We start from the raw sequence: 1,137,803 nt of genomic DNA on the forward strand, positions 1-1,137,803 counted from the left end.
ACATTGACCAGCAGCAATTGCCTCCACAAAGTACACAGGGAGCTGAGATGGTGGATTCCAGTGGGGACGAATTGATAATCTGTGAGGAGGGGGATGTACACGGTGATATATCGGAGGATGATGATGAGGTGGACATCTTGCCTCTGTAGAGCCAGTTTGTGCAAGGAGAGATTAATTGCTTCTTTTTTGGGGGGGGTCCAAACCAACCCATCATATCAGTCACAGTCGTGTGGCAGACCCTGTCACTGAAATGATGGGTTGGTTAAAGTGTGCATGTCCTGTTTTGTTTATACAACATAAGGGTGGGTGGGAGGGCCCAAGGACAATTCCATCTTGCACCTCTTTTTTCTTTTATTTTTCTTTGCGTCATGTGCTGTTTGGGGAGGGTTTTTTGGAAGGGCCATCCTGCGTGACACTGCAGTGCCACTCCTAGATGGGCCCGGTGTTTGTGTCGGCCACTAGGGTCGCTTATCTTACTCACACAGTCAGCTACCTCATTGCGCCTCTTTTTTTTCTTTGCGTCATGTGCTGTTTGGGGAGGGTTTTTTGGAAGGGACATCCTGCGTGACACTGCAGTGCCACTCCTAGATGGGCCCGGTGTTTGTGTCGGCCACTAGGGTCGCTTATCTTACTCACACAGTCAGCTACCTCATTGCGCCTCTTTTTTTCTTTGCGTCATGTGCTGTTTGGGGAGGGTTTTTTGGAAGGGACATCCTGCGTGACACTGCAGTGCCACTCCTAGATGGGCCCGGTGTTTGTGTCGGCCACTAGGGTCGCTTATCTTACTCACACAGCTACCTCATTGCGCCTCTTTTTTTCTTTGCGTCATGTGCTGTTTGGGGAGGGTTTTTTGGAAGGGACATCCTGCGTGACACTGCAGTGCCACTCCTAGATGGGCCCGGTGTTTGTGTCGGCCACTAGGGTCGCTTATCTTACTCACACAGCGACCTCGGTGCAAATTTTAGGACTAAAAATAATATTGTGAGGTGTGAGGTATTCAGAATAGACTGAAAATGAGTGGAAATTATGGTTTTTGAGGTTAATAATACTTTGGGATCAAAATGACCCCCAAATTCTATGATTTAAGCTGTTTTTTAGGGTTTTTTGAAAAAAACACCCGAATCCAAAACACACCCGAATCCGACAAAAAAAATTCGGTGAGGTTTTGCCAAAACGCGGTCGAACCCAAAACACGGCCGCGGAACCGAACCCAAAACCAAAACACAAAACCCGAAAAATTTCCGGCGCTCATCTCTAGCAGGGAGCGGGTGCAGGGGAAGTGTAGTGTGTGCGGGGAGTGGGTGCAGGGGAAGTGTAGTGTGTGCGGGGAGCGGGTGCAGAGTTAGCGATAGTGTAGTGTGTGTGAGGAATGGGTGCAAGGGAAGTGTAGTGTGTGCAGGGAGCGGGTGCAGGGGAAGTGTAGTGTGTGCGGGGAGTGGGTGCAGGGGAAGTGTAGTGTGTGCGGGGAGCGGGTGCAGAGTTAGCGATAGTGTAGTGTGTGTGAGGAGTGGGTGCAGGGGTAGTGTAGTGTGTGCGGGTGTAGGGCTAGTGGTAGTATATTTTTTACATGGTCGTGGCATGTTAAAAACACCTGAAAATGCATATTAAAAAAATTATAGCAGTAGATGCTCATTGATGAGTTTAGTCATAGGATAGCATTATATAAATGTATATTTTAAATGTTCTGGGAATTTTTTTTCCATGTGGCTTGGACTGCCACTACTAACAGGTCTACAGATGGTACAATGGTTAGCTTTACTGCCTTACAGCACTTAGGTCATGGGTTTGATTCCCACCACGGCCTTAACTGTGTGGAGTTTATATATTCTCCCCATACTTGCATGGGTTTCCTACTGCCACAATCCAAATATATACTGGTAGGTTAATTGGTTCGTAACACAAAAATAAACCATAGTTTGGTAGGTGAATAGCTATGCCCTCCATGGTGCTAGCTAGACCACACTGCACAGACTACACCCCCATATCAGTAGTCACACCCCCACCAAGCTGGTCCCACCCCCTTTAGCGGCGCCCAGTAGGCCCTTCATAAATTACAGCTCCAGGCCCATGAGGACCTTAATCTGGCACTGCCCCTGGCTCATGACTCCTTACAGCACACCCAGGCCAGGGCCACAGCCCGAGTTTAATTCCACACTTACTGCCACTAGACAGCTGGTGGAGCGCACTATTGGGGTCCTGAAGGGATGATTCCGTGTGCTCCACTGCACTGGTGGCGACCTCATGTATTCGCCGGAAATGGTAAGTAAAATTGTGGTCCTGTGTGCCATCCTGCACAATATTGCTGTGAGGAGTCGCCTGGAGCTACCTCGATCCGAGGAATTGGCCAGCGAGGATGAGGAGCCAGGGGTTGGGCGGACATTCCGTGGCGGCACGGAGGCCCAGCGTGGGCATGCTGTAAGGGCAAGAATCGTGCAGCAGTATTTCAGGTATGCTTATGCTATACTACCAGTATAGATAACATTCTGGGAATATTGTGTAAAATGTGGTTACGTGTAGCTTAGAGGTGAGACAATTCCTGATTAAATATGTCAATCATTTGAGTAAGGACAGTGAGACCATTAAAAACAAGGATATATGAGCATTTGAGGAACATAAAAAGAAGATTCGACAATCATAGCATATTGAAACACTACAAAGATAGACACAACTCAGATCCCACAGGTCTATACTTTATAAAAACCCATCAGAAACTGGAGAGGCGGTGACCACAGCATTACACTGGACAAACAAGAGATGAAATGGGTATTCATATTAAAAACAATGACACCCAGGGGGTCTCAACATAGATTTCAACAACATTTTGATAAAATAACACAGTTGACAAACCTGTAAGATCCATACACAAAAGTTTTCCCCATCATGTACTATACTCAGCAATATTAGATCTCAACCCAGTGAGAATCCAGTCATTTTAATGTATGTATATGCATAATTTTGTACAGGTTATGATGTGCACCATACCATATCAAGTAAAATGTTCAGCACACAAATCACCTTACTATGAAATCAGAGGGGGGAAAAAACAAAAAACAAACACCCAACAATAATTTAACCCTGTCAATCACCAATAAAGCCACACCCAATGACATCTCGTTGTTCAACAGGACTGATATAAGCAGCCTAATTGAAGCCACAATCATCCTCGAAAAAGGCCACCGGGCTGAAACGCGTTGGAGGAAGCACACACTTGGCACAAGCACGTTTACCAGTACCCACCACCTGTGGAAGATCTACAGCTTTACCCCCATCAACAAGTCTCCTCGCCAGCTGGTGAGTTTGAGCGGTCGGGCAGCACTGCAGAAGCCAACGGGAACCCGTAATTCTCGCGAGACTTGAGAACCCGGAAGTCACGGCAGCACCCATCGGTCCCACAGGTCCCCACGAGGGACAGACTGTACATAGGCGCAGCAAGAAAACGGATAACACCATTGGCAGGGACCTCAGAGTTAGACGCCAGTGCCGGGTGCGGCACCATCGTATAACGGAGGGTTGAGTACTGTACCTGGAGGGTCGGGACGCCGGCTCTCTAAAACAGAGACCCTTACATCTACTGTATCACAGCACCATTGTGCAACAAAGGAACGCACCACTTTTACTGGAACCAGCATTTGGGACCTATTTGATCGTGACAATTACGTACTAACTTTCAACTACAAATTCCTACTATATTTCACAGTCTGTGTCATCAGCACCAGGAGTTTGATCCTAATTGTGATCCAACACCTGTGTACTAACAATCGCTGTTATTTTATCATTTGCTATTTGAATGCATTATACTCTTTATGCCTGAGCATTGTGTTTCAATAAAAGGCATAGATATACACAACGCTTATCTGTCACATATTTCCTTACTAACACTAGGAGGTGAGCACAGGTACCACTTCCCCAGTAATCACCACTTACCAGATGAGTTTGGACAACTCCTTGGTACCAGCTGCCCCGAAACAGGAGACAGGACACGTTGTTGCACTGATCATCCCACTTTCCAACATTAAGCACAGGTTCAAGTTGAACTCCCATGGACTACTTTTGCACAGACATTATCCAGTATAGCTGAGCGGATAACGCCAGCTCCTATGCCAGGAGTAGGTTACCCTTTTAACCCTTACATGCAACATTCCTCCTGGGGTTTATCACATCCAGTACAGAAATTGGCAGCCTCTCAGAAAAGGCCGGTTGTAAGTAAATCACATTGACATGATACAACATCTTCACAGTCTACACATGTTTCAGATAAGGACTCGTCGGAGTATGAGGACTCATCACACTTCGGGTCTGCATACAGAGATGAGGAGGAAGGCCTCAGCTCAGTGGACATACCTGAGCTAATTAGTGCTATGAAAGCCATTCTAGCCTTAAAAGAGGCAGCAGAGCCTTTGTTGAAAACTAAGGCACCTGTGTTTAAACATCCCAAAACAGTTATGACTGAGTTTCCTGGGTCAGATCAGCTGACGGAAATTATGCAAGAGGCTTGGGTTACGCCCAGTAAGAAGTTAGAATTCCAAGGAAATGGAGTTCCAATTATCCTCTTCCGGCTGGGGACTGTTTAGAAAGGGATGCTATACACAGTTCGGATCTGTTCATCTCCCAAATCCTCAAAAAAAGAACATAACAACAATAACATCCATTAACGAACAGAAGCAGACTCTAAGAAAGTGAAGTTTTCTTCCACATAAAAAGGGTAATGGCAAACCGTTCCAATCCAACAAGTCTGGTAAGACTAAAAAGCATTGGACTACCGGAGGACCGTCTCCAAATCAGAAGATAAGCCATCATCCTGATGGTGCTGGCCTCCATCTGGGGAACCCCCGGGTGGGAGGCCGACTTCTTCAGTTTGTACAGATTTGGTAGCAGTCTACCACAGATGCCTGGGTGCGAGAAGTGGTATTTCACGGTTATGCATTTGCTTTCAAGAAACACCCTCCTCAAAGGTTTTTTATACCAGCCCATCTTCAGTGGAAATGAAGGCCAGGGCTTTGCAGGAGGCAGTTCAGCAGTTGCTTCAGTCAGGAGTGATAATTCCAGTTCTTCCTGCACAACGAGGACAGGGTTTATTACAACCTGGTTCTAGTCCAGAAGTCAAATGGGTCATTCCGGCTCATACTCAATCTTAAAGTGCTGAACTAATACAGTTGGGTGCCTCAGGTTCATATGGAGATTTTATGTTCATTATTTTTGCCATGGAGCTGGAGGTTTTTATGGTATTCCTGGAAATCCAGGAGGCTTACCTACATGTGTTTATAGCACTGTCCTATCAGCGCTATCTTAAGTTGCTATCCTCCAGCAGAATTTTTCAGTTCAGGTTCTTACATTTGAACTGCCCAGGCTCCCAGAGTATTTACCAAAAATATGGTGGTAATGGCATCCATCTCCGTCAGCAGGGGATAAGGAATTCTATACTGCCACGACTTATTAATCCTGGTACAATCTCAGGAATGGCTTCAGTGTCGTCTGCAACAGACAATAGCTTGTTTGCAGTGACACGATTGGCTCATAAATTGGGCGAAGTCGTCTCTGGTTCCGTCACAACGGATGACTCACTTGGGGGTTGTGTTGGAATTGGGTATTCAGAGAGTAATTTTACCTCTGAACAAAGTATCCAAAATTCATTTTAGGATTCAGGAGTTGCTACACAGTCAAACGGTACCATTTACGCAGTAATGCGTGTGATGGGATTGATGGTGCAGACATTCGACATGATGGAATATACTCCGATCCACTCGATACATCTGCAACGTCTGATCTTTTCCAAGTGGAATGGTTTTCATCAGACAATAAAAGCGCAGATTATGGTCTTTCCTCTGGAAGTAAGGTGGTCAATAGCCTGGTGGCTACAGACATACTATTTGGACAATGGGAGACTCTTTTGGATGTCAGATTGGGAAACTCTGACAATGGATGCCAGCCTTCAGGGCTGGGGAGCAGTGTCAGGAAGGAGTTGTTTCCAGGGGCAGTGGACCAAGGAAGAAAGTTGCCTGTGATGGTGTGGGAGCTTCCTTTCTGAATGGCAAATATATATTGATTCAAGCTTTTTCACATTAACTAAGATATTTACTGCTCCTCACTTCTTTAGGTTCGTGTTTCCTTAGAAGCTTCACAGATATGTTATAAGCAACATTGTATTTCAAAGCATGAATTACTCATTGTTATAACGCCAGATGTGTACCAAGGCCAGTCAAGCATATCGCCAAAAGTTCGGAACATTGGGGAGGATTTTGACCTGTCCTGACCTCCAGAAAGGATGTTCCGGGAAAGCTGATAATCGCAAAGCAACAAATATATTTTAATTGCAATTTATAATATATTTTGACAAATGACGTGTTTCAATTTTCAAGACATACATGGTGTATTTTGATTGGCTAAATGTATTGGCACACATGAATCCTTTGTTCTTTTGCTATAAAATAAACCTTATATGGCCCCTAAGACAGATCAACTATGAACTGCTTAGGTTACACAATGATCCTGTGTCATCTATTCATTCACTGATCTCCAACCGGTTGCTAAGGGGAACAGCATTCTGACTGATGACTGAAGAGAGTTCATAATCAGACCTGAATAGGTTAACATTACCCTATCATTTGGGAGCATCGTCCGGGGTATTCCAGCATCTCCTCCACTGGCAATAAATCCTCTGATCTTTCAGGAACCGCTGATAACAAAAAAAAACGGTAAGTGAGATTTATTGTGTAGATTTCTACCTGCTCACTTGAACTCAGCGCTTCCTGTGTAAATCAAGGGGAGAGTCCAGTCGGAAAGGTCAGAGGATATCTTAAAGAGCCCAGCGTCAGTCAGAAGAAATTTTTTTTTAAGGTACCATACATGTATGTTATATTGTTGAATTGTGTTATATTGTTGAATTATGTTATATTGTTGAATTGTGGGTAAATAATTTCAGATAATTTGTCACAAGTGCACAGGGGGAATTAATCAAGTATGCAGAAAACTTTTAAATTGTGCAAGTACTAATGCATGTTTATTAAGAAAATAGAGCCGTTTTATAAAGGTGGCGCATGGCCAAGATATGTTCTAATGCTGATAACCAGTTTGAATTGATAAATAACCAAAGAGGTATATGCAAATCTTGTACCTGTGTTGTTGTGTTAAGAAAATACAAAGGGTCTGTAGCACCAAGATTGCTGGCAATTACAAGCACTGCAGTCTCATTTGGTTATGTGGAAAATGATGATGAATTTTATTGTACAAAAGGGTGTCATTTTAAAAAGAGAATTGTTGGAACATTACATTAAGAATGATTGATTTAACATCATAACCTATTGGCCTAGGAACCACATAATTCCAGGTCTAAGACCCATGTGCCGTGCAGTCTCAAACAGCTGCCGTGCACGCAGATAACAGATATAGGATTTACTGTCATCTTTGTTTTTGTATCCTTGCACTGTTATATGTACTCTGTCAATATGCTTTTGAAAAGGTGGGGGGGAGTCGGGTTGTCTGCTGAATAATGAAACTAGATTCTCCTACACACACTGATAGGTATTTCTCACATCCAAGCATTCCCGGTGTTAGCTGTTACTTTCTGAAGAGAAACAAGCATTAAACTACAACAGGGATACTGATACAAGCAGGAGTCCATATAGGCAGGGGGATAGACCCTTGGAGTAACTTAACAATAATATTAGGGACGCATCTCAGTGATCCAGAAGAAATAATCTATTATGCAGGTCTCACTTGGGGAGCAGTACTAACAAATTCTCCACCAACACAGGGAGGAAGGGGCAACACTACAACCCCAGTCATTTGTCCACAGACGGATTGAAGAAGCTCTTTTAGAGATTCTTTAACAGGAGATTTTAATTCCCTCATAAGGAGTTATTAAAATACCACATCAGGATGGGTTCAAACCCGTGGATATTGTTAATAACAGGGAGGGTAATGAATCTCTGAAAGGAATTTCAAAAGAGCAGGCTTCCCGTCAGAGGGGACACTTGACCTAGATAGAGATTCTTTAAAAGGAGATTTTAAGTCCCTCAAAAGGAGTTATTAAAATACCACATCAGGATGGGTTCAAACCCGTGGATATTGTTAATAACAAGGAGGGAAGAAAAAGCTTTAAAAGGAGATTTTAATTCTCTCATAAGGAGTTACTAAAATACCACATCAGGATGGGTTCAAACCCGTGGATATTGTTAATAACAAGGAGGGAAGAAAAAGCTTTAAAAGGAGATTTTAAGTCCCTCAAAAGGAGTTACTAAAATACCACATCAGGAGGGGTTCCGCGCACGTTCACCCAGGCATGGGAGCGCGGTCTGTAAAGATGTCAGGGCCCGACAAACCCGTGGATATTGTTAGTGACAAGGAGGGCAGAAAATCTCTGAAAGGAATTTCAAAAGAGCAGGCTTCCCGTCAGAAGGGACACTTGACCTAGAGAAATGGGAAAAATTTGCCTCCTGTAACAAAAGTTGGATAATTAAGCATAATAGTAGAGATCAAGCATCCATCTGGATCACTGTAGCAAAAGAATTAGGAGCAGAGAATAGAAGAAGAGATGAGGAAAATGATTTCCCCATTGTACCAGAGTACTCAATAGCACCACAACCAGCGTTAAACTCACTGCCTGTAATTGCAGCAACAGCACCTGCACACTATACCCCACCCCTATACCCAGACATGCACGCACACCAAGGTACCCCTAGTATGAACAGAATGCAATTACCTACAAGCTCACTAACAGTGAAATTAAAAAGATACGAGCAAGGAAAAGAGTGACGAATAATCAGCCCTATCTTAGAAGGATCTGTGGTTGAAAATCCGAATGATTTACCTGAGCTATGTGTACAGAGTATGCCCCAGTGTCCTGATACTTTATCACAAGAAACCCCAACAAGACCAACCAAAGAAACTAGCCACCTAATGCTTCCCTCATGTTTAAACGAGTGGTAGACACCTGCAATCAAGCTGAGTCCAGTAAACAATTGTCCACAATCAGGAACTATAGGCGAAAGGGTGCAAATCAGGTGAAGAGGAGAAGCAAGGGGTCAAGACACAGCCTCTACAGCTTTTCATGCCCAGGTGCATAATGTACAAAATAAACTGACATATTTTCCAGAAAGATTGTGTCCGGTATGTCAGTTTTGCGTTCCAGAAGGATATGAACATTGCCCAAATTGTGGAAACTGGATTTCACACCATGAACCACCATGCCAAGATATCTATGCGACTAGAAATACTGAAAGACGGTCATCATTGCCTGTTTCTCTGTATCCAGCACAAGTACAGGGAATACGCAACCCAGATAATGCAGCCAGGACGAACGAACCATACATCGTACAGAGCCAACACCACAAACCATGGTATGGCAATGACCTCGCAAATATAGTTGCAGAGTCCCCAGATCCTAGAAAAGAAAAAAAAAAAACCCAACAGCAGTTTATGCCTATATGGAAAGAATTCAAACCATATGGACACCGGCATGGGTCGACTACCACCAGTTGTGTGAGGCTATACTAAGACCAGCAACTGCCCAAACAGTAAGCACCATGTTAAAAGCAGATGCAGTAGATGATTGCCCAGCCACAACGGACGTTCCGACAGAGAAAAATAGAACAACGTTTGAAAGTGGAAAGATGTACATGACAAGACTTAAGAGATGGTGTCATGCACAGACACTCAGGGCACCAGCAGCCCCAGACTTGAAACAGGAAAAGACTGAGTCCATCAGAACTTACTATGATAAAGTCACTATACGACACACAAGATGATAGAATATGAAGGTGTGCAACTCCTGTGTCGGCAACAGTGTACTCAGTCACCACTGGCAGTTCGATAAAAGTGACTTTACCCACAGGAGACCCAAGGGTTTCAAGAGCTGTTTTTATGCACAACCAGATTCCTCTACGTTTACTTACAGATCAAGCCATTGCAACGACTGGATTGAGAGGTTAAGCCCTACCCTTGCAAGAAAGCAAAGATGTAACCTGAAATACAAGCTGCTATACAAGACTATCTCTCACAGGAAAAGTAAGACAAAGAGGAACAACAACTCCCAGCATAAATATCATTATGTTAAACACCAGCCTGGGTGGACTTGGACTAAGAAAATTACATGCCAGCAGCAGTGAGAAAGAATATGCAAGTAAAGAAAGGACAAAGTATGAAGAATAATGAATGAATCATAAAGAGAGGTGATTGGAAAAAAGAAAAGTTGAGAAACAATATGAAGGTTGCATGAAAGTTTGGAGACTAAAGGAAGTCTGCTTTAAGAAGGACAAAGAAAGACATCTGACAAGTGGTCAGTACTACCTGGCAAGATTACAGAGATAATGCCATGATTTAAAGCAACAGAAGCTCCGGGGTTTAAAGCAAATAATAAGGAACAAGACAGAAAAAGTTCCAGAAAACAAATGAATGATGCTTCTTCTGCCAATATGAAGTACAAGCTTCTTCAGGTACTCCCCAGTGAACATAATGTCTCCAGAAGAAACAGCAGAAGGTATGATTACAGTCACCTTGCCCACTGGAGAAATACGTCTGTGCCTAATGAATACCGGAGCCAGCACACGCAGAAGACAGCAGAGGGAGATACCACAAGAACTGATGATATCAGAAATTCTTAAAGGGACAGGAGATGAGAGAAATGCAGTCACCAATACCAGCCCAATTCTTGACCTTGGAGTACATGTCCAGTGACTTTGCTGAAGCACAATGTACTAAAGCTTATCCAAGGAGAATACAGTACACATCAGCAGAAGTTTAACTTTCCAGCAACTTATCAAAGGAAAGAACAAAAAGCCATTTAGAAGCAAGTTAAAACAGAAGTTCAGTATTGACTCATTCCAGCAGTACCAGTTGTAGAAGAAAGGAAGCAATACTACTGGACCGGAATAGCCCTGTGGAGGGGCTATATCACCAAGTGATATATCCACAAAACACACAGCTAAATACAGGATGTGAATGAACTGCTGATTGCCACCACTACTAAAAGAAGCACCAAGAAGGGGCAGTGTCCTTAGTGAAGTTTCTGAAAGACCAAGACTGCAGAGCCTCAGAAGGAGAAATTGCAGCTAGTCAAGCAAGAGTTAATCTTCCTAGGACACTCAAGGTACCAGACATCTAACAAAAGTGAAAAGGAAAAGATTCAGACTGCAAGCTAAGATGCCAACTAGTGTCAAGCAAGTCAGATGATCATTCCTGGGCCTAGTAGGACACTACAGAACACGGATACCTCTAGCACCAGTCTACATGCAAGCATTGTATGACAACACTGAAAGGGAGGAGGGTCCGCATCCTACATACAGCAACAGATGAATTAGGCTATTGAACAGTTGGAAACAGCAGTTGCCTCATCTCAAGCCCTAGAACTACCTGACTATTAAAGAAGGAGGCCATACATAGAAGTCCTTATGCAAAATAATGGACTGAGGTGAAGACCAGTGGCCTACAACTTAAGCAAGCTTGACAGCGGTAATCAAAGAGCACCTACCGGCATCAGAGCAGTGATAGCAGCAACAGCCCTAGAAGAGTATAAGAGCACAGACACAGTGATGAATCAGAAGTCCTAGAAGAGGACAAGAGCACAGGCATAGTGCTGAATCATGAACTTATCATCCAGGGTCCACATGCAGGTACAGAGAAGCTTCAACAAGCAAGAACCAAACACCTGTCAGTGGCAAGGCTGACCATGTATGAAGTAGCACTGCCAAAATGTGACAAGTAACCATCAGAAGATGTATTACCCTCAACGCAGCAACCCTTTTCCAACATTAATCAATAAAGGTGTTGAATCTCAAGATTCAAAAGGAGGGAAAATCAGATTATCTACTGATGAATGGGAAAGCCAGAAGTTTCTAATATTCACTCACGAAGGTAAACAATATGGTGGGACACAATTACCCCAAGGGGGAGCCACTAGTCCATCAGATTTCTCAGAGGCAATGGCATTAATCCTGCAGAAATGGAGACCACACTTTACAGACACCCAGTTAGTTCAATATGTCGATGATCTGCTTATTGCTGCACAGACAGAAGAGAAGTGCAAAAAGGAAACAGTATCACTACTCATCTTTTTGGCAGAAGAAGATTGCAGAGTGTCAAAAGACAAGCTTCAGCTAGTACAGAAAAAAGTTGTCTTCTTAGGACACTGCATATCTCAAGGAACAAGGCATCTTACTGATAAAAGAACAAAGGCAATAACTCAAGCAAAAACCCCAAGAACATTAAAAAGGAGGCGTCAGCAGAAAACAGGGACACCATTGAAGAAGCAGTAAGACAACTAAAGCAAACCATAATAACAGCCCCAGCATTGGGATTGCCTGATTACACTGTGTATACAAGTACCTCACGCTGTAACAGAAATATTAAGTCAAGAAAATAGCAAGCATCTTTCTGCAGCCAGACTTACCACATATGAAGTGATTGCCTAGCCTCATGGAATTAGAGACTTTACCTCTCCCTAATGTCCAAGATACACCATTGGACAATCCAGACATGAACCTGTTCGTCGATGGATCAAGATATTATGATAATGGATCCCCAAAGACAGGATATGCAGTAACAACTGAAACTGAAGTCATAGACTCTGGAGCATTGCTACCAAGTATGTCAGCACAAGAAGCAGAACTCATAGCAATGACCAAAGCCTGCATACATGCTGAAAACATGACAGCTAACATCTAGTCCCAAGATTACGCTGTTATATGGAAAAGTAGGGACTTCAAAAGTGCAAACGGAAAACCCATCAAACATGCCAGTTTGATTATGGAACTCTTCAGAGCATTGGAACTACCTAAAAGAATTGGAATAATCAAGGTACAAGCACATACTAAGAGCCAAACCATGGAAGCTAAAGGAAATGCATTTGCAGATGCAGAAGCCAAGAGAATTGCCTTACAATCAAAAGAACTTGAGCAAGTCTTAGTAGCTCAAGACGTGAAGCAAATGCCTAGTGAACAGGAGCTGATCAAAATTCAACAACAAGCATCACAAGGAGAAAAGGAGAAATGGAGACGATTGGGGGCAGAAGAAGATGAACATGGACTTTGGAAGTCAAGAGAATTGAAGTACTGTCTACCAGCAGCTCTATTTCCACCTATGTTACAAGTAGCTCATGGACAAGTGCACCATTCAAAGGAAGCCATGGTGAATAGAGTACAAGAGCATTGGATAGCTCCAGGCTTCAATAAAGCTGCAACAAACTTTGTAGCAGGATGCTGGATCTGTGGAATCAGCAATCCAGGACAACGAACCAAGACACCTCTAGGAACTATACCCAAAGCCTCTTACCCATTTGAAAGACTACAAATTGACTATATACAGTGGCGACGAAGCAGTCCATATGAATATGTACTAGTAGCAACGGACATGTTTAGTCACTGGGCCGAAGCCTGGCCAGTAAGCAAAGCCACAGCAAAAACCACTGCAAAGAAACTGATAGCAGAAGTAGTATGTAGATTTGGGATACCTGAGGTTATAGAATCAGATAGAGGTACACATTTCACGGGAGAGGTCATGCAGCATATAATGAAAGATTTGGGGGTACAGCAGGCCTTCCATGTGCCTTACCAGCCCCAGGCGAGTGGGAGGGGGGACATCTGAACTTTGACCTTAAGCTAAAACTACAGAAAATGACAGAAACCAAAAGAACTTGTCCAGAATGCCTACCTATAGTCTTGTTTAATATTAGGACCACACCCATGAAACCTAGTAAACTGACTCCATATGAAATATTGTTTGGGTCAGCTCTAAGAACAGGTTGTTATTATCCACAACAATTACAACATAATCATGATGATTTTTACAGGTTATGTACAGGAGGTCTGTAAAACATTGACTAACCTCCATTGCCGAGTGTTTTCTTCCATTCCAGACCCAAAAGGATCAGCTACGCATAAGCTAAATCCAGGAGATTGGGTCTATTTAAAGAGACATGTGAGAAAGACCTTTGAACCAAGATATGATGGTCCATATCAAGTGCTGCTAACCATGTCTACCTTAGATTAAGGTGAAAGGTCGTGATACTTGATTACATGCATCCCACTTGAAGAAGTTGACAGTGACTCTCCAGCCAGAAGAATGAAGTTGCTTATCCTTTGATTGTTGTTAGGGGTAATCCCCAAGGTTTGGACTATAAGTCCAGGGGACTGGTTTACTGAAAGAGAATAGTTCAGGCCTAGATAGTGTAGGTAGATATTAGGGAGAAAAAGTGGAATCAAAAAGAGGGGAAATGATGGTGTGGGAGCTTCCTTTCTGAATGGCAAATATATATTGATTCAAGCTTTTTCACATTAACTAAGATATTTACTGCTCCTCACTTCTTTAGGTTCGTGTTTCCTTAGAAGCTTCACAGATATGTTATAAGCAACATTGTATTTCAAAGCATGAATTACTCATTGTTATAACGCCAGATGTGTACCAAGGCCAGTCAAGCATATCGCCAAAAGTTCGGAACATTGGGGAGGATTTTGACCTGTCCTGACCTCCAGAAAGGATGTTCCGGGAAAGCTGATAATCGCAAAGTAACAAATATATTTTAATTGCAATTTATAATATATTTTGACAAATGACGTGTTTCAATTTTCAAGACATACATGGTGTATTTTGATTAGCTAAATGTATTGGCACACATGAATCCTTTGTTCTTTTGCTATAAAATAAACCTTATATGGCCCCTAAGACAGATCAACTATGAACTGCTTAGGTTACACAATGATCCTGTGTCATCTATTCATTCACTGATCTCCAACCGGTTGCTAAGGGGAACAGCATTCTGACTGATGACTGAAGAGAGTTCATAATCAGACCTGAATAGGTTAACATTACCCTATCACCTGCCAATAAATATATTGGAACTTTGGGCCACATATATGGCATTTATTCAGGCAAAGAACATCCTTCAGGGGAAACCAGTTCAAATCCGCTCGGACATTGCAATGGCAGTAGCGTACCTCCAACCATCAGGGAGGAACTCGCAGCCAAAACGCAATGAAGAAGGTAAGTCACACATCAAAGTGGGCAGAACTTCATTATCTAGACTTGTCCGCAGTATTCATTCTGGGAGTCCTAAACTGGGAAGCGGATTTTCTCAGTAGACACGCCACTCACGCACGAATGGGCTTTACACGCCAAGGTCTTTCAAACTCTGGTAGACAATGGGGGTTACCGGTGATAGATCTCATGGAGTCCTGTCAGAACAACAAAGTTTCTGCATGCGTGTCAAGAACAAAGGATCCCAGAGTGACCGTTTTTGATGACCTGTCAGTGAGATGGGACTTTCGTCTGGCTTAGGTGTTTCCACCAATCGCTCTGTGACCCAGGGGGATGCAAAAGGTAAGACAAGGTAAGGGTGCCATGATAGTAATAGCTCCAGCTTGATCCAGAAGGCAGTGTTACACAGATCTGCAGAGGATGTCGATGGATGCTCCATTCCTACTCCCTCAACATCCAGATCTACTGGCTCGGGGTCCTTGCTATTAAAAGCACTTGGATCAACTGTCTTTGACGGAGCGGCTATTGAGACTTCCATCCTGAAAACAAGAGGATCTCACTACAGACAATTAAAAAAAATGCTCAGATTAAGGAAACCTTCCTTAACTCGCATTATTACCGAATATGGCAAGCCTATATTCAATGGTGCAGTCAGTAGCGGCTCTTGCCACGGGCAAGCAGGACTTTTGCCCGGGGTGCCGCTGTCCCAGGGGCACTGCCGCCGCGGCAAGAGCCGCTACTAACTAGGATGGCGGCGGCGGGTTTGAAAAGGTCCTCTCCGCGAAGGGAATTTAGACGCGCAGTGAGGTAGCGTCTAGTTTCCATTCGCAGAGAGGACCTTTCTGTGCAGCGCTATGGGAGAGACGTCATGACGTCTCTCCCATAGATCAGAGGAGCGGCGCCGGCGGCGGAGACAGTGCCGTGGTCGGGAACAGGAACGGGGCTGGTAAGTATTTTTTATACAACTAATGAGGGCACAGCTGCAGGGGGCACAACTAATGGGGGCACAGCTGCAGGTGCACAGCTGCAGGGGGCACAACTAATGGGGGCACAGCTGCAGGGGCACAACTATTGGGGCCACAACTAATGGGGGCACAGCTGCAGGGGGCAGACTACGGGGGGCACAACTACTGGGGGCACAGCTGCAGGGGGCACACTAAGGGGGGCACAACTACTGGGGCCACAACTAATGGGGGCACAGCTGCAGGGGGCACAACTACTGGGGCCACAACTAATGGGGGCATAGCTGCAGGGGGCACACCTATTGGAGCCACAACTTATGGGGGCACAGCTGCAGGGGGCACAGCTGCAGTGGGCACACTAAGGCGGGGCACAGCAGCTACTGGGGGCACAACAGCTACTGGGGGCACAGCTGCAGGGGGCACAACAGCTGCAGGGGGCACAACACAGCGACTATGGGCACAGCTCTACAGGGGGCAAAACTACAGGGAGCAAAACTGACCACGCCCCTTTCCTATGAAGCCACGCCCCAATTTTTGCGCGCACAAACCCTATTTTGCCGTCTCGGGGGGGGGGGGGGGGGGCTCGCTGCCGTTTTTCGCAGCGCAGCGATCAGGTGGAAAAATGGCAACTCTGCGCATGCGCTACGTACTTTCACACAAAACTTTGTCGTTTTACACAAGCTTGAGCGACGCTTTTCAGTCGCTCGAGTGTTCGTTGTTTGACAGGAAGTGGGTGTTTCTGGGCGGCAACTCAGCGTTTTCAGGGAGTGTGCTAAAAAACGCAGGCGTGCCTGGCAAAAATGCAGGAGTGGCTGGCCAAACGCAGGGCGTGTTTATGACGTCAAACTAGGAACTAAACAGACTGCAGTCATCGCAAGCTAGGAGTAAGTCTTGAGCCACTCTGAAACTGCATGACATTTTTTAGTTGCAGAACTGCTAAGCTTTCGATCGCACTTCTGCTAAGCTAAGATACACTCCCTGAGGGCGGCGGCCTAGCGTTTGCATTGCCGCTAAAAGCAGCTAGCGAGCTATCAACTCGAAAAGAGGGCCATAGTGATAGCAAAACGTGTGATACACAAGAATGGAATCCACACAGCTACAGGGACACTCAGTCACAGGTACAATGCAGGAATTATTACATATAAACAATAAAACTGCACTGGACTAGTAAATTACATATAGATATGTATGTACACACAATGCACAGTAAACACTGGATGTATATATCACAGAATACTTGTACTAAATATTCAGATAGCAGTAAACTTGTTCTTAACTAACACTGTCTAAAATTACATGTAGAATACTTAAGTGTCTGTAAATGCACAGCGCTGATGATACAGTCGGATTTACAGAGGAGACAGAGCCCTGCAGTCCCGAAGATCAGCCCAGCTATGTAATGGCGCCAAAATCTGTCAGGGAGAGAGAACTGCAGCTCCAGGACAGGAACACCAGCAGTAGATGGCGCCCGGAGCTGGGGGAGGGGTTACAGGTCAGCGCCTTATCCCCTCTGCTGGACTTCACCATCGGGTACTGTGGAGCCTATTATAAATGGATTTTAGTAAATCCGACCTGTGCTTCTTGCCCTGGTGGACATAGTGGGGTCCCTGTGTGACACAGTGTCCACGCCCGTGGCGCGGTCCGTATCCTGGGGCCGCGACCGGATCACGATTTACCAGCGGGTCCCACCTGGGGGACCCTCTTACCTACTCCTTTTAGTGCAGCCACGCGATCCTAGAGAGCAGCAGCGGTGGTGTGCCTGAAAACTGGTGCGTCTCCGCTGCAAGTACCCGGGAACCCGGCTGCGGGAGTATGCAGCGCCGCTGAGGGAGGTGACGGAGCCGCAGCACAGCATGTCAAAAAGACATAGAAAGTGCTGCGGCTCTTTTCAGGGCTGCCTAGCAGAGCCCCACCTGTTAGTGACCTGCACTGCAGGCACCAACTTACAAACTGAGCTCCAGTGCCTGGATGCGGGGCTATAGAGGAGGCGGTGCAGTGCATCCTGGGAACAGTCAAAGCTTTAGCCTGTTGGTGCCTCGGATCAAGATCCAACTCTACACCCCCAATGTTATTCCCTGTGGAATACCAGTGTACCCCGCTGCAGAAAACTACTGTTGGTGGTCCATCTGATTCAGCACCCCAAATGAGCCAGGGCTAATCCTTATGCAGGACCTTGCACTTACTGTGAAGTGCCCACATGGTACAACTAAAGGAAGTTGTGGTCTAGCAGGTGGCGGATGTTCAGACACAAAAATTAACAGAGATCGGGCAGGTGGGGAGCAAGCTGGACAAGTATAGGTAGATGTTCAGAGATGAAACTGGGTCAGGTGATAGATGCTCAGAGATGAAAACGGTCTGAAACTGAGGATGGTGAAGAACAAGCAGGCTGAGAAACTAGACAAATATCTATTTCTCACAAAATGCACTTCTTGCTCAGTCACAGAAAGGAGAATATACTGTATACTAAAGTGAACTAGAATTACATAAAAAAGGTCACATGCACTGACATAATGGGGGACAATCCGAGTTTATCGCACATAGCAACTTTTAGCTGCTCGTGCGATCAACTAGACGCCGCCTATGGGGGAGTGTATTTTAGCATAGCAGGGCTGCGATCGCTTGTGCAGCCTTGCTATGCTAAAAAAGTTTTGTGTATAACAAGACTAGTCCTGCAGTTACTTAGGTCCCGGAATTGACGTCAGACATCCGCCCTCCAAACGCCTGGACATGCCTGTGTTCGGATCTCCACGCCTGGAAAACGGTGAGTTGACGTCCCGGAACACCCTCCTCCTGTCAATCTTCTTGCGGTCGCCGCTGCGACTGGTTTCTTCATATGCGGCGTTGCTGCCCAGCGACGCCCACCGCTGGGCAACGACACGCCTGCAAAATGTGCCCGTCGTGCATGCACAATTTCCGACCGGTTCGCACCGCTGCGATGAACCGCAGCATGGGAATGAGCCCCAAAATCTCCAGCTAAGTCCATATAAATGTTACATAGAGCAGCAAATTCCATTGTGCTTTACAATTGGAAACTGCGATAAAATACAACAAAACAGTTGGAAACAACAGTGATAAAATAAAACTGGGTAATAACAGACAGTCATAGAGGTAGGTAGGCCCTGCTCGCAAGCTTACAATCTATAGGGAAATAGGTACACAAGGATAGGTGTTATTTATTGCATAATGATCAAGCCAGATGGGCTGTATGATATGGTCACCCAGCAATGTTGGCCTGTATTCAGGAGGATGTGTAAGTGAAGAAAGAGAAAATATGTGATGGTATGTATGGGCTGTAAAGTGTGTATGTAATTATATAGGAAAGTTCATGTAGGTTATATGGTTATTTATTAACCGTTATATATAGCACAGAAAATTCCATTTCGTTTTACATTTGGAAGCAACAGTGATAGAACAACACTGGGTAATAACGGGGGAAGCATTTTCAATACTGCCAGTCGGGAACCCTGACGTCACAATGCTGATGTCGGAATCCCGACTAGCAGTGAAATACCGCTGCGGGAATCCTGGCGCAATACGCTTTTCTCAATCTATGGGCGTCCACGACACCCATAGGGGGAGAATATAACCTGTGGCGAGCTCAGCAAGCCACCATGTCCGCAGCATGGCAAGCGCAGTGAGCCGGCAAGGGGCTTGCTATTGCTCGCCACGCTTCCGGCACACCGGTGGCTGGGATCCTGCTGTCGGCATTTCATACCAATCCCAATAACGGACAGTCATAGAGGTAGGAAGGCCCTGCTCGCAAGCTTACGAGAAATATACTGTCCTGCACAGAAAAGGAATCTGGTAACCCAGATGGGGCAATAGCAGCCCATATGTAACAACACTAAGGGCTAGATTTATCAAGGCTAGGAGAGAGATAAAGTAGAGATAAACGGCCAACAAGTCAGCTCCTGTCATTTTTCAAAAGCAGCCTATAACATGGCAGCTAAAAAGCTAATTGATGGGCACTTTATTTTTCTCCAAGCTTTGATTAATCTGCCCCTAAACAACTAATTGTCTAATATTGTTATTATGATACAGGATTTACAAAGTTAACTTTTGCAGGTAATGGACGTAACTTATTAGTGTGCCTAGGTAATATGCCCAGTGTATACTGAAGTGCATGCCTACATTACTCACCCGTGCGTTGTCTCTGCAAGCTAGAATTGTGCTTAGATTTGTGTGGAGATGAAATCATCTGTAGTGGTCCAATGAGCAAGAGTGTTAAGATCACCTAATAGTCCAATCTCCTAATACACTCCTGTCTATTTTCTATCAAATTGTTCCTTTACCGCAGAGATTTTTAATTAGAGATGAGTGGGTCCGGTTCACGGAGATCCAGACCATTCTCGAACATTGTGATCCAGACCATGATCCGAGTCCGGTTCGGGTTTTCCCGTCTGACTCCAAATCCAAAATGTGGCAAAACGTCATCCTCCCTCTGTCGGATTCTCACGGGTTTTGGATTCTATAAAGGTCCCTGGTGATCATTTTCATTCCGACTGTGGAGCTTGTATGTGTCCATTCATTGCCGTGTTCATCCAGGGGTGGGGCTGCTGTGTATGACAACTTAGGGGATGCTGTGTATGACAAGGGGTGCTCTGTGACAATGGGCTGCTGTGTCCTCCAAGGGTGCTCCATTCATCTAGGGGTGCTCTGCCCATCCATCCAGGGTGTCTGCCCCAGTGTTACAAAAATTGAAAATAATATTAATATAAAATATATATATATACTGTATTTTGTGTTGTACCCCAGTATAATGTACATCCAGGGGCTGCTGCGCCCAGTGACAAGAGGTGCTCTGTCCATCTAGGGGTGCTCTGTCTGTCCATCCAGTGTTAAAAAAACGAGATTTATGGTAAGAACTTACCGTTGTTAAATCTCTTTCTGCGAGGTACACTGGGCTCCACAAGGAATAACATCGGGGTGTAGAGTAGGATCTTGATCCGAGGCACCAACAGGCTCAAAGCTTTGACTGTTCCCAAGATGCACAGCGCCGCCTCCTCTATAACCCTGCCTCCGTGCACAGAGCTCAGTTTCGTTAACCAGCCCAATGCAGTAGCAGGTACCACAGAAGACAATCGCTCGTAGCCAATTACATCACACACTCACCACAGGAGAGGGTGTCAGCGGCTATGCCACACCAACCCAAAGAAGCTAAGTGTGTCAGGGTGGGTGCCTTGTGGAGCCCAGTGTACCTCGCAGAAAGAGATTTAACAATGGTAAGTTCTTACCATAAATCTCGTTTTCTGCTGCAGGGTACACTGGGCTCCACAAGGAATAACATCGGGGATTTCCTAAAGCAGTTCCTTATGGGAGGGGACGCACTGTAGCGGGCACAAGAACCGGCGTCCAAAGGAAGCATCCTGGGAGGCGGAAGTATCAAAGGCATAGTACCTTATAAACGTGTTCCCTGAGGACCATGTAGCCGCCTTGCACAATTGTTCAAGGGTCGCACCACGGTGGGCCGCCCAAGAAGGTCCAACCAACCGAGCAGAATGGGCTTTGATGGTAGCAGGAGCTGGACGACCAGCCTGTACATAAGCATGTGCAATCACCATTCTAATCCATCTGGCCAGAGTCTGCTTAGAAGCAGGCCAGCCATGTTTGTGAAAACCAAACAGTACAAACAGAGAATCAGATTTCCTATGGAGGAAGTTCTCTTCACATAGATACTGAGAGCCCGTACCACATCCAAAGACCGCTCGTGGAAGACAACTCAGGAGAATTAAAGGCCGGAACCACAATCTCCTGGTTAAGGTGGAAGGAAGATACCACCTTGGGTAAATAACCTGGTCACGTTCTAAGAACCACCCAGTCACGATGAAAAATCAAATGGGGAGATTTACAGGATAAGGCACCCAAGTCCGATACCCTTCTAGCTGAAGCAATAGCCAGCAAAAATAGCACCTTAAGGGAAAGCCACTTAAGGTCAGCAGAGGCCTCCAGCACCACCAACAGATCCCAAGGGGCCACATGAGGTACATAAGGAGGCTGAATCCGCAACACACCCTGAGTGAATGTACGTACATCAGGTAGGGCAGCAATCTTTCTCTGAAACCAAACCGACAAGGCAGAAATGTGAACCTTGAGGGAGGCCAGATGAAGGCCTAAGTCCAGGCCCTGTTGTAGGAAGGCCAACAGTTTGGCCGTGTTGAACTTGAAAACGTCATGATTGTGAGACGCACACCAAGTAAAGTAAGCATTCCAGACCCTATGGTAAATCCGAGTAGAAGCCGGCTTTACGGGCCTTCAACATACTTGTTAGGGTCTCCTGCCCTGTGCTGCCACATCGTCATGGCAACCGGGAGACAAGTGCTAGCGGAGTAACCTGAGCGCAGCTGATACTCCGGTTCGGGTCTTTTGCTGTGCAGTGGTTACAGGCTCTGTGCACGGCAGGGGATCCGGTGCTGGTTTTTGTGCTCACAGTCTGTGAGGTCTGAGTGGGGCGTGGACAGCACCTGCTATATAAGGCCTCTTCTCAGGTTAAGCAGATGCTGCTGAATCTTTGTTGGTTAGTTAGTTCCTGAAAGTTAGCCAGTACTGTGTAGCTTTGTATTTGTTGTTGCTTACTGCATATAGGCCTTGGGATTTGGTACTACACTCTGCCAATCCAGACCTAGCAGTAAGACTGGAGTCAGTCGTTTAACTTGCTGGGGTTCTTTTGCTACTCTGTGAACTTAGCAAGTTTGCGGCTGTATTCTCAGACTTGCCTGCCTAAATCCTGTCTCACTGTGCAAGGTGTTCAGGTGTCAGTTTAGTGGCAGTAAGCTGAACCTGTGCACTGCAAGTGAGGATTAGGATTGTGGAGACTCTCCTTGTGTCTATCATTCCATCTCTGACCAAGGAGTTTACTGCCACACCCGTTGGTAACCCTTTAGGGTTTTGCTGTTGCCCTTAGCAACAGCATTTCGGGTTCTCTACGTATTAAAACACAACATCTTGCTTTTTCCATCTGAGCATTCTTAATACTAGGGAGACACCCAGTTTCTTAGCCTCTGGGCTTCTCTGTTCACTTTGTGTTTATTTTGTTACCCTATCACCTTCTGTGTACGTAATGTCATATTCCCCAGTCTGTCTGTGAGTTCATTTGTTTTGCATCCCTATCTGTTCAGACACCAGTACATTCCTGCAGGCACTGGTGTGCATAACAGTTCAGACACCAGTACATTCCTGCAGGCACTGGTGTGCATAACAGTTCAGACACCAGTACATTCCTGCAGGCACTGGTGTGCATAACATATTCAGCAGCCTAATACTCCTGTTGAAATTTTGTGGGAATATGGAGCATACCCCTCAAAATACGTTGCAACAGGTGGTCGATCAGGTGCAGGTTCTGACTCGACAATTTAATGATTTGTCCATTAAAATACACACCTCCCAGGCCGCTGGCGGAGCTCCCGCAGCAGCAGCATCTTCAGGGGTTAAGGAGCCGAAAGTAAATCTCCCGGATCGTTTTTCTGGAGATCGCTCGCAGTTCTTTTGTTTCAAGGAGAGCTGCAAGCTATACTTCCGGCTTAGGCCTCAGTCTTCTGGGTCGGAGATTCAGCGGGTGGGCATAGTGATTTCCTTGCTACAAGGAGACCCACAGGTCTGGGCATATGGGTTGCAGCCTGACTGTCCGTCGCTTAAAAGTGTTGATGCTTTTTTTACGGCACTGGGCATGTTGTATCATGATGACCCTGACAAGACGGCCTCAGCCGAGGCTCAGATTTCGATCCTTAAGCAAGGGCGAAGGCCAGTTGAGGTTTACTGTACGGAGTTTCGGAGGTTGGCCCATGATACCCAGTGGAATGACCCAGCCCTGAGACACCATTACCGAGGAGGTCTTTCTAACCAGATAAAAGACCAACTGGTACAATATCCCTTGCCTGATAGCTTGGATCAGCTCATGCAGTTATCCATCCGGGTGGATAGACGGCTGAGAGAGCGTAGGCTTGAAAGGGAGACCGAGGTTTCCTTCTTTCCCAAGGGAACCTCAGACTCTGAGGAATTTTCCGAGGAGCCTATGCAGATTGGGGCTACCCGCCTCTCCTCGCGTGAGAAGACGCGGAGGAGACAGCAGGGGTTGTGTTTGTACTGTGGGAATAAAGGTCATGTGGTAGTATCATGCCCAGAAAAGCCGGAAAACTTCAGGGCCTGAGGGTGATGGGAAATATCCTGTCAGGCCAGAAGTCAGAATTTCCCAAAAAGACTTTTATCATTCCGGTGACCTTGAAGATCCTCGGTCAAACTGTCAAGACTGAGGCCTTTGTGGACAGTGGGGCCGACGGGGTTTTTATGGACCGCCAATTCGCCCTGAAACACTCTGTTCCCTTAGTACCCTTGGCATCGGAAATTGAGATTTGTGGGTTAAACGGGGAACCATTATCCCAAGGTAAAATTACCTCTTGCACTAGCCAGATTTCTTTGTTTATTGGAGCCACACACTCTGAAAAATTGTCCTTTTATGTGACTGTCTGTACTTTTGCCCCATTGGTGTTGGGGTTACCCTGGTTAAGGGCCCACAATCCTCAATTTGACTGGGTCTCTGGGGAGATTCTTAGTTGGGGTACTGATTGTTTCAGGAGGTGCTTGAGCCTTCCAGTCAGGCTCTCGCAGCTAAGTTTGCCAGGATTGCCAGGGTGTTATGCAGATTTTGCGGACGTGTTCTCCAAAAAAGTTGCAGAGGTACTACCTCCCCATCGCCCCTATGACTGTGCCATTGATTTGTTGCCAAATGCTAAGCTTCCCAAGAGCAGGTTGTACTCCCTGTCACGTCCTGAGACTCAGGCTATGGCAGAGTACATTCAGGAGAACTTGGCTAAGGGATTTATCAGACCTTCACAGTCTCCAGTTGGGTCGGGGTTCTTCTTCGTGGGTAAAAAGGACGGTTCATTGCGACCCTGCATCGACTTCAGGGAATTGAACCGTATCACGATTAAAAACTCATACCCACTGCCTCTCATTTCGGTCTTGTTTGACCAGCTTCGTACTGCCACCATTTTTTCTAAGATTGACCTACGCGGGGCGTACAATCTTATCCGAATAAGAGAGGGGGATGAATGGAATACTGCCTTTAATACCCACTCAGGGCATTATGAATATTTGGTGATGCCTTTTGGGCTCTGTAATGCCCCGGCAGTCTTCCAGGATTTCATGAACAATGTACTCAGGGAATATTTGGATAGATTCTTAGTTGTATACTTAGATGACATCCTAATCTTCTCCCATTCCCTGGAGGAACATCGGAAGCATGTACGCTTAGTCCTCCAGAAACTCAGAGACCACCGGCTTGGGGCGAAGCTGGAGAAGTGCGAATTTGAAGTTCAGCAAATCGCATTTCTAGGATATATTATCTCCCCAGAAGGTTTCCAAATGGAGGGTTCCAAGGTACAGGCAGTCCTGGATTGGGTGCAGCCCACTAGTTTGAAGGCGCTTCAGCGTTTCCTGGGCTTTGCGAATTTTTATTGACGATTTATCGCTGGATTTTCGTCTATAGTGGCGCCCTTGGTGGCACTCACTAAGAAAGGGGCGGATGTTGCTCACTGGTCTTGTGAGGCTAAAGCGGCTTTTGCCCGTCTCAAAAGGGCATTTGTATCGGCCAAGGTGCTGCGACACCCAGATCCAGAGCGTCCTTTTGTGGTGGAGGTAGATGCCTCTGAGATGGGTATTGGGGCAGTGCTCTCTCAGATGGGAGTGTCTGATAATCGCCTTCATCCCTGTGCTTACTTTTCCCGTAAATTTTCGCCTGCCGAGATGAATTATGACGTGGGTAACCGGGAATTGTTGGCTATTAAGGATGCACTCGAGGAGTGGAGACACTGGCTTGAGGGGGCTAAGTTTGTGGTCTCAATTCTCACCGACCATAAGAATCTGGCATATTTAGAGTCAGCGGAGCGTCTCAATGCCAGGCAGGCACGATGGGCTTTGTTTTTTGCTCGCTTTAATTTTTTGATAACATATCGCCCTGGGTCAAAAAACATCAAGGCTGATGCGCTCTCGCGGAGTTTTGCTCCAATCCAGGAGACCACCGAGGAGCCGTTGCCCATTGTGTCCCCATCATGTATTAAAGTGGGCATTACCCAGGACCTCTTATCATTAGTCCTTAGAGCACAGGAGCAGGCTCCTCCAGACCTTCCGGAAGGTCTTTTGTTTGTGCCTCCTAGGTTAAGACAGCGAGTGTTCCTGGAAGTCCATGCCAAGAAGTCGGCAGGTCACCCGGGTATTGCCAGAACTCGGGAGTTGCTATCTAGGGCGGTGTGGTGGCCCTCGGTGGCTAAGGATGTGGATCAGTGGGTTCGGGCATGTGACATCTGTGCCCGAAATAAGACTCCTAGAGGGGTTCCTATTGGACCATTACATCCACTCTCTATCCCATCTAAGCCATGGACCCACATTTCAATGGATTTTGTGGTGGACTTGCCCAAATCCTCGGGGATGACAGCCATCTGGGTTGTCGTTGACAGGTTTTCGAAGATGGCGCACTTCGTTCCACTGGTTGGGCTGCCATCGGCCAGACGCCTGTCTGAATTATTTATGCTGCATGTTGTGCGTCTCCACGGGTTGCCACTTGATGTGGTCTCTGACCGCAGATCCCAGTTTGTGGCCAAATTCTGGAGGGCATTTTGTTCCGATCTCCAGATTTCTGTCAGCTTGTCGTCAGGCTACCATCCGCAGTCTAATGGGCAGACTGAAAGGGTGAACCAGTCCTTGGAGCAGTTCCTCAGGTGTTATGTCTCCAAGTGTCAGACTGACTGGGTTGCTCATCTGTCCATGGCGGAGTTTGCCTATAACAACGCGGCTCACTCTGCTACAGGGATCTCTCCCTTCCTTTGTGTGTATGGGCATCATCCTAAGGCCAATTCTTTTGACCCCCTGGACTCCACGCCTGGTGGTTCCTCTGTGGTTTCGGTCCTTAGAGGTATTTGGAGGAAAGTGAAGAAAGCCCTTGTGTCTGTGTCATTAGTGACCAAAAGGGTTTTTGATAAGCGGAAAAGACCCTGCAGCTTCAAATTAGGAGACTTCGTCTGGTTGTCTACCAAGAATTTGAAGTTGAGACAGCCATCTCATAAGTTAGGCCCCCGGTTCATCGGCCCTTATAAGATCACCAGGGTTATCAATCCGGTGGCATTTCAGTTAGATCTGCCCCGTTCTTTGGGTATCAATAAAACATTTCATTGTTCCCTTTTAAAACGGGCGATTAGTAATCCTTCTTCCAGTGGAAGACCTTCCCCTCTTCTGATACGTGGCCAGAGGGAGTTTGTTGTTGAAAGGATTCTTGACTCCAAGATGGTTCGGGGTCGGCTATCATTTTTGGTGCACTGGAAGGGGTATGGCCCGGAGGAGCGGTCGTGGGTGCGCAGTTGTGATCTTCATGCCCCCAGACTGATACGCTCTTTCTTCTCGCAGTTCCCCGATAAACCCGGTGGTAGGGGTTCTTTGACCCCTCGTCAGAGGGGGGGTACTGTTGGGGTCTCCTGCCCTGTGCTGCCACGTCGTCATGGCAACCGGGAGGCAAGTGCTAGCGGAGTAACCTGAGCGCAGCTGATACTCCGGTTCGGGTCTTTTGCTGTGCAGTGGTTACAGGCTCTGTGCACGGCAGGGGATCCGGTGCTGGTTTTTGTGCTCACAGTCTGTGAGGTCTGAGTGGGGCGTGAACAGCACCTGCTATATAAGGCCTCTTCTCAGGTTAAGCAGATGCTGCTGAATCTTTGTTGGTTAGTTAGTTCCTGAAAGTTAGCCAGTACTGTGTAGCTTTGTATTTGTTGTTGCTTACTGCATATAGGCCTTGGGATTTGGTACTACACTCTGCCAATCCAGACCTAGCAGTAAGACTGGAGTCAGTCGTTTAACTTGCTGGGGTTCTTTTGCTACTCTGTGAACTTAGCAAGTTTGCGGCTGTATTCTCAGACTTGCCTGCCTAAATCCTGTCTCACTGTGCAAGGTGTTCAGGTGTCAGTTTAGTGGCAGTAAGCTGAACCTGTGCACTGCAAGTGAGGATTAGGATTGTGGAGACTCTCCTTGTGTCTATCATTCCATCTCTGACCAAGGAGTTTACTGCCACACCCGTTGGTAACCCTTTAGGGTTTTGCTGTTGCCCTTAGCAACAGCATTTCGGGTTCTCTACGTATTAAAACACAACATCTTGCTTTTTCCATCTGAGCATTCTTAATACTAGGGAGACACCCAGTTTCTTAGCCTCTGGGCTTCTCTGTTCACTTTGTGTTTATTTTGTTACCCTATCACCTTCTGTGTACGTAATGTCATATTCCCCAGTCTGTCTGTGAGTTCATTTGTTTTGCATCCCTATCTGTTCAGACACCAGTACATTCCTGCAGGCACTGGTGTGCATAACAGTTCAGACACCAGTACATTCCTGCAGGCACTGGTGTGCATAACAATACTGTAGTTTGAACGACCACCTCAGAAAAACCCTTGGCCCTCAGGATGGAAGCTTCAAGAGCCATGCCGTCAAAGCCAGATAAGCCAGGTCCTGGTAAACACAATGGCACTGAACGAGGAGGTCTGGTCGTTGTGGAAGTAGAAGGGGATGATCTAGTGAGAGGCCCTGTAGATCGGAGAACCAGTGTCATCTGGGCCATGCTGGTGCGATCAGAAGTAGGTTTCCTCCTTCTTGCTTGAACTTCTGTATTACTCTGGGCAGGAGTGACACCGGAGGGAACACATACGGCAGCCGAAAGTTCCATGGGATTGACAGAGCATCCACGAACGCTGCCTGAGGATCCCTTGTTCTTGCTCCGAAGACTGGAACCTTGTGATTGTGTCGAGACGCCATCAGGTCAACATCTGGAAGGCCCCACTTGTCCACGAGAAGTTGAAACACCTCTGGATGGAGGCTCCATCCTCCGGTGTGTACGTCCTGATGACTGAGAAAGTCCGCTTCCCAGTTTAGGACCCCCGGAATGAACACTGCGGGTATGGCCGGCAGATGGCGTTCTGCCCACTGAAGAATCCTTGATACTTCCCTCATTGCCATGCGGCTTCGAGTGTCGTCTTGATGATTTATGTATGCCACCGTGGTGGTGTTGTCCGATTGTACTTGCACAGGTCTGTTCTGTACTAGATGATGGGCCATTGTCAATGCATTGAACACTGCCCACAGTTCCAGAATATTTATCGGGAGTAGAGATTCCTCCTTGGTCCACCGACCCTGAAGAGAGATTTGTTCCAACACCGCGCCCCAACACCGCGCCCCAACCTCTCAGACTGGCATCCGTCGTCAGCAGGACCCAGTTGGATATCCAGAAGGAACAGCCCCTGCTCAATCGTTGGTCCTGAAGCCACCAGCTCAGTGACAGGCGGACCTCCGGAGACAAGGAGATCATGTGAGATCTGATTCGGTGAGGCAGGTCATGCCACTTGGTCAGAATTAACTTCTGCAGAGGGCGAGAATGGAATTGAGCATACTCCACCATGTCGAAAGCCGACACCATGAGACCTAGCACTTGCATTGCCGAATGTATCAACACTTGCGGATGAGATAGGAAGCATCAAATCCTGTCCTGAAGCTTCAGGACTTTCTCCTGAGACAAGAACAACCGTTGGTTGTGAGTATCCAATAACGCTCCCAGGTGTACCATGGTCCGAGCAGGAACCAGGGATGATTTCTTCCAGTTGATCAGCCACCTGTGGGCTGTCATGAACTGGACCGTCAGATGTAGATGACACAGGAGAAGTTCTGGGGAATTTGCCAGTATCAACAGATCATCCAAGTACGGCAGGATCCTGACCCCTTGACGGCGGAGTGTAGCCGTCATGACCGCCATTACATTGGTGAAAACTCGTGGAGCCGTCGTCAAACCAAAGGGTAACGCCCGAAATTGGTAATGAAGATTGCCCACCGCAAACCTGTGGTACTGCTGATGAGACACTGCAATAGGAATATGCAGGTAGGAACGAATAGGTGCAGTATCAGGTGTGCGCAGTAAAATCAAAGCAAGCTGCCCAGACACCCTGTTCAATGAGGGGAAGAAAACATCAATTCCCAATGATACAAGAGGGTAAAACAAGGCGAGCTGGGTGTCACTGGCGCTTGATCGATAGGATGTGAATACTGTTTCCAACAACCAATTGTCACCACAAAACCCCTTAGATTGTGTTTTATCACTGAATGGCGGGTGTTACCATGTGGTGGAAAGGTATATAAAAAATGGCAATTATATGACAATGTAAACCCAAAGGATTACAAATTTATTCACAAACATAAATAGATAAAAATGGATAAAAATACATGACTGGTAAAAGTGCAACTGAATACTTCCATAAAGTGGCTGGTGCTTAGTATTAACAGGAAAGAAGCTCTCACCCTCTCCCTGTATTGCGGTGGGCTAGCTTAAGAAATAAGCTGGTGTGGTCCTAGGCTGAAATAGCCAAGCACCACCGCAAACAGTTTTTCAGCATCAGATCCCCTTCAGTCCACATGTATCAGTCCTCAGTCCAAGACAACGCGTTTCGGTTCCCAAGAACCTTTCTCAAGAATTGGATGAGGATAACTGTCCTGTGCCTTCTTTTATACCTGGTAAAATTATCAAATCAATTGAATAATTGATCATGACGTCACTTCCGGTTCCCGTCCACGGAAGTGACTTCGATGCGTTCCAAACTCTCTGGTCCTCTGTTCCCTATGTCTTTTCCCTAAAGATCACACATTCCCTTATTCAAATCGCTAGCTCAATTCCTTCTTCTTGTTTTACAGTGTTAATCGTATATATCTCCGTCGGGCTCCGTGATTTCCGCTATTTTTGGACAAAAACCATGAATCATAAAACAATTTTTCCATAATTTCATAAAAATCCATTAAAAAATATATAATATAATATATTGTAAAAATTTCCATGGATATGTGAAATTTCAATCTAAAAACCATTTTAACTCGAAATCAACATTATGCCCCTTTGGTTTGAGAGTGTCCAAATTAAAAATCCACTTCATTTCACATTGTGCGAGTCTTTTCTCCAAATTTTTGTTTTTCCAGTTAGGTTTGACTTGCTGTAGTCCCAGAAATCTTTTTATGTGTCCCTCACATTTATTGTGTTTACTTCTGAAGTGATCTGACAAGGGATGACTCTCTAATCCCTTTCTGATATTATATATATGCTCAGCAGCCCTTGTTTTTAAAGGGCGCGATGTCTTCCCTATATATAGCAGTCCACATTGGCATTCTAACAGATACACAATGTTCCGGGAGTGACAGGTGATAAAGTCGTTAATTTTGTATTTAGAGCCATTCACTTCGAATTCGGTGATTTTGCGTGGTATATCCTTTTTACTTGTGGTGCGACACATGAGGCAAGCCCCGCACCGATGGAATCCCTTATTACAGCTTCTCACTCCCATATTTTCTGTTAGGCTGCTCTGTACCAGTTGGTCCTTGAGTGATTTGGCTTTCTTGTAGATGAATACCGGTTTCTTCGGCAGGTGTTCACCCAGCACCGGGTCATCTTTTAATATACGCCAATTCTCTCTGAAGATATGTTCAATTTTCTTGTGGTACCCACCATATCGGGTAATGAAGGCCCATTGATATGGATTATCCCTCTGTTTCACTTTTTCTTTTTCCACTAGAAGATCTTTTCTGTCAATTTTCTTGACCTTCTCTCTGGCTTTTTCCAGGACTGTTTCCTCATATCCCTTCTCACGGAACCTGCTGGTCATTTCGTTCATCTGTTGTTCTAAGATGTCACTATTCGTGCAGTTTCTTTTTAGTCTTTTGTATTGCCCGACGGGAATGTTCTCTAGCCATCTGAAATGATGTTCACTATTTATATTCAAATAAGCATTTGAATCCGTCGGTTTACGATGGGTTTTGGTACAAATCTGGTTGTTCTCTATGTATATACTGAGATCCAGGAAGGATAGTTCCTCTTTACTCTGAGTATATGTGAGAACAATGTTGAACTGATTCTGATTGAGCATGGTATGAAATTCTTGGAGGGATCCTTCACTTCCCTTCCAGATCGTAAAAATATCATCAATGAACCGCCACCAGCAAACCAGGCCCGCCCCTAGTTCTCTCAGAGGGTCCACTGTGGAGGCTTCCCAGTAGGCCATGTAGAGGTTGGCATAACTAGGGGCGAACCTGGTGCCCATGGCGGTTCCCCTGATCTGTAAATAGTAGGTCCCCTGGAAGTAGAAATAATTATTTCGTAAGATCAGGTCGATCGAGTCCAAAATGAATTCCTTAGTGTTATTCTTGTACGAACTCTTATTAAGGAAAAATTCCACTGCTCGTTTTCCTTTGTCCCAATCGATGATCGTATACAATGAGCTGACGTCTGCACTCATTAGAGTGCAGTCAGAGCCCCAATGGACCTGGTCCAGTTTTCTGAGGACATCTCCTGTGTCTTTGAGAAAAGCCAGAGTATTGGCGACTAGTGGTTGTAGGAAGGAATCCACCACCGCGGACAAATTAGATGTAACACTATTGGTGCCCGTGATAATTGGGCGCCCTGGGGGGTTGGAAGAGTCCTTATGAACTTTAGGCAACACAAAAATGGTTGGCGTGGATGGTTCATCTATGTTAATGAAATTTTTTTCCTCCTCAGTAAGGACTCCATGAACCACGCCTTTTTGTGTTAGATCCTCTACTTTCTTGATGATATTCTGGAGAGGATCGGATTTAAGTTTTTTATATGTGTCTTTATCTCCCAATTGTCTCTCTATCTCTTTAATATAGTTTTCTATGCTCATGATCACTACTCCCCCCCCCCCCTTGTCCGCTGGTTTTACTACAATATCTTTATTTTTTTGTAGATTCTGTACCGCTTGGAATTCTTTTCTGGAAAGATTTTTCAGCTTGGTCCGAGGAATTTTCCTTAGTTCTTTAGAGACTATAGAGTTGAAGCAGTCAATACTGCCTCCCTTAACATGTTTGGGGTAAAAATGTGACTTCTTCCTAAATTTTGATTGTTCAACGGGATTTTCATCTTGAATAGTTTCTTTTCCCATAAAGAATTTTTTTAGGGAAATTTTGCGGATATATTTCTGAAGATCCACAAATAATTCAAACGGGTTCGGATCACTAGACGGTGCAAACTTCAACCCCTTTAAGAGTACACTCTGTTCCTCAGAAGTTAAAACATGAGTGCTTAGGTTGAAGATTTTACTTTGCACATTATCACATCTAGCACTACCATTAACGGCCATATCGTTTAAATGTGGCCCTTCCTTGGAGGTTATGATGGACTTAGGTCTGGGTTTTTTCTTCCACCTCTCTTTCCTCTTTTTGTGCGTGTGTTTTTAGATGTATTTATTCCCTCCTTGGGATCCAGTGTCCTCTCTCTAAAAAAGAACGACTCGATTGTGGGGTGGATACATAACCAGATCTCACATTTCCCACATTTCTATCCCTTTGTGCATATTCCAGATCACTACGTGAACCATCCCATCTCCTTGGATTGGTCCCGAACCTCCTTGTATCAATTCGTTCATTATCTATGAACGAAGATGAGGAGGTCTCTCCATATCTACTCCTTGGGGTCTTCATATATTCTTCTTCCCTGTTTCTGAACGGTCTCTTCATATGATCTCTATTCTGAGATCTAGGTATATTTTTCTGCCCCTTCGGTGGGTTTAGGTTTTCCTCCTGACTGAATCTATCCTTCCCTGTTGGTCCTGTCTGAGATTTCATGAGCTTTTTGCGCCACATAGGAGTGAACATTCCTCCTACCCCCTTCTGGTATCCCCTAGTTTTTCGTATTTTTTGTGTTTTTTGTACTGGGGATTGTGGTGAAGATACTTCTTGAGATTCTTCCGAATCTCGAAGAAGTTTCCTTCTCTTTCTTATCTTTAATTCCCTAGTTTCTTTTTCTAATTTCTCTACAATGGCCTTTTCTTTCTCCTTTACCTCTTTAGTGGCCAAAAATGGATCTACCAGGATCTTTAGAGATTCAATGTCTTTATTCACCTCTATAATGTTATTACTCCTCTCTTTTATAATTAGTTCCATCAAGGAAAAACTACACTGGTTGAGGATTTTTTCCCATTCTATGACAAACCCCTCACTGTCATTAGTGAAAGAGGATTTTTTAATGATTTTTAAACCTTTTGGGATTAGGTGGTGCGCTAGATAATATTCTAGCGTGGTCACTTCCCACCAAATCCTGTTCTCCTTAACCATTAGTTTCTCCAATTTATTCAAAATGGTGGTGATGTCTTCATCCTCCACATTAGAATCCACAATAGGTTCCTCAAAGAATCCTTTGGATAGATTCTTCCTTGTTTCTCTGAAATTAAACATCCCTGCTGCAGACTGATACGTGCAGATGTTTTCAAGAAATTGATACAAACTGGAACGAATAGGTGCAGTATCAGGTGTGCGCAGTAAAATCAAAGCAAGCTGCCCAGACACCCTGTTCAATGAGGGGAAGAAAACATCAATTCCCAATGATACAAGAGGGTAAAACAAGGCGAGCTGGGTGTCACTGGCGCTTGATCGATAGGATGTGAATACTGTTTCCAACAACAAATGTCACCACAAAACCCCTTAGATTGTGTTTTATCACTGAATGGCGGGTGTTACCATGTGGTGGAAAGGTATATAAAAAATGGCAATTATATGACAATGTAAACCCAAAGGATTACAAATTTATTCACAAACATAAATAGATAAAAATGGATAAAAATACATGACTGGTAAAAGTGCAACTGAATACTTCCATAAAGTGGCTGGTGCTTAGTATTAACAGGAAAGAAGCTCTCACCCTCTCCCTGTATTGCGGTGGGCTAGCTTAAGAAATAAGCTGGTGTGGTCCTAGGCTGAAATAGCCAAGCACCACCGCAAACAGTTTTTCAGCATCAGATCCCCTTCAGTCCACATGTATCAGTCCTCAGTCCAAGACAACGCGTTTCGGTTCCCAAGAACCTTTCTCAAGAATTGGATGAGGATAACTGTCCTGTGCCTTCTTTTATACCTGGTAAAATTATCAAATCAATTGAATAATTGATCATGACGTCACTTCCGGTTCCCGTCCACGGAAGTGACTTCGATGCGTTCCAAACTCTCTGGTCCTCTGTTCCCTATGTCTTTTCCCTAAAGATCACACATTCCCTTATTCAAATCGCTAGCTCAATTCCTTCTTCTTGTTTTACAGTGTTAATCGTATATATCTCCGTCGGGCTCCGTGATTTCCGCTATTTCCAGCCGGAAGTCACGTGTGCTGTTACCCCTGACTTCTGGTGATGTGCGTTCCAAAGATCAACCGGAAGTGGCCGGCTTGCGGTGCATACGCTCTGAACGTTCTCACGAGATCTCATATGTTCATTACAGAGCGCTGCTTCTTCTTACGCCATTTTACTCAAGGGATCCAATACTCTCATACATATGGAGCCGCCGGGAACACCCACTCCCCACCTCTCTTCGTGGTACTTCGTATTCCCAGCTAGTCCATCCCTATTACCAGGGTGGGGTCCCTTATTTGCTCCATGTTTAAACATATGCAGAGTTGGTGACATAAAAAAGATGAGATAAAAGAGAGAATAATTAGTAAAGTTAATATAAGGATGTAAAAACCTGATAGTACCCATCCAAAAACCATACACAATATGAGAAAAATTAACATTTACATATTGGAGGCAATATGAAACAAAGAAAGAGCAGACCTCTTTCATTATGGACAAAAACCATGAATCATAAAACAATTTTTCCATAATTTCATAAAAATCCATTAAAAAATATATAATATAATATATTGTAAAAATTTCCATGGATATGTGAAATTTCAATCTAAAAACCATTTTAACTCGAAATCAACATTATGCCTCTTTGGTTTGAGAGTGTCCAAATTAAAAATCCACTTCATTTCACATTGTGCGAGTCTTTTCTCCAAATTTTTGTTTTTCCAGTTAGGTTTGACTTGCTGTAGTCCCAGAAATCTTTTTATGTGTCCCTCACATTTATTGTGTTCACTTCTGAAGTGATCTGACAAGGGATGACTCTCTAATCCCTTTCTGATATTATATATATGCTCAGCAGCCCTTGTTTTTAAAGGGCGCGATGTCTTCCCTATATATAGCAGTCCACATTGGCATTCTAACAGATACACAATGTTCCGGGAGTGACAGGTGATAAAGTCGTTAATTTTGTATTTAGAGCCATTCACTTCGAATTCGGTGATTTTGCGTGGTATATCCTTTTTACTTGTGGTGCGACACATGAGGCAAGCCCCGCACCGATGGAATCCCTTATTACAGCTTCTCACTCCCATATTTTCTGTTTGGCTGCTCTGTACCAGTTGGTCCTTGAGTGATTTGGCTTTCTTGTAGATGAATACCGGTTTCTTCGGCAGGTGTTCACCCAGCACTGGGTCATCTTTTAATATACGCCAATTCTCTCTGAAGATATGTTCAATTTTCTTGCGGTACCCACCATATCGGGTAATGAAGGCCCATTGATATGGATTATCCCTCTGTTTCACTTTTTCTTTTTCCACTAGAAGATCTTTTCTGTCAATTTTCTTGACCTTCTCTCTGGCTTTTTCCAGGACTGTTTCCTCATATCCCTTCTCACGGAACCTGCTGGTCATTTCGTTCATCTGTTGTTCTAAGATGTCACTATTCGTGCAGTTTCTTTTTAGTCTTTTGTATTGCCCGACGGGAATGTTCTCTAGCCATCTGAAATGATGTTCACTATTTATATTCAAATAAGCATTTGAATCCGTCGGTTTACGATGGGTTTTGGTACAAATCTGGTTGTTCTCTATGTATATACTGAGATCCAGGAAGGATAGTTCCTCTTTACTCTGAGTATATGTGAGAACAATGTTGAACTGATTCTGATTGAGCATGGTATGAAATTCTTGGAGGGATCCTTCACTTCCCTTCCAGATCGTAAAAATATCATCAATGAACCGCCACCAGCAAACCAGGCCCGCCCCTAGTTCTCTCAGAGGGTCCACTGTGGAGGCTTCCCAGTAGGCCATGTAGAGGTTGGCATAACTAGGGGCGAACCTGGTGCCCATGGCGGTTCCCCTGATCTGTAAATAGTAGGTCCCCTGGAAGTAGAAATAATTATTTCGTAAGATCAGGTCGATCGAGTCCAAAATGAATTCCTTAGTGTTATTCTTGTACGAACTCTTATTAAGGAAAAATTCCACTGCTCGTTTTCCTTTGTCCCAATCGATGATCGTATACAATGAGCTGACGTCTGCACTCATTAGAGTGCAGTCGGAGCTCCAATGGACCTGGTCCAGTTTTCTGAGGACATCTCCTGTGTCTTTGAGAAAAGCCAGAGTATTGGCGACTAGTGGTTGTAGGAAGGAATCCACCACCGCGGACAAATTAGATGTAACACTATTGGTGCCCGTGATAATTGGGCGCCCTGGGGGGTTGGAAGAGTCCTTATGAACTTTAGGCAACACATAAATGGTTGGCGTGGATGGTTCATCTATGTTAATTAAATTTTTTTCCTCCTCAGTAAGGACTCCATGAACCACGCCTTTTTGTGTTAGATCCTCTACTTTCTTGATGATATTCTGGAGAGGATCGGATTTAAGTTTTTTATATGTGTCTTTATCTCCCAATTGTCTCTCTATCTCTTTAATATAGTTTTCTATGCTCATGATCACTACTCCCCCCCCCCCCCCCTTGTCCGCTGGTTTTACTACAATATCTTTATTTTTTTGTAGATTCTGTACCGCTTGGAATTCTTTTCTGGAAAGATTTTTCTGCTTGGTCCGAGGAATTTTCCTTAGTTCTTTAGAGACTATAGAGTTGAAGCAGTCAATACTGCCTCCCTTAATATGTTTGGGGTAAAAATGTGACTTCTTCCTAAATTTTGATTGTTCAACGGGATTTTCATCTTGAATAGTTTCTTTTCCCATAAAGAATTTTTTTAGGGAAATTTTGCGGATATATTTCTGAAGATCCACAAATAATTCAAACGGGTTCGGATCACTAGACGGTGCAAACTTCAACCCCTTTAAGAGTACACTCTGTTCCTCAGAAGTTAAAACATGAGTGCTTAGGTTGAAGATTTTACTTTGCACATTATCACATCTAGCACTACCATTAACGGCCATATCGTTTAAATGTGGCCCTTCCTTGGAGGTTATGATGGACTTAGGTCTGGGTTTTTTTCTTCCACCTCTCTTTCCTCTTTTTGTGCGTGTGTTTTTAGATGTATTTATTCCCTCCTTGGGATCCAGTGTCCTCTCTCTAAAAAAGAACGACTCGATTGTGGGGTGGATACATAACCAGATCTCACATTTCCCACATTTCTATGCCTTTGTGCATATTCCAGATCACTACGTGAACCATCCCATCTCCTTGGATTGGTCCCGAACCTCCTTGTATCAATTCGTTCATTATCTATGAACGAAGATGAGGAGGTCTCTCCATATCTACTCCTTGGGGTCTTCATATATTCTTCTTCCCTGTTTCTGAACGGTCTCTTCATATGATCTCTATTCTGAGATCTAGGTATATTTTTCTGCCCCCTCGGTGGGTTTAGGTTTTCCTCCTGACTGAATCTATCCTTCCCTGTTGGTCCTGTCTGAGATTTCATGAGCTTTTTGCGCCACATAGGAGTGAACTTTCCTCCTACCCCCTTCTGGTATCCCCTAGTTTTTTGTATTTTTTGTGTTTTTTGTACTGGGGATTGTGGTGAAGATACTTCTTGAGATTCTTCCGAATCTCGAAGAAGTTTCCTTCTCTTTCTTATCTTTAATTCCCTAGTTTCTTTTTCTAATTTCTCTACAATGGCCTTTTCTTTCTCCTTTACCTCTTTAGTGGCCAAAAATGGATCTACCAGGATCTTTAGAGATTCAATGTCTTTATTCACCTCTATAATGTTATTACTCCTCTCTTTTATAATTAGTTCCATCAAGGAAAAACTACACTGGTTGAGGATTTTTTCCCATTCTATGACAAACCCCTCACTGTCATTAGTGAAAGAGGATTTTTTAATGATTTTTAAACCTTTTGGGATTAGGTGGTGCGCTAGATAATATTCTAGCGTGGTCACTTCCCACCAAATCCTGTTCTCCTTAACCATTAGTTTCTCCAATTTATTCAAAATGGTGGTGATGTCTTCATCCTCCACATTAGAATCCACAATAGGTTCCTCAAAGAATCCTTTGGATAGATTCTTCCTTGTTTCTCTGAAATTAAACATCCCTGCTGCAGACTGATACGTGCAGATGTTTTCAAGAAATTGATACAAACTGGAACGAATAGGTGCAGTATCAGGTGTGCGCAGTAAAATCAAAGCAAGCTGCCCAGACACCCTGTTCAATGAGGGGAAGAAAACATCAATTCCCAATGATACAAGAGGGTAAAACAAGGCGAGCTGGGTGTCACTGGCGCTTGATCGATAGGATGTGAATACTGTTTCCAACAACAATTGTCACCACAAAACCCCTTAGATTGTGTTTTATCACTGAATGGCGGGTGTTACCATGTGGTGGAAAGGTATATAAAAAATGGCAATTATATGACAATGTAAACCCAAAGGATTACAAATTTATTCACAAACATAAATAGATAAAAATGGATAAAAATACATGACTGGTAAAAGTGCAACTGAATACTTCCATAAAGTGGCTGGTGCTTAGTATTAACAGGAAAGAAGCTCTCACCCTCTCCCTGTATTGTGGTGGGCTAGCTTAAGAAATAAGCTGGTGTGGTCCTAGGCTGAAATAGCCAAGCACCACCGCAAACAGTTTTTCAGCATCAGATCCCCTTCAGTCCACATGTATCAGTCCTCAGTCCAAGACAACGCGTTTCGGTTCCCAAGAACCTTTCTCAAGAATTGGATGAGGATAATTGTCCTGTGCCTTCTTTTATACCTGGTAAAATGATCAAATCAATTGAATAATTGATCATGACGTCACTTCCGGTTCCCGTCCACGGAAGTGACTTCGATGCGTTCCAAACTCTCTGGTCCTCTGTTCCCTATGTCTTTTCCCTAAAGATCACACATTCCCTTATTCAAATCGCTAGCTCAATTCCTTCTTCTTGTTTTACAGTGTTAATCGTATATATCTCCGTCGGGCTCCGTGATTTCCGCTATTTCCAGCCGGAAGTCACGTGTGCTGTTACCCCTGACTTCCGGTGATGTGCGTTCCAAAGATCAACCGGAAGTGGCCGGCGTGCGGTGCATACGCTCTGAACGTTCTCACGAGATCTCATATGTTCATTACAGAGCGCTGCTTCTTCTTACGCCATTTTACTCAAGGGATCCAATACTCTCATACATATGGAGCCGCCGGGAACACCCACTCCCCACCTCTCTTCGTGGTACTTCGTATTCCCAGCTAGTCCATCCCTATTACCAGGGTGGGGTCCCTTATTTGCTCCATGTTTAAACATATGCAGAGTCGGTGACATAAAAAAGATGAGATAAAAGAGAGAATAATAAGTTGGAAACAGTATTCACATCCTATCGATCAAGCGCCAGTGACACCCAGCTCGCCTTGTTTTACCCTCTTGTAGGAATATGCAGGTAGGCACCCTGTATGTCCAGGGAGACCATATAGTCCCCAGGCTCCAAGGCCAGAACAAAAGACCACAGAGTTTCTATACGAAACTTGGAGACCTGCACATACTTGTTCAAGGACTTCAGATTGAGAATGGGCCTCGAGGACCCGTTCGTTTTCGGGACTAGAAACAGTGGTGAATAGTACCCCTTGCCTCTCTGAGCCAGAGGCACTTGTACTACCACTCCTGTGGTCAGCAGGGAATGTACCACCGAATGCAGAGTGCGTGCCTTTGTCGGGTTCAGAGGAACATCTGTCAGGCAAAATCGATGAGGGGGACGTTTCTTGAAGGGTACGGCGTAACCTCGAGTGACGACTTCCCTTACCCAGGCATCGGAAGTGGTCTTCAACCATTCCTGGGCAAAACTTAGAAGTCAGCCCCCCACCCCGGGATCCCCCAGGCTTGTCAGTTTTGGAAGCAGGCTGACGGGCAGCCCAGGCTCGCTTCGGTCTGGGCTTGGCAGGTCTGGAAGCATGAGCTTGCTTTGGGTACACCTGACCTTTTGCTTTACCTGGAGGACGAAAGGGCCGAGGGAAAGTACTTTTATCCTTTTGCATGGAAGGAGCCGTACTAGGTAGGCAAGCTGTTTTAGCAGTAGCCAGATCAGCCACAATCTTATTGAGGTCTTCTCCAAAGAGAATGTCTCCTTTGAAAGGAAGCACCTCCAGGGTTTTCTTGGAATCCATATCCACCGACCACAATTTCAACCAAAGGATACGTCTGGCCAAGACGGATGTAGTAGCAGCCTTGGCCGCCAGCACCCATGCATTGGAGGCCGCCTCCTTAAGGTATAGAGAAGCCGTGGTAATATATGAGACACATTGTCAAGCATGCTCAGAAGCATTAGAAGGCAGCTCCGCCTCTAGCTCCTGAGCCCACGCCTCAACAGCTTCAGCTGCAATGGTTGGCCTATGCACAGCCCCCGTTAGGGTGTAAATCGCTTTCAAACAACTCTGCACACGTCTATCCGTCTGTTCCTTCAGAGAGGTGACGGTAGTTACTGGCAGAGCAGAGGAAACTACCATGCACACCACATGAGAATCTACAGGCGGAAGAGTTTCCCAATTTTTACATAGCTTGCAGAGAGAGGATAGCGAGCCAACAGCCACTTATTTGGTGTGAATTTTGTCCCCGGATTTTCCCAGGATTCCTGACGTATGTCAGCCAGGTGTTGAGAATGAAGTAAAACTTGTTTAACCACCTTCTTACGTTTCAATCTGTCCGGCTTTTTAGAGACAGCCTCAGGCTCAGGATCATCAGAAACCTGAAGAATGAGCCTAATTGCCTCAATCAAATCAGGGACATCCACCAATGACTTCCCTTCCCCATCAGAAGCATCTGAGTCAGTGTCTGTGGGATCAGTATATGCACCGTCCTCCTCAGAGGACGTGTCTGGGATAGCAGTGGATTGTAAGGAGGTAATGGCCCGTTTAGAAGACGTCTTAGTCTCAGGCGGGCAAGAGTGACACTTAGATTTAGTCAGTGACCGGTCCAATTGCTGTAACTGAGTGGAGATTTGATCTGCCCATGGCGGATTAATAGCAGGGACCATAAACTGCTGCATTGGCACAGGTGGTCCCACAGGAGGTGCCAATTTAGTTACAAGCGTGTTTAACAGCATGGAAAAGGTAGCCCAAGGTGGGTCATTTGTTGCCCCCGGTGCTACAGACCCACTGGGGGGGTAAGGAACCCCCTGAACCTGAACTCTCTGCTGCCAAATTTTCCACCAAAATGTCTGTGGCATCACCACCACGTAATGTGGGAGAAGCCCCAGCTCCATTGCCACGTGTAGCTGACATAACAGTAAGCACAATATTGGGCAACCTGGTACAATTCGTAGCAGCGATATACCTAGCAAGAACTCCCAGTGAAGTGTGACTTCCTGTCAGCACAAACCAGGAATCCAAGAGGTATATGGTGACTATACATCACAAAGAAAAATACACAGCAAGTATATCTTGTGAAAAACGCCTACAGTTGTGCTCATAAGTTTACATACCCTAGCAGAATTTGTGATTTTCTGGCCATTTGTCAGAGAATATGAATGATAACTCACAAACTTTTCTTTCACTCATGGTTAGTGGTTGGGTGAAGCCATTTATTGTCAAACAACTGTGTTTACTCTTTTTAAATCATAATGACAACAGAAACTACCCAAATGACCCTGATCAAAAGTTTACATACCCTGGAGATTTTGGCCTGATAACATGCACATAAGTTGACACAAATGGGTTTGAATGGCTACTAAAGGTAACCATCCTCACCTGTGATCTGTTTGCTTGTAATCAGTGTGTGTGTATAAAAGGTCAGTGAGTTTCTGGACTCCTGAAAGACCCTTGCATCTTTCATCCAGTGCTGCACTGACGTGTCTGGAGTCACGGGGAAAGCAAAAGAATTGTCAAAGGATCTGCGGGAAAAGGTAATTGAACTATATAAAACAGGAAAGGGATATAAAAATATATGCATGCAATTGAGAATGCCAATCAGCAGTGTTCAAACTCTAATTAATAAGTGGGGACTTCCGGTTCCGGCGTTGCATGGAGTGACATGCGGCTCGTGTAGCTCCGGTGCCTGCCGCCACTAACAGCCCCATATCGCCCGTTCTGGGCGTCCACTGAGCAGCCTGCCATACTCGCTCTGCCCCTGCAGCTCCGGCCACCCTGTATGGACCGTTTCCTGGCCCCTGCGATGCAGGGAAAGAACTCCCGCGCCAGGTCCGTGGCCCGCGGCTCAGCTTCTAAAATGGCCGCCGCAGCCTCCCTAGTCGCCGGAGCTCACCCGGCAGCTGCACCCGCTGCTCCTAGGGCCCTTGTCCCCTCCAGCTCTCCTGCCCTGGTGGGCTCCACGGCTGCTGGGACCCCATCGCCCTCAGATACCTGGGCATCCATTATCTTATGCTGACATTGTCAGGGCAGTAAAAGAAACTGTTCAGCCTTTATTCCAGGAACAAGCACAGTTGCATGCTGCTGCACTACAGCAGGCTGCCTTGGATATCAAAAGTCAGTACAAACAGCTGTCTAAACGTGTTTTACAAGTGGGAGGGGAAAATTAGCTAAGCGCTCAGTGAGTGGTGGTGTATAGATGATTATCAGCAGCAGCTTGGGAAGGGAATGCCAATCCCCAAAAGCACACTTAGATAGAAAAAATTACCAAGTTGCGCTAGACAATCAAATAAAAAAGCATTTATTTTAATGCATAAAATGTATTATGATAACAACAATTCTCCCGGGAGTACAATACACACTTTAGAATGACATCTCTATAACTGTAGACCTACTGCTAATTTTATAACAGAAGTACAAATTAGTACTATTCCAGAGCTTATGACCCCAGGGATATCACTTTAAATAGAATATTACCAACAGAAATGAATATTATCTGTTAAAAGAAAAAAGAAAAAGTCTGTGTTGACATACATAAACTCACTTGGTTCACATGAATACCGAACAGTCCTGATCATAGATATAATTGGTAAACCACTGGCCGCTGTGACAAGGGGGAGAGCCCGGAGCAATGTTGCTGCGGTCAGCCGCTGGCTCCTGCACGGGGAGTGGAAAGCCGTACCTGAAGTGACCGCCGGACTGGATGAAATGCGGCTGTGTATAGCTGACACGCGGCTGCAGTATCCGGACGGTTGGCTGTTACCTTGCGTGGTACAATGTATGGGCTCTCAACAGCAGGCGGCTGACCTGTGCTCCCACGGGCAGCTCCGATTGAGCCTCCCTGCAATTGCCAGTGTGTATAGAAGATGGATGAACACTCAGGCGGCGGCTGGTCCACTGATTACGGTCCATCCTTCAGGTACGGATTTCCACTCCCCGTGCAGGAGCCAGCGGCTGACCGCAGCAACATTGCTCCGGGCTCTCCCCCTTGTCACAGCGGCCAGTGGTTTACCAATTATGCATTTGCTCACAGCATCAACTACATAAGTTTCTATTTTATGTTATAAAAGTCCGGTCTACTACAGGATCATTGGATTAAGCTCACAGTTATCTATGATCAGGACTGTTCGGTATTCATGTGGACCAAGTGAGTTTATGTATGTCAACACAGACTTTTTATTTTTTATTTTAACAGATAATATTCATTTCTGTTGATAATATTCTATTTAAAGTGATATCCCTGGGGTCATAAGCTCTGGAATAGTACTAATTTGTACTTCTGTTATAAAATTAGCAGTAGGTCTACAGTTATAGAGATGTCATTCTAAAGTGTGTATTGTACTCCCGGGAGAATTGTTGTTATCATAATACATTTTATGCATTAAAATAAATGCTTTTTTATTTGATTGTCTAGCGCAACTTGGTAATTTTTTCTATCTAAGTGTTTTACAAGTGGAACATACTGCTGGTGAGAATTTACAACAAATTGCCGAACTTTCTGACATCTCTGCTAAACTGCAAATCTGAAAACCTGGTATGGTCAAAGATTGACGACCTGGAAAATAGGTCGCACCCCAATAACCTTCGGCTTATTGGGCTTCCGGAGACGGTTAAGGGACAGGCTCTTTATCATTTCCTCCGACATACTCTTCCTGATCTTCTAGGAATACAAGATGTCTGCTCGGACCTAGTGGTGGAACGTGCACATAGGACGGGCCCCACCCGCCCCTCCTCCACTTCATCACGACCGCGTGCTGTGCTGTTTCGGTGTCTCAACTTTCTCCATAAATAAGCTCTCTGGTCGGCTTCCCGTCGTGTACGGGATCTTTTTTGGGAAGATGCCAAATTGTTACTCTTTCAGGATTTTTCTCCGGAGCTCACCAGACTTCGTAAGGCATTCTCACCTATCTGCTCTAAATTGGTCCAGGAGGGCCGAAAATTTGCACTACTCTACCCTGCGCGCTTGAAGATCTTTGACGGCACTTCCTTTAAAGATTTTCATACCCCGGAGGATGCTGCTGCTTATCTGTCGGAGGCCGCTAACATCTGATCCGTCGCTGAAATAGCCGTGCTCTCCTGAATCTGATCTGGGACTCTCCTCATCCCTTGTTGCTCTGTTGCTGTTTTATATATTACATATTTCTCTCTCCCTAACCTTGTGGACTATGTGATCCTCTGTCGGTCTATTTGGACTTTGTCAGGAATCGGCGGTCAGCTGCGTCTCACCTACCAGCGCGCTGGTGTGCGGGCCTCCGGAGGTCATGGCCCCAGTCGCAGCTGTATGGATGCGCTGACCGCGAGCGTCATCTCCCGTGTCGCTAAGTGCCCCTGAGTCTGGTCCTGCGTTTGTGTTCCGCTGTGTGCCGGCATCCGGTCCGTGTGGATGCTGCTATGATTCCTGCTTCTAATCCAGCCCTGAGTTTCCAGCCAGAACACTGCGACCAATCACTGCAGAGCAAGGGGTATAAGTTCCTGTCCGGGGCTCACTCTCATCGCCTCGGACAATGAGTCACATACCCTGTGTCTAGTTCTCCCAGTTTCTGCATTCCTGTTTCCAGCGATCCCCTGTGGATACCTCATTTGTTCCAGCTTCCATTTCTACAGTTCTCCTGTTACTCCGGACTTCAGCTACATCCAGCTTCAAACCCATCAGCAGTAAGAGACTCTCCTCAGGTGTTCTTTCTCATTACTTACCTGTGCACTAATTGTCAGCATACCATCTGTGCAACTCAGCCGCATAACATCTACTGGCTTAGAGACTGTCTCCTGCTTTAGCCTTAGTGTGGCTATATGGACTTGTGTTTTACAGAGACTGTGACTTATTCATATATTCCGGAGTTCTGCTTTCCTAATCATTATCAGTTTACCCTGTGTTACTCAGAGACTGTGTATTTCCAAATACTACTGGAGTTCTGTTATTTCACCTGCATTCATTATCAAGTTATTTACGTTCTACTGCAAGAGACTTTTATGTTATTTGGATTCAGTTACCTGTCATAGTTTTCTACATTACCGGTTTCCATTGTATTCAGTATTATACCATCTGCTTTGCATTAATAAATATCAGCGCTTATGCGCAGGACTTTTATATTGCCTCCCCGCTTTATACATCGCACCAACACTGACCCACTAGCGCCCCTGCCGGGGACAGATAAAACCAGAGACCTGACAGTTTGTCCGAGGCCCATGGACCCGGACGGTGGTCAGAGTGTGGGGTCAGGGACACTCCAAGGCTTAGTGTCATGACTAGATGGTCAAGAGGCTGCGCAACAGCAGATTATACAATACCTGCAGGAAATGTCTTCTCGTTTAGATACTCTGCAACAGTCATTACCAACTTCAGCTCCTCCAGTGTCCTCATCAGTTTCTGCTCCTGTTCCTAGTTCCATAGTTTCTAGCTCTCCAGTTGCTTCTATTCCAATGTCTCGCATCCATCTTCCTACACCAAGTAAATTTGATGGTAATCCTAAAATGTGTCATGGATTTTGGAATCAATGCGAAGTCCACTTTGAATTGCAACCACAGAACTTTCCAACACCTAGAGCAAAGGTTGCATATATTGTCTCTCTGTTAGCTGGTTCTGCTCTGAATTGGGTCTCTCCGCTGTGGGAGCAACAGGGCCGGCCATAGGCATAGGCAAACTAGGCAATTGCCTAGGGCATTTGATATGCCTAGTGGCATCAGCAGCTTCTGCTGATTAAAATGATATGCAGCATGCCTATATTGTGTAGCATTTCATATGCCGATACAGCCACAGTCTCACACAGTGTATAGGCATGCTGAATATCATTTTAATCGGTAGAAGCGACTTGTAAATTCTAGCCACATAGCAATGCAAATAAGATGCATTTTCATTAAAAAAAAAGGTGCCCGATGTTAGCATTGAGGCAAGATTTATGATGACACATCTGTATCCAAGCAGAGGCAGAGGTCACAGTGTTAGTGGCAGTGTAAGAAGCATTATGTGTGTCATGTAAAAATGCATTAATAATGTGCAACATATGTGTAAGGGGCACTGTGTGTGTCATTATGTGTATAAGGGCATTAGTAATGTGCGGCATATAAGTAACAGGGTACTACTGTATGTCTGTCATTATGTGTATAGGGGCACTAATAACGTGCAGCAAATGTGTAGGGGGCACTATGTATGTCATTATGTGTATAAGGGCATTAATAATTTGCAGCATATGTGTAAGGGACATTATGTGTAAAAGGGCATTAATAAAGGTTGTCATAATGTGTAAGGCGCATTATATTTATAAGGACATTAATGTGTCTCATATGTGTAAGGGGCATTACTGTGTGGAATTGTGTATAAATGCATTACTAATGTGTGGCATTATGTGTATAAGGTACTCTACTATGTGGCATTGCATATAGAAAGGGCACTACTGTGTCGTCTAATGTGAATAAAGAGCAATAGGGTGTGGTGTAATGTGAATACGGAGCAATTCAGTGTGATGTAATGTGAATAAGGGGATCTATGGTGAGGAGTAACGTTTATAAGGTGAAGTGATACTACTGTGGGATGTAATATGAATTATGGACACTATCGCATGATCAAATGTGAATAAAGTTGCAGTATTGTGTGGCGTAATTGGAATTGGGGTTACTATTGTGTGGCCATGCCCCTTGCCAGCACAAACACATCCCTTTTTGGGCTGTGCGCCAAATGTGCGAACTGTTCCTTTTTAAAATATAGGAGGTAGGAACACCAAAGTGAGGGCTTCTATGGGTGAGGGGTGATGGTGCTGGGAAAGAGGTGCAAGGTCAGAGGCGGAACTAGCTGTGGTGCTAGGGGGCACCAGCCAAAATCTTGCCAAGGTCATCATATTGGTTAGGGCCGGCTCTGTGGGAGCGAGCAGATGCACTACTGAATAATTATACAGAGTTTGTTGCCGCATTCCGACGCATCTTTGACGAGCCTGGGCGTACGACTTCTGCTTCCTCAGACCTCCTTCAGATCCGCCAGGGAACACGTACTGTGGGTCAGTACGTCATTCAGTTCCAGACATTGGCATCAGAGGTGAAGTGGAACAACCAGGCATTGGTTGCCGCCTTCTGGCATGGTCTGTCTGACCGCATAAAGGATGAATTGACTACCCGAGATCTACCAGAGCAACTGGAGGCCCTAATCTCTATATGTGTCAAGTTGGATCTACGTTTACGCGAGCGAGCCTGAGAACGCTCTCGAGGTGATCTTCGCAAGCACCGAGTTATGCCTCCTGTACAGTCTCCACCTATTACTGCTGACGAACCTATGCAGGTAAACAAATTTCGTTTAACACCTGAGGAGCGGTCCAGAAGATTAAAGGGAAGACTGTGTCTCTATTGTGCTGCTGATGGTCATTTGATTGGTTCCTGCCCTGCTCGGTCGGGAAACGCCAGGTCCTAACTTGCAAAGGAGGAGTCAAGTTAGAGGCCTTGAATAAAGCTCCTTCATCTCAAGACTTATTATTGCCTGTCACTTTGGAAATGCCAGATGGACTCCAGTCTCTGTCCGCTTTAGTGGATTGTAGTGCTGCTGGGAATTTTATCACACAAGCTGCAGTGGATAGACTTTCTCTCCCAGTGTCAAAGCTGTCTCATCCGGTTTATCTTACTGCCGTAGACGGAAGCCGTATTGCTGAAGGATCAATCACTCAGCAGACCAAGTCGGTAGTTCTGGGAGTGGGCTTCCTGCATTCTGAGCTCATCAAATTCCTGGTCATACCAAAAGCTACCTATGAGATTGTACTGGGTATGCCTTGGCTTCAATTGCACAATCCACAATTTGACTGGTCTACCTTACAGTTGACAGCGTGGAGTCCCTCCTGTCTCCATTCATGCTTAGCTCAAGTGTGTCCAATAAAATCCACAAGTGTAAAACCTCAGTCTGGTCTTCCAGAGACCTATCAGGAATTCACTGACGTCTTCAGTGAGAAAGCTGCTGATGTCTTACCGCCTCATCGAGAATGGGACTGTCCCATTGATTTGGTCCCAGGGAGCAAGCCACCTAGAGGGCGAACATACCCTCTTTCAGTTCCAGAGACTCAAGCAATGAGCGAATATATAAAGGAGGATTTACAAAAAAGGGTTTATCCGTCCATCTTCTTCCCCGGTCGGTGCGGGATTCTTCTTTGTTAAGAAGAAGGATGGAGGTCTACGCCCCTGTATTGATTATCGGGGTTTAAATGACATCACGATTAAAAACAGCTACCCGTTACCTCTCATCACAGAGCTGTTTGACAGAGTCAGAGGTGCTTCCATCTTTACGAAACTGGATCTTCGTGGGGCTTACAATTTAATCAGGATTCGAAGTGGTGATAAGTGGAAAACCGCCTTCAATACTCGTGATGGCCACTACGAATATCTAGTGATGCCCTTCGGCTTGAGTAATGCCCCGGCTGTGTTTCAAAACTTTGTCAACTAAGTATTTAGAGATCTCCTGTATAAGTGTGTGGTAGTTTACCTCGATGACATCCTAATATTTTCCCGTGTTCTAGCTACTCATCGCCAACAGGTAAAAGAGGTTCTTCGACGTCTTTGACAGAATCATCTGTATGGCAAACTATCTAAATGCACGTTTGAAGCTTCTTCAATATCTTTCCTGGGATACATTATTTCCGGAACAGACCTCCAAATGGACCCAGCTAAACTAGAAGCCATAGAGAACTGGTCTCTTCCAACAACACTCAAGTCAGTTCAACGTTTTATTGGCTTCGCTAACTACTGCAGGAAGTTTATTAAGGGCTTTTCCACATTAATGGCCCCTATTACCTGCCTAACCCGAAAAGGGGGAGATCCTTCTCAATGGTCTAATGAAGCGCTGTCTGCTTTTCATAAAATAAAACAAGCTTTTATTTCAGCTCCCGTGTTACAACAGCCAGATGTCAACAAGGCCTTCATCTTGGAAGTAGACGCTTCAACGGTTGGCGTGGGCGCAGTCCTGTCCCAGGTGGGCATTGATGGTAAGACTCACCCTTGCGGGTTTTTCTCTCATAGATTCTTGCCCTCAGAAATTAACTATACCATCGGTGACCAGGAGCTGTTGGCAATCAAATTGGCCCTTGAAGAATGGAGATATCTGCTGGAGGGTGCGAGTTTCCCTATTGCCATCTATACGGATCACAAGAACCTTCTTTATTTGAAGGCAGCGCAGTGTCTAAATCCCCGACAAGCAAGGTGGGCCCTATTCTTTTCTCGTTTTGATTTTAAGTTGATGTTTAGACCTGGCTCACAAAATGTTAAGGCAGATGCATTATCTCGCTCTATGAGATCAACTGAGGAATCATCAGAACAGGCTGCTCAACCCATATTTAATCCTGTGGTGTTCGCAGCTACAGGGGTATCCCAAGTTCCACCTCCAGGCAAGATGTTTGTCTCTCCTGAGCTTCGTCCAAATCTCCTGTCCTGGGCTCATACGTCTAAATTTACTGGTCACCCTGGAGTCCTAAAAACTTTCAAGTTCCTGTCCCAAACATATTGGTGGCCTCATATGAAAGTAGATGTTCAAGAATTCATAGCTTCATGTCCCAAATGTGCTCAGCACAAAGTTCCTCGTCAGGCTCCTGCAGGCCAATTGTTACCAAATTCCATTCCCAAGCGCCCCTGGTCTCATTTATCAATGGACTTTATTTCAGATCTTCCTCCCTCTAATGGATATGATACCATCTGGGTAGTGGTTGATAGGTTTTCAAAAATGGCACATTTCATCCCACTCATGGGATTACCATCTGCTCCAAAGCTGGCACAGTTATTTCTTCATGAAATCTTTAGGTTACATGGACTTCCAACAGAAATAATATCCGACCGTGGTGTACAGTTTGTGGCAAAGTTTTGGAGGGTTCTGTGTTCTGCGCTACAGGTCAAACTTAAGTTCTATACGGCCTATCACCCTCAAACAAATGGGCAGACGGAGAGGGTAAATCAAGAGCTTGAGACCTATCTAAGACTGTATATTTCCTCTTCACAGGATAACTGGGTAGATTTATTGCCTTGGGCGGAATTTGCTCATAATTTCCGTTATCATACTTCTACAGATACAACTCCTTGTTTCGCAGTTTATGGTCAACATCCTAGAGTACCGGATTTCCAAGATTTACCCGTCATAGACGTGCCTGCAGCTGCTTCTGCTCTTCAGCGGTTCTCTCAAATTTGGAAGAAGATTCATCTATCTCTTAAAAAGGTTTCTCAGCGGTATAAAATGTTTGCTGATCGAAAGAGACGAGCAGTTCCAAGTCTAAAGCCAGGCGACAAAGTCTGGTTATCTACTCGGAATCTCCGTCTCAGAGTTCCTTCGATTAAATTTGACCCACGGTTTATTGGACCATTTTCAGTAGAAAGTGTTATTAATCCGGTGGCTTATAAATTAAAACTGCCTTCCTATTTGAAAATTCCCAACTCATTCCATATTTCTCTCCTCAGACCACTAATTCTCAATCGTTTCCAGAGAGCGCTTCCAGTAGGCCCAAAGGTACAAACTCATCGGGGCGTGGAATACGAGGTGGAAAAGATCTTGGACTCTCGTCATCACTACGGTCATTTGCAATACCTAATTGACTGGTCTGGATATGGTCCTGAAGAGGAGTTGGGTCAACGCTACGGATGTGCACGCTCCACGGTTGGTACAAGCCTTCCACAGACTCTTCCCTGCCAAGCCTCGTGGGTGTTCGGAGTCCACCCATAAAGGAGGGGGTACTGTCAGGAATCGGCGGTCAGCTGCGTCTCACCTACCAGCGCGCTGGTGTGCGGGCCTCCGGAGGTCATGGCCCCAGTCGCGGCTGTATGGATGCGCTGACCGCGAGCGTCATCTCCCGTGTCGCTAAGTGCCCCTGAGTCTGGTCCTGCGTTTGTGTTCCGCTGTGTGCCGGCATCCGGTCCGTGTGGATGCTGCTATGATTCCTGCTTCTAATCCAGCCCTGAGTTTCCAGCCAGAACACTGCGACCAATCACTGCAGAGCAAGGGGTATAAGTTCCTGTCCGGGGCTCACTCTCATCGCCTCGGACAACGAGTCACATACCCTGTGTCTAGTTCTCCCAGTTCCTGCATTCCTGTTTCCAGCGATCCCCTGTGGATACCTCATTTGTTCCAGCTTCCATTTCTACAGTTCTCCTGTTACTCCGGACTTCAGCTACATCCAGCTTCAAACCCATCAGCAGTAAGAGACTCTCCTCAGGTGTTCTTTCTCATTACTTACCTGTGCACTAATTGTCAGCATACCATCTGTGCAACTCAGCCACATAACATCTACTGGCTTAGAGACTGTCTCCTGCTTTAGCCTTAGTGTGGCTATATGGACTTGTGTTTTACAGAGACTGTGACTTATTCATATATTCCGGAGTTCTGCTTTCCTAATCATTATCAGTTTACCCTGTGTTACTCAGAGACTGTGTATTTCCAAATACTACTGGAGTTCTGTTATTTCACCTGCATTCATTATCAAGTTATTTACGTTCTGCTGCAAGAGACTTTTATGTTATTTGGATTCAGTTACCTGTCATAGCTTTCTACATTACCGGTTTCCATTGTATTCAGTATTATACCATCTGCTTTGCATTAATAAATATCAGCGCTTATGCGCAGGACTTTTATATTGCCTCCCCGCTTTATACATCGCACCAACACTGACCCACTAGCGCCCCCGCCGGGGACAGACAAAACCAGAGACCTTTGTAATATGATTTGTCAGTTCCGCACTAGCAGTGCACTATAAAGTCGCACTTAAATATAAACAAGTATGAAAATAACCAATATAAATAGTGCTAATAGCCAAATCTTTGAATAGCACTCTACTTATTGGCGGTGCTCCCAAAATACTTTTGTAGATTAACTACACATATAGAGAAAGAAAGGAAAGACAAAAGAAATCCTTTTTGGGAGCACTCTTATTTGTAATTAATAATGATCAATCAGAACAGTATAATATGAGATGATGTGATAATGAATAATCTAAAACTTAACATTTATTCTGTTCCCTTAAAATATCGACCAGTACGGTCCAATGTAATTAGAATCTCTATCTTAATTTCTAAGATAGAGTGTGGATATCACTAAGATGATCACCTATATTTCCATCTGAATAACACTGGTGGAGCAGTTTCATGCTGCTCACTCTCACAATTTTCATACTTCACCCTTCTATTTCTTATTTAGAAATTAAGAAAGAGATTCTAATTACATTGGACCCAGCGCACCCGGAGCGGTAAGCGCGGCAGCCGCAGCGCCGCGAGTGTGACAGCCATACTTTTCACAAAAACCACCGTTTTTACAGATTTGGCAATAAAACAGGCCATCTCCTTTCTAATCTTCTGCGGGGTTCTGTGCCTTCCTCGGTGATCCAGTCGCTTAAACGCGGTGATGGCTCGTTGGCTACTAAGTCTGTAGACATGGCGCAGCTCCTCTCAGAATTTTACACGGATATTTATGCCCATTCCCCTGTTGATGTGCCCACTAAAACTTCTTTCTGGAATTCTGTTTCCCTACCTCAAATCCCGCCTTCGGTTGCAGAGGGCTTCTGCTCCCCGATTACGGCTCGGGAGGTGGAGGCTGCTATCAAACATTTAAAACCCTTAAAAGCCCCTGGACCTGATGGGTTCTCTGGAGAATTCTATAAAATGCTCCAGCCTAAACTGCTGGATATTTTGGTTCTGATGTTCAATGCAATTCTAACCTCTCACTCCCTCCCTTTATACTTTAATGATGCTCTGGTCCGTCTTCTTCCCAAACCCGGGAGGGATCCCCATCTCCCCGGCTCCTACCGCCCCATTTCTCTCCTTAATGTTGACTATAAACTTTTTACAAAAATTATTGCTGACAGATTAAAGGGAGTGCTTCCCTCAATTATTCACCCGGATCAAACCGGTTTCATCTCGGGCAGGCATTCCACTAATAATATCCGTAAAGTTCTTGCAGCGGCTAGCTGGTTGCACTCCAGCGGAGACCCGGACCCCAATACGTCCTTTCATTGGATGCGGAAAAGGCATTTGACCTTGTTACTTGGGACCACCTGCATACTACGCTGGAGAGGTTTGGGTTTCCACTGGACTTGATCAACATGCTCCGAAATTTATATTCCCCCTCCTCTTCCCATATTATGTGCAATGGCTACTTATCTACACCCATTCCCCTTCACAGGAGCACCAGACAGGGCTGCCCCCTCTCCCCACTCTTATTTGCCATCGCCATAGAGCCCTTGGCTATTAAGTTGCGTCACCTTCCCGGATACTCTGGCGTTCTGGTCCGTAACCATGAGCTTCGTGTGAGTTTGTTCGCGGATGATATGCTCCTTTTCATTTCAAATCCTGAGACCTCTATCCCGCCAATTATGCAAGTCATTTCTGAGTTTGGTACCTTTGCCGGGTACCGTGTTAATGCTTCCAAGTCTGAACTCTTCCCACTCACTCCGACTGCTTGTACGTGCACCTCTTCACCTGTCCTTACTCAATTCCAGATGAATACTACGAAACTTAAATATTTGGGTATATATTTTCCAGTGAATATCTCAGATTTATATTCGGCCAACTATACAGCAGTTTTTAATATGGTATCACAGTTGCTGTCCACCTGGTCCTCTCTTCCTGTCTCTCTGTTGAGGAGAGTGGACATCCTGAAGAGTATTGTGTTCCCTAAGATCTCTTATCTCCTCCAGATGGTCCCTATCCAGCCCCCTGGCAAAGATTTATTGTTATATGATAAACTGTTTTCTAAGTTCCTTTGAAACCATAGGAGATCTTGGGTCTCCCTTCCCAAGCTTAAGCTTCCTCGTGTGGGCTGGCTGTCCCTGACCTCTTGGCATTCTTCCGGGCTGTGAATTTTAGGTATATCTCAGATTGGCTATTAGGCACCTCCTCATATGTTAACTATGATGTAGAGCAAGATCTTGTGTATCCCTATGACCTCAGAGCGCTGCTACAGACCCCAAAAACCCTCCTCCCATCTCTGGCGCGTTCTAATATACTTTTTTGGGATGCTTACCGCTCCTGGGGAGCCATAAACAAAGCCCTGCACCGAAACCCAGTATATTCCCCTTTTATTCCTTTTTGCGGGAACCCCTGTTTTACTCCACCTTTTGACAATACCAAATTTCTTGCGTGGAAGTCTAGGGGCATCACCCTTATTCCAGTGACGTGCGGTGAGGTCACTGGTTGGGGAGGCACTGACAGCTAACAAGCCCCCCCCCCAAAAAAAAAAAAAAGTGTGGTCCCCCAACACATCAGGAAAACCAGCACTAGGCAGAACCAGCCAGGGGGAGTAATGCCATAGCAGGGGAGACACTCAGTATGGGGTCCCCCTGCCATAACATTAATCTCCCCCCCTGCCAGTCAGCCCAGGGTTGGAATTCCTCGGAAAGTGGGAACCCCAAAAAATAAAAATGGGGTCCCCCTCCCGAGCAATAACCACCCCTGGTGGCGGTGGGTGCGGGGTTCATTGTGTGTTAATATTGTTCTTTACAGGTGGCCTACAGGTCCCAGCAAGCCTGCCCCAGCATGCTGGCACTTGGAGAACCACAAGTGCCAGCATGCCCGGACATAAAGGGCCTGCTGGCACCTGTAGTCCACCTGCAAAGAATAGTAATATTGTTCTTTACAGGTAGCCTACAGGTCCCAGCAAGCCTGCCCCAGCATGCTGGCACTTGGAGAACCACAAGTGCCAGCATGCCCGGACATAAAGGGCCCGCTGGCACCTGTAGTCCACCTGTAAAGAAAATATTAAAATAAAACTCCACAGTCTTGAAAAGAAGCTTTATTAATCTGGGTCTTCACCTGGGGGCGGCGGCCTTTAAGCTCTTTTGCGTGGCCGCCGCCTTCCCAGGGCTTCCGGCGTCTTCACCTGGGGGGCGCCACCTCCCCAGGGCTTCCAGCGTCTTCACCTGGTGGGCGGCGGCTGCTAAGCTCTTTTGCATAGCCGCCGCCCAGCCAGGACTTCCGGCCGTCTTCTTTCTTCAGGAGCTCTTCACTGCTCCTCCTCCGCCGTCGGACTGACTCTCCTCCGCCTCGCGCTGACTTATATAAGTCAGCCGGGGGGCGGGGCGATGACGCGGCGAGCCGTGATTGGCTCGCGGCGGCCATCTTGAATTTAAAAAATGACGCTGAGGCGACATTTTTGAAACTGGAACCGCTCCGCTGCCAAACTCTGCAGGATCAAGGTAATTTTCCGCCGCCGCAACCCGCCGCCTGCTCCACCGCCGCCCGAACCACCGCCGCATCCCGCCGCCCGCACCATCGCCGCATCCAGCAGCCCGCACCTCCTCCGCCAGCGTCGCCCACACAGTGATTGACAGCGGATCCAGTGACGGATCCACTGGCCAATCACTGTGGCCTCACTGACAGGGACGTGCTTTCATAGGTTGAAAGCACGTCCCTGTATGAAAGCGGCACCACTAATGGTGCCGCTTTCCCATATATTTTCAATGGGCTTTTACAGCCCATGGCTAGTCCCCGCCCGTGCCCGCCCCCCGCTCCCCATACTTTCCCCAGTGACAACGGGAGGCACCATGATCGGTGCCTCCCAAACACATAAAGAGAGGAGCAATGTAAAGAATAATATTAAGAAGATACATATGACACAGAATATGTGTCATATGCATCTTCTTTGTATTATCTTAATCATTAATGACAGGGGAGGCACTGCCTCCCCTGCCTCCCCTGACTGCACGTCCCTGCCTTATTCGTGACGTATTTGACCCGGGTGGACTTGTACTGTCATTTGCGGATTTAGCCGAGAGACATGGCGTGCCCTCATCTGATTTCTTTATGTTTCTCCAAGTTCGTCATTTTGTACAATCTCTCCCCATCCCTCCTATGCACGAGCGGAGGATGGACCATCTGTCCCCCTTATTGGTCACATGACCGACTCTTTCATACAAAGTCAGCTGGTTGTACCAGGATTTGTTACCTAGCAAGCCTGATGTTCTCTGGCCCCCTATGTTATCTAAATGGTCAAGTGAGTGGCCCTGGGATCCGGAGGTGAACAGCTTCCTTTACCCACTCCCCCCTATCCTGAAAGCCCTGCATTCTGCTCAGCTTCAGGAAATCCACTTTAAATTTTTACATCGGGCTTATATTGCCCTGGGACAGCATAAATATACGGTCTCTACAGACTCTGGACACTGTCTTAAGTGTAAAGCACCGAATGCCCTTTTTATGCACAATTTCTGGCACTGTCCAAAGATTAAAAGGTTCTGGAATAAGGTATTGTGGTATGTAAGATCTACTTTACAGATCACGCTCCCTCTGGACCCAGCAGCGCTCCTTGGCCTTAACACTACAGCCTGGTGCTTACCCCACTCTTAAACTCATTATGTTCCGTTTCTGTATGTATTGTTGACTTTGGGAAAGAAATTAATTTTAAATCATTGGATATATCGAACTTCTCCCTCTCTTGCTAACCTCAAGTCCCTCCTTACTACTACGTCATATTCTGAGCGTCAATCTACTCTCCCAGACCTTGACCGTAATTCTCTGCGTTTCTACAAGAAGTGGGGACTGTATATTGACTCTCTGCCATCTCCCCAACAACTCCATATACTGAAAATATTTGACTCCCTTAGTTGGGATTCATATCGCAAACTATGTATTTCTATTGGTGATGATCCCCTTCTGGCCCCTAGGTGACGCTCATTCCCTTCCCATTGGCACGGAACGGGTTGGTCCCTTCGCTATTTATACGTGTGTCGTGTTTCACAGGTTTTGGCATCTGCAACCCCCCCCCTCCTCCCTATTAATTCATATCCATGTCTCTGTTGTTCTGCTCTTTTTCTTTCCCTGTTGCTGTATTATTAATCTCGTTTGTATGTATTAGTGTGCAGATTTTACATTGTATATTGCACTTTGGGTCTGGATTTTTAACAATATGTACTACTGTTGTTGTGAAGCTGCATTGACATGGTTTCCTACGCTGCTTAAATTTACCCACGGCGCCAGTGGTGGTTTTCGATGCTTAGTCTTACCCTCTGTTGCCTACCTGTACCAAGCATATATTTCATCTGCACTTTGTATTGTACTGTATTGTTTTTTCTATGTCTTTTGTGGAAAAAAACCCAATAAATATATTTAAAAAAAAAAAAAAAAAAAGAAGTGGAAAATGAGGGATTCTGTGGAAACCAAATCACGATCAGGTAGACCAACAAAAATTTCAGCCACAACTGCCAGGAAAATTGTTCGGGATGCAAAGAAAAATCCACAAATAACTTCAGCTGAAATACAGGACTCTCTGAAAAAAAGTGGTGTGGTTGTTTCAAGATGCACAATAAGGAGGCATTTGAAGAAAAATGGGCTGCATGATTGAGTCGCCAGAAGAAAGCCATTACTACGCAAATGCCACAAAGCAGCCCACTTACAATACTCCAAACAGCACAGAGACAAGCCTCAAAACTTCTGGAACAAAGTCATTTGGAGTGATGAGGCCAAAATTGAACTTTTTGGCCACAAACATAAACGTTACATTTGAAGAGGAGTCAACAAGGCCTATGATGAAAGGTACACCATTCCTACTGTGAAACATGGAGGTGGATCACTGATGTTTTGGGGATGTGTGAGCTACAAAGGCACTGGAAACTTGGTCAAAATTAATGGCAAGATGAATGCAGCATGTTATCAGAAAATACTGGAGGAAAATTTGCACTCATCAGCCCGGAAGCTGCGCATGGGACGTACTTGGACGTTTCAACATGACAATGATCCAAAACACAAGGCCAAGTCGACCTGTCATTGGTTACAGCAGAATAAAGTGAAGGTTCTGGAGTGGCCATCTCAATCTCCTGACCTCAATATCATTGAGCCACTCTGGGGAGATCTCAAACGTGTAGTTCATGCAAGACAGCCCAAGAATTTACAAGAACTGGAGGCTTGTTGACAAGAAGAATGGGCAGCTTTACCATCTGAGAAAATAAAGAGCCTCATCCACAACTACCATAAAAGACTTCAAGCTGTCATTGATGTTAAAGGGGGCAATACACGGTATTAAGAACTGGGGTATGTAAACTTTTGATCAGGGTCATTTGGGTAGTTTCTGTTGTCATTATGATTTAAAAAGAGTAAACACAGTTGTTTGACAATAAATGGCTTCACCCAACCACTAACCATGAGTGAAAGAAAAGTTTGTGAGTTATCATTCATATTCTCTGACAAATGGCCAGAAAATCACAAATTCTGCTAGGGTATGTAAACTTATGAGCACAACTGTCTATTATACAGAAAACCTGATACACTTAGCCCCCTCAGGTTATGGAATATAGGACTAGTACGCTGAGTGAAATATCCGATATGGCAGCCACGCAGCAGCTACATACTGTATATATATATATATATATATATATATAGTCACAAGCGTACAATGCAGAAATTATGCACCATAAAACTGCACTGGACTAGCAATACAAAGTAATACTCCGTATAGCTATATGTGTTGACAATAGATATAACAAAGCACAGTAGATACTGGATGTATATCACGGGGTGTTTGTACCCACACAGCCCTGAATGTATGCACTCTTTCTTAACAAATACTGTCCCAGTGACAGAATACTTAAGTGGCCTGTAAAATGCACATCGCTGACGATCAGGCGGCTTTACAGAGGAGGATTTGCCCCAGCAGTCCCAGGAACAGCTCAGCTCCGTTGTGATGGCTGTTGACAGGGAGTGAGAGAGAGATATGCAGCTCCAGGGCGGGAACATTCACTGAAATGGTGCCCTGGGGCTGGGGGAGGGGCTACAGGTTATGCCTTCTACCCCTGCTGGCATCCCCACCGGGCGCTGTGAGCTACTAAAAACTGGTTTTTAATAGAGGGGAAAAAAACACCTGTGCCCAGTGTCCTGGCGGCTAGTGGCCTCCCACGGCCGCACCGGATCGCGGTAAACAGCGGCCAAAGAGAACCCTTACCCCCCCCCCCCCCCCATGTACCTGCGGCCACGCGATCCCGGAGGGCAGCGGCGGGTGTGTGTGACTAACCAGAAGAACACCGCTGCAGTTACCCGGCAACCAGGGCGCGGGAGTATACAGCGTGGCTAGGGGTGATGGAGCTGCAGCAAAGTATGTCTAATGACATTAAAAGCTCCAGCCCTTGAAGTCTTTGAAAGTTTTCTTTTCTTCTTTTCTTCAATTTAAGCTAAATATGGGCTGCAAAGGCAGCACCCCTGTTGATTGCCTGCTTACTGCAAGGCACCAACTTACAAACTGAGCTCCTGTGCACAGAGGTGGGGTTATAGAGGAGACAGCGCTGTGCATCTTGGGAATAGTCAAAGCTTTGAGCCTGTTGGTGCCTCGGATCAAGATTCTACTCTACACCCCGATGTTATTCCTTGTGGAGCCCAGTGTACGCTGCAGCAGAAATTTAAATTATTAAAACAAAACACTGTAGTGAAAGTGAACCGCAGTGAATTGTTCATACATGTACTGTGTGACACTGTAGGTGATACATTTTATGTACAAATTGGGGTGTGTGTTGTACTCCACTTCGTGTTTGTTGATAGATATGGAGGACAAACATTTGAGAGGAGAGCAGGACCTCCTATGCCGATCGCTGACAAGGTTCCCAACTGCGCTAAAACTCTTTCTGAGTATACACTTGAGGGTGGGCAAAGCCCATTTGTGCAAGGGCCTCCAAAAAATTTTTTTTTTCCTGTCAGTATTGGAACACACTGTATGACATGCCTATTTGGATGTTATCACTAAAATAATCATCAACCATTTTTTTGAATGGTGACCCTATCATATGCAGTCACAGTAGACATGTCAAAAATTGTAGGTAGTTCCTCCAGACCGGACCAGATTTAAACAGTTTTTGCTGACTGGGTCTCTTAAGAAACTTTAGTTTTTTCCTTGCAGCCGCTGTTACCGGAGAAATTGAAGGCGGAGATGTTGCTGTGTCACGTTCCGCTTGAGCTGACAATTTTCTCACCAACAGCTCTTTTCATCTATGCAAGTTTGTTTTTGTTGGCAAGAGAGACACAATATACAGTATGACTTAAACCTACAATCTGGTATTGGCCACAAAATATAGTGATCTGTTTTCAGGAGATTGAAGACCCTTGGATCCTGGTTAAGCAAATGAAGGGCTTAATCAACCAGTCCACACATACTCAGCGGAATCGCTTTGTTTCAACTACTCCTTCAATTTCTCCAGCTAACTGTTTTTCCAAGAGTCTATTCAGGGGAATTACCTGACTAAAGCTGGCAGTGTCTGACTCTGAACTAACTTTACATGTGGCAACTTCAAAAGTTTTAAGAACCTTGCACAACACGGAAAGTATTCTTAATTAATGAAAACATTCTTGGTTACTTTATGATGTCATACAGATTATTAAACTGCCATCCTGTCTGCCACTGCAGTGTCATTTTATTTCCTAGATGTGCCATGTTTGAAGTTGAACTGCCACATTTGTGCCATCGACTGCTGTCGCTTAGCTTAGTCAGCCAGCTGTAGTAGCTTGGTGCAACCTTTATGCCTAAAGCGGATGAAAACAATATTGTGATGTGTTCAAAATTGACTGGAAATGAGTGAACATTAATGTGATTGAGGTTAATAATACTGTAGGAACAAAAACAGGCCAAAATTCAGTGATTTTAGCTCTTTTTGTGATAAAAACAAACAAACCCAGATCCAAAACCAAAACACGCAAGGGTGGTTTTGGCAACACCAAATACGGATCCAAAACTAGTAATGAGCAGGTTCGGTTTCTCGGAAACCAAACCCCCCCGAACTTCACCCATTTTACACGGGTCCGAGGCAGGTTCGAACCTTCCCGCCTTGCTCGGCTAACCCGAGCGCGCCCGAACGTCATCATCCCGCTGTCGGATTCTCGCGAGATTCGGATTCTATATAAGCAGCCGCGCGTCGCCGCCATTTTCACTCGTGCATTGGAGATGATAGCGAGAGGACGTGGCTGGCGTCCTCTCCATTTATTGTTGAACTTGATTGCTTTATTGCTTAATTGTGGTGAGGACTGGGGAGCAGCTGTTAGGAGGAGTACAGTGCAGAGTTTTGCTGATCAGTGACCACCAGTTTTATCCGTTCTCTGCCTGAAAAATACGCTCCATATCTGTGCTCAGTGTGCTGCATAATATATTTGTGCTCACACTGCTTAATTGTGGGGACTGGGGAGCAGCTGTATTATATAGCAGGAGTACAGTGCAGAGTTTTGCTGACAGTGACCACCAGTATACGCTGTCTGCCTGAAAAACACTCCATATCTGTGCTCAGTGTGCTGCTTTATTGTGGGGACTGGGGACCACCAGTATAATTAATATTATATAGGAGGAGTACAGTGCAGAGTTTTGCTGACACAGTGACCACCAGTATACTATATATAGCAGTACGATACGGAAGGCCACTGCTGTGCCTACCTCTGTGTTGTCATTAAGTATACTATCCATCTACATTCTATACCTGTGGTGCATTTTAGTTTTGCAGTTTGCTGACACAGTGACCACCAGTATACTATATATAGCAGTACGATACGGAAGGCCACTGCTGTGCCTACCTCTGTGTCGTCATTAAGTATACTATCCATCTACATTCTATAACTGTGGTGCATTTTAGTTGTGCGCAGTATATAAAGTAGTAGGCCATTGCTATTGATACTGGCATATAATTCCACACATTAAAAAATGGAGAACAAAAATGTGGAGGGTAAAATAGGGAAAGATCAAGATCCAATTCCACCTCGTGCTGAAGCTGCTGCCACTAGTCATGGCCGAGACGATGAAATGCCATTAACGCCGTCTGCCAAGGCCGATGCCCAATGTCATAGTAGAGAGCATGTAAAATCCAAAAAACAAAAGTTTAGTAAAATGACCCAAAAATCTAAATTGAAAGCGTCTGAGGAGAAGCGTAAACTTGCCAATATGCCATTTACGATACAGAGTGGCAAGGAACGGCTGAGGCCCTGGCCTATGTTCATGGCTAGTGGTTCAGCTTCACATGAGGATGGAAGCACTCATCCTCTCGTTAGAAAAATAAAAAAAACTTAAGCTGGCAAAAGCACAGCAAAGAACTGTGCGTTCTTCTAAATCACAAATCCCCAAGGAGCGTCCAATTGTGTCGGTTGCGATGCCTGACCTTCCCAACACTGGACGGGAAGAGCTTGCGCCTTCCACCATTTGCACGCCCCCTGCAAGTGCTGGAAGGAGCACCCGCAGTCCAGTTCCTGATAGTCAAATTGAAGATGTCAGTGTTGAAGTACACCAGGATGAGGATATGGGTGTTGCTGGCGCTGGGGAGGAAATTGACAAGGAGGATTCTGATGGTGAGGTGGTTTGTTTAAGTCAGGCACCCGGGGAGACACCTGTTGTCCGTGGGACGAATATGGCCATTGACATGCCTGGTCAAAATACAAAAAAAATCACCTCTTCGGTGTGGAATTATTTCAACACAAATGCGGACAACAGGTGTCAAGCCGTGTGTTGCCTTTGTCAAGCTGTAATAAGTAGGGGTAAGGACGTTAACCACCTCGGAACATCCTCTCTTATACGTCACCTGCAGCGCATTCATCATAAGTCAGTGACAAGTTCAAAAACTTTGGATGACAGCGGAAGCAGTCCACTGACCACTAAATCCCTTCCTCTTGTAACCAAGCTACTGCAAACCACACCACCAACTCCCTCAGTGTCAATTTCCTCCTTACCCAGGAAAGCCAATAGTCCTGCAGGCCATGTCACTGTCAAGTCTGACGAGTCCTCTCCTGCCTGAGATTCCTCCGATGCATCCTTGAGTGTAACGCCTACTGCTGCTGGCGCTGCTGTTGTTGCTGCTGGGAGTCGATCGTCATCCCAGAGGGGAAGTCGGAAGACCACTTGTACTACTTCCAGTAAGCAATTGACTGTCCAACAGTCCTTTGCGAGGAAGATGAAATATCACAGCAGTCATCCTGCTGCAAAGCAGATAACTCAGGCCTTGGCAGCCTGGGCGGTGAGAAACGTGGTTCCGGTATCCATCGTTAATTCAGAGGCAACTATAGACTTGATTGAGGTACTGTGTCCCCGGTACCAAATACCATCTAGGTTCCATTTCTCTAGGCAGGCGATACCGAAAATGTACACAGACCTCAGAAAAAGAGTCACCACTGTCCTAAAAAATGCAGTTGTACCCAATGTCCACTTAACCACGGACATGTGGACAAGTGGAGCAGGGCAGACTCAGGACTATATGACTGTGACAGCCCACTGGTTAGATGTATTGCCTCCCGCAGCAAGAACAGCAGCGGCGGCACCAGTAGCAGCATCTCGCAAACGCCAACTCGTTCCTAGGCAGGCTACGCTTTGTATCACCGCTTTCCATAAGAGGCACACAGCTGACAACCTCTTACGGCAACTGAGGAAGATCATCGCAGAATGGCTTACCCCAATTGGACTCTCCTGGGGATTTGTGACATCGGACAACGCCAGCAATATTGTGAGTGCATTACATCTGGGCAAATTCCAGCACGTCCCATGTTTTGCACATACATTGAATTTGGTGGTGCAGAATTATTTAAAAAACGACAGGGGCGTGCAAGAGATGCTGTCGGTGGCCCGAAGAATTGCGGGCCACTTTCGGCATTCAGGCACCGCGTACAGAAGACTGGAGCACCACCAAACATTCCTGAACCTGCCCTGCCATCATCTGAAGCGAGGTGGTAACGAGGTGGAATTCAACCCTCTATATGCTTCAGAGGATGGAGGAGCAGCAAAAGGCCATTCAAGCCTATACATCTGCCCACGATATAGGCAAAGGAGGGGGAATGCACCTGACTCAAGCGCAGTGGAGAATGATTTCAACGTTGTGCAAGGTTCTGCAACCCTTTGAACTTGCCACACGTGAAGTCAGTTCAGACACTGCCAGCCTGTGTCAGGTCATTCCCCTCATCAGGCTTTTGCAGAAGAAGCTGGAGACATTGAAGGAGGAGCTAAAACAGAGCGATTCCGCTAGGCATGTGGGACTTGTGGATGGAGCCCTTAATTCGCTTAACCAGGATTCACGGGTGGTCAATCTGTTGAAATCAGAGCACTACATTTTGGCCACCGTGCTCGATCCTAGATTTAAAACCTACGTTGTATCTCTCTTTCCGGCAGACACAAGTCTGCAGAGGTTCAAAGACCTGCTGGTGAGAAAATTGTCAAGTCAAGCGGAACGTGACCCGTCAACATCTCCTCCTTCACATTCTCCCGCAACTGGGGGTGTGAGGAAAAGGCTCAGAATTCCGAGCCCACCCGCTGGCGGTGATGCAGGGCAGTCTGGAGCGAGTGCTGACATCTGGTCCGGACTGAAGGACCTGCCAACGATTACTGACATGTCGTCTACTGTCACTGCATATGATTCTGTCACCATTGAAAGAATGGTGGAGGATTATATGAGTGACAGCATCCAAGTAGGCACGTCAGACAGTCCGTACGTATACTGGCAGGAAAAAGAGGCGATTTGGAGGCCCTTGCACAAACTGGCTTTATTCTACCTAAGTTGCCCTCCCTCCAGTGTGTACTCCGAAAGAGTGTTTAGTGCAGCCGCTCACCTTGTCAGCAATCGGCGTACGAGGTTACTTCCAGAAAATGTGGAGAAGATGATGTTCATCAAAATGAATTATAATCAATTCCTCCGTAGAGACATTCACCAGCAGCAATTGCCTCCAGAAAGTACACGGGGACCTGAGATGGTGGATTCCAGTGGGGACGAATTAATAATCTGTGAGGAGGGGGATGTACACAGTGAAAGGGGTGAGGAATCGGAGGATGATGATGAGGTGGACATCTTGCCTCTGTAGAGCCAGTTTGTGCAAGGAGAGATTGATTGCTTCTTTTTTGGTGGGGGCCCAAACCAACCAGTCATTTCAGTCACAGTAGTGTGGCAGACCCTGTCACTGAAATGATGGGTTCGTTAAAGTGTGCATGTCCTGTTTATACAACATAAGGGTGGGTGGGAGGGCCCAAGGACAATTCCATCTTGCACCTCTTTTTTCTTTCATTTTTCTTTGCATCATGTGCTGTTTGGGGACAATTTTTTTGAAGTGCCATCCTGCCTGACACTGCAGTGCCACTCCTAGATGGGCCAGGTGTTTGTGTCGGCCACTTGTGTCGCTTAGCTTAGTCACACAGCGACCTTGGTGCGCCTCTTTTTTTCTTTGCATCATGTGCTGTTTGGGGACAATTTTTTTGAAGTGCCATCCTGCCTGACACTGCAGTGCCACTCCTAGATGGGCCAGGTGTTTGTGTCGGCCACTTGTGTCGCTTAGCTTAGTCACACAGCGACCTTGGTGCGCCTCTTTTTTTCTTTGCATCATGTGCTGTTTGGGGACAATTTTTTTGAAGTGCCATCCTGCCTGACACTGCAGTGCCACTCCTAGATGGGCCAGGTGTTTGTGTCGGCCACTTGTGTCGCTTAGCTTAGTCACACAGCGACCTTGGTGCGCCTCTTTTTTTCTTTGCATCATGTGCTGTTTGGGGACAATTTTTTTGAAGTGCCATCCTGCCTGACACTGCAGTGCCACTCCTAGATGGGCCAGGTGTTTGTGTCGGCCACTTGTGTCGCTTAGCTTAGTCACACAGCGACCTTGGTGCGCCTCTTTTTTTCTTTGCATCATGTGCTGTTTGGGGACAATTTTTTTGAAGTGCCATCCTGCCTGACACTGCAGTGCCACTCCTAGATGGGCCAGGTGTTTGTGTCGGCCACTTGTGTCGCTTAGCTTAGCCATCCAGCGACCTCGGTGCAAATTGTAGGGCTAAAAATAATATTGTGAGGTGTTCAGAATAGACTGGAAATGAGTGGAAATTATGGTAATTGAGGTTAATAATACTATGGGATCAAAATGACCCCCAAATTCTATGATTTAAGCTGTTTTTTAGGGTTTTTTGAAAAAAACACCCGAATCCAAAACACACCCGAATCCGCCAAAAAAATTTCGGTGAGGTTTTGCCAAAACGCGTCCGAATCCAAAACACGGCCGCGGAACCGAATCCAAAACCAAAACACAAAACCCGAAAAATGTCCGGTGCACATCACTATCCAAAACCCGAGAAAAGGGCCAACACACATCCCTATTTTTAATTGATAGATAGACCTGATTTATTCTAACACAGTGTCCTTTTACATTACATATGGGCACAAGGAGACAGTGGGACTGTTTAAATGACATGTAATGCTTTCCAGTGTTTCAAGTTGTTGGGGTTTTTTTTGCCATGGATTTAAATATCCTCTGCTCTGCTGAAGTGCAAATGGATTGTACAAAATGAACCCCATTAAGGGGGTCATTCCGAGTTGATCACACGCTGCAACTTTTTGCAGCCCGTGCGTTCAGATAGATGCCGCCTATGGGGGAGGGGTTTTTTTTGCATAGCAAGGGTGCGATTGCTTGTGCAGCTGAGACATGCAAAAACATTTTGTGCAGTTTCTGAGTAGCTTCTGACTTACCCACTGTGATCACTTCAGCCTGTCAGGTCCCGGAACTGACGTCAGACACCCGCCCTGCAAATGCCTCAACACGCCTGCGTTCACCTCACCACCCCCCGAAAACGGTCAGCTGACACCCAGATCCTCCTGTCAATCTTCTAGCGTTCGCCGCTGCGAACACTTCTGTCGTTGCTCTGGTCGCTGCCTGGCGACGGCCGGCAACGACACGCATGCACATTGGGGCCCTCGCGCAGCCGCTGTTCAGACCCGTTCGCACGGCTGCAAAAAAAGCAGCGTGCGAACGGGTCGGAATAACCCCCTAAATGAGTCCCAATCTTTGCTAATTTAACAGCTTCTGCTGCACATTCACTGTTCAATCAGCCGGTATTCAGCCAATAATTGAACAGTGTATTGCCGTGACCGAAACATGATAAAATCACCAAGCATGTCCAATATATCATTAGTTGGCTGTATCTGGCAGTGTATGCGCCTACATTTCGGGAAACGTTTCACCCAACGGGGATGATATCTCGCCAAGTATACTGTAGCCATGATACTTGAGGTGTGCAATAAATTACCGGATGTGCAGTGCTATCTGTTTGTAAATTGTAATCTCCGACTAACGTTTTTGTGAAATGTCAAAGCACAGAACCGTATATACGAGAGCAGCACTACACACTGAAGAAGTCAGCATGTTCACTTCCTTCACAAACTAGTTATAGAGCTCAACAGAGGCCGCTGGAGAGCCATGACCTTCTATGACTACACAAGTGGTCTGCGACAGCAGGATAGTTTTGACCTATTGGGAGGAATCACCGCCCTGAACGACTGTGTTTGAGGGGATTGTAGAATTTTGGCGCAGGTTGCGGTCCCTGGAAGATGAGAAGCGATGCTGATGACCTGGGTCCGCCATCACCTAGGACGACATTGCTGCCATGTGGGCCATAATTGAGGTGGACGACAGGGAGATCATGGCTGTGACGACATGTGATGACACAGCTGGCGCGTCGTGTCGCTCAGTGGTAAAAGACACGTGGTTACTTTCCTAGCCCTGGTCCTACACATGGACTTCACCAATTGCCAATATGTTATTAGTTATATGTTAGGCAATACTGTATTGTATTGTGTGGTTATTATATTGTACAGTTATATTTTATCTGTTATATTTGGTATATGTAGTTTATTTGGTTATTATATATTCAATGGAATTGTTAACTGAATAAGTCTAGGCCAGAGTGTTAGTAACATAGTTAAATCAGTTCATTGTAATGTAAGTCCCCTAGCTGTACACTCAGATGTGATTAGGATGAGTAGGTTATGTAGTAAACAGGTTCTGTATGGAGATGCAGGTAATCTGCTCCTGTGCACTCCATTGTGTACAAGAGTCCTGACTGACCAGCTTGTGTGATGAATAGACAGGGGAGGGATAACAAGAGGAGTGAGCTCTGCTGGGGGAGAGAGATCTGAGACAGAGAGAGAGAGAGGCAGGAGACTGACTAAGAAGTAATGTTCTGTCAGGAGCTCCAGGAGGGAATTGTCGTGTAGAATTGGATCACAGAAGTGTGCTGAACTGTGTTATAACCTATTCTGTTAATAAACCACTGTTGGTTTTTCATCTACCACCGTGACTGAGTGATTTTGAACCCAATATCCTCACATTTGGTGGCAGCAGTGGGATCACTCAAGACACCAGCAGAAAGGTATAAACCACAGCAGGCAATGGATTCCGCCCCGCTATGCTACCGTTACAGCAAGAAGGATCAACTACAGGACCTCTGTCGAGCAAGACGGATTGAGTTTAATACAGTGGATACCAAGGAATCCCTAATTGGGAAACTGGCTCAATGGGACGTTGAGCACCCTTGTGATAAGGAGGAAGAGGAGGATATGGTCGAGGCCTCAGCGGAGGAGACCAGTAATGGAACCAGGGCAGTGGAGCTTGTGGTTGGAAGTTTGTCAGCATATCGGCAGGCTGAGAAGCCGGATCTTTTATTTATAGTTTCCAAAATGCAGTACATTTGGGAGTACTGGAATGAAGCTCAGTGGGAAATCAGCAGGTGGAGAGTATCCAGCATACAGGACAAGTTGTGTCATCTGGGGAATGCGTTCATGCACTGCAGAAGTGAAGCAGCCACATGGAATCTGCTGGGGGAGCCAGAGTTTGAGGAATTCAGGGAGGAAGTGATCGCCACAGTGGCCCAAATGACACAAAGTATACAATATACAGAGACGGAAGAGCAAGTGCAGAGTAAATTGCCTTCCCGGACAGAGCCAGAAGAAGTGGCATTGGATCGGGGGGCCCTGGATACCCCAGCATGGCGAGGCCAGTGTTACAGGGTGGATGTGGAAAGGCACCACCTGCAACAGCTTCTCCCATACCCAAGGGAAGAAGTTGCCCAGTGGTCTATACGGAAGGAAGCACACGAAGTGAAGACAGCAGTGAGCACAATCCAGGCACCCCAGGAGGAACTGCACTACAACTTCCCTTTTGCTGAGATGGAGGATGAGGACTTGGTGAGAGAGTGTCAAGAACTGTCTGCCCAGTATGTTACACTGGAAAAGGATGACCTTGACCAGGTGGATGCAAGGAAGCGCTGTCTGCAACCCGTTCTCTTCTCCCTGGGGGAATGTCACAGTGAAACACTCAGTGACCGGCCTGAGCTGTGTTACAACTGGCCATTTGCAGGCTTGGAGGATATAGAAACCATCCCAGAGTGCCAGCGAGACATTGAGGAAGAAGTTGCCACTATCACCCGACCACCACTTCAGCAACAGAGCCTCCAAGGGAATCCTTCAGGTGAGCACCAACCAGTCCTGACTATTGAGCCATTTACAGTGTTGTGTTTGGGGGAGGCTACTGAAAATGAGAAGGGAGTGGGGTCTGTCATCCAAACACCCCAGGAGAAGATGCACTATGCCTTCCCATTGGCAGAGGTGGAAGAGGAGATCTCTGCGAGGGCAGCAGTAGGTGGTAATGTCCCAACTATAAGCATGGCTAGTGCAGACAGTGTCTCACTTCAGGCTGATCAGCATATTCGGCTGAGGGAGGCCTATTGTGAAGCTATGTTCATGGCTGCCCCAGTTATTTTATCAGAAAAGGATGTTCAGGAAGGGCCCAGTGTATCTCCAGCAATTGTATCTCTCCCAGAAGATTCTGGAGGTCTGTTCTCATTCAGTGAACTTGATGGTAAGGAGCTGCAGTCTGAATGCCAGAATCTTCCCTGTGACTCAGAGAAAATCCAGGGATCAGACCTGGTGAAAATAGCATCAGCTCAGGAACTGGAAGGGAACATGTTGCTCTACTCTAGGGCACCTGAATGTGTTTTGGACTGGCATTGTGTGCAAGGTGAAATGACTGACTCTAACCAGGACAATGGTGGTCAGCCAGTACATGTAGCAGTGAATGGAGAAGGTAATGCCACTGTCCCGGTGAACCTACATCCATGTTCCAGTACAACGATGGTTGAGTTGGTGGATACACACAAGGAAGCTGAGCAGATTGTACTCCAGGCCAAAGCATACAAGACTCAGAGTAGGATCCCACAAGTTACCCAGCTAGCCAGGCTGGAGGAAGCATTTACCCAGGATAGCACAGAAGAAACTTCTGGCATGAAGGAATCCCCATTGTGCCCTGACAATTACCATACCCGTGGTTCATGTTTGGGGGAGGGAAGCCACTGTCCTGATGCACCAGAGGTGATGGAAGTGGGGTTCCCAGGGAATACATGGTTGGGGAGGGAGAGTGAGGGCCCCAGAGATCAGATTTTGTTTATGGAGGAAAATTGTGACTATCTGAAATGTGAGGTTACCCAGTTGGGTGTAGGGGAATTATTAAGTCCCCAGGTGCAGTTATTGGACTTACTGAATTATACTGTTGCACATGCTGTTACCCCAATCCAGCGGCTGTCTACAAAGGGGACTTTGATTAATGTATTTGGATGGGACACCGGGGGGAAATACAAGAACTATGGACTGCTGATCACGTTTCCACCGGACCCTGGTAAGACTGTATTGATTTATGTACTGTGGGCCACGCACCCACCAGACCGGGGAAAGAAATTCCCACACAAGCCTCATGACAATTACCACAGACTTTGGACATGGGACGCTGGTGGGCTCCGTACAAACTGTAAAATGCTATTCACAAAACCACCAGACCCACAAGAGACTCATCATTGTTATGATGGGGCACAGACTGTCTGATATAGAAGAGCATCACTGCGCTCAGCAAGCTTAAGCTACTTAGGACACAGGGCGAGAAAGTAGGGGAAGGTAATGTGACGACATGTGATGACACAGCTGGCGCGTCGTGTCGCTCAGTGGTAAAAGACACGTGGTTACTTTCCTAGCCCTGGTCCTACACATGGACTTCACCAATTGCCAATATGTTATTAGTTATATGTTAGGCAATATTGTATTGTATTGTGTGGTTATTATATTGTACAGTTATATTTTATCTGTTATATTTGGTATATGTAGTTTATTTGGTTATTATATATTCAATGGAATTGTTAACTGAATAAGTCTAGGCCAGAGTGTTAGTAACATAGTTAAATCAGTTCATTGTAATGTAAGTCCCCTAGCTGTACACTCAGATGTGATTAGGATGAGTAGGTTATGTAGTAAACAGGTTCTGTATGGAGATGCAGGTAATCTGCTCCTGTGCACTCCATTGTGTACAAGAGTCCAGACACCTCGTCTCCACTCCTGACTGACCAGCTTGTGTGATGAATAGACAGGGGAGGGATAACAAGAGGAGTGAGCTCTGCTGGGGGAGAGAGATCTGAGACAGAGAGAGAGAGAGGCAGGAGACTGACTAAGAAGTAATGTTCTGTCAGGAGCTCCAGGAGGGAATTGTCGTGTAGAATTGGATCACAGAAGTGTGCTGAACTGTGTTATAACCTATTCTGTTAATAAACCACTGTTGGTTTTTCATCTACCACCGTGACTGAGTGATTTTGAACCCAATATCCTCACAATGGCCTAGTTAGAGAAGGAGATAGGCATCTCATTGGGATCCATCCACTTGATAATCAAAGAAAAGCTTGGCTTGAGCAAGGTTTCGGCACGCTGGGTGCCCCATCAGCTGATTCAAGAATAGAAGGATGCTCAAAGTATTTGGTAGCGCAACATACTGGCCAGGTTTTGATGGCAGTCACTCAAACCCTGTCTGGGAGATCACATCAATTGCCGATGAATCCAGTTTTAACCTTAAGACCAAACAACAGTTTGCCTAGTGGATCCCAGTTGGAGGTGCACCACCACAGAAGTTCCTACGTGAGCACAGCATAGCCAAGTAGATGGTGGCTATTTTTGCGGCCAAGTGTAGCTACTCCACCACTCCCACCATCACTAGGAACTGGTATGCCAACCAATGCCTGCTGCAAGTGCTGGAAGCCATTTCCAGGCGCCATCCAATAATTCACACTCATGGGGGTAAATTTACTAAGATGGGAGTTCTATTTAAGTTGGGATGTTGCCCATAGCAACCAATCAGATTCCAGGTATCATCTTCTAGAAGGTGCTAGATAAATGAGAAGTAGAACCTGATTGGTTGCTATGGGTAACATCCCATCTTAAATAGAACTCCCATCTTAGTAAATTTACCCCATGGTGCCCTTCTCCAACACGACAATCACCTGCCCACAAGTCCAGGAACGTGGTGGATTTTATGGCCCATGAACACATCCAGGAGCTTGGTCATCCGCTGTACTGTCCAGACATGGCCCCCTGCGACTTCTTTGTGTTCCTGCAAATCAAGCACAAGATGTGTGTGTGTGATCCGTTTTAAGTCACTGGAAGCTACAGGAGAGCTTCACCCAGCATGCAGAAATCATGCGTGCTTCGGACAGGTCCAGCTGCTTCACCAAGTTGTTTGAGCGCATCCAACTTTGCATAGACACATTTGAAAAAATGTAATGTTACTTTATTTGTAAATATACTTTTTGTGCATCTGGAAACTTATTGCACACCCCATGTATCTAATAGTTTCAGCATGCCACATAAAATGTCTGTTGGTCTGACAGTTTACATAAAATGTCTGTTGGTCTGACAGTTTATCTCACAGTGGGGCCCATTTATCAATAATCACATTTGCAGTGTGATGAAGGGGCGATATTACAGCACACAATTACATTGCCGTAAGCGATTATACTGGCTGAATGTATTTTTGTTCACACGCAGGGACAGGAGCTCCGAAAGGAGTCTGTTCCTGTTATGGATTATATCCCAAGGAGTGTGAGTAGCCTTTTTTTTTAGAACCTACGTGGATTTTGCTTTTTATGTTTTAAAGTTTTTTTATTTTTGTGGAATAATTTTTATTGGACTCTTTTTCCATTTGTGCTTTTGTACTTTTTGTATACTCCGGTGTGAAGCTCTATGTAGTTCAATAAACCTATGTTTTTATGGAAAAACCGTGATTTGGATTGGAAGTGCCTGATATACCGCATAAAGATACCTTGATAGGAACGGCGCCTCATTTGCATGTGTGAGTCCTGGTACGCAATATATGAAGATTGTTGCACATTATAAAGAAACCGTGATGTGTTTGACACTTGTGGTGTTGCTGTGAGTGTTGGGGTACGCCACTCCATCTGTTTTTCCACTTAACATTTCTTTATTAAGGATCCAATTTATAAGGTCAATACATATCACTCTAACAGCTTAATTAAAATAGTTGTTTTAAAAGTTCCTGCATCATTGAATACATTCTACACATTGGCCTGTCCTTTTTGTTTCTCCTTGTATACATTACATCGAAGATATATGGGATTCTCTTGAGAAAGAAATATTGGTCGAGGAAATCGATTAAAGATACCTTGATAGGAATTTTTCCACATCGTTAAGAGTGAGTTAGGGTACGCTGTGTATGAGAAATCACACACTCTAAAGAAACCTTGATGTACTTCATATCTTCTTGTCTCCTGTGAGTTTCGGGGTACGCACTGTATCAGACGAATCACTCTATATCTATCCCCACTGCGCACTTCAAGGGTGTATGGATACGGCAGTTCACTGCACATAGATACCTTGATATATATATATATATATATCCACCCTTTATTAAATGAGTGGGGTACGCTGGATCTAGACCCTTGCTTTCCCTTTTCTTCAGAGACTTTTTACAGTTTATTATTGTGAATTACTACACATTGGTTGTTGTTTTTTTTTTTTTTATGTTTCATATTTGGAATACTCAAACTGGATATTACCTATTTGGAGGATCCAGCCAGAGACATCTGATCCTGCACATTGAACCAGGAACGTATCCCCCTTTTTTATTTTCCTCTTTTTGCGCTGTATGTACTAGGAAGGTTTACACCTGTTGTATTCGATTATAGTCTTTAAATGTGGTGACATTTATTTTTAAACCTTCAAGTACTCTAGCTGCATTGCGCCATTTGATACACTTTCCTACTTTTCTTTACCATACATTGTTCCTGTGATGTGTTAGGAGTGAAGAGACTGCATCAGCAGTCTCTACACTCCTCCCCATTCCTCGGATTTCTATGCATGCGCACGCATGTGTGACGTCTGTTGCTCGGGAAAGGGTTTCAGAGGAACATTCTCTCGGTAAATGTTGCAAAGTGTAGCCCATAGGCTACAGCAGCACAACACCATTCTCAGATGGCAAATCTGACGGCAACCTAGAGAGGCTGCGACTGCTGTCAGAAATGGAGTGACTGCAGAAGATATTGGCGATACCTGTCGCGGTCCCTCCATAATACATTTGGGTGATACTTAATGTTTGATTCTGTAGATCAAGTATTGCTTATTAATTTTGAAGGGGCAGCAGAACACTTGCTTTATAATAATTACTGTTTGGCTCAGTGGCGGAACTAGCGAGCGGTGGGCCCAGGTGCGGCAAAATGCTTTGGGCCCTTCCCCCCAAGTCCACCCCGTCACCCCTGGAGAGGATCTGGTGAGGGGGACCTGCTCAGGGCCAGAGAAATGGATACCTAGCAACAGTGCCGTAACTAGACATTTTAGCACTGTGTGCAAGAAACGGCATCGGTGCCCCACCCCTGCATGCAAAACAGGGGCAGTGCGCGCAGTAGGTGCGCGCAAAAATACATAGTGGCGTGGCTTCGTGGGGAAGGGGTGTAGCCACAAAATAATACCAATTCATAAAACGGTGCACAGTAGTCTCCATTATTCAAATTACGCCGCACAGTAGCACCACTACACCAGGTAGAGACCCTTTTACACCTTATGGTGGACAGATTCCTCTTTTTACACATTACGGCAGACAGCGTCCACTTTTTACACATTACGGCAGACAGCGTCCCCCTTTTTACACATAACGGCAGACAGCGTGCCCTTTTTACACATAACGGCAGACAGCGTCCCCTTTTTACACAGAACGGCAGACAGCATGCCCTTGTTACACATAGCGGCAGACTGCGTCCCCTTTTTACACATTACGGCAGTCAGATTCCCCCTTTTTACACATTGCAGAAGGCAGATTCCCCCTTTTTACACATTGCGGCAGGCAGATTCCCCCTTTTTACACATTGCGGCAGACAGTCCCCCTTTTTGCACAGAAAGAAAGAAAGAAAGAAAGAAAGAAAGAAAGAAAAAAAGAAAGAAAGAAAGATACTTAACCTCTCCGCTGGCTCAGGCTCCTCGGTGCAGCTTCTGGCAGATCACGATCCCCGGGCAGGAGAGAAGGAGGAGGAGGGAGGAGAGAGCCGCAGCAGCGCTGTGTTATTGGTGGAGGCGCTGCTGCTGCTGTCCCTCTGCTTCACTATAGGCTGTTCTCGGAAGACAGCCTATAGTGAAGCAGAGGGACAGCAGCAGCAGCGCCACAACCAGTAGCAAAGCGCTGCTGCGGCTCCCTCCTCCACCTTCTCCCCCGTACCGCTGCGCTCCTCTCCTCTCTGTCCAGGTGGCTGTGTGCTGCGGGCAGCGGTTGCCCGCAGCACACAGTGGCATGTAATGAGTCAGTTTGACTCATTACATGCTTTGGGCCCCTGGACAGTGGCGGGCCCCAGTGCAATGCACTGGTTGCACTGGCGGTAGTTCCGCCTCTGGTTTGGCTCTGTTAATATTCTGGTGTAGGCGGTGTTGGACACTGGACCAACTAGTTTAGAACAAATGTATTTACAGTGGCTGACTAGGCTTAGCTAGTATGAATGACAGAGACAATGCAGGTTCACATAAAGTATAGTACTTTGCTGTATATGTACACAGGTCAGCACCTCTCCTATGTGGCTGCCGTGTATACAGGTCAGCTCCCCTCATATGTTGGTGCTGTGTACACAGGTCAGCTCCTCTCATATGTGGGTGCCATGTACACAGGTCAACTCCTCTCATATGTGTGTGCCATGTATATGTGGGTGCTGTGTAAACAGGTCGGCTCCCCTCATATGTGTGTGCCATGTACACAGGTTAGCTTCCTCATGTGTGGGTGCCGTGAATACAGGTCAGCTCCTCTTATATGTGTGTGCCGTGTACACAGGTCAGCTCCCTTTATATGTGTGTGCCGTGTACACAGGTCAGCTCCCTTTATATGTGTGTGCCATGTATAATTGGGTTCTGTGTACACAGGTCAGCTTCCCTCATATTTAGGTGCCATGTACACAGGTCAGCTCCCCTCATATGTATGTGCCGTGTACACAGGTCAACTTCCCTTATATATGTCTGCCGTGTATATGTGGGTGCCGTGTACACAGGTCAGTCAGGTCCCCTCATATGTGGGTGCTGTGTATACAGCACAGCTCCCTCATATGTGTATGCCGTGTACACAGGTCAGCTTCCCTCATATGTGTGTGCCGTGTATATGTAGGTTGTGTACACAGGTTAGCTCCCCTCATATGTGGGTGTCATGTACACAGGTCAGCTCCCCTCATATGTATGTGCCGTGTACACAGGTCAGCTTCCCTTGTATGTGTACAGAGAAATAAATAAAAGAGTGCACTATCAAAGGCAGCCTGTATTGGGAAGGTCAATTCCCTGGGTAATTAAAAAAATAGAAAAAGATGTGTATACTGGCGCCGGCTGTAAGTCAAATAATGATGGACATGATACAAATAAGAATAGGTAAAATATGACCACTAATTTATTAAACAATCTTAACAGAAGTAAATTATTAAAATATTATAGCAATTGCTAGGAGTAGTAAAATAAAAGATTGAGATTATAAGGTACCACTGGTTATGTCCTTTAGGTGTAATGTCCCAAATTTCTGACTAGGACTCTATTCCACTTAAGCTCACAAGTTCAGTTGATGACATGTATTGTTACCAGACTTGCTTCCGGAAGAAGAACCCCCTAGGAATCTCATACATGAAGATCCAAATTGGCAAACAGGGATGTATCCGGGTCTGTAAGTGACTTGTGCTGGGATTTTATCCGGTGGATGCAAAAGAGTCCATAGCGTCAGAGTTGTTGTTGGAGAAACACCTTGTGGTCCCTAAAGAGATAGCTCAACGCGTTTCGCTGGTCTTGTAACTGCCAGCTTCCCTGTTTGCCAATTTGGATCTTCATGTATGAGATTCCTAGGGGGTTCTTCTTCCGGAAGCAAGTCTGGTAACAATACATGTCATCAATTGAACTTGTGAGCTTAAGTGGAATAGAGTCCTAGTCAGAAATTTGGGACATTACACCTAAAGGACATAACCAGTGGTACCTTATAATCTCAATCTTTTATTTTACTACTCCTAGCAACTGCTATAATATTTTAATAATTTACATCTGTTAAGATTGTTTAATAAATTAGTGGTCATATTTTACCTATTCTTATTTGTATCATGTCCATCATTATTTGACTTACAGCCGGCGCCAGTATACACATCTTTTTCCCTTGTATGTGTGTGCCATTTACACAGAGAAGAAAAGACGTATAGTCTAAAGGGCTATGCACAGGCTCTATCAGTATTATTAAAAAAAAATTATATTTTAATAAGAACCAGCCTTAGAAACACAATTGAATAAGCAGAATACCCTAAACTGGATTAGATCAGGCTGGAGGTGCACCAGTAAGCATAATACAATATCTAGAAAAAGGGGAAAGAGGAGAGTGACCATAAGGCGGTAGTCCTCCAAAGAAGGCTTACTTTGCGGAGCACTCTTTTTTGTCATTAACACAGGTCAGCTTCCTTTATATGTGTGTGCCGTCTATATGTGGGTGCTGCGTACACGGGTCAATCAGCTCCCCTCATATGTGGGTGCCATGTACAGAGGTCAACTCTGCCTCCCTCATATGTCTGGGCAGTGTATACAGTGTGTCACGATCCGGGTATCTGGACGCCATTTCTTACCTATCAGATGCCTCCTAAGGCTGGCTCAGCGCTCCAGGACCGGATCCCATCTGTTATCCTGATGTGCACATTCCCGCATCCTCTCCTGTCTCTCTGGACGCAGTCACAGTAACGCCTTATACATCTGGCATGGCGTCTCCCGCGGCCTCCGCCGCCGTCCCTGAGCTTCTGCATTCAGAGTGGCGATTACGTCAGCCGCGGCCTCCGCTGTGTCCGCGTGGTCGGATGTGCATCTGTCAGCCTGGCGTCTCCTGTCTCCGGTGGCCGGCGCCGCCATTACTGTTTTCCAGACCACATGGATTACAATCCAAACTTCCCTCCAAGTGTCTGCATGGGCGCAGCTATCTTGGATTCTGTCAGCTGATCATTCCTACCAATCCGTTGTCAGTATTATTAATTTGCATAATTGCCTAGCCAATGCCTTCCTTGCTGCAGGTATAAATAGGTTGTGCCTGAGCAAGGAAGGCGTCAGTGCTTTGGTTGTCAAACCTAGTTCCAGTTTGTCTCTCTTCTGTTAATGTCTTCCAGGTTCCAGCTCCTGTCTCCAGACTTCTGCTATAGAGACCCGCACCAGCATTCCATCTGCGGTGTAGCCTGACTCTCCGATCCATTCTGGACTCACCTGTTTCCAGCTACAACATCACCTGCTTCCAGCTTAGCTTCCAGCAGTGTACAGCTTCTCTTAAAGGGCCGGTGTCCTTTCTGCAGTTTACCATTCTCCACCGGTATTATTATTTCTCCGCTCTCAAATTCTACATTTCATCTACATTGCATCGCTCTCAAGCTTTATTTATTATTTAACTGGTTCCAGCCAGTATCCACTCCGTGCCAACACCTGTCTGGTTCTAACCAGTACCCACAGCAGCATTTTATCTACAGCAGTCCAGCTTTCCCTGGAACACCAGCTGGTACGACCCTGGGCTTTCCTCATTGCTACAGTTGAGCCTATCCACCCTTTATTAAATGAGTGGGGTACGCTGGATCTAGACCCTTGCTTTCCCTTTTCTTCAGAGACTTTTTACAGTTTATTATTGTGAATTACTACACATTGGTTGTTGTTTTTTTTTTTTTTATGTTTCATATTTGGAATACTCAAACTGGATATTACCTATTTGGAGGATCCAGCCAGAGACATCTGATCCTGCACATTGAACCAGGAACGTATCCCCCTTTTTTATTTTCCTCTTTTTGCGCTGTATGTACTAGGAAGGTTTACACCTGTTGTATTCGATTATAGTCTTTAAATGTGGTGACATTTATTTTTAAACCTTCAAGTACTCTAGCTGCATTGCGCCATTTGATACACTTTCCTACTTTTCTTTACCATACATTGTTCCTGTGATGTGTTAGGAGTGAAGAGACTGCATCAGCAGTCTCTACACTCCTCCCCATTCCTCGGATTTCTATGCATGCGCACGCATGTGTGACGTCTGTTGCTCGGGAAAGGGTTTCAGAGGAACATTCTCTCGGTAAATGTTGCAAAGTGTAGCCCATAGGCTACAGCAGCACAACACCATTCTCAGATGGCAAATCTGACGGCAACCTAGAGAGGCTGCGACTGCTGTCAGAAATGGAGTGACTGCAGAAGATATTGGCGATACCTGTCGCGGTCCCTCCATAATACATTTGGGTGATACTTAATGTTTGATTCTGTAGATCAAGTATTGCTTATTAATTTTGAAGGGGCAGCAGAACACTTGCTTTATAATAATTACTGTTTGGCTCAGTGGCGGAACTAGCGAGCGGTGGGCCCAGGTGCGGCAAAATGCTTTGGGCCCTTCCCCCCAAGTCCACCCCGTCACCCCTGGAGAGGATCTGGTGAGGGGGACCTGCTCAGGGCCAGAGAAATGGATACCTAGCAACAGTGCCGTAACTAGACATTTTAGCACTGTGTGCAAGAAACGGCATCGGTGCCCCACCCCTGCATGCAAAACAGGGGCAGTGCGCGCAGTAGGTGCGCGCAAAAATACATAGTGGCGTGGCTTCGTGGGGAAGGGGTGTAGCCACAAAATAATACCAATTCATAAAACGGTGCACAGTAGTCTCCATTATTCAAATTACGCCGCACAGTAGCACCACTACACCAGGTAGAGACCCTTTTACACCTTATGGTGGACAGATTCCTCTTTTTACACATTACGGCAGACAGCGTCCACTTTTTACACATTACGGCAGACAGCGTCCCCCTTTTTACACATAACGGCAGACAGCGTGCCCTTTTTACACATAACGGCAGACAGCGTCCCCTTTTTACACAGAACGGCAGACAGCATGCCCTTGTTACACATAGCGGCAGACTGCGTCCCCTTTTTACACATTACGGCAGTCAGATTCCCCCTTTTTACACATTGCAGAAGGCAGATTCCCCCTTTTTACACATTGCGGCAGGCAGATTCCCCCTTTTTACACATTGCGGCAGACAGTCCCCCTTTTTGCACAGAAAGAAAGAAAGAAAGAAAGAAAGAAAGAAAGAAAGAAAGAAAGAAAAAAAGAAAGAAAGAAAGATACTTAACCTCTCCGCTGGCTCAGGCTCCTCGGTGCAGCTTCTGGCAGATCACGATCCCCGGGCAGGAGAGAAGGAGGAGGAGGGAGGTGGAGGAGAGAGCCGCAGCAGCGCTGTGTTATTGGTGGAGGCGCTGCTGCTGCTGTCCCTCTGCTTCACTATAGGCTGTTCTCGGAAGACAGCCTATAGTGAAGCAGAGGGACAGCAGCAGCAGCGCCACAACCAGTAGCAAAGCGCTGCTGCGGCTCCCTCCTCCACCTTCTCCCCCGTACCGCTGCGCTCCTCTCCTCTCTGTCCAGGTGGCTGTGTGCTGCGGGCAGCGGTTGCCCGCAGCACACAGTGGCATGTAATGAGTCAGTTTGACTCATTACATGCTTTGGGCCCCTGGACAGTGGCGGGCCCCAGTGCAATGCACTGGTTGCACTGGCGGTAGTTCCGCCTCTGGTTTGGCTCTGTTAATATTCTGGTGTAGGCGGTGTTGGACACTGGACCAACTAGTTTAGAACAAATGTATTTACAGTGGCTGACTAGGCTTAGCTAGTATGAATGACAGAGACAATGCAGGTTCACATAAAGTATAGTACTTTGCTGTATATGTACACAGGTCAGCACCTCTCCTATGTGGCTGCCGTGTATACAGGTCAGCTCCCCTCATATGTTGGTGCTGTGTACACAGGTCAGCTCCTCTCATATGTGGGTGCCATGTACACAGGTCAACTCCTCTCATATGTGTGTGCCATGTATATGTGGGTGCTGTGTAAACAGGTCGGCTCCCCTCATATGTGTGTGCCATGTACACAGGTTAGCTTCCTCATGTGTGGGTGCCGTGAATACAGGTCAGCTCCTCTTATATGTGTGTGCCGTGTACACAGGTCAGCTCCCTTTATATGTGTGTGCCGTGTACACAGGTCAGCTCCCTTTATATGTGTGTGCCATGTATAATTGGGTTCTGTGTACACAGGTCAGCTTCCCTCATATTTAGGTGCCATGTACACAGGTCAGCTCCCCTCATATGTATGTGCCGTGTACACAGGTCAACTTCCCTTATATATGTCTGCCGTGTATATGTGGGTGCCGTGTACACAGGTCAGTCAGGTCCCCTCATATGTGGGTGCTGTGTATACAGCACAGCTCCCTCATATGTGTATGCCGTGTACACAGGTCAGCTTCCCTCATATGTGTGTGCCGTGTATATGTAGGTTGTGTACACAGGTTAGCTCCCCTCATATGTGGGTGTCATGTACACAGGTCAGCTCCCCTCATATGTATGTGCCGTGTACACAGGTCAGCTTCCCTTGTATGTGTACAGAGAAATAAATAAAAGAGTGCACTATCAAAGGCAGCCTGTATTGGGAAGGTCAATTCCCTGGGTAATTAAAAAAATAGAAAAAGATGTGTATACTGGCGCCGGCTGTAAGTCAAATAATGATGGACATGATACAAATAAGAATAGGTAAAATATGACCACTAATTTATTAAACAATCTTAACAGAAGTAAATTATTAAAATATTATAGCAATTGCTAGGAGTAGTAAAATAAAAGATTGAGATTATAAGGTACCACTGGTTATGTCCTTTAGGTGTAATGTCCCAAATTTCTGACTAGGACTCTATTCCACTTAAGCTCACAAGTTCAGTTGATGACATGTATTGTTACCAGACTTGCTTCCGGAAGAAGAACCCCCTAGGAATCTCATACATGAAGATCCAAATTGGCAAACAGGGATGTATCCGGGTCTGTAAGTGACTTGTGCTGGGATTTTATCCGGTGGATGCAAAAGAGTCCATAGCGTCAGAGTTGTTGTTGGAGAAACACCTTGTGGTCCCTAAAGAGATAGCTCAACGCGTTTCGCTGGTCTTGTAACTGCCAGCTTCCCTGTTTGCCAATTTGGATCTTCATGTATGAGATTCCTAGGGGGTTCTTCTTCCGGAAGCAAGTCTGGTAACAATACATGTCATCAATTGAACTTATGAGCTTAAGTGGAATAGAGTCCTAGTCAGAAATTTGGGACATTACACCTAAAGGACATAACCAGTGGTACCTTATAATCTCAATCTTTTATTTTACTACTCCTAGCAACTGCTATAATATTTTAATAATTTACATCTGTTAAGATTGTTTAATAAATTAGTGGTCATATTTTACCTATTCTTATTTGTATCATGTCCATCATTATTTGACTTACAGCCGGCGCCAGTATACACATCTTTTTCCCTTGTATGTGTGTGCCATTTACACAGAGAAAAAAAGACGTATAGTCTAAAGGGCTATGCACAGGCTCTATCAGTATTATTAAAAAAAAATTATATTTTAATAAGAACCAGCCTTAGAAACACAATTGAATAAGCGGAATACCCTAAACTGGATTAGATCAGGCTGGAGGTGCACCAGTAAGCATAATACAATATCTAGAAAAAGGGGAAAGAGGAGAGTGACCATAAGGCGGTAGTCCTCCAAAGAAGGCTTACTTTGCGGAGCACTCTTTTTTGTCATTAACACAGGTCAGCTTCCTTTATATGTGTGTGCCGTCTATATGTGGGTGCTGCGTACACGGGTCAATCAGCTCCCCTCATATGTGGGTGCCATGTACAGAGGTCAACTCTGCCTCCCTCATATGTCTGGGCAGTGTATACAGTGTGTCACGATCCGGGTATCTGGACGCCATTTCTTACCTATCAGATGCCTCCTAAGGCTGGCTCAGCGCTCCAGGACCGGATCCCATCTGTTATCCTGATGTGCACATTCCCGCATCCTCTCCTGTCTCTCTGGACGCAGTCACAGTAACGCCTTATACATCTGGCATGGCGTCTCCCGCGGCCTCCGCCGCCGTCCCTGAGCTTCTGCATTCAGAGTGGCGATTACGTCAGCCGCGGCCTCCGCTGTGTCCGCGTGGTCGGATGTGCATCTGTCAGCCTGGCGTCTCCTGTCTCCGGTGGCCGGCGCCGCCATTACTGTTTTCCAGACCACATGGATTACAATCCAAACTTCCCTCCAAGTGTCTGCATGGGCGCAGCTATCTTGGATTCTGTCAGCTGATCATTCCTACCAATCCGTTGTCAGTATTATTAATTTGCATAATTGCCTAGCCAATGCCTTCCTTGCTGCAGGTATAAATAGGTTGTGCCTGAGCAAGGAAGGCGTCAGTGCTTTGGTTGTCAAACCTAGTTCCAGTTTGTCTCTCTTCTGTGAATGTCTTCCAGGTTCCAGCTCCTGTCTCCAGACTTCTGCTATAGAGACCCGCACCAGCATTCCATCTGCGGTGTAGCCTGACTCTCCGATCCATTCTGGACTCACCTGTTTCCAGCTACAACATCACCTGCTTCCAGCTTAGCTTCCAGCAGTGTACAGCTTCTCTTAAAGGGCCGGTGTCCTTTCTGCAGTTTACCACTCTCCACCGGTATTATTATTTCTCCGCTCTCAAATTCTACATTTCATCTACATTGCATCGCTCTCAAGCTTTATTTATTATTTAACTGGTTCCAGCCAGTATCCACTCCGTGCCAACACAGCAGCATTTTATCTACAGCAGTCCAGCTTTCCCTGGAACACCAGCTGGTACGACCCTGGGCTTTCCTCATTGCTACAGTTGAGCCTGGTAAGGACTTTCCAACTTGCAGATAATAAGAACTGTCTCATACCACCAGAGCTCTGTGGCCCCTGCCACCCTGTAGTACCCAGGAACTGTATTATTATTTCTCTGCTGATTTTTATGTTACTTTTTACTGCTACTGTGATGCATGGAGTTTGTCATAAATAAATATCATTGACTTTTACTCAAGTTGTCGTGGTCACGCCTTCGGGCGGTTTCTCTTCATGTTACTTACATGTCCAGGGGTCTGATACAACCTCCCAGGTTCCGGTACATCTCAGCCCCTACAACTGAGGCTGCCTTCCGTCAGCTCAGGCCCTCAGTTGTGACAGTAAGCACTGACCAAATGAATCCAGCCGGAAACCAGGATCAAGCGGCCAGGCCGATGCAAGAACTGGCAGCCCGACTTGAACATCAGGAGGCTGCACAGGGCCACATCATCCGCTGTCTCCAGGATCTCTCTACTCGGCTGGATGGGATTCAGACAACTCTCCGTGGATCAGGCGCATCTGGGGCGTCAACCACAGTGACTCCAACTATAACCCCACCCACCTTACCCGTTTCTGCTCCACGTCTTCATCTTCCAACGCCAGCAAAATTTGACGGATCTCCAAGATTCTGCAGGGGATTTCTCAACCAGTGTGAGATTCAGTTTGAGCTACAACCTGGCAATTTTCCCAGTGACCGTACAAAAATTGCCTACATCATCTCACTTCTCAGTGGCTCAGCCCTTGACTGGGCATCACCGTTATGGGAGAGGTCCGACACCCTGCTATCTTCTTACACTGCATTCGTGTCAACATTCAGGCGCATCTTCGACGAGCCAGGCCGGGTAACTTCAGCTTCGTCTGAGATTCTCCGTTTACGCCAGGGATCACATACTGTAGGACAATATCTTATACAGTTCCAGATCCTGGCATCTGAACTGGCATGGAACGACGAGGCCCTGTATGCTGCATTCTGGCATGGTTTATCCGAGCGTATTAAAGATGAGTTAGCTACCAGAGACTTACCCTCCAAGTTAGATGAGCTAATCTCACTTTGTACAAAAGTTGACTTACGTTTCAGAGAGAGAGCAACTGAGCGTGGAAGATCATCTGCTCCAAAATCTTCTGCTCCTCCTCCTCGCCAACTGTCACCAACTAAAGATGAACCCATGCAAATTGGCCGTTCCCGTTTAACTCCTGCTGAGCGCCAAAGACGTCTCTCCGAGTCTCTCTGTCTTTATTGTGCAGCTCCGTCTCACACCATTAATGCCTGTCCCAAACGTCCGGGACTCCAAGTCCTAGCTCGTCAAGGAGAGGGCCGGCTAGGAGTAATGATCTCCTCTCCATCTCCTCAAGATTGTAATCTCCCAGTCTCGCTTCAAGTTGCTCAACGTTATCAGAACGTCATTGCCCTCCTGGATTCCGGAGCAGCTGGGAACTTTATTACCGAAGCCTATGTTAAACGGTGGTCCCTACCCACCGAGAGACTTCCTTCCTCCTTTTCCTTAACTGCCGTGGATGGCAGTAAAATTTTTGATACAGTTATTGCTCTAAGGACTCTACCAGTTCGTCTGAGAGTGGGAGTTCTTCATTCCGAACTTATTTCACTTTTAGTGATTCCAAGAGCCACACATCCTGTGGTCCTGGGCCTTCCATGGCTCCGTCTTCACAATCCTACAATTGATTGGACGACTACGCAAATCCTGGCATGGGGTCCCTCCTGTGCTGAGACATGTTTGTTTAAAGTGTTGCCTGTCTGTTCTTCCTCCCCCAGGTCGTCTGATGTTCCACCTCCTCCATATCAAGATTTCACGGATGTGTTCAGTAAAGCTTCTGCTGATATCCTTCCTCCTCATAGAGAATGGGACTGCCCGATTGATCTCGTTCCAGGGAAGGTTCCACCTCGAGGCCGAACTTATCCGTTGTCTCTGCCCGAGACGCATTCTATGGAGGAATACATTAAAGAGAACCTAGCAAAGGGGTTCATTCGACCTTCTTCTTCTCCAGCCGGCGCAGGCTTCTTTTTTGTAAAAAAGAAAGATGGTGGTCTGCGGCCGTGCATCGACTACAGAGGTTTGAACGACATTACCATTAAGAACCGCTATCCTTTACCCCCGATTACTGAGCTCTTTGACAGAGTTAGCGGAGCTACCATCTTTACAAAGCTGGACTTGAGAGGTGCATACAATCTCATCCGGATCCGTGAGGGTGACGAGAGGAAGACCGCATTTAACACCCGTGACGGACATTATGAGTACCTCGTCATGCCCTTTGGATTGAGCAATGCTCCAGCTGTCTTCCAGCATTTCGTCAATGAGATCTTCAGAGACATTCTATACCGTCATGTCGTGGTCTATCTAGACGATATCCTCATTTTTGCCAACAATTTAGAGGAACATCGTTTTTGGGTAAAGGAGGTTCTGTCCCGTCTCCATGTCAATCATCTCTATTGCAAATTAGAGAAATGCGTCTTTGAAGTCAAGTCCATTCCGTTTCTAGGGTACATTGTGTCCGGTTCCGGACTAGAGATGGATCCTGAGAAACTACAAGCAATCCAGAATTGGCCGGTACCCTTAACCCTCAAAGGGGTCCAGAGGTTCTTAGGGTTCGCCAATTATTACCGAAAGTTTATACGAGACTTTTCCACCATTGTGGCGCCTATTACTGCTTTCACCAAGAAGGGTGCTAACCCGTCCAAGTGGTCTGAAGAAGCCATGCAAGCTTTTCATCTTTTAAAACAGAGGTTCATCTCTGCACCTGTCCTGAAACAGCCTGACATCGACTCTCCTTTCATCCTAGAGGTGGATGCCTCCTCCGTTGGAGTAGGAGCGGTGTTATCTCAGAGGGCTAAAGATGGCCATTTACATCCTTGCAGTTTCTTCTCACGGAAGTTCTCCCCAGCGGAGCGCAACTATGCCATTGGCGACCAGGAGTTGCTAGCCATCAAGCTCGCTCTAGAGGAGTGGAGATATCTGTTGGAGGGAGCTTCTCATTCAATCACCATCCTTACAGACCACAAGAACCTTCTATATCTGAAAGGCGCACAATGTCTCAACCCTCGTCAGGCCAGATGGGCACTTTTCTTTTCCAGGTTCGACTTTAAACTCCAGTTCTGTCCGGGCTCTCAGAATCGCAAGGCCGATGCCCTTTCCCGCTCATGGGAGCAAGAAAATGAGTCAGAGTCTTCAGACAAGCATCCTATTATAAATCCGTTGGCATTCTCCACGGTAGGGATGGACTCTACGCCCCCATCAGGGAAAAGTTTTGTGAAGCCGACACTAAGGAAGAAGCTCATGCATTGGGCCCATGCTTCCCGCTTTGCCGGACATACAGGTATCCAAAAAACCCTGGAGTTTATCTCTAGGTCTTATTGGTGGCCAACTCTGAAAAAGGACGTTTTGGAGTTTATTGCATCTTGCCCAAAGTGTGCTCAACATAAAGTATCCCGCCAGTCGCCTGCGGGGCAACTGGTTCCACTATCTGTTCCCCGTCGACCATGGACCCATTTGTCGATGGATTTTATTACAGATTTGCCCATGTGCAACAAGTTTAATACCATCTGGGTGGTAGTTGACCGGTTCACCAAGATGGCACACTTCATTCCTCTCACCGGTCTTCCGTCAGCTTCCAAGTTGGCTCAAGTATTCATACAAGAGATCTTTCGACTCCACGGTCTTCCAGAAGAAATTATCTCAGATCGAGGAGTTCAATTCACAGCCAAATTCTGGCGAAGTTTATGTCAAGCCCTCCAAGTCAAGCTAAAGTTTTCCACGGCTTACCATCCTCAGACCAATGGTCAAACTGAGAGGGTGAATCAGGACTTGGAGTCCTTCCTCCGCATCTATGTGTCCTCCTCTCAAGATGACTGGGTTCAATTACTTCCCTGGGCCGAGTTCTGTCATAACAACCAGTATCATTCTTCATCTTCTTCAACACCATTCTTCACCAACTTTGGATTCCACCCTAAAGTCCCTGAGTTCCAACCGCTTCCAGCAACTTCTGTTCCCGCAGTGGATATCACCTTGCATCAGTTTGCCAATATCTGGAAGAGCGTACGATCAGCTCTGCTCAAGGCATCGTTCAGGTACAAGAAGTTTGCGGATAAGAAGCGTCGAGCAGTTCCTGCTCTCAAGGTGGGTGATCGGGTATGGTTATCCACGAAGAATTTGAGGTTAAGAGTTCCCAGTATGAAGTTTGCACCTCGCTACATCGGTCCTTTTAAAATTGATCAAGTCATCAATCCTGTTGCTTACAGACTCCAGTTGCCTCCCTTCTTAAAGATACCCAGGACATTCCATGTTTCCCTGTTGAAACCGCTAATCTTGAATCGGTTTCATTCCTCACTTCCTCCAACTCCGAAAGTCCAAACTCAACGAGGCGTTGAGTATGAAGTAGCCAAGATCCTGGACTCACGTCACCGTTACGGTCAACTTCAGTATCTTATTGACTGGAAGGGTTATGGCCCTGAGGAACGTTCATGGACCAATGCTTCTGATGTCCATGCTCCTGCCTTGGTCCGGAGATTCCATTCCAAGTTTCCTCAAAAGCCAAAGAAGTGTCCTGGGGCCACTCCTAAAGGGGGGGGGGGGTGCTGTCACGATCCGGGTATCTGGACGCCATTTCTTACCTATCAGATGCCTCCTAAGGCTGGCTCAGCGCTCCAGGACCGGATCCCATCTGTTATCCTGATGTGCACATTCCCGCATCCTCTCCTGTCTCTCTGGACGCAGTCACAGTAACGCCTTATACATCTGGCATGGCGTCTCCCGCGGCCTCCGCCGCCGTCCCTGAGCTTCTGCATTCAGAGTGGCGATTACGTCAGCCGCGGCCTCCGCTGTGTCCGCGTGGTCGGATGTGCATCTGTCAGCCTGGCGTCTCCTGTCTCCGGTGGCCGGCGCCGCCATTACTGTTTTCCAGACCACATGGATTACAATCCAAACTTCCCTCCAAGTGTCTGCATGGGCGCAGCTATCTTGGATTCTGTCAGCTGATCATTCCTACCAATCCGTTGTCAGTATTATTAATTTGCATAATTGCCTAGCCAATGCCTTCCTTGCTGCAGGTATAAATAGGTTGTGCCTGAGCAAGGAAGGCGTCAGTGCTTTGGTTGTCAAACCTAGTTCCAGTTTGTCTCTCTTCTGTGAATGTCTTCCAGGTTCCAGCTCCTGTCTCCAGACTTCTGCTATAGAGACCCGCACCAGCATTCCATCTGCGGTGTAGCCTGACTCTCCGATCCATTCTGGACTCACCTGTTTCCAGCTACAACATCACCTGCTTCCAGCTTAGCTTCCAGCAGTGTACAGCTTCTCTTAAAGGGCCGGTGTCCTTTCTGCAGTTTACCACTCTCCACCGGTATTATTATTTCTCCGCTCTCAAATTCTACATTTCATCTACATTGCATCGCTCTCAAGCTTTATTTATTATTTAACTGGTTCCAGCCAGTATCCACTCCGTGCCAACACCTGTCTGGTTCTAACCAGTACCCACAGCAGCATTTTATCTACAGCAGTCCAGCTTTCCCTGGAACACCAGCTGGTACGACCCTGGGCTTTCCTCATTGCTACAGTTGAGCCTGGTAAGGACTTGCCAACTTGCAGATAATAAGAACTGTCTCATACCACCAGAGCTCTGTGGCCCCTGCCACCCTGTAGTACCCAGGAACTGTATTATTATTTCTCTGCTGATTTTTATGTTACTTTTTACTGCTACTGTGATGCATGGAGTTTGTCATAAATAAATATCATTGACTTTTACTCAAGTTGTCGTGGTCACGCCTTCGGGCGGTTTCTCTTCTTGTTACTTACATGTCCAGGGGTCTGATACAACCTCCCAGGTTCCGGTACATCTCAGCCCCTACAACTGAGGCTGCCTTCCGTCAGCTCAGGCCCTCAGTTGTGACACAGTGGTGGCCAAAATTGCGGACACTTTTTGAAATGTGAATGTTTTTCAACTTCGAATGCTTATAAAAACTGTTACACTTCATGCAGTGCAATGATTCATATATCAAGTGAAAGGAATGTTAATACTGAATTCAACACAATAAACAGAGGTCAAATATTTGCATTACAAGGGAAGTTATGCAGTGAAAACAACACCTAAGAGCCCTACACACTGCTATATACCAGTGAAAGATATGAACGATCTAGTTCATTAATGAACGAGATAACGTTCATATCTTTCAGTGTGTAGGCACTAGCGATGAACGATGCACAGCCCCGCACTCGTTCATCGCTGGTGGTGGCTCGTTTAAACATGCAGGCCAATATGGACAATATCATCCATATTCGCATGCATTGCTATGGAGCCGGGTGGCGGGGGAGTGAAGAAACTTCACTCCCCCGTCACCTCCCCCCCACCGCCAGGTCGCCCGTCTGCCGTATTGGCCCTTTAGGGTGAAAATCCCTGTTTACTTATGATGTCACTGTCCTAGCAGTATTTCGTTTGGTATCCTTTATTTTTTAAGACAGCAGCACAGCGACGTGGCATTGAGCCAACTAATGTTTGGAGCTCTTCCTTCTTTATTATGTGGTGCCATGAGACAATCATAGCCTCAATTAATTCTCTTTTATTGGATGGACGCCTCAGATGTACCAGTTTTTTAAACTGAACCACAAATGTTCTATGGGGTTCAGGTCTGGGCTGTTTCCTGGCCATCCCAGCACCTGTATGTCATTCTCCATGAACCACTGTTTGCATATCCGTGCAGTGTGGCAGGGAGTTGAATCCTGCTGGAAAGAAATGGGGCATTATCTGGAAAATGATCCCTGATAGAAGGTAGAAGTTTTCGTTGTAGGATGGTGTCAATGTACTTTCTGCTGTTCAGTGTGTAATCTATGACATGAAGGCAGCTGGGTGGTCTTCTGTATGCCGGCGGTCGGGCTCCCGGCGCTCAGTATACCGGCGCCGGGAGCCCGACAGCCGGCATACCGACACTTATTTTCCCTCGTGGGGGTCCACGACCCCCATAGAGGGAGAATAAAATAGTGTGGCGCGCGTAGCGCGCCACCGTGCCCGTAGCGTGGCGAGCGCAGCGAGCCCGCAAGGGGCTCATTTGCGCTCGCCACGTTGTCGGTAAGCCGGCGGTCGGGCTCCCGGCGCCGGGATGCTGGTCGCCGGGAGCCCGACCGCCGGCCAGCCGTAGTGAACCCAAGGCAGCCTACAGCATCTGCTGTCTTACATGCCCAGATCATAACACTTGTAGGATTCTTTGTTGTCACGTGAATGCAATCTGGATGTACCTCTCCCCCGATGCGACGTCTCACATATTTTCTCCCATCACTACCAAAATCGATGTCTTAGTTTCGTCACTCCATATCACTTGTTTCCACTGACCTTCTGTCCATGCACTGTGTTATTTTGCCCACTGTATTCGTTTCTGCCGCTGCTTTTTATTCAGGAATGGCTTTTCTCTGGGAATCCTACCTTTTAGGCCAACCTCCGTTAGTCATCTCCGTACCGTTCTTGCACTGACAAAAACACCAGTTGCACTCAGTTCACTGCTAATAGCCGCAAATGACATCCATCTGTCCCTGACGCAAATTTGTTTTATTCTCCTATCATCAACAGCTGTTGTGCACTTTTTTCGGCCTTTTTCTTCTTTGTTTTGTATAGATTGTGTTTCCTGATAGTGTTAACAAAACTTTTGTTCTCCTGATGTTGTCACATTCCCACCAACTTCTCTCGCAATTGCTGCATATGAAAGACCATTTTCTCTTCCTGGGTGACCAGTCACCACTTTGCCTGGACGACATTGCTGTATTTATTTTTTACACCGTCAATAGCACTAAACAATACACACAAACACCCAACCGTAATTGCGCTACAGTAACTAACTTTATTCTGAAAAATGAAACCGCCAAACTGACCTTTCCCACCTTTGAACATAACCTTGCACCTGCTCATAAACGACAGCTGATTGGTCTTAAGAATGACGATTCCGATCGGCTGGTAGTAGTTGTTACTACAATCCGCTTCTTGAATCTCACGCATCTGTGCTTCTTTGTCTGACTGTTTATTGTGTTCAATTCAGCATGAAATTTCCTTTCATTTGATATGAAGTGAAACAGTTTTTATAAGCATTCAAAGTTGAAAAACATTAAAATTTCATAAAGTGACCGCAATTTTGGCCACTGCTGTATGTGGGCGCCATGTACACAGGAGGTCAGCTCCCCTCATATGGGTGTGTGGCAGTGACCACATCAGTTGTCCTGTATGGTGAGTCCTCATATTACCTTGCCTGCCAGTGACAGCTGCAGTCAGATGCCTCCCAGGCCCGGATTATTTGGGCAGAGTCTTCGCAGGGCAGGGCGTCACACTGCAGATAGCTCCTACACACCGGGAGCAGATACAAGGATAGGACGCAAAGCGAATAGAGACAGCAGGATTACTGCGAGGTAAGTAGAGCCATGGACAGACAGAAATGTGCGGCATAACTGCAGATAATGGGAATTACTAGTGAGGGGGAACCGGGGAGAAGTTCTGCGGTGACAGAAAAGCACTACATACAGTATACTGCGCCTTCTGCAGAGCACACGGCACAGATAGGAGCTGGGCGGAGGATGAGAACAGATAGAGATAACATAAAGACTGACGACTGACAGCTAGGGGGTGTCTGGACAGACAGTTGCTGGGGAGAGCCGGAGATTGGGAGTGTCTGCTAGAGAGACAGCCCAGGCAGGGAGTGTCTGCGGGACGTCCAGGGCAGGGAGGAGACTGCACGCTGCTGCAGAGAGAGAGCAACAGCCCAAAAACAATTGCCAGGAAGGGTGAGACTGCAAACGCTGCTGCTGCACCCGGAGACCCTCACCCGCCGCCGCTGCCAGGCTCCTCTGCTGCACAGGTGGGTATCAGACCGGGCAGTCTCCCTGCCAGTCCTGGGCGGCCCCTCCCTCCTTTGTCATATACTGTATTTGGAGATGGTCAGGGTCCTGTGAAAGGATAGGATGGGGGCGAGGTATAGGGTGACACGGCGCCCTGGCTGGCACCAGGTATTGTTATTAGTACACTGGCTGGTGCTGGTAGGATTGGGCTACGGCTACAATGTCTCCGAGGCACAAAACAGCTTTTTGGCTGCCTCTCCGTGTTGGCTCACCTCCAACATACTCTGTAAATGACATTTTTTGAAACCAGAAACATATGTATGACTAGAAATGGCAATACGCGTGTATTATAACTTTATAAGCATGTAAACAAGGCCTCTTACTTTATTGGTCTATGTAGTGATGATAATAATAATAATAATAATACAATATATTGCTTTAATACTGTTTGATCCCAGTTGCAAAGCGCTGCTTCTACAGAAATAATTGTACATTAGGCAATTTTCTGTAGTGATGTAAATTGAGTCCTTCACAAGAAGGCAAAATTAGTTACACTAAAGTTTTTATCAATACAAGTGATATTATTTGCTTTGCTTGATGTATTTTGATACTATTCTAAAATTTCCTATTGTTGCATTTACTAATAAAATGTTGCCAGCTAGTGGAGAGAACCCCGCACACAGGTGATACTGTCTGGCGAAGCGCCATTCCTGTATGCATCTGCACATTCGTAGATCACACATGCACAATCATGCAGCCCAGGTTTGGGCTACCAGTCCTCTTTCAGAGAGAAAAAAGTTAAATAAATTTACTTTAGCAGGAAAAATGCTTCATATAAATACTAAAGGTTTTTTATTCTACTTTAGAAGATCCTGTGATGGCATAAGTAATAGGAGGACAGCAATGGTACTTATACCACCAGTGTCCTTATTAAATATGAGAAAAGGTGAAGGCTATCACTAGTAATACCCGGTGATTGTTATCGCCAGTAGGTGTGCATTAAGGTCCGTACACATTAGACGATGTCGCTCTGTGAGCGACATCGTCTAATGTTTCCCCTCCCGAGCCGGCCGGTCGGCGGCCGACTGTACACACAGAGCGATATGACCGCTCATATCGCTCAGGGACGTCACGTCTCCACCAGCCCTGCATGCAGGTCGTGGACTACAGTCCATATCCTGCATGCATGCACTGGCGACAGCAACGATCGTTGCCGACCCGCGGGGCCGCGCATCGGTCGTCGCTGGCGGCATGCACACTTGCCGATAAAATGAGTGACATCGCTCAGGAAGGGGGAAAATGAACGACGTCGCTCATTTTATCGGCAAGTGTGTATGGGCCTTTAGTTAATAGGGAGATACTCTATCTCTGTTAAAAATGAGTTTTCTCCCTATAATAAATAGGCCTGCAATGCATAAAATAAACAAATTCCATTAGATAATGTGGCTGTCAATCCTCTAATGACAGGAAGACATTTTTTTATTAGAAAACTATGTCATCCCACTGGCAACCAGAATAGATGGAGACAGAACAGCAATTTTCTTTGTTGCCATCACCTCACTTTTAACTTGTAAACCTACATTTTTGCTTTAAACCCTTAGCTGGTTATTCTGATCGTCTGTAAATCTTTTACCTAATAATGTGTTGGAAATAAATATTGGTTATTAGTAGGTTTTTATGAAATCAGAAATAATAAAAACAAACAGCAGTTGATGTGTAAAGCTGCATGCATAAAGTTGTAATCTCATAATATCAGGGTAAACCAGACTAACCCACAGTGCCTGAGTACAGTTATTAAAGCTACAAATGCAGCCCATGAGCACAAGGAGTTGATTGTGTTCTTTCTATGGCTGGAATCATGCAAAATAAATGAATCATGTTTGTCGTAGTGCCCAATAAGTGTGGAAGTTATGGATATGCGCCTGTTTAGAGATGGACACAGTGTCACTGTAGCTGCAGTTGAAACCCAAGTGCCCGATGGCGTTTGCAATTGCTTACGGCATCGCTACAACTTGAGAAGAGGTTTGCAATGCAGTTTCCGACTCAGGCCCGTAGTAACACCCCCTTAGGGTGAGCAGTTTCAGAATGGGAGCAAATCCTGGTATCACAATAATGTTCCCACTGCCTCCTGATCAGTCACTTTTTCCCTAATCAGTAATGATGCTGTAGTGTTACTTTCGTAGGGAACACAGCAGGGCCTGATTAAGGGTTCCAGACGCCCTAGGGTAATACAGAAGTGGCAATCCCCCCCCCCCCCACCGAATTTTTTTTGCTTATATGCAGCTAAAAATCTGTAAATATGTGTCAAAAATTACCAAAGATTTAGTTATTGTTTGCTGATACAATACTGGATTTTTTTTTTAATACTATAGAAATATAGACTAATGACATAATACAAAATGTAACATTAAATTTAGTCGTCAAACTCGCCGGCCCCTGGAGCTCCTCTTCTTTGTTCAGTATCTTCTTCAGGTCTTCACAGCAGGCAGCCGGCAGCATAAGCGATGCTGTTAGCTGTAGGTGCAATCTGTGTGCTTAGCCTGATCTCGAGAGATGTGGTAAACTCCTGAGACCAAGCTGAGAGTAAGTACCGCACTAGGGCAGCTAAACAGCATCGGATTTGCTGTTAGTTGCCTGCATATCTTAGCCTGGGTGTTAGTGACAGATGGGACCCGTTAAAACCAGGGGAAGCCCAGATGACCGCTTAGGGCAGATGAGCGCCGCTGGCAGAAATGAGCTGCACCGGCGCCGCTTAGAGGTAAAAAAAGAAAAAAACCTAATTAATCTATTGTGCCGGCGCTGCGCCCCACCCTCCCCAGGACCCAGCGCTACAGGCTGCAGCCTCATTAGCCTATTGGTTGATCAGGCCCTGGAACACGGTCTGTCCATCTTGCTGTGGCGTATTCCATGTAATGTAAATGTTGTATTTTACATGAACCATTGAAAGCGCACGGTAAGGCGTTATGTTTATGGACTCCTGATTACGGCATTCTTTCATCATATGTTTTTGATCCATTCTGTCAATGTCATTTTGTACACCCTTTCATGTTCGTGCTTTCCAGGCGCCACATGCTTAATGAAATAAACACAAACTAACCTAGAAAGTGCAGTAATACACGTTTTTATAAGACGGACCAGAAAAAAACAAAATAAATTGGTGTGTGGGGAAGTATCAAAGATGAATGCATTTAAAATTCAAATGTAAAATTTGATGACTCATGTTTTCCAGAAGTAAACTCAGATCTGTTGGGGAGCCAAGATGAGTGAGGAAGTGATTGTTCCAGTGTACGCTACAGGGATCTCTGCCCAGCTGCAGAAGCAACGAGACCAGGAGCTGGGTATAGGAAAACATGAAAACGCTGTGAAGTTCTTGGGGCAAGATTACGATCGGATTCTGCAGGACTGTTTGCAGAGTAGGACTCTCTTCAAGGATGACACCTTTCCTCCCTCTCCTTACTCATTGGGTTTTAAGGAGCTTGGTCCAAACTCATCTAAGACCTACGGAGTTAAATGGGTCCGACCTTCGGTAAGAGACACTGTACTGTATATTAATGTCACATGGTCACCTATGGGCCTATTTTGCTCACATAGGGTGCAATTTATAAATGTATTAAAGAGCTTTAGATTAGCAGAAGAAATAAGTAATTTCACTGCTGTTTCACAGTACACAGATTTGTAAGTGCAGGCCCCATAGGTAATCATGAAGTCTGGCACTTCTGTAATTTGAAAAAGAAACAAGGGTTTTGCATTGCAACACTACTGTTGAAAACATTGCGCTATCTGTTGATGTTATGTGTACTCACCAATCTTTTTGGAAAGAAGCCGGGAAGAGAATGAACTCTTCCAGATTTCTTCCACAATCCATGAGGTGGGTTGCAGTGTGATATCACGACTGCACAGTAATATTAATGAAGTCTTTCAGAAATGCGAAAGACATCAGTTGTTCATTGTTAAAGAGCTCAGTGGGACCAACGGGTGGTATTCAGTATGCCGACTGTCGGGATCCCGGCGCACAGTATACCGGCGCCGGAATCCCGACAGCCGGCATACCGACACTTTTTCTCCCTCGTGGGGGTCCACGACCCCCCTGGAGGGAGAATAAAATAGCGTAGCGCGGTGAGCCCGCAAGGGGCTCATTTGCGCTCGCCACGCTGTCGGTATGCCGGCGGTCGGGCTCCCGGCGCCGGTATGCTGGTCGCCAGGAGCCCGGCCGCCGGCATACCATACTACACCCGGGACCAACTGTTAGCGCTTGGTCTGTCCCAGCATTATAAAATGGATAACAAGCAGCAAAATTTATATTAAACATATTTAACATTTCTTTATATAGACCTCTCAGTGGACGATTTAATTCCAGGCAATGCACCACCATCTGGCTGCTGATTCATTTGAATTACGGTAGTAAATATTCACTGATTTTCCTGGGCACCTTTGTACAATGCATCAGAAAAGATGCAAAGGCGAGTGTTCTAGTAGTGCCCTCTGTGACTGTTGCAGAGGCACCACTAAGCCATTGCTGTATTTGTATAGAGAGCACTTTGCGTGTATTAAAAGTGTTATGCATATAATTGTATAATGTGACACCAAAAATGCAGGTCAAGTTTGAAATGCAATGTAAAAATGACAAAGGACAACATAGAACATACAAGCAACATGCAATAAGTAAAGGTACATATAGCTCTTTTTTGAAAATGTGCATTGGGAACTAAGCAGTAATACTGATGGAAAACAGAAAGCAAAGGTCTTACTCTAGGCTATCCCCAGTTTCTCCCGTGTCACTAGTTTTCAATGCTCAGTTGCCTATTGTTCTCCATAGGATGCACTGCTTGCGGGCAAGTGCCATTGGGTTTTCGGAGATCACTTACCTTGAGTGGATAAAGAGGCTGTGATGTGCCATTGATGTGGTAGACTCGGCCACCTTTTATTCGCCGTAAAGGCTTCATGCTTTAGTTTGGAACACGGTGTTAGTAGACACCCATAGGGGTGCATCATCTGTATTCAGTAGGTACGGAGGCTGTGCTTTACAAAGTTACATACAACGTGCTTCGTCCTTTTGATCTTTGTCAGGGGATTGAATAAGCCCTCTTGGGGCAAATCGGTTCCGAGCTGTGCATATACCTCAGAATTATGGTAGCCCAATAGCTCAGATTTGTATGCCTCTGTGGGGTGTGAGAAAAATCTTGTTGACAGTCTTGAGTTTCCAACATTCTGACTGTTTTGCCATCAACTCGCGGCCATTGCTTAGAATTGATTTGACCCATTAGATTGAAATATAAATTAAGAGTAAACAAATAATATATGAAAGATGGTGTTTTATACAGTGATGGAAGATGTAGAATGGATTATTTGTCCATTCCTTCGCATTACACAGAACTGTGGGCCTGATTCAGAGTTGTACGGAAACACAACAGTTTATGTACAACTCCAGTAGTGGGAGAACTGTGCATGCGCATGACCCATTCTGCGGGGAGGGGGTGGTGCCGGGCAGCATTACTGAAAGGGCAGAGGCCAGGGTCTCCTTTTTCTGGCGCAGATTTACTGGCCTCTGCTACAGATCTGAGATGGCCACCTGAGGGTTACGCAGATGGGCGATGCTTTCGAAGATGATCCAATGCTGGGTCTTCTGATGCAGCAGCGGATCACACAAGTACTCAGGACGCCTCCATTTACACAAGTCGCCTCCTGCCGCGCATATATATACATACACACACAAGCTGCGTCCAAATGAGTACACTGTGTCCATCTCTGAATCAGGGTCTATGTGTCTGTGAACAGGTAGCAGGAAATCATGCCAAATCTAAACATATTAAATATGTAAAAAACCCTTACCTTTTACTGTAGACTTGGGCAGGGTTCCTGCTTTCCCAGCAGCTGCCTAAACTAGCTCCTAGTCACTGTTGATTACATAACCCCTATCAATGCAAGAAGAGCTTGAGATTTTATATACTGACTACAAAAGTTTCTTTTTGCAGAGTGACATGAAGTGAAGAGTGATATAAAGAGTCACACCCATTGTACTGAGCAGTATAGAGAGACTGCTCCCTCTGCAGAGACTAGGGGGGGTACACAAGTAGTGATGTGTGCATAAATTCTAAGCAGTCTGACTAGATTGCTTATAAATGAAGCACACATCGCTCTGTGTGTATGCCCCATAGCGACAGCCACGCATCGCTATCGCTGACTCTAGATTGTGCCTACATGCAGGCCAATCTAGTTAGATCGCTCACGTCACCACTGGGTGAAGTGAGCGCCCCCCCTTTGCTCAGCACACATCATGTTGTGTGCTGAGCGGGGGAGAGAGATGTGTGCTGAGTTTTCTGTATATAGTGACACGTTAAGAGATGCATGGGAGCTTTGCAGAAAATGTGACTATCAGTCATGTTACACATCAGTTATTGCACAAAAATCTCTTCAAAAGTCTATATGATAGTAACTATACGTATAAATATAGTAGCACATAGTGTGACCCTATCGCTTCAGCAGTGTAAAGATTGGGACTAGACGCTGACCCTACAACAATCTCTCTTTGCTAAATGTGGAGTTGGGCAGGAAGCTATCCCCCTTACAATCATATTTTATTAATTCTCCAGGTTATCCTAATAGAGACTCGCTTACTGTAGCTATTACCTATTTTTTTTTTTCTACTGAGTCATGACACAGACCTGAAAAGACCTGAACCACCAGATTTTATCCTGAGGCCGCCAAAGTGACACGAAGACATCTGCAGCAGTTACCACTAAATGTTTGACAGTAATACAGTAAGCTGGGTGGTGTTTCCAAGCAAGACAGGGCAGGTAGCAGGAGAAAAACAGGATAAGTGACATTCTGCTAGGTAACCCTCCTGCCCCTTGTCTTTACACTTAGAAAAACAAGGCTGGCTGTGTTGCTTCGTCCATTGGCTACACAAGTGATGTGATCAGGCGATAACAGGGCTGCACCAGTCTATAGCAGGCGAGATATAATTGTAGATATGCAGAATTATCTATAGGCGTGGCAGTGAAAATGTGGTTGTTACTGGGCCTGAAGGCTCTGAGCTGTGCAACACTGTTAAATCATCCAGCATAATATTAGTTTGTACTAGTATCATTGCCTTGTGTTACTGCAGAATGCAGCTGTCTGCAGATATATCCTGTAAATGTGTTTGATCATAATTTAACTTTAACTATAGAGCAGACAAAATAAGTTGATTAGAGGGGAATCTGAGCCAGAGCATTTTTAGTAACTTCTTTCCAGTGTTTCTTCGGCATAGGTGATTCCCCGGGCAAGGCAGCCGGGAGAACTTTGGTTATGAACATCTCGGCATGTTATTACCAGAGAGTAGTTGATTGGGTTCTTTCATTCTCTGACAATCATTTGTCAGAAGGGTGGTTATGTCCCACTGGGTCTTGACTATTATTAGTATTATTATTACATTTTATTTATAGGGCGCCACAAGTGTTTCGCAGCGCCGTACAAAGGACAGTACAGGGAGACAAAACTTAGCATAACAGTAACTAAATAACAAAAATGGAGTGCAGGTAACAAAGAGCAACACAATTCTCAAAACATAATACAGCTTAGATGTAAGTAGCGAAGGAGTAATCATTGTACTACTTGGGGCTGGCGGCCATAGATAGAGATGAGCCTTTACCAGCAGGAGAAAAAGCAGGTAAAGATGGTCGCTGAGTGAAATGTGTCAAGAAGAGGGCTAAGACAAGAGGAAAGAGGGCCCTGCTCTGAAGAGCTAACAATCTAGTGGGGAGGGGCAACAGACAGATGACATGAGGTGCAAGCAAGCAGGTAGAAGCCTGATGGTGGTATGCGAGCAAAGCAGAGATGTCCAAGACATGGGGCAGGGGGATGGAGGAGCAGCCTAAGGACTAGGTTATGCATTGGAGGGGTACGCTTTGATAAATAGGTGGGTTTTCAATGCCCGTTTGAAGCTTTGCAAGGTCGGGGAGAGTCTAATGGAGCGGGGGAGCGCATTCCACTGAATGGGTGCAGCACGGGCAAAATCCTGAACTCGTGCATGGGAAGCAGTGACCAAGGCAGAGGAGAGGCGACGGTCATCAGCCGACCGTAGTGGGCGGGAGGGAGTATGAAGGGAGAGGAGGTTGGAGATGTAGGGAGCAGTGGAATTAGAGATGGCTTTGTATGTGAGGGTGAGGAGTTTGAAGAGGATTCTGTAGGGGAATGGGAACCAGTGTAGATTTTGTTGAAGGGGAGTGGCAGAAGTGGAGCGGCGGGAGAGGAAGATGAGCCTAGTTGCAGAGTTGAGGACAGATTGGAGGGGAGCGATGTGGGAGCAAGTGAGGCCAGTGAGGAGCACATTGCAGTAGTCGAGTCGTGAGATGACCAGTGAGTGGATGATAAGTTTAGTTGCACTCTGGGAGAGAAATGGCCTGATGCGAGCAATGTTGCGTAGCTGGAACCGACAAGATTGCGCCAGAGCTTGGATGTAGGGTGCAAAGGAGAGGGAGGAGTCAAGAGTGACGCCCAGGCAGCGGAGTTGGGGAATGGGGGAGATGATAGTGTTGTCAACAGTGATAGAGATATTTGTAGGGGGTGTTGCTCTGGCTGGGGGAAAGATAATAAATTCAGTTTTATCCATGTTGAGCTTCAGAGAGCGCTCAGACATCCAGGAGGAGATGGCAAAGAGGCAGCTGGAGACCTGAGAGAGGACAGAGGGGGACAGATCAGGAGAGGAGAGGTAGAGTTGTGTGTCATCAGCATAGAGGTGGTATTGAAGGCCAAAGGAGTTAATGAGCGCACCCAGGGAAGAGGTGTAGAGGGAGAACAGAAGGGGGCCTAGGACAGAACCCTGAGGGACACCAACAGGAAGGATGGAAGGGTGTGAGATGGTTCCGGAGGCAGACACAGAGAAGGAGCGGTTAGTGAGGTATGAGGTAAACCAGTCAAGGAAGGTGCTAGAGAGGCCAACATTTTGGAGTGTGCGGAGGAGGAGAGGGTGATCCACGGTGTCAAAGGCAGCAGAGAGGTCCAGAAGGATGAGCAAAGAGAAGTGGCCCTTGGATTTGGCCGAAAGCAGGTCACTGGTGACTTTCACCAGGGCAGTCTCGGTGGAGTGGAGTGGGCGAAAGCCAGATTGTAGTGGATCAAGGATGGAGTGGTCAGAGAGGTAGCTTGTGAGACGGCTGTAGACCAGTCATTCAAGTAGTGTGGAGATTGCACTAGTTGGGGGTAGATGACGATAGGAACACAAGTTATATTCTGCTTGGGGTTTAAAATATCCTATTGGCAGAATCTATATATATATATATATATATATATATATATATATATATAATCGTATGTGGGCGGCACCCGGTAAGAAACACTCTCATAAGCGCAGGTAGATATTCAACGTTTCAAAGCTTTTAATACCGCTTCTTCGTCAGGATACAAACTTAGAAATACACAACATACCTTATAAAGACCATCTCACACCCCACATGTGTCAGCCGCGGCGCGCGTCCCCAGCATGAAGACGCCCACTGATGACGCCATCACACGGCGGCCGGCGCCATGGCTACAAGAAAAAATAAACAAAGTGCTGCCGCTGTCAAACCCGGAGTGAACAGGCATAAACAACCATATACTGTACTATCACAGCTGTATAAAAGATAATGCATAAGCACAAACCATTAGCAAACAAAATACCAATGTTATTCAGTCGTTTGCATATGCCACAATGCACAATCGTCATGGCAACCGCAGCAACTGAAAGTATGAAAAAACACAAATGGAATACATAGAATATCCAGTGCTTAAATACAAAGATCATTCAATAGGCCAATTGCACCCAATCACTTAGATCTTTAAACAGATATAGTAACAACATATGGAGCCGACAGATCAACCACCACTAAACGGAAATGGCAATATCATAGGAAACAGTGTAACCCTAAAGTTTCATTAAGGCCCTTTGGAGCCATAGTACCTAATCGGTGTATCAAACTGGTTTCACAACGCAGTAATTTAAGGCCTCTGTTGCCACCCCGCAGACACAGAGGTATATGATCTATTATAATATATCGTAAACAAGCTATACTGTGTCCAGCTTGGGCAAAATGTCTGGCTACAGGTTGCTCACTGTGACCTGATGTAATAGCAGCTTTTATAGAAGATCTGTGTGTAGCTATCCTCTCACGAAGTGTGCGTTCGGTCTTGCCGACATAACACAGCCCACATGGGCAAGTAATCAGATATACAATATATCTTGTGGTGCAAGTAACCCTATGTCGAATATAATATTTCTTCCCATTATGCGGATGACAAAAATGGGAGCTAACTGTTAAAGCCCTACATGTTGTACAATTTAGGCAACGATAACATCCTGCTTTACGTCCAAGGAAAGCTGTCTGCTCACTCTGGGTATGTTGTATTTGGGTAATATCAGTCTTCATAACCCAGTCTTTAATATTCCTCCCCCGTGTGTAGCATGGCATGATTGACGTATTGGTCAAACCAAGATTAGAGTCAGTGGTCTCGACAGGCCACCATTTTTTAGCCACTTTCCGTATCCCATCACTGGCAACATTATAATGGTTAACCCATGGCATCCGTGCAGTATGATCATTATTGACCTTCTTAGACAATAACTGGCTTCTAGGTTGATTGAGGGCCTTTGTCTTAGGGTTACTTGCACCACAAGATATATTGTATATCTGATTACTTGCCCATGTGGGCTGTGTTATGTCGGCAAGACCGAACGCACACTTCGTAAGAGGATAGCTACACACAGATCTTCTATAAAAGCTGCTATTACATCAGGTCACAGTGAGCAACCTGTAGCCAGACATTTTGCCCAAGCTGGACACAGTATAGCTTGTTTACTATATATTATAATAGATCATATACCTCTGTGTCTGCGGGGTGGCAACAGGGGCCTTAAATTACTGCGTTGTGAAACCAGTTGGATACACCGATTAGGTATTATGGCTCCAAAGGGCCTTAATGAAACTTTAGGGTTACACTGTTTCCTATGATATTGCCATTTCCGTTTAGTGGTGGTTGATCTGTCGGCTCCATATGTTGTTACTATATCTGTTTAAAGATCTAAGTGATTGGGTGCAATTGGCCTATTGAATGATCTTTGTATTTAAGCACTGGATATTCTATGTATTCCATTTGTGTTTTTTCATACTTTCAGTTGCTGCGGTTGCCATGACGATTGTGCATTGTGGCATATGCAAACGACTGAATAACATTGGTGTTTTGTTTGCTAATGGTTTGTGCTTATGCATTATCTTTTATACAGCTGTGATAGTACAGTATATGGTTGTTTATGCCTGTTCACTCCGGGTTTGACAGCGGCAGCACTTTGTTTGTTTTTTCTTGTAGCCATGGCGCCGGCCGCCGTGTGATGGCGTCATCAGTGGGTGTCTTCATGCTGGGGACGCGCGCCGCGGCTGACACGCGTGGGGGGTGAGATGGTCTTTATAAGGTACGTTGTGTATTTCTATGTTTGTATCCTGATGAAGAAGCGGTATTAAAAGCTTCGAAACGTTGAAAATCTACCTGCGCTTATGAGAGTGTTTCTTACCGGGTGCCACCCACATACGAGTTATGTGCTTTGGATCCCCGCAGTGGTCTCCTAGGGATTGGCACCGGGACGGGTATTTTAGCAACAGGAGTGCTGCTTCAATTGCACAGTATATGTATGTATGTGTGTATGTATGTATGTATATATATATATATATATATATATATATATATATATATATATATATATATAATATACACTGCTCAAAAAAATAAAGGGAACACTAAAATAACACATCCTAGATATGAATGAATTAAATATTCTTATTAAATACTTTGTTCTTTACATATTTGAATGTGCTGACAACAAAATCACACAAAAATTATCAATGGAAATAAAATGTATTAACCCATGGAGGTCTGGATTTGGAGTCATACTCAAAATTAAAGTGGAAAAACACACTACAGGCTGATCCAACTTTGATGTAATGTCCTTAAAACAAGTTAAAATGAGGCTCAGTAGTGTGTGTGTGGCTTCCACGTGCCTGTATGACCTCCCTACAACGCCTGGGCATGCTCCTAATGAGGTGGCGGATGTTCTCCCAAGGTATCTCCTCCCAGACCTGGACTAAAGCATCCTCCAACTCCTGGACAGTCTGTGGTGCAACGTGGCGTTGGTGGATGGAGCAAGACATGATGTCCCAGATATGCTCAATTGGATTCAGGTCTAGGAAATGGGCGGGCCAGTACATTGCATCAATGCCTTCGTCATGCAGGAACTGCTGACACACTCCAGCCACATGAGGTCTAGCATTGTCTTGCATTAGGAGGAACCCAGGGCCAACCGCACCAGCATATGGTCTCACAAGGGGTCTGAGGATCTCATCTCGGTACCTAATGGCAGTCAGGCTACCTCTGGCGAGCACATGGAGGGCTGTGCGGCCCCCAAAGAAATGCCACCCTACACCATTACTGACCCACTGCCAAACCGGTCATGCTGGAGGATGTTGCAGGCAGCAGAACGTTCTCCTTGGCATCTCCAGACTGTCACGTCTGTCACATGTGCTCAGTGAGAACCTGCTTTCATCTGTGAAGAGCACAGGGTGCCAGTGGCGAATTTGCCAATCTTGGTGTTCTCTGGCAAATGCCAAACATCCTGCACGGTGTTGGGCTGTAAGCACAACCCCCACCTGTGGACGTCAGGCCCTCATACTACCCTCATGGAGTCTGTTTCTGATTATTTGAGTAGACACATGCACATTTGTGGCTTGCTGGAGGTCATTTTGTAGGGCTCTGGGAGCGCTCCTCCTGTTCCTCCTTGCACAAAGGTGGAGGTAGCGGTCCTGCTGCTGGGTTGTTGCCCTCCTACGGCCTCCTCCACATCTCCTGATGTACTGGCCTGTCTCCTGGTAGCGCCTCCATGCTCTGGACACTACGCTGACAGACACAGCAAACCTTCTTGTCACAGCTTGCATTGATGTGCCATCCTGGATGAGCTGCACTACCTGAGCCACTTGTGTGGGTTGTAGACTCCGTCTCATGCTACCACTAGAGTGAAAGTACCGCCATCTTTCAAAAGTGACCAAAACATCACCCAGAAAGCATAAGAGCTGAGAAGTGGTCTGTGGTCACCACCTGCAGAACAACTCCTTTATTGGGGGTGTCTTGCTAATTGCCTATAATTTCCACCTGTTGTCTATTCCATTTGCACAACAGCATGTGAAATTGATTGTCAATCAGTGTTGCTTCCTAAGTGGACAGTTTGATTTCACAGAAGTGTGATTGACTTGGAGTTACATTGTGTTGTTTAAGTGTTCCCTTTATTTGTTTGAGCAGTGTGTATGTGTATATATATATATATATATATATATATATATATATATATATATATATATATATGCAAATGATTAACATATAAAGTAACTTTAGTAATTATAAAATTTCTACATACATGTAGGTTTAGAAAGGCACACTTAGCCGGCTATTCGATGACAGTCACTTAGGTACAGCGTTGCACAATAGTGATGTCTTCAAACGGAGCTCACCGCCAACTCGGATACTCAGCAGTTGACGTCCAGCCGTCTACGTCAGTAAGCCACTCCCAACATGTTTCGTCATTAAAGGACTTCGTCAGGAGGTGTCCTTTAGTGACTGCTATAGAAAAAGTAAAGTTACTTTATATGTTATTCATGAGTGTGCTCTCCTCATTTGCAACTTTTTAGAATCTCTGATCTCCTGACTGGAGTGGATGAGCTTGCACTACATGTCGAAATATAATATCTGGAACTTTTTGGCGTATGCACGGACTTAATTTGCACATCCCATATATCCTGTAAGACAGGTCATGGGTGTTCAACCTGCGACCCTCCAGCTGCTGTGGAACTACACATCCCAGCATACCATGCCTCAGTTTTGCTAAGGCGTGCTGAAACTGAGGAAGGACATGCTGGGATGTGTAGTTCCACAGTAGCTGGAGGGCCACAGGTTGAAGACCCATGCAAGAGGAAACTTGAGAAATAAGATGTAATGGCTGCTGTACTTGTTGACTTTCAGTTTGAAGTAATTTACATGTATTCCCTTTGCAGTGATAAAATCACAGACATGCATGTTACCTCTGTTTCTGTGTGTTAAAGCAATTACTGGATTAAAGGCCTCTAGGGCTTAGAGCTGCAAATTATGATGGGCCTATTATGACTGCTGGGCCAGTTTGCATTAAAGCCATTGCTAGATTATAGGTCTTCCAGGGCCTGGGGAAACTAGGTTATCGCATCAGTTCTCTTGAATGAAGCCCTGCACAATTAAAGTAATACTGGATAATTAGAAATTGTAGTATGGTGAAATTTAAATAAAATACATTTCAATTTAAGTTTACGTTCTTTTCGTTGTCTTTCGTAGAACTTCATGTTTAGATATAATTTATCTCTGTTATTTCAGCTCATAGTTAGGATCTGCTTTTCTCTGTATTCTATGACCATGTTCATGGAGCAAGTGTAGTAGGGTGGATTTGTGCCACCGCTGCGCAGTGCCACGATTTGGGTCATCCCATACCTGAGGGGGTGCTATGATGATTCTTTATGCAGTCAACAAGCCCCCACCCACTGCACCGAGGGATATGCCAGGATCCAGGTGGAAGGGCTACGCTACTGGGAATCTGAAACTAATACCCCTTTTTCTTACGTCCTAGAGGATGCTGGGGTCCACATTAGTACCATGGGGTATAGACGGGTCCACCAGGAGCAATTGACACTTTAAGAGTTTGAGAGTGTGGGCTGGCTCCTCACTTTATGCCCCTCCTACCAGACTCGGTTTAGAAAATGTATCCGGAGGAGCCGGTCACAGCTAGGGGAGTTCTCCTGAGTTTTCCTAGATAAGTTATTTTTTAGAGTTTATTATTTTACAGGGAGACTGCTGGCAACAGGCTCCCTGCAGTGTGGGACTGAGGGGGGGAGCAGTGTCCGCCCTGCGGGGTCTGAGCCACTGTCTCCGCTGACTGGACACTGAGCTCCAGAGGGGTCTGATCGTTCTCCGCCACAGGGGACCGCTCGCCCCTACAGCATGCCGCCACCCCCTTGCGGAGCTGAAGAATCGGTGGCGAGTGAGACACCAAATATCCCCCCCCCCCCCAGCAAGCGGGGGATCGGTGTGAAGATGGCGGCACAGGGTAGGAGCACAGTATTAACAGCACTCCGGGGATGACTCCGCGGTATATGGTGCGGCGCTTTGAGCCAGCGCAGACACCCTACTGGTCCAGAAGCATGTCGGGGTCCCCGGATCTCAGCCAGCACTAATTCCTCAGGCCAGTATAATCCATGAAGAGCGGGAAAACAGCACCATTAATGGGGCGGAGCTCCTCTTCAGAGCGGACCCAGCAGCGTTTCAGCGCCATTTTCCTGCCTGCACAGCGCTGTGACGGAGAAACAGGTCCCTCCACAGCAACTCCAGCTATCTGTAAACGGTACCAGGGGGTTGTAGAAGGGGGATGAGGCTGTAATATGACTGTGTGTCCTATTAAGGTGCACAGTCATCGCTGACAAGGTGTCTCCCTTTGGTAAAAGTGCTGTGTGTGGGTTGGCTCCAATCTCTGTGTCTCTCTTGCCATTCTTGGGGGGGAAACTCTGTCTGCCCCCACGTGTGTGTGTGTGTGTGTGTGTGTGTGTGTGTGGAGTGTTTGGTGGTCTCCTTTAGCTATGTCCAGGGACACTGTGTCATATGCTGCAGAGGATTTGTCCTCCCAGGATGATCCATGTAATCAGGATAGCACTGGTTTAGCACAGATACCAGCAAGGGAGCCTGAGTGGTTTTCCTCTATCAAATCTTGGATTTCTCAGATTTCTGACAGGGTTGCAAGTAATGAATCTGCAACCCAGGTATTACAGAGCTCTATGGCAGTATGGCCGGTTTCTGGTACCTCAGGACGCTTCACTATATACCCCCATAAGTGTGCACTTGTGCATGTCACACAAGACGACACGGATACCGACTCTGACACCACAGACGGTGATGGAGATGTGTTGCAGGGGTCCGCATCTCTTGCAAAGGGGGTGCAATTGTTGATAGAGGCTATCAGGGATGTGTTGAATGGTAATGATACCACACCTGAGCAGGTTGAGGAGGCCTTTTTCACTGAAAATAAAAAAGCCTCGCTAACCTTCCCTGCGTCAAAGGAATTGAATGCTATATTTGAGAAAGCATGGGAAAACCCTGAGAAAAAATCCCAGGTCCCTAAAAGGTTCCAGGTGGCGTTTCCTTTCCCTGAGGAGGATAGGAAAAAATGGGAAAACCCGCTGATTGTTGACACATCTGTGTCCAGACTCTCAAAGAGGGTGGTTTTGCCTGTTCCAGGATCTACCGCCTTAAAGGAGCCGGCTGATAGAAAAATTTATAACACACTTAAATCAATGTACACTGCTTCAGTGGCCATATTACGTCCCACTATTGCTAGTGCATGGATTGCAAAGGCTATAGTAAAGTGGTCGGCTACCTTACTTGAGGATTTGGATGCGATGGATAGAGATGATGTTGCATTATATTTACGCAACATACATGATTCAGCAGGTTTTATGCTAGAATCCATGAAAGACCTGGGTTCCATGGCTGCGGGAATCTCTTCCATGTCTGTTTCAGCTCGTCGGGGACTGTGGCTGCGCCAGTGGTCAGCCGACGTGGAATGCAGAAAGAGTGTGGAGTCCCCACCCTATACAGATCAGGCTCTCTTTGGGGAAGCTCTAGACACGTGGATATCCACTGCTACAGCGGGTAAGTCTCTGTTTCTTCCCTCAGCAGCACCTGCTCCGAAGAAGTTCTTCTCTTCATCTGCAACGCAGTCCTTTCGGCCTAACAAGCCTAGAAAGGCCAGACCGTCCAATACCTTTTTTAGGGGAGGTCGCATTAAGCCCAAGAAACCTGCTGCTGCAGGTTCCCAAGACCAAAAGCCTGCTTCAGGTACGCCAAAGTCCTCCGCATGACGGTGGACCGCGCGGCCTGGAGGTGGAGCCTGTCGGAGCGAGACTCAGACACTTCAGTCACGTCTGGGTATTGCCTGGCCTGGATCCCTGGGTGACAGATATTGTGTTCCAGGGATACAGGCTGGAATGTAAAAATCTCCCTCCTCACCGATTTTTCAAATCAGGCTTGCCAGTTCTACTGGCAGACAGAACTGTACTACAGGAAGCTGTCCGGAAGTTGGTGGAGGCACAGGTCATTGTACCAGTTTCTCCTCATTTACAAACCACAGGTTACTATTCGAACCTTTTCGTAGTATCGAAACCGAATGGTTCGGTCAGGCCCATTCTGAACCCCTTTCTAAAGGAGTTCAAGTTCAAGATGGAGTAGCTCAGGGCGGTGATATCAGGTCTGGAAGAGGGGGGAATTCCTGGTATCCCTGGATATCAAGGATGCGTACCTCCACATTCCGATATGGCTCCTGCATCAGGCTTATCGCCGTTTCGCATTGCTGGACTGTCATTTCCAGTTCCAGGCCCTGCCATTCGGCCTCTCCACAGCACTGAGGGTGTTTACCAAGGTAATGGCAGAAATGATGGTTCTCCTACGCAAACAAGGGGTGAACATCATTCCATATCTGGACGATCTGCTGATAAAGGCATCATCCAAGGAGAAGCTGCTGCAGTGCATTGTTCTCACGACACACCTCCTCAAGAGTCATGGTTGGATTCTGAACCTTCCAAAGTCACATTTGGAACCAACCCAGAGGTTGTCATTTCTGGGAATGATCCTGGACACAGAAGTGTAGAAGGTGTTTCTTCCGCAGGAAAAGGCGCTGGTGATACAAACTATGGTTCGGGATGCCCTGAAGCCAGCCCGGGTGTCGGTTCATCAATACATTCGCCTGTTGGAAAAGATGGTGGCCTCTTACGAGGCTCTCCAGTACGGGAGGTTCCACGCTCGGACCTTCCAACTGGCTCTCCCGGACAAGAGGTCGGGATCTCATCTCCACATGCACCAGAGAATTTGTCTGTCGCCGAGGGCCAGGATTTCGCTAGTCTGGTGGTTGCAATTACCTCACCTTCTTGAGGGCCGCAGGTTCGGGATTCAGGAATGGGTCCTTCTAACCACGGATGCGAGCCTTCGGGACTGGGGAGCAGTCACTCAAGGAGTAACCTGCCAAGGACGGTGGTCAAGCCTGGAATCCGGCCTGCCCATCAACATCCTGGAACTAAGAGCCGTCTACAACTGTCTTCTTCAGGTGGCCCCTCTTCTAAGAAATCGGGCCATTCAAGTGCAGTCGGACAACATAACGACAGTGGTTTGAATAAACCGACAAGGCGGAACGAAGAGCAGAGTGGCAATGTCAGAGGTGACAAGAATTCTCCTCTGGACAGAAAAACACGCGTTGGCGCTGTCAGCCATCTTCATTCCGGGAGTAGACAACTGGGAGGCAGACTTCCTCAGCAGACACGATCTCCACCCAGGGGAGTGGGGTCTCCATCTGGAGGTGTTCAAGGAAATAACAGACCTTTGGGGATTACCCCAAAATAGACATGATGGCCTCTCATCTCAACAAGAAGCTTTGGCATTATTGTTCTAGGTCGAGGGACCCACAGGCAGTGGCAGTGGACGCCCTGGTGTCTCCATGGGTGTTCCAGTCGGTGTACGTGTTACCACCACTCCCACTCATCCCAAGAATCCTAAAGCTCATAAGGAGAACAAGGGTTCAAGCGATCCTCATTGCCCCAGATTGGCCAAGAAGGGCTTGGTACGTGGACCTTCTGAATCTACTGCGAGAAGAACCGAGGCCTCTTCTTCTTCGGGAGGACCTGCTGCAGCAGGGGCCGTTCGCCTATCAAGACTTACCGCGGCTACGTTTGACAGCATGGAAGTTGAGCGCCTGATACTTGCTCGGAAGGGCATTCCGAAGAAGGTCATTCCTACCCTCATCCAGGCTAGGAAAAGGGTAACGTCTAAACATTACCATCGTATTTGGAAGAAATATGTCTCTTGGTGTGAATCCAAGAAGTTTCCTACGGTGGAGTTTCAACTCTGACGTTTTCTCCTTTTCCTGCAAGCAGGTGTGGATATGGGCCTGAGATTAGGATCTGTGAAGGTCCATTTTTCGGCCCTATCCGTTTTCTTTCAGAAACAATTGGCTGCCCTCCCTGAGGTTCAGACCTTTTTGAAAGGAGTTCTGCACATCCAACCTCCCTTTGTACCGCCTACGGCACCTTGGGACCTTAACGTGGTGCTGCAATTCCTCCAGTCGGATTGGTTTGAGCCTCTACAGGATGTTGAGGTCAAATTTCTTACATGGAAGGCGGTCAGGTTGTTGGCCTTAGCTTCTGCTAGACGCGTATCCGAATTGGGGGCTTTATCCTGTAAAAGCCCTTACTTGATCTTCCACAAAGATAGAGCTGAGCTCCTTACACGTCAGCAGTTTCTTCCGAAGGTTGTGTCGGCATTTCATATCAACCAACCTATTGTGGTGCCAGTGGCTACTGACTCCTCAATCACATCAAAGGCCTTGGATGTTGTAAGGGCTCTGAAGATATATGTGAAGAGATCTTCTCGTCACAGAAAGTCGGACTCTCTGTTTGTCCTATATGATCCCAAGAAAATTGGGTGTCCTGCTTCTAAGCAGACTATTTGTCGCTGGATTTGGTTCACAATCCAGCACGCTTATTCTACGGCAGGGCTGCTGTGTCCAAAATCTGTTAAGGCCCACTCTACTTGTAAGGTGGGGTCTTCCTGGGCGGCTGCCTGGGGTGTCTCGGCAGTGCAACTTTGCGGAGCTGCAACTTGGTCTGGGTCTAACACGTTTGCAAAGTTTTACAAGTTCGATAATTTGGCCTCTGATGATCTGAAGTTCAGTCAATCAGTTATGCAGGATCCTCCGTGCTCTCCCTCCCGTACTGGGAGCTTTGGTACATCCCCATGGTACTAATGTGGACCCCAGCATCCTCTAGGACGTAAGAAAAAATAGGATTTTGGTTACCTACCAGTAAATCCTTTTCTCGTAGTCCGTAGAGGATGCTGGGCGCCCGCCCAGCGCTTCGTTTTCCAGCAAATGTTATTTGATTCCGTACAACTTCGTTTTAGTTGAGTACTGCATTGTTACTTGGTAAGTAATGTTTCAGCGGTTGCTGAATGTTCAAGCTAGTTGTCTTGACGTGCCTTGTATGTGTGAGCTGGTGTAAATCTCGCCACTATCTGTGTATAATCCTTCTTCTCTCGAAGATGTCCGTCTCCTCTGGCACAGTTTCCAGACTGAGTCTGGTAGGAGGGGCATAGAGGGAGGAGCCAGACCACACTCTCAAACTCTTAAAGTGCCAATGGCTCCTGGTGGACCCGTCTATACCCCATGGTACTAATGTGGACCCCAGCATCCTCTACGGACTACGAGAAAAGGATTTACCGGTAGGTAACCAAAATCCTATTTTTTATAACGCACAAATAACCCTCTATATTGCCGTGTCAACCGGGGAGGATGGTACGACGTGAAAGGGCCAGGTTAAAATATCCCGGGATGAGCAATCCGGCCTTTCAACACAGTGAAAAAGCAGGGTTTTTTACATGGGTTATTACTGTATCAAGTGCAGTGTGAACAGGTTACCCGGGTCATTGCGATCCAGGACCCATTCATACTATGGAGGAGACTGCGTGGAGATGATCTCCTCTCCAAGCGCCGTCTCCTCACCCATCCCCGATGTAGTCAGCTCTACCCCCGATGGCAACGTAACCTGGCATATTGCCGGGTCAGGCTGCCAATCTGAAAGAGGTCTAATGGCGGGTCGCACCCAGGAAAGACCCGTGTACAATTCCCAGATGCAACCCATCATAGCAATATGAAAGGGGTTTTTAATTGTAGGCAAATATAGCGATACAATAATTGTTCCAATTTTCCAATAATTGAGTGTTTGACCACTTTTTTTTTTATAGTGTGTATGAACCGGAATAATCTTGCATACAAACACATAACCTTGATGGGATGTGTTCCACATACCGGCTTTCGGGATGCTGGCAGTCGGAATTCCGACGCAGGGAGGGGGGGAGATGTCTGGGGGGGGGAATTAGGTTTAGGCACTATACGGGGAGGCTAGGGTTAGGCTGTGCGGTGGGGGGTATGCACTATAAAGGGAGGCTTAGGCACTAACTGGGTACAGAAGGGTTAGGCTGTGGGGGAAGGGTTAGGCTTAGACATGAAGAGGGGGGGGGTGTTAGGGTTAGGCTGCACGTATGGAGGGTTAGGGGGAGAAGGTTATAATACTTACCTAGCAGGTGTCGGGATTCTGCACATTGGGATACTGCTGTCGGTCTTCTGACCACCAGCATCCCAAGCACCGGCATTCCATACCCAACCCCCCTCAATAATCAAATCAGTCTACAAAGACAGAAAATTTTGGCCTCAATCTCCTAATATTGTGCATTCTTGGTAATGTAATCTAACCATATATCCCAATTTTTTTCTGTGGCTACACCACCCTGCTTGTAGGCGGACATATGCAAAATCTTTTTCTATTGATATTTATCTTGTTACCCTCTTTACCCAGCCATTTTTTTCTTTTGTTTCCTACTCCCCTTTTTGCTTTCCTGTTATTGTTGTCTATGAAAAATCGTAATAAAAATGAATGCCATTAAAAAAGAAAACATCTAGTAGTGTTTAGCTCAGATATTGGTTCCTTTGAGTTCCTGAAAAAATTGCCCCGATTGTTGGGATGACCAAAAAAATCGGACAGTGTGTACCTAGCTTTAGCTACGACTCAATTGTAACTTTTTGTGAGACTTATTATCGCTACACGCTTGCAGTAATTGGGCCAATTAGCCAATTACTGCACCGTGTGTACAAACCCAACAGATTGGCTCTCATCATCCGTGGCAAATTTCCCATTAGGCACGTGCCTAAGGGCGGCACTTAGATGCTTGTGTTGGTACATGCAGCCTGAAACGTACCGGTAACTGCAAAATATATCCGCTGTACTGTACCATATACCATCTTGATTGGAATGTAAATGTGTAGGACATGCACACACTGCCTCTGTAAGCTGTGATACGTAGTAAATATGAATATATACAGCAATTAAAAATTAATGTCATTGTGGCTCTTTTATTATTCTATTAAATTGGCTATCGTCAAGTGAGAGCTTTTAACCAATCAATGAAATTATAAAATTGGGCAAGGGGGGTGAGGTGTTACTATGCCTGGGCCGCCTTCACCCCTAAATCCGCTCCTGCCCATCATCAGTAGTGCCACACAACACTTGGTCCTAGTGGGCCGTTACTGTGCAGCAGATGCAGTGTGTACAGAGAGAAACATCAGATAAACTGTGTAAAAACATCACCTCAATTAGGTTTAGGGACATTTTTCATTACTATAGGACGAGTAAGTGTAGTATGTAGTATTGCATGGTCTGGGAATCGTTTCAGCTGTCGGGGGAAAAATATGGCTCATAGTCATACCTCATATCATTCAGGTGTGCTGTGCTCCTAGATTTACTCTGCATGGTAATGAGAGGAACTACAGAAACAAAATCTAATTTTCATGCTGTAAATGGTCTTGATATCGGGATGTAGTCACGTTGCCAGCGGTCCGGACACCGACGCCGGAATCCCGACCACTAGAAATGCCGACAGCAGGAATGCCAAATTACAGGGGCTATTCCCACTCGTGGGTGTCCACAACACCCTTAGAGTGGGAATAGAACCTGTAGCAAGTGCAGCGAGCCACCGAGCCCGCAGCATGGTGAGCGCAGCGAGCCCACAAGGGGCTTTGTTTCGATCGCCATCGCCCCCGCCAGCATTCTGTTGGCCGGGGTCCCGACGTCAGTATACCATACTCAACCCTTCATATCCATATTGCAAACATCTCTGCTCCATATTGAAGTGATACATAGAAGTGATACAAACATGTAATACAGGTTGAGTATCCCTTATCCAAAATGCTTGGGACCAGAGGTATTTTGGATATGGGATTTTTCTGTATTTTGGAATAATTGCATACCATAATGAGATATCATGGTGATGGGACCTAAATCTAAGCACAGAATGCATTTATGTCACATATACACCTTATACACACAGCCTGAGGGTAATTTTAGCCAATATTTTTTATAACTTTGTGCATTAAACAAAGTGTGTCTACATTCACACAATTCATTTATGTTTCTTATACACCTTATACACACAGCCTGAAGGTCATTTAATACAATATTTTTAATAACTTGGTGTATTAAACAAAGTTTGTGTACATTGAGCAATCAGAAAATAAAGGCTTCACTATCTCACTCTCACACAAAAAAGTCCGTATTTCGGAATATTCCGTATTTCGGATATTTGGATATTGGATACTCAACCTGTAATTACATATTAGTATTTTTCTCCCAGCAAGGTAGTAACATAGAAGCTAATTGTCACAGACTTTGTAGTATTTCTCATACCTACTGTTACATAATTAATTAATGGTAAGCATATTATAATTGCCTGCAATAAATCAAGGCGCGTCTGTGGTGCTACCATGCTGATGTTCTTGCTTTTGCAAAATTTGATGCACATGTTTTAATGCCTGGAATTACTAATATAGCAATTTAAAAAAAAAATACAAAATTCTAATCCACAATATAGTTGATAAATCACATTTAAACATTGCAATATATATATATAAATAGGATAGTGTCATTTAGAGCTGCATACAACTGTGTGGTACAAAGCTATTGCAGCAAATTGTTATTGTATATCAGAATAAAACTGCACTCTGCATTTGTACATCAGGCCTAGGAATGCGTCAGGCCTATGCTTATACACCATCTAAAATGTAGTACTACATCCATATACTCACATGCTGTGGGCTGCCCAGCATGTGTTGCACCACCCCAGCATGCTTTCGCAATTTAATTGCAAGCACCTCGAATAGAGGTTGACCACTGCCTGTGCAGCCTGGCTGCGTAGGCAGGGGCACCATCGCCATGTTTCCATACGCAGGAAACGCAGGCTACGTCATAGGCCGGCCCTGAAAACAGTCATAACCCGCCTGCGTTTCCCAATCTACCTTGCCCGCCCCCAACACCACGCCGCTGCCCCTGGATGCCCATCGCTTGTCAATCACCTCCCATGGTGAAGGGTCGCGCACGCGCACTATGGCTGCTGCACGTTCGCAGGACCTACGGATGCGGCCGATGCATGCAAATAAGCAGCTGCGTCCAACTCTGAATAAGGCCCTATATTAATATTGTGTTTGAATAGCATAATGGGAATTTCACATTTATTAATAACTCGGGAATATTAATAATATGGGAGGCTCAAGGTCGCGCTGCACAACCTTCAGAATGACATGAGCTGTTAGCCTGAACCGCATTCACCTCTCTGTAGGACATCCCAAAGAGACCTCATTGTGGCCAGTATGAGCTCCCTGAGCCTGGAACGTCGCTGCTGTTTGTTCTCTTGGTCCAATACAATTGTGTCACATTACTATATGACACACAGGGGTTAATGTAGAGTTGGAAGTAAATTGAGGATCCATTACTCAACCAAAATATAGCCCATACACTGCAACGGGCTAACGCCATCTTCAGATACCATTAGCAGCTGGGACTAAATTCCAGAAAGCTATCTGAGGTGGAAGAACTGCAGCACATATGCAGATATCGTTCCTTACTGGTACATACTTAAGATCCCCTGTACAAGGCTGTTTTCAGAGAATATCCCACAAATACTATTTGATAAATATGCAAGAAACGCCAGCTGTTTGCACTACCAAGTGCCTGTTATACCCAAACTAATGTGTTCAGATGAACATTTGTACGAGTGTTGGGTTTCTGGTATGGCATGATTCCCTGTAAGTTGCCTCCAGCACTGTGAAGTACTATGACTTTGGGCTAGGAAACAGTTTATTTTCATGCTAAACTGTGTCAGAAGTTGTGCGTGAGAACAACCCTGAGAGAACACGTCTTCTGTTGCAGTTAATAGTTATATATCATGAATGGTTAAAGCTGTTTTATTGCCTGAAGAAATGCAAGTATAGAGCCTGTTTGTTTTACCTCTAAAACAGTGTTTTAAAATGGTTTGTTTTATTTTTGTTTTGTTATTTGGTTTAAGTAGATTAGTGTATGTATTTCTGCTAGTTAAAAGACAAACTTGTGTAAGTAAGCCATAGGAGCAGCCCATGCACTGGCCTATCTAGTGGCACAAGGTGAGTATTGTGCATACAGATCTGTGAGCACTTTGTCAATGTATAACCAGATCACATTTTACCCTGTTGGTGCGTTTATTATTATCATTTATTTATTTGTTTAGTGAACGGGACCCGCTTGGCCGGGAGGGGGGTTTTGTGTGCACACGGATCCTGTTCTGCGGGATCCCGCAGAACAGGATCCGGCCAGTGACACGCGGGATTTCAATAGAACACAGTGTGGCACAGCCATTGAAATGTAAGTGTTCACCTTGAAATCCCGTCCTGCCATCCGGCTCAACCGCAACATGCTGCGGTTGGATCCGGCGGCGGCGGGACTGCTGCTTCTGTATGGGCGCCTGCAGTCTCCTTCTGGCCAAGCGGGTCCCGCTTGGCAGCTATGTGTGGCCCTACCCTAACAAAGTAAGAGAAAACAGCGACTTACAGTACAAGACAATATAGGACATGTACATGGTATATAAACATTGATGCATTAGGGGACCTGGACATTGAAATGATCATCAGGTTAGCAGAATCAGAGGGTTAGGTGCTGTTGCAGGGGGTATGGAGTAGAAATATGTAAGAGGGGAAAGCACATGAGGGGAGAGGGCCCTGTTGACTAAGGATCATTACTGGCCAGGCAGTAGTGCTCGCCATACAGTATATATGCCACTTTATAAACATACTGATGATTTATGTGCTGATTATCAATATGTTTTACTCTTTAATGGTGGAGAATATCCTAGAATAAAAAAGTATCAGGATACAATATTATATTGTCACTGATAAAGTAATATTCTACTGTATTTATGGAATCCACATATTTATCATATTCTAATTATGTCTTCCTCATTTTCTCTTTCTCTCCCTCTTTTTTTTGTCTTTACAGCAAATTGTCTCCAATCCCCAATTTATTGTAGATGGCGCCACAAGAACCGACATTTGCCAAGGGGCTCTGGGTAAGTGGGGAAATAATCACAAGTTTGGTTTTGCATGTGGAAAATGACTTAGGTGTTTGTGTGTAATAGGAAAGCATTAATGCACCTTCTGCTGTGTAATATAACATGGTTATAAATGACCTTGGAGTTGTGTGACAATCATATTTCTCATGATATAACATCCATATAGTTGAATATTCTGAAGTGCGTTATTAATTAAATACATTTTGACCTAAAAAAGTAATATTTCAATTGCCACAGTGTTAAATTATATTTTGATATAATTAGTTTTATGTTTCATTTTGTATTGTTGTTTTGAATGAGAAAAATATAAGCTGATGATCTGTCACACAGTGTGTGATAGGTTCTTCTTCCTGTGATAGGCTATTGATTGGGGGAAGGATTATGCATGACAAGTGCAGCGGTTGTGTTTTGTTTATGTGTACACTGTAATTTCTGGGACTCGTACCCCTTTTACACTGCCGCAATATTCCGGGTTGACCCGGGTCACAGCTAAGTGGAAATCGGTCCTCGAAAGTTAACCAGAATCCAACCCAGGAAGGTCCTGGGTGACGGGTTAGTGTAAACTCACAAGCCTATGGAAAGTCGGATCACTGGCATTTGTAGATGATGTCATCTCCAAGCGCCAACAGAGGTGTTTCAAGCTGCTGTGACACTGCTTGAAACCCGTGTTCAGTGACTCAGACTGGACCCTTTTTTTTCTGTATACCAAGACCCGAGAAACGTAGCCTTGCATGCGCTAGCCTGTTACCTTCAGTGTAGCAGCCCTGTTGGATAAGGATTTTGCAATCCCTCTCCATGAATGGGAGGAGATTCCAATGTCTATCTCTTTATTTTCGGAATGGGCATGTGTAGCTGGGCAGCCGCATCTGGCCCAATGGGTCGGCCAGCTCCGAAATCTGTAAGTAACAGTGATCACGTATGCGATTACTTAATTTCTTACTGATAGCTGGAACGGGTTGTTATCAGAGTCTGTGTCCAGGTGACTGAGATTTCTTTTAAATAACCCTTGCCAATACATATTAACTTGTAATGTCCGCAAATATAAATATAGATTTACATCTAACATACAACATTTTTATAGTGCAGGTGTTGGTGATCAGTATTGAAAAAAGGGACAGTTGTAAAGACAACGCTGAAAGCCTGGGATAGTCCCTGGAAATTATATGGGCAATTTTCTACAATGCTTATGTTTGGGTTTATATAATAAGGCAAATGGAAACAAAGTGCCAGTAAAAACCACTACCAACATTGAGACATGCAGAATCATTACAAATAAGTACCACCCGTATTCTGCTCAATACTCGCCCCATACATCCAGATCATCCCCACTTTTGAGTGAAACTCTGCCCATTTACACATACACTCCATCCCACTTGAGGTCCGCGGCTCAGGATGGTTCTGACAAATTCTGGACAGTTGGGAGGAATGTTTGAGTACATTGGGTCTATTTCAGATGTGGACAGAGTAGCTATCGCTCTGTGGGCCGGATTCATACCTGATCGCTGCTGTGTGTTTTCACACAGCGGGCGATCAGGTACTAACTGCGTATGCACTGCAATGCGCACGCACGCCGGTCAACAACAAAGGACATAGTCAGCGTCAGGATGGTGCGAAAAATCCAATCGCACGGGCGTTCGCAAGGTGATTGACAGGAAGAGGCCACTTGTGTGTGTGGTAACTAACCATTTACTGGGAGTGTCCGAAAAACACAGGCATACCCAATCATTTTCAGGGAGGGTGTCTGACGTCCGCTCCGGCCCCGATCAGCCTGATGTGATTGCAGTGTAGGAGGAAGTCCTGGGCTGCGCAGAGACTGCACACAGTGGTTTTTTGCAACTCGGTGTACACATGGGATCACACACTTGCACGGCGAATTTACACTCCCCCTGGGGGCAGCGACTATCTGAACGCAGGACAGCATAATTAGCAGCCCAGCGATCAGGTCTGAATCACCCCCTATATGTTAAAGCAGTAGGAGGCATCTATTACAAGTAGATGCCTCCTGCTGCAGTAGGGATCCGTGTTATTGGATCATTGACTCACCATCGGGCAGCTTGCAGTACCCATGGGAAAAAAACACCCGGCATAGAGGCCAGGAAATCTCCGTCCAACCACGGAGATCCTGGCCTCTTCACTCCCACTAAACGGCGGCGACACGCCGCCATTTTCACAAACAGAGGCTGTCGCTGCTACCTCCCAACACTCAAAATGGCATCAGACTGTCAATCACGAACAGTCTAATGCCGGTGTTTCCTACATCGCAGGACCTGTTTGCGCACCCATGCAGAATGGGTCCTGTACATGCACAAAGTACTGAACATCGGTACTTTGTGCATCAGGAAGCAGATTCAACGGTATGTTAATAACTGCTATTGATTATATATGACAGCAGCAAACAGTGGGGCGACGGGCATAAGTTCATCCTAGTCGCCAGGAGGTAAGTTTGAGTCTTGCCCCCCATACCCTCCCTCAAAAAAAAAAATTGGGGTGAAAAATAATGTGTGTGTGTGTGTGTGTGTGTGTGTGTGTGTGTGTGTGTGTGTGTGTGTGTGTGTGTGTGTGTGTGTGTGTGTGTGATGCTTGTCTGTGTGGTCATTCTCTGAAGAATTCATAGAGTGCCGCTCCTTCCAGAGATGTATCTATTTGAATGAAAGGTCAACGTTGATGGCACCCAGTGAGCTGTTTGCACTTTTGATGAGGAGTGCCGAGTCTCTACTATTGTTTATTTTATATATATATATATATATATATATATATATATATATATATATACACACGACGAAAGTTATAAAAACTGAAACGTTAACTACGGATAAGAGCTTTGTCTCTTCCTTTTTCATTTGCTGTATAAGTCCCGTTTGAGTGCCGCCATGGTATATTTGGATTTTTTATATATATATATATATATATATATATATATATATATATATATATATATATATATATATATATATATATATATACATACAGTGAATTGGCAGGGCTCCAGCTACACTGTGTGGCAACGGCCGATGGGTCACAGTCAGACTCTCTGCAGCATACAGAATCAGCGTTCAATGGCAGGACTCCTCTCACTGTCCAGCAGCAGCGGCGGGGGTACCTTCGCTTGCTGCAGTGCAGGCTGAGCATTACCTGTTGGAAGCCGTACTATCCCCTATTGCAGGTGATAACAGGGCTCCTGGGACAGCCAATTCATTCAGCAGCAGCGGGTGTGCCACAGAGCTCTGTTGGAAGAGCAGCGGTCACACTTGGATCCTGCTATGGACCACCTGCAGGTGCCCCTTTAGGGTAGATGTCTCCATTGCCTCGGGGAGTGCTTTATCTCTTTGCAAGGTTTGATATATCTCCCTGCTTTGTCTGAGTACGAGCATAATTGGTTCCTGGGAACAACTGAGGCAACACTGCACTGTCTGCGCTGCTTCATCTGCAGTTAGTGGGAGCATGCAGCAGAGTAGTGCAGTGGCTGTATTCATTGTGACTGGGGAAAAGGCGATGCAGCTATATCCCCCCTAGGTAGTGGCAGTGTGTGTGGAGGAGACATTAGTCCCGCAGCTGAACAAGGCAAGTGACGTGTTATGTAATCAGTAGCAGAACAAGAATGATGATGTTCTGAGCTCAAAGGGAGATTAACCTGTCTCCATCCAGAATTTGAGAGAGAGAGAAAGAAACTTGATGAGTTTCCCATTTCCTAGATACAGGGAAGATGTATGAAACCTTCTAATGAGGACAAGTGGGGAATTTGTCCTTTGCAAATAATTAGCTTTTAGCTATCTTTTATTTAGTACGTTCTATAACAGGTGTTAAGCAACCCCTTGCAACGCAGCTTCTGTAGAACTACATATCCTAGCAAGCCCTGCCATAGTTTTTCTATTAGGGTATGCTAAGTCTGTGGCGGGGCATGCTGGTATGTGTATTTCTACAGCAGCCGTGGGTGCCCCAGGTTGCCTACCCCATGTTCTATAAAACTATAGCTAGAAGCTGATTTTGGCAACATTTTCACCTCTCCCCTTTAGTAGGATTGATTCATCTCCCCTGTGAGACAAGTTGAAGTTCAAGGCAGAGCATGCATTGGAGAGCGCAGGTGAAGATCGTGTTATCTAGGATATGGCGGCACCTCTGTTTATCTACTTCAGCAGACAGGTGGGGACTACAGCCGGGTGGCTGACTTACAGTAAGCGCAATAACTGGAAGGACACCCTGCAATAACACACCAATGCAAATAAGGGTTACACAGTGATTGGTAAGAAGTACTCGCGGACTCTTTCCATAGGAAGGCTGTCTTGTTACAGGAATATACGCTGTGTAAGTAAAATGTTCTCACATTAAGGAAGCATCAGGTGTATACTACAAAATGTGCCTATGTCTCGGTAGTATCGGTCGCTGTCAGTGTTACAAATACCAGTTTGGGGTACCTCTCACTAATCTATTGTATTGTAGCTATTGTTTGGGCAATAGAGCACAGGGGGCGTTCCAGGGTGTGATGTGTGTGGGTGTTATAGGATGGCAATGCAATGTGTAGTTTTATTTTGGGTGTGTGACACAGGGATTCCCTCAGGCGTCACTCCCTCCTGTCTTGCATTTCTCTTCTCTGAGTCACTGCTCTTTAGCTAAGGCGTGTCTGTGTTCCTGTGTGAGAGTAGTGCTCCCATTATGCAGCATGTTGTGTTACACTTCATTATCTCATGGTACAGAAACATTTATAGCACTGTAATGTACTTCACTCTCTCTGACCTTCGTGCTCTGTATTCTATATAATTTACATCTTCTAATTTACATGTGGGTGTTAGATCATAAATACAAGAGCTGTTTCTAGAGAATGGCTATATAGTTTGTCTTACAGTTGTGCCACTTTTTGCCCTTTGTTTAAACCCCTATTCTTCCTATTTTCACATGTTCCTCATTACTGGATACAATTTTTTTTTATTTTATCTGATTTGAACCCTATCTCTGTTACTACATTTAGAGGGACATTTACTAAGCAGTGATAAGAGCGGAGAAGTGAGCTAGTGGAGAAATTGCCTATGGCAACCAATCAGCAGTGAAGTAACCTCTATAATTTGCATACTATAAAAGTATACAGAGCTGCTGATTGGTTGCCAGGGGCAACTTCTCCACTGGCTCACTTCTCTGCTCTTATCACTGCTTAGTAAATGTTCCCCTTTGTCTACAATTACACTTGTGTTGCACCTTTTTCTCTTCTTACCAAACCTTCTTCTCTGGATCCTCATGAAATTATTTCTTAGTAGGAGATCCAGTTTGTTAAGGCGGTCAATAATGTCTGCAAATATGTGCATGTGATAAAAACTTGCCACTCATGTCCAGGCAAGTTGGTAAATCCAATTGATTAATGACCTCTTACTGAATGCACAACAGGCCCCAATATACTACAACCGCTTGGTTATTTGAGAAAGACTAACCCCTTATTAAAGAAGTAATCACCTTGTTTTATTAATTTTTCCTTTTGAAATTAGGGAAGTCAGGAGAGAGCAGTGAAGTCCCAGATCTCGCTACTGTCTTTTATGAAGTGGACAGATCCTTGATGATGTGTTTCACTGGCTATAAAACACTAATCTTTTACTGAGCCCTGTCCATTCCACCGGAGGGATGTATTGGAGTCCGCGATTGCCGGAGGTGTGTTATGCCGGCTGAACTTGGGCATTTTTTTAAAGGGGCAAACATTTACAAGGCAAAACCATGCCTTGTAAGTGATTGCCCCTTTGAAAAAACAGGTCGTCCATCATCCCGCACCTCTGGCGAGGTCGGACTTTATTACATCCCGCCGCACATATCTGGCATATAGATATTGATAAATTCCACCGTTTTTTATATCTAGAAATTAGGAAGAATGGATAGATTTGCCTCTTATAAACCTATAATTCCAGAATATCTGCAGTATTTCAGCAAAATTCATTCCTATGTTTTCTTAAGGTGGGTACACACTAATAGATATATCTGCAGATCAATTGATCTGCAGATATATCTATGGACGGATCGAGCAGTGTGTTCAGCATACACACTGCCCGATCCGTCGGGGACTGACGTCATGAACTGGGCGGGAGTGTCAATCACCGCCGGCTGCCGCAGTATGTGTACGGGCGGTCGGCCGACCGCCCCGTACACACACAGCGATGTGCCAATATATCGGAAGATATATTGGCCGTCGGCTGTGCTGCTGGGCCGACGCGATACGTCTGTGAACGACGGAGTTCACAGACGTATTGGCCGTACACACTGGCCGACGGTCCCGCGATATATCGGCCGTTCAGGAGAACGGCCGATATATCGACCAGTGTGTACGGGCCTTGAGAGCTCCAGCCAATCAGCTCCTAACGGTTATGTGTTTGAAAAATGACAGTTATGAGCTGATTGGCAGGAGTCCAATTTATCATTCATGGCAAGCAATAAGAATATCACTAACTGTTAAATCTGCCCCTTCCTCATATTTACTGAAGTGTGGGTTTTTAGAATTGGAGATGTTTCCAATAGCAACCAATTAGATTCTAGCTATTTTCTAGAAGATGTAAGATAAATGTTACGTAGAATCTGATTGGTTGCTGTGGGCAACATCTCCACTTCTGAAAACCAGCACTTTAGTAAATATACCCCATTGTGTTATATGTAATAGGATGCAATTTTCATGAAAAGGCGTACTTTCTGCGATAAGTGCTGAGATCACGCCGGGTCACTGGAATGGCACCCTGTTACATATAGCCCTTTGCCTTATGTAGGGTCTATGTAATGGATCTATTTAAAGTACACAAGCTGAAAAGCAATTCCTATTTTGTTTGTACTTATCACAATGCAGCTATGTAGCAATGATTTCCACATTTCTCTGGTTTTCAGTGTCTGACCCCTACATTTCGTAATAGCTCAACCTTACATTCTTATTAGCTTCTTATTTTCTTCAACACAGATCTTATGTTCTCCAATAAAACATTGATGTTCAGTATTATCACATCCTTACTGCTCTGTATCCTATAGAGTCACTCCACTATTGCAGACAAAGGGGTCTATTTACAAAGCCTTGGATTGAGATAAAGTACCAGCCAATCGGCTCCTATCTGTCATTTTTCAAACTCAGCCTGTGGCATGGCAGTTAGGAGCTGATTGGCTGGTGCCAGGCTGGTGACAGGTGCGTACAAAGGGTACCCCAGTACCGGACCCCAAGGCTTTGAGGGGCCCCAAGTTGTGGAGGGCACCAGCAGCAGGAAAATGCTTTTTATTCTGCACACTTGTATTTATTTTATGTAGGATGGCGCCGCGCCGGCCCCATATAGAATAGTCCAGCGGCGTAATGTAATCCCCGGCTTCCAGCAGCCCCACTCTGAGCCTCTGACCTCAACGTCACATGCAGTATGACGTCCGGCGCGTCGCTACATGCCGCCGACATGCCCTTCCCTGGCTACTGCCGCAGTGCTGTGGCGGCTTCCGTCCTTTGAGGAACACAGGCTCTCAGGCGGCAACAGTTGAAACGAAAGAGAGCAACCTGACAGACTGCTGGGGGGGGGGGGGGGGGGGGGGGTGAGCACAAGACAACCAGGATTGATTCGGTGGTGACTCTGGTGAGTCAGAGTCCTTTGGCAGGGCAGTGCCATGTTTTTTTTTTTGTTTTGTTTTTTTATTACACTTGTCTGATTAACCGGTCATTAATATTAATCATCTTGCACTGAATGCTACACCATTTCTGTAAAAAACACTGGGGTGAGAAATAGGGATCATATTTAACAATTGCTGGCTGGATCAAGCTTTCAGGTCATAAGGGGGCGCAGAGATATCAGTGTACAGGGCTCCAGCGACTTTATCTCCATCCAAGGCTTAGTAAATAGACCCATTAGTAGAATGTACAGTTGTGTTGTGTACTTGTGGGCTACCAGCCATATTCTCTCATGTCTTCTCTCTGTCTGTGATTACTGCAATTTACACTGTCTGCGCATTCTTCCTCTTCCTCTTCCTCTTTGGTTTAAATCACATTCACTGCACATTGGGGCTGATTATGAGTCACATGCTGCTACGACTGCTTTAGCTCCTTTTCCCGTATTGGAGTCTGTGACTATATGCTGTTGCTAGTAAAAGTACAATTGTGCGTCAGAATGTGTACGCAGCCACTTCAGCGACACGTCTGCAGCACTTCCATAAGACGAAACATCTCTGTGCGTCTGAATTGTCACATTCCTGTCACCACCCAGAAATGCACAGTACATGTTCAATGCACTTCTAAAAATGCTTCTATGACTGTAAGAGCACAATTGGGACTCATAGACACATGCACAGTAAAGAAAATCGCTTAACAGTGTCCAACATAGCGCGCAACTCACAATCACTTCCACCTTGTCTCTCTCGTTAGACTCAATTTTGAGATTTGAAAGTGTCATTTTCACAATTTTCTCATCCTGGTCAGGTGACTGTTGGCTCCTCGCTGCCATTGCTTCTCTCACGCTAAACGACACTATTCTCCATCGTGTGGTTCCCCATGGCCAGAGCTTCCAGGAGAATTATGCAGGAGTCTTCCATTTCCAGGTAACATGTATTATTACTTCCAGGATTAGGGGTAGATGTATGAAGCAGTGATAAGACTGGAAAAGTGTACCATGGAAACCAATCAGCTGCTACGTTTATTTTTTATAGAATGCACTTAATCAATGTTACTTCAAAGCTGATTGGTTGCCATGGCACACTTTTCCACTCTTATCACTGCTTCATACATCTACACCTAGGGGCACGCACCTGTTCCTGTCATTCACCCAGTAATGGGAATACAGACACTCGCCATATGTTTGAGCCCAGAGTTTTAGAATGTTGTGCAGTATCGCTTAACATAACAGTAAATGTAATATAAAAATAGAATCTTGTTACATAACAGTTCCCTATACACTGATAGAACTTAAGATGTGTTGTATTGTTAACAACTAACAATGGTCAGCCTTGTTTATAATCAGCCATGACGGGACTGGTACGTTTAGGGCATGAAGGCTGAGGTACGTAGATAAAATACTTCTCCCATGACCACATTAATATTGTAAATATCCTACAGCTTTATCATGCTCCTCCCTCCTTAGCAATCATGTGGTCCTGCGTGATTCTGTCTTTGTCAGGGTTATATTTGCTAACCGACATGGGCTGGGTGCGAATATTACTAACTAGCCATCAATATACATCTATCACTTGGTTTCCAACTGAGGTGTTGATGTGTCAAGCAATGAAAACATGTTGAAGTGGACCAGTGGAGAAGTTTCCCATACCAACCAATCTGCTTTGAAGTAGCAATTATCATGTCTATTCTAAAAAAAAAGGTTGAAGATGGTTGCCGTGGGCATCTTTTCCACCAAACCACTTCTCCACTATCTTCACGGCTTCATATATCACCCCTATATCTCCTATTGGGACAGCACAGTGGTTCAGTGGTTAGCTTTAAGCTAAGGTCTTGGTTTGTACATATGTTCTTCCCATGTTTCCGTATTTACCCACGGTACTTCCCCACAAAGTCCAAAACATAGTAGATTAATTTATAGTGAATATTGCGCTCACTTCAGGGCTAAGGGGGTGGATGGTGCTTCTATATCTGGAAGTTGGAACCTAAATTTGTCTTTTTAGGTAGACACAATGCTCCGATTACAGTATGATAAAAAGGTGTAGAATAACTGCCTTGGTACATGTAAGTCCACGGTGTGTCAACTTGTGTCTGTCTAATAGGCAGCTAAGGGCAATGTTCTTATTGATGCCTGTGGAGCGGTATAGAGTGACCACAGAGTGGGGGTCTAGATGACAAGGGTAGGTGTCCTGAGAGGATGGTGTCCGCACTGCCTACTTAACTGTTCCAGTGTCCTGTTAGCTGATGTAAAGTCTTGTCCACTATCCTGTGGATTCTTACTATGTCGGGACACACCGTGGACTTACAGGTACCCAGGCAGTTATTCTACACTTTTTATTTTTTATTTTGGCATATTGTAATCTGAGCATTATGTCTACTTCAATAAAGGCAAATTTAGGTTTACAATTTGTGAGGAGTTTAATTGATAGAACCTATTTTCACTCACAACCTCAACATACACAGGAACAAATGCCCTGTGCTGCACTGTATCACCCCCATTTATTCATACTAATAGGTTAATTGGCTTTTGTAAAAAATGTGTTGTGTGTATATATGTATATGTACCCAAAATAGCTGCCTCACCTTTTACAATAATTCAAAGTGCTTTGAGTCATATTAGGAAAAATGTGTTACAGAAATACACTCACTACTGTTATTATCACAGTTAACTGGTTTGAATAAAGTGGCTGGAAATGTATTTTGTAATATCTTGGGTTATTGGATTTGGAGGATATATGGTGGTAACCTAAACTAAGACACAGTTGTAATACAGAAAGGGAGCATGTGGAAGAAATACGTGTACCGCATGCACCCGTCTGACCAGTGGTGACACAACTGAGTGCATAGATGAATCAGGTTTCTGACAATGACTGGGATTTGCTAGTCTTTCAGCGCAAAAGGGTGAATTAACCTCACTTTGGGGTAGATGTACTAAGCAGTGAAAACAGTGGAGAAGTGAGCCAGTGGAGAAGTTGCCCATGGCAACCAATCAGAATTGACGTAACATTTAGAATTTGCATACTGGGCAATTCCATTTGTGACAGACACGACAAATGATTCACTGCAAGAATAATGATGATTATTTTTTTCATTAATAAATATCATAAGTTCTGCAAACTATGCTAGTTATAAACTATAATCATTCAGTTAACTGTTAAAGTAACAGGGAAGTTTAATTCTGTAATTATCAGAATTATACAGGTACAAATATTATGTGACAGACACGGCACTGAACGGGAGCACAAATTCAGGATGATTATTACTTCCTTCCAAATATTCCAAAATATGAAACCTACAGTTCCATGACTTAACACTGAGAATGATAGAGTTGTTGGCTTGGTTGGGTAAAGAAGATAAGAAATTTCAAGTATTTGTAAATATTTTATTAAACATCATTCCTGTGAACAACACGACATAGGAATTGTGACAGACACGACATGTTCCAAAATACTTGCAAAAACCATTTAAATCTGTCAAACTACATCATTATCAAAGCTAACATCTTGAAAATATACAAAAATATATATATTACCAGCATCTATAAGACTTATTATTAGTTATCTCCAAAATTATGTTTATATAAGGACAATTACATACCTGTAAACAGTTGTCAAATAAGGCACACAGTCACCACAGCTTTCCACAGACTGCCATCTTGAATAAACAATGCTGCTAACTTATGATTTATGAAAAACAGGTGTTTATCATCTTTGGTTTTACAAAATATTAACTTCAGAGAATAGAAATTTTCACTACAAGATTAATTGTGGCCACGTTCAGGAAAAGATGTTCTGGTTGACATAATCATGGAATTACCCTACTATAAAACTATACAGAGCAGCTGATTGGTTGCCATGGGCAACTGCTCCACATGCTCACTTCTCCACTTTTATTACTGCTTAGTACATACCCCTTTACCGGGATCTGCAACGCTCATCTTATATACTCAACCATAGTACAGCACATTTACTGCAATTACACATAGTGTATGTATGTATGTATGTATGTGTATATGTATGTATGCAGTAGCCAGTAGTTTTTGATGTTCAAGATAGTTAAAGTCAAATAAATATGAAAAGTGATTTTATTTATCTTATTACTGAGAGAGCTCTTCATTGATCTGCTTAATATATATTTGAACTCTTTCTCTAAAGTCTGTTTTTTGAAGAACAAAAGGGATTGTACTTTCCTCACCTAGTTTTTGTTGTGCACATTTTAAACTAACCCTAAAATAAACATTTTATGTGCAGAATAATCACCACTAATAGTTTTAGTTTAATCATACTCTTACATACCCACCAGGTTTTAGTTTTTTTTAATCAAATGCCACCCCTGCCCATCAGCTATGCCATCACTTGCACTTCTGGCCACAAGCTTTTCCATGACATTCCCCCCTGCCCGCCAGCTTTTCTCTAGTGTGCCCCACATTACCCATTCTCCTTACATTATGCCGGTGCTTTCAGACACACAGGAACACTTTCCCTAAATCATGTGAGACTGGGAATCGGGGTCAGAGGATTGTGTGTTGGGCTACTAAAATCAGAGGTCGGCACACTCTTCTATGACACCTGCCTTGTTTCACCCCTTGCCTGGCAGGATCTGGCTCCAAGGCCTGCTGGAGTGTCCCTTAGGACTTTATCAAATCAACCAGTGAAAATATCCCATATTGCTTGGGTATTTACTATTCTTAACTATTAAAACTAATGAAATAGTTGTGCTTTGACTGTTAAATTACATTTAAAAAAAAGATAAAGGGGGAAAAAAATCCTCTCACCGATCTCCCCAAAAGTGCAAGGTCATCATCTTTATGCTAAATATATTTACCATCATAATCAGTAGGCCATTATTGTGTATAAACAGCTGATTCATCATATTATATAAAGAATGACCGTCTTCACCTGCGGAAATCTTTGTGTTTACAGCTTTGGCAGTATGGCGAGTGGGTAGATGTCGTTGTGGATGACTTGCTCCCAGTTAAAGATGGGAAACTTGTTTTTGTGCACTCAGCTGCAGGGAATGAATTCTGGAGTGCGCTGCTGGAAAAGGCCTATGCTAAGTATGAGCCCTGCTAATCCAATATACAAACAAATACCCTTATTAATTCTAGATTCCTCCCTGTGCAAACACCTACCAACATGGCCCATCCTCTGTGAAACTTCTGTAATATCATGAAATCCATATCTGTCGTCACATTGAACTTTACTGAGCCAACTTTTCTTGTCTATGTGCAATCTCTGCAGAGCTAATGGGAGTTATGAGGCTCTGTCTGGAGGAAGTACCTCAGAAGGTTTTGAAGACTTTACAGGAGGCGTTACGGAGTGGTACGAGCTGAAGAAACCTCCTGCAGACCTTTATACCATAATTTTAAAGGCTTTGGAGAGGGGTTCCCTTATGGGTTGCTCTATTGATGTGAGTGAGTCCTTGGGATCATCTGTATTCTGTGGCCAGCAAATAATCTCTCCTCTTACTCTTTTCTCTCATTTACATTTTCTATGGAAGTTTTCCGCTGCTCCATTTCTGCTGTCTCTTTGATTTTCTATAGCATGTATGTTATCTGAACAGTGAATAACTGGTGTTATGTCCCAACTCCAGTTACCCAGGCCCTCTAATAGTGCATGTATTCCACATATTCTAGTTGGTGCACAGGTGTATTTATTACTGACCGACACATTTGAAAAGATCCACAGGTGGGGTTGGGATCCCGGTGGCCGGGATCCCAGCCGGCAGCATACCGATGACTGGATCCCGGGCATCAGAATGCCGGTGGGGGAGTGGAACGAAGCCCCTTGTGGTCTCGCTGCGCTCCCCACAGGTTCTATTCCCACTCTATGGGTGTCGTGGACACCCACGAGTGGAAATAGTCCCAGTAAGTCGGCATGCCAACTGTCGGCGTTTCTAGCGGTCAGGATTCCAGCATCAGTATTCTGACCGCCGGGATCCCGACTGCTGGTAACGTGATTACATCCCCACAGGCGGTGCTAATTACTTCACTTGTGGTATTTAGGAGATCTGTAAAACATGCATTGTTACAGGTCCCTGGGGAATGGAGTTGCGAAACTATGATCTTTTCCATATGTGAGCACTGGATGCAACACCCAAAGTACTTGTATGTCTGAGCCCTATGATGGTTCTGTTTGGTTACATATGGTCACCACTAATCACAGCTCAGATAGATAATGCTGAAGTAATTTGCTAAACTATATCCCTGTGTTAATTAAGTTATGATGATTATGATATCACACATACCTACTCTCCTGCAAGTTGCAGGAGACTCCCGAGTTTTTTGGTAGCCCCCTGAACCCCTCTAAAGAGTGGCCGCATCAGCCGCATCCTATCCGCTTCCTAGTGCGGACGGCAAGATGAGGAGATTATGCATGTAATTGATGCGCTGTATGGTGAGGTCAGGACTAAATGACGTGATTTTATGTCATTTAGCTCAGCCCTCTACCCGTAGTCCTGTGAATTGCCTTATTTTAGGGGCAGGGCCTAGTAACAGCCCGGTCCCTCCCCCAAAGTGCAAGCACTGTCTCCTACCTGGGCTTCTCCTGGAAAGGAGACTTCACAAATAGGCAAGTATGATCTATTATTGTGATCTATCTTCCCACTTTCCTGTCAATTGTTCAATTTGTTTTCCTTTATGTAGAAAATAATTTCACTTTAACGCTTGTCTATAGTCCCTGTTTTAAATATCAATGACTAATTCTATATGGGACTGATTATCCTGGATAGCAAACAGCCCTAGCTGTTAGCATGTTTCTCTTTTCTAATCTCCACCATTATAGTTCTTCTTTACCTTACTGTTCATTACCTGTTCTTTCTATGTCTTGTTTTGTTTATAATTCTTTGCCTATGTGTGTTCATTTCATGCTCATTTACTTATCTTGTTCCTCATTTTTTCTTCTTTATTTTAGATCACTAGTGCAACTGACATGGAAGCTGTAACGTTCAAGAAACTGGTCAAAGGCCATGCTTATTCCGTAACTGGCGCCAAAGAGGTAACAATGGAGCTAGTGTGGAGAATAAATATATTTGTGAAAAGTTTGGTAGTATGTTGTAATTTTCATTTATTCCACTTAAAAATTGCATTTAGAGACATCTAGAAAGGGCGCCTATCCTTTAGCGAGGCCGGCTTGCCGCCTATCCTTTAGCGAGGCCGGCTTGCCGCCTATCCTTTAGCGAGGCTGGCTTTCCGCCTGTCACCTGGCGAGGCTGGCTTGCTGCCTGTCCCCTGGCGAGGCCGGCTGGCCGCCTGTCCCCTGGCGAGGCCGGCTGGCCGCCTGTCCCCTGGCGAGGCCGGCTGGCCACCTGTCCCCTGGCGAGGCCGGCTTGCCACCACCTTCCTCCTAGAGATATCTACTTTTCTTCTCAATTCTTTTTGCTTATAGACAGGCTGCCTAATTTAATGATTAGGATGAGACCTGATTTATGGCACTGAATTGGTTACAGGCAAATTAAACTATTTCACAGTGAGAAGACCATGTGAAACCCATACCCCCAACCATGTAGTAAGGAAAACCTTTCTTAATATTCTTTGACCAACCGTTTTTGCCCCCTATCCCCTGGCGAGGCCGGCTTGCCCCCTATCCCCTGGCGAGGCCGGCTTGCCCCCTATCCCCTGACGAGGCCGGCTTGCCCCCAATACCGTAATAACAAGGCCGGCTTGCCACCTATCCCTTAACTAGGCCAGCTTGTCACCACCTTCCTCCTAGAGGTGTCAGCTTTCCTTCTTGGTTGTTTTTGCATGTAGTCAGACTGTCTAATTTAATGATTAGGAAGAGACCTGATTTATGGAACTGAATAGTTTACAAGCAAATTTAACTATTTTACGGAGAGAAGACCATGTGAAACTCATACACCCAACCATTTTGTAGGGAATTCCTTTCTAAATATTCTTTGTCCAACCCTGTTTTCTTTCTTACACTGCAAAACTAATTCTTGTTTTTGTATGGTACAAAAGTTTGCACACTGTATTTCCATTACAACTTGTTTATAGTCTTGTGTTATACTGTAGGTCAACTACAGAGGTCAGAGCACAAAACTAATTAGAATGAGGAACCCTTGGGGCGAGGTAGAATGGACTGGTGCCTGGAGTGATAAGTAAGATGCATCACAAATATATCATGCATTTTATATATAGATACTGACTTTTTCACAGGCTATGGGGGTAATTCAGATCTGATCACAGAAGCAAATTTGTTAGCTAATGGGCAAAACAATGTGCAGTGCAAGGGGGGCAGATGTAACATTTGCAGAGAGAGTTAGGGTGTGTACACACGGTGAGATATTTTCTTTCGATTTTGACTATATAGTCAAAATCGCAAGAAAAGTTAGTGCAGATCGCAAGGTGAAAGTCACCTTGCGATCCCGATTCAATCCCGATGCGCGGGCCCGCCAGGTCGGCATCGCAAGAAAAGATAGACTCTGCAGGCAAGTCAATCCTTGCTAGATCGGTGTACTATCTAGTTCATCTCACATGTCAATGACTTTTACATAAGCCAAAATCTCATATAAGCCAAAATCGTAAGCACACATAGTCCATATCTCAAGAAAAGTTAGTCAAAATCGGTGGTGCTGGGCTCCGGGGAGTTCAAGGGAAATCGCAAGTGAAAATCGGGCATAGCAAGGATCTCACCGTGTGTACACACCCTTAGATTTGGTTGGATTATATTTGTTTCTGTGCAGGGTAAACACTTGCTGCTTTATTTATACACTGCAATTTAAATTTCAGTTTGAACAGACCCCACCCAAATCTAACTCTCAATGCACATGTTATATCTGCCCCCCCTGCAGTGCACATGGTTTTGCCCCTTAGCGAACAAATTTGCTGCTGCGATCATATCTGAAGTAGGCCCTATAACCAAATGGCCTATTCTAAACGCAGTCACATCTCTTTCTAGTTCAAATGAGTGGAATTCTGTGGATCCATCAGAGAGAGATCTGAGACTTAAAATGGAGGATGGTGAATTTTGGTGAGTTAAAAATAGACCAAAGTAATATTGATTCACAATTTATTTATTATTATTTATGAAGTTTTTTTATACAGCAAGCAAATTCCGTTGCACTTTACAAAATGAAACAACAGTAATAAAACAAAACTGGGTAATAACAGTCATAGAGGTTGAATGACCCTGCTCGCATGCTTACAAGCTATAGGCATTGATACACAAGGGTAGGTGTTAGTCATTGCATAATGGTCCACCAGATTGCAGAGGTTCTTGGTGGGCTGTATGATATGGTAACACAGCAGTGTTGGCCTTGGATCAGTAGGATGGGAAATTAAGAAGGCGAAAACATGTGTGTATATGTTTGGACTGTACAATGGGGATGCAGTTGGATAGGAAAGTTTATAAAGTTTATGTGGGTAGTTCCGTAATTTGATAAGCTTGACCGAAGAGGTGAGTTTTCAGATAACGCTTGAAGGTTTAGAAACTAGAGCAGAGTCTTTTGTGCATGAGAGAGCATTCCACAGAGTGGGTGCAGCAGAAGAAAGTCCTGCAATCGTGCTTGGGAATGAGTAATAAGTGTGGATGAAAGACGTAGATCTTGTGAAGAACGAAAAGGTTTGGTTGGGAGATATTTTAAGTGAAGAGATGTACGTTGATGTAGTTTGGTTAATGACTTTGTGTGAGTAAAAGTATTTTATATTGAATACGGTAGAATACAGGTAACCAGTGGAGAGACTGACAAGAGTAGATCCATAGACGATGAAGGTCTTGCGAGGAAGACTGGCCTCGCAGCTGATTTTAGAATGGATTGTAGTGGTGAGTCTCTTTTTGGTAAAACCAGTAAGAAGGCTATTGAAATAATCAGTGCAGGAGATAATGAGAACATGGATTACAGTTTTTGCAGTGTCTTGTGTAAGGTATGGTCATATTTTGGTTATGATTGGTTTGTAACATGATTTTGAGAGAGATGAATGTAGGGAACAAAGGACAGTTCAGAGTCAAGGATGATACCTAGGCAGCGAGTTTGTAGGGTAGGATTGGTTGTCAAGTTCTCAACAGTGATAGAGATATCCGGTTGGTAACTACTATTGGTCGGTGGAAATATAATTATTTCTGTTTTGTAAATATTAAGTTTGAGGAGGGAAGATGACATCCAAGATGAAATGGCAGACAGGCATTAAGTGACTCGGACCAATACAGATGGTGACAAATGTAGGGATGATAGATAGATAGATAAGATAGATAGATAGATAGATAAGATAGATTTGAGTATCATCTGCGTACAGATGATACTGTAATCCGAAAAAGCTGATTCGTTTAAAAAAAAAAAAAGTGGTATAGATTGAGAAAAACTGATAGAGGTAGCGAAGAGGAGGTGGATTCAGAGAAGCGGACACTGAAAGAGTAATTAGATAGGTATGATGAGAACCAAGAAAGGGCTATGTCGTGAAGATTTGGGGATTGTAGTGTTTGTATGAGAAGATTGGTTAACAGTGTCAAAAGCAGCAGGGAGATTAGAAGTAATGGCCCTAAAGGTGTGTACACACGGTGAGATTTTTTCTTCCGATTCTGACTATATAGTCAAAATCGGAAGAAAAGTTAGTGCAGATCGCAAGGTGACAGTCACCTTGCGATCCCGATTCGATGCCGATGCGCGGTCCTGCGCGGTCGGCATCGAAAGAAAAAATAGATTGTGCAGGCAAGTCAATTTTGGCTATCTCTATAGAAGAGATAGCCAAAATCGCACATAGCAAGTATCGCAAGCACACTTATTATGTGCTTGCGATACTGGCTAAGTGCCGACCCGGCCCCTGTCGCATAGTGAGAATCGGGCATAACCCGAATCTCACCGTGTGTACACACTTTTAGACTTAGCAATAACCAGATCATTCACTACTTTAGTCAGTGCCATATCTGCGGAGCGTTGGGAACGAAAGCCTGACTGAGGTGGGTCCCATATAAGTTGTGGATCCATTAAGTGTATGAGGTAAGTTTAGGCAAGTCTCTCAAGTAGCTTGGAGGGGCATGGGAGCTGAGAGATGGGACTGTAGTTTGAGAGAGTTAGGGTCAGAATTAATTTTTTTCAGAATGAGAGTAATCACTGCATGCTTGAACAGTGAAGGAAAGATACCAGTATAGTGAGTGATTACAGATTTTAGTTAAGTTTGGGATGAGCACAGGAGACAGAGCTTTGCTTATTTGTGAGGGTATAGGATCAAGAGGAGAGGTAGTGGAGTAGGAGGATGAGAAGAGCGTTGATACTTCATCTTCAGTTGTGAAAGCAAAGGAAGAGAAAGTGCCAGAGGGTTCTGGTAGGGAACTGAGCAGGCCACTGGCTAAGGAATAGCATACCATTTTATTTCGGATCTTATCAGTCTTGTCCTTGATGTACAATCCTAGAGTATCTCGTTAAATGGTATTATTTCTCCTAGAAACGGTGCAAACTTTTTAGCAGTATCAATTTTGAATGAATACCATTCATTATTTCTACTGCAAATAATAGAGGTGGTTGGTTGGGACCAAGTAGATAAAAAGCAAAACTAGAACTGGTGTAACACTAGGATTTATAAACAGACAGCACAAATAAGCAAAGCGGCTCTCATGGAGTGGCTGGGAGACTCCTAGAATTCTGTGTGTTCGTCCAGACATCTGAGAGAGTATGCAGTTCTCCAGGATGGTGGGAGAAGTGGATGAGGCTCCATTCATTATGCTGCATCGTGCATTAGTAAGCAGGGCATGGTGCATAGATGGGATGTAGTTATGTGACCAGCGATCAGGAGAATTCGCATTACCTCCCCCTACATCCAGCCCCCTTACTATCCCGGCAGTCGGCATGCTGACCAACAGGGGCTATTCCCCCTCAGTGTCCCCGACACCCATAGAGTGGGAATAGAACCAATCGGTCGCCACCGAGCTTGCAAGGGGCTTGTGATGCTCGCCCCCCCCACCGGCATTCCGCTGCCTCCTGACCGCCCACGCAATACACACCCATATAGATGGCTGGGTGGGCTGTAATTGTGATTCCTAAACCAACTCACCTGGACAATGTAGACCTATTTCCTGCATAGCTTGGAGAGGAGGTCTACATAGAGGAAATATCTAAACACATATTTTGCTGTTTGAAGCTTTCACTTACCTGGTTCGACGGTGACTGTCCCCTGCTGACTTCCTCTGTTTTCCACTTGTCCAACACTAAATTCTGTGCCAGCACCATCCTCCTGTCATTACAGGGATGTCCCACTTCTCTCTCTCTCTGAATTTCTAGTGGTCATGTAACCACTGATGTCACCGGAGTGGGCAGTGGCGGACCTACATTTGTGGGGCCCTGAAGCTTAAACTGTTATGCGGGCCCCTTCACAACCAGCAAGAATAGGGCAACATACAACAAGGTGCATAGGGCCTTGCTGCCCTTGCAAGGACAGCACACACCGCTCAGCGCCAGCACAATAACCTTATTATGACGGATCTTTGTTCCAGGCTCCTTCTCACCTCTCATTACTCGCTGGCTTCTTCCTAGATGGGCCCTCTCAGGATCCTCCATTCCCGAGAATGATACAAAGTTCTGCAGGCTGTCAGGAATTGTAGTTTAAAATGGGTACAACTTTCACATTATTTACAGAGAGCAAACTACAGAGCTAGACTACAACTCCCAGCAGCTCCTGCGGTACTAAGCGATGCTCATGCAAGCTGTAATATCAGCTATGCTGTACTAGAAGCCTGGTTGTTATGGTGTTAATGGCGATAAGCTATAACTATATAGTACATAAAAACAAGAGGTGAAAATCTGATTTTTGGTGTTAAAATGCTCAAGCATGACAAGAGTCATGAGTGACGATTCTATCACTAAAATAACCTTATTTTAATAATAGACACTTAAAATCTCCATCGATTTTTGTTGAAAAATTCACTCATTAAAAAAAAGCTTCTTCAGGGGCCCTGAAGCTTAATCTTCATTAGTTCCCCAGTAATTCCCCCTTCTGGGTGAGAGATGCAAGCAGTTTAAACTAGTTAAAGCACCAATCTGGCTGCTACAAGCTTCCTGAATATTAAGCTTCATACACCTAGGGCCGGCTATATTATGCAGTGGCGGAACTACCAGTGGTGCAGCTGGTTCGATGCACAGGGGTCCCTGGTGTCCTAAGGGGCCTGTGGCTGCGATCCATTTCTTGTTCCTCCCAGGAGTGACTACCAACCACCAATTCCTTAGCCAAGCTGCACAGGCATTACTGTATGCTGCAGCCCTGTCCCTCTATCCCCCCTCATTGCTGCAATATTCAGCTTCAGCCACCGCAGCGAGTGCTCTGCAGCTGCATTACATTGCTCCTCCGGACACCGGATTGGGGGGCAGCTCTACAACTAGGTGGGGATTCCCACTGCTTGCTGCTGTCATCGGTGCTGAGGAAGAAACTGCTTCCACTCCAGCTAAGTGCCAGTGCAGGGTGTGGATGTAACCAGGGTGAAGTGCGGTTCTGCGGGGAACTGTTACAAGTGTGCTGGAAAAGTGTGAAGTAGGACTTCAGAGCGCTTTCATGCCACAGGTGGGGGGAGGGGGGTGGGTTGTTTGTGAGCTTCCACTACCTTTCTTTGCCATCCAGTGCTTCTCTTTGTCACCCAATGTCTCCCACTGTTACCCTCTGACCACCCCTGCCTCCCTCTGGCTCCCTGCAATCCCCTGCCGCTTGCTGTCACAAACTGACACCCCCAGACTCCCTGTCATCCACTACTTCCTGCTGTCGCCCTCTACCTCTCCCTGTTACCCACTGCCTTTCCTTGTTACCTTGTCACCCACTGCCTCTATCTATCACCCACTGCTTCTGCCTGACATCTACTCCCTCTCCCAGTCACCCACTGCCTTTCCCTGTGGTGCGGAGGAGAGGGGATCAAGGCATATTTTTGCACCTGGGCCCAGCACTCGCAAGTACCTGCCCTGGTGTTATGCATCACATATTGCACGAGATACATACCGCCACTTATCGCTTAAGTTCTACTTTCAGTAGCTTGATACATATGGGGAATGTGGCAAACCTCCAAGTTTAGTACATCCCGCTCCTAGTCTCTAGCGTTCTTGACATATATTATTGCTCTCTGTATGACCTGACTTGCACATAACACTTTGTTCTCAACCCCTGGCTTAGTACTGTGCTACACATTTTTTACACCCATCTTATGACCTGATCAGACCATTCTACTTTCCTGGCCCTTTTTTGTCTTTGGTGTTACCACTCCATTACGAGACCTGGCTTCCTGACTAATCATTACATCTATCATGCTAGAAATCAGCACAGAAGAGCCACGACATGTGTGCTAAGTGCAGCAAAACCCAAACTGCCTTGTGGGGTTCCCTGGTGAACACAACAAATACGTTGTGTGCTCCTGTTGTTGGTAGTGCCAGTCCACATTTCTGACCAAGAATCGTGACACATGCATCCAGTTTTGACTTGCATGTATTCATAAGCTATCTTTTAGGATGTGTGTCTTTGCGGGATGCGTTCCGGATGCCGGTGGTCATGTGACCGTTACCGCAATCCCTTCATAACTCAGGAGATCGGCCCTGGAACACTAACAGCTGACAATCCGAAAGTAACTATTGGGGATCACTTTAGAGTTATGGCCCGGGGTGGAGGGGTTAGGCCCTAGGGGGGGTTAGGGATAGGCACTTGGGGGGGGGGGGTTAGCCCTAGCCATCACCCATCGAACGTTAGCCCTAACCACCATTCCTCGGGGGTTAGCCCTAGCCACCACCTTCGGGAGTTTAGGGTTAGGGTAGGGGATGGGGGAGGGTAAAAATACTTACCCCCTCAAATGTCGGGATCTTCACTGTCGTGATGCTGCTGTCTGTCATGTGACTGCCAGCATCCCGACCACTAGGATGCCATACTGTGCCCGTCTATGCATGTCCCTATTTCCTGGCGTAATGTTCTTTTATCTTATCGTTGATAATCATGGAAAACATCTTTGCAAAAGTCATCAAGTTGCAGTTAAAGTTGTAGTTAGCTTAAGGTGCAAATAATACTCTTGTGATGGAATAATAGTCACAGATTCATTTTTGAATTACACAGTGTCACATTTTTACTCCGAACATAGCTATTTTGTATGTTACACCCACCTTTCTGATGCTTAATACATAAGGTGTTGCGCAATAATAGTAAACCAGAGCTCAGCAGTGCGTCATGAAAATGGTCACAGTTGACAGAGTATAGTAAGGAATGTGATATATGGCAGCTCCAACTCACAACAGAGATTGTGCTTTATCACTGACTCGTAGGCGCAGGATTTGTGTGGCTATGTATACTAACACACTAGCCACTTGCTCCACCTTTTGTAAAGCTTATTTGTGTTCTTTACCTTGTACAAAGACAGATGGACTGAATGTCTTGTAAACCATTGCGGAGCACTCGTCAAGCATGAAATGAACCACACTGATAAACATTGTAGACAAACTAGTTTGGACTAGAAAATGAGCTGAAAAAATCCACATTACACGCAGCTTCTAGCTATAACCAATGCTCACATTCTTTGTGCTGTCATATAAGGAGGAGGCTGTCACTAGGCTTATATGAAACCATATGATGACATCCTCAACTCACATTTTGGCAAATAAAGTATATTGAATGCAGTATAAAAAATGGGTGTGGTACATTTTGTCGACATTTATCATGCTGACATGGTCATAATGTTGAAATGCAGCATGTCATCATTGACCACATCTGATGAAATGTCAGTATGAGTAGAACGTCGATAAAACGTCACTGGTGGTGATGAGAACTTCTGGAGGTGAGTATCGCTAACCCCTGACCCTCCCTCTAGTGCCTAATACTGAGTGCACACCAGACAGATGTCAGTGGACCCACCATCGCATGGATCAAGTGTCCGATTCAGGTAAGTATACACACTTAACGATCAGCCTCTTGATGTGTCTGTCCTCTCATTTGAATTTGCCCACCCATCTGTGACATCGGCCCCCCGCAGCAAGTGAACTGGCGGACAGCCCGTACACACAGCCAGATGCGCCAATATATCTTTAGATCGGTTATGCTGTACAGCCAATGCCAGGGTCAGATACAGAAGAAAATGACAGAGGGGAGAGGGGGGGGGGGGGGGACTCATCATAGGTGAAAGTGGGAGCTTAGTGTTGGTAGGTTTATTAGCTAAATCACATGAGTTATACAGTCAGTCATTTAAATAAAGTGGAGCACATTTAAAAAGCAGTGTACATCTCACAGCACTCCACCCCTCTTCAATGCCCCCCCCCCCAACCCTTTCATTGTCTGCAGTACAGCACTCTCACCCCCCCACCTTTAATGTCCACAGCACAGCACACACCCCTTTAATGTTCACAGCACAGTCTGAGCCATCTTTAATGTTCACAGCACTTCTCCTTTCAGCCCCTTCATTGTCCACAGCACCTGCAGTCTATTGTCCACAGTAAAGCACGCTCCCTACCCAGTCCATTCAATGTCCACAGCACTCCCCCCACAGTCCCCCCCCCCGCTCCTTCACCATTCGCAGCACAGCACTCCCCCTAAGCCCCTTCATATGCACAGTACTCTGCCTCTTCAATGTCTACAGTACAGCACACCCCAGCCCCTTTAATGTTCACAGCAGAGCACTCCCCAGCCCCTTCCACATCCACAGCACCTCCCCCCCCCCCCCCCACCTCCCACAGCACAGCATTCTGCTTTTTCAATGTCCACAGCACAGCACTCTGCCTATTCAATGACCACAGCACTCTCTTCAGTGTCCACCACAGCACAGCACACCCCCCGCCCCCCCAGTCTCTTCACCGCCCACAACACCCAAGCGAACGTCTGCCTGTAGAGCCGAGGCGGGTCCTAGTGCCCGCCATCCCTTTCAAACTTGACAGTGGAGTATGTCGTCCCTTGATTCCTGGGCTTATTTTCCAATTCCTGAGACTTTGCACTGGAAAAAGCGTGATATACAGTGCAGTACTCCCCTGCTGGAGTTGTAAGACTTGTATGTACACTTGTCCTGTGTTATATACCTGGTTGTAATTTCCTCCCTGATGGGACTGATGCAGTGTAAAGCTATCTTTTTGTTTTCTGGGGGGGTTCTATTTCAACTTATTTTTGTATTTCTTTCTTTTAGGATGTCTTTCCAAGATTTCCTTCGGGAATACACACGCCTCGAGATTTGTAATCTTACCCCTGATTCCCTGAAAGCCCGCAGATATCGCAAGTGGAGCACAACTCTTTACAATGGGACTTGGAGGAAGGGGAGCACGGCCGGTGGTTGCAGAAACTATCCTGGTAAGTACTTATTCTACAATGAAATGATGTTACAATTGCTAATTTTTTATCTTAAAGTATTCTTATACTATACAAAAAAACAAAGAAGGATGTAACTTGCGCCTATGGAGCCGCTTTGTACTAAAACTCTCGGATACACCACATCCAATTTTACATTCACAACTACAAATTCTGAGTAGTCCACAAGCGCTACCAAAAAAAGACTGCGCACAATACAAACAATTTTTTTATATATATGAGAATCTTTTTGAGACTCAGAGTCCTCAAGGTGTTCATTTAACACCTTGAGGACTCTGAGTCTCAAAAAGATTCTCATATATATAAAAAAATTGTTTGTATTGTGCTCAGTCTTTTTTTGGTAGCGCTTGTGGACTACTCAGAATTTGTAGTTGTGAATATTCTTATACTATGTTTACACAGTGAACACATGTCCTGTTAGGGACACACAGATACACTTAGGGGTATATGCAATTGCCGGCGAATCGCAGCAATTTTTCGCCCGTTTTTTAATTTGAGACAATTCGACCGTCGAATTCCGGCAAGTGGGTGCCGAAATTCAACATATTCAATAAAAAACGGATTCGACAGTCCCGCTGTCGAAAAACGGCCGATTTGACGGATTTTGATCCGATTTTTAAAAAACGTGAAAAAACTGTAAAAAACCCGAAAAAAAATTGCGTGGGGTCCCCCCTCCAAAGCATAACCAGCCTCGGGCTCTTCGAGCCGGTCCTGGTTCTAAAAATCCGGGGAAAAAACTGACAGGGGATCCCCCGTATTTTTAAAACCAGCACCGGGCTCTGCGCCTGGTGCTGGTGCAAAAAATACGGGGGACAAAAAGAGTAGGGGTCCCCCGTATTTTTTACACCAGCATCGGGCTCCACTAGCTGGACAGATAATGCCACAGCCGGGGGTCACTTTTATACTGCGGCCGTGGCATTAAATATCCAACTAGTCACCCCTGGCCGGGGTACCCTGGGGGAGTGGGGACCCCTTCAATCACGGGGTCCCCCCCCCCAGCCACCCAAGGGCCAGGGGTGAAGCCCGAGGCTGTCCCCCCCCATCCAAGGGCTGCGGATGGGGGGCTGATAGCCTTGAGAAAATTGAAAGAATATTGTTTTTTCCAGTAGTACTACAAATCCCAGCAAGCCTCCCCCGCAAGCTGGTACTTGGAGAACCACAAGTACCAGCATGCGGGAGAAAAACGGGCCCGCTGGTACCTGTAGTTCTACTGGGGAAAAAATACCCAAATAAAAACAGGAGACACACACCGTGAAAGTGAAACTTTATTTCACACCTGCCGACACACACATACTTACCTATGTTGACCCGCCGACTGCCACGCCCCCCTCGTCACTGAAGAATCCGTGGGTACCTGTGAATAAAATTATACTCACCTGATCCAGTGTCCAGATTATAATCCACGTACTTGGCAAAAAAAAAAACGAACACCCGGACTGAAGGGGGCCCATGTTTACACATGGGACCCCTTTCCTCGAATACAGAGACCCCCCCATGACTCCTGTCACAGAAAGGTCCCTTCAGCCAATCAGGAAGCGCCACTTCGTGGCACTCACCTGATTGGCTCTGTGCGTGAGGTAACCCCACCGCTGACCGCAAAGTTCCCACCATTGAAACTAATGGAGGGAGCTGTGCGATGCGCTGTCTGAGCTCAGACGCGCATACAGCCAATCAGGAGAGTGCCACGAAGTGGCGCTTCCTGATTGGCTGAAGAGACCTTTCTGTGACAGGAGTCACGGGGGGGCCTCTGTATTCGGGGAAAGGGGTCCCATGTGTAAACATGGGACCCCTTTCAGTCCGCCTGGTCCGGGTGTCCGTTTTTTGTGTGTGCCAAGTACGTGGATTATAATCTGGACACTGGATCAGGTGAGTATAATTTTATTCACAGGTACACGTGGATTCTACTTGGACAAGTGGACAGAGGTCGGCGTGTGAACATAGGTAAGTATGTGTGTGTGTCGACATGTGTGAAATAAAGTTTTACTCTCACGGTGTGCGTGTCCTGTTTTTATTTGGGTATTTTTTTTCCAGTAGAACTACAGGTACCAGCGGGCCCGTTTTTCTCCCGCATGCTGGTACTTGTGGTTCTCCAAGTACCAGCTTGCGGGGGAGGCTTGCTGGGACTTGTAGTACTACTGGAAAAAACAATATTCTTTCAATTTTCTCAAGGCTATCAGCCCCCCATCCGCAGCCCTTGGATGGGAGGGACAGCCTCGGGCTTCACCCCTGGCCCTTGGGTGGCTGGGGGGGGGACCCCTTGATTGAAGGGGTCCCCACTCCCCCAGGGTACCCCGGCCAGGGGTGACTAGTTGGATATTTAATGCCACGGCCGCAGGGCGCTGTATAAAAGTGACCCCCGGCTGTGGCATTATCTGTCCAGCTAGTGGAGCCCGATGCTGGTGTAAAAAATACGGGGGACCCCCTACGCTTTTTGTCCCCCGTATTTTTTGCACCAGGCGCAGAGCCCGGTGCTGGTTTTAAAAATACGGGGGATCCCCTGTCAGTTTTTCCCCCGGATTTTTAGAACCAGGACCGGCTCGAAGAGCCCGAGGCTGGTTATGCTTAGGAGGGGGGACCCCACGCAATTTTTTTTTTCTGATTTTTACCATTCCATTTAAAAAAAAATAAAAAAATTATATTTAAAAAAATATATAAATAATACTTGTGCCTCCAAAATAGACAAACCAAGTACCTAATCCCTTCTAATATAAATAGATATGCTATTACCAATAAAAAAAACACCCAAAAAAACATGTTTTTACATTTTTTTATTAGATTCCGCCACCAAAGTGTGGCGGATTGAAAATTACGAATTTACTGTCTAAAAGCACTGTTGTCGAATTTCCAAACTTCAATTGAATATACTTTTGTCGAATTGCTGCATTTGTACCATTGCAGAAATGTCGAATTTGACAAATGTCGAATTTCAAAAAGTCGAATTTGGAAAGTCCGTTTTTTTGACGGAAAGTACAGAATTTTTTTTTTTGGGCGAAAATGTCCCGTTTGTCGACATTTTCGGGAATTCGACCGCAATTGCATATATCCCTTAATATTTACAAAAGAAGAAAAAGGGTTAAGTTATAATAGAAGACATAAATTTTTTTACTTCCCTCTTTGTGGTGAGCTTGTAAAGTGGCTATGGCAGAGGTTCTCAAACGTGGCCCTCAAGGCACACCAGCAGTCCAGCTTTTAAGTTTATCCATGCTGGCCACAGGTGACTTAATTGGCACCTCAGTCAGTTTGATTTAACCATCTGTTCTGTGGCATGGATATGCCTAAAACCTGAACTGTTGGGGTGCCTTGAGGGCCGCGTTTCAGAACCTCTGGGTTATGGAACCTTTTTTATCCATGTTTTATGTGTGCTTTGCAATATCTGCAGTAGTGTTTGTCCAGTGTCCTACTCTTGCTTGGAAGCCATGGAACCAAGTTCACCTCCTTTGGAAAATTCCCCTAGATGGCTGTTGGAGCTTAAATGAGGATCTGATGTTTTCAGCACCATCATAAAGTTGATTTGCATAAATAATGATTTTTAACAAGTGGCATGTCAGTTATTAGTTTTACCAATACCCGAGGAATATTTTCTTTTCTGGTATTTTTTTTATTAATAACAAGTACAGTAGGCAGGGCCGGTGCTAGGGTGTTCGGCACCCCCCTGCAAACTATAAATTTGCTCCCCTCCTATATTTTACAAAGGGACAGCATGCGGCAAAAAGGGATCTGGTTTCACAAGGAAGGGGCATGGCCACACAATGGTACCCCCATTTCAAATTACTCCACATCTTATTCACATTACCCTGCGCATAGTAGTGCTGTTTATACACATAATGTCCCCAGCAGTGGCGCCGGTTATACACATAATACCCTCTGTAGTAGCGCTGCTTATACACCTAATAGCCCCTGTGATAGCACCGGTTACATATAATGCCCCAGTGGTCGAAGTGGAAATTTTGAAGTGGGAGTATGGTAAAGTGAAGGTTGCAATTCTGCACGCTCCGGAAAAGGGGGCGGGACCACTCAAAATTCACATTATAGCACACGGAATGAGCCGAAATTCACATTATAGCACACAGAATAAGGCAAAATTCACATTATCGCACACAGTATAGCATTATAGCACAGGATGGTAGCAGTGGTGCGGAGTAGGGGGGCAGTATGGGAGCAGTGGTGCAGAGCAGGGGGGGCAGTATGGGAGCAGTGGTGCAGAGCAGGGGGGGGCAGTATGGGAGCAGTGGTGCAGAGCAGTGGGGGCAGTATGGGAGCAGTGGTGCGAAGCAGGGTGGGCAGTATGGGAGCAGTGGTGCGAAGCGGGGGGGGGGGCAGTATGGCAACAGTGGTGTGGAGCAGGGAGGGCAGTATGGGAGCAGTGGTGTGGAGTAGGGGGGGCAGTATGGGAAGCAGGGGGGGCAGTATGGGAACAGTGGCGCGGAGCAGGGGGGGGGCAGTATGGAAGCAGTGGCGCGAAGCAGGGGGGCCGTATGGGAGCAGTGGTGCGAAGCAGGGGGGCCGTATGGGAGCAGTGGTGCGGAGCAGGGGGGCAGTATGGGAGCAGTGGTGTGGAGCAGGGGGGCAGTATGGAAGCAGGGGGGGCAGTATGGGGGGGGTCAGTATGTGAGCAGTGGTGTGAAGCAAGGGGTCAGTATGGAAGTAGTGGTGCGGAGCAGGAGGAGCAGTATGGGAGTAGTGGTGCGGAGCAGGGGGGGCAGTATGGGAGCAGTGGTGCGGAGCAGGGGGTCAGTATGGGAGCAGTGGTGTGGAACAGGGGGAGGCAGGATGGGAGAGTGGTGCTGAGCAGAGGGGGCAGTATGGGAGCAGTGGTGCGGAGCAGGGGGGGGCAGTATAGGAGCAGTGGTGTGAAGCAGGGGGGGCAGTATGGGAGCAGTATGGGAGCAGTGCTGCGGAGCAGGGGGGGCAGTATGGGAGCAGTGGTGCGGAGCAGGGGGGGGCAGTATGGGAGCAGTGGTGCAAAGCAGGGAGTGCAGTATGGGAGCAGTGGTGCGGAGCAGGGGGGGCAGTATAGGAGCAGTGGTGCGGAGCAGGGGAGGCAGTATGGGAGCAGTGGTGCGGAGCAGGGGGGTCAGTATGGGAGCAGTAGTGCGGAGCAGGGGGGGCAGTATTGGAGCAGGGGGGGCAGTATGGCAGCAGTGGTGCGGAGCAGGGGGGGCAGTTTGGCAGCAGTGGTGCGGAGCAGGGGGGGCAGTATGGCATTAGTGGTGCGGAGCAGGGGGGGGCAGTATGGTAGTGAAAGGTGCTCGCTAACTTAAACAAGAATGTCACCTGCTCTCCGTAGATCCTGGGTCCTGGCCGCCGTCGTTCCCTCCGTGGACATTGCTCCCCATAGCTCCCATCCACCGTCGTGGACGGTGGCAGCAGCCTCACAACGGAGCCACTGCACCATGTCCCGCTCCTTCGTCTCCTCACTGCACGGCACATGAACAAGACCTGACCGGGCGCTTTGAGGGGGGGACACATTATCGGCAGCAGGGGGTTCACATTAATCTGCGTCAAGCATGCGAGTGGGAGGTGCGCAAGCCTATGGTCTGCACTGCATACTGCTCTTGGTAAAAAAAAAAAAAACTTCCGGGTCAGTGGCGAAGTGCCGGTATACCATACCGTTGCATACCGGCTTATTTCCACCACTGTAATGCCCTCAGAAGTGCCATGTATACAAATTATGCCCCCCGCCCACACACACCGACACATAGACACGTACACACACACACACACACACACACACACACACACACACACACACTTTCCCTCCACATACCATCTCGCTGGCAGCAGTTTCTGTCCTCCTGAGGCTCTGCAGCCTGGTCCTGTGTAACTCCACCCCTTGGCGCCGTGTAGCCCCCCCTTCTTTTCGGCCAGGATACGGAGGACACTGCAGGGGGGTAGGGGGAGGCTTCAAGCTGCCGTCGCCGCTGCCTGTCAAACGGTGTGACAGGCACAGCAGCCGGCAGCAGCAGGGGGCCCAGACGCAGCACAGGGATGCAGAGCAGGGAGAGTGCCTCTCCCAGCCTGGCTCCAACCTGCACTGCATCCCTTTGCTGAGCGGGTAGCACCTGGCCTGACTGGCTCATTATAATGATTAAAAAAATAAAATGCACACATATACATACACACATTTTATATATCTCTCACCAGTATGGCATGCATAGAAAATACATTTTGGGAAAGAAATGTATTTGTCATATAAGCAGATAACTTAACTGTACTTTCTAACACTGTTTGCTGTGCACAGCCACATTCTGGATAAACCCGCAGTTCAAAATTAAGTTGGAAGACGAAGATGAGGATGACGACTATGGCTCAGAGAAGGGCTGCACCTTTCTCCTTGCACTAATGCAGAAAAACCGTCGAAAAGAGAGACGATTTGGGAAGGACATGGAAACCATTGGCTTTGCCGTGTATGAGGTACACTATAGACTCAGCAGTTAGTAGGACTGTAAATGGGATGCAGTGATGGCTAGTTTTAGATAATTGCTATGTTTAACTAATTTAACTAATAGATTAGGAGAATCAATGCTCCTCTGTTGTAAGGAATAGAGATCCTGCCATATTAATGATGCCCAAATAGCCGTGGGACTTATATATGTAGAGGAGGGGCATGATATGCAGGACTAATCAGAAGCTGCAGTCTCCATGATATTACAGAAATGACAGGCCCTTATTAAACCTCCATCTTCTGCAGTGTTACAATCCCAGTCTTTGAATGGGGGCTGTAAGGAGAACCACAGAACACCAAAAAATTTTAATTTCTCTTTCATCCACTAGGGGACACTGGAGTCCTATACAGTAGGGGTGTGAAGCTTGCAACCGGAGGTGTGGCACAATCTAAAATTAGCATTGTGTGCACAGCCGGCTCCTCCCCCTTCACATCCCTCCTCCCTCAGTTTGGAAAATTGTGCCAGGAGGAAGAAGCACAAGATGGGAGCTCCTGCTCCATGAAGACAATTTACTTATTTTATTTATTTCTAATTTTAATTTTTATTGTTTTATACTGGCCCAATCCCTCCTAACTAAAAGGAGGGTGCAGGCTTTTTCCTAAGGAAAGCTGCCCAATCCCACCTAAATAGAAGGAGGGTGCAGGCTTGAGCACAGGAAAAAAGACGTTGCCCAATCCCACCTAAATGGAAGGAGGGTGCAGGCTTAACAAAACGAATAAAGGACTCCGTCCACCTAGTAAAAGGAGGACAAGTGTCTGCAGTGTGGAGAGACAAGGATCCCAGCTAAAGGGATCTAGATCTCTCAACGGGAGGAGGACTCAGAGGTGTCGTGAGTACTGGTAGTAACAGAAGCCCCAGTTTCTTAACCCCACACCACGCTGCTGCCATCTGACTATTTATTACAACAATAGCAGCGTGGCGTCCCCCGCTCTCCCTCCCTCCCTCCACAGCTTTATCCAGTACCTCCAGCCAGCTCTCCCTGCATCCCCTCTTCAGTGAGCGCTGCGTAATTTTTATTTTTTTTACACACTGATCTCCCCTGTTAACAGCGGTGGGGAGATCAGTGTAGCCGCAGCAGGGGTAGCAGAAATTAGCGGACGTAAGAACGAGGCACATGGTATCATCCCCCTCCCGCCGCCTCACGGAGACAGTGTCAGTCTTCCAGCCTCCCGGCCAGCTGCAGCCGTCCCTTCCCGCTTCTAAGCTGCACACGCGGCAAGGTAACTCCGCGGTGCAGCATGTGGAGGAGATCGGGAGAGACTGTGTTGTGTGAGCGGCGGGGTGGAGGGTGACTCATGCAGCAGAGGCGTCTCGCTATGGGACGCGCTGTGAGGACGGCAAAGCCAACTAGCGCTGAGACATTCGGGGCTACGGGGGCCACAGGGTACCTTTTGTAAATGTAATTGAGGTGTCACAAAATGTTCAAATGCGGCCATTTTTCGGGACTAAGAGGCGCCAAACGTCACTGTTAGCAAGAACACGCCCCTCTTCGTGGGGACATGAGGTCTGGCCAGTCAGAATAGGGGGTGGGGTCTTATATTAAAATATGAGTGCTCCCTCTATTTATGAGAAATCTGGCCTGGTAAAAATACAGAGAATTTGGCTCCCTCTTCTGGTGAATAGTGGTCACTGCTGCAAAGGATCCTCCTGTATATATTAATCATAGATCTTTATGCTTTATATTTTCAAGGACTTCTATTTAAAAGATCCCGTGAAAATAAAGGGATGCAACTGAACATCAACCCCGCTCATGAAAGCTGATTCACAGTTGGAGGTGCAAGGGTTGTAAGACGGCTGTTATATGGAAGATAATATTAATAATTTAATTCTGAAGACACAGCCGGCCAGGTAAAGGCTATTGTTTGAATCATCCCTACGGTCTTTCTCTACCTAATTAAAAGGGTGAAAGTACCGCTGAATATTCTATATGTGTGTGTCTGCTGTTTCAGTCAAAAGCACCAGCCAAGCACGCTAAACCAGATTGCGGTTGCAGAAAGCATGAAGGAAGGGAACATGCTCAACTTTGCAAATAGAATAAAACTAAGATTGGTGGAGGAATTTCTCATCAGGTTAACGCCACCCACACATACAGAAACGAATGTGCGCAAGGCAGTTAAGAGACCTCTTCCTATTATACCGGAAGGAGGAAGAGGGTATTCTCATTGATACAGAGGAAGGTGAGTTCATTGAATCTAACCTAAGCGCCGATTTTCCAGAAAAGGACACGGCAATCTCAGGTCTTGAGTCTTTATTTGAAGCGGTAATGGAAGAAAAATTCGAATTGTTCGAATCCCAAAAGCCGCGTTCAGTAGTGTTTGCCATTCCTAAATCCCTCCAATCTCAAATGGAAGAGGCTTGGGAATCCCCTGACAAACATTTTCAATTTCTGGAAAGAAAAAAAAAAAAAAAGGGGTCTCAAGTAACTTATCCCCTGCCTATGGGTATAATGGTTAAGTGGGAGAACCCACCAGTAGTGGATGCTTCCCTAGGAAGGTTGTCGGAAGAAGACAATCTTACCAATACTTAATGTGACGATTTTGCAAGGCAAAGTTTTGGTAGCAGCAGGTGCAACACAGAAACCTGCGATCATCTGAACTTGGGTCTACAGGGCCATGGGAGCATGGTCTGGACGTATTGTACAGGCTATTTAGGAAAAATAGCTTAGGAAAGATTACCCAACGGGCGGAACACAGTCATGAATCTGTTTCATGCTTGTGTCAAGCCTCAAAGGATATTAGAAGGATAGCATCGCGCATCTCCGCATCGGCCATATCGGTTAGACGGATTTTATGGCTCAGAGAATGGCAGGGAGACTGACACCATGAAGGCGGTAGAATACACCCCCTTTGGGGGTGAAATGCCTTTCGGTCTACAGTTGGACAAGTGGATTTTGCAGGCTACTGCAGGGAAATCCACCTTTATGCCTACACCTTATACAGGAACCAAGGTTCGGAGAGGTTATTTGGGACCAGTTTTTCATTTCATTCATTTAGATCACAGTCCTTTTTGAGCCCGGGGAAGAGGTTTCGGTACACAAGTACGTGGGGGCAGAGGAGAGGCCGCTCACAGGCAGCAACCAGAAAGCAGGATAAACCTGCTGACAAAACCGTGGCATGACAGCCTAACAGCTCACCTGGGGTCCCTGTTGGTGGGCTCACGTCTGGAAGGTTTTCGGGACATCTGGGCCACAACCTCACCAGACCTTTACATAAACAACATAATCTCCCAACAAACTGGATTTTTGCAAAGACCTCACAGTCAGTTTGTTTACAACGGGATTGCCCCACTGCCCTCAGAAAGCATACAGGATGCATGTCTGCATATCCAAATAGTAGGGTTCGCACTGGTGATGGATCGCTGCCAATTCTGGGCCAATTCTGGGCCTTGCCATTAGGTCTTTCATCACAAATTTTTACGAAGCCCATGGCAATCATGGTTGCAGGATTGAGTTTGTTGAGTGTCACGATTGTACCGTCTCTAGACGATCTCCGGATCAAGGCATGGGAACAGTTGATCAAGGATGTTCAGACATCTCATCTATTTCTCATACAACATGGGTGGATTGTAAATTTCCAGAAACCCATCCTCATGCCAACTCAACAGACTCAATTCCTCAGTCTCCTCTTGAACACTGTACACTTGGGAGTGTTCCTACCAGAGTGCAAGGTCCCGGTCCTGCAGAGCTTAGTGGCTCAGGAACTGCGGACACACACACGGTTTCGCTACACCTCTGTATGCATCTTCTCGGAACAATGGTGGCATCGTTCGAGGCTCTCCAATACAGCAGACTTCATTTTCAACAATTCCAGATAAACGCATTGCTTAGGGAGCAAGTTCGCGCTGGGTTCTATATCGAAGAATCCGGTTTCCACCGCGCATACGAACCTCCTTAATTTGGTGGTTGTTACATAGGAATCTCGCAGCTGGCAAGAGTTTCGGCATTTGGGATTCGAGGATCCTGACAACAGACGACAGTTTCAGAAGTTTGGGTGTCGTCTTAGAGGAACATCATTTTCAGGGCAGATGGACGTTACTGGAGAGCAGCCTACCCATGTACATTCTCGAACTTAGAGCGGTGTACTTAGCCGAAGACCTAGTCATGGGTCAACACGTCAGGATACGGTCGGACAATGGCATGACGACGGCTTGCTTAAACCGTCAAGGAGGAACAATGAGCAGGAAGGCGCCAAGGGCTGACACAAGGTTCTTGTTGTTGGCAGAAAGGTGACGCATCATCCTCTTGGCAGTGTTCATTCCAGGTGATGAATACTGGGAAAGCAGATTCTCTCATGTCGCCAGGACATACATCCGGGAGAGTGGTGCCTACACGTATGTTCGACATTGTGGTATGAAGATGGGGTCTACGTCAAGTGGACCTAATGACGTCTTGACAAAACCATCAGCTACCCAGATATGTGTCCAGGACAAGGGATCCAGCAGCAGACGGAGTGGACGCATTAACGTGTCCTTGGTGTTGCAGGAGGGTTTACATTTTTCCTCCTTTCCCACTCATACCCAGGTTTCCGAAAGGGTTGAAAAGAGAACGAATGTGGGCGATCCTGATCGCACCAGACTGGTCCCGCAGTTGTACTCAGAACTGCAAGGATTACTGGGGGAAGATCCTTGGCGGTGGCCTCGGAGGGAGGACCTGTTATGTCAGGGACCGTTTCAACACCCAGTCCTGCACAGGTCGAGTTTAACGACGTGGCTCTTGAAACCCGGATCTTAAGAGACAGAGAGATACCAAGAACGGCCATTTCTACGATGTTTATAGCTAGGTAGCTGGTCACAATCATGTACTACTACATAGATTGGAAGAGATATATGGCTTGGTGTCAAGTACGTGGGTGGAATTCGACGAGCTTCCACTTATCCAGACTTCTATTTTCCTTCAGGCCGGTCTAGAGGTAGAACTGATACTGGGCGTTCTGAAGGTTCAACTTTCAGCTCTCTCCATCCTATTTCTACGGCGGTTGGCATCCTTGCCAGAGGTCAAACCTTTTTACTGGGGGTTCTGAGCATACGTTCCCCTTTTCGTCCTCCCACTGAGCCGTGGGACTTCATTTTGGAGTTGGAGTTTCGGAGAACTCCAACTTTTGAGCCGTTTGCAAAAAAGACCTGAAATATCTCTCTTGGGAGATCACATTATTGCTTGCCTTGGTTTCGGCCAGGCGGGTTTATGAGTTGGGAGCCTTATAGGGTAGACGGCCCTTTTTCATCTTTCATGCGGATAGGACGGAATTCCGTACAGGAACAGATTTCCTTCCTAAGTTTGTTTCGGAGGTTCACGTAAACCAGCCATGCATGGTCCCGTCTTCCTAGGGTCTTGCAGATGGGTCTTGCAGATGGGGACGTGTCTTTGCATGTTGTCCGCGTTTTTAGTGGTATACGTGTAGGTTACATCGACTTTTCCGAAGGTCGGACCATTTGTTTTGTTTTTAGATGGGCCACGGAAGTTTTGGCCTGCACCTATGCAGTCTTTGTCTAGACGGATTTGACTTGCCATTCGGCAAGCTTATATTTCCTGTAACACAGTTTTCGGTTCAGGCGGGTGCTCTTACCACCCGATCAGTGGGGGCCTCATGGGCGGATGCCAGAGGTGCTTCCACTATTCAACTTTGCAGAGTGGCAACGTGGTCTTTAGCCCACACGTTCACAAATTATTACAGGTTTGATAACTTTGCGTCCGGAGAAGTTCGTACGTTTAGTTTTGCAGGCCACCGACAGCACTCCCTCCCTTGGGGATAACTTTGGGACGTCCCCTACTGTATAGGACTCCAGTGTCCCCTAGTGGATGAAAGAGAAAAGAGGATTTTGGTACTTACCGATAAATCCATTTCTCTGAATCCTCTAGGGGACACTGGACGCCCGCCTCGGTGCTGTCAGCCTGCTGTGTTCGAAGTTCTTGTTTAAACAGTTCGTACAAACAGCGTTCGTTTTTCGGTTAACCGTTTCTTGGATACTGTTTGACATGTTGTACGGTTCGGTTCCTCGCCAGGTGCTATAGAATCATGTCCTATTCTCTCAGTCAAATTTTCCAAACTGAGGGAGGAGGGATGTGAAGGGGGAGGAGCCGGCTGTGCACACAATGCTAATTTTAGATTGTGCCACACCTCCGGTTGCAAGCTTCACACCCCTACTGTATAGGACTCCAGTGTCCCCTAGAGGATTCAGAGAAATGGATTTATCGGTAAGTACCAAAATCCTCTTAAATGGAACCCATGCGATCGCATGTGCAGGAGAGCTGCACAAACAGAAGTTTGTGCAGTCTCTGCACAGACCAGGACTCACTTTTCCAGTGCGATGATCGGGGCTGGAGCTGACGTCAAAAACCCTCCCTTCAAACGCCTGGCCCCTCCTGCGTTTCCTTGGACTCTCTTTAAAAACGGTCAGTTGCCGCCCACAAGCGGCCTCTTCCTGTCAATCGCCTTGTGATCGCTTTTCTCGCACCATCCCGTCGCTGCGGACCGACACGCATGCGCAATTCAGACCTGATCGCAGGCTGAACAAAAACGCAGCCTAGTGATCAGGTCTGAATTAGGCCCTATGGCCCTAATTCAGACCTGATCGTAGCAGCAATTTTGTTAGCAGATGGGCAAAACTGCAGGGGAGGCAGATATAACATTTGCAGAGAGAGAGTTTGATTTGGGTGGGTTATTTTGTTTCTGTGCAGGGTAAATACTGGCTGCTTTATTTTTACACTGCAATTTAGATTTCAGTTTGAACAGACCACACCCAAATCTGACTCTCTCTACACATGTTACATCTGCCCACCCCTGCACTGCACATGGTTTTGCCCAACTGCTAACAAATTTGCTGCTACGATCTGGTCTGAATTACCCCCTATATACGGTAGAATATGGAATAAAGCTATTATTTCTAGGCTTGCAGAGGGGACACACGTCGTACTATTAAGGTTCATACAGGGGATACAATAATAGGTTCTTGCAAAAAAAAAAAAAAGTCCACCCCCACTTAATACACCATTTAGCTCCTTTATGCCTGTTTTGTAGTTAGGACAATAAGTTTAGTCTGTTGTCTGTTACTGATTTGTATATCTGTGCTCTATTACTGATTTGTATATCTGTGCCTTGTGTTTCTGCAGGTCCCCAGGGAGGTACGTACACTGCGTATATATATCTCTCAGACTGAAGACCATTTGTGTGTTAGCTCACAGCTCAGATGCTAATATTCCACATAAGTAATGTGTTTTCTTATGGTAAACGTCTCTCACACTTCTTCCTTTTTATGCGTGTATGGAAGTGTTGCTATCTCCTGAATCAATAATATGTTTTAAAACACATGATTGTCTCAAAACAACTGTTTTAATTCCTGACATTTTCAGTTTGTCTCCTGTCACTTATTTGCTACCGGCCTCAAACACAGAAAGTTGGGGAAAGAATGCAAATGTAATTTCAAATTGTGTTTTTTGATTTATCAAACAAACAAATCCTTATTCTCTAAGATGGTTTTTGGCTTTTAACATAATAGAAATCCAGAAAGTTCTGCCCAGCACGGAAATGTGAAGATGAAGATTTTCTCCGTTCAGGAGATAGTTCTATAAAGTACTGTAATCCAGGATGGTGTAGGAACCAGTATAACCACTAAAAAAACCAGTAATAAGGATACATTGCCCTTTCAGTCATTGGGGCAGATGTCTTAAGCCTGGAGAAGGGATAAAGAAGGGATAAAGCAGTGATAAGTGGCAGGTGATAACGCGCCAGCCAGTGCGTTATCACCTTGCACTTATCACTTCTTTATCCCTTCTCCAGATTAATACATCTGCCCCATTGTTTATAATACCCCTTTTCCACTAGCTTTTTTAAACACGGGCGCGCATTTACTCATGTTTTTCCCTAGTGGAAACGGGTCCCCCGGCAAATTCCCGGATCAAGTGATCCGGGAATCCTACCCGGGTAGCTAGCCGGGTTGAACACGTGTTCAACCCGGCTAGCTGTCTAGTGTGAACGGGAGCCGTGTCGAGGCGACACGGCTCCCGTTCACAGTGCATAGGGAAGGCGGCGCTGGGAGATCATGTGATCTCCCAGCGCCACCCCTGCCGCGTCACTAGCGCGTCACCAACCCGGCAATTGCCGGGTTGGTGAGCGCTGTCTGCAGGGGGCTGTAGCACGGGTCGCAGCCGTGTCAGGCGACATGGCTGCGACCCGTGCTACACTAGTGGAAAAGGGGTATAAATGAGCATGGAAGCACTGTGATCCATGTAGAAAGATGATGGTTTTATTTTCAGTAGGAAGGTAGAATATTTCCAAGATAAGACTGCAAATATTGTAGATGCTCCGATGTCTACAGGTAAGAAATTAGTCAGGCTGCAGTGTTCCCTGTTGCACGTTTCACAGGGGTTTATTGTCTCCTTCATCAGATACAGGAGCTAGAAGTGTATTGTGGAGCAGGAAAATGATTTCTAGGTCCCTAAATTACAGGACTGTGCAGTAACACAGCATCAATACAAGCTGTGTTACACATGAGATGTTAACTATTATGAACAGGTTAATTAACACAAGGGGAAAATTCCTGCACTAAATATATTAGCGGTATTCCTCTTTCATCTGACTCCGTACAGTATATTCCCCTGACATAACAGTGTTAAACACTAGTGGGGGGCTCCTCAGATTACATACTCACTTGTAACTAGAGCTGTACATGTAGATAGATAATGAGATTAACAGGGGTATCTTGGATAGAACCATAACTAACCAGATCAAGGGGTCTATTTACTAAAGCTGGGCATACACTATACAATTATCTTGCAGATAATCTGTGGTTGGAATGAAAACCTGGTAATGGAGGAGAGCAACTGACAATCGATCGTTTGCTCCTAAACACTGGAAAATGGACAAAACCTGTCTGTAATTTAACCAGTTTGTATAAACAACAGGTTTTGTCCATTTTCTAGTGTTTGGGAGCAGATGATCGATTGTCAGTTGCTCTCATCCATTACCAGGTTTTCATTCCAACCGCAGATTATCTGCCAGATAGTGTATGCTCATTTTACGCCTTGGAGAGATAAATGAACAGCCAATTAGCTCCTAACTGTCATTTTTTCAAACACAACCTATAACAAAGCAGTTAAGAACTGATTGGCTGGTACTTTAGCTCTTTTCAAGGCTTAGTAAATAGACCTCCTAAGGAACCAAAGCCCCGTACACACGATCTAGCGATCTAGCACAGACCGCTCAGCACACATCTCTCCCTCCGCTCAGCACTCAGCGCGATGTGTGCTGAGCGAGGGGGGCCACTAATTTTACCCAGCAGTGAAATGAGTGATCTCCCTAGATTTGGCATGCATGCATGCCAAATCTAGAGCCAGCTATAGCAACGCGTGGGACCACACATCGCTGTCGCCTGCACCCTACACACGGAGAGATCTGTGCTTAATTTGTATGCAATCTAGTCAGATTGCTTAGAATTTAAGCACGGATCTCTCCGTGTGTACCCCCCTTAAGGAATAGGGAAGTTAGCATATAAATGGAAATCTCTTTTATTACACATAAGTGTTACAATGTATTTTGCATGAATCGGACAGGGCCAGTGTGTCTGTCTCTCTTGTTAATTATGTTACCTAAAATATTTCTTTGCATACAGTATTTTCTAATTCCCATTTATAGTTTAATAGCCTTGATTAAGGTATCTTTATCCTGTTTAATATATTTCTCTATTTTATAATTGTTTTTTTTTTTTATAGTAACATATTATTTTCCGTTCACTAGTTTTTGGGTCAATCAGCTGTGCACCTTAAGCGAGACTTCTTCCTATCAAACTCCTCACGTGCGCGTTCCGAGCAGTTCATTAACCTGCGAGAAGTCAGCACCCGACACAAGCTTCCCCCTGGGGAATATATAGTGGTACCGTCCACTTATGAACCCAATGTGGAAGGAGATTTTGTCCTGAGAGTCTTCTCAGAAAATCGTCACGGAACTGTGTAAGTGTCAGTAAGAAAAAGGAGTCTTTCATAGAATAGAAGTGAAAAATCACAAAATACAGGGGGCTAAAAAAAGGCTGAAGAGTGGAGTTGATTACAAGATCATTCTAATTAATTCTGTAGGTTTCAATATATTTTATATTTGCCATATTTTTGTTATCTATTGTGGAAAGATACTCAAGAAATTGGGCGTTCTGTGAATGTATAAATATAGTTGATATACCCTTAACAGTCTATAAGACATATTATTCCATGCAATAAACAAGTGTCACTGTTGCATGGCACGCTGCCCTCTACAAACATGGTGTCATTGGGCGAAACACACTTTGGAGCAATCTGGTTATTTGGAGATGGGGTTAATGGCTAAAATAACCCTTGAATTTTTGCACTTATTTTAACATTAGTTTGCACCTAATTGTATAAGTATGTTATTGTCTAATATGGTTTATTTTTGTTATTATTGTTATTATAGTATCATGTCTTACTGCAGTTCTCTGAATCTATAGGGAACACTGAGAAACTACAAGAGACTGATATAATTCAGGGCTATGTGCCACTGAACATCACCATGATCTTTGGCTGCGCACATATAGAGCCATATATACGGTACCCCAATATCAGTTGTTTTCCTACTAACCTCTGGGATACAAGGAAAAACTAGCGATGTTGCTGGCTGTGTTTAGCCATTACGTATTTAGTTATATAGCCCCTTAAGTGCACTAATAGTAGCAGGAACAGAGATTGTATTACACCTTCTGGGGGAAATTTTTAAATCCTGCGACTTGCAGGCATCGGCGAGATCCCGGCAATTCTGCCAAATGCTTTTAAGTGGCAATTATTTAAAAGGGCAAAACCAGGTTTGCTCTTTAAAACATCGGGCAGACTCGGCAGGATCTCGCCTGATGCCTACAAGTTGCAGGCTATTACATTGCCCTTTCTGTGTCTTTTCCTAAAAATGAATGTAACACTATATATTCACACATTTCTTCTTTTACTTCATTTTAGGGAAATGGATGATCCAATAACTGCCAATCTGCCCACTGAGGTGAGTTCCCAATGCCAGCTCATCATACTTCCCATTATCTGAAAATAAAAAAATAAAACTAAACAAAGCCCACCTATGGCTGCCTAACCACACACTACCATCTGTTCGGTCATCTACACCCTCATTTACCAAAGCTGTGCCCCACCCTGATATCCTACACTCTTTCTGGGGCCTGAAGAATTGAGTCTACCTCCCAGGAACATGACTGTAGTGAGGTCTGGCCCAGTGTTTGACCCATGTATGTACCTATGGCAGTGGTTCCCAAACATTTTGAATAACATCACCCAAGAGTATCAGAATTTTGTTCACGGTACGTCTAGGCCAAAAGTTTGTTATGGAGAAATTCAGAGAAAAATATTAAATAAGCTGTGCTTTATATGCAATCCATAGACACAGGATTCACTTCTGTTTGTCCACATATTTTATGATTTGAAGCCACTACTGGTTTTGCCTATTACATTGACCATAAATAATTTGAATTGGTCCTGGACCACCATCCTAGGTCACCCCTGCAGGTGCCTGACACCCATTTTGGGAACCCCTGACAGATGGCTATTAATACTAATAGTTAATTGAGAAATGAAACATTTTGATGGGATGTTTTATGCATAATTAAGGGAAAATCTACATCTCAGGACGCAGTGCAAGCTGCCATATTAGGCAAAGAGGTGTTTAATATCACATAAAATGACTTGTCCAAAAAAATGTTGGTATTTAATTTTAAAGAGACCCTGGGGTATATTTACTAAGATTTGTGTTTCTGCCGAATTGGTGGGAGCTTGAACTCGAATTTTATCATTCGTATTTTTCTGAAACTTTTTAAAATCAGTTTCGGGAATTTACTAAGCTGCCGAGTTTTGCTTTTTCATATTTTCCGATGTCGATGTTATTCGTATTGTCGGGCAGTGTTTTACGGGAGTGATGAGTAAAACACTGCCGGACATAACACAATGGAGCCCGGCCGGATCAGTGAGATCTGTGCAGGGCTTCATTTTGTACACTATTAAAATAGTTAAAAGTGTTAAAAAAAAAATTACGTGGGGTCCCCCCTCCTAAGCATAACCAGTATTGCGCTCTTTGAGCCGGCCCTGGTTGTTTAAATACCGGGGGGAAATTGACTGGGGTCCCCCGTATTCAGACAACCAGCACCGGGCTCTTGGGCCAGCCCTGGTTCCTAAAATATGGGGGACAAAAGACGTAGGGGTCCCCTGTATTTTTAAAACCAGCACCGGGGTCCACTAGCCGAGAAGATAATGTCACAGCCGGGGGACACTTTTATACTGGTTCCTGCGGCCCTGGCATTACCCCTCCAACTAGTCATCCCTGGCCGGGTTACCCTGGAGGAGTGGGGACCCCTTAAATCAATGCTGGTTATGCTTAGGAGGGGGGGGGGCCCCACACAATTTTTTTTTATTTTATTTTTTAACTATTTCAGACCCCTTTCCACAGATAAGCATGCACGGATCTCACTGATCTGTTCATGACTATCTGAACACGCCAGCAAATAGGAGGTCTATTTGAAAGCTCCTTTGTTTACGAATTCTATGCTTTCCTGGCAGTGTTTGGCTATTGGGGGGGTCATTCTGACCCGATCGCACGCTGCAGTTTATCGCAGCGGCGCGATCAGGTCAGAACTGCGCTACGATCGCCTCTGCCTTATCGACGGCAGAGGCGTTTGATGGGCGGGGGGGCGGAACGGCAGCGTTTGGCCGCCGTTTCGTGGGCGAGGTCCGGCTAAGGCAGGTGTGGCCGGACCGCGCGGGGGGCGGGCCGCATCGGCTGCGTGACGTCACACGCAGACGCTAAAGCTGTGCTGGCTGGGAGCGGCACTGATATGCGGGGCGGGATAGCCCTCTGCTGGGCGTCCCCCCGCATGTCTATGGACATGATCGTAGCCCTGCAAAATTTTGCAGGGCTACAATCAACTCGGAATGCCCCCATTGTCGGCAGTGATTGAGAATACGAATTGTTAGTAAATTACCGAGTTGTATCAAATAACAGCCGTGTTTGACCGATGGTCTATTCACTCGTATTTGTGAACTCTGCCGGGAAAAACAATACGAATAGCCCCAACACTGCAGAGATTTGTGTTTAGTAAATTCCCGTGATCACACTTAGAAGAAAAATACAAACTCTAATTAAATCGGGACCTTAGTAAATATACCCCCCTGTGTATGGGCTCCAATACAGCAAAGCAGCTACCGTGCTATGTAGCCTTGATAACTGAAAGACAGAATTTATGTTAAGTATACAATGCATTTTACAAACACACTATGGGTTCTTTCTAAAGCCCCCCACAAACCTGAAAGACATTGGATCGATGCGCCCAATATCAATATATCGGATTGATATATCGTTAGTGAAAGTGCAAATCATTTGCACTTCACTAACAATGAAGATCTAATGCGCGGTCCCGCAGGTCGTATGCTGGATCATCGTGACCTTACGTGCTGCACATCAGATCAAGCGATCTTGGTAGCGGTGATTCACAGGTCGTACAATAGATCATTAGGTACTTTCCCTGACCTAATGATCTTTCGTACTCTTGGAGCTGCCTGGGAGCTGTCGGAAAGAGTTGTGGGGGTAATCGTAAGGACGCTGGTCGTCCTAATGTATGGCCACATTAAGAGCTCCAAGAGGACAGTTCTTCCTGAAACTGATATTTAAACATATGAATAGCAGAGGGCAAACTTTTCTATACCGTGGATACATGAGACTGATTTTGAAGTGCACAGAAATGATCATCCATGGGGGCAGATGTATTAAGCCTGGAGACAGCATAAGGAAGTGATAAACCAGTGATAAGTACAAGGTGATAAATGCACCAGCCAGTCAACTCCTAACTGTCAATTTGCATATTGGAGCTGATTGGCTGGTGCGTTTATTACCTTGCACTTTTCACTGGTTTATCACTTCCTTATGCCTTCTCCAGGTTAATACATCTGCCCCATGGTTCCTTAACAGATACATCTATTTATTTCTTTTAAAGTGATAGAAGTGGTTAAACACAATGACTTAGCACTAGTTATATGTTCATTGATAAATGTATGGTTTATTAGTTACCAACTGCATTGACTGTACCTGATTGATTAAATATGAAAATGATCTAATTGCGCTCAAAGTCCCTGTTTGCACTGAGCACCATTCATGAGGTTATTAGTGGGGTGGAGCCAGGCTGGCTTCACATTCTCCCATCTCTAAGTACCACTGGTTCTGGGGTGAGCAAAATGACATATTTAGGATATGAAGATAACATTTTTGAGTTGCCTACTGGGCACAGCATACTCAGCATCATACAATCTCACATACATGTATTTTCAGAGAAGGTTATCTTCTCCATGTGCTTGGCCTGATCTCCCTATGAGCTCCACTCAAAGTAGGACAATATCATCTTTTCCCAATATCTAGGGGTTAATGACATTGCAGCATATAGCAAGTAAGGGAGTTGTGCTGTTGCTAGAGTAGCTGATACTGTGCTGTGTATACAATTAATTAGTAACACTTTGCTCGGATTGCCTATATGAATAATGTAGAAGGTAAGCAGTATCTAAACTGTTGTTTGGTGGCCCGAGCAGAGCGCCTTTGGTGGCACCATCAGTACTGTATACCAGTGGCGTGCGGTGAGGTCAGTGGCTGGTGAGGCACTACAGCCATAATGTCCGCCGAATCCTGCCGATGACCCCTACTGCCGCCGAGCCAATGCCCGCTACTGCCTCTGAGCCGATTCCCGCTGCAACCGCAAATGGCTTACTATCTCGCCGATCATCAACTGACCCAGCTTCGGGAGAGGCGAGGAGCTACCGAAAGGGTCCCACACTTGAGGCGCCGGCAAAGACTGCCCTAGCCAATTTGATGCCCTAGGCAAGATTCTGTCTGGTGCCCCCCGCCCCCCCCCCCCCCCCCTCCTCCCAAGGGAGATAGTGGACGACTGGGAGAGGGACCAGGACAGATGGGGCATGAGAGAGGAGTGACAGGAACACAACAGAGGTGACAGGGCAAGGTCAGAGAGGATAGGGACAGGGCAGAGAGGTGATAGAGACAGAGGGACAGGGATATGACAGTGGGGACTGGGACGATACAGTGAGGACAGTACAGAGGTGATTGGACTGAGGGAACAGGACAGGGGTAGGGCAGAGGTCATAGGGACAGGAGAGCGGGGTGACAGGGACAGGACAGAGGGGACAGGACCACGGCAGAGGTGACAGGGCAGGAAAGAGGTGGCATGGACTGGACAGTGATGGCAGAACAAAAGGCAAGGCAGGACAGAGGTGACATGGACAGGGCTAGAACACAGGTGTCAGCACCAGGACAGATGGGGCAGGGACAGGACAGAACAGAAATGACAGGAGAGAGAAGTGACAGGGCAAGGTCAGAGTGGATAGGGACAGGACATAGGGGACAGTAGAGAGGAGTGATAGCGCTGGCCTATTCCCGATGCTCTCCCCCCTCAGGTTACATCTCACCTGGACACGGGGGTGATCTGGACACTGGCTGGATGCTGCTGCAGGCAGTTCCAACTCGGCAGCCTGTGGTCGGGATGGTCTCAGCAGGCAGCTCCGGGATGGCAGGAGGAGGGGGCGGTAGCGAGCAAAGCTGCGGCTAGGGCCGGTGGTCAGGGAGCCCACAACACTACAGTGGTTGACGGCAGGTACCTTCCAGCGGCGGCTACCCGCGGCACACACAATCCGCTCCCTCTCTGGCGCTACAGCAGGCGGCTCTGCTCAGATATGCAAGAGCAGAGCCGCCAGCAGCGCTGAACGTCGGGTGCCCCACAGAGCAGTAGTGGTTGCTGAGCCAGCACCTAGCTGAAGCTAGGGCCGGCTCTGGGCGCCGGTTCTTCTAGCTGCAGATCACGGTACTCAGTGGCGGAAGGGAGAGCTCTGAGTCCCTTCCTTGTCCCACTGTGTGATTGGACCAGCGGATCCAGCACTGGATCCGCTGTCCAATCACATGTGCCTCGCTGGCAGGGGCGTGCTTTCCCTGTCAGCGAGGCACTTGTAGAATGGGCTTTTACAGCCCAGTGTTTGGCCCCGCCCCCCGCTCTGTCCCCGTTCCCACTACCAGCGGGAGGCACTAGTTATCAGTGCCTCCTAAACTAGTTTAATAACCTAAAATGAATAGACTATATAAAGAAGATACATATGACACTGAATATGTGTCATATGTATCTTTTTGTATTATTTTAATCATTGATGACAGGGGAGGCACTGCCTCCCCTGCCTCCCCTGACTGCACGTCCCTGCTGTATACATGGCAGTTGTGTCAGATACACAGAGACGCTCTGGTGTGATACAATCTCGCACTGCTCCCTGTGGTTTGTTTGGTGTTTTGTTTTTGTTTCAGTTAAATGGAAACACACTGTACACTCCCTTTCCTTTATGTGTTTACTAGTGCTTGGAGCTCACGCTAGGTTCCTCCAATGTGTTTACCAACAGTAATATTTCACCCTTTAGGGCAGATGAGTATGGCAGTCCTTTTAGGATGTAGAAACAAATGTGGCCTGGTTAAGGCTGAGTTTATTTTCAGTGGAAAGCAAAATCATGTTTGCATGTGATTGTTACTCCACATACAGAGAGTATCAAGGCATAAGAGTTCTGTGATTTAATATGTGACTATGTACATGTATAGCAGTTTGCATTTTCTATATATGTATATTTTTCTGTGTTTACAGGAAACATTGTCTGAAGGACAAATTGATGAAGCATTTAAGACCCTTTTCAGGCAGCTTGCTGGAGCGGTATGATGATGATAATGAATATGTAACATTTATTGTATGAAGTATATATGTGGACATTGGGGGGAATTCAGTTGCTGTCGAAGGGTTCGAATTGCTGTTGCCACAGCGTTTAAACGCCAGCAACGGCATCCCGTCTCACACCCTTTGCCCACCCCGGCTGATTACCCAATTCACACAATACCCTATAGGGTAGCGAACCCTTTGTGTGAGATCCCACTGCCTTAAAGTGCAGCAGGTGCTTCGCAGATTCAGCCGGGCGAAGGATTGAATTCCTCCAACTGTCTTTTCTGTATCATCACGGAAATGTACACTTATGTCTGATTAAGTAACTAACGTTTATGTGTAAGAAGGTGCTACTGATGTATCTCTCTTTTACGCAGGATATGGAAGTTAGTGTGCAGGAGCTACAGACCATATTAAACAAAATTATATCAAAACGTAAGTATGTATGTGTGTAATAGATTACATGTTGGCCGATTAAAACCATTATATGTCCTGGGCAGTGATTAAACCATGGCACATTTTTTTTTTTTTATTATTTCTGTTTTTAAAGTATTACTTGACCTCACTGAAAGTCCCTAACAGAACACCAAATATAATCTCTCCAAGGTCTGTGGAATATACAGCAAGCTTCACTCCAAACTTACTTATTTTGTCCTGCACATTTTCCCCCTTACAGCCATGGACCAATGGCAGGCTTCCGTCTGTAACACCAATATTCTAGTTTTATTTACCAGGTTAAATGATGTAGTCCTATCCTATAAATAGGAATGGAATGATTTTTAAAATTAAGATGGTCACATGTATACCCAGATGGGGCTTGCCATCAGTGGGGTAAATTTACTAAGATTCGTGTTTTCCCGTTTGAGGTCAAAGTTCAATCACGAATGACATCAAAAGTGTAAATATGCAACTTTTTGAATTGATTACGACTAATTTACTAAGCTGCCGTATTCTGCATTTTCGGGTTTTCCGATGTCGATGTCATTCGTTTTTTTTGGCAGTGTTTTACGTGAGTGACTTGTAAAACACTGCCGACTTTAATACAATGAATCTCGGCCGGATCTGAGAGATCCATGCTGGGCTTCATTGTGCACTTTGTTAAAAAATAAAAATAAAGTTTAAATGTAAAAAAAAAATTGCGTGGGGTCCCCCCTCCTAAGGCAAACCAGCCTCGGGCTCTTTGAGCCGATCCTGGTTGCAGAAATATGGGGAAAAAATGGACAGGGGTTCCCCCATATTTAAGCAACCAGCATCGGGCTCTGCGCCTGGTCCTGGTTCCAAAAATACGGGGGACAAAAAGAGTAGGGGTCCCCCGTATTTTTTAAACCAGCACCGGGCTCCACTAGCTGGACAGATAATGCCACAGCCGGGGGTCACTTTTATACAGTGCCTTGCGGCCGTGGCATCAAATATCCAACTAGTCACCCCTGGCCGGGGTACCCTGGGGGAGTGGGGACCCCTTCAATCAAGGGGTCCCCCCCAGCCACACAAGGGCCAGGGGTGAAGCCCGAGGCTGTCCCCCCCATCCAATGGGCTGCGGATGGGGGGCTGATAGCCTTTGTGATAAGTGTTTGATATTGTTTTTAGTAGCAGTACTACAAGGCCCAGCAAGCCTCCCCCGCAAGCTGGTACTTGGAGAACCACAAGTACCAGCATGCGGCGGAAAAATGGGCCCGCTGGTACCTGTAGTACTACTACTAAAAAAATACCCCAATAAAGACATTACACACACACACCTTGAAAGTATAACTTTAATACATCCATCCACACCTCCATATACACATACTTACCTTATGTTCCCACGCAGGTCGGTCCTCTTCTCCAGTAGAATCCATGGTGTACCTGTAGAAAAAATTATACTCACATAATCCATGGTTGAAGGCTCCTCGGTAAATCCTTTTGTAATCCACGTACTTGAAAAAATAAAAAAACGGATACCCGACCACGAACTGAAAGGGGACCCATGTTTTCACATGGGCCCCCTTTTCCCGAATGCCAGAAACCCACTCTGACTGATGTCTAAGTGGGTTTCTTCAGCCAATCAGGGAGCGCCATGTTGTGGCACCCTCCTGATCGGCTGTGTGCTCCTGTACTGTATGACAGGCGGCACACGGCAGTGTTACAATGTAGCGCCTATGCGGTCCATTGTAACCAATGGTGGGAACTTTCAGGTCAGCGGTGAGGTCACTTTCGGTCAACCGAAATGATGAGTCTTTTTCAAGGCACCTTGAAAAAGACTCATCAGTCGAAACGCGTTGGAGCATGTGAGGATTTGAGGTACCACTCCAATCATCTCTATCAGCAGGAATACGGTGAGACACCCCGGGTTAACATCATTTTTTTCTCACCATTTGACTTTGCTGAAAAAACATCGATGAGATTGTCTGTTGTGGTATACCATCCAGAATTTGTTTTTATCGATCCATGTTGATCTTTTACAATAAATGTATATGAAACCTCATACATCCCTTCGTTTCTGTGCTTTATACCGAGCCTGAATACGAAATAAAGGGGGTGAATGAGGACGACCATCCAGCCTGCTGGGATAAAGATACCTTTATATGAAAGTACGGCGCCTTCTGAAGTAAGCTTGGATGTGAGCATCCTTTCAGAAGTATCTGCATGTGAATGTTTGGAGCACAACCACCCTTAGCACTAAGAATATCCCTAAGTGGCTATAAAGATACCTTTATAGGCCTGTTCCGTATGTATGAAAGTAAGCACACATGTGAGGGGCCACGTTTATCTTGAAGCACCAGGGTGAACCCTTACGGATATCTTCACACTTTCCCGCCACATCATAGTCCAGAGAGTCCGGGGAGAAGTCACCTTCATTTTAAGACCATCTGCATTGGGAGAAATTCCCTTCTGAACCTTTGCATACCATTTGTGTTTTCTCCACATGTAACATCGATTGAGGGAAAAGAACTTTTCGCACGAAGGACTGTTTCTAGGAACAGCTAAGGACTCTCTTACCCTAAACATTGGACATTGACTCCGCTACGCAACACCCCCGCCATCCACATTTTGCGCCCACAACAGGTCCTATCCCATTTCCTCTTGTGTATTACACCATGGATTCTACTGGAGAAGAGGACCGACCTGCGTGGGAACATAAGGTAAGTATGTGTATATGGAGGTGTGGATGGATGTATTAAAGTTATACTTTCAAGGTGTGTGTGTAATGTCTTTATTGGGGTATTTTTTTAGTAGTAGTACTACAGGTACCAGCGGGCCCATTTTTCCGCCGCATGCTGGTACTTGTGGTTCTCCAAGTACCAGCTTGCGGGGGAGGCTTGCTGGGCCTTGTAGTACTGCTACTAAAAACAATATCAAACACTTATCACAAAGGCTATCAGCCCCCCATCCGCAGCCCATTGGATGGGGGGGACAGCCTCGGGCTTCACCCCTGGCCCTTGGGTGGCTGGGGGGGGGGACCACTTGATTGAAGGGGTCCCCACTCCCCCAGGGTACCCCGGCCAGGGGTGACTAGTTGGATATTTGATGCCACGGCCGCAAGGCACTGTATAAAAGTGACCCCCGGCTGTGGCATTATCTGTCCAGCTAGTGGAGCCCGGTGCTGGTTTCAAAAATACGGGGGACCCCTACTCTTTTTGTCCCCCGTATTTTTGGAACCAGGACCAGGCGCAGAGCCCGATGCTGGTTGCTTAAATATGGGGGAACCCCTGTCCATTTTTTCCCCATATTTCTGCAACCAGGATCGGCTCAAAGAGCCCGAGGCTGGTTTGCCTTAGGAGGGGGGACCCCACGCAATTTTTTTTCTGAAAATTTATAACATTTCCCCCCCCCTTCCCACTGAAAAACATGCACGGATCTCATGGATCCGTGCATGCCTATACAAACACGGGATAAAAAAGCAGGTCTGTTTTTTTTTAGCACTTTTTCACGATTTGTATTTTATCACGGCAGTGTTTGGCTATTGTCGGCAGTGTTTGTGTTTTGCACTTTTTAGTAAATTCCCGATTTCTAGCAAATTGCAGGCGTATTTGACCGATAGTGTATTGATTCGTGATTTTTTCCTAGGACTTCCAAAATATTACGAATGCCCTCATCACTGCCGTGATTTTTGCTTAGTAAATTACCGAGATGACACTTTGATGAAAAAACGGCATCTCGGTCAAAATCGGGACCTTAGTAAATATACCCCATTATGTCCATAGAAATAAATGTATGGCCATTTTCCTGCTATATTAGTGCTCAAAAAATTAATAAAAAAGCTTCCATTTCCCATAGAGATATTAATGAACAAACTCCGGACTTGATTAAGATTTGTTCAGGTCCCCCAGCCTAAACATGTTTAACAGAGTAATTAGTTATAATAATTAAAAATCCGTCCCTGAGCATATGGACGAAAGGCTAAGAAACAAACCATAGAAGGTATCATACAAGGTTTCCTATGTGTTTCTTACCTTTACTTTTTTATGATATGCTACCCTAATACAGTGCACAAACTACATTGTATATTAAGGGGGTCATTTAGGATCCGTTATAAAAGATCTACATTTGCATACAAGTAAATAAGCATGAGCACGCTTGCATGTACACATACATATTGTGAGTTACTAACAACATTAAATCTAGTGTACGAGTAAATGCATCTGTCCAACAGTGTGTGGCAATAACACTTATTTAACCGTATTTCAAATCTACATGTAACCTAAATTAAGCAACATCAGAAAGAGGCCTACACGTCCTCACTGTACTCCACATGCATGTCCAATTGCCCAAGGTATCTCTCTAACCTTTCAACGCTTCCCATTAAAAATAGCAGAACAAGTTGTTGGCATTCACAGTGCGTTTCATTTTATGTGGTCCTGAGAGATGGACCTGCATGCAGCACATAGTTACATACCACAAGGTCACTTCTTAAATACACAGTGTGAATGGATGGCTCTGCATTGCCTGCTGGTGGCCATACTTGGTATTACAGGTTATTTCTCGTTTTATATTTTTGTTTCAATATTTCTTCGCTCGATGGCATTCTGTGTACCTGAACCTCCTACCCAAAACCACTACACTCTTCTGCATTCTAAAATGTTGTCTGTGTTACCACTGGGTAGTTGGTAGACCCAAGATTTCTATTCTTCATTGTTACCAGAATGTTAGAATACATCTGGTTTCTAGAACTGTAGAGAATACATTGTTATTATCTCACTGAAATTATAACTAAGCAAGGAACAAGCCCATTACAAAAAGTTCCTTAAACTAGTTTACAGCCAATAAAAATGAAGCTTCCGTCAGACCCAAAGTATATTCAGTAACACCTCTCACTACATGGCCACCTGGCTGACCTGAGTGTAGGTAGCTGCATCATGTCCTGTTGTGGACACTTTTAGTCTCACAAGGGGATTAACCTTAAATACAGACAGTGTATATATTCACCTAGATACATTATTACAGTCACCAGTTGGCATAATTACATAGACAAGAGAAGGGGAGAGGGCCCTGCTCACACAAGCTTACAATCCATAGGGAACATGGGTGGATAAGTGTTGGAGAAGAGGGCAGAGGCTGGAGAGTTAAGGGGGGTACTCACGGAGCGATCGTTGCTTAAAATCTAAGCAATCTGACTAGATTGCTTAGATTTTAAGCACGATTGCTCCGTGTGTAGCCCCCTCAGCGATAGCGATGCGCAGCCCCGCGCATCGCTATCGCTGCTGCTAGATTGGCCTGCATGCAGGCCAATCTAGCGGGTCGCTCACTTCACCCGCTGGGTGAAGTGAGCGGCCCCCCCGTCTCCCCCCGCACGCTCAGCACAGATCGCGCTGTGCTGAGCGCCGGGAGAGATGTGTGCTGAGCGGTTCGCTCAGCACACATCTCTCTGACATCGGCTGGTGAGTACTGGCCTTTAGGAGCAGGTGTGGTCAGTGTTAATGCATGTTGGGAGGCTGTATGAAAGTGTAATGGAGAGGGGGAGGGTATTCCAGAGGTTAGCAGCGCCCTGGAGATATCCTGAATGTGAGAGTGGGAAGTGGTGATCAACAAGAGGCGGTGAGGCTGCAATCATTGGCAGAGCCATCAGAGTTACGGATGTTACTAAATGATATCATCTGATGTTTTGGGTTTAGTGTTTCCTGTCATGTACTAGTTCTTTTTACTATTGTTCTTGTTTCAATGCAGATAAAGACCTTCGCACTAAAGGGTTTAGTTTGGAGTCCTGTCGCAGCATGGTGAACCTCATGGATGTATCCTTTGTTGTACAGCAGTTATTATAGGAAATGTCCATTGCTTGCTAGTACCATTAAACATTTTACTCATCCGTCATTTTGGAACCAAACCCCTTGTCCTTCCTGCTCAAAGTAATACTTGGTAACTAGCGCTCCTTACATTTCAAAAATTTGTTTTCATTTAATGCATAAATAGCAGCAATACCTCTCAGGGGATCCGGACTGAAAGTCGACAGTAACTAGGTCGACAATGCCTAGGTCGACCACTATTGGTCGACAGTGACTAGGTCGACAGGGTGTCTAGGACGACAGGGTCTTTAGGTCGACATGTTCTAGGTCAAAAGGTCGACGTGAGTTTTTCACAATTTTCTCTAACGTCCTAGTGGATGCTGGGGACTCCGTAAGGACCATGGAGAATAGACGGGCTCCGCAGGAGACTGGGCACTCTTAAAGAAAGATTAGGTACTATATCTGGTGTGCACTGGCTCCTCCCTCTATGCCCCTCCTCCAGACCTCAGTTAGAATCTGTGCCCGGCCAGAGCTGGATGCACCCTAGGGGCTCTCCTGAGCCTGCTAGAAAAAGAAAGAATTTGTTAGGTTTTTTATTTTCAGTGAGCTTCTGCTGGCAACAGACTCACTGCTACGAGGGACTGAGGGGAGAGAAGCAAACCTACCTGCTTGCGCTTCTTAGGCTACTGGACACCATTAGCTCCAGAGGGATCGAACACAGGCAGAGGTCCTCGATCGTCCGTTCCCGGAGCCGCGCCGCCGTCCCCCTCGCAGAGCCAGAAGCACTGAAGTCCGGAGAAGACCGAGGGTTATATAGCGCTGTGGTGTGTGCTGGCATATTCCTTCTCTGCCTCCCCAAAAGCCTTGGTGGGGTCCTGTCCTCAGTCAGAGCATTCCCAGTGTGTGTGCGGTGTGTCGGTACGCCAGTGTCGACATGTTTGATGAGGAAGAGTATGTGGAGGCGGAGCAGGTGAATATGAATGTGGTGTCGACGCCGTCGGCCCCGACACCGGATTGGATGGATATGTGGAAGAGGTTAAATGATTTACAAAAAAGAATGGACAAAGCTGAAGCCGTGGGACAGTCAGGGTCTAACCCAGTGCCTGATCCCATAGTACAGAGGCCGTCAGGGTCTCATAAGCGTCCACTATCCCAGTTAGTCGACACAGATGTCGACACGGAGTCTGACTCCAGTGTCGATGACATGATGATGAGGCTAAATTGCAGCCTAAGATGACTAAAGCCATCCGATACATGATTATAGCAATGAAAGATGTATTGCACATTGCTGAGGAAATTCCTGTCCCTGACAAGAGGATTCATATGTTTGGGGAGAAAAAACAAGATGTGACTTTCCCCCCTTCACATGAATTAAATTAATTATGTGAAAAAGCCTGGGAATCCCCTGAAAGGAAGGTAATAATTCCCAAAAGATTACTTATGGTGTATCCTTTCCCGCCAACGGACAGGTTACGCTGGGAATCCTCCCCTAGGGTAGACAAAGCGTTGACACGCTTATCTAAGAAGGTGGCCCTGCCGTCCCAGGATACGGCCGCCCTGAAGGATTCTGCAGATAGAAAGCAGGAAGCTATCCTGAAGTCTGTGTATACACATTCTGGTACTCTCCTGAGGCCTGCCATTGCTTCGGCATGGATGTGCAGCGCAGTAGCAGCATGGACAGATACTCTGTCGGAGGAGTTAGATACCCTGGACAGGGATTCTATCTTGCTGACCCTGGGACATATCAAGGACGCTGTCCTATATATGCGGGATGCCCAGAGGGACATTTGTTCACTGAGTTCTAGGGTAAGCGCAATGTCCATTTCTGCCAGAAGGGTGTTATAGACTCGGCAGTGGACAGGGGATGCTGATTCTAAAAGGCATATGGAGGTTTTACCATATAAGGGTGAGGAATTGTTTGGGGACGGTCTCTCGGACCTGGTTTCCACAGCTACAGATGGGAAGTCAAAATTCTTGCCTTACGTTTCCTCACAACCTAAGAAAACACCGTATTATCAAATACAGTCCTTTCATCCCCAAAAGAGCAAAAAGGCCAGAGGGGCATCTTTCCTTGCCAGAGGTAGGGGGAGAGGGAAAAAGCTGCAGCATATACAGCCAGTTCCCAGGAGCAAAAGTCCTCCCAGGCCTCCTCTAAATCTACCGCATGACGCTGGGGCTCCACAGGCGGAGCTAGGAGCGGTGGGGGCGCCTCTCAAGAATTTCAGCCACCAGTGGGTATGTTCACGGGTGGATCCTTGGGCGATACAAATTGTGTCTCAGGGATACAAGCTGGAATTCGAAGAGACGCCTCCTCAACGTTTTCTGAAATCTGCCTTGCCGGCTTCCCCCATGGAGAGGGAAGTAGTACTGGCGGCAATTCACAAACTATATCTCCAGCAGGTGGTGGTAAAGGTTCCCCTACTTCAGCAGGTAAGGGGTTATTATTCCACTATGTTTGTGGTACCGAAACCGGACGGTTCGGTCAGGCCCATTTTGAATTTAAAGTCCCTGAACATTTACATAAAAAAATTCAAGTTCAAAATGGAATCGCTCAGAGCGGTCATCGCAAGCCTGGAAGAGGGGGATTTCATGGTGTCGCTGGACATCAAGGATGCTTACTTGCATGTCCCCATTTATCCTACTCATCAGGAGTACCTCAGGTTTGTGGTACAGGACTGTCATTACCAATTCCAGACGTTGCCGTTTGGCCTGTCCACGGCACCGAGAATATTTACCAAGGTGATGGTGGAGATGATGGTACTCCTTCGGAAGCAAGGAGTTACAGTTATCCCATACTTGGACGATCTCCTCATAAAGGCGAGGTCCAGGGAACAATTGATGATCAACGTAGCACACTCTCAGGAGGTGTTGCGACAGCACGGCTGGATCCTGAATATTTCAAAGTCGCAGCTGATTACGACGACACGTCTGCCCTTCCTGGGCATGATTCTGGACACAGACCAGAAGAAGGTTTTTCTCCCGGAGGAGAAGGCTCAGGAGCTCGTGACTCTGGTCAGAGGCCTCCTGAAACCGAAACAGGTATCGGTGCATCACTGCACGCGAGTCCTGGGAAAGATGGTGGCATCATACGAGGCCATTCCCTTCGGCAGGTTCCATGCGAGGATCTTTCAGTGGGATCTGCTGGACAAGTGGTCCGGATCGCATCTTCAGATGCATCGGCTGATCACCCTGTCCCCCAGGGCCAGGGTGTCTCTTCTGTGGTGCCTGCAGAGTGCTCATCTACTCGAGGGTCGCAGATTCGGCATACAGGACTGGGTCCTGGTGACCACGGATGCAAGCCTCCGAGGGTGGGGGGCAGTCACTCAGGGAAGAAACTTCCAAGGACTGTGGTCAAGTCAGGAGACTTGTCTGCACATCAATATCCTGGAACTAAGGGCAATATACAACGCCCTGAGTCAAGCGGAGCCTCTGCTCTGAAACCAACCAGTGCTGATCCAGTCAGACAACATCACTGCGGTCGCCCATGTAAACCGCCAGGGCGGCACAAGAAGCAGGGTGGCAATGGCGGAAGCCACCAGGATCCTTCGTTGGGCGGAGAATCACGTATAAGCACTGTCAGCAGTGTTCATTCCGGGAGTGGACAACTGGGAAGCAAACTTCCTCAGCAGACACGATCTACACCCGGGAGAGTGGGGACTTCATCAAGAAGTTTTCTCGCAGATTGTAAATCGATGGGAACTGCCACAGGTGGACATGTTGGCGTCCCGCCTCAACAAAAAGCTAAAAAGATATTGCGCCAGGTCAAGGGACCCTCAGGCAATAGCTGTGGACGCACTAGTGACACCGTGGGTGTTCCAGTCGGTATATGTGTTTCCTCCTCTTCCTCTCATACCCAAGGTACTGAGAATAGTAAGAAAAAGAGGAGTGAGAACTATACTCATCGTTCTGGATTGGCCAAGAAGGACTTGGTACCCAGAACTACAAGAGATGATCACAGAGGACCCATGGCCTCTGCCTCTCAGACAGGACCTGTTGCAACAGGGGCCCTGTCTGTTCCAAGACTTACCGCGGCTGCGTTTGACGGCATGGCAGTTGAACGCCGAATCCTAGCAGAAAAGGGCATTCCGGAGGAAGTTATTCCTACGCTAATAAAGGCTAGGAAGGACGTGACAGCAAAGCATTATCACCGGATATGGCGAAAATATGTTGCTTGGTGTGAGGCCAGGAAGGCCCCTACAGAGGAATTCCAGCTTGGGCGATTCCTACACTTCCTGCAATCAGGTGTGACTATGGGCCTAAAATTAGGGTCCATAAAGGTCCAGATTTCGGCCCTATCCATTTTCTTTCAAAAGGAACTGGCTTCACTGCCTGAGGTTCAGACATTTGTTAAAGGAGTGCTGCATATTTAGCCTCCTTTTGTGCCACCAGTGGCACCTTGGGATCTTAACGTGGTTTTAGATTTCCTGAAATCCCACTGGTTTGAGCCACTTAAGACAGTGGAGCTCAAGTATCTCACTTGGAAAGTGGTTATGTTGTTGGCCTTGGCTTTCGGCTAGGCGTGTGTCAGAATTGGCGGCTTTATCATGTAAAAGCCCCTATCTGATTTTCCATGTAGACAGGGCAGAATTGCGGACCCGTCTGCAATTTCTGCCAAAGGTGGTGTCGTCTTTTCATCCGAACCAACCTATTGTGGTGCCTGCGGCTACTCGTGACTTGGAGGACTCCAAGTTGCTGGACGTAGTCCGGGCTTTGAAGATTTATGTTTCTAGAACGTCTGGAGTCAGAAAGACTGACTCGCTGTTTATACTGTGTGCACCCAACAAGCTGGGTGCACCTGCTTCAAAGCAAACTATTGCTCGCTGGATCTGTAACACGATTCAGCAGGCTCATTCTGCGGCAGGATTGCCGCATCCAAGATCAGTAAAAGCCCATTCCACAAGGAAGGTGGGTTCTTCTTGGGCGGCTGCCCGAGGGGTCTCGGCATTACAACTTTGCCGAGCAGCTACTTGGTCGGGTTCAAACACCTTTGCTAAGTTCTATAAGTTTGATACCCTGGCTAAGGAGGACCTTGAGTTTGCTCATTCGGTGCTGCAGAATCATCCGCACTCTCCCGCCCGTTTGGGAGCTTTGGTATAATCCCCATGGTCCTTACGGAGTCCCCAGCATCCACTAGGACGTTAGAGAAAATAACAATTTACTCACCGGTAATTCTATTTCTCGTAGTCCGTAGTGGATGCTGGGCGCCGTCCCAAGTGCGGACTTTCTGTAATACGTGTATATAGTTATTGCGTAATAAAGGGTTTTTTGGTTATGAGCCACCCGTTGAGTGAGGCTCGGTTTATGTTCATAATGTTAACTGGGTAAGTTTATCACAAGTTGTACGGTGTGATTGGTGTGACTGGTATGAGTCTTACCCTGGGTTCCAAATCCTTTCCTTGTAATGTCAGCTCGTCCGGGCACAGTTTCCTTAACTGAGGTCTGGAGGAGGGGCATAGAGGGAGGAGCCAGTGCACACCAGATATAGTACCTAATCTTTCTTTAAGAGTGCCCAGTCTCCTGCGGAGCCCGTCTATTCCCCATGGTCCTTACGGAGTCCCCAGCATCCACTACGGACTACGAGAAATAGAATTACCGGTGAGTAAATTCTTATTTTTTTCTTTTTTTTAACCTTTTCATACTTAACGATCCACGTGGACTACGATTGGAACGGTAATCTGTGCCGAGCGAAGCGAAGGCACCATGCTCGAAGCATGGCGAGCGAACGCGGTGCAGTAATTGGGGTTCCCGGTCACTCTACGAACAAAACGACACCAAAATAACATTAAAAACTCATGTCGACCTTTTGACCTGTCGACCTAGAACATGTCGACCTAAAGACCCTGTCGCCCTAGACACCCGGTCGACCTAGTTACTGTCGACCAATAGTGGTCGACCTAGACATTGTCGACCTAGTTACTGTCGACTTTCAATACCACACCCACCTCTCAGATGTTGTTATAGTGAATTAGCCTTTCCATTACTGCAGTGTATTTTGGCGAGCATACAAATCCCCAAAACTCATATATTTAAATATAAATGACCTTTAATGGTCTGCAAACGATTTCATACTAACAAAAGCGTAGCATACAGTCAGGTCTCTCTCAGGTTTGGATAAGCCTACAGTATTCCCTGGCCCTTCTCATTAGCTCCCCTCCAAGCTGCTTGCATGCAGGCTCTTCCACATCCCCTCACTGAGCCGTCTTCTAATACCTGGCTCTCGCTCTTCTCAGTCCTCCTGCCAGATATACAGTGGTCTCACTGGACTGTATCATGTGCTGCAGGTGGGTGAGGCAACTGTGTGCTTCATTGCTGTGGTATTTACGGGAGTGGGAAGCTGTTTTGGGGCAGCCTAGCTCAGAAACCCTAGCCAAGGATATATAAAAATAAAGCTCAATACAAATGCTTGGTGATGATTATCGTAGTAAAGAGACAGGGGCATGTATCAGGAGGGGACAAAGGGAATAAATAATGGTTCAGGATACAAACATAGGTAAAATGTATTATATCTCTCCTGGTAAGAATTGGGCAGTCTAGTAATATATAATAGAGAACAATGCTTCCAAACAGTCGATGTCTTTTCCTAGGTACTCTCCGTAGTTGTTCTGTGTAATGATGGTCCTTTGCTGGTAATTCCGATAGTCTTGCTGAATGTCAGCTCATCTGCAAGTCTCTGTACCTGCAGGCACAGTCTGGTGACATGCAGGGGTGGAGCAGGTGCTCTGGTCACCATCAACTGGTAATGTCAGATTTACTTTGGGGGCAGGGGCGACATTGCACAATAATGCTGCGCCCCCTAATGTCACCTCTACTCCCCCTCCTCCCCCTCCTCCCCTCTACTCCTCCTAGAGCAGGGAGGTGCGGTGTGGTAAATAGCTCAGGAGGCACTGGCTAGTACCAGAGACAGATTTACACACAATATATGAGCCCTGCATGTGGGCATTATACACAGGTGCAGCAGTATACACTGCTGGAGATTTGGAGAGTTTTGATCAGAGATGTGTGGAAAAGTGCCTCCCCTGCCATAGACTGCCTCATCTGGCATAGACCATTTACTCCAGAGTTTTGAATATAAAAATGATTAGAATAATACAAATAAGATATTTATAATATATTCTTTGCATTTTTCATATACTTTGTATAGTCAAAACTCTGATTTTTACGTTCGTATGACAGGAAAGTCTCTGCCTCACCTCACCGCACATCAGTGTTCTAGAGTGCACTGCTCTCTTCCTGCGTTTCCTTGGCACCTCTGCAGCTGCTTCTCCCCCTGCTATCATACACTTACTGATCATAGGAGGCTGGCTGCTTCTAACATTGGTAAGTTCATTAACCATTATTTTTTTATGATTTTTATTATTTTTGGGGTTAGTAGTATTAGTAGAAATTTTTAGCACCATCTATGTTTTTCTATATTCAAGGAATGCATGTTTTTCATATTGCTGCAGGAGGAGGATTCCTGGCTTTTTATATCATTACTCAGGCACCCCCTACTCCTCCCTCATTTGTATATGTCTCTATGACCCCCGCCAACTCTTTTTTCCCTTTTTTCTCTTTGTGTGTGTTCAGTCTTTTATCTCTCTATGGGCGATATTCAATTGTTTTGCACCCTCGATCTCCCGTCTAAAGTGACGGGAGATTGCGGGGTGCAATTCAGTTGTTGTTTTTCTGCACTGATCGCGTCCATAATGGTCATATTTAGCTGCTCTACGCAGCTAAACCCGACCTTTATGGACTCGATCAGCGCGTAAAAATAGGATTTCTCTGGCTAGGTCCACAGGATTATCCACAGTATAACATTGGGATATTGTCGAGCGACAGCGAAAATGGCACCAACACGGTCACAAGCTTTCTGGCCTCCCAGGATGCATTGGGGCCTCCACTATATAGTCCCGCCCACTGACTCAGTCAGATCAGTTTTTTGCTTGGTGCGGCAGGAAGCCGCATGGTCACAGGGCTGCTGTGAAAGCAGCCTTAAGTTTTCATTACTTTATTTTTATAGACTTACTATAATGTTTTTGAGAGCGACTTCTCTTAACAGCGTCTTAAACGCATATTAGACAGTCGCTCCAACAACTCCCCACGGGTCGCAACAACGCTTACCTTCGGGTATCAGTGCTGTCTCGACGGGCGTCTGTGTCGGATGTTCTAGCAGGTCCAGCAGACGTAACCAGGCTGTGGCCGGAACATGGGGAGACGGTGAGTCTATGGACTTCCTCTTACTAGAGGGGTCAGGACACAGCTACACTGATTTGGGGGAGACTACAGTGTGTTGATGCGCCGAACATCCCGGTGTGACAGCGCTACGCTCTGGGGATCATAGGCGCCAGGACTAGGTGAGGCCGCGATCCTGGGAGTTTAAGTCAACAGGGGGTTTCAGACGCTCTCCTGGCCGTCCCTCCTCCGAGTTCATGGCCAGTTCCCGCGTGTCTCTCGTTTCATGAACTGAATGACCTCACTTCCGGCTCAGACGCTACCACGAGGGTACTCGGTCGCAGCTTAGACGCTGCGGTTGTGTGCGCTGGATATAAACCCACCCAGACCGAGTCGCAGGCCTTTAGCGCCTGCATACACGTGGAGTCGCTCAGCGTCCGTGTCCGTTGGTGAGCGTCCGTGTCCGTTATCAGTTACCAAGAGCGGCAGTGTACACCAGTAGCGTCTGAATCCACTCAGCGTCTTACGAGCGTATTTGCTTGGATATGGAATTGTGCTGAGTCTCCCTGTATCCCGCTCTCTGGAGGCAGGGTATACAGTACTAAAAATTCCTTCTACTTCTTAGTATGCATTGTTAATTTTTAGTACCTATTGCATATGAGACCTGTATATTACTGTGTTTTCTGCATGTTATGTTGAAATTAGAACCAGTTAAAACAGAAGTACAATTTTCCTACTTATGTACAAGTTATTATGGAGGTTGTATTCTCATATGACAATGTCTAATGCTTTAACATGTGACTGACTGCTAGTATGTGTGCTGACTTTTCTGTGTAATGTCAGTCCTGTTCTGACCCTCAAATCAGGTGCACTGTGGTCAGATTGATCTCACCTCTATATACTGACATATAGGGTGTTTTTCAGTCACAAAGTGTGTAGTCGGTAACAGGTTAAGACCATGTCTATGAGCGGCAAAAGTGATGAGGAGAATTTACCAAGCACTCCTATAACCCTAACATGCTTATCTTGTAAGATTCCTAAGAGATGGGATTCTTATTATCCATTTCCTGCTGTGGATTGTTCGAAGAGAGAAGTTCCTCCAAAAGTAGATGCACATGTTCTGCGACTCGTGCATAAATCTGGATTTTTTGTTAAACCGAGCGCTTGTGTGTATTGCTAACTGGTGTTGTGTGAAGAAAACTTAAATAATGTAATAAGGAAAAATAATGTAAAAATAAAATAAAAATAAAAATTAAAAATAAAAATAAAAAATAAAAATAAAATTAAAAATTAAAACGAGGGAGGGGGAGGGAGGAGGGGTAAAGTGCAATGTTTACAGCTCCTTTCAGAGTGATTGGTTGGGAGCTTGGAGACACTTATCAAAGGGCAAAGTCTTTTAGGGTGTAACTGTCCCTGACTTACCCTAATAGTGCATGTGAGCGTTGCTGGAGGTTCCTGTATGAAGTGGCAGAGATCAGGTTGGTGGGCGGGCTGGCCTCACTCCTGGTGAGAAACCACCCGATTATGTACTTTTTCAGGATCGCAGGATGGTTACTGGAACAGGTGTCTGCCGGCAGACATGTCAGATAGCTCCGCAATCTACTAGTTTCGCCTGACACCGCAGGCTTCCTCAGGATGCATCCTGAGGAAGCCTGCGGTGTCAGGCGAAACTAGTAGATTGCGGAGCTATCTGACATGTCTGCCGGCAGACACCTGTTCCAGTAACCATCCTGCGATCCTGAAAAAGTACATAATCGGGTGGTTTCTCACCAGGAGTGAGGCCAGCCCGCCCACCAACCTGATCTCTGCCACTTCATACAGGAACCTCCAGCAACGCTCACATGCACTATTAGGGTAAGTCAGGGACAGTTACACCCTAAAAGACTTTGCCCTTTGATAAGTGTCTCCAAGCTCCCAACCAATCACTCTGAAAGGAGCTGTAAACATTGCACTTTACCCCTCCTCCCTCCCCCTCCCTCGTTTTAATTTTTAATTTTATTTTATTTTTATTTTTTATTTTTATTTTTATTTTATTTTTACATTATTTTTCCTTATTACATTATTTAAGTTTTCTTCACACAACACCAGTTAGCAATACACACAAGCGCTCGGTTTAACCAAAAATCCAGAAAGCACCAACAAACAACCTGAGCAGCACTTTCATTCACAGCGCAGCAAACTATACCAAGTTTTATTCGTGCATAAATCTGCTTTACCACTGTCATCTACCTCATTGAATGATGTCACAGACAGAAGGGTAGAGAGCCTATTGAAAAATATTTTTTCTCTTGTAGGAGCAGTGGTAAGACCTGCTATGGCTTCGGCCTGGGTAGCAAAGGCAATGGGCGAATGGATAGAGGAACTAGAGAATGACATCCCCTCTCCTACTAGGGAGCAAGAGGATCGTCTTTGCCGTTTAAGACAATCTGCCCAGTATTTAGAAGAAGCAGCAATTGATGTAGGCACTGTTGCTTCTAAAGCTTCAGCCTTGACAGTAGTCGCTCGCAGAGCAGTTTGGCTACGGACCTGGAAGGCGGATGCGGAGTCCAAGAAAGAATTGGAAGCATTGCCTTTCGTGGGTAATATATTATTTGGAAAACCTTTATTGGATATCCTAGAATCAGAGGCTGAATCGAAAAAGGTCAGATTTCCGGCTACCTATAACCCTAAGTCCAAGGGTTTAAAATTTCGCTCATTTCGCTGGCAAAGCAAAGCTAAAGCTAAAGAGGAGCCTAAACAACCCCAGTTTAAATCCAGGGGTAGGAAGCAGTGGGCTAGCAAAAAGCCAGCTTCCAAACCTGAACAGAAACCCTCAGCCTGAAGAGACGGGCCTCCGCCTCGAGGATTCCAGGGTTGGGGGCCGACTCCTGCAATTTGCACACATATGGCAACAGTCAACAGCAGATGCCTGGGTGCAGAAGATAGTATCTCAGGGGTATGGGTTCCCATTCAGGAGGCAGCCTCCTCAAAGATTTTTATGCACCAGCCCGTCTCGTATAGAGTCGAAGGCCAATGCCCTGCAAGAAGCAGTCCAAAAATTACTGCAGTCAGGTGTGATTGTCCCAGTACCTCCATCACAAAAGGGACAGGGGTATTACTCCAATCTATTTCTAATCCAGAAACCAAATGGGTCATATCGACCAATTCTAAATCTGAAGATGTTGAACAACTATATATGGATCTCGAAGTTCCACATGGAGACGTTACGCTCCATAATGTTGGCTATGGAACCGGGAGACTATATGGTATCTCTGGATGTACGGGATGCTTGCCTACATGTGCCTATAGCACTATCACATCAGTGTTACCTCAGGTTTGACATCCTCAAGGAACACTTCCAGTTCCAAGCTCTGCCCTTCGGGCTAGCTACAGCACCCAGGGTGTTTACCAAGATCATGGTGGTTATGGCAGCTTGTCTGCGCAAACAAGGGATAAGGATATTCCCATACCTAGACGACCTATTAATCTTAGCACAGTCGCAAGATTTACTGTTGAGCCATCTCCAACAGACGATAGTTTGTTTACAGAGACACGGGTGGCTCATAAATTGGGAGAAGTCGTCCCTTAATCCGTCACAGCGGATGGTTCATTTGGGAGCCATATTGGATTCAGACCTACAGAGAGTTCTCTTACCAGAGAAAAAAATAGTCAAGGTGCAGGTCATGGCTCAGGAAGCGTTGCAAGCCCAGACAATGTCAGTCCATGCAGCAATGCGACTGTTAGGTCTGATGGTATCAACCTTCGACATGGTGGAATATGCGCAATTCCACTCCAGACCGTTGCAGCATCTCATTTTGACCAAATGGAACGGAAATCATCAAACGATAAAGAAGCAGATGATAAAGATTCCAGTAAATGTAAAAAGGTCTCTAGCATGGTGGCTACAGACAGACCATTTAAACAAGGGGAGACCCTTTTGGATAAAAGAGTGGCAAGTCCTGACAACAGATGCCAGCCTGCAAGGCTGGGGGGCGGTACTCGGAAGCCTATGGTTCCAGGGAAAATGGACCACAAGGGAAAGTCGCCTGCTGATAAATCTGTTAGAAATAAGAGCCATTTACTTGGCTCTGGTTCAGGCAAAGGACAATCTACAAGGAAGACCAGTCCAGATCCGCTCAGACAATGCGACGGCAGTAGCATACCTCAATCATCAAGGAGGAACTCACAGCAAGAGTCTGATGGAGGAAGTAACCCCCATTCTAAAATGGGCAGAACTCCATCTCCCGGCATTGTCAGCAGTATTTGTCCCGGGTGTACTAAATTGGGAAGCGGATTTTCTCAGTCGGCACACCATTCAGGAAACCGAATGAGCACTACACCCAGAAGTGTTTCAGACACTGGTGAACAGATGGGGTCTACCGGAGATAGACCTTATGGCGTCTCGTCTAAACAACAAAGTTCCGAGGTACGAATCAAGATCAAGGGACCCAGGAGCGGCCCAGGTAGACGCACTGTCAGTAGAATGGAGGTTTCAGCTGGCATATCTGTTCCCTCCAATATCTCTGTTACCCAGAGTAGTGAGAAAGATAAAACAGGCAAAAGGAGCAATCATTCTAATAGCTCCAGCTTGGCCAAGAAGGCATTGGTACACAGATCTGTTGAGAATGTCCATGGAAGCACCGATACTGCTCCCTCAACGTCCAGATCTGTTAATGCAGGGTCCTTGTTGTCACAGTCATCTGGATCACCTATCTTTTACGGCGTGGCTGTTGAAACCTCTATCTTAGAGGCTAAAGTATTTTCAAAGCAAGTAATCCAAACCATGCTTAGAGCAAGAAAGCCTTCTTCGGCCCGTGTATATCATAGAATATGGCAAGCCTATATTCATTGGTGTTCTGGAAAAAATTACAATCCGAGATCTTTTAAAGTAGCTAGAATTTTGGATTTCCTGCAGGCAGGATTGGATAAAGGGTTGAAGGTTGCTTCCTTGAGGGTGCAAGTCTCAGTGTTGACTGTATGGTTTCAGCAGAAGATTGCTGACCTACAGGATGTACGTACGTTTTTCCAAGGAGTAGTACATATTCAACCTCCATTTGTTCCTCCTGCAGCTCCCTGGGATTTGAATTTAGTTCTTAAATTTCTCCAGGGTCCTTTGTTTGAACCACTTGAGAGAACAGATCTTAAGTGGTTAACGGTTAAAGTTCTTTTTTTACTGGCAATGGCGTCAGCCAGAAGAGTATCAGATTTAGGAGCATTATCATGTAAGTCTCCTTTCCTAAGTTTTTTTCCGGACAGAGCAGTTCTCAGAACGAGATCTAGTTATCTTCCAAAGGTGGTATCAAAATTTCACCTGAATGAAGAGATTGTAGTCCCAGCTTTTCAGGTATCGGGACTATCTGCGGGAGAAGCGTTGCTGGACGTGGTCCGGGCTTTAAAAATCTACATAGATCGTACTAGTGCCATCAGGAAAACAGATTCCCTCTTCATCCTCTACGGATTCCATAGAAGAGGATGGCCTGCTAGTAAACAGACGCTGGCGAGATGGCTCCGAATGGTAATATCTGAAGCTTAATCTCATGCAGATCTCCCCATTCCGGCTAATGTTTCTGCACACTCTACACGTAAGGTAGGTCCTTCTTGGGCAGCACAACAGGGTGCATCAGCAGAACAGATATGTAGGGCAGCCACATGGTCTTCCATAAACACATTCATCAGACATTATGCCTTGGATACTTTTGCCTCTCATGACGCAGACTTCGGGCGAAAGGTCCTCCTGTGCAATCAGGAGCGTCCCCACCACTAAAATGGCTTTGGGAATCCCAATGTTATCCTGTGGATAATCCTGTGGACCCAGCCAGAGAAATGAACGTTATGGTAAGAACTTACCGTTGATAACGTGATTTCTCTTATGTCCACAGGTATCCACAGGGATCCCACCCTGACGCATCTGATTTGAGGATCTAGACAATCACTAAAATCTCTTCCTTCTTGTATGGAAGGGTGTGCATGTGTGTTCTTATCGCCTGTACAGGTCTCTACCTAATGTTCCTGCCTAAAATCGCTGTGGAAAGAACTGATCTGACTGAGTCAGTGGGCGGGACTACATAGTGGAGGCCCCAATGCATCCTGGGAGGCCAGAAAGCTCGTGACCGTGTTGGTGCCATTTTCGCTGTCGCTCGACAATATCCCAATGTTATCCTGTGGATACCTGTGGACATAAGAGAAATCACGTTATCAACGGTAAGTTCTTACCATAACGTCCATTTTGGTACTTACCAGAAAAATCCTTTTCTTTGAATCCATAGGGGGCACTGGAGTACTCTTGGGATATGGACGGGACGTTAGCTGGGATAGGCACATTTAAATATTTAAATTAGTAACCCACCTCCCCCTCCACACTCCCAAGATGCATCAGTATTTTTTGCTGAGCCGAACGGGAGCGAAAGAGAGGATGAACACTGGAGAATTACATATAACATAACGAAAAACTAGAAAGTTGAAACGACAACAGATAACAATCACTGTAACATTCAAACAAGTAGGTGATAGTGTGTTACCGTAACATATACTAAACTTACCACAAGACGGGTTAAACTGCTCTGGGCGGGCGTCCAGTGCCCCCTATGGATTCAAAGAAAAGGATTTATCTGGTAAGTACCAAAATACTATTTTCTTTTTCATACACTAGGGGTCACTGGAGTACTCTTGGGATGTACCAAAGTTCCCCCTTGGGTGGGGGAGCTGGTTGGCACCTGTAACACTAGATGGCCAAAGCTAGATGCTGATGCTGCAAAAGTATCAAACTTGTAAACACAAACTTGTGCACTGACGACCATGAAGCTGTCGTGGCAGACCCCGAAACTGCTGCCCATGACGTTCCCACAGAACGCGTGAAATGTGGTGAAATAGATGCAGGCGGTTGTAGACTAGCATGAAAGTAAGCTTGACGAATGGTCCGCTTAATCCATCTAGCCAAGGTCTGTTTGGAAGCTGGCCAATCTATCTTGACTGCATCATAGAGAATAAACAATGTATCTGTTTTACGTACTTTGATGTTCGAGCTACATAAATGCGTAGTGCACGAACCACATCCAAAGAAGCTGGAGTTCCCGAACCCTCTGGAAAAACAGGAACTACGATTGATTGATTTATGTGAAAAGAGAATTCTACCTTTGGTAGAAAGGCGGGATTCGTCCAAAGTTCCGCTCTGTCATCATGAAACACCAGATACGGTGCTTTGCATGACAACGCACCTAATTAAGAAACACGCCTTGCCAAAGATAAAGCTAAGATAAAAACTGTTTTCCAAGTTAGAAACTTAACATCCACTTGTTGTAAAGGTTTAAAAATGGACGACTGCAAAAAGTCTAAAACTAGATTCAAGTCCCATGGAGCTGTATGTGGTATAAAACGGAGGTTGAACTCTAAGGACACCTTGCAGGAAAGTTTGCACTGTTGGCAAAAGAGGCAAACGGCGCAGAAAGAAAATTGACAAAGCAGATACCTGCACCTTTAAAGTAGCTAAACGTCGTCCTCCATCTAACCCCGTCTGTAAAAATATCAAAAGTTGAAAGAAGATGTCGGAAACTTCAGAGATTCACTCCAAGCAATATAAGCTTGCCAAATTCTGTGATAATGAGCTGCTGTAACTGGCTTCCTAGCACAGAACATGGTTGGTATAACCGACTCCGGAATGCCCTCTCATCTTAACAGAGCGGTTTCAACAGCCACCCCGTCAAACACAGCTGCGCTAAATCGGGGTAAAGAAACGGACCCTGTTGCAGAAGGTCTGGACATAGTGGAAGTGGCCACAGATCATCTGCAAGTAGACCGCAGAGATCTGAGAACCAAGCTCTCCGGGGCCAATGAGGCGCCACTAGTATGACGGTTGAGGACTCTTGATCTGCTGTAGCAACCGAGGAAGCAGCAGAAATGGTGGAAATAGATACACAAGGCTGTACGACAATGCTATTGTGAGAGCATCCACAGCCACTGCTCTTGGATCCCTTGTTCTTGGCACATACTTGGGTGTCTGATGATTTTGGCGAGATGCCATTAGATCCACCTGTGGATAACCCCACCGCTGGACCAACATCTGGAACACTTCTGGACGTAAAGCCCATTCTCCTGGATGAATATCCTGATGACTGAGATAATCTGCTTCCCAGTTGTCCACTCCTGGAATGAACACTGTTGATAATATCACTTGGTAATGCTCGGCCCAATTCAGGATTCGAGCAACTTCTCGCATGGCCATGCACGAAGCCTTGATGAGTAGATTGTCTAAGTACAGAACTATTATCACTCCCAGGGAACTGAGATGAGCAATCATCACAGACATCACCTTTGTGAATACCCGAGGGGCTGATGAGAGGCCAAACGTGAGTGCCTGAAATGGGTTTGTTGTACTGCAAACCTTAAGTACGCCTGATGTGGCGGCCAAATTGGAATGTGTAAGTATGCATCCTTGAGATTCAGCGAAATCATGAATTCCTGTGGTTCTAAACCTGCAATCACTGACCACAGCGATTCCATCTTGAATCTGTAGTAAGTGACGTACTGATTGAGCCCCTTTAGGTTCAATATCAGTCTGACCAAGCCATCCAGCTTTGGTACTACAAAAAGATTGCAATAATAACCTTGACCATGTTGGTGTACTGGAACCTGAATCCAACTGCTGAATCTACGAGAGACTGAATAGCGGTCTGCAGGACCGCCTTCTCGTCTCCTGACACAGGCAGACCTGTCTTGAAAAACCGCATTGGTCCTAAACAATCGAACTCTATTTTGTAATCCTTGCACGCTAAATTTCGTATCCACCCAACTGTAGATGTCTTAAACCACGCCAAATGAAATGTTTGAAGGCGTGCTCCCGCAACTGAATATCCGAGATGGGCTGGAAGACAGTCATGCCACTGGTTTGTCAGCTGGCTTTGTTTCTTGACAGTGGTTAATGGTTTGTTGAAATCCACGACCTCTGCGATGTCTACTGTGTACGGTTGTTCCTCGAGCACGGCCTCGAAAGGACTGGGTCTAAAAGATTTGAACACTGGTCCAGAGTACTTCCTTTTAGGTATTGGTGTGGGCAATGGTAGAAACACAGATTTTCCTCCAGTAGCCTGAGAAATCCACTTGTCCAATTCAGGACCAAATAACATATCGCCAGTATAAGGCAACGCCTCTATTCCTCGTTTCGACTCCCAAGATCGCAACCAAAGTGCCAGACGGGCCGCAATAATGGAGCCTGAAATCCGAGAACTGACTTGTCCAACATCCATAGATTCCATAGCCAAATACTCAGCCAATTCGCAAATGTGATCGGTAAGAAGTATAAGCTGGTCTGAGGAAAGCCCTTGTTGTAGGCCTAACCTGACCTGTTTTGCCCATGCTACTACAGCCTTGTTAACCCAAACTCCAACTAAAGCAGGTCTAAGCAACACCCCTGCTGCTGTATAAATGGACTTTAGTATGGCCTCTAGCTTACGCTCCGACGGGTCTTTAAGTGTCATTGCATTTGACACTGGAATGGTTAACTTCTTTGAAAGTTTTGAAACTGAAGAACTCACTGGTGGCAAATTTTCCCATTTAGTTGTCATAGACTGTGGGAAAGGGTAGTTAGGCAAAAAGCGCTTTGACGCGGAAAAGCGTTTATCTGGATTTTGCCATGCCTCCATTAATTGCTTATTAAGAGAATCTAAAAACGGAAAACACAGTCACCCTTTGTCTCTTAGCAAATAAAACCTCATCTTTTGACAGAGGCTCCTCTGTCTCCATGAAATCTAGCACCTGGCGTACCGCCCTGATGAGATCATCAATGCCTGGGCTATCAGTGACCTCACTATCTGACTCCTGGCCCAATTCACCTTCCTCCTCTTCTTCTTGAGATACAAGGTCTGGCATTGAATCGTCAGAGTGTAAAATTGAGGAAACAGGTAAATTATGAGACAAATGATGACTACTCCTAGGATTTGAACTATTCATGGACTTTTGTAAACCCTGCAAAGTTCTCGAAATATCCTGAGCCCACTCTGGCTGCTCAGATGGCATTGACCTTGGATCAGACTTAGCCGCCTCATGGTCCTTCCATGCAGCAGACAACTCTGACACCAAGTCAGCCATCACACCTGCCATCATCACCCAAGGAGGATCAGGACAGAGGTCCTTAATTGGACCCGTATTTGCAAGACACACTGTGCAAGTGGAATTTCCATCACGTAACACACTATCACAGTTATCGCAGATAAGCTGCTTCTTTGATTTTGTATTAGCTTTTCCACTGACCATGCACACAGACAGTAATACAGTGAAACAAAAGTCTTCACGACTCAGTAAAAATAACTGAATTGTTGTATAAGTTTAAGTGCACCGCACCCTGATACAACTAAGTTCTGGTAACTTTTGTGCTTCACTGAAAAACACCTACTAACACCCCTGTCCCCTCCAGTGGCCGTGTGTTGTAGGACTGAGACCAAATTCCTCCAGAATTCCTTCACATTTAAAAAAAAAAATGCCTTGCCTTGACTCTCCTCAATAAGATAAGCTCTTCTTACATAATCATTTTTTAAACAAAATTTTTATTTTTTTTATTATTATTTAACATTTTTTGCAGTTTTTAGACAGTTTGTCTCCTCATTGCAATTTATGTATAGAGTTCTTCATTTGGATGCTGAAAAAAATATTTTATAAGAAAGTTATTTTCTAGCTCCCCCTCCCCTATTTTTTTTAATTACGTACAATAGTATATGTGAGGATACGGGGTTCTTCTAATCACTCAGACACAGAGCTGATGAAACCAAAGTGATGGTTTATTTCTCACAGCACACAGTAGTAGATAATTCACAGGAAACAGAAGTAAATATAGCCCAGGAACAGTATACAGGTAGCAGTCCAGATAGTACGTCCCAGTAGAGGATTTAGGTCCACAGCAATTCCACACAGAAGTTCCAGATAAACAGGTCCACACAGCAGAACTATCACTGAGTCCACACAGCAGTGATAGCAGATTAGTCCATGCAGTAGTAAGTACATATAAGTCCACACAGCACTGGTGATGCGTTCCACAAGGTACCCTGGCAGATAATCACCCCTTAGCCAGAGTCCTGCAACTAACATGCGAAGCTGACCTGCGCAACCTCTTTTAAAACCTTCCAAATGCCCATCATGCCACGCTCACCTGGGGAGGAGACGCAGGTTCCTGATTGGTGGGACCCCACCTCAGGTATTTACCTACTCCCTCCCACAGCTGGCCTTCTCCTGCTGACCACATGCTGGGTCAGGCTCCGCGGTGTCTGTGGGAGACCAGGATGGAACAGGGGACAGTAAACAGAAGGAACAATGACAGGGAAATTGGGTTAAGTCCTGATTGTCCCCTGTGGAGGAGAAGCTTCAAAGAGACATTATCTGGTCCTCAAATGTATTTCCTATGTGACCATATAAGGATCACAGAATTATACATGATACTTGTAACCTCATACACAGACTGGCATCCTCCTACAATAACATAACATGACATCACTAGTGCCAGGTCACAGCCCACCTGTATTTACCTGGGTAAGATTATAGTACAGAATATATAGGCTAATGGATGAACACACACATGGGGTAAATTAGACACAAGCCAGAGAGACATGGAAACAGAAAGAATAAAAAGTACATTAAACGCTATAAAGATTGAAACGCCACAAATACAGTATTAGCCCCACCCTATATCCCCACATTCCTTCCTCTACTTTTTGTTCCTCGTTCCGAAGTGTTGAGGAAACATTACCACCCAGGAGCGGTGGGTGCAGGGGAGAGAACATCATGCATGTGTGTACCACCTGAGTCCCACAGGGTGATGTCACACCAGACCCATGTGGTAAGAGGCAGTAGTGTTAAACAACCAGCAAGGACAATATTACAATATGACACATTCATTTTCACCAGCAGGGGATTTAGCAATTCAGATGTTGGGTATCCCCACTCCGCAACATTGCAAACTTTTACACCCGGCCCACCTATTGGGTGTACTAATACCTGTGCCTCTGGCACAACGGGGCAGGGAGTACCTTCCACCTCCCTCCCTTGCACAAGGAACAGCTGCCTAAAGGCAGGCCAATGTGGGGGTTCTGCCCCCAGCACTTCCGCAACTCTGTCCAGTCCTTCCTTCCTCAAACCCCAACTAGGGGGCTGGCAAATTTCCGTACAGCACGTGGTCTCAATACCCAGTGCTGAGGATGGACCCTTCATCAGAAACAATTCAGCTGGTGGCTGCAGGGGAGTCACCAGCACAGGCTGGTCCTGTGCCAGCGCCCCCCCCCCCCCCCCCCCTCAAAAGCCAGTATCTCACCTGCAGCTCCTTCTGCGCCCTCCTCCTCCTGGATAACCTCCTCCCCCACCAGTCCTGTGCGCTTGATAGCTGGTGGGGTACCAGTCAGGATTTTAACAACTGCAGCTTCCACAATTATCTCCACAACTTTCTCTTGCTCTGCAGATGGAAGGGGAGTGGGTGGCACTGTGCCTTCACCTAGGTAAAGGTGACGAGATAGCAAGCAGCATCTCCCAACCTCCACTTGATCTGTAGTTGCTTGGATCTGGCTTATGGCAGGCACATCCCTCGGCACATAGTTATAGTCCACAACACTTTCACAGGTATTACGGAGGTGCAACACATCCTTTTCTGGTTCCTGCTCTGATATTATGTTAACAGTCTCTGCTACCAATGTCACTTTTGAATCACAGGGTACGTACCAGTATTCACATCGCAGCTCCTCATTCTCCAAATTGTTACAATGGAATAATCCTTCATAATCTTCTTGTGGAGTTAGGGTAGCAGGAGATACACAGGGCATTTTCTCATCAGCCTTCCTCAGTGAAATGAATGGGGCTGCCATTGCCAATCCATCGTGATGAGCCTCCCCCAGCTGAATAAGCTGGGCATCCTGGAGCAAGAGGCCATCCGTGACTGGTATGTTTGTAGTCGGGGAGTGGAACAATACTCCCCCATCCATGGTGATCTCTTGGGCACAGTCTTCATTGATTCCCTGGCAGCTGGTTACTAGGTCTACATCTTCCACCTCAGCAAAAGGGAAGGTGTAGCGCAGCTCCTCCTGGGATGTCTGTATTGTGGGCATAGCCTTCTTCACTTCAGCACTAGTCTCTCCCAGCATAGTACACCGGGCAACTGCTTCCCTTGGGTGTGGGAGAAGCTGTTGCAGACGGTGCCTTTCTGCATCCACCCTGCAACACTGGTCTCGCCATGCTGGGGTATCCAGGAGCCCCTGATCCATTGCCTCTTCCTCTGACACAATGAAGCACTCCTCCAGACACTGGTCCTCAAATGTATTTCCTGTGTGACCATATAAGGATCACAGGATTATCCATGATACTTGTAACCTCATACACAGACTGGCATCCTCCTACAATAACATAACATGACATCACTATGTGCCAGGTCACAGCCCACCTGTATTTACCTGGGTAAGATTATAGTACAGAATATATAGGCTAACGGATGAACACACACATGGGGTAATAGAGACACAAGCCAGAGAGACATGGAAACAGAAGGAATAAAAAGTACATTAAACCCTATAAAGATTGAAACGCCACAAATACAGTGTTAGCCCCACCCTATATCCCCACAGTATATAACTCTTTTAGTGTATTATATGGAACAGTGGTGTCCCACCTCTAATACTCCACAATCTACACAGACAATTCCTTTTTTTTTTATATATATATATATATATATATATATTCTGTCAATATTTAATATTTTAAATACTTGCTTTATTGTTATACATATATTTGTTATAAAAATACATTTTTCTCTTAAACCCACATAAAATCTCATATTTTTTACATATACATAGATGTGTACCTATGTTATTAATCTATAGAGTCTTCCCACATAATATAATATATATTATATATAACATATATATTATATATAACATAATATATATATATATATATATATATATATATATATATATATCCTCAGCATAGGACTAATAGCTTGTTTTGCCCACTAGTTATGCAAACAAGTCTAAACATATGTGCATGCTACCTCTCCGTTAAGATGCGGAGAATCGCTGGACTGGGGCTGCCAATATATATTTCCCCCACTGCTATAACTCTCCTGCAGAGAGCAGTGGTGCTGCCCTGCCGAGCGCAGGAAGCCCCGGCTAGCCCTTCTTGATTCCTGACAGAGGCAAATGGAGATGGATGCAGCGCAACCAAGCGGCGACAGCATGAGCTGACCGTCGCTTACACAGTGCAGTGACTGTGACAGCGCAGTTCTGGGGTACGGTGATGGGCGCAGGGCAGCGGCACAGTGGTATCTATCACACACAGGAACCTCCCCCACACCCGGCGCGGCGGAAGCATGAGCTGACCACCGCTACAGACAGCCCAGTAAAACTGACACACGGAGCGGCGGCAGCGTGAGCTGACCACCCGCTCATTACCTTTTGCTGGGGTCTGGAGCTCTTGACGGGGCTTCTCTCCAAGCACCGACCTGCTCCTACAGCCAAGGCTGAAATCCGCTTATGCTGATGTAGGTCTATGGCGGGGCTTCTCTCCAAGTGCAGACAAGCCTTTGCTGCTTGTAGCAGTCGACACAGTCCTGGATCCAAGCTTCTTAGTAAGCTGGGAGGGACTGTAGTTAAAAAATAAAAAGTTGTAAAAATAAAGTCTGGAACAATCCAGAACGTGCCTTCCCTGTGGAGGCACAAAAAACACTGAGGCATCTTGGGCGTATGTAGGGGGAGGAGGGTTACTAAGTTATATATTTAAATGTGCCTATCCCTGCTATCATCCCGTCCATACCTTAAGAGTACTCCAGTGACCCCTAGTGGATGAAAAAGAAAAGTGCTGGGCACAATCGCGAAAAGTGCCATTTGGGCATCCAAACAGGTCACTTTTCAAGCATTTCAGCTCGCCACCCCTGGGAGGGTGCGACCTGAAATGCAAACGCGGGCAGCTATCACGCTCGAACAGAGCTACAATTGAATAGCTCTGTTTGGACGCCATCTAGTGGCTGCCGGCAGACAAACATTTAAATTCCATCCTATATGTCTCTATAATTTTGCATTTTTATATCTATTCATAATGTGTGTTATTTCTCCCCATTTGAAATGTCTGTCTGACTCCTTTTACCTCTCATATCTATCTCTACACCTTTCTTCTTTCCGTTAGCCCCCAACAGTCAGTTCCCCATGCCCCTCACAGCTCACTTTTTCTCTTGCCCTTCTCACAGCATAATCTTCCTACTCTACTTCTGGTGAAGTCAACGTCTTCCAAAAGGCAGCCGATCAGGAATGACATGTACAAAATCTGATTTTAATAATCTCTCCATTGCCACGCTGTGAGTTCCATTTAGTTGTATAGTGTGAGGAGTTCGGACACCGGACCAGGTTGCCATACACACACACACACACACCACTGAGTCTCACTCAGAACTCGCAGTTGCTTGAGTAGCATAATACAGTAGGATTCTTCTGAGTCATTTTGGCCTTTGGAAATGAAAAGCACTGTGATAGTTTTTTGGCTTAGAACTGTGTTCCTATGACCAGTGGATCAGTCTTAGTATAAATAAATAACTTGCATATACGTTTGAGGAATCAAGAGTGTTGTCCTCCTTAATCTTACTACCACAGAAAGATGGGAATGGACAGTTAGGAATGGTGGAGTTCAACATCCTGTGGAATAAAATCAAGAATTACCTGGTAAGATATGAGAGACCAAGAAAGACAAAGGAATCGCCATAGAATGATTGTAACAGTATATTTTCCCAATTGAAAAATGAAATGGAACTTTTTTTTTAATAGACTGTTTTCAGAAAGTTTGACATGGATAAGTCTGGAAGCATGAATGCCTATGAGATGCGCCTAGCTGTGGAGTTTGCAGGTCCATTCCTTTATTATCTTTAAAAAAAAATTATTTCAAATATACCAAATCAAATTATAATCGTTGTCTGATTTTTCTTTTACTTCTTTTACTTGTTGCCTCTAGGTTTCAAATTGAGCAATTCCCTGCACCAGCTCATTATCACAAGATACGCAGAGCCTGATCTAGCAGTGGATTTTGATAGCTTTGTGTGTTGTCTGATTAGACTCGAGACCATGTTCCGTGAGTAACTTTTCTTCTCCAAGGCTGCAGCCTCAGTATATTACATTGTCATGTGCCCTGAGATTCGTACATTTGTTTATGTTGGTCTATCTGTAATAGTTATCCCTTTATGTAATATATAACTTATATACTTTGATGCTATACTGAGTTTCTTTTGAGTCCATAGCCACAGCCAAATTTCTCTAAATAGACCAAATCTGTGTGTACCTAGAAGGCATTTCACAGGTTGAGTCTGTGGTTATTTCCTTCTTCTTTCCCTTCAGTTGTACTTTGCTTTCTCCCCTTCCCACTCCTTCCAAAGCTTGAAATATGAAATGTCCTCAATGTCCTACTGTATCCCAGATTCTGAGAAGTTTTACCCTTAATTTACACATTATAATGTCTCTCTGTACAGGATTTTTCCAGGGAATGGATACAGATAAAGATGGTGTCATCAACTTTAGCCTATTCACAGTAAGTCCATGAAGCGGACATTTCTATAGCTTTAGTATATTCTTTATTGTGTTTGTTACCAGTCCGTTTGTTTGCAGTATTCCCCAACCTCCTGTTTAATTGTCCCATTTCATTTGATGTATTTTCTCTGCCCCTTACCCCCAACCTAGTTACAGTGCTTGTTGTAGGATAGCATTATACGTATGTGCTATGTTCCGCTATAGATGTCATTATAGGATAAGCAAAAGTACTACAATCAGGAGTTTTTCACCAAAATGTGCATTATGTGTATGCTTTAAAATGTCTCAAACACAGAGAGTCATATTTTGTATGTTATTTACTTTTCAGTGGCTCCAAATGACGATGTTTGCATAGTAAATCCCTGACCTGCATGGGCTGGTTCCGTCAACGCTCCTGTAATCAAATGCAAGTGCCTTTTCACTCTCTGCCCCTTTGCCAAAGCAATGCAATGAGGCATGTCTCTCGGTGGTCTCTCTCCTGCGTCTGCTGTTCCGCGGTCCCCCTGTCTCTGTAGGATGCATTCTGTGTTACTCGTCATTATTTTGGTCCCTGATCAGTCCTTTTCTTCCTTCAAATGTGTGAACATCTGGGATAACAAACTAATTCACCTGTCAGAGAGAAATCTGCCAAAATTCTGCTGAACCTCAGGTACTCTAGGAGTAGAGATGTACCTCTTGGGGGGCGTGCCCGTGGGCAGATGTCTTACATGACATTATTTACACTTCCTTGTTTTGTACTGATTTGTAAAAGCAAAAATAAAGATTATCATGCTGTATCCTACTCCGAAGCGAGCAACGCTCCTGAACTGTAAATAGAATCTTACTTTGTATTGCATTGCTTTCAACAACAGACTTTTATATATCTGAGAAAGCCTTTTGTTTTTTTATTACTAAGCTGCAATGCCTCTATAGAGGGAGGTGCACTCCTCTGTCTACTAATGTAACCCTACTGTAGCTTTATGAGTTTGTGCTTACACCAAAATATTGTGAACAGAATGAAATCCATTACAAAGTGTAGGCTACTAACACGTTAGGACATCCCTTTATTCAGTTACATCGTTCTGTCGTTGGGGGTCATTCCGAGATGATCGCTCGCTGACGTTTTTCGCATCGCAGTGATCAGTTAAAAAAACAGCAAATCTGCGCATGCGTATGCACCACATTGCGCACGCATGACGTACGGGTACATCGAGCATCGTGGTTTTGCACAGGTTCTAGCGATGCTTTTAGTCGCACTGGCGGTCGCAAGAAGATTGACAGGAAGAGGGCGTTTCTGGGTGTCAACTGACCGTTTTCTGGGAGTGTTTGGAAAAACGCTGGCGTGGCCGGGCGTTTGCTGGGCGGGTATCTGACGTCATTACCGTGTCACTCATCGCAGCAATCATCGCACAGAATATGTAACTACAGGGCTGGTCTTGTTTTGCACAAAATGTGTTTGCAAGTGCACTGCTGCACAGGCGTTCGCACTCCTGCAAAGTGAAAATACACTCCCCCGTGGGCGGTGACTATGCATTTGCACAGCTGCTAAAAACTGCTAGCGAGCGAACAACTCGGAATGACCCCCTTTATGATGTATTACTTTGCATTTTCACTTGCAGAGAGAAACTTATTTATTATTTATTACGAGTTATTTATATAGCGCACACATATTCTGCAGCGCTTTACAGAGAATATTTGGCCATTCACATCAGTCCCTGCCCCAGTGGAACTTACAGTCTATATTCCCTATCATATGATAGGCTGTGCACCCTACTACAAAGTAGAGAGCACATATTAATGCTCCATTTACACCTCATCTGTAATATATACAGTATAATTTCATCCTGCAAAATCTTGCTACTTTCTATTGCACAATTGCTGTAATTTATACGGAACATTCCAGATTTACAGAGATACTGGCCTGACACTCATTACCTGTTAGCAAGGCACCAGGCCACAAATAAATCAAGTAGCTGGGTGGCACTCACGGCACAGATACACATTCTCAGATTAACAAATGAGTCTGGGAATGTACACTATGGGGTACATTTACTAAAATGGGATTTCTATTTAAGATGGGATGTTGCCCATAGCAAATAATCAGATTGTACTTCTCACTTATCTAGCACCTTCTAGAAGATAATACCTGGAATCTGATTGGTTGCTATGGGCAACATCCATTTTCAATAGAACTCCCATCTTAGTAAATTTACCCTTATGTGCACCCAGCTGCTTGTATGGGTGGTCTTCTGTTTGCCGGCGGTCGGGCTCCCGGCGCTCAGTATACCGGCGCCGGGAGCCCGACAGCCGGCATACCGACAATTATTTTCCCTCGTGGGGGTCCACGACCCCCATAGAGGGAGAATAAAATAGTGTGGCGCGCGTAGCGCGCCACCGTGCCCGTAGCGTGGCGAGCGCAGCGAGCCCGCAAGGGGCTCATTTGCGCTCGCCAAGCTGTCGGTAAGCCGGCGGTCGGGCTCCCGGCGCCGGGATGCTGGTCGCCGGGAGCCCGACCGCCGGCCAGCCGTAGTGAACCCGCTTGTATATGTGTATGTATGTATGTATATATATATATATATATATATATATATATACATACACACACACACACACTTTGTGACCATTTTACTGTTTACACCTGTAATCTTGCTCGCTAATGAAAATTTCTAGTCAGTCAATTGTGTTAGAATCCACATGTTACCACAAACTGGTTCCGTGAACATGAAAATGAGCTGACTGTACACAGTAGTAGTCTCCACATTCACCAGATCTCCATGCAGTAGGGCACATTTGGCATATGGTTGAGTGGCAGACACTTCTGAAGCAACTGCGTGACGTCAACAAATGGGTCTCCTACCCAGTTATTAGAAATGTATATACACACACTATCATTTTCTTGCCACTAAGTACTGTAGCCCTGTACGTTCAGGCAAGTAGGGAGCAGGGTAAAACACTGTAAGGATATGTTAATAAATATATAGATTTTTTTTCTTTTTAGTGGCCCATTGTACAGGTGTCTGCATTCAGAAAGCATACAGTATGCCTTTAGTGGAGTTTAAGACCAATATAGTTGTTATTGATTTGCATTAAAAAAATAGACGGAGAGAATCTGAAGACCTGCTGCCACAATGACGTTGCTCCACCATTCCAACCTACTTCTGAAATCATTACTCATTAAAAAAAAAAAGTAGTATTTAGGGGGAAGGTGTATTTATCAAGCTTGGAGAGAGATAAAATTCTGAGAGATAAACCAAAGTATATGATCTCTGTCAACACCCCACCCCCCAGTCATTTTTACTAGACTATGATAAATGTCCATTTTTTAAACCAAAATAGGGGTTACATTTCTTTCCAGTTTTGCTAATATTTCTAAAAGCATTAATCATAATTCTTATTCCTATTTGTTTATACCTTCACAAATTGATCCAAATAACATACAGTAGTGGTGGGTCTATGGTGCCTCAGACAGGGCAGTGGCTGTAGCATATTATTTTTGTGAGTGGACTTTATTCTCTGACCTGTAGTACTGACTGATTAGGAGTACACGCATTGCTTCGCAACCCACCTATGTACAGCACACGGTCAGAACAATGGCAAGCTGTTTATCATGCTTCTATCACTATCCAGTTCCCACCTGATTTAAAGGAATCTAAAAATAGTGCCAGCTTCTCATGTTATGGATGAATGAGTGTATTACAACGATTCAGACAACAGAGCTCATCTTGAGCAACTGTACAAAAGCAATTTTGTGTGATGAAGTTCATGAATGGCTCTTTACATTGTGTGCCAGATTTCAGATTGAATGAAAAAGGCACAAGTGAATATATCAGTCTGTGAATCCAGTGACGAGTAACAGCACAACCTGTTCCCAGTTTTTTGTTGTTTTTCTTTTTTTAACTTTCCATCATACGAGATGACGTTGTCTGAATCCACAATAATCAAGTAATTTAAACCAGCTTTATCCAGACAGGTCATGATCACCGTGTCCTGAATGGGGGAAAGGCACATGAATGCCGGAAAGAGAACGTGACGATTATGTATAACATTGTATCTATCCAGGATTTCTATGAAATGAAAACCAAATTTAGGATGAGAGAAATGCATTGTATATAAAATATGGTGTGTTGGGCAAGTTTCTTAAAATAGGCTTATATTATGGTCTTCACTATCATTTTACTAGAAGCTAGTGCAATCATTGAGGTATCATGCTGCGTGAATATTGAATCTGTACTATGTGTATGTCAGGGGTCTTATTCAATTACAGCTCCCAACATTACTAGACCTAAAAGATCCCCAGGAACTAATGACCTTACTGAGGCATGAGGCACTGGCTTCTTTCTGCCAATAGTTCTTAGTGCGTTGGTAATCTGAATACAGGATCAGTCCACAAATAGCCATCTCCACTGTGTGGAGGCCATTTTAACTACATCTCCCAACAAAGCAACATACTGTAAGCTACTTTTGCTCACTAGTCCCCAAATTACAGGAGTTCCTCATCATCTGGTCCCAGGTATTGTAAGAGGAAAGTTTCAGAATGTGGACAGTTGGGAAGAGTTGTGAGTAGTTTAGCATCAGTAATTTTATCTGTTAATTTATAGGAAATCATTAGAAGTATAAATAGAGCTGAGCAGCAGATTAGAAATGACAGATGGGCAGCTTTCATCTTTGCTTGTAGAGGTCATGGTCTAGCTAGTAGAACACCAGTAAGGAGGTCATTGTATTCCTGCAGGAAATGAGGCACTTGCTCTGAGCACTGCAGTATCCTGTCTGTGGCAGGACAAGGTACTATGGAACCCGTAGAGATGTTAGAAAAATACTTAATTACAGTAAGCAAACCACATTCACCATGCACACCATTACTAATTACATAAATTACACAAAGTGCTGGCCCAGTGCATTAAACCCACCAGTGACCATATTACATATAATATGACTGTTGAAGGAGGGGAAACCGCAACACATCACACAGAATGGTAATAGTTAATCTCATTACCTTGCCTTTGTGCTTTCACTGTTACCCCAACTCCTTTGGATTCACCCCCTGGCTTATCACTGGATAACTGCTGGTCAGAGGGATATATAATTGCACAGAATGAACATTGATTTTGCAGCTTTGGAATTGTTTAAATGTTGTACACTATATGTACACAAGTGATTGGACACTGACAGCAAATAGATCAATGAAATTGTATTGACATCAGTACTTTGTAGGTCCACCACGTGCAGCGATTACTACAGACACCCTTCTTGTCAAACAGTCCACAAATTCCTGGACAACAGCAGGTGGTATGTTTTGCATTTCAGCCTTAAGTACAGTAACAAACTAACAATGAAGAAGGTTGAGTCGGTCTAGAATGCACCCAACACTGTAATTTATCCCAGAGGTTCGCAGTGGGGTTAAGATCTGGCCAGTCCATCTGGGTTACTGAATGCTCTGTATACAAGTCCAGCATGACCCTAGAAACATGACATCACGCAGCCTACATTGATCCTCTTTTCAAACTCTGTTAGCTCCTTCTGGCAAGCCAGTTCGTCAGTAAATGATCTAATCAGTGCCCATCTAGCCGTTTTAAACCTTCACGAACACGTGTCTGCTACAGAAGCACACCGTTTCACTTGCTCATGGGAGGGGGTGTCTAATCACTTTTGTCTGCATAGTGTACTGTACTGGGGGTGTTTCTTATCAATTTTGCATTACTCAGGAAGTGCAAATCAGAGATATATATAATAAAGTGTTTACGAGGGCTGCTGTGTAGTCTGATTTAATTTTTTTTTAAATGGGGGGGCATACAATATATCTTGAGAAATGAGCTGGATTCTACGAAACATCGCTGCTGAGCCTTCACTTTGTTTAAGGTAAGTTCTCATCAAGTCCCATTTGAGTGCCTGCTTTTCTTTTTAATATATAGATAGGTGTGTGTGTGTGTGTGTGTGTGTGTGTGTGTGTGTGTGTGTGTGTGTGTGTGTGTGTGTGTGTGTGTCTAAACTAGAAATCATGTAAAATGAGAAAAGAAATGGATAAATAGCAATGAAAAACAATCCCACGTTTATAGTGAAAATATATAAATGACTAAAGTGATAAACTGGAGACAATCTGCTTGCTTCTTGCTTTCATCCCTGGTTCTCCCAAAGCTGTAAGATATTTCACAACATATTAGTGAGCATTGATCGGCCAGATAATTGCAGTGTGTATGTGGACAGCAATCCGGTACTATCGATCGGTCGGACATGCCGGATCACCCAGATTATCCGATTAGATATTTTAAAAGTGTCATGTAGGCTGCATCGGGCAGTGTATGCCTTGCCGCAGCTGACCCGATAGACATTCCCCTGTTCCTTTACATTGGAAGAAATGGGAAAATGGCTCCTCCCCAGGGGACACTGGGAGATCTGTAAAAGAGATCACAGTGTATGCCTACAGATGACGTTGCCTACTGGGTCCAAGCTCCAGAAATTACACTTGCTATGACCTGTGAAGTTGGCAGTCCAAAAAGGATAGATTTGTATTGAAAATGTTGATTGAATATCCTTAATTATAAGAGTTTTAGATGTGCTAAGTGAATTGGTACAAAGTGGGAGGCATGTCTCGGATCCAGTGAAGTTCGTAAAATTACTGCTGTATTTCTGTGATATTCAAAATGGTCCTGTCACAATTTGTTTTGTCTGTGAATCCGGATTGGGACTGGACTGGAGTCCGTATGAGATATGTGAAACCTGGAAGGCCTAATGTATGATCTGCGCATGGGCAGGAACAACTGGAAACAGGAACAACAGGGTACGCAGTATAAGTGTAAGGTGCAGACTGGTTGCTGCAAGATAGGAGACACTGGAGATATAACCAGGATACTGACAGGGAGCTTTGGGACTTGACTGTGACCGGGCTTGAACCAGGTTAGTACAGCAGATGGGCAGGAACCATAGAAACTTTTGTAGTTGATGGGAGAACAGCAAAATGGGACTGGTCTTGAAAGGGATTAGCACTGTAGGTCGATAGAATAGCTGACCCGGATTGGAACTGGGAGCTGGATCAGATGGAACCAGTTAACTAGACCGGGCTGACTGTGCAGCCAAAGGGAATGTTTGCACAGGAGTCAGGATCAAGCTGGAATTGTTAGTGCCATTATTGACAAAACTACACCTTGCTGGAAACAAATTGCACTGGCAATTTGACAGTGTCTGTGTTGTGACAGAAAAGAAGATCAGGTACCCAAGGCGCAAACACACTTGTGCAGCCACTTGAGAATGAAAAGGGCCACTTAACCCCTGATAAATACAATGCACAAAAGAAAATACTCAAGCAAAGAGGCGCTCAGTGCAGTTTCATATGAAATGATACTTAATGTCCATAGATGTCAAGAAAAAGTGGTCTTGATTCAATATGTCTCCTCCTGCAGTGATACAGATGAATCTTCCACTCCACCAATTATCTCATGAAGATATGAAATAAAACATAAATAGAACACATCATAGTGTAGTATGTCCCATAAAATTCGTATCAGGCTGAAGCAAATCCACTAAAAGCAGATGGCGTACCCCACTCACAATCAATGTAAACGATCTCCACATATAAAGGTATCTTTATCTGTACACACATGGATATGGATGAATAATGATGCGTACCATACTTACTAATATCTAAGCATGGATCCTCCCATAACGGTTTCTTTAAAAGCTGATGCCAATTTGGTCACCTTTCTTATCCAAATGAGATCCAGAAAAATAAATCTAAAAATGTACTTTTATTAACTAAAAAAAAAAATAATACATGGGCAGTGTGAATGCACAGTTACAAAACTCAAGAGAGGAGTTGAAACACTGGTATGGCCGTCGGCCGAAAACGGCACCGACCAGCAGAATGTAACACACAAATCCACCCTCAAGAGAAATGTCTGACAAAAAACAACTGCCTGCACCCTTCCAACGCGTTTCTCCCTGTTATTAGGGCTTTTTCAAGGAACAAGAGTACTACTGAATACCAAGTATTTAAGTAAAAATACCGGAAATGTATGTAAATTAGCAATTAGATTGAAGCAGACCGGTTGCTATGGCAACACGTTTCCACGTGTGCCCATAATTCCATGCTTTCCAATTGGACTTCCTGCACACTTAATAGGTGCTCGATCTCCCTTCTCGGGAGACACTTCCGCCCTTAGATGACGTATTTCCTGTCCGCGTCACTGTAGTGACGCGGACGGGCCGGATTGGTCTTCAGCCGCGTCTCCATGGGAACCGGGTTGACGTCCCTCCTAGTTATGACGCCGCGTCACCACGGCAACCAAAACAAACCTCCGCACTAAAGTAATACCGGCGGGCTCCATGGAAACAAGCATTGCTGGTTTCCTTCTGGGATCCCCAAACGATGCATATTTCACTATGGGACTTAGATGATACAATCATTTTATGGTAATTCCAATTGGTTAGCATGCAAAAACTATAGCAGACCGTCTTCATAATAAATATATGAACTAACGGAATAAAATTGAAGCTGCAGTTGTGTGAAATCCAGAAATACATACAACATTTATAAAAACCATCTCAATTCAAATTCATGATTCAACCCATTAGGTACCAAAGTATGTAAGTTAAAAATCCACTTAATTTCACTCCTAGCTAATCTATTATCCCTATTATTATTTCGCCATTGGTCCTTGGTCAATTCAATAACCCAAAAAGACACAATATTGTCAGTAGAGCAATTATGAATCTCTTTAAAATGAAGCGAGAAAGGATGGGTAACCAACCCCTTACGTATGTTCCGTATATGCTCCGCCCAGCGGATTTTTAACATTCTGCTGGTCTTGCCTATATATAGTTTTTTGCAGGAACACTGTATACCATACACAGCATATTTGCTATTGCAGGTAATAAATTGTCGGATTTTATGCTCCTTCCCACTCCATTCCAAGGAGTTAAGTTTTCTAGTTTTTGAGGGGCAGCTCTTGCACATACTGCAATCACCGCACCTGTGAAAACCTTGATTCCTCACAACACCTCCTAAGGGTTTGTCAACATATGCACTAGTGGTAAGTTTTTCTTTCAGGTTAGGTGCCCTTTTATATAAAAATATAGGTTTATCAGATAAGATTGGTGCCAAAACGGGATCCCTCTTGAGAAGATGCCAGTTTTTATTAAACACTTTTTCAATTTGTTTATGATAGCCATTGAATTGGGTAATAAAGGCTATATTCTGATGTGACACCACTTGAGATCTCTTTACTTCAGTGCTGAGAAGACTATCTCTATCCACTTCGGCAATTTTCTCCAAAGATTTTTGTAAACAATGGGGTTTATAACCTTTTTGGATAAATTTCTTTTTCAAAACCTGTGCTTCTTTATTATAATTTTCATTATCTGAACAGTTTCATCTAAGACGAGTAAACTGCCCCTCTGGAATATTTTTCAGCCACTGCGGTAAATGATTACTTTGTGTACTGATATATAAGTGTTTGAATCTGTCGGTTTGATATACACCGTAGATTCAATGGTATTCCCCGCAATATATATTTTGAGGTCCAAAAAATTGACTTCAACGTTACTATGGTTAAAAGTCAAATTAATTCCTAGGGTGTTGGTGTTTAAATAAACACAAAAATTCTGCAAAGTACTGAAATCCCCCTTCCAAATAAAAAGGACGTCGTCTATGTACCGCCACCAGGCCACCAGGTTCGACCCCCAGCCATGTCCATCCCAGACAGAAGTGTCTTCCCATCTCGACATGAACAAATTAGCGTAGCTGGGGGCGAACCTGGTCCCCATGGCGGTACCGGCCTCCTGGTTATAATATACCCATCAAAATTGAAATAATTATTCTGTAAAATGAAAGTAATTCCCTTAATAATAAAATGACGGAGATTATTCTGCATATCAACAGTGACTAAAGTCTGTTTTACCGCCTCTAAGCCATCGGTGTGTTTAATAATAGTATAGAGGGATGTGACATCCCCCGTAACCAGCCACATATCACTTTCCCATTCAACCTCTTTTAATTTATTCAAGACATCTCTCGTATCCTTCAGGTACGAGCGCCCCTTCAAAACCGAAGGCTGAAGCTGGGAATCGATGAAATGAGACAAATTAGCCGTGATGGAATTAGTCCCTGCTACTATGGGACGTCCCGGGGGATGATGTTCATCCTTATGTACCTTTGGTAACAGGTACAGCAGTGGGACAGTGTATTCTTCATTAATCAGAAAATCAGATGTGGTCTTCTCCAAAGTGCCATTCTCGGAATATTCTTTGACTAACTCTCTTAATCCATTTAAGATCCTCACAGAAGGATCTGTTCTCAGCCTCCTATAGGTCACACCATCTTTCAGTTGGCGCATTGCTTCTTTCACATAAAAAGTCCTACTCATTACAACAACCCCACCCCCCCTATCGGCGAGCTTAATGATAATCGACTCGTTTTTATTGAGTCTCTCCAAAGCTGCCCGTTCGTTCTTAGTTAAATTATGTCTATGGGCAGGCAAGTTGCCTTGTAAGACATTAATTTCCTCATTCACTATCTTGTGAAATGTATCCACAAAGCAACCTTTTACATGACTGGGGTTAAAAAGTGAAGGTTTCTTAAAAGGAGTTTCACTCACTATCTGAGTTGATTGATTATCCTTGGCTGCAAAGAACTTCTTTAAAGACAATTTGCGCACAAACTTTTGAATATCAATGTAAAGATTAAAAAAAATAATATCATTAGATGGACAGAATTTCAAACCCTTTTGTAATACCGAGGTCTCATCCTCATCTAGAACGTAATCACTCAAATTAAAAATTTTGGTGATTTGAGTGTCCCCTTCATATGTTTGTGAATGGGTATCATTCACCCTCTTATTTTTGGATTTGCGTTCTCTTTTACGTTTTCCCCCTCTATTCCCACGTCTAGTTTTAATGTATAGTTGTTTATGAGACAAAGGACCTTGGTTCACCAACGGTTTCTCCAATTGTCTCGTCTGTTGCCTAAAAAATCTCTTGAATTTGTTTGTTCCGTTAATACATCATACCTATTCTTTGTCCTTAATGGGGTAAAGTGTATCTCATCCTGACGATGTCGTTTAGGATTATCAAACCCTCTTCTCCATTCATTCTCTGATGGTTGGGTGTCATTATATAATTTACCCCTCTTATTAAAACCATCCTGCCTCTGATGTTGGTATGTGGGCCTCGATGGATTATTTACCCCATAATTGGCACGGTAGTCCCTATTTCTCTGATAATCATTCTTTTCATAAGGGATGAAATTGCGCCTATTTGTTTGAGTCACTCTATCCTTCTTTTTCTTCCATTTTTTTATATTTACTGGTGTGACTAATGGCGCTGATGGTCTGGATAAGGATCGAATATGTTCAGAATTCTGTTTATCCCTAATGTCTGTGTTGTGGTTTATACCCTTGGCTGTGCTGGGATTGGTTGCTGGTGTCAGCTGACTAAAGCTGGTCTCTGATTGGCCAATTCTCAGTTAGGTGCTCAAGACTGTCATGGTGGCGCCCAGGACACAGTGCCGCCATGGATTGCAGTCTAGCAATATTAGGGACCCATTGGCATAGACAGAAATGTGACGGGTGCCCGGAGGATGGCACAGACGTCAGATACAATGGGAAGCCTGTTATGGAACAGAAATCTGGAGCAGGATGAGCAGTGAATAACCCAGTGATGGGAGACCAGGCTGTTTTGTGAAACGTCCCTAGTAACTCCTGAACTTTATGGTGTTGATGTGTATGTTGAGCTACCTTAGGTTACTGCAGCGGGGTACACTGGTATTCCACAGGGAATAACATCGGGGTGTAGAGTTGGATCTTGATCCGAGGCACCAACAGGCTAAAGCTTTGACTGTTCCCAGGATGCACTGCACCGCCTCCTCTATAGCCCCGCCTCCAGGCACTGGAGCTCAGTTTGTTAGTTGGTGCAGGCAGCTAACAGGTGGGGCTGCGCTAAGCAGCCCTGAAAAGAGCTTTTTTAAAGAAGAATGAAGACTTCAAGGGCTGCAGCACAGGCATGTCAGCCTGACATGCTGTGCTGTGGCTCCATCACCTCCCTCAGCGGCACAGCATACTCCCGTGTCCTGGTTGCCGGGTACTTTGCTGCGGAGGCTCTCCAGTTCCCTTAAGGCACACATCACCGCTGCTGCTCTCCATGATCGCGTGGCCGCACTTCAGGCAAGAGGTAAGAGGGTCCCCTAGCTGGAACCCGCTGAAATCGCGGTCCCAGGAGATGGACCACGCCGCTGGCGTGGACACTGTGGCTGTGCAGGGACCCCACTATATCCACCAGTGCAGGGAGCACAGGTTGGATTTACTAAAATCCATTTCACATAGACTCCATAGTACCCGGTGGTGAAGTCCATCAGAGGGGATAAGGCGCTGACCTGTAGCCCCTCCCCCAGCTCCAGGCGCCATCTACAACAGGTGTTCCCACCCTGGAGCTGCATCTCTCTCCCTCACTCCATGTCAGCATTTGGGCGCCATTTCACAGAGTTGCGCTAATCCTGGGACTGCTGGGCACTGTCTCTTCTGTAAAGCTGCCTGTCTCATCAGCGCTGTGCATTTACAGGACACATAAGTATTCTACATGTTATTTAGACAGCGTTGGTTAAGAACAAGTACACTCTATATGAATATTTAGTACAAGTATTCTGCGATACATATCCAGTGTTTACTGTGCATTGTTATATCTGTATACATACATAGCTATATGTAGTATTACTAGTCCAGTGCAGTTTTATTGATTATGGGGCCAATTCAGTAAGGATTATAAAAATTACAAATTTGCAAAACTTGCGACCATTCGCAAAATTGCGAAAGCACACCCAAATGGAAAAACTGCAACACTAATTTAATGTTACAAAAACAAGGTGGGCTTGTGAAATGTGCAAATATTGCGAAGACCTTAAAAAATACGCATTATTTGCGTATAAATTTACAATTTTACGCATTTTTTGCTTACATGTTTCTGATGTTGCAATTTTTGCAAACAACTGTGTTTTAACCTCAAATATTGCACTACCTACTTTCCTGGACAAAAAAATAAAATAAAAAATGGTGTTGCTGTTCTTGAACATATGTTTGTGTGTGTAGCAATATATTAAAAAAAAAAAAATGTAACCAACTCTATGTAGGTATGTTTCGTTAACAAAAAACGTGTTGGTTGCTTAAAAAGCATTAAAAAAAACTGTTAGGAAGCTAAAAGACATTAAGCAGATCCTACAAAACAAAATGCTTGGAAATGTTAATTAACGTTTGCTTTTAAAAAATAGTGTGGTTGTCAAACCTCGATTGTTAGTAAGTGTAAAAACAATTAGGTTACTAACATATATTTTATAAAGAAACGTGTTACAGAGTTTAAAGCTCCCTTACATGTTTAGAAGTTTCAATACAGCTGAATGAAGTGATTTGTGGTCTGAGGTGTGAGCTTCTTCAGCTAGGTGTAATGAAGCAATGATTGCAGTATACATCGAACATTCTACAACTGAGGTCAGCTTGTGCAGATTTTAAGGTAGACCTGTAGTCACTCAGAAACTGCACACCATAAACGTGCGATCAGTTGTAAAAATTGTGTATGCACTGCCTATTGAACATCAGCATATGCCCCTGCTCGTAGTTTTTGGGAGTCCAGCCCTTTTAGTACACCCCCTACATGCCTACTTTTCGTAGTGCATATGCAGTTTTTGCTTTATCTCAGAAGTTGCATTTTTGTTCTCAGTTTTTGTAGTATATGGTGCAGATTTTGCAGTTTTCCGCATTTCTTGCAATTTTTGCTGCTTTGCGATCCTTGCTGAATTAGGCCCTAGATGTAATAATTTCTGCATTGTACCTGTGGCTGTGTGTTCCTGTAGCTGCTGTGTGGTTTCTATTCTGTGTATCACACATATTGCTATTTACTATATTCTGTACCCTGGGGATCTAGGTGCGTCAGGGTCTCATATACCATATAGTGTTCCACAGGAGATACTGTTTAGTATTTTTCACTGTGTGTTTTCAGTCACTTGATACCGCTTAAATCCTCTGTTGTGCTGTGAATTTGCAGTCACATAATACAAAGTTTTTTTTGTCAGCTATTGTGTTTGTCTGGCTATATTGTACTGTTGCGTCCTACGGCTACATTCCCAATAATGTCTGCTACACAGGGTGGGAAATCTGCAGACGCTCCTGCATCATGCAGTGTTGACGTCATGGATTTATCTGAGGAAAAGATTTCTGTTGAGGGTTCAGGTAGTGGGTGTTCTGCCCCCCCCCTAGTCAGTCCGCAGCACCTGTGGTACATTAAGACCCACCTTGGGCTGCATTTTCCAATATGCTGACTACGCTTGTAACAAGGCTTACGCCCCTTGTGGAACCTCCTGTGCCATTACAGCCACACATTGTCCCTGTAGTTAACCCACCATGGGCGGATTCTCTGTCAACCCAGTTACAGCAATTAAATCAGTCCTTGGTTAAACAAAAACCTACCTCTCGCCCTACTGGGACCAAAGGGTCATCTAAGCGGGCCATTTCTTCCTCACAATCTACTAATATTTTGGATGATTCCGATTCGAATGGGGAATATACTGATCCATCAGATGCTGATACTGCTGCTTCTGATGATGATTCTACAAAACAGGTTGATGTCCCTGACCTAGTGGAGGCTATCAAGCTGATTCTTCAGATTGATGATGGCGACGTTGACACTCCTGACACGTCTAAGAAACCTGATCAGTTCAAACGTCAGAAGGTTACTAAATTAGTTTTACTACATTCTGACCATTTAATTGACATATGTAAAGACTCCTGGTCTTCTCCAGGAAAGAAATTTTCCCTGTCTAAAAAGATGCTAGCTCGTTATCCTATTTCGGCAGTGTTAAGTAATAATTGGGAAACCCCGCCACCAGTGGACTCACATGTAGCCCGTCTTGTGGTGTCATCTACTCTGCCCGTCACCACCGTCACCTCTTTGAAGGAACCGATGGATAAACGTGTGGAAGTCTGTTTACACCCTTACAGGTGCTGTACATAGACCCACTATGGCCTCTTGGGCTGCAAAAGGCATTGAAGCATGGGTTCAAGCTATTGAGGAAGAGCTACCTCTTAATTTTTCTGACACTGCCAGACAATATCGCTCATATATTACCACAGTCTCCCATTATATTCAGGAGGCGGCCTCTGATGCAGGCGTTATGGCAGCTAAGGCATCTACTACGTCTATCCTAGCTCGTCGAATTCTGTGGTTATGGTCCTGGTTGGTGGACCTGGACTCTAAGAAGACCCTGGAGGTGCTCCCTTTCAAGGGAGATATACTATTTGGGGAGGATCTGAACAAAATTGTGACCGACTTGGCGTCAGCTAAGACTGCTTTTCTCCCAAGTACTAATCCTTCGGCTCCGAAGGCTGAGTACTACTTTTCGTTCCTTTCGCCCTCCAGGTAAAGCAAAGGGTCAGGCGTACCCGAGACAGTCTCGCACTTCCAAATCCTCTAAGTCGAAACCCAAATGTTGTTGTGTCACCCGTCAGCCTGCTTACAAACCACCAGACAAGCCTGCTGCATGACGGGGCGGGCCTCCCCCTGGGGGACCCCAGGGTGGGAGGCCGACTTCTGCAGTTCACCCAGGTATGGTTACAGACCACTTCAGATGCCTGGGTGCAGGAAGTGGTCTCTCACGGGTACACGATCTCCTTCAGGAGACGTCCCCCTCAACGGTTTTGCTCGACGGTTATCCCTTCGGATCCGTTAAAAGCACAAACTCTACATTTGGTTGTACAATCCCTCCTGGATACTGGAGTGATTGTGCCAGTGCCTCTGTCTCAGAGAGGCTGGGGATACTATTCAACGCTGTTTCTGGTTCAGAAGCCTAATGGATCCTCCTGGCCTATACTCAACCTCAAATCTTTGAACAAATTTGCCAGGGTATCCAAATTCCATGTGGAAACCCTGCGTTCTGTTGTACTGGCTTTGGAACCCAAGGATTATATGGTATACCTGGACATACAGGATGCTTACCTACACATACCTATTGCCATGTCGCATTAGCACTAGCTGCGGTTTGCTATTGGCAACCTACATTATCAAGGAGCCGGGTGCATTCTCTGGAGCTCCAGAGTGTTTTCTTCAACAACAACAAAAAGTGTTTGTTATTTTCAGGCAGTACTGGCTGGCACCAGTCTGCCTGAGTCATGGGACTTAGGTGGGGTACCGAAACCAACCTCTTAAAGGGTTAATGGTTTGTGTCCCCGCTGACAGGACAAAAGCTCCTGAGGTGTTGTTTCACATGCCCCCAGGGTGTGTGCACACACCGGCAGCATGCCGCCACCCCTGACAGATGCTGAAGATGCGGTGTGGTGAGTACAGTCACCGGGATCCCAGTAAGCGGGTCCCCGGTGACAGTGGCGGTATAAGGACGTGGCCCGGTGCCCGCTAAGTGCACCCACACTGACGCTGGTGATGAAAGGGGTTTTAACTCCGTTTTACATGTAAAATAGATAAAGCCAGTATAAATTTTTGTAGAGGGACTGCGCGCCATTATGGGGGCGGGGCTTCCCAGAGAGCGGGACCAGCGGCTTAGAGGCGCCATTTCCAGCAGAGGCTGATCTACAGGCTGCATACAACGAGCTGCTCCTCCACAGGTCCTGCTAAATCACCTTTTACTGGTACCAGGGGAATTTATAGAAAGGGTGGAGCATATAGATAACAAAAGCCAGCAGCCTTATCTAAGGCTCTGGTTTATGCCCGGCAGAGCACTGCTTTGACTGGTGGCATTGTGTGCAGGCCTCATGTTATTTTACTGAACTGTGTTATTTCACTAATTGTGTGTGTGTGTGTGTGTGTGTGTGTGTGTGTGTGTGTGTGTGTGTGTGTGTGTGTATATGTGTGTGTCTCTGCTGTATCAGAATGTTTGGCAAAAAGGCTGTTTTCCCCTTCTCCAGGGGGATCTCTCCTATGTAGTCAGTGCTCTCTCCCTTCTCAGGGTAGCAGTATACACGAGTCAGAGTGGTTGGAGTCATTTAAAGGAATGATATCTAATATTAAAACTGAGTTGGCTCCTGCCAGACAGGAAAGGCAGTTCCTAAAGAAATATGTGGATGTTTTTTAGTCAAAGCTGCTGACCACAGACAGGCTACTTAGCACCCCCCCCCCCCTCCCTCGCCGATGGTCTCACATAAACGCACACTACCACGTGTACTCCAATCTGACTCTGAAAATTAAATGCCAGATTGGTATGAAGGTGAAGTGGACATGGAAGGTGACAATTCTCTGTCTCGGGGTGTGGAGGCCCTAATATTTTCTGTTAGGGAAGTTCTCAACTTCCCAGATAGAGACAGAACCTGATGAAGAGATGTTTTTAATATAAAACCAAAATCTACTGCCACCTTTCCTATCTCCACGGAATTAAACTCACTATTTAAAGAGGCATGGGTCAATCCTGACCAAAAATTTCAAACCCCTAAACGGTTACTGAATTCCTTCCCTTTCCCACCTGAGGATAGGAAGGTGTCGAAGTCGAAAATATTATACCCACATGCATCACGTGCAAACACCACACAGAGTGGATTCGTGCGTGTGCTTGTTCTGCCGTGCGTGCGCATACCCGCTTGTTGCGTACATTGGCTCACAAAGCCCTGCGTACTAGCGCGTGGTATGAGTAAATATGGTAGCATACGCATTTGCATGGAATAGCCACAAAGACATATCTGATATTTAATCCACATAGTACATAATTTACACATAGTCTACACGCACCACACCAGCAAGTTACATTCGCTTCAGAGGTATAGCAACAGAGGGATTCAACTTTACAGGATATGAGGGGCAGAATTAGGTTAGGACATGGTGTTTGGTATCCACATGTACAGTATTTCAAGGGCAATATTCCGATTGCAGTTTGCAGAATGTAGCATGCTCCTGCGCATAGATATGTGCTGGAATACAATATAAATATCACACTGTAATTACTGTACTCCTGATATTCTGCGGGAACCCAGTGGAGGACACCTGCAAGTACACCTGGACCAAGCATCGCCCACCTATTCAAACCGACCTATGACCTCTCATGTACTGTAAATGACCAGCCCTCTGACCTATGAAAGAAGAGCTTACAGTTTCCTTTGTACAATGTTTTGGACAAATGTATAAAAGCCAAGTCTCCTGGCCAGACCCAGTCTAATTCTCTGAAGGTCATCTTGCTAGACTGACTGAGGACCGGATCCGGGTGGCGCAGGTGAACAAACGTATGTATCCATTGGTTGTAGCTTTTCTCTTATATTGTATTTCTGTTGTACCCCCTTTTTAGTAAATATTAGTTGCTGCATTGGACCACAACATAACATATACAATTGGTGTTGCATTCCATTCCTGTTAGGGGTTTAAAGTGTATTCACCCACACGTGTAGCTACATTGTGCTCACAGCGTGTCAGCGTGCTTACGCAATGTGTACGCATTCATAGAGGTTTATCGCACACACTTAGCGGTCGCAGCGGCCCGAACACTTGTGTATTAAGGTATTGCTTTTTCCTGAAAGTTAAACGAACTTAACAGTTGGGGGCTCGCCCGGTTTGCCACATACTTATGGACTTGCAGGCCATAACAGATTTTGGTCTATCAACAAATGGTGGAGACGCGTCTTAAGAAATTTTGTATTGTGTTTAAAACCATCTTGTTTTGTTAGACCACGTCTGTTCTGTATAGTCTTAGAGGTGCTGGTGTAACCCGAGGGACAAACAGAAAAAAAGCTGTTTATTATTTGTGTGCGCGAAAGCGTGCACAAAGCGTACCGATACTTTGCATACATTCTCACATATTGTTGCCAACAACAATTGTGTATTGTGTAAGTGAGCAGTAGTATTTTATTGCTCACATTTATCTTGATACTGTGGTATATTGAGTTGCGAACGCAAGGTGTACACGTGGTACGGTACGTGAGGTAAGCATACGGGAACACACATGTGGCGCAGGGATGCGCATGGTCGCGTGTTTACACAAGGTTGCGTGAAGTAGCGAGCCCAAGTGTAACCACAAAATAGAAATAAATTTAAAGGCGGAGTAAAAGATATAGTTATACAATAGCAAGTAACTATCCGATTTTAAAAGCAGATTATTATAATATTTTGTTTAAATTGTACTACCCCTGGGATAGGCTATTAATCAAAGGGAGTGATATTTTTTCTGTACAGAAAAACACTCTGTATTTGTGTGAGTGAAAGTAGGAGTGGACATATTTAATCCCGGATATCGGGAACCCCCTTGGAAGACGCTGAGTTAGCAGAGGCTCACGGCATGGAAGGGTCGCAACCTCACGTATTAATAAGGTTATTGAAGCACATAGTGTGTGATTTAAAACGTGCAAAGGAGCGTGATAGATTGTGAAGTATTGAAGTTTAAGGTTTTTGTGTTAGGCTCCAGCTGAGGAGCGCAGCTTGTGAATTCGACTCCCGTGATCGTAGGGCATATAGATAACAAGTATCTATAGGTAGTGCGATTGGACCACGCGTCCGTGTGTTATACGTGGCGCAATGTGATACTGTTTGCGTTATTTTGTGCAGTTGTGTCATATGTGCTTTGTAGTGCATACGCAGACGTGATTTGTGTAAACAAAGGGGTTTTCGCTGAGCTTCTCAGGAAATCTCCCTGGTGGGCATTCACTCGAGAGGGTGATCGATAAAATTGTTTCTCATCCTACAAAAAACTCCAGTGGAAAGATACCGAAAAGGAATTTTTTGCTGGCTCTCTCAGGAAAATATTCCAACAGAGCCTCCACTGAAAGAAATTACGGTGCTGAAGGGTCTGGTAGGAGCCTAAGTTTGGGTACATCGTGATCCCACTATTGACAGTGGGTCGTAGTACAGGCCAGCGGAGGCGGGAGCGAGTGAAAGCACTCGGTAAGAACTTTCACCGGTTTTCTTTGTGCATTTGGGGATTGTGTATAAAAAGCCCACAATGCTAGCCAAGTGCACAAGCGAGAGACGTTCCGCAGCTAGGGTTCAGGCTGGAGAGGAAGGGCCAGTGGCGTAACTACTGCCCCCGCAGCCCTCGCGGTGGCTTGGAGGCGCAGGGCTGCGGGGGTGCCACCACTGATTTAGCGCAGATTCCGCATGTCAATCTGCTGTCTCCTCTCCCTCCTTCCCTCCGCTGCTGTGATGGAGGGACACGGAGGGCACAGCGCGCGCCTCTCCTGTGTCCCTCCTGCATCTCCGGCGGGTCTATTAAATGAAGTGCCCGTTCGTGAGCTCTGATTGGCTCACGAACCAGCACTTCATTTAACAGACCCGCCGGAGACGCAGGAGGGACACAGGAGAGGCGCGCGCTGTGCCCTCCGTGTCCCTCCATCACAAAACAGCGGTGGGGGGGAGTTTAATTGGCACTGGGGGACCATATTTGGCACAGGGGGAGGGGGAGCATATTTTGCACTTCGGGGGCATATGTGGCACTGAGGGGGCATATGCTGCACTGGGGGGGTATATGTGTACCTGGCACATGGGGTGGCTATATTTGGCATTGGGGGCATGTGAGTACCTGGCACTGTGGGGGAATATCTGGCACTGGGGGCATATGTGGCACTCAGAGCACAGCCCTAGCAACAAGCACTACCCCCTAGCAACGAGCATGACACCCAGTGCATGAAACCCCTGGCAACGAGCATGACACCCAGTGCATGAAACCCCTGGCAACGAGCATGACACCCTGAGCATGAAAACCCCTGGCACCGTGCATGGAACCAAGAGCATGAAACCCCTGGCAACGAGCAGGTAATTTAAAAGTAATTAGAAGCCTTACTGTAGGACTTAATGTGTAATGGGCATTACAGTGTGTGGCATAATGTATCACGGACATTGCGGTGTGTGTCATAATGTGTCAAAGGCATTACGGTGTGGCCTACTATATCACGGGCATTGGCAAAATGACAAATAATGTAAGGGGCAAGAATCAGGATTATTCTTCTTTTCTGTGGTGGCCAACGTCTGGGCGTGCAGGTTGCAAAGCTGGGGTATAAGGTAGTCTTTTCCTGCAATGCCACGCCCCTTTATGTGAAGCCACGCCCATTTCAAGGAAGCCACACCCCTTTTTTGCACCGTGCACCTTTGGCGCACGCATGTTTATCTCTTTACTAGTGCCAATCATGTGTGTGAAGTATGGTCCACACGCTGAGGCTTTTTGTGATGAGTGGGTACGTATGACTGCTGATGATAAGGCATCATTTCCTAGGGTTGGTAGTTTTAAACCAGAGGTACTGCAGAATGTAAGGAATAGAATATGTCTGATCAAATCTAAGAAACAAAGGATCAGACATAACGACTGTTTAAATATATGGCAACAAGAGGGAGATGTGCAAAGGGAGCTAGCTCTCACAGCAAGTTCCAAACCTGACAGGAATGTGATTGCAAGCGCACCACTACCGCCATATGTCGATGGAGAGAAACCAGCTACAACCAATGGTACATCGGTAAATAATAGCACATGCATAATCATTGTATTAACCTTAATCCCTGCAAGTTGTATCCTGTTTTGAATTCTCCCCAAGGTTGTGAGGAAGACGACGAGCCTAGCATGATATCAGCACTCTCCTTAGCAGCTACCATACAGGACACTCAGGTGGGCACGGCCCAACCAATAAGAGCGGTGACGATGCCCCCCAGAGGAGGGGCAAGTGAGGTCGTATCCACCGGTAAGTATGGGACTGTTCATTATGCAGAGGCAATAGCTCCCCATATTATAGAGACAAACAGAAATGAAGTGGTTGAGTTAAACCCAGTCAGGGTGATTGCAGTCCCCAATGGGAAGACTGATAATCAGGGAGTAACCCCCATCAGGAACATTGCAATGCATTGTCCATGGTCCTGAACAGAACTGAGGTCAATTATGTCAGAATTCCCCGATCCAAGAAAGGAACTGGTCAGATGCCAGAAATTTATTAAAGAATTGGGTAATGCCCATGAGCCCACAAACAAAGATTGGCGGATAGTGTTACGAGCGAGTTTACCCTCTAATATTGACATCGCAAAATTCATAACTGACTGCAAACTAGATGTAGAAGTGCCTCTCACTGATGAGTACACCCAGGAGAATGTAAGGCAAATTAATACACAATTAGGATTGTATTTCCCTACTGTTAAGTGGAACAAAATTTTCTCCATAAGACAGAAAGAGAGTGAAACGACATCCAAGTATTTCCATAGAGCTCTACAGGAAATGGCTAGATACACTGGGATAGAGGATATAAAAGAAAATGCCAGCCACAGGGAGGTAGCAGTCTCTGTACTAATGGATGGACTAAAGGAGGCATTGAGGACCAGAGTGCAAACCTCTCTGCCAAATTGGAGAGGTATCACGGTAGCTTCACTGAGAGAGTCTGCAATAGAACACGACCGAAATATCATTAAACACAGGGAGTCGCAAGGGGATAGGTTGATGCTGGTAAGTATACAGGCGCTGGAAGGGATGTCCAACCAACCTAAACCCCAGACCCCTGATGATTGGAAAAGGTCAATATGTTTTATTTGCAGGAAAGAAGGGCACTTGGCCAGGGATTGTAGGAGTAATGGGGCACATACTAAATATAGACCCCCTAGACCTGAATACGAGCCACGATACCAAACACATAGACGGGATCAGAGATCACATGGGAGAGATTATGAGCCACATAGAGGGGAAACAAGGAGGTACCCACCGAGGAGGGACTGGCAGACCCCCGAAAGCCCACAGCTATCCCCCACACATATTGTAGCTGCCAATGCTCTACGGGGGGTCCAAAAACACAATAGAGGTCAGGTCATACCTGTAGTCTGCAGCTGGTGAAATTGATTGCGGGCCTTGGAAGTAAACCTGAGGTCATGGTCACTGTAGCTGGCATACCACAACCTTTTCTTGTAGATACAGGGGTGGCCAGATCAGTGCTAAACTCCACCACAGGTGTAATGACCACGGGTAATTTTGGCAATGGGAGTAACGGGAAAGGTGCAGCAGTACCCTTTGAGCAGACCTGCAGAGATTATGATAGGGCCTTTGCATACCAAACATTCTTTCCTGTTGGCTGCATTGGCTCCAACTAATCTACTCAGCAGAGATTTGTTGTGTAAAATGCGGTGTGTCATATACTGTACCGCTGAGGGTGTGTTCTTAGATATCCCTGAGAACCATGCACAGGAAGTACAAGATATATTAGACACCCCTCAAAGACTAATGTTACACTCCACTGTTATAGACACATGTCCATCGCAGGTAGGGGAAATGATCTCACAAATACTGGGTTTCCTTTGGACCAAAGATTGACAGGACACTGGATTGATGATGAATGTAGCCCCAGTAGTAGTACAATAAAAGGTGGCAGTATAGCTCCAAAAATCCCCCAGTACCCTCTGAAACCAGAGGTGGAATTAGGAGTATACCCTGTCATAGAACGGCTGCTACAGCAGGGCATCCTAGTCAGGACGTCCAGCACAGCAAACAGTCCCATCTTCCCTGTGAAAAAGAGTGGGGGAGGGGTTACAGGCTAGTGCAGGATCTAAGGGGGATAAACAAGATAGTTGAGAGTCAATTCCCCGTAGTGCCCAATCCAGCGGGCATCCTTATGCAGATTCCCTCCATCTCTAAGTTCTTCGCTGTCATTGATCTCTGTTCTTCTGTCTTTTCGGTCCCTCATCACCCTGACAGCCAGTACCTCTTCGCTTTCACCTACAGGGGAGTACAGAACAGCTGGACCTGTCTCCCCCAAGGTTTCATTAACAGCCCATGTATTTTCTCCCAGGCCTTACATGACTGTTTGCAATCCTTTCAACCTGAGAATGGGTTGGTGCTGATACAATATGTTGATGACTTGTGCTCTGACTCATTCGAGTCATCCCTGGCAGACACTAAACAGCTTCTGTTTCATCTCTCCCAGACAGGACACAAGGTTTCAAAGGATAAGTTGCAGTTGTGCTCGACTAAGGTTAAATACTTGGGACACTGCCTGACGCAAGGACTCCTGACCACAGACAGTATACAGGCCATCCGCAACATGAGGCACTCTACTATATATCCCGCACCGGACTGAATAATTTAATTACAGTAATGATGAAATACTAAAAAGAAACCAGCTACTTGTACCTTTCTCTTTAAATTTCAAGATTTTGAGTGCTGGAGGTGCTCCTGCAATCAATATAAACAAAGCATAAAGTAATATGTTTGTTGCAAAGAGGCAACAAAGAGAATGGATTGCTTTTTGGAGCACTCTTTTTTAACAATTTTTAATATGCAAATCAGTGTGATATGATTATAAAAGTTAAAACGTAACCTTTAATCATTACTCCTAAAATATAAAGGGGTATTAGTAAGTAACATATATTACCTATACAGGTATCAATCCATAGGTACATAAATCTACATCCCCTTATAGACAAAGAAATTTTTATTATTATTATAGAAAAATATAAAAAGATAGATATCTTATATTCGATCAATAATTCATCTGTGGTGTAATATTTCTTTTATAAAAAACGCATTAAATTTGTGAATCTCAGTTCATAATTGGATCACAGCCAGAAAAAGAATCTAGTTGAATATAAATTTGATCTAATTAATATCCAAAACCAGCCAGTATGGCTCTATTCAAATCCATGTCTATTTATTACCAATCCAATTTGGCCAGGTTTCCAACCTTCTGTACTTATGACGCTCTCAAAACTGCAATAGCCGTGTGTTATAACTATACAACAAAAGGACAATTAGAAGTGCATTAATCACGTAGATAGTTCAAGGGTCACTAAGAGGTAAAGTGTTTGATACTTCGTATATTACAGACACGAGTTTGTGACATAAATTTCAAACTATAGGCATTGATTAAGCGATACTTATTGAAATTATATCCAATACCCGGTATTATCCATCTATAATTCCTAGCGTTCACCTGTTCCCTGCTGGCGAATCTGGATCCTGCAATGCCAATGGTATCAGGATCCACCTAACACCGGACACAGGGTAGCAAAGTAACGCTGAATCTATTTTTTCTATCAATCTGGCAATAACCCTTACTCTCACTCATTATCCGCTCTATGAAGATAATGGGCAGCAGATGAGGAAGACGGCATCTTGGATTGTACTTTTCTTTGTCTAATAGTGATTACACTCTATTCCTTCATATGGTATATTTGATCATGAATGTCTAGAATTAAAATAACAGTTTGTTACATAAGGGATACATAAAAACCATAACTAATAGTGTTTGTATCCGGGATTGCAATTACACATAGGGAATTTCCAATGTTGATATGAGAAATATAATCCAGGGCCTCTTGAAATGAAACACAGCTATCATAACACACTGGCTCAATAAAAACTGCAGGGAGAACGACATGAGATAAATAAGCAACATAATTGACACTTGTATCTAGGAACCTGGTAGATTAAGATATACACCAGAATTGTATCACACTCTTTTCACATAGGCTCTGAGTCATAAATACAGAAGGTTGGAAACCTGGCCAAATTGGATTGGTAATAAATAGACATGGATTTGAATAGAGCCATACTGGCTGGTTTTGGATATTAATTAGATCAAATTTATATTCAACTAGATTCTTTTTCTTGCTGTGATCCAATTATGAACTGAGATTCACAAATTTAATGCGTTTTTTATAAAAGAAATATTACACCACAGACGAATTATTGATCGAATATAAGATATCTATCTTTTTATATTTTTCTATAATAATAATAAAAATTTCTTTGTCTATAAGGAGATGTAGATTTATGTACCTATGGATTGATACCTGTATAGGTAATATATGTTACTTACTAATACCCCTTTATATTTTAGGAGTAATGATTAAAGGTTACGTTTTAACTCTTATAATCATATCACACTGATTTGCATATTAAAAATTGTTAAAAAAGAGTGCTCCAAAAAGCAATCCATTCTCTTTGTTGCCTCTTTGCAACAAACATATTACCATCCGCAACATGACTCTGCCGCAAACTCAGCAACAAATCCGCACTTTTCTAGGAATGTGTGGATACTGTCGGAATTGGATTCTGGGGTTCTCTATTCTAGCACTACTACTGCAAGAAATGGTCTCTTTGAACAAACCAGAATGGGTCTCTCAAACAGAAGAGTCCGAACTGGTGTTTGAGAGACTAAAAGAGTGTTTGTCACAAGCACCTGCATTGGGGATGCCAGATCACGAGAAACCCTTTGAGTTGTACGGTACCGAACGTGCTGAGTGTGCGGCAGGGGTCTTAACCCAGAAACATGGTGAATCCAGCAGACCGGTAGCCTACTACAGTGCACAGTTGGACACTGTAGCACGGTCTCTCCCCACTTGCCTACTAAGTGTTGCAGCCATAGCTTTGTTGGTAAGTAAAAGCGAAGACATAGTGTTAGTACATGACCTGACCATCCATACACCACATGCAGTATTAGCCTTGCTAAACTCTGCCCAAACCAGACATGTCTCATCCATTCAGTTTACAAAGTGGGAACTGTCACTGATGGCCCCTGTAAACATCACCATAAAGAGGTGCAGCACACTAAATCCTGCAACTTATTTGCCGAGTGTGCCTTGTCATGCACAAAGGGTGGAGGATGAGAATGATGGTGAAGGAGGATTTAGTGCAGACACTGATACGCATGATTGTATGAAATACCTGAACCAGACCTTCATTGCAAGACCTGACATCAGTGATAACCCACTGGAAGGCGTAGACTTTACCTTTTACACTGACGGTAGTTACCACAGACAGACGGACTCGGGAGACCTGTGCACCAGATACGCAGTTGTAGATGACTAAGGTATCATAGAAGCTGAAACTCTTGGTCCACCTCACTCAGCACAAGTCGCTGAACTGGTAGCACTGACCAGAGCATGTGAGTTGGCAAAGGGTAAGTCAGCTAATATATACACGGACTCTAGGTACGCCTTCGGAGTGGTACATGATTTCGGGGGCCCTGTGGTGCCTCAGAAATTTCATGACTGCAGCTGGCACACCTGTAGCGCATGCGTCATACATCAAGAGGCTTCTGACAGCCATACAGGAACCGGACAGAGTGGCTGTTATCAAGTGTAAAGAACACACTTACAACCAAGACCCAATTTCACTTGGTAACAGCCAGGCGGACGAAGCTGCAAAATCAGCAGCAAGCACCATCATACAAACTAACACCACACAACTGATTACATTCAACACGGTAAACATGCAACAATGAATTGAAATGCAAAATTTGTGTTCCCTACAGGAGAAGGCAGTCTGGAAGGCAAAGGGATATGGTCAGAAGTCCTCAGGACTCTGGAGAGATGGACAAGGTAAGCCAGTGGCCCACAGGGCATATCTCCCAATCCTAGCTGAGGCGGCACACAGTCTGACTCATCTTGGCAAGTAAGGTATGTGCAAATTGGTAAAATCTTACTGGAGTGCACCAGGGTTCTCTTTTCAGGTGAGTAAGAAAGCAATGACATGTCTTACTTGCTTGAGGAAGAACATTGGAAAGACAATACCAACGGAGCCATCCCATATCCCTCCTACAGACGGACCTTTCCAGGTAATACAAATCGACTTCATACAGTTACCACCCTGTAGAAATTTAAAGTATGTTTTAGTTTGTACCGATGTCTTTTCAAACTGGGTAGAAGCATTCTCGCTGCCACAAATACTGCCATATTAACAGCAAAGAAAATCGTGCAGGAATTTGTGTGTAGATATGGTATCCCTAGAATGATTGAAAGTGATAGGGGTACCCATTTTACAGGTGAAGTCTTTCAGGTCATGTGCAAACTGATGGGTATTAATAGTAAGCTACATACTCCATACCGGCCACGGGCCAGTGCGAAGGTGGAGAGAATGAATAGCACTATTAAGAACAAGCTGAGCAAAGTGATGGCTGAAACTGGACTGTTGTGGCCAGAAGTGAAACAAAGGAAATAAATATATTACCCACTGGAAATACCACAGCAGCTGGAAGGGGTTTGTCAGACCCTGCTAAAAAATAAACAATATGCAATGGGGTACCAGCGCTAGGAGTTGTATCGCCAATTATTCAATAAATCAATTACCACTGGATCAGTTATAAATTTTAATAAACATAATTATCACATGAATAAAAACGTGAAGATAAAGGTATTTAGGAGTTAACCATACAATTAAAATATAGAATACAATGAGATAAAATCAAAAATAAGAATTGGCTCTGAGGTGATATTGATTCAAATTGCTGGAAAGAACCCAACCATTATTTTAGTGATCTCGGACTTAGTAAAGTGCAGATTTCCTCCTCCTTAGAATTATTTGTGCAGTCAGCTGGTAATACCCTTAATAGTACCTCTCACACAGTTCCATATAAAGATGGTGATGGTGATGATAGCCCATTTATATACCATGAGTTGTTTTTCCAATTTCAATGATCGAAACTCTAGAAGACAGTCCTATGTTACCAATTGGGAATGCTCTAGAACTGATAGACTTGAATCGGACATACCAGACCTAAACAAAGATTTCTATAAATTAGAAGATCTATTGAAAAATTAATCAAAGAATTGGCTGGATAGCACCAACTTGCAGCAATACATTGAAAAACGTATGATACCCAGAGGCCTTAGAATTTTCAAGGCCTCTATTTTCAATGGAAATACAGAATTTCAAAAAGAATGGGACGGATTATTAGATGCATGTTCTCTGTCTCTTATGCAGCTGGTTGTCCGCTTCAGGTCGTATAAAGTTCTATGTATAAAAAAAGAAATAGAAGCTTTGAAAAAAGATATGGATAAATATGCAACTACGAATGAATTTAAGGATAGAGATAAGCTAGTAAACGATAGAGTAATTAAATTTGAAAAGAATTAATTGGAACTGAAACAAAAGAAATTCAAAAGAGATCTTTTTGATTATAAAAATGATCAAGTAAGATCCTTTAGAGATAACTATAGGAAGAGACAAAATATGGAGGGTACTTATATGTCTAGAAGTCAGTCAAGGAAAAGATTTGTACAGGATGAAAATAAAGAGCCCAACTATATACATAAGAATAGATATGAGGTCCTTAGGGAACAGAACACCACACCCCGACGATCACTTAAAATAGACATGGGGGCTAGGAGAAAAACCTATAATAGAGAGACACAGGAAGATCACACTAAAGGAGAACGAGATCATCAACTGGTGAAATCAGACAGGTCTGATTTTTTAGAGGGGCGCCCGCGACAGAACAGTTGGGACCAATCATACAAAAATCAGGAAAACCCCCAAAACCACAACAAAAGGTCAAGAGAGTACAATGGAGAAGAGTTAGAGGATGTAGATCGGGAAGGAAAAAAATCGAAGGAGATACTAGATAAAACCAAAACTGATCCCACTAATATATTTAATCTTTCCTCCAAACAATTGAATAGTGCAGAATTGTCTCTCCTTGCTAAGGGGTTAAAATTCTCCCCCTCATGTACACCTAATATATTCGACCTATATGTCGATCTAAATAGATATGTACGTACAATGTGTAGAAAGCGTTATTTTGCTCATAAAGCTTTACAACAAAATAATGATGTATCCATTCCAATACTATTAGATAGCTCTGATGAATTAGCATTAGCAACACTTGAAGAACTTATGGATGACAATGGGGTAGATCCGGTCAGTCCAAAGAAAATTTATGACATTAAAAATATTGAATTATTCAAGAAAAAGTCTGAATTCTATCCAACTACATCAAAAAGTAATAACATAGAATCTTTTTATAAAATTACCCTTGAGGACTTTAAAGAACTATGTCATACCCAACAGGTCAATCAAAATAGAAGGAAACAATCGAATCTATCTAGAAAAGAAAGACAAGCATTAAGATCACTAACACAAGATACATCATTGGTAATAAAAGAAGCAGACAAGGGGGGGGGAAATAGTAATTCTTAATAAGAAAGACTATATCACAGAGTCATTAAGACAATTGGATGACAAAAAATACTATGATAAGTTGCCTGGAGATCCTACAAAAGCTTTTATCATAGAATTAAAATCTCTGCTTGACAAGGCTCACTTGGCGGGGGTCATATCCAAGGATGTGTATCAATTTCTATTTGTTCCTCACCCCACCACTCCCACGTTTTATTATTTACCCAAAATCCACAAATCCCTCACCACACCTCCCGGTCGCCCCATAATTTCTGGAATCAATTCCCTCACCTCAAATTTATCATTTTATGTCGATTCTTTTTTACAATCTCGGGTGTCCTCACTGAGGTCACATATACGAGACACCACACATTTTCTTACCCAAATTATGAATATCAAATGGAAGGCTTCTTATGCTTTTTTAACACTGGATGTCTCGTCTTTATATACACATATTCCACACAACAAAGGTTGTGAAGTTATTTTGGAAAGATTAATGAAAGATGGAGACCTCAGTGAGGAACAAAATAGGTTTATTTTGGATTCCATTCTATTCATTTTATCACACAATTATTTTCTATTTCTCAACACTTTCTTTTTACAGGTGATGGGAACGGCCATGGGGACCAGATTCGCGCCCAGCTATGCTAACCTGTACATGGGACACTTTGAGGAGTCCCATCTTTGGGGGAGCCCCTGGGCGCGAAATCTGGTCTTCTATGGCCGGTATATTGACGACCTTTTCATTATTTGGGATGGGGACTATATCACTGCCACTTCCTTTATTTCATCTCTTAATCACAACACATATAATTTAACTTTCACTTCACAGTTTCACCCATCTAAGATCACATTCTTGGATGTGGCCCTCGAAATAGATGATAATAATGAGATCATTACCTCTAATCATGTGAAAAAAACTAACACTAATTCATATTTGCATTTTGATAGTTCACATTTTAAGCCATGGAAGCAAAACATACCTAAAAGTCAATTAATGCGAATACGTCGAAACTGTACAAAACTAGATACTTTTGACCATCAGGCAGATATACTCATTGAATCCTTTAGGAAATGTGGATACCCAGAGGACTTATTACAAAATGCATTGAGAGGTCCGTGTTCTAGACAGGAACACTCTCTTGGTGGATAATAAAAATAAGACATATAATGTGGGTGAAAAAATAAAATCAGAGTATAATGGTTTATCATTTATTTGTAAATACAATTCATGTGCAGGAGAAATTAAAAATATTATAAAAAGAAATTATAAAATACTAAGACATGATAATGTATTGGGGTCTATACTTCCACCTACCCCTAGGGTTGTATACAAGAAAAACAAATCCTTGAAATCGATGTTAGCCCCCAGCCATCTGCGAGATATAAAAGAGAAAACAAATGAGACCAAAGGACCAAATTGGCTGACCTCGATAGAAAGGCCACCTGGTTTTTTTCAATGTGGTCACAGTAAATGTACCACATGTAAATTTATTGAAAGAAGAACCACAAAAATAGAGATACCTCATAAAAAAGAGATACATATGATAAAAACTTTTATTAACTGCAACTCAGCATATGTAATTTATTTATTACTATGCAGTTGCAATCTTCCCTATATAGGACGAACGACTCGACCACTTAAAATACGCTTTTTAGAGCATAGAAGAAATATACTTAAGAAATATATGAAACATAGTGTATCACGACATTTTTGTGAAAAACATGGGGGCAATCCTGATACTCTAAGGCTTATAGCCTTAGAATTAGTACAACCTACTATAAGAGGGGGGGACAGGTACATCAATCTCTGTAAAAGAGAAGTTTTTTGGATGTTACAATTTAACTCCTTACACCCGGATGGGTTAAATGAGAACATGGAGATTAACTCCATTATATGAAAACTGTAATCTACCATAAGTACAATTTATGCATATATATGTACATATATTAGTAGTGTGTAAGGTGAAAAAAACTCCCCTCCTTGTACAATCTGTATGTATTAATTCATCTATCCAACTATGGGGTTTCTAATGGATTTATTTAATATATCACTGAACCTATATAATTTTTTTTTTTTTAATTAATTTTTTGCTTAATTTCGTGTTCTCTACCAATCATGTTCAATCAAATAACGAATAATTCACTGTATAGATAATGCTGTTACCCTTTATAACAATAGGTTCTCATAACACGTGAATATTACCCTCTGTATTATTATACTATCATACTATTATATTTTACTTAGCGAATCTACAGAATAAACAATGAAATGATCTCCGATGCAATGCTTATACCAGGATAAATGATTCTCATTCAGAATGTATTCTAGTAACAGACAATCAAAAGAGCCGCTCGATGGGCCCGATCACGTGTCCACTCTGGGACACGTGACGGAGTCCCACAATGCATTGGGTGCGTTCCAACCGTGCGTCCCACGGACGACTTCCGGCAACGGTGTCCGTGGGTTGTGGCAACGCACGGTGGAGCGCAACACAGGTGCACTCACCCTTCACACAGGTGGGTGTCCTAATGCAGAGTGGGAACCATAGGACCTATCAGTGGGCCTAACACACCTGACTCTATAATGAGAAGTACTGGTGAATGTAAGATAAGGTCATATGACCGCTATGTTTATGTCTGTTCAAATGATTATTTTCTTTCATAATCATGTATAATTAAACTTATGATGATGATTTTAGGACTGTCTTCTTAAACATAGATAATGATTTTTATTTTTAACTCTGGATCAGTTAATTAGATTAGAATTAACACAGCTGCAATGTGAAGCACCTATTAGTGAGGTATAAAAATGGCTCAGAATGAATCTGAGGTTTACTTCTGAAGAAGCTGAGCGACCTGGCTCAGGGAAACGCGTTAAGGCACTGCTGTGGAATCCCAACCTTTGTCCAGTTTGATCCAGATAAGGACTCCTTTGCACACTTGGATTTCCAAGGAATTTACCTGCAAACCACTCCTTTTCAGCACAACCAGCAAGATTATGGAAACCCCTTGAATATCTGCACAGACGAGCAATCATCACCATCTTTATATGGAACTGTGTGAGAGGTACTATTAAGGGTATTACCAGCTGACTGCACAAATAATTCTAAGGAGGAGGAAATCTGCACTTTACTAAGTCCGGGATCACTAAAATAATGGTTGGGTTCTTTCCAGCAATTTGAATCAATATCACCTCAGAGCCAATTCTTATTTTTGATTTTATCTCATTGTATTCTATATTTTAATTGTATGGTTAACTCCTAAATACCTTTATCTTCACGTTTTTATTCATGTGATAATTATGTTTATTAAAATTTATAACTGATCCAGTGGTAATTGATTTATTGAATAATTGGCGATACAACTCCTAGCGCTGGTACCCCATTGCATGTTGTGGCCAGAAGCACTGCCACTAGTGTTGTACAGCATCAGAATCAATGATAGACCCCCATGATGATTTGAAGTGCAATAATGAAATGACTGTACAATATTTGGTTAGGATGAGCCAGCAACTGAGAAACCAGCAAAGGAATCTGAAACTGGCGATTCCTGACCTACCAAACAGTAATTGTCATGATATTGAACCTGGGGATTATGTGATGATTCGAAATTTTCTACGCTCAGGTTGCCTCATTGACAGGTGGGAAGGACCGTATCAAGTTTGGTTGACCAGCACGTGTCAGGAATCGGCGGTCTTCTGCGTCTCACTTATCAGCGCGCTGGTGTGCAGGCCTCCGGAGGTCATGGCCCCAGTTGCGGCTGCATGGGTGCAGTGACCGCGAGCGTCATCTTCCGCATTGCTGAGTATCCCTGAGTCTGGTCCTGCGTGGGTTTTGCTGCGTGCCGGTGTCCGGCCTGTGTGGACGTTGCCATGACACCTGCACTCAGCTGATCCTGGTGTTCAATCCAGCGCTGTATCTCCGCCTGCAGCTCTGTGTACAATCACTGCTGAGCAAGGGGTTTAACTTCACTCACATTGCCTCGGACAACGAGTCACATATCGTGTGCTTAAGTTCTCCTGGTTCCTGTGTTCCTGTTTCCAGCGTTCCCCGTGGTTATTTCCATTGTTCCAGTTTTCACCTTCACAGCTCTTCTGTTACTCCGGACTTCAATCACATCCAGCCACAATCCACCAGCAGCAGAGACTCTCCTCAGGTGTTCGTATTACCATCTTACCTGTGCACTTGCTATCAGTATTCCATCTGTGCATTCTAGCAGTATAACAACTAATTGCTTAGAGACTGTCTCCTGCTTGAGCCTAGTAAGGCTACCTGGACATGTGCTTAATAGAGACTGTGTGTTTCTTATGCATATTGGAGTTATGCTTTCCAAGTTACTTTATCTTATGTTAAACCGAGACTGTGTGCTATCAAGTATTACTGGACTTTAGTTAATATCATCTGCCTTCAGTATTTGTTGTTTCATATTTCCTTTGCAAGAGACCTCAGTTATTCAAATTCCGTTATCAATCTTTGTCATTCCATTACCGGTTTTCTGTTCACTCTGTGTTATCCCATCTGCTCAGTTATAATAAAACATCAGCGCCTATGCGCAGGACTTTTATATTGCCTCCACGTTTTATCCATCATACCAACACTGACCCATTAGCGCCCCCGCCGGGGACAGACAATCCTGGAGTCCTGACAGTTTGTCCGAGGCACATGGACCCGGACGCTGGTCAGAGTGTGGGGTCAGGGACACTCCAAGACCTAGTGTCACGACTGGATGGTCAAGAGGCTGCGCAGCAGCAGATTATTCAATTTCTGCAAGGAATGTCTTCACGTTTAGATACTCTGCAACAATCACTTCCAATTTCAGTTTCCCCAGTGTCCTCTTCAGTTCCAGTTCCTGTTCCTAGCTCCTCAGTTTCCAGCTTTCCAGTTGCTTCTTTTTCAATGTCTCACATCCATCTTCCTACACCAAGTAAATTTGATGGTAATGCTAAGATGTGTCGTAGATTTCTAAATCAATGCGAGGTTCAGTTTGAATTGCAGCCACAGAACTTTCCAACACCCAGATCAAAGGTTGCTTATATTGTTTCTCTTCTAGCTGGCTCTGCTCTGAACTGGGTCTCTCCGCTGTGGGAGCGAGCAGATGCATTATTGAACAACTATACTGAATTTGTTGCCGCATTCCGACGCATCTTTGACGAACCTGGGCGTACCACCTCTGCTTCTTCAGACCTCCTTCAGATCCGCCAGGGAACACCTACTGTGGGTAAGTACGTTATCCAGTTCCAGACATTGGCATCAGAGGTGAAGTGGAACAACCAGGCATTGGTTGCCGCCTTCTGGCATGGTCTGTCTGACTGCATAAAGGATGAGTTGGTTACTCGAGATTTACCAGAGCAACTGGAAGCTCTAATTTCCCTATGTGTCAAGTTGGATCTACGTTTACGCGAGCGAGCCTGTGAACGCTCTCGAGGTGATTTTCGCAAGCACCGAGCTATGCCTCCTGTACAGTCTCTACCTATTACTGCTGATGAACCCATGCAGGTAAACAAATTTCGTTTAACACCTGAGGAGCGGTCCAGAAGATTAAAGGAAAGACTGTCTCTATTGTGCTGCTGCTGGTCATCTGATTGGTTCCTGCCCTGCTCGGCCGGGAAACGACAGGTCCTAACTTGTAGAGGAGGAGTCAAGTTAGGGACCTTGAATAAAGCTCCTTCATTGCAAGATCTGATATTACCTGTCACCTTGGAAAGGCCAGAGGGACTCCAGTCTTTGTCTGCCTTAGTGGATTGTGGTGCTGCTGGGAATTTTATCACGCAAGCTGCAGTGGATAGACTTCATCTATCAGTGTCTAAGCTGTGTCGTCCAGTGTATCTCACGGCCATGGACGGAAGCCGTATTCCTGAGGGTTCCATCTCTCAGCAAACCAAGCCGGTAGTTCTGGGAATAGGCTTCCTGCATTCCGAGCTCATTGAGTTCCTGGTTATACCTAAAGCGAGCTATGAGATTGTTCTGGGTATGCCTTGGCTCCAACTGCACAATCCACAATTCGACTGGTCTACATTACAGTTAACATCATGGAGTTCCTCCTGTCATCAGTCTTGTCTTGCTCAAATATTTCCAATAAAGTCTTCAAGTGTAAAGTCCCAGTCCAGACTTCCGGAGGCCTATCAGGAATTCACTGATGTCTTTAGTGAGAAAGCAGCAGATGTCTTGCCTCCCCATCGAGAGTGGTATTGTCCCATCGATCTGGTTCCAGGGAGCAAGCCGCCTAGAGGGCGTACATACCCTCTTTTAGTTCCAGAGACTCAAGCAATGAGTGAATACATACAGGAAAATTTAAAGAAAGAATTCATCCATCCATCTTCTTCCCCAGCTGGTGCTGGATTCTTCTTCGTCAAGAAGAAAGATGGAGGACTTCGCCCCTGTATCAATTTCCGGGGTTTACATGACATCACGATCAAAAATAGCTACCCGTTACCTCTCATCACAGAGTTGTTTGACAGAGTTAGAGGGGCTTCCATCTTCACGAAACTAGATCTTCGCGGGGCTTACAATCTTATTAGGATTCGAAGTGGTGATGAGTGGAAAACCGCCTTCAATACTCGTGACGGTCACTATGAATATCTAGTGATGCCCTTTGGTTTAAGTAATGCCCCGGCCGTGTTTCAAAACTTTGTCAACGAAGTGTTTAGAGATCTCCTGTATAAATGTGTGGTAGTTTACCTCGATGACATCTTGATATTCTCCCATGATTTAGTTTCTCATCGCCAACAGGTGAAGGAGGTTCTTCACCGTCTTCGACAGAATCATCTGTATGGCAAGCTGTCTAAATGCACATTTGAAGCTTCTTCAGTATCTTTCTTAGGATACATCATTTTCGGAACAGACCTTCAAATGGATCCAGCTAAACTGGAAGCTATAGAAAGCTGGGCTCTTCCAACAACACTCAAGTCAGTTCAACGCTTCATTGGCTTCGCTAATTACTACAGAAAGTTTATTAAAGGCTTTTCCACGTTAATAGCTCCAATTACCTGCCTTACCCGGAAAGGGGGAAATCCTTCTCAATGGTCTGACGAAGCACTGTCTGCTTTTCATAAAATAAAACAAGCTTTTATTTCAGCTCCTGTGTTACAACAGCCGGATGTCAGTAAGGCCTTCATCTTGGAAGTTGATGCCTCAACGGTTGGCGTGGGCGCAGTCCTGTCCCAGATTGGCATTGATGGTAAGACTCACCCCTGTGGGGTTTTTTCTCGTAGGTTCTCGCCCACAGAAATGAACTATACCATCGGCGACCAGGAGTTGTTGGCAATTAAATTGCCCCTTGAAGAATGGAGGTATCTGCTGGAAGGTACGAGATTCCCCATTACCATCTACACGGATCACAAGAACCTTCTCTACTTAAAAGCCGCGCAGTGCCTGAATCCTCGGCAAGCAAGGTGGGCCCTATTATTTTCTCGTTTTGATTTTAAGTTAATGTTTAGACCTGGCTCACAAAAGTAAAAGCAGATGCTTTTGTCTCGCTCTATGAGCTCAAACGAGGAATCCTCAGAATAGGCTGCTCGACCAGTATTAAATCCGGTGGTTTTCGCAGCTACAGGGATGTCGCAAGTCCCGTCTCCAGGCAAGATGTTTGTCTCTCCAGAGCTTCGACCAAACCTTCTGTCCTGGGCTCATACGTCCAAATTTACTGGTCACCCTGGAGTTCTAAAGACTTTTAAGTTTCTGTCTCAAACGTATTGGTGGCCTCGTATGAAGGTAGATATTCAAGAATTCATAGCTTCATGTCCCAAATGTGCTCAGCATAAAATTTCTCGCTAGGCTCCCGTAGGCCAATTGATACCCAATTCCATTCCCAGGCGCCCCTGGTGCCATTTGTCGATGGATTTTATTTCTGATCTCCCTCCATCCAAAGGGTATGACACCGTCTGGGTAGTAGTCGATAGGTTTTCAGAAATGGCGCACTTCATTCCACTCATGGGGTTACCATCTGCTCCAAAATTGGCACAGTTGTTTCTTCACGAAATATTCAGATTACATGGACTTCCAACAGAAATCATATCTGTACAATTTGTGGCCAAGTTTTGGAGGGCTCTGTGTTCAGCACTGCAGTTAAAACTGAAATTCTCTACGGCCTATCATCCTCAAACAAATGGGCAGACAGAGAGGGTAAATCAAGAACTTGAGACCTATTTGAGACTGTATATTTCTTCTTCATAGGATGAATGGGTAGATTTATTGCCCTGGGCGGAGTTTGCTCATAATTTCCGTTATCATACTTCTACAGATACAACTCCTTTTTTCTCAGTTTATGGTCAGCATCCTAGAGTACCAGATTTCCAAGAGTTACCTGCCATAGATGTGCCTGGGGCTGAATCTGCTCTTCAGCGGTTCGCTCAAATTTGGAAGAAGATCCATTCATCTCTTAAAAAAGTTTCTCAACGGTATAAAATGTTTGCTGATCGGAAGAGACGAGCAGTTCCTAGTTTGAAACCGGGCGATAAAGTCTGGTTATCTACCCGTCTCAGAGTGCCATCAATGAAGTTTGCTCCACGGTTTATTGGACCATTTCCAGTAAAAAGTATCATTAATCCGGTGGCTTATAAGTTAAAACTGCCTGCTTTTTTGAAAGTACCCAACTCATTTCATATTTCTCTCCTCAGACCACTAATTCTCAATTGTTTCCAGAGAACGCTTCCAGCGGCTCCAAAAGGTACAAACTCATCGGGGCGTGGAATACGAGGTGGAAAAGATCTTAGACTCTCGACATCGTTATGGTCATCTGCAATATCTCATTGACTGGTCTGGATATGGTCCCGAAGAGAGGAGTTGGGTCAACGCCACGGATGTTCATGCTCCACGTTTGATTCAAGCCTTCCACAGACTCTTCCCAAGCCTCGTGGGTGTTCGGTGCCCACCCATAAAGGAGGGGGTAATGTCAGGAATCGGCGCTCTGCTGCGTCTCACTTACCAGCGCGCTGGTGTGCAGGCCTCCGGAGGTCATGGCCCCAGTTGCGGCTGCATGGGTGCAGTGACCGCGAGCGTCATCTTCCGCATTGCTGAGTACCCCTGAGTCTGGTCCTGCGTGGGTTTTGCTGCGTGCCGGTGTCCGGCCTGTGTGGACGTTGCCATGACACCTGCACTCAGCTGATCCTGGTGTTCAATCCAGCGCTGTATCTCCACCTGCAGCTCTGTGTCAAATCACTGCTGAGCAAGGGGTTTAACTTCCAGTCCGTGGCTCACTCAAATTGCCTCGGACAACGAGTCACATACCGTGTGCTAAAGTTCTCCTGGTTCCTGTTTCCAGCGTTCCCCGTGGTTGTTTCCATTGTTCCAGTTTTCACCTTCACAGCCCTTCTGTTACTCCGGACTTCAATTACATCCAGCCACAATCCACCAGCAGCAGAGACTCTCCTCAGGTGTCCGTATCACCATCTTACCTGTGCACTTGCTATCAGTATTCCATCTGTGCGTTCTAGCATTATAACAACTAATTGCTTAGAGCAGGGGTGGGGAACCTTTTTTTTACCGAGGTCCATTTGGATATTTATAAAAATCCTTCGGGGGCCATACAAAAATTATCAACTTAAAAAATTACCCTACCCCCCAGTAGGTCTGCCCCTTAGAGGTACTGCGCCAAAAAAATGGGTGTGGAGAGTTAAAATGGGACGTGATACACATATGCCCCCAATAGTGCAGTGCCAGATCCACAATTGCCCCCACAGTGCCAGGTATACAAATGCCCCCACAGTGCCAGGTATACAAATGCCCCTCACCGTGCCAGGTATACAAATGCCCCCACAGTGCCAGGTATATAGATGCCACCCACAGTGCCAGGTATACAGATGCCCCCACAGTGCCAGGTATACAAATGCCCCCCACAGTGCCAGGTATACAAATGCCCCCCACAGTGCCAGGTATACAAGTCCCCCCACAGTGCCAAGTATACAAATGCCCCCCACAGTGCCAGGTATACAAATGCCTCTCACAGTGCCAGGTATATAAATGCCCCCACAGTGCCAGGTATAGAAATCACCCCACAGTGCCAGGTATACAAATGCCCCACACGGTGCCAGGTATACAAATGCCCCCCCACAGTGCCAGATATACAAATGCCCCTCACAGTGCCAAGTATACAAATGCCCCTCACCGTGCCAGGTATACAAATGCCCCTCACCGTGCCAGGTATACAAATGCCCCCACAGTGCCAGGTATACAAATGCCCCCACAGTGCCAGGTATACAGATGCCCCTCACAGTGCCAGGTATACAAATGCCCCCCACAGTGCCAGGTATACATATCCTCCCACAGTGCCAAGTATACAAATGCCCCCCACAGTCAGGGCCAGATTTAGGGGGAGGCGAAGGGGGCGACCGCCCCCCCTAACACAGTCATAGCCACACCCACTTTTGAGCTGAAGAGAGCTCTCCAGGGAGAGCCTGAGGCAGAACGCTGTCTTGCAGCCTTTACCACAGCAGCACAGAGGAGCCAGGAGAGCAAGGGTTATAGAGCATATGCCCCTCACTTGCAGGTGTGTGGGTACTAGGGCTAATAAATACCATTACCTCACAGCACAGTAACATGTACATAGAACAATCACAAAGCACTATCTCAGTCTCACTCAAAAAGTTCAGTTTTTCAGGAATTGAGAGAGGAGGAGTTAGGATTGCAGATGGGAGGAGTTGGGACGAGAGAGGGGAGGAGTCAAGATTAAACAGTAAACCGCCCACCCTAAAAGAAAAGTCTAGATCCGTCCCTGCCCACAGTGCCAGGTATACAAATGCCCCTCACAGTGCCAGGTATACAAATGTCCCCCACAGTGCCAGGTATACAGATGCCCCCACAGTGCCAGGTATAGAAATCCCCCCACAGTGCCAGGTATAGAAATCTCCCCACAGTGCCAGGTATAGAAATCTCCCCACAGTGCCAGGTATAGAAATCCCCCCACAGTGCCAGGTATAGAAATCCCCCACAGTGCCAGGTATACAAATGCCCCTCACAGTGCCAGGTATACAAATGCCCCCCACAGTGCCAGGTATACAGATACCCCCACAGTGCCAAGTATACAAATGCCCCCACAGTGCCAGATATACAACTGCCCCTCACAGTGCCAGGTATACAAATGCCCCTCACAGTGCCAGGTGTACAAATGCCCCTCACAGTGCCAGGTATACAAATTCCCCCCTCCCCCCGTGCTGCTTACCGCTGCTGCATTCGGCGGCGTTTCTCGTGTGTCAGGACAGAGGAGAGTGCGGCTGTCGGGCGGCGGCATGTAGGACTTCAAACCAGCCGCTGGTTCGAGAGCCAATCAGAGCTTGCGGACCGGCAGCCACGGCTCCTGATTGGCTGCCGGTCCGCGAGCTCTGATTGGCTCACGAACCGGCGGCTCGTTTGAAGTCCTACACGCCGCCGCTGCCACCCGACATAGCCGCGCTCTCCTCCCTGTCCGGAAAGCTGAGACACGCTGCCGCCGGACTGAGCGGCATCGTGTCTCACTGACAGAAGCGGGTGGGCCGGAGCAAACGGCTTCCCCACCCCTGGCTTAGAGACTGTCTCCTGCTTGAGCCTAGTAAGGCTACCTGGACTTGTGCTTAATAGAGACTGTGTGTTTTGTCAAAGTCAGAAAAATATCACGATGCACACTGCCATATTTGCACCTCATACAGGTCCGCGCTGCGCATGCGTGCGCTCTCCCGTGCGTGCGCATACTCGCTGTTGCGGGCACCCGCAGGCGCACGGTATGTGCATTTACGGTAGAGTTTGTGTTCGTAGCGTGCGACTCAATCGTTACATATTTTCACCATATAATGTATTTTGTAGATTATGGTCCCTTTGATAGAATCTAAAAGTTTGGTTAATGTAGCATGTTCGTGGACAGAGAAATCCCTCTTTGTTTGATACGAAGGGTCAGACAGGAGTAATACAGTGGTGTTTAGTATCCATCGGAAGAATATTTAATTAGCAATATTCCGGTGTTGGTTTGAAGCGGATTAATCGCTCGTGCGAATAGTTATGGACATAAGAAGTTTATGTCCATTTACCATTATTTGCACTTACTTATCCATGCGGCGGGAAACCTAGTTTCCCACCCACCTGAGCAGTTGGAAATCGTCACAGCCCACCTGTATGAATCAACCTATGACCTTTTGTTATAATACGAGGAGGAATTCCTGTGTCCAATGAACAATGAGATTGTAGGGACCATTGAATTGTATTGTGTGTGGGGCATAAATAGACAAGCCGATCACATCCAGCTCTCACTCTTCAACGGTTCTCATTGCTGATAATCGGGAGCTGGATGTCCAGAGGCGCATGCGATCGTTCCCCTTTGTGCGTAAGTTTTCTCCGCAATCATATTGTCTCTGTTGTTGTTATGGGCCATATCTCTCTCTCTCTTCTCCTCTTTCTCTCGTATTCTCTTGAACGTAATAGTATTGTATTGTATTTCCTGTGTAGTTACCTGGTTAGTTAGTCTATGTTATATTGTAGTGTATGACTTGTACTGTATTATTCTTTTTGCAAGTATAACATTCATATAAGGCGTTAGACCCTAAGCCCGGTAGTTGTGTATTTATTATAGTGTTAAGTATTCACAGAGCGTCGGTGACGCTCAAACAGCTTTTAAGTTGATAAGGTTACACTGTGTTGCATCTACACCCTATCTCTACACTAAGGTTTTACTGCATATTACATTGTTTATGGTTTAGATATAAAGGTTTAACTTAGTGAGCGTCTGCGCCGCTGGTGATCTCCTCGTGGTCCCGAGCGTCCGCTACGCTATAGCGAACCATTACGTTAGTCAGCAGCCAATAGCGTGCCTGCCTGTGATCTCTTGGCCGTGAGCGAACGTGACGCTTGAGCGTCTCGACCTCGGCTAAGCGATTGTTACGCAACGTGCGTACCCTTACGGTACTCCATACGTCAATAGCGTACAGTGTTCAAAGGCCTCTTAAAGGGTTTTAAATAAGATAAATATTTAGCTTTATCAATTGGCGGCTCGTCCTGTCCTTCACATATCTCTGCTACGTAATTTCAGCAGACATTATCCATCAGCAAAGGGCGGGAGATCATATTCTTCGCAGTGCTGACGGGATAAGCGTCTGCTTCGCTTAGTAAAGGGTGCTGAAGGAATCCGGAACCGGAGGTAACAACAAAACGCTAGTGTCTTTTAAAACTGTTTATTTCTGTCTTGCGTACGCACGCACATATCTGCATTTCTTTTTCATTCGTGTATTTTCATATCACTCTCCTGTTTGCCATTTTATAATTGATAAAACGTGCTAAGAGAGATTTGTCGCTATTTTATAGTTAAAGTGTAAAAGTAATGCATTAAGGGATAAAGTGTAAAGCACACACGCAGCTCTACCTAAAGGTACAAGGAGAGATTGGTGTGGGGTTCAGTAGAGGATCGAGAATCATCTACATTGATAAACGTGTACATTGTGTTACGGTGGACATTGGTTTTGTGTACACGTGTCTCTAACAAAGGGCTGAGACTCGCGTACGCAAAGGCCGACGCACGCAGCGTAAATTACGCAACGGAGCGTCTGGGTACGCCCACGTAACTCAAGTCACACGATAGTGTTGATTTTCAACAGGCGATAAATAGCGCAACAGGCGATAAATAGCGCAACAGGCGATAAATAGCGCAAAACGCGATAAATAGCGCAAATCTATTTTAATATCCGAATTTTAAATTAACAGATCCTTCTCCAAATTTACAACACATCTGGTCTAAAGAAAAAATTTCTGCGCAGAAATAGAAATAGAAACAAAAGTGTACATGTGGTGAGTGAGTGTTTGCAATTATATAAGTTTTACAATTTTGGGGATTGAACCACAGAAATCATCGAGTTCTCGTGAAGTACATACGTGTAAGTGACATACATGGTGGCTAGGGAGGCATCCCTTGTTAAACATATAAAGAGCATTAGAGTGTAGCAGACCAGGAGGTCATACTGTAACAGACCAGGAGGTCAGACCAGGAGGTCGCATAACAGACCAGGAGGTCCAGGTACAGCAGACAAGGAAGTCCGCTATAGAGTCAAGTAGCCCAACACCAAGAAGGGTTGGAGCGGAACCCATATAGGCCATAAAGCTCAGGCTGAAGGAATTCGCAGCTGCTGAATGTCGATTCCACTGGTCGCTCCGTACATAAGATTAGTTGCTTATGTACTGAACGATTGTACCGCACGTAATTGTGTGCATTAGTTAGTCTGACCAGTACCATTTGTGTACGAACCCGGTCATAAACACTATTTGTACATTCTGACGTGATTTGTGTAATTTTTTATTTTTAAAAGGGAAGTTCGCTGGTCACTCAGGAATTATCCAACAACCCCACAGTTACTGGAAAGGGTTAATGCTCTGCGGATCACACCCACATGTTCCAGTAAACAAAGGTTCATAGGGGCCCTGGGTCGAGTACGCCAGCACTATATCAGTGTGTGGGCGTATTGGTCGGCGTGGGCGAGTAAGTGGGGTACTCGGTAAACCACCACCGTCAGCCTATCGTGAACATTTTGGTTTTTTGTAAGGGTTCGCTGAAGACCCTGATATAAAGGTCAGAGGTAGAGCAAGCAACACCTGCAAATTATGGGGGCCAGTTGTTCAGGAAGGGGGCGATCAACCTCGGTTCGGGTTGATTTAGTGAACCGACCAATCGGGTCGGCAAGGTACGTAATGTGTGAAAAATACGGCTCACACACAGAAGTTTTATGTGATGAATGGGAGAGAATGACAATGCATGACGGGGAGAAATTCCCAAGAGTAGGTAGCTTCAGCCCAGAAGTGTTAATGAATTTAAGGAGGAGGATATGTCATTAAATCAACAAGGAGACGAATCCAACATTATGATTATTTGCAGTTATGGCAACAGGAGGGTGAAATACAGAGAGGATTGGCTCAGGCGGCGGGATCTAATCCTATCAGGAAACTGGTAGCCACGGCCCCGCCGCCACCATACATATCAGGAGAGAAATTGGTTGCGGAGAATGACGCATCAGGGGGTAACAAACAGGCACTTAGCAACTGTATAAATGTTAAGGATAATGTTAATAAGTTAACCAATGCAAGTATTAACCCGTGCAAGTTGTACCCTGTTTTGAACTTTCCCCAGGAGTGTGATCAAGAGGACGAATCTGCAACAATATCGGCTCTCTCTCTAGCAGCCACCATATCAGAAACAACAGTAGGCACGGCCCAACCCATAAGATTAGTAACAAAGCCCCCTAGCGGAGGGACAGGTGAGGTCGTATCAACGGGTAAGTACGGCACCATACACTATGCTGAAACCATTTCACCACAGACTGTAGAATCTACATAGAATGATGTTGTTAAACTTGCTCCCGTGAGGGTAATAGCTGTTCCAAATGGGAAAACGGACACTACAGGAGTCACTCCTATCAGGAACATTGCCATGTACAGCCCATTTTCCCGAATGGAATTAAGAACCATAGTGTCTGAATTCCCTGACCCTAGGAAAGACTTAGTTGCCAGCCAGAAATACATCAGAGACCTAGGGAACACTTTAGAGCCCAATAACAAAGACTGGCAGATATTGCTGAGGGCATGTTTACCCTCCAATGTCGACGCAGCTCAATTTTTAGCTGACTGTGGACTGGATCAGGATGTACCTCTTACAGATGTGTACAACAAAGATAATGTAAAAAGGATAAATTTACAGTTAAAGGAGTATTTCCCAGCTGTAGCCAAATGGAATAGAATTTTTTCCACTAAACAAAAAGAGTCAGAAACAGCTGCTGATTATTTTCACCGGGCATTATTAGAAATGGCAAAATACACTGGCATAGAGGACATTAGGACCAATGCAAATCATCAAGAAGTAGCAGTATCTGTGCTAATGGATGGTTTAAAAGAAGCATTAAAGACAAGGGTACAGACCACGCAACCATGTTGGCGAGGTCTGTCAGTGGCTACTTTGAGAGAGGCTGCTATTGATCACGACCGGAATATCACCAGACACAGGGAGTCACAAGGTGATAAGTTAATGGCCGTAAGTATACAGGCCCTGACCACAAAGCAGCCTTTGTATAGATCACCAAACCCTGTGGGTAAGTCAAATGTGGTAACATGTTATTTTTGTCATAAACAGGGACACATAGCACGAGACTGTAGAGCGAAAAATTCACAAAGATCATACCAACCCCCTAGACAACGACATGACACACGAAATTGGGATCAGGGTCCACAGAGACGGAGTTATGAGCCACATACAGGGGAAACAAAAAGATATCCCCCAAAAGGAAACTGGCAAACTCCTGGCAGTTCCCATTTAACCCCTTCACAAGTAGTTGCTGCCAGCGGGATTCAGGGAGGTCACCATACCCAATAGGGGTGTGGCCATACCTGTAATCTGCAGCCAGTAAAATTGATTGCAAATCTTGGAAGTGAACCCGAGATTGCAATAAATGTAGCTGGTAAATCATTAAACTTCTTGTAGATACGGGGGCGGCCAAATCAGTGATAAATTCGACAGTGGGCATGAGAACCACTGGTAAGACAATTCCAGCCATAGGGGTAACGGGAGTAGTCCAGCATTACCCTGTTAGCAAACCAGCCGAGATTACAATAGGGCCTTTACATACCAAGCATTCCTTTTTGCTGGCTGCATCGGCACCGACTAATCTCCTGGGAAGAGATTTATTGTGTAAAATGGGGTGCGTCATTTATTGTACTCCTGAAGGTGTATTCTTGGACATACCTGAGAATCACGCTCAGGAAGTGCGAGACATGTTAGACTCCCCATCAAAATTAATGTCACATACCATTATGACAAATAGGACTCCATCCCAAGTAGAAGAAATGACATCTCAGATACCAGAGTCACTTTGGACTAAAGATGGACAGGACACTGGATTAATGGCAAACGTAGCTCCGGTAGTTGTACAAGTAAAAGATGGTAGGATAGCTCCAAAAATCCCACAGTACCCTCTGAAGCCAGAGGTGGAGTTAGGAGTTTATCCCGTAATAGAGCGCTTGCTACAACAGGGCATTCTGGTAAGAACGTCCAGCACTGCCAATAGTCCCATCTTCCCGGTGAAAAAAAGAGTGGGGGGAGGGGTTACCAGCTAGTGCAGGATCTAAGGGGGATTAACAAAATAGTTGAGAGTCAGTTCCCCGTAGTGCCAAATCCAGCTGTCATCCTTATGCAAATCCCTCCCACTGCGAAATTTTTCACTGTTATTGACCTCTGCTCCGCTTTCTTTTCGGTACCTCTGCACCCTGACAGCCAATATTTGTTTGCATTCACATACAGAGGAGTCCAATACACATGGACTCGATTACCACAAGGTTTCATAGACAGTCCAAGTATATTTTCCCAGGCTTTGCATGATTGTTTACAGTCTTTCCAACCAGAGAGTGGATCAGTATTAATACAGTACGTGGATGATCTACTACTGTGTTCTGATTCAGTGGAAGCATCCCTGAAGGATACGAAACAGCTCCTGTTTCATCTTTCAGACACAGGACACAAGGTTTCCAAAGACAAGTTGCAATTATGCCAAACTAAGGTAAAATATTTGGGACACTGTCTAACACAAGGACTGAGACACCTGACCGCTGATAGAATTCAAGCAATTAGAGACATGACTCTGCCACAAACCCAGCAACAGATCAGAACGTTTTTAGGAATGTGTGGGTATTGCCGTAACTGGATCCCAGGATTTTCCATTCTAGCATTACCTTTGCAGGAGATGGTTTCCTCAAACAAGCCTGATCGGATTTCGCACACAGACGAGTCTGAGATGGCATTTGAGAGACTTAAACAGTGCCTAACGCAGGCACCAGCATTAGGTATGCCAGACTATGGGAAACCCTTTGAGCTGTACGGAACAGAAAGTGCTGGTTGCGCGGCAGGCGTCCTAACCCAGAAGCACGGTGATGCCAGCAGGCCAGTAGCATACTATAGCGCTCAGCTAGACACGGTAGCACGATCCCTCCCCACATGCTTGCGAAGCGTTGCTGTGATAGCATTGCTAGTAACGAAAAGCGAAGATGTAGTGCTAGGTCACAACCTCACAATTCATACACCACATGCAGTGTCAGCCTTGCTAAATTCTGCCCAAACCAGGCACGTCTCATCAGCGCGGTTTACAAGATGGGAATTGGCACTAATGGCCCCCGTAAACATCACCATAAGGAGATGCAGTGCATTAAATCCTGCAACATATCTCCCAGGTGTGCCTGGACAGGCACAAAGGGTGGAGGATGAGAGTGGTGGGGAAGGAGAATTTAATACAAAGGAGGACACACATGATTGTATGGAATATTTGACCCAAAATTTTACCGCAAGGCCTGACATCAGTGACAACCCACTGGAAGATGTAGATCTAACTTTCTACACGGACGGTAGTTGTCACAGACAGTCAGACTCGGGAGACTTGTGTACTGGATATGCAGTCGTAGATGACCAAGGCACCATAGAAGCGGAACCGCTAGGCCCACCTCACTCAGCCCAGGTTGCTGAACTGGTCGCCCTAACCAGAGCATGTGAATTGGCTAAGGGCAAATCAGCCAATATCTACACCGACTCTAGATACGCATTCGGGGTAGTCCATGATTTCGGAGCCCTATGGCGCCTCAGAAATTTCATGACAGCAGCTGGTACACCGGTAGCGCATGCAGCTCACATCAAAAGGCTTCTAACAGCGATACAGGAACCCGACAGAGTGGCTGTTATCAAGTGTAAAGCACACACATATACCCAAGACCCAGTATCACTTGGTAACAGCCGAGCAGACGAAGCAGCTAAGTTAGCAGCTGGTACCCCCAGACAGACAGACACCACACAACTGATGGTATTTAATACCATCAACACACAGAAGTTGTGTGAAATGCAAAATTTGTGTTCCACACAGGAAAAGGCAGTCTGGAAGGCGAAGGGATATGGCCAGGAGTCCTCAGGACTCTGGACGGATGGACAAGGTAAACCGGTGGCCCCCAGAGCATATCTTCCATGTTTAGCTGAGGCAGCTCACGGGCTGACTCATCTGGGCAAGGAAGGAATGTGCAAGTTGGTAAGAGCATATTGGTGCGCCCCAGGATTTTCATCTCATGCAAGTAAGAGAGCAATGTCATGCCTTACATGCTTGAGAAAGAATATCGGAAAGGCAATACCAACAGAACCATCTCATATCCCACCTACAGGCGGTCCTTTTCAGGTAATACAGATTGACTTTATTCAATTACCCCCTTGTCGAAATTTGAAATATGTACTTGTTTGTATAGATGTGTTCTCAAATTGGGTCGAAGCATTTCCTGCGGCCATAAATACCGCTATGTTTACTGCTAAGAAAATTGTGCAGGAATTTGTATGTAGATATGGTATCCCTAGAATAATTGAAAGTGATAGGGGTACCCATTTTACAGGTGATGTCTTTCAAGGAATGTGTAAGTTGATGGGAATTGATAGCAAGCTGCACACTCCATACCGTCCACAGGCGAGTGCGAAGGTGGAAAGAGTGAACAGCACTATTAAAAATAAACTGAGCAAAGTTATGGCAGAGACAGGATTGACATGGCCAGAAGCTTTACCCATTGTACTGTACAGCATCAGAACCACTCCCAGGTCCCCTCTTAATCTGTCTCCCTTTGAAATCTTGTTTGGTCGACAACCGCATGTTATGATTAACCCTCAGGATTGAAGTGTAACAATGAAGTGACTGTAAAGTACTTGATTAACATGAGTAAACAGCTAAGGAATCAAAATGATAATTTGAAGTTGGTGATTCCTGATTTACCAGATAGTAATTGTCATGACATTGAACCTGGGGATTATGTAATGATACGGAATTTTCTACGCTCAGGTTGCCTTATTGACAGATGGGAAGGACCATACCAAGTCTTATTGACTAGCACTACAGCATTGAAAGTTGCCGAGAGAGAGACTTGGGTTCATTCGTCCCATTGTAAGAAGGTTGCTGATCCAGAGAGGTCCCGTGATAAGGAACAGACGGTAGAGGAAGTTGTATCACTGGAGTGTCTGTTCCAGGAGGACTGAGGCGGCACCTGAGCATTGAGAATCACAAGATCAAAAGCAGTTGTCGATTCCCTGTTCCCTTTTATTGTTTTTCTCCACTTCCCATCCCCTCTCCCTCAAATAATTTTTCCCCCTTCTCATTCTTCTTCGTTTCCTCCTAAGATGGACTTGCCTCAAGAGACTGTGATCCGGATTTTCCTGTTGACCATGATGTTGACCAGAGCAGTCTGTTCCGGCGAGAGTACCATGGAGGTCGAGAGAGGTTCTGGAATGGGTTCTGATGACAGAGATGGAGGCGTAGTTTTCCGAGAACAACATAATCAACAAGCAAAGGCGAGTATCAGAAAACGATCCGATAACATAGACCATAGAAGGAATTGTGAAGGATTGTTAGCTGAAGAAAACTGTATCTGTAGGCTCTGTGACAATGTAGTTGAGGATGGGTGCATCAAGAAATGCCAATCCAGTTTTAATATCCACATGGACCGGCATCCCTTGAGTGACTATCACTCCTTAGTGGGTAGTGTGTTAAATCAAACAGATTGTTGGGTATGCTCTCAAGTACCTCAAGGTCATAGCAAATCAGGACTAGTACCATTTCCTTTAACGGTAGGGGAGGTACTTGAGCTAAAGGGTGGGAGACTGGTGGACAGGAGGTTTAATATCTCCAGTCCTCCTAGTTTGAAGCTCCACCAATATCATGTGGATAGATCCCTAATATGTTTTAACATTTCCAATCCCCGAAAGCCGGGAAATTGGGAAGTGTCATGGAGTAACCAAACCATGACCTTTTCATATAGAGCAGATAGAATGCCTACAGATACAGAGCTTATACGCCACATAGCCAGTAGAGGAAAATCTTTCCGATATAGGTATACCCTAGGAAATAGGATTACGAGAGTTGGAGAGGTATCACCAGGATACTGTGCACATATCGTACAAGCTGATACGTGTACTAGACAGATGGGAGAATTAGGGTTAGGAAATTTCACATGGAAGATGTGTAATATGGTTATGTCCTACTCCGTCCCATATGTTCTCCCCGATGATGCATATTTCATATGCGGGAGGAAGGCGTATAAGTGGCTTGCCCCAAACTCTGAAGGATTGTGTTATATTGGAAAAGTACTGCCTGAAGTAATGACTGTATCACATGCCAAAATGAAAGATATACACCGTGTTGCCCAAGCTCCTTATACTCATACTCATTACGAGCACGTAGTTAAACGGCACCTGATAGAAAGAACAGAGCATCCGGCCTCTGACATGATCCATGAATCCACCGGGATTCAGTTTCTAATCGCGTTAGACATCACTCGCACCGCCAGAGGAGTGTTGAATTATAAATACATATCTGCGCTCGCAAATTTGTTAGACAATATCACAGAAATGTATGATGACACTTTTAGGTATACTGGAAGAGAGCTTCAGGCTTATAAAACAGAACTGGTTCAGCATAGAATGGTTCTTAATTATCTCACAGCAGTAACAGGTGGATATTGCGTCACACTGGCAACGCAGTACGGCGTGAAATGCTGCACATATATAACGAATAGTACCGAGGACCCGGTCGAGGTCATAGACCAAAAGATGGACGATATTCTCCAACTGAAGTGGGAATTTCGCAGGAGACACAATCTCACTCTTGCTGCTGTGAGTAATGAGCTGACTAGTTGGGTGTCATGGTTGAACCCGCAAAATTGGTTCTCTGGTTTAGGAGAATGGGCTCAAGGAGTCATAATGGATGTTGGGAAGTTTCTTCTATGTATCTTAGGTGTTGTCATAACGATTGCCTTGATATTTAGATGCGGTCAGGCTTTAATGAAGTGCAAACGTAGTACTAGGTTAATGAGTTTAAGGAGTGAGGAAATTGTAATTCCAATGGATTTGATTTATGACCCAACTGTAGAAACAATGATGTGATGAAAAAGCGATTTCTACGGTCCGTTTCTTTCACCTGTTTTTCCGGTTTTTCCAAGGTAAAAAGACCCACTTTTGACGAGGAATTTGATGATCCTGTATACAGACAACGGATGGATTAAAGAAGAAGTTTTGACAACCTTATACACAGAGATTTGATGAACTATGCCATAGACCCCCAGTTTCCCTAGAAATTTTAAAATTACGCTAGCCCAACACTTTTGTAAGTCTATGGACATTGACAAAGCTTTTTGCCCACACGCCTTTTGGCAAAAGCACAAAGAAGACTGCATTCAACAGACACCGAACAAGACTTCAACCGACAAATGTTCATTAACCTGACATAGAATACCACTGCATTTACCGTAATTATGTCTTTTCTTCATCTCTACAACCTTCAGGTAATTACACACATAGTCGATAGAGAATACCAGCACAGATATCAGCAATCACATATTCCCCCATTCATGTATCCTCAACTAAAATGTGCTCCCAATTTTGTTACAACCACCGCCGAAGAGAGCTCAGTAAAGTTTGACAGCCCATCCACAGACCCGTACCACGGGATAAGAAGGAATTCGAATGTATACTTCGCAATACCTCGAAGCTTGATTTAAAACACGTACGGCACGATGATACATAACCCCCAAACACGGATTCATACACACATGCTTCTGCTATCTCACTAGGTCATACCCTTTTCCTACCTTCTCCTCTCCTCCCCTACCCAACCATGTAAATGTATTAACCCCTGACATATATTTTTCTCGTTTTGAAATGTTTTAGGAAGTGGCAGTTATTGTTGACTGCCAAAGGGTGGACTGTCAAAGCCAGAAAAATATCACGATGCACACTGCCATATTTGCACCTCATACAGATCCGCGCTGCGCATGCGTGCGCTCTCCCGTGCGTGCGCATACTCGCTGTTGCGGGCACCCGCAGGCGCACGGTATGTGCATTTACGGTAGAGTTTATGTGTTCGTAGCGTGCGACTCAATTGTTACATATTTTCACCATGTAATGTATTTTGTAGATTATGGTCCCTTTGATAGAATCTGAAAGTTTGGTTAATGTAGCATGTTCGTGGACAGAGAAATCCCTCTTTGTTTGATACGAAGGGTCAGACAGGAGTAATACAGTGGTGTTTAGTATCCATCGGAAGAATATTTAATTAGCAATATTCCGGTGTTGGTTTGAAGCGGATTAATCGCTCGTGCGAATAGTTATGGACATAAGAAGTTTATGTCCATTTACCATTATTTGCACTTACTTATCCATGCGGCGGGAAACCTAGTTTCCCACCCACCTGAGCAGTTGGAAATCGTCACAGCCCACCTGTATGAATCAACCTATGACCTTTTGTTATAATACGAGGAGGAATTCCTGTGTCCAATGAACAATGAGATTGTAGGGACCATTGAATTGTATTGTGTGTGGGGCATAAATAGACAAGCCGATCACATCCAGCTCTCACTCTTCAACGGTTCTCATTGCTGATAATCGGGAGCTGGATGTCCAGAGGCGCATGCGATCGTTCCCCTTTGTGCGTAAGTTTTCTCCGCAATCATATTGTCTCTGTTGTTGTTATGGGCCATATCTCTCTCTCTCTCTCTTCTCCTCTTTCTCTCGTATTCTCTTAAACGTAATAGTATTGTATTGTATTTCCTGTGTAGTTACCTGGTTAGTTAGTCTATGTTATATTGTAGTGTATGACTTGTACTGTATTATTCTTTTTGCAAGTATAACATTCATATAAGGCGTTAGACCCTAAGCCCGGTAGTTGTGTATTTATTATAGTGTTAAGTATTCACAGAGCGTCGGTGACGCTCAAACAGCTTTTAAGTTGATAAGGTTACACTGTGTTGCATCTACACCCTATCTCTACACTAAGGTTTTACTGCATATTACATTGTTTATGGTTTAGATATAAAGGTTTAACTTAGTGAGCGTCTGCGCCGCTGGTGATCTCCTCGTGGTCCCGAGCGTCCGCTACGCTATAGCGAACCATTACGTTAGTCAGCAGCCAATAGCGTGCCTGCCTGTGATCTCTTGGCCGTGAGCGAACGTGACGCTTGATCGTCTCGACCTCGGCTAAGCGATTGTTACGCAACGTGCGTACCCTTACGGTACTCCATACGTCAATAGCGTACAGTGTTCAAAGGCCTCTTAAAGGGTTTTAAATAAGATAAATATTTAGCTTTATCAGTTTCTTATGCATATCGGAGTTCTGCTTTCCAAGTTACTTTATCTTATGTTATACCGAGACTGTGTGCTATCAAGTACTACTGGACTTTAGTTAATATCATCTGCCTTCAGTATTTGTTGTTTCATATTTCCTTTGCAAGAGACCTCAGTTATTCAAATTCCGTTATCAATCATTGTCATTCCATTACCGGTTTTCTGTTCACTCTGTGTTATCCCATCTGCCCAGTTATAATAAAACATCAGCGCCTATGCGCAGGACTTTTATATTGCCTCCACGTTTTATCCATCATACCAACACTGACCCACTAGCGCCCCCGCCAGGGACAGACAATCCTAGAGTCCTGACAGCACGACAGCACTGAAGGTTGCCGAGAGAGAGACTTGGGTCCACTCGTCCCACTGCAAGAAGGTCGCTGACCCAGAGAAAACTTGTGACAAAGAGAAAGGTGAAGAGAACCTCATATCACTAGAGAATCTGTTCCGGGAAAGCTGAGAGGCAGGACTGTTGGAAGGCACCTGAGCATGGAGAACAGCAAAAATGAAGGACGTTGTCATAAAATTTTTCTTTTTTTTTTTACCCCCCCCTGCATTTTTATTTGTTTCTCCCTTCCTGTTTTCCCTTTACCGAAATGGATCCACACCAAGAGACTATGTTCCGGCTTTTTTTCTGGTGACTCTGTTTTTGATCAGGACAATTTGTTTTTGTGAGGGCCCCGAGACGTCGAGCAAGGATCTGGAATGGGTTCTGATGGAGAGGATGGATTCGTAGGACCCCAGGATCAGCCCATCACTTTGGTCAAAGCTGGTATCAGTAAGAGAGCTGGTAGTCACGGAGCTCGGAGGCAATGTGAAGGGTTATTGTCTGAGGAATACTGCATATGTAGGTACTGCAACAACATAATTGAAGATGGGTGCATACAGAGATGTCAGTCAAACAATAATATCGACATGGGCAGACATCCTTTGAGTGATTACCACTCATTAGTGGGTATGGTCTTAAACCAAACAGAATGCTGGGTGTGCTTGCAAGTACCTCAAGGACAGAGTAAGTCAGGATTTGTGCCATATCCTTTAACAGTAAATGAGGTACTCGAATTACAGGGGGGGAGACTGGTGGACAAGAAATTCAATATATCTAGGCCCCGCCAGTACCACATAGATAGGTCACTGCTGTGTTTTAATGTGTCCAATTTCCGGAAACCAAGAAATTGGGAAGTGACATGGAACAATCAGACAATTACCTTCTCACATAGAGCTGATAAAGTACCCATCAACTCCGAACTTGTACGTAGGATAGCCACAAGTGGGAGTTACTTCCGATACAGGTATACACGTGGGATCAAAACCATGTGGGCTGGAAAAGTGTCACAGGGATATTGTGCCCACATCATCCAGCCAGATACTTGTACTGAACAAATGGGAGAACTGGGGACCAGTTTCTTCATAAGGAAAATTTGTGATATGACCTTGTTACATTTTGTCCCCTATGTTCTTCCAGATGACGCCTATTTCATATGTGTAAGGAAAGCGTACAAGTGGCTTACTCCAAGCTCTGAAGGGTTGTGTTACATTGGCAGAGTACTACCAGAGGTTATGACCATTGCACACGACAAAATGAAAGACATTCACTGCAATGCTCAGACTCCTTATATTCATACACATTATGAACACATTGTCAAGAGACACCTCATAGATAGGACAGAGCCCGCAGCCTCTGATTTGATCCATGAATCCACTGGGATTCAAATTCTTCTTGCATTAGATATCACCCATACTGCCAGAGGAATTATAAATTATAGGTACATCCATGCACTGGCGAACTTGATAAATAATATCACTGAGATGTATGACAACACCTTCAGGTATACGGGTAGGGAGCTACAGGCCTACAAGAAGGAGCTGGTCCAGCATAGAATGGTCTTGAATTACGTCATGGCTGTGACAGGTGGGTACTGTGTTAAGCTGGCAACTCAATATGGTGTGAAGTGCTGTATGTATACTACGAACAGTACCGAAGACCCAACGGAGATTATAAATGAAAAGATGGACGAGATATTGCCGTTGAAGTGGGAGTTCAGAAGGAAGCACAACCTTACCTTAACGGCTGTAGGTAATGAATTGACCGGCTGGGCCTCATGGTTGAACCCACTCAAATGTTTCTCTGGGTTAGCAGAGTGGGCACAAAGTGTAATTGCAAGTGTGGCAAAGTTTCTCCTCTGTATCCTGGGTGTCGTCATAATTATCGGTCTGATATTCAGATGTGTTCGAATTTTGACGCAGCGCAAACATAGGACAAATTTGATGAGTCTAAGGAGCGAGGGCATTGTAACAGCGGCAGATTTGATATATGACCCAACCGTAGAAACAGTGTTGTGATAAGGAATGCAAATTAATTTCATGGCCTATTTCTTTCACCATTTTTCTGTTTTCCCCTCTACCCAGACACTTCCAACTGGAAAAGACTTCAGTGTACCCAGATATATGTGAATGTATTTTTATATGTCTTACCCTCATCTCTGCAATATCCAGTTAATAACACACATAGTCGATAAACGTTATCCACACATAATAGCATACACATACATCTCCCCCACATGTATCATCAGATAAATGTGTTCCCCATTTGTTGTTAGAAGCCGGAAAGGTGAGGGCTAATGGCCTTTGCCTAGAAAGAGCTCGGTAATGTTTGTTTGCCCATGTACAGACCCTTAATACGGGATGAGAAGGATTAAATGTATACTTTGCAGTACCTCAAAGCTTACTTAGAACATATACGGCACAATGATACATGCTCCTCAGACATTTACTCATACATACATGATTTTTCCTATCCCACTAGGCTATGCATTTCCCACCTACTACTCTTCCCCTGTTACCCAAACGTTGTACATATTGTAAATGTAATATTTTCAGTATTATTAGTAATGTGTGGCAGTTATTTGTCTACTGCTAAAGGGTGGACTGTCGAAGTCGAAAATATTATACTCACATGCATCACGTGCAAACACCACACAGAGTGGCCTCCATGCGTGTGCTTGTTCTACCACGCTTGCGCATACCCGCACATTGCGTACATTGGCTCACGAAGCCCTGCATTTTAGCGCGTGGTATGAGTAAATACGGTAGCATACGCATTTGCATGGAAAAGCCACAAAGACATATCTGATATTTAATCCACATAGTGCATAATTTACACATAGTCTACACGCACCACACCAGCAAGTTACATTTACTTCAGAGGTATAGCAACAGAGGGATTCAACTTTACAGGATATGAGGGGACAGAATTAGGTTAGGACATGGTGTTTGGTATCCACATGTACAGTATTTCAAGGGCAATAGTCCGGTCGCAGTTTGCAGAATGTAGCATGCTCCTGCGCATAGATATGCGCAGGAATACAATATAAATATCACACTGTCATTACTGTACTCCTGATATTCGGCGGGAACCCAGTGGAGGACACCTGCAAGTACACCTGAACCAAGCATCGCCCACCTATTCAAATCGACCTATGACCCCTCATGTACTGTAAATGACCAGCCCTCTGACCTATGAAAGAAGAGCTTACAGTTTCCTTTGTACTATGTTTTGGACAAATGTATAAAAGCCAAGTCTCCTGGCCGGACCCAGTTTAATTCTCTGAAGGTCATCTTGCTAGACTGACTGAGGACCGGATCCGGGTGGCGCAGGTGAACAAACGTATGTATCCATTGGTTGTATTTTTTATCTTGTATTGTTGTATTTCTGTTGTACCCCCTTTTAAGTAAATATTTGTTGCTGCATTGGACCACAACATAACATATACAATTGGTTTTGCATTCCATTCCTGTTAGGGGTTTAAAGTGTATTCACCCACACGTGTAGCTACATTGTGCTCACAGCGTGTCGGCGTGCTTACGCAACGTGTACGCATTCATAGAGGTTTATCACACACAGTTAACTTAACGGCCCGAACACTTGTGCATTAAGGTATTGCTTTTTCCTGAAAGTTAAACGAACTTAACAAAGGTATGGTAGAACTGTGGATACCTCAGTGTCCAGGCTGTCACGTAAGATTGTGCTACCTGTTTTTAGTGCTATCTCTCTTAAAGACCCTGCTGACCGTAAAATTGAGACTACACTCAAATCCATTTACATTGCAGTAGGTGTCGCACAAAGGCCCACCAATGCTTGTGGTTGGATCACGAGGGCCATGGTCAAATGGTCTGGTAATGTAATTGAGGGGTTTGACACTCTGCCTCAGGATGAGATCCTGACTCTACTGCAAAATATCCAGGATGCGGCTAATTTCATGAGTGAGGTGATCAAAGAGATAGGCCTCATTAATGCCCGTTCCACCGCTATGGCGGTCTCAGCTCGTAGAGCTCAGTGGCTGTGACAATGGACAGCGGATGCTGATTACAAGAAGGGCGTGGAAAATCTTCTTTTTACAGGGGATGCCTTGTTTGGGGAAGCCTTTAGCTAGATGTCCCTATCCAGGGCCTTCTCTACAGTCCTTTCACGTGGCCAGGTTTAGAGGCAGAGCCAGAGGTGCCTCAAATGCAGCTAGAGGAAATAGAGGTATATCCCGCAGACCAACGGCTGCTGGATCTCTGGACCAGGCCTCCAGATCCTCCTCCACTAACCCCTCCGCGTGACAGTTGGTCCCAGCTGCAGGGGGACTTTCAGGTGGGTTTTTTACTACAATATTTTGCCCAGGTGTGGACGGACTCTTGCCGGGACCCTTGGGTGAGGGACCTCATATCCCAGTGTTACTGGTTGGAATTTCAAGCACTCCCTCCTTACCAGATTCACCTGTAGCAAGAGTTACCTTGCAGGACGCAATTCAAAAACTACTACAAACTAAGGTTATTGTTCCAGTCCCTCCTCTGTTGCAAAACAGGGGATTTAATTCAAGCCTGTTCATGGTACTGATACCGGACGGTTCGGTACGACCGATCTTGAACCTCAAATCTCTGAACCCGTACCTACATGTGTTCAAGTTCAAGATGGATTCTCTAAGAGCAGTGGTCTCTGGTTTGGAGGAAGGGGAATTCCTGGTTTCCCTGGATATCAAGGATGCATATCTACACATCCCGATATGGCCCCCTCATCAGGCTTATCTCAGATTCGCTATACTGGACCACCACCTCCAGTTCCAGGCCTTACCCGTCTCTCCACGGCTTTGAGGGTATTCACAAAAGTCATGGCGGAGATGATGCTGCAACTCCGCTTGATGGGAGTAAACATAGTCCTCTTGTCAGGCATCTGTATTTGCAGTGGCGTAACTAGAAATTTTTCTCCCCCAAGCCAAAAAATTCTTCGGCGCCCCCCCCCCCTTCATGCTCCATAATTGGGAGCAAGAAAGGGATAAATATGCGCGCGCCAAAAAAGGGGTGTGGTTTTGTTGGAGTGGGTGTGGTTTCGCATAAAGGGGCGCGGCATTGCAGGAAAAGACTACCTTATACCCCAGTTTTGCAACCTGCACGCCCATACGTTGGCCACCACAGGAAAGAAAAATAATCCTGATTCATGCCCCTTACATTATTTGTCATTTTTCCTCCTTATAGTAATGCCCAGTATACATTATGCCACATACTGCAATGGCCCTTAGACATTATGCCGCACACAATAATGCACGACACAATATGCACACACTGTAATGCCCCCGACACATTATGCCACACACCGTAATGTCTGTGACACATTATGCCACACACCGTAATGCCTGTGACACATTATGACAGGAATCGCAATGCCCATTATACATTATGCTACACACTGCAATGCCCCTGATACATTATAGCACATACAATGTCTGTGACACATTATGACACACACCGCAATGTCCGTGATACATTATGCCACACACTGCAATGCCCGATACATTATAGCACATACAATGCCTGTGACACATTATGCCACACACTGCAATGACCTTGAGACATTATACCACAATGCCCGTGATATAGTATACCATACACCGTAATGTCTGTGACACATACCGCAATGCCCTGCCCGTTATACCCTATGCCACACATCGCAATGCCCGTTATGTATTATGCCACACTGCAATGACCCTGAGACATTATACCACATACCACAATGCCCGTGATATAGTATACCACACACCGTAAAGCCTGACACATTATGACACACACCGCAATGTCCGTGATACATTATGCCACACACTGCAATGACCCTGAGACATTATACCACATATCACAATGCCCGCGATATAGTATACCATACACCGTAATGCCCGTGACACATTATGACACACACCGCAATGTCCGTGATACATTATGCCACACACCGTAATGCCCATTACACATTAAGTCCTACAGTAAGGCTTCTAATTACTTTTCAATTACCTGCTCGTTGTCAGGGGTTTCATGCACTGGGTGTCATGCTCGTTGCCAGGGGTTTCATGCTCTTGGTTCCATGCACGGTGCCAGGGGTTTTCATGCTCAGGGTGTCATGCTCGTTGCCAGGTGTTTCATGCACTGGGTGTCATGCTCGTTGCCAGGTGTTTCATGCACTGGGTGTCATGCTCGTTGCCAGGTGTTTCATGCACTGGGTGTCATGCTCGTTGCTAGGAGGTAGTCCCTGTTGCTAGGGCTGTGCTCCCAGTGCCACATATGTCCCCAGTGCCAGATATTCCCCCATGGTGCCAGGTACTTACATGCCCCAGTGCCAAATATAGTCATCGTCCCCATGTGCCTGGTACACATATACCCCCCCAGTGCCACATATGCCCCCAGTGCCAGATATTCCCCCCCAGTGCCACATATGCCCCCAGTGCCAGATATGCCTCCAGTGCCATATATTCCCCCCCAGTGCCAAATATGCCCCCAGTGCCATATATGCCCCCAGTGCCAGATATTCCCCCCCAGTGCCAGATATTCCCCCCGTGCCATATATGCCCCCAGTGCCAGATATTCCCCCCCAGTGCCAGATATTCCCCCCGTGCCAGATATCCCCCCCAGTGCCATATATGCCCCCAGTGCCAGATATTCCCCCCCAGTGCCATATATGCCCCCAGTGCCAGATATTCCCCCCCAGTGCCATATATGCCCCCAGTGCCAGATATTCCCCCCCAGTGCCATATATGCCCCAGTGCCAGATATCCCCCCCCAGTGCCATATATGCCCGAGTGCCAGATATCCCCCCCCCAGTGCCATATATGCCCCCAGTGCCAGATATTCCCCCCAGTGCCCCCCAGTGCCATATATGCCCCCAGTGCCAGATATTCCCCCCCAGTGCCATATATGTCCCAGTGCCAGATATCCCCCCCCCCAGTGCCAGATATGCCCCCAGTGCCAGATATTCCCCCCAGTGCCAGAAATGCCCCAGTGCCAGATATTCCTCCGCCCCCCCCCCCGTGCCATATATGCCCCCAGTGCCAGATATTTACCCCCCCCCGCGCCGTCGCTTTTTGGAGGGACACAGAGGGCACAGCTCGTCTCTCCTGTGTCCCTCCTGCTGCATCATCTCCGGCGGCCGCGGGTCTAATAGAGGGAAGTGCCGGTTCGTGAGCCAATTAGAGCTCACGGACGGCACTTCCCCCTATTAGACCCGCGGCCGCCGGAGATGATGCAGCAGGAGGGACACAGGGAGGCGCGCTGTGTGCCCTCCGTGTCCCTCCAACAAGCGGCGGAGGGAAGGAGACTGCAGACTGACATGCGGACGCTCGTCCGCATGTCAGTCTGCTGTAAATCAGTGGCGCCCCCGCAGCCCCTCGCCCCCAAGCCACCACGAGGACTGCGGGGGCAGTAGTTACGCCACTGTGTATTTGCATCACATCACTTACTGGTGCTCTGATGTGCTGGCCTCCGGAGGTCACATCCTCAGCCTGGCAGCATGTTCCATGATTGCCTGCAATGTGCAGAGACTCTCTCCAGTGTGTACCCCACTTGCCATACAGCATGTGCCCCGATGTATTCCCACCATCTCCAGAGTATGGGCGCTGCCATGACACCTGCACTCAGCTGAGTTAGTGCTGTCCACTCCTGTGCACTGGAGCACTCACATGACTTGATTCTCCAATCCCTGCTGACCAGGGGGTATATAGCCAGAGTTCCTGCTCAGTATCATTGCCTTGAACAATGCGTCACATCCTGTGAATAAGTGGCTCCTGACTCCAGTCCCCTGTCTCCAGAGATTTCCCTGTGTCAGTGCTCCGTGGAACTACAGGCACCAGCCATCCAGTTCAGTAGCAGCTCCATCTGCATTCTGCTCCAGCATTCACTAGCAGTCTCCTGAGACCATGCCTCCCAACATGACCCTCTCCAGGAGGGACACAAGTGGATAAGAAAGGTGTTTCAGCACAGGTGCTGGCAATCATAAATTAAGAGGGAAGTCCAGGAGCAGAGCATTCTGTCCCTCCTGGAGAGGGTCATGTTGGGAGGTATGCCTGAGACTCTCCTGTGTCAGTGCTCCGTGGAACTAAAGGCTCCAGCCATCCAGTTCAGTTGCAGCTCCATCTGCATTCTGCTCCAGCATTCAGCAGCAGTCTGCTGTGTCAGTGCTCAGTGGAACTACAGGTACCAGCCTTCCAGTTTGCCTTCAGCTTCAGTTACACTCTGCTCCTACAAATCACTTGCAGTAAGAGACTCTCTCCAGGTGCTGCATATCATTCTCACCTGTTTGTTATTACTCTGCATCAGCACTGTGCTATTCAACCTGCACTAAAGCATCCAGCTTAAAGTTCAGCTGTCTCCTGCAACAACGTAACCTGGTTCTGTTGTTGTATGCAAGCATTGCCTATTGTCTGTATACCTCTGTTTCAACTTCCTATTGGTATCCAGGCCAATCATCTGCATTACCAATTTCCTATACAATTCCTGTTTCAAGTTACTATCGGTTTCCAGGCCGATCATCGATATTGCCAAGTATCTGTGTAAAGCTTCGCTTCGTCATCATCGGCTTCCAGGCCGACCATCGTTTAATCCAAGTTGTTACCATCGGTTCCCAAGCCGATAGTCATCTGTTCCTGTTTATCATCGGTTCCCAGGCCAATCGTCATCTGCTCCAAGTCACTATCGGTTCCCAGACTGAACTATCTCTAAGTGACTGTTTATTTCAGAGACTCTATCAGCTTCCATGCTGAATCATACATTTACATTGCTCCAGTTACTTATATTTCCTGTGTGTACTCAGTAAATACCATTTGCGCACATGCGCAGGAACTTCAGCCTCCTCGTTTCCTCCATCGCACAACCACTGACCCACTAGTGACCCCTCCGGGAACAAACACAAACCCAGACCTGACACCCCTACTTAGACAATTTCTCGGAGAAAAAACTGTTCCTGGGAATGATACTAGACACGATGTCTCAGTAGGTATTCCTCCCCATGGACAAAGACTTGACTATTCAGGCTATGGTGCACTCTGTGCTCAGGCCCCGCAAGATCTCAGTACACCTTTGCATCCACCTACTAGGCAAGATGGTGGCCTCCTGCGAGGCAATCCAGTACGGCAGATTCCATGCCCATCCGTTCCAGCTGGATCTGCTGGACAAGTGGTCAGGGTCTCATCTGCACATGCACCAGAGTATATCTCTGTCGTCGAAAGCAAGGATCTCCCTGTTGTGGTGGCTACAAGTCTCTCACCTTGTGGAAGGTCGGAGTTTCGGAACCCAGTCTTGTACTCTGTTGACAACGGATGCCAGCCTCCGAGGTTGGGGAGCTGTGACCCAAGGGGCTCAGTTCCAAGGAAAGTGGTCGAGTCAGGAGTCTTTGCTTCCAATAAATGTTCTGGAACTCAGGGCAATTTACTATGCTGTTTTGCAGGCCTCCTATCTCCTCCAAAATCAGGCCATACAGGTGCAGTCGGACAATGCCACGGCAGTGGCGTACATAAACTGACAGGGAGGAACAAGAAGCAGGGCCGCAATACGAGAGATGTCAAGAATACTCCTCTGGGTGATACAAAATGCAAGCGCCATATCGGCCATATTCATTCCGGGAGTGGACAACTGGGAAGCGGGCTTCCTCAGCACACACAACCTCCATCTGGGGGAATGGGGCCTTCACCCTCAGGTGTTACAACAGCTGGTTCACCAGTGGGGCTGTCCGCAGATAGACTTGATGGCTTCTCATCTCAACAAGAAGCTGCATCGCTACTGTTCCAGGATGAGGCATCCGCAGGCTGCAGCGGTGGACACTGACGGCGCCGAGGACTTACCAGTTCGATATATATGTTCCTTCCAATTCCTCTCATTCCCAGAGTTCTAAAAGGACTCAAAAGGGAAAATGTTCAAGCAATTCTAATTGCTCCAGTTTGGCCTCGCCGGGCCTGATATGCGGACCTCCTGACTATGTGTCTCGAAGAGCCTTGGCCTCTACCTCTTCTCAAGGATCTTCTTCAGCAAGGGCCATTCATCTATCCAGATTTACTGCAGCTACGTTTGACAGCTTGGAGGTTGAAAGGGAGATTCTAGCCAGAATAGGTCTTCGCTCCAGGGTTATCTCGACTATGGTCCAAGCCCGAAAGGTGGTCACGTCTAAACATTACCACTGTATCTGGAAAATATATGTTTCTTGGTGTGAGGGTAGAAGATATTCTACTGTGGAATTTCAATTTGGCCATTTTCTACTCTTCCTGCAAGCAGGCGTGGATATGGGCCTAAGGTTAGGATCCATTAAAGTTCAGATACCGGCTCTCTCCATATTCTTCCAGAGGCATCTGGCTGTAATTCCGGAGGTACAGACATTCTTGAAGTGTGTCCTTTGCATTCAACCACCCTTTGTCCCTCCCATGGCTTCGTGGGATCTCAATGTGGTACTGACCTTTCTCCAATCAGAATGGTTTGAACCTCTACACAGGGTGGAGTTGAAATTTCTGACTTGGAAGACTGCCATGTTGCTGGCGTTAGCCTCTGTGAGGCATGTGTCGGAATTATGGGCTTTATCTGTAAGAAATTTAACGAGGATAGGGCGGAGCTCAGAACTCGCCCACAGTTTTTGCCGAAAGTGGTTTCAGATTTTCAAATTAATCAACCGATTGTGGTTCCAGTGATGTCTGACGCTTCAGTTGCTCCAAAGTCCTTGGACGTGGTTCGGGCTTTGAAGATTTACATCAAAATGACAGCTCATCACAGGAAGTCTGACTCCCTCTTTGTCCTTTAAGACGTTACCAAGATTGGATGTCCTGCTTCTAAGTGCTCGTTGGCTCAGGCTGACAGGCCTATTCTTCAGCGGCATTGCCGCTGCCGAGTTTTATTCAGGCCCACTCCATTGGGGCCGTGGGCTCTTCCTGGGCGGCTGCCCGGGGCATCTCGGCCTTACAGTAGTGCCGAGCTGCTACTTGGTCTGGTTCGAACACATTTGTAGGTTCTATAAGTTCGATACCTTGGCCGGTGAAGACCTTCAGTTTGGTCAGGCGGTTTTGCAGGGGTCTCAGCACTCTCCCACCCGTTCTGGGAGCTTTGGGACTTCCACACAGTACTAATCCATCCCAGTATCCCCTAGGACGTTACAGAAAATAGGAAATTAATACCTAGTGGTAATTCCTTTTCTCGTAGTCCGTAGGGGATACTGGGCGCCGTCCTCAGTGCTTCGTGTTTCCTGCTTACTTGGTTGTGGGTTCTTGGTTGGGTCTGCTATTGCTGTCCCTGTCCTTGTTTCTGGTTAGCGTTGCTTTCCTTGTTTCTGGTTAGCGTTGCTATCCTTTTGTTCTGGTTAGCATTGCTATCCTTTGCTACTGTTGTGTATTGGTTCATTACCTCACCGATATTGTATGTTTTCCTTCTCTCAAATATGTCCTTCTCCTTGGGTAGAGTTTTCTTAACTGAGTCTGCAGAAGGGGAATAGAGGGGAGGAGCCAGCACACACTGAACATTTCTTAAAGTGCCAGGCTCCAATGGAACCGATCTCTACCCCACAGTACTAACCATCCCAGTATCCCCTACGAACTACGAGAAAAGTAATTACCGGCAGGTATTAAAATCTTATTTTCTTCCTGATACTTGACATTTCTTTGATTATACTTTATTGTTGGTTTTTCTAATAACCTTTCAAACTTGCATATAAGACTTTTTTAGATCTTGATTATTTGGCCCAGTTGGGATTGTGAGTTTGACATGCCTGCTCTAGATTATTACCCTAAGGGCTCTTCATGTCAACGCTGTTGCTACTGCAGGTCACAAAGCTGTCCCACCTAATGAACGTCATTTTCTTACTCCTGCAGCTCTTCTATCTATTGGATCCTTGAAAGAATTTGCATCGGCTAGGCAAATAGTTGTTTTCTTGGTTAGTCTAGCTCAGGGGTTCTCAAACTCGGTCCTCAGGACCCCACACAGTGCATGTTTTGCGGGTAACCCAGTAAGTGCACAGGTGTATTAATTACTCACAGACACATTTTAAAAGGTGGTGGAGCTAATTATTTCACTTGCGATTCTGAGGAGACCTGCAAAGTTCAAAACATACACTGTGTGGGGTCCTGAGGACCGAGTTTGAGAACCTGTGCACTAGTCCACAGGTTCTCAAACTCGCTCCTCAGGACCCCACACGGTGCATGTTTTGCAGGTCTCACAGAATCACAAGTGAAATAATTAGCTCCACCTGTGGACCTTTTAAAATGTGTCTGTGAGTAATTAATACACCTGTGCACCTGCTGGGTTACATGCAAAACATGCACTGTGTGGGGTCCTGAGGACCGAGTTTGAGAACCCCTGGTCTAGCTATTGCTTTTTCCATATTTTGTGGTGTGCCCTAGAAAAGTACTGCATACGAATTGGCCTCTGTTCATGCTGCAGTTGTATATTTCCGGGTGCCTCCACTTTTGCTTGGTGATCCCTTTGATAACTCTGTTATGGAGAAAATACCAGGTTCTTTTCAATTGATTGCAGAAAGTGCTTCCTGTAAGCCTTGTGCATCTCTATATTAAGCAACAGTCGGGGTGATTCAGACCTGATCCCATACTTGCCTACCTTACCCTCTCCATGAGGGAGAAAATGCTCTGTTCCTGGACTTTTCTGGTAATGTATGATTGCCATCACCTGTGGTGAGCTAGTTAATTGATAAGAAAGGTGTTTCACCACAGGTGATGGCAATCATACATTACCAGGAAAGTCCAGGAACAGAGCATTTTCTCCCTCATGGAGAGGGTCAGGTAGGCAAGTATGCCTGATCCCCCTACAGGGGGAGGGGGTAATCCGCTTTGCAGGGGTGCAATCGCTTTTGCAGAGAGCTGCACAAACAATAGTTTGTGCAGTCTCTGCACAGCTCAGGCCTTACTCAGCCTCTGCGATGATCTGGCCAGGAGCTGACATCAGGAACCCTCCCTCCAAACGGCTGGACATGCCTGCGTTTTTCTGGACACTCCCTAGACGGTCAGTTGACACCCACAAACGGCCTCTTCCTGTCAATCTTCTTGCGATCGCCGGTGCAATCACTTTCTTCGTTAAAGCCGTCGCTGTCCGGCGATCCCCATCGCCAGTGGCCGACGCGCCTGTGCATTGCGGAGCATTCGCATGCGCAGTTCAGACCCGATCACAACGCTGCAAAAAAAGCTAGCGTGCGATCGGGTCTGAATGACCCCCATTATCACTTTAGAAATTGCTATTAGCAGATCATCTTTAAATCCACTTTATGATTAGACTCCTCAGAGGCAGAAAATTAACTTGCAGCAGAATCCACATGCTCCAAATCTGATTTACATTCTCATGCTAGGCACTATCAGTTAAAATTGCAGTTGACCAATGATCAGATTTATTGGACATGCTGGATGATTTCATAAAGTACTATGCAAATTGTCTGATCAGGACGATTATTGCATAATGTACGCCTGACATAACTGTGACCCTTTTGATTTCTAATTGATTACAATTTTCAGCAGCAAAAATGTGCTCTTCCTCCATTAAATAAGTTTCACCTGGTGAGACTGTGGCTGTCTGTTCAACAGCACTGCAATCAGAGCCAATCTCCCCTGTGTCAGATCTCAAATGGCCCAATGCAGAGTCTTTAACTTCTCAGCAGATTTCTTAGCTGGTTCAGAAGAGGTGCTTAATAGAAAATGCTAAGGCAGTGGTTCTCAAACTCGGTCCTCAGGACCCCACACAGTGCATGTTTTGCAGGTAACCCAGCAGGTGCACAGGTGTATTAATTACTCACTGACACATTTTAAAAGGTCCACAGGTGGAGCTAATTATGTCACTTGTGATTCTGTGAGGAGACCTGCAAAACATGCACCGTGTGGGGTCCTGAGGACCGAGTTTGAGAACCTGTGTGCTAAGGCAATATAACTGATTAAGCTGAATGTATTCTCTACTAGTCTTTTGTTGGAACAGTTTCTTTGTTTTATCATTTTGACCAGTGTTTCCCAAACACAGTCCTCAAGGCCACCAACAGTCCAGGTTTTAGGGATCTCAATGCATGTCAACAGATGGTATAATCAAACTGACTGAGGTACCAATTAAGTCACCTGTACCTAAGCATGAATAGCCTTAAAACCTGGACTGTTGGGGTGCCTTGAGGGCTGCGTTTGGGAAACACTGCTTTTGACTGAAAAAGGTATCAAGTTACAATATGCTGCATACTGAGTAAATCCGTGTCTGAATGTGGAGCTCCAAGTTTTGGCTCCTGCCTTTCCTCCTCTTATTAGTTTCATATATTGGGGTTTTAAGAAAAGAAAATATCTATTCCCTGGTATCCGACATGAAGACTAATGAGGTTAGAAGTTCATCGTGGATGCCCTCAAGGTTTACAATTGCTGGCACCCTGCAGATCATGGCTTTCCTGGTACGTGCCAAGCCTGACCAGTTAGAATGGCACAAGTCTCCAGTATATAACAATAAACAGAAGTGCAGGTCACAGAGGCAAAGACTAGATACAGGCAGGTAGTCAGGGCAGGCAGCAAACAGAATAGTGAAGGTCATTGGTCAGGGCAGGCAGCAAACAACAATTTCCAGGAAACACGTTAAGATCAGGAAGCTAGAAAGCAAAAAGAATGAATAAACAGGACAGCAACAATTTTCAAGAGAGAGAATAGCAGCAGGTTCAGTTCAGCACAATCCAGGCATACATCCAATATAATCAAAGTTTGTTCACTTCCTGCCTTAAATATCTACAGTCTGCAGGGGATTGCCTGTGACCAGAGAGCAGAGACATTTAGGAGACGCAAGTTTAACAGAACAAACCATAAAATAAACATGAGCTGTTGTAGCTCAAATGGCAATTACTCTGGCAATTACTCTGGGATCAAATTTCGTAGAACACATCAAGCTGCTTATTTTTGTGGGATCATGACATTACGCTTCTAATAATGTCAAAAGGTGAATGGTTGCTATGGGCAACTTCTCCCCTTGTCCACTTCTCTACTCTTTGAAATGTTTGATACGTTTTCCCCACATTGTTTGCAGCCTCTTAAACACAAGAAGGACATAACACAATATTCCAAGGTACATAAAAACATCTTCCATTCTTTTTCTGGACTGACACAATTAATTTATAGGCCTGGGTAAAGTGTAGTCAAGTAAAGATTTTGCCTCTTTATTCGAATACAAATAACTCTGGAAGAGAAACTCGATAGCTCTTCAGAGTATTTTTGTTTTGTTTAACCTATTCATGTCTTTAAAGACCTATATTTGTAATTGTAATAAAAGATGGGGGATCCTGCAGGGGCTGGTGTCCTAACGAACCCCCTAATGCAGATTATCATCCAAGTACCATATATTGGAATATTAATTTCAGTTTCAGATAAAACATAGGGAGTAATTCAGATCTGATCGCTGCTGTGCTTTTTCGCACAGCGGGCGATCAGATACGAACTGCTTATGCACTGCACTGCGTCTGCACGTTGCAGGCTGCAATGGGGATCGCCGGTCAGCGACGGGATTGTGCGAAGGAGCCATTCGCACAAGCATTCGCAAGGAGATTGACAGGAAGAGGCCGTGTGTGGGTGGCAACTAACCGTTTTCAGGGAGTGTCTGGAAAAACGCAGACGGGCTCAAGCGTTTTCATGGAGGGTGCATGACGTCACCTCCGGCCTTGATCAGCATCATTCTATCGCACAGGATAAGTAAGTCCTGGGCTGCGCAGAGACTGCACAAACTGATTTTTGTGCAGCTCTGCAACAGAAGCGATCGCACACTTGCACAGCGATTTTCCCCTCCACCTGTAGGCGGCGACTATCTGATCGCAGGGCAGCAAAAAATGCAGCCCAGCTATCAGATATGAATTAGGCCCATAAATGCAAGCTAAATGAGACCCAGGCAATAGTGCATGCACTTAGGCAATCATATGACCTGCAAGGAGACAAATGCTTGGCCTGACATTTATTGAAGAGCTCTCTGAAGTCATGATAAACTACTGGCAGCAACAGTGACGGATGATCATTCTGTAATGATACATGTCCTCATACAGGGGCTGATTCCGGTCACATGGATCTCTCATAGACAAAAGGGGAGAATCTGCATACAGCGCATGCGCAGATGTGAATTTACACTTATTAGTATGTCTATCCTATTCTGAGTCGGGCACAACTTGGCCAGACTTGTCTTTCTGTGAAATAGGGCATTTCCGCCATTGACAATGCAAAAGCATGGTAATAGATTATTAACCAAAAGGGTTTTAAAAGCCCCTGATTTCTATCTATAACTGTAATAAGTGCTAAATAAGGCTTGCTTAGCATTTGTAACCTTTGCAATTTTGAACCCATTGGTCAAAGCTGCTGATCAGCTTCATCTTTGAAAACCTGACGGTTAATAAATCTACCCCACTATGTTTATCAAGACTGAAGCTGATGCACAGTGCAGCGTAGAGCGTACATCGGTGTGCAGAGTGCCTATTCTCATACTGCACATGTTATAGAACAGAACAGTGTTGAACTGGAGCATGAAGGGCCCACCGGGGGTATGCAGTGGTAGGGGCCCGTGAATAGAGGTGTGGCCAGCTACCAAAGGGGGGTGTGGCCAGCCACCACAGAGGTTTGACTAACCATTATTGAGTACCTGGTCTGGACTCCTTGATAATTAATATAGTAATTAATGCTAGTGCATGCATGATAGTGTGCCAGATTAATGACAGCAATGTACTGTAGAGAATACCTCATAATCCTGTGCAGTATAAGGTAACATATGTATAATACAAGTACACAGTCTAGAACCTGATCCCTAGAGGAGGAGGGGCCCACAGGCAGTGGGCCCTACCGGTGTTTTCCCCTGTACCCCTATGGGCCAGTCCGAGCCTGGAACAGAACATATACAAGTACATCATGGGAACTTAATTTGCCTCTCTACATGTGACTCAAGCGGTGCAACTGATCTGTAATGGGGTGTACTCAAGTAGCTAAACTTCAGAGAAGGCGTGTTGATGGCCACTGTCCTTTAATACATTCCGGCGGAAGAAGATTCCTTATTGCTGCAATTTGCGATAAGGAATCTTAATTTTCGTGGATATTTAATAGCAAATATGCCTGATGTTTGTTTTGAATGCAATAAAAAAAAATTAAGTATCAAAAAAGGTGTAAGTAAGTTAGGGCCTAATTCATTTTGCAAGCAAACAAATATGATGTTTGGGGGACTGCCAGGTGCAAGACCCATTTTGTGCATGTGCGGAATTGGTCTTGCGTTATCTCTCGTAGCCCCCTGTCAACCACAGCATGATTGACATGCTGCAGCATTTGGGGTCGGAGGAGGGGTGGCACACCCGCTTTGTATGTGTTATGGGCCCAGGGTCTGCGTCGTCTGACGTAGACCTCCTGGACTCGGGTGTACGGAACCTACAGCCAGCCTGAGTAAGCTTCAGCAGGCTGGTTGGTGCCTGAAACCATTGCGAATTGTGACCGATAGTTGCAGTGGTAATCCGAGGATACGTCCTCAGATGCCGCACTCGGATCTTGCAAATGCTAAGAGAAGGCGTCTATCTCCTACAGATGCCTCCTGTTACATTAGAATTTTAATGACGCTTCCTTGCAGCTGTCCAATTCCTTCCAAACATGAATTAAGCCATTAGTGGAGAAAGTTGCATAAAAATGGGAAGGGGGAGGGGGGGGGGGATTACATAATTACAAATAACTAACACAAACTGATTCTCTCCTGTTGGAGAAAGGGAAGGATGGTGTTTGCAACAAAAATATCACTCAAGGACACAATAACCCACCCAAATCTAAAGGGCCCTACACATTTAAAGATCCGCCACCGAGCTGCCCGACGGCGGATACGGCCGATGGGCGACCCGGCGGCGGGGGACAGTGACGGGGGGAGTGAAGTTACTTCACTCCCCCCTTCACACGGCTCCATAGAAGTGCAGGCAAATATGGACAAGATCGTCCATATTGGCCTGCATGCACAGCCACGGGGCACCAGCGATGAACGAGCGTGGGGCCATGCTTTGTTCATCGCTGCTGCCTCCACACTCAAAGATATGAATGGTATCTCGTTCATTAATGAACAAGATCGTTCATATCTTTGAGTGATATCGCCCAGTGTGTAGGGCCTATAACTCTCTCTGCAAATGTTATATCTGCCACACCTGCAGTGCACATGGTTTTGCCCAACTGCTAACAAATTTGCTGCTACAATCAGGTCTGAATTACCCCTTTAATTTGGCAAGTCTCAAACAGCTAAATTCTGTGATGTTAAGAAAAGAACCTAAATGCATACTATCCCTGGCCCTTAAGGAGTCACTGGTCAAATCTAACATAGGGCCTAATTCAAATCTGATCGCAGCAGCAAAATATTTCTCTAATGGGAAAAACCATGGGGGTCATTCCGAGTTGATCGTAGCTGTGCTAAATTTAGCACAGCTACGATCAGGAAGACAGACATGCGTGGGTACGCCCAGCACAGGACTAGCCCGCCCTGCATGTCAGTCCCTGCCCTGTCGCTGAAGTATAAAAGCATTGCACAGCAGCGATGCTTTTGTACTTCAGGAGTAGCTCCTGGCCAGCGCAGCTTTTGCACGCCTGCATTGGCCAGACTGCGCCCACAAAACGGCGGCCAAATGCCGCCGTGCCACCCCATCCCACCCTACGACCGCCTCTGCCTGTCAATCAGGCAGAGGCAATCGCTAGGCAACGACCGCTGTCGGCTGCCAGCCATGTGCCAGCGCACTGCGGCGCCAGTGCATACACAGTTCTGACCTGATCGCTGCGATAAACTGCAGTGAGCGATCAGGTCAGAATGACCCCCCATGTGAACTGCAGCTGGGGCAGATATAACGTGCAGAGAGAGTTAGATTTGGGTGGGGTGTGTGAAATCTAAACTGCAGTGTGAAAATAAAGCAGCCAGTATTTACCTTGCACAGAAACAATATAACCCACCCAAATCTAACTCTCTCTGCACATGTTATATCTGCCCCACCTGCAGTGCACATGGTTTTGCCCATTAGAGAAAAATGTTGCTGCTGCGATCAGGTCTGAATTAGGCCCATAGTGTGGCAAGCTGGACATAAAGAGCTGTCTGTGTAGAAGTCATAGGGAGAACATTGGGGGTAATTCCAAGTTGATCGCAGCAGTAAATTTTTTTAGCAGTTGGGCAAAACCATGTGCAGTGCAGGGGGGGGGGGGCAGATATAACATGTGCAGAGAGAGTTAGATTTGGGTGGGTTATTTTGTTTCTGTGCAGGGTAAATACTGGCTGCTTTATTTTTACACTGCAATTTAGATTGCAGATTGAACTCACCACACCCAAATCTATCTCTCTCTGCACATGTTATATCTGCCTCCCCTGCAGCGCACATGGTTTTGCCCAATTGCTATCAAAAATCCTGCTGCGATCAACTTGGAATTACCCCCATTGACTTTGCTGAAGGCGTGAAAAGATGAAAAGAAGGAGGACACCGATACATGCCCCTCATATGCGCTTGTTGAGCATCTTCTGAAAGGAAGGGATGTAATATGCAGTTGGTACGCACTTTGGTGCTGTAGTGGCCTCCACTCTTTTAAGAAGGCTTTCAGGTAACAAGGCTCCTGGGGTTCACATGCATTCAGCCACAAAAGCATTAGGGGCTGATTCTGATTCGGACGCAGTGGATTTCATTCACGGAACCTGTCGTTTTTTCCCCTATTGCGTATACATTTTTGTCCGAAATTTTGCTTTGTGCATTTGACAAATGAATCAGAAGTTGCATGTATCTCTATCTGTGTGCATCTGCGAGCAGTAACCGGTTAGTGTGAAATGGTTGGCAACTGGACAGGGAGTACTGAGTCACACAGTAAAGCTTATTTCCATGGGAATTTCATGGAAGTGTCATAGGCGTCTTCTGGGTGTGTATTAAAATGTTGTTGCGTCTTTGTATCAGTAGCACGGTAATCCAACTCCTTTTCAGGAGGATAATTTACACCAGGCATGGGGCTGAAAGAAACTCTGATACTAATGATAACAGCTCCTTACACAGATGCTCAGTCACACTTCATTCTGGCAAACCTGAGTAATCTGGGTTTCCTGTGCGCTGTTTAGCTTAATTCAAGATAGGTTCACGTCTTGGTTAGATTAGCCGTCACCTGTCAGCCCTGTATCTACTTCGTTTGTATCACATGCTAGTTGCCAGAGAATCAGATCTCAAACCTTGGGTTAGGTGTTTGTCATGGCACTAGGGGTTTGTTGATTTGGGTCTTGAATCCTTGGGCTAGCTGTATGTGCTGGAATACAAGTGAAGCTGGGTAGCCAGATAAAGCTATTCCTCTATTCCTCATACTGGCCACTAGTAGTAGCAGAGCACTGATACTGCAGAGTGAAGAACAGTTTTAGAGAACAGGTGCAGGCTAGCAGGATAGCCCAGGGCTGTAGTGGTAAGTATGATGACTTGAAGTAGACTCCAATTATACTGGAACTGTGTGTTGGGACCACAACTTAATCAGGCTGCAGGAAACACTGGGACTAGGTGCTGGAGCACTTATGGAGCAGGCTGCAGTGATATATGCTGTGAAGCAATACTGAAGCAGGTTGCTGGAAGAAACTGAGGCAGAATGCCGTGAAGCAATACTGGAGCAAGTACTGAACCAGAAGCCAAGGTACTGATCCTCAGATGTTGTACTGGCCATTTACTGCCAGCACTTCATGGTTTAAATAGTGCACCCTAGGTGCCGATAGCCTAGTTTAAGCATGTGGCTGGAGTTACTGGAAGTTGGTTGGCAGAGCGGATCATGTGATTTAATCCAAGATGGCGGCACCCATGATACAGAACAGTAGGAACCACCAGGAGTGGAACACCAGCCACATTTACAGATGCATCTGACTCAGAGTATAGGGTCTATGTACTGCTGGGTCTATTCATGAAGAAGTGAAAAATGTGTAGAAATGGACCAATGGAAAAGTTGCCCATGGCAACCAATCAGCTTTGAAGGAAGCCTTTAGCAAGTACATTCTATAAAATGTAAAGGAGATGCTGATTGGTTGCCATGGGCAACTTCTCCACTGGTCTGTTTTTCCACTCTTTTCACTGCCTCATGAATAGACCCCTATGCCTTTCAGAGAGATAAAGTGGAGATAAAGTAACAGCCAACCAGCTACTAACTGTCAATTTTCTAACAATCTATAGGAACTGATTGGCTGGGTGTCACACTCGCGGCGCTGCGGCTGCCGCGCTTACCACTCCGGGTGCGCTGGGTCTCCCGGCGGTCGTCGCCCCCGGTGGGCTCCGGGTCGTCGCGTCTTGCTGGCGCTGCCTCCGGCGGGTTCCCGGGGTGTGGGCGCCGCCATTGCGCCCGGCATCCACGAGAGTATGGTGAGCGGGTGACGTCATTGTCCCCTTCCGCCAATCGGGAGAAGGCGGGAAGTTCAAAGGCAGACGCCGTACAGAGCCCCGCCGCCTGAGTATAGTCTTTCCAATGATAACCAGTGCTAGCAGCGTTCAGCGTGTTCTCAAGCTGAACGTCTCCTGTGTTCCAGCGTTACAGAGTATCTTTCAGTGGGACATTCCCTGTGCTACCAGCGTTGCAGAGTATCTTTCAGTGGGACATTCCCTGTGCTACCAGCATTACAGAGTATCTTTCAGTGGGACATTCCCTGTGTTACCAGCGTTACAGAGTATCTTTCAGTGGGACATTCCCTGTGCTACCAGCGTTAGTGTATCACTCAGTGGAACCTTCCCTGTGCTACCAGCATTACAGTGTATCACTCAGTGGGACATTCTCTGCGTTACCAGCGTTACAGTGTATCACTCAGTGGGACATTCTCTGCGTTACCAGCGTTACAGTGTATCTTTCAGAGGGACACCTCCTGTGCTTCCAGTATTACAGGGTAACCCTAAGTGGAACGCCTCCCAAACTTCCAGAGTTACACTGAATCTCAAATCCTCATTTATTTCTTCAGCATCGCTCACAAGTTCTTCATTCTTCTGTGTGCTTCAACATCGTACTCAAATCTTCATTCATCTCTTCAGCATCGCTCACAAGTTCTTCATTCTTCTGTGTGCTTCAACATCGTACTCAAATCTTCATTCATCTCTTCAGCATTGCTCACAAGTTCTTCATTCCTCTGTGTGCCCCAACATCGTTCTCAAATCTTCATTAATTTCTTCAACATCGCTCACAAGTTCTTCATTCTTCTGTGTACTTCAGCATCGCCCCAAGCCTTGGCCACAACTAATTCTTTAGCATTACACGTCGATTACAACGGCTAAGTTCTGTATGAGGAAAACCTACATCCGGCCATCCCTGCTCCGGCCCAGCTGTGGTTCCTCTTCCCGATCATCGGAAGAACCCCCAAGTTCTCAACACTCCCAACCCAGGTCAGTGACACTGGGTACTCTATCTCTGTCAAAATGTAACTCAGCTGGAGAGGAGGCTCTTGGGAAATAAAAGTTCTATATTGTTTTGTAGCCAGGGAGACGTACAACTGCATGTACTCCAATTAATCACAAAGGTGTTTGATGGGGTTGAGGTCCAGGCTTTGTGCAGGTCAGTCATATTTTTCAAACCAAACTTGGCAAACCATTTTTTTGATGGATTTCGATTTGTGGGGGATATTGTCATACTGACACAAAATCAATTTACTAGAATGTCATCATTGTATGCTGTAGCGTTAAGATTATCCTCCACTATAACTGAATGGCCCAGGTCAAACCTGGAACCAAGGTGCCCGAGCCCCAGACCATTATCACTCCTCTCTTATCTTTACAGATGGCAGAACGCTTTCTCCTGGCATCCACCAAACCCAGTTTTATGTCATACTGCCAGATAGTGTAGCAAGATTTTTTACTGCAAAGAATTTGTTTCAGCAGCTTCAGACTACAAACGCGGCGTGTTTTACATCACTCCATCCAATGTTTGACATTGCCCATGGTGATCTGAAACTTGTGTGCGGCTGCTTGGTTGTGGAAACGCAATTTATGAATGAAGTCCCGACAAACAGCTCTTGTACTTATGTTGCTTCTACAGGCAGATTGGAACTCGGTAGTGAATGACATGCCTCTTACATGCTATGCACCTAAGCACTCAGCAGCCCCATTCCGTGAGTGTGTGCCCTGCTGATTCTTTCTGAGGTGCTTGTTGCAATTAGATATTTCCAGGTCTCAATAAAATCACTTACGGTTGACCAGGGCAGCTCTAGCAGGGCACAAATGTTACAAACTGGCTTGTAGGAAAGGTGGAATCCTGTGCCTGTCACTGAGATCTTCAGCATGACCCATTCTACTGCTAACGTTTGATTAATGGGATTGCAGGTCTGTATGATTGGTTTTATGCACCTGTTAGCAAAATGTGTGGTAGAAATAGTCAAACACACTAATTAGATGGGCTGTGTTGTATGTATGTATGTGTGTGTGTGTGTGTGTGTGTGTGTGTGTGTGTGTGTGTGTGTGTGTGTGTGTGATTGTGTGTGTGTGTGTGTGTGTGTATATATATATATATATATATATATAAATAAACATTTGTCAATCTTTTTAATAAATGAGATTTAACTGAGTACTATTTATCTTGTATTTGTGCTGTTGGTTCAATCTGGTTTTATAATCACAATTACTAAACATATGCTAAAAACTGATGGATCCACAAGACTCACGAGTTTGGCATGGACAGTTCTATAATGGCATGCACTTGTTTCCTTTTGTACATGGGCCAATGAACATCTGACTTAACTCCTTGTTCATTGGATCCAAGATTTGCTATTTCATCATGCTCTAGGACACTGTGTTATAATTAAAGTGAGAGTCACTTGCCCAGAATGATAACATGAGAAGAACAGAGGCTGTGATTGGAACAAGTGTGAGCTTTCACTAGGCCTGATGATATTTCATAAAATGGAAGAAGGGGGGTTGGATGGAAGAAGGGAGGTTGGGTGGGAGGGAGGGGTTAATAGGCTGGGACAAAGGTATATAGTAAAAGTAAAGTGGATGAAAACATATTTATGCAAGAGCGTAAATCTGTGTTTCATGCAGTTGTACGTCTCCTTGGCTACAAAACAATATAGAGCTCTTTTTTCCAAGAGCCTTCTCTCCAGCGGGGTAACATTTTGACTGAAGAGAAAATCACTATTATAATATAACTGTGAAAGTGCTTTTATGCTCTAGAAAAACATGGCTTTCAGTGATGTTCTCGAATCTCTAGGTGGAGTTGGCTATTTTCAGTTACTACATACTATACTCCTCTTAATACCTGTATCTTTGTTGTCATGCCACAATCTTCTACAGAACTTCACTGGAGCAGAACCTGAACACCACTGCAAGCTACCAGCATCAAGTTCCGTGGACAATCAAGATCAAACACAACTCATTAAGCTTTTCATACCGCTGGACCAGAATCAAAAACCACTGAGGTGTGTCCAGTACCAACAGGTCAAAGAATTTTTGTCTACAACCAAACAACAGGAAAGAATGAATACTGAGTATTGCAAAGGATGGACCTATGATCAAAGTGTCTTCTCCTCAACCATTGTTACAGAGGTAGGAGTCTAATAATATCAGTGATAAAGAAATTCTAATTCAGACATTTTCTACTTAACATAGTGACTTTTCTAAAACAGATTGTTATAAGGTTCCACTTCCTACTAAACTTTACTACTGTTTTGGCTTATCTATGGGAAGGCAATGGGTCAGCTCACTATAGCCCAGTACAGGGGTTCTTAACTTTTACTTTAACTATACCTATATTGTGTTTGCAATTCAGATTTTTTACCTATAACTGTACTTAGCCTATGTTAAAAGGCTCATTCTCCCCCAATGTCCCTGCTCTCCAACTGGAAGGGGGTCATGTTAGAATTTTGCAAACCTCCAGAGTATGTGGCCACTTTTCTGGTCCTGCGCAGAATTGACGTAATAAACCCTACAAAAGCTGGCAGAGATTTCACTCTGTATCGGCCACTATATCCACAAACCATTAAAGATGACAAAATATAATAAATTCAGAGTGGATCAGCAGCTCCTGTGTAACCTATAATGGACATACATCAGAGATACAGGTGAATATGGAACATTTTGACCATACATTAGGTATCCAACAAGATCAACCTTGAAAAGATAAAAACCAGGTTAAAGATATAGAAATTTCAGCAATAAGGTAAAATATTAAGGGTTCTAAAGTTTATTAGCTGGGCAGGGTGCCAAGTTTTATTAGTACAATAGTAAAAAAAAATGTTATATACATATATATTTATATATAGCAATCGATTGCAACAATAAATAATATAAAATTAATAGCATGTGGTCACTTATCATTCTATAAAAATACAGCGACAGTATCAAATGCTACCCAGAAGTCTTCTCTTCCTGATTTATAATTGAAGACGGATAGATGTTTTGCACATAATTCTAAAAAAAAAACATTCATTCTTTGAACTCTCCTTGGAATACTGTGGACAAGTCTCTGAATATAAATATTCCTCTCCAATGATACAGCCATTTGCAGAGGTATGTATATATATATATATATATATATATATATTGATAGATATATATATATATATATATATATATATATCTATCTATCAGTGTTCAACTGTATCTCAGTCAGTATCACGCAATGACCACATTTTTTAAATAGTCCTATACAAATAACTGATGTTTGTGAGAGAGCTTACCGACATGCTGTGCTTACAGCTGTCATCACCGCTCCTGGTTGTTATGTTTTGCTGCAGTGTAGCCACTCACAACCATGCTCGGCGTACTGCTCTCCTACAGGCACAGGCTTCCTCCCGGATGTGTGACTCTAGCTTCAGGCACCTTGTACCAGCAGCCTTGCTGGAAGTGGCTACTTTCCAAACAGAGTTCACCCGCTGGTAGAATGATAGGCACAAAGGTTCTTGGGTCCACAGGTGTGGATTATTAATGCACAGGTGATCTCTAATGCGTTTTGCTCCAACAGGGAGCTTTTTCAAAGCAAAACACGTTAAAGATCACCTGTGCATCAATAATCAAGTTTCAGAGCCGTGGTCTATTGTGAACTTGTATATCGACTTCCTTGCACCAAGACCTTATTCATTCAGGTTGTCATCGCCCCTTAGTATCCTGTATCCAGCACACAGGTGGCATCTATAGCTAAAAAATAAGAAATAGGGTGCGCCCCATAGTGCATGAATCTTTAAAACATTTTTATTCTCACAAATAAAACCAGTTTACAGGTAACCTACCCTTAACGGCGGTAAACTACCGTAAGTTATCCAATGGGCAATACAGCAAGCACTGCATGTAGCCCTCTGAAGAAGTCCAAGTGACGGAATGCATAGGGGCGTGGCCAGATGTGAACAAGATTGTTCTTTGGAGCTCGCTGTACATGCTGTGCTTGCTGTAATGTCTGTTGGATATATCCTTGCTGTTCAAACTTACGGTGGTTTACCGCCGTTAAGGGTACGTTACCTGCAAATCGGTTTTATTTTTGAGAGTAAAAATGGTTTAAAGATTCATGCACTATGGAGCGCACCCTAGTTCTTTATATATATATATATATATATATATATACATACATACATAAAAAAAGGGGGGATGAGGGTTTCAGCGACCAACGGTGTCTAGTAAACTATAATAAATATGAAGAGACTAGCTGGATACTTAAAAAATAGTAGTATATTTATTAATACAAAAAATAAAACCAAGGTATAAAACCAATTATAATAAATGTCGCAGTGGGTTTAAAGGCCGGAGGGTATATGCTAAAAATTAATACCAGCTAAAAGGATAGCTAAAACAATAAGACAAATAATATAAAGGCAATGATGATAAAATATCCAAAAAAAGAGAGAATGCTGCTTATCTTTTTAAGGTGGAGAGTCAATGGAGGTACACCCAACGCGTTTCGTCACTCTGACTTCATCAAGGGGTCTAATACATACATACATATTTACTATTTCTTCTTTTTGAGAGATATAAATATATATATAATATAATATAATATAATATAATAATATAATATGTATATAATATAATATATATAATAATATATATGTGTGTGTGTGTTTACTACTGTAGTACTCTTTTTTTTTTTTTGCTTAATTATACAAAGCTGAGTGTGAATGTTTATTCAGCAATATTTGTATATTAACCTTGTTAAAATAGCGCAGGATTTACAAAAAATTTTAATTTACAAATATTGTAAATTTGCTATTTGTAAACACTAAAGTCATCCCGCAGGGGCTACAGCTGAATGTGCCTGAATATTGTATATTCCACTTTTTCTTGCAGTGGAATCTGGTTTGTCACCAAAGCTCTTGGAAGCAGGTAGCACGTTCCATCTACATGACTGGTGTACTACTGGGGGCACTGGTATTTGGCAGCCTCTCTGACAAGTGAGTACTGCCAGCCTCTAATACTAAATCTATATATGGATATTATATTGTTATATTGTTTGTGTTTTATTTCTTTCACTAAAACTTCCTTAGTCAGGTTCTATAGGTTTCCAAGTTCTATAACCACTTGAATCTGTCTTAAAGAACAAGTAAAAACTTTAGATGATAATACATATCAGTAAATACTTAATGGGTTTTATGAAGTGATAATATTGATAAATGACAATGGGGGTCATTCCGAGTTGTTCGCTCGCAAGCTGCTTTTAGCAGCTTTGCACACGCTAAGCCTCCGCCTACTGGGAGTGAATCTTAGCTTATCAAAATTGCGAACGAAAGATTAGCAGAATTGCGAATAGACACTTCTTAGCAGTTTCTGAGTAGCTCCACACTTACTCGGCATCTGCGATCAGTTCAGTCAGTTTCGTTCCTGGTTTGACGTCACAAACACACCCACCGTTCGCCCAGACAATCCACCGTTTCTCCAGCCACTTCCGCGCTTTTCCCAGAAACGGTAGCGTTTTTTCGCACACACCCATAAAACGGCCTGTTTCCGCCCAGAAACACCCACTTCCTGTCAATCACATTACGATCACCAGAACGAAGAAAAAACCTCGTAATGCCGTGAGTAAAATACCTAACTGCATAGCAAATTTACTTGGTGCAGTCGCACTGCGGACATTGCGCATGCGCATTAGCGACTAATCGCTCCGTTGCGACAAAAAAATAACGAGCGAACAACTCGGAATGACCCCCAATGTCCTGTAGGGGCAGGGCGACATATAGGCCATTAGCATGGGCTCCCAGTACGTATAATGAGGTCACCTTATAGTAGTGGCTGAATGGTATTCACAGAACAAGTCACATGGGAGCAGCATCACATCTTTGTCCAGAATATTCCAGCAATAGTATAGGGTTTATAATGCATTTATTTTGTAATGCTCTTTGTGTCTGCTACTACACATTGATTTGCTGTAAAAATCATAATTGTGGCTATCCTACAAACCCATCATAGGGGGTCATTCCGAGTTGTTCGCTCGGTAAAAATCTTCGCATCGCAGCGATTTTCCGCTTAATGCGCATGCGCAATGTCCGCACTGCGACTGCGCCAAGTAAATTTGCTATGCACTTAGGAATTTTACTCACGGCATTTTCATCGTTCTGGCGATCGTAATGTGATTGACAGGAAATGGGTGTTACTGGGCGGAAACAGGCCGTTTTATGGGCGTGTGGGAAAAAACGCTACCGTTTCCCGAAAAAACGCAGGAGTGGCTGGAGAAACGGGGGAGTGTCTGGGCGAACGCTGGGTGTGTTTGTGACGTCAAACCAGGAACGACAAGCAGTGAAATGATCGCAGATGCCGAGTAAGTCTGAAGCAACTCAGAAACTGCTACGAGGTGTGTAATCGCAATATTGCGAATACATCGTTCGCAATTTTAAGATGCTAAGATTCACTCCCAGTAGGCGGCGGCTTAGCATGAGCAAATCTGCTAAAATTCACTTGCGAGCGAACAACTCGGAATGACCCCCATAGCTCGCTGCCTCAGCATTCCTTCAGATTATAACCTATCATTACTTCTGCTACCCCACCCATGTGTGTAATGATAGGAGTACCTATTTGGAAACATATGCCTAGTAGAATATAAAAAGTAATTACAGACTGAGGGGGAGATGTACGAAGCAGTGATAAAAGTAGAGAAGTGAGCCAGTGGAGAAGTTGCAAATGGCAACCAAACAGCATTGACGTAAGTCACGTAACATTTATAATTTGCATACTATAAAGTATACAGAGCAGCTGATTGGTTGTCATGGGCAACTTCTCCACTGGCTCACTTCTCCACTTTTATCACTGCTTAGTACATCTCCTCCTGAGACTTGGTTGATATTATACATCTACACATTGGTGACAATCTTTCTGTTTCCCAGGTTGGGCCGAATGGAGATCCTCACCTGGTCTTACCTTCAGATGGGAATTGCTGGCAGCTGCGCCGCATTTCTGCCCACATTTGATGCTTATTGTGCTTTCCGCTTCCTCTGTGGTGTGGCATCCTCTGCTATTTCTGTCAACAGCATCTCCCTAAGTGAGTAACTCAAGAGGACAAAGTCAGGGGCTATGATGTACAGTACAATTTCTGTTCCATCTCATTATATATGAATTACTATTACTAAAGTAGGTACACACTATGTAATAATCGGAATAATATGCTGATATTTGTCTGATAATCTCAGGTGGTGTGTGAAGCACCCAGGACTGATTGTTCCAAAAGCAGTTGGGTCGGAAGTAGGGATAAGCGGGCTCGGTTCCCCGAAAACCGAACCCCCCCCCCCCGAACTTCACGTCATGAGTCCGGATCCGAGTCCGGCTCGGGACTTCCCGCCAGACTCGGAAACCAGAATGAGGCAAAACGTCATCATCCCGCTGTCGGATTCTCGCGGGTTTTGGATTCCATATAAGGAGCTGCGCGTCGGCGTCATTTTCACTCCAATCCTGGAGAGTGTAGCGAGAGGACGTGTCTCTCTCCTCAGTGTCTGTCTGTGCGGGAAAGTGGTGTGGCGACCTGCTCTGTCTTATGTGTGCCTTTCCAGTGCTGTGTTGTGCTGCATCAGTCCAGTGGTGGTGTCTTGTGCTGCATCAGTCCAGTCACAGTGGTGAGGTCCTCTGCTGCCATATGTCCAGTGCTGCTGTATAAGTCCAGTCCAGTGGTGCTGTGTTGTGCTACATCAGTCCAGTGGTGGTGTCTTGTGCTGCATCAGTCCAGTCACAGTGGTGGTGTCCTCTGCTGCCATATGTCCAGTGCTGCTGTATAAGTCCAGTCCATTGCAGTGGTGCTGTGTTGTCCTGCATCCGTCCAGTGGTGGTGTCCCTGTGCTGCAGTATAAGTCCAGGGGTACTGCCGTATATGTCCAGTGATACTGCCGTATATGTCCAGTGATACTGCCGTATATGTCCAGTGGTACTGCCGTATATGTCCAGTGGTACTGCCATATATGTCTAGTGGTACTGCCGTATAAATCCAGTGGTACTGCCATATAAATCCAGTCCAGTGATACTGCCATATAAGTCCAGTGGTACTGCCGTATAATTCCAGTGGTGCTGTCCTGTGCTGTATATTATTTACTCCAAATAAAGGGGTTATTAATATTTAATTCAAATCATTTGTACAGGTTTAGCCCTGTGTGGTGTAGAGGTACTCTCTCCTTTGCTGCATTTTGTTATATAACTCCTAAAAAATAATGGAGAACAAAAATTAGTAGGATAAAATAGGGAAAAATCAAGAACCACTTCCTCCTGCTGCTGCTGCTGCTGCTGCTGCTGCTGCCGCTGTTGTTGCTGCTGGGAGTCAATCGTCATCCCAGAGGGGAAGTCGGAAGACCACTTGTACTACTTCAACTAAGCAAATTACTGTTCAACAGTCCTTTGCGAGGAAGATGAAATATCACAGCAGTCATCCTGTTGCAACGCGGATAACTGAGGCCTTGACAGCTGTGTTGGTGTTAGACGTGCGTCCGATATCAGCCATTAGTGCAGTGGGACTGCAGTGCCACTCCTAGATGGACCAGGTGTTTGTGCCACACACTTGTGTCGCTTAGCTTAGTCATACAGCTACCTCATTGCACCTCTTTTACTTCTTTGCATGATGTGCTGTTTGGGGACTAGTTTTTTTTAAGTGTCATCCTGTATGCCACTGCAGTGCCACTCCTAGATGGGCCAGGTGTTTGTGCCGCACACTTGTGTCGCTTAGCTTAGTCATACAGATACCTCATTGCACCTCTTTTACTTCTTTGCATGATGTGCTGTTTGGGGACTAGTTTTTTTTAAGTGTCATCCTGTATGCCACTGCAGTGCCACTCCTAGATGGGCCAGGTGTTTGTGCCGCACACATCCAGCTACCTCGGTGCAACTTTTAGGCCTAAATATAATATTGTGAGGTGTTCAGAATAGACTGGAAATGAGTGAAAATTATTGTTATTGAGGTTAATAATACCGTACAATCAAAATTACCTCCAAATTCTGTGATTTTTAGCTATTTTTATGTTTTTTTCAAAAATCATCCAGATCCAAACCAAAACCTGAAAGGGTGGTTTTGGCAAAACCTATCCAGATCCAAAATACGAGCAGGGATCCAAATCCAAAACCAAAACACGAAAAGTGCCCGCCGCACAACTCTAGTCAGAAGATTGGATCTTTCCTGCTGCATGACATTTCTCCAACACAATAAGCCAATATTGTGCACATTTTGCAGTGTGTACTAATTTTTGATCATCTGTCCATCATTTCTGCCTATAGTTCATAGAAAAAGGTCACTAGAGTTGACAACCTTAGGACAGATAATTAGATTGGAACAATAAATTACTAATGGGTACACTATATATCACATGTTCTCAAGATTGTTTAATCACTCTGGGAAATTGTGAAGTCAGTCAGAACTTGAGGGAAATCATTCAGGTATCTATTGTACCTTGCTTTAGATGTTCTGGTGCTGGACAGCAACTGGGAAACAACTGGTTCACTAAATCACCCATGTACACTAATCATTTATAGAAATATACACCAGTAATGATCTAATGTTGCTGAGTTTAAACTAGAGATGAGCGGGTTCGGTTTCTCTGAAACCGAACCCGCACGAACTTCATGTTTTTTTCACGGGTCCGAGCAGACTCGGATCCTCCCGCCTTGCTCGGTTAACCCGAGCGCGCCCGAACGTCATCATGACGCTGTCGGATTCTCGCGAGACTCGGATTCTATATAAGGAGCCGCGCGTCGCCGCCATTTTCACACGTGCATTGAGATTGATAGGGAGAGGACGTGGCTGGCGTCCTCTCCATTAGAAATTAGATTAGAAGAGAGAGAGAGATTGTGCAGAGTCAGACAGAGTTTACCACAGTGACCAGTGCAGTTGTTGTTAGTTAACTTTTATTTATTTTAATATAATATATCCGTTCTCTGCTATATCCGTTCTCTGCCTGAAAAAAAACGATACACAGCAGCAGCCAGTCACACAGTGTGACTCAGTCTGTGTGCACTCAGCTCAGCCCAGTGTGCTGCACATCAATGTATAAAAGGCAAAGCTTATAATAATTGTGGGGGAGACTGGGGAGCACTGCAGGTTGTTATAGCAGGAGCCCCCAGGAGTACATAATATTATATTAATTTAAAATTAAACAGTGCACACTTTTGCTGCAGGAGTGCCACTGCCAGTGTGACTAGTGGTGACCAGTGCCTGACCACCAGTATAGTAGTATATTGTTGTATGTATTGTATACTATCTCTTTATCAACCAGTCTATATTAGCAGCAGACACAGTACAGTGCGGTAGTTCACGGCTGTGGCTACCTCTGTGTCGGCAGTCGGAACTCGGCAGGCAGTCCGTCCATCCATAATTGTATTACAATATATACCACCTAACCGTGGTATTTTTTTTTCTTTCTTTATACCGTCGTCATAGTGTCATACTAGTTGTTACGAGTATACTACTATCTCTTTATCAACCAGTGTACAGTGCGGTAGTTCACGGCTGTGGCTACCTCTGTGTCGGCAGTCGGCAGGCAGTCCGTCCATCCATAATTGTATTATTATTATAATATATACCACCTAACCGTGGTTTTTTTTTCATTCTTTATACCGTCGTCATAGTGTCATACTAGTTGTTACGAGTATACTACTATCTCTTTATCAACCAGTGTACAGTGCGGTAGTTCACGGCTGTGGCTACCTCTGTGTCGGCAGTCGGCAGGCAGTCCGTCCATCCATAATTGTATTATTATTATAATATATACCACCTAACCGTGGTTTTTTTTTCATTCTTTATACCGTCGTCATAGTGTCATACTAGTTGTTACGAGTATACTACTATCTCTTTATCAACCAGTGTACAGTGCGGTAGTTCACGGCTGTGGCTACCTCTGTGTCGGCAGTCGGCAGGCAGTCCGTCCATCCATAATTGTATTATTATTATAATATATACCACCTAACTGTGGTATTTTTTTTTTCTTTCTTTATACCGTCGTCATAGTGTCATACTAGTTGTTACGAGTATACTACTATCTCTTTATCAACCAGTGTACAGTGCGGTAGTTCACGGCTGTGGCTACCTCTGTGTCGGCAGTCGGCAGGCAGTCCGTCCATCCATAATTGTATTATTATTATAATATATACCACCTAACCGTGGTTTTTTTTTCATTCTTTATACCGTCGTCATAGTGTCATACTAGTTGTTACGAGTATACTACTATCTCTTTATCAACCAGTGTACAGTGCGGTAGTTCACGGCTGTGGCTACCTCTGTGTCGGCAGTCGGCAGGCAGTCCGTCCATCCATAATTGTATTATTATTATAATATATACCACCTAACCGTGGTTTTTTTTTCATTCTTTATACCGTCGTCATAGTGTCATACTAGTTGTTACGAGTATACTACTATCTCTTTATCAACCAGTGTACAGTGCGGTAGTTCACGGCTGTGGCTACCTCTGTGTCGGCAGTCGGCAGGCAGTCCGTCCATCCATAATTGTATTATTATTATAATATATACCACCTAACCGTGGTTTTTTTTTCATTCTTTATACCGTCGTCATAGTGTCATACTAGTTGTTACGAGTATACTACTATCTCTTTATCAACCAGTGTACAGTGCGGTAGTTCACGGCTGTGGCTACCTCTGTGTCGGCAGTCGGCAGGCAGTCCGTCCATCCATAATTGTATTATTATTATAATATATACCACCTAACTGTGGTATTTTTTTTTCTTTCTTTATACCGTCGTCATAGTGTCATACTAGTTGTTACGAGTATACTACTATCTCTTTATCAACCAGTGTACAGTGCGGTAGTTCACGGCTGTGGCTACCTCTGTGTCGGCAGTCGGCAGGCAGTCCGTCCATCCATAATTGTATTATTATTATAATATATACCACCTAACCGTGTTTTTTTTTTCATTCTTTATACCGTCGTCATAGTGTCATACTAGTTGTTACGAGTATACTACTATCTCTTTATCAACCAGTGTACAGTGCGGTAGTTCACGGCTGTGGCTACCTCTGTGTCGGCAGTCGGCAGGCAGTCCGTCCATCCATAATTGTATTATTATTATAATATATACCACCTAACCGTGGTTTTTTTATACCACCTAACCGTGGCAGTCCGTCCATAATTGTATACTAGTATCCAATCCATCCATCTCCATTGTTTACCTGAGGTGCCTTTTAGTTCTGCCTATAAAATATGGAGAACAAAAAAGTTGAGGTTCCAAAATTAGGGAAAGATCAAGATCCACTTCCACCTCGTGCTGAAGCTGCTGCCACTAGTCATGGCCGAGACGATGAAATGCCAGCAACGTCGTCTGCCAAGGCCGATGCCCAATGTCATAGTACAGAGCATGTCAAATCCAAAACACCAAATATCAGAAAAAAAAGGACTCCAAAACCTAAAATAAAATTGTCGGAGGAGAAGCGTAAACTTGCCAATATGCCATTTACCACACGGAGTGGCAAGGAACGGCTGAGGCCCTGGCCTATGTTCATGGCTAGTGGTTCAGCTTCACATGAGGATGGAAGCACTCAGCCTCTCGCTAGAAAACTGAAAAGACTCAAGCTGGCAAAAGCACCGCAAAGAACTGTGCGTTCTTTGAAATCCCAAATCCACAAGGAGAGTCCAATTGTGTCGTTTGCGATGCCTGACCTTCCCAACACTGGACGTGAAGAGCATGCGCCTTCCACTATTTGCATGCCCCCTGCAAGTGCTGGAAGGAGCACCCGCAGTCCAGTTCCTGATAGTCAGATTGAAGATGTCAGTGTTGAAGTACACCAGGATGAGGAGGATATGGGTGTTGCTGGCGCTGGGGAGGAAATTGACCAGGAGGATTCTGATGGTGAGGTGGTTTGTTTAAGTCAGGCACCCGGGGAGACACCTGTTGTCCGTGGGAGGAATATGGCCGTTGACATGCCAGGTGAAAATACCAAAAAAATCAGCTCTTCGGTGTGGAGGTATTTCACCAGAAATGCGGACAACAGGTGTCAAGCCGTGTGTTCCCTTTGTCAAGCTGTAATAAGTAGGGGTAAGGACGTTAACCACCTCGGAACATCCTCCCTTATACGTCACCTGCAGCGCATTCATAATAAGTCAGTGACAAGTTCAAAAACTTTGGGTGACAGCGGAAGCAGTCCACTGACCAGTAAATCCCTTCCTCTTGTAACCAAGCTCACGCAAACCACCCCACCAACTCCCTCAGTGTCAATTTCCTCCTTCCCCAGGAATGCCAATAGTCCTGCAGGCCATGTCACTGGCAAGTCTGACGAGTCCTCTCCTGCCTGGGATTCCTCCGATGCATCCTTGCGTGTAACGCCTACTGCTGCTGGCGCTGCTGTTGTTGCCGCTGGGAGTCGATGGTCATCCCAGAGGGGAAGTCGTAAGCCCACTTGTACTACTTCCAGTAAGCAATTGACTGTTCAACAGTCCTTTGCGAGGAAGATGAAATATCACAGCAGTCATCCTACTGCAAAGCGGATAACTGAGTCCTTGACAACTATGTTGGTGTTAGACGTGCGTCCGGTATCCGCCGTTAGTTCACAGGGAACTAGACAATTTATTGAGGCAGTGTGCCCCCGTTACCAAATACCATCTAGGTTCCACTTCTCTAGGCAGGCGATACCGAGAATGTACACGGACGTCAGAAAAAGACTCACCAGTGTCCTAAAAAATGCAGTTGTACCCAATGTCCACTTAACCACGGACATGTGGACAAGTGGAGCAGGGCAGGGTCAGGACTATATGACTGTGACAGCCCACTGGGTAGATGTATGGACTCCCGCCGCAAGAACAGCAGCGGCGGCACCAGTAGCAGCATCTCGCAAACGCCAACTCTTTCCTAGGCAGGCTACGCTTTGTATCACCGCTTTCCAGAATACGCACACAGCTGAAAACCTCTTACGGCAACTGAGGAAGATCATCGCGGAATGGCTTACCCCAATTGGACTCTCCTGTGGATTTGTGGCATCGGACAACGCCAGCAATATTGTGTGTGCATTAAATATGGGCAAATTCCAGCACGTCCCATGTTTTGCACATACCTTGAATTTGGTGGTGCAGAATTTTTTAAAAAACGACAGGGGCGTGCAAGAGATGCTGTCGGTGGCCAGAAAAATTGCGGGACACTTTCGGCGTACAGGCACCACGTACAGAAGACTGGAGCACCACCAAAAACTACTGAACCTGCCCTGCCATCATCTGAAGCAAGAAGTGGTAACGAGGTGGAATTCAACCCTCTATATGCTTCAGAGGTTGGAGGAGCAGCAAAAGGCCATTCAAGCCTATACAATTGAGCACGATATAGGAGATGGAATGCACCTGTCTCAAGTGCAGTGGAGAATGATTTCAACGTTGTGCAAGGTTCTGATGCCCTTTGAACTTGCCACACGTGAAGTCAGTTCAGACACTGCCAGCCTGAGTCAGGTCATTCCCCTCATCAGGCTTTTGCAGAAGAAGCTGGAGGCATTGAAGAAGGAGCTAACACGGAGCGATTCCGCTAGGCATGTGGGACTTGTGGATGCAGCCCTTAATTCGCTTAACAAGGATTCACGGGTGGTCAATCTGTTGAAATCAGAGCACTACATTTTGGCCACCGTGCTCGATCCTAGATTTAAAGCCTACCTTGGATCTCTCTTTCCGGCAGACACAGGTCTGCTGGGGTTGAAAGACCTGCTGGTGACAAAATTGTCAAGTCAAGCGGAACGCGACCTGTCAACATCTCCTCCTTCACATTCTCCCGCAACTGGGGGTGCGAGGAAAAGGCTCAGAATTCCGAGCCCACCCGCTGGCGGTGATGCAGGGCAGTCTGGAGCGACTGCTGATGCTGACATCTGGTCCGGACTGAAGGACCTGACAACGATTACGGACATGTCGTCTACTGTCACTGCATATGATTCTCTCAACATTGATAGAATGGTGGAGGATTATATGAGTGACCGCATCCAAGTAGGCACGTCACACAGTCCGTACTTATACTGGCAGGAAAAAGAGGCAATTTGGAGGCCCTTGCACAAACTGGCTTTATTCTACCTAAGTTGCCCTCCCACAAGTGTGTACTCCGAAAGAGTGTTTAGTGCCGCCGCTCACCTTGTCAGCAATCGGCGTACGAGGTTACATCCAGAAAATGTGGAGAAGATGATGTTCATTAAAATGAATTATAATCAATTCCTCCGCGGAGACATTGACCAGCAGCAATTGCCTCCACAAAGTACACAGGGAGCTGAGATGGTGGATTCCAGTGGGGACGAATTGATAATCTGTGAGGAGGGGGATGTACACGGTGATATATCGGAGGGTGAAGATGAGGTGGACATCTTGCCTCTGTAGAGCCAGTTTGTGCAAGGAGAGATTAATTGCTTCTTTTTTGGGGGGGGTCCAAACCAACCCGTCATATCAGTCACAGTCGTGTGGCAGACCCTGTCACTGAAATGATGGGTTGGTTAAAGTGTGCATGTCCTGTTTTGTTTATACAACATAAGGGTGGGTGGGAGGGCCCAAGGATAATTCCATCTTGCACCTCTTTTTTCTTTTCTTTTTCTTTGCATCATGTGCTGATTGGGGAGGGTTTTTTGGAAGGGACATCCTGCGTGACACTGCAGTGCCACTCCTAGATGGGCCCGGTGTTTGTGTCGGCCACTAGGGTCGCTAATCTTACTCACACAGCTACCTCATTGCGCCTCTTTTTTTCTTTGCGTCATGTGCTGTTTGGGGAGGGTTTTTTGGAAGGGACATCCTGCGTGACACTGCAGTGCCACTCCTAGATGGGCCCGGTGTTTGTGTCGGCCACTAGGGTCGCTAATCTTACTCACACAGCTACCTCATTGCGCCTCTTTTTTTCTTTGCGTCATGTGCTGTTTGGGGAGGGTTTTTTGGAAGGGACATCCTGCGTGACACTGCAGTGCCACTCCTAGATGGGCCCGGTGTTTGTGTCGGCCACTAGGGTCGCTTATCTTACTCACACAGCGACCTCGGTGCAAATTTTAGGACTAAAAATAATATTGTGAGGTGTGATGTGTTCAGAATAGGCTGAAAATGAGTGTAAATTATGTTTTTTGAGGTTAATAATACTTTGGGATCAAAATTACCCCCAAATTCTATGATTTAAGCTGTTTTTTAGGGTTTTTTGAAAAAAACACCCGAATCCAAAACACACCCGAATCCGACAAAAAAAATTCGGTGAGGTTTTGCCAAAACGCGGTCGAACCCAAAACACGGCCGCGGAACCGAACCCAAAACCAAAACACAAAACCCGAAAAATTTCCGGCGCTCATCTCTAGTTTAAACACGATGTGGTAAAAAATCTTGAGTCAAATCTATGACTAAATATAATTACGGTGTATATAAAGGCTTGTTACACATTGTCTTAAAGTTTGGTTGTGTAGCATGCTGTTGTACTTATCTCCTGTGTTTCTCAGTTTTAGAGTGGATGCCCAAGCGTGGCCGGACACTGGCTGGGAATTTTTTTGGTTTCTCCTACTCATTGGGGCAGATAGTTCTGGCTGCAGTAGCGTACAAGATCAGAGATTGGCGTTGGCTTCAGTTTGCTGTCTCAGCTCCATTCTGCATCTTCTTCATCTACTCTTGGTGAGACCGAACTCTCTCAATAGCCTTTATCAGGGTGGGAAAGTGTCATAACAAGGGGCTGGGGAATCAGAAGTTATGAAACAATGTTTCAAACATTATTCTTTTTCTTGTTACCATTATTAATGAAGGTGGCTACCAGAATCCGCTCGCTGGCTTATTCTTAGGGGAGACCCCCATAAGGCTCTGAAAAACCTGCAGAAAGCTGCCTGTGTCAATGGAAAACGCAAGGAAGGAGAGAAGCTGACTGCACAGGTAATAAATTAATAATAATTCATTAGGGGACGTGGAGCATAAATATAAGATATAATCTGCATCCTGACCAAGAAGACTATTGGAACATTCTGCTGGACTCCTTACTGTATCTAGGGTTTATTCCAATCTCTTTAAGAGAAGGCATGAAAGAAATATGGATCTACAAGGCATAATTGAAAAGCCCAGCAAGGAGTGGTTGCTTTTATCCCTAAGATGAACTCCCACAATTATTGTCTCTAGACAAGGAGTGTAGGCTGGCCAGTGACTTTATCCATAGTATACAATTCATTCAATACAAATTATTTTGTTGATTTATTCCTTTGTTTAATCTTTCATCGTTATTTTATTTTACAACCCATCATGCTCTGCCCACAGGCGCTGTGCCTTGAGATGCAGAAAGACATTCTACTAATCAGATGCTCACACTCATTATTTGACCTTGTTCGCACCCCTGCCATGAGGCGCATGTCCCTATGTCTCATCCTGGTTTGGTAAGTCCTTACTTCACCATTAATGGTGCTTGGGGTGTGGTGAGTACTTAGTAACTGTGTACTCCTCATGCTTACTTTAATGCTTAGTCATGAAGGCATGCTTTTCCTTTTCTACAGTATGTTCATTTGTTGTATACTGTTTCATAAGCATCCTGTTACTGGAGCCATCAAATTAGAACAACTAGAAAGTAAAGATAACAGATTCTGGGAAATAAAATTCTTATTATAAAAAGATGGCAGACCTATTGTTATTTATTTACCTGATTCTGTTTAATAGGTTCTCAAGTAACTTTGCCTACTATGGTGTGAGCATGGATCTTCAGAAGTTCGGGATCAGCATTTTCCTGGCTCAGGCACTGTTTGGAGGGGTAGAAATGATGGCTAAACTGCTAATGATGTCGATAATGACCTTTGTGGGAAGAAGAGTCATTCAGTTTGTGTCTCTGGTCCTGGCTGGGATAATGGTCATTGCTTATGGCTTCACACCTCAAGGTGCGCCACCTAGATCATTTGTTTTCCAAATGGTTTTGTTTCCATAACAATTGATATTATATAGATTTCTCTTACATTGTATAGAAATGATAAACAGAGACACCCATACTGGTGGTAGGGAAACGTGAGCTGATGGGTAAAGGTTGGGTGCATTATGATTTAAAGCTTCATGATTCCACCAATGGTTGTCTCATACAGACTACTGTCATTCAATAGAGCCTGACCACTTTTGCTGCTCCATCATGTAGTACAAACACGAGTCCCGCGGGTATATTCAGTACAGTCATGGTTTGCCAAACATGACCGCTGGGCATGCTGTGGCTTGTAGTCTCCCAATGGTTACAAATCCACAAGTTGCTTATCTCTGTATAAGTGAAACACCTATTTCATCGCAGTGGTGTGTGTGTGTGCACACCTCCAGCTGATGTTCCTTACTGACAATGTTTTGCCCTCTGCATTTCATGCTGAAGTCACCTTTGGCTCTTGTCTGAGAAAGATGAATTTGTTGATTTGTGAGATACGGTAACTTGCCATGATATTCATTTCTATTTCAAAGTCCCTGACATCTTCTACTGAAGTTCTCCTTGTCAATACTGTTGTACCTCTGCCCTGCTGGCTACTGGGACAGACCTTCCTGATCTCCCAGATAAAGCCTCAATAGCATCAGATTGGGTGTAGTATAGAAGATCTACACTGTCTAGAGGTCATAAGGTCGACCCCATACAGTCAACATGAATTAGGTCAACAGGGTTAAAAGACAAACAGTGGGTAAAGTCGACAGGGTCAAAAGGTTGACATGACAATGGTCAACAACAAAAAAAGGTTGACACAAGTTTTTTCTCTCTTTTGTTTTTTTTTTTGGGTGTAATTTTGTATATTTAACCATATCTAAGCACAATTAGTGGAAACGTTTGCCCTCGCGTGATCCCTTTGCTCGCCACACTTCGGACACAGGTTACTGTTCCCAGTCATAGTCCATGTTGATAGTAAAGTAAGCAAAAGTTGGAAAAAAACATGGAGAAAAAAAAACTTGTGTCAACCTTTTGTGTGTCAACCATTGTCATGTCAACCTTTCACCATATTGACCTTTTGTACCTGTCAGCATTAAGCACTGTGTACCTTTTACCTGTCGATCTTTTGACCATGTCGACCTTGTGCACCTGTCAACCTAATGCATGTCAACCCTATGGGATCGACCTATTGACTGTCAACCTAGGCACTGTTGACCTATACATTGGAACCTCCTCATAATAACACTCTCTGTTCTCCTAATAAGATCTTATTTCTAAACTCCACATTTATCTACCCCACCCCCAAAAAGCCCCCACTTTGCAACTAAATGAGTTCACTTAAAAGCTTACAGTATACACTTTCACTTGCAGATATGCAGCTGTTATGTACAGTCTTAGCAGTGACCGGGAAAGCTTTTCTGGCATGTTCTATTACCTGTATGTACCTCTATACTGGAGAGCTGTACCCCACAGAAATAAGGTGAGTTCTTTCTCAGATGTACAGTGAGTTTTATCAGTAACTGGAAATAAATGCAATGGTCACTGTACACATAGTAGTAGTAGTAGAGACAGATGCAGGTGTATGAATGATAGTTATGTGTACAAGAGCATTATAACAATAACGGTCAATGTGTGCAGCGTAAAGGGATGGCTTGTAACTACAATGTTTGCCAGAGACCATCATTATTCACTATACAGTCTGGAGAAGGGACTATTCAAGACCACAGGACTCAGGCTCACTTGGAATTGCTTTATGGGCCTAATTCAGAGTTGATCGCAGCAGCAAAATTTGTTAGCAGTTGGGCAAAGCAAAACCATGTGCACTGCAGGGGGGACAGATATAACATGTGCAGAGAGAGTTAGATTTGGGTGGGGTGTGTTCAAACTGAAATTTAAATTACAGTGTAAAAATAAAGCAGCCAGTATTTACCCTGCACAGAAACAATATAACCCACCCAAATCTAACTCTCTCTGCACGTTATATCTGCCACACCTGCAGTGCACATGGGGGGTAATTCCAAGTTGATCGCAGCAGGATTTTTTTTAGCAGTTGGGCAAAACCATGTGCACTGCAGGGGGGCAGATATAACATGTGCAGAGAGAGTTAGATTTGGGTGGGTTATTTTGTTTCTGTGCAGGGTAAATAATGGCTGCTTTATCTTTACACTGAAAATTAGATTGCAGATTGAACACACCACACCCAAATCTAACTCTCTCTGCACATGTTAAATCTGCCTCCCCTGCAGTGCACATGGGTGGTCATTCCGAGTTGTTCGCTCTGTAATTTTCTTCGCATCGCAGCGATTTTCCGCTAATTGCGCATGCGCAATGTTCGCACTGCGACTGCGCCAAGTAAATTTGCTATGCAGTTAGGAATTTTACTCACGGCATTACGAGTTTTTTTTCTTCGTTCTGGTGATCGTAATGTGATTGACAGGAAGTGGGTGTTTCTGGGCGGAAACTGGCCGTTTTATGGGTGTGTGTGAAAAAACGCTGCCGTTTCTGGGAAAAACGCGGGAGTGTCTGAAGAAACGGGGGAGTGTCTGGGCGAACGCTGGGAGTGTTTGTGACGTCAAACCAGGAACGAAACTGACTGAACTGATCGCAGTTGCAGAGTAAGTGTGGAGCTACTCAGAAACTGCTAAGAAGTGTCTATTCGCAATTCTGCTAATCTTTCGTTCGCAATTTTAATATGCTAAGATACACTCCCAGTAGGCGGCGGCTTAGCGTGTGCAAAGCTGCTAAAAGCAGCTTGCGAGCGAACAACTCGGAATGAGGGCCATGGTTTTGCCCAACTGCTAACAAAAATCCTGCTGCGATCAACTTGGAATTACCCCCATGGTTTTGCCCAACTGCTAAAAAATTTGTTGCTGCGATCAACTCTGAATTACCTCCCATGTCATCTCATATACATGGACAATGCATACAGGTTTACCCAGGAATAGTTTTATTGTTGTAAAACAGACAGCTGTAATTTGTAGATAGCAAAATAAGTGGAACTTAAAATCGTATGACGTGCAAATAGAACATTATAAATTATAATTAAATAAGGACTCTTTGGACATCTGAAACTGTGTTCATATGCGTTCCAGCACAAATTAAGTCCTGGTCACCAATTCTAATTCATAATTATACGCAATATGCAGCAGTTTTTTCCAGTCCCCTATACACTCACACACCTCTGTCTGATTACAGGTGATGTTTAGTTCCACTAATTAAGGTAATGTGAGCTCATATACGCTTCACTGAATAAAAAATTTACTTTTTCCAGCTCTGCCCTATATTTAGATGGTATCCGGTCTCTAGGTCGATCACACTTAGATCGACATGCATCAGGTCGATCACTATTGGTCGACATGCATTAGGTTGACATGGTTTCTAGGTCAACATGGTTGCGAGGTCGACATGAGTTTTTCACAATTTTTTATTTTTTTTTGTAATTTTTTCATACTTTACGATCCATGTTGACTACAACTTGGAACGGTAACCTGTGCCGAGCGCAGCGGTAGCGGAGCGAGGCACCTTGATGGAGCGAGACATGCGAGGGGACAAGGAGCACTAATTGGGGTTCCCGGTCACTCTACAAAGCAAATGACACCAATTTAATTTTTTAAAACTGATGTCGCACCTTTTGTCAAATCGACCTTGTTCATGTCGACCTAATTATTGTGTCGGCCTATTTCAGGTATCGACTTAGTTACTGTCGCCCAACAGTGGTCAACCTAGACACTGTCGACCTAAGTGTGGTCGACCCTATGATCCACACTCCCTTAGATATTTAGGGCCAAATTCAAATGTTAACGCGCCCCCCCCCCCTAACTCCCGTCTAAAGTGACGGGAGATAGAGGGGCAATATTTAAATGTTCTCCCGTTTTCACCCCTATTGCACCCAGTACAGTCGGGTTTAGGTGCACAAAGTACTTAAACTCAACTAAACTAATGGGCACGATTTACACGCATTTCTGCCGCTACCTCCGGGGGTAGAGAGCTGAAATGATCTTGTCGCGCCCGTCAGCAGTAACATTAGAATACCTCTGACGGGAGGAAGGGACAGGCTAACATTTTTATCTGTCCCATAATCCCTTGTCGAGCAATGAGCAATATAGGGACACATAAAGTTACCATCAATTTGTCTAAATCCGGCACATAGGCCCTCATTCCGAGTTGTTCGCTCGCTAGCTACTTGTAGCAGAAATGCAAATGCAAAGCCGCCGCCCTCTGGGAGTGTATCTTAGCATAGCAGAATTGCTAACGAAAGATTAGCAATTCTGCTATTAAGTATTTTCTGCAGTTTCTGAGTAGCTCCAGACCTACTCCTAGATTGCGATCACCTCAGTCCGTTTAGTTCCTGCTTTGACGTCACAAACACGCCCAGCGTCCGGCCAGCCACTCCTCCGTTTCTCCAGCCACTCCTGCGTTTTTACCTGGCACGCCTGCGTTTTTTAGCACACTCCCTGAAAACGTCCAGTTTCCGCCCAGAAACACCCACTTCCTGTCAATCACGCTACGATCAGCAGAGCGATTGAAAAGCTTTGTTCGCCTGTAGGTAAAATTGCATAGTTTTGTGTAAAATTGCTTAGCGCGTGCGCAGAACTGCCTGATTTTAGCCTATTAGCAATTCTGCTAAAAATAGCAGCGAGCGAACAACTCGGAATGACCACCATAGACATTAAAGCGCTCATCTCCAGTTTGGGCCAAATGTAAGAAGGAAAAGAGGCATTTCTTGTACATATGTTCTGTAAGGTGCACCTGACGCATCATACAGCTGTACATTTCCACACTACAGTATGTGCCAGTATTAGGGCAGAAAGGAGCAAGTGTGTATACTTACATTCCCCCAATAACACAGGGAAAGAGTAGGAATGTGGCTTAAAGTTTTAGTAGTAACTGTGATTTTTGCATCACCCTATTTGTACCCAATCTAATAGTGTAATAAATTGTACTATACACAAGAGTATAGTATAGTATGACAATTATTAATAATTTGAAAGTAGAAGTTACTATGTAAAGTTTAATAAAATACTAGAAAGATATAGGATTTGGGTGGACTGCGCACAGAAATGTGCTAACGTTACGGGGAGTGCTGCTGGTGTTTAACAAGTTGGTCCTACTTGTTAGAATATTGGTGCAAAAGTGGAAATTTTTCACACTGCGCTCATCCCCGGTTTTGGATTTGCATGTGTCTATACTAGTGTAATAAATGGTGAAAATGCTTGTTTGAGTTTCAAAGTGATGTTTATTTATAAATAAAAAGCAGAAATGGATAGTCCTGAATTAATTGCACTCTATTTGGCTGTAATTAGCCTTCTTGCTAATTATGCATGAATACGCTTGATTCTAAACGTATTTTGATGAAGTCCAAATGTAGTGAAAAAAATGAATGAAAAAAATGATGAAAAAAGGAAAAAATAAAAAATGAATGAATTATTGAAAAACGAAGAAAAATTGAAAAAGGAGAGAAAATGTCTATTTGATTGAAAATCGGGCCGCGGCGTCCCGCTGGTATTAACTGAGTGCACTTTGTTTAAAAAGTATTCTGCTACTGACAGACAAACAGCAGTGGAGAGTGCGTGAGGAAGAAAGGGACTCCGGACTGGTCTGCCTCCCCCTGCTTCTGCCGCCGTCACTGTGACTGTGTTCTGTCGGAGGCTTGTCAGCCTGGGTTTGGTGCCTGTCTTGGAGGGGGAGATGCACGCACTGCGACCACTCTCAGAGTGGTTCGTTGCCGCACTTCCCCCACCTACAGAGACTCACCTTTGATCTCCTTCTCCTCTGCTGGATGTGTCAGCGGCAAGTTGTTTCCTCGCTGTTCGGCCGTCGTCCGTGATCTGCAGACACTTCCTGGTTTTCAGTCACGTGACCGGGTTCTCTGTCTTGTTCCGCTCCTTCTGCTCGATCGTGCAGCTGTTGTAGATAATGTGGGGAAAATGCTCCAACGCGTTTCGGCCCTTGGGGGCCTTCCTCTGGGAGAAGAAGTGTATATGATTTCTCCTGTGGTGAAGGAATAAATAGGCTGATCTGTGGTTCCTTCGTTCTGATTGGATGTCGTGCTTCATGTTATGAGAGGCAGTTGTTCTTGTCAGTCACATTGTGTAACCAATGAAAGGCATGTGCTCAGTCTTTCATGGTCCTTTTTGATTGGTTTTGCAACTGTCAGTCATGTTCTGTCGTCCAGTGAGTGGGTTTGTGACCTTGAAGCTTTGTTTATGGTTGCTATAGTGATGATTGTAGCCTGGTGGATGAACTGGTTCATTGTGCAGTTCAGAAATCAATGGATGAGAATAATGAAATGAATTGATTACAAATTGTGGAAAAGGTGGAATTGAATCATATTAGGAATAAATGAATGAAATGAAGTAAAAATGAAGTAAAAATAAATAAATGTGAAGATGGTATTAAATGCCATAAGAATAATAAATAATAAAATAATTAAAAAAAAATATAAAAAAAAATAATAAAAAAAAATTAAATAAATAAAAATATATATAAAATATATTTAATAAAATACTAAAAAAAACTTTATTCTATATAAATAAAAACATGTGTTGCTATCCCCTGAAATTAAATGGCAATCTTATTCATTTATCTCTAATGGAAATATCAATTCTGTAAATGCACATTGATGGCCGTGACTGAGTATAATATAGCCGTCACACTAATGACTTAGGCTCTGCCAGCTGGAGAGGTCAATACACAATCAGACAATTATTAGCTGCTCGCAATTGTAACTGATGGTCGTCATCATGAGTATAGCGTATAGGTGCACTAGTCCTCCTGACCTGCAAACCATCTAGTTCCTGAGAGCAGCATATGTGTCTGTGTGGGGGTGGATCATAGGGTCGACAATAACTAGGTCAACAGTCCATTAGGTCGACCACTACTGGTCGACAGTGACTAGGTTGACACCTGAAATAGGGTGACACGGTTATTAGGTCGATATGGAATAGGTCGACATGGAAAAAGGTCAACATGAGTTTTCTTATATTTTTTTGATGTCGTTTCCTTCGTAAAGTGACCGGGAACCCCAATTAGTGGCTCGCTTCGCTCGTCATGCTTCGGAAAAGGTGCCTCGTTTCACTACCGCTGCGCTCGGCACAGGTTACTATTCCCAATCGTAGTTCACGTGGATCGTAATGTATGAAAAAGGTCAACACATAAAAACTTTTTTTTAAAACTCATATTGACTTTTTCATGAGTCAACCTTTACCAAGTCGACCTTATGACCATGTTGACATATTGACCATGCCTACTTAATTCATGTCCACCAATAGTAGTCGATCTAATAAGTGTCGACCGACGTAAGTGCTGTCGACCAAAAGACTGGATCCCGTCTGTGTATAGGCCTGCCTCAGTTACAGGAACACAGACATCTCTATGGGCAGTAGTCAGCCTACGCTCAGCCACCCCTTCCTCCCTGTCCGCTCAGTCAGAGACAGCCTAGGGTGGCTCAGATGTCTGATGGTGCGAGCAATGTGTGCCCGCGTATGTGTGTTAGCAGCGGATATGGAACGACAGCAGCGGGCGTCTCTGTGCACAAGGTGGTGGCTGTGCACCGTAGGCTCCATAATACTGTGAATTGTGTGTGCTGCTCTATTAGCTGATTACTAACTAGCAACATTTAACTTATTTATTGTCTTTCCTCAAGTTGTGAAATACATGTCCAAAAATACTTTACCAAGACTGTTATATACAAAAAATCTTTACAATATAACACAAAAGCTTTATAATATAATCTATGTAGTGTGTGGCCCATACAGTGTAACATTGTAATCTAAGTATTATCTCTCCTTGTCCCCCACAGACAGACTGGACTGGGCTTCAGTGCTACACATGCTCGCCTGGGATCCGCTGTAGCCTCTGTTTTGCATTTAACAGGCGACTTCTCATCTACTTTACTTCCCATGATATTTGGAGTCGCTCCTATTATAGCAGGATTCCTTTCCTGCCTACTGCTGGAAACCAAAGACTCCTCCCTACCTGATACCATCAGTGAAGTGGAAGACAGGTGAGTAATGCATGTTTCTGTACTAATTCCACAATGGACAGAGATCCGTCTGATTTCAGACTTGGATCTTAAAGTGTACCCACTATGCAATTCTGTAGTATGAAGTAAAGTAAAATTGTAATGTAAAGTTATCAAACTTTAAAAAACAAACAGCTATTATACTTCCTTTGGGAGTCGATCACGAGACCGCCTGTGGGGATCCTGGCGGTCATAATGCCGATCCCAAAATCCCGACAGGAGGTGAAATGCCGCCCCCGGAATACCACCACCACAGGCTTTTCTCCCTCTACATGTGTCCACGATAGATGGAGAATATAACCTGTGGCGAGCGCATAACCGTGCCTGCAGCATGGTGAGCGCAGCGAGCCCACAAGGGGCTTTCTAGAGCTCGCCCTGCTGCCGGCATACTGGTGGCAGGGATTCCGATCTCCGAATCATGACAGTCGGGATCCCGGCCATCGGTATTACGTATGTATTGTAGAGATGAGCGGGTTCGGTTTCTCTGAATCCGAACCCGCCAGAACTTCATGTTTTTTTTCACGGGTCCGAGCGACTCGGATCTTCCCGCCTTGCTCGGTTAACCCGAGCGCGCCCGAACGTCATCATGACGCTGTCGGATTCTCGCGAGGCTCGGATTCTATCGCGAGACTCGGATTCTATATAAGGAGCCGCGCGTCGCCGCCATTTTCACACGTGCATTGAGATTGATAGGGAGAGGACGTGGCTGGCGTCCTCTCCGTTTAGAATTAGAATAGATTAGAGAGACACTTGATTTACTAATTTTGGGGAGCATTAGGAGTACTCAGTAGTGTACAGTGCAGAGTTTTGCTGATAGTGACCAGTGACCACCACTTTTATTTATAATCCGTTCTCTGCCTGAAAAAAGCGATACACAGCACACAGTGACTCAGTCACATACCATATCTGTGTGCACTGCTCAGGCTCAGGCCAGTGTGCTGCATCATCTATATATATTATATATCTGTCTGACTGCTCAGCTCACACAGCTTATAATTGTGGGGGAGACTGGGGAGCACTACTGCAGTGCCAGTTATAGGTTATAGCAGGAGCCAGGAGTACATAATATTATATTAAAATTAAACAGTGCACACTTTTGCTGCAGGAGTGCCACTGCCAGTGTGACTAGTGACCAGTGACCTGACCACCAGTATATAATATTAGTAGTATACTATCTCTTTATCAACCAGTCTATATTAGCAGCAGACACAGTACAGTGCGGTAGTTCACGGCTGTGGCTACCTCTGTGTCGGCACTCGGCAGCCCGTCCATAATTGTATATACCAGTGACCTAACCGTGGTTTTTTTTTCTTTCTTTATACATACATACTAGTTACGAGTATACTATCTCTTTATCAACCAGTCTATATATTAGCAGCAGACACAGTACAGTGCGGTAGTTCACGGCTGTGGCTACCTCTGTGTCGGCACTCGGCAGCCCGTCCATAATTGTATATACCACCTAACCGTGGTTTTTTTTTCTTTCTTTATACATACATACTAGTTACGAGTATACTATCTCTTTATCAACCAGTCTATATATTAGCAGCAGACACAGTACAGTGCGGTAGTTCACGGCTGTGGCTACCTCTGTGTCGGCACTCGGCAGCCCGTCCATAATTGTATATACCACCTAACCGTGGTTTTTTTTTCTTTCTTTATACATACATACTAGTTACGAGTATACTATCTCTTTATCAACCAGTCTATATATTAGCAGCAGACACAGTACAGTGCGGTAGTTCACGGCTGTGGCTACCTCTGTGTCGGCACTCGGCAGCCCGTCCATAATTGTATATACCACCTAACCGTGGTTTTTTTTTCTTTCTTTATACATACATACTAGTTACGAGTATACTATCTCTTTATCAACCAGTCTATATATTAGCAGCAGACACAGTACAGTGCGGTAGTTCACGGCTGTGGCTACCTCTGTGTCGGCACTCGGCAGCCCGTCCATAATTGTATATACCACCTAACCGTGGTTTTTTTTTCTTTCTTTATACATACATACTAGTTACGAGTATACTATCTCTTTATCAACCAGTCTATATATTAGCAGCAGACACAGTACAGTGCGGTAGTTCACGGCTGTGGCTACCTCTGTGTCGGCACTCGGCAGCCCGTCCATAATTGTATATACCACCTAACCGTGGTTTTTTTTTCTTTCTTTATACATACATACTAGTTACGAGTATACTATCTCTTTATCAACCAGTCTATATATTAGCAGCAGACACAGTACAGTGCGGTAGTTCACGGCTGTGGCTACCTCTGTGTCGGCACTCGGCAGCCCGTCCATAATTGTATATACCACCTAACCGTGGTTTTTTTTTCTTTCTTTATACATACATACTAGTTACGAGTATACTATCTCTTTATCAACCAGTCTATATATTAGCAGCAGACACAGTACAGTGCGGTAGTTCACGGCTGTGGCTACCTCTGTGTCGGCACTCGGCAGCCCGTCCATAATTGTATACTAGTATCCAATCCATCCATCTCCATTGTTTACCTGAGGTGCCTTTTAGTTGTGCCTATTAAAATATGGAGAACAAAAATGTTGAGGTTCCAAAATTAGGGAAAGATCAAGATCCACTTCCACCTCGTGCTGAAGCTGCTGCCACTAGTCATGGCCGAGACGATGAAATGCCAGCAACGTCGTCTGCCAAGGCCGATGCCCAATGGCATAGTACAGAGCATGTCAAAACCAAAACACCAAATATCAGTAAAAAAATGACTCCAAAACCTAAAATAAAATTGTCGGAGGAGAAGCGTAAACTTGCCAATATGCCATTTACCACACGGAGTGGCAAGGAACGGCTGAGGCCCTGGCCTATGTTCATGGCTAGTGGTTCAGCTTCACATGAGGATGGAAGCACTCAGCCTCTCGCTAGAAAACTGAAAAGACTCAAGCTGGCAAAAGCACCGCAAAGAACTGTGCGTTCTTTGAAATCCCAAATCCACAAGGAGAGTCCAATTGTGTCGGTTGCGATGCCTGACCTTCCCAACACTGGACGTGAAGAGCATGCGCCTTCCACCATTTGCACGCCCCCTGCAAGTGCTGGAAGGAGCACCCGCAGTCCAGTTCCTGATAGTCAGATTGAAGATGTCAGTGTTGAAGTACACCAGGATGAGGAGGATATGGGTGTTGCTGGCGCTGGGGAGGAAATTGACCAGGAGGATTCTGATGGTGAGGTGGTTTGTTTAAGTCAGGCACCCGGGGAGACACCTGTTGTCCGTGGGAGGAATATGGCCGTTGACATGCCAGGTGAAAATACCAAAAAAATCAGCTCTTCGGTGTGGAGGTATTTCACCAGAAATGCGGACAACAGGTGTCAAGCCGTGTGTTCCCTTTGTCAAGCTGTAATAAGTAGGGGTAAGGACGTTAACCACCTCGGAACATCCTCCCTTATACGTCACCTGCAGCGCATTCATAATAAGTCAGTGACAAGTTCAAAAACTTTGGGTGACAGCGGAAGCAGTCCACTGACCAGTAAATCCCTTCCTCTTGTAACCAAGCTCACGCAAACCACCCCACCAACTCCCTCAGTGTCAATTTCCTCCTTCCCCAGGAATGCCAATAGTCCTGCAGGCCATGTCACTGGCAATTCTGACGAGTCCTCTCCTGCCTGGGATTCCTCCGATGCATCCTTGCGTGTAACGCCTACTGCTGCTGGCGCTGCTGTTGTTGCCGCTGGGAGTCGATGGTCATCCCAGAGGGGAAGTCGTAAGCCCACTTGTACTACTTCCAGTAAGCAATTGACTGTTCAACAGTCCTTTGCGAGGAAGATGAAATATCACAGCAGTCATCCTACTGCAAAGCGGATAACTGAGTCCTTGACAACTATGTTGGTGTTAGACGTGCGTCCGGTATCCGCCGTTAGTTCACAGGGAACTAGACAATTTATTGAGGCAGTGTGCCCCCGTTACCAAATACCATCTAGGTTCCACTTCTCTAGGCAGGCGATACCGAGAATGTACACGGACGTCAGAAAAAGACTCACCAGTCTCCTAAAAAATGCAGTTGTACCCAATGTCCACTTAACCACGGACATGTGGACAAGTGGAGCAGGGCAGGGTCAGGACTATATGACTGTGACAGCCCACTGGGTAGATGTATGGACTCCCGCCGCAAGAACAGCAGCGGCGGCACCAGTAGCAGCATCTCGCAAACGCCAACTCTTTCCTAGGCAGGCTACGCTTTGTATCACCGCTTTCCAGAATACGCACACAGCTGAAAACCTCTTACGGCAACTGAGGAAGATCATCGCGGAATGGCTTACCCCAATTGGACTCTCCTGTGGATTTGTGGCATCGGACAACGCCAGCAATATTGTGTGTGCATTAAATATGGGCAAATTCCAGCACGTCCCATGTTTTGCACATACCTTGAATTTGGTGGTGCAGAATTTTTTAAAAAACGACAGGGGCGTGCAAGAGATGCTGTCGGTGGCCAGAAAAATTGCGGGACACTTTCGGCGTACAGGCACCACGTACAGAAGACTGGAGCACCACCAAAAACTACTGAACCTGCCCTGCCATCATCTGAAGCAAGAAGTGGTAACGAGGTGGAATTCAACCCTCTATATGCTTCAGAGGTTGGAGGAGCAGCAAAAGGCCATTCAAGCCTATACAATTGAGCACGATATAGGAGATGGAATGCACCTGTCTCAAGTGCAGTGGAGAATGATTTCAACGTTGTGCAAGGTTCTGATGCCCTTTGAACTTGCCACACGTGAAGTCAGTTCAGACACTGCCAGCCTGAGTCAGGTCATTCCCCTCATCAGGCTTTTGCAGAAGAAGCTGGAGGCATTGAAGAAGGAGCTAAAAGGGAGCGATTCCGCTAGGCATGTGGGACTTGTGGATTCAGCCCTTAATTCGCTTAACAAGGATTCACGGGTGGTCAATCTGTTGAAATCAGAGCACTACATTTTGGCCACCGTGCTCGATCCTAGATTTAAAGCCTACCTTGGATCTCTCTTTCCGGCAGACACAGGTCTGCTGGGGTTGAAAGACCTGCTGGTGACAAAATTGTCAAGTCAAGCGGAACGCGACCTGTCAACATCTCCTCCTTCACATTCTCCCGCAACTGGGGGTGCGAGGAAAAGGCTCAGAATTCCGAGCCCACCCGCTGGCGGTGATGCAGGGCAGTCTGGAGCGACTGCTGATGCTGACATCTGGTCCGGACTGAAGGACCTGACAACGATTACGGACATGTCGTCTACTGTCACTGCATATGATTCTCTCAACATTGATAGAATGGTGGAGGATTATATGAGTGACCGCATCCAAGTAGGCACGTCACACAGTCCGTACTTATACTGGCAGGAAAAAGAGGCAATTTGGAGGCCCTTGCACAAACTGGCTTTATTCTACCTAAGTTGCCCTCCCACAAGTGTGTACTCCGAAAGAGTGTTTAGTGCCGCCGCTCACCTTGTCAGCAATCGGCGTACGAGGTTACATCCAGAAAATGTGGAGAAGATGATGTTCATTAAAATGAATTATAATCAATTCCTCCGCGGAGACATTGACCAGCAGCAATTGCCTCCACAAAGTACACAGGGAGCTGAGATGGTGGATTCCAGTGGGGACGAATTGATAATCTGTGAGGAGGGGGATGTACACGGTGATATATCGGAGGGTGAAGATGAGGTGGACATCTTGCCTCTGTAGAGCCAGTTTGTGCAAGGAGAGATTAATTGCTTCTTTTTTGGGGGGGGTCCAAACCAACCCGTCATATCAGTCACAGTCGTGTGGCAGACCCTGTCACTGAAATGATGGGTTGGTTAAAGTGTGCATGTCCTGTTTTGTTTATACAACATAAGGGTGGGTGGGAGGGCCCAAGGACAATTCCATCTTGCACCTCTTTTTTCTTTTCTTTTTCTTTGCATCATGTGCTGATTGGGGAGGGTTTTTTTGGAAGGGACATCCTGCGTGACACTGCAGTGCCACTCCTAGATGGGCCCGGTGTTTGTGTCGGCCACTAGGGTCGCTAATCTTACTCACACAGTCAGCTACCTCATTGCGCCTCTTTTTTTCTTTGCGTCATGTGCTGTTTGGGGAGGGTTTTTTGGAAGGGACATCCTGCGTGACACTGCAGTGCCACTCCTAGATGGGCCCGGTGTTTGTGTCGGCCACTAGGGTCGCTAATCTTACTCACACAGCTACCTCATTGCGCCTCTTTTTTTCTTTGCGTCATGTGCTGTTTGGGGAGGGTTTTTTGGAAGGGCCATCCTGCGTGACACTGCAGTGCCACTCCTAGATGGGCCCGGTGTTTGTGTCGGCCACTAGGGTCGCTAATCTTACTCACACAGCTACCTCATTGCGCCTCTTTTTTTCTTTGCGTCATGTGCTGTTTGGGGAGGGTTTTTTGGAAGGGACATCCTGCGTGACACTGCAGTGCCACTCCTAGATGGGCCCGGTGTTTGTGTCGGCCACTAGGGTCGCTTATCTTACTCACACAGCGACCTCGGTGCAAATTTTAGGACTAAAAATAATATTGTGAGGTGTGAGGTATTCAGAATAGACTGAAAATGAGTGTAAATTATGGTTTTTGAGGTTAATAATACTTTGGGATCAAAATGACCCCCAAATTCTATGATTTAAGCTGTTTTTTAGTGTTTTTGGAAAAAAACACCCGAATCCAAAACACACCCGAATCCGACAAAAAAAATTCGGTGAGGTTTTGCCAAAACGCGTTCGAACCCAAAACACGGCCGCGGAACCGAACCCAAAACCAAAACACAAAACCCGAAAAATTTCAGGCGCTCATCTCTAATGTATTGTATTGTATTCCCTTCCTTTCTGTGTCATAAATGTCTTTGATTTTATTTAAATTAGGATTTACAGTAGTATGGATTAAAGTTCCTTGAAAGCTCAGGAACACACTGCTAGTACAAGGGCTGTACTTGCTCACATTAATGTGTCACCATGGCCCAGTCGTGATGGGTGGGGCCATGATGATGCAAATGGCATCCTCAAGCTCTCATCCCACCCACTCCCTACAATTCGGCAGTCTCCTTCACATTCCAGAGAGTAGTCAAGCATGCTTTATACAGACTCTGTAGACTAGATGGAGGATAACCACACTTGCTCCTTTATGTTTAAAGGAGACCTTGTACAGTTCAACTCATTGGTCCTCTTGCCACAACCGTATTTAGAGGCTCCTTTCTTGGCCTCACCTAACCAGCTTCCAGGTGACAAACCTATACAATTATTTGTATTGGAACTGTAATGACGCTGGTTGGAGTATTTGCAAATCCAGGATAATGCCATACCATACCCGGCTCATCTTCCTCACCAAACGCACTATGTCCATCTCCCCTCTCCTACAAGCCCTTCACTGGCTTTCCTTCCCTTTCAAGCTTCTCACACTCACTTACAAAACCCTCATCCACTCCCCTCCCATTTACATATCTGACCTTATCTCCATTTACACTCCCACCCCTTCTCTTCTCTCCGCTAATGCATACCACCTCTCCTGCCTACTGATTACTTCATCCCACTCCTACCTCCAAGATTTTTCACGTGCTGCGCCCTCTCTCTGGAATTCTCTGCTACTCACCCTCAGACTCTCCACCTTTCTACAAAACTTCAAACTGGCTCTCAAAACCAACTTCTTCACAAGACCCAGCCAAATCCCATCTTAACCCTATCTACCCCATGTGTCACCCCTGTCTGTCTGCCCCTCCCCTTTACAATGTAAGATCTCATGAACTGGGCACTATTCCCTCATTTGCTTTTCCTTCTCTTACTTAAACCATCTTTGACAGTACTAAATCCCTTGGTTTTCTGCCACCCTGATAATTATATTAGTGTCAACTGCTGATGCAGCTATGTTTATGTATCCTGTACTTGTCCTACAGTATATTGTCTTCAACTGTAAGTCAATGTTCCCTGTTTTGCTTATTTGCCTATTTACTCTGTAATTGGCACTGCTGATCCTTCGTGATGGCACATAAAATAAGATTTTACTTACCGGTAAATCTATTTCTCGTAGTCCGTAGTGGATGCTGGGGACTCCGTAAGGACCATGGGGATAGACGGGCTCCGCAGGAGACATGGGCCCTTTAAGAAAGAATTTAGGTTCTGGTGTGCTCTGGCTCCTCCCTCTATGCCCCTCCTCCAGACCTCAGTTAGAGAAACTGTGCCCAGAAGAGCTGACAGTAAAAGGAAAGGATTTTGGTAATCCAGGGCAAGATTCATACCAGCCACACCAATCACACCGTATAACTTGTGATAAACTTACCCAGTTAACAGTATGAACAACAACAGAGCATCAGGTCAACCCTGATGCAACCATAACATAACCCTTATTGAAGCAATAACTATATACAAGTATTGCAGCAGAATTCCGCACTTGGGACGGGCGCCCAGCATCCACTACGGACTACGAGAAATAGATTTACCGGTAAGTAAAATCTTATTTTCTCTAACGTCCTAGTGGATGCTGGGGACTCCGTAAGGACCATGGGGATTATACCAAAGCTCCCAAACGGGCGGGAGAGTGCGGATGACTCTGCAGCACCGATTGAGCAAACACAAGGTCCTCCTCAGCCAGGGTATCAAACTTGTAGAATTTTGCAAAAGTGTTTGAACCTGACCAAGTAGCTGCTCGGCAAAGCTGTAATGCCGATACCCCTCGGGCAGCCGCCCAAGAAGAGCCCACCTTCCTTGTGGAGTAGGCTTTTACTGATTTTGGAAACGGCAATCCAGCCGCAGAATGAGCCTGCTGAATCAAGTTACAGATCCAGCGAGCAATAGTTTGCTTTGAAGCAGGAGCACCCAGCTTGTTGGATGCATACAGGATAAACAGCAACTCAGTTTTCCTGACTCTAGCCGTTCTGGCTACATAAACCTTCAAAGCCCTGACCACATCTAGTAACTCGGAATCCTCCAAGTCACGAGTAGCCACAGGCACCACAATAGGTTGGTTCATATGAAAAGATGACACCACTTTTGACAGAAATTGTGGACGGGTCCACAATTCTGCCCTGTCCATATGGAAAACCAGATAGGGGCTTTTATGTGACAAAGCCGCTAATTCTGACACACGCCTAGCTGAAGCCAAGGCTAATAGCATGACCACCTTCCACGTGAGAAATTTTAACTCCACGGTTTGAGTGGCTCAAACCAGTGAGACTTCAGGAAACTCAACACCACGTTAAGATCCCAAGGTGCCACTGGAGGCACAAAAGGGGGCTGAATATGCACCACTCCCTTTACAAACGTCTGAACTTCAGGTAGAGAAGCCAGTACTTTTTGAAAGAAAATGGATAGGGACGAAATCTGGACCTTAATGGAACCCAGTTTCAGGCCCAAAGTCACTCCCGACTGTAGGAAGTGAAGGAAACGGCCCAGCTGGAATTCCTCCGTAGGGGCATTCCTGGCCTCACACCAAGCAACATAATTTCGCCATATACGGTGATAATGTTTAGCCGTCACGTCCTTCCTAGCCTTTATCAGCGTAGGAATAACCTCAACCGGAATGCCTTTTTCTGCTAGGATCCGGCGTTCAACCGCCATGCCGTCAAACGCAGCCGTGGTAAGTCTTGGATCAGACAGGGCCCCTGTTGCAACAAGTCCTGTCTTAGAGGCAGAGGCCATGGGTCCTCTGTGAGCATTTCTTGCAGATCTGGATACCAAGTCCTTCTTGGCCAATCCGGAACAATGAGTATTGTTCTCACTCCTCTTTTTCTTATGATTCTCAGCACCTTGGGTATGAGAGGAAGAGGAGGAAATACATAAACCGACTGGAACACCCACGGTGTCACTAGTGCGTCTTCAGCTATCGCCTGAGGGTCTCTTGACCTGGCGCAATACCTCTGTTGCTTTTTGTTGAGGCGGGATTCCATCATGTCCACCTGTGGCAGTTCTCACCGACTTGCAATCTCCGTGAAGACTTCTTGATGAAGTCCCCACTCTCCCGGGTGGAGGTCGTGCCTGCTGAGGAAGTCTGCTTCCCAGTTGTCCACTCCCGGAATGAACACTGCTGACAGTGCTCTTACGTGATTCTCCGCCCAGCGAAGAATTCTGGTGGCTTCCGCCATCGCCACCCTGCTCCTTGTGCCGCCCTGGCGGTTTACATGAGCCACTGTGGTGATGTTGTCTGACTGAATCAGCACCGATTGACTTAGGGTGTTGTATATGGCCCTTAGTTCCAGGATATTGATGTGAAGGCAAGTCTCCTGACTTGACCACAGCCCTTGGAAATTTCTTCCCTGTGTGACTGCCCCCCACCCTCTCGGAGGCTTGCATCCGTGGTCTCCAGGACACAGTCCTGAATGCCGAATCTGCGGCCCTCGAGAAGGTGAGCACTCTGCAGCCACCACAGGAGAGACACCCTGGCCCTGGGGGATAGGGTGATCAGCCGATGCATCTGTAGATGTGATCCGGACCACTTGTCCAACAGATCCCATTGAAAGGTCCTCGCATGGAACCTGCCGAAGGGAATGGCCTCGTATGATGCCACCATCTTTCCCAGGACTTGCGTGCAGTGATGCACCGACACCTGTTTTGGTTTTAAGAGGTCTCTGACCAGTGTCATGAGCTCCTGAGCCTTCTCCATCGGGAGATAAACCCTCTTCTGGTCTGTGTCCAGAATCATGCCCAGGAAGGGCAGACGAGTCGTAGGAATCAACTGCGACTTTGGAATATTTAGAATCCAGCCGTGCTACGCTGATCAGCAACTGCTCTCTGGACCTCGCCTTTATGAGGAGATCGTCCAAGTATGGGATAATTGTGACCCCTTGCTTTCGCAGGAGCACCATCATTTCCGCCATTACCTTGGTAAATATTCTCGGTGCCGTGGAGAGACCAAACGGCAACGTCTGGAATTGGTAATGACAATCCTGTATATTTAGAATCCAGCCGTGCTGTTGTAACACTTCCCGAGAGCGTGCTACGCTGATCAGCAACTGCTCTCTGGACCTCGCCTTTATGAGGAGATCGTCCAAGTATGGGATAATTGTGACCCCTTGCTTTCGCAGGAGCACCATCATTTCCGCCATTACCTTGGTAAATATTCTCGGTGCCGTGGAGAGACCAAACGGCAACGTCTGGAATTGGTAATGACAATCCTGTACCACAAATCTGAGGTACGCCTGATGAGGTGGATAAATGGGGACATGAAGGTATGCAATCCTTTATGTCCAGAGACACCATAAAATCCCCCCCTTCCAGGCTTGCGATGACCGCTCTGAGCGATTCCATCTTGAACTTGAACCTTTTCAGGTATATGTTCAGGGATTTTAAATTCAATATGGGTCTGACCGAACCGTCCGGTTTCGGTACCACAAACATGGTCGAATAATAATAACCCTTTCCCTGTTGAAGGAGGGGAACATTGACCACCACCTGCTGAAGATACAATTTGTGAATTGCAGCTAACACTATTTCCCTCTCTAAGGGGGAAGCTGGCAGGCAGTGGCGTCACAAGGCGGGTGCGGGGGGTGCGGCCCGCACCCGGGTGTGACACCTGGAGGGGGTGACACCAAATGTCAGCTCCTCCGCAGTGACAGGAGCCAGGTGCTGCAGTGTGAAATTCCGCTACAGCACCCGGCTCCTGTCATAGCAGAGGAGCCGACAGCACACAGAGACCGTCTCTGGGGGAAGCCCAGCATCTCCGGAGATGCTGGGCACGCCCCCAGAGTGACGATCCCGGTATCCCCGCAAAGCCACGCCCCCTAGCTGTAAGACCACGCCCCCTTTTTGCCGCGATCGCGGCAGTACATCAGGGGTGCGCACCGGGTGTCACCACACCTGGTGACGCCTCTGCTGGCAGGGCCGATTTGAGGTATCGGTGAGGGGGCATCTCTTCGAATTCCAGCTTGTATCCCTGAGACACAATCTCTAGTGCCCAGGGATCCACCTGGGAGTGAACCCACTTGTGGCTGAAATTTCGGAGACGTGCCCCCACCGGGCCTAGCTCCGCCTGTGGAGCCCCAGCGTCATGCGGTGGATTTAGTGGAAGCCGTGGGAGGACTTCTGTTCCTGGGAACTAGCTGTGTTGTGCAGCTTCTTTCCTCTGCCCCTGCCTCTGGCAAGAAAGGACGCACCTCGGACTTTCTTGCCTTTTTGTGATCGAAAGGACTGCATTTGGTAATACGGTGCTTTCTTAGGTTGTGAGGGAACATATGGCAAAAAATTTGACTTTCCAGCAGTAGCTGTGGAGACCAAGGGGGTCATTCCGAGTTGTTCGCTCGCAAGCTGCTTTTAGCAGCTTTGCACACGCTAAGCTGCCGCCTACTGGGAGTGAATCTTAGCTTATCAAAATTGCGAACGAAAGATTAGCAAAATAGCGAATAGACACTTCTTAGCAGTTTCTGAGTAGCTCCACACTTACTCGGCATCTGCGATCAGTTCAGTGCTTGTCGTTCCTGGTTTGACGTCACAAACACACCCAGCGTTCGGCCAGACACTCCTCCGTTTCTCCAGCCACTCCCGCGTTTTTCCCAGAAATGGTAGCGTTTTTTCGCACACACCCATAAAACGGCCAGTTTCCGCCCAGAAACACCCACTTCCTGTCAATCACATTACGATCACCAGAACGAAGAAAAAACCTTGTAATGCCGTGAGTAAAATACCTAACTGCTTAGCAAATTTACTTGGCGCAGTCGCACTGCGGACATTGCGCATGCGCATTAGCGACTAATCGCTCCGTTGCGGAAAAAAAATAACGAGCGAACAACTCGGAATGACCCCCCAGGTCCGAGAGACCCTCCCCAAACTGCAGACTAATATCTCTTTGAGCATGTCTCATATATAGGACAGCGTCTTTTATATGCCCCAGGGTCATTAATATAGTATCCTTGTCCAAGGTATCAAGTTCCTCAGATAAGGTATCCGTCCATGCTGCTACAGCACTACACACCCAGGCCGACGCAATTGCCGGCCTTAGTAAGGTACCTGAATGTATATAAATGGACTTCAGGGTACCCTCTTGCTTTCTATCCGCAGCATCTTTTAGGGTGGCCGTATCCTGTGACGGCAGGGCTACCCTCTTGGATAAGCGTGTGAGAGCTTTGTCCACCCTAGGGGAGGATTCCCAGCGTAACCTGTCCGTAGGCGGGAAAGGATACGCCATAAGCATCCGTTTGGAAATCTGCAGTTTTTTATCTGGAGAATCCCAAGCCTTTTCACATAACTCATTTAGTTCGTGTGAGGGGGGAAAGGTTACCTCCGGCTTCTTTTTCCCATACATATGTACCCTCTTGTCAGGGATTGGGGTTTCCTCTGTGATGTGCAACACATCCTTTATTGCTATAATCATATAACGGATGGCTTTAGCCAATTTAGGCCGTAACTTTGCATCATCGCCATCGACACTGGAGTCAGAATCCGTGTCGATATCTGTGTCAACAATTTGGGATAGTGGGCGCTTCTGAGACCCTGACGGCCTCTGCGACATAGGATCAGGCATGGGCTGAGACCCCGACTGTCCTAAGGTTTCAGCTTTATCCAACCTTTTATGCAAGGAATTAACATTATCATTTAAAACCTTCCACATATCCGTCCAATCAGGTGTCGGCGCCGTCGACGGTGACCCCACATTCGTTTGCTCCCGCTCTGCTTCCACATAGCCTTCCTCGTCAAACATGTCGACACAAGCGTACCGACACACCACACACACACACACAGGGGATGCTCTTTTTGAAGACAGTTCCCCCACAAGGCCTTTTGGAGAGACAGAGAGAGAGTATGCCAGCACACACCCCAGCGCTATATGTCCCAGGAATCACACAGTAACTTAGTGTTCAGTGGCGGTTCTTGCCACGGGCAAGCGGTACTTTTGCCCGGGGTGCCGCCTTCCGGAGGGCGCCAGCGCCATCCGGAGGGCGCCGCACCAGGGCAAGATCCGCCACTGTGCCCCCCGCAGTGCCCTGCTGTGCCCCCCCGCTTTGAAGGGAACCAGACGCGTAGCGTCTAGTTTCCCTTCATTGAGAGGACCTTAGTTGTGCGGTGCGCGATGACGTCATCGCGCACCGCACAGCAAAGGTCCTCTCCATGAAGGGAAACTAGACGCTACGGTCTAGTTTCCCTTCGTGTAGAGGACCTTTGCTGTGCGATGCGCGATGACGTCATCGCGCACCGCACAGCATAGTGGCACAGACTCTAGGGGTCATAATTGACCTCTAGTGTCTATGCTGTTCTATGGGAGAGACGTAATAACGTCTCTCCCATAGATCGAAGAGAAGAGAGAGGGGAGAAGAGCGGTGCCGCCGGCAGAGGGGGTCTGGATCAGGAACGGGGATGGTAAGTATTCTTTTTATTTATTTATTTATTTATTTATTTTCTTGCAGCGTCGTGACCACGCCCCCATATTTTGCCCGGGGCGCCACAAGTCTTAGAACCGGCCCTGTTAGTGTTAACCCAGTAGCTGCTGTATATAATGTTTTTGCGCCTAATTTATGTGCCCCCCCTCTCTTTTTACCCTCTTCTACCGTGTATCTGCAGGGCAGAGCCTGGGGAGCTTCCTCTCAGCGGAGCTGTGGAGAGAAAATGGCGCTGGTGAGTGCTGGGGAAGAAGCCCCGCCCCCTCAGCGGCGGGCTTCTGTCCCGCGTTTCTGTGTAAAATTATGGTGGGGGCTCATGCATATATACAGTGCCCAACTGTATATATGCCCAACTTTTGCCAAGAGGTCCTAATTGTTGCCCAGGGCGCCCCCCCCCCCCCCTGCGCCCTGCACCCTACAGTGACCGGAGTATGTGTTTTTAATGTGGGAGCAATGGCGCACAGCTGCAGTGCTGTGCGCTACCTCAGTTTGAAGACTGGAGTCTTCTGCCGCCGATTTTGAAGTCTTCTTGTTTCACCCGGCTTCTGTCTTCCGGCTCTGCGAGGGGGACGGCGGCGCGGCTCCGGGATCGGACGTCAAAGGGTGAGATCCTGTGTACGATCCCTCTGGAGCTAATGGTGTCCAGTAGCCTAAGAAGCAGGACCTATCTTCAGTGAGTAGGGCTGCTTCTCTCCCCTCAGTCCCACGCTGCAGAGAGTCTGTTGCCAGCAGATCTCTCTTAAAATAAATAAACCTAACAAAATACTTTCTTATAGCAAGCTCAGGAGAGCTCACTAAGTAGCACCCAGCTCGTCCGGGCATAGATTCAAACTGAGGTCTGGAGGAGGGACATAGAGGGAGGAGCCAGAGCACACCAGTATCCAAATTCTTTCAAAGTGCCCTGTCTCCTGCGGAGCCCGTCTATTCCCCATGGTACTTACGGAGTCCCCAGCATCCACTAGGACGTTAGAGAAATGTGACTTTCCAGCAGTAGCTGTGGAGACCAGGTCCGAGAGACCCTCCCCAAACAATTCCTCACCCTTGTAAGGTTAAACCTCCATATGCCTTTTTGAGTCGGCATCACCTGTCCATTGCCGAGTCCACAGGACCCTTCTGGCTGAAATTGACATAGCATTTATTCTAGAACCCAGCAGACTAATATCTCTTTGAGCATGTCTCATATATAGGACAGCGTCTTTTAATATGCCCCAAGGTCAACAATATAGTATCCTTGTCTAAGGTATCATATTCCTCAGATAAGGTATCCGTCTATGCTGCTACAGCACTACACACCCAGGCCGACGCGATCGCCGGCTTCAGCAAGGTACCCGAATGCGTATAAATGGACTTCAGGGTAACCTCCTGTTTGCGATCCGCAGCATCTTTTAGGGCAGCCGTATCCTGTGACGGCAGGGCTACCTTCTTGGATAAGCGTGTTAAAGCTTTGTCCACCTTAGGGGAGGATTCCCAGCGTAACCTGTCCGTTGGCGGGAAAGGATACGCCATAAGAATCCTTTTGGAAATCTGCAGTTTTTTATCTGGAGAATCCCAAGCCTTTTCACATAACTCATTTAGTTCGTGTGAGGGGGGAAAGGTTACCTCCGGCTTCTTTTTCCCATACATATGTACCCTCTTGTCAGGGACTGGGGATTCCTCTGTGATGTGCAACACATCCTTAATTGCTATAATCATATAACGGATGGATTTAGCCAATTTAGGCTGTAACTTTGCATCCTCGTAATCGACACTGGAGTCAGAATCCATGTTGGTATCTGTGTCAACAATTTGGGATAGTGGGCGCTTCTGAGACCCTGACGGCCTCTGCGACATAGGATCAGGCACGAGTTGAGACCGTGACTGTCCTGAGGCTTCAGCTTTTTCTAACCTTTTATGCAAGCAATTAACATTATCATTTAAAACCTTCCACATATCCATCCAATCAGGTGTCGGCGCCGTCGGTGGAGACGCCACATTCATTTGCTCCCGCTCTGCTTCCACATAGCCTTCCTCGTCAAACATGTCGACACAAGCGTACCGACACACCACACACACAGGGAATGCCCTTTTTGAAGACAGTTCCCCCACAAAGCCCTTTGGAGAGACAGAGAGAGAGTATGCCAGCACACACCCCAGCGTTATAAACCCAGGAATAACACAGTAACTTAATGTTAACCCAGTAGCTGCTGTTTATATTGATATTTGCGCCTAATTAATTATGTGCCCCCCCCCTCTCTTTTTACTCTCTTCTACCGTGTATCTGCAGGGAAGAGCCTGGGGAGCTTCCTCTCAGCGGAGCTGTGGAGAAAAAATGGTGCTGGTGAGTGCTGAGGAAGAAGCCCCGCCCGCTCGACGGCGGGCTTCTGTCCCGCTTAAATATACATTTTCTTTGCGGGGGCTCATACATATATACAGTGCCCAACTGTATATATGTTTACTTTTGCCAAAAAGAGGTCCAAATGCTGCCCAGGGCGCCCCCCCTGCGCCCTGCACCCTTACAGTGACCGGAGTATGTGAGGTGTGTGGGAGCAATGGCGCACAGCTGCAGTGCTGTGCGTTACCTCAGTGAAGAACGGAGTCTTCTGCCGCCGATTTGAAGTCTTCTTGCTTCTCATACTCACCCGGCTTCTGTCTTCCGGCTCTGCGAGGGGGACGGCAGCGCGGCTCTAGGATCGGACGGCGAGGGTGAGATCCTGCGTACGATCCCTCTGGAGCTAATGGTGTCCAGTAGCCTAAGAAGCAGGACCTATCTTCAGAGAGTAGGTCTGCTTCTCTCCCCTCTGTCCCACGATGCAGGGAGTCTGTTGCCAGCAGAGCTCCCTGAAAATAAAAAACCTAACAAAATACTTTCTTACAGCAAACTCAGGAGAGCTCACTGAAAAGCACCCAGCTCGTCTGGGCACCGTATCAAACTGAGGTCTGGAGGAGGGGCATAGAGGGAGGAGCCAGAGCACACCAGAACCTAAATTATTTCTTAAAGTGCCCATGTCTCCTGCGGAGCCCGTCTATCCCCATGGTCCTTACGGAGTCCCCAGCATCCACTAGGACGTTAGAGAAATAAAGGATAATAATAATAATAATACTAATAATACTACTACCATGATCTGGTACTTTGGAAGATCCAAAGGGGGGAGAATAGAATTTTAAATTGAGTTTACTATAGGACATGTCTGTTAATATATGATACAAGTTTAAGGTATCATTCTCTAATGGAGTTTATCCATCCACAGATTTAAAGAAAGTTCCCCTTGTATGTCTGAGGAATCAGAGAATGAAGCCTGGACTCAAAATGGTCATTTAAAAGAAGTCCCCTAATGATAGGGCCATTATGAGCAACAAAGAGCCCAGATGGAACAGAGCCTATGATTTTGTGTACTTCACAGTAATCCTTCATGGGAAAGTTATGACGTTGTCATGAAGATTGTCCAGTCAAGGGAAAGCTGTCTGGCCAAAGGAAGAATGCTCTTAAGTACAGAGCATAAGAAGAGAACCTCCGAGCTGGCACTGAAAAAAGTATGGCTGCTAGTAATGGCTACCTCTATTGAGTCAGTCGGACTGTGGTGTAATCATTAAATGAGTTGTGGATATTTTTAAAGTGAACATTAGCAATTTGTTGGTTAAGTGTTATGATACTTGAACTATTTTTTATGTCATGGTAGTTTGCTCATTGAGCCCTTATTTAGAGTTGGATGTAAGTCCATTTGTAAGACGGAAATATTGGCATTTTCATGCGAATTGTGTACTAAAATGCATCTGTAATTAAGTTTGTATTATAAACTTGTATGCCTGGAGAGGAGGAAAGTGGACAAGCACATGTTTAGTAGACTGAGGGAATGTACACAAAAGTGTAGCACTCCGTCTGGAGATAAGACCTAAAGAGACTTGTACACATCTGCACATCCGCATATACTTCATAGGAGTTGTATCTTTTGCGGGTACTGTCAGCATTGTGTAAAGCTATGTGACGAGAATATATGTTAAACTGCTGCAAGAAAAACAATTCCTATATAATTTATACAATTGTTTGCATTGAATAAAATTTTATATGGAAAATATGACTTTCTTGTTTATTGTAACACTAGCATATTGGACCTGCATATGCTAAATCACCACGGTCTCCCATCACCAGCTTTCTGCTGCTCCTCCCCCCGCAGTTCTGCAGTTGCTCATCCTGTCTCCTCCCTCCGCTTAGAAAAATTGCCTGAGAAAGTGGAGGGGAGTAAGAAACAGAGGAAAGAGAGAATAGGGCAAGAGGGGGAAGAGAACATTGGTAAAGAGAGATAATGTAAGAAGGGAATGGGGAGAGCCAGAGACAAGATAAGACAGGTGGAGAGAGAGATTGGGGGTAGGGATAGTCAACAGTGTACATAAAACGTGTATATACATGGGTGCAAGCCCCCGGGTAGGTGACAGAAACTTAAATAGACGGTCCAGCAAAAGAAGTAGCCATCCAACTTGTTTTGCTTTAGTACACTTAATCAGAGATGTAGTGTTACAGTAAAACATGTTCAGTGGCTATTGATTTTATATATATATATATATATATATATATTGATCTGTTCTCCCAGAATGTCGGGTGGAAACTCTCACAAATTCACCTACTCCAGTTGACCCTCATGCATCCCGCCCACTTCCTAGTGAAATGGAGGGGTATAATGCTACAAATTGTGTGTCCATGGAGATGTGGTGGGATCAATATGATGCGATTCTCTGATAATTGCAGCATTTTGCATTTTGGGAACTTTTGTTCCTCAGATCTGCAATTCACGCATTATACTGTGAGCGGGGCAAGACCTAATGTCAGTAAGTGCTTGCCCTGACACCATTAGCAAACAGCTGCATATCCCCTCCGTGCACTTTCCCAGGGGGAATAATTAAATTATTAATAATAATAATAATAATAGGTTCATAAGAGATTTAATATTGTTCTAGGTTAATACATGTAATAGATATTGCTCTTTATATTCAGACAGCTGTTTCACTATTTTATTACTTACTCATCCCCAGGAAAGAGTTCCAGTCAGGCTATTGTCATTTAGAATATCACCAATCAGATTGTCAACACCATAAGGTCAACATGTTCTGAATGACAACAGTCACAATGCTGATATATGCAATTATGGTTAGGGTCAGGGTTAGTTTAAGACCAAAATAGCAGTGCCAACATTATGTCAGTGTTGACACGGTCGATGTTGACATGTCATCTGTTGACATTCAGAACAAGTTGGCATTTTTAAACATATCAACATTATGGTGTTGACATAACAAATGGCAACATTGTGAATGTGTTAGGGTCTCCTGCTCTGTGCTGCCACGTCGTCATGGCAACCGGGAGACAAGTGCTAGCGGAGTAACCTGAGCGTAGCTGATACTCCGGTTCGGGTCTTTTGCTGTGCAGTGGTTACAGGCTCTGTGCACGGCAGGGGATCCGGTGCTGGTTTTTGTGCTCACAGTCTGTGAGGTCTGAGTGGGGCGTGGACAGCACCTGCTATATAAACCCTCTTCTCAGGTTAGGCAGATGCTGCTGAATCTTTGTTGGTTAGTCAGTTCCTGAAAGCTAGCTAGTACTGTGTAAACTTTGTATTTGTTGCTTACTGCAAATAGGCCTTGGGATTTGGTATTACACTCTGCCAATCCAGACCTAGCAGTAAGACTGGAGTCAGTCGTTTAACCTGCTGGGATTCTTTTGCTACTCTGTGAACCTAGCAAGTTTGCGTCTGTATTCTCAGACTTGCCTGCCAAAATCCTTTCTCACTGTGCAAGGTGTTCAGGTGTTAGTTTAGTGGCAGTAAACTGAACCAGTGCACTGCAAGTGAGGACTAGGATTGTGGAGACTCTCCTTGTGTCTATTATTCCATCTCTGACCAAGGAGTTTACTGCCACACCCGTTGGTAACCCTTTAGGGTTTTGCTGTTGCCCTTAGCAACAGCATTTCGGGTTCTCTACGTATTATATCACTACATCTCGCTTCTTTCCATCTGAGCATTCCTAATACTAGGGAGACACCCAGTTTCTTAGCCTTTGGGCTTCTCTGTTCACTTTGTGTTTATTTTGTTACCCTATCACCTTCTGTGTATGTAATGTCATATTCACCAGTCTGTCTGTGAGTTCATTTGTTTTGCATCCCTCACCGTTCAGACACCAGTACATTCCTGCTGGCACTGGTGTGCATAACATATTCAGCAGCCTAATACTCCTGTTGAAATTTTGTGGGAATATGGAGCATACCCCTCAAAATACTTTGCAACAGGTGGTCGATCAGGTGCAGGTCCTGACTCGACAATTTAATGATTTGTCCATTAAAATGTACACCTCGCAGGCCGCTGGCAGAGCTCCCGCAGCAGCAGTGCCTTCAGGGGTTAAGGAGCCGAAAGTAAATCTCCCGGATCGTTTTTCTGGAGATCGCTCGCAGTTCTTTTGTTTCAAGGAGAGCTGCAAGCTATATTTCCAGCTTAGGCCTCAGTCTTCTGGGTCGGAGATTCAGCGGGTGGGCATAGTGATTTCCTTGCTACAAGGAGACCCACAGGTCTGGGCATATGGGTTGCAGCCTGACTGTCCGTCGCTTAAAAGTGTTGATGCTTTTTTTACGGCACTGGGCATGTTGTATGATGACCCTGACAAGACGGCCTCAGCCGAGGCTCAGATTTCGATCCTTAAGCAAGGGCGAAGGCCAGTTGAGGTTTATTGTACGGAGTTTCGGAGGTTGGCCCATGATACCCAGTGGAATGACCCAGCCCTGAGACACCAGTACCGAAGAGGTCTTTCTAACCAGTTAAAAGACCAACTGGTACAATATCCCTTGCCTGATAGCTTGGATCAGCTCATGCAGTTATCCATTCGGGTGGATAGACGGCTGAGAGAGCGCAGGCTTGAAAGGGAGACCGAGGTTTCCTTCTTTCCCAAGGGAACCTCAGACTCTGAGGAATTTTCCGAGGAGCCTATGCAGATTGGGGCTACCCGCCTCTCCTCGCGTGAGAAGACGTGGAGGAGACAGCAGGGGTTATGTTTGTACTGTGGGAATAAAGGTCATGTGGTAGTATCATGCCTAGAAAAGCCGGAAAACTTCAGGGCCTGAGGGTGATGGGAAATATCCTGTCAGGTCAGAAGTCGGAATTTCCCAAGAAGACTTTTATCATTCCGGTGACCTTGAAGATCCTCGGTCAAACTGTCAAGACTGAGGCCTTTGTGGACAGTGGGGCCGACGGGGTTTTTATGGACCGCCAATTCGCCCTGAAACACTCTGTTCCCTTCGTACCCTTGGCATCGGAAATTGAGATTTGTGGGTTAAACGGGGAACCATTATCCCAGGGTAAAATTACCTCTTGCACTAGCCAGATTTCTTTGTTTATTGGAGCCACACACTCTGAAAATTTTTCCTTTTATGTGACTGTCTGTACTTTTGCCCCATTGGTGTTGGGGTTACCCTGGTTAAGGGCCCACAATCCTCAATTTGACTGGGTCTCTGGGGAGATTCTTAGTTGGGGTACTGATTGTTTCAGGAGTTGCTTGAGCCTTCCAGTCAGGCTTTCGCAGCTAAGTTTGCCAGGATTGCCAGGATGTTATGCAGATTTTGCGGACGTGTTCTCCAAAAGAGTTGCAGAGGTACTACCTCCCCATCGCCCCTATGACTGTGCCATTGATTTGTTGCCGAATGCTAAGCTTCCCAAGAGCAGGTTGTACTCCCTGTCACATCCTGAGACTCAGGCTATGGCAGAGTACATTCAGGAGAACTTGGCTAAGGGATTTATCAGACCTTCACAGTCTCCAGTTGGGTCAGGATTTTTCTTCGTGGGTAAAAAGGACGGTTCGTTGCGACCCTGCATCGACTTCAGGGAATTGAACCGTATCACGATTAAAAACTCATACCCACTGCCTCTCATTTCGGTCTTGTTTGACCAGCTTCGTACTGCCACCATTTTTTCTAAGATTGTACGCACCGCGTAGGTCAATCTAATCCGAATAAGAGAGGGGGATGAATGGAAGACTGCCTTTAATACCCACTCAGGGCATTATGAATATTTGGTGATGCCTTTTGGGCTCTGTAATGCCCCGGCAGTCTTCCAGGACTTCATGAACGATGTGCTCAGGGAATATTTGGATAGATTCTTAGTTGTATACTTAGATGACATCCTAATCTTCTCCCATTCCCTGGAGGAACATCGGAAGCATGTACGCTTAGTCCTCCAGAAACTCAGAGACCACCGGCTTGGGGCGAAGCTGGAGAAGTGCGAATTTGAAGTTCAGCAAATCGCATTTCTAGGATATATTATCTCCCCAGAAGGTTTCCAAATGGAGGGTTCCAAGGTACAGGCAGTCCTGGATTGGGTGCAGCCCACTAGTTTGAAGGCGCTTCAGCGTTTTCTGGGCTTTGCGAATTTTTATAGACGATTTATCGCTGGATTTTTGTGTATAGTGGCGCCCTTGGTGGCACTCACTAAGAAAGGGGCGGATGTTGCTCACTGGTCTTGTGAGGCCAAAGCGGCTTTTGCCCATCTCAAAAGGGCATTTGTCTCGGCCAAGGTTGCTGCGACACCCAGATCCAGAGCGTCCTTTTGTGGTGGAGGTGGATGCCTCTGAGATGGGTATTGGGGCAGTGCTCTCTCAGATGGGGGTGTCTGATAATCGCCTTCATCCCTGTGCTTACTTTTCCCGTAAATTTTCGCCTGCCGAGATGAATTATGACGTGGGTAACCGGGAATTGTTGGCTATTAAGGATGCACTCGAGGAGTGGAGACACTGGCTTGAGGGGGCTAAGTTTGTGGTCTCAATTCTCACCGACCATAAGAATTTGGCATATTTAGAGTCAGCGAAGCGCCTCAATGCCAGGCAGGCACGATGGGCTTTGTTTTTTGCTCGCTTTAATTTTTTGATAACATATCGCCCTGGGTCAAAAAACATCAAGGCTGATGCGCTCTCGCTGAGTTTTGCTCCAATCCAGGAGACCACCCAGGAGCCATTGCCTATTGTGTCCCCATCATGTATTAAAGTGGGCATTACCCAGGACCTCTTGTCATTAGTCCTTAGAGCACAGGAGCAGGCTCCTCCAGACCTTCCGGTAGGTCTTTTGTTTGTGCCTCCTAGGTTAAGACAGCGAGTGTTCCTGGAATTCCATGCCAAGAAGTCGGCAGGTCACCCGGGTATTGCCAGAACTCGGAAGTTGCTATCTAGGGCGGTGTGGTGGCCCTCGGTGGCTAGGGATGTGGATCAGTGGGTTCGGGGATGTGACATCTGTGCCCGAAATAAGACTCCTAGAGGGGTTCCTGTTGGCCCATTACATCCACTCTCTATTCCATCTAAGCCATGGACCCACATTTCAATGGATTTTGTGGTGGACTTGCCCAAATCCTCGGGGATGACAGCCATCTGGGTTGTCGTTGACAGGTTTTCGAAGATGGCGCACTTCGTTCCATTGGTTGGGCTGCCATCAGCCAGACGCCTGTCTGAATTATTTATGCTGCATGTTGTGCGCCTCCACGGGTTGCCACTTGATGTGGTCTCTGACCGCGGATCCCAGTTTGTGGCCAAATTCTGGAGGGCATTTTGTTCCGATCTCCAGATTTCTGTCAGCTTGTCGTCAGGCTACCATCCGCAGTCTAATGGGCAGACTGAAAGGGTGAACCAGTCCTTGGAGCAGTTCCTCAGGTGTTATGTCTCCAAGTGTCAGACTGACTGGGTGGCTCATCTGTCCATGGCGGAGTTTGCCTATAACAACGCGGCTCACTCTGCTACAGGGATCTCTCCCTTCCTTTGTGTGTATGGGCATCATCCTAAGGCCAATTCTTTTGACCCCCTGGACTCCACGCCTGGTGGTTCCTCTGTGGTTTCGGTCCTTAGAGGTATTTGGAGGAAAGTGAAGAAAGCCCCTGTGTCTGTGTCATTAGTGACCAAAAGGGTTTTTGATAAGCGGAAAAGACCCTGCAGCTTCAAATTAGGAGACTTCGTCTGGTTGTCTACCAAGAATTTGAAGTTGAGACAGCCATCTCATAAGTTAGGCCCCCGGTTCATCGGTCCTTATAAGATCACTAGGGTTATCAATCCGTTGGCATTTCAGTTAGATCTACCCCGTTCTTTGGGTATCAATAAAACATTTCATTGTTCCCTTTTAAAACGGGCGATTAGTAATCCTTCTTCCAGTGGAAGACCTTCCCCTCTTCTGATACGTGGCCAGAGGGAGTTTGTTGTTGAAAGGATTCTTGACTCCAAGATGGTTCGGCTGTCATTTTTGGTGCACTGGAAGGGGTATGGCCCGGAGGAGCGGTCGTGGGTGCGCAGTTGTGATCTTCATGCCCCCAGACTGTTACGCTCTTTCTTCTCGCAGTTCCCCGATAAACCCGGTGGTAGGGGTTCTTTGACCCCTCGTCAGAGGGGGGGTACTGTTAGGGTCTCCTGCTCTGTGCTGACACGTCGTCATGGCAACCGGGAGACAAGTGCTAGCGGAGTAACCTGAGCGTAGCTGATACTCCGGTTCAGGTCTTTTGCTGTGCAGTGGTTACAGGCTCTGTGCACGGCAGGGGATCCGGTGCTGGTTTTTGTGCTCACAGTCTGTGAGGTCTGAGTGGGGCGTGGACAGCACCTGCTATATAAACCCTCTTCTCAGGTTAGGCAGATGCTGCTGAATCTTTGTTGGTTAGTCAGTTCCTGAAAGCTAGCTAGTACTGTGTAAACTTTGTATTTGTTTGTTGCTTACTGCAAATAGGCCTTGGGATTTGGTATTACACTCTGCCAATCCAGACCTAGCAGTAAGACTGGAGTCAGTCGTTTAACCTGCTGGGGTTCTTTTGCTACTCTGTGAACCTAGCAAGTTTGCGGCTGTATTCTCAGACTTGCCTGCCAAAATCCTTTCTCACTGTGCAAGGTGTTCAGGTGTCAGTTTAGTGGCAGTAAGCTGAACCAGTGCATTGCAAGTGAGGACTAGGATTGTGGAGACTCTCCTTGTGTCTATTATTCCATCTCTGACCAAGGAGTTTACTGCCACACCCGTTGGTAACCCTTTAGGGTTTTGCTGTTGCCCTTAGCAACAGCATTTCGGGTTCTCTACGTATTAAATCACTACATCTCGCTTCTTTCCATCTGAGCATTCCTAATACTAGGGAGACACCCAGTTTCTTAGCCTTTGGGCTTCTCTGTTCACTTTGTGTTTATTTTGTTACCCTATCACCTTCTGTGTATGTAATGTCATATTCCCCAGTCTGTCTGTGAGTTCATTTGTTTTGCATCCCTCACCGTTCAGACACCAGTACATTCCTGCTGGCACTGGTGTGCATAACAGAATGCTGACATATCATACCACACCCCCTTAGAAAGGTGCTCCTCCATTCATGTAGCCACCCCACATACTTGACAAAACAAAAATACGCTGATACACGTGACAGAACTGCTTCCACTGGAAACCCGCAACTAATAACAGGTCACTATGTGACTCTGCCATAGGAGTGTTCTGATTGGTAAGAGCATGGCAGCTGCCACACACTCACCAATATATATATATATATATATATAACCATGGTATACATTCTTTGGTTAATAATAACCCATGCTACTGGCCTATTGATGTATCTCAGCCTGCGCAATGGGGTAGCAGTAAAAATGAAAAAAGCTTTGACACATCCATTGGGCAGTGGAAATGTAGCCTATCAGGGTTTGCTGTCCCTAGGCACGGGGGTAAAATGCCTAATCAAAGCCTGGCTATTTAGCTATGGGATCCCATTTCATGGCAAGTCAGAATAATCATTTGTCTCAAACAGTATGACACACAGCTTATTATCTCAATTTTAGGTACACCAAAACAATTGCACACTACTAGCATATATTAGTATTAATGGTTACATTTCATAGAACTATGAGAACTTGGTCACAATACACATGAGAACAAACATTTAACAAAGAGATGAATAGAGTTCTGATTACAAAACAAAAATTCCTCCTCACCAGCAATCTGTTTTATCAGATTAAGCACTGACTGCTAGATTGGCAACAAAGTGACTACATACTATGTGCTAATGAAATTGACATCTCTTCATTAATGTTAATGAGTAAGAAAAATTTGTGCTAAAGACCTTGTTCAAATGTGATATGTAAATGAGGTCAGGGCAGCAAATGTCCCCACATCCATGTAGTTTGCTAATGGCCAACTGGAAGTGTGCTATTGATAGAAGATTAAAACACGATTGTGTTTGTAAAAATAGGGGGCATACTGTACTTGGTTGGATGAAGGGATGGTTGGGTACAGCAGTAATGCTGGCCATACATTAGACCAACTTTCCTCCAACCACCCAACTGACCAATCATCCAACTTACCTGTCCAACTAAAACTGTGCCCCACACACCTAACCAACATTTTCATCAGAACACCAACTTCTCTCCAATTTGTGAAGCCACAGAAGTAGGCGGACAGTGTCTGCCCACTTCTGCATGTTTTAAATGAATAAATATCTATGAAAACAACAGCTGTCACTCCTTTCGTAGACCCTGTCCCTATGGGTGTTGTTTAATAACTACTGCTGCTGCTATAATCGCATACTGCAATGCGGTTATGGGAGCTAATATTGCAGCCAGATTGGATTGTAAATGAGATTATTAATAAATGGACCCCATAACATCTAAAACACATACCTGTTTGCAATACAATAACATGTCTTTACATAAGGACATGTATAAAATACTGGAAAATAATACAAATAATTCATGATGTTCAAACTAAAAAAAAATAAAACTTCCAGAAATATAATTATTTTAAACCTGGGCTTGAACCCTGTCATTGTGTTAACTGTGCTCTAACCACTAACCCAGCAAAGGATATGATACTGTAGCTAAAGTTTTCATTAATACAAGATACTATATCAGCAGCATAGGGTCCCTAAGAGATGTATTAGTGGAGGATTTGAGCAGGGGGGCAGTTAACTGTGGGGGTGATTGTTGTTGGCTCCCTGCAAGGTGCTGTAGGATGGAGACTGTGCTACAGACAGGTGGGCGTGCAGCAGGGCTGCTCCAACAGGGTGCCACGATCGCAAGGAGGAGGGCAGTGCCATTAGATTGCCAATCCTCTGAAATATATGAGGTCCCGTTCTTCCTGTGGGAAAGGAGAGGGAAAGGGAGTCTATACCCTGGGCGAAGCCATGGTGAATCCATGGTAATGGGACCCATATGATTGTGGTGGTTGGGAATAAAGAATGGGCACATCTTCTTTAAACTACCATCCTGGACTTTCAAACAATGATTTAAATTAAAAGTGTGCTCCCATATGGATTGCACATCATGGTGATGGCTCCTGTCTTTGGACATAAGCATAACTAATGGGTGTCACGAACCGATCTCTCACCTCTGCGGGTTCTGGGGTTCATCCGTTGCCGGTGCGGTTGCTCGCGGTGCTGTGCGGCCATGTGGGGACGCGGCGTGATCGGTGGCACAGGTCATGCAGGATCTGGGAGCTGGGAGTGAGGGACCAAATGGCCAAAGGCACCGCTGTGTGTCTGCAGTATAGGAGGCGGCCATGTTGGAGACCAAATAAGCAATTCAGAGCACTTGTGAAAACACCTGTGGGTAAGTGTAAGCCAATCCCGTGCTTGTGCTGCCTTTAAGTAGGCTGGGATTATGCTACTCTGGGCCAGTGCTTTGTTGTATCTACGCTATGCCCTAGCTCTGTGCTCTCTCCGTGCATTCCTGTGTGATTCCCGTGGTCCAGATATCGCCTCCGCTCCCAGGGGTCCGTCTGCAGCCTTCACTGCTAAAGATCCTCCAGCTCCCTGCTGTGCTGTCAGTCAATCACTCTCCCAGTGGCAAACAAGTGGATTCCCAGAGTCTTGCAAGAGGTTACCCTGTCTGCCTGCTTCAACCACACAGACTTTGGAGGATTCTACTAACATCAGCTGTTCGTTTGCTCTGCTCTAAACTTAACCCATTCATCACCATTGTCGTCTGCTGCAGTTTCACAGTGATCTTCAGAACTCGCAAGTAACCCATTTCAGTATTATATTTTCTGTGTTGCTACAATCAAGGACAATTCTTCACAGCCTTTCAGTTAAATCTCTAAACTTCATTACAAGTTTCTACAGTTACTTATTTATGTCTGCATTATCCAGTTAACACACTTTACAGTTCAGCATCAAATCTTGTTTCTTTTGGACAATTCATCATTCATTCACAAGCCTGCTTAAAACTCAGTTCTATGAACATTTCCTCAATGTATCTTTAAGATTGATTCTGCTTATCATTTCTACCACTTTATGCAATACGTCAGTTTATGTATGGTGATTTATAATTTGTCATTTAACTCCTTACTGGAATTGTTGCTTACAATAAATATATGAAACTGAACTTTCTTCGTCCTCCCTGCTTTCATCATACCCCAGCACCTACACCTTTGGTTGGTCCAGGGTTAACGGATTCACAAAAACACCCGGCCCTGACAGTAAGCACTGGCCACATGGATCCGTCAGGTGACCAATTCGCAGGAGGCGGTGCTACGACAGACATCCTTTCCCGTCTGGAAAATCAGGAGTCTATACAGACACAAATAGTTCAGTTTATGCAAACTATGGCAGATCGTTTGGAGGTTCTTTATACGGCTATAAAGACGTCTCAAGTTCAAGTCCCAACTCCGGTTGTTTCGGCTACCACAACGGTTTCTCCTGTGACGCTGCCTATGTCCCATTTGCAGTTACCCTCTCTGAGTAAGTTTGACGGGACTCCAAAGCTTTGCAGAGGATTTCTGAACCAATGCGAGATCCAGTTCGAACTGTTGTCTGCTAGTTTCCCATCAGCCCGTTCTAAGGTCGCATATATTATTGCCCTCCTGTCCGGTCAGGCTTTGGAGTGGGCGTCGCCACTATGGGAAAGGGGAGATCCTATTCTCTCTAATTACAAAGAGTTCGTATCATCCTTCCGGAAAATCTTCGATGAACCAGGCAGAACCACCTCAGCATCTTTGGAGATTCTCCGTCTACGTCAAGGTTAGTAGATAAAGACAACCTTTCTGTCAAACTTGACCAGGTGGTAACACCCCTTTCTCCTAGGCTCCACCCCCTTTAATATTAAATGATAGTGTTTTATATCGCTTTAATATAAAATTTTATATAAAATTTTATATAAATTTATAGTGTTCGATATTAAACCGTATTAAAAATTGTCGCGTAACACCAGTCACAGAGTGTCACGCAACACCAGTCGCAGAATGTCACGCAACGCAGCGCGTCAAATCAGGTGGATGAAAGATGCATATTACACAGTGTTAAAACCAGGTAGTTTTAGCGGCATTGATAAATATTATGGGTCGGTTAAAAATAAATTTAAAAGATCCGACGTAAGAAAGTGGTTACAAGAACAAGACGCATACACGCTGCACAAGCCAGCAAGAAAAAACTATAAAAGGAACATGATTTGTGTATCGGGTATAAATCAACAGTGGCAATGCGATTTGGTCTCGCTGATAGATTTGTCAAAATACAACGATGGCGTTAAATACATATTAACAATCATCGATATATTCAGTAAGAGGGTGTGGGGTGAAAGTCTGACCGCTAAGAATGCAGCAACGGTCGCTAATGCTTTTGAAAAAATATTCCAGCGCGGTGATGTGCCGATGAAGCTACAAACCGATAATGGTAAAGAGTTTCTAAACAGAAACCTAAAAAAGGTGTTAGAAAAATACGGTATAAATCATTTCACGACCAATAACGATGTGAAAGCGGCTGTTATAGAGCGCTTCAATAGGACTTTAAAAACACGCATGTGGCGCTATTTCACGGCAAAGAATACCTACAGATATATAGACGTTTTACAAGACTTCATATGCAGCTATAATAACACATACCATAGAACGATTAAGTGCGCTCCAAACGATGTGAATGACTCTAACGCATTGAGTGTCTTCAAAACGACCTACGGTGATTACTTTAGAAGTAAGAAAGCCCCAGTTTGTTTAGGAATCGGTGACCACGTCCGTATTTCTAAATATAAGGACATATTTCAGAAAGGTTACGAACATAGCTTTTCTGAGGAGATTTTTGTTGTACATAGTGTGAACACTAAAGGGATTAAACCGCTTTATAAGTTGGCAGATCTGTATGGTGAAGTTATAACAGGTAGTTTTTACCCCGAAGAGCTTCAAAGCATACCAAAAAACTATAACAGAGTTTACAAAGTGGAAAAGATTTTAAAAAATAAGACGGTCAGAGGCCGTAAATACGCGTTAGTCAAGTGGCGCGGGTACCCCGCAAAATTTAACAGTTGGGTCGCAGCATCGGTGATAAAAGACATATAAAGATCATCAGTATCTAAACAAGACGTGCGATGGATGACAAGTCGTTCTACATAACCTTACCCAGCAACGCATCGGCTGTTACCTTCCCGCAAAATAAGATTTCTAACTATACGACAAAGTTGGCTAAACCGATAGACTTAAATGGCGAATGGGAAGTGGCACTTACTGAGATACAATACCCGCATACGTGGAATACATTGGATTTACAAGATTGTAGACTGCAATTATCATGGGATGGAACGGCGGAACAGCCGGTGGCGAGAGTCGCGAGTTTGTGCATTAAACCCGGTTTTTATGAAACAATCGAGGCGTTACTGAACGTAATCAACGCTGAAATTGTACAACTGAAACTGGACGTTGGATTAAGACTAACGTATGATCCATTTGCACGCGTTGTAACATGTGACAGTAAACTGTTGTATCAAATCCACGCCGGTTCTAAGCTGACATGGATACTGGGTTTACAGCCTAAAACTAATATTTCTAAACCATGCGCCGACATCAAAGGCGGCCAATATACGATGTACGTGTACACAGACATTATCGAACACCAACGGGTCGGGGATAGTTATGTACCGCTACTTCGCACTGTTGAAATGAAGGGTTATAACAATGAGGTTGTCACAATACGATACGAGAAACCCGATTACGTACCATTGTGCAAAACACATTTTGACATGATAGCCATAGAGATAAAGGCCCTCATTCCGAGTTGATCGGTCGCAAGGCGAATTTAGCAGAGTTACACACGCTAAGCCGCCGCCTACTGGGAGTGAATCTTAGCTTCTTAAATTTGCGACCGATGTATTCGCAATATTGCGATTACTAACTACTTAGCAGTTTCAGAGTAGCTCCAGACTTACTCTGCCTGTGCGATCATTTCAGTGCTTGTCGTTCCTGGTTGACGTCACAAACACACCCAGCGTTCGCCCAGGCACTCCCACCGTTTCCCCGGCCACTCCTACGTTTTTTCCGGAAACGGTAGCGTTTTCAGCCACACGCCCCTGAAACGCCGTGTTTCCGCCCAGTAACACCCATTTCCTGTCAATCACATTACGATCGCCGGAGCGAAGAAAAAGCCGTGAGTAAAAATACTTTCTTCATAGTAAAGTTACTTGGCGCAGTCGCAGTGCGAACATTGCGCATGCGTACTAAGCGGATTTTCACTGCGATGCGATGAAAAATACAGAGCGAACAACTCGGAATGAGGGCCAAAGAACGACCAAAACGAGAACATGGCATTTAAGTTTGGGAAAGCGATCGTGAAGCTACACTTCAGACGCCGCAAAACTGAATTTTATTAACTAAGCAGAATGGTCGCTGTTAAAAATTATGGCGATCCGGGCCTCTATGCGCAATATTATAAATCTCAAGCCGGTAATGGATTACCAGGTTTTCACGGCAGCGCATACATGTACGGCTGCGGTTTAGGCGGTATTTTTCGAAGTCTTTTCAGAAAAGCTGTTCCTCTTTTCCGGAGAGGTTTAGAGTTGGCTAAACCGCATATGAAGACAGCGGTTCGTAATATAGCGAAAGATGTTATCGGGCAAGCCACAACGGCCGTTGTGAATAAGATACACGAGGCGAACCAAGCAAAGCAAGACGGTTAAGGACTAATATATACAAGAAAAGGCGTGTCTAAAAGAAAACGGAAGCGTATGATAACGCTTCCGCCTTGGGACATACCCTTTTTAAATAAAAAACAGAGACGACGCAACTCAAAGAAGAAGAGAAAGCCGAAGAGTGCCGTTGGTGATATTTTTTAAACATGTCTTTCATACACCACGAATCCGTTGAATGTGCAAAAACAGAGCTGGATCTTTTTGACGTGCCCCCGACACAAACTAGCATAGAGAAAAGTCTATACGTCGAAGTTCAACTTTTAGCGGCGTTATCCGACACAGCTCCGCTTGAATTTTATATAGCAGCCAGCGGTGAACACTACTACGATCTGAACAACACGCTGTTGTACGTGACATGCAAGATCGTACGAACCGATAACACACCGATACCGCAAGGTGCGCAGGTCGCACTTATTAATTACCCAATAGCGACTTTATTCAACCAAGTGGATGTAACTTTGGGCGACAGGCTCATATCACAATCCAACAATCTTTACGCATACCGCGCGTACATTGAGACTATATTGAATTACAGCTCGGATGCATTGTCAACAAAACACACAACAGGATTATTTTACAAAGATGCGGATGGTGAATTTAACAACACGGCGCTGGACGGGCCGAATACGGGTTTCAAAAAACGAGCAGGCGCAACAGCACAGAGTCGCACTGTTGAACTGCTAGGCCCGCTTCACTGCGACCTTTTCCATCAACATAAACTAATTTTAAACGTTGATCTGAAGATTAAACTAACCAGAAACAAAGACGCATTCTGCTTAATGTCGTCTGAGGCGGATGCCTTTAAAATACAGATCACAGCTGCATCCCTGTTCGTGAAAAGAGTTCAGGTCTCACCGGCCGTGCGGATTGGGCACGCGCAGGCTCTGTTAAACGGTAACGCGAAATACGCGATTGACCGCGTTGGGATGAAAATCTACAGCGTACCAACAGGCAGTAGAGTATTTAATCTAGAAAATTTATTTTTAGGACAAGTGCCGAAAACAGTTATAGCCGGTTTCGTGGATAACGAATCATTTTCAGGAATCCATAATCGGAACCCCCTGTGCTTTGAACATAAAAATGTAAGTTTTGCGTCCCTTTATCTGGATGGAACGCCGCACCCCGCCAAGCCATTTCAACCCGACTTTGAAAGCAGTAATGCTGTAAGAGAGTATATGTCACTCATACAGATCACAAATAAGCAGAAATCTGACAATGGTATACTGATTGACCGCGAAGAGTACCTCAGGGGCTACACGCTATTTGCTTTTGACCTTTCACCAGAACAGGAGTGTGGAGAACACCTTTCCCTGATAAGAACAGGCAATCTACGTGCCGAATTCCGCTTTGCAGAAGCGTTGGACCGGACAGTCAATGTGATAATATACGCTCTATTTGATAACATCATCGAGATTAATCAAAGGCGCGATGTGCTGTACGATTATCTATAAATGAAATAAACTAACACTACGCTGCTGAAAAAATGAACACATTACAGATAAACTGTATTCTGTACGCCGTGCAAAGCACAAGACATATTTTTAAAGGAACGTATCCGTGCGATATGTTACCGGTCAGTAAACTGTCGCAATATCCCTGCGCGTTTGTAATCAATACGCATAGCAGCGGGCAGCCGGGTGAGCACTGGTTGGCCGCTTATTTTAACGAACAGCGTGAATGTTACTTTTTTGATTCTTACGGGTTAGCCCCTGACAGCCCCCTATTCCCAAAAGCAATAATACATTTTTTAAACTTGAATTCAAAAAGTGTTTATCACCAAAATAAGCAGTTGCAAAATTTTAACAGTACCGTTTGCGGTCAATATTGCATATACTTTATATTTTACATGTGTAAAAAATACAAATATGTGGATGTACTGGCCCGTTTTAGTGATGACACAAAACGTAATGATTGTTTTGTTTCAAATTTTGTAAGACGACTCCCAAGAAGCCTTTGTCTGAGTCATTATGCATATAGATATATACAGAATTGTGTAACTTGTAACCAACGCTGTGCGTGAAGCGTTTTATGTACAACGTGTCATAACTATGGCACGTTGTACATAAAACGTTTCACGCACAACGCTGTGTGTGAAGCGTGTTACGCACAACGTTGTATTGTTTGTGTAACTTGTAATCAACATTCTGTTTGATACGTTTTATGTACAACGCATCATATCTATGATGTTTTTCTAATAAACAACGTTGTTTATTAAACTTTATATCGTGTGCTTGAAATTTCTTCCGTTTACAGCAATAGAAACAAAGAACAAAACGTTGTTTTATAAAGCATAAGCATATTTTATTGATATATGTATATATATATATAACACGGTAAAGAAGCATTTAAAACATTACATAAAATATTATTGACATAAGTTAAACATTGTGGCGCAAAATACCAACACAAAATACAGTGTATAAAAATATTATAAATTAGTTATATGTTATAGCTTCAGCCACTGTGAATCCTGAAATAGATTTACGGATCTTTTCCTAGGCAGTAAGTAACCGTGCGGTGTTGTTAAGCCTGGGGGACTTAAAACATTTATTCGACCTTTGTTAAGGGTTTGTAACGACATGGGCGATGTCACAGCGCCATCAGAGTCATCCTGCTTCTCAGCTTTTAATCGTTCTAAACACATTCTGTTTGCCGCATTGGCTATGACGGTTGAGGGAATATTCAACTCAGACATTGCCCGCATAAATTCAGGCCACCCATTCGGTATATTACGGATCGACACACCGTTACTTTGCGTGATGCTTCTTATTAAATCTAACATGTTGGAACCAGGCACAGTGACGCCTTTGTACAGAAACTCCCCTTTACTGTTCCAGTCTGTGATGTGTTTAGAGCGTGTCATTTTACTCAATAGTATTTCACAGTTTTTCTTATACCGGTCATTAACACCGCTCAAAAGCTCATGATAAACAGCATCGGGTGCAATAGGCTGTGTCGTATTATTTGATTCATCGACCGATTTTGCAACGGGTGATAAAAGAGCTAAAGTTGACATTTCACTATCAGCCTGTTTACTCAACACCAGGTATCTCTGCAACAACATTGTATATCGCTTTGCTTTTTCATATTCTGATAAATCATTATTCTGTAGTATTTTCACGATCTCTACATCTAGACCATGCGTTGCTGTTTTACGTATGTCGTCGCTGTTCGGTTTATTATGTAAACGGTCTATCTGATTCTGAGGTACCAGATACATTTTCTCAGCGTACTCCATCAGCGATTAGACAATAGTCCTGTAATTAGTGGTATAGCAAAACCAAGCAGCGAACCGATAAAACCACCCGACTGTTTAACCAACCTCTTCTTTTTTCCAATGGCACATTTCTTATTACAAAGTGATTTTTAAGCGCTCGCTTCTTTTTAAGGTAGTTCAACTGTCGTTGAGACAGCAGTATTTTACCTTTAAGCGTGTTGAGCGCTATCTCACAAATAGCCGTGACTAAATCGTTTGAAGCGTTGGATAAAATAGCATTTCTTTGGAATGGTGTTGCTTTAATTAACGTTTTTAAAAGCACCCAATTACGTCTTATCCGCCCCGACATGTTCACCGTTGTTAGAATGACAACAAATGACTAAAGGTTGTACGGTTATAGCTTTATAGAACCACGCTTCTTAAGGACAAAAGCGACAGGCGTGTCTGGTGGGAATAAGCCGCTTCGTAAACGATAATCGTCAAGAGCATTGTTTCTTAAATCAACCAGTAAATAACCATAAGGGGCAGCCGTCGCGGATTCATAGGCTTCGAGAAAAAAACGATGTTTCGATGGGTACATTTGTCTAGCCAGAATGCCCACCTGCATTTTATCCCTGGGGTTTTTGAACAGGACCATATATTTTGTGTTTAAATGTATAGTTCTGCTCTTTTTACCTTGACAAAATATGTTTTGGACAAGGTACAGGATACTGAGATTACGATGGTGTACATACTTTGTGAAAGCTTTCTCAACCTCAGAATTATTACTTGCCGCGTCCATCAAATCATCAATCACTGTTAAATTAATCTTATCAGGGGGAAAAAGTTGATCATCGCTAAAAGATTCTGGTAAGCCCTCTATAAAACGCGTACCGGGGTAATCACGCAGAAGTTGGTCGTATATAGGCTGCCAACAGGTGTAAAACCAAACAACATTATCAGGTACATGAGTCATATGTGTTGCAGCGTGTTGCAACAGCGTTTTCACAAAATAACTTTTACCCGAATTGGACGGACCCGCTAAAATACATGAGAAAGGGTGCTGAAATCTGGTGTCCATCTTAATAGCCGAACGGCAGTGTTGTGAAGTTGTCCGTAAGAGACCGTTTAGTATAAACACACCTTTGCGTCTTCTGCAAAGTACGCGTCTCTATCTGCCAGCACTTTTTCACACGTACTATACCGGGTTGACGGATCACAACCTTTTTCTGGTCATCGCCTTCGGGATTTAAAGGATAATCTAAGACCAGTTCTTTCAGGCTGTCAAAGTTAACGTGCTGCGCATTATCAACATTGAGCGTTATACCTTTAACTTTTAAACAGGTCTTTCCGTTGTTTAGTCGATAGCCGTATGACTTGGGACCGGCTGAGACAAATTCTGTTATATGGGTGCCTGTGGGTAGTTCGCTGGTCAACTCGCCTAAATAATCACCCAATGGCGGACACCAGTCACCGGGTCTACTGACAAAAATTACAGAATCTGTGTCGTGATAAAGACATCTATCTTGTAATCTATACAGTAGTTTGTACAGTTCAACACGTGCATAAGCCGTTGTAAAGATGGCTATAGTCACATTTGAAATTGCGCCCCTGGTGTAATGATCTTTGGCATACTTCCAATTTACCATAACTGTATCATCGTCAACAAAGTCCAAAGCGGACACGTCATAGTACGGTAAGAACGCGTATTCAAAAAGTTTGTCGGGATCGGTCACTAGACACGTATTGGGCATGTTGCTACGTTGACCAAATTTACCCCATAAGGAATTTAAAAACAATTTTGAAATTTGTCTTTTAGCGGGATTGATTTCTATGTGATCGGGTCGTAAAGACACGCCTTCATTTTTTTGATAGGCGTCTATATACTCTTGGCGTTTCTCGGTGTCTGTACACCATTCGGGATAACCAGAGGCCTCTTGTTTATCCCTGAGGTGCGTTTTAATGTAGCCTGAAAACAATTTGTCAGAGCTCTCATCAAAATGCCACACCTCATAGATTTTACACACCATGTACCCCATTTCTACAGCCAAGTTTAGTTCCACGGTATACCATGTACCGATGAGTGCACGTTTTTCTGAATCATGAACGCACGGCTCAGTCTGTCCAGACTCAGCGCATGTACGACATAATGGAAACATTAACTTGCCACCCATTTTAACCGGCAGAACCGGAAAAAATAGGCCACGAGGCGGGTAAACTTTAACCCTGGCAAAACCAAAATACTTTGTGACATCACCAAAGTCCTTATAAATAATGCGTGGGTGCTGTATAGGATACGTTTTGGTTTTGTTAACATATGGGTACAAACTGGTGAAGTCAAAATAGTGAATTTTTTCATCACAGCCTGTTTTGTGATACAGCTTTATGGCGTTTGTGCGCCCGCCATAAAGAGCATCACGCGGCTCCAAGGGTTCGGGTAATTCTTTGCCCTTCAGAAAAGCCTGTAGATCCGCATCAGAATCTAGCATAGACTTCCATTCACAACCCCAGATTTCACGTATCTGAAATCCACAACGTTTAAGGTAGTGCAACTTTACCTGCGTCTTGTGGTGTAATTGACCGTAGGTCATTTTAGTCAGTTTGTTTTTATCATCGGCGTTGTAACAAGCACCACAGCCGTGGTAAAAACAACCTTGGAATTCAAATGCAGTGGGTGTTCCGTTAATCACGGCGTAACCATCCAGGCTGTATTTACCAACTTTTTTCTCGCCCCCTTGTAAAGCGTGTCTTATACTCACACCTTCTTTCTTTTCTATGTACATTAACCACTGTATGGCTGGCATTGAGTAACGCTTCTGAGTCTTGTGATAGTTATCACCCGGTACAAGGGCCAGTGACTTTTCCTGTAAAAATTTACAACGGTACATGGCCATGCATACGGAAGCCAACGTGACTAATTGAAAAGCTTCGATGTGACGTTTAACCACAACCTTTTTTTTTTCTTTTCTTTTTTTTTTTCTTTGTTATTAGAAATTCCTGTTCTGTCATGGCTATAACAGCCGATCTGAAAGCATCACAAGCTTTTTGTAATATTTTCACATCTTCTTTACAATATCGTACAAGCTCTTTTTGAAAGTTAAACGGTTTGTGTACATGCTGTTTATACCAGGCTGTAAACTCAGATAATTCATCAGGCATCATGTATTGTGGACCAAAATACTCTATTGATGGCATAGCGCCTATGTAATTTTGGTTATCAGCTGTGTTAAAAAAATGTGGGAAATAACCTTTGGTACCGTCAAACCCCATCGCCTTTGGTAACTTGCTAAGCCGCATGGGTAAAAAATTTAAAGAGTCGATAAATCTTATCTTCAAATCTTTTACCGTGATGCACATTATGTTGCCGCCTCTAGATAATAATTCCATCTTTAATTTCTTCTTAATCAGCTGGCGCAGCACAAAATACGCATCATAGCGACCTGCATTATGGGCTATGAATGTGTAATGCTCAAATTTTGGTTCCATGAACGTCTTTACAAAGTCTTTGATACACGCAACACCCTTAAACTCCCAGTCTTTCTCCCCCGTTAATGTTAAAGCGTAACAGTAGTTTGGTATGTGCACACCTGTCTCCTGCATACACTCAAAATCATAAAAGATGTATTTCTTTGTGGGCTCTTCCGGCTTGATGGTTTGTATATAGCACAAATGGTTCGAAAACCCATCAACGAACACCTTACAAATGGGGCACTTTAGGCCTCGGCAGTTATGATCTGTTCGCCTGTAGAGACAACACTTGTCACAATATACATGTTCAAGACAGGATATTTTGTGATCAAGAGCTAAAGCTTTGTGTAGCTCTAAGCACTCGTTTGATCGACAAAATACCCTACACACCGAACACCTTAAAGCCGTCACACCATCGTCAATACAATCCGGCCTGTGACAAGCCTTACAAAAGAAAAGACAATCGTGATTATTTCTATGATGGTAAGCGCTATGACAACGGATGCAATAATATCGGGCTCCAAGAAACGCTTTGATATCGAGTATCCCATAAAAGTGACAATCGTGATATAGCACAAACAGCGTGTCTTTGTAACGACTGTCCGTACTGTAGTATTTCCAATCCCCTTGACTGTAATAGAGGAGGTTGATCGAAACATTTAAATAATTTTCAAAAATTGCAATATCGCTAAAGCTGACCGCTTTATCAAGCGGCAGATTCAAAGCTTTATGTAGTTGGATCGCTCTCTCCTGTATTACATGATCATTGGCATTGTTACCTTTATCCAGAAGTTTACAGACGCTAGCGGCCAAACACAGGTTATTACCTATGCGTCTGAAGTCATAGAGATATCTCTTTCTTTTATTTATTATTAAACTTTGGGGCAGGCGTTGTAAACTCCTCCCAGTCAAACCAGATCCTGATCTGTTTCTAAAAATACTGATCACAAATCTTAAGCCTGTGGATAATAAGAACTCAGCGTTACTTTGAAGCGTGTTTGTAATCTGATTCAAAAAACTGGCAGCGTCTAATGTTTCTTGCGGCTTACGATGCGAATAGATGGCGTTGTGTAACCCACCCCCCTCCAATCTAAGCTGAACGCGGTCGGCAGGATCCACGCCCGCAAGGACACCATCGAGCATGGCCTGTATACCCGTATGAATGGCTCGAACCCCCTCTACAAATTATGTAACCCTGTCCAAATTAACAAACCGATAGTGATTGTGGTACTCAACGGCTCTGAAATACGGTCGTTGTCGTTCATAACAGTTAATCGCCTCCAAGTATACATGTTGCCGACCTTCGTCATTACCGGGTGACTCAACACTGCCTGCATCATCATATATGGGGCTTGCAATGCGCTCAATATTGTCAGCCTGTGATTCGTCATTCGGTAATGCTTGGGGTGGCGATTGATCTAAATCTACATACATCGCACTCTGCTTCCCACCTACCACATGTTCCCTGTGCCGCTTGCGCTTTCTCAATCTGGTTAATGTTGTTACAGCCTGTTTCACCTTTGCACGTCGGAATAACTGTGAGATCTTGTATGTTAAACAAGGTTTAATTCGTGTTTTTTTTTTACAGGCATTTAAATTTAAAACACGTTTCAAACCATTGCCTAGCATGCCTAGTCACGGCTCAGTTTCATTTATTTCTGCAAAATGATGTATGTTGGCTTTAATAAATTCAGTTGTCTTAACCGACCGATCTATGTATTTTGACATGACATTCATATACGTCTCAACAACTTCTTTAACAATGTCTTGTTTACATTTACAACCGTGGCTCACAAATATCAATAATAATAATAAATAATATAATAATAATAATAATAATAAATTTAACAAATATCCGGCTTTTACACCCATGTTCTCAACATCTTCCCGTATCTTACCCAACAACGCGTAAAATTGTATTTCAGCGTCTTGGCCTAATTGTTCTGAATTTTGACATTCATCAACTATGTCGGGCTCTATCCCTCGCGCCGGTGCACAAGCATCAGCCGATGCGTGTACCATGGCTGTCGTTGTAAAAATATTGGGCATTGATGTTACACAATCAACCGTTGTAGTATTACCAGGTATTCCTGCAACGGCTGATAATACTTCATCAGAACTATTCTGCGGTTCTTGTGTCGTTGACTCTACACAGTTTGTAATAAGCTCTTGCCCATTTATGTCATTAATATCTGATATCACAGGATTACCAGCTATGTGTCTTGTTTCAGAGCAATCCTGTGTATCGGGAATAGTGATGACATCGGATTGTGACAACTGCTTAACATTACTTCTTGAGTTAATATTTGATAACAAACCAATGCCTGCTATGTGCCTTGTTTCTGTTTCAGAACAAACCTGTGTATCTGGAATTGTGATTACCGCTGATTGCTGCAATTGCTTAACATTACTTCTTGAGAGACGCGATGCCCTCTTAACCTTTACAGTCTTTGTATTACCAGCGACATCCCGGTCTGCAGTGTTAAACGCTGTGTGTTTTGATGTTACAGCAACATCATTACTTACGCATGATACAGTTTGTAACGCGATCCTTCTCCGTTGCGGCTTTTCATTTTCGGAATATGACAATTTTCTTTTCAGATCTGTAAATGCTGAATTATGACTTCTCTCATTCGTTCTTGGTCGAGCAGGCCTTCGTTTGTTCGGGTTGATACAACCGTTATGCACCACCATAATCGATGACCTAGCAACGTCCTTTAGGCTGTTATGTACAATTGCCGGCGTTACGAATTGATGTTTCTCCGTTTCAGCGATTGCTGTGCGTTTTGATGTTTTCCCGCTTGTACTAGGCCTGTGTATTTGCGCGCCGGTATCACGGCCTGTTGGTATCGTAGGATCATATCGCCTTGCTACAGCATCATCTGTAATACATATATTATAAAATAAATATAAACGTCGATGCGTGTAAATCAGCATTTAAATCACAGCATAACAATATAACATATAACAGTGTTTGATTACACACCTGCTGTTGCGAAATGATGGTTCTCCGTTTCAGCTGCGGCTGTGCGTTTTGATGTTTTCCCGCTTGTACTAGGCCTGTGTATTTGCGCGCCGGTATCACGGCCTATTGGTATCGTAGGATCATATCGCCTTGCTACAGCATCATCTGTAATACATATATTATAAAATAAATATAAACACCGATGCGCGTAAATCAACATTTAAATCACAGCATAACAATATAACATATAACAGTGTTTGATTACACACCTGCTGTTGCGAAATGATGGTTCTCCGTTTCAGCTGCGGCTGTGCGTTTTGATGTTTTCCCGCTTGTACTAGGCCTGTGTATTTGCGCGACGGTATCACGGCCTGCTGGTATCGTAGGATCATATCGCCTTGCTACAGCATCATCTGTAATACATATATTATAAAATAAATATAAACACCGATGCGCGTAAATCAACATTTAAATCACAGCATAACAATATAACATATAACAGTGTTTGATTACACACCTGCTTTATATTCGAATGTTTTAGCCCGACCCCCTGTCGCGTGGGGGGAAAACGGTCGCTCATCAACAACATTGCTGGTCTCTATAGCGGCGTTGTGACAATATTCAGGTTTGTTCAATATGTCCCGTAGAATACCGTCAGCCATCGCATCATCCATTTTTGTGGAATCTTTAGCCGGTGAAAAATGAAAAAATAAATATTACATACGGTATAAAATTAGAATAACATGAAAAAGAGATGCATTATTGAGAATATAAAGTGTGTACAGTTGACAACAAATCAGCACAATTGTACAAGGTTTATTTTTAATTCTTTAGCCGTGGAAAAATAAATAAATAAATAAATAAAACTAATAATAAAAAATAAATAAATAAAAAATAAATAAAAATATCATGTTACTCACAGGCTGGAGCCAATTCCAAAATATTAGTAAAATCGGGTATAATGCTGAAATCTAAACCAAATGGGCTATCTTCAACCGAATCGAAATTCTCTGTATTTGTGATTACTGTCAAATCGGGGGAAATAAAAATGAGAAAATAATAATTATTTAATAATTACTATTTAATAATTACTTATCAATGTATCCAGACTGTTGTACGTTCATACTATTTAAACTTTTAAAAATAAGTAAAAATGAACAAATTGTAGACCTTGACTATAATTTCATACTATTTAAACTTTAAATATAAATAAAAACGTGTCAATGGCATTTATAGACATAGCTTACCATGGGTCGTTTGATAACTTGGCAAATCATCATCGGATTCAGATGTACACATGTTGATGTTCTGCATTGTCTGTCTCTGAACCAATAATGAAAATGAGATACGATTAATATCTCTCAAACGATTTAGATGAAATACTGTGTTGGTGCATTCCCAAAATTAACCACTAGATGGCGCTATTACCACATATTTAAATAACCTTCAGGCAGTCACATTAATTAAAGCCAAAACAAATGCCTGGTGATCGACACATATTTAAACAACATTCAGGCAATCATATTAATTAAAAACCAAAATAAATGACTGTTGTTCGTGTGATCAACTAGCCTGCGCGTTTTATCATACACAATATTAATTAATTTAATCAATACTAAACGGCTCCCAATGGTACTTACTAACAATACTAAGCGGCTCCCAATGGTACTTACTAAATACCAATTGTAGATTAAAGTGCAGAAATGATATTTGAAATGTTAGGAAGCGCTTCCTAACATTTCATATATCATTTCTGCACTTTACACACATTGATTCACAGCTATATTTGTAAAATAAAAAATAAAAAAATCTGGTGCTCGACACATATTTAAACAACATTCAGGCAATCATATTAATTAAAAACCAAAATAAATGACTGTTGTTCGTGTGATCAACTAGACTGCTCGTTTTATCATACACAATATTAATTAATTTAATCAATACTAAACGACTCCCAATGGTACTTACTAACAATACTAAGCGGCTCCCAATTGTACTTACTAAATACCAATTGTAGATTAAAGTTTAGAAATGATATTTGAAATGTTAGGAAGCGCTTCCTAACATTTCATATATCATTTCTGCACTTTACACACATTGATTCACAGCTATATTTGTAAAATAAAAATAAAAAATAAATAAAAAAATGTCGGTGCATTCCTAAAATGAACCACTAGATGGCGCTATTACCACATATTTAAACAACCTTCAGTGGGTGACAATTATACTTATTTCACAGCCATATTTGTAAAATAAAAAAAATAAAAAATAAAATATAACATGCTAGATCCATAATGATAATAATAATAATAAATAATAATAATTATAATAATAATAACACTTACCATAATGTCTTCACGTGTGTATAGCGATGCAAGTTCGTTTGAATTTTCTTCTCAGTGCTCTGTCCCAATTCAGCGCCGCGTCCTATTCTTATAGCCATGGCTGTGAGCCATATGGCCCCCACCAACCTGTGGTATGCCGTCCCACATTTCCAAGATGCTGGGGCGGGGTTTTTAAACATATAATCTTTGGTTTATACATTAGTAAATGTAATCATGCTTTTCAGTTACAATAAAGATATATTCTGTTAGCGGTACCGTACATGCCATACTCAGCTCTTCAAGCACATACCAAATACTTATATATGCATATATATAAGTATTTGGTATGTGTTTGAAGTGCTTGTATAGATTGAATGGCTGTCCTTCCAAATTTAGAATAAAATTATTTAATAACAAAAATAATTCATAAAAAGCATTATACAGAAGTACTTATGAACTAATGTACATGAATACAAATTATTTTATGATTCCATAAATATCCATGTGTGTATAATGTGTACATGTAACATAAATGCATTCTGTGCTTAGATTTAGGTCTCATCACCATATCTCATTATGATATCTAATTAATCCAAAATACGGAAAATGGGTTTTTAAACATATAATCTTTGGTTTATACATTAGTAAATGTAATCATGCTTTTCAGTTACAATAAAGATATAATCTGTTAGCGGTACCGTACATGCCATACTCAGCTTTTCAAGCACATACCAAATACTTATATATGTATATATATAAGTATTTGGTATGTGTTTGAAGTGCTTGTATAGATTGAATGGCTGTCCTTCCAAATTTAGAATAAAATTATTTAATAACAAAAATAATTCATAAAAAGCATTATACAGAAGTACTTATGAACTAATGTACATGAATACAAATTATTTTATGATTCCATAAATATCCATGTGTGTATAATGTGTACATGTACTATAAATGCATTCTGTGCTTAGATTTAGGACACATCACCATGATATCTCATTATGATATCTAATTAATCCAAAATACGGAAAAATTCGATTTGAGTCAACACATAAACCTGTAGGTGGCGCTAATGTTCTTCTACAGAGATAACAAACTGCTTTTTTTTTTTTTTTAAATGTGCTGTCATCATTTATCACTCCTGGCCATTAAAAGCAATATGTTTTTAAATTAGTGCCATGTGTGATGCTTCCGTACATCTAAGAAAATGGCCATGGTCAGATCATCATTCATCACTCATGGCCATTAAAAGATGTCAGATCATCATTCATCACTCATGGCCATTAAAAGCAATATGTTTTTAAATTAGTGCCATGTGTGATGCTTCCGTACATCTAAGAAAATGGGCATGGTCATTAGTCATTATGACTTTTAAAACTACACCATGTGTACCAAGCGTGATGTTTAAATTGTTGGAATGTGTGAACTATAACAAAGTGTACAGACTAGTCAAAATAGTGAATTTTTTCATCACAAACTGGCTTGTGATCTTTATTGAGCATTCTGCGCCTGGTGTTGTGTGACACTCTGCGACTGGTGTTGCGTGACACTCTGTGACTGGTGTTACGCGACAATTTTTAATACGGTTTAATATCGAACACTATAAATTTATATAAAATTTTATATAAAATTTTATATTAAAGCGATATAAAACACTATCATTTAATATTAAAGGGGTGGAGCCTAGGAGAAAGGGGTGTTACCACCTGTCAAGTTTGACAGAAAGGTTGTCTTTATCTACTAAGGTTTACGTCCTGTCAGTCAATATATTATTCAGTTTCGCACGTTGTCTTCAGAGTTAAACTGGAATGAGGAGGCCCTGATCGCTGCGTTTTGGAATGGACTTTCAGAGAAAATCAAGGATGATTTAACCATTCAGGATGTACCAACTAAGCTGGATGAATTGATTTCTATCTGTAATAAACTTGATCTACGCTACAGAGAGCGATGTTTAGAGAAATCCAAGGCAGAGCGATCTAGTCCGCGCTATCATCCTAGACCTCGACAAGATTCTTCATCTCAGTCTCCTGTAACGACAGAAGAACCTATGCAGATCGGGCGCTCTCGCCTCACAGAGGAGGAACGAATTCGTCGTCGACAGGGTAACCTCTGCATGTACTGCGGGTCCACCGAACATTTAGTTAAGTCTTGCAAACTCCGGCCGGGAAACTCTCGCTCCTAGCTTATTCAAGAGAGGTTAAGCTAGGAGTTACTTTGGAATCACGTTCTGGGAAAGAGCCGACTTTGCCTATTCATTTAGAAGTTCCAAGTTCTACAGTTAAAGTTTCAGCTCTCCTAGATTCCGGTGGTGCAGCCGAGAACTTCATCACCTCAGCCTTTGTCATACGATCTAAAGTTCAAACTATGCCTCTGGGAGCGGCAGTTGCTGTTACAGCAGTGGATGGAAGTCGAATTCCAGATGGTATAATTACTCATTGAACCGTATGTCTCAAGATGAAAGTAGGTGTGCTCCATTCCGAATATATTTCCTTCTTCGTGATTCCCAAAGCCTCTCATGATGTGATACTTGGATTACCTTGGCTACAGAAACATAATCCACAATTTAATTGGCAAACCATGGAAGTTCTTTCGTGGGGTAAATCCTGTACCAAGGACTGTTTAGCTTAAATTATTACTCTCCGGTCAGTTAGTCTTCCCGACTTACCCTCAGTCTATCAATGCTTTGTGGATGTTTTCAGTAAACAAGCAGCAGACTCCTTACCCCCTCATCGCGAATGGGACTGCCCAATCGTTTTGGTACTGGGCAAAACACCTCCTAGGGGGCGAATTTATCCGCTATCCATCCCAGAGACTCAAGCTATGTCTGATTATATACAAGAGAATTTAACCAAAGGATTTATCAGACCATCTTCTTCACCTGCAGGAGCCGGATTCTTCTTCGTTAAGAAGAAAGATGGTGGGTTACGACCATGCATAGATTACCGTGGACTTAATGAGATCACTGTGAAAAACAAGTACCCATTACCATTAATTCCAGAATTATTTGACCGGGTAAAGGGAGCTACTGTGTTTACAAAATTAGATCTTCGAGGGGCCTACAATTTAATCCGCATCCGTGCAGGGGACGAATGGAAGACTGCCTTTAATACCCGGGATGGGCATTACGAATACCTTGTAATGCCTTTTGGTCTTTGTAATGCGCCTGCAGTTTTCCAAAGCTATGTGAATGAACTTTTTCGTGATCTTCTCTACAAGTGTCTAGTAGTGTACTTGGATGATATCTTAATATTCTCCAAGGATCTGAAGTCTCACCGTCTGAGGGAAAATCGACTATATTGTAAGTTGGAGAAGTGTACTTTTGAAGTATCCTCCATACCGTTCCTTGGTTACATCATTTCCGGATCAGAGCTATGTATGGATCCTGTAAAGGTACAAGCTATCCGAGACTGGTCCACTCCTACGACTCTCAAGGGGATTCAGCGATTCCTTGGCTTTGCTAATTTCTATAGGAGATTCATTAAGAATTACTCTACGTTGGCTGCTCCCATCACAGCCTTGACTCGCAAGGGAGCAAATCCTATGAACTGGTCTTCTGAAGCAATCAAAGCCTTCTCTGATTTAAAATAAGCCTTTGTGTCAGCCCCCATTCTTCGACAGCCAGATTTGAACTGTCCCTTTCTACTGGAGGTGGACGCATCTACGGTAGTAGTAGGAGCTGTGTTGTCACAAGTCTTTGAAGATAAAAAAGTCCATCCCTGCGGATATTTCTCCTGTAAGTTCCTACCGGCTGAACGTAATTATGCAATTGGGGAGCAGGAATTACTTGCCATCAAGTTGGCATTTGAGGAGTGGAGATACCTTCTAGAGGGAGCACAACATCGCATTACAGTATATACCGATCATAAGAATCTTCTATATCTGCAGTCAGCTCAGTGTTTGAATCCACGACAAGCTCGATGGGCGCTTTTCTTCATACGATTCAATTTCAAGCTCACCTATCGTCCAGGGTCTCAGAACAAAAAGGCAGATGCCCTTTCTCAATCCTTCAATTCTTCTGAATTAAATGATGCTACCACGAAACAAGCCATTGTGAGTCCTACGTCCTTTTTAATGACTCGAACTTCTCCGGTTCCTCCGCCTGGCAAAACCTTTGTCGCCACAAATCTTCGAAAACGACTGCTTACTTGGGCTCACTCTCCATCCTTTATGGGTCATCCTGGGGTTCTAAAGACTCTCAAATTTATTCAACAGTCTTACTGGTGGCCACGTCTTAAAGCCGATGTTCAAGAGTTTATAGCAGCATGTCCTAAATGTGCCCAACATAAGAGTCCAAGGGGTTCTCCGCCAGGTTTGTTACATCCATTATCTATACCCAAACAACCGTGGACTCATATCTCAATGGATTTCGTGACCGATTTACCTCCATCAAAAGGGAGGAATACCATTTGGGTGATAGTGGATCGATTTTCGAAAATGGCGCATTTCATTCCATTAACTGGATTACCATCAGCCCCTTCACTAGCCAGATTGTTCATTTCTGAGATCTTCAAGTTGCATGGCCTTCCTCGAGAGATCATCTTTGATCGGGGAACACAGTTTGTAGCCAAGTTTTGGAGGTCGCTTTGTTCATCTTTAAACATTAAGTTGAATTTTTCTTCGGCATATCATCCTCAGACAGATGGACAAACTGAGAGAGTAAATCAAGATCTTGAAACCTTTCTCCGGCTATACATATCGTCCTCACAGGATGATGGGGTTGACTACCTTCCATTGGCAGAATTCGCTCATAATAATCTCTTTCATTCGTCTTCAGAATCTACGCCATTTTATACTAACTTTGGTTTTCATCCTCGTGTGCCAGAGTTCCATCCGTTGCCAGCCCTAGAGGTTCCAGCAGCAGATCAAGAGCTTCAACGTTTATCTAGAATCTGGAGTTGTGTGCGCAAGTCGTTGGTCAAATCTTCTGCTCGTTATAAATCTTTCGCAGATAGAAAACGTAAGGCTGTACCAAACTACAAGGTAGGAGACCAAGTTTGGATTTCTACTCGCAATCTTAAGTTAAAAGTTCCTTCTAAGAAATTTGCTCCCAAGTTTATTGGCCCATTTCCCATTGTAAAGGTACTCAATCAGGTGTCATACAAAGTCAAGTTGCCACCGTCTTTGAAAATTCCTAACGCCTTTCATACATCGTTATTGAAACCTTTGATTCTCAATAAGTTTCGTACTACCCTGTCCAAACCTCCTAAAGTTCACTCTTTGCAGGATGAGGAATTTGAGGTTAAGGAGATTGTGGACTTACGTCGCCGATATGGACGTCTGCAGTTTTTGGTCGACTGGAAGGGTTATGGTCCAGAGGAGAGGTCCTGGGTCTTTGCCGAAGATGTTCATGCTCCAAGACTGGTACAGAAATGCTATTCCAAGAATCCTGATAAAGTTCAAAGGTGTCCGGAGACCACCCTTAAAGGAGGGTGTACTGTCACGAACCGATCTCTCACCTCTGCGGGTTCTGGGGTTCATCCGTTGCCGGTGCGGTTGCTTGCGGTGCTGTGCGGCCGTGTGGGGACACTGCGTGATCGGTGGCACAGGTCATGCAGGATCTGGGAGCTGGGAGTGCGGGGACCAAATGGCCAAAGGCACCGCTGTGTGTCTGCAGTATAGGAGGCGGCCATGTTGGAGACCAAATAAGCAATTCAGAGCACTTGTGAAACCACCTGTGGGTAAGTGTAAACCAATCCCGTGCTTGTGCTGCCTGTAAGTAGGCTGGGATTATGCTACTCTGGGCCAGTGCTTTGTTGTATCTACGCTATGCCCTAGCTCTGTGCTCTCTCCGTGCATTCCTGTGTGATTCCCGTGGTCCAGATATCGCCTCCGCTCCCAGGGGTCCGTCTGCAGCCTTCACTGCTAAAGATCCTCCAGCTCCCTGCTGTGCTGTCAGTCAATCACTCTCCCAGTGGCAAACAAGTGGATTCCCAGAGTCTTGCAAGAGGTTACCCTGTCTGCCTGCTTTAACCACACAGACTTTGGAGGATTCTACTAACATCAGCTGTTCGTTTGCTCTGCTCTAAACTTAACCCATTCATCACCATTGTCGTCTGCTGCAGTTTCACAGTGATCTTCAGAACTCGCAAGTAACCCATTTCAGTATTATATTTTCTGTGTTGCTACAATCAAGGACAATTCTTCACAGCCTTTCAGTTAAATCTCTAAACTTCATTACAAGTTTCTACAGTTACTTATTTATGTCTGCATTATCCAGTTAACACACTTTACAGTTCAGCATCAAATCTTGTTTCTTTTGGACAATTCATCATTCATTCACAAGCCTGCTTAAAAATTCAGTTCTATGAACATTTCCTCAATGTATCTTTAAGATTGATTCTGCTTATCAATTCTACCACTTTATGCAATACGTCAGTTTATGTATGGTGATTTATAATTTGTCATTTAACTCCTTACTGGAATTGTTGCTTACAATAAATATATGAAACTGAACTTTCTTCGTCCTCCCTGCTTTCATCATACCCCAGCACCTACACCTTTGGTTGGTCCAGGGTTAACGGATTCACAAAAACACCCGGCCCTGACAATGGGCTAGCATTGATAGCTTCTGTTACAGGGTCATTTAACTAATAACCTTGGAGGCCTCTTCAAAATATTGTTAGGGGCCCCACAAATATCTTTTTTTATGCACCTGTCTATGGAAATAATAAGATTTTACTTACCGGTAAATCTATTTTTCGTAGTCCGTAGAGGATGCTGGGACTCTGTAAGGACCATGGGGAATAGATGGGCTCCGCAGGAGATAGGGCACTTTAAGAAAGCTTTGGATTCTGGGTGTGCACTGGCTCCTCCCTCTATGCCCCTCCTCCAGACCTCAGTTAGGGAAACTGTGCCCAGAGAAGATGGACAGTACGAGGAAGGATTTTTGTAAATCTAAGGGCGAGATCCATACCAGCCACACCGTATAACTTGTGATAAACTACCCAGTTAACAGTATGAACAACAACATAGCCTCGGTTCAACCGATAAACTATAACATAACCCTCATGTAAGCAATAACTATATACAAGTCTTGCAGAAGAAGTCCGCACTTGGGACGGGCGCCCAGCATCCTCTACGGACTACGAGAAATAGATTTACCGGTAAGTAAAATCTTATTTTCTCTAACGTCCTTGAGGATGCTGGGACTCCGTAAGGACCATGGGGATTATACCAAAGGTCCCAAACGGGCGGGAGAGTGCGGATGACTCTGCAGCACCGAATTGAGCAAACAGGAGGTCCTCCTCAGCCAGGGTATCAAACTTACAGAACTTTGCAAAGGTATTTGACCCCGACCAAGTAGCAGCTCGGCACAGCTGTAGTGCCGAGACCCCTCAGGCAGCCGCCTAAGAAGAGCCCACCTTCCTAGTGGAATGGGCCTTAACCGATTTAGGTAACGGCAATCCTGCCGTAGAATGCGCCAGCTGAATCGTGTTACAGATCCAGCGAGCAATAGTCTGCTTTGAAGCAGGGCCGCCAACCTTGTTGGCTGTATACAGGACAAACAGTGCTTCTGTTTTGCAGATCCTAGCCGTTCTGGCCACGTAAATTTTCAAAGCCCTGACCACATCAAGGGACTCGGAATCCTCCAAGTCACGCGTAGCCACAGGCACGACAATAGGTTGGTTCATATGAAAGGATGAGACCACCTTTGGCAGGAATTGAGGACGGGTCCGCAATTTCGCTCTATCCATATGGACAATCAGATAGGGCTTTTAGTGATAAAAGCCTCCAATTCCGAAACTCGCCTAGCCGAAGCCAAGGCTAACAACATGACCACCTTCCAGGTGAAATATTTCAACACCACTAACTTAAGTGGTTCAAACCAATGTGACTTAAGGAACCGTAACACCACGTTAAGGTCCCAAGGCGCCACCGGCGGTACAAAAGAAGGCTAAAAATGCAGTACTCCCTACACAAACATTTGTACTTCAGGAAGAGAAGCCAATTCTTTTTGGAAGAAAATGGATAAGGCCGAAATTTGAACCTTTACCGATCCTAATTTCAGGCCCAAGTTCACTCCAGTTTGAAGGAAGTGAAGCAGACGGCCCAAAAGGAATTCCTCCGTAGGAGCATTCCTGACCTCACATCAGGAAACATATTTTCGCCATATTCTGTGATAATGTTTCAATGTCACTTCCTTCCTAGCCTTAATTAGGGTAGGAATGACCTCCTCCGGAATACCCATTACCGCTAGGATCCTGCGTTGAACCGCCATGGCGTCAAACGCAGCCGCGGTAAGTCTTGGAACAGACAGGGCCCCTGCTGCAGCAGGTCTTGTCTTAGAGGAAGAGGCCACGGATTCTCTGTGAGCATTTCCTGCAGATCTCGATACCAGGTCCTCCGTGTCCAATCTGGAACAATGAGAATTGGTCTCACTCCTCTTTTTCTTATTATCCTCAACATCATGGGTATGAGAGGAAGAGGAGTAAACACAGAGACCGACCGGAACACCCATGGTGTCACTAGGGCGTCCACAGCTTAATGCCTGAGGGTCTCCTGACCTGGCGCAATAACTCTGCGGCTTTGTGTTGAGGCAGGACGCCATCATGTCTATCAGTGGCAGTCTCCACCAAATTGCAATCTGTGCTAAGACTTCCTGATGAAGTCCCCACTCTCCAGGACGTAGATCGTGTCCGCTGAGGAAGTCTGCTTCCCAGTCGTCCACTCCCGGAATGAACACTGCTGACAGTGCGCTTACATGATTCTCTGCCCAGCGAAGAATTCTGGTGGCTTCCGCCATCGCCATTCTGCTCCTTGTGCCGCCTTGGCGGTTTACATGAGCTACTGCGGTGACGTTGTCTGACTAGATCAGAACCGGTTGGTCGCGAAGTAGGGTCTCCGTCTGACGGAGGGTGTTGTATATGGCCCTTAGTTCCAAGAAGTGAAGACAAGTCTCATGACTTGACCAAAGACCTTGGACATTTTATTTTTCCCTGTGTGACTGCTCCCCAACCTCGGAGGCTCGCGTCCGTGGTCACCAGGATCCAGTCCTGAATGCCGAACCTGCGGCCCTATAGAAGGTGAGCACCCTGCAGCCACCACAGGAGAGATACCCTGGCCCTGGGGGAGAGGGTGAACAACTGATGAATCTGTAGATGTGACCCAGACCACTTGTCCAGTAGGTCCCATTTGAAAGACCTCGCATGGAACCGGCCGAAGGGAATGATTTTCCCCGGACTCGGGTGCAGTGATGCCGACACCTGTCTTGGTTTCAATAAGTTCCTGGGCCTTCTCTATCTGAAGGTAAACCCCTTTCTGGTCCGTATCCAGAATCATACCCAAGAAGGGCAGACTAGTCATAGGAACCAACTGTGACTTCGGGATATTGAGAAACTAGCCGTGTTGCTGTGACACCTTCAGCGAAAGGGACACGCTGTTCAACAACTGCTCTTTTGATCTCGCCTTATAGGAGATCGTCCAAGCATGGGATAACTGTGACTCCTTGCTTGCATAGGAGCACCATCATTTCCGCCAATTACCCTGAAATTGGTAATGACAATACTGTACCGCAATTCTCAGGTACGCCTGATGGGGTGGATAAATGGGAACATGAAGGTATGTAGCCTTTATGTCTAGATACACCATCAAATCCCCCCTTTCCAGGCTGGCCATGATCGCTCTGAGCGATTCCACTTTAAATTTGAACCTTTTCCAGTATAGGTTCAGAGGTTTTAATTTTAAAAAGGTCTGACCGAACCGTACCTATTCGGGACTACAGCCAAGGTTGAGTAATAGCCCCTTCCTTGTTGCAGGAGGAGAACCTTGAGCACCACCTGTTGGAGATACAATGTGTATGTATTTAATATAACTCCCCTTCTGGGGGAGAAGCCGTTAGGTCCGATAAGGAAAACCGTCGAGGAGGCACCTTTCGAATTCCTTTGTAACCCTGAGAACAATTTTTATTGCCCCGGGATCCACCTGTGAGTGAACTCAGATGTGGCTGAAGAGTCGAAGACGTGCTCCCCCTGGGATGGACTCCCTTAGCGGAGCTCCCGCGTCATGCGGTGGATGTAGTAGAGGCCGGGGAGGACTTCTGTTCCTGGGAACTAGCTGTGCCCCGTGCCCTTACCTCTGGTAAGAAAGGATGCTCCTCATACTTTCTTGTTATTCTGCGACCGAAAGGACTGCATTTGATAATGTCGTGCTTTCTTAGTCTGTGAGGGAATATAAGGCAAAAGATCAGAATTACCAGCTATAGCTGTGGAGACTAGGTCCGAGAGCCCTTCTCCACACAATTCCTCAGCCTTGTGAGGTAAACCCTCCATATGCCTTTTTTAGTCGGCATCACCTGTCCATTGCATGTTCCACAGGACAAGTCTAGCAGAAATCGACATAGCGTTGACTCTAGAACCCAGTAGACTAACGTCTCTTTGGGCATGTCTTTATATATATATATATATATATATATATATATATATATATAAAAGACAACATCTTTTACATATAAATATATACATATATATATATATATATATATATATATATATATATACTAGGGACAATAACATGGCATCCTTATCTAGGGTTTCAACCTCCGCTGATAAGGTATCTGACTACGCTGCTACAGCGCTATAAACCCATGCCAACACAATCGCCGGACTGAGTAGTGTACCAGAATGTGTGTAAATGGACTTCAAAGTACTTTTACTGCATGCTATTTGCAGGATCCCTGAGGATAGCTGTTAAGTCAGCGCTACCTTTTTTGGGTAAACGTGTCAATGCCTTGTACACCCTAGGGGAAGATTCCCATCGTATTCTGGCCCCATCAGGGAAGGGATACTCCCTGAGAATTCTTTTTGGGAAGCTGCAGCTTCTTGTCTGGAGATTCCCGCTCTTTTTCTTCATGAGAGGAGGGAAATTTACCTCAGCTTTCTTCCCCTTAAACATGTGTACCCTCGTGTTAGGGACAGATGAGTCATCAGTGATATGCAAAACATCTTTTATTACAATAATCATATATTGAATACTTTTCTGCCAGTCTTGGCTGTACTTTGCATTATCGTAGTCGACACTGGAGTCAGACTCCGTGTCGATAACAGTGTCTATTATTTTGGATAGTGAGTGTTGTGAGACTCTGAAGGTCTCTGTGACATAGGGGCAGACATGGGTAGATTCCCTGTCTGTTCTCTAATCTTTTGTAATAAGTTCATCTTAGCACTTAATTTCACATATCCAATCAGGTGTCGGCGTTGTCGACACACAGATTTGCTCCATCTCTTCCTTATGAGAGCCTTTTACCGCAGACATGTCGACACACACGTACCGACACACTCCACACACACAGGGAATCTCTTATCTGAAGACAGGTTCCAACCTAGGCCCTTTGGAGAGACAGAGAGAGAGTATGCCAGCACACACCCCAGCGCTATATAACCCAGGAAAAAACACAGAATGTAAACCCAGTACCGCTGCTGTAATGTATAATCGCCAAATATGTGCCCCCCCCCCCCCCCCTCTACTTTAAAACCCTCTTCACCGTGTGTCAAGCAGGGGAGAGTCCGGGGAGCTTCCTCTCAGCGGTGCTGTGGAGAGAAAATGGCGCTGGTGAGTGCTGAGGGAGAAGCCCCGCCCCCTCGGCGGCGGGCTTCTGTCCCGCTCAAACTTACTAAAATATGGCGGGGGCTCTTTTATATACATGTACGGTGCCTACCTGTACATGTATATATACTTTTTGCCATAAGAGAGGTGTTATATTGCTGCCCAGGGCGCTCCCCCTGCGCCCTGCACCCTTACAGTGACTGGAGTATGTGAGGTGTATAGGAGCAATGACGCACAGCTGCGGTGCTGTGCGTTACCTCAGTGAAGCTCTGAAGGCTTCTGCCGCCTGAGACGTCTTCTGACTTTGTTTCTTCTGGCTCTGTGAGGAGAACGGCGGCGCGGCTCTGGGGGAGGACGCCCAGTAAGAACCTGTGTTCACCCCCTCTGGAGCTAATGGTGTCCAGTAGCCGAGGAAGCAGAGCCTATCTTAGACAAGAAGGTCTGTCCCTCTCTCCTCAGTCCCTCGATGTAGGAAGCCTGTTGCCAGCAGTGCTCCCTGTAAAAATGTAGAAAAAATCCAAACAAAAATGCCTTCTAGGCAGAGAACTCAGGGAGCTCCCTGCAGTGCACCCATCTCGCTCTGGGCACAGTGTAAAACTGAGGTCTGGAGGAGGGGCATAGAGGGAGGAGCCAGTGCACACCCAGAATCCAAAGCTTTCTTAAAGTGCCCTATCTCCTGCGGAGCCCATCTATTCCCCATGGTCCTTACGGAGTCCCAGCATCCTCAAGGACGTTAGAGAAATCTATGGTAAGTGAAGGGAATAAGACAGAGGGCATCAGGATGATAGGTCGACAGTTAAAAGGTGGACACCAAATAGTTGACATGCATATGGTCAACACAGCATATGGTCGACATGAGTTTTTTTTGGGGGGGTTCAACTTTTTCATACTTTATCAAACACACGGACTACAATAGGGCATAGTAACCTTGGCCGAAGCATCGCGAGTGAAGTGGTACACTAATTGGTATTACACGTGCTGCAAGGTGAAATTTGACACACAAAAAAACATGAAAACTCATGTCAATCTTATCATGTGACGATGATTCATTGCTGACTTTTTGGCTGTCGACCTATTATACCATAACCAAGACAGAGACTCTATTAAATGGGAGTCACCATTTCAAGAAATATTCAGATAACAGAGTTTACTTAAAACCTCTCCGTTGGGGTGTATTATCCAGGTGTAGCTTCCCACAGAAATGATCCATCAGTGAAACAATCTCTATGTGAATGGCTTCGATCAGGCTGTTGAGTGAAGCTGATCTTGTGGTAGTGAGCATAGACAACAAACAGAAAATAAAAATAATAAAAAACTAACGGAGGCTATATATGTGACCCAAAATAAAATAAATCTGCATACATTACTATGAAAGAAACATCTACAACAGTAAATAATGCATCACACAATTTTAATATTTTGGACTGTCTACCTATTAACAGAAATATTTCAATTACATTATGATGCATAAGCTTTACAAACATTAAACATATTAATGATGAATTACTAGTAGTGCACAAATGTACAAATCCGCATTAATCAGCAATGTATTCTTTCTAGGGCAAGTCAGCTGTAAAAGCAAAAGTGCAAATTAGTACGAGTAAATAATCCTCAGAAATTACAGTATATAGGGTCAGATGTACTGAGCCTCAGGTGGGATTCAATTAGGTGCCGGGAGGATTCACAAGGCGAATCCGCCCGACACTGCCGTACTTTAGGGCGATGGGAATCTTGCTGAAACGTGATTGCTGCCCCATAGGCAGGGAACACTTGTATGCGAATCCAGCATTCGGCCAACCAGGTAAAAGGAGCGGAGCAGGCTGCAGTTGTTCCCTTCGCATCTAATTGAATTCCCCCCTTGGAGAGAGATACAGTGAAGAGAGATAAAGTACCGACTAATTAGCTCCTGTAATTGTTTTTTTTTTTTTTTTTTTTAAACAGCCTGCAACATGACAGTTAGTTAATTATCACTCTCCAAGGTTTAGAACAGTGGTTCACAAACTTGGTCCTCAGGACTCCACACAGTGCATGTTTTGCAGGTAACCCAGCAGGTGCACAGGTGTATCAATTACTCACTGACACATTTTAAAAGGTCCGCAGGTGGAGCTAATTATTTCACTTGCGATTCTGTGAGGAGACCTGCAAAACATGCACTGTGTGGGGTCCTGAGGACCGAGTTTGAGAACCTGTGGTTTAGAACATCTACACTATAGACTTGTGTCTTGTGTTGTCTATGTTCTCTTGGTAATTTATCTCAGAGACTGTATTATTGCTGTTGGATTAGATAAACTTCACATTCTATACAAATATGTTAAGGAGTCATTTAGGCCAAGTGACGCTACAGTGAATAAAATAAATAAATAAAGGACATTTTGCATTCTGGCCCCACAAAAAAAAAATCTGACAATTCTGTACTCAAATGAAGTTATTACTATCGGTAGCAGAAACATCATATTGATCTGAGATCTGTTTTGTTCTGAATGGGCTCATTTTAATCTCTTGGTTCATTTCCCAGAACAGGATTGTTACACAGTATCTACCAACAGTCTTTTTGGTGACTGAGCTTGAGGCTGGTTCTGTGTAAGGGGCACTTCCTCTTTTGGGATAATTCTTTGTACATCTTTACCTTTGGCCCTGAAAATAAGAAAATGATATATCAGGAAGAGAGCTGCTGTACAGAAACATACATCAGGATTGTATATTTCAGGGCAGTAACGGTGACAGGTGCAGTCAATAGCAGGGCACTTCTACGCACTGTGCTGGTCTCAGAACATGTGACATAATGGCATCATAAAGAGTCAGGAGCAGAAAGGTAGCGGGATACCAAGCACGTCCTAAGGATGACCCCCCAAGCACCTCCTTATGCTATAGGGCGTTGTTCCAGGCAGAAGTATAGCATGAAGCTAAGGTGCCCAGAGCTGCCATCTGCTCCTATACTGCATTTAGCGAAAGGGGGCACAGCCAGCATGTTAGGCTATTTTGAATTAATAACCTATTAAAAACATATTAATTTTGATATTATTACTGTGCTTTATTATTTGATATACATAGGTTGAAACACCATGCATACAGAATAACACCATAACTAATATAGCTTTATTATAAAACAGATATTAATTTATGCCACCAGACCCCTCAACGTGTGCTTTTTATGCCAACAGACGTCTCCACATGCCCCTAGTATGACATCATATTTCTTCACATACCCCTTTTATGCCATGAGACACCTCCACATGCCACTTGAATGTCTTCTCCACATACCCCTCTTATGCAATGAGATCCCACCATATACTACTTTTATGCCACAAGACCCCTGGTATGCCCCTAGTATGCTATTACACTTCTCTACACAGATTTTTTTTCTCATTTTTTTCAATGTGTTGTCCTAAACAGGGATTAGATCAATTCAGGCTGTCACATTAATAAAAGTCAATATACAATATTAGTGTTTGAACCACCTCAGCAGAGGCACTTTAACATGGCAGGTGGCTTACCATATATTGCAAATGTGTGTAGCGGAGTCTTCTGCATTTTACTATCATGTGGAGTGCATACTAGTTATGCTGGCTTACTGCAGTGTGCTGGGGTAACTTTTGTGTGTGTTTTTTTATTATTTATATATTAACCCCTCCCTAACACACACATGTGAAAAGCTAAGAAATTGATTGAGCAACTTGCATTTTGTATATCAATGTTCAGTTATATAAATAACTTGTGACCTTCCCATAAACAACTGAATAGCTCTTGGCAGTAACTTTTGTTATATGTGAATGGGATAAAGTCTGCACACCCTAAACTTCTTTTTGATCCCTGGTGACTGCTACTCCTCAGAGAATGAGGCTTCTGTTTTCACACAGAACCTCACTGGAAGAACCTGTTCATTCAGTAAAGAGAAAGCAGTAGGGATAGGCAGCATAAAGTAATAAAATGAAGCCATTAGTTAGTTTCTTGCAGCTATTTCAGGAGCGCATCTTGGAAACACAGAATGCTACTGCTACTGCAGAGCCACCCAGACCGTCCAAGAGATGCTCCGGGCAGGCACCCTGCAACCTATAGAGCTGCCCAGAGCATCCTCACGACGCAACAAACAGAGCTCTACTTCCCAGAGCCGGTGGCCTCGCATAATAGGGATGACATCACGACATCACAGGTTTAGGGGTCAAGGCTGGCACAGGGCACACTGCCTCCCTGTTATGGCGCTGCACTGTTGTTTCAGGTCACAAACATAAGTGGCACAACCTTTGAAACAGTCTGATCAAGTCTAGTGTGTACAGGGGCCGGGCCCCGGTAATGTAACGGTGAAGTGGCCTAAATTGTGAGCGTGTCTACACCCCTGAAAAAAATAATAGGATTTTAATTACCTACCTGTAAACCCTTTTCTCGTAGTCCGTAGAGGATGCTGGGGTCCATATTAGTACCATGGGGTATAGACGGGTCCACCAGGAGCCATTGGCACTTTAAGAGTTTAACAGTGTGGGCTGGTTCCTCCCTCTATGCCCCTCCTACCAGACTCAGTTTAGAAACTGTGCCCGAGGAGACGACATACTTCGAGACAAGGAATTACACAGATAGTGGCAAGATTCACACCAGCTCACACAACAAGGCTAATCCGGCCAACAAGCCGGAAAACTCAGCAACAGCTGAAACAGTACTGAAACAGTAAAGAACGCAGAACTTACCTAGGCACCAGGCAGTACTGAACCAAATAACCACTGCAGGATAAAATAAGAATTTACTTACCGATAATTCTATTTCTCATAGTCCGTAGTGGATGCTGGGAACTCCGAAAGGACCATGGGGAATAGCGGCTCCGCAGGAGACTGGGCACAAAAGTAAAAGCTTTAGGACTAGCTGGTGTGCACTGGCTCCTCCCCCTATGACCCTCCTCCAAGCCTCAGTTAGGATACTGTGCCCGGACGAGCGTACACAATAAGGAAGGATTTTGAATCCCGGGTAAGACTCATACCAGCCACACCAATCACACCGTACAACCTGTGATCTGAACCCAGTTAACAGCATGATAACAGAGGAGCCTCTGAAAAGATGGCTCACAACAATAATAACCCGATTTTTGTAACTATGTACAAGTATTGCAGACAATCCGCACTTGGGATGGGCGCCCAGCATCCACTACGGACTATGAGAAATAGAATTATCGGTAAGTAAATTCTTATTTTCTCTGACGTCCTAGTGGATGCTGGGAACTCCGAAAGGACCATGGGGATTATACCAAAGCTCCCAAACGGGCGGGAGAGTGCGGATGACTCTGCAGCACCAATTGAGAGAACTCCAGGTCCTCCTCAGCCAGGGTATCAGTTTTGTAGAATTTTACAAACGTATTTGCTCCTGACCAAGTAGCTGCTCGGCAAAGTTGTAAAGCCGAGACCCCTCGGGCAGCCGCCCAAGATGAGCCCATCTTCCTTGTGGAGTGGGCATTTACAGATTTTTGGCTGTGGCAGGCCTGCCACAGAATGTGCAAGCTGAATTGTACTACAAATCCAACGAGCAATAGTCTGCTTAGAAGCAGGAGCACCCAGCTTGTTGGGTGCATACAGGATAAACAGCGAGTCAGATTTTCTGACTCCAGCCGTCCTGGAAACATATATTTTCAGGGCCCTGACAACGTCTAGCAACTTGGAGTCCTCCAAGTCCCTAGTAGCCGCAGGCACCACAATAGGTTGGTTCAGGTGAAACGCTGAAACCACCTTAGGGAGAAACTGAGGACGAGTCCTCAATTCCGCCCTGTCCGAATGGAAAATCAGATAAGGGCTTTTACAGGATAAAGCCGCCAATTCTGACACGCGCCTGGCCCAGGCCAGGGCCAACAGCATGACCACTTTCCATGTGAGATATTTTAACTCCACAGATTTAAGTGGTTCAAACCAATGTGACTTTTTGGAACCCAAAAACTACATTGAGATCCCAAGGTGCCACTGGAGGCACAAAAGGAGGCTGTATATGCAGTACCCCTTTTACAACGTCTGAACTTCAGGGACTGAAGCTAGTTCTTTTTGGAAGAAAATTGACAGGGCCGAAATTTGAACCTTAATGGACCCCAATTTTAGGCCCATAGACACTCCTGTTTGCAGGAAATGTAGGAATCGACCCAGTTGAATTTCCTCCGTCGGGCCTTACTGGCCTCGCACCACGCAACATATTTTCGCCAAATGCGGTGATAATGTTTTGCGGTTACATCCTTCCTGGCTTTGATCAGGATAGGGATGACCTCATCCGGAATGCCTTTTTTCCTTCAGGATCCGGCGTTCAACCGCCATGCCGTCAAACGCAGTCGCGGTAAGTCTTGGAACAGACAGGGTCCTTGCTGAAGCAGGTCCCTTCTTAGAGGTAGAGGCCACGGATCCTCCGTGAGCATCTTTTGAAGTTCCGGTTACCAAGTCCTTCTTGGCCAATCCGGAGCCACGAATATAGTGCTTACTCCTCTCCATCTTATCAATCTCAGTACCTTGGGTATGAGAGGCAGATGAGGGAACACATACACTGACTGGTACACCCACGGTGTTACCAGAGCGTCTACAGCTATTGCCTGAGGGTCCCTTGACCTGGCGCAATACCTGTCGAGTTTTTCCCAACGGTTTATAATCATGTGGGAGACTTCTGGGTGAAGTCCCCACTCTCCCGGGTGGAGGTCGTGTCTGCTGAGGAAGTCTGCTTCCCAGTTGTCCACTCCCGGAATTGCTGACAGTGCTATCACATGATTTTCCGCCCAGCGAAGAATCCTTGCAGCTTCTGCCATTGCCCTCCTGCTTCTTGTGCCACCCTGTCTGTTTACGTGGGTGACTGCTGTGATGTTGTCCGACTGGATCAACACCGGCTGACCTTGAAGCAGAGGTCTTGCTAAGCTTAGAGCATTGTAAATGGCCCTTAGCTTCTGGATATTTATGTGAAGTGATGTCTCCAGGCTTGACCATAAGCCCTGGAAATTCCTTGTGACTGCTCCCCAGCCTCGCAGGCTGGCATCCGTGGTCACCAGGACCCAGTCCTGAATGCCGAATCTGCGGCCCTCTAGAAGATGAGCACTCTGCAACCACCACAGGAGGGACACCCTTGTTCTTGGTGACAGGGTTATCCGCTGATGCATCTGAAGATGCGACCCGGACCATTTGTCCAGCAGGTCCCACTGGAAAATTCTTGCGTGGAATCTGCCGAATGGGATTGCTTCGTAGGAAGCCACCATTTTACCCAGAACCCTTGTGCATTGATGCACTGAGACTTGGCCTGGTTTTAGGAGGTTCCTGACTAGCTCGGATAACTCCCTGGCTTTCTCCTCCGGGAGAAACACCTTTTTCTGGACTGTGTCCAGGATCATCCCTAGGAACAGAAGACGAGTCGTCGGAACCAGCTGCGATTTTGGAATATTGAGAATCCAATCGAGCTGCCGCAACACTACCTGAGATAGTGCTACACCGACCTCCAACTGTTCCCTGGATCTTACCCTTATCAGGGAATCGTCCAAGTAAGGGATAACTAAAATTCCCTTCCTTCGAAGGAATATCATCATTTCGGCCATTACCTTGGTAAAGACCCGGGGTGCCGTGGACCATCCATACGGCAGCGTCTGAACTGATAGTGACAGTTCTGTACCATAAACCTGAGGTACCCTTGGTGAGAAGGGTAAATTTGGACATGAAGGTAAGCATCCTTGATGTCCCGAGACATCATGTAGTCCCCTTCTTCCAGGTTCGCAATCACTGCTCTGAGTGACTCAATCTTGAATTTGAACCTCTGTATGTAAGTGTTCAAAGATTTTAGATTTAGAATCGGTCTCACCGAGCCGTCCGGCTTCGGTACCACAACAGTGTGGAATAATACCCCGTTCCCTGTTGCAGGAGGGGTACCTTGATTATCACCTGCTGGGAATACAGCTTGTGAATGGCTTCCAAAACTGTCTCCCTGTCAGAAGGAGACCTCGGTAAAGCCGACTTTAGGGAACGGCGAGGGGGAGACGTCTCGAATTCCAATTTGTACCCCTGAGATATCACCTGAAGGATCCAGGGGTCTACTTGCGAGTGAGCCCACTGCGCGCTGAAATTCATTGAGACGGGCCCCCCACCGTGCCTGATTCTGCTTGTAAAGCCCCAGCGTCATACTGAGGGCTTGGCAGAGGCGGGAGAGGGTTTCTGTTCCTGGGAACTGGCTGATTTCTGCAGCCTTTTTCCTCTCCCTATGTCACGGGGCAGAAATGAGGAACCTTTTGCCCGCTTGTCCATGAAAAGACTGCGCCTGATAATACGGCGTCTTCTCATGTTGAGAGGCGACCTGGGGTACAAACGTGGATTTCCCAGCTGTTGCCGTGGCCACCAGGTCTGAAAAGACCGACCCCAAATAACTCCTCCCCTTAATATGGCAATACTTCCAAATGCCGTTTGAAATCCGCATCACCTGACCACTGTCGTGTCCATAACCCTCTACTGGTAGAAATGGACAACGCACTTAGACTTGATGCCAGTCGGCAAATATTCCGCTGTGCATCACGCATATATAGAAATGCATCTTTTAAATGCTCTATAGGCAAAAATATACTGTCCCTATCTAGGGTATCATATTTTCAGTCAGGGAATCCGACCACGCCAACCCAGCACTGCACATCCAAGCTGAGGCGATTGCTGGTCGCAGTATAACACCAGTATGTGTGTAAATACATTTTAGGATACCCTCCTGCTTTCTATCAGCAGGATCCTTAAGGGCGGCCATCTCAGGAGAGGGTAGAGCCCTTACAAGCGTGTGAGCGCTTTATCCACCCTAGGGGGTGTCAAAGTCAGAAAAATATCACTATGCACACTGCCATATTTGAACCTCATACATGTCCGCGCTGCGCATGCGAGCGCTCTCCCGTGCGTGCGCATACCCGCTGTTACGTGCACCCGCAGGCGCACTGTATGCGCATTTACGGTAGAGTTTCTGTGTGCCCAGCGTGCGACTCAATCGTTACATAATTCAACCATATAATGTATTTTATAAGTTAATATCCCCCTGAGTCCAACAGGTATCAGTGGGTCTCAAATGGCTCTTTGACCTTAGAGATCCCCCCAAACAATAGTTTGCATGTTGTGAGGGCTTCACATGGTGTTATGCATAGGTAAGCACAGGAATAGTAATTGAAGATTAATTGTATTCCAAATCAGTATCTTTCCCGCAGACGGAGTACAATAGCCTTTAATTACACTGAGCTTTGAGACTCAATGAGGAGGGCCAACACCTGTGTTTACCAATGGGTTAGGATTTGTCTCCAGAAGAATGATTGCTGAGATGTCATTGTCTCAACTGAGAGTAGACAGTGAGATAGTATTTGCCAAACAATAGCTTCCCACAAGACAGGAATGTGTTGGTCATCACCCATTGTTTTGCATAACCAAGGCCACTGATGCAGCTGGCTCACATGCTGTGAGGGACACACACACACATCTTGTTGTTGACACACCCCCAGAGCTGGAATGAGGGTATGATATACCCACTGGAGATCACAGGGCTCACTCACTCACTCACTCACTCACACAGCTACCTGGCACTCAGAAGCATGGCTGGATCATCACCAGGCACCAAAGGCTAAGTATTGAATTCACATGGCTAGATAAGGAAATATAGACAGATTGCTTTCTGGTTTAAATAGGATATTGTAACTTGGTTGTGTGATTGTTGGGTGTTTGTGTGATAGATCTGGGAATCTGTGATGGTAGCTGGGACATTAGACAACCTGTAGCATAGCATTTGTGGTATTTGTTTGCCTATGGGGATTTAAAATAGATTGTACTGGTTAGTTATAATATATATCTTGTTAATCATAAATACCACCATGCAGTTGCGTTTGGGCATGTGCTTGTGGCAGTGGCGGGCTGAGATGTGTGGTTACATTGTGATCTGGTCTTGTGATGAATATGCTCTGGTTATTGAGATACTGAAGTTGTTTGGAATGTGAAAGTGAATAAGATGGTTCTAGGAAGTTGGATTGAAATTGTGAAAGGTGATTTAGATGGTTTATAATTGTAAAATCAGAAGGAGGTGTAAATTTCCAATAGCAACACAAGCACCGAGCAAAGGCGAGTACCGGAAACGATCTAACAGCCATGTTATTTGTAAACATTGTTAGCTGAAAAGAAAACTGTATCTGTAGGCTCTGTAACAATGTAATTGAGGATGGGTGCATTAAGAAATGCCAATCCAGTTTTAATATCCATATGGACCGGCATCCATTGAGTGACTATCACTCCTTAGTGGGTAGCGTGTTAAATAAAACAGATTGTTGGGTATGCTCTCAAGTACCTCAAGGTCATAGCAAATCAGGGCTAGTACCATTTCCTTTAACGGTAGGGGAGGTACTTGAGCTAAAGGGTGGGAGACCGGTGGACAGGAGGTTTAATATCTCTAGTCCTCCTAGTTTGAAGCTCCACCAATATCATGTGGATAGACCCCTAGTATGTTTTAACATTACCAATCCCCGAAAGCCGGGAAATTGGGAAGTGTCATGGAGTAACCAAACCATGACCTTTTCATATAGAGCAGATAGAATGCAGACAGATACAGAGCTTGTACGCCACATAGCCAGTAGAGGAAAATCTTTCCGGTATAGGTATACCTTAGGAAATAGGATTACGAGAGTTGGAGAGGTATCACCAGGATACTGTGCACATATCGTACAACCTGATACGTGTACTAAGCAGATGGAAGAATTAGGGTTAGGAGATTTCACATGGAAGGTGTGTAATATGGTTATGTCCTACTCCGTCCCATATGTTCTCCCCGATGATGCATATTTCATATGCGGGAGAAAGGCGTATGAGCGGCTTGCCCCAAACTCTGAAGGATTGTGTTATATTGGAAAAGTACTACCTGAGGTAATGAGTCTAAGGAGTGAGGAAACTGTAATTCCAATGGACTTGATTTATGACCCAACGGTAGAAACAATGATGTGATGAAAATGCGATTTCTACGGTCCGTTTCTTTCACCTGTTTTTCCGGTTTCTCCTAGGTAAAAAGACCCACTTTTGACGAGGAGTTTGATGATCCTGTATACAGACAACGGATGGATTAAAGAAGAAGTTTTGACAACCTTATACCCAGAGATTTGATGAACTTTGCCATAGATCCCCAGTTTCCCTAGAAATTTTAAAATTACGCTAGCCCAACATTTTTGTAAATCTATGGACATTGACAAAGCTTTTTGCTCGCACCTAATGGGCAAAAGCACAAAGAAGACTGCATTCAACAGACACCGAACAAGACCTCAATCGACGAATGTTCATTAACCTGACATAGAATACCACTGCATTTACCGTAATTATGTCTTATCTTCATCTCTACAACCCTCAGGTAATTATACACATAGTCGATAGGGAATACAGGCACAGATATCAGCAATCACATATTCCCCCATTCATGTATCATCAACTAAAATGTGCTCCCCCATTTTGTTACAACCACAGCCGAAAAGAGCTCGGTAAAGTTTGACAGCCCATCCACAGACCCGTACCACGGGATAAGAAGGAATTCAAATGTATACTTCGCAATACCTCGAAGCTTGATTTAAAACACGTACGGCACGATGATACATGACCCCCCAAACATGGATTCATACACACATGCTTTTGCTATCTCACTAGGTCATACCCTTTTCACACCTTCTCTTTCTCCTCCCCAACCCAACCATGGAAATGTATTTACACTTGACATATATTTTTCTCCTTTTGAAATGTTTTAGGAAGTGGCAGTTATTGTTGACTGCCAAAGAGTGGACTGTCAAAGTCAGAAAAATATCACTATGCACACTGCCATATTTGAACCTCATACATGTCCGCGCTGCGCATGCGAGCGCTCTCCCGTGCGTGCGCATACCCGCTGTTACGTGCACCCGCAGGCGCACTGTATGCGCATTTACGGTAGAGTTTCTGTGTGCCCAGCGTGCGACTCAATCGTTACATAATTCAACCATATATTGTATTTTATAAGTTAATATCCCCCTGAGTCCAACAGGTATCAGTGGGTCTCAAATGGCTCTTTGACCTTAGAGATCCCCCCAAACAATAGTTTGCATGTTGTGAGGGCTTCACATGGTGTTATGCATAGGTAAGCACAGGAATAGTAATTGAAGATTAATTGTATTCCAAATCAGTATCTTTCCCGCAGACGGAGTACAATAGCCTTTAATTACACTGAGCTTTGAGACTCAATGAGGAGGGCCAACACCTGTGTTTACCAATGGGTTAGGATTTGTCTCCAGAAGAATGATTGCTGAGATGTCATTGTCTCAACTGAGAGTAGACAGTGAGATAGTATTCGCCAAACAATAGCTTCCCACAAGACAGGAATGTGTTGGTCATCACCCATTGTTTTGCATAACCAAGGCCACTGATGCAGCTGGCTCACATGCTGTGAGGGACACACACACACATCTTGTTGTTGACACACCCCCAGAGCTGGAATGAGGGTATGATATACCCACTGGAGATCACAGGGCTCACTCACTCACTCACTCACTCACACAGCTACCTGGCACTCAGAAGCATGGCTGGATCATCACCAGGCACCAAAGGCTAAGTATTGAATTCACATGGCTAGATAAGGAAATATAGACAGATTGCTTTCTGGTTTAAATAGGATATTGTAACTTGGTTGTGTGATTGTTGGGTGTTTGTGTGATAGATCTGGGAATCTGTGATGGTAGCTGGGACATTAGACAACCTGTAGCATAGCATTTGTGGTATTTGTTTGCCTATGGTGATTTAAAATAGATTGTACTGGTTAGTTATAATATATATCTTGTTAATCATAAATACCACCATGCAGTTGCGTTTGGGCATGTGCTTGTGGCAGTGGCGGGCTGAGATGTGTGGTTACATTGTGATCTGGTCTTGTGATGAATATGCTCTGGTTATTGAGATACTGAAGTTGTTTGGAATGTGAAAGTGAATAAGATGGTTCTAGGAAGTTGGATTGAAATTGTGAAAGGTGATTTAGATGGTTTATAATTGTAAAATCAGAACATATGCATTGTTCTGAGGCTTGGACATTTTGGAATAAAATGGAGTCTTGTGTCTTCTGCTATGTGATTGTGGTGTAGTAGAGAGTGCCATGTGTTTGGACCTGCAAATCTAAAATGGCTGCTGCCGGGTGTTTTCCCCTCCCCCTTTCAACCATGTGTTGCAGTCTTCATGGGAGTTTTCTCAAAATGGAGTCTAGCTTCTGTCCCATGCGGTATTGTAGGGTTGTGTATATAGGGACAGCCAGTATGGGTAAGGTCAAGTATTTTCTCCACAAAGATTCTCAGCATTGAATAACTGCGGAGCGATTGTTCCTCACATGTGTAGTTTTATCTGCAACCATATTGTCTCTTATTTAATGTTATAAGTCATTCTCTCTCTCCTTCCCCTTTTAAAAGTAATTGTGTCTTTATTGTATTTTATGTGTAGTAACTTGGTTAGATATTCTATGTTATTTTGGTAGTGTATAGCTTGTATTGTATTATTCTTTTTGAACGTTCATTCTCTCACTAAAGGCGTTAGAACCTTAGACCGATATTTGATTGGTTATTATAAATGCATAAAGGTTTCTCAGAGCGTCATAGTCGCACATACAGCTTTTAAGCTAACAAGGTTACACTGCATTACATCTACACATTGTCACTGCACAAATGTTTACAGTATAAGTACATTCCTTAAGGTATAGTTAAGGGAGTACCCTTGCGGTACTTTTTGCGCCAATTGCGTACTGTGTTCTTTAACCTTTAACGTGTTTTTAATAGGACAAATATTATAGACATTGTCAGGGGTGTTTCCCAACGCACCCTAACCTCTGTCGGGAAAGGATATAATGCCAATAACGTTTTAGAAATTATCAGTTGTTATCGGGGGAAACCCACGCATCATCACACACCTCATTTAATTTCTCAGATTCAGGAAAACTACAGGTAGTTTTTCCTCACCGAACATAATACCCCTTTTTGGTGGTACTCGTATTATCAGAAATGTGTAAAACATTTTTCATTGCCTCAATCATGTAACGTGTGGCCCTACTGGAAGTCACATTTGTCTCTTCACCGTCGACACTGGAGTCAGTATCCGTGTCGGCGTCTATATCTGCCATCTGAGGTAACGGGCGCTTTAGAGCCCCTGACGGCCTATGAGACGTCTGGACAGGCACAAGCTGAGTAGCCGGCTGTCTCATGTCAACCACTGTCTTTTATACAGAGCTGACACTGTCACGTAATTCCTTCCAACAGTTCATCCACTCAGGTGTCGACCCCCTAGGGGGTGACATCACTATTACAGGCAATCTGCTCCGTCTCCACATCATTTTTCTCCTCATACATGTCGACACAAACGTACCGACATACAGCACACACACAGGGAATGCTCTGATAGAGGACCGGACCCCACTAGCCCTTTGGGGAGACAGAGGGAGAGTTTGCCAGCACACACCAGAGCGCTATATATATACAGGGATAACCTTATATAAGTGTTTTTCCCCTTATAGCTGCTGTATCTTTAATACTGCGCGTAATTAGTGCCCCCCCCCCTCTCTTTTTTAACCCTTTCTGTAGTGTAGTGACTGCAGGGGAGAGCCAGGGAGCTTCCCTCCAACGGAGCTGTGAGGGAAAATGGCGCCAGTGTGCTGAGGAGATAGGCTCCGCCCCCTTATCGGCGGCCTTATCTCCCGTTTTTCTATGTATTCTGGCAGGGGTTAAATGCATCCATATAGCCCTGGAGCTATATGTGATGTATTTTTTGCCATCTAAGGTATTTTTATTGCGTCTCAGGGCGCCCCCCCCCCAGCGCCCTGCACCCTCAGTGACCGGAGTGTGAAGTGTGCTGAGAGCAATGGCGCACAGCTGCGGTGCTGTGCGCTACCTTATTGAAGACAGGACGTCTTCTGCCGCCGATTTTCCGGACCTCTTCTGCTCTTCTGGCTCTGTAAGGGCGGCGGCGGCGCGGCTCTGGGACCCATCCATGGCTGGGCCTGTGATCGTCCCTCTGGAGCTAATGTCCAGTAGCCTAAGAAGCCCAATCCACTCTGCACGCAGGTGAGTTCGCTTCTTCTCCCCTTAGTCCCTCGATGCAGTGAGCCTGTTGCCAGCAGGACTCACTGAAAATAAAAAACCTAATTTAAACTTTTACTCTAAGCAGCTCAGGAGAGCCACCTAGATTGCACCCTTCTCGTTCGGGCACAAAAATCTAACTGAGGCTTGGAGGAGGGTCATAGGGGGAGGAGCCAGTGCACACCAGCTAGTCCTAAAGCTTTTACTTTTGTGCCCAGTCTCCTGCAGAGCCGCTATTCCCCATGGTCCTTTCGGAGTTCCCAGCATCCACTAGGACGTCAGAGAAAGAAGTGTTGGGCGGGCGCCCAGCATCCTCTACAGACTACGAGAAAAGGATTTACCGGTAGGTAATTAAAATCCTATTTTCTGTTATGTCCTAGAGGATGCTGTGGTCCTTATTAGTACCATGGGGATGTACCAAAGCTCCCAGAATGGGGGGGAGAGCACGCAGGCTCCTGCAGAACAGCTTGACCAAACTTGAGGTCGCCTGAGGCCAAAGTATCGAACCTGTAACACTTAGCAAACGTGTTCGATCCAGACCAAGTATCCGCTCGGCAAAGCTGTAAAGCCGAGACACCCCAGGCAGCTGCCCAGGAAGAACCCACCTTACAAGTAGAGTGGGCCTAAACAGATTTTGGACACGGCAATCCTGCCGTAGAATATGCATGCTGGATGGTGAACCTGATCCAGCGAGAAATCGACTGCTTAGAAGCAGGACACCCAATTTTCTTGGGATCATAGAGGACAAACAGAGAGTCTGATTTTCTGTGAGGAGAAGTCCTCCTCACACAAATCTTCAAAGTCCTCACAACATCCAAGGCCTTTGAAGCAATTGAGGAGTCAGTAGCACAATCGGTTGGTTGATATGAAAGGCCGACACAACCTTAGGAAGGAACTGTGGACAAGTCCTAAGTTCCGCCCTATCTTCATGGAAGACCAGATAGGGACTTTTACAGGACAAAGACCCCAATTCCGACACACGTCGAGCAGAAGCCAAGGCCAACAAAGTGACCGCCTTCTACGTGAAAAACTTGATTTCAGCCTCCTGCAGAGGCTCAAACCAATCCGATTGCAGGAACTGCAACACCACATCAAGATCCCATGGGGTCGTTGGTGCCACAAAAGGAGGCTGGATGTGCAGAACGCCTTTCAAAAAGGTCTGAACCTCAGGGAGGACAGTCAATTGTTTTCTGGAAGAAAATGAATAAGGCCGAAATCTGTACTTTGATGGAGCCTAATCTCAGGCCCATATTCACACCTGCTTGCAGGAAAAGGAGAAACCATCCAAGTTGAAACTCCACCGCAGGAAACTTCTTGGATTCACACCAAGACACATACTTATTCCAAATATGATGGTAATGTTTAGACGTTACCCCTTTCCTAGCCTGTATCAGGGTAGGAATAACCTCGTCTGGAATACCCTTCCGAGCTAAGATCTGGCGCTCAACCGCCATGCTGTCAAACGTAGCCGTGGTAAGTCTTGATAAGAGAACGGCCCCTGTAGTAGAAGATCCTCCCGAAGAGGCAGAGGCCTTGGATCTTCCAGCAGTAGATCCAGCATATCCGCGTACCAAGCCCTCCTTGGCCAGTCCAGAGCAATGAGCATTGCCAGAACCTTTGCTCTTCTTACAAGTTGTAGAACTCTTGGGATAAGAGGAAGTGGAGGGAACACATGCACTGACGTGAACACCCACGGTGTTACTAGTGCGTCCACCGCCACTGCCTGTGGGTCTTTCGACCTGGAACAGTACCTCCTCAGCTTCTTATTGAGGCGGGAGGCCATCATGTCTATGTGAGGAACCCCCCCCCAACCGGTTACCTCCTCGAACACCTCCGGGTGGAGGCCCCACTCTCCTGGATGGAGATCATGTCTGCTGAGGAAGTCCGCTTCCCAGTTGTCTACTTCCGGAATGAAGATTGCTGACATCGCTACAGCGTGCCTTTCTGCCCAGAGGAGGATTCTTGTCACCTCTGACATTGCAGTCCTGCTCTTCGTTCCGCCTTGTCAGTTTATGTAGGCCACTGTGGTCACGTTGTCCGACTGCACCTGAACAGCTCGATCCTGTAGAAGGTGTGCTGCTTGAAGAAGGCCGTTGTATACGGCTCTTAGCTCTAGGATGTTTATCGGAAGAAGGGATTCCTGACTTGACCACCTTCCTTGGAAGGTTTCCCCTTGAATGACTGCTCCCCAACCTCTTAGACTTGCATCCGTGGTTAGAAGGATCCAGTCCTGAATTCCGAACCTTCGCCCTCCAGAAGGTGAGGTAGTTGCAGCCACTAGAGGAGCGAAATCCTAGCTTTCGGCGACAGACGTATCCTTTGGTCCATATGTAGGTGAGATCCCATCCACTGGTCCAAGAGATCCAATTGAAAGGGGCGAGCATGAAATCTTCCGTACTGCAGAGCCTCGTAGGAGACAACCATCTTCCCCAGAAGGCGGATGCACTGATGAATCGATACCCGGGCCGGCTTCAAGACATCCCAGACCATTGTTTGAATCACCAAGGCTTTCTCCACCAGTAGAAACACCCTCTGCACCTCCGTGTCGAGGGTCATCCCCAGGAAAGACAGCCTCCTTGTCGGCTCCAGATGAGACTTTGGAAGGTTCAGGATCCAACCGTGATCCCTGAGCAGATGCGTCGTGAGAGCGATGGATCTTAACAACTTCTCCCTGGACGATGCCTTGATCAGCAGGTCGTCCAGATATGGAATTATGTTCACCCCCTGCTTGCGGAGGAGAACCATCATCTCTGCCATCACCTTGGTGAAGATCCTTGGTGCCGTGGAGAGAACGAATGGCAGTGCCTGAAACTGATAGTGATCGTCTAACAGAGCAAACCTGAGATAAGCTTGATGTGGCGACCAAATTGGAATGTGGAGGTACACATTCTTGATGTCCAAGGACACCAGGAACTCCCCCTCCGTCAGTCCTGAGATAACTGCTCTCAGAGACTCCATTTTGAATTTGAAGTCCCTGAGATAAGGGTTCAATGATTTCAAGTTCAGAGTTGCCCTGACCGAACCATCCGGCTTTGGTACCACAAAAAGGTTCGAATAGTTACCTTTGTTCAACTGATGATGGCTTTGTCTTTCTAGGCCTAGTGGGCCGAAAGGACTGTGACATGTTGGGAGTAAAAGGCTTCTTCGGTAGCCGGTGCAACTGAGGGGAGAAAAGGAGACTTACCTGTGGTAGCTGTGGCAATCCACGCATCCAGCGCCTCCCCAAACAGAGCCTGACCTGTATAGTGTAGGCTCTCCACACTTTTCCTGGATTCTGCATCCGCAGACCATTGGCGCAGCCAGAGACCCCTGCGAGCCAAGACGGAGATGGAGGAGATCCCCGCAGCCATGGAACCCAGATCCTTCATGGATTCTACCAGGAACCCTGCAGAATCCTGTATGTTACGTAAAAATAAATCAACGTCACCTTTATCCATCGTAGTCAAGTCCTCCTACAGAGTGATTGACCACTTTGCTATAGCTTTTGAAATCCATGCACAGGCAATAGTAGGCAGCAGTATAGCCCCTGAAGCCGTGTATATGGATTTGAGCGTAGCATCCACTTTGCGATCTGCTGGGTCTTTCAACGCGGTAGATCCCGGGACAGGTAAGACCACCTGTTTTGACAGCCTGGAGACAGAGGCGTCAACTATAGGCGGGGACTCCCATTTCTTTCTATCATAGAAAGGGAAAAGCAACCAGAACCCTTTTAGGGATCTGGAATTTTTTCTCCAGGTTTTCCAATGCTTTTTCAAATATAGCATTTAATTCCTTAGATGACGGGAAGGTGAGAGGAGCTTTCTTACTATCTGTGAAAAAAGCCTCCTTAACCTGCTCAGGAGGTGTGTCAGAAATATGTAACACATCCCGCATGGCCTCAATCATCAATTGCACCCCCTTAGCAAGTGATGCCGTCCCCCATCCCCATCTGCTGTGTCATAATCAGTATCTGTGTCATCCTGCATAATCTGGGCAATAGCACTTTTGTGAGAATATACCGCACGGGGCCCCGGGGGAGCAGTATCGGACCATCTGCCATAGAAGACTGCAATACCTGAGTTGCCTGCTCAGTCCTTGCAACCCTTTCAGAAATCTGAGAAATAGCCCCCCTAAGAGAGGCTAACCACTCCGGTTCTCTAGCTGGGATCTGCGATACAACAGTGCAATCCCGATTGCATGGGATGGGATCTTGCTGAGAAGATAAATCCTCTGCAGCATATGAGACAGAGGGGGTCATTCCGAGTTGATCGCTAGCTGCTGTTGTTCGCATCGCAGCGATCAGGCTAAAAATCGGCACTTCTGCGCATGCGTATGGTGCGCACTGCGCATGCGCAATGTACTTTCACAAAAGCCGATGCAGTTTTACACAAGCTCGAGCGATGCTTTTCAGTCGCACTGCTGATCGTTGAGTGATTGACAGGAAGTGGGTGTTTCTGGGTGGTAACTGACCGTTTTTGGGGAGTGTGCTGAAAAACGCAGGCGTGCCAGATAAAAACGCAGGAGTGGCTGGGGAAACGCAGGGCGTGTTTGTGACGTCAAAACAGGAACTAAATAGTCTGAAGTGATCGCAAGGTAGGAGTAGGTCTGCAGCTACTCTGAAACTGCACAATCTTTTTTTGTAGCAGCACTGCGATCCTTTCGTTCGCACTTCTGCTAAGCTAAGATACACTCCCAGAGGGTGGCGGCTTAGCGTTTGCACTGCTGCTAAAAACAGCTAGCGAGCGAACAACTCAGAATGAGGGCCATAGTCTCTAGACATGTTTGCTTGTACACCCCACATACCCCACATACATACAGGGTAGAGGGCAGACAGAGTTTCCCCACCAAGAATGGCAGAGAGACACAGAGATTGGAGCCAACCCACACACAGCGCTATATAGGTATAGGGACAGGCCCGGATTGGCCATAGCCTCTACCGGGGAGATCCCCGGTGGGCCGAACGGAAAGTAGGGCCCACCTTACACGTAACGCAGTCACTGCATTTTCTATGACAGGCAGCCAAGGCCCACTGTAGGGAAGGGGCCAGCAGCATTACAATGAGTCAGATTGAGTCATTATATGCTGCCGCACGCTGCCAGTCCCCTGAGTGTGCCCTTCTGTCTGTGCCGCTGCCGCTGCACCACAGTCCGATCCTGAGGGGGAGCTGTCCGATCAGAGGGGGAGGAGGGGCCGCCGTCCCCGCTCCCCCCTTAAAGAAATATAATTAATTGCCAGGTCAGGTCTGTGTGGGGCGTGGACTCGGAGGAGAGCAGCCGCAGGGGCTCTGCAGGGGACTGCGTGCGGCGGTAGACAGAAATAGCGGCTGTGTAGGCCAGGATGAAGTGTCAGCGGGCAGGCTCCAAGACACAACCTCCGGAGGAAGAAGCCCATGCAGGACCTGTTTTGCTCCAAAAAGCTGCAAGGCCCTTCAGGGGTATGTGCCTGGTGAGTTCTCTGTTATTGGGGTGGAGGGAGAGCCCCTGGGGTGGGGAGGATGGGCCTTGTATCACCCCTGGATGTGACTATATTATATAAAGTGGTAGTTATGCGGGGTGGTATGCCCTCTATGGCACCCAGTACAGAGGAGCTGTCATATTGTGTTAGCCTTGAAGGGGGGTGTCAGAGAGTGCTGAAAAGGTACTGGGGAGACACACAGGGGGGAGCACTGTGTCCGATGTCACTAAGGGATGGCACCGAGGTATGGCACTAGGGAGATACACAGGGGGATGGGGTTGGGAGACAAACAGGTAAGGCACTGGGTAGACATACAGGAATGGCTCAGGGTAGACACATGGGGATGGCACTGGAAAAACACACAGTGGGATGTCGCTGGAGAGACACACAGGGGGATGGCACTGGGGAGACGCACAGGGGGATGGCACTGGAGAGATGCACAGGGGGATGGCACTGGAGAGATGCACAGGGGGATGGCGCCGGGGAGATGCACAGGGGGGATGGCACTGGGGAGATGCACAGGGGGATGGCACTGGGGAGACGCACAGGGGGATGGTTTTGGGGAGATGCACAGGGGGGGATGGTGCTGGGGAGGCGCACAGGGGGGGATGGTGCTGGGGAGGCGCACAGGGGGATGGTGCTGGGGAGACCCACAGGAAGCTGACACGGGGGAGACAATCAGGGGGATGGCGCTGGAGAGATGCTCGGTATGTGCTGGGGAGATGCATAGGGGAATCGCGCTGGGCAGACACACAGGAGGCTGGCACGGGGGAGACACATGGGGATGGTGCTGGGGAGATGCACAGGGGGATGGTGCTGGGGAGGTGCACAGTAGGATGGCGCTGGCGAGACGCACTGGGATGTGCTGGGGAGACGCACTGTGGGATAGTGCTGGAGAGACACAGGGGGTGGTGCTGGGGAGATGCACAGGGGGATGGTGCTGGGGAGGTGCACAGTAGGATGGCGCTGGCGAGACGCACTGGGATGTGCTGGGGAGACGCACTGTGGGATAGTGCTGGAGAGACACACAGGGGGAGGTGCTGGGGAGATGCACAGGGGGATGGTGCTGGGGAGGTGCACAGTAGGATGGCGCTGGGGAGACGCACTGTGGGATAGTGCTGGAGAGACACAGGGGGATGGTGCTGGGGAGACACACAGGGGGATGGAGCTCAGGAGACGCACAGGAGGATGGCGCTGGGGAGTCGCACTGTAATGTGCTGGGGAGACGCACTGTGGGATAGTGCTGGAGAGACACAGGGGGATGGTGCTGGGGAGACACACAGGGGAATGGAGCTCGGGAGACGCACAGGAGGATGGCGCTGTGGAGTCGCACTGGGATGTGCTGGGGAGACGCACTGTGGGAAAGTGCTGTAGAGACACAGGGGGATGGTGCTGGGGAGACACACAGGGGGATGGAGCTCAGGAGACGCAGAGGAGGATGGCGCTGGGGAGTCGCGCTGTAATGTGCTGGGGAGACGCACTGTGGGATAGTGCTGGAGAGACACAGGGGGTGGTGCTGGGGAGACACACAGGGGAATGGAGCTCGGGAGACGCACAGGAGGATGGCGCTGTGGAGTCGCGCTGGGATGTGCTGGGGAGACGCACTGTGGGATAGTGCTGGAGAGACACAGGGGGGTGGTGCTGGGGAGACACACAGGGGGATAGAGCTCAGGAGACGCACAGGAGGATGGCGCTGTGGAGTCGCGCTGGGATGTGCTGGGGAGACGCACTGTGGGATAGTGCTGGAGAGACACAGGGGGGTGGTGCTGGGGAGACACACAGGGGGATGGAGCTCGGGAGACACACAGGGGGATGGAGCTCGGGAGACGCACAGGAGGATGGCGCTGTGGAGTCGCGCTGGGATGTGCTGGGGAGACGCACTGTGGGAAAGTGCTGGAGAGACACAGGGGGATGGTGCTGGGGAGACACACAGGGGGATAGAGCTCAGGAGACGCACAGGAGGATGGCGCTGTGGAGTCGCGCTGGGATGTGCTGGGGAGACGCACTGTGGGATAGTGCTGGAGAGATACAGGGGGGTGGTGCTGGGGAGACACACAGGGGAATGGAGCTCGGGAGACGCACAGGAGGATGGCGCTGGGGAGTCGCGCTGGGATGTGCTGGGGAGACGCACTGTGGGATAGTGCTGGAGAGACACAGGGGGATGGTGCTGGGGAGACACACAGGGGGATGGAGCTCGGGAGACGAACAGGAGGATGGCGCTGGGGAGTCGCGCTGGGATGTGCTGGGGAGACGCACTGTGGGATAGTGCTGGAGAGACACAGGGGGGTGGTGCTGGGGAGATGCACAGGGGGATGGAGCTCAGGAGACGCAAAGGAGGATGGCGCTGGGGAGTCGTGCTGGGATGTGCTGGGGAGACGCACTGTGGGATAGTGCTGGAGAGACACAGGGGGATGGTGCTGGGGAGACACACAGGGGGATGGAGCTCGGGAGACGAACAGGAGGATGGCGCTGGGGAGTCGCGCTGGGATGTGCTGGGGAGACGCACTGTGGGATAGTGCTGGAGAGACACAGGGGGTGGTGCTGGGGAGATGCACAGGGGGATGCAGCTCGGGAGACGCACAGGAGGATGGCGCTGTGGAGTCGCGCTGGGATGTGCTGGGGAGACGCACTGTGGGATAGTGCTGGAGAGACACAGGGGGATGGTGCTGGGGAGACACAAAGGGGGATGGAGCTCAGGAGACGCAGAGGAGGATGGCGCTGTGGAGTCGCGCTGTAATGTGCTGGGGAGACGCACTGTGGGATAGTGCTGGAGAGACTCAGGGGGATGGTGCTGGGGAGACACACAGGGGGATGGAGCTCGGGAGACGCACAGGAGGATGGCGCTGTGGAGTCGCGCTGGGATGTGCTGGGGAGACGCACTGTGGGATAGTGCTGGAGAGACACGGGGTGGTGCTGGGGAGATGCACAGGGGGATGGAGCTCGGGAGACGCACAGGAGGATGGCGCTGTGGAGTCGCGCTGTAATGTGCTGGGGAGACGCACTGTGGGAAAGCGCTGGAGAGACACTGGGGGGTGGTGCTGGGGAGACACACAGGGGAATGGAGCTCGGGAGACGCACAGGAGGATGGCGCTGTGAAGTCGCGCTGGGATGTGCTGGGGAGACGCACTGTGGGAAAGTGCTGGAGAGACACAGGGGGATGGTGCTGGGGAGACACACAGGGGGATAGAGCTCAGGAGACGCACAGAAGGATGGCGCTGGGGAGTCGCGCTGGGATGTGCTGGGGAGACGCACTGTGGGATAGTGCTAGAGAGACACAGGGGGATGGTGCTGGGGAGACACACAGGGGGATGCAGCTCGGGAGACGCACAGGAGGATGGCACTGTGGAGTCGCGCTGGGATGTGCTGGGGAGACGCACTGTGGGAAAGTGCTGGAGAGACACAGGGGGTGGTGCTGGGGAGATGCACAGGGGGATGCAGCTCGGGAGACGCACAGGAGGATGGCGCTGTGGAGTCGCGCTGTAATGTGCTGGGGAGACGCACTGTGGGATAGTGCTGGAGAGACACAGGGGGTGGTGCTGGGGAGATGCACAGGGGGATGCAGCTCGGGAGACGCACAGGAGGATGGCGCTGTGGAGTCGCGCTGTAATGTGCTGGGGAGACGCACTGTGGGATAGTGCTGGAGAGACACAGGGGGGTGGTGCTGGGGAGACACACAGGGGAATGGAGCTCGGGAGACGCACAGGAGGATGGCGCTGTGGAGTCGCGCTGTAATGTGCTGGGGAGACGCACTGTGGGAAAGTGCTGGAGAGACACTGGGGGGTGGTGCTGGGGAGACACACAGGGGAATGGAGCTCGGGAGACGCACAGGAGGATGGCGCTGTGGAGTCGCGCTGGGATGTGCTGGGGAGACGCACTGTGGGAAAGTGCTGGAGAGACACAGGGGGATGGTGCTGGGGAGACACACAGGGGGATGGAGCTCAGGAGACGCAGAGGAGGATGGCGCTGGGGAGTCGCGCTGTAATGTGCTGGGGAGACGCACTGTGGGATAGTGCTGGAGAGACACAGGGGGTGGTGCTGGGGAGACACACAGGGGAATGGAGCTCGGGAGACGCACAGGAGGATGGCGCTGTGGAGTCGCGCTGGGATGTGCTGGGGAGACGCACTGTGGGATAGTGCTGGAGAGACACGGGGGTGGTGCTGGGGAGACACACAGGGGGATAGAGCTCAGGAGACGCACAGGAGGATGGCGCTGTGGAGTCGCGCTGGGATGTGCTGGGGAGACGCACTGTGGGATAGTGCTGGAGAGACACAGGGGGGTGGTGCTGGGGAGACACACAGGGGGATGGAGCTCGGGAGACGCACAGGAGGATGGCGCTGTGGAGTCGCGCTGGGATGTGCTGGGGAGACGCACTGTGGGATAGTGCTGGAGAGACACAGGGGGATGGTGCTGGGGAGACACAAAGGGGGATGGAGCTCAGGAGACGCAGAGGAGGATGGCGCTGTGGAGTCGCGCTGTAATGTGCTGGGGAGACGCACTGTGGGATAGTGCTGGAGAGACACAGGGGGATAGTGCTGGGGAGACACACAGGGGGATGGAGCTCGGGAGACGCACAGGAGGATGGCGCTGTGGAGTCGCGCTGGGATGTGCTGGGGAGACGCACTGTGGGATAGTGCTGGAGAGACACGGGGTGGTGCTAGGGAGATGCACAGGGGGATGGAGCTCGGGAGACGCACAGGAGGATGGCACTGTGGAGTCGCGCTGTAATGTGCTGGGGAGACGCACTGTGGGAAAGTGCTGGAGAGACACTGGGGGGTGGTGCTGGGGAGACACACAGGGGAATGGAGCTCGGGAGACGCACAGGAGGATGGCGCTGTGGAGTCGCGCTGGGATGTGCTGGGGAGACGCACTGTGGGAAAGTGCTGGAGAGACACAGGGGGATGGTGCTGGGGAGACACACAGGGGGATGCAGCTCGGGAGACGCACAGGAGGATGGCGCTGTGGAGTCGCGCTGGGATGTGCTGGGGAGACGCACTGTGGGAAAGTGCTGGAGAGACACAGGGGGTGGTGCTGGGGAGATGCACAGGAGGATGGCGCTGTGGAGTCGCGCTGTAATGTGCTGGGGAGACGCACTGTGGGATAGTGCTGGAGAGACACAGGGGGTGGTGCTGGGGAGATGCACAGGGGGATGCAGCTCGGGAGACGCACAGGAGGATGGCGCTGTGGAGTCGCGCTGTAATGTGCTGGGGAGACGCACTGTGGGATAGTGCTGGAGAGACACAGGGGGGTGGTGCTGGGGAGACACACAGGGGAATGGAGCTCGGGAGACGCACAGGAGGATGGCGCTGTGGAGTCGCGCTGTAATGTGCTGGGGAGACGCACTGTGGGAAAGTGCTGGAGAGACACTGGGTGGTGGTGCTGGGGAGACACACAGGGGAATGGAGCTCGGGAGACGCACAGGAGGATGGCGCTGTGGAGTCGCGCTGGGATGTGCTGGGGAGACGCACTGTGGGAAAGTGCTGGAGAGACACAGGGGGATGGTGCTGGGGAGACACACAGGGGGATGGAGCTCAGGAGACGCAGAGGAGGATGGCGCTGGGGAGTCGCGCTGTAATGTGCTGGGGAGACGCACTGTGGGATAGTGCTGGAGAGACACAGGGGGTGGTGCTGGGGAGACACACAGGGGAATGGAGCTCGGGAGACGCACAGGAGGATGGCGCTGTGGAGTCGCGCTGGGATGTGCTGGGGAGACGCACTGTGGGATAGTGCTGGAGAGACACAGGGGGGTGGTGCTGGGGAGACACACAGGGGGATGGAGCTCGGGAGACGCACAGGAGGATGGCGCTGTGGAGTCGCGCTGGGATGTGCTGGGGAGACGCACTGTGGGAAAGTGCTGGAGAGACACAGGGGGATGGTGCTGGGGAGACACACAGGGGGATAGAGCTCAGGAGACGCACAGGAGGATGGCGCTGTGGAGTCGCGCTGGGATGTGCTGGGGAGACGCACTATGGGATAGTGCTGGAGAGACACAGGGGAATGGACCTCGGGAGACGCACAGGAGGATGGCGCTGGGGAGTCGAGCTGGGATGTGCTGGGGAGACGCACTGTGGGATAGTGCTGGAGAGACACAGGGGGATGGTGCTGGGGAGACACACAGGGGGATGGAGCTCGGGAGACGAACAGGAGGATGGCGCTGGGGAGTCGCGCTGGGATGTGCTGGGGAGACGCACTGTGGGATAGTGCTGGAGAGACACAGGGGGGTGGTGCTGGGGAGATGCACAGGGGGATGGAGCTCAGGAGACGCAAAGGAGGATGGCGCTGGGGAGTCGCACTGGGATGTGCTGGGGAGACGCACTGTGGGATAGTGCTGGAGAGACACAGGGGGATGGTGCTGGGGAGACACACAGGGGGATGGAGCTCGGGAGACGAACAGGAGGATGGCTCTGGGGAGTCGCGCTGGGATGTGCTGGGGAGACGCACTGTGGGATAGTGCTGGAGAGACACAGGGGGTGGTGCTGGGGAGATGCACAGGGGGATGCAGCTCGGGAGACGCACAGGAGGATGGCGCTGTGGAGTCGCGCTGGGATGTGCTGGGGAGACGCACTGTGGGATAGTGCTGGAGAGACACAGGGGGATGGTGCTGGGGAGACACAAAGGGGGATGGAGCTCAGGAGACGCACAGGAGGATGGCGCTGTGGAGTCGCGCTGTAATGTGCTGGGGAGACGCACTGTGGGATAGTGCTGGAGAGACACAGGGGGATGGTGCTGGGGAGACACACAGGGGGATGGTGCTGGGGAGACACACAGGGGGATTGAGCTCGGGAGACGCACAGGAGGATGGCGCTGTGGAGTCGCGCTGGGATGTGCTGGGGAGACGCACTGTGGGATAGTGCTGGAGAGACACGGGGTGGTGCTGGGGAGATGCACAGGGGGATGGAGCTCGGGAGACGCACAGGAGGATGGCGCTGTGGAGTCGCGCTGTAATGTGCTGGGGAGACGCACTGTGGGAAAGTGCTGGAGAGACACTGGGGGGTGGTGCTGGGGAGACACACAGGGGAATGGAGCTCGGGAGACGCACAGGAGGATGGAGCTGTGGAGTCGCGCTGGGATGTGCTGGGGAGACGCACTGTGGGAAAGTGCTGGAGAGACACAGGGGGATGGTGCTGGGGAGACACACAGGGGGAAAGAGCTCAGGAGACGCACAGGAGGATGGCGCTGGGGAGTCGCGCTGGGATGTGCTGGGGAGACGCACTGTGGGATAGTGCTAGAGAGACACAGGGGGATGGTGCTGGGGAGACACACAGGGGGATGCAGCTCGGGAGACGCACAGGAGGATGGCGCTGTGGAGTCGCGCTGGGATGTGCTGGGGAGACGCACTGTGGGATAGTGCTGGAGAGACACGGGGTGGTGCTGGGGAGATGCACAGGGGGATGGAGCTCGGGAGACGCACAGAAGGATGGCGCTGTGGAGTCGCGCTGTAATGTGCTGGGGAGACGCACTGTGGGAAAGTGCTGGAGAGACACTGGGGGGTGGTGCTGGGGAGACACACAGGGGAATGGAGCTCGGGAGACGCACAGGAGGATGGCGCTGTGAAGTCGCGCTGGGATGTGCTGGGGAGACGCACTGTGGGAAAGTGCTGGAGAGACACAGGGGGATGGTGCTGGGGAGACACACAGGGGGATAGAGCTCAGGAGACGCACAGAAGGATGGCGCTGGGGAGTCGCGCTGGGATGTGCTGGGGAGACGCACTGTGGGATAGTGCTAGAGAAACACAGGGGGATGGTGCTGGGGAGACACACAGGGGGATGCAGCTCGGGAGACGCACAGGAGGATGGCACTGTGGAGTCGCGCTGGGATGTGCTGGGGAGACGCACTGTGGGAAAGTGCTGGAGAGACACAGGGGGTGGTGCTGGGGAGATGCACAGGGGGATGCAGCTCGGGAGACGCACAGGAGGATGGCGCTGTGGAGTCGCGCTGTAATGTGCTGGGGAGACGCACTGTGGGATAGTGCTGGAGAGACACAGGGGGTGGTGCTGGGGAGATGCACAGGGGAATGGAGCTCGGGAGACGCACAGGAGGATGGCGCTGTGGAGTCGCGCTGTAATGTGCTGGGGAGACGCACTGTGGGAAAGTGCTGGAGAGACACTGGGGGGTGGTGCTGGGGAGACACACAGGGGAATGGAGCTCGGGAGACGCACAGGAGGATGGCGCTGTGGAGTCGCGCTGGGATGTGCTGGGGAGACGCACTGTGGGAAAGTGCTGGAGAGACACAGGGGGATGGTGCTGGGGAGACACACAGGGGGATGGAGCTCAGGAGACGCAGAGGAGGATGGCGCTGGGGAGTCGCGCTGTAATGTGCTGGGGAGACGCACTGTGGGATAGTGCTGGAGAGACACAGGGGGTGGTGCTGGGGAGACACACAGGGGAATGGAGCTCGGGAGACGCACAGGAGGATGGCGCTGTGGAGTCGCGCTGGGATGTGCTGGGGAGACGCACTGTGGGATAGTGCTGGAGAGACACGGGGGTGGTGCTGGGGAGACACACAGGGGGATAGAGCTCAGGAGACGCACAGGAGGATGGCGCTGTGGAGTCGCGCTGGGATGTGCTGGGGAGACGCACTGTGGGATAGTGCTGGAGAGACACAGGGGGGTGGTGCTGGGGAGACACACAGGGGGATGGAGCTCGGGAGACGCACAGGAGGATGGCGCTGTGGAGTCGCGCTGGGATGTGCTGGGGAGACGCACTGTGGGATAGTGCTGGAGAGACACAGGGGGATGGTGCTGGGGAGACACAAAGGGGGATGGAGCTCAGGAGACGCAGAGGAGGATGGCGCTGTGGAGTCGCGCTGTAATGTGCTGGGGAGACGCACTGTGGGATAGTGCTGGAGAGACACAGGGGGATGGTGCTGGGGAGACACACAGGGGGATGGAGCTCGGGAGACGCACAGGAGGATGGCACTGTGGAGTCGCGCTGTAATGTGCTGGGGAGACGCACTGTGGGAAAGTGCTGGAGAGACACTGGGGGGTGGTGCTGGGGAGACACACAGGGGAATGGAGCTCGGGAGACGCACAGGAGGATGGCGCTGTGGAGTCGCGCTGGGATGTGCTGGGGAGACGCACTGTGGGAAAGTGCTGGAGAGACACAGGGGGATGGTGCTGGGGAGACACACAGGGGGATAGAGCTCAGGAGACGCATAGGAGGATGGCGCTGGGGAGTCGCGCAGGGATGTGCTGGGGAGACGCACTGTGGGATAGTGCTAGAGAGACACAGGGGGATGGTGCTGGGGAGACACACAGGGGGATGCAGCTCGGGAGACGCACAGGAGGATGGCGCTGTGGAGTCGCGCTGGGATGTGCTGGGGAGACGCACTGTGGGAAAGTGCTGGAGAGACACAGGGGGTGGTGCTGGGGAGATGCACAGGAGGATGGCGCTGTGGAGTCGCGCTGTAATGTGCTGGGGAGACGCACTGTGGGATAGTGCTGGAGAGACACAGGGGGTGGTGCTGGGGAGATGCACAGGGGGATGCAGCTCGGGAGACGCACAGGAGGATGGCGCTGTGGAGTCGCGCTGTAATGTGCTGGGGAGACGCACTGTGGGATAGTGCTGGAGAGACACAGGGGGGTGGTGCTGGGGAGACACACAGGGGAATGGAGCTCGGGAGACGCACAGGAGGATGGCGCTGTGGAGTCGCGCTGTAATGTGCTGGGGAGACGCACTGTGGGAAAGTGCTGGAGAGACACTGGGTGGTGGTGCTGGGGAGACACACAGGGGAATGGAGCTCGGGAGACGCACAGGAGGATGGCGCTGTGGAGTCGCGCTGGGATGTGCTGGGGAGACGCACTGTGGGAAAGTGCTGGAGAGACACAGGGGGATGGTGCTGGGGAGACACACAGGGGGATGGAGCTCAGGAGACGCAGAGGAGGATGGCGCTGGGGAGTCGCGCTGTAATGTGCTGGGGAGACGCACTGTGGGATAGTGCTGGAGAGACACAGGGGGTGGTGCTGGGGAGACACACAGGGGAATGGAGCTCGGGAGACGCACAGGAGGATGGCGCTGTGGAGTCGCGCTGGGATGTGCTGGGGAGACGCACTGTGGGATAGTGCTGGAGAGACACAGGGGGTGGTGCTGGGGAGACACACAGGGGGATGGAGCTCGGGAGACGCACAGGAGGATGGCGCTGTGGAGTCGCGCTGGGATGTGCTGGGGAGACGCACTGTGGGAAAGTGCTGGAGAGACACAGGGGGATGGTGCTGGGGAGACACACAGGGGGATAGAGCTCAGGAGACGCACAGGAGGATGGCGCTGTGGAGTCGCGCTGGGATGTGCTGGGGAGACGCACTATGGGATAGTGCTGGAGAGACACAGGGGAATGGACCTCGGGAGACGCACAGGAGGATGGCGCTGGGGAGTCGAGCTGGGATGTGCTGGGGAGACGCACTGTGGGATAGTGCTGGAGAGACACAGGGGGATGGTGCTGGGGAGACACACAGGGGGATGGAGCTCGGGAGACGAACAGGAGGATGGCGCTGGGGAGTCGCGCTGGGATGTGCTGGGGAGACGCACTGTGGGATAGTGCTGGAGAGACACAGGGGGGTGGTGCTGGGGAGATGCACAGGGGGATGGAGCTCAGGAGACGCAAAGGAGGATGGCGCTGGGGAGTCGCACTGGGATGTGCTGGGGAGACGCACTGTGGGATAGTGCTGGAGAGACACAGGGGGATGGTGCTGGGGAGACACACAGGGGGATGGAGCTCGGGAGACGAACAGGAGGATGGCGCTGGGATGTGCTGGGGAGACGCACTGTGGGATAGTGCTGGAGAGACACAGGGGGTGGTGCTGGGGAGATGCACAGGGGGATGCAGCTCGGGAGACGCACAGGAGGATGGCGCTGTGGAGTCGCGCTGGGATGTGCTGGGGAGACGCACTGTGGGATAGTGCTGGAGAGACACAGGGGGATGGTGCTGGGGAGACACAAAGGGGGATGGAGCTCAGGAGACGCACAGGAGGATGGCGCTGTGGAGTCGCGCTGTAATGTGCTGGGGAGACGCACTGTGGGATAGTGCTGGAGAGACACAGGGGGATGGTGCTGGGGAGACACACAGGGGGATGGTGCTGGGGAGACACACAGGGGGATTGAGCTCGGGAGACGCACAGGAGGATGGCGCTGTGGAGTCGCGCTGGGATGTGCTGGGGAGACGCACTGTGGGATAGTGCTGGAGAGACACGGGGTGGTGCTGGGGAGATGCACAGGGGGATGGAGCTCGGGAGACGCACAGGAGGATGGCGCTGTGGAGTCGCGCTGTAATGTGCTGGGGAGACGCACTGTGGGAAAGTGCTGGAGAGACACTGGGGGGTGGTGCTGGGGAGACACACAGGGGAATGGAGCTCGGGAGACGCACAGGAGGATGGAGCTGTGGAGTCGCGCTGGGATGTGCTGGGGAGACGCACTGTGGGAAAGTGCTGGAGAGACACAGGGGGATGGTGCTGGGGAGACACACAGGGGGAAAGAGCTCAGGAGACGCACAGGAGGATGGCGCTGGGGAGTCGCGCTGGGATGTGCTGGGGAGACGCACTGTGGGATAGTGCTAGAGAGACACAGGGGGATGGTGCTGGGGAGACACACAGGGGGATGCAGCTCGGGAGACGCACAGGAGGATGGCGCTGTGGAGTCGCGCTGGGATGTGCTGGGGAGACGCACTGTGGGAAAGTGCTGGAGAGACACAGGGGGTGGTGCTGGGGAGATGCACAGGGGGATGCAGCTCGGGAGACGCACAGGAGGATGGCGCTGTGGAGTCGCGCTGTAATGTGCTGGGGAGACGCACTGTGGGATAGTGCTGGAGAGACACAGGGGGTGGTGCTGGGGAGATGCACAGGGGGATGCAGCTCGGGAGACGCACAGGAGGATGGCGCTGTGGAGTCGCGCTGTAATGTGCTGGAGAGACGCACTGAGGGATAGTGCTGGAGAGACACAGGGTGGTGGTGCTGGGGAGACACACAGGGGAATGGAGCTCGGGAGACGCACAGGAGGATGGCGCTGTGGAGTCGCGCTGTCATGTGCTGGGGAGACGCACTGTGGGAAAGTGCTGGAGAGACACTGGGGGGTGGTGCTGGGGAGACACACAGGGGAATGGAGCTCGGGAGACGCACAGGAGGATGGCGCTGTGGAGTCGCGCTGGGATGTGCTGGGGAGACGCACTGTGGGAAAGTGCTGGAGAGTCACAGGGGGATGGTTCTGGGGAGACACACAGGGGGATAGAGCTCAGGAGACGCACAGGAGGATGGCGCTGGGGAGTCGCGCTGGGATGTGCTGGGGAGACGCACTGTGGGATAGTGCTAGAGAGACACAGGGGGATGGTGCTGGGGAGACACATAGGGGGATGCAGCTCGGGAGACGCACAGGAGGATGGCGCTGTGGAGTCGCGCTGCGATGTGCTGGGGAGACGCACTGTGGGAAAGTGCTGGAGAGACACTGGGGGGTGGTGCTGGGGAGACACACAGGGGAATGGAGCTCGGGAAACGCACAGGAGGATGGCGCTGTGGAGTCGCGCTGGGATGTGCTGGGGAGACGCACTGTGGGAAAGTGCTAGAGAGACACAGGGGGATGGTGCTGGGGAGACACACAGGGGGATAGAGCTCAGGAGACGCAGAGGAGGATGGCGCTGTGGAGTCGCGCTGGGATGTGCTGGGGAGACGCACTGTGGGATAGTGCTAGAGAGACACAGGGGGATGGTGCTGGGGAGACACACAGGGGGATGCAGCTCGGGAGACGCACAGGAGGATGGCGCTGGGGAGTCGCGCTGGGATGTGCTGGGGAGACGCACTGTGTGATAGTGCTGGAGAGACACAGGGGGATGGTGCTGGGGAGACACACAGGGGAATGGAGCTCGGGAGACGCAGAGGAGGATGGCGCTGTGGAGTCGCGCTGTAATGTGCTGGGGAGACGCACTGTGGGAAAGTGCTGGAGAGACACAGGGGGATGGTGCTGGGGAGACACACAGGGGAATGGAGCTCGGGAGACGCACAGGAGGATGGCGCTGTGGAGTCGCGCTGGGATGTGCTGGGGAGACGCACTGTGGTATAGTGCTGGAGAGACACAGGGGGATGGTGCTGGGGAGACACAAAGGGGGATGGAGCTCAGGAGACGCACAGGAGGATGGCGCTGTGGAGTCGCGCTGTAATGTGCTGGGGAGACGCACTGTGGGATAGTGCTGGAGAGACACAGGGGGATGGTGCTGGGGAGACACACAGGGGGATGGTGCTGGGGAGACACACAGGGGGATGGAGCTCGGGAGACGCACAGGAGGATGGCGCTGTGGAGTCGCGCTGGGATGTGCTGGGGAGACGCACTGTGGGATAGTGCTGGAGAGACACGGGGTGGTGCTGGGGAGATGCACAGGGGGATGGAGCTCGGGAGACGCACAGGAGGATGGCGCTGTGGAGTCGCGCTGTAATGTGCTGGGGAGACGCACTGTGGGAAAGTGCTGGAGAGACACTGGGGGGTGGTGCTGGGGAGACACACAGGGGAATGGAGCTCGGGAGACGCACAGGAGGATGGCGCTGTGGAGTCGCGCTGGGATGTGCTGGGGAGACGCACTGTGGGAAAGTGCTGGAGAGACACAGGGGGATGGTGCTGGGGAGACACACAGGGGGAAAGAGCTCAGGAGACGCACAGGAGGATGGCGCTGGGGAGTCGCGCTGGGATGTGCTGGGGAGACGCACTGTGGGATAGTGCTAGAGAGACACAGGGGGATGGTGCTGGGGAGACACACAGGGGGATGCAGCTCGGGAGACGCACAGGAGGATGGCGCTGTGGAGTCGCGCTGGGATGTGCTGGGGAGACGCACTGTGGGAAAGTGCTGGAGAGACACAGGGGGTGGTGCTGGGGAGATGCACAGGGGGATGCAGCTCGGGAGACGCACAGGAGGATGGCGCTGTGGAGTCGCGCTGTAATGTGCTGGGGAGACGCACTGTGGGATAGTGCTGGAGAGACACAGGGGGTGGTGCTGGGGAGATGCACAGGGGGATGCAGCTCGGGAGACGCACAGGAGGATGGCGCTGTGGAGTCGCGCTGTAATGTGCTGGAGAGACGCACTGAGGGATAGTGCTGGAGAGACACTGGGGGGTGGTGCTGGGGAGACACACAGGGGAATGGAGCTCGGGAGACGCACAGGAGGATGGCGCTGTGGAGTCGCGCTGGGATGTGCTGGAGAGACGCACTGAGGGATAGTGCTGGAGAGACACAGGGGGATGGTTCTGGGGAGACACACAGGGGGATAGAGCTCAGGAGACGCACAGGAGGATGGTGCTGGGGAGTCGCGCTGGGATGTGCTGGGGAGACGCACTGTGGGATAGTGCTAGAGAGACACAGGGGGATGGTGCTGGGGAGACACATAGGGGGATGCAGCTCGGGAGACGCACAGGAGGATGGCGCTGTGGAGTCGCGCTGCGATGTGCTGGGGAGACGCACTGTGGGAAAGTGCTGGAGAGACACTGGGGGGTGGTGCTGGGGAGACACACAGGGGAATGGAGCTCGGGAGACGCACAGGAGGATGGCGCTGTGGAGTCGCGCTGGGATGTGCTGGGGAGACGCACTGTGGGAAAGTGCTAGAGAGACACAGGGGGATGGTGCTGGGGAGACACACAGGGGGATAGAGCTCAGGAGACGCAGAGGAGGATGGCGCTGTGGAGTCGCGCTGGGATGTGCTGGGGAGACGCACTGTGGGATAGTGCTAGAGAGACACAGGGGGATGGTGCTGGGGAGACACACAGGGGGATGCAGCTCGGGAGACGCACAGGAGGATGGCGCTGGGGAGTCGCGCTGGGATGTGCTGGGGAGACGCACTGTGTGATAGTGCTGGAGAGACACAGGGGGATGGTGCTGGGGAGACACACAGGGGAATGGAGCTCGGGAGACGCAGAGGAGGATGGCGCTGTGGAGTCGCGCTGTAATGTGCTTGGGAGACGCACTGTGGGAAAGTGCTGGAGAGACACAGGGGGATGGTGCTGGGGAGACACACAGGGGAATGGAGCTCGGGAGACGCACAGGAGGATGGCGCTGTGGAGTCGCGCTGGGATGTGCTGGGGAGACGCACTGTGGGATAGTGCTGGAGAGACACAGGGGGATGGTGCTGGGGAGACACACAGGGGGATAGAGCTCAGGAGACGCAGAGGAGGATGGCGCTGTGGAGTCGCGCTGGGATGTGCTGGGGAGACGCACTGTGGGATAGTGCTAGAGAGACACAGGGGGATGGTGCTGGGGAGACACACAGGGGGATGCAGCTCGGGAGACGCACAGGAGGATGGCGCTGGGGAGTCGCGCTGGGATGTGCTGGGGAGACGCACTGTGTGATAGTGCTGGAAAGACACAGGGGGTTGGCCCTGGAGAGATACACAGGGAGATGGCGCTGGGGAATCACATATATAGGACCATTAGTAGGTTTAGAAGAAAAGGCTCGTGGACAGTAATATTCAGTAGGACACCAGTTATAAAGAAAACAAATTAATGATACAAATGGTACTAAATGAGCAAATATATTTTATTAATATAAATTGTTTGATCAGGAAAACTAAATTGTGCTCTGTCCCAAAGCTTATGTTGCTATGTTTATCTGGTTGAACCTCTGTTGCATGATTATGACATTCACTTTATTCCTACGCAACCAGATGGCTTCCGGACCATGTGATCTCCTACATGAATAGTGAATACTGACTCGAGACACTGCCTGCCAAGGAAGGATTAATATCTTCAGAAGTTCCCCGTTACAGAGAAATCATATAGGTAAGAAAACGCTCATTCACATGCGTGCTTGCTTAAGATGGCCATAGATTGATTGCCCAATCTGGCTGGTTGGACTGTCCAATCTGGCTGGTAATGTACAGTAGGGATCAACTGACAATTGACCATTTGCTCCCAAACTCTGCAAAGCAGCAAAATGGTCAATCAGACAAACTGGTTAAATCCATTAGATTTATCCAATTTGTCTGAACGGCCGTCAATTGTCATTTGCTCCCATACAGTACCAGGTTTTCATTCCAACCAGCCAGATTAGACAATCAATCTTTAAGTGTATAGCCAGTTATATTCATAGGAGAAAGGTAATGGGGGCATGCCCTGCTGCTCCCCGAGTGCTGGTCATGCCTCCAACGTGACAAAACCTGGGAAAATGGCTAGCAAGCATGGCCACACCAGCGCTTCTGCAGCGAGCTAGCTGACTAAAATAAGCAGCAGAGCAGCGGCACAAACACACAACATACACAAGAGCCTGTTTGCACTGAATGGCAGGTGCTAGCTAGTGTCTGAAAAAAAAAATAAGATTTTAAACCTACCGGTAAATCTATTTCTCCTAGTCCGTAGAGGATGCTGGGGACTCCGTAAGGACCATGGGGTATAGACGGGCTCCGCAGGAGATAGGGCACCTAAAAAGAACTTTGACTATGGGTGTGCACTGGCTCCTCCCTCTATGCCCCTCCTCCAGACCTCAGTTAGAGAACTGTGCCCAGAGGAGATGGACAATACAAGGCAGGATTTAGCAATTTCAAGGGCAAGATTCATACCAGCCCACACCAAACATACCATGTAACCTGGAACATACATAACCAGTTAACAGTATGAACAAACGACAGTAACGGTCCAAGACCGATGTCAACTGTAACATAACCCTTATGTACGCAACAACTATATACAAGTCTTGCAGAGTTTCCGCACTGGGACGGGCGCCCAGCATCCTCTACGGACTAGGAGAAATAGATTTACCGGTAGGTTTAAAATCTTATTTTCTCTTACGTCTTAGAGGATGCTGGGGACTCCGTAAGGACCATGGGGTTTATAGTTATACCAAAGCATCCAATCGGGCGGGAGAGTGCGTATGACTCTGCAGCACCGACTGAGCAAACGCTAGGTCCTCATCAGCCAGGGTATCAAACTTGTAGAATTTAGCAAAAGTGTTTGACCCCGACCAAGTCGCCGCTCGGCAAAGTTGTAAAGCCGAGACGCCTCGGGCAGCCGCCCAAGAAGAGCCCACCTTCCTAGTGGAATGGGCCTTAACCGAATTTGGTACTGGCAATCCAGCCGTAGAGTGAGCCTGCTGATTCGTATTACAGATCCAGCGAGCAATAGTCTGCTTCGAAGCAGGAGCGCCAATGTTATTGGCCCCATACAGGACAAACAGAGCCTCTGTTTTCCTAATTCTAGCCGTCCTGGCTACATACATTTTTAAGGCCCTGACTATGTCCAGGGATCTGGAATCCTCCAGGTCACTTGTAGCCAAAGGCACCACAATAGGTTGATTCATATGGAACGAAGAAACCACTTTAGGCAAAAATTTAGGACGTGTCCTCAATTCAGCTCGATCCACATGAAAAATCAAGTAGGGGCTCTTGTGTGACAAAGCCGCCAATTCTGACACTCGCCTTGCTGATGCTAAGGCCAACAACATGACCACCTCCAGGTAAGAAATTTCAACTCAACCTTGTTAAGCGGTTCAAACCAGTGTGATTTTAGGAACTGCAACACCACGTTCAGGTCCCATGGTGCCACTGGAGGCACAAAAGGGGGCTGGATGTGCAGCACTCCCTTTACAAACGTCAGGACTTCTGGAAGAGAAGCCAATTCCTTCTGAAAGAAAATCGAGAAGGCCGAAATCTGTACCTTAACAGAGCCTAATTTCAGGCCCATATCCACTCCTGTCTGTAGGAAGTGGAGAAGACGACCCAGATGAAAATCTTCCGTAGGTGCATTCTTGGTCTCACACCAAGACACATACTTTCGCCAGATACGGTGATAATGTTTTATCGTCACCTCCTTCCTAGCCTTTATTAACGTAGGGATGACCTCTTCCGGAATCCCCTTTTTCGCTAGGATTCGGCGTTCAACCGCCATGCCGTCAAACGTAACCGCGGTAAGTCTTGAAATACACAGGGCCCCTGTTGCAACAGGTCTTCCCTGAGAGGAAGAGGCCAGGGATCTCCTGTGAGCATCTCTTGTAGATCCGAGTACCAGGCCCTTCGAGGCCAGTCTGGGACAACGAGTATCGTTCTTACTCTTCTTCGTCTTATGATCCTCAATACTTTTGTGATGAGAGGAAGAGGAGGAAACACATAGACCGATTTGAACACCCACGGTGTTACCAGAGCGTCCACTGCTATTGCCTGAGGGTCCCGAGACCTGGCGCAGTACCTCTGAAGTTTTTTGTTGAGGTGTGACGCCATCATGTCTATTTGAGGAGTTCCCCAAAGACGTGTTACGTCTGCAAAGACTTCTTGATGAAGTCCCCACTCTCCTGGATGGAGATCGTGTCTGCTGAGGAAGTCTGCTTCCCAGTTGTCCACTCCCGGAATGAAGACAGCTGACAGAGCGCTTACATGATTTTCCGCCCAGCGAAGGATCCTTGTGGCTTCCGCCATCGCGACTCTGCTTTTTGTCCCGCCTTGGCGGTTCACATGAGCCACTGCTGTGACATTGTCTGATTGAATCAGAACCGGTAGGTTTCGCAGAAAACTCTCCGCTTGTCGAAGGCCGTTGTAAATGGCCCTGAGTTCCAACACATTGATGTGTAGACAGGACTCCTGGTCTGACCAAAGACCCTGAAAATGTTTTCCCTGTGTGACCGCTCCCCATCCTCGGAGGCTCGCGTCCGTGGTAACCAGGATCCAATCCTGAATTCCGAACCTGCGACCCTCCAGGAGGTGAGCACTTTGCAACCACCACAGGAGGGACACTCTGGTCCCTGGGGACAGAGTTATTTTCCGATGTAAGTGCAGATGGGACCCGGACCACTTGTCCAGAAGGTCCCATTGAAAAGCCCTTGCATGGAACCTGCCGAAGGGAATGGCCTCGTAGGCCGCCACCATTTTCCCCAGAACTCGAGTGCATTGGTGAACTGACACCCTTTTCGGTTTTTACAGGTCTCCGACCATGTTCTGGATGTCCTGGGCTTTCTCTATTGGGAGGAAGACCTTAATTTGTTCCGTATCCAGTATCATAGCTAGGAACGGTAGTCGAGTTGTCGGAATCAGCTGTGACTTCGGTAGATTTAGAATCCAACCGTGTTGCTGGAGCACTCTCAACGAGAGCGCCACACTGTTCAGCAATTTCTCCCTTGATCTCGCTTTTATCAGGAGATCGTCCAAGTATGGGATAATTGTGACTCCATGCTTGCGCAGGACCACCATCATTTCCGCCATTATCTTGGTGAAAATCCTCGGGGCCGTGGAGAGTCCAAACGGCAACGTCTGAAATTGGTAATGACAATCCTGTACAGCGAATCTCAGGTATTCCTGATGGGGGACATATATGGGGACATGAAGGTACGCATCCTTTATGTCCAGAGACACCATAAACTCCCCCTCCTCCATGTTGGCTATTATCGCTCTGAGAGATTCCATTTTGAATGTGAATCTTCTTATGTACAGGTTTAGGGATTTCAGATTCAAAATAGGTCTGACCGAACCGTCCGGTTTCGGGACCACAAATAGGGTTGAATAGTAACCTCTTCCCTGCTGGTGCAGGGGAACCTTGATTATCACTTGCTGTATACACAGCGTTTGAATTGCAGCTAACACTACATCCCCTTCCGATGTGGAAGCTGGTAGGGCCGATTTGAAAAATCGGCGCGGGGGCACCTCCTCGAATTCCAATTTGTAACCCTGGGAAACTATTTCCAACACCCAGGGATTCAGGTCCGAACTGACCCAGGCCTGACTGAAAAGTCGAAGACGTGCCCCCACCAGTGCGGACTCCCTCAGGGGAGCCCCAGCGTCATGCTGTGGGTTTTGGAGCAGCCGGGGAGGACTTTGGTTCCTGGGCACCTGCCGAAGCAGGTGCTCTCTTGCCTCTGCACTTACCTCTGGCGAGGAAAGAGGATCCCCGACCTCTTTTGGACTTGTGCGAACGAAAGGACTGCATCTGATAGGGTGTTACTTTCTTTTGCTGTTGGGGAATATATGGTAAAAAATTTGATTTACCTGCTGTGGCTGTGGAAACCAGGTCCGTCAGCCCATCCCCAAACAATACATCACCCTTGTAGGGTAGTACTTCCATATGTTTCTTGGAATCCGCATCACCCGTCCATTGGCGAGTCCATAAGGATCTTCTCGCTGAGACAGACATGGCATTGGCCCTAGAAGCTAGCAATCCAATGTCCCTTTGAGCATCCCTCATAAATAAGACTGCGTCTTTAATATGGGCTAGAGTTAGGAATATAGTATCCTTATCCATATTATCAAATTGATCTGTCAGCTCATGTGTCCAAGCTGCAATTGCGCTACACACCCATGCCGACGCAATTGTCGGTCTTAGCACAGCACCCGTATGAGAATAAATACACTTTAAGGTAGTTTCTTGCCTGCGATCTGCAGGGTCCTTAAGGGCTGCTGTGTCAGGAGCCGTAGCGCCACTTTCTTGGACAAGCGCGTCAGGGCAGTGGGGGGTGATTCCCAAATCTCCCTGTCCTGCTTAGGGAAAGGGTATGCCATATAAATTCTTTTGGGGATCTGCGGTCTCTTATCCGGAGTCTCCCAAGCTTTTCCAAAGAATTCATTTAATTCATGAGATGTGGGAAAGTTAATAATCTGTTTCTTTTCCTTAAACATGTGTACCCTTGTGTCGGGGACCGAGGGTTCATCCTCAATATGCAACACATCCCTTATTGCCACAATCATACACTGAATGGTTTTAGTCACCCTAGGGTGCAATTTTACTTCGCCATAGTCGACACTGGAATCAGAATCCGTGTCGGTAGTAGTGTCTTGTGTTAAGGGACGCTTTTGAGACCCCGACGGGCCCTGTGAGTCGGTCCAATCTGAGGATTGACCCCCTGATGTCCCCCCTAAATCAGCCTTATCAAGCCTTTTATGTAAAGATGCCACACTTGCATTCAACCTATGCCACATGTCCATCCAATCTGGAGTCGGCACAACCGACGGGGACACACCACTCATTTGCTCCACCCCCTCCTTGGAGAAGCCTTCCGCCTCAGACATGTCGACACACAGGTACTGACACCCCACACACACAGGGATTAACCTATAAGGGGACAAAACCCCAACCAGGTCCTAAGGAGAGACAGAGAAAGAGTATGCCAGCACACACCAGCGCTTAAAAACACTGGAAAAAATATGTCCAGATAGCGCTTTTTATATATAATATGCCAATTCCCACTCACTGCGTCGCTAATGTGCCCCCCTCCTCTTTTTTCCCGCCTGTGAGTTCAGCAGGGGAGAGACCAGGGAGCCAGCGTTTTCCTCATGCAGCTTCTGTGGAGAAAATGGCGCTGGTTAGTGCTGAGGATCAAGCCCCGCCCACCCGACTGCGGGCTTCGGTCCCAGTGATTTTTTCATAAAATGGCGGGGGATCATAGATTTACTGCCTCCGCAGTCTAATCCAAGTGTATTTGTGCCAAAATGTGAGGTTTATTGTTGCCCAGGGCGCCCCCCCCCTGCGCCCTGCACCCTTCAGTGCTGCTCTGTGTGTGTGACTGGGAGCAATGGCGCGCAGCTTACCGCTGCGCGCCTTACCTCATGAAGATCTGATGTCTTCTGCCGCCTAAGATGTCTTCTGCCTTCTCTATCCGGCTTCTATCTTCGGCATCTGTGAGGAGGACGGCGGCGCGGCTCCGGGACGAACCCCAGGTGAGACCTGTGTTCCGACTCCCTCTGGAGCTAATGGTGTCCAGTAGCCTTAGAAGCAGTGCCCAACTTGACAAGCCAGCTCTGCTTCTCTCTCCTCTGTCCCACGATGCAGGGAGCCTGTTGCCAACAGGACTCCCTGAAAATAAAAAACCTAACAAAATTCTTTTTCTACAGAAAACTCTGGAGAGCTCTCTGCAGTGCACCCATTCTCCTCTGGGCACAAGATCTAACTGAGGTCTGGAGGAGGGGCATAGAGGGAGGAGCCAGGGCACACCCATAGTCAAAGTTCTTTTTAGGTGCCCTATCTCCTGCGTAGCCCGTCCATACCCCATGGTCCTTACGGAGTTCCCAGCATCCTCTAGGACGTAAGAGAAATATACAGTTACAAAGATGCCTGCAGTCTTTTAAACATTTCCCTCCTATTCTACCTACATCTCTCTCACTGATGTATTGTGATGTAGTGCAGAAATGTAGTGTAGCGTATATGGGGAAATGGTGGTGGAGGCATGTGAAAATATGATGAGGATGTCTTAGTGGCAGGTCTGGGGGGGTGTATACCTCTCAACATGACCCTCTCCAGGAGGGACAAAATGCTCTGCTCCTGGACTTCACGCCTAATTTATGATTACTGGTACCTGTTTTGTACAGGTTAATGGATAAGAAAGGTGTTTCAGCACAGGTGAGGGCAATCATACATTAAGAGGGAATTCCAGGAGCAGAGTATTCTGTCCCTCCTGGAGAGGGTCATGTTGTAAGGTATGGGGGTTGTAGCAGTGCCGGCGGTAGGTCGGGGGTAAGTGTTAGTGGCGATGGTATTCCTTGTTTTTAATAGAGCACAGGTTCTCAAGCACAGTCCCCAAGACTCCAAACGGTGCATGTTTTCCTGATCTTCTCACGGAATCACAAGTGAAATAATTAGCTCCACCTTATGAAATGTGTTAGTGACTAATGAATACACCTGTGCACCTGCTAGGAGACCTGGATAACATGAGCTGTTTGGGGTCCTGAGGACCGAGCTTGAGAACCACTGTAATAAAGTATAGCGTAAATTAGCTATAATTGCTTTAAAAAGTATTTAGTAATTTTGCAGAGGATTACATGTCTCCCCAAGTTTTAACTACTTCTGCTATAACACAATATTTTCTAAACTTTTTAATGTATTAGGTCCAGCTGATATGACATGCTCTGCCATTTGTAGGTGTAACTCCGCCTACATTACATTTTGAAGTAGTAACCCCACCTACTTTGGTATTGGTTCCGCCTACAGTTGATTTGGTGCCGCCCACATGAGGCCACTTCTAGAAATTTTTCCAGGGCCACTTTTATTTCCCAATCCGCCCCTGTATAGGGAGACCCTTAACCCGCGCTGACTGTGTCCCTTAATAGGTGATACAGTCTATACACAGCCTCCCCTCCCTTCTACAACCCCCTGGTACCGTACAGATAGCTGGAGTTGCTCTGGAGGGACTGTTCTTTCACTGGCAGCGTGTCTGCAGACAGAAAAATGTTGCTGAACGCTGCTGAGAAGCTCCACCCCCTTAATGGTGCTGTCTTCCCGCTCTTCCAAGATTATACTGGCCTGAGGATTTGTGCTGGCTGAGATCTGAGGACCCCGACAGGCCTTCTGGTCAGTGTAGGGTCAAGGCGCCGGCTCAGGGCGCCCCTCACAGTGCCGCACCAAGTACCGCTGAGCCTCCGGAGCATAGTTAGTACTGCGCTCCTACACTGTAGACGCCATCTTCACATCGGCTCCCTGCTTGTTAGGGAGCTGATGACTCACTCGCCACACTTCAGCTCTGTAAGGGGGTGGCGGCATGTTGCTGGGGTGAGCGTTCCCCTGCGGCGGGGAGCAATCTATCCCCTCTGGAGCTCAGTGTCCAGTCAGTGGATACAGTAACTCAGACCCCGCAGGGCGGACACTGCTCCCCCCCAAAGTCCCTCGATGCAGGGAGGCTGTTGCCAGCAGCCTCCCTGTAAAATAAACTCTAAAATAAACTTTACTAAAGAAGCTCTGTCGAGCTACCCTAGCTGTGACCGGCTCCTCTGGGCACATTTTCTAAACTGAGTCTGGTAGGAGGGGCATAGAGGGAGGAGCCAGCCCACACTGTTAAACTCTTAAAGTGCCAATGGATCCTGGTGGACCAGTCTATACACCATGGTACTAATATGGACCCCAGTATCCTTTAGGACGTAAGATAAAATTAATTAAAGTATTAATTGATTAATTGCAGGGCCACTTTGCACTCCACAAGGGGGTACCATTTATTAAACGGGGGTCAGGTAGGGCGTGGGGGGGGGGGGGGGGGGGGACCCGCTTCCTACCTTGCTTGATTGGAAGCGAGTCCATCCTCCTTGGCTGGCGGCGCCATCTTCCCAGTGACATCTGGGAAGATGGTGTACGTGCACTAGAGAGCTTAAACTCTGGAACTGTGCCAGAGACTTTGCTTTCAATGTGCAGTGGCCATCTTTCCAAAGTTGTCACTGCCCAACAACGCCAGAAGTAAGTATATTCGGGGAGGGGGGGGGGGGGGGCGGACCCGAATGTCTGGCCCCTCCAGCAGCCCGGGCCCGTGTAATTACTGCACATACAGTACACTCTACATTTATGTATATGTTTGACTTGTGGCCCTCATGCGCCTGGAATGGTCATGTGAAAGCAATTAGTTAAGTATATTAAGGGCATGTTCCTATTTGTGTAGCAACACCAGACATGAATGAAACCTCAGTTGTGTCTGCTAAGAGACATATACCCTGCAGGTACAGGATGGTGGCATCCAGCACTGTCTGGACCAAAGCCAGATTAAGGGGGGGGGGGGGGGGGGGGTGCAGGGCATACTGTACCCCGGGCACCCCTTTGTCAGGGGGCCCCCCTGTCAGAGCACACATCACTAGCTTTCCCTCTTAAGCAGCAGCAGAACCAGCAGCCAGAATGCGAGCAGGACTTTATGCAGTGCAAGCAGAGACACGAACTACCGACAGAGTTTTCTGACAGGAGGAGAGATAGAAGGGTGGAGAGAGCTGTAAGTGACACAGGGATCCCAGCTTCTCCTCCTCCCCGACTGGGTGTCTGAGTCCTGTGTAAACTGTTTTGCAACTAAAGCATTTGGGCCTAGAGATAGAGACACACACAGAGAGTCCTCCTGAGTCCTTTCCCAGTGTGTAAGTAGTACAGAGGCTGCTGCTATTCTTGCATGTGACAAGATATATTATTTTATTTTTCTATGTGTGTTTTAAGGTTAAGTTGTCTTTGTTCAACTACAAGAAAAGTTTATAAAATAGTTGTCTTTCAATTAGGTGGAGATATAAACAGTACTCAGGCATTATTAAACTATTAGTTAAAACTAACATACACCATTGGTTTAAATTTGATATACACAATCTATACCTCCCACCATGACCCATTCCAGGAGGAACAAAATGCTCTCTACCTGGACTTCCTTCTTAATTTATGATTGCAATCACCTGTGTTGAAGTACCTTTCTTATCAATTAAATAGTTCAACACAGGTGACGCCAATCATATATTAAGTGGGAAGTCCAGGCAGAGAGCATTTTGTCCCTCCTGGAATGGGACCTGTTGGGAGGTATGCACAATATAATATACATCCCCCACCTTCCATTGGGGCACCCTGTCTTAAGTGCCCGGGCACCCCTAAGGCTTAATTCAGCCCTGGTCTGGACACTTCTGATTGGTTCTTTGCGTACTGACTCCTCCACAGGTCATACAGCTATATTATTGTATTCTCTCATGTGTATGACAATTATATTATTATATTTGTATTATTATATTTGTGCGCAAACTGCATCATGTGACTCTTCGGGGTATATTTACTAAAGTGCGGGCTTATAGAAGTAGTTCAAGATTCTAGCTATTATCTTCTGGAAGGTGCAAGATATGTGATAAGTTCTGATTAATTTCTATGGGCAACATCTCCACTTCTGTAAATCCGCACTTTAGTAAATATATGCCCTAGATTCACTACTATCAACATCAAACTACATATCTACTGTATGCTATCATTAGGCAGATGTATACACATTTGGTCACCCAGCGCTGAAATACTGCCCTTATGGAGTTGGATGATGCTGGGGATATGTACTACTCAACCTTCACTTTTACTTGACCCAAGTAATATCTATAGACTAGCGCTGCAGAAGTTGTCTGTTACCTGGCTTCCACTTCTTCTATAGTATCTGGCAATTGTTGGTTGCAGGTTTCCCTTAGAAATACTGCTGCTGTCCCAGATATTATTGCTGCCACTCCATATATCGCAGGGGCAAAGACAGGAGATATTTCTGACAACATCAGTACCAATGGAGCAACCATGGAACCCATTCGAGCTTTCATCACAACGAATCCCATTCCACTCTGTCTGTGTGACATAAGGGAGACGTCATTAATGATGCATAAATGGTCTCACAACAGTTACATAGATTTCATTATCAGAGACTGCCAGAGATCTAATATAAAGCCACCTAGCGTGTTGGTTACCAAATTACCTGATAACAGTAGGAAAAAGCTCACTAGAATACAGGTAAGCACAGCAAAAAGATGATGCCAGGCAGCCCTTCCCAAGCACAGCCATCACTATTCGCACCATCTTCAGCTCTGAAAGACAGCAAAGAGGCAGTTCATTTAAGATAATTCAGTTTTTATATAAAAACCTTTAGCAAAGTGAATCTTAGCTTCATTAGAAACACACCAGCCAATCAGTCAGTCAATCAGTCAGTCAGCCATATTCTTTCACTGTGTAACCACACTACATAAAATATGCACAAATAAATGAGAAAACACTCAGGGTCTCTGAAAGTAGGGTATTTTTATCCAACAAGCAGTGCACATAGCATATCGATGTTTCATTGGGACTGTGGGCCTAATTCACCATGGATCGCTAATTAGAGAATTCACAAATCGAGCGATTATCAAATGACTCAGCATGCGTATCGTTCGAAATGCACACGCGTGTGGGGTAATGGCAACAGAAACTACGTACAGATCGTAAACAAACTGTAGCCGCTGTTTGACTGACAGGAAGTTGGCATTTCTGGGTAGAAAACTGATGTTTTCTGAGTGTGTCAGAAAAAAACACAGGCGTGCCCAGGCATTTTTGTGGAGGGTCTCTGACGTCAGCGCAGACCACTTCCAGCCCGTCTCAGTCGCAGATTATTTTCTCAAACCTACTTACTTTCTATCAGGGCGGCGCCTTTCTACTCGCAGACAACGAAAATTTCTCAGATTAACGATCCATGCTGCATTAGGCCCAGTGTCCAATTTCCTTAGATTACAGAACATGGCATATACTATACAATATATACACAAACAGACAACAAATCCCGCACCAGTTAATATATGTCAAGTATCTATAGAATTATTATTGTCCTCTCTCAAATTTGCTCATTATGTGCCAGGGAGTGCCCGACAAAATATATAAGGCTTCTTGTGAGGTGCTACCCACTACTTAATATGAACATCACAATATAACAGGATTACCTGAAAAGCTGTGTTGGATCCCGTTTGAACACCTAGACACTGTACAAATGTACCCCTCTCCCGAGCTAATTTACCCAAATCATCACAAATATATTTTATAGTCTCAATATAACAGAAGAAGATAATAATTAGTGCATACAGTAACATCTGCAGAGTGAGTTAGATTTGGGTGGATTATTTTGTTTCTGTGCAATGTAAATACTTAAATACTTTATTTTTCTCTGCAATTTAGATTTCAGTTTGAAAACACCCCACCCAAATCTAACTCTCTCTGCACATGTTACATCTGCCCCACCTGCACTGCACATGGTTTTTGCCCATTAGAGAAAGATTTTGCTTTTGCGATCCATTCTATATTAGGCCCACAGTCACACACATAGATATCATCAGATGAGCTTTGGTGAACCCACCTTGAGGTATAAAAGCATTACACAGCAATGCCACACCGGCCAGGATCAGAGATGCAGACTGCGTCACTCGGCGCCCAAGATAGCTCATTAGAATGGCACCAGCCAGCTTAGCCGGTATATCTATGGCTCCAAAGACAAACTGCAACAGGAAAATACTGATTCCGAAATTCTGCAGGTCCATACCAAGGCCATAAAATGCAAAACTGGTGGAGAACCTTGAGGAGAAAGAAAACGATTAGAGAATCTTGAGAAGAAAGAAAACAAGTGTATTACAAGATCTCGTAAAATATTACTACATGCCTTCTATGCCTACAAAAGTTACTATTCTGCCTTAGACAGTAGGGAGAACATGCTCTTCCCAACTTAAATTTAAGTCCGAGCAATTTTTCTAGACAGCATACTGGAACTTGTAGGGTGTTCAAGGCAGTGGCGAATTTCCCATTAGGCACGTGCTTTGTGACGGTACTTATATGCTTATGTTGGTACTCTCAGCCCAAAAAAGGAGATTTATGGTAGACTTACCGTGCTTAAATCTCTTTCTGCGAGGTACACTGGGTTCCACAGGGAATACATCGGGGTGTAGAGATGGATCTTGATCCAGAGGCACCAACAGGCTAAAGCTTCAGACTGTACCAGGATGCATTGCGGGGTCTCCTTTATAACCCCGCCTCCAGGCACTGTGAGCTCAGTTTTGTTAACCAGTCCAATGCAGAAGCAGGTAAAAGAGAAGGCAGATTAGTCACATAGAACCACATTCTCACAACAGGAGAAGGGACTGGCGGCTAATGCCATACAAACCAAAAAAAAGCTAAGTGCGTCAGGGTGGGCGCCCTGTGGAACCCAGTGTACCTCGCAGAAAGAGATATAACAATGGTAAATCTACCATAAATCTCCTTTTCTGCAGCTGGGTACACTGTGTTCTACAGGGAATACATCGGGGATGTCCTAAAGCAGTTCCTCAAGGGAGGGGATGCACCTTAGCGGGTATGAGAACCCGGCGTCCAAAGGAAGCATCGTGGGAGACGGAAGTATCAAAGTCATAGAACCTAATGAACGTGTTCACTGAGGACCACGTAACCGCCTTGCACAATTGTTCTGTGGACGCGCCACGGTGGGCTGCCCAAGAAGGTCCAACAGACCGAGTAGAATGGGCCTTAATAGCAGCAGGAGCCGGGAGCCCAGCCTACGCATAAGCTTGTGCAATCACCATTCTAATCCATCTGGCCAAGGTTTGCTTATTCGCAGGCCAGCCGTAAACCACTTAAACCACTTAACTTCTAACCATATCAAGGAAGTAGGTAGCAATACTTACCTACATTATAAAAGCGCTCACTATACTCCATGAAAGACCAATATTCCAAAAGGACAGTTCATGCGCATAAGGAGAAATTGTTCATCAGACCTAGTCTTTCATGAACAATCTCTCGATATGCTGACAGCGTTTGAGAATAGAGGCTACCCAAGAGAACTATTACATAGGGCCCTAGAAGAGGTAAATAAAATGGATAGGAACCTACTTCTTCAAACGAAACCCAAGTCCAAACAAAAATTCCAACAACATGAACTGTCCTTCATTTCTACATTTAATAATTGTTCTAATGAAATCAAACAAATAATTAATAATAATTACAATATTCTTAGATATGATACTATTCTGAAGGATCTTTTACCACCTAAACCACGTTTTATTTAAAAAAAAAAAAATCGATCCTTAGGCTCTTACTTGGCCCCCAGTTGTATAAAGAAATCTCCTTCCGCTATAAAATCAGAGTCTAAAAATAATAGCTCCTGGTTCCCAAAACAAATTGGATTCTATAAATGTGGAAAAAATAAATGCATTACCTGCAAACATGTATTGAATAAAACTACAAAATTGCCCAAAATAATCACTGATAGAGATATCAGCATTACCAGCTTTATCACATGTGATACAAGCTGGGTAGTGTATGTCCTGATTTGCGGGTGTAATTCATTATATATAGGTCGGACTACAAGGTCACTAAAAATTCGTTTCACCGAACATAGGAGAAATATTCTTAATAAACTAACTAATCATAGCATCCCAAGACATTTTACTAAATACCATCAGGGGAACCCGGAAAGCCTGAAAATCATTGGCCTTGAACATATTCCCATTACTAAAAGAGGAGGGGATAGATTTGGAAGACTCTGTAAACAAGAGATATATTGGACCTTTCAATTAAATTCCCTACATCCTGAAGGTCTAAATGAGGCACTAGAACTCAACACAATATTATAAAATACCTTTTGATGATATAACAATGGTATCTTTGGATTGAGATAAAGAACATTTAATATAGGCTATAACCTTATTTATATTATCTTTAATTAACAACTAGGGACCCATTAGATATTTACATTTAGTATCCAACCATATTCAAAATCCAATTATTTAGATATAAATAGAAGTAAAAATATTCTATATCACAATTTTTAACACTACATGATAGACGTTTATGAAGCACATTAAGGATAAAAAGACCAAAAGATTAAGGTCCAAATAATAAATAAATAAATAATAACAACAACTATAATAAGAATACTAATAATAATAAATAATAATATAATAAATATAAAAAATAACAAAAACCATATATAAAAATAAAAGTAATAAATAATATAATAATAAATAAAAAATAATAAAAAATAATAAAAAACAAAAATATAAAATGATAAAAAATTAATAATTCTATAGCACTAATTGAATATTAAATATAGATTTCATATACCTAGTAATATATCACTAATTCAAACTAATAATTATATTAAACACATTTATTGTATTAATGTTTATTCATATTAAGTCAATACTATTAAACTGGATTAATTTGGAAACACTATCCAGCTATACACTTAATTCATTCTCCCTTCATTTTAATCAAGAAATTTCAATATAAGAAAACTGTTGGTTTTTGGTCATCGACCTATAAGACATGCTCTTACATATTCCTTACATTCCTTACTGTCCTTATATTTATTCCATTAAGATGTAGTCCTGATTAAACAGTTAAAACCAGAATTAGCACCATATTACCCAGATAAAGCTAGAGCTCTATAAACAAGTTTACAGGTTACCTAGCAACACATTGAGCTCACTAACTATTATTTGGCCGCCTACGATTGGAACGCAGCAGACACATGATCGGCAATTGTCCGATCATGTGACCCTGACGCATTTACCAACGAAGTGCCTACTAACGCGAGACCCCAGTCACGTGATCGGCAATGTCCGATCACGTGACCGGAACGCAATGCATTCCAGCAAAAGATTTTAACATCACTTCCTTGTCCCGATAATCACGTGATATTCTCACGTGATTGATAGTATCTTCCTTATTGGCTGCTCTTTAGAATGGGAATCACATGATCGGACCTAACACAAATAATAAAACAAAAATATAGAATCTCTCTCGTCTCCAGCTTCGTTTTTATTATCTATTAACCTAGAAAGGCTCCCCAATATAAACAATAAGAGCCAGATCTATTTTAGAATTGTTTTAATGATTTGTTCAGCATAACAATTAAACACCAGCTGTCTCCACTGATAACATCACTTCCCCTATAAAAGGGGCACCAGTCTCAACACCACAATACCTTTGACAAAGCTGCCTGGAGCAGCGAAACGCGTTAGGCTGAGACCTGTGTGGACATTTGCTGACCAGCACCACCATTGCATCACCATCTACAGTCAGGACCCTGCATCCTTTGGTTTCCGTGAACCAGGACTCCATATTGGCTTGCCATTGCCCACTACGCATACAGGAGAATCCACTCATCGGAACACGGAACCTCCAGTGAACTGTGAACCAGGACCCCAAAAAATTGTCATCGTTGCCATACGAACTTGCACCTATGGGAACCTTTCCAAACGGAACACAGACTGGGTAAACTACATCTAATTGGATAAATTATCACACATCTGGTCCGTATATTTGACTGTATTCATGCTGGTTTTAAACGTACCAATTGGTGCTCTGCATATTGGTTGGTGTTAGGACTAATTAGGTCTCAAAGTCCACCTATACTCAAAAAGTGAGACATAGAATACAAGAATATCATTTTAGATTGAATGTTTTTATTTTGTTCAAACTATTTTAACAATATTATTAAAAGTATATTTACATAGATCATACTGTGTCAAAGAGCGCTGTATACGTTTTTTCCTCTCTTGTTCTTTAAAGGGTTTGACTACCCCTTATTATTCAGCTGCTAGGACTAGCCACCCATCACAGCGCCTGCATATATACTTGATATATATATTTCCACTACTACATCTGATAGACCCCACTTGTCCACTAGGAGTTGAAAGACTTCCTGATGAAGACTCCACTCTCCGGCGTGCACGTCCTGATGACTGAGGAAATCCGCTTCCCAGTTGAGGACTCCCGGAATGAACACTGCCAATATTGCTGGCAGATGGCGTTCCACCCAACAAAGGATTTTCGACACTTCCATTATTGCAATGCGGCTTCGAGTGCCGCCTTGATGGTTTATGGATGCCACCGTGGTGGCGTTGTCTGATTGTACTTGAACAGGCCTGTTCTGTATCAGAGGCAGGGCAAGAGTCAAAGTATTGAACACTGCCCGCAATTCCAGAATGTTTATCGGGAGGAGAGATTCCTCCTTGATCCACCGACCCTGGAGAGAGTGTTGCTCTAGCACTGCACCCCAACCCCGCAGACTGGCATCCGTAGTCAGTAGGACCCAGTTGGGGATCCAGAAGGGACGGCCCCTGCTCAACTGTTGGTCCTGTAGCCACCAGCTCAGTGACAGACGAACCTCCGGTGTCAAGGAGATCATTTGATACCTGATCCGATTAGGCAGGCCGTCCCACTTGGAAAGGATTAACCTCTGCAGAGGGCAGGAACGGAATTGAGTGTACTCTACCATGTCGAAAGCCGACACCATGAGGCCTAGTACTTGCATTGCCGAGTGTATCGACACTCATAGGCGAGAGAGGAAGTATCTGATCCTGTCCTGAAGTTTCAGGACTTTCTCTGGAGACAGAAACAGTCTTTGCCTGTGTGGGTCCAGCAGTGCCCCCAGGTGCACCATGCTCCGAGCAGGGACCAGCGAGGACTTCTTCCAGTTGACGAGCCACCCGTGTGCTTGTAGGAAGCGTACCGTCAGTTGCAAATGACTGAGGAGGACATCTTGGGCGTTCGCCAGGATCAGCAAGTCGTCCAGATACTGTTATGATTCCCGTACTCCAGACCAGAGGAGATCGTATGGCTGAGGTCAGAGTACTGGGAAGATATGCTGGTTGTGGGAGCAGGAAAGCCTAGTAACCCCTGGCGCCCTAACTCCGTTGTCTCGCCCGTGTTATCAGAAATCCCCTGCGAGACTATGGTTGCTTGAGCCCATGGCAGCCGCGTTCGAAGGGCGGATTATGTCTGCCCAACCCCGATGCCCCCTCAGGTCTTAATGGGAGACAAAGGGAAATCCGAGACAGGGTGATAACAAGGGGCCCTCTGACTAAGCAACCAGGCCAGGGGTTACAAGCTAACTAACTAAATCAAAAGGTATGTGCGGACTAGCCGCCAGGGAAAAGGACAACCAAAGATCCACTGATCCGTTACTCCTATCCAGCACCGCTGGATACCAGAGTGGATCAGGGAGAGCGGAATCCTCCGCAAAAGCTCCAGGACACAAATATACTAAATAATAAACAGTAAGCGGACAAGCCGCAACACACGGCTGCGCCGTGACTCACGAACACCACAGGATGTTAAAGGTGCTCAGTCAGACTCCAGGAAAAGATGACAAATCTCTGAGTACAGGACCACTGAGGACAGGAACAACCGGCTTGAGCAGGACTGGATACTTTCTGCAACTGACATAGGCAAACAGGAAGCTGCCGACACCGACTTTCAGAACTGGAGGACAGGCAGAATCCACTGGAACTCAGGGTAGGACACGGGATCAGACACCGGGACTGACACAGGAATCAACACAGGGACTGACACAGGAATCCACACAGGGACTGACACAGTAATCCACACAGGGACTGACAGGAACCAGCTCAAACTTAAAGCAGACTGCAAACCAAGGAATATCATCAGCATCTGCTAACTGCAGTGAGCCAGCATATATCAGAGAGGCCTAATTAATTATCTCTCGCAGCTGGCCTGCTGCACGACTAAGCTGACAAGATGCAATCAGCAGCCAGATGAGGCTGAACACATGGGAACAAGCTGCAATTGCACAGACTCACCAGCGGCAGCAGACAAGAGTAATCCAAAACAGAGCAATGGGAAATCCTGGCATGCAAGACAACTAAATAAACATAAAATAGGAATGAACCACTACCTGTGGTTCATAACAGTATCCCCTCCTTAAGGGTGAGCTCCGAGCACCCCATGACACCCACGGGGAACATAAACAGAAGTATAACATGAAATACAGAACAAAACTGCAAAACAGGAATGAGCCACAGCCGTGGCTCATAACAGTACCCCCCCCTTGAGGAGGGGTCAAAAGACCCCAAAATTCAGACTATCCAGAACAAGGGATACAAAAAAAAAACCTGACACATTGGTCTAACAGACACGAAAACAGAAACAAGCTGCAACCACAGCTTGTAACAGTGCCCTCCCCTTGATGGTGGCCACTGGACACAAGACAAGGGAAAAAAAATCTTTTTTTTTTTTTTTTTTATCAAGGCAAGAGTCAAAAAATTATTTCTTTTTCTTCTTCTTCTTCTTTTTACAAAGCTCTTTAGGTCTGACCAAGGTAATTCCCCAAACATTGTCTGAACTGATGGTACCACCCAGCAAGGCTGCGTTCAAATCAGAGACAGGTCTCTTACCCTTGGGAGCTGAACTTTCTGGTAAAGTACTATTATTAGAAGAAGTAGTCAGAAAAGCACATCCTGCAGTCACAACAACGGGCTGAGACTCCTGTGCCGAGTTTACAGTATTTTGTGGACTCTCAGCAGACAAGACGGGTGACTTAGAGGAACCTGAACCAATTTCTTTGGAACCATATCTTTTAATAATTGCATCACTGAATGCTGGGGGATCCTGAAGAATGGGATCTTCAGCTTTCATTAGGCTGGTCGCCCACTCAAAAGGCTCTCCTCTAAAAGAATAAATAAGATAGAGCACAAGGTTCTCTGGAGTGATGCCCAGAAATGGTCTAGACAACATAATAATGTAATAGTGTTTGTAAAGCGCCAGAAATTGGGCTAAGTCCCCATCAAAGATTATGGATGTTGAGATATCAGAGTCAGGATCTGTTTCCTTCTCATCTGACTGACTGGAGTGCTTTGCTAGGACCTGGTCACTATTGACCTTACTCGAGGCTGAGACTCTCTGAACCCCACCCGGGGCTGAGACTCTCTGAACCCCACCCGGGGCTGAGACTTTCTGAACCCCACCCGGGGCAGTGACTTTCTGAACCCCACCCGGGGCAGTGACTTTCAGAACCCCACCCGGGGCAGTGGCCTCCGGGAACCCCGCTGGGGCAGTGGCCTCCGGGAACCCCGCTGGGGCAGTGGCCTCCGGGAACCCCGCTGGGGCAGTGGCCTCCGGGAACCCCGCTGGGGCAGTGGCCTCCGGGAACCCCGCTGGGGCCAGCACCTCGGATTCTTTTACTGGGACCGGGTCGTTGGCCTCCCTGACTGGGATCGGGCCATCGGCCTCCCTCTCTGAGTCGATAATAATCGAAAGTTCTCCCGGGACTATGACTTCCGGGACTTTTGCTGAAGCAATAACGTTCAGATCCTCCACTAATGCTATGCTTCTTAAGTTCTTTCCTGGGGAAGCGACTTCTAGACCCTTCTTTGGGGCTGCGTCTCTCGAGACCCCACTTGGGGATATTACTTCAAAGATCCCTTCTGGGGTTTTGCTTCTCGAGTTCCCTTCGAGAACTATGGTTTTAGATACCCTTTCTGAGGTTGCGCTCCTCAAGTCCCTACCTGGGGTAACAGCTTCTGAGACCCCTTCTGGTATGGAAACCTGAGCTACAATATTTGATGTCCCTCTATAAGCTTGGGCATCGGGTACCGCTCCAGCACTCTGGGCATCGGGTACCGCTCCAGCACTCTGGGCATCGGGTACCGCTCCAGCACTCTGGGCATCGGGTACCGCTCCAGCACTCTGGGCATCGGGTACCGCTCCAGCACTCTGGGCATCGGGCACCACTCCAGGACCCTGGGCTACGGGCACCACTCCAGGACCCTGGGCTACGGGCACCACTCCAGGACCCTGGGCTACGGGCACCACTCCAGGACCCTGGGCTACGGGCACCACTCCAGGACCCTGGGCTACGGGCACCACTCCAGGACCCTGGGCTACGGGCACCACTCCAGGACCCTGGGCTACGGGCACCACTCCAGGAACTTGCAACTCCGCTTCCACAGGAACCTCAAGAGAGGAGAGAAACATTCTCTTTTGATTCCTGAATCTATAATGGGGCTCCCTTGCCCAAGGACCCCAATTATAGGACAGAGAGCTTTTTTGTGTGGGTTGTGTGACAAGTACCTCTGCCACAGTAGAGACAGGAGTAGGTCTTGTATCATGACTCAACTTGGCCAGAGGGCAAGACTCGTCACCACACTTTGGCTTGCGCAACTCACAGGTCTGCAGATAATGGCCTAAACCCCCACAATATAGGCATAAGTTTAAGTTTCTGCGACGCAGACGCTCCTCTTCTGAGAGCCTGGGCCGCAGAAAACTTTTAAACTTTTTCTCTTCAATTAAACCAGAGGATTCTCTTGTCACCATACTGTGAACAAGAGTCTCTTTAGAGATAGATGTACTCTCAACGACTTCTGGCAAAATAAGCAAGATTTTAGTCAGAAGGTTTTGCAGTTGCTTTAGGGATTGCTGCAAAACTTCTAGTCGCTCTGGTCTCAAAGCACTGAATACAGAGCTCAGGGCTGCGAGAGATGCCTGCAGGGCTTGCATAGTAGACATAGGAGGATTTAAAACTAGACAAGACAAGACAAGGCAAGACAAGGCAAGGCAAGGCAAGACAAGGCAAGACAAGGCAAGACAAGGCAAGGCAAGACAAGGCAAGGCAAAACTAAATTTTGCTAAACAAAACAAGACTTTTTTTGTTTTTTAAACACCGGACTGGATTCTAAACACCGGACTGGATTCTAAACACCGGACTGGATTCTAAACACCGGACTGGATTCTAAACACTGGATTGGATTCTAAACACCGGACTGGATTGGATTCTAAACACCGGACTGGATTCTAAACACCGGACTGGATTCTAAACACCAAATTCTAGACAGGACTGGATTCTTGACACCGGATTGGATTCTGCACACTGAATTCTAGACAAGACTGGATTCTAAACACCGGATTGGATTCAGCACACTGAATTCTAGACAGGACTGGATTCTAGACTAGACACTGGACTGGGCCAAAAAAGAAAAAAAAAGTTTTATTTCTTTTTTGTGGTAGGGCTGATGATAATGTTATGATTCCCGTACTCCAGACCAGAGGAGATCGTATGGCTGAGGTCAGAGTACTGGGAAGATATGCTGGTTGTGGGAGCAGGAAAGCCTAGTAACCCCTGGCGCCCTAACTCCGTTGTCTCGCCCGTGTTATCAGAAATCCCCTGCGAGACTATGGTTGCTTGAGCCCATGGCAGCCGCGTTCGAAGGGCGGATTATGTCTGCCCAACCCCGATGCCCCCTCAGGTCTTAATGGGAGACAAAGGGAAATCCGAGACAGGGTGATAACAAGGGGCCCTCTGACTAAGCAACCAGGCCAGGGGTTACAAGCTAACTAACTAAATCAAAAGGTATGTGCGGACTAGCCGCCAGGGAAAAGGACAACCAAAGATCCACTGATCCGTTACTCCTATCCAGCACCGCTGGATACCAGAGTGGATCAGGGAGAGCGGAATGCTCCGCAAAAGCTCCAGGACACAAATATACTAAATAATAAACAGTAAGCGGACAAGCCGCAACACACGGCTGCGCCGTGACTCACGAACACCACAGGATGTTAAAGGTGCTCAGTCAGACTCCAGGAAAAGATGACAAATCTCTGAGTACAGGACCACTGAGGACAGGAACAACCGGCTTGAGCAGGACTGGATACTTTCTGCAACTGACATAGGCAAACAGGAAGCTGCCGACACCGACTTTCAGAACTGGAGGACAGGCAGAATCCACTGGAACTCAGGGTAGGACACGGGATCAGACACCGGGACTGACACAGGAATCAACACAGGGACTGACACAGGAATCCACACAGGGACTGACACAGGAATCCACACAGGGACTGACAGGAACCAGCTCAAACTTAAAGCAGACTGCAAACCAAGGAATATCATCAGCATCTGCTAACTGCAGTGAGCCAGCATATATCAGAGAGGCCTAATTAATTATCTCTCGCAGCTGGCCTGCTGCACGACTAAGCTGACAAGATGCAATCAGCAGCCAGATGAGGCTGAACACATGGGAACAAGCTGCAATTGCACAGACTCACCAGCGGCAGCAGACAAGAGTAATCCAAAACAGAGCAATGGGAAATCCTGGCATGCAAGACAACTAAATAAACATAAAATAGGAATGAACCACTACCTGTGGTTCATAACAGTATCCCCTCCTTAAGGGTGAGCTCCGAGCACCCCATGACACCCACGGGGAACATAAACAGAAGTATAACATGAAATACAGAACAAAACTGCAAAACAGGAATGAGCCACAGCCGTGGCTCATAACAGATACGGCAGGATCCTGATTCCCTGACAACGTAGATGAGCCGTCATCACAGCCATAACCTTGGTGAAGATTCAAGGGGCCGTGGCCAGTCCAAACTGATAGTGAAGGTTGCCAATAGTAAACCGCAGATATTGCTGATGCGATATGGCAATAGGTATATGCAGATAAGCATCCATGGCCAGTACAATTGAGTGCAGCGTTTCCATACGGAACTTGGACACTCTCACAAATTTGTTTAGTGATTTGAGGTTGAGTATAGGCTGGAAAGACCCAATGGGTTTCGGGACTAGAAACAGGATCGAGTAGTATCCTCCACCTCTCTGGGACAGGGGTACCGGCACTACCACTCCTGTATCCAGGAGAGAACGCACAACCAGGTGTAGAGCTTGCGCCTTCAACGGATCTGAAAGAATAACCATTGTGCAGAACTGGCAAGGGGGATGGCTCTTTTTAGACAGGGAGAATTTCTTTCCTGGAGAAGATCAGGGTTCCTGACGTATGTCTACTAAATGGTCACAATGCGGTAAGACTACTTTAGCTACCTTCTGACATTTTAACTTATCAGGTTTCTTAGACGCAGTAGTGGGATCCTCATCATCATCAATTTGTAGAATCAGCTTAATAGCCTCCACTAGGTCAGGGACATCAACCTGAGTTGTAGAGGCCTCGTCAGAAGCAGCTTTATCAGTGTCTGATGGGTCAGTATATTCCCCATCCTCATCAGACGAATCATCTGAGATATTAGTCGATTGTGAGGAGGAAGCGGCCCGCTTAGATGACCCCTTGACACCAGAGTGACGTGGGGCAGGTTTCTGTCTAACCAAAGATTGATTTAATTGCTGTAACTGGGTAGATAAAGCATCCGCCCAAGGCTGATTTACCACAGGGACAATATGTGGCTGCAATGGCACAGGAGGTCCCATAGGGGGCGCAAGGCATGTCACAAGGGTATTGAGCATAGTTGAGAACGCCGCCCAAGGTGGCTCCTGATTGACTGCAGGAGCTGCGGGCTGACAGGGAGATGTATGGTATTACACAGACCATCATGCAAAACTTCCCCCTCAAGCAAATCCTTGGCACATGCGCTGCATGAGGCAGGAGCGTCCGCGGATTTCCCGCCCTTTGTGATAGACATTATGGTGAATGTAATCGTAGAGCGTATGAGTACGATACAGCCAAACAAATACAATACCTGAAAATAAATCCCCTATTCATGTGACAGCATGCACAGTACACAAACAGAGAATAAATGCGGTATGATGTGACTGGGTACACAGTAGAATACACTTAATTGTAAATACTGTGCAGCACTATATATGATACTCTGACACACTGAAATTAAATCCCCACAGCAGATACAGGCACACACAATCACAGCGACAATGCAGATAATTATTTTAGTAAGGCAATAAAACTGCACTGGACTTGTAAATATTATATATATATATATATATATATATATATATATATATATACACACACACACACACACACACACACACACACACACACACACACACACACACACACTCACACACACACACACACACACACACACACACACACACACACACACACACTGCTCAAAAAAATAAAGGGAACACTTAAACAACACAATGTAACTCTGAGTCAATCACACTTCTGTGAAATCAATCTGTCCACGTAGGAAGCAACACTGATTGACAGTCAATTTCACATGCTGTTGTGCAAATGGAATAGACAACAGGTGGAAATTATAGGCAATTAGCAAGACACTCCCAATAATAAGATTTTACTCACCGGTAAATCTATTTCTCGTAGTCCGTAGTGGATGCTGGGACTCCGTAAGGACCATGGGGAATAGCGGCTCCGCAGGAGACTGGGCACAACTAAAGAAAGCTTTAGGACTACCTGGTGTGCACTGGCTCCTCCCTCTATGACCCTCCTCCAGACCTCAGTTAGGATACTGTGCCCGGAAGAGCTGACACTATAAGGAAGGATTTTGAATCACGGGTAAGACTCATACCAGCCACACCAATCACACCGTTTAACTCGTGATACTATACCCAGTTAACAGTATGAACAATAACTGAGCCTCTCAACAGATGGCTCAACAATAACCCTTTAGTTAAACAATAACTATATACAAGTATTGCAGACAATCCGCACTTGGGATGGGCGCCCAGCATCCACTACGGACTACGAGAAATAGATTTACCGGTGAGTAAAATCTTATTTTCTCTGACGTCCTAAGTGGATGCTGGGACTCCGTAAGGACCATGGGGATTATACCAAAGCTCCCAAACGGGCGGGAGAGTGCGGATGACTCTGCAGCACCGAATGGGCAAACTCTAGGTCCTCCTCAGCCAGGGTGTCCAACTTGTAGAATTTAGCAAATGTGTTTGACCCCGACCAAGTAGCTGCTCGGCAAAGTTGTAGAGCCGAGACCCCTCGGGCAGCCGCCCAAGAAGAGCCCACCTTCCTCGTGGAATGAGCTTTCACTGATTTAGGATGCGGCAGTCCAGCCGCCGAATGTGCAAGCTGAACCGTACTACAGATCCAGCGAGCAATAGTCTGCTTTGAAGCAGGAGCACCCAGCTTGTTGGGTGCATACAGGATAAACAACGAGTCAGTTTTCCTGACACACTAGCTGTCCTGGAAACATAAATTTTCAGGGCCCTGACTACGTCCAACAACTTGGAAGCCTCCAAGTCTTTAGTAGCCGCAGGCACCACGATAGGTTGGTTCAAATGAAAGGCTGATACCACCTTAGGGAGAAACTGGGGACGAGTCCTCAATTTTGCCCTATCCATATGGAAAATCAGATAAGGGCTTTTACATGACAGAGCCGCCAATTCTGACACACGCCTGGCCGAAGCCAAGGCCAACAGCATGACCACTTTCCACGTGAGATATTTTAATTCCACGGTTTTAGGTGGCTCAAACCAATGTGACTTTAGGAAATCCAACACCACGTTGGGATCCCAAGGTGCCACTGGAGGCACAAAAGGGGGCTGAATATGCAGCACTCCCTTAACAAAAGTCTGAACTTCAGGTAGTGAAGCCAGTTCTCTCTGGAAGAAAATCGATAGAGCCGAAATCTGGACCTTAATGGAACCCAATTTTAGGCCCATAGTCACCCCTGACTGTAGGAAGTGCAGAAAACGGCCCAGCTGAAATTCCTCCGTTTGTGCCTTCCTGGCCTCACACCACGCAACATATTTTCGCCAAATGCGGTGATAATGGTTTGCGGTCACTTTTTTCCTAGCTTTAATCAGCGTAGGAATGACTTCCTCCGGAATGCCCTTTTCCTTCAGGATCCGGCGTTCAACCGCCATGCCGTCAAACGCAGCTGCGGTAAGTCTTGGAACAGACAGGGCCCCTGCTGCAGCAGGACCTGTCTGAGCGGCAGAGGCCATGGGTCCTCTGAGATCATCTCTTGAAGTTCCGGGTACCAAGCTCTTCTTGGCCAATCCGGAACAATGAGTATAGTTCTTACTCCTCTTCTCCTTATTATCCTCAGTACCTTGGGTATGAGAGGAAGAGGAGGGAACACATAAACCGACCGGTACACCCACGGTGTCACTAGAGCGTCCACAGCTATTGCCTGAGGGTCTCTCGACCTGGCGCAATATCTTTCTAGCTTTTTGTTTAGGCGGGACGCCATCATGTCCACCTGTGGCCTTTCCCAACGGTTTACAATCATTTGGAAGACTTCTGGATGAAGTCCCCACTCTCCCGGGTGGAGGTCGTGCCTGCTGAGGAAGTCTGCTTCCCAGTTGTCCACTCCCGGAATGAACACTGCTGACAGTGCTAACACGTGATTTTCCGCCCATCGGAGAATCCTTGTGGCTTCTGCCATCGCCGTCCTGCTTCTTGTGCCGCCCTGTCGGTTTACATGGGCGACTGCCGTGATGTTGTCTGACTGGATCAGTACCGGCTGGTTTTGAAGCAGGGGTTTTGCCTGACTTAGGGCATTGTAAATGGCCCTCAGTTCCAGAATATTTATGTGTAGGGAAGTCTCCTGACTTGACCATAGTCCTTGGAAGTTTCTTCCCTGTGTGACTGCCCCCCAGCCTCGAAGGCTGGCATCCGTGGTCACCAGGACCCAGTCCTGTATGCCGAATCTGCGGCCCTCTTGAAGATGAGCACTTTGCAGCCACCACAGCAGAGACACCCTGGTCCTTGGAGACAGGGTTATCAGCCGATGCATCTGAAGATGCGATCCGGACCACTTGTCCAACAGGTCCCACTGAAAAGTCCTTGCATGGAACCTGCCGAATGGAATTGCTTCGTAGGAAGCTACCATTTTTCCCAGGACTCGCGTGCAGTGATGCACCAACACCTGTTTTGATTTTAGGAGGCCTCTGACTAGAGATGACAGCTCCTTGGCCTTCTCCTCCGGGAGAAACACTTTTTTCTGTTCTGTGTCCAGAACCATCCCCAGGAATAGTAGACGTGTTGTAGGGACCAGCTGTGACTTTGGAATATTTAGAATCCAACCGTGCTGTTGTAGCACCTCCCGAGATAGTGCTACCCCGACCAACAACTGCTTCCTGGACCTCGCCTTTATCAGGAGATCGTCCAAGTACGGGATAATTAAAACTCCCTTTTTTCGGAGGAGTATCATCATTTCGGCCATTACCTTGGTAAATACCCTCGGTGCCGTGGACAGACCAAACGGCAACGTCTGGAATTGGTAATGACAATCCTGTACCACAAATCTGAGGTACTCCTGGTGAGGATGGTAAATGGGGACATGCAGGTAAGCATCCTTGATGTCCAGTGATACCATGTAATCCCCCTCGTCCAGGCTTGCAATAACCGCCCTGAGCGATTCCATCTTGAACTTGAATTTTTTATATATGTGTTCAAGGATTTCAAATTTAAAATGGGTCTCACCGAACCGTCCGGTTTCGGTACCACAAACATTGTGGAATAGTAACCCCGTCCTTGTTGAAGGAGGGGCACCTTGACTATCACCTGCTGGGAATACAGCTTGTGTATTGCCTCTAACACTGCCTCCCTGCCTGAGGGTGTTGTAGGCAAGGCAGATTTGAGGAAACGGCGGGGGGGGGAGACGTCTCGAATTCCAGCTTGTACCCCTGAGATACTACTTGAAGGATCCAGGGATCCACCCGTGAGCGAGCCCACTGATTGCTGAAGTTTTTGAGACGGGCCCCCACCGTACCTGGCTCCGCCTGTGGAGCCCCAGCGTCATGCGGCGGACTTGGAGGAAGCGGGGGAGGACTTTTGCTCCTGGGAACTGGCTGTATGCTGCAGCTTTTTCCCTCTACCTCTGCCTCTGGGCAGAAAGGACGCGCCTTTAACCCGCTTGCCCTTATGGGGCCGAAAGGACTGTACCTGATAATACGGTGCTTTCTTTGGTTGTGAGGGAACATGGGGTAAAAATGCTGACTTCCCAGCTGTTGCTGTGGAAACGAGGTCCGAGAGACCATCCCCGAACAACTCCTCACCCTTATAAGGCAAAACTTCCATGTGCCTTTTAGAATCTGCATCACCTGTCCACTGCCGAGTCCATAACCCTCTCCTGGCAGAAATGGACATTGCACTTATTTTAGATGCCAGCCGGCAAATATCCCTCTGTGCATCTCTCATGTATAAGACTGCGTCTTTAATATGCTCTACGGTTAGCAATATAGTGTCCCTGTCTAGGGTATCAATATTTTCCGACAGGGAATCTGACCACGCAGCTGCAGCACTGCACATCCATGCTGAAGCAATAGCTGGTCTCAGTATAATACCTGTGTGTGTATATACAGACTTCAGGATAGCCTCCTGCTTCCTATCAGCAGGCTCCTTTAGGGCGGCCGTATCCGGAGACGGTAGTGCCACCTTCTTTGACAAGCGTGTGAGCGCTTTATCCACCCGAGGGGATGTTTCCCAACGTGACCTATCCTCTGGCGGGAAAGGGTACGCCATTAGTAATCTTTTAGAAATTACCAGTTTCTTATCGGGGGAAGCCCACGCTTCTTCACACACTTCATTTAATTCCTCAGATGGGGGAAAAACTACTGGTAGTTTTTTCTCTCCAAACATAATACCCTTTTTTGTGGTTCCTGGGGTAACATCAGAAATGTGCAACACATTTTTCATTGCCTCAATCATGTAACGTGTGGCCCTATTGGAAGTTACATTAGTCTCATCGTCGTCGACACTGGAGATAGTATCCGTGTCGACATCTGTGTCTGCCATCTGAGGTAGCGGGCGTTTTAGAGCCCCTGATGGCTTTTGAGACGCCTGGGCAGGCACAGGCTGAGAAGCCGGCTGTCCCATATTTGGTATGTCGTCAAACCTTTTATGTAAGGAGTTGACACTTTCACGTAATTCCTTCCACAAGTCCATCCACTCAGGTGTCGGCCCCGCAGGGGGTGACATCACATTTATCGGCATCTGCTCCGCCTCCACATAAGCCTCCTCATCAAACATGTCGACACAGCCGTACCGACACACCGCACACACACAGGGAATGCTCTGACAGAGGACAGGACCCCACAAAGCTCTTTGGGGAGACAGAGAGAGAGTATGCCAGCACACACCAGAGCGCTATATAACACAGGGATGAACACTATAACTGAGTGATTTTCCCTTATAGCTGCTTATATATATACTGCTGCGCCTAAATTTAGTGCCCCCCCCCCTCTCTTTTTTACCCTTTGTAGTCTTGAAAACTGCAGGGGAGAGCCTGGGAGCGATCCTTCCAGCGGAGCTGTGAGGGAAAAATGGCGCCAGTGTGCTGAGGGAGATAGCCCCTCCCCTTTTTCGGCGGACTTTCTCCCGCTTTTTTATGGATCTCTGGCAGGGATATTTTTCACATATATAGCCTCTAGGACTATATATTGTGATTTTTTTGCCAGCCAAGGTGTTAATATTGCTGCTCAGGGTGCCCCCCCCAGCGCCCTGCACCCATCAGTGACCGGAGTGTGAGGTGTGCATGAGGAGCAATGGCGCACAGCTGCAGTGCTGTGCGCTACCTTGTTGAAGACCGAAGTCTTCTGCCGCCGATTTTCAGGACCATCTGCTTGCTTCTGGCTCTGTAAGGGGGACGGCGGCGCGGCTCCGGGACCGGACGATCGAGGTCGGGCCCTGTGTTCGATCCCTCTGGAGCTAATGGTGTCCAGTAGCCTAAGAAGCCCAAGCTAGCTGCAAGCAGGTAGGTTCGCTTCTTCTCCCCTTAGTCCCTCGTAGCAGTGAGTCTGTTGCCAGCAGATCTCACTGAAAATAAAAAAACCTAAAATATACTTTCTTTTCTAGGAGCTCAGGAGAGCCCCTAGTGTGCATCCAGCTCAGCCGGGCACAAGATTCTAACTGAGGTCTGGAGGAGGGTCATAGAGGGAGGAGCCAGTGCACACCAGGTCACCAGGTAGTCCTAAAGCTTTCTTTAGTTGTGCCCAGTCTCCTGCGGAGCCGCTATTCCCCATGGTCCTTACGAAGTCCCAGCATCCACTTAGGACGTCAGAGAAAAAGGAGTTGTTCTGCAGGTGGTGACCACAGACCACTTCTCAGCTCCTATGCTTTCTGGCTGATGTTTTGGTCACTTTTGAAAGCTGGCGGTGCTTTCACTCTAGTGGTAGCATGAGACGGAGTCTACAACCCACACAAGTGGCTCAGGTAGTGCAGCTCATCCAGGATGACACATCAATGCGAGCTGTGGTAAGAAGGTTTGCTGTGTCTGTCAGCGTAGTGTCCAGAGCATGGAGGCGCTACCAGGAGACAGGCCAGTACATCAGGAGACGTGGAGCAGGCCGTAGGAGGGCAACAACCCAGCAGCAGGACCGCTACCTCCACCTTTGTGCAAGGAGGAACAGGAGGAGCACTGCCAGAGCCCTGCAAAATGACCTCCAGCAAGCCACAAATGTGCATGTGTCTACTCAAACGATCAGAAACAGACTCCATGAGGGTGGTATGAGGGCCCGACGTCCACAGGTGGGGGTTGTGCTTACAGCCCAACACCGTGCAGGACGTTTGGCATTTGCCAGAGAACACCAAGATTGGCAAATTCGCCACTGGCGCCCTGTGCTCTTCACAGATGAAAGCAGGTTCTCACTGAGCACATGTGACAGACGTGACAGAGTCTGGAGACGCCAAGGAGAACGTTCTGCTGCCTGCAACATCCTCCAGTATGACCAGTTTGGCAGTGGATCAGTAATGGTGTGGGGTGGCATTTCTTTGGGGGGCCGCACAGCCCTCCATGTGCTCGCCAGAGGTACCCTGACTGCGATTAGGTACCGAGATGAGATCCTCAAACCCCTTGTGAGACCATATGCTGGTGCGGTTGGCCCTGGGTTCCTCCTAATGCAAGACAATGCTAGACCTCATGAGACTGGAATGTGTCAGCAGTTCCTGCAAGACGAAGGCATTGATTTTATGGACTGGCCCCTGAATTCAATTGAGCACATCTGGGACATCATGTCTCGCTCCATCCACCAACGCCACGTTGCACCACAGACAAGTCCAGGAGTTGGTGGATGCTTTAGTCCAGGTCTGGGAGGAGATCCCTCAGGAGACCATCCGCCACCTCATCAGGAGCATGCCCAGGCGTTGTAGGGAGGTCATACAGGCACGTGGAGGCCACACACACTACTGAGCCTCATTTTGACTTGTTTTAAGGACATTACATCAAAGTTGGATCAGCCTGTAGTGTGTTTTTCCACTTTGATTTTGAGTGTGACTCCAAATCCAGACCTCCATGGGTTAATACATTTGATTTCCATTGATAATTTTTGTGTGATTTTGTTGTCAGCACATTCAACTATGTAAAGAACAAAGTGTTTAATAAGAATATTTCATTCATTCAGATCTAGGATGTGTTGTTTAAGTGTTCCCTTTATTTTTTTGAGCAGTGTATATATAAAACAATGCGCTGTCCAAGACCGGATGTATATATCAGAATACTTGTACAATATATTCTGGTAGAGGTACACTTGTTCTTAACTAATGCTGTCTTAAAATGACATGTAGAATACTTAAGTGTCTGTAAAATCACAGCGCTGAAGTACAGGCGGATTTACAGAAGGAGACCTTGCCATGCAGTCCCGGAGACCAGTCGCAGCTACTGTGAGAAGATGGCGCCCAGAGTCTCAGTCAGGGAGTGAGGGAGAGTGTGAGGCAGCTCCAGGGCGAGAACACCAGCAGTAGATGGTGCCCGGAGCTGGGGGATGGGCTACAGGTCAAGCGCCTTATCCAGGGCCGGATTAAGGTCTGTGGGGGCCCCTGGGCAACAAATTTGTGGGGCCCCTACACACTGTCCTCACAACTGCAAAAAAAAACATAGGAGTAGGAGTACAGTATTTACCTGCCTCCTCCCCGTCCTCCTCAACAGCTGAGCTGTTCCTTTACTGCTGCGGCCGCCGAGGAGCTTCACTCACAGCAGTGTGAAGTCTCGCAAGATAATGTCAAATCTTGCGAGACTTCACACTGCAGTGAGTGAGGCTCCTCGGCGGCTGCAGCAGTAAAGGAACAGCTCAGCTGCCGAGGAGGACTTAGAGGAGACAGGTAAATGCTGTACTCCTACTCCAATGTTTTTTTGCAGTTGTGAGGACAGTGTGTGGGGGCCCCGACACGACCACCCCTTCCGCCCCGCCGTTAATCCAGCTCTGGCCTTATCTCCTATGCTGGTCCTCACCACCGGGTACTGTGGAGCCATATTAAACAGGATATTTTACTATCCAACCTGTGCTCCCATGCCCTGGTGGATATAGTGGGGTCCCTGCTCTGTCACAGTGTCCACGCCAGCATCGCAGTCCATCTCCTAAGACCGCAACACGATTTAATGGCCGGTCCCACCTGGGGGACCCTCTTACCTCCTTCCTTAGTAGCAGCCACGTGATCGAGAAGAGCGTTTGCGGTAGTGTGCATAGGAACTGGAGCGCCTCCGCCGCAAGTACCCGAGAACAGAGCCAGCGGGAGTATGCGACACCGCTGGGGAGGTGATGGAGCCGCAGCACAGTATGTCACACTGACATATGAAGTGCTGCAGCCCTTGAAGTCTTCTATAAAGCTTTTTCAGGGCTGCCTAGCGCAGCCTCCATGTTAAGTGACCTACTTCATGCAGGCACCAACTCTAAAACTGAGCTCACAGTGCCTGGAGGCAGGGTTATAGAGGAGGCCCCGCAATGCATCCTGGGACAGTCAATAGCTTTAGCCTGTTGGTGCCTCTGGATCAAGATCCATCTCTACACCCCGATGTATTCCCTGTGGAACCCAGTGTACCCCACTGCAGAAAATACCAGTAACTGCAAAATATATCCACTGTACTGTACCATATGCCATCTTCAATGGAGTGCAAACGGTTAGGACATGCACATACTGCCCCTGTAACCTGTTCTACTTAGTAAATATGTATACACTAGGTGATTCATCGCGCCCTACGTGCGCTCTTCACACCGTCGTAAGGGGCTACGCTCCCTTAACCCTTGCACACCCTTGTGGCGTGCAATATTTTTATTATATGGAGTATTACATCCAATCATAATTGTGTGAGTGGTTAAATATTGCACGGACAAAGGGCGTACAATGGTTAAGGGGTGGAAGCCCCTTGCAACGGCGTGAACAGCGCACCCAGGGCCTGGTGAATCACCTAGTAGGTGCTTTGGTTTGGGGAGTAGGGGGTGCGGGGAAGAGGCGGATGGGATCCAGTGGTGCCACGGGAGGGGCGGTTGCGGTGGTGCCGCAGGTGGGAGAGGGGCTGGTGCGGTGGTGCCGCAGGTGGGGGAGGGTGCGTGGGTGCCGTGGATGGTGGTCCGGAGCCACTGCGGGTGGGGGAGGAGCAGTTGCGGGGTTGCCCCGGGTGGGGGAGGGGCGGATGCAGTGGTGCGGCGGGAGGTACGGGTGCGGGGTCGCTGCGGGTGGGGGAGGGGGTCCGGAGCTACCGCGGGTGCCGGAGGGGGTGTGTGGGGGTGCCGCGGATGGGGCCCGGAGGTACTGTGAGTCGGGGAGGGGCAGGTAATGCTTATCCTGCTTCTCCTCCTGTCAGCAGCTAAGCTGCTGTCCTCCCTTTGGCAGTGACTCTCCCAGAGACTCGCACAGCAGCCAGTCACTATTGTTAGCGCCGGTGTCCCAACGCACCGCATTACAGGGAAGAAGATGTACGCAATAAACTACAGCTCCCAGCAGCCCTAAGGGCCGGAATGCTTCGGCGCTAAGGGCTGCTGGGAGCTGTAGTTTATTTAGTGCGTCTACTTCCCTGTAATGCGACGCGTTGGGACACCGGCGCTAACAATAGTGACTGGCTGCCAGAACTGAGTGACTGGCTGAATCAATGTAAAAGGTGAGAGTGCTGTGCAGTGTCAGTGACAGTGCACACAGGCCCAGCGCTAACCGCTCAGCAAAGGGATGCAGTGCAGGGAGGCACCAGGAAGGAGAGGCATTCTCCCTGCTCTGCATCCCTGTGCTGAGCTGCTGCTGCTGCTATCCCTGCTGCTGCTGCCGGCTGCTGTCACACATGCAGGGGCGCCGGCAGCACAAAACCTCCTCTCCCCCTCGGCACCGGCAGCACAAATCCTCTTCCCCCCCTCCGCTCCCGTGTGTGACATTCAGTGGCCGGACGGAAGCCAAAGGGGGCGGAGCTAGACGGGACCATGCTGCAGCAGGAGGATGAGATACTACAGCTTCGGCAAGCCAGACTTCATTAGATAAGTGTCTGGAAAGAGAGTGAATGTGTGTGTGTATATACAGTGTCTGTGTATACTGTATATATGTGTGACTGTGTATGTGTGTAATGTATGTACAGTATGCATGTGTGTGTGTTTGTATATATAGATATATGTCTGTTGTGTGTGTATGTGTGACTGCTGCATAATGTGTGTAAGCGGCACTGGTACAGGGGGCGTTACGTGTGTAAGCGGCACTGGTACAGGGGGCGTTACGTGTGAAAGCGGCACTGGTACAGGGGGCGTTACGTGTGTAAGCGGCACTGGTACAGGGGGCGTTACGTGTGTAAGCGGCACTGGTACAGGGGGCGTTACGTGTGTAAGCGGCACTGGTACAGGGGGCGTTACGTGTGTAAGCGGCACTGGTACAGGGGGCGTTACGTGTGTAAGCGGCACTGGTACAGGGGGCGTTACGTGTGTAAGCGGCACTGGTACAGGGGGTGTTACGTGTCTAAGTATTACTGGTACAGGGGCGTTACGTGTCTAAGCGTCACTGGTACAGGGGGCGTTACGTGTCTAAGCGGCACTGGTACAGGGGGCGTTACGTGTGTAAGCATCACTGGTACAGGGGGCGTTATGTCTCTAAGCGTCACTGGTACAGAGGGCGTTACGTGTGTAAGCATCACTGGTACAGGGGGTGTTACGTGTCTAAGCATCACTGGTACAGGGGGCGTTACGTGTCTAAGCATCACTGGTACAGGGGGTGTTACGTGTCTAAGCATCACTGGTACAGGGGGTGTTACGTATCTAAGCATCACTGGTACAGGGGGCGTTACGTGTCTAGGCGTCACTGCTACAGGGGGCGTTACGTGTGTAAGCGGCACTGGTACAGAGGGCATTACGTGTCTAAGCGTCACTGCTAAAGAGGGCATTACGTGTGTAAGCGTCAGTGGTACAGGGGGACGTTACGTGTGTAAGCGTAACTGCTACAGAGGGCGTTACGTGTGTAAGCGGCACTGGTACAGGGGGTGTTACGTGTATAAGCGGCACTGGTACAGGGGGTGTTACGTGTCTAAGCATCACTGGTACAGGGGGTGTTACGTATCTAAGCATCACTGGTACAGGGGGCGTTACGTGTCTAGGCGTCACTGCTACAGGGGGCGTTACGTGTGTAAGCGGCACTGGTACAGAGGGCATTACGTGTCTAAGCGTCACTGCTAAAGAGGGCATTACGTGTGTAAGCGTCAGTGGTACAGGGGGACGTTACGTGTGTAAGCGTAACTGCTACAGAGGGCGTTACGTGTGTAAGCGGCACTGGTACAGGGGGTGTTACGTGTCTAAGCATCACTGGTACAGGGGGTGTTACGTGTCTAAGCATCACTGGTACAGGGGGTGTTACGTGTCTAAGCATCACTGGTACAGGGGGTGTTACGTGTCTAAGCATCACTGGTACAGGGGGCGTTACGTGTCTAGGCGTCACTGCTACAGGGGGCGTTACGTGTGTAAGCGGCACTGGTACAGGGGGCATTACGTGTGTAAGCGTCACTGGTACAGAGGGCATTACGTGTCTAAGCGTCACTGCTACAGAGGGCATTACGTGTGTAAGCGTCAGTGGTACAGGGGGGCGTTACGTGTGTAAGCGTAACTGCTACAGAGGGCGTTACGTGTGTAAGCGGCACTGGTACAGGGGGCGTTACGTGTGTAAGCATCACTGCTACAGGGGGCGTTACGTGTGTAAGCATCACTGCTACAGGGGGTGTTACGTGTGTAAGCGGCACTGCTACAGGGGGCGTTACGTGTGTAAGCATTACTGCTACAGGGGGCGTTACGTTTATAAGCATCTCTGGTACAGGGGTGCGTTACGTGTGTAAGCATCAATGGTACAGGGGGGCGTGACGCGTCTAAGCGGCACTGCTACAGGGGGTGTTACGTGTGTAAGCGGCACTGGTACAGGGGGCGCTACGTGTGTAAGCATCACTGCTACAGGGGGGCATTACGTGTGTAAGAGTCACTGCTACAGGGGGCATTACGTGTGTAAGCGGCACTGGTACAGGGGGCATTACGTGTGAAAGTGTCACTGGTACAGGGGGCGTTACGTGTCTAAGCGGCACTGGTACAGGGGGGGGGGGAGTTATGCGTGTAAGCGTCACTGGTACGGGGGGACGTTACGTGTGTAAGCGTTACTGGTACAGGGGGCGTTACGTGTCTAAGCGGCACTGGTACAGAGGGCATTACGTGTCTAAGCGTCACTGCTACAGGGGGCATTACGTGTGTAAGCGTCAGTGGTACAGGGGGGCGTTACGTGTGTAAGCGTAACTGCTACAGAGGGCGTTACGTGTGTAAGCGGAACTGGTACAGGGGGCGTTACGTGTGCAAGCATCACTGCTACAGGGGGTGTTACGTGTGTAAGCGGCACTGCTACAGGGGGCGTTACGTGTGTAAGCATTACTGCTACAGGGGTCGTTACGTTTATAAGCATCTCTGGTACAGGGGGGCGTTACGTGTGTAAGCATCAATGGTACAGGGGGGCGTTACTCATCTAAGCGGCACTGGTACAGGGAGCGTTACATGTGTAAGCGTCAACGGTACAGGAGGCGTTACGTGTCTAAGCATCACTGCTACAGGGGGTGTTACTTGTGTAAGCGTCACTGGTACAGGGGGGCATGACATGTGTAAGCGTCACTGGTTCAGGGGGCGTTACATGTGTAAGCGTCTCTGGTACAGGGGGCATTACATGTGTAAGTGTCTCTACTACAGGGGTATTATGTGCGCTGTGCCTTTGTAAAGTTTGCGAGGGTGCAAATTTATAGTTTGTAGGGGGGCGCCGAACACCGTAGCACCGGCCCTGACTGCACACCCACTGCACTGCACAGCACTGTCACCTTTCACATTGATTCAGCGTCCAGACATTACCCTCCGCGATATCACCCACTCTATCTGTTACATTAGCCATCTCTGGGTTTCCAGGCTGGCAGCCCAGGTGCTGTGTAGCGGAGTCAGGGTCTCTGGGGATCTGGGCGCGGCTGTGGCGGGGAGGCACTTCTGTGACCTCACGCACAGAGGAGGCTCCGGGTCTCAGAGAGTATGCGGCGCAGGGATACACATCTATGTCGGTGGCCACAGCAGCATGGATGTACCCGTGGCCACGCCCCATTTTCGAATGTGTATCAGTGTTTATGTGTAAATTGTTGGAGGGTATATTGCTGCAGATGCAGTGGGCCTATTTTGGGGTGTGGGGCTGGAGCTGCAGCTCCATCTGTCTCATTGCTAATCCTGCTTTGTGAAAACACAGCAGGCAAAGGGCAGAGCCTCCCATTGGATGTAAGCTGTGTGGGAGGGCGTTTCTCGTCCAATCAGCTGTGGACTGGGTGTGATAGACCTGCTGCTAACCCAATGAGAGCTCCTAGCCATGCCCAGCGTTAGAGGTCCAGGCACAGAGTCACAGGGCTATTATATAGGAGATAATCAAAAATAAAAAAAAGTCATAGTGCCTTTCTTATTATTCTATTAAATTGGCTATCAAATAAGGGCTTTTAGCCAATAAATAAAAAGAATAAAATTAGGCAGGCAGGGGGTGGCCGTTACCGTTGTGCCTACGGGCGCCCTCACCCCTAAATACGCCCCTTGTTGAAGGGTTAAAGAGTAATAACATTTTAACAAAAGAACATCCAAATTAATGTTTTAAATGTATTTTTATATGGTTTTCTAAAATGTAACAGAGAAAGGTTACAGTCTTTCTGAAATCATGTGGGCATTACCTGCTGCAGATATCTGTGAATGATTATTAGGGACAAACATGGACATTTCCAGGTATTTTTATGTTATATTCACCAGCAATAGTTACCAACACTACGAATGACACTTGTAAAATACATGGAATATCTGCAAACAAGGGAGCAGATGTATTAACCTGGAGAAGGCATAAGGAAGTGATAAACCAGTGATATGTGCAAGGTGATAAAGGCACCAGCCAGTCAACTCCAATATGTAAATTAACAGTTAGGATCTGATTGGCTGGTGCCTTTATCACCTTGCACAGATCACTGGTTTATCACTTCCTTATGCCTTCTCCAGGTTACTACATCTGCCCCAAGGTTACTTACCAGACCACCATAAGACAGACTGTAATCCTGCGCATTTCTGGAGTGCGGAACAGGTCCAATGGGGTATGGGAATGTTTAATACTACTCAACTCTGACTGCATGTGAGAGATGAGCATCTACAAATAGAGAGTATTATCATCAATTAACTATACACTGTCAAACAACATACAATTTGGAGGATTATACAAAGTCCCTTCACATGCAAATGATAGGGGGCACTATATACTTACTATAGAAGGATAAGCAAATAATTTAAGACACAGGGGATTCTATTCAGCAGCAATGTCGATATTGGCCCAAATATTTTGTGCAACATCGATACGATTTTTTCTTTTTCTCTACAGTTTTCCCTGCTAGTCATGAAAAAACTCCTCAGGGACAGCGGTTGCGTCAACATGCGCTCCCTGCACAGTCCCCGCAGGCAGTGTTTTTGGTTGTATGAAAAGACTGTACCGCCCTGCACACGACCCATATAGTGTACAATACACACACATATATACAGGTTGAGTATCCCTTATCCAAAATTCAAAATCCCACATTTTTGGGTCCCCTACTGAGATAATGACATATATATTATATATTATGTGTATATAGATATAATAGATAGATAGATAGATAGATAGATAGATAGATAGATAGATAGATAGATAAATATAATATATATGTGTCATTATCTTAGTAGCGGAACCAAAAATGTGTGATTTTGAATTTTGGATAAGGGAGACCGACAGTCACATGACCTCCTCCACCATCCTGACCCCTCACTATCCCGATGGTCGGCATGCTGACCAACAGGGACTATTTCCACTCGTGGGTGTCCACGACACCCATAGAGTGGGAATAGAAATAGCCACCGAGCCCGCAGCGTGGGCTACACTGACGAAGTCTGATGACGAAACGCGTATGGGCGTGGTCTGACGCAAGGACTCCAAACTGAGAATGCTGATCTTACTGTGGGGTAATTCTCGTGTCTTTTATACAAGCGGTGGTTTAACCGCCTTTTATGGTACGGGCTCTCACTTGCTGTATCGTTGTGGAAGTGTGAATAAAATTGTCAACACTTTTAATGCACTATTGGCGCCCCCTTCATTTCATTTTCTTGACATATATACAGTATATATTGTAACACTGTAAGGGAACAAGGTGCCGTTTCGTGGGGTAAATGGCAGCAAACAGCAGCTTAGGAATCACACAAGTCCAGTGTGTGGTGCAACTGGCCACGACCAGTTTTATTAAGCAGAAAACAAAACAAACATCAAAAGAAAATACCTTGCCTGTCCGGCACTAACTAAACACAAGACGTTCCTAACTGTCTCTAAACAAAAAAAACACAGTTTTCCAGTCAACAATGTATGGCTCACTTGTATAAGGAAGCGTATTTCTCTCACAGAGATCCTGCAGTCTTCCCAGGCAGTCTGCACACACTAATCAGGCTAGCAGCCCTATAACCGACTTACACAGCTGAAACCCTGATTAGCCCTCTGTGAGGCCAAAGACCCGAACTGGGCCCAACGTCTGGAACTTGCCCTATCTTTCTTTCAGGGCCCTTATCCAGATTTTCCAATAAACTGAAAAGGTTCTGACAAAACAAAACATTTTCCTAGAAGTTTTCATTTTTCTAATACAGGTAAGACAAGAACCTGGGACAAACATACCTGCCCTCAAACACTATTCCAGTGTTCTTGTCACAATATATATATATATATATATATATATATATATACATACACACACACACACACACATTATATATATATATATATATATATATATATATATATGTTTGTGTATAATATATATACAGTTGTGCTCATAAGTTTACATACCCTAGCAGAATTTGTGACTTTCTGGCCATTTGTCAGAAAATCTGAATGATAACTCACAAACTTTTCTCTCACTTGTGGTTAGTGGTTGATTGAAGCCATTTATTGTCAAACAACTGTGTTTACTCTTTTTAAATCATAATGACAACAGAAACTACCCAAATGACCCTGATCAAAAGTTTACATACCCTGGAGATTTTGGCCTGATTAACATGCACACAGGTTGACACAAACGGGTTTGAATGGCTACTAAAGGTAACCATCCTCACCTGTGATCTGTTTGCTTGTAATCAGTGTGTGTGTATAAAAGGTCAGTGAGTTTCTGGACTCCTGAAAGACCCTTGCATCTTTCATCCAGTGCTGCACTGACGTGTCTGGATTCTGAGTCATGGGGCATGCAAAAGAATTGTCAAAGGATCTGCGGGAAAAGGTAATTGAACTGTATAAAACAGGAAAGGGATATAAAACGATATTGAAGCAATTGAGAATGCCAATCAGCAGTGTTCAAACTCTAATTAAGAAGTGGAAAATTAGGGATTTTGTGGAAACCAAATCACGGTCAGGTAGACCAACAAAAATTTCAGCCACAACTGCCAGGAAAATTGTTCAGGATGCAAAGAAAAATCCACAAATAACTTCAGCTGAAGTACAGGACTCTCTGAAAAAAAGTGGTGTGGTTGTTTCAAGATGCACAATAAGGAGGCATTTGAAGAAAAATGGGCTGCATGGTTGAGTCGCAGGAAGAAAGCCATTACTACGCAAATGCCACAAAGCATTCTGCTTACAATACTCCAAACAGCACAGAGACATGCCTCAAAACTTCTGGAACAAAGGTGGTCATTCCGAGTTGTTCGCTCGTTGCCGATTTTCGCTATGTTGCGATTTGTTGCAAAATGCGCATGCGCAAGGCACGCAGGGCGCATGCGCTTAGTTAGCTAAAAACTTAGTAGATTTGCTGTTGTTCGTGCAGCGCTTTTCAGTCGCACTACTGATCGGTGAGTGATTGACAGGAAAGGGGCGTTTCTGGGTGGTAAATGAGCATTTTTCGGGAGTGTGCTAAAAAACGCAGGCGTGTCAGAGAAAAACGCGGGAGTGTCTGGAGAAACGGGGGAGTGGCTGGCCGAACGCAGGGCGTGTTTGTGACGTCAAACCAGGAACTAAACGGACCGAGCTGATCGCAATCTAGGAGTAGGGCTGGAGCTACTCAGAAACTGCAAGGAATTATTTATTAGCAATTCTGCTACTCTTTCGTTCGCTATTCTGCTAAGCTAAGATACACTCCCAGAGGGCGGCGGCCTAGCGTGTGCAATGCTGCTAAAAGCAGCTAGCGAGCGAACAATTCGGAATGACCACAAAAGTCATTTGGAGTGATGAGACCAAAATTTAACTTTTTGGCCACAACCATAAACGTTACATTTGGAGAGGAGTCAACAAGTCCTATGATGAAAGATACACCATTCCTACTGTGAAACACAGAGGTGGATCGATGATGTTTTGGGATGTGTGAGCTACAAAGGCACTGGAAACTTGGTCAAAATTGATGGCAAGATGAATGCAGCATATTCTCAGAAAATACTGGAGGAAAATTTGCACTCATCAGCCTGGAAGCTGCGCATGGGACGTACTTGGACGTTCCAACATGACAATGATCCAAAACACAAGGCCAAGTCGACCTGTCATTGGCTATAGCAGAATAAAGTGAATGTTCTGGAGTGGCCATCTTAGTCTCCTGACCTCAATATCATTGAGCCACTCTGGGGAGATCTCAAACGTGCAGTGCCAGATTAAGGTCCACATGGGCCTGGAGCTGACATTTAGCAAGGGCCTATTGTGTACATTGGCAGGAGGTGTGACAAGCGCTGCGGTGGTGTGATTAGTGATGTGGGTGTGTGACCAGTGTGGTGTGGGTGTGGTCTAAATAGGGGGTGTGGCTATCACGATGGAGGTCAAAGCTAGTGCCTACCTTCAACCACTTAATAGTGATGCTATAACAAGAAAACGTTTGTAACCACCATATGATACAGAGAATCAGTGACCACCATATGATACAGAAAGCATCTCAGTGACCACCTTATGATACCGAGAGCATCTAAGTGACCAGCATCTAATACAGAGAGCATCGCAGTGACCACCATATGATACAGAGCGCTGTATCAACATGCAAAGAAGATGGAAAGGGGAGAAACGATGGGGCAAAACAGAGCAAGTGTGGAAAGATTAGAAAAGAGGGGGGCAATACAGAGGAGATAGGGAAAGGGGAGCAGAGACAGGGGCAAAACAGAGCAAACAGGGAATTGAGGGCTCATAGAATACAGTTACTGATACAGATACTTATTGACAAAGACACCACTTAAGGCCCGTACACACTGGTCGATATATCGGCCGTTCTCTTGAACGGCCGATACATCGCGGGACCGTCGGCCAGTGTGTACGGGCGATACGTCTGTGAACTCCGTCGTTCACAGACGTATCGCGTCGGCTGCGCAGCACAGCCGACGGCCAATATATCTAACGATATATTGGCGCGTCGCTGTGTGTGTTCGGGGCGGTCGTCCGACCGCCCGTACACATGCTGCGGCGGCCGGCGTGATTGACAGGTGAACTGGGCGGGCGCCCACCCAGTTCATGACGTCAGTCCCCGACGGATCGGGCAGTGTGTATGCACAGCACACTGCCCGATCCGTACATAGATATATCTGCAGATCAATTGATCTGCAGATATATCTACTAGTGTGAACCCACCTTTACCGACATAGGCATCTCTTACTGAAACAGGCTCACTTGCAGACAGACACCACTTACCAACAGACACCCCTTACTGACACAAATACAGATATAGACTGAAGACCTTACTGACACACAGACCACCTACTGACACAGACTTACTGATACCACTTACTGACACAGACACTGCTTACTGACAGATATCACTTATGGACACAGGCACCCCTTACTGACATATTCCACTTACTGACACACCTTACTAACACAAACATTTATTGACACAGACACCACTTACTGACAGATGGCACTTACGGACACAGACACCACTTATTGGCACATAAATACATAATAACAGACACTCCTTACTGACAAAGATACAACTTATACCCCTTTCACACCAGCCAAAATGGTCTGAAAGAGGTATTAGTGACACAAACACTCTTACTGGCAGGGATAGGGATGACATGAGATATTGTGGGGCCTGGGACAGAATAAATAGGTAACCCCCCCTGAACCACATGGTCTCACACATGCATATGCTGCCCCATAGCCATATTTCCCTCTGTCTCTGTTACACCTCCCACATTACCCTCTGCCTCAGTGACATGGCCACATTGACCTGTCTCTCAGTGTTCCCCCTCACCACATTCCCCTCTCTTAGTGACTGCTCACACATTCCTCCCTGTGTCAGTGACACCCATTTTCCTGTCTCTCAGTGACCCTCCTCCCCACATTCCCCCGTCTCTCAGTGACTGCTCCCACATTCCTCCCTGTGTCCGTGACACCCCATTTTCCTGTATCTCAGCGACCCTCCTCCCCACATTCCCGTCTCTCAGTGACTGCTCACACATTCCTCCCTGTGTCAGTGACACCCCATTTTCCTGTCTCTCAGTGACCCTACTCCCCACATTCCCCTGTCTCTCAGTGACTGCTCCCACATTCCTCCCTGTGTCAGTGACACCCCATTTTCCTGTCTCTCAGCGACCCTCCTCCCCACATTCCCCTGTCTCTCAGTGACTGCTCCCACATTCCTCCCTGTGTCAGTGACACCCCATTTTCCTGTCTCTCAGCGACCCTCCTCCCCACATTCACCTGTCTCTCAGTGACCCCCACAAACATTCCCCTCTGTCTGTCAGTGACCACCACAGACATAGTCACATTCCCCTCTGTTTCTCAGTGACATTCCCCCTCACACACTCACATTCCCCTCTGAGCGGCAACATTAATACAAAGGTCCTCACCAGTGAAAAGATGTTGGCCGCTGTGCACTGTCCTGGCCCAGGGACATCTCAGGCATCCACAGATTACACATGGTACACTGCCAGGCTGTCTGGGAGTACAATAGTGGGTGGTTACTGGGCCACATCTAAGCTGGAAGATAAGCTCTGGCCCGGACGGGCCAGAGCTTAAGTGCAGTATCAACCCTACTATAGGAGCCAGAGGAAGCCCCCCTTTCTACCCAGGCCAGGTACTCCTGTCTGGCAGCCCCCCACCCCTGATGGCGCCCCTGAACATGGATATCCCTTACTGACAGATACCACTTACTGACACAGACAACACTTACCTATACAGACATCTCTAATGGACACAAATAGCCCTTACGGACACAGACACCTCTTACTGACATAGACACCCCTTACTGACAGACACACTTACTGACACAAACACACTGATATACACTTACTGACACACCTTACTGACACACACACTTACATACAGACACTCCTTACTGATACAAACATTTAGTGACAGATACCACTTAATAACACAGAAAACCCTTACTGACACAGACGCCACTTACTGACATAGATGCCACATATTGGAACATACAAAATTACTGACAGGCACGCCTTACTGACACAGATACAACTTACTGACACAGACCACTTACTGAGACACCACATACTGTCACAGACACACTTACTGAGACACCCCTTACTGACACAGACACTACTTACTGACAGATAACACTTACTGGCACATACATACATACTTACTAACACACACCCCTTACTGACACAGGTACAACTTACTGATACAGATACCCCTTACAGACACACATGACACAGATGCCGCTTACTAACACAGATAAACTAACTGCCTCAGACACCACTTACTGACAGACACTACTGACACACACAACACAAACTTACTGACACAGTCACCACTTACTGATAGACATTACTTACTGACATACACGCACAACACAGACACTACTTACTGACACACACAGATACAACACAATACTTACTGACACAGACACCACTTACTGACAGACACTACTTACTAACACACACACAACGCAAAATGTACTGACACAGATACCACTTATTGACAGACACTACTTACTGACACACACAACGAAAAACGTACTGACAGACACTACTTACTAACACACACAAAACTTACTGACACAGACACCAGTAACTGACAGACACCACTTACTGACACACACACACACACACACACAACATAAAACTTACTGACACACACCACTTACTGACAGACACTACTTACTGACACCAGTGACGTAAGTTCATACCAAGTACCCCCACCCCCTCCACAGCATTGGTGACCCCCATATGCTACTGATAGCATCGTCACCTCCATATTGTAACAACAGCATCGGTGACCCACAGATACTACAGGCAGCATTAGTGGTCGCCACATACTATATCCCCCAATCTAATAAAAAAAGTTTGGATTTATCTTGGGAGTATCAAGCCAAGCGAAGTGTGTAGAAGAAAGGGCATGGAAAAATGCAATAAAATGCCAATTTAACCCCTCCCACAGATCAAAAGTATACTCATCCTTTGGGGGAAGGGGGGGGGGGGGGGGTACAGGGTGACACACACACAGAGGTGGAGAGTGTACAGTGTGACATACATGGGGGGACTGGGAGCACAGGGTGTCAAACACACAGGTGTAGGAGGTGTAAACTGTGTCATACACAGGTGGTATGGGGGTACAAAATGTCATACACACAGGGTAGGGGGGTGCAGGGTGACATACACACAAAGGTAGCAGGTACAGGATACAGGGGGTTACACACCAGGGTGAAGGGAGGTACAGGGGGTTACACACACACACAATGGTAGGGGTACAGGGCAGTAACACACAGGAGTGGTGCGGGGGGAGGGTTAGCTGGGTACAGGACTACCTGGTCACTCACTGCACTGTGTCCAATCCCAACCTTGCAAGTGGTGAGCTGCATGGTGTCATTGGGAGGCCAACGGATCCAGGTGCAGGTCGAAGAGGAGGTCAGCGGCAGGAGGATCCACGCTGGACGCGGAGTTCACCAAGCGCCAGCTGCTATGCTGTCCTATGGTGTTGCCCGGCCTGTAGTGCGAGGTTGAGTTTAGGACACTGGAACAGTGTTTGCTATGGAGAGGCGGACCTCTGCTTCACCGCAGCTGCTGGAGGAGGGAGAATGCCGGGACTGCGCGGGAGGAGGGCAGCAGCTTAGTGATCTGTCCTGCCGGTGGCCGCCTGAACGAAGCGGCGTGTATACATTTGCCAGCCAGCCGAGCCTCGCTCGGCACCTGCACTCCCTCCCACTGCAGACTCAGAGCTGTCCTGCCGGCTGCTGCCTGATCTCAGCTGAGACGGGCAGCTAAAATCATAACAGAGCAGTCGGCAGGTGCCCCTACCTACTGAACCACCATCACTCTAAGGGCCGTCTCTGAGACAGCGGTGGCACAATGGCCGTGACGAGATCCCGGAACTGACAGCAGCAGCAACGGCAGGTGTGCTACCACTCAGCGCTCACTGCTGAAATGGTTAGCGGCGCGCCAGTTACACACAGCAGTTATAGATGGACTCATATATGGATTCATGTATAACCTCAGTGTCTGCTCTTCTGTGCCCCTCTGATGGCTAACACCCGGCGGCAAATGCCTTCATTGCCTCTGGGAGTTACGCCACTGACTGACACAGACACACAACACTTACTGACACAGATAGCACATACTGACAGACACTACTTATTGACACAAACTTACTGACACACACCACTTACTGACACAGATACCACATACTGACAGACACTATTTACTGACACACACACACACACACACCATAAAACCTACTGACACACACCACTTACTGACACAGATAGCACATACTGACAGATACTATTTACTGACACACACCACTTACTGACACAGATAGCACATACTGACAGACACTATTTACTGACACACACAACACAAATCTTACTGACACACACCACTTACTGACACAGATACCACATACTGACACATACTATTTACTGACACACAATACAAAACTTACTGACACAGATAGCACATACTGACAGATACTATTTACTGACACACACAACACAAAACTTACTGACACACACCACTTACTGACACAGATAGTAAATAGTCTGTTAGTATGTGCTGACACACACAACACTTACTGACACACACCACTTACTGACAGACACTTCTTACTGACACACACACACACACACACACACACACACACACACACATGCAGCACTTACTGACATAGACACCACTTACAGAGGAGACCTCAGGGCCTGGTGTGAAAGACAGCTATCCTAAAGGCAGCAGCCCCTCCCCCTCTTTCATGAGGCATTTTCCTGTTGGGAAGCTGCAGCGGGGATGATGAGCAAAGCATGTATTTCATATTGGCAGGGGGCGGAGCCTCGGGTGAATGAGGGCGGAGCTTCAGACGGAACGGGGGCGGAGCTTCAGGCGGACCCAGGGGCAGAGCCTAAAATGGGTACAGGAAAGGAAAGCCACTGGCAGCGGTAGGTTTAGTTACGAGAGCCGTGGTGATGAGGGTGAATGGGCAGCCGGAGGTGAGTGCGCTGCTGTGTGTGATCTGTGATGACAGGAAATATATTTTTTCCTGTGATCACTGGCTGCACTGCACTGCAGGGAACTCTGTGGGCCTATTTTCAATGGGAGGCTTGGAGCTGCAGCTCCATCCGCCCCATTGTTAATCCGGCCCTGCAAACGTGCAGTTCATGCAAGACAGCCCAAGAATTTACAGGAACTGGAGGCTTTTTGCCAAGAAGAATGGGCAGCTTTACCATCTGAGAAAATAAAGAGCCCCATCCACAACTACCACAAAAGACTTCAAGCTGTCATTGATGTTAAAGGGGACAATACACGGTACTAAGAACTGGGGTATGTAAACTTTTGATCAGGGTCATTTGGGTAGTTTCTGTTGTCATTATGATTTAAAAAGAGTAAACACAGTTGCATACCTCCCAACTTTCTAAATATTGAAAGAGGGACGCACGCGCAATCGCGAGCCACGCCCCGTTTTGGTCACTGAGGGGGCATGCCCAGCGCTCCGTGAGCTGCTGGTATGCCCCCTCTCCTCCTGTCTCCATTGAATAGAAGCTGTGCGCACGCGCACAGCGTCTATTCACCGCTGCTCTGCTAAGCAGGGCAGCGATGACAGGAGCCTCCCAACTGCAGTTATGTTATACTGCAGCAGCTTTGTGTTATCCTGACGACGGGACCATAATAGGTCCAGAAACCCTCTCCAGAGTCACTTTATTAGTTGTGCTAGTGATTTAATTAATGAAATATATTCAAGGCAGTATATTCCATCTGAGTACAGTGGGAAAACAGAGAGAAAATGGGGCACTGTGGCATTATATGAACTAGGGTTTTTCTGTGGCATAATGTGAATTGGGGTCACTACAGTGCGTTTAACATATTTGTGCTGTTGGGAGTATTTACATACTACGCTTTTAGCAACATAGCATATTACAATGACAATTTAACAGACAACCTACCGCATTAAACAAGGGGACCAGTCACTCCCCCCCAAATATACATCTGCTACCCTATACACAGGTCACAGTAACCACCCGGTGTAGTGTTGTGTAGTTTCAGTGCTCCTTCATATGGATTGATGCCTGTCCTTGTGAAACTCCTGTTCTTGCCCCATTCAGATGCTTAATTGGAATACGTGTGGAAAAGGAGCTAGAGTGCAAATAACTTTGGAGAAGCAAAGTGGTCTCAGCCTTACTTATACCCCTTTCACACCACACAAACAACCCGGTATCACCCCGGCATATTGCCGGGTCGACACGGGTCAGTGTGCGGTGTGAAAGCGCCATGTCGGATTTCCCAGGTCGCCTGACCCGGTAATTCAACCCGGGTTATCAGCAGTGTTATTCCCGGGTTGAATACCGGGTCAGTGTGGCTCTGTAAACGGATTCTCGGGTCGAGCCGATACGGGACCCACGTACAAGATAGGGAGAGGCGGCACTGAGATGAGCTCACCCCCCCCGCTTCCGGCTCCACCCCCCACCGCTTTTGCAGCCGACCCAGCATATTGCCGGGTCTGGAAGCCATCAGAAAGAGGTAGGAGAGTCTCCAGTGCAGGATCGCACCCGGGAATGACCCGTTTCCAATTTACGGGTGGGATCTGGCATTAGAGAAATGAAAGGGGTATTGGGGGGTCATTCAGACCTGATCGCTGCTGTGCGTTTTCGCACAGCAGGCAATCAGATCCAAACTGTGCATGCATATGCACCGCAATGCGCAGGCACGACAGATGGCTGCACAGGGGATCGCCGGTCAGCGACGGGTTTCTGCAAAGGATTCATTCGCACGGGCGTTCGCAAGGAGATTGACAGGAAGAGGGCGTTTGTGGGTGGCAACTGACCGTTTTCAGGGAGTGTTTGGAAAGAACCAGTGTCTTCTTTTCTCTTCCAGCCAGTATCGCCAGGGAATAGAGCATGGGTCAGATGCCACAATGATGTTTGTTTTTAACTGGACCAAAAAATATTTTCTATTACCATGATAAGTGGTGAGCCAATATTGATAAATAGGGCCCTTGATGTCTAAGCAGTTTTTTTCAGTTATTTTCATCAATTCCCCTTCAGAAAATAAGAATGTACTTACCGATAATTCTATTTCTCATAGTCCGTAGTGGATGCTGGGAACTCCGAAAGGACCATGGGGAATAGCGGCTCCGCAGGAGACTGGGCACAAAAGTAAAAGCTTTAAGACTAGCTGGTGTGCACTGGCTCCTCCCCCTATGACCCTCCTCCAAGCCTCAGTTAGGATACTGTGCCCGGACGAGCGTACACAATAAGGAAGGATTTTGAATCCCGGGTAAGACTCATACCAGCCACACCAATCACACCGTACAACCTGTGATCTGAACCCAGTTAACAGCATGATAACAGAGGAGCCTCTGAAAAGATGGCTCACAACAATAATAACCCGATTTTTTAACTATGTACAAGTATTGCAGACAATCCGCACTTGGGATGGGCGCCCAGCATCCACTACGGACTATGAGAAATAGAATTATCGGTAAGTAAATTCTTATTTTCTCTGACGTCCTAGTGGATGCTGGGAACTCCGAAAGGACCATGGGGATTATACCAAAGCTCCCAAACGGGCGGGAGAGTGCGGATGACTCTGCAGCACCAAATGAGAGAACTCCAGGTCCTCCTCAGCCAGGGTATCAATTTTGTAGAATTTTACAAACGTATTTGCTCCTGACCAAGTAGCTGCTCGGCAAAGTTGTAAAGCCGAGACCCCTCGGGCAGCCGCCCAAGATGAGCCCATCTTCCTTGTGGAGTGGGCATTTACATATTTTTGGCTGTGGCAGGCCTGCCACAGAATGTGCAAGCTGAATTGTACTACAATTCCAATGAGCAATAGTCTGCTTAGAAGCAGGAGCACCCAGCTTGTTGGGTGCATACAGGATAAACAGCAAGTCAGATTTTCTGACTCCAGCCGTCCTGGAAACATATATTTTCAGGGCCCTGACAACGTCTAGCAACCTGGAGTCCTCCAAGTCCCTAGTAGCCGCAGGCACCACAATAGGCTGGTTCAGGTGAAACGCTGAAACCACCTTAGGGAGAAACTGAGGACGAGTCCTCAGTTCCGCCCTGTCCGAATAGAAAATCAGATAAGGGCTTTTACAGGATAAAGCCGCCAATTCTGACACGCGCCTGGCCCAGGCCAGGGCCAACAGCATGACCACTTTCTATGTGAGATATTTTAACTCCACAGATTTAAGTGGTTCAAACCAATGTGACTTTTTGGAACCCAAAAACTACATTGAGATCCCAAGGTGCCACTGGAGGCACAAAAGGAGGCTGTATATGCAGTACCCCTTTTACAACGTCTGAACTTCAGGGACTGAAGCTAGTTCTTTTTGGAAGAAAATTGACAGGGCCGAAATTTGAACCTTAATGGACCCCAATTTCAGGCCCATAGACACTCCTGTTTGCAGGAAATGTAGGAATCGACCCAGTTGAATTTCCTCCGTCGGGCCTTACTGGCCTCGCACCATGCAACATATTTTTGCCAAATGCGGTGATAATGTTTTGCGGTTACATCCTTCCTGGCTTTGATCAGGATAGGGATGACCTCATCCGGAATGCCTTTTTTTCCTTCAGGATCCGGCGTTCAACCGCCATGCCATCAAATGCAGTCGCGGTAAGTCTTGGAACAGACAGGGTCCTTGCTGAAGCAGGTCCCTTCTTAGAGGTAGAGGCCACGGATCCTCCGTGAGCATCTTTTGAAGTTACGGTTACCACGTCCTTCTTGGCCAATCCGGAGCCACGAATATAGTGCTTACTCCTCTCCATCTTATCAATCTCAGTACCTTGGGTATGAGAGGCAGATGAGGGAACACATACACTGACTGGTACACCCACGGTGTTACCAGAGCGTCTACAGCTATTGCCTGAGGGTCCCTTGACCTGGTGCAATACCGGTCGAGTTTTTCCCAACGGTTTATAATCATGTGGAAGATTTCTGGGTGAAGTCCCCACTCTCCCGGGTGGAGGTCGTGTCTGCTGAGGAAGTCTGCTTCCCAGTTGTCCACTCCCGGAATTGCTGACAGTGCTATCACATGATTTTCCGCCCAGCGAAGAATCCTTGCAGCTTCTGCCATTGCCCTCCTGCTTCTTGTGCCACCCTGTCTGTTTACGTGGGTGACTGCCGTGATGTTGTCCGACTGGATCAACACCGGCTGACCTTGAAGCAGAGGTCTTGCTAAGCTTAGAGCATTGTAAATGGCCCTTAGCTTCAGGATATTTATGTGAAGTGATGTATCCAGGCTTGACCATAAGCCCTGGAAATTCCTTCCCTGTGTGACTGCTCCCCAGCCTCGCAGGCTGGCATCCGTGGTCACCAGGACCCAGTCCTGAATGCCGAATCTGCGGCCCTCTAGAAGATGAGCACTCTGCAACCACCACAGGAGGGACACCCTTGTTCTTGGTGACAGGGTTATCCGCTGATGCATCTGAAGATGCGACCCGGACCATTTGTCCAGCAGGTCCCACTGGAAAGTTCTTGCGTGGAATCTGCCGAATGGGATTGCTTCGTAGGAAGCTACCATTTTACCCAGAACCCTTGTGCATTGATGCACTGAGACTTGGCTCGGTTTTAGGAGGTTCCTGACTAGCTCGGATAACTCCCTGGCTTTCTCCTCCGGGAGAAACACCTTTTTCTGGACTGTGTCCAGGATCATCCCTAGGAACAGAAGACGAGTCGTCGGAACCAGCTGCGATTTTGGAATATTGAGAATCCAATCGTGCTGCCGCAACACTACCTGAGATAGTGCTACACCGACCTCCAACTGTTCCCTGGATCTTACCCTTATCAGGGAATCGTCCAAGTAAGGGATAACTAAAATTCCCTTCCTTCGAAGGAATATCATCATTTCGGCCATTACCTTGGTAAAGACCCGGGGTGCCGTGGACCATCCATACGGCAGCGTCTGAACGGATAGTGACAGTTCTGTACCATAAACCTGAGGTACCCTTGGTGAGAAGGGTAAATTTGGACATGAAGGTAAGCATCCTTGATGTCCCGAGACATCATGTAGTCCCCTTCTTCCAGGTTCGCAATCACTGCTCTGAGTGACTCAATCTTGAATTTGAACCTCTGTATGTAAGTGTTCAAAGATTTTAGATTTAGAATCGGTCTCACCGAGCCGTCCGGCTTCGGTACCACAACAGTGTGGAATAATACCCCGTTCCCTGTTGCAGGAGGGGTACCTTGATTATCACCTGCTGGGAATACAGCTTGTGAATGGCTTCCAAAACTGTCTCCCTGTCAGAAGGAGACATCGGTAAAGCCGACTTTAGGAAACGGCGAGGGGGAGACGTCTCGAATTCCAATTTGTACCCCTGAGATATCACCTGAAGGATCCAGGGGTCTACTTGCGAGTGAGCCCACTGCGCGCTGAAATTCATTGAGACGGGCCCCCCACCGTGCCTGATTCTGCTTGTAAAGCCCCAGCGTCATACTGAGGGCTTGGCAGAGGCGGGAGAGGGTTTCTGTTCCTGGGAACTGGCTGATTTCTGCAGCCTTTTTCCTCTCCCTCTGTCACGGGGCAGAAATGAGGAACCTTTTGCCCGCTTGTCCACGAAAAGACTGCGCCTGATAATACGGCGTCTTCTCATGTTGAGAGGTGACCTGGGGTACAAACGTGGATTTCCCAGCTGTTGCCGTGGCCACCAGGTCTGAAAGACCGACCCCAAATAACTCCTCTCCTTAATAAGGCAATACTTCCAAATGCCGTTTGAAATCCGCATCACCTGACCACTGTCGTGTACATAACCCTCTACTGGTAGAAATGGACAACGCACTTAGACTTGATGCCAGTCGGCAAATATTCCGCTGTGCATCACGCATATATAGAAATGCATCTTTTAAATGCTCTATAGGCAAAAATATACTGTCCCTATCTAGGGTATCAATATTTTCAGTCAGGGAATCCGACCACGCCAACCCAGCACTGCACATCCAGGCTGAGGCGATTGCTGGTCGCAGTATAACACCAGTATGTGTGTAAATACATTTTAGGATACCCTCCTGCTTTCTATCAGCAGGATCCTTAAGGGCGGCCATCTCAGGAGAGGGTAGAGCCCTTACAAGCGTGTGAGCGCTTTATCCACCCTAGGGGGTGTTTCCCAACGCACCCTAACCTCTGGCGGGAAAGGATATAATGCCAATAACATTTTAGAAATTATCAGTTGTTATCGGGGGAAACCCACGCATCATCACACACCTCATTTAATTTCTCAGATTCAGGAAAACTACAGGTAGTTTTTCCTCACCGAACATAATACCCCTTTTTGGTGGTACTCGTATTATCAGAAATGTGTAAAACATTTTTCATTGCCTCAATCATGTAACGTGTGGCCCTACTGGAAGTCACATTTGTCTCTTCACCGTCGACACTGGAGTCAGTATCCGTGTCGGCGTCTATATCTGCCATCTGAGGTAACGGGCGCTTTAGAGCCCCTGACGGCCTATGAGACGTCTGGACAGGCACAAGCTGAGTAGCCGGCTGTCTCATGTCAACCACTGTCTTTTATACAGAGCTGACACTGTCACGTAATTCCTTCCAACAGTTCATCCACTCAGGTGTCGACCCCCTAGGGGGTGACATCACTATTACAGGCAATCTGCTCCGTCTCCACATCAGTTTTCTCCTCATACATGTCGACACAAACGTACCGACATACAGCACACACACAGGGAATGCTCTGATAGAGGACAGGACCCCACTAGCCCTTTGGGGAGACAGAGGGAGAGTTTGCCAGCACACACCAGAGCGCTATATATATACAGGGATAACCTTATATAAGTGTTTTTCCCCTTATAGCTGCTGTATTGTTTATACTGCGCGTAATTAGTGCCCCCCTCTCTTTTTTAACCCTTTCTGTAGTGTAGTGACTGCAGGGGAGAGCCAGGTAGCTTCCCTCCAACGGAGCTGTGAGGGAAAATGGCGCCAGTGTGCTGAGGAGATAGGCTCCGCCCCCTTATCGGCGGCCTTATCTTCCGTTTTTCTATGTATCCTGGCAGGGGTTAAATGCATCCATATAGCCCAGGAGCTATATGTGATGTATTTTTTTTGCCATATAAGGTATTTTTATTGCGTCTCAGGGCGCCCCCCCCCCAGCGCCCTGCACCCTCAGTGACCGGAGTGTGAAGTGTGCTGAGAGCAATGGCGCACAGCTGCGGTGCTGTGCGCTACCTTATTGAAGACAGGACGTCTTCTGCCGCCGATTTTCCGGACCTCTTCTGCTCTTCTGGCTCTGTAAGGGGGACGGCGGCGCGGCTCTGGGACCCATCCATGGCTGGGCCTGTGATCGTCCCTCTGGAGCTAATGTCCAGTAGCCTAAGAAGCCCAATCCACTCTGCACGCAGGTGAGTTCGCTTCTTCTCCCCTTAGTCCCTCGATGCAGTGAGCCTGTTGCCAGCAGGACTCACTGAAATTAAAAAACCTAATTTAAACTTTTACTCTAAGCAGCTCAGGAGAGCCACCTAGATTGCACCCTTCTCGTTCGGGCACAAAAATCTAACTGAGGCTTGGAGGAGGGTCATAGGGGGAGGAGCCAGTGCACACCAGCTAGTCTTAAAGCTTTTACTTTTGTGCCCAGTCTCCTGCGGAGCCGCTATTCCCCATGGTCCTTTCGGAGTTCCCAGCATCCACTAGGACGTCAGAGAAATAGCTGTTATCATTAATGGAATGTGAGAGCTTGTTGTCATAACTTAAAAAACTATGTCACATTAAAAGAACTAATTTTGTATATTGATCATTTGAAATAAAAATATCACAGAGGAAAGCATTCTAGTGTGGAATCTGTTATTCAGTAACATGAGAGAACTGGTCACTCATTGAAGGGTTTTTGCAAGGTGTTGTATACATCTTAACATTATAAAAGAACAGTCACATTGTATATATTAAGATATGCGCCATGTAAAGCCAGATAGTGTGGTCATCTACTGCAAAAACATTGCACAATGATGGTTTAGATCTTTGGGCATGGGGCCTAATTCAGACTCGATCACACAGTCTGAAGCCCTCTGGGGAGTTTGCATGCGCAGCGGGCGCACTGCGCACCCCGTAAAGCCCAGTGAGATGCGAAAGCATCTCAGGGCTGCGATCGGCTCTGCCTAATTGACAGGCAAAGGCGGACGCGGGGTGGGTGAGGGCGTGCCAGGTGGGGCACGGTCTGGACAACGCAGGCTTGTATGGACAGTTGCGGTGGCTGCGTGACATCACGAGCCAGAGAGCGGCGGGTAGCCGCCTGCCAATGCAGACAGGCTGCCCAGGCAGGGAGCTACTCTCGGCGGGTGCAAAAGCATCGCCGCAGTGCAATGCTTTCACACCCGTGCGGGGGGAGGGGGGGCCAGGGCTTGACATGCTGAGCAGACTAGACCTGTGCTGGACGTCCCCCCGCATATCTGAGAATCTGATCGTAGATGTTCTAAATTTAGCACATCTACGGTCAGCTCTGAATCACCCCCATGGAGTGGCTAATAAATATAATGATTGAAAAAATGTTTCAGAAGTGAGCAAAAAAGTGGCTCTGAAGTTTTACCTTTTCTGAAAGTTTTTCGCCTTCTTCTTTCTTTCCATTTATCCTCGCTACTTTTCTTAGGTCACTCAGAGCTTGATGAGATCGACCGTTTACTATAAGCCAACGGGCAGATTCTGGCACCCACCTGTGGGCACACAAATCACTGAAGGGTCTATTTACGAAGCCTTGGAGAGTGAGAAAGTACCAGCCACTCAGCTTCTACCTGCCATGTTACAAGCTGTGTTTGCAAAATGACAGGAGCTGGTTGGTTGGTACTTTATCTCTGTCAACTTTATCTCTCTCCAAGGCTTAGTAAATAGACCCCTGAGTTATTCTTCAGAGGAAAGCTAAATGTGGCTCTTCAAGTAAACATCACAGACTGACATTTATGGAATCTCCCACCTTACCATGAGGTCAGGAAGAAGAAGTAGTATGGTGCAGACACAGAGAACTGCAGCCATCGCCAGTCTCTAATCCCATATGCAAATCCTGCTAGTAGAAGTTGTCCTAAGGTAAAACTGTAGGCAAAAAATGTGCCAACCACGGTGCGTCCATTGGGTGGCATCCATTCTAGTGCTACAAGGGAAACAAAAGAAATTTGGTATTTACAGTACAAAAAAAACCCCTAACATTTCTGAATACAGATAAAGAGCCTGGATCGCTATTATAACACTGTATGACATACAATACTGTAAGCATAGTATTTGAGACAAATACATAGCTCTGAGAATAGTGATCTATATTTACTCTCAGATTTGACCCTGCTTGTAATACATTGGCAATATATAAATACATAATAATAATAATAATAATAATAATAATAATAATAATAATATTGGCAGACAAGCCTATGGGGGAGTCCAATTAGCCGCAAAAGTGTTGCAGGCGTGAAAAACAGGTGTTTTCTGCATTTTTTTAATCACCATATCTAATTAGGTCCCGCAAAAAACACCTGTTTTTCAGCGAAAATACATAAGTACCGCAAAAAGTCGGGGACCTATGTATTATTGCGGCACTTATCGCAGCTCTAGGGGGCACTTTTTGCAGATAATGCTTTACGTGTCTGAAGCACGTGAAGCATAATCCATGTTAAGTGATGGCATCCGAGGTAGGAGCACGCTGCAATGAGGCTAAATGGATAGCCCCTGGCGAACCAATTAGCCGCAGTTAATTACCATGGCAAATTGGATACCCCCTTATAAAGAGGGTGTTTGGCACATTAAGGGTGGTATCCAATTAGCCAATGTAATTGTGCATGCAAAATAGGTTCTCAGGGGGCAATCCTGTAGGCCCTGACAGCCGCCACTTATTGGGGATTGGTTTCGCCTGCCTCAGGCAGGCAGGCAAAGCCAAATCCTCAATAACGGACTCTTTGCTGTGATAAGTGGCGCAAAATACATAGCTCCATGACTTTTTGTGGATCCTATTGTCAAAGTCAAAAATATTACAAACACACAACATACAAACTCCAAATAGAGTGGCCTCTGTTCGTGCGCGTAACCGCTGTGCGTACGCATACACGCTCGTTACGTACACAGGTTATATACGGTAGCATATGCATTTGCACAGGAAAGCCACAAAGACATATATAATATCTTATTCATATAGTACATGAGTCTCCATATACATTGTCAGCAACTTGCATACACTTTAAAGGTAAAACAACGGAGCTATTCATCTTTACATGGTGTGAGGGGATGGAGCAGTGTTAGGACTTAGTGTTTGGTATCCAGATGTGCAGTATTTTATGATCTACATTCCGGTGGCTATTTACAGTTTATTGCATGTTTCTGCGTATAGATATATGCAGAAATGTAATATTCGCAAACTGCTAATGTACTGTACTTATGATATTCAGCGGGAAACTAGAGGCTAACATCTGCAAGTACACCTGGACCAAGCATCGCCCATTTATTCAAACCAACCTATGACCCCTCATGTACTGTAAATGACTTGCCCCCTGACCTATGAAAGAAGAGCTTACATTCCCCTTTGTACTGTATTTGGACAAACTGTATAAAAGAGATGCCTCCTGACCAGGCTCAGCCCCTATTCTCTGAGGTCATTTTGCCAAGACTGACTGAGGCCTGGATCCAGGAGCGCTCGTGTTTAAACGTATGTATTATTGGTTGTAGCTCTTCTCTGTATATTGTTGCACCTTTTATCTGTATATTCTCAAGTAAATACTGTTGATGCATTGGACCACAACATTACATTTAACTACTAGTGTCGCATTCCATTCTTGTTTGGGGCAAAGTGTATTCAGCCGCACGTGTCACTATATCGTGCGCATAACGTGTCGGCGTGTATACGCAACGTATATACTAGAGATGAGCGGATTCGGTTTTACTCGGTTTTACTCGGTTCTCAAAACCGAATCTTATTGGCTATCCAAAACACGTGACATCCGTGAGCCAATAAGATGTCGTTTTGAGAACCGAGTAAAACCGAGTAAAACCGAATCCGCTCATCTCTAGTATATACACAATTTAGCTGTTATATGTTTATGATTAGCGTCCGCAGCGGCTCAAACCACAGTGTGCGTATGTATTGCTTTTCTTTGTAAGTTAAACGAACTTAACACTATGTATTTTCGCAAGAAAAACGGGGTGATGTAATTGGATGCTGGTGGAAAAAACATTGGTGATAAAATGAAAAAAAAAATTGCAAAAAAAAAAAATCAGATTTTTTTTGTGGCCGTGCCATTATCGTGGCTAATTATATGCCCCCTTAAGAATGTTATATTTAAATAATTTCAGATTTGCATTATCAGCTGTAGTTTCGTGCAGAGAACGTAGCTGCTTATATACTCAGTGAGATGGTGTTGAGAGTAATCCCAGAGAAGGCAATCCCGCAGAGACACCGGAAGGTACAATAAGTCACAAAGCTTGGTAGGAAAGCAACACATGTTCCAGAAACTGCCATCATGAGATACGAACCAATAAGAATGGCCTTTCTACCAAACCTAATAAAGACAAACATATGCATCTATTATTCGATCAAATTAATATAGCAATTAATATAATAACAAAAACAGTATCTATCTCTACCATTCTATTGTAACAAAGTTTATCTTATGTACACTTTTTTTTTATTATTATTATTATTATTACTAAATATTTTACTTACAATGACTTAATGTATTGCTTTTAAGCAATTTTCATGAAGATAGGGTTGTCAATTTTTCTTCCACTTGGATAAGATACATATGAGTTTGATATCTGCATCTGGGAAGCAACCATGGGGCTAATTCCAAGTTGATCGCAGCAGGATTTTTGTTAGCAATTGGGCAAAACCATGGCCCTCATTCCGAGTTGTTCGCTCGGTAATTTTCTTCGCATCGCAGCGATTTTCCGCTAATTGCGCATGCGCAATGTTCGCACTGCGACTGCGCCAAGTAAATTTGCTATGAAGATTGGTATTTTACTCACGGCATTACGAGTTTTTTTCTTCGTTCTGGTGATCGGAGTGTGATTAACAGGAAGTGGGTGTTTCTGGGCAGAAACTGACCGTTTTATGGGAGTGTGTAAAATAACGCTGCCGTTTCTGGGAAAAACGCGGGAGTGGCTGAAGAAACGGGGGAGTGTCTGGGCGAACGCTGGGTGTGTTTGTGACGTCAAACCAGGAACGACAAGCACTGAACTGATCGCACTGGAAGAGTAAGTCTCGAGCTACTCAGAAACTGCACAGAGAAATCTTTTTGCAATATTGCAAATCTTTCGTTCGCAATTCTGCTAAGCTAAGATTCATTCCCAGTAGGCGGCGGCTTAGCGTGTGCAATGCTGTTAAAAGCAGCTAGCGAGCGAACAACTCGGAATGAGGGCCAATGTGCACTGCAGGGGAGGCAGATATAACATGTGCAGAGAGAGTAAAGGGGGGTACTCACGGGAGAGATGTGTGCTGAGCGATCTTAACACAGACCGCTCAGCACACATCTCTCACCCCGCTCAGCACAGCGCGATGTGCTGAGCGAGGGGGAAAGCCGACGGGGGGCCGCTCACTTCACACAACGGTGAAGTGAGCGACCCGCTAGATTGAGCCTGCATGCAGGCTCAATCTAGCACCGGCGATAGCGATGAGCGGGGCCGCGCATCGCTATCGCTGGGGGGCATACACACGGCAGATCCGTGCTTAAAATCTAAGCAATCTAGCAAGATTGCTTAGATTTTGAGCACGGATCTCTCCGTGTGTACCCCCCTTTAGATTTGGGTGGGGTGTGTTCAATCTGCACTCTAATTTGCAGTGTAAAAATAAAGGAGCCAGTATTTACCCTGCACAGAAACAAAATAACCCACCCAAATCTAACTCTTTCTGCACATGTTATATCTGCCTCCCCTGCAGTGCATATGGTTTTGCGCAATTGCTAAAAAAAATCCTGGTGCGATCAACTTGAAATTACCCCCTAAGTGTAGTATCCATGGGCAACAAAAAAATACTTTCAAAACTTTCAAAACACAGAGGGAAGAAAGGATAATAAACCCCAAAATAAAGTAAAGGCTTCATGGTTAATAAGTACAACCCAAAAGAATCAAAGTAAACTAAATAAAGGAAATCCCTTTATTCTAAACATTATAAATTGTTTTGTATTTTCCATTATTAACTTGATTTTTATATATTTTCATGACGTGGTTAATGTTTTGTGCCCTGATGGTCTATAAGTTATTTCTTATGTTAGCCATACAAACAATTAAAAAATAGCTATATGTATGCCTAATTATGCCATCCATAAGTTAAATACAAGCCACCATTTTCCTTATTGTAAAAGTTGGTCATGAATGCTGTAAATTGAAAGGTCAAGTAAACAGCTTTGGTCCTACTTGAGGAAAAATTTATGGAGGAAAAAAAAAAAAGAGAGACTGCTGATCCTAACCTACAGTTGAAGTGGGACCATCTGACCTTGAACAGGAGATGTAGTAGCTCCTCCAGATTGGGTGCCAATTGTATGGGTCTTACACCCACCGGCATTTTCCTTCCCGCAAAAGTGCTAGAAGTTTACAGCTATTCAGATGGTGCCACTAATCATTAATTTCATGAGTATCACTTAGATTTTAATGGTGCTCCTCCGGACCTTCAAGGGGTGAAAAAATGCAGTTCTTGACATATATAAAAAATAGGATTTTAATACCTACCGGTAAATTATTTTCTCCTAGTCCATAGAGGATGCTGGGGTCCACTTCAGTACCATGGGGTATAGGCGGTTCCGCAGGAGCCATGGGCACTTTAAGACTTTTCAAGGGTGTGAACTGGCTCCTTCCTCTATGCCCCTCCTTCAGACCTCAGTATAGGAACTGTGCCCAGGGAGACGGACATTTCGAGGAAAGGATTTACTTTTCATTTAACGGTGAGATTCATACCAGCTCACACCTCAACCATGCCGCACAACATGGCATTCAACATAACACACGCCAACAGGCATGAACCACTTGCAGCAACATGCTGAAAATAACTGTAACACAACACTTGTGTAACTACAACAAAGTAACTACTGCAGGTAAAGTACGCACTAGGGTGGTCATTCCGAGTTGTTCGCTCGTTGCCGATTTTTGCTATATTGCGATCAGTCGCTTACTGCGCATGCGCAAGGTTCGCAGAGGGCATGCGGTTAGTTATTTTACACAAAAGTTTGGTATTTTACTCACGGCATAGCGAGGATTTTTCATCGTTCTGGTGATCGTAGTGTGATTGACAGGAAGTGGGTGTTTCTGGGCAGAAACTGGGCGTGTATGAAAAAACGCTGGAGTTTCTGGGAAAAACGCGGGAGTGTCTGAAGAAACGGGGGAGTGTCTGGGCGAACGATGGGTGACGTCAAACCAGGAACGAAACTGACTGAACTGATCGCAATGGCTGAGTAAGTCTGGAGCTACTCAGAAACTGCTAAGAAATTTCTATTCGCAATTCTGCGACTCTTTCGTTCGCAATTCTGCTAAGCTAACATACACTCCCAGAGGGCGGCGGCTTAGCGTGTGCAATGCTGCTAAAAGCAGCTAGCGAGCGAACAACTCAGAATGAGTGCCTGGGTTGGGTGCCCAGTATCCTCTATGGACTAGGAGAAAAGGATTTACCGGTAGGTATTAAAATCCTATTTTCTCATACGTCCTAGAGGATGCTGGGGTCCACTTCAGTACCATGGGGTTATACCAAAGCTCCAGTACCGGCGGGAGTGTGCGGATGACCCTGCAGCCCCGATTGACCAAACTTGAGGTCCTCATCGGCCAAGGTGTCAAACTTGTAGAACTTAGCAAACGTGTTTGACCCTGACCAAGTAGCTGCTCAGCAAAGTTGTAATGCAGAGACCCCCCGGGCAGCCGCCCAGGATGAGCCCACCTTTCTAGTAGAATAGGCATTTACCGACTTCGGTATCGTCAATCCTGCCGTGGAATGAGCGTGCTGAATCGTCCCTCTGATCCAGCGCGCAATAGTCTGCTTAGAAGCAGGTCACCCAATCTTGTTGGGAGCATACAGGACAAACAGAGCCTCTATTTTCCGTATCCGAGCTGTTCTTGTGACATAAATTTTCAACGCTCTAACCACATCAAGAGACTTTGACTCAGTGAAAATGTCAGTAGCCACTGGCACCACAATAGTTTGGTTCATATGAAAAGACCAAACCACCTTTGTAAGAAATTGTTGGCGAGTTCTCAACTCTGCCCTATCTTCATGGAAGATCAGGTAAGGGCTTTTGTGAAACAAGGCCCCCAACTCAGACACCCGCCTTGCGGATGCCAATGCCAAAAGCATCACCATTTTCCAAGTGAGAAACTTCAATTCTATCTCTTGTAGAGGTTCAATCCAATCCGATTGAAGGAAATGCAACACCACATTAAGGTCCCATGGTGCCACTGGAGGCACAAAGGGGGCCTGGATGTGCAGCACCCCTTTCACGAACGTCTGAACTTCTGGAAGGGCGGCCAATTGTTTTTGAAAGAAAACTGACAAAGCCGAAATCTGGACCTTGATTGAACCCAATCTTAGGCCCGCATCCACACCAGCCTGCAGAAAATGGAGAAAACGTCCCAACTGAAACTCCTCCGTAGGAGACTTTTCTCCAAATACGGTGGTAATGTTTAGACGTTACTCCTTTCCTGGCCTGAATAAGAGTGGGGATGACTTCTTTGGGAATACCCTTTCGGGCTTGGATCCGGCGTTCAACAGCCATGCCGTCAAACGTAGCGGCAGTAAATCTTGATACACACATGGCCCCTGCTGTAGCAGGTCCTCGCGAGTTGGAAGAGGCCGAGGATCTTCTATAAGCAACTCCTGAAGATCTGGATACCAAGCCCTCCTTGGCCAGTCTGGGGCAATGAGGATTGCTTGAACCCTTGTTCTTCTTATGATTTTTAGAACTTTCGGTATCAGTGGAAGTGGAGGGAAGACATATACCGACCGAAACCAGTGCATCCACTGCTATTGCTTGAGGGTCTCTCGACCTGGAACAATATCTCTGAAGCTTCTTGTTGAGACGAGATGCCATCATGTCTACTTGAGGAACTCCCCAAAGACTTGTCACCTCTGTGAAGACTTCTTGGTGGAGGCCCCACTCTCCTGGATGGAGATCGTGTCTGCTGAGGAAGTCTGCTTCCCAGTTGTCCACTCCCGGAATGAAAATTGCTGACAGAGCTCTTGCATGCCTTTCTGCCCAGAGGAGGATCTTTGTCACCTCTGCCATTGCCGCTCTGCTTTTCGTTCCGCCTTGATGGTTTATGTATGCGACTGCTGTTACATTGTCCGACTGGATCTGCACGGGTTGATCTTGAAGAAGATGTACCGCTTGTAGAAGGCCGTTGTAAATGGCTCTCAATTCCAGAATGTTTATGTGAAGGCAGGTTTCCTGACTTGACCATTTTCCTTGGAAGCGTTCCCCCTGTGTGACTGCTCCCCAGCCTCGGAGACTTGCATCCGTGGTTACTAGGACCCAGTCCTGAATCCCAAACCTGCGTCCCTCTAGTAGGTGAGAACTGTGTAGCCACCACAGGAGCAAAATCCTGGCTTTGGAGGACAGTATTATCTTCCGGTGCATGTGTAGGTGGGATCCGGATCACTTGTCCAACAGGTCCCACTGGAATACTCTGGCATGGAATCAGACAAACTGTATGGCCTCGCAGGCCGCCACCATTTTCACCAACAACCAAATGCATTGATGTATTGACACTCTTGTTGGTTTCAAAATTAGTTTGACCATTCTCTGGATTTCCAGAGCCTTTTCTACTGGAAGAAATACTCTCTGTACTTCTGTGTCCAGTATCATCCCCAGAAAGGACAATCTTGTCGTCGGTTCCAATTGTGACTTCGGAAAATTCATGATCCAACCGTGTTGTTGGAGTACTGACAGGGAGAGTGCAATGTTCTGCACCAACCGTTTCCTGGATTTCGCTTTTATCAGGAGATCGTCCAGGTAAGGTATTATATTGACTCCTTGTTGTCAAAGGAGGACCATCATCTCTGCCATCACCTTGGTTAATACCCTCAGTGCCGTGGAGAGCCCGAACGGCAATGTCTGGAACTGGTAATGGCAATCCTGTACTGCGAATCTCAGATAAGCTTGGTGAGGAGGATAAATGGGAACATGCAAGTAAGCATCTTTTATGTCTACTGACACCATGAATTCCCCTTCCTCCGGACTGGAAATCACTGCCCTCTGAGAGTCCATCTTGAACTTGAACCTTTTGAGGTAGAGATTCAGATTTTTCAGGTTCAAAATTGGTCTGACCGAGCCGTCCGGCTTCGGAACTACGAAAAGGCTTGAATAAAACACTTCTCCTTGCTGTGACAAGGGTACCAGGACAATGACTTGATCCTGGCATAATTTTTTAATTGCAGCTGTTACGACTTCTCTGTCTGGAAGAGAAGCTGTCAAGGTCGATTTGAAAAATCGGCATGGGGGGACGTCTTGAAACTCCAGTTTGTATCCATGGGACACTATTTGTAAGACCCATGGGTCCAGGCCAGATTGAAGCCAGATCTGACTGAAAAGTTTCACACGTGCTCCCACCCGAGCGGACTCCCGCAAGGGAGCCCCAGCGTCATGCTGCAGATTTGGCAGAAGCAGGGGTTGATTTCTGCTCCTGTGATCCTGGAGACGGAATTTCTTTCCTCTTCCCCTTCCTCTACCTGGAAAGAAAGGGGAACCTTTGGCCTTTTTGTATTTGTTGGGCCGAAAGGACTGCATGTGAGAGTGCTGTGTCTTTTTCGCCGGTGCAGGAGCATAAGGCAAGAATGTCGACTTACCTGCGGTAGCCGCAGAGACTAACGCATCCAGCCCATCTCCAATCAAGGCCTCACCTTTATACGGGAGAGCCTCCATATTTCTTTTGGAATCTGCATCAGCATTCCACTGGCGAATACACAATGCCCTCCGAGCTGATACTGCCATGGTAGCGGCTTTTGAACCCAAGAGTCCAATTTATTTCATGGCTTCTAGCATGTATGCAGCAGCGTCGTTGATATGACCTAACGTTAGGAGTATCTCATCTCTATCTATCGAGTCAATTTCTGATGACCAGTTATCTGACCATTTTTCGATAGCCCTACTAACCCACGCGCAAGCTATGGTGGGCCTGAGCAACGTACCATTGGCCACATAAATAGATTTTAACGTAGTCTCCAACTTGCGGTCTGCCGGCTCCTTCAGTGAAGCCGTCCCAGGTGCAGGGAGAATCACCTTTTTAGTTAATCTTGACAGGGCACTGTCTGATATGGGGGGGTGACTCCCATCTTTTCCTGTCCTCTGCCGGGAAAGGATAAGCAACCTGAATCCTTTTGGGAATCTGAAATTTATTTTCAGGGTTTACCCAAACTCCCTCAAACAGAGTATTAAGCTCATGAGGAGGGAAAGTTACATTAATTTTTCTTTCTTTATAAAAAATATGCCTTCTCCTGAGGTACAGGAGGGGCTTCCGTAACTTCCAAAACTTCCTTTATAGCAACAATCATATATTGAATGCTTTTTGCCAATTTAGGATCTATCTCCCTGGAATCACTATCGTCGACACAGGAATCAGAGTCCGTGTCGGTAACAGTATGTACTATTTGTGTAAATGGTCTCTTATGTGACCCAGAGGGGTCGCCTGCGGATGAAAAGGCAGAACTATGAAAAATCACATCTTCCACTGATTTTCTCCAGCTCTCTGCATGAGAATCAGACTTATCTAATCTCTTACTGATATGATTCACACTATCACGTAATTCTTTCACCCATTCAGGCTCGTGGTGTGCCGGCAGCGCCACCACATTACAACTCTGTGTCCCTAAAATGGCTCCCTCAGGGGAAGAGCTCCCTGCTTTAGACATGTCACACACGTGCAGAAACACACCACAGACACTCCGGGGCTTATAGTAGACAGACCCACAGTAAAATCTGTCAGAAGGACACAGATAGGATTTGCCAGGTCACAACCCAGCGCCAGTAATAAATTGTCTGTGAAACACAAAATGCCCACTGACATGCAGCGCTTTTATAATGGTAATCACACAATATATAGCACCAAATTTCACTGTGCCCCCCCTGTTTTGCACCCTGATACTTGGTTCAGCAGTGGAGGAGGACCAGCGTTCTTCTTTGCAGCCTGGAAGGAGAGAAAATGGCGTAGAGCAGTGTGCTGGCTGACTGAGGAGGAAGCCCCGCCCCCGTAATGGCGCGTTTCTCCTCAGCATTTATGAGGCAATTTTTTTATACTGGCGGGGGTAGGACTGTGCCTCAGTATCTTATGCCCTTTTATTTGCCAGTTTTACTAGGTTTCATGCTGCCATGCGCCCCCCCCCTCCCAGCGCCCTGCACCCTGCAGTGCCTGTGTATGTGTGGGTAGCATGGCGCGCAGCGTTCATGCCCGCTGCGCGGTACCTTTTAGCCGTCACGATGTCTGAAGAATTCTTCTTACACTCACCTGTCTTCTGGCTCTGTAAGGGGGATGATGGCGGGCTGTGGGAGTGAGCACATAGCCGCAGGTAGCGTTCAGTTCCCTTCAGGAGCTAATGGTGTCCTGTCAGCCAGAAGCAGAGCCATGAAACTATTCAGGAAGTTGGTTCCTACTTCTGCCCCCTAAGTCCCACGAAGCAGGGAGACTGTTGCCAGCAGTTCTCCCTGAAAATAAAAAACCTAACATAAGTCTTTTCAGAGAATCTCAGTAGAGCTCCCCTGGAGTGCATCCAGTCTGCTTGGGCACATTTTCTAAACTGAGGTCTGGAAGAGGGGCATAGAGGGAGGAGCCAGTTCACACCCTTGAAAAGTGTTAAAGAGCCCATGGCTCCTGCGGAACCGTCTATACCCCATGGTACTGAAGTGGACCCCAGAATCCTCTAGGACGTATGAGAAAATGTAAATAGAACAGTCATACACACATAAGAGACACATGTAATAAAGAGACATTGCACCTCACTGTTTTATACATAAGTTTGCCTACCATGGACCAAGAGGAGCATTTCCGTAAATATAAAAAGCTTTGGACAGCAATTTGTTTATGTACTTTCTATATTACGTTTTGCGTTTTAATCATGTTCCCCCAAAAAGCTTCAGGACAACTCCTTCTGAGTGCAAGACAGAAAAGGTTATGTGTCTGGTTGTACCTTAGGCAGAGATGAACTAAGCAGTGAAAAGAGTGGAGAAGTGAGCCAGTGGAAAAATTCTCCATGGTAACCAATCAGCTGCTCTATATACTTTTATAGTATGCACATTATAAATGTTACATCAGTGTTGATTGATTGGTTGCCATGGCACACTTCTCCACTGGCTCACTTCTCCTCTGTTTTCACTACTTAGTACATCTCCCTTGCCTACACAAACAGTATGTAGCCAATGGCGGGTTCTGTAGGAATTGGTGACATGATGTAAATCGATCATGTGATTGGCTGCGTTTTCATGAAGATTAGATTAGGTAAAAAACTTGGATGACTCCTGTTTGCAGACGAGTACATGTTAATAGCAGTATTTATATACAAGCATACAACAGAGCAGTAAATGTGCATTATTCTCTACTTTAGTTAGAATATTACCTGTCAGACAAACTCCCAAGCACGAAAGCGCCAACAAGAACCCCTGCCATGTAAATTGACTGAGCTACCTGTCTCATTTTGCGCTGGTTACAGACCAAATCCCACTGCAACAGAGACACATAATTAATTCTTATTTCCTATTTTCCTTATTTCCCTATTTTTCAGTCCCCACAGTAAACAAAGTCAGTTTTTGATATGAAATATATCGTAACTTTGTTTTAGACAATTACATATAAAATTTGCAGTTTTGGGGTTATTTATTTATTACCAGTTGTTTGTATAGTGCACACATTGGGCCTGATTGACAGTTGTACACTATGCTGATGATGTACACAGTTGTAGTGATTATTTGCCACTGTGCAAGGAGCTGCATTGCGCACTTGCTGAGATTGAATAGCGGTTTAGCGCACACAGAGGATTTATTTGCAAAGTGAGTGACAGGTGACCCAAATACCGTCTTATGCTTAGAGACGCCTGCTGTTTGCGTGCAAAAGCGGAACCATCGGCCTCTTGACGTAGACAGAGCAGTTCTCCTGACACGCCGACAGCTCTCCAACTGCCAGTGAATTTGCATTTGCAGAATTTGACACGCCCAGATAATGGCAAGATAACGATCCGGAAATGCCTGCACTTGTCTAACTGTGCACCGTTACCTCCCCCCAAACATTGCCTTTGACAGAATAGACTTATTCAAGAGGTCGATGGTAGAGTCATCTAAGTTCAATGTTTCTGCTTTTGAATGAAAGTGGCGGATGTGAGAAGCAGACTGCTTCTGAGTAACTAGCATATTTTTGCAATTACACAGCAGCAAAATTGCATCTGCATAAGCATTAGGCTCATATTCTGCAGAGAACATTTGGTCATTCACATCAGTCCCTGACCAAGATGGAGTTTGCAATCTATATTCCAGGGGTGCTTTAAGAAAGGAGGAGGCCTGTGTGCAGGTTCCGTGCAGGTCTGGCAGTGAGTAGGCTCTGGCTTTATGCCAGAGTCTACTGCACCTGGGCAGGTCTGCGAGAAATGGCGTTGTGCCTTGTTCCTGGGGACATCTCTATTGCTCATGTGCAAATCACCGGGAAAATGGCCACGTATAATTATACGGGTACAGGGTGTGCACCGCACAACTTGCTCCCATTATAGATAAGCCTATGCTATATTCCCTACCACTTGTACACATACACAACCACACTAGGGTTAATTGTTTTGTCGGAACCAATTAAGCTACCAGTATAGATTTGAAGTATGGGAGAAAATCCGGAATACCTGGAGGAAAGACATTTCCACCGAAGCTAGATATAAAGCCTTACATAAGAACTGCACACAGAACTAAATAATACTCTAATACCCCACTTCATCTTAACTAGTAGAACAAGAGATAGGTCAGCATCTGGTGTATCAATTCAACAGATAATACAGATGGACATACACTGCATGATAATCGTGTAAGCCAAACAACTACATGCCTGGTTTGAACAATTATCGATGTTAGATACTGAATGATGATCATTCACAGCTAGAAAATGGTTGAAAAAACGAGTTTTATGGTAAGAACTTACCTTTGTTAAAACTCTTTCTGCGAGGTACACTGGGCGCCACAAGGATAGACATTGGGTGTAGAGTAGGATCTTGATCCGAAGCACCAACAGGCTCAAAAGCTTTGACCTTCTTCCCAAGATGCATAGCGCCGCCTCCTATATCACCCCGCCTCCGTGCACAGGAGCTCAGTTTTGTTAACCAGCCCAATGCAGTAGCAAGTAAAAGAGACAACTGCCAGTTGCCACAAACACCACACCCTCCCGACAGGAGAAGTGTCAGCGGCTAATGCCATACCAACCCAAAGAAGCTAAGTGCGTCAGGGTGGGCGCCTTGTGGAGCCCAGTGTACCTCGCAGAAAGAGTTTTAACAAAGGTAAGTTCTTACCATAAAACTCGTTTTCTGCTGCGGGGTACACTGGGCTCCACAAGGATAGACATTGGGGATGTCCTAAAGCAGTTCCTTATGGGAGGGGACGCACTGTAGCGGGCACAAGAATCCGGCGTCCAAAGGAAGCATCCTGGGAAGCGGCGGTATCGAAGGCATAGAACCTAATGAACGTGTTCACTGAGGACCACGTAGCCACCATGCACAATTGTTCAAGGGTCGCACCACGGCGGGCCGCCCAAGAAGGTCCAACAGACCGAGTAGAATGGGCCTTAATGTGAGCAGGAGCTGACAGACCAGCCCTCACATAAGCATGTGCAATCACCATTCTAATCCATCTGGCCAAAGTCTGCTTATGAGCAGGCCAGCCCCGTTTGTGAAATCCAAACAGAATATAGAGAGAATCAGATTTCCTAACAGAAGCAGTTCTCTTCACATAGATACGGAGAGCCCGTACCACATCCAAAGATCGCTCTTTGGAAGACAAATCAGGAGAGACAAAGGCCGGAACCACAATCTCCTGATTAAGGTGGAACGAAGAAACCACCTTAGGTAAATATCCGGGACGAGTCCTAAGAACCGCCCGGTCACGGTGAAAAATCAGATATGGGGAACTACAAGACAAGGCACCCAGATCTGACACTCTTCTAGCAGAGGCAATAGCCAGCAAGAACACCACCTTAAAGGAAAGCCACTTAAGGTCAGCTGAACCAAGGGTTCAAATGGAGGTTTTTGCAACACCTCCAAAACCACTGACAAGTCCCAAGGAGCCACAGGCGGGAAATAGGGAGGTTGGATATGCAACACACCCTGAGTGAAAGTATGAACATCAGGTAAAGTCGCAATTTTTCTCTGAAACCACACCGACAAGGCAGAAATATGAACCTTGAGGGAGGCCAGACGCAGGCCTAACTCTAGACCTTGCTGCAGAAAAGCCAAAAGCTTGGCTGTACTAAACTTGGAAGCGTCATAATTGTTAGATGCGCACCAAACAAAATAGAAATGCCAGACCCTATGGTAAATCCGAGCAGATGCCGGTTTCCAGGCCCGCAACATAGTTTTAATGACCGCCTCAGAAAACCCTTAGCCCTCAAGACGTAAGCTTCAAGAGCCACGCCGTCAAAGACAGCCGGGCTAGGTCCCGGTAGACACAGGGGCCCTGTACGAGGAGGTCTGGGCATTGTGGAAGTAGAATTGGACGCTCCGACGATAGGCCCTGCAGGTCTGAGAACCAGTGCCGTCTGGGCCACGCTGGAGCTATGAGAAGCAGATTTCCTTTTTCTTGCTTGAACTTCCGAATTACCCTGGGCAGGAGTGACACCGGAGGGAACACGTACGGCAGCCGAAACCTCCACGGCACCGCTAGCGCATCCACGAATGCTGCTTGAGGATCCCTTGTCCTTGCTCCGAAGACCGGAACCTTGTAATTGTGTCGAGACGCCATCAGATCCACATCTGGAAGACCCCACTTTTCCACGAGGAGTTGAAACACTTCTGGATGGAGGCCCCACTCGCCGGCATGCACGTCCTGATGACTGAGAAAGTCTGCTTCCCAATTCAGGACTCCCGGTGTGAATATTGCCGATAGATGGCGTTCCGCCCAACGTAGAATCCATGAGACTTCCTTCATTGCCAAACAGCTTCGAGTGCCGCCTTGATGATTTATGTAAACCACTGTGGTGGCGTTGTCCGATTGTTCTTGAACAGGACGGTTCTGAATTAAATGCTGGGCCAGGTTCAACGCATTGAAGACCGCCCGCAATTCCAGAATGTTGATCGAGAGGAGAGATTCCTCCTTGGTCCACCGACCCTGAAGGGAGTGCTGCTCCAGCACCGCGCCCCAACCTCTTAGACTGGCATCTGTCGTCAACAGGACCCAGTTGGATATCCAGAAGGGACGGCCCCTGCACAATTGTTGGTCCTGGAGCCACCAGAGCAGCGACAGACGAACCTCCGAAGTCAATGAGATCATGTGAGACCTGATCCGGTGAGGCAGGCCATCCTACTTGGCTAGAATTAGCCTCTGGAGGGGGCGAGAATGGAATTGAGCATACTCCACCATGTCGAATGCTGATACCATGAGGCCCAGCACCTGCATTGCCGAATGTATCGACACTTGCGGACGAGAAAGGAAGCAACGAATCCTGTCCTGAAGCTTCAGGACTTTCTCCTGAGACAAGAACAACCTCTGGTTATGAGTGTCTAACAGCGCTCCCAGGTGCACCATGCTCTGAGCAGGGACCAGGGAGGATTTCTTCCAGTTGATGAGCCACCCGTGGGCTTGTAGAAACTGGACCGTCATATCCAGATGACGTAGGAGAAGATCTGGGGAATTTGCCAGGATTAACAAGTTGTCCAGATACGGCAGTATCCTGACCCCTTGACAGCGGAGTACCACCGTCATCACCGCCAAGACTCGCGGAGCCGTTGTTAAACCAAAAGGTAATGCCCGAAACTGGTAATGGATGTTGCCAATAGCAAACCTCAGGTATTGTTGATGTGACACTGCTATAGGAATATGCAGGTAAGCATCCTGTATGTCCAGGGAGACCATGTAGTCCCCAGGTTCTAAGGCCAGAACTATAGAGCGAAGGGTTTCCATAAGGATCTTGGAAATCTTCACAAACCTGTTCAATGCCTTGAGGTTGAGAATGGGCCGGGAGGACCCATTCGGTTTCGGGACTAGAAACAGCAGAGAATAGTACCCCCGGCCCCTCTGAGCAAGGGGCACCTGTACTACGACTCCTGTATCCAGGAGGGTCTGTACCACCGAGTGTAGAGTTTTTTGTCTGGTCCAAAGGGACGTCTGTCAGGCAAAATCGATGAGGGGGTCGGTTTTTCAAGGCTATGGCGTAACCTCGAGTGACGACTTCCCGTACCCAGGCATCTGAAGTGGTCTTCAACCATTCCTGGGTATACCCTAGAAGCCGGCCCCCCAACCTGGGATCCCCCAGAGGGAGGCCTGCCCAGTCATGTGGCAGGCTTATCGGTCTTGGCAGCTGGCTGACGGGCAGCCCAGGCTCTTTTGGGCTTCGGCTTACCAGGTTTGGAAGTGCGGGCCTGCTTATGGTACGCCTGACCTTTTGCTTTACCTGGAGGACGAAAGGGGCGAAAGGACGAACCTTTAGCCTTCGACACAGAAGGAGCGGTATTAGGCAGACAGGCAGTTTTGGCAGTAGCCAAGTCAGCCACTATCTTGTTTAAGTCCTCCCCAAACAGAATATCTCCCTCGAAAGGGAGTACCTCCAGGGTTTTTCTAGAGTCCAGATCCCCAGGCTAGGATCTCAGCCACAATATCCGGCGAGCCAGGACTGACGTAGTAGAGGCCTTGGTTGCTAGGATACCGGCATCAGAAGCCGCCTTTTTAATATATCGAGAAGCTGTGACAATATATGACAAGCATTGTCTAGCATGGTCAGAGGAGATTTCAGCTTCTAACTCCAAGGCCCATGCTTCAATAGCCTCTGCAGCCCATGTAGCTGCAATAGTGGGCCTTTGTGCAGCACCCGTGAGGGTGTAAATCGCTTTCAGACAACCCTCCACACGTTTATCCGTAGGCTCTTTTAGAGACGTGACGGCAGTGACAGTTAGAGCTGAGGAAACAACCATCCTAGCCACATGTGAGTCCACTGGAGGAGGCGTTTCCCAATTCTTAGACAGCTCTGGCGCGAGGGGATAGCGAGCCAGCATCTTCATTTGAGGCACAAACTTCGTACCCGGTTTTCCCAGGGTTCCTGACGTATATCCACTAGGTGATCAGAGTAAGGTAAAACTTGTTTAACCACCTTCTGATGCTTGTACCTATCTGGTTTCTTAGGAGGGACGGATGACTCGGGATCATCCGTAATCTGCAGAATTAACTTAATAGCCTCCAAAAGATCAGGAACATCCACATGTGAACTACCCTCCCCATCAGCCGTATCTGAGTCAGAACCTGTGGGGTCAGTGTAAGTGCCGTCTTCATCAAACGAGGTGTCAGTGCAGTGGCGGAACTAGCGAGCGGTGGGCCCAGGTGCGACAAAATGCTTTGGGGGCCCCCCCCCCCACATCCCATCCAAGTCCACCCCCTCACCCCTGGAGAGGATCTGGTGAGGGGGACCTGCTCAGTGCCAGAGAAATGGATACCTAGCAACAGTGCCGTAACTAGACATTTTAGCACTGTGTGCAAGAAACGGCATCGGAGCCCCACCCCTGCATGGAAAACAGGGGCAGTGCGCGCCGTAGGCGCGCGCAAAAATACATAGTGGCGTGGCTTCGTGGGGAAGGGGTGTGGCCACAAAATAATACCAATTCATAAAACGGTGCACAGTACGGCAGACAGCATCCCCCTTTTTACACATCACGGCAGACAGCGTCCCCCTTTTTACACATTACGGCAGACAGCGTGCACTTTTTACACAGTATGGCAGACAGCATCCCCTTTTTACACATTACGGCAGACAGCGTCCCCCTTTTTACACATTACGGCAGACAGCGTGCACTTTTTACACATTACGGCAGACAGCGTGCACTTTTTACACATTACGGCAGACAGTGTCCCCTTTTTACACATAACGGCAGACAGCGTCCCCTTTTTACACATAACGGCAGACAGCGTGCCCTTGTTACACATTGCGGCAGGCAGTCCCCCATTTTTACACATAGCGGCAGGCAGTCCCCCATTTTTACACATAGCGGCAGGCAGTCCCCCATTTTTACACATAGCGGCAGGCAGTCCCCCATTTTTACACATAGCGGCAGGCAGTCCCAACAAAGAAAGAAAGAAAGAAAGAGACAGAAAGAAAGAAGAATTATACTTACCCTCTCCGCTGGCTCAGGCTCCTCAGTGCAGCGTCAGACGATTCCCGGGCTGGAGACTCACCATGCACATAGGGAAATTAGGGAATGACCAGCAGCTCCAGCTCCTCTCTCTCCCTCCCTCCCAGTCCCTCCCATTATGACAGTGGGCGCCGGGGACGGCCACGAGATCTTGGCGTGATGCTTGTCAGATCCCCGGCGCCCAAACAGAGAGAGAGAGAGAGAGAGAGAGAGAGAGAGAGAGAGAGAGAGAGAGAGAGAGAGAGAGAGAGAGGAAGCCGAGGGAGGGGCGGAATATAAACAGGAAGGGGGAGGAGCTGAGTTAGCTGCCCCTCCTCGCTTTCCTGATTGACATCATGATCTTGCAGCACTGCAGCAGCATTTTATTATAGGAGGAGGAGGAGGACGTGTGGAGGAGGAGGCGCTGGAGAGAGCATTCCCTCCAGCAGCAGCAGCCAGTCACAGTGAGACCTGTTTGTATGAGGGAGGGACGGACCCTCCTCCCTCTTCGGCCGGGACCCCTCCTGCTCCTTCCCCTTCAGCCGGGCTGCCGCTGAGTGTGTTACAGAGGCGGCAGCCGCGGCAGCGTGTCTGGTGCTGCGGCTGCTGCCCTAGTGCCCTGATCTGTTCGTTACGACGGGCGGGCGGCGGGACGCAGACCCGACGGGAGCGCTGGTGTGCGGCCGCGGCGGCATGATACAATGAGTCATTGTGACTCATTGTAATGCCGGCGGCTGTGGGCCCTTGAGTGCGGCGGGGCCCCAGTGCAATGCACTGGCTGCCTTGCCAGTAGTTCCGCCCCTGTGTCAGTGGTAGCATTGGATTGTGAGGAAACAAGCGCTCGCTTAGAGGACCTCTTGGACTTAGGCGAGCGTTGGTCAGACATTTTAGTAGTCAGGGACTAGTTCAACTTCTTTAATTGAGCAGATAAATCGTCCGCCCACGGCGGGTTAGCTGCAGGGACCACATACGGTTGTACCGGCATTGGGGGTCCCATAGGGGGTGTTAGTTTATGAACTAGCGTATACAGAAGCGTGGAAAAAGCGGCCCACGGTGGGTCAGTATGTGCCTCCGTTGCCACAGTCCCACTGGGGGGTAAGGAGCCCCCAGAACCAGAACCCACAGCTGCTATATTCTCCTCATATGTGCCTGTGGCTTCAGCAACACCAGCAGTGTGTTCAGCCCCAGAACCGTTACCCTCAGAAGCAGACATGATATAACTTGCAGAATGAGGTAACCCAGTACAATTATCAGCAGCACTATATCCCTAAACCCAAACCCCTGCGCAGTGTAGTCAGCACTAGCAGAGATAAAGGAGAGATATGGTGACTAAATCACATAGAAAAATACGTAATACAGTATATCTTTGTGAACATCCTATATTAGATAACAGCTGACGCACAAAGCCCCCTCAGGTTATGGAATATAGGGATAGCAAGTTGAGTGAAAGACACAAAATGGACACCACTCAGCTATCAAATGCACACACAGAAAGTCACAGTTTGTACAATGCAGAGGTTATTACTGACAATAATACTGCACTGGACTAGCTTACACAGCTATATAACAATAGATATAACAGTACACAGTAAGAACTGGATGTATATCACAGGGTAATTGTACTATAAAACCCTGACTAAACGCACTCTTTCTTAACTATCACTGTCTAAAAAGGCAGGTAGAATACTGTCATGTAAAGGCACAGCGCTGACAACCAGGCGGCTTTACATAGGAGGATTTGCCCAAGATGCCCAGGAACAGTGAACTGAGGAATAATGGCGCCGCAGACACTGACAGGGAGTGAGGAAAAGACAGAAATGCAGCTCCAGGGCGGGAACACTTGCTGGAAATGGCGCCCTGGGGCTGGGGGAGGGGCTTCAGGTCTAAGCCTTATCCCCTCTGCTGGCAAAACCACCAGGTATTGTGGGCGATATAAAAAACGGTTTAGAGAGAAAACCTGACCTGCGCCCATGTCCTGGTGATCTAGTGGGATCGCGTGTACTGCCACAGTGTCCACTGACCGCGCCGGATCGCGATAAAGACCGGGTCCCGCAAGCGGGACCCACTTACCACCTCCCGAAGCGCGGCCACGCGATCCTGGAGAGCCCCAGCCGTGTGTGTCTAACGTGAAGAAAACCGGAGCCTCCGCTGTAGGTACCCGGCAACCAGGGTTCGGGAGTGTACAGTGCCGCTGGGGGAGAGATGGAGCTGCAGCAGGCAATGTCTACTGACATCCAGCACAATCTGTGCCTCTGCTGCAGCCCTTGTAGTCTTCTTTTTTCCTCAGAAAAAGCTTTTATAGAGCTGCTGTGAGCAGCTCTTCCTGTTACATGCTTGCACTGCAAGCACCAACTACAAACTGAGCTCATGTGCACGGAGGAGGGGTGATATAGGAGGCGGCGCTATGCATCTTGGGAAGGGTAAACCTTTTGAGCCTGTTGGTGCTTCGGATCAAGATCCTACTCTACACCCAATGTCTATCCTTGTGGAGCCCAGTGTACCCCGCAGCAGAAATATTCTTGATCGTTCAGTTTTGATTTCAGTCCTATCCAATCCACCCGATCATTGATCACTTGATCGGCCAACTTCAGGCTGCAAATGGAGATTACCTCCATACATTGGTCCTGATTCAGAGGTGGGTGCAGTGGAGATGTCAGTCTGCACATGCCTCCAAATCACACGGCGCATGCAATAAATGCACACAGATACATGCAATTTCAGTGGGGGTTTCTGGGTGGTAATGGTGGGGAGAGATTAGCCAGACATGGACGCATCACGGGTGAAAGTCACGGGCAGCAACTGCACTGACACCACTGGTCATGTTCAGACGGCGAATCTGCTCCTCCATAATCCTAGTGCAATCTTTGATGATGCGACCAATGGTGCATCTTAATATACTGTGCGCACAGTGGTGGATCAGGACAGCAGTCAGGTGGTGTCTCACTAGGAAGTTCATGGGCCGTGGCATTAGTATAAAGATGCGGTTGTGGCTGCGGCAAAAGATCTCTGATTCAGGCCCATTATGTATTATATGGGGGCGCTCCAACTATCTGGCACGTGGCTCCTCCCTTGTCCATACTGTCTGTGGTGCTGCATGATCAACTTATTTCCTTAGACCATGGTTCATTGTCATGCCAGAAGAAGCAGAAGAATTTATCATTTGAAGAACTCCCATAGTATAGTGCTTTCCTGAATTGAGCTTTTGGAAGACTGGCACCTGTCCAATCATGACACTCAACACAAGTAGTGTTTCCTACCTCCTCCAGCAAGAGAGTAGAATTATGTCAGCATGGACCTAATCGTTACACCTTATATGGAAAAGCCGAGTCCGGTATTTAAATCATGGACCCCTGCCTGCTGACCTGGAGTAAACAGCTAGGGCTAGGTGTTATAATGTGCAGGTTCATAGTGGTTTAGACTTTGAAATCTAAAACTGCACGAATATTAAGTACATAACATTCCCTGATTTGCACTTAATAATGGTGATTCTTTAACTTTCGAGGTCAAATCCACAGAGAAGTGGCAGATTGCAAAATATTCCACTTGGTGAATCTAGCCCCTAGTGACATGGCAATGCCACAAGGAGCGCCTGAGACCAGAACCAAATTAAGACTACATTGGGCAAAATACAAGACAATGGTTTATTCCCTGCACCCATTTTCATCCATGGTAGAACTTCTTTCTCACTGCATTTCCTAGCTCCATATTACTCTACTTACAGTTATCATCCAATATATGCCCCTACTATAATTTCTCTTCTCCCTGCTTGTATTCAACATTATTACACATACAATATAAACTTGTGTATACAAATACAGTCCTTGAGTCAGCAAGCACTGAGCACACTCATGTCTATCAAAAGCAAACATGGGGGTATATTAACTAAGGGGGTAATTCCAAGTTGATCGCAGCAGGAATTTAGTTAGCAATTGGGCAAAACCATGTGCACTGCAGGCAGGGCAGATTTAACATGTGCAGAGAGAGTTAGATTTGGGTGGGGTGTGTTCAATCTGCAATCTAATTTGCAGTGTAAAAATAAAGCAGCCAGTATTTACCCTGCACAGAAATAAAATAACCCACCCAAATCTAACTCTCTCTACACATGTTAAATCTGCCTCCCCTGCAGTGCACATGGGGGGTAATTCCAAGTTGATCGCAGCAGGATTTTTGATAGCAATTGGGCAAAACCATGTGCACTGCAGGGGAGGCAGATATAACATGTGCAGAAAGAGTTAGATTTGGGTGGGTTATTTTATTTCTGTGCAGGGTTAATACTGGCTGCTTTATTTTTACACTGCAAATTAGATTGCAGATTGAACACACCCCACCCAAATCTAACTCTCTCTGCACATGTTATATCTGCCTCCCCTGCAGTGCACATGGTTTTGCCCAATTGCTAACAAAAATCCTGCTGCGATCAACTTGGAATTACCCCCATGGTTTTACCCAATTGCTAACTAAATTCCTGCTGCGATCAACTTGGAATTACCCCCTAAACTCACGATTTTGACCGATTTGGTGTTTTTTCATCAAAGTGTCATCTCAGGAATTTACTAAACTAAAATCTCGGCAGTGATGAGGGCATTCGTATTTTTTTGGAAGTTAAAGAAAAAAAATACGAATGAATACACCATCGGTCAAATACGCCTAATATTTTATACAACTCGGTAATTTACAAAAAAATCTAATTCACAAACACTGCCGGCAAAAGCCAAACACTGCCGTGAAAAAATACAAATCGTAAAAAAAAAGCAGTTTTAAAACAGACCTGCTTTTTTTTACCGTGTTCCGGTAGTCATGCACGGATCCGTGCATGTTTATCAGTGGGAAGGGGTGCGAAAGTGTTAAAAATCAGGAAAAAAAATTGCGTGGGGTCCCCCCTCCTAAGCATAACCAGCCTCGGGCTCTTTGAGCTGGTCCTGGTTGTAAAAATACAGGGGGGAAAAATGACTGGGGATCCCCCATATTTTAACAACCAGCACCAGGCTCTGTGCCTGGTCCCAAAATAACGGGGGACAAAAGACGTAGGGGTCCCCCGTATTTTTCACACCGGCACCGGGCTCCACTAGTCAGTGAGATAATGCCACAGCCGGGGGACACTTTTATATTGGTCCCTGCGGCCCTGGCATTAAATCACCAACTAGTCACCCCTGGCCGGGGTACCCTGGAGGAGTGGGAACCCCTTAAATCAAGGGGTCCCCCCCTCCAGCCACCCAAGGGCCAGGGGTGAAGACCGAGGTTGCCCCCCCCCATCCAAGGGCGGCGGATGGGGGGCTGATAGCCATAGTGTAAAAAAAAAGAATATTGTTTTTTGTAGCAGTACTACAAGTCCCAGCAAGCCTCCCCTGCAAGCTGGTACTTGGAGAACCACAAGTACCAGCATGTGGGGGAAAAACGGGCCCACTGGTACCTATAGTTCTACTACAAAAAAAATACCCAAATAAAAACAGAACACACACACCTTGAAAGTACAATTTTATTAAACATACATGCACACCTACATTCATACATACTTACCTATGTTGACACGAAGAGTCGGTCCCCTTCTCCACGCAGAATCCACGGGATACCTGTAAATAAAAAATATACTCACAACAATCCAGTGTAGATCGGTCCTCTTCTGTTTGTAATCCACATACTTGGCAAAATAAAAAAACAAAAAGCAAAAAAACAAAAAACACGGACCACGCACTGAAAGGGGTCCCATGTTTACACATGACTCCTGTCAAAGAGGGTCCCTTCAGCCAATCAGGGAGCGCCACGTCATGGCACTCTCCTGATTGGCTGTGCGCTCCTGAACTGTCAGTCAGGCGGCGCACTCGAGATACAATGTAGCGCATAGGCGCTCCATTGTATCCAATGGTGGGAACTTTGCGGTCTGCGGTAGACCGCGAGGTTAAGTGGGGACACTCTTATGGTTGGCCCCACTTAACCTCGCGGTCTACCGCAGACCGCAAAGCTCCCACCATTAGATACAATGGAGCGCCTATGCGCTACATTGTATCTCGAGTGCGCCGCCTGACTAACAGCTCAGGAGCGCACAGCCTATCAGGAGAGTGCCATGACGTGGCACTCCCTGATTGGCTGAAGGAACCCTCTTTCATAGGAGTCACGGGGGGTCCCATGTGTAAACATGGGACCCCTTTCAGTGCGTGGTCCGTGTTTTTCGTTTTTTTATTTTGCCAAGTACGTGGATTACAAACAGAAGAGGACGATCTACACTGGATTGTTGTGAGTATAATTTTATTTACAGGTACCCCGTGGACTCTACGTGGAGAAGGGGACCGACTCTTCGTGTCAACATAGGTAAGTATGTATGTAAGTGTGCATGTATGTTTAATAAAATTGTACTTTCAAGGTGTGTGTTCTGTTTTTATTTGGGTATTTTTTGTAGTAGTACTGCAGGTACCAGCAGGCCCGTTTTCCCCCTGCATGTTGGTACTTGTGGTTCTCCAAGTACCAGCTTGCGGGGAAGGCTTGCTGGGACTTGTAGTACTGCTACAAAAAACAATATTCTTTTTTTTTACACTATGGCTATCAGCCCCCCATCCGCCGCCCTTGGATGGGGGAGGACAACCTCGGGCTTCACCCCTGGCCCTTGGGTGGCTGGAGGGGGGGGACCCCTTGATTTAAGGAGTTCTCACTCCTCCAGGGTACCCCGGCCAGGGGTGACTAGTTGGTGATTTAATGCCAGGGCCGCAGGGACCAATATAAAAGTGTCCACTGGCTGTGGCCTTATCTCGCTGACTAGTGCAGCCCGGTGCTGATGTGAAACATACGGGGGACCCCTACGTCTTTTGTCCCCCATATTTTTGGCTCCAGGACCAGGCACAAAGCCTGGTGCTGGTTGTTAAAATATGGGGGATCCCCAGTAAATTTTCCCCCCGTATTTTTACAACCAGGACCGGCTCAAAGAGCCCAATGCTGGTTATACTTAGGAGGGGGGACCCCACGCATTTTTTTTTCTGATTTTTAACTCTTTAAACACTTTTTTTAAGGTACACAATGAAGCCCTGCACGGATCTCACAGATCCGGCCGGGATTCATTGTGTTAAGTTCGGCAGCGTTTAACTAATCACTCCCGTAAAACACTGGCCGAAATTATGAATGACATTGACATCGGAATACACGAAAATGCAGAATACGACAGCATAGTAAATGAGGCGTAAAAAATTCAAAAAGTTGCAAATTCACACATTCGATGTCATTCGTGTTTAATCTCCCTCCAAATCGACAGTAATACGAATCTTAGTAAATATACCCCATGGAATTCTGTCCCATGCCACCCTGGTCCACTCCACAGACACAGTTACCCATAGACAGAACAGAAAATGAATACCCTGTTGCTCCCTTACCCTGAATTTAAAAAAAACGTACTACCAAATATTATTTCTATCTCCCCTTGAGAAATCATTTTGTTTGACTCCTTCACTGCACCACTTCCCCCATACTAAAGAGTCAGATTATCCAGCAGAAAGAAACAAGATAATAATAACTACATTTTTAGAACCTTTACATGCATCGCATAAGGCAGTTATATGTGGCTGTGCACAGAAAGACTGTCATAGGAGTGTGTAAGAGACGAGTCCTAATTGGAGGAGATTAACTTGAAACAACAGAACCACCAAGCCAGTCAGTGCATGGTCTGTGCTGCATATGCTACACTGTAATTGTCAGGGCCGGGTGTTTTTGTGAATCCGTTAACCCTGGACCAACCAAAGGTGTAGGTGCTGGGGTATGATGAAAGCAGGGAGGACGAAGAAAGTTCAGTTTCATATATTTATTATAAGCAACAATTCCAGTAAGGAGTTAAATGACAAATTATTAATCACCATATATAAACTGACGTATTGCATAAAGTGGTAGAAATGATAAGCAGGAACAATCTTAAAGATACATTGAGGAAATGTTCATAGAACTGAGTTTTAAGCAGGCTTGTGAATGAATGATGAATTGTCCAAAAGAAACAAGATTTGATGCTGAACTGTAAAGTGTGTTAACTGGATAATGCAGACATAAATAAGTAACTGTAGAGATTTGTAATGAAGTTTAGAGATTTAACTGAAAGGCTGTGAAGAATTGTCCTTGATTGTAGCAACACAGAAATACAGTACTGAAATGGGTTACTTGCGAGTTCTGAAGATCACTGTGAAACTGCAGCAGACGACAATGGTGATGAATGGGTTAAGTTTAGAGCAGAGCAAACGAACAGCTGATGTTAGTAGACTCCTCCAGGGTCTGTGTGGTTGAAGCAGGCAGACAGGGTAACCTCTTGCAAGACTCTGGGAATCCACTTGTTTGCCACTGGGAGAGTGATTGACTGACAGCACAGCAGGGAGCTGGAGGATCTTTAGCAGTGAAGGCTGCAAACGGACCTCTGGGAGAGGAGGCGATATCTGGACCACGGGAATCACACAGGAATGCACGGAGAGAGCACAGAACTAGGGCATAGAGTAGATACAACAAAGCACTGGCCCAGAGTAGCATAATCCCAGCCTACTTAAAGGCAGCACAAGCACGGGATTGGCTAACACTTACCCACAGGTGTTTTCACAAGTGCTCTGTATTGCTTATTTGGTCTCCAACATGGCCGCCTCCTATACTGCAGACACACAGCGGTGCCTTTGGCCATTTGGTCCCCGCACTCCCAGCTCCTAGATCCTGCATCACCTGTGCCACTGATCACGCCGTGTCCCCACACGGCCGCACAGAACCGCGAGCAACCGCACCGGCAACGGATGAACCCCAGAACCCGCAGAGGTGAGAGATCGGTTAGTGACAGTAATGTATAGTTAAATTGGTAGGGTTAAATGGGACATAACTTCTGTCTGCTTTTGCAGCTGGGATAAAGGGCAAAATTTACTAAGGGGCAGGTTCGGCTGCATTTCGTAACTGATGGTCATCGCAGAGCATTGACATAGGCTTGATGCTTGTAACCAATGAATTTAGAACTTCTAAACACCATCAATGTCCACTGCCTATGCCACCATGACCCCACCAAAATGTCACTGTGGTTTAGAAGTGCTGAACACATCACTATGATATTGGAGAAAAATGGGGAAACAATAACAACAAAAAACACATGGGTTCCTTCCTAATTGGTAAACAGCACAACGCTTCTAATCCTAAACTGGTAGTGGAAAAATCAGAATCAAAGAGCAGGGGGTCATCATGAATTTCCATAAACCTGTACTGAGCTTTACCAGACAGGGCTGGTTGCACTATAGCAAGGGTACACATGGCTTGGGGTACTGCTAACAAGTTATAACATCCCAATTGTATTTATTTTCAGCTAGAACTGAAAAAATAGGATTTTAATACCTACTGGTAAATCCTTTTCTCGCAGTCCATAAGGGATATTGGGGGAAACTAGTACGATGGGGTATAGACGGGGTCCAAAGGAGCCAGTGCACTTTAAATTTCTTCAACTGGGTGTGCTGGCTCTTCCCTCTCCCACAGGCAGTTATAGGTAAAAACGTGCCTGAAGGAGAAAGGACATATATGAGAAAAGGAACAAGATAATAGAAAAAGGTGGTGAGATTAACACACCAGCACACCACTAACATACAACAGCCAGCAATGACTGGTAACAACAACAGCAACAGCTGAACAGGTAACTATAGAATAAGAACTTGCAGAGAAGTCCACGCACTGAGGCGGGTGCCCAATATCCCTTACGGACTACGAGAAAAGGATTTACCGGTAGGTATTACAATCCTATTTACTCTAGCATCCATAAGGGATATTGGTTTAGACTAGTACGATGGGGACTTCCCAAAGCTTCCAGAACGTGCGTGAACGTGCGGAGACTGCTGCAGCACCGCCTGCCCAAACTGGGTATCCTCTTTGGCCAGGGTATCAAATTTGTAGAATTTCACAAACGTGTTCTTCCCCGACCAGGTAGCAGCTCGGCATAGTTGCAAGGCCTAGACTCCACGGGCAGCCGCCCAGGAAGAGCCCACTGATCTTGTAGAGTGGTCCTTTAGAAACTTAGGAACAGGTAAGGCTGCCGACACATAGGCTTGTTGGATAGTAAGCCAAATCCAACGAGCAATGGACTGCTTTGAAGCAGGGCAACCCTTTTTCTGCGCATAGAGCACGAACAAGGTATCCGTTTTTCTGACCCGAGCTGTGTACTTGACATAAATCTTCAAGGCACGCATAGCAGCCAATGCCTCTGGAGGAGCAGAAGCATCAGAACTGGACGGAACCACAATAGGTTGATTCAGATGAAACACAGACACAACCTTCGGCAGGAACTGCTGTCTAGTCCAGAGCTCTGCTCTGTCCTTGTAAAAGACCAAGTAGGGACTTTTACACGATAAGGCCCCCAATTCTGAAACACGTTGAGCAGAAGCCAGTGTCAGTAAAATCACTGTCTTCCACGTGAGGTACTTGTCTTCTATTGTCATCAGAGGTTCCAACCAGAAGGACTGAAGAAATGCCAACACTACATCCAAATCCATAGGTGGCACAAAAGGTGGTTGTATGTGGAGTACCCCTTGCAAGAAGCATAATATAAATAACCAGTAAAAAATATTATCATGTTATTTTTCGGGCACGATAAAGAATAAATAAATAGTTTAACTAAACTAATTTAAAAATAAGATTTTAAACCTACCGGTAAATCTTTTTCTCCTAGTCCGTAGAGGATGCTGGGGACACCGTAAGGACCATGGGGTATAGACGGGCTCCGCAGGAGACATGGGCACTATAAAGAACTTTTAGTATGGGTGTGCACTGGCTCCTCTCTCTATGCCCCTCCTCCAGACCTCAGTTAGAGAACTGTGCCCAGAGGAGATGGACAATACGAGGAAAGGATTTTGTTAATCTAAGGGCAAGATTCATACCAGCCCACACCAATCATACCATATAACCTGGAATATACGCAACCAGTTAACAGTATGAACAACAAACAGTATCAGTCAAAGACCGATTCCAAATGTAACATAACCCTTATGTAAGCAACAACTATATACAAGTCTTGCAGAATTAGACCGCACTGGGACGGGCGCCCAGCATCCTCTACGGACTAGGAGAAAAAGATTTACCGGTAGGTTTAAAATCTTATTTTCTCTTACGTCCTAGAGGATGCTGGGGACTCCGTAAGGACCATGCGGTTTATACCAAAGCTCCCAATCGGGCGGGAGAGTGCGGATGACTCTGCAGCACTGACTGAGCAAATGCTAGGTCCTCATCAGCCAGGGTATCAAACTTGTAGAATTTTGCAAAAGTGTTTGAACCAGACCAAGTAGCTGCTCGGCAAAGCTGTAATGCCGAGACGCCTCGGGCAGCCGCCCAAGAAAAGCCCACCTTCCTAGTGGAATGGGCCTTTACTGAATTAGGTAACGGCAATCCTGCCATAGAATGAGCCTGCTGAATCATGTTACAGATCCAGCGAGCAATAGTCTGCTTAGAAGCAGGAGCACCAACCTTGTTGGCTGCATACAGGACAAACAGAGCCTCTGTTTTCCTAACCCTAGCCGTCCTGGCTACATAAATCTTTAAGGCCCTGACCACATCCCGGGACTTGGAGTCCTCCCAGTCCCCCGTAGCCACAGGCACCACAATAGGTTGGTTCATATGAAATGAAGAAACCACCCTGTCCATCCCTACTAAGCAAGACCTTCAAGACACCATCAGGAATTAACTTGCCTCCATTAAAAGCGAAATCTCACATCTGTCTGATCGCTTAGTGAATTTGGAGGAAGATCAAGAGGCTAATGTCTCCTGCATGTCCTTGTTAACATTTGCAGAGAGAGTTAGATTTGGGTGGGTTATTTTGTTTCTCTGCAGGGTAAATAAGGGCTGCTTTATGTTTACACTGCAATTTAGATTGCAGATTGAATTCACCACACCCAAATCTAACTCTCTCTGCACATGTTATATCTGCCTCCCCTGCAGTGCACATGGTTTTGCCCAATTGCTAAAAAATTTCCTGCTGCGATCAACTTGGAATTACCCCCCTAGCCTTTTGAAAGGGCAGATGTTGCATTAGTATAGGAGACCCATTTTAAGGTTGGAACTCGTAATCCTTCTCTTACCAATCGCTACTTCACCTCAGCATACTACAGTAACACCCCAGGTAGCAAGTCCAAGGGAGTGGCTATTGTTTTCTCCAAGGATTTACGCATTTCTGACGTATCCACACACAGGGTAGTGCCGGGTAGGCTCCTTCTCTTGACCTGTAAAATCTTCGAACAACTGTTCACTTTTGCAGTGATGTATGCCCCTAACCAGGCCCAATTGTCTTTCTTCAATTCCCATCTCCCGAGGTTAGACTCTCTGTCCCAGGGTATTACTGTTTTAGGTGGTGACTTCAATTGGACATTGGACCCTAGTACTGACACATCATCCCTACCCTCTAGATTTGTTGCATCTAAATATCGCCACGTCAAACGCCTACTTCATACACGACAACTAGCTGACTCCTGGAGGACCCTCAATCCCTCGGGACGTGACTACTCCTTTTACTCACACCCCCACCGGGTTTATTCCCATATTGATTACTTGTTCCTTAGCCATAGACACCTACCTCTTCTCATAGATGCCACTATTGGGTCTATCACTTGGTCGGACCATGTTCCAGTGACATTGACTTTAGACCTCCCTCACGGTCCCCATAAACAATGGACCTGGAGACTCAATGAGTCTCTTCTTTATGACGCACTTTGTAAAGATGCCTTAGATAAAGCTCTGGATGATTATATTGCTACGAATGTCACGGACGATGTCTCCCACCTGACCGTGTGGGAAGCACATAAATGTGTACTCCGCGGCAAGCTGATCCAATTAGGCACAAGTAAGAAGAAACAAAAGCAGTCTCTGATCTCAGGTCTTTTACTTCGGATTCATGCCCTCGAGACCTCTCACAAGGCATCATTGTCGGATAAGACCCTTGTGGAGTTGTCCGAAGCCCGCTCACAGCTGAATAAACTCCTGTCTGATAATATAATTCTCTCCATCCGTAAATGTAAACGGAAATATTATCAGTGGGGCAATAAACCTGGCCGAGTCCTGGCTCAAGCTATACGTGCTCAACACTCGGCTTCGTTTATTAGCTCAGTGAAAGATGCCAGAGGAATCCCCAAATTCAAATCGCCTGAGATTGGGACTTGCTTTGCACGATTTTACGCCTTGCTGTACAATCTAGAAACTGACTCCTCAGATACAGACCCCCACCTTTCACTCCAAAAGATAAGGGACTACCTGAGGTCCATAGATTATCCCGTTCTCCCGCCCTCGACACTCGGCTTGCTGGAAGCCCCGTTCACTGCTCAAGAGCTGGATCAGGCCATTTCTTCTATGCCGTCGGGAAAAAGCCCTGGCCCTGACGGATTCACTATCGCATACTACAAGGTGTTTAGGGATAAGCTGATTCCCTTACTCCTTAAAGCATTTAACTCAATTGCATCTGGCTCTCATTTTTCCCGTGACTCTCTGGAGGCCCATGTTTCGGTGATACCGAAGCAGGGCAAGGACCCTTCGGTCTGCTCCAGCTATAGACCCATTTCCCTCCTGAATGTGGACCTCAAGCTCTACACGAAGATTTTGGCAAATAGATTAAGGGCGCTGATCCCCCTCTTAGTTCACAGTGACCAAGTTGGTTTTGTTGTGGGCCGAGAGGCCAAAGACAATACAACCAAAATTCTTAATCTCATCCACTTAGCTTCCCACAGTTCTACCCCTACTATTTTACTCTCTACTGACGCCGAAAAGCCATTTGATAGGGTCAGTTGGAAATTCATTAAATCAATTTTGGAGCACATTGGCTTAGGTCCCAACGCACTTACTTGGATACTGGCTCTCTATGACTCTCAAACAGCAAAGGTTCGCGTAAATGGCACCCTATCTGACCCATTCACCATAAGCAACGGCACAAGGCAAGGTTGCCCATTATCACCGTTGATCTTTGTGCTTTGTATTGAAGCACTAGCTAGAGCTATACGAGCTAATCATGACATCAGGGGTTTTACCGTGGGAGACAGAGAGTACAAGTTAGCCCTATTTGCCGATGACCTTTTAGCCATAGTATCCCACCCCACTGACTGCTTACCACACCTAATGAAAGAACTTGACCTCAGTAGACAGCTTTCCAATTTAAAAATTAATTATTCTAAATCTAGCGCTCTTAATATTTCCACCCCTGCAGAATCCGTTGCGGACCTTAAATGCTCTTTCCCCTTCTCATGGCAGTCTTCTCACATAACATACCTCGGTGTTAAGCTGTCTGCTAGCGAGTCCCAGCTGTTCCTGTTGAATTATTTGCCTCTCTTGCAAGTGATTCGGAATGACTACTCTAGATGGAATGTGAAATATCTATCCTGGTTTGGGAGGATAAATATAGTTAAGATGAATACCCTTCCTAAATTATTGTATGTAATGCAGGCCCTCCCGATTCGTATCCCAGAGTCCTGGTTCCGATCTATTTCCCGATTGATCCAGCAGTTTATCTGGCAACGGAGGAGACCTAGACTTAAACGCTCCCACTTGACTAAATCAATTGAGAATGACGGCCTCAAACTTCCTGATATAAAACATTATTACCATGCCATTCTTTTAAGTAGAATTATAGACTGGACGAGGAACCGCGACCTTAAACAATGGGTGGAACTAGAGGGCCTGTACGTGCAGCAATTCCTGGAAATATTCCCTTGGCTCCCCTCCTTCCCTAAGTTGCTCCTCCCCCATCCTACGATCACTCCCACGCTAGTCGCCTGGAAAACGTTACGGAGCCTTCCCTACATCTCATCTAAATTCGGACCCTTGACATCTTTTCTGGCCAACCCTGATTTTACACCGGGTGCCAACCCCGCCCACTTCTTACGATGGGCTGTTACAGGACTGTTTAGGGTCGGTCAGATGGTGTCGACGATTGGAGTCATACAGTTCGCAGACCTGAGGGCGAGGTGGGACATCCCCCAACAGGACTTTTGGAAGTTCCTACAAATAAGGCACTTCTTGACAACTGGCGATAGACTTCGCAGCGCCACTAGGGAACTGACCCTATTTGAGAAGCTTTGCGTTGCTACTCTTGCCCCGTCCCACACTATCTCCAAACTATACAAACTTGTTTGCCACTCCCAACCTGTCGTTACCCCATCCTTTATTATGGCCTGGGAGAGGGACTTGGGCATTTCCTTATCGCCCAGAGACTGGGAAAAAATTTTCTTGAAAACTCACTCGAGCTCTGTCTGTGTCCAGATCCGGGAGACTCAATACAAAGTTGTGACAAGATGGTATAGGCACCCATCTCTCCTTCACGCAATGTATCCCTCCTTCTCAGCCCATTGCTGGCGTTGCTCCTCCACATCAGGCTCCCTCCTACATGTTTGGTGGACTTGTCCTATGATCCAACCATTTTGGCGAGAGGTTATGCACATTTCTCAGACCATTCTTAAGATTCAGATTCCCTCTGACCCTGCATTCTGGCTTATTAACCACTCCAATATTCCAGTGCCCCAACACAAACACTCATTACTGCGACACTTAAGTAACGCAGCGCGTGCTGTGATCCCGGCCATGTGGATGTCTCACCTCCCTCCTCCACGTCGGACATGGTTCACTAAACTAGACTACTTCATGAGAATGGAAGATTTGTTCCTCTCATCGATAGGCAGGTCTCGTGAATTCGACTCTACATGGCTCCCTTGGCTAGAATATAAAGCTTCCCAGGCCTACTTAGCCACTCCCTTGGACAGCAGTTAATATCCCTGTCTCTCTGTTTACATATCTAACTAAGTGGTACCTCTTACTTCTCTTGCCCCCCCCCCCCCCCTTTTCTTTTTCTTCCTTCAACACTTTTTCTTGCTTCTTTCCCTGATGCCTACTGGCTCTTCTAATCTGCTTTCTTCTGGTTTTTTATGTTTCTTATGTTAAAGAACACATCGTATTGTTGGTGTACATTGCAGCCCTTTAGCAGACACAACTCGATTCCTCTACGATATTTCATTAAAGTATCCCTTGCTCCTCAGAAGTCATGCTCTACGCACCCGACCACTCGGCTTATATGCCTTTGAGGGCTTTACATTTTTCTGCTGGTTTGCTATCCCTACATTGGGCATTCGTACACTCAGATTTGTGACTACCAACTTTATATGTATTGCTGTTTCCTTGTTTTTTGTTCTTTTTTGTATTTGTGTAAAGTGTTCTTCTCTTTGTTCGCATCTTTGAAAATCCTTAATAAAAACTGATTATACAAAAAAAAAAAGAAGAAACCACCTTAGGTAAAAATTGAGGACGAGTCCTCAACTCAGCTCTATCCACATGGAAAATCAAATAGGGGCTCTTGTGGGACAAGGCCGCCAATTCGGACACCCGCCTTGCCGATGCCAAGGCCAATAACATGAACACCTTCCAAGTGAGAAATTTTAATTCAACCGTTTGAAGAGGCTCAAACAAGTGAGATTTCAGGAAACTTAACACCACGTTAAGGTCCCACGGTGCCACTGGGGACACAAATTGGGGCTGGATGTGCAGCACTCCCTTCACAAAAGTCTGGACTTCTGGGAGAGAAGCCAATTCCCTATGAAAGAATATAGATAGGGCCGAAATCTGTACCTTAATGGAGCCTAACTTCAGGCCCATATCCACTCCTGTCTGTAGATACCTTTCCCAGCTAGGATTCGGTGTTCAACCGCCATGCCGTCAAACGTAACCGCGGTAAGTCTTGGAACACGCAGGGCCCCTGCTGCAACAGGTTCTCCCTGAGAGGAAGAGGCCACGGATCTTCTGTGAGCATTTCCTGAAGATCTGAGTACCAGGCCCTTCGAGGCCAATCTGGAACAATGAGTATTGTCTGTACTCTTTTTCGTCTTATGATCTTCAAAATTTTTGTGATGAGAGGAAGAGGAGGAAACACATAGACCAACTGAAACACTCATGGTGTCACCAGGGCGTCTACTGCTACTGCCTGAGGGTCCCGGGACCTGGCACAATACCTCCGAAGCTTCTTGTTGAGGCGTGACGCCATCATGTCTATTTGAGGAATTCCCCAGAGACTTGTTATCTCTGCAAAAACTTCTTGATGAAGTCCCCACTCTCCTGGATGGAGATCGTGTCTGCTGAGGAAGTCTGCTTCCCAGTTGTCCACTCCCGGAATGAAGACAGCTGACAGAGCGCTTACGTGATTTTCCGCCCAGCGAAGAATCCTGGTGGCTTCCGCCATCGCGACTCTGCTCCTTGTCCCGCCTTGGCGGTTTACATGAGCCACGGCTGTGACGTTGTCTGATTAAATCAGAACCGGTAGATCACGAAGAAGATTCTCCGCTTGTCATAGGCCGTTGTATATGGCCCTCAATTCCAGTATGTTGATGTGTAGACAAGCCTCCTGGCTTGACCATAGTCCCTGAAAATTTCTTCCTTGTGTGACTGCTCCCCATCCTCGGAGGCTCGCGTCCGTGGTCACCAGAACCCAGTCCTGAATGCCGAACCTGCGACCCTCTAGAAGGTGAGCACTCTGCAGCCACCATAGGAGAGACACCCTGGCCTTGGGGGACAGAGTTGTTTTCTGATGTATTTGTAGATGGGACCCGGACCACTTGTCCAGAAGGTCCCACTGAAAAGTCCTCGCATGAAACCTGCCGAAGGGGATGGCCTCGTAGGCTGCCACCATTTTTCCCAGAACTCGAGTGCATTGATGAACTGACACTCTTTTTGGTTTTAGCAGGTCTCTGACCATGTTCTGGAGGTCCTGGGCTTTTTCCGATGGGAGAAAAACCTTCTTTTGTTCCATGTCCAGAATCATGCCTAGGAATGATAGTCGAGTCGTTGGAACCAATTGTGACTTTGGCTGATTGAGAATCCAACCGTGCTGTTGGAGCACTCTCAGGGAGAGCGACACGCTCTTCATCAATTGATCTCTCGATCTCGCCTTTATCAGGAGATCGTCCAAGTATGGGATAATTGCGACTCCTTGTTTGCGCAGGAGCACCATCATTTCCGCCATCACCTTGGTAAAAATCCTCGGGCCGTGGAAAGCCCAAACGGCAATGTCTGAAACTGGTAATGACAGTCCTGTACAGCGAATCTCAGGTACTCCTGATGAGAGGGATATATGGGGACATGAAGGTAAGCATCCTTTATGTCTAGTGACACCATAAAATCCCCCCCTTCCAGGCTGGATATTACAGCTCGGAGCGATTCCATCTTGAATTTGAACTTTTTCAAGTACAGGTTTAGGGATTTTAGATTTAAAATGGGTCTGACCGAACCATCCGGCTTCGGGACCACAAACAGGGTTGAATAATACCCTTTTCCCTGTTGGACCAGGGGAACCTTGACAACCACTTGCTGTTGACACAGCTTTTGAATTGCAGCTAACACTACTTCCCTCTCTGGGGGTGAAGCTGGTAAGGCCGACTTGAAAAATCGGCGAGGGGGCACCTCTTCGAATTCCAGCTTGTAGCCTTGGGAAACAATTTCCATCGCCCAAGAATCCACGTCTGAAAGACCCCAGATCTGGCTGAAAAGTCGAAGGCGTGCCCCCACTGGTGCGGACTCCCTTAGGGGAGCCCCAGCGTCATGCGGTGGATTTTGTAGAAGCCGGGGAGGACTTCTGCTCCTGGGAACTAGCCGAAGCAGGTGTTCTTTTTCCTCTACCCTTACCTCTGGCAAGGAAGGAGGTACCCCGACCTCTTCTGGACTTATGCGACCGAAAGGACTGCATCTGATACTGTGGAGTTTTCTTTCGCTGTTGGGGAACAAAAGGTAAAAAGGTAGATTTACCCGCGGTAGCTGTGGAAACCAGGTCCGCGAGCCCCTCCCCAAACAACACTTCACCCTTGTAAGGTAAAACCTCCATATGCTTTTTTGAGTCCGCATCACCCGTCCATTGGCGGGTCCATAGAGCTCGTCTCGCAGAAATAGCCATTGCATTGGCTCTGGAACCCAGCAGTCCAACGTCTCTTTGAGCGTCCCTCATATATAAGACCGCGTCCTTAATATGGGCTAAAGTTAATAAAATGGTATCCCTGTCTAGGGTATCAAGGTCAGCTGACAAGGTATCTGTCCATGCTGCCACTGCGCTACATACCCATGCCGACGCTATTGCCGGTCTGAGCAAAGCATCTGTATGCGCATAAATAGACTTTAAAGTAGTCTCCTGCCTGCGGTCAGCAGGCTCCTTGAGGGCTGCCGTGTCCGGAGACGGTAGCGCCACCTTCTTGGACAGGCATGTTAAAGCCTTGTCCACCCTGGGAGAGGATTCCCAACGTACCCTGTCCTGTGTAGGGAAAGGATACGCTATAAGAACCCTTTTGGGAATCTGCAGTTTCTTATCTGGAGTTTCCCAAGCTTTTTCAAATAACTCGTTAAGCTTATGAGATGGGGGAAAGGTTACCTCAGGTTTCTTTTCCTTAAACATGTGTACCCTCGTGTCGGGGACAGAGGGGTCATCAGTGATATGCAAAATATCTTTTATTGCAATAATCATACACTGAATACTTTTGCCACCCTTGGGTGTAATCTTGCATCATCATAGTCGACACTGGAGTCAGACTCTGTGTCGGTACCCGTATCTACTATTTGGGATAAGGGACATTTTTGAGACCCAGAAGGGCCCTGTGACTCGGTCCAATCCGTGGATTGACTCCCTGTTTTCTCCCTGGACTCTGCTCTGTCCAGTCTCTTATGTAATGAGGCCACACTTGCATTTAACATATGCCACATGTCCAACCACTCATGAGTCAGCGTTGCCGACGGAGACACACCACTCATCTGCTCCACCTCCTCCTTGGACGAGCTTTCCGCTTCAGACATGCCGACACGCACGTACCGACACCCCCACACACAGAGGGATATAACTATAAGGGGACAATTCCCCAACAAGGCCCTTTGGAGAGACAGAGAGAGAGTATGCCAGCACACACCCAGCGCCAACTGACACTGGAATAAAACCAGGTAGCGCTTTTATTATATATATATATATATATATATATATATATCTATATCTATATATAATTCCAAATATGACCGGCACTCCAAACAAATGTTTAAATACCTGGGTGCCCTCCACGGTCCAAACGGAGCAAATACAGAGAGAGAAAAGCTGGCGGCACTCCACGGATTTTCAAAGAAAAGACAGCTACACAAGCTTGATTGTCAACGTTTCAGGTGCTATTTAATCACACCTTTCGTCAGGATACAAACACATCAAATAAAACATACCTTATATAGATCCCAGTGCTCACACACCCCTCACCAACACCGCCTACTTCCGGTCGCGGGTGCCGTTACAGCATACAGCCGTCCGCACCTGCCCGGAAAATTGGTTCCCCTGGCAACCATAAACAATTCTGGTCACTTCCGTGCTCTAAGAATACCACCCCCGATCCGCCCACTGGAAGCGCGTCTACACGCGTCCACCAACGGGAGGGCCGGGACTCATCGCCAGGGCAACCATACACCAATAGAAACACACCACATCGTGATCTAAGTCCTTCACCCCCCAACCCGCCCACCGGACGCACGTCAATGTGTGTCCGCCAATGGGCTGGCGGGACGGTCGTCACCCGTCACAAAGGTAACCATTAAACAATAACAGAGAGACACCACACAGTGCACGAACTCCACTGCTATATCGCATCATCATAACTGAAGGGATATACATCTATTGATATACAGCACAATTGGTGATACAGAGGATTAATAGAGAACAATGAACACCTTATATAAGAAACTAAATCCATTTAGCACAGCAACTCCATATGGACATCATTTGGTTATAACTAGTTGGTGTGATTAGATGAGGTACATCAATAACCAAATAAACATCAGTATAGCCATCTAACAATTAAAAAACATATTCTAAAACAGCCTAAATGACACAGATTATTCTTAAAGAGCAAAGGCCAAACAGGGTTTTGATCACAAATCTGCCATGCCTCTAACAACTATCATTCCAGATAGACAGTAAAGCTGTTCAATGGAATACTTAGGTATAATAAAGCAATTAACCCAATTAACTCGATAAGACATATGCATCAATCAAAATGAACTTCTCAAGATTAATAATAACACAGATCCTCAAAAGTCACCTAGAAAAAGCAAACATTTGTAAGATATTTATAAGAAGCAAATATTTATAGGAAGCATAGGAGGGACAAGTTCTCATTAAGGCCCCTAGGAGAGACAGTGTTGAGATCGTATATCCACCGTGCCTCCAACTGTAATAGTCTCTTGTTCCGATCCCCTCCTCTCGACATCGGGGGAACATGGTCGACCAACTTGTAGCGCAGGGTAGCCATACTGTGGCCTACTTCCTTGAAATGACGTGCTACTGGCTGCTCGGTGGCTTTACCCTCAAGAGCCATTCTGATAGCAGATCTATGTTGTGCAGCCCGCTCCCGGAATGTACACACAGTTTTGCCAATATAAGCTAGACCGCAGGGACATTTAATGATGTAGATTACAAATCTTGAGGTACACGTCAACACATGCTTAATTGGAATTTTTTTGCCGGATTGGGGATGGAGCACTGTAGATCCTGTTTCCAAGAATCTACATGTCGTGCACCCCGTGCATTTATAAGACCCCGGTGGTTTACTTAGGAAGTGTGATCTAAGCTCCCTCTGTGGAGAGGCTATATCCGAATGAACCAACCAGTCCTTCAAATTTCGTCCTCGACGGTGACAATTCAATAAAGCGCTATCTTGGAGTGCTGGAATCGATTTATCGGAGCTTATAATGGGCCAAAATGTATTTGCACTTCTCCTAATGATGGAACTGGCCGTCGTGTAAGTTGTCACCAGGGGTACTATCTTACGTGTTGTTTTAGTTTTCCTGAGTAGGCATTGTTCACGTGACAACGCCAAAGCTTTGTTTTTGGCTTTAATCAATTCGTGTCTTCTATATCCTCGTTGGAGGAATTTTTCCATCATCTCATTTATTTCTCTCTCTGCATCCATGCTGTTGCTTGATACCCTCTTTGCTCTCAAGAATTGAGAGTAGGGAAGACCTTTTTTCATGGTTTCTGGATGGAAGCTTTTTGCATGGAGTAATGTGTTTTTATCAGTGGGTTTGTGATAAATTGTTGTAGCCAACTCCGGTCCAGTTCTTGTGATTTGGACATCCAGATAATGGATTGTGTCAGTACTAACATCATAGGTAAATTTGATGTTCTCGTCCATTTGATTGATGAGGGACATATGTGCCACAAAGTCCTCTTGTTTACCAGACCAAATAATAATGAGGTCATCAATATAACGTAAAAACAATATGATGTTATTGGCAAAGGAAATGTTTTCCAAAAAGAGCTTCTTTTCAATAGATAGCATGTATGCGTTTGCGAACGCTGGGGCCACGTTGCTCCCCATTGCGCACCCCAAGCGCTGCAAATAAAACAGCCCATCAAACAAGAAAAAATTTCGGGTAAGGGTTTTCTCAAGCAAAAGCAGAAAAAAATCTACATCGGGACCCTTGTAATGTGGATTGCCTACCAAGAGCTGTCTCATTGAAGAAATTCCCTCCTGGTGTGGTATATTTGTATATAGACTAACCACATCTATACTTGCTAGTACGCATTCCTCAGGTAGTGCTGTGCAGTTCTGAAGATGGAGTAAAAGCTTTGTGGTGTCTGTACTTATGGCGTTGGCGTTGTCACGTGAACAATGCCTACTCAGGAAAACTAAAACAACACGTAAGATAGTACCCCTGGTGACAACTTACACGACGGCCAGTTCCATCATTAGGAGAAGTGCAAATACATTTTGGCCCATTATAAGCTCCGATAAATCGATTCCAGCACTCCAAGATAGCGCTTTATTGAATTGTCACCGTCGAGGACGAAATTTGAAGGACTGGTTGGTTCATTCGGATATAGCCTCTTCACAGAGGGAGCTTAGATCACACTTCCTAAGTAAACCACCGGGGTCTTATAAATGCACGGGGTGCACGACATGTAGATTCTTGGAAACAGGATCTACAGTGCTCCATCCCCAATCCGGCAAAAAAATTCCAATTAAGCATGTGTTGACGTGTACCTCAAGATTTGTAATCTACATCATTAAATGTCCCTGCGGTCTAGCTTATATTGGCAAAACTGTGTGTACATTCCGGGAGCGGGCTGCACAACATAGATCTGCTATCAGAATGGCTCTTGAGGGTAAAGCCACCGAGCAGCCAGTAGCACGTCATTTCAAGGAAGTAGGCCACAGTATGGCTACCCTGCGCTACAAGTTGGTCGACCATGTTCCCCCGATGTCGAGAGGAGGGGATCGGAACAAGAGACTATTACAGTTGGAGGCACGGTGGATATACGATCTCAACACTGTCTCTCCTAGGGGCCTTAATGAGAACTTGTCCCTCCTATGCTTCCTATAAATATTTGCTTCTTATAAATATCTTACAAATGTTTGCTTTTTCTAGGTGACTTTTGAGGATCTGTGTTATTATTAATCTTGAGAAGTTCATTTTGATTGATGCATATGTCTTATCGAGTTAATTGGGTTAATTGCTTTATTATACCTAAGTATTCCATTGAACAGCTTTACTGTCTATCTGGAATGATAGTTGTTAGAGGCATGGCAGATTTGTGATCAAAACCCTGTTTGGCCTTTGCTCTTTAAGAATAATCTGTGTCATTTAGGCTGTTTTAGAATATGTTTTTTAATTGTTAGATGGCTATACTGATGTTTATTTGGTTATTGATGTACCTCATCTAATCACACCAACTAGTTATAACCAAATGATGTCCATATGGAGTTGCTGTGCTAAATGGATTTAGTTTCTTATATAAGGTGTTCATTGTTCTCTATTAATCCTCTGTATCACCAATTGTGCTGTATATCAATAGATGTATATCCCTTCAGTTATGATGATGCGATATAGCAGTGGAGTTCGTGCACTGTGTGGTGTCTCTCTGTTATTGTTTAATGGTTACCTTGGTGACGGGTGACGACCGTCCCGCCAGCCCATTGGCGGACACACATTGACGTGCGTCCGGTGGGCGGGTTGGGGGGTGAAGGACTTAGATCACGATGTGGTGTGTTTCTATTGGTGTATGGTTGCCCTGGCGATGAGTCCCGGCCCTCCCGTTGGTGGACGCGTGTAGACGCGCTTCCAGTGGGCGGATCGGGGGTGGTATTCTTAGAGCACGGAAGTGACCAGAATTGTTTATGGTTGCCAGGGGAACCAATTTTCCGGGCAGGTGCGGACGGCTGTATGCTGTAACGGCACCCGCGACCGGAAGTAGGCGGTGTTGGTGAGGGGTGTGTGAGCACTGGGATCTATATAAGGTATGTTTTATTTGATGTGTTTGTATCCTGACGAAAGGTGTGATTAAATAGCACCTGAAACGTTGACAATCAAGCTTGTGTAGCTGTCTTTTCTTTGAAAATCCGTGGAGTGCCGCCAGCTTTTCTCTCTCTATATCTATATATATATCTATCTATCAATGTTATACACTCACTGCGCCAATAATTGTGCCCCCCCCCCCCCTCTTTTTCAGCCCTCTATTACTGTGTTCAGCAGGGGAGAATCCGGGGAGCCAGCTTCTCTGCAGCCTCTGTGGAGAAAATGGCGCTGTTAGTGCTGAGGGATCAAGCTCCACCCCCACCAGCGGCGGGCTTTGGTCCCGCTTCAATATTCAGAAAATGGCGGGGATATATGTATTTACTGCCTCCGCAGCCTAATATGCCCAGAAATGCCAGTCCAGAGGTTTATTGCTGCCCAGGGCGCCCCCCCTGCGCCCTGCACCCATCTGTGCCTGTTCTGTGTGTGTGTTGTGCGGGAGCAATGGCGTGCAGCGTTACCGCTGCGCGCTTACCTCAGTGAAGATCTGAAGTCTTCTGCCGCCTTGAAGTCTTCTTTTCTTCTAATACTCACCCGGCTTCTATCTTCCGGCTTTGCGAGGAGGACGGCGGCGCGGCTCCAGGACGAAAAGGCAGGGTGAGACCTGCGTTCCGACTCCCTCTGAAGCTAATGGTGTCCAGTAGCCTAAGAAGCAGAGCCTATCAGTGAAGTAGGTCTGCTTCTCTTTCCTCAGTTCCACGATGCAGAGAGCCTGTTGCCAGCAGTGCTCCCTTAAAATAAAAAACCTAACAAAATTCTTTAATCAGAGAAACTCAGGAGAGCTCCCCTGTAATGCACCCTATCTCCTCTGGGCACAAAATCTAACTGAGGTCTGGAGGAGGGGCACAGAGGGAGGAGCCAGTGCACACCCATACTAAAAGTTCTTTATAGTGCCCATGTCTATACCCCATGGTCCTTACGGAGTCCCCAGCATCTTCTAGGACGTAAGAGAAAAGCTGTTAACCAATATGATAATTGATTGGTATAATACCTTTAAAGCTGCTCTCATACGAGTATTCTGTAATACTCGCTGGTACACAAACAAAGGAAGAAAAAATATAGATACACAGTATCATAAGAGAGCGCTATACCATAGTACTTGTTAGAAAATTATTTTATTACATTTGTCTAAAAACAATACAATTAATAAACCATGTCTTGCACCAATTGCTACCACTGCTTAAATTTAGTCCATAAGCCCACCAATGAATAAGTCCACAAGTGACTGACCTTCTGATGAAACCGTACCACTTATACACGGAGAAACGCGTTAAGGAGGCTACCTACTGCATCCATCCATTTTAAACCACCCGGACTCCTTATATATCGGAGGCTGCCTTTTATACATCTTTATACAGCGACCCGGAGCAGCGCCTGGTTCCCCTCCCCGAGGACATCAAGGCACCGGCGCGCTACATATGCGCACCACCGGATAACATCACATCAGCCGGCCTCGCAGCAGCGGCAACGGTGAGAGATCAGCTGGCGGTGGGGAGGGTTACCTTGAGAGCGCTGGGTCTTCGGATCCAAAAATACCAACTGAAGCTGGTTGGCGGCTTCTTCATCGGCTGTACGGCCGCTACAAGCATTTAAACATTTATGTTTTATACCATCAGCAGCCCATTTGAAGTAACAAAATAGCACTATACTGTGCTTAATTGGGTGTAGTACTGGTGACCGGCGGTCTCCTGACCGCCGGTCACCTTGCCGACGCCGGGATCCCGGCAGCATACCGACGCCGGGATCCCGGCGGGGAGGGGCGAGTGCAGCAAGCCCCTTGCGGGCTCGCTGCGCTCGCCACGCTGCGGGCTCGGTGGCGACCTGCGGTCACCACGGGTTCTATTCCCACTCTATGGGTGTCGTGGACACCCACGAGTGGAAATAGTCCCTGTTGGTCGGCATGCCGACCATCGGGATAGTGAGCCGTCGGGCTCACGGAGGAGGTCATGTGACTGTCGGTCAGCTGACCGGCGGTCACATGAATACCACCCGCTTAATTATCCTACATTTGGAGCTCCAGGACAGTCACTTGTGGACTTATTCATTGGTGGGCTTATGGATTAAATTTAAGCAGTGGTAGCAATTGGTGCAAGACATGGTTTATTAATTGTATTGTTTTTAGACAAATGTAATAAAATAATTTTCTAACAAGTACTATGGTATAGCGCTCTCTTATGATACTGTGTATCTATATTTTTTTCTTCCCTTGCAAGAAGTTCTGAACTTCTGGCAACACTGACAATTTCTTCTGGAAGAAAATGGAGAGGGCTGAAATCTGGACCTTAATGGAACCCAGACGTAAGCCCTTATCCACACCAGCCTCCAGGAAACTTAGGAAACGTCCCAAGTGAAATACTGCAGGCGGATACGTACGTTCCTCGCACCAAGAGACATATCTCCGCCAAATATGATGATAGTGTTTTGACGTCACAGGTTTTCTGGCCTGAACCATGGTAGCAATAACCTTTTTGGAAAGGCCCTTGTGAGCTAGGATGTTCCGCTCAATCTCCACGCCGTCAAACAAAGTCGCCGTAAGTCCGGGTAGAGGAACGGTCCTTGTTGAAGAAGATCTCTTCTTAGTGGTAGAGGCCAAGGGTCTTCGACGGACATGTCCAGAAGATCCGCGTACCGCACCCATCAAGGCCAATCCGGGGCAATCAGTATTGCCTGGACACCCTGATTCCTGATTCGCTTTAGCACCCTTGGGAGCAATGTAATCGGAGGAAACAGGTAGACTAGCCATTACGGCCTGTCACAACTGAGGGCATGAGCTGACGGGAGGCAGCCTCAGTTGTAGGGGCTGAGATGTACCGGAACCTGGGAGGTTGTATCAGACCCCTGGACATGTAAGTAACATAAAGAAGAACCGCCCGAAGGCGTGACCACGACAACTTGAATAAAAGTCAATGATGTTTATTTATGACAAACTCCATGCATCACAGTAGCAGTAAAAGAAACATAAAATCAGCAGAGAAATAATACAGTTCCTGGGTACTACAGGGTGGCAGGGGCCACAGAGCTCTGGTAGTATGAGACAGTTCTTATTATCTGCGAGTTGGAAAGTCCTTACCAGGCCTGACTGTAGCAATGAAGAAAGCCCAGGATCGTACCAGCTGGTGTTCCAGGGAAAGCTGGACTGCTGTAGATAAAATAGCTGCTGTGGGTTCTGGTTGGAACCAGACAGATGTTGGCACGGAGTGGATACTGGCTGGAACCAGTTAAATAATAAATGAAGCTTGAGAGCGATGCAATATGAATGAAATGTAGAGTTTGAGAGCGGAGAAATAATAATACCGGTGGAGAGTGGTAAACTGTAGAAAGGACACCGGCCCTTTAAGAGAAGCTGTACACTGCTGGAAGCTGGGCTGGAAGCAGGTAATGTTGTAGCTGGAAACAGATGAATCCACAATGGATCGGAGAGTCAGGCTACACCGCAGGTGGAATGCTGGTGCGGGTCTCTATGGTGGAAGTCTTGAGACAGGAGCTGGAACCTGGAAGACAATCACAGGAGAGAGACAAACAGGAACTAGGTTTGACAACCAAAGCACTGACGCCTTCCTTGCTCAGGCACAGTGTATTTATACCTGCAGCAAGGAAGGGATTGGCTAGGCAATTATGCAGATTATCAATACTGAGAACAGATTGGTGGAAATGATCAGCTGACAGAATCCAAGATGGCTGCGCCCATGCAGACACTTGGAGGGAAGTTTGGTTTGTAATCCATGTGGTGATGAAAACAGTAATGGCGGCGCCGGCCACCGGAGACAGGAGGCGCCAAGCTGACAGGTGCACATCCAACCACGCGGACACAGCGGAGGCCGCGGCTGACGTAATCGCCACTCAGACACTCTGCATGCAGAAGCTCAGGGACGGCGGCGGAGGCCGCGGGAGACGCCATGCCAGATGTAATATGGCGTTTACTGTGACCGCGTCTCAGAGTGACAGGAGAGGATACAGGAATGTAAACATCAGGATAACAGATGGGATCCGGTCCTGGAGCGCTGAGCCAGCCTTAGGAGGCATCTGATGGGTAAGAAATGGCGTCCAGATACCCGGATCGTGACACGGCCAAGGCGACACCAGTGCGTCCACTGCCCTCGCCGGAGGATACTTGGTCTGTGAGCAATACCAGGGAAGTTTCTTGTTGAGCCGAGAAGCCATCATATCTATTTGTGGGCAACTCCAATGGTCGATGATCTGCTGGAACACTACATGGTGGCGCCCCCTCTCCCCCGGATGGAGATTGTGGCGACTCAGGAAGTCCGCCTCCCAGTTGTCCACACCCGGAATGAAAATTGCTGTGTCAGGAATCAGCATTCAGTGATGTCTCACTTACCGGCGCGCTGGTGTGCAGGCCTCTGGAGGTCACGGCCCCAGTCTGCTGTTGTATGAGCATCCTATCTGCGGATCGCAGTACCCACTATTGTGGTGAACCCCTGAAGTCTATTCTGCGGGTGCCCTCCTGTGTACCGGCCATCTGTACAGCATGGGTGCCGCCATGACACTTGCGGTCAGCTGACCGGAGAGCACCCAATCCTGCGCTGTGATTGCTCACATGATCCAAGTATCCAGTGACTGCTGACCAGGGTGTATAAGTCCAGAGCATAGGCTCAGTCTCATCACCTTGGACAACGCGACGCATTGCTGCATAGCGTCTCCTGGTTCCAGTTTCCAGTTCCAATCTCCAGTCTCCAGTCTTCAATCTCCTGTTTCCAGCGATCTCCTATTTCTGGCACCTTCAAGTGATCTCCTGGTTCCAGTATTCCTGTGGAACTACAGGTCCCAGCATTTACTTCAGCTCCTAACTTCTGCTACAGTCAGCCTCCACCTTTTGCAGTAAGAGACTTTCTTGAGGTGCTATTCATTATCCTCACCTGTGTATGGTTAACTTGCATTCAGCATTGTGCTATGGCATCTGGCACTTAATACAACCACTTCATATGTGTTTCAAATTGTCTCCTGCTTAAGCTTGCTTGGTTATGGACTTTGCATTACAAACTGATAGGCCCTACACACATGCCGATTTGTTTGAAAGATATGAACGATCTCGTTCATAAATGAACGAGAACTCGTTCATATCTTTCAGTGTGGAGGCTCCAGCGATGAACGATGCGCGGCCCCGCGCTCGTTCATCGCTGGTCCCCCGTCGGCTGTACATGCAGGCCAATATGGACGATCTCGTCCATATTTGCCTGCAGTTCTATGGAGCCGGGTGACGGGGGGAGTGAAGAAACTTCACTCCCCCCGTCACTGCCCCCCCGCCGCAGGGTCGTCCGTCGGCCGTATCCGCCGTCGGGCAGCTCGGCGGCGGATCGGCATGTCTGTAGGGCCCTTGACTGTGTGGAGTATCGTTGCTGGTTTCCAAACCAACTGTGGGAGTGATCACCATCTGATTGCTATACTAGTTTCCAGACTAGTTCATTGCCTGTATTTCATTGCCTAATTTCTGCACTGGTTTCCAGACCAGCTAAATACCTGTGACTGTATATTTCATCGTTGTCAGCATTTCTTGTACCATTCATCTCAAGTTTTCATCTGCTTCAATTACTGTTTATACTCGTGAGTATTTAATAAATATTATTGCGCACATGTGCAGGAATATATTACAGCCTCCTGGGTTTCTCTATCACACCACCACTGACCTACTATTGTCCCCTCCGGGGACAGATAAAACCACAGATCTGACATGCTGACATCGCTCTTGCATTCTTTCCGCCCCGAGGAGTATTTTTGACACCTCTTACATGCGAGCTCTGCTTTTTGTCCCTCCTTGTTGATTGATATAGGCCACAGTCGTGGCGTTGTCCGACTGTACCTGGATTGTGTGATCTCTGGGCAGAGGAAAGGCTTGAAGCAGTGCATTGTAGCTCGCCCAAAGTTCCAGAATGTTGCTTGGAAGTAGGGCTTCGTGGGCTGACCACCTGCCCTGGAACTGCACCCCTTGGGTGACAGCTCCCCATCCCCGTAGACTTGCATCCGTCGTGAGGAGGGTCCAATCCTGAATCCCCAAACTCCGGCCCTACAGGAGATTGGAGGACTGTAGCCACCACAGGAGGGAAATCCTGGCCTGAGGTGACAGCTGAATCATCCGGTGCATCTGGAGATGTGATCCGGATGACTTGCTCAGGAGATCCAATTGAAATGTTCTGGCATGGAACCTCCCTTACTGGATCACCTCGTATGAGGCAACCATTTTTCCCAGCAAACTTATGCAAAGACGGATAGACACTTGAGTAGGCCAGAGCACCATGCGGACCATCTCCTGAAGTGTTTTTGCTTGTCCTCTGGTAGAAACACCTTCTGGGCCACAGTATCCAGCAACATCCCCAGGAACAGGAGCCTCTGAATTGGCTCCAGGTGGGACTTCTGCAAGTTGAGGATCCACCCATGGTCCGAAAGAAGATGGATGGTGCTGTCGATATGGAGCAACAAAAGATCCCTGAATTGTGCCTTTATCAGAAAATCGTCCAGATAAGGGACCGCATTGACCCCCTGGACCCAGTGTTGGAACATCATCTCCGCCATCACCTTTGTGAATACCCTCGGGACAGTGGACAGGCCGAAGGGTAGTGCCTGGAATTGGAAGTGATTGTCACGTAGGGCATACCGCAGGTATGCCTGATGAGGTGGCCAACTCGGAATATGGAGATAGGCATCCTTGATATCCAAAGAGACCATAAATTCCTCGCAATCACTGCTCGCAGGGATTATATCTTGAACTTGAACACCTTCAAGTAAGGATTCAAGGATTTGAGATTCAAAATGGGTCTGACTGCACCGTCCAGTTTCAGCACCACAAACAGGTTTGAGTAAAACCCTGTGCTGCATTACGTTAGTGGTACTGGAACAAGGACGCGGGACTGAACCAACTTTCGGATTGCCTGTTGCAACGTAACTTGCTTATCCTCCAAAGCTGGTAAGCTTGATTTGAAAAATTGTTGAGGGGGAGGGGGAGCACTGTCGAACTCCAGCCTGTAGCCCTGAGAAACAAGCTCTCTGACCCAGGCATCCTGGCAGGAGGTCTGCCAGACGCGGCTGAAGTGGCGCAGTCGAACTCCCACCTCGAGATCCCCTCGGGGTGGGTGGGCACAGTCATGCTGAAGCCTTAGTGGAAGCAGAACCGGTGGACTGTTCCTGAGAACTGGTGCTTGCAGGTTTTCTGGACTTACCGCTGGTGCCTCTAGCTGCATTGGAGGCACCTCTGACCTTAGATCGAAATCCGTATGACCGAAAGGACTGGACAGTCTCGCCAGCGGGGCCCCAGAGGGGAGAAACATGGATTTCCCCCAACTTAGGAAATCCAGGTATCCAATTCAACCCCAATAATCCATTCCCCGGAAAAGGGGAGGGATTCCACACTACATTTGAATTCTGCGTCCTCAATCCACTGATGCAACCACAAGGCCCTGCACGCGACACTGCCATGGCAAAAGTCTGAGCATTAATGTTCCCCATCTCCTTGAGCGAATCACAGAGGACACAGGTAGTGTCCTGAATGTGCTTCAGGAGGATTACCATAGTAACTAAGGGCATATCCCCCGAGAGACCCCCCTGAATTTGAGTGGCCCAAGAATAAATAGCATGGGTCATCCAGCAACCCACAATGACCGGTCTTTGTGATATACCGGCTGCTGTGTATATAGATTTTAGGGTAGTCTCAATCTTCCTATACCCTGGATCCTTCATAGTAAAGGAGCCCGGGACAGGCAGAACCGCCTTTTTAGACAGGAGAGATACTGAGACATCCCTCACAAAATTTTCTACCTTCAGGAGCAAATGGGAAAGTGTGCACAAACTTTTTGGACACTTGGAAATTTTTTACATCTAACTCTGTAGAATCAGGGAAAGTGACATTAGGCTTGTTTTGTACAAAGAAAAACGACTGCTGTGATGCAGCGTCCTCTAGAGGGAGCTGTAACACATCCCTTATAGCCAAAATAAGGGGTTCAATACCCTAAGCAGCATCGGGATCCCCACTAACGGGGTCCAGGTCATCCCCATCAGCCTGTATATCATCATCTGTATCAGATAGAATAGCAGGTAAACCGTTGCAGCCTGAATGAGCAGAGGTGTCTTTGGTGAGCTCCTGCCGAAAAGCCTCTAATTTACACTAATATACCGAAGTTATCAGCGGTTTCGGGGTTGATAGTGCCCAGTTATCACATTCCTGAGCCAGGGCAATCGGAGTGGAGGAGCTGCGGAGCCGGGGAGCAGGTTTTTACATGCTCCTGCGGGTTGCGCCCTTCGTCTCCCACAGAAGCCGGGGCCTCGATTTCATACCCCCTCCGGCCAGACGAGACAGACCTGCGGGAGCCGCACGACACTCGGCGGCCCTGGTTGCCTGCGCTCTCCCCCCCCCCCCAGGGGACTCTTACAGAGAGATGAAGATTGCGCACACGGCCCCCTGGAGCCGGGAGCCGGGCGCTGGACGGAGCCGCGGGGTGCCCGGAAGAGTCTGGTGACGGCGGCCATATTGGAAGAGGCGAGGAGAGCCGCGCGACCGCGGTGAGCATCCGAGCGGTTCGCACTGTGCTATCCAGCGGAGCGCGTCCCTCGGTGGGGCTGGCGGAGGGCTTCGCTTCACTCCGGGGGACTCCTGGGCCGACTTGCCTGCCGTTCCGGACCGGCTGCGGCTCAGTGACGGTAGCCATCTTGGAGGAGGCACTCGGGACCCACTTCCACACGTTTACACTACACCCTACCCAGAGCCACAGCATAACTACCAGCGTTGCTTGCCACGCGTCCACTGGCCACACTGAGAGCAATATAAGCCTCCGGATCTAGGTGCTGCACGGTGAGTGACAGAGTCTGGAGGCGTTCACGTGAGGACGACTAGGCACGGACGCTTATACTGGTCTCTCCTCCCGACACGGCGTGGTCCTTACTCTCCCCCAATTCTGACGCCCTGCTGCAGTCCATTGCCTATATTTTGTCAGCTGCCCTGGAGGGGTAGTGGTAGGGTCACTGGCCCTCACCTCTCTCTCTGCAATGTTTGTGAGGCTGACCTAACAATACAGCCTGTCCTCCCTGGATCGTGATGGTGTTTCTACATATCTTTCCCTTCACTACATAACGTACAGCTGACAAATAACGTCTGTGTCTTTTTACTTATTTTTTCTTTTATTTGTAAATTATTATTATTATTTTTTTGTGATATCCCACCTATCCTCTTCACCTCCCCATAATGACGCAAAGAAACAAGAAAAACACGCAGGCCCCCACAAATTTTTTTGGGCAAAAATCTAAGGGCCTCCCAACTCCTGCATTGCTCACGGACTCTCCTCCTTCCCCCTGTTCATCGGAGATGGGTATTGACCCACAGATACAAGCAGTTATGACCAGTTTACTGGAGGGGGTACAGTCCGCTTTTAAGCAAGAACTTTCCACAGCCATCGCGGAGTTCAAATCTGATCTCACGACCCTTGGAAATCGTACAGACTCTCTTAAATCAAAGACAGACGACCTGTGCCGCTCTCAACAACGTCTCGATTCTGAGCTCTCTAGGCTCCATGATTAGCTGGAGGACCTTAAAGAACGTCAGGAGGACCAAGAAAATCGCTCCAGTCGCAACAATCTGCGCACTTGCAACGTGGCGGAAACAATCCTTAGCTCAGCGCTGCAGTCCTTCCTGAAAGACTTTTTTCAGCACATATTACCTGACCTTTCCGATGCTGATTGTCTGTGTGACAGAGCCCATAGAGCGCTTCGAGCAAAGCCTACCCCGACTCAGCCGCCCAAGGACGTCATAGTTCGTCTACATTACTTTCGCTCAAAGGAACGCATCCTGATGTCACTACGAGACTCTCCAGTGATCGACTTTCGAGATATGTCACGGCAAGTCTTTCAGGATTTGGCCCCCTCAACTATTCAAAAGCGACGGGACCTCCAGCCGGTTACTCGCATATTACGCCAACAACACATACGATATAGATGGGGATTTCCCTTCATGTTACAAGTTACAGCAAACAACTCTACCCACTCCGTTAAAACCTTAAATCAAGGTCAAGATCTATTAGCTAAACTTGGCCTTCTCCCTGCACCACCATCCGATAGTGGGACTGCCTCTTACTTTGGGCCCCGACGCTCCCAAGCCCCTTCACCTGAATGGACAAGGGTATCTCGACGTCGCAATGACACCAATGACCCTCCTTGATTTTGACGAACTTTTTCTGGATTAACTTGAACAGTTCTCACTACTTCAGGAATGCGTTTCCTGACAGGTGGGGACTCTTGTTATTGTTTTCCATCTTTAAATGCGCCTGTCGTGGGCTCTGAGGTCGCTCACCAAGCTTTAGTGTTTATTGTCTGTTATGCATAGCCTGGTGCGTTCACGCTAGGCTTCGATTGTTTGCCTTGTCACCCTTTGTTCCCCCCTCCCCCCCCCCCTTTTTTTTTTCCTTTTTTTCTTCTCTACACACAGTATGTTTTTGGTTTATTGTTTTTCATATGTCGGGTTTTATTATGGTATCATTCGGCTCTAGCCGACTCAACCATTGCGGTCCGGAGGGACCTGCTTTTTCTGTATTAGCTCGCTGTTCCCGCTACCCCCGTGCTCCCTTTATTTGCTATTTTAGAATATGATGTCTTGTATTTGTGTAGCGGTCCCTGATAGGGACCCTATAACTCAGGGTTTACTCCCGTATGGGTTCTCTATCACTCTCTTTTCCTTTTCTATATCTCTGATTCTTATTTCTTGCTGGTTTTCTTCTTTTCTTTTCCTTCCTCCGCGGGACGGGTCTCCAATGCTTCTATATTGCTTCTTGGTATCGCATGGCGCTTAAATTGTTTTCTATAAATGTTAACGGGCTTAATTCTCCCAGGAAGCGTACAGTGATGTTGTCCGCCTGTAGGAGAGAGAAAGCCGATATAGTCTTCCTCCAAGAGACCCACTTCACCGGTGCACACTCTCAACTATCCGGTAAGCAATTTACCCAGACCTTTTTTGCCTCTGCTGACTGTAAGAAAAGGGGGGTGGCTATATTGATCCACCGCAACGTCCCATTTGTTCACACTACCACTATAGCTCATCCCGATGGCCGATACCTGATAGTTATTGGTACGCTCCGCACTGATATACTCACGCTAGTGTCTGTGTATGCCCCTAATCAAGATCAATCACGTTTTTTTCGCACATTTTTTTTGAAGCTTACTAGAGTGGCGCAGGGCTATATCATCTTAGGCGGGGACTTTAATACCGTGCTTGACCCTCCTCTAGATAAATCCACTCTGCCTAAAACTAAGAAGGATGCACTCCCATCTGACGCTGCCCTCACATTGACATCCTCCCTCACACAGCTTGATTTACGGGACACATGGCGTCTTAAACACTCCAACGCCACAGATTATACCCACTTCTCTGCACCTCATTAGCATTACTCTAGAATAGATATGATACATGTATCTAATTCACTCTCTACGCTCATATCTGACTCAGGCATTACTCCCTGTTCATGGACAGATCATGCAGGGGTGTATATCCAGGTAGACTTCTATGGATCCCCTAACAAATCCCGTAAGTGGCGTCTTGATGACACTCTTCTTTCGCACCCCTCTACCCTCTTAGACACTAAATTGAATCTAAAACTTTTCTTTGAGGAAAACGCCTCCCCAGAAGTCTCTCCTAGCCTGGTCTGGGAAGCACATAAAGCCACTATCCGTGGCCAGTTTATGTCTAAGGCCTCGGCCATACGTAAGAAAGCGGCACAGGAAATTTCCTCACTGGAATCTAAAATTTCTGCGCTTTTGGCTCAACATAAACTTGCCCCGTGCGACTCCCTACTCTCCCAGATAAATAATCTCAAAGGCCAGTTAAACACCCTTCTGTCAGCTATACTGCAGAAGCTCCGTCAAAAATTTTACGACAAAGCGGATAAAATTGATAGCCTTTTAGCTAATAAGCTGAGAAGTAAGCGGGCTGTAGGACTGATAGAAAAATTGCACTCTTCAGTATCAGACACACTTACTTATGATCCTAAATTGATGGTGGAGGAATTTCGGGACTATTACAGTTCCTTATATAATCTCCCTGCCCCCCCTCTTCCCCCCGATGGTCCCCAGGGAGCATGTTCATATTTGCTAGATGCCCCCTTGCCGAGTTTGACGGAGCAACAGATCTCTCTTCTGAATGCAGATATATCGCTGGAAGAGACGGTTGCCGTCATCAAATCCATGCGGTCGTCAGCTGCCCCTGGTCCAGATGGCTTTACCGCCCAATATTACAAAACATTCCATACAGAATTGGCCCCACACCTTACCTCGCTTTTTAATAGTGTTCTAGGTGGAGCATCATTTGCACCAGCAACCGTACAAGCAGACATTATTGTGATTCCGAAACCAGAAAAGGATCCAACATGTTGTTCCAACTATCGCCCGATTTCTTTGCTAAACGTAGATCTTAAGATATATGCGAAAATCTTGGCCAATCGCTTAGCTCCCCTGCTTACACATTTGATACACACGGACCAAGTGGGCTTCATTTCTGGTCGCCAGGCTTCCGACAATACCAGGAGAGCCATAGATTTGATACACTCTATTCATAAACAAAAGCTACCCTCGTTGCTACTAGCATTGGATGCCGCAAAGGCTTTTGACAGAATCTCCTGGCCCTTCGCCTTTTCAGTACTCCGGAGGATGGGGTTTTCTGGAAAATTCCTTGAAGGTATTTCGGCGCTCTATAGGTCCCCTACTGCCACGGTTTCAGTTAATCCCCTCACCTCAACCGCGTTTAATATCACTAACGGCACCAGACAGGGATGCCCGCTCTCCCCGTTATTATTTGCCCTGGTTATGGAACCACTGGCAGCCCGGATCCGAGCTAATGTAGATATAGCAGGAGTACGGGTAGGCCCCTCTGAGCATAAAATCGCGCTATACGCTGATGATGTTCTTATATACAGGTTGAGTATCCCATATCCAAATATCCGAAATACGGAATATTCCGAAATACGGACTTTTTTGAGCGAGAGTGAGACAGTGAAACTTTTGTTTTTTGATGGCTCAATGTACACAAACTTTGTTTAATACACACAGTTATTAAAAATATTGTATTGAATGACCTTCAGGCTGTGTGTATAAGGTGTATATGAAACATAAATGAATTGTGTGAATGTCGACACACTTTGTTAAATGCACAAAGTTATAAAAAATATTGGCTAAAATTACCTTCAGGCTGTGTGTATAAGGTGTATATGATACATAAATGCATTCTGTGCTTAGATTTAGGTCCCATCACCATGATATGTCATTATGGTATGCAATTATTCCAAAATACGGAAAAATCCCATATCCAAAATACCTCTGGTCCCAAGCATTTTGGATAAGGGATACTCAACCTGTACCTGGTATCGCCATCTCAGTCGTTACAGCCGCACCTCTCGGAGATTGACATCTACTCCAAATATTCAGGTTATAAACTCAATACGAGCAAGACTGAGGTATTTAATTTTTATATCCCCGGCCCGACTAAGCTCTTACTGGAAAATTCCTTCCCATTTTAATGGCATAAGCAGAAGATCAAATACCTAGGAATTTTTCTCACACATAGCCACCACCAACTTTACCAAGCTAATTTCCCCAGGCTGTTAGATCGCATTAAATCAGATTTGTCCTCTTGGTTCAGCCTCTTTATCTCCTGGGTGGGTAGGGTAAACTCTGTGAAGATTAACGTGCTCCCTCGGATACTTTACTTGTTTCAGACCCTCCCGATTTTTGTTCCACCATCGGTTTTTAAATTCTTACAATTTCACACGTCACAATTCATTTGGGCAAATAAGCGTCCCCGTGTCCGATTGAAACTCTTACAGTGCCCAATATTTAGTGGCGGCCTAGGCATTCCAGACTTCAGGAGATATTATCTGGCCACACAGCTCTCACACTGCGTGCAATGGTGCAACCCCGAATCTAGAAGGGTCTTGGTGTCTATAGAAGCTGCCGAAGTGGGTTTCTCTACTCTCTCTTCTCTTCTCTGGCTTCCAAAATCCTGTCGCCCCAGAACTATAGTATTTCATCCCGTAGTTTCCCGCTCGTTAATGATTTGGGACTCTGCCAATAGGAAATTTGGCTTGGCCCCGGCCCCATCCCCTATCATTCCAATATTACACAACCCTGCATTCCCTCCTGGTACAAATAAATCACTGTTTGCTCCCTGGCAGGATAGAGGTATCTTGTATCTGAATGACATCACCAAGGATACTAGTTTTCCACAATTCTCTCAGATTCAGGACAATATTGATATCCCCTCTCGGTTTTTCTATCAATTCTTACAACTTAGACATTTTCACTCCTCGATGAGCCATGTCCTCTCTAGCAGACCCCTAACCACGTTTGAGACTATTTGTTTCAGACGTCACTCAACCAAGGGGTTAATTTCCTTCATACAGTATATACTATTCTCAATGGGAATACTTCCGCTCAGCGTGATCCACATGAGAGAGCATGGGAAACGGACCTAGGCTCGGCTCTAGATGACGAGGAATGGTCTGAGGCCTGGTGTAACGCAGCATCTAGTTCCATCTGCGTTAGAATCAAGGAGAATGTCTATAAATTGCTATATAGATGGTACTATGTACCATCTCGCTTGAGCAAAATGTACCCGGGCACGACGGATAGATGCTGGAGAGGATGTGGCGCAGTGGGCTCTTTCCTAAATATATGGTGGTCGTGTCCTAAAATAGTGCATATGTGGAGGGAAGTGATTCAAATTATATCTAGTCTGTTGCAGATCTCTATTCCTTCTGACCCTAAGTATATTCTCCTCCCCTTAAATTTACCAACACTAACGAAATCTCAAAATAAACTACTACGTCATATAGTGTCTGCAACAACATGTCAATTAGCCGCAGATTGGAAAAACCCTATCCCGCCTTCCATGCAATCTATAGTTGACCGTATATGGTACGTTTAGCACATGGAATATATGACTAGCATTATTAATGGCTCTTTTGGGTCTTTTGAAAAGGTTTGGAGTCCGTGGCTGGCCACCCAGCATGCCCCTTCACCCTTTACCATGTGATACCCTGCACGAGACTTAAGGAAAGGAAACACACCCCCCCCCCCCCCCCCCCCGGGGAATCTATTCTATTCTATCCTATTCTATCCTATTCTGTCCTTTCTTCTCTGTCTTTCTCTCCTCTAGACCGTTTTTCTACCTTTCCACTACACTGTTCATCAGTTCGCTACGTTGCTAACTGGCTCTGTTCCTATTTTACAATACCCGCTTTCTGGGTCGAAAATGGGTCACTGTCTTTGTCTTTATCTGTACAGTTATCTGTAAAATTGCCAAGGATTCTGCTATACATATAGGGGGTCATTCCGAGTTGTTCGCTCTGTATTTTTTGCTCGCAACGGAGCGATTAGTCGCTAATGCGCATGCGCAATGTCCGCATTGCGACTGCGTCAAGTAAATTTGCTATGCAGTTAGGTATTTTACTCACGGCATTACGAGGTTTTTTCTTCGTTCTGGTGATCGTAATGTGATTGACAGGAAGTGGGTGTTTCTGGGCGGAAACAGGCCGTTTTATGGGTGTGTGCGAAAAAACGCTACCGTTTCTGGGAAAAACGCAGGAGTGGCTGGAGAAACGGAGGAGTGTCTGGGCGAACGCTGGGTGTGTTTGTGACATCAAACCAGGAACGACAAGCACTGTACTGATCGCAGATGCCGAGTAAGTGTGGAGCTACTCAGAAACTGCTAAGAGGTGTCTATTCGCTATTTTGCTAATCTTTCATTCGCAATTTTGATAAGCTAAGATTCACTCCCAGTAGGCGGCGGCTTAGCGTGTGCAAAGCTGCTAAAAGCAGCTTGCGAGCGAACAACTCGGAATGACCCCCATAATGTACTTGGTTGAATTCACTATCTGTTGGTTTTGATTTATATTTGTGACCTTATGAATAAAAATTATTAAAAAAAAAAAAAAAAGAATAGCAGGTAAACCACGCTTCTGGGGACCTGCATGAGGGGGGCTGTGCATCTGCCCTAGCAGCTAAATCAGCAACAGCTTGTTGTAGTAGCTGAGTTTTCTGCACATTAGCATTGAGCTCAGATGACATATCAGACATCATAGTCTTAAGAGACCCTAACCAGGGGGCTCTGGACCCTCTCCCCCAGCCCCTTCACTGATTTGTGAAGATTGACTGCATTGCTCACCGGAAACAGAGTCATTATATAAGGGAGAAAATCTAGTGTGACATACACTGCTCAGCTAGTGTTTACCCATATTCACTGTAAGCACAATAACAGGGTGGTCTTCAGTTTGCCGGCTGTCAGGATCCCGGCGCACAGTATACCGGCGCCGGAATCCCGACACCCGACACCTTTGCTCCCTCTTGGGGGTCCACGACCCCCCTGGAGGGAGAATAGAGAGCGTGGCGCGCAAGGGGCTCATTTGCGGTCGCCCTGCTGTCGGTATGCCGGCGGATGGGATTCCGGCGCCGGTATGCTGGCCGCCGGGAGACCATACTACACCCACAATAAAATACACATACACACAGACAGTTATAATGCAATCCTGCCCTACTGTATGTGAGAGGAGATACAGAGAGAGAGAGAGAGAGAGAGAGGACACCAGCAAACCCTGAGCTGCACAATCCCAGTGAGACTGTCAGCTCCCTATTATACAGTAAACACTAACAATTATTGTCCTAGAAAGGATCAGGATAGTGTACACAAGCGGCTCTCCCCCTTTGCTACACCTTGTACCAGATTTCAAGTGTGTCTGAGGATCAGGAAGCGCTGCGTGTGCTGTCTGTGCTGCGGTAAGCAGAGGAAGGCGCCAAAACGCCTCAGGTCCCGCTCTAAGGTAGCTCCGCCCCCTCCTATGGCGCCGGAGTTACATACATAGATTATACTGGCAAAAGTCTCTTTTTAAGCTTAAAACATCACACAAGAGCTAGTCAAGCCCTTTTGTACCAGTTCTACACAGGGGATCTTAGTGGGACCCCCCAGGAAGGTCCTGTGCGCCGCGTCCGTGATCAGCCGCACCTTGAACGGGGGACCCTCCTAGCGGGGCCCCCGGTTTGTACTCACCACCGATGTCACCTTAAGGTAGCGTTAGCGGTGTGTGGCGTGCTGCGGCTGTGACAGCCAAGGCGCAGTGCCCCGCTGAACAACAACCCCTCAGGACAGTGGTCCTGCAGCGGGGGAGCGGCTCTGCACCTCGTAAGGCCTGTGACCGTCTCCACCTAACTCCCACGGTGCAGGTATGCTGTTGCCCAGACAGCATACCGAAAATAATAAAGGATTTAATAGAAATTGAAGACAACTCTCTGGAGCTGCAGAGATGTGCATCCTCTCCTGGAGGCACTTATTTCTAAACTGCCTGTGGGAGCGGGCATAGAGGGGAGGAGCCAGCACACCCAGCTGAAGAAATTAAAAGTGCATCGGCTCCTTTGGACCCTGTCTATACCCTATCGTACTAGTTTCCCCCAATATCCCTTATGGATGCTAGAGAAATATATATTACTTTGTATCAACCCACTTCAGTGCACTAGGCTTTCATCCCATTTTATGCTCCCAAATCACAGAGAACTTGGTAGTCATTAAAATAAGCCATGAAATGCCAACGTTTATCAAGGCCTTGTGGATGTAAAGGCTGAAGCCAAAACATCCAGAAGGCCTATCTATTTCACAATTATTTGTACCTATTACCTCCACGTATTGTACAGATAATGCTCCCATCATTAGCAGTCCACTAGCCCCCCTTGCAAATTATCTCCTAATACGCTTAATTTTACCAACCAACAGTCTATGATCTGGAAACTGTAAATTGAATTTGATGTCTATGGTTTCTGCACTTTAAGTTGTTAGTAGGTACATTACATTAATATAGTATTTTCTCTATAGAGTCTTTAGTGTAAAGTTTTCGTTTGAGTTGATTCATTTTTTTCTATCTTTTGGAAAAAATTTAAGAAAGCTTGATTGTAATTTTCTTTCAAGATCAAATCAATATTATTTTGATCCCTTGTGGCGGTACCCTTAAAAGGAACATGGCCCATAGGCCGGTGCCTACTCTGTATATATGGTAATCTGGCACTGGTTGGGACTAGAGATGAGCGCCGGAAATTTTTCGGGTTTTGTGTTTTGGTTTTGGGTTCGGTTCCGCGGCCGTGTTTTGGGTTCGACCGCGTTTTGGCAAAACCTCACCGAATTTTTTTTGTCGGATTCGGGTGTGTTTTGGATTCGGGTGTTTTTTTCAAAAAACCCTAAAAAACAGCTTAAATCATAGAATTTGGGGGTCATTTTGATCCCAAAGTATTATTAACCTCAAAAACCATAATTTACACTCATTTTCAGTCTATTCTGAATACCTCACACCTCACAATATTATTTTTAGTCCTAAAATTTGCACCAAGGTCGCTGTGTGAGTAAGATAAGCGACCCTAGTGGCCGACACAAACACCGGGCCCATCTAGGAGTGGCACTGCAGTGTCACGCAGGATGGCCCTTCCAAAAAACCCTCCCCAAACAGCACATGACGCAAAGAAAAAAAGAGGCGCAATGAGGTAGCTGACTGTGTGAGTAAGATAAGCGACCCTAGTGGCCGACACAAACACCGGGCCCATCTAGGAGTGGTACTGCAGTGTCACGCAGGATGGCCCTTCCAAAAAACCCTCCCCAAACAGCACATGACGCAAAGAAAAAAAGAGGCGCAATGAGGTAGCTGACTGTGTGAGTAAGATAAGCGACCCTAGTGGCCGACACAAACACCGGGCCCATCTAGGAGTGGCACTGCAGTGTCACGCAGGATGGCCCTTCCAAAAAACCCTCCCCAAACAGCACATGACGCAAAGAAAAAAAGAGGCGCAATGAGGTAGCTGACTGTGTGAGTAAGATAAGCGACCCTAGTGGCCGACACAAACACCGGGCCCATCTAGGAGTGTCACTGCAGTGTCACGCAGGATGGCCCTTCCAAAAAACCCTACCCAAAAAGCACATGACGCAAAGAAAAAAAGAGGCGCAATGAGGTAGCTGACTGTGTGAGTAAGATAAGCGACCCTAGTGGCCGACACAAACACCGGGCCCATCTAGGAGTGGCACTGCAGTGTCACGCAGGATGGCCCTTCCAAAAAACCCTCCCCAAACAGCACATGACGCAAAGAAAAAAAGAGGCGCAATGAGGTAGCTGACTGTGTGAGTAAGATAAGCGACCCTAGTGGCCGACACAAACACTGGGCCCATCTAGGAGTGGCACTGCAGTGTCACGCAGGATGGCCCTTCCAAAAAACCCTCCCCAAACAGCACATGACGCAAAGAAAAAAAGAGGCGCAATGAGGTAGCTGACTGTGTGAGTAAGATAAGCGACCCTAGTGGCCGACACAAACACCGGGCCCATCTAGGAGTGGCACTGCAGTGTCACGCAGGATGTCCCTTCCAAAAAACCCTCCCCAAACAGCACATGACGCAAAGAAAAAAAGAGGCGCAATGAGGTAGCTGTGTGAGTAAGATAAGCGACCCTAGTGGCCGACACAAACACCGGGCCCATCTAGGAGTGGCACTGCAGTGTCACGCAGGATGTCCCTTCCAAAAAACCCTCCCCAAACAGCACATGACGCAAAGAAAAATTAAAGAAAAAAGAGGTGCAAGATGGAATTGTCCTTGGGCCCTCCCACCCACCCTTATGTTGTATAAACAGGACATGCACACTTTAACCAACCCATCATTTCAGTGACAGGGTCTGCCACACGACTGTGACTGAAATGACGGGTTGGTTTGGACCCCCACCAAAAAAGAAGCAATTAATCTCTCCTTGCACAAACTGGCTCTACAGAGGCAAGATGTCCACCTCATCATCATCCTCCGATATATCACCGTGTACATCCCCCTCCTCACAGATTATCAATTCGTCCCCACTGGAATCCACCATCTCAGCTCCCTGTGTACTTTGTGGAGGCAATTGCTGCTGGTCAATGTCTCCACGGAGGAATTGATTATAATTCATTTTAATGAACATCATCTTCTCCACATTTTCTGGATGTAACCTCGTACGCCGATTGCTGACAAGGTGAGCGGCGGCACTAAACACTCTTTCGGAGTACACACTTGTGGGAGGGCAACTTAGGTAGAATAAAGCCAGTTTGTGCAAGGGCCTCCAAATTGCCTCTTTTTCCTGCCAGTATAAGTACGGACTGTGTGACGTGCCTACTTGGATGCGGTCACTCATATAATCCTCCACCATTCTTTCAATGGTGAGAGAATCATATGCAGTGACAGTAGACGACATGTCCGTAATCGTTGTCAGGTCCTTCAGTCCGGACCAGATGTCAGCATCAGCAGTCGCTCCAGACTGCCCTGCATCACCGCCAGCGGGTGGGCTCGGAATTCTGAGCCTTTTCCTCGCACCCCCAGTTGCGGGAGAATGTGAAGGAGGAGATGTTGACAGGTCGCGTTCCGCTTGACTTGACAATTTTCTCACCAGCAGGTCTTTCAACCCCAGCAGACTTGTGTCTGCCGGAAAGAGAGATCCAAGGTAGGCTTTAAATCTAGGATCGAGCACGGTGGCCAAAATGTAGTGCTCTGATTTCAACAGATTGACCACCCGTGAATCCTTGTTAAGCGAATTAAGGGCTCCATCCACAAGTCCCACATGCCTAGCGGAATCGCTCCGTGTTAGCTCCTCCTTCAATGTCTCCAGCTTCTTCTGCAAAAGCCTGATGAGGGGAATGACCTGACTCAGGCTGGCAGTGTCTGAACTGACTTCACGTGTGGCAAGTTCAAAGGGCATCAGAACCTTGCACAACGTTGAAATCATTCTCCACTGCGCTTGAGACAGGTGCATTCCACCTCCTATATCGTGCTCAATTGTATAGGCTTGAATGGCCTTTTGCTGCTCCTCCAACCTCTGAAGCATATAGAGGGTTGAATTCCACCTCGTTACAACTTCTTGCTTCAGATGATGGCAGGGCAGGTTCAGTAGTTTTTGGTGGTGCTCCAGTCTTCTGTACGTGGTGCCTGTACGCCGAAAGTGTCCCGCAATTCTTCTGGCCACCGACAGCATCTCTTGCACGCCCCTGTCGTTTTTTAAAAAATTCTGCACCACCAAATTCAAGGTATGTGCAAAACATGGGACGTGCTGGAATTTGCCCATATTTAATGCACACACAATATTGCTGGCGTTGTCCGATGCCACAAATCCACAGGAGAGTCCAATTGGGGTAAGCCATTCCGCGATGATCTTCCTCAGTTGCCGTAAGAGGTTTTCAGCTGTGTGCGTATTCTGAAAAGCGGTGATACAAAGCGTAGCCTGCCTAGGAAAGAGTTGGCGTTTGCGAGATGCTGCTACTGGTGCCGCCGCTGCTGTTCTTGCGGCGGGAGTCCATACATCTACCCAGTGGGCTGTCACAGTCATATAGTCCTGACCCTGCCCTGCTCCACTTGTCCACATGTCCGTGGTTAAGTGGACATTGGGTACAACTGCATTTTTTAGGACACTGGTGAGTCTTTTTCTGACGTCCGTGTACATTCTCGGTATCGCCTGCCTAGAGAAGTGGAACCTAGATGGTATTTGGTAACGGGGGCACACTGCCTCAATAAATTGTCTAGTTCCCTGTGAACTAACGGCGGATACCGGACGCACGTCTAACACCAACATAGTTGTCAAGGCCTCAGTTATCCGCTTTGCAGCAGGATGACTGCTGTGATATTTCATCTTCCTCGCAAAGGACTGTTGGACAGTCAATTGCTTACTGGAAGTAGTACAAGTGGGCTTACGACTTCCCCTCTGGGATGACCATCGACTCCCAGCAGCAACAACAGCAGCGCCAGCAGCAGTAGGCGTTACACGCAAGGATGCATCGGAGGAATCCCAGGCAGGAGAGGACTCGTCAGAATTGCCAGTGACATGGCCTGCAGGACTATTGGCATTCATGGGGAAGGAGGAAATTGACACTGAGGGAGTTGGTGGGGTGGTTTGCGTGAGCTTGGTTACAAGAGGAAGGGATTTACTGGTCAGTGGACTGCTTCCGCTGTCGCCCAAAGTTTTTGAACTTGTCACTGACTTATTATGAATGCGCTGCAGGTGACGTATAAGGGAGGATGTTCCGAGGTGGTTAACGTCCTTACCCCTACTTATTACAGCTTGACAAAGGCAACACACGGCTTGACACCTGTTGTCCGCTTTTCTGTTGAAATACCTCCACACTGAAGAGCTGATTTTTTTGGTATTTTCACCAGGAATGTCAACGGCCATATTCCTCCCACGGACAACAGGTGTCTCCCCGGGAGCCTGACTTAAACAAACCACCTCACCATCAGAATCCTCCTGGTCAATTTCCTCCCCAGCGCCAGCAACACCCATATCCTCCTCATCCTGGTGTACTTCAACATCTTCATCTTCAATCTGACTATCAGGAACTGGACTGCGGGTGCTCCTTCCAGCACTTGCAGGGGGCGTGCAAATGGTGGAAGGCGCATGCTCTTCACGTCCAGTGTTGGGAAGGTCAGGCATCGCAACCGACACAATTGGACTCTCCTTGTGGATTTGGGATTTCGAAGAACGCACAGTTCTTTGCGGTGCTTTTGCCAGCTTGAGTCTTTTCAGTTTTCTAGCGAGAGGCTGAGTGCTTCCATCCTCATGTGAAGCTGAACCACTAGCCATGAACATAGGCCAGGGCCTCAGCCGTTCCTTGCCACTCCGTGTGGTAAATGGCATATTGGCAAGTTTACGCTTCTCCTCCGACAATTTTATTTTAGGTTTTGGAGTCCTTTTTTTACTGATATTTGGTGTTTTGGATTTGACATGCTCTGTACTATGACATTGGGCATCGGCCTTGGCAGACGACATTGCTGGCATTTCATCGTCTCGGCCATGACTAGTGGCAGCAGCTTCAGCACGAGGTGGAAGTGGATCTTGATCTTTCCCTAATTTTGGAACCTCAACATTTTTGTTCTCCATATTTTAATAGGCACAACTAAAAGGCACCTCAGGTAAACAATGGAGATGGATGGATACTAGTATACAATTATGGATGGACTGCCGAGTGCCGACACAGAGGTAGCTACAGCCGTGGACTACCGTACTGTACTGTGTCTGCTGCTAATATAGACTGGATGATAATGAGATGTAGTATGTATAAAGAAGAAAGAAAAAAAAAACCACGGGTAGGTGGTATACAATTATGGACGGACTGCCGAGTGCCGACACAGAGGTAGATACAGCCGTGGACTACCGTACTGTACTGTGTCTGCTGCTAATATAGACTGGATGATAATGAGATGTAGTATGTATAAAGAAGAAAGAAAGAAAAAACCACGGGTAGGTGGTATACAATTATGGACGGACTGCCGAGTGCCGACACAGAGGTAGCTACAGCCGTGGACTACCGTACTGTACTGTGTCTGCTGCTAATATAGACTGGATGATAATGAGATGTAGTATGTATAAAGAAGAAAGAAAAAAAAACCACGGGTAGGTGGTATACAATTATGGACGGACTGCCGAGTGCCGACACAGAGGTAGCTACAGCCGTGGACTATTGTACTGTACTGTGTCTGCTGCTAATATAGACTGGATGATAATGAGATGTAGTATGTATAAAGAAGAAAGAAAAAAAAACCACGGGTAGGTGGTATACAATTATGGACGGACTGCCGAGTGCCGACACAGAGGTAGCTACAGCCGTGGACTACCGTACTGTACTGTGTCTGCTGCTAATATAGACTGGATGATAATGAGATGTAGTATGTATAAAGAAGAAAGAAAAAAAAACCACGGGTAGGTGGTATACAATTATGGACGGACTGCCGAGTGCCGACACAGAGGTAGCTACAGCCGTGGACTATTGTACTGTACTGTGTCTGCTGCTAATATAGACTGGATGATAATGAGATGTAGTATGTATAAAGAAGAAAGAAAAAAAAACCACGGGTAGGTGGTATACAATTATGGATGGACTGCCGAGTGCCGACACAGAGGTAGCTACAGCCGTGGACTACCGTACTGTACTGTGTCTGCTGCTAATATAGACTGGATGATAATGAGATGTAGTATGTATAAAGAAGAAAGAAAAAAAAAACCACGGGTAGGTGGTATACAATTATGGACGGACTGCCGAGTGCCGACACAGAGGTAGCTACAGCCGTGGACTACCGTACTGTACTGTGTCTGCTGCTAATATAGACTGGATGATAATGAGATGTAGTATGTATAAAGAAGAAAGAAAAAAAAACCACGGGTAGGTGGTATACAATTATGGATGGACTGCCGAGTGCCGACACAGAGGTAGCTACAGCCGTGGACTACCGTACTGTGTCTGCTGCTAATATAGACTGGTTGATAATGAGATGTAGTATGTATAAAGAAGAAAGAAAAAAAAACCACGGGTAGGTGGTATACAATTATGGACGGACTGCCGAGTGCCGACACAGAGGTAGCTACAGCCGTGGACTATTGTACTGTACTGTGTCTGCTGCTAATATAGACTGGATGATAATGAGATGTAGTATGTATAAAGAAGAAAGAAAAAAAAACCACGGGTAGGTGGTATACAATTATGGATGGACTGCCGAGTGCCGACACAGAGGTAGCTACAGCCGTGGACTACCGTACTGTACTGTGTCTGCTGCTAATATAGACTGGATGATAATGAGATGTAGTATGTATAAAGAAGAAAGAAAAAAAAAACCACGGGTAGGTGGTATACAATTATGGACGGACTGCCGAGTGCCGACACAGAGGTAGCTACAGCCGTGGACTACCGTACTGTACTGTGTCTGCTGCTAATATAGACTGGATGATAATGAGATGTAGTATGTATAAAGGAGAAAGAAAAAAAAACCACGGGTAGGTGGTATACAATTATGGATGGACTGCCGAGTGCCGACACAGAGGTAGCTACAGCCGTGGACTACCGTACTGTGTCAGCTGCTAATATAGACTGGTTGATAATGAGATGTAGTATGTATAAAGAAGAAAGAAAAAAAAACCACGGGTAGGTGGTATACAATTATGGACGGACTGCCGAGTGCCGACACAGAGGTAGCTACAGCCGTGGACTACCGTACTGTACTGTGTCTGCTGCTAATATAGACTGGATGATAATGAGATGTAGTATGTATAAAGAATAAAGATAAAAAAACCACGGGTAGGTGGTATACAATTATGGACGGACTGCCGAGTGCCGACACAGAGGTAGCTACAGCCGTGGACTACCGTACTGTGTCTGCTGCTAATATAGACTGGTTGATAATGAGATGTAGTATGTATAAAGAAGAAAGAAAAAAAAAACCACGGGTAGGTGGTATACAATTATGGACGGACTGCCGAGTGCCGACACAGAGGTAGCTACAGCCGTGGACTACCGTACTGTACTGTGTCTGCTGCTAATATAGACTGGATGATAATGAGATGTAGTATGTATAAAGAAGAAAGAAAAAAAAAACCACGGGTAGGTGGTATACAATTATGGATGGACTGCCGAGTGCCGACACAGAGGTAGCTACAGCCGTGAACTACCGTACTGTGTCTGCTGCGACTGGATGATAAATAATGATATAAAAAATATATATATATCACTACTGCAGCCGGACAGGTATATATTATATAATGACGGACCTGCTGGACACTGTCTGTCAGCAGAATGAGTTTTTTATTTTATAGAATAAAAAAACACCACACAAGTCACACGACGTGTGTTTAACTTTTACAGGCAGACATTCACAATACAATATAGTATACTATATACTGGTGGTCAGGTCACTGGTCAGTCACACTGGCAGTGGCACTCCTGCAGAAAAAAAGTGTGCACTGTTTAATTTTTTAATATGTACTCCTGGCTCCTGCTATAACCTAACTGCTCCCCAGTCTCCCCCACAATTAAGCTGTGTGAGCACAGTCAGATATTATACATAGATGATGCAGCAGCACACTGGGCTGAGCACAGATAAGGTATGTGACTGAGTCACTGTGTATCGTTTTTTCAGGCAGAGAACGGATTATATTAAATAATATAAAACTGCACTGGTGGTCACTGGTCAGTCACTAGTATAACTAACTAATACTATCAGCAAAATTCTGCACTCTCTGTCTGAGTACTCCTCCTAAGCTCCAGTAAATGAAGTGTCACTGTCTCACTCTGTCACTAGTATAACTAACTAATACTATCAGCAAAATTCTGCACTCTCTGTCTGAGTACTCCTCCTAAGCTCCAGTAAATGAAGTGTCACTGTCTCACTCTCACTCTCCTATCTATTTCTTCTCTAAACGGAGAGGACGCCAGCCACGTCCTCTCACTATCAATCTCAATGCACGTGTAAAATGGCGGCGACGCGCGGCTCCTTATATAGAATCCGAGTCTCGCGATAGAATCCGAGCCTCGCGAGAATCCGACAGCGTCATGATGACGTTCGGGCGCGCTCGGGTTAACCGAGCAAGGCGGGAAGATCCGAGTCGCTCGGATCCGTGTAAAAAAAGCTGAAGTTCGGGCGGGTTCGGATTCCGAGGAACCGAACCCGCTCATCTCTAGTTGGGACACATTTGGAGTTACATAGAAATATAGAATTTTATGACAGATAAGAAACACTTGGCCCATCTAGTCTGCCCATGTGAAACACATAGGGGTATATTTACTAAGATTCGTAATTTCCGAAAATAGGTCAAAGTTCAATCACGAATGACATCGACAGTGTAAAACTGCAACTTTTTGAATTGATTACGATGGATTTACTAAGCTGTCGTATTCGTATTTTTCTTTGCTTCCGATGTCGATGTCATTCGTTTTTTTTTACCTATTTTTACGGCAGTGATTAGCAAAACACTGCCGTTTTTTTTTACAATCAATCTCGGCCGGATCTGTGTGATCCGTGCTGGGGTTCTTATTTTTTTTTTTTTTAATTAAACAATGTAAAATCACAAAAAAAAATGCGTGGGGTCCCCCCTCCTAAGCATAACCAGCCTCGGGCTCTTTGAGCCGATCCTGGTTGCAGAAATATGGGGAAAAAATTGACAGGGGTTCCCCCATATTTAAGCAACCAGCATCGGGCTCTGCGCCTGGTCCTGGTTCCAAAAATACGGGGGACAAAAAGAGTAGGGGTCCCCCGTATTTTTAAAACCAGCACCGGGCTCCACTAGCTGGACAGATAATGCCACAGCCGGGGGTCACTTTTATACAGTGCCCTGCGGCCGTGGCATCAAAAATCCAACTAGTCACCCCTGGCCGGGGTACCCTGGGGGAGTGGGGACCCCTTCAATCAAGGGGTCCCGTCCCCCCCCAGCCACCCAAGGGCCAGGGGTGAAGCCCGAGGCTGTCCCCCCCATCCAATGGGCTGCGGATGGGGAGGCTGATAGCCATTTGTGATAATGAAAAGATATTGTTTTTAGTAGCAGTACTACAAGTCCCAGCAAGCCTCCCCCGCATGCTGGTACTTGGAGAACCACAAGTACCAGCATGCGGCGGAAAAACGGGCCCGCTGGTACCTGTAGTACTACCACTAAAAAAATACCCAAAAAAACACAAGACACACACACCGTGAAAGTATAATTTTATTACATACATACACACATACATACATACTTACCTTATGTTCTCACGCAGGTCGGTCCTCTTCTCCAGTAGAATCCAAGGGCTACCTGTTGAAGAAATTCTACTCACCAGATCCATGGGTCCAGGCTCCTCGGCAAATCCAGGGTTAATCCACGTACTTGAATAAATTAAAAAAAACGGTGTCCCGACCACGAACTGAAAGGGGACCCATGTTTGCACATGGGTCACCTTCCCACGAATGCCAGAAACCCACTTTGACTTCTGTCTAAGTGGGTTTCTTCAGCCAATCAGGGAGTGCCACGTTGTAGCACTCTCCTGATCAGCTGTGTGCTGCTGTCCTCACTGACAGGCAGCACGCGGCAGTGTTACAATGTAGCGCCTATGCGCTACATTGTAACCAATGATGGGAACTTTCTGCCCTGCGGTTGACCTAAAGTGACGTCACCGCTGAGCAGAAAGTTCCCAGCATTGGTTACAATGGAGCGCATAGGCGCTACATTGTAACACTGCCGTGTGCCGCCTGTCAGTGAGGACAGCAGCACACAGCTGATCAGGAGAGTGCTACAACGTGGCACTCCCTGATTGGCTGAAGAAACCCACTTAGACAGAAGTCAAAGTGGGTTTCTGGCATTCGTGGGAAGGTGACCCATGTGCAAACATGGGTCCCCTTTCAGTTCGTGGTCGGGACACCGTTTTTTTTTTTTTATTCAAGTACGTGGATTAACCCTGGATTTGCCGAGGAGCCTGGACCCATGGATCTGGTGAGTAGAATTTCTTCAACAGGTAGCCCTTGGATTCTACTGGAGAAGAGGACCGACCTGCGTGAGAACATAAGGTAAGTATGTATGTATGTGTGTATGTATGTAATAAAATTATACTTTCACGGTGTGTGTGTCTTGTGTTTTTTTGGGTATTTTTTTAGTGGTAGTACTACAGGTACCAGCGGGCCCGTTTTTCCGCCGCATGCTGGTACTTGTGGTTCTCCAAGTACCAGCATGCGGGGGAGGCTTGCTGGGACTTGTAGTACTGCTACTAAAAACAATATCTTTTATTTTACAACAAAGGCTATCAGCCCTCCCATCCGCAGCCCATTGGATGGGGGGGGACAGCCTCGGGCTTCACCCCTGGCCCTTGGGTGGCTGGGGGGGGGGGGACCCCTTGATTGAAGGGGTTCCCACTCCCCCAGGGTACCCCGGCCAGGGGTGACTAGTTGGATTTTTGATGCCACGGCCGCAGGGCGCTGTATAAAAGTGACCCCCGGCTGTGGCATTATCTGTCCAGCTAGTGGAGCCCGGTGCTGGTTTTAAAAATACGGGGGACCCCTACTCTTTTTGTCCCCCGTATTTTTGGGACCAGGACCAGGCGCAGAGCCCGATGCTGGTTGCTTAAATATGGGGGAACCCCTGTCATTTTTTTCCCCATATTTCTGCAACCAGGATCGGCTCAAAGAGCCCGAGGCTGGTTATGCTTAGGAGGGGGGACCCCACGCAATTTTTTTGGCAAAAATAAGCACTTTCCCACCCCTTCCCACTGATATACATGCACGGATCTCATGGATCCCTGCATGCATCTCAAATCACGGAAAAAAAAAGCAGGTCTGTTTTTTTTTAGGACTTTTTTACGAGTTGTAATTTTTCACGGCAGTGTTTTGTGTTTTTTTGCTTTGCACTTCTTAGTAAATGACCGAGATTCATATCTAAACAGGCGTAATTTGACCGATGGTGTATTCATTCGTAATTTTTTACCTGAACTAGCAAAAAATTACGAATGCCCTCATCACTGCCGTGATTAGTGTTTAGTAAATGACCGAGATTAACCGAGATGACACTTTGAAGAAAAAACGGCATCTCGGTCAAAATCGGGAGCTTAGTAAATATACCCCATACACGGGTGAGTTATTATTATTTTGCTAGGAGACAATTAACCTACCAGAATATTTTTGGAGCGTGGAAAGAAACCTACACAAGTACGGGGAGAATATACAAACTACACACATTTAGGACTGTGGTGGGAATCGAACCCATGACCTCAGTGCTGTGAGGCAGTAATGCTAACCATTACACCATCTATACTGCCCTTGGTAACAAAATGGGTGTAAAAGACAAAAACATTTTTTTTTAAAAGCCACACATCTCCATCAGCAGAATATTTATTATTATTATTACAAGTTATTTATATAGCGCACACATATTCCGCAGCACTTTTATAGAGAATATTTGCCCATTCATATCGGTCCCTGCCCCAGTGGAGCTAACAATCTATATACCCTACCACATGTACACGCATTCATACTAGGGTTAAGTTTTTGTTGGGATCAAATTGACCTACCAGTATATTTTTGGATTGTGGGAGGAAACCAGAGTACCCGGAGGAAACCCACGCAAGTACGGGGAGAATATACAAACTCTGCACAGGTAGAGCCACGGTAGGAATCGAACCCATGACCTCAGTGCTGTGAGGCAGTAATGCTAACCATTACACCATCCGTACTACCCTAAGTAGGTGCCTAGTTTCTGATAAGTCATTGCTATCATCAGCGTGTATGTGCAAAAGATACACTCGTAACAGACATACAGTATATGCTCATAATTGTTGGACTGATTGAAGCACTTTTGTGAGGATGTGTCCCCTAGAACTTTGTTTAGGATACAGTAGGACACATTTTGCTACCTGTTCCGCTATTGCAATCATAAGGTTTGATACATATGTCTGCTTTCATTATTTGAGCAGTCACACAGCGAAATTGCACAAGGTACGCCACACGACCTGGCATACTACTCACTGTGTGTTGGAGAGTCTAGACCTACAGTATATCTTGCCATCTAAAGCTAACCATGGGCTAGTTAAACTTAAATGCTGTGATCTTCTTGTGTTCTGGTTCTGCTGGCTTTCCTGTGCCCTGTCTAACCTAGTAACACAAAAAGGAACACATTAAACAGAGATCGCAAAACCACAGTATGAGGAGCACATCACATGATTAATTTGTTTGCACTCATTGCAACTTATTAATTGAACAAAAGCTAAAAACAGTTGCATACTGTATGTTCTGCACATTACCTCAGTGACAATGGTGGAGGAAAAGACACTCTTGTCATAGACCCATCCATATTTACAAGGTTCAGTGCTGTTGTTGGAGGTACCATTAGTCCAGATAGCATGCGCCGAATTCTGGTACTGCAGGCAACTTTTGCTGTTCTGATTTCCATCCACTGGTATGAATGCTGCCAAGTTACTTTGGTTATAAATAATTGTAGTGTCGTCCAAGGCTGGCAGGCGACAGCGGTGGGTAGGTATTGCAGCTGTAAAATTTTGAAGGAAGTTATGACTGGCCATAAAAAACATAGGCAACAAGAGCATGGCAGTGTTCAGCACCTGAAACCATCCCAATCCCCCAACAGTTTGTAGAAGGTCATTAAAACCCATTACTGGTCATCCACTGAATGAAGTCTTCACGACAGTTAACCAAGTAAGTTGGGTATTTGCAGGCTGTATGCCGATATGCTGTACAATAGCTACACTTTGACTTGTATGAGGAGTGGAAATCTAATTTCGAAATCCAAGTGTCTGTCTACACTACAGCTCTGCTGTGTGTTTGTTTTGTCAGTGTGTGAGGAAGTTCTAGAATAATTCTCTTAGTGTAATGGACTAGATTATAAGTGACAGAGATGAGAGCTGCTACCATGTCTAAAAGTCAAGTAGACCACCCCCACACAATCACTCTATTTCATCATACTCTCTAATCATAAATTTTAAAATGGTTAATACATCACTGTTTGACACCTTGCAGGTTCATTGCAAATACTGTATAGTGAAAAGGGCAAATTATTTTTACATATATTGCCAATCATTCTTTTTTTCTGCCATTAATTATGGTTACTACTTGCAGTGGAGCTTTACTATTTTGCTTTTTACTGTTCTCAGTAGCTGTATCACTCAACTACTATATACATGCTAGTTACCAGCCCGTCAAAATTATAAAACAACATAGCAGTAATATCAGCACCCATGGCTGTGCGTACCCAAACGGAACAACACTTGAATTGCTCCGCCGGACGCAATCTACTGGTTGACGGCACACAAAACACTTGCATTCCCACCATAGAGGTGAGGAGCAGTGCTAGCCTTTTATTATATAGGACTATGGGGCTGATTTAGTATTAGCCGCAATTGTGCTGAAATCGCTATTCTGCGATTTCAGCACGTGTGCATGCGCTCACAATTTAAGACCTGGAGGGGGCGGGAATGGGGCATCAACTCCGCATTTTGTGGGCATCAATGCTCCGTTTAAGGGGCGCAGTCCGGACAATGGAGACGTGTCCGGACCGTTGCTCACTGACAGCCTTCGCAGCTAGGTTGCGTAGGCAGGAGGCAACCCTAAATATGCAAGAGCATTGCTGTCTTGCTGTGCGCACGCATGTTTGCGGGAGGCAGGACCCGGCATGCGGGGCGGACTTGCCCTGTGCTGTGCGTTTCCCACCCCCTGCATGTTAGAGTAATGGGTTGTAGGTGTGCGATTTTTCGCACATCTACAACCCATGCTGATTAAGGCCAAATGTTACCCACATGAATAAAAAAATAATTATTTGCTTACTGACTCTGTTCACTAAATATTCTGCAGCACCTCTTACCTTATCGTGCTTTAATTCAGAAATTTTGGACCTAATTCATGTTTGTATGCAAATGCATATTCAGCTGCATTTTTCTAGGTTACAGAGCTGATAATCATTGCAAGTGAAGCTGCTGCCTCCAAAAAGAAAATAGACGCCCACTGGAGTCATCCCAAAATCCTCTACAGATGCATACTCATACACAGCACTGACGAAGAACATCGACTCCTAGGGTTGACCTATGGGTATGTAGCCTGGCAACGCTGGCACCATGTTTCTCTACGTACATGATCGTAGTTGGAGGCAGATACACAACTCGAAAACGTCCATGACACGCCTGTGGTTTTGCCACCACCACAACATAAACTCCCCCGAATGGTCTCTTCCTGACACTATATAAAATATCAATGTGAGCACGATCGCAAAGGTACATTGGCACGTGCATGATCGCGGTTGCAAAAACATCGGTATTGGTTGCAAAAACACCGGCACTGCGTACAAATATGAACCCTTTCTGCTGACAGGGTGGTCTTCAGTATGCCGAATGTTGGGATCCCAGCGCACAGTATACCAGCGCCGGAATCCCGACACCCGGCATACCGACAGCTATTCTCCCTCGTGGGGGTCCACGACCCCCCTGGAGGGAGAATAAAATAGTGTGGCTCCTTCGCTCTCGCCTCGCTGTCGGTATGCTGGCGGTCGGGCTCCCGGCGCTGGTATGCTGGTCGCCGGGAGCCCGAGCGCCGGCATACCGTACTATACCCCTGCTGACAGCCTTCTCCTGTCCTGGCATTGTGACTTACTATTCTCATTACTTATTGCAGGCTCAACTTGTTCTGATCACTGAAACCTACTGACTGTCTTGACCTTTGCGCTGAATATTAACTGGCTGCCTCTGCCTAATAACGTTACACTTTGCTATTTGTCTGCCATTGACCTGACCCAATTTATATCTCCCCATGTTAGCTACAGAAGAGTTGATACTAACTGAGTGCTTAGAGGTCTATTTATGAAGTAGTGAATACCCTTTTCTCCAGCGTTTAGCATTATTACATGAAAATACTGCCATTACTCCACCTGTTTACTTGTATCTCTGCTTTGATTTGTTTAATTTTTATGAATACTTGTATGGCTTAGTTAAGACAGATAGGATATGTCTAACAAAAAAGTAACATATATATAATTATATACGAGGTGTGGCTATTAAATAACGAGAATAAATAGATGATTACTGCGCTTGTGAATGCTTGTTACTTATATCACATCAAATATATATATATATATATATATATATATATGTATGAGATTTTTTGTATAACCATTGATCCTCAGAAACGAATAAGTATTAAGAATTAATATATTAGGAAGGCCTGTATTTACATAATATCACATTTATTGTGCAATCACAAACAGAAATATGCATCAAAAATATACATCAATAAACAACAATAAAATGGTAAAATTACAAAGAGAGTGATAATATCAGTTATTTGTTCTCTCCATCATATGCATACATTAAAACAAGTAATTGATACTATGATAGTATAAAATACTTTGGAAATAGTAACTATTGGCAAACTCCCAGACTTTATCCTCCTTCAAAGAATGAAAATAATGTATTTTAGTTCATTTGTAACAATGATGTTCACAGCGGCTGTTTGTGTCCAAATAGTATCATTAGTAGCTGATATGCACCTCGGAGCTGGATGTATATAATAGTGCTGCAATTGCCAGCGTCCCGGCTAATAAGTTAGTTTATTCAAGCACTATACAATAGTATACACTGGTATAATTACCCTTCCTGGTGCCTCTAGTCCAGGCATTCCCAACCGCGGCCCTCAAGGCACACCAACAGTGCAGGTTTAAGTGATATCCAGGCTTCAGCACAGATGGTTAAATCAAAATAACTGTGGTACTAATTAAGTCACCTGTGTTCAAGCCTGGATATCACTAAAACCAGGACTGTTAGTGTGCCTTGAGGACCGAGGTTGGGAAACACTGCTCTAGTCAATCAGCCACATGTATCTCCACTGCACGGCCCTTTCTTCCGATGGTGATGACGGCCCTTTCTCCCGATGGTGATGCACTCAACGCTGGCGGGACTTCTGGCTAGTCACGGGTCCCTCCGTATGGTGTTTCCCAATAGCGCCAGGTGATTTGACCGCGGATGCCGCAGGCGCTCACGAGAGCCTGTTCGCTATGGCTTTCCCGGTGATGGTAATGATAACTGTTGCGGGAACTGATTCGGCTGTACAAACTTAGTCCACCAGCAAGATCTGTGTACAAAGCTGTGGTGGGAAGTCAAAGGAAGATGAGTCCATCTAGACATGTCGGTGAAGGTTTTTGAAAGTAGCGGGGTGTTATTTAGGCCATACAATTTGGAAGGATGAGTAGGGATCTTAATACCCAAGTATGTAATACAATCATTAGGCGCCAACTTAAATGGAAAAGATACCCCCCCCACTCCAATTTAGCTGCAGGAAAAAAAGGCTAACTCTTCGGTTTTAGCATACTTAATATTAAATCCAGCTACTCTTTCCAAAGTGCTTATTAAAAAGGAGGTCAACAGGGGCAATACAGTTTTAGGGTTCGCAAAGTAAAGTAGAAGGTCATCCGCAAATGCCGAGAATTTAACCTCAGAGTGGGAAAATGTAATACCTTTCCACCTAGACTCCTTAATAAATTGTCTGAGAAGAGGATCCAGTGACAGATTAAATAAGAGAGGAGAAAGAGGACAACCCTGTCTCGTACCTCTGAATAAACAAAACAAGCGGGTATTTAAGGTGTTGATAGTGAGAAAAGCAGTAGACCTATGATAGATAGTATTAAATTAATAAATTCTGACCCAAATCACTGATATTGGAATATCCTATGCGGGGAGGGTAAGAGCAGGCGGTAAGGTTACTAACATGGGTACTAAAAGAGATTTTACCAAAGCACTAACCAATGACGATTACAGGTCATCATTGCTACATAAGGTGAAAGATGTCCCTAACGCAAGGGAAAATACTTATCTTAGTTGTATGTATGTAAATGCCAGAAGCATTACTGGTAAAAAGGGTGAACTAGAAATACTTGCAGCAAGCAAACAGTATGATATTATAGTCATTACTGAAACTTGGTGGGATGAATCTCATGATTGGACAGTCAATCTAGAGGGCTATACACTGTTTAGGAGAGACAGACTAAATAAAAAGGGTGGAGGGGTGTGTCTTTACGTAAAGCCGTTTTTAAAACCTGATATACGGGAAGATATTCAGGAGGGGACTGTAGACACTGTCGAGACATTGTGGGTAGAAATTGCATGCGGGGAAAAAGGAATAAAAAAGTTAGTATTGGGTGTATGCTATAGGCCGCCTGGTATCAACGTATCTGATGAGGAATTGTTAATAAAGCAAATTGAAAGAGCAGCAGGAGTAGGAGACATAGTAGTGATGGGAGATTTTAACTATCCAGAGATAAACTGGAAAAACGATTCATGTGATACTGCTAGGGGCAATATGTTTTTAAACTAGTGATGTGCACCGGACATTTTTCGGGTTTTGTGTTTTGGTTTTGGATTCGGTTCCGCGGCCGTGTTTTGGATTCGGACGCGTTTTGGCAAAACCTCACCGAAAATTTTTTGTCGGATTCGGGTGTATTTTGGATTCCGGTGTTTTGTTTTTTTTAAACCCTTAAAAAAAGCTTAAATCATAGAATTTGGGGGTCATTTTGATCCCATAGTATTATTAACCTCAATAACCATAATTTCCACTCATTTCCAGTCTATTCTGAACACCTCACACCTCACAATATTATTTTTAGTCCTAAAATTTGCACCGAGGTCGCTGGATGGCTAAGCTAAGCGACACAAGTGGCCGACACAAACACCTGGCCCATCTAGGAGTGGCACTGCAGTGTCAGGCAGGATGGCACTTCAAAAAAATAGTCCCCAAACAGCACATGATGCAAAGAAAAAGAGAGGCGCACCAAGGTCGCTGTGTGACTAAGCTAAGCGACACAAGTGGCCGACACAAACACCTGTCCCATCTAGGAGTGGCACTGCAGTGTCAGGCAGGATGGCACTTCAAAAAAATTGTCCCCAAACAGCACATGATGCAAAGAAAAAAAGAGGCGCACCAAGGTCGCTGTGTGACTAAGCTAAGCGACACAAGTGGCCGACACAAACACCTGGCCCATCTAGGAGTGGCACTGCAGTGTCAGGCAGGATGGCACTTCAAAAAAATTGTCCCCAAACAGCACATGATGCAAAGAAAAATTAAAGAAAAAAGAGGTGCAAGATGGAATTGTCCTTGGGCCCTCCCACCCACCCTTATGTTGTATAAACAGGACATGCACACTTTAACGAACCCATCATTTCAGCGACAGGGTCTGCCACACGACTGTGACTGAAATGACTGGTTGGTTTGGGCCCCCACCAAAAAAAGAAGCAATCAATCTCTCCTTGCACAAACTGGCTCTACAGAGGCAAGATGTCCACCTCATCATCATCCTCCGATTCCTCACCCCTTTCAATGTGTACATCCCCCTCCTCACAGATTATTAATTCGTCCCCACTGGAATCCACCATCTCAGGTCCCTGTGTACTTTGTGGAGGCAATTGCTGCTGGTGAATGTCTCCACGGAGGAATTGATTATAATTCATTTTGATGAACATCATCTTCTCCACATTTTCTGGAAGTAACCTCGTACGCCGATTGCTGACAAGGTGAGCGGCTGCACTAAAAACTCTTTCGGAGTACACACTGGAGGGAGGGCAACTTAGGTAGAATAAAGCCAGTTTGTGCAAGGGCCTCCAAACTGCCTCTTTTTCCTGCCAGTACACGTTCTTTCAATGGTGAGAGAATCATATGAAGTGACAGTAGACGACATGTCAGTAATCGTTGGCAGGTCCTTCAGTCCGGACCAGATGTCAGCACTCGCTCCAGACTCCCCTGCATCATTGCCAGCGGGTGGGCTCGGAATTCTTAGCCTTTTCCTCGCACACCCAGTTGCGGGAGAATGTGAAGGAGGTGATGTTGACGGGTCACGTTCCGCTTGACTTGACAATTTTCTCACCAGCAGGTCTTTGAACCTCTGCAGACTTGTGTCTGCCGGAAAGAGAGATACAACGTAGGTTTTAAATCTAGGATTGAGCACGGTGGCTAAAATGTAGTGCTCTGATTTCAACAGATTGACCACCCGTGAATCCTGGTTAAGCGAATTAAGGGCTCCATCCACAAGTCCCACACGCCTAGCGGAATCGCTCTGTTTTAGCTCCTCCTTCAATGTCTCCAGCTTCTTCTGCAAAAGCCTGATGAGGGGAATGACCTGACTCAGGCTGGCAGTGTCTGAACTGACTTCACGTGTGGCAAGTTCAAAGGGTTGCAGAACCTTGCACAATGTTGAAATCATTCTCCACTGCGCTTGAGTCAGGTGCATTCCCCCTCCTTTGCCTATATCGTGGGCAGATGTATAGGCTTGAATGGCCTTTTGCTGCTCCTCCATCCTCTGAAGCATATAGAGCAGGCCTGGCCAACCTGTGGCTCTCCAGATGTTGTGAAACTACACATCCCAGCATGCCCTGCCACAGTTTTTAGCATTCCCTAATAGCAAAACTGTGGCAAGGCATGATGGGACTTGTAGTTTTACAACAGCTGGAGAGCCACAGGTTGGCCAGGCCTGATATAGAGGGTTGAATTCCACCTCGTTACCACCTCTTGCTTCAGATTATGGCAGGGCAGGTTCAAGACTGTTTGGTGGTGCTCCAGTCTTCTGTACGCAGTGGCTGAATGCCGAAAGTGGCCCGCAATTCTTCGGGCCACCGACAGCATCTCTTGCACGCCCCTGTCGTTTTTTAAATAATTCTGCACCACCAAATTCAATGTATATGTGCAAAACATGGGACGTGCTGGAATTTGCCCAGATGTAATGCACGCATAATATTGCTGGCGTTGTCCGATGTCACAAATCCCCAGGAGAGTCCAATTGGGGTAAGCCATTCTGCGATGATCTTCCTCAGTTTCTGTAAGAGGTTGTCAGCTGTGTGCCTCTTCTGGAAAGCGGTGATACAAAGCGTAGCCTGCCTAGGAACGAGATGGCATTTGCGAGATGCTGCTACTGGTGCCGCCGCTGCTGTTCTTACTGCGGGAGGCAATACATCTACCCAGTGGGCTGTCACAGTCATATAGTCCTGAGTCTGCCCTGCTCCACTTGTCCACATGTCCGTGGTTAAGTGGACATTGGGTACAACTGCATTTTTTAGGACACTGGTGAGTCTTTTTCTGAGGTCTGTGTACATTTTCGGTATCGCCTGCCTAGAGAAATGGAACCTAGATGGTATTTGGTACCGGGGACACAGTACCTCAATCAAATCTCTAGTTGCCTCTGAATTAACGGTGGATACCGGAACCACGTTTCTCACTGCCCAGGCTGCCAAGGCCCGAGTTATCTGCTTTGCAGCAGGATGACTGCTGTGATATTTCATCTTCCTCGCAAAGGACTGTTGGACAGTCAATTGCTTACTGGAAGTAGTACAAGTGGTCTTCCGACTTCCCCTCTGGGATGACGATCGACTCCCAGCAGCTACAACAGCAGCGCCAGCAGCAGTAGGCGTTACACTCAAGGATGCATCGGAGGAATCCCAGGCAGGAGAGGACTCGTCAGACTTGCCAGTGACATGGCCTGCAGGACTATTGGCTTTCCTGGGTAAGGAGGAAATTGACACTGAGGGAGTTGGTGGTGTGATTTTCAGGAGCTTGGTTACAAGAGGAAGGGATTTAGTGGTCAGTGTTAGGGTCTCCTGCCCTGTGCTGCCACGTCGTCATGGCAACCGGGAGACAAGTGCTAGCGGAGTGGCCTGAGCGCAGCTGATACTCCGGTTCGGGTCTTTTGCTGTGCAGTCGTTACAGGCTTTGTGCACGGCAGGGGATCCGGTGCTGGTTTTTGTGCTCACAGTCTGTGAGGTCTGAGTGGGGCGTGGACAGCACCTGCTATATAAGGCCTCTTCTCAGGTTAAGCAGATGCTGCTGAATCTCTGTTGGTTAGTCAGTTCCTGAAAGTTAGCCAGTACTGTGTAGCTTTGTATTTGTTGTTGCTTACTGCAAATAGGCCTTGGGGTTTGGTACTACACTCTGCCAATCCAGACCTAGCAGTAAAACTGGAGTCAGTCGTTTAACTTGCTGGGGTTCTTTTGCTACTCTGTGAACTTAGCAAGTTTGCGGCTGTATTCTCAGACTTGCCTGCCTAAATCCTTTCTCACTGTGCAAAGGTGTTCAGGTGTCAGTTTAGTGGCAGTAAACTGAACCTGTGCACTGAAAGTGAGGATTAGGATTGTGGAGACTCTCCTTGTGTCTATCATTCCATCTCTGACCAAGGAGTTTACTGCCACACCCGTTGGTAACCCTTTAGGGTTTTGCTGTTGCCCTTAGCAACAACATTTCGGGTTCTCTACGTATTAAAACACAACATCTTGCTTTTTCCATCTGAGCATTCCTAATACTAGGGAGACACCCAGTTTCTTAGCCTCTGGGCTTATCTGTTCACTTTGTGTTTATTTTGTTACCCTATTACCTTCTGTGTACGTAATGTCATATTCCCCAGTCTGTCTGTGAGTTCATTTGTTTTGCATCCCTATCCGTTCAGACACCAGTACATTCCTGCAGGCACTGGTGTGCATAACAGTTCAGACACCAGTACATTCCTGCAGGCACTGGTGTGCATAACAGTTCAGACACCAGTACATTCCTGCAGGCACTGGTGTGCATAACATATTCAGCAGCCCAATACTCCTGTTGAAATTTTGTGGGAATATGGAGCATACCCCTCAAAATACGTTGCAACAGGTGGTCGATCAGGTGCAGGTCCTGACTTGACAATTTAATGATTTATCCATTAAAATGCACACCTCCCAGGCCGCTGGCGGAGCTCCCGCAGCAGCAGCACCTTTAGGGGTTAAGGAGCCGAAAGTAAATCTCCCGGATCGTTTTTCTGGAGATCGCTCGCAGTTCTTTTGTTTCAAGGAGAGCTGCAAGCTATACTTCTGGCTTAGGCCTCAGTCTTCTGGGTCGGAGATTCAGTGGGTGGGCATAGTGATTTCCTTGCTACAAGGAGACCCACAGGTCTGGGCATATGGGTTGCAGCCTGACTGTCCGTCGCTTAAAAGTGTTGATGCTTTTTTTACGGCACTGGGCATGTTGTATGATGACCCTGACAAGACGGCCTCAGCCGAGGCTCAGATTTCGATCCTTAAGCAAGGGCGAAGGCCAGTTGAGGTTTACTGTACAGAGTTTCGGAGGTTGGCCCATGATACCCAGTGGAATGACCCAGCCCTGAGACACCAGTACCGAAGAGGTCTTTCTAACCAGATAAAAGACCAACTGGTACAATATCCCTTGCCTGATAGCTTGGATCAGCTCATGCAGTTATCCATCCGGGTGGATAGACGGCTGAGAGAGCGTAGGCTTGAAAGGGAGACCGAGGTTTCCTTCTTTCCCAAGGGAACCTCAGACTCTGAGGAATTTTCCGAGGAGCCTATGCAGATTGGGGCTACCCGCCTCTCCTCGCGTGAGAAGACGCGGAGGAGACAGCAGGGGTTGTGTTTGTACTGTGGGAATAAAGGTCATGTGGTAGTATCATGCCCAGAAAAGCCGGAAAACTTCAGGGCCTGAGGGTGATGGGAAATATCCTGTCAGGCCAGAAGTCAGAATTTCCCAAGAAGACTTTTATCATTCCAGTGACCTTGAAGATCCTCGGTCAAACTGTCAAGACTGAGGCCTTTGTGGACAGTGGGGCCGACGGGGTTTTTATGGACCGCCAATTTGCCCTGAAACACTCTGTTCCCTTAGTACCCTTGGCATTGGAAATTGAGATTTGTGGGTTAAACGGGGAACCATTATCCCAAGGTAAAATTACCTCTTGCACTAGCCAGATTTCTTTGTTTATTGGAGCCACACACTCTGAAAAATAGTCCTTTTATGTGACTGTCTGTACTTTTGCCCCATTGGTGTTGGGGTTACCCTGGTTAAGGGCCCACAATCCTCAATTTGACTGGGTCTCTGGGGAGATTCTTAGTTGGGGTACTGATTGTTTCAGGAGTTGCTTGAGCCTTCCAGTCAGGCTCTCGCAGCTAAGTTTGCCAGGATTGCCAGGGTGTTATGCAGATTTTGCGGACGTGTTCTCCAAAAAAGTTGCAGAGGTACTACCTCCCCATCGCCCCTATGACTGTGCCATTGATTTGTTGCCGAATGCTAAGCTTCCCAAGAGCAGGTTGTACTCCCTGTCACGTCCTGAGACTCAGGCTATGGCAGAGTACATTCAGGAGAACTTGGCTAAGGGATTTATCAGACCTTCACAGTCTCCAGTTGGGTCGGGGTTCTTCTTCGTGGGTAAAAAGGACGGTTCGTTGCGACCCTGCATCGACTTCAGGGAATTGAACCGTATCACGATTAAAAACTCATACCCACTGCCTCTCATTTCGGTCTTGTTTGACCAGCTTCGTACTGCCACCATTTTTTCTAAGATTGACCTACGCGGGGCGTACAATCTAATCCGAATAAGAGAGGGGGATGAATGGAAGACTGCCTTTAATACCCACTCAGGGCATTATGAATATTTGGTGATGCCTTTTGGGCTCTGTAATGCCCCGGCAGTCTTCCAGGATTTCATGAACGATGTACTCAGGGAATATTTGGATAGATTCTTAGTTGTTTACTTAGATGACATCCTAATCTTCTCCCATTCCCTGGAGGAACATCGGAAGCATGTACGCTTAGTCCTCCAGAAACTCAGAGACCACCGGCTTGGGGCGAAGCTGGAGAAGTGAGAATTTGAAGTTCAGCAAATCGCATTTCTAGGATATATTATCTCCCCAGAAGGTTTCCAAATGGAGGGTTCCAAGGTACAGGCAGTCCTGGATTGGGTGCAGCCCACTAGTTTGAAGCCGCTTCAGCGTTTCCTGGGCTTTGCAAATTTTTATAGACGATTTATCGCTGGATTTTCGTCTATAGTGGCGCCCTTGGTGGCACTCACTAAGAAAGGGGCGGATGTTGCTCACTGGTCTTGTGAGGCTAAAGCGGCTTTTGCCCGTCTCAAAAGGGCATTTGTCTCGGCCAAGGTGCTGCGACACCCAGATCCAGAGCATCCTTTTGTGGTGGAGGTGGATGCCTCTGAGATGGGTATTGGGGCAGTGCTCTCTCAGATGGGAGTGTCTGATAATCGCCTTCATCCTTGTGCTTACTTTTCCCGTAAATTTTCGCCTGCCGAGATGAATTATGACGTGGGTAACCGGGAATTGTTGGCTATTAAGGATGCACTCGAGGAGTGGAGACACTGGCTTGAGGGGGCTAAGTTTGTGGTCTCAATTCTCACCGACCATAAGAATCTGGCATATTTAGAGTCAGCGAAGCGTCTCAATGCCAGGCAGGCACGATGGGCTTTGTTTTTTGCTCGCTTTAATTTTTTGATAACATATCGCCCTGGGTCAAAAAACATCAAGGCTGATGCGCTCTCGCAGTGTTTTGCTCCAATCCAGGAGACAACCGAGGAGCCGTTGCCCATTGTGTCCTAATCATGTATTAAAGTGGGCATTACCCAGGACCTCTTATCATTAGTCCTTAGAGCACAGGAGCAGGCTCCTCCAGACCTTCCGGTAGGTCTTTTGTTTGTGCCTCCTAGGTTAAGACAGCGAGTGTTCCTGGAATTCCATGCCAAGAAGTCGGCAGGTCACCCGGGTATTGCCAGAACTCGGGAGTTGCTATCTAGGGCGGTGTGGTGGCCCTCGGTGGCTAAGGATGTGGATCAGTGGGTTCGGGCATGTGACATCTGTGCCCGAAATAAGACTCCTAGAGGGGTTCCTGTTGGCCCATTACATCCACTCTCTATTCCATCTAAGCCATGGACCCACATTTCAATGGATTTTGTGGTGGACTTGCCCAAATCCTCGGGGATGACAGCCATCTGGGTTGTCGTTGACAGGTTTTCGAAGATGGCGCACTTCGTTCCACTGGTTGGGCTGCCATCGGCCAGACGCCTGTCTGAATTATTTATGCTGCATGTTGTGCGTCTCCACGGGTTGCCACTTGATGTGGTCTCTGACCGCGGATCCCAGTTTGTGGCCAAATTCTGGAGGGCATTTTGTTCTGATCTCCAGATTTCTGTCAGCTTGTCGTCAGGCTACCATCCGCAGTCTAATGGGCAGACTGAAAGGGTGAACCAGTCCTTGGAGCAGTTCCTCAGGTGTTATGTCTCCAAGTGTCAGACTGACTGGGTTGCTCATCTGTCCATGGCGGAGTTTGCCTATAACAACGCGGCTCACTCTGCTACAGGGATCTCTCCCTTCCTTTGTGTGTATGGGCATCATCCTAAGGCCAATTCTTTTGACCCCCTGGACTCCACGCCTGGTGGTTCCTCTGTGGTTTCGGTCCTTAGAGGTATTTGGAGGAAAGTGAAGAAAGCCCTTGTGTCTGTGTCATTAGTGACCAAAAGGGTTTTTGATAAGCAGAAAAGACCCTGCAGCTTCAAATTAGGAGACTTCGTCTGGTTGTCTACCAAGAATTTGAAGTTGAGACAGCCATCTCATAAGTTAGGCCCCCGGTTCATCGGCCCTTATAAGATCACCAGGGTTATCAATCCGGTGGCATTTCAGTTAGATCTGCCCCGTTCTTTGGGTATCAATAAAACATTTCATTGTTCCCTTTTAAAACGGGCGATTAGTAATCCTTCTTCCAGTGGAAGACCTTCTCCTCTTCTGATACGTGGCCAGAGGGAGTTTGTTGTTGAAAGGATTCTTGACTCCAAGATGGTTCGGGGTCGGCTGTCATTTTTGGTGCACTGGAAGGGGTATGGCCCGGAGGAGCGGTCGTGGGTGCGCAGTTGTGATCTTCATGCCCCCAGACTGATACGCTCTTTCTTCTCGCAGTTCCCCGATAAACCCGGTGGTAGGGGTTCTTTGACCCCTCGTCAGAGGGGGGTACTGTTAGGGTCTCCTGCCCTGTGCTGCCACGTCGTCATGGCAACCGGGAGACAAGTGCTAGCGGAGTGGCCTGAGCGCAGCTGATACTCCGGTTCGGGTCTTTTGCTGTGCAGTGGTTACAGGCTTTGTGCACGGCAGGGGATCCGGTGCTGGTTTTTGTGCTCACAGTCTGTGAGGTCTGAGTGGGGCGTGGACAGCACCTGCTATATAAGGCCTCTTCTCAGGTTAAGCAGATGCTGCTGAATCTCTGTTGGTTAGTCAGTTCCTGAAAGTTAGCCAGTACTGTGTAGCTTTGTATTTGTTGTTGCTTACTGCAAATAGGCCTTGGGGTTTGGTACTACACTCTGCCAATCCAGACCTAGCAGTAAAACTGGAGTCAGTCGTTTAACTTGCTGGGGTTCTTTTGCTACTCTGTGAACTTAGCAAGTTTGCGGCTGTATTCTCAGACTTGCCTGCCTAAATCCTTTCTCACTCTGCAAAGGTGTTCAGGTGTCAGTTTAGTGGCAGTAAGCTGAACCTGTGCACTGCAAGTGAGGATTAGGATTGTTGAGACTCTCCTTGTGTCTATCATTCCATCTCTGACCAAGGAGTTTACTGCCACACCCGTTGGTAACCCTTTAGGGTTTTGCTGTTGCCCTTAGCAACAGCATTTCGGGTTCTCTACGTATTAAAACACAACATCTTGCTTTTTCCATCTGAGCATTCCTAATACTAGGGAGACACCCAGTTTCTTAGCCTCTGGGCTTATCTGTTCACTTTGTGTTTATTTTGTTACCCTATTACCTTCTGTGTACGTAATGTCATATTCCCCAGTCTGTCTGTGAGTTCATTTGTTTTGCATCCCTATCCGTTCAGACACCAGTACATTCCTGCAGGCACTGGTGTGCATAACAGTTCAGACACCAGTACATTCCTGCAGGCACTGGTGTGCATAACAGTCAGTGGACTGCTTCCGCTGTCACCCAAAGTTTTTGAACTTGTCACTGACTTATGATGAATGTGCTGCAGGTGACGTATAAGGGAGGATGTTCCGAGGTGGTTAACGTCCTTACCCCTACTTATTACAGCTTGACAAAGGCAACACACACGGCTTGACACCTGTTGTCCGCATTTGTGTTGAAATAATTCCACACCGAAGAGGTGATTTTTTTTGTATTTTGACCAGGCATGTCAATGGCCATATTCGTCCCACGGACAACAGGTGTCTCCCCGGGTGCCTGACTTAAACAAACCACCTCACCATCAGAATCCTCCTTGTCAATTTCCTCCCCAGCGCTAGCAACACCCATATCCTCATCCTGGTGTACTTCAACAGTGACATCTTCAATTTGACTTCCAGGAACTGGACTGCGGGTGCTCCTTCCAGCACTTGCAGGGGGCGTGCAAATGGTGGAAGGCGCAAGCTCTTCCCGTCCAGTGTTGGGAAGGTCAGGCATCGCAACCGACACAATTGGACTCTCCTTGGGTATTTGTGATTTAGAAGAACGCACAGCTTAAGTCTTTTAATTTTTCTAGCGAGAGGATGAGTGCTTCCATCCTCATGTGAAGCTGAACCACTAGCCATGAACATAGGCCAGGGCCTCAGCCGTTCCTTGCCACTCCGTGTCGTAAATGGCATATTGGCAAGTTTACGCTTCTCCTCAGACGCTTTTAATTTTGCTTTTTGGGTCATTTTACTGAACTTTTGTTTTTTGGATTTTACATGCTCTCTACTATGACATTGGGCATCGGCCTTGTCAGACGATGTTGATGGCATTTCATCGTCTCGGCCATGACTAGTGGCAGCAGCTTCAGCACAAGGTGGAAATGGATCTTGATATTTCCCTATTTTAACCTCCACATTTTTGTTCTCCATTTTTTAATGTGTGGAATTATATGCCAGTATCAATAGCAATGGCCTACTACTATATATACTGCGCACAACTAAAATGCACCATAGGTATAGAATGTAGATGGATAGTATACTTAATGACGACACAGAGGTAGGTACAGCAGTGGCCTTCCGTACCGTACTGCTATATATAATATACTGGTGGTCACTGTGTCAGCAAACTGCAAAACTAAAATGCACCACAGGTATAGAATGTAGATGGATAGTATACTTAATGACGACACAGAGGTGTTATGAGCCACGGCTGTGGCTCATTCTTGTTTTGCATTTTATGTTAATACTTCTGTTTATGTTCCCCGTGGGTGTCATGGGGTGTTCGGAGCTCATCCTTAAGGAGAGGGTACTGTTATGAACCACAGGTAGTGGTTCATTCCTATGCTATGTTTATAAGTTGTCTTTACAGGCCAGGATTTCCCGTTGCTCTAGTTTAAGAAGATTCTTGTTTGCTGCCAGTGGTGAGTCTGTGTAATTGCAGCTTGTTACCATGTGTTCAGCCTCACCTGTCTGTTAATTGCACCTCTCAGTTGTGCAGCAGGGCAGCTGCACGACATAATTAATTAAGACTCTCTGTTACATTCTGGCTCAGTGCAATTCACAGACGCTGGTGATATTTCCAAGGTTCCAGAGTTCTTGAGTTCTGAGTTAGTCCCTGCCAGTTCCTGAGCTCCTGTCTAGCAGTGTCTGTCTAGCTGCTTCCAGTGTCGGTTCCTGAGTGTCGGTTCCTGAGTGTCAGTTCCTGAGTGTCGGTTCCTGAGTCTGATCCCTTGTCCTGCCGTGAAGCATTCCTGTCCAGAAGTCCTGTGGCTTTGTCTGTGCCTGGTCGAGTATCTGGCTTCTTGGTGTCCACCGGTCTGTCGTTTGGGATTCTGCCTTTCCTCCAGTTCTGAGAGTCTGTGTCGGCTACATTGGGGGTTCCTGTCCGTTTGCCAGTATTTGTACCGGTTCCGTGAGTAGCGGCTTTGCCGCGTCCGTCGGCCTAGGCCGCAGTATTCTTTGGTTATTATTTGTTTCTGGTGTCTTGCAGAGGGTTCTGCTCGTGCTGTCACCGCCGGTACACAACGGTATTGTGTCGGCGAGTGGACAGCATTTCCTTTGTTGTTCTTTTCCTTTGGCGGCGTGCCGCACATATATTTAGGTTTAGGGTTGTTAGTAGCCCCTAGCCTTCTGTTTGTTTTAGTTAGAGGTCCCCTTGTTATTATCCTGTCTCGGTTCACGCCTTGTCTCAATCTAAGACCTGGGGGCATCGGAGTTGGGCAGACCTAATCCGCCCTTCAAACGCGGCTGCTGTGGGCCCAAGGAAACCATAGTCACTCAGGCGTGAACTGACCACACGGGTGAAACAATGGAGGTAGGGTGCTAGGGGCTATTTCCACACCACACCTTGTTTCAGCTTCACGTTCTGGTGATCAGGACTCACTACGCAACATCTCCCTTGTTCTGAGCACCAGGAACCTAACATTATCACCAGCCATACAACAAAAAAGAAATAAAGCTTTTTCTTTTTTGGCCCAGTCCAGTGTCTTGTTTAGAATCCAGTCCTGTCTAGAATTCAGTGTGCAGAATCCAGTCCTGTCAAGAATCCAGTCCTGTCTAGAACTCAGTGTGCAGAATCCAGTCCGGTGTTTAGAATCCAGTCCTGTCTAGAATTCAGTGTGCAGAATCCAGTCCTGTCAATAATCCAGTCCTGTCTAGAACTCAGTGTGCAGAATCCAGTCCGGTGTTTAAAAATCCAGTCCAGTCTTGTCTTGTCTAGTTTAAAAATCCAGTCCAGTCTTGTCTTGTCTTAGAATCTTGTCTAAGAATCATGTCTGGAATCATGTCTAGAATCTTGTCTAAGAATCTTGTCTAGAATCGTGTCTAGTCTTGTCTTGCTTGAAATCCTCCTATGCCTACTATGCAAGCCCTGCAAGCATCTCTCTCAGCCCTGAACTCTGCTTTCAGTGCTTTGAAACCTGAGCGGCTGGAAGTTTTGCAGCAATCCTTAAAGCAACTGCAAAACCTTCTGACCAAAATTTTGCTTATTTTGCCAGAAGTTGTTGAGAGTTCATCCTATAAAGAGACTCTTGCTCACAGTATGGTGACAAGTGAATCCTCAGGTTTAATTAAAGAGAAAAGGTTTAAAAGTTGGAGCGTCTGCGTCGCAGAAACTTAGATTTATGCCTATATTGTGGGGGTTTAGGCCACTATCTGCAGACCTGTGAGTTGCGCAAGCCAAAGTGTGGCGACAAGTCCTGCCCTCTGGCCAAGTTTAGTCAGGATACAAGACCTACTCCTGTCTCTACTGTGGCAGAGGTACTTGTCACACAACCCACACTAAAAAGCACTCTGTCCTATAATTGGGGTCCTTGGGCTAGGGAGCCCCATTATAGATTCAGGAACCAAAGGAGAATGTTTCTCTCCTCTCTTGATTTTCCTGTTGAAGCAGAGTTGCAAGCCCCTGGAGTGGTGCCCGATGCCCAGGGTCCTGGAGTGGTGCCCGATGCCCAGGGTCCTGGAGTGGTGCCCGATGCCCAAGGTCCTGGAGCGGTGCCCGATGCCCGGGGTCCTGGAGCGGTACCCGATGCCCAGAGTCCTGGAGCGGTACCCGATGCCCAGAGTCCTGGAGCGGTACCCGATGCCCAGAGTCCTGGAGCGGTACCCGATGCCCAGAGTCCTGGAGCGGTACCCGATGCTCTAGGTTATAGAGGGACATCGAATATTATAGCTCAGGTGTCAATACCAGAAGGGGTCCCAGAAGCTGCCCTGGGTGGGGTTCAGAAAGTCACTGCCCCGGGTGGGGTTCCGAGGGCCATTGCCCCAGGTGGGGTTCTGAGGGCCACTGCCCCAGGTGGGGTTCAGAAAGTCACTGCCCCAGGTGGGGTTCAGAAAGTCTCAGCCTCGAGTAAGGTTAATAGTGACCAGGTCCTAGCAAAGCACTCTAGTCAGTCAGATGGGAAGGAAGCAGATCCTGACTCTGTTGATATCTCAACATCTATAATCTTTGATGGGGACTTAGTCCAATTTCTGGCGCTTTACAAACACTATTACACCATTTTATTGTCTAGACCATTTCTGGGCATCACTTCAAAGAACCTTGTGCTCTATCTGATATATTCCTTTAGAGGAGAGCCTTTTGAGTGGGCAACCAGCCTAATGAAAGCTGAAGATCCCATTCTTCAGGATCCCCCGGCATTCAGTGATGCAGTTATTAAGATATATGGTTCCAAAGAAATTGGTTCAGGTTCCTCTAGGTCACCCGTCTTATCTGCTGAGAGTTCACGGTATTCTGTAAATTCGGCACAAGAGTCTCAGCCCGTTGTTTTGACTGCAGGATGTGCTTTTGTGTCTTCTTCTAATAGTAGTACTTTGCCTGAAAGTTCAGCTCCCAAGGTTAAGAAACCAATCTCTGATTTGAACCCAGCCTTGCTGGGAGGTACCATCAGTTCAGACAATGTTTGGGGAATTACCTTGGTCAGACCTCAAGAACTTTGTAAAAATAATAATAAAAAGAAAAAGAAATAATTATTGACTCTTGCCTTGATATAAAAAAAAAAACAGATTTTTTTCCTTGTCTTGTGTCCAGTGGCCACCGTTAAGGGGGGGCACCGTTACAAGCTGTTGCCACAGCTTGTTTCTGTTAGACCAGTGTGTCAGTTTTTTTTGTATCCCTTGTTTTGGAAAATCTGAATTTTGGGGTCCTTTGACCCCTCCTCAAGGGGGGGTACTGTTATGAGCCACGGCTGTGGCTCATTCCTGATTTGCATTTTATGTTAATACTTCTGTTTATGTTCCCCGTGGGTGTCATGGGGTGTTCGGAGCTCACCCTTAAGGAGAGGGTACTGTTATGAACCACAGGTAGTGGTTCATTCCTATTCTATGTTTATAAGTTGACTTGCAGGGGTTCACTACGGCTGGCCGGCGGTCGGGCTCCCGGCGAGCAGCATACCGGCGCCGGGAGCCCGACCGCCGGCTTACCGACAGTGTGGCGAGCGCAAATGAACCCCTTGCGGGCTCGCTGCGCTCGCCACGCTACGGGCACGGTGGCGCGCTACACTATTTTATTCTCCCTCTATGGGGGTCGTGGACCCCCACGAGGGAAAACAAGTGTCGGTATGCCGGCTGTCGGGCTCCCGGCGCCGGTATACTGAGCGCTGGGAGCCCGACCGCCGGCATACAGAAGACCACCCGTCTTGCAGGCCAGGATTTCCCGTTGCTCTGGTTTAAGACGATTCTTGTTTGCTGCCAGTGGTGAGTCTGTGTAATTGCAGCTTGTTTCCATGTGTTCAGCCTCACCTGTCTGTTGATTGCACCTCTCAGTTGTGCAGCAGGGCAGCTGCACGACATAATTAATTAAGACTCTCTGTTATATTCTGGCTCAGTGCAATTCACAGACACTGGTGATATTTCCAAGGTTCCAGAGTTCTTGAGTTCTGAGTTAGTCCCTGCCAGTTCCTGAGCTCCTGTCTAGCAGTGTCTGTCTAGCTGCTTCCAGTGTCGGTTCCTGAGTGTCGGTTCCTGAGTGTCGGTTCCTGTGTCTGATCCCGTGTCTTGCCGTGAAGCATTCCTGTCCAGAAGTCCTGTGGCTTTGTCTGTGCCTGGTCGAGTATCTGGCTTCTTGGTGTCCACCGGTCTGTCGTTTGGGATTCTGCCTGTCCTCCAGTTCTGAGAGTCTGTGTCGGCTACATTGGGGGTTCCTGTCCGTTTGCCAGTATTTGTACCGGTTCCGTGAGTAGCGGCTTTGCAGCGTCCGTCGGCCTAGGCCGCAGTATTCTTTGGTTATTATTTGTTTCTGGTGTCTTGCAGAGGGTTCTGCTCGTGCTGTCACCGCCGGTACACAACGGTATTGTGTCGGCGAGTGGACAGCATTTCCTTTGTTGTTCTTTTCCTTTGGCGGCGTGCCGCACATATATTTAGGTTTAGGGTTGTTAGTAGCCCCTAGCCTTCTGTTTGTTTTAGTTAGAGGTCCCCTTGTTATTATCCTGTCTCGGTTCACGCCTTGTCTCAATCTAAGACCTGGGGGCATCGGAGTTGGGCAGACCTAATCCGCCCTTCAAACGCGGCTGCCGTGGGCCCAAGAAACCATAGGCACTCAGGCGTGAACTGACCACACGGGTGAAACAATGGAGGTAGGGTGCTAGGGGCTATTTCCACACCACACCTTGTTTCAGCGTCACGTTCTGGTGCTCAGGACTCACTACGCAACATCTCCCTTGTTCTGAGCACCAGGAACCTAACAAGAGGTAGGTACAGCAGTGGCCATCCGTACCGTACTGCTATATATAGTATACTGGTGGTCACTGTGTCAGCAAACTGCAAAACTAAAATGCACCACAGTGTGCTGCACCACAGGTATAGAATGTAGATGGATAGTATACTTAATGACGACACAGAGGTAGGTACAGCAGTGGCCTTCCGTACCGTACTGCTATATATAGTATACTGGTGGTCACTGTGTCAGCAAACTGCACAACTGAAATGCACCACAGGTATAGAATCTAGATGGATAGTATACTTAATGACGACACAGAGGTAGGTACAGCAGTGGCCTACTGTACCGTAATGCTATATATTATATACTGGTGGTCACTGGTCAGCAAAACTCTGCACTGTACTCCTCCTATATAATATTATACTGGTGGTCCCCAGTCCCCACAATAAAGCAGCACACTGAGCACAGATATGGAGTGTTTTTCAGGCAGACAACGTATACTGGTGGTCACTGTCAGCAAAACTCTGCACTGTACTACTGCTATATAATACAGCTGCTCCCCAGTCCCCACAATTAAGCAGTGTGAGCACAGATATATGCAGCACACTGAGCACAGATATGGAGTGTTTTTCAGGCAGACAACGTATTATTGGTGGTCACTGTCAGCAAAACTCTGCACTGTACTCCTCCTATATACAGCTGCTCCCCAGTCCCCACAATTAAGTAATAAGCAAGCACAAAATATTTGCAATGCATCAACATAAACGGAGAGGAAGCCAGCCACGTCCTCTCCCTAACATTTCCAATGCACGAGTGAAAATGGCGGCGACGCGCGGCTGCTTATATAGAATCCGAATCTCGCGAGAATCAGACAGCGGGATGATGACGTTCGGGCGCGCTCGGGTTACCTGAGCCATACGGGAGAATCCGAGTATGGCTCGGACCCGTGTAAAAAGGGTGAAGTTCGGTGGGGTTCGGTTTCCGAGAAGCCGAACCCGCTCATCACTATTTTAAACACACTTAATGATAACTACTTAGTCCAACTAATTGAGGAACCAACTAGGTACAATGCAATCTTAGACCTGGCATTAACAAACAATGGGGATTTGGTATCAGGTATTATAGTAGGGGAACCCATAGGAAACAGCGACCACAAAATGGTCACATTTAATATCAGTTTCCATAAACAGCCCTATACTGGCTCAACTAGGACTCTAAACTTTAGCAAAGCAAATTTTGAAAAGATGAGGGTATTTTTCAGGGATATTGAATGGGAAGGTTTGTTTTTAGGAAAAAATACTACGGAGAAATGGGAGGTACTAAAATTCCTGCTAGCTAAAAATACACTCAAATTTATTCCTATGAGCAGCAAAAAAAGGAATAAAAATCATAAACCGATGTGGCTTAACAAAAAGATTAAGGAACTTATGGGCAAGAAAAGGCGAGCATTTAAAAAATACAAATCTGATGGGGAAGCAGAGTCATTTCAGCACTATAAGGAATGTAACAAAATTTGCAAAAAGGAAATAAGAGCGGCTAAAGTAGAAACTGAAAAACTAGTAGCAAAGGAAAGCAAAGCGAATCCCAAAAAATTATTTAAATACATTAATAGCAAGAGATTAAAGAAGGATAGTATAGGCCCTTTAAAAGACAAGTTGGGAGTCTTAAGCAAAAATGATAATGACATAGCGGACACACTAAATGTTTTTTTTTTCAACAGTATTCACTAGAGAGGACCCAATTCAGGGACTGACACAATATCAATAATGAGAATATCCCACTGATAGGTACTTATTTAAGCGAAGAAGTAGTCTGTGACCGATTAAAACATTTAAAGATTAATAAATCACCAGGGCCCGATGGTATTCACCCAAGGGTTCTAATGGAGCTTCACTCTGAACTGGCAAAACCGCTATCTTTGATCTTTAAGGATTCAGTTATATCAGGTATGGTTCCCAAAGACTGGCATATAGCGGAAGTAGTGCCTATATTCAAAAAGGGAAGTAAAGCTGAACCAGGTAATTATAGACCAGTTAGTCTTACATCTATAGTGGGGAAAGTATTGGAAGGTATTCTAAGAGATAGTATTCAGAAGTTTCTTGAAGTCAATAAGGTAATTAAAAGGAATCAACATGGGTTTATGAAGGACAGATCCTGTCAAACCAACTTACTTGGCTTTTATGAAACAGTAAGCGCAAACCTAGATCAGGGTAAAGATGTGGATGTAATCTTTTTAGACTTTGCCAAAGCGTTCGATACTGTATGTCACAACTGAGGGCCTGAGCTGACGGAAGGCAGCCTCAGTTGTAGGGGCTGAGATGTACCGGAACCTGGGAGGTTGTATCAGACCCCTGGACATGTAAGTAACATGAAGAGAAACCGCCCGAAGGCGTGACCACGACAACTTGAGTAAAAGTCAATGATATTTATTTATGACAAACTCCATGCATCACAGTAGCAGTAAAAAGTAACATAAAAATCAGCAGAGAAATAATAATACAGTTCCTGGGTACTACAGGGTGGCAGGGGCCACAGAGCTCTGGTGGTATGAGACAGTTCTTATTATCTGCAAGTTGGAAAGTCCTTACCAGGCTCAACTGTAGCAATGAGGAAAGCCCAGGGTCGTACCAGCTGGTGTTCCAGGGAAAGCTGGACTGCTGTAGATAAAATGCTGCTGTTAGTACTGGTTAGAACCAGACAGGTGTTGGCACGGAGTGGATACTGGCTGGAACCAGTTAAATAATAAATAAAGCTTGAGAGCGATGCAATGTAGATGAAATGTAGAATTTGAGAGCGGAGAAATAATAATACCGGTGGAGAGTGGTAAACTGCAGAAAGGACACCGGCCCTTTAAGAGAAACTGTACACTGCTGGAAGCTGAGCTGGAAGCAGGTGATGTTGTAGCTGGAATCAGGTGAGTCCAGAATGGATCGGAGAGTCAGGCTACACCGCAGATGGAATGCTGGTGCGGGTCTCTATAGCAGAAGTCTGGAGACAGGAGCTGGAACCTGAAAGACATTCACAGAAGAGAGACAAACTGGAACTAGGTTTGACAACCAAAGCACTGACGCCTTCCTTGCTCAGGCACAACCTATTTATACCTGCAGCAAGGAAGGCATTGGCTAGGCAATTATGCAAATTAATAATACTGACAACGGATTGGTAGGAATGATCAGCTGACAGAATCCAAGATGGCTGCGCCCATGCAGACACTTGGAGGGAAGTTTGGATTGTAATCCATGTGGTCTGGAAAACAGTAATGGCGGCGCCGGCCACCGGAGACAGGAGACGCCAGGCTGACAGATGCACATCCGACCACGCGGACACAGCGGAGGCCGCGGCTGACGTAATCGCCACTCTGAATGCAGAAGCTCAGGGACGGCGGCGGAGGCCGCGGGAGACGCCATGCCAGATGTATAAGGCGTTACTGTGACTGCGTCCAGAGAGACAGGAGAGGATGCGGGAATGTGCACATCAGGATAACAGATGGGATCCGGTCCTGGAGCGCTGAGCCAGCCTTAGGAGGCATCTGATAGGTAAGAAATGGCGTCCAGATACCCGGATCATGACAGCACCCCCCCCTTTAGGAGTGGCCCCAGGACACTTCTTTGGCTTTTGAGGAAACTTGGAATGGAATCTCCGGACCAAGGCAGGAGCATGGACATCAGAAGCATTGGTCCATGAACGTTCCTCAGGGCCATAACCCTTCCAGTCAATAAGGTACTGAAGTTGACCGTAACGGTGACGTGAGTCCAGGATCTTGGCTACTTCATACTCAACGCCTCGTTGAGTTTGGACTTTCGGAGTTGGAGGAAGTGAGGAATGAAACCGATTCAAGATTAGCGGTTTCAACAGGGAAACATGGAATGTCCTAGGTATCTTTAAGAAGGGAGGCAACTGGAGTCTGTAAGCAACAGGATTGATGACTTGATCAATTTTAAAAGGACCGATGTAGCGAGGTGCAAACTTCATACTGGGAACTCTTAACCTCAAATTCTTCGTGGATAACCATACCCGATCACCCACCTTGAGAGCAGGAACTGCTCGAAGCTTCTTATCCGCAAACTTCTTGTACCTGAACGATGCCTTGAGCAGAGCTGATCGTACGCTCTTCCAGATATTGGCAAACTGATGCAAGGTGATATCCATTGCGGGAACAGAAGTTGCTGGAAGCGGTTGGAACTCAGGGACTTTAGGGTGGAATCCAAAGTTGGTGAAGAATGGTGTTGAAGAAGATGAAGAATGATACTGGTTGTTATGACAGAACTCGGCCCAGGGAAGTAATTGAACCCAGTCATCTTGAGAGGAGGACACATAGATGCGGAGGAAGGACTCCAAGTCCTGATTCACCCTCTCAGTTTGACCATTGGTCTGAGGATGGTAAGCCGTGGAAAACTTTAGCTTGACTTGGAGGGCTTGACATAAACTTCGCCAGAATTTGGCTGTGAATTGAACTCCTCGATCTGAGATAATTTCTTCTGGAAGACCGTGGAGTCGAAAGATCTCTTGTATGAATACTTGAGCCAACTTGGAAGCTGACGGAAGACCGGTGAGAGGAATGAAGTGTGCCATCTTGGTGAACCGGTCAACTACCACCCAGATGGTATTAAACTTGTTGCACATGGGCAAATCTGTAATAAAATCCATCGACAAATGGGTCCATGGTCGACGGGGAACAGATAGTGGAACCAGTTGCCCCGCAGGCGACTGGCGGGATACTTTATGTTGAGCACACTTTGGGCAAGATGCAATAAACTCCAAAACATCCTTTTTCAGAGTTGGCCACCAATAGGACCTAGAGATAAACTCCAGGGTTTTTTGGATACCTGTATGTCCGGCAAAGCGGGAAGCATGGGCCCAATGCATGAGCTTCTTCCTTAGTGTCGGCTTCACAAAACTTTTCCCTGATGGGGGCGTAGAGTCCATCCCTACCGTGGAGAATGCCAACGGACTTATAATAGGATGCTTGTCTGAAGACTCTGACTCATTTTCTTGCTCCCATGAGCGGGAAAGGGCATCGGCCTTGCGATTCTGAGAGCCCGGACAGAACTGGAGTTTAAAGTCGAACCTGGAAAAGAAAAGTGCCCATCTGGCCTGACGAGGGTTGAGACATTGTGCGCCTTTCAGATATAGAAGGTTCTTGTGGTCTGTAAGGATGGTGATTGAATGAGAAGCTCCCTCCAACAGATATCTCCACTCCTCTAGAGCGAGCTTGATGGCTAGCAACTCCTGGTCGCCAATGGCATAGTTGCGCTCCGCTGGGGAGAACTTCCGTGAGAAGAAACTGCAAGGATGTAAATGGCCATCTTTAGCCCTCTGAGATAACACCGCTCCTACTCCAACGGAGGAGGCATCCACCTCTAGGATGAAAGGAGAGTCGATGTCAGGCTGTTTCAGGACAGGCGCAGAGATGAACCTCTGTTTTAAAAGATGAAAAGCTTGCATGGCTTCTTCAGACCACTTGGACGGGTTAGCACCCTTCTTGGTGAAAGCAGTAATAGGCGCCACAATGGTGGAAAAGTCTCGTATAAACTTTCGGTAATAATTGGCGAACCCTAAGAACCTCTGGACCCCTTTGAGGGTTAAGGGTACCGGCCAATTCTGGATTGCTTGTAGTTTCTCAGGATCCATCTCTAGTCCGGAACCGGACACAATGTACCCTAGAAACGGAATGGACTTGACTTCAAAGACGCATTTCTCTAATTTGCAATAGAGATGATTGACACGGAGACGGGACAGAACCTCCTTTACCCAAAAACGATGTTCCTCTAAATTGTTGGCAAAAATGAGGATATCATCTAGATAGACCACGACATGACGGTATAGAATGTCTCTGAAGATCTCATTGACAAAATGCTGGAAGACAGCTGGAGCATTGCTCAATCCGAAGGGCATGACGAGGTACTCATAATGTCCGTCACGGGTGTTAAATGCGGTCTTCCACTCGTCACCCTCACGGATCCGGATGAGATTGTATGCACCTCTCAAGTCCAGCTTTGTAAAGATGGTAGCTCCGCTAACTCTGTCAAAGAGCTCAGTAATCAGGGGTAAAGGATAGCGGTTCTTGATGGTAATGTCGTTCAAACCTCTGTAGTCGATGCACGGCCGCAAACCACCATCTTTCTTTTTTACAAAAAAGAAGCCTGCGCCGGCTGGAGAAGAAGAAGGTCGAATGAACCCCTTTGCTAGGTTCTCTTTAATGTATTCCTCCATAGAATGCGTCTTGGGCAGAGACAACGGATAAGTTCGGCCTCGAGGTGGAACCTTCCCTGGAACGAGATCAATCGGGCAGTCCCATTCTCTATGAGGAGGAAGGATATCAGCAGAAGCTTTACTGAACACATCCGTGAAATCTTGATATGGAGGAGGTGGAACATCAGACGACCTGGGGGAGGAAGAACAGACAGGCAACACTTTTAACAAACATGTCTCAGCACAGGAGGGACCCCATGCCAGGATTTGCGTAGTCGTCCAATCAATTGTAGGATTGTGAAGACGGAGCCATGGAAGGCCCAGGACCACAGGATGTGTGGCTCTTGGAATCACTAAAAGTGAAATAAGTTCGGAATGAAGAACTCCCACTCTCAGACGAACTGGTAGAGTCCTTAGAGCAATAACTGTATCAAAAATTTTACTGCCATCCACGGCAGTTAAGGAAAAGGAGGAAGGAAGTCTCTCGGTGGGTAGGGACCACCGTTTAACATAGGCTTCGGTAATAAAGTTCCCAGCTGCTCCGGAATCCAGGAGGGCAATGACGTTCTGATAACGTTGAGCAACTTGAAGCGAGACTGGGAGATTACAATCTTGAGGAGATGGAGAGGAGATCATTACTCCTAGCCGGCCCTCTCCTTGGCGAGCTAGGATTTGAAGTTTCCCGGACGTTTGGGACAGGCATGAATAGTGTGAGACGGGGCTGCACAATACAGACAGAGAGACTCAGAGAGACGTCTTCGGCGCTCAGCAGGAGTTAAACGGGAACGGCCAATTTGCATGGGTTCATCTTTAGTTGGTGACAGTTGGCGAGGAGGAGGAGCAGAAGATTTTGGAGCAGATGATCTTCCACGCTCAGTTGCTCTCTCTCTGAAACGTAAGTCAACTTTTGTACAAAGTGAGATTAGCTCATCTAACTTGGAGGGTAAGTCTCTGGTAGCTAACTCATCTTTAATACGCTCGGATAAACCATGCCAGAATGCAGCATACAGGGCCTCGTCGTTCCATGCCAGTTCAGATGCCAGGATCTGGAACTGTATAAGATATTGTCCTACAGTATGTGATCCCTGGCGTAAACGGAGAATCTCAGACGAAGCTGAAGTTACCCGGCCTGGCTCGTCGAAGATGCGCCTGAATGTTGACACGAATGCAGTGTAAGAAGATAGCAGGGTATCGGACCTCTCCCATAACGGTGATGCCCAGTCAAGGGCTGAGCCACTGAGAAGTGAGATGATGAAGGCAATTTTTGTACGGTCACTGGGAAAATTGCCAGGTTGTAGCTCAAACTGAATCTCACACTGGTTGAGAAATCCCCTGCAGAATCTTGGAGATCCGTCAAATTTTGCTGGCGTTGGAAGATGAAGACGTGGAGCAGAAACGGGTAAGGTGGGTGGGGTTATAGTTGGAGTCACTGTGGATGACGCCCCAGATGCGCCTGATCCACGGAGAGTTGTCTGAATCCCATCCAGCCGAGTAGAGAAATCCTGGAGACAGCGGATGATGTGGCCCTGTGCAGCCTCCTGATGTTCAAGTCGGGCTGCCAGTTCTTGCATCGGCCTGGCCGCTTGATCCTGGTCTCCGGCTGGATTCATTAGGTCAGTGCTTACTGTCACAACTGAGGGCCTGAGCTGACGGAAGGCAGCCTCAGTTGTAGGGGCTGAGATGTACCGGAACCTGGGAGGTTGTATCAGACCCCTGGACATGTAAGTAACATGAAGAGAAACCGCCCGAAGGCGTGACCACGACAACTTGAGTAAAAGTCAATGATATTTATTTATGACAAACTCCATGCATCACAGTAGCAGTAAAAAGTAACATAAAAATCAGCAGAGAAATAATAATACAGTTCCTGGGTACTACAGGGTGGCAGGGGCCACAGAGCTCTGGTGGTATGAGACAGTTCTTATTATCTGCAAGTTGGAAAGTCCTTACCAGGCTCAACTGTAGCAATGAGGAAAGCCCAGGGTCGTACCAGCTGGTGTTCCAGGGAAAGCTGGACTGCTGTAGATAAAATGCTGCTGTTAGTACTGGTTAGAACCAGACAGGTGTTGGCACGGAGTGGATACTGGCTGGAACCAGTTAAATAATAAATAAAGCTTGAGAGCGATGCAATGTAGATGAAATGTAGAATTTGAGAGCGGAGAAATAATAATACCGGTGGAGAGTGGTAAACTGCAGAAAGGACACCGGCCCTTTAAGAGAAACTGTACACTGCTGGAAGCTGAGCTGGAAGCAGGTGATGTTGTAGCTGGAATCAGGTGAGTCCAGAATGGATCGGAGAGTCAGGCTACACCGCAGATGGAATGCTGGTGCGGGTCTCTATAGCAGAAGTCTGGAGACAGGAGCTGGAACCTGAAAGACATTCACAGAAGAGAGACAAACTGGAACTAGGTTTGACAACCAAAGCACTGACGCCTTCCTTGCTCAGGCACAACCTATTTATACCTGCAGCAAGGAAGGCATTGGCTAGGCAATTATGCAAATTAATAATACTGACAACGGATTGGTAGGAATGATCAGCTGACAGAATCCAAGATGGCTGCGCCCATGCAGACACTTGGAGGGAAGTTTGGATTGTAATCCATGTGGTCTGGAAAACAGTAATGGCGGCGCCGGCCACCGGAGACGCCAGGCTGACAGATGCACATCCGACCACGCGGACACAGCGGAGGCCGCGGCTGACGTAATCGCCACTCTGAATGCAGAAGCTCAGGGACGGCGGCGGAGGCCGCGGGAGACGCCATGCCAGATGTATAAGGCGTTACTGTGACTGCGTCCAGAGAGACAGGAGAGGATGCGGGAATGTGCACATCAGGATAACAGATGGGATCCGGTCCTGGAGCGCTGAGCCAGCCTTAGGAGGCATCTGATAGGTAAGAAATGGCGTCCAGATACCCGGATCATGACACTGTACAACACATGAGACTTATCTACAAGCTACAAGAATCAGGGCTAGGAAGCACAATATGCACTTGGGTCAAAAACTGGTTAGATAATAGGGAGCAGCGCGTTGTGGTTAATGGATCTTTTTCAACTTGGACTGAAGTGCTAAGTGGTGTGCCGCAAGGCTCAGTATTAGGACCGCTATTGTTCAATATTTTCATTAACGACCTAACAGAAGGTGTCAATTTTTGCAGATGATACCAAATTGTGTAAGGTTATAAATACAGAGGAGGATGCCGAGTCTCTTCAGAACGACTTAGTTAAATTAGAAGCATGGGCAGCCAAATGGAGAATGCGCTTCAACACAGACAAGTGTAAGGTAATGCACTGTGGTAACAAGAACAAAAATTACACCTACCTACTAAATGGGGTAAAATTAGGGGATTCTGTACTGGAAAAGGACTTAGGTGTCCTCATAGATAGCAAGCTAAGCAGTAGTACCCAAAGTAGGACTGCAGCAAAGAAGGCTAATAAGATATTAGCATGCATAAAACGGGGTATTGATGCTAGGGATGAGAATATTATACTCCCGTTATATAAATCACTAGTGAGACCACACCTTGAATACTGTGTACAATTCTGGGCACCGTACTACAAAAAGGATATCCTGGAGCTAGAAAAGGTACAGAGGAGGGCGACCAAACTAATTAAGGGCATGGAGACGATGGAATACAAGGAAAGGCTTGAAAGACTAGGCATGTTTACATTGGAAAAGCGGAGACTAAGAGGGGATATGATCAACATCTACAAATATATAAGGGGACAATACACAGAGCTTGCGCGGGACCTGTTTTTGGTTAGATCAACACAGAGGACTCGTGGACACTCGCTCAGGTTAGAGGAGAGGAGATTCCGCACAATACGGCGTAAAGGCTTTTTCACGGTAAGGACAATACGTGTTTGGAATTCCCTGCCCAAGGGAGTTGTAATGGCGGGATCTATCAACACCTTTAAGTATGGGTTAGATAAATTCCTAATGGATAAGGATATCCAGGGGTATGGTGCATAGTCATAAATAGTTACTATAAATAGGGATAAAATGCAACGGCTGACAGCAGCATCAGTCAGAAATTTTAGTCAAATCATCATGCATAGGAGACCACAAATAGGTTGAACTCGATGGACAATTGTCTTTTTTCAACCTCAGATACTATGTTACTATGTAAGTGAGCCCACGATACTCTTATCAAACGCCTTGTCAGTGTCACAATTGAGCACTATGTTTCCTGTCTTATGATTTTTATGAGATTGAATCATAGCATCTAGAAGTGTACGAACATTGTGTACAGAGTGGTGATTTTTAATAAAAAACAGTTTGTGCATGGTGAAGAAGTTTGGGCAAAGGCTATTGAAGATGATTGGCTAATAATTTAGTGAATATTTGAATATTTTAAAATCCTGGTTCAATAAAGTATGACCAGACCAACGTGTGGTCCTTGTTAGGTTTTGGAAGCACTATAACCCTTGCTTCATTAAAGCTTGGAGGGGCATCGTGACTAGTAATAACTGAATTAAATAGTTTAGTAAGGGGGGAAATAGCATGTGAAGATAAAAGTTTGTAGTAGGCTGAAGAGAGGCCACCAGGGCCAGGTGTATCACATGACCGGCACTATCTTATGTTTCCTTCCTTTAAATAAGGTAATAATGCTCGTTTTTTAAATGAAGTATATTATATGAATAGATATTATGATTGTGTTCTTGATTAATAGTTTTTTATGTTGTTATTTGGGATGGTTTGCTTTTTTACATTTGGAATGGCCCAAACAGGTGGTGCCTATCAAACTATTAGGAAGGGTATAAATAGAGTACCCAATGTTCATGAGATTTATGCTCCTGAGGAAGCTGGATTATACCAGTGAAACGCGTTGAGCCTATTTTATTCATCTGGACTTCACTCTACAACCCGGCCTGCAAAGCCTTTGTCATCCTTCGGCACATTTTGGACTTCTCTCCCATCACTGGATATACATATCAAACCGGTCTGATCCACCCCTACAGCTATAAATGGACTTATCCTAATGCTGATGCCCATCATCGTGTGGATCTGGTAAATATTTACCTAATACAGTGAATGCACATGGGGAGGTTGCCCTAGCCTTTAGGAATGGACATTACCAACACAGGAGAATGTGAAATTGATGAAATCATCTTATTCAGATAAGAAATTTTTAATCCACATCGCCACTTTGTGGCAAAGGAATTCCTTTCTTTTAACCTGTCTATATATGATGTGTTAATAAATTGTGATTTTTTTTACATAAGCAAACCATCCTTTTTGATCTTTCAGCCAGCGCTGGTATACATTCTTTCTAACTGTTTAGTTTTTTCTGAGGAACTGACCTTCCTCTTACCTGCTGCTGCTGGTTGCGCACTTGCACATTTATTTATTATTTATACTCTTATCAAACGCCTTGCCAGTGTCACAATTGAGCACTATGTTTCCTGTCTTATGATTTTTATGAGATTGAATCATAGCATCTAGAAGTGTACGAACATTGTGTACAGAGTGGCGATTTTTAATAAAAAACAGTTTGTGCATGGTGAAGAAGTTTGGGCAAAGGCTATTGAAGATGATTGTCTAATAATTTAGTGAATATTTTTAAATCCTGGTTCAATAAAGTATGACCAGACCAACGTGTGGTCCTTGTTAGGTTTTGGAAGCACTATAACCCTTGCTTCATTAAAGCTTGGAGGGGCATCATGACCAGTAATAACTGAATTAAATAGTTTAGTAAGGGGGGAAATAGCATGTGAAGATAAAAGTTTGTAGTAGGCTGAAGAGAGGCCACCAGGGCCAGGTGTTTTACCACTGGGTAATGATTCAATAATCGCCTCCACCTCTAGGTCCGTGATAGGAGACGTGAGATATTCTCCGTCATCAACACTAAGTTTATGAAGACCCGCCCGTTGTAAAAATTCCAGGCCTTCCAGACTCGGGAAATCTTGAGGGGCTCGGTATAGGTTTAAAAAAAATTCAATAACTTCTTCCCCAATGTCATCTGGATGTGTACTAAGGCGTCCATGCACAGTACGGATAGCAGTAATATTTTTTGCAGCTACAGAGGATTTTACCAAGTGCGGTAATAACTTTTCTGGGCGATTACCCCATCTAAAGTATTAATTCTTTTGAAAGATAAGTTCATTTGAGCCTGTTCAGTACACAAATTATCATAGATGGCCTTGGCATCTTTGTATAAGGACCTATTAACCTCAGAGGGATTTGCTAATAAAGCAGAGTAAGCTGAGGTAACCGAACTACAGATGGAGCTGCGCTCATCTGAGGCAGCTCCATCACAGGCGTGCACTCCCGGTGTGACTAGGCGATCCTTCCGCCTAGCCCCGCCGGGAGTGCACAGAGACGCTCTCCCATTCACTAGAATGGGGCGCGTCTCTGTCAGCGTCTCCATCACGGGCGCACACGCCTGTCCGAACGGAGATGCTCTCATCGTTACCATCTGAAGCTGCCAAAGAAAAACTTTGTTGAGTTTTCTTTTTCTTAGAGGCCATGTACGATAATAGGTGACCTCTTAACACCGGTTTGGAAGCTTGCCAGTAAAGACGGACACCATTATCATGTATTGCATTGTCAACAAAATAATTTTGAAAAGACTGCAGTAAGTGACACTTAAAATCCTCGGAGGTGGCTAGTTAAATTAAGTACATTTTAACTCTGTTCCCCTTCTGCATCCACACACTGATGCATTCTTATTTTCCATTGGTCAAAGCCGTGCTGCAGCTCATTATCTGTCAGTATTCTCAACAGCTGTTGTTTTCTTCTTTTCCTCAGTAACAAATACAAAACGGATTCCTTTCAGCACAGATTTGACTTTAGAGAAAAGAAAGAAGTCATGTTGTGCTAGGTCTGGCATGTATGGAGGGTGTTCTAGTACTGCAATCTAAGTCTCTGCCAAAAACCGCTTCACAGAGAGAGCTTCGTGGGCTGGTGTTATGCTGATGGAGGATGAAACCTTTTTTCCACAACTCTGGCCACTTTCTTCAGATTATTTTGCTCAATGTTTCTAGAACATTTTTGTAGTAACATCGATTCACTGTTGTTCCTTCTTGTACCCAGTCTGCCAAAATAACACCTGTGATATCAAAGAAAACAACATGGCTTTGAATTTGGATATTCTTTGATGTGCTTTCTTCTTTCTTAGAGATGATGGTGTTTTCCAGTGCATGAACTGGCGTTTTGTTTCAGGATCATACTAGAAGATCCACGTTCCATCACAGGTAATAACTTTATCTTAAAAATGTGAATCCACTTTAACTTGTTCCAAAATGTCTGTACAAATTCGCTTTACATTTTCTTTTTGCTCAGTAGTGAGAAACCTATGAAATCATCTTAGCACAATCTTTTGTCATGCTCAGATCTTGATGCAAAACTTGCCTAACAGTTTCTTTGTTGAAGTTTACCATTTGTACTATAATTCAGATGCTGCATCGACAGTCAGTTCGAACAACTTAAAAAAATTTTATGATACTTAAACACACATACATGTGACAATCTGCTCCATGACTTAACACAATGCTCTACTTTTGAACTAAACATTTTTGCGACGCACAGGAAAAACAACTTCTTCTAATGCTGTATGACAGCAAGCTACAGTATCTGTGCGCAAAGGGTGAAACCTGTAAAACTGTTTTGGGATAGTCCAAGGTCAATCGTTCCCCACTCCCTTTTAACTCACACAGTATGGCTTATTTTTTACAAGTACAGTCTCATTATTAAATAGCTACACCTCAGTATTTTTTAATATTTGTCCCATTCAGGGATACAACACCAATATCACAACTTTTTTGTGACTATCTACTAATCAAGGTCTCACAAAGATTGAGCAATTTGTAGAAATTCTGCTAAAGTCATGTATTTTTTGATAAAATTTTGCTGTCTGTTATCACATTATTATCTATGGCAGCACTGGACAAAAAACCTACTATGGTTTGATGATGTTGGCATATCTGCGTTTCACAGCTTGTTGATCTACAGCAGTCTCTTCCTGAGTGGTGTCTATTACGGTCTGCGTTTGTCTAGGTTTACCATTGCAAGAATGTCAGAGCTTGTATTACACCAAGAAACGAACATTACATTTCTTGCTAAACTTGGCAAGAGTGGAACCAAAATCAGAGAGCTGGATAATGCTATGAAGAAATCAGCAGTTTACAAGTGGGTGAAACATTTTTCTGAGGAAAAAGAAAGTGTCACTGTCGATGAGAGTTCAGGACGGCCAGCAACGAGCAGAACTGAAGAAAAAATTGAAAAAGTTTGTCAAATTGTGCATGAAAATTATCAACTGATTGTCAGTTGCATAGCGAAGCAAGTGAACATCATCTATTTGGAACTATTTGGAAGAACTGAAAAGACTGTGTGAAAAAGTTAGAAGGAAATGACCATAACTTCACAACAATACACCTGCTCACACAGCACTGTCTATGAGGCAGTTTTTAGCTAGTAAACGAATAACTGTGTTGGAACACCTCCTTATTCACTGGATATAGCCCCCAATGACTTTATTCTGTTCCCGAAGATAAAGAAAATATTGAAAGGAATGCATTTTGATGACATTGATGACATCAGATATAGGGGGTTCATTCCGACCCGATCGCAGCGTGCTTTCGATCGCATACCTGCGACCAGGTCCCTACTGCACATGCTGGGGGGCCGTAATGCGCATGTGCTTCGTTGCCCGGCAATGTCCGAAGGGAACAAAGAAATCGATGGCAGCGGCGATCGCTTGAAGATAGACAGGCGGTGGGCGTTCCTGGGCAGCAACACAGCATTCGGACCCAATTTCTGGTAGTGGTAAGAAAAAATAAGATTTTACTCACCGGTAAATCTATTTCTCGTAGTCCGTAGTGGATGCTGGGGACTCCGTAAGGACCATGGGGAATAGACGGGCTCCGCAGGAGACTGGGCACTCTAAGAAAGATTTAGTACTACTGGTGTGCACTGGCTCCTCCCTCTATGCCCCTCCTCCAGACCTCAGTTAAGGAAACTGTGCCCGGAAGAGCTGACATTATAAGGAAAGGATTTTGGAATCCAGGGTAAGACTCATACCAGCCACACCAATCACACAGTATAACGTGTGATAAACTTACCCAGTCAACAGTATGAACAACAACAGAGCATCAACAATGGATGCCCACATAACATAACCCTTTATTAAGCAATAACTATGTACACGTATTGCAGAAAATCCGCACTTGGGACGGGTGCCCAGCATCCACTACGGACTACGAGAAATAGATTTACCGGTGAGTAAAATCTTATTTTCTCTAACGTCCTAGTGGATGCTGGGGACTCCGTAAGGACCATGGGAATTATACCAAAGCTCCCAAACGGGCGGGAGAGTGCGGATGACTCTGCAGCACCGAATGGGCAAACACAAGGTCCTCCTCAGCCAGGGTATCAAACTTGTAGAACTTAGCAAATGTGTTTGAACCCGACCAAGTAGCTGCTCGGCAAAGCTGTAATGCAAAGACCCCTCGGGCAGCCGCCCAAGAATAGCCCACTTTCCTCGTGGAATGGGCTTTCACTGATTTTGGATGCGGCAATCCAGCCGCAGAATGAGCCTGCTGAATCGTGATACAGATCCAGCGAGCAATGGTTTGCTTTGAAGCAGGAGCACCCAGCTTGTTGGATGCATACAGGATAAACAGCGAGTCAGTCTTCCTGACTCCAGCCATCCTGGCTACATATATCTTCAAAGCCCTGACTACATCAAGCAACTTGGAATACTCCAAGTCACGAGTAGCCGCAGGCACCACAATAGGTTGGGTCAAATGAAAAGATGACACCACCTTCGGCAGAAATTGCGGACGAGTCCGTAATTCTGCCCTGTCCATATGGAAAACCAGATAGGGGCTTTTACATGACAAAACCGCCAATTCTGACACACGCCTAGCCGAAACTAAGGCCAATAGCATGACCACCTTCCACGTGAGATACTTTAGCTCCACGGTCTTAAGTGGCTCAAACCAGTGGGATTTCAGGAAACCCAACACCACGTTGAGATCCCAAGGTGCCACTGGTGGCACAAAAGGGGGCTGAATATGCAGCACTCCCTTAACAAACGTCTGAACTTCAGGAAGAGAAGCCAGTTCCTTTTGAAAGAAAATGGATAGGGCCGAAATCTGGACCTTTATGGACCCCAACTTTAGGCCAAAGGTCACTCCAGACTGTAGGAAGTGCAGGAATCGACCCAGCTGGAGTTCCTCTGTAGGGGCCTTCCTGGCCTCACACCAGGCAACATATTTTCGCCATATACGGTGATAGTGTCTTGCTGTCACGTCCTTCCTAGCCTTTATCAGCGTAGGAATAACTTCCTCCGGAATGCCTTTTTCCGCTAGGATCCCGCGTTCAACCGCCATGCCGTCAAACGCAGCCGCGGTAAGTCTTGGAACAGACAGGGCCCCTGTTGCAACAGGTCCTGTCTGAGAGGCAGAGGCCACGGGTCCTCTGCGAGCATTTCTTGCAGTTCCGGGTACCAAGTCCTTCTTGGCCAATCCGGAACAATAAGTATTGTTCTCACTCCTCTTTTTCTTACGATTCTCAGCACCTTGGGTATGAGAGGAAGAGGAGGAAACACATAGACTGACTGGAACACCCACGGTGTTACCAGTGCATCCACAGCTATCGCCTGAGGGTCTCTTGACCTGGCGCAATACCTTTGTAGCTTTTTGTTGAGACGGGACGCCATCATGTCTACCTGTGGCAGTTCCCATCGATTTGTAATCTGAGTGAAGACTTCGTGATGAAGTCCCCACTCTCCCGGGTGGAGGTCATGCCTGCTGAGGAAGTCTCCTTCCCAGTTGTCCACTCCCGGAATGAACACTGCTGACAGTGCTTGCACGTGATTCTCCGCCCAACGAAGAAACCTGGTGGCTTCCGCCATTGCCACTCTGCTTCTTGTGCCACCCTGGCGGTTTACATGAGCCACTGCGGTGATGTTGTCTGACTGAATCAGCACTGGTTGGTTGCGGAGCAGGGGCTCCCCTTGACTCAGGGCGTTGTATATGGCCCTTAGTTCCAGGATATTTATGTGCAGACAAGCCTCCTGACTTGACCACATTCCTTGGAAGTTTCTTCCCTGAGTGACTGCCCCCCACCCTTGGAGGCTCGAATCCGTGGTCACCAGGACCCAGTCCTGTATGCCGAACCTGCGGCCCTCGAGAAGGTGAGCACTCTGTAGCCACCACAGAAGAGACACCCTGGCCCTCGGGGACAGGGTGATCAGCTGATGCATCTGAAGATGCGATCCGGACCACTTGTCCAACAGATCCCACTTAAAGATCCTTGCATGGAACCTGCCGAAGGGAATGGCTTCGTATGATGCCACCATCTTTCCCAGGACTCTCGTGCAGCGATGCACCGACACCTGTTTTGGTCTTAAGAGGTCTCTGACTAGAGTTACAAGCTCTTGAGCCTTCTCCGCCGGGAGAAACACCTTCTTCTGGTCCGTGTCCAGAATCATGCCCAGAAAAGGCAGACGCGTTGTAGGAATCAGCAGCGACTTTGGGATATTCAGAATCCAGCCGTGCTGTTGCAACACTTCCTGAGAGTGTGCTACGCTGATTAGCAACTTTTCTCTGGACCTCGTCTTTATGAGGAGATTGTCCAAGTATGGGATAATTGTGACGATCACAGGGAAAAGGGGAGGTGGGAAGTCCACTGCACTAGTATTGAAATTTGTAACAATTGCATACAAAATACCCCAAAATTATATCATGCCATCTATTATCTGGTCACAATTGTGGGGGTGCTGCCACACCATATATTGTTGCCAATATATGAAACAAGTTTTAAAGGGAAGGAAAGGAATTGGGCTTTTGGGTGGCGCACAAAGAATGAATAATCATACAATAAAATATAACTTTTATTTCATTAAATTAAAAAAGCCAATAACTGTGAAATATTAAAATTGCTAAAGACAGGTGCAAGACACAGTGTAACATGTATTGTTAAAAAACCACACTCCCTTAGTCCACTGTGCTGTGCAATGTCCAATATAATCAGTGAAATATTTTCAGGTTCTATGACCTTATGCTTAAATTAAGTCAGTGCTGTCAGACTATAATTCCAATAATCAATTGGGTTTATTAAATGCGAACACTAGTATGGTAATCACATATGTATTGTCTGAGGTTTTTTAAGATCTCAGGCAATTGTCCTCTGATGCATTAAATGGTCCACAATAAGAAAAATTAGTGGACAGTTAGTATTGTCACATATACGTTTTTGATATAGATGCTCTATATTCCTTTATAAAAAATATTCCCCAGTTATAAAACAATTAAGGGATTTCCAGACATCACATGCATTAGTGGGTATAATATAGATGGTGCCTTTATATGCCCAGCTGATTGGCGCTCTCAGTCTTTGCTGTCAGCGCCTATAAAAAAGCATATATTGATAACATGTACGTGTGAAATCAGCTGGTTAATGGCAATATTCAGACCGTAATATACATTAGGGTATTGGTAGGCTATTTTGCATATAGTATTGCTCAACGTTCTCAGTCTATGCTGTCAACGTATGCAGAACCACCCTTTTGGACAATAGCCAACTGTATGTGTAGAGCTAATTGACTGGCGTTCTCAGTCACTGCTGTCAGCGCCTTTCTATTGTAGTCTACACACAACATGTATTGATATAATAAATTGGGTTGATCTGAATGTAGTATTAGGTAGCGCTCTCAGTCATGCTGTCAGCGTTCACGATTTCACCCATATTGTATATATCCACTAACAACGGATGTCGTTTCTATATGAGAATTTATTTAATCAGTTGTAAGATTAGTTGTTTCACCTTAGTAAAATACTTATAAACTGGGGAGAGTAATACACTATCAATATAAGTGCTTTAAAGTCAAAGAAAATGAGCCTATATTCTTTTTATAACAGAGAATAGTATTCACAATAATAGTTGATGGATGTGTAATGCACCAGGCTAATGTCAGTAGTTAAGCCTGTCTTTGCAACATAGTATGTTTCAACATAAATTTAAATTCCAATGTATCTATACAATGTTGCATTTGCTTTGGAATGTAGCATATGTGATTCACAGTCAAGCAACCATTTCTGCAAGTCTTTATGTGGTGATTGTTGATGCCTCTGCACTGCTAAAGCCTTGTCAGGTGTGACCAGACTATGTATATCTTAAGAATAGATACATTCACTGCATGCTGAGCTGAATATACAATGTTGCTATCTGTCCCTGCTACCTAATGATTCTCAATTTGTGCTTTAAAGTAGCAGCTGCGCTCCCATTTTATACAAGTGCCAGGTGAAATTCCCCAGTATATAATATGAAGGTCAGCTATTCATTCAGTGCCAGGCTATATATTACATAATGAAATGAACTTGACTAGTAGAGCTAATTAGAGAGCCTGTCCCGCCTTAACAAAGGCAAGTGAGGTCCCTCATATGACTAGGTCCGCATATGAAATTCTGACAAACACATCTAAATGTGACATGCACAATTTGTTGAACACATGGACGGAGTGTGAGACGCCGACGCGCGTTTCACAGTTAGTTTCGTCAGGGCTAACCAGAATGCCTCCAACGATTGAAATATCACCATAAGACCACACCAATCACAGTGGCGTTTCCCGGTCACATGGTAGCTCTGGCCTGTCATGGTGCGGCGCCCGTCATTCGGGATCTAGCAGCACAGTGAGTCCGATCACATGACTGCTACAGGCCAATCACGGTCCCGATACTGAGATCACTAGAGGAATAGTCTAATGTAAAATGTCTGTCTATCAGTGTGGGCTCCTTTTCTCTGGTAAAAGGATCTAGTTATTATCGTACCTTCTATGTTGTGTTATATATTCCAAGGGGTTATGTTCTATGAGCTGATTCATCACTGCCCCCTTCTCATAATACTATCTTTTCTAAAGAGAGACTCCCTAAATTCCTGACTATACGCCATACTCAATGTATATATTAAAGATGAAAGACGTGAATTAGTTAAACGTGAATGTGATGAACCACTGCAACCAAAATTATGTGTAAAACTTAAATGTGATAAACTATTAATGTGAAAGTGATATTGATGAGCTAGTGTGAACTTCATATCTCTATGCTGTGAGTGATAAATGGAGAAATGTGACTAATTATAAAAAGAATATTTTAATAAAAAGTTTTGATTTTTATTTTTATATCTTTATTTATTGGTTTGATTTTGTTTTTTTATATTTTTATTGTTTTTTTATATTTTTTTGAAGTGTAAAGGATAAGTGTAAAGCTGGGTGATGATAAGTGAATAATTTGTATCAAGGTGATTCTACAGCTGTGGATACTACCACATGGGTAGTATCTGTGATCACTATACGGTGCTGTGTAAAGGATCCTAAATATCTCTTCCTTTTAATTTCAATCAATGATATATCATTAAAATTACATTGTGCACTTTATAGTTTAATACTATTATATGTTATTGTTGTCATTGTATTTTGTCACATGATTATGAACTTCCACCCACCAGGTATGCTCATTTTATGCTCTGTGTTAAATTGCCCAATATATTCTGTATATCCATTGTTTGGTAGGTATCTTGTGCCATGTGACATGCCTTGGGTTGACATATTATTTTAGTGTTTCTCACACTTGTAAATGTTGCCCTCATGGTAAGTATCATCCAATTTCTAATCAATCAAAGCATATCACGTTTTAATATTTCCCAGTGAAGTCCTTATAGAAGTGAAATATTGCTAATGTGTCAGGAAGTGTCTCTTTAAGAAGAATATGCACATCATATCTTACATCAGTAATTCATTCCTTAAATCCAGAGTGAGAGACTTGATTATCAATAATATTCCAATGAATCAGTATCTTTATCCCTTAAAATCAAAATGATAAGCCAGGACATTCGTACCATAAGTATTCATTATTATGAATTTATCATATATCCTTTCGCACCAATTCTCAGTGTCTAACCGTCTGATAAGTGTGTAAGTATTAGGTACATTTCACAGCCTAAATTATCCTCAGCCTTCAATAAGTGTCTATTGATTGATCAAATTATCCTAAAATGGCAAATCTGACCCAAGAATAAGTGAGACCGAATTATGATCCTATTCCATAAGTAGCCACAGGATAGCTTGGGATTCCAATGGTTCTTACGGAAAAACAAAATCCTTGGAAGGAAACAAGAGAACTGTGTATATGTATGTGGTCTGTGATCATACTTTACTTGGTATTGTGTTAGAAGAGTGTAATTCTTATTAAACAGAGGACAAAGGAAAGGACTTTTTACAAAAATGGAAGATAGCTGTTGTATTCATTCAGCCCTATTGGCTGCATGCTATCCATCAAAAAGATGAATTTGGTCTCTAATTTCAACAGCTCATTATCCAAATTACCACCCCTAATACCTAGCTGTATACGTTGCATGCCGTATGCTTTTAGGCCTCCAGTATCACTTCCATGGTATTGTAAAAAATGTTTGGCCACTGATGTTAGGGTTCTGAATCTTCCTGCATCCTTTTTCGCATTTTTGATGCTATTGGCATGCTCCAAAATTCGAACTTTCAATGGGCGAATGGTTTTTCCAATATATCTCTTGCCACATGGGCATTCTAGATGGTACACCACGCCCATCGTAGTGCAATTAATGAAATTCTGGATCAACCACTTCTTGCCAAATTTGTCTGTGAATGATTGTTTTGATATCATGTACTGGCAGGCTTTGCATCGACCGCATTGGTACGATCCTTTCTTGTTGTATAGTTGTCTAGAAGGGATGGTAAAGTGACTCTGTATAATTAGGTCTTTCAAGTTTTTAGATCTTCTCCAACTACTCTGTACCCGGCTGGGTAAGACCTGCTTCAAGACTTCATCAGTACGTAATACTGACCAGTGTTTCTGTAATATATCATTTATTTCCTTCCATTTAGGATTAAATGTACTCACGAATCTAACTGTTTCTTCTTTATGAGATCTCTCCTTGGGGGTTAAGAGCGAGTCTCTTGTGTATGATTTGACGCTGTTGACAGCAGATTTAATAATCTTATTGCTGTATCCACGTTTCTTTAGTCGGTTGCAGACCTGAGTTTCCCGTTCATGATAAACCATATCATTAGAACAATTTCTCTTTGTGCGGAGTAATTCCCCCTTGGGAATTGCCCTGATAGTTGCAGGTAAGTGAGAGCTATTAGAATGTAGGATACTGTTGGTCTTTCATCTTTAATATATACATTGAGTATGGCGTATAGTCAGGAATAGTCAGGAATTTAGGGAGTCTCTCTTTAGAAAAGATAGTATTATGAGAAGGGGGCAGTGATGAATCAGCTCATAGAACATAACCCCTTGGAATATATAACACAACATAGAAGGTACGATAATAACTAGATCCTTTTACCAGAGAAAAGGAGCCCACACTGATAGACAGACATTTTACATTAGACTATTCCTCTAGTGATCTCAGTATCGGGACCGTGATTGGCCTGTAGCAGTCATGTGATCGGACTCACTGTGCTGCTAGATCCCGAATGACGGGCGCCGCACCATGACAGGCCAGAGCTACCATGTGACCGGGAAACGCCACTGTGATTGGTGCGGTCTTATGGTGATATTTCAATCGTTGGAGGCATTCTGGTTAGCCCTGACGAAACTAACTGTGAAACGCGCGTCGGCGTCTCACACTCCGTCCATGTGTTCAACAAATTGTGCATGTCACATTTAGATGTGTTTGTCAGAATTTCATATGCGGACCTAGTCATATGAGGGACCTCACTTGCCTTTGTTAAGGCGGGACAGGCTCTCTAATTAGCTCTACTAGTCAAGTTCATTTCATTATGTAATATATAGCCTGGCACTGAATGAATAGCTGACCTTCATATTATATACTGGGGAATTTCACCTGGCACTTGTATAAAATGGGAGCGCAGCTGCTACTTTAAAGCACAAATTGAGAATCATTAGGTAGCAGGGACAGATAGCAACATTGTATATTCAGCTCAGCATGCAGTGAATGTATCTATTCTTAAGATATACATAGTCTGGTCACACCTGACAAGGCTTTAGCAGTGCAGAGGCATCAACAATCACCACATAAAGACTTGCAGAAATGGTTGCTTGACTGTGAATCACATATGCTACATTCCAAAGCAAATGCAACATTGTATAGATACATTGGAATTTAAATTTATGTTGAAACATACTATGTTGCAAAGACAGGCTTAACTACTGACATTAGCCTGGTGCATTACACATCCATCAACTATTATTGTGAATACTATTCTCTGTTATAAAAAGAATATAGGCTCATTTTCTTTGACTTTAAAGCACTTATACTGATAGTGTATTACTCTCCCCAGTTTATAAGTATTTTACTAAGGTGAAACAACTAATCTTACAACTGATTAAATAAATTCTCATATAGAAACGACATCCGTTGTTAGTGGATATATACAATATGGGTGAAATCGTGAACGCTGACAGCATGACTGAGAGCGCTACCTAATACTACATTCAGATCAACCCAATTTATTATATCAATACATGTTGTGTGTAGACTACAATAGAAAGGCGCTGACAGCAGTGACTGAGAACGCCAGTCAATTAGCTCTACACATACAGTTGGCTATTGTCCAAAATGGTGGTTCTGCATACGTTGACAGCATAGACTGAGAACGTTGAGCAATACTATATGCAAAATAGCCTACCAATACCCTAATGTATATTACGGTCTGAATATTGCCATTAACCAGCTGATTTCACACGTACATGTTATCAATATATGCTTTTTTATAGGCGCTGACAGCAAAGACTGAGAGCGCCAATCAGCTGGGCATATAAAGGCACCATCTATATTATACCCACTAATGCATGTGATGTCTGGAAATCCCTTAATTGTTTTATAACTGGGGAATATTTTTTATAAAGGAATATAGAGCATCTATATCAAAAACGTATATGTGACAATACTAACTGTCCACTAATTTTTCTTATTGTGGACCATTTAATGCATCAGAGGACAATTGCCTGAGATCTTAAAAAACCTCAGACAATACATATGTGATTACCATACTAGTGTTCGCATTTAATAAACCCAATTGATTATTGGAATTATAGTCTGACAGCACTGACTTAATTTAAGCATAAGGTCATAGAACCTGAAAATATTTCACTGATTATATTGGACATTGCACAGCACAGTGGACTAAGGGAGTGTGGTTTTTTAACAATACATGTTACACTGTGTCTTGCACCTGTCTTTAGCAATTTTAATATTTCACAGTTATTGGCTTTTTTAATTTAATGAAATAAAAGTTATATTTTATTGTATGATTATTCATTCTTTGTGCGCCACCCAAAAGCCCAATTCCTTTCCTTCCCTTTAAAACTTGTTTCATATATTGGCAACAATATATGGTGTGGCAGCACCCCCACAATTGTGACCAGATAATAGATGGCATGATATAATTTTGGGGTATTTTGTATGCAATTGTTACAAATTTCAATACTAGTGCAGTGGACTTCCCACCTCCCTTTTTCCCTGTGATCAATACTTCCTAGCTGAGATTTCAGCATTTCCAGATTCTGCTAGCACAGTTAACCTTAAATTTATACATAATTTTTTAAGATCTAATTCAAATTATTTTTATAGATTTGTATCAGACATACCAGAATGTCTTCCTTCAGTCTAACTAAGGATCTGGATGATAGACGTGAAAGACTGAAAAACAGTCTGGATTCAGCCTTTGGCAATGAGATCTATAATACTGATCCATCTAATAGGGACTGGTCAGATGACCTTTTCTCTTTGAAACAATTATTGATCAAACAAGGAAAAACGTGGTGGAATAGACTGATGTTTGATAGCTACATCAAACATAATATCACCCCACGAGGCTTAAGACCACGTGTGTTTCCAACATTTGAGCTGGCTAATGCCGATCTCAAGAAAGAGTGGGAAATGACATTAACACAATGTTCTAAGGAACTAATAAAAATACTAATTAAACACGATGAGATACTGTTAGCTCAATATGCACAAGAGATCTCTGTTTTGGGGGAGAAACTTAAAAGATTTGAAACGATTGACAAATTTCAAACCATGTATAACAAATACAAGAAAGATGTGGAGGATATGGAGTTGGAGGTCATAGAGAGGAAGAAAAAGAAACTCTCTAGGGATAAGAATGACTTTGCCCAGGACAAAGTTTATAGGTGGAAATCTTATCCACAAAAAAATAGGAATACCAACCAAATGAATTATACGACCTCAGATGTCGAATCTTCAGAGGGAGAGGAATTGGCTAATCGGAGAAGACCCCACAACAGGGATTTTTTAGAGCAAACCCCAAGGGGGGCTCAGGATCATACCAGTATGGAAGAGTTAAGATCAGGAGGGGGAAGGGGGGTCAGAAGAAAGCGAGACAGCAGAGATTGGAGGGAGGAACCCAGGGAGCAAAGGAGAAGGAGATAACCAATGATGACACATTACGGATCATTAACCTTACAGAGAGAACTCTCACTAGTGATCAAAATAGTCTTTTGAGCAAGGGATTATCTTTCTCACCTACATATAGACCTGATAGATTCGAATGTGAAAAGGACTTACAACTTTTCATGAGAAAAATATTGTTGAAAAAATTCTTCCTCACACAACAACAGCTGAGAGAAGAAAACTCCGCCCTAGAACTCATCCTGTCCTCAGATACATCAACAGTATCCCTGACAACTGAAGATCAAGCAGCCCTTGAGATACTGGAAGAGTTGGAGTCAGGGACGGAACCTCCCGCCACTCCCTCCCCATATGATCCCCTTAAAATAAAAAACAGATCCTCCTTCCCAGAATACAAAATTTCTCCATCAGCCAAAGTCTTTTATGACCTGGTTTCCAGTGATCTAGATCTTCTGTTCACACGTGAACAACAATTTCAATCAAGTAATGACAATCTGACGAGAGGAGAAAGAGTGGCACTACAAGAAATTACCAAATGGCAAGATGTTGTCATTAAACCCTCTGATAAAGGGGGAAACATTGTGCTATGGCCCAAACAAATGTATGTTGCAGAATTAAGGAAACAGTTGGGTGATCAAGATTGTTACAAATTACTGATTTTCAATCCTACCAAAAACTTTCTCTGCTTATACAACTCTATCATTTTGACCGCACATCAAAAAGGGATTATAAAGAAAAAAGATTTTGAATTTCTGAAAACAGATAATCCACGGGTGGCAACTCTATATCTGTTGCCAAAAGTGCACAAAGATGAAAGAACTCCCCCTGGCAGACCAATTGTCTCTGGTGTGGGAAGCCTGACAGAAAAGGCGAGTACATATGTTGATCAATACCTCAGACACCATGTACTGACGCTACCTTCCTACACCAGAGACACCATGGATGTCTTGAAGAAATTACAGGATATGACTGTTAATCAGGGAACATGGCTGGCCACCTATGATGTTGAAAGTCTATATACCAGCATCGATCACAACAGGAGATTGGCAGCTGTTAAATATTTCCTGAACATGGGGACTCATTATGAGTTTAATGATTTCTTAATCTCCCTATTACAGTTCATACTAACGAAAAATTACTTCATTAGCGAAGAACACTTCTACCTCCAAGTTAGGGGGACAGCGATGGGGACAGCTAGTGCCCCATCGTATGCGAACCTCTACCTTGGATGGTGGGAGAAGGAATATGTATTCAATGAAATATTGGAAAATTACACACAACATATCCTACTTTATCTTCGCTATATCGATGATATCCTGATAATCTGGGAGGGAGGAGCAGAGATGTTGGAAGAATTCATTACCATCTTGAATAACAATGATCTTAACCTTAGATTGACAGGAGAGAAAGATCAAAGAGAAATCCATTTCTTGGATCTGAATATTAGAATAGAGAATGATGGTAGAATCAGTACTGATGTTTTTCGTAAAAAAACAGCGACCAACAGTATCCTACATTCTAATAGCTCTCACTTACCTGCAACTATCAGGGCAATTCCCAAGGGGGAATTACTCCGCACAAAGAGAAATTGTTCTAATGATATGGTTTATCATGAACGGGAAACTCAGGTCTGCAACCGACTAAAGAAACGTGGATACAGCAATAAGATTATTAAATCTGCTGTCAACAGCGTCAAATCATACACAAGAGACTCGCTCTTAACCCCCAAGGAGAGATCTCATAAAGAAGAAACAGTTAGATTCGTGAGTACATTTAATCCTAAATGGAAGGAAATAAATGATATATTACAGAAACACTGGTCAGTATTACGTACTGATGAAGTCTTGAAGCAGGTCTTACCCAGCCGGGTACAGAGTAGTTGGAGAAGATCTAAAAACTTGAAAGACCTAATTATACAGAGTCACTTTACCATCCCTTCTAGACAACTATACAACAAGAAAGGATCGTACCAATGCGGTCGATGCAAAGCCTGCCAGTACATGATATCAAAACAATCATTCACAGACAAATTTGGCAAGAAGTGGTTGATCCAGAATTTCATTAATTGCACTACGATGGGTACCATCTAGAATGCCCATGTGGCAAGAGATATATTGGAAAAACCATTCGCCCATTGAAAGTTCGAATTTTGGAGCATGCCAATAGCATCAAAAATGCGAAAAAGGATGCAGGAAGATTCAGAACCCTAACATCAGTGGCCAAACATTTTTTACAATACCATGGAAGTGATACTGGAGGCCTAAAAGCATACGGCATGCAACGTATACAGCTAGGTATTAAGGGTGGTAATTTGGATAATGAGCTGTTGAAATTAGAGACCAAATTCATCTTTTTGATGGATAGCATGCAGCCAATAGGGCTGAATGAATACAACAGCTATCTTCCATTTTTGTAAAAAGTCCTTTCCTTTGTCCTCTGTTTAATAAGAATGACACTCTTCTAACACAATACCAAGTAAAGTATGATCACAGACCACATACATATACACAGTTCTCTTGTTTCCTTCCAAGGATTTTGTTTTTCCTTAAGAACCATTGGAATCCCAAGCTATCCTGTGGCTACTTATGGAATAGGATCATAATTCGGTCTCACTTATTCTTGGGTCAGATTTGCCATTTTAGGATAATTTGATCAATCAATAGACACTTATTGAAGGCTGAGGATAATTTAGGCTGTGAAAATGTACCTAATACTTACACACTTATCAGACGGTTAGACACTGAGAATTGGTGCGAAAGGATATATGATAAATTCATAATAATGAATACTTATGGTACGAATGTCCTGGCTTATCATTTTGATTTTAAGGGATAAAGATACTGATTCATTGGAATATTATTGATAATCAAGTCTCTCACTCTGGATTTAAGGAATGAATTACTGATGTAAGATATGATGTGCATATTCTTCTTAAAGAGACACTTCCTGACACATTAGCAATATTTCACTTCTATAAGGACTTCACTGGGAAATATTAAAACGTGATATGCTTTGATTGATTAGAAATTGGATGATACTTACCATGAGGGCAACATTTACAAGTGTGAGAAACACTAAAATAATATGTCAACCCAAGGCATGTCACATGGCACAAGATACCTACCAAACAATGGATATACAGAATATATTGGGCAATTTAACACAGAGCATAAAATGAGCATACCTGGTGGGTGGAAGTTCATAATCATGTGACAAAATACAATGACAACAATAACATATAATAGTATTAAACTATAAAGTGCACAATGTAATTTTAATGATATATCATTGATTGAAATTAAAAGGAAGAGATATTTAGGATCCTTTACACAGCACCGTATAGTGATCACAGATACTACCCATGTGGTAGTATCCACAGCTGTAGAATCACCTTGATACAAATTATTCACTTATCATCACCCAGCTTTACACTTATCCTTTACACTTCAAAAAATATAAAAAAACAATAAAAATATAAAAAAATAAGAATTTACTTACCGATAATTCTATTTCTCGTAGTCCGTAGTGGATGCTGGGAACTCCGTAAGGACCATGGGGAATAGCGGCTCCGCAGGAGACTGGGCACATCTAAAGAAAGCTTTAGGATCACCTGGTGTGCACTGGCTCCTCCCCCTATGACCCTCCTCCAAGCCTCAGTTAGGATACTGTGCCCGGACGAGCGTACACAATAAGGAAGGATTTTGAATCCCGGGTAAGACTCATACCAGCCACACCAATCACACTGTACAACTTGTGATCTGAACCCAGTTAACAGCATGATAATAGAGGAGCCTCTAGAAAAGATGGCTCACTACAACAATAACCCGAATTTTTTTTTTTTTTTTTTTTTTGGTAACAATAATTATGTACCAGTATTGCAGACAATCCGCACTTGGGATGGGCGCCCAGCATCCACTACGGACTACGAGAAATAGAATTATCGGTAAGTAAATTCTTATTTTCTCTGACGTCCTAGTGGATGCTGGGAACTCCGTAAGGACCATGGGGATTATACCAAAGCTCCCAAACGGGCGGGAGAGTGCGGATGACTCTGCAGCACCGAATGAGAGAACTCCAGGTCCTCCTCAGCCAAGATATCAAATTTGTAGAATTTTACAAACGTATTTGCTCCTGACCAAGTAACTGCTCGGCAAAGTTGTAAAGCCGAGACCCCTCGGGCAGCTGCCCAAGATGAGCCCACCTTCCTTGTGGAGTGGGCATTTTAAGATTTTTGGCTGTGGCAGGCCTGCCACAGAATGTGCAAGCTGAATTGTACTACAAATCCAACGAGCAATCGTCTGCTTAGAAGCAGGAGCACCCAGTTTGTTGGGTGCATACAGGATAAACAGCGAGTCAGATTTTCTGACTCCAGCCGTCCTGGAAACATGTATTTTCAGGGTCCTGACCACGTCAAGCAACTTGGAATCCTCCAAGTCCTTAGTAGCCGCAGGTACCACAATAGGTTGGTTCATGTGAAATGCAGAAACCACCTTAGGTAGAAAATTTGAGGACGAGTCCTCAATTCTGCCCTTTCAGAATGAAATATTAAGTAAGGGCTTTTATATGATAAAGCCGCCAATTCTGACACCCGCCTGGCTGAAACCAGGGCTAACTCGTCACTTCCATGTGAGATTTTTTTAAGTCCACAGTGGTGAGTGGTTCAAACCAATGTGACTTTAGGAAACTCAACACAACATTGAGATCCCCAAGGTGCCACTGGAGGCACAAAAGGAGACTGTATATGCAGTACCCCTTTTACAAATGTCTGAACTTCAGGCACTGAAGCCAGTTCTTTTTGGAAGAAAATCGACAGGGCCGAAATTTGAACCTTAATGGACCCTAATTTTAGGCCCATAGACAGTCCTGTTTGCAGGAAATGGAGGAAAACGACCCAGTTGAAATTCCTCTGTAGGGGCCTTCTTGGCCTCACCCCACGCAACATATTTTCGCCAAATGCGGTGATAATGTTTTGCGGTTACGTCTTTCCTGGCCTTGACCAGGGTAGGGATCTTCAGGATCCGGCGTTCAAACACCATGCCGTCAAACGCAGCCGCGGTAAGTCTTGGAACAGACAAGGCCCTTGCTGGAGCAGGTCCTTTCTTAGAGGTAGAGGCCACGGTTCGTCCGTGAGCATCTCTTGAAGTTCCGGATACCAAGTCCTTCTTGGCCAATCCGGAACCACGAGTATAGTTCTTACTCCTCTCCTTCTTATGATTCTCAGTACTTTTGGTATGAGGGGCAGAGGAGGGAACACATACACTGACTGGTACACCCACGGTGTTACCAGAGCGTCCACCGCTATTGCCTGAGGGTCCCTTGACCTGGCGCAATATCTGTCTAGTTTTTTGTTTAGACGGGACGCCATTATGTCCACCTTTTGTTTTTCCCAACGGTTTACAATCAGGTGGAAGACTTCTGGGTGAAGTCCCCACTCTCCCGGGTGAAGGTCGTGTCTGCTGAGGAAGTCTGCTTCCCAGTTGTCCACTCCCGGAATGAACACTGCTGACAGTGCTATCACATGATTTTCCGCCCAGCGAAAATCCTTGCAGCTTCTGCCATTGCCCTCCTGCTTCTCGTGCCGCCCTGTCTGTTTACGTGGGCGACTGACGTGATGTTGTCCGATTGGATCAATACCGCCTGACCCTGAAGCAGGGGTTTCGCTTGACTTAGGGCATTGTAAATGGCCCTTAGTTCCAGAATGTTTATATGAAGAGATGTCTCCAGGCTTGACCATAAGCCCTGGAAATTCCTTCCCTGTGTGACTGCTCCCCAGCCTCGCAGGCTGGCATCCGTGGCCACCAGGACCCAGTCCCGAATGCCGAATCTGCGGCCCTCTAGAAGATGAGCACTCTGCAACCACCACAGGAGGGATACCCTTGTCCCTGGTGACAGGGTTATCCGCTGAAGCATCTGAAGATGCGACCCGGACCATTTGTCCAGAAGGTTCCACTGTGCGTGGAATCTGCCGAATGGGATTGCTTCGTAGGAAGCCACCATTTTTACCCAGAACCCTTGTGCATTGATGCACTGAGACTTGGTTCGGTTTTAGGAGGTTCCTGACTAGCTCGGATAACTCCCTGGCTTTCTCCTCCGGGAGAAGCACCTTCTTTCTGGACTATGTCCAGAATCATCCCTAGGAACAGAAGACAAGTCGTCGGAACCAGCTGCGATTTTGGAATATTGAAAATCCAATCGTGCTGCCGCAACACTACCTGATATAGTGCTACACCGATCTCCAACTGTTCCCTGGATCTTACCCTTATCAGGGAATCGTCCAAGTAAAGGATAACTAAAATTCCCTTCCTTCGAAGGAATATCATCACTTCGGTCATTACTACAGTAAAGACCCGGGGTGCCGTGGACCATCCCTACGGCAGCGTCCGAACTGATACAGTTCTGTACCATAACCTGAAATACCCTTGGTGAGAAGGGTAAATTTTGACATGAAGGTAAGCCTCCTTGATGTCCCGAGACATCATGTAGTCCCCTTCTTCCAGGTTTGCAATCACTGCTCTGAGTGACTCAATTTTGAATTTGAACCTCTGTATGCAAGTGTTCAAAGATTTTAGATTTTAGATTTTAAAATCGGTCTCACCCAGCCGTCTGGCTTCGGTACCACAATAGTGTGGAATAATACCCCGTTCCCTGTTGCAGGAGGGGTACCTTGATTATCACCTGCTGGGAATACATCTTGTGAATGGCTTCCAAAACTGCCTCCCTGTTAGCGGGAGACGTCGGTAAAACAGACTTTTGGAAACGGCGAGGGGAATACGTCTCGAATTCCAATTTGTACCCCTGAAATATTATCTGAAGGATCCAGGGGTCTACTTGCGAGTGAGCCCGCTGCGCACTGAAATTCATTGAGAACGGGACCCCACCGTGCCTGAACTTGTAAAGCCCTAGCGTCATACTGAGGGCTTGGCAGCGGCGGAAAAGGGTTTCTGTTCCTTGGAACTGGCTGATCTCTGCAGCCATTTTCCTCTCCCTCTGTCACGAGCAGAAAAGAGGAACCCTTTTGTCCGCTTGCCAACCAGGACTGCGCCTGATAATACGGCGTCTTATTTTGAGAGGCGACCTGGGGTACATCCCCTCTTTTAAGGCAATACTTCCAAATGCCGTTTGGAATCCGCATCACCTGACCACTTTACTGGAATAATTGGACAACGCACTTATACTTGATGCCAGTCGGCAAATATTCCGCTGTGCATCCTGCATATATAGAAATGCATCTTTTAATTGCTCTATAGGCAATAATATACTGTCCTTATCTAGGATATCATATTTCCAGTCAGGGAATCCGACCACGCCAACCCAGCACTGCACATCCAGGCTGAGGCGATTGCTGGTCGCAGTATAACACCAGTATGTGTGTAAATACATTTTAGGATACGCTCCTGCTTTCTATCAGCAGGATCCTTAAGGGCGGCCATCTCAGGAGAGGGTAGAGCCCTTGTTTTTACAAGCGTGTGAGCGCTTTATCCACCCTAGGGGGTGTTTCCCAACGCACCCTAACCTCTGGCGGGAAAAGGTATACTGCCAATAACTTTTTAGAAAATATCAATTGTTATCGGGGGGAAACCCACGCATCATCACACCTCATTTTATTTCTCAGATTCAGGAAAACTACAGGAAGTTTTTCCTCACCAAACATAATACCCCTTTTTTTTTTTTGGTGGTATTCATATTATCAGAAAAGTGTAAACTTTTTTCATTGCCTCAATCATGCAATGTGTGGCCCTATTGGAAATCACGGTTGTCTCTTCACCGTCGACACAGGAGTCAGTACCCCTGTCGGCGTCTGTATCTGAGGTAACAGGCGCTTTAGGGCCCCTGTATGAGACGTCTGGACATGCACAAGCTGAGTAGCCGGCTGTCTCATGTCAACCACTGTCTTTTATACAAAGCTCACACTGTCACGCAATTTCAACAGTACATCCACTCAGGTGTCGACCCCCTAGGGGGTGACAACACTATTTCAGACACTCTACTCCGTCTCCTCATCATTTTTCTCCTCATACATGTCGACACCAACGTACCGACACACAGCACACACACAGGGAATGCTCTGATAGAGGACAGGACCCCACTAGCCCTTTGGGGAGACAGAGGGAGAGTTTGCCAGCACACACCAGAGCGCTATATATATACAGGGATAACCTTATATAAGTGTTTTTCCCTTTATAGCTGCTGTATTGTTATATACTGCGCCTAATTTGTGCCCCCCTCTCTTTTTTAACCCCTTTCTGTAGTGTAGTGACTGCAGGGGAGAGCCAGGGAGCTTCCCTCCAACTGAGCTGTGAGGGAAAATGGCGCCAGTGTGCTGAGGAGATAGGCTCCGCCCCTTTCTCTGCGTCCTTATCATCCTTTTTCTGTATGTTTTGGCAGGGGTTAAATGCATCCATATAGCCCAGGAGTTATATGTGATGCATTTATTTTAGCCATATAAGGTTTTTTTATCGATTTATTGCGTCTCAGGGCGCTGCCCCCCCCAGCGCCCTGCACCCTCAGTGACCGGAGTGTGAAGTGTGCTGAGAGCAATGGCGCACAGCTGCGGTGCTGTGCGCTACCTTATCTGAAGACAGGATCGTCTTCTGCCGCCGATTTTTCCGGACCTCTTCGCTCTTCTGGCTCTGTAAGGGGGACGGCGGCGCGGCTCCGGTGACCCATCCAGGCTGAACCTGTGATCGTCCCTCTGAAGCTAATGTCCAGTAGCCTAAGAAGCCCAATCCACTCTGCACGCAGGTGAGTTCGCTTCTTCTCCCCTTAGTCCCTCGATGCAGTGAGCCTGTTGCCAGCAGGTCTCACTGAAAATAATAAACCTAAACTAAAACTTTCACAAAGAGCTCAGGAGAGCCCCTAGTGTGCACCCTTCTCGTCGGGCACAGAAATCTAACTGAGGCTTGGAGGAGGGTCATAGGGGGAGGAGCCAGTGCACACCAGGTGATCCTAAAGCTTTCTTTAGATGTGCCCAGTCTCCTGCGGAGCCGCTATTCCCCATGGTCCTTACGGAGTTCCCAGCATCCACTAGGACGTCAGAGAAAACAAAATCAAACCAATAAATAAAGATATAAAAATAAAAATCAAAACTTTTTATTAAAATATTCTTTTTATAATTAGTCACATTTCTCCATTTATCACTCACAGCATAGAGATATGAAGTTCACACTAGCTCATCAATATCACTTTCACATTAATAGTTTATCACATTTAAGTTTTACACATAATTTTGGTTGCAGTGGTTCATCACATTCACGTTTAACTAATTCACGTCTTTCATCTTTAATATATACATTGAGTATGGCGTATAGTCAGGAATTTAGGGAGTCTCTCTTTAGAAAAGATAGTATTATGAGAAGGGGGCAGTGATGAATCAGCTCATAGAACATAACCCCTTGGAATATATAACACAACATAGAAGGTACGATAATAACTAGATCCTTTTACCAGAGAAAAGGAGCCCACACTGATAGACAGACATTTTACATTAGACTATTCCTCTAGTGATCTCAGTATCGGGACTGTGATTGGCCTGTAGCAGTCATGTGATCGGACTCACTGTGCTGCTAGATCCCGAATGACGGGCGCCGCACCATGACAGGCCAGAGCTACCATGTGACCGGTAAACGCCACTGTGATTGGTGCGGTCTTATGGTGATATTTCAATCGTTGGAGGCATTCTGGTTAGCCCTGACGAAACTAACTGTGAAACGCGCGTCGGCGTCTCACACTCCGTCCATGTGTTCAACAAATTGTGCATGTCACATTTAGATGTGTTTGTCAGAATTTCATATGCGGACCTAGTCATATGAGGGACCTCACTTGCCTTTGTTAAGGCGGGACAGGCTCTCTAATTAGCTCTACTAGTCAAGTTCATTTCATTATGTAATATATAGCCTGGCACTGAATGAATAGCTGACCTTCATATTATATACTGGGGAATTTCACCTGGCACTTGTATAAAATGGGAGCGCAGCTGCTACTTTAAAGCACAAATTGAGAATCATTAGGTAGCAGGGACAGATAGCAACATTGTATATTCAGCTCAGCATGCAGTGAATGTATCTATTCTTAAGATATACATAGTCTGGTCACACCTGACAAGGCTTTAGCAGTGCAGAGGCATCAACAATCACCACATAAAGACTTGCAGAAATGGTTGCTTGACTGTGAATCACATATGCTACATTCCAAAGCAAATGCAACATTGTATAGATACATTGGAATTTAAATTTATGTTGAAACATACTATGTTGCAAAGACAGGCTTAACTACTGACATTAGCCTGGTGCATTACACATCCATCAACTATTATTGTGAATACTATTCTCTGTTATAAAAAGAATATAGGCTCATTTTCTTTGACTTTAAAGCACTTATACTGATAGTGTATTACTCTCCCCAGTTTATAAGTATTTTACTAAGGTGAAACAACTAATCTTACAACTGATTAAATAAATTCTCATATAGAAACGACATCCGTTGTTAGTGGATATATACAATATGGGTGAAATCGTGAACGCTGACAGCATGACTGAGAGCGCTACCTAATACTACATTCAGATCAACCCAATTTATTATATCAATACATGTTGTGTGTAGACTACAATAGAAAGGCGCTGACAGCAGTGACTGAGAACGCCAGTCAATTAGCTCTACACATACAGTTGGCTATTGTCCAAAAGGGTGGTTCTGCATACGTTGACAGCATAGACTGAGAACGTTGAGCAATACTATATGCAAAATAGCCTACCAATACCCTAATGTATATGACGGTCTGAATATTGCCATTAACCAGCTGATTTCACACGTACATGTTATCAATATATGCTTTTTTATAGGCGCTGACAGCAAAGACTGAGAGCGCCAATCAGCTGGGCATATAAAGGCACCATCTATATTATACCCACTAATGCATGTGATGTCTGGAAATCCCTTAATTGTTTTATAACTGGGGAATATTTTTTATAAAGGAATATAGAGCATCTATATCAAAAACGTATATGTGACAATACTAACTGTCCACTAATTTTTCTTATTGTGGTCCATTTAATGCATCAGAGGACAATTGCCTGAGATCTTAAAAAACCTCAGACAATACATATGTGATTACCATACTAGTGTTCGCATTTAATAAACCCAATTGATTATTGGAATTATAGTCTGACAGCACTGACTTAATTTAAGCATAAGGTCATAGAACCTGAAAATATTTCACTGATTATATTGGACATTGCACAGCACAGTGGACTAAGGGAGTGTGGTTTTTTAACAATACATGTTACACTGTGTCTTGCACCTGTCTTTAGCAATTTTAATATTTCACAGTTATTGGCTTTTTTAATTTAATGAAATAAAAGTTATATTTTATTGTATGATTATTCATTCTTTGTGCGCCACCCAAAAGCCCAATTCCTTTCCTTCCCTTTAAAACTTGGGATAATTGTGACTCCTTGCTTTCGAAGGAGCACCATCATTTCTGCCATTACCTTTGTAAATATTCTCGGTGCCGTGGAGAGCCCAAACGGCAACGTCTGGAATTGGTAATGACAGTCCTGTACCACAAATCTGAGGTACTCCTGATGAGGTGGATAAATGGGGACATGCAAGTAAGCATCCTTGATGTCCAGAGACATCATACAATCCCCTTCTTCCAGGCTTGCAATGACCGCTCTGAGCGATTCCATTTTGAACTTGAATCTTTTCAGATAAATGTTCAGGGACTTTAAATTCAATATGGGTCTGACCGAACCGTCCGGTTTTGGTACCACAAACATTGTGGAATAGTATCCTCTTCCTTGTTGAAGGAGGGGAACCTTTACCACCACCTGCTGGAGATATAACTTGTGAATTGCCGCTAACACTACTTCCCGTTCCATGGGGGAAGCTGGCAGGGCCGATTTGAGGTAACGGTGAGGGGGCATCACTTCGAATTCCAGCTTGTATCCCTGAGACACAATCTGTATAGCCCAGGGATCCACCTGTGAGCGAACCCACTGGTGGCTGAAATTTCGGAGACGCGCCCCCACCGCTCCTGGTTCCTGTGGAGCCCCAGCGTCATGCGGTGGATTTAGTGGAAGCCGGGGAGGACTTCTGTTCCTGGGAACTAGCTGGATGGTGCAGCTTCTTTCCTCTACCCCTGCCTCTGGCAAGAAAGGACGCACCTCTGACCTTCTTGCTTCTTTGTGATCGAAAGGACTGCATTTGGTAATACGGTGCTTTCTTAGGCTGTGAGGGAATATATGGCAAAAAATTTGACTTCCGAGCCGTCGCTGTGGAAACTAGGTCCGAGAGACCGTCCCCAAACAATTCCTCACCCTTGTAAGGTAACACCTCCATGTGCTTTTTGGAGTCGGCATCACCTGTCCATTGCCGAGTCCACAGGACCCTTCTGGCAGAAATTGATATTGCATTTATTCTAGAGCCCAGTAGGCAAATGTCCCTCTGGGCATCCCTCATATATAGGACAGCGTCTTTTATATGCCCCAGTGTCAGTAAAATGGTATCCTTGTCTAAGGTATCCATTTCCTCAGACAGATTATCTGTCCATGCTGCTACAGCACTACACATCCAGGCCGACGCAATTGCCGGCCTCAGTAGAGTACCTGAATGTGTATAAACAGACTTCAGGATACTTTCCTGCTTCCTATCTGCAGGATCCTTTAGCGCGGCCGTATCCTGTGACGGCCAGGCCACCTTCTTAGATAAGCGTGTCAGAGCTTTATCTACCCTAGGGGAGGATTCCCAGCGCATCCTGTCCGTTGGCGGGAAGGGGTACGCCATAAGTAACCTTTTGCGCTTTCTCACATAATACATTTAACTCATGTGAAGGGGGAAAAGTCACCTCTTGCTTTTTCTCCCCATACATATAAACCCTCTTGTCAGGGACAGGGTTTACCTCTGATATGTGCAATACATCCTTCATTGCTATAATCATGTAGCGGATGGCTTTAGCCATTTTAGGCTGCAATTTTGCATCATCGTCATCGACACTGGAGTCAGAATCCGTGTCGATATCTGTGTCAACAATTTTGGATAGTGGGCGCTTCTGAGACCCTGACGGCCTCTGCGCTGTAGGATCAGGCATGGGCTGAGACCCCGACTGTCCCAAGGCATGGGCTGAGACCCCGACTGTCCCAGGCATGGGCTGAGTCCCCGACTGTCATCAGCTTTATCCAACCTTTTATGCAAGGAGTTTACATTATCATTTAACACCTTCCACATATCCATCCAATCAGGTGTCGGCGCCGTCGGCGGAGACACGTCATTCATCTGCACTTGCTCTGCCTCCACATAGCCCTCTTCGTCAAACATGTCGACACACGCGTACCGACACACCACACACACAGAGGATGCTCTATATGAGGACAGGACCCCCACAAGGCCTTTTGGAGAGACAGAGAGAGAGTATGCCAGCACACACCCCAGCGCTATATGACCCAGGAATCACACAGTAACTTAGTGTTTACCCAGTAGCTGCTGTATATATAATTAATGCCCTAAATTTATGTGCCCCCCCTCTCTTTTTACCCTTTCTACTGTGAGTCTGCAGGGGAGAGCCTGGGGAGCTTCCTCTCAGCGGAGCTGTGGAGAGAAAATGGCGCTGGTGAGTGCTGAGGAAGAAGGCCCCGCCCCCTCAGCGGCGGGCTTCTGTCCCGCGATTTTGTGTGAAATTAATGGCGGGGGCTCATGCATATAACAGTGTCCAACTGTATATATGCCGCTTTTGCCAGGAGGTACTTAATTGCTGCCCAGGGCGCCCCCCCCCCCTGCGCCCTGCACCCTACAGTGACCGGAGTGTGTGGGTTAGTGTGGGCGCAATGGCGCACAGTTGCAGTGCTGTGCGCTACCTCATATGAAGACAGGAGTCTTCTGCCGCCGATTTTGACGTCTTCTTGCTTCAACCTGCCGGCTTCTGTCTTCTGGCTCTGCGAGGGGGACGGCGGCGCGGCTCCGGGAACGGACGACAAGGTTAGGTTCCTGTGTTCGATCCCTCTGGAGCTAATGGTGTCCAGTAGCCTAAGAAGCGCAACCTAGCCGCAGTTAGTAGGTTTGCTTCTCTCCCCTCAGTCCCACGTAGCAGAGAGTCTTGCCAGCAGAAACTCTCTGAAAATAAAAAAACCTAAAATACTTTCTTATTAGCAAGCTCAGGAGAGCTCACTAAAAAGCACCCAGCTCTGTCCGGGCACAGATTCTAACTGAGGTCTGGAGGAGGGGCATAGAGGGAGGAGCCAGGGCACACCAGTAGTACTAAATCTTTCTTAGAGTGCCCAGTCTCCTGCGGAGCCTGTCTATTCCCCATGGTCCTTACGGAGTCCCCAGCATCCACTAGAACGTTAGAGAAACTGAGGCGTGTTTGAAGAAACGCAGGCGTGTCCAGGACGGGTGTTTGACATCAGAGACAGGACCGAATAGGCTGAAAACGTCAGAGCTGGTATGTCTAGACCTACTTATACCCCTTTCACATCGCACTGAATTGCCGTGTCGAAACGGGTCCGTGTGCGATGTGAAAGGTCCTTTGTTGAAATAGCGGGTCGCCTGACCCGGTAATTCAACCCGGTAAAAAAGAAGGGTTCTTACCGGGTTGATTACCGGGTCAGGCGCAGTGTGAATGGGAGCCGTTCCGATGCGAATCGGCTCCCATTCACAGCATAGGCAGAGGCGGCGCAGGAGATGAGCTCATCTCCCGGCGCCGCCTCCACCCCCGCCCCTGCTGCTGCTGCTCCCTCCGCTGCTATGGCAACCGACCCGGTATATTGCCGGGTCGGAAAGCCAGCAGAGGAGCGCAAATGCCGGATCCCACCCGGTAAGTACACGTTTGTCTTACCGGGTAGGATCCGGCATTTGCGATCTGAATGCGGTATTAGAAACTACACATTTTTTTCCCCATAGCAGGGCTGCACAAGCGAACGCAGCCTTGCTATGGGAAAAAACCCACCCCCGTAGGCGGAGTATAGTTGATCGCACGGGCTGCAAAAAGCAGCTCTGATGGCCATTCCTCAAAACCAGCTCCAACATAGTTTTGAAGAGTGGACTAGACGCTGGCATCGGTGCATAGCTTCCCAAGGGAAGTACTTTGAAGGTGACCACATTGATATTCAGCAATGAAGTATGTAGCACTTTTACCATAAGGAGTTTTCAAACTTAATTGTCATACCTCGTATATCAATGCCTCCCTGCCCCCCTGCTCACTGATTGTAGCAGGCACTACAATCAGTGAGAGGGGAGGGGGCACTCAGAGCCGGCCCTAGCCAATTTGATGCCCTAGGCAAAATTTTGTCTGGTGCCCCCTAGCTCCACCGCTAGTTCTGCATCTGTACCTGCAACGCTCAGGTAGTGGGGCCCACCGGGGGGTTACCCTGTGGGCCAGTTCAACTCTGGGACCAAAGGCCCTGAGCACGGGATGGCGCCGGAGAGGGGTAAGGGGGAGGGGCGGCAGGTGGCCCGCAGGCCAACGGCGCAAAGGAAAGGGGGGGCGGGCAGGTGTGCCCGTCCAGGGGGAGGGGCGGCAGGTGGCCCGCAGGCCAACGGCGCAAAGGAAAGGGGGGGCGGGCAGGTGTGCCCGTCCCCTCTTTCACACCTGTAGCACTGGCAGCCAGTCAGGAGGCGGGGGGCCGGCCGGACAATGGGGGGGTTAAATAGGAAAGGCGGGGGGGGGGAGGCGGCCAGTAAGGAGAGAGCAGGGCTCATAGCGTGAGCCGCTCCAACACTCACCACCAGCGACGGGCAGCGCACTCGGAAGAACACGGAGGGCACCTGCAGCGCCGGACGGGAACCATCAGTCACTCGCGGGGGGGGCGCAGCACATCGTGGCCACATCGGGAGGCTTAGTCAGCAGCGGCAGTGGGGCCCGATCCTCCTCGCGTGCAGGCCGGGTAAGTGACTTCCGGTCACTTCCGGTCGCCTCGCGGCTCCGACTTCCGGTCGCATCGCGGTGGGGGCTGCAAAGTTTTTCACTCGCCGTACAGGGCCGCCCACGATCTCGTCCCCGCAGGTCAGCGGCAGCTGAGGCTACCGGCCAGCTGCACAGCGCATACAGGGGCAGGCGGATTTTGCACTGCCTCCCCTGCACCTTCACGGCTGACTCCCCAGGTGCACAATCAGTGCAAAGTAAACCGAATATAAAGCAGCATGGAGGAGCCAGCAGAGAGGGGGGTCAGAAGGAGGAGCATACCTCACAGATTCAGGGAGGAGGCCGAGGACATCGCAGGGTTACATTTTAACTCTGCAAGGAGGGAGGGAGCACGTCAGCAGCAGCAGCAGCAGCAGCACAGGGATAACGAGGCAGGAGCTCCCCCTGGCGGCCGGAAAGTAAGAGGACGGCTGCAGGAGCAGAGGAGAAGAAAAAGCAGCTCCAATCCCACAGCCAGGGCTGCGAAGAGGAAGAAGCAGCCGGCAGCAGCGACCACCAGCGAGCAGCAACACGGGGTGAGTGACCTGCCGCCTATTTATGAAGATATCCCTGCGGCAGCGGAGTCAGATGGCCCCGATTCCGGGGGGGAGGGGCAGAAGGCTTGGGGAAAAGGTCTGAACACCGGCAACCCCATCTCACCCACCACCCAACCGCAAACCCCAGCCCGTAGAGGGGAGAAAGGAGAGGCAGGATACGAGGGCGGGCCATCATCAGGCGGCCGGGACGCTTGGGTGCAGCAGGCTTCCACCCAGCTGTTCAGGGAGATGTCACAGCTTCCGGCGTATGGGCAGCTGGGCAGGGGGCGGCAGGACCCCGTACACCGTCACAGCAGGGAGAGGCATTACAAGGGGCATGCAAGCAGGGAGTCATCTTATGGCCGGAGATCCCCGCGTTACCACTCGCCATCTCCCAGCTCCCGACATCAGCACAGCCACCATTCCGCAGCACGCAGGTCATCACCTACTAGGAGTTACAGCCGACACGCATCACCGCCGGCGGCATACATCACCTCACGGCACGGCTGTCGAGGGTGCAGCTGCAGCAGGCAAGAGGACAGGCAAGAGCAGCGTTATCAGCTTATGGGAGGAGGGCATCGATCAGCGCAGCACAGCAGCCAGCATGACACCCCGGCAAGACAAGGCGACAGGGCGGCAGTACACAGGAACTTGCAAGTCTTCACCACGCCAGCTAGATCGCCGCATGGGAGCAATACGGCGGCCCACGGTACCATCACGCCACGGGAGCAGCAGCGCGCATACACGCAGCGGTCAGGAGGCGCGGAACCCCAGCGTGGAGAGAGCGTCACGGGCTACGCTCCGGCCAGCGATGCCCCAGCAGTCCACACGGTCCAAGTGGCTACCACACCGAAGGCAGCGTTCTACGCGATGACCAGCGCGGACGGTCCAGCGAGGGAATCCTCACACGGGAAGGGTGAGACCAATGTTGATATGAACAGTTTGTGCAATGTTATTGTGTCCCCAGATATCTCGCAAAATGTTAGTAATGTTATGGTTAAGTACACGGGGTTGGTTGGTAATGGCAGAGCAGATCAGGGGAGGGAGCAGGGGGATAGCGCAACGGATTCGGATGAGGACGAATCATGCAGAGTGTTGAGGGAGCAGCTAAAGTTAGCCAGAGCGAAGAAAAAGAAAGGTCTTACCCCTGGGACAGACGTGGTTAGGGAGCGGATGGGGCAGGTGCAGCAGGACACGGCTAAGAAATTTTTGCAGACAGGGACCGCAGTGGGTTGTGAGTTTAGTTCAGTGGCAGGCCACCTGCCAAAACAAACCAGAAAGGAGATTGAAAAAGGGGCTTTCGTGGATATATGCTCATTGACAGAGAAAGGCCTGAGCGACAAGGAAAAGGCGAAACCGAAAGGGGGTACACAAGCCGATAGCTACAAGACTATTGAGAACTGGCTGAGCGGAATGTTCGCCTACTCCGGCTGTTACATAGAAGCATACCCCGAGGTAGCGATGAGCATGTTAAAATATACGGATTTTATATACTCCGTGTACAAGAAGCAAGGGGGATCAGTCTGGCTGAGGTACGACGAGAGATTCAGAGCGAAGGCGGAGGGCGGTAAGCCCATTGACTTCGGAGTTAGGGACCTCGATGCGTGGCTCAAGGCATTAGCCAGCGGTTTAGGCGAGAAGGCTACACCGGCACACGCAGCCGGTGCGGGGAGGCCTAGCACTCAGAAGCATGACCTTAAATGTTGGGCGTTTAACGAATCACAGTGCACCCGCACGCAGTGCAAGTTCAAGCACGCGTGTTCTTTTTGCAATGCAAGCCATGCCGCAAAGGATTGCAATAGGAAAAGGGCTAATCACCCAAGAAAGCTACCCGCGGCAGCAGGGGCTGGAAAAAGCGGTTAGCCCAGTGAACCTAAGCAGGATCCTGGGGTGGCTAGCCAGGTATCCCAAGCAGCAGGAAGCCAAGTTGCTGCGGAACGGTTTTAGGGAGGGTTTTAGAATACCGATAATAAGAGAGGTCCCGCCCACAAGAAAAATAAGAAACCTGAAATCCGTTAAGGAACAACCGGGGGTGGTACGCGAGAAGATCGCAAAGGAGCTAGAGTTAGGTAGAATGGCGGGGCCATTCACAGTTCCACCAATACAGGATTTGATAGTTTCACCTTTGGGACTGGTCCCAAAAAAGGCACCGGGGAAGTTCAGGCTCATTCAGCAACTGTCTTACCCCGAGGGAGGGTCAGTAAATGACGCGCTGGACAAAGAGCAATGCTCAGTGCAGTTTCAATCATTTGACCAGGCGGTCAAGATGGTAAGAGCACAAGGGAAAGGAGCTCTCATGGCAAAGCTAGACATCGAGTCGGCTTTCAGACTGCTCCCCTTGCACCCAGAGAGCTTCAGGCTGATGGGGTTAAGCTTGGACGGGGTTTTCTTTGTGGACAAATGCCTGCCAATGGGTTGCGCCATTTCATGCGCTTTCTTTTAGGCATTTAGTTCGTTTCTACAATGGTGTTTGCAGGAACGCGCTGGGTCGAGGGCCATAGCGCATTATCTAGACGATTTCTTGGTGGCGGGCCCACCAGAGTCGGAACAGTGCAGCCACCTTTTACGCGAGCTACAGGGTATGCTGGAAGAGTTCAGCGTACCCATCGCGGCGGAGAAAACTGAGGGGCCGACGGAGGTAATATCCTATTTAGGCATAGAAATCGACACGGTTAGGCAGGAGTGCAGACTCCCCACAGAGAAGGTGGTAAGGTTGGTCAGGGAGGTGAGCGACTGTGCGAAGGCCAAGAAGGTCACGTTGGGGCAGTTGCAATCATTACTGGGGAGCCTAAATTTCTCCTGCAGGGTGATTCCCACGGGCAGAATCTTCAAGAGGCGGCTGGAACAAGCCACAGCAGGCATGGCAACGAATAACCACTTCATACGTATCACCAGGGAGCTTAGGGAGGACCTGCGGGTGTGGGAGGAGTTCCTCCTACATTTCAACGGTGTGCAAATCTGGCCCAAGGCAGTAGCGTCAAACTGCGCGCTGCAGTTATTTACAGACGCAGCAGGAGCTACGGGGTTTGGGGCATACTTGCAGGGCGAATGGTGCGCCCAGCAATGGCCACCAGAATGGGAGGCCGCGGGGATCACCAAGAATTTAGCGGCATTGGAGTTGTTCCCAATAGTCGTGGCAGTTGATATATGGGGTAAAGAGCTGGCAAACAGGCAGATCCAATTCTGGTGCGACAACATGGGGGTGGTGCAAGCAGTGAACAACCAGCGGGCATCATCGCCGCCGGTTGTCAGGTTGCTTAGGAGGTTGGTGGCGGCATGTCTGCACACAACATAACATTCAAAGCTAGACACGTGCCAGGGGAGAAGAACGTAATAGCGGACGCATTGTCCAGGCAGAAGTGGGAAGTTTTTAGGGCCGCAGCACCTGGAGCAAGCGCAGTAGGTTTAACATGCCCCTCCTATCTCTGGCAGATAGTCGATCAGAATTAGACAGCTTGGTGGAACGGTCCCTGGCACCAAAGACCTGGAAGGCCTACAAGGCCGCATGGGAAAAATGGCGGCAGTTCCAAGGGGCAGGGGATATTGAATCCAAGCCTCCACAGCATCAATTGTTGGCGTTCTTGGACAAGCTCAGGAGGGAGCAGACTTCCAGGGCCAGAGCAAACACGATACTGGCAGGTGTATCCTTTTTCAGAAACTGGCAGGCAAAAGGGACGAGACGAAGAGTTTCGTAGTACGCACTATAATGAAGGGCTGGGCAAGGGCGGAGGTTAAGAAACCAGATGCTAGAGAGCCAATCACAATCGAAAGGCTGAGGAAACTGATAGAAGCGGTCCCAAGCGTCTGCCGCGACCAGAGCGAGGCGAGGTTGTTTACAACGGCGTTTATTATGGCTTTTAGTGGGGCATTCAGGGTTAGCGAATTGGTAGCGCAGTCCAAAACGGCAAAGGAAACTGGCCTGCAGCACAGTAGCGTTAGCATAGCGGATGACGCGGTATTGTGTAAAATACGCCGATCTAAGACAGACCAGAACGGAAAGGGAAAATGGGTGCAGCTACGTAGGCACGCCAACGCTACGGTCTGCCCGGTAAGGGCGGTCGAAGCCTTTCGGGTAACAAGACCGGCAGGAGGGGAGAATTTTCTTGTACACAAGGACGAGACGGCGCTCACCAGGTACCAGTTCTCAACAGTAATGAAGAGATGCGTAAGAGCACTTGGCTGGCAGGTGGAGAAGTTCGGGACACACTCGTTTAGAATAGGGGCGGCCACGTCAGCCGCTAACGAAGGGTGCGCGATCGAGGAGATCAAAGCATTAGGCAGGTGGGGGTCCAACAGCTATAGGCGCTACATTAGACCCCTCAACGACGAAACAGAAAATATCTAATTATCATATTCCCCCCCCCCCCTCTCCCACACATCCCCATCCGCAGGAAAAAAGGAGGCAAGGCAGATATGGATCGTCGGTCATTCATACATTCACTGGGCGGCAGCAAGGGCCACCGGGAGGTCTTATGGAAGGCAGTTGGGGCTAGCGGAGAAGGACGGGAATGTACGCTGGTTCGGGCAAAGAGGGATGAGGTGGCATGGTTTGAGGGGCACCTTGTTATCCGGGGAAGATGCGGCTGGCAGCCCGGACACCATAGTATTACACCTGGGGGGGTAACGATTTGGGCGACATGAAATCCCTAGACCTGATCAGGACAATACGGGCCGATCTAGCGTGGGTAAACGAGCGATGGCCGGACGTAGAGTTAATATGGTCTAACATCATCCCCAGGCTATCTTGGCGCGGAGCATGGAGAGGGGCAGGAGTAGAGAGGGCCAGGAAAAGGGTCAACGCGGCCGTGGGCAAGTGCGTTGCAGCGCTAGGGGGACGGGTCATACGGCATAAAGACATCAGCCAAAAGATTGGGGGCATGCATAGGGGCGACGGGGTCCATTTGTCGGACATTGGGATTGACCTGTTCAATAATGCGCTTCAGGAGGCACTGGAGGCCGGGGGTCAGTAGCTGGTTGCAGGGTGGGGGCTTCGGGTCTCGGGGGGGCAGCCGAGATCCTCGTGTGGCGGGAAGAAGCGGTGCGCAAGGCATGGCGAACGGGGGGAGCCAGCTGAGGTTGGCAGATTCACCCTCGGTGAACGGGCGCACGCTCGGCTCCAGCCTTGGACGGTTGGGCCAGTGAGCTGCGTGCCAGGCGAGCGTGATATGCGCCAGGAGGGCTGGTTCCCCAGGGGCGTTGCCGCGGTGCCTACAGGGTAGGCAGGGCACGCCCCCAGGTAATCAGGAGGGGTCAGTTACCCATTTGCGCCTTGCCCACCATTTCTGTCCGTGCCCTGCAACCTTTTAAGGTAACATGGAATAAGGTAATGGAAATAAACTGTGGCCAGTAATTCGATCCAAAAGACATGTGTCAGACTCTTATTTAAAGGGGAGGTTATTCGAGCGGTAACAAAGGGGGACGCCGTGGGTCGACCTCTCCCCATTATGGGACCAAAGGCGCCGAGCACGGGATGGCGCCGGAGAGGGGTAAGGGGGAGGGGCGGCAGGTGGCCCGCGGGCCAACGGCGCGAAGGAAAGGGGGGGCGGGCAGGTGTGCCCGTCCCCTCTTTCACACCTGTAGCACTGGCAGCCAGTCAGGAGGCGGGGGGGGCGGCCGGACAATGGGGGGGTTAAATAGGAAAGGCGGGGGGAGGAGGCGGCCAGTAAGGAGAGAGCAGGGCTCATAGCGTGACCCACCCACCCACCCATTAAAGCGAGCCGCTAGCGGGCCGCACACTCCCCTCTTTTTGTTTGCAGTTTGTACCCCCTTTTTGCTCGTGTCGCCGTAGGCAAAGATGCGGGGCAAGTATACATCTACAAAAAAAAAAAAGAGATAAAGATGTTCATATATGTACATATACATACAGTTCAAAGTTTTATTGTATAAATCGTTGCAAGTTATAGTATGGTTGTATGTTTAACGTGTTAAAACAAATAAAGGCAGGATATATGTATGTCACAGTCAGCGGGCGGCGGGAAGAAGCGGTGCGCAAGGCATGGCGAACGGGGGGAGCCAGCTGAGGTTGGCAGATTCACCCTCGGTGAACGGGCGCACGCTCGGCTCCAGCCTTGGACGGTTGGGCCAGTGAGCTGCGTGCCAGGCGAGCGTGATATGCGCCAGGAGGGCTGGTTCCCCAGGGGCGTTGCCGCGGTGCCTACAGGGTAGGCAGGGCACGCCCCCAGGTAATCAGGAGGGGTCAGTGACCCATTTGCGCCTTGCCCACCATTTCTGTCCGTGCCCTGCAACCTTTTAAGGTAACATGGAATAAGGTAATGGAAATAAACTGTGGCCAGTAATTCGATCCAAAAGACATGTGTCAGACTCTTATTTAAAGGGGAGGTTATTCGAGCGGTAACAAAGGGGGACGCCGTGGGTCGACCTCTCCCCCTTATGCACATTGCCACATAGTAATGACCATAATACATATAATTCCACACAGTAAAGGAACCTTACACATATGCCCCACATTAGTAATGCCCTTAATACACATATACTGCCACAGATACTGCCACACTTGCTGGTTATACAAAAAGATCAGTATCAAACATGTAGAAACTGTCCATTCTCTTCACTATTCAGTGTGTTTGCTGGTGTCTGTTACTCCCGTTAACTGCATGCCCTTTACTTTATACTGTGGGAGCTAAATGCTTTGCCCTCCAGTCTGATGTGTCCGAAAGTCACGCTGCACTGATGTTTCATATAGAAATAGCACAACGCAACTTACTGACCACGTTACAGTACTGGATGGCAGGGGAATTTTACGGTATGGACTGACTAGGAAATAAAGTGTGGGGAGAACACTGCCCATGTTATGTCCCTGCAGACACCTGGGGTTTGCACAGGGATAAGGGACACACACAGGATGGCAGGGTCCCCCTCCCCCATGTGCACAAGCAGTATAGGCATACTTGCCGACTTCTGGGCTGCTCTCTCCGGGAGAGAGCAGCCCGTCGGCTCAGCAGGGGGGGCTGGCAGTCAGGTGACGCACAAGGGGGGCGGGCCGGAGGCGGAACGGGGCGGGCCGGAGGCGGAACGGGGTGTGGCTTATGGGACACATCATTTAAGCCACGCCCCCGTTGTGTAATGCCGCGATTACCGGCATTATACAGCAGGGGGCGTGGTTACGATGACGCGATTCAACAAGAATCGCGTCATCGCCAGCCCAGACCGCCCACTTTACTTGTTAAGTGGGCGGCGGGCAGGGGGTGACCCCCGTAAATCGGGAGACTTGCCTGCTCTTCCGGGGGGCCGGGAGGGTCACCCGTTTTTCGGGAGCCTCCCGGCCATTCCGGGAGGGTAGGCAAGTATGAGTATAGGTGATGTCAGGTTTCTGTGAAGCAGTCTTCCAAAATACACATGTGTTATCATAAGAAGCCATCCAGTAATAACCTTATATAGTCAGTAAAAATGTCACAGGTCCAGGAATTGCATTTACTGGGCTTCTGCTGTCTGTCTGAGGTCTCACAAGTCAGGGGCATTCAAGCATGTCGGAGGAAGTTTAAGGCACAGTGTGCATTTTTTTTGACAAATGTAAACATCAGTGTATACAAGTACTGATTGAATACATTTGGAAAGTAACAGTTAGTTTGTAGACTGTCCCTCCCAGCATGAGATACTGCAGGGACATGCTTGGATGCCCCTAGACATGCTTGAATGCCCTAGGCAAATGCCTAGCCTGCCTATAGCTAAGGCCGGCTCTGGGCACTGATATATAATCAATACAGTCACTGACTGAGGATGTAATAATGGGTATTTTAAAATACTGTTATAAAATGCGGTCAGTGGGGTAAAATTACTAAGGTAGGATTTTTTAGAACTGGTGATGTTGCCCATAGCAACCAATCAGATTATATCTATTATCTTCTAGAAGCAGCTATATAAATGTTAAGTAGAATTTGATTAGTTGCTATGGGAAACATCACCAGTTCTAAAAAACTCCCACCTTAGTAAATTTGGTTCCGGTATGAATGGTCGACCATGTTATGGTCGACAGTCATTAGGTCGACCACTATTGGTCGATATGGACACATGGTCGACACATGAAAATGGTCGACACATGAAAGGTCGACACATGAAAAGGTCGACGTGAGTTTTTTTTACTTTTTTTGGTGTCGTTTTTTGCGTAAAGTGACTGGGAACCCCAATTAGTGCACCGCGTCCCCTCGCATGGCTCGCTTCGCTCACCATGCTTCGGGCATAGTGCCTGCGCTCCGCTACCGCTTCGTTCGGCACAGATTACCGTTCCAATCGTAGTCCACGTGGATCGTTAAATATGGAAAAGTTCCCCAAAAGAAAAAAAAATCTTCAATAAACATTTAATGTTTAAAAAAAAAATGATCAAAGATAGCGGTTTTGCCAGTTCAGAGTGAAGCTCCATTAGAACCCTTGGGTGAATACCATCGGGCCCTGGTGATTTATTGATCTTTAAATGTTTTAATCGGTCACAGACTACTTCCTCGCTTAAATAAGTACCTATCAGTGGGATATTCTCATTATTGAGATTGTGTGTCAGTCCCTGAATTGGGTCCTCTCTAGTGAATACTGTTGAAAAAAACTCATTTAGTGTGTCCGCTATGTCATTATCATTACTACTACTACTACTACATATCTTTACTACTTTGCATGCAGTTGTCCAACTTGTCTGTTGAGTGCTATGGGATGGGTACCACTGAGAATACCTGCTCCAGCCAAAGTTGCACCAATCTCTATTGCACACAATTTCTTTTATTTATTCCACCTTTACTTACACCAACATATATCACTCCCACAATCAGTACAGTTTGGTTACACTTCAATCACAGTATGGAAAATCACTTTACTCCATAAGACCATTTCAACAGTAAATCATCACTGAATGAATTCAAACATATGTGTTGAACATTCACACATCTCCAGTTAACCATTACCTTTGACCTATAACCATACAGATTTTTTTCTTATTATTTAAAAATTCAAGTAGTTGAATTATTTTACAAAACAAGGACTGTACAGCTGCAATTCTTACTGATAGCATAGTCATTGGAAAATTGTATGCCATCTGAAGAAACTGACATAATTTAACGGCAGAAAAACATATAAAAGGACCAGTGGCTAAACACATTCCGAACTCGTACTATTATAAGGAGCCACTCACAGCACAAGTCTGGGATGCTATATGCAGACACGTCTTCCCTGCCCTCTTTCAACATTTGCAGAAAGTGTAAGATGCACTGTGGTAAGCTCATGGATAACAAGAGACTGAACTAAGGTTCACATACACATGCTGGCTAACTTTTAAAGACGCCGCACCCTAAACAGGGCACTGTATAATTAGTAGATTACTGCATAAAGATCTTCTATGAGCAGAATACCATAACAGGGCTTTATTCAGGAAGCAGTGGAAGTGTGAGGAAGTGAGCCAGTGGACAAGTTGCCCATGGCAACCAAGCAGCTGCTACGTATAATTTTATAGAATGCACTTTATAAATGTTACCTCAACACTGAATGGTTGCCATGGGCAACTTCTCCAGAAGGATGGCCATCGGTGGGCTGTCCATTGATGACACAATCGACCATAACCATCGATGGCACATAAACCATCTATGGCGTACCACCAATGGTTTACACCACTTGATGGCCACCGCTGAAAGGTGCAGGCTGGACCGCGGGCAAAAAAGCAAAACTGGGGGCGGGTTTAGTGTGTGTCGGGGCAGAGCTATGCTCCATGTCCTGGCACCTTGGAAAAAAAAAAACTAGGGGCAGGGCATAGCATGTGTCTGGGCAGAGCTATGCTCCATGTCCTGGCACCTTGAAAAAAAAATATATATATTTATGCTGGTACTCTCCAATCGATGGCAAAAGCATTTGACATCGGCCATAAACCATCAATGAGTATGAATCATCGATGGTCGATGGCCATCCCTACTTCTTCACTGGCTCAGTTCTACGTACTTTCCACTGCTTCATGAATAGAACCAAAAGTGAACAACTAGTATACAGCAAAGGGGATGTCGAGCTTAACGTGACTCTCAACTTGTTACTCTTTATGGCTATTACTATTCACCCAAATAGCTACAACTCTGGCTACTAATTATGGGGGTCATTCCGAGTTGATCGCTCGCTAGCAACTTTTTGCTGTGCTGCGAATAGATAGTCACCGCCTATGGGGGAGTGTATTGTCCCTTTGCAAGTGTGCAAAGGGACAATACACTACAGCCAACGGCACAAAAAAGTTTGTTGCAGTTTCTGAGTAGCTCTGGACTTACTCAGGCGATGCGTACACTTCAGACTTTTTGGTCCCGAAATTGACGTCAGACACCCGCTCTGCAAATGCTTGGTACACCGTTGCGTTTTACCAAACACTCCCAGAAAACGGTCAGTTGACACCCATAAACGCCCTCTATCTGTCAATCACCTTATGATCGGCTGTGCGAATAGATTCTTCGTTAAATACATCACCCAGCACCAACCCTTTTTGTACCCGTACGACGTGCCTGCACATTGCGGCGCATGCGCAGTTTTGTCGAGTTTTAACCTGATTGCAGCGCTGCAAAAAGTTGCTAGCGAGCGATCAACTCGGAATGACCCCCTATGTGCATAGATACAAAGGATATTGTGCTACAGCTATTAATATACCACTGGTGAGAACTGATTTATATAAGGAGTCTGTTGAATGTTTTTTAAACGTTTTCAATATATTAATTATATAGATATATTTTTACTATGAATTAAAGTACTATATTCCTTCATTATACTGCGCTCTCTTAGATATTTACCTCTTCTGCACTAGCTTTACATCTATACATCACTAGTGTAGGTATGGCGAAGCAATGGATGAAGGTTAAGCTTTGTACACACTTGCCAGATTTGCCAAATGTTGCTAATGGACTAGACAGTTTTTGGAGCTTAAAAACAACCCCAAGAACATCCGATTTTGAACGTACATTATACATAATTATCGAGCCGAGAAAAGGCACATCATTGCTGATTTAAATACAAACGCCCACAAAGGTGACGTTTTAACATGAACTATTGGCAAGAATCAGAAAACAGTGGTCAGAATTGCATACACACTACATTTTCAGCCCAATCACTTACTGCTGTTGTGCAGCACTCATCATATTTGGACCTGATAACACTGGTTTTGATCCTACCATCGGCCACAGATGCAGCAAACATACTATCAGATACTTATTGCAGTGGTTGATAGCGCACAAATACCTAATACCAAATACCAGTGGTCGAAGAGGGAAATTAGAAGTGCTGGTTTGTACATTTTAAGTGAACAGCCGGAGGGATCTCTGCTGATCAGTGTAATAAGAGGGAGATCTTTGTGTAATAAAAGGAAGATCCTTTACAAAGCCAGAGACACAATTTCACCTGCCTAAGTTAGCCAATTATACTTTGTACTTCTATCACAGGGGCCTTGCTGTGTAGTAGTTCTCTCATCGGCTGCGCTGGCTCCTTGCCATCAGCCGACAGCATAAACGAAAATTCACATGCCAAGACCCAGGTGATTTATCTATTTTTTCCATTGGCCGGTGCCAGTACAGATCTCTCACTCCACATTCAATGCGCCAGCAGATGCGGGGCAGCAGAATCTGGAAACCACCATCTTTAAACCATGCCTGCTCTCTCTATATTAATATATAATGTACAAAATGCACAGTTATACCTGTGATAGAACATTATTATACTAAAATAAGGTGCACAGTCATACCTGTGATAGAGCATTATTATTGTATACATTTTTGGAACCTGTGATTCTTTTATATTGTGTGTTTATGTTATGTGTCTAATATTTCGCCTTTTAAATTCATGTGAGTACCCTTATCTCACTTTTATTATTTAATATTAAAAGTTAAGTTTTATTAATCTTCTCTGAACAGACCCTTATCCTCAATACAACAAAGATCAGGTTGAGTGCTCCCCCTATGAGCACCTTTTGTTTATTTGTATATGGTTTTCATTCTCAGGAAGCACCCCCGACATCCATAAATATTCTGGAATACAGCTAATAACTTCTATATATATGAATGTTAGAGATGAATATGGGCTACTGATCATGACACACTGATTCAACATAATGAGCCTGCGCGGCTGGAAAACCTGTAGCTTTTAACACAATAGAACATGTTGCAATCTAAAGATGCTACCAATAAAGTCCAGTCCAGAAATTAAAAGTCCAATATGGCTGGTGCCTATAACAACTTCTATATAGAAATGGTGGTGAATTGAAGGATAAAACATCCTCAACAGCAGAGAGACCTTAAAAGCCCTTCAAGGTGTATTCTTTTTTTTTTTTTTTTTTTTAACAATAATGTTTATTAAATTTCATTTTTCTTGGTAGTATACAACATACAGAATGCAATCAAACATGCTTTAATGAGGGGACAATTAAAAGGAGAAGGGGAAGGGAGGAGAAAAAAAGAAAAACAGTAAATAACATGAGAAAAGGGAGGGGAATTGCCAGACCTAGTTAATAACATTAAATGGAAAGACGGGTCGAGCCAACTCTTATTCACTTAGAGAATACGAAAATAAGTAATTGTAGACCTATTCAATAACAGTAGCACTCTCACAAGGGTCTTCTACAGGGGAATTCAAAACATTATAGTCTATGGGCGCACTGTAAATAATGGAATGTCCCATGCGCTCCCTGAACTCTCCCCACTTAAACCACATCATATGACTGGAAGAGGCAGGAGGAGGAATATGCAGTCTCTACCGTTTCAAATAGATAGTGCCTGTGGACTTTATCCAGAATAACAGTGGTCATAGGAATTAAAGGAGATTTCCACAGTAGGGCAATGGAAGCCTTGGTGGCTATTAAAATATGTCCCATAAGGTACCTGTCTCCCTGGGAGAGTGTCTCTGGAAAGAAGTGAAACAGGGCTGTTAAGGGGTCTGGAGAGACATCGGAACCTAATACGTCACTGACCATACAAAATTTTTCCTTCCAGAGCGGCTGCACAACTGGGCAAGCCCAGAAAACATGGAAAATATCTCCAATCGAAGCGCAATTCCTCCAACAGAACTGGGAATTTGTAGGCCAGATTTTATGCAGCCGCTCCGAGGTGAAATAGGCTATATGGATTAGTTTAAAGAACATCTCCGAGTGGTGAACACATTTGGAAACCTTAAAACAAATTAAAAAAATGACATCCCAGTCCTCATCGTTTAAAAGTTGAGAGAAGTCCTTCTCCCATTTAACTAAAGAGGGCATTTTCCCAGAGGCCCGTACTGACAGGAAAAACTGATACCACCAGGAGATGGTACCTTTCTGAGCTGGTGATTTAAGTTTAGAGAGCAACAAAAGGGGGAGGGGGGCAAGTTGTTTCTTGTCATTGTCTGTTTGTTCCAGTGTCAGTTTTTTTAGTGTGTCCCTTGTTTTGGGAAGTCTGAATTTTGGGGTCCGTTGACCCCTCCTCAAGGGGAGTGGCTCATTCCTGTTTTGCACTTTGGTTATGTATTTTATGTTATACTTCTGTTTCTGTTCCCTGTGGGTGTCATGGGGTGTCCGGAGCCCACCCTTAAGGAGAGGGTACTGTTATGAACCACAAGTAGTGGTTCATTCCTGTTTTCCGTTTATGTATTTTATTTTACAGTTCTCTTGCAGGCCGGTGATAGTTTCTGTCCAGTTTCTGTCTAGCCTTGAAGCATTCCTGTCCAGGAGTCCTGTGTCTGATTCCGTATCCTGTTCCTTGGTGTCCACTGCTCAGTCGTTGGAACTCTGCCTGTCCTCCGGTCTTGAGAGCCTGTGTCAGCAACATTGGGGGTTCCTGTCCGTTTGCCAGTATTTGTACTGGTTCCGTGAGTAGCGGCTTTGCCACGTCCGTCGGCCAAGGCCGCTGTATTCTTTAGTTTTTAGTTACTGGTGTTTTGCAGAGGGTTCTGCATATGCGGTCACCACCGGTACACAACAGTATTGTGTCGGCGTGTGGACAGTATTTCCTTTGTTGTTTATCCTGGTGGCTGTGCCGTATATACGTTTAGTTTTAGGTCTCTTTGTAGCCCCTAGCTCTCAGTTTGGTTTAGTTAGAGGTCCCCTTGTTATCATCCTGTCTCAGTTTACGCCTTGTCTCACATCAAGACCTGGGGGCATCGGAGTTGGGCAGACCTAATCCGCCCTTCAAACGCGGCTGCCGTAGGCCCAAGAAACCACAGTCTTGCAGGCGTAAACTGACCACGTGGGTGAAACGGAGGTAGGTTGCTAGGGGTTACCATCACACCTGGCCACTATTTCAGCATCACGTTTTGGTGCTTTGGAGTTGCTACACTACACCTCGTTGTTCAGAGCACCAAGAACATAACATTATCACCGGCCCTACAACAAAAAAGAAACAACACTAAATAGTAGTTTTTTCTTTTTTGGCCCAGTCCAGTGTCCTGTCTAGAATCCAGTCCTGTCTAGAATCTAGTCCAGTCTTGTCTTGGCTGGTTCAGAACCTAGTCTAGTCTTGTCTTGTTTGAAATCCTCCTATGCCAACTATGCAAGCCCTGCAGGCGTCTCTCTCAGCCCTGAACTCTGCTTTCAGTGCTTTGAAACCTGAGCGGCTGGAAGTTTTGCAGCAATCCTTAAAGCAACTGCAAAACCTTCTGACCAAAATTTTGCTTATCTTGCCAGAAGTCGTTGAGAGTTCATCTATCTAAAGAGACTCTTGTTCACAATATGGTGACAAGAGAATCCTCAGGTTTAATTGGAGAGAAAAGGTTTAAAAGTTTTCTGTGGCCCAGGCTCTCAGAAGAGGAGCGTCTGCGTCGCAGAAACTTAAATTTATGCCTATATTGTGGGGGTTTAGGCCACTATCTGCAGACCTGTGAGTTGCGCAAGTCAAAGTGTGGCGACAAGTCCTACTCTCTGGCCAAGTTGAGTCAGGATTTAAGACCTACTCCTGTCTCCACTGTGGCAGAGGTACTTGTCACAAAACCCACACTAAAAAGCACTCTGTCCTATAATTGGGGTCCTTGGGCTAGGGAGCCCCATTATAGATTCAGGAACCAAAGGAGAATGTTTCTCTCCTCTCTTGACTTTCCTGTTGAATCAGAGTTTCAAACCCCGGTACCCAATGCCCAGAGTCCTGGAGCGGTACCCGATGCCCAGAGTCCTGGAGCGGTACCCGATGCCCAGAGTCCTGGAGCGGTACCCGATGCCCAGAGTCCTGGAGCGGTACCTGATGCCCAGAGTCCTGGAGGGACATCGAATATAATAGCTCAGGTGTCAATACCAGAAGGGGTCTCAGAAGCTGTTACCCCAGGTAGGGACTTGAAAAGCGCAACCCCAGAAAGGGTATCTAAAACCATAGTTCTGGAAGGGAACTCGAGAAGCAAAACCCCAGAAGGGATCTTTGAAGTCATATCCCCAAGTGGGGTCTCGAGAGACACAGCCCCAGAGAAGGGTCTAGAGGTCGCTTCCCCAGGAAAGGACTCAAGAGGCATAGTTTTAGTGGAGGTTCTGAAGGTCATAGCTTCAGCAAAAATCCCGGAGGTCATAATCCTGGTAGAGGTCTCGATAATTATCGACTCTGAGAGGGAGGCCGACGGCCCGGTCCCAGAGAGGGAGGCTGACGGCCCGGTCACAGAGAGGGAGGGCGACGGCCCGGTCCCAGAGAGGGAGGCCGACGGCCCGGTCCCAGAGAGGGAGGCCGACGGCCCGGTCTCAGAGAGGGAGGCCGACGGCCCGGTCCCAGTAAAAGAATCCGAGGTGCTGACCCCAGCGGGTTTCCCAAAGGCCACTGCCCCAGCGGGGTTCCCGAAGGCCACTGCCCCAGAGGGTGTTCCGAGGGCCACTGTCCCAGAAGGGGTTCCGAGGGCCACTGCCCCTGGTGGGGTTCAGAAAGTCTCAGCCTCGAGGAAGGTCTGTAATGACTTGATCACAGTGAAGCACTCCAGCCAGTCAGCACAAAAATCTCAGTCTATTGCCATTGCTGCTGGATGTGCTTTCCTGTCTTCTCCCCATAGGAGTTCTCCTAAAGTTTCAGTACCTAGGGGAATGGAAACCAATCTATGGTCTGTTCTCAGATTCTGAAACTGATGAGATTTCTTATGTGCCTGGGCATTCTAGTAGTAAAGGGAAGAATCATCTGACTGCTCGACCTATATATTCTGAAGATTATTTTGAGCCAGAGATGTCTTCCTTTCCTGGTGTCTTCAAGCAGGCACAGGGAAAAAAGTTGAAGAAGAAAAAGAAATATTGCTGACTCTTGCCTGGTATAAAATAATAATAATTTTTTTCCCCCTTGTCTTGTGTCCAGTGGCCACCGTCAAGGGGGAAGGGCACAGTTACAAGCTGTTGCCACAGCTTGTTTCTGTTTCTTGTCATTGTCTGTTTGTTCCAGTGTCAGGTTTGTTAGTGTATCCCTTGTTTTGGGAAGTCTGAATTTTGGGTTCCGTTGACCCCTCCTCAAGGGGGGGGGGGGGGGGTACTGTTATGAGCCACGGCAGTGGCTCATTCCTGTTTTGCATTTTGGTTATGTATTTTATGTTATACTTCTGTTTCTGTTCCCCGTGGGTGTCATGGGGTGTCCGGAGCCCACCCTTAAGGAGAGGGTACTGTTATGAACCACAAGTAGTGGTTCATTCCTGTTTTCCGTTTATGTATTTTATTTTATAGTTCTCTTGCAGGCCGGTGATAGTTTTTGTCCAGTTTCTGTCTAGCCTTGAAGCATTCCTGTCCAGGAGTCCTGTGTCTGATCCTGTGTCTGTTCCTGATCCCGTATCCTGTTACTTGGTGTCCACTGCTCAGTCGTTGGAACTCTGCCTGTCCTCCGGTCTTGAGAGCCTGTGTCAGCAACATTGGGGGTTCCTGTCCGTTTGCCAGTATTTGTACCGGTTCCGTGAGTAGCGGCTTTGCGCGTCCGTCGGCCAAGGCCGCTGTATTCTTTAGTTTCTAGTTACTGGTGTTTTGAGAGGGTTCTGCATATGCTGTCACCGCCGGTACACAACAGTATTGTGTCGGCGTGTGGACAGCATTTCCTTTGTTGTTTATCCTGGCGGCTGTGCCGCATATACGTTTAGTTTTAGGTCTCTTTGTAGCCCCTAGCTCTCAGTTTGGTTTAGTTAGAGGTCCCCTTGTTATCATCCCGTCTCGGTTTACGCCTTGTCTCACATTAAGACATGGGGGCATCGGAGTTGGGCAGACCTAATCCGCCCTTCAAATGCGGCTGCCGTAGGCCCAAGAAACCACAGTCTCGCAGGTGTAAACTGACCACGCGGGTGAAACAACGGAGGTAGGTTGCTAGGGGTTACCATCACACCTGGCCACTATTTCTGCGTCACGTTCTGGTGCTTTGGAGTTGCTACACTACACCTCGTTGTTCAGAGCACCAAGAACATAAAACAACCATAGAAGATCGGGGAGACTAAAAGGAGACATCATTGAACCCTCTATAATAGCCCACTGTTTAAGGGATCCGGATAGGAACCAGTCTTTACTTTGGCTCAGTATACAGGCGGAGTGATACGCCTCGTGTTCTGGAAAGGCAGCACCTCCCCTGAGTTTCGGAAGGGAAATGATATGTCTAGCTATTTTAGGCTTAGAGCCCTTCCATACATATTTAACCAGAATTTTATTAAACTTTTGAAATAGTGGTCTTGGAAGAAGTCTTGGAATAGCTTTGTAAAGGTACATTAATTTTGGCAGTAGCACCATTTTAGTGGCTTGTAATAGCGGTTTATAATTGCAATCAATTAAATCACATTCTCTAGCTAGATTAATACCTAAATACTTAATAGACTTAGACTGCCAAACATACCTAAAATTATCTTGTGGTTCCAGTAATAAGTCCGCAGAAATATGAAGAGGAAGGGCCTCAGTTTTTAAGGTATTTAATTTGTAATACGACACATCAGAAAACTGTTTCAGAACTAGGTGTAGAGTAGGGAGGGAAAGCTCAGGTTTCATTAAACATAAGAGGATATCATTCGCAAAGAGACTGATTTTGTGAGAAACATCACCAACAATAGGACCATGGATGTCGGCCGCCAATCTGATTTTCTCTGCCAAGGGCTCAATTGCTAAAGCAAATATGAGAGGTGACAATGGACAGCCCTGTCTTGTACCATTGGTGATATTGAAACTAGTAGAAAGGCAGCCATTGACAGAAACCCTAGCCGATGGGAAAGAATACAAGGCAAGGATAGAGTCAAGTATACCTCCCCTAAATCCAAAACAATGCAACATAGCCTGCACAAACCCCCAGTGAAGTCTATCAAATGCCTTTTTGGCATCTAAAGAAAGAATTAGAAGAGGGGACCCATAGGAATCACAATAGTCCATCACGTCAAGAACCCGACGGGTATTATCCGGAGCCTGCCTGCCATGGTATGAACCCCACCTGATCTGGTTTAATAAGATGAGACAGAAAGGGGCAAACACGATTAGCGATCATTTTGGCATATATCTTGACATCCGCGTTCAACAAGGCTATAAGCCTGTAATTTTGCACTGAAGAAGGGGATTTCCCAGGCTTAGGAATAGTCACAAATCGTGCATCGAGCATTTCCTTCGGGAAACACTTAACCAACGTGGCTTCGCTAAATACGGATGCCTGTACCGGAGCCAACTCTGCTTTAAAAGTTTTGTAGAAGTTCACGGAGAATTCATCTGGGCCAGGAGCTTTATCAGATGGTAGCGAGTCAATGGTCGCAACTATTTCATCCGTGGTCCAGGGGGAACTCAGGGACAGGCAGGCTGCAGAGTCTAAGGAAGGAAGTTATAAGGACTGCAAAAAGGCATCAATGTCTACTTGAGAAGGCTGGGGGGTATCTAAATCATCCCGAAGGTTATAAAGGTTAGAATAATATTCCGCAAACGCGTTAGCAATTTGGTGCGGATCAGATATCTTAGCGCCTCCAGAATTAAAAACATGGTGCACCCGATCTCTCGCCTTACTTTCATGGCGGCAGCTTCACTTGCTGACATTAGCAGTTCTGTAGCCTACAAAATCACAATTGCATACAAACATGAATTAGACTCAAGGTCCCAACGAAGAATCCCAGGTAATTCCATATGCCGCTATGTCATACCTCCCAACATGTTGGAATGGTCTATGCAAAAGAGGGTTTGGCTTTGTGGCAATGCTGCAATCCTGAGCCAAGCCCGTTTTCTGTCACTGTGGGGGCACGCCCTGCGCTCTATGAGCTGCTGGCATACCCCCAGACCCTCTGTCTCCAGTAAATACATGCTAAGCACATGCACGCAGCGTCTATTCACCCACAGAGCAGCGAATGACACGAGCCTCCCAACTGCCCGCTCCTACCGCAGGACACTGCGGCCTATTGGTGGGACAGCAGGAGAGTCCCATAAAAAGGGGACTGTTTTTGGAAAAATCTGGACAATTGTGAGGTATGCTACGGCATACCTCCCAACTGTCCCGATTTTCGCGGGACAGTCCCGTTTTTTTGGGACTGTCCTGCAGTGGAGTGGGGGGCAGTTGGAAGGCTCCTGCACTCACTGTTCTGCTTAGCATGCGCACAGCATCTATTCCCAGTAGTGACGAAAATGGGGGCGTAGCTCGCAATTGCGGCACTCCCACTAAGCCACACCCCTTTTCAAAATCGGGCGAGGCTTTGCAGCGCCAGTGTCCCTCTTCACCTCTGTAAAATGATAGGAGCTGTGTGTAGTGTATAATCTGTATATAAATCATGGGTGTGTTTGCTGAGCTACATCTAGTATTACAAATGACACTTCAAGGGTAGGCTGCTGTGGAACTACAAGCAACAGCAAAGCTTTAGCAGGTCAAGCTGGGGTATGCAATTCCATAACAACAGGAGTGCTGCACATAGCCTACCTCTGCGATAGTTAATAATAAGAATTTACTTACCGATAATTCTATTTCTCATAGTCCGTAGTGGATGCTGGGGACTCCGTAAGGACCATGGGGATAGCGGCTCCGCAGGAGACTGGGCACATCTAAAGAAAGCTTTAGGACTATCTGGTGTGCACTGGCTCCTCCCCCTATGACCCTCCTCCAAGCCTCAGTTAGGATACTGTGCCCGGACGAGCGTACACAATAAGGAAGGATTTTGAATCCCGGGTAAGACTCATACCAGCCACACCAATCACACCGTACAACTTGTGATCTGAACCCAGTTAACAGCATGATAACAGAGGAGCCTCTAGAAAAGATGGCTCACTACAGCAATAACCCGATTTTTTTGGTAACAATAACTATGTACCAGTATTGCAGACAATCCGCACTTGGGATGGGCGCCCAGCATCCACTACGGACTATGAGAAATAGAATTATCGGTAAGTAAATTCTTATTTTCTCTAACGTCCTAAGTGGATGCTGGGGACTCCGTAAGGACCATGGGGATTATACCAAAGCTCCCAAACGGGCGGGAGAGTGCGGATGACTCTGCAGCACCAAATGAGAGAACTCCAGGTCCTCCTCAGCCAGGATATCAATTTTGTAGAATTTTACAAACGTATTTGCTCCTGACCAAGTAGCTGCTCGGCAAAGTTGTAAAGCCGAGACCCCTCGGGCAGCCGCCCAAGATGAGCCCACCTTCCTTGTGGAGTGGGCATTTACAGATTTTTGGCTGTGGCAGGCCTGCCACAGAATGTGCAAGCTGAATTGTACTACAAATCCAACGAGCAATAGTCTGCTTAGAAGCAGGAGCACCCAGCTTGTTGGGTGCATACAGGATAAACAGCGAGTCAGATTTCCTGACTCCAGCCGTCCTGGAAACATATATTTTCAGGGCCCTGACAACGTCTAGCAACTTGGAGTCCTCCAAGTCCCTAGTAGCCGCAGGCACCACAAATAGGTTGGTTCAGGTGAAACGCTGAAACCACCTTAGGGAGAAACTTAGGACGAGTCCTCAATTCCGCCCTGTCCGAATGGAAAATCAGATAAGGGCTTTTTTAGGATAAAGCCGCCAATTCTGACACGCGCCTGGCCCAGGCCAGGGCCAACAGCATGACCACTTTCCATGTGAGATATTTTAACTCCACAGATTTAAGTGGTTCAAACCAATGTGACTTTTGGAACCCAAAACTACATTGAGATCCCAAAGTGCCACTGGAGGCACAAAAGGAGGCTGTATATGCAGTACCCCTTTTACAAACGTCTGAACTTCAGGGACTGAAGCTAGTTCTTTTTGGAAGAAAATTGACAGGGCCGAAATTTGAACCTTAATGGACCCTAATTTCAGGCCCATAGACACTCCTGTTTGCAGGAAATGTAGGAATCGACCCAGTTGAATTTCCTCCGTCGGGCCTTACTGGCCTCGCACCACATTTTCGCCAATTGCGGTGATAATGTTTTTGCGGTTACATCCTTCCTGGCTTTGATCAGGATAGGGATGACTTCATCCGGAATGCCTTCAGGATCCAGCGTTCAACCGCCATGCCGTCAAACGCAGCCGCGGTAAGTCTTGGAACAGACAGGGTCCTTGCTGGAGCAGGTCCCTTCTTAGAGGTAGAGGCCACGGATCCTCCGTGAGCATCTCTTGAAGTTCCGGTTACCAAGTCCTTCTTGGCCAATCCGGAGCCACGAATATAGTGCTTACTCCTCTCCATCTTATCAATCTCAGTACCTTGGGTATGAGAGGCAGAGGAGGGAACACATACCCTGACTGGTACACCCACGGTGTTACCAGAGCATCTACGGCTATTGCCTGAGGGTCCCTGGACCTGGCGCAATACCTGTCGAGTTTTTCCCAACGGTTTATAATCATGTGGAAGACTTCTGGGTGAAGTCCCCACTCTCCCGGGTGGAGGTCGTGCTGAGGAAGTCTGCTTCCCAGTTGTCCACTCCCGGAATGAATACTGCCGACAGTGCTATCACATGATTTTCCGCCCAGCAAAGAATCCTTGCAGCTTCTGCCATTGCCCTCCTGCTTCTTGTGCCACCCTGTCTGTTTACGTGGGTGACTGCCGTGATGTTGTCCGACTGGATCAACACCGGCTGACCTTGAAGCAGAGGTCTTGCTAAGCTTAGAGCATTGTAAATGTCCCTTAGCTTCAGGATATTTATGTGAAGTGATTTTTTCTCCAGGCTTGACCATAAGCCCTGGATATTCCTTCCCTGTGTGACTGCTCCCCAGCCTCGCAGGCTGGCATCCGTGGTCACCAGGACCCAGTCCTGAATGCCGAATCTGCGGCCCTCTAGAAGATGAGCACTCTGCAACCACCACAGGAGGGACACCCTTGTCCTTGGTGACAGGGTTATCCGCTGATGCATCTGAAGATGCGACCCGGACCATTTGTCCAGCAGGTCCCACTGGAAAGTTCTTGCGTGGAATCTGCCGAATGGGATTGCTTCGTAGGAAGCCACCATTTTACCCAGAACCCTTGTGCATTGATGCACTGAGACTTGGCTCGGTTTTAGGAGGTTCCTGACTAGCTCGGATAACTCCCTGGCTTTCTCCTCCGGGAGAAACACCTTTTTCTGGACTGTGTCCAGGATCATCCCTAGGAACAGAAGACAAGTCGTCGGAACCAGCTGCGATTTTGGAATATTGAGAATCCAATCGTGCTGCCGCAACACTACCTGAGATAGTGCTACACCGACCTCCAACTGTTCCCTGGATCTTACCCTTATCAGGGAATTGTCCAAGTAAGGGATAACTAAAATTCCCTTCCTTCGAAGGAATATCATCATTTCGGCCATTACCTTGGTAAAGACCCGGGGTGCCGTGGACCATCCATACGGCAGCGTCTGAACTGATAGTGACAGTTCTGTACCATAAACCTGAGGTACCCTTGGTGAGAAGGGTAAATTTTGACATGAAGGTAAGCATCCTTGATGTCCCGAGACATCATGTAGTCCCCTTCTTCCAGGTTCGCAATCACTGCTCTGAGTGACTCAATCTTGAATTTGAACCTCTGTATGTAAGTGTTCAAAGATTTTAGATTTAGAATCGGTCTCACCGAGCCGTCCGGCTTCGGTACCACCACAGTGTGGAATAATACCCCGTTCCCTGTTGCAGGAGGGGTATCTTGATTATCACCTGCTGGGAATACAGCTTGTGAATGGCTTCCAAAACTGTCTCCCTGTCAGAAGGAGACATCGGTAAAGCCGACTTTAGGAAACGGCGAGGGGGAGACGTCTCGAATTCTAATTTGTACCCCTGAGATATCACCTGAAGGATCCAGGGGTCTACTTGCGAGTGAGCCCACTGCGCGTTGAAATTCATTGAGACGGGCCCCCCACCGTGCCTGATTCTGCTTGTAAAGCCCCAGCGTATACTGAGGGCTTGGCAGAGGCGGGAGAGGGTTTCTGTTCCTGGGAACTGGCTGATTTCTGCAGCCTTTTTCCTCTCCCTCTGTCACGGGGCAGAAAAGAGGAACCTTTTGCCCGCTTGTCCACGAAAAGACTGCGCCTGATAATACGGCGTCTTCTCATGTTGAGAGGCGACCTGGGGTACAAACGTGGATTTCCCAGCTGTTGCCGTGGCCACCAGGTCTAAAAGACCGACCCCAAATAACTCCTCCCCTTAATAAAGCAATACTTCCAAATGCCATTTGGAATACGCATCACCTGACCACTGACGTGTCTATAACCCTCTACTGGTAGAAATGGACAACGCACTTACTCTTGATGCCAGTCGGCAAATATTCCGCTGTGCATCACGCATATATAGAAATGCATCTTTCAAATGCTCTATAGGCAAAAATATACTGTCCCTATCTAGAGTATCAATATTTTCAGTCAGGGAATCCGACCACGCCGACCCAGCACTGCACATCCAGGCTGAGGCGATTGCTGGTCGCAGTATAACACCAGTATGTGTGTAAATACATTTTAGGATACCCTCCTGCTTTCTATCAGCAGGATCCTTAAGGGCTGCCATCTCAGGAGAGGTTAGAGCCCTTACAAGCGTGTGAGCGTTTATCCACCCTAGGGGGTGTTTCCCAACGCACCCTAACCTCTGGCGGGAAAGGATATAATGCCAATAACATTTTAGAAATTATCAGTTGTTATCGGGGGAAACCCACGCATCATCACACACCTCATTTAATTTCTCAGATTCAGGAAAACTACAGGTAGTTTTTCCTCACCGAACATAATACCCCTTTTTGGTGGTACTCGTATTATCAGAAATGTGTAAAACATTTTTCATTGCCTCAATCATGTAACGTGTGGCCCTACTGGAAGTCACATTTGTCTCTTCACCGTCGACACTGGAGTCAGTATCCGTGTCGGCGTCTATATCTGCCATCTGAGGTAACGGGCGCTTTATAGCCCCTGAAGGCCTATGAGACGTCTGGACAGGCACAAGCTGAGTAGCCGGCTGTCTCATGTCAACCACTGTCTTTTATACAGAGCTGACACTGTCACGTAATTCCTTCCAACAGTTCATCCACTCAGGTGTCGACCCCCTAGGGGGTGACATCACTATTACAGGCAATCTGCTCCGTCTCCACATCATTTTTCTCCTCATACATGTCGACACAAAAGTACCGACATACAGCACACACACAGGGAATGCTCTGATAGAGGACAGGACCCCACTAGCCCTTTGGGGAGACAGAGGGAGAGTTTGCCAGCACACACCAGAGCGCTATATATATACAGGGATAACCTTATATAAGTGTTTTTTCCCTTATAGCTGCTGTATAGTTAATACTGCGCCTAATTAGTGCCCCCCTCTCTTTTTTAACCCTTTCTGTAGTGTAGTGACTGCAGGGGAGAGCCAGGGAGCTTCCCTCCAACGAAGCTGTGAGGGAAAATGGCGCCAGTGTGCTGAGGAGATAGGCTCCGCCCCCTTATCGGCGGCCTTATCTTCCCGTTTTTCTGTATATTCTGGCAGGGGTTAAATGCATCCATATAGCCCAGGAGCTATATGTGATGCATTTTTTGCCATCCAAGGTGTTTTTTATTGCGTCTCAGGGCGCCCCCCCCCCGGCGCCCTGCACCCTCAGTGACCGGAGTGTAAAGTGTGCTGAGAGCAATGGCGCACAGCTGCAGTGCTGTGCGCTACCTTGTTGAAGACAGGACGTCTTCTGCCGCCGATTTTCCGGACCTCTTCTGCCTTCTGGCTCTGTAAGGGGGCCGGTGGCGCGGCTCTGGGACCCATCCAAGCTGGGCCCGTCCCTCTGGAGCTAATGTCCAGTAGCCTAAGAAGCCCAATCCACTCTGCACGCAGGTGAGTTTGCTTCTTCTCCCCTTAGTCCCTCGATGCAGTGAGCCTGTTGCCAGCAGGTCTCACTGAAAATAAAAAACCTAAACTAAAACTTTCACTAAGAAGCTCAGGAGAGCCCCTAGTGTGCACCCTTCTCGTTCGGGCACAGAGATCTAACTGAGGCTTGGAGGAGGGTCATAGGGGGAGGAGCCAGTGCACACCAGATAGTCCTAAAGCTTTCTTTAGATGTGCCCAGTCTCCTGCGGAGCCGCTATCCCCATGGTCCTTACGGAGTCCCCAGCATCCACTTAGGACGTTAGAGAAATACTGTATATATCTAATTTACACACTTTCCAGCTGTTGTGAACTATATATCCCAGCATGCTCTAAGCTTTACATGCAGAGAATGCTGGGACCAGTTGTTAGCTGCTGGAGGAAACACGCCCTCCCCTCATCCCATACTATCCAATGCGTTGCAAGCCATGATCCGGAGCGACCCGGTGTCACGTGGCTATAGGCTACGTCATGTCTTTGAACCACAGTACAAGTCCCGCCCGTAATGTCTCCTGGTAGCCGTTCGCTGGTTGGTTACCTGTCAGGACATTGACTGTGTGCTGAGCGCGCCATCTCCTAGCATGTTGCAGCGCGGGAAATTTCATTCACACGGAACCGAACGTGACTGATTACCGTATTATTTCGTGTATGCGCGCAGTTCCCGGTTATCGCTTCTTGCAGCGACAAGAACTCATAGGATCATCGCTGCTCTCCGCAGTTGGGGGGCCGCTGTTACAGTCCCAGCAGCAATTTAGGTCGGTGATTTGATTATGTTTTTATTCTTGTGTTCCAGGATTGGGTTCCTGTACATAGCAGTTCTCATTATATGGGCTCGGGGGTGTAATATTTGATTATGCTGCTGTAATCATAGATGTATGTAACTGATCATAAAGTTCTGTGACAGCTGCTCTAATCTGCCTTTGTCTCTGCACACAGGAATTTCATTTCCCCTGGATTATCCGTGGTGTCACCATGCCAGTGTCACTGGAGAGCATTGCCAACGGGCTGAACGTCTTTGGTGTTACAATTGATGGCGAAGACGTTCCAGAGAAGTGTAAGAAACACGCTTTCTGTTTAAAAGGCGACAAGCGTCCTTATTGGCCTGAGCGTTGTGGGTCTGTATGACGCCAGATGGACGTATAAAGCAGCAATAAATCGGTGCCTAGGGTGAAAGTGCACAATTTATTATCTTGGGGCAAATTCTGTTCAAAGTGATGCACTAGCGCTGTGCACATTATTGGCCATTTATTGTAGTTCCAACAATGCAAGTTTTCAGGTGTGAGGTGCCTTAGCTAAAATTATGTGGGCAGCACAGTGGTTAGCTTTCATGGGTTTTCTCCCACACTCCATATCCATATTGGTTAAATGGCTTCGGACAACATCAGCTTGTAAGTTTCCCTCGAACCCTATAGATGAAAAACGTGATATAGGCACTACCGTAATTAGCCGATACGTGGGCAGCCGGGCATTGCGCTGAATTGAAGGCCCCCCCATAAAGTGTAAGCTCCACCCGCTCAGGGACAGATGTAAGTTCGCCCTTTAAAATGCTGCGTATTATATAGGTCCTTGCCTGGAGTCGTGGCAACCGGTGAATGACCATGATACGGAGTGCTTCCCCATCATAAATATGTGTCTAGGGACATGTTCATCATGTGAGGGCACATTAAAGTCGGATACAAAATGAGCAGTGGGTCAGAAGGTCAGCATACCATTCGTCGGGATCCCGGCTGTCTCAATGCCGACAACGGAATCCTGATGGGGGCACCATACCGCCGCCGGTATAGGTGTCCACGACACCCACACAGGGAGAATAGAACTTGTGACGAGAGTAGCTCGCCACCGAGCCCGCAAGGGGCTTTGTTGCACTTGCCCTCCTGCTGGCATTCTACCGCTTGGGATGCAGATGTCTGTATATTGACATTCGGCATTTCAGTGCGGCGGTAATACATACTGAACCCTGTCAGACATGTGCATGTGCTGGAACAGTAATGTGTGTGTGTATATATATATATATATATATATATAACAATGGGGGTGAATGAATTGTATTTTGGACGGCAATAATAATCGGCGTGCCCAGAAGCACCAGGTTTAGCTGGGCAAAGCGTTTAAAGCGAAGCTAAAAGTGCCATTTGGGAGTCCAACAGCTGGACTTTTCGCACATTCCTGCTCGCCACTTGAGGAGGCTGCAAGCAGGAATCTGGGCGCCCGCGGTACTCTCACCAGGCGGTAGTAAGAATTGGATTGCTCCATCGGGCTCCCATTAATTATTGGCGCCTACAAAACACAATTGAATAACCCCCAATGAAACACAGTAATACAGTAACCTTATAGGGTCTACTCTGAGTTAGATGCAGAGTCAATGTCTGATGCAACAGAGCAATATTTTTTGTCTGAGTTGCAACGAATATGCGTCCCAACTTTGTTCATTCAGAGTTGCAGTACAGATTTAGATGCACCCATCGCAGAAGTGAAATGTATGGTGCATTGATGGACAGTGGCTTTGAGGTAATCAGGTGGTGGCTAATCAGATGCACAGAATATTTAATTTTATAGGAGTGTCATGTCGCTGATATTGGCTTACAGAAACTGACTTATTTACATAAGAGGATTTATGCAGTCAGACGATCTGCACCTGCCATAAGGCTGGTGGAAGTTTTCGATGGTGCAACCAATGGTGGCTTCTGAAGATGATTTCTGCGTTTGAAGACATGCAGAATGGGCATCTCAGTCCGTGCATATTCGGACACACAGATGTACAGCACAAAAAGGGCTTTGTTACTGCATTGGCATGAAGTCACTGATGTGAATGTGGCAAAAGGCGCACACAGGTGCAATGTGAAAAAGGGGCCAACCTGGGTTGGAACCATGTTCCAAAACCTGGGTTGGACCCAGGGTTTTGGTGGAAAAGGATTGTGACTTGGAATCAGGTTCATACTATCACAGTCAGTATTCCCTCAACATTGTATGATTTCTTTGGACCATTTTCTGCTCAATTTTATCCAAATGTTGTCGTCTTGGTGCTGATTTCAGTATTTTATTAAACAAATTTAATGTGATTGGCTAACTTACATAGCTACGGTTGGATAATGTTGCTGTCCTAATTAGAGGTCACCAGTTAATATAATCCTCCCTGCTAGTGAAAGTATCTAAACTGGTGCACATTTCACATTTACATCTGTGTTCACCTTGTGGTTTAGTTTATATAGATATATATTCTCACTGTTCTGCATTTTGTTAATCACATATAAATTTTGCTGTTATGTTTCTAGGTAATGTGTGCATTATCTTTTTTTTTTTTTTTAAAGTATACATAATAAAATTATCATTTTATTGGGGACACCTTACTTATCTCAACTGACTTAAGGGGGAATTCAATTGGCCGTGAAAAGCTTTCACTGATGAAAAAGGGAGGCAGCCTCGGCTGTAATGCCCATGCCTATTTAATTGTACTCCCTTTTTCATACATCAGCCTTGTTAATGCCCGTTAAATTAGCGTGTTAACACACAGAATCTGTGATAAATTAACAAATTTGCATGTTAACATGGTCGTGTCGCCTGTTAACACTAGTATTGAGCCTCTGCAGCTCCAAAAAAAAAAAATTCCCTGTTAATCCCTGGCTTCGGGGCTAAATTGGATATCCCCTGGGGATTAATTAATCCTCTGTAATTTAACGCTGCTAATTGAATTCCCCCTTTAGTGTACCCTCTGATATATATTTTCTTGATTTTGGATCTTTTCCAAAAGTTGTTGCTACAGTTTCTTTTCATTTGTACAGCACCTCCAGTACAGTAGTCTATAAATAATAAATGTGTTTTTTAGCTCATAAATATTCTGGAAATAGTCATAAACTGGGCCACTATTTTTGGATGTAGTTCTTTTTTACTTCGATCATTATAATATATAGTCTGTTTAGATTATTCTTTCCATTGCACTATTTTCCTAGTGTACATGGTCTGTCTTGTGGTCTGATCTATGTAGATGTACTGCTTTCCTCACTCGCACATCCCTGTGCCCAATAGCTTTTCTTGAGTAATGTCCCCCCTACTCGACAGCTTTTAGTGCACATGCTCCCCTTATCACCAGTCAACTATATATACATTCCTCTGTGCACACCAGCTTGTTACACATGCCCTCTCCTGTTCACTGACTTAATACAAACATATCATCCACTGTTCACTAGCTCCTCATACAGATACTCCTGTGCCCACCTGCATTTTTCAGTCATGCTGCCAGCATTTCTCCAACCTGCAATCACTACATTACTCAAACCTGTCCCCATGCAGAGCGTTTCCTTACCTGAAGGACCTGGTAGGCTGGAATGGCAGCAGCCTCCCCTCAGCACACAGGCTGGACCAGGAGCAGTACAGCCAGCCTGCCATGCAGTCAGCAAACTGTTGGGCAGATGTATTAACCTGGAGAAGTCGTAAGGAAGTGATAAACCAGTGATAAGTGCAAGGTGATAAACGCACCAGCCAATCAGCTCCTAACTGTTAATTTACATACTGGAGATGATTGGGTGGTGCGTTTATTACCTTGTACTTATCACTGGTTTATCACTTCCGTATGCCTTCTCTAGGCTACTACATCTGTGTACCATGTGTCTGCAACAGTCATATGACACAATGAGCTGGAACCAGGAAAGTCTCAGCTGAAGGAGCTAGTCTGTGCCCCAGAGCATGAATACCACCTGCTCAAACCTTGCTATACCCCTGGATTCGGGATCAGTACTAAATGCCGCCGGTCGGAATCCCGGCGGTCGAAATACCGACGCCGGAATCCCGACCATACAATCCCGACAGGGGTGGTGAGCGGAACGAAGCCCCTTGCGGGCTCGCTTAGCTCGCCACGCTGCGGGCACGGTGCCTCGCTACGCTCGGCACACTATTATATTCTCCCTCTATGGGTGTCGTGGACACCCACGGAGGGAGAATGTCGGGATTGTGGCGGTCGGGATTCCGGCGTCGGTATTTCGACCGCCGGGATTCCGTCCGGCGGCATCCTGACCGCATCACCTGGATTCTGTATAAATAATGTTTTATGAGAATGACGTGTGCTAAAAAAGTGATAGAAGGGAAGAGCTCTTTGCTGTTGATGTAATCTTAAGCTAACCAGGTGTTAGAGTGAAAAATTAAGAGCGTGGACTCACCTTTTCTCTTATTTCCTTCTGTTTTGCAGTAATTGAGCTCTGTGCTATTCATCGACTCAATGAAGAAGAGATAGTTGATGAATGGATGGCCTTCAGTACTACTCGGAGTTTATCTCTCACGGTTGTCAATCTCACTCTTCTAGAGCATGAGGTATATCAAACAAATAAACGAGCTTAAAAGTGTTTTAATACCCCCTTTTTCTCTGACGTCCTAGTGGATGCTGGGAACTCCGTAAGGACCATGGGGAATAGACAGGCTCCGCAGGAGACTGGGCACTCTAAAGAAAAGATTAGGTACTATCTGGTGTGCACTGGCTCCTCCCTCTATGCCCCTCCTCCAGACCTCAGTTAGAATCTGTGCCCGGCCAGAGCTGGGTGCTCCTAGTGGGCTCTCCTGAGCTTACTAGTAAAGAAAGTATTTATTAGGTTTTTTATTTTCAGTGAGCTTCTGCTAGCAACAGACTCACTGCTACGTGGGACTAAGGGGAGAGAAGCAAACCTACCTGCTTGCAGCTAGCTTGTGCTTCTTAGGCTACTGGACACCATTAGCTCCAGAGGGTTCGAACACAGGCACCTGTCCTCAATCGTCCGTTCCCGGAGCCGCGCCGCCGTCCCCCTCGCAGAGCCAGAAGAACAGAAGCTTGAAGACGACGAAATCGGCGGCAGAAGACTCCTGTCTTCATTTAAGGTAGCTCACAGCACCGCAGCTGTGCGCCATTGCTCCCAGCACACTTACACACTCCGGTCACTGTAGGGTGCAGGGCGCTGGGGGGGGGGGGGGGTGCGCGCCATGGTCACCAATTGAAGTACCTTTTGGCAATAAAAATACATATATACAGTCTGGCACTGTATATATGTAAAAACCCCCGCCATTTTTTTACACAGACGGGACAGAAGCCCGTCACTGAGGGGGCGGGGCCTTCTTCCTCAGCACACCAGCGCCATTTTCTCTTCACAGCTCCGCTGGAAGCAGCTCCCCAGGCTCTCCCCTGCAGTATCCAGGTACAAGAAGGGTAAAAAAGAGAGGGGGGGGGGACATAAATTTAGGTGCAAATAAAACATATAAGGCAGCTATTGGGTAATCACTTATAAGTGAAAATCCCTGTGTTATATAGCGCTGTGGTGTGTGCTGGCATACTCTCTCTCTGTCTCCCCAAAGGACTTTGTGGGGTCCTGTCCTCAGTCTGAGCATTCCCTGTGTGTGTGCGGTGTGTCGGTACGGCTGTGTCGACATGTTTGATGAGGAGGGTTACGTGGAGGCGGAGCAAGGGCAGATAAGTGTGGTGTCGCCCCCGTCGGGGCCGACACCTGATTGGATGGATATGTGGAAGGTCTTAAACGACAATGTAAGCTCCTTACATAAAAGGTTTGATGACGCTGCAGCCTTGGGACAGCCGGGGTTTCAGCCCGCGCCTGCCCAGGCGACTCAGAAACCGTCAGGGGCTCATAAACGCCCTCTATCTCAGATGGTTGACACGGAGTCCGACTGAAGTGTCGACGATGATGAGGCACATTTACAGTCTAAAATGACCAAGGCCATCCGATACATGATTATTGCAATGAAAGATGTATTACACATTTCTGAGATTAACCCTGTTAATACCAAGAGGGTTTATATGTTTGGGGAGAAAAAGCAGCCAGTGACTTTTCCCCCATCTGATGAATTAAATGAATTATGTGAAGAAGCGTGGAGTTCCCCTGATAAGAAACTAGTGATTTCTAAGAGGTTACTGATGGCGTACCCTTTCCCGTCAACGGACAGGTTACGTTGGGGAAACATCCCCTAGGGTGGAAAAGGCGCTGACACGCTTATCTAAAAAGGTGGCCCTGCCGTCTCAGGATACGGCCGCCCTAAAGGAGCCTGCGGATAGAAAGCGGGAAGCTATCCTGAAGTCAGTGTATACACACTCTGGTACTCTACTGAGACCTGCTATTGCTTCAGCCTGGATGTGTAGTGCTGTAGCAGCATGGACAGATACTCTGTCAGACGACATAGATTCCCTCGACAGGGATACTGTTTTGCTAACCCTGGGCCATATAAAAGCCGTCTTATATATGCGGGATGCTCAGAGGGACATTTGCCTGCTGGGCTCTAGAATTAATGCTATGTCCATTTCTGCCAGGAGGGTCTTATGGACTCGGCAATGGACAGGAGATGCTGATTCTAAAAAACACATGGAGGTTTTGCCTTATAAGGGTGAGGAATTGTTTGGGGACGGTCTATCGGACCTCGTGTCCACAGCGACAGCTGGAAAGTCGACTTCTTGCCTCAGGTTTCCTCACAGCCTAAGAAAGCACCGTATTATCAAATGCAGTCCTTTCGTTCTCAGAAAGGCAAGAGGGTCAGGGGCGCATCCTTTCTTGCCAGAGGCAGGGGTAGAGGTAAGAAGCTGCACCATGCAGCCAGTTCCCAGGAACAAAAGTCCTCCCCTGCTTCCACTAAGTCCACCGCATGACGTTGGGGCTCCACAGGCGGAGCCAGGTGCGGTGGGGGCGCGTCTCAGAAACTTCAGCAACCAGTGGGTTCGCTCACAGGTGGATCTCTGGGCTGTACAAATTGTATCTCAGGGATGCAAGCTGGAATTCGAAGCGACTCCCCCCCGCCGTTACCTCAGATCAGCCTTGCCAGCTTCCCCCATGGAAAGGGAGGTAGTACTGGCGGCAATTCACAAGCTGTACCTCCAGCAAGTGATTATCAGGGTCCCCCTCCTTCAACAGGGAAGGGGTTACTATTCCACAATGTTTGTGGTACCGAAACCGGACGGTTCGGTGAGACCCATTCTGAATTTAAAATCCTTGAACACTTATATAAAGAAATTCAAGTTCAAAATGGAATCGCTCAGAGCGGTTATTGCAAGCCTGGAAGAGGGGGATTTTATGGTGTCGCTGGACATCAAGGATGCTTGCTTGCATGTCCCCATTTACCCACTTCACCAGGAGTACCTCAGGTTTGTGGTACAGGACAGTCATTACCAGTTCCAGACGTTGCCGTTTGGCCTGTCCACGGCACCGAGGATATTTACCAGGGTAATGGCCAAAATGATGATACTCCTTCGGAAGAAGGGAGTTATAGTTATCCCGTACTTGGACGATCTCCTCATAAAGGCGAGGTCCAGAGAGCAGTTGTTGATCAGCGTAGCACTCTCTCAGGAAGTGTTGCAACAGCACGGCTGGATTCTGAATGTTCCAAAGTCGCAGCTGATTCCTACGACGCGTCTGCTTTTCCTGGGCATGATTCTGGACACAGAACAGAAGAAGGTGTTTCTCCCGGTGGAGAAGGCCCAGGAATTAGCATCTCTGGTCAGGGACCTCCTGAAACCAAAACAGGTATCGGTGCATCACTGCACGCGAGTCCTGGGAAAGATGGTGGCTTCATACGAAGCCATTCCCTTCGGCAGGTTCCATGCAAGGATCTTTCAGTGGGATCTGTTGGACAAGTGGTCCGGATCGCATCTTCAGATGCATCGGCTGATCACCCTGTCCCCAAGGGCCAGGGTGTCTCTTCTGTGGTGGCTGCAGAGTGCTCACCTTCTCGAGGGCCGCAGGTTCGGCATACAGGACTGGGTCCTGGTGACCACGGATGCCAGCCTCTGAGGATGGGGGGCAGTCACTCAGGGAAGAAACTTCCAAGGGCTGTGGTCAAGTCTGGAGACTTCTCTACACATAAATATACTGGAACTAAGGGCCATTTACAACGCCCGGAGTCAAGCAGAGCCCCTGCTTCGAAACCGGCCAGTGCTGATTCAGTCAGACAACATCACGGCGGTCGCCCATGTAAACCGCCAGGACGGCACAAGAAGCAGGATGGCAATGGCGGAAGCCACAAAGATTCTTCGGTGGGCGGAGAATCACGTGCAAGCACTGTCAGCAGTGTTCATTCCGGGAGTGGACAACTGGGAAGCAGACTTCCTCAGCAGACACGACCTCCACCCGGGAGAGTGGGGACTTCATCAAGAAGTCTTCACACAGATTGCAAAGCAATGGGAACTGCCACAGGTGGACATGATGGCGTCCCGCCTCAACAAAAAGCTAAAAAGATATTGCGCCAGGTCAAGGGACCCTCAGGCGATAGCTGTGGACGCCCTAGTGACACCGTGGGTGTACCAGTCGGTATATGTGTTTCCTCCTCTTCCTCTCATACCCAAGGTACTGAGAATAGTAAGAAAGAGAGGAATAAGAACAATACTCATTGTTCCGGATTGGCCAAGAAGGACTTGGTACCCGGAACTGCAAGAAATGCGCACAGAGGACCCATGGCCTCTGCCTCTCAGACAGGACCTGCTGCAACAAGGGCCCTGTCTGTTCCAAGACTTACCGCGGCTGCGTTTGACGGCATGGCGGTTGAACGCCGGATCCTATCGGAAAAAGGCATTCCGGATGAAGTTATTCCTACGCTGATAAAGGCTAGGAAGGACGTGACAGCAAAACATTATCACCGTATATGGCGAAAATATGTTGCTTGGTGTGAGGCCAGGACGGCCCCTACAGAGGAATTCCAGCTGGGTCGATTCCTGCACTTCCTACAGTCAGGGGTGACTATGGGCCTAAAATTGGGGTCCATAAAGGTCCAGATTTCGGCCCTATCCATTTTCTTTCAAAAAGAACTGGCTTCACTGCCTGAGGTTCAGACGTTTGTTAAGGGAGTGCTGCATATTCAGCCCCCTTTTGTGCCACCAGTGGCACCCTGGGATCTTAACGTTGTGTTGGATTTCCTGAAATCCCACTGGTTTGCGCCACTTAAGACCGTGGAACTAAAGTATCTCCCGTGGAAAGTGGTCATGCTGTTGGCCTTAGCACCGGCTAGGCGTGTGTCGGAATTGTCGGCTTTGTCATGTAAAAGCCCATATCTGATCTTCCATATGGACAGGGCAGAATTGAGGACTCGTCCCCAATTTCTCCCAAAGGTGGTATCATCGTTTCATTTGAACCAACCTATTGTGGTGCCTGCGGCTACTCGGGACTTGGAGGACTCCAAGTTGCTGGACGTAGTCAGGGCTTTGATAATATGTTTCCAGAACGGCTGGAGTCAGGAAGACTGACTCGCTGTTTATCCTGCATGCACCCAACAAGCTGGGTGCTCCTGCTTCAAAGCAAACTATTGCTCGCTGGATCTGTAGCACGATTCAGTTGGCTCATTCTGCGGCTGGATTGTCGCATCCAAAATCAGTAAAAGCCCATTCCACAAGGAAGGTGGGCTCTTCTTGGGCGGCTGCCCGAGGGGTCTCGGCTTTACAGCTTTGCCGAGCGGCTACTTGGTCGGGTTCAAACACCTTTGCAAAGTTCTACAAGTTTGATACCCTGGCTGAGGAGGACCTTGTGTTTGCTCATTCGGTGCTGCAGAGTCATCCGCACTCTCCCGCCCGTTTGGGAGCTTTGGTATAATCCCCATGGTCCTTACGGAGTTCCCAGCATCCACTAGGACGTCAGAGAAAATAAGAATTTACTCACCGGTAATTCTATTTCTCGTAGTGGATGCTGGGCGCCCGTCCCAAGTGCGGACTTTCTGCAATACGTGTATATAGTTATTGCTTAAATAAGGGTTATTGTTATGAGCCATCCGTTGAGTGAGGCTGTTGTTGTTCATACTGTTAACTGGGTAAGGTTATCACAAGTTGTACGGTGTGATTAGTGTGGCTGGTATGAGTCTTACCCTGGATACCAAAAATCCTTTCCTTGTAATGTCAGCTCTTCCGGGCACAGTTTCCCTAACTGAGGTCTGGAGGAGGGGCATAGAGGGAGGAGCCAGTGCACACCAGATAGTACCTAATCTTTTCTTTAGAGTGCCCAGTCTCCTGCGGAGCCCGTCTATTCCCCATGGTCCTTACGGAGTTCCCAGCATCCACTACGGACTACGAGAAATAGAATTACCGGTGAGTAAATTCTTATTTTTATATACCCACATGATTGCATATTGAGAGAACCCTGCGGGCATAACCCTATTATAAGACCAATCTTGGCTGGCAAACTGACATTTCTGTTGTATAGCAATATAAAATGGTGGCTGCTCAATCAATATAGTTTAATTCTTCAGGTGCATGAAAGGGAGGGGCTATTCTAAACCAAGACTTTTCTGTTGTATACACAGCTAATCCAGTTTCGGTAGTTTGGGTGAGGGGATTATATCCACTGCACTGGACTTCCCTGATGGAGGTCTACAGGTTCTATTGACACCTTTGTGCTACTGGCTATTATGGGACAGAAAATATGGCTTAATTTTGTAAAGCTTGTCCGTACTATACCGCAAAGCTCATGAGGAACCTTAATCGAATCAACCCCCTGTGCTATAAATTTGTATATTGTGTGTGTTTGCATGTGACCATCTTTAATTTAGAACAGCGCCCTCTCTCTTAGACGTTTCACCTATCTTAACCTTTTTGCCTCGCTAACAGGAGTCCCTTTGAGAGGTGCTGCTTCAAAATCTGCTTTTCCCAGATAGGCACAGTATAAAGTTTTGTTTTTTTAGGAGCGTAAATTTACAAAAAGTATATTTACAAACAAAGGGAACATTACGTTTTTTAAAAGTTTCCGCCAGAGGAGTCCATGCAAAGTTAAATGCGCTCAAACCACTTTGTGTATTAGCTGGACCAGTCCGAAGCTGGTGTGACTTCTACATGCTGGGTGAAGGTCTCCACTGCAGCTTTTGGTGACTCACAATGACTCCCATGTGTCTTGCGCTTGATTTGTGGGAGCACAAAGATGTCACAGGGGGCCAGGTCTGGGCTGTATAAAAAATGACCAAGCTCCTTGATGCATCCATTGGCCAGAAAATCCACCACAGTAGCTACTTGACCAATCTTGGCCACAAAAACAGCCACCATCTGCTTGGCAACGCTGTGCTTACTTCAGAACTTCTGTGGCGGCACACTTTCAACTCCACTGAGCCCACTGTTTGGTCTCAGGTTTAAAACTGTAGATCCAGGATTTATCGCCACTGATCTCCCAGACAATGTTTGAGCAACCGCCATCAAACCTGGCCAGCATGTTGCGGCACCAAGTCACCCGCGCCTCCTTTTGAGTCGGCTAATAGAGTATCCAGCGTCCACCTCAACTATGGCCCGCATGGCAGCAACGTTGTCATTTGTGAAGGCAGACACAGGTCGGCTGCAGTGCTCCTCGTCTTCCAGGTTTTGTCTACCATGCCGAAATTCTGCAAACCACTCACAGTGGGTCAAGATGGTGCTTCCTCCCCAGATGCAGCTTGTAGTTGTTAAAAAGTCCCCTGCTGTCGCAGACCACACTTGTAGTCGTAGAATATCATGGCTTTACATGCTGACTACTTCAGTGTGCAGTGCTGCTTATATGCGGTTCTGTGCCTTGACATTTCACAAGAACTTTATGGGGTAATTCAGATCTGATCGCTAGGCAGCGATTTTTGCTATCCTGCGATCAGATAGTCGCCGCCTACAGGGGGAGTGTATTTTACATAGAAACATAGAATTTGTCGGCAGATAAGAACCACTTGGCCCATCTAGTCTGCCCCCTTTTTTTTTTTTTTCTCTGACGTCCTAGTGGATGCTGGGACTCCGTAAGGACCATGGGGAACAGCGGCTCCGCAGGAGACAGGGCACAAGAATAAAAGCTTTAGGATCAGGTGGTGTGCACTGGCTCCTCCCCCTATGACCCTCCTCCAAGCCCCAGTTAGATTTTTGTGCCCGAACGAGAAGGGTGCAGGCTAGGTGGCTCTCCTGAGCTGCTTAGAATTAAAGTATATTTTAGGTTTTTTTATTTTCAGTGAGTCCTGCTGGCAACAGGCTCACTGCATCGTGGGACTAAGGGGAGAAGAAACGGACTCACCTGCGTGCAGAGTGGATCGGGTTTCTTAGGCTACTGGACATTAGCTCCAGAGGGACGATCACAGGTTCAGCCTGGATGGGTCCCGGAGCCGCGCCGCCGGCCCCCTTACAGAGCCAGAAGAGCGAAGAGGTCCGGTGAAATCGGCGGCAGAAGACTATCCTGTCTTCAGACTAAGGTAGCGCACAGCACCGCAGCTGTGCGCCATTGCTCTCAGCACACTTCACACTCCGGTCACTGAGGGTGCAGGGCGCTGGGGGGGGGGAGCGCCCTGAGACGCAATATAACAGATAATACCTTAGATTGGCTAAAGAATACATCACATCTAGCTCTTGGGCTATATGGATGTATTTTAACCCCTGCCATTTTTTACAGAAAAAGCGGGAGATAAGGACGTCGTGAAGGGGCGGAGCCTATCTCCTCAGCACACAAGCGCCATTTTCCCTCACAGCTCCGCTGGAAGGACGGCTCCCTGACTCTCCCCTGCAGACTTGCTACTGAATCAGGGTAAAAAAGAGAAGGGGGGGCACTATTGGCAGCTAAAAACTATACAGCAGCTATAAGTGAATAACACATATATAAGGTTATCCCTGTGTGTGTGTGTATGTATATATATGTATATATATATATATATATATATATATATATATATATATATATATATATATATATATATATATATATATATATATATATCTCTATCGATCGCTTGGTGTGTGCTGGCAGACTCTCCCTCTGTCTCTCCAAAGGGCTTGTGGGGTCCTGTCTTCTATCAGAGCATTCCCGGTGTGTGTGCTGTGTGTCGGTACGTGTGTGTCGACATGTATGAGGAGGAAAATGATGTGGAGGCGGAGCAATTGCCTGGGTTAGTGATGTCACCTCCTAGGGAGTCGACACCTGACTGGATGATCGTATTTAAAGAATTAAGTGATAATGTCAGCACTTTGCAAAGAACGGTTGATGACATGAGACAGCCGGCAAATCAATTAGTGCCTGTCCAGGCGTCTCAGACACCGTCAGGGGCCCTAAAACGCCCGTTACCTCAGTGGGTCGACACAGACCCAGACACAGATACTGAGTCTAGTGTCGACGGTGAGGAGACAAACGTAATGTCCAGTAGGGCCACACGTTACATGATCACGGCAATGAAGGAAGCATTGAACATTTCTGACACTACAAGTACCACAAAGAAGGGTATTATGTGGGGTGTGAAAAAACTACCAATAGTTTTCCCTGAGTCAGATGAGTTAAATGAGGTGTGTGATAAAGCGTGGGTTTCCCCCGACAAAAAACTGCTAATTTCTAAAAAATTATTGGCACTATATCCTTTCCCGTTAGAGGTTAGGACACGTTGGGAAACACCCCCTAGGGTAGATAAGGCGCTCACACGTTTATCAAAACAAGTTGCGTTACCGTCTCCTGATACGGCCACCCTCAAAGAACCAGCAGATAGAAGGCTGAAAAATATTCTTAAAAGTATATACACACATACTGGTGTTATACTGCGACCAGCAATCGCTTCAGCCTGGATGTGCAGTGCTGGCGTCGCGTGGTCGGATTCCCTGACTGAAAATATTGATACCCTGGATAGGGACAATATACTGTTAACTATAGAGCATTTGAAGGATGCATTACTATATATGCGTGATGCACAGAGGGATATTTGCACCCTGGCATCAAGAGTAAGTGCTATGTCCATTTCTGCCAGAAGAGCGCTATGGACGCGACAGTGGTCAGGAGATGCGGATTCCAAACGACATATGGAAGTATTGCCGTATAAAGGGGAGGAGTTATTTGGGGCTGGTCTATCGGACCTGGTGGCCACGGCAACGGCTGGAAAATCCACCTTTTTACCCCAGGTCACTTCACATCAGCAGAAAAAGACACCGTCTTTTCAAACTCAGTCCTTTCGTTCCCATAAGTACAAGCGAGCTAAAGGCCATTCCTTCCTGCCCCGGGGCAGAGGAAGGGGAAAAAGACTGCACCATGCAGCCGCTTCCCAGGAGCAGAAGCCCTCCCCTGCTTCTGCCAAGTCTTCAGCATGACGCTGGGGCTTTACAAGCAGACTCAGACATGGTGGGGGCCCGTCTCAAGAATTTCAACGCGCAGTGGGCTCACTCGCAAGTGGACCCCTGGATTCTACAGGTGGTATCGCAGGGGTACAAACTGGAATTCGAGGCGTTTCCCCCTCGCCGGTTCCTGAAGTCTGCTCTACCAAAGTCTCCCTCCGACAGGGAGGCAGTTTTGGAAGCCATTCACAAGCTGTATTCCCAGCAGGTGATAATCAAGGTACCCCTCCTACAACAGGGAAAGGGGTATTATTCCACGCTGTTTGTGGTACCGAAGCCGGACGGCTCGGTGAGACCAATTTTAAATCTGAAATCCCTGAACACTTACATAAAGAGGTTCAAATTCAAGATGGAATCACTCAGAGCGGTGATAGCAAACCTGGAAGAAGGGGACTATATGGTGTCTCTGGACATCAAGGATGCTTATCTCCACGTCCCAATCTACCCGTCTCACCAAGGGTACCTCAGGTTTGTAGTACAAAACTGTCATTATCAGTTTCAGACGCTGCCGTTTGGGTTGTCCACGGCACCTCGGGTCTTTACCAAGGTAATGGCCGAAATGATGATTCTTCTTCGAAGAAAAGGCATCTTAATTATCCCTTACTTGGACGATCTCCTGATAAGGGCAAGGTCCAGGGAACAGTTAGAAGTCGGAGTAGCACTATCTCAGGTAGTGTTACGTCAGCACGGGTGGATCCTAAATATTCCAAAATCGCAGCTGATTCCAACGACACGTCTACTGTTCCTAGGAATGATTCTGGACACAGTCCAGAAAAAGGTGTTTCTCCCGGAGGAGAAGGCCAGGGAGTTATCCGAGCTAGTCAGGAACCTCCTAAAACCAGGCCAGGTGTCAGTGCATCAGTGCACGAGGGTCCTGGGAAAAATGGTGGCTTCTTACGAAGCAATTCCATTCGGAAGATTCCATGCAAGAACGTTTCAGTGGGATCTACTGGACAAATGGTCCGGATCGCATCTTCAGATGCATCAGCGGATAACCCTGTCGACAAGGACAAGGGTGTCTCTTCTGTGGTGGCTGCAGAGTGCTCATCTACTAGAGGGCCGCAGATTTGGCATTCAGGATTGGGTCCTGGTGACCACGGACGCCAGCCTGAGAGGCTGGGGGGCAGTCACACAGGGAAAAAATTTCCAGGGCTTGTGGTCAAGCATGGAAACATCTCTTCATATAAACATTCTGGAACTAAGGGCCATTTACAATGCCCTAAGTCAAGCGAAACCCCTGCTTCAGGGTCAGGCGGTATTGATCCAATCGGACAACATCACGTCAGTCGCCCACGTAAACAGACAGGGCGGCACGAGAAGCAGGAGGGCAATGGCAGAAGCTGCAAGGATTCTTCGCTGGGCGGAAAATCATGTGATAGCTCTGTCAGCAGTGTTCATTCCGGGAGTGGACAACTGGGAAGCAGACTTCCTCAGCAGACACGACCTTCACCCGGGAGAGTGGGGACTTCACCCAGAAGTCTTCCACCTGATTGTAAACCGTTGGGAAAAACCAAAGGTGGACATGATGGCGTCACGTCTAAACAAACTAGACAGATATTGCGCCAGGTCAAGGGACCCTCAGGCAATAGCGGTGGACGCTCTGGTGACACCGTGGGTGTACCAGTCAGTGTATGTGTTCCCTCCTCTGCCTCTCATACCAAAAGTACTGAGAATCATAAGAAGGAGAGGAGTAAGAACGATACTCGTGGTTCCGGATTGGCCAAGAAGGACTTGGTACCCGGAACTTCAAGAGATGCTCACGGAAGACCCGTGGCCTCTACCTCTAAGAAAGGACCTGCTCCAGCAGGGGCCTTGTCTGTTCCAAGACTTACCGCGGCTGCGTTTGACGGCATGGCGGTTGAACGCCGGATCCTGAAGGAAAAAGGCATTCCAGATGAAGTCATCCCTACCCTGGTCAAAGCCAGGAAGGATGTAACCGCAAAACATTATCACCGCATTTGGCGAAAATATGTTGCGTGGTGTGAGGCCAAGAAGGCCCCTACAGAGGAATTTCAACTGGGTCGTTTCCTCCATTTCCTGCAAACAGGACTGTCTATGGGCCTAAAATTAGGGTCCATTAAGGTTCAAATTTCGGCCCTGTCGATTTTCTTCCAGAAAGAACTGGCTTCAGTACCTGAAGTTCAGACATTTGTAAAAGGGGTACTGCATATACAACCTCCTTTTGTGCCTCCAGTGGCACTTTGGGATCTCAATGTTGTTTTGAGGTTCCTTAAGTCACATTGGTTTGAACCACTCACCACTGTGGACTTAAAATATCTCACATGGAAGGTGACGATGCTGTTAGCCCTGGCTTCAGCCAGGCGTGTGTCAGAATTGGCGGCTTTATCATATAAAAGCCCTTACTTAATTTTTCATTCTGACAGGGCAGAATTGAGGACTCGTCCTCAATTTCTCCCTAAGGTGGTTTCTGCTTTTCACATGAACCAACCTATTGTGGTGCCTGCGGCTACTAGGGACTTGGAGGACTCCAAGTTACTTGACGTTGTCAGGGCCCTGAAAATGTTTCCAGGACGGCTGGAGTCAGAAAGTCTGACTCGCTGTTTATCCTGTATGCACCCAACAAGCTGGGTGCTCCTGCTTCTAAGCAGACTATTGCTCGTTGGATTTGTAGTAAAATTCAGCTTGCACATTCTGTGGCAGGCCTGCCACAGCCAAAATCTGTAAAAGCCCATTCCACAAGGAAAGTGGGCTCATCTTGGGCGGCTGCCCGAGGGGTCTCGGCTTTACAACTTTGCCGAGCAGCTACTTGGTCAGGGGCAAACACGTTGGCTAAATTCTACAAATTTGATACCCTGGCTGAGGAGGACCTGGAGTTCTCTCATTCGGTGCTGCAGAGTCATCCGCACTCTCCCGCCCGTTTGGGAGCTTTGGTATAATCCCCATGGTCCTTACGGAGTCCCAGCATCCACTAGGACGTCAGAGAAAATATAAGATTTTACTTACCGATAAATCTATTTCTCGTAGTCCGTAGTGGATGCTGGGCGCCCATCCCAAGTGCGGATTGTCTGCAATACTTGTACATAGTTATTGTTAACTAAATCGGGTTATTGTTGTTGTGAGCCATCTTTTCAGAGGCTCCTTCGTTGTTATCATACTGTTAACTGGGTTCAGATCACAAGTTGTACGGTGTGATTGGTGTCTTACCCGGGATTCAATATCCTTCCTGATTATGTACTCTCGTCCGGGCACAGTATCCTAACTGAGGCTTGGAGGAGGGTCATAGGGGGAGGAGCCAGTGCACACCACCTGATCCTAAAGCTTTTATTCTTGTGCCCTGTCTCCTGCGGAGCCGCTGTTCCCCATGGTCCTTACGGAGTCCCAGCATCCACTACGGACTACGAGAAATAGATTTATCGGTAAGTAAAATCTTATTTTTTTTTAATCTCTAACCTTAATTGATCCTTATTTCTTTGTAAGGATATCCTTATTTTAGCTGTGTAAGTGTGCGAACGCATGTGTAGCAGAGCTGCACAAACTGATTTTATGCAGTCTCTGCAGAGCCCAGGACTTACTCAGCCGCTGCGATCACATCAGGCTTTTCCGGGTCGGCATTAACGTCAGACACCCTCCCTTCAAACGCTTGGACACGCCTGCGTTTTTCCAGACACTCCCTGAAAAGTCAATTGACACCCACAAACGCCGTCTTCCTGTCAATCTCCTTGCAAACACCCGTACAAATGGATCCTTCGCACAAACCCGTCGCTTGCTGGCGATCCCCTTTGCATCCGTTTGTCGGTGCATGCGCAGTTTGGATCTGATCACCCGCTGTGCGAAAACGAACAGCAGCGATCAGATCTGAATTACCCCCTTGGTCCGAGATTAGAGTTCACAACCAGACAGTCAGATTGTGTATACTATACCTGTGCACTGCACATCTGGAAACGTATTGCACACCCTTTGTATATAAAATCTGAATTATTTTATATTTCTCTAACGTCCTAGTGGATACTGGGGTTCTGTACTTTAGTACCATGGGGTATAGATCGGGTCCACTGGAGCCTGGCACTTTAAAACCTTTAGTGTATGTATGTGTGTGCTGGCTCCTTCCCTCTATGCCCCTCCTACCAGACTCAGTTTAGAAAAATGTGCCCAAGGAGCCGGGTGCATTTCTCTGGCGCTCCAGGGAGTTTCCTGTTTTATTTTTTATTTTAGTTATTTATTTTCAGGTAGTACTGGTTGGCAACCAGGCTACCTGCTTCGTGGGACTTAGAGGAGGGACCGAACCAACCTCCTGAGGGTTAATGGTTCGTAATCCCAGCTGATAGGACACTGAGCTCCTGAGGTGCTGACCACACATCGTTAGTATGTGTGCCCACGCTGGCAACTTGCCGCCACCCTCTAACTGATGCTGAAGTTCAAGGTGCGTTGAGTGTTACACCGGGGTCCCGGTTAGTGGTCCCCAGTGCAGTTGGCGACAGGTCGTGCGGCAGTCATGGTCCTCGAGCTGCGATGCCCGCCGCAGGCATAACTGGCTCTCCTCAGCAGTGCTCACTGTCAGGAAAGGGTTTGTGTGCACTGTCAGATTTTTACTATGTATAACTGAGCCAGTTTAAATTCATATCACAGGGACCGCACGCCATTGCAAGGGGCAGGACCAGAGGCGGGAAGGTGCCATTTCCTGCTGCTGCTGATGAAGGCTGTATGTACGCTGCTCCTCCAGAGACCCACGCGGTTAGTCTTCTATTCTGGTACCGGGGGTCATAGCAGGGGGGAGCTCTTCAGCGACAGCACCGCTGCACTTATCTTGGATATACACTTACATTCACACATTTGGGCTGTGTTTGTGTGCTGGTCTCAGTTTCCTCCAGGGGCTCTTTAGGGTCTGTGTGGAGGTGTTTTCAAAGATCTGCACTGTATTTTCACTTTTGTCAATGTCGCTGTGCTGTATTTTCACTTGTGTCAATATGTCTGTGGACATGGTTATGTGTGCTGCTTGTAACTACCTCTTCATTAACTGGGTCCCTCGTGTGAACAATGCTCCTTATCTCCACAGGGGCACAGTTCACAGGCACCTGACTGGTTAGACAAATGCGTGATTCAGAATGTCAATTCAGAATTGGCTGCAGCTAAAAATAAGATTTTAAACCCCCCTTGGAGGGAGAATAGTGTGGCGTGCTTAGCGTGCCACCATGCCCGCAAAGGGCTCATTTGTGCTCGCCCAGCTGTCGGTATGCCAGCGGTCGGGATTCCGGCGCCGGTATGCTGGTCGCCGGGACCCCGACCGCCGGCAAACCATACTACACCCACAGGATGCTTCTAATTTTATGAGCGAGGCTATAAAGGAATTGTGTAAGATAAGTGGCCAAACTACTGCTATGGCTGTTTCGGCACGCAGAGCTTTATGGTTACGTCAATGGTCAGCGGACGCGGATTCCAAAAAGGGCGTCAAAAATCTTCCCTTTTACAGGTGATGCCTAATTTGGCAACAAATTAAATAAATGGATCTCCCAGGCAACGGCGGGTAAGTCTACCTATCTGCTGTCGGCTGTGCCACCTGCTAGATGTTCTTACACAGGACCCTCCTTGCAGTCCTTTCGTGTGGCGAGATACAGAGACAGGGGCCGGGGCGTCCCCATCACTCAGAGAGGATCTTGTGGTAAGTCCCATAAACCTGCAGTTGCTGCCTCCCTGGACCAGACCACTGGATCCCCTGCCGCTAAGCCTTATGCGTGACTGTTGGCCCCAGCAGCACGGCGATTTTCAGGTAGGTGCTCGTCTTCAACACTTCGCCCACATGTGGACGGAGTGCTGCTGGGATCCTTGGGTGAGGGACCACATTTCCCAAGGATACCGGCTGGAATTTCAAGCACTTCCTCCTCACAGATTTTTCAAATCGGGCTTACCAGCTTTACCCGCAGCAAAAGTTACCTTGCAAGAGGCCATCCAAAAACTTTTGTGGACAGGGGTGGTGGTTCCTGTACCTCCTCCGTTACACAACAGGGGTTTTTACTCCAGTCTTTTTGTCGTTCCAAAACCAGACTGTTCGGTGCGACCCATCTTAAACCTGAACTCTCTAAACCTGTATCTGTGGGTGTTCAAATTCAAGATGGAATCTCTGCGAGCAGTGGTGTCCGGTCTGGAAGAGGGGGAATTCCTGGTATCCCTAGATGTCAAGGATGCTTATCTACACATTCCCATGTAGCCCCCTTATCAGGCTTACTTCAGGTTCGCCATCTTGGACGACCATTTCCAGTTTCAGGCCTTGCCCTTTAGCCTGTCCACTGCTCTGAGGGAATTCACCAAAGTCATGGCGGAGATGATGCTGCAACTGCGCATGATGGAAGTCAACATGGTCACTTACTTGGACGATATCCTGATAAAGGCTATGTCCAGGGAGCGTCTATTGTACAGCATCGATCTGACGACTCGCCTGCTTACGGATCATGGGTGGATCCTAAACTTCCAGAAGTCTAACCTGGAACCGACCCAACATCTTCAGTCCCTGGGAATGATACTGTATACCGTTTTTCAAAAGGTGTTTTTTCCGATGGACAAGGCCTTGGCTATCTAGGCTATGGTCTGCTCAGTGCTCTGTCCTCGCAAGGTTTCCATTCATCTTTGCATACGCTTGCTGGGCAGGATGGTTACTGCTTACGAGGCAATCCAATATGGCAAGTTTCATGCCCGCCCATTTCTGCTGGTCAAATGGTCGGGGTCTCACCTCCACATGCATCAGGAAGTGACCTTATCTCCGAAATCCCGGATTTCTCTATTATGGTGACTGCAAGATCCTCACCTGATCGAAGGCAGGAATTTCAATATCCACTTGTGGATTCTACTCACAACGGATGCCAGCCTTCGGGCGTTGGGGGGCTGTGACCCAAGGGTCCCAGTTCCAGGGTATATGGTCAGTTCAGGAATCGGCTCTGCCGATAAACATCCTGGAACTCAGGGCAATTTACAATGCTCTTCTGCAAGCTTCCCATCTCCTGAGGGATCGGCCGATGCAGGTTCAATTGGACAACGCCATGGCGGTGGCGTACATAAACCGACAGGGGGGAACAAGAAGCAGAGCAGCGATGCGAGAAATGTCAAAACTCCTCCTCTGGACGGAGGCCAGTGCAAGGGCCATCTCGGCCATATTCATTCCATGAGTGGACAACTGGGAAGCGGACTTCCTCAGCAGACACCACCTCCATCCGGGGGAATAGGACCTACAACTCCAGGTGTTTCAACAGTTAAGTCACCGGTGGGGCTGTCCGCAGATAGATCTGATGGCTTTCTCGTCTCAACAAGAAGCTATGCCGTTACTGTTCCAAAACGAGGGATCCGCAGGCTGTAGCAGTGGACGCGCTGACGACACCATTGACGTACCAGTTTGTGTACCTGTTCCTTTCTCTACTGCTAATCCCAAGGGTTTTAAAAAGACTAAGAAGGTAAAGCATTCTTGCAATTCTTTTTTTTTTTTTTTTTTTTTAATTTTTTTTTATTGAGGAAATAAAATGTATGGGTTTTGGGGGCAGTACCTCAGACGAGGAAGAAGCTATTGGCGGCATGGCTACCCAACCCCCACGGGGCAGAGAGATGCTTGGCAGATAATTAGTAATGTCAAGTACACAATGGTTTATTATTTACACTTCAACTACTACAATTGTGCAATGCATTTAATGTCATGTTGATGTTCCTACTACTACGATTTATGTTGCAATGGAGTCTTTGGGTTGGGAGAGGAGCCGCCATTGTTACACGATTAACCCTTACATGCAGCTTCCCACCTGTGGTGTATCACTTCCAGCAGCTGCCTCTCAAAAGAAACAGGCTGATAAGCCAGTGGTAAGTAAATCTTCAACCTCACAGGTTACACATAATTCAGATGAGGATTCATCGGAGGATGAAAGCTCAATTAATTCTACTTCGGCATACGAACAGGAGGAGGAAGGTCTCGGCTCAGTGGATATAGCCGAGTTAAAGGAATGAAAGCCATTCTATCCTTAGAGGATTCATCAGAGCCTGTGTTAAAAGCAAGGCACCGATGTTTAAACGTCCCAAAACAGTTAAGACGGAGTTTCCAGGGTCCGATAAGCTGACGGAAATCATGGAAGAGGCTTAGGCAACGCCTAATAAGTTTATAATTCCTAAGAAATGGAATTCCAATTATCCTCTTCCAGCTGGGGATTGTTTAAAAAGGGAGGTGACTCCGAAAGTAGATACGTATGTGATTCGATTAGTGCGCAAATCTACATTACCTTTGCCTTCAACATCATTAAATGATGTCACGGATAGAGTGGATGTTTTTAAAAAAAACAACATTTTTTTTCCTGTCAGCAGCAGTCATAATTCCATATAGCGCACATAAAACAGGCTGCAATGTTCTTGGAAGAAGCAGCATTGGATATGGGCACTATTGCCTCCAGGGCATCAGCTTCAACAATAGCTGAGCAGTTTGGCTACGTACGTAGAGAGCTGATTCAGAATCTAAGAAGGTTTTGGAATCTTTGCCCTTCTCTGGAGATATTCTCTTTGGTAAAGAATTGACAGATATTTTGGAGTCAGAAGCAGACTCCAAGAAGGTCAAGTTTCCTTCCACATACAATTTCAAACCTAAAGTTCCGGCTTTTCGGCCCTTTTGGTTTCATGGAAAAGTTAAAGGTAAAAGTGATAGCAGGCAGTCCCAATACAACAAGTCTGGTAAGACTAAAAAGCATTGGGCTACCAGAGGACCGGTTGGTATAACAGATAAGCCATCAGCCTGGTGGTACGGGTCTCCAGGGTGGGGGGACGAATTCTTCAGTTTGCACAGATCTGGCAGCAGTCTATAACAGATGCCTGGGTGCAGGAAGTGGTATCTCTAGGTTCTGCTTTTGCTTTCAAGAAGCACCCCCCTCGAAGGTTTTTTATGTACCAGCTTGTCTCTGGTAGAGACGTAGGCCATGGCTTTGCAGGAGGCAGTTCAGAAATTGCTTCAGTCAGGAGTAGTCATTCCAGTTCCTCATGTACAATGAGGACAGGGTTTTTACTCCAACCTGTTTTTAGTTCAGAAGCCAAATGGGTCAGTCTCAAAGTGCTGAACAAATACATTTGGGTACCTCGGTTTCACATGGAGACTTTACGTTCCATCATTTTGGCCATGGAGCCAGGGGATTATATGGTATCCCTGGATATACAGGATGCTTACCTACATGTTCCTATAGCACTGTCCCATCAGTGGTATCTGAGGTTCGCTATCGTCCAACAGCATTTCCATTTCCAGGCCCTACCTTTTGGGTTAGCCACAGCTCCCAGAGAGTTTACCAAGATTATGGTGGTTACGGCAGCTTATCTCCGCCAGCAGGGGATAAGAATTTTTCCATACCTCGACGATCTTTTAATCCTGGCACAGTCGCAGGAATTGCTCCTATGTCATCTGCAACAGACAATAACGTGTCTATAGAAGCACGGTTGGCTCATAAATTGGGCAAAATCGTCTCTGGATCCGTCACAGCGGATGACTCACTTGGGGGATGTACTGGACTCAAGTCTTCAGAGAGTAATGTTACCTCTGAATAAGATATCCAAGGTTCAGTCAATGATTCAGGACTTGCTACACAGTCAAAAGGTATCCATTCACGCAGGTTTGATGGTGTTAACATTCGACATGGTGGAGTATGCACAATTCCACTTGAGGCCTCTGCAGCGTCTGATTCTTGCCAAATGGAATGGGTTGCATCAGACTATAATAACACAGACTATGGTTCTTACAATAGAAGTAAGAAGGTCATTAGCCTGGTGGCTACAGACATCCCATCTGGACAAGGGGCGACCCTTTCGTATATCAGATTGGGAATTTCTGACGACAGATGCCAGTCTCCAGGACTGGGGAGCAGTGTCGGGAAGGTTGTGTTTCCAGGGGCAGTGGACCAAGGAAGAAAGTTGCCTGCCAATAAATATATTGGAACTTCGAGCCATATACATGGCACTGATTCAGGCAAAAGACATTCTTCAGGGAAAACCAGTCCAGATCCATTCGGACAATGCGACTGCAGTAGTGTACCTCCAACAATTAGGGAGGAACTCGCAGCCAAAAAGCGATGAAGGAGGTATGGCACATACTAAAGTTGGCAGAACTTCATCATCCAGCCTTGTTCGCAGTGTTCATTTCGGGAGTCCTAAACTGGGAAGCGGACTTTCTCAGTCAACATGCCATTCAGGCAAGTGAATGGGCTCTACACCCGGAGGTCTTCCAGACTCTAGTAGACACGTGGGGGTTGCCAGAGAGAGCTCTCATGGCGTTCCGTCTGAACAACAAAGTGCTCGCATGTGGGTCAAGAACAAAGGATCCCAGAGCATTCTTTGTGGATGCCCTGTCAGTGAGATGGGACTTTCATCTGGCTTATGTGTTTCCTCAAATCACCTTATTACCCAGGATAGTGAGAAAGATAACGCAAGGGAAAGGTGCCGTGATACTAATAGCTCTGGCTTGGCCCAGAATGCATTGGTACACAGATCCACTTCTGCTCCCTCAACGTCCCGATCTACTGATGCAGGGTCCTTGTTATCACATACATCTGGATCGACTATCTTTGATGGCGCGGCTCTTGAAACCTCTATCCTGAAGTCAAGAGGATTCTCACAACAGGTAATTCAAACAATGCTCGAAGCAAGGAAACCTTCCTCAGCTTGCATTGATCACCGAATATGGCAAACCTATATTCATTGGTGCAGTGAATGGAAAACGGACCCCAAGTCTTTCAGAGATTCCACGGTCTTAGCATTCCTTCAGGCAGGAATGGATAAAGGTTTGAAGGTGGCTTCCTTGAGTGCAAGTATCGGCATTGACTGGATGGTTCGAAAAGAAAATTGCCAGCTTACAGGATGTGCATACTTTTTCTCTAACGTCCTAAGTGGATGCTGGGGACTCCGTCAGGACCATGGGGTTTAGCGGCTCCGCAGGAGACAGGGCACAATAATAAAAGCTTTAGGATCAGGTGGTGTGCACTGGCTCCTCCCCCTATGACCCTCCTCCAAGCCTCAGTTAGATTTTTGTGCCCGGCCGAGAAGGGTGCAATCTAGGTGGCTCTCCTGAGCTGCTTAGAATAAAAGTGTATTTTAGGTTTTTTATTTTCAGTGAGTCCTGCTGGCAACAGGCTCACTGCTACGAGGGACTTAGGGGAGAAAAGTAAACTCACCTGCGTGCAGGATGGATTTGCTTCTTAGGCTACTGGACACCATTAGCTCCAGAGGGAGTCGGAACACAGGTCTCACCCTGGGGTTCGTCCCGGAGCCGTGCCGCCGACCCCCCTTGCAGATGCCGAAGTTGAAGAGGTCCAGAGGTCCAGAAACAGGCGGCAGAAGACTTTCAGTCTTCATAAGGTAGCGCACAGCACTGCAGCTGTGCGCCATTGTTGTCAGCACACTTCATACCAGCGGTCACTGAGGGTGCAGGGCGCGGGGGGGGGGGCGCCCTGGGCAGCAATGTATTATACCTTTTTTATGGCTAAAATACATCACATATAGCCCTTGAGGCTATATGGATGTATTTAACCCCTGCCAGATCTCACAAACTCCGGGAGAAGAGCCTGCCGTTTTAGGGGGCGGAGCCTATTCTCCTCAGCACACGGCGCCATTTTCCTGCTCAGCTCTGCTGTGAGGAAGGCTCCCAGGCTCTCCCCTGCACTGCACTACAGAAACAGGGTTAAAAACAGAGAGGGGGGGCACTTATTTGGCGATATGATTACATATGTGAAAATGCTATAAGGGAAAACACTTGTATAAGGGGTTGTCCCTGTATAATTATAGCGTTTTTGGTGTGTGCTGGCAAACTCTCCCTCTGTCTCCCCAAAGGGCTAGTGGGGTCCTGTCCTCTATCAGAGCATTCCCTGTGTGTGTGCTGTGTGTCGGTACGTGTGTGTCGACATGTAGGAGGACGATGTTGGTGAGGAGGCGGAGCAAATTGCCTGTATTGGTGATGTCACTCTCTAGGGAGCCGACACCGGAATGGATGGCTTATTTAGGAATTACGTGATAATGTCAACACGATGCAAGGTCGGTTGACGACATGAGACGGCCGGCAAACAAATTAGTACCTGTCCAGGCGTCTCAGACACCGTCAGGGGCTTGTAAAAACGCCCATTTACCTCAGTTGGTCGACACAGACACGGACACTGACTTCAGTGTCGACGGTGAAGAAACAAACGTATTTTCCTTTAGGGCCACACGTTACATGTTAAGGGCAATGAAGGAGGTGTTACATATTTCTGATACTACAAGTACCACAAATAAGGGTATTATGTAGGGTGGGAATAATCTACTTGTAGTTTTTCCTGAATCAGATAAATGAAAGTGTGTGATGATACGTGGGTTTCCTCCGATAGAAAATTATTGGAGGTATACCCTTTCCCGCCAGAAGTGAGGGCGAGTTGGGAAACGCACCTTAGGGTGGATAAGGCGCTCACACGCTTATAAAAACAAGTGGCGTTACCATCTCCAGATACGGCCGCCCTCAAGGAGCCAGCTGATAGGAAGCTGAAAAATTTCCAAAAAAGTATATACACACATACTGGTGTTATACTACGACCAGCAATCGCCTCAGCCTGGATGTGCAGCGCTGGGGGGGCTTGGTCGGATTTCCTGACTGAAAATATTGATACCCTTGACAGGAACAATATTTCTTTTTCATCCACTAGGGGTCACTGGAGTACTCTTGGGTCACTGGAGTACTCTTGGGATATGGACGGGCTTCCGTAGGAACACAGCACTGAATATTTAAATTTAGTAACACTCCACCCCTCCATATCCCTGAGCACTTACACAGTGTTTTTTCTGTGCTGAACGTGGCAACACATGCTTAGCTGAAGTCACGGTTTTGTTGAAGAAACTTTTATTTTTAATTTTTATTTTTTCTACTGTTTGACCACATCCCTGTCCCCCTTCCAAAAGGCAGGGTCAGGGATAGTGCAGCTGCTGATAGCAGCACGGGCGTGTCGGGCCTCTCTGAAAGAGCTCCCTCACAGCCCTCACATCCTCCTGCACTGGCTGGCCGGCGCTTACTGAAAAGCCCCGTCGGAGCCTCCGCACGTCTGCAGGAGTGAGGTATGTGAAACGGGGCGGTCAGCTCCCGCTGCCGCCCCGACGTGTGGAGACATAGGCACCGCGGCTCTCTCCACTCAGGCGCCCGCACGTTCGGCCACAGACCTCCGTGCAGGCGCAGCGGCTCTCTCCACTCAGGCGCCCGCACGTTCGGCCACAGACCTCCGTGCAGGCGCCGCGGCTCTCCCCGCTCAGGTACCCGCCCGTTAGGCCACAGCCTCCGGCCAGGCACCTCGGAACGACCCTCACTTCGCCGCAGCGCTACCTTGGTAGCTGACACGCTATTATACAGGAGCCCACCGCTGGGACACACGAGGCACATAGCGCTCTACGATACCCGCTGGGGGCCCACACGCTGCGCTGCCGCTGTAATAAGATAAACAGCCATTACAGGGGGGACATATCAGTGAAATACTGCAGCAGCAGAGGGATTATTACAGTATAATCAGTGAATGCAGCACTGTGATTATATGTATAAGTATAGCAGGGCAGCCATTTTTAACATGCTTCCTGTGTCTTCCTCTGTGATTCCAGAACGTTCCTGTCCTACATCTCTTCTCCACCGGAGGCGCAGGGGTGTTCGTGGGAATTTGGGATCAAAATTTATAGTACTGGCCACGTGTATTGCACTGGGCCAGATATATATACAGAGCCACCTTATTGCTATTTTACTGAGTCGTGCAGGTGTCTGTGTTTTGTGTATTGTATTGTCTGTCGCCATAATGAGTAAGGCACCAGCAAAAACTAAAAAGCATATTTGCAAAGTATGTGGCAGTGTGTTACCGGATGGATCTACCACATGTAACGTATGTTTTGTGGATTCCGTTCAGAATACCATTTCTGCTCCGGTTTTGCAACCAATTTCATCACCGGATCCTCCGTGGGGTATGTTAGTAAATGTACTGGAGAAATTTCAGACAGAAATGACCGCTGCTCGTCTGGAGCGAGAAACGCTAAGATCTGAGTCTAGGGTGAGACCGCCAGAACTACCGGAGGCGTCTCAGCCTTGCGTAGGGTCCAAATCCATTTTGGGCAAACGGGATAATTTTCATATGTCTTATGATTTTCCAGTGTCTGCTATGTTGCAGTCTGACGATTCCATCCCAGACCTCACGGAACACGATGAGGGGGAGGAGGGCGAAGTGGAGTCAGACGGCGAGGATGTTAACAGTTCCGGCATTGATGATCTCATCAGAGCGGTACGGCAGTCGCTAAGGTTTCCTGAAGCTGAGCAGCCTCTCACCAATGATCAGGTCATATTTACTAAACGACGGAAGACGCCAGTAAGTTTTCCTGTGTCGGATTCTCTAAATCAGATGTTAGTAGAATCCAGACAGAATCCAGATAAACGGTTTTCTATACCTCGCAGATTTAAGTCTAGTTATCCGTTTCCAGAATCGGTAACGGGTACATGGGAGAATCCACCAATAGTTGATTCTTCAGTGTCAAAGCTTACCAAGAAATTAACCATACCAGTGCCATCAGCTACTACGCTTAAAGATCCGTCAGATCGTAAGATAGAAACTATGCTTAAATCCATGTATGTAGCAGCAGGTGTGATGCTAAGACCTGGATTGGTTGGCATTTGGGTCACTAAGGCGCTCATAATATGGCTTACAGAACTCAAATCGGCTTTACATGACGAAAACCTGATAATTCAGGTGAATCAAATGATTGAGGCTGTAGAGTATCTCTGTACAGCGTCTACTGACGTCTGTCAGCTCACTTCTCGTATTTCATCTTCGCTAGTTACGGCACGAAGAGCACTCTACCTGCGTACTTATCAAGCGGAGGCAGAGGTCAAACGAAGTATAGAGGCGTTGCCTTACGATGGCAAGAAGTTGTTTGGTCCAGAATTGGACGCATGGATTAAGGAGGCTACGGGAGGTAAGTCTGTGTTCTTACCATTGCCTCCACCTGCGCCAAGAAGAAGGTACGCTGGACCTTCGTTCAAATCCTTTAGACCTCAGCCCTTTCGAGGACGTGGCAGAGGATCAGCCACGCCTGCTAGACGTGGTCGAGGACGTGGTTTCCATCAAACCAACACAACTCGCCAAGACGCTAAGGTTACCGACAAGCCAGTGGCATGACGGGTTACCAGCCCATCTCGGATCTCCAATTGTGGGAGCACGCCTTCACACGTTCCATGGGGCGTGGTTCCACACGTCCGCGGAGGGCTGGATTCGCAATTTAGTGTTAAAAGGTTACAAAATAGAGTTCGACTGTCTTCCGCCTCTGCGGTTTTTCAAGACAGGTTTGCCTCTGTCGGACGACAAGAGGACAGTTTTGCAAATTGCCATTCAGTCCTTACTGGATTCGGCAGTGTTGATTCCGGTCCCTGTACACCAACAGGGTCAGGGTTATTATTCAAGTCTATTTGTGGTCCCGAAGCCGGATGGCTCAGTCAGACCAATATTGAACTTAAAGGGCCTCAATCAGTACGTAACTTACTACAGATTCAAAATGGAGTCTCTACGGTCGGTGATTGCGGGGTTAGAGACCAAGGAATTTATGATTGCGCTAGACCTCAAGGATGCGTACTTACACATTCCAATTTGGCAGCCTCATCAGAAATTCTTACGATTTGCAATACGCCAAAACCATTACCAGTTTCAGGCTCTGCCGTTTGGCCTGTCATCAGCGCCTCGGGTATTCACCAAAGTAATGTCTGTGATGATAGCTCACCTCAGATCCCTGGGAGTGACGATAGTTCCGTATTTAGACGATCTGCTCATCAAAGCTCCGTCTCAACAGATACTTACCCAACATGCGCTGCTAACTTACAATGTACTGGTTCACCACGGTTGGATTGTCAATTTCAAGAAATCACATCTGATTCCGTCTCAACGCCTTCAGTTCCTAGGTATGATTCTCGATACGGTCAATCAAAGGATTTACCTACCACAACAGAAAGTACAAATGCTACGCCATCTAGTACAATTAGTACTCAAACCACGCACAGTGTCGGTACACTTGTGCATTCGCCTGTTAGGCACAATGGTGGCAGCTTTCGAGGCGCTTCAGTTCGGGAGATTTCACTCTCGTCCATTTCAGCTGAACGTGCTTGCCCAGTGGTCGGGCTCGCATCTGCAGATTCACCACAGAGTGAGGTTGTCACCAATAGCAAGAGTTTCTCTGCTATGGTGGCTCAAGGAACACAATTTAACCGCAGGAAGACGGTTCGGAGTTTGCAATTGGATAATTCTAACTACGGACGCCAGTCTCAGAGGTTGGGGAGCGGTAATTCAAAATTGTCAGCTCCAGGGTCTCTGGGCGGATCACGAAAAATTGCTGTCAATAAATGTTCTAGAACTCCGCGCGATTTTCAATGCGCTACGACAAGCGGTGCACATGGTTCGCTCTCAGCCTGTCCAAGTGCAGTCGGACAATGCGACAGCGGTCGCATACATCAACAAACAAGGAGGAACGAGAAGCCGCATGGCAATGCGGGAAGTAGCTCGAATCCTCAATTGGGCAGAATACCACCAGGTGATATTGTCGGCCGTGTTCATTCCGGGAGTGGACAACTGGGAAGCGGATTATCTCAGTCGTCGGGATCTTCACCCAGGCGAATGGTCATTAAATCCAGAAGTGTTTCACATGTTGGTTCAGCGATGGGGTTATCCTCAGGTGGACCTGATGGCATCTCGACACAATCATCAAACGCCCCAGTATGTGTCCAGAACAAGAGATCCAAAGGCAGTCGCGGTGGATGCTCTCACTGTCGCGTGGCCGTACAGTCTGGTGTATCTGTTTCCACCGTTTCCGCTGCTCCCTCTGGTGCTAAAACGGATCAAAAGAGAGTCGCTCACAGTCATACTAGTGGCGCCTCATTGGCCTCGGAGAGCTTGGTTCTCGGATCTTCGAGGATTACTCGCAGACGATCCGTGGCCACTCCCGATACGTCCAGACCTGTTACAACAGGGTCCTTTTCTTTACCCCGATTTAGCGCGGCTGCGTTTGACGGGGTGGCTGTTGAGACCGCCCTCTTAAAAAGAGAGGGCATTCCAGATTTAGTTATACCAACCATGTTACGGGCTAGAAAGCCGGTTACGGCAGCTCATTATTACAGAATATGGCGTGCCTATATAGGTTGGTGTGAAGCTCGGAAATTTCCGACATCAGCTTTCAAGTTATGCCGCCTTTTGTTGTTTCTACAATCAGGCTTAGATGGAGGATTGCGTTTATCTACACTAAAGGTGCAGGTATCTGCTTTGTCAATTTACTTTCAAAGACGATTGGCTCTATTGCCGTCTATACGCACCTTTCTCCAAGGTGTAATCAGGGTACAGCCTCCTTTCATTCCACCTACAGCGCCATGGGACTTGAATCTGGTTTTGGAGTTCTTACAGTCTTCATATTTTGAACCCTTACAACAAGTGTATATAAAGTTTCTCACTTGGAAAACAATTTTTCTCTTAGCCTTAGCTTCGGCAAGGCGTGTTTCGGATTTGGGTGCCTTGTCCTGCAAGCCACCGTATTTGGTGTTTCATGATGACAGAGCGGAACTTCGGACGAATCCCGCCTTCTTACCAAAGGTAGTGTCATCTTTTCACATCAATCAACCAATAGTAGTTCCTGTGTTGACAGCACATTCTGGAACTCTGGATGTGGTTCGTGCGTTACGCGTTTATGTAACCCGAACGTCTTCAGTTCGTAAGACGGATACGTTATTTGTTCTCTATGATGCTGCCAAGATGGGTTGGCCAGCATCTAAACAAACTTTATCCAGATGGATAAAACTGACCATACGCCAGGCTTACCTTCATGCTAGGTTACAACCGCCTACGTCAGTAACCGCTCATTCCACACGTTCTGTGGGAACTTCATGGGCAGCTGGTCGTGGGGCTTCTGCGACGCAGCTTTGCCGGGCGGCTACATGGTCTTCAGTGCACACGTTTGTGCGCTTTTACAAGTTTGATACTTTTGCGGCATCAGCATCTAGCTTTGGCCGCCTAGTGTTACAAGTGCCAAACTGCTCTCCCGCCCACGGGGGAAGCTTTGGTACGTCCCAAGAGTACTCCAGTGACCCCTAGTGGATGAAAAAGAAAATAGGATTTTGGTACTTACCAGGTAAATCCTTTTCTTTGAATCCATAGGGGTCACTGGACGCCCACCCAGAGCAGTTTACTTACTTGGGGTTAGTTCTGAGGATCTTATGGTAACACATTTTCACCGACTGGTTCACGTTACAAGTGCTGGTTAGGGTGTCAACTGTTAGTTGTCAGTAACGTTATGGGTTAACTTCGTTATTGTCAGTTATGTTATATGTAATACTCCATTATTAACCTCTCTTAATTCCTGTTCGGCTCAGTAAAAAACACTGAGTAAGTGCTCAGGGATATGGAGGGGTGGAGTGTTACTAAATTTAAATATTCAGTGCTGTGTTCCTACGGAAGCCCGTCCATATCCCAAGAGTACTCCAGTGACCCAAGAGTACTCCAGTGACCCCTATGGATTCAAAGAAAAGGATTTACCTGGTAAGTACCAAAATCCTATTTTTATTGACTATAGAGCATTTTAAGGATGCATTTCTATATATGCGAGATGCGCAGAGGGATATTTGCATTCTGGCATCAAGAGTAGATGTGATGTCCATATCTGCCAGACGATGTTTATAGACACGACAGTGGTCAGGTGATGCAGATTCCAGACGGCACATGGAAGTATTGCCGTATAAAGGGGCGGTCCATCGGACCTGGTGGCCATGGCAACAGCTGGAAAATCCACTTTAGTTACCCCAAGTCACATCTCAGCAGAAAAGGACACAGTCTTTTCAGTCTCAGTCCTTTCGTACCCATAAAGGCAGGCGGGCAAAAGGCCAGTCATATCTGCCCAGGGTTAGAGGAAAGGGAAGAAGACTGCAGCAGGCAGCCCATTCCCAGGAACAGAAGTCCTCCACAGCTTCTGCCAAGTCCGCAGCATGACGCTGGGGCCATACAAGCGGACTCAGGTGCGGTGGGGGGTCATCTCAAGAGTTTCAGCACGCAGTGGGCTCACTCGCAAGTGGACTCCTGGATCCTACACGTAGTATCCCAGGTGTACATTGGAAATTCGAGACGTCTTCCCCTCACAAGTTCCTGAAGTCTGCTTTACCAACGTCTCCCTCCGACAGGGAGGCAGTATTGGGAAAAAATTCACAGGCTGTATTCCCAGCAGGTGATAATCAAAGTACCCCTCCTACAACAAGGGAAGGGGTATTATTCCACACTATATTGTGGTACTGAAGCCAAACGGCTCGGTGAGATCTAAAAGATTTGAACAATTACATACAAGGGTTCAAATCAAGATGGAGTCACTCAGAGCAGTGATAGCGAACCAGGACGATATGGTGTCACTGGATATCAGGGACGCTTACCTACATGTCCAAATTTTGCCCTTCTCACCAAGGGTATCTCAGGTTCGTGGTACAGAACTGTCACTATCAGTTCAGACGCTGCCGTTTGGATTGTCCACGGCACCCCGGGTCTTTACCATGGTAATGGCCGAAATGATGATTCTGCCTAAAAGAAATATGGACGCTTTCCTGATAAGGGCAAGGTCCAGAGAACAGTTGGCGGTCGGAGTAGCACTATCTCAAGTAGTTCTACGACAGCACGAGTGGATTCTAAATATTCCAAAATCGCAGCTTTTTCCGACGACACGTCTAATGTTCCTAGGAATGATTCTGGACACAGTCCAGAAAAGGATGTTTTCTCCCGGAGAAGAAGGCCAGGGAGTTATCCGAGCTAGTCAGGAACCTCCTAAAACCAGGAAAAGTATCAGTGCATCATTGCACAAGGGTCCTGTGAAAAATGGTGGTTTCTTACAAAGCGATCCCATTCGGTAGATTTCACGCAAGAACCTTTCAGTGGAATCTGCTGGGAAAATGGTCCGGATCGCATCTTCAGATGCATCAGCGGATAACCCTGTCTCCAAGGACAAGGGTGTTTTCTTCTGCGGTGGCTGCAGAGTGCTCATCTATGAAAGGGCCGCAGATTCGACATTCAGGACTGGGTCCTGGTGACCACGGATGCCAGCCTGAGTGGCTGGGGAGCAGTCACACAAGGAAAAAATTTCCAGGGAGTGTGATCAAGTCTGGAGACTTCTCTCCACATAAATATACTGGAGCTAAGGGCAATTTACAAGGCTCTAAGCTTAGCAAGACCTCTGCTTCAAGGTCAGCCGGTATTGATCCAGTGGGACAACATCACGGCAGTCGCCCACGTAAACAGACAGGGCGGCACATGAAGCAGGAGGGAAATGTCAGAAACTGCAAGGATTCTTCGCTGGGCGAAAAATCATGTGATAACACTCTCAGCAGTGTTAATTCCGGGAGTGGAAAACTGGGAAGCAGACTTCCTCAGCAGGCATAACCTCCACCCGGGAGAGTGGGGACTTCAGCGGGAAGTCTTCCACATGATTGTAAACCGTTGGGAAAAACCAAAGGTGGACATGATGGCGTCCCGCCTGAACAAAAAAAAAAACTAGACAGATATTGCGCCAGGTCAAGGGACCCTCAGGCAATAGCGGTGGACGCTCTGGTAACACTGTGGGTGTACCAGTCAGGGTATGTGTTCCCTCCTATGCATCTCATACCAAAAGTACTGAGAATCATAAGAAGGAGATGAGTAAGAACGATACTCGTGGTTCCGGATGGGTCAAGAAGGGCTTGGTACCCGGAACTTCAAGAGATGCTCACGGAAGAACCGTGGCCTCTACCTTTAAGAGAGGACCTGCTCCAGCAGGGGCTTTGTCTGTTCCAGGACTTACCGCGGCTGCGTTTGACGGCATGGCAGTTGAACGCCGGATCCTGAAAGGGCATTCCAGATGAAGTCATCCCTACCCTGGTCGAAGCCAGGAAGGATGTAACCGCAAAAACATTTTCACCGCATTTGGCGAAAATATGTTGCGTGGTGTGAGGCCAAGAAGGTCCCTACAGAGGAATTCCAACTGGGTCGTTTTCCTACATTTCCTGAAAACAGGACTGTCTATGGGCCTAAAATTAGGGTCCATTAAGGTTCAAATTTCGACCCTGTCGAATTTCTTCCAGAAAGAACTGGCTTCAGTGCCTGAAGTTCAGACGTTTGTAAAAGGGGTACTGCATATACAGCCTCCTTTTGTGCCCCCAGTGGCACCTTGGGATCTCAATGTTGTTTTGAGTTTCCTAAAGTCACATTGGTTTGATCCACTCACCACTGTGGAATTAAAATATTTCACATGGAAGGTGAAGATTCTATTAGCCCTGGCTTCAGCCAGGCGTGTGTCAGAATGGGCGGCTTTATCATATAAAAGCCCTTACTTAATTTTTCATTCTGACAGGGCAGAATTGAGGACTCGTCCTCAATTTCTCCTTAAGGTGTTTTCTGTTTTTCACATGAACCAACCTATTGTGGTACCTGCGGCTACTAGGGACTTGGAGGACTCCAAGTTACTTGACGTTGTCAGGGCCCTGAAAATATATGTTTCCAGGACGACTGGAGTCAGAAAATCTGACTCGCTGTTTAGCCTGTATGCACCCAACAAGATGGGTGTTCCTGCTTCTAAGCAGACGATTGCTCGCTGGATTTGTAGTACAATTCAGCTTGCACATTCTGTGGCAGGCTTGCCACAGCCAAAATCAGTAAAAGCCCATTCCACAAGGAAGTGGGCTCATCTTGGGCGGCTGCCCGAGGGGTCTCGGCTTTACAACTTTGCCGAGCTGCTACTTGGTCAGGGGCACACCCTGACTGAGGAGGACCTGGAGTTCTCTCATTCGGTGCTGCAGAGTCATCCGCACTCTCCCGCCCGTTTGGGAGCTTTGGTATAATCCCCATGGTCCTGACGGAGTCCCCAGCATCCACTTAGGACGTTAGAGAAAATAAGAATTTACTTACCGATAATTCTATTTCTCGTAGTCCGTAGTGGATGCTGGGCGCCCATCCCAAGTGCGGATTGTCTGCAATACTTGTACATAGTTATTGTTACAAAAATCGGGTTATTCTTGTTGTGAGCCATCTTTTCAGAGGCTCCTTCGTTGTTATCATACTGTTAACTGGGTTCAGATCACAGGTTGTACGGTGTGATTGGTGTGGCTGGTATGAGTCTTACCCGGGATTCAATATCCTTCCTTATTATGCACGCTCGTCCGGGCACAGTATCCTAACTGAGGCTTGGAGGAGGGTCATAGGGGGAGGAGCCAGTGCACACCACCTGATCCTAAAGCTTTTATTATTGTGCCCTGTCTCCTGCGGAGCTGCTAAACCCCATGGTCCTGACGGAGTCCCCAGCATCCACTACGGACTACGAGAAATAGAATTATCGGTAAGTAAATTCTTATTTTTTTTTTATTTTTATTTTTTTACCAGGGAATGCTGCGCATTCAACTTCCTTTTGTTCCTCCTACAGTGCCTTGGGACTTAAGTCTAGTCTTGAAAGCCCATCAAGTTGCCCCATTTTGAACCACTTAATAAAGTAGATCTTAAATGTTTGACAGCTAAAGTTCTCTTTCTACTGGCTATGGTGTCAGCTAGAAGAGTATCAGATTTGGGGGCATTATCATGTCGTTCCCAATTTCTGATATATATATTTTTTTTTTAATCCAGATAAAGCAGTTCTCAGAACTAGATCTGGGTATCTTCCGAAGGTGGTGTCTAAATTCCACCTTAATGATGAAATTGTAGTCCTAGCTTTCCCGGTACCATGCCTTTCTGCGGGAGATGCATCGCTGGACGTGGTCCGTGCATTAAGGATCCACGTGGATCGTACCCGTGCCATCAGAAAGACAGATTATCTCTTCATCAAGAGGGGATGGCCTGCTGATAAGCAGACACGGGGAAGATGGCTTCGGATGACTATTTCAGAAACATATTCTCAAGCTGATCTCCCTGTTCCGGCTAATGTCTCTACTCAGTCTACTCGTAAGGTAGGTCCATCATGGGCAGCACAACGTGGTGCTTCAGCAGAACTGATATGTAAGGCAGCCACATGGTCTTCCATTAACACATTCATTAGACATTATGCCTCTCATGACGCTGAATTTGGGTGAATGATTCTCCTGTCCAATCAGGCGCGTCCCCACCACTAAACTGCTTTGGGAAATCCCAATGTTATCCTGTGGATAACCTGTGGACCCTGCCGGAGAAATATACGTTATGGTAAGAACTTACCGTTGATAACTGTATTTCTCCTAAGTCCACAGGATCCACAGGGATCCCACCCTGACGCACCTGTTTTGAGGATCCTTTTACTCACTAACCTCTTCCTTCTTGTACGGAGGGGTGTGCATGTGTGTTCTTATCGCCTGATTAGGGCTATCTATATGATGCTCCTGCCTTGAGCTTTGGAATACAACTGATTTGCCTGAGCCAGGAGGCGGTGATATATGGACGGGCCCATTGCATGCTGGGAGGCCGGAAAGCTGTGACCGATTGGTGCAAATCCGCTGTCGCTTCATTATATCCCATTGTTATCCTGTGGACTAAGTTCTTACCATAACGTATATTTATTACTTTTCCTCCAAGCGGGAGTGGATATGGGCCTACGTTTAGGCTCCATCAAAGTCCAGATTTTGGCGCTCTCTATTTTCTTCCAGAAACAACTTGCCATGGTTGTGTGTTGGCTTGCTGCCTCACTGCTGTTGTCTTTATTCCTTCTCTCATGGTATGTCCATCTCCTCGGGCACCGTTTTCCTAGACTGAGTCTGGTAGGAGGGGCATAGAGGGGAGGAGCCAGCACACACATATACACACTAAAGGTTATATATATATATATATATATATATATATATATATATATATATATATATATATATATATATATATATATATATATATATATATATATATATATATATATATATATATATATATAAGAAAGGAAATTGGCGCCCAAAGGTTATTTTAACCTATAAATACAGGGAACCCAGTGGGTTTCACAATTAACATTGATTTTAAAACATAAACATGAACTGTTCTTTCATAAAAAATTTATTAAAATGTACAGAAGCAATGAAGCAAGTCCATTATATTACACATACAAAATGATGTAATTTCTCTTCGAATACTCCATCTTTGAAGTTGATAGAGGAATATTGGCAACTTAGTGCAGTATCTTTAATCTTCCTCATATACTATTCAGAGATAACATCAAATATAACAACCCAACGCGTTTCGTCTAGTAACTAGACTTCATCAGGGGTATGTCTAAAAATTATAAGACAGCCAATCAGTATTTATACATTACAGTAAAAATCATATAATAGCAATAGTATGGTACAAAGAACAGTCAATGAACAATAGGATGTGCGAGACATGGTGAAACAGTGCGAAGAGACAATAATTGGGCTATTGACGACAAAATGAGAACTCAGGTGGTGATCATAAAACTCATATATAATATCTATTATCATTGGGTATTTTACATACCTTTTGGTATTAACATTTATCAAAATGTGATAAATCAGAGTGGACACTCAGGATTTTTCAAAGAATAACTTCAAAACATCAAAAAGGAGACTGCCGAAGCTTCAAGCCAGTCTAATTAAAAGGTAATTGATTCATATTACTATAAAAAAAAATTGATTTATCAACCATTGTATGGTTCATAAAGTAGAAACATCACATACCTCATATATTCGATTGATCAGAATTCAGCTATTTCCTATGTTTCTAACTTTCAAAAGGAAGGTGAAAACGGCAAGATCCTGCCAAAAATGGACCTAACAAATCAATTGATTGTATTTAGTGTATCCAATCTAAACCGAGAGGGAAAAAAGAAAGAAAGAGGAGGGAGGGAAAGCTTGAATATCCACCCTCTCACCATTATATATTTATATTAATATAATTTTTATTTTAGTCTTCAGGGCTTATAAAAACACAAGTCTGTTCCCCCCCCCCCCCCCCCCCCACTTGCCTGGCATGGTCGCATCAGGATTTATAATGTGAGATAAAATGTTTCGCCTGTATGAGAGGGAACTGCTATATTACTTTAAATTCAGTGTCATTAGTTAAATAAAGTTTAACTAGCGCACTCCCTTTGCTTTTCTTATATAGTAATATTTCCTTGGGTAAAGATTTTAATGTTCAGAGGTGAGAATTCCTGTTTTTAAATAAAAATAAAATAAAAAATGGGGAATAACGGGATATTGTGTCACAGTCAGGCCCAGGGAAGAATCAGGACAATTTCATTCTCGTGATGCCTGGATCGAGAACCTGGGAAAATTCAACCTGTTTGCCAATTCCCTGACGGATCACGATCGTTGATGACTGCTGATTGGCACTTTTGATCACGGATTGGTTCGCTGTTGAGGAATCGCTGGCCCACATAGGGCAATTCCAACTGCTAAGGAATTACACATTCCAGCATACTCTGCCACCGATATAACATGTAAAACTGTGGCAGGAGGCACTGGTAAAGTGTAAATTAACCCCCCCCTTCCCCCGCAAGTTTGTACCCGGTGGCTGAACTGTTTAAAAAAACAACAATTCTTTACAAATAAATAAAAAAAATATTTTATATTTCTCTGACGTCCTAAGTGGATGCTGGGACTCCGTAAGGACCATGGGGAATAGCGGCTCCGCAGGAGACTGGGCACAACTAAAGAAAGCTTTAGGACTACCTGGTGTGCACTGGCTCCTCCCACTATGACCCTCCTCCAGACCTCAGTTAGAATCTTGTGCCCGGCTGAGCTGGATGCACACTAGGGGCTCTTGAGCTCCTAGAAAAGAAAGTATATGTTGGGTTTTTTATTTTCAGTGAGATCTGCTGGCAACAGACTCACTGCTACGAGGGACTAAGGGGAGAAGAAGCGAACCTACCTGACTGGAGATAGTTTGGGCTTCTTAGGCTACTGGACACCATTAGCTCCAGAGGGATCGAACACAGGACCCGACCTCGATCGTTCGGTCCCGGAGCCGCGCCGCCGTCCCCCTTACAGAGCCAGAAGCATGAAGATGGTCCTGGAAATCGGCGGCAGAAGACTTCGGTCTTCAACAAGGTAGCGCACAGCACTGCAGCTGTGCGCCATTGCTCCTCATGCACACCTCACACTCCGGTCACTGATGGGTGCAGGGCGCTGGGGGGGGGGGCGCCCTGAGCAGCAATATTAACACCTTGCCTGGCAAAACATCACAATATATAGTCCCAGAGGCTATATATGTGCTAAATACCCCTGCCAGAATCCATGAAAAAAGCGGGAGAAAAGTCAGCCGAAAAAGGGGCGGGGCTATCTCCCTCAGCACACTGACGCCATTTTTCCCTCACAGCTCCGCTGGAAGGATCGCTCCCTGGCTCTCCCCTGCAGTTTCAAGCACAAAAGGGTAAAAAAGAGAGGGGGGGCACTAAATTTAGGCGCAGCAAATATATAATATAAGCAGCTATAAGGGAAAACACTCAATTATAGTGTAAATCCCTGTGTTATATAGCGCTCTGGTGTGTGCTGGCATACTCTCTCTCTGTCTCCCCAAAGGGTTTTGTGGGGTCCTGTCCTCTGTCAGAGCATTCCCTGTGTGTGTGCGCGGTGTGTCGGTACGGCTGTGTCGACATGTTTGATGAGGAGGCTTATGTGGAGGCGGAGCAGATGCCGATAAATGTGATGTCACCCCCTGCAGGGTCGACACCTGAGTGGATGGTTCTGTGGAAGGAATTACGCGACAGTGTCGACTCCTTGCATAAAAGGTTTGACGACATACCAAATATGGGACAGCCGGCTTCTCAGCCTGTACCTGCCCAGGCGTCTCAAAAGCCATCAGGGGCTCTAAAACGCCCGCTACCTCAGATGGCAGACACAGATGTCGACACGGATACTGACTCCAGTGTCGACGACGATGAGACAAATGTAACTTCCAATAGGGCCACACGTTATATGATTGAGGCAATGAAAAATGTGTTGCATATTTCTGATGTTACCCCAGGTACCACAAAAAAGGGTATTCTGTTTGGGGAGAGAAAACTACCAGTAGTTTTTCCTCCATCTGAGGAATTAAATGAAGTGTGTGAAGAAGCGTGGGCTTCCCCCGATAAGAAACTGGTAATTTCTAAAAGATTACTAATGGCGTACCCTTTCCCGCCAGAGGATAGGTCACATTGGGAAACATCCCCTAGGGTGGATAAAGCACTCACACGCTTGTCAAAGAAGGTGGCACTACCGTCTCCGGATACGGCCGCCTTTAAAGGAACCTGCTGATAGAAAGCAGGAGGCTATCCTGAAGTCTGTATATATGCACACAGGTATTATACTGAGACCAGCTATTGCTTCAGCATGGATGTGCAGTGCTGCAGCTGCGTGGTCAGATTCCCTGTCGGAAAATATTGATACCCTAGAGCATATTAAAGACGCAGTCTTATACATGAGAGATGCACAGAGGGATATTTGCCGGCTGGCATCTAAAATAAGTGCAATGTCCATTTCTGCCAGGAGAGGGTTATGGACTCGGCAGTGGACAGGTGATGCAGATTCTAAAAGGCTCATGGAAGTTTTGCCTTATAAGGGTGAGGAGTTCGGGGATGGTCTCTCGGACCTCGTTTCCACAGCAACAGCTGGGAAGTCTACATTTTTACCCCATGTTCCCTCACAGCCAAAGAAAGCACCGTATTATTATCAGGTACAGTCCTTTCGGCCCAATAAGGGCAAGCGGGTTAAAGGCGCGTCCTTTCTGCCCAGAGGCAGAGGTAGAGGGAAAAAGCTGCAGCATACAGCCAGTTCCCAGGAGCAAAAGTCCTCCCCCGCTTCCTCCAAGTCCACCGCATGAAGCTGGGGCTCCACAGGCGGAGCCAGGTACGGTGGGGGCCCGTCTCAAAAACTTCAGCAATCAGTGGGCTCGCTCACGGGTGGATCCCTGGATCCTTCAAGTAGTATCTCAGGGGTACAAGCTGGAATTCGAGACGTCTCCCCCCCCGCCGTTTCTTCAAATCTGCCTTACCAACAACTCCCTCAGGCAGGGAGGCAGTGCTAGAGGCAATTCACAAGCTGTATTCCCAGCAGGTGATAGGCAAGGTGCCCCTCCTTCAACAAGGACGGGGTTACTATTCCATAATGTTTGTGGTACCGAAACCGGACGGTTCGGTGAGACCCATTTTAAATTTGAAATCCTTGAACACATATATAAAAAAATTAAAGTTCAAGATGGAATCGCTCAGGGCGGTTATTGCAAGCCTGGACGAGGGGGATTACATGGTATCACTGGACATCAAGGATGCTTACCTGCATGTCCCCATTTACCATCCTCACCAGGAGTACCTCAGATTTGTGGTACAGGATTGTCATTACCAATTCCAGACATTGCTGTTTGGTCTGGCCACGGCACCGAGGGTATTTACCAAGGTAATGGCCGAAATGATGATACTCCTTTAAAAAAAGGGAGTTTTAATTATCCCGTACTTGGACGATCTCCTGATAAAGGCGAGGTCCAGGGAGCAGTTGTTGGTCGGGGTAGCACTATCTCGGGAGGTGCTACAACAGCACGGTTGGATTCTAAATATTCCAAAGTCACAGCTGGTCCCTACGACACGTCTACTGTTCCTGGGGATGGTTCTAAACACAGAACAGAAAAAAGTGTTTGTCCCGGAGGAGAAGGCCAAGGAGCTGTCATCTCTAGTCAGAGGCCTCCTAAAACCAAAACAGGTGTCGGTGCATCACTGCACGCGAGTCCTGGGAAAAATGGTAGCTTCCTACGAAGCATTTCCATTCGGCAGGTTCCATGCAAGGACTTTTCAGTGGGACCTGTTGGACTAGTGGTCTGCATCACATCTTCAGATGCATCGGCTGATAACCCTGTCTCCAAGGACCAGGGTGTCTCTGCTGTGGTGGCTGCAAAGTGCTCATCTTCAAGAGGGCCGCAGATTCTGCATACAGGACTGGGTCCTGGTGACCACGGATGCCAGCCTTCGAGGCTGGGGGGCAGTCACACAGGGAAGAAACTTCCAAGGACTATGGTCAAGTCAGGAGACTTCCCTACACACAAATATTCTGGAACTGAGGGCCATTTTCAATGCCCTAAGTCAGGCAAAACCCCTGCTTCAAAACCAGCCGGTACTGATCCAGTCAGACAACATCACGGCAGTCGCCCATGTAAACCGACAGGGCGGCACAAGAAGCAGGACGGCGATGGCAGAAGCCACAAGGATTCTCAGATGGGCGGAAAATCACGTGTTAGCACTGTCAGCAGTGTTCATTCCGGGAGTGGACAACTGGGAAGCAGACTTCCTCAGCAGGCACGATCTCCACCCGGGAGAGTGGGGACTTCATCCAGAAGTCTTCCAACTGAGTGTGAACCGTTGGGAAAGGCCACAGGTGGACATGATGGCGTCCCGCCTAAACAAAAAGCTAGAAAGATATTGCGCCAGGTCAAGGGGAGCCTCAGGCGATAGCTGTGGACGCTCTAGTGACACCGTGGGTGTACCGGTCGGTTTATGTGTTCCCTCCTCTACCTCTCATACCCAAGGTACTGAGGATAATAAGGAAAAGAGGAGTAAGAACTATACTCATTGTTCCGGATTGGCCAAGAAGAGCTTGGTACCCGGAACTTCAAGAAATGATCTCAGAGGACCCATGGCCTCTGCCGCTCAGACAGGACCTGCTGCAGCAGGGGCCCTGTCTGTTCCAAGACGTACCGCGGCTGCGTTTGACGGCATGGCGGTTGAACACCGGATCCTGAAGGTAAAGGGCATTCTGGAGGAAGTCATTCCTACGCTGATTAAAGCTAGGAAAGAAGTGACCGCAAACCATTATCACCGCATTTGGCGAAAATATGTTGCGTGGTGTGAGGCCAGGAAGGCCCCAACGGAGGAATTTCAGCTGGGCCGTTTTCTGCACTTCCTACAGTCAGGGGTGACTATGGGCCTAAAATTGGGTTCCATTAAGGTCCAGATTTCGGCTCTATCGATTTTCTTCCAGAGAACTTGCTTCGCTACCTGAAGTTCAGACTTTTGTTAAGGGAGTGCTGCATATTCAGCCCCCTTTTGTGCCTCCAGTGGCACCTTGGGATCTCAACGTGGTGTTGGATTTCTTAAAGTCACATTGGTTTGAGCCACTTAAAACCGTGGAATTAAAATATCTCACGTGGAAAGTGGTCATGCTGTTGGCCTTGGCTTCGGCCAGGCGTGTGTCAGAATTGGCGGCTTTGTCATGTAAAAGCCCTTATCTAATTTTCCATATGGATAGGGCAGAATTGAGGACTCGTCCCCAGTTTCTCCCTAAGGTGGTATCAGCCTTTCATTTGAACCAACCTATTGTGGTGCCTGCGGCTACTAAAGACTTGGAGGCTTCCAAGTTGTTGGATGTAGTCAGGGCCCTGAAAATGTATGTTTCCAGGACGGCTAGTTTCAGGAAAACTGACTCGCTATTTATCCTGTATGCACCCAACAAACTGGGTGCTCCTGCTTCAAAGCAGACTATTGCTCGCTGGATCTGTAGTACGATTCAGCTTGCACATTCTGCGGCTGGACTGCCGCATCCTAAATCAGTGAAAGCCCATTCCACGAGGAAGGTGGGCTCTTCTTGGGTGGCTGCCCGAGGGGTCTCGGCTTTACAACTTTGCCGAGCAGCTACTTGGTCGGGGTCAAACACATTTGCTAAATTCTACAAGTTTGACACCCTGGCTGAGGAGGACCTAAAGTTTGCCCATTCGGTGCTGCAGAGTCATCCGCACTCTCCCGCCCGTTTGGGAGCTTTGGTATAATCCCCATGGTCCTTACGGAGTCCCAGCATCCACTTAGGACGTCAGAGAAAATAAGATTTTACTCACCGGTAAATATATTTCTCGTAGTCCGTAGTGGATGCTGGGCGCCCGTCCCAAGTGCGGATTGTCTGCAATACTTGTATATAGTTATTGTTTAACTGAAGGGTTATTGCTGAGCCATCTGTTGAGAGGCTCAGTTATTATTCATACTGTTAACTGGGTATAGTATCACGAGTTATACGGTGTGATTGGTGTGGCTGGTATGAGTCTTACCCGGGATTCAAAATCCTTTCCTTATTGTGTCAGCTCTTCCGGGCACAGTATCCTAACTGAGGTCTGGAGGAGGGTCATAGTGGGAGGAGCCAGTGCACACCAGGTAGTCCTAAAGCTTTCTTTAGTTGTGCCCAGTCTCCTGCGGAGCCGCTATTCCCCATGGTCCTTACGGAGTCCCAGCATCCACTACGGACTGCGAGAAATAGATTTACCGGTGTGAGAGAGATATATATATATATATATATATATATATATATATATATATATATATATATATATATATATATATATATATATATATATATATATATATATATATTCTGTTTTATAAAATAATTTTGGATAAGTTTAAATACTCATTGTTCACCTAATTCACTTCTAAAAAACCTCCCCAACAATTTGAGTGGTTTTTGGAATTGTTTTTTTTGTCAGCATTTTGGGCCCCCAACCACCTGGTAATCAGATCACTGGAGTGAACCACAGCTATTGTCAGTCTCCATAGCGCAGCTGAGTGACAGTGTTCTACTGGCCAATAAAAGCCTGCGCAGACTCCTTCTACAGACTGACCATTCAGACTGCACTAGTGTACAGTGCAGAAAGGGGGCTGGTGGGCATGGAGTCTTCTATGCAGTGGTACTGAGTGAGTGTGTGTAGATTGTGGTACAGCAGTGGCTTTCTGTTGTTTTTTTTTTTTTTTTTTTTAAGCGTTTGGGAGTTACCTACGAGGGAAGAAGCTGGGGCAGCCCACCGCTCGCTAGTTCCACTACTGCTACCACATCCTTCGAATCTTTAAAGCTCAGTTAATAAGAGGTTATCCTATATCTCCCATACTAGTACACACTCCAAGCTGCCCAAATATCTCTGAGTCTCTGACCAATACTTGCTACTCTTGTATCAGCGGTGTCCCCTTTCAGGTAGTTATATGCTCTTATAAGCAGGACCCTCCCTAGCATTTTTGTTAAGTTTGCGTTTCATTTATCTACCTTGTATGTCCCTGTCTCTGCATGTTGCTGTATGCATGTTTTTGCTGCCTGTAGTTGGCTGACCCCAGGACTTGTTCTCTGTGATAATCAGTCATGCACTTCTCTATATGCTGGGAGCCCTCAGACACCTTGTGTCGCTGTGGGCACCGATAAACAAAACAATTTGTCTTTGTACTGACTCTGCTAAAGATTTTTCAACTTGTAAATAATACTGCTACCACAATAGTAAATGACCATGGGGCAGATGTGTCGAGCAGTGATGAGTGGATACGTTGCCCATCGTAACTAATACGCTTAATTTATTAAGTACATTCTATAAAATAATAGGTAGAAGCAGACTTTTTGCTATGGGCAACTTTTCAGCTGGTCCTCTCTTTCTCCGCAGTTTTCACTGCTTGGTACATCTGCCTCCATGTCTGTGACCAGAAGTAATGATTATTGGGGAGCATAGTGCAGTCGCTGCCTGCTGCATTTTTTGATAACTGCCCAGTGAGCGTTGAAGTGCTGTCATTGACTAATGGGTATATTCAATTAAAGTCTGATCCATTCCGACATGTATTTGTCGGAATGGATCCGACAACCCCTGTTCAATCCCATCTTAATTTGACTTTTTCAAGTCGAATTTAGATGGGACGCAGAGGAGGAGAAGGGAGGCGAGCCGCGGGGGGACAGCCGGCGCGCATACAGGGAAGATCAGCGCTACAGTAGCGCTACAGCAGGATGTCACTCAGCCGCCCGACCTAACGGCAGCTTCCACCCGGCTCCAGCAGTGTGCTGGAGCCCCGGATGAAAGCTGCCGTTAGGTCAGGCGGCTGAGTGACATCCTGCTAACGGCAGCTTTCACCCGGCTCCAGCAGCGTGCTGGAGCCCTGGATGGAAGCTGCCGTGAGGTCGAGTGGCTGAGTGACATCCAGCTGCAGCGCTACTGTAGCGCATCCTCTGGGTCCGCATCTCAGGCCGACATAATTTTGATGTCGGACTGAGATGGTCAAAAAGGGGGCCAAAACCTCTCGGTATTGGCACAGTTTTCGACACAAGCATGTGGATCGGCAGCTATTCCGCCGATCCACGCGCTTTTCGACTAGTCGAATTCATCGACTTGTCGAACAATGTAGGGAAATATTGAATAGGTCGAATCAGGATTCGAACTTAAAAAGTCGAAAACTGCCGTCTTTTCGACAGACGGCAGTTTTTTACTTCAATTGAATATACCCCAATGACTCGTTTATTTGCATAAATAAACTTGTATCTAAGATTTTGATATTCATATACATTTATTTCATAATTGGTATTTTCATAGCATGTTGTCTCAGCCACCAATGTATATGAAATGTGTGCAGATTTTGTTTTTTAGTGTTTATTCAACCCTTAACGCATCGCTGCCTTTCTCTGCTCTGTCATGTGTTAGTCTCCTATGCAACTTGAGCTGCGTTTTATTTATGTTTCCGTTACAATAACAATTTTGGAATATCTCGGCTTTTATATTAACTAAAATTCCTAGGAAGTTTTTACTGACTCGCAACTCGGACTCACCTGAGACTGCGTGACGTGTGATTGTGCAGGCTATAATCAAACCCAAATCACCTGCCTTATCTATAATGATTAAAAAACCCTTTCTAATTTTTCACACTCCCCTTAAGTACCTGTTCTGCCACCACTAAGGCGAGATATCCCAAAGTCTGAAGTTTGGTTGGATGGTTTTCAGTTTGCCCACATTTACCTCTTATAACTTACAAATAGACGCAACATTTTCTGCCATCATTTTATTTTTCTGTAGGATTAATATGTGAACTTATAATATCTGTTACACAATGTTTTTTTAATACTGAACTTTGTGTATACAAATAATGTTAACTTTTCAGACTGGGCTTCACAGGACATTTAACATGCACTTTGTGATGCAACCACTTGACAGTATCACCGCAGGGGACCTGCAAACAACAAAGGACACATATGGGAGATTCAGAGATGGACGCAGCACCTGTGCTAAAAATATGTCAAAAGCAGCAGAAGTCTTGAAAAAGACGCCCACTGCATGGTTGTGATCTGTTGCATCATCCGAATATGCAGCATTGGATCCCTCTGCGTGAACATAGTTATCTTTGTAACCCTCAGGTTTACCAGGGTGCCCGGTGTTTTCACGCTGCTCAGGCCATTGAAGCTGCATTGGATTCCCTTACCTCTGCACGGCTTGAAACTGTGTCCGACGCAGCCGCATTTTCAAGAATCCTGCCAGTCGCTGTATCATCCATGCCCCCCAATGGCCGCAGTATGTCAGTCATGCAGCAGTTTAGGGTGCGCAGTCTCGCAGAATGAGATCTGCATATGCAGTGTCCCATCTGAACATGCTCCGATCTCACGCCGTCAGGGATATATACATAAACAATCAGGTTTGTATGTATCTCTGAATTAGGTTGTTTCAAGGATGAAAAATTTTCGTGAACTCCAACGATTCCATTAGAGGGATGCAATTGTCCTCAACCATACCACACTGAATTTGCTCAATCGTGTCTGATCTTGGAAGCCATAAAGTGTTGGGCCGGGTCAGTACCTTGTGGGAGACTACATGGGAATACCAGGTGTTGTAGGTTTCCTTACCCTGGATATTGCTAGAGTCTAATGTTGAAAGCAGATGTACAGTCTATATTACCCTTCTTTCCTTTACAAGACTAACATTGGAACTCATGTGACCCGGTCTTGTTTTTCAGCTGTTCTATCTCACTGAGGCATTTAGAACCGTACACTATGTGCAATACTTCTAACACAGAGCATTTATCTGTACACACCCTTACCAATGCATATCACAGAGGGTAAGACAGACTGCCTAATTCACCAGCCTCTGTAAGGTGTCAGAGCCGCTTTCCCGCTGCAGGACCACCGTCCTGAGAGGTTGTTGTACAGCAGGGCACTGCACCTTAGCGGTCACAATCGCAGCATGCCGCATACCCCTAACAATGCCTGAAGGTGACGACAGTGGCGAGTACAAACCGGGGGCCCCGCTAGGGAGGGTCCTCCAGTTCTTTGTGCGGCAAAGACGCAAGGGCGGCATACAGGACCCTCCTGGGGAGGACCAGCTATAGCCCCCCTGTGTACACTGGCAGCGGGAGTGAAAACTAGCACCTGCTGTGATGTTTTACACTTATAGGGAGACTTTGCCAGTATAAATATCACTGAAGCTCTGGTGCCATTACAGGGGGCGGAGCTTTCTCATAGCGGAACCAGCTGCGTTTTGGCGCCTTCCTCTGCTTAAAGCTGCAGTAGTAGACACACACAGCTCCTCCAGACACTCAGGATACGCAGGAAAACTGATACAGGGGTGTAGCAAAGCTATTGTACACAATCTAAAAAGGACTAATACTCCAGTTTTACACAGTGATATAACAGCTTGCAGCCTCACTGGGGCTGTTTAGCTTGGGTGTGCGGTTCCCTTCTCTCTGTCTCCCTCTTACAAACAGTAAGGGCAGGCTTGCTATTTGTATTACTTGTCTGTGTGTATGTGTAACTGTTTACTGTAAACATGGTAAAACACCAATTATGCAGTGTATGTCACACCAGATTCTCTCCCTCTACTTCTGGTTCCATGTCATGTGAACAATGCAGCTAGTCCTCACAACTCGGTGAGGAGGCTGGGGGGGAGGGTCAAGAGCCTTGCTGGCTCGGTGCCATAAAGTCCATGTCAGATATGTCACCTCAGCTCACTTCTAAAACTCAAAAAACTCAACAACTGCAGCAGGCTGTTTCAGACCTAGCTGCAAGGGCAGATGTTCCACAGATGTTCCTCTCTAGATCAGGACCACAGAAGCGTGGGTTACCTGCTTTATGCTCAGACTCTGATGAGGAGACACAGGAGGAGGGGGAGGAATTGGATCCTGTTGCTGGGGATTCCCCTTCTACATAGGGTATTGAACCCCTCATTCTGGCTATACGGGACGTGTTAAAACTCCCTCTAGAGGATGCTGCGGCACAGCAGTTTTTCTTAACACAGAACAAACTCCGTGTCACTTTCCCTGATTCTGCAGAGTTAGACGACCTATTTAAGTTAGCCTGGAGAAATCCAGATAAAAAATACCAAGTGTCAAGATGGTTTTTGCACACTTTCCCGTTTGCTCCTGAAGGCAGGAAACTCTGTGAAGAACCCCCGGCTGTTGATGTATCAGTCTCTCGCCTATCTAAAAAGGCGGTACTGCCAGCTCCGGGCTCCTTTACCATAAAGGACTTGGGGATAGATAAATAGAGACTACACTGAAGTCTATCTACACAGCAGCAGCTGTATGACAAAGACCGGTCATTGCAGGTTGCTGGATGACCCATCCCATTCATACGTGGGCTACTCAAATTCAGGAGGGCCTCTTAGGGGATATGTCCCTGGTTCCTACAGTGACTCTCTTAAAACACATTCAGGACACTGCATGCGTCCTGTGTGACTCTCTCAAGGAGATAGGCAATATTAATGCTAGGACCACTGCTATGGCAGTGTCTGCGCGCAGAGCTTTGTGTTTGCGTCAGTGGAGAGCAGACGAAGAGTCCAAGCGCAGTGTAGATTCTCTCCCTTTTTCAGGGCATTGGCTTTTCGGGGTGGAATTAGATACGCGGATTTCTAAAGTTACTGCGGGGAAATCCATGTTTCTCCCCTCTGGGGACCTGCCGGCTAGACATTCCTACCCGGGGCCATCTACCCAGTCCTTTCGGTCTCACAAATTTTGATCTAGGGCCAGAGGTGCCTCCAATGCGGCTAGAGGCACCAGAGGTAAGACAAGAATACCAGCAATCCGCAGGTTCTCAGGAGGGCACCAGTTCAGCTTCCACTGAGGCCTCAGCATGACGATGTCCGCCACCCCTCCCCCCCCCGGGGGGGTTCTCGAGGCGGGAGCTCGGCTGCGTTACTTCAGCCGCATCTGGGAAAGCTCCTGCCAGGATACCTGGGTAAAGGACCTCATTTCTCAGGGCTACAAGCTGGAGTTTGACAGTGCTCCTCCCCAATGATTTTTCAGATCAAGCTTACCAGCTTTGGAGGTACGCGTGTTACGCTGCAACAGGCCATCCTAAAATTGGTGCAGTTCCAAGTCATTGTTCTAGTGCCACTGCAAAAACGTGGAAAGGGTTACTACTCCAACCTGTTCGTGGTACCGAAACCGGACGCTTCGTTAAGGCCCATTTTGAATCTAAAATCCTTGAACCTTTACCTAAAGGTTTTCAAGTTCAAGATGGAATCCTTGCAAGCAGTGATTGCGGGCCTGGAAGAACGGGAGTTCATGGTCTCCCTGGATATAATTGACGCCTATCTCCATATCCCGATTTGGCCACCTCAACAGGCTTACCTGAGGTTTGTCCTGCTTGAACGATCACTACCAGTTCCCAGGCACTACCCTTCTGCCTGTCCACAGCTCCGAGGGTGTTCACAAAGATGATGGCGTAGATGATGTTCCAACTCCGGGTCCAGGGGGTCAATGTTGTCCCTTGTCTGGACAATCTCTTCATAAAAACAAGATCCATGGAGCTTTTATTGTTCCATATAGACCGCACTATCCAACTTCTGTCACACCATGGGTGGACCCTCAATTTACAGAAGTCCCACCTGGAGCCAACTTGGTGGCTCCAGTTCCTGGGAATGTTGCTGGATACTGTGGCCCTGAAAGTGTTCTTCCCAGAGGACAAAGCGAAAACACCTCCAGGAGATGGTCCGAATGGTTCTCCGGCCTACTCGAATATCCATCCATCTTTACATAAGATTGTTGGGGAAGATCGTAGCCTCATACGAGGTGATCTAGTATGGAAGGTTCCATGCCAGAACATTTCAACTGGATCTCCTGAGCAAGTTGTCCGCATCACATCTTCAGATGCACCAGATAATACGGCAGTCACCTCAGTCCAGGATTTCCCTCTTGTGGTGGCTGCAGTCCTCCAGCCTACTGGAAGGTCGAAGATCCAGTATTGGATCCACCTCACGACTGATACGAGTCTGAGAGGATGGGGAGCTGTCACCCAAGGGCCTTAGTTCCAGGGCAGGTGGTCAGCCCGCAAAGCCCTTCTTCCGATCAACATTCTGGAAATTCGGGCGATCTACAATGCTCTGATTCAGGCCTCTACTTTATTCAGGGATCACGCGATCCAAGTTCAGTCAGATAACGCCACGGCAGTGGCGTACATCAATCGGCAAGGAGGGACAAAAAGTAGGGCCTGCATGCGAAAAGTGTCAAAAATACTCTTCCTGGCAGAAAGAAATGCAAGAGCTATGTCCACGATCTTCAATCCGGGAGTAGACAACTGGGAAGTGGACTTCCTGAGTCGTCACGATCTCCACCCGGGAGTGTGGGGGCTCCACCATCAGATGTTTCAGCAGATCATCGACCGGTGCAGCTGCCCAGAAATAGACATGATAGCTTCTCGTCTCAACAAGAAGCTTCCTTGGTATTGCTCACGAACCAGGGACCCTCAGGCGAGGGCAGTAGATGCACCTATGTCGCCTTGGCCTTACCTGCTGGTCCTGTTTCCTCCGATTCCATTGCTCTCAAGAGTGCTAAAGTGAATCGGGTATCAAGGAGTCCAGGCAATTCTGATTGCCCCTAATTGGCATCGGAGGGCGTGGTATGCGGATCTTCTGGACATGTCCGTCGAAGACCCTTGGCCTCTGAGAAGAGATCTTCAACAAGGACCATTCGTCTACCCGGACTTACGGCGACTTTGTTTGACGGCATGAAGGTTGAGCAGAACATCTTAGCTCACAAGGGCCTTTCCAAAAAGGTTATTGCTACCATGATTCAGGCCAGGAAACCTGTGATGTCAAAACACTATCGTTTCCTGCAGGATGGTGTGGATAAGGGCTTACGTCTGAATTCCATTAAGGTCCAGGTTTCAGCGCTCTCCATTTTCTTCCAGAATAAATTGGCAGTGTTGCCAGAAGTTAGACCTTCTTGCAAGGGGTACTTCACATTCAACCACCTTTTGTGCCACCACGGCACCCTACGATTTGAATGTAGTGTTAGAATTTCTGATGACTGTAGAAGACGAGTACCTCACGTGGATGACTGTGATGTTATTGGCCCTGGCTTCTGCTCGTCATGTCTCGGAATTGGGGGGCATTGCCGTGTAAAAGTCCCTACTTGGTCTTTTACAAGGACAAAGCGGAGCTAAGGACTAGGCAGCAGTTCCTGCCGAAGGTTGTCTCTGCGTTCCACTTGAATCAACCTATTGTTGTTCCATCAAGTTCTGGCACTTCTGCTCCTCTGGAGGCATTGGATGCCGTGCGAGCCTTGAAGATCTATGTCAGGAGAAAGGCTCGGATCAGAAAGACTGATTCCTTGTTCGTGCTATACGATGCTCAGAAAAAGGGTTGCCCTGCTTCAAAGAAGTCCATTGCTCGTTGGCTTAGGCTTACTATCCAACAGGCCTATGTGTCGGCAGCCTTACCTGTTCCACAGTATCTGAAGGCCCACTCCTACAAGGTCTTCCTGGCTGCCGATGGAGCCTTGGCCTTGCAACTGTGCCAAGCTGCTACCTGGTCTGGGAAGAACACCTTTGTGAAGTTCTACAAGTTTGATACCCTGGCCACAGAGGATACCCAGTTTGGGCAGGTGCTCCGCACATTCACGCCCGTTCTGGAAGCTTCAGGACGTCCCCATCGTACTAATTCCCCAATATCCCTTATGGATTCTAGAGAAAATAGTATTTTAATTACCTACTGGTCAGGCCCGGCGCTGCCCGCTCAGGAAAGGGATGCAGTGCAGGTAGGCGCCAGGATGCAGAGGCGCTCTTCCTGCTCTGCATTCCTATGCTAAATTCCACTGCTGCTTCTGCTGGCTGCCGCTGCTCTTGTCACACTACTACAGATGCAGGCAGCGGCGCCGGCAGCCTGAAGAGTCTATCCCCCCTCTCCCTGTCAAAGCAGCAGAGCAGTCAGTGTTCTTCTGGATGACAAAAGGGGCAGGGCTAATACGGATGGATGGGCGGAGTAACACTGGTTCGAGGGGCAGAGCTACACGGACCAGGCTACTGTGTTGAAGAGGGAGAGGAAGCTGCTCCTGATCCGGCCAGCCAGATTTAGGTAAGTGGAGGGAAAGAGAGTGAGTGAGAGAAAGTGTGTGTATGTTTGTGGGGGGATTATGTGTGTAGGTGGCACTACTATTGGGGGGATTATGTATAAGTATTACTAGGGGCACTATACTGTATGTCTAAGTGGAGCTACTTCTGGGGGCACTGGGTCACTACGCTGTCTGCTGTAATGTGTAAACGGGATGCTGTCTGCTGTAATGTGTAAAAAGGGGAAGCTGTCTGCCGTAATGTGTAAAAAGGGGACGCTGTCTGCCATAATGTGTAAAAAAGGGACGCTGTCTGCCATAATGTGTAAAAAAGGGACGCTGTCTGCCATAATGTGTAAAAAAGGGACGCTGTCTGCCGTAATGTGTAAAAAAGGGACGCTGTCTGCCGTAATGTGTAAAAAAAAAAAAAAGGGACTCTGCCGTAATGTGTAAAAAAGGGGACTCTGCCGTAATGTGTAAAAAAGGGGACTCTGCCGTAATGTGTAAAAAAGGGGACTCTGCCGTAATGTGTAAAAAAGGGGACTCTGCCGTAATGTGTAAAAAAGGGGACTCTGCCGTAATGTGTAAAAAAGGGGACTCTGCCGTAATGTGTAAAAAAGGGGACTCTGCCGTAATGTGTAAAAAAGGGGACTCTGCCGGCCGTAATGTGTAAAAAAGGGGACGCTGCCGGCCGTAATGTGTAAACAGGGGGACGCTGTCTGCCGTAATGTGTAAACGGGGGTACGCTGTCTGCCGTAATGTGTAAACGGGGGACGCTGTCTGCCGTAATGTGTAAACAGGGGGACGCTGTCTGCCGTAATGTGTAAACAGGGGACAGGGGGACGCTGTCTGCCGTAATGTGTAAAAAGGTGGATGCTGTCTCCCGTAATGTGTAAACAGGGGGACGCTGTCTGCCGTAAAGTGTAAAAGGGGGAATCTGTCCGCCGTAATGTGTAAAGGGGGCTCTACCTGGTGTAGTGGTGCTACTGTGCGGCGTAATTTGAATAATGGAGACTACTGTGCACCGTTATATGAATTGGTATTATTTTGTGGCCACATCCCTTCCCCATGAAGCCATGCCCCTATATTTTTTGCGTACGCCTACGGCGCGCACTGCCCCTGTTTTACATAGAGGGGGGGCTCCGATGCCGCTTCTTGCACACAGCGCTAAGATGTCTAGTTACAGCACTGTTGCTAGGTATCCATTTCTCTGGCCCTGAGCAGGTCTCCCTCACCAGATCCTCTCCAGGGGTGAGGGGGTGGACTTGGACGGGATGAGGGGGGCCCAAAGCATTTTGTTGTACCTGGGCCCACCGCTTGCTAGTTCCGCCACTGGCACAACTACTGGGGAGCACTGTGTATAAGCAGCACAACTACTGGGGGCACTGTGTATAAGCAGCACAACTACTGGGGGCACTGTGTATAAGCAGCACAACTACTGGGGGCACTATGCGTGTTATCTGCGCTATTACTGGGGGTACTATGCATGTCAGTTGCGCAACTACTGGGGGCACTATGCGTATAAGCGGCGCTACTGCATGCAGTGTAATGTGAATAAGATTATGCTACTGTGTGAGACCACACACCCTTCTGCTTTGTGTGCCGTGCCTCTGTAAAGTATGGGAGGGCACAAATTTATAGTTTGCAGGGGGGCGCCGAACACCCTGCTACCGGTAAATCCTTTTCTTGTAGTCCATAGGGGATATTGGGCGCCCGCCACAGTGCGTTGACTTTTTTGCAGGTTGTCTTTTATATGATTACCAGTTCAGCTGTTGCTGTTTTGTTACCAGCCGTTGCTGTTCGTTTTATGTTATTGGTGTGCTGGTGTATGAATCTCACCACTCATTGTTATGTTCCTTCTCTCAAGTATGTCCTTTCTCCTTCGGGCACTATTTTACCTATAACTGTCTGTGGCAGGGGGCATAGAGGGGAGGAGCCAGCACACCCAGTTTTATTTTATTCTCTCTCTCCTTTTGGAAAATCTCTGAATTAGGCCCAGTACTCCTGCCACCAGTGTTCTTGCCTGTCAGTCGTCATAACGGGATCAGTACGTAATCCCGCTGGACGGGATCCCGGCGGTCGAAATACCGACGCCGGAATCCCGACCACACAATCCCGACAGGGGTGGCGAGCGGAACGCAGTCCCTTGCGGGCTCGCTTCGCTCGACACGCTGCGGGCACGGTGCCTCGCTACGCTCGGCACACTATTATATTCTCCCTCTATGGGTGTCGTGGACACCCACGGAGGGAGAATATGTCAGGATTGTGGCGGTCGGGATTCCGGTGTCAGTATTTCGACCACCGGGATCCCGTCCAGCGGGATGTTGACCGCATCCCGTCATAACACAAGTTTGTTAAACTGTAATTTGTGTGTGTGTGTTTATGTGGCAAGCCTTGTATAGCAATGATCCATTGTTTAAGTTGCTCCTGTGCATTCCCTAAACATGAAATACTCTGTTTATGTTGCATGTTCACATATGAAATGGGCAAAAATGTTGGGAGGTTTTTGTTTTTTTTCCCCTCCTTCTGGGGACCAATGATCTATTTGGGATTTTTCAAAATTCCAGCCACAAAGGGGTTAAAAAGGGGTGAGATGGTTATTTGGAATTCCCCCTTCACAGAGGATAGTCAAGACAGCCCACCCTGCCGGGACTATAAAGAATGCATGGTGCCGGCGATACCAGGTCACGGAGGGGGAGGACACAGTGCTCTGTTCCTGGACTTCATTGCCAGTGGCAGTTGCAGAGCAGTCCATTATTCAAATAGGGGAGCCACATCAACAGCCACCCCTAAACACTGTCAAACATAGCTGAGTGTGGCTTCCCTATTTGAATAATGGACTGCTCTAAAACTGCCACTGGCAAGGAAGGGCAGCCTTATAGTTCAGGAGATTTTGTGATGTGTCAGTGTATTTGCCGTGTGTATAGATAATATATATATATGTACTTAACCTATTTCCAGTTACGAGAGGATAGTGTCTCTATTATCAGAAGTTAACCTGTCACTTGAACTAAACATTGCCGAACCTCTCGGATAGCAATAGAAGGAAAGGAGAGAGAGAGATATATTTTCACTCTTAAATGCATTAAAGGAAAGCTTGATAGTCAGCAACTGCTAATCTGATGTGTAATGGGTACCGACAGCTCTCCCCCCGTGACCTTAAGTGTTGTTCGAAAATCTTTACCTTTTGACCTCAAAGGAGGAGCCCTAAGGAGAGCGAGAAGCTAAGCAAGAAGACTAAGGGCACTTTGGAATAGAGTCAGCCTATCCCTGCAAACCTTATGTATTTATCATACAGTGGGCGTAGCTTGGTCTGTTGTCCCAGCATTTACAGCACTGAGTAGGGCAGCATCAGAGGCGGGACGGGGCAGAGAAGGAGGTGGATTTTTCTCCTCGGAGACTGCATCAATCTGGGGAAGGCCTATTCGGATGTGCAACCTGACAGATATATGTAAAAAAAAAAAATTAAAAGCCGATATTCAATTTGCTTAAATACCATCGCTTTTCATCGGAGTATACTTGAAATTCCGTAGTGAAGCAAGGGTACTCAATGTATGTAAAATATATTATAATAGGTGGTCTTCAGTATGCCAACTGTCGGGATCCCGGCGCACAGTATACCGGCGCCGGAATCCCGACAGCCGACATACCGACACTTTTTCTCCCTCGTGGGGGTCCATGACCGCCCTGGAGGGAGACCGCGCGCCACCGTGCCCGCAGCGAGCCTGCAAGGGGCTAATTTGCGCTCGCCGCGCTGTCGGTATGCCGGCAGTTGGGCTTCCGGCGCCGGTATGCTGGTCGCCGGGAGCCCGGCCGCCGGCATACCATAATATATATATTATGGTATGGACCTGATGAAAATGCATAAGTAGAACGCATTGAAACGTTGTCTTCACTTTGGACGTAAGTGTACTTTTGTCCCCGCCGCTTGGAGTGCCGCACCCGACGTTGCCTGTATATATAAATATAATATAATATAATGTACACACACACCCACCCACGTCTGACTGGTGATCTGTGTGCATGCACATGCTGGAGTCTGCAAATTCTCTAGTGGAGTTATTGATCAACAGTAAGAGAATATATTATCTGGATTTGGGCATTTGTAGATGCCATTTATATAACCTTTTGGGATTTTTAGCTAATGGATTTTACATCCCTATCAAATGAACCTTAATTAAGTCTTTTAAATTGAATCGGAGGATTGGCAGTTTCCATATAACCCTCCTAGGACCTAAGTGAGGGTTCTTATCCTAGGGTACTACATATTAAAGGAAGACCTCTGGTACATCGAATATAAGACTGGCCCACTGAGGTGGATTTGTCCATTATTCCACCATATACTGAATTTACAGTTATATATGTATTAGCGCACTCGCATACTGTATCTGTTTTTTTTTTTTGTTCTGTGATTGAGGTCCTGACTATCGGGGGTCCTATCCATAGTGCTGCTTTTTAGTGCAAATTCAGGAGTATTTCTTTGTTGTATGTGTGAGTATGTGTGTGTGTGTGTGTGTGTGTGTATATATATATATATATATATATATATATATATATATATATATATATATATATATATTATAGTACTGTGCTAAAAGTTTTAAGCAGGTGAGGTAAAAATACTGCACATTAACAATGTAAAAAAAAATAAAAAATTCCATTTGCTGAAATGATGCCCCAAAGTTGCAAGGAACCTCCACCATGCTCCACTGTTGCCTGTAGACACTCATTATAGTACTGCTCTCTGGCCCTTCAGCGAACATAAAGCCAAATATTTAAAATTTGTACTCCTCCGTCCAGAGCACCTGCTGCTATTTTTCTGCACCCCAGTTACTATGTTTTTGTGCATTGTTGAGTCACTTGGCTTTTTTTCCACATTGAAAGTATGACTTTTTGTCCGCAATTCTTTCACAAAGACCACTTATGGGCAGACTTCGCTGAACAGTAGATGTGTGTACCTGGGTTCTACTGGTTTCTGCCAGTTCTGAGCTGATGGCCACATGGTTGGAAGAATTTTTTTTTTCTTTAATTAAAACAAAAAACACGCTTGTTTTTTGCATTAATGTTTTAATGGAGAAAAAAGTTAATAATTTATTAGAAACTTCGATCAACCATGTTTTACTTTTACATAATGACTGCATAGTGTGTACAGAAGCAACAATTATCATGTCAGTGTCAGGGCCGAAACTAGGATTTTTGTCACCCGGGGCAAGGTAGTCATTTGACCCCCCCCCCTCCCCCCCAAAAAAAAGATTCTTTTTTTTACAATAAATAAAAAAATAAACATTTTAAAATAATTAAATGAATAAAAAAAAAAAAAAAAAAAAATATATATATATATATATATATATATTATATATATATATATAAAAAATCTCTTTCAGAACTTTTTTTACCTGAAAAATTGCCTTTTCTAACATAAATTTCATATCCAGGAAAAAGTGTCCCCATTTTACACATTGCGGCAGACAGGTGACCCCATTTTACACATTGCGGCAGACAGGTGACCCCATTTTACACATTGCGGCAGACAGGTGACCCCATTTTACACATTGCGGCAGACAGGTGTCCCCATTTTACACATTGCGGCAGGAAAAAGTGTCCCCATTTTACACATTGCGGCAGACACGTGTCCCCATTTTACACAGTACGACAGGCAAGTGTCCCCATTTTACACATTGCGGCAGGAAAAAGTGTCCCCATTTTACACATTGCGGCAGGAAAAAGTGTCCCCATTTTACACAGTACGACAGGCAAGTGTCCCCATTTTACACATTGCGGCAGGAAAAAGTGTCCCCATTTTACACATTGCGGCAGGAAAAAGTGTCCCCATTTTACACATTGCGGCAGGAAAAAGTGTCCCCATTTTACACATTGATAAAGCTAAATATTTATCGTATATATATAACCCTTTATGAGGTCTAAGAACACTGTACGCTGTTTACTTAAGAAGTACCGTAAGGGTACGCAAGTTGCGTAACGATCGCTCAGCCGCAGGCGAGACGCTCAAGCGTCACGTTCGCTCACGGCCCAGAGATCACAGACAAGCACGCTATTGGCTATGACTAACGTAATGATTCGCTATGGCGTAACGGACGCTCGAGACCACGAGGAGATCACCAGCGGCGCAGACGCTCACAACGCAAATCCTTTATATCTATACCCTTAACAATGAAATACACAGTAAACCTTAATGTAGAGACAAAGTGTAAGTGCAACCTTGTGTAACCTGATTAACTACAAAGCTGTTTGAGCGTCACCGACGCTCAGAGAATTCTTAACACTATGAGAAAATACACAGATACTTGTTTAGGGTCCAAAGCCTATTAAATGTATTATAACTAATGTACTTGTAAAAAGGAATCACAGTACAAATGATACACTACAATATAACAGAGACTTCCTAACCAAATAACTACACTATAAATACAATACAATACAATCTAATCAAGGGAAAATACGAGAGAAAGAGTAGAGAGAGAGGGAGATGAGAGAAATGGCTCACAGTAAGACAATATGATTACGGAGAAAAACTTACGCACAAGGGGAAACGATCGCATGCGCCTGGACATCCAGCACCCGATTTTCAGCAATGAGAACCGTTGAAGAGTGAGGGCTGGATGTGGTCGGCCTGCCTATTTATGCCCCACACACAATGCAATCTAATGGTCCCTACAATCTGATCGTCCATTGGACACAGGAATTCGGCTTCGCATCATAACAAAAGGTCATAGGTTAATTCATACAGGTGGGCTGTGACGATTTCCAACTGCTCAGGTGGGAGGGAACCTGGGTTTCCCGCCGCATGGGTAATAAAGTGCAAATAAAGTAAATGTTCATAAACTTCTTATGTCCATAACTATTCGCACGAGCGATTGATCTGCTTCAAGCCAACACCGGAATATTTCTAATTAAATATTCTTCCGATGGATACTAAACACCACTGTATTACTCCTGTCTGACCCTTCGTATCAAACAAAGAGGGATTCCTCTGTTCATAAACATTCTATATTAACCAAACTTTCAGAATCTATCAAAGGGACCATGATCTACAAAATACATTATTACTGAAAATATGTTACGATTGAGTCGCACGCTACAACCACATAAACTCTACCGTAAATACGCATACCATGCGCCTGCGGGTGCCCGCGACTGTGAGTATGCGCACGTACGGGAGAGCGTACGCATGCGCAGCACGGACCTGTGTGAGGTGCAAATATGGTAGTGTGCATAGAGATATTTTTCTGACTTTGACAGTCCACCCTTTGGCAGTCAATAATAACTGCCACTTCCTGAAAACATTTCAAAAGGAGAAAAATATATGTCAGGGGTTACTTCATTTCCATGGTTGGGTGAGGGAGGAGAGAGGAGTAGGTGTGAAGAGGGTATGACCTAGTGTGATAGCAGTAGCATGTGTGTATGAGTCCATGTTTGGGGGGGTCATGTATCATCGTGCCGTACGTGTTGTAAATCAAGCTTCGAGGTATTGCGAAGTATACATTTGAATTCCTTCTTATCCTGTGGTACAGGTCTGTGGATGGGCTGTCAAACTTTACCGAGCTCTTTTCGGATTTTGAACAAAATGGGGAGCACATTTTAGTTGATGATACATGAATGGGGGGGTATGTGATTGCTGATATCTGTGCCTGTATTCCCTATACTATGTGTGTTATTACCTGAGGGTTGTAGAGATGAAGATGAAGAATACTTATGGAAAATGCAATGATATTCTATGTCAGGTAAATGTACATCTGTCGTCGAAGTTTTGTTCGGTATCAGTTGAAAGTCGTCTTCTTTGCGCTGTTTTGCTCATTAAGCGTGAGCAATAAGCTTTGTCAATGCCATTAGATTTACAAAAAATGTTGGGCTAGCGTAATTTTAAGAATTCTAGGGAAACTGGGGATCCATGGCAAAGTTCATCAAGTGTCCATATCTCAAGTGGTCAAAACTTCGTCTTTGGTCTATCCGTTGTCTGTATAGCGTCTCATCAACTTCCTCGTCCAAGGGGGTCTTGTTATCTTGGAGAAAAACCAGAAAAACAGGTGAAAGAAACGGACCGTAGAAATCGCATTTTCATCACATCATTGTTTCTATCATTGGGTCGTAAATCAAATCCAGGTTAATTACAGTTTCCTCACTCCTCAAACTCATCACTCTTGTACTTTGTTTGCACCTCATTAAAGCCTGCCCGCATCTAAATATCAATCCAATAGATATAACAACACCTAAAATACATAGGAGAAACTTTCCAACATCCATTATGACTCCTTGAGCCCAGTCTCCCAAACCGGAGAACCAATTTCGCGGGTTCAACCATGACACCCAACCAGTCAGCTCATTACCTACAGCAGCAAGAGTGAGATTGTGTTTTCGGCGAAATTCACACTTTAATTGGAGAATATCGTCCATCTTTTGGTCTATGACCTCTACCGGATCCTCGGTGCTATTTGTGATATACGTGCAACACTTCACGCCGTACTGTGTTGCCAATGTAACACAATATCCGCCTGTCACTGCTGTGAGGTAATTAAGAACCATTCTATGCTGTACCAGTTCTGTTTTATAAGCTTGAAGTTCTTTTCCAGTGTATCTAAATGTGTCATCATACATTTCAGTGATATTATCTAACAAATTGGCGAGTGCGGAAATGTATCTATAATTCATCACTCCTCGAGCGGTGCGAGTGAAATCTAACGCCACCAGAACCTGAATCCCGGTGGATTCATGGATCAGATCAGAGGCCGGATGCTCTAACCTTTCTGACAGTTGTCTTTTAACTCGGTGCTCGTAATGAGTGTGAGTATAAGGAGCTTGGGCACCACGGTGTATGTCTTTCATTTTGTCATGTGTTACAGTCATCACTTCAGGCAATACTTTTCCAATATAACACAATCCCTCAAAGTTTGGGGCAAGCCACTTGTACGCCTTTCTCCCGCATATGAAATATGCATCATCGGGGAGAACATATGGGACGGAGAAAGACATTACCATATTACACACCTTCCAGGTGAAATCTCCTAGCCCTAATTCTTCCATCTGCTTAATGCACGTATCAGGTTGTACGATATGTGCACAGTATCCTGGTGATACTTCTCCAACTCTAGTAATCCTATTTCCTAAGGTGTATCTATACCGGAAAGATTTTCCTCTACTGGCTATGTGGCGTACAAGCTCTGTATCTGTAGGCATTCTATCTGCTCTATGTGAAAAGGTCATGGTGTGGTTACTCCATGACACTTCCCAATTTCCCGGCTTTCTGGGATTGGAGATGTTGAAACATAATAGGGACCTATCCACGTGGTATTGGTGGAGCTTCAAACTAGGAGGGCTGGAGATATTAAACCTCCGGTCCACCGGTCTCCCACCATTTAACTCAAATACCTCCCCTATCGTTAAAGGAAATGGTACTAGCCCTGATTTGCTATGACCCTGAGGTACTTGAGAGCATACCCAACAATCTGTTTTGTTTAATACGTTACCCACTAAGGAGTGATAGTCACTCAATGGATGCCGGTCCATATGGATATTAAAACTGGATTGGCATTTCTTTATGCACCCATCCTCAATGACATTGTTACAGAGCCTACAGATACAGTTTTCTTCAGCTAACAATCCGTCACAATTTCTTCTATGATCAATGCTATCGGATCGTTTTCTGATACTCGCCTTTGCTTGTTGGTTAGGTTGATCTTGGAAAACTACGCCTCCATCTTTATCATCAGAACCCATTCCAGAACCTCTATCGACCTCCATGGTACTCTCGCCGGAACAGACTGCTCTGGTTAACATCATGGTCAACAGGAAAATCCGGATCACAGTCTCTTGGGGCAAGTCCATCTTTGAGGAGGAGATGAAGAAGAATGAGAAGGAGGAAAAATACATTTGAGGGAGAGGGGATGGGAAGTGGAGAAAAACAATAAAAGGGAGTGGGGAGTCGACAACAGCTCTCGGTCTTCAAGGCTCAGGTGCCGCCTCAGTCCTCCTGGAACAGACACTCCAGTGATACAACCTCTACCGTCTGTTCCTTATCACGGGACTTCTCTGGATCAGCAACCTTCTTGCAGTGGGATGAATGGACCCAAGTCTCTCTCTCAGCAACCTTCAATGCTGTAGTGCTAGTCAATAAGACCTGGTATGGTCCTTCCCATCTGTCAATAAGGCAACCTGAGCGTAGAAAATTTCGTATCATTACATAATCCCCAGGTTCAATGTCATGACAATTACTATCAGGTAGATCAGGAATCACCAACTTCAGATTATCATTTTGATTCCTTAACTGTTTACTCATGTTAATCAAGTACTTTACAGTCACTTCATTGTTACATTTCAAATCATCCTGAGGGTTAATCATGACATGCGGCTGTCGACCAAACAAGATTTTAAAAGGGGACAGATTAAGAGGGGACCTGGGAGTGGTTCTGATACTGTACAATACAATGGGTAAAGCTTCTGGCCATGTCAATCCTGTCTCTGCCATCACTTTACTCAATTTATTTTTAATAGTGCTGTTCACTCTTTCGACCTTCGCACTCGCCTGTGGACGGTACGGAGTGTGCAGCTTGCTATCAATTCCCATCAACTTACACATTCCTTGAAAGACATCACCTGTAAAATGGGTACCCCTATCACTTTCGATTATTCTAGGGATACCATATCTACATACAAATTCCTGCACAATTTTCTTAGCTGTAAACATAGCGGTATTTGTAGCTGCAGGAAATGCTTCGACCCAATTTGAGAAAACATCTATACAAACAAGTACATATTTCAAATTCCGACAAGGGGGTAATTGAATGAAGTCAATTTGTATTACCTGGAAAGGGCCGCCGGCAGGTGGGATATGGGATGGTTCTGTAGGTATTGCCTTTCCAATATTCTTTCTCAGACAGGTAAGGCATGACATTGCTCTTTTACCTGCATGAGAGGAGAATCCTGGGGCGCACCAATAGGCTCTTACCAATTTGCACATCCCTTCCTTGCCTAGATGAGTCAGCCCGTGAGCTGCTTCAGCCAGACATGGAAGATATGCTCTGGGGGCCACTGGTTTACCATGTCCATCCGTCCAGAGTCCTGAGGACTCTTGGCTACATCCCTTTGCCTTCCAGACTGCCTTTTCCTGTGTGGAACACAAATTTTGCATTTTACACAACTTCTGTGTGTTAATGGTATTAAATACCATCAATTGTGTGGTGTCTGTCTGTATGGGGGTAGCAGCTGCTAACTTAGCAGCTTCGTCTGCTCGGCTGTTACCAAGTGATACCGGGTCTTGGCTATATGTGTGTGCTTTACACTTGATAACAGCCACTCTGTCGGGTTCCTGTATCGCTGTTAGAAGCCTTTTTATGTGAGCTGCATGCGCTACCGGTGTACCAGCTGCCGTCATGAAATTTCTGAGGCGCCATAGGGCTCCGAAATCATGGACTACCCCGAATGCGTATCTAGAATCGGTGTAGATATTGGCTGACTTACCCTTAGCCAATTCACATGCTCTGGTTAGGGCGACCAGTTCAGCAACCTGGGCTGAGTGAGGTGGGCCTAGCGGTTCCGCTTCTATGGTGTCTTGGTCATCTACGACTGCGTATCCAGTACACAAGTCTCCCGAGTCTGACTGTCTGTGACAACTACCGTCCGTGTAGAACGTGAGTTCTGCATCTTCCAGTGGGTTGTCACTGATGTCAGGCCTTGCGGTAAAATTTTGGGTCAAATATTCCATACAATCATGTGTATCTTCCTTTGTATTGAATCCTCCTTCCCCAGCACTCTCACCTTCCACCCTTTGTGCCTGACCAGGCACACCTGGGAGATATGTTGCAGGATTTAATGCACTGCATCTCCTTATGGTAATGTTTACGGGGGCCATTAGTGCCAATTCCCATCTTGTAAACCTCGCTGATGAGACGTGTCTGGTTTGGGCAGAATTCAATAAGGCTGATACTGCATGTGGCGTATGGATTGTGAGGTTGTGGCCTAGCACGACATCTTCGCTTTTTGTTACTAGCAATGCTATTGCAGCAACGCTTCGCAAGCATGTGGGGAGGGATCGCGCTACCGTGTCTAGCTGAGCGCTGTAGTATGCAACTGGCCTGCTGGCATCACCGTGTTTTTGGGTTAGTACACCTGCTGCGCAACCAGCACTTTCTGTTCCGTATAGTTCAAATGGTTTCCCATAGTCTGGCATACCTAGCGCTGGCGCCTGCGTTAGGCACTGTTTGAGTCTCTCAAATGCTGTTTGGGATTCGTCTGTATGCAAAATCCTATCAGGTTTGTTTGAGGAGACCATTTCCTGCAAAGGTAGCGCCAATATGGAAAACCCTGGGATCCAATTACGGCAATACCCACACATTCCTAAAAACGTTCTGATCTGTTGCTGGGTTTGTGGTAGAGTCATGTCTCTAATTGCTTGGATTCTATCAGCGGTCAGGTGTCTCAGTCCTTGTGTTAGACAGTGTCCCAAATATTTTACCTTAGTTTGGCATAATTGCAACTTGTCTTTGGACACCTTGTGTCCGGTGTCTGAAAGATGAAACAGGAGCTGTTTCGTATCCTTCAGAGATGCTTCCAGTGAATCTGAACACAGTAATAAATCGTCCACATACTGTATCAATACTGATCCACTGTCTGGTTGGAAAGACTGTAAACAATCATGCAAAGCCTGAGAAAATATACTTGGACTATCTATGAAACCTTGGGGCAATCGAGTCCACGTGTATTGGACTCCTCTGTATGTGAATGCAAACAAATATTGGCTGTCAGGGTGCAGAGGTACCGAAAAGAAAGCGGAGCAGAGGTCAATAACAGTGAAAAATTTGGCAGTGGGAGGGATTTGCATTAGGATGACAGCTGGATTTGGCACTACGGGGAACTGACTCTCAACTATTTTGTTAATCCCCCTTAGATCCTGCACTAGCCTGTAACCCCTCCCCCCACTCTTCTTAACAGGGAAGATGGGACTATTGGCAGTGCTGGACGTTCTTACCAGAATGCCCTGTTGTAGCAAGCGCTCTATTACTGGGTAAACTCCTAACTCCACCTCTGGCTTCAGAGGATATTGTGGGATTTTTGGAGCTATCCTACCATCTTTTACTTGTACCACTACTGGAGCTACGTTTGCCATTAATCCAGTGTCCTGTCCGTCTTTTGTCCAAAGTGACTCTGGTATCTGAGATGTCATCTCTTCTATTTGGGATGGATTCCTATTTGTCATAATGGTATGTGACATTAATTTTGATGGGGAGTCTAACATGTCTCGCACTTCCTGAGCGTGTTTCTCAGGTATGTCCAAGAATACACCTTCAGGAGTACAATAAATGACGCACCCCATTTTACACAGTAAGTCTCTTCCCAGGAGATTGGTTGGTGCCGATGCAGCCAGCAAAAAGGAATGCTTGGTATGCAAAGGCCCTATTGTAATCTCGGCTGGTTTGCTAACAGGGTAGTGCTGGACTACTCCTGTTACTCCCATGGCTGAAATTGTCCTACCAGTGGTTCTCATGCCCACTGTCGAATTTATCACTGACTTGGCCGCCCCTGTGTCTACAAGAAAGTTTAAAGTTTTACCAGCTACATTGATTGCGACCTCGGGTTCACTTTCAAGGTTGGCAATCAATTTTACTGGCTGCAGATTACAGGTATGGCCACACCCCTATTGGGTATGGTGACCTCCCTGAATCCCGCTGGCAGCAACTACTTGTGAGGGAGATAGTTGGGAACTACCAGAGGCATGCCAGTCTCTGTTTGGGGGATATCTTTTTGTTTCCCCTGTATGTGGCTCATAACTCCGTTTCTGCGGACCTTGCTCCCAATGTCGTGTGTCGTGTCGTTGTCTAGGGGTTTGGTATGAGTTTCGTGGATTCTTTAATCTACAATCTCGTGCCATGTGTCCCTGTTTGTGACAAGAATAACAAGTAACCATACTTGACTTACCCACAGGATTTGGTGATACAAACAAAGGCTGCCTTGTGGTCAGAGCCTGTATACTTACTGACATTAATTTGTCACCTTGTTGTTCCCTGTGTCTGGTGATGTTTCTGTCGTGATCAATAGCAGCCTCTCTCAAAGTAGCCACAGACAGACCTCGCCAACATGGTTGCGTGGTCTGTACCCTAGTCTTCAATTACTCTTTTAAACCATCCATCAGTACCGATACTGCTACTTCCCGATGGTTTGTGTCTGTTTTAATGTCCTCTATACCTGTGTATTTTGCCATTTCTAATAATGCTCTGTGAAAATACTCTGCAGCTGTCTCTGACTCCTTCTGTTTAATGGAGAATATCTTATTCCATTTAGCTACTGCTGGGAAATGCAGCTAAAAGAGTAAGTTTATTCTTTTCACATTATCTTGGTTGTACACATCTGTAAGAGGTACATCATGATCTAGTCCGCAATCAGCTAAAAATTGAGTTGCGTCGACATTTGAGGGTAAACATGCTCTCAGCAATATCTGCCAGTCTTTATTGTTGGGCTCTACAGTGTTACCTAAGTCTCTGATGTATTTTTGACTGGCAACTAAGTCTTTTCTAGGGTCAGGAAATTCAGACACTATGGTCCTTAATTCCATTCGGGAAAATGGAGTATACATGGCAATGTTCCTAATGGGAGTGGCTCCTGATGCGTCTGTTTTCCCATTTGGCACTGCTATTACTCTAACAGGTGTAATTCTAACAACCTCATTCTGTGTAGATTCTACAGGCTGTGGTGAAATAGTTTCAGCATAATGCATGGTGCCGTACTTACCAGTTGATACGACCTCACCTATCCCTCCGCTAGGGGCCTTTACTAATCTCGTGGGTGGAGCTGTGCCTACTGTGGTCTCTGCTATGGTGGCTGCTAGAGAGAGCGCTGAAATCGTTGCCGATTCGTCCTCTTGATCACACTCCTGAGGAAAGTTCAAAACAGGGTACAACTTGCACGGGTTAATACTTGCATGGGTTAATGGGTTAACATTATCATTAACATTTACACAGTTACTAAGTGATTTTTTGTTACACCTTAGTGCGTCTTTCTCCGTAATCAACTTCTCTCCTGATATATATGGTGGCGGCGGGGCCGTGGCAATTAATTTTCTGTCAGAGCCAGATCCCGCCGCCTGAGCCAAACCTCTCTGTATCTCACCTTCCTGTTGCCACAACTGTAAATAATCATAATGCTGAATTCGTCTCTTTGTTGATTTTATGAGACATATCCTCCTCCTTAAATTTTGTAACACTTCTGAGCTGAAGCTCCCTATTCTTGGGAATTTCTCCCCGTCATGCACAGTCATTCTCTCCCATTCATCACATAAAGTTTCTGTGTGACTTCCATATTTCTCACACATGATATACCTGGCCGACCCAATTGGCCGGACCACTGAATCAACCCGAACCGAGGTTGATCGCCCCCTACCTGAACAAGTGGCCCCCATAGTTCGAAAGTGTTGCTTTATTTAGCCAACCCTTTACGAAAAACCAAATGCCAACAATAGGCTGACGGTGGCGGTTTACCGAGTACCCCACTCACTCGCCCACGCCGACCTATACGACCTGATCACACCGATATGGTGCTGGCGTACTCGACCTAGGGCCCCTGCGACCTGAACCTCTATTTACTGGAACCTGTGAGGGTTATCCGAAGAACACTTACTCTTTCCAGTAACTATTGGTTGCTGGATAGTTCCTGAGTGAGCAGCGAACTTCCCTTAAAATAAAAAAATTACACAAATCACGTTAGAGTGTACAGATAGCGTTTGTGACCCCTTTACTCTAATGGTATTAGGTCAGATTACTAACTACTGCACACACTTACGTGCGGTCCAGTCGTTCAGTACACAAACAACTAAGCTTATGTACGGAAAGACCAATGGAATCGAAACTTACGACTGCGAATTCCTTCAGCCAGAGCTTATATGGCCTATATGGGTGTTGCACCAACCCTTTTCGGTGTTGTGCCTGTGAACTGTATAGCGGACTTCCTTGTCGGCTGTACCTGGACCTCCTGGTCTTGTTACAGTGTGACCTCCTGGTCTTGTTACAGTATGACCTCCTGGTCCGCTATACTCTAATGCTCAAAATTGTATTTAACCAGAGATGCCTCCCTAGCCACCGTGCACGTCACTTACACGCATGTACCTCACGAGTACTCGACTTTTCTTGTGGTTCAACCTTTAAAAATTGTAAAAACACTCACTCATCACATGTACACTTTTGTTTCTATTTCTATTTCTGCGCAGAAATTTTCTTTAGCCCAGCTGTGTTACCAATTAGGAGCAGGATCTGTTAAACTAAATTTCAGATTTCCAAAAATAGACTTGCGTTATTTACCGCGTCGCGTTATCTACCGCTTTGCGTTAAAAATCAACTTATCGTGACTTGAGCTACGTGGGCGTAACCGGACGCTACGTTGCGTAATGAACGCTGCGTGCGTCGGCCTTTGGATTGCGTACGCTAGTCTTTGTTAGAGACACGTGTACGCAAAACAAAGATCCACCGTAACACAATATACTTTTATCAATGTAAACGATCCCTGATCATCTACCGCGTACCCCACTGGCTTTGCCTTATCTCCCAGGCAAACCTGTGTGTTTGTCTACACTTTTAACTATTACCTCTATTCTTAAACTATGAAATAACAGCAAGTCTCTTTTAGCACTTTTCTATCAACTATAAAACTGGCAGACAGAATGGTGATATACGACAAATGAAATACACAGATGGAAAAGAAATGCAGATATATATATATATGTATGCGTGCGTATATACGCAAGACAGAAGAAAAATAAACAGTTGTTTTTAAAAAAAAAAAACAAAAAAAAAAAACCACAAGCGTTTTGTTCTTACCTCCGGTTCCCGGATTCCTTCAGCACTCGTTATCTAAGCGAAGCAGACGCTTATCCCGTCAGCACTACGAGACAACCTCCCGCCCTTTGCTGAGGGATAATGTCTGCTGATCTACCTAGTGCAGATATGTGAAGGACAGGACGAGCCGCCAATTGATAAAGCTAAATATTTATCGTATATATATAACCCTTTATGAGGTCTAAGAACACTGTACGCTGTTTACTTAAGAAGTACCGTAAGGGTACGCAAGTTGCGTAACGATCGCTCAGCCGCAGGCGAGACGCTCAAGCGTCAAGTTCGCTCACGGCCCAGAGATCACAGACAAGCACGCTATTGGCTATGACTAACGTAATGATTCGCTATGGCGTAACGGACGCTCGAGACCACGAGGAGATCACCAGCGGCGCAGACGCTCACAACGCAAAACCTTTATATCTATACCCTTAACAATGAAATACACAGTAAACCTTAATGTAGAGACAAAGTGTAAGTGCAACCTTGTGTAACCTGATTAACTACAAAGCTGTTTGAGCGTCACCGACGCTCAGAGAATTCTTAACACTATGAGAAAATACACAGATACTTGTTTAGGGTCCAAAGCCTATTAAATGTATTATAACTAATGTACTTGTAAAAAGGAATCACAGTACAAATGATACACTACAATATAACAGAGACTTCCTAACCAAATAACTACACTATAAATACAATACAATACAATCTAATCAAGGGAAAATACGAGAGAAAGAGTAGAGAGAGAGGGAGATGAGAGAAATGGCTCACAGTAAGACAATATGATTACGGAGAAAAACTTACGCACAAGGGGAAACGATCGCATGCGCCTGGACATCCAGCACCCGATTTTCAGCAATGAGAACCGTTGAAGAGTGAGGGCTGGATGTGGTCGGCCTGCCTATTTATGCCCCACACACACAATGCAATCTAATGGTCCCTACAATCTGATCGTCCATTGGACACAGGAATTCGGCTTCGCATCATAACAAAAGGTCATAGGTTAATTCATACAGGTGGGCTGTGACGATTTCCAACTGCTCAGGTGGGAGGGAAACTGGGTTTCCCGCCGCATGGGTAATAAAGTGCAAATAAAGTAAATGTTCATAAACTTCTTATGTCCATAACTATTCGCACGAGCGATTGATCTGCTTCAAGCCAACACCGGAATATTTCTAATTAAATATTCTTCCGATGGATACTAAACACCACTGTATTACTCCTGTCTGACCCTTCGTATCAAACAAAGAGGGATTCCTCTGTTCATAAACATTCTATATTAACCAAACTTTCAGAATCTATCAAAGGGACCATGATCTACAAAATACACTATTACTGAAAATATGTTACGATTGAGTCGCACGCTACAACCACATAAACTCTACCGTAAATACGCATACCATGCGCCTGCGGGTGCCCGCGACTGTGAGTATGCGCACGTACGGGAGAGCGTACGCATGCGCAGCACGGACCTGTGTGAGGTGCAAATATGGTAGTGTGCATAGAGATATTTTTCTGACTTTGACAACATTGCGGCAGGAAAAAGTGTCCTCATTTTACACATTGCGGCAGGAAAAAGTGTCCCCATTTTACACATTGCGGCAGGAAAAAGTGTCCCCATTTTACACATTGCGGCAGGAAAAAGTGTCCCCATCTTACACATTCCGGCAGGTGGTGGGGAGAGGGAGGGAGAGAGAGAGAGAGAGAGACGGAGGGAGAGGGGCTGACTTACATTTGAAGCGGTTCTCGCCGCTCTTCAGCCGCCTCTCCCTCCTCGTCAGCGCGGCTCCCCCTTCTCCCTCCTCCCGAGTGCCCAGCTCGGGGGGGCGGGGTTTCGTGGAATGACGCGTTTGCGTCGTGACGTCACGACGCAATCGTTTGTCTCAGTGACCGGAGTGTGAAGTGTGCTGAGAGCAATTACGTGACAATGTCAGCACTTTGCAAAAAAACTGTTGACGACATGAGACAGCCGACAAATCAATTAGTGCCTGTTCAGGCGTCTCAGACACCGTCAGGGGCGCTAAAACGCCCGTTACCTCAGATGGTCGACACAGACCCTGACACGGATACTGAATCCAGTGTCGACGGTGACGAGACAAACGTAATGTCCAGTAGGGCCACACGTTACATGATCACGGCAATGAAGGAGGCATTGAACATTTCTGACACTACAAGTACCACAAAAAAGGGTATTATGTGGGGTGTGAAAAAACTACCAGTGGTTTTTCCTGAGTCAGATGAATTAAATGAGGTGTGTGATAAAGCGTGGGTTTCCCCCGATAAAAAACTGCTGATTTCTAATAAATTATTGGCACTATACCCTTTCCCGCCAGAGGTTAGGGCACGTTGGGAAACACCCCCTAGGGTAGATAAGGCGCTCACACGCTTATCAAAACAAGTGGCGTTACCGTCTCCTGATACGGCCGCTCTCAAGGAACCAGCTGATAGAAAGCTGGAAAATATCTTAAAAGGTATATACACACATACCGGTGTTATACTGCGACCAGCGATCGCCTCAGCCTGGATGTGCAGCGCTGGAGTGGCTTGGTCGGATTCCCTGACTGAAAATATTGATACCCTGGATAGGGACAGTATATTATTAACTATAGAGCATTTAAAGGATGCATTACTATATATGCGAGATGCACAGAGGGATATTTGCACCCTGGCATCTAGAGTAAGTGCGATGTCCATTTCTGCCAGAAGAACGTTATGGACGCGACAGTGGTCAGGTGATGCGGATTCCAGGGAAAAAGACTGCACCATGCAGCCTCTTCCCAGGAGCAGAAGCCCTCCCCCGCTCAGCATGACGCTGGGGCTCTGCAAGCAGACTCGGGCACGGTGGGGGGCCGTCTCAAGAATTTCAGCGCGCAGTGGGCTCACTCGCAAGTGGACCCCTGGATCCTGCAGGTAGTATCACAGGGGTACAAATTGGAATTCGAGACGTCTCCCCCTCGCCGGTTCCTGAAGTCTGCTCTACCAACGTCTCCCTCCGACAGGGAGGCAGTATTGGAAGCTATTCACAAGCTGTATTCCCAGCAGGTGATAATCAAGGTACCCCTCCTACAACAGGGAAAGGGGTATTATTCCACGCTGTTTGTGGTACCTAAGCCGGACGGCTCGGTGAGACCAATTTTAAATCTAAAATCTTTGAACACTTACATAAAAAGGTTCAAATTCAAGATGGAGTCACTCAGAGCAGTGATAGCGAACCTGGAAGAAGGGGACTATATGGTATCTCTAGACATCAAGGATGCTTATCTCCATGTCCCAATCTACCCTTCTCACCAAGGGTACCTCAGGTTTGTGATACAAAACTGTCATTATCAGTTTCAGACGCTGCCGTTTGGATTGTCCACGGCACCACGGGTCTTTACCAAGGTAATGGCCGAAATGATGATTCTTCTTCGAAGAAAAGGCGTATTAATTATCCCTTACTTGGACGATCTCCTGATAAGGGCAAGGTCCAGGGAACAGTTAGAGGTCGGAGTAGCACTATCTCAGGTAGTGCTACGTCAGCACGGGTGGATTCTAAATATCCCAAAATCACAGCTGATTCCGACAACACGTCTACTGTTCCTAGGGATGATTCTGGACACAGTCCAGAAAAAGGTGTTTCTCCCGGAGGAGAAGGCCAGGTAGTTATCCGAGCTAGTCAGGAACCTCCTAAAACCAGGACAAGTGTCAGTGCATCAGTGCACGAGAGTCCTGGGAAAAATGGTGGCTTCTTACGAAGCGATTCCATTCGGAAGATTCCATGCAAGAACTTTTCAGTGGGATCTGCTGGACAAATGGTCCGGATCGCATCTTCAGATGCATCAGCGGATAACCCTATCTCCAAGGACAAGGGTATCTCTCCTGTGGTGGTTACAGAAGGCTCATCTTCTAGAGGGCCGCAGATTCGGCATTCAGGATTGGATGCTGGTAACCACGGATGCCAGTCTGAGAGGCTGGGGAGCAGTCACACAGGGAAGAAATTTCCAGGGCTTGTGGTCAAGCATGGAAACGTCTCTTCACATAAATATCCTAGAGCTAAGGGCCATTTACAATGCCCTAAGTCAAGCAAGGCCTCTGCTTCAGGGTCAACCGGTATTGATCCAGTCGGACAACATCACGGCTGTCGCCCACGTAAACAGACAGGGCGGCACAAGAAGCAGGAGGGCAATGGCAGAAGCTGCAAGGATTCTCCGCTGGGCGGAAAATCATGTGATAGCACTGTCAGCAGTGTTCATTCCGGGAGTGGACAACTGGGAAGCAGACTTCCTCAGCAGACACGACCTCCACCCGGGGGAGTGGGGACTTCATCCAGAAGTCTTCCAAGTGATTGTAAACCGTTGGGAAAAACCAAAGGTGGACATGATGGCGTCCTGTCTCAACAAGAAACTGGACAGATATTGCGCCAGGTCAAGGGACCCTCAGGCAATAGCGGTGGACGCTCTGGTAACTCCGTGGGTGTTCCAGTCGGTATATGTGTTCCCTCCTCTTCCTCTCATACCAAAAGTACTGAGAATCATAAGAAGGAGAGGAGTAAGAACGATACTCGTGGCTCCGGATTGGCCAAGAAGAACTTGGTACCCGGAGCTGCAAGAGATGCTCACGGAGGACCCGTGGCCTCTACCTCTAAGGAAGGACCTGCTCCAGCAGGGACCTTGTCTGTTCCAAGACTTACCGCGGCTGCGTTTGACGGCATGGCGGTTGAACGCCGGATCCTGAAGGAAAAAGGCATTCCAGATGAAGTCATCCCTACTCTGATCAAGGCCAGGAAGGATGTAACTGCAAAACATGATCATCGCATTTGGCGAAAATATGTTACGTGGTGTGAGGCCAAGAAGGCCCCTACGGAGGAATTTCAACTGGGTCGTTTCCTACATTTCCTGCAAGCAGGATTGTCTATGGGCCTAAAATTAGGATCCATTAAGGTTCAAATTTCGGCCCTGTCGATCTTCTTCCAGAAAGAACTGGCTTCAGTGCCTGAAGTTCAGACGTTTGTCAAAGGGGTACTGCATATACAGCCTCCTTTTGTGCCTCCAGTGGCACCTTGGGATCTCAATGTAGTTTTAGGGTTCCTAAAATCACATTGGTTTGAACCACTTGCCACAGTGGATTTGAAATATCTCACATGGAAAGTGGTAATGCTGTTGGCCCTGGCTTCAGCCAGGCGCGTATCAGAATTGGCGGCTTTATCCTATAAAAGCCCTTACCTGATTTTTCATTCGGATAGGGCGGAATTGAGGACTCGTCCTCAATTTCTCCCTAAGGTGGTTTCAGCGTTTCACATGAATCAACCTATTGTGGTACCTGTGGCTACTAGGGACTTGGAGGACTCCAAGTTGCTGGACGTAGTCAGGGCCCTGAAAATATATGTTTCCAGGACGGCTGGAGTCAGAAAATCTGACTCACTGTATGCACCCAACAAGCTGGGTGCTCCTGCTTCTAAGCAGACGATTGCTCGTTGGATTTGTAGTACAATTCAACTTACACATTCTGTGGCAGGCCTGCCACAGCCAAAATCTGTAAAAGCCCATTCCACAAGGAAGGTGGGCTCATCTTGGGCGGCTGCCCGAGGGGTCTCGGCTTTACAACTTTGCCGAGCAGCTACTTGGTCAGGGGCAAACACGTTTGCTAAATTCTACAAATTTGATACCCTGGCTGAGGAGGACCTGGAGTTCTCTCATTCGGTGCTGCAGAGTCATCCGCACTCTCCCGCCCGTTTGGGAGCTTTGGTATAATCCCCATGGTCCTTACGGAGTTCCCAGCATCCACTAGGACGTTAGAGAAAATAAGAATTTACTTACCGATAATTCTATTTCTCGTAGTCCGTAGTGGATGCTGGGCGCCCATCCCAAGTGCGGATTGTCTGCAATACTTGTATATAGTTATTGTTACAAAAAAATCGGGTTGTTTATTGTTGTGAGCCATCTTTTCAGAGGCTCCTATGGTTATCATACTGTTAACTGGGTTCAGATCACGAGTTGTACGGTGTGATTGGTGTGGCTGGTATGAGTCTTACCCGGGATTCAAGATCCTTCCTTATTATGTACGCTCGTCCGGGCACAGTATCTTAACTGAGGCTTGGAGGAGGGTCATAGGGGGAGGAGCCAGTGCGCACCAGCTAGTCTAAAGCTTTTACTTTTTGTGCCCAGTCTCCTGCGGAGCCGCTATTCCCCATGGTCCTTACGGAGTTCCCAGCATCCACTACGGACTACGAGAAATAGAATTATCGGTAAGTAAATTCTTATTTTTTTTTTTTTTTTCTTTTAGTAGGTGCCGTACCAGTACTAACAGCATAATAAAAAAAAAACAGATTGGTTTTTATAAAAAAAACAACCTATTGGGTTGGTGGTTTAAACCAGCCAACCCTGGCTGGACATCTTCCAATTTCGAAGGGCATGATGCTTTCATCTAATACCCTGGCGGGGTGATTCAGATCTGATTGCCCGCTGTGCGTTTAGGTTCTATCCACCAGACGTGCTCCCCATTGCACCGTTATATATGTCACCACGTGTAATAGCTTATATGAGATAATGTTTACATGTTAGCCTGCTTGGTTTCTTTCCCACATCACACAGTTTAAAATTTCCACTAAGCAACAGAAAGTTCTTGCAATGGTACTTAGAACAGCTTGTTTATTGTGAACAGCGGACCAGTAAACCAATTTAAAAATCAATAAAAAGCATCATGGGGGAGTACATGGAATACCAGTTTGACATTGGGGGAGATTCAGATCTGATCGTAGATGTGCTAAATTTAGCACAGGGCTAGTCCACCCCGCATATCAGGCCCTGCCCTCCCCGCACGGGTGCGAAAGCCTTGCACGACGGCGATGCTTTTACACCCGCCGAGTAGCTCCCTGCCTGCGCAACCTAGCTGTGCTGGCAGGCGGCTACCTTCCGCATCCTGGGTTGCAGCGGCTGCGTGCGATGTCACGCAGCCGCGTCAGCTCGCCTCATCCCTTCCCCCATACACGCATGCATTGTCCGGAACGAGCCCCACCAACTGCGTTTTAATGCCGTTGGGACACCCCCCTCCTGCCCCGCGACCGCCTCTTCCTGACAATCAGGAAGAGGTGATCGTAGCCCTGAGATGCTTTTACCATCTCACTGGGCCTCCCAGGGAAGGGCACGCGCAGTGTGCCCGCTGCGTGTGCGCACTCCCCAAAGGACTTTAGACTGCTGCTGCAGCGATCCAGTCTGAATTAGGCCCATGGTCTACATGTCATAGTCCCCAATATGTGAGAAGGTGGAATCCTGGGACTTTCTCCTCCTCTGGACCATATAAGACCAATATACTAAGGCCCCCTCAGTCAACGCGTTTTGCCACACCTGGCATCTGTCAAGGATGTGTGACCTGCAATCTGACAATTCATTTATTTTGTAACTGGAAGTTTGGGACCGGAAGTCTCCCGTTTTGGGATTAGGAATTATATACTGTATACTATATTATAAAATTATTAAATATACACAAGTGTTACACTTTGCCTCTCCTCTCTGTACTCGTATAAACATAAATAACTATCTTCAGCATAAAGAACAAGGAGTCCTGGAAGTGATAATATGATCACAATATCATTGAGTCTGCCTGGGATTATATGAAGAGACAGAGGGATTTGAGCAAGCCTATATCTACGAAGATCTGTGGTTACTCCAAGATCCCTGGAGGGGATGTAGTTAATATGCTGCCGGTCGGGATCCTGGCGATCAGAATACCGAAGTCGGGATCCCGACTGCCGAGAATGCCGACAGCTGCGCCAGGGCTTTTCCCACTTCTGGGTGACCACGACACCCATAGAGTGGGAATAGAACCTGCGGTGAGCGCAGCGACCTGTTCATGCTGTGGACTGGGGGTGAGGCTGAGCTTCAACAATTTATTACCAAATTAAATCAAATTCCAGGGTCTATTAGGCTCACATGTGTTCACGACTTTTTGTCTATTAATTTTTTGGATGTTACGATCAAATTAAACAACGGGTCCATCACCACCCAGGTTTATAGGAAGCCTACAGATAAAAACTCTCTCTTGTTGGCTACGAGCTTCCATCCGCAGCCATTAAAGAAGGGACTACCCTTCTCCCAACTTTTACGAGTGAAACGCATAACTTCGGATGAATTATTATTACCAGCTGCTTTGACCGAGATGGGCAAGAAATTCATCGAGAGGGGCTATGATCCGACTGAGATACAAGGAGCGATCACGAGATGTCTCCAGATGGAACGTTCAGACGTATTAAGATCCAAGAATAAAGATCCAGAGATTGGACGATTGGTCTTTTCCAGCACATATTCTGTCGCCTCTGGTGCCATGAGACGTGCGATCTCCAAGCATTGGCATATTTTACAGGCAGATTCGACTATGGGAAAATTCTGTGACAGCTTACCATTATTTAGCTACAAACGTAGTCCAAATCTCAAGGATCAGATCACCTATTCTGATATAGCACCAATGTCGCAACAAGGCAATGGTTGGCTAAAATTGAAACCAGGAGCACACAAATGTGGCTCCTGTGTTAATTGCAAGCATATGCACACAGGTAGCACGTTCGTCCATCCAACTAGGGGAGACACTTTTCGACTGAAACATCGAATGACATGTGAGACCAAATATGTCGTTTACGTGATCCAATGCCCCTGCAAGAAACTATATGTCGGAAAGACTATTAGAATGCTCAAAGAACGGATGGCCTTGCACCGGTCATCAATTAAGAAAGCGTTCATCAAAATTGAAAATTCCACTCCGCCAGTTGCTAAACACTTCGTTCATCAAGGTCACCACATTAAAGATCTTTTATTCATGCCCATTGACCACATACCACCATTGAAGAGGGGTGGTGACCGGCATAAGCTGCTATTACAACAGGAATGCCGCTGGATCCGACGATTATTTTCCCTTTCACCATTGGGACTTAATGAGGAATTCTCGTTGGTACCTTTTTTATAAATAAATATATTTTTTTTTTTTCTTTTCTTTTTTTATATTTACATTTTTTTCACTTCACATTTTTTATGTACGTGAACACATGTGAGCCTGATGACTCTGCATCCGGATCCATTGTCTTATCTATGTACTTTTTGTTTATTTGTTTATTAATTAGATTAACTGTTTATGCTTATATGCACACTTCAGTTGATTTATATACCTACTTACTGAAAGGCCTATAAATTGGGGCTTTGTTATAAGGCATGATTTATGTATAATAACTAAGAATGTAGTCAGTGACAGATTTAAATTCAGTTCAATTCATTGTTAAATCATTTATGACTGGCCATAGACATGCTTTATTATCAGTAGATTCATCATCAGGATGTAAGTGTGCATCTAATTTATTTTCATTTTTATTTATTTTTATTAGTTCAATGTTATCTTACACTGTATTTGTTTTTCTTTGCCTGTGCGCCTCTCCCCTTGTCCCCGGAAACAGGTCTGATGCTTCTTCAGTTCCGGGTGTGTTCGTTTACCCGGACTGTTTTAAGCACGACCTGTTGGTTGCCACGGGTAACGCGTTAGAAGTGACGCGCGGCCCGAGGGTGATTCTTCACACCAGGACACAGTTACGGAGACTTATGTCTCCGTGCAGGATGGACAGGTCCCAGCTCCATCGTTTGGTCACTGACGATGTGCAGCGGTTAATACCTTCCCCTGCACGTCACTTCCGGTTCACGGCATGCCGTGCTGCTTGGATGTAACGCAGCTGATGTCCACGTGTGACGGGGAACAGGTGAGACAGCTTACAGGTAAGTATTTCACACACTATTTAATGCACTCATGGGCTAAGCTTTTCAGGCACACGTCACTTTGGAACCAGACACTGCGGATGGCAGTGTACAGCACCATGTCACTTTATCTATTCCCATGATGAAGATAGTCGAAACAGCTGTCGGAATGATAAGTACTCATTGATTTATTCATGCTGCTACCATCATGTGTGCTATATGCTTGTTGCCTTTTTAAATGATTTTTCTGGACAAGTAAAACTTCTTCTTTTGCATCTAAGCTGTGTGCTGGTATTTCTGGGTACAATCACCTGTGTGGTTATTCTTGTATTTTTTCTATATGATTACACCAACCGTGCACCAGCGTTTTCTAAATGATAAGTGAGAAGCGGCTGCTTTTGTGGATTTATATATATATATATATATATATATATATATATATATATATATATATATATATATTATAGACAGACAGAGGTGGTGATCTGGCACAGCCACATATTGCAGTCGTAACCTGGGTGCCCTCACGGGAAAATGAACAATTAGGAGGCTGGTGGTGCGGCACTCCAAGGATTTTGACACTGACAGTAGGTAGATAACGTTTCAATGCCGTTTATTCAAAGTGCCATTTTCATCAGGATGAAAATGCCACTTTGAATAAACTGCATTGAAACGTTGTTATCTACCTACTGTCAGTGTCAAAATCCTTGGAGTGCCGCACCACCAGCCTGCTGTGTAGATAGATATAGATGTGTATAGGCTGCGCTAGTCGACTTTCCTGTATTCATGCATTGCATCCCTCAACATAGTGTATCATGTGAGGAAATACTGGATTACTAAACAAAACAATATTGGTATTTGCAGCTTTAAGATTAATATTTGATTTTTGTTGGTTACAGCTCATTTGTGCTATTTGTTCTAGGTTAATAAATAAGCCATCCTGTATACTCTTTTTAGGATTGCGGAATTTCAAACCTTTGCGTGCAAACTAAAAACCATGGGGGTCATTCTGACCTGATTGCACGCTCCCGTTCATCGCAGCGATCAGGTCAGAAGTGCGCATGTGCGCCAGTGCATGGCTGACAGCCGACAGCTGTCGTTGCCTAGCGATCGCCTCTGCCTGATTAACGGGCAGAGGCGGGAGGGGGCGGCACGGTAACGTGTGGGCGCGGTCCGGTCAACGCAGGCGTGGCCGGACTGTGCGGGGGGCGGGCCACAGCGGCTGCCTAACGTCACACGACGAGTAGCTCCCGGCCAGCACGCAAAAGCTACTCCTGAAGTGCAAAAGCATCGCCGCTGTGCGATACTTTTGTACTTCTGCGGGAGGGGGGGCAAGCATGACATGCGGGGCGGACTACCCCTGTGCTGGACGTCCCCTTGTATGGGCAGCGATCAGGTCTGAATTTGGCCCCAGTTTTCTGTTCAAACATGCAGATAATGAAATGTATGTTGTGGGATTTATTCCATTTTATTTCTTTAGTGATGTTGTTACTTGTGTTCCATTGAATTCCGCACAAATTGTTGTTGCATCCTTGCTATACTTTTTAGGCATGATGCATAAGATGCACTCCTGTCACATAAGTTAAGTCTGTTGGAGCACAAAGTGACTTGACATGATTCCATTTTGGACATCCGTGTAAAGGTGTGTGCACACGGTGAGATATTTTCTTCCGATTTTGATTATATAGTCAAAATCGCAAGAAAAGTTTAGTGCAGATCGCAAGGTGAAAGTCACCTTGCGGTCCCGATTCGATCCTGATCCGCGGTTCTGCCAGGTCGGCATCGCAAGAAAAGATAGACTGTGCAGGCAAGTCAATCCTTGCTAGATCGGTGTACTATCTAGTTCATCTCGCATGTCAATGACATCTCGCATAAGCCAAAATCGTAAGCACACATAGTCCATATCTCAAGAAAAGTTAGTCAAAATCTGTGCTATCTGGGCTCCGGGGAGTTCAAGGGAAATCGCAAGTGAAAATCGGGCATAGCAAGGATCTCACCGTGTGTACACACCCTAAGTGGCCAGCTTGGGCAGATCTTGACATTCCTCACCTGGCAGCCATATTACATTGGGGCCTGCTATTGCCATTGGACACGGGTCGATGTGAAATCTGGCATCTGGCGCCGGGCGCCCTGGGCAGCAATATTCCTCACTTTTGGGCAAATTCAGATAGATTAGGCTGCGGAGGCAGTAAATCTAAGATCCCCCGCCATTTTAATAGAAAAGTCACTGGGACCGAAGCCCGCCGTCGGGTGGGCGGGGCTTGATCCTCAGCACTAACCAGCGCCATTTTCTCCACAGAAGCTGCATGCATGAACGCTGGCTCCCTGGTCTCTCCCCTGCTGAACTTTACAGGCTGGAAAAAAGAGGAGGGGGGCACATTAGCGACGCAGTGAGTGGGAATTGGTATATTATATATAAAAAAGCGCTATCTGGTCCTATTTTTTCCAGTGTTTTTAAGCGCTGGTGTGTGCTGGCATACTCTATCTCTGTCTCTCCTAAGGGCCTGGTTGGGGTTTTGTCCCCTTGTAGGTTAATCCCTGTGTGTGTGGGGTGTCGGTACGTGTGTGTCGACATGTCTGAGGCGGAATGCTTCTCCAAGGAGGAGGTTGAGCAAATGAGTGGTGTCCCCGTCGGTTGTGCCGACTCCGGATTGGATGGACATGTGGCATATGTTGAATGCAAGTGTGGCATCTTTACATAAAAGGCTTGATAAGGCTGACTTAGGGGGGACATCAGGGGGTCAATCCTCGGATTGGACCGACTCACAGGGCCCGTCGGGGTCTCAAAAGCGTCCCTTAACACAAGACACTACTACCGACACGGATTCTGACTCCAGTGTCGACTACGACGAAGTAAAATTACACCCTAGGGTGACTAAAACCATTCAGTGTATGATTGTGGCAATAAGGGATGTGTTGCATATTGAGGATGAACCCTCGGTCCCCGACACAAGGGTACACGTTTAAGGGAAAGAAACATATTATTAATTTTCCCGCATCCCATGAATTAAATGATTTCTTTGGAAAAGCTTGGGAGACTCTGGAAAAGAGACCGCAGATACCCAAAATAATTTATATGGCATACCCCTTCCCTAAGCAGGACAGGGAGTTTTGGGAATCTTCCCCCACTGTGGACAAGGCCCTGACGCGCTTGTCCAAGAAAGTGGCGCTACCGTCACCTGACACAGCGGCCCTTAAGGACCCTGCAGATCGCAGGCAAGAAACTACCTTAAAGTGTATTTATTCTCATACGGGTGCTGTGCTAAGACCGACAATTGCGTCGGCATGGGTGTGTAGCGCAATTGCAGCTTGGACAGATGAGCTGACAGACCAATTTGATAATATGGATAAGTATACTATATTCTTAACTCTAGCCCATATAAAAGACGCAGTCTTATTTATGAGGGATGCTCAAAGGGACATTGGATTGCTAGCTTCTAGGGCCAATGCCATGTCTATCTCAGCGAGAAGATCCTTATGGACTCGCCAATGGACGGGTGATGCGGATTCCAAAAAACATATGGAAGTACTACCCTATATAAGGGTGATGTATTGTTTGGGGATGGGCTGACGGACCTGGTTTCCACAGCTACAGCAGGTAAATCAAATTTTTTACCATATGTTCCCCAACAGCAAAAGAAAGTAACACCCTATCAGATGCAGTCCTTTCGGTCGCACAAGTCCAGAAGAGGTCGGGGATTCTCTTTCCTCGCCAGAGGTAAGGGCAGAGCCAAAAGAGCACCTGCTTCGGCAGGTGCCCAGGAACAAAAGTCCTCCCTGGCTGCTCCAAAACCCACAGCATGACGCTGGGGCTCCCCTGAGGGAGTCCGCACCGGTGGGGGCACGTCTTCGACTTTTCAGTCAGGCCTGGGTCAGTTCAGACCTGAATCCCTGGGTGTTGGAAATTAGTTTCCCAGGGTTACAAATTGGAATTCGAGGAGGTGCCCCCGCGACGATTTTTCAAATCGCCCCTACCAGCTTCCACATCGGTAAGGGATATAGTGTTAGCTGCAATTCAAACGCTGTGTATACAGCAAGTGATGATAATCAAGGTTCCCCTGCACCAGCAGGGAAGAGGTTACTACTCAACCCTATTTGTGGTCCCGAAACCGGATGGTTCGGTCAGACCTATTTTGAATCTGAAATCCCTAAACCTGTACATAAAAAGATTCAAATTCAAAATGGAATCACTCAGAGCGATAATAGCCAACATGGAGGAGGGGCAGTTTATGGTATCTCTGGACATAAAGGATGCGTACCTTCATGTCCCCATATATGCCCCCCATCAGGAATACCTGAGATTCGCTGTACAGGATTGTCATTACCAATTTCAGACGTTGCCGTTTGGACTTTCCACGGGCCCGAGGATTTTCACCAAGATAATGGCGGAAATGATGGTGGTCCTGCGCAAGCATGGAGTCACAATTATCCCATACTTGGACGATCTCCTGATTAAAAGCGAGATCAAGGGACAAATTGCTGAGCAGTGTGGCGCTCTCTCTGAGAGTGCTCCAGCAACACGGTTGGATTCTAAATCTACCGAAGTCACAGCTGATTCCGACAACTCGACTAACGTTCCTAGGTATGATACTGGATACGGAACAAATGAAGTTCTTCCTCCCAATAGAGAGAGCCCAGGACATCCAGAACATGGTCAGAGACCTGCTAAAACCGAAAAGGGTGTCAGTTCACCAATGCACTCGAGTTCTGGGAAAAATGGTGGCGGCCTACGAGGCCATTCCCTTCGGAAGGTTACATGCAAGGACTTTTCAATGGGACCTTCTGGACAAGTGGTCCGGGTCCCATCTGCACTTACATCGGAAAATAACTCTGTCCCCAGGGGCCAGAGTGTCTCTCCTGTGGTGGTTGCAAAGTGCTCACCTGCTGGAGGGTCGCAGGTTCGGAATTTAGGATTGGATCCTGGTTACCACGGACGCGAGCCTCCGAGGATGGGGAGCGGTCACACAGGGAAAAAATTTTCAGGGTCTTTGGTCAGACCAGGAGTCCTGTCTACACATCAATGTGTTGGAACTCGGGGCCATTTACAACGGTCTTCGACAAGCGGAGAGTCTTCTTCGAAACCTACCAGTTCTGATTCAATCAGACAATGTCACAGCAGTGGCTCATGTGAACCGCCAAGGCGGGACAAGAAGCAGAGTCGCGATGGCGGAAGCCACGAGGATTCTTCGCTGGGCGGAAAATCATGTAAGCGCTCTGTCGGCTGTCTTCATTCCGGGAGTGAACAACTGGGAAGCAGACTTCCTCAGCAGACACGATCTCCATCCAGGAGAGTGGGGACTTCATCAAGAAGTCTTTGCAGACATAACACGTCTTTGGGGAACTCCTCAAATAGACATGATGGCGTCACGCCTCAACAAAAAGCTTCGGAGGTATTGTGCCAGGTCTCGGGACCCTCAGGCAGTGGCAGTAGATGCTCTGATAACACCGTGGCTGTTCAAAACGGTCTATGTGTTTCCTCCTCTTCCTCTCATCACAAAAGTGTTGAGGATCATAAGGCAAAGAAAAGTACAGACAATACTCATTGTCCCAGATTGGCCTCGAAGGGCCTGGTACTCAGATCTACAAGAGATGCTCACAGGAGATCCCTGGCCTCTTCCTCTGAGGGAAGACCTGTTGCAACAGGGGCCCTGTGTATTTCAAGACTTACCGCGATCACGTTTGACGGCATGGCGGTTGAACGCCGAATCCTAGCGAAAAAGGGGATTCCGGAAGAGGTCATCCCTACTTTAATAAAGACTAGGAAGGAGGTGACGGTTAAGCATTATCACCGTATCTGGCGAAAGTATGTGTCTTGGTGTGAGACCAAGAGTGCACCTACGGAAGATTTTCATCTGGGTCGTTTTCTCCACTTCCTACAGACAGGAGTGGATATGGGCCTGAAATTAGGCTCTGTTAAGGTACAGATTTCGGCCCTCTCGATTTTCTTTCAGAAGGAATATGCTTCTCTTCCAGAAGTCCAGACGTTTGTAAAGGGAGTGCTGCATATCCAGCCCCCTTTTGTGCCTCCAGTGGCTCCATGGGACCTGAACGTGGTGTTGCAGTTCCTAAAATTACACTGGTTTGAACCGCTTAACAAGGTTGAGTTGAAATTCCTTACCTGGAAGGTGGTCATGCTGTTGGCCTTGGCATCAGCAAGGCGAGTGTCTGAATTGGCGGCTTTGTTACACAAGAGCCCCTATTTGATTTTTCATGTGGATCGAGCTGAATTGAGGACACATCCGCAATTTTTGCCTAAAGTGGTTTCTTCATTCCATATGAATCAACCTATTGTGGTGCCTGTGGCTACAAGTGACCTGGAGGATTCCAGATCCCTGGATGTAGTCAGGGCCTTAAAAGTTTATGTAGCCAGAACGGCTAAAATTAGGAAAACAGAGGCTCTGTTTGTCCTGTATGCTGCTAATAAGATTGGCGCACCTGCTTCGAAGCAGACTATTGCTCGCTGGATCTGTAATACGATTCAGCAGGCTCATTCTACGGCTGGATTGCCGATACCAAATTCGGTTAAAGCCCATTCCACTAGGAAGGTGGGCCCTTCTTGGGCGGCTGCCCGAGGCGTCTCGGTCGGGGTCAAACACTTTTGCTAAATTCTACAAGTTTGATACCCTGGCTGATGAGGACCTAGCGTTTGCTCAGTCGGTGCTGCAGAGTCATACGCACTCTCCCGCCCGATTGGATGCTTTGGTATAAACCCCATGGTCCTTACGGAGTCCCCAGCATCCTCTAGGACGTAAGAGAAAATAAGATTTTAAACCTAACGGTAAATCTATTTCTCCTAGTCCGTAGAGGATGCTGGGCGCCCGTCCCAGTGCGGAAACTCTGCAAGACTTGTATATAGTTGTTGCTTACATAAGGGTTATGTTACAGTTGGAATAGGTCTTGGACCGTTACTGTTGTTTTGTTCATACTGTTAACTGGTTATCTATGTTCCAGGTTACGTGGTATGATTTTTTGTGGGCTGGTATGAATCTTGCCCTTGGATTGCTAAATCCTGCCTTGTATTGTCCATCTCCTCTAGGCACAGTTCTCTAACTGAGGTCTGGAGGAGGGGCATGGGCATAGAGGGAGGAGCCAGTGCACACCCATAGTAAAAGTTCTTTTTAGGTGCCCTATCTCCTGCGGAGCCCGTCTATACCCCATGGTCCTTACGGAGTCCCCAGCATCCTATACGGACTAGGAGAAATAGATTTACCTGTAGGTTTAAAATTTTATTTTTCTTATTCTTTTTTCCTGTCAAACTGACTTTAGGCAAATGTCTGGCCATGTGAGGCTACCTTAAGGCTAGTCCTGTCACGATTTGCTGCCCTGCATTAAAATAATAACCTTTGCTAAAAATTGTGCGTTTGGCATGTTAGTAATTATTTGGGGAATATTTAATTCTTTTTCTAATACATGTTTCACTGATATGGGATCTAGATCATTTGTTCTTCCAAACCAAGGCCTCATAAAGGGTTTCATCAGGAGCAGCATACTTTATTACTCCTTCTCTAGTGACTCCTATCTCAGAAGGCCCTGTCATGGTAGCATCAAACACACAGTAGCCAGCATGAATAGCTGGCTTGCTGGGCAGCCACATTGATGTCAGAATGTGCGAGCCAGTACACACTATTATCACAAGGGAATGCAAATGACTCTTCACTGCTGCACTTGACACTCTGGAAAGTTTATTTTGCTCTCCACTGATATACAGTAGATGTTACTTACAATCGTATAATATTGTACTGTATCTAATACTTTTTTTCTGTCTTCCCTCAGATTCTCAATAAGAAAATCAGACGCCAGAATGTGAAGAAAGAAAAACATTGTGGCAATAGAGACTTTAACAGCATTCAAGAACTGTATCCTTTTGGCATTGTACCTTCTTACATTCACTGTGAACGTTAAAATGTTTCTGCCCCACCTATGCATGGATCCTTAATGCTGTCTTCAGTATAGAAGTAGAGACTGAAGAGGAGAACCTTCTTGATTCATATACCACACCGGCAAAGGCGAGTCTGGGGGTTAGATTTCACGATTTATCCATTTTATTTCCTGTTGAGGGTTGTATTTTTGGGAATGTCAATTACTGTGTGCTACTTAGTTCAGTATACATTAATCTGATTACGTTAGTCTTCTCTTTTGTTTGGAATGTCATAAGTTGTACCAATAGTAAATGTTTTCATGTGATCAATATTTTTGGAGGGTATTCAATTTGCGTGAATGTCCACAAGGTGGCAGTGTTCTGGCAGTGTCCCTAGCAGCTTGTGACCACCTACAGTATATTGCAGATTATACTGTGTACATCTGCGGCGTGAGGAAAAATTTGCTGTAAGTGCATCACCCATAATAAGTGGCATACGTTGCCACTAATAGTGCCCCCTGTGAGTCTTAGGACTCCTGTCTATTATCAGTGCAAAAACATAGGCGTTCTGAGGAACACCATGTGATTTATGATATATATGGTCACATGTTTCTATTTATGGTGTAGAGTGATCACTAGCTGATTTCAATGTTCAGACAACGTATAGGTGTTAATTGAAGTGTTGGGTTCAAAAACCCGATGCGAACGATCATGTTTATATCTGAAATTGAAAGTGCAATAATTTTACTAGGAAAACACTGCTAGTAAAAGCTTTTCCCTTTTACATTTCAGGCATAAACCTGACGCTTAATGAATGAAGACTACGTGGGGGTTTATTTACTAACAACGCTTATAGGGCAACATGGGATCTAGCTGTTCTACCTCATTGGTGAATAACTGGGTCTGTAAATATTTTTGCAGATCTGGACATTTGCATAACATAATAATGACTGAAGTAATTCCTGCTTTAAAGAATATCTCCACCAAGGACTAAAATTCTTTTTGGATGGTGTGTACACCAAGGGTTCGCCTACCTGCTAATTTTCCCTTAGCTGGATTCGCCATAGAGCATGAGGGTCTCAGTATTCTCCACAAATGTTTATATCAGGGCCTGATTTGAAGCAAGCGGAGTATCTGGCCTGCGATAACACACTGGCCACGTGGGAAGATGAACAAAGTGCAGCATGGGACTGAGTTCAGTGAATGTAGCATAACTGTTTCTCAGTTTACTTTTGTTGTACAGGTTGAGTATCCCATATCCAAATATTCCAAAATACGGATTATTCCGAAATACAGAATTTTTTGAGTGAGATAGTGAAACATTTGTTTTCTGATGGCTCAATGTACACAAACATTGTTTAATACACAAAGTTATTAAAAATATTGTATTAAATGGCCTTCAGGCTGTGTGTATAAGGTGTATATGAAACATAAATTAATTGTGTGAATGTACACACACTTTGTTTAATGCACAAGGTTATTAAAAATATAGGCTAAAATGACCTTCAGGCTGTGTGTGTGTATAAGGTGTATATGTAACATAAATGTATTCTGTGCTTAGACTTGGGTCCCATCACCATCCAAGCGTTTTGGATAAGGGATACTCAACCTGTACTACCAAAAACTAAACTTTTAGGGGGTCATTCCGAGTTGATCGCTCGTTGACGATTTTCGGAGCGGTTAAGGCAAAAATGCGCATGGTACGCAGTGCGCATGCGCTAAGTATTTTAGCACAGAACTTAGTAGATTTACTCGCGTCCGAACAAAGAATTTTCATCGTTGAAGTGATCGGAGTGTGATTGACAGGAAGTGGGTGTTTCTGGTCGGAAACTGACCGTTTTCAGGGAGTTTGCGGAAAAACGCAGGCGTGCCAGGATAAAACGCGGGAGTGTCTGGAGAAACGGGGGAGTGGCTGGCCGAGCGCAGGGCGTGTTTGTGACGTCAAACCAGGAAAGAAACGGGCTGAACTGATCGCAGTGTAGTAGTAAGTCTCGAGCTACTCAGAAACTGCTAAGAATTTTCTATTCGCAATTCTGCTAATATTTAGTTCGCAATTCTGCTAAGCAAAGATACACTCCCAGAGGGCGGAGGCCTAGCGTGTGCAATGCTGCTAAAATCTGCTAGCGAGCGAACAACTTGGAATGACCCCCTTAGTTCTATTTAAAGTTATCCCTTGTTTTTGTTCGGGATGGAGTTTTGTAACTGTTACTTTGCTGTACACATTTCATGTAAAAAGGGAATCTGCAAGATTTGGGTTTTTTCCCCATATCCGTAAATCTCTTCCACGTAAGGCAGAGGTGACAGTCATTGACATTGGCTCAGTAATATTGCTTTACTGCTTGTGGGCTTAATCAAAATCCTTTGCAGCAACCACTATTGTACTACTTGATGATTGTACATCACTGGGAGCCTCGTTTTAGGGTTGAATTTACTAAAAAGAGGTGATGTTGTCCATAGCAACCAATCAGATTCTGTCTATCATTTTCTAGGATGCAATAGAGAAATAATAGACATAATCAGATTGGTTGCTATGGGCAACATCACCTCTTTTCACTTTTAGAAGCTTTAGAAATTTTACCCCTTTAGACTCCGTTTCTGTGGTGGTATGTAAATGCATGCGTGCTTAGTTTTGTATCTTAGACAAGTTTCTGGAGAGTCAGAACTAGAGTCTGCAGGCATTGAGTACAGTTTAAGGGTATGTACTAAGGACCCAACCCCCCGCCCCCCCACGCCAATGTAGTTTAATCAGATGTGGATGCGTTGCCAGATATGACTCGTGTAAACGACCGTGTGTATGTGTCTTTACCTCTCCAGGTGATAGAGGGCTGAGACAGTAATGAAGGAAGTTCTGTTTGGATTATTCATTTGTCTATTTCATTTGGGCTTCTGCTAGACAGAAGATTCCTATCAAGTGGGTACAACTGATGTAGAGGTGTTTTTGTGTTGGATTCCATTCTATATGGAAACTGCTTCTTTATTATTTATGAATAACATGGTTAAGGCACTATTTTCATGACATAATTACGTTATTATATTGTGTAGCGATAGGATAATGGGGAGTGAGTTAATGGTGGTCATTCCGAGTTGATCGCTCGTTATTTTTTTTTCGCAACGGAGCGATTAGTCGCTAATGCGCATGCGCAATGTCCGCAGTGCGACTGCGTCAAGTAAATTTGCTATGAAGTCAGGTATTTTACTCACAGCATTATGAGGTTTTTTCTTCGTTCTGGCGATCGTAATGTGATTGACAGGAAGTGAGTGTTTCTGGGCGGAAACAGGCTGTTTTATGGGAGTGTTTGTAAAAACGCTACCATTTCTGGGAAAAACGCGGGAGTGGCTGGAGAAACGGAGGAGTGTCTGGGCGAAAGCTGGGTGTGTTTGTGACGTCAAACCAGGAACGACAAGCACTGGCAGAGTAAGTCTGGAGCTACTCAGAAACTGCACAGAGAAGTCTTTTCGCAATATTGCGAATCTTTCGTTCGCAATTTTGCTAAGCTAAGATTCACTCCCAGTAGGCGGCGGCTTAGCGTGTGCAGTGCTGCTAAAAGCAGCTTGCGAGCGAACAACTCGGAATGAGGGCCAATATCCCAGCGGTCGGAATACAGACGCCGGGATACCGACCGCAGAGAGTGCGCCAACAGCTGCGCCAGGGCTATTCACACTCGTGGGTGTCCATGACAACCATATGTTGGGAATAGAACTTGTGGCGAGTTCAGCGAGCCACCAAGCCTGCAAGAAGCTTTCTAGCGCTCTCCCCGCTTCCTACATTCTGATGGCCGGGATCCTGGTGTCGGTATTCTGACCTACGGGATCCCGGACGCCAGGATTCCCTTACCAACCCGGTTAAGGCATTTACTACTAGCCCTGTTCAGCTGCATGCCTATACTATTTGCAGGCATAAGTGTATATGTACTTGAATGACTGATGCAGGAATGCTGCGATTTTGATGTTGGACATATCTTGAAAAGCATGCGACTCAAAATATACTTTCTGCTGCGGGGTACACTGGGCTCCACAAGGATTGGACAATGGGGGTGTAGAGTAGGATCTTAATCCGATGCACCAACAGGCTCAAAGCCTTGACTGTTCCCAGAATGCACAGCGCTGCCTCCTATATCACCCCGCCTCCCAGCACAGGAGCTCCGTTTTGTAAGTTGGTGCTGCAGTAAGCAGGCACTTAACAGAGGGGCTGCTCCAAGCAGCCCTGAAAAAAGCTTTTTATGAGGTAAAAAGTGAAGACTTCAAGGGCAGCAGCGGTGGTAAATGTCTTGTGACATTTACTGCTGCAGCTCCAGCTCTCCCCAGCGGCGCTGTACACTCACGAGCCCTGGTTGCCGGGTACCTACAGCAGAGGCTCCGGTTTTCTTCACGTTAGACACACACGGCTGGGGCTCTCCAGGATCGCGTGGCCGCGCTTCGGGAGGTGGTAAGTGGGTCCCGCTTGCGGGACCCGGTCTTTATCGCGATCCGGCGCGGTCAGTGGGAGGCGGGCCGCGCGCGCTGGCGGTGGACACTGTGGCAGTACAGGCGATCCCACTAGATCACCAGGGCATGGGCGCAGGTCAGGTTTTCTCTCTAAACCAATTCTTATATCGCCCACAGTACCCGGTGGTTTTGCCAGCAGAGGGGATAAGGCTTAGACCTGAAGCCCCTCCCCCAGCCCTAGGGCGCCATTTCTAGCAAGTGTTCCTGCCCTGGAGCTGCATATCTGTCTTTTCCTCACTCCCTGTCAGTGTCTGCGGCGCCATTATCCCTCAGCTCACTGTTCCTGGGACTGCTTGGGCAAATCCTCCTATGTAAATCCGCCTGGTTGTCAGCTCTGTGCCTTTACATGACACTTAAGTATTCTACCTGCCTTTTTAGACAGTGATAGTCGTAGTACAGGTGCCTCTTGCTCAGAGGGGCCGGGCGTACTATTCTCCGCTGTTTCTAGTCCCGAAACCAAATGGGTCCTCCCGGCCCATTCTCAACCTCCAAGGCATTGAACAGGTTTGTGAAGGTTTCCAAGTTCCGTATGGAAACCCTTCGCTCTATAGTTCTGGCCTTGGAACCTGGGGACTACATGGTCTCCCTGGACATACAGGATGCTTACCTGCATATTCCTATAGCAGTGTCACATCAACAATACCGGAGGTTCGCTATTGGCAACCTACATTACCAGTATCGGGCGTTACCTTTTGGTTTAACAACGGCTCCGCGAGTCTTCACCAAAGTTATGGCTGTGATGACGGTGGTACTCCGCCGTCAAGGGGTCAGGATACTGCCGTATCTGGGCGGCTTGTTAATCCTGGCAAATTCCCCAGATCTTCTCCTGCGTCATCTGGATAGGACGGTCCGGTTTCTACAAGCCCACGGGTGGCTCATCAACTGGAAGAAATCCTCCCTGGTCCCTGCTCAGAGCATGGTGCACCTGGGAGCGTTGTTGGTCACTCACAACCAGAGGTTGTTCTGGTCTCAGGAGAAAGTCCCGAAGATTCAGGACAGGATTCGTTGCTTCCTTTCTCGTCCGCAAGTGTCGATACATTCGGCAATGCAGGTGGGCGGCCTAATGGTATCAGCATTCGACATGGTGGAGTATGCTCAATTCCATTCTCGCCCCCTCCAGAGGCTGATTCTAGCCAAGTGGGACGGCCTGCCTCACCGGATCAGATCTCAAATGATCTTCTTGACTCCGGAGGTTCGTCTGTTGCTACACTGGTGGCTCTGGGACCAACAATTGTGCAGGGGTCGTCCCTTCTGGATATCCAACTGGGTCCTGTTGACGACAGATTCCAGTCTAAGAGGTTGGGGCGCGGTGCTGGAGCAACACTCCCTTCAGGGTCGGTGGACCGAGGAGGAATCTCTCCTCTCGATCAACATTCTGGAATAGCGGGCGGTCTTCAATGCGTTGAACCTGGCCCAGCATTTAATTCAGAACCGTCCTGTTCAAGTACAGTCGGACAACGCCACCACAGTGGCTTACATAAATCATCAAGGCGGCACTCGAAGCCGTTTGGCAATGAAGGAAGTCTCACGGATTCTACGTTGGGCGGAACGCCATCTTCCGGCCATATCTGCAATATTCATTCCGAGAGTTCTGAATTGGGAAGCGTACTTTCTCAGTCGTCAGGACGTGCATGCCGGCGAGTGGGGCCTCCATCCAGAAGTGTTTCAACTCCTCGTGGAAAAGTGGGGTCTTCCAGACGTGGATCTGATGGCGTCTCGACACAATCACAAGGTTCCGGTCTTCGGAGCAAGGACAAGGGATCATCGAGCAGCATTCGTGGATGCGCTGACTGTGCCATGGAGGTTTCGGCTGCCGTATGTGTTCCCTCCGGTGTCACTCCTGCCCAGGGCAATTCGGAAGTTAAAGCAAGAAAAAGGAAATCTGCTTCTCATAGCTCCAGCGTGGCCCAGACGACACTAGTTCTCAGATCTGCAGGGCCGATCGTCAGAGCGTCCAATTCTACTTCCACAACGCCCAGACATCCTCGTTCAGGGCCCCTGTGTCTACCAGGACCTAGCCCGGCTATCTTTGACGGCGTGGCTCTTGAAGCGTCCGTCTTGAGGGCTAAAGGGTTTTCTGAAGGGGTCATTAAAACTATGTTGCGGGCCCAGAAACCGGCTTCTGCTCGGATTTATCATAGGGTCTGGCATTCCTACTTTGTTTGGTGCGCATCTAACAATTATGACGCTTCCAAGTTTAGTACAGCCAAACTTTTAGCTTTTCTGCAGCAAGGCCTAGATTTAGGCCTGCGTCTGGCCGCCCTCAAGGTTCATATTTCTGCCTTGTCGGTGTGGTTTCAGAGAAAAATTGCGACTTTACCTGATGTTCATACTTTCACTCAGGGTGTGTTGCGTATCCAACCTCCCTATGTCCCGCCTGTGGCTCCTTGGGACTTGTCGGTGGTTTTGGAGGCCTTGCAGGAGCCTCCATTTGAACCTCTTGGTTCAGCTGACCTTATGTGGCTTTCCCTTAAGGTGGTGTTCTTGCTGGCTATTGCCTCTGCTAGAAGAGTGTCGGATCTGGGTGTCTTGTATTGTAGTTCCCCATATCTGATTTTTCACCGTGACAGGGCGGTTCTTAGGACTCGTCCCGGATAATTACCTAAGGTGGTTTCTTCGTTTCTCCTTAATCAGGAGATTGTGGTTCCGGCCTTTGTTTCTCCTGATTTGTCTCCCAAAGAGCGGTCTTTGGATGTGGTACGGGCTCTCCGTATCTATGTGAAGAGAACTGCTTCTATTCGAAAATCTGATTCTCTCTTTGTTTTGTTTGGATTTCACAAACGTGGCTGGCCTGCTCACAAGCAAACTCTGGCCAGATGGATTAGAATGGTGATTGCACATGCTTATGTGAAGGCTGGTCTGTCAGCTCCTGATCACTTTAAGGCCCATTCTACTCGGTCTGTCGGACCTTTTGGGCGGCCCAACGTGGTGCGACCCTTGATCAATTGTGCAAGGTGGCTACGTGGTCCTCAGGGAACACGTTCATAAGGTTCTATGCCTTCGATACTGCCGCTTCCCAGGATGCTTCCTTTGGACGCCGGGTTCTTGTGCCCGCTACAGTGTGTCCTCTCCCATAAGGAACTGCTTTAGGACATCCCCATTGTCCAATCCTTGTGGAGCCCAGTGTACCCCGCAGCAGAAAACGAGATTTATGGTAAGAACTTACCTTTGTTAAATCTTTCTGCGAGGTACACTGGGCTCCACAAGGAGCCCACCCTGACGCACTTAGCTTTTTTGGGTTGGTATGGCTTTAGCCGCTGACACTTCTCCTGTCGTGAGAGTGTGGTGTTATTGGCTACTAACCGTTGTCGTCTCTTTTCCTGCTACTGCATTGGGCTGGTTAACTAAAAACTAAACTCCTGTGCTGGGAGGCGGGGTGATATTGGAGGCTGTGCTTTCTGGGAACAGTCAAAGCTTTGAGCCTGTTGGTGCCTCGGATCAAGATCCTACTCTACACCCCCATTGTCCAATCCTTGTGGAGCCCAGTGTTCCTCGCAGAAAGAGTAAGTTCTTACAAAGGTAAGTTCTTACCATAAAACTCGTTTTGTTTGCTACAGAAACTTGTGTGTATACTTTAAACTGTAAATGGGACTCTCTTGTCTTTGATCCTGTGTACTCCCAAGGAATTTGTATTTCACAGTTCTTGTTAGAGAAAATTGCCGGTAATCTTTTAAATGATCTCCTATTTCCTACAGGGTTCACAGAAACGCATTTTGTCCACACCGGAGAATCCTCAGTCCAAACGCGTTCCATCCATAAACCGAAGCCCCCATCTTCTCTTCTCACCCGCTAGCTTCTCACCCAGGTATCCTTTCCACAAATGGTACAAAAACTTCTGTTTTTTTGTAGATGGGGGTGCACAATGGTGTAATGTGCTCACACTAGTGTATTGTTGCACTTACTGGGGTTAAAGCAGCGGGTAGTGACTCTGTTTGCCACATCCACATTTGCAGAATGAAATAGCTGAGCTGTTGGGTGCCTTCTGTAGGAAAGTGAAGAAAGAAAACGTTTTTTCTCGTTGATAACATGCCAGGATACCGCTGACTTTGCTTCCAATATAACCTTAAAGACTCATCATTGGATCACCATCACGACAATCCATTGTGTTGGCAGCAGCCAACGACCATCTGAGTAAGCCCAAGCTTACTCGGAATGACAGCTGGAACTCCTTTGTTGGAGACCATGAAGCAACAGACCCTGCCTCTGTCATGCCTACAAAACAGGAGAGACACGCCCCTGTTTTGTAAAACTGTCTCCATTACAGCCCCTAAGTGGCTTATGTGCATGGCGAGCAGTCTTGCAGTACAGATCCCGTGCACGTGTCGATTGGGAAGCCAGAGTTGTGCATAAACCATTGGTTTTTCAGCCCATGGTCAAGAGGTTCAGTTGATGTTTGGACCAAACACTAGAACGTAGTAGAAATTTGCCCTTGGAATGATAATGGGTGCCAGAGGGGTGGATTTAGCATTTCAGAAACTGCTGATCTCCAGGGCTTTTCATGCACAGCAATCTCTAAACTTTATAGAGAATGGTACACAGAGCAGAGAACTTCCAGTTCTGTGACTGAATAGGTCTTGTTAATGAAAAAGTTCCAAGGAGTATGGCCAGCCTGATTCATGAGGACAGGAAGGCGACTGTAACCCAAATACCCGTGGGCTGTAACAGTGGTGTACAGAAGAGCATCTCTGAAGCCATAGCACATGGAACCTTGTATTGGTAGTTTACAGCTGCAGAAGACCACACAGGGTTCCATTACTGCCTGCTAAGAACGGGAAATGCAGGCTATTGTGGTCACAGTCTCCCAAACACAGAATTGTTAAAGACGCCTGGTCTGATTAGTCTCTAGTTCTGCTCTGACATCCAGATGGTAGTGTCAAAATTTGGTGTAAACCTATGGATCCCCACGGTGAGTAGTGGGGGTTGGGCTTCGTGTTAGGTTTAATCTGCGAGGGGGGGTAGATGGGTAGCAGATGGGTTGTGAGCTGGCAAAACTCCCTCTGTGTCTCTCTGACAGGCTTTGCTGTGGGTCTGTCCCCTATATGCCCATGTGTCTGTGGGTGTTTGGGACACGTGTGTCGGCATGTCTGAGGCTGAGTGCTCTTTCCAGGAGGAGGCTGTATTAGGTACACAAACTGCTGTGGTAGTGACCCTGTCTGCACCGCCGACTCCTGATTGGGCAAATGTGTTGAATGCTAATGTGGCTCGTATTAATAAGAGATTAGATAAGTCTGATTCTCAGAACCAGGCATGGAAGAAATCTGTGGAGGATGTATTATTACAGGTACAGACCCCTTCGGGGTCACAAAAACGTCCGTTTGCCCAGTTGGCAGACACAGATACCGACACAGACACTGACTCCAGTGTCAACTTTAGTGATTCCAGATTGGATCCTAAATTAGCAAAGAGTATTCAGTACATGATTGTGGCGGTAAAAGACTTATTACATATTTCTGAGGACCCTGCTGGTCCTGATACAAGGGTTTGTATGTATAAAGAAAAGAAACCTGTGGTAACGTTTCCTCCCTCTCATGAGTTGAACTCTTTTTGAAAAGGTTTGGAAAAGCCCTGACAAAGTTTCAGATTCCCAAGAGGATTCAGGTGGCGTATCCGTTTCCCTCTGTGGATAGGGAAAAGTGGGAGTCACCCCCCATTGTGGACAAGGCCCTATCTCGCTTGTCTAAAAAGGTGGCTCTCCTGTCTCCTGATACGGCAGCCCTTTAGGACCCTGCGGATCGCAAGCAGTAAAATGCATTAAAACTATTTATGCCACCACGGGTACGCTGCTCAGACCAGCCATAGCGTCTTCGTGGGTGAGTAGTGCTATCGAAAAGTGGGCAGATAACTTGTCACCTGAGAGAGATACCCTAGATAGGGATAGCGTCCTTTTGACACTGGGTCATATCAGGGATGCAGCGGCCTACCTAAAGGAAATGGCGAGAGATATTGGCCTTTTGGGATCAAAAGCCAATGCCATGGCAGTCTCAGCTAGGCGAGCATTGTGGATCCATCAATGGAATGCTGATGCTGACTCCAGGAAAAATATGGAATCTCTGCCATATAAAGGTGGTGTCTTGTTTGGTGAAGATGTCGCTGATTTGGTATCTACAGCCACCGCGGGTAAGTCATCATTTTTGCCTTACGTTCCTTCACAACAAAAGAAAACACACCACTATCAGATGCAGTCCTTTCGGCCCAATAAATACAGGAAGGGCCGAGGTTCTTCCTTCCTTGCTACTAGAGGAAGGGGAAGGGGTAAAAGATCACCGGCCTCGGCAGGTTCCCAGGAGCAGAAGTCCTCCCTGGCTTCTGCCAAATCCACTGCATGACGCTGGGGCTCCTCTGCGGAAGTCCGCACCGCTGGGGTCACGTCTCAAACTCTTCAGTCAGTTCTTGGTTCGTTCGGACCTGGACCCATGAGTTTTACAAATAGTGTCCCAAGGGTACAAACTGGAGTTTCAAGACGTTCTCCCTCGCCGATTTTTCAAATCGGCCTTACCAGCTTCTCTTCCAGACAGGGAGATAGTATGCGGCGCAATACAAAAGTTGTGTCAAAATCAGGTCATTATCAAGGTTCCCCCGTCACAACAGAGAGAAGGCTTTTATTCGAGCCTGTTCGTGGTCCCGAAGCCGGACGGCTCGGTCAGACCAATCCTGAACCTAAAATCCCTCAATTTCTACCTAAGAAGATTCAAATTCAAGATGGAGTCTCTCCGAGCAGTGATCTCCAGTCTGGAGGAAGGGGATTTTATGGTGTCGGTGGACATAAAAGATGCCTACTTACATGTTCCCATTTATCCTCCGCATCAGGCTTACCTGAGGTTTGCAATTCAGGATTGTCATTATCAATTTCAGACGTTGCCGTTTGGTCTGTCCACGGCTTCAAGCACTTTCACCAAAGTGATGGCGGAGATGATGGTTCTCCTTCGCAAACAAGGAGTCACGATTATCCCGTACTTGGATGATCTCCTGATAAAGGCGAGATCTAGGGACCAACTGGTGCAGAACATTACACTCGCCATGGCAGTTCTGCAACAACACGGTTGGCTCCTAAACTTGCCAAAATCACAGTTTATTCCGACGACGCGACTGTCTTTTTTGGGAATGATTCTGGACACAGAATTACAGAGTGTTTCTTCCAGTGGAAAAGGCTCTGGAAATTCAGAACCTGGTCAGACAAATTCTGAAACCAGCAAGAGTGTCAGTCCATCAATGCACTCATTTACTGTGGAAGATGGTGGTGGTCTACGAGGCCATTCCGTTTGGCAGGTTCCATGCCAGGGTGTTTCAGTCGGACCTGTTGGACAAGTGATCCGGATCCCACCTGCACTTGCATCGGAAAATAATTCTGTCTTCCAAGACCAGAATTTCACTCCTGTGGTGGCTGCACAGCTCTCACCTCCTAGAGGGGCGCAGGTTCGGGATCCAGGACTGGATCCTAGTAACCACGGAGGCGAGTCTCTGGGGCTGGGGGGCAGTCACACAGGGGGAAAACTTCCAGGAAAGATGGTCAAGCCTGGAAACTTGTCTACACATAAACGTTCTGGAGTTAAGAGCCATTTACAATGGCCTTATTCAAGCGGAACATCTGCTTCGCAATCTGCCCGTACTGATCCAGTCGGACAATATAACAGCAGTAGCGTACATAAACCGACAAGGCGGAACAAAAAGCAGAGCAGCAATGGCAGAGGCCACGAGGGTTCTCCGCTGGGCGGAAAGACATACAAGCGCTCTGTCAGCGGTCTTCATTCCGGGAGTGGACAACCGGGAAGCAGACTTCCTCAGCAGACACGATCTCCATCCAGGAGAGTGGGGTCTTCATCAAGAGGTCTTCACAGAAGTGACAGGTCTTTGGGGAATTCCTCAAGTAGACATGATGGCGTCTCGTCTCAACAAGAAGCTTCAGAGATATTGTTCCAGGTCGAGGGATCCTCAAACAATAGCAGTGGATGCCCTAGTGACACCATGGGTGTTTCAGTCAGTGTATGTATTCCCTCCGCTTCCGCTCATTCCAAAAGTGCTAAAGATCTTAAGAAGAACAAAGGTTCGGGCGATCCTCATTGTTCCAGACTGGCCAAGGAGGGCTTGGTATCCGGATCTTCAGGAATTACTCATAGAAGATCCCTGGCCTCTTCCTCTACAAGAGGATCTGTTACAACAAGGGCCGTGCATGTATCAAGACTTACCACGGCTACGTTTGACGGCTTGGCGGTTGAACGCCACATCCTAACCCGAAAGGGTATTCCCAGTGAAGTCATTCCCACACTTCTGCAGGCTAGAAAGGGAGTAACGTCCAAATATTACCACCGTATTTGGAGAAAATGTGTCTTGGTGTGAATCCAAAGAGGTTCCTACAGAAGAATTTCAGTTGGGACGTTTTCTCTATTCTCTCCAGGCAGGTGTGGATGCGGGCTTGAAGTTGGGCTCAATTAAAGTACAAATTTCGGCCTTATCGGCTTTCTTTCAAAAACAATTTGGCCTCCCTTCCAGAGGTTCAGACTTTCGTGAAAGGCGTGTTGCACATCCAATCTCCATTTGTGCCCCCAGTGGCACTATGGGATCTTAATGTGGTGTTGCAGTTTCTTCAATCACATTGGTTTGAGCCTCTAGAAAAGGTGGAATTTAAATTCGTCACTTGGAAAGTGGTCATGCTGTTGGCCTTGGCATCCACAAGGCGGGTATCGGAGTTAGCGGCTTTGTCTCACAAGAGCCCTAATTTGATCTTCCATGAAGATAGGGCAGAGTTGAGGACTCGTCAGCAATTTCTGCCGAAGGTGGTTTTGTCGTTCCACATGAACCAACCTATTGTGGTGCCAGTGGCTACTGACGCCTTAGTGGAGTCGAAGTCTCTCGATGTGGTCAGAGCTTAAAAAATTTATGTCGCCAGGACTGCACGGATTAGGAAAACGGAGGCTCTGTTTGTCCTGTATGATCCCAACAAGATTGGGACTCCTGCTTCCAAGCAGACTATTGCACGCTGGATCTGTTCTACGATTTGGCAGGCTCATTCTACGGCTGGATTGCCGTTACCGAAATCGGTGAAGGCCCATTCTACCAGGAAGGTGGGAGCGTCCTGAGCGGCTGCCCGGGGGGTCTTGGCCTTACAACTATGCCGAGCAGCTACTTGGTCGGGTTCGAACACTTTTGCAAAGTTTTACAAGTTCGATACCCTGGCCGAGGAGGACCTCATGTTTGGTCAATCTGTGCTGCAGAGTCATCCGCACTCTCCCGCCCGTTCTAGAGCTTTGGTATAACCCCATGGTTCTTATGGTTACCCCAGCATCCTCTAGGACGTATGAGAAAATAGGATTTTAATACCTACCGGTAAATCCTTTTCTCTTAGTCCGTAGAGGATGCTGGGCGCCCTTCCCAGTGCGTACTGTATCTGCAATTAGTTATGGTTATACACAGTTTGTGTTACATTATAGTCAGCCTGTTGCTGACATTGTTCAGGCCGTTGGCTGGAGTTCTGTTGAATGCCATGTTGTACGGCGTGTTTGAGGTGTGAGCTGGTATGTATCTCACCTTAGTTGAACAATAATTCCTTTCCTCAAAATATCTGTCTCCCTGGGCACAGTTCCTATAACTGGAGTCTGGAGGAGGGGCATAGGGGGAAGAGCCAGTTCACACCCATTCAAAGTCTTATAGTGTGCCTATGTCTCCTGCGGATCACGTCTATACCCCATGGTTCTTATGGTTACCCCAGAATCCTCTACGGACTAAGAGAAAAGGATTTACCGGTAGGTATTAAAATCCTATTTTCTCCATCATCCATAGGGGACGCTGGAGTTCACTACTATGGGGTACAGATGGGGTGAATAGCTGAGCCGGCACGTTAAAATGTGTGTATGTGTATATATAATGGATTTCTTAGAACAGAGAGATGGAAGTAGAGTTTGCTCTGTCCATTCCAAGCATTGACCTGGTATTAAAATAGCAATACCTTCTGCAGACATCTTTAAAGATGTGACGTACTCTCAGATTGGATTTTACAAAACTTTGCTGTACCTGGGAAAATTCACAAAGGTGTATTCCACTCTGTACTGTCTATAATGGACCTTGATTTTCCACAGATTCCTACAATACAGGCATCTGACTGAAGGGCCGTCTGGCTACGGTCAAGTCTGGTTTCTCCACTCAGCTGAATTTAGCGACAATGAACAGGGAAGTATTTGAGGCTCTTTAGAACCTGATTAGACAGAAATTTATATAGAATATAATTCAACATCTTTTCCATACATTTCTTTTCTGTTCCAGTTTTAGCTAAATTGGGTTTTTGTACAGCACAAATTGACTCCTGTGAGGCGGGTCTAGTTTACTGATACGCTCCTAGAGCTCTGTAGTTCGCTTACATTGTAAGGCGGGAATTTTCCACTTAAGCACATGCAGGGTCCCCTTACAACGGAGCTGCCCACTAAAGGAAGCTTGATAGGCTGTATTGAGCAGATTGTTTTGTATTCCCAGGAGCTGTTTACTGGTAGGGTTCAGTAGTATCGGGAAGGGAGAAATTGACACTTAGTCAGTTTTTGTCATGCTATTGCCTTCCAATGATTTACAATATATTTGTATAAGTCAATATATATGTTTCTCTATCGTCCTAGTGGATGCTGGGGTTCCTGAAAGGACCATGGGGAATAGCGGCTCCGCAGGAGACAGGGCACAAAAAGTAAAGCTTTAGGATCAGGTGGTGTGCACTGGCTCCTCCCCCTATGACCCTCCTCCAAGCCAGTTAGATTTTGTGCCCGGCCGAGAAGGGTGCAATCTAGGTGGCTCTCCTAAAGAGCTGCTTAGGAAAGTTTAGCTTAGGTTTTTTATTTTACAGTGAGTCCTGCTGGCAACAGGATCACTGCAACGAGGGACTTAGGGGAGAAGAAGTGAACTCACCTGCGTGCAGGATGGATTGGCTTCTTGGCTACTGGACATCAGCTCCAGAGGGACGATCACAGGTACAGCCTGGATAGTCACCGGAGCCTTGCCGCCGGCCCCCTTGCAGATGCTGAAGTAAGAAGAGGTCCAGAATCGGCGGCAGAAGACTCCTCAGTCTTCTAAAGGTAGCGCACAGCACTGCAGCTGTGCGCCATTTTCCTCTCAGCACACTTCACACGGCAGTCACTGAGGGTGCAGGGCGCTGGGAGGGGGGCGCCCTGGGAGGCAAATGAATACCTATTTTGGCTAAAAATACCTCACATATAGCCTCCGGAGGCTATATGGAGATATTTAACCCCTGCCAGAATCCGTTAAGAGCGGGAGACGAGGCCGCCCGAAAAAGGGGCGGGGCCTATCTCCTCAGCACACAGCGCCATTTTCCCTCACAGATAGGCTGGAGGGAAGGCTCCCAGGCTCTCCCCTGCACTGCACTACAGAAACAGGGTTAAAACAGAGAGGGGGGGCACTAATTTGGCGATATGCTTATATATATATTAAGATGCTATAAGGGAAAACACTTATATAAGGTTGTCCCTATATAATTATAGCGTTTTTGGTGTGTGCTGGCAAACTCTCCCTCTGTCTCTCCAAAGGGCTAGTGGGTCCTGTCCTCTATCAGAGCATTCCCTGTGTGTGTGCTGTGTGTCGGTACGTGTGTGTCGACAGGTAGGAGGACGATGTTGGTGAGGAGGCGGAGCAATTGCCTGTAATGGTGATGTCACTCTCTAGGGAGTCGACACCGGAATGGATGGCTTATTTAGGAAATTACGTGATAATGTCAACACGCTGCAAGGTCGGTTGACGACATGAGACGGCCGACAAACAATTAGTACGGTCCAGACGTCTCAAAAACACCGTCAAGGGTTTTTAAAACGCCCGTTTACTTTAGTCGGTCGACACAGACACAGACAGGGACACTGAATCCAGTGTCGACGGTGAATAAACAAACGTATTCCTTATTAGGGCCACACGTTAAAGGCAATGAAGGAGGTGTTACGTATTTCTGATACTACAAGTACCACAAAAGAGGGTATTATGTGGGATGTGAAAAAACTACCATAGTTTTTCCTGAATCAGATAAATTAAATAAAGTGTGTGATGATGCGTGGGTTCCCCCCGATAGAAAATTATGGGCGGTATACCCTTTCCCGCCAGAAGTTAGGGCGCGTTGGGAAACACCCCTTAAGGTGGATAAGGCGCTCACACGCTTATCAAAACAAGTGGCGGTACCGTCTATAGATAGGGCCGTCCTCAAGGACCAGCTGACAAGGCTGGAAAATATAATAAAAAGTATATACACACATACTGGTGTTATACTGCGGCCAGCGATCGCCTCAGCCTGGATGTGCAGAGCTAGGGTGGCTTGGTCGGATTCCCTGACTAAAAATATTGATACCCTTGACAGGGACAGTATTTTATTGACTATAGAGCATTTCTATATATGCGAGATGCACAGAGGGATATTTGCACTCTGGCATCATGAATAAACGCGATGTCCATAACTGCCAGAAGATGTTATGGACACGACAGTGGTCAGGTGATGCAGATTCCAAACGGCACAGTATGGCCGTATAAAGGAAGAGGACTTGTTTGGGGTCGGTCCATCGGACCTGGTGGTCACGGCAACTGCTGGAAAATCCACCGTTTTTTACCCTAAGTCACATCTCTGCAGAAAAAGACACCGTCTTTTCAGCCTCAGTCCTCTCGTCCCTATAAGATCATATCTGCCCAGGGATAGAGGAAAGGGAAGAAGACTGCAACAGGCAGCCTATTCCCAGGAACAGAAGCGTTCCACCGCGTCTGACAAGTTCTCAGCATGGCGCTGAGACCGTACAGGACCCCTGGATCCTACATGTAGTATCCCGGGGGTACAGATGGGAATGTCGAGACGTTTCCCCTTCGCAGGCTCCTGAAGTCTGCTTTACCAAGTCTCCCTCCGACAAGGAGGTAGTATGGGAAAAAATTCACAAGCTGTGTTCCCAGCAGGTGACAATTAAATTACCCCTCCTACTACAGAAAAGGGGTATTATTCCACACTATATTGTGGTACTGAAGCCAGAAGGCTAGGTGAGACTTATTCTAAAAAAATTTTTTTTTGAACACTTACAAAGGTTCAAATTAAGATGAAGTCACTCAGAGCAGTGATAACGAACCAGGAAGAAGGGGACTATATAGTGTCCCGGGACATCAAGGATGCTTACCTCTATGTCCCAAATTTGCCCTTCTCACTAAGGGTACCTCAGGTTCGTGGTGCAGAACTGTCACTATCAGTTTCAGACGCTGCCGTTTGGATTGTCCACGGCACCCCGGGGTCTTTACCAAGGTAATGGCCGAATTGATGATTCTTCTTCGAAGAAAAGGCGTCTTAATTATCCCTTACTTGGACGATCTCCTGATAGGGGCATAGTCCAGGGAACAGTTGGAGGTCGGAGTAGCACTATCTCGGATACTGCTACAATCAGCACGGGTGGATTCTAAATATTCCAAAATCGCAGCTGATCCCGACGACACGTCTGCTGTGCCTAGGGATGATTCTGGACACAGTCCAGAAAAAGGTGTTTCTCCCGGAAGAGAAAGCCAGGGAGTTATCCGAGCAAGTCAGGAACCTCCTAAAAACAGTGCATCATTGCACAAGGGTCCTGGTAAAAATGGTGGCTTCCTACGAAGCAATTCCATTCGGCAGATTTCACGTAAGAACTTTTCAGTGGGATCTGCTGGACAAATGGTCCGGATCGCATCTTCAGATGCATCAGCGGATAACCCAATATCCAAGGACAAGGGTGTCTCTCCTGTGGTGGTTATAGAGTGCTCATCTTCTAGAGGGCCGCAGATTCGGCATTCAGGATTGGATGCTGGTAACCACGGAGCCCAGCCTGAGAGGCTGGGGAGCAGTCACACAAGGGAAAAATTTCCAGGGAGTGTGATCAAGTATGGAGACTTTTCTCCACATAAATATACTGGAGCTAAGGGTAAATTTATAATGCTCTAAGCTTAGCAAGACCTCTGCTTCAAGGTCAGCCGGTATTGATCCAGTGGGAAAAACATCACGGCAGTCGCCCACGTAAACAGACAGGGCGACACAAGAAGCAGGAGGGCAATGGCAGAAACTGCAAGGACTTTTCGCTGGGCGGAAAATCATGTGATAACACTGTCAGCAGTTTTTCATCCCGGGAATGGAAACTGGGAAGCAGACTTCCTCAGCACGACCTCCACCCGGGAGAGTGGAAACTTCATTGAGAAGTTTTTTCCACATGATTGTAAACCGTTGGGAAATACCAAAGGTGGACATGATGGCGTCCCGTCTGAACAAAAAACGGGACAGGTATTGCGCCAGGTCAAGGGACCCTCAGGCAATAGATGTGGACGTTCTGGTAACACCGTGGGTGTACCAGTCGGTGTATGTGTTCCCTCCTCTGCTTCTCATACCTAAGGTGCTGAGAATTATAAGACGTAGAGGAGTAAGAACTATACTCATGGCTCCGGATTGGCCAAGAAGGACTTGGTACCCGGAACTTCAAGAGATGCTTACAGAGGTCTTATGGCCTCTGCCGCTAAGAAGGGACTTGCTTCAGCAAGTACCATGTCTGTTCCAAGACTTACCGCAGCTGCGTTTGTCGGCATGGCGATGGAAAGCCGGATCCTAAGGGAAAAAAGGCATTCCGGAAGAGGTCATTCCTACCCTGGTCAAAGCCAGAAAGGAGGTGACCGCACAACATTATCACCACGTGTGGCGAAAATTTGTTGCGTGGTGTGAGGCCAGGAAGGCCCCACAAAGAAATTTCAACTCGGTCGTTTCCTGCATTTCCTGCAAACAGGAGTGTCTATGGGCCTCAAATTGGGGTCCATTAAGGTTCAAATTCGGCCCTGTAAATTTTCTTCCAGAAAGAATTGGCTTCAGTTCCTGAAGTCCAGAAGTTTGTCAAGGGAGTATTGCATATACAAACCCCTTTTTTGTGCCTCCAGTGGCACTGTGGGATCTCAACGTAGTTCTGGGATTTCTCAAATCACATTGGTTTAAAACCAGTCAAATATGTGGATTTGCAGCATCTCGCATAAAAAGTGACCATGCTCTTGGCCCTGGCCTGGACCAGGCGAGTGTCAAATTGGTGGTTTTTTCTCAAAAAAGCCCATATCTGTTTGTCCATTCGGACAGGGCAGAGCTGCGGACTCGTCCCCAGTTCTCTCCCTAAGGTGGTGTCAGTGTTTCACCTGAACCAGCTTATTGTGGTGCCTTGCACCTACTAGGGACTTGGAGGACTCCAAGTTGCTAGAAGTTGTCAGGGCCCTGAAAATATATTCCAGGACAGCTGGAGTCAGAAAATCTGACTCGCTGTTTATACTGTATGCACCCAACAAGTTGGGTGCGCCTGCTTCTAAGCAGTCGATTGCTCGTTGGATTTGTAACACAATTCAACTTGCACATTCTGAGGCAGGCCTGCCACAGTCTAAATCGGTTAAGGCCCATTCCACAAGGAAGGTGGGCTCATCTTGGGCGGCTGCCCGAGAGGTCTCGGCATTACAACTCTGCCGAGCAGCTACGTGGTCAGGGGAGAACACGTTTGTAAAATTCTACAAATTTGATATCCTGGCAAAAGAGGACCTGGAGTTCTCTCATTCGGTGCTGCAGAGTCATCCGCACTCTCCCGCCCGTTTGGGAGCTTTGGTATAATCCCCATGGTCCTTTCAGGAACCCCAGCATCCACTAGGACGATAGAGAAAATAAGAATTTACTTACCGATAATTCTATTTCTCGGAGTCCGTAGTGGATGCTGGGCGCCCATCCCAAGTGCGGATTATCTGCAATACTTGTACATAGTTACAAAAATCGGGTTATTATTGTTGTGAGCCATCTTTTCAGAGGCTCCGCTGTTATCATACTGTTAACTGGGTTTAGATCACAAGTTGTACGGTGTGATTGGTGTGGCTGGTATGAGTCTTACCCGGGATTCAAAATTCCTCCCTTATTGTGTACGCTCGTCCGGGCACAGTACCTAACTGGCTTGGAGGAGGGTCATAGGGGGAGGAGCCAGTGCACACCACCTGATCCTAAAGCTTTACTTTTTGTGCCCTGTCTCCTGCGGAGCCGCTATTCCCCATGGTCCTTTCAGGAACCCCAGCATCCACTACGGACTCCGAGAAATAGAATTATCGGTAAGTAAATTCTTATTATTTGTGTACCGCATAATCCTAAAGGGTTGGCAGAATGGAGAGAGTTGACAGACATCTGGCAACACTCTGCCATCCATTGTTGATTTACAATCTTCTCCCCTAGATAAATTTGGAAGACTACGCTATGGTAGTATTCAGTCTCCTGTCCAGCAAGGCGTCTCGTCTGGACCACCCTTTATCAACATTCTGGATAAGTGTATTTATGTGCAGATGTGTTTGTATGTATGTATGTATCTATATATTTATATTAATTGGTATTCCTGTACAGGTTGGGGGTACGGTCGAGTTCTCCAAGTAGATTCCATCGACAAATAACGTTACCTCCCATCTTAACTGGAAAATCGCTGTGTGGAATGGGTCTCCCGACTCTTTTTCTCGATTGGGGTAGAGGCCTTCACATTTATGGGTCATATATCTCAATTGCTTACAGGCAACGGAACTCTAGTTTCAGTCACCTGACCCAGCACCGTCCTTCCAGTCGGTTGGAGCAGAAGGTCCTGGGGAATTAGTGCACTAATTCAAGCGCCAAGCCTTTAGCAAACATATCAGTTTGTTTGGTTTCCAGCTCGGGATAGACTTATCAGGAACACGAAGTGGTATAGAGACCTGTGTTAGGGTCACAGTCTTTTCTGGAACTGAGCGTTATATACCAGTTTGGACTTTGTGTAGAGGGATTTCCTAAATGTCTTTGGATTTCTCCTCCTTGTTCCCTTCTGACCGTTTCTTCTTCAGAAACTCAGATTTGTAGTCCGCTGGTCATCTTCCAATTTTTAATATGTTTTCTTCTGACTTCTGACGCCTTGTGGCTCACGGGGCATTAATTGTGGTAACAGGAGCTGCTCATCTGTGACCTCGACTTATAGGCTTCTTTCCTCAGCTGGATGACCTATTACTCTAGGCTTTTTCTGGAGAGAAATTTCATTAATGCTTCTGTTTCCACACCAGTATATATGAGGGACATTTTACTCGAGTCTCCGTACATAGGGGGTAATTCTGAGTTGATCGCAGCAGGATCTTTGTTAGCAGTTGGGCAAAACCATGTTCACTGCAGGGGAGGCAGATATAACATGTGCAGAGAGAGATAGATTTGGGTGTGGTGTGTTCAATCTGCAATCTACATTGCAGTGTAAAATAAAGCAGCCAGTATTTACCCTGCACAGAAACAAAATAACCCACCCAAATCTAACTCTCTGCACATGTTATATCTGCCTCCCCTGCAGTGCACATGGTGTTTTGCCCAATTGCTAACAAAAATCCTGCTGCGATCAACTCAGAATTACCCCCATACAGAGACTTTAGTCTGAAAGTGTAGACTCCGTTGGATACTCTCCTTGAGCGTAAGGGTTTCTATTTGCTGGGTCCTCGGCTCAGTTAGTGTGCTCTCCTTCGGGGATAGTTGGTTGGCCTTAAATAGGTCTTTCCCGTAGAGCAGAGGTTTCCAAACGCGGTCCTCATGGCACCCCAACGGTCCTGATTTTAAATGTATCCATGCTTAGCCACACGTGACTTAATTAGCACCTTAGTAAATTTGATTTAACCATCTGTGCTGAGCCATGGATATACCTAAAACCTGGACTGTTGGGGTGCCTTGAGGACTGCATTTGGGAACCTCTGCCGTAGAGCCTTTCCCATTTACCTATGGGGTCTCCTTTTAACAGGGATTGGCTTTTTCTCACCTACAAGCTGATCTCTCCAGACTAGTGCAGGTATCTTCTTAGGGCTCTGCACTGGCCATAGATGTCCTGTAACTGGGACTACTTGAACGGCGTTGGGTCATTTTGCTTCTCCGTTTGACAATAGGTCATTTAGGTCTGGTCAGACTGTATCCCTACTGTTGCATACTCTTAGGAGTAGGAATACACATATTGGGCTCTGCTCTTCTACTGTTACACACTTATAAGAGTAAGGAGTCAACAGAGACCTTGCCTGCTCTGTGGTCTTGCCAGTAAGCTTTGGGGCCAACTGACCTCTTTGCTTCTTCCCTGTTTACGACTAGGTAAAACAAAATACGACTGTTTTGTTCTCATGTTTTGTCTAGCCTTGCAGATCTCTGTCTCCACATCTGCGTATTTTTCTCGCGGGCGACCCTTTATGTTGCCTCTGTGTTCGGGCTTGTTCTGGCACCTACGCTTGACATTTGGCTGTTCAAGGTGTGGTGCTGGAATGTGAGGCAGTACTTTTCTAGAACAAAAATACCTGTATCGGTGGACACATGCCGCCTTTGGTCCAGCCATTCCTATTCTTACGGACAGCATATGCCTCCTAGGGTGCATACTCCTGGAGGTTGGTGGCACCTTTTCTGTTCCGGTTTTGTTAGCTGCCGGTCTCTAAATGCTCTTCCTTACGGTAAAGACTCGCTTGTCAGTCTTCTCTACAACTAGTACTGCCGGACCTTCAGCCGTTTGCTCCGGGCGTTTCTTGACCTTCAAGTTCCGCCTTACTCCTTCGGAATTCGATGAATTTTGCAGTGTTGTCATTTTTTTCAAACTGGCCTCTGCAATCTCTCTGCTTTTCAGAACACAATTGTGGCTTCAGTCTTTGCATAACATGATCTCTGCCTGATCAGCCTCGACATGATATCTGGCTCACTGGCAGGGCTCTTGGCGCGATATGGGTATCCCAGTTATCTTGGTGGGTCTCTGTATTGGCTGCCTTGAGGGTCCTACTGGATCTTCGGTTGCCTGACATCCTTTTGTCATGCTCCACAGTTCTCTGACTTGTGACCTTGAGTCTCTGCTTGACTGTGCAGTTTTCTGAAATTCTCATTGCTCTCCCGCCCGTTTGGGAAGCTCTGGGACATCCCCATGGTATGGAACTCCATCGTCCCCTATGGATGATAGAGAAAACAGGATTTTGGTACTCACCAATAAATCCTTTTCTCTGAGTCCATAGGGGACGCTGGATGCCCACCCTGCGCTGCTCTCTTCCAGCGGTGTGGTTTATCCCTGGTTGTCCCGGTGGTTCCGCGTGGCTGGGTGTCCTTTGGACCTGGTTGCACAGTTTCCTTGCGTTACTGTCCTTTTGTCCTTTTCTTTTGTACGATTCTAATGTAAGGGTAAATAGTTCTTTCTGTACAGTGTCTGCTTCAATATAGCAGGTCATGGGTTCTTATTGGGTGTGACTGCTAAGACCTGTGTGATTTCACACACACACACTCGCATACTTTATATGTCTATCTGTGAGTTTCTGGGGTTCCTGTTTTACGGGGATCTCTCTTTATGGATATCTTACTTACCTCCTCATCTGTTGGTCGTGTTGCCGTCTCCTCAGGCACATTTTCTTAACTGGTCTGGGGAGGGGCCAGTCATACAAATTAAAATTTTTAAAGTGCTGGCTCGTCTTATCACCTCATCTATACCCCATGGTACTGAACTCCAGCGTCCCCTATGGACTCAGAGAAAGGGATTTATCGGTAAGTACCAAAATCCTGTTTTTGCTTTGTTTATTAGAACGTCTTTTTTAACTGTTGCACTTGTTTTCTGGCATTGGAGCTTGTTCCCTGATGTGTCTGCGACACTTATAGATGCACATGTTCATTTACAGGGATACCTCCGTCCACTTCTTTACATGAATAGAAAGTAGAAATTGAGCTGATATAAGAAGCATGCTGGTGCACATAAAAGTAGAAATAAAGTTCATCTATGCCTTTCTCTATATTATTAATGCCTGTCCCAGCTTTTTTCCTTTTAACATTTTCAAAGGTTAGACACGGCCAAGGCTTCTTTTCTTTTTTTCTTTCTTCCTCTATTCCCCCCAACCCCCCCTTCCCCCCCAGCATATGAATATGTTACAGAAATGTATCTCTTGAAGCATAATCGTCTTTAGTTCTGTAGCCAAGTTCTTCATGAATTGTTATGTTATGTCCTACTCCAGTCAGCTGTAAACCACTATTTACAGGCTTGTTATAACAAGACTTCATCATTATTATGGCGGCAGAGCTATATGTAAATAAACATGTAGCAACACTTAAGAAATATGTAGTTCTTTTTCTCCAGTTGTCTTTACTAGGCCTCTGCAGTGTTTTATGGCACTGAACCAGATACAGTAGAAATCCTGCCAAGTTGAAAAGTAATATGTATCAGATATTTGTAGATGGTAATGAAAATGATTTTAAAAATGTTTGTAGTTTTAAGAGCGGTCACATAAATGTATGTTCTTAATATATGAAGGTGTAATATGCCATATCTAATGATACCGGTTTAAATTCCATCGGCACAAATAGTTTTTTCTTTTCTCTACGGCAACAGTGCCACCCCATCACAAAAGTACAGTTCCCGTGGGAACCGAGGGGAAGTGGTAACATCTTATGGAGAGGTGCAGGGAACATCGTGGAGTGGTGGAAGTGGAAAAAACACGATAGTCGAAGTCCTCGTCCCACAGGAGGAGTCGCTGACTAAATCATACAAGTACATGTTTCAGAAGTTGATGGACATCCGAGATGGTAAATTTTACAAGGGCTAGCCTGATGACTGTTGCTCATACAAGAATGGTGGCTATTGATATTCATTTTATCATATTAGTAATCTGTGGCAGAAGCTCTGATTGCATGATTTATAGCTCCATGTTAGTAGGTGTGGTGCCCAGTGTCTCTCGTCCTGTCTGTATACTGGCATGTAGCATGTAAATATAGACTAAGTGATGGTAATATTTGTGTCTCATGGTTTTTCTGCTGATTTACCCCCTTGATAGTTGTCAGCAGTAAAATAGAAGAGATTGGAGAAGCCCTGAAGAATAATTTCCATATTGAAGAATTTACGTCCGTTTCTTTTCCAGCACAAGTAAGTGGAGATGGTCATAAATGTTCCTTTCCTTTTTCTTGCTTAAAATAAGTTTGTAAGGTTTTCCATACTTTGTTTTTTACCTGAAAGACTGTTAAATGTGGAAGATCCCTGCTCATGAGTGCTTACTTTCTAATAACTTGTTATATAAAAAAAATAATCCAGATTTATAATCCATGAAATGCAAATAGTCACTTCAGAGTTTCCGGACAAATGACATTTGGTATTAAAAAAAATCCTAAAATCAAACATTAAAAAACAAACCACTGTATAGAGCTGCAAGGTGTGTCACGGTGGGTGGCCACATACTCTGAAATTTGGAATCTAAGTAATAGGCAGAGACTTTGATAGCCTGGATAATAGTGTTATTGGATCAGTAAAGGGGGGTACTCACGGAGCGATATTCTAAGCAATCTGACTAGATTGCTTAGAATATCGGCAGGATCGCTCCGTGTGTAGCCCCCTCGGCGATAGCGATGCGCGGCCCCGCACATCGCTATCGCCGCTGCTAGATTGGCCTGCATGCAGGCCAATCTAGCGGGTCGCTCACTTCACCCGCTGGGTGAAGTGAGCGGCCCCCCCGTCTCCCCCCGCACGCTCAGCACAGATCGCGCTGTGCTGAGCGGCAGGAGAGATGTGTGCTGAGCGGTTCGCTCAGCACGCATCTCTCCTTGATCGGCCCGTGAGTACTGGGCTTAAGAGAATGGCAGTAGGTGTGGATACATGGATAAAGGTACGGGATTAAAATAGACACTGGAACATTGATCATAAGAAAAAGTGTAAATAAATAAAAAATGTATATTAAAAATAAAGGTCTGCATGATTTACGGAGGTGTGTGCAGCATGAAATTACAGGAGAATCAGATAGCTTTTCTTATTGTGTGATTCTGATTCATATTTGTTGTTCTTTGATTTAAAAAAAGACAAAAAAAACAACTATAAAGTCTTGATATATAAGCATTACAAAGCTCCAGGACATTTAGGACTGTTTTTTTTAAAGAATTTATTAGTGAAGTAATACTTAAATCCTATGGGGGTATTCAATTAGTTCCAGCAATTTTGGAGCTATCAAATTCACCCCCCTGAGTATTCAATTGCAGGCTGTTTTCGCCCGCTTTTAATGCATTTTAGCCAAAGGCTTTTTACGTGTTTTATTTTTTATTTTTATAAAGGCATTGTCGAAATATGCTTCAAAATCAGCAAAAACGGCCCGCGTTTTCACCGACGCAGGTGCGAAAACATGTGGATTCTCCAATCCACATGTTTTTCACTCCTGCCGAATGTTTCGCCTAGGCAAAAAAACAAAAAACGACCCTGCTATTGCATAGGGCGATACCCTATTTGCCCTGAAAAAAATAGCGAAAAGTCCAAGGCGAATAAACGGCCCTAACTGCATACCCCCGATATGCTTTAAGCCTGAAAAAAAAAAAAAAAAAGACTGCAAATGGAAATTCCTTCATTTTTTTTAGCTCCTTGTATTAAGTAAATTGATTTAAACTACGGGGGTACTATATTGTTTATGATGCACATTTCTAGATAAAGATATATATATATATATATATATATATATATATATATATATATATATATATATATATATATATATATATAGATAGATAGATAGATAGATAGATAGAGAGCTTGCTGTGTATGGCGCACAGCCTGGAGCTGATGGTGGAGCTTGCTGTGTATGGCGCACAGGCTGGAGCTGATGGAGCTTGTTGCATATGGCATAGAGCCTGTAGCTGATGATGGAGATTCTTGTACATAGCACACAGCCTGGAGCTGATGATGGAGATTCCTGTACATAGCACACAGCCTGGCACACTTGAACTGGAACAGATATACAGGTATACTACCAGGAGAGAGGAAGCAAGTCCCGGGAGAAAGTAGTTCTGACAATGAGTTCACTGCTAGAGCTGGTTTAAATAGGGTGTCCTTGTCCCAGATAGGCTGAGTGGATCATGTATGCAGTCAGTGGACCCTGGCTGTTAGTTAGTCAATCAATCAGGTAAAATCGGGCAAGATGGCGGCACCCATATTCTGACAGCGCAGAAAATAATTTTGGGATGGATGCCAACCATCTAATTGGTTGGCATGCATGAAACTCAGGGATGTCTCCGGTAGCCAGAAAGAGCACAAGTAACCGTGCAAACGCTCTGCGGGGTCAGGTAATGTGGCCTGGAACCTGGATTTGTGACAGCTTTTTCTCTGACGTCCTAGTGGATGCTGGGTACTCCGTAAGGACCATGGGGAATAGACGGGCTCCGCAGGAGACTGGGCACTTCTTTAAAGAAAAGATTAGGTACTACATCTGGTGTGCACTGTGACAATGCTAAATTCCTTTGTCGTATAAACAACCCTTTATGAAGTCTAAGAACACTGTACGCTGTTTACTTAAGAAGTACCGTACGGGTACGCTGGTTGCGTAACGATCGCTCAGCCGTAGGCGAGACGCTCAAGCGTCACGTTCGCTCACGGCCCAGCGATCACAGGACAGCACGTTAAATGGCTTTTGACTAACGTAATGATTCGCTATGGCGTAGCAGACGCTCGAGACCACGAGGAGATCACCAGCGGCGCAGACGCTCACAACGCTATACCTTTATGTCTAAACCTTTTAACAATGAAATACACAGAATACCTTAATGTGAATACAGGGTGTAAGTGCAACCTTGTGTAACCTGACTAACTACAAAGCTGCTTGTGCGTCACCGACGCTCAAGTGAACACTTAACACTATAGGAAATACACAGATACTGGTTTAGGGTCCAAAGCCTATTAACTGTATTATATCTAATATACTTGTAAAAGAGAATCACAGTACAAATGCTACACTACAATATAACAGAGACTACCTAACCAGATAACTACACAAGAAATACAATACAATACAATTACTATTTATGGGAAAATGGAAGGGGAAGAGAAGAAGAGAGAGATAGAGAGAAATGGCTCATGATAACATTAAATAAGAGACAACATGGTTGCAGATAAAACTACACATGTGAGAGACAATCGCTGCGCAGTTAGTCAATGCTGAATACAGCATGGGATGGAAGCTAGACTCCATTTTGAGAAAACTCCCATAATTCCAAAGACTGCACCACATGCCTGAAAGGGGGAGGGGAAGACATCCAGCAGCAGCCATTTTAGATTTGCAGGTCCAAACACATGGCACGCTCTACTACACCACAATCACATAGCAGAAAACACAAGACTCCATTTTATTCCAAAATGTCCAAGCCTCAAAACAATGCATATGTTCTGATTTTACAATTCCAAACCATCTAAATCACCTTTCACAATGTAATCCAACTTCCTAGAACGATCTCATAATTTCACATCCCAAACAACTTCAGTATCTCAATAACCAGAGCATATTCATCACAAGACCAGATCACAATGTAATTAACACAAACGTAACTGCATGGTGGTATTTATGATTAACAGGATATATAGTATAACTAACCAGCACAATCTATTTTAAATCTCCATAGGCAAACAAATACCACAAATACTATGCTACAGATGGTATACTGTTCCAATCCATCACAGACTTCACAGAGTATCCACAAACACCCAACAATCACACAACCAAGTTACAATATCCTATTTAAACCAGAAAGCAATCTGTCTGTTTCCTTATCTAGCCATGTGAAGTTCAATACTTAGCCTTTAGTTTGGAGGATGTCCTGGGGATTTAGCCGCCATGCTGCTGGGTGCCAGGTAGCTGTGTGTGTGTGTGTGAGTGTAGCTACATTACATCTGTTCTCTGAGGCCACACCTGACCACTACCTTCCTGTTTGACCAGTACCTGGGGGAGGGGTCTTTCTTTCTCCTTTGTATTGAGTCACTATTCTCTTTGTATATGCTAATCAGGTTCAGCCCTGAAAACTTAGTAAAAGGTTGTCTTGAGCATCCATTGTTCTAACAATATGATCTTAGCTTTTATACATATAATCATATCTATCCGCTGCAATGTCCCACAACAACACAACAGGCCTCAAACTAACCCACACCTCATTCTGCTTGCTTCAATACCAAACATGATGTGTTTATCTGGTTCGGTTCGAATGATACACATCCATGACATTAATTCATTAGCCAATTCTAAATCTCCATGATGTCTGGTGCTGTTCATTATTATAACCATGTACTGTATGAAACAAGCGCCGAATCCATCTCAGTGCCATGTCCGAGCAAATGCGTGTTTCCATATATTGCTGTGCTCGCTGCGCATATTTGCAAGTATAGCGACTTATATGTGTGCAGTTTATATGGTCTCTCTATGTAATATTTTTGACTTTGACAGTCCACCCTTTGGCAGTCACCAATAACTGCCACTTCCTAAAACATTTCAAAAAGAGAAAAATATATGTCAGGGGTTAATACATTTCCATGGTTGGGTAAGGGAGGAGAGAGGAGAAGGTGTGAAGAGGGTATGACCTAGTGAGATAGCAGAAGCATGTGTGTATGAATCCATGTTTGGGGGGTCATGTATCATCGTGCCGTACGTGTTGTACATCAAGCTTCGAGGTATTGCGAAGTATACATTTGAATTCCTTCTTATCCCGTACTAAGGGTCTGTGGATGGGCTGTCAAACTTTACCGAGCTCATTTCGGCTGTGGTTGTAACAAAATGGGGGAGCACATTTTAGTTGATACATGAATGGGGGAGGTATGTGGTTGCTGATATCTGTGCCTGTATTCCCTATCGACTATGTGTGTCATTACCTGAGGGTTGTAGAGATGAAGATAAAGAACACTTATGGAAAATGCAATGATATTCTATGTCAGGTAAATGTACATCTGTCGTCGAAGTTTTGTTCGGTATCAGTTGAAAGTCGTCTTCTTTGCGCTGTTTTGCTCCTTAGGCATGAGCAACAAGCTTTGTCAGTGCCATCAGATTTACAAAAAAATGTTGGGCTAGCGTGAGTTTAAAAATACTAGGGAAACTGGGGATCCATGGCAAAGTTCATCAAGTGTCCATATCATAGGTTGTCAAAACTTCATCTTTGGTGCTTGTCTGTTGTCTGTATAGCGTCTCGTCAACTTCCTCGTCCAAGGGGGTCTTTGTATCTTGGAGAAAAAGCAGAAAAACAGGTGAAAGAAACGGACCTTATAATCGCATTTTCATCACATCATGGTTTCTATCATTGGGTCATAAATCAAATCCAGGTTAATTACAGTTTCCTCACTCCTCAGGCTCATCACTTTTGTACTTTGTTTGCACCTCATTAAAGCCTGCCCGCATCTAAATATCAATCCAATCGATATAACGACACCCAAGATACATAGTAGAAACTTTCCAACATCCATTATGACTCCTTGAGCCCAGTCTCCTAAACCGGAGAACCAATTTCGCGGGTTCAACCATGACACCCAACCAGTCAGCTCATTACCTACAGCAGCAAGGGTGAGATTGTGTTTTCGACGAAATTCCCACTTCAATTGGAGAATATCGTCCATCTTTTGGTCTATGACCTCTACCGGATCCTCGGTGTTATTTGTGATATACGTGCAACACTTTATGCCGTACTGTGTTGCCAATGTAACACAATATCCGCCTGTTACTGCTGTAAGATAATTAAGAACCATCCTATGCTGAACTAGTTCTGTTTTATAAGCTTGAAGTTCTCTTCCAGTGTATCTAAACGTGTCATCATACATTTCAGTGATATTATCTAACAAATTGGCGAGTGCGGAAATGTATCTATAATTCATCACTCCTCGAGCGGTGCGAGTGAAATCTAACGCTACCAGAACCTGAATCCCGGTGGATTCATGGATAAGATCAGAGGCCGGATGCTCTAACCTTTCTGACAGTTGTCTTTTAACTCGGTGCTCGTAATGAGTGTGAGTATAAGGAGCTTGGGCACCACGGTGTATGTCCTTCATTTTGTCATGTGTAACAGTCATCACTTCAGGCAATACTTTTCCAATATAACACAATCCTTCAGAGTTTGGGGCAAGCCACTTGTACGCCTTTCTCCCGCATATGAAATATGCGTCATCGGGGAGAACATATGGGACGGAGAAGGACATGACCATGTTACAAACCTTCCAGGTGAAATCTCCTGACCCTAATTCTTCCATCTGCTTAAGGCACGTATCAGTTTTTACGATATGTGCACAGTATCCTGGTGATACTTCTCCAACTCTCGTAATCCTATTTCCTAAGGTATACCTATACCGGAAAGATTTTCCTCTACTGGCTATGTGGCGTACAAGCTCTGTATCTGTAGGCATTCTATCTGCTCTATGCGAAAAGGTCATGGTTTGGTTGCTCCATGACACTTCCCAATTTCCCGGCTTTCGGGGATTGGAGATGTTAAAACATAATAGGGACCTATCCACATGGTATTGGTGGAGCTTCAAACTAGGAGGGCTGGAGATATTAAACCTCCGGTCCACCGGTCTCCCACCACTTAGCTCAAGTACCTCCCCTAACGTTAAAGGAAATGGTACTAGCCCTGATTTACTATGACCCTGAGGTACTTGAGAGCATACCCAACAATCTGTTTTATTTAACACACTACCCACTAAGGAGTGATAGTCACTCAATGGATGCCGGTCCATATGGATATTAAAACTGGATTGGCATTTCTTTATGCATCCATCCTCTACCAGATTGTCACAGAGCCTACAGATACAATTTTCTTTTTGAACTAACAATCCTTCACAATTGTTTACAAATAACATGGTTGTTAGATCGTGCCCGGTACTCGCCTTTGCTTGGTGATTGGGTTGCTATTGGAAATTTACACTTCCGTCTCAGTCATCAGGACCTTTCTGGATCCTTTCTCGACCTCACTGGTACTCTCACCGAAACAGACTGTTCTGGTCAACATCATGGTCAACAGAAAAATCCGGATCGCAGTCTCTTGGGGCAAGTCCATCTTACAGGAGGAGAAAAGAAGAAATTTGTAAAGGGGGTATAAGAAAACAGTTTGAGGGGGAGAGAACTTGTTACGATAATAAGTTCTCTCGTCTTGTTGTTCTTCTTGTTCTGCTGTCCTCTCAAAGGTGCTGTCTCTCAGTCTTCCAAACGAACATTCTGGTGATGCAATATTCCTTCCCAACCGACGATCTTTCTGTAAGGAGCAAAAATCTGGCATTACCATTGGTCCAACTGAGGGGTGACATAGCATCTTTAAACCATGGAAACATGAGTGGGAAGAGAGAGACAACAAAAAAAAACAAAAGAGATAGAGAACAATTCATGTGCATATATACATTACATAACTCGACAATAACCATCAATAAGAAAAGAGAAACAAAGCATTTTTAAACATTGTCAACATTAAGAAAACATTGTTAGCATTAGAAAAACATTGTCAGATTATCAGGCTGTCATAGCTACGTGTCTAATGGTCTCCTTGAGCAGTCCCTCCCCACCAGCACCTGCATTACTCCACTGTCTGTATCTGGCCAGAAATACATTGTGGCGGAGGTCATGCTGGGGTTTGGTAGACTTCTGCAAGGACCAAGTGGATATGCAATGTTTGAATTCTTACCAATAATCGTCAGAGATGGGGATAGCGAGAGAGAGAGAGAAAAAAAACATTTCACAGATACATTTACAACGTTTCACCTGGTCATTCCGGTGTCTTCAGTGAATGACCTCCCACTTTATTAACCGTTACCTCAGGCTTACCATCAGTCCTAATGATCACCTTTCCTGACTATATATTATGGGTGTGGCCCAAAATTCTTCCTATCTGATCTCTGATTATAATGGTGTGTGTTGTAATTTTGCTCATTTCTTGGTCTAGGGGGTCTAACTTTATGTGGGTTATTACAGTTGTTGGCATAATGCCCTTCTCTTCTACAATGGTAACAGATCCTTGGCTTTCTCCAAGTGTCAGTGAACTGGGGTCTTGGCTGATTTGATGCCTCCTCAAACGCTTGGATGCTCATCACCATCAACCGCTTTCCCTGTACCTACCTGATTCCTTGGATACCATGATTATGTCGTTGTCTAGGGAGTTGATATACCTTCTGTGAATCTTTGATCATACAGTTAGATCTTTCCTAGGATCTGGGTAATCAGATATGATTGATCTCAATTCTGTCCGGGACCAGGGATGGCGCATTGCACTGTCCTTGACGGGAATGGTTCCCTGATCATCAGTCTTCCCATTGGGGACTGTGATCACCCTGACGGGACTAAACTCAATCACATCACCTTGTTTTGGTCTTACAATATGGGGTACATTTGTTTGTGCGTGATATAAAACATTGTACGTACCTGTGGACACGACCTCACCTGACCCTCCGTTAGGGGGTTTGATTATTGCCTTTACCAATTTGGTCGCGTCCACCTGGATGTCTTGTAGGATGGCTTCTGGAAGAGGTGCCGACATCGTTCTGGGCTCACTTTCTTGTTGGTAATCCTGAGGGAAGTTTAACATGGGGTGCGACTTGCACAGGTTAACATTTGTAATTTTTTACACTTTCATTTTCATAAACATTATTACATTTAACACTTTCATTCTTAATACAGTTACTAAGTGCATTTTTATCGTACAACATTGTGCCATTTCTCTGCAACCATAATCCTCTTCAATGCCATGTCTCTCCTCTCAAGATGAAAGTTAGATATGTAAGTTACATTTCTTTGCATTTCACTTTCCTGTTGCCATAACTGCAAACAATCATCATGTTTAACTCGTTGTTTCCAGGATTTTATGAGACTGATCCTTTGCCTTAAATTATGCAACACCTCTAAGTCAAAACTACCTATCCCGGGAAATGGTGCCTTATCCCCTGCAGTCATTCGTGTCCATTCATCACAAAAGGTCTCAGTGTGGGGACCATACCTCCTCCACATTACTAACCGAGCAGACCCTCGGGGTCTACAAGCCTCTGGAGTCTGAATCCTGACCTCCGACCGTCTCTGTGTTGTGCACTTGGCTGCCATTGTGGACCTTTTTAACACAGAAAAACTTCCTAAAATGCACCAAACACAGAACTTCGTTGGAAATCCTTAAAGCTCTTCCACTGAACTTCTTCTGCTCCGGGTATCCCCGTTCCGCCTTCTAGCAGACACGTGTAGCCGTTGCAGGCCCTATCTCTAGAGATTTTCCTGAGAAAATTCCCTTCCTTTTTCTTTTACACAAATCACGCTTGCATGTGCTTCCCTACAACACGTATGAGGGCAAGATTTACGCATGGATATACGACCTCATATCACGTTGCGTTATTGGTCACACATACAACCGTGCGGTCCAATCGTACCACTTATAGACACTTGTTGCCCATAAATGGTAGGATCATTGGAGTCTCCCTACTGTGCTCCAAAACAGCCAGAGCGTAATACAACGAAAACTTTATCACACTCTGTTGCACGTTTTCACTCAGATCGTGCTCATCACGTTCCACATAGATCACAAAGTTCACAAAGCGGGATTATCACATAGATCACAAAGTCCACAAAGCGGGATTCAATACACTCATACCGTTTTCAACCCACTATCATTCTTATAGTTTTCTGATCAGAAAAATCATTTCCCGTAGTCTGATAGCTCTCCCCAGAGGCGTTACAGTAAAGTAAGGTATTTAAACTAAATTTTGGAAACTGAACAAATGTGTGCTATTGTCTTGTGGCTTCTGTATCGCCTTACTATAAGCGATATTTCACTATATAAACGCTTACCAAACACCACACAGTATCTTCTATGCTGTGTGCTTGTTTTTTTTTTTCAGTTACTCCCTTACCTTTTTTTTTTTTTTTATAGCAGCAAATTTTCTCAGCACGTTATCAATGCAAATGGCAAACAGGAAGGTGAGATGTGAAACTTACACAGATGAAAATGCAATTCTAAATTTAATCTAATAACATACATTGATGTAAGCACACGCATATAGATATTACATATAAGTACCAATCACTATTACTTATGATTGACTATGATATAGATTAAATAAATGCATTAAAAAAAACTCATTAAATGATGATTTCTTTTTGACAGTGGATGGCTGATTGTTTCCTGAGTCAACTGAAAACCAGCCGCTCAGAAAAAAAAAAAAATTTGACCTTCCCAAAATGGCCGCTGCTCCTCCCCCTTCCACCTCCATGAGGGTCACACAAAATGGTGGACAGACCATGCGGCCTCTTGTCACAAAGAAAGTCATCATTCAAAACTCCTAAAGTTATTCTAGGCCTGAGTGTGTAGTTGGCACCAAATTGAAATAAAAACCAGATTTTCAAAGACAATAGCGTACTGTTCTTACCTCCGGTCCCGGATTCCCTCAGCACCCTTTACTAAGCGAAACAGACGCTTATCCAATCAGCACTGCAAGGAATATGATCCCGCCCTTTGCTGATGGATAATGTCTGCTGATATTACCTAGCAGAGATATGTGAAGGACAGGACGAGTCCCCCAATTGACAATGCTAAATTCCTTTGTCGTATAAACAACCCTTTATGAAGTCTAAGAACACTGTACGCTGTTTACTTAAGAAGTACCGTACGGGTACGCTGGTTGCGTAACGATCGCTCAGCCGTAGGCGAGACGCTCAAGCGTCACGTTCGCTCACGGCCCAGCGATCACAGGACAGCACGTTAAATGGCTTTTGACTAACGTAATGATTCGCTATGGCGTAGCAGACGCTCGAGACCACGAGGAGATCACCAGCGGCGCAGACGCTCACAACGCTATACCTTTATGTCTAAACCTTTTAACAATGAAATACACAGAATACCTTAATGTGAATACAGGGTGTAAGTGCAACCTTGTGTAACCTGACTAACTACAAAGCTGCTTGTGCGTCACCGACGCTCAAGTGAACACTTAACACTATAGGAAATACACAGATACTGGTTTAGGGTCCAAAGCCTATTAACTGTATTATATCTAATATACTTGTAAAAGAGAATCACAGTACAAATGATACACTACAATATAACAGAGACTACCTAACCAGATAACTACACAAGAAATACAATACAATACAATTACTATTTATGGGAAAATGGAAGGGGAAGAGAAGAAGAGAGAGATAGAGAGAAATGGCTCATGATAACATTAAATAAGAGACAACATGGTTGCAGATAAAACTACACATGTGAGAGACAATCGCTGCGCAGTTAGTCAATGCTGAATACAGCATGGGATGGAAGCTAGACTCCATTTTGAGAAAACTCCCATAATTCCAAAGACTGCACCACATGCCTGAAAGGGGGAGGGGAAGACATCCAGCAGCAGCCATTTTAGATTTGCAGGTCCAAACACATGGCACGCTCTACTACACCACAATCACATAGCAGAAAACACAAGACTCCATTTTATTCCAAAATGTCCAAGCCTCAAAACAATGCATATGTTCTGATTTTACAATTCCAAACCATCTAAATCACCTTTCACAATGTAATCCAACTTCCTAGAACGATCTCATAATTTCACATCCCAAACAACTTCAGTATCTCAATAACCAGAGCATATTCATCACAAGACCAGATCACAATGTAATTAACACAAACGTAACTGCATGGTGGTATTTATGATTAACAGGATATATAGTATAACTAACCAGCACAATCTATTTTAAATCTCCATAGGCAAACAAATACCACAAATACTATGCTACAGATGGTATACTGTTCCAATCCATCACAGACTTCACAGAGTATCCACAAACACCCAACAATCACACAACCAAGTTACAATATCCTATTTAAACCAGAAAGCAATCTGTCTGTTTCCTTATCTAGCCATGTGAAGTTCAATACTTAGCCTTTAGTTTGGAGGATGTCCTGGGGATTTAGCCGCCATGCTGCTGGGTGCCAGGTAGCTGTGTGTGTGTGTGTGAGTGTAGCTACATTACATCTGTTCTCTGAGGCCACACCTGACCACTACCTTCCTGTTTGACCAGTACCTGGGGGAGGGGTCTTTCTTTCTCCTTTGTATTGAGTCACTATTCTCTTTGTATATGCTAATCAGGTTCAGCCCTGAAAACTTAGTAAAAGGTTGTCTTGAGCATCCATTGTTCTAACAATATGATCTTAGCTTTTATACATATAATCATATCTATCCGCTGCAATGTCCCACAACAACACAACAGGCCTCAAACTAACCCACACCTCATTCTGCTTGCTTCAATACCAAACATGATGTGTTTATCTGGTTCGGTTCGAATGATACACATCCATGACATTAATTCATTAGCCAATTCTAAATCTCCATGATGTCTGGTGCTGTTCATTATTATAACCATGTACTGTATGAAACAAGCGCCGAATCCATCTCAGTGCCATGTCCGAGCAAATGCGTGTTTCCATATATTGCTGTGCTCGCTGCGCATATTTGCAAGTATAGCGACTTATATGTGTGCAGTTTATATGGTCTCTCTATGTAATATTTTTGACTTTGACAACTGGCTCCTCCCTCTATGCCCCTCCTCCAGACCTCAGTTAGAATCTGTGCCCGGCCTGAGCTGGATGCACTTAGTGGGCTCTCCTGAGTTCACTAAAAAGAAAAGTATTTGTTAGGTTTTTTATTTTCAGTGAGATCTGCTGGCAACAGACTCACTGCTACGTGGGACTTAGGGGAGAGAAGCAAACCTACCTGCTTGAAGCTAGCTTGTGCTTCTAGGCTACTGGACACCATTAGCTCCAGAGGGATCGAACACAGGGCCCGACCTCGATCGTCCGTTCCCGGAGCCGCGCCGCCGTCACCCTTGCAGAGCCAGAAGACGGAAGAAACCGGAGGAAATCGGCGGCTGAAGACTTCGGTCTTCAATAAGGTAGCGCACAGCACTGCAGCTGTGCGCCATTGCTCCCATAGCACACCACACGCTCCGGTCACTGGTGGGTGCAGGGCGCTGGGGGGAGGGGGGCGCTCTGGGCTGCAATTAATATACCTTTTGGCAATAAAAAGCACATAATACAGTGTTTAACACTGTATATGTGTAGAAACCACGCCATTAACATTATAAAAAGCGGGAGAAGCCTGCCGTTGAAGGGGCGGGGCTATCTCCCTCAGCACAGCCAGTGCCATTTTCTCTTCACAGCTCCACTGGAAGGACGCTTCCCAGGCTCTCCCCTGCAGTATACACTACAGAAAGGGTAAAAAAGAGAGGGGGGGCACATAAATTTAGGCGCAAATTGTGATATAAGCAGCTATAGGGGGAAAATTCACTTTGTGTATAGTGTATATCCCTCTGTTATATAGCGCTCTGGTGTGTGCTGGCATACTCTCTCTCTGTCTCCCCAAAGGACTTTGTGGGGTCCTGTCCTCAGTCAGAGCATTCCCTGTGTGTGTGTGCGGTGTGTCTGTACGGCTGTGTCGACATGTTTGATGAGGACGCTTACGTGGAGGCGGAGCAGGTGCCGATAAGTGTGGTGTCGGCCCCGCAGGGATATGGATATGTGGAAGGTATTAACCGACAGTGTCAACTCCTTGCATAAAAGGTTCGATGACGCAGCTTTGGGACAGCTGGCATCTCAGCCCGCGCCTGCCCAGGCATCTCAGAGGCCGTCAGGAGCTCAAAAATGCCCGCTATCTCAGATGGCAGACACAGATGTTGACACGGAGTCTGACTCCAGTGTCGACGAGGATGAGACAAATATACAATCCACTAGGGCCATCCGATGCATGATTACGGCAATAAAAAATGTGTTGCACATTTCTGACATTAACCCGGTTACCACAAAAAAGGGTATTATGTTTGGGGAGAAAAAGCAGCCAGTGACTTTTCCCCCATCTGATGAGTTAAATGAATTGTGTGAAGAAGCGTGGGGTTCCCCAAATAAGAAACTAGTAATTTCTAAGCGGTTACTAATGGCGTACCCTTTCCCGCCAACGGATAGGTTACGCTGGGAGACATCCCCTAAGGTGGACAAGGCGCTCACACGCTTATCAAAAAAGGTGGAACTGCCTTCTCAGGATACGGCCACCTTAAAGGAGCCTGCAGATAGAAAGCAGGAGGCTATCCTGAAGTCTGTGTATACACACTCGGGTACTATACTGAGACCTGCTATTGCTTCAGCATGGATGTGTAGTGCTGCAGCAGCGTGGTCTGATTCCCTGTCTGATAACATTGATTCCCTTGACAGGGACACTATATTGCTAACCATAGAGCATATTAAAGATGTAGTCTTATATATGAGAGATGCACAGAGGGACATTTTGCCGGCTGGCATCTAGAATTAATGCAATGTCCATTTCTGCCTGGAGAGTATTATGGACTCGGCAGTGGACAGATGATGCTGATTCTAAAAGGCACATGGAAATTTTGCCTTATAAGGGTGAGGAATTGTTTGGGGACGGTCTTTCGGACCTCGTATCCACAGCAACAGCTGGGAAGTCGACTTTTTTACCTCAGGTTTCCTCACAGCCTAAGAAAGCACCGTATTATCAAGTACTGTCCTTTCGGCCTCAGAAAGGCAAGCGAGTTAGAGGCGCGTCCTTTCTGCCCAGAGGCAGGGGTAGAGGGAAAAAGCTGCACCAGACAGCCAGTTCCCAAGAACAAAAATCCTCTCCTGTTTCCACTAAGTCCACCGCATGACGCTGGGGCTCCACATGTGGAGCCAGGTGCAGTGGGGGCCCGTCTCCGGAACTTCAGCGACCAGTGGGTTCGCTCACAGGTGGATCTCTGGGTTCTACAAGTGGTATCTCAGGGATACAAGCTGGAGTTCGAGACGTCTCCCCCTCGCCGTTACCTCAAATCAGCCTTGCCAGCTACTCCCCAGGACAGGGAGGTAGTACTGGCGGCAATTCACAAGCTGTACCTCCAGCAGGTGATAATCAAAGTTCCCCTCCTTCAACAGGGACGGGGTTACTATTCCACAATGTTTGTGGTACCGAAACCAGACGGTTCGGTGAGACCCATTCTAAATTTGAAATCCTTGAACACTTATATAAAGAAGTTCAAGTTCAAAATGGAATCGCTCAGGGCGGTTATTGCAAGCCTGGGAGAGGGGGATTACATGGTATCACTGGACATCAAGGATGCTTACCTACATGTCCCCATTTACCCACCTCACCAGGTGTACCTCCGTTTTGTGGTACAGGACTGCCATTACCAATTCCAGACGTTGCCGTTTGGTCTGTCCACGGCACCGAGGGTATTTACCAAAGTAATGGCCGAAATGATGATACTCCTTCGGAAGAAGGGAGTTATAATTATCCCGTACTTGGACGATCTCCTTATAAAGGCGAGGTCCAGGGAGCAGTTGTTCGGAGTAGCACTATCTCAGGAAGTGCTACAACAGCACAGCTGGATTCTGAATATCCCAAAGTCGCAGCTGGTTCCTACGACGCGTCTGCTGTTCCTGGGTATGATTCTGGACACAGAACAGAAGAAGGTGTTTCTCCCGGAGGAGAAGGCCAAGGAGTTGTCATCTCTGGTCAGAGACCTCCTAAAACCAAAACAGGTGTCGGTGCATCACTGCACGCGAGTCCTGGGAAAGATGGTAGCTTCTTACGAGGAAATTCCAGTCGGCAGGTTCCATGCAAGGATCTTTCAGTGGGATCTGTTAGACAAGTGGTCCGGATCTCATCTTCAGATGCATCGGCTGATCACCCTGTCCCCGAGGGCCAGGGTGTCTCTGCTGTGGTGGCTGCAGAGTGCTCATCTTCTCGAAGGCCGCAGATTCGGCATACAGGACTGGGTCCTGGTGACCACGGATGCAAGCCTCCGAGGTTGGGGGGCAGTCACTCAGGGAAGAAACTTCCAAGGACAATGGTCGAGTCAGGAGGCTTCCCTACAAATAAATATTCTGGAACTAAGGGCCATTTACAATGCCCTAAATCAGGCAAAACCCCTGCTTCAAAACCAGCCGGTGCTGATTCAGTCAGACAACATCACGGCGGTCGCCCATGTAAACCGCCAGGGCGGCACAAGAAGCAGGATGGCGATGGCAGAAGCCACAAGGATTCTCCGATGGGCGGAAAATCACGTGATAGCACTGTCAGCAGTGTTCATTCCGGGAGTGGACAACTGGGAAGCAGACTTCCTCAGCAGGCACGACCTCCACCCGGGAGAGTGGGGACTTCATCCAGAAGTCTTCCAGCTGATTGTAAATCGTTGGGAAAGGCCACAGGTGGACATGATGGCGTCCCGCCTCAACAAAAAACTAAAAAGATATTGCGCCAGGTCAAGGGACCCTCAGGCGATAGCTGTGGACGCTCTAGTGACACCGTGGGTGTACCAGTCTGTTTGTGTTCCCTCCTCTTCCACTCATACCAAAGTTACTGAGGATAATAAGAAAGAGAGGAGTAAGAACTATACTCGTCGTTCCGGATTGGCCAAGAAGGACTTGGTACCCGGAACTACAAGAAATGATCTCAGAGGACCCTTGGCCTCTGCCTCTCAGACAGGACCTGCTACAGCAGGGGCCCTGTGTTCCAAGACTTACCGCGGCTGCGTTTGACGGCATGGCGGTTGAACGCCGGATCCTGATGGAAAAGGGCATTCCGGTTGAAGTCATTCCTACGCTGATAAAAACTAGAAAGGATGCGACAGCAAAACATTATCACCGCATATGGCGAAAATATGTTGCTTGGTGTGAGGCTATGAAGGCCCCAACAGTAGAATTTCAGCTGGGTCGATTTCTGCACTTCCTACAGTCAGGAGTGACTATGGGCCTAAAATTGGGATCCATTAAAGTCCAGATTTCGGCCCTATCTATTTTCTTTCAAAAAGAACTGGCTTCACTGCCTGAAGTTCAGACGTTTGTTAAGGGAGTGCTACATATTCAGCCTCCTTTTATGCCTCCAGTAGCAGCTTGGGATCTCAACATTGTGTTGGATTTCCTAAAATCACATTGGTTTGAGCCACTTCAGACCGTGGAGTTGAAATATCTCACGTGGAAAATGGTCATGCTTTTGGCCTTGGCTTCGGCTAGGCGTGTGTCAGAATTGGCGGCTTTGTCATGTAAAAGCCCCTATCTGATCTTCCATATGGACAGGGCAGAATTGAGGACTCGTCCCCAATTTCTCCCTAAGGTGGTATCAGCGTTTCATTTGAACCAACCTATTGTGGTGCCTGCGGCTACTCGGGACTTGGAGGCTTCCAAGTTGCTGGATGTAGTCCGGGCCCTGAAAATCTATGTTTCCAGGACGGCTAGAGTCAGAAAAACTGACTCGCTGTTTATCCTGCATGCACCCAACAAGCTGGGTGCTCCTGCTTCTAAGCAGACTATTGCTCGCTGGATCTGTAGCACGATTCAACTTGCACATTCAGCGGCTGGACTGCCGCATCCTAAATCAGTCAAAGCCCATTCCACGAGGAAGGTGGGCTCTTCTTGGGCGGCTGCCCGAGGGGTCTCGGCTTTACAACTTTGCCGAGCTGCTACCTTGTCGGGATCAAACACGTTTGCAAAATTCTACAAGTTTGATACCCTGGCTGAGGAGGACCTTGAGTTTGCTCATTCGGTGCTGCAGAGTCATCCGCACTCTCCCGCCCGTTTGGGAGCTTTGGTATAATCCCTATGGTCCTTACGGAGTCCCCAGCATCCACTAGGACGTCAGAGAAAATAAGATTTTACTCACCGGTAAATCTATTTCTCGTAGTCCGTAGTGGATGCTGGGAGCCCGTCCCAAGTGCGGAATTCTGCAATACTTGTATATAATTATTGCTTAACTATAGGGTTTTTTGTTCTGAGCCATCAGTTAATGAGGCTCAGTTGTTGTTCATACTGTTAACTGGGTATAGTTATCACGAGTTGTACGGTGTGATTGGTGTGGCTGGTACGAGTCTTACCCTGGATTCCAAATCCTTACCTTGTAATGTCAGCTCTTCCGGGCACAGTTTCCCTAACTGAGGTCTGGAGGAGGGGCATAGAGGGAGGAGCCAGTGCACACCAGATGTAGTGCCTAATCTTTTCTTTAAAGAAGTGCCCAGTCTCCTGCGGAGCCCGTCTATTCCCCATGGTCCTTACGGAGTACCCAGCATCCACTACGGACTACGAGAAATAGATTTACCGGTGAGTAAAATCTTATTTTCTTTATATAACCCTAACAAATCATGGTAATTACTTGTCCAATAGTATCCTACGCTGTGTATGTCTTCCTGTCCACCTTAAGCTATAAGATCATTAAAAATGTGGGTGAAATACTGGGGCCAGCATGGGTGTGCAGAATAGATGGGCCACATGCTTATTATCTGCCATCAAATAAGAGCACTTCCAGCTTCCCTATCTGTGTAACCCTGAACATTGGGAGCATCAGTTGTGGGCTATGAGTAGAAGTCTAATGCTATAATACGCCTGTATTGTGAGTCTGCGCATACAATGCCTCCAGCCCGCTAGAGCAGCCGCCGCCACTGTTATTGGAACTTATGCCAACACCATGCCAAATGCAAGAGATATTACTGAAACAGGTGTCCCCTCTGCATATTCTGGCTATGGTGAAACGCTGGATACATTCCCAGGAGACAGCTCTCTTGTGTGCGCACGACCAGTTACCACCCAACAACTCTCATTGGGTGGACGCAGAGAAACAATCGATATACCTCGGAATTACTCAGACATAACTGAAGATGCTTATGTTTGCTGCGATGCATGTCCACTCTGCAAAAAATTGTGAGATGCAGCCTTATTCGATCTTACGTACAGCTATGCATCAGGACCTGTGTACCTGGGTATGTAGAATTCAATAATTACCAGCCACATCCTCTGGAGTACGGTTTTACAGTGGACAATGATAATTGTATATTGGCCCTCATTCCGAGTTGATCGGTCGCAATGCGAATGTAGCAGAGTTACACACGCTAAGCCGCCGCCTACTGGGAGTGTATCTTAGCTTCTTAAAAGTGCGACCGAAGTAATCGCAATATTGCGATCACAAACCTCGTAGCAGTTTTGGAGTAGCTTCAGACTTACTCTGCCTGTGCGATCAGTTCAGTGCTTGTCGTTCCTGGTTGACGTCACAAACACACCCAGCGTTCGCCCAGGCACTCCCACCGTTTCTCCGGCCACTCCTGCGTTTTTTCCGGAAACGGTAGCGTTTTCAGCCACACGCCCCTGAAACGCCGTGTTTCCGCCCAGTAACACCCATTTCCTGTCAATCACATTACGATCGCCGGAGCGATGAAAAAGCCGTGAGTAAAATTACTTTCTACATAGCAAAGTTACTTGGCGCAGTCGCAGTGCGAACATTGCGCATGCGTACTAAGCGGATTTTCATTGCGATGCGATGAAAAATACCGAGCGAACGACTCGGAATGAGGGCCTTTGATCTTAAGGTGCTTTTATCTTTTGTGTGCCCTATATTGCACTGCATTGCGTGTATGCTCATGCAGAATATTACATAGACTAGCTAACAAATTTAAGCCATGGAAACATCCGCACTATAACATCCGCACTGTAATAGCGCTTTAATATCCAGAGAGAAATATTAGACCCCCCCCCTTTTTTCTTTTTTTAACCCCTTGAGCAATGTAATACACCGGTGATGGCTAACCTTGACACTCCAGCTGTTGTTGAACTACACATCCCAGCATGCCCTGCATCAGTTTTAGCATGGCCAAATAGCAAAACTGTAGCAGGGCATGCTGGGATGTGTAGTTCAACAACAGCTGGAGTGTCAAGGTTAGCCATCACTGTAATACGCTGTAATTTCAACCATGGACTGCCCTCCACTGGGCAGGTTAGTGCTACTGTGATCTAAGTGAGAAACTATAACTAAAGTGTATGCGTATATGCACTACATAATTATATATGTGGACTATAACATTTCTGCAAGTGTTAGAGAATCTGGCATGCTAAGGCACTTGAATCTAGAACTTTCTAGAACAAATCTAATGTCCTAGTGGATACTGGGGAATAGTATATTACCATGGGGTATAGATCGGTACACTGGAGCCTGGCACTTTAAGAAATCAATCGTGTGTGCTCGCTCCTCCCCTCTATGCCCCTCCTAGCAGACTAAGTTTACAAAATGTGCCCAAGTAGCTGGGTGCATTCTGTTGCTCTCCACAGAGTTTTCTTCAGATATTTATTTTATTTTATTATTTCAGGCACGCTGGTTGGCAACCAGTCTGCCTGCATTGTGGGACTGAAGGGGGTGACCGAACCAACTTCCTAAGAGGTAATGGTTCGTAATCACAGCTGACAGGACACTGAGCTCCTGAGGTAATGTTTCTCACACTCCCAGAGGGTGAGCCCACGCCGGCAGCATGCTGCCACCCCTTAACAGATGCCGAAGACAGACGCGGTGCGGTGAGTTTTACACCGGGGACCCGGTTAGCGGGTCCCTGGTGCAAAATGGCTGCATGAAAGGACAGTGATCACCTGGCTACGGGCAGCGGTGCCCACCGGGAACCCAGACTGCGGGCTCTTGTTTTACACTTTATTTGGAGTAAGCCAGTATAAAGAAACTACAGGGACCGTGTGCCATTAAGGGGGCGGGGCTTCTCGGAGAGTGGGACCAGAGGCTAAACGGCACCAATTCCTGCTGCTAACAGGTTGCATGCAGAGACTGCTCCTCCACAGAACCCACTAAATCACCATTGTAACTGGTACCAGTGTGTTATAGTGAAGGGGGGAGCGCAATATCAGCGGTTATACCGCTGTGGAAAAATTTACACGTAGCAGACACCCAGCGGGGCGCTGCTTGGTCTGTGGCATAGTGTGCTGGTTCCATTCCGCTCTGTGGCCCTCATTCCGAGTTGTTCGCTCGCTAGCTGCTTTTAGCAGCTTTGCACACGCTAAGCCGCCGCCTACTGGGAGTGAATTTTAGCTTTGCAGAATTACGAACGAAAGATTCGCAGAATTGCGAAAAGAAATGTATTTGCAGTTTCTGAGTAGCTCGAGACTTACTCTGCCACTGCGATCAGTTCAGTCAGTTTCGTTCCTGGTCGGACGTCACATACACACCCAGCGTTCGCCCAGACACTCCCCCGTTTCTCCAGCCACTCCCGCGTTTTTCCCAGAAACGGCAGCGTTTTTTCGCACACACCCATAAAACGGACAGTTTCCGCCCAGAAACACATACTTCCTGTCAATCACACTCCGATCACCAGAACGAAGAAATTTCTTCGTTAAGCCGTGAGTAAAATACCAAACTTTTTTGCAAATTTACTTGGCGCAGACACACTGCGAACATTGCGCATGCGCAGTTTGCGACTAATCGCTCCGTTGCGAAAAACACTAACGAGCGAACAACTCGGAATGAGGGCCTGTGTCACTCCATTCAGGGTCAGCTGGGATAAGTGTGCATAGTTCACTAATACTACACTGTGTTATCATACGAACTGTGTGTTTTTCTGCTCAGCATGTCTGCAAATAAGTCTGTGTGTAATTTATGCAAGGCTAGGTTTACACCTTCCTCACTGAGGTCCCTCATGTACCTAATGCTCAATTCCTTCACAAGCTAGTGATGTGCAGGAACCTTAGTGCATGGAATCATTTAAAACTATGGTTTCCAGTATTAATTCAGAGTTGGCTACGGGTAAGCAAGAAAGATCAGCCCTGAAACAAACAATGGACACGTTTATGGTTGCTGCTGCAGACCACAGACAGGCTCTTCAGCCCCCCTGTTGGTCTCTCACAAACGCAGTCTCCCTCACTTGCTACAATCTGATTCTGAACTACCAGAGTTTGATGGAGAAGCTGAGGTGGAAGAGGATAATTCCCTGTCCCCAGGTGTTGAGACCCTCATTTATGCCGTTAGAGAGGTGCTCAATAGGAAGAAGAAGAACAGGCAGAGGAATTGTATTTTAATGTGAAACCAAAGTCCTCTGCAACCTTCCCGTTCTCTAAAGAATTAGATTCTCTGGCTAAGGCAGCATGGTTAAATCCTGACAAAAAATTTATTACCCCTAAACGGGTGTTAAATTCTTTCCCTTTCCCTACAGAGGATAGGAAAGTCTGGGAAACCCCACCGGCAGTGGATACGTCTGTGTACAGGCTGTCACGTAAGATTGTTTTACCTGTTCCTGGGGCTGTTTCCCTTTAAAGACCCATCTGACCGCAAAATTTAAACTACTCTTATATCAATTTATACTGCAGCAGGTGTAGCCCAACGCCCTAACTAGGGAGGCCAATCCCGGGCCATTTTTTCAATCCCAGGATTCGGGATTGAAAGATGCTCAATCCCGGGATTGTAGTAGGGATCAGTGTAAGGAGCAGGGAGAGTGGATTTGGAGGGCAGCAAGGGAGGGAGGATGTAGGGAGCAGCACAGAAGAATGGATGTAAGGAGTAGGAAGGGAGGGGGTGGGTGTAGGGAGGATGTAGGGAGCAGCACAGAAGAATGGATGTAAGGAGTAGGAAGGGAGGGTGGGTGTAGGGAGCAGGGAGGATGTAGGGAGCAGTGAGGGAGGGTGTAGTAGGTAGCGATACTAAAGTATTACTATTAGGTGTGTAACAATTGTTATGGGCGCCAGTGAAAAAGTAAAAAAGGAACTAAAGAAATAGTATTAAAAATAAATAATAATAATAATGTCAGTGGCATCTGTGAAAAGAAATGGTTTGTTCAATAAATGTTTACTTTACAGCCCTTTTAGTGTGATAAGTAAAACTGGTGTGCTGGAGTTTGATAATGGGACAGGTTACATGTCCCTATCTTACCCTAACTGGTACCTTTTCCTCCGCTTTCCATTAGTGCGGTGTCCTTGGGTGCATCTAGCCGCGATCGGCAGTTGTCGATGACGTCACCAACTGGTCCCTTAAATCTGCTAAGTTCTGCGTCTGGCTGGGCAGTTGCCGGTCTCCTCTCACGCTGGCAGTAACCATGGACACACAGTGACCACGCCGCTGCATTTCAAATGTAGCGCCGGCTGCCAGCCAGTCAGAACTGGCAGTCCGGCAGCCAATCAGGAGCCGCTACTGCTGTCCTGATTGGCTGCCGGTTCGCCAGCTTCGATTGGCTGGCGGCCGGCGCTGCATTTGAAATGCCGCCGTCGCGGTCACTGTGTTCATGGCTGCCCGAGATGTAAGTAATACCTCGCTGACAGCCGGGCCGCATAGCCGGGCAGCGCTGTACTATAGTGCTCGGCGCTGCCCGGCAAAACTGCGCATGCGCACCCTAATCCCGGGATTGGAGGCTCCGATCCCGGGATTAAAATCCCGGCATTTTGGGGCCCAAATCCCGGGATCCCGCCAATCCCGATCCCAGGATTGGCCTCCCTAGCCCTAACATAGTATGCGGCTGGATTTCTAGAGCCATGGTAAAATGGTCTGATGACATTTTGAAAGGATTGCTTACACTACCTCAAGAAGAGATAGTTACATTATTACAACACATCCAGGATGCTGCAAACTTTGAGTGAGACTGTTAAAGAACTTAGTATCATTAATGGCTGTACCACTGCTATGGCAGTATCGGCTTGTAGAGCCTTGTGGCTACGTCAATGGTCAGCAGATGCCGATTCCAAAGAAGGGGTTGAAAACCTTCCTTTTACAGGTGATGCCTTGTTTGGGGAAGAACTGAACAAGTGGATATCTCAGGCAACTGCAGGTAAAAAGGCATATCTGCCGTCTGCCCCGCCACCTGCCAGGCGCCCGTATTCTGGACCCTCCCTCCAGTCCTTTTGGGTGGCCAGATTCAGAGGCAGGGCCAGAGGTGCCTCCAATGCTGCTAGAGGGTCTCACGGTAAGTCACATAAACCAGCAGCTGCTGGACCTGCAGACCAGGCCTCAGGAGCCTCTTCCACGAAGCCCTCTGCATAATGGTTGGCCCCAGCAGCAAGGCAACTTTCAGGTAGGTGCTCGCCTTCAACACTTCACCCACGTATGGGCAGAGTCTTGCCAGGATCCTTGGGTGAGGGATCTCATATCCCAAGGGTACTGGTTGGAATTCCAGGAACTCCCTCCTCTTAGATTCTTCAGGTCAGGCTTACGAGCTTCACAGGAAGCAAGGGTTTCCATACAGCAGGCAGTGCAAAAACTGCTTTCTACAGGAGTTACTGTTCCAGTGCCTCCTCAGCTGCACACAAAGGGGTTTTATTCAAGTCTCTTTATGGTTCTGAAGCTGGACGGCTCGGTACGGCCTATCTTGAATCTCGAATCCCTGAACCCGTTTGGGTGTTCAAATTCAAGTTGGAATCTCTAAGAGCTGTGATAGTGAATTTGGAGGAGGGGGAGTTTCTGGTGTACCTGGATATAAAGGATGCGCACCTACATATCCCAATTTGGCCCCCTCACCAAGCGTTCCTTAGGTTCACGATTCTGGACCAACATTTCCAGTTTCAGGCCTTACCCTTCGGTCTCTCCACAGCCCCAAGGGTATTCACAAAGGTAATGGTAGAAATTATGCTACAACTGCGCATGAGGGGTGTCCAAATAATTCCGTACCTGGACGATCTCCTGATAAAGACTGTGTCCAGGGAACAGCTACTGCACAGTATTGACTTGACTACTCGTTTGCTTACGGATCACGAATGGATACTCAATTCCAGAAATCTCACTTGGAACCGTCTCAGAGAATTCAGTTCCTGGGGATCATCCTGGATACGGTGTCTCAGAAGGTTTACCTTCCCATGGACAAGGCCTTGACTATTCAGTCTATGGTCCAGTTGGTGCTGAAACCTCGCGTGATCTCAATTCATCTGTGCATTCGCCTGCTGGGCAAGAGGGTGACCTCCTTTGAGGCAATACAGTATGGCAGGTTCCATGTGCGACCGTTTCAACTGGATTTGTTGGATAAATGGTCGGGTCTCACCTGCACATGCATCAGCATATAACCCTGTCACCGAAAGCACAAATTTCGCTACATTGTATCTGCAGTGCGCAGCCTGACTGACAGCTCAGGAGCACACAGCCAAACAGGAGAGTGCCATGATGTGGCGCTCCCTGATTGGCTGAAGGGACCCTCTTTGACAGCAGTCACGGGGGGTCCCGCCAGTCGGGGAAAGGGGATCCATGTGTAAACATGGATCCCCTTTCAGTGCGTGGTTCGGGTAATCCGTTTTTTTATTTTACCAAATCCCTGGATTATAATTTATAGGAAGAGGACCGATCTACCCCGGATTCTTTGTAAGTATAATTTTATTTACAGGTATCTCGGGATTCTACTGGACAAGGGGACCGAGTGCTTCGTGTCAACATAGGTAAGTGTGCATGTATGTTTAATAAAATGTTACTATCACGGTGTGTGTGTGTGTGTTCTTTTTTTATTTGGGTATTTATTTTGTAGTAGAACTACAGGTACCAGTGCCCCCCCCCCCCCCCCCCCCCCCCCCCGCATGCTGGTACTTGTGGTTCTCCAAGTACCAGCTTGCGGGGAAGGCTTGCTGGGACTTGTAGTTCTGCTACAAAAAACAATATTCTTTTTTTTTACACAAAAGGCTATCAGCCTCCCATCCGCCGCCCTTGGATGGGGGGGGACAGCCTCGGGCTTCACTCCTGGCCCTTGGGTGGCTGGGGGGGGGGGGGGGGGGACACCCCTTGATTTAAGGGGTCCCCGACTCCTCCAGGGTATTTTGGCCAGGGGTGACTGGTTGGTGATTTAATGCCAGGGCCGCAGGGACCAATATAAAAGTGTCCCCCGGCTGTGGCATTATGTCTCTGACTAATGGAGCCCGGTGCTGGTGTTAAAAATACGGGGGACCCCTACGTCTTTTGTCCCCCGTATTTTTTGCACCAGGACCAGGTGCAGAGCCCGGTGCTGGTTGTTAAAATATGGGAAATCCCCTGTAAATCCCCCCCCCCCCCCCCCGTATTTTTACAACCAGGACCGGCTCAAAGAGCCCGAGGCTGGTTATGCTTAGAAGGGGGGACCCCACGCAAAAAAAATAATTCAGATTTTTAACCATTTCACATCCCTTCCCACTGATAAACATGCACGGATCTCACTGATCCGTGCATGCCTATCAGAACATGGTAAAAAAAAAAGCAGGACTATTTGAAAACTGCTTTTTTTTTTTTTTTTTTTTCACGGCAGTGTTTGGCTATTGCCGGCAGTGATTGTGAATTCGAATTTTTAGTAAATTACCGAGTTGTATAAAATAACAGGCGTGTTTGACAGATGGTATATTCATTCGTATTTTTTTTCTTTAACTTAAAAAAAAAATACGAATGCCCTCATCACTGCCGAGAATTGAGTTTAGTAAATTCCCGAGATGACACTTTGATGAAAAAACACCAATTCGGTCAAAATCGTGAGCTTAGTAAATATACCCCCATCCCCCCAGTAATTCCTTTTCTCGTAGTCCATAGTGGATACTAGGCGCCCGCCTCTGTGCCTCGTTTTCCTGCTTACCTGGTTGTAAGTGTTATTGGATGGGTTTGCTGTTATTTCCCTGTTCCATGTTTGGTTGGCGTTGTTATCCTTATATTGTTAGCGTTGCTTTCCTCTGTTCTGGTTAGCTCTGCTTTCTTATTGTTGTGTGTTGGTTCGTTACCTCACCGCTTTATGTGTTATTGCCTTCTCTCAAAGTATGTCCGTCTCCTCGGGCACAGTTTCCTAGATGGAGTCTGCTAGGAGGGGCATAGAGGGGAGGAGCCAGAAGACACTATTGATTTCTTAAAGTGCCAGGCTCCAGTGGACCTGATCTATACCCCATGGTAATATACTATTCCCCAGTATCCACTACGGACTGCGAGAAAAGGAATTACCGGTACGTATTAAATTCCTATTATTATTTTTTCTCCCCTCTTTAGGAGACTGTGACCGTGCTTGGGCAGATTGGCTGCGATAGCAATGGGAGGCTGAATGCCAAATCTGTGATCCTGGAAGGGGACCGGGAGCACTCATCAGGGATGCATGTCCCAGTGGATTTGTCAGAGCTGAAGGAATATTCATTATTTCCTGGACAGGTATTTAATTGACCAGGGATCTATTGTTGATTAATGCCAGTATGTATTATAGTGGAGAGGTCTTTGTGCAGACACTGCTTCTGTAAGTATACAATAAAATGAGGGATCACACACATTCACAAAGAATGCCTATTTATTTGACTTATTTGATAAATATCCATGCAAAGTCTCTCAGCTGGTCACACACAGTGTAGGTTAATGCAGGTTTTTTTGGTAGCTCTAACCAGTGTACTCTGTGTGTGCCCTTGAGAATGGTTGTTGTACATACAGTATCAATGTATTTTACTCAAGCAAGTATGGTGGCAAGTCGGCTCACACTGTGATCGGCCCCCATCACTGCATTGTGATGTCAATTTATTTTTGTTAAGAGCTGCGGCTCATATCCCTGGCAGATTCCGATCGTTGCTAAACTACCTTGTACTTCCGTCTGGCGATCCCCGCCGGTTGCTAAGCAACCATGACGACCGCAGTGAATTCTGGGTCTGCAGCTATCTAAACAGCCAGAACCCATGTTGTATGTGCAACGCTGCAGGTGCATGAAGTTGTTTAATTAAAGATCCCTCCCTCTCTGGCAGCGCTGATTGTTGCTGGTTCCTGTTATAAGGCACTTAGGGGGACATTTACTAAGCAGTGATAAGAGCGCCAGTGGTGAACCTGCCCATGACAACCAATCAGCACTGAAGTAACATCTATAATTTACATACTTTAAAATGATACAGAGCTGCTGATTGGTTGATGGGGCAACTTCTCCACTGGCTCACATCTCCGCTCTTATCTCTGCTTAGTAAATGTCCCCCTTAGCCCAGCTCTCCAGTGCTGGTTATAGCTTGTGCCTTGTCTGTATAAGCTGTAGGTCCTTGTTTCCAGCTCCTGTGAAGACTTTGCCTGTCTTGTGGATACTTTCCTGGATTATCTAACCATTTGAGTCCAAATTCTTGCCCTGTCTGTACCTACGTTCAGTCCCAGTGTGCCTTAACCCATCGTCTGCCATTTTGGTGTTCCTGCACTCTGCCTGCAAAGTGTACCAACTGCACAGTACCTGCATACCATCTGCGCTGAGCCTACAAGCCATCTGTACACTGCCTGCATTCTATCTCACATCCTTATCTGCTCATGCTGCGTGCCTGGCCCAGCCTTGACCTAAACCCTCTGTGCTCCTGTGTGTCCATTTACCCTTGGTTATACTCCAGCTCATTATCCTGTGGTCTCCAGCCTATTGTGTGAGCCCCTACTACTAGTGGTTTAAGTCCAGATGGCAACTTAAGTATCTGTGTGCGTGTTGTGTACTAAGGGAAGGCTGTTATTGACTGAAGACCCTCTCACCGGCTGTAAGGGTCTCTCACAAATAGTACCGGAGTTCCCTAACAATTTACTTTGAAGTGCATACTTGCAACCAGCTGGTCAGCTTCCACTTGTCAAATTAAAACCATTTATTTATGTTTGCATGGGGGATAACATTCCTTGCAGATGTTACATGCTATAGTCAACATTGCCATAGAATGATAGAGGCAAAAGTTATAAAGTCTTCTTTGTCCGCTAGGTGCGCAAAATGTTTCTTTCCATCGGAGGAATCATAGGGGGTCATTCAGATCTGATTGCTGCTGTGCGTTTTCACATAGCGGGCGATTAGGTCATAACAGCGCATGCGTATGCATCGCAATGTGTTTGCCCTTCGGACAACAACTGGGACCGCCGGTCAGCGACGGGAGTGTTCGGGGGAAAACGCAGGCGCGCCCAAGCGTTTTCAGGGAGTGTGTCAGACGTCAGCTCTGACCCCGATCAGCCTGAATCTATTACACTGGCAGAGACTGCACACACAGAATTTTAGCAGTTCGGCGTACACATAGCATCGCTCACTTGCACAGTGAAAATACACTCCCACTGCAGGCAGCGACTATCTGAACGCAGGACAGCAAAAAACGCAGCCCAGCAATCAGATCTGAATGACCTCCATAGATCTGAAGCAGCCTTCAGCTGAGGTATTGGGTCATACCATGCATGCTTTTTGCTGTGGGATTTAGCTGCAGTACTAGGAAGAAAGAAAATATCTTGTCTGCTAAATCTACTCTAAGTGGTACAGTCATTGAGAATATTACAATTAGACACAAAATACTAGGATTGTCTGTTTCTTGTGTTCCAGGTTGTGGTCATGGAAGGGACCAACAGCACTGGAAGAAAATTTGTGGCTTCAAAGCTTTATGAGGTAACTTTACATCATGGCTTTGACTATTTTTACACTTGGTCAGTCAGGAAACGTGGGACAGCTGTCCCTATAATGCCTGATATGTCACTGTGAAGTTAATTTTATACAAACATTATTTTAGATTTGCTGTGCACAGAACATTCAGTGAGAGATTTAGCAAAGCTTGGGGAGAGGTAAAGTGAAGAGAGATGTACAGGCAATCTGCTCCTAACTCATTTTTTCAAACACAGGCTGTAAAATGATCACAAGAAGCTGATGGGTTTTTACTTCATCTCTCTCTTTCACTCCGTTCCTTACTGTTTGTGGTTAAAGTATTACTCCAAGAGCTTTTTTAAATGTGCAACATTGAATGTAACTATTGTCCGCTAAAATTCCAGACTTATTTAAGCATTTACTAATATGGAACCATAAGTTACTCTGAGGAGCTTACTCTAAGGAGTAAGTCAGCTCTGTATGTTTTCGCTCTGCGCATTCTGTGAGGCAAGTTCACACATATACTGGCGCTTTATAACTGTACGCAACTCGCATGTGCACTTGCAAAGAACGTACATAACATGTTTGTAATGGCATATCCACAAAGCTTACCAAGGGCATGTAGATGAAACTGTGACCTATGTAGAGTTGTGCAGGCAAGCAGATATGCTATTTTCATATGGAGCTTTTACACCATGGATAGGGCTGGTGTATATGCTCACTGATCACGTGAATGGATTGGGGTGGCCTGGCCGCATAGATATGTACAACTCTGACTACACATGTCTGTCTGCGGGTGTAATTGCATCTGACTTCTGTTCAACTCAGCATCTGCCCCAATGTGTGCAAACCCAGTCCTGTGCTGCAACACGCAACTTGTTTCTTTCATCAGGACCTCGGACAGGGCAGTGGAGCGCTTGTGAAATCTGTTCTCCCGGGTGTTTAGTGCACGCCTGTCCGGCATGTGCTCAGAGCAGCAGCATGTGTAAAGGTGGAGTCTACCTTGCTTTGCCATTGGCATTTGTTCTTTTGCTGGTGCACTGCTAAAATGATTTGAATGTCCTATAGCTGACTATGCAATATGAGTGATGTTCTACTTCCAGTATTTCTCTAACGTCCTAAGTGGATGCTGGGACTCCGTAAGGACCATGGGGAATAGCGGCTCCGCAGGAGACTGGGCACAACTATAAAGAAAGCTTTAGACTACTGGTGTGCACTGGCTCCTCCCACTATGACCCTCCTCCAGACTTCAGTTAGAATCTTGTGCCCGGTTGAGCTGGATGCACACTAGGGGCTCTCCTGAGCTAGAAAGAAAGTATATTTAGGTTTTTTATTTTCAGTGAGATCTGCTGGCAACAGACTCACTGCAGCGAGGGACTAAGGGGAGAAGAAGCGAACCTACCTAACAGGTGGTAGTTTGGGCTTCTTAGGCTACTGGACACCATTAGCTCCAGAGGGATCGACCGCAGGACTCGACCTTGGTGCTCGTTCCCGGAGCCGCGCCGCCGTCCCCCTTACAGAGCCAGAAGCATGAAGAGGTCCGGAAAATCGGCGGCAGAAGACTTCGGTCTTCACCAAGGTAGCGCACAGCACTGCAGCTGTGCGCCATTGCTCCTCATGTACACCTCACACTCCGGTCACTGATGGGTGCAGGGCGCTGGGGGGGGGCGCCCTGAGGGCAATATTAGACACCTTGGCTGGCAAATCTACATCATATATAGTCCTAGAGGCTATATAGATGTAAAAAATACCCCTGCCAGTATTCCAGAAAAAGCGGGAGAAGTCCGCCGAAAAAGGGGCGGGGCCATCTCCCTCAGCACACTGGCGCCATTTTTCCCTCACAGCTCCGCTGGAAGGAAGCTCCCTGGCTCTCCCCTGCAGTCTGCAAGCTACAGAAGGGTAAAAAAGAGAGGGGGGGCACTAAATTTAGGCGCAGGATATAGATATAGATATAGCTGCTATATATATATATATATATAGCAGCTATAAGGGAAAAACACTCATTTATAGTGGGATCCCTGTGTTATATAGCGCTCTGGTGTGTGCTGGCATACTCTCTCTCTGTCTCCCCAAAGGGCTTTGTGGGGTCCTGTCCTCTGTCAGAGCATTCCCTGTGTGTTTGCGGTGTGTCGGTACGGCTGTGTCGACATGTTTGATGAGGAGGCTTATGTGGAGGCGGAGCAGATGCCTGTAAATGTGATGTCACCCCCTGCGGGGTCGACACCTGAGTGGATGGTGCTGTGGAAGGAATTACGCGACAGTGTCGACTCCTTGCATAAAAGGTTTGACGACATACCAAATGTGGGACAGCCGGCTTCTCAGCCTGTGCCTGCCCAGGCGTCTCAAAAGCCATCAGGGGCTCTAAAACGCCCGCTACCTCAGATGGCAGACACAGATGTCAACACGGATACTGACTCCAGTGTCGACGACGATGAGACTAATGTAACTTCCAGTAGGGCCACACGTTACATGATTGAGGAAATGAAAAATGTGTTGCACATTTCTGATGTTACCCCCAGTACCACAAAAAAGGGTATTATGTTTGGAGAGAAAAAACTACCAGTAGCTTTTCCTCCATCTGAGGAGTTAAATGAAGTGTGTGAAGAAGCGTGGGCTTCCCCTGATAAGAAGCTGGTAATTTCTAAGAGGTTACTAATGGCGTACCCTTTCCCGCCAGAGGATAGGTCACGTTGGGAACCATCCCCTAGAGTGGATAAAGCGCTCACACGCTTGTCAAAGAAGGTGGCACTACCGTCTCCGGATACGGCCGCCCTAAAGGAATCTGCTGATAGAAAGCAGGAGGCTATCCTGAAATCTATATATACACACACAGGTGTGATACTGAGACCAGCTATTGCTTCAGCATGGATGTGCAGTGCTGCAGCTGCGTGGTCAGATTCCCTGTCAGAAAATATTGATACCCTAGACAGGGACACTATATTGCTAACCATAGAGCATATAAAAGATGCACTTTTATACATGAGGGATGCACAGAGGGATATTTGCCGGCTGGCATCCAAAATTAGTGCAATGTCCATTTCTGCCAGGAGAGGGTTATGGACTCGGCAGTGGACAGGAGATGCGGATTCCAAAAGGCACATGGAAGGTTCTGCCTTATAAGGGTGAGGAGTTGTTCGGGGATGGTCTCTCGGACCTCGTTTCCACAGCAACAGCTGGGAAGTCTACATTTTTACCCCATGTTCCCTCACAGCCAAAGAAAGCGCCGTATTATCAGGTACAGTCCTTTCGGCCCAATAGGGGCAAGCGGGTTAAAGGCGCGTCCTTTCTGCCCAGAGGCAGAGGTAGGGGAAAAAAGCTGCAGCATACAGCCAGTTCCCAGGAGCAAAAGTCCTCGCCCGCTTCCTCTAAGTCCACAGCATGACGCTGGGGCTCCACAGGCGGAGCCAGGTACGGTGGGGGCCCGTCTCAAATATTTCAGCAAGCAGTGGGCTCGCTCACGGGTGGATCCCTGGATTTTTCAGATAGTATCTCAGGGGTACAAGCTGGAATTCGAGACATCTCCCCCCCGCCGTTTCCTCAAATCTGCCTTGCCAACCACTCCCTCAGGCAGGGAGGCAGTGTTACAGGCAATTCACAAGCTGTATTCACAACAGGTGATAGTGAAGGTACCCCTACTTCAACAAGGAAGGGGTTACTATTCCACAATGTTTGTGGTACCGAAACCGGACGGTTCGGTGAGACCCATTTGAAATTTGAAATCCTTGAACACATATATAAAAAAATTCAAGTTCAAGATGGAATCGCTCAGGGCGGTTATTGCAAGCCTGGACGAGGGGGATTACATGGTATCCCTGGACATCAAGGATGCTTACCTGCATGTCCCCATTTACCATCCTCACCAGGAGTACCTCTGATTTGTGGTACAGGATTGTCATTACCAATTCCAGACGTTGCCGTTCGGTCTATCTACGGCTCCGAGGGTCTTTACCAAGGTAATGGCCGAAATGATGATACTCCTTCGAAAGAAGGGAGTTTTAATTATCCCGTACTTGCACGATCTCCTGATAAAGGCGAGGTCCAGAGAGCAGTTGTTGGTCGGGGTAGCACTATCTCGGGAGGTTCTACAACAGCACGGCTGGATTCTAAACATTCCAAAGTCACAGCTGGTCCCTACGACACGTCTACTGTTCCTGGGGATGGTTCTGGACACAGAACAGAAAAAAGTGTTTCTCCCGGAGGAGAAGGCCAAGGAGCTGTCATCTCTAGTCAGAGGCCTCCTAAAACCAAAACAGGTGTCGGTGCATCACTGCACGCGGATCCTGGGAAAGATGGTAGCTTCTTACGAAGCAATCCCATTCGGCAGGTTTCATGCAAGAACCTTTCAGTGGGACCTGTTGGACAAGTGGTCCGGATCGCATCTTCAGATGCATCGGCTGATAACCCTGTCTCCAAGGACAAGGGTGTCTCTGCTGTGGTGGCTGCAGAGTGCTCATCTTCAAGAGGGCCGCAGATTCGGCATACAGGACTGGGTCCTGGTGACCACGGATGCCAGCCTTCGAGGCTGGGGGGCAGTCACACAGGGAAGAAACTTCCAAGGACTATGGTCAAGTCAGGAGACTTCCCTGCACATAAATATTCTGGAACTGAGGGCCATTTACAATGCCCTAAGTCAGGCAAAACCCCTGCTTCAAAACCAGCCGGTACTGATCCAGTCAGACAACATCACGGCGGTCGCCCATGTAAACCGACAGGACGGCACGAGAAGCAGGACGGCAATGGCAGAAGCCACAAGGATTCTCCGATGGGCGGAAAATCACGTGTCAGCAGTGTTCATTCCGGGAGTGGACAACTGGGAAGCAGACTTCCTCAGCAGGCACGACCTCCACCCGGGAGAGTGGGGACTTCATCCAGAAGTCTTCCAACTGATTGTAAACCGTTGGGAAAAGCCACAGGTGGACATGATGGCGTCCCGCCTAAACAAAAAGCTAGAAAGATATTGCGCCAGGTCGAGAGACCCGCAGGCGATAGCTGTGGACGCTCTAGTGACACCGTGGGTGTAACGGTCGGTTTATGTGTTCCCTCCTCTTCCTCTCATACCAAAGGTACTAAGGATAATAAGGAGAAGAGGAGTAAGAACTATACTCATTGTTCCAGATTGGCCAAGAAGAGCTTGGTACCCGGAACTTCAAGAAATGTGGTCAGAGGACCCATGGCCTCTGCCGCTCAGACAGGACCTGCTGCAGCAGGGGCCCTGTCTGTTCCAAGACTTACCGCGGCTGCGTTTGAGATTAAAGCTAGGAAAGAAGTAACCGCAAACCATTATCACCGCATATGGCGAAAATATGTTGCGTGGTGTGAGGCCAGGAAGGCCCCAACGGAGGAATTTCAGCTAGGCCGTTTCCTGCACTTCCTACAGTCAGGGGTGACTATGGGCCTAAAATTGGGTTCCATTAAGGTCCAGATTTCGGCTCTATCGATTTTCTTCCAGAAAGAACTGGCTTCGCTACCTGAAGTTCAAACTTTTGTTAAGGGAGTGCTGCATACCTCCTGTGGCACCATGGGATCTCAACGTGGTGTTGGATTTCCTAAAGTCACATTGGTTTGAGCCACTGAAAACCGTGGATTTGAAATATCTCACGTGGAAAGTGGTCATGTTGTTGACCTTGGCTTCGGCCAGGCGTGTTTCAGAATTGGCGGCTTTGTCATGTAAAAGCCCTTATCTGATTTTCCATATGGATAGGGCAGAATTGAGGACTCGTCCCCAGTTTCTCCCCAAAGTGGTATCAGCTTTTCATCTGAACCAACCTATCGTGGTGCCTGCGGCTACAAATGACTTGGAGGCTTCCAAGTTGTTGGATGTAGTCAGGGCCCTAAAAATTTATGTTTCCAGGACAGCTGGAGTCAGGAAGACTGACTCGCTCTTTATCCTGTATGCGCCCAACAAGTTGGGTGCACCTGCTTCAAAGCAGACTATTGCTCGCTGGATCTGTAGCACGATTCAGCTTGCACATTCTGCGGCTGGACTGCCGCATCCTAATTCAGTGAAAGCCCATTCCACGAGGAAGGTGGGCTCTTCTTGGGCGGCTGCCCGAGGGGTCTCGGCTCTTCAACTTTGCCGAGCGGCTACTTGGTCGGGGTCAAACGCGTTTGCTGAATTCTACAAGTTTGACACCCTGGCTGAGGAGGACCTAGAGTTTGCCCATTCGGTGCTGCAGAGTCATCCGCACTCTCCCGCCCGTTTGGGAGCTTTGGTATAATCCCCATGGTCCTTACGGAGTCCCAGCATCCACTTAGGACGTTAGAGAAAATAAGAATTTACTCACCGGTAATTCTATTTCTCGTAGTCCGTAGTGGATGCTGGGCGCCCATCCCAAGTGCGGATTGTCTGCAATACTTGTATATAGTTATTGCTTAACTAAAGGGTTATTGTTGAGCCATCTGTTGAGAGGCTCAGTTGTTATCATACTGTTAACTGGGTATTGTATCACGAGTTATACGGTGTGATTGGTGTGGCTGGTATGAGTCTTACCCGGGATTCAAAATCCTTCCTTATTGTGTCAGCTCTTCCGGGCACAGTATCCTAACTGAAGTCTGGAGGAGGGTCATAGTGGGAGGAGCCAGTGCACACCAGTAGTCTAAAGCTTTCTTTATAGTTGTGCCCAGTATCCTGCGGAGCCGCTAATCCCCATGGTCCTTACGGAGTCCCCAGCATCCACTACGGACTATGAGAAATAGAATTACCGGTGAGTAAATTCTTATTTTTAATATAGCTTACGTTTTATTGATACTTAATGAAGAATGTGTATTTACAAACAATACAAGAATGTGTAAGTGATTACATGCTGCCAAAGAGGCGTTTACACGTCTCCGCTTATGGGCAGAAATGTACTATGTTTTGTGTGCATCTTTTTAGTATAAAATATGGCCATTTTTTAACTAAACCTGGCACATACCTAAAGATTTATCTGTCAGATCTGGCTGATTGGAATGAAATTCTGGTAATGGATGAGAGCAAATGACAATTACCATTTGCTCCCAAACATTGGAATAATGGTCAATCAGGCAAATTTGTTAAATCCATTTGATTTGACCCAGTGGTTCTCAAACTCGGTCCTCAGGACCCCACACAGTGCATGTTTTGCAGGTAACCCAGCAGGTGCACAGGTGTATTAATTAATCACTGACACATTTTAAAAGGTCCACAGGTGGAGTTAATTATTTCACTTGTGATTCTGTGAGGAGACCTGCAAAACATGCACCGTGTGGGGTCCTGAGGACCGAGTTTGAGAACCTGTGATTTAACCAATTTGTCTGAACTACTTTTCTCTAACGTCCTAGTCGATGCTGGGGACTCCGTCAGGACCATGGGGATTAGCGGCTCCGCAGGAGACAGGGCACAAAAATAAAGCTTTAGGATCAGGTGGTGTGCACTGGCTCCTCCCCCTATGACCCTCCTCCAAGCCTCAGTTAGGTTTTTGTGCCCGTCCGAGCAGGGTGCAATCTAGGTGGCTCTCCTAAAGAGCTGCTTAGAAAAAGTTTTTAGGTTTTTTATTTTCAGTGAGTCCTGCTGGCAACAGGCTCACTGCATCGAGGGACTTAGGGGAGAGAAGTGAACTCACCTGCGTGCAGGATGGATTGGCTTCTTAGGCTACTGGACACCATTAGCTCCAGAGGGAGTCGGAACACAGGTCTCACCCTGGGGTTCGTCCCGGAGCCGCGCCGCCGACCCCCCTTGCAGATGCCGAAGATGGAAGAGGTCCAGAAGCAGGCAGCAGAAGACTCTTCAGTCTTCCTGAGGTAGCGCACAGCACTGCAGCTGTGCGCCATTGTTGTCAGAACACTTCACACAGCGGTCACGGAGGGTGCAGGGCGTTGGGGGGGCGCCCTGGGCAGCAATATATAATACCTTTTTATGGCTAAAAATACATCACATATAGCCCTTTGAGGCTATATGGATGTATTTAACCCCTGCCAGATCTCAGATTCCGGAGAAGAGCCCGCCGAAATAGGGGGCGGGGCTTATTCTCCTCAGCACACAGCGCCATTTTCCTGCTCAGCTCCGCTGTGAGGAAGGCTCCCAGGACTCTCCCCTGCACTGCACTACAGAAACAGGGTAAAACAGAGAGGGGGGGCACTTTTTTTGGCGATATTAATATATTTAAGCTGCTATAAGGATACAACACTTATATAGGGTTGTTCCCATATATATTATAGCGCTTGGGTGTGTGCTGGCAAACTCTCCCTCTGTCTCCCCAAAGGGCTAGTGGGGTCCTGTCTTCAATAGAGCATTCCCTGTGTGTCTGCTGTGTGTCGGTACGTGTGTGTCGACATGTATGAGGACGATGTTGGTGTGGAGGCAGAGCAATTGCCGGTAATGGTGATGTCACCCCCTAGGGAGTCGACACCGGAATGGATGGCTTTGTTTATGGAATTACGTGATAATGTCAGCACATTACAAAAATCAGTTGACGACATGAGACGGCCGTCAAACCAGTTGGTACCTGCCCAGGCGTCTCAGACACCGTCAGGGGCTGTAAAACGCCCTTTACCTCAGTCGGTCGATACAGACCCAGACACGGACACTGAATCTAGTGTCGACGGTGAAGAAACAAACGTATTTTCCAGTAGGGCCACACGTTATATGATCACGGCAATGAAGGAGACTTTGCATATCTCTGATACTACAAGTACCACAAAAAGGGGTATTATGTGGGGGGTGAAAAAACTACCTGTAGTTTTTCCTGAATCAGAGGAATTGAATGATGTATGTGATGAAGCGTGGGTTAACCCAGATAGAAAAGGGCTAATTTCTAAAAAGTTATTGGCATTATACCCTTTCCCGCCAGAGGTTAGGGCGCGCTGGGAAACACCCCCTAAGGTGGATAAGGCGCTCACACGCTTATCAAAACAAGTGGCGTTACCGTCTCCTGATACGGCCGCCCTCAAGGATCCAGCTGATAGGAGGCTGGAAACTACTCTAAAAAGTATATACACACATACTGGTGTTATACTGCGACCAGCCATCGCCTCAGCCTGGATGTGCAGTGCTAGAGTGGTCTGGTCGGATTCCCTGACTGAAAATATTGATACCCTGGATAGGGACAGTATTTTACAGACTTTAGAGCAATTAACGGATGCTTTTCTTTATATGCGAGATGCTCAGAGGGATATTTGCACTCTGGCATCGAGAGTAAGTGCGATGTCCATATCTGCCAGAAGAAGTTTATGGACACGACAGTGGTCAGGTGATGCGGATTCCAAACGGCATATGGAAGTATTGCCGTATAGAGGGGAGGAATTATTTGGCGTCGGTCTATCGGATTTGGTGGCCACGGCAACTGCCGGGAAATCCACCTTTTTACCTCAGACCCCCTCCCAACAGAAAAAGACACCGTCTTTTCAACCGCAGTCCTTTCGGTCCTATAAGAACAAGCGGGCAAAAGGACAGTCATATCTGCCCCGAGGCAGAGGAAAGGGTAAGAGAGGGCAGCAAGCAGCCCCTTCCCAGGAACAGAAGCCCTCCGCGGGTTCTGCAAAGCCCTCAGCATGACGCTGGGGCTTTACAAGCGGACTCAGGAGCGGTGGGGGGGTCGACTCAAGAATTTCAGCGCGCAGTGGGCTTGCTCACAGGTGGACCCCTGGATCCTGCAGGTAGTATCTCAGGGTTACAGGTTGGAATTCGAGAAGTCTCCCCCTCGCCGGTTCCTAAAGTCTGCTTTGCCAACGTCTCCCTCAGACAGGGCGACGGTATTGGAAGCCATTCACAAGCTGTTTTCTCAGCAGGTGATAGTCAAGGTACCCCTCCTACAACAGGGAAAGGGGTATTACTCCACGCTATTTGTGGTACCGAAGCCGGACGGCTCGGTAAGACCTATTCTAAATCTGAAATCTTTGAACCTGTACATACAAAAATTCAAGTTCAAGATGGAATCACTCAGAGCAGTGATAGCGAATCTGGAAGAAGGGGACTTTATGGTGTCCCTGGACATAAAAGATGCTTACCTGCATGTCCCAATTTGCCCTTCACATCAAGGGTACCTCAGGTTCGTGGTGCAAAACTGTCATTATCAGTTTCAGACGCTGCCGTTTGGATTGTCCACGGCACCTCGGGTCTTTACCAAGGTAATGGCCGAAATGATGATTCTTCTGCGAAGAAGAGGCGTATTAATTATCCCTTACTTGGACGATCTCCTGATAAGGGCAAGGTCCAGAGAACAGCTGGAGGACGGAGTAGCACTAACCCAAGTAGTGCTGCAACAACACGGGTGGATTCTGAATTTCCCAAAATCTCAGTTGACCCCGACAACACGTCTGCTGTTCCTGGGAATGATTCTGGACACGGTTCAGAAAAAGGTGTTTCTTCCGGAGGAGAAAGCCAAGGAGTTATCCGAACTTGTCAGGAACCTCCTAAAACCAGGAAAAGTGTCTGTGCATCAATGCACAAGAGTCCTGGGAAAGATGGTGGCTTCTTACGAAGCAATCCCATTCGGCAGATTCCACGCACGAACTTTTCAGTGGGATCTGCTGGACAAATGGTCCGGATCGCATCTGCAGATGCATCAGCGGATAACCTTATCGCCACGGACAAGGGTGTCTCTTCTGTGGTGGTTGCAGAGTGCTCATCTGTTAGAAGGCCGCAGATTCGGCATACAGGACTGGGTCCTGGTGACCACGGATGCCAGTCTGAGAGGCTGGGGAGCGGTCACACAGGGAAGAAACTTCCAGGGAGTATGGTCAAGCCTGGAGATGTCTCTTCACATAAATATACTGGAGCTAAGAGCGATTTACAATGCTCTAAGCCTGGCAAAACCCCTGCTTCGGGGTCAGCCGGTGTTGATCCAGTCAGACAACATCACGGCAGTCGCCCACGTAAACAGACAGGGCGGCACAAGAAGCAGGAGAGCAATGGCAGAAGCTGCAAGGATTCTTCTCTGGGCGGAAGATCATGTGATAGCACTGTCAGCAGTGTTCATTCCGGGAGTGGACAACTGGGAAGCAGACTTCCTCAGCAGACACGATCTACACCCGGGAGAGTGGGGACTTCATCCAGAAGTCTTCCACATGATTGTGAACCGTTGGGAAAAACCAAAGGTGGATATGATGGCGTCTCGCCTCAACAAAAAACTGGACAGGTATTGCGCCAGGTCAAGAGACCCTCAGGCAATAGCTGTGGACGCTCTGGTAACACCGTGGGTGTTCCAGTCAGTGTATGTGTTTCCTCCTCTGCCTCTCATACCCAAAGTACTGAGAATTATACGGCAAAGGGGAGTAAGAACGATACTCGTGGCTCCGGATTGGCCAAGAAGAACTTGGTACCCGGAACTTCAGGAGATGCTCACGGAAAATCCGTGGCCTCTACCTCTAAGACGGGACCTGATTCAGCAGGGACCGTGTCTATTCCAAGACTTACCGCGGCTGCGTTTGACGGCGTGGCGGTTGAACGCCGAATTCTAAGGGAAAAAGGCATTCCAGAAGAGGTCATTCCTACACTGGTTAAAGCCAGGAAGGAGGTGACTGCACAACATTATCACCGCATTTGGAGAAAATATGTTGCGTGGTGTGAGGCCAGGAAGGCCCCCACGGAGGAATTTCAATTGGGTCGATTCCTACATTTCCTGCAAACAGGATTGTCTATGGGCCTCAAGTTGGGGTCCATTAAGGTTCAAATTTCGGCCCTGTCGATTTTCTTCCAGAAAGAATTGGCTTCAGTTCCTGAAGTCCAGACTTTTGTAAAAGGAGTACTACATATACAGCCCCCGGTTGTGCCCCCAGTGGCTCCGTGGGACCTTAATGTAGTTTTGGATTTTCTCAAATCCCATTGGTTTGAGCCACTCAAATCGGCGGATTTGAAATATCTTACATGGAAAGTAACCATGCTACTGGCTCTGGCTTCAGCCAGGAGAGTGTCAGAATTGGCGGCTTTATCGTATAAAAGCCCATATCTGATTTTCCATTCGGACAGGGCAGAACTGCGGACGCGTCCTCATTTTCTGCCTAAGGTGGTGTCAGCGTTTCACCTGAACCAGCCTATTGTGGTGCCTGCGGCTACTAGCGATTTGGAGGATTCCAAGTTGCTGGACGTTGTCAGGGCATTGAAAATATATATTTCAAGGACGGCTGGAGTCAGAAAATCTGACTCGCTGTTTATACTGTATGCACCCAACAAGCTGGGTGCTCCTGCTTCTAAGCAGACGATTGCTCGTTGGATTTGTAGCACAATTCAACTTGCACATTCTGTGGCAGGCCTGCCACAGCCTAAATCTGTCAAGGCCCATTCCACAAGGAAGGTGGGCTCATCTTGGGCGGCTGCCCGAGGGGTCTCGGCATTACAACTCTGCCGAGCAGCTACGTGGTCGGGGGAGAACACGTTTGTAAAATTCTACAAATTTGATACCCTGGCTAAAGAGGACCTGGAGTTCTCTCATTCGGTGCTGCAGAGTCATCCGCACTCTCCCGCCCGTTTGGGAGCTTTGGTATAATCCCCATGGTCCTGACGGAGTCCCCAGCATCCACTAGGACGTTAGAGAAAATAAGATTTTACTTACCGATAATTCTATTTCTCGTAGTCCGTAGTGGATGCTGGGCGCCCATCCCAAGTGCGGATTGTCTGCAAGACTTGTACATAGTTATTGTTACAAAACAATCGGGTTGTTCTTGTTGTGAGCCGTCTGTTCAGAGGCTCCTACGTTGTCATACTGTTAACTGGGTTCAGATCACAAGTTGTACGGTGTGATTGGTGTGGCTGGTATGAGTCTTACCCGGGATTCAAAATCCTTCCTTATTGTGTACGCTCGTCCGGGCACAGTATCCTAACTGAGGCTTGGAGGAGGGTCATAGGGGGAGGAGCCAGTGCACACCACCTGATCCTAAAGCTTTATTTTTGTGCCCTGTCTCCTGCGGAGCCGCTAATCCCCATGGTCCTGACGGAGTCCCCAGCATCCACTACGGACTACGAGAAATAGATTTATCGGTAAGTAAAATCTTATTTTTTTTTGTCAGTTTTACTGCATTTAGAATCAAATGGTCTATTGCCATTTGCTCTCATCCATTACCAGATTTTCATTCCAACCAGCCAGATCTGATAGAACAGAGGTTCTCAAACTCTGTCCTCGGGGGCCCACACAGTGCATGTTTTGCAGGTCTCCTCACAGAATCGCAAGTGAAATAATTAGCTCCACCTGTGGACCTTTTAAAATGTCAGTGAGTAATTAATACACCTGTGCACCTGCTGGGTTACCTGCAAAACATGCACTGTGTGGGGTCCTGAGGACCGAGTTTGAGAACCTCTCTGATAGAAAAATATTTGAGTTAAGCTGGCCATACACCTAAGGTGCCCACACACTGAGCGATTTTCAAGTCATTTTGGATGAAAACTATACAACGTAACGATATATCGTTCACAAAAGTGCAACTCTTATGTTCTGCTCAAACGATAACGATCTGCTGCGCGTCCCCGCAGCTCATATGATGTATCCTCTGATCTTACCTGCTGCAGTCAAGATCTGCCAATATCTGTCAATGTCTTCAGCGATCGTACTATAAATCGTTTGTTAAAAGAACACTTTTTTACAAAATTGTGAGTCGTGGACTGCCAGGGAGCTCCCTGGGGCATTCAAGGGAAATCGCAAACGATATTGCATCGTTTGTGAATCGCTCAGTGTGTGGACACCTTTAAGTAGCCCGTTTATATTGAAAGGGCATGGGTACAGCAACCTCCATATACTGCATCATGAATAAGGCCCATGAGTGGCTTAATATACATTTAAAGGACAGACTATGGGCCTAATTCAGATCTGATCGCAAAAGCAAAATATTTCTCTAATGGACAAAACCATGTTGCACTGCAGGTGGGGCAGATATAACGTGCAGAGAGAGTTAGATTTGGGTGGGGTGTGTTCAAACGAAAATCTAAATTGCAGTGTAAAAATAAAGCAGCCGATATTTACCCTGCACAGAAACAAAATAACCCACCTAAATCTAACTCTCACTGCACAAGTTATATTTGCATTCCCCCCCCCCTCCCCCCGTGCAATGCACATGGTTTTGCCCACTAGAGCACAGGTTCTCAAACTCTGTCCTCAGGACCCCACACGGTTCATGTTTTGCAGGTCACCTGTAGATTTTTAAAATGTGACAGTTGGTGATACACAGTGCAGCTGCTGGGTGACATGGAAAACGTGAACCGTGTGGGGTCCTGAGGACAGAGTTTGAGAACCACTGCACTAGAGGAAGATTTTGCTTTTGCAATCAGGTCTGAATTAGGCCCTATTTTGGCACACAATCAGCAGTATTTACAAATAAAAGGACTACCTATAAAATTTTTGTTGTACATTTTATTTTTCAGTTAGACGTAACCAGTTCTTTTTCTTCTAGGGCGTTCCACTTCCTTTTTACAAGCCAAACCTGGATCTGGAAGGCAAGTGAACTGAGATGTGCTTAATGTAATTATGGAATTCAGCATGGTGCAATGCTGCTTATTTTCTCCGTGGAGTATTAATAGCAGTCAGCTCAGACTACTGTAACTTTTATCTGCAATGTACCCTCTCATATGCCAAGCCATGTACAGTTTATGTGTCTAGAGCAGTGATGGCTAACATTGACACTCCAGCTGTTGTTGAACTACATATCCCACCATGCCCTGCATCAGTTTTAGCATGGCCATATAACAAAACCGTAGCAGGGCATGCTGGGATATGTAGTCTAACAGCTGGAGTGTCAAGGTTAGCCATCACTGGTCTAGAGCAATAGTTCCCAAAAATGGTCCTCAAGGCACCCCAACAGAGCTGACTCTGATGTACTAATTAATTTGCCTGTGCCTAAGCATGGATAGCCTTAAACCCTGGACTTCCGGGTGCCTTGAGGGCCGCGTTTGGAATCACTGGTCTAAAGGATCCACAAATTGGCTGCTGCTTGGAGTTGGTGGGGATGTAATTTACGTTTGCATTTACACACAAACTGCATTCAACTGCATGGATCCTCGGATGTTTAAATTGGTCCTACCATGTTATAGGCGAGTGGTTGTAAGTCTTAGATTTTTGTTGCTAACTGAAGATTAGTACTATTGTCCTCATAAGTATAGCAACACACACCTATGTTACTAAACCTGTATAGACCAGTTGCAGCTTTGACCTTTATAAAAGCAGAATCTGCAAATAGCACACCTCTTTTTTATTTTTTTTATCTTTCTTTTTTTTTTAATGCGGTAACCACTATTTCTCTGACGTCCTAGTGGATGCTGGGTACTCCGTAAGGACCATGGGGAATAGACTGGCTCCGCAGGAGACTGGGCACTCTTAAAAGAAAGATTAGGTACTATATCTGGTGTGCACTGGCTCCTCCCTCTATGCCCCTCCTCCAGACCTCAGTTAGAATCTGTGCCCAGCCAGAGCTGGATGCACCTAGTGGGCTCTCCTGAGCTTACTAGAAAAGAAAGTATTTGTTAGGTTTTTTATTTTCAGTGATATCTGCTGGCAACAGACTCACTGCTACGAGGGACTGAGGGGAGAGAAGCAAACCTACCTGCTTGCAGCTAGCTTGTGCTTCTAAGGCTACTGGACACCATTAGCTCCAGAGGGATCGAACACAGGGCCCGACCTCGATCGTTCGTTCCCGGAGCCGCGCCGCCGTCCCCCTTGCAGAGCCAGAAGACGGAAGAACCAGGAGAAAATTGGCGGCTGAAGACTCCGGTCTTCAATAAGGTAGCGCACAGCACTGCAGCTGTGCGCCATTGCTCCCACAGCACACCACACGCTCCGGTCACTGGTGGGTGCAGGGCGCTGGGGGGGGCGCCCTGGGCTGCAATAAGTATAACTTTTGGCAAATGTGCACATAATACAGTTATAAACTGTATATGTGCCTAATCCCCCGCCATTAACATTATTAAAAAAGCGGGAGAAGCCCGCCGCGGAGGGGGCGGGGCTATCTCCCTCAGCACACCGGCGCCATTTTCTCTTCACAGCTCCGCTGGAAGGACGCTCCCCAGGCTCTCCCCTGCAGTATACACTACAAGAAGGGTAAAAAAAGAGAGGGGGGGGCACATAAATTTAGGCGCAAAAGGTGATATAAGCAGCTATTGGGGGAAAATTCACTTTGTGTTAGTGTAAATCCCTCTGTTATATAGCGCTCTGGTGTGTGCTGGCATACTCTCTGTCTCCCCAAAGGACTTTGTGGGGTCCTGTCCTCAGTCAGAGCATTCCCTGTGTGTGTGCGGTGTGTCTGTACGGCTGTGTCGACATGTTTGATGAGGACGCTTACGTGGAGGCGGAGCAAGAGCCGATAAGTGTGATGTCGCCCCCTGCGGGGCCGACACCAGAGTGGATGGATATGTGGAAGGTATTAACCGACAGTGTCAACTCCTTGCATAAAAGGTTAGATGACGTAACCGCTTTGGGACAGCCGGCATCTCAGCCCGCGCCTGCCCAGGCGTCTCAGAGGCCATCAGGGGCTCAAAAACGCCCGCTACCTCAGATGGCAGACACAGATGTCGACACAGAGTCTGACTCCAGTGTAGACGAGGATGAGACAAATGTACAGTCCACAAGGGCCATCCGATGCATAATTACGGCAATTAAAAATGTGTTGCACATTTCTGACATTAACCCGGTTACCACTAAAAAGGGTATTATGTTTGGGGAGAAAAAGCAGCCAGTGACTTTTCCCCCATCTGATGAGTTAAATGAATTGTGTGAAGAAGCGTGGTGTTCCCCAGATAAGAAATTAGTGATTTCTAAGAGGTTACTAATGGCGTATCCTTTCCCGCCAACGGACAGGTTACGTTGGGAAACTTCCCCTAGGGTGGACAAGGCGCTCACACGCTTATCAAAAAAGGTGGCACTGCCGTCTCAGGATGCGGCCGCCTTAAAGGAGCCTGCAGATAGAAAGCAGGAGGCTATCCTGAAGTCTGTGTATACACACTCAGGTACTATACTGAGACCTGCAATTGCTTCAGCATGGATGTGTAGTGCTGCAGCTGCTTGGTCTGTTACCCTGTCAGATAACATTGATTCCCTTGACAGGGATACTATTTTGCTAACCATAGAGCATATTAAAGACGTCGTCTTATATATGAGGGATGCACAGAGGGACATTTGCAGGCTGGCATCTAGAATTAATGCAATGTCCATTTCTGCCAGGAGAGTATTATGGACTCGGCAGTGGACAGGTGATGCTGATTCTAAAAGGCACATGGAGGTTTTGCCTTATAAGGGTGAGGAATTGTTTGGGGACGGTCTCTCGGACCTCGTATCCACAGCAACAGCTGGGAAGTCGACTTTTTTACCTCCGGTTCCCTCACAGCCTAAGAAAGCACCGTATTATCAAGTACAGTCCTTTCGGCCTCAGAAAGGCAAGCGGGTCAGAGGCGCGTCCTTTCTGCCCAGAGGCAGGGGTAGAGGGAAAAAGCTGCACCAGACAGCCAGTTCCCAGGAACAAAAATCCTCCCCTGCTTCCACTAAGTCCACCGCATGACGCTGGGGCTCCACAGGTGGAGCCAGGTGCGGTGGGGGCACGTCTCCGGAACTTCAGCGACCAGTGGGTTCGCTCACAGGTGGATCTCTGGGTTCTACAAGTGGTATCTCGGGGATACAAGCTGGAGTTCGAGGCGTCTCCCCCTCGCCGTTACCTCAAATCAGCATTGCTCTCAAGGAAAGGGAGGTAGTAATGGCGGCAATTCACAAGCTGTACCTTCAGGTGATAATCAAAGTTCCCCTCCTTCAACAGGGACGGGGTTACTATTCCACAATGTTTGTGGTACCGAAAGACAGACGGTTCGGTGAGACCCATTCTAAATTTGAAATCCTTGAACACTTATATAAGGAAGTTCAAGTTCAAAATGGAATCGCTCAGGGCGGTTATTGCAAGCCTGGAAGAGGGGGATTTTATGGTGTCACTGGACATCAAGGATGCTTACTTACATGTCCCCATTTACCCACCTCACCAGGAGTACCTCAGGTTTGTGGTACAGGACTGTCATTACCAATTCCAGACGTTGCCGTTTGGTCTGTTCACGGCACCGAGGGTATTTACCAAGGTAATGGCCGAAATGATACTCCTTCGAAAGAAGGGAGTTATAATTATCCCGTACTTGGACGATCTCCTTATAAAGGCAAGGTCCAAGGAGCAGTTGTTAGTCGGAGTAGCACTATCTCGGGAAGTGCTACAACAGCACGGCTGGATTCTGAATATCCCAAAGTCGCAGCTGATTCCTACGACGCGTCTGCTGTTCTTGGGCATGATTCTGGACACAGAACAGAAGAAGGTGTTTCTCCCGGAGGAGAAGGCCCAGGAATTGTCATCTCTGGTCAGGGACCTCCTGAAACCAAAACAGGTGTCGGTGCATCACTGCACGCGAGTCCTGGGAAAGATGGTAGCTTCTTACGAAGCAATTCCCTTCGGCAGATTCCATGCAAGGATCTTTCAGTGGGATCTGTTAGACAAATGGTCCGGATCGCATCTTCAGATGCATCGGCTGATAACCCTGTCTCCAAGGGCCAGGGTGTCGCTGCTGTGGTGGCTGCAGAGTGCTCATCTTCTAGAGCGCCGCAGATTCGGCATACAGGACTGGATCCTGCTGACCACGGATGCCAGCCTTCGAGGTTGGGGGGCAGTCACACAGGGAAGAAACTTCCAGGGACAATGGTCGAGTCAGGAGACTTTCCTACACATAAATATTCTGGAACTAAGGGCCATTTACAATGCCCTAAGTCAGGCAAGACCCCTGCTTCAACACCAGCCGGTGCTGATCCAGTCAGACAACATCACGGCGGTCGCCCATGTAAACCGACAGGGCGGCACAAGAAGCAGGATGGCGATGGCAGAAGCCACAAGGATTCTCCGCTGGGCGGAAAATTGTGTTAGCACTGTCAGCAGTGTTCATTCCCGGAGTGGACAACTGGGAAGCAGACTTTCTCAGCAGACACGACCTCCACCCGGGAGAGTGGGGACTTCATCCAGAAGTCTTCCAAATGGTTGTACACCGGTGGGAAAGGCCACAGGTGGAAATGATGGCGTCCCGCCTCAACAAAAAGCTAAAAAGATATTGCGCCAGGTCAAGGGACCCTCAGGCGATAGCTGTGGACGCGGACGCTCTAGTGACACCGTGGGTGTACCAGTCGGTTTATGTGTTCCCTCCTCTGCCTCTCATACCCAAGGTACTGAGAATGATAAGAAGGAGAGGAGTAAGAACCATACTTGTGGTTCCGGATTGGCCAAGAAGAGCTTTGTACCCAGAACTTCAAGAAATTATCTCAGAGGACCCATGGCCTCTGCCGCTCAGACAGGACCTGCTGCAGCAGGGGCCCTGTCTGTTCCAAGACTTACCGCGGCTGCGTTTGACGGCATGGCTGTTGAACACCGGATCCTAAAGGAAAAGGGCATTCCGGAGGAAGTCATCCCTACGCTGATTAAAGCTAGGAAGGAGGTGACCGCAAACCATTATCACCGCATATGGCGAAAATATGTTGCGTGGTGTGAGGCCAGAAGGGCCCCAACGGAGGAATTTCAGCTGGGTCGATTTCTGCACTTCCTACAGTCAGGGGTGACTATGGGCCTCAAATTAGGTTCCATTAAGGTCCAGATTTCGGCTCTGTCGATTTTCTTCCAAAAAGAACTGGCTTCACTGCCTGAAGTTCAGACGTTTGTTAAAGGAGTGCTGCATATTCAGCCCCCTTTTGTGCCTCCAGTGGCACCTTGGGATCTCAACGTGGGGTGTTGAATTTCCTTAAGTCACATTGGTTTGAGCCACTTAAAACCGTGGAATTAAAATATCTCACGTGGAAAGTGGTCATGCTGTTGGCCTTGGCTTCGGCCAGGCGTGTGTCAGAATTGGCGGCTTTGTCATGTAAAAGCCCATATCTGATTTTCCATATGGACAGGGCAGAATTGAGGACTCGTCCCCAATTTCTTCCTAAGGTGGTATCAGCTTTTCATTTGAACCAACCTATTGTGGTGCCTGCGGCTACTAAGGACTTGGAGGACTCCAAGTTGCTGGAAGTAGTCAGGGCCCTAAAAATCTATGTTTCCAGGACGGCTGGAGTCAGGAAAACTGACTCGCTATTTATCCTGTATGCACCCAACAAGTTGGGTGCTCCTGCTTCAAAGCAGTCGATTGCTCGCTGGATCTGTAGTACGATTCAACTTGCACATTCTGCAGCTGGACTGCCGCATCCTAAATCTGAAAAAGCCCATTCCACGAGGAAAGTGGGCTCTTCTTGGGCGGCTGCCCGAGGGGTCTCGGCTTTACAACTTTGCCGAGCTGCTACTTGGTCGGGTTCAAACACATTTGCTAAATTCTACAAGTTTGATACCCTGGCTGAGGAGGACCTTGAGTTTGCTCATTCGGTGCTGCAGTGTCATCCGCACTCTCCCGCCCGTTTGGGAGCTTTGGTTTAATCCCCATGGTCCTTACGGAGTCCCCAGCATCCACTAGGACGTCAGAGAAAATAAGAATTTATTCACCGGTAATTCTATTTCTCGTAGTCCGTAGTGGATGCTGGGCGCCCATCCCAAGTGCGGATTGTCTGCAATACTTGTATATAGTTATTGCCTAACTAATGGGTTGTTGTTATGAGCCATCTGTTCGTGAGGCTCAGTTGTTGTTCATACTGTTAACTGGATATAGTATCACGAGTTGTACGGTGTGATTGGTGTGGCTGGTATGAGTCTTACCCGGGATTCCAAATCCCTTCCTTATTGTGTCAGCTCTTCCGGGCACAGTTTCCTAACTGAGGTCTGGAGGAGGGGCATAGAGGGAGGAGCCAGTGCTCACCAGGTAGTCCTAAATCTTTCTTAGTTGTGCCCAGTCTCCTGAGGAGCCGCTATTCCCCATGGTCCTTACGGAGTCCCCAGCATCCACTACGGACTACGAGAAATAGAATTACCGGTGAGTAAATTCTTATTTTTTATTTTATTTTTTTATTACTTTTTCTTATTGAGGTATCAAAAAAAGAAAACAGCAACAGAAAATATTGCAAACAATAAATCAATAGACCACAACGATCACCGTACATAATCACAGAAAGTTGGGTGAAGAAGTTACAAACATGTCGATATATGTGGTAGGGAGTTGGTAGGGTCAGAGAGTAGCATGAATATACAATATCAATATAGACTCGTATAGTATTAGTCACGTCTGGAGCTCGGGGGAGATCAAAGCAACGCAATTGGCGGGTCTTGTATCGCTATCCTCGGGAGATACCATACAGTGTTTTTTAGGCTGTGATGTATTTGCATTTTAGTAGAAAGGGGTAGAGTAGCTATATATGATTCCCACATTAAGAAAAATCTTTCCACTTCCCTCTCTTTATGTAGCAGTGTTTCCATCCAGTCCATCTTGAAAATAAAATTTAATTTAGTCAAAAATAAGGGTATTTGAGGCGGTGTGCTATCCAACCAGCCTTGTAATATTGTTTTCCTCCCTGCTGCACTGATGGCTAGCAGTAGTTTTTTTGCATGCCAGGGTTATTCGTTGATGGGGGTCAAATAATCCCAGGATCGCCCATTCCGGAGTGAAGGGGACATGGTTAACTAGTTTGGCTTCCGTATATCTGTGGATTAGGTGCCAAAAATATTGAATGTCGGGGCAAGCCCATAGACAATGAAAAGTGTCAGCTTCTTCCTGATGGCAGCGTAAGCAAGCATGACTCTCCGCAGTGCCCATGCGATAGCGTTTTAATGGTGATAAATATGTGTTTAAGAACAATTCAGTGTACATGCTAGCCGATAGAGTCCTTTGGGAAAACACTAAAGCTTTCTCCAGTGTCGGTATAGTTAGGGCCGGGAAATGAAGTAACCATTTCGACATCCCTTCTGGTATGGCAGCATTATCCAATATATCTCTTAAAAAAATTATAATGAATGGATAGAGCTTTGCGCTGGGGCGGTGGGTATAGGTCAAGAGGTTATCCAAAGGATTGTTCCAATCTTTTTTAGAGAAATGTTTCAGTACATGGGCCGTGTAAAAACGCAATTGTAAGAGTGCCAGTGGGTGAGAGGCCACTAAGGGATAGGCAACTGATAATTCCCCAGGTGTGAGAGCGCGTTCTTGGGTAGTGGAGACCACTGACTTTAAGGTATGCAAGCCCTCCACACTCCAAGCAATGAAAGGGTGAGCAGCCATGCCATCAAGGAAGTTGGGATTCCGGAGCAGGGGTAAATGGAGGGAATGGTATGAGTTAAGACCCTTTTTATGACGCAGGATATGCCATAACCGTCTAGTGGACCATAATAACGGGTTGGATCGTAATGGCTCTGAGATTTCCTGGTCATGAAGGTGGAGGAAACAGGTTAGGTCGTAATCAGCCAAGAAATTTTGTTCCAGGGACGTATCCGTATATATTGACGTTTTAGAGATCCAATCACGTAAGTGACGTAGGAGGGCTGCTTGATTGTGGGTCACAATGTCTGGAAGGTTTATACCTCAGTTATGTTTTGGCTGTTGTAGTTTTCGCAAAGCAATTCTGGTTCTGGTACCATTCCAGATAAACCTACGGATAATCGAGTTAATGTGATGAGAGTCAGCTTTAGTTAGTAAAATTGGCAATGATTGGATGGGATATAATAGGCGTGGGATCGCTATCATCTTGAGAAGATTAGCTCTGCCCAAGAACGATAGAGTCAAATGGCTCCATGATTTTACATCCTCAGTAAGTACGTGAATAGCCTTGGTAACATTCAATTTGTATAGTGAGTGTAAATTACGGGGTAACAGGACTCCTAAATAGGGGATATAATTCGTTGCCCATATGAATGGGAACCGCAGGGCCCAACGGGGGCGTCCAACCGTGCCACCCAGGAACATTACAGTGGACTTATCCATGTTGATGTATAGGCCCGATATGGAGCTGAAATTTTCGATTGTGTGTAAAATAGATGTTTGGGAGGATTCCGAGTTACCAATATAAAGGAGAATGTCATCTGCAAATGCAGATATTTTAATTTCTCGGCTTCCAAGTTTAATGCCTTGAAATGTGTGGTCACTTTGCAGAGATCGCAGTAGGGGGTCTAAGGCCAGGTTAAACAGTAAGGGGGATAGTGGGCACCCCTGACGCGTTCCCCTTTCCAAGGTAAATTGAGGTCCCACCATGCCATTAATCAGTAAAGAAGCTGAGGGGGTGGAATATAGGTTGTGTATTAAATCTATGAAACCCGTGTCAAAAGCCCTCCTTTCCAATATTTTAAATAGATGCGGCCATAAGACCGTGTCAAACGCTTTGTGGATGTCCAGGCTGAGAAGCATGTTTTGTTCCCTAGGGGAATTGTTCGCCATAGCGATCGCTGCTATTGCTGTTCGGATTGCTTTAATTGCATGACGACCTTGGACAAAACCCATTTGGTGGTCAGTCAATAGGTCAGGAAGGACTGTTTGAAGGCGGGTGGCAAAAATCTTGGCTAAGAGCTTGTAATCGACATTAAGCAGGCTTATTGGCCTGTAGGATGTTAGCAGAGTGGGGTCCTTGTTAGGTTTGGGTAGGAGAATTATGTGGGCAGCGTTAAAGGTAGGATAAGTCAATCCGTGTGTTTGGATGCCTTTGAGTAATTCTAGTAAAGTGGGGGTGAGGTGAGGTTGTAGTATACGATAGTATTCCCCAGAGAAACCATCGGGGCCAGGGGCTTTATTGTGAGGAAGGTAAAAGATAGCTGAGTTAAGTTCCTCCATAGTGATATCTCCTGTTAGGGCGTCTTTGTTCTGGATTTAATTTCGGTAATGTTGCGTCAGTTAGTAAAGTGTCCTGCAAAGCGATGTTGATAGGGGAGGAGCGAAATAAGGTTTCAAAGTGGGATTGGAATAGCGATAGTATGTCTTTGGATTTGGTAAGTACAGTTCCGGTGGAAGGGTGTTTCAAAGAGGTGATTGTGGGACGGGGCTTAGATGGTTTGGATAGAGAAGCCAAAAGTTTGCCTGCTTTGTTCCCCCAACGATAAAACTTGTGTTTAGTGTATTCCAGGGAGTGACGAGCTTGGGTTGCTAGGTAGGATTCAAGGAACTGTCTAGATTGTTTATATGCAGCTAGTGTGTGCTCAGAGGGGTTCGCAGTGTAGAGCAGAAACGAGTCATGCATTGCTATTTTAAGGTTATATTCGATTTTTGATTCCTTCCTTTTACGGGAAACGTAACTAATAATATGTCCCCTCATCACTGCCTTGGAAGCTTCCCAGAAAAGAGCCGGGCGGTCCCAATAGTCTAGATTGTCCTCGACATAATTGTTCCAGTGATGAATGAGATATGCTTTAAACTCATCAGAGTGGGCTAAGTAATAGGGGAATCGCCAGATGCGGTCAGTAGGTTGCATCTGTGGGTGAGAGAGGGCCAAGAGTATGGGGGCATGGTCCGATATGACAATGTCAAAGATATCAACCTGTTGGATGTCCGTCATTAAATCGTCAGAGATGTAGAATTTGTCTATACGAGAGAGGGAACCGTGGGCCAAAGATAAATGGGTGTGGGTCCTGTCCGTAGGGTTTAATAATCGCCATGGGTCGGATAGTTGTAAATTATGTCGAAACGTTGTGAGATGTCAGTGTGACGTGTTCGCATTTCGCAAAAGGGGGGGAGATTTATCGAGGGAGGGGTCCTCCACCATATTAAAGTCGCCTCCAAGAATTAAAGAGTAGTTGCATCTACTACGTAGGAGATGTCCCAGGTATTGAAGGAAATGATGTGTGTTAATGTTTGGGGCGTAAACATTGACAAGGGTGTATCTAGAATGGTACAGTTCGACGTCAAGAATAATATATCTAACTTCAGGGTCTATAGTTTGTGAGAGGATAGAAATAGGTAAACCCTTCCTAAAAACAATAGCAACACCTCGAGCTTTTCGCTTAAAGGAGGTGCATGTGTCTATCCAAGTAGCCTTTAGCGAATTTGGTTCAGAGGTGACCCAATGCATTTCTTGAATCTATACTATGTCAGGGTGGAAACGTTTAAGGTGGGTCGTAACTCTTTTGCGTTTGATAGGAGTGTTTTAATCCACCAACATTCCAAGATAAAATTTGCAGGGGCCTCGGGGGTAGGCAGGTAATAGGGTCAGAGGGCGTGGACAGCATGGCTACTCACCCTCCCCAGGAGGAAGATCAAGAGGCAGATAATGATAAACATATTAGAAGTGCGTGGTAATAAAGCGGGTAAAAATTGTTTCCCCCGAGCTCCAAGACATAATCAACAATCGACAAAATAAATACAAATACAGAAAGTAAACAAGTTGTTAAGATAAACATATGCATGTGAACGTGGTCTTGTTATGGTGAAATACCTCAAACTAACATTTTCAACAATTTTCCTAACCATGAAACAAATAGTGGGCACCAACTAAACTTTTAGCGGTGCGCACTCCATCAACTTCAAATAAAATCAAAATAGGGAGGGAAAGCAAGAGTATGCAATACTCTGGGGACATGGTAAACAGAATTGTATCCTGCCCAGGGCGAGTAGTGCCCAGTGAGACATTATTAAGGTGGGGACGATGAGGGGGAGTCCTGGGCCATGAGTCGGGATTTCGCTGCCTGAGGATCTGTGAAGAACACCTGGGTGCCGTTTAACAAAACCCTAAGTTTGGCCGGATACAACAGCGCAAAACGGATTTTATTGTTGTGCAAATAGGTGCATATCTCAGAGAATTCCCTGCGTTTCTGGGACACCATGGCCGAAAAATCCTGAAAAATCAAGATTCTATGGCCCTGAACTAGAAGTTCCCCGGATTTGCGGTAAGTGGATAATATAGTTTCCTTAGTTCTATAGTCCAGGTATCGTGCTAGCACCGGTCGGGACTGACGTTTGGTCCCCTCTTGGGGTGGGCCGATCTTATGTGCCCTTTCAATGTGAGGTATATCAATGTCCTCCAAAATATTTATGGCCAATGGTAGGGCGTCAGTTAGAAAAGTGATAAGAGCCGTCCCAGTGATGGACTCAGGAATCCCTACAAAGCGTAGGTTGTTCCTACGAGACCTATTTTCAAGGTCATCTACTCTTTCAAGTAACTGTTGTGTGGTTCTATCATGGGCCTCTAACGTGGATTGACATGATTGAATAAGATCATCTGCATCCCCCACCTGGGTCTCCAATGCCGTAATACGTGAGGCGTGGGAGTCAATGCGAGCCAGGCCAGCATCCAGCTGTGCCTGGAGGCCCTCAAACAACTTGTCCATAAGGGGCATAAGGAAGTCTGAGATCTCCTTCGCAGTAAGAGCTGAGGATTTGTCTCCTGAGGCCTCAAATATGCCAGGATCGGAGTGGGTTGGTGAGGATGGTGTCGATTTTTGAGGGGGTGCCTTATTTTTCCCATTCTTATTAGCAGGGTTGGAGTTTTTGGGAGGCATGGTTTTGTCTATAAATCTATCCATACCCCTGTAAAAGGGGGGGGGGGGGGGATAAGCAGACGTCAAACACACACACAAAGACAGGTGCTAAGATATGTATATAATATGCAATGAATAATACCAGGGCAGGACATGACCATAAAGTATCAGAACATGTTGGGAGTCCCCAGAAGAAATTGCAGAGGCGGGAATTTACAACCCACATACTAATGCCAGCGGGGGAAATTACAGGAAGTGAGGGGACTGGGAAGAGTACCGGGTTATTAGAGGGAGGGGGAACACTTGCACTGTGCCCAGAGAGTGCAGAATTTTTTTTTATTTTTTTTTATTTACCCCCAAAAGGACCTTGGGTGCAAAAGTGTTGAATGTACACTATTAACTCTAGGTTTAGTCAATTTAAAGGAAACACAGTATGAAGAGTCATCAGTTACATAACAACCAGAAACAAAAAGTTAATTCAAAATAGATGTAGAATACTGGCCGTAATCACAGGTCGCGCAGTCCTACAGGGCGACTGCAGTAGGAGGAGTTCATGCAACTTCTGAAAGGCGGTTCATTGGTTAGAAAAGACAAGGGCAGAGTTCACCTTGTGCAATCAACTGGTATTCAAGGGCTGTAGGATGGTTGGGGGCCGAGCGTCTGATGCTCCAGGAGAGTCAGTGGGAGCCAATCCGGGGTCGCCGTGAAGCAGTGAGTAGTGAGAGGAAGCACAGGGCAGGTTGTTGATGTTGTAGTGCAGGATTTGTACATAGGTAGAGATCTCGTAGATAGAGCGGCAGGGTCAGGAGCCTCTGTGGGGGGGAAATAGGCGGTAGCAGATGTTAGCGTGGCGAGTGGGACCCGCCGTCCAGGGTGGCCTCTCATACCGCAAGGCCGTTGTGGTGCAGAGGGTAGAGATGGCGTGTGAGAGCAGATATTGCGTGGGGGCAAAGGGCGCAATTTCACAGCCAGAGTAGAAAGGTAGAATTTCGTCTTGCGGCCGATGATTGCGGCCTGACTCCTGGGATAATGGCTAAGACTTCGGGTGCAGCAGTTAAAGTTCCAAAGGTGATCCCTTCATGGAATAGCAATGTATGCCATGTATCCACTGATATGGGTGCAGGGAAGGAGCTGCTGGGTCCGGACTCGTGTTAAGATGCGGTCGTCACAGACGTCCCGCCCACCGGCAGTCTTAACACAGGTAGATAAATGTTAAAGTGACATTTCCTCTAAAGTGGGTGAGTACACACTGGTGCACCGGCTGGATGGGGGTTGTGGGACATCAGATGCCGAACCAGGGTCCCAATGTTGGTGAAGGGAGCGGGTGACCCAATGGTCCCAGGGCCGAACACAGGTAGGCACCTTGGGTAAGGCAGAGTCCAAGCACAGTAGCCCACGTCAGGGGGACGGTAGCGAGGATCGTTCACAGGGCTAGCTTTGGGCCTCTGTACCTTTTAGGGTATTTTTAAAAAGCGGGAGGCCGGGAGATGAATGCATATGATCTGGGGAGCGTTCCCCTCCGGTGGAAGGTTCAGGGTGTCAGGAAGGTGGTGCGGCTGTCGCCCGTTGAGAGCAGGTGCTATGCGACCAAGCAATGCAGGCAGGGCAAGGAGGGGTAGCCGACGTCCAATATCCCGTCAGCGGTTATGGTCTGGGTCTGCGGCTCGAGGTCCAGTAGGCGAGTGGGAACAGCTCCAAGGGTCTCACTCAGGGATGCAGCCAAAATCAAAGCCGCGGCTTCAGGGGGATAGGCCACAATAAACCCGGTTGCAGGTCCCTCGCTGGTAATTGCAGCTCCGGAACGCAATTAGAGACCCGGGGGCGGAGCCGCGGACTCCTTTTATTTATTTTTTTATTTATTTTTAACAACCCATGTAGCTATTTTTTTTGACTCTGAAATGCACACAATTATAGGAAGATGTATATTTTAAACCTTTTGTTCTCTTCCTGGATCCGCCATTGGCAGCAGAGTGCAGGTTACCTTTTTAGCTGTTCCTTTCATACTAAGTAAGATTTGACCTGTTGTGAGCAGTCTTTAAGCATGATCGGTCAATGCACCGATATGTTAGATCAGTCCCTTGTTCTGTGGTCGCCACTCCGCAATGCCTGCAGGCACTAGTTCTCCACATGTGGCCTGGAGAATGCAGTCATTAGGTCACCATTCGCAATGATTACAATTATAATATCGACATGTTCACAATATCGACATTGGAAATGTCAACATGTGAATTCCTGACATTCTGAAAATGTCAGAATTAGGGTCAGGCGGTGGGGCAGGAGGGTTAAGGTTAGTCACTAAAGGGAGTTAGGCACCAGGGTCAGGGATAGGGGACTTGATGGAATGCTGGGGTATCAGATGACTGACTGAACTGCTCATCATGTGCCAGCCAAAACCCAGAAGCCACCTCTGGAGACGCCGGGAGCAGGCAAGTGGCTACTAGGAAATTTCTTTTGTCATTCTATCATGTTGACATTTCAGCAGAGGTCTGTGGTTCTGTAGTTAGCATAATTAGCAGATAATTAACATTGAACTGTGTATAAATATGGCTAATTCAGCTGCGGTAGCTCATTACCTGTTCTCCACTGTGGTATCACCACTGAATTATTAGTCCTGTTTATACACAGTTAATTTTTAATCATCTACTAATTACTAACGGGACAGCTCTGTTTATCCAGAGGACTTATATTTTATAGACACTGGAGCCGGCACCTGGAGCAAAGAGAGACAGGATCAGGTCTGATACAGGTGCAGTCACAGCGTAAATATTCTGTATGGCAGATACCTCTGGACAGTGAGATTATATATGATCCACCTTTTAAGGTTTTTCGGTGTCTAATACGTATACAGTTTCCACTACATGTTGACGTTTATCTGGTATGCGGTCAGCATACTGCTCGCGTAAGCCCGGCTGTCACAATAATAGAACCTAAGGCGTGCGTAGCTCGCCACCAAGCCCACAGTGTGGTGAGCGCTGGAAGACCCCAGGGGGCTTCGTTGCACTCGCCCCCCTGTCTGCATTCCACCACTCGGGATGCAATGTCTGTATACTGACCTTCGGCATCCCAAACGGCGGTACGCCATACCGATCCTGTTTATCTTATGTATATCTATGTGGTATTTTAAATAAGCACAGCCGGTTGTCGTCATAGAATAAATTCTGTATAATATATATTCTTAAACATGTGTATAGAGCGTGCTTTTCATGCCAGCCTTCTCTTGTCTAAATTAGCACTAGAGTTTCCATTTCATTAGCCTATTGAGTGATTATACTGCCACCCTCTGTCTGTAGAACACTTCTCTGTAGTAGTATGCCACTGGCTGTTCATTTACAAAACAATTATGTAATCTGTGTGACTGTCCCAAATTTCTCTGCATGTTTAGTGAATATGAAACTGTTCTAACATCCGAAGTAGAGGTAATTAAACTGCATGGCAGACCTGACCGGTGAGGATTGTTTTTATTAGGTCCATTTGCATCACTAAATAAACAAGCACCGGGTACAGAGGGAAGGAAATGGGCTGGCACCAATACAGTCGCTGAGTGAGGAAAGGCATAAGATATTGTTCTCAATACAGATTACATGATTATGTTGTGCTGATATGTGATGCTTCCAGTGTGGGAGAAAATGGCCTCAGAGGGTATTTGGCGTCTTCCCCCCGCCCTCTCCTTCATTGTAATATAATGACACACACCCCTGACGTCAACAGCTTTACAGTACTTGTGATTGCTTACTTTTGCCAAGCCACTCTGTATAATGCTGGCCATATATTATATAAATATCTGGCCAATCCACCTGATATCTGAAGATAGGACAGCTAATTTAATTGTACAGTGTATGCGCATGATCGATCCGATAATATTGATCTGTCAAGCATGCTGAAACATACAGCGTGGCCGTCCCATGAGATATTTTGAATTTACAAGTCTGACGTATCGGGCAGTGTATGCTCTTCACAGCAGAGAAACAGGAACGTAAATATTGTGTGGCCATACACTGTCCGATATCTCTCACGATATATGCCGTTGATATTGGAGGGGTGTCGGGCTGTAGAGATAAAGGTCTGTCTGACAGGCATATTATCTGACTGTTTATGCCCAGAATAGATAATTGCTCCCTTATCTGCTCTTTTCAAATTACAGAGGGACATATTGCAGTGTCCTACAATAATCTGTGTGGGGAAATACATTCCCCCACCTCCTTCAGTTCTGAACAGCTCCTACAGGGAAATACAAGGGTGGTTCAATTAGTAAGGTAACGATCTCTCACATGTGTAATGTTCTCGATTTCATTTTAATTTTCCGCTCAGATAGACCACTGCTTCCCCTCACGGCCAGAAGACTGCGCATCATATCATTCGTACTGTCCCAACATCACTTGTAACATGGCAGGGCTGGCGTAACCATGGTCACACATTGAGAAGGGTAGTGTGATTAGATTTCTGCGTCTAAAGGGCACATCAGCAGCTGAAATTGTCCTGGGTTGCTGCAAATAGGCATTGTATTGCTGCACGATAATGCCGGACCACTCTCGGTCAACCGCACGCGTGAATTGTTATGGCGCGCTACCATTGGGAGGTGCTGCACCATACTCCCTACAACACTGGCACTGAGTTATTTGCATCTCTTTGGACCATTGAAGAAGCACCTGGGTGGAAGGCGATTCGCATCAGATAGTGATGTTCAGCAAGCAGACATAACCTGGCTTCAGGCACTTGACACCAATCTTTCCTATGCTGGGATAGATGCCTTGGTGTACTGTGAGAACATACAGTAAATAAGTTAATCTGTAGTTTAGAGCTGGTTTCTCCAGTTGGCTAGAAAATGCAGACACTGCCAGATGCAGTAAACTAGTGGAAGATGATGCTAATTTTGTATTTTAAAACAGATGAAATTGCTCAGTAGTCTTATTTGGATAAATTAGGTTATGTAGTTAGAACAAATATATAGATTACCTTTTAGTGATTTAAAACAAAGAAAAAACACAAACTTAATTTCTTTACAGGTATTTGTGTACATGTTAGAATATGATATTGCAGAGGCGACAGACTACTTTCAGACATACTCACACCTCCTGCACTCACTATAAAGGTGTGAAACCACTTATACGGCAGCACATTCAGTAAATCAGAAGTGTAGGTGCAATTCATAGGGCTTATCCGCTTAAGCCATTACAGAACATGAATCAGGGAAGGTAACAATAGGTGTGAAACCTGATCAAATATCTGCAGGCAGAGTGGCTGCAGTAAGAGGTGGTAATGTGTGAGAACTTTCAGCCCAAACAGGGAGAAACTGGAGCTTTTCCTGTACAGTAAATGATCTAATAAATCAGTATATGGGACAAACGGTTTATGTAGTACAGGAGAACAATAGCAATTAGACCAACTTAAGGGTTTTTTTAAATTGGAAAAATTAAGTTTAAAAAAATGTGGTCAAGAGAAGACTGGCCACTGGTAACTTGGAAGAATAAAATGTTTACTATGGGTTACTGAATAGTAATTCACATTATACCAGGTTGTTGTTGTTATTATTATGCACAAAACCGATTATAGCTATTTTGAAAATAAAAGCTAGACTCTTACTGGTTTTAGCATGATCCAATGAGCCCAAATGTGCCATGCCCAATCAATAATATAAATAGTGGGGCACATTTAGAGTTGGATGTGTATTATATCTAAAGTGCAAGTATTAAATGGTTAGTAAAAATGTTTTGGTTCCTTTGTGCTGGCCCACAGCCGAGAGGTGTCTCAGAATGTGTTGTGCGCTGCAATAGTAGAGTATGCCCCAGGTTCTAGCCAAGAGTAACAAGGAAGCAGATGAGTGGTATGACAGTGTTGGTAATTAAGGCTTAAAGCTGGACACACACTATGCAATCCATCGCACGAGATATTGCTCTGATGTGGATTGGAATGATATAGCGTACTCATCGTATAGTGTGTACCTGCGATCCATCGTTCCTGCCCATTGTTCATTGTATCGGCTCATCTGATGTGCTGCACATTACATGGGGCGATCCCACAGACGACGCAGTGTATTTTATATCCTATTGTATAGTGTGTGTACAGTAATGGGATGTATAGTTACATTGCGTTGCCTTGTTTCTGGGTCACACCATCGTGTAGTGTGTACATTGTCCAATTTCTACACACTATAATAGTGTGTGGGCAGTGTTTATTGATGTCAATTCTGTGTTTACTAGGGAAATACTATTATATACAGGCATGTACTAAATAAAACTACAAAGCAACTGTCCGTCTGCTGTGTCATCTCATTTTAGAATGAAATGGGAATACTCTTAAATTATGCGGTCTAAATCAAAAAATTAAGTATTGTAAATAGGTGACCGTGACTTAAGGCCAGTACTCACTGGGCGATGTAGGAGAGATGTGTGCTGAGCGTGTGGGGGAAACGGGTGGCCGCTCATTTCACCCAGCGGGTGAGCAGGCCAATCTATTACCAGTGATAGCCCCGCACATCGCTATCGTTGTAGGGGCTACACACGGAGCGATCATGCTTAAAATCTAAGCAATCTAGTCAGATTGCTTAGATTTTAAGCAGCGATCGCTCCGTGAGTACCCCCCTTAACTATAGCAGCCACAGCTGATGTGAATCAGTGGAGTGGTCTAAAAATGCAGTTGGCTAATCTGTATCCGTTTCTGATCTTCCTTAGTATGTATTGTACACCAGGGGAGAAACACCTAATGACATGCTGTATAGGTGTCTCTGTCCAGGTCGGCCTCCGTTACAATAACATGAAGGCGTCCATCCCGTGCTCTTAGAAGGCTGGCATGCCCCTTCCCTCCCTCTGTTCACAAGTGCAAGGTGCAACCGTCTTTCCCTGCTCATGCCCAATAATGCACAAGCATTTTGTTTTTTTATGCAGAACCAAGATGCATACAGATGTCTCTTCAGCTTACCCGCAGGTATTCGCAGGAGGATTGCCGCAATGCGTGCGTATAGTTGCAATCGCGATCCATAAGAAATGCATTGAGCGATTACAACCTTGCTGGGAATAATCGCAGTCACGTCAAAATTGCATCCAATACCTGTTCGCAAATAAGATGAAGGTGGCCACATCTGTATGTCCAACTGTACATGAGCCCCATGTCTAAATTATACATAGTGGTAGAACATACAGTTACAGACTCCATATTTAACTTTAGCTAAGTCATGGGAGACGGTAACCTTCTGTAGACATGCGTAACAAATTGTAGGTTTTCTAGAATTCTCTTGTGTCCACTTCAGTTTGTACTTAAGTTTTATAAACGTAATCATTGCCGATGGCCATTAAATCATTGATCAGTGGTATTGACTGCTGGAGTTAGGCACCAAGTCTATCACAAAGTGTCTGCCAGGCAATAAAATAGCTCAGGGTACAGTGTGAATGGGTTGAACTACAGCAGATATCACATGAACACTGCAGAGGTTAGAGAGGCAGCTGTGGGAAATCAGTGCTGCCGGCACCAACCACTTTCCCGATCAATGTGACTGACTGGCTGCTGCTTGTGCCTGGGGGGAGTCAGACACCTGGTGAGGGAGAGCAACATTGAGAATCGGCTAGCAAGCGTTTGAAGCAGAAACAGCATCACAGTATCAGATCAAATAAACATGTATTTCTCACTAACCTTGGTGAATTAGATGTACTTGACATAGCCTTGGGGAGAGTTCTCTACAGTGGTTCATTTAACTTACTATTGGCATAAAAACAAGATTGTGATGCTCTGTCTTATTCTGTGATTAATGATGGAGGGGGGTTTGTAGAACAAGTTGTACTCATAAATAAAGGCACGGTGTCAAGCTTGTCAGTGGGGAAGTTTATGATTATAGTTAGAAAATCTGATTTGATTGAAATCACAGGGGATGCCTGGAACAATGAGAATAACTTATTATTATTTATTATTAGTAACAGTTTCTTATATAGCACAGCAAATTCCGTTGCGCTTTACAATTAGAACAACAGTAATAGAACAAAACTGGGTAAAAGCAGACAGACATAAAGGTAGGATTAGTAAATTCAAATAAGCAGGTTAGTTGGAATAGTTAGTATCGTATTTGCTGTCAATACATTTAGTTTGTGTCCATCATCCATGTGAACAACACAGAACAATTTGTCACTATATGTTAAGTGGTTCCGGTATGAATGGTCGACCATGTTAGGGTCGACAGTCATTAGGTCGACCATTATTGGTCAACATTGGCATGGTCGACATGGACAAAAGGATGAAACATGAAAATGGTCGACACATGAAAAGGTCTACATGAGTTTTAAAAAACTTTTTTGGTTGTCGTTTTTTGCGTAAAGTGACGGGGAACCCCAATTAGTGCACCGCGTCCCCTCGCCATGCTTCGGGATTACCGTTCCCAATCGTAGTCCACGTGGATCGTAAAGTATGGAAAAGTTCCACAAAATAAGTTTTGTGTGTGTGGAAAAACTCTTGTCGACCTTTCATGTGTCGACAATGTGTCCATGCCGACCAATAGAGGTCGACCTAATGACTGTCGACCATCCAAACAGATACCATGTTAAGTACAGTACATTCACAAAAAAATAAACTGACTCTTCCATTTAGGGCTGGCTGGCTTAAACCAACTGGTTAAAAAAAAAAAAAAAAAATAAAGTTTTTTTTTTATTATGCTGTGACTACGGGCATTGTGCCATAACTTCTTTAAAAAAAAAAAAAAAAGAAGCATATTATACTAAGAAACGTGTTTTTATTCAAAATGTTTAACCACTTAACTGACTATTTCCCCCCAAAAAAAATCGCTCTGAAATTGTCGGTTTTTTTTATGAGTGAATTAGGTGAAGAACATGAATTTAACCCTATCCAAAATGATTTTAGTTAAAAATAAATAAATAAAAAGAAATGTATTTTTTTATCGTTCGGGAACATCGCGACCATCGGAAATATTGCGGCTTTCATTTTGAAAACCGGGAGAGCCTTCAGGTATACAGGGGGTGCTTGGGGGGGTTACACTCTGCAGCGGCTGCTATTGTCTGCAGCCACTGGAAGGGGGGATCCTGACTTGCTGACCGATCAGCAGTGATCGGCAGTATAGCAATCAGTAGGTCCCTCTGACAGCAGTAGCGGAGGGACGTTTCCGTTCCCGGCCGCTGCTAACACTGTTTATCTCACTGGTCGCATCCTGTGCGACCAGGTCAGATAAAGCACTAGCAGGCATGGTTAATTCCGTGGCATGCCCAGTGCTAACTCTTAGCTTGTCCTTTTTGTGTGTGTCTCTATCTGAAAAGTGCTTTTGTATTACTATTCAGAATTAGTTAATTACAGTAAGTAATAGGACTAATGCTTAACATTAACTTGTTCTTATTTTCCATTTCATCTATCTCTGCGTGTACTTTGTATGTATTAATATGTTTAGTCTATCTACATATATGCAGATGTAATAGGAATAATAAGCTGTAAAAAAAGGTTTTATTGAAAGATGTAAAATGAATCAAACCAAAGCCTATTAACATGATTAATATTAGAATGCATCAAAACATGGTTCTAATACATTAATCTTTTTTTTTTTTTTTTATTAAAACATACACTGGTCAGCCTCCATTGCTTTGATTTTTTTTTTTTTTTTTTTTTGCAATATTAGTTACCATCTCATCATACGTTTATAAATTTTTGCTGAATCTGTCTTGCGTATTTCATGTGGTTCACAAAAGATGTATCAACTAGTGTGAAAGCAAAAAAGATGGTCTTTAGGAAATATAAGCCGACTCAAAATAATGTTAGGTGTATTTTGCCAGATAGAAGGAGGCTAAGAAGGTGATCAGACGTGCAAAGGCAGAAGCTGGGGAGAAAATGGTCCAGTCGGTAGACGGGCAAAACGTTTTTTAAAAGTGAAATGAGATGATCAAATGGAGGAATGATAAGACTTAAAACAGAGTGAGAGTATGGTAGAAAGAGACCAGGCAATAGCACATCATCTAAATAATTATCTTTGCTCAGTATTAAGGGCCACAGTTAAGTTGCAAAGACATTCATAAAATAAGGTAGATAAAAGTACATTTACAGAGGAGAAGGTCCGAACAGAACTCTCAAAATTGAAAGTGAATAAATCAGTGGGCCAGATCCAAGGAGACGAAGGCCCTTAAAAAGTGATAAAGTGCCAGTCAATCGGCTTCCTAACTAACATGTTACAGGATGTGTTTGAAAAATGACAGGAGCTCATTTGTTGGTACTTTATCACTCTTAATCACACTCCACGTTATCACGTTTTAATGCTTAATACATTTGGGCCTAAAAGAGGTGGTAGAAACATTAACAGAATTATTTAACCAGTCACTAGCTACAGGTACAATTCCAGAGGACTGGCAAAGAGCGATAGTAATACCACTGCACAAAAGTGGAAGCAAGGAAGAAGCAAGTAACTATAGACAAGTAAGCTTTACATCAGTAGTAGGGAAAGTAATGGAAACACTATCAAAACAAAGAGTTGTGGAATATCTTAAATCAAATAACTTACAGGATCCCAAACCGCATGGATTTACTGGTGGGAGATCATGCCAAACATATTTTATTGACTTTTTTGACTCCGTGACTAAAATAATAGATGGGGGGGGCTATAGATGTATCATATCTAGACTTTGGTAATGCATTTGACACGGTCCCCCATAGCAGACTGCTAAAAAAAAAAAAACTCAAAAGCGTGGTATTGAATTATAAAACAGTTAAATGGATAAGAAGCTGGTTGCAGGATAAGAGACACAGTTATAGAAAATGGAGTGCATTCTATGGAAGGAAATGTTGCCAATGGAGTACCTCAGGGATCTTTGTTTGGATCAGTGCACTTTAATATCTTTGTTGGTGACGTAGCAAATGGAGTTGAAGTAAAAATATTCTTTTTTTTAGATGAGACTAAGATATTCAACGGGGTAGACATAATGGGAGGGGTAAAACAAATGATTGAGGATCTAGGTAGACTTGATAAATGGTCAAGAATGTGGCAACTACAGTTTAATGCTAAAAAATGCAAAATCATGCACTTGGGTCTCAAAACCCAAAGGCTAAATATGGTACCGAGGGTACTATAATTGAAACTACTAAGGAGTAAAGGGATCTAGGAGTAACTATATCAAGTAACTTGAAAGGAATGGAAGCAATGCAACAAGGTCGACACCTGAGTGGATGGTTCTGTGGAAGGAATTACGCGACAGTGTCGACTCCTTGCATAAAAGGTTTGACGACATACCAAATATGGGACAGCCGGCTTCTCAGCCTGTGCCTGCCCAGGCGTCTCAAAAGCCATCAGGGGCTCTAAAACGCCCGCTACCTCAAATGGCAGACACAGATGTCGACACGGATACTGACTCCAGTGTCGACGACGATGAGACTAGTGTATCTTCCAATAGGGCCACACGTTATATGATTGAGGCAATGAAAAATGTGTTGCATATTTCTGATGTTACCCCGGGTACCACAAAAAAGGGTATTATGTTTGGAGAGAAAAAACTACCAGTTGTTTTTCCTCCAACTGAGGAATTAAATGAAGTGTGTGAAGAAGCGTGGGCTTCCCCCGATAAGAAACTGGTAATTTCTAAGAGGTTACTAATGGCGTACCCTTTCCCGCCAGAGGATAGGTCACGTTGGGAAACATCCCCTAGGGTGGATAAAGCGATCACACGCTTGTCAAAGAAGGTGGCACTACCGTCTCCGGATACGGCCGCCCTGAAGGAATCTGCTGATAGAAAGCAGGAGGCTATCCTGAAGTCTATATATACACACACGGGTGTTCTACTGAGACCAGCTATTGCTTCAGCATGGATGTGCAGTGCTGCAGCTGCGTGGTCAGATTCCCTGTCGGAAAATATTGATACCCTAGACAGGGACACTATATTGCTAACCGTAGAGCATATTAAAGACGCACTCTTATACATGAGGGATGCACAGAGGGATATTTGCCGGCTGGCATCTAAAATAAGTGCAATGTCCATTTCTGCCAGGAGACTCGGCAGTGGACAGGAGATGCAGATTCTAAAAGGCACATGGAAGTTTTGCCTTATAAGGGTGAGGAGTTGTTCGGGGATGGTCTCTCGGACCTCGTTTCCACAGCAACAGCTGGGAAGTCTACATTTTTACCCCATGTTCCCTCACAGCCTAAGAAAGCACCGTATTATCAGGTACAGTCCTTTCGGCCCAATAAGGGCAAGCGGGTTAAAGGCGCGTCCTTTCTGCCCAGAAGCAGAGGTAGAGTGAAAAAGCTGCAGCATACAGCCAGTTCCCAGGAGCAAAAGTCCTCCCCCGCTTCCTCTAAGTCCACAGCATGACACTGGGGCTCCACAGGCGGAGCCAGGTACGGTGGGGGCCCGTCTCAAAAATTTCAGCGATCAGTGGGCTTGCTCACGGGTGGATCCCTGGATCTTTCAAGTAGTATCTCAGGGGTACAAGCTGGAATTCGAGACGTCTCCCCCCCGCCGTTTCCTCAAATCTGCCTTGCCAACAACTCCCTCAGCCAGGGAGGCAGTGTTTAGAGGCAATTCACAAGCTGTATTCCCAGCAGGTGATAGTAAAGGTGCCCCTACTTCAACAAGGACGGGGTTACTATTCCACAATGTTTGTGGTACCGAAACCGGACGGTTCGGTGAGACCCATTTTAAATTTGAAATCCTTGAACACGTATATAAAAAAAATTCAAGTTCAAGATGGAATCGCTCAGGGCGGTTATTGCAAGCCTGGACGAGGGGGACTACATGGTATCACTGGACATCAAGGATGCTTACCTGCATGTCCCCATTTACCATCCTCACCAGGAGTACCTCAGATTTGTGGTACAGGATTGTCATTACCAATTCCAGACGTTGCCGTTCGGTCTATCCACGGCTCCGAGGGTCTTTACCAAGGTAATGGCCGAAATGATGATACTCCTTCGAAAGAAGGGAGTTTTAATTATCCCGTACTTGGACGATCTCCTGATAAAGGCGAGGTCCAGGGAGCAGTTGTTGGTCGGGGTAGCACTATCTCGGGAGGTGCTACAACAGCACGGCTGGATTCTAAATATTCCAAAGTCACAGCTGGACCCTACGACACGTCTACTGTTCCTGGGGATGGTTCTGGACACAGAACAGAAAAAAGTGTTTCTCCCAGAGGAGAAGGCCAAGGAGCTGTCATCTCTAGTCAGAGGCCTCCTAAAACCAAAACAGGTGTCGGTGCATCACTGCACGCGGATCCTGGGAAAGATGGTAGCTTCCTACGAAGCAATTCCATTCGGCAGGTTCCATGCAAGAACTTTTCAGTGGGACCTGTTGGACAAGTGGTCCGGATCGCATCTTCAGATGCATCGGCTGATAACCCTGTCTCCAAGGACCAGGGTGTCTCTGCTGTGGTGGCTGCAGAGTGCTCATCTTCAAGAGGGCCGCAGATTCGGCATACAGGACTGGGTCCTGGTGACCACGGATGCCAGCCTTCGAGGCTGGGGGGCAGTCACACAGGGAAGAAACTTCCAAGGACTATGGACAAGTCAGGAGACTTCCCTGCACATAAATATTCTGGAACTGAGGGCCATTTACAATGCCCTAAGTCAGGCAAAACCCCTGCTTCAAAACCAGCCGGTACTGATCCAGTCAGACAACATCACGGCGGTCGCCCATGTAAACCGACAGGGCGGCACGAGAAGCAGGACGGCGATGGCAGAAGCCACAAGGATTCTCCGATGGGCGGAAAATCACGTGTTAGCACTGTCAGCAGTGTTCATTCCGGGAGTGGACAACTGGGAAGCAGACTTCCTCAGCAGGCACGACCTCCACCCGGGAGAGTGGGGACTTCATCCAGAAGTCTTCCAACTGATTGTAAACCGTTGGGAAAGGCCACAGGTGGACATGATGGCGTCCCGCCTAAACAAAAAGCTAGAAAGATATTGCGCCAGGTCGAGAGACCCTCAGGCGATAGCTGTGGACGCTCTAGTGACACCGTGGGTGTACCGGCCGGTTTATGTGTTCCCTCCTCTTCCTCTCATACCAAAGGTACTGAGGATAATAAGGAGAAGAGGAGTAAGAACTATACTCATTGTTCCGGATTGGCCAAGAAGAGCTTGGTACCCGGAACTTCAAGAAATGATGTCAGAGGACCCATGACCTCTGCCGCTCAGACAGGACCTACTGCAGCAGGGGCCCTGTCTGTTCCAAGACTTACCGCGGCTGCGTTTGACGGCATGGCGGTTGAACACCGGATCCTGAAGGAAAAGGGCATTCCGGAAGAAGTCATTCCTACGCTGATTAAAGCTAGGAAAGAAGTAACTGCAAACCATTATCACCGCATATGGCGAAAATATGTTGCGTGGTGTGAGGCCAGGAAGGCCCCAACTGAGGAATTTCAACTGGGCCGTTTCCTGCACTTCCTACAGTCAGGGGTGACTATGGGCCTAAAATTGGGTACCATTAAGGTCCAGATTTCGGCTCTATCGATTTTCTTCCAGAGAGAACTGGCTTCACTACCTGAAGTTCAAACTTTTGTTAAGGGAGTGCTGCATATTCAGCCCCCTTTTGTGCCTCCAGTGGCACCTTGGGATCTCAACGTGGTGTTGGATTTCCTAAAGTCACATTGGTTTGAGCCACTTAAAACCGTGGAATTGAAGTATCTCACGTGGAAAGTGGTCATGTTGTTGGCCTTGGCTTCGGCCAGGCATGTATCAGAATTGGCGGCTTTGTCATGTAAAAGCCCTTATCTGATTTTCCATATGGATAGGGCAGAATTGAGGACTCGTCCCCAATTTCTCCCTAAGGTGGTATCAGCCTTTCATCTGAACCAACCTATCGTGGTGCCTGCGGCTACTAAAGACTTGGAAGCTTCCAAGTTGTTGGACGTAGTCAGGGCCCTGAAAATGTATGTTTCCAGGACAGCTGGAGTCAGAAAGACTGACTCGCTATTTATCCTGTATGCGCCCAACAAGTTGGGTGCACCTGCTTCAAAGCAGACTATTGCTCGCTGGATCTGTAGTACGATTCAGCTTGCACATTCTGCGGCTGGACTGCCGCATCCTAAATCAGTGAAAGCCCATTCCACGAGGAAGGTGGGCTCTTCTTGGGCGGCTGCCCGAGGGGTCTCGGCTCTACAACTTTGCCGAGCAGCTACTTGGTCGTGGTCAAACACATTTGCTAAATTCTACAAGTTTGACACCCTGGCTGAGGAGGACCTAGAGTTTGCCCATTCGGTGCTGCAGAGTCATCCGCGCTCTCCCGCCAGTTTGGGAGCTTTGGTATAATCCCCATGGTCCTTACGGAGTCCCAGCATCCACTTAGGACGTCAGAGAAAATAAGAATTTACTCACCGGTAATTCTATTTCTCGTAGTCCGTAGTGGATGCTGGGTGCCCATCCCAAGTGCGGATTGTCTGCAATACTTGTATATAGTTATTGTTTAACTAAAGGGTTATTGTTGAGCCATCTGTTGAGAGGCTCAGTTGTTATCATACTGTTAACTGGGTTTTGTATCACGAGTTATACGGTGTGATTGGTGTGGCTGGTATGAGTCTTACCCGGGATTCAAAATCCTTCCTTATTGTGTCAGCTCTTCCGGGCACAAGATTCTAACTGAAGTCTGGAGGAGGGTCATAGTGGGAGGAGCCAGTGCACACCAGTAGTCTAAAGCTTTCTTTTAGTTGTGCCCAGTCTCCTGCGGAGCCGCTATTCCCCATGGTCCTTACGGAGTCCCAGCATCCACTACGGACTACGAGAAATAGAATTACCGGTGAGTAAATTCTTATTATTAGATTGCTAGAATGTTTTATCTGTGCAAATGGGCTCTGTATACATTATTTGTGTACTGGTTATGGAACCCGGAGACTATATAGTATCCCTAGATATACAGGATGCGTACTTGGATATACCTATTGCCATGTTGCATCAGCAGTTTCTGCGGTTTGCTATTGGCAACATCCACTACCAGTTCCAGGCTGTGCCGTTTGGACTGGCTACGGCTCCTCGGATCTTCACTAAGGTCATGGCCGTAATGACAGCCCATCTCTGTTGCCAGGGAGTCAGGATCCTACCATATCTGGATGACTTGCTGATTCTGGCAAACAACCACAACGTCCTCCCTAGTCATCTGCAACGGACGGTAAGCTTCCTACAGGCCCACGGGTGGCTCATCAGTTGGAAGATATCCTCACTGGTCCCAGCTCAGAGCATGATGCACCTGGGGGCACTCTTGGACACACACAGTCAACGACTGTTTCTGTTTCCAGAAAAGGTCCTGAAACTTCCTTTGTTGCCACAGAATGTCAATACACTCGGCGATGCAATTACTTGGCCTGATGGTGTCGGCATTCGACATTGTAGAGTATGCTCAATTTCATTCCTGCCCTCTACAGAGGTTAATCCTTTCCAAGTGGGACGGCCTACCTCACCGGATCAGATCTCACATGATCATTTTGACTCTGGAGGTTCGTCTGTCGCTGACCTGGTGGCTACAGGACCAGCAATTGAGCAGTGGCCGAGTGGGTCCTGCTGACAACGGACAGCAAGAGGATTTCTACTTCTAGTCGCTCAAGCGTGGCCCAGACGGCATTGGTTCTCAGACCTGCAGGGTCTATCGACAGAGCATCCCGTTCTACTTCCTCAGCGCCCAGACCTCCTCGTACAGGGCCCTTATCTTTATCCGGACATGGCCAGACTGGCTTTGACGGCGTGGCTCTTGAAGCATCACTCCTGAAGGCCAAAGGATTCTCTGAGGCGGTCACTCAAACTTTGTTGAAAGCCTGCAATCCGGCATCTGCCCGGATTTATTACAGGGTCTGAAATTCTCACTTCACCTGGTGTGCTGATAAGAATTATGATGCATACAGATTCAGAACTTTCAGAGTACTGGCTTTTGTGCAATGAAGCCTGGACTTAAGCCTTCGTTTGGCCTCCCTCAAGGTTCACCTATCTGCCTTGTCGGTATGGTGTCAGAGGAAAATTGCGTCTATACCTGACATTCTAACATTCACTCAGGGTGTCTTACGGATTCAGCCTCCCTATGTCCCTCCTGTGGCTCCATGGGATCTGTCTGTTGTCCTGAATGCCCTGCAAGAGTCTCCATTTGAACCTCTTGAGACGGTAAACCTTAAATGGCTCACGGCCAAGATCTTGTTTTGCTGGCTATTGCCTCTGCTAGAAGGGTCGGACTTAGGCACACTGTCCTGTCGTCCACCCTGTCTCATATTTTCATTGTGTACGAGCAGTTCTTGGAACTCGCCCAGGTTATTTGCCTAAGGTGGTGTCCTCTTTTAACCTTAACCAAGAGATTGTGGTTCCGGCCTTCATCTCTTCTGATTTGTCCTCCAAAGAGTGGTCTTTGGATGTGGTATGGGCTCTCCGTATATATGTGGAGAGGACTGCCTCTATCAGGAGGTCAGATGCTCTTTTTGTCTTGTTTGGTTTCCACAAACATGGCGAGCCTGCGAATAAGCAAATCTTGGCCAGATGGATAAGAATGGTGATTGCACAATCTTAACAGCTCCTGCTGCTCTTAAAGCCCATTCTATTTGGTCTGATGGACCTTCTTGGGCGGCCCGCCGTGGTGCGTCTGCAGAACAATTGTGCAAAGCGGCTATGTGGTCCTCAGTGAACACATTCATTAGGTTCTATGCCTTTGATAATTCCACCTCCCAGGATGCTTCCTTTGGACGCCGGATTCTCATAGCCACTAAGGCGCGTCCACTCCCTTGACTAACTGCTTTAGGATATCCCTGATGTTTCACTGTGGAACACAATGTACCCTGCTGCAGAAAAGGAGCGTTATGGTAGACTTACCAAGGTTAACTCTTTCTGCGAGGTACATTGTGTCCCACAGGGTGCCCACCCTGACGCACCTAGCTTCTATGGTTTGTATGGCATTAGCCGCTGGTCCCTTCTCCTGTCATGAGAATGTAGTTCTATGTGACTAACATCTGCCTTATCTCTTGCCTGCTCCTGTATTGGACTGGTTAATGAAACTGAGCTCACAGTGCCTGGAGGTGGGGTTATAGAGGAGGCCCCAGTGCATCCTGTGACAGCCTAAAGCTTTAGCCTGTTGGTGCCTTTGGATCAAGATCCACTCTACACCCCGATGTTTCCCTGTGGAACCCAATGTACCTTGCAGAAAGAGTTAACCATGGTAAGTCTACCATAACACTCCTTTATTTACGAGAGTATATAACTGTTGTCCATTCTAATTTATTTTGACTTCAAAATTGAAAAACCTTTTGTGGTCTTATATTTCTCTGACGTCCTAGTGGATGCTGGGAACTCCGAAAGGACCATGGGGAATAGCGGCTCCGCAGGAGACTGGGCACAACTAAAGAAAGCTTTTAGGTCACCTGGTGTGCACTGGCTCCTCCCACTATGACCCTCCTCCAAGCCTCAGTTAGATTTTGTGCCCGGCCGAGGTTGGATGCACACTAGGGGCTCTCCTGAGCTTCTAGAAAGAAAGTATATAATTAGGTTTTTTATTTTACAGTGAGACCTGCTGGCAACATAGCTCACTGCAGCGAGGGACTAAGGGGAGAAGAAGCGAACCTACCTGCTTGCAGCTAGCTTGGGCTTCTTAGGCTACTGGACACCATTAGCTCCAGAGGGACCGACCGCATGGAACTGGCCTTGGTGTTCGGTCCCGGAGCCGCGCCGCCGCCCCCCTTACAGAGCCAGAAGTAAGAAGAGGTCCGGAAAATCGGCGGCAGAAGACATCAGTCTTCACCAAGGTAGCGCACAGCACTGCAGCTGTGCGCCATTGCTCCTCATACACACTTCACACTCCGGTCACTGAGGGTGCAGGGCGCTAGGGGGGGGCGCCCTGAGCAGCAATAAAAAGACCTTGGCTGGCAAAAATACCACAATATATAGCCCCAGAGGCTATATATGTGATAATTACCCCTGCCAGAATCCATAAAAAAGCGGGAGAATAGTCTGCGAAAAAGGGGCGGAGCTATCTCCTTCAGCACACTGGCGCCATTTCTCCCTCACAGCTCCGCTGGAAGGAAGCTCCCTGGCTCTCCCCTGCAGTCTACACTACAGAAAAGGGTAAAAAAGAGAGGGGGGGCACTAAATTTAGGCGCAGTATATATAACAGCAGCTATAGGGGACATAATTCAGTTAGTCCCTGCATTATATAGCGCTCTGGTGTGTGCTGGCATACTCTCACTCTGTCTCCCCAAAGGGCTTTTGTGGGTCCTGTCCTCTGTTAGAGCATTCCCTGTGTGTGTGCGGTGTGTCGGTACGGCTGTGTCGACATGTTTGATGAGGATAATGATGTGGAGGCGGAGCAGATGCCTATAGAAGGGATGTCACCCCCTGCGGGGCAGACACCTGAGTGGATGGACTTATGGAAGGAATTGCGTGCACGTGTCGACTCCTTACACAAAAAATTTGACGACATGCCAAATGCGGGACAGCCGGCTTCTCGGCTCGTGCCTGTCCAGGCGTCTCAAAGGCCATCGGGGGCTCTAAAACGCCCGCTACCTCAGATGGCAGACGCGGATGTCGACACGGATACTGACACCAGTGTCGACGACGATGAGTCTAGTCTAATGTCCACTAAGGCCATTCGTTGCATGATTGAAGCAATGAAAGAGGTGTTACAAATTTCTGATATAAACCCAGGTACCACTAAAAAGGGTATTAGGTTTGGGGAGAAAAAACTACCCGTAGTCTTTCCCCCATCAGAAGAATTAAATGAAGTGTGTGAAGAAGCGTGGGCTTTCCCTGATAAAAGATTGGTAATCTCTAAGAAGTTACTAATGGCGTTCCCTTTCCCGCCAGAGGATAGGTCACGTTGGGAGACACCACCTAGGGTGGATAAAGCGCTCACACGTTTGTCTAAAAAGGTGGCACTACCGTCTCCGGATACGGCCGCCCTCAAGGAACCTGCTGATAGAAAGCAGGAGGCTATCCTGAAGTCTGTATATACACACTCAGGCATTATACTTAGACCTGCTATTGCGTCAGCATGGATGTGCAGTGCTGCCGCTGCGTGGTCAGATTCCCTGTCAGAAAATATTGACACCCTAGACAGGGACACTATTCTGCTAACCATAGAGCATATAAAAGACTCAGTCTTATACATGAGAGATGCACAGAGGGAGATCTGCCGGCTGGCATCTAAAATAAGTGCACTGTCCATTTCTGCTAGGAGAGGCTTATGGACTCGCCAGTGGACAGGGGATGCAGATTCAAAAAGGCACATGGAAGTTTTGCCTTATAAGGGTGAGGAGTTATTCGGGGATGGTCTCTCGGACCTAGTTTCCACAGCAACTGCTGGGAAGTCAGCATTTTTACCCCATGTTCCCTCACAGCCTAAGAAGGCGCAGTTTTATCAGGTACAGTCCTTTCGGACTCAGAAAAACAGGCGTGGAAAAGGCGGGTCCTTTCTGTCCAGAGGCAGAGGTAGGGGAAAAAGGCTGCAACAAACAGCAGGTTCCCAGGAGCAAAAGTCCTCCCCCGCTTCTTCCAAGTCCGCCGCATGACGGTGGGGCTCCACAGGCGGAGCCAGGTACGGTGGGTGGCCGCCTCAAAAATTTCAGCGATCAGTGGGCTCACTCACAGGTGGATCCCTGGATCCTGCCAATAGTATCTCAAGGGTACAAACTGGAATTCGAGGCGTCTCCACCCCACCGGTTCCTAAAATCTGCCTTGCCGACAACTCCCTCAGGCAGGGAGGCTGTGCTAGAGGCAATTCACAAGCTGTATTCCCAGCAGGTGATAGTCAAGGTGCCCCTACTTCAACAAGGACGGGGTTACTATTCCACACTATTTGTGGTACCGAAACCGGACGGTTCGGTGAGACCCATTTTAAATTTGAAATCCTTGAACACATACATAAAAAAATTCAAGTTCAAGATGGAATCGCTCAGGGCAGTTATTGCAAGCCTGGACGAGGGGGATTACATGGTATCCCTGGACATCAAGGATGCTTACCTGCATGTCCCCATTTACTATCCTCACCAGGAGTACCTCAGATTTGTGGTGCAGGATTGCCATTACCAATTCCAGACGCTGCCGTTTGGACTCTCCACGGCACCGAGGATGTTTACCAAAGTAATGGCGGAAATGATGATACTCCTTCGAAGAAAGGGAGTTTTAATTATCCCGTACTTGGACGATCTCCTAATAAAGGCGAGGTCCAAGGAGCAGTTGTTGGTGGGAGTAGCACTATCTCAGGAGGTGCTACACCAGCACGGTTGGATTCTGAATATTCCAAAATCACAGCTGGTTCCGACGACACGTCTACTGTTCCTGGGTATGATCCTGGACACAGTCCAGAAAAAAGTGTTTCTCCCGGAGGAGAAAGCCAAGGAGCTGTCATCTCTAGTCAGAGACCTCCTGAAACCGAAACAGGTATCGGTGCATCACTGCACGCGGGTCCTGGGAAAGATGGTGGCTTCTTACGAAGCAATTCCTTTCGGCAGGTTCCATGCCAGAATCTTTCAGTGGGACCTGTTGGACCAATGGTCCGGATCGCATCTTCAGATGCATCGCCTAATAACCCTGTCTCCAAGAACCAGGGTGTCTCTGCTGTGGTGGCTGCAGAGTGCTCATCTTCTAGAGGGCCGCAGATTCGGCATACAGGACTGGGTCCTGGTGACCACGGATGCCAGCCTTCGGGGCTGGGGGGCAGTCACACAGGGAAGAAACTTCCAAGGACTATGGTCGAGTCAGGAGACTTCCCTACACATAAATATTCTGGAACTAAGGGCCATTTACAACGCCCTAAGTCAGGCAAAATCCCTGCTTCTACACCAGCCAGTACTGATCCAGTCAGACAACATCACGGCAGTCGCCCATGTAAATCGACAGGGCGGCACAAGAAGCAGGATGGCAATGGCAGAAGCCACAAGGATTCTCCGATGGGCGGAAAATCACGTACTAGCACTGTCAGCAGTGTTCATTCCGGGAGTGGACAACTGGGAAGCAGACTTTCTCAGCAGGCACGACCTCCACCCGGGAGAGTGGGGACTTCATCCAGAAGTCTTCACGCTGATTGTAAATCGATGGGAACGTCCACAAGTGGACATGATGGCGTCCCGCCTAAACAAAAAACTAGAGAGATATTGCGCCAGGTCAAGGGACCCTCAGGCGATAGCTGTGGACGCTCTGGTGACACCGTGGGTGTACCAGTCAGTTTATGTGTTCCCTCCTCTGCCTCTCATACCAAGGGTACTGAGAATAATAAGAAAACGAGGAGTAAGAACAATACTCGTGGTTCCGGATTGGCCAAGACGAGCGTGGTACCCGGAACTTCAAGAGATGATCTCAGAGGACCCATGGCCTCTGCCGCTCAGACCGGACCTGCTGCAGCAGGGGCCCTGTCTGTTCCAAGACTTACCGCGGCTGCGTTTGACGGCATGGCGGTTGAACGCCGGATCCTGAAGGAAAAGGGCATTCCGGAGGAGGTCATTCCTACGCTGATTAAAGCCAGGAAAGATGTAACTGCAAAGCATTATCACTGCATATGGCGGAAATATGTTGCTTGGTGTGAGGCCAAAAAGGCTCCAACAGAGGAATTTCAACTAGGTCGATTTCTGCATTTCCTACAAGCAGGAGTGACTATGGGCCTGAAATTAGGCTCCATTAAGGTACAGATCTCGGCTCTGTCGATTTTCTTCCAGAAAGAACTGGCTTCACTACCTGAAGTTCAGACGTTTGTGAAGGGAGTGCTGCATATTCAGCCCCCGTTTGTGCCTCCAGTGGCACCTTGGGATCTCAACGTGGTGTTGAGTTTCTTAAAATCACATTGGTTTGAGCCACTTAAAACCGTGGATCTAAAATCTCACGTGGAAAGTGGTCATGTTATTGGCCTTGGCTTCGGCCAGGCGTGTGTCAGAATTGGCAGCTTTGTCATGTAAAAGCCCTTATCTGATTTTCCATATGGATAGGGCAGAATTGAGGACTCGTCCTCAGTTTCTCCCTAAGGTGGTATCAGCTTTTCACTTGAACCAACCTATTGTGGTGCCTGCGGCTACTAGGGACTTGGAGGATTCCAAGTTGCCGGACGTAGTCAGGGCCTTGAAAATTTATGTTTCCAGGACGGCTGGAGTCAGGAAAACTGACTCGCTATTTATCCTGTATGCACCCAACAAGCTGGGTGCTCCTGCTTCTAAGCAGACTATTGCTCGCTGGATTTGTAGCACAATTCAGCAGGCGCATTCTGCGGCTGGACTGCCGCATCCTAAATCAGTAAAAGCCCATTCCACAAGGAAGGTGGGCTCATCTTGGGCGGCTGCCCGAGGGGTCTCGGCTTTACAACTTTGCCGAGCTGTTACTTGGTCAGGGGCAAACACGTTTGCAAAAGTCTACAGATTTGATACCCTGGCTGAGGAGGACCTTGAGTTCTCTCATTCGGTGCTGCAGAGTCATCCGCACTCTCCCGCCCGTTTGGGAGCTTTGGTATAATCCCCATGGTCCTTTCGGAGTTCCCAGCATCCACTAGGACGTCAGAGAAAATAAGATTTTACTCACCGGTAAATCTATTTCTCGTAGTCCGTAGTGGATGCTGGGCGCCCGTCCCAAGTGCGGATTGTCTGCAATACTTGTACATAGTTACTGTTAACTAAAGGGTTATTGTTGAGCCATCTGTTGAGAGGCTCAGTTGTTTTTCATACTGTTAAACTGGGTATTGTATCACGAGTTATACAGTGTGATTGGTGTGGCTGGTAAGAGTCTTACCCGGGATTCAAAATCCTTCCTTATTATGTCAGCTCGTCCGGGCACAGTGTCCTAACTGAGGCTTGGAGGAGGGTCATAGTGGGAGGAGCCAGTGCACACCAGGTGACCTAAAAGCTTTCTTTAGTTGTGCCCAGTCTCCTGCGGAGCCGCTATTCCCCATGGTCCTTTCGGAGTTCCCAGCATCCACTACGGACTACGAGAAATAGATTTACCGGTGAGTAAAATCTTATTTTTTTTATTCCTACCATATAAACAGTTGGCAACCTATGATTACATCCTCTTCAGCTGCAATTTTAATGTAATATTTATTTATTTTATTTTCTTAAATTCCTTTTTATGGAATTGGTATTAATACCGGGAATGTCTAGGTGCTGTAGAATGTAGTGCAGGCCCAGGTCGAGGATGCAGTCAACCTGGGTCTGCACTACATTCTACAGCAGCTAGACATTCCCAGTACTTACGCGAGGGTTCTGTTTGTCGATTTCAGCTCAGCCTTCAATACAATCGTCCCCAGCATCCTCCACCCCAAATTACTTTGCCTAGGGGTCCCAGAAGCTACCTGTTCCTGGATAGTAGACTTCCTGACAGGACACAGGTGGTGAAAGCGGGGGAATTCACCTCTCAAGTGCTGTCCATTAGTACAGGGGCTCCTCAGGGCTGTGTCCTCTCACCCTTGCTCTTCTCCCTGTACACAAATTACTGCGCATTCAGTAAAGATCATCAAATTCGCCGACGACACCACCGTCATCAGCCTCATCAAAGACAGGGACGAAACGGCCTATAGACGGGAAGTAGACCGGCTGGCCCAGTGGTGCAGCCACAACAACCTTGAGCTCAACCCCCTCAAAACTGTCGAGATGATGGTGGACTTCAGGAAGAAGTCAGCTAGTGCACATCCGCTAACAATTGCCGACAGTGTGGTATCGCTAGTGGACTCCTTCAAGTTCCTAGGGACCACAATCTTCCGGGACCTTAAATGGGGCTCCAACGCCACTGTTCTTCCTCAGGCAACTAAGGAAGTTCAACATCCCACAGAAGCTTCTCCTTTTCTACTCCGCGATTGTGGTGTCGGTGCTGTGCTCCTCGATTCTGGTATGGTACTGCTCCGCCAGCGCGAAGGACAGGTGCAGGCTCCAAAAGGTGGTCAGAACCGCAGAGAAGATCATCGGGCCGGCCTTCCCTCAGTCAAGGACCTGTACCTGTCCAGTGCTAAAAAGCGGGCAACGAAGATAGTAAAGGACCAGCTACACCCTGCCACAGCATGTTTAACTTGCTTCCTTCAGGCAAGCGTTACAGGGCCGTCCCCGCCGGGTCCACCAGAAGCCTCCAAGTTTTTCCCCAAGCGGTCCGCCCGCTGATCTCCTGAACACTAACTGACTAGTCGTACATGTAACCCACTTGTGTCCCTATGGTATACCTATCTATATGACTTTACTTCTACCCCCCCCCCCCCCCCCCCTTTCCCCCCTGCTTATCTGTTACCTACTTGGCTGTTGTATAGCAAACCGAAGACAAATTCTTAGTATGTGCATGAATGCCTGGCCAATAAAGGCGATTCTAATTATGAAAATGGTAATAGTAAGTTCTCTGCAAAGGCTTCTTGAATTATTTATTGTCTGTTGTACTGGTCATGAGTCAAACCTAAGGAAAACGCTTCATTGCCGGGCACAGATATCAAAGATGAAACCACTTCTGTGAATATTCTTTTCACAGCTGAGGTCAGATTTGAAGACTATGGGGTCAATTCTATTAAGTATGAGTACGGTTTCTCAATCCAATTCCAAACTTTCATTGCTTTTTCAGAGGAAATTTGCATTGGTTTTTTTGTGCGCAACCCCCTGAGCAAGTGAGAAGGTAGGGAAACATTTTATTATAAGGAATACCAGGTGCAGAACCTCTGGTACATCCCTTGAAGTTATTTATATAGCAAAGTATGGCCAATAAAGACGTCTGTTTTCACGTGAATTTCTCTAAAGAGCTGAAAAATGGGTTAAATGATGTGGAGTATATGTACTACAATGCGGTTTTATAGAAGTGGAGATGTTGCCCATAGAAACCAATCAGATTCTACTTAATTTGTCCAGCACCTTCTGACAGATAATAGCTAGAATCTGGTTGCTATGGGCAACATTCACTTCTACAAACCCGTACCTTAGTAAATATACCCATGTTTAGGGTGGCCAATCCCGGGGATTTCGGGATCAGGCTGTCCTTTGTTTTTTGTCTTTTATGCTGGGCAGTGTTGAGTGTCCTCAGGAGGCTCTGATAGTGGCCGGCTCCCCCTGTGCAGCGTGACGTGAAGTCAGAGGTCACGCTGCACAGCCAGCCACCCGTCGCATGGACCTCAACGAACCGGAGGAAGTTATCCCCCCACCCTCCCAAGTACCATGGTGGTGAGTTGTGTGCGGGTTGTGGACACAGGAAACGAACCAATCCCGTAATCCTGGGATTGACAATTTTTCAATCGCGATACCTGGTATTGAAAAAAATGGCCAGGGATTGATGTTGTATTGGTGGGAGAGGGTTTTTTAAACTTGTAGATGGGAGCTAAAAGGTTTTTTTTTTCCAACTTTTTACAGACTTGTGTAAGAACACTGGAAAATATCTTTACAGACATTTTTCTGTACAGAAGTCCTCATTTGACACCTTTTAAGAACCTCCGGTAATTTCCTTATGGTCACTGTTAGCTTACTGTATGGACATGCTATCTCATTTGCCACTTTTTAGGAGTCTAGGATGGTCTTTCCACCTTTTCATGCCACAAGTTGCGGGATACAGAATTTCTAATTAGATCTAATTTCTTAGGTGTGCACATTCACGTGATGTATGCGAGTTCCATGATGCAAACTCTAACCTAATAGGATTGACCCCTATGAGCACAACAGATTGCTTGGGGTTGTTTATGCATTCCTGAAAGGCAGGTCGTTTGTAATCAGTGGGGAATACTAACAATATTCACTTTACCAGTATATTATGCAGGAATAGATCAGTGTATCACGCATGCATTCGTAGAGTTAGGGACCCTTCTGACGAGGTTCACCATGACGTGATGAATGGGCACACATTTGTGCCAAACATGCTAATAAACACAAATATAACATGTTATTTGCAGAGCTTATTATCTGTTTTGACTATTTGTGCTCTTAGTGCTTAGAGTGTGCATCAACATCTTATTTTTCCTGCAGGGCATTACAAGTCTTAGCATGGTAACAAACCTTTTTATGATTAAAATTAGGGTGTTCATTCTAAGACTCTTCTCCGTCATCCATGTGCTAAAATGTCACAACTGTGGGTCATAGTGCATAAAAAGGTATAAATATATGCAGCGCTGAATATGTTAATATCTTTGCCTTACTGGTGATTAACAGTAATCCTCTTTCATAGCTGCTTTAAATTCTGGTTGAATTCTCTATAGTTATTTCCTTTTTTTTGTTTAGTATTACCTTTAACTTTTATTAGATTAATTTCCCCAGCATTGGAAAGCATTATGAGCGAACGTTTGTTTTTTTTTTTTTTTCATCACAGTGCATTAAAGTATTATTCCTGATCATGCAAGGGAAATAAAATTGCAAATTTATGCAAACATCGGCATTGTATACAACTCAGAATCAGTCCTTATGTGTGACCAAAGTACTGCTATACATTCCATAGTTGTGTGAGCTTATTCTACAATAGCAATAACAGTCATGCATTCATGTGACCCAAAACTGGATTTTCATTTAAACGTTTAAAATGGACAATTAGAATTGATTAAACCCAATATCTAGTGGCAACCAAACATTAATTTTTATTTTTTCATTCCATCAGTCTTGCCCATGAGCCTGAGTTAGGAGACTCTTGGGAAAATCTGGTGGACGTTTCTGGTTATGAAACAAAGTTAATTTTGGTGCAGAGTCAGATATTTGGTTTAGTTCATTCCAAAACCCAAACATTCTTCAGGTTTAGTCATTATCCTATTGTTGGTTTGTTTTTTTTAAACTGCATATGCGTCTAAATTTCTAAATAGGTCACATGGCGCATGCGTCAAAGTGCTTGTGTAGAGAGTCCCAGAACTGATAGAGCCGCACTGACTCGGGAATGTATTGGGCGTTCCTGAGCATTAACTGAGAGGTGACTAAACAGGCACATAGATATTATGTCTGATGGGAGTGCTTGTGGACTGAGATGCTTTAATCGCATGCATTGGAGGCCATTCTGTGACAGATACTCTGCACCTAGCATTGGGCTGGTGCAAGTCCTGTTTGTACTTCCGATTTGTTGTGACTTCAGATGTACAGTGTGGGCGTCCTAGTCCACACGCATTCAGATGCATGCTTGTACACCAAGGGAAGGGCTTTTGCTAGCATTAGCATAGATGCAGGCATAAATGGCGGCAAAAGATGCTAAAGCATTCACAGACCCATAATACGTACAAACGTAGAATGTTTGTCAAAATATTTATCTTTAATAAAAAATCCTACAAATTGTTGGTGGCTTTGGTAATGTTATCCACAGAAATGACTTTTAGAAAATAAAATGCTGTGAAAGAAAAACTACTGTATTTCACAGCAGTAGTTGTATGTATCTGTACGAAAGCTGCTTGTAGACAAAGGCATGTCCACTTATAGAAGCCCAATTTTTAATAGTTGCATTATACAATCATGCATTTCATAAATTGTAGGAAATGCGTATTTTTTGGGAGCCACATTATGTTTAAAAACTGGTGCTTAGAAATATTACATCTAAACTAGAGATGTCTTGTATTTTATGGTCTGCATAATTGTATTGTTTTTTGTTTTTTTCTTCCACGACATCACCTTCCAGTTGTTATATATATATATATATATATATATATATATATATATATATATATATATATTTTTTTTTTATTATTTTTTTTTTATTTATATTTTTTTTATAATTTGTACTGCAGATTATCCGCAACAGATGATAATGGCGGCCTGTGGCCCATTCACCACGTCGGACACTATTACTTATGATGCCCTAAAGGATCTGGTGGACGTTATTAATAGAGACCGTCCAGATGTCTGCATCCTGGTTAGATTGTAAACTTAGACAAATAAAAGTTAATCTAAATGTTTATGTATATGACATCTTACAAATGTGTCTGCCTTTTCAGCTTGGTCCCTTTTTGGATGCAAAACATGAGCAGATTGAGGTACATTTTTATTATTATTATTATTATTATTATCATAAAAAAATTCAGAATAAAAATGAGAGATGCTTCATATATTGATTTGCAGGAATTTTTGGCACCACGGCCAGAATTGAAAATGGCTTTCAAATATGGTGTGCAGGTTGAATAAAACCTAAAATACAGGAAGATTTAAAAAAAAAAAAAAGCAATAAATTAACAAATGCATATTCTTAATATTAATCACATCAATGCCATGCTTGGAATTCTATTAGTTTCCTCTGTGGAGTATAGTACAATCCATTGTTCTGTCTGTTCCACCTAAATACCGTGTCACCTCACCAGCCTTATATGTATTCCCGGCCACTGGATTCGGGTATTTTTAGGTAAGATTTTTCCACTGAGCGGCAGTGGAAAAGGGGTATAATATTGTATAAGCTTTGGTACTATAGGCCAATTAGATTGTTCTGAAACCAATCGTTCACAAATTGCAGCATATTTATGGGCCAAGAAATGCAGCTGATTTCGACACTACAGACTGTGCTCCATAGATTCACAGAGTTGTAGTCTTTCAGAGTTGGCCATGTATGTACTAAGGGTGGTCTTCAGTTTGCCGTCTGTCGGGATCCCGGCGCACAGTATACCGGCGCCAGAATCACGACAGCCGGCATACCGACACTTTTTCTCCCTCTTGGGGGTCCACGACCCCCCTGGAGGGAGAATAGATAGCGTGGCGCGTGTAGCGCGCCACTGTGCCCGCAGGGGGCTCATTTGCGCTCACCACGCGGTCTATGCCGGCGGTCGGGATTCCGGCGCCGGTATGCTGGTCGCCGTAAGCCCTGCCGCCGGCATACCCTACTACACCCATGTACTAAGGCACCTTTTCACAGACTCAAGTTCCATATGAAGAAAAACAGCCACAGCTATACTTTATTTTAAGTTGGCTAGATGCAGTGGGGTATATGCAATTGCGGTCAAATTCCGGCTGGAATTCGACCGTTTTTAAATTCGACACAATTCGACAGTCACATACTCTCCCGCCGGGACCCGAATTCCACATATTCAATAAAAAACAGATTCGACAGTACCGCTGTCGAAAAATGGACCAATTAACAGATAGTGTGCGTCCTGGATTCGACTTTTTGGACGGCACAAAAGTGTTTAAAAAACCCAGAAAAAAAAAATTGACAGGGGATCCCCCGTATTTTTACAATCAGCACCGGGCTCTGCGTCCGGTCCTGGTGCAAAAAATACGGGGGACAAAAAGCGTAGGGGTCCCCCGTATTTTTAACACCAGCACCGGGCTCCACTAGCTGGAGCGATAATGCCACAGCCGGGGGGACACTTTTACACTTTTATACCGGTCCCTGCGGCCGTGGCATTAAATCCCCAACTAGTCACCCCTGGAGGAGTGGGGACCCCTTAAATCAAGGGGTCCCTCCCTCCAGCCACCCAAGGGCCAGGGGGTGAAGCCCGAGGCTGTCCCCCCCCCCCCCCCCCCCCCCATCCAAGGGCTGCGGATGGGGGGCTGATAGCCTTGTGTCAAATAAGAGTATTGTTTTTTGTAGCAGAACTACAAGTCCCAGCAAGCCTCCCCCGCAAGCTGGTACTTGGAGAACCACAAGTACCAGCATGCGGGGGAAAACGGGCCCGCTGGTACCTGTAGTTCTACTACAAAAAAATACCCAAATAAAAACAGTACACAGACACTGTGAAAGTAAAACTTTATTACATACATGCACACCGACACACACATACTTACCTATGTTGACACGAGGTTCGGTGTACCTGAAAATAAAATTATACTCCCCAAAATCCAGTGTAGCTCCGTCCTCTTCTGTTTTGTAATCCACGTACTTGGCAAAAAAACAAACCGCATTACCCGGACCACGCACCCCGAATGCCGGGACCCCCGTGACTCCTGTCACAGAGGGTCCCTTCAGCCAAGCAGGGAGCGCCACGTCGTGGCACTCTCCTGATTGGCTGTGCGAGTCTGAGCTGTCAGACGGCACATCGCACAGCCGCTCCATTATCTTCAATGGTGGGAACTTTGCGGTCAGCGGTGAGGTTACTCGCGGTCAGCGGCTGACCGCGAGTAAACTCACCGCTGACCGCAAAGTTCCCACCATTAAAGATAATGGAGCGGTATGTGCTATGCGCGTCTGACAGCTCAGACGCGCACAGCCAATCAGGAAAGTGCCAAAGTTTACAAGAAACTTAACCCTAAAAAGATTCTTCATTTCACAGCGAGAAGCAAGCTCTGAAATCAAGAATGTATTCAAACCTAAATCTATGTTTTTTCCTACACACATGAAAGGAAGTTATGTGGAAACATTTAACCAACTAGTAGGAGAGGATTTAGAAAGAATTATACCTAAGGGGAAGAAACATCCAAACATAACCAAGAAAGAGAATCTTTGGAGGAAAACAAGAATATTATCATAAAGCCATCTGATAAAGAGGGAATCAAAGTCATAATGAACAAAGAGGATTATGAACAAGAAGCTCTCCGTCAACTAAATTATAAAACCACTTATAAAATTTTGAAAGCAGATCCTAGCCTAAGAATACAGAAAGAGATGGAATCCTTAATTACTAAATACAAAACTCTCAACACCATCAATGAGAAAGAGGCAGGATTTATTATTAATAAAAACCCAAGCCTACCAGTGTTTTATCTACTCCCCAAGATCCACAAAAGCACAGAAAATCGCCCGGGACGACCCATTGTTGCCAGTACGGATTCCATAACTGCCAACTTATCGGAATACGTGGACCACAATATACAACCGGAGATGATAAAAATCAGATCATACCTAAAAGATACCATTAACGTCCTCAGTATTTTGGAAAATATTACATGGGAGGTAGGAGATATCCTTGTAACAGCCGATGTAAGTTCTTTATATTCCATCATAGACCATAACAAAGGAATCCATGCAGTGGACTATTTTCTAAAAAGCAGTAATATAGATAAGACAAAGATAGAATTTTTAAAGGAATCCATCAATTTCATCCTGAATAATAACTTTTTTTTTGTTTAAAAACTATTATTACCAACAAGTACAGGGGACAGCCATGGGAACAAAATCCGCTCCAGCATATGCGAATATGTTCATGGGATACTGGGAAGATATGTGCATTTGGGAAAATAACTCGTATTTCAAGAACATAATATTATGGAAACGTTATATAGATGATATTATTTTTGTATGGAGAGGAAAAGGAGATGACCTACAAAAATTCTGTGATATTTTGAATACAAATTCATTCAACATAAGTCTCACATTTGAAGTTAGCACCAAAGAAGTACATTTCCTGGATTTGTGTATATATGTCGAGAACAACATCCTCAGAACAAAGAATTATACCAAACCTACGGATAATAATTCCTATATTTTGAGAACAAGTAACCATCTTTCAACGTGGTTAAAAGGCATTCCAGGAAGCCAGATACAAAGAATAAGGAGAAATTGTTCGGACATAAAGGTTTTTAATGAACAAGCATCAGAAATGACCTCCAGATTTGTAGAAAAAGATTACAACAAGGAGGAAATAGAAAAAACAGTAATGAAAATAAGGAACACGGAAAGAACTACATTACTTGAATATAAGGAAAAACCTAATATCCAAACAAAGAAAATTCCCTTCATTACTCAGTTTAATACACAACATCGAGCAATAGAGAAGTCAATTAGAAAACATTGACATATTCTAAAATGTGACCCTCTCCTAAAAGAAATCATTCCGGACAGACCACAGTTTGTCTATAAGAAAGCGAACAATTTAAAATCCTGTTTAGTCAAAAGTGCCATTCCAGAGAAGAAAACGGGGAGAGTGAAAACAACCGGTTTTCATAGATGTGGAGATTGTATTATGTGCAAATCTCACACCACCACCCCCAGAAAAGTTAATGAATTCATAGCCACAGGAAGTGGCAAAAAATTGCAGATTAAAGAATTCATTACTTGTAATAGCAGTAATTGCATATATCTGATCCAATGCAGCTGTAAATGACAGTATGTCGGACGCACATCAAGAAAGCTCCGGGAGCGATGGGGGGAACATACACGCAGCATCAAGAAAGGACTGGACAAACATAATTTATCCAACCATTTTAGGGAAGAACATCAATGCTCCTTGGATTCAATAATGGCGGTTATAGGGATTAAGAAAATAGAAGGGAGTTGGAGGAAAAAAGACACAAATACAATATTAGCAAAAACAGAAATGAAATACATATATGATATGAAGACACTGTCCCCCTCAGGTCTGAACGTAGATTTTGAATTAAAATGGTTCTTGTAAGCTATCCCTTCCACCTATTCTTGCAACAAATAGACTCTCCCTAATAGGTTTCTTTTACACATTGGGGTGTGTATATTGTAACAATAGGTATCATTGCCTTCTATCTCCTCACAGTTACCCTTAGACATCATGTGTTCCCTATTATATTCATGCTTTGCATTATCCTAGACCATATATGGTTTTGTTTGTATTTACAATTATTCCTCCAATTTATCACTATTTTAGGGAGGTGTAATATACAGAGCTACAACTAGGGACTCGGGGAATGTAATGTGTAGTAAATACACTACATACTTGTCCTAATATACAAACCCGGAACCTACGTTCCGTATATATTCCTATTATTTCAATACTTAGTTATTGCCAGCACCCCATTGGATTTCAAATGTGGTTTTATTTTTATTTCTCTGATGTCCTAGTGGATGCTGGGAACTCCGTAAGGACCATGGGGAATAGACGGGCTCCGCAGGAGACTGGGCACTCTAAAAGAAAGATTAGGTACTATCTGGTGTGCACTGGCTCCTCCCACTATGACCCTCCTCCAGACCTCTGTTAGATTTCTGTGCCCGGCAGAGCTGGATGCACACTAGGGGCTCTCCTGAGCTCCTAGAAAGAAAGTTTATTTTAGGTTTTTTATTTTACAGTGAGACCTGCTGGCAACAGGCTCACTGCATCGAGGGACTAAGGGGAGAAGAAGCGAACCTACCTGCTTGCAGCTAGCTTGGGCTTCTTAGGCTACTGGACACCATTAGCTCCAGAGGGATCGACCGCATGGAACTGGCCTTGGTGTTCGTTCCCGGAGCCGCGCCGCCGTCCCCCTTACAGAGCCAGAAGCAAGAAGAGGTCCGGAAAATCGGCGGCAGAAGACATCAGTCTTCACCAAGGTAGTGCACAGCACTGCAGCTGTGCGCCATTGCTCCTCATACACACTTCACAAAAGCGGGAGAAAAGTCTGCGAAAAAGGGGCGGAGCTATCTCCCTCAGCACACTGGCGCCATTTTCTCTTCACAGTGCAGCTGGAAGACAGCTCCCCTGTCGTTTGCAGGCTCAAAGGGTTAAAAAGAGAGGGGGGGCACTAAATTTAGGCGCAATATTGTATATACAAGCAGCTATTGGGAAAAATTCACTCAATATAGTGTTAATCCCTAAATTATATAGCGCTCTGGTGTGTGCTGGCATACTCTCTCTCTGTCTCCCCAAAGGGCTGTGTGGGGTCCTGTCCTCAGTCAGAGCATTCCCTGTGTGTGTGCGGTGTGTCGGTACGGCTGTGTCGACACGTTTGATGAGGAGGCTTATGTGGTGGCAGAGCAGATGCCGATAAATGTGATGTCGCCCCCTGTGGGGCTGACACCAGAGTGGATGGATAGGTGGAAGGTATAAACCGACCGTGTCAACTCCTTACATAAAAGGCTGGATGACGTAACAGCTGTGGGACAGCCGACTTCTCAGCCCGCGCCTGCCCAGGCGTCTCAAAGGCCATCAGGGGCTCAAAAACGTCCGCTCCCTCAGATGGCAGACACAGATGTCGACACGGAGTCTGACTCCAGTGTCGACGAGGTTGAGACATATACACAATCCACTAGGAACATCCGTTACATGATCCCGGCAATAAAAAATGTGTTACACATTTCTGACATTAACCCAAGTACCACTAAAAAAGGGTTTTATGTTTGGGGAGAAAAGCAGGCAGTGTTTTCCCCCATCAAATGAGTGAATGAAGTGTGAAAAAGCGTGGGTTCCCCCGATAAGAAACTGGTAATTTCTAAAAAGTTACTGATGGCGTACACTTTCCCGCCAGATGATAAGTTACGCTGGGAGATATCCCCTAGGGTGGATAAGGTGCTCACACGTTTGTCAATAAAGGTGGCACTGCCGTCTTAGGATACGGCCACTTTGAAGGTACTTGCTGATAAAAAGCAGGAGTCTATCCTGAAGTCTGTATTTACACACTCAGGTACTAGACTGAGACCTGCAGATAGTGCTGCTGCAGCGTGGTCTGTGACCCTGTCAAACAGGGATACTATTTTGCGAACATAAGAGCATATTAAAGACGTGGTCTTATATATGAGGGATGCACAGAGGGATATTTTGCCGGCTGGCATCCAGAATTAATGCAATGTCCATTCTGTCAGGAGGGTATTAGAGACCCGACACTGGACAGGTGATGCTGACTTTAAAAGGCACATAGAGCCTTATAAGGGTGAGGAATTGTTTGGGGATGGTCTCTGGGACCTCGTATCCACAGCAACAGCTGGGAAGAAAATTTTTTACCTCGGGTTTCCTCACAGCCTATGAAAGCACTGTATTATCAGGTACAGTCCTTTCGGCTTCAGAAAAGCAAGCGGGTCAAAGGCGCTTCCTTTCTGCACAGGGAAGAGGGAAAAAGCTGCACCAGTCAGCCAGTTCCCAGAATAAAAATTCTTCCCCCGCTTCCTCTGAGTCCACCGCATGACGCGGGGGCTCCACAAGCGTAGCCAGGTACGGTGGGGGGCCGCCTCAAAAAGTTCAGCGATCAGTGGGCTCGCTCACAGGTGGATCCCTGGATCCTTCAAGTAGTATCTCAGGGGTACAAGCTGGAATTCGAGGCGTCTCCCCCCCGCCGTTTCCTCAAATCTGCCTTGCCGACAACTCCCTCAGGCAGGGAGGCTGTGCTAGAGGCAATTCACAAGCTGTATTCCCAGCAGGTGATAGTCAAGGTGCCCCTACTTCAACAAGGACGGGGTTACTATTCCACACTGTTTGTGGTACCGAAACCGGACGGTTCGGTGAGACCGATTTTAAATTTGAAATCCTTGAACACATACATAAAAAAATTCAAGTTCAAGATGGAATCGCTCAGGGCGGTTATTGCAAGCCTGGAGGAGGGGGATTACATGGTATCCCTGGACATCAAGGATGCTTACCTACATGTCCCCATTTACCATCCTCACCAGGAGTACCTCAGATTTGTGGTACAGGATTGCCATTACCAATTCCAAACACTGCCGTTTGGACTGTCCACGGCACCGAGGGTCTTTACCAAGGTAATGGCAGAAATGATGATACTCCTTCGAAAAAAGGGAGTTTTAATTATCCCGTACTTGGACGATCTCCTTATAAAGGCGAGGTCCAAGGAGCAGTTGTTGGTCGGAGTAGCACTATCTCGGGAAGTGCTACAACAGCACGGATGGATTCTATACATTCCAAAGTCACAGCTGGTTCCTACCACACGCCTGCTGTTCCTGGGGATGGTTCTGGACACAGAACAGAAAAAAAGTGTTTCTCCTGCAGGAGAAAGCCAAGGAGCTGTCATCTCTAGTCAGAGACCTCCTGAAACCAAAACAGGTATCGGTGCATCACTGCACACGAGTCCTGGGAAAAATGGCAGCTTCTTACGAAGCAAAATTCCATTCGGCAGGTTCCATGCAAGAACCTTTCAGTGGGACCTCTTGGACAAGTGGTCGGGATCGCATCTTCAGATGCATCGGCTGATAACCCTGTCTCCAAGGACCAGGGTATCTCTACTGTGGTGGCTGCAGAGTGCTCATCTTCAAGAGGGCCGCAGATTCGGCATACAGGACTGGGTCCTGGTAACCACGGATGCCAGCCTTCGAGGCTGGGGGGCAGTCACACAGGGAAGAAATTTCCAAGGACTTTGGTCAAGTCAGGAGTCGTCCCTACACATAAATATTCTGGAACTGAGGGCCATTTACAATGCCCTAAGTCTGGCAAGGCCTCTGCTTCAAAACCAGCCGGTACTGATCCAATCAGACAACATCACGGCAGTCGCCCATGTAAACCGACAGGGCGGCACAAGAAGCAGGATGGCGATGGCAGAAGCCACAAGGATTCTCCGATGGGCGGAAAATCACGTCTTAGCACTGTCAGCAGTGTTCATTCCGGGAGTGGACAACTGGGAAGCAGACTTCCTCAGCAGACACGACCTACACCCGGGAGAGTGGGGACTTCATCCAGAAGTCTTCCAACTGTTGGTAAACCGTTGGGAAAGGCCACAGGTGGACATGATGGCGTCCCGCCTAAACAAAAAACTAGATAGTGCGCCAGGTCAAGGGACCCTCAGGCAATAGCTGTGGACGCTCTAGTGACCCCGTGGGTGTACCAGTCGGTTTATGTATTCCCTCCTCTGCCTCTCATACCAAAGGTACTGAGAATAATAAGAAAACGAGGAGTAAGAACGATACTCGTGGTTCCGGATGGGCCAAGAAGAGCTTGGTACCCAGAACTTCAAGAAATGATATCAGAGGACCCATGGCCTCTACCGCTCAGACAGGATCTGCTACAGCAGGGGCCCTGTCTGTTCCAAGACTTACCGCGGCTGCGTTTGACGGCATGGCGGTTGAATTCCGGATCCTAAAGGAAAAGGGCATTCCGGAGGAAGTCATTCCTACCCTGATAAAAGCCAGGAAAGAAGTAACCGCAAACCATTTGTTAGGCGCCGAGGGTCCGCCCGTCAGTGCGGCCCGGCGCCTAGCAACTAGGGACGCCGCAGGCACACAGCCGCCGGCTCCCTAGCAACGCTAGACGCCGGGCGCACGGAGCCGCTCAGACCATAGCAACGGGGACGCCACTGTCGGACCGCGTTCCCCGTTGCTAGGTCTAGATAATGAGTTCATTTGTATCCTGGCCGTGCAGCATGCAGCTGCACGGCATGATGTTTATTATCCTGTCTGGATCCTGATTGGAGGGTTCCCAAATAAAGGCACTCTCAGGACTTCTTACAGACGCCGGTGATAGCTTCCTGTTTGCTGAGTCTGTTACAGAGAGTTTCCAGTCCTGCTCTATCCGGTTGTTCCTGTCCTCAGTGATCCAGTACTCGGAATTTGTCATCTATTCCTGGAGTCCGACCGAGCACCTTTAACATCCTGTGGTGTTCGTGAGTCGCGGCGTAGCCGTGTGTTGCGGCCTGACCGCTTACTATTTATTATTTGGTTTCTTTGTGTTTCGGAGTTTTTGCGGAGGATTCCGCTCCCACAGATCCACTCTGGTATCCAGCGGTGCTGGATAGGAGTAACGGATCAGGGGATCTTTTGGTTGTCCTTTTCCCTGGCGGTTTGTCCGCACATACTTTTGGTTTAAGTTAGATAGCTTGTAACCCCTGGCCTGGTTGCTTAGTCAGAGGGCCCCTTGTTATCACCCTGTCTCGGATTTCCCTTTGTCTCCCATTAAGACCTGAGGGGGCATCGGGGTTGGGCAGACATAATCCGCCCTTCGAACGCGGCTGCCATGGGCTCAAGCAACCATAGTCTCGCAGGGGATTTCTGACAACACGGGCGAGACAACGGAGTTAGGGCGCCAGGGGTTACTAGGCTTTCCTGCTCCCGTAACCAGCATATCTTTCCAGTACCCAGACCTCTGCCATAAGATCTCCTCTGGTCTGGAGTACGGGAATCATAACATTATCACCGGCCAGACTAACATTTAAAATTAAACAGGAGTTAATTTTTTCCTTTATTCTGTTGGGAGATTTGTCAGCCTCATGAATCCCACCGGTGTTGGGCCAAATCCTGGCCAGCTTTTAGTTAGCCAGATTCAAGAGCTTACTCAGATGGTTCAGGATCTGTCCCTTCGGGTGAGGTCACAGGAAGATCTGTTACGGACTTCCCCGAGGGTCATTCCTGAACCAAAAATGCATCTGCCTGACCGTTTTTCTGGGGATAGAAAGCTGTTTTTTAATTTTAAAGAGTCTTGTAAACTATATTTTCGTTTAAGACCAGTCTCCTCAGGTACTGAATCTCAGCGGGTAGGAATTATTATTTCTTTGCTACAGGGGGATCCTCAGACCTGGGCTTTTGGTTTAAAGACAGACGATCCGGCTTTATTGTCTGTAGACGCCTTTCTGGGGTCTTTAGGGCTATTGTATGACGACCCTGATAGAGAGGCATCCGCCGAGAGTCAGTTGCGTGCTCTCAGACAGGGTAGGAATCCCGCAGAGATTTATTGTACGGAGTTTCGCCGTTGGTCGAACGACTGTGGATGGAATGACCCAGCCCTGCGCAGTCAGTTTCGCCTCGGCTTATCCGAGTCTATAAAAGACAGTCTCCTTCAGTATCCCGCTCCTGAGACGCTCGATAAACTCATGGAGCTCTCTATTAAGATTGATCGTCGTCTCAGAGAGCGGAGGGCTGAAAAAGGAGCATCTGTCGGGTCTACTCCTTGTGTTTTTTCCATTCCTGTGGACATAGAGGAGCCCATGCAGATAGGCCTCTCCAAACTGTCTCCTGAAGAAAGAACCAGAAGGCAAAATTCTGGTCTTTGTTTATACTGTGGGGGTAAGGGACATTTTGCCCGTAGTTGTCCGAACAAGTCGGGAAACGCCTCGACCAAGTGAGTTGTGAGGGGGTTCACTTTGGTCTGCAGCTTATCTCCTCAAATAATTCACTGTTGGTTCCAGCTAAGGTTTCCTTTGGCAGCCTCTGTTCCTCGATCTCGGCTTTTGTGGACAGTGGAGCTGCAGGGAACTTTATGGATTTAACATGGGCCAAGGCCTTAGGTATTCCTCAGTTAGCCTTGGGTAGGTGTATCACCATGCATGGTTTAGATGGGAGTCCCTTGTCCAATGGGGTTATTTCTCTCTGTACACCTCCTGTTCTACTTTCGGTAGGAGCTCTGCATTCTGAAAAGATTGAGTTTTTCCTTACCCATTGTCCAACAGTTCCTGTGGTTCTGGGTCACCCTTGGCTGGCCTTTCATAATCCTATCATTGATTGGCAGTCGGGGGAGATCTTACAATGGGGTACCATCTGTAATAAGGAATGTATTACGCTTCCCATCAGAATAGCTGCTGTCATTCCCGCACCCATTCCTGTGGAATACCAGGATTTTGTTGATGTATTTTCCAAGGGCAATGCGGATATTCTGCCTCCCCATAGGCCTTATGATTGTGCTATTGAGTTAATTCCTGGTGCCATTTTTCCTAAGGGAAGGTTATATGCATTGTCCGGACCTGAAACTGTGGCCATGAATGAGTATGTTAAAGAAAGTCTAGGGAAAGGATTTATCAGGCCATCTAAATCCCCTTTAAGTGCAGGCTTCTTCTTCGTGGAGAAGAAGGATGGATCACTCAGACCTTGCATTGACTTTAGAGCCTTGAATAAAATCTCAGTAAAGAATACTTACCCTTTGCCGCTGATTTCTGTCCTCTTCGATCAGCTACGTTCGGCTGTGATTTTTTCTAAGATTGACCTGAGAGGAGCATATAACCTTATCAGAATCAAGTCAGGGGATGAGTGGAAAACGGCATTCAGTACTCAGTCAGGCCACTGAGTATCTGGTTATGCCATTCGGCCTGTCCAACGCTCCGGCAGTTTTCCAGGATCTCATTAACGATGTGCTCCGTGAATTTCTTGGAAAATTCGTTGTAGTCTACTTAGACGATATTTTGATATATTCTGACTCTATAGAACAACATGTTACCCAGGTGCGTCAGGTTCTAAAGAAATTACGTGAAAATCACCTATATGCCAAGCTGGAGAAGTGTGAATTTCATGTCACGGAGGTATCCTTTTTAGGGTACATTATTTCCCCTCGGGGATTCTGTATGGAACCAAAGAAGCTCCAAGCCATCCTTAGTTGGGCGCAACCCACCAATTTAAAAGCAATTCAGCGCTTTTTAGGGTTTGCGAATTACTATAGAAGATTTATTCACTCTTTCTCTGACCTAGTTGCTCCCATTGTGGCACTGACTAAGAAGGGAGCAGATCCTACCAACTGGTCACATGAAGCGGAGTTATCTTTTCAGGCCTTGAAACAAGCCTTTGTCTCAGCCCCTGTCCTCAGACATCCCAACCCAGATTTGCCTTTCATTGTTGAGGTTGATGCCTCGGAGGTTGGAGTAGGGGCCATCCTATCTCAGAAGGATCCGGATTCCCTAGAATTACATCCCTGTGCCTTTATGTCCAGGAAATTCTCGTCTGCTGAATCCAACTACGATGTTGGTAACCGGGAATTACTGGCTATTAAATGGGCTTTCGAGGAGTGGAGGCATTGGCTTGAAGGAGCCACTCATACCATTTCAGTTTTGACTGATCACAAAAATCTTCAATACATTGAATCAGCTAAACGGCTGAATGCCCGGCAAGCTCGTTGGGCTTTATTTTTTACTCGTTTCAAGTTCATTATCACCTTCAGGCCAGGTTCCAAGAATACCAAGGCAGATGCCCTGTCACGCAGTTTTCTTCCAGTTCAAGACAACAGTCCTGTTACTCCCATACTTCCGTCTTCAGTCATTCGGGCAGGCCTCACACAAGATTTATTTACCCAGTTAAAGCAGCTTCAACATCAAGCTCCTGGAAATACTCCTGCTGGTCGTCTTTATGTCCCCGAGTTTTTGAGAGCAACAGTTTTGACGGAGTTTCACGATAGCAAAGTTGCCGGGCATCCGGGGATCGCTAAAACCTTTGAATTAGTTTCCCGCTCGGTATGGTGGCCTGGTCTTTCCAAAGACGTTAAGGAGTTTGTTTTTTCTTGTCAGGTCTGTGCACAGCATAAGGTTCCCCGTTCCTTGCCTATCGGTCAACTTATGCCCTTGAATGTTCCTCTTAGGCCATGGTCTCATATTTCCATGGATTTTGTGGTGGACCTCCCTCTGTCAGCCGGATGCCGAGTCATATGGGTGGTAGTGGACCGTTTTAGCAAGATGGCCCATTTCATTGCTCTTCCCCGATTGCCATCTGCCCAGGGATTGGCAGTTTTGTTCCTCCGCCATGTTTTCAGACTCCATGGGTTACCCACTGATATTGTTTCTGATCGGGGTCCACAATTCATTGCACAATTTTGGAAGTCTTTTTGTGCCTCATTAAAGATGAAATTATCTTTAACGTCTGGCTACCATCCCCAATCCAACGGGCAGACTGAGCGAGTTAATCAGTCATTGAAACAATATTTGCGTTTGTACTCGGCCAAACTCCAAAATGACTGGTCTGAGTTTCTTCCGTTAGCAGAGTTTGCTTACAACAATGTCTGTCATTCCTCCACCAATGTATCTCCATTTTTTACAGTTTTTGGTTTTCACCCCAGAGCTAATTCCTTTTTTCAACATTCCTCTGTCTCCTCACTGACCTTGACCTCTCATCTCAAACTCATTTGGAGAAAAGTGCACCTGGCTCTCAGAAAAGCGGCATTTCGGGAGAAAAAATTTTCTGACCGGCTCCGGCGGCCGTGCACTTTTAAAGTTGGAGATAGGGTATGGTTGTCGACTCGCAACATTAAACTTCGACAAACCTCAGCCAGATTGGGTCCTAAATTTATTGGACCATTTCATATTATCAAAAAAGTCAACCCAGTTGCTTTCCGGTTACGTTTACCAAAAACTTTACGGATCGGGAATACCTTCCATTGCTCCTTGTTAAAACCATATGTTTCGTCCAGTAGATTTCCTCGCAAGATCCCTCAGGGGAAATCACCAATAGATGTACAGGGTCAGCAGGAGTTCTTGGTGGAGAAGGTTCTCGATTCCAAGTTGTCCCGGGGTCGGCTTTATTTTTTGGTGCATTGGAGAGGTTATGGTCCAGAAGAAAGGTCTTGGGTCCTGGATGAGGATCTCCATGCTCCAAGGCTTAAAAAGGCATTTTTTCGAGAATTTCCTCAGAAACCTGGCTTTAGGGGTTCCTTGACCCCTCCTCAAGGGGGGGGTACTGTTAGGCGCCGAGGGTCCGCCCGTCAGTGCGGCCCGGCGCCTAGCAACTAGGGACGCCGCAGGCACACAGCCGCCGGCTCCCTAGCAACGCTAGACGCCGGGCGCACGGAGCCGCTCAGACCATAGCAACGGGGACGCCACTGTCGGACCGCGTTCCCCGTTGCTAGGTCTAGATAATGAGTTCATTTGTATCCTGGCCGTGCAGCATGCAGCTGCACGGCATGATGTTTATTATCCTGTCTGGATCCTGATTGGAGGGTTCCCAAATAAAGGCACTCTCAGGACTTCTTACAGACGCCGGTGATAGCTTCCTGTTTGCTGAGTCTGTTACAGAGAGTTTCCAGTCCTGCTCTATCCGGTTGTTCCTGTCCTCAGTGATCCAGTACTCGGAATTTGTCATCTATTCCTGGAGTCCGACCGAGCACCTTTAACATCCTGTGGTGTTCGTGAGTCGCGGCGTAGCCGTGTGTTGCGGCCTGACCGCTTACTATTTATTATTTGGTTTCTTTGTGTTTCGGAGTTTTTGCGGAGGATTCCGCTCCCACAGATCCACTCTGGTATCCAGCGGTGCTGGATAGGAGTAACGGATCAGGGGATCTTTTGGTTGTCCTTTTCCCTGGCGGTTTGTCCGCACATACTTTTGGTTTAAGTTAGATAGCTTGTAACCCCTGGCCTGGTTGCTTAGTCAGAGGGCCCCTTGTTATCACCCTGTCTCGGATTTCCCTTTGTCTCCCATTAAGACCTGAGGGGGCATCGGGGTTGGGCAGACATAATCCGCCCTTCGAACGCGGCTGCCATGGGCTCAAGCAACCATAGTCTCGCAGGGAATTTCTGACAACACGGGCGAGACAACGGAGTTAGGGCGCCAGGGGTTACTAGGCTTTCCTGCTCCCGTAACCAGCATATCTTTCCAGTACCCAGACCTCTGCCATAAGATCTCCTCTGGTCTGGAGTACGGGAATCATAACACCATTATCACCGTATTTGGCGAAAATATGTTGCGTGGTGTGAGGCCAGGAAGGCACCAACAGAGGATTTTCAGCTGGGTCGTTTTCTGCACTTCCTACAGTCAGGAGTGACTATGGGCCTAAACTTGGGTACCATTAAGGTCCAGATTTCGGCTCTGTCGATTTTCTTCCAGAAAGAACTGGCTTCACTGCCTGGAGTTCAGACATTTGTAAAGGGAGTGCTACATATTCAGCCCCCTTTTGTGCCTCCTGTGGCACCTTGGGATCTCAACGTGGTGTTGAGTTTCCTAAAATCACATTGGTTTGAGTCACTTAAAACTCTGGATTTGAAATATCTCACGTGGAAAGTGGTCATGTTATTGGCCTTGGCTTCGGCCAGGCGTGTGTCAGAATTGGCGGCTTTGTCATGTAAAAGCCCTTATCTGATTTTCCATATGGATAGGGCAGAATTGAGGACTCGTCCCCAGTTTCTCCCTAAGGTGGTATCGGCTTTTCACTTGAATCAGCCTATTGTAGTGCCTGCGGCTACTAGGGACTTGGAAGATTCCAAGTTACTGGACGTATTCTGGAAGATTTATTACGTGCTTAATCCTGCGCTATTCTGCTCAAACCATGAACAAACATATACCAAAGGGCTGTGCACAAGAAAAAACATGCAGAATTGGTGTACACATGCAAAGCACCACCTCCAAATAAAAATAATATACTGAGCTTTTATAAATGATGAATGAGTCACAGGTTTCTGTGAGTAGCTTCTCAGTACATGTCGAGTGTAGTACCATTCAGGAATTTCTGAAATAAAGATAACGGTGCTTCCCTCATAGGTTGTTAACCATTACAGGGGGAATCAGCACAGAGAGTAAATGATAGTGCAGTATTTTGTATAAAATGGAGAAAGTTTTAATACAAATTGCACTTACAACAAATAAGAATAAAAATCACATATAAAACATCCTTTCGTGGTGACACTGGAACACTACAAGCATATCACCCAAATCCTGTTGATGTATTTCAGGAAGGGATTGGCAGCCACAGTTCCGGAATCTGCAGAGGCTTCTCCAGAGTGACAATGCAGGGTGAATAAGTGTCCGACCGGCAGGAGTTTGTAGACCACACTTAACGCGTTTCGGACCTCGCTGGGTCCTTCGTCAGAAGTGTGGCTATAGTCCCAGAGTAAGTCTTTTAAAGGTTTGTTAATTATTACAAAGTACATACAGCGGTGCGGGATCTTCATTTCCTATTTCCCGAACTCAGGACTTTATGAACGGCAGTGGAACGCAATGCTGACATAAAGAGAGCAGCGCTTCCTGCTTCCGGCGAGTGCGCTTGATGGATGTCCGTGGAACGCAGCGCCGCCGTATAGATGACGTCACTTCCGTTCGGGAAATAGGAAATGAAGATCCCGCACCGCTGTATGTACTTTGTAATAATTAACAAACCTTTAAAAGACTTACTCTGGGACTATAGCCACACTTCTGACGAAGGACCCAGCGAGGTCCGAAACGCGTTGGTGGCATGTTTTTTTGGGAGAACTTGGTGACCCTTTGTCTTTGAGGCTCCCAGCAGATTTGGTGAGAACATTTGTTATATGTTTCTTTCCTCCTATTGGGAAGTTTACAACTGCCGAGGCAAGGTGATCCTTGTTCCCATGTTTTAATGCATATATATTTTTTGTTGAATAAAATCCGTTTGTTTATTACAAACACGGCTTTTTTGGTGGAGATTGACTACGGATGTGTCTTGAAAGAAATCGCTATGTGAACATACCCCGCATCCTTCAAGCTCACGTGTAAGCGTGTTATGCCAAGAGTTTTTGAGAAATTATCTTGCCTAAAAGTTTGAAAGATACCTTTACATGTTTTCATTGGCCTAATTTTATGTAAGCCTAAAAGTGAGCATTTCGTATTTGTGATCCTTCACATTTTTCGGGTGGTCCCCTAATGCTATACTCTCATTTCACGGATATAGAGAACCACTACACATTGGATTTTCTCTCTTTGCTTTCTCTCCCATGTTCCATATTTTGGAGAATAACCCGGTAAATTGGGAATCCTTTGGAGCAAAGTTTTGTGAAAATCCTAAAGATACCTTTATAGGAGTCCACATACGTATGTTGAAGTAAGCAAGAAAGTGAGCATTCTGTGTTTGTGACTGATACACTTTCCGGGTGGTCCCAGAACATCTTACAAAGACACAGAGGGGAGACCTTACATCCCATAGTCCCTCTATATGATTCCTGTTACATCATAAGAAATCACCACACATTGGAAATTTTCTTTTGTTTTCTTCCTTTATGTACCATCTTGTTGAAGAAAATTCCCGGAGACATCGATTAGAGACTTTAGGACTTTTGGAAACAAACCGGTCTGAAGCATTTCACTTTTATTAATCCAGTGTTGAAGCGCATTTTGTATATAAATCTTGTATTGTGGTATTGTTTGTTTTCCGGTCGATAACTCCGGAATATATACACATTTGCAGCCTCTACACTTCCAGCGCAGGGAAGCATTGTTCTTTTTTTCTAAGTATGTATGTTTGTGTGCATGTATGCAATAAAGTTTTACTTTCACGGTGTGCGTGTACTGTTTTTATTTGGGTATTTTTTTTGCAGTAGAACTACAGGTACCAACGGGCCCGTTTCCCCCCCGCATGCTGGTACTTGTGGTTCTCCAAGTACCAGCTTGCGGGTGAGGCTTGCTGGGACTTGTAGTTCTGCTACAAAAAAACAATACTCTTTTATTTGACACAAGGCTATCAGCACCCCATCCACAGCCCTTGGATGGGGGGGACAGCCTCGGGCTTCACCCCTGGCCCTTGGGTGGCTGGAGGGGGGACCCCTTGATTTAAGGGGTCCCCACTCCAGGGTACCCCGGCCAGGGGTGACTAGTTGGGGATTTAATGCCACGGCCGCAGGGACCGGTATAAAAGTGTCCCCCGGCTGTGGCATTATCTCTCCAGCTAGTGGAGCCCGGTGCTGTGTTGAAAATACGGGGGACCCCTACGTCTTTTGTCCCCCGTATTTTTTGCACCAGGACCTGACGCAGAGCCCGGTGCTGGTTGTAAAAATACGGGGGATCCCCTGTCAATTTTTTTCCCGTATTTTTCCAACCAGGACCGGCTCGAAGAGCCCAAGGCTGGTTATGCTTAGGAGTGGGGACCCCACGCATTTTTTTTTCGTGATTTTTAACCCATTCCCACCCCTTCCCACTAAAAAACATGCTCTGATCTCTCCATATTATTTTAGTCAGTAAATAAAATAAAATATTCTTTTAAAAAATATATAAATAATACTTGTGGCTCCTAATAGACAAACCAAGTAGATAATCCCTTCTAATATAAATAGATATGCTATTAGCAACAAAAGAAAACCACAAAAAAAACATGTTTTTAAAAATGTTTATTAGATTCCGCCAGCAAAATGAGGCGGACTGAAATTGACGAAATGACTGTCGAAAAGCACTGTTGTCGAATCGACATTCTTCAATTGAATATACTTTTGTCGAAAAGCCACATTTTTACCATTGCAGACATGTCGAATTTAACAACTGTCGAATTTCAAAAAGTCGAATCTGAAACGTCCGTTTTTTTGTCGAAAAGTACTGTATTGCATTGTCGGAAAAAAAATTTGAGTTGAAAATGCCCCGTTTTTCGACATTTGCGGCAATTTGACCGCAATTGCATATACCCCAGTGTGTCTTATTTCCACCCCTTATAACATAGGTGATTGCTAGAGAACAGAGTTTTGGAAAAGTAACTTGAGAACTTGTCACTAGACTTACAAATCGGTCCAGAGATAGTTTTGTGCAATCATGCAGCTTCCTCATCTCCAGCTGTTTCACTTGCTCTTTATTTCCAGAGACTGCAGCTGACTGTAACGTTTGAAGAGGTGTTTAAGTCATGTCTGAAAATGATCATTGAAGGAACACGTCCGTAAGTGATGCTGAAAACTGGTCCCTGGGTAAATAAGGGTATTGATCTACAGTATATCGGCTCCTTTTTCTGGAACTCACTTGGGACGGTGTCACATACTTAACTTTATATAGTACTAGAGGAGAAGTTCATGCAGTAGAAAGTTTAGTTACTGATCTTTCTATAGAGCTGGGACATTTATTATAGGGTGTAGTTGAGAGACAGTTAGGGTGTCTGATTCCACTCTGACTGCTGAGTGTCCATTCATAGTGAATGCTTCCTCTACAATCAGTGACGTAATACAATTAAAATAAAAAACACAGCCACAAAGTGTTACATGCAGGACTGGTGTTATCTTCTATTCTCAGAAGTGTCACTACCTGGGTAATGCTTCAGGGCTGGTCCGCTCAGCATGCATTCTTCTGTTACCAGTGTGTGCTGATTTTTACTACCATCCATATAATCTATTATTGCTTTAGAACACTTTTTGATGTTTTATACACTTACTCTAAATGAAATGCTCATTGCAGACAGAAAAATGGACCCATACATGGGCAAATGAAATAGCCCCTGCAGTTGAATTTAGCCACTGACTTGTAGACAAATTTGCAGCTGAATATGAGGAAAAAATCGGGTGAAATTATCTCACACATAATGCTGACCAGTGTTTCTTGCCTTATTAGTTATGCTTCATACATTCCCTTCCTACTCATCATCTGTTTCTCCAGATCTGGATCCCATCTGGTCTTCGTTCCCTCTGTCAGAGATGTTCACCATGATCCGGTCTATCCTCAGCCTCCTTTCAACTGCTATGAGGCAGCCAAAGAAGATAAGACGGTAGTTTCATACACATGAATATTATAAACCTCAGCTCCATGTACCAAATTGAGGCTGATCATAATGCTTCTATATGTGCATAGCAATGCAAGCACAAGTCCTCTGTGATACTTAGTACAGCTTGTATCTCTGTTGCTGGTGAGCAGATGGCACGATGGCCATAAACTACTGGACACTGTAGGTCAGATGAAGTTTCTGTATGGGCACATTTAGGCTCACCAGCTGCTGTAGCTGATTCATACAGATGTGTATTTTCTCCGACAGGGTCCACAGGATAACATTGGGATATAAGGTAGCGACAGCGGATTGGCACCAAACAAACAAAGCTTTTGGCCTTCCAGCATGTAACGGGCCCGTCCCTGTATCCCCGCCTTCTGGCTCGGACAAATCAGTTTTTCGTTATGTGCGGCAGGAGCCGGACCATGGTCAATGGGCTGCTGGTTTTTAGCAGCCATAAGCTTTTTTTATTTTATTTTTATATTCTTACTATATATTTATTTTTTTAGCGATCTCTCTAAAAAGCGTCTTATATGCTTGGAAAGAGTCGCTCCAACAACTCCCCGCCGGGTCACGACAACGCTTACCCACGTGTACAGTGCTGTTTCAGCGGGCGTCTGTGTAGAATGTACTAGCAAGTCTAGCAGACGTTACCAGGCTGTGGCCAGAGCACGGGGAGAAGGTAAGGCATAGTTTCCACTTAATAGGGGAAACTACGAGATACAGCCGCACTGTTTCGGGTTGGAGACTTCTGAACAGTTGCTGACGGAGCTGCTACCTCGGGTGCACCAGCGCTAGGCCTCAGGGATCATAGGCTCCAGGAGTAGTATGAGGCCACGATCCATAGGGTTAATGTCAGCAGTGGGGACTAGGACGCTCCCTTTGTCTAAACACCCCCCCACCCTCGGTTTATGAAGTTTCCTCCAAGTTTCCTGCCATGAACTGACTTCCCGTTTCCGTCTGAGACTCTGTATTTAAAAGGACCCAGTCGCAGCATAGGCAGCTGTGTGACTGGTGTGTCAGTGTTCACTTGGGCGTCTGCGTTCACTGTGGGTTCGCGAGGCAATTGTGTACACTAATAGTGAGTGCTGAGCGAATCCAGACGCTAACGTATTGATTGATCCAGAAAATGGGGTGAAGTCTTCCTGTATCCCACTCTCCTGAGATGGATGATACAGCACTAAGTCTTTATCTACCTTTGAGTACGAATAGTGGATAAGTGCCTGATGCATACGAGTCTGTAAACTATTACTGCTGTTTCTTTCACTGTTCGACTGAATACGTTTAAATTCCTATATGAGGTAATGCAGTAATGTGTTTCTCCTACTTGAAATGCTTATTATGCTAATGTGCAACTTGTGACATTTCTATGACTGATTGCTAGTGTGATTGCTGACTTTACTAATAATTCTGTCAGTCTTCTGTGTATTTCGATCCTCAATGCTGGTGCAAAGCAGGGTAGGATCAGATTTTGTGTCATTTTAACAAAATGTAAAGTGATTGCAGTCACAAATTGTGTACTGATACTGTACAGGTGTGTTTTATTTATCATGTCTAAGAGAGGCAAGGGTGAGGAGGATACACCCTCCACAGCAGCGCCAACACTTCTTTCATGTTTGTCTTGCAAAGCTGGGTTAACCTCTCAGGATCTGGTTCAAAATGGATTATGTGCAAATTGTTTTAGCTTTCACCAAAGCCTCTTAAATAAGCCGAGGCAGGCACAGGTTCAAGTTGAACCCCCATGAGCTACTTTTGCACAGACCTTAACCAGTATAACTGAGCGGATAATGCCAGCTCCTATACCAGGGATAGGTTACCCTATTAACCCTTACATGCAACATTCCATCTGGGGTTTATCACATCCAGCACAGGAATTGGCAGCCTCTCAGCAAAAGCATGCTTAATGGCCGGTGGTAAGTAAATCATAGTCCTGAAACTACATCTTCAGTCTACACATGTTTTAGATGAGGACTCGTCGGAGGATGAGGACTCATCGCACTCCGGCTCTGCATACAGAGACGAGGTGGAAGGCCTCAGCTCAGGGGATATACCTGAGCTAATTAGTGCTATGAAAGCTTTTCTATCCTTAGAGGAGGCAGCAGAGCCTTTGTTAAAATCTAAGGCACCTGTGTTTAAATGTCCTAAAACAGTTAGGACTGAGTTTCCTGGGTCAGAACAGTCGATGGAAATTATGCAAGAGGCCTGGGCTTTGCCCAGTAAGAAGTTTAGGATTCCAAAGAAATGGAATTCCCATTATCCTCTTCCGGCTGGGGACTGTTTAAAAAGGGAGGTGGCTCCAAAAGTAGATACACATGTCATTCAGTTGGTGCGAAAATCTACATTACCTCTGCCTTCAACATTATTAAATGTCACGGATAAGAAAATAGATGATTTTCTAAAAACCATTTTCTCTTTGTCTGGGGCAGTCATAAAACCAGCCATGGTTCAGCCTGGATGCTAAAAGCAGTGGTAGCCTGGGCAGATGCATCTAGAGAGCAAAAATCCTATATTGCACATATCAGACAGGTGGCTGTTTTTATGGAAGAAGCAGCATTAGCTATAGGTACAATTACCTCCCAGGCCTCAGCAGTAGCAGCTCACAGAGCGGTTTGGCTACGTACATGGAAAGCTGACTCAGACTCCAAGAAGGTTCTGGAGTCTTTGCCTTTTACTGGAGATATTCTTTTTGGTAAAGAATTAAACAGTATTTTGGAGTCAGAAGCAGATTCCAAGAAAGTAAAGTTTCCTTCCACACACAAATCCAAGCCTAGATTTCCAGCTTTTCGGCCCTTTTGGACGCAAGGAAAAGCAAAAGGAAAGGGTTATGGCAACTAGTCTCAATCTGGCAAGTCTGGTAAGACTAAAAAGTATTGGGCTGCCAGAGGACCGGCTTCCAAATCAGATAAGCCATCAGCCTGATGGTGCAGGCCTCCACCTGGGGGACCCCAGGGTGGGAGGCCCACTTCAGTTTGCACAGATCTGGCAGCAGTCTACCACAGATGCCTGGGTGCAAGAAGCAGTATCTCACGGTTATGCGTTTGCTTTCAAGAAACACCCTCCTCAAAGGTTTTTTTTGTTCCAGCCCGTCTTCAGTGAAAACGAAGGCCAGGGCTTTGCAAGAGGCAGTTCAGAAGTTGCTTCAGTCAGGAGTGATAATTCCAGTTCCTCCTGCGCAACGAGGACAGGGTTTTTATTCCAACCTGTTTCTAGTCCAGAAGCCAAATAGCTCAATCTCAAAGTGCTGAACAAGTACAATTGGGTGCCTCTGTTTCATATGGAGACTTTACGTTCCATTATTTTGGCCGTGGAGTTGCAGGATTTTATGGTATCCCTGGATATCCAGGATGCTTACCTACATGTTCCTATAGAACTGTCCCATCAGCGCTATCTCAGGTTTGCTATCTCCAGCATCATTTTCAGTTTCAGGCCCTACCATTTGGACTGGCCACAGCTCCCAGAGTATTCACCAAAATTATGGTGGTAATGGCATCTTTTCTTCGTCAGCGGGGGATAAGGATTTTTCCATACCTTGACGACTTATTAATCCTGGCACAATCTCAGGAATTGCTTCAGTGTCATCTGTATAAGACAGTAGTTTGTTTACAGAGACACGGTTGGCTCATAAATTGGGAAAAATCGTACATGGTTCCGTCACAACGGATGACTCATTTGGGGGCTGTGCTGGATTCAGGTCTTCAGAGAGTAAGTCTACCTCTGAACAAAATATCCCAAATTCAATAAAGGATTCAGGAGCTGCTACACAGTCAAAGGGTATCCATTCACGCCGCAATGTGCGTGATGGGGTTGATGGTGTCGACATTCGACATGGTGGAGTATGCTCCGTTCCATTCGAGGCCTCTGCAACGTCTGATCCTTTCCAAATGCAATGGTTTTCATCAGACAATAAAAACGCAGACTATGGTCCATCTCATCTGGACAAAGGGAGACACTTTTGGATATCAGATTGGGAAATTCTAACAACGGATGCCAGTCTTCAGGCCTGGGGAGCGGTGTCAGGAAGGAGTTGCTTCCAGGGGCAGTGGACCAAGGAAGAAAGTTGCCTGCCAATAAATATATTGGAACTTTGGGCCATATATATGGCACTTATTCATGCAAAGGACATCCTTCAGGGGAAACCAGTTCAAATCTGCTTGGACAATGCAACGGCACTAGCGTTTCTCTATCGTCCTAGTGGATGCTGGGGTTCCTGAAAGGACCATGGGGAATAGCGGCTCCGCAGGAGACAGGGCACAAAAAGTAAAGCTTTTTCAGATCAGGTGGTGTGCACTGGCTCCTCCCCCTATGACCCTCCTCCAGACTCCAGTTAGATTTTTGTGCCCGGCCGAGAAGGGTGCAATCTAGGTGGCTCTCCTAAAGAGCTGCTTAGAAAAAGTTTAGCTAGGTTTTTTATTTTACAGTGATTCCTGCTGGCAACAGGATCACTGCAGCGAGGGACTGAGGGGAGAAGGAGTCAACTCACCTGCGTGCAGGATGGATTGGCTTCTTGGCTACTGGACATCAAGCTCCAGAGGGACGATCACAGGTACAGCCTGGATGGTCACCGGAGCCGCGCCGCCGGCCCCCTTGCAGATGCTGAAGTCAGAAGAGGTCCAGAATCGGCGGCTGAAGACTCCTGCAGTCTTCTAAAGGTAGCGCACAGCACTGCAGCTGTGCGCCATTTTCCTCTCAGCACACTTCACACGGCAGTCACTGAGGGTGCAGGGCGCTGGGAGGGGGGCGCCCTGGGAGGCAAATGAATACCTATAAAGGCTAAAAATACCTCACATATAGCCCCTAGAGGCTATATGGAGATATTTAACCCCTGCCTGATTTTTCTAAATAGCGGGAGACGAGCCCGCCAGAAAAGGGGCGGGGCCTATCTCCTCAGCACACGGCGCCATTTCCTCTCACAGCTCCGCTGGTCAGGACGGCTCCCAAGTCTCTCCCCTGCACTGCACTACAGAAACAGGGTAAAACAGAGAGGGGGGGGCAAATTTATGGCGATATTTTGATATAACAAAGCAGCTATAAGGGAGCACTTATTATAAGGCTATCCCTGATATATATATAGCGCTTTTGGTGTGTGCTGGCAAACTCTCCCTCTGTCTCCCCAAAGGGCTAGTGGGTCCTGTCTTCGTTAGGAGCATTCCCTGTGTGTGTGTCTGCTGTGTGTCGGTACGTGTGTGTCGACATGTATGAGGACGATATTGGTGTGGAGGCGGAGCAATTGCCAAATATGAGGATGTCACCCCCTAGGGAGTCGACACCAGAATGGATGCCTTTATTTATGGAACTACGGGATAGTGTCAACACGCTAAAGCAGTCGTTTGACGACATGAGGCGGCCGGACAATCAATTAGTGCCTGTCCAGGCGACTCAAACACCGTCAGGGGCTGTGAAACGCCCTTTGCCTCAGTCGGTCGACACAGACCCAGACGCAGGCACTGACTCCAGTGGTGACGGTGACGATTCAACCGTATTTTCCAGTAGGGCCACACGTTATATGATTTTGGCAATGAAGGAGGCGTTACATTTAGCTGATACTACAGGTACCACTAAACAGGGTATTATGTGGGGTATGAAAAAACTACCTATAGTTTTTCCTGAATCAGAAGAATTAAATGACGTGTGTAATGAAGCGTGGGTTGCCCCTGATAAAAAGCTGATAATTTCAAAGAAATTATTGGCATTATACCCTTTCCCGCCAGAGGTTAGGGAGCGCTGGGAAACACCTCCTAGGGTGGACAAGGCGCTAACACGCTTATCTAAACAAGTGGCGTTACCCTCTCCTGAGACGGCCGCACTTAAAGATCCATCAGATAGGAGGATGGAAAATATCCAAAAAAGTATATACACACATGCAGGTGTTATACTACGACCAGCTGTAGCGACTGCCTGGATGGGCAGTGCTGGGGTAGTTTGGTCAGAGTCCCTGATTGAAAATATTGATACCCTGGACAGGGACAATATTTTACTGTCGTTAGAACAAATAAAGGATGCATTTCTTTATATGCGTGATGCACAGAGGGATATCTGCACACTGGCATCACGGGTAAGTGCTATGTCCATTTCGGCCAGAAGAGCTTTATGGACGCGACAGTGGACAGGCGATGCGGATTCAAAACGGCATATGGAAGTTTTGCCGTATAAAGGGGAGGAGTTATTTGGAGTCGGTCTATCAGATTTGGTGGCCACGGCTACAGCCGGGAAATCCACCTTTCTACCTCAAGTCACTCCCCAACAGAAAAAGGCACCGACTTTTCAACCGCAGCCCTTTCGTTCCTTTAAAAATAAGAGAGCAAAGGGCTATTCATATCTGCCACGAGGCAGAGGTCGAGGGAAGAGACAGCAACACGCAGCTCCTTCCCAGGAACAGAAGCCCTCCCCGGCTTCTACAAAAGCCTCAGCATGACGCTGGGGCTTCTCAAGCGGACTCGGGGACGGTGGGCGGTCGTCTCAAAAATTACAGCGCGCAGTGGGCTCACTCGCAGGTAGATCCCTGGATCCTGCAGATAATATCTCAAGGGTACAGGTTGGAATTAGAGACAGATCCACCTCGCCGTTTCCTGAAGTCTGCTTTACCAACGTCCCCCTCCGAAAGGGAGACGGTTTTGGAAGCCATTCACAAGCTGTACTCTCAGCAGGTGATAGTCAAGGTACCTCTTCTACAACAAGGGAAGGGGTATTATTCCACTCTTTTTGTGGTACCGAAGCCGGATGGCTCGGTAAGGCCTATTCTAAATCTGAAGTCCTTGAACCTGTACATAAAGAAGTTCAAGTTCAAGATGGAGTCACTCAGAGCAGTGATAGCGAACCTGGAAGAGGGGGACTTTATGGTATCCTTGGACATCAAGGATGCGTATCTCCACGTTCCAATTTACCCCTCACACCAGGGGTACCTCAGGTTCGTTGTACAAAACTGTCACTATCAGTTTCAGACGCTGCCGTTCGGATTGTCCACGGCACCTCGGATCTTTACAAAGGTAATGGCCGAGATGATGATTCTTCTTCGAAGAAAAGGCGTATTAATTATCCCATACTTGGACGATCTCCTAATAAGGGCGAGGTCCAGAGAACAGCTAGAGATGGGATTAGCACTGTCTCAAGAAGTGCTAAAACAGCACGGGTGGATTCTGAATATTCCAAAATCCCAGTTAATGCCGACAACTCGTCTGCTGTTCCTAGGGATGATTCTGGACACGGTTCAGAAAAAGGTTTTTCTCCCGGAGGAAAAAGCCAAGGAGTTATCCGAGCTTGTCAGGAACCTCCTAAAACCAGGAAAGGTGTCTGTACATCAATGCACAAGAGTCCTGGGAAAAATGGTGGCTTCTTACGAAGCAATTCCATTCGGCAGATTCCACGCAAGAATTTTCCAAAGGGATCTGTTGGACAAATGGTCAGGGTCGCATCTTCAGATGCACCTACGGATAACCCTGTCTCCAAGGACAAGGGTGTCTCTTCTGTGGTGGTTGCAGAGTCCTCATCTATTGGAGGGCCGCAGATTCGGCATACAGGATTGGATCCTGGTGACCACGGACGCCAGCCTGAGAGGCTGGGGAGCAGTCACACAAGGAAGAAACTTCCAGGGAGTATGGACGAGCCTGGAAACGTCTCTTCACATAAACATTCTGGAACTAAGAGCAATATACAATGCTCTAAGCCAGGCAGAACCTCTGCTTCAGGGAAAACCGGTGTTGATCCAGTCGGACAACATCACGGCAGTCGCCCATGTGAACAGACAGGGCGGCACAAGAAGCAGGAGTGCAATGGCAGAAGCTGCAAGGATTCTTCGCTGGGCAGAGAATCATGTGATAGCACTGTCAGCAGTGTTCATCCCGGGAGTGGACAACTGGGAAGCAGACTTCCTCAGCAGACACGATCTTCACCCGGGAGAGTGGGGACTTCATCCAGAAGTCTTCCACATGCTGGTAACCCGTTGGGAAAGACCAATGGTGGACATGATGGCGTCTCGCCTCAACAAAAAACTGGACAGGTATTGCGCCAGGTCAAGAGATCCGCAGGCAATAGCTGTGGACGCGCTGGTAACGCCTTGGGTGTACCAGTCGGTGTATGTGTTTCCTCCTCTGCCTCTCATACCAAAAGTATTGAGAATTATACGGCAAAGAGGCGTAAGAACGATACTAGTGGTTCCGGATTGGCCAAGAAGGACTTGGTACCCGGAACTTCAAGAGATGATCACGGAAGATCCGTGGCCTCTACCTCTAAGGAGGGACTTGATTCAGCAGGGTCCCTGTCTGTTTCAAGACTTACCGCGGCTGCGTTTGACGGCATGGCGGTTGAACGCCGGATCCTAAAGGAAAAAGGCATGCCGGAAGAAGTCATTCCTACTTTGATTAAAGCAAGGAAGGAAGTAACCGTGCAACATTATCACCGAATTTGGCGAAAATATGTTGCGTGGTGCGAAGATCGGAGTGCTCCGACGGAGGAATTTCAACTGGGTCGATTCCTACATTTCCTGCAATCAGGATTGTCTATGGGTCTCAAATTGGGATCTATTAAGGTTCAAATTTCGGCCCTGTCGATTTTCTTTCAAAAAGAATTGGCTTCAGTCCCTGAAGTCCAGACCTTTGTTAAGGGAGTGCTGCATATACAGCCTCCTGTGGTGCCTCCAGTGGCACCGTGGGATCTCAATGTGGTTTTGGACTTTCTAAAATCTCATTGGTTTGAACCACTAAATAAGGTGGATTTGAAATATCTCACTTGGAAAGTGACCATGCTTCTAGCCCTGGCTTCTGCCAGGAGAGTATCAGAATTGGCAGCTTTATCTTACAAAAGCCCATATCTGATTTTCCATTCGGACAGGGCAGAACTGCGGACTCGTCCGCATTTTCTCCCTAAGGTGGTGTCAGCATTTCATCTGAACCAGCCTATTGTAGTGCCTGCGGCTACAAGTGACTTGGAGGACTCCAAGTTACTGGACGTTGTCAGAGCATTAAAAATATATATTGCAAGGACAGCTGGAGTCAGAAAATCTGACTCGTTGTTTATATTGTATGCACCCAACAAGATGGGTGCTCCTGCGTCTAAGCAGACGATTGCTCGTTGGATCTGTAGCACAATCCAACTTGCACATTCTGTGGCAGGCCTGCCACAGCCTAAATCTGTAAAGGCCCACTCCACAAGGAAGGTGGGCTCATCTTGGGCGGCTGCCCGAGGGGTCTCGGCATTACAACTTTGCCGAGCAGCTACGTGGTCAGGGGAGAACACGTTTGTAAAATTTTACAAATTTGATACTCTGGCTAAGGAGGACCTGGAGTTCTCTCATTCGGTGCTGCAGAGTCATCCGCACTCTCCCGCCCGTTTGGGAGCTTTGGTATAATCCCCATGGTCCTTTCAGGAACCCCAGCATCCACTAGGACGATAGAGAAAATAAGATTTTACTTACCGATAAATCTATTTCTCGGAGTCCGTAGTGGATGCTGGGCGCCCATCCCAAGTGCGGATTATCTGCATAAATTGTACATAGTTATTGTTAACTAATTCGGGTTATTGTTGAAGGAAGCCATCTTTCAGAGGCTCCGCTGTTATCATACTGTTAACTGGGTTTAGATCACAGGTTGTACGGTGTGATTGGTGTGGCTGGTATGAGTCTTACCCGGGATTCAAAATCCTCCCTTATTGTGTACGCTCGTCCGGGCACAGTACCTAACTGGAGTCTGGAGGAGGGTCATAGGGGGAGGAGCCAGTGCACACCACCTGATCTGAAAAAGCTTTACTTTTTGTGCCCTGTCTCCTGCGGAGCCGCTATTCCCCATGGTCCTTTCAGGAACCCCAGCATCCACTACGGACTCCGAGAAATAGATTTATCGGTAAGTAAAATCTTATTATCTCAACCATCAGGGACGAACTTGCAGCCAAAAAGCAATGGAGGAGGTAAGTCACACGTTAAAGTGGGCAGAACTTCATCATCCAGCCTTGTCCACAGTGTTCATTCCGGGAGTCCTAAACTGGGAAGCAGATTTTCTCAGTCGACACGCCATTCATGGAAACAAATGGACTTTACACCCTGAGGTCTTCCAAATTCTGGTAGACAAATGTGGGTTACCGGAGATGGATCTCATGGCGTCCCGTCAGAACAACAAAGTTCCCGCATACGGGTCAAGAACAAAGGATCCCAAAGCGACCTTTGTGGATGCCCTGTCAGTGAGATGGGACTTTCGTCTGGCCTAAGTGTTTCCACCAATCGCCCAGTTACCCAGGGTGATGCGAAAGGAAAAAAAAGGAAAGGGTGCCATGATATAGCTCCGGCTTGGTCCAGAAGACATTGGTACACAGATCTGCATAGAATGTCGATGGATGCTCCATTCCTACTCCCTCAACGTCCAGATCTACTGTCTCAGGGTCCTTGCTGTCACAAGCACCTGGATCGACTGTCTTTGACGGCGTGGCTCATGATACTTGCATCCTTAAAGCAAGAGGATTCTCACAACAGGTAATTCAAACTATGCTCAGAGCAAGGAAACCTTCCTTAGCTTGCATTTATCACCAAATATGGCAAGCATGTATCCAGTGGTGCAGTGACCGGAAATTTGATCCTAGGTCTTTCAGCGTTTCCAGAGTCTTAGCATTCCTTCAGGCAGGAATGGAGAAAGGTCTACGGGTGGCTTCTTTGAGAGTACAAGTGTCAGTATTTACTGTATGGTTCCAAAAGAAAATTGCTTTCCTACAGGATGTGCATGCTTTTGCCAGGGTATTCTGCACATTCAACCTCCTTTTGTTCCTCCTACAGTGCCTTGGGACTTAAGTTTAGTCCTATATGCCCTTCAAGTTGCCCCATTTGAACCACTGAAATGAGTGGTTCTTAAATGGTTGACAGCTAAAGTTCTCTGTCTACTAGCCATTGCTTCAGCTAGAATAGTTTCAGATTTAGGGGCATTGTTATGTCGCCCTCATTCTATGATTTTTTTTCTTTATCCAGATAGAGCTGTTCTTAGAACCAAATCTGGGTATCTTCCTAAGGTGGTATCTAAATTCCACCTTAAGGAAGAAATTGTAGTCCGGGCCTTGCAGGGGCCGTACCTTTCTGCGGGAGATGCATCGTTGGACGTAGTCCGTACCTTAAGGATCTACGTGGATTGTACCAGTGCCATCAGAAAAACAGACACACTCTTCGTTCTCTGCGGATTTCACAAGAGAGGGTGGCCTGCTGACAAACAGACGCTGGCGAGGTGGCTTTGGATGATCATTTCAGAAGCATGTTCTCAAGCTGATCTCCCTGTTCCGGCTAATGTCTCTGCTCACTCTGCTCGTAAGGTAGGTCCTTCATGGGCAGCACAATGTGGTGCTTCAGCAGAACAGATATCTTATACAGCCGCATGGTCTTCCATTAACACATTCATTAGGCATTATGCCTTTGATACATTTGCCTCTCAGGACGCTGAATTCGAGTGAAGGATTCTCCTGTCCAGTCAGGAACGTCCTCACCACTAAATTGCTTTGGAACATCCCAATGTTATCCTGTGGACCCTGCCGGAGAAATAATCGTTATGGTAGACCTACCGTTGTTAACGTTATTTCTCCTAAATCCACAGGGATCCCTCCTGACACACCTGATTTGAGGATCCTTTCACTTACTAACCTCTTCCTTCTTGTAAGGAAGGGTGTGCATGTGTGTTCTTCTCGCCTGATTAGGGCTCTCTATGATGCTCCTACCTTGAGCTTTGGAAAAACAACTGATTTGCCTGAGCCAGTATGCGGATAGGGACGGGCCCGTTGCATGCTGGGAGGCCAAAAGCTTTGATCGTTTGGAGCAAATCCGCTGTCGATACCTCATCCCGATGTTATCCTGTGGACTTAGGAGAAATAGCGTTATCAACGGTAAGTCTACCATAACGATTATTTTTCTTTGTCTGTCTAGCAGTAAACCACAAGATAAGCAGAGCAGGTTAACAAAGGATGTTGTATTTGTGTCACAATGTGGCCAAATTGCAGACATAGTGAAAACTGAAGAAGTTATTCTGCCTGTGGTGTGGTGCTGATTGTTTTGTTATATAAGTTGCTGTTGTTTTTGTTGCAGATGTTTTATTTCAAAAAGTTAAACACTCTTCCTCTTTCCAGCGAGTGCACTTCATTGCAGATCCCTGCACCTTATCTGTCAATGGTGTAGCCGTGGGATTCACGTCCACAGACCTTCTCTTCCATATGGGTGCAGAGGAAATCAGCAGGTACAGCTCCAATTACACCTGGGTCTTGTAAGCAGTAGGGGAATAGATGACTTTGATCTGATCCATCATTGGCATTTCACAAGGAAGGTGGTTTGGAACAAAGCCGTGTAGTAATATTTGGAGAATGTTGATTTGACAGCATTGATACTGGCTGTTCTGTCCTGGTTCTTTTGCATGCATCTGTTGGATGTGATTTGCGTATCACTGACTCTACCTGTATGTATACTATAACTGCTAACATCTTTATTTGCCTTTAGTATTGTTAGTCAAAACATAATTTCAATATACATGCAGCTGTCTGCATTTTGGTCTATGAAAACATCTTCTGTAAGGGTAGCAGTTGTTTTACCAACGGACACAATACCGACGGTCATAATCCCGACAGCCATTGACTGACAGTCAAAATACCGGCATTCATTATGCTGACATGTTCAAAATGCCGACATAGAATACCGACATGCGTTTTTAAGGCATTTTTGCCCCAAAACAGACTTGTTCATACTTTACCATCCCAATGGACCTGGAGGGGGAATATAATAGTGTGCCGAGCGTAGCGAGGCACCGTGCCCGAAGCATGGCGAGCGCAGCGATACACCTAGACGGTGTCCATGACAGCACTGACACAAAAAAACAGGAAAACTTGTCAGTATTTTGACATGTTGGCATTTTAAATGTCTGTATTCTGACTGTCGGCATTTTTAACATGTCGGCATAATGATTGTCTGTATTATGACTGTAGGATTGTGTCTATTGGTAAATCATACTGAACCCTTCTGTAATTATTAGTAATTGCTAAATCACAAGCTTCCAAATCCTTTTTTATTTTCATACCAACTACGTAGCTTGAGTTTTGTGATGTGTCATATTAAATGGGAATCATCGTTATTAAATGATCGTTTAGAAGATCGAAGTAAAAAATGCAAACACCTCATTATTACAGTAAGTCTCCATGCCACAATCTTCTAGGCATACAGTACATCTCCGATAAATGGCTATTTTAAGAAGACGTCCATTAGATTTAGCGACTGGCAGGTGACATTATTACACCCACTAGGGTACATTATGCTACCAAATATATGGAGAACAGAACATTGTAATTATTTTGTAAATGTATGATTGATCCTAAAACGGAACCTTGCTGATCAGTGTGTTATAGGATTCTACATCTGCCACATGCACAGGCCGGGAAGCAGTTTCTCTACCTGGCTCCCTCATTTCTTACACTCTTACCTACTCACCATCATCATGGGTAATTTCACCACTCTAGATCATGGTGGATGACATGCTTTTAAAGAACTCTCTAATCTCTCTATCTGCCTGTCTCAGGTGCTGACTATCTACCAAATGCTATGCCCACTATCTTAATCTTGCTTTCTCCACACTTTGGACCTTTCTCAGGTCGCATTGTTAATGCAATGCGACCGCATTCTCCCATGCTCACAGCCACTGCGCATGACTGCGCATGCACAGGTCCCGTTCTGCACTACACGGCAGCGAAAATGCGATTGCATCACATTGCCACGAACGCCTCTGCCTGACTGACAGTCAAAGGCGTTCGCAGGGCGGCGACATGGTGTTGTGGGGGCATGGACTCTACGCTGGGTGGGCGTGATGAAAAAATGGCGGTGGGTTCGGGCCAGCGGCGGGATGTCATACGCGGCCACTGTGACACGAAAAATGGCTTCCCCGTGCCTGCCATCTCGGCCAGGCTGCAGAGGCAGGGGAGCATCCACATATAAACGATGCAGTTGCAATGCGATCACATCGCTGCAGGTTATTTGCATGCTGGGCGGCCATGCCCTGTGCTGAGCGGCCCCCGGCATGCGATCACAGCCAGTTGCAGTTTTGCTAAATTAGCAAAACTGGAGCTGAATAAGGTCCTTTGTGCGGTTTCTTTAATTTTGTTTTTGTTTTCATAAATAACTCTGCTTTGCCCATCCCAGTCCATTACTTGAGTTCCTGCAAGCTCCCTTCCATAATCCTAAATGTTTTGCTCTCTAACTCAGCAAAGCCTCCTCCTACTGTACCTGCTTCTTTCTATCTCTGCAGCAACGCCTTTCCCCTATTTGAACATTATTCTGTCAATGTCATGTCTTTTTTTTTTTTTTTTTTTTTAACCATTTCTTAGATTTTTAGAAGCTTAGCTATTATAAGTTTGCCTGCATTCTCTTCACATTCTTCCTTTCCTAGTACAACCTGCTGGCCCCTCATCATACCGGCTGTCTCTCCTAACATTCCAGAGACTACACTGACTCACCCTGTCAATTCTTTTATCACGCTAAATGACACTCCTTGCCTTTAGTTCTCCTGGATTGCTCTGATAAATTTACAGTTGACCACTCACATCCCATACAAATAATGCATTACCTAGTCTTGTGAACCAGAATATGGTAAGGTTCTTATCTTTAATAAACCCACTCAGCGTGTGTTACTCTTAATTAGTTTGCCATATTATTTCCTTAATAAGAGACACACGTGTATAACACAGGTTCTGTGGCTGGCTGACTTCAAGTCTGCATTTTACAATGATTTAATACAGAACCTGTGTAGTTCAGGAACGTGAGGTGAGGTACATGGCTTAGGAGGCACTGGCTAGTACCAGAGATAGATTTACGCACTGAATCCACGGTTACAAATGGGCATTATTCAAAGATGCAGCAGTTTGATGAGTTTTGATCAGAGATGTGTGGAAAAGATAGGCAAAGCCTCACCTACAATAGACTTTTACGCCAGAGTTTTGAATATACAAATGATAAGAATAATATAAAGTAGACATTTCTAATATATTCTTTGTGAAGCCTCTGGTATATACTGCAGTATGATGGGAAAGGCTCTTCCTCACCGCACGTCACTGGTGTAATTCATATATGTATTTATATTAAAGGGATAATCTGTCAGCCCTGCTATGGATCCACCTCCTCTCTGCTTCCTCTGTCAGTTAGAGCCATGCAGGGCTGGATGGTATTCTTTCTACACTTCTCTATCTAAATCAAAACAAACAAGCTCCTTCTGGACTTTAGTATCACCCTTATACTATACACTATGGCAGGGTTATTCAAACTGTTATCACCCAACCTAGCAGTCCAGAATTTTTTCATATCCATACTTGAGCACACATGACTGAAACAAAATGATGGCTGTACTAATTAAGTCACCTGTGCTCAAGCAGGAGTATCCTTAAAACCTGGACTTTGAGCGTTCTTTGAGGTCATAGTTTGGGATGCACTGCTTGATGGTTATTTACCATCTGTGTTAAAATGGCAAAGAGATAATCCATAACGCAGTCCAGTCATCCCACCACCTCATACACGGTGTTTGAAAACTGGTCCACTGATCAGCTGATGCTGCTTACCTGACATCTGTTTCTGTTGATAAAGCCAACCTTTCAAGCTCGCTGCCTAAGTACTCAGAATTGTACTTTGATGCCCACATACAGTCTATACCCAAAACCTATTGCATTTATCTAAGAAATCACGACAATGCCAAAACTTTTATGCCATCTCCTGCATGAACTATAGCAGTTCTCTTGTTTATAGTTTCCCATTAACACCTACAATCTATCTGCCAGTCCCTACACTATTTACCTGCACTTTACCTAATCCAGTTTAAATAGTTCTAAAAAAAACCCAACATGCACATCTTCATTTATCCCAAAATATTTCCAACTGAGGAGCAGCACTGCTCATCCACACTTCCTACCTTCCTGCTCCCAGTTAATGTACTATTTTTATTAGCACTCTATGGCTTTCCCTTCCTGTTTTAGTATCCAGTAGTTTTTTATAGTGCATGTTCCCAACTGCAAAGTGCTGGTGCTTTATAAATGTAATAAATTATGGCAATGTGCCTCAATCAATTTTTAGGGGGCTAGGGGGATTATTTTCACCATAATAACTGTCCCTTAGCTGACATAATGCTGTGGAAATAATTATCTCAAACCTGTGTGAGTTTTCCCTATATTTTAACATTCTTTTATTCTAATTTTGATAACCACAGTGGTACCGCTGGTGCTTCTGACCGGTTCAGCCGAATCCTCAAACACATCCTGACTCAGCGCAGGTGAGACAACCTATTTAAATTGTGAAATGAGAGTATGGGAAATAGTTGATTCAGTTCAATTACAGGTGCTCATGTGCGCGCTTATTTGCCCTTCAAAATAGATGCAACATGGCAAGTTTTACTGTGCGACTCTATGGAGTGCGAGGGAAAACTTGCAGTGTTGCTAGATGCAATATGCCAATCTGGAAGATCACATTAGTTATTGCATATAATTGCATAGCCTCCAATAAATTGTGGCTGTTTGAATGTATAATGGACCAGGAGAAAAAGTATTGCATATTTTATTTAACCTCCCAAATGTTCTCTGTGTTGTGTACAGGTATAGGGGCATATGTAATAGGGTCTGAGTTTGCTGGAGGTGCAAGATGCAGCCCAATCTCTAACTGGTTTGTTTTTTTTAAGCGCCAATTATTTATAAGGCGGGGGGGTGCCTTGTAAACGATTGCCCCTTTAAAAAAAAAAGTCCGATATCAGCCGGCATAGCGCACCTCTGGCAAACTCAGACTCTATTACAGATCTGTCCTCAAACAACTTTGCTCCATGCGCTGCAAGTCTCGTTACACACAACGTGTGAGTGCCGTGTGACACTGTAGCGCCAAGCTTTTTTTTTTTTTTTTTTTTTTGCGTCTTGTGCCACGAAAAATGTATCGTAGATGCAAAGTGATGTATTAGGATGCACTAGCAGCTTCTTCTGATTAAAATATGAAGCATGCCTGTATTCTGTGTGTGACTGCGACTGTATTTGCATACAAAATGGTATGCTGCGTTTCATTTCAGATGGAAATAGAGCCGCTCAGAATAAAGGCATGCTGCATATCTTTCTAATCAGCAGTAGCTGCTTGTGTGTCCTATTGCATTACAGTGCGTCTAATATGCATTTTCGCAGCAAAAGATACAAAGAAGACTATTGTTGCTACAAAGTCCCACCACGACATTGTGCGACTTCAAGGGCTTTTTGGTGTAACTGCCCCATAGTCTTTGATCATGTTAAATATTTACATATGGGAGACATACCATATGGCCGGCAGCAAAGCATGGTCCCCAGTTGTCCCTTCTATTTGAAAGCCCACCCCCAATCTCCTGTCCTCTCTAAACCAGTGTTTTCCAAACCCTGTCCTCATAGCCCACTCACTGTCCAGACACTAAGAATATCCATGCATGAACACAGGTAACTTAATTATTACCTCAGTCAGTTTGATTTAGCCACCTCTGCTGAAACAGGGATATCCCTAACGTCTGGACTGTGATTGGACCATGAGGACCGAGTCTAGGAAATGCTGCTTTAAGCAAATGTCTAATAAGAAAGTAAAGTACTTATGATTGCTGAATGTAATAAGTGGTCAGTTGGCTCTATGTGGGGAATTTGTTGCACAGGTATATAGGGTAAGGCAGTGGTTCCCAAACTTTCTTGAATCACAGCGCCCTAGAGTATCAGCATTTCTTTTCACGGTACCCTTAGCCAAAGGTTTGTTGTTAAGAAGTTATCTGCCATTCTTAAATTCAGTTATGTGGTGGTGGAAAGGGTTCCGTTTCGGTAGTGATATATTTAAAATAGGCAAAACCAGTGCTGGTGGATGCCAATCACTTTGACCACAAATAATCTAATTTGGTTCTGGACCACCAACCCAGGCACCCCAGCACGTGCTCTGCACTGCACCCAGTTTGGGAACCACTGAGATAAGGTCTTATCTGGAAAGGTAAAACAAAACAGAAGTTTTAAACTGACCCTTTTACTTCTGTTTGTGGTGGGGAATGTACAGAAGCTTTTCCATACAAATCTGAATTTCTTTAGAAGTCCATTATATAAACCAGATTAGACCGCTTTAAAGGAAACACAGCTATTGTGCCTTTAAAGATGATGACCAAAAGCAGTGTTCATGGTGCTGGTATAACGTTAAGGGCCATACTGACAGGGAGATTTCCCCAGAGATGTGTGCTGAGCGGTCTAGCACATACTGCTCAGCACACATCTCTCCCCCAGCGCGATGTACTGAGCGAGGGGGTGGACGGACACGGGGGCCGCTTATTTCACCCAGCGGTGAAATGAGCAACCTGCTAGATTGTGCCTGCATGCAGGCCGATCTAGCACTGGCGATAGCGACGCGCGGGACCGCGCATCGCTGTCGCCCCTACACACGGAGCGATGTTCTAAGCAATCTAGTCAGATTGCTTAGAAATGAGCTAAACATCACTCCATGTGTACCCTCCTTTACTGTTCTCAGAGATAATATTTGAGAAATTTGATGTGTTTTTAAATATTGTTTAAATGTCCTGCAGATAGTGAGACTGTCTTCTAAATAGCCCTTTCTCTATTGGCCATTGAATATTCTATAATGTGTAACATAGACTACACTGAATATGCCATAGGACAAATGCTATGTCCGCTAAAAGAACAGGGTTACTGTACGGGATGTAGTTATGTGACTGGCGGTCAGGAGACAGTCGGTCACATTACCGACGCCGGTATCCCGCCCCTCACAATCCCTACAGTCTGCATGCCGACTAGCAGGGACTATTCCCACACGTGGGTGTCCACGACACCCATAGAGTGGGAACAGAACCTGTGGCGTCAGGCATCTAAAAGTTACAGCATGCAAGATAAAAACAGCAGGTTGGTGTATCAAGCAGGTTTATATAGTAACAGGTTTTAGTTATTTGTAAGTATAGTCTATATTTCATTACTGGGCAGTACTACATACATCTGCAATTCAGTGTTGATGGCACCTTTATGTGGCGGTGTTTGTTGAGGTGGTCTATGCAGTTACATTGTATTGTTCTGTTGCCTTACTACTAATGCTACTAATAACTTTGTGTTTTACAGTTACTATCCGTTGTATCCGCCAAGTGAGGAGATAAATATTGATTATGATGCCCTCTATAACTATGCAATGATGCCAGTTACACCAGATGTCTTTATTGTACCCTCAGAACTTCGCTTTTTCATCAAGGTTAGCCTTGCTTTTAATGTGTGCTTTGTTGTATTGTGCTTCTGCATAGTTAAGGGGGGTACTCACGGAGTGATTGCTGCTTAAAATCTAAGCAATCTGACTAGATTGCTTAGATTTTAAGCATGATCGCTCCGTGTGTACCCCTCACAGCGATAGCGATGTGCAGCCCCAATCTAGCAGGTCGCTCACTTCACCCGCTGGGTGAAATGAGCGCCCCGTCTCCCCCCGCACACTCAGCACACATCTCTCCCACATCGGCCAGTGAGTTCTGGCCTTAACTGTGCATTCATCCACTGGGAACTGGTCTTCTGTGTGCCCCTGGAAGCCACCAAGCAGGTTTGTACTTCATAAATATGTTAAGTGTCGACTTAGTTAATGCCACTGCCCATATTTCCCTGCTCCAAGAAGTGAGACCATTGGTAAAATATTAGTATTAAGTTCTTTATGGAAATTTATTTTTGCTGCAACTTATGTCTTCTATTGTTTGGGAAAAGGTTCCCATCCTCACCCCACTTTTTTCCTCCCTTTTCAAGCAAATAAAAAATTAACATCTAAAAGTGTTTCCATGTTGTCACTAATTCCTATTGCCTTGGGAAGCAGCATTCTCATGAATACTGCTTCACTTGTCAAAAATGGCTGCTTCCGCTATGTGCAGACGTATGCGCTTTCATTTTTTGTAGACCCAGCTGAAGTATTCTGTATCCTATTCTAGGTGTGAGGAAGCTGGCATCAGATATGCAAACCCTATCCATGCTTTGTAGATGTGCACATTAGTTTTGTAGAATCCAGGTCCCTTATTGCACGTGGAACACAAGTTTTGGGGAAACACCTTTTTGGACTCTTAGAACAATAGCATACTAATACTAGGGGCTCTAGCCAAAGAGAAGTGTGAACCACTACTCTAGGCCATCGAACTGTAGTAGTTGTGGCAAGCACACATTTCATTGACTTCATTAGTGCACAGCAAAAATAACTACAGTGAACTAAATTGCTGTAGGCGATAATGTAGCAAACGGAAAACCTTCTAAAGGTGGGTACACACTAGTAGATATATCTGCAGATCAATTGATCTGCAGATATATCTATGGACGGATCGGGCAGTGTGCTGTGCATACACACTGCCCGATCCGTCGGGGACTGACGTCATGAACTGGGCGGGCGTGTACACACGCCCGCCCAGTTCAGCTGTCAATCACCGCCGGCCGCCGCAGCATGTGTACGGGCGGTCGGCCGACCGCCCCGTACACACACAGCGACGCGCCAATATATCGGTAGATATATTGGCCGTCGGCTGTGCTGCCAGCCGACGCGATACGTCTGTGAACGACTGAGTTCACAGACGTATTGGCCGTACACACTGGCTAACGGACCCGCGATATATCGGACGTTCAAGAAAACGGCCGATATATCGACCAGTGTGTACGGGCCTTAAGGCATACAGCTTCAGAAAACATAAGCATGTAGCTTTTACCATGTAAGACAGCTGTAGGTAATTGAACGGCTAATATACTGTACAGTCATTCACTTAGTAGGGTGTTAGGACTTCATGTGCAGCCTTTGCAGTCTGTATACATCATGGCACTGTCTGCTGCTATCTGATATTGTGCAGGAGTGCTGCATCACCATTCACAACTAATGCCTAGCTGGTGCTTACAGAGCACACCATAAATGCGTTATTGGGTTCTGATCTGGTGACAAAATAGTGACATATAAAGACTGTTCTGTACATGCTCATTATACTACTGTGTTACTGCACATGTTCTTTGGTTTGGGGAACGGTTATTCCATAGACACTCCTCTTCTCGGGTAAGAGATGCTGCAACCAGGGTGAAGATGATACCTCAGTGTTATTTAGTAATAAGGGAATGACTGCACCAAATCATGCCAAGAACATCTGCCCACAACGTTACAGAACAACCAGAACCCTTCACTGCTGCAGACCAGATATTGGTGGTGGTGTGTTCTTTGGGTTGGTGCCACGTCCATAATCATTGTTTCTCTGACGTCCTAGTGGATGCTGGGACTCCGTAAGGACCATGGGGATATAGCGGCTCCGCAGGAGACAGGGCACAAAATAAAAGCTTAAGGATCAGGTGGTGTGCACTGGCTCCTCCCCCTATGACCCTCCTCCAAGCCTTAGTTAGATTTTTGTGCCCGGCCGAGAAGGGTGCAATCTAGGTGGCTCTCCTGAGCTGCTTAGAATAAAAGTTTAGTTAGGTTTTTTTATTTTCAGTGAGTCCTGCTGGCAACAGGCTCACTGCATCGTGGGACTAAGGGGAGAAGAAACGGACTCACCTGAGTGCAGAGTGGATCGGGTTTCTTAGGCTACTGGACACTAGCTCCAGAGGGACGATCACAGGTTCAGCCTGGATGGGTCACCGGAGCCGCGCCGCCGTCCCCCTTACAGAGCCAGAAGAGACGAAGAGGTCCGGTGAAATCGGCGGCAGAAGACATCCTGTCTTCAGACTAAGGTAGCGCACAGCACCGCAGCTGTGCGCCATTGCTCTCAGCACACTTCACACTCCGGTCACTGAGGGTGCAGGGCGCTGGGGGGGGGAGCGCCCTGAGACGCAATATAACAGAATACCTTAGGTGGCAAAACAGAATACATCACATATAGCTCCTGGGCTATATGGATGTATTTTAATCCCCTGCCATTTTACACAAAAAAGCGGGAGATAAGGACGTCGTGAAGGGGCGGAGCCTATCTCCTCAGCACACAAGCGCCATTTTCCCTCACAGCTCCGCTGGAAGGACGGCTCCCTGACTCTCCCCTGCAGTCCTGCTTCAGAATCAGGGTAAAAAAGAGAAGGGGGGGCATTGTTGGCAGCAAATAACAATAATTAACAGCAGCTATAAGGGAATAACACTTATATAAGGTTATCCCTGTATATATATATAGCGCTGGGTGTGTGCTGGCAGACTCTCCCTCTGTCTCTCCAAAGGGCTAAGTGGGGTCCTGTCCTCTATCAGAGCATTCCCGGTGTGTGTGTGCTGTGTGTCGGTACGCGTGTGTCGACATGTATGAGGAGGAAAATTATGAGGAGGCGGAGCAGTTGCCTGCGTTGGTGATGTCACCCCCTAGGGAGTCGACACCTGACTGGATGATTGTATTTAAACAATTAAGTGATAATGTCAGCAATTTGCAAAAAACTGTTGACGACATGAGACAGCCGGCAAATCAGTTAGTGCCTGTCCAGGCGTCTCAGACACCGTCAGGGGCGCTAAAACGCCCGTTACCTCAGTGGGTCGACACAGACCCTGACACAGATACTGAGTCTAGTGTCGACGGTGACGAGACAAACGTAATGTCCAGTAGGGCCACACGTTACATGATCACGGCAATGAAAGAGGCATTGAACCTTTCTGACACTACAAGTACCACAAAGAAGGGTATTATGTGGGGTGAGAAAAAACTACCAATATTTTTTCCTGAGTCAGAGGAAATAAATGAGGTGTGTGAAAAAGCGTGGGTTTCTCCCGATAAAAAACAGCTAATTTCTAAAAAATTATTAGCATTATATCCTTTCCCGCCAGAGGTTAGGGCGCGTTGGGAAACACCCCCTAGGGTAGATAAGGCGCTCACACGTTTATCTAAACAAGTAGCGTTACCGTCTCCTGATACGGCTACCCTCAAAGAACCAGCTGATAGAAGGCTGGAAAATATCCTAAAAAGTATATACACACATACTGGTGTTATACTGCGACCAGCAATCGCCTCAGCCTGGATGTGCAGTGCTGGAGTCGCATGGTCGGATTCCCTGACTGAGAATATTGATACCCTGGATAGGGACAATATTTTGTTAACTATAGAACATTTAAAGGATGCATTATTATATATGCGTGATGCACAGAGGGATATTTGCACCCTGGCATCAAGAGTAAGTGCTATGTCCATCTCTGCCAGAAGAGCGTTGTGGACGCGACAGTGGTCAGGGGATGCGGATTCCAAACGGCACATGGAAGTATTGCCGTATAAAGGGGAGGAGTTATTTGGGGCTGGTCTATCGGACCTGGTGGCCACGGCAACGGCTGGAAAATCCACCTTTTTACCCCAGGTCACTCCACATCAGCAGAAAAAGACACCGTCTTTTCAATCTCAGTCCTTTCGTTCCCATAAGTACAAGCGAGCAAAAGGCCACTCCTTTCTGCCCCGGGGCAGAGGAAGAGGAAAAAGACTGCACCATGCAGCCGCTTCCCAAGAGCAGAAGCCCTCCCCTGCTTCTGCCAAGTCTTCAGCATGACGCTGGGGCTTTACAAGCAGACTCAGATATGGTGGGGGCCCGTCTCAAAAATTTCAACGCGCAGTGGGCTCACTCGCAAGTGGATCCCTGGATTCTACAGGTAGTATCGCAGGGGTACAAACTGGAATTCGAGGCGTTTCCCCCTCATCGTTTCCTGAAGTCTGCTTTACCAAAGTCTCCCTCCGACAGGGAGGCAGTTCTAGAAGCCATTCACAAGCTGTATTCCCAGCAGGTGATAATCAAGGTACCCCTCCTGCAACAAGGAAAGGGGTATTATTCCACGCTGTTTGTGGTACCGAAGCCGGACGGCTCGGTGAGACCAATTTTAAATCTGAAATCCTTGAACACTTACATAAAAAGGTTCAAATTCAAGATGGAGTCACTCAGAGCAGTGATAGCGAACCTGGAAGAAGGGGACTATATGGTGTCTCTGGACATCAAAGATGCTTATCTCCACGTCCCGATATACCCTTCTCACCAAGGGTACCTCAGGTTTGTAGTACAAAACTGTCATTATCAGTTTCAGACGCTGCCGTTTGGATTGTCCACGGCACCTCGGGTCTTTACCAAGGTAATGGCCGAAATGATGATTCTTCTACGAAGAAAAGGCATTTCAATTATCCCTTACTTGGATGATCTCCTGATAAGGGCAAGATCCAGGGAACAGTTAGAAGTCGGAGTAGCACTATCTCAGGTAGTGTTACGTCAGCACGGGTGGATTCTAAATATTCCAAAAAAGCAGCTGATTCCAACGACACGTCTACTGTTCCTAGGAATGATTCTGGACACAGTCCAGAAGAAGGTGTTTCTCCCGGAGGAGAAGGCCAGGGAGTTATCCGAGCTAGTCAGGAACCTCCAAAAACCAGGACAGGTCTCAGTGCATCAGTGCACGAGGGTCCTGGGGAAAATGGTGGCTTCTTACGAAGCGATTCCATTCGGAAGATTCCATGCAAGAACATTTCAGTGGGATCTACTGGACAAATGGTCCGGATCGCATCTGCAGATGCATCAGCGGATAACCCTGTCGCCAAGGACAAGGGTGTCTCTCCTGTGGTGGCTGCAGAGTGCTCATCTACTAGAGGGCCGCAGATTTGGCATTCAGGATTGGATCCTGGTAACCACGGATGCCAGCCTGAGAGGCTGGGGAGCAGTCACACAGGGAAGGAATTTCCAGGGCCTGTGGTCAAGCTTGGAAACGTCTCTTCATATAAACATTCTGGAACTAAGGGCCATTTACAATGCCCTAAGTCAAGCAAAACCTCTGCTTCAGGGTCAGGCGGTGTTGATCCAATCGGACAACATCACGTCAGTCGCCCACGTAAACAGACAGGGCGGCACGAGAAGCAGGAGGGCAATGGCAGAAGCTGCAAGGATTCTTCGCTGGGCGGAAAATCATGTGATAGCACTGTCAGCAGTATTCATTCCGGGAGTGGACAACTGGGAAGCAGACTTCCTCAGCAGACACGACCTTCACCCGGGAGAGTGGGGACTTCACCCAGAAGTCTTCCACCTGATTGTAAACCGTTGGGAAAAACCAAAGGTGGACATGATGGCGTCACGTCTAAACAAAAAACTGGACAGATATTGCGCCAGGTCAAGGGACCCTCAGGCAATAGCAGTGGACGCTCTGGTAACGCCGTGGGTGTACCAGTCAGTGTATGTGTTCCCTCCTCTGCCTCTCATACCAAAAGTACTGAGAATCATAAGAAGGAGAGGAGTAAGAACTATACTCGTGGTTCCGGATTGGCCAAGACGGACTTGGTACCCGGAACTTCAAGAGATGCTCACGGACAAACTGTGGCCTCTACCTCTAAGAAAGGACCTGCTACTGCAGGGGCCTTGTCTGTTCCAAGACTTACCGCGGCTGCGTTTGACGGCATGGCGGTTGAACGCCGGATCCTGAGGGAAAAAGGCATTCCAGAAGAAGTCATCCCTACTCTGGTCAAAGCCAGGAAGGACGTAACCGCAAAACATTATCACCGCATTTGGCGTAAATATGTTGCGTGGTGTGAGGCCAAGAAGGCCCCTACAGAGGAATTTCAACTGGGTCGTTTCCTTCATTTCCTGCAAACAGGACTGTCTATGGGCCTAAAATTAGGGTCCATTAAGGTTCAAATTTCGGCCCTGTCGATTTTCTTCCAGAAAGAACTGGCTTCAGTACCTGAAGTTCAGACATTTGTAAAAGGGGTGCTGCACATACAGCCTCCTTTTGTGCCTCCAGTGGCACCTTGGGATCTCAATGTGGTGTTGAGTTTTCTAAAGTCACATTGGTTTGAACCACTTTCCACTGTGGACTTAAAATATCTCACATGGAAGGTGTCGATGCTGTTAGCCTTGGCTTCAGCCAGGCGTGTGTCAGAATTGGCGGCTTTATCATATAAAAGCCCTTACTTGATATTTCATTCTGACAGGGCGGAATTGAGGACTCGTCCTCAATTTCTACCTAAGGTGGTTTCTGCATTTCACATGAACCAACCTATTGTGGTACCTGCGGCTACCAGGGACTTAGAGGACTCTAAGTTGCTTGACGTTGTCAGGGCCTTGAAAATATATGTTTCCAGGACGGCTGGAGTCAGAAAATCTGACTCGCTGTTTATCCTGTATGCACCCAACAAGCTGGGTGCTCCTGCTTCTAAGCAGACGATTGCTCGTTGGATTTGTAGTACAATTCAGCTTGCACATTCTGTGGCAGGATTGCCACAGCCAAAATCAGTAAAAGCCCATTCCACAAGGAAGGTGGGCTCATCTTGGGCGGCTGCCCGAGGGGTCTCGGCTTTACAACTTTGCCGAGCAGCTACTTGGTCAGGGGCAAACACGTTTGCTAAATTCTACAAATTTGATACCCTGGCTGAGGAGGACCTGGAGTTCTCTCATTCGGTGCTGCAGAGTCATCCGCACTCTCCCGCCCGTTTGGGAGCTTTGGTATAATCCCCATGGTCCTTACGGAGTCCCAGCATCCACTAGGACGTCAGAGAAAATAAGATTTTACTTACCGATAAATCTATTTCTCGTAGTCCGTAGTGGATGCTGGGCGCCCATCCCTAGTGCGGATTGTCTGCAATACTTGTATATAGTTATTGTTACAAAAATTCGGGTTATTATTGTTGTGAGCCATCTTTTCAGAGGCTCCTTTGCGTTTATCATACTGTTAACTGGGTTCAGATCACAAGTTGTACGGTGTGATTGGTGTGGCTGGTATGAGTCTTACCCGGGATTCAATATCCTTCCTTATTATGTACGCTCGTCCGGGCACAGTATCCTAACTGAGGCTTGGAGGAGGGTCATAGGGGGAGGAGCCAGTGCACACCACCTGATCCTTAAGCTTTTATTTTGTGCCCTGTCTCCTGCGGAGCCGCTATATCCCCATGGTCCTTACGGAGTCCCAGCATCCACTACGGACTACGAGAAATAGATTTATCGGTAAGTAAAATCTTATTTTTTATCAAGAACGTGGTAAAGGCTTATTCATCTGACCGGACCCCTTACTCCACTGCTCAGCAGTTCTCTGCCTAATGACCCACACACATACACACATGGGGGGTAATTCTGAGTTGATCGCAGCAGGATTTTTGTTAGCAGTTGGGCAAAACCATGGGGGTAATTCCAAGTTGATCGCAGCAGGAAAGTTTTTAGCAGTTGGGCAAAACCATGTGCACTGCAGGGGAGACAGATATAACATGTGCAGAAAGAGTTAGATTTGGGTGGGTTATTTTGTTTCTGTGCAGGGTAAATACTGGCTGCTTTATTTTTACACTGCAATAAAGATTGCAGATTGAACACACCACACCCAAATCTAACTCTCTGCACATGTTATATCTGCCTCCCCTGCAGTGCACATGGTTTTGCCCAACTGCTAAAAAATTTCCTGCTGCGATCAACTTGGAATTACCCCCCATGTGCACTGCAGGGGAGGCAGATATAACATGTGCAGAGAGAGTTAGATTTGGGTGGGTTATTTTGTTTCTGTGCAGGGTAAATACTGTCTGCTTTATTTTTACACTGCAATTTAGATTGCAGATTGAATACACCACACCCAAATCTAACTCTTTCTGCACATGTTATATCTGTCTCCCCTGCAGTGCACATGGTTTTGCCCAACTGCTAACAAAAATCCTGCTGCAATCAACTCAGAATTACCCCCATTGTCAAGTGTGGTTTTATGCACTGTGCACCTGACTGACATGCTGCTCGTGATGTTCTCGTAGGATCATTTTCTGTTGAATTGGATGTCGTAATTGCAATATGTAGTCCATTCTGACCCCCCTTTTGGTCATGGAACTTTAGCAAGTGGAGCTTTTTGTTGGTGCTGCTTTGGCAGGTGCTTCAGCTGCAATTGCACCTCTGTACAAGTCACGGAGGTCGCCTCTTGCAGCCCTGCTAGTTTAGGCAGTCATGTCATGATATTTTTTCTTAGTTAAGGCATGAGCCACACACGTGTGTGTGTGTGTGTGTGTGTGTGTGTGTGTGTGTGTGTGTGTGTGTGTGTGTGTGTGTGTGTAAGCTATTACTTGGTGGCCCTCATAGACCCTGGTGTTCCATTTTGTTATCAATTTGAACAAAGAAATATAAAATAGGCAGGAAGCTGTTAGTCTGAGAAAGCTACAGAAGCGTCCTCATACATCTAGCCCCGAGATGCCTGGCGTGAGTGAGCCACAGGTCCTGTGCAACTCTAATGTAAAGCATCTTTTGCAAAAATGCATCTTAGTCGCAGTGCTATGCAACTAGGACGCACGGGGAGACTGTGCTGATTACTTTGATATATGACACTATATAGTGTGTGACGGAGTCTGTATACGGAGCAGAACAGAACTTGTATTGGAAAAAAGCTGCTGCTGCTACATTGTAGCACTTTGGGGGTCATTTCGACCTGATCGCATGCTAGGTTGTTGCGCTGCGATCAGGTCAGAACTGCGTATGCACCGCAATGCGCAGGCGCGTCATACGGGTGCAAAGCGGATCGTTGCTGAGCAATGGATTTTACGAAGAATCCATTCGCACAGCCGATCGCAAGGAGATTGACAGGAAGAGGGCGTTTGTGGGTGTCAACTGACAGTTTTCTGGGAGTGTTTGGAAAAACGCAGGTGTGTCGAAGTGTTTGCAGGGCGGGTGTCTGACATCAATTCTGGCAAAGAACAGGCTGAAGTGATCGCAGCGCTGCGTAAGTTCTGAGCTACTCAGAAACTGCACAAAACTTTTTTGTAGTGCTCGGCTGCACATGCGATCGCACATTTGTAAAGCAAACATACACTCCCCTATAGGCGGCGACTATCTGTTCGCAGCGCTGCAAAAAATAGCTAGCGAGCAATCAACTCGGAATGACCCCCTTTGTGTACAGATTCTGAGACTCTGTCGCACACAGATATACAAGTGCCCTATCAAATATATCAGCACAGTCTCCGCGTGCATCCTAGTCACATTTTTGGCTTAATAGATGCCTGACGCTAGGATATTCCACGGGAACTGGCGTGCCAAGTGGGACACTTTAATGTGACTGGAGCAAAGATGTATGAGGACATATCTGTATGATGATTAGCTAAACATACATTGGGCAGACAAATGATTATGCGGTAGCAGTGTGTTTTAGTGAATATAAATACACAGATAAAGTAATTCTTTAGGAAGCTTAAACACCACCTCCCTCCATTTTGCATTAACCAACATTGTAATGCAAAAATAGGATTTTGGTACTTACCAGGTAAATCCTTTTCTTTGAATCCATAGGGGTCACTGGAGTACTCTTGGGATATGGACGGGCTTCCGTAGGAACACAGCACTGAATATTTAAATTTAGTAACACTCCACCCCTCCATATCCCCGAGCACTTACTCAGTGTTTTTTACTGAGCCGAACAGGAATTAAGAGAGGTTAATAATGGAGTATTACATATAACATAACTGACAATAACGAAGTTAACCCATAACGTTACTGACAACTAACAGTTGACACCCTAACCAGCACTTGTAACTTGAACCAGTCGGTGAAAATGTGTTACCATAAGATCCTCAGAACTAACCCCAAGTAAGTAAACTGCTCTGGGTGGGCGTCCAGTGACCCCTATGGATTCAAAGAAAAGGATTTACCTGGTAAGTACCAAAATCCTATTTTCTTTTTCATCCACTAGGGGTCACTGGAGTACTCTTGGGACGTACCAAAGCTTCCCCCGTGGGCGGGAGAGCAGTTTGGCACTTGTAACACTAGGCGGCCAAAGCTAGATGCTGATGCCGCAAAAGTATCAAACTTGTAAAAGCGCACAAACGTGTGCACTGAAGACCATGTAGCCGCCCGGCAAAGCTGCGTCGCAGAAGCCCCACGACCAGCTGCCCATGAAGTTCCCACAGAACGTGTGGAATGAGCGGTTACTGACGTAGGCGGTTGTAACCTAGCATGAAGGTAAGCCTGGCGTATGGTCAGTTTTATCCATCTGGATAAAGTTTGTTTAGATGCTGGCCAACCCATCTTGGCAGCATCATAGAGAACAAATAACGTATCCGTCTTACGAACTGAAGACGTTCGGGATACATAAACGCGTAATGCGCGAACCACATCCAGAGTTCCGGAATGTGCTGTCAACACAGGAACTACTATTGGTTGATTGATGTGAAAAGATGACACTACCTTTGGTAAGAAGGCGGGATTCGTCCGAAGTTCCGCTCTGTCATCATGAAACACCAAATACGGTGGCTTGCATGACAAGGCACCCAAATCCGAAACACGCCTTGCCGAAGCTAAGGCTAAGAGAAAAATTGTTTTCCAAGTGAGAAACTTTATATCCACTTGTTGTAAGGGTTCAAAATATGAAGACTGTAAGAACTCCAAAACCAGATTCAAGTCCCATGGCGCTGTAGGTGGAATGAAAGGAGGCTGTACCCTGATTACACCTTGGAGAAAGGTGCGTATAGACGGCAATAGAGCCAATCGTCTTTGAAAGTAAATTGACAAAGCAGATACCTGCACCTTTAGTGTAGATAAACGCAATCCTCCATCTAAGCCTGATTGTAGAAACAACAAAAGGCGGCATAACTTGAAAGCTGATGTCGGAAATTTCCGAGCTTCACACCAACCTATATAGGCTCGCCATATTCTGTAATAATGAGCTGCCGTAACCGGCTTTCTAGCTCGTAACATGGTTGGTATAACTGAATCTGGAATGCCCTCTCTTTTTAAGAGGGCGGTCTCAACAGCCACCCCGTCAAACGCAGCCGCGCTAAATCGGGGTAAAGAAAAGGACCCTGTTGTAACAGGTCTGGACGTATCGGGAGCGGCCACGGATCGTCTGCGAGTAATCCTCGAAGATCCGAGAACCAAGCTCTCCGAGGCCAATGAGGCGCCACTAGTATGACTGTGAGCGACTCTCTTTTGATCCGTTTTAGCACCAGAGGGAGCAGCGGAAACGGTGGAAACAGATACACCAGACTGTACGGCCACGCGACAGTGAGAGCATCCACCGCGACTGCCTTTGGATCTCTTGTTCTGGACACATACTGGGGCGTTTGATGATTGTGTCGAGATGCCATCAGGTCCACCTGAGGATAACCCCATCGCTGAACCAACATGTGAAACACTTCTGGATTTAATGACCATTCGCCTGGGTGAAGATCCCGACGACTGAGATAATCCGCTTCCCAGTTGTCCACTCCCGGAATGAACACGGCCGACAATATCACCTGGTGGTATTCTGCCCAATTGAGGATTCGAGCTACTTCCCGCATTGCCATGCGGCTTCTCGTTCCTCCTTGTTTGTTGATGTATGCGACCGCTGTCGCATTGTCCGACTGCACTTGGACAGGCTGAGAGCGAACCATGTGCACCGCTTGTCGTAGCGCATTGAAAATCGCGCGGAGTTCTAGAACATTTATTGACAGCAATTTTTCGTGATCCGCCCAGAGACCCTGGAGCTGACAATTTTGAATTACCGCTCCCCAACCTCTGAGACTGGCGTCCGTAGTTAGAATTATCCAATTGCAAACTCCGAACCGTCTTCCTGCGGTTAAATTGTGTTCCTTGAGCCACCATAGCAGAGAAACTCTTGCTATTGGTGACAACCTCACTCTGTGGTGAATCTGCAGATGCGAGCCCGACCACTGGGCAAGCACGTTCAGCTGAAATGGACGAGAGTGAAATCTCCCGAACTGAAGCGCCTCGAAAGCTGCCACCATTGTGCCTAACAGGCGAATGCACAAGTGTACCGACACTGTGCGTGGTTTGAGTACTAATTGTACTAGATGGCGTAGCATTTGTACTTTCTGTTGTGGTAGGTAAATCCTTTGATTGACCGTATCGAGAATCATACCTAGGAACTGAAGGCGTTGAGACGGAATCAGATGTGATTTCTTGAAATTGACAATCCAACCGTGGTGAACCAATACATTGTAAGTTAGCAGCGCATGTTGGGTAAGTATCTGTTGAGACGGAGCTTTGATGAGCAGATCGTCTAAATACGGAACTATCGTCACTCCCAGGGATCTGAGGTGAGCTATCATCACAGACATTACTTTGGTGAATACCCGAGGCGCTGATGACAGGCCAAACGGCAGAGCCTGAAACTGGTAATGGTTCTGGCGTATTGCAAATCGTAAGAATTTCTGATGAGGCTGCCAAATTGGAATGTGTAAGTACGCATCCTTGAGGTCTAGCGCAATCATAAATTCCTTGGTCTCTAACCCCGCAATCACCGACCGTAGAGACTCCATTTTGAATCTGTAGTAAGTTACGTACTGATTGAGGCCCTTTAAGTTCAATATTGGTCTGACTGAGCCATCCGGCTTCGGGACCACAAATAGACTTGAATAATAACCCTGACCCTGTTGGTGTACAGGGACCGGAATCAACACTGCCGAATCCAGTAAGGACTGAATGGCAATTTGCAAAACTGTCCTCTTGTCGTCCGACAGAGGCAAACCTGTCTTGAAAAACCGCAGAGGCGGAAGACAGTCGAACTCTATTTTGTAACCTTTTAACACTAAATTGCGAATCCAGCCCTCCGCGGACGTGTGGAACCACGCCCCATGGAACGTGTGAAGGCGTGCTCCCACAATTGGAGATCCGAGATGGGCTGGTAACCCGTCATGCCACTGGCTTGTCGGTAACCTTAGCGTCTTGGCGAGTTGTGTTGGTTTGACGGAAACCACGTCCTCGACCACGTCTAGCTGGCGTGGCGGATCCTCTGCCACGTCCTCGAAAGGGCTGAGGTCTAAAGGATTTGAACGAAGGTCCAGCGTACCTTCTTCTTGGCGCAGGTGGAGGCAATGGTAAGAACACAGACTTACCTCCCGTAGCCTCCTTAATCCATGCGTCCAATTCTGGACCAAACAACTTCTTGCCATCGTAAGGCAACGCCTCTATACTTCGTTTGACCTCTGCCTCCGCTTGATAAGTACGCAGGTAGAGTGCTCTTCGTGCCGTAACTAGCGAAGATGAAATACGAGAAGTGAGCTGACAGACGTCAGTAGACGCTGTACAGAGATACTCTACAGCCTCAATCATTTGATTCACCTGAATTATCAGGTTTTCGTCATGTAAAGCCGATTTGAGTTCTGTAAGCCATATTATGAGCGCCTTAGTGACCCAAATGCCAACCAATCCAGGTCTTAGCATCACACCTGCTGCTACATACATGGATTTAAGCATAGTTTCTATCTTACGATCTGACGGATCTTTAAGCGTAGTAGCTGATGGCACTGGTATGGTTAATTTCTTGGTAAGCTTTGACACTGAAGAATCAACTATTGGTGGATTCTCCCATGTACCCGTTACCGATTCTGGAAACGGATAACTAGACTTAAATCTGCGAGGTATAGAAAACCGTTTATCTGGATTCTGTCTGGATTCTACTAACATCTGATTTAGAGAATCCGACACAGGAAAACTTACTGGCGTCTTCCGTCGTTTAGTAAATATGACCTGATCATTGGTGAGAGGCTGCTCAGCTTCAGGAAACCTTAGCGACTGCCGTACCGCTCTGATGAGATCATCAATGCCGGAACTGTTAACATCCTCGCCGTCTGACTCCACTTCGCCCTCCTCCCCCTCATCGTGTTCCGTGAGGTCTGGGATGGAATCGTCAGACTGCAACATAGCAGACACTGGAAAATCATAAGACATATGAAAATTATCCCGTTTGCCCAAAATGGATTTGGACCCTACGCAAGGCTGAGACGCCTCCGGTAGTTCTGGCGGTCTCACCCTAGACTCAGCTCTTAGCGTTTCTCGCTCCAGACGAGCAGCGGTCATTTCTGTCTGAAATTTCTCCAGTACATTTACTAACATACCCCACGGAGGGTCCGGTGATGAAATTGGTTGCAAAACCGGAGCAGAAATGGTATTCTGAACGGAATCCACAAAACATACGTTACATGTGGTAGATCCATCCGGTAACACACTGCCACATACTTTGCAAATATGCTTTTTAGTTTTTGCTGGTGTCTTACTCATTATGGCGACAGACAATACAATACACAAAACACAGACACCTGCACGGCTCAGTAAAATAGCAATAAGGTGGCTCTGTATATATATATCTGGCCCAGTGCAATACACGTGGCCAGTACTATGAAATTTGATCCCAAATTCCCACGAACACCCCTGCGCCTCCGGTGGAGAAGAGATGTAGGACAGGAACGTTCTGGAATCACAGAGGAAGACACAGGAAGCTGTTAAAAATGGCTGCCCTGCTCTACTTATACATATAATCACAGTGCTGCATTCACTGATTATACTGTAATAATCCCTCTGCTGCTGCAGTATTTCACTGATATGTCCCCCCTGTAATGGCTGTTTATCTTATTACAGCGGCAGCGCAGCGTGTGGGCCCCCAGCGGGTATCGTAGAGCGCTATGTGCCTCGTGTGTCCCAGCGGTGGGCTCCTATATATAGCGTGTCAGCTACCCAGGTAGCGCTGCTGTTCCGAGGTGCCTGGCCGGAGGCTGTGGCCTAACGGGCGGGTACCTGAGCGGGGAGAGCCGCGGCGCCTGCACGGAGGTCTGTGCCGACCGTGCGGGCGCCTGAGTGGGGAGAGCCGCTGCGCCTGCACGGAGGTCTGTGCCGAACGTGCGGGCGTCTGAGTGGGGAGAGCCGCGGCGCCTGCACGGAGGTCCGTGCCGAACGTGCGGGCGTCTGAGTGGAGAGAGCCGCGTGCCTGCACGGAGGTCCGTGCCGAACGTGCGGGCGTCTGAGTGGAGAGAGCCGCGTGCCTGCACGGAGGTTCTGAGCGGGCCGGAATGGGCGGGCGCCTGAGCGGGAAGATGCCGGAGGCTGAGAGGGGAGAGCCGCTCTGCCACTTGCCGTCACCCAGCACTATGTCCCCATACGTCGGGGCGGCAGCGGGAGCTGACCGCCCCGTTTCACATACCTCACTCCTGCAGACGTGCGGAGGCTCCGACGGGGCTTTTCAGTAAGCGCCGGCCAGCCAGTGCAGGAGGATGTGAGGGCTGTGAGGGAGCTCTTTCAGAGAGGCCCGACACGCCCGTGCTGCAATCAGCAGCTGCACTATCCCTGACCCTGCCTTTTGGAAGGGGGACAGGGATGTGTCAAACAGTAGAAAAAATAAAAATAAAAATGAAAAATAAAACTTTCTTCTGACTTCAGCTAAGCATGTGTTGCCACGTGCAGCACAGAAAAAACACTGAGTAAGTGCTCGGGGATATGGAGGGGTGGAGTGTTACTAAATTTAAATATTCAGTGCTGTGTTCCTACGGAAGCCCGTCCATATCCCAAGAGTACTCCAGTGACCCCTAGTGGATGAAAAAGAAATTGCATTTTCTTTTAATGCCAGTGAACTGGATACATATTCTAGTTTTCAAGTTCTTCTAAATAGAACACAGTAATTGAATAAACTAATTTTGTTGACTCTCCGTGACACTTTGTGATAACTGCTAGAGCTGGGAGGTGAAGACCAGGTGACATAAATATTTATTTTTAAAGAAATGTCATACTAATGGTACACAAGTGTGTGTGTGTGTGTGTGTGTGTGTGGGTGGGTGGGGGGGTTTCTGTTAATCTAAGGTTACACTGTGATGTGATGCTATCCAGTATTGCCTGAAGGTGACAGTCTCTGTTTCTCTCACTCTCCTAACAATGGGATTAGTATGCACATACAATAGCATCCCTTTTGTTTTTTGTAGATTTAAACTTTTTGTATCTATGACCTAATCACCAGGGATTCTTTTCAGGTGATCTCCCATTAGATATTGGCTTATATAATGTAATATTTCCCATTTTACTAAATGTTTGTCCCCTTTTTTCCTGTAGGACGTCTCTGGCTGTGTCTGCGTTAATCCTGGCCGGCTAACAAAGGGAATGGTTGGAGGAACATATGCTCGTATTCTGGTCCAGAAGAAAATCCCAGAGACCGAAAAAAGAAAGTCTCCGTGCATCTCTGCTCAAGTAGTTAAGATTTAACAATAAAAAAAAAAATACCTATCTGCAGGCGGAGAAAAACTCATTGAAGTTGCATAAAGTGGACAATGATGGAGGAAAGATACAATAATGAAGATAGTCCAACAAGACGCTTTACAAGTAGTCATTCTTTTATAGACTGTGTTACATTGAGACACAGAAGAGAGAGAAGCGGATTTATTGCTATGAGAAACTTCTCTTTATCTCTCTAAAGTCTGATACATCTCCTCCACAGTCTGCTTCCCTCTCTCACTGCTATTGGCTCCTCTTCTGGAATATGTATTTCTGGTGAGGGAGAATGCTTTCCCACCAGCACACCAGGTTATCCCTCCTGTGGGTTAGTAAGGACACTATATTATATGTGCTGATTAATGTCAGGAGGGAGCTGCTGCTTATGCCTTTGTACACAAAGCTAGGAATACACTGTAAGCAAGCAATATGTACATGCACTGAGAACTGGTCTCTGTTCTTATGGTTTTTTTAAATAAAGCATAAACGAAAAAAATAACCTTGTTTTGATTGGTTAGTGCACTACCCGCCTTCTCCCCCATGAGCGCGCTTATTGGCTGTTTTCCTGCGCTGTGCAGGATTGCTGTGTTCTGACCTCGTTCCCCTATCAGTAGCGGCTGTGCTCTCTCCGTGGTAGGACCGTCGTCTGTGTCTCCTGTTCCAGGACCCCCCTGCCCCAGATGCGGTTTACTTGGCGACTGAGAACCGGAAGCTCTGGCCACTCCCAACCACGTCCTCATCTTCCTGGGTCCAAATCTGCATTCCGGGTCCAGCGCCTGTGAGCGCCATAGGTCAGTGTGCGCGTATAACACTTCTGCGCCAGCAGAGTCCCCTTTCTTACATGACTGGGTGCTGATCACATTGGTATGCAAGCTGCGCTGCGGGAGTAGCAGCCCGGGGTGCTGGCTGGGTGCCCAATCCCTAGGTGATGAGATCATTTACAGGACCGAGGTCACGTTACTCTTTTCTAGAACGTTGCATTGCTTTATTATTCATTTTATACCACTCCGTGCCCGCGGGGTTTCACAAGGGCATTCCGCACACATAGATGTCTCCGTGTACAATTAGAATTGGCACAGTTACTCCCCATTCTGTTCTATCCTGCAGAGGTGTGGCAGCACGCACTGCTGGGGAGCAACGGTCCCAGTTCTGGCAGATCTATCAGTCACCCCCCCCCCCCCCCCCTCTTACTGGAATCTCCAGACCCCCCCCACCCCCACCCCCACCCCCTTACTGGAATCTCCAGTAAGTTTTCTCAGTGGGAACTTTTTATTGCTTCTCCAAAATGCTGTAATTTATTTACTGATGCAATTTATTGTCCTGGCTGCATATTTGGGACAATTAAAATAGTTTTTTCATGCCCGGTCTCCCATCTAAAGTGACCGGTGGGGGTGGAGGGTGGATATTCAAATGTTTGTTTTCTTTTATTGTGCCAATCGCGCCGAACGGTGCCGGGGTTTATTCACGTATAACTGTTAAATCCAACCAAAGTTCTGGGCGTGATGCGAAAAAGTGCTGTTTTCCCACCCAAAACTGCTGACTTTATGCATAATTCAGCTCGCCACTTCCAGGGGCGGCAAACTGAAATGCCGCTGCTAGCAGCTGTTTGATGCTGAACGGAGCAACAATTGAATTGGGCACCTGGCACTGACAGCTGCTGGTGAAAACAAGTGAATTCCCCCTTAGCATTCTCTCTGTCCCTGTGTCTCACACTACACTGCTTTAGTAAGTGACTACAATGGTTTCTGAAACGTAGCTTGTAAGCTGGCAGAAGTAACTTTTGTTTCCCAATGGTTTATAACGAGTGGGGGCCATAGATCCAGCCAGCAATTCACTGATTCAATCCAGTTTATCAGAGACCTATCAGTGGATCTGTAAAACCCTACTTGTTAAAAATCACGACTCCCCTATTAACAATCCTTTTTGGTCTGAATAATTAAATTGAAGATTTTCAACATCCTGGATTTTGCCGAAGACCTGACCCAGACATTGGCAAAATGGGGAAGTGTCCCCAATTAATTGCGGATACTAAGGGCCCCCTTACTACTAGAGCGAGGTACAATATCATGGTAAAGCTTTGGTGATTGTCACCAGTCTTTAACCCCCACCCCCCCAATCCCCGTCCCCAAACATACACCCCATCCATGTTTTTTCAGAGGCCTAAAGAATTACACCACAATGGAAACCATGAAAGGTTTGACCTAAGGGGCCTGTATATCTGCAACTAATTGAGGCAGTTCCCCATTTTGTCGATAACATGTTGGAAATCCTCAATTCCGACCCAAAACTATCTCTGTATCAGATGGTATACGGTCTCTAGGTCAACATGCATTAGGTCAACCACTATTGGTCGATATGCATTAGGTCTACATGGTTACTAGGTTGACATGTTCTAGGTCGACATGACAAAAAGGTAGACACGAGTTTTTCACAATTTTTACAATGTTTTGCACTTTTTCAAACTTTACGGCACCTGAAATAGGTCGACATGGTTACTAGGTTGACATGTTCTAGGTCGACATGTCAAAAAGGTAGACATGTTTTTCACTTTTAAAAACTTTACGGCACCTGAAATAGGTCGACATGGTTACTAGGTTGACATGACAAAAGGTCGACATGAGTTTTTCAAAAAATGTTCAATTTTTTTGCACTTTTCATACTTTACAATCCACATGGGCTACAATTTGGAACGGTAACCTGTGCTGGGCTCAGCGGTAGCGGAGCGAGGACACATAGTGCACTAATTGGGGTTCCCGGTCACTCTGCGAAAAAAACTACATCAATTATTTTTTTTTAAACTCATGTCGACCTTGTACATGTTGACCTAATGCTTGTGTCGACTTAGTTACTGTCGTCCAAAAGTGGTCGACCTAGACGGACCCTATGATCCACACCCGTACCAGGGAGCCTGGGATTTTTAACATGTAAGATTCTCGCGGATCGGAGTTAGATATAATAATAATAATTTTTATTTATATAGTGCTCTTTCTTCAAACAGGACTTAAGGCACTTTATAGACAAAAAAAATGCACATAATACAGAAGATTTAATTAGCAATAGGCAAGTCACACAGACATAAAAATGAATACCTAGAACACACAGAGTAAGCATAACGCAGGATTTGTGTAGGCATATTGGGTATGGCCTGCATTACACTTGGCAATGCATTTATTTGTTGCAATAAATGTGTTTGGCAATGGCCTTGTAAAGCGGTCAGTCTCATTTGATCTGTTATCTTTTGCACAATTCATCAAGTGGTCGGTACCAGACTGAGGCCCTGCGATTCTAACCGGCAAAAACTGCTGCTGTTCCTGGTCCTCCTCTAATTGAAATCAGTCATTGGGGACTAGGCAAAAAAGTAATTAGAGAATAACTTCAATGTAAGCTATGTAAATGGTTGTATTGCATTTTGCTACAAGTTACCCAGATGTGACGACAGTGAGGAGTATTAAGCCATTAAGTGGTCTATTCAATTCAACGCAATGTGAATAACATCAGGAATGAGGTCCCGGAGCTATTTAATTCAGCACGCTGAACAGGCATTCTCCGAGTTAAGTGGCCCGCCATGATGATGTCTGTCTTGCGCTAAGACACAGTTTTGTCGGATTTTTGCTCGCACCTCAGTAGGGGTGCAAGCAGAATCCTGTAGTTAGACTTAACAGTGCACTGAATTGAATAGCTCCAGGACCTCATTCCCAGTGTGACTAACAACGCACTGCATTAAATCAGCCCCTAAGGCTGTGGGTGTAAAGCTACTGATATAGGGGGTCATTCCGAGTTGATCGTAGCAGCACAGCTACGATCATCTTCCCTGACATGCGGGGGCACGCCCAGCACAGGGCTAGTCCTCCCCGCATGTCAGTACCGCCCCCCCTTCACAAATACAAAAGCATCGCACAGCGGCTATGCTTTTGTATTTCAGGAGTAACTCCCGGCCAGCGCTGCTCCTGCGGCTGGCCGGGAGTTGTTTTGTCGCTGCTGCTGACGGCAGCGGCTGCGTGAGACGTCACGCAGCCGCTGCGCCCCCCCCCCCCCCCATCGGTCCGGCCACGCCTGCGTGTGCCGGACTGCGCCTCCTAAACGGCGGCTTGACGCCGCCGTCCAGCCCCCTCCCGCCCGGCGACCACCATGCACCGGCGCATGCACGGTTCCGACCCGATCGTTGCGCTGCGACAAACTGCAGCGAGCGATCGGGTCAGAATGACCCCCATAGTAACGGAAGCTGACATACAATTATAGAGTTTTGTTACTGGGATATATCTCCTTTCTAAAGTGCCTATGTCATTCTGAAATAGGGAAAGTCGCTGTAAGGCCCATACACAGAGCGATCTAGCACAGACTGCTCAGCACACATCTCTCCCCTCGCTCAGCACAGCAGTGAAATGAGCGATGTACTAGGCCAGAGCTGGCCAAACCAGTCCTCGAGATCTACCAACAGTTCACATTTTCCAGAACACTTAGCTGGTGCTCAGGTGTAGTCATTACTAATTAAGATGTGCTGCATTCATTCCTAACTGACAATTCTACAGATCTCCAGGAGGACTGGAAAACATGAACTGTTGGTAGATCTCGAGGACCGGTTTGGCCAGCCCTGTACTAGGCCAATCTAGTACTGGCTATCGCTGTGGGGCATACACACGGAGATCCTAGTCAGATTGCTTTGAATTTAAGCACGGATCTCTCCGTGTGTATCCCCCTTAAGGGGTGGTATTCATGTGACCGACGGTCACATGACCTCCTGCAGCTTCCCGACACCCACTATCCCGATGGTCGGCATGCCGACCAACAGGGACTATTTCCACTCGTGGGTGTCCACGACACCCATAGAGTGGGAATAGAACCCGTGCGACCGTAGGTCGCCACCAAGCCCGCAGCGTGGTGAGCGCAGCGAGCCCGCAAGGGGCTTGCTGCACTCGCCTCTCCCCGCCGGGATCCCGGCGTCTGTATGCTGCCGGGATCCCGGCGTCGGTTAGGAGACCGCCGGTCAGCCATACTACACCCCCCTTAAGCCTAAGGAAATGTCTGAGTTAGCTTGTTGTGTATTTGTGGGCTAAGCATATCTTAATCTGCATTTTGGGTCCTTGGATACCAATGCCCTGGATTACTCTTAGCTGGCTGTTAGGAAGGTGGTAGTACAGTATGTAATTGATGTAATGTGTACTTGTAATACAGTGAATTAAACTGAACATTGTGGCTGGACTGAAAGCTCAATTGCAATGCAAAGTAGTTGTGCCTACAATTGCCTAGAAAATACAGCTGTAAAAGGATGCCTCTTCTCTAGCCCATAAATGCCTCAGGCTTTATTTTAACTAGCTGTGAAGTTCATGTGACACTAATCTCCTGTGTTCATTTGAATGTGTGTGGTGAGCTTGGCCATATGATGATGCTGAGGTGCGCACTACATGAGGTCATACTCTTATTTACATAGACCTGTTCTGGGCAGCTATGAATATGAACAACTTAATATGAAAATGTGAATTACATGAGAAACTGTGAAGCTGTAGTACACAATAATGGGGGCTATTCAATTATTGGTTGCCATGGCTGCTACTAGATGGTACCCAATGGAGCAATTAAGTTGATGCTCTATTTGGGTGTGCATGCAGCCGGGGGAACACATTTCCTCTCGCAGCTTCCTGAGGTGCAAGCTAAAATGTGTCAAAACACTATGGTTTGGGCACCTTAACCTGGGCTTTAGACGGGGTTAGCCGCTTTATGCAACTAAACCTGGCACTAATGGGTGCGCACATATGGGGAATGCATTCCTAGCAGGGCAGAACAATTGAATAGCTCCAGTGGGCGCCCATTACGTTTGAGCGCCCACAAAACAATTGTTTCGCATCCAATTTAACCTGTTCAGTTGTGTTGGCTCTTCAGATATTTGATTAACACTTTTCTTTGAAGGCGACAGGTTCAAAATAGTCTCATTTATTTATTTTTGTGTTGAAAAATGTTTTTTCTTTTCTTCAGACAAATAAGCAGGCCTGAGGTACTGAGAGGAGGTCATTTCACCTTTTGACTCCACATGAAATTCCTTGAATAGTTTGGTATTACCTCTGGAATGACTGGCCTGTTGTGAATGAGGCATTATCTGACATTGAGATACTATTTCACAGTTTGGGTGGGGTCTTACGCCTTTGTTTGTTTATTTGTCTTGCATCATTAGATGATTCAGTTTTTATGTAGACATTTTCAATTATTTACTTAACATCAAAATATGTTTTGAATTTGCAGTGTTATACGGGGTTATTTGAACAGTGCCGTGGGGATGCTCAATATACACTATTTGTTTAGTCAAGAGAAATCTGACACATACTCTCGCACACTTGATGCAGTCCCAGCATTTTGTAGATGTTTTAAATATGAAGGTAGTTTTGTCTTGGTTGTTGTCTAACTGCCAGTTAAAAGATCTGTAATTAAAGATTGTAGAGAGAGAGGGGCAGGGATATATACATTTATTACTGCAGAATGCAAAGATGTTTACTTTTCCTGTTAGGACCGTCCTTGTGGAAACTGTATAGGTGGGTACACACACGGATCTCTCCGTGTGTATGCCCCACAGCGATAGCACGGCGCTATCGCCGGTGCTAGATTGTCCTGCATGCAGGCTCAATCTAGCACAGCACTCATTTCACCGCTGGGTGAAATGAGCGGTCTGTGCTAGATCGCTCAGCACACATCTCCCCCGTGTGTACGGCCCTTATGTTGTGTAATTCTTATCTTACCAGTCCTCCTCTATTCAGGCTTGCCTTTGCAAACAGTGCATAGCTTTAATATCCTCATTGAGCGATAAACAAGCATTTGCTTGTTGTATGTACAACGCCTCTTTCTAGGTTAGATTATCAGCTATTGTTTGTGAAATGCGCTATAACTGTGTACTAGAGGCTGTGCCCTTACTGGTCATCACCAACAATGCATGTTTACCTCCTCCATCCTCATCTCTAGATAAATTCTTACTGAGGGTTTAGCGGTAAGTTTATTATATTAAAGGTGTTTGTTCTATAATGAGCTTCCTAAAAATAAAGTTGCCTGAACTCGCAATCTCTTTCAAGAAAGCATGGTGTGCGCACCAATGATATAATCGCTTCAACGATCTGAGCGTTTATCTGATCTGCTCAGTGTGTACCCAGCTTAAGGAGCTCTGCTGGCAGAGCAAATTGACTATAGGAGCCGTATAGCAATCCCGCTTCATCTCGTAACGGATATTGCAAAATTTGTTACTTCTGGATTCTTACTTATTCAGCTACATGTGTGCTGTTTTTGCGTGCGAGATCTCCTTTAGCAGGCGTATACTGAATATTAAATTGCGGTAGTGACGCAGTTTTTTTCATTGTACATTGCAGTTTTTCTTTACATGATTAGACAAGCTATGTACTAAATGTAACTTGCAGGGACAGTGGTAGTGTTGCGACGGGCAAGAATGCTGTAGGCGCCCATATTTCTGCTCGCATCCTCTAGAGGAGGCACGCAGAAATTAGCGAAAAGTCAATGTTTAGTGCTTTAAGCTGGTTACACACTTGCCAATATATCGGCTGAGCTAATGAACAAATTGAACTATCATGGGCCCCTCAGCCAGTGTGTACCAACGATATGTCTGTGTGAGCGCCATCGTTCACAGACATATCGCGCCGGCCCGGCAGCGCACACGATGACCAATATATCTACAGATATATTAATGCATCGTAGTGAGTGTACAGGCGGTACACTTCCTGCAGCAGCCGGTGGTGATTGACTGATCACCTGGGTGGGCGCATGTAAATTCCCGCCCAGTTTGTGACGTCAGTCAGACAGATCAGGCAGTGTGTATGCAGAGCCACAGTGCCCGATCCGGCTATAGATATATCTGCACATCCATTTATCTGTAGATATGTCTACCCAGAATTAGACAGGTTTAGCCAGTAATGCTTTGGGGTGCAACAAGCATGATAAGTAATGGGCACTCAAAACAATTGAATAGCTATGTGGGGTGTGCATAAAACCATTGATATTCCCACGTAAAGACACTTAAGTTGGTTGTCCACTTATATTCAGATATTACTTAGGGGTTGATTCAATTAAGCGCGCTGATAATAGCGCTACGAAGGAGGTCCTGGAGCTATTTAATTTAGCGCACTGTTAAATCCAACTACAGGATTTCTGCTCTCATCCCTCCTGAGGTGCGATCAGAAATCCGACAAACCTAGTTCTGTGATGCTGTTTTTGCCTTAGCACGGTGCAAACAGCATGGCGGCGGGGCGCTTAAGTCTGAGAATGCTGGTTCTCATGACTAAACATCCGGTTTAAGGCTCGGGTACTGGCATTCTCTGACATAACAGCGTGCTAAAATTTAAATGCTGGTTGGGAGGTTTAGATTTCACCCTAGCTGTGATGTTCATACTGATTTAGCTCAGAAAGGCCCAAACTGCAGTGTAAGGTAGGGTATACATTAGGTGATCTATTGGACAATGATATATGGTCCATATCACTCAGTATGTACCTGTGATTACGTGTGCCCAGCTGGCCGTGGGGTCATCCCATCTAATGAAGATGTCTTACATGCTGGTGAATGCGGCGGGAAACTATATATTCACAGTCGTACGCCGAATTGTGTCAGTCACGCGATATATCAATCCATTGGACCTCTGGTCAACTGGGACACACAATGTCTTGATGCTTACTCAGCCAAGTGCGTTGATTTATTAGGCAGTGGAGAAGTGGGTCAGTGGAGAAGTTGCCCCTAACAACCACAGTTGCTACAGTACCTGTGGAATTATAGGCTCTACTTGAAAAATGCTACCTTTAAAGCGGATGGGTCGTTATGGGCAACTTCTCCACTGATCCACTCTCTTCACTGTTTGATGCATCAACCACTAAATTAGTAGTAACAGGTTTGCCAGTGAGAGTATTGAAGATGCGGGGCAGGGATTTGGCAGGTTGGGTAGGGGTCACCTATATGTGCAGCGTCTGCAGCCACTTATGTGCGTTGTGATTGTGTTTTGGTGGCGTCTGTCCACGCCCAAAGTTTTGCCTTAACATGGTAGGACACTTTAATTTTATTTAGATAATTTTGGTTAAATATGTTCTTTTGGCTATGCTGCTTAATCTGGGTACACACTAGGCGATGTTTAATTGCCGATGGTGAATGACTATATTGTTGAACGATATAGTGCATACACACTGATGTTATGGTTCAACCATAACGTTCAGTGACGTCACCGCCGGCATTCCCGAACATGCAACTCTGCCCGACATTGACAGGTTGAGCTGCATGTGGGCTCAATATTGGTGAACGCTGAACGACATGCGGGAGCGCGCATAGTTCATCGTTCACCAATATTACCCCCATACACACTGGACGATATAAGTCTAAAAATAAACGTTATTGTTTATTTCTCTATCGTCCTAGTGGATGCTGGGGTTCCTGAAAGGACCATGGGGAATAGCGGCTCCGCAGGAGACAGGGCACAAAAAGTAAAGCTTCAGGATCAGGTGGTGTGCACTGGCTCCTCCCCCTATGACCCTCCTCCAAGCCTCAGTTAGATTTTTGTGCCCGGCCGAGAAGGGTGCAATCTAGGTGGCTCTCCTAAAGAGCTGCTTAGAAAAGTTTAGCTTAGGTTTTTTATTTTACAGTGAGTCCTGCTGGCAACAGGATCACTGCAACGAGGGACTTAGGGGAGAAGAAGTGAACTCACCTGCGTGCAGGATGGATTGGCTTCTTTGGCTACTGGACATTAGCTCCAGAGGGACGATCACAGGTACAGCCTGGATGGTCACCGGAGCCTCGCCGCCGGCCCCCTTGCAGATGCTGAAACGAGAAGAGGTCCAGAATCGGCGGCAGAAGACTCCTCAGTCTTCTTAAGGTAGCGCACAGCACTGCAGCTGTGCGCCATTTCCTCTCAGCACACTTCACACGGCAGTCACTGAGGGTGCAGGGCGCTGGGAGGGGGGCGCCCTGGGAGGCAAATGAAAACCTTTTTTGGCTAAAAATACCTCACATATAGCCTCCGGGGGCTATATGGAGATATTTAACCCCTGCCAGAATCCATTAAAGAGCGGGAGACGAGCCCGCCGAAAAAGGGGCGGGGCCTATCTCCTCAGCACACAGCGCCATTTTCCCTCACAGAAAGACTGGAGGGAAGGCTCCCAGGCTCTCCCCTGCACTGCACTACAGAAACAGGGTTAAAACAGAGAGGGGGGGCACTAATTTGGCGTTAGAAATATATAAAAGATGCTATAAGGGAAAACACTTATATAAGGTTGTCCCTATATAATTATAGCGTTTTTGGTGTGTGCTGGCAAACTCTCCCTCTGTCTCTCCAAAGGGCTAGTGGGTCCTGTCCTCTATCAGAGCATTCCCTGTGTGTGTGCTGTGTGTCGGTACGTGTGTGTCGACATGTATGAGGACGATGTTGGTGAGGAGGCGGAGCAATTGCCTGTAATGGTGATGTCACTCTCCAGGGAGTCGACACCGGAATGGATGGCTTATTTAGGGAATTACGTGATAATGTCAACACGCTGCAAGGTCGGTTGACGACATGAGACGGCCGACAAACAATTAGTACCGGTCCAGACGTCTCAGAAACACCGTCAGGGGTTTTAAAACGCCCGTTTACTTTAGTCGGTCGACACAGACACGGACACTGAATCCAGTGTCGACGGTGAATAAACAAACGTATTCCTTATTAGGGCCACACGTTAAGGGCAATGAAGGAGGTGTTACATATTTCTGATACTACAAGTACCACAAAAGAGGGTATTATGTGGGATGTGAAAAAACTACCGTAGTTTTTCCTGAATCAGATAAATTAAATGAAGTGTGTGATGATGCATGGGTTCCCCCCGATAGAAAATTATGGGCGGTATACCCTTTCCCGCCAGAAGTTAGGGCGCGTTGGGAAACACCCCTTAGGGTGGATAAGGCGCTCACACGCTTATCAAAACAAGTGGCGGTACCGTCTATAGATAGGGCCGTCCTCAAGGAGCCAGCTGACAGGAGGCTGGAAAATATCATAAAAAGTATATACACACATACTGGTGTTATACTGCGACCAGCGATCGCCTCAGCCTGGATGTGCAGAGCTGGGGTGGCTTGGTCGGATTCCCTGACTAAAAATATTGATACCCTTGACAGGGACAGTATTTTATTGACTATAGAGCATTTAAAGGATGCATTTTCTATATATGCGAGATGCACAGAGGGATATTTGCACTCTGGCATCAAGAGTAAGTGCGATGTCCATATCTGCCAGAAGATGTTTATGGACACGACAGTGGTCAGGTGATGCAGATTCCAAACGGCACAAAGGTGTATTGCCGTATAAAGGAAGAGGAGTTATTTGGGGTCGGTCCATCGGACCTGGTGGCCACGGCAACTGCTGGAAAATCCACCGTTTTTACCCTAAGTCACATCTCTGCAGAAAAAGACACCGTCTTTTCAGCCTCAGTCCTTTCGTCCCTATAAGAGTCATATCTGCCCAGGGATAGAGGAAAGGGAAGAAGACTGCAGCAGGCAGCCCATTCCCAGGAACAGAAGCGTTCCACCGCTTCTGCCAAGCTCTCAGCATGACGCTGGGACCGTACAGGACCCCTGGATCCTACATGTAGTATCCCAGGGGTACAGATTGGAATGTCGAGACGTTTCCCCTTCGCAGGCTCCTGAAGTCTGGTTTACCAAGGTCTCCCTCCGACAAGGAGGCAGTATGGGAAACAATTCACAAGCTGTATTCCCAGCAGGTGATAATCAAATTACCCCTCCTACAACAAGAAAAGGGGTATTATTCCACATTATATTGTGGTACTGAAGCCAGAAGGCTAGGTGAGACCTATTCTAAATCTAAAAAAATTTGAACACTTACAAAGGTTCAAATCAAGATGGAGTCACTCAGAGCAGTGATAACGAACCAGGAAGAAGGGGACTATATAGTGTCCCGAGACATCAGGGATGCTTACCTCCATGTCCAAAATTTGCCCTTCTCACTAAGGGTACCTCAGGTTCGTGGTACAGAACTGTCACTATCAGTTTCAGACGCTGCCGTTTGGATTGTCCACGGCACCCCGGGTCTTTACCAAGGTAATGGCCGAAATGATGATTCTTCTTCGAAGAAAAGGCGTCTTAATTATCCCTTACTTGGACGATCTCCTGATAAGGGCAAAGTCCAGGGAACAGTTGGAGGTCGGAGTAGCACTATCTCGGATACTGCTACAACAGCACGGGTGGATTCTAAATATTCCAAAATCGCAGCTGATCCCGACGACAAGTCTGCTGTGCCTAGGGATGATTCTGGACACAGTCCAGAAAAAGGTGTTTCTCCCGGAAGAGAAAGCCAGGGAGTTATCCGAGCTAGTCAGGAACCTCCTAAAATCAGTGCATCATTGCACAAGGGTCCTGGTAAAGATGGTGACTTCCTACGAAGCAATTCCATTCGGCAGATTTCACGCAAGAATTTTTCAGTGGGATCTGCTGGACAAATGTTGCGGATCGCATCTTCAGATGCATCAGCGGATAACCCTATATCCAAGGACAAGGGTGTCTCTCCTGTGGTGGTCACAGAGTGCTCATCTTCTAGAGGGCCGCAGATTCGGCATTCAGGATTGGATGCTGGTGACCACGGAGGCCAGCCCGAGAGGCTGGGGAGCAGTCACACAAGGAAAAAATTTCCAGGGAGTGTGATCAAGTCTGGAGACTTTTCTCCACATAAATATACTGGAGCTAAGGGTAAATTTATAATACTCTAAGCTTAGCAAGACCTCTGCTTCAAGGTCAGCCGGTATTGATCCAGTGGGAAAAACATCACGGCAGTCGCCCACGTAAATAGACAGGGCGGCACAAGAAGCAGGAGGGCAATGGCAAAAACTGCAAGGACTTTTCGCTGGGCGGAAAATCATGTGATAGCACTGTCAGCAGTGTTTCATTCCGGGAATGGAAACTGGGAAGCAGACTTCCTCAGCAGGCACGACCTCCACCCGGCAGAATGGAAACTTCATCGGGAAGTTTTCCACATGATTGTAAACCGTTGGGAAATACCAAAGGTGGACATGATGGCGTCCCGTCTGAACAAAAAACGGGACAGGTATTGCGCCAGGTTAAGAGACCCTCAGGCAATAGCTGTGGACGTTCTGGTAACACCATGGATGTACCAGTCGGTGTATGTGTTCCATCCTCTGCTTCTCATACCTAAGGTACTGAGACTTATAAGACGTAGAGGAGTAAGAACTATACTCATGGCTCCGGATTGGCCAAGAAGGACTTGGTACCCGGAACTTCAAGAGATGCTCACAGAGGACTTATGGCCTCTGCCGCTAAGAAGGGACTTGTTTCAGCAAGTACCATGTCTGTTCCAAGACTTACCGCAGCTGCGTTTGACGGCATGGCGGTGGAACGCCGGATCCTAAGGGAAAAAGGCATTCCGGAAGAGGTCATTCCTACCCTGGTCAAAGCCAGAAAGGAGGTGACCGCACAACATTATCACCACATGTGGCAAAAATATGTTGCGTGGTGTGAGGCCAGAAAGGCCCCACGAAGAAATTTCAACTCGGTCGATTCCTGCATTTCCTGCAAACAGGAGTGTCTATGGGCCTCAAATTAGGGTCCATTAAGGTTCAAATTTCGGCCCTGTCGATTTTCTTCCAGAAAGAAGTGGCTTCAGTTCCTGAAGTCCAGAAGTTTGTCGAGGGAGTATTGCATATACAACCCCCTTTTGTGCCTCCAGTGGCACTGTGGGATCTCAACGTAGTTCTGGGATTCCTCAAATCACATTGGTTTAAAACCAGTCAAATCTGTGGATTTGAAGCATCTCACATGAAAAGTGACCATGCTCTTGGCCCTGGCCTGGACCAGGCGAGTGTCAAATTGGTGGTTTTTTTCTCAAAAAAGCCCATATCTGGTTGTCCATTTGGACAGGGCAGAGCTGCGGACTCGTCCCCAGTTCTCTCCCTAAGGTGGTGTCAGTGTTTCACCTGAACCAGCTTATTTTGGTGCCTTGCGCCTACTAGGGACTTGGAGGACTCCAGGTTGCTAGATGTTGTCAGGGCCCTGTAAATATAGGTTCCAGGACGGCTGGAGTCAGGAAAACTGACTTGCTGTTATCCTGTATGCACCCAACAAACTGGGTGCTCTTGCTTCTAAGCAGACTATTGCTAGTTGGATGTGTAATACAATTCAGCTTGCACATTCTGTGGCAGGCCTGCCACAGCCAAAATATGTAAATGTCCATTCCACAAGGAAGGTGGGCTTATCTTGGGCGGCTGCCCGAGGGGTCTCGGCTTTACAACTTTGCCGAGCGGCTATTTAGTCAGGGGCAAACACGTTGGTAAAATCCTACAAATTTGATACCCTGGCTAAGGAGGACCTGGAGTTCTCTCATTCGGTGCTGCAGAGTCATCCGCACTCTCCCGCCCGTTTGGGAGCTTTGGTATTATCCCCATGGTCCTTTCAGGAACCCCAGCATCCACTAGGACGATAGAGAAAATAAGAATTTACTTACCGATAATTCTATTTCTCGGAGTCCGTAGTGGATGCTGGGCGCCCATCCCTAGTGCGGATTATCTGCAATACTTGTACATAGTTACAAAAATCGGGTTATTATTGTTGTGAGCCATCTTTTCAGAGGCTCCGCTGTTATCATACTGTTAACTGGGTTCAGATCACAGGTTGTACAGTGTGATTGGTGTGGCTGGTATGAGTCTTACCCGGGATTCAAAATCCTTCCTTATTGTGTACGCTCGTCCGGGCACAGTATCCTAACTGAGGCTTGGAGGAGGGTCATAGGGGGAGGAGCCAGTGCACACCACCTGATCCTGAAGCTTTACTTTTTGTGCCCTGTCTCCTGCGGAGCCGCTATTCCCCATGGTCCTTTCAGGAACCCCAGCATCCACTACGGACTCCGAGAAATAGAATTATCGGTAAGTAAATTCTTATTTTTTTAGGCAGAAATCACCTAGTGTGTACCCGCCTTAAGTCTATCAGTCCAATCTGGATGGTTAAACCAAAATCTAGTAACGTATGGTAGCAAAAGGACCATATACCTTTTGCTCCGAAACAGCGGAAAATGGACAAAAAATGGTTTGTTAAATAAAACTAATTTGACCATTTTTGTATGTTTTTCAGTGTTTGGGAGCAAATGGTTGATTGTTATTTGCTCCCATACATTACCAGATTTGACATATAGGGCGGAATTCAAATATTTTTCTGGTCGGCGTCTAAATTTTAGCTTGCACCCGCCGGGAGTGGCGAGCTGAAATGTGTGAAAAGTGATCCATTTGGGCACCTAAACAGCACATTTCCTGATCGCACCAATTAGTTTAGTCGGATTTAGCTGCTTTACGCGGATAAACCTGACACTAATGAGCGTGATAGAGGACATAAATTTTATATCACCCCCTGCGATCTCCCGTCATGTTATTGTGGTGATAACATTTGAATTCCCCCCATAATCTTAAACTGTGTACCCAGCTTTACTTTATATGTCCTTGCTAAGTTTAAGGAGTCTCCTTTTTTTGCAGCAGAGCCAGCTTTTGTGTATTGTGCAGCAAAAAACACAAGCTTACAAGGCACTGTAGACATAAAATGTTTGTTGCTTGCAATGTATTTGTTGCAAGTAGCTATTGCTTTATTATTTTACGTAACGAATGTGCTTGAAATGGAATACATACCTTTTACCGGCGGACGGGATCACAGCTGTCATGATTCCGACAGCGGGATCCCGGTCACCAGTATGCCGGCAGCGGTGCGAGCGCTAGAAAGCCCCTTGCAAGCTTGCCACGATGCGGGCACGGTGGCTCGCTGTGCTCGCCACAGTAGCTATTCTCCCTCTGTGGGTGTCGTGAACATCCACAGAGGGAGAAAAGCCTGTGGCACCGGTATTTCACAGGTGACCCTGTGATTGCCTCCCCTTATAACAGTTCTGTGAGTTAGTTGGTCTACACTTCTGTCAAACTCCGTTTCCTATCCTTAATTTTTGTTCTAGCTTTTTAAAACTTCTCCATGTATAAAGTAAGGAACTTAGCAACATCTTAGGTTTTGACAGTGTGTGCTGATGATTTCATAGCAATTACTTACAGTCCCACTGAGGACAGACTATTTGTACCCTGGAAAATATTACAAATTGTTGCACGATTAATATGCACATGCAGCAGCTCTAGACAGAGCTGTACCCAGAATCCTTTACTTCTGACGGACAGACAAAGGTCCTAACCAAATCTTTCCCTGAATCAGCAGCTGCTGCTAGAGTGACACAGAAAAACATACGCTGCAACAATTTGTGTGTATTTTATTGGAGAATAGCAGAAATTGAGCTGCAAAAGAGCCAAACAAATATGCCCACAGAATGTTAACGTAAAATAGTTATTGCTTTTTATAGCACAGTTTACCCAAAGTAATTTTTATTATGTTAAACCTTTCAGGTGACGCTGGGGTTTGTTTGAACAGAGAAATTGAAGACCAGATCTGAAGTCTTTTGCATCCTGCAGTGCCAACATTTTCCTCAAGTATGTATTAATAATTTGATACAGAGACTTTATGCATGACTCCTAAAGAATGTTGAAACTATTTTGAGCACCATATTTTTGTTTATTCCCCCACAGGAGACTCTTGTGATGAGATGTGACGGGGACACTTGAAAATTCAGTTCTTAAGTCCCACATTGAGACTGCTAAGATGTCAACAAAAGCTCCCATATACCTGAAAAGGGGAAGCCGCAAAGGAAAGCTGAGAGATGTTTTGTCACCGGACATGATAAGTCCACCACTCGGAGACTTCAGACACACCATTCACATTGGCAGTGGGGAAGGAGATATTTTTGGGGATGTTTCCTTTCTGCAGGGCAAATTCCACCTCCTTCCTCGACTGCATCCAGGGTCCACCTCCTCTTTGTTACCTGATGCCACCCCACCACCGTCACATTCAGACCTACCATCACCTGTCCTAAAGAATGCAATCTCCCTTCCTGCAATTGGAGAGCCACAAGCTCTCGCCCTCCTGCAAGCCCCACCACCAAAACCACCCCGGTTACACCTTGATGAGAAGAGTAAGAGCCCAGTGAAGGAGATAGACAGACCGCTGCAGGTGACTGCGGATAATGGCTTCACGGCAGAGGAAAGGGAAGAACGGTTTCTTGTTCATGCTGGGTCTCTTCTTTCCCTTCATGTGGATTTGGGACCTTCCATCTTGGATGATGTTTTGCAGATCATGAAAAAAGACTAGGTACCGGTGGACAAACAATCTCAAGTAGTTTTAAGTCTCTATGTTTAAACACTAAAAACATTTTGGAAGTTAACTGTTTAACTACCACAGTGAATATAACCTAAACTACGCTGCCTTACAATGGTTAATATGTGAAGTTTAATCCTAAAATGCTGTTTAGTGATGCGGAGCATCTCCATGCACATACTGTGCTATATTTTTGGACCTTTACTGGAAATGGACAATCTCAGTTGTATGTGGACAGTGTTTACATTCCAGCTATGCAATGATATGCCTTTGTGCAATAGCCAAAACCTCTGTAGTTTTTATGAAATCCACCCTACAGGGAACTCATAGTGCCTTCTTGCCAGAAAATGACAAACGTACTTTATTTTTATTTCTTTTATCTTTTTTTTTTTCTGGCCAAAAATTGTAAATTGTTCATAAGACCAAATACAGGAAATTATTTTCATGTTGTGTCATGTATTTATGAGACGAGACCTGAAACCAGTGCTAGTGACACACATACGCTAATAGTATAATTGCACAATGATTACTGCTGTGGTTAACTGATTCAAAAGGCCATCTTGCATAGGACAGGCCCAGTCATACAGTACATGGTTTAGTGTGGGGTAATACAGACAAATTTGCCCGGTTAAATCTTTGTCATGTGTATTACATTTGTTCTTTGGCGCTATACAAATTAAATGTAAAGTACACAGCACTAATATACAACCACCCAATGGAACATTGCACATTCCAAACAAATACTTTAGGAGGAAAAAGAAAGCGTTGCAATTTAGTAAATAATAAAGGTTACGTGTCAGATTTTGTGTAATAGGAATAACTGAATCTATTTAAAATTAAGTGTTTTAATCAAACTAACCATATGCGTCTTTAAAGGCATCTATCATCATGATCTACTGATGGCAAAGTAAAAACCTACAGGTAAAAATAAAGGCCTCCATACATCTAGTCGCCATTTCACCAATAACCCGACCAGAACCATGGCATCCATTTAATTCTTGTTAATAAGCCCCAATTTGCCAATCCTGACCATTTTACGTCTGGTTCAGGAAACTTAGATGTTTAAACTTGTTGAATATTCCAGATTCCCAGAGCCAGCCATTGGGGGGGAAGGGGGTTGTTTCAGGAAATTGTGACTGTTTGTTGCAGATGTATGTGTAGGGGGGCTTTACTTTAAAACTCTGTTATTAAGGGGGAGAATGATCAAATCTTAGAGTGAGATAAAGTACAAACCAATGAGCTCCTGTTATTTAAAGGCTGCTTTTGAAAAAATGGGATTTTGTACTCATTGTAAAATCTCTTCCTAAGACTCCATAGCCCACACTCTAACCCAGAGGTAACAAATAACGCAGCGTCCCCCAGATGGATGAAAGAGGAATGAGTTAGGAGCTGATTGGTACTAGATCTCTTTCCAAGCTTTGATAAATCGATCTCTTTGTGAGCCAGAAAATCCTTCTACAGTATGTGTATAGATCTTACATCAAATAAGAAAAGTCAACATTTGGTATATTAGTATTAATACTCATTGAGGGATTCCAAGAACAGATTAATAATAAAGAAAAGCTGTTTGTTAAATTATCTTTGAGAAACATTAATGCAAGCCTCTGCCAGCTAATAAAATGTCTTATGTCGCCTCCCTGCGATTTGGCAGCTGTTCATCCTCATCGGGACAAGCTGCACAGCCGATGAGTAACTGATTAGCACATATGCGGGTATTACCTCTGGCTGGGGGTGAGTAGCTGCTGAGTCCTCGGTCACAGAACCCCACAGTTCTATTAATCTGAGGAGAGGTGGAGGGTTTACCGATTAACTGTTTCATTTTACTTTTCTCCCTTTTAAAGTGTTTGTATGGATTTGATAAGCCCTGAAAGAATGGAGGAATTTCTTGGCACTGTTGACTTTCTGTAAATGTTTACATGGTGTTGTGTGTTAAGACATATTGTTTACATCTACGATCTAATCCAATGACTTTTGTACTTTGTAAAGCTGTAGTTGCCAATATTTGCATACAATTCAAGTCTCCTTTCTCCTTGGGTGGCGACAATAATGTATGACATACTAAAAGAAGATCTACTGTAGGGATCAGCTAAAATGCATACGTAGTGCAAAAGAAGAATTTAAACTGGAAGCCTGAGTGCCTGGAGCGCACAGGGCTGCTGCCGTGTTTGTTATGCGACTCGCTCTTTTGCTGGACACAACAGTGCACTAAATCATCTGCTACTGAGTACGTATGACAGGTTGGCCAGCCTGGGCTCGCCCTCCTTGCAGGACAAAACTATGGAAAATGTAAAGACTTCTCACTGTCAACATTGCTTTGGGGGAAGGAAAACACATAAAGGACAAAATAAAAATTGCTCTGGGTAATGTATCAGTACTGTAAAACTCTGATGCACAGAACACAAAAATGTAACAAGTAATTTTACATTTAAAAAAACATACACAAATATTAATATGGTGCCAACATACTCAATGTGGTTGTAGGTATCCGTTTGGATGGTCGACCACTATTGGTCGACATGGACACTTGGTCGACACATGAAAATGGTAGACCTGTGAAAAGGTCGACATGAGTTTTTCACATTTATTTTCTTTTGGGGAACTTTTCCATACTTTACGATCTACGTGGACTATGATTGGGAACGGTAAGCTGTGCCGAGCGCAGCGAGGCACCTTGCCCGAAGCATGGCGAGCGAAGGCGGTGCACTAATTGGGGTTCCCCGTCACTTTACGCAGAAAACGACACCAAAAAAAGTTTAAAAAAAAAGTCGACCATTTCATGTGTCGACCTTTCATGTGTCGAGCATTTTCATGTGTCGGCCATTTGCCCATGTCGACCATGTCAATGTCGACCAATAGTGGTCGACCTAATGACTGTCGACCATAACATGGTCGACCATTCATACCGGAACCGTGGTTGTACTAGTTGTACATTCTTTTCCTGTAAATATTTCCCGAAGGAGAGTCCCACAATGATGTACAGTAGGTTGCAGAAGGTTTCAGTTGCTCTGGTTTTGGCCCTACTGCGGGGTGGTGCAATAATAGCCCATATGTCAGTCTCCACACACAAGTCTTAGGTGAGATTGTTTTACAGCTGCCCCTACACTTCTCCCACAAGGTCTAGAAGAAAATCATCCTTACTTTATACTCTGCTTCCATTATATTGCAGATACTGTTATATTTAGGTTAGTTGAAGATGCATCATAATTGGTCTCCAGGAAAAAGTCTAGGACCACAGCAGAATACGGACCCTCTTTGACCAGCTAATGTGTATGGGATTAAAGAGCCTATGTGACATTAATGTATAACAGTCTTTCTCTAACGTCCTAGTGGATGCTGGGGACTCTGTAAGGACCATGGGGAATAGACGGGCTCCGCAGGAGACATGGGCACTTTAAGAAAGAATTTAGATTCTGGTGTGCTCTGGCTCCTCCCTCTATGTCCCTCCTCCAGACCTCAGTTTGAATCTGTGCCCGGACGAGCTGGGTGCTGTTCAGTGAGCTCTCCTGAGCTTGCTGTAAGAAAGTATTTTGTTAGGTTTTTTATTTTCAGGGAGCTCTGCTGGCAACAGACTCCCTGCATCATGGGACAGAAGGGAGAGAAGCAGCCCTACTCTCTGAAGATAGGTCCTGCTTCTTAGGCTACTGGACACCATTAGCTCCAGAGGGATCGTACACAGGATCTCACCCTCGTCGTCAGATCCCAGAGCCGCGCTGCCGCCCCCCTCGCAGAGCCGGAAGACAAGCCGGGTGAGCATATGAAGCAAGAAGACTACGAAATCGGCGGCAGAAGACTCAAGTCTTCACTGAGGTAGCGCACAGCACTGCAGCTGTGCGCCATTGCTCCCACACACACCTCACATACTGCGGTCACTGTAAGGGTGCAGGGGGGGGGGGGGGCGCCCTGGGCAGCAATTGGAACCTCTTTGGCAAAAGTTTAGCATATATACAGTTGGGCACTGTATATATGTATGAGCCCCCGCCAAGAAAATGTATATTTAAGCGGGACAGAAGCCGCCGTCGAGGGGGCGGGGCTTCTTCCTCAGCACTCACCAGCGCCATGTTTTTTCTCCACAGCACCGCTGAGAGGAAGCTCCCCAGCCTCTCCCCTGCAGATACACGGTAGAAGAGGGTAAAAAGAGGGGGGGGGCACATAATTAGGCGCAAAAATCATTATAAACAGCAGCTACTGGGTTAACATTAAGTTAGTGTTATTCCTGGGTTAATAGCGCTGGGGTGTGTGCTGGCATACTCTCTCTCTGTCTCTCCAAAGGGCCTTGTGGTGTGTCGGTACGTGTGTGTCGACATGTCTGAGGTAAAAGGCTCCCCTAAGGAGGAGATGGAGCAAATGTGTGTGTGAGGGGTGTCTCCGTCGACAACGCCGACACCTGTTTGGATATGTGTAATTAAGTGCTAAGGTGAATTTATTGCACAAAAGATTAGAGAACAGACAGGGAATCTACCCATGTCTGTCCCTATGTCGCAGAGACCTTCAGAGTCTCTCAATGCTCACTATCCAAAATAATAGACACTGATCTCGACACGGAGTCTGACTCCAGTGTCGACTACGATAATGCAAAGTTACAGCCAAAATGGCAGGACAGTATTCAATATATGATTACTGTAATAAAAGATGATTTGCATATCACTGATGACTCATCTGTCCCTGACACAAGGGTACACATGTTTAAGGGGAAGAAAGCTGAGGTAAATTTCCCTCCTCTCATGATGAAAAAGAGCGGGAATCTCCAGACAAGAGACTGCAGTTTCCCACAAAGAATTCTCAGGGAATATCCTTCCCCTTCTAGGGCCAGGATACGATGGGAATCTTCCCCTAGGGTGTCACGTTTGCCCAAAAGGTAGCCCTGACTTAACACCTATCCTCAGGGATCCTGCGGATAGCGTACACATTCTGGTACACTACTCAGACTGCGATTGTGTCGGCATGGGTTTATAGCGCTGTAAGAGCGTGGACAGGTACCTTATCAGCAGAGATTGAGACCCTAGTATGTATGTATATATATATATATATATATATTTATATTAAAGATGCTGTCTTAAGTTTTATATATATATATATATATATATATAAAACATGCCCAAAGAGGCATTAGTCTACTGGGCTCTAGAGTCAACGCTATGTCGATTTCTGCTTAACGTGTCCTGTAGATATGCAATGGACAGGTGATGCCGACTTAAGAGGCACATGGAAGGCTGAGGATTTTGTGGAGAAGGGATCTCGGACCTGGTCTCCACAGCTATGGCTGGTAATTCTGATCTTTTGCCTTATATTCCTGCACAGCCTAGGAAAGCACGACATTATCAAATGCAGCCTTTCGATCACAAAGAAACAAGAAAGTCCGAGGTACGTCCTTTCTTGCCAGAGGCAGGGGCAGAGGAAAGAAGCTGCACAACACAGCTAGTTCCCAGGAACAGAAGTCCTCCCCGGCCTCTACAAAATCCACCGCATGTCGCTGGGGCTCCACAGGCGGAGCTAGGCCCGGTGGGGGCACGTCTTCGTAATTTCAGCCACAAGTGGGTTCACTCCCTGTTGGATCCCTGGGCAATAGATATTGTGTCTCGGGGATACTAGCTGGACTTTGAGGAGATGCCCCCTCACCGACGGCCCTGCCAGCTTCCCCCCACGAGAGAGAAATAGTGTTAACTGCAATTCACAAATTGTATCTTCAACAGGTGGTGGTCAAGGTTCCCCTCCTTCAACAAGGAGGGGGTTATTATTCGACCATGTTGTAGTCCCGAAACCGGACGGTTCGGTCAGACCCATATTGAATTTAAAATCCCTGAACATATACCTGAAAGGGTTCAAGTTCAAGATGGAATCACTAAGAGCGGTCATCGCAAGCCTGAAAGGGGGAGATTTTATGGTGTCTCTGGACATAAAGGGACGATCTCTTCATAAAAGCGAGATCAAGAGAGCAGTTGCTGAATAGCGTATCACTTTCTGTGGAAGTGTAACGGTAACACGGCTGGATTCTAAATATTACAAAGTCGCAGTTGGTTCCTACGGCTCATCTGCCTTTCCTAGACATGTTTCTAGACACAGACCAGAAAAGGGTTGATCTCCCGATAGAGAGAGCTCAGGAGCTCATGACACTGGTCAGGAACCTGTTAAAACCAAAACAGGTGTCAGTGCATCACTGCACTCGAGTCCTGGGAAGGATGGTGGCATCATACGAGGCCATTCCCTTCGGCAGGTTCCATGCGAGGACCTTTCAATGGGACTTACTGGACAAGTGGTCCGGATCACATCTTCAGATGCATCGGTTAATCATCCTATCCCCCAGGGCCAGGGTGTCTCTCCTGTGGTGGCTGCAGAGTGCTCACCTTCTCGAGGGCCGCAGATTCGGCATTCAGGACTGGATCCTGGTGACCACGGATGCAAGCCTCCGAGGGTGGGGAGCAGTCACACAGGGAAAAAAAGTTCCAAGGTCTGTGGGCAAGTCAGAAGACTTGCCTTCACATCAACATCCTGGAACTAAGGGCCGTATACAACGCCCTACGTCAAGCGGAGACCCTGCTTCGCGACCAACCGGTTCTGATTCAGTCAGAAGCCACCAGAATTCTTCGCTGGGCGGAGAATCACGTAAGCGCACTGTCAGCAGTGTTCATCCCGGGAGTGGACAACTGGGAAGCAGACTTCCTCAGCAGGCACGACCTCCACCCGGGAGAGTGGGGACTTCATCAAGAAGTCTTCACGCAGATTGCAAGTCGGTGGGAACTGCCACAGGTGGACATGATGGCATCCTGCCTCAACAAAAAGCTACAGAGGTATTGCGCCAGGTCAAGAGACCCTCAGGCGATAGCAGTGGACGCACTGGTGACACCGTGGGTGTTCCAGTCGGTCTATGTATTTCCTCCTCTTCCTCTCATACCCAAGGTGCTGAGGATAATAAGAAAAAGAGGAGTGCGAACAATCCTCATTGTTGCAGATTGGCCAAGAAGGACCTCGTATCCAGATCTGCAAGAAATGCTCACAGAGGACCCGTGGCCTCTTCCTCTAAGACAGGACCTGTTGCAACAGGGGCCCTGTCTGTTCCAAGACTTACCGCTGCTGCGTTTGACGGCATGGCGGTTGAACGCCGGATCCTAGCAGAAAAGGGCATTCCGGACGAGGTCATTCCTACGCGGATAAAGGCTAGGAAGGACGTGACAGCTAAACATTATCACTGTATATGGCGAAAATATGTTTCTTGGTGTGAGGCCAGGAATGCTCCTACAGAGGAATTCCAGCTGGGCCGTTTCCTACACTTCCTTCAAACAGGAGTGAATTTGGGCCTAAAATTGGGTTCCATAAAGGTCCAGATTTCGGCCCTATCCATTTTCTTTCAAAAAGAGTTGGCTTCTCTACCAGAAGTTCAGATGTTGGTAAAGGGGAGTGCTGCATATTCAGCCTCCTTTTGTGCCTCCAGTGGCACCTTGGGATCTTAACGTGATGTTAAGTTTCCTGAAATCACACTGGTTTGAACCACTTAAAGCGGTGGAGTTAAAATATCTCACGTGGAAAGTGGTCGTGATATTAGCCTTGGCTTCGGCTAGGCGTGTGTCAGAATTGGCGGCTTTGTCCTGTAAAAGCCCCTATCTGATCTTCCATATGGACAGGGCAGAATTATAGCGGCTGGGACATCTCCGTATTTAACAATCGCGGCGTGCAGGCCTATATGTAGACACCTCCATAGCACCAAGAGGGTCTCCATTTCAGCGTTTATCTGTCTGTGAGCCACCATTAAGTAACATGACACTAAATGAAGCATTATGTGTGTGGTTGCCATGGAGATTCCTCCAATGAAAATCATGTAATGCACCCATTTTGAATCTGTTTTGTTTTTAACAACTTTGTTAATCATTATAAATCCAGGTGATATATTCCGTTTGGTATTTTACAATGGTCTTCTGCTATCCTGAGAAAAATGTCCTTTAATGATGATGTCATAACTAATGAAACTTCTGATTGGTCACTCCACATATAAAACACTGGTCCCTCCACTCTCTCAGTATGTCTTGATAAAGGCCTATGACAGGCCGAAACATGTTGACCAGCTGAGAGTGTGGACCTTCTATTATACCATTTAGGTATGAGCTGATTTTGCTTTTATTATACATCTTTTTATCTAAGTCTTGGACTTGAATTATTTTATTTTATTTTTTTTGTCACACATTTTTGCTATGTTTTTGAATACATTGTCCATGCTGCTATAACATCTATCGGACTGTGTATACCGTTTTTATTGTTGTTCATTGTTTTCAGCCCTTATGTATGGGGTATTTTTAATAAAATACAAACCTTTTCCATGTGGATACATCGTGAACCATATATATTTTTTTTCTGATTTTGGGAATTATCCACACATGAGGGAAACTAGTGCTAATCACTAACACGTCTGATCATCGAAAGAAACCCAGATGTGCTTGAACATAATCTTTATTTCCGTGAGTAGGGTACGCCTTACATCTAACCTACAAGGAATGAAAGATACCTTTATGTGTTTCAACCACCCTCTTGTTGTGTGAGTGAGGTACGCTCATTTCCTTGGTAAAAGGGGTTCACTACTTAAACCTGTGATTTCCAAACACCGAGGTGGATAGGAAAAGATACCTTGATAGGCTTTCTTCTTTTGTTTGGAAAGTGAGTTGGGGTACGCCTCACCGACGGATGAATATAGCCTTTCCTGTGTTGCACATTTCTGACATTGAAAGAGACTTATCCATTATTGAAACATTATTACACATGTATATATATATATACCATCTCTTTCATGTTAACATCGAGCTGAGGAGAAAGAATCGCCTCAGGAAAGAGAAATACGCCCGTCTACACGACGATTTGAAGCTCCACCTTTCCTGTACACCCCAGGGACGTGTTACCTGAGTATATTTTGATATTTAAGTTTGTTAAGCGCCTGTTATTCTGGTGTCCCACACATTTGTATTTAAAATTGTGTCATTTGAACTTTTTGGTGAGGTTCTGTTGTGGTGAACCGGCCTACGGGCTGCTCTTTTTTCGCGCCATTTGCTAGGGATTCACAATTTTTTTGTTCTGTGTCAGAATTAGCGGCTTTGTCACATAAAAGCCCCTATCTGGTTTTCCATATGGATAGAGCAGATTGCGGACCCGTCCACAAGTTCTGTCAAAAGTGGTGTCATCTTTTCATATGAACCAACCTATTGTGGTGCCTGTGGCTACTCGTGACTTGGAGGATTCCGAGTTACTGGATGTGGTCAGGGCTTTGAAGGTTTATGTAGCCAGAACGGCTAGAGTCAGGAAAACTGAGTCACTGTTTATCCTGTATGCATCCAACAAGCTGGGTGCTCCTGCTTCAAAGCAAACTATTGCTCGCTGGATCTGTAATACGATTCAGCAGGCTCATTCTGCGGCTGGATTGCCGCTGCCAAAATCAGTTAAAGCCCATTCCACTAGGAAGGTGGGCTCTTCTTGGGCGGCTGCCCGAGGGGTCTCGGCATTACAACTATGCCGAGCTGCTACTTGGTCAGGTTCAAACACTTTTGCAAAGTTCTACAAGTTTGATACCCTGGCTGAGTAGGACCTATTGTTTGCTCAATCGGTGCTGCAGAGTCATCCGCACTCTCCCGCCCGTTTGGGAGCTTTGGTATAATCCCCATGGTCCTTACGGAGTCCCCAGCATCCACTAGGACGTTAGAGAAAAAAAGATTTTACTTACCGGTAAATCTATTTCTCATAGTCCGTAGTGGATGCTGGGGACTCCATAAGGACCATGGGGAATAGACGGGCTCCGCAGGAGACATGGGCACTTTAAGAAAGAATTTAGATTCTGGTGTGCTCTGGCTCCTCCCTCTATGTCCTCTAAATCTTATTATTACATTACAACTGTGTAGTTCTAAGGCTGCTCCATGTAACTGGCTGTATGTAGTAATTGACCGTATACAAAACATTTACTGTATTTTCTTAATACAACATTTTATACAATTTAAAAAAAAACAGAAAATAATTCACTGGGTGGGTAAATATCTGATTGTATTTTCATAGCACTGTGTCTTGTCCTGCTTGGCTAAACATGTGGCTCATTAACTGTCTTGGTCATGTTTACAGTCTGTCCTTATGAACATAAAAAATAATTGATAAGAAGTCTGCAGTCATTTTGGTTTAAATTGACCTAAGTGGTCACAGTTTCAAGATGTATAGACTACAGTCTACAGCCCCCAAACCATCATAAAATGGTAGCAGTAACATCTAAAAGATCCAGGGCCTAAACCTATAAATATTGGCAATCTGAAAAAGTGTCAGATTATATTTTGGTGTGACAGTCTGTGGTTGCATTAATTTGGTCTTTATAAATCTACCCAGAAAGATTGTGGTACAGTGTAGATCTACAGCACCAAAAAGAGTAACATTTGTTGCTCCGCATTTCTCTGGCAGGGTCCACATGTTATCCACAGGATAACAATGGGATATGATGGAGTGACAGCGGATTGGCATCAAACGATCACAAACTTTCAGTCCTCCCAGGATGCAACGGGCTCGTCCATATATCCCCGCCCACTGGCTCAGGCAAATCAGTTTTTTGTTTGGTGCGACAGGAGCCAGACCATGGTCAGAGGGCTGCTGTTCCGGGCAGCCCTAAGCTTTCTTATTTTATGTTTATAGTCTTACTACGTTTTCTGAGTGATCTTTCCCAACAGCGTCTTACACGCATATTGGAAAGAGTCGCTCCAACAACTCTCTGCCGGGTCGCAACAACACTTACCCACGCCACAAGTGCTGTCTCGACAGGCGTCTGTGTTGGATATACTAGCAGGTCCAGCAGACGTTACCAGGCTGTGGCCGGAGCACAGGGAGAAGGTAAGGCATCGGTTCTGCTTAGAAGGGGAATAACGGACACAGCTGCACTGTATTGGGAGGAGACTACCAAACAGTAGCTGGCGCGCCGCCACTATGGGTGCTCTGGCGCTGGGTCTTCGGGATCATAAGCACCAGGATTAGTATGAGGCTGCGATCCCTAGGGTTGATGTCAGCGGTGGGGATTCAGACGCTCTCCTGGTCGCCCCTCCCCCAGTTTCCGCCAGTCTCCTGCCATGAACTGATTGCCTCACTTCTGTCTCAGACGCTACCACAAGGGGTCTCGGTCCCAGCATAGCGCTGTGTCTGTGTACACTAAGCGCTACCGCGAGGAGACCCGGTTGCAGTACAGGCTTCTGTAGGACCGGTGCGTCTGCATGCACAGTGTGTCTGTGTTCACTAAAAGTTCCCGGAGCGGCAGTGTACACTAGTAGCGTCTGGATCCACTCAGCGTTCGCTAACATATTGATCGATCTTGGAAGTGGGTGAGTCTCCCTGTATCCCACTCTGAGTACGGGTTATACAGCACTAAATTTCTATCTACTTTTTGTCAGTATGAATAGTTACGTTTAATGCTTATTGCATATGAGTCTGTGTACATTACTGTGGTTTTCTTCGCAATGCGTCTGAATACGTTAAAGACTGTATAAAACAGGATTCAGTAATATGTACACCTACATACTTTGAAATGTGTTTGTAGTTGATAATATGCTCATATGATTAATATATAACATGTGACTGACTGCTAGTGTGATTGCTAACTTTATATAATGTTTGTCAATGGTTTCTTCTGAGCCTCAATGCTGGTGCATGGGATGGGGTCAGATTGATATCACTTTAATTATAGTGAAGTGATTACAGTCACAAATTGTGTAGTACAATGTGAAAAGCTGATTATTTATCATGTCTAAGAGCGGCAAAAGTGATGAGGTTACATTAACAGTAACACCAACACTCAGAACATGTTTGTCCTGCAAAGTAGGTTTACCCTTTCAGGATCTGGCACATGATGGGTTTTGTACAAATTGTTTTGCGTTTCAGCAGATTGCAAGGCAGATCCCTGTTCAACAGCAGATAGATCCACCTTGGGCTATGCTTGCACAGACCTTGTCCAGTATAGCTGAGCGGGTAATCCCTACAGCTTCAATACCAGGAGTAGGGTACACTATTTACCCATACATGCAGCTTCCTTCTTACGGTATAGCCCCAACAGCTTCTCCAAGAAAACAAGCTGATAAACAGAGTGTAAATATATCAGATTTACAGGCTACACAAGATGATACATCAGATGATGATAGCTCTATATACTCTGCTTCAGCATATGAAGAACAGGTAGAAGGTATCAGCTCAGAGGATATAGCTGATTTAATTGGAGCAATGAAGGCTATTCTATCCCTAGAGGATTCAGCAGAGCCAATGTTAAAAACTAAGGCACCTGTTTTTAAACGTCCCAAAACAGTTAGGGTTGAGTTTTGTTGCCTTATAGGTAATTGTCTGCACTTAGTATAATATTAGGGCAATGGATATTGTCTGAATCAAAATATAATTCATTATAAATAGGCGATGTTACCATAGTGGACAGTATACTGGATATATATAGTAAGGAATAGATATGAAATAAGTCTGAATGTATGAGGTAATGTTTAGCTGATTTAAGAGATTAGGTTTGTGTATGTGTTTATATAGATATACTGTATATTTGTGTTTTACAGCAAGATGGTAAAAAAAATAGTGTAGGGAACAGGTTTATTCTGCTCTAGTCATAAATAAGGCCAGAGAGGTTACAGTAAGATCAAGAGTCATTGTAGAGAAAAGGTATTAGGCCATAAATGATAATAGGTATGTGACAGAGCTCTGTTGGTCATTGGAATTCACAGGTGTGCTTACAGTAGATCAGAATCTACTGGTTTGTCTATTGTCCAGTGAAGGTTAAAAGCTAGGGAGTATAAATTAACTACTATGAAAAGAGATCACATCCATTGATAAAACATTGTGTAACCGACCCCAGGAAAACTTGTCAATACAACAGAACTTTGGATGAAAAGACATTCCAGATTTTACAATACTATACTTGCTTAAGGCAGTGTGGACACCACACTTTTATGACACCATGCCTCCGTGAACAGGACACGACAGCCCAGTTCAATGTTTGTTTTATTACACCTTGGAATCTGACAAACCTATAATTACCTATTCCATTGGAAACTATGAGAATATGATAGTTTGAATTGGTAAAATATGAGATAAAAGGACCAGACTTGTAGTTAGGAGTTAGAAGGAAGAGGGAGAGGGAGAAGAAGAAGGAGAAGGAAGGAAGTCAGTCAGGAGGAGAAGTCATGGAGAACATGCAGAAGGAATGATTCTTGGGATGGCAATCTTTAACTTGCAAGTATACATTTTATGTTAGCAATTGAAACTGTTTGTGAAACTTATGTCATGTTGTTTTATGTTATGTAACGAAGGAAGCATATATAATTATAATTAGTATATATATCACTACTGTGTATATCTTATTCTGTACGATTTGATCTGCCTGTAAATAAAGAATCATATAAAAAGAGCGGTAATATTCAAGCTTGAACTCTCTTTAAGGAATCTTAACTTAATAACTTCATAAGTCATATGTATAAGGACTGCATATATGTATCAGCCAATTAGTTTGTAAGCCTGACATAATATATTTGCAGATATATATGATAAATGCATATTAATTGAAATATATCCATATATTAAATACCATATATGATATATTAAATATTAATATTCATAAATATGTTTCCATAAATCAATATTGGCGACCACGAATTGGACTTGTTATTACTGAATCTGATTATCTGATTTATAATATTTATGAGGAGTAGCAAATGCTATAAGCTGGCTACCAAATCTGCAGAATCACGGTGGGGATGTATCTATGAAAATTTATTACCATTGTGTAATGTCAATTTTGTATTCTGTATAACCTAGGATAAATGTGTTAGTGCAATATACGTTATTTTAACTAACATAATATCTATTAGGAAGCAGCACCAAAGGCTATAAGCCTGCTGGCAAAATACAAGATCACAGTGGAATAGGTTACAAATGAGAATAAAGAATTTAAAGGCCTAGAATAGAAAATGTGCACAGTGGAAAAGAGTATTTCCAAATAAATGTATAAATGTACCAGGTATTAGAGTTTAACCTTAAGACACCGGTCAATCTTAAGGAGAGGATACCTTCAGTACTAAAAACAAAGAATATATAAATTTAGCATTGAAATGTTAAAAATGCAAAAGTTTTCTGTAGCATTTAGAAAAATGCGCAGAACTGCGGCTCTAGAAGCCAAACAGAAATGTAAAGAAGAATCAGGTTCACGTCTTCGTAAGGCGTGCCTGACCATTAATGCAAAAATGCATTCGTTATTTAAGTCCCTTAAACAGAAAAATAAACAGAAAAAGTTTGGGGCAGAAGCGAAAAGCCTGACAGTTTGTAATCAAATTGTCAAGATCTCTGATGAAGAGATAACATCCAGCAAGCAAGCTGAGATAGAAACACCAAACAGGAATAGTGTTGAGGTATGTGAAACTCTGTACACAGAGTCTACAGGAGTCAGAAATGACTTAATCAGTCAAGATCCTAAAATTAAGGAAGGTTACATGTTGCAGGACTGCATCAATGTGCAGCGCATGGAGTCTGCTATGGTCACACAGACCACCAGCAGAACAGCCTCTGTGGTAAAGGAAGAAAGTAGCAATGTGCCGGATGTGTCTATCATCAGACAGCACATTAATGTAAAGGAGGTAGCAGCAATAGGAGATGTCCCCTACACTGTGTCTAGTAAGGGGGAAGATCATTGTAACTCAGATTATGAGTATTCTGCTGAATACACTCTCAGAGTTCCCAATGTAAATGAAGAATTTGTTATGCCCTTAGGCAAAGGTGAATTGTCAGCAGATTTAAACACTGATAGCAGCAGTACAGTGCACACAGGGGTGGGGAAGTTCCCCATGGTGAAAACTCCCATGGCAACCAGAGTTGCAAACCTTGAAATGTATTCACCTGGAAACATGTTTAAAGGGAAAATCCATGAAATTAATTCAGGAATGCATGTTTACAAACAAAGTTCCCAAACTTATGTAACCCCCACAGAGCACTCAGAGACTTCTAGTGATGGTGCAAATGTTTGCATGCTCTCAGAGAGACCACATGCAGAGTGTCATTCTGCAAACCACACACCAATTAACAATGACAAAAAGGATCACCAGGATGAAAATGTTTTTATGCCCTGGTGCCATAACCATTTTATTACAGGTGTGGAAAGACAGAAAGCCCTGGGACCTGCAATACATATTTGGCAAAGTTTAACAAGTTTCTCTCCCCACAAAAGTAGGTTTTTTCAGAAGCTCCAAGATTCTTCCAAACTAAGGAGCCACACCAAGCAGCAAACGCTATGGTTAAAGACAGTCTGGGACCAGGCTGCATCACAAGGGAGTATGGTCACAAGTGAATACGGTAGTATCATTCCTTTACTTGTTAGATCCAATGAAGCCATTGTTTGCTTTGATGTTCAAACAGCCACAGTTTCCAAATTAAACCTGCATCATATCTGCAGCGACAATTGTGCTGTCATTGACACACAATGTGACAGGAAAGATTGGCACAGGCCAGAAACAATTGTTTGTTTGTTATTCAATCGTTAAAAGACACATTTGTAAATTCTGTACCTGATAACATGCAGCAGATAGGACAGAATGCATAGCAAGCTATGTTAAATCACTGTATAAATATCTGTGATAGTCATTGTATGTATTTTTGTTTGATTCATAGTAATCCTGGCAACCTGTATACAGAATGGTGCAAGACTCCAAAAAGACTCCAATTTACAAGGGAAAAGGTCTTCATTAACCCTTTCATCGCTGCTATCCAGCAAAATCTACATAGCATCCCTAAAGACTGATATATGGACAAATCCTCAAGGAGTTTTCTAGTTTCACAAGAAAGGGGAATGTTTTCATTAACCTTTTCATCACAAGTAATCATTACTTGTCTTTCAAACTACATGTACACTCCCAAAACAGTGTACAGCACATCTCATCACTGTGATTATACAGAACTGTCTCATCCCTTCATATACCTTAATCACATATATGTAAACATTTGTCTGATATATATATATATATTATGTAATTGTATTATATACCTTGTAAATATTTTATGTTTTTTTAATATTACACAGTAGATACTACCTATGCTTCCTTCGTAAAAGCTTCAAAAGTAATTAAATATCTAATACAGGATGGTATACCACGTTATAACAAATTGGGCCGAGATTATTAAGTGGGATGAATAATTCTCTTAATAAAGACTGTCACAAGTCTAAGATAATTATTTGTAGCATAACAGGGTCACTGTATATGCACATGGCTGCATATAAAATAATATTGGATGGAATTAGATATATTTAAAGCCATTCCTAAATGATATTTAATATCTGTTTGAAGCAAAATTATATTCATTTATTGTATTGATAGGATGTTACTATATACACATCAAAAGCATTTTAAATAATTATTAGTCAAAATATAGGTAGGATAGAAAACGCCTTTATATGGGTTAAACTGGTATAAGTTTATGTAAGATTGAGATGTATAAATAGGTACAAGGTAGAATAAGGAGATTTAAGACTGCATGGTAATTTATTCAGTGAGGAAATACAGAACAGAGTAGGTGTACTACTCACAGCCATTTGTGGTACTATTGCCCGAAGACAATTAAGACCTACTATTAACAAGCAAGGAAAGAAAGAAAGAAAGAAAAAAAAAAAAAAAGACTGTTTCATATATGCCTGTTCTATTCAAAATCACAACCTGTTTGTGCAAAAGCAATATGGACACTGGTCACAACTGCGGCATTGGATAAACGCAAAGGAAACAGAACTGCTAAAGACTGTATAAAGACTATTACTATTACTGAGGGTCGTCACAAGTACTGAATGTTCAAGACACAGCACTCGACGTACACAGCCCTCTGCCTCAAACAGCGAAATGGCAAGCAAAGGAGCAGCTGCTACGAAGAATTCTACTTCTAGTAATGGTGCAAATGTTGCAAACGCAAGGCCATAATGCAAACGCAAGGCATCTCCAATTGCAAGCAAACCACGCAGATGACAGTCTTATCCCAGTAAATTGCTACATACAAGAACAGCAAAAATGTCCAAACGTACTGATCCAGATACAGAAAAAAGGTCTACAATTGGGCTATGGTATTCCAAATGTCTGTAGAAATTAGTTTTCCTCATGAATACTGAATAAAAACCTCAGTTTTGTCTGCTTTAGTTAAAAAGTAGAATAAGGTTAGGTAAGCTAAGAATTTTTATAGATTTTTAAAATCACAATGGTTATTATTATTACACTTATGGTATATATTAGGGTTACAACAAAAGTTATGTTTTGAAGAAATATTTTGAAATGTATTTGGAAGCAATTACGCTAGTTTAATGTGTGGCCAATCAAAATAATTTCTCATGGCCACAAGGGGGCGACTGTTGCCTTATAGGTAATTGTCTGCACTTAGTATAATATTAGGGCAATGGATATTGTCTGAATCAAAATATAATTCATTATAAATAGGCGATGTTACCATAGTGGACAGTATACTGGATATATATAGTAAGGAATAGATATGAAATAAGTCTGAATGTATGAGGTAATGTTTAGCTGATTTAAGAGATTAGGTTTGTGTATGTGTTTATATAGATATACTGTATATTTGTGTTTTACAGCAAGATGGTAAAAAAAATAGTGTAGGGAACAGGTTTATTCTGCTCTAGTCATAAATAAGGCCAGAGAGGTTACAGTAAGATCAAGAGTCATTGTAGAGAAAAGGTATTAGGCCATAAATGATAATAGGTATGTGACAGAGCTCTGTTGGTCATTGGAATTCACAGGTGTGCTTACAGTAGATCAGAATCTACTGGTTTGTCTATTGTCCAGTGAAGGTTAAAAGCTAGGGAGTATAAATTAACTACTATGAAAAGAGATCACATCCATTGATAAAACATTGTGTAACCGACCCCAGGAAAACTTGTCAATACAACAGAACTTTGGATGAAAAGACATTCCAGATTTTACAATACTATACTTGCTTAAGGCAGTGTGGACACCACACTTTTATGACACCATGCCTCCGTGAACAGGACACGACAGCCCAGTTCAATGTTTGTTTTATTACACCTTGGAATCTGACAAACCTATAATTACCTATTCCATTGGAAACTATGAGAATATGATAGTTTGAATTGGTAAAATATGAGATAAAAGGACCAGACTTGTAGTTAGGAGTTAGAAGGAAGAGGGAGAGGGAGAAGAAGAAGGAGAAGGAAGGAAGTCAGTCAGGAGGAGAAGTCATGGAGAACATGCAGAAGGAATGATTCTTGGGATGGCAATCTTTAACTTGCAAGTATACATTTTATGTTAGCAATTGAAACTGTTTGTGAAACTTATGTCATGTTGTTTTATGTTATGTAACGAAGGAAGCATATATAATTATAATTAGTATATATATCACTACTGTGTATATCTTATTCTGTACGATTTGATCTGCCTGTAAATAAAGAATCATATAAAAAGAGCGGTAATATTCAAGCTTGAACTCTCTTTAAGGAATCTTAACTTCATAATTTCATGTCATATGTATATATAAGGACTGCATATATTTATCAGCCCATTAATTTGTAAGCCTGACATAATATATTTGCAGATATATATGATAATGCATATTAATTGAAATATATCCATATATTAAATACCATATATGATATATTAAATATTAATATTCTTAAATAAGATTCCATAAAGCAATAGTTTCCAGGGTCAGATCACGGAAATCATGGAGGAAGCTTGGGCTACACCCAATAAAAAATATAGAATTCCCAAAAAATGGGATTCCTATTACCCTTTTTCAACTGGGGACTGTTTAAAAAGAGACGTGCCTCCTAAGGTAGATACGCACGTCATTCGATTAGTGCAAAAATCTATATTGTCTTTACCGTCAACATCATTAAATGATGTCACAGACAAAAGAGTGGATGGGTTTTTGAAAACCATATTTTCTCTGTCAGGGGCAGTCATAAGGCCAGCTATGGCTTCAGCTTGGATGGCAAAGGCGGTAGCTGAATGGGCTGACATACTGGAAGACGGGCTTGCGGCACCTACTAGGGAGCAGGAATCCCATATAGCCCACATGAAACAGACTTCGGTATTCTTATAAGAAGCGGTAATAGATATGGGTACTATTGCTTCTAAAGCATCAGCCTTAACGGTAGCTGCTCGCAGAGCACTTTGGCTACATGCATGGAAAGCTGATTCAGAATCTAAGAAGGTTCTGGAATCTTTGCCTTTTGTTGGGTATATTCTGTTTCGTAAGGAATTGACAGATATTCTGGAGTCAGAAGCAGAATCCAAGAAGGTCAGATTTCCTGGCAATTATAACCCCAGGCCTAGGGGTTCGGTTTTTCGGCCATTTCGGTCGCAAGGAAAAACAAAAGGTAAAAGTGATTCTAAGCAGCCCCAGTACAATAAGTTTGGTAAGGCAAAGAAGCAATGGACCACCAGAGGGCCAGTTTTCAAACCAGAATATAAGCCATCAGCCTGATGGTGCGGGCCTCCGCCTGGGGGACCCCAGGGTAGGGGGCCGACTTCTTCACAAACTGGATGGCGGGGGTAGCAAGTCTGCGCCGTATAAGACTGAGACAGCTGGCCATGTGGAGAGTGCCAGAGCTCCTTAAGGGCTCGGTACAAAAGTGCAAGATGAAAAAAGGAGGTGTGCTCTCTCTACAATGGTGCTGGTCTCTCTTACGGTCACCTATGTATGTGGATAATTCCCAGGTGTGAAAGTGTATGTTGAAACACACTGGTATGGTATAAATAAAATAGAATTTAATACAATACTAACATGCAATGTCTAAAAACAAGCCAACTTCTTCAGTTTGCACACATATGGCACCAGTCAACAACAGATGCTTGGGTGCAAGAAGCGGTATCACTGGGTTATGTTTTCCCTTTCAAGAAGCAGCCTCCTCGAAGATTCTACTGCACCAGTCCGTCTCGAATAGAGGCGAAGGCCAGAGCCCTGTAAGAAGCAGTTCAGTAATTGCTTCAGTGAGGAGTAATTATTCCAGTACCCCCTGCACAACGGGGACAGGGTTTTTACTCCAACCTGTTTTTGGTTCAGAAGCCAAATGGGTCGTTTCGGCCAATTCTCAATCTCAAAATGTTAAACAAATACATTTGGGTACCATGGTTCCACATGGAGACGTTACGCTCCATAATTTTGGCCATGGAACAAGGGGATTACATGGTATCTCTGGATATACAGGATGCTTACCTGCATGTTCCTATAGCATTGTCTCATCAGTGTTACCTCAGGTTTGCCATCCTCCAGCAACAATTTCAGTTCCAGGCCTTACCCTTTGAGTTAGCCACAGCCCCCAGAGTATTTACCAAGATTATGGTGGTTATGGCAGCTTATCTCCGCAAGAAGGAGATAAGAATTTTTCCATACCTCGACGATCTTTTAATCCTGGCACAATCCCAGGAATTGCTCTTGAGCCATCTTCAACAGACAATAACTTGTCTACAGGAGCGCGTATGGCTCTTAAATTGGGCAAAGTCATCTCTGATTCCGTCACAACAGATGATCCACTTGGGGGCTGTATTGGATTCAAGTCTGCAGAAAATATTTTTACCTCGGAACAAGATATCCAATGTGCAGTTAATGACTCAGGAGTTGTTACACAGTCAAACAATATCAATTCATGCAGCAATGCGAGTGATGGGTCTGATGGTGTCAACATTCAACATGGTGGAGTATGCACAATTCCACTCAAGACCTCTGCAGCGTCTGATTCTGGCCAGATGGAATGGAGTACATCAGACAATAAAGAAACAGACGATGGTACTTCCAGTAAAGGTAAAAAGGTCATTAGCCTGGTGGCTGCAGACATCCCATCTAGACAAGGGGAGACCCTTTTGGATATCTGATTGGGAGATCCTGACAACGGATGCCAGTCTTCAGGGCTGGGGAGCAGTGTCCGGAAAACTATGGTTCTAAGGACAGTGGACCACAGAAGAAAGTTGCCTGCCGATAAACCTGTAGGAACTTTGGGCCATATACATGGCACTAATTCAGGCAAAGGACACTCTGCAAGGAAAAACAGTCCAGATCCGCTTGGACAATGCAACGACAGTAGCGTACCTCAACCATCAGGGAGGAACTTGCAGCCAAAAAGCAATGAAGGCGGTAAGTCACATACTAAGTTGCGACAATACAAAGGAATGTAACCAGGCGCTAATATATCATCACCATAATTTGATGGTCAAATTACAAATATTAAAAAATTATATATAAATAATACTGCAAATACTGTATACTCAAGCTGCAGGAGAGAGCTTGACTTGGGGTAAATCAAGTCAAAAAGAACCGGCACTTTATAGTCTCCGGAAACACTAGAACACTGAACTAATCCCCTCTTGCGCTGTAAATAGTATGATATGACTCAAAGTTCAATAAGGACAAATGGATAAATTCATATATTCTATATATTTTTTAATAATACATATAAATATATATATATATACACTTTACAATGAACTATTAGACCGGTCAAATAAAATCACTAACAAATATATTACCTAGCTATAGGAGGTGGATCTCAGGTAAACTCTGTGCACAGAGTATTTTTAAAAATAAAAATCAGTCCATGTATTGGATTAAAAAATCAATTGACCAACTATAATTCGCACCCATGTAGTGGATAACATATTTAAACGTGGTTATGTATTGGAATTCCTCAATATGTTACCACTTAACCAGGAAGATAGTATTGTGCAGAATAACCGCTCCACACTGGAGCCTTACGTGTAGCTTGCACCAGTGGTTGTATCACGGGAGAGTCCAATGACAGGAGAGACGGTCTCGGGCTGCGGGAACGGCGCTTCACTGGCGCCTACTGTGCTGATAGTTTACCCGACTTCCAAGCTGCGGGAACGGCGCTTCACTGGCGCCTGCTGTGCTGATTGTTTACCCGACTTCCAGGCTCTCTGAGTACACGTCTCCAAGTGCCGTATGCAGACACCTCAGTCACGGTTGTATTCCGCCAATCTCCGTTTGATCCACGAATAGTACGGCTGGATGATGGTATATTGTAGGGGTGCAAATAAGCTGGTACAAGGGTCCAAAGGTCTACTTCTGACGCGTTTCGCTCCTCTTATGGGGGCTTCCTCAAAGAAGCGCCGTTCCCGCAGCTTGGAAGTCGGGTAAACTATCAGCACAGTAGGCGCCAGTGAAGCGCCGTTCCCGCAGCCCGAGACCGTCTCTCCTGTCATTGGACTCTCCCGTGATACAACCACTGGTGCAAGCTACACGTAAGGCTCCAGTGTGGAGCGGTTATTCTGCACAATACTATCTTCCTGGTTAAGTGGTAACATATTGAGGAATTCCAATACATAACCACGTTTAAATATGTTATCCACTACATGGGTGCGAATTATAGTTGGTCAATTGATTTTTTAATCCAATACATGGACTGATTTTTATTTTTAAAAATACTCTGTGCACAGAGTTTACCTGAGATCCACCTCCTATAGCTAGGTAATATATTTGTTAGTGATTTTATTTGACCGGTCTAATAGTTCATTGTAAAGTGTATATATATATATATATATTTATATGTATTATTAAAAAATATATAGAATATATGAATTTATCCATTTGTCCTTATTGAACTTTGAGCCATATCATACTATTTACAGCGCAAGAGGGGATTAGTTCAGTGTAACATACTAAGTTGCGCAGAACTCCATCTTCCAGCCTTGTCCGCAGTGTTCGTTCTGCGAGTCCTAAACTGGGAAGCGGACTTTCTCAGTCGACACACCATTCAAGCAAGCGAATGGGCTCTACACCCGGAGGTTTTCAGACTCTAGTAGACAAATGGGGGTTGCCAGAGATAGATCTCATGGCATCCCGTCTGTACAACAAAGTACCCGCATTCGGGTCAAGAACAAGGCATCCCAGAGTGATCTTTGTGGACGCCTTGTCAGTGAAATGGGACTTTCACCTGGCTTATCTGTTTCCTCCGATCAACCTGTTACCCTGGGTGGTGAGGAAAATAAAGCAAACAAAGGGTGCCGTGATTCTAATAGCTCCGGCTTAGCCCAGAAGGCATTGGTACATATATCTACAGAGGATGTCGATGGATGCTCCAATTCTGCTCCCTCAACGTCCAGATCTACTGATGCAGGGTCCTTGTTATCACAGGCATCTGGATCGACTGTCTTTGACAGCGTGGCTATTGAAACCTCTATCCTGAAGTCAAGAGGATTTTCACAACAGGTAATACAAACTATGCTCAGAGCCAGTGCTTAAAGTGGTCCTAGAGAGGTGGTGGAACTCACCCCCCTCCCCACGGCGCCCATGAAATAAAGGTATTGCACGCGCGCCGTAGGCGCGCGCAGCAAAAAGGGGGTGTGGTCTCAAAAAAAAAGGGGCGTGGTCACACAATAGTAATAATGCCCACAGTAGTAGTACCCAAGTGGAAATTTTGAAGTGGGGGTATGGAAAAGTGAAGGGTGCAATTATGTGCGCGCCGAAGGCGCGCGCACTCCTGACAAGGGGGCGTGGCCACGCAAAAGGGGGCGTGCCCTTCAGTGTAGTTTACCACACCATATACCCCTTATACACATTATGCACCACAATAGTAGGACCCCTTTCACATTATAGCTCACAGTATGAGCCGAAATTCACATTTATACCACACAGTATGAACCACATTCATATTACACCACACAGTATGAGCCAAATTCACATTACACCTCACAGTATGAGCCAAATTCACATTACACCACACGGTATGAGCCGAAATTCACATTACACCACACAGTATAAGCCGAAATTCACATTACACCACACAGTATGAGCCGAAATTCACATTATAGCACACGGTATGAGCCGAAATTCACATTATAGCACACAGAATGAGCCAAAATTCACATTATAGCACAGAGAATGAGCCGAAATTCACATTATAGAGTGACAGGGAGAGTGACAGCAGGGACATGGAAAGTGACAGCAGGGATATGGAAAGTGACAGCAAGGGAATACAGTAGGGACTAGGGAGAGAGAAAGGCAGCAGGTTAGATTACCTGTTTAGCAGCGGCGGTGGTCTGCGGTGCTGTGGATGAGTAGGCTGTGGTTGGCGTGACGTGGAGGCTGTGGGCCTCGGAGATAGTGCGGAGGAGGAGGCTGTGGGTGCGCAGAGGTCCGAGGGCGGGGCGGCAGAAGAGGCTGAGGGCGGCTGCAGTGGATCTGGAACCAGGCTGGCTTTATTATCCCTGCCGCCGCATCGAGCTCCTGTGACCACGGCGCTAATATTTCAAAACTGCTGCGGACCGGCAGCCAATCAGCGACAGATTTGAACTAGTAGTGCCGCGGTCACAGAAGCTCGATGCAGCGGCAGGGATAATAAAGCCGGCCTGGTCCCAGATCCGCTGCAGCTGGGAGTCTGGAACCTGGGCTTCCAGTGCGGCGGCGATGGTAGGGGCGGAGCGACGGAGGGCGGACCGGGAACGCAGCTTCTTTGTCGGCCCATACAGTAATGCCCCCAGCAGTAGCATCCCTTATACAATGCCCACAGTAGTAGTGCCCCTTATGCAATGCCCCCAACAGTAGTGCCCCTTATGAAGTGCCCCCTTTACAATGCCCTCATTAGCTGTGCACCCCATCAGTAATGCCCTTAATGGTAATGCCCCTGTGTAGTATTGCCCCATGTCATTTAGCCCCAGTAGTCATGCCCATACTGGTAATGCCCCTGCAGTTATGACCCCAGCAATTTCCTCCCCCCCCCCTCTAGTTTAGCCTCTGAGTGGTAATGCCCCCAGTAGTTTTGCCCTCATGTAGTTTGCCCCATGTAGTTTAGCCCCCAGTGGTAACGCCCCCTGCAGTTGTGCCCCCAGTTGTTTAGCCCCTGTAGTTTAGCCCCCATGTAGTTTGCCAAAGTTAGTAATGTCCCCAGTAGTTTGCCCCCTTGTAGTTATACCCCCAGTAGTTTAGCTCCTGTAATTATGCCCCCTTGTAGTTTAGCCCCCAGTAGTAATGCTGCCAGTAGTTTGCCCCTTTGTAGCTTGCCCCCTTGTAGTAATGCCCCCAGTAGTTTGCCCTTTGTAGTTTGCCCCAGCAGTAAAGCCCCCCAGTAGTTTGCCCCCAGTACTAGAGCCCCCCAGTAGTTTGCCCCTCTGTAGTTTGCCCCAGTAGTAAAGGCCCCCAGTAGTTTGCCCCCAGTACTAGAGCCCCCCAGTAGTTTGCCCCAGTAGTTTGCCCCCAGTACTAGAGCCCCCCAGTAGTTTGCCCCTTGTAGTTTGCCCCAGCAGTAAAGCCCCCCAGTAGTTTGCCCCCAGTACTAGAGCCCCCCAGTAGTTTGCCCCTCTGTAGTTTGCCCCAGTAGTAAAGGCCCCCAGTAGTTTGCCCCCAGTACTAGAGCCCCCCAGTAGTTTGCCCCTCTGTAGTTTGCCCCAGTAGTAAAGGCCCCCAGTAGAAACGCCTGTGGTACACATATAGGAGGGAGGGAGGGAGAGGGAGAGAGGGAGGGGGGAAAGAACTATACTTACCTAGCCCCGCTCCCGCCGCAGTCCTCTCTCGCCGCCCGCTCCTCTGCACTATGAGAGAGACGTCATGACGTCTCTCCCATAGCGCGCACTGACAGAGCCGGAAGCCGGAGCTCAGTACTGAGCTCCTGCCTACGGCTGCCGCTGCGGAGAGGGAGACGGGCGCCCGCTGGTAACGCGATCTCAGCGGGCGCCCGGCATCTCCCTGCAGCGCCGCACGGGACATCGGGTTAGGTGAGCCGGGGGAGGCGGAACTGCGTTCCGTCTCCTGGTGGAACTGACGGAACGCAGTTCCGGCCCGTTCCGGCTCACTTTAACCCCTGCTCAGAGCACGGAAACCCTCCTCAGCTCGCATTTATCACCGAATATGGCAAGCCTATATTCATTGGTGCAGTGAAAGAAGTATGGACCCAAAATCTTTCCAAGTTTCCAGGGTCTTAGATTTCCTTCAGGCAGGAATGAATAAGGGTTTGAAGGTGGCTTCCTTGAGAGTGCAAGTATCAGCATTGACTGGTTTCAAAAGAAAATTGCCAATTTACAGGATGTGCATACTTTTTTCCAGGGAATGCTGGACATTCATCCGCCTTTTGTTCCTCCTGCAGTACCTTAGGATTTAAGTCTGGTTTTCAAAACCCTTCAAGGTGCTCCGTTTGAACCACTTAATAAAGTGGATCTTAAATGGTTGACAGCTAAATGGTTGACTATGGCATCCGCTAGAAGAGTATCAGATTTAAAAGCGCTGTTATGTAAATCTCCTTTTCTAATTTTTTATCCAGATAAAGCAGTTCTCAGAACTAGGTCTGGTTATCTTCCTAAGGTGGTATCTAAGTTTCACCTTAACGAAGAAATTGTAGTCCCGGCTTTTCAGGTATCGGGATTTTCTGCGGGAGAAGCATCGCTGGACGTAGTCTGTGCATTAAGAATCTACGTGGATCGTACCAGTGCCATCAGAAAGACAGATTCTCTCTTCATTCTCTACGGATTTCACAAAAGGGGATGAACTGCTACTAAACAGATGCTAGCAAGATGGCTTCGAATGACTATTTCAGAAGCATATTCTCGAGCTGATCTCCCTGTTCCGGCTAATGGGGGTAATTCCAAGTTGATCGCAGCAGGAAATTTTTTAGCAGTTGGGCAAAACCATGTGCACTGCAGGGGACGCAAATATAACATGTGCAGAGAGAGTTAAATTTGGGTGTGGTGTGTTCAATCTGCAATCTAGATTGCAGTGTAAAAATAAAGCAGCCAGTGTTTACCATGCACAGAAACAAAATAACCCACCAAATCTAACTTTCTCTGCACATGTTATATCTGCCTCCCCTGCAGTGCACATGGTTTTGCCCAACTGCTAACAAAGTTCCTGCTGCGATCAACTCAGAATTACCCCCCAATGTCTGTGCTCAGTCTACTCGTAAGGTAGGTCCTTCATGGGCAGCACAACATGGTGCTTCAGCAGAACAGATATGCAAGGCAGCCACACGGTCTTCCATTAACACATTCATTAGACATTGTGCCTTGGATACTTTTGCCTCTCATGATGCTGAATTCGGGCGTAAGGTTCTCCTGTCTAATCAGGAGTGTCCCCACCACTAAAAATTGCTTTGGGAAATCCCATTGTTATCCTGTGGATAACCTGTTGACCCTGCCGGAGAAATATACGTTATGGTAAGAACTTAACCGTTGATAACGGTATTTCTCCTATGTCCACAGGTTTCCACAGGAATCCCACCCTGACGCACCTGATTTGAGGATCTTTATACTCACTAAACTCTTCCCTCTTGCATGGAAGGGTGGGCATGTGTGTTCTTCTCGCTTGAATACGGTTCTACATAATGCTTCTGCCTAAATGCTATGGAATCCAACTGATTTGCCTGAGCCAGTGGGCGGGGATATATGGACGAGCCTGTTGCATCCTGGGAGGACTGAAAGCTTGTGATTGTTTGGTGCCAATCCGCTGTCGCTCCATCATATCCCATTGTTATCCTGTGGACATAGGAGAAATACCATTATCAACGGTAAGTTCTTACCATAACGTATATTTCTGAATGGCTCCATACAGCAGTGTATAGCACTGCAGAATGGGATGGTACTGGGATCCCAGCGCTTGGGATGGCGGCAGTCAGAATACCGACAGAAGCTTCCTGAAGCTGAAGATCCCGACACCAAGGTAATAAGTAGACTAGCCCTAATCCCCAACCTTCCTTACCTGCAGCCTGAACTTAACCCTCTCCTCCTCCTCCCACAGCCTAAACCTAACCCACCTGTCAAGAGGCCCGTTAAATCCTCGTTTGGGATCCCGGCGTCGGCATTCCGAGTAGTGTTGATATTTAGATTGCCAGGATCCTGACCGGATCACCTACAGAATAGAGCAGCATGATACAGTTTTGAGGATAACCCTATAACCGTCCTGTAGGATGTTTGGATGCTGTGCTATGATATTAAAGTATATGTATACCCAGAAAAAATTGAATCCACTCCTGACTGCCATCTTTACAGATATTTCACGGGGCCGTGGAGACAAGAATGAAATTTTCTGTGGTTTTGCAGTGCCTACGTTGAAGCCCAAGGCTGCTATTGCCTGCTGGTACCAATGAAGTGACTAGGAACTGCTACTTATCTTTCCTGTCCACTAGACACCTTAGGCAGTGTGAAAGTATACATATCTGAATTGATAGGACCCCTTTAATGTAAGGAAGTGATATCCATAGTCACTATGTAGACAAAAGTGATTGGACCCACACACGCAAGCGCAATGGTGTGCTCCTGTAGCAGACACGTGTTCGTGAAGGTCTAAAAAGGATTTTAATTATCTACCGGTAAATCCTTTTCTCGTAGTCTGTAGAGGATACTGTGGTCCATTTAGTACCATGGGGTATAGACAGGTCCACTATGAGCCATGGGCACTTCAAGAATTTGATAGTGTGGGCTGGCTCCTCCCTCTATGCCCCTCCTACCAGACTCAGTCTAGGAAACAGTGCCCGAGGAGACGGACATACTTTGAGAGAAGGATAGATAAGGATAGTGGCGAGATTCCGAACCAGCACACACAACAAGAGGAAAGCTATGCTAACCAAACTTGAAACAGGAACAGCAACGGCTGAACCAACATTACTTAACCAAGTGACAGTGCAGGAAGAACGAAGCACTGGGCGGGCACCCAGTATCCTCTACGGACTACGAGAAAAGGATTTACCGGTAGGTAATTAAAATCCTATTTTCTCTTACGTCCTAGAGGATATTGGAGTCCATTTAGTACCATGGGGATGTACCAAAGCTCCCAAACCAGGTGGGAGAGTGCTGAGGTTCCTGCAGAACTGATTGACCAAACTGAAGGTCCTCAGAGGCCAAAGTATCGAACTTGTAGAACTTAGCAAACGTGTTTGAACCTGACCAAGTAGCTGCTTGGCAGAGCTGTAAAGCAGAGACTCCCTGCGCAGCTGCCTAGGAAGAACCCACGACCTAGTCGGTTGGGCCTGTACAGATTTTGGACACGGCAAAATTGTCGTGGAATAAGCATGTTGGATAGTAAGTCTGATCCAGCGTGCAATTGTCTGCTTTGAAGCAGGACACCCAATCTTATTGGGATCATAAAGAACAAACAGCGAGTCCGTCTTTCTGTGACAAACTGTTCTTTTCACATACACCTTCAAAGCTCTCACAACATCCAAAGACTTTGAAGTAGCAGAGGTGTCAGTGACAACCGGAACCACAATAGGTTGGTTGATGTGAAATGCGGACACCACTTTAGGAAGAAATTGCTGACGAGTTCTGAGTTCAGCTCTCCTCATGGAAAATTAAATAGGGACTTTTGTGAAACAAAGCCCCCAGCTCCGACACACGTCTTGCTGAAGCCAAGGCCAACAGTGTGACGTTCTTCCGCGTAAGATATTTCTCATATGTCCTAGAGGATGCTGGGGTCCACTTCAAAATCATGGGGTATAGATGGTTCCGTAGGAGCCATGGGCACTCTTAAGACTTTTCAATGGGTGTGAAATGGCTCCTCTCTCTATGCCCCTCCTCCTGACCTCCGTTTTAGAAATGTGCCCAGGCAGACTGGATGCACTCCTATTGATATGATGCATGCTATCACATATTTCTTTCACCCATGCAGGCTCTTGGAATGTCGGCAGCGCCACCACATTACAACTCTGTGTCCCTAAAATGGCTTCCTCCGCGGAAGAACTCCCTGCCTCAGACATGTCTTACACACGTGCACAACATACACACAGACACACTGGGACTTATAGGGGACAGACCCACAGTAAAATCTGTCAGAGGGACACAGTTTAGGAGTAGCCAGTTCACAGCCCCAGCGCCAGTATCTAATGCCTGTGAACACAAAATGCTCACTGACATGCAGCGCTGTTTTACACAGTAAACACACTTGTAAAGCACCAAATTTGCTTGTGCCCCCTCCCCCCTGTTTTGCACCCTGATACTTGTAGTCAGTAGTGTAGGAGGACCAGCGATGTCTCTGCAGCCTGAGGAGAGAGAGAAAATGGTGCTGAGCAGTGTGCTGGCTGCCTGAGGAAGAAGCTCCGCCCCCGCAATGGCGCGTTTTTACCTCAGAGATTTTACATAATATTTATACCGGCGGGGGTAGGGCTGTTGCTGGGCATCTTATGCTCCCTTTTAGCCAGTTTATTCAGGTACTTTGCTGCCCAGGGTGCCCCCCCGCGCCCTGCACCCTGCAGTGTCTGTGTGTGTGGGCAGCAATAGCGCGCTGCGCTCCCGCCAGCCGCGCGGTACCTCAGCCGTCACTTTACTTGATTGAAGATCTATCTTATTACACTCACCTGTCTTCTGACTTCTGGCTCTGTGTGAGGGGGGTGACGGCGTGCTGTGTGAGTGAGCATCTAGACACACGGCTAGCGTTCAGTACCCTTCAGGAGCTAATGGTGTCCTGTCAGCCAGAAGCAGAGCCATGAAACTCTTCAGGAAGTTGGTTCCTACTTCTGCCCCCTCAGTCCCACGAAGCAGGGAGTCTGTTGCCAGCAGTTCTCCCTGAAAATAAAAAACCTAACATAAGTCTTTTCAGAGAAACTCAGTAGAGCTCCTCTGGAGTGCATCCAGTCTGCCTGGGCACATTTCTAGAACTGAGGTCTGGAGGAGGGGCATAGAGGGAGGAGCCAGTTCACACCTATTGAAAAGTCTTAAGAGTGCTCATGGCTCCTGCGGAACCGTCTATACCCCATGGTCTTGAAGTGGACCCCAGCATCCTCTACGGACTAGGAGAAAAGGATTTACCGGTAGGTATCAAAATCCTATTTCTCTTACATCCTAGAGGATGCTGGGGACTCCGTAAGGACCATGGGGTATGGACGGGCTCCGCAGGAGACATGGGCACTATAAAGAACTTTAGAATAGGTGTGCACTGGCTCCTCCCTCTATGCCCCTCCTCCAGACCTCAGTTAGATCCTGTGCCCAGAGGAGATTGGGTGCACTACAGGGGAGCTCTCCTGAGTTTCTCTGGTAAAAATAATTTTGTTAGGTTTTTTATTTTCAGGGAGCACTGCTGGCAACAGGCTCCCTGCATCGTGGGACCGAGGAGAGAGAAGCAGACCTACTTAAGTGATAGGCTCTGCTTCTTTGGCTACTGGACACCATTAGCTCCAGAGGGAGTCGGAACGCAGGTCTCCCCCCGCCGTTCGTCCCAGAGCCGCGCCGCCGTCCTCCTCACAGAGCCGGAAGATTGAAGCCGGGTGAGTATAAGAAGAAAAGAAGACGTCTAAGGCGGCAGAAGACTTCTGATCTTCACTGAGGTAAGCGCGCAGCGGTAACGCTGCGCGCCATTGCGCCCACACATTACACGCACTACCAGGCACTGATGGATGCAGGGCGCAGGGGGGGGGGGCGCCCTGGGCAGCAATATAAACCTTTAAGTCTGACAATATGGATATAGGCTGCGGAGGCAGTAAGTGTATAAATCCCCCGCCAGTTTTATAAAATTGAGCGGGACCGAAGCCCGCCACTGGAGGGGGCAGAGCTTGGTCCCTCAGCACTAACCAGCGCCATTTTCTCCACAGAGCACTGCAGAGAAGCTGGCTCCCCGGACTCTCCCCTGCTGAACACGGTGACTCAGGGCTGAAAAGAGGGGGGGGGGGGGGGGCACTTGTAAGGCGCAGTGAGTGTATTACACGATTTATTATATATAAAAGCGTTATTATCTGGGAATTCTGTTTCCAGTGTCAGTTGGCGCTGGGTGTGTGCTGGCATACTCTCTCTCTGTCTCTCCTAAGGGCCTTAGTGGGGAACTGTCTCCTTATAGATATATCTCTGTGTGTGTCAGGGACGTGCAGTCAGGGGATGCAGGGGAGGCAGAGTCTGTGATAAATATCTTCTTTTATTATTTTAATAATCTCCCCCCGTGAAAATGTTGGGCTGGGAGGCAGCGGGAGAGGTGCCTCCCGCACCTAACATTAAAGTCCGGGCAGCTGGGGGCGGGCAGGGGGCGGGGCGGGGTGCTGCAATGGGCTGTGAAAGCCCATTGAGAAAGTACAGGGAAGCGGCACCTATACTGGCGCCGCAATGACAGGGGCGTGCATTTAGCCCCGACGAATGCACGCCCCTGTCACTGCCCCAGATGTGATTGGCCAAGCGGATCCAGTGCTGGATCCGCTGTCCAACCACTAGCGAGCCCCCTTCCCGGCTGCAGCAGGCGCCGTGGGCTGTGTGGGCGCCCGCTGTGTGGGCGCCCGCTGCAGCCGGCGCCGCTGACTGACAGGGGTCATAATTGACCCCTAGTGTCTGAGCGGCGCTACAGTGGGAGAGACGTCATGAGTCATGAAGTCTCTCCCATAGTACAGCCGGAGACGGAGGACGGCACTGCAGGAGCGGTAAGTATGTTTTTTTTGTTTTTGTTTTTTATATATGTGTGTGTTTGAGGCGCAGCTACGGGGGCACAATTACCAGGGGCGCAGCTACGGGGGCACAACTATCAGGGGCGCAGCTACGGGGGCACAACTACCAGGGGCGCAGCTACGGGGGCACAACTACAAGAGGCGCAGCTACGGGGGCACAACTACCAGGGGCGCAGCTACGGGGGCACAACTACCAGGGGCGCAGCTACGGGGGCACAACTACAAAGGGCACATCTACGGGGGCACAACTACAACAGGCGCAGCTACGGGGGCACAACTACAAGGGGCGCAGCTACGGGGGCACAACTACCAGGGGCGCAGCTACGGGGGCACAACTACAAGGGGCACAGCTACGGGGGCACAACTACAAGGGGCGCAGCAGGAGGACGGCACTGCAGGAGCGGTAAGTATGTTTGTTTGTTTTTTAATATATGTGTGTGTTTGAGGCGCAGCTACGGGGGCACAACTACCAGAGGCGCAGCTACGGGGGCACAACTACAAGGGGTGCAGCTACGGGGGCACAACTACAAGGGGCGCAGCTACGGGGGCACAACTACAAGGGGCGCAGCTACGGGGGCACAACTACAAGGGGCGCAGCTACAGGGGCACAATTACAAGGGGCACAGCTACAGGGGCACAACTACAAGGGGCGCAACTACAGGGGCACAACTACAAGAGGCACAGCTACAGGTGGCACAGCAACTGGGGACACAGCTACAAGGGGCACAGCAACTGGGGGCACAACTACAAGGGGCACAGCAAATGGGGACACAGCAACTGGGGGCACAACTACAAGGGGCACAGCTACAGGGGGCACAGCAACTGGGGGCACAGCTGCAAGGGGCACAATTACAGGGGGCACAGCCACAAGGGGCACATCTACTGGGGGGCAATGCTACAGGGGGCACAGCGACTGGGGGCACAGCTACTGGGGGCACAGCTACAGGGGGCACAACTACTCAGGGCACTGCTACAAGGGGCACAGCTACAGGGGGCACAACTACTGGGGGCACAGCCACAAGGGGCACAGCTACTGGGGGCAAAGCTACAGGGGGCACAGCTACAAGGGGCACAGCGACCTGGGGGCACAATTACAGGAGTCACAACTACTCAGGGCACTGCTACAGAGGGCGCTGCAACAGTGGGGAAAGCTACTCAGGGCACAGCTAGAGGGATCACAACTACTGGGGGGCACAGCTACTGGGCTCATAACTATTGGGGGCACCTGCTCCATCCTGCCAGCCGGCAGCAGCAGCTGGGGGCACAACTACAAGGGGCACAGCTACAGGGAGCACAGCAACTGGGGACACAGCTACAAGGGGCACAACTACAAGGGGCACAGCTACATGGGGCACAGCAACCGGGGGCACAGCCACAAGGGGCACAGCTACTGGGGGCAAAGCTACAGGCCAGCCGGCAGCAGCACTGTCCCCTGTCTGTGCTAACATCTTCCCGCGTCAGCGAGTACATAATATTCATTCATTTCTCTCTCTCTCTCTCTCTCTCTCTCTCTCTCTCTCTCTCTCCTCCTGTGGATTACTTCGTTTGTAAGTATAATTTTCATTTTTACAGGTACCCCTATTGGATTCTACTGGACAAGTGAACGTGACCGGCGTGGGATGTAGGTAAGTAATCTCTCTCTCATTTTTACAGGAACCATCTATTGGATTCTTCATGGACAAGTGGACGTGACCGGTGTGGGATGTAGGTAAGTATGTGTGTGTATGTAAGTGTGTTTTAATAAATGTTTACTTTCACGTTGTGTGTGTTGTTTTTATTTGGGTATTTTTTGTTGTTGTAGAACTACAGGTACCAGCGGCCCGTTATTTCCCCACATGCTGGTACTTGAGGTTCTCCAAGTACTAGCAAGCGGGGGAGGCTTGCTGGGCCTTGTAGCTCCACAACAAAAAACAATATTCTTTTTTTTACACACTTATGGCTATCAGCCCGGCACCAACCGCCCAGGGGTGCTGGGGACAGCCTCGGGCTTCACCCCTAGCCCTTGGGTGCCTGGAGGGGGGGGGGAGACCCCTTGATTTAAGGGGTCCCCACTCCTCCAGGGAACCCCAGCCAGGGGTGACTAGTTGGGGGGGTAATGCCACGGCCGCAGGGACCTACATAAATGTGTCCCCCGGCTGTGGCATTATGTCCCTGGCTAGTGGAGCCCGGTGCTGGTTTTAAAAATACGGGGGACCCCTACATCTTTTGTCCCCCGTATTTTTGGAACCAGGACCGGTCTAAGAGCCCGGTGCTGGTTGTCTAAATACGGGGAACCCCTGTCCAATTTTTTCCCAGTATTTAAACAACCAGGACCGGCTCAAAGAGCCCGACGCTGGTTATGCTTAGGAGGGGGGACCTCACACATTTTTTTTTTACATTTTTTAACCCATTCAGACCCTTCTCCATTAAGTTAATGGAAGCACTGGACAACAAAATTGCATTCATGTCCTCCTCCCACTCCCTTCCCAAACACTAATTTTTATTTATTTTTCTATAAAAATGTACAATATATCACAAGTATGATGAGCAGGCCAGCAGCGGGCATGGCGGCATCGGACTGTGATGCAAATTAGTGGCGGAGGGCTGGGTCAGTTGATGGTAGGCAAGTTTGTAAGCCATTGGCGGTGGCAGCAGACATTGGCTCAGAGGCAGTAGTGGGCATTGGCTCGGCGGCGGTAGGGGTCATCGGCAGGATCTGGCGGACATTATGGCTGTAGTGCCTCACCAGCCACTGACCTCACCGCACGCCACTGGTGTGTGTGGGGGTGTCGGTACGCGTGTGTCGGCATGTCTGAAGCGGAAGGCTTATGTAAGGAGGTGGTGGAGCAGATGATTGTGGTGTCTCCGTCGGCAACGCCGACTCATGATTGGGTGGACATGTGGAATGTTTTAAATACAAATGTGAACTTATTACATAAGAGAATGGACAAAGCAGAGTCCAGGGAAAAGGCAGGGAGTCAATCCATGGATTGGACTGTGTCTCAGGGCCCTTCAGAGTCTCAAAAGCGTCCCCTATCCCAAATAGCAGACACTGATACCGACACGGATTCTGACTCCAGTGTTGACTACGATGATGCGAAGTTACACCCAAGGGTGGCCAAAAGTATTCATTATATGATTATTGCAATAAAAGACGTTTTGCATATCACAGAGGACCCCTCTGTCCCTGACACGAGGGTGCGCATGTATAAGGAAAAGAAACCTGAGGTAACCTTTCCCCCGTCTCATGAGCTAAATGAGTTATTTGAAAAAGCTTGGGAAACTCCAGACAAAAAACTGCAGATTCCCAAGTGGATTCTTATGGCGTATCCTTTCCCAGCACAGGACAGGGTACCCTGGGAATCCTCACCCAGGGTGGACAAGGCTTTAACGCGCCTGTCCAAGAAGGTGGCACTACCGTCTCCAGACACGGCAGCCCTCAAGGATCCTGCTGATCGCAGACAGGAAACTACCTTAAAATCTATTTATACGCATACGGGTGCTTTACTCAGACCGGCTATAGCATCAGCATGGGTATGTAGCGCAGTTGCAGCTTGGACAGATACCTTGTCAGCTGACCTTGATACCCTAGACAGGGATACCATTTTATTGACCTTAGGTCACATTAAAGACGCAGTCTTATATATGAGAGACGCTCAAAGAGACGTTGGGCTGCTAGGTTCGAGAGCCAACACCATGGTGATTTCTGCTAGGCGATCCCTGTGGACCCGCCAATGGACGGGTGATGCCGATTCAAAGAAGCATATGGAGGTTTTACCATACAAAGGTGAAGTTTTATTTGGGGAAGGTCTCGCGGACCTGGTTGCCACAGCTACCGCGGGTAAATCTACTTTTTTGCCTTTTGTTCCCCCACAGCAAAAGAAAACTCCACAATATCAGATGCAGTCCTTTCGGTCGCATAAGTCCAGAAGAGGTCGGGGCTCATCCTTCCTCGCCAGAGGTAAGGGTAGAGGCAAGAGAACACCTGCTTCGGCTGGTTCCCAGGAGCAGAAGTCCTCCCCGGCTTCTACTAAATCCACCGCATGACGCTGGGGCTCCACTGAGGGAGTCTGCACCGGTGGGGGCACGTCTTCGACTCTTCAGCCAGGTCTGGGTTCTGTCAGACGTGGATCCTTGGGCGATGGATATTGTATCCCAAGGATACAAACTGGAATTCGAAGAGGTGCCCCCTCGACGATTTTTCAAGTCGGCCTTGCCAGCTTCTTCCCCACAGAGGGAAGTAGTGTTAGCTGCAATTCAAAAGCTGTGTCAACAGCAAGTGATTGTCAAGCTTCCCTTAGTCCAACAGGGGAAAGGGTACTATTCGACCCTGTTCGTGGTCCCGAAGCCGGATGGCTCGGTCAGACCCATTTTAAATCTAAAATCCCTAAACCTGTACTTGAAAAAGTTCAAATTCAAAATGGAATCGCTCCGGGCTGTGATCTCCAATCTGGAAGGGGGGATTTTATGGTGTCACTCGACATAAAGGATGCATACCTTCATGTCCCCATATATCCTCCTCATCAGGCGTACCTGAGATTCGCTGTACAGGACTGTCCTTACCAGTTTCAGACGTTGCCGTTTGGGTTTTCCACGGCCCCGAGGATTTTCACCAAGGTAATGGCGGAAATGATGGTGCTCCTGCGCAGGCATGGAGTCTTAATTATCCCGTACTTTGACGATCTCCTGATAAAAGCATGATCGAGAGATCAATTGCAGATGAGCGTGTCGCTCTCCCTGAGAGTGCTACAACAACACGGTTGGATTCTCAATCTGCCAAAGTCACAATTGATTCCAACGACTCGACTATCATTCCTAGGCATGATTCTGGACACAGAACAGAAGAGGGTTTTTCTCCCGATGGAAAAAGCCCAGGACCTCCAGAACATGCTCAGAGACTTGCTAAAACCAAAAAGAGTGTCTGTTCATCAATGCACTTGAGTTCTGGGGGAAATGGTGGCAGCCTACGAGGCCATCCCCTTCGGCAGGTTTCATGCAAGGACGTTTCAGTGGGACCTCCTGGACAAGTGGTCCGGGTCCCATCTACTAATACATCAGAAGATAAGCCTGTCCCCCAGGGCCAGGGTGTCTCTCCTGTGGTGGCTGCAAAGTGCTCACCTTCTAGAGGGTCGCAGGTTCGGCATTCAAGACTGGGTTCTGGTGACCATGGACGCGAGCCTCCGAGGATGGGGAGCAGTCACACAAGGAAGAAAATTTCAAGGGCTATGGTCAAGCCAGGAGGCTTGTCTACACATCAACGTACTGGAATTGAGGACCATATACAACAGCCTACGACAAGCAGAGAATCTTCTTTGCGACCTACGGGTTCTGATTCAATCGGACAACGTCACAGCCGTGGCTCATGTAAACCGCCAAGGCGGGACAAGGAGCACAGTGGCAATGGCGGAAGCCACCAGGATTCTTCCCTGTTCGGAAAATCACGTAAGCGCTCTGTCAGCAGTCTTCATTTCGGGAGTGGACAACTGGGAAGCAGACTTCCTCAGCAGACACGATCTCCATCCAGGAGAGTGGGGACTTCATCAAGAAGTTTTTACAGAGATAACAGGTCTTTGGGGAATTCCTCACATAGACATGATGGCGTCACGCCTCAACAAGAAGCTTCGGAGGTATTGTGCCAGGTCAAGAGACCCTCAGGCAGTAGCGGTGGACGCCCTGGTGACACCTGTGTTCCCCCCTCTTCCTCTCATCTCAAAAATATTGAGAATCATAAGACAAAAAAGAGTGAAAACAATACTCATTGTTCCAGATTGGCCTCGAAGGGCCTGGTATTCAGATCTTCAGGAGATGCTCACAGAAGATCCATGGCCTCTTCCTCTCAGGGAGGACCTGTTACAACAGGGGCCCTGCGTGTTCCAAGACTTACCGCAGTTACGTTTGACGGCATGTCGGTTGAACACCGTATCCTAGCTGGGAAAGGTATTCCAGAGGAAGTCATCCCTACTCTGATAAAGGCTAGGAAGGAGGTGACGGCTAAACATTATCACCGTATCTGGAGGAAGTATGTTTCTTGGTGTGAAGCCAAGAATGCTCCTACGGAAGATTTCCATCTTGGCCGTTTTCTCCACTTTCTACAGACAGGAGTGGATATGGGCCTGAAATTAGGCTCCATTAAGGTACTATTTTCTTTCAGAAGGAATTGGCTTCTCTCCCGGAAGTCCAGACTTTTGTAAAGGGAGTGCTGCACATCCAGCCTCTTTTTGTGCCCCCAGTGGCACCTTGGGACCTTAACGTGGTGTTACGGTTCCTGAAGTCTCACTGGTTTGAACCTCTTCAAACAGTTGAATTGAAATTTCTCACTTGGAAGGTGGTCATGTTGTTGGCCTTGGCATCTGCAAGGCGGGTGTCCGAATTGGCGGCCTTGTCTCACAAAAGCCCCTATTTGACTTTCCATGTGGATAGAGCAGAGTTGAGGACTCGTCCTCAATTTTTGCCTAAGGTGGTTTCTTCATTTCATATGAACCAACCTATTGTGGTGCCTGTGGCTACGGGTGACTTGGAGGATTCCAAGTCCCTGGATGTAGTCAGGGCCTTAAAAATCTATGTAGCCAGGACGGCTCGGATTAGGAAAACAGAAGCACTGTTTGTCCTGTATGCATCCAACAAAGTTGGCGCTCCTGCTTCGAAGAAGACTATGGCTCGCTGGATCTGTAACACGATTCAGCAGGCTCATTCTACGGCAGGATTGCCGTTACCAAATTCGGTAAAGTCCCATTCCACTAGGAAGGTGGCCTCTTCTTGGGCGGCTGCCCGAGGCGTCTCGGCTTTACAGCTTTGCCGAGCGGCTACCTGGTCAGGTTCAAACACTTTTGCAAAGTTCTATAAGTTTGATACCCTGGCTGATGAGGACCTTGCGTTTGCTCAGTCGGTGCTGCAGAGTCGTCCGCACTCTCCCGCCCGGTCTGGAGCTTTGGTATAAACCCCATGGTCCTTACGGAGTCCGCAGCATCCTCTAGGACGTAAGAGAAAATAAGATTTTAAACCTACCGGTAAATCTTTTTCTCCTAGTCCGTAGAGGATGCTGGGCGCCCGTCCCAGTGCGGACAAAATCTGCAAGGCTTGTATATAGTTGTTGCTTACATAAGGGTTATGTTACAGTTGAGATCAGTCTTTAGCTGATACTGTTTTGTTCATACTGTTAACTGGTTGCGTATAGTCCAGGTTATACGGTGTGGATGGTGTGGGCTGGTATGAATCTTGCCCTTAGATTAACAAAATCCTTTCCTCGTATTGTCCATCTCCTGTGGGCACAGTTTCTCTAACTGAGGTCTGGAGGAGGGGCATAGAGAGAGGAGCCAGTGCACACCCATTCTAAAGTTCTTTATAGTGACCATGTCTCCTGCGGAGCCCGTCTATACCCCATGGTCCTTACGGAGTCCCCAGCATCCTCTACGGACTAGGAGAAAAAGATTTACCGGTAGGTTTAAAATCTTATTTTTTACATCCACCTCCTGTAATGGTTCAAACCAGTCCAATTGTAGGAACTGCAGCACCACATTGAGTTCCCAAGGTGCCATGGGAGGCACAAAGGGAGGTTGGATGTGCAGAACACCTTTCAAGAATGTCTGGACCTCAGGGAGAGAAGCCAATTGTTTCTGAAAGAAAATGGACAAGGCCGAAATCTGGACTTTTAAGGAGCCCAGACGCAGGCCCACATCCACGTCTGGCTGCCGAAAAAGCAGGAAACGTCCCAGATGAAATTCCACCACAGAATAATTTCTGCTCTCACACCAAGAGACGTATTTATTCCAAATACGATGGTAATGCTTAGACTTTACCTCCTTCCTGGCTTGGATCATAGTCGAGATAACCTTGTCAGGGATCCCTCTCCTGGCTAGAATCAACCGTTCAACTTCCATGCCATCAAACGTAGCCGCGGTAAGTCCTGATAGACGAACGGGCCCTGTTGCAGAATATCCTTGCGAAGAGGTAGAGGCCACGGATCTTCCAGGAGCATCTCCAGAAGGTCCGCGTATCAGGCCCTTATTGGCCAGTCCGGAGCAATGACTATTGCTTGAACCTTTTCCCTTTTTATTCGTTTTAGAATTCTTGGGATCAGAGTAAGTGGAGGAAACACGTACACCATCTGATAGACCCATGGAGTTGTCAAGGCGTCTATCGCCACCGCTTGTGGGTGTCGACCTGGAACAATACCGCCTGAGCTTCTTGCTGAGACGAGAGGCCATCATGTCGATCTGTGTATATCCCCTTGGACTTGTCAAGCACCGGGGTTCAGGTCGTGTCTGCTGAGGTAGTCTGCTTCCCAGTTGTCTACTCCCGGTATGAAGACCGCTGTCAATGCCACAGCGTTTTTTTTCTGCCGAGAGGAGAATTCTTGACCCCTTTGCCATTGCTGCTCTGTTTTTCGTTCCGCCCTGTCGGTTTATGTACGTTTCTGCTGCCACATTGTCCGACTGTACCTGAATTGCCTGATCTTGAAAAAGATGTGAGGCCTGCAGAAGGGCGTTGTATATGGCCCTGAGTTCCAGAATGTTGATTGGAAGGATGACTTCCTGACTTGACCATCTTCCCTGAAACTGTACCGCCTGAGTGACTGCTCCCCAACCTCTGAGGCTTTCGTCTGTGGTTAACAGAATCCAGTTCTGAATTCCGAACCTCCGTCCTGCGACGAGGTGAAGACTGTAACCACCACAGAAGGGAGATCCTGGCCTTTGGCAACAGACGGATCCCCTGGTTCATGTGAAGATGCGATCCGGACCATTTATCCAACAGATCGAGCTGGAAGGGTCTTGCGTGAAACCTTCTGTATTGAAGTGCCTCGTAAGAGGCCACTATTTTCCCCAGAAGGCGAATGTACCGACACTCGGGTTGGCTTTAGGACATCCCAAACCATTGACTGGATTACCAATGCCTTTTCAACGGAAGGAACACCTTTTGTGACTCAGTGTCCAGTATCATTCCCAGGAATGTTCAGAATCCACCCGTGATCCTGGAGAAGTTTGGTTGAGAGAGCAATGCTGTCCAGCAACCTTTCCCTGGACAGCGCTTTTATCAGGAGATCGTCCAGGTACGGAATTATGGGGGTCATTCCGAGTTGTTCGCTCGTTGCCAATTTTCGCAACGGAGCGATTAAGGCAAAAATGCACATGCGCATGGTACGCAGTGCGCATGCGATAAGTATTTTAGCACAAAACTTAGTAGATTTACTCACATCCGAACAAAGAATTTTCATTGTTGAAGTGATCGGAGTGTGATTGACAGGAAGTGGGTGTTTCTGGGCGGAAACTGACCGTTTTCTGGGAGTGTGCGGAAAAATGCAGGCGTGCCAGCATAAAACGCGGGAGTGTCTGGAGAAACGGGGGAGTGGCTGGCCGAACGCAGGGCGTGTTTGTGACGTCAAACCAGGAACGAAACGGGCTGAGCTGATCGCAGTGTAGGAGTAAGTCTCGAGCTACTCAGAAACTGCTAAGAAATTTCTATTCACAATTCTGCTAATCTTTCGTTCGCAATTCTGCTAAGCTAAGATACACTCCCAGAGGGCGGCGGCCTAGCATGTGCAATGCTGCTAAAATCTGCTAGAGAAACCGAAAAACTCGGAATGACCCCCTATGTTCACTCCCTGTTTGCGGAGTAAAAACATCTCTGCCATCACCTTGGTGAACACCCTCGGTGCCGTGGAGAGACCAAATTGCAGGGCCTGGAACTGGTAGTGACAGTCCTGCAGTGCAAACCGGAGATAAGCCTGATGAGGAGGCCAGATCGGAATATGAAGGTAGGCATCCTTGATATCCAGAGACACTAGGAATTCCCCTTCCTTCAGACCTGAGATCACTGCTCTCAGAGACTCCATCTTGAATTTGAACACTCGTAAGTATGGGTTCAAAGACTTGAGGTTCAGAATCAGTCTAACCGAACCGTCCGGCTTCGGTACTACGAACAAGTTGGAATAGTACCCCTTGTTTAGTAGATGAGGTGGAACTGGAACAATTACCTGAGTCTGTACCAGTTTTTGGATTGGCTCTTGTGAAACTGGCAAGCATGATTTGAAGAATCTGTGAGGTGGGAGCTTTTGGAACTCCAGTCTGTAGCCATGGGAAATAAGATCTATGACCCAGGGAGCGTGGCACGAATTTGACCAGATCTGACTGATCCCAAGAATTGTAGTCGGGCTCCCACCTGACAGCCTTCCAGGCATTGCGGTCCACCGTCATGCTGAAGTCTTTGAGGAGGCAGAGCCTGAGCACCTGCTGTTGCTGGCTTGCGTGGTTTACCTCTTGCGCCGCTGGAGGACGTAGAAGCACCTCTGGATTTGCCCTTGAACTTGGCCGTCCGAAAGAACTGTAACTTAGAAGCTGAATATGTCTTCTTCATTGGTGTGGGGGGGGGGGGGGGGGCTGCGGAAGGAAGATACGTAGACTTACCTGCAGTAGCTGTGGAGATCCATTTGTCTAATTCATCTCCAAACAAGGCCTCTCCTGTGAATGGTAGGCCTTCCACGCCTTTCCTTGAGTCTGCGTCAGCAGTCCACTGGTGTAGCCACAAGCCCCTGCATGCCGACACTGCCATAGCGGTGGTGCGTGCGTTAAGCACGCCTATTTCCTTTATGGCTTCCACCATAAAGTTCGCAGAGTCCTGTATATGTGTTAGGGTCTCCTGCCCTGTGCTGCCACGTCGTCATGGCAACCGGGAGACAAGTGCTAGTGGAGTAACCTGAGCGCAGCTGATACTCCGGTTCGGGTCTTTTGCTGTGCAGTGGTTATAGGCTCTGTGCACGGCAGGGGATCCGGTGCTGGTTTTTGTGCTCACAGTCTGTGAGGTCTGAGTGGGGCGTGGACAGCACCTGCTTTATAAGGCCTCTTTTCAGGGTAAGCAGATGCTGCTGAATCTCTGTTGGTTAGTCAGTTCATGAAAGTTAGCCAGTACTGTGTAGCTTTGTATTTGTTTGTTGCTTACTGCAAATAGGCCTGGGGATTTGGTATTACACTCTGCCAATCCAGACCTAGCAGTAAGACTGGAGTCAGTCGTTTAGCTTGCTGGGGTTCTGTTATTACTCTGTGAACTTAGCAAGTTTGCGGCTGTATTCTAACACTTGCCTGTCTAATCCTGTCTCACTGTGCTAGGTGTCAGGGGTCAGTTTAGTGGCAGTAAGCTTAAACCTGTGCACTGCAAGTGAGAATCAGGATTGTGGAGGCTCTCCTTGTGTCTATCATTCCATCTCTGACCAAGGAGTTTACTGCCACACCCGTTGGTAACCCTTTAGGGTTTTGCTGTTGCCCTTAGCAACAGCATTTCGGGTTCTCTACGTATTAAAACACAACATCTTGCTTTTTACATCTGAGCAGTTCTAATACAAGGGAGATACCCAGTTCCTTAGCCTCTGGGCTTCTCTGTTCACTGTGTGTGTATTTTGTTACCCTATCACCTTCTGTGTACGTTATGTCATATTCCCCAGTTTGTCTGTGAGTCCATTTGTTTTGCATAACAGTTCAAACACCAGTACATTCCTGCAGACACTGGAGTGCATAACAGTTCTGACACTAGTACTTTCCTGCAGGCACTGGTGTGCATAACATATTCAGCAGCCTAATACTCCTGTTGAAATTTTGTGGGAATATGGAGCATACCCCTCAAAATACGTTGCAACAGGTGGTCGATCAGGTGCAGGTCCTGACTCGACAATTTAATGATTTGTCCATTAAAATGCATACCTCCCAGGCTGCTGGCGGAGCTCCCGCAGCAGCAGCACCTGCAGGGGTTAAGGAGCCGAAAGTAAATCTCCCGGATCGTTTTTCTGGAGATCGCTCGCAGTTCTTTTGTTTCAAGGAGAGCTGCAAGCTATACTTCCGGCTTAGGCCTCAGTCTTCTGGGTCGGAGATTCAGCGGGTGGGCATAGTGATTTCCTTGCTACAAGGAGACCCACAGGTCTGGGCATATGGGTTGCAGCCTGACTGTCCGTCGCTTAAAAGTGTTGATGCTTTTTTTACGGCACTGGGCATGTTGTATGATGACCCTGACAAGACGGCCTCAGCCGAGGCTCAGATTTCGATCCTTAAGCAAGGGCGAAGGCCAGTTGAGGTTTACTGTACGGAGTTTCGGAGGTTGGCCCATGATACCCAGTGGAATGACCCAGCCCTGAGACACCAGTACCGAAGAGGTCTTTCTAACCAGATAAAGGACCAACTGGTACAATATCCCTTGCCTGATAGCTTGGATCAGCTCATGCAGTTATCCATCCGGGTGGATAGACGGCTGAGAGAGCGTAGGCTTGAAAGGGAGACTGAGATTTCCTTCCTTCCCAAGGGAACCTCAGACTCTGAGGAATTTTCTGAGGAGCCTATGCAGATTGGGGCTACCCGCCTCTCCTCGCGTGAGAAGACGCGGAGGAGACAGCAGGGGTTGTGTTTGTACTGTGGGAATAAAGGTCATGTGGTAGTATCATGCCCAGAAAAGCCGGAAAACTTCAGGGCCTGAGGGTGATGGGAAATATCCTGTCAGGCCAGAAGTCAGAATTTCCCAAGAAGACTTTTATCATTCCGGTGACCTTGAAGATCCTCGGTCAAACTGTCAAGACTGAGGCCTTTGTGGACAGTGGGGCCGACGGGGTTTTTATGGACCGCCAATTCGCCCTAAAACACTCTGTTCCCTTAGTACCCTTGGCATCGGAAATTGAGATTTGTGGGTTAAACGGGGAACCATTATCCCAAGGTAAAATTACCTCTTGCACTAGCCAGATTTCTTTGTTTATTGGAGCCACACACTCTGAAAAATTGTCCTTTTATGTGACTGTCTGTACTTTTGCCCCATTGGTGTTGGGGTTACCCTGGTTAAGGGCCCACAATCCTCAATTTGACTGGGTCTCTGGGGAGATTCTTAGTTGGGGTACTGATTGTTTCAGGAGTTGCTTGAGCCTTCCAGTCAGGCTCTCGCAGCTAAGTTTGCCAGGATTGCCAGGGTGTTATGCAGATTTTGCGGACGTGTTCTCCAAAAAAGTTGCAGAGGTACTACCTCCCCATCGCCCCTATGACTGTGCCATTGATTTGTTGCCAAATGCTAAGCTTCCCAAGAGCAGGTTGTACTCCCTGTCACGTCCTGAGACTCAGGCTATGGCAGAGTACATTCAGGAGAACTTGGCTAAGGGATTTATCAGACCTTCACAGTCTCCAGTTGGGTCGGGGTTCTTCTTCGTGGGTAAAAAGGACGGTTCGTTGCGACCCTGCATCGACTTCAGGGAATTGAACCGTATCACGATTAAAAACTCATACCCACTGCCTCTCATTTCGGTCTTGTTTGACCAGCTTCGTACTGCCACCATTTTTTCTAAGATTGACCTACGCGGTGCGTACAATCTAATCCGAATAAGAGAGGGGGATGAATGGAAGACTGCCTTTAATACCCACTCAGGGCATTATGAATATTTGGTGATGCCTTTTGGGCTCTGTAATGCCCCGGCAGTCTTCCAGGATTTCATGAATGATGTGCTCAGGGAATATTTGGATAGATTCTTAGTTGTATACTTAGATGACATCCTAATCTTCTCCCATTCCCTGGAGGAACATCGGAAGCATGTACGCTTAGTCCTCCAGAAACTCAGAGACCACCGGCTTGGGGCGAAGCTGGAGAAGTGCGAATTTGAAGTTCAGCAAATCGCATTTCTAGGATATATTATCTCCCCAGAAGGTTTCCAAATGGAGGGTTCCAAGGTACAGGCAGTCCTGGATTGGGTGCAGCCCACTAGTTTGAAGGCGCTTCAGCGTTTCCTGGGCTTTGCAAATTTTTATAGACGATTTATCGCTGGATTTTCGTCTATAGTGGCGCCCTTGGTGGCACTCACTAAGAAAGGGGCGGATGTTGCTCACTGGTCTTGTGAGGCTAAAGCGGCTTTTGCCCGTCTCAAAAGGGCATTTGTTTCGGCCAAGGTGCTGCGACACCCAGATCCAGAGCGTCCTTTTGTGGTGGAGGTGGATGCCTCTGAGATGGGTATTGGGGCAGTGCTTTCTCAGATGGGAGTGTCTGATAATCGCCTTCATCCCTGTGCTTACTTTTCCCGTAAATTTTCGCCTGCCGAGATGAATTATGACGTGGGTAACCGGGAATTGTTGGCTATTAAGGATGCACTCGAGGAGTGGAGACACTGGCTTGAGGGGGCTAAGTTTGTGGTCTCAATTCTCACTGACCATAAGAATCTGGCATATTTAGAGTCAGCGAAGCGTCTCAATGCCAGGCAGGCACGATGGGCTTTGTTTTTTGCTCGCTTTAATTTTTTGATAACATATCGCCCTGGGTCAAAAAACATCAAGGCTGATGCGCTCTCGCGGAGTTTTGCTCCAATCCAGGAGACCACCGAGGAGCCGTTGCCCATTGTTTCCCCATCATGTATTAAAGTGGGCATTACCCAGGACCTCTTATCATTAGTCCTTAGAGCACAGGAGCAGGCTCCTCCAGACCTTCCGGTAGGTCTTTTGTTTGTGCCTCCTAGGTTAAGACAGCGAGTGTTCCTGGAATTTCATGCCAAGAAGTCGGCAGGTCACCCGGGTATTGCCAGAACTCGGGAGTTGCTATCTAGGGCGGTGTGGTGGCCCTCGGTGGCTAAGGATGTGGATCAGTGGGTTCGGGCATGTGACATCTGTGCCCGAAATAAGACTCCTAGAGGGGTTCCTGTTGGCCCATTACATCCACTCTCTATCCCATCTAAGCCATGGACCCACATTTCAATGGATTTTGTGGTGGACTTGCCCAAATCCTCGGGGATGACAGCCATCTGGGTTGTCGTTGACAGGTTTTCGAAGATGGCGCACTTCGTTCCACTGGTTGGGCTGCCATCAGCCAGACGCCTGTCTGAATTATTTATGCTGCATGTTGTGCGTCTCCACGGGTTGCCACTTGATGTGGTCTCTGACCGCGGATCCCAGTTTGTGGCCAAATTCTGGAGGGCATTTTGTTCCGATCTCCAGATTTCTGTCAGCTTGTCGTCAGGCTACCATCCGCAGTCTAATGGGCAGACTGAAAGGGTGAACCAGTCCTTGGAGCAGTTCCTCAGGTGTTATGTCTCCAAGTGTCAGACTGACTGGGTTGCTCATCTGTCCATGGCGGAGTTTGCCTATAACAACGCGGCTCACTCTGCTACAGGGATCTCTCCCTTCCTTTGTGTGTATGGGCATCATCCTAAGGCCAATTCTTTTGACCCCCTGGACTCCACGCCTGGTGGTTCCTCTGTGGTTTCGGTCCTTAGAGGTATTTGGCGGAAAGTGAAGAAAGCCCTTGTGTCTGTGTCATTAGTGACCAAAAGGGTTTTTGATAAGCGGAAAAGACCCTGCAGCTTCAAATTAGGAGACTTCGTCTGGTTGTCTACCAAGAATTTGAAGTTGAGACAGCCATCTCATAAGTTAGGGCCCCGGTTCATCGGCCCCTATAAGATCACCAGGGTTATCAATCCGGTGGCATTTCAGTTAGATCTGCCCCGTTCTTTGGGTATCAATAAAACATTTCATTGTTCCCTTTTAAAACGGGCGATTAGTAATCCTTCTTCCAGTGGAAGACCTTCCCCTCTTCTGATACGTGGCCAGAGGGAGTTTGTTGTTGAAAGGATTCTTGACTCCAAGGTGGTTCGGGGTCGGCTGTCATTTTTGGTGCACTGGAAGGGGTATGGCCCGGAGGAGCGGTCGTGGGTGCGCAGTTGTGATCTTCATGCCCCCAGACTGATACGCTCTTTCTTCTCGCAGTTCCCCGATAAACCCGGTGGTAGGGGTTCTTTGACCCCTCGTCAGAGGGGGGGTACTGTTAGGGTCTCCTGCCCTGTGCTGCCACGTCGTCATGGCAACCGGGAGACAAGTGCTAGTGGAGTAACCTGAGCGCAGCTGATACTCCGGTTCGGGGCTTTTGCTGTGCAGTGGTTATAGGCTCTGTGCACGGCAGGGGATCCGGTGCTGGTTTTTGTGCTCACAGTCTGTGAGGTCTGAGTGGGGCGTGGACAGCACCTGCTTTATAAGGCCTCTTTTCAGGGTAAGCAGATGCTGCTGAATCTCTGTTGGTTAGTCAGTTCATGAAAGTTAGCCAGTACTGTGTAGCTTTGTATTTGTTTGTTGCTTACTGCAAATAGGCCTGGGGATTTGGTATTACACTCTGCCAATCCAGACCTAGCAGTAAGACTGGAGTCAGTCGTTTAGCTTGCTGGGGTTCTGTTATTACTCTGTGAACTTAGCAAGTTTGCGGCTGTATTCTAACACTTGCCTGTCTAATCCTGTCTCACTGTGCTAGGTGTCAGGGGTCAGTTTAGTGGCAGTAAGCTTAAACCTGTGCACTGCAAGTGAGAATCAGGATTGTGGAGGCTCTCCTTGTGTCTATCATTCCATCTCTGACCAAGGAGTTTACTGCCACACCCGTTGGTAACCCTTTAGGGTTTTGCTGTTGCCCTTAGCAACAGCATTTCGGGTTCTCTACGTATTAAAACACAACATCTTGCTTTTTACATCTGAGCAGTTCTAATACAAGGGAGATACCCAGTTCCTTAGCCTCTGGGCTTCTCTGTTCACTGTGTGTGTATTTTGTTACCCTATCACCTTCTGTGTACGTTATGTCATATTCCCCAGTTTGTCTGTGAGTCCATTTGTTTTGCATAACAGTTCAAACACCAGTACATTCCTGCAGACACTGGAGTGCATAACAGTTCTGACACTAGTACTTTCCTGCAGGCACTGGTGTGCATAACAATATGCTGCAGGAGTAAAACAACATCCCCCATCGATAAGGAATCTAACCCCTCAATTAGGTTACCTGACCATTTAGCAATGGCTTTAGTGATCCACGCACATGCAATAGTGGGTCTTTGGGCCACCCCAGCAGCTGTGTACAATGCAAAAAGTATGTGAGCGGAACATAAAATAGCGCTTGGTGGAAACTGCCCTGAGGAAGAGTTAAACAACTCGAAACGCGTTGGCGGCATTCAGAGATCCATTTACCTGCATTTTAGAAAAACAGGAGAACCTCGCCAGGTCCAGCAGCCAGCGGTTTGCGTGAAGGGAGGAGGGAGGAATTCCGGAACCTTCCAATTTCGCCCTTTTCATTGCTCCATGCTGGGAGCTTGACACGGTACGGTTCCATCTTGTACTAAGTATAGCTGTCATTTTTAATCGAATAAGAATATTTTAATTGAAAAAGAATACTTTCATGTATTTTATAACTGAATAAATTCGTTTGTGTTCAAAATACTACACTATGGCCCTCATTCCGAGTTGTTCGCTCGCAAGGCGATTTTAGCAGAGTTACACACGCTAAGCCGCCGCCTACTGGGAGTGAATCTTAGCTTCTTAAAATTGCGAACGATGTATTCGCAATATTGCGATTACAAACTACTTAGCAGTTTCAGAGTAGCTTCAGACTTACTCGGCATCTGCGATCAGTTCAGTGCTTGTCGTTCCTGGTTTGACGTCACAAACACACCCAGCGTTCGCACAGACACTCCCCCGTTTCTCCAGCCACTCCCGCGTTTTTTCCGTAAACGGTAGCGTTTTTATCCACACGCCTATAAAACGCCGTGTTTCCGCCCAGTAACACCCATTTCCTGTCAATCACACTACGATCGCCGGAGCGAAGAAAAAGCCGTGAGTAAAAATACTATCTTCATAGCAAAATTACTTGGCGCAGTCGCAGTGCGAACATTGCGCATGCGTACTAAGCAGAAAAACGCTGCGATGCGAAGATTATTTCCGAGCGAACGACTCGGAATGAGGGCCTATATACGTTATTCTCTTTTTTTATGAACAACATCCTCCTATAAGGGAATTTTCTGAAGCACTCCGAAATTGGAGAAGAACTTACACCTAGAAGGAGGAATACTGCGAGTGAAACACAAGACTCTATTTTGGGACTATTAATTAAGAATAGAACGTGACTTTCTCTTAGAAGGTGGTAGCGCCTAAGGCGTATTCAATATCTATTGTTCTCTATTAGCTGTGTACAATGATTTGAGTGTAGTCTCAATTTTACGATCAGCTGTGTCTTTCATGGAGGCTGCACCAGGAACAGGCAATACAATTTTACGTGACAGCCTAGAAACTGATGCGTCAACTATCGGTGGATTTTTCCATTTTTTCCTATCCTACAGAGGAAAAGGAAAAGGTGAGAGCAACCTTTTAGCGATCTGAAACTTATCAGGATTAACCCACGGTTCTTTAAACACGGTTTTCAATTCCTTTGACGCATTAAAATAAGATTCCTCACACTCCTCTGACATCTTATCAAGAATATGCAGAACATCTCTGATAGCCTCTATAAGAGCCTCTATTCCCTGTGACAGAGCTGCTTCCCTCTCCTCCATGTCTGACCTGTCAGAGTCAGACTGCAGGATATGGGCCAGAGATCGCTTTTGCGGACAAATGGGAGGGGATTGAGATGCTGTTTTGGGGACTGAGTCTCTGTTCATAAACTCATCCACAGTCTGTTTTAAGTATTGTGTCTCTTTCTCATTGTGGGACAATTTTGTAAAAAGGGTGATAATTTCTTTAAGAGAATTAACCCACTCTGGTTCAGTCCCGCTATTCTGTGAACCCTGAGTACCCAGTAGTGAGCCCCCCACTCCGCTGTACAAGACACACACTCTTTGACACACACACACACACACACACACACACACACACACACACACACACACACACACACACACACACACACACACACGAACAGGTTAAGCTCAATTAACCCACAAGGAGCCCTTCAAGGAGACACAGAGTTGTTTGGAGCCAGCCCTTATCGCTAATGCCAAGCTTAGCTGAGTCGCAGACTAAGTACCCTGATAGGGGACTTAGTACACTAATAGTCGCTAACCCCCTGCTATGACCCCTGGTACCGCTGAGGTAATTTGGAGTCACACCGGAGGAGCTGCACGTCCCTGTCAGTCAGCGTCTGTGTCCACTGCACAGGGAAAATGGCGCTGGTGAGCTGCTGGATCCTCTCATAGTGAAGCCCTGCCCCTTCAATGGCGCGCTGTCTCCCCGCTTTTTTTTATACTGGCTGAGGTATATTTTGTGCTTAAAATGGAGCAGAACCGTTTTAAGGCTGTGTTTGCCAGTTTGGGTACTGTGTACAGTGTACTGAGACGCAGTTGTGTACTGTGTCTCGAGATGCATTTCACCCCGCTTAGAAGCCGCGCGTCTCCGTACCCTCGTGCCACCATTATGGCCGGCCCCTCGCTAACCGGGACGCCGGCTCAGTACTCACCACTCTTCAGTATTCTGGCTCTGTTAGGGGTGGCGGCGTGCTGCGGGAATGTACGCTCGCCGTGGTGGGGCTTGTGAATATTTACCTCCGTAGCTCAGTGTCCTGTCAGTGGAGAATGGGACCATTAACCCTTCAAGAGGTTGGGCCATCCCCCCCCCTCCCTCTCTCCTTAAGTCCAAAGAAGCAGGCAGGCTGGTGCCATCCAGCCCTGCCTGAAAATTACAAACAGAGAAAATAAATGCAGAAAACTCTCCAGGAGCTTCCTTCAGGTTGACCGTTTCCTCCGGGCACATTTTCTAAACTGAGTCTGGTAGGAGGGGCATAGAGGGAGGAGCCGGCCCACACTATCAAATTCTTAAAGTGCCCATGGCTCCTAGTGGACCCATCTATATCCCATGGTACTAAATGGACCCCAGTATCCTCTAGGATGTAAGAGAAAAATGGGTAGAGGGACACTGATTAGATCATTTGCTAACAAATTGACTTTCCCCTGAAGGAGCTAACGGAGTATGAAAAGGGGATCCTCACAGGCTGCACAATGTCATGTTTCCAGGGCGACGCTGGACTGGTATACAGAACATTCAGTAACCCCGATGGACTGTCCAGCTCAGAGTCTAGATCTTAACCCCACTGAGAACCTCTGGGATAAAGTGGAGCGATGGGAGTGTTCTGGACAGACCCAACCTCCGTCAGCAGGGGTGGATTGGGAACAAAAAGCGGCCTTGGAAAAATTTGTACTAGTGGCCCCACATGGGCAGCACCAGAGGTGTAAGGTCTAGCCATGGCAGCAGCACCCTCCCCCCAAGACTTTCCAGATAGTGGGCATGTCCAGCATCAAGGGGGAAGTTAAATAGAAATAACATTTTATATTATGAGCACATTATATGATACACCTTCAGAATTTAGGAAACTAAATCATTCTTTAGAAAGATACATTTTCTTGCTTGTTACATCAACCGTATCCCAATCACTATTCACTCAATCTTATACATCAGCCAAGAAGGCAGACAAAGCATACACTAGATCAGTGGTTCTCAAACTCGGTCCTCAGGACCCCACACAGTGCATGTTTTGCAGGTAACCCAGGAAGTGCACAGGTGTATTCATTACTCACTGACACATTTTAAAAGGTCCACAGATGGAGCAAATGATTTCACTTGAGATTCTGTAAGGAGACCTGCAAAACATGCACCGTGTGGGGTCCTGAGGACCGAGTTTGAGAACCTGTGCACTAGATCATCTGCAATCATTGGCAAAGTCATTTTCAAATTATTTTGCATCTTAATCATTATGTCTATAAAAAGGACCACATGTCCTCAAACAAAACAGGCCCCACGGGTGCGTCGGCCCACCGGGAATCTTCCCTATAAACCCTATGGCCAATCCGCCTCTGTCCATCAGTGTCACAGTTGGTCACTATGCTTAAAGCGGAATGGCAAAACATACCGCCTACTGTTGTCTAGGAATTTGTGGACAGTTTGCCAAGAACGGTGTTCGCAATAATCCCTACAAAGTACCAATAAAATCTTGTTGAACTATTTGCTGTCAGTGTCCAATCAGTTTTGTCTACATAGTGTATATAAGGTTCTGCAGCGGGGTACCCTGTGTTCTACAGGGAATACATCGGGGGTGTAGAGATGGATCTTGATCCAGAGGCACCAACAGGCTAAAGCTTTATATATGTAAAAAAACAAGCGCTGGTAAGTAACTTTTAAATGAGTCAGGACAAACAAACATATAGAGAAACAATATAACGTTTAGGCTCTTTTTTGTGGAACTCAACAAAGCCAGTGACGTCATCATCCAGCGCCGCGGCTTGCAACCGCCGCTCACCACAGTGCCCGTGCTGGGCGAAGAATGGAGAAGGGGCACTGCTGGTTAAGGTAAGATAGGGACAACGCTATACCACCAACGCACCCGTGTTTGTGCTATTGAATCCAACAAAAAAGAGCCTAAACATTATATTGTTTCTCTATATGTTTGTTCTGACTCATCAGCTAACTTGCTTGAAACTCTCAGCAACTGCTGAAACATTACTTACCAAGTAACAATGCAGTACATAACTAAACCAAAGAAGTACTGAACCAGATAACGGTTGCAGGAAAACGAAGCGCTGGGCATGCACCCAGCATCCTCTACGGACTACGAGAAAAGGATTTACCGGTAGGTAACCAAAATCCTATTTTCTCTTACGTCCTAGAGGATGCTGGGGTCCACATTAGTACCATGGGGATGTACCAAAGCTCCCAGAACGGGAGGAAGAGCGCAGAGGCTCCTGCAGGACTGATTGACTGAACTTCAGATCATCAGAGGCCAAAGTATCGAACTTGTAAAACTTTGCAAACGTGTTCGACCCAGACCAAGTTGCAGCTCGGCAAAGTTGCAATGCCGAGACACTCCGGGCAGCCGCCCAGGAAGACCTCACCTTACAAGTAGAGTGGGCCTTAACAGATCTTGGACACGGCAGCCGCCCAGGAAGACCTCACCTTACGAGTAGAGTGGGACTTCACAGAATTTGGACACGGCAATCCTGCCGTAGAATAAGTGTGCTAGATAGTGAACCTAATCCAGCGAGAGATCGTCTGCTTAGAAGCAGGACACCCAATTTTCTTGGGATCATATAGGACAAACAGAGAGTCCGACTTTCTGTGACGAGAAGTTCTCTTCACATATATCCTCAGAGCCCTCACAACATCCAAGGACTTTGATGTAATTGAGGAGTCAGTAGCCACTGGCACCACAATAGGTTGGTTGATATGAAATGCCGACACAACCTTCGGAAGAAACTGCTGACGTGTCCGGAGCTCAGCTCTATCTTCGTGGAAGATCAAGTAAGGGCTTTTACAGGATAAAGCCCCCAATTCGGACACATGCCTAGCAGAAGCTAAAGCCAACAACGTGACAGCCTTCCATGTAAGAAATTTGACCTCAACCTCCTGTAGAGGCTCAAACCAATCCGACTGGAGGAACTGCAACACCACGTTAAGGTCCCAAGGTGCCGTAGGCGGTACAAAGGGAGGTTGGTCGTGATCTGTTGGAGCAGGGTCAAAAACTGGATTGTGAGGTAGTCTTTTCAGACGAGGCCATGTCCATTTAAATGAGGCCACACCCATTTAGATGAGGCCACGCCCCCTTGCCGGGTGCGCGCGCAAGTTTTTTTTTATCTAGGCGTGTGGGGGGGGCACATTTTTTTATTGTCATGGGGGGGCGCATTTTTAAATCTCGCACTGGGAGCCAAATTGGCTAGAAACAGCCCTGGGTGTACGTGTTTCCTCCACATCCTCTGATCCCAAGAATTCTCTAAAGAATAAAAAGGGAATAGGTTCAAGCAATAGTCATTGCTCCGGACTGGCCAAGAAGGGCCTGGTACGCGGACCTTCTGGAGATGCTCCTCGAAGAGCCGTAGCCTCTACCTCTTCACGAGGATCTTCTGCAACAGGGCCCGTTCGTCTATCAGGACTTACCGTGGCTACGTTTGACGGCATGGAAGTTGAACGGCTGATTCTAGCCAGAAGAGGGATCCCTAAAAATGTTATCCCAATTATGATCCAAGCCAGGAAGGGGGTAATGTCTAAACATTACCACCGTATTTGGAAGAAATACGTCTCTTGGTGTGAAAGCATAACTTATTCTGTGGTGGAATTTCACCTGTGACGTTTCCTGCTTTTTATACATGCAGGTGTGGATGTGGGCCTACATCTGGGATCCATAAAGTTCCAGATTTCGGCCTTGTCCATTTTCTTTCAGAAACAGTTGGCTTCTCTCCCTGAGGTCCAGACGTTTTTGAAAGGTGTTCTGTGCATCCAACCTCCCTTTATGCCTCCCACGGCACCTTGGGATCTCAATTTGGTGCTGCAGTTCCTCCAATCGGACTGGTTTGAACCATTACAGGAGGTGTACGTTAAATATTTTACGTGGAAGACCGTCACACTGTTGGACAACGCTTCAGCAAGACGTGTGTCGGAGCTGGGGGCTTTGTCTCATAAGAGCCCCTATTTAATTTTCCACTAAGACAGAGCTGAACTCAGAACTCGTCAGCAATTTCTTCCGAAAGTGGTGTCTGCGTTTCACATCAACTAACCTATTGTGGTTCCAGTTATCACCGACACTTCCGCTACTTCAAAGTCTTTGGATGTTGTGATGGCATTGAAGATATACGTAAAAAGGACAGCTCGTCACAGGAAATCTGACTCGCTGTTTGTTCTACTGTATATGATACTTGTCAAAGTAGACAATTGCATGCTGGATCAGGCTCACTATCCAGCATGCTTATTCCACGGCAGGTTTGCCGGTTCCAAAATCTATACAGGCCCACTCTACTAGGTCGGGGGGGTTTTCATGGGCGGCTGAACGGGGTGTCTCGGCTTTACAGCTCTGCCGAGTGGCTACTTGGTCTGGTGCGAACACGTTTGATAAGTTCTACAAGTTCGATACTTTGGCCTCTGAGGACTTTCAGTTTGGTCAACCAGTTCTGCAGGAACCTCAGCACCCTCCCACCCGGTTTGGGAGCTTTGGTACATCCCCATGGTACTAATGTGGACCCCAGCATCCTCTAGGATGTAAGAGAAAATAGGATTTTAATTATCTACCGGTAAATCCTTTTCTCGTTGTCCGTTGAGGATACTGGGCGCCCGCCTGGTGCTTCGTTCTTCCTGCACTGTTACTTGGTTAAGTATTGTTGGTTCAGCTGTTGCTGTTCCTGTTTAAAGTTGGGTTAGCATAGCTTTCCTCTGTTTTGTGTGTGCTGGTTCGGAATCTCACCACTATCTTTATCTATCCATCTCTCAAAGTATGTCCATCTCTTCGGGCACAGTTTCCTAGACTGAGTCTGGTAGGAGGGGCATAGAGGGAGGAGCCAGCCCACACTATCAAATTCTTAAAGAGACCATGGCTCCTAGTGGACCCGTCTATACCCCATGGTACTAAATGGAACCACAGTATCCTCTACAGACTACGAGAAAAGGATTTACCGGTAGGTAATTAAAATCCTATTTACTGGGGACATCTTATTTGGGGAAGACCTAATTAAAAATTGGATCTGAATCGGCGGCTACTATGACTGCCTTTCTCCCAAATGCTACTCCTTCTGCACAGAAGGCAAAAGGTACCACTTTCCCCTGCTTTCGGCCTTAAGGGAAAGGCATACCAGAGATTGTCAAGTGCTCCCAACAACCACTAAGCCCAAGGCTTAACAATCCTGGGCTGCTCGTCAGCCTGTTTCTCATGACAAGCCTGCTGCATGATGGGACAGGCCACCCCCTAGGAGATCCCAGGGTGGGGGGCCGACTCCTACGATTCATCCAGGTCTGGTTAATGACCACTTCAAGCGCATGGATGCGAGAAGTTGTCTCACGGGTATGCAGTCTCTTTCAAGAGACGTCCCCCTCGCCAGTTCTGCACAACGGTTATCCCTTCAGATCCGTTAAAGGTGCAAGCTCTACAGATTTTTGTGCATTCCCTCCTGGATACAGGAGTGGTAGCACTGGTACTTCTGTCCCAGAGAAGCAGAGGATACTACTCAACCCTGTTTCTAGTCCCGAAACCTGGTGGATCTTTCCACCCTATTCTCAACCTCAGATCACTGAACAAGTTTGTGAGAGTGTCCAAGTTCTGTATGGAAACACTGCGCTCAATTGTACTGGCCATGGAACCCGGAGACTATATGGTATCCCTGGATATACAAGATGCTTACCGGCATATGCCTATTGCCATATCACATCAGCAATATCTACGGTTTGCTATTGGCAACCTTCACTATCAATTCCAGCGTCTGCCGTTTGGACTGGCCATGGCCCCTCGGATCTTCACCGAAGGTTATGGCCGTGATGATGGCTCATCTCCATCGCCAGGGAGTCAGGATCCTGCTGTGTCTGGACGATTTGCTGATTCTGGCAAACTCCCACGATGTCCTCCTCAGTCATCTACAACTGACGGTAAACTTCATACAAGCCCAAGGGTGGCTCATCAACTGGAAGAAGTCCTCGCTGGTCCCTGCTCGGAGCATGGTGCACCTGGGGGCACTACCGGACTCACACAGCCAAAGACTGGTTCTGTCTCCAGAAAATGTCCTGAAACTTCAGAACAGGATCAGATACTTCCTCTCTCGCCCAAGAGTGTCGATACACTCAGCGGTCCAAGTACTAGGCTTCATGCTGTCAGCTTTCGACATGGTAGAGTACGCTGAATTCCATTCCCGTCCTCTACAGAGGTTAATCCTTTCCAAGTAAGATGGCCTGCCTCATCGGATCAGGTCTCAAATGATCTGCTTGACTCCGGAGGTTCGTCTGTCACTGAGCTGGTAGCTACAGGACCAGCAGTTGAGCAGAGGCCGTCCCTTCTGGATCCCCAACTGGGTCTTACTGACTACGGACACCAGTCTGAGGTGTTGGGTCGCGGTGCTGGAGCAACACTCTCTCCAGGGTCGGTGGACCAAGGAGGAATCTCTCCTCCCGATAAACATTCTGGAATTGCGGGCAGTGTTCAATGCTTTGACTCTTGCCCTGTCTCTGATAAAGAACAGGCCTGTTTAAGTACAATCAGACAACGCCACCACGGTGGCATACATAAACTATCAAGGCAGCACTCGAAGCCGCATGGCAATGATGGAAGTGTCAAAAATCCTTCGTTGGGCGGAACGTCATCTGCCAGCAATATCGGCAGTGTTCATTCCGGGAGTCCTCAACTGGGAAGCGGACTTCATCAGTCACCAGCACGTGCACGCTGGAGTGGAGTCTTTATCCAGAAGTCTTCCAACTCCTAGCGGCGAGTGGGGCCTACCAGACATAGCCCTGATGGCGTCATGACACAATCACAAGGTTCCGGTCTTCGGGCCAAGGACCAGGGAATCTCAAGCGGCATTCGTGGACGCACTGGCAATTCCATGGAACTTTCGGCTGCCCTCCAGTGTCACTCCTGCCAAGGGTCCTGCGGAAGTTCAGATAAGAAGGATTTCTACTTCTAGTCGCTCCAGCGTGGCCCAGATGGCATTGGTTATCAGACCTGCAGGGTCTATCGACAGAGCGTCCTCTTCTACTTCCTCAGCGCCTGGACCTCCTTGTACAGGGCCCTAGTCTTTATCCGGACCTGGCCAGACTGGCTTTGCTCGGTCACGATGTAATATCAAAAAGGGTGGACAACAGGACAAAGCACCCAAGTCTGACACCCTTCTAGCAGAGCCAATAGCCAGCAGAAACAGGACCTTGGCTGTGAGCCATTTAAGGTCCACTGACTCAAGAGGTTCAAATGGAGACTCTTGCAGGGCATTCAGGACAACAGGCAAATCTCATGAAGCCACAGGAGGGACATAGGGAAGCTGAATCTGCAGTACGCCCTGAATGTATGAACGTCAGGTATAGATGCAATTCTTCTCTGAAACCACACCGACAAGGCAGATATGTGAACCTTGAGGTAGGCCAGACGAAGTCCCAAATCCAGGCCTTGTTGCAAAAAAGCCAGAAGTCTGGAAGTTCCTTTGGACGCCGGGTTCTCATACCCGCTAACAGTGGCGTAACTACTACCTCGCGGTGGCTTGGGGGCGAGGGGCTGCGGGGGCGCCACTACTGATTTAGCGCAGATTGACATGCGGACGAGCTTCCGCATGTCAATCTGTTCTCACCAACCCTCCCTGCTGTAAGGAGGGACACGGAGGGCACAGCGCGCACCTCTCCTGTGTCCCTCCTGCGTCTCCGGCAGGTCTAATAAAGGAAGTGCCGTTCGTGAGCTCCGATTGGCTCACGAACCGGCACTTCCTTTAACAGACCCGCCGGAGACCCAGGAGGGACACAGCAGAGGTGCGCGCTGTGCCCTCCTCTGTGTCCCTCCTTCACAAAACAGAGGGGGAGCGCGGGGGGGGGGGGGGCACGCACTGGGGGAGCATATGTGGCACTGAGGGGGCATATATGGCACAGGGAGGGTGTATGTGTACCTGGCACATGGGGGGGGGCTATATTTAGCACTGGGAGCACGTGAGTACCTGGCACTGTGGGGGAATATCTGGCACTGGGGGCATATGTGGCACCGGGGGTTTATATGTGTACCTGGCACATGGGGGGGGGCTATATTTGGCACTGGGGGCATGTGACACCTGGCACTGTGGGGGAATATCTGGCACTGGGGGCATATGTGGCACTGGGGGGGGTATATGTGTACCTGGCACATGGGGGGGTATATTTGGCACTGGGGGCACGTGAGTACCTAGCACTGTGGGGGAATATCTGGCACTGGGGGCATATGTGGCACTGGGGGGGTATATGTGTACCTGGCACATGGGGGGGCTATATTTGGCACTGGGGGCATGTGAGTACCTGGCACTGTGGGGGAATATCTGGCACTGGGGGCATATGTGGCACTGGGGGGGGGGGGGGGCATATGTGTACCTGGCACATGGGGGGGCTATATTTGGCACTGGGGACATGTGAGTACCTGGCACCGTGGGGGAATATCTGGCACTGGGGACATATGTGGCACTGGGAGCACAGCCCTAGCAACAAGCACTACCCCCTAGCAACGAGCATGACACCCAGTGCATGAAACCCCTGGCAACGAGCATGACACCCTGAGCATGAAAACCCCTGGCACCGTGCATGGAACCAAGAGCATGAAACCCCTGGCAACGAGCAGGTAATTTAAAAGTAATTAGAAGCCTTACTGTAGGACTTAATGTGTAATGGGCATTATGGTGTGTGGCATAATGTATCACGGACATTGCGGTGTGTGTCATAATGTGTCACAGGCATTACGGTGTGTGGCATACTATATCACGGGCATTGTGGTATAATGTCTCAGGGGCATTGCAGTGTGGCATAATGTATAACGGCATTGCGGTGTGTGGCATAGGGTATAACGGGCACTGCGGTATGTGTCACAGGCATTACGGTGTATGGTATACCATATCACGGGCATTGTGATATGTGGTATAATGTCTTAGGGTCATTGCAGTGTGTGGCATAATGTATCACGGACATTGTGGTGTGCCAGTGGCGTAACTACTGCCCCAGCAGCCCTCGCGGTGGCTTGGGGGCGAGGGGCTGCGGTGGCGCCGCCACTGATTTAGAGCAGATTGACATGTGGACGAGCATCCGCATGTCAATCTGTTGTCACTAACCCTCCCTGCTGTAAGGAGGGACACGGAGGGCACAGCGCGCGCCTCTCCCGTGTCCCTCCTGCATCTCCGTTGGGTCTAATAAAGGAAGTGCCGTTCGTGAGCTCTGATTGGCTCACGAACCGGCACTTCCTTTATTAGACCCGACGGAGATGCAGGAGGGACACGGGAGAGGTGCGCGCTATGCCCTCCTTGTCCCTCCTTCACAGCAGCAAGGGAGCGCGGGGGGGGGGGGCACTGAGGGGACATATATGGCACTGGGGGGGGCACTGAGGGGGCATATATGGCACTGGGGGGGCACTGAGGGGCATATATGGCACTGAGGGGGCATATATGGCACTGGGGGGGCACTGAGGGGGCATATATGGCACTGAGGGGGTATATATGGCACTGGGGGGCACTGAGGGGGCATATATGGCACTGTATGTGTACCTGGCACATGGAGGGGGGCTATATTTGGCACTGGGGGCACGTGAGCACTTGGCACCGTGGGGGAATATCTGGCACTGGGGGCATATGTGGCACTAGGGGGGGCTATATTTGGCACTGGGGGCATGTGAGTACCTGACACCGTGGGGGAATATCTGGCACTGGGGACATATGTGGCACTGGGAGCACAGCCCTAGCAACAAGCACTACCCCCTAGCAATGAGCATGACACCCAGTGCATGAAACCCCTGGCAACGAGCATGACACCCAGTGCATGAAACACCTGGCAACGAGCATGACACCCTGAGCATGAAAACCCCTGGCACCGTGCTTGGAACCAAGAGCATGAAACCCCTGGCAACGAGCAGGTAATTTAAAAGTAATTAGAAGCCTTACTGTAGGACTTAATGTGTAATGGGCATTACGGTGTGTGGCATAATGTATCACGGACATTGCGGTGTGTGTCATAATGTGTCACAGGCATTACGGTGTGTGGCATACTATATCACGGGCATTGTGGTATGTGGTATAATGTCTCAGGGGCATTGCAGTGTGGCATAATGTAAAACGGGCATTGCGGTATGTGTCACAGGCATTACGGTGTATGGTATACTATATCACGGGCATTGTGATATGTGGTATAATGTCTCAGGGTCATTGCAGTGTGTGGCATAATGTATCACGGACATTGCGGTGTGTGTCATAATGTGTCAGGCATTACGGTGTGTTGTATACTATATCACGGGCATTGTGGTATGTGGTATAATGTCTCAGGGTCATTGTAGTGTGGCATAATGTATAACGGGCATTGCGGTATGTGTCAGGCATTACTGTGTGTTGTATACTATATCACGGGCATTGTGTTATGTGGTATAATGTCTCAGGGTCATTGCAGTGTGTGTCATAATGTGTCACAGGCATTGTATGTGCTATAATCTATCAGGGGCATTGCAGTGTGTAGCATAATGTATAACGGGCATTGCGATTCCTGTCGTCATGTGTCATAGGCATTACGGTGTGTGGCATAATGTGTCACAGGCATTACGGTGTGTGGCATAATGTGTCACAGACATTGTATGTGCTATAATGTATCAGTGTCCCTTTAATAGTGCCAATTATGGGGGATGGGGGGGGGGGGCGCCGAAGAATTTTTTGGCTTGGGGGAGAAAAACTTCTAGTTACACTACTGTGTGTGTCATAATGTGTCAGGCATTACGGTGTGTTGTATACTATATCACGGGCATTGTGGTATGTGGTATAATGTCTCAGGGTCATTGCAGTGTGTGTGTCATAATGTGTCACAGGCATTGTATGTGCTATAATGTATCAGGGGCATTGCAGTGTGTAGCATAATGTATAATGGGCATTGCGATTCCTGTCATAATGTGTCACAGGCATTACGGTGTGTGGCATAATGTGTCACAGGCATTACGGTGTGTGGCATAATGTGTCGGGGGCATTGCAGTGTGTAGCATAATGTATAACAGGCATTGCGATGCCTTTCATAATGTGTCACAGGCATTACGGTGTGTGGCATAATGTGTCGGGGGCATTACGGTGTGTGCATATTGTGTCATGTGCATTATTGTGTGTGGCATAATGTCTAAGGGCCATTGCAGTATGTGGCATAATGTATACTGGGCATTACTATAAGGAGGAAAAATGACAAATAATGTAAGGGGCATGAATCAGGATTATTTTTCTTTCCTGTGGTGGCTAACGTCTGGGCGTGCAGCGGGCCGCGGCAGCGGGGGGCACCACAGCAGCAGCGGATCTTGCCATGGTGCGGCACCCTCCGGACGGCGCCAGCGCCCTCCGGAAGGTGGCGCCCCGGGCAAAAGTCCTGCTTGCCCGTGGCAAGATCCGCTACTGTTACTATGGTTAAATCTCTTTCTGCGAGGTACACTGGGTTCCACGGGGCGCCCACCCTGACGCACTTAGCTTCTTTGGGTTTGTATGGCATTAGCCACTAGACCCTTCTCCTGTCCTGAGAACGTGGTTCTATGTGACTAACATCTGCCTTCTCTTTTACCTGCTTCTGCATTGGACTGGTTAACAAAACTGAGCTCACAGTGCCTGGAGGCGGGGTTATAGAGGAGGCCCTGCAATGCATTCTGGGACAGTCTAAAGCTTTAGCCTGTTGGTGCATCTGGATCAAGATCCATCTCTACATCCCCGATGTATTCCCTGTGGAACCCAGTGTACCTAGCAGAAAGAGATTTAACCATGGTAAGTCTACTATAAATCTCCTTATGTGCAGAGGGCAGATCAATCTCTGTTTTCCTGCCAGCATCTATAGATCTGCATTAACGTAGACTTAATAGTCATTCACTTCTCAGATGACGGGTATAAATACTATTAGATCTGGATTTCTCAAATTACAAACTGCTCTACTGATGACTGAGATAACTCTGGCAACACTGTTTAGCTGATGTTGTAACTATTGGTTACTTATGAGAAGCAAAGGGGGGTATTTAATTAGTGCCATTATTTTGTCTAGGCACTTTTTGCTATATTTTAGGGCAAATGGGTATTCGCTCTATGCAAAAGCAGACCGTTACTTCACCTAGGCAAAACGTTCGGCAGGAGCAAAAAACAAATGGATTGGTGAATTAACGTGGCGAAAATGCCTTAAAAATGTGCAGTCTGCAATTGAATACGCAGTGAGGTAATTAAATACCCCCACCTTAATTTCAATCTGATTTTATGCTTGTTATTTTTATTGTATACTTGAACATTAGAATGTCAATTTAATATATATTATACTGTATGTGCATTTTTGGGTAGGTTATATTGAGAGTTAGATTTGGGTGGGTTATATTGTTCTGTGCAGGGTATGTCTGCTTTATTTTTACACTGCAATTTTGATTTCAGTTTGAACACACCCCACCCAAATCTAACTCTCTTTGCACATGTTATTTATCGTACATCCATAGGGGACACTGGAGTTAAGTACCATAGGGTATGGATGCATACCTCCCAACTGTCCCGATTTTTGCAGGACAGTCCCGTTTTTTTGGGACTGCCCCGCTGTCCCACCCTCGGGCCGCAGTGTCCCGCAGTTGGGAGGCTCCTGCACTCGATGCTCTGCTTAGCAGAGCAGCGGTGAATAGACGCTGCACGCATGCGCACAGCGTCTATTCAGTGGTGACAGGAGAAGAGGGGGCATGCCAGCAGCTCACAGAGCGCTGGGCATGCCCCCTCAGTGCTGAAAATGGGGGCGCGCAAGTGTCCCTCCTTGTGGAAGATAACAGCTGGGAGGTATGTGGATGGGGTGATCAGTCGAGCCAGCACTTTAAATGTTTAATGTGTGTGTGACTGGCTCGTCCCCTTCTATGCGACTCTCCCAGACCAGTTTTACAAATACAGTATGCCTGGGAGAGCTGGTCGCCTCCTCTGGAGCTCCAGAGATATGTTTATTATTTTCTTGATTTAACACTTAAACAACCTGGCAGTTTGTCCCTGCCAGGCTGCTACGTGTTATGAGCCACGGCTGTGGCTCATTCCTGTTTTGCATGTCGGTTAGGTATTTTATGTTATACTTCTGTTTATGTTCCCCGTGGGTGTCATGGGGTGCTTGGAGCTCTCCCTTAAGGAGAGGATACTGTTATGAACCACAGGTAGTGGTTCATTCCTATTTTATGTTTGTAGTTCTCTTGCAGGCCAGGATTTCCCTTTGCTCTGGTTTAGAGGATTATTGTTTGTTGTCAGTGGTCAGTCTGTGTAATTGCAGTCTGTTCCCATGTGTTCAGCCTCACCTGGCTGCTAATTGCATCTTGTCAGTTTGGAGTCATGCAACGGCAGCTGCATGACATAATTAATTAGGCCTCTCTGTTATATGCTGGCTGAGTGCAATTCACAGACGCTGGTGATATTTCTAGGTTTCCAGTCTGCTTGAGTTCTGAGCTTGTTCCTGCCAGTTCCTGAGCTCCTGTGTAGCAGTGTCTGTCGAGCTGCTTCCTGTGTCGATTCCTGTGTCAGTCCCTGTGTCGATTCCTGTGTCTGATCCCGTGTCCTGCCGTGAAGCGTTCCTGTCCAGAAGTCCTGTGGCTTTGCCTATGCCTGGTCGCGTTTCTGGCTTCTTGGTGTCCACCGGTCTGTCGTTTGGGATTCTGCCTGTCCTCCAGTTCTGAGAGTCTGTGTCGGCAGCATTGGGGGTTCCTGTCTGTTTGCCAGTATTCGTACCGGTTCCGAGAGTAGTGGCTCTGCCGCATCCGTCGGCCTAGGCCGCTGTATTCCGTTATTATTTCTGTCACTGGTGTTTTGCAGAGGGTTCTGCTTATGCTGTCACCGCCGGTACACAAAAGTATTGTGTCGGCGTGTGGTCAGCATTTCCTTTGTTGTTCTTTTTCTTTGGCGGCAAGCCGCACATACTTTGGTTTTAGGTTTGTTAGTTGCCCCTGGCCTTGTTGTTTAGTTAGAGGGCCCCTTGTTATCACCCTGTCTCGGTTCACTCTTTGTCTCTCATTAAGACCTGAGGGGGCATCAAAGTTGGGCAGACGTAATCCACCCTTCAAACGCGGCTGCCATGGGCTCAAGCAACCATAGTCTTGCAAGAGTGTACTGACAGCACGGGCAAGACAACGGAGATAGGGCGCCAGGGGCTATTCCCTTTCCATTCCCCTTTCCCAGCATTACGTCCTGGTGCTCTGGACTCACTTCATAACATCTCCCTTGTTCTGAGCACCAGGAACCTAACATTATCACCAGCCCTACCACAAAAAATAAATAAAACTTTTTTCTTTTTTGGCCCAGTCCAGTGTCTAGTCTAGAATCCAGTCCGGTGTTTAGAATCCAGTCCTGTCTAGAATTCAGTGTGCAGAATCCAGTCCGGTGTTTAGAATCCAGTCCGGGGTTTAAAAAAAAAAAAAACCAGTCTTGTTTTGTCTAGTTAAAAAATTCAGTCTTGCCTTGTCTAGTCTTGCCTTGTCTTGTCTTGCCTTGTCTAGTCTTGTCTAGTCTTGCCTTGTCTAGTCTTGTCTAGTCTTGCCTTGTCTAGTCTTGCCTTGTCTAGTCTAGTCTTGCCTTGTCTAGTCTTGCCTTGTCTAGTCTTGTCTAGTTTTAAATCCTCCTATGTATACTATGCAAGCCCTGCAGGCATCTCTCTCAGCCCTGAACTCTGCTTTCAGTGCTTTGAGACCAGAGCGACTAGAAGTTTTGCAGCAATCCTTAAAGCAACTGCAAAACCTTCTGACTAAAATCTTGCTCATCTTGCCAGAAGTCGTTGAGAGTACATCTATCTCTAAAGAGACTCTTGTTCACAGTATGGTGACAAGAGAATCCTCTGGTTTAATTGAAGAGAAAAGGTTTAAAAGTTTTCTGCGGCCCAGGCTCTCAGAAGAGGAGCGTCTGCATCGCAGAAACTTAAACTTATGCCTATATTGTGGGGGTTTAGGCCACTATCTACAGACCTGTGAGTTGCGCAAGCCAAAGTGTGGTGACGAGTCTTGCCCTCTGGCCAAGTTGAGTCAGGATACAAGACCTACTCCTGTCTCTACTGTGGCAGAGGTACTTGTCACACAACCCACACTAAAAAGCTCTCTGTCCTATAATTGGGGTCCTTGGGCAAGGGAGCCCCATTATAGATTCAGGAATCAAAAGAGAATGTTTCTCTCCTCTCTTGAGGTTCCTGTTGAAGCAGAGTTGCAAGCCCCTGGAGTGGTGCCCGATGCCCAGGTTCCTGGAGTGGTGCCCGATGCCCAGGTTCCTGGAGTGGTGCCCGTTGCCCAGGTTCCTGGAGTGGTGCCCGTTGCCCACGTTCCTGGAGTGGTGCCCATTGCCCAGGTTCCTGGAGTGGTGCCCGTTGCCCAGGGTCCTGGAGTGGTGCCCGTTGCCCAGGGTCCTGGAGTGGTGCCCGTTGCCCAGGGTCCTGGAGTGGTGCCCGATGCTCAGGATCTTGGTGCGGTACCCAATGCCCAGAGTGCTGGAGCTGTGCCCGATGCCCAGATTGCTGGAGCGGTGCCCGATGACCAGAGTGCTGGAACAGTACCCGATGCCCAGAGCACTGGAGCGGTACCCGATGCTCTAGCTTATAGAGGGACATCAAATATTATAGCTCAGGTTTCCATACCAGAAGGGGTCTCAGAAGCTGTTACCCCAGGTAGGGACTTGAAGAGCGCAACCCCAGAAAGGGTATCTAAAACCATAGTTCTAGAAGGGAACTCGAGAAGCAAAACCCCAGAAGGGATCTTTGAAGTAATATCCCCAAGTGGGGTCTCGAGAGATGCAGCCTCAAAGAAGGGTCTAGAGGTCGCTTCCCCAGGAAAGAACTTAAGAGGCATAGCATTTGTGGAGGTTCTGAAGGTTATAGCTTCAGCAAAAGTCCCGGAAGTCATAGTCCCGGGAGAAGTTTCGATAATTATCGACTCAGAGAGGGAGGCCAATGGCTCACTCCCAGTGAGGGAAGCCGATGGCTCGGTCCCAGTGGGGGAGGCCGACGGCTCGGTCCCAGTAAAAGAATCCGAGGTGCTGACCCCAGCGGGGTTCCCGGAGGCCACTGCCCCAGCGGGGTTCCCGGAGGCCACTGCCCCAGCGGGGTTCCCGAAGGCCACTGCCCCGGGTGGGGTTCAGAAAGTCACTGCCCCAGGTGGGGTTCAGAAAGTCACTGCCCCGGGTGGTGTTCAGAAAGTCACTGCCCCGGGTGGGGTTCAGAGAGTCTCAGCCTCAAGTAAGGTCTATAGTGACCAGGTCCTAGCAAAGCACTCCAGTCAGTCAGATGGGAAGGAAACAGATCCTGACTCTGTTGATATCTCAACATCCATAATCTTTGATGGGGACTTAGCCCAATTTCTGGCGCTTTACAAACACTATTACATGATTATGTTGTCTAGACCATTTCTGGGCATCACTTCAGAAAACCTTGTGCTCTATCTGATTTATTCTTTTAGAGGAGAGCCTTTTGAGTGGGCGACCAGCCTAATGAAAGCTGAAGATCCCATTCTTCAGGATCCCCCAGCATTCAGTGATGCAATTATTAAAAGATATGGTTCCAAAGAAATTGGTTCAGGTTCCTCTAAGTCACCCGTCTTGTCTGCTGAGAGTCCACCAAATACTGTAAACTCGGCACAAGAGTCTCAGCCCGTTGTTTTGACTGCAGGATGTGCTTTTCTGACTTCTTCTTCTAATAGGAGTACTTTGCCTGAAAGTTCAGCTCCCAAGGGTAAGAAACCTATCTCTGATTTGAACGCAGCCTTGCTGGGTGGTACCATCAGTTCAGACAATGTTTGGGAAATTACCTTGGTCAGACCTAAAGAGCTTTGTAAAAAGAAGAAGAAGAAAAATAAATAATTTTTGACTCTTGCCTTGATTAAAAAAAAAAAAAAAAAAAAGATTTTTTTTCCTTGTCTTGTGCCCAGTGGCCACCGTCAAGGGGAGGGCACTGTTACAAGCTGTTGTTACAGCTTGTTTCTGTTTTCTTGTCTGTTAGACCAGTGTGTCAGGTTTTCTTTTGTTGGATAGTCTGTATTTTGGGGTCCTTTGACCCCTCCTCAAGGGGGGGGGGGGTACTGTTATGAGCCACGGCTGTTGCTCATTCCTGTTTTGCATGTCAGTTAGGTATTTTATGTTATACTTCTGTTTATGTTCCCCGTGGGTGTCATGGGGTGCTTGGAGCTCTCCCTTAAGGAGAGGATACTGTTATGAACCACAGGTAGTGGTTCATTCCTATTTTATGTTTGTAGTTCTCTTGCAGGCCAGGATTTCCCTTTGCTCTGGTTTAGAGGATTATTGTTTGTTGTCAGTGGTCAGTCTGTGTAATTGCAGTCTGTTCCCATGTGTTCAGCCTCACCTGGCTGCTAATTGCATCTTGTCAGTTTGGAGTCATGCAACGGCAGCTGCATGACATAATTAATTAGGCCTCTCTGTTATATGCTGGCTGAGTGCAATTCACAGACGCTGGTGATATTTCTAGGTTTCCAGTCTGCTTGAGTTCTGAGCTTGTTCCTGCCAGTTCCTGAGCTCCTGTGTAGCAGTGTCTGTCGAGCTGCTTCCTGTGTCGATTCCTGTGTCAGTCCCTGTGTCGATTCCTGTGTCTGATCCCTTGTCCTGCCGTGAAGCGTTCCTGTCCAGAAGTCCTGTGGCTTTGCCTATGCCTGGTTGAGTTTCTGGCTTCTTGGTGTCCACCGGTCTGTCGTTTGGGATTCTGCCTGTCCTCCAGTTCTGAGAGTCTGTGTCGGCAGCATTGGGGGTTCCTGTCCGTTTGCCAGTATTCGGACCGGTTCCGTGAGTAGTGGCTCTGCCGTGTCCATCGGCCTAGGCCGCTGTATTCCTTTATTATTTCTGTCACTGGTGTTTTGCAGAGGGTTCTGCTAATGCTGTCACTGCCGGTACACAAAAGTATTGTGTCGGCGTGTGGTCAGCATTTCCTTTGTTGTTCTTTTTCTTTGGCGGCAAGCCGCACATACTTTGGTTTTAGGTTTGTTAGTCGCCCCTGGCCTTGTTGTTTAGTTAGAGGGCCCCTTGTTATCACCCTGTCTCGGTTCACTCTTTGTCTCTCATTAAGACCTGAGGGGGCATCGAAGTTGGGCAGACGTAATCCGCCCTTCAAACGCGGCTGCCATGGGCTCAAGCAACCATAGTCTCGCAAGAGTGTACTGACAGCACGGACGAGACAACGGAGATAGGGCGCCAGGGGCTATTCCCTTTCCATTCCCCTTTCCCAGCATTACGTCCTGGTGCTCTGGACTCACTTCATAACATCTCCCTTGTTCTGAGCACCAGGAACCTAACACTACGTGGGAGCTGCTGGGGGGGCTTGGTCCCACCCTGTGGGGTTTGAAGCCCGGGTCCCCAGGTGCAGGGACATCAGTCCCTGGGTGTCTCGCATCCAGCAGTCCGCTGCTGAGATGGAGCCCCAGCTGTCACACTCGGTGTAAGTTGGGGTTCCAACAACCGAGTTTTGGCTGAAGGGACAGCTACCTGTGAGGAGAGTAAATAAGGTGGCTGAATGTAATTCCTCCTCATGGGGTGGAAGCCAAACTAAGTGTTAACGTTGGCCGGAGGGCGTAAAGAAAAGGAGGACTTCGTAGGAAGATAACTGTAGTTTTAATGAATAGTCAGGCTGTACACGAATATTGGAGAAATAGACGAAGCTGGGAGAATTAGAGTCTATGGTTAAATGACTTGAAGAGTGAAGCTGAAGAACTCCGGTAAGGAAGAACTGAAGACTGTGTTTTATGATTAAAAGACGAGGCTGAAGTACTTGGACTTTGAAGAAATGAAGACTGTGGTTTGTGATTGAAAGACGAGGCTGAAGAACTTGGACTCTGAAGAAATGAAGACTGTGGTTTGTGATTGAAAGATGAGGCTGAAGAACTTGGACTTTCAAGAAATGATGACGTCTGCAACCGCCGTTAGTAGCTGGAGCTCCTCTACGACCTGGGACCCCGTGAGCGCTTCCACAAGTGGCAATGGACTTAGACAGCAGAACTGCAGCAGCGTTTAGGTAACCGATGGATGAGAGCAACCTACTGCCTACTCTGTTTTCTGGTTTGTCACATTAGCAAATCTGTATCTCGTTCTTTGCTTGTAAGAGCTCTTCGTCTTTTGTGTAGCCATTCTGGCTCGCCCTTTTCCTATAGCTGACTGACCAGCCTTGATATGATATCTGGCTTGCTGGAGGAGCTATAAGTCCGGTTTAGCTGTCCAGGTTATCTTTTTTCTCGGCTGATCCTGGCCTTTGTGTTGTCTTCTTCTATACATCGGTGGGTCCCTGTGTTGGTTGCAGCCGGGTCATACCGCATCTTAGGCTGGAAACTCGCTTTTTCTCACTTCAGCGTTGTCACGGTTGTGGCCTTGAGTCTATGCTTGACCATGCAGTTTGAGGTATTCTTAGCGATCTCCCGCCCATAATGGAAGCTTTGGGACATCCCCATGGTACTGTACTTAACTACAGCGTCCCCTATGGATGTACTAGAAAACAGGATTTGGTACTTACCGATAAATCCCTTTCTCGGGGTACATAGGGGATGCCTGATGACCACCCTGTGCTGCTCTCTTCTCTTCTTGCGGTGGTCGCCCCTGTGATTCCTGGTTAGACGTACTGGCTAGGCGTACTTCAAACTTCGTTGTGAGATGTACTGTCTCCACATTGCTGTCATCTTGCCTTCCCTTTTGTACGGCTTATGTATATATGTGTGTTTCTGATATTGACTGAGGTCTCTCTTTTGGGGATGTCTTTCCTCTCTCCTCTGTTGGTCGTGTTGCAGTCTCTCCTCGGGCATAGTTTCTTTACTGGTCTGGTTTCTAGGGGCATAGAAGGGGAGGAGCCAGTCACACACATTAAACATTTAAAGTGTCGGCTCGACTGATCACCCCATCTATACGGCATGGTACTTAACTCCAGTGTCCCCTATGGACTCCGAGAAAGGGATCTAACGGTAAGCACCAAAATCCGCCCCATCTGCACTGCACATGGTTTTGCACATTAGAGGAAGATTTTGCTTTTGCAATCAACCTTGAATTAGGCCTGGAGTTAGCGCTGAGGACTGTACTAGGCACTGGACAGGGAAGTTGAGGTGAGACTTGAGAAATTAGCTAGATAGGTACTAGGCTAGAGCCAGTAATGTGTATCGGGAACTGGACGGGATAGATAATGCGTAATGACCGAGATGGGACTGTAGTGACCAGTAAGGCATACTGCATATTGCTGGTGCTGAAATCTGCTGAGCCAAAAGGGTATCCTGGAACAAGCAATGATGCACTGGAAAGGAGTAATTGACCAGGAAGAGTTTAACTAGGGGCTGCTAGTCCCTGGTTGGCTGCAAGAGTCAGCTTAAGTGATGGAGTGTTTTCAAAGAAGGAGCCACGTTCAGCTGGTTGTGGCTGTTAAAGGTAACCCCAGGAAAGGACACCCTTTGCTTAACCAAGTTCAAGCACGCATTCAGTCAGTCAGCATCAGGTTCATACACGGCTGCAGCCAGTGACCAGTCAACAAATTAACATTTGTAATAACTAGCCACGTGTGTTCAGTGAGGAATAATAGTGCGGAGCTGCTTTATTTCCTGAAAACATTACATTATAAAGAGGTACATATTTGCATACAGTGGCGTAGCTTCCTTACACAAAACATAATCCTATTGGTTAATGATCTCTTTAATTCTATTGGTTAACATACTTTTCTTATCCTATTGGTTAATAAACTCCTATCTTCTTAGCAACGCTATAATTCCAGTTTGCGGTTTTATGTGGGGCAACAGGGGACTTTTGTTAAACTCATAACCTACATATGTCTGGTTCTGTTTTCGCACCTGTTATACCGCAAACTGACAAATACCTTTGAAGCCTTCACATTTAGCTGCTGACAATATATTTCTGCAAGGAAAGTATATCTTAGATAAAGGTCATAGCTTCACAATATGGGTTCAAACAAAGTACAGGTCTGTACTTTTCCTGTGTCAGCTCTAAGCTGAAAAACAATTTGAAACAGCTTGTAAGATGTCAATTATAAAATGGAGTCCTATGAACAAATATGGCTTCCATCTTTATCAACTTCCCCTCTTTGTTTCTAATTTTAATTTACCCTTCCTTTACCTGGTCATTGATTCTATAGGGACAACTACTTTCACGACTGGTGTACCATAAGGGCACTCCAGGCATGGGCTAGTCCATTCAACATCCCTATGCTCGGGTAGAATCAATGTTCCCTATCCTCTTATTCCTAACCACAAGAGAAAGTTTACAAAAGAGAAGCGGTTTCTCAAGATGAGATTATTATAATGTTCATAGTCATTGAAAATGTTTATAACTTCATATTGTGACAGCAATGTTCCTTTAGATCACATCATCATAGCAATAGGGACAGCTGGAAGCTTCTGTGTATCTGGTGTGGCAGGCATCACAGTAGAATGAAGTGGAGTTGTATATGGTGGTGTCTCCCAGAAGTCCCAGAAAAATCGGTTGTGATTTTCCAGTTTCAGAAACACCTCGGACAGAAAAAGATCTTTGTGTAAGTATCTTTTGTATTATCCACATAATAATCTTTACAACAATATAGATTACTAATAGCAAAGCAAGCATTTTGGCAATAATGGACAATATTCCTGCTATCCATCCTCCTATGCCCTGGAACCAGTTGTTTGGATTTAACCATGAAAGCCAAGAGAAGTATGAGTCTGGAATTACACTGGTGTAGTTATGGTCAATAGCGAACTGATTTTTCAACTGTATTACTTCATTCATCTTTTCATCAATAATATCTTCTGGGTTAGTATCATTAGTTATATAAGTACAACACTTAACTCCATATACAGTTTGTAATGTGACACAATAGCCTGCAGACGCTGCTGTAAGGTAATCGAGAATCATGCGGTGCTGAATAAGTTCTGTTCGGACCGATTGTAGCTCATGTCCAATATACCTAAAGGTACTATCATATATTTCAGTGATATTGTCAATTATATCCCCCAAGGCCTGGATCATTTTCTGATTTGCAGTGGATCCCCATGTACCAAATGTAATTATGTTTCCAAAACCCAATCCCAGTTTGTAACCTGTACTTAGGGTAAAGAGATGCTTATATTTTTTGCTTATTGTCTTGACTTCACAATTGGTCAACTTTTGGCCTGGGGGTGTTACCTCGGATGTAAATTGTTCTTTCATATCCTCATGATCTAATGTAACTACATCAGGAATGAGTGTACCTATAAAACATATTCCAAAAGCATTGTACGATAACCATTTATAAGCCCATCTACCACAGATGTAATAGATCCCACTAGGTAAAGTGTATGGCTCATCCCACAATGCATATATTATTGCTTCGTTCAAGAGGTCACAAGGATATTCCTCTCCTATTATCCTTTCCTGAAATCGGTCCCATGCTTCAGAGACATTTACCCCTACCATTTTTGCTATTATGGCCCAAAAGTATTTTGGATTATCTATATCTAATACATGTGTACAGCCTGTGGTGGCCCCCAAGAATTTTATACCAGTAAGATCAGTCCCTTCATCAGGTTCCCATCCTGCCCATCGTTTGGCTGTTTCTTCTCCTACGGATTTATTTATACACACTACCTGTTGTTCTTTAGTAAAATGATAACTTTTTACTATTAAAGCTGGAGCTTTGGTCATATCATAAGGGGGTGCAGTGTGTTTTCCACAACCACGATTTTTGACCATGTCATATGTGATGGGCACTGGGACAAATCCTACATTTCCTTGTCCTCTTGGGACGTGACTGCAAATCCAACAATCTGTGAGGTTTGCACCTTTACCCAGTAATGTATGGTAGGTATCGAGAGGGTGTGTATGTACCGTGTGCGAGGGGTCACCCTTGCACCACTCTTCGCACGTTGCCTCTGAATTAGGCCCACAATACCTACAAATACACTCTTCTACTGCTGTCTTTTGCTTACAGTTGTTCCTTCTATCTACTGATCTGCGTCTTCTAGGTTTATATGCATTTACTGGAGTATTTGGTGAAGTCATAACAGTAGACATTTCTGATAAAATAGGGAGGATTACTGATTCATTTATATTTCCCTTTGTGTCATTACCCTTGGTATGGTTACCATCCATGGCCCTGTCACGTGACTCCTCATAATAGTATGGATCAAGTATTAATGACCATATAAGGATAACCATGCCAACAATAAGAACTGAATAACACATTATACATGCCCACAGACCCATGTCTGGTCTGGCGCTTATGAGATGATATCTGTACATTCTGATTGTGTATCGTGATTGGATAATACTTCCTTTGTCACTTTCTTGCAATGTGATGCATGTACCCACGAATCCCTTCCACACAATTTGACCGACGTGGCTGTCGTCAACAGGACTTGGAATAGACCTTAAAATCTGGGTTCTAGAGACTTTCTTACGTGTTTCTTAGTGACCACCCAATCACCTGGCTTCAGTTCATGCGTTTCCTGTGACTTATTAGGATCTGGAATAGAACCAAAAAATAAGAATTTACTTACCGATAATTCTATTTCTCGTAGTCCGTAGTGGATGCTGGGGACTCCGTAAGGACCATGGGGATAGCGGCTCCGCAGGTGACTGGGCACATCTAAAGAAAGCTTTAGGATTATCTGGTGTGCACTGGCTCCTCCCCCTATGACCCTCCTCCAAGCCTCAGCTAGGATACTGTGCCCGGACGAGCGTACACAATAAGGAAGGATCTTGAATCCCGGGTAAGACTCATACCAGCCACACCAATCACACCGTACAACTTGTGATCTGAACCCAGTTAACAGCATGATAACAGAGGAGCCTCTAGAAAAGATGGCTCACTACAGCAATAACCCGATTTTTTGGTAACAATAACTATGTACCAGTATTGCAGACAATCCGCACTTGGGATGGGCGCCCAGCATCCACTACGGACTACGAGAAATAGAATTATCGGTAAGTAAATTCTTATTTTCTCTAACGTCCTAAGTGGATGCTGGGGACTCCGTAAGGACCATGGGGATTATACCAAAGCTCCCAAACGGGCGGGAGAGTGCGGATGACTCTGCAGCACCAAATGAGAGAACTCCAGGTCCTCCTCAGCCAGGGTATCAATTTTGTAGAATTTTACAAACGTATTTGCTCCTGACCAAGTAGCTGCTCGGCAAAGTTGTAAAGCCGAGACCCCTCGGGCAGCCGCCCAAGATGAGCCCACCTTCCTTGTGGAGTGGGCATTTACAGATTTTTGGCTGTGGCAGGCCTGCCACCGAATGTGCAAGCTGAATTGTACTACAAATCCAACGAGCAATAGTCTGCTTAGAAGCAGGAGCACCCAGCTTGTTGGGTGCATACAGGATAAACAGCGAGTCAGTTTTCCTGACTCCAGCCATCCTGGAAACATATATTTTCAGGGCCCTGACAACGTCTAGCAACTTGGAGTCCTCCAAGTCCCTAGTAGCCGCAGGCACCACAATAGGTTGGTTCAGGTGAAACGCTGAAACCACCTTAGGGAGAAACTGAGGACGAGTCCTCAATTCCGCCCTGTCCGAATGGAAAATCAGATAAGGGCTTTTACAGGATAAAGCCGCCAATTCTGACACGCGCCTGGCCCAGGCCAGGGCCAACAGCATGACCACTTTCCCTGTGAGATATTTTAACTCCACAGATTTAAGTGGTTCAAACCAATGTGACTTTTGGAACCCAAAAACTACATTGAGATCCCAAAATGCCACTGGAGGCACAAAAGGAGGCTGTATATGCAGTACCCCTTTTACAAACGTCTGAACTTCAGGGACTGAAGCTAGTTCTTTTTGGAAGAAAATTGACAGGGCCGAAATTTGAACCTTAATGGACCCCAATTTCAGGCCCATAGACACTCCTGTTTGCAGGAAATGTAGGAATCGACCCAGTTGAATTTCCTCCGTCGGGCCTTACTGGCCTCGCACCACGCAACATATTTTCGCCAAATGCGGTGATAATGTTTTGCGGTTACATCCTTCCTGGCTTTGATCAGGATAGGGATGACTTCATCCGGAATGCCTTTTTTCCTTCAGGATCCGGCGTTCAACCGCCATGCCGTCAAACGCAGCCGCGGTAAGTCTTGGAACAGACAGGGTCCTTGCTGGAGCAGGTCCCTTCTTAGAGGTAGAGGCCACGGATCCTCCGTGAGCATCTCTTGAAGTTCCGGTTACCAAGTCCTTCTTGGCCAATCCGGAGCCACGAATATAGTGCTTACTCCTCTCCATCTTATCAATCTCAGTACCTTGGGTATGAGAGGCAGAGGAGGGAACACATACACTGACTGGTACACCCACGGTGTTACCAGAGCGTCTACAGCTATTGCCTGAGGGTCCCTTGACCTGGCGCAATACCTGTCGAGTTTTTCCCAACGGTTTATAATCATGTGGAAGACTTCTGGGTGAAGTTCCCACTCTCCCGGGTGGAGGTCGTGCTGAGGAAGTCTGCTTCCCAGTTGTCCACTCCCGGAATGAATACTGCTGACAGTGCTATCACATGATTTTCCGACCAGCGAAGAATCCTTGCAGCTTCTGCCATTGCCCTCCTGCTTCTTGTGCCACCCTGTCTGTTTACGTGGGTGACTGCCGTGATGTTGTCCGACTGGATCAACACCGGCTGACCTTGAAGCAGAGGTCTTGCTAAGCTTAGAGCATTGTAAATGGCCCTTAGCTTCAGGATATTTATGTGAAGTGATGTCTCCAGGCTTGACCATAAGCCCTGGATATTCCTTCCCTGTGTGACTGCTCCCCAGCCTCGCAGGCTGGCATCCGTGGTCACCAGGACCCAGTCCTGAATGCCGAATCTGCGGCCCTCTAGAAGATGAGCACTCTGCAACCACCACAGGAGGGACACCCTTGTCCTTGGTGACAGGGTTATCCGCTGATCCATCTGAAGATGCGACCCGGACCAATTGTCCAGCAGGTCCCACTGGAAAGTTCTTGCGTGGAATCTGCCGAATGGGATTGCTTCGTAGGAAGCCACCATTTTACCCAGAACCCTTGTGCATTGATGCACTGAGACTTGGCTTGGTTTTAGGAGGTTCCTGACTAGCTCGGATAACTCCCTGGCTTTCTCCTCCGGGAGAAACACCTTTTTCTGGACTGTGTCCAGGATCATCCCTAGGAACAGAAGACAAGTCGTCGGAACCAGCTGCGATTTTGGAATATTGAGAATCCAATCGTGCTGCCGCAACACTACCTGAGATAGTGCTACACCGACCTCCAACTGTTCCCTGGATCTTACCCTTATCAGGGAATCGTCCAAGTAAAGGATAACTAAAATTCCCTTCAATCATCATTTCGGCCATTACCTTGGTAAAGACCCGGGGTGCCGTGGACCATCCATACGGCAGCGTCTGAACTGATAGTGACAGTTCTGTACCATAAACCTGAGGTACCCTTGATGAGAAGGGTAAATTTTGACATGAAGGTAAGCATCCTTGATGTCCCGAGACATCATGTAGTCCCCTTCTTCCAGGTTCGCAATCACTGCTTTGAGTGACTCAATCTTGAATTTGAACCTCTGTATGTAAGTGTTCAAAGATTTTAGATTTAGAATCGGTCTCACCGAGCCGTCCGGCTTCGGTACCACAACAGTGTGGAATAATACCCCGTTCCCTGTTGCAGGAGGGGTACCTTGATTATCACCTGCTGGGAATACAGCTTGTGAATGGCCTCCAAAACTGTCTCCCTGTCAGAAGGAGACATCGGTAAAGCCGACTTTAGGAAACGGCGAGGGGGAGACGTCTCGAATTCTAATTTGTACCCCTGAGATATCACCTGAAGGATCCAGGGGTCTACTTGCGAGTGAGCCCACTGCGCGCTGAAATTCATTGAGACGGGCCCCCCACCGTGCCTGATTCTGCTTGTAAAGCCCCAGCGTCATACTGAGGGCTTGGCAGAGGCGGGAGAGGGTTTCTGTTCCTGGGAAATGGCTGATTTCTGCAGCCTTTTTCCTCTCCCTCTGTCACGGGGCAGAAATGAGGAACCTTTTGCCCGCTTGTCCACGAAAAGACTGCGCCTGATAATACGGCGTCTTCTCATGTTGAGAGGCGACCTGGGGTACAAACGTGGATTTCCCAGCTGTTGCCGTGGCCACCAGGTCTGAAAGACCGACCCCAAATAACTCCTCCCTTTAATAAGGCAATACTTCCAAATGCCGTTTGGAATACGCCTCACCTGACCACTGACGTGTCCATAACCCTCTACTGGTAGAAATGGACAACGCACTTAGACTTGATGCCAGTCGGCAAATATTCCGCTGTGCATCACGCATATATAGAAATGCATCTTTTAAATGCTCTATAGGCAAAAATATACTGTACCTATCTAGGGTATCAATATTTTCAGTCAGGGAATCCGACCACGCCAACCCAGCACTGCACATCCAGGCTGAGGCGATTGCTGGTCGCAGTATAACACCAGTATGTGTGTAAATACATTTTAGGATACCCTCCTGCTTTCTATCAGCAGGATCCTTAAGGGCGGCCATCTCAGGAGAGGGTAGAGCCCTTACAAGCGTGTGAGCGCTTTATCCACCCTAGGGGGTGTTTCCCAACGCACCCTAACCTCTGGCGGGAAAGGATATAATGCCAATAACATTTTAGAAATTATCAGTTGTTATCGGGGGAAAACCACGCATCATCACACACCTCATTTAATTTCTCAGATTCAGGAAAACTACAGGTAGTTTTTCCTCACCGAACATAATACCCCTTTTTTTGGTGGTACTCGTATTATCAGAAATGTGTAAAACATTTTTCATTGCCTCAATCATGTAACGTGTGGCCCTACTGGAAGTCACATTTGTCTCTTCACCGTCGACACTGGAGTCAGTATCCGTGTCGGCGTCTATATCTGCCATCTGAGGTAACGGGTGCTTTAGAGCCCCTGACTGCCTATGAGACGTCTGGACAGGCACAAGCTGAGTAGCCGGCTGTCTCATGTCAACCACTGTCTTTTATACAGAGCTGACACTGTCACGTAATTCCTTCCAACAGTTCATCCACTCAGGTGTCGACCCCCTAGAGGGTGACATCACTATTACAGGCAATCTGCTCCGTCTCCACATCATTTTTCTCCTCATACATGTCGACACAAACGTACCGACATACAGCACACACACAGGGAATGCTCTGATAGAGGACAGGACCCCACTAGCCCTTTGGGGAGACAGAGGGAGAGTTTGCCAGCACACACCAGAGCGCTATATATATATATACAGGGATAACCTTATATAAGTGTTTTTCCCCTTATAGCTGCTGTATCTTTAATACTGCGCGTAATTAGTGCCCCCTCTATCTTTTTTAACCCTTTCTGTAGTGTAGTGACTGCAGGGGAGAGACAGGGAGCTTCCCTCCAACGGAGCTGTGAGGGAAAATGGCGCCAGTGTGCTGAGGAGATAGGCTCCGCCCCCTTATCGGCGGCCTTATCTCCCGTTTTTTTATGTATTTTGGCAGGGGTTAAATGCATCCATATAGCCCAGGAGCTATATGTGATGCATTTTTTGCCATCCAAGGTGTTTTTTATTGCGTCTCAGGGCGCCCCCCCCCAGCGCCCTGCACCCTCAGTGACCGGAGTGTGAAGTGTGCTGAGAGCAATGGCGCACAGCTGCAGTGCTGTGCGCTATCTTGTTGAAGACAGGACGTCTTCTGCCGCCGATTTTCCGGACCTCTTCTGCCTTCTGGCTCTGTAAGGGGGCCGGCGGCGCGGCTCTGGGACCCATCCAGGCTGGGCCTGTGATCGTCCCTCTGGAGCTAATGTCCAGTAGCCTAAGAAGCCCAATCCACTCTGCACGCAGGTGAGTTCGCTTCTTCTCCCCTTAGTCCCTCGATGCAGTGAGCCTGTTGCCAGCAGGTCTCACTGAAAATAAAAAACCTAAACTAAAACTTTCACTAAGAAGCTCAGGAGAGCCCCTAGTGTGCACCCTTCTCGTTCGGGCACAAAGATCTAACTGGAGGAGGGTCATAGGGGGAGGAGCCAGTGCACACCAGATAATCCTAAAGCTTTCTTTAGATGTGCCCAGTCTCCTGCGGAGCCGCTATCCCCATGGTCCTTACGGAGTCCCCAGCATCCACTTAGGACGTTAGAGAAACTTTGTCGTGCATTTTGGTTAGTTGCTGTTTTATATGTATTACATACTGAGCTAAGTCACCATGCTCATGTTGCAATTGTTGAGGAAAATAACAGCCTGTCCTAGCTGCAGTACCAAAAAGGATTTCATACGGTGTTAACCCATGCTTTCCACTGGGAGTATTTCTGACTGAGAAAAGAGCTATGGGCAAGCATTCTAACCACGTTTTACTTGTTTCTGCCACTAATTTCTGTAGCTTTAATTTTAGGGTATAGTTTGTGCGTTCCACGTGACCACTGCTTTGGGGATGATAAGCCGTGTGGAAGGCCTGGGTAACCCCTAAATCAAATAAAATTTTGCCTAATATCTCTCCTGTAAAATGAGTACCTCTGTCACTTTCAATAACTTCAGGTACTCCAAACCTGCATATTACTTCTTGCATTAGCTTCTTTGCAACTGTCTTGGCATTTGCTGCTCTACAAGGCCAAGCTTCAAACCAATTTGAGAATAGGTCTTTGCACACAAGTACATTTTCATACCCAGAACATTTAGGTAACTGGATAAAGTCTATTTGTAATCTCTGAAAGGGGTAGCAGGTTTGTGGGGTACTTTTTGCTGGTACCTTCACAACCTTTCCTGGGTTGTGTAGAGCACAAGTTACACACCCTGCAACATAAGCCTGTGCTGCTTGTGTGAAACCTGGTGCTACCCAATGCTGGTTTAGAATCCTCACCATTGCATCTCTGGATTGGTGCGTTTTTCCATGCAATATTTGTGCTAAGACTGGGTAAAGTGAGCGTGGTAAACAGATACGGTTTTCCACCATCCATCTGTCACCGTGTATTCGCCCACCTAATTTTTCCCAATCCTTTTTCTCCTTGCCTAAAGCCTGTGCTTGTAATTTGCACAATAACTGTAAGTCTAATGACTCTGGTGTGACAGTTAACATCACCTGAGTGTCTGGCAGAGGCTGGACTGCTGCAGCTTTTGCAGCCTGATCAGCTAGAGCGTTTCCTCTGACCTCTGCAGTGTCTTCTTTAGTGTGCGCTTTGACCTTTATAACTGCTAATTTCTTTGGCAATTAAAAGGCAGCAAATAATGCCCTAAAACAGTCTGCATGTTTTATTGGCTTTCCTGAAGAACCTATAAAATCTCTGCTCTTCCAGATAACTGCATAGTCATGGGCAATACCAAAGCAGTATCTTGAGTCTGTATAAACGTTAACTGTTTGACCTTCAGCATAAATACAGGCTGATATCAGTGCCCTAAGTTCTGCCTCCTGAGCTGAACTACCTGATGGCAAGGGTTCCTGTTTTAAGATGTCTGTTTCTGTGGTAACTGCAAAACCTGTATGCGGTTCCCCATCCACATAGTACCTGGAGCCATCCACAAATAAATGTAAATCTGCATTCAGTAGAGGATGTTCCTGTATTTCTGGTGTACTTGCGGTTTCAAGATTCATTAACTCTATACAATCATGTTCTTGATCGTGTATAGAAATTGAAAAATTTGATTGGTTTTCTGTGCCTGTCATTTCATCATCACTCACACCATTCCCCTCTTTTGAAACCAGCGGCAATAATGTAGCTGGGTTCAAAGAAGTACAACGTTTGATAGTGACATTGGATGGTGTAAGCAATGCTACTTCATATTTGGTTAGTCTAGCAGCAGATAAATGTTTAGTCTGCGCTTGGTTAAGAATTTCAGTCACTGAGTGAGGCACCTGTACAGTTAAGGGATGACCCAGAACAATATCAGCAGCCTTGTCTAACAGTAATGCTGCTGCTGCTACTGACTTGACACATGTTGGTGCTGCCCGTATGACTGGGTCTAACTGTACTAAGTAATACGCTAGGGGTCGCTGTTTGTCACAATGTACCTGCGTTAATATTCCTTGCGCATAGCCTGAAATTTCACAACAAAACAAATTGAAAGGCCTTGCATAATCAGGAAGTCCTAATGCTGGTGCTGATATTATGTCTGTTTTTAGCTGACAAAAAGCATCTAGCTGTTCTTGTGTCATGAGTAATGCACCTTGTGCATTTTGTCCCTTTAGGGCATCATATAACACTTGTAGTTTTTGTGATGCGCCTACAATCCACTCTCTGCAATAAGTGATCAGTCCTAAAAAGGATCTGAGCTGTTTAAGTGTCTGAGGAGGTTTAACTGACGGAATTACATTTCTCCTCTCTGTAGTAATGTGTTTAGCATTAGCAGAAATACAATGACCCAAAAATTGTATTTTGTCCTGTGCATACTGTAACTTGTCCTTGGATACCTTGCAATTCTTTTTGTGTAAAAATAATAACAAAGAATATGTATCCTGTTCACATTTCTGTCTGTCATCTGCACACAAAAGTAGGTCATCTACATATTGTATCAGTACTGTGGACGCATTTTCTGGTGCCCATTCCTGAAGGACCAATGCCATAGCCTCGCTAAATCCACTGGGACTTACTGCTCCTCCCTGAGGCAATCTTGTCCAGCAGTACTGTTGTCCGTTAAAAGTAAAGGCTAGCAGTAACTGACTACCCTCAGTAATGGGCACACTGAAAAATGTGTTGGCAAGATCGAGGACAGTGAATACTGTAGCACTACTTGGAATTTGATTGAGAAGTGTGTGCGGGTTGGGAACAATAGGACTATCTATGATCATCCTCTTGTTGATCTCCCTTAGGTCATGAATAAGCCTATAAGAGGGCTTATCATTTATTTGGGAACGTTTTTTAATGGGAAACAGAGGCGTATTCCAAGGGGACCTGCAGGTCTTAAGGACCCCTGCCTTAACATAATCCCCAATTTGTTTCCCTATCGCTTCCACCTGTTCACTGTTTAGGGGATACTGTTTCATTTTAACTGGTTGTACATTGGGCTTCAATTTGATAGCCACTGGTGTTACTGGGAGTAAACCCACATCTACTTTGCTGCTTGACCACAGGTCCTGTGGTAATGTTTGAAGCAATTCAGGAAGCGAAGTACTCGGGGAGTCACACTCCTGAGATGAGACAAACATGTACGTATCAAAAGCAATTCTTTGGTTGTCACAAGCATGAGTTGAAATCGACACAGTTCCATTTTTAAATATTATACAGGCTTCTAGGGCAGATAAAAGATCTGCTCCTATTAAGTTTACTGGGCAGTCCTCAGATATGAGAAACTGTGTGACAACTGATTTACCCTCTGGGTCAGAAACTTTTACTGGTTTGGATTGTTGTAGGAACTGTGTTTGACCATGTAAACCTGTAGCAGGTACTTGATCGACTGAAATTAGATTTTTGGGCACTAAGTCTTTCCTTATTACAGATCTGGCTGCCCCGGTGTCCACCAAACACTTGATGGTTGGACCTCCATCAAGAGTTAGAGGTAAATTACATTGGGGTCCTGCCTTAGATACTCTGCAGGGAAAGGTGGGCACTCGGGGGCCGTGTTCCTAATCTGATTTGTGTTTGTCTTGAGAATTGTGGCTGCTCTGAAATGGTTTCTGCAAATTGGCTTGCTGATTTTTCCATTTCCGACAGTCCTTTTTAAGAAGACCCTTTTTATTGCAGCCAAAACACAGAACCAGTCTCCTTGCTGTGTCAGCAGTGGATCTGAATCTGTTATCAGAGCCCTGTTTGTGGGTATCCTGTTGGAATTTACCTGGTGCTTGTTGGACCAGATAAATAGTCTGTGGAGCTGACTTCTTTTTGTCAGCCTTTTCCTGATTACTATGTTCAATGGCACGCAAGATAGTGAGCATCACATCTAGAGCCAATGTCCCTGCTTCTGGCCTGCTACGGTACAATTCTTCCTTTAGGGCGGGGGATAGGCCATTAAGGAAGGCAGTCTTGAATGCTCTAATGTCTCTAGGCTCTGTCATATTAAAGCCTTGATCAGTATGCCGTCTATGCATGATATCATAGTACTGCTGTACTGATTCTGTTTTATTTTGTCTGTGTTCTTGTGCTGCTGGTGCATTCTCTACCAGGCGATTACAGAAAAGTTCACATTTTGCTATCCATGTCTGGCCAGAAGCACAAGCTTTGCGCTCATTTTCAGCAGGTATGGCAAGTGCTTCACCTGGAGGGTTAGGCTGCATTTGTTCTATTTGACTTGCAATCAGATCTCCTGCAGAGGCTATTGTTACTTCATCTAGATCTAGCCATTTAGCATTGTAAATTGTTCTTAATCTTTTAACCTGCCTAAGAAACCCCATGGGTTGAAGTTTAATATCTGGCATGTCCTTGACTATTGTTAACAGTTCTGTATTTGTCCATGGCTTGTACCATGTTGTGGTTCTGCGCCGCTCTGCCTGCGCTTCATTACCATTCCCAGCTGCTACAGCCGGTGTGATTGAATCCTGTGTACATACCGGATACAATCCGTAGGGGACTGATCCCTCGGGTACAATATATGCTGGAGGTGCAGATGCCAGACTAGAGACCACACATCCAGTTTGTTTAGGATGCACTCCTGGTCTTTTGACATTACATGCTGTGCACTCTCTAGTTTGCCAATGTATAAGTTTAGGGCATCCGCATCTCCAAGTATATTTTGTAGGGTTCTTATTTTTAAGTAATGGCAGCCATTCATTGATAGATTTCCTAAACCTAACGGATTTTCTAACCTTTGGTCCTTCACAGGGTTTACATTTGTAAGACCAGGGTGTCTGACAAACTGGACATATTGTGTCATCTGGTGGGTTACAATGTCCACAATTTGGACATGCCCAGTAAGGATACCCTTTAGTTTTCTTGGGACCTTTTTGTATCATTGCGTCCTGTCTTGTTGTGTCTACATCTTCCCAGTCATCCAAACTTATTAGGGACAGTTGTTCCTGAATTTGGTCTGCCTCTTCTAACTCTTTTTCATACTGAAGTAATTCAGCTGTGTCAATCCACAACTCAAGCCTACGCTCCAGTTTATTATCCTTCACATATCTCCCATAGGTTACTCTAATTTGTTTTAACCTATCCGGGTCTAGAATGCCATCAGTAGTCACTTCTGCCCGTTGAAACAATCGTCTCATACCCTTCAAGCATTGCTCACCATGTACATTCTTCATAATGTCCATGGCACTCCGAGGTGCTTCATCCGAAGGATAAGTATTTGTATTTCCCATTCTTATGGCCAGTAAGAATTAAAAATCCGGGAAATATCAGTAGCCTGGATCTAACGGATCCTCAGAGATACAACTGTGAGGATAATTGCCTGGAACAGAGGTGATCTGTAACCAATTTTTACCTATGTCACTATCTTTTGGAATGAAATGACATCCCATCAATATGAACACATCATCTGGGTTTTCTCTATTTTCCCAAACCCCTTCTTCTGCTGAGTACACTACTGCTTTTAAAACAAATGGATGTCCCTCCCCTAACTTGTGTATGATTGCTATGCAGACATAATCCTGACAGGACATTTAACTTGCACTCATTGTTTGCACCAATCTGTGGTTACAGCTCACGGAAGAGAGAGAAAAAAAAAAGTTTTAAACGGCTTCCGTTCCTGATTTTTTTTCTTAACTCTGTACGCTATAATTTTTAAAGCGACAGGACGTGCTTTATGGTACTAACAAGGTATGCAAGTCAGATGCAATGATATTCTACTGTGAGTACAACTTAGACTCTTATATTGTGTGCAAGATACTGCTCTGAATCTTTTAATTCAGTAAGTATATCTGACCACTTCCTTCCAATGTCTCTTACTGTAGGAATGAAATGGCAACAAATTGGTGCAAAAATGTCAAATCCTTCTTCCCAAGGTTCAGAAAATAGGGGAGCTTCTCCTGGACTACAAATATAATGTAAATAAAATGTCTGATCGTGGTGTGCCTTTACTAAAAGTACTACACACTTACCCAGGGGACAAGTTTGTTTCATAACTCTGAGTTCTTTCTAAAGTCTCCCTACACTAATTTACATTTATATTGCTGTAACAATGACTTAATCTACGTTCTAATTCTCTTTATAAGACAGACAAGACAGTGTTCTAGCCCTCAAATGCCACATGGGTCACTTGAGTATGCGTATAGGATCGCTACCGCACCAGATCACCTGACCAGACTCATTGGACGTTTTAACTACGCCACTCCAATCGCCTGTTATTTGAGGTATACAAATCAAGTTCACAGGTCCTAGGAGCCACTACCACCAGTTAAGGCGGCTGCAGCAACATCCAGTTTAACAACCCGTCAGTTGATTATGTATACACACTCTAAATATTCAGGATAAATTCACACTTACATTCATTGATTCATACGCCTTTGTAACATATATAAGCACATATAAGCAAGAGATAGAATGAAAATGAGAAAAACCTGTTCACTGAGTGAACTTTGCGCACGCAATCCCGATCCCTGTCTCCCAGCGGAACAGAGTGGACAATTAGCAGGAATGAGAGTCTACAGAGAAATATCTCTATGTACCATGCATGGGTTTTGAGTCTCAGTCCAGGAACCGTCCGCTCAGTCGTTCGCTGTTCAACAGGTGATGTGGGATCTCGGATTCGGAACCTCCATATTGTTAAAGGTAACCCCAGGAAAGGACACCCTTTGCTTAACCAAGTTCAAGCACGCATTCAGTCAGTCAGCATCAGGTTCATACACGGCTGCAGCCAGTGACCAGTCAACTAATTAACATTTGTAATAACTAGCCACGTGTGTTCAATGAGGAATAATAGTGCGGAGCTGCTTTATTTCCTGAAAACATTACATTATAAAGAGGTACATATTTGCATACAGTGGCGTAGCTTCCTTACACAAAACATAATCCTATTGGTTAATGATCTCTTTAATTCTATTGGTTAACATAGGAGTTTTAAACTCCTATCTTCTTAGCAACGCTATAATTCCAGTTTGCGGTTTTATGTGGGGCAACAGGGGACTTTTGTTAAACTCATAACCTACATATGTCTGGTTCTGTTTTCGCACCTGTTATACCGCAAACTGACAAATACCTTTGAAGCCTTCACATTTAGCTGCTGACAATATATTTCTGCAAGGAAAGTATATCTTAGATAAAGGTCATAGCTTCACAATATGGGTTCAAACAAAGTACAGGTCTGTACTTTTCCTGTGTCAGCTCTAAGCTGAAAAACAATTTGAAACAGCTTGTAAGATGTCAATTATAAAATGGAGTCCTATGAACAAATATGGCTTCCATCTTTATCATGGCTAACTGTAGGGAACCACTGCCCGGACTTAGTAGGAAGTCTAGGTAGCCCAAGGGACTGGTGGACAGCAGAGAACCTTGTGGAGAGCCAGAAGAGACCAAGCCTGGGTAGGTGTGTAGCACCCCATCTTCAGTGCTTCTTACCTGTCAGCGGCAGCAGCTTCTCTCCCGAGCACACACTGCTGTGTGCTGGGTGCGTTGGGCCCAGGGATGCTGAACAGCAGCAGTCTCCTCTTCTTGCATGATGTGTGGGAAAAGGGAGCGATTGCACTGATTGCCCCCTTCCTGAACTAGCCCGTGGCGCACAGTGCTCTCCTTTGCAGTGGTGCCATGCATACTGTTTTTTTCACTTTTTTTCTTTTTGGTACGGGGATATGGTCATGCCTTCACAGCCCCGCTCTCTATGGCCCCATATGTATATAAATAATGTCAACTTGGGAGCACCAAGCCATATTTGATAACAAATGTGCTACACATACTGAGATCTGTAATTGTACAAAGCAGTGTTATACACTTGCCCTTTGTATACTGTAGGTCTGTTTCTCCTCTGCTATAAGCTTTTCTACTGGCCAGAATGTTGTACTTGAATTCCTCTGCACAATCAAACTGTGTTCATTCTGCCCACTGCTTGGGAGCTTGCATATACAACTTCATATGTACAGTTTGGCTCTATAAGATATTTGTGCACAGATGCAGTAGACCAGGGGGTATAGTTACTAAGAAGCAATTTTGCATTCTCAACCCGCTGAGAATCCAGACTTTAGAATACAATAGAACATTGAAGCACCATGAATGTTTTTTCCGATAATATGAAATCCAATGAAACAAGTTGGCGTTGTGACAAGAGAGGTCAAAAAGCATTCAGAATCGGCGGAAATCACAATACACTTATAATAGAAACAATCATGTATTGTATAAGAAGACAGATAACATTAATAGGTCTCTTATGAAATAAATATAATTTTAATGATATATATTAGAGAGAAAAAGATGTAAATTTGATAGCAATATTTAGGTTTTATTAACAAGGAAATATTAATTGTTATTTTATGTTTAAAATGTTTTCAATGGTGGGCATGGAGTTATTTTATAATGTGGGCACCGTTTATATGGGGATGCAGTCACTTTACCGGCTGTCGGGATCCCGGCGTTCAGGAGACCGATAGCCAGAATCCCGACCAGCACCATGTATTCCCACTCGGTTGGTGGCGTGGACCCAATAGAACTTGTGGCAAGTGAAGCGAGCCACCCAGCCCAATGTGTGGTGAGTGGATTCGCTGCCTCGCCACCGGGATTCCTGCAGACGGGATACCGCTGATGGTATAGTGACAGCTAACATTCCGTCTGCCAGGACATCATATGTATCCCGTTTATATAGCCATAAAATAATAAAGGCTTCCCATGACATACAAAACTTTTAAACACCAATTAGCATTTATAGTATTGCTCTCTTAGTTAAATGAAGCATTTTTTTCCCCCCTAATATATTCATAGAATAGTATTTTTTTCATAAGAAAATTATCATTGTTAATCTGGGTACTCACTGAGCTATCCGGCAGATCAGCCCGACATATCGCTCACAATGGCGCATATCAGGCAGGTGTGTGCCTAATATGCGGGTGGCCACAGTTGCTAGAAATGTCAGATTTGATCGACAACATGTACCTGTATGCTAATGAAGGGCGGAACAGTGATCATTACGTCTTTCATTAACATCGCTCAATGCATATCCGCTGGGTACAAATCGCTCCAGTGTGTACCCAGCTTAACAGTATCTGCATCCATACAATGAAGACAATATGGTTTGAATCTGTGTATTGTGATTCCTCTCCTTTTGTTTGGCTAGATAGCTGTGGCGTTTATATTGTAGTTTGGACAAAATCCCATTTAAACAATAATTCCAGTGGAAAAGGGCCCTGGGGACACCGCCTAATGATGACACCTGGTCTGTATTACACAAGAGTGTGTCTAAAGGTGGGTACACACTGGAAAGATATATCTGCAGATCAATTGATCTGCAGCTATATCTATGGACAGATCGGGCAGTGTAGCTCAGCTGTCAATCACCGCCAGCCGCCGGAGCATGTGTACGGGCGGTCGGCCGACCGCCGTACACACACAGCGACGCGCCAATATATCGGTAGATATATTGGCCGTCAGCTATGCTGCAGGGCCGAGGTGATACGTCTGTGAACGACGGAGTTCACAGACGTATCGGCCGTACACACTGGCCGATGGACCCGCGATATATCGGCCGTTCAAGAGAACGGACGATATATCGGCCAGTGTGTACGGACCTTAAGTCGTCGATCTCCTTCATTAAGGAGAAGCCTATAAGATTTACTTTAGTTGGTACCTAGTTCCTGGCCATTTGTACAATTCTGCCTCAGATCGCTGTTGGAAGGGTTGCACCGAGGTGGGTACTTACAGATCTGGTGGTCATGCCCTAATATAGACCAATTTTGGGATGGAGTTACCTGTCTTGAGAAGTTCTTAAGGTTCCAATGACTACATCACCCTGGTCTTTTTTCCTTGACTGTCCAGTAAAGGGCCTCGATAAGCATGCTGATAAGCTTTTTCTATATTTTAAACAAGGCTTGCTGGTACAGGTTGAGTATCCCTTATCCAAAATGCTTGGGACCAGAAGTATTTTGGATATCGGATTTTTCCGTATGTTGGAATAATTGCATACCATAATGAGATATCATGGTGATGGGACCTAAGTCTAAGCACAGAATGCATTTATGTCTCATATACACCTTATACACACAGGCTGAAGGTAATTTTAGCCAATATTTTTTAGAACTTTATGCATTAAACAAAGTGTGTCTACATTCACACAATTCATTTATGTTTCATATACACCTTATACACCCAGCCTGAAGGTCATTTAATACAATATTTTTAATAACTTTGTGTATTAAACAAAGCTTGTGTACACTGAGCCATCAGAAAACAAAGGTTTCACTATCTCACTCACTCAAAAAATTCCGTATTTCGGAATATTCCGTATTTCGGAATATTTGGATATGGGATACTCAACCTGTAGTTGCAAGTTACTGGAAATGTACTGACCCTCCTTCTTGTTAGCAATTTGTGACTAAAATCTGGCACGTGGTGGCTATGGAGAAAATATCCGCTTATCTACATAATACCGCCCATAAATTTCTCATGGTTTGGTGCGTTTGGTTTATAGAGATGTGCGGCTGGCACTTTTTTCGTGTTTTGTGTTTTGGTTCTGGTTCCATCCTCATGTTTTGGATCTGGATTGATTTTGCCAAAACCACCCTTTCGTGTTTTGGTTTTGGATCTGGATGATTTTGGGGAAAAAACATAAAAACAGCGAAAATCACAGAATTTGGGGTTAATTTTTATCCTACGGTATTATTAACCTCAATAACATTAATTTCCACTCATTTCCAGTCTATTCTGAACACCTCACAATATTGTTTTTAGGCCAAAAGGTTGCACCGAGGTGGCTGTATGACTAAGCTAAGCAACACAAGTGTGCGGCACAAACACCTGGCCCATCTAGGAGTGGCACTGCAATGGCAGACAAGATGGCAGATTTAAAAACTAGGCCCCAAACAGCACATCATGCAAAGAAGAAAAAGAGGTGCAATAAGGTAGCTGTATGACTAAGCTAAGCGACACATGTGTGCGGCACAAACACCTGGCCCATCTAGGAGTGGCATTGCAGTTGCAGACAGGATGGCACTTAAAAAAAACTAGTCCCCAAACAGCACATCATGCAAAAAAGTAAAAGAGGTGCAATGTGGTAGCTGTATGACTAGGCTAAGCGACACAAGTGTGCGGCACAAACACCTGGCCCATCTAGGAGTGGCACTGCAGTTGCAGACAGGATGGCACTTAAAAAAACTAGGCCCCAAACAGCACATCATGCAAAGATGAAAAAGAGGTGCAATGAGGTTGCTGTATGACTAAGCTAAGCGACACAAGTGTGTGGCACAAACAACATGGGACGTGCTGGAATTTCCCAGATGTAATACATGCACAATATTGGTTGCACAGGAGAGCGTACCCCTAAACCACACACAGACGGCAAAGCCTGTAAAATTAATTTGGATAATAATAACCCTTTAATTTGGAGCTATTATAATAATATGCAGCACAGGCGAGCGTACCCCAATAGCACACAGGGCAAACCGTGTAAAAATTATATTTGGATTAAATGTTAATAGCCCCTTTATTTGGAGTAAATAATATACAGCACGGGACACTACCACTGGTCTGATGCAGGACAACACAGCGACACTGTAAGGGACTTATTATACAGCAGCACTGGACATATGGCAGCAGAGGACACCACCACTGTGACTGGTCACTGGACTGACTGATGTACAGGACACTACCACTGGTCTGATGCAGGACAACACAGCAACACTGTAAGGGACTTATTATAAAGCAGCACTGGACATATGGCAGCAGAGGACACCACCACTGTGACTAGTCACTGGACTGACTGATACACAGGACACTACCACTGGTCTGATGCAGGACAACACAGCGACACTGTAAGGGACTTATTATAAAGCAGCACTGGACATATGGCAGCAGAGGACACCACCACTGTGACTGGTCACTGGACTGATTGATGCAGCTAAGACACTACACTGGACTGAGCAGTAGAAGACAGCACTATAATCGCCACCCCACTTTCCCGTCCGCACAAACACTGAGGACGGAGACACGTCCTCTCACTACACTCTCCAGGACTGGAGTGAAAATGGCGGCGACGCGCGGCTCCTTATATGGTATCCAAACCCCGCGAGAATCCGACAGCGGGATGATGACGTTTTGCCTCATTCTGGTTTTCGAGTCAGGCGGAAAAACCCGAGCCGGACTTGGATCCGGGCTCGGGTAGTGAAGTTCGGTAGGGTACGGTTCTCTGAGAACCGAACCTGCTCATCTCTAGTTTATATACAATAGCGCCACACCACATGGCACGCTTCCCTCTGGCTTTTTAGACCTTCTACTCTAAAGGAGCCCATACACTAGTGCAATTTTGCCCGATTTCATCCAATTCCGACGTTTCGGGCCAATCGCATGTGTTTTACCTCTAACCTGATGCGCGGTCCCATGAACATCGGATTGGAGCCCCTAGATCAGAAGTACTGCACTATAGATATATCGTACCGGCAGCCTTGGCTGAGGTCGCATACGATACATTGTATGCAAAAGGACTGCATATGATGTATCATATGCGATCCTGTTGCCGGGAAGCTGCCGGGCAGGTCAAGGGTGATCGTATGTGACTTCTCCCCTTCCGAGAAGTCACATAAGTGTATGGCCAGCTTAACACTGACAACTGTGTCATATTGTGGTGTTTTCTTTGACTATTTAGAGCGGAATTATGGATTAGTTTCCCATAGTTTAAAATGTACTTATCCCCCTTCCCCCCTTCCTTTTTTTTTTTCCTCTACTTCCCCATCCTTCACTTTTTTTGATCTCTCTACTGCTTTTAGGGTTCTCTTCTGTTTCCATTGAATGCCTTGTGTTATTAAATATGGTTCTTTCAACTATGTGCCCTAGTATTGAATGTCTTTTCTCCCCCTGCGCTCACTCCATATTTGCTCTTTACCAACATTGTTCCTATATGTCTCTATCATGCTGTGCTATTTTTCAGCAGGTACTTGGTTCCTGGGGACGCGTTTAGCATCCAGGCGGTCATGTGATAGACACTGGAATCCCGACACCACTCAGGAGACCGACATCGGATCACCAGCAGCCGACATTGGAGGTGAGTATCGAGGTTCAGGCTTAGGGTTAGGGTCTGGAGGGGAAAGTTAGGCACTGGAGGGGAGGGATAGGCGCTAGGGTTGGTTGGGGGGGGGGAGGAGTAGAATTTCTTACCCCCTCTGATATCGGGATGTCACAGTCAGTCATGTGACCGCCGGCATCCTGGGCGCCAGCAAATCGGATGTATTATAGTTCTGTTAAAGCCAAATATTTATCTTATTTAAAACCCTTTAAGAGGTCTAAGAACACTGTACGCTATTGACGTATGGAATACCGTAAGGGTACGCACGTTGCGTAACAATCGCTTAGCCGTAGTCGAGACGCTCAAGCGTCACGTTCACTCACGGCCAAGAGATCACAGGTAGGCACGCTATTGGCTGCCGACTAACGTAATGGTTCGCTATAGCGTAGCGGACGCTCGGGACCACGAGGAGATCACCAGCGGCGCTGACGCTCACAATGTTAAACCTTTATATGTAAACCATGAACAATGTATTATACAGGAAAACCTTAGTGTAGTGATAGAGTGTAGATGCAACACAGTGTAACCTTATTAACTTAAAAGCTGTTCGAGCGTCACCGACGCTCTGAGAATACTTAACACTATAAGAAATACACAAATACTGGGCTTAGGGTCTAACGCCTTATATGAATGTTATACTTGAAAAAGAATAATACAGTACAAGTCATACACTACAATATAACATAGACTAACTAACCAGATAACTACACATGAAATACAATACAATACAATTACGTTTAAGGGAAAATGAGAGAGAAAGAGGAGAGGAGAGAGAGAGAGAGATATGGCTCACAATAACAAGAAAAACAATATGATTGCGGAGAAAACTTACGCTCAGGGGAAACAATCGCATGCACCTCTGGATATCCAGCTCCCGATTATCAGCAATGAGAACCGTTGAAGAGAATAGAGAGCTGGCCCAGATCGGCTTGTCCTTTTATACCCTACACATAATACAGTACAATGGTCCTATATTCTTATTGTTCATTGGACACAGGAATTCCTCTTCGCATTATAACAAAAGGTCATAGGTTGATTCATACAGGTGGGCTGTGTCTATTTCCAACTGCTCAGGTGGGTGGGAAACTAGGTTTCCCGCTGCATGGATAAGTAAGTGCAAATAATAGTAAATGTACATAAACTTCTTATGTCCATAACTATTCGCACAAGCGATTAATCCGCTTCAAACCAACACCGGAATATTGCTAATTAAATACTCTTCCGATGGATACTAAACACCACTGTATGACCCATGTCTGACCCTTCGTATCAAACAAAGAGGGATCTCTTTGTCCATGAACATGCTATATTAACTAAACTTTCAGAATCTATCAAGGGGACCATGATCTACAAAATACATTATATAGTTAAAATATGTAACGATTGAGTCGCACGCTGGGCACACAGAAACTCTACCGTAAATGCGCATACCATGCGCCTGCGGGTGCACGTAACAGCGGGTATGCGCACGCACGGGAGAGCGCACGCATGCGCAGCGCGGACCTGTATGAGGTGCAAATATGGTAGTGTGCATCGTGATATTTTTCTGACTTTGACAGTCCACCCTTTGGCAGTCAACAATAACTGCCACTTCCTAAAACATTTCAAAACGAGAAAAATATATGTCAGGTGTAAATACATTTCCATGATTGGGTAAGGGAGGAGAGAAGAAGGTGTGAAAAGGGTATGACCTAATGAGATAGCAGTAGCATGTGTGTATGAATCCATGTTTGGGGGGTCATGTATCATCGTGCCGTACGTGTTTTAGATCAAGCTTCGAGGTATTGCGAAGTATACATTTAAATTCCTTCTTATCCCGCGGTACGGGTCTGTGGATGGGCTGTCAAACTTTACCGAGCTCTTTTCGGATTTTGGTTGCAACAAAATGGGGGAGCACATTTTAGTTGATGATACATGAATGGGGGGATATGTGATTGCTGATATCTGTACCTGTATTCCCTATCGACTATGTGTGTCATTACCTGAAGGTTGTAGAGATGAAGATAAAGAACAATTACGGTAAATGCAGTGGTATTCTATGTCAGGTTAATGAACATTTGTTGGTTGAAGTCTTGTTCGGTGTCTGTTGAATGCAGTCTTCTTTGGGCTTTTGCCAAAAAGTGTGGGCAAAAGCTTTGTCAATGTCCATAGACTTACAAAGGTGTTGGGCTAGCGTAATTTTAAAATTTCTAGGGAAACTGGGGGTCTATGGCATAGTTCATCAAATATCTGTGTATAAGGTTGTCAAAACTTCTTCTTTAATCCATCAGTTGTCTGTATACAGGATCATCAAATTCCTTGTCCAAGTGGGTCTTTTTACCTTGGAGAAAACGGAAAAACAGGTGAAAGAAACGGACCGTATAATCGCATTTTCATCACATCATTGTCTCTACCGTTGGGTCATAAATCAAATCCATTGGAATTACAATTTCCTCACTCCTTAGACTCATTACCCTGGTACTACGTTTGCACTTCATTAAAGCCTGACCGCATCTAAATATCAAGCCAATCGATATGACAACACCTAAGATACATAGGAGAAACTTCCCTACATCCATTATGACTCCTTGAGCCCATTCTCCTAAACCAGAGAACCAATTTCGCGGGTTCAACCATGACACCCAACCAGTTAGCTCATTACCCACAGCAGCAAGGGTGAGATTGTGTCTCCTGCGAAATTCCCACTTTAATTGGAGAATGTCGTCCATCTTTTGGTCTATGACCTCGACCGGATCCTCGGTGCTATTCGTAATATATGTGCAGCATTTCACGCCGTACTGCGTTGCCAGTGTGACACAATATCCACCTGTCACTGCTGTGAGATAATTAAGAACCATTCTATGCTGAACCAGTACTGTTTTATAAGCTTGAAGCTCTCTTCCAGTATACCTAAAAGTGTCATCATACATTTCTGTGATATTATCTAACAAATTTGCAAGCGCAGAGATATATCTATAGTTCATCACTCCTCTAGCGGTGCGAGTGAAATCTAGCGCAAGTAGAACCTGAATCCCGGTGGATTCATGGGTCATGTCAGAGGCAAAATGCTCTGTCCTTTCTGTCAGTTGCCTTTTAACTACGTGCTCGTAATGGGTGTGAGTATAAGGAGCTTGGGCACCACGGTGTATATCTTTCATTTTGGCATGTGATACAGTCATTACCTCAGGCAGTACTTTTCCAATATAACACAATCCTTCAGAGTTTGGGGCAAGCCACTTATACGCCTTCCTCCCGCATATGAAATATGCATCATCGGGGAGAACATATGGGACAGAGTAGGACATAACCATATTACACATCTTCCATGTGAAATCTCCTACCCCTAATTCTCCCATCTGTCTAGTACACGTATCAGTTTGTACGATGTGTGCACAGTATCCTGGTGATACCTCTCCAAGTCTCGTAATCCTACTTCCTAGGGTATACCTATATCGGAAAGATTTTTCTCTACTGGCTATGTGGCGTATAAGCTCTGTATCTGTAGGCATTCTATCTGCTCTATATGAAAAGGTCATGGTTTGGTTACTCCATGACACTTCCCAATTTCCCGGCTTTCGGGGATTGGAAATGTTAAAACATATTAGGGATCTATCCACATGATATTGGTGGAGCTTCAAACTAGGAGGACTGGAGATATTAAACCTCCTGTCCACCAGTCTCCCACCCTTTAGCTCAAGTACCTCCCCTACCGTTAAAGGAAATGGTACTAGTCCTGATTTGCTATGACCTTGAGGTACTTGAGAGCATACCCAACAATCTGTTTGATTTAACACACTACCCACTAAGGAGTGATAGTCACTCAATGGATGCCGGTCCATGTGGATATTAAAACTGGATTGGCATTTCTTGATGCACCCATCCTCAACTACTTTGTCACAGAGTCTACAGATACAGTTTTCTTCAGCTAACAATCCTTCACAATTCCTTCTATTGTCAATGCTATCGGATCGTTTTCTGATACTCGCCTTTACTTGTTGATTATGTTGTTCTTGGAAAACTACGCCTCCACCTTTGTCATCAGAACCCATTCCAGAACCTCTCTCGACCTCCATGGTACTCTCGCCGGAACAGACTGCTCTGGTCAACATCATGGTCAACAGGAAAATCCGGATCACAGTCTATTGGGGCAAGTCCATCTTATAGGAGGAAATAGAGAAGAATGAGAAGGGGGAAAGAAATACTTGAGGGAGATGGGATGGGAAGTGGAGAAAAACAATAAAAGGGAACAAGGGATCGACAACTGCTTTCGATCTTGTGATTTTCAATGCTCGGGTGCCGCCTCAGTCCTCCTGGAACAGACACTCCAGTGATACAACTTCCTCTACCGTCTGTTCCTTATCACGGGACCTCTCTGGATCAGCAACCTTCTTACAATGGGACGAATGAACCCAAGTCTCTCTCTCGGCAACCTTCAATGCTGTAGTGCTAGTCAATAAGACTTGGTATGGTCCTTCCCATCTGTCAATAAGGCAACCTGAGCGTAGAAAATTCCGTATCATTACATAATCCCCAGGTTCAATGTCATGACAATTACTATCTGGTAAATCAGGAATCACCAACTTCAAATTGTCATTTTGATTCCTTAGCTGTTTACTCATGTTAATCAAGTATTTTACAGTCACTTCATTGTTACACTTCAAATCATCCTGAGGGTTAATCATAACATGCGGTTGTCGACCAAACAAGATTTCAAAGGGAGACAGATTAAGAGGGGACCTGGGAGTGGTTCTGATGCTGTATAGTACAATGGGTAAAGCTTCTGGCCATGTCAATCCTGTTTCTGCCATAACTTTGCCCAGTTTATTTTTAATAGTGCTGTTCACTCTTTCCACCTTCGCACTTGCCTGGGGACGGTATGGAGTGTGCAGCTTGCTATCAATTCCCATCAACTTACACATTCCTTGAAAGACATCACCTGTAAAATGGGTACCCCTATCACTTTCAATTATTCTAGGGATACCGTATCTACATACAAATTCCTGCACAATTTTCTTAGCAGTAAACATAGCGGTATTTGTGGCCGCCGGAAATGCTTCGACCCAATTTGAGAACACATCTATACAAACAAGTACATATTTCAAATTTCGACAAGGGGGTAATTGAATAAAGTCAATCTGTATTACCTGAAAAGGGCCGCCTGTAGGTGGGATATGAGATGGTTCTGTTGGTATTGCCTTTCCGATATTCTTTCTCAAACAGGTAAGGCATGACATTGCTCTTTTACCTGCATGAAATGAAAATCCTGGGGCGCACCAATATGCTCTTACCAACTTACACTTTCCCTCCTTGCCCAGATGAGTCAGCCCGTGTGCTGCCTCAGCTAAACATGGAAGATATGCTCTGGGGGCCACTGGTTTACCTTGTCCATCCGTCCAGAGTCCTGAGGACTCCTGGCCATATCCCTTTGCCTTCCAGACTGCCTTTTCCTGCGTGGAACACAAATTTTGCATTTCACACAACTTCAGTGTGTTGATGGTATTAAATACCATCAATTGTGTGGTGTCTGTCTGTCTGGGGGTACCAGCTGCTAACTTAGCAGCTTCGTCTGCTCGGCTGTTACCAAGTGATACTGGGTCCTGGCTATATGTGTGTGCTTTTACACTTGATAACAGCCACTCTGTCGGGTTCCTGTATTGCTGTTAGAAGCCTTTTGATGTGAGCTGCATGCGCTACCGGTGTACCAGCTGCCGTCATGAAATTTCTGAGGCGCCATAGGGCTCCGAAATCATGGACTACCCCGAAGGCGTATCTAGAATTGGTGTAGATATTGGCTGACTTGCCCTTAGCCAATTCACATGCTCTGGTTAGGGCAACCAGTTCAGCAACCTGGGCTGAGTGAGGTGGGCCTAGCGGTTCAGCTTCTATGGTGCCTTGGTCGTCTACGACTGCGTATCCAGTACACAAGTCTCCCGAGTCTGACTTTCTGTGACAACTACCATCCGTGTAGAAGGTAAGATCTACATCTTCCAGTGGGTTGTCACTGATGTCAGGCCTTGCGGTAAAATTTTGGGTCAAATATTCCATACAATCATGCATGTCATCTTTTGTATTAAATCCTCCTTCCCCATCACTCTCATCCTCCACCCTTTGTGCCTGTCCAGGCTGATAAAGCTGAATATTTATCGTATATAAAACACCTTAAGAGGTCTAAGAACACTGTACGCTATCTACGTAAGAAGTACCGTAAGGGTACGCAAGTTGTGTAGCGATCGCTCAACCGTAGTCGAGACGCTCAAGCGTCACGTTCGCTTACGGCCCAGTGATCACAGGCAGGGATGCTATTGGCTGCCGACTAACGTAATGGTTCGCTATAGCGTAGCGTACGCTCGGGACCACGAGGAGATCACCAGCGGTGCAGACGCTTACAACGTTAAACCTTTATATCTATACCTTTAACAGTGAGATACACAGTATACTTTAGTGTAGAGACAGAGTGTAAGTGCAACCTGGTGTAACCTGATTATCTACAAAGCTGCTTGAGCGTCACCGACGCTCAGAGAATACTTAACCCTTATAAAGAATACACAGATACCTGGGCTTAGGGTCCGAAACCTATTATATGTATTATGACTATTATACTTGCAAAAAGAATCACAGTACAAAGCATACACTACAATATAACATAAACCAACTAACCAGATAAACTACACAGGAAATACAATACAATACAATTTAAGGAAAATACGAGAGAAAGAGTAGAGAGAGAGAGATAGAGAGAGAGAGAGATGGCTCACAGTAAGACAATATGATTACGGAGAAAACTTACGCACAAGGGGAACGATCGCATGCGCCTCGATATCCAGCTCCCGATTATCAGCAATGAGAACCGTTGAAGAGAGAGAACTGGATACGGTCGGCCTGCCTATTTATGCCCCACACACAATACAATTCAATGGTCCCTACAATCTCATTGTTCATTGGACATAGGAATTCGGCTTCGCATTATAACAAAAGGTCATAGGTTGATTCATACAGGTGGGCTGTGACTATTTCCAACTGCTCAGGTGGGAGGGAAACTGGGTTTCCCGCCGCATGGGTAATAAAGTGCAAATAAAGTAAATGTACATAAACTTCTTATGTCCATAACTATTCGCACGAGCGATTGATCTGCTTCAAACCAACACCGGAATATTTCTAATTAAATATTCTTCCGATGGATACTAAACACCACTGTATTACTCCTGTCTGACCCTTCGTATCAAACAAAGAGGGATTCCTCTGTTCATGAACATTCTATATTAACCAAACTTTCAGAATCTATCAAAGGGACCATGATCTACAAAATACATTATTACTGAAAATATGTTACGATTGAGTCGCACGCTACAATCGCATAAACTCTACCGTAAATACGCATACCATGCGCCTGCGGGTGCCCGCGACTGTGAGTATGCGCACGTACGGGAGAGCGTACGCATGCGCAGCACGGACCTGTGTGAGGTGCAAATATGGTAGTGTGCATAGAGATATTTTTCTGACTTTGACAGTCCACCCTTTGGCAGTCAATAATAACTGCCACTTCCTGAAAACATTTCAAAAGGAGAAAAATATATGTTAGGGGTTAATTCATTTCCATGGTTGGGTAAGGGAGGAGAGAGGAGTAGGTGGGAAGAGGGTATGACCTAGTGAGATAGCAGAAGCATGTGTGTATGAATCCGTGTTTGGGGGGTCATGTATCATCGTGCCGTACGTGTTGTAAATCAAGCTTCGAGGTATTGCGAAGTATACATTTGAATTCCTTCTTATCCCGTGGTACGGGTCTGTGGATGGGCTGTCAAACTTTACCGAGCTCTTTTCGGATTTTGAACAAAATGGGGAGCACATTTTAGTTGATGATACATGAATGGGGGAATATGTGATTGCTGATATCTGTGCCTGTATTCCCTATACTATGTGTGTCATTACCTGAGGGTTGTAGAAATGAAGAAAAGACATAATTACGGTAAATGCGGTGGTATTCTATGTCAGGTTAATGTACATCTGTCGGTTGAAGTTTTGTTCGGTATCAGTTGAAAGTCGTCTTCTTTGCGCTGTGTTGCCCATTAGGGGTGAGCAAAAAGCTTTGTCAATGCCATTAGATTTACAAAAAATGTTGGGCTAGCGTAAGTTTAAGAATTCTAGGGAAACTGGGGATCCATGGCAAAGTTCATCAAGTGTCCATATCTCAAGTGGTCAAAACTTCTTCTTTGGTCTATCCGTTGTCTGTATAGCGTCTCGTCAACTTCCTCGTCCAAGGGGGTCTTTTTATCTTGGAGAAAAGCAGAAAAACAGGTGAAAGAAATGGACCGTAGAAATCGCATTTTCATCACATCATTGTTTCTATCATTGGGTCATAAATCAAATCCAGGTTAATTACAGTTTCCTCACTCCTCAAACTCATTACCTTAGTACGACGATTGCACCTCATTAAAGCCTGACCGCATCTAAATATCAAACCGATCGTTATGATAACACCTAAGATACATAGGAGAAACTTCCCAACATCCATTATGACTCCTTGAGCCCAGTCTCCCAAACCGGAGAACCAATTTCGCGGGTTCAACCATGACACCCAACCAGTCAGCTCATTACCTACAGCAGCAAGAGTGAGATTGTGTTTTCGGCGAAATTCCCACTTCAATTGGAGAATATCGTCCATCTTTTGGTCTATGACCTCGACCGGATCCTCGGTGCTATTCGTGATATACGTGCAACACTTCACGCCGTACTGTGTTGCTAATGTAACACAATATCCGCCTGTCACTGCTGTGAGGTAATTAAGAACCATTCTATGCTGCACCAGTTCTGTTTTATAAGCTTGAAGTTCCCTTCCAGTATATCTAAACGTGTCATCATACATTTCAGTGATATTATCTAACAAATTTGCGAGCGCCGATATGTATTTATAATTTAGCTCTCCTCTAGCGGTGCGGGTGAAATCTAACGCGATTAAGAATTGAATCCCGGTGGATTCGCTTATCAGATCAGAGGCCGGATGCTCTGTCTTCTCTATCAGGTGCCTTTTAACAACGTGCTCGTAATGGGTGTGAGTATAAGGAGCTTGGGCACCACGGTGTATGTCTTTCATTTTGTCATGTGTTACAGTCATTACTTCAGGCAATACTTTTCCAATATAACACAATCCTTCAGAGTTTGGGGCAAGCCACTTGTACGCCTTTCTCCCGCATATGAAATATGCATCATCGGGGAGAACATATGGGACGGAGAAGGACATAACCATATTACACACCTTCCAGGTGAAATCTCCTAGCCCTAATTCTTCCATCTGCTTAATACACGTAAAAAAATGGTGAACTGCTCAATCAGATAGTGATGTCACTCAGGTGCTAAAAGGGAGGGGTAATTCTGTGAAGGAAAAAACAATGGTTCCCTAATGCACACTGAGTGAATAATATTCCTACATAATAGTCAGATAATACGGAGATCTTGGTTGCGTATATCTGCAGATATAGGGTTAAGCCCCCAGGCCGATCGACAAGGCCTCTCCGTCACTGGGGGTCCCTAATATTAGGTATGGGTCCGGGGTGCAGGACCCCATAATGTCGGCACAGGCCGGCTACCCCAGGTCAGCACACAGGTGAGAGTTAATAGGGTTAATAAGAAGCACAGAAGTGCTATGTGAGTGGTGTGATTAAAATAATACAAAAATATATACAAAGTGATAGGGAAACTCATAAGTGTTAATAAAGTGTTAGGGTGTGCCGACCTGAAGCAGCCCAGCGATGCCGACACAGGGGCCACCACACCCCACACCCACCCCATAAATAATTCCAAATATGTCTGGGTTGAATTCCCAGTGTAAGGCCACATGGTAATGGCTCCTACAGCATCTGAGAGCCAGCTTACCTGGGGATACCCCTGACTTCCCCCTATGGCAGTCTAGAGTCAGCAATCCCTCCTAATGCTGACCCGTTCATGCCTCTCAATACAATGCAAAAAAATGGTGAACTGCTCAATCAGATAGTGATGTCACTCAGGTGCTAAAAGGGAGGGGTAATTCTGTGAAGGAAAAAACAATGGTTCCCTAATGCACACTGAGTGAATAATATTCCTACATAATAGTCAGATAATACGGAGATCTTGGTTGCGTATATCTGCAGATATAGGGTTAAGCCCCCAGGCCGATCGACAAGGCCTCTCCGTCACTGGGGGTCCCTAATATTAGGTATGGGTCCGGGGTGCAGGACCCCATAATGTCGGCACAGGCCGGCTACCCCAGGTCAGCACACAGGTGAGAGTTAATAGGGTTAATAAGAAGCACAGAAGTGCTATGTGAGTGGTGTGATTAAAATAATACAAAAATATATACAAAGTGATAGGGAAACTCATAAGTGTTAATAAAGTGTTAGGGTGTGCCGACCTGAAGCAGCCCAGCGATGCCGACACAGGGGCCACCACACCCCACACCCACCCCATAAATAATTCCAAATATGTCTGGGTTGAATTCCCAGTGTAAGGCCACATGGTAATGGCTCCTACAGCATCTGAGAGCCAGCTTACCTGGGGATACCCCTGACTTCCCCCTATGGCAGTCTAGAGTCAGCAATCCCTCCTAATGCTGACCCGTTCATGCCTCTCAATACAATGCAAAAAAATGGTGAACTGCTCAATCAGATAGTGATGTCACTCAGGTGCTAAAAGGGAGGGGTAATTCTGTGAAGGAAAAAACAATGGTTCCCTAATGCACACTGAGTGAATAATATTCCTACATAATAGTCAGATAATACGGAGATCTTGGTTGCGTATATCTGCAGATATAGGGTTAAGCCCCCAGGCCGATCGACAAGGCCTCTCCGTCACTGGGGGTCCCTAATATTAGGTATGGGTCCGGGGTGCAGGACCCCATAATGTCGGCACAGGCCGGCTACCCCAGGTCAGCACACAGGTGAGAGTTAATAGGGTTAATAAGAAGCACAGAAGTGCTATGTGAGTGGTGTGATTAAAATAATACAAAAATATATACAAAGTGATAGGGAAACTCATAAGTGTTAATAAAGTGTTAGGGTGTGCCGACCTGAAGCAGCCCAGCGATGCCGACACAGGGGCCACCACACCCCACACCCACCCCATAAATAATTCCAAATATGTCTGGGTTGAATTCCCAGTGTAAGGCCACATGGTAATGGCTCCTACAGCATCTGAGAGCCAGCTTACCTGGGGATACCCCTGACTTCCCCCTATGGCAGTCTAGAGTCAGCAATCCCTCCTAATGCTGACCCGTTCATGCCTCTCAATACAATGCAAAAAAATGGTGAACTGCTCAATCAGATAGTGATGTCACTCAGGTGCTAAAAGGGAGGGGTAATTCTGTGAAGGAAAAAACAATGGTTCCCTAATGCACACTGAGTGAATAATATTCCTACATAATAGTCAGATAATACGGAGATCTTGGTTGCGTATATCTGCAGATATAGGGTTAAGCCCCCAGGCCGATCGACAAGGCCTCTCCGTCACTGGGGGTCCCTAATATTAGGTATGGGTCCGGGGTGCAGGACCCCATAATGTCGGCACAGGCCGGCTACCCCAGGTCAGCACACAGGTGAGAGTTAATAGGGTTAATAAGAAGCACAGAAGTGCTATGTGAGTGGTGTGATTAAAATAATACAAAAATATATACAAAGTGATAGGGAAACTCATAAGTGTTAATAAAGTGTTAGGGTGTGCCGACCTGAAGCAGCCCAGCGATGCCGACACAGGGGCCACCACACCCCACACCCACCCCATAAATAATTCCAAATATGTCTGGGTTGAATTCCCAGTGTAAGGCCACATGGTAATGGCTCCTACAGCATCTGAGAGCCAGCTTACCTGGGGATACCCCTGACTTCCCCCTATGGCAGTCTAGAGTCAGCAATCCCTCCTAATGCTGACCCGTTCATGCCTCTCAATACAATGCAAAAAAATGGTGAACTGCTCAATCAGATAGTGATGTCACTCAGGTGCTAAAAGGGAGGGGTAATTCTGTGAAGGAAAAAACAATGGTTCCCTAATGCACACTGAGTGAATAATATTCCTACATAATAGTCAGATAATACGGAGATCTTGGTTGCGTATATCTGCAGATATAGGGTTAAGCCCCCAGGCCGATCGACAAGGCCTCTCCGTCACTGGGGGTCCCTAATATTAGGTATGGGTCCGGGGTGCAGGACCCCATAATGTCGGCACAGGCCGGCTACCCCAGGTCAGCACACAGGTGAGAGTTAATAGGGTTAATAAGAAGCACAGAAGTGCTATGTGAGTGGTGTGATTAAAATAATACAAAAATATATACAAAGTGATAGGGAAACTCATAAGTGTTAATAAAGTGTTAGGGTGTGCCGACCTGAAGCAGCCCAGCGATGCCGACACAGGGGCCACCACACCCCACACCCACCCCATAAATAATTCCAAATATGTCTGGGTTGAATTCCCAGTGTAAGGCCACATGGTAATGGCTCCTACAGCATCTGAGAGCCAGCTTACCTGGGGATACCCCTGACTTCCCCCTATGGCAGTCTAGAGTCAGCAATCCCTCCTAATGCTGACCCGTTCATGCCTCTCAATACAATGCAAAAAAATGGTGAACTGCTCAATCAGATAGTGATGTCACTCAGGTGCTAAAAGGGAGGGGTAATTCTGTGAAGGAAAAAACAATGGTTCCCTAATGCACACTGAGTGAATAATATTCCTACATAATAGTCAGATAATACGGAGATCTTGGTTGCGTATATCTGCAGATATAGGGTTTAGCCTGACTATTATGTAGGAATATTATTCACTCAGTGTGCATTAGGGAACCATTGTTTTTTCCTTCACAGAATTACCCCTCCCTTTTAGCACCTGAGTGACATCACTATCTGATTGAGCAGTTCACCATTTTTTTGCATTGTATTGAGAGGCATGAACGGGTCAGCATTAGGAGGGATTGCTGACTCTAGACTGCCATAGGGGGAAGTCAGGGGTATCCCCAGGTAAGCTGGCTCTCAGATGCTGTAGGAGCCATTACCATGTGGCCTTACACTGGGAATTCAACCCAGACATATTTGGAATTATTTATGGGGTGGGTGTGGGGTGTGGTGGCCCCTGTGTCGGCATCGCTGGGCTGCTTCAGGTCGGCACACCCTAACACTTTATTAACACTTATGAGTTTCCCTATCACTTTGTATATATTTTTGTATTATTTTAATCACACCACTCACATAGCACTTCTGTGCTTCTTATTAACCCTATTAACTCTCACCTGTGTGCTGACCTGGGGTAGCCGGCCTGTGCCGACATTATGGGGTCCTGCACCCCGGACCCATACCTAATATTAGGGACCCCCAGTGACGGAGAGGCCTTGTCGATCGGCCTGGGGGCTTAACCCTATATCTGCAGATATACGCAACCAAGATCTCCGTATTATCTGACTATTATGTAGGAATATTATTCACTCAGTGTGCATTAGGGAACCATTGTTTTTTCCTTCACAGAATTACCCCTCCCTTTTAGCACCTGAGTGACATCACTATCTGATTGAGCAGTTCACCATTTTTTTGCATTGTATTGAGAGGCATGAACGGGTCAGCATTAGGAGGGATTGCTGACTCTAGACTGCCATAGGGGGAAGTCAGGGGTATCCCCAGGTAAGCTGGCTCTCAGATGCTGTAGGAGCCATTACCATGTGGCCTTACACTGGGAATTCAACCCAGACATATTTGGAATTATTTATGGGGTGGGTGTGGGGTGTGGTGGCCCCTGTGTCGGCATCGCTGGGCTGCTTCAGGTCGGCACACCCTAACACTTTATTAACACTTATGAGTTTCCCTATCACTTTGTATATATTTTTGTATTATTTTAATCACACCACTCACATAGCACTTCTGTGCTTCTTATTAACCCTATTAACTCTCACCTGTGTGCTGACCTGGGGTAGCCGGCCTGTGCCGACATTATGGGGTCCTGCACCCCGGACCCATACCTAATATTAGGGACCCCCAGTGACGGAGAGGCCTTGTCGATCGGCCTGGGGGCTTAACCCTATATCTGCAGATATACGCAACCAAGATCTCCGTATTATCTGACTATTATGTAGGAATATTATTCACTCAGTGTGCATTAGGGAACCATTGTTTTTTCCTTCACAGAATTACCCCTCCCTTTTAGCACCTGAGTGACATCACTATCTGATTGAGCAGTTCACCATTTTTTTGCATTGTATTGAGAGGCATGAACGGGTCAGCATTAGGAGGGATTGCTGACTCTAGACTGCCATAGGGGGAAGTCAGGGGTATCCCCAGGTAAGCTGGCTCTCAGATGCTGTAGGAGCCATTACCATGTGGCCTTACACTGGGAATTCAACCCAGACATATTTGGAATTATTTATGGGGTGGGTGTGGGGTGTGGTGGCCCCTGTGTCGGCATCGCTGGGCTGCTTCAGGTCGGCACACCCTAACACTTTATTAACACTTATGAGTTTCCCTATCACTTTGTATATATTTTTGTATTATTTTAATCACACCACTCACATAGCACTTCTGTGCTTCTTATTAACCCTATTAACTCTCACCTGTGTGCTGACCTGGGGTAGCCGGCCTGTGCCGACATTATGGGGTCCTGCACCCCGGACCCATACCTAATATTAGGGACCCCCAGTGACGGAGAGGCCTTGTCGATCGGCCTGGGGGCTTAACCCTATATCTGCAGATATACGCAACCAAGATCTCCGTATTATCTGACTATTATGTAGGAATATTATTCACTCAGTGTGCATTAGGGAACCATTGTTTTTTCCTTCACAGAATTACCCCTCCCTTTTAGCACCTGAGTGACATCACTATCTGATTGAGCAGTTCACCATTTTTTTGCATTGTATTGAGAGGCATGAACGGGTCAGCATTAGGAGGGATTGCTGACTCTAGACTGCCATAGGGGGAAGTCAGGGGTATCCCCAGGTAAGCTGGCTCTCAGATGCTGTAGGAGCCATTACCATGTGGCCTTACACTGGGAATTCAACCCAGACATATTTGGAATTATTTATGGGGTGGGTGTGGGGTGTGGTGGCCCCTGTGTCGGCATCGCTGGGCTGCTTCAGGTCGGCACACCCTAACACTTTATTAACACTTATGAGTTTCCCTATCACTTTGTATATATTTTTGTATTATTTTAATCACACCACTCACATAGCACTTCTGTGCTTCTTATTAACCCTATTAACTCTCACCTGTGTGCTGACCTGGGGTAGCCGGCCTGTGCCGACATTATGGGGTCCTGCACCCCGGACCCATACCTAATATTAGGGACCCCCAGTGACGGAGAGGCCTTGTCGATCGGCCTGGGGGCTTAACCCTATATCTGCAGATATACGCAACCAAGATCTCCGTATTATCTGACTATTATGTAGGAATATTATTCACTCAGTGTGCATTAGGGAACCATTGTTTTTTCCTTCACAGAATTACCCCTCCCTTTTAGCACCTGAGTGACATCACTATCTGATTGAGCAGTTCACCATTTTTTTGCATTGTATTGAGAGGCATGAACGGGTCAGCATTAGGAGGGATTGCTGACTCTAGACTGCCATAGGGGGAAGTCAGGGGTATCCCCAGGTAAGCTGGCTCTCAGATGCTGTAGGAGCCATTACCATGTGGCCTTACACTGGGAATTCAACCCAGACATATTTGGAATTATTTATGGGGTGGGTGTGGGGTGTGGTGGCCCCTGTGTCGGCATCGCTGGGCTGCTTCAGGTCAGCACACCCTAACACTTTATTAACACTTATGAGTTTCCCTATCACTTTGTATATATTTTTGTATTATTTTAATCACACCACTCACATAGCACTTCTGTGCTTCTTATTAACCCTATTAACTCTCACCTGTGTGCTGACCTGGGGTAGCCGGCCTGTGCCGACATTATGGGGTCCTGCACCCCGGACCCATACCTAATATTAGGGACCCCCAGTGACGGAGAGGCCTTGTCGATCGGCCTGGGGGCTTAACCCTATATCTGCAGATATACGCAACCAAGATCTCCGTATTATCTGACTATTATGTAGGAATATTATTCACTCAGTGTGCATTAGGGAACCATTGTTTTTTCCTTCACAGAATTACCCCTCCCTTTTAGCACCTGAGTGACATCACTATCTGATTGAGCAGTTCACCATTTTTTTGCATTGTATTGAGAGGCATGAACGGGTCAGCATTAGGAGGGATTGCTGACTCTAGACTGCCATAGGGGGAAGTCAGGGGTATCCCCAGGTAAGCTGGCTCTCAGATGCTGTAGGAGCCATTACCATGTGGCCTTACACTGGGAATTCAACCCAGACATATTTGGAATTATTTATGGGGTGGGTGTGGGGTGTGGTGGCCCCTGTGTCGGCATCGCTGGGCTGCTTCAGGTCGGCACACCCTAACACTTTATTAACACTTATGAGTTTCCCTATCACTTTGTATATATTTTTGTATTATTTTAATCACACCACTCACATAGCACTTCTGTGCTTCTTATTAACCCTATTAACTCTCACCTGTGTGCTGACCTGGGGTAGCCGGCCTGTGCCGACATTATGGGGTCCTGCACCCCGGACCCATACCTAATATTAGGGACCCCCAGTGACGGAGAGGCCTTGTCGATCGGCCTGGGGGCTTAACCCTATATCTGCAGATATACGCAACCAAGATCTCCGTATTATCTGACTATTATGTAGGAATATTATTCACTCAGTGTGCATTAGGGAACCATTGTTTTTTCCTTCACAGAATTACCCCTCCCTTTTAGCACCTGAGTGACATCACTATCTGATTGAGCAGTTCACCATTTTTTTGCATTGTATTGAGAGGCATGAACGGGTCAGCATTAGGAGGGATTGCTGACTCTAGACTGCCATAGGGGGAAGTCAGGGGTATCCCCAGGTAAGCTGGCTCTCAGATGCTGTAGGAGCCATTACCATGTGGCCTTACACTGGGAATTCAACCCAGACATATTTGGAATTATTTATGGGGTGGGTGTGGGGTGTGGTGGCCCCTGTGTCGGCATCGCTGGGCTGCTTCAGGTCGGCACACCCTAACACTTTATTAACACTTATGAGTTTCCCTATCACTTTGTATATATTTTTGTATTATTTTAATCACACCACTCACATAGCACTTCTGTGCTTCTTATTAACCCTATTAACTCTCACCTGTGTGCTGACCTGGGGTAGCCGGCCTGTGCCGACATTATGGGGTCCTGCACCCCGGACCCATACCTAATATTAGGGACCCCCAGTGACGGAGAGGCCTTGTCGATCGGCCTGGGGGCTTAACCCTATATCTGCAGATATACGCAACCAAGATCTCCGTATTATCTGACTATTATGTAGGAATATTATTCACTCAGTGTGCATTAGGGAACCATTGTTTTTTCCTTCACAGAATTACCCCTCCCTTTTAGCACCTGAGTGACATCACTATCTGATTGAGCAGTTCACCATTTTTTTGCATTGTATTGAGAGGCATGAACGGGTCAGCATTAGGAGGGATTGCTGACTCTAGACTGCCATAGGGGGAAGTCAGGGGTATCCCCAGGTAAGCTGGCTCTCAGATGCTGTAGGAGCCATTACCATGTGGCCTTACACTGGGAATTCAACCCAGACATATTTGGAATTATTTATGGGGTGGGTGTGGGGTGTGGTGGCCCCTGTGTCGGCATCGCTGGGCTGCTTCAGGTCGGCACACCCTAACACTTTATTAACACTTATGAGTTTCCCTATCACTTTGTATATATTTTTGTATTATTTTAATCACACCACTCACATAGCACTTCTGTGCTTCTTATTAACCCTATTAACTCTCACCTGTGTGCTGACCTGGGGTAGCCGGCCTGTGCCGACATTATGGGGTCCTGCACCCCGGACCCATACCTAATATTAGGGACCCCCAGTGACGGAGAGGCCTTGTCGATCGGCCTGGGGGCTTAACCCTATATCTGCAGATATACGCAACCAAGATCTCCGTATTATCTGACTATTAGGTAGGAATATTATTCACTCAGTGTGCATTAGGGAACCATTGTTTTTTCCTTCACAGAATTACCCCTCCCTTTTAGCACCTGAGTGACATCACTATCTGATTGAGCAGTTCACCATTTTTTTGCATTGTATTGAGAGGCATGAACGGGTCAGCATTAGGAGGGATTGCTGACTCTAGACTGCCATAGGGGGAAGTCAGGGGTATCCCCAGGTAAGCTGGCTCTCAGATGCTGTAGGAGCCATTACCATGTGGCCTTACACTGGGAATTCAACCCAGACATATTTGGAATTATTTATGGGGTGGGTGTGGGGTGTGGTGGCCCCTGTGTCGGCATCGCTGGGCTGCTTCAGGTCGGCACACCCTAACACTTTATTAACACTTATGAGTTTCCCTATCACTTTGTATATATTTTTGTATTATTTTAATCACACCACTCACATAGCACTTCTGTGCTTCTTATTAACCCTATTAACTCTCACCTGTGTGCTGACCTGGGGTAGCCGGCCTGTGCCGACATTATGGGGTCCTGCACCCCGGACCCATACCTAATATTAGGGACCCCCAGTGACGGAGAGGCCTTGTCGATCGGCCTGGGGGCTTAACCCTATATCTGCAGATATACGCAACCAAGATCTCCGTATTATCTGACTATTAGGTAGGAATATTATTCACTCAGTGTGCATTAGGGAACCATTGTTTTTTCCTTCACAGAATTACCCCTCCCTTTTAGCACCTGAGTGACATCACTATCTGATTGAGCAGTTCACCATTTTTTTGCATTGTATTGAGAGGCATGAACGGGTCAGCATTAGGAGGGATTGCTGACTCTAGACTGCCATAGGGGGAAGTCAGGGGTATCCCCAGGTAAGCTGGCTCTCAGATGCTGTAGGAGCCATTACCATGTGGCCTTACACTGGGAATTCAACCCAGACATATTTGGAATTATTTATGGGGTGGGTGTGGGGTGTGGTGGCCCCTGTGTCGGCATCGCTGGGCTGCTTCAGGTCGGCACACCCTAACACTTTATTAACACTTATGAGTTTCCCTATCACTTTGTATATATTTTTGTATTATTTTAATCACACCACTCACATAGCACTTCTGTGCTTCTTATTAACCCTATTAACTCTCACCTGTGTGCTGACCTGGGGTAGCCGGCCTGTGCCGACATTATGGGGTCCTGCACCCCGGACCCATACCTAATATTAGGGACCCCCAGTGACGGAGAGACCTTGTCGATCGGCCTGGGGGCTTAACCCTATATCTGCAGATATACGCAACCAAGATCTCCGTATTATCTGACTATTATGTAGGAATATTATTCACTCAGTGTGCATTAGGGAACCATTGTTTTTTCCTTCACAGAATTACCCCTCCCTTTTAGCACCTGAGTGACATCACTATCTGATTGAGCAGTTCACCATTTTTTTGCATTGTATTGAGAGGCATGAACGGGTCAGCATTAGGAGGGATTGCTGACTCTAGACTGCCATAGGGGGAAGTCAGGGGTATCCCCAGGTAAGCTGGCTCTCAGATGCTGTAGGAGCCATTACCATGTGGCCTTACACTGGGAATTCAACCCAGACATATTTGGAATTATTTATGGGGTGGGTGTGGGGTGTGGTGGCCCCTGTGTCGGCATCGCTGGGCTGCTTCAGGTCGGCACACCCTAACACTTTATTAACACTTATGAGTTTCCCTATCACTTTGTATATATTTTTGTATTATTTTAATCACACCACTCACATAGCACTTCTGTGCTTCTTATTAACCCTATTAACTCTCACCTGTGTGCTGACCTGGGGTAGCCGGCCTGTGCCGACATTATGGGGTCCTGCACCCCGGACCCATACCTAATATTAGGGACCCCCAGTGACGGAGAGGCCTTGTCGATCGGCCTGGGGGCTTAACCCTATATCTGCAGATATACGCAACCAAGATCTCCGTATTATCTGACTATTATGTAGGAATATTATTCACTCAGTGTGCATTAGGGAACCATTGTTTTTTCCTTCACAGAATTACCCCTCCCTTTTAGCACCTGAGTGACATCACTATCTGATTGAGCAGTTCACCATTTTTTTGCATTGTATTGAGAGGCATGAACGGGTCAGCATTAGGAGGGATTGCTGACTCTAGACTGCCATAGGGGGAAGTCAGGGGTATCCCCAGGTAAGCTGGCTCTCAGATGCTGTAGGAGCCATTACCATGTGGCCTTACACTGGGAATTCAACCCAGACATATTTGGAATTATTTATGGGGTGGGTGTGGGGTGTGGTGGCCCCTGTGTCGGCATCGCTGGGCTGCTTCAGGTCGGCACACCCTAACACTTTATTAACACTTATGAGTTTCCCTATCACTTTGTATATATTTTTGTATTATTTTAATCACACCACTCACATAGCACTTCTGTGCTTCTTATTAACCCTATTAACTCTCACCTGTGTGCTGACCTGGGGTAGCCGGCCTGTGCCGACATTATGGGGTCCTGCACCCCGGACCCATACCTAATATTAGGGACCCCCAGTGACGGAGAGGCCTTGTCGATCGGCCTGGGGGCTTAACCCTATATCTGCAGATATACGCAACCAAGATCTCCGTATTATCTGACTATTATGTAGGAATATTATTCACTCAGTGTGCATTAGGGAACCATTGTTTTTTCCTTCACAGAATTACCCCTCCCTTTTAGCACCTGAGTGACATCACTATCTGATTGAGCAGTTCACCATTTTTTTGCATTGTATTGAGAGGCATGAACGGGTCAGCATTAGGAGGGATTGCTGACTCTAGACTGCCATAGGGGGAAGTCAGGGGTATCCCCAGGTAAGCTGGCTCTCAGATGCTGTAGGAGCCATTACCATGTGGCCTTACACTGGGAATTCAACCCAGACATATTTGGAATTATTTATGGGGTGGGTGTGGGGTGTGGTGGCCCCTGTGTCGGCATCGCTGGGCTGCTTCAGGTCGGCACACCCTAACACTTTATTAACACTTATGAGTTTCCCTATCACTTTGTATATATTTTTGTATTATTTTAATCACACCACTCACATAGCACTTCTGTGCTTCTTATTAACCCTATTAACTCTCACCTGTGTGCTGACCTGGGGTAGCCGGCCTGTGCCGACATTATGGGGTCCTGCACCCCGGACCCATACCTAATATTAGGGACCCCCAGTGACGGAGAGGCCTTGTCGATCGGCCTGGGGGCTTAACCCTATATCTGCAGATATACGCAACCAAGATCTCCGTATTATCTGACCATTATGTAGGAATATTATTCACTCAGTGTGCATTAGGGAACCATTGTTTTTTCCTTCACAGAATTACCCCTCCCTTTTAGCACCTGAGTGACATCACTATCTGAGCAGTTCACCATTTTTTTGCATTGTATTGAGAGGCATGAACGGGTCAGCATTAGGAGGGATTGCTGACTCTAGACTGCCATAGGGGGAAGTCAGGGGTATCCCCAGGTAAGCTGGCTCTCAGATGCTGTAGGAGCCATTACCATGTGGCCTTACACTGGGAATTCAACCCAGACATATTTGGAATTATTTATGGGGTGGGTGTGGGGTGTGGTGGCCCCTGTGTCGGCATCGCTGGGCTGCTTCAGGTCGGCACACCCTAACACTTTATTAACACTTATGAGTTTCCCTATCACTTTGTATATATTTTTGTATTATTTTAATCACACCACTCACATAGCACTTCTGTGCTTCTTATTAACCCTATTAACTCTCACCTGTGTGCTGACCTGGGGTAGCCGGCCTGTGCCGACATTATGGGGTCCTGCACCCCGGACCCATACCTAATATTAGGGACCCCCAGTGACGGAGAGGCCTTGTCGATCGGCCTGGGGGCTTAACCCTATATCTGCAGATATACGCAACCAAGATCTCCGTATTATCTGACTATTAGGTAGGAATATTATTCACTCAGTGTGCATTAGGGAACCATTGTTTTTTCCTTCACAGAATTACCCCTCCCTTTTAGCACCTGAGTGACATCACTATCTGATTGAGCAGTTCACCATTTTTTTGCATTGTATTGAGAGGCATGAACGGGTCAGCATTAGGAGGGATTGCTGACTCTAGACTGCCATAGGGGGAAGTCAGGGGTATCCCCAGGTAAGCTGGCTCTCAGATGCTGTAGGAGCCATTACCATGTGGCCTTACACTGGGAATTCAACCCAGACATATTTGGAATTATTTATGGGGTGGGTGTGGGGTGTGGTGGCCCCTGTGTCGGCATCGCTGGGCTGCTTCAGGTCGGCACACCCTAACACTTTATTAACACTTATGAGTTTCCCTATCACTTTGTATATATTTTTGTATTATTTTAATCACACCACTCACATAGCACTTCTGTGCTTCTTATTAACCCTATTAACTCTCACCTGTGTGCTGACCTGGGGTAGCCGGCCTGTGCCGACATTATGGGGTCCTGCACCCCGGACCCATACCTAATATTAGGGACCCCCAGTGACGGAGAGGCCTTGTCGATCGGCCTGGGGGCTTAACCCTATATCTGCAGATATACGCAACCAAGATCTCCGTATTATCTGACTATTATGTAGGAATATTATTCACTCAGTGTGCATTAGGGAACCATTGTTTTTTCCTTCACAGAATTACCCCTCCCTTTTAGCACCTGAGTGACATCACTATCTGATTGAGCAGTTCACCATTTTTTTGCATTGTATTGAGAGGCATGAACGGGTCAGCATTAGTAGGGATTGCTGACTCTAGACTGCCATAGGGGGAAGTCAGGGGTATCCCCAGGTAAGCTGGCTCTCAGATGCTGTAGGAGCCATTACCATGTGGCCTTACACTGGGAATTCAACCCAGACATATTTGGAATTATTTATGGGGTGGGTGTGGGGTGTGGTGGCCCCTGTGTCGGCATCGCTGGGCTGCTTCAGGTCGGCACACCCTAACACTTTATTAACACTTATGAGTTTCCCTATCACTTTGTATATATTTTTGTATTATTTTAATCACACCACTCACATAGCACTTCTGTGCTTCTTATTAACCCTATTAACTCTCACCTGTGTGCTGACCTGGGGTAGCCGGCCTGTGCCGACATTATGGGGTCCTGCACCCCGGACCCATACCTAATATTAGGGACCCCCAGTGACGGAGAGGCCTTGTCGATCGGCCTGGGGGCTTAACCCTATATCTGCAGATATACGCAACCAAGATCTCCGTATTATCTGACTATTATGTAGGAATATTATTCACTCAGTGTGCATTAGGGAACCATTGTTTTTTCCTTCACAGAATTACCCCTCCCTTTTAGCACCTGAGTGACATCACTATCTGATTGAGCAGTTCACCATTTTTTTGCATTGTATTGAGAGGCATGAACGGGTCAGCATTAGGAGGGATTGCTGACTCTAGACTGCCATAGGGGGAAGTCAGGGGTATCCCCAGGTAAGCTGGCTCTCAGATGCTGTAGGAGCCATTACCATGTGGCCTTACACTGGGAATTCAACCCAGACATATTTGGAATTATTTATGGGGTGGGTGTGGGGTGTGGTGGCCCCTGTGTCGGCATCGCTGGGCTGCTTCAGGTCGGCACACCCTAACACTTTATTAACACTTATGAGTTTCCCTATCACTTTGTATATATTTTTGTATTATTTTAATCACACCACTCACATAGCACTTCTGTGCTTCTTATTAACCCTATTAACTCTCACCTGTGTGCTGACCTGGGGTAGCCGGCCTGTGCCGACATTATGGGGTCCTGCACCCCGGACCCATACCTAATATTAGGGACCCCCAGTGACGGAGAGGCCTTGTCGATCGGCCTGGGGGCTTAACCCTATATCTGCAGATATACGCAACCAAGATCTCCGTATTATCTGACTATTATGTAGGAATATTATTCACTCAGTGTGCATTAGGGAACCATTGTTTTTTCCTTCACAGAATTACCCCTCCCTTTTAGCACCTGAGTGACATCACTATCTGATTGAGCAGTTCACCATTTTTTTGCATTGTATTGAGAGGCATGAACGGGTCAGCATTAGGAGGGATTGCTGACTCTAGACTGCCATAGGGGGAAGTCAGGGGTATCCCCAGGTAAGCTGGCTCTCAGATGCTGTAGGAGCCATTACCATGTGGCCTTACACTGGGAATTCAACCCAGACATATTTGGAATTATTTATGGGGTGGGTGTGGGGTGTGGTGGCCCCTGTGTCGGCATCGCTGGGCTGCTTCAGGTCGGCACACCCTAACACTTTATTAACACTTATGAGTTTCCCTATCACTTTGTATATATTTTTGTATTATTTTAATCACACCACTCACATAGCACTTCTGTGCTTCTTATTAACCCTATTAACTCTCACCTGTGTGCTGACCTGGGGTAGCCGGCCTGTGCCGACATTATGGGGTCCTGCACCCCGGACCCATACCTAATATTAGGGACCCCCAGTGACGGAGAGGCCTTGTCGATCGGCCTGGGGGCTTAACCCTATATCTGCAGATATACGCAACCAAGATCTCCGTATTATCTGACTATTATGTAGGAATATTATTCACTCAGTGTGCATTAGGGAACCATTGTTTTTTCCTTCACAGAATTACCCCTCCCTTTTAGCACCTGAGTGACATCACTATCTGATTGAGCAGTTCACCATTTTTTTGCATTGTATTGAGAGGCATGAACGGGTCAGCATTAGGAGGGATTGCTGACTCTAGACTGCCATAGGGGGAAGTCAGGGGTATCCCCAGGTAAGCTGGCTCTCAGATGCTGTAGGAGCCATTACCATGTGGCCTTACACTGGGAATTCAACCCAGACATATTTGGAATTATTTATGGGGTGGGTGTGGGGTGTGGTGGCCCCTGTGTCGGCATCGCTGGGCTGCTTCAGGTCGGCACACCCTAACACTTTATTAACACTTATGAGTTTCCCTATCACTTTGTATATATTTTTGTATTATTTTAATCACACCACTCACATAGCACTTCTGTGCTTCTTATTAACCCTATTAACTCTCACCTGTGTGCTGACCTGGGGTAGCCGGCCTGTGCCGACATTATGGGGTCCTGCACCCCGGACCCATACCTAATATTAGGGACCCCCAGTGACGGAGAGGCCTTGTCGATCGGCCTGGGGGCTTAACCCTATATCTGCAGATATACGCAACCAAGATCTCCGTATTATCTGACCATTATGTAGGAATATTATTCACTCAGTGTGCATTAGGGAACCATTGTTTTTTCCTTCACAGAATTACCCCTCCCTTTTAGCACCTGAGTGACATCACTATCTGATTGAGCAGTTCACCATTTTTTTGCATTGTATTGAGAGGCATGAACGGGTCAGCATTAGGAGGGATTGCTGACTCTAGACTGCCATAGGGGGAAGTCAGGGGTATCCCCAGGTAAGCTGGCTCTCAGATGCTGTAGGAGCCATTACCATGTGGCCTTACACTGGGAATTCAACCCAGACATATTTGGAATTATTTATGGGGTGGGTGTGGGGTGTGGTGGCCCCTGTGTCGGCATCGCTGGGCTGCTTCAGGTCGGCACACCCTAACACTTTATTAACACTTATGAGTTTCCCTATCACTTTGTATATATTTTTGTATTATTTTAATCACACCACTCACATAGCACTTCTGTGCTTCTTATTAACCCTATTAACTCTCACCTGTGTGCTGACCTGGGGTAGCCGGCCTGTGCCGACATTATGGGGTCCTGCACCCCGGACCCATACCTAATATTAGGGACCCCCAGTGACGGAGAGGCCTTGTCGATCGGCCTGGGGGCTTAACCCTATATCTGCAGATATACGCAACCAAGATCTCCGTATTATCTGACTATTATGTAGGAATATTATTCACTCAGTGTGCATTAGGGAACCATTGTTTTTTCCTTCACAGAATTACCCCTCCCTTTTAGCACCTGAGTGACATCACTATCTGATTGAGCAGTTCACCATTTTTTTGCATTGTATTGAGAGGCATGAACGGGTCAGCATTAGGAGGGATTGCTGACTCTAGACTGCCATAGGGGGAAGTCAGGGGTATCCCCAGGTAAGCTGGCTCTCAGATGCTGTAGGAGCCATTACCATGTGGCCTTACACTGGGAATTCAACCCAGACATATTTGGAATTATTTATGGGGTGGGTGTGGGGTGTGGTGGCCCCTGTGTCGGCATCGCTGGGCTCCTTCAGGTCGGCACACCCTAACACTTTATTAACACTTATGAGTTTCCCTATCACTTTGTATATATTTTTGTATTATTTTAATCACACCACTCACATAGCACTTCTGTGCTTCTTATTAACCCTATTAACTCTCACCTGTGTGCTGACCTGGGGTAGCCGGCCTGTGCCGACATTATGGGGTCCTGCACCCCGGACCCATACCTAATATTAGGGACCCCCAGTGACGGAGAGGCCTTGTCGATCGGCCTGGGGGCTTAACCCTATATCTGCAGATATACGCAACCAAGATCTCCGTATTATCTGACTATTATGTAGGAATATTATTCACTCAGTGTGCATTAGGGAACCATTGTTTTTTCCTTCACAGAATTACCCCTCCCTTTTAGCACCTGAGTGACATCACTATCTGATTGAGCAGTTCACCATTTTTTTGCATTGTATTGAGAGGCATGAACGGGTCAGCATTAGGAGGGATTGCTGACTCTAGACTGCCATAGGGGGAAGTCAGGGGTATCCCCAGGTAAGCTGGCTCTCAGATGCTGTAGGAGCCATTACCATGTGGCCTTACACTGGGAATTCAACCCAGACATATTTGGAATTATTTATGGGGTGGGTGTGGGGTGTGGTGGCCCCTGTGTCGGCATCGCTGGGCTGCTTCAGGTCGGCACACCCTAACACTTTATTAACACTTATGAGTTTCCCTATCACTTTGTATATATTTTTGTATTATTTTAATCACACCACTCACATAGCACTTCTGTGCTTCTTATTAACCCTATTAACTCTCACCTGTGTGCTGACCTGGGGTAGCCGGCCTGTGCCGACATTATGGGGTCCTGCACCCCGGACCCATACCTAATATTAGGGACCCCCAGTGACGGAGAGGCCTTGTCGATCGGCCTGGGGGCTTAACCCTATATCTGCAGATATACGCAACCAAGATCTCCGTATTATCTGACTATTATGTAGGAATATTATTCACTCAGTGTGCATTAGGGAACCATTGTTTTTTCCTTCACAGAATTACCCCTCCCTTTTAGCACCTGAGTGACATCACTATCTGATTGAGCAGTTCACCATTTTTTTGCATTGTATTGAGAGGCATGAACGGGTCAGCATTAGGAGGGATTGCTGACTCTAGACTGCCATAGGGGGAAGTCAGGGGTATCCCCAGGTAAGCTGGCTCTCAGATGCTGTAGGAGCCATTACCATGTGGCCTTACACTGGGAATTCAACCCAGACATATTTGGAATTATTTATGGGGTGGGTGTGGGGTGTGGTGGCCCCTGTGTCAGCATCGCTGGGCTGCTTCAGGTCGGCACACCCTAACACTTTATTAACACTTATGAGTTTCCCTATCACTTTGTATATATTTTTGTATTATTTTAATCACACCACTCACATAGCACTTCTGTGCTTCTTATTAACCCTATTAACTCTCACCTGTGTGCTGACCTGGGGTAGCCGGCCTGTGCCGACATTATGGGGTCCTGCACCCCGGACCCATACCTAATATTAGGGACCCCCAGTGACGGAGAGGCCTTGTCGATCGGCCTGGGGGCTTAACCCTATATCTGCAGATATACGCAACCAAGATCTCCGTATTATCTGACTATTATGTAGGAATATTATTCACTCAGTGTGCATTAGGGAACCATTGTTTTTTCCTTCACAGAATTACCCCTCCCTTTTAGCACCTGAGTGACATCACTATCTGATTGAGCAGTTCACCATTTTTTTGCATTGTATTGAGAGGCATGAACGGGTCAGCATTAGGAGGGATTGCTGACTCTAGACTGCCATAGGGGGAAGTCAGGGGTATCCCCAGGTAAGCTGGCTCTCAGATGCTGTAGGAGCCATTACCATGTGGCCTTACACTGGGAATTCAACCCAGACATATTTGGAATTATTTATGGGGTGGGTGTGGGGTGTGGTGGCCCCTGTGTAGGCATCGCTGGGCTGCTTCAGGTCGGCACACCCTAACACTTTATTAACACTTATGAGTTTCCCTATCACTTTGTATATATTTTTGTATTATTTTAATCACACCACTCACATAGCACTTCTGTGCTTCTTATTAACCCTATTAACTCTCACCTGTGTGCTGACCTGGGGTAGCCGGCCTGTGCCGACATTATGGGGTCCTGCACCCCGGACCCATACCTAATATTAGGGACCCCCAGTGACGGAGAGGCCTTGTCGATCGGCCTGGGGGCTTAACCCTATATCTGCAGATATACGCAACCAAGATCTCCGTATTATCTGACTATTATGTAGGAATATTATTCACTCAGTGTGCATTAGGGAACCATTGTTTTTTCCTTCACAGAATTACCCCTCCCTTTTAGCACCTGAGTGACATCACTATCTGATTGAGCAGTTCACCATTTTTTTGCATTGTATTGAGAGGCATGAACGGGTCAGCATTAGAAGGGATTGCTGACTCTAGACTGCCATAGGGGGAAGTCAGGGGTATCCCCAGGTAAGCTGGCTCTCAGATGCTGTAGGAGCCATTACCATGTGGCCTTACACTGGGAATTCAACCCAGACATATTTGGAATTATTTATGGGGTGGGTGTGGGGTGTGGTGGCCCCTGTGTCGGCATCGCTGGGCTGCTTCAGGTCGGCACACCCTAACACTTTATTAACACTTATGAGTTTCCCTATCACTTTGTATATATTTTTGTATTATTTTAATCACACCACTCACATAGCACTTCTGTGCTTCTTATTAACCCTATTAACTCTCACCTGTGTGCTGACCTGGGGTAGCCGGCCTGTGCCGACATTATGGGGTCCTGCACCCCGGACCCATACCTAATATTAGGGACCCCCAGTGACGGAGAGGCCTTGTCGATCGGCCTGGGAGCTTAACCCTATATCTGCAGATATACGCAACCAAGATCTCCGTATTATCTGACTATTATGTAGGAATATTATTCACTCAGTGTGCATTAGGGAACCATTGTTTTTTCCTTCACAGAATTACCCCTCCCTTTTAGCACCTGAGTGACATCACTATCTGATTGAGCAGTTCACCATTTTTTTGCATTGTATTGAGAGGCATGAACGGGTCAGCATTAGGAGGGATTGCTGACTCTAGACTGCCATAGGGGGAAGTCAGGGGTATCCCCAGGTAAGCTGGCTCTCAGATGCTGTAGGAGCCATTACCATGTGGCCTTACACTGGGAATTCAACCCAGACATATTTGGAATTATTTATGGGGTGGGTGTGGGGTGTGGTGGCCCCTGTGTCGGCATCGCTGGGCTGCTTCAGGTCGGCACACCCTAACACTTTATTAACACTTATGAGTTTCCCTATCACTTTGTATATATTTTTGTATTATTTTAATCACACCACTCACATAGCACTTCTGTGCTTCTTATTAACCCTATTAACTCTCACCTGTGTGCTGACCTGGGGTAGCCGGCCTGTGCCGACATTATGGGGTCCTGCACCCCGGACCCATACCTAATATTAGGGACCCCCAGTGACGGAGAGGCCTTGTCGATCGGCCTGGGGGCTTAACCCTATATCTGCAGATATACGCAACCAAGATCTCCGTATTATCTGACTATTAGGTAGGAATATTATTCACTCAGTGTGCATTAGGGAACCATTGTTTTTTCCTTCACAGAATTACCCCTCCCTTTTAGCACCTGAGTGACATCACTATCTGATTGAGCAGTTCACCATTTTTTTGCATTGTATTGAGAGGCATGAACGGGTCAGCATTAGGAGGGATTGCTGACTCTAGACTGCCATAGGGGGAAGTCAGGGGTATCCCCAGGTAAGCTGGCTCTCAGATGCTGTAGGAGCCATTACCATGTGGCCTTACACTGGGAATTCAACCCAGACATATTTGGAATTATTTATGGGGTGGGTGTGGGGTGTGGTGGCCCCTGTGTCGGCATCGCTGGGCTGCTTCAGGTCGGCACACCCTAACACTTTATTAACACTTATGAGTTTCCCTATCACTTTGTATATATTTTTGTATTATTTTAATCACACCACTCACATAGCACTTCTGTGCTTCTTATTAACCCTATTAACTCTCACCTGTGTGCTGACCTGGGGTAGCCGGCCTGTGCCGACATTATGGGGTCCTGCACCCCGGACCCATACCTAATATTAGGGACCCCCAGTGACGGAGAGGCCTTGTCGATCGGCCTGGGGGCTTAACCCTATATCTGCAGATATACGCAACCAAGATCTCCGTATTATCTGACTATTATGTAGGAATATTATTCACTCAGTGTGCATTAGGGAACCATTGTTTTTTCCTTCACAGAATTACCCCTCCCTTTTAGCACCTGAGTGACATCACTATCTGATTGAGCAGTTCACCATTTTTTTGCATTGTATTGAGAGGCATGAACGGGTCAGCATTAGGAGGGATTGCTGACTCTAGACTGCCATAGGGGGAAGTCAGGGGTATCCCCAGGTAAGCTGGCTCTCAGATGCTGTAGGAGCCATTACCATGTGGCCTTACACTGGGAATTCAACCCAGACATATTTGGAATTATTTATGGGGTGGGTGTGGGGTGTGGTGGCCCCTGTGTCGGCATCGCTGGGCTGCTTCAGGTCGGCACACCCTAACACTTTATTAACACTTATGAGTTTCCCTATCACTTTGTATATATTTTTGTATTATTTTAATCACACCACTCACATAGCACTTCTGTGCTTCTTATTAACCCTATTAACTCTCACCTGTGTGCTGACCTGGGGTAGCCGGCCTGTGCCGACATTATGGGGTCCTGCACCCCGGACCCATACCTAATATTAGGGACCCCCAGTGACGGAGAGGCCTTGTCGATCGGCCTGGGGGCTTAACCCTATATCTGCAGATATACGCAACCAAGATCTCCGTATTATCTGACTATTATGTAGGAATATTATTCACTCAGTGTGCATTAGGGAACCATTGTTTTTTCCTTCACAGAATTACCCCTCCCTTTTAGCACCTGAGTGACATCACTATCTGATTGAGCAGTTCACCATTTTTTTGCATTGTATTGAGAGGCATGAACGGGTCAGCATTAGGAGGGATTGCTGACTCTAGACTGCCATAGGGGGAAGTCAGGGGTATCCCCAGGTAAGCTGGCTCTCAGATGCTGTAGGAGCCATTACCATGTGGCCTTACACTGGGAATTCAACCCAGACATATTTGGAATTATTTATGGGGTGGGTGTGGGGTGTGGTGGCCCCTGTGTCGGCATCGCTGGGCTGCTTCAGGTCGGCACACCCTAACACTTTATTAACACTTATGAGTTTCCCTATCACTTTGTATATATTTTTGTATTATTTTAATCACACCACTCACATAGCACTTCTGTGCTTCTTATTAACCCTATTAACTCTCACCTGTGTGCTGACCTGGGGTAGCCGGCCTGTGCCGACATTATGGGGTCCTGCACCCCGGACCCATACCTAATATTAGGGACCCCCAGTGACGGAGAGGCCTTGTCGATCGGCCTGGGAGCTTAACCCTATATCTGCAGATATACGCAACCAAGATCTCCGTATTATCTGACTATTATGTAGGAATATTATTCACTCAGTGTGCATTAGGGAACCATTGTTTTTTCCTTCACAGAATTACCCCTCCCTTTTAGCACCTGAGTGACATCACTATCTGATTGAGCAGTTCACCATTTTTTTGCATTGTATTGAGAGGCATGAACGGGTCAGCATTAGGAGGGATTGCTGACTCTAGACTGCCATAGGGGGAAGTCAGGGGTATCCCCAGGTAAGCTGGCTCTCAGATGCTGTAGGAGCCATTACCATGTGGCCTTACACTGGGAATTCAACCCAGACATATTTGGAATTATTTATGGGGTGGGTGTGGGGTGTGGTGGCCCCTGTGTCGGCATCGCTGGGCTGCTTCAGGTCGGCACACCCTAACACTTTATTAACACTTATGAGTTTCCCTATCACTTTGTATATATTTTTGTATTATTTTAATCACACCACTCACATAGCACTTCTGTGCTTCTTATTAACCCTATTAACTCTCACCTGTGTGCTGACCTGGGGTAGCCGGCCTGTGCCGACATTATGGGGTCCTGCACCCCGGACCCATACCTAATATTAGGGACCCCCAGTGACGGAGAGGCCTTGTCGATCGGCCTGGGGGCTTAACCCTATATCTGCAGATATACGCAACCAAGATCTCCGTATTATCTGACTATTATGTAGGAATATTATTCACTCAGTGTGCATTAGGGAACCATTGTTTTTTCCTTCACAGAATTACCCCTCCCTTTTAGCACCTGAGTGACATCACTATCTGATTGAGCAGTTCACCATTTTTTTGCATTGTATTGAGAGGCATGAACGGGTCAGCATTAGGAGGGATTGCTGACTCTAGACTGCCATAGGGGGAAGTCAGGGGTATCCCCAGGTAAGCTGGCTCTCAGATGCTGTAGGAGCCATTACCATGTGGCCTTACACTGGGAATTCAACCCAGACATATTTGGAATTATTTATGGGGTGGGTGTGGGGTGTGGTGGCCCCTGTGTCGGCATCGCTGGGCTGCTTCAGGTCGGCACACCCTAACACTTTATTAACACTTATGAGTTTCCCTATCACTTTGTATATATTTTTGTATTATTTTAATCACACCACTCACATAGCACTTCTGTGCTTCTTATTAACCCTATTAACTCTCACCTGTGTGCTGACCTGGGGTAGCCGGCCTGTGCCGACATTATGGGGTCCTGCACCCCGGACCCATACCTAATATTAGGGACCCCCAGTGACGGAGAGGCCTTGTCGATCGGCCTGGGGGCTTAACCCTATATCTGCAGATATACGCAACCAAGATCTCCGTATTATCTGACTATTAGGTAGGAATATTATTCACTCAGTGTGCATTAGGGAACCATTGTTTTTTCCTTCACAGAATTACCCCTCCCTTTTAGCACCTGAGTGACATCACTATCTGATTGAGCAGTTCACCATTTTTTTGCATTGTATTGAGAGGCATGAACGGGTCAGCATTAGGAGGGATTGCTGACTCTAGACTGCCATAGGGGGAAGTCAGGGGTATCCCCAGGTAAGCTGGCTCTCAGATGCTGTAGGAGCCATTACCATGTGGCCTTACACTGGGAATTCAACCCAGACATATTTGGAATTATTTATGGGGTGGGTGTGGGGTGTGGTGGCCCCTGTGTCGGCATCGCTGGGCTGCTTCAGGTCGGCACACCCTAACACTTTATTAACACTTATGAGTTTCCCTATCACTTTGTATATATTTTTGTATTATTTTAATCACACCACTCACATAGCACTTCTGTGCTTCTTATTAACCCTATTAACTCTCACCTGTGTGCTGACCTGGGGTAGCCGGCCTGTGCCGACATTATGGGGTCCTGCACCCCGGACCCATACCTAATATTAGGGACCCCCAGTGACGGAGAGGCCTTGTCGATCGGCCTGGGGGCTTAACCCTATATCTGCAGATATACGCAACCAAGATCTCCGTATTATCTGACTATTATGTAGGAATATTATTCACTCAGTGTGCATTAGGGAACCATTGTTTTTTCCTTCACAGAATTACCCCTCCCTTTTAGCACCTGAGTGACATCACTATCTGATTGAGCAGTTCACCATTTTTTTGCATTGTATTGAGAGGCATGAACGGGTCAGCATTAGGAGGGATTGCTGACTCTAGACTGCCATAGGGGGAAGTCAGGGGTATCCCCAGGTAAGCTGGCTCTCAGATGCTGTAGGAGCCATTACCATGTGGCCTTACACTGGGAATTCAACCCAGACATATTTGGAATTATTTATGGGGTGGGTGTGGGGTGTGGTGGCCCCTGTGTCGGCATCGCTGGGCTGCTTCAGGTCGGCACACCCTAACACTTTATTAACACTTATGAGTTTCCCTATCACTTTGTATATATTTTTGTATTATTTTAATCACACCACTCACATAGCACTTCTGTGCTTCTTATTAACCCTATTAACTCTCACCTGTGTGCTGACCTGGGGTAGCCGGCCTGTGCCGACATTATGGGGTCCTGCACCCCGGACCCATACCTAATATTAGGGACCCCCAGTGACGGAGAGGCCTTGTCGATCGGCCTGGGGGCTTAACCCTATATCTGCAGATATACGCAACCAAGATCTCCGTATTATCTGACTATTATGTAGGAATATTATTCACTCAGTGTGCATTAGGGAACCATTGTTTTTTCCTTCACAGAATTACCCCTCCCTTTTAGCACCTGAGTGACATCACTATCTGATTGAGCAGTTCACCATTTTTTTGCATTGTATTGAGAGGCATGAACGGGTCAGCATTAGGAGGGATTGCTGACTCTAGACTGCCATAGGGGGAAGTCAGGGGTATCCCCAGGTAAGCTGGCTCTCAGATGCTGTAGGAGCCATTACCATGTGGCCTTACACTGGGAATTCAACCCAGACATATTTGGAATTATTTATGGGGTGGGTGTGGGGTGTGGTGGCCCCTGTGTCGGCATCGCTGGGCTGCTTCAGGTCGGCACACCCTAACACTTTATTAACACTTATGAGTTTCCCTATCACTTTGTATATATTTTTGTATTATTTTAATCACACCACTCACATAGCACTTCTGTGCTTCTTATTAACCCTATTAACTCTCACCTGTGTGCTGACCTGGGGTAGCCGGCCTGTGCCGACATTATGGGGTCCTGCACCCCGGACCCATACCTAATATTAGGGACCCCCAGTGACGGAGAGGCCTTGTCGATCGGCCTGGGAGCTTAACCCTATATCTGCAGATATACGCAACCAAGATCTCCGTATTATCTGACTATTATGTAGGAATATTATTCACTCAGTGTGCATTAGGGAACCATTGTTTTTTCCTTCACAGAATTACCCCTCCCTTTTAGCACCTGAGTGACATCACTATCTGATTGAGCAGTTCACCATTTTTTTGCATTGTATTGAGAGGCATGAACGGGTCAGCATTAGGAGGGATTGCTGACTCTAGACTGCCATAGGGGGAAGTCAGGGGTATCCCCAGGTAAGCTGGCTCTCAGATGCTGTAGGAGCCATTACCATGTGGCCTTACACTGGGAATTCAACCCAGACATATTTGGAATTATTTATGGGGTGGGTGTGGGGTGTGGTGGCCCCTGTGTCGGCATCGCTGGGCTGCTTCAGGTCGGCACACCCTAACACTTTATTAACACTTATGAGTTTCCCTATCACTTTGTATATATTTTTGTATTATTTTAATCACACCACTCACATAGCACTTCTGTGCTTCTTATTAACCCTATTAACTCTCACCTGTGTGCTGACCTGGGGTAGCCGGCCTGTGCCGACATTATGGGGTCCTGCACCCCGGACCCATACCTAATATTAGGGACCCCCAGTGACGGAGAGGCCTTGTCGATCGGCCTGGGGGCTTAACCCTATATCTGCAGATATACGCAACCAAGATCTCCGTATTATCTGACTATTATGTAGGAATATTATTCACTCAGTGTGCATTAGGGAACCATTGTTTTTTCCTTCACAGAATTACCCCTCCCTTTTAGCACCTGAGTGACATCACTATCTGATTGAGCAGTTCACCATTTTTTTGCATTGTATTGAGAGGCATGAACGGGTCAGCATTAGGAGGGATTGCTGACTCTAGACTGCCATAGGGGGAAGTCAGGGGTATCCCCAGGTAAGCTGGCTCTCAGATGCTGTAGGAGCCATTACCATGTGGCCTTACACTGGGAATTCAACCCAGACATATTTGGAATTATTTATGGGGTGGGTGTGGGGTGTGGTGGCCCCTGTGTCGGCATCGCTGGGCTGCTTCAGGTCGGCACACCCTAACACTTTATTAACACTTATGAGTTTCCCTATCACTTTGTATATATTTTTGTATTATTTTAATCACACCACTCACATAGCACTTCTGTGCTTCTTATTAACCCTATTAACTCTCACCTGTGTGCTGACCTGGGGTAGCCGGCCTGTGCCGACATTATGGGGTCCTGCACCCCGGACCCATACCTAATATTAGGGACCCCCAGTGACGGAGAGGCCTTGTCGATCGGCCTGGGGGCTTAACCCTATATCTGCAGATATACGCAACCAAGATCTCCGTATTATCTGACTATTATGTAGGAATATTATTCACTCAGTGTGCATTAGGGAACCATTGTTTTTTCCTTCACAGAATTACCCCTCCCTTTTAGCACCTGAGTGACATCACTATCTGATTGAGCAGTTCACCATTTTTTTGCATTGTATTGAGAGGCATGAACGGGTCAGCATTAGGAGGGATTGCTGACTCTAGACTGCCATAGGGGGAAGTCAGGGGTATCCCCAGGTAAGCTGGCTCTCAGATGCTGTAGGAGCCATTACCATGTGGCCTTACACTGGGAATTCAACCCAGACATATTTGGAATTATTTATGGGGTGGGTGTGGGGTGTGGTGGCCCCTGTGTCGGCATCGCTGGGCTGCTTCAGGTCGGCACACCCTAACACTTTATTAACACTTATGAGTTTCCCTATCACTTTGTATATATTTTTGTATTATTTTAATCACACCACTCACATAGCACTTCTGTGCTTCTTATTAACCCTATTAACTCTCACCTGTGTGCTGACCTGGGGTAGCCGGCCTGTGCCGACATTATGGGGTCCTGCACCCCGGACCCATACCTAATATTAGGGACCCCCAGTGACGGAGAGGCCTTGTCGATCGGCCTGGGGGCTTAACCCTATATCTGCAGATATACGCAACCAAGATCTCCGTATTATCTGACTATTATGTAGGAATATTATTCACTCAGTGTGCATTAGGGAACCATTGTTTTTTCCTTCGCTTAATACACGTATCAGGTTGTACGATATGTGCACAGTATCCTGGTGATACTTCTCCAACTCTCGTAATCCTATTACCTAAGGTGTACCTATACCGGAAAGATTTTCCTCTACTGGCTATGTGGCGTACAAGCTCTGTATCTGTAGGCATTCTATCTGCTCTATGTGAAAAGGTCATGGTGTGGTTACTCCATGATACTTCCCAATTTCCCGGCTTTCTGGGATTGGAGATGTTGAAACATAATAGGGACCTATCCACATGGTATTGGTGGAGCTTCAAACTAGGAGGGCTGGAGATATTAAACCTCCTGTCCACCGGTCTCCCACCATTTAACTCAAGTACCTCCCCTATCGTTAAAGGAAATGGCACTAGCCCTGATTTGCTATGACCTTGAGGTACTTGAGAGCATACCCAACAATCTGTTTTGTTTAACACATTACCCACTAAGGAGTGATAGTCACTCAATGGATGCCGGTCCATATGGATATTAAAACTGGATTGGCATTTCTTAATGCACCCATCTTCAATGACATTGTTACAGAGCCTACAGATACAGTTTTCCTCAGCTAACAATCCGTCACAATTTCTTCTATGGTCAATGCTATCGGATCGTTTTCTGATACTCGCCTTTGCTTGTTGGTTAGGTTGATCTTGGAAAACTACGCCTCCATCTTTATCATCAGAACCCATTCCAGAACCTCTATCGACCTCCATGGTACTCTCGCCGGAACAGACTGCTCTGGTCAACATCATGGTCAACAGGAAAATCCGGATCACAGTCTCTTGGGGCAAGTCCATCTTATAGGAGGAAATGGAGAAGAATGAGAAGGAGGAAAAAGAAATTTGAGGTAGAGGGGATGGGAAGTGGAGAAAAACAATAAAAGGGAGTGGGGAGTCTACAACAGCTCTCGGTCTTCAAGGCTCAGGTGCCGCCTCAGTCCTCCTGGAACAGACACTCCAGTGATACAACCTCTACCGTCTGTTCCTTATCACGGGACTTCTCTGGATCAGCAACCTTCTTGCAGTGGGATGAATGGACCCAAGTCTCTCTCTCAGCAACCTTTAATGCTGTAGTGCTAGTCAATAAGACCTGGTATGGTCCTTCCCATCTGTCAATAAGGCAACCTGAGCGTAGAAAATTCCGTATCATTACATAATCCCCAGGTTCAATGTCATGACAATTACTATCAGGTAGATCAGGAATCACCAACTTCAGACTATCATTTTGATTCCTTAACTGTTTACTCATGTTAATCAAGTACTTTACAGTTACTTCACTGTTACATTTCAAATCATCCTGAGGGTTAATCATGACATGCGGTTGTCGACCAAACAAGATTTTAAAAGGGGACAGATTAAGAGGGGACCTGGGAGTGGTTCTGATACTGTACAATACAATGGGTAAAGCTTCTGGCCATGTCAATCCTGTCTCTGCCATCACTTTACTCAATTTATTTTTAATAGTGCTGTTCACTCTTTCGACCTTCGCACTCGCCTGTGGACGGTACGGAGTGTGCAGCTTGCTATCAATTCCCATCAACTTACACATTCCTTGAAAGACATCACCTGTAAAATGGGTACCCCTATCACTTTCGATTATTCTAGGGATACCATATCTACATACAAATTCCTGCACAATTTTCTTAGCTGTAAACATAGCGGTATTTGTAGCTGCAGGAAATGCTTCGACCCAATTCGAGAAAACATCTATACAAACAAGTACATATTTCAAATTCCGACAAGGGGGTAATTGTATAAAGTCAATTTGTATTACCTGGAAAGGGCCGCCGGCAGGTGGGATATGGGATGGTTCTGTAGGTATTGCCTTTCCAATATTCTTTCTCAAACAGGTAAGGCATGACATTGCTCTTTTACTCGCATGAGAGGAGAATCCTGGGGCGCACCAATATGCTCTTACCAATTTGCACATTCCTTCCTTGCCTAGATGAGTCAGCCCGTGAGCTGCTTCAGCCAGACATGGAAGATATGCTCTGGGGGCCACTGGTTTACCATGTCCATCCGTCCAGAGTCCTGAAGACTCCTGGCCACATCCCTTTGCCTTCCAGGCTGCCTTTTCCTGTGTGGAACACAAATTTTGCATTTCACACAACTTCTGTGTGTTAATGGTATTGAATACCATCAATTGTGTGGTGTCTGTCTGTATGGGGGTAGCAGCTGCTAACTTAGCAGCTTCGTCTGCTCGGCTGTTACCAAGTGATACCGGGTCTTGGCTATATGTGTGTGCTTTACATTTGATAACAGCCACTCTGTCGGGTTCCTGTATCGCTGTTAGAAGCCTTTTTATGTGAGCTGCATGCGCTACCGGTGTACCAGCTGCCGTCATGAAATTTCTGAGGCGCCATAGGGCTCCGAAATCATGGACTACCCCGAATGCGTATCTAGAATCGGTGTAGATATTGGCTGACTTACCCTTAGCCAATTCACATGCTCTGGTTAGGGCGACCAGTTCAGCAACCTGGGCTGAGTGAGGTGGGCCTAGCGGTTCCGCTTCTATGGTGTCTTGATCATCTACGACTGCGTATCCAGTACACAAGTCTCCCGAGTCTGACTGTCTGTGACAACTACCGTCCGTGTAGAACGTGAGTTCTGCATCTTCCAGTGGGTTGTCACTGATGTCAAGCCTTGCGGTAAAATTTTGGGTCAAATATTCCATACAATCATGTGTATCTTCCTTTGTATTAAATCCTCCTTCCCCATCACTCTCACCTTCCACCCTTTGTGCCTGACCAGGCACACCTGGGAGATACGTTGCAGGATTTAATGCACTGCATCTCCTTATGGTGATGTTTACGGGGGCCATTAGTGCCAATTCCCATCTTGTAAACCTCGCTGATGAGACGTGTCTGGTTTGGGCAGAATTCAATAAGGCTGACACTGCATGTGGTGTATGGATTGTGAGGTTGTGGCCTAGCACGACATCTTCGCTTTTTGTCACTAGCAATGCTATCGCAGCAATGCTTCGCAAGCATGTGGGGAGGGATCGCGCTACCGTGTCTAGCTGAGCGCTGTAGTATGCAACTGGCCTGCTGGCATCACCGTGTTTTTGGGTTAGTACACCTGCCGCGCAACCAGCACTTTCTGTTCCGTATAGTTCAAAGGGTTTCCCATAGTCTGGCATACCTAGTGCTGGTGCCTGCGTTAGGCACTGTTTAAGTCTCTCAAATGCTGTTTCGGACTCGTCTGTATGCGAAATCCTATCAGGTTTGTTTGAGGAGACCATTTCCTGCAAAGGTAACGCCAAAATGGAAAACCCTGGGATCCAATTACGGCAATACCCACACATTCCTAAAAACGTTCTGATCTGTTGCTGGGTTTGTGGCAGAGTCATGTCTCTAATTGCTTGGATTCTATCAGTGGTCAGGTGTCTCAGTCCTTGTGTTAGACAGTGTCCCAAATATTTTACCCTAGTTTGGCATAATTGTAACTTGTCTTTGGACACCTTGTGTCCTGTGTCTGAAAGATGAAACAGGAGCTGTTTCGTATCCTTCAGAGATGCTTCCAGTGAATCTGAACACAGTAATAAATCGTCCACATACTGTATCAATACTGATCCACTGTCTGGTTGGAAAGACTGTAAACAATCATGCAAAGCCTGAGAAAATATACTTGGACTATCTATGAAACCTTGGGGTAATCGAGTCCACGTGTATTGGACTCCTCTGTATGTAAATGCAAACAAATATTGGCTGTCAGGGTGCAGAGGTACCGAAAAGAAAGCGGAGCAGAGGTCAATAACAGTGAAAAATTTGGCAGTGGGAGGGATTTGCATTAGGATGACAGCTGGATTTGGCACTACGGGGAACTGACTCTCAACTATTTTGTTAATCCCCCTTAGATCCTGCACTAGTCTGTAACCCCTCCCCCCACTCTTTTTCACAGGGAAGATGGGACTATTAGCAGTGCTGGACGTTCTTACCAGAATGCCCTGTTGTAGCAAGCGCTCTATTACTGGGTAAACTCCTAACTCCACCTCTGGCTTCAGAGGGTACTGTGGGATTTTTGGAGCTATCCTACCATCTTTTACTTGTACAACTACTGGAGCTACGTTTGCCATTAATCCAGTGTCTTGTCCGTCTTTTGTCCAAAGTGACTCTGGTATCTGAGATGTCATCTCTTCTATTTGGGATGGATTCCTATTTGTCATAATGGTATGTGACATTAATTTTGATGGGGAGTCTAACATGTCTCGCACTTCCTGAGCGTGTTTCTCAGGTATGTCCAAGAATACACCTTCAGGAGTACAATAAATGACGCACCCCATTTTACACAGTAAGTCTCTTCCCAGGAGATTGGTTGGTGCCGATGCAGCCAGCAAAAAGGAATGCTTGGTATGCAAAGGCCCTATTGTAATCTCGGCTGGTTTGCTAACAGGGTAGTGCTGGACTACTCCTGTTACTCCCATGGCTGGAATTGTCCTACCAGTGGTTCTCATGCCCACTGTCGAATTTATCACTGACTTGGCCGCCCCTGTGTCTACAAGAAAGTTTAAAGTTTTACCAGCTACATTAATTGCGATCTCGGGTTCACTTCCAAGATTGGCAATTAATTTTACTGGCTGCAGATTACAGGTATGGCCACACCCCTATTGGGTATGGTGACCTCCCTGAATCCCGCTGGCAGCAACTACTTGTGAGGGAGATAGTTGGGAACTACCAGAGGCATGCCAGTCTCTGTTTGGGGGATATCTTTTTGTTTCCCCTGTATGTGGCTCATAACTCCGTTTCTGCGGACCTTGCTCCCAATGTCGTGTGTCGTGTCATTGTCTAGGGGTTTGGTATGAGTTTCGTGGATTCTTTACTCTACAATCTCGTGCCATGTGTCCCTGTTTGTGACAAGAATAACAAGTAACCATACTTGACTTACCCACAGGATTTGGTGATACAAACAAAGGCTGCCTTGTGGTCAGAGCCTGTATACTTACTGACATTAATTTGTCACCTTGTTGTTCCCTGTGTCTGGTGATGTTTCTATCGTGATCAATAGCAGCCTCTCTCAAAGTAGCCACAGACAGACCTCGCCAACATGGTTGCGTGGTCTGTACCCTAGTCTTCAATGACTCTTTTAAACCATCCATCAGTACCGATACTGCTACTTCCCGATGGTTTGTGTCTGTTTTAATGTCCTCTATGCCTGTGTATTTTGCCATTTCTAATAATGCTCTGTGAAAATACTCTGCAGCTGTCTCTGACTTCTTCTGTTTAATGGAGAATATCTTATTCCATTTAGCTACTGCTGGGAAATACTCTTTTAGCTGCAAGTTTATTCTTTTCACATTATCTTGGTTGTACACATCTGTAAGAGGTACATCATGATCTAGTCCGCAATCAGCTAAAAATTGAATTGCGTCGACATTTGAGGGTAAACATGCTCTCAGCAATATCTGCCAGTCTTTATTGTTGGGCTCTGTAGTGTTACCTAAGTCTCTGATGTATTTTTGACTGGCAACTAAGTCTTTTCTAGGGTCAGGAAATTCAGACACTATGGTCCTTAATTCCATTCGGGAAAATGGAGTGTACATGGCAATGTTCCTAATGGGAGTGGCTCCTGATGCGTCTGTTTTCCCATTTGGCACTGCTATTACTCTAACAGGTGTAATTCTAACAACCTCATTCTGTGTAGATTCTACAGGCTGTGGTGAAATAGTCTCAGCATAATGCATGGTGCCGTACTTACCAGTTGATACGACCTCACCTATCCCTCCGCTAGGGGCCTTTACTAATCTCGTGGGTGGAGCTGTGCCTACTGTGGTCTCTGCTATGGTGGCTGCTAGAGAGAGCGCTGAAATCGTTGCCGATTCGTCCTCTTGATCACACTCCTGAGGAAAGTTCAAAACAGGGTACAACTTGCACGGGTTAATACTTGCATGGGTTAATGGGTTAACATTATCATTAACATTTACACAGTTACTAAGTGATTTTGTGTTACACCTTAGTGCGTCTTTTTCCGCAATCAACTTCTCTCCTGATATATATGGTGGCGGCGGGGCCGTGGCAATCAGTTTTCTGTTAGAGCCAGATCCCGCCGCCTGAGCCAAACCTCTCTGTATCTCACCTTCCTGTTGCCACAACTGTAAATAATCATAATGCTGGATTCGTCTCTTTGTTGATTTTATGAGACATATCCTCCTCCTTAAATTTTGTAACACTTCTGAGCTGAAGCTCCCTATTCTTGGGAATTTCTCCCCGTCATGTACAGTCATTCTCTCCCATTCATCACATAAAGTTTCTGTGTGACTTCCATATTTCTCACACATTATATACCTGGCCGACCCAATTGGCCGGACCACTGAATCAACCCGAACCGAGGTTGATCGCCCCCTACCTGAACAAGTGGCCCCCATAGTTCGAAAGTGTTGCTTTATTTAGCCAACCCTTACGAAAAACCAAATGCCAACAATAGGCTGACGGTGGCGGTTTACAGAGTACCCCACTCACTCGCCCACGCCGACCAATACGACCTGATCACACCGATATGGTGCTGGCGTACTCGACCTAGGGCCCCTGCGACCTGAACCTCTATTTACTGGAACCTGCGAGGGTTATCCGAAGAACACTTACTCTTTCCAGTAACTATTGGTTGTTGGATAGTTCCTGAGTGAGCAGCGAACTTCCCTTAAAATAAAAAAATTACACAAATCACGTTAGAGTGTACAGATAGCGTTTGTGACCCCTTTACTCTAATGGTATTAGGTCAGATTACTAACTACTGCACACACTTACGTGCGGTCCAGTCGTTCAGTACACAAACAACTAAGTTTATGTACGGAAAGACCAATGGAATCGAAACTTACGACTGCGAATTCCTTCAGCCAGAGCTTATATGGCCTATATGGGTGTTGCACCAACCCTTTTCGGTGTTGTGCCTGTGAACTGTATAGCGGACTTCCTTGTCGGCTGTACCTGGACCTCCTGGTCTGTTATGACCTCCTGGTCTTGTTACAGTATGACCTCCTGGTCTTGTTACAGTATGACCTCCTGGTCTGCTATACTCTAATGCTCAAAATTGTATATTTAACCAGAGATGCCTCCCTAGCCACCGTGCACGTCACTTTACACGCATGTACCTCACGAGTACTCGACTTTTCTTGTGGTTCAACCTTTAAAAATTGTAAAAACACTCACTCATCACATGTACACTTTTGTTTCTATTTCTATTTCTGCGCAGAAATTTTTCTTCAGATCAGGTGTTTACCAATTAGGAGCAGGATCTGTTAACTAAATTTCGGACACCCAAAAATAGACTTGCGTTATTTCTCGCCTCGCGTTATTTATCGCTTTGCGTTAAAAATCAACTTATCGTGACTTGAGCTACGTGGGCGTAACCGGACGCTCCGTTGCGTAACGTACGCTGCGTGCGTCGGCCTTTGGATTGCGTACGCAAGTCTTTGTTAGAGACACGTATACGCAAAGCAAAGATCCACCGTAACACAATTTATACTTTTATCAATGTAGATGATCCTTGATCATCTACCACACAAACACACTGACTTCGCCTTATCTCCCAGGCGAAACTGTGTGTTTGTCTATCTTTTAACTATATTACCTTTACTCTTAAACTATGAAATAACGGCAACTCTCTTTTAGCACTTCTATCAACTATAAAAACTGGCAGACAGGAGAGTGATATACGAAAATGAAAAAGAAAAAGAAATGCAGATATATATATGTGTGCGTGCGTGTGTACGCAAGACAGAAAAATAAACAGTTTTAAAAGACACTAGCGTTTTGTTCTTACCTCCGGTTCCCGGATTCCTTCAGCACTCTTTACCTAAGCGAAGCAGACGCTTATCCTGTCAGCACTACGAGGGATACAACCTCCCGCCCTTTGCTGAGGGATAATGTCTGCTGATCTACCTAGTGCAGATATGTGAAGGACGGGCGAGCCGCCAATTGATAAAGCTGAATATTTATCGTATATAAAACACCTTAAGAGGTCTAAGACCACTGTACGCTATCTACGTAAGAAGTACCGTAAGGGTACGCAAGTTGTGTAGCGATCGCTCAACCGTAGTCGAGACGCTCAAGCGTCACGTTCGCTTACGGCCCAGTGATCATAGGCAGGGATGCTATTGGCTGCCGACTAACGTAATGGTTCGCTATAGCGTAGCGTACGCTCGGGACCACGAGGAGATCACCAGCGGTGCAGACGCTTACAACGTTAAACCTTTATATCTATACCTTTAACAGTGAGATACACAGTATACTTTAGTGTAGAGACAGAGTGTAAGTGCAACCTGGTGTAACCTGATTATCTACAAAGCTGCTTGAGCGTCACCGACGCTCAGAGAATACTTAACCCTTATAAAGAATACACAGATACCTGGGCTTAGGGTCCGAAACCTATTATATGTATTATGACTATTATACTTGCAAAAAGAATCACAGTACAAAGCATACACTACAATATAACATAAACCAACTAACCAGATAAACTACACAGGAAATACAATACAATACAATTTAAGGAAAATACGAGAGAAAGAGTAGAGAGAGAGAGATAGAGAGAGAGAGAGATGGCTCACAGTAAGACAATATGATTACGGAGAAAACTTACGCACAAGGGGAACGATCGCATGCGCCTCGATATCCAGCTCCCGATTATCAGCAATGAGAACCGTTGAAGAGAGAGAACTGGATACGGTCGGCCTGCCTATTTATGCCCCACACACAATACAATTCAATGGTCCCTACAATCTCATTGTTCATTGGACATAGGAATTCGGCTTCGCATTATAACAAAAGGTCATAGGTTGATTCATACAGGTGGGCTGTGACTATTTCCAACTGCTCAGGTGGGAGGGAAACTGGGTTTCCCGCCGCATGGGTAATAAAGTGCAAATAAAGTAAATGTTCATAAACTTCTTATGTCCATAACTATTCGCACGAGCGATTGATCTGCTTCAAACCAACACCGGAATATTTCTAATTAAATATTCTTCCGATGGATACTAAACACCACTGTATTACTCCTGTCTGACCCTTCGTATCAAACAAAGAGGGATTCCTCTGTTCATGAACATTCTATATTAACCAAACTTTCAGAATCTATCAAAGGGACCATGATCTACAAAATACATTATTACTGAAAATATGTTACGATTGAGTCGCACGCTACAATCGCATAAACTCTACCGTAAATACGCATACCATGCGCCTGCGGGTGCCCGCGACTGTGAGTATGCGCACGTACGGGAGAGCGTACGCATGCGCAGCACGGACCTGTGTGAGGTGCAAATATGGTAGTGTGCATAGAGATATTTTTCTGACTTTGACAAGGCACACCTGGGAGATATGTTGCAGGATTTAATGCACTGCATCTCCTTATGGTGATGTTTACGGGGGCCATTAGTGCCAATTCCCATCTTGTAAACCGTGCTGATGAGACGTGCCTGGTTTGGGCAGAATTTAGCAAGGCTGACACTGCATGTGGTGTATGAATTGTGAGGTTGTGACCTAGCACTACATCTTCGCTTTTCGTTACTAGCAATGCTATCGCAGCAACGCTTCGCAAGCATGTGGGGAGGGATCGCGCTACCGTATCTAGCTGAGCGCTGTAGTATGCTACCGGCCTGCTGGCATCACCGTGCTTTTGGGTTAGGACGCCTGCCGCGCAACCAGCACTTTCTGTTCCGTACAGCTCAAAGGGTTTCCCATAGTCTGGCATACCTAATGCTGGCACCTGCGTTAGGCACTGTTTAAGTCTCTCAAATGCTGTTTCGGACTCGTCTGTATGCGAAATCCTATCAGGTTTGTTTGAGGAGACCATTTCCTGCAAAGGTAACGCCAAAATGGAAAACCCTGGGATCCAATTACGGCAATACCCACACATTCCTAAAAACGTTCTGATCTGTTGCTGGGTTTGTGGCAGAGTCATGTCTCTAATTGCTTGGATTCTATCAGTGGTCAGGTGTCTCAGTCCTTGTGTTAGACAGTGTCCCAAATATTTTACCCTAGTTTGGCATAATTGTAACTTGTCTTTGGACACCTTGTGTCCTGTGTCTGAAAGATGAAACAGGAGCTGTTTCGTATCCTTCAGAGATGCTTCCAGTGAATCTGAACACAGTAATAAATCGTCCACATACTGTATCAATACTGATCCACTGTCTGGTTGGAAAGACTGTAAACAATCATGCAAAGCCTGAGAAAATATACTTGGACTATCTATGAAACCTTGGGGTAATCGAGTCCACGTGTATTGGACTCCTCTGTATGTAAATGCAAACAAATATTGGCTGTCAGGGTGCAGAGGTACCGAAAAGAAAGCGGAGCAGAGGTCAATAACAGTGAAAAATTTGGCAGTGGGAGGGATTTGCATTAGGATGACAGCTGGATTTGGCACTACGGGGAACTGACTCTCAACTATTTTGTTAATCCCCCTTAGATCCTGCACTAGTCTGTAACCCCTCCCCCCACTCTTTTTCACAGGGAAGATGGGACTATTAGCAGTGCTGGACGTTCTTACCAGAATGCCCTGTTGTAGCAAGCGCTCTATTACTGGGTAAACTCCTAACTCCACCTCTGGCTTCAGAGGGTACTGTGGGATTTTTGGAGCTATCCTACCATCTTTTACTTGTACAACTACTGGAGCTACGTTTGCCATTAATCCAGTGTCTTGTCCGTCTTTTGTCCAAAGTGACTCTGGTATCTGAGATGTCATCTCTTCTATTTGGGATGGATTCCTATTTGTCATAATGGTATGTGACATTAATTTTGATGGGGAGTCTAACATGTCTCGCACTTCCTGAGCGTGTTTCTCAGGTATGTCCAAGAATACACCTTCAGGAGTACAATAAATGACGCACCCCATTTTACACAGTAAGTCTCTTCCCAGGAGATTGGTTGGTGCCGATGCAGCCAGCAAAAAGGAATGCTTGGTATGCAAAGGCCCTATTGTAATCTCGGCTGGTTTGCTAACAGGGTAGTGCTGGACTACTCCTGTTACTCCCATGGCTGGAATTGTCCTACCAGTGGTTCTCATGCCCACTGTCGAATTTATCACTGACTTGGCCGCCCCTGTGTCTACAAGAAAGTTTAAAGTTTTACCAGCTACATTAATTGCGATCTCGGGTTCACTTCCAAGATTGGCAATTAATTTTACTGGCTGCAGATTACAGGTATGGCCACACCCCTATTGGGTATGGTGACCTCCCTGAATCCCGCTGGCAGCAACTACTTGTGAGGGAGATAGTTGGGAACTACCAGAGGCATGCCAGTCTCTGTTTGGGGGATATCTTTTTGTTTCCCCTGTATGTGGCTCATAACTCCGTTTCTGCGGACCTTGCTCCCAATGTCGTGTGTCGTGTCGTTGTCTAGGGGTTTGGTATGAGTTTCGTGGATTCTTTACTCTACAATCTCGTGCCATGTGTCCCTGTTTGTGACAAGAATAACAAGTAACCATACTTGACTTACCCACAGGATTTGGTGATACAAACAAAGGCTGCCTTGTGGTCAGAGCCTGTATACTTACTGACATTAATTTGTCACCTTGTTGTTCCCTGTGTCTGGTGATGTTTCTATCGTGATCAATAGCAGCCTCTCTCAAAGTAGCCACAGACAGACCTCGCCAACATGGTTGCGTGGTCTGTACCCTAGTCTTCAATGACTCTTTTAAACCATCCATCAGTACCGATACTGCTACTTCCCGATGGTTTGTGTCTGTTTTAATGTCCTCTATGCCTGTGTATTTTGCCATTTCTAATAATGCTCTGTGAAAATACTCTGCAGCTGTCTCTGACTTCTTCTGTTTAATGGAGAATATCTTATTCCATTTAGCTACTGCTGGGAAATACTCTTTTAGCTGCAAGTTTATTCTTTTCACATTATCTTGGTTGTACACATCTGTAAGAGGTACATCATGATCTAGTCCGCAATCAGCTAAAAATTGAATTGCGTCGACATTTGAGGGTAAACATGCTCTCAGCAATATCTGCCAGTCTTTATTGTTGGGCTCTGTAGTGTTACCTAAGTCTCTGATGTATTTTTGACTGGCAACTAAGTCTTTTCTAGGGTCAGGAAATTCAGACACTATGGTCCTTAATTCCATTCGGGAAAATGGAGTGTACATGGCAATGTTCCTAATGGGAGTGGCTCCTGATGCGTCTGTTTTCCCATTTGGCACTGCTATTACTCTAACAGGTGTAATTCTAACAACCTCATTCTGTGTAGATTCTACAGGCTGTGGTGAAATAGTCTCAGCATAATGCATGGTGCCGTACTTACCAGTTGATACGACCTCACCTATCCCTCCGCTAGGGGCCTTTACTAATCTCGTGGGTGGAGCTGTGCCTACTGTGGTCTCTGCTATGGTGGCTGCTAGAGAGAGCGCTGAAATCGTTGCCGATTCGTCCTCTTGATCACACTCCTGAGGAAAGTTCAAAACAGGGTACAACTTGCACGGGTTAATACTTGCATGGGTTAATGGGTTAACATTATCATTAACATTTACACAGTTACTAAGTGATTTTGTGTTACACCTTAGTGCGTCTTTTTCCGCAATCAACTTCTCTCCTGATATATATGGTGGCGGCGGGGCCGTGGCAATCAGTTTTCTGTTAGAGCCAGATCCCGCCGCCTGAGCCAAACCTCTCTGTATCTCACCTTCCTGTTGCCACAACTGTAAATAATCATAATGCTGGATTCGTCTCTTTGTTGATTTTATGAGACATATCCTCCTCCTTAAATTTTGTAACACTTCTGAGCTGAAGCTCCCTATTCTTGGGAATTTCTCCCCGTCATGTACAGTCATTCTCTCCCATTCATCACATAAAGTTTCTGTGTGACTTCCATATTTCTCACACATTATATACCTGGCCGACCCAATTGGCCGGACCACTGAATCAACCCGAACCGAGGTTGATCGCCCCCTACCTGAACAAGTGGCCCCCATAGTTCGAAAGTGTTGCTTTATTTAGCCAACCCTTACGAAAAACCAAATGCCAACAATAGGCTGACGGTGGCGGTTTACAGAGTACCCCACTCACTCGCCCACGCCGACCAATACGACCTGATCACACCGATATGGTGCTGGCGTACTCGACCTAGGGCCCCTGCGACCTGAACCTCTATTTACTGGAACCTGCGAGGGTTATCCGAAGAACACTTACTCTTTCCAGTAACTATTGGTTGTTGGATAGTTCCTGAGTGAGCAGCGAACTTCCCTTAAAATAAAAAAATTACACAAATCACGTTAGAGTGTACAGATAGCGTTTGTGACCCCTTTACTCTAATGGTATTAGGTCAGATTACTAACTACTGCACACACTTACGTGCGGTCCAGTCGTTCAGTACACAAACAACTAAGTTTATGTACGGAAAGACCAATGGAATCGAAACTTACGACTGCGAATTCCTTCAGCCAGAGCTTATATGGCCTATATGGGTGTTGCACCAACCCTTTTCGGTGTTGTGCCTGTGAACTGTATAGCGGACTTCCTTGTCGGCTGTACCTGGACCTCCTGGTCTGTTATGACCTCCTGGTCTTGTTACAGTATGACCTCCTGGTCTTGTTACAGTATGACCTCCTGGTCTGCTATACTCTAATGCTCAAAATTGTATATTTAACCAGAGATGCCTCCCTAGCCACCGTGCACGTCACTTTACACGCATGTACCTCACGAGTACTCGACTTTTCTTGTGGTTCAACCTTTAAAAATTGTAAAAACACTCACTCATCACATGTACACTTTTGTTTCTATTTCTATTTCTGCGCAGAAATTTTTCTTCAGATCAGGTGTTTACCAATTAGGAGCAGGATCTGTTAACTAAATTTCGGACACCCAAAAATAGACTTGCGTTATTTCTCGCCTCGCGTTATTTATCGCTTTGCGTTAAAAATCAACTTATCGTGACTTGAGCTACGTGGGCGTAACCGGACGCTCCGTTGCGTAACGTACGCTGCGTGCGTCGGCCTTTGGATTGCGTACGCAAGTCTTTGTTAGAGACACGTATACGCAAAGCAAAGATCCACCGTAACACAATTTATACTTTTATCAATGTAGATGATCCTTGATCATCTACCACACAAACACACTGACTTCGCCTTATCTCCCAGGCGAAACTGTGTGTTTGTCTATCTTTTAACTATATTACCTTTACTCTTAAACTATGAAATAACGGCAACTCTCTTTTAGCACTTCTATCAACTATAAAAACTGGCAGACAGGAGAGTGATATACGAAAATGAAAAAGAAAAAGAAATGCAGATATATATATGTGTGCGTGCGTGTGTACGCAAGACAGAAAAATAAACAGTTTTAAAAGACACTAGCGTTTTGTTCTTACCTCCGGTTCCCGGATTCCTTCAGCACTCTTTACCTAAGCGAAGCAGACGCTTATCCTGTCAGCACTACGAGGGATACAACCTCCCGCCCTTTGCTGAGGGATAATGTCTGCTGATCTACCTAGTGCAGATATGTGAAGGACGGGCGAGCCGCCAATTGATAAAGCTGAATATTTATCGTATATAAAACACCTTAAGAGGTCTAAGACCACTGTACGCTATCTACGTAAGAAGTACCGTAAGGGTACGCAAGTTGTGTAGCGATCGCTCAACCGTAGTCGAGACGCTCAAGCGTCACGTTCGCTTACGGCCCAGTGATCATAGGCAGGGATGCTATTGGCTGCCGACTAACGTAATGGTTCGCTATAGCGTAGCGTACGCTCGGGACCACGAGGAGATCACCAGCGGTGCAGACGCTTACAACGTTAAACCTTTATATCTATACCTTTAACAGTGAGATACACAGTATACTTTAGTGTAGAGACAGAGTGTAAGTGCAACCTGGTGTAACCTGATTATCTACAAAGCTGCTTGAGCGTCACCGACGCTCAGAGAATACTTAACCCTTATAAAGAATACACAGATACCTGGGCTTAGGGTCCGAAACCTATTATATGTATTATGACTATTATACTTGCAAAAAGAATCACAGTACAAAGCATACACTACAATATAACATAAACCAACTAACCAGATAAACTACACAGGAAATACAATACAATACAATTTAAGGAAAATACGAGAGAAAGAGTAGAGAGAGAGAGATAGAGAGAGAGAGAGATGGCTCACAGTAAGACAATATGATTACGGAGAAAACTTACGCACAAGGGGAACGATCGCATGCGCCTCGATATCCAGCTCCCGATTATCAGCAATGAGAACCGTTGAAGAGAGAGAACTGGATACGGTCGGCCTGCCTATTTATGCCCCACACACAATACAATTCAATGGTCCCTACAATCTCATTGTTCATTGGACATAGGAATTCGGCTTCGCATTATAACAAAAGGTCATAGGTTGATTCATACAGGTGGGCTGTGACTATTTCCAACTGCTCAGGTGGGAGGGAAACTGGGTTTCCCGCCGCATGGGTAATAAAGTGCAAATAAAGTAAATGTTCATAAACTTCTTATGTCCATAACTATTCGCACGAGCGATTGATCTGCTTCAAACCAACACCGGAATATTTCTAATTAAATATTCTTCCGATGGATACTAAACACCACTGTATTACTCCTGTCTGACCCTTCGTATCAAACAAAGAGGGATTCCTCTGTTCATGAACATTCTATATTAACCAAACTTTCAGAATCTATCAAAGGGACCATGATCTACAAAATACATTATTACTGAAAATATGTTACGATTGAGTCGCACGCTACAATCGCATAAACTCTACCGTAAATACGCATACCATGCGCCTGCGGGTGCCCGCGACTGTGAGTATGCGCACGTACGGGAGAGCGTACGCATGCGCAGCACGGACCTGTGTGAGGTGCAAATATGGTAGTGTGCATAGAGATATTTTTCTGACTTTGACAAGGCACACCTGGGAGATATGTTGCAGGATTTAATGCACTGCATCTCCTTATGGTGATGTTTACGGGGGCCATTAGTGCCAATTCCCATCTTGTAAACCGTGCTGATGAGACGTGCCTGGTTTGGGCAGAATTTAGCAAGGCTGACACTGCATGTGGTGTATGAATTGTGAGGTTGTGACCTAGCACTACATCTTCGCTTTTCGTTACTAGCAATGCTATCGCAGCAACGCTTCGCAAGCATGTGGGGAGGGATCGCGCTACCGTATCTAGCTGAGCGCTGTAGTATGCTACCGGCCTGCTGGCATCACCGTGCTTTTGGGTTAGGACGCCTGCCGCGCAACCAGCACTTTCTGTTCCGTACAGCTCAAAGGGTTTCCCATAGTCTGGCATACCTAATGCTGGCACCTGCGTTAGGCACTGTTTAAGTCTCTCAAATGCTGTTTCGGACTCGTCTGTATGCGAAATCCTATCAGGTTTGTTTGAGGAGACCATTTCCTGCAAAGGTAACGCCAAAATGGAAAACCCTGGGATCCAATTACGGCAATACCCACACATTCCTAAAAACGTTCTGATCTGTTGCTGGGTTTGTGGCAGAGTCATGTCTCTAATTGCTTGGATTCTATCAGTGGTCAGGTGTCTCAGTCCTTGTGTTAGACAGTGTCCCAAATATTTTACCCTAGTTTGGCATAATTGTAACTTGTCTTTGGACACCTTGTGTCCTGTGTCTGAAAGATGAAACAGGAGCTGTTTCGTATCCTTCAGAGATGCTTCCAGTGAATCTGAACACAGTAATAAATCGTCCACATACTGTATCAATACTGATCCACTGTCTGGTTGGAAAGACTGTAAACAATCATGCAAAGCCTGAGAAAATATACTTGGACTATCTATGAAACCTTGGGGTAATCGAGTCCACGTGTATTGGACTCCTCTGTATGTAAATGCAAACAAATATTGGCTGTCAGGGTGCAGAGGTACCGAAAAGAAAGCGGAGCAGAGGTCAATAACAGTGAAAAATTTGGCAGTGGGAGGGATTTGCATTAGGATGACAGCTGGATTTGGCACTACGGGGAACTGACTCTCAACTATTTTGTTAATCCCCCTTAGATCCTGCACTAGTCTGTAACCCCTCCCCCCACTCTTTTTCACAGGGAAGATGGGACTATTAGCAGTGCTGGACGTTCTTACCAGAATGCCCTGTTGTAGCAAGCGCTCTATTACTGGGTAAACTCCTAACTCCACCTCTGGCTTCAGAGGGTACTGTGGGATTTTTGGAGCTATCCTACCATCTTTTACTTGTACAACTACTGGAGCTACGTTTGCCATTAATCCAGTGTCTTGTCCGTCTTTTGTCCAAAGTGACTCTGGTATCTGAGATGTCATCTCTTCTATTTGGGATGGATTCCTATTTGTCATAATGGTATGTGACATTAATTTTGATGGGGAGTCTAACATGTCTCGCACTTCCTGAGCGTGTTTCTCAGGTATGTCCAAGAATACACCTTCAGGAGTACAATAAATGACGCACCCCATTTTACACAGTAAGTCTCTTCCCAGGAGATTGGTTGGTGCCGATGCAGCCAGCAAAAAGGAATGCTTGGTATGCAAAGGCCCTATTGTAATCTCGGCTGGTTTGCTAACAGGGTAGTGCTGGACTACTCCTGTTACTCCCATGGCTGGAATTGTCCTACCAGTGGTTCTCATGCCCACTGTCGAATTTATCACTGACTTGGCCGCCCCTGTGTCTACAAGAAAGTTTAAAGTTTTACCAGCTACATTAATTGCGATCTCGGGTTCACTTCCAAGATTGGCAATTAATTTTACTGGCTGCAGATTACAGGTATGGCCACACCCCTATTGGGTATGGTGACCTCCCTGAATCCCGCTGGCAGCAACTACTTGTGAGGGAGATAGTTGGGAACTACCAGAGGCATGCCAGTCTCTGTTTGGGGGATATCTTTTTGTTTCCCCTGTATGTGGCTCATAACTCCGTTTCTGCGGACCTTGCTCCCAATGTCGTGTGTCGTGTCGTTGTCTAGGGGTTTGGTATGAGTTTCGTGGATTCTTTACTCTACAATCTCGTGCCATGTGTCCCTGTTTGTGACAAGAATAACAAGTAACCATACTTGACTTACCCACAGGATTTGGTGATACAAACAAAGGCTGCCTTGTGGTCAGAGCCTGTATACTTACTGACATTAATTTGTCACCTTGTTGTTCCCTGTGTCTGGTGATGTTTCTATCGTGATCAATAGCAGCCTCTCTCAAAGTAGCCACAGACAGACCTCGCCAACATGGTTGCGTGGTCTGTACCCTAGTCTTCAATGACTCTTTTAAACCATCCATCAGTACCGATACTGCTACTTCCCGATGGTTTGTGTCTGTTTTAATGTCCTCTATGCCTGTGTATTTTGCCATTTCTAATAATGCTCTGTGAAAATACTCTGCAGCTGTCTCTGACTTCTTCTGTTTAATGGAGAATATCTTATTCCATTTAGCTACTGCTGGGAAATACTCTTTTAGCTGCAAGTTTATTCTTTTCACATTATCTTGGTTGTACACATCTGTAAGAGGTACATCATGATCTAGTCCGCAATCAGCTAAAAATTGAATTGCGTCGACATTTGAGGGTAAACATGCTCTCAGCAATATCTGCCAGTCTTTATTGTTGGGCTCTGTAGTGTTACCTAAGTCTCTGATGTATTTTTGACTGGCAACTAAGTCTTTTCTAGGGTCAGGAAATTCAGACACTATGGTCCTTAATTCCATTCGGGAAAATGGAGTGTACATGGCAATGTTCCTAATGGGAGTGGCTCCTGATGCGTCTGTTTTCCCATTTGGCACTGCTATTACTCTAACAGGTGTAATTCTAACAACCTCATTCTGTGTAGATTCTACAGGCTGTGGTGAAATAGTCTCAGCATAATGCATGGTGCCGTACTTACCAGTTGATACGACCTCACCTATCCCTCCGCTAGGGGCCTTTACTAATCTCGTGGGTGGAGCTGTGCCTACTGTGGTCTCTGCTATGGTGGCTGCTAGAGAGAGCGCTGAAATCGTTGCCGATTCGTCCTCTTGATCACACTCCTGAGGAAAGTTCAAAACAGGGTACAACTTGCACGGGTTAATACTTGCATGGGTTAATGGGTTAACATTATCATTAACATTTACACAGTTACTAAGTGATTTTGTGTTACACCTTAGTGCGTCTTTTTCCGCAATCAACTTCTCTCCTGATATATATGGTGGCGGCGGGGCCGTGGCAATCAGTTTTCTGTTAGAGCCAGATCCCGCCGCCTGAGCCAAACCTCTCTGTATCTCACCTTCCTGTTGCCACAACTGTAAATAATCATAATGCTGGATTCGTCTCTTTGTTGATTTTATGAGACATATCCTCCTCCTTAAATTTTGTAACACTTCTGAGCTGAAGCTCCCTATTCTTGGGAATTTCTCCCCGTCATGTACAGTCATTCTCTCCCATTCATCACATAAAGTTTCTGTGTGACTTCCATATTTCTCACACATTATATACCTGGCCGACCCAATTGGCCGGACCACTGAATCAACCCGAACCGAGGTTGATCGCCCCCTACCTGAACAAGTGGCCCCCATAGTTCGAAAGTGTTGCTTTATTTAGCCAACCCTTACGAAAAACCAAATGCCAACAATAGGCTGACGGTGGCGGTTTACAGAGTACCCCACTCACTCGCCCACGCCGACCAATACGACCTGATCACACCGATATGGTGCTGGCGTACTCGACCTAGGGCCCCTGCGACCTGAACCTCTATTTACTGGAACCTGCGAGGGTTATCCGAAGAACACTTACTCTTTCCAGTAACTATTGGTTGTTGGATAGTTCCTGAGTGAGCAGCGAACTTCCCTTAAAATAAAAAAATTACACAAATCACGTTAGAGTGTACAGATAGCGTTTGTGACCCCTTTACTCTAATGGTATTAGGTCAGATTACTAACTACTGCACACACTTACGTGCGGTCCAGTCGTTCAGTACACAAACAACTAAGTTTATGTACGGAAAGACCAATGGAATCGAAACTTACGACTGCGAATTCCTTCAGCCAGAGCTTATATGGCCTATATGGGTGTTGCACCAACCCTTTTCGGTGTTGTGCCTGTGAACTGTATAGCGGACTTCCTTGTCGGCTGTACCTGGACCTCCTGGTCTGTTATGACCTCCTGGTCTTGTTACAGTATGACCTCCTGGTCTTGTTACAGTATGACCTCCTGGTCTGCTATACTCTAATGCTCAAAATTGTATATTTAACCAGAGATGCCTCCCTAGCCACCGTGCACGTCACTTTACACGCATGTACCTCACGAGTACTCGACTTTTCTTGTGGTTCAACCTTTAAAAATTGTAAAAACACTCACTCATCACATGTACACTTTTGTTTCTATTTCTATTTCTGCGCAGAAATTTTTCTTCAGATCAGGTGTTTACCAATTAGGAGCAGGATCTGTTAACTAAATTTCGGACACCCAAAAATAGACTTGCGTTATTTCTCGCCTCGCGTTATTTATCGCTTTGCGTTAAAAATCAACTTATCGTGACTTGAGCTACGTGGGCGTAACCGGACGCTCCGTTGCGTAACGTACGCTGCGTGCGTCGGCCTTTGGATTGCGTACGCAAGTCTTTGTTAGAGACACGTATACGCAAAGCAAAGATCCACCGTAACACAATTTATACTTTTATCAATGTAGATGATCCTTGATCATCTACCACACAAACACACTGACTTCGCCTTATCTCCCAGGCGAAACTGTGTGTTTGTCTATCTTTTAACTATATTACCTTTACTCTTAAACTATGAAATAACGGCAACTCTCTTTTAGCACTTCTATCAACTATAAAAACTGGCAGACAGGAGAGTGATATACGAAAATGAAAAAGAAAAAGAAATGCAGATATATATATGTGTGCGTGCGTGTGTACGCAAGACAGAAAAATAAACAGTTTTAAAAGACACTAGCGTTTTGTTCTTACCTCCGGTTCCCGGATTCCTTCAGCACTCTTTACCTAAGCGAAGCAGACGCTTATCCTGTCAGCACTACGAGGGATACAACCTCCCGCCCTTTGCTGAGGGATAATGTCTGCTGATCTACCTAGTGCAGATATGTGAAGGACGGGCGAGCCGCCAATTGATAAAGCTGAATATTTATCGTATATAAAACACCTTAAGAGGTCTAAGACCACTGTACGCTATCTACGTAAGAAGTACCGTAAGGGTACGCAAGTTGTGTAGCGATCGCTCAACCGTAGTCGAGACGCTCAAGCGTCACGTTCGCTTACGGCCCAGTGATCATAGGCAGGGATGCTATTGGCTGCCGACTAACGTAATGGTTCGCTATAGCGTAGCGTACGCTCGGGACCACGAGGAGATCACCAGCGGTGCAGACGCTTACAACGTTAAACCTTTATATCTATACCTTTAACAGTGAGATACACAGTATACTTTAGTGTAGAGACAGAGTGTAAGTGCAACCTGGTGTAACCTGATTATCTACAAAGCTGCTTGAGCGTCACCGACGCTCAGAGAATACTTAACCCTTATAAAGAATACACAGATACCTGGGCTTAGGGTCCGAAACCTATTATATGTATTATGACTATTATACTTGCAAAAAGAATCACAGTACAAAGCATACACTACAATATAACATAAACCAACTAACCAGATAAACTACACAGGAAATACAATACAATACAATTTAAGGAAAATACGAGAGAAAGAGTAGAGAGAGAGAGATAGAGAGAGAGAGAGATGGCTCACAGTAAGACAATATGATTACGGAGAAAACTTACGCACAAGGGGAACGATCGCATGCGCCTCGATATCCAGCTCCCGATTATCAGCAATGAGAACCGTTGAAGAGAGAGAACTGGATACGGTCGGCCTGCCTATTTATGCCCCACACACAATACAATTCAATGGTCCCTACAATCTCATTGTTCATTGGACATAGGAATTCGGCTTCGCATTATAACAAAAGGTCATAGGTTGATTCATACAGGTGGGCTGTGACTATTTCCAACTGCTCAGGTGGGAGGGAAACTGGGTTTCCCGCCGCATGGGTAATAAAGTGCAAATAAAGTAAATGTTCATAAACTTCTTATGTCCATAACTATTCGCACGAGCGATTGATCTGCTTCAAACCAACACCGGAATATTTCTAATTAAATATTCTTCCGATGGATACTAAACACCACTGTATTACTCCTGTCTGACCCTTCGTATCAAACAAAGAGGGATTCCTCTGTTCATGAACATTCTATATTAACCAAACTTTCAGAATCTATCAAAGGGACCATGATCTACAAAATACATTATTACTGAAAATATGTTACGATTGAGTCGCACGCTACAATCGCATAAACTCTACCGTAAATACGCATACCATGCGCCTGCGGGTGCCCGCGACTGTGAGTATGCGCACGTACGGGAGAGCGTACGCATGCGCAGCACGGACCTGTGTGAGGTGCAAATATGGTAGTGTGCATAGAGATATTTTTCTGACTTTGACAAGGCACACCTGGGAGATATGTTGCAGGATTTAATGCACTGCATCTCCTTATGGTGATGTTTACGGGGGCCATTAGTGCCAATTCCCATCTTGTAAACCGTGCTGATGAGACGTGCCTGGTTTGGGCAGAATTTAGCAAGGCTGACACTGCATGTGGTGTATGAATTGTGAGGTTGTGACCTAGCACTACATCTTCGCTTTTCGTTACTAGCAATGCTATCGCAGCAACGCTTCGCAAGCATGTGGGGAGGGATCGCGCTACCGTATCTAGCTGAGCGCTGTAGTATGCTACCGGCCTGCTGGCATCACCGTGCTTTTGGGTTAGGACGCCTGCCGCGCAACCAGCACTTTCTGTTCCGTACAGCTCAAAGGGTTTCCCATAGTCTGGCATACCTAATGCTGGCACCTGCGTTAGGCACTGTTTAAGTCTCTCAAATGCCATCTCGGATTCGTCTGTATGCGAAATCCGATCAGGTTTGTTTGAGGAGACCATCTCCTGCAAAGGTAACGCTAGAATGGAAAACCCTGGGATCCAGTTACGGCAATACCCACACATTCCTAAAAACGTTCTGATCTGTTGCTGGGTTTGTGGCAGAGTCATGTCTCTAATTGCTTGAATTCTATCAGCGGTCAGGTGTCTCAGTCCTTGTGTTAGACAGTGTCCCAAATATTTTACTTTAGTTTGGCATAATTGCAACTTGTCTTTGGAAACCTTGTGTCCTGTGTCTGAAAGATGAAACAGGAGCTGTTTCGTATCCTTCAGGGACGCTTCCAGTGAATCTGAACACAGTAGTAAATCATCCACATACTGTATCAATACTGATCCACTCTCTGGTTGGAAAGACTGTAAACAATCATGCAAAGCCTGGGAAAATATACTTGGGCTGTCTATGAATCCTTGTGGTAATCGAGTCCATGTGTATTGGACTCCTCTGTATGTAAATGCGAACAAATATTGACTGTCAGGATGTAGGGGTACCGAAAAGAAAGCGGAGCAGAGGTCAATAACAGTGAAAAATTTGGCAGTGGGAGGGATCTGCATAAGGATGACAGCTGGATTTGGCACTACGGGGAACTGACTCTCAACTATTTTGTTAATCCCCCTTAGATCCTGCACTAGCCTGTAACCCCTCCCCCCACTCTTTTTCACAGGGAAGATGGGACTATTGGCAGTGCTGGATGTTCTTACCAAAATGCCCTGTTGTAGCAAGCGCTCTATTACTGGGTAAACTCCTAACTCCACCTCTGGCTTCAGAGGGTATTGTGGGATTTTTGGAGCTATCCTACCATCTTTTACTTGTACAACTACCGGAGCTACGTTTGCCATTAATCCAGTGTCCTGTCCATCTTTAGTCCAAAGTGACTCTGGTATCTGGGATGTCATTTCTTCTACCTGGGAGGGAGTCCTATTTGTCATAATGGTATGTGACATTAATTTTGATGGGGAGTCTAACATGTCTCGTACTTCCTGAGCGTGATTCTCAGGTATGTCTAAGAATACACCCTCAGGAGTACAATAAATGACGCACCCCATTTTACACAATAAATCTCTTCCCAGGAGATTAGTCGGTGCCGATGCCGCCAGCAAAAAGGAATGTTTGGTGTGCAAAGGCCCTACTGTAACCTCGGCTGGTTTGCTAACAAGGTAGTGCTGGACTACTCCCGTTACTCCCATGGCTGGAATTGTCTTACCAGTGGTTCTCATGCCCACTGTCGAATTTATCGCTGATTTGGCCGCCGCCGTATCTACAAGAAAGTTTAATGATTTACCAGCTACATTAATTGCAATTTCGGGTTCACTTCCAAGACTTGCAATCATTTTTACTGGCTGCAGATTACAGGTGTGGCCACACCCCTATTGGGTATGGTGACCTCCCTGAATCCCGCTGGCAGCGACTACTTGAGAGGGAGTTAACTGGGAACTACCAGAGGCTTGCCAATCTCTGTTCGGGGGGTATCTTTTTGTTTCCCCTGCATGTGGCTCATAACTCCGTTTCTGCGGACCCTGATCCCAATGTCGTGTGTCGTGTCGTTGTCTAGGGGGTTGATAAGACTTTTGTGTGTTTCTCGATTTACAGTCTCGTGCAAAGTGTCCCTCTCTATGACAGGAATAACAGGTTACCACATTTGACTTACCCACAGGTTTTGGTGATCTATACAAAGGCTGCCTTGTGGTCAGGGCCTGTATACTTACGGCCATTAACTTATCACCTTGTAATTCCCTGTGTCTGGTGATATTCCGATCGTGATCAACAGCTGCCTCTCTCAAAGTAGCCACCGACAGACCTCGCCAACATGGTTGCGTGGTCTGTACCCTTGTCTTTAATGCTTCTTTTAAACCATCCATTAGCACAGATACTGCTACTTCTCTATGATTTATGTTGGTTTTAATGTCCTCTATGCCTGTGTATTTAGCCATATCTAGTAATGCCCTGTGAAAATATTCTGCAGCTGTTTCTGAATCCTTTTGTTTAATGGAGAAAATTTTGTTCCACTTAACTACAGCTGGAAAATACTCTTTTAACTGTAAATTTATTCTTTTTACATTGTCTTGGTTGTACACATCTGAAAGGGGTACATCATGGTCTAATCCACAGTCAGCTAAAAATTGAGCTGAGTCGACATTGGAGGGTAAACATGCCCTCAGCAATATCTGCCAGTCTTTGTTATTTGGCTCTACAGTGTTCCCTAGGTCTCTGATGTATTTCTGGCTAGCAACTAGATCTTTCCTAGGATCAGGGAATTCAGACACTATTGTTCTTAATTCCATTCGGGAAAATGGGCTGTACATGGCAATGTTTCTGATAGGAGTGACTCCTGTAGTGTCAGTTTTCCCATTTGGCACAGCTATTACCCTAACGGGATTAAGCCTAACAACATCATTCTGATTAGATTCTACAGCCTGCGGCGAAATGGTTTCAGCATAGTGTAAGGTGCCGTACTTACCCGTTGATACGACCTCACCTGTCCCTCCACTAGGGGCCTTTGTTACTAATCTTAAGGGTTGGGCCGTGCCTACTGTTGTCTCTGATATGGTGGCTGCTAGAGAGAGCGCCGATATTGTTGATGCTTCGTCCTCTTGATCACACTCCTGGGGAAAGTTTAAAACAGGGTACAACTTGCACGGGTTAATACTTGCATTAGTTAACTTATTAACATTATCCTTAACATTTATACAGTTGCTAAGTGCCTGTTTGTTACCCCCTGATGCGTCATTCTCCGCAACCAATTTCTCTCCTGATATATATGGTGGCGGCGGTGCTGTGGCTATCAGTTTCCTGATAGGGTTAGATCCCACCGCCTGAGCCAATCCTCTCTGTATTTCACCCTCCTGTTGCCATAACTGCAAATAATCATAATGTTTGATCCGTCTCTTTGTTGATTTAATGAGACATATCCTTCTCCTTAGATTTAGTAACACATCTGGGCTAAAGCTACCTACTCTTGGGAATTTCTCCCCGTCATGTACAGTCATTCTTTCCCATTCATCACATAAAACCTCTGTGTGTGAACCGTATTTTTCACACATTACATACCTTGCCGACCCGATTGGTCGGTTTACTGAATCAACCCGAACCGAGGTTGATTGCCCCCTACCTGAACAATTGGCCCCCATACCTGCAGGTGTTGCTTTTCTTCAGCGAACCCTTACAAAACCAAAATGTTCACGATAGGCTGACGGTGGCGGTTTACCGAGTACCCCACTCACTCGCCCACGCGGACCAATACGACCTACACACTGCCCTAGTGCTGGCGTACTCGACCCAGGGCCCCTGCGACCTGAACCGCTATTTACTGGAACATGTGAGGGTGATCCGCAGAGCACTTACTCTTTCCAGTAACTATTGGTTGCTGGATAGTCCCTGAGTGACCAACGAACTTCCCTTAAAATAAAATAAAAATTACACAAATCACGTTAGAATGTACAAATAGCGTTTATGATCCCTTTTCGTACGCAAATGGTACTGGGTCAAATTACTAACTAATGCACACAATTACGTGCAGTACAATCAGTCTGCACATAAGCAATTAATCTTATGTGCGGAGCGACCAGTGGAATCGAAAATTGCGGCTGCGAATTCCTTCAGCATGAGCTTTAATGGCCTATATGGGTTCTGCACCAACCCCCTGGTCTATTTATAGCGGACTTCCTTGTCTGCTGTACCTGGACCTCCTGGTCTGTTCTGGACCTCCTGGTCTGTGCTACAGTATGACCTCCTGGTCTGCTATACTCTAATGCTCAGATTTTATGTTTAACAAGGGATGCCTCCCTAGCCACCATGCACGTCACTTACATGTATGTACCCTGCGAGAACTCGACTTCTTGTGGTTCAACCTCAAAAAATTGTACATGTACACTTTTGTTTCTATTTCTGCGCAGAAATTTCTTTCCTTTAGACCAGATGAGTCGTAAATTTAGAGAAGGATCTAGTAAATTAAATTTCAGACACTAAAATTGACTTGCGCTATTTATCGCGTTGCCACCTTTTCGCCTGAAAAAAAAATAACACTATCGTGTGATTCGTTACGTGGGCGTACCCAGATGCTCCGTTGCGTAATATACGCTGCGTGCGTCGGCCTTTGGGTTGCGTGCGCGAGTCTCAGTCTTTTATTAGAGACACGTGTACGCAAGGCAAGTATCCACCGTAACACAATTAACACGTTTATCAATGTAGGTGATCCTCGATCATCCACCGAGCACCACACAAGTCTCTCCTTGTATCTTAGGCAAAGCTGTGTGCGTGCTTTACAAATTACCCCTTAAATGTATAACCTTTACTTTTTAACTACTGATAGCAACAAATCTTTCTTAGCCCGTTAACAATTGTGAAATGGCAAACAGGAGAGTGATATGAAAATACACGAATGAAAAAGAAATGCAGATATATGCGTGCGTGCATACGCAAGACAGAAATAAACAGTTTTAAAAGACACTAGCGTGTTGTTCTTACCTCCGGTTCCGGATTCCTTCAGCACCCTTTACTAAGCGAAGCAGACGCTTATCCAGGCAGCACTACGAGGAATATGATCTCCCGCCCTTTGCTGATGGATAATGTCTGCTGAAATTACCTAGCAGAGATATGTGAAGGACGGACGAGCCGCCAATTGTTAAAGCCAAATATTTATCTTATTTAAAACCCTTTAAGAGGTCTAAGAACACTGTACGCTATTGACGTATGGAATACCGTAAGGGTACGCACGTTGCGTAACAATCGATTAGCCGTAGTCGAGACGCTCAAGCGTCACGTTCGCTCACGGCCAAGAGATCACAGACAGGCACGCTATTGGCTGCCGACTAACGTAATGGTTCGCTATAGCGTAGCGGACGCTCGGGACCACGAGGAGATCACCAGCGGCGCTGACGCTCACAATGTTAAACCTTTATATGTAAACCATGAACAATGTATTATACAGGAAAACCTTAGTGTAGTGATAGAGTGTAGATGCAACACAGTGTAACCTTATTAACTTAAAAGCTGTTCGAGCGTCACCGACGCTCTGAGAATACTTAACACTATAAGAAATACAAAAATACTGGGCTTAGGGTCTAACGCCTTATATGAATGTTATACTTGAAAAAGAATAATACAATACAAGTCATACACTACAATATAACATAGACTAACTAACCAGATAACTACACATGAAATACAATACAATACAATTACGTTTAAGGGAAAATGAGAGAGAAAGAGGAGAGGAGAGAGAGAGATATGGCTCACAATAACAAGAAAAACAATATGATTGCGGAGAAAACTTACGCTCAGGGGAAACAATCGCATGCGCCTCTGGATATCCAGCTCCCGATTATCAGCAATGAGAACCGTTGAAGAGAATAGAGAGCTGGCCCAGATCGGCTTGTCCTTTTATACCCTACACATAATACAGTACAATGGTCCTATATTCTTATTGTTCATTGGACACAGGAATTCCTCTTCGCATTATAACAAAAGGTCATAGGTTGATTCATACAGGTGGGCTGTGTCTATTTCCAACTGCTCAGGTGGGTGGGAAACTAGGTTTCCCGCCGCATGGATAAGTAAGTGCAAATAATAGTAAATGTACATAAACTTCTTATGTCCATAACTATTCGCACGAGCGATTAATCCGCTTCAAACCAACACCGGAATATTGCTAATTAAATACTCTTCCGATGGATACTAAACACCACTGTATGACCCATGTCTGACCCTTCGTATCAAACAAAGAGGGATCTCTTTGTCCATGAACATGCTATATTAACTAAACTTTCAGAATCTATCAAGGGGACCATGATCCACAAAATACATTATATAGTTAAAATATGTAACGATTGAGTCGCACGCTGGGCACACAGAAACTCTACCGTAAATGCGCATACCATGCGCCTGCGGGTGCACGTAACAGCGGGTATGCGCACGCACGGGAGAGCGCACGCATGCGCAGCGCGGACCTGTATGAGGTGCAAATATGGTAGTGTGCATCGTGATATTTTTCTGACTTTGACAGTTCTTGAACCTCTCATTAAATTACATAATTGGCAGCTGGGTTACTGAATCTGTCCTGGGCCAAAATGCATTTTCCAAAAGATAAATTTTATTTTAAAGTCCATTTTGAGTGCCTTCTTTTAAAAAAACCCCCGATCTATCATTTTTTTAATAGCTCCACATCCAGATCTGTTGTTCAGTTGTACCATATCTATGCAATTTCATGTCTTAAGTTTTGATATGCTATTGATGTTCTACTTGACTATGCGTGTATGTCTGCACTTCTCATGTTTATGGAAAACATTAAATAAATATGTATTAAAAAAAAAACCTGATGTAAAACAGATGGACATTGGTGGCGGTTTATATATCCCCACCAAAACTGATGAATAGCTTTAGTGTTTTCATATTAAGTGGTCCAAAACAAATACATTAACACCTTTGTGTCCAGGATGTCAATGCACAGGGACAGTGGGTTACAGGCTATCATATTTGTAAACAATTTCATGATTGGTACCAGGGGCGGATCCAGAAAAAAATTACAGGGGGGGCACCATAAGTGGTTGTGCTATCAAGGAGGGGTGGAGTCAGAAGTGGAGTGGGCGTGACCAAGTTTTAGTGGGTGTGACCAATTGTGTGAGGGTGTGTGGTCAAGTGCTCAATGTGCTCAAAGGGTAGATGCTAGAAACAAGTGGGCTAAGGGACCATCTCCATCAGGGGGAGGAGCTATGCCAGCGGGATAGTTCCTCTACTATCCACGCCACCAACTATTACATTTAGTAATCAGGTGGCGAGCGAAGCGAGCCCGCGAGGGTACTTTTCGGGTACCCTGTTTGCCCGTAGCTCCTCCCCCTGGTGACGTATCTCCTCCCCTAAGTACGTCAGAAGCTCCCTTCTCCCACTCGGATATAGAATCAACCGCGCTCAAAGTGCACCATTCTCCCTCCCCAGGTCACCCCCCCCCCCAGCAAAAGACCGCTCACAGCAGGCAGCAGCACCATTCCCTCCCCCAGTCACCCCCACTCCCCCCCCAGCAAAAGACCGCTCACAGCAGGCAGCAGCACCATTCTCTCCCTCCCCAGATCACCCCCCAGCAAAAGACCACTCACAGCAGGCAGCAGAACTATTCTATCCCGTCCCCGGGTCACCCCCCCCCCCCCCTCCCCAAACAAAAGACCACTCACCAGTAGAAAGCAGGGCCAGTCAGGCAGGCGTCGTCTTCTTGCTCGGCTGGCGGCTGCTCTCCCGGACCCTTGCGCTGCTGTGCACTGTTCCTTGGTGCTGTCCCTCAGCGGTGGCGGGCGGCGGCGGTGCGCTGTCCCTCAGCGGTGGCGGGCGGCGGCGGTGCGCTGTCCCTCAGCGGCGGGCGGCAGCGGTGCGCTGTCCAGCGGCGGCGGGCGGCAGCGGTGCACTGTCCCTCAGCCGCCGCCGTGGCCTGGATCTGTGTTCCTCCTCCTGCTCGGCTCCTGACCTGCACTGACTGCAGGTCACATTTCTCCAGGGAGCCAATCAGGAGGAGGAACACACACATGCAGAGCAGCAACTAACAGGAGAGGGGGACATGTCGGGTGCCGGGTGCGTGTAGCAGCGCAGACTGTTAAAAATGACAGGGGGGGCACGTGCCTTGGTGCCCCCCCCCTAAATCCGCCACTGATTGGTACCATACCTTATACTAAAGCAGGGAATGTGTTTGGGGCTTCACTGTTGCTGGCAGAGCAGCTTATTTTTTATTAGTAACTAAGGGGTCTATTTACCAAGCAGTATTTGCATCTATGCCCCCAAAAACACACGTTTTAGTCGGCTAGCCGCAGATAATAGGATTTTAATTACCTACCTGTAAATCCTTTTCTCGTAGTCCGTAGAGGATGCTAGGGTCCAATTTAGTACCATGGGGTATAGACGGGTCCTTTGGGAGCCACTGGCACTTTAAGAGTTTAATAGTGTTGGCTGGCCCCTCTCTCTATGCCCCTCCTACCAGACTCATTCTAGAAACTGTGCCTGAGGAGACGGACATACTTCGAGAGAAGGAAATACACAGATAGTGGTGAGATTCACACCAGCTCACACAGAACAAAAAGGAAAGCCAAGCTAACCAACTTGGAACAATTCAGCAACGGCTGAACCAACAATACTGAACCAAGGAACTATGCAGGAATACGAAGCACTGGGCGGGCGCCCAGCATCCTCTACGGACTACGAGAAAAGGATTTACCAGTAGGTAATTAAAATCCTATTTTCTCTTACGTCCTAGAGGATGCTGGGGTCCAATTTAGTACCATGGGGATGTACCAAAGCTCCCAGTATGGGAGGGAGAGTGCTGAGGTTCCTGCAGAACAGATTGACCAAACTTTAGATCCTCAGAGGCCAAAGTATTGAACTTTTTTTTTTTTTTGTAGAACTTAGCAAACGTGTTCGACCCTGACTAAGTAGCTGCTCAGCAAAGCTGTAAAGCCGAGACACCCGGGGCAGCTGCCCAGGAAGAACCCTCTTTACGAGTAGGGTGGGCCTGAACAGAATTTGGAATCGGCAATCCTGCCATCGAATAAGCATGCTGGATAGTAAGCCTGAACCAGCGAGAAATCGTCTGCTTAGAAGCAGGACACCCAATCTTGTTGGGATCATAAAGGACAAACAGAGCGTCCGACTTTCTGTGACGAGAAGTTCTTTTCACATAAATCTTCAAAGCCCTTACAGCATCCAAGGATTTTGAAGTAATTGAGGAGTCAGTAGCCACTGGCACCACAATAGGTTGATTCATATGAAAAGCCGACACAACCTTCGGAAGAAATTTCTGACGCGTCCTGAGTAGGGGCTCTAGCAGGACAATGCCCCAAATTCCGACACACGTCTTGCAGATGCCAATGCCAACAGTGTGACCGCCTTCCAAGTAAGAAACTTGACGTCCGCCTCCTGTAAAGGTTCGAACCAATCCGATTGCAGGAACTGCAGCACCACATCAAGATCTGTTGAAGTCAAAAATATTACATACATACCACATACAAACTCCAAACAGATGGGTCTCTGTTCGTGCATTTTGCGCATATACGGTAGCATACGCATTTGCACAGAGAAGCCACAAAGACATATACAACATATTCATACAACACATAGACAAAACATGTTTAGCATCTGTCACAACTGAGGGCCTGAGCTGACGGGAGGCAGCCTCAGTTGTAGGGGCTGAGATGTAACAGAACCTGGGAGGTTGTATCAGACCCCTAGACATGTAAGTAACATGTAGAATAACTGCCCGAAGGCGTGACCACGACAACCAGGATAAAAGTCAATGATGTTTATTATGACAAACTCCGTAACACAGCAGCAGCAAAAGGAAACATAAAAGTCAACAGAGGATAAATACAATTCCTGGGTACTACAGGGTGGCAAGGGCCACAGGCACTGGTAGTGTGAGACAGTTCTTATAATCTTCTAGTTGGAAAGTCCTTACCAGGCCTGACTGTAGCAATGGAGAGAACCCAGGATCGTACCAGCTGATGTTCCAGGAAAGGCTGGGCTGCTGAAGGTAAAACGGCTGCTGTGGATACTGGCTGGAACCAGACTGTTGTTGGTACGGAGTGGATACTGGCTGGAACCAGTTAAATAATAAACGAACTTGAGAGCGATGAAATAATGATGAAGTTTGGAGTTTGAGAGCGGTGAAATAATAATACCGGTGGAGAGTGGTAAACTGCAGAAAAGGACACCGGCCCTTTAAGAGAAGCTATACACTGCTGGAAGCTGGGCTGGAAGCAGGTGATTGTTTGAGCTGGAAACAGGTGAGTCCAGAATGGATCGGAGAGTCAGGCTACACCGCAGATGGAATGCTGGTGCGGGTCTCTATAGCAGAAGTCTGGAGACAGGAGCTGGAACCTGGAAGACAACCACAGGAGAGAGACAAACTGGAACTAGGTTAGACAACCAAAGCACTGACGCCTTCCTTGCTCAGGCACAGCATACTTATACCTGCAGCAAGGAAGGGGTTGGCTAGGCAATTATGCAAATCAACAATACAGACAGCAGATTGGTGGAAATAATCAGATGACAAAATCCAAGATGGCTGCGCCCATGCAGACACTTGGAGGGAAGTTTGGTTTGTAATCCATGTGAGAATTGAAACAGTAATGGCGACGCCGGCCACAGGAGACAGGAGACGCCAGACTGACAAGCGCACATTTAACCACGCGGGCACAGCGGAGGCCGCGGCTGATGAAATCACCACTCTGACATTCTGCATGTGGAAACTCAGGAACAGCGGAATCCGGTCCTGGAACGCTGAGCCAGCCTTAGGAGGCATCTGAAGGGTAAGTAATGGCGTCCAGATACCCGGATCGTGACAGCATCATTATGTATTAAATTATTTAATAGAGTTTAACATCAGATATATATGTATTATTGGAACGGAACAAGATAAACATATCATGCTTAGTGTCAAAATGATCAGGAGAATGTGTGTGTTAATTTGATAGCTATGGTTAGATTGAAGCACATTGCAACGATTAGTTATGATTAAATGTATGAATATGAAGCCACATTCTAAAGTGAAAGTAAAGAATCTCCTGAAAGACAGCATGGCTAATCCCTATAATGGCTTCTTCAAAACTGGACGTTGCTTGCATATGAACTGACCAATAACACATCATGAATGAGAGATCTCCCTCCCCTGGACCAATAACAGAAGACTCAGTCCCAGACATGTATCTCCCCCAATACACAGTATATAGGTATTTCCACTCACCCAGGAAGCTCTGTGTTTTTGTTGCTGTTGGTGTAGACTAAAATATGGAGAGGACTGTGCATTGAGGGACAGGGTGAAGTATGCTGGCTGTAACGGATTCTTTTGTAACTACAACTGCTTCTTGTGTAATTGTAACTCTGTAACAATTATAACTGAATGATATACTGTACATATGTTATATTGTATGCATACCCTTTTAATATCAAATATATACATCTCTGAGCGTTGGACCTCAGCCTACAATGTGTGCGTGTACTTGCTTTCTCTTAAGGGATGTAGTGTTTGCGACATACAGCGCACTTTTATCGTATATGGTAATAAGATGCGCCGTGCGTCCGCAGCATATATTAACACTGGCATTTGAAATGTTTATTTAGAAATAATCAGAAATTTACAGATCCCAAGGTGCCGTAGGAGGCACAAAGGGAGGTTGGATGTGCAGAACTACTTTCAAGAAAGTCTGAACCTCAGGGACAGCAGCCAATTGTTTCTAGAAGAAAATGGACAAGGCCGAAATCTGGACTTTGATTGAGCCCAAGAGTAGGCCCACATCCACATCTGCTTGCAGAAAGAGGAGAAAACATCCTAGTTGAAACTCCACCGTAGGAAACTTCTTGGATTCACACCAAGAGACATACTTTTTCCAAATCCGATGGTAATGTTTAGACGTTACCCCTTCCTATCTTTGATCAGAGTAGGAATAACCTTGTTCGGAATGCCCTTCCGAGCAAAGATCTGGCGTTCAACCTCCATGCCGTCAAACGTAGCAGCGGTAATTCTTGATAGGCAAACATCCCCTGTTGTAGAAGGTCCTCGCGAAGAGGAAGAGGCTTCGGATCCTCCAGCAGTAATGCCAGAAGATCCACGTACCAAGCCCTTCTTGGCCAGTCTGGAGCAATGAGGATCAACGGAATTCCTGATCTTTTTATTAGTTTGAGAACCCTTGGGATGAGTGGAAGTGGAGGGAACACATACACTGACTGAAACACCCACTGAGTCACCAGGGCGCTGCTTGTGGGTCTCGTGACCTGGAACAGTACCGCTGAAGCTTCTTGTTGAGGCGAGAGGCCATCATGTCTATTTGAAGTACAGATGGGTCCACGGTTATCTTGGCTAGTTTGCTGCGCCTAGGAACAACTTGGTTTATTAAAATAAACACTTCATCTATTGTTCTCAGCTGCAATACAATACAGAGAACAATACAGCAGGGGATTAAGTCATTACAGCACGGGATTAAGTCTGACTGCCCAGTCTCAGTTAATCCTATTAAAGGTCAGGATAAACATGGACCCATCTGTACACCCCATCGGCTTGTCACCTCTGCGAACACCTCCAGGGGGAGGCCCTATTCTCCTGGATGGAGATTGTGTCTGCTGAGGAAGTCCGCTTCCCAGTTGTCCACTCCCGGAATGAAGATCGCCGACAGCACCAGCGTGTGCCTTTCTGCCCAGAGGAGGATTTTTGTTACCCCTGACATTGCAGCCCTGCTCTTTGTTTTGCCCTGCCTGTTTATGTAGGATACTGCTGTGACATTGTCTGGCTGAACCTGAATGGCTCGATCTTGCAGAAGATGTGCCGCTTGGAGAAGGCCATTATATATGGCCCTTAGTTCCAGAATGTTTATTGGAAGTACAGATTCCTGACTTGACCACCTTCCTTGGAAGTTTTCCCCTTGGGTGACTGCCCCCCAACCTCTGAGGCTTGCATCCGTGGTTAGAAGAATCCAATTCTGAATTTCGAACCTGCGGCCCTCGAGCAGGTGAGAAGTTTGCAGCCACCAAAGAAGTGAAATTCTGGCTTTCGGTGACAGGCGTATCCGCTGGTGCATGTGAAGATGTGATCCCACCACTTGTCCAGGAGATCCAGCTGGAAGAACCTTGCATGGAATCTTCCGTACTGTAGAGCCTCGTAGGAGGCTACCATCTTCCCCAGAAGGTGAATGCACTGATGAACCGATACCCAGGTTGAATGCAAGACATCCCGGACCATTGATTGGATCCCCAACGCTTTCTCCAGTGGTAGAAACACCCTCTGCAGTTCCGTGTCGAGTATCATCCCCAGGAAGGGCAGTCTCCTTGTCGGCTCCAAATGTGACTTTGGAAGGTTCAGGATCCACCTACGATCCCGGAGTAGTTGGGTTGAGAGTGCAATACTCTGCAACAGTTTCTCCTTGGAAGATGCTTTTATCAGCAGATCGTCAAGATATGGAATTATGTTCACTCTCTGTTTGCGGAGGAGGAGCATCAATTCCGCCATGACCTTGGTGAACACCCTTGGTGCTGTGGAGAGGCTGAATGGTAATGTCTGGAACTGATAGTGACAGTCTGTAGTGCAAACCGTAGATAGGCCTAGTGAGGCGGCCAGATTGGAATGTGAAGGTACGCATCCTTGATATCCAGGGATACTAGGAGTTCCCTCTCCTCCAGACCTGAGATCACCGCTCTCAGTGACTCCATCTTGAATTGGAAAACCCTCAAGTAAGGGTTCAGTGACTTCAGGTTCAAAATAAGCTTTACCGAACCGTCCGGTTTCGGTACCACAAACAGGTTTCAGTAATAACCCTTGGTTATTAGGTGAGGTGTAACTGGGGGTGGTCTTCAGTATGCCAAATGTCGGGATCCCGGCGCACAGTATACCGGCGCCGGGAGCCCGACACCCGGCATACCGACAGCTATTCTCCCTCGTGGGGGTCCACGACCCCCCTGGGGGGAGAATAAAATAGTGTGGCGCGCTCATCGCGCCACCGCGCCCGCCACGCTGTCGGTATGCCGGCGGTTGGGCTCCCGGCGCCGGTATGCTGGTCGACGGGAGCTCGAGCGCTGGCATACCGTACTACACCCGTAACTGGAACAATGACATTTGTTAGTACCAATTTTCGAATGGCTTTCTGTAGGATAGCACTTACTGTCAGCAAAACTGGTAAGCCTAATTTGAAGAATCTGTGAGGTGGGAGTTCCTGAAACTCCAGTCTGTACCACGGGCAACAATATCTGTCACCCAGGGATCCAGGCATGATGACGCCCAGACGTGACTGAAATATTTTAGTCTCACTCCCACCTGTCCGATCTCCAGGCTGGGAGGTCCACCTTCATGCTGAATATTTTGAGGAAGCGGAACCCGTTTTCTATTCCTGGGAACCTGGTGGTACAGGTTTACTGGATTTTCCCCTACCGCCTCTAAAGAAGGTGTGGGGGGGGGGGGTTTGGATTTTTTAAATTTTGCGGTCCGAAAGGACTGCAGTGGAGGCGTAGGATAAGATTTCCAAGCCGGTGCTGCTGCGGAGGGAAGAAATGTCGACTTACCCGCAGTCCCCGTGGAAATCCACGCATCCACTGCATCCCCAAATAGTGCTTGACCTGTGAAGGGTAGGTTCTCCACACTTTTCTTGGATTCTGCATCCGCAGTCCATTGGCGTAGCCAGAGTCCTCTGCGTGCCAATACTGCCATGGAAGTAGCCCTCGCATTAAGCAGGCCAATGTCCTTCATGACCTCCACCATGAAACCTGCAGAATCCTGTATGTGACGTAAAAACATGTCAATGTCACTCCTATCCATAGTAACTAAGTCCTCTAGAAAAGTGCCTGACCATTTTACTATGGATCCACGCACAGGCAATAGTGGGCCTTAAGGCCACGCCTGTAGCAGTGTATAGTGATTTGAGCGTAGTCTCAATTTTGCGGTCAGCTGGCTCCTTTAAGGCGGTAAAACCACCTTTTTAAGGCAACCTAGATACAGAAGTGTCTACTATAGGCGGGTTTTCACACTTCTTCCTATCCTCTTCAGGGAAAGGGAAAGCAATGAGAATTCTTTTAGGGATTTGGAATTTTTTCTCTGGGTTTTCCCATGATCTTTCAAATAAGGAGTTTAACTCCTTTGAAGCTGGGAAGGTGAGCGAGGATTTCTTATTTACTGTAAAATAAGATTCCCCTTCCGGCTCAAGTACCTTCTCCGTAATATGCAAAACATCCCTAATGGCTTCAATCATGAGGTGCATCCCTTTAGCAAGGGATGCATCTCCCCCCTGCATATCCCATCACCGTCCCCTGTATCAGAGTCGGTATCAGTGTCAGCTTGCATTATCTGGGCAAGCGTATGTAGGTGAGCTCTTAGACAAAGTAGTGGGAGCTGAAAATTTCAAACTCTCTACAGATTTTCTCAAAAACTGCGTCTCCTTCTCAGTATGTGACATCCTATTTGAAATCTGGGATATCATTCCCCTTAAAGAATCAACCCATGGGGGTTTGGATTCAGAAGGCTGAGACAGCATATTGCAGTCCTGAGTACATGGATTATACTCCTCAGGAGAAGATAAACACTCTGCAGCACAGGACACAGAGTCCTTATACATGGTAATGTGGGATATACACACTTACACACACACAGGAAAATGTCAGACAGTTTCCCCCAGAGTACCATCAGAGAGTCACAGAGTATAAGGAGCCAGCCACACAGCGCCCCTGTAGGCAATTATTATGACAAAAGCCTGGCGCAGACTAACTACCCTTAATAACTAAACTAAACTAGTTTTTTTCAACGGTATTTACCAGAGAGGACCAAATGCTGGGTCTAACACAAAATCTCAACAAAGATAATGTCCCACTTATTTATGTGAGGAGTTAGTCTGTGACCGATTAAAAAAGTTAAAGATTAATAAGTCACCTGGTCCAGATGGAATTCACCCGAGAGTTCTTATGGAGCTGCACGCTGAACTAGCAAGACCTCTATTTTTGATCTTCATGGATTCAGTTAAATCGGGTATGCTTCCCAAAGACTGGCGTATAGCGGGGGTAGTGCCGATATTCAAAAAGGGGAGCAAAGCTTAACCAGGTAATTATAGACCAGTTAGTCTTACATCTATAGTGGGGAAAGTATTGGAAGGTATTCTAAGGGACAGTATTCAAAAGTTCCTTGAAGCAAATAAGGTCATTAAAAGGAACCAACATGGATTTGTGAAGGACAGATCATGTCAAACCAACTTACTTGGCTTTTATGAAACAGTAAGTGCGAATCTTGATCAGGGTAAGGAGGTGGATGTAATCTTTTAAGACTTTGCCAAAGCTTTCGATACTGTACCACACATGCGTCTTATCTATAAGCTACAAGAAATAGGGCTAGGGAGCACAATATGCACTTGGGTTAGTAATTGGTTAGATAATAGGGAGCAGCACGTTGTGGTCAATGGATCATTTTCAAATTGGACTAAAGTACTAAGTGGTGTGCCACAAGGGTCTGTACTTGGACCACTTTTGTTTAACATTTTCATCAACGACCTAACAGTAGGTCTAGAGAGCATGGTGTCAATTTTCGCAGACGACACCAAATTGTGTAAGGTTATAAATATGGAGGGCGATGCTGAGTCTCTTCAGAACGACTTAACTAAACTGGAAGCATGGGCGGCAAAATGGAGAATGAAATTCAACACAGGCAAGTGTAAGGTAATGCACTGTGGGGGCAAGACCAAAAATAACACCTACATACTAAGTGGGGCAATATTAGGGAAATCTGTACTGGAAAAAGACTTAGGGGTTCACATAGATAACAAATTAAGCAGCAGTACCCAAAGTAGGATTGCAGCAAAGAAGGCAAACAAGATATTAGCATGCATAAAATGGGGAATGATGCAAGGGACGAGAGTATTATACTCCCATTATATAAATCACTAGTGAGGCCACATCTTGAATACTGTGTGCAATTTTGGGCACCATGGGGGTCATTCCGAGTTGTTCGCTCACTGCCGTTTTTAGCAGAATTGCGATCAGGCTAAAAACCGACAGTTATGTGCATACGTATGGGCCGCAGGGCGCACGCGTTAAGTAATTTCACACAAAACTATGCAATTTTACACAGGGCCGAGCTACGCTTTTCAGTCGCTCTGCTGATCGGTGAGTGACTGACAGGAAGTGGTGTTTCTGGGCGGAAACTGAGTGTTTTCCGGGAGTGTGCTAAAAAACACAGGCGTGCCAGCCAAAAACGCAGGAATGGCTGGGGAAACGGGGGAGTGGCTGGCCGAACGCAGGGCGAGTTTGTGACGTCAAACCAGGAACTAAACGGACTGAGGTGATCGCAATCTAGGAGTAGGTCTCATTGTCAAACGCAGGATTTGCATGGGGGGGTTTCCAGAACTGGGCGGAGCCAATCACGGGGGTGGGGACTGAGGTGACCCAGTATATGCTGGGTCCGTAAAACTAGTGTCTGTGTGTGTGTGTGTGTGTGTATATATATATATATATATATATATATATATATATCTACACATATATATATATATATACATATATATATATATATACATATATCTACACACACATATATATATATATATATATATATATATATACATACACACACATACATATACACGGGTGGTCTTCAGTATGCCGGCGGTCGGGCTCCCGGCGACCAGCATACCGGCTCCGGGAGCCTGACCGCCAGCATACCAACACTTATTCTCCCTCGTGGGGGTCCACAACCCCCCTGGAGGGAGAATAGAATAGTGTGGCGAGCGCAGCGAGCCCGCAAGGGGCTCATTTGCGCTCGCCACACTGTTGGTAAGCCGGCGGCCGGCCTCCCGGCGCCGGTATGCTGGTCGCCGGGAGGCCGGCCGCCGGGAGATCGTAGTGAACCCATATATACATATACATAGCATATTAAACATGCATACATATATATATATATATATACACACACACATACAGTACACATATATATACACATGTATATATATATATATATATATATATCATATGTGTGTGTGTGTGTGTGTGTTTATATGTATGTATGTATGTATGTATATACATGTGTATATATGTAGGCACATGGATATATATGTACTATAATTAAAATAAAGTAAACTTTTATTGCACTTGCAAGTGCCACCAGGAAGACAGCAGGCTGCAGAGGACGCTAGACAGTCATTAATAATACTCATGCAGCTAAAAAAAAAATTTTTTTTTTTTTTTTTTTTTTAGTGGAGGGGGGTTTCTGGGTACTCGGAAACCCCCCCTGGGTGCACCACTGGTTCTGGAGCTACTCAGAAACTGCAGGGAAATATTTAATAGTAGAACTGCTAATCTTTCGTTTGCAATTCTGCTAAGCTAAGATACACTCCCAGAGGGCGGCGGCCTAGCGTGTGCAATGCTGCTAAAAGCAGCTAGCGAGCGAACAACTCGGAATGACCACCCATATTACAAAAAGGATATCCTGTAGCTAGAAAATGTTCAGAGGCAGGCGAACAAACTAATCAAGGGCATAGAGACGCTGGAATACGAGGAAAGGCTTGCAAGGCTAGGCATGTTTACATTGGAAAAAAGGAGACTAAGAGGGGACATGATCAACCTCTACAAATATATAAGGGGTCAGTACACAGAGCTTGGGAGGGACCTGTTTTCTATAAGATCAGCACAGAGGACATGTGGTCACTCGCTTAGGTTAGAGGAGAGGAGTTTCTGCACATTGAGGCGAAAAGGTTTTTTCACAATAAGGACAATACGTGTTTGGAATTCCCTGCCTGAGAGAGTAGTAACAGCGGACTCAGTTGCCTACAGTCAACACCTTTAAGAATGGGTTAGATAAATTCCTATTGGATAAAGATATTCAGGGTTATGGTGCATAGTCACGCATTATAGTTAATATAACTAGTCCTAACAGAAAAATAACTAGTCCTATAATAGGACTGCATAGGAGACCACAAATAGATTGAACTCGATGGACAATTGTCTTTTTTCAACCTTAGTTACTATGTTACTATGTAGTACTAGTATCACACTCCCCCCCTGTCTATAACACCCTGGAACTGCAGAGGTATGCTGGAGTTATGTGGAGGGCAGCGTTCCCTGTCAGCATTCTTTCCTATGTATCTGCAGGGAGAAAACGGCGCTAGTGAGTGCTGGATCCGCTCGGAGAGAAAACCCTGCCCCTAGCAATGGCGCGCGGCTTCCCGCACTAATTCCTTATACTGGCCTGAGGTGTTTATTGCTAACAGCGGGATTAGCCCCTGTTAGCTGAGTGACCCGTTTAGGGTGAATTGTGCATGCTCAGGACGCCCCTCAAAGTGCTTACACAAAGTGTTGCTGAGCTGTCCGGAGCGCAGCCTTCCAGAGCTGCGCTTCCACCCTTGTACCGCCAGACCCGCCAGCAACCCGCTAACCGGGACGCCGGCACTGTACTCACCACACTTCTTTCTTCTGGCTCTGTTAGGGGGTGACGGCTGTGATGCGGGAGTGAGCGGTCGCCTCGTGGGCTTGCGATCAGCACCCTCAGGAGCTCAGTGTCCTGTCAGCAGAGATAGAGAACCATTAACTCTTCAGGAAGTTGGTTCCTACTCCCCCCCTAGGTTGCCAGCAGCCTTTCTGTACCTACCAACTCTTAGAAAAAAATAAAACTTTAAAAAACTCCTAGGAGCTCCCCTATCTGTGAGCGGCTCCTCCGGGCACATTTTCTAAACTGAGTCTGGTAGTAGGGCATAGAGGAAAGGGCCAGCCTACACTATTAAACACCTTAAAGTGCCAGTGGCTCCAAAAGGACCCGTCTATACCCCATGGTAAATTGGACTCCAGCATCCTCTAGGATGTAAGAGAAAAATTGTTACTTATTACTATACAGCGCATCACTTCGATGCGATACATAGCTTTGGTAAGTAGCTAATCATGTATACTCACTTTTCCAGTGATGTGACTTGGTATCCTGGGCTCTGGCGGTGACATCTTCAGCTGCGGTACCTTCTGCGCAGAGCGAAGTCAGCTGGTGAGTCACTCTGCTTATGTGCCGCTGGCTGAGCACCCAGGAGGCTGCAGGGACTGCTGGGAGGTCAGGGGCTGGAGCTAGTGCCGGGGAGAGAGCAGGGAAGCATTGAGCTTCCCTGCCCGTTTCACACTGTAGTTCAGACTGCGCCATCCTGAGATGGCAAATCTGAACTCTATGGAGAAGAGGAAAGCAGAGTCTATTCATAATGTAGAAAAAAAACCTGGTTTGCAGAAAAATGAGATTTATGGTAAAAACTTACAATTGTTAAATCTCTTTCTGCGAGGTACACTGGGCTCCACAAGGATTCACATTGGGGGTGTAGAGTAGGATCTTGATCCGAGGCACCAACAGGCTCAAAGCTTTTGACTGTTCCCAAGATGCTCAGCGCCGCCTCCTCTATAACCCCGCCTCCAAGTTCAGTTTCGTTAACCAGCCCAATGCAGTAGCAGGTACCAGAGACGACAACCGCTCGTAACCAAGTACACCACACACTCACCACAGGAGAGTGAGAGGGTGTCAGTGGCTATGCCAATACCAACCCAAAGAAGCTAAGTGCGTCAGGGTGGGCGCCTTGTGGAGCCCAGTGTACCTCGCAGAAAGAGATTTAAGAATGGTAAGTTCTTACCATAAATCTCGTTTTCTGCTGCGGGGTACACTGGGCTCCACAAGGATTCACATCGGGGATGTCCCAAAGCAGTTCCTTACGGGAGGGGACGCACTGTAGCGGGCACAAGAACCCGGCGTCCAAAGGAAGCATCCTTGGAAGCGGCGGTATCAAAGGCATAGACCCTTATAAACATGTTCCCGGAGGAGCACGTAGCCGCCTTGCACAATTGTTCAAGGGTCGCACCACGGTGGGCCACCCAAGAAGGTCCAACCGACCGAGTAGAATGGGCCTTAATGGTAGCAGGAGCTGGATGACCAGCCTGTACATAAGCATGTGCAATCACCATTCTAATCCATCTGCCCAGAGTCTGTTTGGAAGCAGGCCAGCCAAGTTTGTGAAAACGAAACAGTACAAAAAGAGAATCAGATTTCCTAACGGAGGAAGTTATTTTCACATAGATACGAAGAGCCCGTACTACATCCAAAGACCGTTCTTTGGGAGACAACTCAGGATAATCAAAGGCTGGAACCACAGTCTCCTGGTTAAGGTGGAAAGAAGACACCACCTTAGGTAAATAACCTAGCCGTGTTCTAAGAACCGCCCGGTCACGGTGAAAAATCAAATAGGGAGACTTGCAGGATAATGCACCCAAGTCCGAGACCCTTCTAGCTGAAGCAATAGCCAGCAAGAATAGGACCTTAAGGGAAAGCCACTTAAGGTCAGCAGAGGCAAGAGGCTCAAAAGGAGACACTTGCAAGGCCTCCAAAACCACGACAGGTCCCAAGGGGCCACAGGCGGCACATAAGGAGGCTGAATTCTCAACACACCCTGAGTGAATGTATGGACATCAGGTAGGGTGGCAATCTTTCTCTGATACCAAACTGACAAGGCAGAGATGTGAACCTTGAGGGAGGCCAGACGCAAGCCTAAGTCTAGGCCCTGTTGTAGGAAGGCCAATAGTTTGGCCGTACTAAACTTGAAAACGTCATGATTGTGAGACGCACACCAAGTAAAGTAAGCATTCCAGACCCTATGGTAGCTCAGTGCGGAAGCCGTCTTATGGGCCTTCAACATAGTTTGAACGACCGTCTCAAAAAAACCCTTGGCCCTCAGGACGGATGCCTCAAGGGCCATGCCGTCAAAGCCAGACGGGCTAAATCCTGGTAAACACAAGGGCCCTGAATGAGGAGGTCTGGTCGTTGTGGAAGTAGAAGGGGACGATCCCACGAGAGACCCTGTAGCTCGGAGAACCAGTGCCGTCTGGGCCACGCTGGAGCGACCAGAAGCAGGTTTCTTCCTTCTTGCTTGAACTTCTGTATTACTCTGGGCAGGAGTGACACTGGAGGGAACACGTACGGTAGCTGAAAGTTCCATGGAATTGCCAGGGCGTCCACAAACGCAGCTTTAGGATCCCTTGTCTGTGTTCCGAAGACCGGAACCTTGTGATTGTGTCGAGACGCCATCAGATCCACATCTGGAAGGCCCCACGTGTCCACGAGAAGTTGAAACACCTCCGGATGGAGGCTCCACTCTCCTGCGTGTTCGTCCTGACGACTGAGATAGTCTGCTTCCCAGTTCAGGACACCCGGAATGAACACTGCGGATATGGCCAGCAGATGGCGTTCTGCCCACTGAAGAATCCGTGATACTTCCCTCATTGCCATGCGGCTTCGAGTGCCGCCTTGACGATTGATGTACGCCACCGTGGTGGCGTTGTCCGATTGTACTTGAACAGGTCTGTTCTGTATGAGATGCTGGGCCATTGTCAATGCATTGAACACTGCCTGCAGTTCCAGAATATTTATCGGGAGTAGAGACTCCTCCTCTGTCCACCGACCCTGAAGAGAGTGTTGTTCCAACACCACGCCCCAACCTCTCAGACTGGCATTTGTAGTCAGAAGGACCCAGTCGGATATCCAGAAGGGATGACCCCTGCTCAATTGTTGGTCCTGCAGCCACCAGCTCAATGACAGGCGGACCTCCGGAGACAGTGAGATCATGTGAGAGCTTATCCGGTAAGGCAGGCTGTCCCACTTGGTCAGAATTAACTTCTGCAGAGGGCGAGAGTAGAACTGAGCATACTACACCATGTCGAAAGCCGACACCATGAGACCCAGCACTTGCATTGCCAAATGTATCGACACTTGCGGATGAGATAGGTAGCATCGAATCCTGTCCTGAAGCTTCAGGACTTTCTCCTAAGACAAGGACAACCGTTGGTTGTGAGTGTCCAATAACGCTCCTAGGTGTAACATGCTCTGAGCAGGAACCAGGGAGGATTTCTTCCAGTTGATCAGCCACCCGTGAGCTGTCATGCACTGGACCGTCAGATCGAGATGACACAGGAGAAGTTCTGGGGAATTTGCCAGGATCAACAAATCGTCCAAGTACGGTAGGATCCTGACCCCTTGACGGCGGAGTGTAGCCGTCATGACCGCCATTACTTTGGTGAAAACTCGGGGAGCCATTGTCAAACCAAAGGGTAACGCCCGAAATTGGTAATGAAGGTTGCCCACCGCAAACCGCAGGTACTGTTGATGAGATACCGCAATAGGAATATGCAGGTAGGCATCCTGTAGGTCCAGGGAGACCATATAGTCCCTAGGCTCCATGGCCAGAACAATAGAGCGCAGAGTTTCCATACGAAACTTGGAGACCCGCACATGCTTGTTCAAGGACTGCAGATTGAGAATGGGCTGCGAGGACCCGTTCGGTTTCGGGACTAGAAACAGCGGTGAATAGTACCCCTTGCCTCTCTGAGCCAGAGGCACCTGTACCACCACTCCTGTGGTCAGGAGGGAATGTACCACCGAGTGCAACGTGTTTTCTTTTGCCGGGTGCAGAGGCACATCTATCAGGCAAAACCGCTGCGGGGGACGATTCTTGAAGGGTATGGCGTAACCTCGAGCAACGACTTCCCTCGCACAGGTATCTGAAGTGGTCTTCAATCATTCCTGGGCAAAACCTAGAAGTTAGCCCCCCACCTTGGGATCCCCCAGAGGGAGGCCCGCCTTGTCATGCAGCAGGCTTGTCCGTTTTGGAAGCTGGCTGACTGGCGGCCCAGGCACACTTCGGTCTGGGCTTGGCAGGTCTGGAAGCACGAGCTTGCTTTGGGTACGCCTGCCCTTTTGCTTTTCCTGGAGGACGAAAGGGCCGATGGAAAGTACTTTTAGCCTTCTGCGTTGAAGGAGCTGTACTAGGTAGGCAAGCTGTTTTAGCAGTAGCCAGATCAGCCACAATCTTATTGAGGCCTTCTCCAAAGAGAATATCTCCCTTGAAAGGAAGCACCTCCAGGGTTTTCTTGGAATCCATATCCACCGACAAGGATCTCAACCAAAGGATACGTCTGGCCAAGACGGACGTAGTAGCAGCTTTGGCTGCGAGCACCCCAGCATCGGTGGCTGCCTCCTTAAGGTACAGAGAAGCCGTGGCAATATACAAGAGACATTGTCGAGCATGCTTAGAAGCATTGGAAGGCAGTTCAGCCTCAAGTTCCTGAGCCCACGCCTCAACAGCTTCAGCAGCCCAAGTCGCTGCAATTGTTGGCCTATGCACAGCCCCCGTTAGGGTATAAATTGCTTTTAAACAGCCCTCCACATGTCGATCCGTCGGTTCCTTCAGAGAGGTGACGGTAGTTACTGGCAGAGCAGAGGAAACAACCTATACGCGCCACATGAGAATCTACAGGCGGAGGGGTTTCCCAATTTTTACATACCTCCGCAGAGAGAGGATAGCGAGCCAACAGTCTCTTATTCGGTATAAATTTTGTCCCCGGATTTTCCCAGGATTCTGATGTATGTCAACCAGGTGTTCAGAATGGGGTAAAACTTGTTTAACCACCTTCTTACGTTTAAACCTATCTGGTTTCTTGGAGACAGTCTCAGGCTCAGGATCATCAGCCACCTGAAGAATGAGTCTGATTGCCTCAATCAAATCCGGGACATCCGCCAATGACTTCCCTTCCCCATCAGAAACATCAGTGTCAGTGTCTGTGGGATCAGTATATGCGCCGTCCTCGTCAAAGGACATGTCTGGAATAGCAGTGGATTGGGAGGAGGTAATGGCCCATTTAGAAGATGACTTAGTCTTAGGCGGGCGAGAGTGATACTTAGATTTAGTCATAGATTGGTTCAAATGCTGTAACAGAGTGGAAAACTGATCCGCCCATGGCGGGTTTACAGCAGGGACCATAAACTGCTGCAGTGGCACAGGTGGTCCCACAGGGGGAATCAATTTAGTCACAAGCGTGTTTAACAATGTGGAAAATGTAGCCCAAGGTGGATCTTGTGATGCCCCAGGTGCTACCGACCCACTGGGGGGTAAGGAACCCCCTGAACCTGAACTCTCAGCTGCCATATTATCCTCCGTTACGTCCGCGGCCTCACTACCACGCAGTGTGGGTGAAGCCCCAGCGTCATTGCCACGTCTAGCAGACATAACTATGTGCACAATATTGGGCAACCAGGTACAAAGTGTAGCAGCACTATACCTATCAAGAACTCTCAGTAAAGCGTGCCTATGATAGCACAAACCGGGAGTTCAAGCGATATAGATTAAATGGTGACTATAAATCACAAGTAAAAATACACTGTCAGTATATCTTGTGATACAATCCTATATTAAACAGAAAGGAAACCTGAAACACTTAGCCCACTCAGGTATAGCAATATAGGAATAGCCCACTGAGTGAAATACCCTTTAATAAGGCAACCATGCAGCAGCTACATGTGCGCACACACATATATAGTCACAGGCTTACCATGCAGAAATTATGGTAGTCATTCCGAGTTGATTGCTAGCTGAAAATGTTCGCTGTGCAGCGATGAAGCAAAAAAAAATGGCACTTCTGCGCATGCGGCGCAATGCGCACGTGCAACGTACTTTCACAATGGCCGATGTAGTTTCACACAAGGTCTAGCGAAGTTTTTCAGCCGCACTGCTGACCGCAGAGTGATTGACATGAAGTGGGCGTTTCTGGGTGTCAACTGACCGTTTTCAGGGAGTGTTCGAAAAAACGCAGGCGTGCCCGGAAAAACGCAGGCGTGGCTGGGAGAACGCAGGGCGTGTTTGTGACATCAAATCCGGAACTGGATGGTCTGAAGTGGCCACAAGCTAGGAGTAGGTCTGGAGCTACTCTAAAACTGCACAATTTTTTTTTGTAGTCGCTCTGTGATCCTTTCGTTCGCACTTCTGCTAAGCTAAAATACACTCCCAGAGGGTGGCGGCTTAGCATTTGCACGACTGTTAAAAACTGCTAGCGAGTGATCAACTCGGAATGACTCCCTATGTACCATAAAACTGCACTGGACTAGCAATACAAAGTAATACTCAGTATGGCTATATGTGATAACAATAGATCTGACAATGCACAGTAAACACTGGATGTATATCACAGGGTGTTTGTACCGCACAACCCTGAATGTATGCACTCTTTCTTAGCTAACACTGTCCCAGTGACAGGTAGAATACTGTCCTGTAAGAAGCACAGCACTGGCAATCAGGCGGTTCTATAGAGGAGGATTTGCCCCAGCAGTCCTAGAAACAGCTCAGCTCAATCTATGATGGCCGCTGGTCCGGAGTGAGGGAGAGATATGCAGCTCCAGGGCGGAAACATTGCTGAAATGGCGCCCTGGGGCTGGGGGGAGGGGCCTCAGGTCCGACCTGCTCCCCCTGCTGGCACCGGGTACTGCGGGCTGAAAAATGGGGTTAATATAAAGATGAAAACCCCTGACCTGTGCCTATGAACATCCCTGGTGGCTAAAGGAGCGGCTGCCCAGTAATCAGTGTCCACGCCAGCGCGCGCGGCCCACCTCCTACGGCCGCGCTGGATAATTGTAAAGTGCGGGCACAGAAGCCCCTTACCTCCCCCTTGTCAGCGGCCCCACGATCCGGGAGGATGGCGTGTGTGTGACTGACCTGTTAGAAGAAACCGGAGCCTCCGCTGCAGTGACCCGGCAACCAGGGCGCGGGAGTATACAGCGCCGCTGGGGGTGACGGAGCTGCACGCAGAGAAGTCTGTTGAGACTTTTCCTGCTGCAGCCCTGTATTATTCTAACAAGAATCTTCTGTCTTTTCTTCTTAAATGAAGCTCTGAATAGGCTGCCTGAGGCAACCCCTGTAAAGTGCCTGCATACTGCATGGCACCAACTTACAAACTGAGCTCCCTGTGCATGGAGGCGGGGTTATAGAGAAGGCGACGCTGAGCATCTTGGGAACAGTGAAAAGCTTTGAGCCTGTTGGTGCCTCGGATCAAGATCCTAATCTACACCCCCGATGTGAATCCTTGTGGAGCTCAGTGTATCCCGCAGCAGAAACCGGGCTTTTCGCTGCTTTGGGCTGTTCACAAAGGGGGTTACCATGGAGAAGTTCCTGACTTCTCCAGCTGCATCCCTGCTCTGTGCCTGAATCACATCACCATACTTTAGTAATGGCAGGGCCGAAACTAGGGGGGGGCTAGGGGGGCAGGCGACTTGGGCGCCGGATTGGAGGGGGCGCCGAGACCCCCAAACACCGCCGCGGCACTTTTAAACCCCCTTCTCCCGAGTGCCCAGCTCGGGGGGCGGGGTTTCGCGGAATGACGCGATTGCGTCGTGACGTCACGGCGCAAACGCGTCATTCAACGAAACCCCGCCGGAGGAGGGAGAACTGAAGGGGGAGCCCGGAGCCGCGCAGACGAGGAGGGAGAGGCGGCTGAAGAGCGGCGAGAACCGCTTCAAATGTAAGTCAGCCCCTCTCCCTTCCTCTCTCTCTCTCTCTCTCTCTCTCCCTCCCTCTCCCCACCACCTGCCGTAATGTTTAAAATGGGGACCTGTGCCTGCGTACTGTGTAAAATGGGGACCTGTGCCAGCGTACTGGGTAAAATGGGGACCTGTGCCAGCGTACTGTGTAAAATGGGGACCTGTGCCAGCGTACTGTGTAAAATGGGGACCTGTGCCTGCGTACTGTGTAAAATGGGGACCTGTGCCAGCGTACTGTGTAAAATGGGGACCTGTGCCAGCGTACTGTGTAAAATGGGGACCTGTGCCTGCGTACTGTGTAAAATGGGGACCTGTGCCTGCCGCAATGTGTAAAATGGGGACACTTGCCAGCGTACTGTGTAAAATGGGGACACTTGCCAGCTTACTGTGTAAAATGGGGACACTTTTTCCTGCCGCAATGTGTAAAATGGGGACACTTTTTCCTGCCGCAATGTGTAAAATGGGGACACTTTTTCCTGGATATGAAATTTATGTTAGAAAAGGCAGTTTTTCAGGTTAAAAAGTTCTGAAAGAGAGATATATATATATATATATATATATATATATATATATATATTGTGACAAGAACACTGGGATAGTGTTTGAGGGCAGGTATATTTGTCCCAGGTTCTTGTCTTACATGTTTTAGAAAATGTTAACTTCTAGGAAAAATGCTTTTTGTTTTGTCTGAACCTTTTCAGTTTGCTGTAAAAGCTGGGTAAAGGCTCTGAGAGAGAGATAAGGCGAGTTCTAGACATTGGGCCCAGTTCGGGTCTTTGGCCTCACAGAGGGCTAATCAGGGTTTCAGCTGTGTAAGAGTGATATAGTGCTTCTAACCTGATTAGTATGGGCAGACTGCCTGGGAAGGCTGCAGGATCTGTGTGTGAGAGACACGCTTTCTGATGCAAGTAAGCTATACAGTATGTACTGAAGAACTCTGTGTTTTGTTTAGTGACAGTTAGGAACGTCTTATGTTTAGTTAGTGCCGGACAGGCAAGGTATTTTTATTTTGGGGTTTGTTTTATTTTCTGTTTCAATAAAACTGGCCGGGGTCAGTTGTACCAGAAACTGGACTTGTGTTGTTCCTCAGCTGCTGCGTGCTGCCATATTCCCCAGGAAAAGGCACCTTGCACCCCTACAGTGTTACAACTTGGTGGAGAATGCGAGCAGGCCGTTCTGCGCATAAGTGAAAGCAGCAGCTTTGTGAGGCCTGCAGAAAACGGTGGTTTATGCAGATACAGCCCAGTGTGAAGTTACTGAGACTCACCCCTGAGGGTTTGATATATGTCCTGGGTGAAAGCAGCTGCAAAGCCGCCTGAAAAATCTGTTGACATGGAGGATCTGCTTAAAGCCTTGCTGCAAGCTACAGCGGCTCAGCAGGAGGCCAACCGACAGCAGCAGGTGGCAATGGAGGAAAATTGGAGACTACAGCAGGAGGCCAACAGACAGCAGCAGGTGGCAATGGAGGAAAATAAGAGACAACAGCAGGCAGTTGTTGATGAACTTTACAGGCAACAGCGTCAGGATAGAGAGGCCTTAGCAGAAGTGGTGCAGAGACTTGCAGCTCGGGTTGGAGATGTGGCCGTCAGTGCTCCAACCAGCTCTAGTTCTATACGAGCCAGTCACTTCCTGCAGAAAATGACAGAGGCTGATGATGTGGAGGCCTATCTGACCACGTTTGAAAGGACTGCCGAGCGTGAGAACTGGCCGAAAGCACAGTGGGCCAGTCTGCTGGCACCTTTCCTGTCAGGTGAGCCCCAAAAAGCTTACTTTGATTTAAGCCCTGCTGAGGCTCGGGACTATGATAAACTAAAGACTGAGATACTGACCCGCCTGGGAGTCACGCTGTCAGTACGAGCACAACGGGTGCACCGTTGGCTGTACGCCATGGAGAAGCCTCCGCGCTCCCAGATGCACGACCTTATTCAGCTAACAAAAAAATGGCTACAGCCAGAGACATTAACTGGTCCCCAGATGGTGGAAAGAGTCGTCATGGACCGCTACTTGAGATCTTTGCCCATGGTCCTGCGCAAGTGGGTGAGCAATGGAAACCCGGGTACTGCTGACCAATTAGTGGACATGGTAGAGAGGTATTTGGCAGCAGAGGAACTACTGATGACCACCCAGCAACCCATAGATCCTCGACAGCGCCCTTCAGTAAAGACTGGTAAGACTGTTCCGTGGGAAAACGTTGCTGGGCGGTTAAGAGAACGCAAGGCTGGAGAGACTGTAAACACTGGCCCTGGAAACAGGCCAATGGGGCTAGAACGGTCTATGCTGCCCAAATGGGTTGATAATCGTGTGGTTAAATGTTTTAGGTGTGGTATGCCAGGTCATGTTATTGCCAATTGCCCAGTCACGCAAGAACCCATGCAATGTGATGCTGCCTTTGAATGTCGCAGAATGTCTTTCTTTGCTAGGTTAGCCTGTACTGTGGTACCTTCACCTGAGCTGGAAAAACAAATGTGTGATGTGTTCTTAGAAGGTAACCGGGTAGAGGCCTTGCTAGATTCAGGAAGTTTAGTTACCCTCGTGAAAGCTGGGTTAGTGAACCCCTTAAAGGTCCAGCAAATACCTATTGGGGTAACTTGCATACATGGGGATACCCAACATTATGCCACTGCTGAGGTGAATATAGAAACTTGTTGTGGGTCAGCAATGGTTAAAGTGGGACTGGTCCCTACCTTGGTGCATGAGGCCATAATAGGGAGGGATTTTCCTCATTTTTGGAAACTGTGGGAATCACGGTTATCAACAGATGTGAGAAGTAAAAAGCCAGTTGATAATACCGGTGATTTTATGGATGTACGTGGGTCTTCGGAACTTTCTGGCCCTTTGCCTTTTGCTAGTTTGGCTGGGGAAGTGACAGATGGGGAGTCCAGTGAGGACCCTCTTGCCGGGAACAGAGACATAGTAGTTAGAACTGAAAGCGTGCCTGACCTGGAGGTAAAGAAGGATCTGTTTGCGTCTGAACAGTTAAAGGATCCTACCTTAATAAAGGCTAGAGAGAATGTTAAGATTGTTAATGGGGAACCTGTGGTACCAGGTGACAGGGTTACGTATCCCCACATGGCCATCTGTAATGAGCTCTTGTACCACATTGTCAAAAGGGGTGAGGATGTGGTGGAACAGCTGGTAGTTCCCCAGCCTTATCGGAGAACGGTACTAGATTTAGCTCATAGTCACGTTACCGCAGGACATTTAGGGGCAGAAAAAACCACTGAAAGAGTTTTACAAAGGTTCTTTTGGCCAGGGGTTTATAAAGAAGTGTCTGAATATTGTTCTTCCTGTCCTGAATGCCAGTATCATGCCCCTAGACCCCATTTCAGGAGCCCACTAGTTCCCATGCCTATTATAGAGGTCCCGTTTGACAGAATAGCCATGGATCTCGTGGGGCCCTTGTTAAAGTCTGCTCGGGGCCATCAGTATATCCTGGTAATTATGGACTATGCCACTCGATATCCTGAGGCTGTCCCTTTACGCACTATCACAACCAAGGCGATAGCTAGGGAGCTGGTGCAGGTATTTAGTAGAGTGGGAATACCAAAAGAAATTTTGACTGACCAAGGTACTCCATTTATGTCAAGGATCATGAAAGAATTGTGCAAGTTATTTAAGGTCACTCACCTCAGGACGTCCATCTACCATCCCCAAACTGACGGGTTGGTGGAAAGGTTTAATAAAACATTAAAAAGTATGTTAAAAAAGGTTGTTGAGAGAGATGGGAAAAACTGGGATTGTTTGTTGCCCTACTTGTTAATGGCCATCAGAGAAGTTCCTCAGTCCTCTACGGGGTTTTCTCCATTTGATTTGTTGTATGGTAGACACCCCAGAGGGCTGTTGGATGTTGCCAAAGAGACGTGGGAAGGACAGCCCACTCCTTATAGAAGCGTTATTGAGCATGTAACACAAATGCAGGATAGGATTGCAGCCGTGGTACCTGTTGTCAGAGAGCACATGGAACAGGCCCAAAGTGCTCAACAGAGGGTCTATAACCGGAGTGCCAAGATACGTGAATTTGCTCCTGGAGATAGAGTTCTTGTTTTGGTACCCACTGTGGAAAGCAAATTCCTAGCTAAATGGCAGGGTCCATTTGAGATTAGGGAAAAAATTAATGAGGTTAATTACAAAGTATACCAGCCGGGAAAGAGAAAACCCGAACAGATCTACCATGTTAACTTAATCAAACCCTGGAAAGATAGGTTGTCTCTGTCAGCGGAGCCTTGCCCTTCGGTGTCTTCACCCCGGTTGCTTCCCGCAGTGAAGGTGTCAGAGACATTATCAGCTGATCAGAACAATCAGGTTAAAGAATTTCTCATCCAAAATAGGGAGGTATTTTCAGAGCTGCCTGGCCGAACGACCATAATAAAACATGACATTGTCACAGAACCAGGGGTCAGGGTTCATTTAAAGCCATATAGGATTCCTGAAGCTCAGCGAGAAGCTATTTCTAAGGAAGTTAAAACCATGTTAGAACTTGGAGTCATAGAGGAGTCTAACAGTGAGTGGTCCTGTCCCATAGTGCTCATCCCGAAGCCCGACGGTAGCATACGCTTCTGTAATGACTTTCGTAAGTTAAATGAGGTGTCCAAGTTTGACGCATACCCCATGCCCCGTGTGGATGAGCTTGTAGAAAGGCTGGGAACAGCCAGGTTTCTCACCACATTGGACCTGACCAAAGGTTACTGGCAAATACCTTTATCTGATAGCGCCAAAGAAAAAACAGCCTTTTCGGTTCCGGAGGGGCTGTACCAGTATAAGATGTTACCCTTTGGGTTGCATGGGGCTCCAGCAACCTTTCAACGGGCGATGGATAAAATTTTGAGGCCCCATAGAAAATATGCAGCTGCCTATTTGGATGATGTGGTAATTCACAGTACAGACTGGGGGTCACATTTGGTTAAAGTACAAGCAGTACTGGACTCAATCAGAGAGGCAGGGTTAACTGCTAACCCAAAGAAGTGCTGCCTCGCAATGGAGGAGGTCAAATACTTGGGCTTCACCATAGGCAGAGGTCTGATTAGGCCCCAATTGAATAAAGTTGATGCTATTCAAAACTGGCCTCGTCCAGTGAATAAAAAACAGGTAAGGGCTTTTTTGGGAATTACTGGGTACTATAGACGGTTTATTCCTAATTTTGCGACCACAGCGGTGCCGTTGTCAGACCTTACCAAAGGGAAGCAGTCAAATGTGGTGAAATGGAACCCTGATGCAGAAAAGGCGTTCCAAGCGTTAAAAGTGGCTTTGTGTTCACAACCGGTGTTGATAACACCAGATTTTTCAAAAGAATTTGTGGTACAGACAGATGCCTCAGAGGTAGGGATAGGTGCTGTGCTGTCCCAAACCAGAGATGGGGACGAACACCCTATCATTTATTTGAGTAGGAAACTCAATGAGCATGAAAAAAGGTATGCCATTGTGGAAAAGGAGGCTTTGGCCATTAAGTGGGCACTAGATACCTTGAGATATTACCTCTTGGGTAGACAATTCAGACTAGTGACAGACCATGCCCCTTTAAAATGGATGTATGTAAATAGAGGCAAGAATGCTCGTGTAAATAGATGGTTTCTAGCGTTGCAGGACTTTAAGTTTACTGTCGAACATAGACCGGGAACACAATTGGCCAACGCAGATGCATTGTCTCGCATCTTCTGTTTGGGGGCTACAAGTGTTCCGGCCCCTAGGTCGAAACAGGGGAGGGGGATATGTGACAAGAACACTGGGATAGTGTTTGAGGGCAGGTATATTTGTCCCAGGTTCTTGTCTTACATGTTTTAGAAAATGTTAACTTCTAGGAAAAATGCTTTTTGTTTTGTCTGACCTTTTCAGTTTGCTGTAAAAGCTGGGTAAAGGCTCTGAGAGAGAGATAAGGCGAGTTCTAGACATTGGGCCCAGTTCGGGTCTTTGGCCTCACAGAGGGCTAATCAGGGTTTCAGCTGTGTAAGAGTGATATAGTGCTTCTAACCTGATTAGTATGGGCAGACTGCCTGGGAAGGCTGCAGGATCTGTGTGTGAGAGACACGCTTTCTGATGCAAGTAAGCTATACAGTATGTACTGAAGAACTCTGTGTTTTGTTTAGTGACAGTTAGGAACGTCTTATGTTTAGTTAGTGCCGGACAGGCAAGGTATTTTTATTTTGGGGTTTGTTTTATTTTCTGTTTCAATAAAACTGGCCGGGGTCAGTTGTACCAGAAACTGGACTTGTGTTGTTCCTCAGCTGCTGCGTGCTGCCATATTCCCCAGGAAAAGGCACCTTGCACCCCTACAGTGTTACAACTTATATAATATTTTTATTCATTTATTTATTTATTTATTTTTTATTTTATTATTTTTATTTATTTATTGTAAAATAATTTTATTTATTTTTTGCGGGGGGGGGGGGGGGTGTCAAATGACTACCTTGCCCCGGGTGACAGAAATCCTAGTTTCGGCCCTGGTAATGGTGAGTGTGATTCATGAAGGAACGGAAAGCTAAACTTTCCGCTTTCCATGGAGTTCAGATTCGCCATCTGAATTTAAGCTGAATTTTGGTGCGGAAACAGTAGGGAAGCTCAATACTTACCTGCTCTCTACCCGTCACTCGGTGCTAGCTCCGCCCCCTGACCTTCCTGCAGCCTCCTGGGAGCTCTGCTGGTGGCGCATGCGCGGAAGGGACCACCGGCTGACTCCATTCTGCGCTAAGAGGACTGCAGCTGAAGACGTCACCACCGGAGCAGTGGTTACTGGATTGCATCGCCAGTAAGGTAAGTATGCATGAATTGCTACTTGCCAAAGCTATATATCACATCGAACTGATGTGATGTATAGTGATAGGTAACAGGGCAGCCATCAGGGGGGGACTGTGGGGACTGGTGTCCCAAGCCCTTACAGAGAGGGGGGGGCCACCCCTATCTCCTACCACCAATACCCAGAGAGCTGCACCAGACTGTGAAACAGCAGTGGGCTGATGCACAGGGAGGACTTCTTAAAACAAGCCTTCCCTGCACATCAGATCTCTGTGAACAGTTCCTGTAGGTCCGCAACACTCTACCTATATGTAACATCACAATGTATGACATCACATAGAAGTGGAGCAGTGCGGCTGAATATATATATATATATATATATATATATATATATATATTTATTTATTTATATATATATTTTTTTTTTGGGCGGGGGGGAGGCGGCCCTGTCTCTTTTCTCTGTCCCAGGTCCCACAGTTTCTGATGGCAGCCCTGGGTAACAATTTATATTTCATTTTGTACATAAATAAACCCCTATGAATGAATGTCAGTGTTAATGCAAAGACTTTGAAATAATTTTCTGAGTATAATCAGAATACGTCTGAAACTATTCCCCCTAATACAAAATCTAAAGGAAAAAAAAATAAGATTTTAAACCTACCGGTAAATCTATTTCTCCTAGTCCGTAGAGGATGCTGGGGACTCCGTAAGGACCATGGGGTATAGACGGGCTCCGCAGGAGATAGGGCACCTAAAAAGAACTTTGACTATGGGTGTGCACTGGCTCCTCCCTCTATGCCCCTCCTCCAGGCCTCAGTTAGAGAACTGTGCCCAGAGGAGATGGACAATACAAGGCAAGATTTAGCAATCCAAGGGCAAGATTCATACCAGCCCACACCAATCATACCATGTAACCTGGAACATACATAACCAGTTAACAGTATGAACAAACTACAGTAACGGTCCAAGACCGATGTCAACTGTAACATAACCCTTATGTAAGCAACAACTATATACAAGTCTTGCAGAGTTTCCGCATTGGGACGGGCGCCCAGCATCCTCTACGGACTAGGAGAAATAGATTTACCGGTAGGTTTAAAATCTTATTTTCTCTTACGTCCTAGAGGATGCTGGGGACTCCGTAAGGACCATGGGGTTTATACCAAAGCATCCAATCGGGCGGGAGAGTGCGTATGACTCTGCAGCACCGACTGAGCAAACGCTAGGTCCTCATCAGCCAGGGTATCAAACTTGTAGAATTTAGCAAAAGTGTTTGAACCCGACCAAGTCGCCGCTCGGCAAAGTTGTAAAGCCGAGACGCCTCGAGCAGCCGCCCAAGAAGAGCCCACCTTCCTAGTAGAATGGGCCTTAACCGAATTTGGTACCGGCAATCCAGCCGTAGAGTGAGCCTGCTGAATCGTATTATAGATCCAGCGAGCAATAGTCTGCTTCGAAGCAGGAGCGCCAATCTTATTGGCCGCATACAGGATAAACAGAGCCTCTGTTTTCCTAATTCTAGCCGTCCTGGCTACATACATTTTTAAGGCCCTGACTACGTCCAGGGATCTGGAATCCTCCAGGTCACTTGTAGCCACAGGCCCCACAATAGGTTGATTCATATGGAACGAAGAAACCACTTTAGGCAAAAATTGCGGACGTGTCCTCAATTCAGCTCGATCCACATGAAAAATCAAGTAGGGGCTCTTGTGTGACAAAGCCGCCAATTCTGACACTCGCCTTGCTGATGATAAGGCCAACAACATGACCACCTTCCAGGTAAGAAATTTCAACTCAACCTTGTTAAGCGGTTCAAACCAGTGTGATTTTAGGAACTGCAACACCACGTTCAGGTCCCATGGTGCCACTGGAGGCACAAAAGGGGGCTGGATGTGCAGCACTCCCTTTACAAACGTCTGGACTTCTGGAAGAGAAGCCAATTCCTTCTGAAAGAAAATCGAGAGGGCCGAAATCTGTACCTTAACAGAGCCTAATTTCAGGCCCATATCCACTCCTGTCTGTAGGAAGTGGAGAAGACGACCCAGATGAAAATCTTCCGTAGGTGCATTCTTGGTCTCACACCAAGACACATACTTTCGCCAGATACTTTGATAATGTTTTATCGTCACCTCCTTCCTAGCCTTTATTAACGTAGGGATGACCTCTTCCGGAATCCCCTTTTTTGCTAGGATTCGGCGTTCAACCGCCATGCCGTCAAACGTAACCGCGGTAAGTCTTGAAATACACAGGGCCCCTGCTGCAACAGGTCTTCCCTCGGAGGAAGAGGCCAGGGATCTCCTGTGAGCATCTCTTGTAGATCCGAGTACCAGGCCCTTCGGGCCAGTCTGGGACAACGAGTATCGTTCATACTCTTCTTCGTCTTATGATCCTCAACACTTTTGTGATGAGAGGAAGAGGAGGAAACACGTAGACCGATTTGAACACCCACGGTGTTACCAGAGCGTCCACTGCTATTGCCTGAGGGTCCCGAGAGCTGGCGCAGTACCTCTGAAGCTTTTTGTTGAGGCGTGATGCCATCATGTCTATTTGAGGAGTTCCCCAAAGACGTGTTACGTCTGCAAAGACTTCTTGATGAAGTCCCCACTCTCCTGGATGGAGATCGTGTCTGCTGAGGAAGTCTGCTTCCCAGTTGTCCACTCCTGGAATGAAGACAGCTGACAGAGCACTTACATGATTTTCCGCCCAGCGAAGGATCCTTGTGGCTTCCGCCATCGCGACTCTGCTTTTTGTCCCGCCTTGGCGGTTCACATGAGCCACTGCTGTGACATTGTCTGATTGAATCAGAACCGGTAGGTTTCGCAGAAAACTCTCCGCATGTCGAAGGCCATTGTAAATGGCCCTGAGTTCCAACACATTGATGTGTAGACAGGACTCCTGGTCTGACCAAAGACCCTAAAAATGTTTTCCCTGTGTGACCGCTCCCCATCCTCGGAGGCTCACGTCCGTGGTAACCAGGATCCAATCCTGAATTCCGAACCTGCGACCCTCCAGGAGGTGAGCACTTTGCAACCACCACAGAAGGGACACTCTGGTCCCTGGGGACAGAGTTATTTTCCGATGTAAGTGCAGATGGGACCAGGACCACTTGTCCAGATGGTCCCATTGAAAAGTCCTTGCATGGAACCTGCCGAAGGGAATGGCCTCGTAGGCCGCCACCATTTTCCCCAGAACTCGAGTGCATTGGTGAACTGATACCCTTTTCGGTTTTAGCAGGTCTCTGACCATGTTCTGTATGTCTTGGGCTTTCTCTATTGGGAGGAAGACCTTCATTTGTTCCGTATCCAGTATCATACCTAGGAACGGTAGTCGAGTTGTCGGAATCAACTGTGACTTCGGCAGATTTAGAATCCAACCGTGTTGCTGGAGCACTCTCAACGAGAGCGCCACACTGTTCAGCAATTTCTCCCTTGATCTCGCTTTTATCAGGAGATCGTCCAAGTATGGGATAATTGTGACTCCATGCTTGCGCAGGACCACCATCATTTCCGCCATTATCTTGGTGAAAATCCTAGGGGCCGTGGAGAGTCCAAACGGCAACGTCTGAAATTGGTAATGACAATCCTGTACAGCGAATCTCAGGTATTCCTGATGGGGGGCATATATGGGGACATGAAGGTACGCATCCTTTATGTCCAGAGACACCATAAACTCCCCCTCCTCCATGTTGGCTATTATCGCTCTGAGAGATTCCATTTTGAATTTGAATCTTTTTATGTACAGGTTTAGGGATTTCAGATTCAAAATAGGTCTGACCGAACCGTCCGGTTTCGGGACCACAAATAGGGTTGAATAGTAACCTCTTCCCTGCTGGTGCAGGGGAACCTTGATTATCACTTGCTGTATACACAGCGTTTGAATTGCAGCTAACATTACATCCCTTTCCGATGTGGAAGCTGGTAGGGCCGATTTTAAAAATCGGCGCGGGAGCACCTCCTCGAATTCCAATTTGTAACCCTGGGAAACTATTTCCAACACCCAGGGATTCAGGTCCGAACTGACCCAGGCCTGACTGAAAAGTCGAAGACGTGCCCCCACCGGTGCGGACTCCCTCAGGGGAGCCCCAGCATCATGCTGTGGGTTTTGGAGCAGCCGGGGAGGACTTTGGTTCCTGGGCACCTGCCGAAGCTCTCTTGCCTCTGCCCTTACCTCTGGCGAGGAAAGAGAATCCCCGACCTCTTTTGGACTTGTGCGACCGAAAGGACTGCATCTGATAGGGTGTTACTTTCTTTTGCTGTAGGGGAATATATGGTAAAAAATTTTATTTACCTGCTGTGGCTGTGGAAACCAGGTCCGTCAGCCCATCCCCAAACAATACATCACCCTTGTAGGGTAGTACTTTCATATGTTTCTTGGAATCCGCATCACCCGTCCATTGGCGAGTCCATAAGGATCTTCCCGCTGAGACAGACATGGCATTGGCCCTAGAAGCTAGCAATCCAATTTCCCTTTGAGCATCCCTCATAAATAAGACTGCGTCTTTAATATGGGCTAGAGTTAGGAATATAGTATCCTTATCCATATTATCAAATTGATCCGTCAGCTCATCTGTCCAAGCTGCAATTGCGCTACACACCCATGCCGACGCAATTGTCGGTATTAGCACAGCACCCGTATGAGAATAAAATAAGATTTTACTCACCGGTAAATCTATTTCTCGTAGTCCGTAGTGGATGCTGGGAACTCCGTAAGGACCATGGGGAATAGCGGCTCCGCAAGAGACTGGGCACAACTAAAGAAAGCTTTAGGACTACCTGGTGTGCACTGGCTCCTCCCTCTATGACCCTCCTCCAGACCTCAGTTAGGATACTGTGCTCGGAAGAGCTGACACAATAAGGAAAGGATTTGGAATCCCGGGTAAGACTCATACCAGCCACACCAATCACACCGTATAACTCGTGATACTATACCCAGTTAACAGTATGAAATATAAATGAGCCTCTCAACAGATGGCTCAACAATAACCCTTTAGTTAACCAATAACTATATACAAGTATTGCAGACAATCCGCACTTGGGACGGGCGCCCAGCATCCACTACGAACTACGAGAAATAGATTTACCGGTGAGTAAAATCTTATTTTCTCTAACGTCCTAAGTGGATGCTGGGAACTCCGTAAGGACCATGGGGATTATACCAAAGCTCCCAAACGGGCGGGAGAGTGCGGATGACTCTGCAGCACCGAATGAGCGAACTCTAGGTCCTCCTCAGCCAGGGTATCAAACTTGTAGAATTTAGCAAATGTGTTTGACCCCGACCAAGTAGCAGCTCGGCAAAGTTGTAAAGCCGAGACCCCTCGGGCAGCCGCCCAAGAAGAGCCCACCTTCCTCGTGGAATGGGCTTTTACTGATTTAGGATGCGGCAGTCCAGCCGCAGAATGTGCAAGTTGAATCGTGCTACAGATCCAGCGAGCAATAGTCTGCTTTGAAGCAGGCGCACCCAACTTGTTGGGTGCATGCAGGATAAATAGCGAGTCAGTCTTTCTGACTCCAGCTGTCCTGGAAACATAGATTTTTAGGGCCCGGACTACGTCCAGCAACTTGGAATCCTCCAAGTCACGAGTAGCCGCAGGCACCACAATAGGCTGGTTCAAATGAAAAGCTGAAACCACCTTTGGGAGAAATTGGGGACGAGTCCTCAATTCCGCCCTATTCATATGGAAAATCAGATAAGGGCTTTTACATGATAAAGCCGCCAATTCTGACACACGCCTGGCCGAAGCCAAGGCCAACAGCATGACCACTTTCCACGTGAGATATTTTAAATCCACGGTTTTAAGTGGTTCAAACCAATGTGACTTTAGGAAATTCAACACCACGTTGAGATCCCAAGGTGCCACTGGGGGCACAAAAGGGGGCTGAATATGCAGCACTCCCATAACAAATGTCTGAACTTCAGGTAGTGAAGCCAGTTCTTTCTGGAAGAAAATCGATAGAGCCGAAATCTGGACCTTAATGGAACCCAATTTTAGGCCCATAGTCACCCCTGACTGTAGGAAGTGCAGAAAACGGCCCAGCTGAAATTCCTCCGTTGGGGCCTTCCTGGCCTCACACCACGCAACATATTTTCGCCATATGCGGTGATAATGGTTTGCGGTCACTTCTTTCCTAGCTTGAATCAGCGTAGGGATGACTTCCTCCGGAATGCCCTTTTCCTTCAGGATCCGGCGTCAAACGCAGCCGCGGTAAATCTTGGAACAGACAGAGCCCCTGCTGTAGCAGGTCCTGTCTGAGCGGCAGAGGCCATGGGTCCTCTGAGATCATTTCTTGAAGTTCTGGGTACCAAGCTCTTCTTGGCCAATCCGGAACAATGAGTATAGTTCTTACTCCTCTTCGTCTTATTATCCTCAGTACCTTGGGTATGAGAGGAAGAGGAGGGAACACATAAACCGACTGGTACACCCACGGTGTCACTAGAGCGTCCACAGCTATTGCCTGAGGGTCTCTCGACCTGGCGCAATATCTTTCTAGCTTTTTGTTGAGGCGGGACGCCATCATGTCCACCTGTGGCAGTTCCCAGCGATTTACAATCAGCTGAAAGACTTCTGGATGAAGTCCCCACTCTCCCGGGTGGAGGTCGTGCCTGCTGAGGAAGTCTGCTTCCCAGTTGTCCACTCCCGGAATGAATACTGCTGACAGTGCTAACACGTGATTTTCCGCCCATCGGAGAATCCTTGTGGCTTCTGCCATCGCCGTCCTGCTTCTCGTGCCGCCCTGTCGGTTTACATGGGCGACCGCCGTGATGTTGTCTGACTGGATCAGTACCGGCTGGTTTTGAAGCAGGGGTCTTGCCTGACTTAGGGCATTGTAGATGGCCCTTAGTTCCAGAATATTTATGTGTAGGGAAATCTCCTGGCTTGACCATAGCCCTTGGAAGTTTCTTCCCTGTGTGACTGCCCCCCAGCCTCGAAGGCTGGCATCCGTGGTCACCAGGACCCAGTCCTGTATGCCGAATCTGCGGCCCTCCAGAAGATGAGCACTCTGCAGCCACCACAGCAGAGACACCCTGGTCCTTGGAGACAGGGTTATCAGCCGATGCATCTGAAGATGGGATCCGGACCACTTGTCCAACAGATCCCACTGAAAGATTCTTGCATGGAACCTGCCGAATGGAATTGCTTCGTAGGAAGCTACCATTTTTCCCAGGACTCGCGTGCAGTGATGCACCGAAACCTGTTTTGGTTTCAGGAGATCTCTGACTAGAGACGACAACTCCTTGGCTTTCTCCTCCGGGAGAAACACCCTTTTCTGGTCTGTGTCCAGAACCATCCCCAGAAACAGTAGACGTGTCGTAGGAACCAGCTGTGACTTTGGAATATTCAGAATCCAACCGTGCTGTTGTAGCACCTCCCGAGATAGTGCTACCCCGACCAACAACTGCTCCCTGGACCTCGCCTTTATAAGGAGATCGTCCAAGTATGGGATAATTAAAACTCCCTTTTTTCGAAGGAGTATCATCATTTCAGCCATTACCTTGGTAAATACCCTCGGTGCCGTGGACAGACCAAACGGCAACGTCTGGAATTGGTAATGACAGTCCTGTACCACAAATCTGAGGTACTCCTGGTGAGGAAGGTAAATGGGGACATGTAGGTAAGCATCCTTGATGTCCAGTGATACCATGTAATCCCCTTCCTCCAGGCTTGAAATAACCGCCCTGAGCGATTCCATCTTGAACTTGAAACTTTTTATATAGGTGTTCAAGGATTTAAAATTTAAAATGGGTCTCACCGAACCGTCCGGTTTCGGTACCACAAACATTGTGGAATAGTAACCCCTTCCTTGTTGAAGGAGGGGTACCTTGACTATCACCTGCTGCGAATACAGCTTGTGAATTGCCTCCAGCACTGCCTCCCTGTCCGGGGGAGCTGTTGGCAAGGCAGATTTGAGGAAACGGCGAGGGGGAGACGTCTCGAATTCCAGCTTGTTCCCCTGAGATACTACTTGTAGAATCCAGGGATCCACCCGTGAGCGAGCCCACTGGTCGCTGAAGTTCTTGAGAAGGGCCCCCACCGTACCTGGCTCCACCTGTGGAGCCCCAGCGTCATGCGGTGGACTTAGAGGAAGCGGGGGAGGGCTTTTGTTCCTGGGAACTGGCCGTATGCTGCAGCTTTTTTCCTCTACCTCTGGGCAGAAAGGACGCGCCTTTAACCCGCTTGCCTTTCTGGGGCCGAAAGGACTGTACCTGATAATACGGTGCTTTCTTTGGCTGTGAGGGAACATGGGGTAAAAATGCTGACTTCCCAGCTGTCGCTGTGGAAACGAGGTCCGAGAGACCATCCCCAAACAACTCCTCACCCTTGTAAGGCAAAACTTCCATGTGCCTTTTAGAATCTGCATCCCCTGTCCACTGCCGAGTCCATAAACCCCTCCTGGCAGAAATGGACATTGCACTTATTTTAGATGCCAGCCGGCAAATATCCCTCTGTGCATCTCTCATGTATAAGACTGCGTCTTTAATATGCTCTATGGTTAGCAATATAGTGTCCCTGTCTAAGGTATCAATATTTTCTGACAGGGAATCTGACCACGCAGCTGCAGCACTGCACATCCATGCTGACGCAATAGCTGGTCTCAGTATAATACCTGAGTGTGTATAAACAAACTTCAGGATAGCCTCCTGCTTCCTATCAGCAGGCTCCTTTAGGGCGGCCGTGTCCGGAGACGGTAGTGCCACCTTCTTTGACAGGCGTGTGAGCGCTTTATCTACCCTAGGGGATGTCTCCCAACGTGACCTATTCTCTGGCGGGAAAGGGTACGCCATTAGTAACTTTTTAGAAATTACTAGTTTCTTATCGGGGGAAGCCCACGCTTCTTCACACACTTCATTTAATTCATCAGAAGGGGGAAAAACCACTGGTAGTTTTTTCTCCCCAAACATAATACCCTTTTTTGTTGTACCTGGGGTAATATCAGAAATGTGCAACACATTTTTCATTGCCGTAATCATGTAACGTGTGGTTCTATTGGAATGTATACTAGTCTCATCATCGTCGACACTGGAGTCAGTATCTGTGTCGACATCTGTGTCTGCCATCTGAGGTAGCGGGCGTTTTAGAGCCCCTGATGGCTTTTGAGACGTCTGGGCAGGCACGGGCTGAGAAGCCGGCTGTCCCACATCTGCTATGTCGTCAAACCTTTTATGTAAGGAGTTGACACTGTCGCGTAATTCCTTCCACATATCCATCCACTCAGGTGTCGACCCAGCAGGGGGTGACATCACAGTTATCGGCACCTGCTCCGCCTCCACATAAGCCTCCTCATCAAACATGTCGACACAGCCGTACCAACACACCGCACACACACAGGGAATGCTCTGACTGAGGACAGGACCCCACCAAGCCCTTTGGGGAGACAGAGAGAGAGTATGCCAGCACACACCAGAGCGCTATATAAAACAGGGATACACACTACACAGTGATTTTACCCCTTATAGCTGCTTATATATCACAGATTGCGCCTTTATTTAGTACCCCCCCCCCCTCTCTTTTTTACCCTATGTAGTCTGGAACTGCAGGGGAGAGCCTGGGGAGCGATCCTTCCAGCGGAGCTGTGAGGGAAAATGGCGCCAGTGTGCTGAGGGAGATAGCCCCGCCCCTTTTCCGGCGGGCTTCTCCCGCTTTTTTTATACAGTTATGGCAGGGGATTTTACACATATATAGTCTTAAAGGCTATATTATGTGTTAATTTGTCAAGTAAGGTACTTATATTGCAGCCCAGGGCGCCCCCCCCCCCCCCCCCCCAGCGACCTGCACCCATTAGTGACCGGAGTATGTGGTGTGCCTGGGGAGCAATGGCGCACAGCTGCAGTGCTGTGCGCTACCTTAATGAAGACCGAAGTCTTCTGCCGCCGATTTCCAGGAACGTCTTCTTGCTTCTGGCTCTGCTAGGGAGACGGCGGCGCGGCTCCGTGACCGGACGACCGAGGCTGGGCCTGTGTTCGATCCCTCTGGAGCTAATGGTGTCCAGTAGCCTAGAAGCCCAAGCTAGCTGCAAGCAGGTAGGTTCGCTTCTCTCCCCTAGGTCCCTCGTAGCAGTGAGTCTGTTGCCAGCAGATCTCACTGAAAATAAAAAACCTAAATATTACTTTCTTTCTAAGAGCTCAGGAGAGCCCCTAGTGTGCATCCAGCTCGGCCGGGCACAAAATTCTAACTGAGGTCTGGAGGAGGGTCATAGAGGGAGGAGCCAGTGCACACCAGGTAGTCCTAAAGCTTTCTTTAGTTGTGCCCAGTTTCCTGCGGAGCCGCTATTCCCCATGGTCCTTACGGAGTTCCCAGCATCCACTTAGGACGTTAGAGAAATACACTTTAAGGTAGCTTCTTGCCTGCGATCTGCAAGGTCCTTAAGGGCTGCTGTGTCAGGAGACGGTAGCACCACTTTCTTGGACAAGCGCATCAGTGGGGGGTGATTCCCAAATCTCCCTGTCCTGCTTAGGAAAAGGGTATGCCATATAAATTCTTTTGGGGATCTGCGGTCTCTTATCCGGAGTATCCCAAGCTTTTCCAAATAATTAATTTAATTCATGAGATGTGGGAAAGTTAATAATCTGTTTCTTTTCCTTAAACATGTGTACCCTTGTGTAGGGGACAGAAGGTTCATCCACAATATGCAACACATCCCTTATTGCCACAATCATACACTGAATGGTTTTAGTCACCCTAGGGTGCAATTTTACTTCGTCATAGTCGACACTGGAATCAGGATCCGTGTCGGTAGTAGTGTCTTGTGTTAAGGGACGCTTTTGAGTCCCCGACGGGCCCTGTGAGTCGGTCCAATCTGAGGATTGACCCCCTGATGTCCCCCCTAAATCAGCCTTATCAAGCCTTTTATGTAAAGATGCCACACTTGCATTCAACATATGCCACATGTCCATCCAATCTGAAGTCGGCACAACCGACGGGGACACACCACTCATTTGCTCCACCTCCTCCTTGGAGAAGCCTTCCGCCTCAGACATGTCGACACACACGTACCGACACTCCACACACATAGGGATTAACCTATAAGGGGACAAAACCCCAACCAGGTCCTAAGGAGAGACAGAGAAAGAGTATGCCAGCACACACCAGCGCTTACAAACACTGTAAAAAATATGTCCAGATAGCGCTTTTTTATATATAATATGCCAATTCCCCCTCACTGCGTCGCTAATGTGCCCCCCTCCTCTTTTTTCTAGTGATGAGCGGGTTCGGATCCTCGGAATCCGACCTGCCCGAACTTCACCTTTTTTTTACACGGGTCCGAGCGACTCGGATCCTCCCGCCTTGCTCGGTTAACCCGAGCGCACCCGAACGTCATCATCCCGCTGTCGGATTCTCGCGAGACTCGGATTCTATATAAGGAGCCGCGCGTCGCCGCCATTTTCACACGTGCATTGAGATTGATAGGGAGAGGACGTGGCTGGCGTCCTCTCCGTTATAGTAGAACACAGAGTGACTTAGTTAGTTATAATTGTGGGGAGGATTGGGGACGGGGAGCAGCTGTTAGGGAGTACAGTGCAGGGTTTTGATTATACCACCAGTGAGTTTAATCCTTTGTTTCTCTGCCTGAAAAAAACGCTCCGACCACCATATCTGTGCTCACTAGGTGTGCTGCACTGCTGCATGATATATCTGTGCTGAGTGCACTGCTCTGCTCACACTGCCTAATTGTGGGGACTGGGGAGCAGTTATAGCAGGAGTACAGTGCACAGTTTTGCTGACAGTGACCACCAGTCCAGTATACGTTTGTCTGCCTGAAAAACACTCCTGTGGTTTTTTTTTCTTTCTTCATACTAGTTTAGCAGTCTGCTGACAGTGTCCACCAGGTCCGTTATACAGTATATTATATATATAAGCAGCAGTACGGTAGGCCACGGCTGTACCTACCTCTGTGTCGTCAGTGCACTCGTCGTCCATAAGTAATATAATACTATACTATCCATCCATCTACATTGTATACCTGTGTTGTTGTTTTTTTCTTCATACTAGTTTAGCAGTCTGCTGACAGTGTCCACCAGGTCCGTTATACAGTATATTATATATATAAGCAGCAGTACGGTAGGCCACGGCTGTACCTACCTCTGTGTCGTCAGTGCACTCGTCGTCCATAAGTAATATAATACTATACTATCCATCCATCTACATTGTATACCTGTGGTGTTTTTTTTTTCTTCATACTAGTTTAGCAGTCTGCTGACAGTGTCCACCAGGTCCATTATACAGTATATTATATATATAAACAGCAGTACGATAGGCCACGGCTGTACCTACCTCTGTGTCGTCAGTGCACTCGTCGTCCATAAGTAATATAATACTATACTATCCATCCATCTACATTGTTGTTAGGGTCTCCTGCCCTGTGCTGCCACGTCGTCATGGCAACCGGGAGACAAGTGCTAGTGGAGTAACCTGAGCGCAGCTGATACTCCGGTTCGGGTCTTTTGCTGTGCAGTGGTTATAGGCTCTGTGCACGGCAGGGGATCCGGTGCTGGTTTTTGTGCTCACAGTCTGTGAGGTCTGAGTGGGGCGTGGACAGCACCTGCTTTATAAGGCCTCTTTTCAGGGTAAGCAGATGCTGCTGAATCTTTGTTGGTTAGTCAGTTCATGAACGTTAGCCAGTACTGTGTAGCTTTGTATTTGTTTGTTGCTTACTGCAAATAGGCCTGGGAATTTGGTATTACACTCTGCCAATCCAGACCTAGCAGTAAGACTGGAGTCAGTCGTTTAGCTTGCTGGGGTTCTGTTACTACTCTGTGAACTTAGCAAGTTTGCGGCTGTATTCTAAGACTTGCCTGTCTAATCCTGTCTCACTGTGCTAGGTGTCAGGGGTCAGTTTAGTGGCAGTAAGCTAAAACCTGTGCACTGCAAGTGAGAATTTGGATTGTGGAGATTCTCCTTGTGTCTATCATTCCATCTCTGACCAAGGAGTTTACTGCCACACCCGTTGGTAACCCTTTAGGGTTTTGCTGTTGCCCTTAGCAACAGCATTTCGGGTACTCTACGTATTAAAACACAACATCTTGCTTTTTCCATCTTAGCAGTTCTAATACAAGGGAGATACCCAGTTCCTTAGCCTCTGGGCTTCTCTGTTCACTTTGTGTGTATTTTGTTACCCTATCACCTTCTGTGTACGTTATGTCATATCCCCCAGTTTGTCTGTGAGTCCATCTGTTTTGCATAACAGTTCAAACACCAGTACATTCCTGCAGACACTGGAGTGCATAACAGTTCTGACACCAGTACTTTCCTGCTGGCACTGGTGTGCATAACATATTTAGCAGCCTAATACTCCTGTTGAAATTTTGTGGGAATATGGAGCATACCCCTCAAAATACGTTGCAACAGGTGGTCGATCAGGTGCAGGTCCTGACTCGACAATTTAATGATTTGTCCATTAAAATGCACACCTCCCAGGCTGCTGGCGGAGCTCCCGCAGCAGCAGCACCTGCAGAGGTTAAGGAGCCGAAAGTAAATCTCCCGGATCGTTTTTCTGGAGATCGCTCGCAGTTCTTTTGTTTCAAGGAGAGCTGCAAGCTATACTTCCGGCTTAGGCCTCAGTCTTCTGGGTCGGAGATTCAGCGGGTGGGCATAGTGATTTCCTTGCTACAAGGAGACCCACAGGTCTGGGCATATGGGTTGCAGCCTGACTGTCCGTCGCTTAAAAGTGTTGATGCTTTTTTTACGGCACTGGGCATGTTGTATGATGACCCTGACAAGACGGCCTCAGCCGAGGCTCAGATTTCGATCCTTAAGCAAGGGCGCAGGCCAGTTGAGGTTTACTGTACGGAGTTTCGGAGGTTGGCCCATGATACCCAGTGGAATGACCCAGCCCTGAGACACCAGTACCGAAGAGGTCTTTCTAACCAGATAAAGGACCAACTGGTACAATATCCCTTGCCTGATAGCTTGGATCAGCTCATGCAGTTATCCATCCGGGTGGATAGACGGCTGAGAGAGCGTAGGCTTGAAAGGGAGACTGAGATTTCCTTCCTTCCCAAGGGAACCTCAGACTCTGAGGAATTTTCTGAGGAGCCTATGCAGATTGGGGCTACCCGCCTCTCCTCGCGTGAGAAGACGCGGAGGAGACAGCAGGGGTTGTGTTTGTACTGTGGGAATAAAGGTCATGTGGTAGTATCATGCCCAGAAAAGCCGGAAAACTTCAGGGCCTGAGGGTGATGGGAAATATCCTGTCAGGCCAGAAGTCAGAATTTCCCAAGAAGACTTTTATCATTCCGGTGACCTTGAAGATCCTCGGTCAAACTGTCAAGACTGAGGCCTTTGTGGACAGTGGGGCCGACGGGGTTTTTATGGACCGCCAATTCGCCCTGAAACACTCTGTTCCCTTAGTACCCTTGGCATCGGAAATTGAGATTTGTGGGTTAAACGGGGAACCATTATCCCAAGGTAAAATTACCTCTTGCACTAGCCAGATTTCTTTGTTTATTGGAGCCACACACTCTGAAAAATTGTCCTTTTATGTGACTGTCTGTACTTTTGCCCCATTGGTGTTGGGGTTACCCTGGTTAAGGGCCCACAATCCTCAATTTGACTGGGTCTCTGGGGAGATTCTTAGTTGGGGTACTGATTGTTTCAGGAGTTGCTTGAGCCTTCCAGTCAGGCTCTCGCAGCTAAGTTTGCCAGGATTGCCAGGGTGTTATGCAGATTTTGCGGACGTGTTCTCCAAAAAAGTTGCAGAGGTACTACCTCCCCATCGCCCCTATGACTGTGCCATTGATTTGTTGCCAAATGCTAAGCTTCCCAAGAGCAGGTTGTACTCCCTGTCACGTCCTGAGACTCAGGCTATGGCAGAGTACATTCAGGAGAACTTGGCTAAGGGATTTATCAGACCTTCACAGTCTCCAGTTGGGTCGGGGTTCTTCTTCGTGGGTAAAAAGGACGGTTCGTTGCGACCCTGCATCGACTTCAGGGAATTGAACCGTATCACGATTAAAAACTCATACCCACTGCCTCTCATTTCGGTCTTGTTTGACCAGCTTCGTACTGCCACCATTTTTTCTAAGATTGACCTACGCGGTGCGTACAATCTAATCCGAATAAGAGAGGGGGATGAATGGAAGACTGCCTTTAATACCCACTCAGGGCATTATGAATATTTGGTGATGCCTTTTGGGCTCTGTAATGCCCCGGCAGTCTTCCAGGATTTCATGAATGATGTGCTCAGGGAATATTTGGATAGATTCTTAGTTGTATACTTAGATGACATCCTAATCTTCTCCCATTCCCTGGAGGAACATCGGAAGCATGTACGCTTAGTCCTCCAGAAACTCAGAGACCACCGGCTTGGGGCAAAGCTGGAGAAGTGCGAATTTGAAGTTCAGCAAATCGCATTTCTAGGATATATTATCTCCCCAGAAGGTTTCCAAATGGAGGGTTCCAAGGTACAGGCAGTCCTGGATTGGGTGCAGCCCACTAGTTTGAAGGCGCTTCAGCGTTTCCTGGGCTTTGCGAATTTTTATAGACGATTTATCGCTGGATTTTCGTCTATAGTGGCGCCCTTGGTGGCACTCACTAAGAAAGGGGCGGATGTTGCTCACTGGTCTTGTGAGGCTAAAGCGGCTTTTGCCCGTCTCAAAAGGGCATTTGTTTCGGCCAAGGTGCTGCGACACCCAGATCCAGAGCGTCCTTTTGTGGTGGAGGTGGATGCCTCTGAGATGGGTATTGGGGCAGTGCTTTCTCAGATGGGAGTGTCTGATAATCGTCTTCATCCCTGTGCTTACTTTTCCCGTAAATTTTCGCCTGCCGAGATGAATTATGACGTGGGTAACCGGGAATTGTTGGCTATTAAGGATGCACTCGAGGAGTGGAGACACTGGCTTGAGGGGGCTAAGTTTGTGGTCTCAATTCTCACTGACCATAAGAATCTGGCATATTTAGAGTCAGCGAAGCGTCTCAATGCCAGGCAGGCACGATGGGCTTTGTTTTTTGCTCGCTTTAATTTTTTGATAACATATCGCCCTGGGTCAAAAAACATCAAGGCTGATGCGCTCTCGCGGAGTTTTGCTCCAATCCAGGAGACCACCGAGGAGCCGTTGCCCATTGTTTCCCCATCATGTATTAAAGTGGGCATTACCCAGGACCTCTTATCATTAGTCCTTAGAGCACAGGAGCAGGCTCCTCCAGACCTTCCGGTAGGTCTTTTGTTTGTGCCTCCTAGGTTAAGACAGCGAGTGTTCCTGGAATTCCATGCCAAGAAGTCGGCAGGTCACCCGGGTATTGCCAGAACTCGGGAGTTGCTATCTAGGGCGGTGTGGTGGCCCTCGGTGGCTAAGGATGTGGATCAGTGGGTTCGGGCATGTGACATCTGTGCCCGAAATAAGACTCCTAGAGGGGTTCCTGTTGGCCCATTACATCCACTCTCTATCCCATCTAAGCCATGGACCCACATTTCAATGGATTTTGTGGTGGACTTGCCCAAATCCTCGGGGATGACAGCCATCTGGGTTGTCGTTGACAGGTTTTCGAAGATGGCGCACTTCGTTCCACTGGTTGGGCTGCCATCAGCCAGACGCCTGTCTGAATTATTTATGCTGCATGTTGTGCGTCTCCACGGGTTGCCACTTGATGTGGTCTCTGACCGCGGATCCCAGTTTGTGGCCAAATTCTGGAGGGCATTTTGTTCCGATCTCCAGATTTCTGTCAGCTTGTCGTCAGGCTACCATCCGCAGTCTAATGGGCAGACTGAAAGGGTGAACCAGTCCTTGGAGCAGTTCCTCAGGTGTTATGTCTCCAAGTGTCAGACTGACTGGGTTGCTCATCTGTCCATGGCGGAGTTTGCCTATAACAACGCGGCTCACTCTGCTACAGGGATCTCTCCCTTCCTTTGTGTGTATGGGCATCATCCTAAGGCCAATTCTTTTGACCCCGTGGACTCCACGCCTGGTGGTTCCTCTGTGGTTTCGGTCCTTAGAGGTATTTGGCGGAAAGTGAAGAAAGCCCTTGTGTCTGTGTCATTAGTGACCAAAAGGGTTTTTGATAAGCGGAAAAGACCCTGCAGCTTCAAATTAGGAGACTTCGTCTGGTTGTCTACCAAGAATTTGAAGTTGAGACAGCCATCTCATAAGTTAGGGCCCCGGTTCATCGGCCCTTATAAGATCACCAGGGTTATCAATCCGGTGGCATTTCAGTTAGATCTGCCCCGTTCTTTGGGTATCAATAAAACATTTCATTGTTCCCTTTTAAAACGGGCGATTAGTAATCCTTCTTCCAGTGGAAGACCTTCCCCTCTTCTGATACGTGGCCAGAGGGAGTTTGTTGTTGAAAGGATTCTTGACTCCAAGGTGGTTCGGGGTCGGCTGTCATTTTTGGTGCACTGGAAGGGGTATGGCCCGGAGGAGCGGTCGTGGGTGCGCAGTTGTGATCTTCATGCCCCCAGACTGATACGCTCTTTCTTCTCGCAGTTCCCCGATAAACCCGGTGGTAGGGGTTCTTTGACCCCTCGTCAGAGGGGGGGTACTGTTAGGGTCTCCTGCCCTGTGCTGCCACGTCGTCATGGCAACCGGGAGACAAGTGCTAGTGGAGTAACCTGAGCGCAGCTGATACTCCGGTTCGGGTCTTTTGCTGTGCAGTGGTTATAGGCTCTGTGCACGGCAGGGGATCCGGTGCTGGTTTTTGTGCTCACAGTCTGTGAGGTCTGAGTGGGGCGTGGACAGCACCTGCTTTATAAGGCCTCTTTTCAGGGTAAGCAGATGCTGCTGAATCTTTGTTGGTTAGTCAGTTCATGAACGTTAGCCAGTACTGTGTAGCTTTGTATTTGTTTGTTGCTTACTGCAAATAGGCCTGGGAATTTGGTATTACACTCTGCCAATCCAGACCTAGCAGTAAGACTGGAGTCAGTCGTTTAGCTTGCTGGGGTTCTGTTACTACTCTGTGAACTTAGCAAGTTTGCGGCTGTATTCTAAGACTTGCCTGTCTAATCCTGTCTCACTGTGCTAGGTGTCAGGGGTCAGTTTAGTGGCAGTAAGCTAAAACCTGTGCACTGCAAGTGAGAATTTGGATTGTGGAGATTCTCCTTGTGTCTATCATTCCATCTCTGACCAAGGAGTTTACTGCCACACCCGTTGGTAACCCTTTAGGGTTTTGCTGTTGCCCTTAGCAACAGCATTTCGGGTACTCTACGTATTAAAACACAACATCTTGCTTTTTCCATCTTAGCAGTTCTAATACAAGGGAGATACCCAGTTCCTTAGCCTCTGGGCTTCTCTGTTCACTTTGTGTGTATTTTGTTACCCTATCACCTTCTGTGTACGTTATGTCATATCCCCCAGTTTGTCTGTGAGTCCATCTGTTTTGCATAACAGTTCAAACACCAGTACATTCCTGCAGACACTGGAGTGCATAACAGTTCTGACACCAGTACTTTCCTGCTGGCACTGGTGTGCATAACAATTGTATACCTGTGTTGTTGTTTTTTTCTTCATACTAGTTTAGCAGTCTGCTGACAGTGTCCACCAGGTCCGTTATACAGTATATTATATATATAAGCAGCAGTACGGTAGGCCACGGCTGTACCTACCTCTGTGTCGTCAGTGCACTCGTCGTCCATAAGTAATATAATACTATACTATCCATCCATCTACATTGTATACCTGTGGTGTTTTTTTTTTCTTCATACTAGTTTAGCAGTCTGCTGACAGTGTCCACCAGGTCCGTTATACAGTATATTATATATATAAGCAGCAGTACGGTAGGCCACGGCTGTACCTACCTCTGTGTCGTCAGTGCACTCATCGTCCATAAGTAATATAATACTATACTATCCATCCATCTACATTGTATACCTGTGTTGTTGTTTTTTTCTTCATACTAGTTTAGCAGTCTGCTGACAGTGTCCACCAGGTCCGTTATACAGTATATTATATATATAAGCAGCAGTACGGTAGGCCACGGCTGTACCTACCTCTGTGTCGTCAGTGCACTCGTCGTCCATAAGTAATATAATACTATACTATCCATCCATCTACATTGTATACCTGTGGTGTTTTTTTTTTCTTCATACTAGTTTAGCAGTCTGCTGACAGTGTCCACCAGGTCCGTTAAACAGTATATTATATATATAAGCAGCAGTACGGTAGGCCACGGCTGTACCTACCTCTGTGTCGTCAGTGCACTCGTCGTCCATAAGTAATATAATACTATACTATCCATCCATCTACATTGTATACCTGTGGTGTTTTTTTTTCTTCATACTAGTTTAGCAGTCTGCTGACAGTGTCCACCAGGTCCGTTATACAGTATATTATATATATAAGCAGCAGTACGGTAGGCCACGGCTGTACCTACCTCTGTGTCGTCAGTGCACTCGTCGTCCATAAGTAATATAATACTATACTATCCATCTACATTGTATACCTGTGGTGTTTTTTTTTCTTCATACTAGTTTAGCAGTCTGCTGACAGTGTCCACCAGGTCCGTTATACAGTATATTATATATATAAGCAGCAGTACGGTAGGCCACGACTGTACCTACCTCTGTGTCGTCAGTGCACTCGTCGTCCATAAGTAATATAATACTATACTATCCATCCATCTACATTGTATAGCTGTGGTGTTTTTTTTTTCTTCATACTAGTTTAGCAGTCTGCTGACAGTGTCCACCAGGTCCGTTATACAGTATATTATATATATAAGCAGCAGTACGGTAGGCCACAGCTGTACCTACCTCTGTGTCGTCAGTGCACTCGTCGTCCATAAGTAATATAATACTATACTTTCCATCCATCCATCTACATTGTATACCTGTGGTGTTTTTTTTTCTTCATACTAGTTTAGCAGTCTGCTGACAGTGTCCACCAGGTCAGTTATTATTATTCTGTATATATTATATATATAGCAGTACGGTAGGCCACGGCTGTACCTACCTCTGTGTCATCACTCGTCGTCCATAAGTATAAGTAATAACAGTATACTATCCACCCATCTACATTGTATACCTGTGGCGGCTTTTAGTTGTGCGCAAAATATGGAGAACAAAAATGTGGAGGTTAAAAAAATAGGGAAAGATCAAGATCCACTTCCACCTCGTGCTGAAGCTGCTGCCACTAGTCATGGCCGAGACGATGAAATGCCATCAACGTCGTCTGCCAAGGCCGATGCCCAATGTCATAGTACAGAGCATGTCAAATCCAAAACACAAAAGATCAGTAAAAAAATGACCCAAAAATCAAAATTAAAAGCGTCTGAGGAGAAGCGTAAACTTGCCAATATGCCATTTACGACACGGAGTGGCAAGGAACGGCTGAGGCCCTGGCCTATGTTCATGGCTAGTGGTTCAGCTTCACATGAGGATGGAAGCACTCATCCTCTCGCTAGAAAAAAGAAAAGACTTGCGGCAAAAGCACAGCAAAGAACTGTGCGTTCTTCGAAATCCCAAATCCCAAAGGAGAGTCCAATTGTGTCGGTTGCGATGCCTGACCTTCCCAACACTGGACGGGAAGAGCTTGCGCCTTCCACCATTTGCACGCCCCCTGCAAGTGTTGAAAGGAGCACCCGCAGTCCAGTTCCTGATAGTGAAATTGAAGATGTCAGTGTTGAAGTACACCAGGATGAGGATATGGGTGTTGCTGGCGCTGGGGAGGAAATTGACAAGGAGGATTCTGATGGTGAGGTGGTTTGTTTAAGTCAGGCACCCGGGGAGACACCTGTTGTCCGTGGGAGGAATATGGCCATTGACATGCCTGGTGAAAATACCAAAAAAATCAGCTCTTCAGTGTGGAAGTATTTCAACAGAAATGCGGACAACAGGTGTCAAGCCGTGTGTTGCCTTTGTCAAGCTGTAATAAGTAGGGGTAAGGACGTTAACCACCTCGGAACATCCTCCCTTATACGTCACCTGCAGCGCATTCCTAATAAGTCAGTGACAAGTTCAAAAACTTTGGGCGACAGCGGAAGCAGTCCACTGACCAGTAAATCCCTTCCTCTTGTAACCAAGCTCGCGCAAACCACACCACCAACTCCCTCAGTGTCAATTTCCTCCTTACCCAGGAAAGCCAATAGTCCTGCAGGCCATGTCACTGGCAAGTCTGACGAGTCCTCTCCTGCCTGGGATTCCTCCGATGCATCCTTGAGTGTAACGCCTACTGCTGCTGGCGCTGCTGTTGTTGCTGCTGGGAGTCGATCGTCATCCCAGAGGGGAAGTCGTAAGCCCACTTGTACTACTTCCAGTAAGCAATTGACTGTCCAACAGTCCTTTGCGAGGAAGATGAAATATCACAGCAGTCATCCTGTTGCAAAGCGGATAACTGAGGCCTTGACAACTATGTTGGTGTTAGACGTGCGTCCGGTATCCGCCGTTAGTTCACGGGGAACTAGACAATTGCTTGAGGTAGTGTGCCCCCATTACCAAATACCATCTAGGTTCCACTTCTCTAGGCAGGCGATACCGAGAATGTACACGGACGTCAGAAAAAGACTCACCAGTGTCCTAAAAAATGCAGTTGTACCCAATGTCCACTTAACCACGGACATGTGGACAAGTGGAGCAGGGCAGACTCAGGACTACATGACTGTGACAGCCCACTGGGTAGATGTATTGCCTCCCGCTGCAAGAACAGCAGCGGCGGCACCAGTAGCAGCATCTCGCAAATGCCAACTCGTTCCTAGGCAGGCTACGCTTTGTATCACAGCTATCCAGAATACGCACACAGCTTAAAACCTCTTACGGCAACTGAGGAAGATCATCGCAGAATGGCTTACCCCAATTGGACTCTCCTGGGGATTTGTGGCATCGGACAACGCCAGCAATATTGTGCGTGCATTACATCTGGGCAAATTCCAGCACGTCCCATGTTTTGCACATACCTTGAATTTGGTGGTGCAGAATTATTTAAAAAACGACAGGGGCGTGCAAGAGATGCTGTCGGTGGCCAGAAGAATTGCGGGCCACTTTCGGCGTACAGGCACCGCGTACAGAAGACTGGAGCACCACCAAAAACACCTGAACCTGCCCTGTCATCATCTGAAGCAAGAGGTGGTAACGAGGTGGAATTCAACCCTCTATATGCTTCAGAGGATGGAGGAGCAGCAAAAGGCCATTCAAGCCTATACATCTGGCCACGATATAGGCAAAGGAGGTGGAATGCACCTGTCTCAAGCGCAGTGGAGAATGATTTCAACGTTGTGCAAGGTTCTGCAACCTTTTGAACTTGCCACACGTGAAGTCAGTTCAGACACTGCCAGCCTGAGTCAAGTCATTCCCCTCATCAGGCTTTTGCAGAAGAAGCTGGAGGCATTGAAGGAGGAGCTAAAACAGAGCGATTCCGCTAGGCATGTGGGACTTGTGGATGGAGCCCTTCATTCGCTTAACCAGGATTCACGGGTGGTCAATCTGTTGAAATCAGAGCACTACATTTTGGCCACCGTGCTCGATCCTAGATTTAAAACCTACGTTGGATCTCTCTTTCCGGCAGACACAAGTCTGCAGAGGTTCAAAGAACTGCTGGTGAGAAAATTGTCAAGTTAAGCGGAACGTGACCCGTCAACATCTCCTCCTTCACATTCTCCCGCAACTGGGGGTGCGAGGAAAAGGCTACGAATTCCAAGCCCACCCGCTGGCGGTGATGCAGGGCAGTCTGGAGCGACTGCTGATGCTGACATCTGGTCCGTACTGAAGGACCTGCCAACGATTACTGACATGTCGTCTACTGTCACTGCATATGATTCTCTCACCATTGAAAGAATGGTGGAGGATTATATGAGTGACCGCATCCAAGTAGGCACGTCAGACAGTCCGTACGTATACTGGCAGGAAAAAGAGGCAATTTGGAGGCCCTTGCACAAACTGGCTTTATTCTACCTAAGTTGCCCTCCCTCCAGTGTGTACTCCGAAAGAGTGTTTAGTGCCGCCGCTCACCTTGTCAGCAATCGGCGTACGAGGTTACTTCCAGAAAATGTGGAGAAGATGATGTTCATTAAAATGAATTATAATCAATTCCTCCTTGGAGACATTCACCAGCAGCAATTGCCTCCAGAAAGTACACGGGGACCTGAGATGGTGGATTCCAGTGGGGACGAATTAATAATCTGTGAGGAGGGGGATGTACACAGTGAAAGGGGTGATGAATCGGACGATGATGATGAGGTGGACATCTTGCCTCTGTAGAGCCAGTTTGTGCAAGGAGAGATTGATTGCTTCTTTTTTGGTGGGGGCCCAAACCAACCAGTCATTTCAGTCACAGTCGTGTGGCAGACCCTGTCGCTGAAATGATGGGTTCGTTAAAGTGTGCATGTCCTGTTTTTACAACATAAGGGTGGGTGGGAGGTCCCAAGGACAATTCCATCTTGCACCTCTTTTTTCTTTCTTTTTTCTTTGCGTCATGTGCTGCTTGGGGAGTATTTTTTGGAAGGGCCATCCTGCGTGACACTGCAGTGCCACTCCTAGATGGGCCAGGTGTTTGTGTCGGCTACTAGGGTCGCTTAGCTTAGTCGTCACACAGCTACCTCATTGCGCCTCTGTTTTTCTTTGCGTCCTGTGCTGTTTGGGGAGTATTTTTTGGAAGGGCCATCCTGCGTGACACTGCAGTGCCACTCCTAGATGGGCCAGGTGTTTGTGTCGGCCACTAGGGTCGCTTAGCTTAGTCGTCACACAGCTACCTCATTGCGCCTCTTTTTTTCTTTGCGTCATGTGCTGTTTGGGGAGTATTTTTTGGAAGGGCCATCCTGCGTGACACTGCAGTGCCACTCCTAGATGGGCCAGGTGTTTGTGTCGGCCACTAGGGTCGCTTTGCTTAGTCGTCACACAGCTACCTCATTGCGCCTCTTTTTTTCTTTGCGTCATGTGCTGTTTGGGGAGTATTTTTTGGAAGGGCCATCCTGCGTGACACTGCAGTGCCACTCCTAGATGGGCCAGGTGTTTGTGTCGGCCACTAGGGTCGCTTAGCTTAGTCGTCACACAGCTACCTCATTGCGCCTCTTTTTTTCTTTGCGTCATGTGCTGTTTGGGGAGTATTTTTTGGAAGGGCCATCCTGCGTGACACTGCAGTGCCACTCCTAGATGGGCCAGGTGTTTGTGTCGGCCACTAGGGTCGCTTAGCTTAGTCGTCACACAGCTACCTCATTGCGCCTATTTTTTTCTTTGCGTCATGTGCTGTTTGGGGAGTATTTTTTGGAAGGGCCATCCTGCGTGACACTGCAGTGCCACTCCTAGATGGGCCAGGTGTTTGTGTCGGCCACTAGGGTCGCTTAGCTTAGTCGTCACACAGCTACCTCATTGCGCCTCTTTTTTTCTTTGCGTCATGTGCTGTTTGGGGAGTATTTTTTGGAAGGGCCATCCTGCGTGACACTGCAGTGCCACTCCTAGATGGGCCAGGTGTTTGTGTCGGTCACTTGGGTTGCTTAGCTTAGTCACACAACGACTTTGGTGCAGCTCTTTTTTTCTTTGCATCATGTGCTGTTTGGGGACTATTTTTTTAAGTGCCATCCTGTCTGACACTGCAGTGCCACTCCTAGATGGGCCAGGTGTTTGTGTCGGCCACTTGTGTCGCTTAGCTTAGTCACACAGCGACCTTGGTGCGCCTCTTTTTTTCTTTGCATCATGTGCTGTTTGGGGACTATTTTTTTGAAGTGCCATCCTGCCTGACACTGCAGTGCCACTCCTAGATGGGCCAGGTGTTTGTGTCGGCCACTTGTGTCGCTTAGCTTAGCCATCCAGCGACCTCGGTGCAAATTTTAGGACTAAAAATAATATTGTGAGGTGTGAGGTGTTCAGAATAGACTGAAAATGAGTGGAAATGATGGTTATTGAGGTTAATAATACTATGGGATCAAAATGACCCCCAAATTCTATGATTTAAGCTGTTTTTTAGGGTTTTTTGCAAAAAACACCCGAATCCAAAACACACCCGAATCCGACAAAAAAATTCGGTGAGGTTTTGCCAAAACGCGTTCGAACCCAAAACACGGCCACGGAACCGAACCCAAAACCAAAACACAAAACCCGAAAAATTTCAGGTGCACATCACTACTTTTTTCCAGCCTGTGAGTTCAGCAGGGGAGAGACCAGGGAGCCAGCGTTTTCTTCATGCAGCTTCTGTGGAGAAAATGGCGCTGGTTAGTGCTGAGGATCAAGCCCCGCCCACCCGACGGCGGGCTTCGGTCCCAGTGATTTTTCCATAAAATGGCGGGGGATCATAGATTTACTGCCTCCGCAGTCTAATCCAACTGTATTTGTGCCAAAATGTGAGGTTTATTGCTACCCAGGGCGCCCCCCCCCTGCGCCCTGCACCCTTCAGTGCTGCTCTGTGTGTGTGTGACTGGGAGCAATGGCGCGCAGCGGTACCTCATGAAGATCTGATGTCTTCTGCCGCCTAAGATGTATTCTGCCTTCTCTATCCGGCTTCTATCTTCGGCATCTGTGAGGAGGACGGCGGCGCGGCTCCGGGACGAACCCCAGGTGAGGCCTGTGTTCCGACTCCCTCTGGAGCTAATGGTGTCCCGTAGCCTTAGAAGCAGTGCCCAACTTGACAAGCCAGCTCTGCTTCTCTCTCCTCGGTCCCACGATGTAGGGAGCCTGTTGCCAACAGGACTCCCTGAAAATAAAAAACCTAACAAAATTATTTTTCCACAGAAAACTCTGGAGAGCTCTCTGCGGTGCACCCATTCTCCTCTGGGCACAAGATCTAACTGAGGTCTGGAGGAGGGGCATAGAGGGAGGAGCCAGTGCACACCCATAGTCAAAGTTCTTTTTAGGTGCCCTATCTCCTGCGGAGCCCGTCTATACCCCATGGTCCTTACGGAGTCCCCAGCATCCTCTAGGACGTAAGAGAAATTAGGCTGAGTTCTCCTGTTAATTTAGAGCATCTACAAAAATCTGGATAGTGACTTAAGACAGGCCTGACACGTGTATAATTAAAATACATTTCTATTGAAGTACTGCTTATACCCCTTTTACACTCGCACAGCCGGGATGCTTCCCGGGATGCATTCCCGGGACTGACCCCTTTCACACTGCACTAAGACCTGGGATCGACCCGGGACAGCCCCATTTACACTGATCCCGGGATATCCTTACAAATGCATTAGTATTAGAAATGGCTTTTTTCTGGCTCACATAGATGAGGTCACAGTAGTCAACAAAGGGAGGGGTGGGGCCTGCTCACAGCATTGCTGCAGTCATGGCCGACGGAGTACCAGTGTGTATGCCGGAGCTCGTGATTCTTTCTGCTTTGCAGATGTTTCATACAGCAAGTGACAGCATGATGCAGCTTGTCACACTGTGCAGTATACTGCACATGTATTTTATGAGGAGGAGGAGGGCGCAATTTATGGTGGATAGGGCTGCTAGTTGCCGCCAATATTTGCACAGGAGGAGAGCCCTCATATCATCCAGGATGAGTTCCATCCTGAGCCTGAGTATGGGGCCTAACCGCTCATTTTGGTCCAGAGATCGCCGGCACGGAGAAGCCTTTATAAGGACCGTGGAAGCTTAGCAGGATGATGAGTGGATGGTTAACTTCCATGTGTCTCGTGCAACCTTTGATTACATCCTTGACTTACTTACCCCAGCACTTGACATGCAGACCACCAGGCTTAGGAGACCCATCGAGGCACGCAGGAGGCTAGCTATTGCATTGTGGTGGTATGCTACCCCAGGAGAGTACCGCTCAGTCTCATGCTTGTTCGGTGTTGCAATCTCCACCTGCTGTGTCATAGTCCACCAGATGACTCAAGCAATTGTGTCTACCTTATACAAGCGCTTCATATCTCTACCACAAGGACAGCGCGTACAGGATACCATCAAAGGATTTGTGAAGCGAGGCTATCCGCAGTGTGGAGGAGCGATTGATGGGACACACATCCCCATTATTGCCCCACGTGACAACCATGCCGACTATTTTAATAGGAAAGGCTGGCACTCCATCATATTACGGGCTGTTGTGGACCACAAATATTGGTGTTTATTTTTGGGGTGGTGGGATGAGTTGCATGTGTGTGTTTTACATTCTAACTTTTTGAAATTTTACTGTTCTTTAGTTTCCTAGATGTGTTTATTGGCTGGCCAGGCCGATCTCATGACTCCAGAGTTCTTGCCAATTCTGACCTGTTCAACATCGTAGTGGAGAAGCAGGGTGGCTAGCTGTACCCCAAAGAGTATGCAAAGTTTGTGAATGGGGTGGAGATCCCTGTCCACATCATCGGGGATGCTGCATACCCTTTACGCCACTGGATTATGAAAGGCTACACCCAACAGGTCCAGTTAACCCCAGAGAAACAAACCTATACTCACACCCTGAGTTCAGCAAGGATGGTGGTAGTGAACGCCTTTGGCAGGTTAAAAGGAAGATTGCGTTGTTTAATGAAGCGCAATAATGTTGACCTAAAGACCATGCCTAATGTAGTAGCTGTGTGCTGTATACTGCACAACATCTGTGAACTGAAAAATGAAGTATTCCTTCCTGAGTGGACTGTGCAGGACCCTGAGGTTATAAACCCACTTGTAGAAGGTGCTTTGTTTGGGGCTGCCTCAAACTCTGCTGCAGAACAAATACGTCACACTATTACGTCCAACCTTGCAGCAGTGGTACAATAGTGTTTAAGAGTCAGCACAACATGTTTGGTTAATTAAATTTTTTTTATTTTGTATTACACCTTTGATCTTTGTGATCATTTTTTATGCTTTCCCAAAAAAACACACATTTCCAGCAACTGTGTATATATGGAGAAACAATGTTGTAGAAAACTAAGAAAACATGGTCTACTGATACGCACATTTGGGTATATTGGGGGTCATTCCGAGTTGTTCGCTCGTTGCCGATTTTCGCAACGGAGCGATTAAGGCAAAAATGCGCATGCGCATGGTACGCAGTGCGCATGCGCTAAGTATTTTAGCACAATACCTAGTAGATTTACTCACGTCCTAACAAAGAATTTTCATCGTTGAAGTGATCGGAGTGTGATTGACAGGAAGTGGGTGTTTCTGGGTGGAAACTGGCCGTTTTCTGGGAGTGAGCGGAAAAACGCAGGCGTGTCAGGGAAAAATGTGGGAGTGTCTGGAGAAACGGGAGAGTGGCTGGCCGAACGCTGGGCGTGTGTGTGACGTCAAACCAGGAACGAAACGGCCTGAGCTGATCGCAATCTGTGAGTAGGTCTGGAGCTACTCAGAAACTGCTAAGAAATTTCTAATCACAATTCTGCGAATCTTTCGTTCGCTATTTTGCTAAGCTAAGATACACTCCCAGAGGGCGGCGGCCTAGCGTATGCAATGCTGATAAAATCTGCTAGCGAGCGAACAACTCGGAATGACCCCCATTTTGCATAGATTTGCAAACAAGTTTTGATTGTCATAAACAAAAAAACCACACTGGTAGGCTTGTAGAGATACAACACCAATGTGATTTAACCACAGTGTCCCTGCAGTATATTATTACTGTGTAAAAATTAAATAAAAAGTGCTTGAATGTAGACACTATACAAAACAGTACAGAACATAGAAAACCAATGAACAGAGGGGGTCATTCCGAGTTGTTCGCTCGTTGCCGAGTTTTGCTATATTGCGATTAGTCGCTTACTGCGCATGAGCAAGGGTCGCAGAGCGCATGCGCTTAGTTACTTTACTCATATGTGAGGTATTTTACTCACGGCATAACGAGGATTTTTCATCATTCTGGTGATCGGAGTGTGATTGACAGGAAGTGGGTGTTTCTGGGCGGAAACTGGCCGTTTTATGGGAGTGTGCGAAAAAACGCTGGCGTTTCTGGGAAAAACGCAGGAGTGTCTGAAGAAACGGGGGAGTGTCTGGGCGAACGCTGGGTGTGTTTGTGATGTCAAACCAGGAACGAAACTGACTGAACTGATTGCAATGGCTGAGTAAGTCTGGAGCTACTCAGAAACTGCTAAGAAATTTCTATTTGCAAATCTGCTAATCTTTCGTTCGCTATTCTGCTAAGCTAAGATACACTCCCAGAGGGCGGCGGCCTAGCGTGTGCAATGCTGCTAAAAGCAGCTAGCGAGCGAACAACTCGGAATGAGGGCCAGAATGCACAAACAGTTGTGCATAAACACTAACCACACTGTGGTTATTTAACAACAATTGAAATTTCACTGTGAGTGATAATTTGCAGCAGCCAAACAGCTCCTAACTCCCATCTGTTTGTAAACTAACATCTAGAAGCTGTTTGGATGCTGCAAGTTATCACTTACAATGAAATGGATCACTCCTAGAAAAACTTCATGGCAAATTGCGTAATACAGTAAACTCCAGTGTCGGACTGGGGCATGAAGGGCCCACCGGGGGGAATGCAGTGATAGGGGCCCATACTTAGGGGTGTGGTCAGCCTACAAAGGGGGTGTGGCCACAGAGGCTTGAAATACACAATAGTCTAGTGCAGTGTAATGCAACATATCTACCATGTATAATACAAGTGCACAGTCTGGAACCTGATCCCTAGAGGAAGGAATGGGCACTCAGGCAGTGGGGCCTACCGGTGGTTTCCCTGGTACCACTGTGGGCCAGTCCGACCCTGGTAAACTCCGAGGTTTGGGCGCTAGGTGGTGAAGTATTTGGGGCATAGCATGAGCCAGGATTAAATGTGGAAAAACCCTGCTCAGGGTATTGTTAGTTGTGGTGTTTGGTTGGTGCTCTTGAGGTATTGCTCAAACGTTCAAAGAACACCATGTTCATTTGGTGCAATTCCCTGTGACGCTCATACTGCTCTCTACTCATGCGTTCCTGCATTGTCATGACTTGGGTAAGAAATGCATCATGCATTTGGCGTTCGGCCTCTAGAAACCTGTCGAGCCTTGCATCCTCCTGTGTGGACATTGCAGCGTCCATCTCGCGGAGTTGGTCAACAAGGACATTTGACATGGCTTTAGCTACTTGCTCCGCTTTGCTCGGTTTCTTCCTTGTTGGCGGTACGGTGTAAACTGTGAAGAGAAGAAATAAAAAATGAACGTATATAAAAAATAAGATTTTACTCACCGGTAAATCTATTTCTCGTAGTCCGTAGTGGATGCTGGGACTCCGTAAGGACCATGGGGATTAGCGGCTCCGCAGGAAACTGGGCACAACTAAAGAAAGCTTTAGGACTACCTGGTGTGCACTGGCTCCTCCCACTAAGACCCTCCTCCAGACCTCAGTTAGGATACTGTGCCCGGAAGAGCTGACACAAATAGGAAGGATTTTGAATCCCGGGTAAGACTCATACCAGCCACACCAATCACACCGTATAACTCGTGATACTATACCCAGTTAACAGTATGAAATATAACTGAGCCTCTCAACAGATGGCTCAACAATAACCCTTTAGTTAGGCAATAACTATAAACAAGTATTGCAGACAATCCGCACTTGGGATGGGCGCCCAGCATCCACTACGGACTACGAGAAATAGATTTACCGGTGAGTAAAATCTTATTTTCTCTGACGTCCTAAGTGGATGCTGGGACTCCGTAAGGACCATGGGGATTATACCAAAGCTCCCAAACGGGCGGGAGAGTGCGGATGACTCTGCAGCACCGAATGAGCAAACTCTAGGTCCTCCTCAGCCAGGGTATCAAACTTGTAGACTGTTGCAAAAATGTTTGAACCCGACCAAGTAACAGCTCGGCAAAGTTGTAAAGCCGAGACCCATCGGGCAGCCGCCCAAGAAGAGCCCACTTTCCTCGTGGAATGGGCTTTTACAGATTTAGGGTGCGGCAGTCCAGCCGCAGCATGTGCAAGTTGAATCATGCTACAGATCCAGCGAGCAATAGTCTGCTTAGAAGCAGGAGCACCCAGCTTGTTGGGTGCATACAGGATAAATAGCGAGTCAGTTTTCCTGACTCCAGCCGTCCTGGAACATATACTTTTCAGGGCCCTGACTACGTCCAGTAACTTGGAATCCTCCAAGTCCCAAGTAGCCGCAGGCACCACAATAGGTTGGTTCACATGAAAAACTGATACCACCTTAGGAAGGAATTGGGAACGAGTCCTCAATTCCGCCTTATCCATATAAAATACAGATAAGGGTTTTGTATGACAAAGCCGCCAATTCTGATACACGCCTGGACGACGCCACGGCCCACAGCATGACCACTTTCCACGTGAGGTATTGTAGCTCCACGGATTTAAGTGGCTCAACCCAATGCGACTTCAGGAAATCCAACACCACGTTGAGATCCCACGGTGCCACTTGAGGCACAAACGGGGGCTGACTATGCAGCACTCCCTTAACAAAAGTCCGAACTTCAGGCAGTGAAGCCAGTTCTATTTTGGAAGAAAATCGATAGAGCCGACATCTGGACCTTCATGGAACCCAATTTTAGGCCCATAGTCACCTCTGACTGTAGGAAGTGCAGAAATCGACCTAGCTGAAATTTCTCCTTTGGGGCCTTCCTGGCCTCACAGCACGCAACATATTTCCACCATATGCGGTGATAATGGTTTGCGTTCACTTCTTTCCTAGCTTTAAATAGCGTAGGGATAACTTCCTCCGGAATGCCCTTTTCCTTCAGGATCCGGCGTTCAACCGCCATGCCGTCAAACGCAGCCGCGGTACGTCTTGGAACAGACAGGCCCCCTGCTGCAGCAGGTCCTGTCTGAGCGGCAGAGGCCATGGGTCCTCTGAGATCATTTCTTGGAGTTCTGGTTACCAAGCTCTTCTTGGCCAACCCGGAACAATGAGTATAGTTCTTACTCCTCTCCTTCTTATTATTCTCATTACCCTGGGTAAGAGAGGCAGAGAAGGGAACACATACACCGACTGGTACACCCCCTGACTTAGGGCATTGTAAATGGCCCTTAGTTCCAGAATATTTATGTGTAGGGAAGTCTCCTGACTTTTCCATAGCCTTGGAAGTTTCTTCCCTGTGTGACTGCCCCCCAGCCTCGAAGGCTGGCATCCGTGGTCACCAGGACCCAGTCCTGTATGCCGAATCTGCGGCCCCCTAGAAGATGAGCACTCTGCAGCCACCACAACAGCGACACCCTGGGCCTTGGAGACAGGGCTATCCGCCGATGCATCTGAAGATGCGATCCGGACCACTTGTCCAACAGATCCCACTGGAAAATCCTTGCATGGGACCTGGTGAATGGAATTTCTTCGTAAGAAGCTACCATCCTTCCCAGGGCTCGCGTGCATTGATGCACCGACACCTGTATACGTATTAGGAGGTCTCTGTCTAGAGACGACAACTCCTTGGACTTCTCCTCCGGGAGAAACCCTTTTTATCCTGTTCTGTGTCCAGAACCATACCCAGGAACAGTAGACGCATCATAGGAACCAGCTGCGACTTTGGAATATTCAGAATCCAGCCGTGCTGTTGTAGCACTTCCCGAGATAGTGCTACTCCGCCGAACAACTGCTCCCTGGACCTCGCCTTTATAAGGAGATCGTCCAAGTACGGGATAATTATTTCGGCCATTACCTTGGTAAATACCTCGGTGCCGGGGACAGACCAACGGCAACGTCTGGAATTGGTAATGACAATCCTGTACCACAATTTTGAGGTACTCCTGGTGAAGAGGGTAAATAGGGACATGCAGGTAAGCATCCTTGATGTCCAGTGATACCATGAAATTCTCCAGGCTTGCAATAATCGCCCTGAGCGATTCCATTTTGAACTTGAACCTTCGTATATAAGTGTTCAAGGCTTTCAATTTTAGAATGGGTCTCACCGAACCGTCTGGTTTCGGTACCACAACATTTTGGAATAGTAACCCCGGCCTTGTTGAAGGAGAGGTACCTTGATTTCACCTGCTGGAAGTACAGCTTGTGAATTGCCGCCAGTACTACCTTTCTCCGATGGCAGCAGGCAAGGCTGATGTGAGGTAACGGCGAGGGGGAGTCGCCTCGAACTCCAGCCTGTATCCCTGTGATACTATTTGCAGAACCTAGGGATCCACCTGTGGGCAAGCCCACTGGTCCCTGAAATTCCCGAGACGCGCCCCTACCGCACCTGTCTCCACCTGTGGAGCCCCAACGTCATGCGGTGGACTCAGAGAAAGCGGGGGAAGATTTTTGATCCTGGGAACTGGCTGCTGGTGCAGCTTTTTCCTTCTTCCCTTGTCTCTGTGCAGAAAGGAAGCGCCTTTGACCCGCTTGCTTTTCTGAAGCCGAAAAGACTGTACCTGAAAATACAGTGCTTTCTTAGGCTGTGAGGAAACCTGAAGTAAAAATTTTTCTTCCCAGCTGTTGCTGTGGATACGAGGTCCCAGAGACCATCCCCAAACAATTCCTCACCCTTATAAGGCAGAATCTCCATGTGCCTTTTATAGGCAGCATCACCTGTCCACTGCCGGGTTTCTAATACCCTCCTGGCAGAATGGACATTGCATTAATTCTGGATGCCAGCCGGCAAATATCCCTCTGTGCATCCTTTATATCTAAGACGACGTCTTTAATATGCTCTATGTTAGCAAACTATTATCCCTGTCTTAGAGTATTAATATTATCTGACTGGGTATCAGACCACGCTGCAGCAGCACTATTTATGCTGAGGCAATTGCAGGTCTCAGTATAGAACCTGAGTGTGTATATACAGACTTCAGGATAGCCTCCTGCTTTTTATCAGCAGGCTCCTTCAAGGTGGCCGTATCCTAAGACGGCAGTGCCACCTTTTTTGACAAACGTGTGAGCGCCTTATCCACCCTAAGGGATATCTCCCAACGTGACCTATCCTCTGGCGGGAAAGGGTACGCCATCAGTAACTTTTTAGAAATTACCAGTTTCTTATCGGGGGAACCCACGCTACTTTACACACTTCATTCATTCATCTGATGGGGGAACAAAACACTGGCTGCTTTTTCTCCCCAAAAATAAAACCCCTTTTATGTGGTACTTGGGTTCATGTCAGAAATGCGTAACACATTTTTCATTGCCGAGATCATGTAACGGATGTTCCTAGTGGATTGTGTATATGTCTCAACCTCGTCGACACTGGAGTCAGACTCCGTGTCGACATCTGTGTCTGTCATCTGAGGTAACGGGCGCTTTTTTGAGCCCCTGATGGCCTTTGAGACGCCTGGGCAGGCGCGGGCTGAGAAGCCGGCTGTCCCACAGCTGTTTTATGTCATCCAGCCTTCTATGTAAGGAGTTGACATTGTCGGTAAATACCTTCCACCTATCCATCCACTCTGGTGTCGGCCCCACAGGGGGCGACATCCCATTTATCGGCCTCTGCTCCACCTCCACGTAACCTTCCTCATCCCACATGTCGACACAGCCATACCGACACACAGCACACACACACAGGGAATGCTCTGACTGAGGACAGGACCCCACAAAGTCCTTTGGGGAGACAGAGAGAGAGTATGCCAGCACACACCAGAGCGCTATATAATGCAGGGATTAACACTATAACTGAGTGATTTTTTCCCCCAATAGCTGCTTGTATAAACAATATTGCGCCTAAATTTAGTGCCCCCCCTCTCTTTTTAACCCTTTGAGCCTGAAAACTACAGGGGAGAGCCTGGGGAGCTGTCTTCCAGCTGTACTGTGAAGAGAAAATGGCGCCAGTGTGCTGAGGGAGATAGCTCCGCCCCTTTTTCGCTTACTTTTCTCCCGCTTTTTTATGGATTCTGGCAGGGGTATTTATCACATATATAGCCTCTGGGGCTATATATTGTGATGATTTTGCCAGGCAAGGTGCTTATATTGCTGCTCAGGGCGCCCCCCCCCCCCCCAGCGCCCTGCACCCATCAGTGACCGGAGTGTGAGGTGTGCATGAGGAGCAATGGCGCACAGCTGCAGTGCTGTGCGCTACCTTGGAGAAGACTGAAGTCTTCTGCCGACGATTTTCCGGAACACTTCTTGCTTCTGGCTCTGTAAGGGGGCCGGCGGCGCGGCTCCGGGACCGAACATCAATGGCCGGTTCCATGCGGTCGATCCCTCTGTAGCTAATGGTGTCCAGTAGCCTAAGAAGCCCAAGCTACCACCAGTTAGGTAGGTTCGCTTCTTCTCCCCTTAGTTCCTCGCTGCAGTGAGTCTGTTGCCAGCAGATCTCACTGTAAAATAAAAAACCTAAAATATACTTTCTTTCTAGGAGCTCAGGAGAGCCCCTAGTGTGCATCCAGCTCAGCCGGGCACAAGAATCTAACTGAGGTCTGGAGGAGGGTCTTAGTGGGAGGAGCCAGTGCACACCAGGTAGTCCTAAAGCTTTCTTTAGTTGTGCCCAGTCTCCTGCGGAGCCGCTAATCCCCATGGTCCTTACGGAGTCCCAGCATCCACTTAGGACGTCAGAGAAATAGCAGCGTTAGCAAACGTGTTTGTGGCATTAACCCACCTACACACTAGCTACTCTGCAACATTGATCTATATATAAAAATTCAAAGCCCCCCTGGGTGGGGGCAGAAATTGCAAAGAGTGCCACCGTGCCAGCAGCGTGGCAAGCGCAGTGATCCCGCAAGGGGCTCATTTGCGCTCGCCACGCTGCCGGCACGCCGGCCACTCATACTACCCACATAACCAGATGTTTAAAAATTGGGGAAGTGTGCTATGTGTGTTAAAAATTGTAAACATGTACTTACTGTTTTTCTGCAAAGTTGGGGTGACGGTGACGGCACTTTGCACAGTCCCACTGTCACTGGTCTGAGCATCCACGACGTCATCAATGGTGTCAGTTATACTGTCGTATTTTCTAGATGTGTTGATGGACGGGTGGGTGGATGTGTCATGTTCGCTGTCCTCAGGTGTGTCGTCAATTAACAGGGGTGATGGCGGGCACACGTCACTGCTTGTCTGTGTATCTTGTGGATCTTGACTGCCTTCTGTAGCAGTGTACTGTGAACTGGAAGAAAGACTCACTGGACTGCAGATAGCTGTGTGTCCAAAGATATTTGCGCAGATATCATAGTATTGCCAGTCTATATGGCCAACCCCGCTCTTTTTACGGTTGTTGTCAAGAACTGCTTTTTCAGACTCTTCATTTTGTTTAAAACTTGCTGTTGTGTACGGATAATTCCTCTGGCTTCAAGCCTCTTGGATATGTTTTTATAAATGACTGCATCTTTCACTGTGCCTGTGATCTGCCTCATTATTTCCTCCTCTCCCCTAATACTGAGCAGCTCTCTCACCTCCTGGTCTGTCCAGGTCGCCATGCTGCCTTGCTCCCACGCTTCCAGGACGCTCCCCTGGGCTCTGAAAGATGACATCATCTTTTCTGAGCCCAAGAAAGCTCCAATCCGAGGCTTTTTAACAGTCCCGGGTAGTGAATCCCGGGACGGGCCCTTTAACACTACACAGCTTCCCAGGATGGTCCCGGATTCAACCCTGGTCGAGACCTGGGATGAAATCCCGGGATGCTCATCCTGGGAAATTGTCCCTGTACCCTTTCACACTGAGCAAAATCCTGGGATGATGCGCGTTCATGTGCAATATCCTGGGATATTTTTGCGAGTGTAAAAGTGGTATTAGTGACTTCACACTTGGGGGGTAATTCCGAGTTGATCGCAGCAGCAAGTTTTTTAGCAGTTGGGCAAAACCATGTGCACTGCAGGTGGGGCAGATATAACATTTGCAGAGAGAGTTAAATTTGGGTGGGTTATTTTGTTTCTGTGCAGGGTAAAATAAGAATTTACTCACCGGTAATTCTATTTCTCGTAGTCCGTAGTGGATGCTGGGTACTCCGTAAGGACCATGGGGGTATAGATGGGCTCCGCAGGAGACTGGGCACTCTTAAAATAAAGATTAGGTACTATATCTGGTGTGCACTGGCTCCTCCCTCTATGCCCCTCCTCCAGACCTCAGTTAGGGAAACTGTGCCCGGAAGAGCTGACATTACTAGGAAAGGATTTGGAATCCAGGGTAAGACTCATACCAGCCACACCAATCACACCGTACAACTCGTGATAACTATACCCAGTTAACAGTATGAACAATAACTGAGCCTCTCTCAACAGATGGCTCATACAATAACCCTTTAGTTAAGCAATAACTATATACATGTATTGCAGAGAGTCCGCACTTGGGACGGGCTCCCAGCATCCACTACGGACTACGAGAAATAGAATTACCGGTGAGTAAATTCTTATTTTCTCTGACGTCCTAGTGGATGCTGGGTACTCCGTAAGGACCATGGGGATTATACCAAAGCTCCCAAACGGGCGGGAGAATGCGGATGACTCTGCAGCACCGAATGAGCAAACTCAAGGTCCTCCTCAGCCAGGGTATCAAACTTGTAGAATTTTGCAAAAGTGTTTGAACCCGACCAAGTAGCAGCTCAGCAAAGTTGTAAAGCCGAGACCCCTCGGGCAGCCGCCCAAGAAGAGCCCACCTTCCTCGTGGAATGGGCTTTTACTGATTTAGGATGCGGCAGTCCAGCCGCAGAATGTGCAAGCTGAATCGTGCTACAGATCCAGCGAGCAATAGTCTGCTTTGAAGCAGGAGCACCCAGCTTGTTGGGTGCATGCAGGATAAATAGCGAGTCAGTTTTTCTGACTCTAGCCGTCCTGGAAACATAAAGTTTCAGGGCCTGGACTACGTCCAGCAACTTGGAATCCTCCAAGTCCCTAGTAGCCGCAGGCACCACAATAGGTTGGTTCAAATTAAACGATGATACCACCTTAGGGAGAAATTGGTGACGAGTCCTCCATTCTGCCCTTTCCATATGGAAGATCAGATATGGGCTTTTACATGACAAAGCCGCCAATTCTGACACACGCCTAGTCCAAGCTAAGGCCAAAAGCATGACCACTTTCCACGTGAGATATTTTAGCTCCACGGTCCTAAGTGGCTCAAACCAGTGGGATTTTAGGAATCCAACACATGTTAAGATCCCAAGGTGCCACTGGAGGCACAAAAGGGGCTGAATATGCAGCACCCCTGTAACAACGTCCGAATTTCAGGCAGTGAAGCCAGTTCTTTTTGAGAGAAAAAGGGATAGGGCCGAAATCTTGGCCTTTATGGATCCTAATTTTAGGCCCATAGTCACTCCTGACTGTAGGAAGTGCAGGAATCGACCCCCCTGGAATTCCTCTGTAGGGCCTTCCCGGCCACACACCAAGCAACCTATTTTCGCCATATACAGTGAAAAAGTCTTGCTGTCACGTCTTTCCTAGCCTTTATCAGCGTAGGAATAACTGCATCCGGAATGCCCTTTTCCGCTAGGATCCGGCGTTCAACCGCCATGCCGTCCAACGCAGCCGCGGTAAGTCTTGGATCAGACAGGGTCCCTGTTGCAACATGTCCTGACTGAGAGGCAGAGGCCATGGGTCCTCTGAGAGCATTTCTTGCAGTTCCGGGTACCGAGTCCTTCTTGGTCAATCCGGAGCAAAGAATATTGTTCACACTCCTCCGTTTATTACAATTCTCAGCCCTTGGGTCTGAGAGGAAGAGGAGGGAATATATAGACCGACTGGAACACCCACGGTGTTACTAGTGCGACCACAGCTATCGCCTGAGAGTCCCTTGACCCAGCGTAAAACCTTTTTTATCTTTTTATTGAAGTGGGACGCCATGTAGTCCACCTGAGGCAGTTTCCATCAATTTGCAAAACTGCGTGAAGACTTCCTGATGAAGTCACCACTTTCCCGGGTGGAGGTCATGTCCACTCCCGGAATGAACACTGCTGACAGTGCGCTTACTTGATTCTCCGCCCAGCGAAGAATTCTGGTGGCTTCTACCCTCGCCACCCTGCTCCTTGTGCCGCCCTGGCGGTTTACATGAGCCCCTGCGGTCTGACTGGATCAGAACCGGTTGGTCGCGAAGCAGGAACTCCGCTTGACTTAGGGCGTTGTATATGGCCCTTAGTTCCAGGATATTGATGTGAAGGCAAGTCTGTTGGCTTGACCACAAACCTTGGAATTTTCTTCCCTGTGTAACTGCATCCGTGGTCACCAGGACCCAGTCCTGAATGCCGAATCTGCGGCCCTCAAGAAGGTGAGCACTCCGCAGCCACCACAGGAGAGACACCCTGGCCCTGGGGGATAGGGTGATTAACCGATGCATCTGAAGATGTGATCCGGACCACTTGTCCAGTAAGTTCCATTGTCCTTGCATGGAACCAGCCGAAGGGGATGGCCTCGTATGATGCCATCATCCTTCCCAGGACTCGAGTGCAGTGAAGCACTGACACCTGTTTTGTTTTTCAATAGATTCCTGACCAGTGTCATGAGCTCCTGAGCTCTCTCTATCGGGAGATAAACCCTCTTCTGGTCTGTGTCTAGGATCATGCCTAGGCGAGGCAGATGAGCTGTAGGAACCAACTGCGACTTCGGAATATATAGAATCCAGTCGTGTTGCCGTTTCACTTCCAGAGAAGGTGATACGCTGTCCAGCAACTGCTCTCTTGATCTCGCTTTTATGAGGAGATCATCCAAGTATGTGATAATAGTGACACCTTGCTTCCGCAGGAGCACCATCATATCCGCCATTACCTTGGTGAAATTGGTAATGACATTCCCGTACCGCAATTCTGAGGTACGCCTGATGAGGTGGATAAATAGGGACACGAAGGTATGCATCCCTTATGTCCTGATTCATTTCAGGCTTGCAATGACCGCTCTTAGCGATTCCATCTTGAACCTGAACCTTTTCAGGTATATGTTCAGGGATTTTAATTCAATATGGGTCTAACCGAACCGTCTGGTTTTGGGATTATAACATGGTCGAATAATAACACCCTCTTGTTGAAGGAGGGGACCCTTGACCACCACCTGTTGAAGATACAATTTACGAATTGCAGTTAACACTAGAGATGAGCGGGTTCGGTTTCTCTGAATCCGAACCCGCCCGAACTTCATGGTTTTTTTCACGGGTCCGAGCAGACTCGGATCCTCCCGCCTTGCTCGGTTAACCCGAGCGCGCCCGAACGTCATCATGACGCTGTCGGATTCTCGCGAGACTCGGATTCTATATAAGGAGCCGCGCGTCGCCGCCATTTTCACACGTGCATTGAGATTGATAGTGAGAGGACGTGGCTGGCGTCCTCTCCATTTAGATTATAAGAGAGAGAGATTTACTGGAGCTTAGGACTAGGAGGAGTACTGTAGAAGTGTAGAGAGTGCAGAGAGTTTACTAGTGAGTGACCACCAGACAGTGCAGTTTATTTAATATATCCGTTCTCTGCCTGAAAAAAGCGATACACACAGTGACTCAGTCACATACCATATCTGTGTGCACTGCTCAGGCTCAGCCCAGTGTGCTGCATCATCTATATATATTATATATCTGTCTGACTGCTCAGCTCACACAGCTTATAATTGTGGGGGAGACTGGGGAGCACTGCAGTGCCAGTTATAGGTTATAGCAGGAGCCAGGAGTACATAATATTATATAGTGAGTGACCACCAGACAGTGCAGTTTATTTAATATATCCGTTCTCTGCCTGAAAAAAGCGATACACACAGTGACTCAGTCACATACCATATCTGTGTGCACTGCTCAGGCTCAGCCCAGTGTGCTGCATCATCTATATATATTATATATCTGTCTGACTGCTCAGCTCACACAGCTTATAATTGTGGGGGAGACTGGGGAGCAATGCAGTGCCAGTTATAGGTTATAGCAGGAGCCAGGAGTACATAATATTATATTAAAATTAAACAGTGCACACTTTTGCTGCAGGAGTGCCACTGCCAGTGTGACTGACCAGTGACCTGACCACACTGACCACCAGTATAGTTAGTAGTATACTTATATTGTGATTGCCTGAAAAAGTTAAACACTCGTCGTGTGACTTCACGTGTGTGTTGTTTTTTTTTTTATTCTATAAAAATAAAACTCATTCTGCTGACAGACAGTGTCCAGCAGGTCCGTCATTATATAATATATAATATATACCTGTCCGGCTGCAGTAGTGATATATATATATTTTTTAGATCATTTATCATCCAGTCGCAGCAGACACAGTACGGTAGTTCACGGCTGTGGCTACCTCTGTGTCTGCACTCGGCAGGCAGTCCGTCCATAATTGTATACCACCTAACCGTGGTTTTTTTTTCTTCTTTATACATACATACTACTACGACATCTCTTTATCAACCAGTCTATATTAGCAGCAGACACAGTACAGTACGGTAGTTCACGGCTGTGGCTACCTCTGTGTCTGCACTCGGCAGGCAGTCCATAATTGTATACTAGTATCCATCTCCATTGTTTACCTGAGGTGCCTTTTAGTTGTGCCTATTAAAATATGGAGAACAAAAATGTTGAGGTTCCAAAATTAGGGAAAGATCAAGATCCACTTCCACCTCGTGCTGAAGCTGCTGCCACTAGTCATGGCCGAGACGATGAAATGCCAGCAACGTCGTCTGCCAAGGCCGATGCCCAATGTCATAGTACAGAGCATGTCAAATCCAAAACACCAAATATCAGAAAAAAAAGGACTCCAAAACCTAAAATAAAATTGTCGGAGGAGAAGCGTAAACTTGCCAATATGCCATTTACGACACGGAGTGGCAAGGAACGGCTGAGGCCCTGGCCTATGTTCATGGCTAGTGGTTCAGCTTCACATGAGGATGGAAGCACTCAGCCTCTCGCTAGAAAAATGAAAAGACTCAAGCTGGCAAAAGCAGCACAGCAAAGAACTGTGCATTCTTCGAAATCCCAAATCCACAAGGAGAGTCCAATTGTGTCGGTTGCGATGCCTGACCTTCCCAACACTGGACGTGAAGAGCATGCGCCTTCCACCATTTGCACGCCCCCTGCAAGTGCTGGAAGGAGCACCCGCAGTCCAGTTCCTGATAGTCAGATTGAAGATGTCAGTGTTGAAGTACACCAGGATGAGGAGGATATGGGTGTTGCTGGCGCTGGGGAGGAAATTGACCAGGAGGATTCTGATGGTGAGGTGGTTTGTTTAAGTCAGGCACCTGTTGTCCGTGGGAGGAATATGGCCGTTGACATGCCAGGTGAAAATACCAAAAAAATCAGCTCTTCGGTGCTGGAGGTATTTCACCAGAAATGCGGACAACAGGTGTCAAGCCGTGTGTTCCCTTTGTCAAGCTGTAATAAGTAGGGGTAAGGACGTTAACCACCTCGGAACATCCTCCCTTATACGTCACCTGCAGCGCATTCATAATAAGTCAGTGACAAGTTCAAAAACTTTGGGTGACAGCGGAAGCAGTCCACTGACCAGTAAATCCCTTCCTCTTGTAACCAAGCTCACGCAAACCACCCCACCAACTCCCTCAGTGTCAATTTCCTCCTTCCCCAGGAATGCCAATAGTCCTGCAGGCCATGTCACTGGCAATTCTGACGATTCCTCTCCTGCCTGGGATTCCTCCGATGCATCCTTGCGTGTAACGCCTACTGCTGCTGGCGCTGCTGTTGTTGCTGCTGGGAGTCGATGGTCATCCCAGAGGGGAAGTCGTAAGACCACTTTTACTACTTCCACCAAGCAATTGACTGTCCAACAGTCCTTTGCGAGGAAGATGAAATATCACAGCAGTCATCCTACTGCAAAGCGGATAACTGAGGCCTTGGCATCCTGGGTGGTGAGAAACGTGGTTCCGGTATCCATCATTACTGCAGAGCCAACTAGAGACTTGTTGGAGGTACTGTGTCCCCGGTACCAAATACCATCTAGGTTCCATTTCTCTAGGCAGGCGATACCGAAAATGTACACAGACCTCAGAAAAAGAGTCACCAGTGTCCTAAAAAATGCAGCTGTACCCAATGTCCACTTAACCACGGACATGTGGACAAGTGGAGCAGGGCAGGGTCAGGACTATATGACTGTGACAGCCCACTGGGTAGATGTATGGACTCCCGCCGCAAGAACAGCAGCGGCAGCACCAGTAGCAGCATCTCGCAAACGCCAACTCTTTCCTAGGCAGGCTACGCTTTGTATCACCGCTTTCCAGAATACGCACACAGCTGAAAACCTCTTACGGCAACTGAGGAAGATCATCGCGGAATGGCTTACCCCAATTGGACTCTCCTGTGGATTTGTGGCATCGGACAACGCCAGCAATATTGTGTGTGCATTAAATATGGGCAAATTCCAGCACGTCCCATGTTTTGCACATACCTTGAATTTGGTGGTGCAGAATTTTTTAAAAAACGACAGGGGCGTGCAAGAGATGCTGTCGGTGGCCAGAAGAATTGCGGGACACTTTCGGCGTACAGGCACCACGTACAGAAGACTGGAGCACCACCAAAAACTACTGAACCTGCCCTGCCATCATCTGAAGCAAGAAGTGGTAACGAGGTGGAATTCAACCCTCTATATGCTTCAGAGGTTGGAGGAGCAGCAAAAGGCCATTCAAGCCTATACAATTGAGCACGATATAGTAGGTGGAATGCACCTGTCTCAAGCGCAGTGGAGAATGATTTCAACGTTGTGCAAGGTTCTGATGCCCTTTGAACTTGCCACACGTGAAGTCAGTTCAGACACTGCCAGCCTGAGTCAGGTCATTCCCCTCATCAGGCTTTTGCAGAAGAAGCTGGAGACATTGAAGGAGGAGCTAACACGGAGCGATTCCGCTAGGCATGTGGGACTTGTGGATGGAGCCCTTAATTCGCTTAACAAGGATTCACGGGTGGTCAATCTGTTGAAATCAGAGCACTACATTTTGGCCACCGTGCTCGATCCTAGATTTAAAGCCTACCTTGGATCTCTCTTTCCGGCAGACACAAGTCTGCTGGGGTTGAAAGACCTGCTGGTGACAAAATTGTCAAGTCAAGCGGAACGCGACCTGTCAACATCTCCTCCTTCACATTCTCCCGCAACTGGGGGTGCGAGGAAAAGGCTCAGAATTCCGAGCCCACCCGCTGGCGGTGATGCAGGGCAGTCTGGAGCGACTGCTGATGCTGACATCTGGTCCGGACTGAAGGACCTGACAACGATTACGGACATGTCGTCTACTGTCACTGCATATGATTCTCTCAACATTGATAGAATGGTGGAGGATTATATGAGTGACCGCATCCAAGTAGGCACGTCACACAGTCCGTACTTATACTGGCAGGAAAAAGAGGCAATTTGGAGGCCCTTGCACAAACTGGCTTTATTCTACCTAAGTTGCCCTCCCACAAGTGTGTACTCTGAAAGAGTGTTTAGTGCCGCCGCTCACCTTGTCAGCAATCGGCGTACGAGGTTACATCCAGAAAATGTGGAGAAGATGATGTTCATTAAAATGAATTATAATCAATTCCTCCGCGGAGACATTGACCAGCAGCAATTGCCTCCACAAAGTACACAGGGAGCTGAGATGGTGGATTCCAGTGGGGACGAATTGATAATCTGTGAGGAGGGGGATGTACACGGTGATATATCGGAGGGTGATGATGAGGTGGACATCTTGCCTCTGTAGAGCCAGTTTGTGCAAGGAGAGATTAATTGCTTCTTTTTTTGGGGGGGTCCAAACCAACCCGTCATATCAGTCACAGTCGTGTGGCAGACCCTGTCACTGAAATGATGGGTTGGTTAAAGTGTGCATGTCCTGTTTTGTTTATACAACATAAGGGTGGGTGGGAGGGCCCAAGGACAATTCCATCTTGCACCTCTTTTTTCTTTTCTTTTTCTTTGCATCATGTGCTGATTGGGGAGGGTTTTTTGGAAGGGACATCCTGCGTGACACTGCAGTGCCACTCCTAAATGGGCCCGGTGTTTGTGTCGGCCACTAGGGTCGCTAATCTTACTCACACAGTCAGCTACCTCATTGCGCCTCTTTTTTTCTTTGCGTCATGTGCTGTTTGGGGAGGGTTTTTTGGAAGGGACATCCTGCGTGACACTGCAGTGCCACTCCTAGATGGGCCCGGTGTTTGTGTCGGCCACTAGGGTCGCTAATCTTACTCACACAGCTACCTCATTGCGCCTCTTTTTTTCTTTGCGTCATGTGCTGTTTGGGGAGGGTTTTTTGGAAGGGACATCCTGCGTGACACTGCAGTGCCACTCCTAGATGGGCCCGGTGTTTGTGTCGGCCACTAGGGTCGCTAATCTTACTCACACAGCTACCTCATTGCGCCTCTTTTTTTCTTTGCGTCATGTGCTGTTTGGGGAGGGTTTTTTGGAAGGGACATCCTGCGTGACACTGCAGTGCCACTCCTAGATGGGCCCGGTGTTTGTGTCGGCCACTAGGGTCGCTTATCTTACTCACACAGCGACCTCGGTGCAAATTTTAGGACTAAAAATAATATTGTGAGGTGTGAGGTATTCAGAATAGACTGAAAATGAGTGTAAATTATGGTTTTTGAGGTTAATAATACTTTGGGATCAAAATGACCCCCAAATTCTATGATTTAAGCTGTTTTTTAGTGTTTTTTGAAAAAAACACCCGAATCCAAAACACACCCGAATCCGACAAAAAAAATTCGGTGAGGTTTTGCCAAAACGCGTTCGAACCCAAAACACGGCCGCGGAACCGAACCCAAAACCAAAACACAAAACCCGAAAAATTTCAGGCGCTCATCTCTAGTTAACACTGGCTCCCTCTCTTGGGGAGAAGCCCGCCGGGTCCTCGGTGAGGGGGCATCTTCTCACAGTCCAGCCTGTATTCCTGCGATAACATTTCTATTGCCCAGGGAACTAACAGGGAGTGAACCCACTTGTGGCTGAACTTACGAAGGCGTGTCCCTACCGGGCCTAGCTCCGCCTGTGGAGCCCCAGCGACATGCGGTGGATTTTTGTAGAGGCCGGGGAGGACTTCTGTTCCTGGGGACTAGCTGTGTTGTACAGCTTCTTTCCTCTGCCCCCGGCTCTGACAAGAAAGGACGCACCTCAGACTTTCTTGTTTCTTTATTCGAAAAGCTGCATTTAATAATGTTGTGCTTTCCTAGGCTGTGCAGGAATATAAGGCAAAATATCAGAATTACCAGCTATAGCTGTGGAGACCAGGCCCGAGAACCTTTCTCCACACAATCCTCAGCCTTCCATATGCCTCTTCAGTCGGCATCATCTGTCCAATGTATATTCTACAGGACACGTCAAGCAGAAATCGACATAGCTTTTGTCTCTAGGACCCAGTATACTCATGTCCCTTTGGGCATGCTTTATAATTATATATCTATCACTTAAGACAGCATCTTAAAATATTTATATGCATACTAGGGTCTCAATCTCTGCTGATAAGGTACCTGTCCACGCTGCCACAGCGCTATAAACCCATGCCGACACAATCGCCGGTCTGGGTAGTATACTAGAATGTGCACACTATCTGCAGGATCCCTGAGAATAGCTAGTGCAAACAGGACACCCAAGGGGAAGATTCTCAACACATCCTGGCCCTAGTGGGGAAAGGATACAGCCTGAGAATTCTCTTGTGGGAAGCTGCCGTCTCTTGTCTGGAGATTCCCGCTCTTTTTCCTCATGAGAGGAGGGAAATTTACCTCAGCATTCTTCCCCTTAACATGTGTACTCTCGTGTCAGGGACAGATGAGTCATCAGTGATATGCAAATCATCTTTTATTCCAATAATCATATATTGAATATATTTTAGCCCTCTTGGCTGTAACTTTGCATTATCGTAGTCGACAGTGGAGTTAAACTCAGTGTCGATACTTTGTTATTTTGGATAGTGAACATAGAGAGACTCTGAAGGACTCTGTGACATAGGGACAGACCAGGGTAGATTTCCTTTCTGTTCCCTAACCTTTTGTGCAATAATTTTACCTCAGCACTTACACATATCCAAACAGGTGTCGGCGTTGTTGACGGAGACACCCTCCCACACACTTATCCGCTCTATCACCTCCTTAGAGGAGCCTTTTACCTCAGACATGTCCACACACGCGTACCGACACACCACACACATAGGGGATGCTCTATTTGAAGACAGTTCCCCCACCAGGCCCTTTGGAGAGACAGAGAGAGAGTATGTCAGCACACACCACAGCGCTATATAATACAGGGATGTACACTATACTAAGTGATTTTTTCCCTATAGCAGCTTATATACACAGTTTTGCGCCTAAATTTATGTGCCCCCCCTCTCTTTTTTACCCTTTGTGTACCAGGATACTGCAGGGGAGAGCCTGGGGAGCTTCCTTCCAGCTGAGCTGTGAAGAGAAAATGGCGCCGGTGTGCTGAGGAAGAAGGCCCGGCCCCCTCAGCGGCGGGCTTCTGTCCTTTTATGTACTTTAATGGCGGGGGTTAATGCACATATACAGTTTATCAGACTGTATTATGTACTTTTCGCCAAGTAAGGTAATCTAATTGCTGCCCAGGGCGCCCCCCCCAGCGCCCTGCACCCATCAGTGACCGGAGTGTGTGGTGTGCTAAGGGAGCAAAGGCGGACAGCTGCAGTGCTGTGCGCTACCTTAATGAAGACCGGAGTCTTCAGCCGCCGATTTTCAACTTCTCTTCGTTCTTCTGGCTCTGCAAGGGGGACGGCGGCGCGGCTCCGGGACCGGACGACCGAGGACTGGGCCTGTGTTCGATCCCTCTGGAGCTAATGGTGTCCAGTAGCCTTAGAAGCCCAAGCAAGCTGTAAGCAGGTAGGTTCGCTTCTCTCCCCTCAGTCCCACGTAGCAGTAAGTCTGTTGCCAGCAGATCTCACTGAAAATAAAAAACCTAACAAATACTTTCTTTTCTAGGAAGCTCAGGAGAGCCCCTAGGGTGCATCCAGCTCTGGCCGGGCACAGATACTAACTGAGGTCTGGAGGAGGGGCATAGAGGGAAGAGCCAGTGCACACCAGATATAGGTGGTCATTCCGAGTTGTTCGCTCGCAAGCTGCTTTTAGCAGCTTTGCACACGCTAAGCCGCCGCCTACTGGGAGTGAATCTTAGCTTCTCAAAATTGCGAACGAAAGATTAGCAAAATTGCGAATAGACACTTCTTAGCAGTTTCTGAGTAGCTTCAAACTTACTCGGCATCTGCGATCAGTTCAGTGCTTGTCGTTCCTGGTTTGACGTCATAAACACACCCAGCGTTCGCCCAGACACTCCTCCGTTTCTCCAGCCACTCCCGCGTTTTTCCCAGAAACGGTAGCGTTTTTTCACACACTACCATAAAACGGCCTGTTTCCGCCCAGAAACACCCACTTCCTGTCAATCACACTACGATCACCAGAACGAAGAAAAAACCTTGTAATGCCGTGAGTAAAATGCCTAACTGCATAGCAAATTTACTTGGCACAGTCGCAGTGCGAACATTGCGCATGCGCAGTTAGCGGAAAATCGCTGCGATGCAAAGAAAAATACAGAGCGAACAACTCGGAATGACCCCCCATAGTACCTAATCTTTCTTTTAAGAGTGCCCAGTCTCCTGCGGAGCCCGTCTATACCCCCATGGTCCTTACGGAGTACCCAGCATCCACTAGGACGTCAGAGAAATACTGGTTGCTTTATGTCTACACTGCAATTTAGATTTCAGTTTGTACACACCCCACCCAAACCTAACTCTCTCTGCCCATGTTATATCTGCACCCACCTGCAGTGAACATGGGCCCTCATTCCGAGTTGTTCGCTCGCTGCTATTTTTAGCAGAATTGCTAATAGGCTAAAATCCGGCAGTTCTGCACATGCGTATGCACAGCAGGGCGCACGCGCTAAGTATTTTTACACAAAACTATGCTATTTTACTCATGGGCGAACAAAGCTTTTCAATCGCTCTGCTGATCGTAGTGTGATTGACAGGAAGTGGGTATTTCTGGGCGGAAACTGGCCGTTTTCAGGGAGTGTGCTAAAAAACGCAGGCGTGCCAGGTAAACACGCAGGAGTGGCTTTCCGGACGCTGGGCGTGTTTGTGACGTCAAACCAGGAACTAAACGGACTGAGGTGATCGCAATCTAGGAGTAGGTCTGGAGCTACTCAGAAACTGCAAGGAAATACTTAATACAGGTTGAGTCTCCCTTATCCAAAATGCTTGGGACCAGAGGTATTTTGGATATCGGATTTTTCCATATTTTGGAATAACTGCATACCATAATGAGATATTATGGTGATGGGACCTAAATCTAAGCACAGAATGCATTTATGTTACATATACACCTTATACACACAGCATGAAGGTCATTTTAGCCAATATTTTTTATAACTTTGTGCATTAAACAAAGTGTGTGTACATTCCCACAATTCATTTATGTTTCATATACACCTTATACACACAGCCTGAAGGTCATGTAATACAATATTTTTAATAACTTTGTGTATTAAACAAAGTTTGTGTACATTGAGCCATCAAAAAACAAAGGTTTCACTATCTCACTCTCACTCAAAAAAGTCCGTATTTCGGAATATTCCGTATTTCGGAATATTTGGATATGGGATACTCAACCTGTAGCAGAATTGCTAATCTTTCGTTAGCAATTCTGCTATGCTAAGATACACTCCCAGAGGGCGGCGGCTTTGCGTTTGCATTGCTGCTAAAAGTAGCTAGCGAGCGAACAACTCGGAATGAGGGCCATGGTTTTGCCCAACTGCTAACAAATTTGCTGCTGCGATCAACTCGGAATTAGGCCCTTCATACTCCACCCTTGCTAACCACCAGATATTTCTTCCCACTTTATAAGTACTGGTTAGAAGACACCTCTTTGTCCTTAGAACAGATGGAATTTTTCATGTCTTGGATTTAACAAGGTGTTAGTTACGTTTTGCAGCGATTCATTCTGAGCCATGGTGACGTGATTGCATCACACAATTTCTGCAGATTTGTTAACTGAACATTCATGCTGCGAATTTCTTGTTCCACCACATTCCAAATGTGTTTCATTGGATGAATGAGGTCTGGTGACTGGAGGCCATTGAAGTACATTGCAATCATTGTCATATTGGGGGTCATTCCGAGTTGATCGCTCGCTGACGATTTTCGCAGCACAGCGATCAGGTTACTACTGCGCATGCGTATGCACCACAATGCGCATGCGCTCTGTGCGGGTACAAACAGCATCGTTGCTGTGCGATGCTTTTAGCGCTGAGTAAGTCCAGAGCTACTCAGAAACTGAAAAATCTATTTCTCTAACGTCCTAGAGGATGTTGGGACTCCGTAAGGACCATGGGGAATAGACGGGCTCCGCAGGAGACATGGGCACTTTAACAAAGACTTTAGACTCTGGGTGTGCACTGGCTCCTCCCTCTATGCCCCTCCTCCAGACCTCAGTTTTAGACTGTGCCCAGAGGAAGATGGGTGCACTGCAGGGAGCTCTCCTGAGTTTCCTGCTAAGAAAGCATTTTGTTAAGTTTTTTTCTTATTTTCAGGGAGCTCTGCTGGCAACAGACTCCCTGCATCGAGGGACTGAGGAGAGAGGAGCAGACCTACTTAAATGATAGGCTCTACTTCTCGGCTACTGGACACCATTAGCTCCAGAGGGAGTGGAACACAGGTTCGTCCTGGGCGTTCATCCCAGAGCTGCGCCGCCGTTCTCCTCACAGAACCGGAAGAAACGAAGAAAGAAGACTACTGAGGCGGCAGAAGCCCTCGGGTGCTTCACTGAGGTAACGCACAGCACTGCAGCTGTGCGTCATTGCTCCCATACACCTCACACACTCCGGTCACTGTAAGGGTGCAGGGCGCCCTGGGCAGCAATAGAATACCTCTCCTATGGCAAATGACTATATACATGTACAGGTGGGCACTGTACATGTATATAAAAGAGCCCCCGCCATATTTTATTAAGTTTGAGCGGGACAGAAGCCCGCCGCTGAGGGAGCGGGGCTTCTCCCTCAGCACTCACCAGCGCCATTTTCTCTCCACAGCACCGCTGAGAGGAAGCTCCCCGGACTCTCCCCTGCTTGACACGCGGTGAAAGAGGGTTTTAAAGTAGGGGGGGGCACATAATTGGCGATTATATATTACAGCAGCGCTACTGGGTAAACATTCTGTGTTTTTCTCCGGGGTCATATAGCGCTGGGGTGTGTGCTGGCATACTCTCTCTGTCTCTCCAAAGGGCCTAAAGGGGAACCTGTCTTCAGAAAAGAGTTTCCCTGTGTGTGTGGAGTGTGTCGGTACGCGTGTGTCGACATGTTTGACGATGAAGGCTCGTCTAAGGAGGAGGGGGAGTGCATGATTGTCAGGTCGCTGTCAGCAACGCCGACACCGGACTGGATGGATATGTGGAATGTCTTGAATGCTAATGTAAATTTATTGCATAAGAGATTAGACAAGACTGAGGCTAGGGATCAGTCAGGTAGTCAGACCATGCCTGTCCCAGTGGCACCGGGACCTTCTGGGTCTCAGAAACGCACATTGGGGGTCATTCCGAGTTGTTCGCTCGTTATTTTTTTTTCGCAACGGAGCGATTAGTCGCTAATGTGCATGCGCAATGTCCGCAGTGCGACTGTGCCAAGTAAATTTGCTATGCAGTTAGGTATTTTACTCATGGCATTACGAGGTTTTTTCTTCGTTCTGGTGATCGTAATGTGATTGACAGGAAGTGGGTGTTTCTGGGCGGAAACTGGCCGTTTTATGGGTGTGTGCGAAAAAACGCTACCGTTTCTGGGAAAAACGCGGGAGTGGCTGGAGAAACGGAGGAGTGTCTGGGCGAACGCTGGGTGTGTTTGTGACGTCAAACCAGGAACGAAACTGACTGAACTGATCGCAGTTGCCGAGTAAGTGTGGAGCTACTCAGAAACTGCTAAGAAGTGTCTATTCGCAATTTTGCAAATCTTTCGTTCAAAATTTTGATAAGCTAAGATTCACTCCCAGTAGGCGGCGGCTTAGCGTGTGCAAAGCTGCTAAAAGCAGCTTGAGAGCGAACAACTCGGAATGAGGGCCATTATCCCAGATCACTGACACAGATACCGACACGGATTCAGATTCCAGTGTCGACTATGAGGATGCAAAATTACAGCCAAAAGTGGCTAAAGGTATTCGTTACATGATCATTGCTATTAAAGAGGTTTTGCATATTACTGAGGAACCACCTGTCCCTGACACGAGGGTACACATGTATAAAGAGAAAAAGCCTGAGATCACCTTTCCGTCCTCATTTGAGCTAAGCGAATTGTGCGAAAAGGCTTGGGAATCTCCAGACAGGAGACTACAAGTTCCCAAAAGGATTCTTATGGCGTATCCCTTCCCACAAAAGGACAGGATACGATGGGAATCTTCGCTTAAAGTAGACAAGGCGTTGACACGCTTATCCAAGAAGGTGGCACTGCCTTCCCAGGATACTGCTACCCTCAAGGATCCTGCGGATCGTAAGCAGGAAGTTACCATGAAGTACATTTACACTCATTCTGGTACTATTGTTAGGCCGGCTATGGCATCGGCCTTGGTTTGTAGTGCTGTCGCAGCATGGACAGATTCCTTGTCTACGGAGATTGAGACCCTAGATAAGGATACCATTCTAATGACCCTAGAGCATATCAAGGATGCTGCGTTATATATGAGGGATGCTCAAAGAGACATTTGTTTACTAAGCTCCAGAATAAATGCTATGTCTATTTCTGCTAGGCGACTCTTGTGGACCCAACAGTGGACGGGGGATGCCGACTCAAAGCGGCATATGGAGTCGTTGCCTTACAAGGGGGAGGAGTTGTTTGGAGAAGGCCTCTCGGACCTTGTCTCTACTGCTACGGCTGGTAAATCAAATTTTTTACCTTATGTTCCCCCACAACATACTAAGAAGGCACCTCATTACCAAATGCAGTCCTTTCGTTCAAATAAAAGCAAAAAGGTACGGGGATCGTCCTTTCTTGCCAGAGGTAAAGGCAAGGGAAAAAAGCTGCACACAGCTAGTTCCCAGGAGCAGAAGTCCCCCCCTACGTCTGCAAAATCCACCGCATGACACTGGGGCTTCCCTGGGGGGGCCAGATCAAGTGGGGGCACGTCTTCGATTTTTCTGCCACGTCTGGGTTCACTCACAGGTGGATCCCTGGGCAATAGAGATTGTTTCTCAGGGATACAGGCTGGAATTCGAAGAGATGCCTCCTCGCCGGTTTTTCAAATCGGCTCTGCCAGCTTCTCCGTCAGAAAGGGAGTTAGTGTTAACTGCAATTCAAAAATTGTACCTGCAACAGGTGATAGTCAAGGTTCCTCTTCTCCAGCAAGGAAAGGGGTATTACTCAACCCTGTTTGTGGTTCCGAAACCGGACGGTTCGGTCAGACCCATTTTGAATCTGAAATCCCTGAACCTGTACTTGAAAAAGTTCAAGTTCAAGATGGAATCGCTCAGAGCGGTCATCGCCAGCCTGGAGGGGGGGATTGGATGGTTTCCCTGGACATAAAGGATGCTTACCTTCATGTTCCTATTTTTCTTCCTCACAAGGCGTTCCTGAGATTTGCGGTACAGGACTGTCATTACCAAGTTCAGACGTTGCCGTTTGGGCTTTCCACGGCCACGAGAATTTTCACCTAGGTAATGGCGGAAATGATGGTGCTCCTGCGCAAGCAGGGTGTCACAATTATCCCATACTTGGACGATCTCCTCATAAAGGCGAGATCTCGAGAGAAGTTACTGGACAGCGTGTCACTGTCAGTGAGGACATTGCAACAGCACGGCTGAATTCTCAATATTCCGAAGTCCCAGCTGGTTCCTACAACGCGTCTGACCTTTTTGGGCCTGATTCTGGACACAGAACAGAAAAAGGTTTTTCTTCCGATGGAAAAGGCTCAGGAGCTCATAGCTCTGGTCAGGAACCTATTAAAGCCAAAAAAGGTTTCAGTGCTTCACTGCACCCGTGTCCTGGGGAAGATGGTGGCATCGTACGAGGCCATCTCCTTCGGCAGGTTCCATGCGAGGACTTTTCAATGGGACCTACTGGACAAATGGTCCGGGTCTCATTTACAAATGCATCAAAGGATCACCCTGTCTCCCAGAGCCAGGATATCTCTCCTGTGGTGGCTGCACAGTGCTCACCTCCTGGAAGGCCGCAGGTTCGGCATTCAGGACTGGATCCTTGTGACCACGGGCGCGAGCCTCCGAGGTTGGGGAGCAGTCACACAGGGAAGAAATTTCCAAGGACTTTGGTCAAGTCAAGAGACTTGTCTTCACATCAACATCATGGAACTAAGGGCCATATACAACGCCCTACGTCAAGCGGAGATCTTACTTCGCAATCGACCAGTTCTGATCCAGTCAGACAACATCACCGCAGTAGCTCATGTAAACCGCCAAGGCGGCACAAGGAGCAGAGTGGCAATGGCGGAAGCACCAGAATTCTTCGCTGGGCGGAGAATCATGTAAGCGCTCTGTCAGCAGTGTTCATTCCGGGAGTGGACAACTGGGAAGCAGACTTCCTTAGCAGACACGATCTGCATCCGGGAGAGTGGGGACTTCATCAGGAAGTCTTCGCGCACATTGCAAGTCGGTGGGGACTACCCCAAATAGACATGATGGCATCCCTTCTCAACAAAAAGCTACAAAGGTATTGCGCCAGGTCAAGAGACCCTCAGGCGGTAGCTGTGGATGCCCTAGTGACACCGTGGGTGTTCCAGTCGGTATATGTGTTTCCTCCTCTTCCTCTCATACCCAAGGTGTTGAGGATAATAATAAGAAGAGGAGTAAGAACAATTCTCATTGTTCCAGATTGGCCACGAAGGACCTGGTATCTGGATCTGCAAGAAATGCTCACAGAAGATCCGTGGCCTCTTCCTCTAAGGTAGGACCTGTTACAACAAGGTCCCTGTCTGTTCCAAGACTAACCGCGGCTGCGTTTGACGGCATGGCGGTTGAACGCCGGATCCTAGCGGAAAAAGGTATTCCGGATGAGGTCATACCTACGCTAATAAAGGCTAGGAAGGACATGACGTCTAAACATTATCACCGAATATGGCGAAAATATGTTTCTTGGTGTGAGGCCAGGAATGCTCCTACGGAAGAATTCCATCTAGGCCGTTTTCTTCACTTCCTACAAACTGGAGTGAATTTGGGCATAGAATTAGGCTCCATTAAAGTTCAGATTTCGGCCTTATCCATTTTCTTTCAAAAGGAATTGGCCTCTTTACCTGAAGTACAGACTTTTGTGAAGGGAGTACTGCATATTCAGCCTCCTTTTGTACCTCCAGTGGCGCCTTGGAACCTTAACGTGGTGTTAAGTTTCCTTAAGTCACATGGGTTTGAACCACTTAAAACAGTGGAGTTGAAATATCTCACTTGGAAGGTGGTCATGTTGTTAGCCTTGGCTTCGGCTAGGCGAGTTTCGGAATTGGCGGCTTTATCACATAAAAGCCCCTATCTGGTTTTCCATATGGATAGAGCGGAGTTGCGGACCCGTCCTCAATTCCTACCTAAGGTGGTCTCATCCTTTCTCTGACGTCCTAGTGGATGCTGGGTACTCCGTAAGGACCATGGGGAATAGACGGGCTCCGCAGGAGACTGGGCACTCTAAAAGAAAGATTAGGTACTATCTGGTGTGCACTGGCTCCTCCCTCTATGCCCCTCCTCCAGACCTCAGTTAGAATCTGTGCCCGGCTCGAGCTGGTTGCACACTAGGGGCTCTCCTGAGCTTCTAGTAAAGAAAGTATTTGTTAGGTTTTTTATTTTCAGTGAGATCTGCTGGCAACAGACTCACTGCTACGAGGGACTTAGGGGAGAGAAGCGAACCTACCTGCTTGCAGCTAGCTTGGGCTTCTAGGCTACTGGACACCATTAGCTCCAGAGGGATCGAACACAGGCCCAGCCTCGGTCGTCCGGTCCCGGAGCCGCGCCGCCGTCCCCCTTGCAGAGCCAGAAGCAAGAAGGCATCCTGGAAATCGGCGGCTGAAGACTCCGGTCTTCATTAAGGTAGCGCACAGCACTGCAGCTGTGCGCCATTGCTCCCTATGCACACCACATACTCCGGTCACTGATGGGTGCAGGGCGCTGGGGGGGGGCGCCCTGGGCTGCAATTAGAGTACCTTACATTGGCAAACAGCACATAATATAGTCTAAAAAACTATATATGTGCAAAAATCCCCCGCCATAATATAAATATAAGAGCGGGAGAAGTCCGCCGAGAAGGGGGCGGGGCTATCTCCCTCAGCACACTGGCGCCATTTCCTCTTCACAGCTCCGCTGGAAGACAGCTCCCAAGGCTCTCCCCTGCAGTTTCCAGGCTCAAAGGGTAAAAAAGAGAGGGGGGGGCACTAAATTTAGGCGCAAACTGTATATGTAAAGCAGCTATAGGGAAAATCACTTTGTGTTAGTGTAAATCCCTGATTATATAGCGCTGTGGTGTGTGCTGGCATACTCTCTGTCAACCCAAAGGACTTTGTGGGGTCCTGTCCTCAGTCAGAGCATTCCCTGTGTGTGTGCGGTGTGTCGGTACGGCTGTGTCGACATGTTTGATGAGGAGGCTTATGTGGAGGCGGAGCAGGTGCCGATAAGTGTGATGTCTGTATATACACACTCAGGTACTATACTGAGACCTGCAATTGCTTCAGCTTGGATGTGTAGTGCTGCAGCAGCTTGGTCCGATACCCTGTCAGAAAATATTGATACCCTCGATAGGGATACGATTTTGCTAACCATAGAGCATATTAAAGACGTCGTCTTATATATGAGAGATGCACAGAGGGATATTTGCCGGCTGGCATCTAGAATTAATGCAATGTCCATTTCTGCCAGGAGAGTATTATGGACTCGGCAGTGGACAGGTGATGCGGATTCTAAAAGGCACATGGAGGTTTTGCCTTGCAAGGGTGAGGAATTGTTTGGGGATGGTTTCTCGGACCTCGTTTCCACAGCAACAGCTGGGAAGTCGACATTTTTACCTCAGGTTCCCTCACAGCCTAAGAAAGCACCGTATTATCAGGTACAGTCCTTTCGGCCCCAGAAAGGCAAGCGGGTTAAAGGCGCGTCCTTTCTGCCCAGAGGCAGGGGTAGAGGGAAAAATCTGCACCATACAGCCAGTTCCCAAGAACAAAAATCCTCCCCTGCTTCCACTAAGTCCACCGCATGACGTTGGAGCTCCACTGGTGGAGCCAGGTGCGGTGGGGGCCTGTCTCCGGAACTTCAGCGACCAGTGGGTTCGCTCACAGGTGGATCTCTGGGTTCTATAAGTGGTATCTCAGGGATACAAGCTGGAGTTCGAGACGTCTCCCCCTCGCCGTTACCTCAAATCAGCCTTGCCAGCTACTCCCCAGGACAGGGAGGTAGTACTGGCGGCAATTCACAAGCTGTACCTCCAGCAGGTGATAATAAAAGTTCCCCTCCTTCAACAGGGACGGGGTTACTATTCCACAATGTTTGTGATACCGAAACCAGACGGTTCGGTGAGACCCATTCTAAATTTGAAATCCTTGAACACTTATATAAGGAAGTTCAAGTTCAAAATGGAATCGCTCAGGACGGTTATTGCAAGCCTGGAAGAGGGGGATTACATGGTATCGCTGGACATCAAGGATGCCTACCTACATGTCCCCATTTACCCACCTCACCAGGTGTACCTCCATTTTGTGGTACAGGACTGCCATTACCAATTCCAGACGTTGCCGTTTGGTCTGTCCACGGCACCGAGGGTATTTACCAAAGTAATGGCCGAAATGATGATACTCCTTCGAATGAAGGGAGTTATTATTATCCCGTACTTGGACGATCTCCTTATAAAGGCGAGGTCCAGGGAGCAGTTGTTGGTCGGAGTAGCACTATCTCAGGAAGTGCTACAACAGCACGGCTGGATTCTGAATATCCCGAAGTCGCAGCTGGTTCCTACGACGCGTCTGCTGTTCCTGGGTATGATTCTGGACACAGAACAGAAGAAGGTGTTTCTCCCGGAGGAGAAGGCCAAGGAGTTGTCATCTCTGGTCAGAGACCTCCTAAAACCAAAACAGGTGTCGGTGCATCACGGCACGCGAGTCCTGGGAAAGATGGTAGCTTCTTACGAGGCAATTCCATTCGGCAGATTCCATGCACGGATCTTTCAGTAGGATCTGTTAGACAAGTGGTCCGGATCGCATCTTCAGATGCATCGGCTGATCACCCTGTGCTCAACTACTCGAGGGCCGCAGATTCGGCATACAGGACTGGGTCCTGGTGACCACGGATGCAAGCCTCCGAGGTTGGGGGGCAGTCACTCAGGGAAGAAACTTCCAAGGACAATGGTCGAGTCAGGAAGCTTCCCTACACATAAATATTCTGGAACTAAGGGCCATTTACAATGCCCTAAGTCAGGCAAGACCCCTGCTTCAAAACCAGCCGGTGCTGATTCAGTCAGACAACATCACGGCGGTCGCCCATGTAAACCGACAGGGCGGCACAAGAAGCAGGATGGCGATGGCAGAAGCCACAAGGATTCTCCTATGGGCGGAAAATCACGTGATAGCACTGTCAGCAGTGTTCATTCCGGGAGTGGACAACTGGGAAGCAGACTTCCTCAGCAGGCACGACCTCCACCCGGGAGAGTGGGGACTTCATCCAGAAGTCTTCCAGCTGATTGTAAATCGTTGGGAAAGGCCACAGGTGGACATGATGGCGTCCCGCCTCAACAAAAAGCTAAAAAGATATTGCGCCAGGTCAAGGGACCCTCAGGCGATAGCTGTGGACGCTCTAGTGACACCGTGGGTGTACCAGTCGGTTTATGTGTTCCCTCCTCTTCCTCTCATACCAAAGGTACTGAGGATAATAAGAAAGAGAGGAGTAAGAACTATGCTCGTCGTTCCGGATTGGCCAAGAAGGACTTGGTACCCGGAACTACAAGAAATAATCTCAGAGGACCCTTGGCCTCTGCCTCTCAGACAGGACCTGCTACAGCAGGGGCCCTGTCTGTTCCAAGACTTACCGCGGCTGCATTTGACGGCATGACGGTTGAACGCCGAATCCTGATGGAAAAGGGCATTCGGGTTGAAGTCATTCCTACGCTGATAAAAGCTAGGAAGGATGTGACAGCAAAACATTATCACCGCATATGGCAAAAATATGTTGCTTGGTGTGAGGCTATGAAGGCCCCAACAGAAGAATTTCAGCTGGGTCGATTTCTGCACTTCCTACAGTCAGGAGTGACTATGGGCCTAAAATTGGGTTCCATTAAAGTCCAGATTTCGGCCCTGTCTATTTTCTTTCAAAAAGAACTGGCTTCACTGCCTGAAGTTCAGATGTTTGTTAAGGGAGTGCTGCATATTCAGCCCCCTTTTGTGCCCCCAGTGGCACCTTGGGATCTCAACGTTGTGTTGGATTTCCTAAAATCACATTGGTTTGAGCCACTTCAGACCGTGGAGTTGAAATATCTCACGTGGAAAGTGGTCATGCTTTTGGCCTTAGCTTCGGCTAGGCGTGTGTCAGAATTGGCGGCTTTGTCATGTAAAAGCCCCTATCTGATCTTCCATATGGACAGGGCAGAATTGAGGACTCGTCCCCAATTTCTCCCTTAGGTGGTATCAGCGTTTCATTTGAACCAACCTATTGTGGTGCCTGCGGCTACTCAGGACTTGGAGGCTTCCAAGTTGCTGGACGTAGTCCGGGCCCTGAAAATCTATGTTTCCAGGACGGCTAGAGTCAGAAAAACTGACTCGCTGTTTATCCTGCATGCACCCAACAAGCTGGGTGCTCGTGCTTCTAAGCAGACTATTGCTCGCTGGATCTGTTGCACGATTCAACTTGCACATTCTGCGGCTGGACTGCCGCATCCTAAATCAGTCAAAGCCCATTCCACGAGGAAGGTGGGCTCTTCTTGGGCGGCTGCCCAAGGGGTCTCGGCTTTACAACTTTGCCGAGCTGCTACCTGGTCGGGATCAAACACGTTTGCAAAATTCTACAAGTTTGATACCCTGGCTGAGGAGGACCTTGAGTTTGCTCATTCGGTGCTGCAGAGTCATCCGCACTCTCCCGCCCGTTTGAGAGCTTTGGTATAATCCCCATGGTCCTTACGGAGTACCCAGCATCCACTAGGACGTCAGAGAAAATAAGAATTTACTCACCGGTAAATAAGAATTTACTTACCGATAATTCTATTTCTCGGAGTCCGTAGTGGATGCTGGGGTTCCTGAAAGGACCATGGGGAATAGCGGCTCCGCAGGAGACAGGGCACAAAAAGTAAAGCTTTAGGATCAGGTGGTGTGCACTGGCTCCTCCCCCTATGACCCTCCTCCAAGCCTCAGTTAGGATACTGTGCCCGGACGAGCGTACACAATAAGGAAGGATTTTGAATCCCGGGTAAGACTCATACCAGCCACACCAATCACACTGTACAACCTGTGATCTGAACCCAGTTAACAGTATGATAACAGCGGAGCCTCTGAAAAGATGGCTCACAACAATAATAACCCGATTTTTGTAACTATGTACAAGTAATGCAGATAATCCGCACTTGGGATGGGCGCCCAGCATCCACTACGGACTCCGAGAAATAGAATTATCGGTAAGTAAATTCTTATTTTCTCTATCGTCCTAGTGGATGCTGGGGTTCCTGAAAGGACCATGGGGATTATACCAAAGCTCCCAAACGGGCGGGAGAGTGCGGATGACTCTGCAGCACCGAATGAGAGAACTCCAGGTCCTCCTTAGCCAGGGTATCAAATTTGTAGGATTTTACAAACGTGTTTGCCCCTGACTAAATAGCCGCTCGGCAAAGTTGTAAAGCCGAGACCCCTCGGGCAGCCGCCCAAGATGAGCCCACCTTCCTTGTGGAATGGGCATTTACATATTTTGGCTGTGGCTGTGGCGTTTTTTGTTCAGACGGGACGCCATCATGTCCACCTTTGGTATTTCCCAACGGTTCACAATCATGTGGAAAAACTTCCCGATGAAGTTTCCACTCTCCCGGGTGGAGGTCGTCCTGCTTCTTGTGCCGCCCTGTCTGTTTACGTGGGCGACTGCCGTGATGTTTTTCCCACTGGATCAATACCGGCTGACCTTGAAGCAGAGGTCTTGCTAAGCTTAGAGCATTATAAATTTACCCTTAGCTCCAGTATATTTATGTGGAGAAAAGTCTCCAGACTTGATCACACTCCCTGGAAATTTTTTCCTTGTGTGATTGCTCCCCAGCCTCTCGGGCTGGCCTCCGTGGTCACCAGCATCCAATCCTGAATGCCGAATCTGCGGCCCTCTAGAAGATGAGCACTCTGTAACCACCACAGGAGAGACACCCTTGTCCTTGGATATAGGGTTATCCGCTGATGCATCTGAAGATGCGATCCGGACCATTTGTCAGCAGATCCCACTGAACAGTTCTTGCGTGAAATCTGCCGAATGGAATTGCTTCGTAGGAAGCCACCATTTTTACCAGGACCCTTGTGCAATGATGCACTGACACTTTTCCTGGTTTTAGGAGGTTCTTGACTAGCTCGGATAACTCCCTGGCTTTCTCTTCCGGGAGAAACACCTTTTTCTGGACTGTGTCCAGAATCATCCCTAGGCACAGCAGACGTGTCGTCAGGATCAGCTGCGATTTTGGAATATTTAGAATCCATCCGTGCTGTTGTAGCAGTATCCGAGATAGTGCTACTCCGACCTCCAACTGTTCCCTGGACTTTGCCCTTATCAGGAGATCGTCCAAGTAAGGGGTAATTAAGACGCCTTTTCTTCGAAGAAGAATCATCATTTCGGCCATTACCTTGGTAAAGACCCGGGGTGCCGTGGACAATCCAAACGGCAGCGTCTGAAACTGACAGTGACAGTTCTATACCACGAACCTGAGGTACCCTTAGTGAGAAGGGCAAATTTGGGACATGGAGGTAAGCATCCCTGATGTCCCGGGACACTATATAGTCGCCTTCTTCCTGGTTCGTTATCACTGCTCTGAGTGACTCCATCTTGATTTGAACCTTTGTAAGTGTTCAAATTTTTTTAGATTTAGAATAGGTCTCACCTAGCCTTCTGGCTTCAGTACCACAATATATTGTGGAATAATACCCCTTTCCTTGTTGTAGGAGGGGTAATTTGATTATCACCTGCTGGGAATACAGCTTGTGAATTTTTTCCCATACTGCCTCCTTGTCGGAGGGATACCTTGGTAAAGCAGACTTCAGGAGCCTGCGAGGGGGAAACGTTTCGACATTCCAATCTGTACCCCTGGGATACTACTTGTAGGATCCAGGGGTCCTGTACGGTCCCAGCGTCATGCTGAGAGCTTGGCAGAAGCGGTGGAAGGCTTCTGTTCCTGGGAATGGGCTGCCTGCTGCAGTCTTCTTCCCTTTCCTCTATCCCTGGGCAAATATGACTCTTATAGGGACGAAAGGACTGAGGCTGAAAAGACGGTGTCTTTTTCTGCAAAGATGTGACTTAGGGTAAAAACGGTGGATTTTCCAGCAGTTGCCGTGGCCACCAGGTCCGATGGACCGACCCCAAATAACTCTTCCTTTATACGGCAATACACCTTTGTGCCGTTTGGAATCTGCATCACCTGACCACTGTCGTGTCCATAAACATCTTCTGGCAGATATGGACATCGCACTTACTCTTGATGCCAGAGTGCAAAATCACTGCAAATATCCCTCTGTGCATCTCGCATATATAGAAATGCATCCTTTAAATGCTCTATAGTCAATAAAATACTGTCCCTGTCAAGGGTATCAATATTTTTAGTCAGGGAATCTGACCAAGCCACTCCAGCTCTGCACATCCAGGCTGAGGCGATCGCTGGTCGCAGTATAACACCAGTATGTGTGTATATACTTTTATATGATATTTTCCAGCCTCCTGTCAGCTGGCTCCTTGAGGACGGCCCTATCTATAGACGGTACCGCCACTTGTTTTGATAAGCGTGTGAGCGCCTTATCCACCCTAAGGGGTGTTTCCCAACGCGCCCTAACTTCTGGCGGGAAAGGGTATACCGCCAATAATTTTCTATCGGGGGGAACCCACGCATCATCACACACTTCATTTAATTTATCTGATTCAGGAAAAACTACAGGTAGTTTTTTCACATCCCACATAATACCCTCTTTTGTGGTACTTGTAGTATCAGAAATATGTAACACCTCCTTCATTGCCCTTAACGTGTGGCCCTAATAAGGAATACGTTTGTTTATTCACCGTCGACACTGGATTCAGTGTCCGTGTCTGTGTCTGTGTCGACCGACTAAGGTAAACGGGCGTTTTAAAACCCCTGACGGTGTTTTTGAGACGTCTGGACCGGTACTAATTGTTTGTCGGCCGTCTCATGTCGACCTTGCAGCGTGTTGACATTATCACGTAATTCCCTAAATAAGCCATCCATTCCGGTGTCGACTCCCTAGAGAGTGACATCACCATTACAGGCAATTGCTCCGCCTCCTCACCAACATCGTCCTCATACATGTCGACACACACGTACCGACACACAGCACACACACAGGGAATGCTCTGATAGAGGACAGGACCCACTAGCCCTTTGGAGAGACAGAGGGAGAGTTTGCCAGCACACACCAAAAAACGCTATAATTATATAGGGACAACCTTATATAAGTGTTTTCCCTTATAGCATCTTTTTATATATTTCTAACGCCAAATTAGTGCCCCCCCTCTCTGTTTTAACCCTGTTTCTGTAGTGCAGTGCAGGGGAGAGCCTGGGAGCCTTCCCTCCAGCCTTTCTGTGAGGGAAAATGGCGCTGTGTGCTGAGGAGATAGGCCCCGCCCCTTTTTCGGCGTGCTCGTCTCCCGCTCTTCAACGGATTCTGGTAGGGGTTAAATATCTCCATATAGCCCCCGGAGGCTATATGTGAGGTATTTTTTGCCAAAAAATAGGTTTACATTGCCTCCCAGGGCGCCCCCCTCCCAGCGCCCTGCACCCTCAGTGACTGCCGTGTGAAGTGTGCTGAGAGCAATGGCGCACAGCTGCAGTGCTGTGCGCTACCTTAAGAAGACTGAGGAGTCTTCTGCCGCCGATTCTGGACCTTCTTCTCTTTTCAGCATCTGCAAGGGGGCCGGCGGCGAGGCTCCGGTGACCATCCAGGCTGTACCTGTGATCGTCCCTCTGGAGCTAATGTCCAGTAGCCAAAGAAGCCAATCCATCCTGCACGCAGGTGAGTTCACTTCTTCTCCCCTAAGTCCCTCGTTGCAGTGATCCTGTTGCCAGCAGGACTCACTGTAAAATAAAAAACCTAAGCTAAACTTTTCTAAGCAGCTCTTTAGGAGAGCCACCTAGATTGCACCCTTCTCGGCCGGGCACAAAAATCTAACTGAGGCTTGGAGGAGGGTCATAGGGGGAGGAGCCAGTGCACACCACCAGATCCTAAAGCTTTACTTTTTGTGCCCTGTCTCCTGCGGAGCCGCTATTCCCCATGGTCCTTTCAGGAACCCCAGCATCCACTAGGACGATAGAGAAATTATATTTCTCGTAGTCCGTAGTGGATGCTGGGAGCCCGTCCCAAGTGCGGATTGTCTGCAATACTTGTATATAGTTATTGCTTAACTAAAGGGTTATTGTTATGAGCCATCTGTTCAGTGAGGCTCAGTTGTTATTCATACTGTTAACTGGGTATAGTTATCACGAGTTGTACGGTGTGATTGGTGTGGCTGGTATGAGTCTTACCCTGGATTCCAAATCCTTTCCTTGTAGTGTCAGCTCTTCCGGGCACAGTTTCCCTAACTGAGGTCTAGAGGAGGGGCATAGAGGGAGGAGCCAGTGCACACCAGATAGTACCTAATCTTTCTTTTAGAGTGCCCAGTCTCCTGCGGAGCCCGTCTATTCCCCATGGTCCTTACGGAGTACCCAGCATCCACTACGGACTACGAGAAATAGAATTACCGGTGAGTAAATTCTTATTTTCATATGAACCAACCTATTGTCGTGCCTGTGGCTACACGTGACTTGGAAGATTCCGAGTCCCTTGATGTGGTCAGGGCTTTGAAAATTTACGTGGCCAGAACGGCTAGGATCAGAAAAACAGAAGCACTGTTTGTCCTGTATGCAGCCAACAAGGTTGGCGGCCCTGCTTCAAAGCAGACTATTGCTCGCTGGATCTGTGACAGGATTCAGCAGGCACATTCTACGGCAGGATTGCCGTTACCGAAATTGGTTAAGGCCCATTCCACTAGGAAGGTGGGCTCGTCTTGGGCGGCTGCCCGAGGGGTCTCGGCACTACAGCTGTGCCGAGCTGCTACTTGGTTGGGGTCAAACACTTTTGCAAAGTTCTATAAGTTTGATACCCTGGCTGAGGAGGACCTCCTGTTTGCTCAATCGGTGCTGCAGAGTCATCCGCACTCTCCCGCCCGTTTGGGAGCTTTGGTATGATCCCCATGGTCCTTACGGAGTCCCAACATCCTTTAGTACGTTAGAGAAAATAAGATTATACACTTACCGGTAAATCTATTTCTCATAGTCCGTAGAGGATGCTGGGCGCCCGTCCCAAGTGCGGACTTCTTCTGCAATGCTTGTATATAGTTATTGCTTAAATAAGGGTTATGTTATAGTTGCATCAGGGTTTATCTGATGCTCTGTGATTGTTCATACTGTTAACTGGGTAAAGTTATCACAAGTGATACAGTGTGATTGGTGTGGCTGGTATGAGTCTTACCCTGGATTCCCAAAATCCTTTCCTTGTACTGTCAGCTCTTCCGGGCACAGTTTCTCTAACTGAGGTCTGGAGGAGGGACTATATACAAGTCTTGCAGAAGAAGTCCGCACTTGAGCCCGTCTCAAGTGCGGACTTCTTCTGCAAGACTTGTATATAGTTACTGCTTACATAAGGGTTATATTATAGTTCATCGGTTTGTACCGAGACTATGGCCCTCATTCCGAGTGTGTGAAAAAACGCTACCGTTTCTGGGAAAAACGCGGGAGTGGCTGGAGAAACGGAGGAGTGTCTGGGCGAACGCTGGGTGTGTTTGTGATGTCAAACCAGGAACGACAAGCACTGAACTGATCGCACTGGAAGAGTAAGTCTCGAGCTACTCAGAAACTGCACAGAGAAGTCTTTTCGCAATATTGCGAATCTTTCGTTCGCAATTTTGATAAGCTAAGATTCACTCCCAGTAGGCTGCGGCTTAGCGTGTGCAATGCTGCTAAAAGCAGCTTGCGAGCGAACAACTCGGAATGAGGGCCTATGTTGTTTGTTCATACTGTTAACTGGGTAGTTTATCACAAGTTATACGGTGTGATTGGTGTGGCTGGTATGAATCTTGCCCTTGGATTAACAAAAATCCTTTCCTCGTACTGTCCATCTCCTCTGGGAACAGTTTCTCTAACTGAGGTCTGGAAGAGGGGCATAAAGGGAGGAGCCAGTGCACACCCAGAGTCTAAAGTCTTTCTTAAAGTGCCCATGTCTCCTGCGGAGCCCGTCTATTCCCCATGGTCCTTACGGAGTCCCAGCATCCTCTACGGACTACGAGAAATAGATTTACCGGTAAGTGTAAAATCTTATTTTCATCCCGCTCGGCTGCACAAGCGTTTGCACACTTGCAAAGCGAAAATACACTCCCCTAGAGGCGGCGACTATCTGATCGCTGCTCTGCAAAGAATAGCAAGCGAGCGATCAACTCGGAATGACCCCCATTAATGGAACCAGTTCAGATGATGTGTGTTTTGTCGCATGGTGCATTATCCTCCTGGAAGTAGCTAAAAGAAGTTGGCTAGAACCTGGCCATAAAGGTATGCACATGGGTGGTCATTCCGAGTCGATCGCACGTAGCAACTTTTGCTTGTGCGATCAACTTGACGCCGCCTATGGGGGAGTGTATTTTAGCATAGCAGGGCTGTGGTCGCTTGTGCAGCTCTGCTATGCTAAAAAAGTTTCATGCAAAACAAGACCAGCCCTGCACCTACTTACCCAGTGCGACGGATCCAGCGATGGAGGTCCCGGCTGTGATGTCAGACATCCGCCCTCCAAACGCCTGGACACGCCTGCGTTCGCCTTACCATGCCCGGGAAACGGTGAGTAGATGCCCCGATCCTCCTTCCCATTGTCAATCTTCTTGCAATCGAGCCTGCGATCGCTTTCTTCGGTCCTGGCGTCATTGCCCGGCGACTGCCGTCGCTGGGCAACGACGCGCGTGCGAAATGCGGGCGCAACACAGTTTTGACCCGTTCGCATTGCAGCTAAGAACCGCTGCATGCGAACGAGTTGGAATGACCCGCCTGGTCAGCAAAAATACCCTGGTACACTAGCAGATAAAGGATACTCGGTATGAAGGTCAGAGGCAGAACTCTGGGAGGCAACGGAGTCATCTGCCGCCGGGCTCCTACTCTGAAGGGGGCACCTCTCCTCCCATTCTGTGACACCAGTGAATTAAGTTAATTGATAGATGCCGCTATCTTTTCAGTAGCCGACTTCCTCACTGGTCCCTGCACCTTACAAATCACACCCTCTTTATTATACTGAATATACACATTTTACAAGTATCACACCCAGGATTAGAAACCACAACCTATTACACTGGAAGCAGACACCTTACTGATGAAGCTGTTTGCGCCTGTATAGGAAATATGAGAATTTTAACTATATGAAGATACTTCTCTGACAATTACACGTAACTTTAAATAGTTAGCATTCTCATGCTTCCTCTACAGGAGCAAATAGCTCCATCAGTAAAGTGTCTGCTGTTACACACACACACACACACACACACACACACACACACACACGCACACACACGCACACGCACACACATCTTGATATAGGAAATAGGGGGGCACCAATACTTATCTTGCCTCTGGGCAACTGGGTCGAACTTACGCTACTGATGAAGGTGTTTGTGTGTAAAGAAAACATTCCCCGTGCACTATTTCCAGCCTGAACTGTTGACGCAATGCACTATGAATCCATGGGATCATGCTGTAAATGCCATGTTCTGACGCTACATCTAAATGTTGCAGTAGAAATCGAGTCATCAGACTAGACAATATTTTTCCATTCTTCAACTGTCCCAGTATATCCTCAGTGGTGATCAGTTCTGCTTTGCACACAGCAATGCTCTTCTGCATATCACTGTTCTAATGCATTACTTGAGTTACTGTTGCCACTGTTGCCTTCCTGTCAACTTGAACCAGTTTGGGCATTTTACTTTGCCCTGTCTGTCTCATTGACTAGGCGATTTCTCCCACAGAACAGCCACTCACTGGATATTCTTTGTTCTGTGCAAATTTTTTTTATTATTTTTATTATTTTTTAGGATCTAGTTTCCGAGATACTCAAACCGGCACCACCAATCAATCCAAGGACAAAGGGGCCCATTTACCAAGAAGTATTTGCGGCTATGCCCCCGAAAACACACGTTTTAGGGGGATAGCCGCAGATTATAGGATTTTAATTACCTACCGGTAAATCCTTTTCTCGTAGACCGTAGAGGATGCTGGGGTACACATTAGTACCATGGGGTATAGGCGGGTCCCTTGGGAGCCATGGACACTTTAAGAGTTTAATAGTGTGGGCTGGCTCCTCCCTCTATGCCCCTCCTACCAGACTCAGTCTAGAAACTGTGCCCGAGGAGACGGACATACTTTGAGATAAGGAAATACACAGATAGTGGTGAGATTCACACCAGCTCACACATAACAGAAAACCAAGCTACCCAGCTTGAAACAAATCAGCAACGGCTGAACAACAGTACTTAACCAAGTAACAACTCAGTACTTAACTAAGTAACAAATGCAGGAAAACAAAGTGCTGGGCAGGCGCCCAGCATCCTCTACGGACTACAAGAAAAGGATTTACCGGTAGGTAATTAAAATCCTATTTTGTCTTACATCCTAGAGGATGCTGGGGTCCACATTAGTACCATGGGGATGTACCAAAGCTTCCAGTACTGGAGGGAGAGTGCGGAGGCTCCTGCAGAACCGATTGCCCAAACCTAAGGTCCTCAGAGGCCAAAGTATTGAACTTGTAGAACTTAGCAAACGTGTTCGACTCTGTCCAAGTAGCCGCTCGGCAAAGTTGTAAAGCCGAGACACCGTGGGCAGCCACCCAGGAAGAATCCACTTTACGAGTAGAGTGGGCCTTAACAGATTTTGGACACAGCAGGCCTGCCGTAGAATAAGCATGCTGGATAGTAAACCTGATCCAGCGAGAGATCGTCTGCTTTGAAGCAGGACACCCAACCTTGTTGGGATCATAAAGGACAAACAGAGCGTCCGACATTCTGTGATGAGAAGTACTCTTCACATAAATCTTCAAAGCCCTTACACCATCCAAGGATTCTGAAGTAATTGAGGAGTCAGTAGCCACTGGCACCACAATAGGTTGGTTCATATGAAAAGCCAAGACAACCTTCGGAAGAAATTTCTGACGCGTCCTGAGCTCAGCTCTATCTTCATGGAAAATCAAGTAGGAGCTCTTGCAGGACAATGCCCCCAACTCTGACACACGTCTAGTAGATGCCAATGCCAACAGTGTGGCCACCTTCAAAGTAAGAAACTTGACCTCAACCTCCTGTAAAGGTTCAAACCAATCTGACTGCAGGAACTGCAGCACCACGATAAGATCCCAAGGTGCTGTAGGAGGCACAAAGGGAGGCTGGATGTGCAGAACCCCTTTCATGAAAGTCTGAACCTCAGGGAGAACCACCAATGGTTTCTGGAAGAAAATGGACAAGGCCGAAATCTGGACCTTTATGGAGCCCAAATGCAGGCCCACATCTACACCTGCTTGCAGAAAGAGGAGAAACTGCCCTAGTTGAAACTCCACTGTAGGAAACTTCTTGGATTCACACCAAGACACGTACTTTTTTCAAATTCAATGGTAGTGTTTAGACGTTACTCCTTTCCTAGCCTGAATCAGGGTAGGAATAACTTTGTTCGGAATGCCCTTCCGAGCTAAGATCTGGTGTTCAACCTCCATGCCGTCAAACATAGCCGTGGTAACTCTTGATAAGCAAATGGCCCCTGTAGCAGAAGGTCCTCTCGAAGAGGAAGAGGCCTCGGATCTTCCAGCAGTAACTCCAGAAGATCTACGTACCAAGCCCTCCTTGGCCAGTCCGGAGCAATGAGGATCGCCTGAACTCTTGTTCTTTTGATTAGTTTGAGAATTCTTGGGATGAGTGGAAGTGGAGGGAACACATACACTGACTGAAACAC

The 1,137,803-nt window shown here is 46.5% G+C and overlaps 5 protein-coding genes and 1 long non-coding RNA gene across 8 annotated transcripts; 5 read left to right on the top strand and 1 right to left on the bottom strand.

Annotated features, from left to right (window-relative positions):
• Positions 1 to 93,595: 93,595 nt before the first annotated feature.
• Positions 93,596 to 199,533, top strand: CAPN1 (calpain 1). Its single transcript, XM_063944855.1, has 22 exons — positions 93,596 to 93,803; positions 97,013 to 97,309; positions 119,748 to 119,817; positions 128,219 to 128,337; positions 132,331 to 132,464; positions 132,649 to 132,817; positions 134,320 to 134,403; positions 135,420 to 135,505; positions 136,306 to 136,377; positions 144,460 to 144,620; positions 150,880 to 151,052; positions 158,190 to 158,201; positions 160,813 to 161,024; positions 162,030 to 162,069; positions 167,741 to 167,806; positions 168,187 to 168,244; positions 173,951 to 174,015; positions 197,739 to 197,807; positions 197,910 to 197,988; positions 198,094 to 198,210; positions 198,605 to 198,663; positions 198,991 to 199,533. Exons 2-22 carry the CDS (start codon positions 97,043 to 97,045, stop codon positions 199,015 to 199,017), a joined length of 2,139 nt encoding a protein of 712 aa, XP_063800925.1. The 5' UTR covers positions 93,596 to 93,803; positions 97,013 to 97,042; the 3' UTR covers positions 199,018 to 199,533.
• A 77,437-nt stretch (positions 199,534 to 276,970) lies between these two features.
• On the top strand, positions 276,971 to 319,298 carry LOC134970026 (solute carrier family 22 member 20-like). The gene is made up of 10 exons (XM_063946143.1): positions 276,971 to 277,336; positions 280,067 to 280,170; positions 282,094 to 282,248; positions 291,606 to 291,774; positions 291,903 to 292,026; positions 292,402 to 292,517; positions 292,795 to 293,009; positions 294,392 to 294,500; positions 300,822 to 301,025; positions 318,547 to 319,298. Exons 1-10 carry the CDS (start codon positions 276,971 to 276,973, stop codon positions 318,629 to 318,631), a joined length of 1,647 nt encoding a protein of 548 aa, XP_063802213.1. The 3' UTR covers positions 318,632 to 319,298.
• A 38,782-nt stretch (positions 319,299 to 358,080) lies between these two features.
• Positions 358,081 to 610,761, bottom strand: LOC134969129 (solute carrier family 22 member 6-A-like). 2 transcript variants are annotated; one of them, XM_063944858.1, is made up of 11 exons: positions 610,674 to 610,761; positions 522,458 to 522,699; positions 460,928 to 461,031; positions 451,753 to 451,907; positions 449,350 to 449,518; positions 448,964 to 449,087; positions 431,057 to 431,172; positions 404,655 to 404,869; positions 403,254 to 403,362; positions 402,923 to 403,126; positions 358,081 to 359,324 (listed from the first exon to the last, which is right to left on the bottom strand). In XM_063944858.1, exons 1-11 carry the CDS (start codon positions 610,738 to 610,740, stop codon positions 359,216 to 359,218), a joined length of 1,614 nt encoding a protein of 537 aa, XP_063800928.1. In that variant the 5' UTR covers positions 610,741 to 610,761; the 3' UTR covers positions 358,081 to 359,215. The 2 variants fall into 2 exon arrangements, with proteins under 2 accessions (XP_063800928.1, XP_063800927.1); XM_063944857.1 differs by lacking the exon at positions 610,674 to 610,761 and having other exon boundaries at positions 522,458 to 522,823.
• LOC134969132 (uncharacterized) lies at positions 475,905 to 567,073 on the top strand. The gene is made up of 4 exons (XR_010189408.1): positions 475,905 to 476,404; positions 524,093 to 524,252; positions 556,347 to 556,422; positions 566,947 to 567,073. It is a non-coding gene; the product is annotated as an uncharacterized LOC134969132 (long non-coding RNA).
• POLA2 (DNA polymerase alpha 2, accessory subunit) lies at positions 610,596 to 864,700 on the top strand. Its single transcript, XM_063944856.1, has 19 exons — positions 610,596 to 610,890; positions 611,072 to 611,189; positions 615,315 to 615,436; positions 699,385 to 699,467; positions 699,560 to 699,617; positions 707,650 to 707,759; positions 724,294 to 724,487; positions 724,736 to 724,824; positions 751,378 to 751,533; positions 753,674 to 753,736; positions 768,044 to 768,086; positions 808,492 to 808,616; positions 808,699 to 808,737; positions 827,480 to 827,553; positions 828,261 to 828,369; positions 840,445 to 840,551; positions 844,545 to 844,607; positions 847,429 to 847,555; positions 864,046 to 864,700. The coding sequence occupies exons 2-19, from the start codon at positions 611,108 to 611,110 to the stop codon at positions 864,193 to 864,195; spliced, it is 1,794 nt and encodes a 597-aa protein (XP_063800926.1). The 5' UTR covers positions 610,596 to 610,890; positions 611,072 to 611,107; the 3' UTR covers positions 864,196 to 864,700.
• A 67-nt stretch (positions 864,701 to 864,767) lies between these two features.
• On the top strand, positions 864,768 to 881,831 carry CDC42EP2 (CDC42 effector protein 2). 2 transcript variants are annotated; one of them, XM_063944859.1, is made up of 3 exons: positions 864,768 to 864,992; positions 880,582 to 880,665; positions 880,762 to 881,831. In XM_063944859.1, exon 3 carries the CDS (start codon positions 880,835 to 880,837, stop codon positions 881,378 to 881,380), a length of 546 nt encoding a protein of 181 aa, XP_063800929.1. In that variant the 5' UTR covers positions 864,768 to 864,992; positions 880,582 to 880,665; positions 880,762 to 880,834; the 3' UTR covers positions 881,381 to 881,831. The 2 variants fall into 2 exon arrangements, with proteins under 2 accessions (XP_063800929.1, XP_063800930.1); XM_063944860.1 differs by lacking the exon at positions 864,768 to 864,992 and adding an exon at positions 865,049 to 865,126.
• Positions 881,832 to 1,137,803: the final 255,972 nt, after the last annotated feature.

This window comes from Pseudophryne corroboree, chromosome 11 (genome assembly GCF_028390025.1).
Source record: "Pseudophryne corroboree isolate aPseCor3 chromosome 11, aPseCor3.hap2, whole genome shotgun sequence".
Lineage (NCBI taxonomy): Eukaryota > Metazoa > Chordata > Amphibia > Anura > Myobatrachidae > Pseudophryne > Pseudophryne corroboree.

What these genes read in the sequence shown, in the direction of transcription:
- CDC42EP2 (XM_063944859.1), top strand. Translation starts at nt 880,835, where the DNA reads ATGTCAACAAAAGCTCCCATATACCTGAAAAGGGGAAGCCGCAAAGGA.
- LOC134969129 (XM_063944857.1), bottom strand. Translation starts at nt 522,823, where the DNA reads ATGGGTTTTAATGACCTTCTACAAACTGTTGGGGGATTGGGATGGTTT. An exon ending in GTCTGTCTTATGGTGGTCTG is followed by an intron (nt 404,870 to 431,056) that starts GTAAGTAACCTT and finishes TTTCTCCTCAAG; the next exon opens with GTTCTCCACCAGTTTTGCAT. An exon ending in TAATGCTTTTATACCTCAAG is followed by an intron (nt 403,363 to 404,654) that starts GTGGGTTCACCA and finishes GCTGTCTTTCAG; the next exon opens with AGCTGAAGATGGTGCGAATA.
- CAPN1 (XM_063944855.1), top strand. Translation starts at nt 97,043, where the DNA reads ATGAGTGAGGAAGTGATTGTTCCAGTGTACGCTACAGGGATCTCTGCC. An exon ending in TTAAATGGGTCCGACCTTCG is followed by an intron (nt 97,310 to 119,747) that starts GTAAGAGACACT and finishes TTGTCTTTACAG; the next exon opens with CAAATTGTCTCCAATCCCCA. An exon ending in ATGGAGGATGGTGAATTTTG is followed by an intron (nt 136,378 to 144,459) that starts GTGAGTTAAAAA and finishes TCTTTCTTTTAG; the next exon opens with GATGTCTTTCCAAGATTTCC.
- POLA2 (XM_063944856.1), top strand. Translation starts at nt 611,108, where the DNA reads ATGCCAGTGTCACTGGAGAGCATTGCCAACGGGCTGAACGTCTTTGGT. An exon ending in CGAAGACGTTCCAGAGAAGT is followed by an intron (nt 611,190 to 615,314) that starts GTAAGAAACACG and finishes TCTGTTTTGCAG; the next exon opens with TAATTGAGCTCTGTGCTATT. An exon ending in GTTGATGGACATCCGAGATG is followed by an intron (nt 724,488 to 724,735) that starts GTAAATTTTACA and finishes CCCCCTTGATAG; the next exon opens with TTGTCAGCAGTAAAATAGAA.
- LOC134970026 (XM_063946143.1), top strand. Translation starts at nt 276,971, where the DNA reads ATGGCTTTCAGTGATGTTCTCGAATCTCTAGGTGGAGTTGGCTATTTT. An exon ending in TTTGGCAGCCTCTCTGACAA is followed by an intron (nt 280,171 to 282,093) that starts GTGAGTACTGCC and finishes TCTGTTTCCCAG; the next exon opens with GTTGGGCCGAATGGAGATCC. An exon ending in ATCAGTGAAGTGGAAGACAG is followed by an intron (nt 301,026 to 318,546) that starts GTGAGTAATGCA and finishes ATCCATCCACAG; the next exon opens with ATTTAAAGAAAGTTCCCCTT.